The following is a 1,153,433-nucleotide window of genomic DNA, read 5'->3' as shown; positions in this document are numbered from 1 at the left end:
ATGACCTGAGCTGAAGGCAGAGGCTTTAACCCACTGAGCCACCCAGGTGCCCCTGCTACTATCTTCTTAATAATGATACTTACTCACACATACTGATTATTTCTATGACAAATATTATGACCCCTATTATCACTAATTATTATTTAATATATTTCCATTCTCCTCCTTCACAGTAATATAGAACTATCTAACCTGATGACTTTTTAGTTAGCTTTAAGCCTATCTATGCCAATGGTCTCTATCTATCTCGATTTCTCCAAACTAAAAGCTTTTCTTCTTCTATAGGAGTTAGAAGTTTTTTGATATGATGGTCTTTCTTGGTCTACTAGATGGTATGCAATCTTTTCTTATCTAATTACTTATATTCACTATTTGTCTGCATAAGAGATCTATTAGCTCACAATTTTCTTTTCAGTCTTGCTCTTGATGCATATCTCACATATCAAAACACAGTATCACAATGAGTTCTTTCCCCAGAGAATCCATTTTTAAGGTCCTTTTCTATGTAGAATGGAGTAACAGTCTTATACAAGCACTTCCTCTCAACCCCTTAAACTACCACTTCAATCCTCTACCCTTTGAACATAAGAGATTATGTAAAAGTTAAATTGAAAATAGAATACAGCACTAGTTTACTAAGCCTGCTGTAACAAAGTACTACAAACTGAGTTAACAACAGCAATGAATTGTCTCACAGTTCTAGGGGCTTGAAATCCAAGATCAAGGTGTCAGCAAGGTCACGCTCCCTTTGAAGGTGCTAAGGAAGGATGTGTTCCAGGTCTTTTTTTCTAACTGTGCCCATTTCGTGGCTTATGCCAATGTAATTTCAATCTTCACATAGAGTTTTCCATTTTGTACCTAACATCTCTGTGTCCAAATTTCTCCTTTTTATAAGGATACCGGTCATATGGGATTAGCAACCATCCCAATGACCTCATTTTAACATAACGAATGACAACTGAAACAACTCTATTTCCAAATAAGGTCACATTCTGAGGTACTGATGGTAGTCTTCAACATACGAATTTGGCAGGGCTGAGAGCAGGGGGAAGTGGGGAGGGCAGGAACAGGGGCGGAGTGACGACACAGTAAGCCCAATAACAAATACTGCTTTGTTTTCCTTACTAAAGAGTTTTTTTTTTTTAACTTTTTTCTTTTTTAAAAAAAAATATTTTATTTATTTGCAAGAGAGAGACACAGTGAAAGAGGGAACACCAGCAGGGGGAGTGGGAGAGGGAGAAGCAGGTTGCCTGTTGAGCAGGGAGCTGGATCCCAGGACCATGGGATCATGACCAGAGAGCCGAGGCAGACGCTTAACCAACCACCCAGACACCCTTCTTTACTAAAGTTTTATAACTAATTTCTGATACATAAATTCTGACATAAATTTTCTACTGAAGGCCATCCCACTCTCTGGGTTCATGAGAGATCATTGATTTTATTACATACTTTTTAGTGTGCTGAAGATTTCTTCGATCACTAACCAAAGTAAATACTTTCGCCTTCATAACATTACCTTGCTAATTAAAGAATTAATACATTGCAAAGTGCAAACACTACTGGACAGGAATTAATCCTCTAAATGTTTTATCTGAATATGAAGTAAAATCTTGTTGTATGGATGGCATTGTTGCGAGCATGAGAATATTGATATTGACAGGAGATAGAGATTGCTCAGAGAAAAATGGGCCATCAAGGAGAAATGGTCCAGATATGGAGAACCTTGGAATCATGAAGATTTTTTCTTTTCTTTTCTTTTCTTTTCTTTTCTTTTCTTTTCTTTTCTTTTCTTTTCTTTTGAGGCCACAGGTTTTCTACTGATACTCGGCAGGGCTTTTCACTACCTGTGAGGTCTATCCTTAGAAGTCTCCATTCTTCCTGCCTTGCTTAAACCCAAAGTAAAACTCATATAATCCTATGCTTTCCTTCATTTTGTTGTTTCTATGCAGGACTTTTTTTTTTTTTTTTTAAAGATTCAGGATTCTTGGTCATTTCATAAGAAGTTGATACAACTACTTGTCAGGGTTCTGTCTTTTCCAAATCAAATCAGATCCTTGCTATCCTTTAAAACTCTTTTTAAACCATAGAAATCACATTATATAATGTTATAAATTCTTCATTTTGAATTGCTCATACCTAAAGCATAATGAAGTTTTCATAACTGATTCAGTAGTATGTTAGGAACAAGGAGAGTAGTGAGATATCTAGTATGTTAAAATATAAAGGAAAATTAAAATATGAACAGAGTGGCCATGGGGAACTCAGCAAAAGTAAGAATTCAGAAATCCTGGCTATATATAAGATGATATTCAAGCCAATTCTCATTAAATTAAAGGGCAGAAGGAATTGAACAAGCTGGAGTATTTGGGGAACATCCAGGGAGCTGACATCAAAGCTTTGTGATGGCTTCCAAGGATGTTTAATTAATTGTGTATGCCTAAACTGTCTATGTATCATGTATTTACAGGTTACGCAGATGACTTTAAGTTGGGAAGAAAATAAAATAAATTCTAAGGGGCAGACACTATATTTCTTGTTTTTAAGGCTTTGGATTAAGGGATTTATATATGATTTCTTATGTAGTCATCACATAAACTATTATTAAATTTCATATAGAAAATGAGATTTTATGGGACACCTGGGTGGTTCAGTGGATTAAAGCCACTGCCTTCGGCTCAGGTCATGATCCCAGGGTCCTGGGATCGAGCCCCACATCGGGCTCTCTGCTTGGTGGGGAGCTTGCTTCCTCCTCTCTCTCTCTCTCTGCCTGCCTCTCTGCCTGCTTGTGATCTCTGTCTGTCAAATAAATAAATAAAATCTTGGTTAAAAAAAAAAAAGTAGATTACATATTGGGGACTTAGAACCTATGTAGTCAGAATTGGGGTAAGCTATAGTATGAACTCAGTTTACCAAGAAAATCCTGAAATCAGATATTTTAAAAACTACTTTGTATTTTCCTCCTATGTGTTTGCATAGGCCAGGTGACCCATAGGCTGAATCTACTCTGAAGACATAGGCCAATTCTTTAGCCTTTAGTTGATTGTTGTGTAACAGAACAGAGAAGTTACCAACCCACTGCAAATTTATAAAATAAACATTGTGTCTCATATCTAGATGAGGAATCACAAGAATACAGAAGTCCCTTTTATGTTTCCTTTCTAGGTAGAAACCCCTCAAAGAGAGGTTTACCCTGATTTATAACACTGGATGACTTGATACAAAAATATGAATATAGCATAACTCTTTTCTGTCTGTCTGCTTACAGGTGATGTGACATTTGTGAGACTCAGCCCTGTACGTTATTCTAACTTGTGGATCGTGCTTTTTCCCATTTTATGCTATTCTGGTGTGAGAATATACTTTATATAATTTATCCATTCTATACTTAGATGGACATTTATCTATTTTAAATAGTTCGCATTTGGCATCATTTATAGATAGTGTTGTTTTGAAAATTCATGTCTTTGGGTGAACACATGTATGCCTTTCTGTAACATACAAGTGAGAAATAGAATTGCTATGTCACACGTATATTTGTACCTAACTTTAGTCCACACAAAGAATTCTCCAAGTGGTGTTGGCAATATTACACCCCTAATATATAATAGTCCCAATTGCTCTTCATCCTCACCAACACTTGGTATCTTTTTCTTTCATTTTAACAATTCTGGTGGGTAATACTGGTATTTCTTGTGTTTGTTGACCTATCCGATACCCCCTTTGTGAAATACCCTGTTGCAGTGGTTTTTTCATATATGCTCTTGAGTTTCTATTTATTTGTTTGTTTATAGAAGATCCCTTTATATGCATGCATTATATGTAAAACATATATTATGAATAATGATCACTTTCAGATTTATGTAATGTGATATATTATCTTTTTATATACTGCAAGATTTAATTTATGCCTTTTAAGAATTTTTGCATTTATATCTATAGGGGCTGTTGTTTTATAATTTTATGTTTTTAGAAGAAGATCCTTTGCTGGTATTGTAATTAAGTTATACTTTCTTCATTAAAAAAAAAAAATGGGGGGAAGGGGACCCTGGGTGGCAGAGTTAGTTAAGTGTCCGACTCTTGGTTTCTGGCCTTGTGTGGAGCCTGGTTAATATTTTCTCTCCCTCTCCCTCTGCTCTTCTCCCCTGCTCATGCTTTCCCTCTCTCTAAAATAAATAAATAAATCTTTTTCTTTTTTTTTTTTTTTTTAAAGGAAATATTTTCTTTCTTTCTAAAATCTCTAAGGGCTGGGCACTTGGGTGGCTCATTTGGTTAAGTATCTGCACTGGGTTCAGACTATGATCCCGGAGTCCTGGGAGCGAGACCCGCAGCGGGCTCCCTGCTCACCCGAGAGTCTGCTTCTCCCCCTGCCCTGCTCGTGCTCTCTTTCTCTCTCTCTCAAATAAAAAAATAAAATCTTAAAAACAAAACAAAACACAACATAACAAACCTGTAAGGGTGTAAAATCTGTAGTGGGACCTCCTTTACATTGCTGCTATTGACAACTTGCATATTTTCTTATTTTGTTTTTCCAAATCTTCCTACGGGTATTTGTGATTTATATGCAACTAATGAATCGTTGAACACTACGTCAAAAACTAATGATGTACTATGTGCTGTCTAATTGAACATAATAATAGAAAACACAAAATCAGGGTTACAAAACAAAATATTCTGTTTCCTATTTTACTTAATTTTACTATTTTATTATTAATTTTATGTCTACATTTATTAAGTTTAAATGTATATTCTGAAACATAAGCTTTAAATAATTAATTTTCCTTCCTCATTTTCTAATATATGTAACTAGGCTATGAATTTCTTTGTAAGCATATCTCTTGATGCCTCTCACAGTTCTCATATACTGTATTTTTATTTTATGTCACTTAAAATTCACCTAAATTTTTCTGATTGTCAGTTTTAGTCCTTTGATGCATGAATTTTGAAGCCCTTGGTTTAATTTCAAATTAAATGAGGATTCTCTAGTTTCTTGTTACTGTATTTTAGTTTAATTCAATTTTGCCATAAATTGTACTCTGAATAATTTAAATAAAATCTCCCAATCTAATTGTGGGTTTTTAAATATCTTCTTTTACTTTTGTCAGTTATTGTTTTATGTAGTTTGAAGTTATGTTTACTAGGGATACAGGCTAAGGATTATGATGTATCTCTTTTGGATTTTTGCCTTGGGTTATGATACATACCTTTTCTGTACTCATTTCTTTCTCAAAGTCTTAAATCTCTTCAATTCTATTCATTTTTAAAAATTCTGTTTTTTTCAAAATTTGCTTTTTAAGGCAGCAACTATTATGTTTACCAACTTTCTTAATAGTTATGCCTCCACTCTAAAATATATATATATATATTTATTATTTTATATCTTCTTTCATGAGTTTATCATAATATTTGTTAGTTTATCTAATTAAATAATGCAGTGGGTTTTTTCATATATTTTATCACTTTCTAATTACTTTTAGGTAAAAATATTACTTCATGCTTTTCATCTGTTTCATGGGTATATTTTCCAATAATTAAAAGATTTCCAACAGACACCTGAAAAAGTGCTCCATATCACTCGGCATCAGGGAAATACAAATCAAAACCACAATGAGATATCACCTCACACCAGTCAGAATGGCTAAAATCAACAAGTCAGGAAATGACAGATGCTGGCGAGGATGCGGAGAAAGGGGAACCCTCCTACACTGTTGGTGGGAATGCAAGCTGGTGCAGCCACTCTGGAAAACAGCATGGAGGTTCCTCAAAATGTTGAAAATAGAACTGCCCTATGACCCAGCAATTGTACTATTGGGTATTTACCCTAAAGATACAAATGTAGTGATCCAAAGGGACACATGCACCCGAATGTTTATAGCAGCAATGTCCACAATAGCCAAACTATGGAAAGAACCTAGATGTCCATCAACAGATGAATGGATCAAGAAGATGTGGTATATATACACAATGGAATACTATGCAGCCATGAAAAGAAATGGAATCTTGCCATTTGCGACAACATGGATGGAACTAGAGCGTATCATGCTTAGCGAAATAAGTCAAGCAGAGAAAGACAACTATCATATGATCTCCCTGATATGAGGAAGTGGTGATGCAACATGGGGGCTTAAGTGGGTAGGAGAAGAATCAATGAAACAAGATGGGATTGGGAGGGAGACAAACCATAAGTGACTCTTAATCTCACAAAACAAACTGAGTGTTGCTGGGGGGAGGGGGTTTGGGAGAACGGGGTGGGATTATGGACATTGGGGAGGGTATGTGCTTTGGTGAGTGCTGTGAAGTGTGTAAACCTGGTAATTCACAGACCTGTACCCCTGGGGATAAAAATATATGTTTATAAAAAATAAAAAATTAAATAAATAAATAAATAAATAAATATTTGATGGAAAAAAAAAAAAGATTTCCTCTATGTTTATTATTCAGCTTCTTAGGTCTTTGTCTTATGAGATATTGGAGTGAAATTTGACTGTGATACTTTCCTTGCTCCTTTTTATATGAAATTAATGTATCTGAATTGTTAGATGAGAGAAGTGGCTACAAACCTGCTTTTCTGTCTCATCATAATTAATAGGTCTGACTTTATATCCTCTGAAATCCCCTGACTCTTCTTCCTTTCCCTACCCTTCACAATTTTTTTCTTCTTTCATTGTTATTTACCTCAAATTTGAAATCCATATCTCTCAGGTCCCCCCACCCACCCACCCCCGCCAGTATGGGGCTTTGTTCTGGAAGACTACTTCAGTGGCTGTTGTTCTTTTGCCCTGACATGGACAGAGGTGGCATGTGGTCTGCCATAATCCCTATGTCATAGTATTCATAACTCTGTGTAGCCCTTTCTGTGTGAGTATGGGCAGCAACTCTGACTTTTTTCTAACCAATAGACTATAGTATAAAGAATGATATGCCATTCCTATGATTATGTTACATTTAGAACCACATTTTACTAGCAGACTTGCTTTAGAGACCTTTTCCTTTACCTGGCTTTAAGGAAGAGGTCATTCCTAGAGATCCACATTGTAAGCAAGTTAGGGTATCCTGCAGGAGACAGCCAGCAAGAAACCAGGGTACTCACGTCTAAAACTGCAAGGAACTTGATTTTGCCAACAACCTGAATACTCTTCCCCAGTAGGGGTTTCAGATGGGAATGCAGATCGACCAACATTTTGATAGCAATCCTCTGAGACCCTTAAGTGGAGGACCCATTAAGTCATGCTCCCAGACTCTGACACACAGGAGCTGTAGAATAATAAATGTGTGTTATTTTAAGCCACTAAGGTCATGGTAATTTGTTATGAAGTAGTAGATAACTAATAGAGACTCCTTCAGATCTTGCTTCATAACTCTTAGTTACTTAAAATGTAGATGCACTAAACTCTTCCAATTTCAGCTTCAGTTACAGTTCCCCCACTAGCTGAATTTCCACACTTTGGTGAGTACCTTTGACTATTTTCATGTTCTTTTGTTTTCAGCTCTGGTAGACACACTTCTCTTCCCCTGCTGATGCAGTGTTTGCCTTGAAGTTACAGGTGATTTTTTCTCCACCCATTGTATTTTGGGTTTATGGGGATACATTTTCAGTTAGTTTCATTTTTGATGTTGCCCATGGATATGTATATATATACATGTGGTTACGTTTTCCTTTCTGCTGTCCATTTTGCACAGGGAGTCATTTTGCTATATTCCTAGCATTTCTTTATGTACACTGTTAAAATTTACTAGCTCTTGCCAAATTGCTTTCCAGACTGGTACGTTCTCTAGATCTGTGGAAAACATTTTCTATTACCCAACATTCTTGGCAGCAGCAGGAATTGTCAGCTTTATATATATATATATATATATATATATATATATATATATATATATATTTTGGTCAATTTATATATATATATATATATATATATATATTGGTCAATTTGGTAGATGTAAAATAATATCTAGCTATGGCTTGAATTTATTTCTTTACTATATTTATGACTTCAAAAATTTTTATGAATTTTATGAATTTATGGTTTGCTCTTAATGTTTTTCTTTTGGGCCATTTGCCTTTTATTGATCTTAATCATTATTCTGTATATTTTGGAGACTAATGTTCTGTTATTGTATTCATTATAAATATCTTTGCTAAGTCTTCAGTTTCTATTTTGATGTTTATGCATTTCCTGCATTAAGGTTTTTACTGTAATGTAGTTAAATTTAATTATATTTTTCTTTTTAGATTTGTCTTGATTGTACCTTTTTAAAGATTTCTTCTCTTGTCTGTACTTCCAAAACTTTTAAAGTTTTGCTTTTCAAAATCAGATTATTGAATCGATAGGAATTGATCCATGCACATAGTATGAGATAAGAATTCGTTTTGTACTCCTCTGTAATATCACTTCAGTCATACATCAAGTCTTCATAGAGTTTAGTTCAGGTTATAGAACAATAGAATTTACCATCAACATGAATAATTTTGAGAAAATTCAATATCTTTATATATACATAAAGTAAGTTTTTTTATGTCTTTCCTACCCTTATATATTTGAATTATTTTACTTGTTTCTAGTTATTGACTTGGACATAAATTATTGAAGAGACACAGTGATAGTGACAACAATGTTATATTCATGAATTTAAGGGGGATTATAAAAATATATCAAAATTAAGTTTGAGTTAAGCTGAATATGATTATATTGATCACAATGTAATTAATGTTCTCATCTATTTCGAATTTGCCAAGGGATTTTTCCTTTAACCAAAAATTAATTTTAACAATTTTTATGTATTTTTCAGATAATCATTTTATTTTATTTATTTATTTGTAATTTAGTAAATTATTCGGATGGGTTTTTAAAATAGAATTAGTTACTTAGAGTTAAATTAAACTTAATCCAAAGTTTAATACATATATAGGAGGACACATTTTGTTCCCTTTTAAATGCTTTATTTTTTATAGCTTGTTTTAGGTTCTCAGCAGAATTGAGAGAAGTTACAGAGAGCTCCCATATTGCTCCTGCCCCAGCATAAGCACATCCTTGCACACTGCCAACATCTCCCACAAGAGTGGTACATTTTGTTACAACGGATGAACAGGCATCAACACATTATCATCATCTGAAGCTCAAACTTTACCGTTCACTCTTCCCGTTGGACATTCTGTGGGCTTGGAGAAATGTATAATGCCATGTGTCCACCATTCTAGTATCATACAGAATATCTTCACTGCCCCCCCAAATCTGTGCTCTTTCCTTTGTGTTTTCTTTCTCTCTCCTCCTCCACATTGGCAATCACTTTTTATTATGTCCAGAGTTTTGCCTTTTTTCCGAATATCAAAGTCAGAAGCATACAGTGGGTGATCCATTTTTTACTTGTTTACTTGTTTATTTTTAGGACATTTATGGTTTAGGAAGCATATCTGAGAACTAAAATGTTAGCAATATCTTTCGTTTACTTGTTCCTCCCCTATACTGTCCTCTACTTCTGTCTCTTCCTTACATCCTGGCCATGTAATAAGGAACATTATTTAATTATTTTTATTTTTGGGGCGCCTGGGTGGCTCAGTGGGTTAAGCCTCTGCCTTCGGCCCGAGTCATGATCCCAGGGTCCTGGGATCGAGCCCCGCATCGGGCTTTCTGCTCAGCAGGGAGCCTGCTTCCTCCTCTCTCTGCCTACTTGTGATCTCTGTCTGTCAAATAAATAAGTAAAATCTTTAAAAAAAAAAAAAAAGTCCTCTAATTATTTTTATTTTAAGTGTTTTAAAAATTGTTATTCATTTGAGAGTGAGAGAGTGGAAGTGTGAGTGCGCCAACAGGGAGCATCAGAGGGTGAGGGAGAAGCAGAATCACCCTTAGCAGAGTGCCCGACATGGGGCTAGATCCAAAGATCCCAAGATCATGACCTGAGCCGAGGACAGATGCTTAAGCGAGTGAGCCACCCAGGCTCCACTAATATGAAACTTTTAATATTGTTTGAAAAGTGGTGGACTTATAGGGGATCTGGGTGGCTCAGTTGATTAAGGGGCTGCCTTCAGCTCAGGTCATGATCCCTTGGATCAAGCCCCACATGGGGTTCCCTCTTCTTCATGGAGCTCCCTGCTCTGCATGGGACCCACTACACCGTCTCCATTTGCCTGCTGCTCCCCCTGCTTGTGCTCTGTCAGATAAATAAATAAAATCTTTTTTTAAAAAAAGTAAGCTTTTAATATTGCTTTAAAAATAGTTTTACCACATATATGTGTTTGCTTAAATATGGTATTGCTTAGGTGTTTTTAAAATCTTTATTAAAATGTATGCTTTATGTAATCTTCTGATAATTTGCTTTTTATTATTTATTTATTTATTTATTTATTTAAAGATTTTATTTATTTATTTGACAGACAGAGATCACAAGTAGACAGAGAGGCAGACAGAGAGAGAGGAGGAAGCAGGCTCCCTGCTGAGCAGAGAGCCTGATGCGGGACTCGATACCAAGACTCTGGGATCATGACCTGAGCCGAAGGCAGAGGCTTTAACCCGCTGAGCCACCCAGGCACCCCTGATAATTTGCTTTTTAGTTCAAAATATTGTTGTGAGGATTTTTCTTGCTATATTCTTAAAAACTGAATTGCTGGTTTATAGGCTTTTTGAATGTTTAGCTTTACAAGATAAGGCCAAATTGTTTCTTAAGGAAGATATTTTAATTTACACATGAACCCAGGTAATATATAAAAGATCACTTTATCTATAGCCTTTCTAACACCTGGCATTGTCAAACTTCATAATTTTTACCAGTAAATAATTTACACAATTAAAAAGTTTCTAAGACAGTGTTTGCAATAATAGTTTGCTATGACCTTCATTTGAAACAGCCAAAGTAATTACAAGATTTTCAAACTTAACAGGTTTCTTTTCTTCTCTCCTCATGAAGGATATATACATATATATATATATATATATATATATATATATATATATATACACACACACACACACACACATATATATGTATAATTTTATTTATTTACATGACATTTATTTATTTCATATATGTCATATATTTATTTCATATATATATATTTTACATACACACATATGTGTGGTACATGATCACTTTAGTATTTTGTATTAAAATGTATACCAAAAGTCACTCCCTTCAGCTGGATTTGAGATTTCACTTTGATTATTACATGACTCCAGTGAGCAGCACAGGGTAAATCATGTTACTAAGAATTTTATAAATCATGTCAGTTGCCATCTATACTACATTTCCAGTCCCTTGTTCAAGAACAACAATAAGGGGACAGATTGATCATAATATTTTAATAAACTGTCTAAGGTCACAGAAGTAGTGTGTGGCAGAAGGGTTGTCTCATATGGGTTAACATCATGTTTCTTTGGAATTCACAGTGAAATCCTGCTCTTAATCTTTTTAACCATTCCAAAGAGATGTAATTTTTTCAATAAGAATTTGCTTTTCACTGTTTGAAAAACTGTTCCCAGTGGCACCTTGGACTCTCAGTATTTTAGGGCTATTTGGTTTAAATGTAGCAAGTACTCAAATGTTCAGTAATGGCCAATGTCAGGAAGCCATTTAGTAAGTAGAAATTTATTTTATCTTATACAATATAAAATAGGGAAAAGTTCTTGAAAATGTTTTATTAAAACTTCAAAGCATATAAAAGCATTAAACATTTCAAACAATCGCAGGGAAAAAGTAATGGAGAAAAGATTTTATGAATATCCTTTTTATACATTTTTTTTTTCTTCATAGAGTGATTAAGTCTAGCCTGAAGGAGATCTGGTTTTTGTTCCACATAAATCTACATTAGTACCTAAGTTCCAGAGTTTGAGGGTTATTATTTTTTCTCTCTGCTTTGCCAGTAATGGATCAATAGTTTCTTTGAGGAATTGTGAAATGTATTGTCTTATAAAAAGCTTATCAATTTGCTGCTCAGTTTAATTTTTTTATAGTCTTAGGCTAACAGTGTGAAGCATAAACTTGACTATTTTAATAGTGAGGGTCCATTACAATAGGAATAATTATAGGACATGAAGTGTTGTTCATGTATCATTTATTTCAGAAATCACAAATCCTTTTCAAAATGTAGTAAAATTTTTCTGTAGAACATTAAAGTGGAAACAAAAGTATAAAATTAAGTTAATGAAGATACTTTTATAAATAACATGTTATTTTCATTCAAAATGGAACTGCTTAAAATTTAAACATTTGTCAACACTTATTTTGTGTCTTTGTTTTTCAGAACTCTTACTCTCCTACTTTCATAGATGTAATAGACCTTTTTTTTTTGGACTATGTATTTGTCAATTTCATATTTGTGTCTTTAACATTTTCTTACATGTTGGCACAACACGATATGCCCTCTTCTAAATATCTTACTCCTGGCATAGAATTGGCCATTTCTCCAAGGACCCTTGTTCCTTTTATTTGAGTATAGAATTAGAAAGCTGGATGCATGTGGTGGGAGCTCTTGTTGCTGCTGAGGCTTGTTTCTAGGCCTTTTTAGCTGACACAGCAAGGGAATTTGTGTGTATGCTAACCAGGGGATATATAGGTATCTGTAAATATTTCTATATGTAACCATCTGTATCTATATTAAGTTAAACGTAATACTGATGCCTCCAACTCTAATCCATCACTTCACAATTATTCTAGCCTCCTCCTCTTACTTATGGGACTACTGCCACTCTGTGATGCACCTTCCTTCCACCAGGTACCACCCATTTACTTAATTGTTCAATTTTAGCATACATGTATAGCAGTATTAGACTTTGCTAACTCCATATAGCACGGGAAACAATTAGAACGACAATGATTATGTGCAATTTTTGTCGGTGGTGGCTTTGTTTAGTTTAGTTTAGTTTTGTTTTGTTTTTGCCTTTAGCCTTCTTGGTTCCATTCACTTCTAAATGCCTAGAGCACCACAAATGTCCCCTAAACATTGCAGTGAAATTGTTTCATACATTTGTAATATAGGGAGGTCGATTTATCACATTCTTTATTCTATCTTGGAATCCTCCAACCTTCGAAATGATTTTCTAAAATTCGCAAACATTGAGGTTCCGTCTTTATGTTGTAAAGGTCTATGGGAAAGACAGATGTATATGGTTATACCACCATACAGTATATATAGTACCATAGAAGGTAGTATCGCTGTGCTAAAAATATCCTCTGAACTACCTACTCAAACCGTCCTTTCTTACTGCAAGCCCTTGGTAACCACTGATCTTTTCATCATCTATAAAGTTTGACTTTTTCCAGAATCTCATATTCTATTTGGAATCATACAATATGTAGCATATTGAGTTTTACTTCTTTCCCTTGGAAGTATACATTTAAGATCCATCCATGCCTTTTTGTGTCTTGCTAAAAAGTTCATCTTTTGTTCCTCAGGAATCATCTGTGAGTAGACGTAGCACAGTTTGTTCACTACAGTTCTTTCATGTTTTCTTCAGGAAACCAGAACCCCCTCAATATATTCTAGGTATTAAGTATTTTCATGTTAGGAACTTGGTGCTTTCACAGTCCTTGGTAGAGTAATGGAAGCAATCAGCCAATACCAGTCAGTTACGGTGACAAAATTAGGGTTCCACCAGATCCTGTGAAAACCCACCTCACGTCTGAAGACTCTTTTTTTTTTTTTTTTTGGAAGGTTTTATTTATTTGACACAGAGATAGAGAGTACAAGTAAGCAGAGCAGCAGCCAGAGGGAGAGGGAGAAGCAGGCTCTTTGCTAAGCAAGGAGCCTGATGTAGGACTTGATCCCAGGATGCTGGGATCATGACCTGAGTGAAAGACAGCTGCTTAACCAACTGTGTCACCCAGCCACCCTTCAGGTCTGAAAAATCTTTAAGGAGTTCATGGCAACTCTCAGACGGCAGGTGGTTCTCAAGTCCTCACCAGGAAGCTCTTTTGAATCATATCCCTAACCAAAAAGGTAAGCTACTTCTGACATTGGAGAATATTTGGATCCTCCTTTTTAAATGCCTTCCAAATCTCTGGGGATTTCCTCTCATTGAAAAACAAATCCAGGTCCATATTGGAAAGGAGATTCTAGGAAATTTAGTTGCTCACTGTCTTCATAATTTAGTAAGAACATAGAAGGGAGGGGTGATATTGAGTTGGTGATAGATAACCCAGCACAAGAAGCTTACAGTGTAGAGTTACTAAAAGAAAATTGTGATTAGGTGCTCAATCTCAGATCTGCCATCATGATTTCTCTTGCATTATTATTTCCTCTGCATTTTCCTTGATATTTCTGTCTTTTTGTTATTGGGTAGAGCTTTTCAAATAGGTTATCCATTTCCCATTGATATTTCACTTCATTTTGTTTTAGAGAGTGTTGAATTTTCCTTTGAATTTGGGATATATATTTGTAGGTCTTTTACATATCATCAATTACCTGCATATAATTGATGTGCTTTTCAGTTTCTTCTAATAACACACATAAGGTATGCATGAAGGACGTTGAAGAGAGCATTATGGTGTTTTTGAGATATCCTTGGATTCAATATGCCAAAACACCGATAACTATATGGAAAATTTTACATTGCTAATCAGTTTGTTCTCGATTAAAAATTACAAAGAATATACAAGGAGACAAAAATCACTAGATAACTTATGAAAGAAAACATTATTTTTGTTTTGAAATACTTTGAAAACAGCTCCAAATTGCTGGGTATGGAACATGGATTCTTTTCTTGAATGTAGAACCCTAATTGTGAAGGTACAGATAAATTGTCGCCACATGAAGAAAAGTCTAGGCCAGATAAATTTGACAAATACCTTAACTTCTGGGTGGTTTAGAAAATCATATTACCTACCCCTGCCCTTTTGTTTGGTACTATGCTTTCCAGTAAAGTTTCCTGTAGACTTCTCTGCCCTTACTATATTCTGGAAGTTGGAGGAGGAGGAAGCATGTCATGGCACCAGTAACATACACAGAATTTAAAATAATTACTCTTGAAGTTTATGATCTTGTTGAGAAAGTGAGAAATAACTTGGTTGAACAATCAGATAAGACAGACCATGCATATGTAGCATATTTCTAATATCATTTTAATCTTACACTGGACTGTAAGACTTAAAGGGCTGATAATTGGGGTGGTTGGGTATCTCAGTCAGTTAAGCATCTGACTTTGGCTCAGTTCATAATCTAAGCATCCTGGGATCCAGCCCCTGAGCTGAGCCCCGGACATCTCAGGCTCCCTGTTCATTGGGGAGTCTGCTTGTCCCTATGCACCCCCCTCCATGCTCTGTCTCTCAAATAAGTAAATAAAATACTTAAAAGAAGTAGAGGGGTGATAATTAGATTTTGTTCATTTTTGTATTCTCAAGTCAAATGTATTTCTCAGACACATTTAGGTATTTGTTAAATACTTGTAGTGAATAAGACTTGCTTGTTGGTAACATAAACGTAACACACTTTTCCAGCCTCTCTTTTAGAGGATGATTTTTTTCTATTGCAGGACTTGGGCTAAGGATTGGAATACACTGTCAGATCTCCTATGGACTAGAATGGATAAACTGAGCAGGCTGAATGCAGGACTAAATGATCAATAGGCTGCTATCTGCTCTCTAATATAACTTTATTTTGAAGTGTTTAAGTTAAATAGGGTTGGTGAATTTTAATTTGGTCTGTTATTTTAACAGGTATTCCTAGTTTTTCTATTCATTTTAAGATCTCTTTTTTTATGTACTCATTCCTTGTTCATGAATTTTGAGGCTGCTTTAAATATAGAAGAGAGGAAATGATATGGTGGTATAGCTCACTTACAGTGTAAGATATTCAGAAAGATAGTGAGCATAAACTGATGAGAACAAAGTTGTTGGAATGGTGTGAAATGGACTGGTACCAAATGAAATTGGTGTAGGGAGGAGTGAGAGACACCCTGAGTCCTGGAAAGGAAGTGAAGCATGATGGAAGTTGATGGAAGGTAATGAAGAAAAGAAGGGCATTAGCCAAACATTACAGAGGTGATTACCACACTCTGGTGCAAAATCATTCAGTGGAAATGCTTTTTCCCATCTATTTCAATTTTCTATTCAATTGGTCATCTGACAGCTACAGTATAGCTTCCTAAGCTCCTTACTAAAGAGGGCTTTTTGAGTGATTTCAAAAGCATATTAGTAAGGGTCAGGGAACAAGAAATTAAAATTGCTTTGCTATTCTGTAAGAATGATGGTCAAGCATACATAATCTCTACTTAGATTCAGAGCTGTCTCTTTGCTCATTTTAGGATCTATGTCCCGCCTTGAGATTATATCTGGAGTCATCTGCCTAACTAATCTGGAACAAAATCCCACAATTTTAGTGAAAACTAAAATATTTACAAAGCATTATTAATTTTGGGCCACCTGGGTGGCTGAGTCGGTTAAACCACTGCCTTTGGCTCGGGTCATGATCCCAGGGTCCTGGAATCGAGTCCCACATGGGGCTCCTTGCTCAGTGGGGAGCCTGCTTCCTACTTCTCTCTCTGCCTCTGCCTGCCACTCCTGCCTGCTTGTGCTCTCTCTCTCTCTGACAAATAAATAAATAAATAAAATCTTTTTTAAAAAGGCATTATTAATTTTGTGAAAATCATAGAGAGAAATTGTGAAAGCTCTACTAAGCAAAGGTAACTGGTAGATTGTTTTTACAGAAAAGGGACTCAATTTACCTTTCAAATAATGTCTTCAGTGAAGTGTGAAGTTATATAAGGAGTTTTGTACACTAAAGCCATAAACAATAACTGTGCCCCATTACCCCTAGAATGGGCCACATACAATGAATAATTACTTAGGCTATAAGTATTGCCATCTACTATTTGGTACATGGGTGGATCAAGTGATAATTTTTTTTTAAGATTTTATTTATTTTTGTGAGAGAGAAAGAGAGAGCCCACAAGTGGAGGGAGGGGCAGACAGAGAAGCAGGCTCCCTGCTGAGAAGAGAGCCTGTTGTGGGGCTCCATCCCAAGATCTCAGGATCATGACCGGAGCATAAGGCAGATGCTAAACTGAGTGAACTATGCAGATGTCCTGGATCAAATGATACTTTAAAAGGATGTTTTTAGACTAATATTGATAAACTCTAGTTCTTAAATTCTACAAGATTTTTGGCAAGAATGCATTATGTAAGGTTTGAATATTCTATGTTATTTAGAAGTATGTTTTTTTATATATTTTTAAAATGATTTTTAAATTTTTTTATAAACGTATAATGTATTTTTATCCCCAGGGGTCTGTGAATCACCAGGTTTACACATTTCACAGTGGAAGTATGTTTTTATGTACAAATATCTCCTTATGTGGAAGTAAACTACAAGAGGGAATATGGGAAGAACCTAAATGCCGACTAATTTTTTAAAAAGTCTTCAAAGTGAGTATTCAGTTTTAGCCACAGAGGCAATACAAAGTTTTGAATCACTAAAGTCTTTCCCCTTTCCTAGTCTCCTGAAAACTGTATGGACTATAGCATACAATTTCTTTTTCTTTTTTTTTTTTTTTTTTTAAGAGAGAGAGAGCACATGAACACATGAGCGGGGGAGATGGAGGGACAGAGGGAGAAGCAGACTTCTCACTGGGCAGGGATCCCCATGCAGGGCTTGATCCCAGGGCCCCACAATCATGACTTGGGCCAAAGGCAGACAATTACGTGACTGAGCCACCCAGGTGTCCCATAATGCCAATTTTTTTTTTTAAGATTTTTTATTTATTTATTTGACAGAGATCACAAGTAGGCAGAGAGGCAGGCAGGAGAGAGGGGGAAGCAGGCTCCCCGAGGAGCAGAGATCCCGATGCGGGGCTCGATCCCAGGACCCTGGCATCGTGACCTGAGCCAAAGGCAGAGGCTTTAACCCACTGAGTCACCCAGGTGCCCCCAATGCCAATTTTTAATACTGGAAGATCTTGATGTGGTTGGTAAGTAGTTTCTCTGCTACCTTGAAACTGAATAAAGGTTTATTTACCACCCAATGAGAACATATTTGGAATGGAGAGATGTGTATAAAAATAGTAACCTATGTATAACAACACCAATAGCCATTGAAGAACACACTAAAAGTTCCATTATTTGTATATAGAAAATGTGCAAATTATTGAGATCCATAGACGTTTAATAAACTATAATTTAGCCATTAAGTTTGCAACCATTTTTTTCTTAGGTTCCAGAAAGATCAATTGGACAAAAAAAAAAATATGCAAAACCCAGGAAATAATATATATATTTTTAGTTACTTAAAAATTAACAATATGTAATCACTAGAGAAAATTTAAAAGATACAAATTTAAAAAAAAGAAAAAAATTGCAAATGTTATCAGAGCTAATAATTTTATAATATTCATTCGTTACTGTAGGAGTTAAACTTACTGAGAATATGTAGGTTATTTCTTTATAAATTTATGAGAATATCCATAATGGATCAATAGACAGTGAGACTGTACAAGAAATATTTGTGTTTTTGCTCAGAGGAGGCTCCCCTCCACCCTGCCATCACCCAAGGAAAATTTACTAAAACTTGAGACTTGGGCTGAGAGGGAACCTTGGAAGTTACACTGTGACTGAATATCTATTGCATGAGAACTCCACAGAGAGCCACGGCTCCAGAGGTCTGTGTTCATATGTCAAGTATGGATGAGACCTGAAAGTATGTGGACATACTATAGGAGGTAATGTTTGAGACACTAGTTTATTATTGAGATTTATATTCACATTACTCCGATTTAGATGAACTCTTCTCCCTGATTCCTCTTTACCTCCATTTCCATCTTGGGCAGAAAATATGTGTTACAATATGTGTCAGATAATGTCATTCTTTGGCTCACAAATTTCTAGTGATTCTCATTCAGAATAACATTCAAGTTCCCTTAACGGGGCTTATAGTGTCCTAGAAGATCTGGCCTTTTATTATTCCCATATCCAGTTTCCTTTTTCTTCTTTCATTCAGTTTTCAGCCATACTGGCTTGCTTGCTCTTTTCTTGACCAACCCAAGTGTTTGTCTACCTGGCTGCAATTGCCCTTATCACTTCCTCTGCCTGGAACAAAGTGTTGGGTGACCCACTTACTCCCTTTGAAATTTTTCCATTCCATAGTATTAACAGAGATGCTTTCCACGTCCAACTTCTAAGAGATATCTTTTGAACTCTTGAATTTTTCTATACATTTACATTCTTTTATTTCTTTTCAAAAAATCTCATGACCTGTCATTATTATGTGACTTGGTTATTTATTTATTGTTTTTCATTTTCACCTAAATATAAGCTCCACAATATAAGGAACAGTATCTATTTTGTTCATTGCCTATAAAGTCCATATTGTTTGTATGAATGAATGGATTTATGTATATGAACAAAAACAATAAAGGTGCACAAAACAAAATACATCTAGCTTGACCAAACCACGCAGCATTTGTCTTAACTGAAAGAGCATAAGTGATTTCATTATATATGATATTGAAAGTAATTTAGATGAAACTTCCAAAAGCTAATTATATATTAATGGTACTCTCATGTTATTTTTATGAATATTTCTCACTGACCATAGAGAATACTGGAATTTATAATATTCAAAGTAGCAGACATTTGGAAAATAAACTTACATAAACTATGCTAATATAATAGCTAATACTTTCGTTAGGGAAGACAGGTCCTCACAAAATGATATGTGTTAGAGCATTTGGAAAAATGCCTACAATTTTCATATGAAGATAATTTAATACATTTCATAGATGATACGGCTTTTTGCCATGTATTAAGGCACACATATTAAAAGTGATGTACAGTCTAAATGAATGTTTTACTCCTGTTGCTCTGTTTGTTTTTTTTTAATGGCATTAATATTTATTAGTTAATCTAACCTCTATTTTTTATTTCTCAAGTGATATGAAAAGTCTTTAATTTCCCTTTGAAGTCTGGAAAGAGACAATTAAGAGCCGCAGGAATCAAGTACCTTTCTCTCCAAGAATAGTAAAGAAGGACTATAATTTGACAAGTGAGGAAGGCTGGTTAAGGACATCCCACAGATTTGATTTAAACTTTCAAGATTAAATCTCTTCTTGTCTTGTTATGAAATTGGCATTGAAGAAAGCTGCCTTTTCTCGGCTATGATTTTACAAAGATTTATATAATTTTATATGCCATTCAAATATTCTCATTCAATAATACATCTTTGATCAGGAAAAAAAACCTGCACTGTGGAGCATGTAGAAAAATATTATCTGTATAACATAATTAATAGCCTGTCCAGAGATCAGGGATCAGGATGCACTCTGATATTTCAATCCTAAATACTGTATATGAAAGATGGACTGCTCAATATATCTTTCATGCAAGAAGTTTATGAGGTTTCCTTAATAACTTATCAGGTAGTTTAAGACTTTACTGTGTGAAATATCTGACAATATTTCATTTCAGGTATACAACCATGGCCCTGCAACACAGTGTGGCTAGGGAATGAGCTGTAGCAGTTAGGTTCATACTCTCACTAGTTCTGCAAACGAAAGTAATTTCTTCTATTGTATCTTTGACCCTTTGTCCTCATTAGTATTTGACTCTCTAGTAAATTAACTAGTATATGTCTTGGAATAAACTGTAATAACTAGTATAATAATGCCTTTTTAATCTCAAGTTACACAACCATTGGTGTTCAGTAAGTGAAATTAATGAAATTTATGTAAAGGATTCAACTCAATTAGATACATCATAATCCATCTTCCAAAGCAATCAACTCAAGACATTATTATACTTTTGTAACTATAATATCAAATTACTGAAAACTAATAGTTTGTGTATCCAACTGAAACTCTATGTAGTAAGATATCCTTTATTTTATAAATTCACTATCCCTCTGTTAAAAGGACAATGATATTGACCTTCTAACAGGAGATCATACATACTTTTTTTTTTTAATTGGGCCAGTTGCATTCCTTATTTGTAAGTGCTGAGATAACAGAACTAGACATGTTCTCAAACAAAAGTCGCAGCTCTGATTTTCTTTTTTCACCTCTAACTACTGTGCCACCATCCTTAACCCAAGATACCCTATCGGTCAGACAGTATTCTTTCCAAAGATGCTATATTTCTTCCTGCCCTAGGACATACATGCATTTCCCTCTCTCCTAAATAAAGTTCTGACCTAAGTAATACTGAGTTGTGATTTTTTTTTCAATTAAAAAAAGAATTTAGGCAAATAAATTTGAAAAAAAAATGATGAAAAATGAAGAACCTGCAAAGAATAAGACTTAGCTGAGCAGAAATAAGTCAACTTAAAATACATGTTGTAAACAAAGCTGTTCAATGGGTAAAGCATCTTACAGAATTATATGTTCTCTTTTGCATTCAGGAATTTAAAAAACCTGTTAGCTTATAGTACACGTTATAACTGAGTGTTCTCCTTATATTCCCTTGTGATAACTTCCGTTTTTCTATAATTAGGTAAATGTTACATAGCACATAGGTAGTAAAAGTAAAATTACCAAGTGCTATTTAAACCCAACATAATCAGAAGAAAAGGAAGAAAAATTGGATCTTGATAATTCAGGAGAAACCTGTTAGGAAGTACCTCTGTGTAATCATCTGAGGAAAGAGAACTGCGTGAAACCTGAAAGTCACAAGGCAGTGCACAGGTATGAAAACTGCTGACTCAGTGGTAACTGTAGAAACGTCTGGAAGAAACTGTGGAGAATGAAACCAACAGATTCCAGAACATCATATATTGTATTAGATGAGAGGGATGACTCTTACTTACATTTATGTGCTCATTACATATCAATTGTTCACATTATAAGGTAATGGTCTTAGCACTATAAGAGAAATTTGCTCTCAAGTAATTTACTTACCATTCATTTCTGTATCTTCTTTCTTCTGGTCTATTTCCTTCTGCCTGAATAACATTCTTTATTTTATTATACGATTTTATTTGAGAGAGAGAGAGAGTGTGTGTGCAAGTGGGGTAAGGGGCAGCAGTAGAAGCAAGCTCTCCGCTGAACAGGAAGTCTGATGCAGGGCTTGATTCTGGGACCCTGGAATCATGACCTGAGCTGAAGGCAGATGCTTAACTGACTGAGCCACCCAGGGGTCCCTGAATAACATTCTTTAGAAGTAGCTTTTTGTTAAGGTGTTTTGGTAATAAACTCATTCATTTTTTTGAGATTAAGACACTCATATTTTACTTCCATTTTTGAATCTTTAGCTGCATATGTAATGCTATTTCCATTTTGTGCTTTTAAGTTATTATTACACTGTTTTTTTGGCTTCTGGCTATGAAAAGTCCATATAGATCTTGTTTTGTATGTAATCTGTGTAGGTAATTTGCATAGGTCTTTCCTTTTATGTGATCTGTCTCTTTTCTCTCATTATTTTAAATCCATTTTCATGATTAACTTTTGTAATTACACCATGGTGGTCAATATTCTCAACAAGTGCCCAGGAATGCAATATTTGTTTTCAGTTCACCATTTTGCTATGCAATGGCAGGCAGATCTAGTATATTTCCACTTCGGTCTTCCTACAACAGTGTCCTTATTCTATGTGGCTGAACTGAAGGAATATCAAAGTGTATGTTCACAGACCATCTGGACTTACTGTTAAATGGACTCAGCTCACAGTTCTGTCAATCATTTGAGCTTCATAATTTTTCTTTCTGTCAATAGATCATCATGGTGTTTGGGAAGCTTATCGTAAATGTATAGCCTATGAGCAGAATTCCTGTTTTGTCTTGGAATTTCTCCCCGTACAGTGATCATGTTAAACACCACAAATTCCTTTAGGAAAGTTGAGGAGAAATAATTGAAGTGCACACTTGCTACAGTGTTGCAATAGCTTTCTTAAAGGGAATTCATTCCCTACATCGTTCAGAGGAGTCTGCATGTATGAACTTGCTCAAGTCTAGAAACACTGATTTTCCATTATGGTATTTCATGTTAGATCTCTTCTAGAGATTTAGAATTTTTTAGTATACAGATTTAATATTCAGATTAAGTAATATTTTACTAGGCAGTTGATGGACAATGCAATAGATACTATCACTGAATACCACAATTTGCTCTGCTATCTAATTATTGTAATTTGCCTGCTTTGTCTCTGGTTTTTCAGTATCATCACTTGAGCTTTGTGACTCTTGAGTCTCCTCATCTCCCCCCAAATCCCAGAAAACTCATTCCAGTGCTCTATCACCATGATCTTTAGCTTTCATAGTATAGCTGCTATAAGTTTTCTATAAATGCTTAAGCTCTCATGTTTTATGAGTGCTCAAATTTACGTCATTACAGAATGGCTGAACCTTTCACATGTGACAAACACTTAAATTCTTAGCCTACTAAGATTTTCAATTAATTCTTTTATGTTATTGCCTTGTATTTTCCTTTATCCAAAGCCAATATCAGAAGTTCATCTCGATCCAGTGTTACAGTATTTCTTCCCTGTCATAACACTTTAGAATACATTCTCATGCATAATCCCCAGACTTTATCACTTTTCTCTAAGGTAACTACCCATCACAAGTTGAGTCTGTATTTGGTATTCAAGTACGGAGAGGCTAACCTCCACAAACAAAAAGAAAGGTTGCTTTTTTTTTCTTTTTTAGATTTTATTTTATTCATTTGAGAGAGAGACAGAGAGACAAAGAGAGCATAAGCAAGGGGAGAGGCAGAGGGAGGAGAAGCAGACTCCCTGCTGAACTGGGAGCCCCACATGGGGTTAGATCCCAGGACTTGGAGATCATGACCTGAGCCAAAGGGAGATGCTTAACCATTTGAGTCACCCAGGTGTCCCAAAAGTTTGCTTTTGTTGACAAGGGAACTCCGTGTCTTTTGAGGGTTCAAATTATTTAAAATCATTGTAGTCTTAAATGTGCTCATTCCAATGTTCAGTCTCTAATTTTCTCTAGAAAGTCCTGCTTTTAAAATAAAGAGGCCAAGGGGTACTTTGAATTCAACACGTGTTGTAATTCTACTAACTGAAAGGTCAACTTTGGTTCTGGTTTTCAGATCATTAGTCTTGTGGTTGCAATAGATAACATATGTTACCTCATTGGTAAAGAAATTCTCTGCCCTCTGACTGGTGTATTTCAAAGCTTGAATTTGTCCTTTTCTTTCCGTACACTCCCTAGTTCAGTTAAGACTGGGCCACCAAACTTGTGCTTGTTTTAATTATTTTCTCCATTGTATCCCAATGCAAAAACCAGTTTGTCTCTCAAAGTGCTGCTTTGAAAAGTGGTACATTAAATAATGTGCTTCATTACTGAAGCTCCATGCCATGAACTAACAGTATGCCATTATCTTTTGGCAACATAGTTATTACTCTTTGTAATCTAACTCAATTAAGTTAATAATCTCAGACTTTTGTTTCGAGGTTAAGTTTCTAAGGAACTATTTATTTTTTTAAAGATTTTTATTTATTTATTTGACAGAGAGATCACAAGTAGGCAGAGAGGTAGGTGGCGGGGCGGGGGGGCAGGAAGCAGTCCTGGATCCTAGGACACTGAGATCATGAGCTGAGCAGAAGGCAGAGAGAGGCTTAACCCACTGAGCCACCCAGGTGCCTAAAGATTTTATTTACTTGAGAGAGAGAGAGAGAGAGCGCGAGCTCAAGCCCATGAGCAGGGGAAAGGCAGAGGGAGGGGGAAAAGCAGACTCCCCACCAAGTACAGAGCCTGGGATTTGACTGGAGCTGAAGGCAGAAGCTTAAGCTGAGTCACCCAGTCACTCCAATTAAGGAATATTTCTTATGCTAAATACAATGTCGTTTACAAATTAGTTAGGAAAACAGACACCAGTGTAGAGGTTTTAAACAAAAAGAGTCTAAGTACAAGGAAAGTAGAGGCTTTCACACATGTTGCAAGGTCTAGAACCTGCTTCTTAAGATCTGAAATGGTTGATAAGAGGGTCCCAGAAAGTGTGGGAAGTCTTTTTTTTTTTTTTTTTTAGATTTTATTTATTTACTTGACAGAGAGAGAGCGGGAGAGGGGATACAAACAGGGGGCGCAGGAGAGGGAGAAGCAGGGTTCCTGCTGAGCAGGGAGCCCAATATGGGGCTCCATCCCAGGATCCCAGGACCATGACCTGAGCCAAAGGCAGATGCTTAACAACTGAGCCACCCAGGCACCCCAGTGTAATTCCTAAATGCCATATTTTCATGTTCCAAATTATTTCCTTTAATTATGGGGATCTATCTAGAACTCTGCTAGAAAGGGAATATGAGAAATGTGGCTCAGGTTTTTCTAGCTTTTATGCTGGTATGAAGTGCTGTGAATGAGTGGGAGAACACTGAGTACCCACAAATTGTATGACACTAACCCGTAGACTGCAAGGCCTGCTAAGAGCCCACAGGGTAGTTAAATTAGTTCATGTTTTTACCACCATCCTTTTCAAGTCCCTATGTGATTCTGACCCCAGACAATTTTTCTTTCTTAGAAGACTATATACATGCAAGCTCTCACTCTCTCTGTCTCTCTTTTTCTCCCCTTCCTCACCCTTTTTCTATCCCTTTGCCTTTCTCTCCCTCTGCACTATCTCTCACCTATATATTGTTAAAAGATAAATGAAGGTATTCAAAAGTTTTAATAATATCTTTCAACTATTGGGTCAGGTTTCAGCAGGGACAAACAGTAAATATTCCTGGCAATCTGGAACAACCCCATGGACATAAGAGGCATCCCCAAAGGGGATGCAAAAGATGCTACCCTCCCAAGATCCAGAGCCACTCCCAAAGACAACGAAAAGTAAGAAAAGAAAGATTTAGACAGTTCTCCTGAGAGCTGGCGACAGTTGGTAGGACCTTTAGCTGAAAGTGTGTGCAATCCACATTTCTGTCCAGACACATTTCGGGGGCTCCAACCTGACATCTGAGCTGGCTGCATACACCTGCACCCTCCAGGCAGGCAGAAAACCAAGTCAACCTCTTTGGGGGTGGGGGGATGGGGTGGAGACAAAACAGACTACAGAAGTCTGTAGTTGATCTTGGAGAGAAAGGATCAACAACTAATGGTACTTGAAAGCAAATTCACGAGTCACAATTTGAAGATCTAGTTCTTACAATTTTTTTCCCCCTTGGGTTTACATATGAATACTAGGAACAGTGTGAAATTGTACCTTTCTCTCTTCACTTGGGAGAGCCGAATTTGATAAGAATTCTCACCCTTTGCCAGCTTCTGCCATTTTCCCCAGTTTTCTGTCTGTGGGCTCTAGACTGAGCAAGGTGTCCTGGCGATTTCATCCTGGTCACCAGAAACTGTAGAAGAGAAAAACCAATTTTTCTTTCTTTCTTTCCTTTATAGTGAGACCTCCTTTCCTCTAGGGCGTCTCTTTACTGTGTCCACTGTAACTCAAAATTATCTTTGGCAAGTTTGTCCTGCTTGTTCAGCCTTAAAACTAAATTTTATTTCCCTGAGGCTTCACAACAGACCCAGTGCAGCTTAAGTCACACACAGGTCAATCCGGACCTAGTCCAGTGTCTATGCCACCCCGAGCCCGACCCTGAGCCCGGTCCAGTTTTCATGTTGTACCGGGTCTGACCCGGTGCCCGGTCCAGTTTCCAAGTCGGACCCTGGACCTGGTCGGATATTCAAGCCGGACCCAAATGGACCGGTCAATTTCCAGATTCAGTCTGGAGGAAATCAGGCCCAAGTAGCCTGAAAGCTCATCACGGATAAGCTTGAGGATTGTGCAAGGACTTCCCACCACCTTTCGAGCAGCGAGCAGGCAGCGAGCGCCGCGGTTCTGCAGGTACCTGTGCGGGTCCGGTGGCTTGTGGCCCCTGGGGGCCAGCGCGGTGAGGGCCACCCCCGGGGTCCCCTCCTCTCGGCGTGACTCACGGAGCTGTGAAATGATGAACTGAGGCGTATTAACATTTTAGAGTTTCTATGAGTAAAATCAGTTTGGATCGGACGGTCCCCAAGTTAGCAGATAGAAAGGCGCTCTATGGAGTCACGCAAAGAAGACTTTTATGGGCCAGAGACAGGGAAAGGAAGTTAAACTAAGCAAAAAAGTAGGTTGTTTACTGAAGTTACTTCCCCTTGGGGAATGGCGGCGTCTCTCAGGCAGATGGACCCTTAGCAAATACTGATCGCGTAACTCCTGATTGACTGGCTTAGATTCCATTTCTGGGAAAGCGGAAACTGTGTAAATCTGTTTGGTGACATGGGGCTTAGCCTCTGGCCCATTTAGGGACTGTTGTCTTGTTTTTAACACTGTCAGTGGGTCTTCAAGCCTTTTTCACTAGTTGTAGCTGCAAGTTTTCTGTATTATCTTGGTCTGGGATCTATAATCAAAAGTATCTCATTTATTTTCATACCAGTGAATTAAAATGTGGATTAAGATTCCTGCTCGTAGAAATTATTATGAATAAGTTCCAATCAATTACATTTTGTCAATAAATATCTTGTCTAGATCTATTATCTGGATCACCCCCTCCCCCCACCAGTCCATCATCTGGTTCTAAGCCCAGGGCTCTTTTCATACCTCGGCAGTGACAGTCATGGCAGCAGGGGGATCAGCTATCTCCAGATCTAAGCATATTCTAAGAGCTTGCATGCTTACATAAGGGAAGTAAAATCTACTGCTGGCTTTCTTCCTACCACTGTTTTTGTATCTTTCATTCCTTCCTTTTATAATATACTTTGTGCCAATTTGCCTGATTCTGTGGAATATAAGATAAAGAGGAAATAACCCCTGACCTCAGAAGTGCTTATACAGTTGTGTGACATGAATAAGTCAATGACTATTTTAAAACAAAATAAAATGCGAGGACAGGATCATGTACAGAGTGAAGGGAGGAAAGATTCCTGACTCAGACGATGTTGTCTGTGGAAGATGTTAGAGATGACCTTTCAGGAACTTGTATAGGAGGTGAATCTTCAAATAAAAATGGATTAGGCCAAGTGAAGAGAGAGGGTTGTGGTGAGTGCAGTGCTCAGTGCACTATTTGAAGAGAAACTACAAAATGTGGAATATAGCTGACAGCTGCAGCTGGCAACTTCAGGTCCTTTTGGATCTACTATCAAATTCCTACCAAAGTCACGGTTCCCTGTGGGCTGTTTTAGCTGGTGATTGAGCACAGCAGGTTCTTAGTATTGTCCCTTTTCTGCCAGATGTGGAATTTCTGAAATGAGCAAGATATGCACAAGGACTCCACATTGATTTGGCTGAGACGTTCTTACAACTTTGCCTTAGTCTAAATTACTTCCTCCCCAATCCTTCCTTTTTCTCCCTCCTTTCACAAGTACCCTATTTATGTGGTGGTCTGGAGGCTCTTCCCTCTCCTCATTTTCTTCTAGTTTATTCTTTATAGGCTTTCCCACCAAAACTATCCAGCTTTTTTATTCCTGTCTTGGTGTTGGCTTGCACACAACCCAAAATGACATAGCTGATTCTGAGAACATTCGAGAAAGGGGTGTTAAGAATGGCAGAGTTATGTATGATGCAGTTGGCCATAACCCAGATGAATGTGGGATATGGATAAACTCTGCCACAGGTGGCAGCCCAATTGCTAAAGGTTTCACCTGGTAACCTGTGAAAACATCTTTGTTGGAGGGTACCTCTGGGATTAGAATCATGTGGGGGATCATGCCTACCACAAAAATGCCTAAAAGAGGGAAATTGAAAAAAAAATGAGATAGTAGCAAATAGTTAAAGACTATGTATGAAATTCAGATGATCTTTTTTTTTTTTTTTTTGTAGCTATTATATTAATGTCTATCTGTCTCTCAGGTACCAGCTATTGTTATTCAGATGTGAGTACAGAGTACACAGAATTTATTTGTTCAGTCAATAAAAAAATATCCTTGAGCAGAGATAATTTGTATTGGAAGAATAAGAGTCAGAATACTTAATTGCCTCATGAAAACCCTTTATGGAATTTTGTTACACTCTTTATTTTCCTTCTTAGTTGTGGACTAATCTGTTTGGATGGTATGTATGTCCTGTGTATGTACATGTATGTATGTATATGAACATACATTCTCACATGCATACACATATATGTAATTTTTTTCTTGAAACAACTTAGAATAAGCTCCCCAAATCTTATGTAAATATTTGGTTACAAATCCAAAATTCTGTATTATGCACTATAAGAAAAGTCTATCCATAAACAAAATCAGCTTAAACTACCCATGCCCAATATAGTTCTTTTTTAGAACTTTCATCAGAGCATCCAGAGCACCTGAGTCTTTCCACCTCAAGCTTGTTTCTCCACTTCTCTCTTCGATTGAGAGAGCAATCAAATTCTGTTCTTATTCTCTGTGAAGTCTTTTGGCTCTGCCTTCAACTTTGTGGTTCCTCAAGTGTCAAGATTACCTAGAATGTATTAAAAGCTCAGTGTAGTATGACCTTAACTTTCCGGTAAGAATTTGGACAAATGTCTCAACTTCTATAATAATGATCTATATTTAATGTTAGCTGTATTATCAGTTGTCTTCTGTGTAACAAACTAATATTTAATGAATTACTATTTGCAGGTGGACAATTTGGGCTCAGCTTAAGTGAGGGCTGTTTTGTTCTTGATGTACTAAGTTGGAAGGTTGGATGGGGTCTCCAGCTCACAACTGGCATGAGTAGGGCATCTCTATGCACCTCTAGCTGACTAACCTAGACTTGTTCACATAATGTCATAGGGCTCCAACTCAATGTGTGTAAGTTTTCTTACTATGTAGGCTCAGAACTAACCCATAGTCTCCTATATCACATTCTGTTTGCAAGACTCAAGGAATGCAAAAGGCAGGATTCCCTTCTTTCTTGTAGCTGAGTAACATTCCACTCACTGTATGTATATACTACATCTTTCCATATAGCCATTTGTCTATTGATGGACACTTAGGTGTTTCTCTATCTTGACTCTTATGAATATTGGCAATGAACGTGGGAGTACAGAGATCTCTTTGAGATTCCATTTTCATTTCCTTTTGGTAAATACGTAAAAGTGGGATTGCTGGATCATATGGTGGTTCTATTTTTAATTTTTTTTAAATTTACTTGACAGAGAGATCACAAGTAGGCAGAGAGGCAGGCAGAGAGAGAGGAGGAAGCAGGCTCCCAACTGAGCAGAGAGAGCCCGACTCGGGGCTCGATCCCAGGACCCTGAGATCATGACCTGAGCTGAAGGCAGAGGCTTAACCCACTGAGCCACCCAGGCACCTCTATTTTTAATTTTTTGAGGAAACTCCTTGCTGTTTCTCATAGTGGCTGCACCGATTTACATTTCCAACAGTGCATGAAGTTCCCTTTTCTCCACATATTTGCCAGCACTTGTTATCTATTATCTTTTTGATAATAACCATTTCAATGGGTGTAAAGTAATATTATGTGTTTTACTTCCTTTTTGTGGTTCTGATATTGATTTGTCTAATAGTCATGTTGAACCCCTTTTCACGTCTCAATTGGCTGTTTAAGTCTTCTTTGGAAAAATGTCTATTCATCTCTTCCACCCATTTTTAATTTTTTTTGTTTGTTTGGTTTGTTTTTGTTTTTGTTATTGAGTTGTATGAGTTCTTTGTATATTTTGGAAATTAACCCCTTATGTGATATATGATTTGTAAATGTTTTCCTCTATTCAGTAATTACCTTTTCATTTTGTTGATTGTTTTGATGGTTCAAATCATATGAGGATTAGCAGAAGTGAAGTATGTCCAAATCAGTCAGAGATAGCACCATTGAGGAATTGACACCTCAGCTGGGACTTAAAGGAGTAGAAGAGGCCACTGGAAATGGGAGAGGGTGTTAGCATAATAACGAACATTAATAAATAATGAGAAGACTTTTTTTTTTTTCAAATGAGGCACTACATCATCTTTATATTTGTATTCTGTCTAATGTTTAACCAATATTTATTTATGATACTTTTCATATAATTTAACATTTAAGTTAAATCTGGTAAAGTAATACAAAGAAGTTTGTTTTGAAAAAGCAACCCTGAGGTAGACAGGGATAAAGAACAAATTTACACAGGGGTGCTTGGTGGCACCAAGTTGATAGAGTGTCTGTTGGTCTCTGCTCAGGTCTTGATCTCAGGATTGTGAGTTCAGGCCTCATATTAGGCTCCACACTGGGCATGGAGCCTACTTAAAAAAATAAAAAGAGAAAAAAGAAAAAGAGAACAAAATCATACAGAGAATCATTTATGTAACAAATGCAAGGGTATGGCAATGATTTCAGTTGCTTTGAGATAAAAAGAGAGAAATACAGGAAAGTTATACAAATTTTTTGACTTTACCTGTAAAATATTGAAGATGTATTATCTACTGGAGATGAGGGAAGAGTGTTAAGAGTGAGGTTTTGTGTGAAATTAACAGCCTGTGTCTATACCATATTTGATGATCAAATTGGCCCTCAACAAGATAAGAAAAATAGTTGATAGAGCAGACTACAGAAATCACTGCCTTGGGAGTCGGGGGACCTTATTTTAATTTATACATTAACACTTTACCTGTCAAAGTTAGATATAAAATTTACTTTATTTATAAAATGTGTGAATTAGATTAGAGTAAAATATCACCAATGCAATAAAAACATAGTTGGATATTTGAGGTATCTAATGTGTTTTTTCTTAAAGTGTGATGTACCAAAATCCTTTATCATGTTAGTGGGACCACAACAGCCCTAATGAATTTTTGCACATGCTTGATAATACCTGGTGGAGTTAATTTTGGGTTTGATTTCTGTGAATTTCTCAAAAATACTTCCAACAATGGGAATGTGTATAGTTACTAATAGACTATTCTCTTTGGAATTTATTTAGAGGAATCAATTTGTAGTCAGGATGATTATGTGGGGCATCTGTGTGGCTCAGTGGGTTAAAGCCTCTGCCTTCGGCTAAGGTCGTGATCCTGGGGTCCAGGGATCGAGCCCCGAGTCAGGCTCTCTGCACGACGGGGAGCCTGCTTCCCCTTCTCTCTCTCTGCCTGCCTCTCTGCCCACTGTGATCTCTCTCTCTCTCTGTCAAATAAATAAATAAAATCTTTTTAAAAAAATGTGATGAGTGCAAAGTTCTTCAAATTATTTTTGATGTAGTTAAAATATAATTTAATAGCTAATGTAGCTACTCTGGGCTCAGTGAGGTGGAGCATACCTATTACTCAAGTGTGGGCTGCACACCAGGACTTCATTTTAAAAGGTAGAGTATGCAAAGGGCAGAAAAGAGTAACTTTGCAGTGGAGAGAGCTGAAAACACTATTTGTAAAAACAGTTATATGAAAATACAATGTGAAGAAAATGATTCCTTAGCTCTGTGTTGTTTCCCTTCTCCCCTCAAAAAAAAAAAAAAAAAAGAAAAAGAAAAAATAGAGGCAAACTCCAGTTCTAATCATGCAAAAACATCAAAGAAATCCCAACACAAGGATATTCTACTGACCAGGAGTCTCCAAAACTGTTGAGGTCATTCACCACAAATTCTGAGATACTGTTGCAGCCTAAAGAGCCTGAAGACATGATGAGTAAACATGGTATCTTAAATAGGATTCAGGTACAGAGAGAAACATAAAAACTAAAGAAATATGAATATAGTCTTGGCTATAGTTAATTGTAATGTATCAATGCCAAGTCATTAATTGTAACAAGTGGACCATACTATTATGAGAGGTTAACAGTAGGTAATACAGTCTTTCTCTGTGCTATCTTCACAACTTTTCTGTGAATCTGAAACTATTCTAAATAATATTTATTTAAAAAACAATATTTATTAAGCCAATTAAATATATGTTTCTATAGCTGTAGCAGAAATAGAGGCATGATCTGGCTAGGATATAAAATAGAGTAAATGCATTGTGATTAATTTGTTAATTTTAAACGAAGGCTAGTTATAAAGCTATAGAATGCAAAGACCTTTATATTCATCAGATTTTCCCAAAGAATTGAAAAACATCACATTCCATAGATAAGAATTAGAAAAGGCTGTCTTTATTGACTTCATACATATTTATAACCTAATTCAGACACATCCTAGGCACCAGCATTTATAACATTATGTAAAATATATTCATATAAAAAGTTCTATTTTATTTATTACATTTCAAAATAAGATCTGAATTGGTGACAAAAACATATTTAGCCTCCGGCACATGGGTGGCTCAGTCACTAAGCATCTGCCTTTGCCCAGGTCATGATCCCATGGTCCTGGGATGGAGTTCCACATTGGGCTCCCTGCTCAGCCAAGAGTCTGCTTCCCCCTCTGCCTCCCGCCCTGCCTGTGCTCTCTTGCACTTGCTCTCTCTTTTTCGCAAAAACAAATAAATAAAATCTTTAAAAACACATATTTAGCTTTTGGCAAAACAAGGAAACTTAAAACGTATATTTCAATTCATTATGTCTTTTTAAAATTTATAATAGCGGTAACATCAAAACTCTAGCAATATTTAGGCTTCACCTTTTCTAAGATTTCACTGGAAGATTAATTCTTGAGTTTTTAAGTGAAAAAAAAAGTGAGAAAATCAGATTAGAAAAAATAGGAACCATTGAAATATCCAGCTCTTACTTTTGGTCTATGAACTATTTGTAAAGACAGAGATATCCAAATTGCAGTTGGAAACCTCCATGAAAAGAGGTAAAGTCAGTTTGTGCCTATATATTTTCCCTGAAAGAAAGCATATTCTGGAGATATTTAAACATTTCTTTAAGGGCACAATTTCTTGGACATTTTATTACTGTGAATAAATGATATTGGGTTGGGTTATCCAGCTGCATCCAATTCAGTTTTGTGCTGACACTTCTATAGTAAGCTCAGCTAATGACCCATGCCCTGTAGTATGTAATCAACACATAGTTCAATGTTGATAAAAAATGGTTAGGGAAAAAAACATCCTTTCATGCCATTAAAACAGTCATCATTTTATTAAGGGACAGTTAATGTCTGCCTGCCCCTAATTTTGAAAGCTTTCTCAAATGATGAATATTGCAAATATTATCAACTCTTAGAAAACTTTATGGCTGTCCTCTTACAAGTTACATTTAAATCTATGTAGATTCTTTGTAATAACTATTCCAAGCTTTTAATACTATTTATAACAAAATGACAAATATCATCCAGTAGAGGATAATTTGTTCTAATAAAATAAACTATGGCCATTAAAATTTTAAGTATGAGTGACAGGCAGTGCAGTTTTCCATTCATGACAAGTGATTATTGATATTAATCTGTGATATAAATACCCTTCATACTATGTAACCTTATTTTCAACATAACAAATAACTACTTAGTATTAGTATCAGTCAAAATTGTCTTGTTTATCTATAATAACATAAAACTTTAAAATTTCAGTGGCTAAAAAAAAAAATCAAAGATCCATTTCTTACAATGCAAATTCTATCTTGGGTCAGCTGAGTGCTTTGGTCCATGTCATCTTCATTCTCAGCCTCAGCTTTTTAGAATCTTCACTCTCTGGAATATTGTTGTTTGGCACCTCAGAGAGAAAGAAACAGTGGAATGCCCCAGCCAACAATGTAACGCTTCAGCCCAGAATGACTCATATCCCTTCCACTAACAACATAGGAGTCAGGCTAGTTATATAGCCCCACCTAAATGCAGGAGAGAATGTATTGCATTCCTCAAGATCACTCCTAGCTTTGGTGATTCCGTAGAAGGATGCACAGAACTCAATGTATAATTGTACTTCATGACTAACATTTATTATAGAGAAAGGAAACAAAAGAAAACAAAAAAAACAAAGAAGAAAAGTGCATGGGTTGAAGCCCAGAGGAAACAAGGGACAAGTTCTAAGGGTCCTTGCCTAATGGATTCACATGAGGCATGCTTAATTCTTTTTTTTTTTTTTTTTTTTTGCTTAATTCTTTAATAATGAGTTGTGACAACACAGGGGAAGTGTTGTTTACCTGGGAAGTTAGACACTCAGGCTCAGAGTTTTCACTGGGGTTGATCCCCATGAGTGCTCTCTGCCTAGAAGGTATCAAATTTCCAGATTCATAAAAGAAAAGTAGATGTTCAGCATAAATGGTATTGTTTACTTAAAAGTCCAGGCACAGAAAATTATCCTTATCAGTTAACTCTTGATTAGGAACACCCTGAAAGCCACATTCCCAGATGCCAGCCAAGGTTCAACCTTGCAAGCAAGCCGTTCTATGGATAGTGGTCTGAGGCTTGCTATGTAAATTCTTTTCTGTACAGGTGGTGAGAGAGTTTAACCTCCACTGTACTTAGAATAATGAGAGAACTGAATTCAGATAAACATTAAAAAATCTCTTCTTCACTGTTACTAATTATAACACAAGGCAGAGTTCAAGTATGACTCTGTGAATTTTTAGTATTAAGATATCTCTGAATACTGTTTTAGCAAAATATAGTAGTATTTCCAAGAAAAAGTTAAAATATTTGACAGAAAATCCTTTTAAAGAAAAAGATTTAGCTCTATTACCCAAAGTATAAGTTCACAAAAGAAACTTAATTTAATGTTTTGTGCAGTACAACTAAACAAGGGGAAGAAGAAGATGGAAAAAAAAATCTGTATTGATACTTGTGTTTACATTTGTATATACATCTGAATACACATATAACATTACCTGTATATATAATATTTTATGAAGGACACATACGAGAGTAGAAACATTTAATCTTATCAAGGAGAGAAAGAATTGGGGTTATGTAATGATAAATTACTTGTCAATATATGGTTTAGTGATTTTTTTTTTTATCCTCTTGATGTATTACCTTTTTTTTTAAGACCTGATTTATTTATTTGACAGCAAGACATCGAGAGAGGGAACACAAGCAGGGGGAATGGGAGAGGGAGAAATAGGCTTCCCACTGAGCTGGGAGCCTGATGAGGGGCTCCATTCCGAGACCCTGGGTTCATGACCTGAGCCAAAGGCAGATGCTTAATCACTGAGCTACACAGGCACCCCATTGATATATTAGTTTCAAAAATAAAATTAGTTTGCTTTTTTAAAGCTTATTTGGAAGGATAAATGTGTGAAAGTGTCTTCTCTATTTAAAAAAAAAAAACTTTTTAAATAATAGGTGATATTTCTTTAATAATAGATGAATAAAAAGAACTGATCAGCAAGCCAAAAAACAATCAATATCAAATATATCACTCAGAGGGAAAGATACAAGATATACATATATGTGATATATGCATTTATTTACTTATTTATTTATTTTTCATTTTGAACAACAAAAATTTATTTCCTCATAGTTCTAGAAGCTAGAAGTATAAGATCCAGGTGTTGGGAGAGTTAGTTTCTTTTGAAGCCCGTGAGGAAGAATAGGTCCCATGTCTCTCCTCCAGCTTCTGGTGACGTGTTGGCCATCTTGGATGGTTCCTGACTTGCAGAAGCATTATACATTCATCTTCACATGGTGTTCCCCCCATCACCATGTGCCTATGTCCAAACAGTCATATTGAATATATGCATTTAAATTGTGGGGGTATGACATGGAATAAATGGAACTTTCCATATGCTTAGAATGGTTAGAAGAATGTCTTTCTGTATCAGCTTGTTATTTTTCAAAAATTTCATGGACCTCAAAGAGTGCTTCCTTGCACTCTGACAAAGATTTATGGCCCTAGATCAATATTAGAGAAGACTTGTACTTTTCTTTTCATCTCCATTTTCAAGCATTCTTCTTGCCCAAGCAGAAGCATCTCAGCATGTATGTTGCTCTGCAGATAGACTCTTAAGGATTGGTGTGCCCAAACATTTCACCGACTTTGTACATCTGTGTAAATCTTGGAGGTGAAAATAATGCTGAGTAACACGAACTGATAATCAATATTAAAATATAATACTCCCGGGGCGCCTGGGTGGCTCAGTGGGTTAAGCCGCTGCCTTCGGCTCAGGTCATGATCTCAGGGTCCTGAGATCGAGTCCCGCATCCGGCTCTCTGCTTGGCGGGGAGCCTGCTTCCCTCTCTCTCTCTCTCTATCTGCCTCTCCATCTACTTGTGATTCCTCTCTGTCAAATAAATAAATAAAACCTTTAAAAAAATATATCATACTCCCATCCTGTAAAATAAGCAGAGTTTTTTTTTTAAATAACACTTTTTAATGCTAATAGGTTGCATTGAAACGGAAACACCAAACACATAATTAGTGAGGATAAATCAGTTAATATTTCTAGAGATTAATTTGGTATTCTGAATTTGAAAACATTCATCTCAGTATTAATAGTAAAAATAAGAAACATATAAATTAGGGAAAATATTGATCTTCAAGTACTTATGGGTTTTGTTTTTTGTTTTTTTTTTTTGTAAACAATCTAACAAAAAAATAAGAGAATGGAGGGGTGTCTGGGTGGCTCAGTCATAAAGCGTCTCCCTTTCGCTCAAGTCACAATCCCAGGGTCCTGCGATTGAGCGCCATATCAGGCTCCCTGCTCGGTGGAGAGCCTGCTTCTCCTTCTCACTCTATCTGCCACTCTTCCTACTTGTGCTCTCTTTCTGTCAAATAAATACATAAAATCTTTTTAAAATATAAGAAAATAGGAGAATGGATAAGCAAATGAATGAAGGTATCACCATACATATGATGTATATTATGTAGCAATGAAAATTGTGTTCTCTAGGCTCCTTACTGAAATAGCATATTGACCAATATAATGCTAATTTTAAAAAGCAAATACTAATTTTATATACAATGTGTTCTCATTTAATTGCAAAAGATAAGTATTTGCAAAAGATAAGTATACTGATATTTGTATAATAAATATTGGAAATACAGTTATCACGTGGAAAGTGGTTTCTTTTAGGCTTTGAGATTATGAATATTTTCTTTTTTTCCTAGGTATCTTCCTATATTTTTAAGACTGTTAGCAGTGATGGCATATTGCTTTCTAAATAGCAAAGGAGAAAAGGATAATATTTTAAGAAGTATGGAAAATTCAATAAAGTAATTAAAGATGAAAGGAAAATTATGACAGCACAAAATGATACCTTTTACAATAAAGTATAGCAATAAAGTTGAGGATAATGATGTTTAGAGAAAATATTTAGGAAAATGTGTGCTTCATTGGCAGTATAATTTTTATATACCACAGTGTAAATGCAACTTTTATGTAGTCTTTCTTCTAGTTTTTCTCATGTTCATTCATTTAGACCTAACCGGTGACTTTGAAATATAAATGAGGAACGCTCGAGTGCTCAGTTGGCTACGTGTCTGACCCCTGATTTTTGCCCAGGTCATAAGGATCCTGGGATAAAGTCCCCCACTGGGCTCCATCCCAGTTGGGAGTCTGAGGATTCTCTCCCTCTGCACCCCTCTCCTCCTCAGAGTGCACATGCACTCTCTCTCTCTCTAAAATACATAAATAAATCTTAAAAATATATATATAAATGAACGTTGACATTATTTTCAATTTACACTTTGACACTAAAATGGCCTCAAATAGTTAAGGAACTAAAATTTAAAAAAATATAATCTTGCAGAAAGTATGCAGGTTGGATTATTCTACACACCAAAATCTAATCCCATGCAAATTAGGGCTGCTGAATTACACTAGCACAACTTCCTTTTGACAAAGGCTGGAAATATTTTAGAACTTCGTACGATATTTACTGGATTCTACTTTAGAATTATTATAGGAGGATAGGACGCAAACATGAAACTTTTCCCTCATATATTTATCATTGGAACCTTTTACCTTGTCTTGAGGGTAAAAAATCTTTCCTTATAAAACCTGAGGTCACTCCAAAATCTCAACACTCATTAGTCAGGTGATGGATAAAAAATGACCACGTTAAGGTAAATTATATTTAACATAAAACATTTGCCTTACTCTAAGATGTCTTAACATATTCAGAAATGCCAAACTTCTTGTCGCCCTACCCTACCCACTTGACTGTGTTCTGTGTTTTAAAATGTGTGTTACTGTGGAGTGGGACAGACAGAGACAGAATCCGTGTCATTTCTTAAGGTGTAAGATAGGGCAAGCGTCAGTTATAGCAATTTAGAGAGGAGTAAAAACATGTTACTTTGTGTTTGATAGCAGGGATATTCAGTTTGCCGGAAAGCTTTGTAAATACCGTGTTTAGGCTCCTCCATTAAGAAAAGAAAATGATGACACTGAACTCTGAACCTGGACCTGACATCTTCATCACTGATTTACAGTAACATCTTTGGAGGGGAAGGTCACCGTGCTGAATAAGCAGCTAATGTGGCTCAGGGAGAAGGTCATTTGTGTATGCTGTAAATTCTCATCATTTTAGAAGCATTGAGAATTTGGAAACCAGAACTTGACATTTTCAGAGAATTATTACAGGGCTGAAGAGTTCAAAGTGTTTATTCTTGATACTTGAAAAATAAAGTGCCTCTTGCTCTGAAGTTTTTAAACAAGATCGAAGTACTAAAGTTTAATCAGCATTCAGTGAACCTACTCATGTGGAGGCTGAGGCTAGATACCTGAGTATTAAGATTTCCCACCTTATGCCTTTTGGAATGAAGGGAAATGAAAGTAGAATATTAGAACCAGAAAGAACTTAAGTGTTTTCTTCTAAAGGTTTTCTCTTCAGCCTGGCAAACAGAAAGGGTGTTCCTTGTTCCATTCCGGTGTCTTCATTTTAATGGTGATAGACTTCTAACTTCTCAGGAGACTCTCATTCAAAAGTTCTGTGTACACATACACACACACACACACACACACACACACACACACACACGCATACATCAAATTAAAGTTAAAACTAGATTTTCTTTCCAAATGAAAAGGCAAAGATAATAAAGGAAAAAGGAATATAGAAGTTATGGGAAGCACTATTCCTTTCCACTTTTCTGTGTTTGTCCTGATAGGTCTTTCAAGATGGAATTTTTTTAAAAAATATTTTATTTATATATTTGATAGAGATCACAAGTAGGCAGAGAGGCAGGCAGAGAGAGAGAGGGGGAAGCAGGCTCCCTGCTTAGCAGGGAGCCTGACGCGGGGCTCGATCCCAGGACCCGGAGATCACAACCCAAGCTAAAGGCAGTGGCTTAACCCACTGAGCCACCCAGGTGCCCCCCAAGATGGAATTATTAATAACACTTTATAATGGTCTTTCTAGTATTCCTCTTTTTTTTTAATTTTTTATTTTTTATAAACATATATTTTTATCCCCAGGGGTACAGGTCTGTGAATCACCAGGTTTACACACTTCACAGCACTCACCAAAGCACATACCCTCCCCAATGTCCATAATCCCACCCCCTTCTCCCAAACCCCCTCCCCCCAGCAACCCTCAGTTTGTTTTGTGAGATTAAGAGTCACTTATGGTTTGTCTCCCTCCCAATCCCATCTTGTTTCATTTATTCTTCTCGTACCCACTTAAGCCCCCATGTTGCATCACCACTTCCTCATATCAGGGAGATCATATGATAGTTGTCTTTCTCTGCTTGACTTATTTCGCTAAGCATGATACGCTCTAGTTCCATCCATGTTGTCGCAAATGGCAAGATTCCATTTCTTTTCATGGCTGCATAGTATTCCATTGTGTATATATACCACATCTTCTTGATCCATTCATCTGTTGATGGACATCTAGGTTCTTTCCATAGTTTGGCTATTGTGGACATTGCTGCTATAAACATTCGGGTACACGTGCCCCTTTGGATCACTACGTTTGTATCTTTAGGGTAAATACCCAATAGTGCAATTGCTGGGTCATAGGGCAGTTCTATTTTCAACATTTTGAGGAACCTCCATGCTGTTTTCCAGGGAGGTGCACCAGCTTGCATTCTCACCAACAGTGTAGGAGGGTTCCCCTTTCTCCGCATCCTTGCCAGCATCTGTCATTTCCTGACTTGTTGATTTTAGCCATCATGACTGGTGTGAGGTGATATCGCATTGTGGTTTTGATTTGTATTTCCCTGATGCCGAGTGATATGGAGCACTTTTTCATGTGTCTGTTGGCCATCTGGATGTCTTCTTGGCAGAAATGTCTGTTCATGTCCTCTGCCCATGTCTTGGTTGGATTATTTGTTCTTTGGGTGTTGAGTTTGCTAAGTTCTTTATAGATTCTGGACACTAGTCCTTTATCTGATATGTCATTTGCAAATATCTTCTCACATTCTGTCAGTTGTCTTTTGATTGTGATAACTGTTTCCTTTGCTGTGAAAAAGCTTTTGATCTTGATGAAATCCCAATAGTTCATTTTTGCCCTTGCTTCCCTTGCCTTTGGCGTTGTTCCTAGGAAGATGTTGCTGCGGCTGAGGTCGAAGAGGAAGAGGTTGCTGCCTGTGTTCTCCTCAAGGATTTTGATGGATTCCTTTCGCACATTGAGGTCCTTCATCCATTTTGAGTCTATTTTTGTGTGTGGTGTAAGGAAATGGTCCAATTTCATTTTTCTGCATGTGGCTGTCCAATTTTCCCAGCACCATTTATTGAAGAGGCTGTCTTTTTTCCATTGGACATTCTTTCCTGCTTTGTCGAAGATTAGTTGACCATAGAGTTGAGGGTCTATTTCTGGGCTCTCTATTCTGTTCCATTGATCTATGTTTCTGTTTTTGTGCCAGTACCATGCTGTCTTGATGATGACCGCTTTGTAATAGAGCTTGAAGTCCGGAATTGTGATGCCACCAACGTTGGCTTTCTTTTTCAATATCCCTTTGGCTATTCGAGGTCTTTTCTGGTTCCATATAAATTTTAGAATTATTTGTTCCATTTCTTTTAAAAAGATGGATAGTAATTTGATAGGAATTGCATTAAATGTGTAGATTGCTTTAGGTAGCATAGACATTTTCACAATATTTATTCTTCCAATCCAGGAGCATGGAACATTTTTCCATTTCTTTGTGTCTTCCTCAATTTCTTTCATGAGTACTTTATAGTTTTCTGAGTATAGTTTCTGTGTCTCTTGGTTAGGTTTATTCCTAGGTATCTTATGGTTTTGAGTGCAATTGTAAATGGCATTGACTCCTTAATTTCCCTTTCTTCTGTCTTGTTGTTGGTGTAGAGAAATGCAACTGATTTCTGTGCATTGATTTTATATCCTGACACTTTACTGAATTCCTGTATAAGTTCTAGCAGTTTTGGAGTGGAGTCTTTTGGGTTTTCCACATATAGTATCATATCATCTGCGAAGAGTGATAATTTGACTTCTTCTTTGCCGATTTGGATGCCTTTAATTTCCTTTTGTTGTCTGATTGCTGAGGCTAGGACCTCTAGTACCATGTTGAATAGCAGTGGTGATAATGGACATCCCTGCCGTGTTCCTGACCTTAGCGGAAAACCTTTCAGTTTTTCTCCTTTGAGAATGATATTTGCGGTGGGTTTTTCATAGATGGCTTTGATGATATTGAGGTATGTGCCCTCTATCCCTACACTTTGAAGAGTTTTGATCAGGAAGGGATGTTGTACTTTGTCAAATGCTTTTTCAGCATCTATTGAGAGTTTCATATGGTTCTTGTTCTTACTTTTATTGATGTGTTGTGTCACATTGACTGATTTGCGGATGTTGAACCACCCTTGCAGCCCTGGAATAAATCCCACTTGGTCGTGGTGAATAATCTTTTTAATGTACTGTTGAATCCTATTGGCTAGTATTTTGTTGAGTATTTTCGCATCTGTGTTCATCAAGGATATTGGTCTATAGCTCTCTTTTTTGGTGGGATCCTTGTCTGGTTTTGGGATCAAGGTGATGCTGGCCTCATAAAATGAGTTTGGAAGTGTTCCTTCCATTTCTACTTTTTGGAACAATTTCAGGAGAATAGGAATTAGTTCTTCTTTAAATGTTTGGTAGAATTCCCCTGGGAAGCCGTCTGGCCCTGGGCTTTTGTTTGTTTGGAGATTTTTAATGACTGTTTCAATCTCCTTACTGGTTATGGGTCTGTTCAGGCTTTCTATTTCTTTCTGGTTCAGTTGTGGTAGTTTATATGTTTCTAGGAATGCATCCATTTCTTCCAGATTGTCAAATTTATTGCCGTAGAGTTGCTCATAGTATGTTCTTATAATAGTTTGTATTTCTTTGGTGTTAGTTGTGATCCCTCCTCTTTCATTCATGATTTTATTTATTTGGGTCCTTTCTCTTTTCTTTTTGATAAGTCTGGCCAGGGGTTTATCAATTTTATTAATTCTTTCAAAGAACCAGCTCCTACTTTTGTTGATTTTTTCTATTGTTTTTTTGGTTTCTATTTCATTGATTTCTGCGCTGATCTTTATGATTTCTCTTCTCCTGCTGGGCTTAGGGTTTCTTTCTTGTTCTTTCTCCAGCTCCTTTAGGTGTAGGTTTAGGTTGTGTACCTGAGACCTTTCTTGTTTCTTGAGAAAGGCTTGTACCGCTATATATTTTCCTCTCAGGACTGCCTTTGTTGTGTCCCACAGATTTTGAACCGTTGTATTTTCATTATCATTTGTTTCCATGATTTTTTTCAATTCTTCTTTAATTTCCCGGTTGACCCATTCATTCTTTAGAAGGATGCTGTTTAGTCTCCATGTATTTGGGTTCTTTCCAAACTTCCTTTTGTGGTTGAGTTCTAGCTTTAGAGCATTGTGGTCTGAAAATATGCAGGGAATGATCCCAATCTTTTGATACCGGTTGAGTCCTGATTTAGGACCGAGGATGTGATCTATTCTGGAGAATGTTCCATGTGCACTAGAGAAGAATGTGTATTCTGTTGCTTTGGGATGAAATGTTCTGAATATATCTGTGATGTCCATCTGGTCCAGTGTGTCATTTAAGGCCTTTATTTCCTTGCTGATCTTTTGTTTGGATGACCTGTCCATTTCAGTGAGGGGAGTGTTAAAGTCCCCTACTATTATTGTATTATTGTTGATGTGTTTCTTTGATTTTGTTATTAATTGGTTTATATAGTTGGCTGCTCCCACGTTGGGGGCATAGATATTTAAAATTGTTAAATCTTCTTGTTGGACAGACCCTTTGAGTATGATATAGTGTCCTTCCTCATCTCTTATTATAGTGTTTGGCTTAAAATCTAATTGATCTGATATAAGGATTGCCACTCCTGCTTTCTTCTGATGTCCATTAGCATGGTAAATTCTTTTCCACCCCCTCATTTTAAATCTGGAGGTGTCTTCGGGCTTAAAATGAGTTTCTTGGAGGCAACATATAGATGGGTTTTGTTTTTTTATCCATTCTGATACCCTGTGTCTTTTGACAGGGGCATTTAGCCCATTAGCATTCAGGGTAACTATTGAGAGATATGAATTTAGTGCCATTGTATTGCCTGTAAGGTGACTGTTACTGTATATGGTCTCTGTTCCTTTCTGATCGACCACTTGTAGGCTCTCTCTTTGCTTAGAGGACCCCTTTCAAGATTTCCTGTAGAGCTGGTTTGGTGTTTGCAAATTCTTTCAGTTTTTGTTTGTCTTGGAAGCTTTTAATCTCTCCTTCTATTTTCAATGATAGCCTAGCTGGATATAGTATTCTTGGCTGCATGTTTTTCTCGTTTAGTGCTCTGAAAATATCATGCCAGCTCTTTCTGGCCTGCCAGGTCTCTGTGGATAAGTCAGCTGCCAATCTAATATTTTTACCATTGTATGTTACAGACTTCTTTTCCCGGGCTGCTTTCAGGATTTTCTCTTTGTCACTGAGACTTGTAAATTTTACTATTAGGTGATGGGGTGTGGGCCTATTCTTATTGATTTTGAGGGGCGTTCTCTGAACCTCCTGAATTTTGATGCTCGTTCCCTTTGCCATATTGGGGAAATTCTTCCCAATAATTCTCTCCAGTATACCTTCTGCTCCCCTCTCTCTTTCTTCTTCTTCTGGAATCCCAATTATTCTAATGTTGTTTCGTCTTATGGTGTCACTTATCTCTCGAATTCTCCCCTCGTGGTCCAGTAGCTGTTTGTCCCTCTTTTGCTCAGCTTCTTTATTCTCTGTCATTTGGTCTTCTATATCACTAATTCTTTCTTCTGCCTCATTTATCCTAGCAGTGAGAGCCTCCATTTTTTATTGCACCTCATTAATAGCTTTTTTGATTTCAACTTGGTTAGATTTTAGTTCTTTTATTTCTCCAGAAAGGGCTTTTATATTTCTCGAGAGGGTTTCTCTAATATCTTCCATGCCTTTTTTGAGCCCGGCTAGAACCTTGAGTATTTTCATTCTGAACTCTAGATCTGACATATTACCAATGTCTGTATTGATTAGGTCCCTAGCCTTTGGTACTGCCTCTTGTTCTTTTTTTTGTGTTGAATTTTTCCGTCTTGTCATTTTGTCCAGATAAGAGTATATGAAGGGGCAAGTAAAATACTAAAAGGGTGGCAACAACCCCAGGAAAATATGCTTTAACCAAATTAGAAGAGATCCAAAATCGTGAGTGGGGAGAAAGGGGATAAAAAGAGGTTCAAAAAGGAAGAAAGAAAAAAAAGAAAAAAGAAAAAAAAAGAAAAGAATTTAAAAAAAAGAAAACATCTAAGAAAAATATAAAAAAGAAAATATATATATATATTCGATAAACTAGTAAAAAATCGTTAAAAAAGAAAAAGGTTACAGTTAAAAAAAAATTTTTACCCGAAGGCGAGAAAAAAAAAACAAAAAATGAAAAAGAAAAAAATTAAATTAACTGCAAGACTAAAAAAAAATCACAGGGAAAAAGCCATGAGTTCCGTGCTTGGCTTTCTCCTCCTCTGGAATTCTGCTGCTCTCCTTGGTATTGAAACCACACTCCTTGGTAGGTGAACTTGGTCTTGGCTGGATTTCTTGTTGATCTTCTGGGGGAGGGGCCTGTTGTAGTGATTCTCAAGTGTCTGCCCCAGGCGGAATTACACCGCCCTTACCCGGGTCCGGGGTGAGTAATCTGCTTGAGTTTGCTTTCAGGAGCTTTTGTTCCCTGAGCACTTTCCGTAGAGTTCTGGAGGACCGGAATACAAATGGCGGCCTCCTGGTCTCCAGCCTGGAGGAGCCGAGAGCCCAGGGCCACATTCCTCAGTGCGCCCTCAGAGAACAGCGCCCAGTTACTCCCGTCTGCCTGACCTCCGGCCGTGCTCCGAGCTCACCGAGCCTGCGACTGGTTCAAGGTCACCCCGAGTTGCCAGCTTACTGTCGGCTCTGTCTCTGTAGCCGGCTTTCCCGTTCCAATACCCGCAAGCTCTGCGACACTCAGACACCCCCAATCCTTCTGTGACCCTGCGGGACCTTAGGCCACGCTGACCCCGTGTGGGCTTTGCCCCGGGTAGCCTCTGGAGCGATGTCCCTCAGCGGAACAGACTTTTAAAAGTCCTGATTTCCTGCGTGGTTGCTCCGCCGCTTGCCGGGAGCCGGCCCCTCCCCCCCGGGGTCTATCTTCCCGTCACTTTGGATTCACTTCTCCGCCGGTCCTACCTTTCAGAAAGTGGTTGTTTTTCTGTTTCCAGAATTGCTGTTCTTCTTCTCTTCGATCTGCCGATGGATTTTCAGGTGTTTGCAATCTTTAGATAAGCTATCTAGCTGATCTCTGGCTAGCTGAAGTAGTCTCAGCCTGCTACCTCTCCGCCATCTTGACCTACTCTCCTAGTATTCCTCTTAATAATGTGTTTTTCCTAGGGTGAATTTTATAGTTTCTGGTTGACTATATAGTCCATGATATCCCCCTATTGTTAGATATTTCAATATCCTGTTTCTTTCATATAACAATGAATCCTCTGGATTATATTCTTGGTTGTACCATATCAGCTCATACAGATGAATAAACATCATTGTTTATTGTTTGTCATTGGGCACACTTTTCATGTATTTTTAAGAAAAATTGCTGGAAGTAGGAAGACTCAAAGGGTGTAAATGTTTAAAATTTTTATAGATGTTGCCAAGTTGCATTCCAAATTGTACCAATCATATTCATTCTAACACTGCATGGTAGATACCCACCCCCATTTAACTACAAAATATTTTTAGAAAATATTCTATTTGCTATTTTGACCTTTTAGCTCTTTTAATCATTTAATATTTTGCCAGTTTTATTCAAAATAAAATAAAAACTCATCTTTTTTCTTATATGTTTACTTTTATATATTCACTTGTTTATCTTACTTTTAATCATTGACTGTGTAGAATTCATTTTCATGTGAAGTGTGAGTCAGGAGTCCAGTTCTGTTGTTGTATGTTATGTTGTCTCAGTTATCATTGACTAAATAGTATGTATTTTCTCCAAAATTTGGTATGCCACCTTATAATATGCTAAATTGCCCTATGTATTTGGATTCATTTCTGGTCTATCCTGGCTCTAAGATTTGCATACTTAAATTTGCACACTTAAAATTCTGTTAGCTTCATTATGTAGTTTTTCTCTATCCTAAATGATTTTCCAGTGCCACCTAATTAAATTTACTTTTGAGAATTTCCCAACTATTGGTTGCATGGTTATGCCTATTTGAGTGTTGGAATCATTTGTAGTTAAAAATCTGTGCATATTATTTGGGGGACAAAATTTAGGTATAAAGTGATATATCAGGGGCAACTGGGTGGGTCATTTGGTTAAACATCACACACTTGATTTTGGCTCAGGTCATGATCTTAGGGATGTGGGATTGAGCCCCACAGTGGGTTCCACACTCAGCATGGAGTCTGCTTGAGATTCTTCCCATCTCCCTCTGCCCCTCCCCAAGCTTACATACTCACTGCCCCCCCAAATTAAAAAAATAATCTTTAAACTCATATATCAAAATTTTTTCCATTAGCAGGAATTGATTGAATGTCTAATATAAAACATTATAAATGAAATAAGGAGTTTAGTAACTCATATGACAAGACATCCAAAGACACAGTGATGTGGGTTAGCTAAGCCAGTACTTCAAGGATGGATTCTCTGTTTCACTGTTTTGACCTTTGCCATCAGGCTTGAACCTAATGGTCACATGGCAGCTATGTCATCTTTAAGCACACCCCAAAGTCCAAGGTCAAAAGAAAAATATGTTTCTTCTTTGTGTTCAGGGTCAAGAACATTTTTCTAAGAGGTCTTTGCAGAACTCATCTTATTTGTGAGAACTCCATTGATTATAGAACTAATCACTGGCAAGTCAATTAATAAAAATTCACTTCTCAGGATGGGGAAGATTTCAGCTTTCACTAAAGCACAGGGCATCTCAATATCTGATGAAAGAAGGGTTTTTGCTTCTGATTTTGAGACATTATTTTTTTGAGTAGTTTTAGATTCACCCAAGATCAGAAGAAGGTACTAAGATTTCCCATACACCTTCTGCCTCCTTACATATATAGCTTCCTCATTATCAACACCCTCACAAGAGTGGTATATTTTTTGTAATTGATAAATCCACATTTACACAGGTTTTTGTGTGAACCCAAGTCTTCAGCTCCTTCAGGTAAATGACAAGAATGGGATTGCTGGATTATACATTATGAGTGTATTTAGCTTTATAAGAAACTGCCAAACTATCTTCCAAAGTGGCTGTACCATTTTGCATTCCCTCCTGCAATTAATGAGAATTCCTGTTGTTCCTCATTCTTGTCAGGATTTGGGGTTGTCAGTATTCAGGATTTGGCCATTCTATAGTTGTGTATTGATAGCTTATTGTCATTGAAATTCATATTTTCTTGATGACACATGATGTGGGACATATTTTCATATGCTTATTTGGGTTTCTGTTTTCAAAGAAGTAGACAGGTTGCTGGGAAGGTAAACAAGAGAGAGCCATACTTAACCTGGAGAGACTCGATCTATTTAAATTAACAAGTTTTTCTATCCAAAACCAACAGACAGCATTCCACTTATTCAAGTACTTATATAGACTGCTAGAAATTATTTTGTTTGTTTTCTTCATATAGAAGTTGTACACTTCTTGGTGCATTTTTTCCCCAGAGGTTTATCTTCTTAAGTTGTTATTTTCAATGAGCTCTTCCCTTCCTTTCAATTTTCATAGCTATTAAAACAAACACTTTTTTTTAAAAAAAGATTTTATTTATTTATTTGACAGAGAGAGATCACAAGTAGGCAGAGAGACAGGCAGGGGGTGTGGGGGGGTGGAAAGTAGGCTCCCTGCTGAGCAGAGAGCCTGATGCGGGGCTCTATCCCAGGATCCTAGGATCATGACTTGAGCTGCCGGCAGAGGCCTTAACCCACTGAGCCACTCAGGCGACCCACAAACACATTTTTTAAAAAATAATCTTTCTCTTTCCCCTTCTCTTTCTGTGCCTATGTGTGTGTGTGTGTGTGTTTGTGTGTGTGTGTGTATGTGTGCATACGTATTTTATACATATATCAACCAAAAAGTTATGAAAACTTTGTCTATAATGTTTTTCCACTGACTGAACATGCTTCTAGTATCAACTCTAGCACCTTCTATTAAGACATTTGATATATAGAACCTGGTTTTAGAGGTAAGCTTGCCTGTCTTTGAATTCTAGCTTCACAATTTACTAAGTGCTTTGTCTTGGGCAGGTTGATAAACATCTCTGTAATTCAGTTTCTTGAAAGTAAGATGGGTGATAGTAGTATCTACCTTATGAGAAAGTTGGGTGGAAAGGTGATATTTGTGAAGATTAATGCTTACAATACTAGTATATAATAAGTGTCATCTAATTTTTCTCTTATTAGTAATAAAACTAACCCTTTTCCTACTTTCCTAATAGATCTGTCTTTCTCAGTTTTTTAGGACCCATGGAAAAGATGAAATGCATAACACAGTATTTGAGATAATTTTGAGATAATATATTCCAGATGATTATAATTGAATGTAGTAATTGCTAAAATGGAATATTAGCCAACTGCTGTGGGAAGCCAAAGGAAGGGCTAGTTCACTTTATGGAGGGGTCAGGAAACACGAGACAAAACCTGTGATATTTGTGCTACCACTTTAAAGATATAGATTTAAACAAAATAGATCAAGTTGGAAGTTTTCTATTTTTTCCCCCTTTGGCTTAAAGCAGAAGTGCAATTTTCTTAAAAATATGAACATGATTGAGAAAAAAAAACAATCCATATTCTCCACTTGATAATGGATATGAAACCCTTAAAGATGTCTATTAAAAGATAGTATTAAAAGATAATAATGGATATGCTTGAGATTTGAAATCAAACATTTGAACTTTGGAATACTTTATATACAGTGTCAGGATTTTTTATTCTGTTTACAAAGAACTTATAATGGGAGCTTTCACTAAGTGAAATGAGAGAAAAAACAGCTTAATCAAGGACTGTAGGTCAAGAACAGGTGCTAGCTGAGAGGTACACACGTTCAAATTGTGTTGTAAAGATGATATCTTATGCTACTAATGACTGACTGAAAAATAAAAGCAAAATGAACTGACTACACTTCAGAATTACCTTCTGCATAGAGAAACTCTCATACCTTTCAGTGAGTCAGCCTTCCCGTAGATACCACAACTGTGGCTGGTCTTGAGACAAAAACTTATGGGTTATCTTAAAATGCTTTGTTAGTTTAATCATCTCTGCTATATTCCAGGAACAATAACCCCCTAGAGAAGTGTCAGTCAGGTTATGAGAAGCCATTTCCACTCTGTGGAAAATATTATTTCAAAAGGACCTTAAAAAAAGGAAATAGAAACAAAGTAAAAAGGCAACAGGAGAGGGAAAAAGAAGAAGGATATTGGAAAACCTCTTGCTCTTTTTTCTTTTAAAATACCAGTTTTTAAGATGGAATTGGGAGGGAGACAAACCATAAGTGACTCTTAATCTCACAAAACAAACTGAGGGTTGCTGGGCGGAGGGGGGTTGGGAGACGGGGGTGGGATTATGGACATGGGGGAGGGTATGTGATTTGGTGAGTGCTGTGCAGTGTGTAAACCTGGTGATTCACAGACCTGTACCCCTGGGGATAAAAATATATGTTTATAAAAAATAAAAAATTAAAGAAAAAATTTAAAAAATACCAGTTTTTTTCTTTTTCTTTTAAGATATCAGTTCTTTTTCTTTTAAGATATCAGAAATAGAATTAAAAGGTAGTATCACTGCTATGCTTTTCCTATCTATGAAAATTTGGTATTTTTCCTGTTTGTGATACATGTCAGTCAAGCAAAATGAAAAATAAAAAGCAATGGGCCTTTTAGAATCATGAAAAGTAAAAAACAAAACAAAACAATAAAACAAAACCAAAAAAACCAAAAACATGTCTAACCTCTGAGGGGAAATTCTTATTAAAATGCTATTAAGTGGGTATCACAAAACTTTCACAATATCTTGCACTTTTTAAAAAAATATATCAAATTTTGCCAGAAAATATTTAATGTCAGCAAAAGTATTCACTAGAAGGATCCATCATTGGATGGGGTACTACAAGTACAAAAATTCCAAGTATGGACACTAGGAATTAATAGCAACTTCTTTTATTAATAGAAGATTTTTAAGCAAACAGAATGAACAGTTTTCTAATTCTGCTTCTAGTCATCAAAAGGTTTTAGAATCTGTCAACATAAATCCAAGGGTTCTATTAATATCACTGTACAGGGCAAATCAAGATCACAACTTTTTTGAGATTAGTTTTTTTATTAAATTTAAATGGCATATATACTGTGAATGTTTCTTCAATAAAAACAATAATAATTTTAGAATAACAGCAAGAAAATAATTAAATGGAAGCAAATATGCCCAGACCTTAATGATGGTAAACTTTGAGTCATGGAAACTCGTATTTATCATGGGTCTTGGGAGTTATCATGTTCATCTTTGTATTTTATACATTTATTAAATATAAAACATTTTAATGTGTATATAAAATGCATTGAATACATGTATATAAAATACATTGACATATAATATATATACATAAAATACATTGATACATTATATACATATAATGTGTATATAAAATACATTGAATACATGTATATAAAATACATTGATTCATTGATAACATAATACATAAAATACATTGATACAAATAATGTGTATATTAAAACATTCTTAGTAATAAAATAATCTTCATAATTATTGATTATTTCAGTAAAGTATTTTTTGAATTTTGAGGCTAGCTCAAATTTCCTCATGCCTTCCGCCACATACATACAAATGTCTGTGCATTTCTTTAGTGTTCTTTCATGCAGAGTGTCGTAGTGTAAACCTACTGCCTTAACCTCCTACTCACTTGAAAACACTAAGAAACATAGTAATATTTATTTTCTGAGCATTCCATAATATACTCTTTCATAGTTATTGCTTAACATACTAGCATATGGAAAGGAAGATAATACCTTTATTTTCTTCCTCATCATTTCTCACCTTTATTTTCAGTTCTTATCCATGGACCAGCAATGTGAAAGTTTTAGTCCAACGCAGAAAGCTTAGTCCATTAAAATAATACAGCAGTACATTTAAGTTTAATGATTTAAGCAATGGTTTGTTCATTTTTTATTCCCCCAATTCCTTTAGTAAAGGCATAGAAGAAGCAGAGGACTTTTATACCCTTGTCATGTTAGAGATGGGGGCTGCAACCCTTTGGTAGAACCAGTAGATTCTCTTCTCCATATAACCTTTTTCTTCTTTTGAATGTCAGAAGCTGTTATTAATTCTTCTTCATTTTGCTTTCATGCTCCAATGAATTTTATCCCTTCAAAGTAAATAGGTTTTGGCTAACTGTGGAGTGTGTCAGTATATGGAAATGCACATTTTTTTCAAATTTTACATATATATTGCTTTATGCATCTTTTATTGAATTCTAATTAACACACAGTGTTATATTCGTTTCAGGTGTAAGCTTTATACTTTCTAATGGAGCTTTCATCTCATTGTTTAACTGCAGTCTATTATCAGTATGGAAAAATAGAGCAATAACACAAAAGAACAGAGAAAGAGATAGATGGATGTTACCTAGGCACTTGTTATGTGATAGCTGTACATGTAGAGCTAAAGGAAAAAATACACCAAAGAGGCAAAATAAAAATGTGGACAAAACTTACACAAAGCCTTATAGCTACAATGATAAGGTATACTGATAATTTAAGAGGGACCTCAGTAAATTGCATACTGATCATGTTGAAAAAATAAAGACATTATGGAAGAAGCATATTCCATTCATTATGGATTTATAATGTCTAATATGCATTATCTCCAAATTTATCTTTATTCCTTTACGGACATTAATCTGGAATTATGCAAATTTCAAAAATATGTGGTGGATGTTCTACCATTTATTCTTTTTATAAAATTTAATGTTGAATACTAGAATGTTATGCATAAGAATCCAGGTTTTTAAAAAATGCTCTATCTGTAGATATGAATCCTAAACAATAACTTTAAACATTAATCTGGAATTATGCAAATTTCAAAAATATGTGGTGGATGTTCTACCATTTATTCTTTTTATAAAATTTAATATTGAATACTAGAATGTTATGCATAAGAATCCAGGTTTTTAAAAAATGCTCTATCTGTAGATATGAATCCTAAACAATAACTTTAAGTCAGTTAGCCAAAACCTATTTACTTAAAACCTATTGTCAGAATAGAAATTCTGACAATCAAAAAAATTAAAATGAAAACTGATTTTCTGTTTCTTCAAGTAATGAAAATTTCAGTCTGAAAATTAAGAACTGGAAACGAGATTATATCAAACTAAGTAAAGATAACATTGCTAGAAGTTACACTTCTAGCCGTGGAGGAAAAAAGAATGCTGATATCCCACCTCTAATTTGTGGATATCACAAATTATAAGAGTAATTGTTATATGTATTTTTTTTTTACAATTTTTGAGACATTGAGAACTATTTAGAACTAAAATACAGGTAGAACTATTCTCCCTATAGAAGCAGTAATTGGAGGCATTAGAAATAATATTAAAGAATGTTAAATTTATAGGTTAGAATTCTGTCTTCCCACATTTTCAACTCTATTGTATTATTATATGGCATGCCTAAATTTGCTAAATAGTATATATGTATGCAGCTGACCTTTCAGCAACACAGGTTTGAACTGGGTGTGTCCTCTTATATGCAGATTTTTATAGTATAATACTGTACATGTATTTTTTCTTGTGATTTTCTTAACATCTTTTTTCTCTAACATATTTTACTGTAAGATATACATATAACATACAAAATATGTGTTAATTGGCTATTTATGTCATTGTTAAAGCTTCTGGTAAATAGTAGGCTGTTAAAGCTTTTGGGGAGTCAAAAGCATTTTTCTAGGGCACCTGGGTGGCTCAGTTGGTTAAGCACCTGCCTTCAGCTCAGGTCATGATCCTGGAGTCCCTGGATTGAGTCCCACATCGGGCTCCCAGCTCCATGGGGAATCTGCTTCTCCCTCTGACCTTCTCCCCCTCATGCTCTCTCTTACCCTCTCTCAAATAAATAAATAAAATATTAAAAAAAATAAAAGCATTTGTCTAGATATAACACATGTCACTTTCCTTGATCAGAAAAAGTTGCTTGTTTAGAATTACCCTTAACTGAGACAGGGGTTAGGTGGATGTGTGAAATATATGAAAGGGGATTAAGAGGTACAAACTTTCAGGTATAAAATAAATAAATTCATGTATAAAAAGCAGTGATGAAAATTATAGCATAGGAAATATACTCAATAATATTATAAAAACACTGTGTGGTGACAGATGGTAACTGTGCTTACCATGGTGAGCATTAAGTAATGTATAGAATTGTGGAATCACTGTATTTTTCACCTGAAGCTAATACGACATTTTATGTCAACTATACTTGAATTAAAAAAAAAAAAAAAGAGGCAAGAAAGTGCAATCCTACCATGTATTCAGAAATGAGATTTGAATGTTTATGAACTTCCTGACAGCTACCACAGAATAGAGCCCATGAGGGCACTTTGAAGAGGGATCAAATAAACTTGAATGAGCCTTCAAATAACCCACTAGTGACATTAGCATGGACTCTGTTAAGAATCATAGTTGAATTTTGTGTAGAGAAGGATAGTAAATCCCTATTTCTTTGAGTATCTAAGTTCCATTATTTAAAATGCCCTTTTATCATCTTGAAGAATAGTTTATTCACTCTTGAGTCCCAAATCACATATCACTTCCTATGCAAAGTCTCCCATAACTCCCCCAAGTAGCAATAATCACTCACTCTCCGTGCAGTCTCTCTGGTTTTCCTGCTTTACATTTTTCATACTGAACCGTCAATTGTTTATTTATCTATGTGAACATGACTTAATGACATGTTCTTTGAGTGCAGAGACTGTGCCCTATTCCTCTCTGAGTCCTCAGCATATGTCACAATGAATAGAATATAGAAAATTTCCAGTTCAGGTTGAATTATTTATTACATCCTGCAAGCCATGTGTTTAAAAATACATGGTTGGTTGATGAGAAAAGATCATTAAAGACTGGACGAAGGTTGTGTCATAATAGGATCATAGCTCACTCAGGAACTTATTACAGATGAGTTCCAAAGGATACTGCTGTATCAGATGTATTAATTATATAAACAGAACCACAGTGCATTTCATTGAGGATGGTGTATTGTTTTGGAGAAAGAGCAACTATGTAAAAATTTGGAAAACTAACTTGTGTTTTGGTGTGTAAGATTTGTTAGCAGAAGTGTTCACTATTGGGGGGCCTGGGTGGCTCAATGGGTTAAAGCCTCTGCCTTTGACTCAGGTCATGATCCCGGAGTCCTGGGATGGAGCCCGCATCGGGCTTTCTGCTCAGCAGGGAGCCTGCTTCCCCATCTCTCTGTCTCTGCCTGCCTCTCTGCCCACTTGTGACACCTGTCTGTCAAATACATAAATAAAATCTAAAAAAAAAAAAAAAAAAAAAAAAGTATTCGCTATTGAAGTAATTCTTCAAAATATGCTGTGTTTAACATCATAAAAATAGAAAAAGAAAACCCTCTTCTTCATACTTAAACAACTCAACTACTCCTAAGAAGAAAGTAACTATCTGTGTATGTGTGTGTGTGTGTGTGTGTGTGTGTTTATGTGTGTGTGTATCCTTTATCTCCATAAAAATATACTGAAATGTATGATTTCTCAAGGCTTATCCCTTAGATGAATTTTCTGTGTCTCTTAATTATAAACGTTACTTCAAATCAAAAATATGACAGTTTAGTTAACCACTGATTGTAATATGTAAATAGGAGTTTTAACTCAATCAGTGTTATATATGCAGAGCTGAGAAGAATAATGATGAAGCAACTTACCATAATTACTCAGTTGCATCAACAATCTTATTGAAAAGCAAGTTAATTCAATTTGAATTATTGGCTTCTAGGTTAAAGTGAAAATGTAGGGAAGAAGTAGGTTTGCCTGCTCTAAGATGGTACATGGGCAAATGTTATATCACAAAGGACTATACAGGTTATTTAGTTTTTATGAAAAGTCACCTCCTCTCTTTCACCATAAAGAATATATAGCATGTCTTTAGCTCTATTTTAAAAGATTTCCATGTGAAAAATAGAACTCATGGATGAAAATTTTAATTTTAAAACACTGAAAAAACTGTTGGGTCCATTTAGAGCAACTGGTGTGGGAAAACTTTATTTTTAAAACACTGAAAAAAACCCCATTGGGTCCATTTAGAGCACAGTTAAGGTATGTAATTAGGAAGTAGATTGGTCTGAAAGAAAACTATCCACTCTGGACTTAGTTACATTACATCGTCACTGAAATGTTGAGCACTTTAGAATATTGTTCAGGAAATAGTGATTAGTAAAATGCAGTCAAGTAAAACTTGAGTATGAATCCTTTATTTTAGTGTCTTGATAGAAAAAGCTAATGTTCATTTAGCTTATTTAAACATCAGCTAAATGTTTTTATAAAGACTCTCAGTTTATGAAAAACTGTTGAATCTTAACTACACTAAAATAGCTAGGTCAGTCCTGTAGCAGTCGTGAGTGAAATTGTTAGTATGGGGGGGAGAAAAACAAAATTACAAATTTAATTTTGTGAAAACAAATTGTTTGCTAGCAATTGAACTACAGCTTAATGCAGATAAACAACTACTGGTGCAAAGGAGAACAATGGGTATGATGTGAAGTAAGCTCTGCTTTTTGTAGGCACTCTTTTAGGTCCCTGGGGGAGAAAGATGCCCCAGCATGAGACTAAACCAATGTATTAATTTATCAAAAGCTGAGCTTTGGCCTCAAACCCCATTGTGGTAGCTTGAAATGGCAATTATATATGAATCACAGATTAATTGGGATTGTTAATTTGTATATGAAACTAGGATCAGGTTGAGTAACTGTCTTGACCCATTTCTTGTAGGTTTCCACTCCAGTTTGGCCCTCAAGATCTTACAATTTTGTCGATAAAAAGATAGGAAGAATGAAGATTTCTCAAGGGAAAAAAGAAAAAAAAAATCCCCAGGGCTTAGGACAAAAAACTTAACGTATATAAAAAAAGTGCCCAGAGATACCTACTTATTAAGGATTACTAGATGGATATACACTATGTCCATTCCTTGCTGTGATATAATATACCACTTGGATTAAGGTAGGCTATTCTAGAATGAGGTATTAAGTCACTATTCCCAATTTAATTATTACTAAATTGTTTTTTGGTGTGAACACCATACTCTCTGGTGTTATTTTAAGCATAAAGCATACGGTTAAATATATCATTCAGGACATATTCTCTATGAGAGCAAAGACAAATAATGCTTGTTACTTCTTTGCATAGATTATATGTAGTTTTATAAACACACATTGTGTTACACTTAAGTTTATAATCCATCTGAATTAATTTTTACATATGGTATCTGCTTTTATTTATGTTTTTCTGGTAAGAGGACCAGAGAAACTTTTATTCTAGCGTTAGTTTGTCTCATTGTTGGGTACCTTCTGAGTACAATACCCCTGGTCCTATGAGTTAAGAGACTTTTTTTAATATGGCTTTTTCACAGTGGAAAGAAACTATTTATGGCCCTATGGAAAATCCACTGACTGTTATTTATGTTCCCATTCACCAAGCCTTGTGTAGTTTCTTCATACGTGTTGCTATGCTTTACTCCTCTGTGGATACAAGGTTGATCTTACGAAGACTTCCAGAACTATCTATCCTTGAACGGTCTCCTCTCTGGTAAGCTGTCCTGCATTCTCTGGCTACTCTGGCCTCCTGGGAACACTAACTCTGTCTCCTCCCCTCAGGGAAACCACTTAACTCTACCTTGGTTACACCTTCTTATTCTGTGCCATGAGGATACTCTACAGGCAGGATACCGAGAACATTCTCTTCAGTGCTAGTATTGTGATAAAACTTTCAAAGGAATATTCTGTTATACTTGTAGCATTTTCTTCATACTCTTTCCTTTTAGGTTTAAATGGCTCCTTAATGTACTATTTTTCAAGGCATGGTCTTTACCTGTTTCACTAGATCTTTTAAGATGTTTATAGTTATTTTAATCTCCAATTGTTAATTCCAATATGTTTCTCATTCAAGGATTTGTTTTTGTTAGTTGTTTATTTCCTGAGTTGCTGCTGCCTCTCCTACTGCTTATTCTTTTTCTAATTTTAATCAGAATTCTGATTCTAATTGTTCTGATTTTTCTTCTTCTCTGGTGTTTATTATAATGTTTCATGCTGACTATGGAAAAAAACTAACTGTAGAGCTTGGGATAAATAGAATTTAGGCCAAGACGTTAGTGTGATCTCTTGCTTTTGTTGTTGGTTTTTTCTTTAAGCAAGTAATGATGGATATTGCATCAGTAGATACATTGCAACCATAAATGAACAGGTATAGCATTTTATGATTGGCATAGTTAACCTATATTGGAATATATACATTTAAATTTAAATTACTAGGTATTAATCTTCTTGTAGATGTAGGAAGGTTTCTTGGTTTCATAAGTTAATAAAGGTTGAATACAAATGAAATTTATGCAAGGTCTAAGGTACTGTTTTTTTTTCAACTAATTTGAAGGTCTAAACTTTTAAAAATGTTTGGAAAAGTATAATGCCTAACTACCCTCTAGATAATAATAACTTCATGAACTATAAAAATTTTTAATTCAAGCATACACAATAGTCATGTTACATATAGTCATGAAAAACTGTGGAAATACCAGTTTGTAAAGACACTGAATAATACATTAATTTATGGAATCAATTATCTCTACTAAACTTTCGGTTTTTTGAATTTTCAATGCCCTCTTTTTATTTTTCTAGATAGCCCATAACAGTTGATTATAAGTGATCCAAAAGTGTTTTTTAAGTCTAATTGACCAGAAGAATAAAATTATATTTATTAATTTATAGTACATAATTTAATTTATATTACATTAAGCACAATAAGCAGACTTGATTCACCTGTTACATAAACATAAAAAAGAAGGAACATTATGAGAAATAGCAACATCAAAACCCAGAAGCAGATGATATGTTTTTTTTTTCCTAAAAAAACAAAGAAACTATTGTCATCTGAACAAACATTTAAAAATTACCTACTGTGTGCAAGACACACTGTTTAGTAGGCATTTATAGGTTATAAAGATAAATAAGGGGCACCTGGGTGGCTCAGTGGTTAAGCCGCTGCCTTCGGCTCGGGTCGTGATCTCAGGGTCCTGGGATCGAGTCCCGCATCGGGTTCTCTGCTCAGCAGGGAGCCTGCTTCCTCCTCTCTCTCTCTCTGCCTGCCTCTCTGCCTACTTGTGATTTCTCTCTGTCAAATAAATAAATAAAATCTTAAAAAAAAAAAAAAAGATAAATAAGTCACACTTTGCTCACAAGGGGATGAGTAACTTATTTCAATATCTTGGTGAATTATTGAACTTATCTGCAATGTTTGGTTGGAAATTTAAAACTAATTATTTTCTTTTTCTTTCTCTCTCTCTCTTTTTTTTTTTTTTTGGTACAACCGGCAAATTACATGCTTAGAAATATGCTGCTCTGCTTCTTTGTAACTAAATATACTTTTGTTTTGTTATCAACTGAAGGGAAGAAAATTATTTGATACATTATTAAGTTGACATAATGTGCTTCAAGGGGAAAACAACTCTTATATTTAGTGAGTCATTCTATATCCCAATTGTTATTTCTATGAAGTACTTTTATCTGCTGTTTTTCTATTTTAAAAAATCTACATAATCACAGAAAAAGCATGTTATGATCTGACTAACTAACATATATTTTAAATGGTCTTTTAAACATTTGATTTCATTAAAATTACATAAGTATGTAAGATCAAAATATTTTAAGAACACTTTGTGTGCTTTCAAATGTTGATTAATGATATTTATAATGGATTGTTTATCTTTGATCATATAGCAACAATGTAGAGATTCTAATACTATCACTCAGAAATTTGATGTTTATGATGTTATCAAGTAACTGCTGTATAATATCCTAAGCACAAAATTTGGGATAATCAGAGTTTTCTCAAGAAGTAACTGGATGTATTTTATGCTTCACTGAAACTACTTTGAAATTGCTTTAAGATGGATAGTCGATGATTGAAATGTAAGCCCACCTCTTCCACCAAAGATTTTAAAACTTTAGTAATAAAGTTATTACATAAGTGCTATGATACATTTAGATTCCTTCTAGCTAAAACATCTATCCAGAATAATTTTAATTGAAAAAAAAATTATTAATTGTATTGTGGCCAGTTTTGGAACATCACGGAATATGATGCAGTATGAAGACAAAAAATTCATCTTCAGTGGAATAAAAAAAAATAGTGACAAATGATTTTTCAATAAAAACAATGGAAGTCAGTGAATATTATTTGCTGATATATATTTTAAGATATTTTGCTCCTTTCTTCATCCATTCTCATGTTCTTATCTGCCATCTAAATCTTGATGAAAAATAATGTATCAGCTAAGATCTCATTCCTGTATTATGTTGTATGTCCCCACAAGTAATTCAAACTTATTATCTCTGGCCTAAACTCAGTTACTCATTCTCCCAATGCCTTATCTAGAATTTCAGTACAGCAGCAGACAGGTAGGGTTGCTGTTGAATTCTGGATGAATTCCAGGTCTCCTTGAAGCCTGAATTTAACTGCTAGTTGAGTTTCGTATGCTTTCCTGTCCCTCATTATATGAGCTAATCATATCTTACCCTTTTCTGTCACAGCACTGTTAGCTGTGCGTGGGACTCTAAGATTTATAACTCTCTCACTAGAATGGAAACCCATAAACTCAAGCATGATTGCTATTGTGGCTAACATTATATCCCTAGGTCTTAGCATAGTGCCCATTGCATTATTGGTTGTCAATAACCATTGAAGAATGAATGTATTACTATTTCTTTGTTTCTGTGTGTATTCTTGCAATAAGCTCCTGTTACCTAAATGAGTCTGGTTCTGTGTCTTGTGATGAGAAAAACCTAACTACTTATTACTAGTTACCTAAAATTTCCCCCAAGTATCATTATCTTTTTCACCTCCAAGGCTCTGTACCTATCATTTCCTTTCTGTGAAAGGTTTTCCATACCTTTGTGTATTTTGCCCTGACTTGCCCATTTTCTAACCATTTTTCAGGTTGCAGATTTTCCTTGTGGCATGCTTTAGCTGTGCAAATCTAATGTAAGTGTTTCTCTTTTCAATTTTATACCAGGTTCATGATGACTAATATTAGCCCATCTGTCCTTTTTCATAAGCCATTGCCTATGGGATTATAAATATGGTAGAAACTTTTTCAATTATGTGTAGGGTATATAATTTATAGCCAATAAATATTTATGTAAAAAAAGTAAATGACAAACCATAGCTTTAATTTAAGACATCTTCGACTGTTCTTTTCACTGAAAAACAAATACCAGGTGTTTCAGAAATCAAATTTCTCCCTAGGAGTAATTTTTTTAAATTTTGTTTCTAATTTACCATTAATTTAATAGATGAATTGATTCATTTTTCAGCAGTGCATTATTAGACAACTGAATATTTACATCTCAAGCTCTAGAGCCTTAAAGATTTTGGTATAGGTGGGCTCTGAGAGGGGGAAAAAAAAAAAAAGTTGAAGAAAAAGAATGCTTGCTAATCATATAAATGCTTTGACCTGGAAACAATAATAATAATATGGTATAGTATCAGAAGTATATCAGCTAGAGTGTTAACATTAGTGAGGGAATATTTAGCTCCCCTGGGAAGAAAAGTTAAACAGAGGCTTTGGAGAAGATCAGTGGTAAATTTGAGAGTCAGGAATTGGTTGTTTTCCAAATAAGGAGGAGGAGGGAATTCTATGCATTGCAAAGAGACTCTAGAGACTCTATGCCTAAAGTAATGGACAGGAAGGAAGGATAGAAAAAAAGAAGGAAGCAGGAGGAAAGAAGGGATGGAGGGAGGAAAGGAGGGAAAAAGGAAGGAAGACACTGCAGTAGAAAATTGTAACTCTCTCATTGTTAGAGTATAACATATAATGTAGAAGAAATTACCGAGTGAATATGCAGCTAAGGTAAGCTACTCGGGGGGTCATGTGTTATGTCATGTGAAAGCTTCTTACTTTTCTGTGCAGGGAATAGGAAGTTTTTACTAGGTTTTAGGTAAGATAATGATACAATGACTGATGCAGAAAGAGCACTCAGCAATATCTACATTTTGTAAAGCAAAGATTAGAACCAATTCTAAGGATGATGGGCAAATGAACTGAAACAGGTGTAGTGTGAATAGAAAGAATGATTTGGATTCGAGAAAAAAAATAGATAATAGAATTAAGCAAGATGTAGATGCCTACAACATACGGTCAGCAGGAGCACATAAGTGAGGATAACAATGAACTGATTTCTATTTCAGACAGCCAGCATAGTAATGTTACTAACAGCAATAAGGCTAACAAGAGGAAATGGAATATGCTAATCTTATTTTTCTTTTTTTTTTCTTTAAATTTTATTTATTTATCTGACAGAGAGAGATGACAAGCAGGCAGAGAGGCAGGCAGAGAGAGAGGAGGAAGCAGGCTCCTTGCTGAGCAGAGAGCCCGATGTGGGGCTGGATCCCAGGACCCTGAGATCATGACCTGAGCCGAAGGCAGCGGCTTAACCCATTAAGCCACCCAGGCGCCCCACTAATCTTATTTTTATGTAAAGAAATCATCTGCTAATATTAGTGAGTAAAGAACTATCATAATTTCATAATATTGCTTAATATTGTTTGTTATACTTGGTTAGGCTTCTGTGATTTTTTTAAACCTCAGAGGCTAAATAAACACGAAAATGACTTGTTAGACTCTAACAATGCTACCACTGCTCTTCATGGGATGCAAGTAGTAGTGTGTATCTTGTCAAAGTAGTCTTTGTGAAATGAGTAAGTGAGGTAAGGAGCCATATGCACACATTGTTGGTTTTAGCTATCTTTCTGTTCTTAACTTGGCCATTTTGAATTAACCTATATGAAATTCACTAAAGAGACGATTTCACAAAAATAAGGTAGTGTTTACCATAAAATAGCCTCAGAAAAAAGAGGGGAAGATAGTACCTTCACAGTAATTTTGATTTGAGTTTTTTCCCCTAAGTGGTAGAGAAATGACTGGGATTTCCCTCCCTCTCTTCCTCACCCTTTCCTTCTTTCTCCAGGGTTTTATATGTATTTTTCTTATTGTGTTTTCATGTAAAAGTTAATAAGTAAACTGACAACTACACATGAAATTGGAAAGTGACCCAAGTTAATATTGTTGGTGAACTTTGAAGGGTAATAATACCAAAAAGTTAAAGAATTTTTATCATAAGCCCTTATTCTTCAAGCACTGATGCAAATTTTTCCTTGCATGTAGGTTGCTAAGCAACAGCCTGGAAATATTTTTTGTTATCCATAAATACAGTTCTCTGTGGTCCCCCAAAGCATAGACATTTCCCCAATCTTTTTGTTTGTTTGAGCTCTCATATCATATTATTGAACAAGCTTCCTTAAATGGCAATGTTCTACATATATGAAAATGCTATATATGATATGCAAACACTTTCAGAATATCTTGTAATTTCTTTCCAGTGAATAACTATTGTGGTCACATAATTATAGTTAAAAGTAAAAACACAGAATATATAATTAATTTGGGTGGAGCTTGTAAAAAATTCATTTTTAATATATGTGAAAATAATCAGAAATATGTATTAAAACAATACAATCACATGATAAATATAATCTAAGAATTACTGCATATTAGTCTTTAATTTATTCATGAATTAGAAAATACTACATGGCACTTACCTTGGCATATTTTATATGTTTCTTGATTTACTGTGGCTAATACATTCCTATATATATATATATATATATATATATATCTCCAATATATAATTATCATAATATTAATATGTGATTACCTTAGGGGAGGCAGAATCATAAAAAGAAAGATGCACAAATTCTAGGGGAGAAGGAAAAAGGTAATAAAGGTTTTTATTACATGAGAAGATACAAGATCACCAGATCAAAAGTTCAAGTTTACATATTATAGCAATAGGATCTGGGGAGATTATATAAAAGATAAATTTGCTGTTCTGTAGATGAACTGTACTTGATACTCTACTTTTTCAAGAATGATGAAAGTGACTCACATGTTTTCTTTCCTATAATTTGATATTTTGATAAATAAGACTATAGTCTATGGGGGAAATAAGAAATAACTAAATTTATTCTTATTTTACCCACCTTTTGTGAAGCTCAAGTTATGAAATACGACTTGGGGTTTTAGGTTTATATGTTCCTTAACTAATATTTGACATTTCTTCTAATTATAAATTTTGAATATAATATGTCATATGTTTCTTGAAAGAATGGGCCCCAGAGTTATGTTAAATCATAAATTGAAGTTTATTTAAGTATTGCATTAATGTCTATTAATATGATTCATGAGTGTAATGAAGAAATAGTTGTTCTCTCACTCATTCAGGGAAGTAATATTGGATTAAATCTAAAATTACATAAATAGTTTATTCTTTCCTGGCTGCTTGAAGTTTGGCTGCCATCATGAATTACACAGTAACTATCTGGACCAGGAAGTTCATGACCAACTGACTGCAGCAGAAACAGATGGTCATTTTCCTTTGGAGACATATCAAGATCAAAAGCTTCTGCACAGCAAAGGAAACAGTCAACAAAACAAAGACGCAACCCATGGAAGGGGAGAAGATATCTGCAAATGATACTATAGACAAAGGGCTGATATCCAAGATCTATAGAGAACTCAGTACACACAAAACAGATAATTACATCAATATGGGCAGAAGCCATGAATAGACACTTGTCTAGAGAAGACATACAAATGGATAACAGACACATGAAAAAAAGTTCATCATCATTAGCCATCAGGGAGATTCAGATCAAAACCACATTGAGATACCACCTTATACCAGTTCCAAAATCAACAAGACAGTAAACAAGTTTTGGAGAGGATGTGGAGAAAGGGGAACGCTCTTACTGTTAGTGGGAACGCAAGTTGGTGCAGCCACTTTGGAAAATAGTGTGGAGATTCCTTAAGAAATTAAAACTAGAGCTACCCTATGACCCAGCAATTGCACTACTGGATATTTACCCTAAAGATACAGATGTACTGATAAGGGCCTCCTGTACCCCAATGTTCATAGCAGCAATGTCCACAATTGCCAAACTGTGGAAAGAACCAAGATGCCCTTCAATGGATGAATGGATAAAGAAGATATAGTCCATACATACAATGGAGTATTACGCCTCCATCAGAAAGGATGAATACCCAACTTTTGTATCAACATGGTTGGGACTAGAAGAGATTATGCTGAGTGAAATAAGCCAAGCAGACAGAGTCAATTATCATATGGCTTCACTTATTTATGGAGCATAAGGAATAACACAGAGGACATGGGGAGATGTAGAGGAGAAGTGAGTTGGGGGAAATCAGAGGGGGAGACAAACCATGAGGGACTGTGGACTTTGAGAGACAAACTGAGGGTTTTGGGTTAGGGTGGGGGTGGGGTGAGCCTGATAGTGGGTATTGTGGAGGGCATATATTGCAAGGAGCACTGGGTGTGGTGCATAAACAATGAATTTTGGAGCACTGAAAAAAGTTAAATTAAATAAAAAGCCACGAAACAGATGTTCATTGATGTCCTTCACTTTGGAAAGGCAACAGAACCTAAGACAGAAATTTGGGAAATACTAGCTAAGATGTACAGGACCACACCAAATGTCCCCTTCATACTTGGATTCAGAATCCATTTGGTGGTGGTAAAACACCTAGCTTTGACAGGATTTATGCTCCTTGGATTATGCAAAGGAAAAACCCCAAACATAAATTTATAAAACATAGCCTGTCTGAGAAGAATTTTAAAAGTCTATGCTTATATAGGAGAGAATATCCAATGGAAAATATAGTCTCTTCCATAAATAGTGTTGGGAAAATTGGATAGCCACATGGAGAACAATGAAACTTGCCCACTTTCTTACACCAGTCACAAAAATAAATTCAAAATAGTTGAAAGACCTAAATATAAGACAGGAATCCATCAAAATCCTCGAGCAGAACACAGGCAGCAACCTCTTTGACCTCTGCCACAGCACCTTCTTTCTAGACACCTTTCCAGAGGGAGGGAAACAAAAGCAAAAATGAACTATTGTGACTTCATCAAGGTAAAAGCTTCTGCACTACAAAGAAAACAATAAAAAAAAAACCTAAAAGGCAACCTACAGAGTGGGAGAAAATATTTACAAATGACATATCAGACAAAGGGCTAGTATCCAAAATCTATAAAGAACTTGTCAAACTTAACACCCAAACAAGAAAAAATCCAGTTACAAAATGGGCAGAAGACATGAACAGACATTTCTCCAAAGAAGACATACAAATGGCTAACAGACACATGAAAAAATTCCCAACATCACTCAGCATCGGGGAAATACAAATCAAAACCACAATTAGGTACCACTCTATACAGTCAGAATGGCTAAAATTAACAACTTAGGAAACAATAGATGTTGGCGAGGATGCAGAGAAAGGGGAAACCCTTTTACACAGCTGGTAGAAATGCAAGCTGGTGTAGCCACTCTGGAAAACAGTATGGAGGTTCCTCAAAAAGTTCAAAATAGAACTACCCTATGACCTTGCAATTGCTCTAGGTATATACTCTAAAGATATGTATGTAGTGATCTAAAGGGGCACGTTCACCCCGATGTTTATAGGAACAATGTCCACAATAGCAAATTATGGAAAAAACCCAGATGTCCATCGATAAATGAATGGATAAAGGTGTGGTATATATGGAAAATGAAATATTACTCAGCTATCAGAAAAAATTAAGTCTTAACTATTTGCATGCCTTGGTTGGAACTAGAGGGTATTATGCTAAGCAATATAAGGCAATGAGAGAAAGGCAATTGCCATATGATTTCACTCATGTAGAATTTAAGAAACAAACCAGAGGAGCATAAAGGAAGGGAAGGAAAATAAGATGTAATCAGAGAGGAAGACAAAACCTAAGAGACTCTTAACCACAGGAAACAAACGGGAGGGTTGATGGAGGGGAAGGGGACAGTTGCAGGGGGGGTAACATTATCCACAGTAGACAAAATATGGAAAAAGCCCAAATATCCATTGATGAATGGATGAAGAAGATATATTATTTATACACACACACACACACACACACACACACACACACACATAAACGATGGAATATCACTCAGCCATCAAAAAAATCTTGCCATTTGCAATTATGTGGATGGAACTATTATGCTAAGCAAATAAGAGTCAGAGAAAGACAAATACTATAGGATTTCACTCACATGTGGAATTTAAGAAACAAAAATAATGAACATAGGGGAAGGGAAAGAAAAATAAAAAATAAGATAAAAACAGAGAGGGCAGCAAACCCTAAGAGACTCTTAACTATAGGGAACAAACTGAGGTGCTGGAGGGGGGAGGAGGGTAAGGCAGTGGACCAAAGGGGTAATGGGCATTAAAGCGGGCATTTGTGATGAGCACCAGGTATTATATGTAAGTGATGAATCACTAAATCTACCCCTGAAACTAATATTACACTGTAGGTAACTAAGTAAAATTTAAATAAAACCTTGAAAGAAAAATATAAAAAGTCTATGATTATACTACTTTAACTGAAGTGGCCATATCCAGTATATACACTGTAAGGGGCAATAGTAATAGAAAATTTGTAACAAAGCACAACTTTTCAGGTTTATTTTGAATTGTTTTAATTTAAAAATGTTTATTTTCTTGACACTTTTTTCTTTTGTTTTAATGAAAATTGTGTCTTATGTGTTATAATCCCAAGCCTCTCTGTCCCTACCTAAGCATTCATTGATGTCACCCCATTAATAATACCAACGAGCTGGAGTACTAGGGTGATTGTGTTGATGGGAATTCACAATTTCCAGTCTTTGTGAAACTTTCACTATTTCTCTGTGTCTCCTTTTTATTATCCATAAAGTAGTTATTATAAAGTTACATGTATTATCACAACAATAAGTTTATTGTGATAATTACAGTACATGATAACTTATGCAAAAGGACATAGAACCATAACAATCATATAATAAATCTGTTATTATTTTTATTATTACCCATAATAATAGTCATTGTGAATTATGTTTACTTATTTGGGATCTCAACTTTGAAACAATAAAAGAAACTATGTGAATTAGGATAAATATACAGTATTAGAAAAAGCTTTAGACAGTAGAGATTTCATTATTTCACCGAACAGGGAATCTATGTATTGGTTTTCTCAGTTTTGATGCAGTAATTCAGTGGTTAATAATAAGGCCCTTACTAAATCTTTCTAATAAATTATGTTGGCTTTTTGTCTTTAGGTTTGTAACCTCATGGCCTAAGGATTTCTTATAAATCATTGATCAGAGTCAGGTTATACTTTCCTAACCAATAACTAGTAGAGGATACAGAATTATCATTCTTGATTTAGACAAATAATAACCCATCCCTGGGGTATGTGAAGAGGCTTGTGATAATTTAGCATATTGTGGTGCAACAAAATTTGGTTTTAATGCACCAAGAAAAAAACTTTGCTAGCAAACAAACAGTATCTGACACCAGCAATTAATAATTGGCTGCTCTGATTTAATTGGCACTTGTTGGCCAGGGAATGGGGAGAGAACAGTTAGCATCATTTTAGCAATGGGAAGATTCTATAATGTTGAATGCTCATTATTTGATACATAGAGTATTGACAGTATGTCTATGTTCCTTTCATTTTTAAATTAATATTATATACTTTTAGGTGATGGGCATTAATGGGAAGGCACTTTTTGTGATGAGCATCAGATGTTAAATGGAAATACTGAATCACTAAGTTATACACCTGAAATTAGTATTACACTGTATCTTAACAAACTGGAATTTAAATTAAAAAATAAATAAATACTTTCATGTCTAATTAGTTGAATACCATAGTAATTGTAATCAATGTGGAAATATTTCTAACAGCTAATCGCCATTTTAAGTGGAGAAAGAGCTAGAGTTTATAATAAAATGGTGACTTAAACATCCAGAAAAAATTAAAAGTGTTTAGATTACTGTATATGTTTAATATGGAGAAAAGGATCAATCATCTAGAGTTAAAGATGCAAATTTCCAAGAAAATGATATTTATGATGCTAACTTCTGTGTATGTTACTAGATAAAAGCTTGTAGAGCTTCTGCTTATAGGTCAAATTCATTACAGGTAGTAAAAGTACACCCAAACCCTCGAATAAAAGCCTGTGATTATGTTTAAAACATCCAAGGATGTTGAATAGATTAAATATATTAACATATAATACTGTAGAGAAGCACAGAGGGGCATGCCTAAATGCAAGCTATTCCACTTGCTTAGATAAATAGAATTCTTAATGCAGTAGAACCACAGATGATTGCAAGAGTAAATTTTACATTTCTGCCTAGATATTAAAAAGTTTGCATGAAATGAAGTTTCTTTCCTGATTCATATCAGTTTGTAAAGGTAGGCAATTCAGTTTGCTACACAAAATATATCTTTATGAAGCATAGCAAAATCCAATTTGCTAGTAAAATCCATTTAAATTAAAATCAAAGACTAATCTTCATATAATCCTTTGCTTGTACCATAATGATGAAAAATGAACAGATGCCTATCGTGAACACTTACTTATCCTGATTATTTTTATTTTTATTTCATAGAAATTACCTTCTGCAGGGAAGAAAAATTATATGGAAAGGTCACATGCAACAAGTAAACTTATTAAAGCTATACTAGAGAAATAAAAGATTATTCACTTTTTTTTCAGTCATAGAGAATGGAACTGCATAATGCTGTTCTTTAAAGCCAAGTCTTAAATATATAAAATCTTATGAATTCCAACAAAATTCTTCTAAACAACTATTGAAAATTGCTAAAGTACCACCGTTATCATGGTCATATAAAATTTTATATATAATGAAAATTTAAAAGAATATTCTAAAATATATATTGAAATTCAAATGACCAAAAATAGTTAAGGAACTGTTGAAGAACACAAAGATGAAATTTTACCACTGGATATTAAATTTCATTATAAAGCTATGGCATTTGATGGTTTTGAGTAGGAAATGAACTTCTGTATAAGTATAAAATGATCATTCTTCTCCTTGTTAAGAATAAATGTGAGAGGGCTTGGTCATATTCTAGGAGACCACTTAGGAAATTTTAGGATAATCCAAGATGATGCTGATTTTTAGCATGGTAATATCAGTGGCATTGATTTTAAAAATGGTAATATTCTGACTATAAAAAAGTGACAAGCAATACAATTTGCAGATATGTTGAATGTACAAATAATAAAAGTGAAAAATTAAGGATATCTTCAAGTATTTAGCCTGAGCAACAGAGAGCAGGTGAGAAAGAGCATTTTGGGTTGGGCAAGTAGATTAAAGTTGTCTAGTAGTGGAGATAGTGATGTTCCAAATGAGAGGTCTAGTAGGATATATAAATTGTATAGTCATCACTGTATACATAACTGTCCTCAAATTACTTCATTTTTGAAATATCTGATTAATTCTGATTTTTTTCCCTACATAGATATCTGAGATCAGTATGTAGTCATAGATAATATGTTTCATACTTTGGGTTATAATCCAATGCTGCTTCATTTATTTTATTATTTAAATGACTCCAGCTTTGGCTATTAGCATTTCTTCCAATTGACTACTGTGCCCCTTTGATATAACCCCATCTTGGTGTTTTTTTCGTTTCTTTTATCCTTTCTCTTTCATTATTTTCCTCCCCCCCCCCCCTTTGGGCGCTTCCTTACTTTCTAACACTACAGAATGCTCTAGATTTATTCTGAGCATTTCCTTCCTTAGTACTAGAATGAGCCATTTTCACAAAAATCCCTGGCTTATTTTATTGGAAAATGTTATTAAGAAGATTTGGGTGTTAGGTGTATTCCTTATTACTAAGGTGTCATTACTGCTAGATAATTTCAGCTGAAAGTGGAAGAAAATAGATGGATGTATATATGAACCTGTGTAAGCATGTACATGCACCCAAATCCACACACACTAACATTTGTATCTATCTAGTGCTAGACATGAGTTCATACTAATGTTACCAGTTCTAATGTTATCTCATGGATAATTCTAGCCTTCCATTCTTGCTTATCTATAAACTCCTCCTCCAAAAATAAGAAACTTGGCTCAGATCATCACCATTTATGTACTTGTTTAATTCTAATATGTATATTAGTTCAGAATTGTTAGCCCAGATCCTTCCGTGGAACAGATATGTCAACCAGAGTATGGTGTTTATAATAGGTTTTGTTTGTTTATTAAAAAAAATCCCAGTTCTTTCTTCTATTTGTCTATAAACTTACAAAGGTTTTAAAAAATGCATAATGTTATGTATCTATAATACTATTCAGAATAGTTTTAACACCCTAAAAATCCTCGCTATGTCACCTACTCACCGTTCACTTCTACCCACAACCCTGGTAACCACTGATCTTTTTACCATGTCTAAAGTTTTGTCTTTTCCTGGATGTCATGTAATTGGAATCATACAGTATTTAGTATTTTCACATTTTTTTCACTTTAGAATATGCATTTAATATTCATGCATGTCATTGTGTGACTTGATAGGTCATTTCTTTTTATCGCTGAATAATATTCCATTGTGTAGATGTACCACAGTTTATCTGTTCACCTATTGAAGGGCATGTTGGTTTGTTTCCACTTTGGGCAATTCTGAATAAAGTTGGTATAAATATTTCTGTGCACATTTTTGTGCAGACATTAAGGTTACCAAAATAATTAGGTAAATACCTAGGAGTATGATTGCTAGATCATATGGCAATACTATGTTGACCTTTGTAAGAAGCTACCACAAGGGCTTCCAAAGTGTCTGTTATCTTTTTTGCACTTCCATCAGCTTGTTCTGTGTTCTTGCTAGTGACTGGTATTTTAAGGTTTTTGTTGTTGTTGTTGTTTAAATCTGAGCCTTTTCAGTACACATGTAATGGTATTTTAATGTTTTAATTTTAAATTCCCCAAGGAAAAATGATGTTGACTACTATTTGATACTTATTTGACATCTGTATATTTTCTTTGTTGAGGTGTCTGTTCTGACATTTTTTTTTTTTCATCACAATGGGTTGTTTGCTTTATTTTTTACTTTTAAGATTGTTTTGTACATTTTGGAGATAAGTGCTTTATCAAATATGTGTTTTAAAAATATCTTCTCTCAGTCTGTGGCATGTGATTTTCATTCTCTTAACTGTCTTTCACAGAGAAGTCAAAATTTAGGAATTCAAAAAATTTGTTTCATTTTGTCTAGGCTCTTTCCCTTTCTGGCAGTGTTTCTGATGATACAACATTTCTAGAACACCTTATCCACCTCCCAAGTCATAAAAGCCCACAATATTGTGTAAAAGTTTTTTTAAATATCCTTCCTGGATAAACTTACCTCTAATCCTGGCTTTTGCTGGGATGGTTGGGTAGATCTATGCATCACACACCTAATCTTTTCAGTTAAAGATTTTTGAGCCACACCTTTGGCCCCCTCTTCAGAACATGGTTTCCTAAGGTTGAATTTCCGAATTACACTTCCTTTGCAATCTAGTTAGACTATGAGTTTCTCAAATCATCAAATGTTTGTTTCTTTTTGCTTAGCAATTTATCTTTCCTCTCACATTTTACTATAAGCAACAAGGAGAAACTAGGCTGTCACTTTAACATTTTGCTTGGCAATATCCTCAGCTAATTGCATTTATTTATTACAAATTCTGCTTTCCATTCAACAGTAGAATAAATTCAGCCAAGCTTAATGTTACTTTCTAGCAAAGGCTGCCGTTCCTCTGGTCTTGAATAACATGTTCCTCACTTTTTTCTGAACTCTTACCAATCATCTTTAATGGCTCTATTTCTACCAATCACCTCTTCAGGACAGTTGAGGCTTTTTCCATCCTGTCCATCTAAATTCTTCCAGCTTGTATGCCTTGTCCAATTCCAAAGCCATATCCAAATTTGAAGGTGTTTGCTATAGCGGCACTCTACTTTTTAGTACCAGAATGTATATTAATTTCCTAGGACAACCATGACAAATTACCACAAACTTGGTGGCTTAAAACAACAAAAATTTATTCTCTCATAGTTTTGGAAGCCAAAAATCCAACATCAAAGTGTCAGCAGGCCTGATTCCATCTGGATACTTGGAGGAACAATCTGCCCAATACCTCTATCCTGAAATGTAGTGGCACCCAGCAATCTTGGTTTTCTTTGACTTGTGGGTCCCACACTTAATTCAGGGAGATCTCGTCTCAACATTCTTAATTTAATAACATATGCAAAGACTGTTTTCAAATAAAGTCCCCTTCATGTGTGCTGGGGGTTAAGATTTGGACACACCCTTTGCGGGGAGACTATTCAGTTTGCTGCACTAACCAATATAATTTTCTTTCTTGACTGAAGAACTTTATTTATTTTTTATTTTTAAAGAATTTTTTTATTTATTTGTCAGAGAGAGAGAGAGAGAGAGAGAGGGAGAGAGAGCGAGCACAGGCAGACAGAATGGCAGGCAGAGGCAGAGGGAGAAGCGGACTCCCTGTCGAGCAAGGAACCCGATGTGGGACTCGATCCCAGGACGCTGGCATCATGACCTGAGCCGAAGGCAGCTGCTTAACCAACTGAACCACCCAGGCGTCCCGACTGAAGAACTTTTTAAAACATTTCTTACAGAGCATGATTAATCGAAAGTATTTCTCCTGTTTATGTTTGTTTGTTTGTTTTTAAGTATATTTTGCCTGCTTAAGAAATTCTAGGTTAGTGAGGGTTTTGTTTTGTTTTTAATTTTAACACTTTAAATATTTCACTTCAGACTGTTGGTGTTTACATGATTTCTGCCAACAAGTTTTCTCAGATTCTTATTCTTGTTCCACTATAAGTAGGTGGAGTTTTTTCCCTCTTAATTATTATTTCAAGATTATCTAATTGTCTTTGGCTTCTGTAGTTTTTATATGGTATGGTTTAGTGGCGACATTTTTTGTAATTTATCCTACCTGGTGTTCTCTGTGATTCTGAAATCTGTCATTTGATTTCTGTTGTTAATTTTGGAAAGTTCTCAGCCATTGTTACTTCCAGTATTTCTTCCTCTCTGCTTCTTTGTCTTGCATTCCTGTTATGCATGTTACATCTTTTGACATTGCCTTTCAAGTTTTAAATGATTTATTATTATTACCATCATCATTATCATTATTTTATTTCAATTTCAGTTTGGGAAGTTGATCCTTCTTCAAACACACTTACCCATGTCCAGCAATCTTATAACCCCATCAAAATCATTCTTCATTTCTGTTACAGTGTTTTTAATTTCTAGCATTCCTTTTTGATTCTCTTAGAGTTTTCATATCCCTGCTTACATTACCTATCTGTTCTTGGATGTTATCTTCTTTTTCTAATAGAGACCTTAACATACTAATCATAGTTATTTTTAAATTCCTGAGCTGGTAATTCTCATATCCCTATATATTTGAGTCTGATTCTGATGCTTTCTTTGCATCTTTAGACTTTTTTTTTCTCCTTCTACCATAATTTTTTTTCATTTTATTTTATTTTATTTCTTTTCAATGCTCCAAAATTCATTGTTTATGCACCACACCCAGTGCTCCATGCAATACGTGCCCTTCATAGTGCCCACCACCAGACTCGCCCAATCTCCCACCCACCTCCCCTCCAAAACCCTCAGTTTGTTTCTCAGAGTCCATAGTCTCTCATGGTTTGTCTCCCCCTCCAGTTTCCCCTCATCTCACTTCTCCTACTATGATTTAAAATTATATTGAAGACTTAAAATGATGTATCAGGTATTACCCTCTGACTTAAACAGGCTTTAGTGTGAGGTTTTATATTAATTTCTATGGGAGTTGGGCTGGGTTTCATATTATAGTTGTAGAAGCCAGAAGATTGAAATTCCTCTGTTGATCTTGTTTTGTCTTCTCTGCTATCTTTGAGGTTCCTTAACTCCTCATCCAATAGATTGTGCATTTGACTGCTCTTTGAGCTACAATCCTCTGCTGCTACACTGAAGTCTTGTTGGTACAGTTGTTAGGTGAAGGAGAGGGAAGCATTTCACAATCGTGTGATTAAATCTCTGTCTTTTAGTGGGCCTATGTCCATGGACTTTGACTTTCACAAGTGTGTCTTAAAATTTTTTTCTCCCTTGGGTGAGACAGGAAGTGATCTGGAGTGGGAGAAATGCCATTTTGTTTGGTGAGGTGAAGTTCTAATGGTCTTTTCTCTTAATAGTAGGCCTTTGATATGGATTACACTCTAAGTATATTTCACAATGTGAAATTCCTTCCCTTCCCTTTGCCAAAATCATGAGAGGATCTTTCTTGGCTCTCCACAGTGACAACTTGGGTGGATTCCTAGAGGTAAAACCCATTAAAGTTGTCTCTCCCATAAAAATGCAGCTTTCAGGAATTTCTCACTCTCCGGCAAGTTTATATTCACCTTCCAGTATTTCATCAAAATTACCATTAAATGTGCTTATCAGTTTATCGCTCCAGTGGACTGTGCTTCAGGTAAGATCTCAGCTGAGACTTTCTGTATTTGTCTGTCTATCCAGACTTCAATGTGCTGTTTTTCTCCACAATTTGTCCTGAATGATCCATGCTAAGTCATTGGTTTTCCATTTTTCATCTTTTTCTTAGAAGAATGAGGTGACAACTTGTAATTATGTGTCAGAGTTTAAACCAGAATTTTCTCTATACATTTAAAAGCCAAATTTCTTCAGATAATTATTTCCAAATATTATATCCAGGTTTTACTTCTTGTTCACTTTTTTCTAAACATTTGGTTGTGGAAAAATTAAACACATACAAATAGAATAGTACCGTGATTCCATGGAGTCATCATTTAGTTTCAACAATTATGAAACATACAAGAGGATATTGTGATATCTTTTCAAATGAGATGGAAAGTAAATGAAATACTACAAATTCTATTAGGATTGTGTCAAATTGAGAATCCAACTTAAAGAGGCTACCAACGGCCAAAAATAGGACAGTGTGAGTCACACCATGAAGGGAACTATTGCAATTGATTGAAGCAGTTCAAACTTGTTTAAATCTATGACTTCATAACAAAAAGATACAAACCTAATGATAGTGAATAAACTGTATCATTTTATAATTTTTTTTAAAGATTTTATTTATTTATTTGACAGACAGAGATCACAAGTAGGAAGAGAGACAGGCAGAGAGAAAGGGGGAAGCAGGCTCCCTGCTGAGCAGATAGCCTGATGCGAGGCTCGATCCTAGGACCCTGAGATCATGACCTGAGCTGAAGGCAGGGCTTTAGCCCACTGAGCCACCCAGGCACCCCCATTTTATCATTTTTTAAACTGGAAAATAAATAAAAGTTTGAAACATTTATCCTGTGTTTCCTAGTTATTATTACCAAATATGAAGTTTTTTTTAAATTTTTTTTTTGAAAAATTTCTCTTTAAAATGTAAAGAATACGAGACACCTGGGCTTGGTTGGTTAAGCATCTGCCTTCAGCTCAGATTGTGATCCCAGGGTCCTGGGAACAAGTCCCATATCGGGCCTCCCTGCTCAGCTGTGAGCCTGCCTCTCCCTCTGCCTGCTGCTCCCCTGTTTGCTCAATCTCGACCTCTCTCTCTCTTTCTCTCTGACAAATAAATACAAGCTTTAAGAAAATACAAAGAATAGAGCAAGATTAAAATATCACTATTTTGCAACTATTAATATTTTAATGAATCTTGGCATGAGCAATTAGTGGCTACTAACACTAGAAAAAAAATGGCATCCATTGAAATGCCTTCCTGATGAAAGGTAATTAAGTTCTTTGTGATGTACTCTTACCAAAAATATATAATCTGGATCTAATGCTCTGTAGATGTTATTATAAGTTATAGTAAATAGCACAGAGGAACATATTACTGTACATTGTGAGGATAGAATCAGCAACTTTCAGGCTGGAAAACATGATAGGCCAAATAACCCATTAGTTCCTCAGCAATATTGACAGAAAAAAATGTAATGAATGGAATCCTATCAGTTCTGCTTTTTAAGATCAAAAAGTGACAATATATTTTATGTTTGTTCTTTTATCTTTGTTAATGTTATTGGTTATTTCTTTTTCTAAACAATTCTGAAGCTGTATGAATATACTTATTTAAGGCTATATTGTATAGTTGTAATTCTCTAAAATTAGAACTATCATAAAATAACACTAACATCATACCAAAATTAGGAGAGAAATAGGTCAAATACTACATTTTGAAGAATCATCCTGAGAGTATTTAGAGAATTAAAATCTAATGTAGCTTATACAGTATTGATAGTATTTGCTTTAAAAGAGCAAACCCTTGGAACATTAAAGTACAATTGGATGGTAGGTTTTACCATTTTCAATTCCATACCTGCATTACATTTAGATAATCCCCAAACTGTAGAAGTAAACACTCTTACCTGTTTGCATGGATATCAGTTATAGAAGATTGTAAGAGAAATACAATGATGATGATGGTGTTGATGGTGACGATGGTGCTCTCTGGGTTAATGTCAAGGATGTGAAAACTAAAAGCCAGTTTAAAAAATTGAGACTTCCAGGGCACCTGAGTGGCTCGGTTGGGTATCGACTCTTGGTTCAACCCAGGTCACAATCTCATGGGTTGTTAGATCAAGCCCTGCATCAGACTTTCCACTCAGTGAGGAGTCTGTTTGAAGTTGCTCTCCCTCTGCCCCTTCTTCCAGTTGTGGGAGTGTTCATGCAATCGCTCTCACTCTAGTAATAAATAAATAAATCTAAAAAAATTCAAACTTCCAACAATCACCTATTATACCAAAAAAGATTTCATTTCAAATTGCAGTATCAGGTAAGAAGATCAAAGAACTAAGATGTATTAATTTCCTTAATTTATGTAATAAATTTTATATACTTCCATTATTAAACTTTTACCTTAAAACGTTTGAATATAGAACATACCAAAAGGCAAATTATATTTGTGAAAAGATGGATTCTTTGGGCTCCCCTTCCCATCTAAGGCCTAAAACTAATTTTCTGAAATAACCCGAAAAGAAAGAAAGTTTTCAAAGTGTTGACTACTGGGGAAAAACATTTTGATTATTATGTTTGGTTCTATTAACATGAATAAAAGTGTTCTCTTTTTTTTACATTAGTTTAAGTCAAGAAAATTTATTTTTCCTCTAAAATTTATACCTCCATTACAAAGTTTATAGCTTATAATAGTATCGGCCAGCTATTTTGAAATAATGCTGCATAAAATACACTCCAAAACAAAGAGGCAAAAATCAGTCAGCATATGTTCTTATGTTCACAGTTCTGAGTGCATCTGCAGGTCAGTATGTTTAAACTGGGTTCAACTGTGAAGTTCTTTTTCAGACCACTGGTCTGTAGGACTTTGCTTTTTCCTACAAATTTAGCTAAGGTTGAAACGGCGTATGTTAATATTAGCTAAAGGAGAAGTAAATGTACATGAAAGAAAGCCCATTTATGTAAGCATATTTGAACCCCTTACTCTATAATTAATATGCAGTAGGCCAAAGTTGGTCACAGGGCATGAGACAAGTTATTCTCCATTCACTTACCCAGTGTGATTGTGGAACAGGAACAGGGTCAGTGCAAAAAATATCCTCATTTGATAAGAGAAGAAATAAGAGACTTAGGTGAGCCATTCATTCCCCAGGAATTCTGAAATCCTGCTAGGCAAACACTATCATGTACTTTGAGTCTTGATACATACAGTTTTCTTGATTAGACCCTGGTTCTACTTTCTGGCAGAAGCTGTGGTCTGTGGATCTTTCCGTTTGACACTTACTTAAGCATTTTCTATTTATTCTCTTCCTATAGTAAGTGGAGGACTAGAGTTTTTTGTTTGTTTAACATGTTGAGCAGACTGGCAACATGCTTGCAAATGTAGGCATCTCAAAATGTGTCTAAATGGGGGATGTGTGTTAAGGAAGGCACTTGGGATGAGTGCTGGGTGTATATGTAAGTGATGAATCACTAAATTCTACACCTGAATCCAATTTTACCATGTATGTTAACTGACTGGAATTAATTAATTAATTTTATTTATTTATTTGACAGAGAGAGATCACAAGTAGGCATAGAGGCAGGCAGAGAGAGAGAGAGGAGGAAGCAGGCTCCCTGCTGAGCAGAGAGCCCTATGCGGGACTCAATCCCAGGACCCTGAGATCATGACCTGAGCCGAAGGCAGCGGCTTAACCCACTGAGCCACCCAGGCGCCCAACTGACTGGAATTTAAATAGATACTTGAAATTTTTAAAACTGTGTGTTTTTTTTTTTTAATACATATTAAATGTCAGTTGTAGGTGCCCACAAATCTTTTATTTTATTGTTTTTTAAAATATTTTTATTTACCTTCTTAAGAGAGAGGGAAAAAAAGAGCAGAAGCAGGAGGAGGGGCAGAGAGACAAACAGACTCCCCACTAAGTGGAGACTCCAACAAAGGGCTTGATCCCAGGATCCTGAGATCATGACCTGAGTCAAAGTCAGATGCCTAACCAACTAAGCCACCTAGGTGCTTCTACTCACAAATCTTTTGAAGGCATTATTCTTAACACACTTTTGTGAGACCATGTGTTTTCCTTTATTAAGAATCTGTTAATTCGGGTATAATTATCTAAGAGATGTTGCCTTACTTATTTTGGAAGTCTTAAAAAAAAGTGTTAGTAGGCTCCCAAGCCCTTGGTTTTGTGTACTTAACACCTGCCAGAAGCATTTAAAGGCTGCAGAGTTTTTCAAGCTTTGTTCTGAGTCTGTAGTTTATTTTATTTTATTTATTTTTATTTTTTTATTTTTTAAAGATTTTATTTATTTGTTTGACAGAGAGATCACAAGTAGGCAGAGAGGCAGGCAGAGAGAGAAGAGGAAGCAGGCTCCCTGCTGAGCAGAGAGCCCGATGCAGGGCCCGATCCCAGGACCCTGGGATCATGACCCAAGCGGAAAGCAGAGGCTAATTAACCCACTGAGCCACCCAGGCGCCCCTCGAGGCTGTTTTTTAACTTTTGAATTATTGCTTGGTGTCTGGAGAGATCAATGATGAGAAAGTTTTATTTTCAAAGCAAGCAAGCCCCAGCATTTCTAGTTTCTCCACAGTCGTCCTTAATTCTACTTGTGCATATGCCTGCTCTCCTTGTTTCAAGCCCCTGTAATAGGTTTTTGAATTAATTAATTAATTATTTTTTGTTTCACTTTTTAATTTAAATTTTAGTTGATTAACATATAGTGTGATATTGGTTTCAAGAGTAGAATTTAGTGATTCATCACTGATATACAACACCCAGTGCTCATCTTAACAAGTGCCCTCCTTAGTACCCATCACTCATTTAACACCCCCCACCTCCCCTTCCCTCAGTTTGTTCCCTGTAGTTCAGAGTCTTTCATAGTTTGCCACTCTTCCCCCCCCCCATGTTCATCTGTTTTGTTTCTTAAATTCCACGTGTGAGTGAAATCCTTGGGTATTCGTCCTTCTCTGACTGACTTATTTCACTTAGCATAACACACTCTAGCTCCATCCATGTCACTGCAAATGGCAAGATTTCATTCTTTTAGATTCAAGCCCCTTTAATGGTTTTCTCAGCTTGTGCCATCCAATCCCAAAGCCCATACCATGTTTTTAGGTTTTGGTTTTGGAAGCACTCAATTTCTAGATGCCTGTATCTAGATTTGCTAGCTTATTGAGTAAATAATGCTCAATAACAATCCATTCCAAACCTCAGTGATCTATAATAACAATAAGGATTTCTTCCCATATTTACAGGTCCTCAGTTCTTTATGAATCAGCTAATTGAGGCCAGGCTTGGCAAACTGAACCTCTCAACTGTGGTCTGGATGAACTTAGCTAATCACTATGGGAGGCCCAACAGGCATTCATTCTGAGGCTGAAGCTAAAAGGGTTCTTAGCTACTTGAGAGAATCCCTTTACATGTCAATGGCAGCAATGCTCTGGTCTAAGACCACCTACTCAGGCACACCAGAGTCAAGCTCCCTTTGTATCATATCTAATAACTTCCCTTTGGTGAAAACAGTTCATATGGTAAAGCGTGTGGGTGGATGAAAGCATGCATATTTGGGAAACATAATGTAACGTGCAATAATAATACTACCACTTCTGGTAATTGTTTAATTCTTTTAAGCCTATGTTAATGTATTTCACTAAGAAATTACAGACTGCTTTTAAAATAATAAAATAATAATAAAACTTAGTTTACAATAATAAAACTTTAGTTTAAAAAACTATACAAGACCTATGCAAAACTATACAAGGACTATACAAGGCCTCAAACACAAAAACCTGTTATAATCTGAAGCATCATAAGTCATTTAACAATTTTTGGTGGAAATATTATGTTCTCACATAAACTCTTTAACCTTTGAAGACTAATGTTAACTCAATTTATTCCTAATATGTATGCACAAATAGAAGAATCTCAAGGTCAGTGCTGCCTGGCTTCAAGGAATAAACATAGCGCAGATTTTAAAACAGATTTACTCAGAGTTATAAACCTTAGCTCGGAACCAGTTTCCCCCTTGGGCACTCTTTTGAGGAAGGTCAGTGAAGATATGGATTGTCTTATTTTTGTTAGTAGTCTCTTTCCCATTCACATTTTTGGTAATTATTCTCTTACCCTTGTTTAATTGTCTCTTTATCTTCGACCATTTACCTACAAAGAATCTTTCCACTTTACCTTGAAGGCAGAGTCATGGCAAATCTGTAACATCTTTATCTGCCTCCTTTCTCTAACTTTCCAATGGAGGACTGCAGTCTCCGTGACTGGACAACAGAGTACAGACAATCTGAAAGAGACGTGACCTCAGGCTTCTGTGTTTCTCTTCATTTATACCCTCTTGTATCCCAAGGACAGGTGACAGAACTAATACGAGAGTAATCATGGAAGTTGGCTATCTGTTTGGATCTTCCTGTTAGCACAGAAAGAGAATGTTCAGTCATTTTCTCAAACCCAAGTTTGAGAAAAAAATAGAAATTCTGCTCATCTATAAACTTATGTGCGCCATGTTCTTCCCTCCCCCTCAACATCTACAGCTTGACATAGCACTCACTCTATTTAATGATGATTGCACTTGCCTTTTGTCTTCCATGGCAAAAACAAGCTGATAGTTCGTTTGCAGTATCATTCTATTAAGCCTGGCAATCAGAATGGTTTGACCAGTATACATCTTAGTTGTAAGTATAGTTAGTTGATTGTGAGGTCTCCTACAACAAAAAGGTGGGCCATAATCTAAGGCCTTACTTGGACTATACAAGTGAAACATCATAATCATCAACAATAACAAAACAATAATGATAACAAACATGTATCTAATGTGACCAACAGAGGGTGAACTGACCCAGTAGCTATGGTCTCTGACTAATTTTCAGACTTGAGTCCAGTTCAAAGAATTGGAGTCTCTTCATTGAGGGTAAGGCTGATGCATTGAGGGAGACCTATCATAACATATGAAGTCCATAGTGTATATTTTCCTCTTTATCTTCCCTTAAAGAGCTCATAGACATTATCAGGGAAATTAAAATGCCTAGTCATTTCTCAGATTAAAGGACACTGGTCCTGAGCTATCAGAAATCCCTGTTGAATAAAAATGCCAAAAGGGAGAATAATGCTTTATGGGGATCAGATGATAAATGGAGGAGTTTTGTTTCAAGTCCATTTCATTGTAGCAGAGTGTGTCACCATAAGTGTAACCTGGTCCTTTGCCCAGTTCTTAACAGATTAATTGGAATAGAACTAAGTGACAACTGTAGAATATCAACGTTGGCTACCAGATTATGTTGTGAGAGCCATTATTACAGGATGATCAAGTGTAAAACTACGGAATCTCACCCTCCCACACCAAAAGCACAAATTAATACAGTACTGAAGACTTTGGTTTCTTGGTTGTTCAGTTTCAAGTAGCAGCAGGCCGTTATTCCTGCTGAAAGAAACTAGGAACATTTGTATAAATTACCAAAGGTACATTTTCAAAGGCAGGCGATAGCTATGAAAGAAATAAAATCAAGGTAAGCAAAAATTCCACTGAAGAGATAAATTTTCCTTGGCAAGCTGATAAACTACAGTCTCCTTTAGACCCCTGTGAATATTTGCTGATTCTGGGCACAGGCTTCAGATCAGACCTAGCTCAAGCAGGCTCTGCTGGGGTAAGGAGAAAACCAGGAACTTTTCAGTTGACATTACAGGGCTAGAATAACAAAGCAGAAAATGGAGGCACCTCAAACGCTTGACCAATTCTCTCCACAGGACATTTTCTGAGTTCTGGTACTATGTAGGAGTCTGGGGAGTTTAGATAAAATTTTTGAAAGCTAGACTGAAATATCCTGCAATCTGCAGTGCTTAAGAAACTAAGTCCTGCTGGGGGAACCAGCAGGACCCGAGTGCAAAATCCCTTCAAGGTATTTGCCAGATTTTGAACCTTCGTGAGAGGGAGAATATGAAGCTCCGCTAGCGAAATCTGAAGGCAGAGCTTGGTTTTATTTTTAAAAACCTCAGTGTCATCCCCTATCTTCCATTGCAGATTTATCATTTTAATATTTCTAATGACAATGGAAGTGGTCTTTGAATGTTTTTCAGATATTTCAGAATTATGAAATTCTAAAGCTCTGCTATGCAGGGAGTACATGTATTGCTGAACTAGTCACCTTGTGCCTCGCTTGGAGATCATTAAAAAGTCACATGAGCCATAAATTGACACACAACCCCGCTTTATGCGAAGATAGGGCTATTTACTCCACTGGGTTCTCGATGATGCTGTTCATGTTGCCCAGAGTACTTGTACCCCTACTTTGTTGTGCCTCAGTTCTTTTCATTCTTGAGATACTGCCTGCTTATCACCTCAAAGAAGCTGAGACCAGATTTTTAAAGGTAGACAAACCCTCATTTTCTGCTCATACATAATGTTTATTTCTGTCTGATCACCCATAACATTTTACAGGTGATATATATATTTTTTCTGTACTTTGGATTGTTTTTCTCCTGCCGTTTCTCTCTCTAGAAAATTTGCTCCGTGAAGGTAGGGACCATTTTTGTGTCTTTCTTCTTTGCATGTGTCCACGGTCCCTAACACATGTCATGTACATAGCAGTCACTGAATAAAACTGATTGGATTAAATGGAATCAATCAATTAATATTATTGTAAAATATTTATTATAGCAGCTCCTGTGCTGTGCTAATTTCCACTTAATTTTTGCTATGTACATCTTGGTTGACTCTTGAGTTTGTCCAGGTTTCAACTTTTATTACTCTGTCCCTGACAGAAAACATATATTCACAAGTACACTATATTACATGACTTTTAATGTGATACTATGTTAAATAATGAGTCTAGAAATAAATAGACCTTTCTTTGAATTTAAGTGGTTATTGAACATAACACTATTTTTGTAGTCTTATCAAAAAATACATTCCTTATATGTCATTTAAAATAATTTTTAAGATTAAAAACTTTGTAAGTATATTCTTAAGGTCCGATTTTGCATCCTAAGTGGGAGATGACAGTGCATGGAATTCCAGTAGTGTTATTCATGACTAGACGTCTGTTTACAGCTACCCTTTTGATAAAACAGGTCAATGTTAAGCTTCAGTAGGCTGAGAAATTTAACATGATTAGTTCTCATTAATGTCAGAGTTAAGCTTTTTTCTTATAATAAAGGCAGAACCATTCAAACAAGATTCTTGCAGAACCCAAAGATCTGTCACACAGTGATTGTCTTTTCTTGCACCATTAATTTCAGGTCAACTAACAGAATATTAAAGGAAAAGCAGTACAAAAAAATCAAAGTCATAAGGCTTAAAATTATGTAAACTTAACATTTATGAAATAGATACATATATAAGAACAATAATTTATTAACTGTATGTATTTAATAACAATTTTTAAGGAGCATCATTTTGTTTCTCTTAATATTAGAAAACTATATTCTATTTTAAAAGACTGAAAAATATGAAGAAGAATATGTGCTAAATAATGATCACCAACAAACCTAAAATCCAGTGAAAACAATCACAAACATATTGGTATAGCTCTTTCTTGACCTCACTGGTGGTGTGCCTGAGGATAACAGAGACTAAATCATACCCTTGGGATATGTTGAAGGAAAGGCTCCAGGGAAGTAGGAGTGTTGTGAAAAGGCCCAACATTGTGATTTTGACATAAAAATAATTTTGTGACTCACAATTTGATGAAGCTTTTAATAGACCAGGTAGAAACCATTTTAAAATGTATTTAGAATTTAATAAAAATAAAATTTTCCATAATTAATTGTGATAGAATTTGATTATTTATGTTTACATGTTCAGGATTATAAGTGGAACTGAAATAAGGGTATTTGAATCAAGTCTTTCTGTAAATGCCTGTTTGTTCCTAAAAGGAAAAGCTGCCAATGAGAGAAGTATATGTCAAAGCATAGAAAATGAAAATGTGATATTGATAGATTAGCCCCATGGAAGTTTTAATTTCATATTTAGTAGTCATAATGGGAAAGTTTTCAAAGACTTTTTATCAGTGTCAGGTGCCATTTTTTTAAAAAAAATTTCTTGCTAACTAAAATATGAAAATTTGGTTTATATTAAATTTGGTAATATTGATTTCAATTTATGTTAAATATGTTAGTTATTTTATCATCTTTGGTCACTTGTTTTTATGTTGCCCCTTTCCATTGGAATAAGAAGACTCTAGTTCCAGAGACTGGCCCTTTTGCACTATATTGGACTACATTGCCTCCTTTTTTATAACAGATCACAAAATAACATGCAATTCTGTTCTGTAAGGAACACAATGGGCGTCAGTCTTTCAGACATAGATACAATAAAGTGAGGAGTAGGAATGCTAAATATGAGAAAATGTAATCCCATTTCAATTAGCATTAAATGGAGTAAAAGAAGATAACTTCATATTTATCACAAACATAATTCATTATGAGTATCTAACAACCTATATGCAGTACGTAATTTGTTACTAATGTATCAGATGCCTTTTAAGCCAGGAACATGTGAAAGAACATAATTGTTGTTTGTGTTTGTGTGTGTGTCTGTGTAATATATGTAATATAAAGAAGATCACATCATAGTATATTTGACCTCTCATGACATGAAAAAAGAGATTTTCATATTTAACAGCTTCATGGCATCCACAGGAGATTTATTCACTGGTAGAAATTAGAAACCAATTGATTTTTATGGAGTTGAACATTGTTTCTGTTTGGGGCATGTTGAGTGTTGATTATTTCAATTGTGTGCATTTGATTTGTGGGATGTAATGTGCTTTAGGATAATCCCCATCAAAATATCTGTGGTGAAAGACCAGGCCTCATTGTGTGTGTGTGTGTGTATAAATATATATAGTAGTCTATCAGATCCATATTGAAATGAGAAAATGAATAAAAGATAATTATTTAAATTATGAAGTTATATGAGTAGATACAATGAGTATTTTCATTATAGAAATGGTACAAATACTGTTTTATAGTGAGGGCTCAAAAATATTTAAAAATAGTTGCAATATCATTAATAGAAGCACTAGGACTGTAAAAGAATCCTGTACTTCTGTGGGGGGAAAAAAACAAAAGACAACCTTTGTAGTGCTAGATAAATTATTAAAAGAATACAAGTGAAGGTGGTTTTTATAATATGTCCAACTGTGCTTTATACTGTCCCTTTGGCATTTTTGTTTGCAGTTTTGAAAATTACTGTTGAGTTATGTGATGGCATGATAAAAAGTAATGCAACTGTATATTGTTTATAAATATTTTAAGAAATAAATTCTTATTTTTTTTTTAAAGAAAGTAAGATGCAACATATTATAGACTCTGCTAAGAGCGTGAAATCTGAGGCCAAATTGCCTGGGTTCAAATCCTATCTTTCAAAGACTTGCTTGTGATCTTGAGCAAATTAATTAGTGTCTCTTTACCTCAGTTTTCTCAATTTAAGAATAAAAGGTTCATTATGAGAGTTAATGAGTTAATACTTATAAATGAGTTATGTTTGTATTGGTTACGTGCACACTACCTAAAAGTATTTCCTGAAGATTATGATTTTATAAAGTCCACTATTTTATAAATTCTAATAATTTATAAACTTATAAATTTAATAACAAATAAATTTTCATAAGTTTTTAATAACATTTAATTTAATAAATATACATTTTATTAAAGCCCACTAATTTTAAAGGTTACCCACTATTGATTTTGAAAACTAGATTTTAATATTCACATTGTATGGGATTTTGGTTAAATCATATTCTTTGAACTATTGATTACAAAGAATGTATACGAAAAAATAAATTATATCTGAATTCATCAGTTATCTCCAGCTCCAAACAAGGTGTCAGATAGATAATAGACAAGTATTTTTGTAAGTTAATTTGCAAGATTTTCCTGAAGATATATTAGCACAGCACAGTGGAAACGTGGTCTGAGACAGATAAATGATAAGATATCCAGTTTTCTGGATTCTCACTATTCTTTCTTTCTCTTCTACCCATGCTTAAAACAGTCATGACAGTAGCATCTTCTTCACTACGTGATGCAGGCATCTCTCATGAATCTAAAGATATCTGACCATCTTCCAACATGGATGTTTTAAAATATAGTGTATCAATAGAAAATTTGAGGTATAGGAAGGTGAACCTATCGGGAGATTATTGCCATTGCAAAGATAGTTTATTATTCACAGTTCTCAAGCTGAAAAGGCATGCCATGTCTTAGGGATGGGGTCACATGGGGAAGCCCCTGGGTTGATCTCAAGGTAGATGGAATGGGGAAAATGGGTCAAGAGCCATTACTATGATTTCTGTGAGAAGAAATGGGCAAGGCAGGGTAAGCAAGTTTAGAATTGGCTAATTTGGGGCTCTGAGGCATAAAGACTGTCCTGATTGTTGGGTACCTGGTCCTGGGGCGATTAAAGCAAGTTCAGTTACAGAGAGTATAAAAGCCCAATAAGGAAAGTAGTTGGGAGTGTGGGCTCTGGGTTGGGCTGGTGTGTGTTTGATAAGTACGCCCCCAGGAGAATGACTCGTCTTGAGAAAGTGAGGCGACAACTCCCAATGGAGTTGGGAGGCCAAGACACCATGATAGAGGCATATTATCAGTTGTCCAAAATAAGGCCTGTATGGCACATGCATGTAGAGCAGGTGTTTAAATATCCAGTTCACAGAAGCTAGAAACGTGATTGATACATCTGGTTACACCAAAATCTTGTCTCCTCATCTATTGTATTCACATCCACATAAGGATATTCTGTAACCTTAAACTAAGTTGTAAGTAGCTGTCACTACTCATATGAAATATTAGGACAAAGGTGGATGGTAAAAAGAAATAATGTGACCAATACCATTGGTCAAAGGGATTAGTTCAAATTATTGCTGCAGTCTTCTTTACTCATTTTAATCACTTTTCCTCTACTGAGTCTTTTATTGTCAGAGGTCTTTAGTTGTTTGGGTTACTCAAACCACATTCCTGAAGGTGTGATTTTCAATAGTTTTGCTATTATTGAGTTGGAGATACTACATTAACTTTTGTGTCTGGACATGGATGTAGTAAGAGGCATCCCAGAGGATTTTCTGAATTCTAAACATAGTTCTACCTTCCCTTATGGTTATTTATTGATATGTCACAATGATAAATAATTTAAAGGATACCCATGAAATATGACATTGTGCTTCTTAAATATAAGAAGTTGCCACAAGAAAACTAGTTCCTCATAAAGGAGATGTTTATAAATATATAAAACCATTTCTGACTAATAGAGTGACTAGAATGTTCTAATGACAATCAATAGGAAAAGAACAACAAAGCCAAAAGGGAAAGAACTGTCACTTTAAACATCATTCAATATACACCAAAAGAAATCTCACATTTAGAGAACAGCAAATGAATGAGGTCCTTTGGCTCTGAGGTGTAGTTGTGATATTCTAGCTTTACTAATATTTGATCATGCTGACTCCAGAAAGCCAAGTAGGTCAGAAGACAAATAGCCTGAAAACACAGACACATACTCAATAACTAGAGATCTTCTCATCCAGATTCACATATTCCACAGTGGATTTTTCAATAGCTATTTTATCAAGTCACAGAGGTATATAGCTACTCAGAGAAATGAAAGAATTAGGTAATCAGGCATGATGTCATAGTCTATAAGTTCTCATGTCTAGTGTTTGTGTCTTTGAAGTTTTTGAAGGGAAGAAAAGAAATAGAGCCTTCTTATTTTCCCCAACAGTAAGCAGTGAAAATATACACATTTTCTTTCAAACTGCTCATAATATCAAATAACTTGGCAGCAAAGTTATTTTCTAGCATATGAATATTATGTACAGATTTTATAAGCTATATGTACAGATTTTGTGAATTATTTTTTCTGAACTTTTTTTTCAGTTTTATCATCTAGAGATCTGCCTCAGCAATTAGGATAAAGATTGATAAGCATGCTCAGAAATGACAGTAATAAAAGAGAATGCCTTAGAGAACCCCACTACAATTATTATTACATAGCAGTAATTATGTAATTTTTGAATAGCTATCGAGCATTGAAAGGACATGCTAGGGACTAGGTATGATTTTTATATTGTTTAATTTTCATGTTAAGTTAATATTTTCGGGACTTTTTCAATAAAGAACTATGAGAAGGTGCCAAGATTATAGTTCTAAAGAAAAACATTAACTATTTTAATATGTTTTTAGATCCTGATGTTAGTTTCAGTACCTCTGAATAGTGAAAAACATATTTCTGCCTCTGTGCATGGTAGTGCTTTGTGAATCCTAACCTTCTCAGGTAACACAGAAAATAGGATGACTCAAACCTTCTACCCTCCCTGGGGTACGTTAACCAAGGAGGCCAAAGTCAGTGTAGCATTGTAACTAGTTATACAATGGTAAAAATTTCGTACTGACTTCAAAGTCTTGCATTTGTTCCATTGTAAACCTCTAAGAATGGGACAAAATTTTCTCCCCAATATTCGTTAAATGTTCAGTGGTCCCTTGGGGCTTACACAGATCCTGAGAGGTATAGGAAGGCAAGAACTATAGTAGTTAGGTGGGTGGGTACTAGGCAAGGTTCTGGTGAACTCGTATTCATCCCTCTTGCTGGACAGTAAAAGGTTTGACTTTTGAAAAGAACTGGACTTGTCCCTTTGAAGCAGGTGAAATGATAAACTGGCTGATAGCCAGTGTATGAGGCTGAGAGATAATAGTTACCAGTTGGGTGTTCACTGAAGAGGACCTCTACCCAATTTAAACCCTGAGAACTCAAATAGTCAGTCAAAGTAATGCTTCTCTTGGTTTATGAAGCCAGCACTTTGTTAGGAATTCCCATAACTACTCTGCCCTTTGGCAACTCTGCTAGCTTCAAATCTCCAGATTCTCAAACCCAACCCATAAGTCATCACACATTATTTCCCCCTCATTTGCCATTTCTTCTTTATATGTTTACAAAGGCCTCTATTCCCCCACCCCCATGGGCTTTCAGACAGTAAGTGAAACTGGTAACAGTAATCAACAAGTCAACCAAACAACCGAACAAACTTCTTTTTTTTTTTTTTCCCTCAAACACAAGGTGTAGTCAGTTTCAAACACATGCTAAAGGTAAGGAAGATGCACGGAAGTGCTGCCATGAAAATCTGAATCATTTTATAGCAGCAAGAAAAAAATTTTAGGGTACCTGGGTGACTCAGTTGGTTAAGTGACTGCCTTCAGCCCAGGTTGTGATCCTGGGGTTCTGGAATCGAGTCCTACATTGAGCCCTCCTACTCTGTGGGGAGCCTGCTTCTCTCTCTGCTTCTGCCTGCTACTTCCCCTGCCTGTGTTCTCTCTCTTTCTGTCAAATAAATAAATAAAATCTTAAAAAAAAAAAAAACCATATACTATTTTGTTATAGTTGCCAATGCTGCACTGATTCAGTCATTCTAAACCTAATATCTCCACGGGTGGCTCCCAAATTCTTCTTGGGGAAGGAAAAGAAAGGAAGTAAGGACAAAACAGAGGGGAAGAGAAAAGATGTGGCAGGCATCTTTTGTGACTCAGATATCACTGAGCAAAAGAGAGAACATTACATTACTCAAGGGTAACTGTTGAGCCAATTCCAATGGCTCTTGATGTCTTCTCATTCCCACAAACAATAGTATCCCATAGTTCATACTTAACAGGGGCATAAATGCAAAAATTAGCCATTTATCAAAGAGTAAGTCATGGGGGCGCCTAGGTGGCTCAGTGGGTTAAGCCGCTGCCTTCGGCTCAGGCCGTGATCTCAGGGTCCTGGGATCGAGTCCCGCATCGGGCTCTCTGCTCAGCAGGGAGCCTGCTTCCTCCTCTCTCTCTGCCTGCCTCTCTGCCTACTTGTGATCTCTCTCTGTCAAATAAATAAATAAAATCTTTAAAACAAAACAAAACAAAACAAAGAGTAAGTCATGCTATACTACTCCCTAATTTGTGTTTAACTTCACACATTTCTCAATACAAAATCCCATAACTTTTTCAAACTTAGTGCCTTGAACATGGTTAATAAATGAAATGTTACATGTGGCAGAACATTTGAAAGAAAGGGCTTATACTATTTTAATTTTTCATACATTACATTAAAATATATCAATGATAGAATCATTTCTGTGTTACATTTGGTAGGCTTAAAATGTCCCCATAAAAGATAACCATGATCTGATTTTTGGAACCTATGTATGTTACCTTACATGACTAATAATAGTAATAATAAAATAAAAAAGCTATTTGTAGTTATACTTAAGTTAAAGATCTTGATATGGAGAGATTATCCTGGATTATCCCAGTAGACCCTAAATGCAATCTTATGTATCCCGATAAAAGGGTGTCGGGGAGATTTGACATGTATAGAGGAAAAAGCAATGTTAAGATGGAGCAGAGAGGGTTTTAGTGATAATTGGCCATGAAGGTTAGAGTCATGTGGCCACAACTCAAGGTAGGACAAAAGCCACTAGAAGCTCAAAGGAGCAGGGAAGTAATTCTTCTCTGGAGCCTCCAAAGAGAAGGTGGCCTCACTGACTTTTGCCTTGATTTCAGCCCAGTGATGCTGACTTTGGATTTTTGGCCTCCAAAACTGTGAGAAAATATATTTTTGTTGTTTTAAACCACCAGTTTGTGGTCACATGTCACAACAGCCACAGGATAGGAATACATCGTGCAACTGCGTATTTGGTAGATAAAAACACATTGAATTCAGTTCATTCATTTAACCAGCTCTTACAATGAGGCTGATACCAGTCATTGAAATCGATTATGTCGGTAAGTATTAGTGAAAGCATGATTCAAGTTGTTAGGTGACTCACATTAGATTAGACAAATTTCCAGAAGAGGGCCATGGGATCAAGACTATAGGTGAAGGAATCTACTTAACAAAGAAGGAAAGATTATTTCTTCAGACAAGAATAATAGGAAAGAAGGAAAGGCAAATCATTAAGAATGGAAAGAGGGGCTTTGGGAGTTACCCTGCCTAGATACAAATCCTGCTACCAACACTAATCTACTAACTTTTCTGAAAATATAAAAATGAGTGTACTCAGTATGCCTATGTTATAGAATTAATTGATGTAATCACTTTATAATAATATAAAATAATGTGGCTGGCTTATAGTGTTTATTAAAAGTATTTATTAAAAGTTATCAAGATTTTGAATAAAAGAACATCAATGTGATTGTTAAAATTGTTAGTCTCAACAGGTATTCTTTTCTTTAAAATTTTATTTTTTACATTATTTATTTTTTAAATTTAGTTTTATTTTTTCAGTGTTCCAAGATTCATTGTTTATTATATTCAGGTAGCCAGCATATAATACCTAGTTTTATGTGATATCTGGATTTTTAAATTAAAAAAATAAATTTATAGTTTAGACAGTTAACATACAGTGTACAATATTGGTTTCTGGAGTAGAAGTCAGTAATTCCTCACTTACATAGAATGCCTAGTGTTCATCATAACAAGTGCCCTTCTTAATACCCATCACCCAGGTAGCCCATGCCCCATTCATCTTCCTCCATCACCCCTTACCTTGTTCTATATAATAAAAGTCTCTAATGGCTTGTTTCCTTCTCGCCCATGTTTCTTTTCCCCATCCCATATGTTCATCTGTTTTCTTTCTTAAATTCCACATATAAGTGAGATAATATGGACTTTGTCTTTCTCTGACTGACTTAATTTTGCTTAGCATAATATATTCTAGCTCCCATCCATGTTGCATATGGCAAGATTTCATTCTTTTTGATGGTTATATAATATTCAATTTCATATATTCTATATATATACCAAATCTTTTTTATCCATTCATCAGTCAGTGGACATTTAGGCTCTCTCCATAGCTTCCCTATTGTTGATAATGCTTCTATAAACATTGGGTTCATGTATCCCTTGAAATCTGTATTTTTGTATCCATTGGGTAAATATCCAGTGGTGTAATTGCTGGTATGGGGTTGTTCTGTTGTTCTTCAGAGTGACTGCACCAGTTTGCATTCCCACCAACAGTGCAAGAGGGTCCTCTTTGGCCACACCCTCACCAACATCTGTTATTTCTTATTCAACAGGTATTCTTTGGAATATTTTTAAAATTTTATTTATTTATTTGACAGAGATCACAAGTAGGCAGAGAGGCAGGCAGAGGGGGGAGGGAGCAGGTTCCCCGCTGAGCAGAGAGCCCGATGTGGGGCTTGATCCCAGGACCCTGAGATCATGACTTGAGCCGAAGGCAGAGGCTTAACCCTCTGAGCCATCCAGGCACCTCTTCAACAGGTATTCTTAATAAAATAAGAAACTAAAGCCAATTCTTTTGAGGATTAGAAGCATAAGGAAATTAAAGTTTAGTAAACAAGTAAAAGTATTTCTTTGTGATGTGATAGTGGATAAAAATAGGTGGCATGGATATTTCTACAAATATCAGTATTAATGCAGTTATTGAAAATTAGAAAATCAGTCACATATAAAGTATTGTGAATTAGACAAATAAATAAACAAAATATATTAAGGAAATTAAGTTAAGAAGAAAGTAGAAATATACCCTTTGCTTCCAATATTTGATTCAGGAATTACGACCAATATATAGATACATAAAGGTCAATAGTAAGTATTCTAGGCTTTGTGGTTAATATGATCTCTATTGCAGCTACTTAGTTCTGCCACTATAGTATAAAAGCAGCAATAGACAATACATGGGTAAATGAGGATATCTATCTTCCAAAATGACTTAAAAAATAAAATAAAACAAAACAAAACAAAAAAACAGGTGGTGGTAGGGGCAGGGTTGGGTACCTGGGTGGTTCAGTTGGTTAAGTGTCCAAGTCTGGGTTTTGGGTCAGGTTATGATCTCAAGGTTGTGAAATTAAGCTCTGCTTCAGGCTCCATGCTGGGTATGGAGCCTGCTTGGAATTCTCTCCCTCTCCCTCTGCCCCTCTTGTGACCCCGCCATGTAATATAAAATAAAACAAAATAAAATAAATAAAAATGGGTGGGGAACTGGATTTAATAACTCCTGACCTAGATAATTATGTGGTTTTGAGAAGACTTATAACCTTAATTATCCTCAATTTGAAGATTTACAAAATATGGAAAATGACATTTTCCTTGTGCCGGTTACCTTTCTTGGTGACCAGGTCATCAAGTGTGTCAGAAACACTGGAACAAATTCCAAAACCATTTTGGACTAGTGAATCAGAAATCCCTGGGTGGTACTTGTAGTTCTGCTTTTCTAAAAGTCTTCATAGAGATCTGATGCAGCTAGTGCAACATTAGACCAACAGCTCACTGAAATGGTAACTAAAATATTTATTATGGAGCCTAACATAATATGAGCACTCAAAACTTAACAAAGCAAGCATGTTTATACTGTGGAAAATAGACTAAAGAGCTATCAAGAAAGGATCTGAAGAAAAAAATTCACAGAATGGCCATTTTAGGGGTCCATACCTGATAGAAGGCAAGAATGATAGTCCCTTTTATTTTGGTCAGGCCTGGAGATTAAAGGGCCAATTTAATGAATGTACCCTGTGCATGTTTTAGTGCAAGTTTAATAAGATTATTTTCTTTTTCTTCCTGTCTTGAGTATAGAGTTCCTCTCCTAGGAGCTTGAGTCATAATTCAGATACAGAGACTTCAAATTCTCAGCAACCACTTATCTACTTTCAGTCTTTATACAATGTTTGGCCTTCTGGGACGGTCATCTTTAAATTAGCATAATTTGTTATGGGTTAATTCATGTTGTAGCAGGCATGAATACTTCACCCCAACCCTTATTGATTTAGGAATCATAATCTTAGTGTAGACACTTAAAGCAGGACACAGTCACACATGTGAGCAAGTTTATCTTCAGTATCCAAGGCACAGTGCAGCTAAAATTAATCACAAGGGTCAATGATTACTTAAGTGTTGGTGGTTGGTGGTGTTTTGTTTTGTTTTTGAGGGAAAAAAAGCCTTTATTGATATATAGGTTACAATGAAATAAATAGAGTGACATTTTTGCGGGGAATAAAAACTCGGGCAGGATCTCCGTGTCTCCACCCCAGCTCTAGCTTCCAGCCTCTGCCTTCATACTGGCCAGTTTGGACGATGAGACCTTGGTGGACATGCCTGGCCTCCTTGGGGCCTTGGGGGCCTCTGGCTTCCTGGCCAGGGTTTCAGGTAACATCTTAGACCTAGCACCCCTGGGAGGAGTAGCGGCCTTGGCTTTGGGCCCCTCTTTGGCCACATGGGCAACTACCTTTTTAGGGACGTGGTTTTCCCTTTTTGGCTGGAGAAGCAGCACCATTCTTGCCCTTAGGGAGTGTGGATTTTACACTTGGACTCCCAGCTTTTGTCTTCCTGTGGGCCTTGCCACCTTGGCTCTTCCTTCTGCCTTTGACCTTTGACTTCCCACTGAGCCTGGTGGCACTGGGAGGGGCCCAGGGGGCCTTGTCTGGCTGTTGGGAGGCCTTCCTGGCCTCACTCACTCTTGCCTCTTGGTCTCCTGGCCACCTTTCTTGGGTGTAATTCATACTAGAGACTGATATCCATCTATTTCTTTAGCTTCAGAGTGGTGGTGGAGGACCATTGTGATTCCATGTATTTTCCTCATTTATATTCCTTTTAATAGTTTCCCATCTCTTCCCTCCCTCCCTTCCCTGAATATCAATGGAATACACACTTAAATGTATACAGATCCATACCTTTTACTCAATCAGTCTTAAAATTGTATTTATCACTTTCTCATCTTACTTTCATACCTTTCTATCTTTAGAATCACCTATATAATGAATCTACTGGTATCAGAATGTGTTCCTATTCTACCATGAAATGAGGTTTTAACTCACTCTCCAAACTTATATTTTATGTCAACTATATGCCAAGTACTGAGTGAAATTTTGGGGATATCATGATGAATAAAATGTAATGCATAGTATTTGACCTCCTTAGAACCAGAGTTTTCCAAAGGAGATAATCTATGTCTATATTTATATCTATATCTATATCTATGAGATATATGTATCTCCATATAATTTTAACAGTATGATAGTCACCGTAATAAACTACTGACCATAACATGGTTGCTGGAAGAAGAGAGTGACAGAAGATGTTCTAAAATTAGATAGGGATGCCTGGGTGGCTCAGTTGGTTGGACGACTGCCTTCGGCTCAGGTCATGATCCCGGAGTCCCAGGATCGAATCCCACATCGGGCTCCCAGCTCCATGGGGAGTCTGCTTCTCCCTCTGACCTTCTCCTCACTCATTCTCTCTCTCACTGTCTCTCTCTCTCAAATAAATAAATAAAATCTTTAAAAAAAAAAATAAAAAAAAAATAAAATTAGATAAAGGTGGTAATGAATGGCTATGAACATATTAGAAAACCACTGAATTGTGTAATTTAAAAGGATGAATTATTCAATTTATGAATTATATCTCAATAAAGCAGATACAAAAAATTGGAGGAAAAGAGTTTGGTGAATGACCAGACAATAGAATAGCTAATTAAAATCAGGAATCCTTGAGAAATAGATAGCATGTAGCATCCAAATTTATATATATCTTCTCATTATTTATGGTGCCCTTTACATTTTAAAGAAACTCTTAAAAAAATACATCATGTTTCACGGAACAACATGTCAGAAGCCCTATGTTCCCATTGGGTTCCCATAGGAACCATAAAAAAACAAAAATCAAAAAACAAAAAACTACTAGCAATTTGTCCTATTTGATTCAAGACTTTTAATATGTAAAAGAAAGAAAATATTTTGCATAAATGTAAATACCTTTTCAACTAATAGCCTGGATCTATATTTCTATTTTGTCAGAAGAGCCATCAATGATTAACATTAATATTTTCAAACTGCCAGTTAAGGTGCATGCATTGCAAAGTATAAAAATAAAATGCTCATTTAAAAGATGTGAAAATTATATTAATAAAAGTGTTGCTATCAATCTATATTAGAAGAGGCAATGACGGCTCTAAAAACAAAACAAAACAAAACAAAACAAAAACTATTTCTCTCAGTACAAGTAGTTTAGGAAGATGTTTAAATTCTTCAGTTTTTCCTTTAGAATGAGGAGAAACTTGATAATACCATTGGGAAGTTAACAAATATTCAGTTTTTCTTTCATTCTCTTCCAGATCTCTCTCTCTTTTTTATTAAAGATTTTATTTATTTATTTGACAGACAGAGATCACAAGTAGGCAGAGAGTCAGGCAGAGAGAGAGGGGGAGGCAGCTCCCTGCTGAGCAGAGAGCCCGATGTGGGACTCGATCCCAGGACCCTGAGACCATGACCTGAGCCGAAGGCAGAGGCTTAACCCACTGAGCCAGATCTCTTAATGTATTAGTTTGAAGTAAAGAAGGAAAGCCTGTAGGAAAAAAAGGAGATAGAAGAATGAGTTAACTGAATGATATAAATAAAAATAAATAATAGTGTTTTGTTTTAATAGAACAATAGTTTTGAAACGTAAGAGAAGGAACTATAACTTAAGTTTCTAAAGCTCAAATTCATTTTGAGTTCCCATCTTTCCAGGTAGGTGACCAACATAACCCAATCATTTGTAAATATCTCCTATATTTTCTTTATAAGGTATATTTCCTATATTTTCTTTTCTTTCTTTATAAGCAAGAATCAGTCAAAATATTGGGATTTTAGTGGTCCAGAATAAGGACCTCATACAGATCATGTGACTCTCCATGCAAAAACTGTATTTTATAAAATGGAAATTAATATGCATTTTAAACACTTCACTGCATAACCTCAAGTGTTCAGGGTTATTGGACAGGTTAGTGTCAAAGTTCAGAGAGTAATGTCAAAGAGTTGAACATGGGCAAAGACCATCTATGCAAGAATAATGTTTGAAATGGGATCATTGTCAACATAAATGCTCAGATTCATCACCTGTTTGAGGCCTATATGTCAAGTGGCCACAAAGGAAATATCACAAGACTATCTGCAGTTCTGTCTGGTTTTATAACGTATCATTTCTTTTTGAACTCTTTGACTTACTGGCATTGTGAAACTCCATATCACCCAGGTGACCGCAGGAAAGCATGGCTCAGTTTCTCATACTCTCTTTCACTTGCCCTCTGCTCCCATTCCACATCCCTACTTGTTGCATAGCTTCCTTGTCTTCCCCAACCCAGACTAGGGGAACATTTTCCTAATCCAAGGCTGAACCTACACTTGCTATGCCTGCTCACAGCAATAGATGGATCAATCGATCTAGTATAGCTATCCATCCCTTAAGCAAATGCCTCTTCTTAGATACAGGTTTTGGCTTTCACGAATAAAAAGCAGGAAGAGCCACAAGTTCTTTTTGATTCTTTTTTTAAAGATTTTATTTATTTATTGACAGAGAGATAGGGATCACAAGTAGTCAGGGCGGCAGGCAAAGGGAGAGGGAGAAGCAGACTCTGCTAAGCGGGGAGCCTGATGTGGGACTCAGTCCCAGCATCGTGGAATCATGACCCAAGCCAAAGGCAGCTGCTTAACCGACTGAGCCACCCAGGTGCCCCAAATTCTTTTTGACTCATATCAACTAAATTTTTGAATTGGGAAAAGAAAAATGCCAATATTACATACCATTATGTAATATGATATGGATAGAAATAAATAATAGATTATTGTCTCAAAATACTGTCTGCAATAGGCTAAGGTATGTGAATGAAAACACTTTAGACATGTAATAGGCTATTCTCAGTTTTTATAAATAATGAGCCTTTAAGAATTCATTTAAGAAAATGAATGCATAAGGAAGAGACTTACATGTTTAATGGAAGATTTCAGTTTCTAAAGAACTTAAACTCTTCTAATATTCATAATTGGGTTTTAATATCCAGGGTCTTTGAATTTGTATTTTATGCAGTACCTCTGTACTGTCTTAGAAAATATTAAAATATAAACGTTAAATATAATTTAAAAATATTTTTAAAAACAACTTAAACTTTTGTTCTTTCAGTTAACTTGAAATTTAATAGATTAAACAAACTACTTCAATGTTTAAGGGAAGTATATTTTGGTGATTTTGTAAAGGATTAATCAGAGAAGCAAAAGATTTTTGCGTGGAGATCATGTTGATGATTTTGATGAGTTCTTAACATATTTCCTTAAATAAATCATCAAGACAGATTTAAATGCCAGATTTCTTTTTTTAAAAAGATTCTGTTTGTTTTTAGCTCAGAGATATAGAGAACTAAAAAGAGGATCATTCTCATCCATGCAACATTGACAAACCTGGGACAAACTGCACATTAATACTGTTCTCGAGGGGCACCTGGGTGGCTCAGTGGGTTAAGCTGCTACGTTCAGCTCAGGTCATGATCTCGGGGTCCTGGGATCAAGTCCCGCATCGGGCTCTCTGCTCAGTGGGGAGCCTGCTTCCCTCTCTCTGCCTGCCTCTCTGCCTACTTGTGATCTTTCTCTGTCAAATAAATAAATAAAATATTTTAAAAAAAATTTAAAAAATACTGTTCTTGAACCCATCACAGTTAGGTTGTCCTACAATTAAGTACCCTGAAACCTTAGGAAAGAGAGCCACCTGCAGCAACAAAACAAAACAAAACAACCCAAACCGGGTCCCTCTCATTTGCTTACTTGGAATGGAAAAGAAACACAGATTGGATTATTTTAACAAATTGCTCAAGACCAATATGGATTAAACTAGTGTGGGAAGCCCATTGGAGCAGGAAGATATGAGGAGTTCACAAACTTTTTCAGACCTTCTCTCCTTGAACCTGACCATATTACAGAAAAACAAAATAAAACAAAACAAAAACCCAAAACAACAACAGCAAAAACAAAACCCACAAACAAAACAAAACAAAACAAAAACCCAGGGAGAACCCAAGAAAGCCCTTCTCCTAGTATGGTTGAGGAAGTAGATAATCATCAGCTTCTGAAATTTTGTTCAGATCCCATCTTCTCTATCTCCCATTCAAAATGAAATATTTAGTCTTCAGAGAGAAAACAATAAATCCATTGCTTTAAGCCACTGGTGGAGACTCATTGCAGCTGATGGAAGGGAAGGAATTTTACCCGTTCTAAACAGTATCTTCCAAAAATAGAAGGGAAGCTAACAATCCTCAACTTACTCAAAAATTAGCATTTCCTTAATACCAGTGCCAGACAGAACCATTTAAAGAAAACATCAGACTCCTATGGCTTATAAAAATAAATACAAAAAAAAAATCACCAAAATGTTAACATATTAAATTCAGCAATATATACATGGGATGATACATCACCACCAAGTAGGATTCACCCAGGAATGCAAAACTGGTGCAACATTCAGAAATCAATGTAATTCTTTATATGAGTAGACTAAAAAAGAAATGCCATATGATCAGCTCAATTTAGACGGAAAGGGCCATTTGGGAAAAAAAAAAAAAAAAGTCATTCATAACAAACAAAGTCTTAGCAAACAATGAATTGGAAAGAATGGCCCGAACATAAATAATATACTTTTCCCTAAGTTCAGGAAGAAGGCAAGAATGTCTACTCTCACCATTGTTATCCAGTACCATGCTGGAAGTTAAAGCCAATGCAATGAGGCAAAAACTAAAAGGCATAAATATACAGTTTGTAAAGGAAAAAATTAAAAGTGAATCTGTTCACAGAATACCTCTTTTGCTATATAGAAAAAACCAAAGAATCAACAGGAGCTATTTCATTTAATGTGTTTACTTAGGATGTAAGGTCCAGCTACAAATAAATAATATAGTCATAGTCCTAAACAGACCCTAATAACAGGTTTTGAAGTCTAGGCCATCCAGTACCCGCTATGGCTCTTTTTTTTTATAGAGATTTATTAAGTTCTTTGTGTGTGTTCCTTTTTCCATAGGAACTTTATTATTAATATTTTTTTGTTCCAGAAAATATAAATAATAGCTTGATGACTATTGTATTGTGGTTGCATTATGTATAAAATACATTAATCAATGAAGCATTGGATTTTTGCATATATATATTTATTCAAAGAAGCACATGAACTAGACATATCTTTACATCTTTATGATGTTGAGTAAACTTGTCTATGAATGAGGGATGGTTTTCTATCTGTTTGAATATATCCATAGGCCTTTCAGTAGTGTTTTTTCCTTGTTTCCCCAACAAGCAGAGACAGGAGAGTCTGAAAAATGGAGTGCGAAGATTAGAAATCGAGGCAAGTTGGGTGCCTGAGTGGCTCAGTCAGTTAAATGTCTGTCTTTGGCTCAAGGTATGACCTCAGGTTCTGGGATGAAGCCCCAGACTGGGCTCTCTGCTTAGCTGGGAGGCTGCTTCTCCCTCTGCCTCTGCTCCTTCCCCTGTTTGTGCTGTCTTGCGTGCATTCTCTCTCTCTCTCAAATAAATGAAATAAAATAAAATAATTGAGGTAAGTTTTGGAGCTTTGTCAAAAATCAAAGGATTCAGGCTAAAGATTGAAAAATGTGGATTTATTTGGCACATGATTCATCTTGAAAGTTTTAGCTGTGCATTTTTTAATGAAAAAGAAAGTTGGAATGGATTGTGGGTTGGAGTAAGAAAAGTTGTTTTCAAGAAAATTGAGTATATTAAAATACTAGGAAAAGGGTCTAGAAAAAAGAATAAGTTAAATATGTAAAGGGAAAGGGAGCTAAATGATAATAAGAAGTCTTCAAAGAGCCCCAGGCCATGTATGGAATAATTATTTTTTGAGAAGATTAGGGATATTTTATCCAGTGTAACAGGATAGAAAAGAAATGATTAGTGTTTGTGAAGTTTGTGGTATTTGTGGCAAGAGCTTAGTGAAGTGTTTGTGTGCTAAGAAGTCCAAGTCATTTACTGAATGTGAATAAGAAATCGGAGGTTAAGTTCAAAGAACTTGGGGAAGCCCGACTCTGGGAATTTTGATTAGGGAAAAAATCCAACAAGGCAAATACCAAGATTTCTGGGTGCATTGAAAACCCACTTAGGTTGGAACCACAAAGGTATAATAACATCAGTCAAGAGCCGTGCTGTTCCATATACTAACCAGTAGCTATATGTCTATTAAATTAAAAATTAAAACAATTAAAAGTGTAATTCAGTTCCTTAGATGTACTAGTCATGGTTCTACTACTCAGCATGGATTTATCAGATTTCCATCAATGGGGAAACATTCTATTGAATAGTCTACACTAGAAAGTTGGCTAATTTGTGTGCAAACAGTGTTCAGTTCCAGGAGCAACAGCTGAGAGTACATACATTCACTTACATGGTCCCTGTTCTGTGGAGAACAGGAGATCCATGCCCAAACAAAACAAAACAGAAAGGTGCTTTGTAAAGACCAGTCTGCATATAAAAAGATAAGAAGAATAGGAAAGAGCTGATACATAAATACTCTTGGGGATGTCAAAGAGGCTGAGTCACAGAGTGAAAGAGCAGGAAACATTGTGCTCAGAGGGAGGTAATGTTAATATTTCACAGATAAGACTTTCTTGGTGAGGACAAAGCTCAGGGTGTTTGGGAATGGGTTTGGAGATTCATTCATTGGAAGAGCCAGGGAACTATGGTGCTGAACAGATAATATAGCTTAGATGATGAAGTCACATATATAGATTATACTTTTATAATAGGTAGGAAAACAATTTGTTAAATGACAGAAATGGAGAATAATAAGAGTGAGAGTCAAGCAATAAATGACCCATAAAGAAATAGGGATGGAGAGACATACAGGTTTGGAAACTAATTTGAGATTAGGTTTATGAACCAACCTACTGGTTATATTTTAGTCCATCATTGTCATATTATTATTATTTTTCTTACATATGAATGAGAAAGTAGCAAACCAAAATTGAAAAATTGTGAGTGTGGACTTAGATAAATCTGGGCTTCTAACCTCAGCTCCATACCATTTACCTGACATTTAATTTGTGGTAACATTATATAACTTAAGTTTCCTTTCTTCCTTTTTGAAACTGAAATTGTAGAACTTACCTCTAAGATGCACTGACCCACTTCCTACTTAGCCTTTCTTTTCCCACTGTGTTCCAGCCACACAGTCATTTGCCCCTTGAACATTTTTAACTTCAAAGCCTTTGCGTTCATGTATCAGCTGGGTTCCATCTGAGAAGCAGAGATATTGACTGAGGATATTCTCCTTTACATAAAGTCAGCTGATTATAGATATTATTCATATCTACCATATGACTTCATGGCAAGAACTAGGTAACCGATTGATCAAATACCTGGTGTTTGATTGAATAATAGCCTAACCAAACTGATACATAAAACACACCATCACAGCTACTAGTCCAATGTCAACAGTTTACCTTGCTCTTCATGTTTCTGCAGTTTACAGACCTACGACAATTTTTTTTTTTGACTGTCCTGTATAACATACCTTGTTCACTTATATGTCCCAGAAATCATTTTATTTATTTTATACTTGTGTCTCTTCTGTTTATTCATTTCATTTATTTCTTATCTCTTACCCTTACCTTAAGAACTTAGGGATCTTAAGGGATCATGCCTGTTCACTTCACTGCTATATCCCATGTGTCTCATAGTGAGCTTGCCACATAACACATAGAAGCTTAGTGAATATTTATTGAATAAAATGTCTGGAAAAAATTAACATTCAAATAATTATAGTTTCTAAAGTTGTGTCCATGAGCCAGACTTCATTTTATAATTAATAAATGAGTTAATGAATTCTTTTCCTGTTTTGCTCTTGCAAATTTTATTTGTAGATTTTCTTACATATTTACAGGCTATATACACACACATTTACCAACCTCCTTTGCATACACACCAAGATATATGTCTATGAAGGCAAGTTTACTAGAAAATTTAGACTTGTTTATTCCACATTATGTTATAAAATGTGATCCGTAATGTTTTAAAATTTGGGGTCATAAGTTGACTGTCTATTGCATATGTTTATTTAAAATTCTTAATAGGTTTTGCCATTCTATAAGTGTTACTAGCTTATGCCATTTTAAAAAATTATTTTCTTGTCATAGCACATATCTTCCCCAATGTCCATCACCCAGGCCACCCTAAGTGTGTTTCCTGAGATTAAGAGTCTCTTATGGTTTGTCTCCCAAACCATAGACAAACAAATTTTGTTTGCCTCCAATCTGAATGAACCTCCCTTTTCCTATGATCCTTTGTCTTGTTTCTCAAATTCCTCATATCATTGAGATGATATGATAATTGTCTTTCTCTGATTGACTTATTTCATTCAGCATAGTAACCCTAATCCTCTATTTCCATTTATGTCAATTGCAAATGGCAAGATTCCTTTTTTGATGGCTGCATAGTTTCCATTGCATCTATATACCACTGCTTCTTTATCCATTTGTCTGTTAATGGATGTCTTGGCTCTTTCCACAGTTTGGCTATCATGGACATTGCTGCTATAAACATTGGAGTGAACATGCCCTTTGGATCACTACATTTATATCTTTAGGGTAAATACCGAGCAGTGCAATTGCTGGGTCATACAGTAGCTCTATTTTCAACTTTTTGAGGAGCTTTTATACTGTTTTCCAGAGTGGCTGCACCAACTTGCATTCCCACCAGCAGTGCAAGAAGCTTCCCCTTTCTCTGCATCCTCACCAATATCTGTTGTTTCCTGACTTCTTAATTTTAGCCATTCTGACCAGTGTGAGGTGGTGTCTCACTGTGGTTTTGATTTGTATTTCCCTGACACTGAGTGATGTTAAGCACTTTTTCATATGTCTTTGGCCATTTGGATGTCTTCTTTGGAGAAATGTCTGTTCATGTCTTCTGCCCATTTCTTGATAGGATTATTTGTTTTTTGGGTGCTGAGTTTGATAAGTTCTTTATTGATTTTGGATACTAGCCCTTTATCTGATATTATGCCATTTTTTATGTACCATCTACTTTGTTCATTTTTCTTTTTTCCTCGGCTTTACACATTAGCCTCTGTGCTTTTTCTTTACTGATATTTACCACTCTGCCCACTCCTGTTCACTCCGAAAATGTGTTCTTAGTATACTTACCCATGTTTATGTAATTATAATCAAACATATATAGAATCATATTCTATGCTGACACTTGTTTTTTCAGTAAGACTTTGTAGAATTAATCGACTGATATTGTTCTAATTCAATCTTCCTGATATTTCACATGAGAATATATGGTACAGATGTACCTTCATTTTTGAACACTTTATTTATGGGCATAAACTATATTTCCACACCTTAGCCCTACAATCATTTTTTTAATACACATCCTGGAAATTTTCATTACTTCTATTTCAATGCGAAATAACCAGGAGAATGAGTATCACAAGTAGCTTTCCAAACAAGCTTTATGAGTTCACATTCCTACTGACAATGATCTCTAAATTTTGCCATAAGTAGATTATGTAGCTCTTTTAATTTTTGTGAGACTGATTAAATTGATTTTTTTGAACATTTGGATTTGTTTAGCAATTATATTCATATCATTTAATATTTAATCATCCAGTTGTAAATACAAGTAAGTCTAAATTTTTTCATTAAAAAGATGCCTTTAAAATGATATTTATTTCTGTTTAAGAATTATGCATTTTTTTTTGGCTATTGGATATGTCTCAGGAAAGACTATGGTATTTAATTTGTCATGTCCCTTAAAGAGTGTCCTAGTCCACGTTGGCATGTGTTGAAGTAAAGCAGGATAATTCATGATTTTCATAAACTTAGTTTTTTCCTGGTTTTTTGAAGCCCTAAAATTTTAATTTATTTGAAAATAAGACTGCTTTATGTTATATTGTAAAACATCCTGTGTTATTTTTTTAAAATGCGGGTCATTTTAAAATCTATAATATATTTAGACAAAACAAATATCACATTTCGTGTGTGTGAAATAGAAACATTTCTAAGATTGAGAGAAGCCAAAATGAAAAAAAAAATGGTCACAAATGACAGTTTTCTGATTTTCTTTCTACTTTTCTTGGCAGAAATGTATGTGCACTAATATCGAACTTTTAGTATTAGTGAATGTATATAGTGCAGGAATAATAAATTATGTGAACACTTATTTGTTTTAAAATGCATATGTGTTTAAAAATTCTTTAAACAAAGGATGACCATGTTTCTCAGTTCTGAATATAACATGCATCAATTTCATTAGGATATATTAGCCTCATAGCTGTGTTTGAATATTCATTTATTTCCTACACTAAGTACGTTTCTCTTTTGAGTAACTTTTCAGAAAATGTAATTAGAACATAGCAATGTTGAAAGGTTACATCTGAGAATGCATTTTGTTCTTAAATGAGACTGCTGTGTATTTTCTTCACTTAAAATATAAGATACATGGGGGCGCCTGGGTGGCTCAGTGGGTTAAAGCCTCTGCCTTTGGCCCAGGTCATGATCCCAGGATCCTGGGATCCAGCCCCACATTGGGCTCTCTGCTCAGCAGGGAGCCTGCTTCCTCCTCTCTCTGACTGCCTCTCTGCCTACGTATAATCTCTGTCTGTCAAATAAATGAATAAAATCTTTAAATATATATATATGTATATATGATACATGCAAAATGTCAGTGATCATACAATGCTGCTTCATTGTATCATATACCTTAAAACCAATTTTTTGAAATTTACTTATTGTATAGGAAATAGATTAGAAAACTTTGACTCAATTTACAGTGTCTCGTTTCCCTTAGAAATTTCACATACACTTCAGCCACTTTTGTTGACAATAGCTGCAGTGGAGTTTCTAATTGTGTCTTGAAAATGGTTGAAGGTAACCTGTCTGAGTGTCTGTATTTTGCCTACCTCCCGTTGCAGGGCTTATGAGTTGATATGCAAATCCACTGTCGATTTGGATCTACTGGACTGAGACAGTAGGACACTATAGATAATACAGTGGTAGAAGTTGATGTGAGCTTTGGAGGTAAAAATAAAGATGATAGAAAGAGGAAGTTTAGTTTTTTGTGTTTGGCCCTTTCTGAGCTGGAGTTCCCAGAAACTAAAAGATGATGTGATGACTAAAGCTATCATGAGGGCCACATGAGAATACAAGGAAGGCTCTGGTTGGTGATAATTGTGTGTTGTGAGTTATCTTTTGTGGCAGAAATAATTTGCTCATCACTATTCTGGAGTAAAAAATGTGGAACAATTATGTCTGCTTGAAAGGTTTATTGTAACTAGAAGAATTATAACAAACTTACCCATGTTGGGTTTTTTTTTCCCCTTAAAAACCATATACAGGTTGGGATGCCTGGGTGGCTCAGTGGGTTAAGCCACTGCCTTCCGCTAAGGTCATGATCCCGGGATCCTGGGATTGAGTCCCGCATAGGGCTCCTTGCTCAGCAAGGGGCCTGCCTCTCTCTCCGCCTCTGCCTGCCTCTCTGCCTGCTTGTGTGCTTTCTCTCTCTCTCTTTCTGACAAATAAATAAATAAATAAAATCTTTAAAAATGATCTGCAGGTTAATTTTTTTAATAATATTGTCAAGTAGACCAAATGTAGCCTAAGGATTATTTTGCTCGTTTCAGGGATACAAAATCATTAAAGTATGACCGCTATCCTCAGTAAAAATACAGGGTTTGTGGGGCGCTTGGGTGGCTCAGTGGTTTAAAGCCTCTGCCTTCGGCTCAGGTCATGATCCCAGGGTCCTGGGATCGAGCCCCGTATTGGGCTCTCTGCTCAGCAGGGAGCCTGCTTCCCCCTCTCTCTCTCTGCCTGCCTCTCTGTCTGTCAAATAAATAAATAAAATCTTAAAAAAAAAATACAGGGTTTGTTAAAGGCTATTCAAAAGATAAATAAGGCCATCCAAAGGGAAAATTGAGGAATGAGGTTAAAAAAAATAAGAAAAAAAAGGGGGAGGGAGTGCAACATTTATATTTTATATCAAAAGACAAAATGTAAAAACAGTTTCTCATAATACACATTGAGTTATATTAAATTTAAAATAATATTCATTTTTTAATAAATTTCACTACCTCAATTTTTATACTCTGAAACTTGTTAATGTGAGCGAGCTGTCAATATCTCTGAGTGTGTGCTCATGAGTAAATGTATTACATAGGTAGTCTTTCATTGAGAGAGCACGTCAAAATGAAATCTTACCCAGTTGTGAAAGTTCAGGGTCTAAGATAGAAGGAGATCTTTTAGATAGGTGTGTCTTTTAACCCTTTTCATATCATTTTACTTTTCTGGCAAGTTTTAAACATAGACAACTTGAAATATAACCCTATAGGCACACATTATGTGCCATGTATATTGGTAGGTTGTTGAAAAATTTCTGTGCTTATCTGGTTCACAGTCGCTGTGGTGGATAGCTAATGCATAAATTCGTATTGACTGCATACACTGAGTTTTCTATGAGGGTGAGTAAAGAAAGACATATAATAAAACATTTTTAGTGCTAAAATGCTACATCAGGCACCTTAATTTGCTGCAAATAAGACTAAATTAGAGTTTAAAATGAGAACATTGCTACCCTGTTCTTCTGGTAGCAATGCAGCATCCTAACAGCATGTAAGCCATCACAAGATTTAGAGCTCAACTCAATCAGTGGCAACAAAATTAGAAATAAATAGAGGAGGATCAATACAAAGTGTTGTCTGGAATAATGAAACAGCCCTTGGCTGGAAAAATCTATTTTATTTTTCTTCTTAGCTAGGTGTTCTGGAAATATCTGACCTAGCTCAATAGAAAGCGAGTCTAGTTTGTTTATAAAGACAAAGAAGAATCAATGATAAATACTATAGATTATATATAAATATAAATACATATATATGCATATATTATATATTTTTTAAGATGAACCAGAAGAATCATAGGGCATGTAGGGAAGTTTTAATTATTAAAATTAATTTAAATTTATAAAATAGCTCTAAAAATGTCTATGATTTGAAATGTTATTAACCAGTCTTATTATTTTTCCTTGAATGAATTCCTTCAAGTTTCAGAGTTTATGATATTATTTTGGCAAAGTTACTCACACAAGTAGCTTCTAATACACTTTAGTATTTGGTTATGTTAGTTATATACTGTGGAAAAACAAAAAATAATAACCAAAAAATGATAACCAATCATTGTGTTCTAAGATTCTTAAAGTGCTTGTCCAGCCTGTGAGGTGAAGAGCTACCTTCTTAAGGAAGTATTGCTTTCTCCTCGCATGTTTTCGGGGGCAAGGATACAACAGTAAGGTGGTTTGCTCAAATATCAGCACCAGCTTCATCCTCATAGGTCAGCATTGGTGTTAGTGGAAGAACCAGCCCTTTTTATGGCATAATTAGGGAGATGAAGTCTGATCCCTATTGTTGTGACCATATGATGGAGCCTTCGAGTGGTGAATTTTTACTCGATCAGCCTTCCTCTTTGGGGCAGAATTACTTTCCTTTGACAACAAAAGTGGGAGTGTAGTCTTACTGTCTAAACCTTAGAATTGACCAGATTCAATTTTCTTACACCAGGAGCATACGCCAGTTTCCATAACATTTCAAGGACGGAAAATGCATTTTCTAGTAAGCCCGTCAGAGGATGATCTCTCCTAAGAAGTTATTTCTTTCCTTTCAGTAGCTTTGTTTGAAAATGACTTATAATACATTTGGCTCTTGAATATTAATAACATATCTGATTCCTGAATATTAATTAAAATGGGAGCATACTCATATAAATCAGAGCTATGAATAGATGAGACTGTTCCCTTAAAAATGCCCTTTAGAAGCTTGAGTTACAGAATAACCATAACCTCCAATAACTTAAATTCTATTGAGAATAAAAATCTTTTAAGTGGAGATTTTTAAAAAACACATGTGAAAGATCTTTTCAAATAAAGAGTGTATTACCAGTTGATATAAATGTCCTTCAGCTTATTTTAAGGAACATAAATGCCAAATTTGTATTTTAAGAGTTTATTTGTTTTCTCATGGGAATTGATTCTTTATAAAAATGTTTTCAGGGGTGCCTGGGTGGCTCAGTTGGTTAGGCAACTGCCTTCGGCTCTGGTCATGATCCCAGAGTCCTAAGATCGAACCCAGTGTCGGGCTCTCTGCTCAGTGGGGAGCCTGTTTCCCCCTCTCTCTCTCTGCCTGCCTCTCTCCCTACTTGTGATCTCTGTCTGTCAAAGAAATAAATAAAATCTTTAAAACTAAATGTTTTCATCCTACAGCTTTATTTCAATTCACACACTTGTAATTATAATCTTTATTGATCATCTAACAAATAGGTTGCCTATTAAAGTATAATACCCACACATAGAGTACAACCAAAACATTCCAAAAAGGTAACCCCTATTATTCAAGATGTTCAAGTGTAAAATTTTAACATATTTAGAGAGGATTTTAAAACTCTTTCCAATGGTTTTTTTTCTTAGTTCATTTCTTTTTCTTCTTTATATATAAAAGTGAGATGTAAGAAATATAATTCCTGGGTGGCTCAGTTGGTTAAGCATCTGACTTAACCAACTTAGGTTATGATCTCAGGGTCCTGGGATAGGGACCCATATCACGGTCCTTGCTCAGCTGGGGGTGTGGAAGTGGGGGGAACTGTGTGAGGTAGTCTGCTTCTCCCTCTGCCCCTCCCCCTGCTTGTGCTCTCTTCCTCTGTCTCTCAAATAAATAAAATCTTAAAAAAAAAAGAAAAGAAATAAATATAATTTTTCCTTAATTTTTAATATGATATACAGATTATACTGTAATACTTCACTTGTCTTTTCATTACTTTCTTACTAGAAATCCAGTAAGATTACATTTTAAAAAATATAAAACCTCAGATAGCTTTATTTAAATATTATATTCAGAGTGATTATACTGAAATGGTGACTACTTTAATGCCACTTTAAATTGGCTTTCATTTATAGTATGTGAATTTTTAAAGTGTTCATAGAAAAATTAACAGTAAAATGTTTTTTAGACTACAACAATCTCTTCTATCATTAGTTCTTATTTATGCATACAAATTCAAATGAGCTTATAATTTAGCTAATCTACCAAAAACAGATGTGTAATAAGTGATTTCAGAAAATAAACACTTTCCCACTTTAATAGCTTGAAATAATATAATCAACAAGATTGAATCAATCCTCTCTATAGGCTGTAGTGTCTATGATAGAGGAAGAATGCACCGTCTAATTACCACCTTAGACCTTTGAATGTTGAAGGAATGTCACTGGTATACCTCAAATATGGATGATAATGGGAAAACTGCTCAGATTTTTGTTCCTTTGAGTTGACACCTGGGACATCACTTCTATCTTAGCTATTCAGAATTAGGTCACTGCTTGTTATCAGAATTCTTACATACCATTTGCAGGAAATTCATTTTAACAAATAAAACAGCATTACCCAAAATCTTTATGAATACCCTGAAAACAGGTAAAATGAAATTGAAAAGTAGATTTTGTGTCCTAGCCAGGATGCTATAATCCAGATGTACATTTAAATGCTCACCTAATTGGGTCCTAAGAGTCAGGAGAGGTTAAGCACTAAACAAAATTAAAGTGAAGGGAAAGGGTATTTTATTGCCGGTATCTTTATTTTAAATTTTTGTTTTCTTTTCCATTCATTCCTTGTAAAAGAAGGAATAGATATTTTTCTACCCTGTTGCACATTTTAGGGTGAATATAGCTGCAGTTATGTGACTCCATTTTCCCCTTTCTAAATACACATCACTTTTCATCAAACATTAATTCTGTTTTTTTTTTTTTTAAGATTTTATTTATTTATCAGAGAGAGAGAGAGGGAGAGAACAAGCACAGGCAGACAGAATGGCAGGCAGAGGCAGAGGGAGAAGCAGGCTCCCCGCCGAGCAAGGAGCCCGATGTGGGACTCGATCCCAGGACCCTGGGATTATGACCTGAGCCGAAGGCAGCTGCTTAACCAACTGAGTCACCCAGGCGTCCCTAATTCTGTTTTTATTAAGTGAAAAAAAAATCAGATATAAGATGAGACCATTGAGGTTCCTTGAAATATACTAACAATCATAGTAATAAAACTATGCTCTCAATAACAGAATGAATACATTGGAAATATTGAACCAGAAGACCAAAATGAGGATTTTTAACCCAATGAGCCACCCAGGTGCCCCCCCAAAATGAGGATTTTAAAAATAAAAATTTGGTAAAATTTAAGACAGAGATGAAAGAGAAATAAAATAGATGATACAAATGTAAGCTAAATGAGAATAAAAAGAAAAAACAAGTAAGTTATCAAAGAAACAATAAAAAAAATGTTTTCCACGAATGAAGAAAAATGTTTTAGTTAGAAATTACCATCCAAGTGCTGAACAGAATGAATATAAAAACATAAGTACACAATGCTAAAATTTCTACAAAAAAAACTCCTACAAACAAGCATACACATACATAATTTTGTGTATACATACTTAAGTGATAGATGGTGAAATTATAAAGGTATGAGAATAAAAATATCCATAGCCAACTCATGCACAATGCTTGTAGAAAGAATCATAGAAGCAATGATGAAAGCATCATTCATTCATCAACAAAATTAATGGAACAACTACTAATTTTTTAAATCATGGTTCCAGTTGCTTGACACATATCCATGAAGAAAGCATAAAAATATTCCTACCTGCCATTGATATTTGAATCTAAGTGCCAATGGCCAAATGAATATTCGAGTGGAAGGGAAAAGAAATACTTTTTAATATTCAGAGATTCCAGAGATATATCAACTACAGGCAAAGTTGAAAGAATTATTAGAAAATGTTATTCAAACATAAAAAGGTAACCACAAAAAAGGTAAAGAGTGAGAAATGAATAAACATTTAGAATATCTTCTTAAATTGACATGTCTTCATGTTTTTTAAGAATAAAAGAGAATTATCTAGCTGTTACTATGGGCAAGTTACAGCAAATTCTGTGTTCTTTTGCTGCAAAGGAAATACAAATATGGCAGTAGGTAATTCAAACATAAGGCTTATCAAACTTATCAAGAACTGTATTCATCTAAAATACTTACATGCTGGGGCAGAGTAAAGCCTCTGCCTTTGGCTCAGGTTATGATCCCAGAGTCCTGGGATTGAGCCCCACATTGGGCTTTCTGCTCAGCAGGAAGCTTGCTTCAGCTTCTCTTTTTCTCTCTCTCTGCCTGCCTCTCTTCTACTTGCAATCTCTGTCAAATAAATAAATAAAATCTTTAAAATAAAATAAAATACTTGCATGCTGTATTCATTAAAAAGTGCTACAGACCAAACCCACTTATGAATATTTATGTGGAAATCTTATATAAAGTATTATCGAACCAAAGACAACATCTTACAAACTATTTTAAAATGGGATTTACTGCAGAATTCATGGATATCCATTTTATATATAGATATATATACACATACATACATATAAAATCCATTAATATATCTATTACATAATATATTAATTTATATTGTTGCCCAACAAATTATCAATAAACTTAGTATCCTAAAACAGTAAGCATTTATTATCTCACAGTTTTCATGACTCAGAAGTTCAAGCACAGGTTAACTGGTTCATCCACTCACCATCTCTCCAGGCTACAATCAAAATGTTTCCTCTGAGGTCTCGGTTCTCTCTCAAGATCAGTTGGCATTATGCACTTCCTTACATTGGTAGAACTGAGATTCTCAGTACCAGGAGGACACCTTGCAGTTGGGAAGAAGTTTCTTCATGGCCAGAAGGTGAACATCTTTGTGATTTCTGACTTCTATTTCTTACTCATAGATCTGGTTTTAAGGGGCTAACCTAATTAGATCAGACCCACCTAATATAATCTCCCTTATATATTAACTTAAAGAAAATTAAGGGTTTGTATAATATCTTCAAAATTTATTTTTTAATTCCATGCAATGTGATCACAAGTCTAATATCCTGTTACCTTTGCCATTTTCTGTTGTTTAGAATGAAGTTACAGATCCTGTATACACTCTATGTCGAAGGGCATGGGTCATTATGGATCATCAACTAAGAGTGTATATATATATATGTATATATATATATATATATATACATATATAATAGAAATAAGAATCCATTAATATCTCTATTGAGCCATTCTTTTGCCCGTTATGATATTCTAATAGAAGGAAAGAAAAATAATATATCACCTCTGTAGATTCTTAATAGTTGTTTAACAAAATACTACTCTCTTTTTTAAAATGACAATCAGCAATTTCAGAATCAGTGCATTTAACATGTTAGAATTAATATACCTGAGCACTAGAGCCAGACAATGGAGAAATTCTAAGTGGTTTTCTACTTAGAAATTTTAAAAAGGATATCTTTTATCTTCACTACTACTTAACTAACATTGTGTTAGGAGAAAATTCTCTCTGGTCTTTCTTCAGGTCTCAATTTTTGTTCTAGAATGTGTCTCATTTATGTTTGTATAAGTAAACAGTCTTAGAGTAGGGACATAATGGCTCTCTGCAGGACCAGGACAGACTTGTTTACTAACCAGAGTAGTAAGGATAATATGTGTCTTTTTCTTTGGCACAAAGGTTGAACAGATTTACTTGTTTCTTCTTTATATGATTTGGGATATCCTAAATTGGGAGTTTATCACTTTGTTACAAATCCACTATGTGAACAGTATCTATGTAGGCTATTTCACATCACCCTGTGTAGAACTTGTAGGGCAAGGAGAACAAATAAAACTGTGAAATTTTGCTGTAATAAAATCCTTTGCCTCAGGTCTCTGTCAACATCCCTGGAACTATGGCAGTCTAGTTTGTTAGCTTGCAAATAGGGTAACATATCAGACCCTTCAGAGTTCATGACATATAGTTTTGGAGATGTTCGTTATTGCCATAAGTTGAGACAAAGCAATGAACAGGATCAGAATTGGAAAAAAAAATTATTGCTATTTGCTTACAACTGGAATACACATCTTGGAATCCCCACAAAGTCAATTACAAAATGAAAAAAAAAAAAAAAAACTTAAGCTAATAAGTCATACAGAGAAAGATAAATACCTTATGATCTCACTTATGTATGGAATCTAAACAAAACAAAGAATAAAGATCATGGATATAGAGAACAAACTGCTGGTTGCTAGAGGCAGGTGGTGGAGGGTGGGGGAAATGAGAGAAGGACGTCAAGAGATACAGACTTGTACTTAGAAAAGTCATGGGGATGAAATGTAAAGCATGTGACTACAGTTAGTAACACTGTAATGCATATTTGAAAGTAGATAGAAGAGTAGATCTTAAAAGTTTTCATCACACAAAAAATATAACTGCATACAGTGACAGGTATAAATTAGACTTATTTTGATCATTTTACAATATATACAAATATTAGCTCAGGTTGTATACGTAAAACTAGTGTTATATCAATTATACTTCTATTAAAAAATATTAGGGGCGCCTGGATGGCTCAGTTGGTTAAGTGTCTGCCTTAGGCTCAGGTCATGATCTCAGGGTTCTTGGATGGAGCCCTGCATCAGGCTCTCAGTTCAGCAGGAAGCCTGCTTCCTCCTCTCCCTGTGGCTCCCTCCCCCCTTCCTGCCACTCCCCCTGCTTGTGCTCTCTCTGCCAAATAAATAAATAAAATATTAACAACAACAACAATAATAATAAATACCTGGTTTTTCAACCAACATACTGAAAACAAATAATCTTCATTGATTAATATGAGTGAAAAAGAGGAAATACTGAAAAAGAAGGTATTTTGATAGCAAAAATGGAATATTCTTAAGCACAAACTTTAATACTAGAAAAGCGATACAAATAACTGAAACACATTTTTTTAAAGACACAATATAGACTTAAAGATAGAAAAAAAAATCATTTACTTGGATAGGAAAACTCAAAACCAAAACACCCAAGTTCAGTTATTCCTCAATTACTTTATGAATGTTTTAAAATTTCAATTAAAATAGGATCAAGTCCGTGCTTGCAGCCCTGGGCTAGGTACATTGGTTAGAAAATTCACTCTGAATAACAAATAACTGAGATTACCCAGAAACCCCCAAATAAGACCACAATGGAGAATAGCACATCAACAGATTAATGGAAACAGTCCACGTAAATGTCATGCCACACTTACTCCTTCTACAGTGGCCTGGTGTACTGTGTAGTACAGCACACAGTGACAAGTGGAAGCTGTTTTCTGGTATACTTGCATTTGTATACATATATCCTCTTTCCCTCTCTCTCTCTGGAGGAGAATCAAATATTTGATGACATGTATTTGTTTCTATTTATTTTGTTCCTTTTATAGCTACTTTTAAAGGTCCTGGCCAGACCTCTGAGGTTTTTCTTGAATTCTATTTTTCTTTGACTTTAGTGAAACATATCTTATGGGTTTGTCTTCCTGAGATTTTTATTGTTGCTTTCCCATGTTTATGGTCCCCAAGTTGTTCTGTGGGAGTCTTTCCTTTTTTACGAGTTTACTTATTTTAAAATGGCAGTACCCATAGACCCTTATTATTATTTTCACCTCAAATATCACAAAAACATTGTCAGAACAATCATTTTTATGGTAAGGTAGTGTTTCAGTCTTTCATTTTCAAGTTGAACACATATTGATCTGCAATTTCTGAATTATAGAAGGAGATTAAAGAGCATAAAATGTGCTACTTAAACAGTATTAAACTTTTCTGACAGTTTATTCAAAAAACAATATTTGTCATGAATTCATTTTTCTAAAGTGATCTTTAATCTTTCATATATTTTCATACTGTCGAATCCTCCCTTCTGTTTTTTTAAATAGTTCCTAAATGTCTTCTCAGGAAAGAAAGTAAAACTTCTTTACCATCAAAAATGAAGTTGGGGGGCGCCTGGGTGGCTCAGTGGGTTAAGCCGCTGCCTTCGGCTCAGGTCATGATCTCAGGGTCCTGGGATCGAGTCCCGCATCGGGCTCTCTGCTCATCAGGGAGCCTGCTCCGCCCCCCCCCCTCTCTCTCTGCCTGCCTCTATGCCTACTTGTGATCTCTCTCTGTCAAATAAATAAATAAAATCTTTAAAAAAAAAAATGAAGTTGGGCTTATCCACTATTAACATTTTTTGAGTATCTCCAACATGCCAGACACCATGTCAACAAGTGGGTATAAGAAAGGGTTAAAAGTGCCTTTGATCAGTTTGACTTTGGATGGAAAAAAATAGTGTGAAAAGCAGAACAATTGGTATTCAGTATCAGAATACCAGATGTACTGAATTACTAAGAGATAGGGACTTCTTTATTCAGCAGCTGCCAAAGGTAAATAAATCTTACCTGGCAGCAATGGCTTTCCTTCTCTTGTCTTTTGCCCTTCCCTTTTGCTTTCCCTGCCCTTGCACTTTGGCGGTTGCTTGAGGAAGTTCCTTTGGTTTCTTCAGAAGGCTTTTGGGTGCCCCCCTTGCCTTTTCTACTCTTGTTCAGCCATGCATTATGTATCATGCGGCTTTAAATTCTTATGTTAATTTACGATGTCTTCAAATTCTTTCTGATAGTTTGTTGACTGATAACATTAACTTACCCTCTGAATTTCTTTATATAAACTTACCAGTTTATTTTGACGTAGACTTGCACTGCATTGCTTATTTTGACTTTTTTGGTGCCTGTTTACAACTTTATTTACTTAAGTGATGTCCCAATTCTCTCCTCCTTTGAACATTCAGAGTAACTTGGTAGTTAGAGATAAGATATACTTTAGTTACCCCTTATCTGCTAATAAATATAGTTTGTTCATTTGTTCACTATATATATTGGGCAACTTTGTGCACATTACAGGCTCTGGTGCGGCTTGTTTTGATAGAGTTACCTATTAAACATGATAGAATTATGATCCTCATAAGATTAAGTTCTCCTTGGTGGGGAGAACAATGACAATAAAACTAAAGAAAAAATAATTTACAATAGTGTTAAGTTCGATATTATAGTGTAAGGCAGGATGAAGGGACAGAGAATGATGGAAATGAGAACAAGCTTATCATTTATAAAGAATAGTCAGGTGATGCCTCTCTAAAGAGCAGCTTGCCCCAGATGGACAAAGAGCAACCATTCATGCAAAGGGATGTATCCAATTAAATTGAAGAGCATCGCAGCAGAAGGGAGAATAAGAAAGAAAGCTCTGAGGTAGGAAAGAGGGCGGGTGTTTGTAGTAATGAAAGGAAGGGTTAAATATAGAATGGCAAACAGAAAGGGTCTGAAAATGAGTCAGACATAGTATTCGAAGGAATAATAGAATTAACCTTATTTAAACCTCATGTTTTATAAAAGTGGAGAGAAGCAGAGTTAAAAGTTTACATAGATCATACAGTAAAGAAGCATTAGCGTCATCTCTAGAATTCCAGCCTCTCATATCTAGGTCAGTGTTTTCTTAGCAAAGATAGTTGTTTTTATTCCTAGTATTATTTTTTTTAATCTCAGTTAAATATTTTATTATTTTTGACAAAAAACAAAAAACACCTGACTAGTTGTAAAGAGCAGTAGATGAAATAGAGGAAATGAATATTTCATTTTAACATCATAAACTCAAGTTTTTTTTTTTTAGTGTGCTTCTATTTTTCAAAAGAAAAGTTTTTTGAGATTTAAAAAACATATGGCAGTATTATTTTCTATGTGAAAAAAAAAAAACATTGTAGTGAAGACTGTTGGAAACTCTTGCCATTTAAGGCAGTATTTGTTATACATATCATAAGGGAAATGTAGAGATTACTATAATTTTCACTTGCACGAAATTCCTTCATGAGAACCAAGAGCTGAAATACTTATTATTTACATTTACTATTATTTATAGAGGGTTTTGGAACACACATGAGTGATTCTATGATAAGAGGCATACATCAATGTGGGTATTTAAATGTTGGGTTAAAACTGGTTCTCATTACTGGCTTCTTGTTCTAAACCAGAGGAGCTCTAAATGATCCTAATGTCTTGGCATCATACCTGACCAAATAAATGAGAACCTCTGGAATTGCAATCAAGGTATCAATATTTTTAAAGTTTTTTAGGTGAATCTAATGCACACCTGGGATTGAGAAGCCCTGAGTTATAATAAAGAAGAAGATACTAATGTGACATCCACATTTGCGTGCATACATTGACACTGCATAATACAAATACTGTTCAAAAAAAGGGTGACATCTTCAGATATTCAACTGATATTTACAGTTACTTTCTTTTATGAGGTTCTTTTCAGCTAATATATTTGATGGCTTGTAAGGAGTTGCAACATCAAGTTATCAAATTAATGATGTGTCATCACCTGCTAATGTGAAATAGGTGTTATGTTTCTAACAGCAAATGTTAGATTAATGTCATTTTAGTCACAAGAAGTTCAAAATCAATTTCAATGCTAATCAACAGTTGAAAGAATAGATTAGTAATGCAGTGAATGCTATTACCCTTTCAAGCATTTCTTTTATGCAATACTCCCTGCTGAAGTGAATAAGGTTGTGAGCCTATGATACCATAAAGCAAAGGTATCAGGTTAAAGGAAAGAAAGAAAAAAGATCCTGGAGAAGAAAAAGTTAAGTAAAAAAAAAATCCTTATTAAACTTGGTTTTGCCTACAGTAGATGATCAGTAATAGAGTGAATATCTTAATATTTAAAATGATCTCTCCCAAATTAAAAAATGATTTGTATGATTTTGGAGATTTTTATGTTAAGTTATTTTAATTTTAATATAATTCCTAACTCAAAGTTGTTATTTTTATCTCTACTAGATGATACTATTTTAGGCTGGTATTATTGTATTTGCTCCACTGTATTATTAAAGTAACCTAATGAGTAGAAGGCAGCATCACAGTAATATTCCTCAGAGAAAATATTATCTTGTTATTCTAATCCAGTGATAATTTATAAAGGATCCCCAAAGCACATTTTCTTTTATTATAGATCTCTTATTCATTTCTAGTGTAAGTTTGAATAATATTCTGTAACTACAGTTACGTTGTACATACAACCATATTACCTATGGAGAGAGATTCAGATCAACATGAGATTCTCAGTTAAAGAAAGTTACTTAAAAATTTTAGGATAAAATCTTTTTGCATGTCATTTCTCTACTGTAGAAAGGTTTAGCAGAAATAAAAGGTAAAACTATTTTTTAACTTTCTCATTTTGCTTAGAATTCTAGTATAAAGCCATTGGTTGTATATGATAAATTTAAATATAGATTAGAAATTGTACTGGGAAGCAAAATGATTTGTATTTTTAAGTCAGAATACATTGAGGGTATTAGCTATATAGATATGCATAGTAGAGGAAGAGAAATTAAGGAGTTGATCCCATTTACAACTGCACCAAAAATCACAAGATAACTAGGAATAATCCTAACCAAAAAGGCAAAGGATCTGTTCTCAGGAAACTGTAGAACACTCATGAAAGAAATGGAGGAAGACACAAAGAAATGGAAAAACATTCCATGTTCATGGGTTGGAAGAACAAATATTGTTAAAATGTCCATACTACCAAAGCAATCTACACATTAATGCAGTCCCTATCAAAATACCATCAACTTTTGCACAGAGCTGGAATCAATAATCCTAAAATTTGCATGGAACAAGGAAATACCCCAAATAGCCAAAGGAATGTTGGGGGGAAAAAAACCCAGAGCTTGTGGTATCACAATCCTGAACTTCAAGCTCTATTACAAAGCTGTAATCATCAAGACAGTATGGTACTGGCATAAAAACAGACACATAGATCAATGGAACAGAATAGAGAGAACAGAAATAGACCCTCAACTCTATGGTCAACTAATCTTCGACAAAGCAGGAAAGAATGTCCAATGGAAAAAAGACAGTCTCTTCAATAAATGGTATTGGGAAAATTGGACAGCCACATGCAGAAAAATGAAATTGGACCATTTCCTTACACCATACACAAAAATAGACTCAGAATGGATGAAGGACATCAGTGTGAGAAAGGAATCCATCAAAATCCTTGAGGAGAACACAGGTAGCAACGTCTTTGACCTCAGCTGCAGCAACATCTTCCTAGGAACATCGCCAAAGGCAAGGGAAGCAAGGGCAAAAATGAACTATTGGGATTTCATCAAGATCAAAAGCTTTTGCACAGCAAAGGAAACAGTTAACAAAATCAAAAGACAACTGACAGAATGGGAGAAGATATTTGCAAACGACGTATCAGATAAAGAACTAGTGTCCAAAATCTATAAAGAATTTAGCAAACTCAACACCCAAAGAACAAATAATCCAATCAAGAAATGGGCAGAGTACATGAACAGACATTTCTGCAAAGAAGACATCCAGATAGCCAAAAGACACATGAAAAAGTGCTCCATATCACTCGGCATCAGGGAAATACAAATCAAAACCACAATGAGATATCACCTCACACCAGTCAGAATGGCTAAAATCAACAAGTCAGGAAATCACAGATGCTGGCGATGCGGAGAAAGGGGAACCCTCCTACACTGTTGGTGGGAATGCAAGCTGGTGCAGCCACTCTGGAAAACAGCATGGAGGTTCCTCAAAATGTTGAAAATAGAACTGCCCTATGACCCAGCAATTGCACTATTGGGTATTTACCCTAAAGATACAAACTTAGTGATCCGAAGGGGCACGTGCACCTGAATGTTTATAACAGCAATGTCCACAATAGCCAAACTATGGAAAGAACCTAGATGTCCATCCACAGATGAATGGATCAAGAAGATGTGGTATATATACACAATGGAGTACTATGCAGCCATCAAAAGAAATGAAATCTTGCCATTTGCGACAACATGGATGGAACTAGAGCGTATCATGCTTAGCGAAATAAGTCAAGCAGAGAAAGACAACTATCATATGATCTCCCTGATATGAGGAAGTGGTGATGCAACATGGAGGCTTAAGTGGGTAGGAGAAGAATAAATGAATCAAGATGGGATTGGGAGGGAGACAAACCATAAGTGACTCTTAATCTCACAAAACAAACTGAGGGTTGCTGGGGGGAGGGGGTTTGGGAGAAGGGGGTGGGATTATGGACATTGGGGAGGGTATGTGCTTTGGTGAGTGCTGTGAAGTGTGTAAACCTGGCGATTCACCGACTTGTACTCCTGGGGATAAAAATATATGTTTATAAAAAATAAAAAAACAAAAAAGTAAAAACTTGAGCATGTAAAAAAAAATATATGCTTTAAACAATTCAGGGCAGACTTTTATTTGGACACAAGTTTTTAACTCATTTGGGCAAATAACAGAGTGTGATTGCTGAATGATACAAGACTGTTCAGCTTTGTAAGAAACTATCTTCCAAACTGTTTGTGCATTTTTGCATTCCCACCAGCAATGCATGAAATTTCCTGTTGCTCCACATCCTGGCAGTACTTGATATTGTTAATGTTTTGGATTTTAGCCATCCTAACAAATGTGCAGTGATATCATTACTATTTTAATTTGCAAATCCCTGATGGCATATGATGTTAAACTTCTTTTAATATCTTTATTTGACCTCTGTATATCTTCTTTGGTGAGGTAGGTATTCTTTTATCTTTTGCCCATTATTATTTGCTTTCTTACTGTTGAGCTTTAAAAGTTCTTTGCATGTTTAGATGCAAGTCCTTTATCAGGTATGTTTTGCAAATATTTTCTCCCAGTTTGTGGCTTTTCTATGAATTCTCTTAACAGAGTATCTGCAGAGAAGAAGGTTTTACTTTTAATAAAGACCCACTTGTTAGTTGTTTCTTCCATTTATGGTGCTTCTAATGTTGTATATAAAAAGTTATCTCCAAACTCAAGATCACCTAGATTTTCTGTGTTCTTGGAAATTTAGATTTTTACATTTTAATTTTAAGTCTGTGATCTATTTTGAGATAACTTTTATAAAAGGTGTAAGTCTGTTTCTATATATTTTTTCTTTTTGTGTATATCCAGTTGTTCTATTATCATTTTTCTTTTTGGACTCCTTTTTCCATTGGATTGTTTTTCCTCTTCATCAAAAATAATTTGACTATATTTGTTAGATCTATTCCTGGGCTCTCTATTATGTTCCATTGATCTATTTGTCTATTCCTTCACCAATACCACAGTATCTTCACTACTGTAACCTTCCAGAAAGTCTGAAAGTTGGGTACTGTCGTTCCTCTGATTTGGTTCTTCAGCATTGTGTTGGCTACTCTAGATTTTTGGCCTTTTTCTGTAACTTTAGAGTCAGTTTGTTGATAACCTCAAAATATTGTTTGCTGAAATTTTGATTTTAATTGCAATGAATCTGTAGACCATATTGGGAAGAACTGATATCTTAACAATATTGAGAATTTCTATCCATGAACATCAAACATCTCTATTTGTTTAGACTTTCTTTGATTTCTTTCATCAGAATTTTGTATTTGCGGGTGCCTGGGTGGCTCAGTGGGTTAAGCCGCTGCCTTCAGCTCAGGTCATGATCTCAGGGTCCTGGGATTGAGTCCCGCATCGGGTTCTCTGCTCAGCAGGGAGCCTGCTTCCCTCTATCTCTCTCTCTGCCTGCCTCTCCATCTACTTGTGATCTCTCTCTGTCAAATAGATAAATAATATCTTTAAAAAAATTTGTATTTGCTATGTTCTGAATGTATGATAATCCCATAATTCAGATGCTGAAATTCTAACTTCCAAAGGTGATGGTTTTAGTAGGTTGGGTCTTTGGAAACTGGTCAAGCCATCAGGGTGGAGCTTTTATAAATGAAAATAGGGCTTTTACAAAAGAAATTCCAAGCTTTTGCACAGTAGAGAAAACAGTGGACAAAACCAAAAGATAAGCAACAGAATGGGAGAATATATTTGCAAATGTATTATCAGATTAAGGGTAGTATCCAAAATCTATAAAGAACTTGTCAAACTCAACATCCAAAGAACAAATAATCCAATCAAGAAATGGGCAAAAGACATGAACAGACATTTCTCCAAAGAAGACATCCAAATGGCCAACAGACACATGAAAAGATGCTCAACGTCACTTGGCATCAGGGGATTACAAATCAAAACCACAATGCGATACCACCTCACACCAGTCAGAATGGCTAAAATTAACAGGTCAGGACATGACAGATGTTGGCAAGGATATGAAGAAAGGGAAACCTTCTTACACTGTTGGTGGAAATGCAAGCTGGTACAACCACTCTGGAAAACAGTATGGAGGTTCCTCAAAACGTTGAAAATAGAGCTACCCTACAACTCAGCAATTGCACTACTAGGGATTTACCCCACAGATAAAATGTAGTGATCCGAAGGTGCACATGCACCTGAATGTTTATAGCTGCAATTTCCACAATAGTCAATCTATTGAAAGAGTGCAAATGTCCATCACCTATGAATGGATAAAGAAGATGTGGTGTGTATGTATACACACACACAAACACACACACACACACACAATAGGATACTACTCAGCCATTAAAAAAAACCAAAAAAAAAACAAAAAAAAAACTTGCCACTTGCGACAACATGGATCGAACTAGAGGGTGTTATGCTAACGAAATAAGTAATTCAGTAAAAGATAATTATCATATGATCTCACTGATATGTGGAATTTAAGAAACAAAACAGAGGATCATAGGGCAAGAGAGGAAAAACAAGATGAAACCATAAAGGGAGACAAACCATAAGAGACTCTTAAACATAGGAAACAAACAGGGTTGCTGTAGGGGAGGGAAGTAGGGGGTTGGGGTAATTGGGTGATGGACATTAAGGATGGTATGTGATGTAATGAGTGGTGGGTATTAAATGCAAGATCAGAGAATCACTGATCTCTACCTCTGAAACCAATAATATACTATATGTTAATTAATTGAATTTAAATTTAAAAATGGAATGAATAAATAAATAAATAAATAGGAATTTCCAAAGAGCTCTCTTACTGCTCCTTATACCCTGTGAGGACATAGTGAGAAGTCTATCATTAAGAAGGAAGCCGTCACTTGACCAATGCTGGTACCTTAATCTCAGATTCCCAGCTTCTAAACCTATAATAAATTTCTGTGATGTATTTTGTTATAGCAACCTGAATATACTAAAATAGAATTTTCTTGATATCATTCTGGTATGTATTTTGTGAGATGGGTACCTGAACATTTGAATTTTTTTGTTTTGTTTTAAGATTTTATCTATTTACTTGACAGAGATCACAAGCAGGCAGAGGCAGGCAGAGAGAGAGGGGGAAGCAAGCTCCCCGCCAAACAGAGAGCCCCATGTGAGGCTCGATCCCAGGACCCTGGGATCATGACCTGAGCCGAAGGCAGAGGCTCAACCCACTGAGCCACCCAGGCACCCCAGCATTTGAATTTTTTGATGTGAATATAAATAGCAGTATGTTTTTAGTTTCGAGCTGGTATATGGAAAGGCAATTAGCCTTGTATCTTGCAAACTTGCTATCATTGCTTATTAGTCCCATTTCTTTGGGACTTTGGGATTTCCTATATAAACACTCCTATTATCTGTGAACAAAGACAATTTTACCTCTTCTTTCCCAATCTATAAGCCTGTATGCCTCTGCCCCCTTTTTTTTTAAAACTTTGTTACATTAGCTAGGACTTCCAGTTCAATGTTGATAGAAGTGTCGTGAGGGTACATTCATACCTTATCTGAATCTCAGTGTGAAAGCATTCCGTTTCTCACCATTGAATATGATGCTAGTTGTAAGGCTTTTGGAGATGTTCTTTATTAAGTTGAGAAAGTGTTCCTCCATTTCTTGTTTGCTGATAGTTTTTATCATGTATCAGTGTTGATTTTTGTCACATGCTTTTTAAAAATCTATTGGTATGGGCATGTCATTTTTCTTCTTGAGACTAACATTTTTAATAGAAAAGTATACAAAGTTTATTAAATTTTTGTAACACACAGGCACATTGTCTTCATAAGACAACGAAGGCCTAAAGAAATGACTAAAATAGGAAGTTTTTATACCTTTTAGATAAAGAAACAATAAACTAATGAAAAATTGATAAGACAAAGTAGTTTGGGCTAGAAGTGTTAAATGGTGAAAAAGTAACTAGGAAGATAAGTGTTCATTTAACAAGTTTTGTTTGTCCAGATTTATCTTCTTCAGCCAATTGATATGATGGGTTCCAATAATTAATTTTTAGATACCGAACCAAACTTGCATACCTGGAATAAATCCCACTTGTTTATAGTGTATAATATTTATTATATACTTCTGGGATTTTTTCTAATATTTTGTTGAGGATTTTTGACTTATTTTTATGAAAAATAGCGGTATGTAATATTCCTTTCTTGTAATGTCTTTGTCTAGTATTCCTATTAGATTAACATTAGCTTCATAGTATGAGTTAGAAAGTATCCCTTCTCTTCTATTTTCTCAAAGTGGTTGTAGAAAATTGTTGTCATTTCTTCATTAGAATTCACTTGTAATAGGGCACCTGGGTGGCTCAGCGGATTAGGCCTCTGCCTTCGGCTCAGGTCATGATCTCACGGTCCTGGGATTGAGCCCCACATCGGGCTTTCTGTTCAGTGGAGAGCCTGGTAACCAGGTGATGGTAACCAGGAAGGCACATGTGGTGATGAGCACTGGGTGTTATTCTGGAGTCCAGAATCTCTCATGGTTTGTCTCCCTTTCTGATTTCTTCCCATTCAGTTTTCCCTCCCTTCCCTTGTGGTCCTCAGTGCTATTCCTTATATTTCACATATGAGTGAAACCATATGTTAATTGTCTTTCTCTGCTTGACTTATTTCACTTAGCTTAATCCCCTCTAGCTCCATCCATGTTGATGCAAATGGTGGGTATTGATCATTTCTGATGGCTGAGTAATATTCCATTGTATATATGAACCACATCTTTATCTATTCATTTGTTGAGTGGCATCTTGGCTTCTTCCACAGTTTGGCTATTGTGGACATTGCTGCAATGAACATTGTGGTGCCTGTGCCCCTTCTTTTTGCTGTGTTTGTATCTTTGGGGTAAATACCTAGTAGTGCAATTGTTGGTCTTGGGGTAGCTCTATTTTTAATATCATGAGGAACCTCTATACCTTTTTCCAGAATGGCTGTACCAGTTTGCATTCCCACTAGGTGTAAGAAGTTTCCCCTTTTTCCACATCCTTGCTAACACTTGTTGTTTCCTGTCTTGTTAATTTTTGCTATTCTAACTGGTATAAGGTGTACCTCATTGTGGTTTTGATTTGCATTTCCCTGGTGGCTAGTGATGTTGAACATTTTTTCATGTGTCTCTTAGGGATACTTTTTATAAACAACATGTAGTTAGGTCTGTTATCTTTCTTTCTTTGTTTTTTTAATCCACAGTGATGTCTCTTTTAATTAATGATATTATATCACTGATAAAATGATTATTGATATAATTGATTTGTAATCTACTTTCAAACTATATTCTAATCCTTGTCTCCTTCCTCCCACTATTTGTCTACCTTCTTTGGTTTTAATTTCTTATTTTACATGACTCCCTTTTTTTTCTTTCCCTTCTCTTCCTAGCATTTCTTAATTTCTTAGCATACATCTTAAAAAAAATGTTTTTGGTTGCCTTAGTGTGTGAAAGACACATTTACAATTAATAATTCTACTTTTGGATAACACTATACTGTTTCATTGGTAGTGTAATTATTTTATAACCCTACCTGAGTTTCTCTTCCCAGTCCCTTTAAAATCACTCTCATTCATTTCACTTAACCCATAAAGTCTAATTACCTAATATATCATTGCTATGATTATTTTGAGGAATCATGGTTATGAAGAAGCAAGAAAAGTACTGAGTATATAAAGCTCATTTGAAGGCTTAAATTGAGTAGCTTAACATCTAGTCTTGTAAGCCAATTTATTACTACAAATTAAACTTTTATAAACACTTCTGTATTATCATAGTCCTCTCACCTTTCTATCCAGAAACATCAAACATCAAATCCTCTCTGTATTCAATGGACCATGTATCAATATGATCTAAATTTATTTTTATAAGTGTTCTCTTGGTATATCTATAAGAACATTAAAAAGCATCTAGAGTTTCTTGTGTTATCTCAAATTGTGATTTTGATTATTTCTTTTCAAAATGAAACATGACTTCATAAAATACAACAACATTTCTGATGGGAGTATTAATAGTACTGATTTTTAGTCATATAATGGAGTGGTGATTTTGAAATTAGTTAATTTTAAAATTCAGTAACAGGTGCTTGAAATTCATTTGAAAATAGTCAGATGTGATTTTCAGGCATCTTAGTGATAACCTTTTTTTAAAATTTTAAACCACTGTATGACCATATCACTAAAGATAATTGAGAATAAGAAACCCAGAATATGGTCACAAGTTAGGGACTCTTTGTAGAATCTCTTATTCTATGAAATAATCATTTCAGTATCCATTTATATTTTATTAGTACCTGACAGGTTTTTTCTGAGATATGTTTTTCTGACCAGTCATAGAAAGCCTTTTTTGGTTTGTAGATACACCTTAGAAATCCAGATACAGACAGAGAATTTTCAAATAAAATTTTGCCTTTTTTAAAAAATAAATATATATGCTTTTCATATTCTGATTCAAGTGAAATGCAGTGCAATCTACCATTAGGTATGCAAAAGTTTAAGTTCTTGGTAACTGAATGATGACCTCAGAAAACTGTAACAACCAAGTGTTTATTTTTAATTTTTACCCTGCTTCAGTAGCTGGGAAATTCACTTCAAAAATCGTTAAGTCCTCCAGTTTTAAGTTCTAGCTTTCATCTGATTTATAGAGATGGTATCTCCACTTTAGTGCTAGGTTACTGTATAAATATTTATTATTCAGCTAAATATTTCATAAATAATTTTGTATAAATAATCCTAATGGTAGCTATTTATGTAGTATAAGAGTACACCTAGAAAGTTTTAGCATGTCTTTTGGTTTCAAGATTTTATAAAACAGTAAATAAAATAATTGCAAAAAAATAATGCTGTGGGGATTATTAAGCAAATAACCATGACGCAAGGCAACTACTGTGAGCCAAGAACATAATATGTCGCCAGGGACAATTATAGCAAATTAATCACATTGTGGAATATAATTTTACAATGAAGAAAAATTATTGTTTTATTCCTGTAGTTCATGATTCAATATTAACTCATGAAGTGGGGCTCTTAATATTAACTGTAAAATATTTTCATTTCTTTAATAATAAAAATTCATTTTAGAGTAATACCTCATGTAAATTAAATAAGATGTAAGAACACGCTTAACACAGTAATGTCCATATTCATATTCTGTAACTATAATTGTTTAGTGATACTTTATTAGAACACTTCAACTTTTCATTGAAAAACTTCTTTTATTCCCAGATTTTTATCCATAGTAAAAGAAAATTATATTTTCCATTTAAAAAGATTTTTTTCATTGAAGAAATACCAAACTAATTTAGTAAAGAAGAAAAAGAAATATTCTACTAGGAATTACTTGTAGTGCTAATGAATATTTAACACATTTTGAAATGTAGAAGAGGAAGCTCCTACAATCCACTCTTTGAGAAGCTAATTTTGATTTCCTGAAATAAAGTTTAAGTGAATAGAGCACTTGTGGTTTATCAGTTATATTATTCTTATTGTTCTTGCCAAACATATCCAGTATTTGCAACAACAACTGCTGCCAAAATCCCCCAAAAATGTAAGTCATACTTTATGTATATGGTTTTGAACTTCCTGATTCTTTGTTTAGTGTTCCTGACAAAAGAAAAATCGTGTTTTCTCCAAACATATTTTCTCCTGGGCTCACAGAAAGAAGCACTATTACAGTTTATACCCTTTCTTCTCATAGAGTTAGCTGGCAATTTCACTTAACAGAATGCGAGAAGAAAGGTTGTATACAACCAGATTTGGATTGAAATCTTTTCATTTTTCTTCCCTCCATCTCACCCCTCTGTTAATACATTGTGGGAATATATTAAAGAGGTCAGTTTTGCAAGATAAAGGGGCAGGGTTTATGGTTTCCTAATGGCAACCATATTGGATTTTGAGCCATAATGGAAGTTGAGTAACCAAGTCTCAGTGTTAATTCACTGAGAATTTTTTTTTTCCTGACACAAGAGCTTGCATTATATACCCAAAGCCTATAAATTTTAAATTTACGTAAGATTTTAGATACAGTGTAATAGGATGTAATTCATTCAGTGTGTTTAAGAATTGTAACTTAAATTAAACTTTAATATTATGCATTGTAAGGGAAGTTTAGTTAAGTGTAAAAACATTTAGTTTTTTGTTAATACATTTTACTGAATACTATAACACAAACTACATGTTATCCTATAATTATAGTATTACATGTATTACACGTATTATATAAATAAGCAATGCAGATACTATACTCTGATTAATAATTCTCCATATTTATAACTCAAAGATAAACATAGATTGAATTTGCTGGTCTGCTTATATTTTAACTAAAGGAGAGGTCATTTTAAGGATTATAGAATAGTAAGTACAGAGCTACATCTTACTCCTGTAATTTTATGAATGGATTAAATTCTAATATACAGCCTTGGAAACACTCATTTTCAAAACTCAATGTCCTCAATAATGAAGAATTAAAGTTATTTTGTATACTTGAATGTTTAGCCTTCAAATTTATTTACATAGGTAAGTCTTACTAGCAAATCAAATGTAATTTATGTGTAAGATACCACTGATAGGTTCTCAATTTAATTATTTAACATATGACTTAGGAAATTGGCAGTAAAGCACTAATCATTTCAGTAGGGATTTTCTTACCATGGTAAGAATTTTTTAATGTGGGGGTGCCTGGGTGGCTCAGTGGGTTAAAGCCTCTGCCTTTGGCTCGGGTTGTGATCCCAGGGTCCTGGTATCGAGCCCCGCGTCGGGCTCTCTGCTCTGCAGGGAGCCTGCTTCCTCCTCTCTGTCTGCCTCTCTGCCTAGTTTCTGTCTGTCAAATAAATAAAATAAAAAATTATTTTAAAAAAGAATTTTTTAATGTGAATTTTATTTTATTTTATTTTTATTATTTATTTATTTTTTTAGAGTGAGAGAAAGAGCATGAGGATGGAGGAGGAAGAAGGAGAGCAGAGATTCTTTTTTTTTTTTTTTAATATAATTTTTTATTTTTTATAAACATGTATTTTTATCCCCAGTGGTACAGGTCTGTGAATCACCAGGTTTACACACTTCACAGCACTCACCAAAGCACATACCCTCCCCAATGTCCATAATCCCACCCCCTTCTCCCAAACCCCCTCCCCCCAGCAACCCTCAGTTTGTTTTGTGAGATTAAGAGCAGAGATTCTTAAGCAGGCTCCATGCTCAGCCTGGAGCCCAAAGTGGGGCTTGATTTCACAACCCTGAGATTATGACCTTAACTGAAATCAAAAGTCAGACACTTAACCGACTAAACCATCCAGGTGCCACTAAATATGAATTTTAGACTCAATGATTCTGCCTGGGGAACTGTGATCAGTGGAATAAAACATATTTTCAGCTTCTTAATATTTTGTTAATAGAAAAAATATCAGTATAGTTACTTGTATATCTGTTTAGATCATAATGCTATGAATGTTCATTAAGTGCAGTGTAATCTGCTCAGCCATGTATAGTATGTCATATATATGTCAACATTTATTATCAATTTTATATATCATACACAAAATCATTTGTAAAGACTTATCAAAAGTAACTAAGGGGTATATTTCTACAGCCAATTTTGTGGTGAGCAGGCCAAATAATATTTGTGTCTTCATTAGATGGGAAAAGGGATGGGGATGTGCTCTCATTTAAAAAACAACACTCTCTATGGAATAAAAAAGGATCTTACACTTGGCAGTTAGGCATATTTCCATCACTGGAATGGCTCTAAAAATTGATCTTGGGCACTGGTAGAATGAAAATTCTTCAATATAAACATCAGGCAAAAAAATTCTTTTGTTATAAATAATACAGAGAATGAAAACTATATAATGTCCATATTTATTTTCCAAAAAAGTTACATAGCTTTTTCACAATTCGGAAACACTGTGTAAAAAAGCTTGTTCTTTCACACTTTACCATGAGTATGAAGTCTAATTATAATATTGTCTCTTTTTTTATTTGAATGTGTCAGTTTTCATATTATGACTTTCACACCTGTACTAGCTCCGATTAAACAGCCATGTCATCTGAGACCACCCAGCAACTAAACTGTGAAAATTAATTTCAATTTCACCTAAGCTCAACCCCATGCTGTTTTCCCATTATTCCCATACCAGGGTATCTGTGACTTTCGCCTACCAAATGGCTTACTTATTATTGTAGACAATACTCTAAAGAGTTGTAGTGATGAACTCTATCTCATATTTCTGTATAACTTTAATAAACACATTTATGTTTGATGGAAAGATATTATAAAAGTATTCTTGTTTCTCATTGACAAATATTTAACTGAAAACCTCCTAATGGTAAATATTAAAATCTAAAAAGTATTTAGGTTAGCTGGGAATATGTATGATAATGTTATATAATAAACATATAAATGCCTTATTTAAGTAGTATTTTAAGAAAGATTTTTTTAAAAAATGACATAAAAATTGACAACACCTAAAGAGGAAGTAGAAAAATCTACAATCACAGTTGGAGATGTAATGATTCTTTATTATGTGATAGAACAAAACAAGACAATGACATTACAAGGAAACTGCGGCCTGATATGAGAGAGAGAGAGTGTGTGTGTGAGAGGGGACGTGTGCAAGCACATTAAAAATAAGAATGTAGGGGCACCTGGGTGGCTCAGTGAGTTAAGCCTCTGCCTTCAGCTCAGGTCATGATCCCAGGGTCCTGGGAGCCTGCTTCCTCCTCTCTCTGCCCGCTTCTCTGCCTACTTGTGATCTCTGTCTGTCCAATGAATTAAAAAAAAAAAAAAGAATGTATCTCTAAAATTTTCATAAAATGTTAGCATTTAGAATCCACCAATATATAAAAATGTATTACATCATGATTAAATAGAGTTTATCTCTGGAATTCAAAACTGTTTTAACTTTGAAAACAATCAATGCAGTCTACCATATTTATAAATCAGGAAAAAAGTCATCATTTCATTAAATGCCAATAAATTATCTGACACAATTGAACATTCATAAGAATTCTCAGAAAACTGAGGTGAGAAATGAACTCCCGTGACCTGATAAATTATAGCTTAAAAAATAGAGCTAAGATTATAGTTAATGATAAATATCAATTTATGTTGATTTTGGTGGTGCTTACTTGGGTATGCAAATTTGTTGTGATTAAATGTATATGTAAAAGAATATGTCCATTTGACTCACAATATAATGCAATATGTATGAAATACCAAAGTGAGACCAGACTCAAAGAAGATTGTTAAAGGAACAAGTTTCACAACCTTTAAAAAGTAAAAGTAATGCACACCAGAAGGGAATAGCAAGGCTTAAAAGAATGATTAGTAAGAGAGGATTTTTTTTTTTTAAGATTTTATTTATTTATTTGACAGACAGAGATCACAAGTAGGCAGAGAGAGGGAGGGGGAAGCAGGCTCCCTGCTGAACAAAGAGCCCATGCTGGGCTCAATCCCAGGACCCAATCATGATCCAAGCCTAAGGCAGAGGCTTAACCCACTGAGCCAACCAGGCACCCCAGTAAGAGAGGATTTTATTTGGAAGTGTAGGAGAAGAAAACTTTCTCCTTCTTCTCTTCTAGGTTCTTTCATCTAATAACTAAATTGATGTAAACGATCAACAGGAGAAAAACAAATTTTGTACATACAGGAGCTCCATAAATATATGAAACTTTTTAGCTGTTAAGTAATTGAGGCTTAAATGCTAAGGAGAAGAGGGTAGCGATCTAGGGCTTCAAACAGGAGGGAGACAATTCACAGGAAGATGAGAAGAGCAAATGTTCAGCAAATAAATGTTTGCCTTGCATGCAGATTAGTTTTTCTGATGATAAAGAGTTATCTCTGGTAATAGTTCTCTTCCTGATACAATCCCTTTATCTAACTTATTTTAGGAGGTTAAAAGGAGGTTAAAAACACTTCTTGCATCTGCGGGGCCTGGATTATCTTCAGCTTGAAATAATCCACATACCAATGTAGCACATTCTGGGGTGGCATAGTCTACCCTGCCTTCAAATTATTTAAAAAAGATTGTTCCCATACTGTAAGCCCCCTCCTACCTCTACATCTACATGCTAAGGAGAAAATGGGAGAAGTGAATGTCTAAATTTAAAGGGAGAAAGGACCTTTGGAGAGCTTAGCTAGAGCTGTCAAGGATTCATTTGGATCTCCAAAAACATATGTTGAAATCCTAACCCCAGGCATTTCTAAGTGTGACATTATTTGGAATAAGGTCTTTGCAGATGGGGTCAAATTAAGATGGGGTCATTAAGGTGGGCTCTCATTCACTGAGTAGTGTCCTTATATGAAGATAAGGGGCATGTAGAGATGTAGGAGGGAAGACTGTCATGTGGTGACAGAGGTGGAGATCGAAATGCTGAAGCTCTGAGGCTGGGGATGCTAAGGCTTGCTGGCAAACTATCAGAAGGTAAGAAGAGGCATGGGTGGGTTCCCGTAGAGTTTACAGAGGGAACATGACTTTTCCAACACCTCAGTTTCAGAACACTAGGCTCCAGAATAGTGAGACAATAAATTTGTTGTTCTAAGCCTCCCAGCTTGTGGTACTTTGTTCATGAACACTAGGAAACCAATAAAGATGTTTTCATTAACCAAGAGTGTGACTTTCAAAGAGGAAAATAGAGAATGAGATATTTTGACTAGCTTTTTCAATGACGGGAGTAAAGGACAAGTTGCTTCGGTGTTGGATTTAGCCCACACTCTCATATTTTATCAAGGCCAAAGATTGTATAAATGTTTCCTGTGGACCACATGTAGTCCATTTGGGAGATAGCCAGGATGGAATTAAGTTCTACCCAAGGCAAGAGTATTGTCTTCAGGGAAGACATAGAAAATGTGTGGAGTAGATTGCTGCAAAGCCAGACTCTGGAAAAGAATTGCCAGCTGACGCAACATCAGGGTCAGCATCGGGTCAATAGAGTTTGAGTTGATGGGTCCAGAGTGGGTATGTGAGAGAAGTAGTAAGCTTTAAATATTTGCCAAGCACAGAGTGTGCTACGTTCTTTTATAAGAGCAGCTACCAAGTAGAAATTTTTATATACCCTTTTTTCTCATTTTTGCTCTGATCCTGGAGGGTCAGAAAAAGCAGCTAGTGAGCACTAGCTAGTGAGCAGCTAGTGGCAAATAAAAAGAGCAAGAAAGAATGAAGGCTCCAAGTATTTGCTTTTATTTGCTTTTTTTTAAAAGGCAGAGAACCTGCTTCTAACCTGCACTAGTTAGGGGATGGAAAAAATGAAATAGAAAGGCTACTGTTCAATTAGGATTGAGGAACTGAGTAATAATATAAAACTATATGTAAGATTATTTCTAAATCAAGGCTGTGTTTACTGACATAAGTAATAGAAAATTTTTAGTTACTTAGGAGGATTCTGAAAAATCATGAGATTTGCCCAAGTTTTTATCCAGGAGCAGAGGAGATACCTACAAGAATATCTTTTAAAAATGTGGTAGAATGAAAATAAAGGTTCTTTTGTGATTACATCCCATGGGTCCTAGTTGTTTGTAAACAAATCTTACAGAGATCAAAACTTGAATGAAGTCAGGCATTCCTGGTCTGATGATCATATCCTGATGATCATATCATGGTGAGGCATCTTATGAAAACAGTGTATTGGAGGGTGATTTTGCCTGCATCAGACACTTTCTCTGGAAAAACTCTTAAAAAAAGAGGCAAGGAAGGAAAGTCATTGTGGTGCTAAGTGAGACCTAGGTTTTTAAAACAATGCAGACGTCAAAAATTTCTGTTATTAGTAAGCAGAATGTGTGTGGTAGGGAGATAGGAGAATTGGTAATAGGATTTAACATATCTGAAAACTGTGAAACGATTCTGTCTAGATAGAATAAGTAGCAACAGATTTCTCTACAGTCTTGAATGCCTGATTTCCTTTTGGGACACAGGAGTTGTCATTGTATTCTGAATAACAAAGAACAATAGTCACTGTCTGGAGACCCAGGGTTTGTTACTGAGGAGCTGTGTGTGTGTGTGTGTGTGTGTGTGTATTTGTGTTCATGTTTTTCCCACAGTGTTTTCTTAATATCAGCTCTTATCTCTAGAGATAATCTCTAGAAATGGCCCAGTTTTCATACATTTTACATACATAATTTAACCACTTACTGATAACCCATATAAATCAACATATTTATATGGGTTATCAAAATATTGTTTTCTAATCTCCTCTTTCTCTACATACACATACACTCATATTTGTAAACACATCTTTAGCAATGATGATGAATGCATAATATGCCATCATTTAACAGTTTGTTTTAATGAACTTGTGTGTGTGTGTGTGTGTGTGTGTGTGAGAGAGAGGTAGGGGGAGAGGCAGAGGGAGAAAGAGAAAGAACCCCAAACAGGCTTCACACCCAGTGCAGAGCCCCTGATGTGGGGCTGGATCCCACAACCCTGAGATCATGCCTGGAATAGAAATCAAGACTCAGACACCCAGCAAACTGAGCCACCCAGGCACCCATCTTTTAATGAACACTTAAAGCATTTTAATTCCTTTGTTATTATCAACTGTCTATCTATCTATCTATATGTATAGTTGCATATATAATTGTGTATATACATATATACTATATATAGTGTGTAGATATATTATATATATATATGGTTATATATATATACATATATATATTTGGTTACAATTTCTGTGAGAATATTTGTTGGGTAATACTATATATATATATATTTGTTGGGTAATACTATATATTTGTTGGTAATACTATATAATTTGTTGGTAATACTATATATATATATATATATATATATATATATATATTTGTTAGGTAATTATATATATATATTTGTTGGGATATATATATCCCAACAAATATTCTCACAGAAATTGTAACCAAATTCAAGAGGTTTACCACTTGGGATGCATCAGATTGAACTCAACACATGGAAGTTTTGGAAATAAAAAACTTTTTATTACTTGTTACAAGAAAGGAGACAGGGAGATAGCTCTCAAAGCACTGTCTCCCCATAGGGTTAGTACTGGAAGCTTTTATTTGTCTACTAGGGAGTGGGAGCAGGGAGCTTGCCCAGGCAACTCTGTTCAGTTGCACATGCCTAGCGCATCAAGATGCTGCCACATACATCATCTGTTTAAGAAGTGGCAGAAAGACATAACATTTTGGGCCTGAGAATTCCAATTCAAACTGTATTTGAGAAAATAGAATGTATTTGAGAAAGTAGACTATAATTATGTAAAATTCTAAGTAACTTTTATATTACATAGTCACATTTTAAAAAATATGTAAATAATAACTCACCTTTAACATGTGTTTGACAAATATAATTTAAAAGTTGTTATATGGAGGCAGGAATTTATACTCCTGAGTAATTTGAATGCTACTTCCTTTTTAGATAGAAGAACTAAAATTAGACATTTTGGTATTGTGTTATTTGAAAGAATATCTTTAAAAAGTGTGGTTTTAAAAAGAGTTGGACTGTAACATATATACACCCACAAATTGTGCTAAAAACAGTTACAAAAACAAGGTGTAATATGTACAAAGAAAAATCTTTCCCTTAATTGCACTTTCCAGTGACTAAGAAATGTATAATATTTGCACATGGGCATTTTAAATTTACCTTTCTATATTTCTCTTATGAATATTAGCTTTTTTCTTAAGAAAAAATTTAGATGAAAAAAATGTCAGAAGACTGATATGGTATCTCTTAAAGTTGTCTATTCATAGAAAAACATATTCCAATATGATACATATATACAGAAGCACACATATACATATGTACATGATCATCCTAAGGTAATCATTTCCATATTTTAAAACTTTAGAGGGAAAGATGTAGGGGATATAACTTAGGAGTCTAAGGTAGGTTAAATTATTTAGAGTTGAGTTATTTATTTTCTAAGTGCCTCATTTCTATGTATTATAATAGGAACTAAATACAGAGAGGACTTGGTTGTAAACCAAAATGGATGAAGTTTAATGCTTCCTGATAAGTGTAAATTGAATTTATGATTTGTTTCTAATTGATTTATCTCTTTCAATATAGAATCTTTGCCTAAAATATCTGGACACTAGAAAAATATGAAAGACTTAAGAAGAGCTCATTCCTACTATTCAAACCAGCATTTCCTTTTGTAATGTTAAAATAAGTTTAATATTTGCTAAAATTCAGTGAGCTTTTTCCTTCATTCCTTCCATCCTCCCTTCCCTCCTTTTCCATTTTTCTTGCCCCAAAGAGAGGGAAATGTGATATTTTTAAAGAGAACATGTAGGGGTCTCTGGGTGGCTAAGTTGATTGAGTGTCTGCCTCCGGTTTAGTCATAATCCTGAAATCCTGGGATGGAGCCTCACATGGGGCTTGCTGCTCAGTGGTGAGTCTGCCTCTCCCTCTGCCCCCCACGCTGCTCCTGTTCTCTCTCTCAAATAAATAAATAAATAAAATCTTAAAAAAAAAAAAGAATAGAAGAGAACATGTATATAAGCATTGGTCTTAGAACAAAATATAACATTTGTTTACATATGATTATATACTTTTAAGAAAACAAATAAAAAATAAATAACCTCCCCACCAAAAAGAAAAAAACAAAAAGATACCTACTAATTGAAGTTTCAAATCATTTTATTTAGTTTTTAATTCTTTTGGCCAAATGAGCTGTGATTCAGAATCCTCTCCCCTGATTTCTTTGAGTTTCATGCTATTTTCTTCTTAATGAAATATAAGCTATTTCATTTTAATGAAATTAAATTAATATTAATTATAATGTTCTATATTATAAAATTTTTTTCAATGTCAGAACATTTGTGGGGCAAATGAAAGAAATATCTGTGCTTCCTAAACTTACTCAAGACTCTTCCAAGCCAATGAACTGACATGTTTAATGTCACGTAGTTGCATGTTGGGAGTGCCAGCTTGACAAAGAAGGTCATATTAACTGTCACTGAAAGCAGCTAAATTTTCATAGAATAAGCCAATAAAATTAGAATGGTAGATAAAAGTGAACTTTGAAGACAGAAGAGGGAAAAAGCATATATACAATAACCATGGGGTATTAGCGTAAATACCATAATTTTGTTTTTATTTTTTAAATGATGACTACTATTTATTGAGTTTCTATTAAGTTCCAGGAATTGCTCTCATTTAATCCTTAACCTAGCCCTATCAGATAGATGCTATTATTATTATCCCTCTTTCATAGTCAGGGAAACTGGGAATTGAGAGATTAAGTAATCTGCCTAAGATTATATGTGGAGAAGCGCTGTCACGCCAAAGTAGTATACTATATATATATATATAATATAATATATATATATAATATAATATATATATATAAACATATATATATAAATATTTATTTATATTTATTCATTCATTCATTTTTAAGAACAGAGAGGAAGAGAGAGAAGAGAAAGAGAAAGGGTGAGGGAGAGAAAATCTCAGCCAGGCTCTAGGCCCAGTGTGTAACTAGATGTGAGGATTGATCTCATGACCTGAGCCAATATCAAGAATCAGATGCTTAACCAATTGAACCACCCAAGTGCCCCTACCATAATTTTTAAAATTTAATATATATAACATACGTTATAGCAAAAATCCAAAATGGATCATAATATGAAATGCAAGAACTAAAATTTTTAAACTTCTGGAAGAGAACAGAAGTTGCGCAAATATTGTGAAACAAAGTATGAGAAAAGCCAACTTGCAACAAAGAATGATAATAATAATTAAAAATTTTAACCAAGATTAAAATCCTTCAGTCTTTGAGGAATTTATATAATCTTTGTACTAGTTGTAATAGATTTGCATTGTTTTTATTTTTTTAATTTAAAATTTTTATGTTAAAAATATATTTATTTTTTATTGAGGTAAAATTGATATCTAACATTATATTAGGTTCGGGTACACAATGCAATAATTTGGTTTTTGATTCTTGTATATATTACAAAGTGATCACCATAATAAATCTATTACTGTCTGTCACCATACAATTTACCCCTTCACTCATTTCTCCAATCTTCAGCCCCTCCCCTCTGATAATCACCAATCTATTTTGTGTATCTGTGTATTTTACTTTGTCTGTTCATTTGTGTTTTTTAATTTGCATATATGTGAAATGACGTGATATTTATCTTTCTCTCTCTGACTTATTTTATTTGGCATAATACCGTCAACTGAGGTCCACCCATGTGGTTGCAAATGGCAAGATTTCCTTTCCTGTGGCTAAGTAGTACTGTGTGTGTGTGTGTGTGTGTGTGTGTGTGTGTGTACACATACACCCCATATATTTATCTACTGATATACCAATGAATACTTAGGTTATTTTCATTTTATGACTATTGTAAATAATGCTGCAATGAACATGGGAGTGCATGTATCTTTGAATTAGTGTTTTATTTTCTTTGGATAAAGAACCGGAAATGGGATATCTAGATCCTATGGTAGTTCTATTTTTTAATTTTTTGAGGAAATTCCATACTGTTTTCCATACAAGCTACATACAATTTACATTTTTGCCGACAGTGTACAAGGGTTCCCTTTTCTCCACACCCTCTCCAACACTTACTATTTCTTTGTGATAATAGCCCTTCTAAACTAGTGTGAAATGATACCTCATTGTGGGTTTATTTTGTATTTCCCTGAAAATTAGTGACTTTGAGTGTCTTTTCATGTGTCTGTTTGTCATCTGTATGTCTTTAGAAAAAAAAATTAAGGATTTCTCCCCATTTTTATCATATATTTTTAAAAATTTTTCTGTTGTTTGAGTTCTTTATGTATTTTAGCTATTAACCCCTTATCAGAAACATGGTTTTCAAATATTTTCTCCCATTCAGTAGGTTGCCTTTTAATTTCATTGATGAATTCCTTTGTTGTGTAGAAGCTTTTCAGTTTAATGTAGTTCCACTTGTTTTAACTTTTGTTGCCTTTGCTTTGGGAATAAGGTAAAAAAAAAATTCAACACAAAGATCTCATAGTATCACCTATGTTTTCTACTGGGAGTTTTATGTATTCAGGTCTTAAATTCAAATCTCTAATCCATTTTGCATTAGTTTTTGTGTATGGTGTAAGATAGTGGTCTAGTTAAAGCTTTTGCATGTGTCTGTCCAGATTTCCCAACACCACTTATTGAAGAGATTGTCCTTTCCCTATTGTATAATTTTGGCTCCCTTGTTGTAAATTAATTGGCCATAAATGTGTGTGGTTCTCTATTTCTGGGCTTTCTATTATATTTTATTGATGTATGTGTCTGTTTTTATGCCAGTACTATAGTGTTTTATTTTTTTTTAAAGATTTTATTTATTTATTTGACAGAGAGAAATCACAAGTAGATGGAGAGGCAGGCAGAGAGAGAGAGAGGGAAGTAGGCTCTCTGCTGAGCAGAGAGCCCGATGCGGGACTCGATCCCAGGACTCTGAGATGACCTGAGCCGAAGGCAGCGGCTTAACCCACTGAGCCACCCAGGTGCCCACTATAGTGTTTTAATTACTATTGTTATATAGATAGTTGGAAATCAGAGAGTGTGATACCTCCAGATTTTTTCTTCTGTCTCAAGATTGCTTTGTTTAGTCAAGGTCTTTGTGGTTCCATCCAAATTTTAGAAGTATTGTTCTAGTTCTGTGAAAGATGTCTTTGGGATTTTGATAAGTATTGCATTGAGTCTGTAGCTTGCTTTGAGTAATAGAGACATTTTAATAATATCAATTCTTCTAATGCATGAACACAAGATACTGTTCCATTTATTTGTATTTTCTTCAATTTCTTTCACCAACATCTAGTTTTTATTGTATAGGTCTTTCACTTCCTTGGTTAAATTTATCCCAAGTATTTTATTCTTTTTGATGGAATTATTAATGGGATTGTTTTCTTAATTCTCTTTCTGCTAGTTCATTATTACTGTATTGAAAAGCTACAGATTATCAGTTTTGTATCCTGCCATTTTACTGAACTCATTTATTCTAACAATGTTTTAATAGAGTCTTTAGGGCTTTCTATATATAGTATGTCATCTGCAAGTAGAGACAATTTTACTTCTTCCTTTTCAATTCTGATTCTTTTATTTATCTTTCCTATTTGCTGTGAATAAGACTAATATTATGTTAAATCCAATAATGGCACTTGCTGGTGCCTTTGTACCCCTAAAAAGTCCCACTGCTCCTTGCCCCTCCAGTAGAAGCTTTAACATTTAGCAAATGAATCCTCTTTACATATAACCCCATCACTTCTCAAATTGCTAGTTGAGTGGGTCTGCACATGAGCCTTATAAAAGGAATATTTCAGATCTACATAGTCACCCAGGTTTTTTGTATGTAAACTCTATTGTTTCCAAAGTCAGACTGTTTTGGGGACTTGTCTTTTTGGTGCAGGTTCCAAGGGTTGGGGTGGCTAATGTGAAACACAAACCTCTCACTCTTTAGGAAGAGGTTCCAGAGCCAAGACTGGGGGTGGGAAATATTTTGATGAGACCATATTTCTGCCTCTCCTACCTATCTGGATTTGGCCATTTTATTCCTTGTTGTAGAGGGAGATGTTCAGCTACATTTTAGTTCTTTTTCAATGGGAATTATTCCATATGTAGTTGTAGATTTGGTATATCTGTGGAAAGAGGTAGGGCTCTCGTGCTACCATACCTTCTAGTCCTGAACATTTTATTAAATTTATTTTACCTTCTAGTAAAATAAATTTAATTTACCTTCTAGTCCTGAACATTTTATTAAAATTATTTCTAAGCATTTCATTTCTTAATCTAAGTGGGTTCATTGTTTTATTATTTTCTTTTCTAATAGCTCATTGCTGTTATTTCAAAATAAAATAAATTTTTGCATATTAACCTTGTAACCTTGTCAACTTTTAAATTTGCTTATAAGTTCCTACAGCTATCTTCAGATAAGATTCTCTTTTGAACTTAAATATTTTCTACCCGCACATGATTTCCCCTGCATACCTCAAATTTGGTTTAAACTCTAAAAGTGACTTTTAGAAAGATACTTGACCTCATCTCAAACCAAGTTAATCACTCCCTTCTCTATGCACTCGCTGAACTTTCGTCATGTTCTTTTTATTACATTTGAAAAGGTCTATGGTAGGCTTTATAAATGTCTGTGGTAAGCTTTGTAAATATGGTATGAATCGGATTGAATTAAATCTCTTTTAATTTCTCTATTTGCAACTAATGCTAATACAGAGAGCTAACTGATGTCATTAAATTGTGAGAGGCAGCACAATATACATATAGGCTACTGGTGCAGACACAGTCATGTTGAATGAAGATTTATTCCTTAAGTGTTCTAAAAACATAGGCCTTTGTTTTCTAGTCTGTTAAATGTACATAGGTATTTTCCTATTCAAGCTGCAAATATAGAGTTAGTCAAAAGGGTGTTGTTCTTATTACTATTTTTAAGTCTAAACTCTCCTTTTATCCAAAAGACATGGGCATTTTAACTATGATTTCAATGGCTTACCTCAAATGAATTATCAAATTAAGCACCATGATTGTTCATTTGGTGCCCACTTTTAGATGGCACACTTTCCTCCCATCTCCAATATTAAAATTGAAATAGTCTTGATTTTCCTAGATACGAGGCAATCCTTACTTTCACATAGATAGTAACCAAGTGGCAGCTAAGCTTATTGTCAAATTCAGAGGGAATGGATAGAAGTACAATAAAACTTTAAAAATGAAATATTGCTTGGTCTAAAAATATAAGATTAATTTAATTCAGGGAGTTTAAAATTTTTTAAAAACTGTTCAGTCTCTGCTGACCTATGATACACACATACCTACTCCTTAGGGAGGAGTTGTGGTGAGAAGCTATAAAAAGTCCAATATCTGAAAGGCTAAATTAAATTTGGGAAAGCTACAGGATTCTCAAGTGTTTAAATGATGCAATTATTGTAGAAACAAACTTGATCATACCCGATAATATAGAGATTTCTTTATATGATGTTTCTGCCACTGGAGATATTATATCACTATAAAAAATTCTTTTTCAAACCCATCCAAATAAATTATGTTAGGAAAGATTTAGTAGTTGTTTAATTTAACTCTCAAAAACCCCATAAATAAGTATCAGCTTACTTATTGAGGATAAAATACCCACAACCAATAATAGTTTTTAATTCCTTATGAAGTGTAACCTAATGAAAAATGCAGTGTAATTACATTTAGTGACATGCTGCAGTTTAATTAGGGTTAATTAAATTGAACTATTGGTAATTTTTTCTTATTTTTGTTATTTTTTAAAAAATACTGTGATTTGAAGGTTAATTGCAGTATCTATAAGATAATAAAATTGCTTCTCCATCAGCTTTTTTTCATATAAATACAGATGGATAATTTTGGCACTCTGTAAATAAATTTATGGATGTATTATTTACTATTATGAATTGAACATAGCTAAAAAGAATGGACAACTTTAACTATCAATGTAACATTTTATTTTAAACTAATAATTGCTGTGTTGGTGCTTTTTTTTTTTTTAATTCAGAAGGATGATTCTTAAAGCTCAGGAGGATTATCTGTTTTTGAGGAGTTTTCTTTTAAGATTATCTTATTGATGTCACTTATGAGAATATTCTGCTTATGCCTGTTTTTATTCATACTTGTGATCCTCATATGTTTAATTTGTTCTATAATTCTCTATCCCACTTCCAAAGATCTCAAATCCTCAACCTTCATCAAGCTTAGGTAGGTACTTAATTGCTTTATGGTTTTGCTGCTACTCTAGTAGGAACCCTATTCTTCACAAACTGTCTGCTCTACTGATATATCTGTCACCAACATAACCTATCCTCTATTAAATCATGTTTTTCTTTCATTCTTTTTTTTTCCCCAAAACTTTGGTAGATAGTGATCCATTCCATCTAGAGTATAGCATAAGGGGGGAAATTGAAGACTAGCTCAGGATATCTGAGTTTGAATTGTAGCCCTACCACTTACTACCTGTATTACACTGGGAAATATACTTAACAGCTCTAGTCCTCAATTCCTTTAACTGTGAAATGGGAGTAATAGTAATGATATTTAAAGACTCAATGAGGAGTGCCTGGATAGTGCATTTGGTTAAGCTTAGGACTCTTGATTTCAGCTCAGTCATGATCTCAGGGTCATTAGATCAACCCTGGCATTGGGCTTCATGCACAGTGTGGAGTCTGCTTAGGATTCTCTTGCCTTCTCCCTCTGCCCCTCCAGCTCATGCCCTCTTGCTCTCTCTCTAAAATAAAAATAAATGTTAAAAAAAAGAGACTCAATGAGATAATGTAACTAGCCTGTGCTCTAATTCATATTAGTCAACTCATGTCCATCATCATCCTCATCAGCCTGTCAAAAACATGTCAACAATTGAAAATTACCATAGTGATGTGACACCTCAAAGTTTACTCTAGATAAATGTATTCATTGGAGTGGGAGAAAATGTTTCTTTGCCCTGAAACACAAATTACATGTTAATGAAATTAACTCAGTTATAAAGATGTATTTGCTTCTTTGCTTTCTTTATATCCTACCTCCTGAGTTGTGGCACTTGTTCCTGTGCAGCTCCAGTTCAGGCAAATTGTCAGCTATGGATATAAGTACACATGATCAGAGGAATCAAAGGAATGGCAATCTGGGTACATCTGGCACTCAGACTACTAAATGTTGAAACAGTGCTCTTTAGCAAAGTCACAATGAAACCAAGTGATTTTATTTGAGCAGACTATAAGCAAATCGTTGTATTATGAGTGGTTTCTGGCCAGACAGAAGACTATATAATTCTAGAGAATGTAGTTTAAGGAAATGGCTGAGGACTTTGGGAAGAGAAAACCTATCTTAATTATGATTGCTCGTCTACATCTTTAATATAAATCAGATTCTAGATGTCATTATTTTCTACAAGGACAGTCAAAATATTACATAAGTCAGGCTCCTATTTTCATGTTTAGCCTATAATCATGTGCCTCTGAGAAGAAAATTTAATACTGAAAAACACAGAGCTAGATGTTACAATTCATTTTTTAATAATGATAAGACAAAATCTCACATTCTTTGTCTTGGGATTATTTTACAATTCTTATAAATTAGAGTGTTTTGAAAATTCATTGGGAAGACTTTCACTGTGGAAAGATAATCATTTCATTTTGTATCATTTTTTAATGATGTACTTAAACTTTCTAGCATCATGAAATGATCTGTTCACATATCAGTTGCTACTCTTTTACTCTATCTTTACAGATATGAAGATACTATTGAAACGATCATAAATGTGTGAAAGAGACTAAAATGATTCTTTTTAAAACCACTTTCATTAAAATGTTCTAATGAAATACATCCTTCTCACTTAATAACTTTAATATAAAACTAAAATAAGTTATATTTGTTTAATATTGTCACCAATACTAATTACATTTTTTGCCTATGTTATTTCATTAGAAGAGGTGACCAAATTAACAGTGGAAAACAAACAGTTGGCAGTATTTGAAATATGATGTCTCTCTTCTTTCTCATTTGGGAGAATACTTATGATTTAGAATTTTCTTAATGTCTTATGCACATAAATAATTATCCTAATAATATTGTATTTTAAATTAATAGACTTTAAAGTAGATAGTAATCTTTACCATTAAAGCAGATACAAAATATTTATTTCATGGGTATGTATGTATGTATGTAGTTAGACTAATTGATTTAGAATGACACAAGTATATAAAAACATGGAAATATTTTGCAGCTCATGTTTTAAATAATGCAAATGTAAAAAATTATGACCTTCTTGCTAATGTACCATAGTTATTCTAGTTCAGCTTCCAATTTTAAAATAGCATGAAGTGATTAATATTCATCAAAAGGAAGTGGGAAGAGAAGCATCATTTTATTTTCAATTAATAGAAAACATGACATTGTCTATTTTTAGTTTCCTAGCTATTTATCCATTCCCTATGGAAGTGAATGGGTTTCTACACTCCTTGTCTGCATTTTTGCTAACAGTGCTTGCCTGTGCTGCCAAGCTCACCACGCAGTTTCTATCTGGCATTGAAGCACTATCTTTTTTAGCCATGCAAGTCTGTGTTTTGTGATAAAGTACAGTTATGGGCAGCCTTGTTGACTCGACTCTGTTTCAGAAAGAACTCTTCCTCACTACAGTATTCCATTTGAAAACTCTCTTCTGATGCTTGACTTTTTTCTGAAATTGTACTTGCAATCCTAATGGTTCTCTCTTTAATATTTGAACTCATTTTACTTGTTTAATGTGAACTAGATATTTAATTCTAAATTGAACAGCAAGGAAATTTCTGACTGCTATAGAAAGTAAATTTTATAAGAGATCAGCTACAATTTATATCCTTGATTTAACCTGGCATATATCACTGAAAAGTGGGATTAAGAGTCTAGGCCTCTATGGAGGTAATCTAATTTGTGATATGTTGGTCTATTCATTTCAAATTCTACAAGATCTACAGTGATTATTTCAGTTTCTGTGATGGCATAGTCACTGTATCAATTGCCACTTATTTCAGCATGAAAAATGAATGCATTAGGTGTACTATCAACCATTTACTTAATGTGCATCTAGGCATCACCGTAGAACATCAATTTCTGGTGTTTTACAGGCACATGACACTGTCTGCTTCAAAAACATAGAAATGAAGGATATATAGTAACTTGGTATATCTACTTATGATCTTACCTAATAAAAATTTTAAACTTTTCTTTTTAACCTGCATTGATAAATTGCATATTTTAGCTTTCTTTTTTAGGTATCACACATGCATGACAGAGAAAACTCACAACACTAACAGGAAAATCTCTCCTAAAACTGTTCAAAGAATTTTCATAAAAACAAACTTGTAAATTGGTAAATTAAATTCTCTTAATTCTCTAATACTATTAACAGAAAATCATTTTAGACATTTTAGCTAAAAATATCAAATATACCATGTTCCCCTAAATATCATAAGCCCTTTAATTAAAAAGAAAGGCAAGGGTAGTATAAACTTAGTAATGAAATATGAGTGATTTAAACTTAGCTTCCTTCATTATATCTTAACTTAATTATCTTTTAACTTACTAAGGGGCATGCTGAGGTTACTTGGTAGAAAATTAAAAACGATTGTACTTTGCTATCCTAGGTTTGCTGTAATTATTGGTGTGTTTGTTGATTATTCATAAATTTGAAATAACTTTATGAGAACCATATATATATATGCCCTGAATTCCTCCCAGGACACTGATTAGACAAGTGGAAACATTTTTAAAGGTGTCTGACTTGGTAGGTAGAATTTTCTACCCTTTATTATCTAATTGAAATCTGTTTCTTCCCATGATCTTCTCTGACTACAATTCTAAAGATCTCTAGCACTGCCACAATTCTGAATTTGTTTTAATGTCATCCATTGGGTTTTAGAACTCTTCACCTATCTTTGTTTTCTGTAGCTGGAACTCTGATGTCAGGCTAATGACATGTTAGAAACAGAAGGAATTTTCTGAGTAGCAGAAAATAAAAGCAGTTATTTATTTCTTTTCCCCTTTATTACAGATTATTTCTTTTCAGCTCTTTGTATTTATTAAGTTGGCTTTTTATTCCTCATCTTATTGGGTAATAGCAAATTTAACATTCCTATTTATGTAGGAAAGGGCAAATGTCAGCTAATCTGATACTTTAGGCACTATGTGTCTCATTTTATCTGGGACCCTAAAGTTATAAAGTAGACTAGTGGAGAGAACTTGGGTTTTAGTGTTAGACATGGTACTAATCTGACTTCATCAATCTTCACCTGTATGATGTTGAAGATGTTACTTAACTTTTAATGGCAGTTTCCATATTTTCGTATCTGGGGTAACTAAACAAACTACATTGATTTATTGTGAAGGTAAAATCACATCTCTAAAGTGTATTTTAACATGCCTGACCCATAGATAATACTTATTAAATTATAGCTGCAATTGGTTAATCTATGAAAATAATCTTATATATGCTAGGGTGAAGTGGTTCATTATCACTATTAAATGTAGCTTCTAAAATAGATTTTACTTTTAAGCTCACTAGGGCAAATAATTTAAAATCTGCCATATTTTATACAGATGTCAAGATCTATGAAGGGACTGAGGTCTGAGATTTTGCCCTATGTGTAAGTTAATAAGATACCTTTCCAAGTTCATGTACATCACCAAAGACACAAGACTCCTGCATGAGATAAAAGAACAATACCAACAGCAGTGGTCAGCATTATATTGCTTACACTAGTTCTCCAAGCCCTAATTCCCACATATCACATGGTGACATGACAAGGCCTGGGTGATGCCTATACACACAGTGGGTTGTGTTAGGGGAAAAAACTGTATTTAAAAGCCTTATTTTTTAATAAGGAGATGATGAACAAACCCATCCAAACTTTGCCCTGGGAAGAGACATTGTTATTATTAATGTGAACAGCAAAATAATATGCCTTCTGTTCTGGAAGACACTTTCTAACTTGCAAGGGCATTTGCTCTATAAGCAATCTTGAAAGATGATATGAAAGTAAAAAACCGTCAATGCCTCTTCTCAGAAGACAGAGAGAAGTGAGGAACTCATGGAGAATTGTATCCCTACAGTACGATAATGGAAACTGGGCCTTCTAGGATAAAATTCAAGAGAAAATTTCATAAACACAATTCTTTAAAAAAAAATATTTATTTGAGAGAGAGCACACATGACTGGAGGGAGGGGCAGAGGGAGAGGGACAAGCAGACTGCACTGCACAATGAGCGCAGAGCCCCATATGGGGCTTGATCCCGTAATGCTGAGATGCTGACCTGAGCCAAAATCAAGAGTCAGACACTAAACCAACTGAGCCCCCATGAACACAATTCTTATTTACAGTCATTCAAAGTGCTGAATTTTACCACAACAATTTGTTGATAGGCATGGTTAAAGAAATCAATTACTTCTAAATGACTTCAGTGTTTCAGAGAGAGGACAGTAGAAATTGGGATATTTATCATGTTTTTGAATATAATTTAAAGCATGTATTTCATTGCGAGGTCTCAATTAGTATTGGTTTGAGATATGGTAGTAGTTGAGGACTGGTGGACCAGGCAAGACTAAGGTTTTGAGAAAAAGGTTCCAAAGTGAGTGTTTATGTATTGAAGGTTAGCAGATTGATGTTCATATTAATGAGTTTTTCAAAAATCCTTGGAAAGAAAAATAATGTTACTTGCATCTTTTTTCTTTCTAGGTAGGGTTTTCTGGAACAGCAAAAATAAGTATAAGATTAGTGAAATCATGATAATATAGAGATTAAGCTCTGTGGGTTCTTAAACCTGTCATTATATGAACATATATGAATCTGAACTTGTGACAGAGAGAGGTCTACTCATTTGTAGTAGATTAGTTTGACATCTTGAAGACAAAGTTGGGAAAAAGGGTAAAACACAGAGAAGAGAGTTGAGGAAAATTGGAGGGGGAGATGAACCATGAGAAACTATGGACTCTGAAAAACAATCTGAGGGTTTTGAAGGGGTGGGAGGTGGGAAGTTGGGTGAGCGTGGTGGTGGGTATTATGGAGGGCATGTATTGCATGGAACATTGGGTGTGGTGCATAAACAATGAATTCTGGTACACTGAAAATAAATTTAAAAAATAAAAAATTAAAAAAAAAACACAGAATATTCCAAATGGAGAAATTAGAAAAAAATTGACATGGTGTGGGAGAATGACCAGTTTAAGATTTAAAAACATGTAGAGAAAAACAAATGTAAGAAATGTTAAACACAGAAGAATTCTGGCAGAACATTAGGATCTGCTTGAGTTACTTTAATATAAAAAAGGAATCTTCCTCGCATTTACAACAATAGGGAAAAACTATTCCAATCATAATAACTTGATCTAAATACATACTCATGTTTCATATTATTATGGAAAATACTTAATTGAGCAGTATTTTTAAGAAGATGATTACAATGAGTCATAACTTGTAGCCAACTGAGAGTTTTTCCAGATATTATTTGTTCTTTCCTTATTTTCCCTTTTTGTATAGATCTGATTTTTTTCAAAGCCATAAGTTACATAAATCCCTGTAGGCAAGGGGTAATTTATAAGCAAAGATGGTCATCAAGATTAGGATGGAGTTCAAAAGAAGCAATAAGAGAGAAACCCCTTGAGAAAACAAGTCATTTTATGATCAATAAGAATTCCCCAAGCCTATCATTCTCAAAGTCGACTGTCCAGAAAATAAAGCCTTTTCTTAAAAGTAAACTTGTGGATTTGAAAAAATACTTTTTGTTGCATATGACAAAATTAGAGCTTTATGACTGATGATGGGCTTCTGTTTTCCAGGATAATTATTAAAATAAGAGAAAACAAGGAACTAATACTAGCTTTAAATTTAAAACATTTAGTTTTTCCTAAACAGAATTGACATGTGTTCATATAGTTTGGTGGGCTGTTTTGTTGTTGTTGTTGTTGTTGTTTTGTTTTGTTTTTTACATTCTGGTTCTTATCTCAGTTTCCCTATTGAAGGATTTGCTCTGGTGCATTAATAAGAAACCCGTTATTAAAACTCATCAAAGCTGTATCTTCTAAATTCACCTGTATCCATTATAAAGAAGACATTTAATCTTTATCATTCTGACATTTTTGTCTGTTAGGTGTATTTCTGAATTTGATATGGTAAAACATAATACAATAACATCTAGCAAAGGAGCACACAAGAGAAGAGAACAAACCTGAATGACTTGTTCAGAGGAAGCTGAGATTTGTTGGAAAACTGGCATATGATCTCCTAAAGCAGCAGATAGAGAGCTGGTGATAACAGCAATTAAGGAACAACCATTTAAATATCATGACAGCTGAATTTAGTTGTCACAGAAAATTTTAGCAGACTTTATAGTGGATGACTGCACAGATCAATGTAAAAACTTTAAACATCATAATGGGAGTAACAAGGTGAACACTTCCTGGGTAGGGACATAGTCCCTCCTGTTTGTTTGTTTGTTTTCCATGAAAAATGTCTGATAAATTAATACCATTTGCCTCTAAGGGAAGACACAGACAGGATGACACATTAAATGTTCTCTTAGCTCAAGGTCTACCCTGAAAATAGAACCTGAGTCAAGGCTTGTGTGAGGCTAGTTTGTTTTAGAATGTGGTCCCAGGTAGGAGGTGGAATGCAAGACAATGGGAGTGAATGAAATGAGAAAGGAGGAACAGCTACTGCAATTATGTCTCTGGGCAATTGTTACCCATTCCCACTGGGGACCTTCTGAAGACTTTATAAAATGGACCACAGAATTATCCACCCAAAGACAAAACAGGGAAATATATGTCCAATACTTTTTCTCTGTATTGGTCTAGGATGGCCCCGTGGATTTTAATTTCTTATACTTCCAGATCACAAGGTGGTCTGACTCAATGATATTCCACATATGGGTATCACAGAAACTCCAGGGCAAGACTTACAGTGCAAGATTTTCACCTTGAGGCAATGCTCTGTGAGGTTGAACCTGCAAAGGCTCTCTAAAGCTTGTGTGAATCTGGCTTCTGTGACCAGAGGATTTTCAAATAGTACATGTAGTGTCCAATGTAAAGGATAGACATAATAATAATAATAGATTGAGTCTAGGCTGGGGTTGGTCTGATGAAGCATCATTTGGGAGGAGATTTAATGATTTTAATGATCCAAAAGGCAGTCCATACTAGTGTATTTGATTCCCAGAACTATTCTCTTTTTATTACTCTTTTTCTTTATGTGATGAAATTATTTTCAGAAATAATTATGAAATTAAATAAAGTAATAATAATGGTCAAATAACACATACAGTGAATTTTTTCCTCTGTTAAATTCTGTACCTATAATAATAGCAGTAAAATAGTATAAATATTAATAATAGGGAATTCTAGGGTGACTCAGTCAGTTAAGCACCTGCCTTTGGATCAGGTCATGATCCCAGGGTCTTGGGGATCAAGTCCAGCATTAGGCTTCTTGCTCAGGAGGGAGTCTGCTTCTCCCTCTGCCTGCTGCTCCCCTGCTTATGCTCGCTCTCTCTCTGACAAATAAATAAAATATTTAAAAATATATATGTTGAATGTCATTATATAAAAAAGGAAATAATGATTTAATCACTTGAATTAAAAAAATCTGTTTTGATAAAATATTAAAAGTCCACAATTTTATATCTACAAATTGGTCTATCACAGAAGTGAATGATAACATTACATTTTAGTTTTGAGCCATAAATTCTGCAAACTTGTCAAAAGCTTTGTCAAAATCTTCATAGATTAATGTTTAATAAATAGCATAGGTAAATTATTCCATTTTTCATTAATGATTGATAAAATATTTTTATTTTTTTATTTTCAAAAGGTTTCCACTCAATGTGACAATTATGCAAAAGAAATTCTTAAATATAATAATTAGTTTGTTATAAGTTGAGAGTAATTCCTTCAATGCCAATGCAATGTCCTTTATTTACTGATGATATATAGATTTTGTGATCAGGGAAAGAGTATTTTCTTTGGATGAAAACATAAATAAGTCTAAATAGGATGTAAAAATTATTTTTTATCTATCTCCATCTATACATATACTTACCTGTGTGCATATGTATGTGTATATATGTATATATGTGTTTTCATATCTATTATAAAACTCTTCCATTTTGTAAGAAGATAGATATTGTTCAAATGTCTTAACATCAAGGATTTTAGGATATTCTTTCCAACAAGTTTTAAAGTGATTTATTAAGCTGGACATGCCAACTTTTGTCTCATTATCGATCAGCTAATAAAATAAATAATTTTTCTGGGTGTCCCAGTTGGTTAAGCATCTGACTCTTGATTTTGGCTCAGGTCATGATCCTCAGGGTGGTGAGATCAAGCCCCACATTGGGCTCCCTGTTCAGCAGGGAGTCTGCTTGAGATTCTTTCTCTGTCCATATGCCCCACTCATGTTCTCTCTCTCTCAAATAAATGAATACATCTAAAAAAAAATAAATGATTTTTTAGTTTCTAGACAACTTACATAAACTCTCAACAATTTTCCACCATATAGGAAGTATATAAAGACTATAAAACTATCAAATTAAAAAAAATCAAATTGACATGAGTTGACTTCCTTCCTTTGTACTTTTCTCATTCTCAACTGCATAACAATATTTACTATAATATCATCCATTTATTTTAACTAGTTTAACTCTCAGTCACCTGGAACAAATCTTGACCAAGAAGTGACATTATAAATCATAATATATTAAAATTTCATTTATCATATCTTCTTCATCAAAGTTTTAGTCTTGATCTTTGCAAGCATCTCTTTATCATCGTTATCATTAGTGTTGACTCTTGATATAATACCTTCTCTTCAAGATTATCAATATTTAATGTCTTCCTTTACCTGGATAATTAAAATACTATTTTGTTTTTTTTATGGGTTCTTTAGATGTACAAGCCTGAATTTCCTACAAATTTTCAGAACTATGTGCAATATTTCACATATTATTCTTTTTACACTAGATTCAGACAATGATTCAATTACTCCCACTGCTGACTTTTTTTCCTTGTGCTCCACTACAATGGTATCATTTCATGTTGGTAAGGTACTTCACTTCAAAATTCTTTACAGAACTTAGAATAGTTATAGACCAATTACAGGTTTCACAGTAATGTAGCAGATGACTTGAGGCTTTTCCAAATTTCTGGAGGGAGAAAGCCAAAATCCAAAAACCATGTAGTTGAAAGTTTTATACTAAGTTAACATCATAAACTTTGTTACAGTTTGACTTAATAATTTGTTCAAATTACTTTTTATAACTTAATAAGTGCATTTTCTTAAAATAAAAGCATAAAATGTTTAAATTGAGTAACAATGGAATTGCTCCACTGGTGTGACATTTTATTTATGACTTATTTTTGTAGTAAAATCAATTTTTATAATATTAATAAAAATCAATAAATTATATGTGACCTAATTTGAACTTATGGAACAAAAATTATGCACTTTGGAATCCATTTGTTATTTCATTCTATTGAGGTTTAAGATAAACACAAAACTTATAGCAGTCACATAGAATGACAAAATAGGCAAAATTGAGTTCTATTTCTTCATCTATACATTCATTGTGCTGTCACTGTTTATGCTATATCTACCTTTGAAAAACAGTAATATGTAGTACTACATTGATTCTCAGAGACACACACTAAATCTGATGATATTTAGAGATCAATATATTTAGAAAAGAATGACTATATCTGAGTCTACTTTTGTGAGGGGCTTACTGTATAACTGAGAGTTCTCTGAACTAACTTCCATATAGTATATAATTTATTTAATAAAGGACACATAATAAAATAGGACCATATATATATATATATATATATATATATATATATATATATAACTTGATGTAACCATAAAATATTTTGAACTTTAACAAATGATTCTCTAATGGAAGAGTGTTTTACTACTGATATTGTCTAAAGTTACTGGATCATGGTGGTAATATAAATTTAGAACAATATTTTATTTTATTATTTTGTAAAATATGTAAAGTCATGTACCCCCCTTATTGTCTGCTCTCAGGCAGAATGCTGCATCTTCGTTGTCCATCATGGAAAAGTGACACTGGTTAGGGTTTTCTTTAATAATCAGTGCTTTGACAAACCTAGTATACATTGACTTCTTATTTCTCATTATAGAAAGCATATAAGACTGACTTTAGAGAGTTAGAAAAACCAAGTGTGTGAGTCAGAAAGTATGAAAGAAAAAAAAATAGTATCCAGATTTGCTTACCAATTTAAGGAGCAACTTAGGTAGACTAATTTAGGAAGCATGTTTGGGTATCCTGAAATTAGCCCATCTTTTCTTGTAGGATCCGGAAGAAGCAAAGGAAGAAATAAAATACTGAGAGGATGTTACTTGATTGCTATAAGAAGATATAGAACAAATATATTTATCCTATCCCTAGAAATTTCAAAATTTATGGAATGACAATGCTTTGAGATCATATGGCAGAGATAGTGGTCACAAGTATAGCTTGAGGTAGAAATTTTTTGGCCTGAGAAACAGAAGAAAGTTGACTTCCTTCCTTCCTTTCTTCCTTCCTTTCTCTCTCTCTCTTTGTCTGTCTCTCTCTTTTTTTCAAGAAAGTTGGTTTCTTAAGCCTAAGCAATTCCATGATAAGACATAATGGTGGCAATCCTCATTTTGCCTACATTTGATTAGGAAATTTGGTTCTTTTTTTTTTTTTAATTTTTTATTTTTTATAAACATATATTTTTTATAAACATATATTTTTATCCCCAGGTCTGTGAATCACCAGGTTTACACACTTCACAGCACTCACAAAATCACATACCCTCCCCAATGTCCATAATCCCACCCCCTTCTCCCCAACCCCCTCCCCCCGGCAACCCTCAGTTTGTTTTGTGAGATTAAGAGTCACTTATGGTTTGTCTCCCTCCCAATCCCATCTTGTTTCATTTATTCTTCTACCCATTTAAGCCTCCATGTTGCATCACCACTTCCTCATATCAGGGAGATCATATGATAGTTGTCTTTCTCTGCTTGACTTATTTCGCTAAGCATGATACGCTCTAGTTCCATCCACGTTGTTGCAAATGGCAAGATTTCATTTCTTTTGATGGCTGCATAGTATTCCATTGTGTATATATACCACATCTTCTTGATCCATTCATCTGTTGATGGACATCTAGGTTCTTTCCATAGTTTGGCTATTGTGGACATTGCTGCTATAAACATTCGGGTGCATGTGTCCCTTTGGATCACTACATTTGTATCTTTAGGGTAAATACCCAATAGTGCAATTGCTGGGTCATAGGGCAGTTCTATTTTCAACATTTTGAGGAACCTCCATGCTGTTTTCCAGAGTGGCTGCACCAGCTTGCATTCCCACCAACAGTGTAGGAGGGTTCCCCTTTCTCCGCATCCTCGCCAGCATCTGTCATTTCCTGACTTGTTGATTTTAGCCATTCTGACTGGTGTGAGGTGATATCTCATTGTGGTTTTGATTTGTATTTCCCTGATGCCGAGTGATATGGAGCACTTTTTCATGTGTCTGTTCGCCATCTGGATGTCTTCTTTGCAGAAATGTCTGTTCATGTCTTCTGCCCATTTCTTGATTGGATTATTTGTTCTTTGGGTGTTGAGTTTGCTAAGTTCTTTATAGATTCTGGACACTAGTCCTTTATCTGATATGTCGTTTGCAAATATCTTCTCCCATTCTGTCAGTTGTCTTTTGATTTTGTTAACTGTTTCCTTTGCTGTGCAAAAGCTTTTGATCTTGATGAAATCCCAGTAGTTCATTTTTTCCCTTGCTTCCCTTGCCTTTTGCGTTGTTCCTAGGAAGATGTTGCTGCGGCAGAGGTCGAAGAGGTTGCTGCCCGTGTTCTCCTCAAGGATTTTGATGGATTCCTTTCGTACATTGAGGTCCTTCATCCATTTTGAGTCTATTTTTGTGTGTGGTGTAAGGAAATGGTCCAATTTCATTTTTCTGCATGTGGCTGTCCAATTTTCCCAATACCATTTATTGAAGAGACTGTCTTTTTTCCATTGGACATTCTTTCCTGCTTTGTCGAAGATTAGTTGACCATAGAGTTGAGGGTCTATTTCTGGGCTCTCTATTCTGTTCCATTGATCTATGTGTCTGTTTTTGTGCCAGTACCATGCTGTCTTGATGATGACAGCTTTGTAATAGAGCTTGAAGTCCGGAATTGTGATGCCACCAACGTTGGCTTTCTTTTTCAATATCCCTTTGGCTATTCGAGGTCTTTTCTGGTTCCATATAAATTTTAGCATTATTTGTTCCATTTCTTTGAAAAAGATGGATGGTACTTTGATAGGAATTGCATTAAATGTGTAGATTGCTTTAGGTAGCATAGACATTTTCACAATATTTATTCTTCCAATCCAGGAGCATGGAACATTTTTCCATTTCTTTGTGTCTTCCTCAATTTCTTTCATGAGTACTTTATAGTTTTCTGAGTATAGATTCTGTGTCTCTTTGGTTAGGTTTATTCCTAGGTATCTTATGGTTTTGGATGCAATTGTAAATGGGATTGACTCCTTAATATCTCTTTCTTCTGTCTTGCTGTTGGTGTAGAGAAATGCAACTGATTTCTGTGCATTGATTTTATATCCTGACACTTTACTGAATTCCTGTATAAGTTCTAGCAGTTTTGGAGTGGAGTCTTTTGGGTTTTCCACATATAGTATCATATCATCTGCGAAGAGTGATAATTTGACTTCTTCTTTGCCGATTTGGATGCCTTTAATTTCCTTTTGTTGTCTGATTGCTGAGGCTAGGACCTCTAGTACGATGTTGAATAGCAGTGGTGATAATGGACATCCCTGCCGTGTTCCTGACCTTAGCGGAAAAGCTTTCAGTTTTTCTCCATTGAGAATGATATTTGCGGTGGGTTTTTCATAGATGGCTTTGATGATATTGAGGTATGTGCCCTCTATCCCTACACTTTGAAGAGTTTTGATCAGGAAGGGATGTTGTACTTTGTCAAATGCTTTTTCAGCATCTATTGAGAGTATCATATGGTTCTTGTTCTTACTTTTATTGATGTGTTGTATCACATTGACTGATTTGCGGATGTTGAACCAACCTTGCAGCCCTGGAATAAATCCCACTTGGTCGTGGTGAATAATCTTTTTAATGTACTGTTGAATCCTATTGGCTAGTATTTTGTTGAGTATTTTCGCATCTGTGTTCATCAAGGATATTGGTCTATAGCTCTCTTTTTTGGTGGGATCCTTGTCTGGTTTTGGGATCAAGGTGATGCTGGCCTCATAAAATGAGTTTGGAAGTTTTCCTTCCATTTCTATTTTTTGGAACAGTTTCAGGAGAATAGGAATTAGTTCTTCTTTAAATGTTTGGTAGAATTCCCCCGGGAAGCCGTCTGGCCCTGGGCTTTTGTTTGTTTGGAGATTTTTAATGACTGTTTCAATCTCCTTACTGGTTATGGGTCTGTTCAGGCTTTCTATTTCTTCATGGTTCAGTTGTGGTAGTTTATATGTTTCTAGGAATGCATCCATTTCTTCCAGATTGTCAAATTTATTGCCGTAGAGTTGCTCATAGTATGTTCGGTTCTTTCTCTTGTGACTAAAGTAATTCAAATGATGATTACCATGTAGAATGCCTGGGACCTCATAACCATTCAGAAGTGGTAACCATTCATGCTATAATAATAATTATGATTATTAACTTTCAACATATTCTATGTCATATTAAGACATTCATTTGATTTAATCAGCTTAAACTCTGATGCCATTTACATCATAATTATTTTTACAAACAACTTATTCTTAGCAGTATTTCTCATTTTCAGGTCTGTTGATTAATTGAACAGAAATATCTGATCAGATCTTTTTCTATATCACCTTCTTCATTTGCTCATTCTTCATTTGAATGCAGAAAGAAGTATATGATATATGCCTAAGTAGAGCTACCATATTTTTTACTCTGTTCATGCTTTTTTGTTGTTGTTGCTGTTGTTGTTGTTGTTGATTCTTTTCTTAAGTCTTGTACCGCTTCAAAGTCTTCCAGCACTCTATCTGTCCCTGCCATAGAAAATGAAAGTTAAGCTATGAATTTGGGAGTTTGCCATCCTTACCTATGAAAACGATTTCTTAGAGCCATTGCTGGGAAGTAATGCTATGAAAATGGTATGTATAAAAACATATGTTTTTAAATGGTATGTATGAAAAATATGTTTTTATACGTGTTACAAGATTGTAGCTTCAAAATAGATGCTATTTAGAGGTTAAAATATTCAGAGGGTTGTGCTCTCTTCGGCAGCGCATATACAAAATATTCAGAGGGTCAATGAATACCTATTATTTCATAATTATTGATAATATGTATAAGTGAGCCAAATAATTTCTTCACTTACATATTTGACTTATTCTTACTCTTCCATTCCTTTTAGGATTTACTTTTGAATCCTAAGTTAAGGAAAATGTATGGAATTATCCATGATAAACTTCTTCAGTTGTAGCATATGCCTTAATTGTATACACCTAGAAGAGTAGGCTAGCATACAAGAGGAAAGTTAAATTTTTAGATAACTCACAGTTCAGGTTTTCTACACCGTAGACTTCATGAAGTTTGTTTTAGTTCCATACATGGATCATGCTCTTTCTCACTTCCAGACTTCAACCTTTGTGGTCTCTTCAATTCTGTAGACCCTTCTTCTCTACTTTTGATTTTGAAGTACATTAGAAATTTACTTTCTCTTGAATGTCTTCTAGAGCTCTTTGGTTATTATTACCCCTTATTTTATGCTTTTGTTTTACCCTGAACTTTTCTGTTTGTTCAATTGTTTTTTAATTGTCCGGTTCACATCTGAGAACCTAAAGCACTACGAAGTCTGAAGTTGTGCATCTGTTAGTATTTGTTGAACATATATTTAAATGAATGAGTAACTATAGTGCACACATATTGAGTGTGATGACAGTTGTAGGATCATGGGGTTCAGGCAGGTTGCAAAAGAAAACAAAGCTCAAATAACTAATAGTGGCAATGAGTAAAGCCATGATAAGAAACCAGGTTTTCTCGTTTTTAGTCCAATTCCTATTCTACCACAGTATATTGCCCTAATTAATCATGCTCCTCTGATTATATAAGTTATGGTAAAGAAAAAGAAAAAAAAAGTGAGTTTTAATAAGCCATTTGCCTAAAATCTACATTTATTTTTACTGATTTTAGTAATTCAGGTGAATTAAACTTGCTCCAGAATTTGTAATTTATTTTTTCTTCTTTGCATCTCTAAAGAGCAAGGATTCTATCAGTGAATAATGAATCACAACAGCTGGACTTTTATTGCTGAGCAGATATATATAGTGCTATAAATAAATCAATATTTTTATTTGTGTGCTATGGCCACAGTATTTTTTTCTCTGTTAAATTAAGCCTTAATGAAATTTGTAAGCTATCTTGGACTTCAATAAAAAGTTCATCAGCAGACTACAAAGGTATTCCTTTGTGAGGTATCAAAATGGAAAAATAGTGATGGTAGATAGCCTACTTTGTAGAAGGAAAAACACCTAGATTTTAAAGACTCAATTTGATCTCACTCTGATTATGCTTCCAGAAAATTTCTGAGGAGAAGAGTAGAATAATCCATTGTTAAGAGAGACAGTAAGGTTGTAAGAGCAGTAGAGAAATAATGCAACAACCCATCAAAGAGAAAGAAAGGGAAGCATCTTCTCTTAGATTGGGTACACTTATGCTAGCTAATGAGTGCTTCTTTTAAATCTCCAACATCTCTCATAAAAAAGAAATAAAAATACTATAAATCAAAAGAAAAAGGTCAGAAAGGGTATTTCTTATTTATTTTTCTCTTCATCTTCTAAATTCTTCCTTGGAAAGGAAATATGTAAAAGAATTTCATAAATATTCTCCTTACAGGTTATTTAGCACATTTTAAAGATATTCATTTCAGAAAGGATCACTAATAGACAATTATTTTTCCCTTATTACCCTCCAGTTGAAATTTATTTTGTATGTAGTACATGTTATTTTATATTATTAGAATATCAGAAAAATCCAAGTATGGTGTGCTTCTTTACTACTTAAATTTCTCCATCAGTCACTTGATTACGTACCTAAGTCATGTTCATTTGATTACTATAAGTCTTATATGTTTCATTTTACAGACAAAAATGAAAACAGTATTAAAATCTTTGTACAATTTCTTTTTTTCTTTCATTTAAAAATATAGAAAATTTTGTTAACAGTTTCTAGGCAGAAAACAGATGTTATTTACAAAGGAGCCGATATTAGGCTCATTTCATGCTTTTTTTCTTCTACAACTATTTTAATAAAAGGCAGTGGCATAATTTCTAGAGTCTGTGGGAAATTGTTTTTTAATTAACATATAATGTATTATTTGTTTCAGGGGTACAGGTATGTGATTCATCAGCTTTACACAATTCACAACACTCATCATAGCACACCCCAGTGATCATAGCTCTATTTTCAACTTTTTGAGGAACTCCATACTGTTTTCTAGAGTGGCTACAACAGCCTGCATTCCCATCAACAGTGTAGGACATTTCTATGGGAAAATATTTGTTCCCTGACATTTATATAACTAGTTCTACTTTGTTTGAAAGAATGGGATGGACTTATACTGGTAACAACCACAAAATTGACAGAATTCTAATTGAACACTATATATTTCTGATTTAAATTAATTTTAATGGTGATTAGATTGTAATTAAATCATTCAGTTTTTAAAAGAGAAACAATAAAAATTGATCATAATAAAAGCAAACTAACGATATAAAAATGACAAATTAACTTCTGGAAATGTTATTTTTCAGAAAATTTAGTGTTCTGTTTTTTAAATTTACCTTAACCATTGGAGCAAATTAACAGCATGAATCGAGTTTGTTTCTAAGACTTGAATTGCTTTTTACTAGATCCCTAAGGAACTCAAGCTTTCAGTCTGAAAAACTGTGTGCCATGTGTGTCGTAGCCACATTCCCACTAAGGTAGAAAAAAATAGTTTTTAAGGTAGCGTGGAGAAAACACTTGGTTATCCACAATGTCTTTCCTGTCTATGGTGAAGGCAAGGTGAGTGTTCTGCTGGTGGTTTGGTTCTTTTTGTCATCTGAAACATTATGAACTTCTGTCAGAGTCTGATTATCTTAGTCCACTTTCCTGCCCTCTTCCATCATCTTTTACAGGTGAATGGCAATATTAAACTGAATTTATTTCTTCAAAATACTTGTAACTATATACTCTCTTCCAGGCATATTGAATATTAATGAGAACTACTTTGCTCTTTCCTAGATAAAGAAACATTATCAAATAAATAATTACATGTAACAACTGAATATTTTAATAAGAGCTACCCTATAAAGGATATAGGAGGGAAATAGAATTTAAAATAGCATGGTGAAAAGGGGAGATAGAATCTATAGCTCTTGTTAATTACATAGATCTATCAAAGTTTAAAGTGAAGTAGAGCAGAAAAGAAAAATAGGTCTAGCCAGTGGGAGAACATTTTCCTAACAGGAAAACTGGGAAAAGCTATATTTAATTCTACATTTGTATTGGATTTTTTTTTTTTAATATTTGAAAGAAAGTGGTGCCCAAATAAACATGGCATTGGATTTAACATTGTTTGAACCCTGACCTCCTCTTATTATAGACGACTTTTATTACCCTCTGACAAAATCCCCTTTTTACGCTAAAGATAAATATGTCAGTTTTACTAAAATCGCTATGAGTTTGTGTCAGAGTTTAATGTACCAAAAAAGATTATTCATCATATAACATGTACTGGATCTTGACCAAAATCATTTCAGAAGGCCTTTCTAATTTGACAAATTAAAACTGTTATAAGTGAAATTCCTAGAGGTAACAACACTCTCCAGGAGTGTGTAATTTTTATGTGTGTTATAAAGAGAAGCTCTGCAATGGAGCGCCTGGGTGGCTCAGTCTGTTAAGCATTTGACTCTTAATTTTTGCTCAGATTGCGATCTCAGGGTTGTGGGGTCGGGCTCCATGTTGAGCTCTATGGTGGGCACACTATTATGGTGAAGAAAATATGATAATCAAGGTTATGGTGATGCATAAAAGGGTTTTACAGTTCAAAGGTTGTAAAAATGGAAAGGTGATTTCTTTATTAAATACATCAAAGTTTCCCAGAAAATACTTTTTTCTCACTTTGGAATAGGTGAAAGTCACTGTTATTGCTATAATGATGGCCCTCATTAGTTATAAGGTATCCTGACCTCCATTAAAGTATTTATTTTGAACAGTGAGAATATAGTATTTACTAGGTCCTATTTAAAACCCTGGAAATTTGTTCAGAGCCCATAGAATATAATCGCTAGTGGCTATGACCCCCGAATCAGGTTGAGTATGAATGCTGCTTTGCCACTAGTGAACTTTGTAATCTTAGCCAAATTATTGGGTATCTTGGAGCATAATCTGTAAGGGGGGATGTGATATGTTTGATAATATATGTAGAGTTTAGCAGTATCTGTCAGAGAGGTAGAGTCAGTAAATTAACCATAACTGTTAGTGTTATTTTTTGTCATTGATGTCATTATTATTAAAGTTTTTCAAGGACAAAACATCTAGACTTGAAAATGACCTTCTTTGAAACTTTAGGAAGTCATATATCTTCTAGGCTTATCAACTAATAAATCACATTAAAATTAATTAAATTCTTTCAAGTAACAACTGCTTATCTCACTGAATTCCAAAGAGTAACTTATAACTTGGTACTATACAACTTAAATGTGAAATATTTTCCGAGTTTCAAGTGGATAATGGAGAAAGAGAAGATTTTAGAACGTTTTATAGATCCCTAGGGATTTTAGTTGAAGAAATAATTAATTCAATATTCACTTAACTATGTCCAGAACTTAAAGTACTTTGATCATTCTTGGACTTAATGAGGGCTCATTTTGCTGTACTACATTCAACCATATTATAAAGTAGAATATCTTTAAATTTCCAATTAGACAATAGTACAGATAATTACCCCTTAAAAGCTTATATGGATACAGAATATGAATATTTGATTCTAACTCCTAAGTATTCAAATCAAATTTTATTATATGTAGAATAGTCATTTATAAATAAATTAGACACAGCACTTTTTTTCATCTAAATGTTATGTCTTCCCCAGTTGATGTTTATTGTGCTTGAGACTGCTTTCTTGAAATGAGAATATATAACTTTATTTTCAAAAGGAATGTGTTCTGAATGTCATTTTTTTTCTTTGTGGAAAGTTCTATGCATTTATTTCTTATGCTAGCAAAGATGGTATTAGATAAGAGAGTTGAAATGTAAACTCGTATCTAAAATGAAGTTTGGATTTTTTAATTAAAATTTGAGATTTCTTTGTTTACAAATAAGGACAAGGAGATAAGGGGATCTGTTAAATAAAAATTATTCTAGGAAAGGTTTTTGTCCCTCAAATATTTTACTTTATACTAACTTCATAAAAACTGGTGTTAATAGTTTCATATTTGTTAGCAAATATTAGTGATTTTCTACTATGAACAACCTAATAAAGATTAAGAGAAGGAGACTCTATTTCATCACATCCATATTAAATCATCCATCTCTAGGTGTACATGGTCTACATAAGACTGAAGTGAGAACTGGAGAATTTTTTTCTCATTTATTATTTTTTTTTATTGTGCTATGTTAATCACCTTACTGTACATCATTAGTTTTTGATGTGGTGTTCCATGATTCATTGTTTGCATATAACACCCAGTGCTCCATGCAATCCGTGCCCTCCTTAATACCCATTACCAGGCTCACCCCCCCACACCCCTCCCATCTAAAACCCTCATTTTTTTTTTTTCTGGAGTCCATAGTCTCTCATGGTTCATTTCCCACTCCAATTCCTCCCACAGACGCCTTCATTTTTCCCTTCCTTCTCCTAGTGTCCTCCATGCTATTCCTTGTACCACAAATAAGTGAAAACATATGTTGATTGACTTTCTTATTTCACTTAGCATAATTGCTTCCAGTTTCATCCATGTTGATGCAAACGTTGGTTGTTCATCCTTTCTGATGCCTGAGAAATATTCTGCTCTGTATATGGATGACATCTTCTTTATTCACTCATCCCTTGAAGAGCATCTTGACTCTTCCCAGAGTTTGGCTGTTGTGGACATTGCTACTATGAACACTGGGGTGGATGTGGCCCTTCTTTTCACTACATCTGTATCTTTGGAGTAAATACCCAGTAGTGCAATTGCTAGGTCATAGGGTAACTCTATTTTTAATTTTTTGAGGAGCCTCCACACTGTTTTGCAAAGTGGCTGCACCAACTTACCTTCCCACCAACAGTGTAAGAGGGTTCCCCTTTCTCCACATCCTTTCCAACACTTGTTGTTTACTGTCCTGTTGATTTTGGCCATTCTAACTGGTAGAAGGTGGTAGGTACCTCAATGTGGTTTTGATTTGAATATCCCTGATGCATAATGATGATGAACATTTTTTCATGTGTCTGTTAAATATTTTCATGTCTTCTTTGGAGAAGTGTCTGTTCATGTCTTCTGCCCATTTTTTGATGTGATTATCTGTTTTGTGTGTGTGTGTGAGTTTAAGAAGTTCGTTATAGATCTTGGATATCAGCCCTTTGACTGTAGTGTCATTTGTGGATATCTTTCCCCATTCCGTGGGTTGCCTCTTTGTTTCGTTGACTGTTTCCTTTGCTGTATGAGCATATTTTAGAAAACAGATGCTGGTAGTGGTTGGATGTGGATTAGCAAGTACACAGTCACTGCAGGTGGACTGTTAGTTGGTACAACTACTTTGGAAAACTGAGCACACTTATCTTGAACCCAGCTGGAGATTCCAGTCATAAATATCTGACCCTGTGTGTGTGTGTGTGTGTGTGTGTGTGTGAGATATATATATATATATATATATATATATATACATATATATATATGTGCAAATGTTAGCATTTGTGTGTTCTAGCTCTAAATTTGAATAGCTCTTTTTTGACTTAGAGACCACCACGTAGCTACTTTTATAAGGCTTTATTTTATCACATTTATTTTAACAGTACATATATATTTTCATATATTCTTTATATGTTTGCTACTTAAATTTTTTAAAAATTTTAAACACATCTGATAATTCTTTTGTACAGTAATATGTACTTGCTTACATATATATTGCATAAATACATAAATTTATATAAAATATGCTTATTTATATACAGATCTAACATTTTAGTGATAAATTAATATATCTATATTTTCAAGTAAATTTTCAAGTGTATACTTCAACATAAATATACTTTGTATTAAATAGTACTTAAATATATACTTGTATATCAAATAAAATTAATGTATGAATTTATATAAAGACTCCATGACAGTTAATTTATACTTATTGAGTTGTATACTAAGTGCAAGGATTAGGTCTATATTGGTATATAGGCACATAGAGTTCAGTGTAAAATGCAATTCAAATAGAAAATGATTGCTTCAAAATTTATGAATTAAAAGAATTTATAAATTAAAAGAATAGCATATTTTAAAAGCACTTTTAACATGAATATTCATATTCATGGTAAAATTAACACAAATATTCATATTCATGTTAAAATTAACATGAATATGAATATTAATAAACAGACCCATATAACTGTTATTTTCTTTAAGACATAGAAAGATGTCATTTTAATTTAAGAGATCTTAGAGTTTTAATTATATACATTTATTCCTTGTAGCTTTCACAATGAATATTATTATTCATACGTCATTTGTTACATCTAGTATTGAATCCTCTAGCACATTCATGTCTTTTTTTCTTTAGTGAAACAGTCTGAAACATGTAGGTTTAGCTAAAAATGCTCTATAAAATGAATGGACTTGGGGCTAGAAATCAGACACGGGCTGTAAAGGTATTACTAGAAATGGAAGAAGGATAAATCAGATGGACTAACGCATTGTTTGAGGAAGCTGCTATGTGAACTCCCACAAAAAACATGTCACGCTGACTTTCATGAAAGAAGTAATCTGGGCTTTGTGGGTGACAGCTGTGGGGGTGGATAGAGGAAACAATTTTCAAAATATTACATGTTCTACCAATAAAATTATTCTACAAGTGCTAAGGAATCCTTCTGGATATGGTAATGTGACTTGACTATGAAAAAATATTGAGCATGAGAATGAATGCATACAAATACCCACACAGTCCTGTGTTATTTTCTTAGACTGATATGTGGATAATAATTGCTAGAAAACATATATGCTATATGTCTGCAGTGCCATTTGAGAATACTTTAAAAATGTAGAGCTAAATGTCATTTCATTAGTGGAGGAAATAAGGCTTTCACTTTATCCTAGCTTCCTTCTATGTGGCTGCCCCTCTCACAGTGGTGGCAGAATTGTGCCTCCAGTCAGCATGCATACTATAGTAATAGGATTGAGGGGACTGAATTTAGCATTTTGGTATCATTGCCAATACTTTTTGGTTGTGAACATTTACCAAATTGCTATAAAATGTGTTTAATAGGGCATATTTTCATGGGTGCAGTTTGTTTAAAGAAGATTTGAAACACAGCATATTTCTGCCATGCCGTGGATTCTGTTCAGTAGTGCTACACACTGTACCTCATATTCCTCAGTGTTTCTCTAAGCTGTTAGAAGCCCTGCTAGATAAAGCTAATCATTGCATCCTGCATGTACCCGCCAAGTGGGGAAGAACAATCTAGCCTTTTCTCATAAGAGGTAGAAAAATGTTTCTGAAAGGCAGAATCAAGCACAGAAACAGTATTCATTAGTCTTTCCTTGCAACATACACTTTTAAAATGGTCATAATTAAAGTGTAGTTCAAGGAACAAAGTTTTATAATTTACAAACTGTGGTGGTGTGGGATATAAGTATTTGATGCACCTAAGTATATTCTAAGAACAATAAGTGAACCAGACTGCAAAAGAAGCAATATTTTTTTTTAGCACTGGAGGTATTGTTGACAAAATGCACAAATCACACACACACACACACACACACACACAATAGTAACAACTAATTTGAAATGAGACTGATGATTTAAAATATAACCTAAATTTACTATGAAAAACTAGATGAAAATTTCTTTTCAGAAACTTGAACTGTAACTGATGAAAACAAAATATGATATTAATTTTGATATCTGTGAGAGGCTTTTTTTTAACCCTTAAATAAATATTATCTGTTTAGAATTCCTTTTTTTACATATAAACTGGAGAATATCATTGAAGTCATAAGCCAAATTCAATGTATCACAGTTATATATGTATTTGTGTATGTATATACGAATGCACCCCTTTATGGGCACACAGGATATACAGGATATATTGTACTTATACAAGTAACATATAATTCTATATAATGCAAGCTCTTTTTAGTAAAACCTAGTACTTACCAGAAACAAAATAATTTCCAGTGTATTCTTAAAATCGTTCAAGTAGTTTCATACTCTTGCAACTTGGGAAAAAAATCCCTTTATATATGTGAGATTATAATCATATTAAAGCAAACTTAATATACTTACATATATTTTACCAAAACATCACATGCAGTATATTGATTTTTTTAATGGAAAAAAAAAATCTTTTTTGAAACAACACAATATCAAAATTTGAATGAGAACTCTGGTGAAATTGTGAAAGAATAAACTTCTAAAATATTTTTATGTAAATGATGAAGGTAGTGCTTAATGGATTGTTACTAAAAATTAGGGCATTCAGAAATCTGATTTAAAAAGTGGTATGAGATGTGTGATTAAAAAACTCTGATATTCAGCCATGAGTAGTATGCTAATTAAGCTGCATAATCAAGTAATGTCAAGGATTTAAAGATTATTATACAGCTGCTTCAGAATAAGTGTGGAAGATGAGTGAGGATAAGTTACTTTTTAACTCCTTTAAACCTTATATATATTCAAGCTGGAGGTGATAAGGAGGGGCATAAGAAGAAATTCCTGCAGGCTAGCCCGTCTTCCCACTTGGAAACTTCTCTTTCCACTTTAATCCAGCCTTATCATTTCAATCTATTTTTATTTGTTTTCTCTAGTGCATATCTATTATTTCACTAAATTTTGTCATTGGCAATTACTCCTTGTTTCAAAGTCCAAAAAATATGATTACTTCAGGGCACTAGCTCTCCATCCACTTGAATCCAAACAGGCCACCAGCAGACCCTCAGCACAAAATTTCTTTACAATCATAGTTTGCAACAGAATAAGAACAAGATGCATGAGATTCTATTTGAGTGAAGTCATCTTTTTCCACTTTCTTTAAATGTTATAGCAAATTTTCTTTTTTATTTAGGGTGTGGTGATCCTAATTTTTTAGTGAGAATATTACCTTTTAAAATACAAAGCAAGATTTCTGTATTATTTGAAACTGTGAAAACGTCAGTTACATTTTGCCTTAGCCACTCAAGGATTAAACATTTTTGTTCCAAAAATGTTATGTACGTTCATGGAAAGATAGATTGCTTACAAGGTCCATACCACCTCCATATTTCTTCCCCAGAATGACTGAATGCTAAACATTAATTGTAAACAAAGAAGTCCTGCAATTTAAGAAGACCAGTATTTGATGATGATGAGACAAACATTTGCATACACTGAACTGTAAGCTCTGGGTGAGCAAGGGGCCATTTCTGTCATATTTCAGTCATATTTAATGCTGCAACCTCTGTACATAACCTAATACATAGAGTGTACCTGTCACTCAATAGATATTTGTCATATGGAGTGATAAATAGTAGTATAAGGAATGTTATTTTGGTGACAGTAACATTTCTTGAGAACTTTGGGTGTGCCACTATTTCTATTATTCATCATTATTATCAATCATGATGATAGCAAATAATATTAATATCTCAAAGTATTTTAACAAATAGTATACACTGACCATATACTGTGTGAGGGCTTCTTGTTGCAGACTGATTTTGGATATTTCTTCGCATAGACTTATTTGAAGTGTGCAAAACAGGCATGTCTGATAGTTCCATCGGTATTTCCTTAAAATTGCCTTTTTTTTTTTTTGCATCTTATTTAATTTGTTTAGCAGGTATTTAAAGTATGTATTTGTAATTGCATATGAATGAAGAGTTTTAAACAGGACAATATTTTTTAAATGAGTGAACTTATTTTGACAACTTTTTTTTCAACAGATTAATGCCCATTTTACTTTATAGGCTATTACGTTAACATGAGAAAATAAAACAGAAAAAAAATGGTTTACCATTAAACTATGTTCCAATGCATAGAAAATATCAAATATAAGTTCATTGTAAATTTAAATCACATTCATAGAATTGAAACCATCTCTTCTCCTTTATTGTTATTTTACACCTTTTATCCATTTGTTTTGTATTTCATACTTCAAAAAATCTCATAAAAGACGATGTTACTCCAGTGTTGCATTCTAGCAACTATTTTAAAATCTGAAATGTGAAACCTGTATTTAATGATCAGAGATTTTAAAAAGAAACAGGAAGGATTTCTGGTTTCAGCTTCAACTTAGAACTTGAAAGTTGTCACTCCTGTCCTTACAACAACAACAGAATGAAAATGAAGTTGTTTTGAATTCATCAGATAAATGAGGTTGCAGGGCAAATCACCACCCTAAAATCTGAGGAGAGAGTGAATGCTGAGAATCGGAGTCAAGGCCTTTTACCTGTAACAAATACCACGCTGGAACTGCAAGTATCAGGAATATTTAATTGGTAATTTTAATGTAGACTAATTAGTTTGAGAGTCGAAAACTCCTGGAACCATAGTCTTAAGAGACAGCTTTTGTGGGGTTTACCTTCAGGAATCTTATGGTACAGAATCAAGAAAGATCCTCTTGTGGCTATGGCAAGGATAGAGAAACATAAAACTTTATATTAAAAGCCTAATTGCTGGATTTCAGGAGACATAAACATCAGTGCTCACAAAGCAGATGACATGAAAATAATACATATTAAATATAGTAAAAACTGAGCAACCGATGTGTGAAGACTATATATAGTGGTCCATTTGAATCATGGCTCCCCAGTTCCTGCCTCCAGTCTCCTCCCTCTGATTTAAATATTCTGAGCTGGCTTCTAAGATGGCAGAGAAGTAGGGTGACCTGGGGCTTTCCTCATCCCTGAACAAAGCTGAATTGAGGTCAAATCACTTGGAACACCCAGGAAATCGATCTGAGGATTCAAAGAAGGATTTTTACTATTAGAGAGAGCAATGTGGCAGGTGCAAGGTGTGTGGAAGTGAAATGGGGAGAGAAAAGCTGCTAGGGGAGGGGAGGGAACCCTTTGGCAGGGAGAGAAAAGGGAGAGAGGGGTTGAGACAGTGTGGTGTAGGTTAGCACAAGAAACCTCTCGGATCACAGAATAGGGAGCAGGGGGAACCAAGTGCACAGGTTTTTGTTTTGTTTTGTTTTGTTTTTTGTTTTGTTTTGCAAACAATGAGGGTAACTCAAGGTCTGAGCTTTTGGAAGTCCACGACAACATTTCTGGGAGAATTGCTCTTGTGAGCTCCAAGAGAGAAGGACAGTTCTGGCCCAGGAGCGCACACAAAATGATGTAGTGATCTTAGAGGTTGCACTGGGAAAGATTGGTCCTCTTCCTGCAGTGCCTTTGGAAGAGGGCATATATTCTCTCCAAGGACAAAAGGCACTGTAGGAGCTAGCAAATAGCCTTTTGCTGGTAGTGAACAAGTGTGTATAAAAAGGCTGGATAACCTAGTTTCTGCTTTTCCTGTTGCCAAAGTGCAGAATCCATGCACAGCACAGGCAGGGGACTGTTTTCCTGGGACAAAAAGTACTAATCAGTGCAGTGAGCCAGTAACCCAGGGGAGGGAGCATATCCTAGAGGTGGTGAATACATTAAGATTTTGAGTTTTGAATCCCAGCCATGCCAGAGAAGAACTCAAGATAGCTGGGCACCAGCTTCCTGAACAATGGGGAGTACAAGATCCCATGCCCAGGAGAGAGTGGGGAGTCGCCATTTTATCCCGCTACCAACATGGTTGGATGTCAGAGAGCAACACAGAGGCCCCCAGTGGAGGTGGAAGCCGCTTACATCAAACCCAGCTCCCCTGTATTTGGCAAGTGCTTTCCCCCCCCCCCCCCCACTAGGGAAGGACTGACCCTGCGCCTGTGAAGCAGGTCTCTCCCCCAGAGGAGCAACACAGGCAGCATTCTCCATGTACCAAGTCTACTGATCAGGCTGTATTTTTGTTTTTCTTCCACTTTTTCTTTTCCCCTTTAGGATAACCATTGTTTGTGTTTGTTTGTTTGTGAGTTTATTTTCTCATTCCCTTTATCTTTTTTTTCCCCTTGTTTTTGTTTTTGAACAGGCTTCATCTTTTTCCCCCCTCTCTTTCTCTTTGGAATCAGGCTTATAGATTTTTTTATTGTTTGCATTTTTTATTCCTTTTCCTTTTCTCTTATTTTTGGATCAGGCTCCCTGCCCCCTGTCATTTTCTCTTTCTTTCTTCTTCCTTTCCTTTTCCTTTCCTTCTCCTCTACCCTTTCTTTTCTTTTCTCCCCTTCCTTCCTTATTTCTTTCCCTCCTTCTTTTTTCAACAAACAAATCTAAGCACTCCTAGCTAAATGTCCGAACACTCGCCTCTGCAAGCAAGGAGGAACTCTGCAGAGTATGGGACTCTGGGAAGGAGCAGCCAAAATGCAACAGCATACAGCATACACCAGAAATATATCCTGTAGTGCCAGGCCCCAGACAGTGTATGACCTCTTTTTAATATAGCATTACTCTGAGGTGCAGGAAAATAACAAGTTTTCATAACACACAAAACATAGAAACTTAGTCAGGATGACAAGATGGAGGAATTCTCTGCAAAAGAAGGGTCAGGAAGATATCACAACTAGGAACTTGCTCAAAACAGATATAAGCAATATATCTGAACAAGAATTTACATCAGTAATCACAAGACTACTAACTGGATTTGAAAAAAGCATAGAAGACACCAGAGAAACCCTTGCTGCAGAAATAAAAGACCTATAAACTAGTCAGGCTAATAAAATAAAATAAAATAAAATAAATAAAATAAAATAAAATAAAATAAAAAAGATGTTGTAGCTGAGATGCAACACAGACTGGATATAATCACTACAAGGATTGAGGAAGTAGAGGAGAGGATAGGTGATATAGAAGATAGAATTATGGAAAATAATGAAGCTGAAAAGAAAGGGAAAGGAAACTATTAGATAAGGAAGCTGGACTTAGGGAACTCAGTGATTACATAAAGCAAAATAATACTTGTATCATAGGTGTCCCGGAGCCAGAAGAGCAGGGAAAGGGGCAGAAAGTTTATTTGAACAAATTAGTGCTGAGAACTTCCCTAATCTGGAGAAGGAAACAAACATTCAAGTCCAAGAGGCACAGAGAACTCCCCTCAAAATTAACAAAAAAAGGTCAACACTACAATGTATTATGCTGGAGCTTGCAAATTACAAAGATTAAGATAAAATCCTGAAAGTTTATTGGGACAGAGGTCCTGAACCTCCAAAGGTAGACATACAAGGTTGGCAGCAGATGTGTCCACAGATACCTGGCAGGCCAGAAAGGACTGGCATGATATACGCAACATGCTGAATGGAAAAATATGCAGTCAAGAATACTTTATCCAGCAAGGCTGTCATTCAGAATAGAAGGAGAGATAAAAAGTTTCCAAGACAAACAAAAGCTAAAGGAATTTGTGAACATTAAACCAGCCTTGCAAGAAATACTAAAGGGGACCCTTTGAGCAGAAAGAGAGTCCAAAAGTAACAGACTAGAAAGGAACAGAGACAATCTACAGGAACAGTGAATTTACAGGTAATAAAATAGCACTAAATTCATATCTTTCAATAATTGCTCTGAATGTAAATAGACTGAATTCTCTAGCCAAAAGACATAGGGTATCAAAATAGGTTAAAACAAACAAACAAACAAACAAAAAAACTTCCCCTGAAACAAGACCCATCAATATACTCCTTATAAGTGACTCATTTTAGACACAATAGTACATTAAAAGGATTATTGATCATGACCAAGTGGGATATATTCCTGGACTATAGGGGTGGTTCAACATCTGCAAATCAATGTGATACATCACATTTATAAAAGAAAGGATAAGAGCTATATGATTCTCTCAATAGAGGAAACATATCTCAAAATCATGAAGGGCATATAGGAGAGACCCATAGTTAATATCACCCTCAATGAGGGAAAACTGAGAGCTTTTCCCCTAAGGTCAGGAATATGACTGGGAAGTCCACTCTCATCATTGTTGTTCAACGTGAGTCTAGAAATCCTAGCCTCCGCAATCAGACAGCAAAAGGAAATGAAAAGCATCAAATTTGGCAAAGAAGAAGTCAAACTTTCACTTTTCACAGGTGACATGATATCTTATATGTAGGAAACCTGAAAGACTGCGCCGATAAATTCCTACAACTGATGCAGGAATTCAGCAAAGTTGCAAGATATAAAATCAATGCATCAGTGCACAGAAATCTGTTGCATTTCTGTACACCAGCAATGAGGCAGCAGAAAGAAAATCAAGGAATCAATACCATTTACAGTTGCACCAAAAACCTAGGGATCCATAAGATCCCTAGGAATAAACCTAACCAAAGGGTTAAAAGATCTGTAGATTGAAAACTGTAGAACACTTATGAAAGAAATTGAGGAAGACACAAAGAAATGGAAAAACATTCCATGCTCATGGATTGGAAGAACAAATATTGTTAAAATGTCTGTGCCACCCAATGCAATATACACATTCAATGCAGTCCCTATCAAAATATCAGCAGCATTTTTCACAGAGTTGGAACAAATAATTCTGAAATTTGTATAGAGCCAGAAAAGATCCTGAATAGCCAAAGTAATGTTAAAAAAGAAAACCAAAGCTCAAGGCATCACAATTCTGGACCTTAAGCTGTATTACAAAGGTATAATCATCAAGACAATATGGTACTGGCACAAAAATGGACACATGGATCAATGGAACAAAATAGAGAACCCAGAAATGGACACTCAACTTCATGGACAAATAATCTTCCTCAAAGCAGAAAAGAATATCCAATGAAAAAAAGACAGTCTCTTCAACAAATGGTTTCAGGAAAATTAGACAGCCACATGGAGAATGAAACTGGACCACTTCCTTATACCATACAAAAAGATAAATCCAAAATAGATGAAAGACCTAAACATGAGACAGGAATCCATCAAAATCTTAGAGGATAACACAGGCTGCAACCTCTTTGACCTCAGTTACAGCAGCTTCTTGATAATATATCTCCAGAGGCAAGGGAAACAAAAGCAAATATGAACTATCGGGACTTCATCAAAATAAGAAAACTTCTGCATAGCAAACAACCAATAAAACTAAAATGCAACCTACAAATTGGAGAGGATATTTGCAAATGACATATCAGATAAAGGTCTAGTATCCCAAATCTATAAAGAACTCTTCAAACTCAATACTCAAACAATAAAATTCCAGTAAAGAAATGGGCAGAAGACATAAATAGACATTTCTCCAAAGAAGACCTACAAATGACTAATAGACACATGAAAAAATTCTCAACATCACTCGGCATTGGAGAAATACAGACCAAACCACAATGAGACATCACTTAACACTGGTCAGAATGACTAAAATTAATGACTCAGGAAATAATAGATGTTGGTGAGGATGTGGAGAATGGGGAACACTCCTACAGTGTTGGTGGAAATGCAAACTGGTACAGCCACTCTGGAAAACAGTATGGAGGTTCCTCAAAAAGTGAAAATAGAACTATCCCATGACCTAGCAATTGCACTATTAGGTATTTGCCCAAAAGATACAGAAATACTAATTTGAAGGGACAACTGCACCCCAATGTTTATTTCACCAGAAACGTCCACAATTGCCCAAATATGGGAAGAACTCAGATATACATCAGTGGATGAATGGATAAAGAAAATGTGACACACACACAAACAAAAACTGAATATGGAATATTACTCAGCCATCAAAAATAATGAAATCTTGCTGTTTGCAATGATGTGGATAGAACTATGCTAAGCGAAATAAGTCACTCAGAGAATGACAAATACTATATGATTTCACTCATATGTGGAATTTAAGAAACAAAACAGATGAATGTAGGGGAAGGGAAAGAAAAAATATGATAAAAACAGAGAGAACAAACCATAAGAGACTCTTAACTCTCGGGAACAAACTGAGGATTGTTGGAGGGAAGGTGGGTGCCTGAATGGGACAATTGGATGAAGGGCATTAAGGGGGGGCACTTGATGTAATGAACACTCGGTGTTATATACAAACTCTGCCCTGAAACTAATGTTAACTAACTTGAATTTAAATAATAAAATAAAAACAAAAGCCTAATTGTCATAGTTCCTATTACTGCATATATCTGGGTTTCAGCAAAATATTACAACACATCCTTTAAAAGTTAAGAAAAAACATAGCCTGAAGAGACAAAGTATATATAGAAGAAAATGTACATGAACTTGGATTCTTTAATGAGTTTTTATCTATAGCACCAAAGTGTAATCCATGGAAGAAAATTTGACAAGTTCTTCTTTATTAATATTAAATAAGTAAGACTGTTAAGAGAACAAAACTATAAGCCCTGCACTTGGAAATTACTTGCAAAACAAGTATCTGATAAAGAATTTGTATCCAGGGGCACCTGGGTGGCTCAGTGGGTTAAAGTCTCTGCCTTTGGTTCAGGCCATGATCCCAGGGTCTTGGGATAGAGCCCCGCATCAGGCTCTCTGCTCAGCGGGGAGCCTGCTTCCCCCCACTCTCTCTGCCTGCCTCTCTGCCTACTTGCGATCTCTGTCTGTCAAATAAATAAATAAAATCTTAAAAGAAATTATTAAAAAAAAGAATTTGTATCCAAAAATCGTAAAAAAATACAACCCAAAAAACAAAGAAACAAAACCCCAATTCTTTAAAATCAACAATAAGAAAACATACAGCTCAGTTTGAAGATGGGCATAAGATTTGAACAGACTCTTCAACTAAGAAGATAGACAGATGGTGATCAAGCACATGGGAAGATGCTTAATATCATTTGTTATTAAGAAATTACAAATTAAAACAGGAATGAGGTACTACTACACACATATTATCACTAAAATTCTAAAAGTTTAACGGTACAAATTACTGGTGAAGATATAATCAACAGAACTTTTATTCATTGCTGGCAGGAATACAAATGATACAGACAGTTTGGAAGACCATTTTATAGTTTCTTACAAAGCTAAACATAATTTGACAAGATGATCCAGCAATTGTACTTCTAGGTATTTACCCAACTGATTTAAAAAATTGTGTACCCATGGAAACTAGCATGTGGATCTTTATAGAAATTTTATTTTATAAATTTATAGAAGCTTTATATAAGCTTTATTTTATAATTTTATAATTATTTTGTAATTAATACAAAATGAAGCAACCATTGTGTGATTCAAAGCTATTGAATGGAAAGGCAAACTATGGGCGCATCAATACAGTGGACTAATATTAAGTGGTAGAAAGAAGTGAGCTGTCAAAATATGAAAAGACATTGGTCAATCATAAATGCATTTTGCTAAATGAAAGATGACAATATGAGAAGGATACATGTATGATTCTAACAAAGTCAAAATTATAAGTTGTCGAAATATCCAAGGTTTCTTGGGTGTCAGAGGGAAGGAGAGATGAAGTGAGGGTTTTTTTTTTTTTTTTTTTTTTTTTTTTTTTGACCAGGAAGCTATTTATAATCTTTAATGGTAAATATGTGTCACTATATATTTGCTAAAACACATAGAAATATACAGACAGTTTGGAACCCTAATATATATGCAAATATATATATATTGGAGGTCAGACATCCCAGGCTTGAATGTGAAAGGGATAGAAAATTTAACTCTATTGAAAATGCATGAAACAATCTCACTGAAAGAAGGGAGGAGGAAAAAGATGCTGACCTAATTAACTTTGGAGATGATTAGAGTCTGTACATGAGCACTGTACTTTAGATGATAAATTTGTTTCCATCGGGTATACACATTAACAACTCTGATACTACTGTACATATATAATGGATTTAAACAATTAAATCAATGGAATGCTGATGGTAGGTGTCAGGTTTATCAGGATCAGAGCTGGAGTTGACAGATAAGTGGAGGTCTGCTTACTTGGACAGGACAGGAAGGAATAAACCATGTGATTATGGGGTATAGGAGAAAGAATCCATATAAACTCATATGTAGCCTAGCATGGACACAGATTGTTACATAGAGAAATATTTAAAGGTATACACATACACCTGGGTATTACACATGTATATTTCCTTGCTCTATTAGCTGAGAGAGCTGAGAAGCAAAAATTTCTCAGTAACAATGGGCATCTTTAGCACCCAGATACTATTTTTTAAACACAACCCTGAGATCATGACCTGAGGTAAAATCAAGAGTTGGGTGTTTAAGCAACTGATGGACACAGGTGTCCTGGTAAGATTTTAATAATCAAGAAATTAGATGAGGTGGTATATGGCAATTCTGTAAAATTGTTAGTAAATGATGACTTGGTAGTGTGTTCATAGTTAAAATGTGTATTACTGAAGGACTGGTGGTTCCTATAGCCTAATTAGAGAACTTAAACTTCTTGTTTGATAGTCACTCTTTTTCTTTTTATTGTATCATTTAAGATTGACTTGCTGATTCCAGATTTGGTATATTTCATTAAACCAACTACATGCTTCATAGTAGACAATGGGCAAACTGCAAAATATTCTCTAGGGTTACAGGCATATCTACCTGTACAGCTTCTTAGAGATTAGCTTTTCACATTTGGGAACATCTGGATGATTTTCTAAAGTTCTTTTTATGTTGTTCATAGCCTGTTGAATTTGGGAAATATGCTAGAGAACTAGATGCATTTTACTAGTTTCTAAGTCTTTTGTGTGTTTTGCATGGCTATTTTTTAGAAATTGAATGAGACTTTTCCTGATATACAATACTTTCTTCACTCCACTGTTGAAGAATAGGTTTGACCTAGCTCTTTCACAGTAGAATATAGCCTGCTATCATTATGAGGTAATTTTATTTTCTTATCAAGTTTGCTGCTCCACAATATATTTAATGACTACCAATCCCTGTTTTGAATTCTCAATTGCACTTTGTTTATAACTCTTTTATGTTATAGTATGTTTTTCCTTGTGTGCAGTTTTTTTGCCTGTTTGATTGAAGTTTTCCTATTGAATTGTTTCTAAGATCTTATAGGAATGGTTAGTATTTTTCTTCATTATTTTATTACCTGGAGTGCCTTGCACAGTGATTTAGCATAATTATTAAAATCTTTGTGTGGGTGCATAATACTATGTAAAGTAATTGATATTTCTAGGCTTTTTCAATAGATGAAGGTATAGTATAATTTGATGAAATGAATACACACTAAAAATATTGGTTGTAGGGGCGCCTGGGTGGCTCAGTGGGTTAAGCCGCTGCCTTCGGCTCAGGTCGTGATCTCAGGGTCCTGGGATCGAGTCCCGCATCGGGCTCTCTGCTCGGCAGGGAGCCTGCTTCCCCCTCTCTCTCTCTCTCTGCCTGCCTCTCCATCTACTTGTGATTTCTCTCTGTCAAATAAATAAATAAAATCTTTAAAAAAAAAAATATTGGTTGTAGATTTTTGTCACTGACTTTGGGGAACACACCAAACAAGAGAATAAAGAAAAAAGGGTTGAAGTACATGATTTATAAAAATTTTTCCCCACAAATTTAAATGTATATGATTTTAAAACATCCCCCCCAAAAAATGTCATTGGAGCCAAAAGACATTAAAAAAAATTTAGAAAATACTGTGAAATGGTTGTCCAGAAACTCTGCACTCAATATTTGGTTACAGGGGAGAATATATTGTTTTCATGATAATCACACTCAGCTTTCTTACCAATCTAAGGGAGGATCCAATAAAATTGCCTCTTGATATATAATTTTAACATTTTCTTTCCCACTCTCTATAATGATCCAAAACCTCTGCCTATTCCTAAGAATTCCTGCCCTGCATAATAAAATGAAATTATTACCTTACACTGGAAAAATATTTAGAATTTTTCACCTCTGATTTTTTTTCATCAGAGGTCAGTAATGATTTAATATTTACTTTTGGGCTTTTTTTTTTTTTACTGTGGTAAAATATATAGCATAAAATTTATCATTTTAACACTTTTTAAGTGTAACAGTTCAGCCATACTGTGCAATCATCACCACTATTCATATCTACAACTTTTTTCATCTTCCCAAGCTGAAACTCCTTACCCGTTAGAAAATAGCTCCTCATTCTTTCTCCTTCCAGTCCCTGACAATCACCACTCTATTTTCTGTCTCTATGAATTTGACTAATTTAAGTATAAGTACAATCATACAGAATTTGTCTTTTTGTGCCTGGCTTATTTTACTCAACATAATGTCTTCAAGATTCATCCATATTGTAGTATGCGTCAGAATTTCCTTCCCTGTAAGACTGTATAATATCCCATTGCATATATATTCCATATTTTGTTTATATAGTCATCTTTAAATGGGAACTTGGGTTGCTTCCACCTTTGAGCTATTGTGAATAATGCTGCTATGAACATGGTCCATACATATCTGTTTGAGCCCCTTTCAGTTCATTTGGGTATATACCCAGAAGTGAAATTCCTAGATCTTATAGTAATTTTATTTTTTATTTTTTGAGGATCTGCCATATTGTTTTTCATAGCACCTTCAGCATTTTATGTTCCTGCCAATAGTGCACTGGAGTTTGAATTTCTCCATATCCTCACCAACAATTTTTTTTTTAAAGATTTTTTTTTTATTTGTCAGAGAGAGAGAGAGAGAGAGAGCATGAGCAGCAGAGAGAGGGAGAAGCAGGCTCCCCACTAAGCAGGGAGCCTGATGCAGGGCTCTAATCCCAGGGCTCTGGGGTCATGATCTAAGCCAAAGGCAAATGCTTAACTGACTGAGCCTCCCAGGTGCTCCCCCAACACTTGTTATTTTCAGTTTTTCTAATGATAGCCATCCTAATGAAGGGTTTCTTATTTGGTTTAGATTTGCATTTCTCTAATGATTAGTGATATTGAACATCTTTTCTATGCTTATGGACCATTTGCCTATCTTCCTTTGAGAAATGTTTAACCTTTGCCTATTTTAAAAAAAATTTTAAAGATTTTATTTATTTATTTGAGAGACAGTGAGAGAGAGCATGAGTGAGGAGAAGGTCAGAGGGAGAAGCAGACTCCCCATAGAGCTGGGAACCCAATGCGGGACTCGTTCCTGGGACTCCGGGATCATGACCTGAGCCGAAGGCAGTCGTCCAACCAACTGAGCCACCCAGGCATCCCAACCTTTGCCTATATTTTTTAATTGCACTGTTTGTTCTTTTTTTTTGCGGGGGGGTGTTGAGTTCTAGGAGTTCTGTAAATGTTTTAATTATTACACCTTTATCTGATATAGGATTTTCATATGTTTTCTACCATTCTGTGAATTGCCTTTTGATTCTGTAGATTGTATGTTTGCTCAGAATTTTTAAATTTTTAAATATTAAATTTGATGTCTGGTAGTTTCAGATGTCATATCCAATAAATCAATGCCTAAAGTCATGAAACTTCCCTCTGTGTTCTTAGAGCTTTACAGTTGTAATTTTTACATTTAACTCTTTGATCGATTTTGAGTGAATTCCTGGGTATAGTGTAAGTGTTCAACTTCATTCTTTTGCATGTGGACATGTAGTTCTCCCAGCACCATCTGTCAAGAAGGCTATCCTTTCTCTTGAATGACCTTGGTACCATTGTCAAAAATCATTTCACCATAAGGGACACCTGAGTGGCACAGTCCTTTAAGTGCCCAACTCTTAGTTTTGGGCTCAGGTCATGATCTCAGGGTCATTAGGTCCTGCTCAGCACTCAGGGCAGAGTCTGCTTGGGATTCTTTCTCTCCCTGTACCCCTCTCGCTCATCCTTGCTCTCCCTCTAAAATAAAATAAATCTTGAAAAAAATCATTTGACCATATATGCAATTTTTATACATATGTGTAATTTTTTTACTCTCTGTGCTTTTCTGTTATGCCTGTCTGTCTTTAGGCCAATACCACAGTGTTTTGATGACTGTGGCTTTGTGGTCAGTTTTGAAATTAGGATGATCAGCTCTACCATTTTGATTTCTTTCTTAAGATTGTTTTGGCTAAGGTCCTTTGAGTTTCAATAAGAATTTTAGAATGGATTTTTCTATATCTGCCAAAAAGTGTCTTTGGGATTTTGATAGGGATTGCACTGAATCTTCAGATAACATTGGGTGGTATTGACATCTTAACAATATTAAGTATTCCAATCCATGTACACAGAATGTCTTTCTATTGATTTGTGCCCTCTTTATTTTTTTGATAATATTTTATAATTTTTAGTGTTCAAGTCCTTCACTTCATTGGCTAAGTTTATTCCTAAGTTAAATATTTATTATATGTTTTTAATGTAAGTCAGAGGTTTTAACCCACTGACCACCCATGTGCCACATCACCCTAATAATTTCTTAAGGATAAATAAGTTATTAAAATTGAAAAATGTATAAATGTTGACCTGAGTTTTAATAAAATAAGCCACATTTTTGGACTGCTATATCTAATATCAAACTAAGAGAAAATAAATTATTTTATAAATCATATACAGTGACAAAGGAAGTAAATCTTCATTGTGATTATTGCTATTAAAAATAAATTTGAGGGGCACCTGGGTGGCTCAGTGGGTTAAGCCGTTGCCTTCGGCTCGGGTCATGATCCCAGGGTCCTGGGATCGAGCCCCGTGTCGGGCTATCTGCTTAGCAGGGAGCCTGCTTCCTCTTCTCTCTCTCTGTCTGCCTCTCTGCCTACTTGTGATCTCTCTCTGCCAAATAAATAAATAAAATCTTAAAAAAAAAAAAAAAGAGCCAAAGCTGTTTAAAAATAAATAAATAAATAAATAAATAAAAATAAATAAATTTGAATGATAAAAATTTTGCTATACATTCAGATTTTTAATATTTTAATTGAAATTATAACTGGGGAATAACAGTATTTTACAATAAAGCTTGCAGAGAACCATGAGTTTAACAAAAAAATAATTAAAAAGCCAAATTCTGTGTAGGTCTATATCACAACTATGTAATGGAAATCAAATGCGGTCATTTCCCACAACTTAGTTTTTACATTGTTAATTGAAAAGAATAAGAAAATCAGTGTCCATCAGTTGAAGAATTTTTTAGTGTATTTCTCCAGAAGTTAATAAGATGGTTTCAAGGGCACCTGGGTCGCTCAGTGGGTTCAGCCTCTGCCTTCAGCTCAGATTATGATCCCAGGGTCCTGGGATCGAGTTCCGAATCAGGCTCTCTGCTCAGCAGGAAGCCTGTTTCTCCTCATCTCTCTCTTTCTGTCTCTCTGCCTACTTGTGATCTCTCTCTCTGTCAAATAAATAAATAAAATCTTAAAAAAAAAAAAAAGATGGTTTCAAGGTCTTTTTTTTTTTTTCTTTTTTCTTAAGACAGTAAGTGACATTTAACTATACAGAACAAACTGATAGTTACCAGAAGCGAGGTGAGTGGGAGCATGGGTGAAATAGATGAAGGGAACTAGGAGGGCACTTGTGATGAGCACTGGGTTATGTATGGAAGTGTTGAACCACTATATTATACAGGTGAAACTCATATCACACTGTACGCTAACTGAAATTTAAATAAAATCTTTTAAAAAAAGTAGTAAGTGGGGCACCTGGGTGGCTCAGTGGGTTAAGCCTCTGCCTTCGGCTCAGGTCATGATCCCAGGGTTCTGGGATCGAGCCCCACATCGGGCTCTCTGCACAGCGGGGAGCCTGCTTCTTCCTCTCTCTCTCTCTCTCTCTCTCTCTCTCTCGCTCTGTGTCAAATGAATAAATAAAATCTTTAAAAAAAAAGTAGTAAGGAATTAGAAAAGGTGGAGGAAAGGGGAGGAATGAAGCAAACAACAGGTCAGAAAGAAGCAAGAGGAATAGATAAATATAGAAGAATGAATGAAGAGGGGAATGAAAAATAGGAAGAAAAACAGTAAAAGTGAGGAGTGGAAAAATAGAAATGGAAATATCAGGGGAAAAAATAGAAGACAAGAGCATTGAGATGTACAGTATTTGCCGCAAACTTAAAATATATAAATCTACATAGATGTATAGAAAGTGAAAAGCAAGCATAAATTATTAAGGACAAAAGGAAGGGAGGGAGAGAGAAAGAAAAGGAGAGAGTCCACGAGAGGAGAGGGGAGGGGGGATAAGGAAGAAGGAGGAGTTTCCAAAAGGGAATATATATTTTACATGAGATTGACTTTATTGAGATGGTCACCAAACCATCACATAAGAGACAAACATAATCTCAAAGAACAAAATTGACTATGTGAAGGAATTAAGATGGCTTCAAAGAGAAAATAATATTTAATGAAAATATTCCAAATTTAGGAAATCCATAAAAAGGAGATCTAGATAGTTGTAGTAAAAATCTCCAGGTAAAAGGGGCAGCAGGTGTAGGGGTTTTAGAAGGAAAATCCAACCATGTGGTCAGTTTTTTTTTATGTCCTTAAGGTTGCAGTCTTGTCAGGGTAGATGTCAACTGAGAAAGCTCTGCAGTCAGATCTTATTAGAGGTGGTCATCAAGAGGTTGTGACTTCTGACCCATGAGTGGACTTGGGTATGAAGTCACAGCCCTTCTGTGCTTGGAATAAACATTCTACACACCATTTCCACAGTGGGAGCTGCTTTCAAAGATGCAGCCTTGAGAGACTACTCAACTCAGTTAAAGCCTCTAGATTTATTTTTAAGCTTAGGGCAGGTGTGGAGATCTACTTATCTTACAGCCACCCAAGACAAACCACCCAGATAAGTTCCCTTGCTTATTAAACTTGCTACCTACCCATCTGTAGTGGCCTGCTTCTTCTGTCTCTCCAGCTCCTCTGCTTATGGAGGCCAGTTTCAGACTTCATCCCAGATGTTCTTAAGATTTCAAACCAACACATGCAGATCATTTCAAAGATTTATGCATTATTTTTCAGGTGATGATGAGTCCATAAATTGTTATAAGCAGGAAAATAGTATAACTATGCATAGTTTACATAGAATTGGCAGCTATATAATAGGTTTTGATGTAGTAAATCACTTGAAACAGGGAAATGCAGTAAAAGGTTCTTGCCATTGTATAGGTAAGAGATGGTGAAAGCTAGAAATAATACCATGAAAGCTAGAAATAACAAAAGATTTTAAAGAAGGTAGAATCAATAGATAATGATCTTGATATTAGAAGTAAAGCAAGAATGCATGAATAGTGTGACTACTGAGTGTCTGTCTTGGCAAACTAGGTGTGTGGTGATGGTTTTTACTGACCAGTGTCACATGAGGAGTGATCTTTCTGAAATGCAAATATGATTATTTCACACTCCAATTTAAGAGCCCTCAGAGACTCTCCATTCAAAGATAAAGTCCAAACTCCTTTATATATCATAAATGACTCATGATTTCTCCTGATACATCTTTTTTTTTTTTCTTTTATGCCCTTCATACCTCACTCTACACTTCAGCCATACTGAATTACTCTCACTTGTCCAAATTTAATGTGCATATTTCCCCTGGGGCTTTGTTCCCAGTGCCTGGAAATATTCTTTATCCTTTTAACCAGGCTTTACTTAGCCTCTTCTTAACTGTTACTTCCTATAAACAAACAAGTACTAATACCCCAAGAATAGCTTAGGTATCACTCATATATATTTGCATATGGTCCTGAATATATCTTTTTGATATAGTGTTAGTAAAATTGGCTGTTTCTAAGTGAAGATATACATCTGAAATTCTTAAAGTATGTGCTTTGTTCACTACTGTAAGTATTAATTATATTCACTGCGATGCTCAATACACATTTGTGCAATGCAGTTGGGTATTGGTTCAATTGTCAGCTATTAGAGATATTAACTTTTAACATTTTTCATTTGCTTTATGTATCTTCAGCCACCGTGGTCATTATAAAAACAGCAACTGAGAGTGATAAGTAGCTCTCCTCCTTCCCTTTTTTCCTTCCTTTCTTTTTCTTTCATGGTCTTTGGAGAATCGGCTAGATAACTAGAATTCCCCCCTGGAATAGTGAAGCTACTTCTTTTGGACTCCCTTGTGTTTTTTTCCCCAGTGATAGCTGCAGTGTTGTCACTTCTGAAGAGAGAGAGAAGCTGGAGCATTTGCTCCAGTGTTTCCTTATGCCTCTCCCATTTCTTTTCCCCTCCACCTCCTGAATAAAGTGATCAGCTATAGGATGGATGGAAGAAAAGAATGGAAAATTCGATTTACTTTTTTCTTTTGGCTCTTGGGTCATCACATCAGATCATTTTTGCTTCCCTCACAATGTATGCACCTAAGTTTTGTCTCAGAAGCAACAGTTTGTTTACACAAGAAATAACCAGACATAGAGCATTACAGAATGTCATGAGGAAAGTTATGGAAGGACGATATTGTAATTTTTTTAAGCAGCATTTTAAAAGTACATGAGCTCATGCATTATGATGGTCTTAATTGTCCTTTCTGATAATCTATAAATTGTTTTATATAGAAAATCCAAGTAAAAAAAATGGAGCTGAAAATTTTGATAACCCTTCTGTGTTTTATATATTGCCAACACACCAGTAAAGTCTCATATTTAGAATATTGCTAAAATTCTAAAAGAACTACCTAACTGAGCAGAAAAATATATTTTATCACAATGTATCATTCAACTGAAACAGAATTCAAAAATGGCTTGTTTTTGTTTAGAAAGAATAATTTATGAAGTGTGGTTTAATTTGGAACATCTTATTTTCTTTAGGAGGGTATTTGAAGAGTCAATATTTACTTCTGTGGTCACATATTAGGATTATGTATCCCCTTTTCTATTTGTATATACCTTCTGAATTTTCATTTATGTTGAAAATGACATATTTCTTTGTGAAACTGCATTAAAAGAAGTGAATATTGATAAAAAATATAATTCTTCATATTAAGGTACAACTTAAAACAAAACCTACATATAACACAGTGAAGTAAAATGGCTTTAGGACCTAAAGGAGACATGTTCTATACATAAATGATCTTTAAAACAGCAAAAGGGATATGATTTAATTTGTTAGCTGAAAACTTTAAGTGTTTCTCTTAGATAGAAATGTATATAGCATGATAGTATGGATTCTAGACAGTAGTTTGAAAGAAGGCAATAGTGAAAATGAATTTCATGCTAGTAGACACTTTAAAAACTAGATTTAGCAGCAGTCACATTAGCTTAGATAATGGGAGAATTTTTCTTCATTGAAAATGCTCTGTGTCGCTTAAGAAGAACTTACTGAGGCAGCCTGCCATCTAGCTTTTTCACAGAAAAACAGGCTTACAGACTGCAGATGAGAGAGTCTGGAGCAGAGACAATTTTAACTTAGCCATTCCTAATTTATCTCAAGCATTTTCAATTCATCTTCACTGCTCTATGCACACAGGAACACCAGATTGCCATCCCTGGGGAACAGAATGCAACCAGGGATCTGGAGAGCTGTCACATTCCAAGAAATATTTAAATTGTGCTGATTTTCTTCTGGAGAACTGAGCCCAGGGAATGAAACTCTCCATCAAGTCATAGCTTTGCGGGCAATAGATCAGAGGATATTGCCAGTTTTCTAATGGATTATTGTTATCGGGCAGGTTTTCTCTGAAGGTACGTATTTTCTCAATTCATTACCCTCTCCTATTTATCAGGTGATGATCTAATGAGCTGGAGATCCAAACCGGTAAAAAAGAGAAAGATGTTAAGTAGTCAGTATTGACTAAAGAATGACACTTTATTGCTGCATGTTTATAGGTGAATAATCCGACTCCTTTAGTAAAGATTAGCAGGGTGTAGTTGGAATTGCATTGTCAGCAAAAACAGGCAAAACCAAAACAAAACCGTGCTGCAAGCTGCATTATCATAAGTTCATATTAATTCTCTTGAGGATTTTTTGTAGCTGCAGCATATAATGAAGGGAAATACATACTTTGGAAACTCAGTTAACCTTATACATCTTAAAAATATTTTTACATAATCATGATGTTTCCTCCGTATATTCTCTGATACAAACTTTGTCTCAAATGCTGCTGTTAATTTTGGTGCCATTGATATTTATGGTATATAAATATATGAATGATAAAAGTATTTGATTTAAAGAAACTCCAGTGGGAGTCTTTATGAGAATATTATATTGGTGTACTTTTCTGGCTTTATAGGTCTTTACTTTTAAGTTTGAAAGAATCTTTCTAAAATTAATTGCTACATTTTTAGTAAAATATGCTTATCATAAAAATTTGTTATTCAACTTTGTTCTGTCAAGTGAAAAGCCCCAGTACATCTGTGAAGTACACAAAACTGTTTAGCAAAGTAAAACGTGGAAAGCTGGCAAACTTCTGAATATTAACTGAATTAATAAAAATGGAAAAAGACTCATCCTACCCCGAAATTTAGCTTATTGTACCTATGATATATTAGACCAGGCAGAGGGGTGACTACTGTGCCTGTTTCCTTAAAGTTAAAGGTATGTGTGTAGGAGGGTGTTTTGTGTTAGCAAGTGAGTGGGTGTGTAGGATAGAAAGCAAGCACACAGTAATCACAGTGAGCTTATGAAAACTGAAGAAATATTTTAAAATATGGTATTAGGGCTCTTGATGTTTTTAAGTGTTTTATTGTGTGCATAGGCTCAGCGAACCCTATCATGGTATCGATATTCTTCCATGTTAAAAATGACTATTAGAATAGGTAGAATAGCAGGTGTATTTCACCTGGAGCGTGGTATACCTGCTGCTGTCTTTGGACTGGAACACAGAGTCTGTGGACCCATCAGTGGGTTAATCACAGGCTCAGGAGAGGAAATGGTGGCTCCGCTTCACGAAAGCACTTGTTAAATGTGTTCTCATTTCTTTTGAGCCTTTGAGAGACTCTTAGAAGAATGAAGGAGAGGGAGGAGGATTGAGTCACCCAAATAGTTACTCGGAGTTTATTTTCTCTTATCCTCAGAGGGATTGTAAAAGGGGAAAAATGGAAAAGATGAAGAAGAATAGGGTCCTCAAAGAGTACTGTTAAGTGCTTCTTCTTCTTCTTCTTCTTCTTCTTCTTCTTCTTCTTTTTTTCATGAATCTTACAAGGATTGAGGAACAGGGGGCTTAAATTAAGGTTTCCCTGTGGATTCCTCCATTTGGCAAGCTTTCTCTCCTTTATGGATTATTTTCCCTCCACTCGCTTAAAAAAAAAAAAAAAAAAAAAAGGTGAGCTTGCTCCCAGTCTGGTTTCTTCCCCAGTAACTTGCAGCTCTAATTTAAATCTACAGAAGTATACTCTCTGAAATTGCATACATGCCTGAGTGTCTCACAGTTTTATAATTCACTGACTTATGAATGTCAAAGCTAAAGTGATTTAACACTGTTTATTTATTTATTCAAGCATAGGGGAGATATGACAGTAGCTTAGTAATATATCCTTTAATTTATATTTTGGGTGTTAGATGAATAGAACAAATATGAAAATCAGGAGGGGCAGTTTTAGTTGTCAAATTGCAATAAAAATTTTTATTGCTCTGACTTATTAACCTTTTCTACCATATCATGCTAGTGTCTCTTGCCTCCCTATAGGGTTCATTCACTTACCCAGCTATCTAAATCTGCTCAGCTTCCAGGTCTAGTGCTAAAACTTGTTTTACTTCATCTAATGGTGAGTTCATTGCAAAATATATTACTATAATTTCATTTTATTAGTTGCTCTTAAATATTTAATATTTATCGAGTGCCCATGAATTGTTTGGTGTTTCAAAGCAAGATATAGGAAGAAAGTACATAATGGTATTTTCTCTTAAATCAGGCAGTTTATTAATATTTCAGGACTTCTAATTGGTGCCCACAGAGGAAGGCAATTAAGGCTGGCTTTTTAGTGGCTGCTTACGCACATGTAAGACATGAAATATCCTGTATTCAATGGTCAGTGATTTGCATTCAACTTCACTGTGGATCCCAGGCTTATCATCCAGTTGTATTCAAATACCTTCTCCACTCTACTCCATAGACCAGTATGTCACCATAGGCAGAACTTTGGATTGAGGATAAGGAAAACTAGATTTAAATGTGTTAAGCAAGTTTGTGTAAGTTAATTGGTCTTCCATATACCTCTCTCCTATTAGGTATATAATAGAGACAGTGGTATCTACTTTTTAGATTCTTGTGAGTAGTAGAGATCACACATTAACAAACCCATAGTGTGTGCCCACCATATATTTGATAAACAGCATTTATTTCTGAATGCATTGTATCATAGTCTCACATACAAAATGTACCAAATGAAGCTACTGTGAATCGTCTTTCTTCAGTGATGCATATGTGTGTATGAATGTGTATGTGTACATGTGCATTAGCATAGATCCATTGTTTAAAAGTCTTAGTGATAAAAATAATGTATTGATCATGTCATTATTGCTCAGCACTAAAGTACTCTATAGAAGTACTCTATATAGAGATACAATTAGAAATTAAGATTAGCTTGAGAAATAGGTTGGCATATTCTCTATGGCTATCAAACATCTAAATTTTCAACCATACCTTACCAGAGAAAGCAGATAGAACTGTATCTCATATTCCCATTTTTCCCTTCTCCCAAAAGATGTGGAAATAGAAGACAAGCCAGTAAATACTCTTGCTCATTATCTTGTGCCCTTTGCCCCTTTTGTTTGCATTTTATTTTGCTACAGTGGCTTGTTTAGCGAGATGGCCTCAAATTCTAACTGCACAGAGTAGTTTACGCATACAAACCACCCCTTCAAGGAACAAAGCAACTCTATGAATACTTTTATTAAAACAAAAGACAGCTTTTGCTTTGAAAAAATGCTAAACATTTTTTTAACGAGAGTGAAACTATTAAATGTGAATGTTCAATCCAGCCAGATGTTGACCTTAACTGTGAGTTTGAATCTTTATAAAAAGAGTATGCAAATCCAAGCTAGAAACTGCTTTCTTTAGGTCTCAAGACTGCTGAAAAATTCTTAGTCTGAATTTCTCTGTTACATTTCATATTGAGTTAAGCATATACAGGAAACCTACTTTAATATGCTGAGTTATATGGAGAGGTAAATTAAGCATCATATATGTCTTTCATATATCTTTTATTGGAATTTGGAAACAGATGTATAAATGTCCTCTTTATAAAAGGGAACCACTAAGTAATTATTTTGAAAGTGTATTATAGGAAATTATCTTGCACATTATGACTAGATCAAAATGTGGATACAAACGCAAGTTCCTGATGAAAAGCTGTTCTGTTCTCCTCTTTCTCTCCCCGCCCTTCTTTTTTAGTCTGTTATCTGTTGTCAGCGCCAATCCTGTCTTAAAATCAGTGAATCGACCTACTCACCAATTACGTGAAGGTTTAGGTATCTGACCTCATTCTCTACAAGACCCTCGAATTTCTTGTTCTATTGCTGTTTGATTGCAAACTTTGGGTATTTTGACTGAGTATCTAAGGAGGTTAGAACCTGTGTCCGAATTCCAGCTCCGTTTCTAAACTGTAAATATGTGTGGGAGGGACAGTAATGACATTCATATGGTTGTGTGGAATGAGTGACAAAATATCATAAGATCATACTAGAGGGGCTTGTTGATGTAAATACTAAAAAATGGTACTGAGTGTGGTATAGCTATCACCACATCACCATCTTCAACCTATCCCTGATATTGGGCTTCCCGTTATTCAGTATGGTTATCTGATCCCCTTTGGAGGACCCAGATATGTGTTCACTTATGTTCTTCCTTTGCCTATGGCTTCCTCTAAGTAAATATTTTTATTAAGTCACCCCTGCCCCTTTGACCTCACTTTAAACAGCTTAGCTACCAATTCTTTGAGGTGTTTTTCCCTCAGCTTTTCTTTATGGGAAAACAGGTGTCTCTGAGCTTAGTGATTCTCTCCTTGTGTCTAGGAGTTCTAACTCCCAGTATCTTGCAAGGTGAGTGTATTTGAAGACAACATTTTTTAAAAGAAGTAATTAAATTAAAATGAGGTCATTAGGTAAATTCTAACCCAGTATGCCTGATATCCTTGAAGAAGAGGAAACAGACACAGACACGTGAAGAGAAGCCCATGTAAAGACACCAGGAAAAGTCAGCTATCTAAAAGCCAGGAAATAGACCTCAAAAGAAACCAACTCTCCTGACACTTTGATCTCAGCTTCTAGCCTCCAGAATTGTGAGAAAAAAAAAAAAATTTTGTTGTTTATACCACACAGTCTGTGGTACTGTGTTCCAGCAGCCCTATATAACGAATAGAGTAAACACTTTAGATTTGGGGGCCCCATAAGCTCTCTGTCACATATTCCTCCTCCTTCTTCCCTCTTTGTCCTTATTCAGCCCTTTAAAAATGTGAAACAAAGGGGCACCTGGGTGGCTCAGTGGATTAAAGCCTCTGCCTTCAGCTCAGGTCATGATCTCAGTGTCCTGGGATCGAGCCCCCGCATCAGGCTCTCTGCTCCATGGGGAGCCTGTTTCCTCCTCTCTCTCTGCCTGCCTCTATGTCTACTGGTGATCTCTGTTTGTCAAATAAATAAATAAAATCTTTAAAAAAAAAAAAAAGTGAAACAAGACAAACAAAAAAACAAGTGCTCATAGGAGCCATATTTGGCCCTGAGCATAGTTTTCCAACCCTTGCTCTAGAACAGAAAGATCCTCCAAAGTTTGGGCAAAATATAATTCTAAACTTCCGTGTTCAAGATTGTCTACTTTGCAGATAGCCATTGATTTTTAGCCTAAAAATATAGCTTTATCTTTTTTTCTACCAAAATCTTTCAAATTCCGCAATTTGAAGTGGATATCTGTAGAGCTTATTATTTTCACTCTTAATGGACCTTTATAGCCCTAAAGTTAGAATGGCATTTAAAAAACATTAATACTAGCATTCTGCATTTGTTGAATAGATTCTGTGGGCCAAAGACTATTCTAAACACAACACATATTTTCTCATGTTAATCCTACCAATAGCCTTGCAAGGAAACTGCTATTATAATCATTTCTCTAAAGTGGAAATTGAGACAGAGAGAGATGAAGCAATTACCTGTGGTTATTTAGCACAAGTAACTTAGTGGTTAACCAAGGTTTGGTTAGAGAATCCTAGTGCAGTCTTGCATTTAACCACTATACTATAAGGCTCTCAGATCATGACAGTTTTACATTTACTATAAGATCAGCTATGAAAATGTTGAAAATTACTATCAAACAGCAGTTCAGGTGAAAGAGAATGGAAATGATGCAGTGCTTATTTCAATCCCATATTTTTATGTGAATGTAGTAGGCATGATGGTTTTCTAGTTAATTATGCAATTTCTGTTTGTCTTTTCTTATGGAGTTCATGAATTATCTTTTTAAGAATTTTTTTTTTGTCTTCAGAATATCATTTGGTGAATGAGTATGGTTAAAGAGCTTAGGTTTATTAAAGAAAACCTAAAGAACAAAATGGTATAATTTTGAAGCTCATAGGAATTTCACATTTAATTTTGCATGTAAGTAATTTAATGCTTAATTTAATAATTCATATTATATGGGGAAACAATGAATAACAAAACTGACTACTGGGTATAAATACTGTATTATTTCTAGTTATTTTTATGGAATCAACAGGTACTCAGTTTAAATGTGTTCAAAGAATGACCTGTTCAAAGGAAAACTTCACCAGGTAGCAACTCTGTCTACTTTAATTCTATGAAGCATATGTTGTGTGTTGTGTGAATTCCTGGATTGTCCTTTTTAATTTCATCAGTACATCTGATATGCCTGCAGTATTTCTGTAAAATACTGAATTATCTAGCCATATCTGAATTTGGTAGAACATCTTTGAAAAGAAAAATAGGCCACTACTACCATGCAGTGGAAGTACAGTTGACCTACTTCATGATTATTATTCTGTCACTTTACTAGCACAAAAATATTCTTGGGATATTGTCCTATGTCCGCATCTGATATGAGAAATATAACCATCATAAAGAAGAAGGTTGTCTATCACCTGCCAAAATCTATCAAAGTAAATAAGTAGTTCTAATAGTTTCAGCTTTGAATTATAATGTCTAGTAATTAAAATATGTGCATGTATGTATGTAGAACCTTAACAAAGCACTATGATTGTTTAGAAAATTATTGCAATGGGTCTTGTTAATTTTAGGTTCTATTAGGTCCCTGGACATTGTAGAGCAAAACCAAAGTAAACTTCCTTTTGTTATATTTTTGGAGATAACTATAGTGGATAACTATGGACATTCTATTGTTCTGGAATTGTTTATCTTTAATATGGATTTATTTTTACTCTCAGTTTTTTAAAGAAATATGTGAGTAGCCATGTGAGTGTGTGTGTGTGTGTGAAGGTATTTATGTACATGTCTGTGTGTGTCACGTCTGTCTGTGTTTTTTTTCCAAGAATTACCCATGGGAGATTTCAAAAGCAGATCTTTAGTTCACAGGCAAGATACTGAGATTCATCTTCTCACCTCACCAGCAAGTGGACTTTGAAATATGTAGGAATTAGAACATTAAGTACCACCGTGGGTTATCTTGCAGTTCTCTCTCACCTTCCTTTTACTTAGTGTTATTCGTCACAAACTAACCTAAGTTTTAAAAATGTTCTACCAGGAATATTTTTTCCCTCTTTTGGATTATTCTTGTGGGGTAAAACTTGGGAATATTTTAGGAAAGGGAAAATTTTTACAAGAATTGGTGGAATTTACATGAGGGAACGAAGGTTTATATTGCCAAAGAATAATATTATTTTTAGGTTGTCAATAGGGGTGGGAGTAGGCTGGATCTTGAGAATAACACTGAGAACTGGGATATTCCCATAAAAACAATTCTCTGAAGTGTTTAAGTTCTTATATATTCTCTGTTGACTCTGAGAATTGTTGTATTTGGCTTTAATTACAACTCTCGTTTTCATTTTGCTTTTCTAGTTATATCCAAACTTTGGTCAACTACCACATGGTTCGTAGAGTAGAGTACAGACCAAATCTGGACTAAAGGAAAATTTTTAATCTGCACCTGCACCTAGGTACACATAGAATCATAAACAGGCATGTACATACCTGCATACTGATAAAGATATATCAGTATGTATATAGATATAGTGTATATATATATACACTATATTTGTTGGTATATAGACCAACAGATAGGCACACAGGGACAGACTGACAAGTAAATGTGGAGAAAGATTGACAGATCAGAATTGACACTGGGGCAGGGATGGACAGACCAATACACAGGGACAGGCAACATAATGCATAGAGATGTGGATGAACAGGCAGGCAGATAACATAGGCAAGCAGATTCAGACAACAGGGGAATTGATGAAGAGACAAGAAAAAGACAGTGAGCCTCGGACCCATGCTCGAACACTGACAGGCAGATCTGGCCATTCATTGGCAGCCAAGCAGTGATATAAAAGTAGACAGGTATGTGTACCTACACTATATACTAGAATCTTACCTTATATATTCATGAGGCAAAATCCCCCAATACATACTTTTTATTACTTATTAAAGGATCATTTCTAAGGTATATTCATCTATGCATTTTTGTTTTTCACTACATAGATGCAAGAAAAAGAATCATGGATAAGTATGAAAAACATGCTTTGTCATTCTTTTTAATTTTATCTAGTACTTCTGTCTTTGGATAAGAGATACAAAAATTGTGAAGTTATTGTGAGGATGCTGTTGAAATGTCACCTTAAAGTTTTATCAAGCTTTGTAATGTAAGAGTCAAGTCAGAATTCAGCAAGAGAATGATCAATTTTCTTTCTCCAGGAGAAGCAAAAACAATTATAAAACAAACAAAAGAACAAAACACTTGTGCCTCGAAAACATTATTAATGTCAAAACACTTATTTTAGCCCTTAGTGTTTTGCTGTAGGTCACTGAAACCACTAAGTTACTTTGATATTTTTTGTTGCAATGAAATGAGAAAAGCAGGGGGAAAGTATAATGCACCTTTGATTGAATGGAACTTTAATGGCTCGAATGAACATATATCAAACTTTTAAAGTCTTATAGAAAGTTTTGAGTATTGCATTGCATTTAACTGGTGATTTGAAATAGTCCTTCAGAATGTTTTATAATTTTAAGAATTATAGGGTTAAAGGATGGCAAAATTTAGAAGTTATTTAGGAGATGCTTCTAGAGGCTTAGAAGGGTATGTATACTGTATAACTAAATGCATGTTAAATTATCATTAGATAAATATTTTCATGTGGTAGCTTTACCACCACCATTTGCATGTGGTGCTTTAACCACACTTTATTTTTCACTGGTGGGTGGGCATCTTCAACCTGCTCTGAACTTTAAATAATCTTTCACATATTTTATTATTTTATTTTTTTAAGGAAACATTTTTTTGTTGTTGTGTTATGTTAGTCACCATACAGTACATCATTAGTTTTTGTTGTAGTGTTCCATGATTGATTGATTGCATATAACACCCAGTGCTCCTTGCAATCCGTGCCCTCCTTAATACCCACCACCAGGCTATTTTTTTCAACTATTTTCCCCATATATATATATATATTTTTTTTTTTTTTTGAAGATCTTATTTACTTGAGAGAGAGAAAGCACATAAGCATGAGGAGGGGTAGTGCGAGAGGCACAAGCAAACTCCCCACTGAGCAGGGAGCCCAAGGACTTGGGGTACCATCCCAGGATCCCAAGATCATGACTTGCCAAAGGCAGAAGCTTAACCGACTGAACCACCCAGGTGCCCCATCTTTCATGTTATTTTACAACTACTATTGTACATCAGATTTGGTACTTTTTACAAATTAACACCAACTGAAAAGTGAGATTTGTGTTTTCCTATGAGGTTACTTTTTTTGGCAGAGGATATTTTCCTTTTTATTTTAATCTCTGGAAAACATACATGCTTATATATTGAACTCACCTTTAAATAGCTTTTTGAGGTATAATTTACATACCATAAAATTCATCAGCTTTCAGTGTATATAGTTCAGTGACTTCTAGCACATTTACTGTGTGAGCAACTCTCCCCACAATTGAATTTCAGAACATTTCCATCAGCACAAAGAGAAATCTTGTGTCTATTTTGAGTCATTCTCATTTCTCATCCTGACTCAAGCCAACCACTAATCTACTTTCTGTCTCTCTATATTTGCCTTTTCTGGACATTTCATATAAATGGAATCATACAATATGTAGTCTTCTATGTCTGGCTTCTTTCACGTAGCCTACTGTGAGGTTTATCCATGTTGTAGTACCTTTCCATTGCCAGACAGTGTCTCATTCTTTGGACTTACCAAATTTTATTTCTCCATTAACTAGTAAGTGTACTTATAGATGTTTCTGAGTTTACCTTTTATAGTTATTCACCCTTAAAGGGTGAAGATTGTATTTATTTTTTTTAGACTGTCCATTCACAGAGTGAATATATGCTTGGAAACTAATGTTTAAATTAATTTACCCTATATTGAGGTTTGCAAACTGCTTTTTTAAAACTAAGAATGAGGCAAAGATAAATAATAAAAATAAGTTTGTTTATGGAAGTATGTTAAGGTGATCCATAATGATATATTCTATCCTGATAAGCTTAAGATTACTTATAAATAATATAAATAGATTAAATATAAATAATCTTAAATATACATAATCTTACTTTACACATAAAACATATCTCTAAATAGAAATAAAAATCATAAAGTAGTTAATTTTTTGATTCCTGTTTTAAAATAGAAAAAAAAAGTTATTGAAATGTGTTGCTGTTTTCTGATTGAATCAACTATTATGGAAATATAAAATTTGCAGATAATGAGCTTTATTTTGCCTTTTTTGTATGTAATAAATTTTCTACTTAAAATGCATTTTTTTCTATTTCTAGAAATTTTCAATGCTTAATCTTACCTGCTTCCATGAGTTACCATGTGAAAACTGTTTCAAGTTTTGAGATTTAGGATTTGCTAACCTACTGAAAACAGTGTAGGTGTTAATTTTCAAATCATATGGATGACTGGGACTACCTATGAGTGAGCTTATTCATATCAATGATTCCTGTCTTTTTCCAAATTGACTGATATCCCAGACAGCTTGTAAACCTTTTACGAGGTTTGTACTTGATGATGATTTTTCTCCTTCATTTATTTGTGATTAACTGACATGGAGCCATGACTTTATTCATATTTTTATTTTAAAATAGGTAACTTGGTTATGAAGCAAAATTTGACTTTTAAATGGATTTTTCTCCGTGTCACAGAGAGTATATCAGAGCAAACAGAATTTACTGCAACATTTTTTTTTTAAATGTGAGAAATACACATCTTTCCAGTATACTTTCCTTTTGTGCATCTTTTCACTATACATTCTTCTAAGTTTTATTTATTTATTTAATTGTTTAGGTTTTACTCAGCCTGGGTTGTTTCATCCACTGCTGCATCTTTAGCTCCATCTAGGTCAACAACTCTAGTCATGACTTCATTCCTTTGATCTTGACCTGGAAATTTCAAGTTCGATATCCAATAGAAACTTTGCTTGTTATGATAAAACAAAAACAAAAAATCACTTATTCAAACATCTGTTCAAGAAAATATAAAGGAGAAAAGAGTGCCTACATTTTTTAAGAGAATTTGATGGTTTCCCATTTTCTAAGTACACTGTTGCACCAAGAATACAGAGAATTTGGATCTAATTAAGTGTTCTGTTTTCTGTCATTATTCTTAAAGGTGCTGTAAAACCAATCTAGTTCATTTTTGCTGCAAATGTGGTACAGAACGGTACCACATTTATTATTTATTATTATGGGAAAGAGTGCCATACTCAATCAGTTTTCCTATAAAAAAAGTAAAGGTCTTGTATCTTCTAATTTATTACAGTGAAATATTTTAATTCTATAAATTATATCATTAAAATTTGCTGTCTATTATAATGTGAACCTCTTTTCTAAAAATTAAGTAGCACACTCTGTTATTTAAGTTATATAGAAGATTAATAACATAATTAAAGATTTTCCTTATTTGAGTTCAGAATCTTTCTTTTTGAAATAAAATAGTAACTTTATTATGCTTTATATTTTAGGAAAAAAATAGACATTGGCTGAAATTATAAAACCACAATGTTAACATTTTACTTGAGGTTTGGCAGAACATCCACTATTCCCACTCTATTTCAATTTAACTCAGTTGCTGATTCCCAGAAGCAATCTAGAAATGTTGTAATACTTCAGCCTAAGGAAAACCACACATACTCTTATGAAGTATCCCATTCTGACACATGCCCACCACCCACAAAACACTTTATCTAAGTTGGATTCTCTTCATTATGATACTTACATTTCCATGGATTAAAAACGTGATGAACTGTTTTGGGTAAAAATATATATATATTTTCTTTTAGTTTTTGCTACACAGACAACACTTAAACAGACTGTGATGGCATCATTGAGGGCATGGACATACGAAGAGAACTTTGGGTATAATTTTTTAATTGACCTTGAGTAAATATCTTAAATTACCACATGCATAATAGGACAGATACTTAACAGTAGATTCCTGGAGTTCTTCAATTTCAGCCTTTTTTTTTTTTTTTTTTTTAAATTACCTGATTCTGCCTTGCATCCCACCAGATTAGTGTGGGATAACCATGACCTCATGACCTAAACTGTAGTAATTGGATTCTCTTTCCTTGGAATCTAGAGTAGAGTTATAGGAACTCTCATCAGTCTTAATTTGGTGTCTAAACTGGGTAGTAAAGTAGAGCAGGAATTTGGCAGCCATTACTAGGCTATGTGCACCTGGGACAGAACAAGGCAGTCTGTGGAGAACAAAAAGGTGAAATAAAGCTCAAGGTTGGGGGAGTGGTGGGTTACTCTGTGAGATACTCCACAGTTAACAGAGTTGGGAGGCAGACATAGTAATAGCCCGAGTAGCTTTTCTGGGTCCTGGCTGCCCTCACTTACTGCTCTTGGATTCTGGAAATCATCCAGATTCACTGTATCATTGATGCAGTAAATGATACACTGTATCATTCCAACTGACCTGAAAGAGGCTCTTAGCACTACTGCTAATCACACTAACCTGCTCATTACTGCAGTCTGTTGCTCTTCCAAAAAAATTATTTCAGCAGTTGGTTGTTTTTTTTTTTTTTTTTTTTTTTTTCTGCTTTAAACCTCTAACAGCTCCCATTTTCACTTGTTTCTTGTTTTAATCAGAAGAAAAATTACCATCTCCTCTTAAAATATATCAATATATATTTATCTGCTTTAGCTAAGAGGCACTCTAGAATCACAATACAGGCGGCTGGTTGAGAGATTAGTCTCTGGAGCTAGTAATGATGAGTTTAAGACTCAGACACCATTCATTATAACTTCTTGTATTTTATTTTATATCTTTAAGTATTCTGTGTCTCCTTGATTTGTTAAGGGTCCAGAAAGGTGAAATTAAATATCCACTACTAATGTGTTTTCCTCCTTGTATTTCCTATAGATTTGTTAATGCATGTTGAAACTCTTATTTGATATGTTGATATTCATAACTATTTTATCTGCTGTATTATTTGTATCATTTAATATTGTAGAGAGCCCTGATTTGTCACTGTGAATGCTTTTGGCCTGAATTCACCCTCATTTGTTGTTGATAATAAATTCTATTTTTGTTTGTTTGTTTGCATTGCCTATGTCTCTGTACATTTTTAAAAACTTTATGAATCACTTTACTTCAGATTTATCTCTTATATACAGCAAGGAATTAGGATCCTTTTGAAAACCATTGTGGAAATCTTTCTCTTTCACAAATTTAGTTAATTTAAATGTACTAATTTGAGAAATGTTTATAAGTCCTATCTTTTTGATGTTAGCTATTATCAGAAAGGTGAGGAATCAGCATATGTCCTGATTTCATTTCTCTTTCTTCTATCTTTGGTGCTTATGGCATTTCTGCATTAAGGCATACAACGCGTATCTTCTGTTCCTTCTCGCAAACCTCACATTTACATGTACAGATAAACGTATAACTATTTCCACTGACACCACCTCCAGTCCTTTCCCAGAGATCTTTATGGTAATCTTTTGGTCAGCTGGGGCTCATTGCTGAGCACTTTTATTAGAAACAGTTCATAAAAATATTTTTTGTATATTAAAAATATTTTATTATTTTTATTTTTGAAAGAGTATTTGACTCAATATAAACTCCTTCGATCATAGTTCCTTCTGCTGAGCATTTTTGTTTTTCCATTTTATTTTCACAATTAAAACTCTTCAGAAGAATTCCAAGATTAGCCCTTTTCCCTCTTAATCTCAATGTAAAGGATTATTTTTTTTGGCCCAACTCTGTGTATAGCATCTTTTATAGGATGTTGTGTTTAATGTCAATTTGCCAGAGTATACTTCAATGTTGATAGTTTGGGGTGAGTTTTCCCTGGGATATGATGCTCCTTTTTAAATATGAAGATTCAAGCCCTTTGTGTTATGAAATACTAGCTTCATTCCAATTCTTTTTGTTCAGTGGGAATGCACTTATACAAACACTGGTTCCTTTTATTGTTCCTAGAAAACATCTACTGTTATCTCCATAATCCTTTTTCAGCTTTCAAAAATTTTACATTTCATTTGCCCACTGCCTATTCTCTATATTCCTTTTGATTGTTTTCTCCTTATTTTTTATGTCTATTACTTCCCTCACAATTCTTTTTAGCTCCTTTAAAAAAAAAACCTTGTATTTATTTTTCCCCATTTTTTTATCCTACATATCTTTTTCATAAGTTTTATAATTTTATTCCACTACTTTTCTAAGCCTTAAAGGAATCACATTACATCTCCTTCCATTGCCTTACCATTTCTTCCTTAAGAGAGTAAAATTCTGGTTTGTGCTTATACTTCATTGATATATTTGTATTAATTTTTACAGATCATAGAAAATGTTAGATTACTTACTCTGATGCAGTAATTTCATAGGGTGGTTTATCTGTCATTTTTTTCTTGTTCTCTTCCTTTAATTTCCCTATTTTTAAAAGACTATTTTTAAATATTTATTTATTTTAGAGAGAGAGAGCACAAGCAGGAAGGGCAGAAGGGGAGGGAGAAAGAATCTGAAACAGACTCTATTGAGCGCGGAGCCACATGCAGGGCTCAGTCTCAGGATTCTGAGATCATAACCTGGGCCAGAAACCAATAGGTGGAAACCTAATCCACTGTGCCACACTGTAGCTCCTAAATACTGTTTTTTGCAGGTTATGTGTTTGTTGATTTTTGTTTATTTATTTTCATAAAAGTTCAATTGCCCTGAACCATTAATTGGCAAGAAGTCCAGGTAGGTGAGTGGCCAGGGTTGTATTTCAGGCTAGGTGGTGGTTTATTTTTTGGAGGCCAGGGCACGGTTGGAGTTGAGGACCAAACCAGGCCCTGACTTGTGTCTCCTTTAGAGTCCGGACACCTTGACAAGGGGTTAAGGACGGGAAAGTTGAGTAACACTGAGAAAGGGTCTGTGCTATGTGTCGTGCGCTCACCTACGTGACTTCCCACTTCTCCTATAGAAGGGAACAGTGTGGTCAGGGTCATGAATTCTTAGTTGGTCCTTGTTGTTCCTGTACTTCCCATAACCCACTCCCTGGTTGATTGTCTTGCTAAGGGCTTTAGCCAAACTACCTGGCATCATGAGGTTTGATTGTAGTTAATGTAAACTTGTAGAAACTTATGGTCATCTGACTAGGTACTGATGTATTACTCCTCCTATTGTGGTCTGCCTTATAAATGCTTGTAAGATGTGGAATAAAATCGGTACTGTTGGACATCCTCCCCAGTGTCCCTCCTGCCCCCATCTCTTTGTCTCTTAATTTCTTTTCACCATCCTCTTACCCTCACGTTTCCTGGTTGATTTGTCATGCTGGCCGCGACATTTATTTATACCCAAGATTTTGAACATGAGTTTATTTAGTCTTTACTCCTCCTGGATCAGTAAGGATAGAAGAAAAGTTTCACCTCCTTTCACACAGTTGTGAAGACTGCTCTTTGCAAATATGACTTTTCAATATGATTTCTTATCTAGAAGAATCTTTTGCGTCTTAGAATGGAGCTGATTCCAGAGTATCACCCCTCTGACATACGCAACCTCCCATCAAGAATGGGGGTGAATGTGAGATAGGTTTTTGACACCTGAATGTTTGCATTCATGTTTGAAAAGTGACTTTACTGGCTCTTGCTGAAGTTTCTGGCCTTGCAGTTTTCTTTTTGCCTTCTGCTTCATATGCTGGTTTTTATATTCACTCTATTTCAGAAACATTTCTACTATTCTGTGTTTGAGGAGTTAGCTATTGCCTAGTTTCACCAAAAGTGGAGATTTTCTTCTTAGTTTCGTGTTTCCCTTGTTGTTTGGGACTGTTCTTATGGGAAAAAAATAAATGGAAAATATGCCAATTCTATTTCTCTGTACCCAAACTAAAATTTTCTTTTTTTTTTTAATATTTTTTTATTTATTTGACAGAGAGAGAGGGAGAAAGAGATCACAAGTAGGCAGAGAGGCAGGCAGAGAGAGGGGGAAGCAGGCTTCCCGCTGAGCAAAGAGCCTGATGCGGGGCTCGATCCCAGGACCCTGAGATCATGACCTGAGCCAAAGGCAGAGGCTTAACCCACTGAGCCACCCAGGTGCCCCCAAACTAAAATTTTCTTAAATCGTATTTTAGAAATACGTATCAGATCATGATCCACTCCTCAGAATTTTCTGGTGATTTCCTGTAACCCTTATCAATAATGTCAAGTCCTTAAAAGGGTACACAAAATCATGTAATGATGTGGACTCAGGCCCGATCTCTACTTTCGCCTTCTGTCTTCCTTCCTTCTCCACCACTCTGTTGTAGTCATGCGGGCCTTCTTGCCATCACCGAATTATGCCAATCTCAGTTTTTTGCTTTTCTAGTTACAGACATTTGCACATTCTCTTCCTTGTGTCGGCAATAATTTACATCAAAATATATATCTTTTTAAAGATTTCATTTGTTTATTTGACAGACAGAGATCACAAGTAGGCAGAGAGGCAGGCAGAGAGAGAGGAGGAAGCAGGCTCCCCGCTGAGCAGAGAGCCCGATGCGGGGCTCGATCCCAGCACCCTGAGATCATGACCTGAGTCGAAGGCAGAGGTTTTAACCCACTGAGCCACCCAGGCACCCCTACATCAAAATATTTGCATAGACAGTGCTCTCATTTCATTTAGGTCCCCGCTTAAAAATTTCTTCCTCAGAGATTCATTCACAGACTTTAGTATTCATATCATCTCATTAGTCTTTTGCATTTTTTTTTCATATTACTTAGAACTGTCTGGTACTACGCTTGTTTTCATGTTGCATTTTACTGCCCCCCTTACTCCAATATAAGCTCTATGAGAACAGTGATTTTTAAATTCTTGTTACTGTTTGATCTTGACATCTAGAACAGTGTCTTACATGTATAGATATAATATGTTGGAATTAAAAAATGTTGCTGAACTTTTCCTTCATGTTTTCTGTTGATTAAAATGGAATTCCTTCTGACATAATAAATAATGAGCAATTTATAGTACTTGCTAAGTACTCTTCCGGGTGTTAAGGGTATTTATTTAATTTGCAGACAACCCTTGGGTTAAATACCATAATTATGTTTATTTTACAGATGAAGAAATTAGGGACAGAGAGGTTAAGTATTGTTTAAAAGTGATGGAGAATGATAGAATTCAGTGCTGTGGGTCTTAACCAGTTTGTATCTCTCTCTGTATATATGGCTTACTTATTTAAACATAACCTGACATTTTAAACTTTTACCTTCTTGCTCACAGTGTTGGATCCAATTTACGGGTTGTTGTTTTAATCACATTTTTACAAAGATCCTACTATTTTAAACTGTAAGTCATTGATAACTTTTCAGTAAACAATGTCGGGTTCTTCTCTATCACAAAATTCTCTTTTCCTCTGATGCCAATATTGTTTCTTTTCTTCATTTATTTTAGCTGATGTTCTAAACTGTAAGACAAAAGCTGTATCATGATGTCCTACGTGTTTAGCAATCTGCTCTAGATATGTCCGAGATGCCATCATTTCTCTACATAAGTGAGATTTCAACTGCTTGCTGTTTTTTAAATTTATACCACACTTTTCCAGTTAAGTTGGTTTATCTATGCAGACTCATTCTTTATATGCTCTTCTACCCGTCTTACTGAAATTATATGCATACTTCAAGACTCTTGTCAAAAATGACAGTTTTCATCAGAATTAGAGAAATGTTTCCTTACTGTATAAAACCTAAGTCTGATCTGTCCCTCTTTTAAAATATTATCACATTTTTTGTACTCCTCCTCTATTATGTAGGTGCTATTTCATTTTGTATAGTAGTAATGCTATTAATCTTATTCTTGTCTTCATTAGATAGATCTCCCTTGATTTATCTAATTTATATTAAATCCAATCTATCTGTTAGACTTTTTCTTCATCACACTCTTTGCAGTTTATAATTATGCATTTTGTTTTTATAATTAGGTCTGTCTTCTCATTAAATTATAAGGTCTAATTGGCTAGGCATATATTTAGTATAGGACCTACACATAACTAAAAGTTTAAAAGATATTTTTATTGGTTGAATGGAAGAAACATATTTAACTTACCATATTTAAATCTCTCTATTTTAGGAAGGTTATTTTTTTAATAGATACTTCTTTAACTCCTATAGTATCTGGCATGCATTGGTTATCTATAAATATTTGTGAAATTTAAAATTGTATGAATATACCAAGAAAGTCAAATATTACCAAACTCCCTCTGGAATGATTTCATATCCTGGGTACTGATTTTTTTTTAAAGATTTTATTTATTTATCAGAGAGAGAGTGGGGGAGAGAGCGAGCACAGGAAGACAGAATGGCAGGCAGAGGCAGAGGGAGAAGCAGGCTCCCTGCTGAGCAAGGAGCTGTGGGACTCGATCCCAGGACGCTGGGATCATGACCCAAGCCGAAGGCAGCTGCTTAACCAACTGAGCCACCCAGGTATCCCCCTGATTATTTTTTTAATTGAGATGTATTTACATATAACATTGTGTTGGTTTAAGGTGTACAACATGTAGCTTTGATACACTTACATATTGCAGTATGATTACTGCCATCGTGTTAACTGACATCTCCATCACATCACATAATTATTATTTCTTTTGTGGTGAAAACATTTAAGACCTAGTCTCTTAGCAACTTGCAAGTCTAGAATATAGTATGGTTAATGATAATCACAGTGATGGGCATTAGCTTGCCAGAACTTAATCATCTTTTAATTGCAACTTTGTACTCTTTTACCAAGACCTTCTCAATTCCCCACACCCTTGTCCCCAGTAACCACCATTTTACTGTGTTTCTGTAAGTTCAGCTCTTTCAGATTCCACTTAGAAGCTATACACTATTTATCTTTCTCTGTCTGACTTATTTCTTATAGCATAATGCCCTCAAGGTCCATCCACGTTGTCACAAATGTCAGGGTTTCCTTCTTTCTCATGGCTGAGTAATATTATGTATAAGTATTATATAAATATTATATATAATTTATATATTTGTAATTCAATATCCATACATGTGTATATATAATATTCAAAATTCATATGTATGAATATATATTTCTTAGTTTATACGTGTGTGTGTGTGTGTGTGTGTGTGTGTGTGTATCTCATCTCCTTTACCCATTCATCTATTGAGAGACACTTAGACTGTTTCCATATCTTGGCTTTTGTGACTATGCTGCAATAAACATGGGAGTGTGCATATCTTTTTTGAAATCCTATTTACATTTCCTTTGGGTATATACCCAAAAATGAGATTGTTGGACCATATGATACTTCTATTTTCAACTCTTTAAGGATCCTCCATTCTATTTTTCAGAGTGGCTGCACCAATTTTTATTCCTACAAACAGTGCACCTGAGTTCCCTTTTCTCCACATCCTCACCAGAAATAAGTAATACAATTGAAAAATACACAGAGAAGGTGAATAGATATTTTTCTAAAGAAGACAAGCAAATGGTCAACAGGGACATTAATGGTGTTCAGCATTAGTAACCATCAGAAAATGCAAATCAAAACCACAATGAGATATCACCTTACATCTGTTAGAATGGCTATTGTTAGAAAGACAAGAGATAAGAAATGTTGGTGAGGTTGTGGAGAAAAGGGAACCCTGGACACCTAGCTCATTAAATAAATTTCCAAATATACATTCCACTAGCCTAGGTACCGGGATCAGTGCAAAGGTTTGTTTCAGTACTCTATTTTCCCTAGCTTCTTAGTTAGTGTGGGCTGCCACAACAAAGTATGATCAGCAAGATGGCTTAAATAACAGAAATTATTTCTCTCCATTTGGAGGCTGGAAATCCAAGGTGAGGATAACAGCATGGTTGGGTTCTGGTGAGAGCTTTCTTTGAAGCTTGCAGATGGTTGCTTTCTCACTCTGTCCTCAAATGGGAGATGAAGTGGGAGAGGAAGAGAGGGAGACAAAGGGAAAGAGTGAGGACATGTTCCTTCATTGTCTGTCTTCTCTCTTATAAAGAAACTAGTCCCACAAGGACCCCATTCCTATGACCTCATCTAGACTTAAAGACCTCCCATGCCACTCTTCAAATACCATTACCTTGTGTGGGTTAGAGCTTCAACATATGAATTCTGTGGAGAATTCAGTCCATAGCACCTAGCTTTGGCCCATATGCAAAAGGATCAAAGGATCAAAAGCTCTTAGGACTGTATTACCAGAGATTCAGTTGTATCTGTGTTCTTTAAGTAGGGTGGAATTCCATACCAGAAATTATATGGAGAGAACTTCTGACCATAGTGATCTATGAACATTTATATTATGGATACTACTTATACTACTGATTTACTTAATTATATCTTCATGGCTTTTAGAACAGTTAAAATCTCTCCAGTGTGAGGTAGCTTCATCTCAGGTAAATCCCAGAGAATCTTTGGAGGCTTACAGTATCTTAGACCCATTCTGTTACCTTAGTGTATTTGTAATGATTTGAATACTTATGGATCTAAGTTATTTCTTTCTGTTCCGTCAACAACAATCATTCAAATTAAAAAAAATATTTATTAAATATTAAATATTGAGGATGTAAAATTGTTATGGCCCCTGCCCTCTGCAAGTCTACATGTATAGGCATGGGCACAGTTGGTGCATGTAATAGAGACAAATAACTCAGCCTGTGAGAGTGAATTTGGGGAAGTTTCTTTATGCAAGTGATGGCTGAGCTTAAGCTACCCTCCTTTGAAATAGCAACTCCATTTCTAAGATTTATCCTAAGAATGTATCATTAAATATGGGAAGACATATTTAAGTAGCTTCATTGCTATGCTTTAACCAAAACTTTGGAATCAACCTAAAAGTTTATTAGCATAATGGATGTTAAACAAATTATGTACTTTTCATGTTTTGAATAACATTCAGTCATTGAATGTGGTATTAAGGAGGGCAGTTGCTGTGATGAGCACTGGGTGCTGCATGTAAGTGATGAAACACTAAATTCTACTCCTCAAAACTAGTATTACACTGTATGTTAACAAAATAGAATTTAAGTAAAAAGTTAAAAATTAAAAAAAATAAAAGGTGGGTGAGTAAGGAGGAAATAGATAAAGGGGACTAAGAGTACACTTACCTTGATAAGCACTGACAAATGTGTAGAATTGTTAAACCATTATTTTGGACACCTGAAACTAATATAACACTGTATATTAATTATACTTGAATAAAAAAATTAAAAAGTGAAATCACACAATAAATAAAGGGAAACAAATAATACAAATCTTTATTAATGAAAGGTAATAATTTGGTAGAAAAAGCAGATCACAGAATTCATGTGAGCTGCTGTTTATGTGAAATGGAATAACCATAAAATGCCCATCTTATATCTTTTCTTATACCTACATTGTTCAGATTTTAGTCATTTTTCCAAATGTAAAACAGTTATTTGAAATGTATAAGAGTAATAGATTCATTTAATAAAACATTTATACTATTACCTAGCTCCCATATAGTAACTAAAAGTAGTACCTTATAAACTTTTGAAAACCTTGCTGATTCTTACATGTAAACTCAAGAAGAAAAATCTTTACTTTGGAATTTAATCAATATTTGTTAATGGTTTATATATGAAAAATAATTATAATCATGATTCTGTAAATACAGAATTTCACTGCCGACTACTAGAATAGGAATTAACTTTGTCAAAATGATCTAAAGCAACATTTAAAGAATTAAATAGTCAAATTCTATCATTTTTATGACGAGTAATTGTCTTGTATTTTTGTTTCTTCTCTTAATTCTTAAAATGAGAGTATATTTTATTTTTTCAATATCATTTTGCAGTTGTGACACTGCTTACAAATGAGCATGTCCTTAAAAGATAACAGTTAATCATCATAGTATATTATAGTTTAATAATATTTTAGAAATTACTCCATTAGTGTTAAAATACCTCAGATTAAATAGCTTAAAATTCACTTTGTGGTAAATGTTACCAAGCAACTTGAATTAATTTTTTATCAGAAAACATTTAAGGCAGATATAAATTTAAAATGTGGCTATGTTCAAAGCATTGAATGATTCTGCAAGTTAAGATACATAGTTAAAAGCTTATATACAGTAAATTAAATTTGAAATAGAATATTCCTTTTATACCAAGAAATATATAATTTTATGATTCTCAAAATCTTCACGTTTGGTTCACATTAACTATATTCTCATTTTGCAGGTAGACAACAAGATGTAATAGGTGGTCCTCTAGTTCTTTGAGTCATTAATTAAAGCAAGATTATTTGTTCCTATTATGCTAGATTTGGAGCTCTGGAATGAAAAATCAAAAACCAGGACTTAGTTCCTCTTCTCAAGAAACTCACAAAATGTTCTCTTTCTCTCTTTTTTTATTTTATTATTTTTTTAGTTACTTTTTCCTTCTGCTGTACCTTAGGGTGGCCTGGCTAAACTAATTTCTTCTTTTTTTTTCTGTTTTCTTTTCTTCCTTCTTTTTTTTGGGGGGGTAGGGTGTGTGGGGCCGATGTGAGGGAGAGGGGAGGGAGAGAGAGACTGTTAGGCAGGCTCCAAGCCCCATGAAGTGGGGCTCCATCTCACAACCCTGATATCATGTCATGAACTGAAATCACTAGTAGCTGGCTTCACCAACTGAGCCACCCAGGCAGCCCTGGCCTGGCTGATTTCTAATTCAGTCTCCTAGTCTTAGCTCCAGCATCACCTTTTGTTTAAAGTGTCTGTTTTTTCCTGCTTCCCTCCACGTGTCAGAGTGAGCTAGAGAACTGCTCCCTGTGTAGCAAACAGCATGAGCTCCCATCTTCGGTAATAACAGTTATTCTTCAATCTAGGTATAATGCATTGACTTATTTTACTCTCCCTAACTGCTTGACATCTGTGGTATCAAGAGTGTTTGGTATAATATTAATTTGATATTCTCTAACTATATTCTTATTACTTATTCAAAAAGGTTTGCATGTTCTTACAGATTCTTTGGGCATGCACTTCTATTTCTGCAGCCTTTAATTCTTTTAACTTTCCAGTATTCCCTTTTTCCCATCGCTTTTACTTAAGATAGAAGCCAATCTTTCACAAATCAAATCTTCCTTGAATCCTTGGCTGGATGAGAGAGGTTATCAAGTAATGACAGTAACTATTCATTTTTTCTTTCTTCTCTTTTACTTTGGGAATTTTGAAAAATATAAAAACAGTAGAAATAAATGTCAAGAACTCAATATTCCGATTTCCCAGAATTATCCACTGTTTTTAAGTTGGCATATTTGTTTCCTGTCTTTTTACGGTGTTTGCATTTATATTGCATTGGTGGAATATGAATGTTGTTTTCCTTTAAACTGTACACTATTAAACAAGATGAATTATCTCATGTACATAAAGCAAAGATTTTCTCCCCCAAATCCAGGTATAATGACTTTTATAGGTATGATGTATGGACTTCTACTCCATTTTTTGTCATTTACATGGCAGTGACAATAGATCTTTTTTACTATTACATTGTGAGTTTTGTTTTTATTTTTTTCAATTTTACTGAAATGGCATTATGTAACATGAACTATATTACATTTTTTTCATTTAGTAATTTCCCAGAGATTCTTCAGTATTACTGTACATATATATTTGGTTCCTTCAATTGCTCTATAGTGTTTCATTCAGTACATGTTGCATGTGTTGTCCCTGGCTCTATTTCTGCATAGTTAGTGTTCTGTTTCTTACTGTTAAAAACAAGGCTTCGTAAAGTTCCTTTTAACATTTTGACGTGTCTCAGCTTGTGGAAATGTTATTCTGCAGGATACTTGGTATTACAACAGTGAGGATAAGAAACACTTTTTCAATTTACTATTTACTCCAATGTTGTATCAGTTTATAATCCCACTTAGTGCCTGAATCTATTCAGATCTTTTTAAAACATTTTCTTTTTCTCTTTATCTCCTGAAATAATTCATAAACTAGAGTTGAAAGTTTGTTTTTTCTTCCCTATAAAATGGCTTCTATCAAATTTTAGTGCTCTGTAGTTTAAGAAAGTTTAAATAAGACCTTATGAGAAAGGCTTTATTGGGAAGAAAATACCACAGGGTTTAGAACTAATCTTAAAGAATTTATTTGGGAAATTGCAGGAAGTATAGGCTTTGTTTGGCAAATTGTGAGTTTACAGACAGAGGACTCCACACATCATTTTAATAAACACTTACTCAGCAAATATCTTTTTATGTCTTCTATAAACAGAGTGTTGGGCTGTGTAAGAAGGAAGGAACAGACAAGGTATGAGAATAGAGGAGGGAAAAGATTTTGATCGTCTGGAGTTTATACTATTCTACAACTCATTTGGTTACCAGAACTACTACCTACATACCTAAAACCTAGAGGGAGAGGACTGCCTCTTCTTACAGCACCACATATATGGGCTATTACCTGCTCTTTCTTTGCAGATGAATCTGAGCCACAAATGTCTTGTTTTTTTTTTTTTTAGGCCTTTTAGCACCTTCGCTAAAATTTGTTGGGTCCTAAATGTAGCATTGACTGGACCATAGGCTTCATGATGAAAAATAACATAGATAATTCAATCAGGTTTGTGAATTTCAAAGCCATTTTCATTTTATATTGCTTTCCTCTGCATGCACTATCAAAAATAATGAGGACTTTTTTTGTAGCATTTACGGTAATTCTGTTTGCCTCTCTTATCTAGGTATGATCTATACTTTTTCTGTTCTTTAGGTTTATATATGCCAGCTGAAATGAGTGAGCGATGGGTAGATAATATAATTTCAAGCGTGGAACAGTTGTCTTCATTATATTTTAAAACCAAAGGCAGGAATTTAGACCTTTTTTCATGGTTTGAAACATTCCTTAAGATAGTGATTATGCACCACCAAACTAAATGTCCAGTAACACTAAGCAATCGCTAATATTGTAGTTTTTCACAACTGCTACAAGCAGGGAGATTAGCACTAATGTACAATAAACTCTTCCTGCAGCATTTAAAAATTTTAATTCATTTTGTTCTCAGTGATTTACCCATTATTTCATTCATTCATCTGTGCAGCCTGTATACATTTTCAAAATGCCTCGCCTGGTAATTTCATACTTACTGCAGGTACATCACTGTATAAAAACAAATTTCAAATTCTCTGAGAGCTGATATTCTGTTATGATTTTTCCTACCACTTAAAATTTCTCTTCATGTGTTATATTCATACTCATTTTTTAATGACTCAGTTAAATAATGATATTTTTCTTGAATGTCTTATTTTGTTATTTTAACTTTATTTGAGATTTGCCAAAGATAATCTATGGCTTAAATAAAAATTTCACATATGGGTTGGGAATAGTTTTTTGTTTCTTGTCTCCAATAAAGTTCTAATGTGATAGAGTATATTCCACCATTCTATTGTATCAATATTTTTACTCATTGAGCCAAGTTTGGTGGAGCTCTACTTAATGTTCCATGCATAGGAAATGGCATATTCTTTATAATAATTACTTAAAAGTGGTCACCAAAAGAATTTCACCATGGCCTGATCTTAAAATTTTCCACACTGTAAAACTATTTTCCTAGATATATCTTCCACTTTCAAATCAGACACCAAGCTTATTAAATTTAAGATATTATATCTCTGTTGTCTTCCTTCATAAACCAGTTTCTGGTGGAATTTTTGAAAAATCTTTACATCATTTTATTATTAAGTTCTTTAAAAAATTAAATTGGGGGAGGGCACTGAGGTGGCTCAATTGGTTTAACAGCTGCCTTTGGCTCAGGTCATGATCCCAGAGTCCTGGGATTTAGCCCCACATTGGGTTCCCCCTGTTCTGTGGGAGCCTGCTTCTCCCTCTGCTTGTCACTGCCACTGCTTGTGCTCACTCTCTCTCTGTCAAATAAGTAAATAATATCTTTTTAAAAAATTGAAAAAAATTAAAAATTAAATTGGGAATAACATTTTAAAATTCTTGCATAGTTTAAAAAGCTATTAGTCATGGTCATTAGGGCTATTCAAATATATTGTGTTTTTCCTTCTTCCAGACAAATGATTAAATTGTAGTTTCCTACCACTTCAAAAGTCATGGTCCCTAGATTCACTTCTGTCAATGAAATCAGACATAATCTCACATGTCAATTGAAGGTGGAAGGGGTTGATTGATGGCGTCAGAGTTCAGTCTTTCTTTTTTTTTCCCAGCCTAAGAAATTATGTATGTGTGGAGATTAAACAAACCATTGTTATCCTGAATCCCTGAAAGTTCATTATAAATGAGGCCTTCCTGCCAACCCTATTAGACAGATCATGAGCAAGAAATGACCCTTGAATTATTGAGCCAAATATTATGCCCTTTGTTATGGAACTATATCCTTTGCCATTTTTTTGCTTGTTTCAAGTTTATATTTAAATTCCAGTCAGTTAACCTATAGTGTATTAGTAGTTTCAGGAGTAGAATTTTGTGATTCATCCGTTATTCATAATACCTAGTACTCATCATAAGTGCTTGCCTTAATGCCCATCACCCATTTAGCCCATCCCTGATGCCTGCCTCCCCTCCAGCAACCCTCAGTCTGTTCTCCATAGTTAAGAGTCTGTTTTATGGTTTGCCTCTCTCTCTGTTTTCCCGCCTATATTCATCTGTTTCATTTCATAAATTCTACATATGAGTGAAACCATATGGTATTTCTCTTTCTATGACTGATTTATATCCTTAGGCACTTATAATATAATAGAATAAATGATAATTTTTTATATTGAATTAGAGACAAATGAAAATCCAATGTAAAATTTCTTTCTTTTGGTTTATATTTATTCTTAAAATCTTGCTAGATGAAGCTCTGATTAAACTTCTCTTCAGATTTTCTAGTAGTTGCTTTTATAAATCATAAACAAAGATGAAAAGGAAGGAATGAAAAAAAATCTTTCCTCCGGGTACATCCTTTGGAAATAGCATGTGCCCTAATTGCCCAGTACAACCTAAACTTCACAGCACAGAGGTGATGCACAAATAATGCTTTTTGTTTTTTCCTGTGTGCTTTTAAAACAAAACTTTGTAGAAAACTGTAATATTGTATTTGCTCTATAATCACTGTTATTAAGCACTATTTTCCATACCAGGGGTTTGGAAACATTTTTGTTTTATTAAATAACTTTTTAAAATCCAAAGCTGTCACAGTGCAAAATGATTTTCATTATGATTATATTTTATAGCAAAACATGAGAGATATTCTAAATTAACTCTAAGTCCTGTGGGATGGTTCTTGAAAAATATATTCTTTGTTTTTTGTTTGTTTGTTTGTTTTACTTTTTTAAAAAAAAATTTAGTCATTTGAGAGAGAGAGAGAAAGACAGAGAGACAGAAGTAAAGAACCAGAAGGAAGGGTCAGAGGGAGTGGGAGAAGCAGAATTCCTGCTGAGCAGGAAGTCCTATGCCAGGATTGATCCCAGGACCCTGGGACCATGACCTGAGCAAAAGGCAGATGTTTAACTGACAGAGCCACCCCGGAGCCCCTGGTCTTTGTTTTAAAGTACAAATCAAAGTTGCTCTGCCAACTATATGTTGATTTAGTAAGGTACGTTAACTGGCACAAGAAAGTTAGAAATCTTGAAATGAAGAAATGCACTTTATGTTGTTCACCTTGGCTTTTCCCCAAATATATTTTATATTGTCCTTCACTTCTTCACACAACAGATTTTTTTGTTTGTTTCAGGTTTGTTTTGTTTCCTTTTGTTTGTTTTGCTATCATATGTCTAGATACAGATTTATCCTTCTGAGGAGCATTTGTGTTTCTTGAACTTGAATAGGCAAGATTTTTAATCAATTCTGACATATCCCCAATCATTATCCACACTAAAATTACTTTGCTCTGTTTTTTTCTAATTCTTAAGGTGTTAGACTTGTTCATTCTTAAGTTTGCAAACCTCTTAACCACTCAGATTTTTCACTTTTTATTCTTCTGGTTTTTCATAATTAATTATTTATCTTTTCAAGCTGTGCTAAATTGTGACTTTACTTATTCATTAATATTTTAAATTTGCTTTTGCAACTTTTCCTTTTTAATTTCTCTATATTTCTTAAGTATTTGTTATGTTTGTTTTGATTCTCTATTTTACAACTTTATTTGTAAAACATTTTCTGTGGTCTTGATTATAGTTCTGTTATTAGTCTTGGGAATTCTAATTCTCTTCTTTCTTGCTTTTGAATGTTATTTATTGTAGAAGTTTTTTCTTGTGTTGTGCAATTTTAGATGAAGTATGTCTCTTCAGTGGTACAGTTTTCTCCTGTTCTGGTGTTAAACCTCAAAGCATCCAGCAGACAAATGGCTAAACAAACTGTGGTACATACATATCATGGAATACCACTTAGAATAAGAGGGAACAAGTTGTCCACACATGGAACAACTTGGACGAATCCCTAAGGAATCATGCCAAATGAAAAAACCAAGTCCAAAAGATGACCAACTGTAGAATTTCATTTAAATATTTAGAAATGACAAAGTTTTAGAAATGGAGAAGAGATGAGTGCTTGCTACATGTGAGAGTTGGAAGTGGAGTAGATGGGGGAGGTGGGGGAAGAATGGCAAAAGGGAGATGGGTGTTATTATATCAAGGCAGCAGGAAGGATCGTTTCGATGATATGGGTCAGGATTTTGACTGTGGTAATGAACAGAAGAAACTACATGTATGATAAAACTTTATAAAATGAGATGTATACACATGCACAAGTATAAGCAAGTAAAACTGGAACATATTGAATAAAAGCTGTGAATTGTATTACTGTCAGATTTTTTGGGTGGCGATATTACGCCTGGTTTTACAAAATAATACCATTGCGACAAACTGGGTGACGTGTACACAAGAAATCTGTAATACTTCTTATAACTTCATGTAAGGCCAAAATTACCTCAATAAAAAGTCCAGTTAAGGATAGAATATATAAAGAAATATGCCATCCACAATCTAGAAAAAGATATTTGCTATCCGTATAACTAACCAGGATAAGTGAGAGAGTACATAGAAAACTCCTAAAAGAAACTTCCATTCTAGCGAGGGCGATTCACTGCTTCCTCAGTGATGAAAGGGTCTAACGTGATCAGCCTGCCAGAAGGTGAAAGAAAGGCTCCTGGCCATGGGGAGTGCTGCCACACTGGGTGCTCACCCCTGGCCTTTGCTGTTTGGAAATTAGACACTACACAGTCTAGTCAGATGAGCTTGAGGACAAATCCATGCTGTTTAGTTTCTGAGAAGAGAATATACTCAGAATCTGTGCCCTCTTTTGGAGGTCCTTCCACATATCAGACTTCCTCAAAACCAATTTCTGGTTTTGATCTTTATAAATTCTTGAAATCCTGGTTAAACTGTTGAACTTGAATCCCCATAGCTCCATGTGGCAGGCCATCTCTCCTTCGCAAGAGAACAGTAAGATACAGTGCCTGGTGTATGCCAACTAGAGTTATTTCTTTTTAACATTATCCTTTTTAAAAGGCACCACTTAATGAGGATACAAAACAGTGGCCCCATGCTGCTATTGCTACATGGATTCTTTCTTCCTTAAGAAATGGGATTGCCCCATGAAGCCATGAGTACAAGCTAGGAAAGGATGGGACTAGAGCAGAAAAAAAGATTATGGCATCCATTTATTAGGTTGTACCTTGCAGCTCTATGTTAGCAAGATTCTATAACATACTGTTTGGAAAGGCAGTGTTGTACATACGAGAAGGCTTTCAGTCCCTCCTTACCCACATAAGAATAAAGGCTCTGGGCTTCCAGCACTTCCTTATCCCCTTATCCCCCTTATCTTCTCATTGCTTGCCCTGAGTCTATCAAGGCTTGTATCTTGCCCTGTTCTAGACTCAGTGTATCCTCCTTCAGGCAATATCTTTCCAGGGGAACAGGAAATATCTTTCTCTGTTCTAGACTCAGTGTATTCTCCTTCATTTTACTGAAGTGTCTCTCCTATGACCCCTGGATAACCCCACTATCATATCCGTACACTACAGAAGAGGATGGGATTCTTTATTCTGTGGCACAGAATGTGCATGTAAAGCCCTGTGTCAGCTGCCAAGAGGGACCCACTGTCTAGAGGGGATCTACACCTGCTACTGAAGTTGATTTTTGCTTTGTCTCTTCGCAGTGTGCATAAGGTGTTGTTTCATCCAGCACTCAGCTGTGCTCTGATTTCCTTGGTGACTCAGATACCAAGAGGCAGTGGGCGGAAGTGCTGGATTTCTGCTCTTGGTGATAGGCAACTGTTGTCATTTTCCCAACATACACCACTTAAACTTGATAATAGACTACTGATGCTTATGCCTAACCTGATGCTTCAGTGGCTCATGTTATACCTGGTGTGTGACAAACTTCCCAGATTGTACAGTCATTGCTCTATGGCTAAGTGTTTTGTCTCTTCTATAGCCCATAGCAAGCTATGGTCTTTTTAAATACACAGTATTTCTCTTATTTCCTTCTTTTCTACTTTCTTGTCCTTCTCTTTTCTCCAGTTATAAAGATCTATTTTATGTTCCTCAAATATATCAAATATGATCTTATCTCCTTCTTTGTAATTGTTATCTTTAACATTTTTCTCTCAGAAGCTGCATGACTTATTACCTGCCATTCCTGGTGTCTCTGCCTCCACAACGCCTTCTCAGGGATGCCTTTCCTGACCACCCAGTTAAGATAGCAGTACCCACCCACCCCCATAATTCATTCATCTTATTTTTCCCCACAGCATTTATTACGCCCAGTATTCTATATTTTACCTCTTGTTTTCATTATTTGTGTCCCTCACTACCTTTACTAAGGAGCTTACATTTGTTTGTTTTTTCATTGTTTTTGCATCTTTTTTCCCTGCTGGCTTTGCCACTAATATAACTTGCCCTAGTTTTTCAGTAAATATTCTCTTAGTAAATGTTTCACATTCCTTTTGTGATCTTGTTTCTAATATTGACTATCTGACTTTCCCCTCTTTTTATGCCATAGAAAGAATAGTAATTAACTGTATATAATCATTGTATCATGTAAGTTATCTGAATTAAAATTTGGATATAACATTAGCCACAATTTGGGAATTGTCTGTTATATTTGATGTAATCTCTTAAAAAGATTGCTTTCTCGACTTTTTACTATATGAGGTACTAAAAACAGAAGAGATAATGGTGATCATTTAAATATAGTAATATAAGAGAAAAATGAAACTTTGTGGAATTGAACCTTGTGGGATATATTTACTTTCAATCTAATATGAAAGCATGGACCAAATATAAATGAAATATAATAAAATTCAATAAGTAAATAAGACTTACAAAGTTGGGAGCACTTTCATTCCTCCAGGTTCTCATACTGAAAACTGCTTTGAACAATAATAACAAAAATTCTTGAGGTTTACATAACGTTTAAAACTTCAGTCTTAGAATATTCTCTAAAACGCATTTTCTATGTGCATACTGCAGAGGTGATAGCTGAAAATGCTTGCTATCTCAAAGCTGCTCTTTAATCTACCATTCTGTCAGTTTTAAACCATTATTTATGATGCAGACATAGCTTTAGTAATTACGAAGAATATCTCAGAAGAGAGAACAATCCTAGAAGCTACTTAAGAGTGAAGCATGTATCATATTTTATACTAGGTAATCTTTCCTAGCTTTTCATGTTTGCCCATAATATGGACACAAGTGTTAAAGATGTTACAAAAATTACTCTATTTAAATTACCACCATCTCTTCTGCTTTAGGCTATCTCATATTGTAGAAACTCCACGAAACAATCTGTTTAAAAGTTTGTATCAAGCACATAACATACCATTTCCCACATTGTTGTTAATGTTACATTCAAATTTAAATTCAGTTAAATTACAAGAGGGAATCATTGTATGCAAATTATAACAAGCAGAAATCACTAGAAAAACATGTAAACGAGCAAGAGTCATGGTAATGGTGCTGGTGAGGGCAAAAGAAAGTAAGGAGGTGTCAGGAGTGATAAATAGATAATTACCTCAAAATCTAGGCTACATTTACAAAAACTGAATCCTTCTGTCCCTATTGATTTTCACATTTTGAACTTCACCTTACCATAATTCAGATTTTGTTAATTAATTCTGTCACTTGTTATTTTAATTAGGTAAAGTCTGCTAGGCAAATTGAATTATTTAAGCAAAGGTCCCTCCTATAAGGTGACTCTGGTTTAGCTTGTGCTATTCCTGAATGAAACTTGTTTTTCTAGCTGTAGCAAAACTTAAATCACTTGGTTCATATACATTAAAAACAAGCAAAGCCAAACATTCCCATATTTAAGTTAATAAGATAACTTGAGTCTTAAAAAATATTTCATTTAATTCACCTTTGTATTTCTTCCAAGACTTTGCATATGTGTTAACCAATTGATAACATGATGACTAGTTGAAGTAGAAATAATAAATACATTTTTTAAATTATTATTTTATTATTTTAAAAATATTTTTAAAGATTTTATTTATTTAGTTGACCGTGAGAGATCACAAGTAGGCAGAGAGGCAGACAGAGAGAGCCTGATACAGGGCTCAATCCCAGGAACCTGAGATCATGACCTGAGCAGAAGGTAGAGGCTTAACCCACTGAGTCACCCAGGACCCCCTTGAATACATTTTTTAAATGCCAAAGAATAGCCAGTGTTCTAAGCTCCACCATTCAGCCTTATTGCAATTGTATATTTATTATTTTTTTTAACTTTCTCTAAAGAAAAGCAAAGCAAAGTTTGCCTGCTTTTTACACATATTGCTTAGATTTAAGAGCCCTTTATGTATTGAGCAGCTATAAAATGCTATGCAGGAAGACAAAAAAAATATTAAATCATTACCCCCCAAAGGAGTTCCTAATATATTGGAAAAGACTCTCATATAAAACTGAGTTAAAGGGTGCCTGGGTAGCTCAGTCAGCTAAACCTCTGACTCTTGATTCCTGTTCAGGTCATGATCTCAGGGTTGTGAGATTGAGCCCCTTGCTGAGCATGGAGCCTGCCTAAGATTCTCTATCTTCTTCTGCTCCTGTCCTCTCTCTCCCTCTCTGAGATAAATAAATAAATAGAATTTAGAATTGAATTTTTTAAATGCCCATATTTAAACCTGGGAAATATCTAGGTTTATTTATGTGTTGTGTGTGCGAGAGGTAGGAGAGTGTAATGGTTCCTCAGACAGTCCCCTACCCAGATACTAATAGAGAATATTAAAAGGAGGAAGCACGTTCAGCAGGGGAGGTGGGAAGAATATTTCTCGTAGAGGAAACAACACAAACTAAAGAAAGGATGAAATAAAAAGAGAATTATGAATAAAAGTTATTTTAAAAAGAATGTAATATGTGAATTACAGTTCATAAAAGCAATTTTGTATTTGATCATAACATGTTAGGGCCAGCTTCATGGGTATGCAGTTGTTGATGGTTTTATATTTCTTGGAAAGGATCTAGTCAGTTATTCTGACAGAGGCCACTAAATTGCTGTTATCTAAGAAACGGATATTACAATGGTCTTATTGTTTGTATCTCCTCAAAATTCCTATGTCAAAATAATAATGCTCAGTGTGGTGGTATTAGTAAGTGAGGTCTTTGGGAGGTGCTTATGTCATAAGAGTGGAGACTTCTTGAATGGGATTAGCATTTTTATAAAAGAGACCCACACAGATCTCTCACCCCCTTCTGTCACGTGAAGATAGAAGTCTGAGAAGAGGTTCTTGCCTGGCCATACTGGCATCCCAGTCTCAAACTTAGAGCTTAGAATGGTGAGAAGTAAATTTCTGTTGTTTGTAAGTCATCCAGTCTGTGGTATTTTGTTATAGCATCCCAAATGGATCAAGACAGATACGATGTGATTAACCTTGGTAGCAATTGGAGAGATAGTTACAGATAGTTATGGGAAAGATATGGAAATTAGTATACACAGATTATAAAGAGAAAACTAATAAATGGCACGGTAATAAAGATGAAGAGATAGGTTCAGGAGTATTTAGGACGTAAGTGTGTATGAACTTAACAATCAATATGTTACAGATTGAAGAAAAAAAGACTTCAACAGATTGCCCAAGTTGCTAGCTAGGATGACTTGGTGTTAGTAGCTACAATAAAGAATATCAAAGAAGGAGAGGTTATACAGGGAACAAGGATTTCAGACTCAAAATGTTGTTAATAAAGTGCTCTATATCATTTGAAGATGTGTTATGGGCTTTTTTTTTTTCTCTTTCCATTAACTGAAATCGAGAGAACAGTTGAAATTATCTAAAGAGTTAGAAGAGGATTAGAGGACATACTTATATATATACTCTGCAAATAAAAGGCAAGAAATATTCAAAGACAAGCAGATATTGTGGAATCAATATTAGATCATGTATATTGTTGAGGCAAGGTTCACAGCCACATTTAGAGCAATATTTCTAATTTTTTAAATATTTCTAATTTTCACAATGGTGTTGACTTTTGTATCACCAAAATATAGCTATAATCACAAAGAAACTTTATGAATCTGATGATACATTTTATCATATCAAACCAAAGAGAATCTTTTATTTTTGTATTCAGTTTTGCCTTAATTAATCAGCTCGACTTAACTTATTCAATTTAACTTATTGGAAGTCAGGATAATTCAAGATTTCAGCAGTCCCTTAGAGGTTTCTTTTAAGCACACATTTAAGAAACATCTTTCATTTAAGAATATGAATGGCCTTTGTGCTACTTTCTATTATGAATAAATTTCTGTCATGATTTTAAAAAGTTGTATTTTAAAGGAGAATCAAAATGATCAGTATTGTTAGAATGTATTCTAGATTTTAACTGCTAAGTAAACATTAACATTGGGTCAAGTTCCAATTTTTGGAAAAATGGATTATAACTGAATAATGAAATAAGTTGTAGGAAGAAATTAAGTACATTCACTTTTTCAGAAAATAAACATAGCTAAAATAGTTCTAAATCCTAATTTTATTAAAATTTCTGATAATTTAATATATAAAATAATTCCTGGTTTATTTGTGGTCTATTTTTAGAACAGTGTCAAGTTAAAATGTTAAAAAGAACATTCAGTCACATTCAAAGTCAACACTAGAAAGGATGTTGATGTCTTAATATCAAAATTCTATTATAACTCTAAGTAATAAAATAAAAATTTCCTCTTTTGCAAGCATATTTACTTTATTATTTTTCTATGGTACCATATTGGCATATCTTCTATATTTACTTATCTGTGTAAATATGTTTGCATTCTTTGATATGTGTTTGAATTTGGGTGTTGCATGTATATGGAACATAAACCTAAACATTCATATATCTCTTACTTGCTTCCCAAATTCTTGACCTATTGATTTAATTTTCACACTTGTTTTTATTAGTGATAAATGGAAGGATTTTCCAACTTTTTTGTAAGATTTGCCCATATCCATGTTTTAGTTTGCAATTCAACTTAATCTATAAAAAAATAATTGGCACCAAGTAAGTTGTAGATGGAAGGAGATTCAATGATTATTTACATTTTTGACTATTTAGTAAGTAGATGAATTAATAAAATAGTGAAAATTTTTATGTGCCATTTCAAAACAAATTTTCTATTACACAGTTATAGAAAACATTGCCAGGTTCATAAATATGTACTCAGAAATGTTTGTTAACTGAAAGTAAATGAGCATGTGTATAATTTTAAATCATTATTTTATTCACAGTTTTGAAATCATCCAGGCTTTTTTCTGGCAGTATTCCTAATTTCAGTAAAAATTCCCATATTTGTTTTTGGTATTTTATGATTTTTCTTAGAAAACAAGCATAAAATTAAAATGAAATGGAAAAATCTATTAAAACCCAACAATATTGAAAGTACTAATAGCAACAATATAAATAGTGCTTTATATTAGAAAGAGTGCCTAGCTTAGCCCAAGTTAGCATTTACTTATAATTTGCACTGAGTTGGTGTAGATTTAGCTTGCCTTAATTACTCAATAAATCACTTTCCTTCTGAGTAATGATACAGTTCTCTAAACAGCGGTAGCATCTTTAGATGACGCAGAGCAAAATTAAACTAAAAAATGGACCTTGCATAATTATCTTTAAAATGAGTTTTAATCAAAAAAGCCCCAAAAACAAAAACAAGTGTTAATCAAATCCAAAATTCAGTGGCCAGTTAAATAGGTCAGATTCCATAGTTTGAAGACAAATATGGGGTAAGTTGTTATTTTTTTTATCACTAGACTGATACAATAGACTGTTGTGAGCCTGAAGTCACTTCAAAGTTGGAGAAATGGGAGGTCCTTCCTCATTAGACTTTCCGAGCAATTAAATTTTACCCTGAAAGATGTTTTATTGTCTTCATTTTTCTAAAATGCACAAACTTACATTTGTTAATTTGCTCAAGTTTTCTTCTTTCTTTCTTTTTCTTTTTTTTTTTTAATTAGGGGCTTTGTATTCTGTCAATGACATAGAATATAGAGATAGATATATCAGGGACAATATATGTTTATGTGGATATACTATTTTAATTAGGGGCTTTGTATTCTGTCAATGACATAGAATATAGAGATAGATATATCAGGGACAATATATGTTTATGTGGATATACTAGGAGTTTACTCATCAAATGAAAACTCTGATAGCACCCTATCCCCTAGCGAAGTCTGAGGTACATTGGCTTGTCCTTCTGTGCAAATGTCTCATTCTTCTCTCTCAAAATTTTGCTCAAATATACATTTTATTATGAGTTTACTTTTTAAAAACAATTAATGGTTATTGAAGAACTTAGGAGTGTTTATATACTTGGTCCATCAATTTAAAGTTATGTTTTATGTAGCAGGTATGAGTAGTACCTTGATATTCAATAAGTAAGACCTAATTTTCTTTAAATTGATCTCATTTCAAATGGACTCTTGATCCCAGGAGTCTGGAAGAAAATACTGCCTTGGTTGCTTGTGAGACCTTCATTAGGTCTGGAGGCTTTACGCAATTTTCCCTGTCAACTGTGGACATAAGAATCTTTGTTAACACTGTGGTAAGCCCAAATGGCTATGGCCCAGTTTCTTTGTAAACATGCATTGATTCCATTTGGGCGTGTTGGCCCTCGTCCAACTCTCTGTGCTCATGACCTTCAAAACTTGTGTGTCCCTTGCTTCCGGACTCTTAGTCCATGCTCTTTTTCCCAGCCAGGAGATTGGGTTCCTCTCTGGGAATCAGGTAAAGTCTCACCCTCTTGATGTTTCCTTCAAAGGTGTTTCTCTGTCTTTATAAGTTTCTTAGAAGCACTTTGTAAATTTCCCCTGTGAGTTGAGACTTCTGTAGTAGTAGTTATGACAGGGCTGTTTAGTTGAAACTTTGCTTTCCTCCCAGCCACAAACCTGTCTATAGACAAGGAAGCATAAATTACTAACTGCTGGAATGTAAGAAGAAAAAGTGAAACATGTACGGAGAATAAAAAAGAATCTTTAGGGGCGCCTGGGTGGCTCGATGGGTTAAAGCCTCTGCCTTCTACTCAGGTCATGATCCCAGGGTCCTGGGATCAAGCTCAGCATTGGGCTCTCTGCTCAGTAGGGAGCCTGCTTCCTTCTCTCTGCCTACTTCTCTGCCTACTTGTGATCTCTGTCTGTCAAATAAATAAATAAAATCTTAAAAAAAAAAAAATCTTTAATGATCAAAAGTATGAGCATACTACCATTTAAATGTGTACAGGAAATAAAGCTTTTTATTATCTGTAATATATGTTTCTTCCCTCTCAGACCCATACCCTGATCTTAACCTTCATATTTACCTGATGTATAAGAGAAAACCAACCAAACAAAAGTTAACTATGAATTTCAGTGCCACTGTTTTTTAAAGTTAAAAAAAAGTATCTTTCTTGAAAATGCACAAATACTCAACTTTTATGACTCTCTGTTCCCTTCAAGATGTTGTTAGATCTCAGATGCATACGCTGTTCTGGATATTTGTTGTGGAGAGGCTCCTCGGCTTTTGACCTTGGGAAGAGATTTGTCTTTCCTGGCTTTTCAGAAAGAGAGATTTTTGGGGGACCTATTGTTGTGTCTAAGATCCTGGTCGTTTTCTGCATTTATAAAACCCGTAGGTAAAATCTCTTAGCCCTTGACTTATCCTCTGGCCTTCTCAGCACCTATTTGTATCCTAACAAAAACACACAGGAACTTCTGGATCCATTATAGGCCATGTTTAAATTGGATAAAGTTAGAAAATCTTCCTCAGGCTTCATCTCCATGATAAATTCCCAGTAGCTCAAGGATGCTAGTGCCTGTATGATGTGGAGATTGGTTATGCAATGTCTTTTTTATCTTTTCCTGAAGCAATGTTTTCAACACTAACAGATCATTCAAAACCACTGGGTAACTGTTTAAAAAAATATGACTAACCAGCTCCATTTTCAGAGATCGAATTTATAACTTTGTAGTAGGGCCTTGGCATTGATAAAATCTTGGGCTTACCATTACCTCTTTCACTGTGGAAAAGGTTTCTCCATATCACGTGTGATGTCTTTTTCTACTATAACTCATTATTAGTGAGGTCAGGGATATCCCTTCAAAATTATGGGACAAAATCTATGACTTAGTCTATAAGAATTGGCTTTTAATATATTAATGAAATCTAATGAAACATAAAACTACGTATCTTTTTTGGGCAGGGTCTGCATTTCAAGATCATTGCTTTGGTGTACATGTAAAAAAGAAGCAGGATCAAAAGCAAAAGTAACCTTTGAAACCTAAATCTAGCCATGACTGTTTTGTTCCAGGCAGCACTGGTCCTCCTTCTCCTTAGGTTAAGAAATCTATAATAGGTCCTGGACTATCAGGAACATAATTAATGGCAGAAATGAAAATTCATTAAGGTAATATACTTTAAATGTTAATTCTGGCTACATTATCTGTCCACAGTCGTATTCAGTAACAGTCATCACATGTATTAACATATTCTAGTAATTAGGACTTTGAGCTCTGCCCTCAGACAGACCCAGTTTGAATTTTAGCTCAACCATTCACTGGCTAATTGCTTCAGAGTAGCTATTTAATTTCTTTGTGCCTCCATTTCCTTATCTTCTGGGAAACAACACCTCACATTTTCTGTTGCACCGTTCTCCTCTTTTCAACACATCTAGTTTATAAAGGAATGTCCTTATTATCTGCTCAAAAGATGAATGACACTACAGTAGAATGGTTGCTTTTTAGACTTAAGATCCAACAAATTCTAATCAAATTCTGTCTCTTCCACTCAACATTTGTGTGAATGTTGTCAGTCAGTTAACCACTGCATGCCTCAATTTTCTCATCAATATAATGTGAATGGTAATAACACATTATGTATTATGAAAACCTTTAAATTAATTTAGTCCAAGGCATTCAAATTTGAAAGTAAATGCTATAAATGATCACTGCTATTATTGTGACTATGATGTTTATTATTACTATTCATGCAGTTTTTTGTTACAACGTGTGCACGTCAATCAGCCCATATCATCCTGATTGTGTCAGAAATGAGTAGCATCCAATTTAGACAGTGAGAATGAAGCCAAAATGTTGTTTGGATGGATGACTTCACCTTCCATGTTGTCAATGGAGAAGAAATGTCTCTTTCCTCTAGACTTTGAGTTAATAGTGTGTCCAGTTGGACTTATGTAGCCATTCTTTGATCAGGAAGGGGTTAGATAATGGTAGCTCATGAAAAATGGGAGATTCAGAGTGAGAAGCTGAAAGCATAAATCTTTCTTTTTTTAATATTTTATTTATTTGTTAGAGAGAGAGAGAGAGAGAGAGCACAAGTAGTCAGAGAGGAAGGCGGGGGGGGGGGGGAGTGGGCTCCCTGCCAAGCAGAGAGTCCGATGCAGGGCTCAATCCCAGGACCCTGAGACCATGACCTGAGTTGAAGGCAGAGGCTTAACCCACTGAGCCACCCGGTGCCCAGAAAGCATAAATCTTGTTTATAGATTTTAAGCCCCTTAGGACAAGTTTCTTCCAGAAATTTTATTTGTGTGAGCCAATAAATGTCCCATTTGCTTAAACAAATTTGGATCAGGTTTTGTGTTTCATTGTGACCAAAGGGTCTTAAGATTTATAAAGCCTGTCCTATAACCATCTTGTAAAACTGAAATGAAACTGTCTGCATAGTTGCCAAGATAGACTCTGCTATTTAATTCTAAATACTTTTTAGCTGCTAGTAATAGCAAAAGTTATCTAATGTTAGCAAGAGGTTTGATGAATACCTGACATATAAATCAGAGGGCATTTTTAATTATGAAAATAAATTTCTTGCTTTTTATTGTTTTTATCCTGGATCTGTCCTTCTTTGTTTACTCTTAACCTTTTATTTGTTTTTTACACAGAAATTATTTAAACATAAATACATTTCTTACCAGCTACACATTTTTGAGTAATTGAAAATAAGAGCAATCTAATCCTTGTTTTCTCAATATAAATTATTGCTTCTATGGGCTTGCTACAAAAGCACGAGAAACTTATTTTTTTCAAAAACCCTTTCTAAGTCACAGGTATTTTGTGTACATTGATCCATGATTTCCCTCAAAAGGTAGAACAGCATTCTCTACATAATATTATCTTGGAATAAAGTCTGTACTATGGGAACTCTTTCACTGGACAGATCTTTTGAATTTTCATTCTTTCTTTGAAAGCTACATGTATGAAACAAAATACTGTTTTGTTCTCATGTGACGGTCTATACGAAACTGTTATATAATGTAATTCTGTTAGTTTCTGAGGAAGAGTATTTTGGTCTTAAGCAACCCAAATCCGCTCTAGCCTACTTAAGGGAAACAAAAGGGCTTTATTGGAAGGATTCATGGCAATTCATAAACCAAAATGAGAGCAAAACAACCAGCTCTTGCAAAGGACAGGACTCGGGAAAGTTGGCAGGAGAGGGAAATAAGTCCTTGCCGGGGCAATTGGTGTGCTTTATCTCCTCCCTTTTTCTCTCCTGTGTCAATGGCGGGGATTCCAAGTCCTGAGAAAGACAGTCAGAATGGCCTTTAGTGAAGAAGGATATTTCCAAAAGATAATTCAGAATGTTTTTACAGAAAATAAATAAACAAGACTAAAATAAAAGCATGTAAGAGGTGCAGGGTGACCAAAATCAAGATACCCATTCTAATACCTAACCTGAACTCTTTAGCTGGATATTCAAATCTCCCTCCTTCCTAACTCTAACTTTTTCTTTCAAGCTTTATCTCATTTTATTTACCTACCCATGATATGTTTTCAAGCCAAATCCAGACCTTTCTTTGTTCTAAACACAGTCCCCACCTTCTTTTTTTTTTTTTTTTTTTTTTTTAAATTTTTTATTTTTTATAAACATATATTTTTATCCCCAGGTCTAGAGCGTATCATGCTTAGCGAAATAAGTCAAGCAGTCCCCACCTTCTTAACTTCAGTGGCTTTTATAGAATTTTCCTCTCCCTTGAATGAGCCTTTTGATCTTTGAATTTCTTCCTAGCAAGTTCCATCTCTAGTTCTGTCTTCTTCAAAAGTCTTTCTCTGTCCTTACTGAAACATAAACTCCTCGAGGGCAGAATCCATGTTCACATGACATATTTCATAACAAGTAATGGTGTGGCCTAGAACAAATACAGTATTGAATGAACAGTAAATTTTTGCCGAATCCTGGTAGTTCCTCCTTTATGACCCTTCCTATATCTGTCTCCTCTGATTTCTCAGTCCTGTCTTATTAGTTCCGGTTCTGTTATTATTTCCCTATTAATTAATAATTTGCTTTTTGTTTCCATGCTCATAAATTCTCCCCATTCCAGCCTTTACTAAACACATCAATACTCTACTTGTATTTATTTATTTGAGAGAGAGAGAGAGAGGGAGATGGGGGGGGATGCTTAGAAGGAGAAAGATTCTCAAGCAGACTCCCTGCTGTGTGTGCATGGAGCCCAACTCCAGGCCCAGTCTTAGGACCATGGGATCATCACCTGAGCCAAAGAGTTGGATGCTTAACTGACTGAGTCACCCAGGAACCCCACTACTTGTAATTTTGTTGTCTTCCTCTTGCTTAGTAATTGAGAAATTTATTTTAATCGCCCAAATTTCTAGAGTCTCCTATTCTAATTATAGCCTGAATATCTGGTCCTTTTATCCATTGAATAGTTTAAGAAAGTATTCATTTATAAATTCTTTCACTCATTACTTACCTACTTTTTCTTTTTTTTTTTTTTTTTTTTTTTTTTTTTTTTTTATTAAGCTTACATTTCACATAGCAGAACTTTCTCTCTCCCATTATAAGTCATATTTTCCTACATTTCCAACCATTTTGTTTCCTGTGTCTGGAATAGCTTTCAAATCAGCATGTTCAAATCATACTCGTGTATTTCAAGGTCTTTCTTGAAATTATAATTTATTCATTTTTAAAGTCAAAATTTAATCATCACTACAAACATTTAGAGATGCAAAAGTGAATAACCTTTAGTCTCATTCCCCAGTTTAGGTCTGAAGTTTAAGGTGAACTTACTGCTTACAAAAAAAAAAAAAAGAAATGACTTATTTCAGTTAAATGCAACAAATATTTATAAATTCTCTATGAATGGCATTATAAACAATATTTTTAAATATTTTGAGAAAACTTTTGTTAAAATTTGTACTATTTGGAGAGATAAGACAGAGAAGAGGCTAAGCAGTATGTGAACAGTGCTAATATAAGTAATCCAGAGGAAATCTTTTTAGAAATTCAAAGATGGAGAGGGCAATGGAGCTCAAACCAAAGAAAATATCCTTAAAGGGACACTATACCAGTTCATATTTCCAGCCAATGTGGTATGGCTTTGAGACATTTTTTTTTTTTTTTTTTAAGAATAAGTAGTATTTCAGAAAAGAATAAACATTTGTGCAGAGAGTTGGAAGTAAAAGAAAACCTAGTGTATTCTTTGAAAAATGAAACCCCTGACTAATTGGAACATTTATTACAATCACATCAGCATAGTTCCCTGGCACCTTTGCCTTGTTCTTGCTTTTGTTTTTCTGAAACAAAAATAATGAAAGATAGATGCATGGATGGATGGAAGGAAGGAAGGAAGGAATGAAGGAAGGAATATTTAATATTGAAGCCCAATTCTAAGTATTTCTTTTGTTAGAAGCCATCCTTAACTATACAGAGTATTCCCTGCAAATTTGGTCACTCTCTTATCTGCGGTCTTATAGCACTTTATACATAAATTTTCACAGTATTTACCACATTGAATTTAGTCAGCTGTTTGACTGCCAGCCTTCACCTGCTGCTTTTACTAATTTATAAAATGCAATATAATGTTCCATTCATTTTTGTTCTGATATCAGGTAGCATTTGACTACCACATAGTAGGTATGAAAGCTGAGTGGTTATAAACCTTAAATGGCTCTAGGGGGTGAATTACAGTGCTGCAGATAAAGGAAACAGAACAGAGTTGTGTCACATGTTGGAAATCTTAGGTTGAATGATTTCAGAAGGCTGAAAAAAAAAAGAATTAAAATGTGTACTTGTTCCTTATTTAAGCATTAATTCTCCTCAGTCACTTTGGAATATACTTCTTTTTTTTTTTTTTTTAAGACTTTTATTGGGACGCCTGGGTGGCTCAGTTGGTTAAGCAGCTGCCTTCGGCTCAGGTCATGATCCCAGCGTCCTGGGATCGAGTCCCACATCGGGCTCCTTGCTCAGCGGGGAGCCTGCTTCTCCCTCTGCCTCTGCCTGCCATTCTGTCTGCCTGTGTTCGCTCTCTCCCCCTCTCTCTCTCTGATAAATAAATAAAAAATCTTAAAAAAAAAAAAAAAAAAAAAAAAAAAAAGACTTTTATTTATTTATTTGGCAGACAGAGATCACAAGTAGGCAAAGAGGCAGGCAGAGGTGGGGGGGAAGCAGGATCCCTGCTCAGCAGAGAACCTGAAGCAGGTCTCGATCCCAAAACCCTGGGATCATGACCTGAGCTGACAGCAGAGGCTTTAACCACTGAACCAGCCAGGTACCCCTGGAATATACTTCTAATGACTACTGAAAAGGGGCAAATTTTGAGTACTTCAAAGATTGTAAGCTTTTTCTGGTGCTATATTATCAGGGTAATGTAAAATTACATTATAATTTTCTTGCATTAGTATATGACTTTAGTATTGAAAAGCTAGAATAATAATACTTTCAGTTAATATTGTGATAGTGAAATTATGTTTTAGTTTATGCTACCTCTGGCAATTTTTATGAATATCAGATTTTATTTCCACTAAAAGCATAAAAATATTTCATCTTAATGGATTTTACATTTGATACTTCATATTCCAGAAGGCTATGTTTGTGTGACTTATCTAGCCTATGTATATTTCATAACATCTATATTTATCTTCATGGAATTTTATTTTTTCCTCAATATTGGTAATTAATTCTTAAAAGTATTTATCTAATTTTCATGTAAGAGATTTCCAAATATCGTTATGTGTAATGTAAATGCTATCTCAATCAGCTCAGGCTTTTTTTAACAAATATACCACAGACTGGGTGGCTTAAACAATAAATGTTTCTCACAGTAGAATCTGGGAAGTCCAAGATCAAGATGCTAGTAGACCCAGTGTTTCATGAGGACCCTCCCTCTTCCCAGTTTACTGAAGAACATCTCATATCCCCACCTGGCAGAAAGAGAGAGGGAGCAAGTTATTTTCTTCCTCTTGTTCCAGGGGCACTAATGCTATCATGAAGACTCTAAGCTTATGACCTAGTTATTTCCCAAGCTCTCCATCACCAAATACCATCACATTAAGGATGAGGGTTTCAGCTCATGAATTATAGAGAGATGCAGTTTATAGCAATTGTATTAATATTTTCCATAGATTTGGCTTTTTGAAATACTGCAATGTTTTTCATTCAATTTAGTAGTTATTTAGTAATAGAGAAAATACACAAAAATAAGGAATAGTTATTTTCAGTATCAAGGCAAGGGAATATTGTTGTTCATTATCTTGTAATCAATATACTGCATTCATTGTTCGAGAAAATAGAGACAGACATTTATGATAGCTTAGTTTTCTCATATTTGAATGATAAATAGTGCATGAAATAGCTGCATAATTTAGCCACTGTATTTATAAAGTTATTCCTGGCAGCTAATAAAGAAGAAAGGTATAAAGAATTATTTTAATGGTTAACAAATATTCATTCTTCCAAACTTATATCCTGCATTGAGTAGAAGACCCAGATCTGTCTAATTCCAAGAGCTTAATAACTATTTTCTCATATCCACCTATGCTCCCTATAATCATTAATTTTTCTCTCTACAAAGGTCTATGAGTTATCTTTTAAAAACACAAATTGTGTATTTTCCCTTCTTTAACCCTTACACTTTAAGTATATGGTCACAGACACTGCCTTCCAATGTCTTTTCTTTTTTCTAAGGTTAAAATTAGCAAAACCCTACATGATAGAATCAGTCTCTACTTCCTCATGCAGGATCCTAGAGGTCCACTGTCTGCTCTAGCTAGACTAGCTTCCTGTAAGCTTCTTTTACTACAGTGACATTCGTTCATTTATTCACTCACTCACTCACTTTACCCATTCATTTATTTAATGAAGATTTTTGCCCATGCTCTTGCCCCTGTCATAAACATTGCCATGATTGCAGTTTCACTTATCTTTAAAAGTATGTGATCAGTTTTCAACTTCCTGGTTAGACTGAACTTTATGAAATTGTACATGGCATCTCTTCCATTTGCCAATTTTGTATTCTTTATGGTAAACCCAAGTATCAATCTAAAGAAAACACTTAATATATGTTTCCAAGAATAATAGAAGATGGTGGTGGAGAAGGAAGACTCCAGACTCATTTCATCCTATGAACACAGCTGAATAACTATAAAATCATCTTAAATACCCCAGAAGTGAACCTGCAGACTAGCAGAACAAACTCCTCAACTAAAGAGAGTGAAAAGGCCACATCAAAGAAGGTAGAAATTATGGAGATGTGGTTTAGGGGAGAAACATATTGGATGTGCTGTGGAGGGGAGGGAGATGTAGTCATGGAGAAGGGCAAGAGAGAGAGGAGCACGCAGGGAATACACAAGGAGAAAATTTCCCAAAAGTCATTGCCTTGGAAAGGGAGAGGGGGTTAATCACCTGCATTGTTGTAACCACTGGGACTTAAATTACCTGCATTGTTGTAAGCACTGGGACTTAAAGCCTGGAGTTTTAAAGGTCAGCAGGCTTGACTGGCATAGAGCCAGGAGGGCACTGCACTATTCCAGGAGAGAAAGCAAGCAAACAACCCATGGGCAGAGAGCACTGAAAGATCTAAAGAACATCTGGGGCACAAAGGGGTGGAGGGAGGATACTATTCACTCTTCTTGGAGCCCCTTCCTCTCAAGGAAGCATTCACAGAGACACCTCTCCAGGAACAAATGGCTGGCACATTTTCTCCCCCTGTTCTTACCATTAACAGGGAAGCAGCGCTTTGCTGACATACAGAAATCTGATGCAGATTTATACACCAATAATAAAGCAGCAGAAAGAGAAATTAAGAAATCGATTCCATTTATAGTTCCAAAAACAATAAGGTATGTAGGAATAAACCTAACCAAAGAGTTTGTAAAAGGCCTACACTCTGAAAAGTATAAAACACTGATGAAAGAAATTGAAGATAACACAAAGAAATGGAAAGGTAGTCCATGCTCATGGATTGGAAGAACAGATATTGTTAAACTGTCTATATAATCAAAAGCAATTTACAGATTTAATGAAATCCCTATCAAAATACCAACAGCATTTTTCACAGAGCTGGAACAAACAGTCCTAAAATTTGTATGGAACCTAAAAGATCCTGAAAGTTGAAGCAGTCTTGGAAAACAAACAAAAAAGTTAGAGGCATCACAATACTGGACTTCAGTGTATATTGCAAAACTGTACTGTCAAAAAAGTATGGTAGTGGCACAAAAAATAGCCACATAGATCAATAGAACAGAATAGAAAACCCAGAAATGAACCCACAACTATATGGTCAATTAAGTTTTGAGAAAGCAGGAAAGACTATCCAATGGGAGAAAGAAAATCTCTTCAACAAATAGTGCTGAGGAAACTGGACAGCAACATGCAAAAGAATGAAACTGGACTGCCTTCTTGCACCACACATAAAAATAAATTCCCAACAGATAAAAGACCTAAATGTGGAACCTGATAACATCAAAATCCTAGAGGAAAACACAGAGAGTAAGTCTGACATCGACTATAGCGACTTTTTTTAGATATGTCTCCTGATGCAAGGAGACACTGAATGAGGGAATATATTTTCATATGATATATCTGATAAAAGGATACTATCCCAAATATATAAAGTACTTATAAAATTTAACTCAAAAGGGGCTCAGTGGGTTAAGCCTCTGCCTTCGGCTCAGGTCATGATCTCAGGGTCCTGGGATCAAGCCCCGCATCGGGGCTCTTTGCTCAACAGGGAGCCTGCTTCCCTTCCTCTCTCTGCCTGCCTCTCTGCCTACTTGTGATCTCTGTCTATCAAATAAATAAATAAAAATTTAAAAAAATTTTAATTCAAAAATAATTAACCCAAATAAGAAATGGGCAGGAGACATGAATAGACATTTTTTCAAAGAAGACATCTGGTTGACCTCACACCTGCCAGAATGGCTAAGATAAACACAAGAAAAAGCAGGTGTTGACAAGGATATGAAAAAAGGGGAAACCCTCTTGTGCTGTTGGCGAGAAGGCAAATTGGTACAGTCACTGTGGAAAACAGTATGGAATTTCCTCAGAAATTTAAATATAGAACTATCCTTTGACTCAGCAATTCCACTACTAGGTATCTACACAAAAAATACAAAAATGGTAATTCAAAGGGATATGTCCACTCTGATATTTATAGCATTATCTACAAGAGCCAAATTATAGAAGCAGCCCAAGTGTTCATCAGCTGATGAATGGATAAGAAAGACACACACACACACACACACACACACACACACACACAATGGAATACTACTCAGCCATATGATGAATGAAATCTTGACATTTATAATGACATGGATGGAGCTAAATAGTATGCCAAGCAAAGTAAGTCAGTTGGAAAAAGACAAACACCACATACTTTCACTCATATGTGGAATTAAAGAAATAAGCAAAGGGGAACAACAACAACAACAAAAAAATACTGAGACAAACCAAGAAATAGAATCTTAATTATAGAGAAGGAACTGATGGTTACTGGGGGAGTGGGAGGATGGGTGAAATTGGTGATGGGGATCAAGGAGTGTACTTGTGATAAGTGCAGTTGTTCTGTGGAAGTGTTGAGTCACTATATTATACAATCGAAACTAATCTTACACTGTATGTTAAATGACTGGAATTTAAATAGAAACTTAAAAAAAACCCTAAAGGTTAAAAAAAGTAGAATAAAGAAGAGTGAATGAATAAATACTTTGAGGTCTGTATATCCTTTTCACTGCTCATGAGAGTATGTTTTCTAATTTAGTCCAAGAAATTCTCTCTTGTGACCATCTATTCAAACTTCTCTAGAGAATGGTGTTGTGGTCTTTAGTTGGTAGGAAGAATTGATATAACATAATTCCCTTCCTAATGCCCTACTAGGTGTACCATTGCATCATTTAACTATAATGAAGCACTATCAGGGATCCTTGTACATGAATATGGGAAGGAGGTAGAGCTAGCAACAAAGATGAAGACCTTAAGTATATTTTCACCTGTCACATTAGAAGGTTGTCCTAATTTGATAAACTATAGAATCATCTCAGATTATTTCAGGGTATTGAAATATCCCCTCCTATATTATGAAGAAGGTTGGTAAAGTTTTTTACTCCTAGTTTATCAAAAAGAACCCAGTACTCAACATGATTTGTCAGTCCTACTAACTTATTAGTAGCCAATTTGAAGACTGAATTGGTTGTCTTTATATTGACGTAGTATTTAAATTTCATAAGTGTATCAGTGCTTTTCATGAAATGATAAGGGTGAATAAAATTTGATCCTATTTTCATTAAAACAAGAAATGAAGAAGTTTCTCAAAGAATCTCCATAATGCCAAACTTATTAGGACCAAGGGAAAAAGAAAAGTGAGGCGTTTAGAAGACTTTTCATTTAATTTAAGTTATAAAGAGTTAAAAACAGTTTTGTATAATAAAAAAGAAAAGAAAAAAGAAATCTGGATCTTACAGTCTAATGGGCAAGACAGACAATAATCAAAGAATAACAGGAATAATGATAAAATTGTAATTCTGGTAATTTTCTTGAGGAGAAGATAAGAAACTAGGAGTACATAATAGGCTATTTTTGTTAATATTTTTGTGACTTCCTCTGGGGTTGAGGGGATAATTGAGATGATGCATATGAACTTTTTTCAGTTACAGTCAGCTGTATATGTACGTGGCACTCATAATAATAACTATTTTCTTTAGCCAGTCAAACTTTGTATTCCTCTTCTGGATTTATATGAACTATTTAAGTATTGAAACTTAACTAGTCATTTAACTATTTAACTATTGTAGCCTTTGATTGCACATTTAATCTGTATAAATTGTGATGGTGCTTCACAAAAGACTGATGTCCTCAGTTTTGTGGGGAAAAACAAAAGTAATTATGAAATCACAGACTTCTCTGGTTAATACGGTACATTCTAAATTATTGATATGTTATCGTTCTTTAAATTACAATTGATGTCTTAACAAGACACATTGAATTTCTTCCTATTTCACATCTAAATATATAATATTAAGATATGAAATCACTTAGGATATAACACAAAAGGACAGTCCTTAGCCAGTCTGTTCTAAATTGTATTAGTCTTCTTAGGCCAGAAACTGGGGGACTTAAAGCACAAAAATTTATCTTTCCACAGTTGGAAATCCAAGATCAAGGGACTGTTTTCGTGTGAGACCCCTCTCTTCTTGGCTTTTAAACAGCCACCTTTCCTCTGTGTTCTCACACAACCTTTCCTTTGTGTGTATAGGAAGAAAATATCTCTCGTACCTCTTTTCTCTTCTAATAATGGCACCAGTCCCAGCAGATCAAGGTCCCACCTTTATGATGTTGTTTGACCTTAATTATGTCCCTTAATGCCCTATACAATCATTTTGTAGGTTAAGGCTTCAACATATGAATTTAGGGATATACAGTTCAGGCTATAACATAAACCTTGCATTATTTAGAAAAATAAGCACATGTATGCCACCAGTAACATATAGTATTTTTTATTAATCCTGTTCCAAACAAATCTCAATTTGAAAATTATCTGTCACTGAACTTCAATAAAAAATGAATTTCTTTAATTTTAAGTAACATAAATAGAGAAATCTGTTTTAATTTCTGCTTAACAAATTTTAACAAGCTCTAGGATACAATCAAATGATTCTACATAAATACAAACATTTTAATTTAAAGCATTACTGTATATATACAGCTATATGGTGAAATTACCAAGCTTTAAAAATAATTTTAAAAATATTTTGTGTCCAACTCTACATTTGCTATCTCATAGGAAGAAAGAAAGCTACAATGGGAAATAATGTTGAGAGGATTACTGTCCAAAATGATATCATGAGAATGGGATTTTTGTGAGGAGAGGGATGCTTTCCCTCTGCTTTCTTTTTTGCCACTATATCCTCAGAGCCTAGAACAGTGTCTCGCTCAAAATAAGGGCTCTAAAAATGTTGGTTAGTTGATAAATAGCACAGCATTTGGTCAACCTTACTTAATTTCCTGTAGCATTTTACTATTCTCCTGAATCCTTACCATAATGTTATAAAATGGTTAAAGAAAAATAGGTTTTGAAAATCTGCACAGCTTATTGAGCACAAGCTTTCATACTGTCTTCTTGTTGTTCTCTCTAACTTAGAAGTGCTGTGTTATCATCTCAATACTCTAAATCTACTTTTTAAAATTTTTAATGTTGTCTGAAGATCCAAAATCTATACCTTCTTACTTACAGAAGTTTGTTTAGAGTTAATGTAACTTCAACTTTAAAGTTAACGTTGATTCGTAGGAAACAAAAATGAATAAGCTATTCATTTTTTATATAAAATAAAAACATTTTTATAAACATTCATTTAAATTTTGAGGTCATATATAACTTTGTAATCACAAAACAAATGGGAATTAGTGTATGTATGATTTATTTGCTTTGTGAGAAATCTCTATTGTTCTACTTTGGGGAAATAATAAAAAGGGGACATTACCATTTATCAAAGGTATATTTTCTTATTTTGATGATTTGTATTGACAGATACTAATTATTATTAGTTTTCACAAGATTCCCAAGGGAAGAGAGGAGTACTTCATTTCTTATTTTTTTACTTTGCCTTTTGTCCTTTTATAATTTGTCTTTTAGGTAATTAGAATGCATAAAAATGTAGGGAGAAGTGTTCTGGTTTTAGAATTAAGCATAACATCATAATCCCTGATGGCTAAACTTCATACTAGCTATTGTGTTCTTTGGAAATTTATGTATCTTTTGTTTTCTCCCCCAGAATATGACACATCTTTAAATGAAACATCAGGCACACTAAAGATGATTCTGATTCTATTCTTGTATAAATAAAATATTTGGTTATGTTAAATCAATTCAGATCTTCTTCATAGGAATACTAGAAGGCTTAATGTGGGTCTGTAGTATAATTAATTGCATACCAGGCAGGATAATTTTAAAGATTTTGAAAACAAAAAAACGAAACAAAATAGGGCTGGGGAGGGAGAAAACCCTTAAGAGACTCTTCATCTCAAGAAAAAAACTGAGTGTCGCTGGAAGTTGGGGAGGGATGGGGTGAGTTGGGGAGGGACCTTGGGGAGGGTATGTGCTACGGCAAGTGCTGTGAACTGTGTAAGCCTGATGATTCACAGACCTTACCCTGAAGCAAATAATACATTATATGTTAATAAATTTTTAAAAAGTAATGTTTGGTAGGAAAGTCAACTCCTAGAAATTCTGTCCTCAACATGAATAAAATGTTTCAAAACAGGGCTGATCGAATCACATAAGGCTGTGACCTTTCCCTTGTTATTTGTCACTAACAAGCCTGGTAGCAGTGAGGATGTTAGTGACAAATGTAAGAAAATAGGTCATCTTTGCTCATTTTTGAATATAGTAGATATTTCATTTCTTATGTGGTTGTCACATTAACCCTGGGGATATTTTTCAGGTTGCCAGATCTACTATGTGAAATTATCTTTATGCAGATGTTTGGCTTTATTTTGATGACACCAAATTTAGGTATTAGAACAGAACAAGTTTTTTCTTAAACTCTTTCATTTTCTCTTCCAGCAGTTTTCATTCTTCCGTTAAATTTCAGAAAGGTGGGTCCATGGGTGGCTCAGTGGGTTAAGCCTCTGCCTTCGGCTCAGGTCATGATCTCAGGGTAATGGATCGAGCCCCGCATCGAGCTCTCTGCTCAGTGAGGAGCCTGCTTCCTCCTGTCTCTCTGCCTGCCTCTCTGCCTACTTGTGATCTCTCTCTCTCTGACAGATAAATAAAATATTTTTTTAAAGATAAAATATATAGGGATGTCTGGGTGGCTCAGTGGGTTAAGCCACTGCCTTTGGCTCAGGTCATGATCTCAGGGTCTTGGGATCGAGTCCCGCATCGGGCTCTCTGCTCGGCAGGGAGCCTGCTTCCCTCTCTCTCTCTCTGCCTGCCTCTCCATCTACTTGTGATCTCCCTCTATCAAGTAAATAAATAAAATCTTTAAAAAAAATAATAAAATATATAAAAGAATAACATTCCGTGTATACTTATTTTGCTCCATTTTATCAGTTTTTTTTTCATGACTTAAGGTAGTCTTCCTATTACAAATATATAGAAAGCACTTGAAAATACATTTCAAAGAATCTCTAGAGGGGTCCGCTAGTAAGGAGTCAATTCATATTCTTACATTTCATCCTATACTGAAAGGCACAAGTTTCCTTTGCTTCCTTTGCTATATTTCACTTCTCATGTTCCTCAATCCAGGTCTCCAGCTTTCCAAAACTAACACTCTTGAATAAGAAATCTGTGCCAAAGACTATTCAGAAATTTTCCAACCACAGGATTCACAGGGCTCTGGCTTTTGCTAATTCATTATCTCCTACATATTCATCAGTGATTCAAGCAAAACACCAGCCAAGCCAGAATGCCTTCTGATCCGCCAAAGGAACTTGAGAAAGCAGTGAACCAGTCCAATTCTGATAAATTACCTATGAACAAATTAGATAGTCATCTAGCAAGTGTCAATACTGTAACCAGAAATGACAGAATTCATAAGCTGTCTCATCATTGGAGTTTTTGTAATCATGGTAAGTGTACTAACCCGTCTTTCCAACATTACATTAAACTTACATTTGGATTTAATAAGAATGACTGGGCCACATGACTAAATACAATGCTACATTGTGATTTGACAATTTACCATTGAATTTCATACATTAATCTTTCCAAGCTAGATAAATAAGTCCTTTAAAAATGTTTATGAATACTAGATAGATTTTTTTTTAGTACTAGATAGATTTTTTTTTGTTAGTACTAGATAGATTTTGACACAGTTTTAGTTGGCTGTATTTATTAGTCAAGTAGGCAATTTTAAATTTATTTTATTTTTTATTGGGTTTTTTAATTTTATTTTATTTTATTTTTATTTTTTTTAAGATTTTATTTATTTATTTGACAAACAGAGATCACAAGTAGGCAGAGAGGCAGACAGAGAAAGAGGAGAAAGCAGGTTCCCTGCTGAGCAGAGAGCCCGATGTGGGTCTCGATCCCAGGACCCCGAGACCATGACCTGAGCCGAAGGCAGAGGCTTTAAGCCACTGAGTCACCTAAGTGCCCCAGCACTTTTCATTCCAGGATCAGTAACATACAGTGTTCTGTTAGTTGCAGGTGTACAATATCATGATTCAACAATTCTTTATGTTACTCAGTGCTCATCCTAAGTTTACTCTTCAGTCCTCATCATCTATTTCACCCATCCCTCCACCTCCCTCTCCTTTGGTAACGTCAGTTTGTTCTTTGTAGTTATGAGTCTGTTTTTTGGTCTGTCACTTTTTTAACTTTGCTTGTTTGTTTTATTTCACATATATGTGGAATAATATGGTATTTGCCTTTCTTTGAGTTACTTCACTTAGCATTATGCTCTCTAGTTCCATCCCTGCCATTTCAAATGGCAAGGTTTCATTTTTTTATATGGATATTATGTGAGTATATTCATAGAAATATTTATATGAATATTATATTCAGCCATATGAAATATATATATATATTTAGATATACTGATATATATACATACATGCATACATACCACATCTTTGTCCATTCATTTATTGATGGATACCTCAGGTGCTTCCATAATTTGACCATTAAATAATGATGCAATAAACATAGGGATGCATGTATCCCTTTGAATTTTTTTGTATTTTGGGACTAAACACCCAGTAGTATGATTCCTGGATCTAAAGAAGTTCTATTTTTAACTTTTTGAGTAATCTCCATACTCTTTTCCATTGTGGCTGCACCAGTTTGCATGAGGGTTCCTTTTTCTCCACATCCTCACCATTGGTTGCTTATTGTGTTTTTGATTTTAGCCATTATGACAGGTGTGACGTAATGTCTTATTTTTAGTTTTGATATACATTTCCCTGATGCTTAATGATGTTGGGCATTTTTTCATGCGTCTACTGGCCAACTGGATGTCTTCTTTTGAGAAAAATCTGTCTATATATTCTGTCCTTTTATGAATTGGATTATTTTGGTGGGATGTTGAGTTATATTAGTTCTTTTCATATTTTGGATATTAACCCTTTATTAGATATGTCATTTACAAATATCTCCTCCCACTCAGAGGCTACCTTTTAGTTTTGTGGATTGTTTCATTCACTGTGCAGAAGCTTTTTATTTTGATGTAGTTTTGATATAATTTTGATATAATTTTATTTTGATATTTTATTTTTATTTATTTTTGCTTTTCCCCTCACCTCAAGAGACATATTTAGAAAAATGTTGCTGTGGCCAGTGTCAGAAATTACTAACTGTGCTCCCTTCTAGGATTTTTATGGTTTTAGATACCACATTTAGGTCTTTAGTCAATTTTGAATTCATTTTTGTGTGTGGTATAAGAAAGAGGTCCAGTTTGATTCTTTTGCTTGCTGCTGTCATTTTTTCCCAATACCATTTGTTGAAGACTTTTTCCCATTATATATTCCTTCCCCCTTTGTCTAAGATTAATTGATCATATAATTGTAGATTTATTTCTGGATTTTCTATTCTGTTCCATTAATTGTTTGTCTATTTTTAGATTTTACTGTTTAGATTACACTGTTTAGATTACTGCAGTTTTGTAATATAATTTGAAGTCTAGAATTGTGATACCTCCAGTTGTTGTGTTGTTGTTGTTGTTTTTCCAAGATTTCTTTGGCTATTCAGGGTCTTTTGTGGTTCCATGAAAATTTTAGGATTACATGTTCTAGTTCTGTGAAAATGCTATTGGTATTTTGATGGGATTGCATTAAGTTTGTAGATTGCTTTGGGTAGTATAGACATTTTAACAGTATTTTTTCTTTCAATCCATGAGCATGGAGTGTCTCCATTTCTTCATGTTATCTTCAGTTTTGGTCATCAGAGTTTTATAATTTTCAGAGTACATGTCTTTTACCTCTTTGGTTAGGTTTATTCCTAGATAGTTTGTTATTTTTAGTGCAATTATAAATAGGATTTTTTTTAATAATTTCACTTTCTACTGCTTCATTATTAGTGTATAGTAATGAAACATATAGAGATGTTGATTTTGTATCCTGCATCTTTACCGAATTTCTTTATCAGTTTTAGCAGTATTTTGGTGGAGTCTCTGGGGTTTTCTATATGGAGTATCATGTCATCTGCAAATAGTGAAAGCTTCACTTTCTTTTTTTTATTTTATTTTATTTTTTTTCTTTTCAGTGTTCCAAAATTCATTGTTTATGCACCACATCCAGTGTTCCATACAATACGTGCCCTCCATAATACCCACCACCAAACTTACCCAACCCCCCACCCTCCTCCTCTCCAAAACCCTCGGTTTGTTTCTCAGAGTCCACAGTCTCTCATGGTTTGTCTCCCCCTCCATTTTCCCCCAACTCTATTTTCTCTTACCAATTGAATGCCTTTTATTTCTTTTTGTTGTCTAATTGCTATGGCTAGGACTTCCAGTACTCTGTTGAATAAAAGTGGTGAGAATGGACATCAAGTAGGCACTTTTTAAATATAATTTTCTCTTATGTGGGATAATGGCAAGTCAGAAAGAAATTAAATCTTTCCATAATATATGTTCTTGGGTGTGTCTTAATAGTCCTAGTTTAAAAATATGTTACTCATGTGTCTTATCTGATTTAGACACATAAAAGTGGGAAGAAGGAAATGCAAAATGTTGTATGAGGTAGCTCCATGATTATTCCTTAAAACAACTCTGGAACGTAATTACTATCCATATTTTATAGATGACAAAACTGACACTTATAAATGTACAAGATCAAAGATTAGCAAATGAATATTATTCTCCTCAGTAGTTTGAATTTTATACCAGCCCATATAAGGCTCTATTAATGCTATCAGTTTAATGACTTTTGAGAAAAAGTATTTGGTTATTTTTTAGTAGTTTTGCTTCCCAAGTTAAGCTATAAACCACTTCAGGTGTAAGACGGTAAATATATCCTTTTTATCAACTAGTGAAGGATCTTTTACCTGGAAATAGTTATCTGAATTTAAGCTAAAAATAAAAATAAATTATTATAAGTGTTCTTATACATTCATAACTTTTAGTGACATGTAATTAGCACGATGTTTTAAAAATGGCCGCTTAAATGCAATAACTTTAAAGTTGACATATATTTTTTCTATCTCTACCCTCTTAAACTGATTCTTTCCCAGTATTTCCTATTATGGTAACTATTTCCATTAAATAGTTGCTCCCTGTGCTAATATATTTTATATTTATATATATATATATATATATATATATATATATCATATACATAAAATGGCTACTCCTTTTGCTCAACTCATACATCAAATCAGTCATCAAGATGTAAAATTTCTATCCATTAATTCTTTCCAAATCTGTCTCATTCTCACTCTCATCATCTTGGGTCAAGTTTTATAATGCACACTTGTTTTTTAAAAGCAAAATTCTAAATTTTAAGCATCATAGTTAACACTATATTCAGTCAAATTCTTATGGATTGTTCTCTTGTTTTGTATACAGAAATCTATTGTACAATGTAAGAGGGCAAAAAAACATTATGATTGATAAGACAGTAAGATAGTGACTCGGGTAATTGCTATTTTTTATTAATTTCAGGGTGAAAAAGAAAACACTTAAAACTCCAGAAAGTTGAAAAGTAAGAATAACTGATAATTTAGAAATAGTAAATCATATGGTCTAGCGAAAAGATAGTACGTTTCGGTAACTCAGATGTCATTCTTCCCTTTTTCTTTCAAAGGTTATTGTCCACAGATTAAGTTTATCATTGACTCTGAAATCTTTTTACACCCCTTCCAAAATGTTTGCTTCCCCTTCTTCCTTCCTATAGCACTTTCATATACCTTGTGATAGAGCTGGCCCAGGTTTAGTTTATTTGATTACATGTGTGCCATCTCTATGAGACTTTCACCTCCTTAGGAGCGAGAATGATGCCTTTTCTCATCAGTATTTGGAATAAACACTCAACAAATGTTTTAAATTGTTAAATATACATATACTAATTTGTGAATATATATTAAATTAATATTATTTATATTATTATATATTGCTATATACCATATATGTGTTACTTATATAATAGAATTTTTGTGTGTCAATTATAAACAGAAATGAGAAAAAAGTGAATGGATGTATTTACCTTTATCCATATGGTTTTGTGTTAAGCTACAGTGCTGTATGCTATGTTTGGTAAGATGGTAAGTTTACATTACCCAGTTGAAAAAACAGAGGTGACTGGCCAGTTTTTTAATTTGCAGAAGGAGGGTTTATATCTGTGCCTATGTGAAAAGCACTTCAGAAAGTCATTTGCAACACCTATTTCATGTTTCTTTTTACTAAATAGAAACATCCATTTACTAAAGGACTGTTACGTTTTATAATAAAATGTATGGATTTTTAAGTTTTTATAATTTGTAAAAATTAACCACTAAACAATTATTTTTGCCTAAGTACACTTGGCATACAAATAGTCCATTATATTGATTCTCATCAATAGTTCTCTTTTTTCCCAGTATTGGTTGTCTGGGGGATGGTACTTTATTACATAATAAAGTACTTTATTTTCAATCATTAAATTAGTGTTCTTATTAGATGAAGTATGAAGCTCTTTGGATAGCTGCTTTCTTGAAAATGCTGTTTGTAATATTTAAAATCCTTTAGAATGGAGACGAAACATTTTTTGTAGTAATAAAGAATGGTATTTTTATGGTAAGAAAAACTAATTGGAATTAAACTAATATATGTAGTGAATTTTTCTATATACACACTGATATACATCAGAAAACATGATTTCTTTTCAAAAGATAAAAAATAAGAATAGCATAATTACAATCATTTGACAGTATAGCCACTCCCAATGGTGAGACAAATAACAAAAAAAAAAAAATGTTTATTGAAAACATTCTTACGCATTTAGCCTATTTCCTTTCACCTAATATTTAGTTGCAAGGATACAAGTAAAAAACAGCACTTTAAAAGTTACTTTAATTTAGCCCTGTTAAACTGATATATTTTGGCTAAGTAGAGTTAACCTTATAATGATAAATAATCCATATTTAATTATTTAATATTTAATATTTAATTTTTTTCAAACTTATTAAATACCATAGGCACACTAAATGTTATACATAAATATAAATAAAAGTTTATAATATCTTTTACCTGAAGGAGCTTAAAATGGTTAATATAAGTAACTATATGGATATACACACATGTGGACCATTTGCTTTATAAATAAGTAGTTAAGAGATATGAATAAAACCATTTTATTTTTTTTTAAATTTTAAGCCTTTCCCTTTTTTAAAAAAGATTTTATTTATTTACTTGACAGACAGAGATCACAAGTAGGCAGAGAGGCAGGCAGAGAGAGAGAGGGGGAAGCAGGCTCCCCGCTGAGCACAGAGCCTGATGCAGTGCTTGATCCCAGGACCCTGAGATCATGACCTGAGCCGAAGGCAGAGGCTTAACCAACTAAGCCATCCAGGCGCCCCATAACTATTATATTTATTATACACTAGCACCATAAGACTTTTAATGACTTAAATGATCAAATTTTACTCCTATTTTTCTACTCAACAATAGGGAAAATTAAAGAAGTGTTTTAGTCAGTTGTCTTCCCTGTCAATTTGCTTGTGCTGCCACAACAGAGAACCACAGAGTGGACTGAACAACAGAAATTTACTTGCTCACAGTTCTGGAGGTTATAAGTCCAAGATCAAACTGTGATCTGGGTTGGTTGCTTCTGAGGGGGATAATGGAAGGCACAATCCCAGGGCTCTCTCCTTTCTCCTTGCCTTGTAGATAGTTGTCTTCTCCCTGTGCCTCCACACCACCTTGCCTCTTGCACGTGTTTGTGTCCAGATTTCCACTTTACACAAGGACACCAGTCATACTGGAAAAGGGCCTACCAAAATGACCCCATTTTATCTTAATTACCTCTGTAAAGTTATCCCAAAGTGTGATGATATCTTAGATCCTAGGGGTTAAAACTTCCAACATATGGATTTTGAAAGGAGACAATTAGGTCTGCAGTACTCCATCCTTGGCCCCCTAAAAATCCATGTCCTTCTCATATGCAAAACCTATTCCCCAATTATTCCAGCAACAAATTTAAGTTCAAGTCACCTCTAAATAACACCTACATCAGGTATGGGTGAGACTTGAGGTATGATTGATTGATTGATTGGTTGATTTATGAGAGAGAACATGAGTGTGCGTGTGAGTGGGAGGAGGGGCAGAGGAAGAAGGATAGAGAGGCTGTTAAGACTGTGCCCAGCTGAGGGGCGCCTGGGTGGCTCAGCCGGTTAAGCCGCTGCCTTCGGCTCAGGTCATGATCTCAGGGTCCTGGGACCGAGCCCCGCATCGGGCTCTCTGCTCAGCAGGGGGCCTGCTTCCTCCTCTCTCTCTGCCTGCCTCTCTGCCTACTTGTGATCTCTCTCTGTCAAATAAATAAATAAAATCTTAAAAAAAAAAAAAAAAAAAAGATTGTGTCCAGCTGAGAGACCTATGCAAGGCTCAGTCTCACCACCCTGAGATCATGACCTGAGCTGAAATCAAGAGTCCAATGCTTATCTGACTAAGCCACCCAGGTGCCCTGAGTATGATTCATTCTAAAGAAAAATTTCTTTCTAGCCCTTTTCTAGGACTGTTATAACAATGTATCACAGACTAGTGGCTTAAATAATTTATTTCCTTTTAGTTTTGGATGGTAGAAGTCCAAGGAACAAGCGGTTGGCAGGCTTGGTTCTTTCTGAGTGCCAGAAAGAATAGGTCTGTTCCAGATCTTTCTTCTTGGCTTGTAGATGGCTGTCTTCTCCATGTATCTTCTTATCATTTTCCCTCTGTACACATCTATGTCCAAACTTTATCTTCTTATAAGGACACCATTCGTATTGGACTAGGGCCTTCCTAATGACCTAATTTTAATTCTGACTTACTAGGGTTAGGATTTCAAAATATACATTTGGGAGGGGATGCAACTCAATCCATAATACTTTCTTCAAACTAATGTCATATTTATACTGTATCTTCGAACTAAATTTCTAGAGAAACCACTAAAAATTTTTATTCTTAATTCCAAAATACTTCTTTTTTTTTCTTATTTAGGACATTTATTTTTAATTGTGCAGATTAAAGTCATTTACTATTTACAAGACGAATCTTTGGTCCTAATATTGAAGGCATTCATATATAAGTTGGTGCCTCAGATGTTAAGCATATATTACTGAATTACCTGGAATTTATTCCCACATTCTATGACAAGTACATTATCTCTGTAAAAAATCTGACAATTAATTTTAAGATGGTTTTTAACAGTCTGCTTCAATCCCATTTCTGTGCATCATATGCAAATTTTAACGTAGTTTTGAGAGGCCTCAAAATATATGCACAGTAAAAATCATAAGTAACCATCATGGATTATTTCTTCAAGAACTTTGAATAGTCAACAAAATAACAAAACAATGTTAATTAGATATAAATATATATAATTTTTCAGAATTGCATTAATATTGGGAAATAAAAGGACTATTATAAACTATATATATTTCTTCAGTTTAAATTCTGTAATGATAAAAGTTTGGTTTAGGGATGCCTGGGTGGCTCAATTGATTAAGCGGCTGCCTTTGGCTCAGGTCATGGTCCCAGTGTCCTGGGATCGAGTCCCACATCAGGCTCCTTGCATAGCGGGTGTCTGCTTCTCCCTCTGCCTCTGCCTGCCACCCTGTCTGCCTGTGCTCGCTCGCTCGCTCTCTCTGACAAATAAATAAATAAAATAATTTTTTTAAAAAGTGTGGTTTAGTACATAAAGGCAGTTGACTTAGTTTCTACACAATTATTATCACCATAATTGATACTTATAATAAAACTTTTCTTTTTTTAAATATTTGCTTATGAAAGACCAATGCTCTATGAAGAATTTGCTCTATTCCTGAATATAGGTTAAACCATTCTCATAAGATCATAAACACTAACACCAAATGTTATATTTTAAGTCATAGAATTCCTAATAGGATGGAACCCTCAGTGCCATTATTCTTAACTGTGTCCTAGATGTAGAAAGCTTAACTAAATCCTAGAGTTGATTTACAAATCTAATTAGAATTACCAGTTATAGAACAACTACAATGTATCAGACATTTTGCAGATACACCATAAATAACAGGCACACACATTTATGTGTATTATTGAGTGCAAATTGGTATTCCTGTCCCTCTACCAATGAATATGTATGCTTAGATTATAAAATGCTTAAAATTTTATGAAATACTGAAATCAGATTTATTGAAATTATCTATAGAATCAATATTAATTCTTTGGGGAACATTGAAAGCATGGACACTAGTGGAAAAAGAAACATGAACTAATTCCTGGCTGTTAGTTCATATTATATACTTTGCATGTAATGTATATGTGAAATATTAATAAAAACCCAGTAGGGCATATTAATGGAATATCAAATAACCACTATATTCAGTCAGTATAAATTTAGGTATGGTTGTGATAAAAAGAAAAAATGTAGTACATATGAACACAACTCCAAAAGGAGTAGACTATAGAGTTATACCCTACCTAGCTTCCAGTAAACCTTTGTAAAGGCAAAAGTTAATTAGGAATGGTAGAATAGTTTCATAATTTTATTTAGAAGCGTAATAGGCCTCACATTTTTCCTCCTTTGTCATTACATACAAATTTATGTTTTGAATTACATTTAATGTTTTTCTCTTGATAATTTCTCTTTGTGGTTTCTGTAAAATAAAACATGAATACAAAGATATACTTCATTATTCTCTTTTTAAACCAATGACAAAACCCCAAAATATGATTATTTTATTTCATTCTTTTTAAAGTATCAGAACAGTCAATAAGGTGCATTTTGTAACAAAATGTCCTGAAGAAGCATAAATTCCATAGGGAAGGAAAACATATGTCGCGACTCAGTATCTGATTTATATTGAACACCTGTAGACTGGAATTTTTTCTGTTTGCTTTCCATTTGAAAAATGGCAAAAAAGAGCACTGAGCATCATCAATGTGACTCTTTTATTTTTCTGCTTTGAACCTGCTACTACTTTATGATGGCATGTTTTTCCACTTTGGAAATATGTTCATTGTTTGTTAGTACAGGGTAGGCAGTGCCTTCCAAAAAGGATAAAATATATTGAAATGTCAAAAGTACTTACTAAAGGCTTCTGCTTTTTCCTAAAATATATAGCAAAAATATTCAGCTGGTTTTTCCTAACTTGCTTAACTGGGAGAAAATGCCGACTAACATAGAACTAAGCTTATGTAAGACAACAATCATCATAATAACAAGATAAATTTTTGTTAGTTTGAAAAAGTGCTGCATGATCTGAGAGTCATGTGACTAGATCCAGAGGTAGGCTTCTAGCTGCTGATAGTGATTCTCTCAACTGACAGCCAGTAAACAATTCTACAATCTAAAGTCTGTCAACAACCTGAATGAAGTTAGAAGAGGACCTCTAGCCTCATAAGACTATACAGCCCGAGCCATCACCATGATTTCAGCCTGTTGAAACCTAAACACAGGACCCAGCTAATCCATTATAGCAGGCTGAATAGCCATTTCCCAATGATGTCCACATCCTAATCCCCAGAACCTATGAATGTGACATTAAAAGGCAAAAAGGTTTTGCAGATATGATTAAGTTAAGGACCATAAGAGGGGACTTAGCCTACATTATCTGCATGGACACTAGACGCAATCACATAGATCTTTATAAGAGAGAGCAAGAGCATCAAGAGAGAAGGTAATGTCAAAATGGAAGCAGAGATTGGAGTGATGCACTTTGAAGATGGAGGAAGAGTACCCAGGTCAAGGGATTTAGGTGGCAACTGGAAACTGAAAAGGGGCAAAGAATTGAATCACCCCTGAGAGCATCCAGAACAAAACAGCCTTGCCAAAACCTCACAACTCAGCTTTACTCTAGTGAAATTGATTTCAGATTTCTAACCTCCAGAAATATAACAGAATAAATCTGTATTATGTTAAGCAACTGTTTGTGGTAATTTATTACAGCAGTAATAGGAAACTAATACACTCATGCTGACCCTTGATCCATGAAACTGTGAAATAATAAATTTGCATTATTTTAAGCTACTAAATTGTAGTAAGTGTTATGCAGCAATAGAAAATAAATACAGTTTCTTTGTAGATAATTGCAACTATCCCACAACAGTATTTAATCCCAAACTACCTCTGTACTTTCTCTTATGACCCAAATTAACTAATATTCAAGCCAAACTAATCAAGTTACAGACCTCCAAAAACAACATGGTTCTGCTCTGCTTATACCATTCATCCAACAGAGCACAGTCTTTCCTTTTATTTTCTTTTATTTAATGTTATCATTCCATTAAGACTCTCTTAATAGGTTCAGACTGTTAAAACAAATTCCCACAAACTGGGTAGATTAAATAACAAACATTTATTTCTTATAATTCTGGAAGCTGAAGGTTCAAGATCACAATAACAGCATGGTCAGATCCCAGTGAAGACCCTCTTCCTAGTTTTTAAATGTCCATCTCCCTAGTTGTATCATCACACGGAGGAGAGAAAGGGCTATCTCTCTCTTTCTCTTGCTATAAGGACATGAATCCTATCATGAAAATTTACCCTTATGACCTAATTATTTCCTAAATGTCCTACCTCTTAATATCAACCTATTAGAAGTTAGTGACCTTTGCATTTTGAAGGGACACAAATATGACATTCATAACAAAGCCCATTTCTAAAGCCCAACTTTCCTAAAATGTTGATCCGAAACCAGACATTTTTATAACTTTGAGATATTAATGAATATAATAAATTATGTATATTTCAAGTGTACAGTATGATAAGTTGTGGCATATTTATACACCTTTGAGAATACCACACAAATTAAGATACTGAATATAACCATCATCCCCAAAAGTTACCTCATGCTCTTATGTAATCCTTCCCTACACATCTGTGCCTTGAACCCCCCTCCAAGGTAATCGCTGATCTGGGTCAATTAACTTTCGTTTTCTAGGGTTTTGTGTAAGTGAAGTTATATACATTTTTTTGTCTGCCTTTTTTGCTCCAAATAATTATTTTAAGATTCATTCATGTTATATTACAGTTCTCTCCCTAACCCTACTTTCAACAAAATGTCCCCAAACTCAGGGACTGTACCTAAATTTCCCTTTGGTATGGCCTGAACATACTCTCCGTAAGCAGAGGCACTGTGAGACTCAGCATTTTGTTTCTTACTACTTTTGGGGGGATGGGGGGATGGTTGATACAATATTATATTGGTTTCATGTGTAGTTTCTTATTTCTCGGGGATCACGGTCCTTCCTTGCCTGAACTAGTGTCGTTGAAACGATGTGCAAATACTTTTTTTCCTTTTTATACATTTTTTCGTTTGGTTGTTTCAGGCAAGAGAATCCTTATTACTCCATTTTGGATACCATTGGGAGTCTCAAACAGCTCTGAATTCTCATCGAATTTATTATTCGAATCACTCATTTTACATTTGCCATTTGCTATTTTGAAAAGATGCTTGCCTTTTCATCTATAAGCTAAGAAATATAAATAGGTTCTTATATTTCATTCTAAATCTGTCAACCGCATAGTGCTCTGCTCATTTTTTGTGTTCAGGGAATGTTGGGCCATGGTATCAGAACCATAAAATCAGTGCAGAGAAAGTGAGCTCTTGCAGAAGTTTATGATGTGGCCCTCAGAGTTACTGATTTTGCCTAATAAAGTATCTACCATTCATGGATTTGAGTATGATTCAACTTATTTGTACTTGCCTCATTGCATTTATTTGAATTTGAAAATTTTAGTAATATGTAAATATGATTACATGAAGAAATCTCCAGAACCAGAGAACCTCTGAGTTTTGGTTTTGTCACTTACTATCTGAATGAGTTGAGGAAATTTACTAAGTTTCTCTGTGCCTCAGTTTTCTTATATATAAGGGAGAGGGCATGTTAGTAAATGTAGTGATCTCAAAAAGCTGTCAATGATATAATGAGTTGATTTAAAAAAGAGTAATAGAAAATGTATAAAGAATTGTGCTAAATAAAAGTTATGTTTTTGAAGCACTTAGAAATAAAAAAGTGTACTACTTTTGTTTTCTAAGGTATGGCTTATCAAACTTCCTTTGATTCGTCTTTATCCAAATATATGTTTCTGTGATAACCTCCCAACTTGGTCTAGCAAAACCTTTAGTGGTATATGATTGCAAAACTTTATAGCAATTTATTTTTGTGACACCCATGTAAGAACCAAAGGAACCTTGGGTAATTGAAATGCGATTTGTTGAATTTCAGGAGAAGCTCATGATGTAAGATCTCAATCAACAGCTCAGCCACCTATCATAAGAAAAATGTAAAGTGTCCCATAAATTGTGCTCAATATAAAATGTTCTTTGGACACTTTTGAAAAGAAGCTGTTAGAGAAAGGCATTTTCTCACTTACTTTTCAGTTCACCCTGGGGATACTATATGTGATATCCATTAGTTCCATAGTAACTGAATTTAAGAGGTTTTAAAAGTGACCAGGTATGACCCATAGAGGACATAAGAATTTCAGCTGTTAAAATTGAGGTGAGGCTACGGTTTTAGCTGAATTGGAAACTGAATTACTACTTACTGTTAGACAGAATGGTTATTTTTAGTGCCTTGAGGTTAAAGTCAGTGGGAAGGCAAGAACAGGGTTATATTATATTGTAGGGAGCTGTCTCTACTGTGGCAGGTATACAGTTCCATTTGTGACCATCCTTCACATTTCTAAGCAAAAATATATATTCTAAGAAGAACGATAATCCAGATATAAAAATATTAAGCTATATGCGGGTATCACCTAAAACTAGCATTTTCAAATCATTCTAGTAGCATGAAGGAACAAAGGGTTCCAGTGGTATGCTGTAGAGAAAAGGGGATGAAGTAGACACAGATTTACATGCATATGCACCACTTAAAGACACCCTGTCAATACATTTAGTCTACTGTATTTCATTGCAAGTATTTATTTAAAAAATACTTTTCTTGTTTAAAATAGGATTAAAAGCCTCTGTTTCTCAGCACCTGTTCCCCTCAGTTGGGGAAAATATATGTTAGTACAATACACAAAATACATTTTTAGGCAATTTTTGCATTTTTCATACAGAGTTTTTGAGAACTATTCTGATCATAACATTTAGATAAATCAGTCAGCAATAGCACTTTTAAAATAATTTAGTTCAACTTGGTAAAGGCCTGTTAGGATTACTATAAAATTGAAGTGAGGCTAACACTTGGGTTTCTGGAAACCTAATGACTACTTTGTTTTTAGAATAGTTACCTTTCAGGCTGGTGAAGGTAAATCTGTAGAACTGCCAGAACCAAAGAGGTTTTTTTTTTTAAACTGTCCCTATACTCTGTATTCCATACCAGTATATTGCTCTTTCTTTTATGAACCTCCACTCCAAGAAAACACTGCAATCTCTTTATCCATTGATCTATTGATAGTCATTTTGAAATTCAAAACTATTCTGGCTCAAAACTACTCCAGCTGGGGCTGGAATAGACTTGGTGAAGTCTATTGGTGAAGGAAGAGCTAATTGTTCAGTAGTTTCCAGCTTTTCCTAGTCCTCTTTGACTGTGATCTGATTTTACATCTCCTTATGATATTGGCTCTTTCACAATGACCTCTACACACTTAACTCATTAATACTTCTTAAAAGTATGAGAGTATTGTCACAACAAATAAAGAAAAATAGGAAAAATCCCATCACCGTATGGTTTATAGGCTTTGTGGTGTTTGGTTTCATTTGATATGTTGGACCTGGAATATTACAAGGATCAAATTTCCATAATGATCTGCTAGTTATCAAGCATCTCTCACCCAAATACCTTTGGGGGCCAGTCAAAATGTAAAACATTAAATTAGATCTAATTTAAAATGATCAAGAATAGTGGGGAGAGAGCATAGATCCTGCCTAATGATACTCAGATTAAGATAAGCAATGTACAGTACAAACAAAAACATATATTTGGGCCAAATCAGTCTCCTTGAGAATGGGACCTCTATGATAAAAATGATTCATAGTGATAGCTTTTTCAACTGAGATATTACCTTCTTGGGAAATATGTTCCTAGCCTATGAGCTTCTAATTCAGTTCTTGTGTAAAGACTGCATTTGTTTAGAGTTATGGAAACTTGTGTAAACCAAATTATTCTTTCTCTCTCTCCATAGACCTTTCTCAAGGCATCTACTCATTTGTCAAATTTTGACAACATACACTCCATCTCCTTTTACTCATCTGGGAACCAAGGAGATAAAATCAATAGTCCCAACAAATATGTTGATTCCTATCATGCTCTGATTGTATGCTAGGTATTCTGTGGGGTTGAAGATGACCGAAGTTGTTCCTGTAACTGAACTGAATAAGCTTTGATCATTACCATTCAATCTGGGTAAATTTATATTCTCAGTGATTCTTAACATATATGTGATACAGTGGTACTAACTTTAATTTAAATCTCTGCTCTAGCTAAGTGAAACTCTACTTACCATAGGACAATATTTCCTCAAATAAATATCTTTAGATTTTATTCAAGGAGAGTCATAGGTTTTGAATTTCATACTATTTAATATCCAAAAGTGACTTGAATTTTTGCCATGCAACAGTGTTTTCCCAGGCAACTTACCCAAGAAATTTGATATAGAATCCATGCTTGTTTTGCATTATTTAGCTGATTTAAAAAATGGCTTTAAAAAGCCATTTTTTTTAAGTCAAGAAACATTTTTAAAAGCTGATACTTTGCACTGTTTTTTCTTTATTCCCTTTTGTTACCCATTTTATAATCCTTTAAAGATAATGGTTTGTCTCTGAAAAGGAAAAATCACATCAGAGAAAAAGCTACTACTTTGCATTCAGTGACAGCTACTATTTCTGTATAAAATAAGTGACTCTTAATCTCACAAAACAAACTGAGGGTTGCCGGGGGGAGGGGGTTGGGGAGAAGGGGGTGGGATTATGGACATTGGGGAGGGTATGTGATTTGGTGAGTGCTGTGAAGTGTGTAAACCTGGTGATTCACAGACCTGGGGATAAAAATATATGTATATAAAAAATATATGTTTATAAAAAATAAAAAATTAAAAAAAAAAAAAAATAATTGAATGAAGACGTAGGTTTCACATCAGAAATCTTACCAAAGTGAAAGTTCCTATATAGTTTATGCAAACTAATACAATTTAAAAATTAACATGACAAAATACTGATCATTTGGTAAAGTACTCCAGAGGTTGTACATTGTCAGGGATATTTCTATATAACATTAAAAGTAGAATAAAATATAAAAAGAATAATCTATTACATAGAAGGATGGAATATAAGAAGTATCTGAGTATTGAGAAAATCTGCCATTCAAAGATATCTGATTGCTCTTAATATTTTTCTAATTATGTTTTCAGCTACTGTTGCTGACTAGATGATCTAAATTGAGAGAAGAGGCTTGGGGCAGGTTTAGGATGTGTAAACCAAATAGGATGAGTACCAGAATGAGTGGGTGAAAGAAAAAGAAAGCACTAAGTATCTGCTACTTTCTAAAGAAATTTAGAAGAAAAAAAAAAGTTGAAGAAAGGTATATTTCCTTTTCAACTTAAAATTTATAATTAGATGCTCAACATTTTGGGGGCTCCTGGGAGGCTGTCAGTTAAGTGTCTGCCTTTGGGTCAGGTCATGATCCCAGGGTCCTGGGATGGAGCCCCCACATTGGGCTCCCTGCCCTGCGGAGAGCCTGCTTTTCTCTCTCCCTGTGCTGAACCCCCTGCTGTGTGCGCTCTCTCTCTCTCTCTCTCTCTCTGTCTGTCAAATAAATAAAATCTTGAAAAAAAAAAAAAACCCACTCAACACATTAAATCACATTTAATGTTTATGTGAACAACTGAACAAATGCTTTGGCTGAACTTCCTACTGATGATATCTTTAAAAAATTTAATTTTCTCTGTTTCCTGATCATTTTCTAAGATATGGCTGTGTAAATGCTGAGAAAAATATTCTGACTAGAATAACATTAAAATTCACATCTAATACCCCTTCAAGTCTCTAATACTCAGTAGTTGAATACCACTCCCTTTGGTATTCTCCTTTGGTTTTACATGAAATTATACAATATATTTCTGACCGTGACTATTCCTTCTCCTACTGTGTGTTCAGTTCTGTTCTCAGGACGCCTTCTCTTCTTTCTACATTACTCCTTCGTACTCTCATTCAGTCGTTGCCTCATCTAGTGTCTTCATTCATATGATTCCCCAATGAAAAAGCCAATTATCCTTGAAGAGATTGGCATGTTAGGAATGTGAACCAAAATCCCCACCAATTCAGTTTTCACTGAGGAACATAGACCTGGAAATAAAATGTTAAATTTCTGGCTCTTTGTCATCCTCCCAATTCCTATAATGATAAATTTCTGATCTTATCCAGAGGCTATGGCCCATGTCTAATGTTTGTAACATTTCTGATTCCCTATATTATCTGAAAGTGAGCTGATCACAGTGTCTAGATTGAGTGTGCCTGATAGTCTTTAGTATTAGTGTTTAGTATATTAATAGATCAAAGTTAAACACTCTCTTATGAACTACAGAATGCTTGGTCGAAAGAAATTCGAGTATATTGAGGTCTCCTTAACCAAAATACCCACTGACATATTGATAAATGAAATAGCAATGAGTAAGTAGTATATGGTTTGGATCCTGTTTGTTCTTATATCTCATAAGAATTGATGCTAATCAAAAGTTTCGGCCTTAATTGTGCTTGATAACTTAGGTATTACAGAGCCTGTTATTAAAGACTTGACAATGCCCAATTCATTGTGTGGATAGGAGCTTTCCTTCTGCATTTGTCATTGTATTTTCTGCTATCCATTTCCTATGTGTGTGACCCAAGTCTGTGATCTCTCAAATTGAACATATCAACCACTTATTACCAGCTCTATTTTAATTTCCTTTCCAGCTACCACTTGAAGTACAAGACTGCTAGCAGGTTTTAATTTAATTTTAGGCATAAAAAGACATATCTGCATGATTAAAATGCCAGATAGCTATATAACTGTTATCAATTATATTAATTAAGGGAAAATTGTAGCAAAATTTGTTCTGAGTGAGGAAAAAAAGTATCACTCTGAAACCTTTATTAACACATAGATGGCCACAAACTATTATGTTTTTCATAGTTTACTTGCGATTTGTCCAGTTTTAACATAAAAATTTTAGAGAACTTGGAAAAAGGTATTTTTTTAGGAGAAATAATTGTGAAATTGGTAGCTGTGAACCTCATGTGTAGCTACTTTGATGCAAATTAAAACAACCTCCACACAAGTACAGGTGATGAAATAGCTGAATTGACTAATTGTTTTTAAATATAGGCCTATTTGGACAGGCATTTACATTCTCTAACAAGCTACACAGTTCAGAAAGTTTTTAAGGCACTTAGGAAAATGAACCTTATGGCTCAACAGCATTTCTACTAATATCTAGAAAATTACAGTTTGAATTTAAAATGATTATAGCTGTAAATCAGTATTTAAAGAGATTTTACATACATTACCTCATTTAATCCTGGCTGAAACCCTGCAAGATAGGGAGCATCAGAGGATGCTGTGAATTTATTAGCAACTTGACTATGATCCCACAAATGGTATTGGAGTGCAGATTCAAAGTCAGGTTATCTACTTTCAAGTTTAGTGCCACCCTTATCCACCCATTTACGTGTAAGTAGCTCATCTGAGTCAGTACCTGGTATGAAATATAATAGGTTGGAAACAGAGAGCAAATTCTGAATAGGTTGATGTTTTTGCCTATAGCTAGCTTTGAATGTAGCAGGTGAGACAAACGTGTAATTAGTTCTTGTGATATTTTTAATGTGTCCTATCCAGAGTAAGTGTAAGATGTCTTGATAAGACTTAGGAAGGAGATGTAGTTTATTTTTTGGAGGAGGCACAGACAAAATATCCGAAATGATATTTGCTGGCCTTTCTGTAATTAGTTACATCTCTGGAGATGAAGGACTATTTCAGAAGAGGAGCATATAGACATATCTAAGGTAAGAGAAAGCATTGCTTACTAAGCGAACTGTGAGTAATTCACTGCTGATTGAAGTAGTTTAGTATTTAAGTGAGAAATAGTCCACACTGAGGAGGCTCTCTAGCTTTCCTATGAACATTTGGAAATCTCTAAAGATTTTATTTTATTTATTTTATTTTTTTATTTTTTTAATGTCATGATGACTGAGGAAAAGCATTACCAAGATCTGGTAGATATGGGACAAGATTTCACTGCAGAGGCTTCTAGCACGGTGGGTGACTTTCTCACCCTAAAATGATTATTGTGCTCTCCTGAGAAACACAGACGGCAGACCGTGAACAGCCTTATGGGATATACTGAGACATTTGGACTCTCTTTGGAGGTACTTTTCTGGGCCACTAAGGGGTTTTAAGCAAAGGGTGGACCTGGTAAGATTTCTTCTTTAAAAAGATCCCTCTAGTTGCCTTGTGGAAAGTGAGTTAGAGACTATGCAAGTAGACACTAACACTGTAAGTTCATGCTCTGCCTTGCAACAGGCAAGTCTAAGAGAGCAGTAAAAATTTGGCCAGGCTTCAGAGAACTTCCATGCACTGACTCTTCCTACTGGAAAATGTGGGTGTTAGTTCCCCTGAACAGACTGAATGAGAGAGGGAAAAAAGTGTGCTGGAAGAACAAACCCCCTATTAGCCCCTGTAGCAGGCTCAAGCAAAGGCCATTCATTCCAAAGAACAGTGACAGTGACGTGCTCTTTGCCAAGGAATAGATATCTTTACGATTCACATTAAAATATTTTTTTCTAAAGATACATGAATCAAATCCTTATTTAGTTTAACTTTCTGAAGTTGGATTTCTGTTTCTGCAACTGAAAGAAATCCTCATTGATTCATATGGGGGTATTCAGTCATGACATATCTGATTCTGACGCATTACCAGACAGTGTTCTATTTATATTTTAGTACTTTTATGAAAAAGAAGATTCTTTCATAGAGCCAGATTTTTTCATTCATTAATTCATCTGTGTATGCATTCAATAATCCATTTAGTCATCATTATTCAAGAGACATGTCCGGCAGGCATTGATTAAACACTGGAGAGGAAAAGAAATTGCTGTTCAGAGTTTGGTCTTAGAGACAGATCTCTGGAATTCACCTATTTTTTCTTCATATTTCCCGGAGTAATTGTATCATTTTGTTCATACTTTTTTTGAAACTCATCGGTATTGTAAGAACCTATGCCTATTGTATTGTGAAGCTTGGACTTCAAAATCAGAAGTAGAAATGCAAGGCATAAATTACATTCATAATAGTATGTGAATATCTTCTGAAACAGGTACTTTATACCAAATATCTCTTTAGTTCTTCAAGATACTTTGATTACACTGAAAAAGGAAATTTCTTTATTCGCCAGATACAAACTGCTTCATTTATGTGCTCATTTAGAATCTGAATATATATGCCTTTCTTTGTACAATTTAGGTATTCTAGAAATTTTAAAACCTGGGATGTCTTCAGTAGGTGGTGAAGAGCCTTTTAAAAACATTTTTATTTTACACAGGTGTAACACAGGTGGTACGCCCTTTCCTCTCTGCCCCATAGGGTGTAGCTCTAACTACCCTCTAGGGAAGAGAAGGTTGGGTGAACAGCCTTAATATTTCTCCAGCTCAGTAATTACCTGCAGGAACATTCTCTTCACTGCTCAGGAGTTCTTAAGGGAAGTACGGCCTGATGCATACAGAATGACCTTGCATCATGGTTCTTCTACGTGTCACTTCAGCCTCTTCCCCAAACCTTATACACATGTGTAGCCGATTATGTTTTACCTTCCTCCCCACGCCCTTAATTGAAGGATTCAAGTTTCTGTCATGAAATTGTATGTACTCTGGTGGAAGGGCCTCAAATATGGTGCCCTGACATAGCTACTTTGTTCTTAGTGACACATGTAGAGGATAGTTTTCACTAATAGAATCTCAGGGGATTCCTACAAAGACACACTATCATCCATACTTAGATTAATAACACTGGTTTTATTATACTCAGAATATCCTGGGTTTCATAATAAAGTTTACATCAAAAATGAATGATGAGAGAGGCAGAATTCTTCCATTTGGGATTTAGATGAACTAAAATCTATTTTGGATCTGGATGGGCTGAAGATGAGGGACAGATTTAGATTCTCTTGCTTCTGCTTTGAAACACTGGATAGGTATGTTAGATACAGTGTTCACTCATCCAGGTTTACTTTTCACCTTTCTCCACCCTGCTCTGGCACCACAAGACCAGTGTTTACTAACTTCATCAGTGGCTTTTTCTTTCCTCCCAGCTTCCTGTTGAGTCTGGCTAATGGAAGTTGTAATGGAAAGAGATTTGTGAGGGGGAGATTGAAGTTGCAGTATTCACTTCTGCAACTGTCTCTCTGCTAAGGGATAGACTGCCCTTTTCCTGAGTTACCCTACTGAAGTCCATAGTTACTATTGAACCGTACTGTCTTGGAGCTACAGCACCAGCTTTGGTGCCCTCCCTACATTCTATACATTTTCCCACCCTCATCTTTTTAGGACAAATGATATTGATGACTTCCTGTGGTTGCTAAACTCAGAGCGATTCAACATGCTTTGATAGCTTACTTTAAACTTGCTCTCATATTTATTAACTGTCCCTGCATTAAGGTCTCCTAAATTACTGCATTTAAGTGTGCCTTTTTCTTCCTGTTGTGATCTTTGTTGATGCTAATGTTTATACTACTTAGCTATTAGTAGAGGGGGAAAAAATAAAAAGGAAGAAGAAATGGACCACCCTTAGCTGGGAAAAGTAGAAGTGAATCTAATTTCAGACCTGTCAAATTTCAGATGTCTGACTAATACTCCTATAGAAACGGAAGTGAAAAGAGGTATCTGGGATGGATATTTGATTTGGAAATCTAATGACGTTTATAAATTTGGTAAAATCTGGGTTTCATTTAACACTAAAAATAAAAAAATCCATTGATTATTTTCTCTGTGCTTCCATGCTTGTGAGCCTTTATTTTATGTAGAGAGCTGATTAGAAAAGCAGGAGCTTCAGGGACCCAGAAATGTAACATAGTCACAAAACTTATGTGAAAATTGCAATATATCATTTTGTGGCAGTAATTCCCAGCCATTTCATCAAATATAAAATATTTTTTTCCAGGGGAAGCTCATCTTCCTCTGAAGCATATTTACTCTTCAAACATAGAATACATTCACAACATAAATTATTAAGTCACTGACTTAAACACTGACTGAGTGTTACAATTTTAGGCAATATATAATTGAATAATATGCTTTCTTTGTATATAACATGACTCTAATATTAAAATTTTAAAAGTTTTATGGCTATTTCTCAATTTCTTTATGAAGAAATACTTCTTGTATCAACTCTACATGGTACTTATGTCATCTAAATGGAAGCCAAAAAGTATCTGAGAATGACACCTATTTACATAAAATATGATATTAATGCATTATATCAATTATGTAATGATTTTATGTATTATTTATTATAATACAATATTTGTTATCATTGAACTCTTCCCTTAAGTGGTAATTTATGTATTTATAAGTAAAATGTTACACCTTTCAGTCTTTGAGACATTCTTAAAATATCTTTAATGTTTCATAACCTTGATTTTGAGAATAATTCATCACCTGTGAACACTACTCAGGAGGGAAGATTTAAGATACGACGCTGCTTTTACTATTAATAATCTTTCAAAGTGTTAACTGTCTTTCTGTATTTCTTATAGTCTTATTAAAGGCTTTGAATATATGCTTATATTATGTGCTAGGGAATATTAGTTTTCTGCTATGTTACTGTTGCATAACAGCCTCCCCAGAAACTTAATGGCTTAAAATAATTATTTATTTAAACCTCAGTGGTCTACAGGTCATCTAATCTCAGCTAGGATATTTTAATCTAAACTTAAGACCATAGGTTTCTGATCATGTATTTTCATTCCAGTAGGCTGAAACACAAATGGCTAATGGTGGTATGGCATTTTTAAGGAATAGGGGGGAAACAGAAATGCATGATGCCACTCTGTTAAGGCTTCAACTCAGAAATGGCACCCTGTCACTTTTCCATTGGTTAAATCAAGTCACATGACAATGTCTAAAATTAATTACTTATGGAAATCTACTCCATAAATACCAAGCCTTAGAGAGGCAGGAGGAAAGGAAGAATTTATTGATAAATCCTATAATCTTCCAATATCACTTGCAAAGAGACATGTGTTCTCAGTTGGTTTTGATCAACTAGTATTTATTATGCTTTTGTTGGATTCAGAAAATTCATACAGGAGAGTGTACCTTAAATGTAGGAGACCCAAGTACACAAACATGGATACAAATAAACTCAGAATAAGACCTAAGAACCATAGATTAACTATTTCTGTTAACTATCAATGCCAAATAAATGGATAGACCTGACAAAATTAAAAAAAAAATTCTAATATGTGAAGATCATTTTTTAAAAATGTGATATAGAAAAGATTTTAATGGATGCTATTATACTGGTTTACTTTTAAATATGCAGCTGAAAAATGATGAAAGAATTAAGCCAACCCTTTTGCTCTTGGTTAGTTCCCTATTATATTTTGTAATCTGAAGGGACATTTTATTGAAAAGGCTCTCTGAATTGGAAGAGCCCTTAAATGATGCAAGAGCCTCAGGAAATTGTATAGGAATAAAATTAAGATGAATCATTGTACACAGGCAAAACCATTCTTGTGTTTATTAAATTTCTGAAAATTTCCTGGATACTTTCTATACATGAATTCAAGGACTGTTCCTCGATGATCATTTTGTATTCTGAGTTAAAAAAAAGTTATATTTTGCCTCTTGGCCTATAATATAGCACAATGTTCAAGTGTTCTTTACATTTTAGGTATTTTAAATGGTACCGATAAAGCACATTGGTTTGCTAGTTTTTAACTCAATATTTCTAAAACCTAACCTAAGAACAAGACAGAGAAATTTGACAGTTATATTTTTGGGACACTCATTGCAGTGGATTTATTCAATATTTGTTTTTCTTTTTTTTTTTAAAGATTTTATTTATTTATTTGACAGAGAGAGATCACAAGTAGATGGAGAGGCAGGCAGAGAGAGAGAGAGAGGGAAGCAGGCTCTCTGCTGAGCAGGGAGCCCGATGTGGGACTCGATCCCAGGACTCTGAGATCATGACCTGAGCCGAAGGCAGCGGCTTAACCCACTGACCCACCCAGGCGCCCAATATTTGTTTTTCTTAATTACTGTTGTGCACAAAGTAAGAATGTGTGTTTTTTAATGAAGAGAAATATGTTCTATAACTTCAAAAGATAAAAGACTATACATTTTTAATGAAATGTCTATGTATGATAACTTAGAACAACCTGAAATAAAATCATATGTTAAAATATATTATGAAACTCTTTTAAATATCATTTATATTAAATGGTTTCTGGAAGCAATAATCTTCACTCAAGAACTATGTGGATCCAAATAACAAGTCCCAAGTTTATGTGTCAAAATTCCTTGTTTTGACATAAGGCATTTAGAAATAAAATCAGACTGATACATCTTTCTGAAGGAAAATTGTTCTATGGAAGACCATCAAGACTGAAGTTTTTGGGAAAACTTCTAAAAGCTAAGAAGCCTAATATAGGAATGTTAACAAAACACACATTAACTTTCCATGGTATAGACAAAATACTCCAGGAGATCCACTGTGCAAGTATACTCATACACATAAACTGGAAAATCAGGGAAGAAAGTATTAAAATTTCAAAATACACATTTTAAAAAATTCAATGCTATTTTAATAAATACATCATCTATTTTGTTTCTATTAATAAAAGCTATGTTTAGTCTTTCAAATTTTTTCAGTTAAAAGGTAATTTTAAAGAATCATTTCCTTCCATTTTTCTTTGAAATTTTCTACTAGAAGTCTATACTCTATTACCAGTCCCATTTTCCCACTCCTCAGTCCCTGGCAACCAGCATTCTGTTGCCATTCTATGTTTCTCTGAGTTGGACTTCTCTATGAGTTAGAAGAATTTTCAATATTGTCTGTAATAATTTGGAAAGGAAATAATGAAGGGCTCTTACTAAAAATGGAAGTGAACATTTTGCTTCAAATACCTTTAATTACAAAGGTATTTTGAAATTACTCAAAAATAATTGTTGTGAATCAATTAATAGTTTTGTAACTGGAGGTAAAAATTGGTGCTTCTTATTGTCCTTAGAGAATCCTTTTAGCTATGGATAGTTCATAAGGAATAATATATTAGGAATGGACTCTTTCAATTTAGAGAAATATCTGTATTTCACCTTATATAAATATATATCAAGAAGAATGTAGATTTTATAAATTTGAATGTTATTAAAAGAATGTTTTAAATTTCCATATCTAAAAATATGTATTTTTAGTTATTGTATTTTTAGCTTGCTTGCTCGCTTCCTTCCTTCCTTTCTAAGTATGGTTGACACACAGTATTGCATTAATTTCAGGGGTATGACATAGTGATTTAATAAGTCTGCTTGTTATGCTATGCTCATTGAAAATGTAGCTACTACCATGATCACCATACAATGTTATTATAATACTACTTATTAAATTTAAAGTTGGGTTTGAAAAATATGTATTTAAATTTGAAAGTTACTCTTTAACCATAGATAAAACATATATATGTGATTATACTATGATATTCTGAAAAAGAACACAAAAATTTGCAAATGTTTTCTTTGTACTTAGGTTTATATCATTTATAGGTTATTTGTTTTCTGAAAGATTTTTGTCTCAATCATAAGATTTATTTTGTTTTACACAGGGAGCATAGCTCAATTAAAAATCTTTTTTTTCTCATATCAGGGAGATCATATGATAGTTGTCTTTCTCTGCTTGACTTATTTCGCTAAGCATGATACGCTCTAGTTCCATCCATGTTGTTGCAAATGGCAAGATTTCATTTCTTTTGATGGCTGCATAGTATTCCATTGTGTATATATACCACATCTTCTTGATCCATTCGTCTGTTGATGGACATCGAGGGAGGGTTGCCGGGGGGAGGGGGTTTGGGAGAAGGGGTTGGGATTATGGACATTGGGGAGGGCATGTGATTTGGTGAGTGCTGTGAAGTGTGTAAACCTGGTGATTCACAGACCTGTACCCCTGGGGATAAAAATATATGTTTATAAAAAATAAAAAAATTTAAAAAAAAAAAAAAAATCTTTTTTTTTTCCTTAACCCATCTTAAGGATTTTAATAGAGCTACCATGATAACAATAATAACTGAAATTTGTTGAATGCTTACTATATACCAAGCATCTCCCTTGAAACATAATAAATAGAAACCTTTGTTTAATACACAACTGAACATAATTTCTTAATTTTATCTTTTCTCCCTTGGCCTTAGATGTGGATAGACATTTAATAAAATTTTATAATGAAAGGGCTTCCACAATCTTTTATCTTAAACTCTTCATTTTTAGAGGTAAGAGTTCTAAGAATCTAATGTTATGGCATGCTAGAAATTCACCTTGAAAGATCTAATGAATAAATTCAGTCTTTTTTTAAAAATTTGTCTAAGAATTGAGATCCACAAAAATGGGTATCATATTCTTAACACTAGTTCTATTAGTAATCAAATCTGAAATTTTATTGGTATAGAACTTGACTTCCAAGAGCAGTAACATAATTGAAAAATAATAACACAGTTCTTGTAGAAGTTTGATTAACGTATAGTGAGTTTCAAACTTGACACTGATTATAAAATGGAACAAGTGACATTATTCATCTATTCTGCTTGTTAAGCTATGCTCATTGAAAATGTAGCTACTACCATGATCACCATACAATGTTATTATAATACTACTTATTAAGTAGTTGTGTGTACAGACTCTGTGACCCATTAGTAAACAAAATAGACAAAATCCCTGCCTTCATGAGGACGTTTATTCTAGTGGGGAAACAAAAATAAACAAGAAACAGTGTAAACTATTCCTTATGTGAAGCAGTGGTAAGTTCTAAGGGGGAAAAAAAAAAAAAAAGCAAGGTAAGGGGATATTAAGTGTAGGAGATGGTATAATAGTTCTACTTAAAGTAGGCTGGAATGTCTCACTGACAATGTGATTTTTAAAAATAAAGATCTGAAGGAAATGCAGAGGTGTGTAGGAAGAGCATCCTCAGCAAGGGGAACAGAAAGGGTAGAGACCTTGACGTGGGTGTGTCGCTGGCAGTTTCGAAAATTATGAAGGAGGAATAGGGGATGACTAAAGGATGTGTTGAGGGAGATGAAGTCCATGAAGGAGCAGGGAGTCAGATTATAAATGGTTTTACAGATCAAGTTGAAGATTTTAACACTCATTTTGAAAGAGAAAACAATGATCAGTTGAAGATTTTTCAGTAAAGTCCTTTAGGGGAATCAAGTAGCGTGATATGGTTCAAAGACTAAATTTTTTTTTTAATTTTTTATTTTTTATAAACTAAATCTTATAGTTCTCATTATTTATGTGTTAGATATTTTAAAAGCAAAAAAGACAGAACAAAGAAGTAGACTGAGGAAAGATAGCCAGAAAAGTAGAAGGCAAACCAGGCTTGTGTATATTAGAAAAGAGGCCAAATAAAATATTTTGAGTTAAAAAGAATGATCTATGATTCCACCTGCTTCTGATACATCCAAAAAAGTAAAAGGATTGGCTCTTGGACTTAGCAGTGTGGAGATCAATAGTGACAACAAAATGAGCAGTTTTGTTGGAGTTGTGGCAATACATATATGATGTAGTGGGTTTGAGAAAAAATAGGAAGAAGGACATTCAGAGAATCAAGAATAGGGAGCTATTTCAAGTAGTTTTACTTTATACTTAGAAGAATAAGGTGATAGCTGCAAGGAGAAATGATATCAATATAGTCTCTTTTAATAAGATGAACAACATAACTGCATGTTATTTTGATACTAACAGTCATATACCAGTTGATGGGGGAATATTTGATAATTACAGAAAGGCAAAGCGAAAATTGCTATGGCCATGTCTTTGAGAAAGAAAAGGGAGATGAACCTGTGCACATAATGGAAAATTTACACTTAGTTGGAGTGCAGTCCATTCTCATGATAGAAAGTTAGAATATTCAAGTACAAATACAGGAAAATAGATGAGTCGGGGGAGGTGGTGGTTGGAATTTCTCTCCTGACTGCTTTATTTCTTCAATGAAATAGGAAGAATGGTCACAAACTGAGAGAGGGAGAAGTAATGTTTGAAGCAGAAGGACCTAGAACAATAAAATCCTGTAGTAGAGTAAAAGAGTGAATGGACTATAAAAATACAGTATGAGTTAGTGCTCATGAGTTTAAAACTAGTCCAGATGGTTTGGGGTTTCTTCCAGGCTGGTATGATGGTACAGGTTTAGATGTGCAGCTGGTGGAGATTTGGATTTAATTGTAATTGTGGTTTAGCTAAAAGAATAAACAAATATTACAGAAAACAAAAGAGCTGATGTTCCATATAAGTGAGAGATTTTATCATAACAATTAAACTTAAGCTTACTAGTAAGAGAAGTGTGGTGTTGTACCAGAGGTGAGAGATAAGGAAATATACTAAGGTCTCACTGGCTTCAAAGCACTGTTGGAGTTGGGCCTTTAGAGGGATTGAGCTGGAAAAAAAAGAACATCGTAGTATAAGATATGCTTGAAATTGAGGTTTGGGGAGAGTGGCAGTGATTAGTAACAACAAAGGCATGGGTATGATCACAGAAGTGCATTTTGAAGTTAGGGTGGGGACCACGATGGTCAAGAGGAATGGAAAGGTCTAGGTCTTAGACTCTGGACTTTGAGTTCTCTGCTGAAGAAGCAGTTTTGGAGATATTTGCAGTGAACCAGGAGCTAATATTTCAAAGAACAGAGGGAGGAGACCTGGGAGACAACAGCAGCCAAGGAGATGTTTTATAGAGGAAAGAAATTCATTTGTAGGGAATAGGATAATGAATAAAGAAAGGGTACCTACTGCACATTGAGTCCCAGGCTTATTAAGTTTACAGAAGAAGCAGTATCATCAGGAAGGAACCAGATTTAAGTTAGGACAAGACGGTGAGAGAGACATTCAAGGAAGAGATTGAAGACATAGTCAGCTTTGCTAATGATTAAACTTGAGAGAAAAAGTTTTCATCCAGAGAAAATTATGGATGGTGGATGGATAAAGCAAATTCAGAAGAGATCTTAGAGTCAGAAGAGACTTCAAAGATGATATAATCTATTATTTTATACCTTGAAGGCTCTTCATAATATAACTAATACTTCTCCCATCTATTTGAGTTTTTTTCTGTGACTGGCTTCTTACAAGGAAGCCCATTCCAAAAAGGAGATACTTTCTATCTCCAAAGATACTTCCATTTGCCTGAAAACTCAATAAAATATGTACAACTCAAATTCCTTATAATAAGGACTCTCTCTTGCTTCTCTCTCTGCTTCCTCTATCACATTCAAACTCTCTGGTTTGCCTGCTGTTTTCCCTCGTCTTTTGCTGAGACTGGCATTTATAGATCTCCTATTAACTTGTTTCAAATCACTGATAATTTCATCAGCTGACCACCCTAACAGCTACCACCATTTCAATGAGTACCTTCAACAGTACCTTCTCATTTCACTGAGAAGGTACCCAGTTCTTTGATCCTTAGATGCCTCACTATTGATTAGCTGCCTCTACTCTCACATTATTCCTCCATACCCATCTTCTCTTTCTGGTCATATCATATTTATTAGTAGACCTTTAAAACATATTCTTGATCTCACACATACCTGTCAAGAGTGTAACTATGGACAATTCCCTCTCTATGCCTATATCCCAAAAGCTAAGCATCAAATAATAGGTTGGAAGTACTATTGTTTCACATTCACCACGCTCAAGTTGGCTTTCCACAATGCAGTCAAGAAACTGTTTCTCCAGAAAGTTTACTCTACTTATCTCCACAATAAAATCACATTTTAGCCATCTGCTTAAATCTTTCATTACTTCTTTCTTCTATCTACTAATCTCAGTGTATGGCTTCATTTCCGACCAGGGAGAATGCATTAGACAGTAACTACTTAATCTTTTTGCTACTATATCTAAAAATTAACCTGCTGCCTCCCCTTCTCATAACCATGAAGAAAATGTTATTCTAATCCAAATCCAGTCCCTTCATTTGTGCTTCTTTGCTCCTCCTGCACTTTTCTAGCTTTTCTGTCTCCTGCCTCTCAGCATCTTGATTTCTAGCACATACCCTCTTTGATTAGTCAAACATGATAGTATCTATAATCTTAAATAAAGCAAGACAAGCCTTGACTTGACCTCATACATCTTTTTAGCTATGACTTTTAGCTCTTTTGTTTCCTATATCCTTTCATTACCAGCTTTCCATGAGAATTTGTGTGTGTGTGTGTGTGTGTGTGTGTGTGTGTGTCTGTGTCTGTGTGTGTTTGTTTTATTTATACTATTTCAACTTTCCCATGATTTTCCATTCTTACCATTCTAGGGATCTGCTTACAGGGTTATCAATTAGTAACATGTTTTCTATCCTAATTTAGTTGTCAAATATTTTACATAATTGAGTAGTATTTTCTTCCTGTGGAGATCAAGAGGATGTTTTGTGGTTATATATTCTCAGGCTCTAAAATTCAAGTGATGACAATATGATAATTATTCTAATTTTATTTTTTCTTATAACTATAATTAGTTTTTGAGTTCCCATTCTGCTTGGTAGTAAAACAAAGGTAACCAAATCAATTCTAAGAAAATTTATTTGCTTGAAAGTATTCTCAGGCTTGGGTTTTCAGTCAAATCAAAATTGGCTTGCCCCCCCCCTTCTTTTCTTTCTGGATTGTTTTAATTTCTGAAGTCTATATAATGCAGTAATATCAGATGGCGAGGCATCTGGTCTTCATCCTTCCTTTGTCCTAGACTGACATCTGTTGCCAAGTACAAGCATGTCCCGTGTCCCCACCACATTGGCATCTGTTGAGGTTTCTGTATTCCCACCTGGTTTCTTGACACACATCCTTATACTGCTCTTTGTTGTAATTTTCTCTCATCATGACCATGGATCCCTTCAACATCTGCCTGCTTTCTCTCTCTCAGCCAGGTGTCTTGTTGTCAGAGGCAAAAGGAAATCCTGTTGCTTGCTCTTGTTGCCCAGGGACCACATGAGACTTGCTATGGCTGTCTTGTGTCTTTTCCCTTTTCAACAGCAAAGAGACATCTCAGCCCTCTGGATCCACTTTTACCTAGGTTACTAGGGAATCCTTAAAAGCTGTCTTTTCACATTGTCCCAGAAAGGATTAGGGTAAATGTATCCTTTATTCGTGGGTCCCCAAACTGTGAATAATTTTTTTTAAATATCCATTTTAATTTTTACTGATTTAAGAACAGAAAAGACAGTGCATTAAGTTTTTCCTTAGGTCCCACTGGGATCTTAAGGATTCTCTCCAACACATTGTTTAACTTTTCTCTTTACCCAAAGGAGTAATTATTATTCAAATAAGGGGGAAGAACAATTTAATGTTTCCATTTTTCCAACTCTTTGTTTTATCAGTAATATAGCTTTCGCTAAAAAAATAACCATAGATTTAGCATATCTGCTTTTAGGTCTCTGTTTTCACTCATCCCAGCTGGCTGGGCTGGGGGGAAAAAGGACCACATGTTACAGGTGAAGATACTTGAAGAAGATTAGAGAGAGATTTGCATTTCTGTAGTAGGGCATAATTAGTGGCCTGCCCATCTCTTTGGGGGAAATATTATAAATGCTGACTAGATTGACATACTTAAATGTATTGATGAATTGAATAGAAAGTTAGGAATACGCTAAATGAAAGGGGAAAATGAAAAGTAAGAAGCAATATGTTGATCCTACGTTCCATCTTGAGAGCAATTGCAAATTCTAGTGAACTTGAGTTTTAGTTTTCATAGATTTGCAGAGCATAGAGAATAGGTAAGTCAAATACTTTCTTAAATTAAGAAGGCTAAAAGACTATAATCCCGTCATAAAGCTGGGTCCAGCAAATTGGCTAGTCCCTTGATATAAGTGTAAAAACTATGTAAAGGTACATTCACTGAGGGTTTTATAAGTGAGATATTCTTATCTTAAATCCTAGTGCTGAATAAGAGGGAAAATACTCCTAGCTAAAAACTAAATAACCCTTATATTGGATTATAGCCTGATTTGCCTTGCTTAGGTGATGTGAAACACTTTAATGCAACACTACAGTTTAAAGTGACCTTAGGTTGGTATAACCCCTCAGTCACCCAGCAGAAATAACTGTGAACTTGCTCTGAAAGAAATTATCTTTAGTCCAAGCCACAAATAAGTCCCCCAAGTAAAATGTTAAGAAATACAAATTTATAATAAAAAAGCACAGAACACCCAAGGAAATAAAACACCACAGTCAGAATCTCCAAAAATGAGTCAGAATCTCAAAACTGAATATACAGAATAAAATTGTTACATGGGTTGGGTAAATAAAATACTGAGAAGAAGATGGGGTGCCTGGGTGGCTCAGTCAGTTAAGCGTCTGCCTTCAGCTCAGGTTATGATCTCAAGGTCCTGAGATGGAGCCTTGAGTCAGTCTTCCTGCTCAGCAGAGTCTGCTTCTCCCTCTTCCTCGGTCCCTCCTCCTCCCTCTGCTTGTGTTCTCTCTCTGAAATAAATAAATAAAATCTTTAAAAAAATATAAAGTACTGAAAGGAGAAAATGGAAGGAGAATATTAAAGAGACCAGAAAGACTTAGCTAAAGAATCAAAAGTTTGGTTTGATATTGAAACTATTTTTTAGGTCAGGGTCTCTGGAAACAGACTCTGAGATACATATTTACATGCAGGACGTTTACTTGAGTGTGTTCTTAGGGAAACAACAATAACAACAAAACCCCCCACCCCAAAACCCTACAAGGGTGGTAAGAGAAGCCTGATTAGGTGATGCAGTTGCAACAGTAGCCTCAGATTATCTTATCATAAACTCTAGACCTACTCATTCCTAAAGTTACTACTCAAAGCCAGACACATTTTTAGTGTTTCTATTATACGGAACAGCAGCCACCCTACAGATAGAATATGAGGTTAGAAGGTGAAAATGAGATCACAGGGATGAAAATTTCTTAGAAACTGAAAGTTCTGCACACATGGTTATCATGACCATCTATCCAGGAATCAAAAGTACAGACACTGGAGTCAGAGAATTTCAATTCACTTCTGACTCTGACACTCACTAGCTACTAGACTGAAAGCAAATTGCTCTGTCTCTCTTTTCCTCAGTTTTCCCATATGTAAGTGAAATGTATAAAAACTATTTTGTAGGATTGTTGTGGAGGAGAGGAGCATAACTGAAGAATAAGCGTAACACTTACTATACAATAATAGTTTAGTAAATATCCTCTGACACAATAAAAATACCATTAAAAAAGGAGAGGAGGATTATAACCATGATCCCTAACTTAGCATCTGCCTCAACTTTTCTATATTTACTCTGATGTATTATTTTAATTCCCTTTCCCTAAGACACTTTCTTTCTTTTTTTTTTTTTTTAAAGATTTTATTTATTTACTTGACAGATCACAAGTAGGCAGAGAGGCAGTCAGAGAGAGAGGAGGAAGCAGGCTCCCTGCTCAGCAGAGAGCCCGATGCGGGGCTGGATCCCAGGACCCTGAGATCATGACCTGAGCTGAAGGCAGAGGCTCTCACCCACTGAGCCACCCAGGCGCCCCCCTAAGACACTTTCTGACCATAGCATATGCAGAATCTAATTCCCACTCCAAAAACAAAACAGTATCTTATGAAGGTTTGCTTTCCTGAAATATATGCATTCTAAAATCCCAGGAGGACTCTTTCTCTGAGTTTTTCTATACTTTTACTGAGTAAAATTGGCCATCTTACTTTTTTTATGACAGCATATCACGTATTTGCAGAGTGGTACTATTTTATTGGGCTAAGTGTTTTAGAATAGTGTAATTCCTTTTATCTTACTTCTATATTGAAAAAACAAGTATAGGTTATGGCATTGAGATTTTTATTGGCAGAAGCATTCACTATTAAATAACATTGAAAAATGTGTTTTTATCTGTGCCCTGAAAAGACCATATATATTTTTTTTCCTTGCATTTATTTGTTTTCCTACCCTTAGAATGAGTGAGGTACAATTGTTTCACTAAAGTAAAGTCCTTTCATTCTGGCCCTTTGAAAAAAGTGAAATTACTGCTAATTTTTATGGTTGAAATTTCCAGCCTACCCAGTAGAATTGGGATATATCTCATATGGAAGTTTCCATCTCATATGGGAGAAATCCATAGGATCTCTTTACAGCAATAAACAAGTACTTTGTTTTATTCTTTATGTTTGACCAGATTTATCCTCTTCTTCTTTAAAGAAAATCTGGGGCAAGTTGGCTCCTACGATAAGCTGTCAAGATGAAAAATCCACACTGTAATGTCAATTTGCAATGCTTGTGGTTCAAAGGAAATTTATGGCACATGTGATTTATTTTTCAATCACCTAAGATTTAACAAAGAAACTATATCATGATTAATCTAAAAAAATTGAGAGGTAATTTATTTTTACAAATTCTGGTTGAACAGCAACAGCATGTCATTTCTAAAGGTGCTATTAGAAACAACAATAGCACACCAGCTATTGAAGTATGTATAGACTGAATATTTTAAATTGCAAAGAAAACAAAAGGCAACACCTGAGGGAAATCTAATATAGACAGTCTACTGTTATTTGGGGGGATTGCTTTCATGGATATTAGATAGGTGAAAGTGACGTATAATATCTTTTCAGGACTTTTACTATGAGATTAACTTTTTTTTCAAATGCATGTCATCTTTGTACATCTTTCTAACATAATAATTTTAACACAGATTTTATTTCATTAATAAAATTGACAAAAATTAGTTCATTGGGGTGAACATTCAACAGTGTTGGAACAGCTTCTATGTTTCAAATGCTCTTATTCTTGATTCTGGCAGATGACTTCTTGTCCTTCTTAGCATCAACTTCGGAAAAATCTACTTTAGAATTAGTCTCCTAATATTCACTTTTCAGCTGTATTCTATTCAGGATTAAACCTTACAGACCTGCCTTCTGCTGAGTAAGTCCTTGGCTTTCTTACTTACACAATTTTATTTTCTTAATGATAACATCTATCATTGCAAATTGCACCTGACATAAATTCTTCTTAAGGTCTTTCTCCTTGTTCCCCTGCAAAACTGATTTAGTCTTTGTTTTACAAATAATTGACAGTTCTTGTTAAAGTACATTATTCTATTACTAAAAAAATTACATAAACTAATCATTTTTGTTCTTTTGTTACAACTATAGAAACAGTAAATAATTAGATATATTTGAATGGATATTGAAATATCTAAGTACAGTATTAAAAAAAGTTATTTTGAAAATAGTGTACTTTATTATTATAGTTGTCTATACAAATATGTTTGTTCCTTAGATAACAATGTTAAAACACAGAATGTGCATAGAAAAAAATCTGGTATGACATGCATCAAATTCAGCATTCATTTATTGAGTGGGGTTATAGTAAACCTTCATTCCTTATCTTCTTATGTATAATACTTGGCAAGAAAGGTTTTGTTTTGGTTTGGCTTGGTTTAAAAATGAAAATGTTGCATTTATTTTAACACAGCTGAATTTAGTGTGGAAAGTGTTTTTGTTTGTTTTGATTTGGTTTCGGCTTTGGTTTTGGTAATAAAACATGAGGAAAAGATCGGAAGCATGTATATCTGCATATTAACAATGACTAATTCCAGGAGGTAGGATTATAGGCAACCTTAATTTCCTCGCTTCTTGACTATATTTAAGATACGTGTTCCTAAGAAAGAGCTGTCAGTTTAGACAGTGCAAAGTAGAATCGTGTGAATGGACTAAAACTCAAAAACTCTCTCATTTATGACACTTGTAAAAACATCTCATTCTTCATACACTTGTTTTGGAAATATGATTTTATTATTATGGTTAATTCTTGATGAAATTTGCTTATCAATAAACTACCTTAATTGTCTGAGCGTTATTAAATCAACAAACCAAATGTAGCACATCATAGCGAAGTTATTGCTTGACTTTCTCAAAAGCGTTAGTTAATTGCAAGAGGAATGTCAATTAAGTGAGGTTTTCTTTAACTTTTTTTTCTTGGTGGTTATGTCAATTTTTCTTGTGTTTGCTTTTAATAAGGTCACAGGTAATGACAGTAGAATAGTAGCATACATTTTTTCATGTATAACAGAGAAAATATATTGGGAAGATCAGTTTCTAGTTGTAAAAAACATTAAAACAATAAAAAATTAAAAATACCTCTTAGCAAGCCATTGTTTAAGATATTTCTTTCCTTTCTGTTTTAATTTGCTAAACCACTTTTTGTTATGAATTATGTAGACGTTTGGGTTTTATTAATTTGTTTCAAAATTCTTGTATCAAGTGTGCATGTTTTATTCCTAACTATACACCCTATTTTTTCTTGTTATTATTGTCTTTCTTGGACTTCTGGCTTTCCTTTGCCTCTTCAAACATCTCCAGCAATATTTAAAATCTTTGATAGCTAATGGTAATGTCAGAGGACATTTTCTGGAGCCAAGCCAATCATAATGTCTTTAACTAATGTTTATATATACCAAGCTTGCCAGCTACTTACCAGTGCATAACAGAAGATAAATGTACACCAGTCTACTACCAAGGCTGAAAGAAGCCAAGCCATCTGACTGCTAGCAACCTAATTTTTACATAGCTGTTTATAATTCTCATCGTCATGTTACAGCAATATGATTTATTAATCCTTCTGGCATTTTTCTCCTTGACAGCCTCTCAGCTGCTGTTACATCCTTCTTGGATGGGTAAGTTCTATACACTATTTTGAAACTGTGAGTCAAATTTTATGTGTTGATACTTCATTTGTTTTAGGCACTTATTCTACTAAAGCGGAAGAACTTTAATTTAACACTATCACTATATATATATATATATATATATATATAAATTCAAGAGAAGTAAAAATGAAGAAAAATAAATTTGGAGATGTAATTATGATGGAAATTTTCCACAATTTTAACTCAGAGTGGGTTAAAATATAACTTACATTGCAGTTTTTACAGACAGGCCATAGCACTTTTCTCCAAATGGAAAATACAGTTTTAAGACCTTGGCAGTCTCTTGTGAATATTCAAGTACTTTGATTCAGGACTGTTTTTGCCAGAATATTTAGAATTTAACACCTTTTAACTGTATTTTTACATTTAATTTAAAATCATCAATAGTTAGTTAAAACCACCAATTCAAAATGGTAGTTATCCACTGTGTTTCATGTAATTATTTTATTATAAACTTAGATTTGATGTCACTTAAATATTATACACATTAAATACAAACAATTAAAAAAGCTATTGGAAGTGAGAGTATACACACACACACACATACACACACACACTGTATTTTGGTTTGTTTGTTTTAAGATTTTATTTATTTATTTGACAGACAGAGATCACAAGTGGGTAGAGAGGCAGGCACAGAGAGAGGGAAGCAAGCTCCCTGTTGAGCAGAGATCCCGATGTGGGGCTCTATCCCAGCACCATGGGATCATAACCCAAGCCTAAGGCAGAGGCTTTAACCTACTGAGCCGCCCAGGAGCCCCTGGTTTGTTTTTTATAATAAAACTTGGTGAAAGACCAGAAACATGTAGATTCATATATATTAAAAATGCCTAAAGTGCACAGATAGAATTTTAGGCAATCTTAATTTTCTTTATGTGTGTATAAATATATTTACTTCTTATTTATATATTGCACACACACACACACACACACACACACACACACACATCAGAGATTTACTAAGCTAAGCTCCAATCAAGGTTGTGTTGCTAGAATCTATAGCAAAAAAGAGAAAAATATTTGAATTCTATAGTTCCTTTCATCTAATAAAAGAAATGAAGTATTTTTATTTAATGTGAACAGACACATTTCTTAATGTGAGTGAATCCAGAAACATTTCAGCCATGTAAAATATATTATGTGCTATCATATTGTCAACTATAAATTTGCACAGACTATTTTTTTCTTTCAGATGGGTAACATTCTTCTGTGAATGCTTTGGTGATTGTGATTGTGATTGTGTGTTTCCTCAACTATTGAGGTGTTTTCTGTCACATTTCTTCAGAGAAGTAAAACAAATGGTTTATTCCTGTAGGAAAAATGCAAACATAATGCAACTTAGAATTTGTTTTAACCTCAGTCAGGAGCTTGTTTTGAGATGCAGAATTCGTCACCATTGTATTAAAAAGTCATAATATTTGTCTAAAGGATTTTATGTTTTTTAAAGATTTTTATGTATTTATTTGAGAGAGAGAGAGCCCACAAGTGGGGAGGAGGGGCAGAGGGAGAAGCAGGCTTTCTGCTGAGCAGGGAGCCCAACAGGCAGCTGGATCCCAGGACACTGGGATCCTGACCTGAACCTAAAGTATTTGCTTAACAGACTGAGCCACCCAGGCGCCCCTGTCTAAAGCATTTTAAACACAGCTGTGCCGATTACAAGTGAGTACACAAAATAAGAAAGAGTTTTTTGGTCTTTGTGTCTCTCTAATTTCTATGGAGTCTTTGGTCTGGCCTAGTCTAACTCAAAATCACTACTACTTATACCCAACTTGTTTAAGTTCCATGAGAACTGGTAAAACAATCAATGGAGAACCAATTAAGTAATTACTAATTTTCACATAGCTTCTCATTCATTAAAAGCTGAGGGAAAAAGAGGAAAATCTGGCATACCCTAGATTTTTAGAAGTAGTTTCTTCTGTTTCAATCTCTTCTTTTATAGTGTATAATAATATACCATAGGAAATAATGTCTCAACATCCAGAAAATTTAAATTTTAAGTCAATCCTATTTATTAAAATCATAATACTATTGGAGATCCTTTTAAAGTTAGTGTTGATTTTTAAATTTTCAATAACTTGACAAATAATTTACGTATGCTCACATTAATAAAGTGACATTTCATCACAAGTAAGCTGTATTTCCCAAAATTTTTACATAGCTGTTTATAATTCTCATTGTCATGTTACAGCAACATGATTTTCTTTCTGAAGTCACATAAATTAATTTGTAACTGTTGATACTGCATATATTGTGGGGAAATTTGGGCCATAATGAAATTTTCAAATATAAAATACATTGTATTATATAGATATGTGCATATTTATTGTGGTATTGTGATATATATTATATATATCATAATTAATGTATATATGCAATTAATGCTTAAACAGTCTTTATACGGTTTTAGAACAGAGAAAGTGGATGCCCCAAAAGATAGCTCTGGCAGTGATAGTAATAAATTTAAAGCATTGGATTACCCAGTTTTCAAAACATTTATTAATGAATGAAGATTTATTTTAGAAAATTATTAGGAATGCCTGTAATTCTGACAAAATTCAACTACAGAATGCTTCACAATTTGGGGAGGGGTAGCATCAAAGAAGCCATTAAAAACTGTTGCATCTTGCACTTTATATGTCACGAAGTAAAGATTTATGAAGAACGATTAATTGTTTAGGTGCTAATTTACCATTAACCATTCTGAAGCATAATTAATGACAGTGTTTTATTTTGAATCACAATGTAAGTATTTCCCATTTTAAAAAATCATGTGTAGTAAAAATCTATGAAAATGTATTTTAATTCAGATTTGGAGTTTTTCATTATCTTATAAAAAAGTGAAATTTACAGTGCATGGGTATTGTGTAGAACCTGTCCAGATAAAGGAAAAACTTGCACGTGCTTACACAGTAGCCTTGTTTCTCGAGAGCCTCAAAGTGTCTTGATTCTCTTTTCTTCCTTCTTGTTACCTAAGTAATATAAAACATACTGTACTCAATTTGCAAACATGCAATTTCAGAAGTTTTTGCAGCAGCGAGAAATTTAATTACATATTTCTTACATGTTTACCAATAAACTTTATTGTAGTTGTTATATTTTATTTTTTATCGAATTCAGAGAATTAAGAAAAAGATTAAAATAGTATTTTGAGAAATGTGTAATTATGAATTTCTTAGGAGCAGTTAGTTTCTAACTAAACAACATTAGTTTTCAATATTCTCAAAACTCAAAGAGTAAGAAGAACCAACTTTGTTAGTGAATTGTTATATGAATTAATGAATAAACACTGTGTGATGGGACTTTCAGTGTATAAAATTGTTATATAGACTTGAAGAATGACTTCAACATCAATACAGCACGTATATCACCATATCCTTCTCTAGAAGCAGGAATGAGGGGTGCTAGGGTGGCTCAGTTGGTTTAGTGTCAGACTGTTGGATTTCAGCTCAGGTCATGATCTCCAGGTTGAGAGACAGAACCCCACATCAACCTCTTTTCGCCCAGTGTGTAGCCTGCTTGAGATTTCTCACCCTCTCCTTCCACCCCACACCCTGCTTGCACACACTATAAATAAACACATAAATAAATAAATAAATAAATAAATAAATAAAATCTTTTTTAAAAAGAAGCAGGAATAATATGCATGAGAACCCCTGAGTTCAGCATATTTAGGAACATGGCAGACCTGTGTTTTTCATCTGTATACCATATCTCTCCCACTAAAATAACACAATCTGTTCCATGTATATCAATTAGTTGGGTCCCAGCTCCCATCACTTCATAACCCCCAAAACCATAATGAGGGATGGATATATGACTCAGGTCCACTATGCCATTGGTCAGACAGATTAGTGTCAGGCTATACGAACAATACAAGTTAGGTTACCACTTCTGTCCTTATTTGCGACAAAAAGGAGCAGAGTAAAGCAAACCTGAAACATGAATAGAAACAGAATCCCTATGTCTGGTTTGAGACCTAGAATCTTTTCAAGAACATCTATAATCACTTTTTTAAAAAAGTATTGTTATTTTGAGATTCTATTGTGTTATTTTGATTCTTGATAAATACACTACAAATATTGATTTGGTGTGATAGGATATTTTGGGACTTCCAGGTCATTCTCTGATGTGGTCTTGATAATAGTATGGTAACTGAATCCAAATGTTGTATGACAAAGATCTAGACACCGCACAAAATTTGTCAAAATCGGGGAAAGTGAGGCAATAAGATACATATTTTTACAATGTGAGTATGTATATGCATGTGTGTTTAATTTTTCAGGAAGTAAGTTAGTTACAAGAAAATATCCAATAGCAGAATTACAAGTGTTCAGTTTTTTGTTTTTTGGGTTTTTTTTTAGCATCTAAAGAATTGACCTCTCTGTTAGACATTTAACTGTTCTAAGGACATTGGCTGTTCTTCAGTGTTTTGGGGGGTCTTTGGAGAAGCTGCCGGCACAGAATTTGCAGCAATGCTAGCATTCCTTCTCTTTCAGTTTAACCCTGCTTGTTCCTGATTTGGGTAGTTTACATTGCTCTTCCTCCTGCGCTTCTCCTCATTTCTCTAGTTCTTTAGATAAACTGATAGGAGAGAAGAACCCATTGACTACAATGTGCTAAAGTGCTCACCCACACATAAGATTGTTCTATTTACTAGCCTTGTTATTTATGTTGACATTTGCTTAATCTAAGATGTATGTATTTAACATATATTGAGTGATTTAGAAAGACCATGCAAATAAATTTTATCCACAATTCTTTCTTTCACTGAATTACATGATTTTACCCACACTGAATGTCATAGCAGCTTCATATTTACTTTTTTTTTTTAATTAACATATAATGTATTATTTGACCCAAGGTTACAGGTCTGTAAATTATCAGTCTTACACAATTCGCAGCACTTATATCTGCTCTTTTAAAATATGGAAACATGTCATGCCGTATATTATCAGTAGGGCGGACTTACACAATTGAGGATATATTTAGAATCCGCTGGCAAGCCCCATGGTTTCTGTTTTGTTTTGTTTTTATTTTTATTATTATAATTTTGATCTTACGTTATCAGATGCCTTGTGGTCACTTTAAGACAAAAACACAATTCCAGTTTGGTAAAATTGAATTGACTAACCCTGCATAGTAATCAAATGTGAAACTTAAATATTTTCTCTTTCTCCTTATGGACCAAGTAATGTAAGGCATAGGAATGAATCTCTTTTATTTAAATATCTGTTTTATTTAAATACAATTAATATATAGTGTATTATTGGTTTCAGAGGTAGAGTTCAGGGATTCATCAGATGCATATAATACCCAGTGCTTCTTATGCCCTCCTTAATGCCCATCGCCCAATTACCCCATGCCCCCAGCCACCTCCACTTCAGCAACCCTCAGTTTGTTTCCTAGAGTTAAGAGTATCTGATAGCTTGTTGTCCCCTCTGATTTTGTCTTATTTTATTTTCCCTCCCCTTCCCTATGATCTTCTGTTTTGTTTCTTTAATCCCACACACGAGTGAAATCAGAAAGATAATTGTCTTTCTCTGATTGACTTATTTCACTTAGCATAATACCCTGTGCTTCCAGCCACATGATTCTTCATTCTTCCTAGCTTGCATTCCCTCAGCCAACTCAGCTCTTGAACTAAGAACTTTTTAGTTTCCACGATCAAAGGAGAAGAGGAAGGAGAAGAAAGCAGATAAGGGCACGTTAAGGACGAATTCATGCCTTCTAGACCAGATGTGTTTTTTCAGTCAAACTTTCTTTGTTCTTATGGATCACTTCTGTGGCTCTTTTGTTGCCAGGTTGTTTTGGACAAGATACCATTTTAAATGACTGCAGGCCAGTGCTCCCTTTGCTAGATTCGCACCTGGTACATCAGACTCTTGCTCTTCTTAACCTATTATTAGGGCAAGTGGCGTGATCTTGCTCCTGCAACCTTGTGCTGTTTCCCTTTTAGATTTCTCAAGCATAAGTCAAGAACCATGTCCGCGTCATACCCCCTTTAGTGACATATACCCAATACTTTGATTGGTCTGTTAGACTTCTTTCACTGACTTAGTTTTACCCTCCAGTTTTTGAAGTGTTGAATGTAGGAGGGATTGTGGGGGAGGACGAAGTGTACAACTTAGTGTTCAACTTTCTCCAAAGAAGTCTTTAAATATTCTGTCTTTATTTTACAGCTCTCAACCATCCGTGTCCTTGATGGAACTGAGGGATTCATTTAATTATTTATTCATTTATTATTCATTTAATTATTGTTTTAGGTCACTATTTCAGCAGTAGATAACCAGAGCAAGAACTATGAAATACTGAGGGCATTTTTCCTTTCAAAAATGCATGAAAAAATGAACCAGTTAGAGAGTTTATTTTACCATTATGTTTCAAATCAGGATTCCTCAAAGCAGTCCTACTGACATTTGGGGCCAGATAATTTTTGTTGTGGGGAACTTCCCTGTGTATTGTTAAAAGTTTACCAGCATCCCTGCCCTGTTCTACTAGATGCCAGTGGCACATAATCCCCTTAATTGTGACTACCAAAAATGGCTCTAGACATTTCCAAATGTCCTCTAGGTGAAAAACCACTCCTGTTTGAGAATCACTGGTTTAGATAATCTCAGGGAAAGAATGGTAGGAGAAAAAAAAAAAAATCTTGGGAAAGAAAAAAAAATGTTATATTCTAAATAGCCAAGAATTTGTATCAAGCCCACTAATAGTAAACCATGAAGTAGAGACATTACTGAAACAAGCATATTCCAGGATTAGATGCACTGTTTGCAAAATCATCAAAATGTTCATGCTATTCATACTTTATATATACATAGGACTAGAGCACCATTAAGCTATGAAGTTATTGAAGTTCACCTTCCTGAATTATTTTATTTCTGGAGCTTTGTTTCTCTTATTTCATGCTTCAACTGATTTTTCATGTTATTTTGCATTATTTCAATAAAAACATTTTTATAAAATGAATGGCTTTCTGAGAGATGAATTTTATCCCTGAGATAACCCCATAATTTAGCGTTTGGAGCTTTAAAAAATACTTATCAGGACACAATCACTAATTGAGACTAATGGGATATGCTGTACATTTCTGACAGTATAATCTGCATCTTCAAATTTTGATGATAATAATTGCATGGCAACTTACAATTCAAAAAGGAAACACTATCAGAATTTTGAGCCATGGAAAAGGAACAAAAGGGTTAGGGGACATTTGATTTTAAAAAGAATCCTTGTTTTCTTCTCCAGTACGACTATTTTAAACTACTGACATTATAATCCTGATTTTTCACTTTTCGTATTCTTATATACGCCATTTAAGAAGAGGTTCTGGGTACTCCATTGTAATTTATTACGATTGTTTCAAACTTTTCTTTTTGAGCAAGAATTATTGTGATAAGTACAACATTAGTTGGTTTGTTTACTTTTGTAAATTGTTTAATAGTCCAGAGGAGCTTGTCCTAAAAGAAAACAAATGAATTGATTTTGTTTTCATCTTGGAGTCAGTGACAGTGCTATTATTTCCTAACAATTCTGCTTCAAATGCTGGTTGTCACTAATGGTGAAAAAAACATGAAAGGATTAGTACAAATCTATCTTCAGTATTGGACAATGCAAATCTATCATCAGAACAATGAAAACGGCTCAAACTATAATATATACTGTTAGGAGATGAGAAGCATTAACTACATGTTTAATCGTCAAGAGAGTGGCCCACATTCCCAATGCTAACATAATGGTGTTTCATTGGAAGTCTAGGTAAGCTAGTGCCTCATATTCTGGTCTTAACTTTCAAATATGCCAGACATTATCTTTTTCTTGGTAATTGGGATGCCACTATGACAAGGCATATATCTGTCACCACTTGACAGCTACCACTTATCGGAGGAATAGGACATCCATTGCACAGAGCATTCAAATAGATTAAATCCATTTTTTAAACAAACTTTACATAGTGCAATGGCATATAAATTTATTTATAAACTATTGATAACTTCTAGATGGTTTTACCTCTTTCGTTTTTCAGGAAGTAAAGGCATTGTGAAAGCTGAATAGATAACGGCATGCCACTGTATTTGCCCTTCTGTAACTGATTTTTATTTTAACGTGACTCTTTTTTGTGAGGGCAAGTTGCTAAACAAGGTGAGTTAATTTATATTTTTGTCACATTTGCTTTGAAGGATTATTGTACACCAAAAGAAGAATCAAAAAGATAATACTAGGTAGAGCCAACTTATGAAGCAAAGAGAGTAAGTTACTATTTAAAAACAAAATTAGATTGCATGCTGTTTGTCAATATGTTTTCATAATTTTCATATTTACTTAATTTAATTTGGCACGTGTCATCCTGTTTAATGACTATGAGTACCTCCTTTACCAGATTGATGATGGTTTATAAATGTTATCGGTAATTATGAGGCAATTTATGTCATGCTTTTTAGAAAACTACTAGAACCGTTTTTTATAACAGCAACAAGCAAAATTCAGCATGCTAACACATTATGTTGTCATCAGCCCAAATCAAAGTTTTTAGGTTATAAATAAATCCATTAACTTCAGGTGAGTAAATTGAAACATAGAAATAAAAACCCCAAACCTAGTTTTGTTCAGTTTCTCTATCAGAAACACATTACAACCATGTGATCTGAAAGTATTTTTTTTTTGAAGATTTTGTTTTTTTATTTATTTGACAGATCACATGTAGGCAGAGAGGCAGGCAGAGAGAGAGGGGGAAGAGGCTCCCTGCTAAGCAGAGAGCCTAATGTGGGGCTCGATCCCGGTACCCTGGGATCATGACCTGAGCCGAAGGCACCCACCCAGGTGCCCCAAAAGTTTTTTTTTTTTTTTTTTTTTTTAATAAAGGTCAGTCTTTTCTCTCTTGAAAGTTAGTTATAATCACTAGTAAACTTTAAGTATTCATAAACCTGAATAATAACCTAACTATTATATAATTATACGAATTTTGACACTAATGTAATGAGATAAATTTTCCTGTGACTTATAGTTGAATTCTTACAACTTCACAGTCATCCTTCAAATATGTCAAAAGATATGAGATTATTTTTTGTTCACTACGTATACTCACTATGTATACCTTCCAGAGTGTGCTTCTACCACAACTGTCTAAAATTACTTTGTATGCCAAAAAGATCTTTATTTGTATTTGTTTTTGTTTGGCTTATGTATTATTCTCTCCTTCTATGATATAAAACAGTAGATCACAATATTTTGTGCAAAGTATAGCTCAGTAACTTCATGGTACATTTGTAAATGATAAAATGAAGGCACCAACAGATGACTGATGAACTGAAAGACTGGTGAGTGAATGAGTATCATATAGTACTTTTTTCCCCCATGTTCTCTCTGATAGCCCCCTTGTCCATCATCATTGTCTGTTTCCTAGGTTCAGCTTTCTGCTATTTTGTCTTTTTTTAATCCATTCATTTGGTGTCATTATCCTGATAAATTATTGTTTATGATAAGCATTCTTCAATGGAATATTTTTTGGCATACTTTTTAACAATGTTTTCTTATATCATTTCTATGCCCTCTCAGGTTACTAAAATGTGCAGAAAAGTTATGAAAATAATATATAATTTCCAAGTAGGATGTACATCAGGAATCAGGAATATTTATTTATTTATGTATTTATTTATACATTGACTAATTAAAGGATCAAAAACAGTCACTTCTGTAGATGCCAAAAGACATTTAACAAATTTACCATGTATTTTCAAATAAAAACAACTTAATAAATTAGTAGGAGAAATATACTTTCTTTTTTAAATTTAATTTATTTTTTTCATTGTTCTAAGATTCATTGTTTATGCACCACACCCAGTGCTCCATGCAATATGTGCCCTCCTTAATACCCACCACCAGGCTCACCCACAACTGCCTGCCCCTCCAAAACCCTCATTTTGTTTCTCAGAGTCCATAGTCTCTCATGCTTTCTCTTCCCCTCTGATTTACCCCAATTTACTTTTCTTTTCCTTCTCTAATGTCCTCCATATTATTCCTCATGCTCCACAAGTAAGTGAAACCATATGATAATTGACTTTCTCTGCTTGACTTATTTCACTCAGCGTAATCTCCTCCAGTCCCATCTGTGTTGATACAAAAATTGGGTATTCATCCTTTCTGATGGCTGCGTAATATTCCATTGTATACATGGACCACATCTTCTTTAGCCATTCATCTATTGAAGGGCATCTTGGCTTTTTCCACAGTTTGGTGATTGGGGCCATTGCTTCTATGAACACTGAAGTACATATGGCCCTTCTTTTCACTACATCTGTATCTTTGTGGTAAATACCGAGTAGTGCAATTGCAGGATCATAAGGTAACTCTATTTTTAATTTCTTGAGGAATCTCCACACTGTTTTCCAAAGTGGCTCACCAACTTGCATTCCCACCAGCAGTGTAAGAGGGTTCCCCTTTCTACACATCCTCTCCAACACTTGTTTCTTGTCCTGTTGATTTTTGCCATTCTAACTGGTAAAAGGTGGTCTCTCAATGTGGCTTTGATTTGAATTTCCCTGATGGCTAATGATGATGAACATTTTTTTCATATGTTTGTTAGCCATTTGTATGTCTTCTTTGGAGAAGTGTCTGTTCATGTCTTCTGACAATTTTTTGACATGATTATCTGTTTTTTGGGTATTAAGTTTGAGGAGTTCTTTATAGATCTTGGATATCAGCTCTTTGTCTGTAATGTCATTTGCAAGTATCTTCCCCCATTCAGTGGTTTGCCTCTTTGTTTTGTTGACTGTTTCCTTTGGTGTACAGAAGCTTTTTATCTTGATGATGTCCCGAAAGTTCACTTTTGCTTTTGTTTTCTTTACCTTTGGAGACATGTCTTAAAATAAGGTGCTGTGGCCAATGTCAAAGAAGTTCCTGCCTATGTTCTCCTTTAGGATTTTGATATATCGCTGCCTCACATTGAGGTCTTTCATCCACTTCAAGTTTATCTTTGTGTATTGTGTAAGGTAATGGTCAAATTTCATTTTTCTATTATAGCTCTCCAATTTTCCCAGCACCATAGATTGACGAGACTGTCTTTTTTTCCACTGGATATTTTTTCCTGCTCTGTTGAAGATTATTTGACCATAGAGTTGAGGGTCCAAATCTGGACTCTCTACTCTGTTCCAATGGTCTATGTGTCTGTTTTTGTGCCAGTACTGTGCTGTCTTGGTGATAACAGCTTTGTAGTAAAGTTTGAAATCAGGTAGTATGATATCCCCAGCTTTGTTTTTCTTTTTCAGCATTTCCTTAGCAATTCAAGGTCTTCACTGGTTCTATACAAATTTTAGGATTGTTTGTTCCAGCACTTAGAAAAAATGTTGGCAAAGAAGTCAAACTCTCTCTCTTCGCAGAAATCATGATACTTTATATGGAAAACCCCAAAGACTCCACCCCCAAGCTACTAGAACTCATACAGCAATCCAGTAATGTGGCACAATACAAAATCAATGCACAGAAATCAGTTGCTTTCTTACACACTGACAATGAAAATATAGAAAGGGAAATTAGAGAATTGTTTCCATTCACTATAGCACCAAGAGCCATTAAGTACCTTGGAATAAACCTAACCAAAGAGGTAAAGGATCTGTACTTCAGGAACTACAGAACACTCATGACAGAAATTGAAGAAGACACAAAAAGATGGAAAAGCATTCCATGCTCATGGATCAGAAGAATAAACATTGTTAAAATGTCTATACTGAAGTAATCTATACTTCAGTTCCATCCCGATCAAAATTCCACCAGCATTTTTCAGAAATATAATTTCTTAAAGTGATAAGGAGAACCTATCAAGAACAAACATCATAGTTAATGCTGAAACACTAGCAGTTTCACCATGTAAATGAGAACTTGAACAAAGATACCACCATTTTCATCTTAAAAAAAATCATGCACAATTTGATAAAATCATTTTAACAACAATAGTCAATTAAAAATTGTGACATAATTTGATAAATCTACTTCGGTGATCATTAGGTATATTTTGTAACACAAAATTAGAAAGAAATCTAAATGTACATGAATAAGACAATAGAAGACTAATTCAGTTATGTTGATGTAATGAAATACATAGTCATTTGAAGATGAGCCATGTGTATAGAACAACATTGTAGTTATAAAAACCAAGCAGAGAATATAGATTATATTACCAAATTTTGGAGGGAGGAAATACATATATATATATATATATATATTAACCTGTGTATATATGAATACATATTTATTTAATACCATGTATCTGTAAGTGAATGAACTAGATTCATATTCACAGACTAGAAAGAGTTCATAATATGTGAGGAAAGAAAAAGAAAAATATCATAATATATGTTACATATATTACACATCATAATATATGTAATATAACTTTTGCTTTTCAGAATTATCCATTATATACCTATAGTCAATATTTTGATTAAACTATCCTTTCCTGTAGTGTGTGTGTATGTGTGCGTGTGTGTGTATGTGTGTGTATACACATGCACCTATATGATGAAGATACAAGCCCTTAAATCCCATACATATTAATAGATTAAATAGTTGTTACCCACTATAAGCTTATGGACATAGTAAGTGCATTTATGTTTTATGATGTGATAACCCAAGAAAATGAATTAAAATTTTCAGAATAAAATGATACTTCCTCAGAGGTTAGGGTCAACCTAATGCTTGTTAGTTGAAATGTTCAACAGCTGTTTGAACATGCTGTCATCTGGAAGTTAAAAAAGAACCAATTCATCAAAATCAACAGTACTCACAGAAGGAATTGTATAGTCTCATAGTTACCTTTATATTAAATCTAGAAAAAAAAGATCATCTAAACCATCTGTTATATATAAGACACTAGTTAATGGCAACATTGTTATCTTCAACAAAAGCATGAGTGCTGAACATAACACCATGAATGCCATGGTCTGTCTGGATGTTTCGTAGTCATATGCATTTGAGCAGAACAATTTCACAGTAATTAAATCAAATGAAAAGTTGGTTTACAGAGATTTTAAGAATAAATGGTGGTTAATTACAGAATGACTAAACTGTTGCACTCCTAGCCTTTAGACAAAATCTCTTTCCATGAAACCATTTTATCAATGCTCATTATTACTTTCATGATGAGAAAATACCTTTTCATTTTATGATAATGGCCATAGGTCAACAGGTATTGAATTGTAGAAAACTTCAGACTCTATTAGGGAAGAGAATCAAAGGAGAAAATACTGTCTACTGTTGGGAGATAATTTTTCTGTGTAAACTTAATGGAGCTTTTCCTTCTTGATACCTGGAAAAAGGAACATGGATACTCCATTCTCTCTCTCGGTCTTTTTTTTTTTTTTTTTCCAGTATTACTTTTATGTTGTGACTAGAAGGTGAAAATCTGATTTAAAAAAAAAACAGCAACAGCACTATATTCTATGCCCAGTTTTAATGATTAGTGCTTAAAGAAAAATCCAATTTTCAAAAATAATAATTTTGTCATGACTCACAGTGACATCAGACGACACAAAAAATTTGTGAAGTGGACACTTGACTCATGAAATGTTGAACATAACTCAGGTGATTCCTGCATCCCCCAAATGACTCGTTTATCGTTTGCTGATACTGTACAGCCTAGATCATTAAAATCATTCAGGTTTACTGAGTTTTGGCTTTTGACTTAGGCATTCTGAAGTTTTCCCTTCCTCCATCACTCCCTCTGTCCTGTCCTCCCTCCTTCCTTCCTTGCTTAAGGGGCAAGTATTGATTCTGTTCTTCATGGATTAAGAACTGGTAAACATCTTAATTTTGAGAAACACTTTTTACATTTTGTATTACAGCATTATATATTTTTTTAGTTAATATATTTTATTGATTCAAGATAAAGAAGAGTAGATTTCATATTTATACATCCTAAAATATTTAAATACTAAAAACGTTGAATATATTTTCAACATATCAAGTATTTTTAGGTTTCCTTTAATTCTCTAAGTGTCTCTTCAACTACAATCTTAAATCTGATTTTTTTTTTTGTCATTTTATAAATGGTTGAAATAAAGAACTATACCACAAATTTGGAATCTAGAGAGCTTTATTTTATAGTTTCTCATATTATATAAATACCTGTCTCTAGCATGTGACAACATATCAAACTAGAAAATTTCTCCAATTAAAACTATAATGTTTATTCTCAGGGCAGGATAACCTTCATGAAAATGTGACCTATGGCATCAAACAGGATCTGTTCTTGGTTTACGGCCTTGATTTGCTGTCCTGAAATCATTAATAATTTTTAATAGCCCAAAGTTTTTATTTTGCACCGGGCCCTTCCAGTTATGTATCTGGCATAAAGATACAAAGTATAAAAATGTGAAACTATCTGTGTTTGTATGATTTACTTTAACTGATTTGTGAGGTGAAAGCCTACCTAGTTTCAATATTTTCTTCCTTCCTTCTGTCTTTTTTTTTTCCAAATTACTAGAGATCTACTACTGAACAAAAAAGTCCGTATGACTAAAATGAAAACTGGTAAGATTCAAAACCTATTTTTTCATGAGTATAACAGTTTAGTGACCATCTGCACACAAAATTTTGAATTCACATTTGTGAACTGTTTCCAAACGATGTGGCAGACCTGCTTCATTACTATTCCCACAGCCTTTATACTGGGCCAGTATCCTCGTTTCCCACTGTCTAAGTGTTGAGTGTTAACATTCAAGCTTAGTCCACCCATAGCACTTTTACCAACTGGTAAGGGGGCAACTCTGTGGGAAGATCCAGGGATAGACTTAAACGTATCTTTACCCTTTCTTGGATTTTTCTCCTTCCCTTGCTTGTTTCACTGCCTGTCTTAAGGATCAATAAATTATTTGTGCCTAAATCAATTCTTAGGCTGACTTAAGTCAGAAGTGAAGTTAAAACAGTTTAAGTTTTAAGGAAGCTGATTTGGGAGAGAACAGATTCCTGGATATGGGACCAAAGAGATGATGATTATGAATAAGTTTTGAGAATTTGCTATCTAGAAAGATAACACAGTATTATATTGTCCACATTAGATGTTCAGGAGTATTTAGCATCACTACATCAGCACAAAAGTGACCGGTGTTACTTTGAAAAAGGGGCTATTATCAGTGATGTCTGATTTGTATAAAACAACAATTTTTAACTTACTATACTTTATTCATGAACTTGAAAGATTTTTAATATATTTTTGGTTATCCTTTTACCTTTTCTGCTGTTTCTATTGTGATGTAAGTAGGAATTAGTATTTATTCTATAAAGAATAATGGTCTCCTGGGTGGCTCAGTGGCTTGAGCCGCTGCCTTCGGCTCAGGTCATGATCTCAGGGTCCTGGGATCGAGTCCCGCATCGGGCTCTCTGCTCAGCAGGGAGCCTGCTTCCTCCTCTCTCTCTCTGCCTGCTTCTCTGCCTACTTGTGATCTCTCTCTGTCAAATAAATAAATAAATCTTAAAAAAAAAAAGAATAATGGTCTCACAAGCACTTTTATTTGAAGAAAAGTTTTACCAAGATCATATTATTAATTCTCAGTTGTCACTAAGATCAGAAAAAAATAATTGGACTCAATTTGCAGAGCTAGTACTTTTGTATATTTGTGCATTCATATACAAGAAGATCTTTATACCAAACATGAGTATTAAGACAGAAATAGAAAAGGTAAATTCTTAAAATTTCCTTCTCTTCCGATATATATATATATATATATATATATATATATATATACACACACACATATATACGTATACCTGTTGAAATTGAAAGTGATTGTAAGTACATCTATGAAACTCTCCAGGTCCTTGATAGATTCAGCACCTATAATTATGAGCATTTCTTAAAAGTGTTCATAACAGGATACCTGGGTGGCTCTGTAGGTTAAGTGTCTGCCTTCAGTTCAGGTCATGATCCCAGGGTCCTGGAACTGATCCTGCGTTAAGCAAGAAGCCTGCTTCTCCCTCTGCCTCTGCTTCTCTCTCTCTGTCTCTCATGAGTAAATATTTAAAATATTTTTAAAAGAAGTGTTCACAACATAATCATAAATCTTGTATGGCTGCTTATGATAAAATAACCATTTCTTAGGGTTATAAGCATTGAGGATTTTTTTTTCTTCATACCTCTTCCTGTAGGTACTAAAGTGACCAGATTATCATCAAAGAGTTGGGCATTTTCCCAAGAAAATAATTTCTTTCCAAAAAAATAATAAATTAGCTTTCCAAGAAAGGTAATTTTAAGGTTAGATTGCATTGGTATACATGGAGGGAAACTGGAATTTTTTGATTCAGCATGAATTATAAAATTGATGAGATCATGTATTTTATTCAATGTGGAGTTATTGGCATCATGGAATAGTTATTATTCCCCTATTCAGCTCTTAGATACTTCATCATATCAGCACCTCCTCTCTCTCTTCTTCCCACTCCTCCAAGGATAAAGAAATGTAAGTTTTCTGTTCTACATCCAACTCTTATATTAAGTTATACTAAGTGTAGGCATGGTACCAGAAAGGCTAGGTTTCTATCTTTCAACTTAAAGTGTTAGTGTTTAAAAGCATATTCAATGGGTGAGATCCTCTGGATTTTGCTTACTTAAAGAATCAATGTGGGAGCAATGAAGAAAATTTCTTGGAATACATTGTTGAAAATTGCACATTTCTGAAGTTATAAGTAAGTTGATTTCAGATTCTAGTCCTTTGTTGTATACAAGCAGATAGAAATTCATCTGTTATAGGGGTATCTGGGTGCCTCAGTCAGTTAAGTATTAGACTCCTGATTTTGGCTCAAGTCATGATCTCCAGGTTGTGAGATGAGCCCTGCGTGGCCTCCAGTGCTCTGCCAGAAGTTTGCTTGAAATCCTTTCTCCCTCTCCCTCAGCCTCTCCATCCAACCCCCAACATGTGCTCTCTCTCTAAAAATAAATCTTAAAAAAAAAAACTAATCTCTTATATAAGTGAGAAAGAATTGTGTGCTGGTTGAGCATTCCTTTTAAACACTTTAAAAACACTCAGCATATAAACTTGTATTTGAGCTTGTGGGTGTTCTTTGTTATTGTGTGTTTTCAAAATTTCCAATGTGTGGTGGGAATAACAAAACAAAAAACAAAAAAAACAGTTCCTTCCAGATTCCTTATTTGATTTACTTAATTAGACAATACCTAAGTACATTCTATATTAATGTACCAATATTAATGTACCAATTTGCCTTCCTGCCAACAGTGCACCAGGGTTCTTTTTTCTCCACTTCCTGACTACACTCGTTATTTCTTGTCTTTTTGATTCTAGCCATTCTGGCAGGTATAAGGTGATATCTCATTATGGATTTGATTTGGATTTCTCTGAGAATTAGAGACATTGACCATTTTTATGTGTGTGTTGACCATCTATATTGCTTTACTTCTGTTTTGGTTTTTTTTTTTTTTTGAGAAATGTCTGTTAATGTCTTCTGCCCATTTTTAGTTGGATTATTTGTGTGTGTTGGTATTGAGTTATATAAGTTCTTTTTATAATTTGGATACTAACCCCTTATCAGATATAGCATTTAAAATAACTTCTCCCATTCAGTAGGTAGCCTTTCTGTTTTGTTGACCGTCTCCTATGCTTTGCAAAAAAATATTTTGACATAGTCTCAGTAGTTTACTTTTGCTTTTGTATTGGTTGTGTGAGGAAATGTGTGTAGAAAATTGTTGCTATGGCCTGTGTCAGAGAAATTACTGCCTGTATACTCTTTTAGGATTTTTATGGTTTCAAGTCTCACATATAAGCCTTTTTTCCATTTTGTGTTTACTTTTTTATATGGTGTAAGAAAGTGGTCTGGTTGTGTTCTTTTGAATGTAGCTGTATAGTTTTCCCTATATCACTTGTTTAAGAGACTGTCTTTTCCCCATTAAATACTCTTGTCTTCTTTGTCATAGATTAATTGGCCATATATGCATGGGTTTACGTCTAGAGTCTATATTCTGTCTATTGACCTATGGCTCTAATTTTGTGCCAGTACCTAAGTTTTGATTACCACATTTTTGTAGTAGATCTTGAAATCTGGGATTGTGAAAGCTTTATTTAGCTTTGTTCTTTTTTTCAAAATTACTTTGACTAGTCGGGGTTTTCTGTGTTTCCATATATAGTTTCATATTATTTGTTCTAGTTCTGTGAAAAATGTTGTTGGTATTTTGATAGAGATTGCATTAAATGTGTAGATTACTTTGGGTGTATGGACATTTTATTAATATTTGGTCTGCCGACCTATAAGCATGCAATCTCTTTCCATTTATTTGCAAATTTTTCTTAAATTTTTATAGTTTTCTTCAATTTTTATAGTTTCAATTTTTACAGTTTTCAGATTATAGGTCTTTCACTTCCTTGGTTAAATTTATTCCTAGGTATTTTATTCTTCTTGGTACAGTTGTAAGTGTGACTATTTTCTTAATTTCTCTTTCTGTTACTTCATTATTAGTGTTTAAAAATGCAATAGATTTTTGCATATTAATTTTATATCTTGAAAATTTACTGAATTCATTTATTAGTTCTACTTTTTTTTGTAAAGTCTTTAGGGTTTTCTGTATATAGTATCATATCTTCTGCAAATAGTGATGGTTTTACTTCATTACTGGTTTGGATACCTTTCATTTCTTGTCTGGCTACTATAGCTAGGACTTCTAGTACTATGTTGAATATAAGTAGTGGAAGTGGACATCTTTATCTTGTTTTTGATATTAGAGGAAAAGTTCTGTTTTTCCCCATTGAGGATGAAGTTAGCTATGGGTTTTTCATAAAAGACCTTTATTATGTTGAGATATGTGTCCTCTAAATCTACTTTGTTAAAAGTTTCTATCATGAATGGATGTTGTACTTTGTTAAAAATATTCTGCATCTATTGAGATGATTTTATGATTTTTCTTTTCCTCTAGTCAATGTGAGGTATCACATTGATTTATGAATATTGAACTACACTTGAATCCCTGGAATAAATCATGGTGACTGATTTTTTAAATGTACTATTGCATTCAGTTTTCTAATATTTTTTCGAGGATTTTTGCATCTATGTTCATCAGTGATATTGGTCTATAAGTTTACTTTTTTGTGGTGTCTTTGTCTGATTTGGTATCAGGGTAATGCAGGCCTCATAGAATGAACTTGGAAGTGTTCCTTCCCATTCTGTTTTTTGGAATAGCTTGAGAAGCATGGGCATTAACTCTTCTTTAAATGTTTGGTAAAATTCATTTGTGAATCCATCTGGTCCTGGACTCTTCATTTGTTGGGATTTTGGGGATTAGTTATTCAATTCATTGCTAATGATCAGTCTGGTCAAATTTTCTATTTCCTCCTGATTCAGTTTTAGAAGGTTATATATTTCTAGGAGTTTACCTATTTCTTCAAGGCTGTCCAATTTTTTGGCATACAATTTTTTATAGTATTTTCTTATAATTCTTTGTATTTTGTGTCACTGGTTGTTATTTTTTTTTTCATTTCTGATTTTATAGGGTTCCTCTTTTAGCCGTGATGAGTGTGGTTAACAGTTTACCAATTTCATTGATTTCTTCAAAGAATCAGCTCCTAGTTTCATTGTTCTTTTTTGTTGCTGTTGTTCATTTTCCCCCTAACTTTTATTATTTTATTTTTTTCTTACTGGCTTTGGACTTTATTTGTTTTTCTTTTTTTCCTAGATCCTTTAGATATGCATTTAGATTTCTTTTTTTTTTTTAAGATTTTATTTATTTATTTGACACAGAGAGAGATCACAAATAGGCAGAGAGACAGACAGAGAGAGAGATGAGGAGAAGCAGGCTCCCTGCCGAGCAGAGAGCCCTATGCGGGATTCTATCCCAGGCCCCTGGGATCATGACCTGAGCCGAAGGTAGAGGCTTAACCCACTGAGCCACCCAGGCGCCCCTGCATTTAGATTTCTTATTTGAGATTTTTTCTTGTTCCTTAAGGTTGGCGCATATTCCTATCAGTTTCCTTGTTAGGACTGCTTTCTCTGCATCCCACAGACTGGACTCCTATATTTTCATATTCATTTGTCACCATGCATTTTTTAATTTGACCCATTAATTGTTTAGTAGCATCTTATTTAGCCTATATGTATTTGAGTTCTTTCCAGATTTTTTTTCTAATAATTGATTTCTTTTTTTTAAATTTTATTTATTTGAGAGAGAGAGACCACAAGCAGGGGGGAAGGGTAGAGAGAGAAGCAGACTCCCAGCTGAGCAGGGAGCCCAAAGCAGGTCTCTATCCTTTGGGAACATGACCTGAGCCAAAGGCAGACACTTAACTCACTGAGCCACCCAGGTGCCCCTCTTATAATTGATTTCTAGTTTCATACCATTGTGTTTAGAAAAAAAGTATAATATGATTTAAATCTTGAACTTCTTGAACCTTATTTTGTAGCATAATGGGATTTCTACTTGAAAAGAGTGTGTATTCTTCTGTTTTTGGATAGAATAGTCCATATATATACATATAATCTACAAGGTCCATCTAGTCTAATGTGTTGTTCTAAGCCACTGTTTCCTTATTAATTTTCTGTCTTGATGATCTATACATTCAGGTAACTGGGGTGTTAAAGTTTCTTGCTATTATTATGTTACTGTCAATTTCTCCCTTTAATTCTGTTAATATTGTTTATATATCTATGTGCTCCCATGTTCGGTGCATAGATATTTATAATTGTTATATTCTCTTGTTGGATTGTACCTTTTATTTTTATGTACTTCCTTCTTCTCTAGATACAGTCTTTGCTTTAAAGTCTATTTGTCTGATATAGGTATTGCTACCCCAATTTTGTGTGTTTCCACATACAGGGTAAATGTTTTCTCATCCTTTCGTTTTCAGTCTGCTTATGTCTTTCAGTCAAAGTGAGTCTCTGCTGACAGCATATGAATAGGTTTACTTTTTTATTCATTCAGTCACCCTATATCGTTTAATTGGAAGATTTAGTTTATTTACATTTAAAGTAATTATTGATAGGTATGCACTTTTTGCCATTGGGTTTTTTTATTGTTTTCTTTTTTAAGATTTTATTTATTTATTTGATAGACAGAGATCATAAGCAGGCAGAGAGGCAGGCAGAGAGAGGGGGAGCAGGCTCCCTGCTGAGCAGAGAGCCTGATGCGGGGCTCAATCCCAGGACTTTGAGATCATGACCTGAGCTGAAGGCAGAAGAATTAACCCACTGAGCCACCCAGGCGCCCCTTTTTATTGTTTTCTTGTTGTTCATCTCTGTTCCTCTCTTCTCTTGTTCTCACTTTTGGTGGTTTACTGGCTTTCTTTATTGCCATGCTTTGATTCCTTTCTCTTTTTTGTGTATAATACACATATATGTGTAAATACACATTTATTATAGGTTTTTGTTTTATGGTTACCGTTAGCTTCCTATATAACCTCTTATGACTATAGCAGTCTATATTAAGTTGATGGTTGCCTAAGTCTGAACACATTCTAAAAGCACTAAAAATTTACCCCACCCCCACATTTTAGGTATATTATGTCATGTTTTATATCCGTTTATTTTGTGAATCCCTTCTCTGATTTTTATAGACATAACTGATTTTGTTGCTTTTGTGTTTTAACCCCCATCCTGGCTTTATAAGTGATTAATCTACTACCTTTATTGTATGTTACCTCTGATTGTATGTTGCATTTACCTATTTTTTTCTTTCATAATTTTCTTATTTCTAGTTATCGCCTATTCTTTCCACTCGAAGAACCCCCTTTAGCATTTTGTGTAGCACTGGTTTAGTGGTGATGAACTCCTTTAACTTCTGTTTGTCTAGGAAACTCTTCTCTCCTATTCTGAATGATCAGCTTGTGCGGTAGAATATTCTTGGTTGCAGGGTTTTTTGTTTGTTGATTTTGTTTTGTTTTGTTTTGTTTTCTTCCAGTACTTTGAATATATCACACCACTCTCTGCTGGCCTGCAAACTTTCTGCTAAAATAGCTGATAGCCTTATGGGATTTCCCTAGTCTCTGCTTTCTTTTCTATTGTTCCTTTTAAAATTCTTTCTTTATCACTACTTTTTCATCATTTTAGTTATTATGTGTCTTGGTATGAACTTCATTGGATTAATTTTGTTAGGGACTGTCTTCCTTCCTTGATTTGGATGTCCGTTTCCTTCCTCCAAATGGGGAACTTTTTAGCTATTATTTCAGTAAGTTTTTTTCACCCTTTTGTATCTTCTTCTGTGATCCCTATAATGTGAATGTTGTTGTGCTTGATAATGTTGCTGAGTTCCTTTAACCTATTCTCATTTTTTTTTATTATTCTTTTGTTTTTTTGCTGTTCAGCTTGGTTGCTTTCCACTGCCCTGTCTTTCATATCACTGATCAATTTTCTGTGGTCTCTAATCTACTATTGACTCCCTCTAGTGTATTTTTTTTTATTTCTGTTATCGAGTTCTTTATCTCTGACTTTATATTTATATATTTCTTTGTTGAAGGTCTTACTGAGATCCTTTACTCTTTTGCCAAGTCCATAAAGTATCTTCATAGCCATTACTTTGAATTCTTTATCAGGCATATTGTTTATTTTCATTTCATTTAGTTCTTTTGCTATCTGGGACAGATTCCGTGCCTCCTCATTTTGCCTACTCTGTTTTTTTCTATGAATTGGGAAGGTAGCTATGTCTCCCGAACTTGAACGTAGTGGCCTTATGAAGAAGCACAATGCCCCCTGGTCACCAAAACTAGGTGCTCCAAGGGTGTTTTCTGGGTGGGGTGCATGTACCCTCCTGTTGTGGCTGAGGCATGATTGCCTTCAGTCCAGTCAGCTGCAATGGCTCACTTTGTCTGTTGTGGGTTGTGCAGGGTTTGGTTTGGTGTTGTTGAGATGACTGTCTGCATTAACCATGAGCTTGTAGTTGAGTGGCAGTAGCAGGCTAGCTGTCTGTACACAGTCTGTGTGTTGCGGTTCTGTGCCCACCAAACTGCAAGACACTGTGTTGCCCCTTGTGAGGCATTCTTTGATGAGAGGGGCTGGCAGCCAGATCAGACATCTGCCCTGAGTCCCTCTGTCAGGCTGCAGTTGCACTGAACTTCAGGGTGCTTTCCCTGGACTGCCAGCAAAAAGGCTCAAGCACTTTGGGATATATGGTCATCTCCCCTTCTCCTTTGGAGTGATACCAGTCCCTGCCTGGGGTGCATACAGGGTGTGCCTGGGCAGGAGCCTGTCTTGAGCTAAGCCTGCTGAGTAGGGAAAGTCAGATGGAGCAGGTCCGCAGAGAACATGGGTGCAGGGCACTTAGTGCTAACAAGTTAGGTGGAGAGTTTTCCTGCTGGTTTCTGCACTTGTCTCTATCTAAGACAGAGAGAGGAAGAAAAATGGCACCTGCCATCACTTTTATTCTTATAGGAGTCTCCTAAAGATTTCTGCCCCTCCAGAGCACTTTCTGAGATTAATAAATAAATCTCCTTCACATATACCTCAGGCACTTTTCACACTTTTTCTTCTATGCTGTGTCTCAGCTGGGTTATTTGTTATGCTGGTTCTTTAGGGAGAGGAACTATTTCCTATTGCCCTCCAGCTCTCCCAGAGCTAAGCCTGCTGATTTTTAAAGTACCGGGAGTTGAGCCCTGCTGCTTTTAAAATTTTGTGAACTTAAGCCCTATTGGTTCTCAAAGCCAAATGTTATGGGGACTCACCTTCCCAGTTTAGGTTTCACATGCCTGGGTTACCTTATATGGGATGTGATCTTGCTTCTCCATACTTGAGGAATCCTTCCCGTTTGTACTTAGTCTCACTTGGGATTTGGTTTTCAACATGTCTCTGACCCTCTTAGTCTTTTTGAGGGGTCTCCTCTCTGTTATTAATTGTGGAAAGTTTGTTCTGCCAATCTTTGTATCACTTTCAGAATTAGTTGCATACATATAGCTAGTATCTTGGTGTGTCCTTGGAATGAGATAAGCTCAGGATCCTCCTACTCTGCCATCTTCCTGAAGTATTTATTAACAATTTCTTATTTTATTTAATTGTATGAAATTCCTTGAAAGACTTTTTATTATATTTTAATAAATTTAGTTGTCTCATTTGCTAATTGTACATTTTGAGGAAGTTTCTTAATATCAATACAACTTGATTTTCTCACTCTTGAAAAAAGGAAAATAATGCTATCTTCTTAATATGATGTTTTTTGGTAAGTATTACATTAGATATTGTTTACAAGACACTAAGTGAGGGGCACCTGGGTGGCTCAGTGGGTTAAAGCCTCTGCCTTCTGCTCTGGTTATGATCCCATGGTCCTGGGATCAAGCCCCGTATCGGGCTCTCTGCTTAGCTGGGAGCCTGCTTCCTCCTCTCTCTGCCTGCCTCTCTGCCTACTTGTGATCTCTGTCAAATAAATAAAATCTTAAAAAAAAAAAAAAAAGACACTAAGTGATACTAGTTTTGGAGTTTCTTTTGTCTTTTATTTTACCAAAATAAGTTGCAGGATCAGTATTTATAATAACAAGAAAGTCTTGGGTTTATTTTATTTATTGAATCAGGCTTAACTAAAGTTATAGTCATATAGTTTCTAGTTTAATCAAAGCATCCCATCTTTCACTTCTGTCTCTGGTTATAGAGATAACTCACCATTATAACATATTATTATACTACACTTTTGTCACATTTTCTTGACCTTACCTAGAAACAATACAGTTAGAGTGCCATTTCATTTAAATAATGTCCATTATTTCCTTTGAGAGATATTAGGTTATGGCACAGTGGCACATCTGTGAAAAGCTTCATTTTACTTTTCCTAGAGTGACAACATATGTATTTACTTTATATTATAGTGGCCCAACAGGCAGGTAATAATATTTGTCAATAATTTAACTTCTATATGTTTAGGTTTGTTTGTTGATGGTGTTACAGTTATTGTTTTTGTTATTTTAAATAGTTGTTTTGGTTTTTATTTTAATCTGAGGGAATTATAAGAGTGGTTTGGCTCTTCATCATTAAAATTTTGATTCTTCTGTGAACAATTTCTTTTTCCTTGAAGGAATTTTTTAATATACTTTAATTATTTGTATATATATATATATATATTTATATGGTGCAGTCTTCTAAGTGTGGAATTGACTTTATTTAACTACATGCTGGTCAACTAGTACTTATCTGGTACCAGTATGGACAAATTTATGCAGATGCACTTTAATTTTACATTTTGTTTTATCATATTTTATTTGCTCTCCTCAGTGTTTTTTTGCAGTTACTAGTAGACATAAATGTTTTGATCATAAATAACAAAGCATATACATATTGTTTATATTTTATATACTAAAATGAACTCTCTGTTGGTTAGTATATTAAGAGACTTTAAATCTACGCACACGCACTAATGACCTAAGTTGATATATAAATTATATATCAATTCATGGTGAAAATATAATCAGAAATAAAGTGAATAGATGGAAAAACACACATTTTTTCTCTCTTGAAAGCATGGAAGTAATACTCTCTGGTACACTAGAAACAATCTAAGTGCTTATATTATAACAGGATATTGATTTTCTGACTGTAGGATCCATCATAATTGAACAGTTAACTATCCTATTTAATTTGTGGAAGTGTTGTCAGAAGTATATAATGTAGAATTATATATTAAATAAATTTAAATAAGGCCCTTGGACTTATTTATCTACCTCATTTGAATTAAACTGCCCTTCTGTATGGTAATGAGAAGATACAGAATCCCTACTTAATGATGAAGAATGATTAGAATTTTAACATATCTTTTGGGATATAAATTAATTCTCTAGTTTGTAAAAATGGAGAAGAATGTGCCTTATTGCTCTTAACAGAGAATGCTATCTTGCCCATTAACTACGAGCTTACTGCCTCTTTTTCCTTGCATGTTTTTCTAATCAAGGACATACTTTCTCCCCTGAGGCACGTGGGAGTTTAGCAATTACTTGCAGCTCTAACACTAGGCAATTTCTTCTGGGACTGCAATCTGTTAGAGTTCAATTTTCTCAACCACAGACAAAATGATCAGAATGAATTCATTCCTTCAGAATGAAACCAAGTGAATAAACTAAATGTGATTGAAATGAACTTAGGTGGCACTCATACATAAATCAACAGACTACCCCGGCACATATCCCGGCTATACATACTTACGGCATATGTTTCTTATTCCAACAACTTTTAGAAGTTTTTGTTTTTTCTTTTAGTATTCAAAAAACCATTTTTTTAAATCCCAGTGAAGTTCAATATGAATGCAATAATTGTAATTATGTATAGGTATTACCATGCCATCTTGCAAAGAGGTTGCATTTTATTACCCGCCATCCAACAGTATAAGAGAGCTATGGTGGCCACACATCTTCACCAATGCTTGGAGGTAACAAATATTTTTGTTTCTGTCAATCTGTTAGGTAAAACAACCACCACAATGATAAGCCCATTTTGAAAAAAAATGCATGTATTTCAGGATGAGTAAGATTAAATAATTTTCACGTTTATTGGCCATTTATTTATTAATTTTTTCTTAATCTATTTATACCTGATTTACATATTCAAGGGGATTGCTTTTCCTTTTTTCTTTACAAAACTCACTCGCATTTAAAGGATTGAGTCTCTTGCCAAATGTGTTGCAGATTTTGTAGTTGCCATTGTCATCATAATTATTTAGGTATATAATCATTTTTTGTTTCTTTTTGCTTTTAGTCACAAGTTTATATTTAAATGAAAATTATCATGTGAATTTTTTAGGCTTTCATTTATTTATTTATTTATTTTGGGGTTTTAGTTAGTATGTTTTGCAAGGGAGAAAAACAGTAATGGTCATAAGTCCTAAAAGGTGTGGATAAATCAGAGACACTTTGGATAATGACTACTCATTTGTGTAGCTCCATGGAGGATAAATCCTCATTCTCATTTTTCTAGGTGTGATTTTGCCTCATGCCATGAGAATCAGGATACCTGATTTATTTTCCCAAGGGTCATCTCCCAATCATACTGTAACTGTAAAATGAGAAGTTTGGACTAAATAAACTTTAGGTTTCATTTTCTCCCACTATCTATGATTTCCTGGCTGTTACATTTTAATATCATTTTATGGATAAAATTGTAAAAACAATATATAAGAATGGTAAAGTGCCAAGATTACAAAAGCAAACTGTGTGAGAAGTTCATGAGGTTTCAAGTAGGGAGAAAGTTGCAGATAATTTCTAGTTAATACATGTGGGAAATTCTAACACCTATTGCATGTCATGTCATGATCTTTATATTACCAAGCACCTATGTAGAGCACATGGAATTTCCCAGATGACTGGATAAGTGTCAACTAAAGGAGATCGTCTCTCCTGTACATAGGAATTACTACATTAATCCCTGTACTATTTTAATTCAGTACAATAAGAATTTATCAACCAACTCCTACAAAATCTGAGGAAATTAAATGAGTCCTAGTAGAGAGAAAAGGTAGTCACAGCATTGTCTCCTAACATTTATCTGGTTATAGTCTTCTTCCCTATACTCTCAAAATCCACTTTGTTCAAAAGTAGATTTCTGTCTGTATAGTGAACTCATAATAACCAAACCAATGAGAATGGTGTTAATTAATCAGAACATCACATGGCCAATGTTATTTTGATTTCAGCAGACCCATAGGGGAAGAAAATTAAAATTGGAAAGTTGTATGGAGACCACAGCTTTGGACTGTAGGTTTAATGAATTAACTAATATATCCTATGGGCATCTGGGTGACTCAATCAGTTAAGTGTCTGACCTCAGTTCAGTTCATGGTCTTAGGGTCCTGGGATTGAGCCCCACATGGGGCTGCCAGCTCAGCGGGGCATTTGCTTGACCCTCCACTCCCCCCTCTTGTGTTCTTTCTCTCTTCCTCTCACACTTTCTAACAAATAAATAAAATCTTTAAAAAATAAAATAAAATATCCTATGGAAGTCCTTTCTTGCAAATAGGATTTTCATATGAATGGCACTGGCATTTGCAAAGTACATTTACTGAATCTTTAGTACTCACTTCTAGTAGGGGATAGACTTGCCACCAGGAACACATGTCTCAAAAGCCCTTGCTTAAGGTTACTTATGAAGGAGTTGACTTGAGAGGATTCTTCTGGATTTTACCTGTTCATTCTAATTATCTTATAGAATTCTGGTTAACTCATATTGTGCTTAACAACTTCTTTTTGATGGGTAAGTACTCTTAAGAATTTAAATCGTACTGGAATGGGAACATTGCAATCACTTCTGAAAATAACTCTGACTATGCATGCTTTCATTAGTGGTATACAGTTTTGAAAGAGATATCTCATTTTACTTATCAATCAAGGGAAAAATAATCAAACCATTCAAATACTGGTAATGTGCTCTTTGTGCAGGTGTTACAAAAGATACAGTTCCCATTTTCTAATAACTCATTCTAAATATTTTTGCAGCTCTGATGGCCTCATATCAGAAAAGAATAATTATTTGAAAATCCTAAAAAGTGATATTAAGGAATCCATGGTTTTAATGATGGCCTTTCGTGTTCTGTCATACGCAAAATCTATTTCAAACATATAGGAAACATCATTTATAAAAAGAACAATAGGAACAGAATAAAAGACTAGCTTGGTAAGAATAACTAAAGTAGAGGTGGTAGCTAAGATAAAAAAAAAAAAGGAGGTTGAAAATTTCTGATTTGATATCCACTAGGGAAGATGTGAAAGGGTGGAATGATGCACCAGGTAGATCTTTGGTCAATTTGCTTGGAAATTTAGAAATACTAAATATGGCAGAAGAATCTGGAAGCGTGATATTAAAATTGTTCTCTCTCATGGTTTTGCACCCCCAGACTCAGACCGTCAAGATCCTGGAGCCAGCTTTCTTAAACATCACACTGTTCTTCCAACCCAGCAAAATGGGGAAAATTGGAGCAATCTTTCTAAGTTGCCAGACCTATATAAGAGAGGACATTGGTTAAATGCCAGTGTTGAAATGTGGGAGGAGGTGATAGTGTTCAGACAAGCTCATTTTTCCTGATACCTCCTAAAATTATATCTAGGGAGAAAAGTGGATCCAAGTCCAACGTTTCAACTGAAGTTACTGTTATAAAATATATTTGCTAAATGTTTCTCCTTGTAGTTCACGGACTATAGACTCATTCTCTGTGATGTATGTAAGTGCATTTTACACTAATTTGTTTCATAGCTCAGATTTTGCATTTGTTGAAATGGAAGTGTAGCACTTCACATTGTGATGTAAACAGCAACTTTTTTTTTTCTCAAATTTGGCCTCCCACATCTAGTTGTCATAGTAGTTCTTGGTGAAGAGAGCTTAGATTACAAATGTTTAATTATGAAAAGTATAACTGAGCCAAATATAACACCTACCATTGAGAAGGTTAAATATTGCTTTTAAATATAGATCTTACTTAATGGTTCAGAGAAGGAAAAAAATAGTTTTATAGTGTAGTTATTGTTATGGACTGAATGTGTTCTCCCCAAATCCACATGTTAAATTACTGATCCCCAATAGGATAGTATTAGGAAGTGCGACCTTTGGATGATGATCATTTTGTGAGAATGAAACCCTCATGAGTGGGATTAGTGACCACATGAGAGAGACCCCAGAGCGCCCTCTTGACTCTTCTGTCATCTGAAAACACAGGTAGAAAATGACCACCTATGAACCAGGAAGCAGGTTCTCACCAGACACCAAATCTGCCAGAACCTTGATCTTGGACTTCTGAGCCTCCAGGGCTGTGAGATATAAACTTTGTGGTTTATAAACCATCCAGTCTTTGATAATTTGTCATAGAAGCATGAAAAAACACCCATTAATTATCTGAGGTTGATGTTAGGATTAAAATAAATACACTTTCTTGAACTGCCCTAAAAACTTTCCAAAATCTTCATGAAATAAAAGGTTTTGAGTCATAGAAAGCATTCGGCAAAAAGTTTTGCCTTGTTATGATGATTTTCATAAGCATGATTTAAGGCTTCCTCTCCCTTCTTCTACCTAAGATTGATGAATGTCTATGCAAGAATTTAACATTAGAAAGATTTCATTGTTTTAAGTTAATTATAACCTTGGAAACTTATCATTCAAATATTTATATTCAAGGTAGTCTATTAGCTTGGAAAGTACAAAAAAAAATAAGAAAGAAAGAAGAAAAAGAACCAAATCTTTCTCTCATTGAATTTATTCTATCAGTAAAATATTAAATGAAATAGTGCATTTAAAATAAAAATCAGATTTCATACAGTTTAATAAATGGTAGTTCCTATCAATTGCCATTTTTTACTCTCACTAAAATTCAAAATTAATAATTGAACATGCCTATTTTACTTGCACATATGGTAAAGGTTTGTTGTAAGTCATTAGAAGTGTACCTGTAGCAACTAATATGTGTGATGCTGTTTTACGTACACAAGCATATACCTGCAATCTGACTTAAATTTTAAAAATCTGAGATCTTTGTTTTCAAATAATTGAGGAACATTTTTGGGTGCTTCAATTGCCATTTGTGCCTTCTTATCTAATAAACAAGATCATATATGCATGTTGATTGTGTTTAAACAAAGTAAGGTGGGGGCACCTAGATGGCTCAGTCAGTTAAGTGTCATTCAAAGGTTGGACTCTTGATTTCAACTCCAATCATTATCTCGGGGTCCTGAGATCAAGCTCTCCCAGTCAGGCTCTGTCTGTTCAGTGCGACATCTTCTTCTCTCCCTCTCCTTCTGCTCCTCCCCCTCTGCTTTGCTTGCACTCTCTCTCTAAAATAAATAAATCTTTAAAAACAACAACAGAAGATAAGTTGGAATAACAGTATTACTAGGTAAAATTGCCTGAATTTTGTCAAAGTTCTTCAGCAAATTTCTACTTTCCAAGTTCTAGAACTCAGCTGTAAAAACTCAAAAACTTGATTTTTGCCACCAAACTAAAAGGGAATCAATCTTTCATGCTTGAGTACATGTTAACCTTATAAAAAATTTATATATGAGAATTCTAAAGTGTTAATTCATAATAAAATGTGTAATTGTTAAATAGGCCAGAATATACCAGTATTCTCAGCAGTCATTAGGTGGATGGAAAGCCCCATGATAATTGTTATTTTCTTTGTTTGTCCTACTAGGCTACAGATTTTATTAAAGCATTGATTCTTTACAATTTAACTTTTTATTCCCAGCAACTATAATTGTACTCAATAAACATAAAGGTAGGGGTGCCTGGGTGGCTCAGTGGGTTAAGCCTCTGCCTTTGGCTCAGGTCAAGATCTCAGGGTCCTGAGATCTAGCCCCGCATCAGGCTCTCTGCCCAGCAGGAAGCCTGCTTCCTCCTCTCTCTCTGTCTACCCCTCTGCCTACTTGTAATCCCTCTCTCTCTGTCAAATTAAAAAAAATAAATAAATAAACATAATTAAATAAATAAACATAAAGGTGTTTGATGAATGAGTGAGTGAATTTGGATGATATCTTATACCACCATTTATAATTAAAAGAAAATAGAATGATCAGGACACAGTTTATGTAAGTTCTTAATGTAAACATACTATACAGAAAAGAAAGCAGCACATTACATCAGATTGTAAATATCATAGCCTAGAAAGTAGTTGTCATAAGAGAACGTCCTCTTTTAAATCAAGCTCTATAATGTGTGTCTTTGTTGTTTATAGCATATATTTTTATCACACCAATGGCAATCTAGATCGTCCAGATATAGTTGTTATAAAGGCTATTGCTGCCAAATTCACAATGAAATCTAAGTTCTAAAAGATAGGATGCTATCTAAAAGATATGATGCTAAAATATGAGCATCATAAGATATGATACTAAAAGATATGATGCTAGAATATTGCATGGATAATTCAGTATCTGTACATAGAATCACATATATCACAGGACTTCCTAGGTAGTATCCACTTTCTACTGATAAAAAAATAGGGTTTTTTTCTCATAATTTATTTTTTAAACCAGTGTGCTAAAGATGTTTTGAAATAAATTAACACCACCTTGGAAATGGAATGCATAAATATTCTCATGAGCATAATGGTATCACACACCAGAAAAACAGTGCTTACAGATGTATAACAAACAAGGTTTCTTTCTTTTCCTGTCTCTTCCTGAAGTCTTGGCTTCAAACAGCTCTAAATTCATAGCAGTGGAAAGAAGAATGAAAAGAAACATAATATAGAATCTTAAAATTCATAAATTACACATAATGATTTTCCTATCACATTCAGTAATAATCAGTATCATTCTAGCTCAAGTGCAGTTATTAATTTGCCTCCAGTGTATCCTAGCTATGAATGTAACTTCTATGCCAAGAAAATTAGGTAAGCTAATTGTTACTTTGTCTCTAAGTCATTGTTTACTTAGTGGATAAGTTATGTGAAGAGCTTGCTTTTTAAAAAATGCAGTCTTGTCTAAGAAACTATGTAACCATATGGCTGAGAATTACACTCCATGTGTCTTTCATCTTGCACTAAACACAAAACAATTGCACATTAGTCCTGAAGCTCAGCCAGAGATAAGGTGGTATAAAGTCAAGAAGTACAGCAGAGCTGGTATCCTTTCTGATCCCAATAATTGAATAGATGTGGGTCCTAGGAAAAGTTCTTAACCTCTCTTAGCCGAGTTCTTCTCATTTGTAAAGTGAAGGTATTTAAATCTCTTTAAGCTGTGATTATCTCATGAGATACCTATGAAAGGACTTTGTAAAATGCAACACATTATAAAATTTCCAATTGTTAATGTAAATACTATAACCCAGCCACCTAGGCGTTATTAAAAATAGATTAACAATCATCAAATGCAGTGTGTCTGCCTGTATTCAGTCATCTAATGGTGTTTATTCATCACCTACGGTGTGTCAAATAATCTTCAGCATACTAAGCAATGGTCAAATTATCTGCCTTTTTTGGGTGGAGACTATGTTTAGAAGGGAAAATAGATAAAAAAAAAAAAAAAAACAGAGAAGAAATAACTTAAATAACTTTAGAGTCAGGGTACAAGAAGAGATAGCAAGTAGGAAGATCTGTCTGAATCAGTGACATTTAATCAAAGCCCTGAATGAGGTGAGGATAGTCTATGCAAAGTGAACGTTAATCTCAAAGTCTTCAAGAAAGAATAATTTGGAATATTTTATGAATCATGAAAAGGCCCTAAAGTTGTGCTTTGTAGGTCAGAGTGTTTGGATTTTATGTTAAATACTGTAGGAAGTAATTGGAGAATTTTGAATACAAAGACAACATGCATTTTTTTTTTTATATAAAAATTAGGGTGGCTACTGTGCTTAGAGAAGCTTTAAGGGAAGCAAAAGAGGAAATGGAATGGCTTAGAGGTTGTTGAATTAGGTAGATGATGGATGATGAAACCAGAGCCAGGCAGTGGTGATAGAAGTGATGAGCCAGCAGGCCCACTGAGCCACCAGGTGTCTGGGGCAGGGGGTGTGAGGTAAGGTGAAATGGGGAATGAAGCATGAGTCTTGTGCTTTTGGCCAAGCATTTGCAGAAATGGATAAACTAAATGGAGGAATGGGTTGCTTGTTTGTTTTGCTTTATTCTTTTGTGTGGAGTGGAAATCAAGGGATATTTGAGGTTGTCATTAGAGATATCTAAATGGGAGCATCAAGTTGGCTGAATTATAAGCAAATCTAGTACTCAGGATGAGTTCAGGACTGGTGATATAATTTTAAGAGTCATCTGTATATCTTCAGGATGTAAATCCTGGGACAGAATGCTGTATTAGGAGAAGGGAGTGTAAAGACCGAAGAAAAAGCTCCAAGAGATAACAGGGGAGAACTTCCATATCTAGACATTAGGAAATGCAGGACAAAGAGTCTTCTGCTTAACAGTTCTAACCACTTATTTTCTAAAACATGAAGAAAGCATTTATGTTCTAAAGCATCAAGACAAGTTCTAACCACTTATTTTCCTAAAGCATTATAAATTAATGTGGGTAAATTAATAACTGTGTTGGTATTGTACCTACCCATTTAGCATTTTCTGCTATTTACCAACTTGTACATCAGCTACTTAATGCCATGAAAATTAAATTATGTGAAATCCATTAGTTTCTTGTACCTTAATATTTATAGAAGATTAAGATTACATCAAGAATTATTATTCTTTTATCTCTTTTATCCTGACAAAACTGTATTAAACTTTCTACAGTCTTTAATATCTTCTCTATAAACAAAATGTATTCATTCTTTTTTTTTTTTTTAAAGATTTTATTTTTATTTATTTGACAGACAAAGATCACAAATAGGCAGAGAGGCAGGCAGAGAGAGAGGAGGAAGCAGGCTCCCTGGCTGAGCAGAGAGCCTGATGCGGGGCTTGATCCCAGGACCCTGGGATCATGACCTGAGCCGAAAGCAGAGGCTTTAACCCACTGAGCCACCCAGGCGCCCCAAAATGTATTCATTCTTTCCATGAAATGGCACAACGGTTCCAAAGGCTTATATTATCAATTATTTTTTTAAAACTTATTCCAGATGGCATGGAATTAGGAGGGCTTGACCTTATTCTTTATTCCTTAACTAAACAGAAGACTAAATCTAATGAGTGTATTTTTGAGTACCCATTGTGTACAAAGCTCTATAGCTATCGTCTGGGATTTTACACAGAATATGAAAGATGCAGTCAGTACTAACTCCGAATTTAGGAATTTGCAATTCAATACACAAAAGGAGATTCATGATAGAACAAGAGGCATGATTGGAATTTCTGTAGCTAGAGATAGGTGGGGTTAATTAACATGAAAAATAGTTGGAAACAGAAGCTGTTTTTATTTATTTAATTCAAGAAGACCATAATGTGTGATAACATAGTTTCTCAAGTAAGAAATTGTGTAATTAAATATTCGTTGAAAAACTGTAGCTAAGTATATGTAAGGTTTATTTGTGTGTGTGTGTGTGGTGTGTGGTTTGTGGTGTTTTGTTTTTGTTTTTTAAGAAAAATACTACCTCACATGTTCTTTATTCTTCAACCTTCTGCAACCTGACTGGTAACCTCTGTCACATCACTGGAAACATTATCCTACTGGAGGTTAATTAACTAACATCAATCTCTCTTGGTTTTTCTGCTACCTTTCTAGTTAATTCTTCTTCATCTCCATACAGGGCCCTATTCCTCCACCTGCATTTTAAATATTTATGTTTCTGAGAGTTCTTTTTTTCAATCTCAATCTCTATATTCACTTTATGGAACTATAGTTTCAAATATCCTATAGACTTATTTCTCCATATTTATAAGCTCTATCTTGTTCTCTCTTGGCTTCAAGCCCTTTATACGCATATGGAATGTGGTCAGTTGACTATTTCATGGTCAACATTGACAAGCTGGAATGGAATTGACCTTTTCCATCCTCTTAACTTCTACATTCTGTGCCTCAGTGTTATAAATGGCCAGCTCATCCTCAAAGATTCTCTAAAAAGACAAAAGATCATTATTTATTCTTGGTTACTACAACAACTTCTTATCTAAGTATCAATCTCCAATTGGGATACATCATCACTGTTTCTTTAAAATTTGTAAATGGCAGTATTGCTATAGAATAATCATTTTCTAATGTTTCAATCATGAATATGAAATGTGAATTATTTATTTGTTTAGTTCGCACATTAAGATTCTTCAATGCCTTCCAATTGTCTCTCTGGTAAAGTGTAACATCTTTGGTAGGACATTTAAGTTCCTCTTTAACTAAGGTGAAAGCTGATTATTTCAGACTCATGTCTCTATCCTTTACTCCATTTTTTTCCTATCCAACTCTCATATTGAACTGCATACTATAAATTCCCCAAATATTCTACATGGTTACATCTTTTTTTTTTTTTTTTTAAGTTTTCATTTATTTATTTATTTGCAGAGAGACAAAGAGATCACAAATAGGCAGAGAGGCAGGCCAAGAGAGGGGGAAGCAGGCTGCCTGCTGAGCAGAGAGCCTGATGCAGGGCTTGGTCTCAGGACCCTGAGATCATGACTGGAGCTAAAGGCAGAGGCTTTAACCCACTGAGCCACCCAGGTGCAAGTAGGAACCATTTGCCTAACTAAGCAGAACTGTGCACTAGCTTCAGATGATGAAGTGAGGAGTCGTGTACATAAGATGATGAAGAAACATTGCCAAGTTGTAAACTGAATTAGAGTGCAGTGTATGCACTTCATTTAGAGATTTACTGATTCTTCTACTGTGACAACAATATGTTTCAGATTTAAAGATACTTTAGAGATTATTGAATACTATGTTTCACAATTCTGGCTGAAAAACATCATAAAATGATATTTTAAATCATACGATTTAAAATATCATTTTAAATAACATTTAAAGTTATTCCAAAAAAAAGTCATCTAAAAAATATCAGTGATGGGGGCACTAGGGTGGCTCAGTAGGGTAAGCAACCAGTTCAGGTAATGATCTCAGGGCTGTGATCTCATGTGGAGATCCACACTCATCAGGGAGCCATCTTGTCCTTCTTCCTCCCTCTCTGTGCCCACCCCCCAACTCATGTGCATGTGCATTCTCTCTCTCTCTCAACTAAATACATAAAACTTATTTAAAAATTACCAACAATGAACCTCCATTTTAGAACAATTAAACCAGAATCTCCCAGAATGGAAACAGCACTGATATTTGTTTGTTTGTTTGTTTTTTAAAAAAAAAAAAGAAACGTCCTGAAGTGATTAAAATATGCAGTCTGGGTGAGAATGACTGGTCTGGTATAACACTCTCATTTTACAGTTGAAAAAACTGAGAATTTTTACATATAAACTTTAGAAGCCTTGGTCATCTGGTTCCCTGACTCAGAGTCACTGAGAGGAATCAGAGCAGAAGGCTGTTAGACGAACGCAGAAAGATGGCAGACCATGACAGCTGAGAGCTTGGCAAGCAAAGCATAACCACGGGGTATGGTAATGGGTTTTCAAGATGGAGGTTTTGACTCATCAAGATAAAAGTAAGTTCCCTTTAGTGAACTATTTTTTAAAAAGAGAGGGAAGTGTTAATAGTCTTCAAGAAGATGTCTATCAAAAAAAAAAAGTTTAAAATAAATGTTTCCTCAGGACGTAAAAGATAATTTCCACTTTGGGAAAATTCAGTAGGTGTGTTCCCCAGTGGTGCCAGACAAAAATAGCATCATCAGATTATGCCACGGTAATTGAGTGCAGGTCGGCTTTTGTGTAGTGGAAAGCGACTTGGACTCATATTTAAAACCCCTTGGACTCGTATTTAAAACTCAGATTCTCACCACAGCCTGTATTTGCTGCACAATCTTGAAGACATGGCATAGGCTTTCTTTTAAATTGTCTTAAATGGTCTCACTTAAGAACAGGAAAAGTAACAAATACCCAATAGGTTATAATGAAGACAAAATAGGATTAAATGTATCTTGTATAAATATTTATATATGTTCCATTCTAGAGAGGATATAAAAAAGTCTAGGGAAAAGAATTTGTATTTTATATTCATATTTTTGCATCTTTCAGATAGTCTATCTGGATTTTTTTTATTGCTCTTTGTTTTTGTGGTTGTTTTATTGTTTGTACCTCAAAAACTGGGTTTTATATGATGTTAAACTTATAAACATTTATTTAGAATTTATTTTTACAAAGGTCAGAAAGACAAGGTAATAATGTTTTACACTTTAGTGGCAATGCTGCCAATTATTATTTATAAATATTTTAATTTGAAACTACGATCAGATTTTCAAAATAACTTATCGTAAGACTAATTCTTAAGTATGGAACTTGGAAGCAATTTTTATTCTTAACCTCTCATTGAATTTCCATGTCAAGTGAATACAAATATTATACTAAAATTGGAAGAGCACATGTAATGTTCAATTAGAATACAGAGGCATATAGCTAATAGGAAGAGTAACCTGTCAATGGAATAAAATTACCCTAATCCTTTCAGGCAAAATTTTCAGTATAATCAAGGTAACTAACTGATAATGTTCTTTTTGCCCAAATTCATATATTGAAATAACTATTTAAGTATGTATTTAGTATAAGATATACTTGTATTTCTTATGCCCTCTAAAGATTAAATATTGTTTTATATTATAAAATAAGCTCTGTTTTTCTGATTGAAATGATGAATATGTGTAGGAAATTACTATCATATTGAAAGTTGACCAAAACGTGTGTTGAAGTTCACATAAAGAAATTTGTCTGGATCACCTCATTATCTTGCTAACGAAAATTGTACATTTGCATATATATGTGTGTATGTATGTATTATTCTGCATACTTTAAAGGAGTTTCCTTTTTTTTTAAGATTTTATTTATTTGTTTGAGAGAGAAAGAGAGTATACATTGAGCAGGGGGAGGGGCAGAGAGTGAGAGAGAAGCAGGCTCCCCACTGAGCAGGGAGCAAGATGAATGTGGGACTCCATCCTGGGCTCTGGGCTTGTGATCTGAGCCAAAGGCAGATGCTTAATCAACTGAGCCACCCAGGCTCCTCAAAGGGAGTTTCTGCCAATGAGGAAATGATACATGAGGGGGGTGCTTTCTGATAATGCTAACAAATCAAACAACTGCATTAACCTTTCTTTGTGTCAGTCCTTAGTCTAAGTATTTCACATAGGTTATCTCAAAAGAACTCTATGGAATATCTCCATTTTGTAGATGAATAAACTGAGGAACAGAGTTTAGGTAACTTGATCAAATTCTTACAGTAAGAAAGAAGTGACCCAGCTCTGATTTGTGTCCAGGCAGTTTGTTTCTATAGACCATCCCCTTAATCACTGTACATACAACCTTGAAAATGTAAATGTCCTCTTTGAAATTAGATATGCTATTTTCATTTTAGCACCAAAACCTGAAATTCTTCTAACTATCCTTTGATAAGGTACAAAATTTGGCCATATATTTAGACATATATTAGATCTACATGTATTTCATAGGAAAATATGGCTAATTATTTTTAAAATATCTGTCAAGTCTCTAAGATGACTTTATAAGAGCTGGAGCAAAATACAAATAGAAATAGTCCTAGGCACAATCTGCCAAATCTATTTAAGTTCAAAATTTTATTTGTCACTAAATTAAGCCGTAGGCTTTCATGTCAGAAAAACTGAATTAGAATACTGCAAGTTGCTGATGCTATTGATTCTTGAAACAAACTTAACACTAGAAAACTCCTACTAAAACAGCTCAGATTTTGCACATTCCTAGCATCAATCATGCTCACTTATTACAAAGGTCTTATTTCTCTAGATTGTGTTCCAGTAAACTACAACACACAGGTCAAAACCAGACAACACCTATTTCTGTGTGTCCTGACAACTAAGAAGTATTTTGATATGGCTTAAAATGGTTGAAAAGTAATAAAAAGAATATTTTGTATCATGTGAAAATTCAAATTTTAGAGTCTATAAATACAGTTTTGCTGGAACATTAGCCCCATTCATTTATTTATATATTGCCTATGATTGCATCCTCACGGCATAGATTTGAGTAGTAATAACAAACACTACATGGCCTGCAAAGCCTAAACTATTTATACTGAGATCTTTATGGAAAACATCTACCACTTAAGACATTGAAATCTTCTTTCCCTGGGTTAAGCCATGAGTCAATTTACTGCTTATTCAGAAAATAAGTGTATGGATTCCAGTGATTTGTAGATTTTTTGATCTCTTTCATTGTATCCCGGACCATTTGTCCTCCTGGATCAAAATGAAAACTCAAGGTTCACACATTGACCTGGATATTTCCTTGGTTACTGTGTTGATTCTACCAAATCTAGCATTCCTCTGCTACAGGACAGGGGCATTCCAGTATCCCCTTCTCCGGGTATAAACCTCTCCTGTGGCTTCACAGTGACTCTGCTCTTAGCTCTTCCTCCTGATTTTACTCTTAGTTCATACATTCCTTTCCCTCTTAAAATTTTACTTTATATTTGCAACACAATTTCCACTGGTGTGTGTTTTATAGACTATACTTCAGTGACTTGATTTCTTTTGTACTGTGGAAGTATATTTGATACAATATGAGAAATAGACATGAAGCGGGAGCAGAGAGCAACTTCAGTATATTTCATGATCACAAATGTTTCTTAAGTTTATGTATCACATATCCCTCTACCCTTAGGTAGCTGATCATTCATTACAGGCTGCTGTTGGTTCTGCTGACACTTAGGTCTGGCAGAAGTTTTGTTGGGCTTTGGCTCTGTAAGAGTGAGTTTAAATGGAGATAACATATTTTAAGAGCTGTTTTTGTTTTGTTTTCTAACTCACATGATCTGGCTAATGTTTATTAGATTGATAAATGCTCACCAAATGTCAGTTTGGGGGGAAAGCTGCTGTTTCATTGTGGAGGGACATCTAATTCGAAGTGTGTAGGGAGGAGTGGTCGGTGTGGTAAACTCCTGCCAACTCTTGAAAGTTTTTGCTCAGAGGTCTTCTCAGAGCACAGTGCTGTCTCCATGTTTCTAATTAACAATTCTCTTGTGGAGAAACAAGGAGTTCCTTGTTTGATCCTTGTTGTTTTTGTTAAAATAATAATTTTGTTTCTGAATCCTGTCAGAGAAGATGAGTCTGTGGAAAAATGAAGGTTAACAAAGTACTAATTCTCAGTAAACTTAGACCCTACATTTCTGCAGCTTTGGATTAGAAAAAGAGCAAGGAATGGGACACCAGAAGACGGCAAGGAAAAGGTTGTGTGGAAAAATAAGATGCTTCTGTAAGTATGACATGACACATCAAGAATATTTCAGGCTGAATGAATTACCTGCTTGCTTTCAAACAGGATTTAACAAAGGTCCATTCTTAGTTATGAGGTTTTTTGAGAATGAATACTATTATATCATATTTAAGTGTGTTATTTTAGTTTAAATGGCAGTGCTGATCTCAGAGCTGTAAAAAAGAATTAGACTAATGGTGTCAGAGTACAGGTCTTCAGAAGAACAGTTTAAAATTGGTGGTGTGATCTAAGAATCCACTTCAGAGACCTTCTCTGATGTGCACCATCTTTGTGGCATTGTCAGCAAAAACAGAAGCATAAGTGTGAGGAAGAACGTCTGTTTTTTTTCTACTTTTTTTTCTTAATGATTAAATCTAAAGTTGTCTTCTGCATGTCTGAGGAGCTGCAGTTTTGACTGTCACTTTTCCATTTTCATTGGTCAGATAAAAAAAGAAGGCAACTTTGTACAACATATCTTTAAAAATGCACTTGTTTCCTTGAACTGGAAGACTTCAGAAGACTAAAGAAAATAACCAGAGATAGAATTATTGCTTTGTTATTTTATTCACTTTTTGGAACTAATTCTAATATTCTGTCTTTAAATAAAGATGCAAACACAAATAAATTCAACCTTAGGCAATATAATCAATCATCTTCAGTTTTGCCAGGAGAAAATGATCACTCCCTTTCTCCCTCTTTCTTCCTTCCTTTTTTCCCTTCCTCCCTTCCTTCCTTTTAGATTTTATTTATTTATTTGAGAGAGAAACAGAGCAAGAGTGAGCACAAGCACGTGAAGGGGCAGAGGGAGAGGAAGAAACAGATTCCCCATTGAGTGGTGAACCCAACACTGATCTCTACCCCAGGACCCCAAGATCAGGACCAAGTCACATGTTCAACCAACTGAGTCACCAAAGTGCCCTGAAAATGATCTGTTTCTTGAACATCACTTCTCCTTTTTCTCTTTTTCTTTCCTTTTTTTTTTTTTTTTTTTTTTTTGACATTCTTATCCTCTCCCCACCATGGTTCTAAATAGAAAAATCACACTGCTATAAAATTTCCAACACAATTTTAAGTTGTCTCACCATTTCCCCAGAGTTAGTCAGAGAAAACTGTAAGGCAGCTGAGAACTGCTTTTTAAATCCATTATAGTTTTGTCATCTCATGTAAGGCTGGGCTCCCACTGACTACTGTGTTCCATAGACACTGCTGCTAGTAGTGGGGGCCGATTCCATTGTCCAGTGTAGCTACTTGACTCTTAATTAAAATAAACGGACTCCATATGACATCTTCTTGAAAGCAGTTTATCTAATTAAAAAAAAATTGAAGTGCATCATGGAGTGGACAGAACAAGGGAGCTAGACTGTAGATAATTCTAGTCTGTGTGACCGTCGGCAACTTATATTGTGTCAATGATCATCAAGCATAAAATGAGGGATGCTAATATACAAAAAGGATATAAGAAACCTGATAAGATGTTAGAACACAACTAATTAAATGGCCAACAGAATGTGAATAGTGTCTGATTTTATCCAAAACTTTATTATGAATGCTTTAGTTAATTAAAATGTCCTAGCAGAAACTTTGAATTTTTTCTATAGGAATTTATTCTATGGGATCCTTCATATAGTTAAAGCTTTTTAATATTTTGAATGATAATTTAATGATCTATAGCTTAATAACTTGTCCAGTTATTAGGTGGCTTTTTGTTGTTGTTGTTGTTGTTCTTTTAATCTTCTTTTGGGCAGCAATTAATGTCTGGAAATCAAATTGCTCTATGGAGCCAGAGAAAAACATCAATGTAGCATTCTTAACTACAAAATTCTAAATAAGTCTTCAAGTTCCCAGCAGACTTAAGTGGACATGCCTGAGGAGTGATTGTTCATGGCACAGGAACTAAAACCATAAACTGCTGACCTCTATTAGCATAACAACAGAATTGTCTTCTTTGCAATTTCATTCTATTCTGCTCAAAATCTGGCACAAATAAAATAATAAAGTCTGTTTCCTGATGAAATTGCACAATGTTTTGGCACAAATATTTGAACTTTAAGTTAGATTACTTCTTTTGCACTTTCAAATTTAAATGAAACAAGACAGACAAGATGCAGAAAAGAGGAAGGAAGAAAGACAAATGGGAGAAGAAAATAAAGGGGGAGAGAGAGAGAAAGGAGAGAAGTAGAAAGGACGTGGGGAGGTGGAAATCAAGAGCAAAATAAAAGCATTATCCAGGGCGGCTACTCCTGGATAACTGTGTAGAAGGAGGAGGGTCTTCGAAGAACAAAGAATATTGACTGTGAGGTTCCAAATGATAAACAGTGTTCTCCAGAATTCCAGCAGTTTTGTTGGTGTTTCTTTCTTTCCCTCAATAAATACATTTCCAAATGCTTGAATGCCAAGTCCCAAAAGGTAATCAAATAGAACCGACTAATGACAGCTGTGAAAAACAAAGCCAGGTTAAAAGAAATGCGGAGACTCAAATAATCAACCCCTCCATATAATTTGAACTTCGTTTTTGGCAGAAGCACAGAAATTCTTTGCCCAAAAGCACCGAAGCTTTGAAACAGTAAATTCAGTTGTTTATTTTTTAAACTTGCCACATGGTTTCACTCAAAAAGCTAAGAACTTTGTTTTCTGTTTCAGAAGTGAGTAGCACATTATGAAGTGGCAGGGGTGGTAAGAGAGTGGGGGGCATATATCCTTTTCTTAAAGCCTGATTTTACCCAACTGTAGCCATCCCATTTCTGTTCTTATTTTCTGTTAGTTGTCATTATAGACAAGAATAGTGTATTAAAAGCCATAGTTAAAGGTCTAGATGGGAAAATCAATAGGACACATTTTCCAAATAAAAATCAATAATACTTAAAACAACTTTTCTTACCTTAGAGGCAAATCCTATTGTGGTAAATAACTAAAATTCTACATGTGCTATGACCATGTCATATTTGACTTATCATGTTCTTTTATATTTATATGAATGGTCATCAGACCAATTAATCCTGACAACACTAGTGTCTGAATAAGAATACACTAATGTGAAAGACACTTGGATATGTGAATTAACACAGAAGTTATTTTAACTGCAATTATCAGATGTATTTTATTGTGCAATGACTGCAACATATCTGAAGGGAAAGTCACTAAAATTTTAAAAAGAGTAGCAGTGCTCATTTTTTGACACCAATTAATGGAGTTAATTGGCTTGTTTGTGGCCTTTCAAAACCTTGCTGGTAATCAAGTTAGCTTATGATTGATTAGTGCTAGTTCCAGAACAGGGCAAACTCAGTAGCTTTAAGTAAGTAAAACAACAAAAATGAGAGGTACTGGGGCACCTGGGTGGCTCAGTGGGTCAAGCCTCTGCCTTCGGCTCAGGTCATGATCCCAGGGTCCTGGAATCAAGCCCTACATCAGGCTCTCTGCTCGGCAGAGAACCTGCTCCCCCCACCCCCGCCTGCCTCTCTGCCTACTTGTGATCTCTGTCTCTCAAATAAATAAATAAAATCTTTAAAAAAAAATAAGAGGTACTATTCACTCTGTGAGATACATTGTGCCAGATGTTTTGTACACATCACTTTTAGTCTTGAAAATAGCCCTATAAGTTGCGCACATTAAAAGTCTGAGGAATCTGAGATACTAGGGAAAAAACTCACAGAGAGTAAGGAACAGACTTAAGATTCAAACCTACAACTTTATGTTTCATTATATATTACAAATGCTTTTGTAATTTATTAAATCATGGCAGAAGGATGAACCAAAGTTTGAAATCATGTGTAACTCATTGCTTAAACTTCTCTGCCTATAATTTTCATAGAGCAATTATTCTTCAAGTCTTCTGAGGTACGTATATAATATACAAATATACAAAAGGATTTTCCACCATCAGCTGTATCAGGACTATTTGCCAAGTTTTTAAAAATTTTTTGCTCATTATGTTTTTTTCTTTCCCACAATGTAATTTTATAATTGTTTTTAGTATACACCAATGGTTTATGGTATGCATAAGTAAATCTGTTTCTCCGATTTTCTGAGACTGTTGGGGTTTCTGAGAACATTGAACTCATTAACATATGGGTCTCAGTAGGTCACTGGGAGGTCCTTACTTTTCTCTGACTTGAACTGAAAGCTAGAGTGAAAAAGATCATAAACTGTTCTTCAGGGCAGTCAGGCCAGGTCAGTCCAAGGCTGTGGACTGTACAACAGACATCAGATACATAGAAAATATTAACAAGAATCTAAATCCCTGCCCTGCTTGTGCTTGATTTCTTCACTTCTACCCATCACCTCTTATTCAAATATACTTCATATATACTTCATAAACTCACTTTGGACTGTCCACTTGTATTTTGTGAATTTTAAAGAAATATAGTTTTGTGCTTTATAGTTCCTTGGTTATTTCATGGGTTTATATTAATATTTTGTCTGAAGGTTTTAAGATTATTAATTTATTTCACATGTTTAGATATACATCTCTATTATAATCATTTTTATTTTAAATCTTGTTGCTTTAACTTTTAACTTAGATTTTATATTGTATTTTCTAGTTATGTATACCTGTTTTGAAATTATTTGTCTCAGCATTTTTTTTTTAACTCTAAAGTTTTAATTTTATCTGATTTTTTTCTTTTCTTTTCTTTCCTTTCCTTTTCTTTTCTTTTTTTTTTTTTTTTAGTTTGACAGACAGAGATCACAAGTAGGCAGAGAAGCAGGTGGGGGGGGAGACAGGGAAGCAGGCTCCCTGCTGAGCAGAGAGCCTGATGTGGGGCTGGATCCCAGGAACCTGGGACCATGACCAGAGCCGAAGGCTGAGGTTTTAACCCACTGAGCCACCCAGGCACCCCTTATCTGATTTTTTTTCTTATTCTAATTTTCATTTGGCTTTTCTCCTTTTCCTCTTCTTGTTTTTCTTTACTGGATAATTTTTGCTTTTATAATTGCTGACAGGATTGTGACTCTAATGCTGGTAATATGGAAAAAGCCCAAACCATCAAAGGGAGGCCGAGGGCTTTCTTACCCACAGACTTTCCAATGGCAACCCTCTGACCCCTGAAGGGGATCTTCTAACTCATCCAAGAATGGTTCCCCAAGAAAATTCATCCTGGGAAATCTTGTTAATTCCACCCATGCAGATGTCACTCTTGATTTATTAGGATGATGTTACCCTCTGAAAGATAGCTCATATCATTCAGTCATAGTATGAGAAATTGTTTTAAAAATTTGTTGTCAACAATGTGAATAATTACTGGATTTTACGTGCAGGAGACACACATGTTATAGTTTGCCATCATTCAGGAAAAACATGTTACATGGATTATTCCAGCAGAGATAAACCCTCCATGTGCTGCATAAAACCTGAACCTGTGAAAGGAATACTTGGTATTGAATGTCCAGATGGAAGCCAAGGGAACAAAAGCATACCATTAAATACTAGTTTTTTTCTGGGATACCTGTCTTTGGCAGCCTTCTCTTTTCACTCTTTTCATTCTTGATTGATATAATCCAATTTCTATTATATTACTTAGCAATTCTCTGCTGGTATTTATATCAAATATTTAATAATTATTTTATATGGAAAGTATAAAACCCATATCCCAGTTTGTATCTCTCTCCTGAGCTCCAGACATTTGTATTCAATTATCTAAGGATACATCCATCTAGATATTTAATATGAATCTTTATTCAGTGTGTCTACAACTTTGCTTGCTAATTCACTAATCTTCCCAAGGATCATTTCTTCTTGAATTTCCTATTTCAGGTGATCAGTCATCCATGGTAGACTCTGAGGGTTCTTGACTCCTCCTTTTTCTTCCATCCCATGTCTAATCTGTATTCAAATTCTGTCAAATCTACTTTGCTAATGGCTTTACAAACCACAAACATAGTCCACCTCCCTTTTCGTGCTCTTGGAGTGATGACCAATGTGTCTTACCTGGCATGTCAGTTATCAATTTATTGCCTCTCAATTCCAAAGTCATCATGCATTACCTTCTCTTTAAAAATGTATCTGGGATCTTTAAATTATTTTCTTTTGCCAGTTGGCATGACGGTAAGCTTTTCCAGCAGAAGATGTTGGGTAGACATTGTAAGAGAAACAGGTTTTCATTTCCTTATTTAGGTGTGTTAGCATCTGTGACTTCTTTATCACCCAGTCCTGTAGTTTATAATGACCAGCATTTCTGTGGCACACTTCCTTAAGTGGTTTTGCAGTGGAGTGCCTCAGTAGGACACTGCCAAGTTAACAGCTTTCCCAGCACCATAGAGGACATATTTCCAGCAAGTTCCCCAGGAGTAACACCATAGTAATTTCTTTGACATGCAGTGTTTCAGAACCATGCCCTCCAGTAAAGTCTGTGTCTCAGCTCTGGATGGAAAGGGAGAGGCGGGGGAAGGAATGGAGTCTTATCCCAGCCCTAGTGCTACATATGTGTATATATATATGTTTTTTCTTTCATTGGTATTTGTGTCTGCTCCTTCCATTTGCTATTCCTACATTTTATAAGTTCTCTTTATTTCTTACTAGCCTATTCTCTATTACTCCACTCCTCTGTTGTAGTTAATACTTACATATATTGAACTTCCCCTATTTTTGAATAGGCTGTGTTGTTTCTCTTTCTTGATTTATCCGGACTTCATAGATAACTATAATACCAGTCCTTCAATTTCCTACCATTCCCAGTTTGATTCATTTTCTCTTTTCATCTGAAGAAAAAAGTGAAAATGACACAGTTCAGGAGCTTGTATCTCTCCTTTGGCATTTTGGAGAGATTGCCACCTTAGATTGAAATGCCCTTTTTCTTCCCATGCACCTTTCATCTGGCTAATAATTAAGCACAGTCACTAACCGAGGCACTGGGGACTCAGCAATAAATATACTGAAGTCTTTGCCCTCATAGAGCTTATATATTTATGTATGGAAACAGACAATAAATAAGTATAGATATTTATATTAAAGGGCAAAAAAAAAAATACTATGAGGAAAAAAGTGATGCAAGTTAGAGGAAGTAGATCTGCTGCTTATATGAGGTACTGTATCCCTGGGAATAGGCTGGTTTTACTGTGATAACAAGCAGACCCACATCTCAGAGGTTTACTACAATAAATATTTAATTATGGCTGAAACTCCCTGTCAGTCACAGGGCATGTTTTTTTTTTTTTTTTTTTACCTCTACGGCTCTGGTTAAGAGCAGCTTCTGTGCACACCATCACAGGCATCTGGGCTGTGGGAAATGAGGTGCGAACAACAATGTAAAGATTCTCAAAGCTTCTGCTTGGAAGAACACATACCACTTACCTTCACATGTTGTTGGACAAAATAAGTCGTATGGCCAAACCTAAAGTCACGTCTCCTCCTGGGAGAGTGAACAAACTGTGAACAAAAATACAACCTCACATAGACGATAAAATCTTTTATAAGGAAGTGTTATCTGATCAGTGAGACAAGAAAGAAGTAAATGAAGGAATTGTGAGGATATCCAGGGTGAGATCACTCCATAACAGGCACAAAAAAGACTACTTGTATTCTTTTTGTTTTAAGCGAAAACACTTTAAGTACAGAGAAAATGATTCTTTTAATAGTAATTCTCTTGACAGTAATTGCTGTGATATGTCATGTCATGTATAGTTAGCATGTGAAAAAAATGAATCAGGCACATTTCCTAATAATAATTATTCTAGTGAATGATGATTCAAATAGACAAGAGGATAGGAGCTTCCTTAAGTGCTTATCTGTCTTGAAACTTAATGAAAGTTTTGTGTTTTAAACATAATATCCTAAAAGTCTGTTTTTGTGAAACACTTTCTCAGATATACCTGATTTTGCCACTGAGAGAGTCTTATTAAAACCCTTGTTAGATTAAGAGTCACTTATGGTTTGTCTCCCTCCCAATCCCATCTTGTTTCATTTATTCTTCTTCTACCCACTTAAGCCTCCATGTTGCATCACCACTTCCTCATATCAGGGAGATCATATGATAGTTGTCTTTCTCTGATCTCACAAAACAAACTGAGGGTTGCCGGGGGGAGGGGGTTTGGGAGAAGGGGTTGGGATTATGGACATTGGGGAGGGCATGTGATTTGGTGAGTGCTGTGAAGTGTGTAAACCTGGTGATTCACAGACCTGTACCCCTGGGGATAAAAATATATGTTTATAAAAAATAAAAAAATTAAAAAAAAAAAAACCTTGTTATTCAGTTGATCCTTTTCTAAAATGAATTTTTCTTGCTATGTAGAGACAGAATTTATGAATCAATACAAACTGAATTTGGTTTAATATCTTGTACAAATATTTAACTTTGTATAAATAATTTAAACTATTCATCTACATATATATCTACATTTATAATATAACCACGTTATGTTATATTATAAATATTTGCCATATTTACATCTTGCTTTTGTTATATGAATAAATGTGATTTTTGATTAATCTATATGCTAACTTCTGAGCTTTTCCATGGCAAAACTTATTTTTAATGTTTTATTGCTGATTTTTAAAGTAATGAATAATTTATAAACAATTGCAGTTACAACAATCCACAAATCTGGGTAACCACTGTTTAGAGGTTATCGAGTGCTCTTATGTTCATGAAAATCTCGAGCATGGTGTTCTTTTAGTGAAAGTATTTCACTGGATTTTAATTTCCTTTATTGGCTTATATATAAATTTTCTTTGTCTTAACTATTAGAATTCTTCTACATTTAATGATTTTCAGCAACATTTTTCTATAAAAGTATGCATTGTTCGTAACATTCTCATATTTTTTAATTGCTCTCATTCTAGTTGTACTTGCTTTCATTTCTGAACCCCGTAACTTCATTTCCTCTCTTGATTAGAGTTGTCAGCACCTTATCAATATAATGTATTTTGAGGAATTAAATGTAGTTTTGTCAGTCTTACAGTGATCCAGTTTTCTTAGCCCTTTATTTCTGCTTTTAACTTTCATTTTCTGTTTTTTCCATTTATTTATTTTTTTCTGTATCCTCAAGTTCAAAGCTTGGAAATGCTACTGGAAACTCCCAAGCTCTTTTCATCACACCTTCAATTCCTTGACTATTTTCTCCTTTTATATAGAAACTGTTGAAGACAAGACCACTTTTTCCTCTGGTCATGGAGACATTCCTTTTCATCATCATGGATTTCAGCATAGGATTGTGATGCGAGAGTGGCAGGAAGACGAGTCCCATGTACTGTATTTTAATTCAAACTTTTATCTCTTTGCTTCACACAGATCCCTTCTAATCTTTTCCGGTTTATTGACTTTTATGCCCAGATTCCATCTTTATATAATCCTGGTCCCTACTTTTGTTCATGAATTCTCAAAGTGAGAATATAGAAGATAAAGAAAGTGTTCTAGCTTTTTGCTCCTCACTTTCCATGACTCAGAATCGATGAGTGGGATTTTACTTTGAAGTCAGTTTACATTTTATATTATTTACATATGTTTATATTGTTTATAAATTTGTAAATATATATTTATATTGTTATATAATTATAATAGACATGATTTCAGGATACTAAGATTAATAGGGATTTCCAGTGTTATATTATTCCAAATTGGTTAAAATACAAACGCTTGAAAATATGTTCAGATACTGAAATTGAAGAGAAAAAACACATAATTTCAAACGTGGTCCTAAGGCTTTACTAAAGCTCTATTTATATTGAAGTCAATTAATGAGGAAGGTGTTAATTAAACTCTCAGGTATTGAATTTGAAAAGCAAAGGTACCCTTGGCTAATAGCGTATTTACCTCAGCATCAGAAGATTGCCTGCTCCCTTACCCCACAAAAGACACAAGATTTCCATATATTCTCAACTTGTGAAGCACTTTTCATACTCAAGTGTACTTGTAAAATGTTTTCTTGAAACTGCTATTTCAATTTTTAATGTTGAATTTTTAAAAAATGGTAAAATATTTGAAAGGTTTTAGTACATGTATCTGAAATATTCCTGTTTAGGAACACAATCCTCATGTGGTTTGTGTTAATATTCTTTTCTGAAATTTAGCTAATATGGATTCAGAAATACAACATAGGAGTTTAGGAAGAACATAGTCACAGATTTGTTAGCATCTCATGTCTCCTTTGTTGACAGCTGATTTTCCCTTTTTAGCATTGGTCCTACCACCTCAAATATGCATTTTGGGCATTAGCTTCTTGCCTTGTTGAAATACTCTTCTGACATTTTCAAAAGTACATATGCCAATAAACTCATCAGTAATATACTATGATTGACCACAGAAGTACCACTTATTATTTTTTAATTAAGCTACCATAGAGTTCTAATGATTTGTCTAATAAGTTTACCTAGAACCCGTATTAATGGACTTCACTATCTTCCTTTATCTCTTTTGCAGATGGTTTCCACATTCTGTCCCCTGCTCAGTGGGAGTCTGTTTGGTCCCCTCCCTCAGCGCCCCCATGCCTCCAACCCTGTCTTGTGCCCTCTCTTTCCCTCTCACTTTCTCTCTCTCTCAAGTAAATAAATGAAATCTTAAAAAAGAAAATAGAATAAAAGGCAGTGTTTGATGTTGTTCACTGTCTAATACTGAGCTCTATGGCTGGCCCATAATAGGAAAACAAAAGACATTTGTTGAATGCTGACTGTGAACCTCCTTGCATTTTGGAGGGGGGGTGCTAAATGTTACTTAAAACTGTTTTTACATCTTCTTTCCTTATTTTCATTCTCAGTACATACCGAAACAGTAATAGATAACATTTATTTAGTGTTTTTGTTTTTTGTTTGTTTGGTGTGTGTGTGTGTGTGTGTTATCACCTATCCTTGTAAGTTTGTCAGGTTTGTATTTCCCCAAAATTTTTAAAAAGAAACTATCAGTGTTAGCAAGTAGTTTTTTTTTTTTTTTCCTCAAGTCATGCAACTAATGAGAATCAGAGTCAGAATTAAAACTGAGTTCTACTTGAGTTCACTGTCCTGGGCTTCTAAAACTTTTCAACTCAAGTACCAATAATAACAGAGGATATTTATGTTACTACACTGTGTAATAATAAAGGGCAGAGATAGGATTTGAAACCATATAGTACAGCTTTAGAATTTGTCCTCTTAATCATTCTCCTTAAATTCAGAGGGAGAATATGAACATGCATCCCTCAGTGAAAGTATTGATATTTTACCTATAGTGCGATGAACTAAGGTACACGTTCTTTCACTTGTCTATAGGAGCATGTTTGAGGGCTATTAGACAAAATAAGTTTGGTTGAATAAAGTCTCATGTCATAGAATGTGGCATTTGTATTGTGGGCTTGAACCTAAATTGTGGTACATAATAGTTGTGTGAAGGAGGACTGGGAAGAAAGCCTGGGTACTGAGTCCCGGGCAAGTATATAGAAGTGGGAAAGATATAGAAGGTGAAAAGAGATAGTATGTATATTGTATACACAGTATGTATTATAGTAAGTATTACAGTATGTAATGTCTTTGGTCTACACATGAAATGTATAGTATTCACCAAAGCTTTTTTGAGTGGGGCTAGAAGGGGATGAGGGAGAAGAGTGATTAAGAACTGAGTAGTGTTTAAGATGTGTTCAAGTCAAGAGCAAAACCTGCCAGAATAGGCACAGCCACATATTTATTATCTTTCCTAATACTTAATGCAAAAATCTTACCTTCCATAATTTGTATGCTTTCATATATCAGGAATAGTCCTTGCTCCCACAAAAGCTTCAAATAAATGATGATCCTAAAAGATATTCCCTGTTTATCATGAAGGTTTTCCAATCTTCTTTGCGCAACTTATCCACTGTATAATGCAGCTTCTTCAGTAAACATCCATCCCAGAGAGAAAGTGAGAGAACTCATTAATATATCATTTTGAGGGTAAAAAATAAATATGGGGAAATAAGGCCTTGCCCCATATCACGTAATTATATTGATATTTCTGGTTGAGGATCCAGGATTCTAAATCCATGTTCCTATAGCTAAAATAAAGATTCCACAAACAGGTCTGGCTAGAAGCATATATAACTACACTGATTTGAAAAGCTAATTTGCTTGATAGTGAGCCAAAAATCCAAATGAAAAATTTTATTTTTTTAAACCTCTGAAGTTTCAAACTAAAACCTTCCCTTGGACTAAAATAAGATATATGATTGCTGGTACAGAGATCAGGCTTATTTTCCTATTTCAATCCTTTTTATCTCACTTTGTTTCTCTACCACATTGAAAAAAAAGCTGATTTCTATGGCTTTAAAGAAGACCTTAAACTTATTTTTCATTAGTTTCTAACTTCTACATTAAGGTTTTTCTATCTTTCTCACATCAGCCACAATTTGTAGACTTTACTCTCCTTGTCTGATGCAATCAGTGTAAATGAAATGGAGAATCGAAAGGTCAATACCTTTCTAATCCAGGAAACACCATCTCATTTTTACTTTCTACAATTTCTCCTACACCATAAGCCTTTGTTCATCAGTGATTAAAAATTTGGAACCGTAGTGATTTTAGATATATAGAAATTTTTCTGCTTAATGCTCTGTAACATCAAAGTTTTTCTTAGAACATTATGGCAAAATAACTCACTCTAGTTTGTAAGATACTAGTTATTTTTTTTTTAACTTGCATTTCTTATTTAAATAGAAAATTGCAACAGTGTTATAATTTTTAAAAAGAACTATGTAATGAAATAGATTGGCCTTTAAAATTAATGAAATTCATTTCATATTTTACTATATTAAAATATGTTTCTAGATAAGTTTTATTCTTATTAATACATGTATCCTGAACAGAATCTTTAAATGGGTGAAATAATATTCAATTGGCCATTGATAAAAATCCCTGGTATTATTGTTCCTGCCAACTTCTAAGTATTTTTGCTATACAGGAGAGATATATACAAAAAGATTATAACAGAAGATTATTTCTTGGCAGAGATTTTAATTTCTCACCAATTATTATCTCTTTCTCCCTGTTAGTAATAGAGCCCTCCACAGTCAACTTCTAGCAAGTCCCATGGCTAAAGCTAAAAGACCTCCCATAGAGTTAGGTATGACCATGTGGAGAAACCCTTGCTACAGAAATGTAAGCAGAGGTGTTCTGTGCAAATTTCATGTTATTTCCATAAAAGGAAACTGCTTGTACTCATTTCATCCTTCATTCCTTGCCACTGGCTGTGAGCTTGAGATTCCTATAGCTGCTACATTAGACCCAGAGTGGGAAACCACTTTTTGTGGACAGTAGAAGTTCCTACCAACTTGAGTCCCTGAAAAAAGATATGAAGTAGCGCTGCCCTTGATAACTTGCCTACCTGGAAAATTGTGTGAAAGAGAAATCATCTTCGGTATTACTTAAACTGCATACACTGCAAACTCAGTATTACAAGTGAATATGAGTATATTGTAAAATACAGAGTTAAGCATTAGAATATTCTTTGTCTCTCAAATAATTCTCCTATACCTGTACACTCCACAAGCAAAAAGCAATGAGCTACTAATTTAAAATGTCAAATGTTCATAGACCCTTCTCTCTCTAGAAAAGAGTAATTAGTTGGGAGTGTTCAAAAATGAAATAACCTTAGGTATGATTATCTTTGTTAATATAGGATTATAATCATGGAGAGTTTTATTACAAAATCATAGATACCCATTCCAATGAGTTTAAGTAAAATAGGAATGTATTGTAATATGGAAAATATGAAGGGATTAATTGCAAGAAGTTGTGACCACAATGTAAGTGTAATTTACCGTTTCTCCATTTCTTCGTGTGGCTGTGAATCTTTTCACATCTTCTCTCCATATACATTTGTTCAGTTTTCCTTTCTGAAGACTGGCTTCTGAGGCAGGGTGTTTCATTTTTGTTTATCATAATTTTTACTTGACCATTCATTGTTTTAGCCGTCATTGGCACCAACAATAGTGCCAGTAATATGAATACCCTTGATACTAAGCTTGACATCTAACTAATTCACTCTTCTATCATCATTTCAAATTCCAAGAAGAAAAACTAATGATTTGTCCATTCGGGATCAGCTGTTCATTCTTAGGTTCCCAATCCTCTCCCTTATCTGAAGGGAGGTTAGGTGTGGGTAAGTTATCTGGAGGACAACAACTGGGATATCTAGCAACAAATTTAAAAAATAAATCATATAGGAAAGAAGGAATTGTGTTTTAGGTAACTCTTGGGTATTCTAAAGCATAAACTGTGTCTATGAGGAAAGGAGTACATATGTGGGTTTAATTATTTCTATCAAGAATCATATTTGAAATAAGAATTAGGTTAGTGTTTCTCCTATATTAATTGACATTGTACTAATTATGAACAACTGAAGTTTGAAAAAGAGTGTCTAGAGGAAGAGGTAGTTATCACTATAAAGATGAGTGCCGCAAATAATTTCCAAGAAAAAGTATTTACTCAGAAGCTTCAATTATTTAAAAATTTTACTTCCATAGTAGGCATGTGTGTCTTTAAACAGGCCACTTTGACTTGAGCTCTTTGATAAATTTCTTTAGCCATTTTCACCCAGTCGTTAAGTCACAGACTCAGGTAATATATTTTAGTCTTACTAAATGATTTGCTATATCTACTTCTTCCAAAAACACAAAAACCCTAACATATTTTCTACAATTCATATAGTTCTTTTACAAATCTAAATTATTCAGCTCTTATGATAACCTGTTCTATAATGAAATATTCCTCCACTCATTGATTGCAATGTTATTCCAAATGAAATCCAGTGATTTCATTTATTTATACATTATTTACCATCTTAGAAAAAGTGAGATCATTAAAAAGTGAAGTTGTTGGTTGCTGGGCTGGAGAGATATATTTGTGGTACTGATTTTTATACTGTTTTTCATTCTGTATGGAAGGAAAGAAATCATTAAGGGATATCAGGATTCTTTTTTTCTTTTCATAGTTATTGTATCTACTTATAAGTAATAGCCAAGCCCATTCTTGAGATGAATTTTAGATTGTCAATTTAAAAAAACATAATCTAAATTGTAATAGAGTAAGGTATTATATGGATTTCTAAAATGAAACAATTCCACGAGGACATTACTGACAAAACTATTATATTATACAAATGAAACTTAAATGGTTGGATCTTTTCATTCGACTTGCCAAATATATAGCTACCTGCTCTTTGTTGAAAGTGGATCTACTAATGATTTTTTTTTTAAAGATAACTAGATCTACAATTACATGGATTCTGGTCTCCATTACTCTAGCATTCTGTTTGGTTAATATACCATGAAGAATCTTGTACTTCCCTGCTAAATCATAGTAATACAGATAGGTTGGAGCTTTTTACTAAGGTAGAGAGCACACACAATATATTACCTCTTAACACATTTTAATATTACATATAATTAGAATGTTAAATGCCACCAACTACACTTTATAAATTACAGCTAATGTACCTCTCACCAAAGAGTTGCTCACCTGCAGAGCAGCCATCATATTTAAAACCCATTTCCAAGTCTTCCTATACCCTCAAGGATAAGATAGGCTGAAGTAATGATACTATTGGAACTGCACGTAATCAGTTCCTATAAAAACATCTAGTCCTGATTCCAATTGTGTTAATTCATTGCAGGGGACTGTACATTTCAATCACCAAAAGGTTCAGTGCCTTTCGAAAGCCCCTTGGCAGCAAGGGAAGTCCCCATGAAAGTATTTAGCAAATCCTTTTGTGATGCATGAGGGTTTTAAAGTAGTAATAAACCAATCCCTTTACATTGATAAATTTCTCTTAAGTCAATGAGGGCTTTGCTGGGACTGAAGACTGAAGATTTTTCTTCTTCAGTTCAGTCTCCAGAAGACTCTTGGAAAATATATAATAATATAGACATCATTTTCAATGTCTGGATCCACTAGAGGGCAAGGGAATCATAATTCACAGTGAAACAACAGTTTAAATCTGAGTCACCTAATTTCAGTCCCTTAGAAATGCTAGTAGTCCTTTTTCTGCAGCAGTTTGTATTTAAATGTGTCACTGCTGCATTTCTGTACACTTAATAGAGCACTGACGACACATTTATTGTGTTGTGGAAAGAGATATATTGCAATATTTTTGCTTTATCAGTAAGCTCCTTTTATAATAAAGAGGTTGGTTTTTAAGTCCATAGCACAGTCTATAGAATAGAATACTACTGAAGCAGAAGCACAATTATATTTGGACACCCAGAAAGGATATACCTGGTAGAACTATAAGCTTAGTATGAGTATTAACCCACTGTCTGATGTAATTCCTTGCTGTGGAATAAATGGAAAATTTACTTGAAATTTTCTTTTCTTTTTCTAAACACAAAGCCATTTATTAGTGACTAAATATACCCAATTCTGTCAGAGAAATATATTCTGACGTGAGCAGTGATTATAAAATATAGAATGCCATGAAAAAGTATTAAAGTTTATAATTCTAAAAGCATGGCTTAATTAAGAATTGTAGTCGGCAGCAGTTATTTAGCAAACCTTGACTTTTTTCAATTTTCCAGACTGATGGTGCATTGCAGTAGGGAAAGTCTGGCAAGAGTTGTCCTACTGACTTTGAAATTCTAAGAGCATTGTTAACATTGTTAAAATATTTTAAATATTCCAATTTTTTTAAAAGTAGGGATTTAAAATATACGATCCAAAATATACTAAGCAAAAGTTTTTATGTGTGTAAATTATCAGCACTCTACAGGTATAATATTACCTTGCTGGAGTATAGAAACTTTACTCAATGTTTTAAAAGAATATAAAATAATGGCCTGAAAAAAAAAATAATGGCCTGAAGATTTAAATGAGATCAGGTCTTAACTTAAATATTAATACTTCCTTTGATCTGATTCTTTCTAAAGGATAAGCTTAAAGATATGCAATCTAATTTTATATAGAAAGTACATTTGTTAGGTAGGCTTACACTAATGTCTCTATGCTTTGCTGTCTTCTAATGAAAAAAATTATATGCACACACCCACCCTCACATGTTCATTGAGATTTTAAATCCTTTAAATCCTACAGTATATGAATCAGAAAACATTGTCTAATATCTAAGTAAACTGATTGAGTTCAAAATATCTTATAAACACCCCATACATTAAAGATCTGGTAATAACAAGAAATGAAATGTTCAATGATATTTTACTTCTCCCATCAAGGAGCTTAGAGCCAGTTGAGTGATCATTTCAATAGAGTATAAAATTGTTACATAAAGGTATTTAAAAAAAAATTATAGACTGGGGTGCCTGGGTCACTCAGTTGGCTAAGCATCTGCCTTTGGCTCGGGTCACCATTTCAGGGTCCTGGGACTGATGGAGCCCAGTGTGAGTCTCCCTGCTCAGTGGGGAGTTGGCCTTTCCCTCTCCCTTTGCTCTGCCCCTTGCTCTTTATCTCTTGCTCAGTCTCTCTCAAATAACTAAATAAATAAATAAATAAAAATACTTTAAAAATTATAGACTCAGAAGTAATATCTTTAAACAGTCTTAAAAACTGAAGTTTTCTGGAAGAAGTAACTCTATTGTTGGCTCTCAGAAGATGCTGAGTTATAAATATTAGGTATGTGAAGGGCACACAGTTATCTTGAAAAGACCACCTCATAGATACTGATTGTTGTTATTATTACAGCCATTGAAAAATTTTGCATGTGTTCATTTCCTAGTTAAGTGTAGCAGGACCTACCATAGGATGCCCAAATAAAATTACAATAGGTTTTTAAGAAATCACACAATGAAATCGAGGACTACACATTTTAGAAGTACGCATAGAAAAAACAAAAAGTTATAGTGGAGAGCAATTTTAAAACATAAGAAATTGGTGGCATTTACAAGATAAATTTTTGAGTAGGGAAATTAAAATTGCCAAAATTAATGAATGCCACAATATGACTTATGATTGAATTAAAACACTAAAGACTAGCAGGTATATGTGTGTTTGGTTCAGTATCCCCAGCTCACATAAAAGTGCCTAGTAGTGGGGCACCTGGGCAGCTCAGTGGGTTAAAGCCTCTGCCTTTGGCTCAGGTCATGATCTCAGGGTCTTGGAATCGAGCCCCACATCGGGCTCTCTGCTCAGCAGGGAGCCTGCTTCCCTCCTCTCGCTCTTTGGCTGCCTCTCTGCCTACTTGTGATCTCTATCTGCCAAATAAATAAATAAAATCTTAAAAAAAAAAAGTGCCCAGTAGTGAGTACTGAATATATCTCAAATAAACAATGTCTTTTAATGGCAGTGCTCTCTCACAGGTCCTGGTGATATAGCTAAACATGCAATTTCCCCTCCCTCTAGCTGCCCATGCATTCTTCGCTTATTGAAAATTATATATTCTCTTTCTATTGAGAAAAAGATAACTTTGAAAAAAGTAGATTTTAGAACAAAAATCACATATATAGACAGAAATTTCACCTGAAAGATTTAGACATTTTTAACTCTAATGAACAGCTAACATTATTTTAAAGAAGTAAAAACTGATAGAAAAAAGGGGAAATTGGCAAACCCATCCTTGCAGTAAAAAATTTAAATAAATTTCTCCAGATAACAGGGAGTTAAAGAAGGTAAAAATTGAAGGATACAGAGTATTCACACAGCACAACTCAATCATAATGTATACAATATTGCAGAAGACAATTGGTGATTACCTTACATTCTCCAGATCTCATTCATCTTAAATAACTATTAATATCAGACAGAATAGATTTTGTTGATAAAATTTCATTAGAGGGTCAGCTAATTTTTTGTCTAGTGAATATCTGGTATTCTTCTAACCTAGAATTTAGTTCCCATTCAGTAAAATATCATTATCATTCTGGGTAACTATACATATGAGGCCAAGGTTGTAACTCAGCTAAAGATTGTAACATGTGACCTAGACTGAAGATAATCAGTGTATCCCATATTGTAATTAAACCCAAGTGGAATTTTCTAGAAATTCTATTTTGTTTTGTTTTGTTGTGTTTTATTTTGTTTTGTTTTTAGAGATAGAAAAAGACAAAGTGCAAGCAAGTAGGGGGAAAGGGTGGAGGGAGAGGGAGAGAGAATCTTAAGCAGACTCCATGCCCAGCCTAGAGCCCAGTCTCACCAACCTGAGATCATGACCTGAGCCAAAATAAAAAATTGGACACTTAACCCACTGAGCTATCCAGGTGCCAATATTTCCTAGGCTTTCTAGAAAATACACTCTCTTAAAGGTAGGTGTAGACTTAATTGAAAATTGAATTTATAGGAAATGGTATAAAATTAAGAGGAAATCAGATTTTATTAACCAATATCACTAGAAATCTTGATTAATTTACATAAAAACCTAGTTGTGTCTGAATTTATTAATTTTGTGAAGCAAAAAATTCCCTGGTTCCTTTAAAGAGTTTGATTTAGGTTTGACTTAATTTTGATTTTTTAAATAAATCCTAATTGATGACACATGAAATTATCAAAGTAGTTGTATCAGTTTTTGCTGTACAAAATTATCCCAAAATGTAGTGACTTAAAATAGGAATAATTTGTTATTTCTGATGACTCTTTGGGTGGCCAGAGAGTTCTCTGTTCTCACTTGGGCTTATTCGTAGGGCTCCAGTCAGCTGGTGGGTCAGCGGGGAAATGGCAGCAGCTGGAATGGTTGGGATGCTTGGTTCAGCAGTTTCTCCTCAAGTCTCTCATCTTTCATCACAGCATAGTCCCAAGATTGCCAACAGAAAGAGGGGGCAAGCCTCAGTGAACAATTGCTTTGAAAGTCTTTGCCTGTGTCACCTTAGCTACATGCCACCGGTCAAATGAATTGACATGGTGAAGTCCAAATTTTTGGCATATAAATACAGAATTCACCTTTTGATTGCATGAGTTACAAAGTAATACTCTGAAGAGCGTACATACAGGGATGGGAGAAATGTGTAAACATTTTTGCCATCTACCACAGTAGATTTCAGGCAAACTACAGAAGTGAAAAAAAAAAAAAAATAGGGGCACGTGGGTGGCTCAGTGGGTTAAGCCTCTGCCTTCAGCTTGGGTCATGATCTCAGGATCCTGGGATCAAGTCCCGCATGGGGCTCCCTGCTTGGTGGGGAGACTGCTTCCCCCTCTCCCTCTGCGGCTCCCCCCACTTGTGCTCTCTCTCCTTCTCTCACTCTCTGTCAAATAAATAAATTCTTTAAAAAAAAATAGCAGAGAGCAAAATAGAATGTAAAGTGGCCAGAGCTGCATAAATTGTGTCATGTGCTAGACTCATGAAATTATATAGAAATGAGATGGCTTTATTGGCATCTTATGTTTCATTTTCGCAAGAATAGAGTCCATTGAATGATTGGCTCAGTAGATTGAATTATAATAGTCATTTCTGGATTTTTGAGATCTAGAAAGTAGTTTTCATAGCCATGTTCTTATAGTATTACACAAACATCAAATGTTTACCCACCTTCTTCCTATAATACAGTGCATGCCAATGAGTATTTATTGAATAAATTAGGTGAATTTTTATGCCAGCCAATATACAAGAACACCAAAATAGTGATTTGTTCAAATGAAAACCAAGTTATCCTGGTGTCTAGCCATAGCTATTTACCATTTTTTCTTGCTATGGCTACTTGGAAAATACATTTTGTTTGATTATTGCCCACTCTGACTTTTTTTTTTTAAGTTAGCACAGTCTTTTTTTTTTATTTTTTTTTAATTTTTTATTTTTTATAAACATATATTTTTATCCCCAGGGGTACAGGTCTGTGAATCACCAGGTTTACACACTTCACAGCACTCACCAAATCACATACCCTCCCCAATGTCCATAATCCCACCCCCTTCTCCCAAACCCCCTCCCCCCGGCAACCCTCAGTTTGTTTCGTGAGATTAAGATGGGATTGGGAGGGAGACAAACCATAAGTGACTCTTAATCTTTTTTTTTTTTAAATTTCAATTCTAGTTAATTAACACCGTGTAATATTAGTTTTAGGTGTACAGTATAGTGATTCAACACTGTCATACACCACCTGGTGCTCCTCACAGCAAGAGCCCTCCTTAATCCCCATCAACTATTTAACCACCTCCCATCCAACTCCCTTCTGGTAACAGTTTTTTCTCTGTGTGAAGAAACTGTTCTTGGTTTGCTTCTCTCTCTCTCTTTCTTTCTGCACATTTGTTCTGTTTCTTAAATTCCACATATGAGTGAAATCGTATAGTATGTGTCTTTCTCTGACTGACTTATTTTGCTTAGCAGTATACTCTCTAGCTCCATCCATCTATATCATTGCAAATGGCAAGATTTCATTCTTTTTTATGGCACAGTAATATTTCATGGTATATATATATATGTGTGTGTGTGTGTGTGTGTGTGTGCGCGCACATATAAGTATACACACACACACACATACACACACCACATCTTTATCCATTCCTCAACCCATGGACACTTGGGCTGTTTACATAATTTGGCTGTTGTGCATAATGCTGCTGGGGTGCATGAATCCCTTTGAATTACTATTTTTGTATTCTTTAGGTAAATACCTACTAGTGAAATTGCTAGATCTAGGGTAGTTCTATTTTTAACTTTTTGAAGCATCTCCATATTTTCTACAGTGACTGTACCAGTTTGAATTCCTATAAACAGTGAAAGAACATTTCTTTTTCTACACATCCTTGCTAACATCTATTTCCTGTTTTTAATTTCAGCCATTCTGACAGCTGTGAGGTGATTTCTCATTGTGGTTTTGACTTTTTATTTCCTTGATGAAGAGCGATGACCATTTTTTCATGTGTCTGTTGGCCATTTGTATGTTTTCTTTGCAGAAATGTTAGTTCATGTCTTCTGCCAATTTCTTAACTTAACTATATTATTTATTTTGGGGGTGTTGATTTTGATGAGTTCCTTATAGTTTCTGGATACTAGTCCCTTATCAGATATATCATTTACAAATACCTTCTCCCATTTTGTAGGTTGCATTTTAGTTTTGTTGATTGTTCCTGGTTTTGATTACTACAGATTTGTAATAGAGCTTGAGTTCTGAAATTGTGATGCCTCCAGCTTTGCTTTCCTTTTTGAAGGTTGCTTTGGCTATTTGAGGTCTTTTTTGGTTCCATACAAATTTTAAGATTTTTTTTTCCCAGCTCAGTGAAGAATGCTGTTAGTATTTTGACAGAGAGTGAATTAAATCTGTAGATTACTATGGTGGTTATAGACATTTTAACAGTATTTGTTCATCCAGTCTATGAGCATGACATGTCTCCATTTTTGTGTCATCTTCAATTTCTTTCAATAATATTTTATAGTTTTAAGAGTATAGGTCTTTTACCTCTTTGGTCTTGTTTATTCCTAGGTATCTTTCATGGTGTGAATTCTAAATGGGATTGATTCCTTAATTTCTTTCTGCTGCTTCATTACTGATATATAGATATGCAACAGATTTCTGTACATTGATTTTGTATCCAACTTTACTGAAATCCTTTATCAGTTCTAGCGCCTTTTTGATGGAGTCTTTTGGATTTTCTATATATAGTTTCATGTCATCTGCAAATAGTGAAAGTCTGGCTTCTTCCTTGCCAGTCTGGATGCATTTTATTTCTTTTTGTTAACTGGTGGTTAGGACTTCATTATTATTTTGAATAAAAACAGTGAGAGTGGACATCCCTATCTTGTTCCTGACCATAAAGGAAAAGCTCAGTTTTTCCCATTGAGGATGATATCAGCTGTAGCTTTCTTGTATATGGACTTTATAATGTTGAGGTGTGATTCCTCTAAACCTATTTTATTGAGAGTTTTTGTCATAAGTGGAGGTTGTACTTTGTCAGATGCTTTTTCTGCTTCTAGTAAAATGATCATATAGTTTTTATCCTTTCATTTATTAATATGATGTATCACATTGATTGATCTTAATGGCCTTGATAGAGTTTTTCTATCATCCCAATTATTTTGCATGGAAAACTTAGAAATAGTGCTGTACTTGATCAACTCAATAGTGCTGTAATCTATGTATCTATCATCTACTTTTTCTCTTCAACTTGCTTCTAAACTAGACTCATGAGACTCCAGAAAAAGTTGTTATGTAGTTTTTAATAAAACTAATTGGCACATCACTAAATATATAGTTTGAAAAACAGAAATCTGTATACAGTCACTGTATAATGTTGTTTTGAACTTCCTGATATGGTTAGATTTCTCTTTTGAAAATAAGTGTAAAAGGCCACTGCTGTCAAGAAGAATGAAATGTAGAAGTGTCTGTGATATAGATTTGGTGCAGGATCATAAAATATTGAATTATAAAATTTTAGAACAGATTTACGAGAGAAATGCTTCCATGTAATTCCACAGCCCTGAATACCTGAAAAACTTGCTGAGATTTTAAAGTTTGCAGATTTAAGAAGGTATAGAGGATAGGAATAGAAATTATTACCAAGATTTCACTTTATTGCTTGCTGAATATTGTTCGCTCTCTGAAAATGCCTTGACACAGGTGACTGATTTTTACCACAGAGCATTTCCTCAATAATGTCCCATGCTACATTGCAGTGATTTAAAACTGGTAACTCTGAAGACATTAGTGAGGAAAAAAATGTATTTAATATTGCTTATAATTTTGCATTTAAACATTATATAAGTGACACATGATTGACCTCAGTGAAATAAAATTTTAATATTTCAGGATTAAATAGTGAGTCCCTGTTTATATCCACCATCCTAGGCAAATACTTAGAAGTAAGCACTGCTAAATATTGTTTCATCCAATTAGAGTTTTCCCTTATATTTATAAACATGAAACATCTGTATTTTCTATATCCTATATATGTAATGCATTTATAAACTATAAATATGTGATATATTAATGTCATGTATTATATAAGTTTAGGGATGTGGTTTTGTTCAGAAGTATATATAAGTCATATGTTTAATATTATTTGGTAACTTGAATTTAAAAAAAATTATCAAGAGGTACTACACCCAGAAGAATGCAGAAATTATAATTGATTACTTAGTGATTGAATAACCATCACCCAATGCAGGATATAGAACATTAGTAGCATGTGAGAAAATCCTATCTATTCCCTCTTCCAGTAAATTCACGCTCCCTTCTTCTTAAATCATGATCATGACTTCTAATACCATAGATTAGATTTTGCATGTATTTTTAATTAAATTGATAATTTCATATGTGGCTGCATTTACAGACACAATATAGGGGAGGTTAAATCTTTTTTTTGTTGCCATTCATTAATTTTCAATGATAATAAAAATGTAACATAATCCATTTTACTATCAATGAAATTTGGGTTGAAAGATCACTATTATGAATATTCTTGTATATGTTTTTTGGTACACACAGGCTTGCATTTTGTTGACTGATACTTAGGAGTAGAGCTGTTGGGTCACAGCATATGCATATGTGTATCTCTAGTAGCTAAGGCCCAAGAGTTTTCCAAAACAGTAGTATCAATTTGAATTTCCACCAGCAACACAGAAGATAGGCTAATTTATATTGTTGCCAACCTTTGATATTATCATTTCTGAAAATTTTATTCATTCTGATCATTATGCAACAGTATATAATTTTAGTTTTCATTTTAACTTCCTGATGAATACTGAGCATTTTAAAATATATTTATTGACCATTTGTATATCCTTTTTTTGATTCCTGTTTATGTCTATTTTCCAATTTTAACAAGATTATTTTCTATTATGGATTTGTGGAAACTCTGTTGTATTCTTTTTTTTTTTTTTTTTTAAGATTTTATTTATTTATTTGTCAGAGAGAGAGCGAGCGAGAGCGAGGACAGGCAGACAGAGTGGAAGGCAGAGTCAGAAGGAGAAGCAGGCTCCCTGCAGAGCAAGGAGCCCAATATGGGACTCGATCCCAGGACGCTGGGATCACGACCTGAGCTGAAGGCAGCGGCTCAACCAACTGAGCCACCCAGGCGTCCCCTCTGTTGTATTCTTAACCTGAAACCTTTGTCAGTTGTGAATATCTTTTTCTATTTGAGGGTTTATTTCACACATGGTTTCTTTTAATAAGCAGACATCTTACCTCTAATGTAGTCAAAGGGCTTGTTGTTTTCCTGATTTTTTTCTAATCCAAGTACATAAACATGACTCTTTAAAAAATCTATAATCTTAATTATCATTTATATTTAACTTTAAAAATCCACATGTAATTTATTTAATTTTATTATTTTTATTGAGATAAACTTCACATAACAAAAATTTACCTATAAAAGTATACAATTCAGTGGCTTTTAGTATTTTCACAAAATTTTAATTCCAGAATATTTTCTTCAACCAAAACAAAAACATAAACAAGACAGGTACCCATTATCAGTCATTCCTCATTTTCTCCTCCCTGGCAACTCCTTATGTCACTAAGTTACTTCCTGTCTCTCTGGATTTGTCTAATCTGGACATTTCCTATAAATAGAATCATATAATAATTCACCTTTTGTATTTGGCTTCTTCCATTTAGCATAATAAATTCAAAGTTCATCCATGTTGTGGTATGTCTTATTATGCCAATCTTATTTTGGTTCAATATGATTCATTTTTATGGGTATATTACATTTTATTTACCCATTCGTCAGTTAGTAGAAATTGTTCTTTCTACTTTTGGCAATTATGAATAATATGGTTATGAACATTCTGTACAAGTTTTGTGTTTATATATATTTTCAATTTTCCTGGGTATATACCTAAAATTTCTGGGTCATAGAGTAAGCCTATGTTTAACTTTTTGAAGATTGCCAAAATGTTGCCAATAGAATAATATGTGATGAGCAATGTAATCTAAGATGGAAAGGGAAAGAAAGAACCATAAAGCTGAATGTCTAATAAGGTTAAATGAAGTCGCTAATGTCAAATTTGTGGTAACTGGTGTAATTAGGTCTCCTGACCCTTTTATAAGCGTCCTAAAATGACACTATTAAGTTGATAATTTCAAGTTAATAGTGTCACTTTAGGATGCTTGTAAAAGGGTCAGGAGACCAATCTGAAAATCCTGTTTGTCTTTGGGCAAATGCTAGAGCTTGCAACTCTTAATTCGTCAATATACAGAATAGTATTTTATCATGTTCTACTCTAGCCCAAGGCATTTCACTATTGATGAATTTGGTAGTCTAACTTGTTCACAACTCTCTGACCCTATCCTTTTAGAGTTTCTTTCCATGCGGTATTGTTAGCAGGCAAAATTGAAAAGGCAGTATATGTCCATGTACACTGGGTCAATTGTAATGGTTGTGAGCATACCAACAAGGGAAATAGTATGAGAGACAAATGCCCAAGATGAGATCTTCAGCTTCCAGTTTGAACAAATTTCTTTTTCATGCATGTCTCAAATTCTTATTTATATTATCTTGTAATAATGACAGAATGATACACTGCCTTTGTTTGTTGTTCCCACTTTATTCTTGTATTCTTAAGTAGCTTATCAAATATGTTTTTCATGACCCAAACAACTTCTTGTTGACAGACTCTTTTACTGACCAAATACATACTATTTTATCAAAATTGTTTTTAGTTAAAATATGCAAAATATTTCAAACAAATATGACCATATATAGAGCCATGGATAAGTTTCTTTACTCATATATTACCTAGCCTAATCATTTCTCCTTATTTACATATTACCAACCCTCAGCAATCAGGGTATCTTTGATACAAATATGATACAAATAATTTTCTCTTTTTTGTAGGGATTATGTTTCCCTTTGCTTTCACCAAACATTCTGTGCTGATTTGTTGATTACCTGCCTATTTTTCTGACTTTATCATAGCGATCATATTCCCAGCTAAGCATGGTTGCTTAGAGAGTTTTTGCAATACTTTATTCTTTATCTTCTGTTAGCTACAGGAAAGCAATCAAATCAGTGCTGCCCCCCTCTCTCCACATACATTCCTATCAGAGATCAGTTCTTCACATTAGAATCCTTGAAACTTAGTGTTTTGGCAGTCTGAAATAATTCTCCATTTATTTTAGAACTTCTACTTTAAAAAGTTTGACATATTTTCTATTTAATATTTATTCAATCAAAATAACTCCAGTGTTTATTTACATAATTATACTCTTCATGGGTTTAACTTGAAAATTAATGAAGCATATTCAAATCAGTCCTATGGGAATATAAAGTACTTGGCTATGGTAAGTGAAGAGATCTTTTGAATAATTAAAAATGAGGCAAAATTGATTAGGGAAAAACAAAAATGGGTGAGCCATAAATGACATATATTTGAAAAAAAGAATTGTAACTGCATATTAAATTGACCAAAGTGAATGTTAGAAGTCAAATACTTAACAAAGCCTATCATTAATTGATCTACTTCCTAGCACAGGAGGCCAGTTAGAGGAGAAAAGGGTTCTAAGAATCTTTATAATCTTGATGTTATTAAGTTTTCTATTCTGGTGTTGGGAAATTTTGAGCTATTGATTCCAGTCAAAACTAAAATTAGGCATTGGTACATATTAACAGCTATTCAATTCCTGTTATGCAATGTTATCTAGAAATTTCCCCTGACACATTGGGAACTTTTATATGAGCATATAATGTACAAACATGCATTATGAGCAAGCCTTATGCCAAATGGTAATAAAATAATACTGGGTATCTTAATCATTTTGACTTCAGTTTAAAAAAAAAAATCATAGACTCTGTAGCTTAAGTGACAGCTATTCATTTCTCACAGTTCTGGAGGCTGGAATTCCAAGATCAAGGCACTGATAGATGTAGTGTCTTTTGAGAGCCCACTTCTGGTTTATAGATGTCCTTCTTTCCTTGTTTCCTTACACAGTAGGAGGAGAGTAAAAGAGCTCTGTGGAGTCCTTTTATTTTATTTTATTTTATTTTATTTTATTTTATTTTTTTAAGATTTATTTATTTGAGAGGGAATGAAAGAGCATGTGCACAGGAGGGGAGAGAAGCAGAAGGAGAGAATCCCAAGCAGACTCCATGGTGAAAATGGGGCTCGATCTCATGACCCTGAGATCAGGACCCTAAGATCACAGCCCTGAGGTCACGAACTGAGCAGAAACCAAGAGTCAGGTGCCAAACCCACTGTGCAACCCAGGTGCTCCTGTGAAGTACTTAAGATCACTAATCTCATTTGTGAGTGCTCCATGGGGGTTCCTCAGGACCTAATCACTTTCCAAAAGCCCCACTCCAATTACCATCACTTTGGGGGTTAAGATTCAACATAAAAATTTGGGAGTACATAGATATTTGGTTCATTGTACTACGTGATTAGGAATGGATCAGTTCTGAGGTTCAAAAACTTAGATCCTTTTTAAACCATTTATCTCATCAGATCAAATAAATATACTATTGGTATGATTCTGGCTGCCACTGTTTGTATATTCCTAAATCATTGATAGGTTTGCTTTGTGTTTTCTCTTTTTGTTTCACCTTAATTGTCTTGGTAATCCATAGAAAACCTTTGTTTTTCTGTCCATCAATGACCTAAAAACATAAGTAGAAAATACTTCTACAAAGTTCTTGGGCTGATAGATTTTTTTCTTTTTAATTAATTAATTTATTTATTTTTTTACTTAAGTGTAGTTGACACACAATGTTGCATTGGTTCCAGGTATACAACATAGTGATTCAACGTTTGTTTAGATTACACTGTGTTCTCCACAAGTGTAGCAACCATCCTGTCCCATACAAGGCTATTGCAATATCATTGACTGTATTCCCTATACTGTGCCTCCTATTACCCTGATTTATTCATTCCTCATAACTGGAAAACTTTATCTCCCACTGTCCTTTACATATTTTGCCTATCCCCAATGCCTCCCCTCTGACAACCATTAGTTTATTCTTCACAATTAGAGGTCTTATTGTGCTTTCTTTTGTTAATAGGTATTTTAAAGTTTATCTCCTTTAGATAATTCTGAGAGATTTGTGATGAAATAGTATTAAAGAATACATTGCTTGATGTCATATGTAAATTAATACATAAAAACAATAATGTAAGTCTACTTTAATTATTTTGAAATATAACCTTTATTATCAGATGATTTTTTTCACCCAAAGTCCTTAGTTTATTTTACAGTTCACTCTTGCTGTACATTCTATGGGTTTGAACAATTATATAATCACACAAATCCATTATTATACCATCACATAGCGTATTGTCACTGTCCTATAAGTCCCCTGTACTCTGCTTATTCACTCATCCTTCCCACCATCCCTGGTAGCTACTCATCTTCTTCTTCTTTTTTTTATTAACATATAATGTATTATTAACCCCAGGGGTATAGATCTGTGAATCGCCAGGTATACACACTTCACAGCACTCACAATAGCACATACCCTCCCCAATGTCCTCAGATGAATTTTTATAAGTAACCAAATTATTATTGTATACTGAGTAAAGCAAAAAATTTTTGGTTGATGAGATTGCGCAATAGAGAGCAGAGTAGACCAAAGGATGAAGGAACTGGAGCTCAATTTGAGACAAAAATGGCCAAAGGGATTATTAAGATTCTCAAATTGTTCTTTATAATATTTCTATCTGCCAAATAAAGAATCTTTTCCATTCTCTTATATTGTATTGCACTATAATGAGGAGGTTTTTTTATGGCTCTCAAAGAATTTAGTATGAAGAGTTGGAAAAGGAAAATCAATAACTGAATGTCACTGATGAGTGTTAGAAGTATGGCTATCGCAAGGGAATAAATTGGAATATGGGCTTTGGGACCTAGAGAAAAACACATTTTCATAATATTCAATATGCTTAAGGAAAAGGTTTTTTCATATGGTCTTTGTATTCATTATAAAACATTTGCCATGTTCATAATTAATTTCTATAGTCATATTTCTTGGGCATTAATCCTTGTTCCTTCTCTTATAGAGCTGTTATTTGATTTAAATAACTAGGCTTTTTATTAATTTTCTAATGTGCAAAATGGGGAAAAACTTACCAAGGTCATAGATTTTACTGACATATCATAAACCTTTAGATAGCCTGGTACCTAAAGCACTTGATAAATGTTGGATGTGTGTCCTATTTAGCATGCCTCCCCAGTTCTTAAAGCAGTACCTTGCACAAAGTAGGTGTTTAATTAATACGTTGACAGAGTAAATAAAATGAATGAATGCCCCCAAATAAAATTTTAAACTAGAGAAAGCCTGATATCTTTTTGCTTCTAATTAAAACAAGTCACCCATTTCAGTATCGTTTTGAAAATTTTGATACTTCCCAGCCACTGGCCACATTACTTAGGGACTTCTGTCACCACCAAATTCAAACACTTCATCCATGTGCTATATCTATCCTAATTGACTCTGATACAATAATATACCAAAATTTTACCTTGATGAGTAAAAACGACCTAATCATTTTAACCTTCATAGGAGTTTCACATTTAAAAAGAGTCATGTAACTTTTTCAACTCTTATGGTGGAGACAGATAACATAGAAGAGAATTGAAAATTGTTGGATATGTTGATCAAAAGTGTCTTACACGATGGTTAAACTCTAAAAAAGTCACCTGTGAGGAAGGTGATGAGATACTATAATTGGTGACTTCCTACTAAATTTATGACTGTAGTAGGTAAAGGAATTATTTTCTGACAGCAAGGGAATGAAAGTCACCTTATTATAAGTTTGTAAGGAAGAATGGCTTCCAGACAGATTTAAAAAAAAAAAATGAATGTCTACTGAATGTAATTCAGTTATAAAAGGCATGACATTTCAATAGGCTCATTTAATATTTCATTTCTTATTTGTAGACATTGCCTTTGCCAATTAATGTTCTAGGACCTCACAAACAAATATAAGTAAAACCTGAGCAAAGGCACACAGAAATAAAAACAGAAATCCCAGTAGCCCTACTCAAGTAACCTTTCAAGATATTATCATGAATTACAAGAATTAAAGAAAACTCTAAGTGATATCCAGAGGAAGAAAATGAGAGTACAAAAGCCCTTTAGAGAAGAGAGTTAAAATAACCTCTTCCTTTTTTAAACTGGTAGGTTCAAAATGAATGCATTCTGTTAGCATAAGAGGGAAGATTAAGACTCTGGGGTTTCCCTCTGTCCTATGGGAAAGATGGGATATTCTTGCAACACCCCTAATTGGGGATCTAAAACATTACATGACATGGTTCTTTGGGGTTCTTTGGGGGAACCATATTTTTAATATTCAAATTATAGTACTGTAGTAGACAGTATTCTACAGATATTTCCCAAGATGCCCATTTCTGATTTTGCAATCAAACCCTCATTTAGGTTCTGATGTGAAGGGAATTTTGCAGTTGTATTAAGGTCACTAATCACCTAATCTTAAAACAGGGAGACTGTCTTAGAGTACTTAAGTAGCCCTCATGTAATCATGTGAGAGTCCTTAGAAATAGAAGAGGAAAGGAGAGGAGAGGTGAGGCAGAAAGTGAAGTTAGAGAGATTCAAAGTATAAGAGATGAACCCTACCTGTGCATGCTTTCTGTGAAGGTGATGGAAAAGGTTGGATGAGTGCCCAAGGAATATGGGCACCCTGCTAATAGGCAGCAAGGAAATGGAAACCTCAGTCCTAAAATTGTATGAAACTGAATTCTACCAATAACCCAGATTGTCTGTTTTTTTTTTTTTTAATTTGATGAAGATTTTCCCCCAGAACTTTCAGAAAGAAAAGAAGACTTGACAATATCTTGATTTTTGCCCAGTGAGATCCATGCTGGGCTTCTAATTCCACACACTGTGAGATAACATGTGTGTTGCTTCAAGCTGCTAAATTTGTGGTATTTTGTTATAGTAGCAATAAAAAAAAGATACAATTATACAGAAAATATAAAAAGCCATGATTATATCACATTAAAGGAAGTGTGGCTGATCTGAGAGATTATAGAAATGGATTCTTCCCTTGGAAGAATCCATTTCTGTTTCTTATGGAGTAAGTCACACCATACATGTGAATATTGCCATTTTCTCTCCTCCAAGAGGTGATGTTTTGTTTAATATATTATTTAAATAAAAATTAGAATTTCAAAGGAAGAATGAGTCTAGAGAAGGTAACTTTTTTTTTTTAAAGTAGAGTCATAAAGCATACTAAGTGGGAAATATTCTTTTGTACTGAAACTACTACAGAAAATATAAATAATGATAAGGAATCATGGCAATGGCAAAAATGAATGCTTTAGTTGAAGATATTATGGAAACCAATGTTTTAGTTAGCAGTGTTTCTTTTAAGTCTATTTTATTACATGAGTTTTGGGGGGGCAACAGTCACCTCTGACTTGTCCAAAAAGGATATGAATTTGGATTCTAAAACTTGGAAGGTTTGACATTTCGAACTGGGTCATTATTCGTTTGGGAAGCTATTCTGGGCTTCTGTAGGGCATTTAGCAACATCCTGAGCCTCTAATCACTATGTTCCACTCTCATATACACTCATCCCAATTGTGACAACCAAAGATATCTCCATACATTACCAAATATCCCCTGAGAGCACCATTGGCTGAGAACTACTTTTCTATGTGATGAGGATTATATAATTTAGTAGAAAGCAAAATTATGGGTCCAGGAAATGAAGAAGGCTGCTGTACAATACTGAGCTGTCGTTGATCTGAAAGAAAGAAAGAAAGAAAGAAAGAAAGAAAGAAAGAAAGAAGCGAAAGAAAGAAAGGAAGGAAGAAAGAAGCAAACTGTATTTTCTTTTTCATTTGAATTGCAGAAGAAAATCAAATCTCATTTTTCCTTTACATGGTTAGGCATGCAGTTATTTTTCATAATCTTGTTTCAAGAGTATCTATTGTAATCAACCAGTGCCAGATGACTTGGATTCAGTGATAGTTCCAGAGAATATACTCAACTACATTGATGATATAATAATTTTTAAATTTGAAAAAATATTTAAAACTGATGGTAGCTCGGGGAGCCTGGTTGGCTCAGTGAATTAAGCCACTGCCTTTGGCTCAGGTCATGATCTCAGGGTCCTGGGATCGAGTCCCACATTGGGCTCTCTGCTCAGTCGGGAGCCTGCTTCCCTCTCTCTCTCTCTCTCTCTCTCTGCCTGTCTCTCCATCTACTTGTGATCTCTCTCTGTCAGGTAAATAAATAAAATCCTTAAAAAACAAAAAACAAAACAAACAAACAAACAAACCTGATGGTAGCTCAAAAGACAGTAGGATTGGCTTATAGTCACCTAAAGATTCAAGACCTTAAATAACAAAAGAAAAAATGACTTAGGTTGGAGTTGTTAGAAGCATTATCTAGTAATTTATTTTTGTTTTTGAACCATTTCAAAATGAGAAGAACTGAACTGAATCTGCATTTTTAAGTATCCTTACATATATTTATGGCTATTTGGAGAAACTCTCTCAGTCAACTCAGGTTGCCATAACAAAAATATCATAGACTGGGTAAGTGAAACAACAGAAAGTTATTTCTAACAGTTCTGGAGGTTGGGAAGTCCAAGATCAATGTGCTGGTGAATGCAGTTCCTGCTGAGTGCTCTCTTTCTTGCTTGCGGGTGGCTGCCTTCTCTCTGTGTGCTCACACGGCCTTTCCTTACTGTGAGAGAAAAAGGGCATTAATCCCCACTTCATGATCTCACCAAACCTAATTACCTCTTAGTGACCCCATTTCTAAATATCATCACATTGAGGGTTAGTGCCTTAACATATGAATTATGGGAAAACATATGATTCAGTCCGTAACAGGGACTTGGGATATGCTGATTTACCAGTTTGAGGAATATGAACAAATGTCCTGGATTATAGTAGAAGGACTCTCTCATTTGAAAGTCAGTGATTAACAAAGCTCTCTAATTAAATTGAGCTGATTTATTTTTAGGAAGGTGTTGGGTTTTGATATAAGAAGTTCCTATGTGCTCCAAAACAGTTCGATAACCTTTTGAGATTTAATTCCTGCCATAGTAATTCCCAGCATTTGACTTATTGTCAGATTTAAATCAAAAGGTAATTAGTTTATAGATGGAAGTAATAAAATGATTAAAGAAATAAATGGATAGAAAAAAAATGTTACACAAGGAAAAGTAAGTCTGTTTAAAAGGTCAAACTACCTGCTCTCTAGCTTCATATGCTGTGTTCATTGAAACTAATAATCCACAAATGGTATATAACACCTTACTCATTTGGTCAGAAAAAAAAGAAAAATGAATGTGGAAAGAAGGAATTCTCCAAACTCTTATGATATGGAAGCAGGAATCATGAAAATTTTTGTAGTCCTCTCAGACTGTGGGTTAAGAATACAATGTGGATGAAATCTGTGTACTCCTAAAGAAAGAAATATTAGAGATTGAGTAGTTTGGAGAATTTTAGGGCTAATACGACTTATGGGAAAAACAGTAAGATTATTAAGATTTAAAGATCATTGTCCAGATAATCACAAGGCATAAATCTGAGTGTTATTTTAACTGGCCTGTGGTACCTCCACGAGTTTTAAGTAACATATTTAAAAATAAAGTGGTGGTAAGGAAAAATTGCCAGAAGGTAGAGAGAAGCTCCAGAAGATTTTCTGATTCAGAAATCAAGTTGGAAATGATAGTTCCACAATGAGGAGAGGAAGTTTTATAAATTTGGCCTATTATAACCTCAATATTTGGAGCTGCTTGGCTAGAACTCAATTTTTAAAATGATTCTCGTTATTCATCTAGATGAAATTTTTAGTATGTTAATAGAAATGGAATCAGAATTGTGTAGTCTGAAATCCTAGAATACCAACTTAAAAAAAAATAATGATGGTATGGAACTCAGAGTACTTGAAAATATAAAATGAAAGTAAGCCTGCAGTATGGCTTCCTAACAGTTTAAGTAGCCTGAATAAATATTTATGTTCATTATACAGTTACTAGGAATGATCCAGATTGTAGAAGATGAGAGGTTAATGCCCAGGGGCAATCAATGGTCTGTAATTAATGCATGCTACTTCGCAACTCATTTCTTTACAGAACTGTCCTTTTTATAATCAGCCAGTGGTTATGACCCCAGAAATATTTTGGAATGTAATTACTGAAATTTGCCCTCTTGGTTATAATCCTATTTCTATCTGGTAAGGTGTCAAAAAAGAGGGTATTTCTAGAAAGGAAATATCCTTAATAATGACCAACACTTGGTATCAGTAAATTACTTATATATTGAATTATGCTGATAGTGTTATAGTCATGAATTTATTATGAGACACAATGAATGAATATGGAATAAACATTTTGATAGCATTGTATAACTGATGTACATTGATAACTTGAAATGATAATCTCCTAGTTCTCCAAAATATAGAAAACAGCTATTCAAGTTATGTATGATTGAAGATAAAGTCACAAATCAGTAAATCAATCTATTTGCTAAAAGCAATACCTGTTGATACAAAAAGGTGAAGCACAAGTATTTCAGTTGATTAAATAATATAGAAAATGAAAGAAAGTGGAAAACTATATTTATCAAAGAAAATGGAAAACTATATTTATCTGATATATTTTTTTCATAATCTAATCATCTCTTTGGATATTTTATGCAGGTATTGACATAGTAATAAAAAATGTTTGGGATATTATCAAGGATATTATCATGATTGTAGAAATTTTGTAAAGAGCAGCACTGATGGGATGTTAAGGTGACTATAGGAAATTGCAGACCAAGAGATACATTACCTATTTATAAAGGAACCTCAGGGAAAACTATTGGGACACTCACCTACAATCCAACCTAGTCTAAAATACCTATTGACAATGGCAAGTACCTGTACAGACAAGTTACCATGCTGATAAGGAGAGTAGATGTGATATTCCTAGAAGAAGATATATTATTGTTAATTAATCCATGGTTGCACTAACTAACACTAACTAAAGATATATTATTGTTAATTGATCCATGGGTTCTCTATGTCCTCATTTGTTGGGGAGTGGCCATAGCAGTTTAACCCTCTCTTTCCATTCCACCTGTCAGAGGAACTGTCTTGGTTTTCACCCTCATGAGCTATGAAATCTACATTTGACTTTCAAGGGATGCAAAAACCAAAGAGTGACATGACTAGCTGGTAGCATGCTATTGTATCCATTGTGCAATATGGTCTCCCTGTTCATAAGGATAAATAAGAGTAAGTTGTTTTAACCTCCACCCTTATTAAAGACATATGTTTAATTTATCTCTCAGTTGGTATCTTTTCATCAGTCATCTTCACTTTTGTGATAACAGTTTCGATGCATAGAGAGCTAGGGGCCAGAGGCCCAGTAAAAGGGACTTGTTTTTTTTCCCCCAAAAATAAATTTTTTTAAATTTATTTTTTTAAGGAAACTCTCCACCCAACATAGGGCTTGAACTTATGACACCATGATCAAGAGTCACAGGGTCTATTGACTGAACCAGGCAGGCACCCCAGAAAGAGAAAGACTCTTTAGAGAGAAGACCATAAGGAAACTTTTATGGCAGCCTAACAGTTGAAGCCATTGAATTCATAAAGCAAACAGAAGCATATGATAAAAAGTAGAAAGCTTTACTATGTAACAACAGCAGTAGTAGCTAAGAGCTAAAATCACTGAGAATGTGCTTTTACTGAACAATATTATAAATCTTTTGCCTGTATCAGTTAATTTAATCCTTATGTGTTAGACAAACCAAGGTGACATCTCAGTGAGTCATGTGCTTATGTAATCTTCCCTTTATGATGGGCAGAATGGGTTCCTTGCTGTTAACCAATAGATTATGGCACAAGTCATGAGATAATTATCTCTGTGATTACTTTAGCTTAAATAAGATCTCATCTTAGCAGACAGAAATAGGAAATTCTCCAGCTGGCCTTGAAGAAGTAAGTTGTCTTATTATCAGAGGACCTGTGAGAGGTCTTCTTGGCGTGATTATAGGAGGCCTTCCAGAGCTGAGAGCCAAGCTAGGCTGACAGTCAGCAAGAGAACAAGGACTTCAGTCTCATAAACACAAGACACTGCATTTAACTGATGTAATTTTGAAGAGACATCAAACTCCTGAAAGGAATTCAGCCTAGCCAAAATCTTGATTGCATCCTTATGTGATCCTAAAGAGAAGACCTATGTCCAGGTTCCTGATTCACAGAAACCGTAAGATATGAAATGGATGTTGTTTTAGTCTGCTAAATCAGTGGTAATTTGTTACAAAAAATAAATAATTAATACATTTTAAACCACCCCACTGATGGTTGCCAGAAGGGATGTGGGAGGGGGTTGGACAAAATGGATAAAAGGGAATGGGAGGTATAGTTTTCCAGTTATGGCATGAATAAGTCATGGGAATAAAAGGCATAAGGAATTTCAGTGATACCATAATAGAGATATATCAGGACCGATGGTAGCTACACTTGTAGTGAACATAGTGTTATGTGTAAAGTTATCAAATCACTATGTTTTACACCTGAAACCAATGTGATGCTGTATGTCAAATATACTAAAAAAAAAAAAAAATCCACAGATTCAGTACTATTTTTAATTTCATCTTATTTCTGATATGATAATTGAACAATGGACCAATTAAATAACTTCAAGTTTGCACAGCTAATAAATGGTAGAGCTAGAATCCTGACACCAAGTGGCACAAAGATGAGAATGGATGCCTATAATCCTAACTTGATCTATAGAAAACTAGAAAATTCACTGTTAAATAGCCAGAACTGCTGATAAGCTACACATCTATTATATTGCCTAAATGACTCTGAATTATTTTCTAATTCTTAACATGCTTGTTGAGAATGTTTCCTTATTTTTATATTCCCATTTTTATTTACAATACACTCCTTTTAATTATGTTACTCAGAAAATATTTTTTTCCTTCTGTTCCCAAAATACCTTAGTGAGTTAGGAACATCTATGGGAAATTAAAAATATATATGCTATTGTTTGTTACTACAGTAAGAAACACCTTGGGTAAAATGAAGGAATTCATACATTGTATATGGAATTATGGAGGGGGAGATCTTAACGATCTAAGAATTTCATTTCATCCCAGAGCTTCTAAGATGTTATAGCTAAATAACACAATATTATTTAATTTTAAAGTCCAATTTACCCATTGGGTTTTAGGTAAACATTTTAATATAAGCACAATAATAATGAAACTAAATTGTCGCAGCTTTAGATACTTTAATTTTTTTTTTAATTTTTTATTTTTTATACTTTAATTTTTTAACGCAACTGAACTAGCGCGTTATAATTACAGAACGACAATATTGAGAGGGAATTTGTACAAATTTATTACATCTAATTATAATTGAAATTATGTTTTTTTTTTAAGATTTTATTTATTTATTTGACAGAGAGAGATCACAAGTAGGCAGAGAGGCAGAGAGCCGATGCGGGACTCGATCCCAGGACCCCGAGACCATGACCTGAGCCGAAGGCAGCGACTTAACCCACTGAGCCACCCAGGCACCCCTGAAATTATGGGTTTTTTTGTTTGTTTGTTTGTTTTCATCCTAAAGGAGAAAAGTCAGATTAAGTTGCATTATTCTCTTAATAATGAGAATTTGAGGGGATTCCTGTCATAGTACCTTGCTAGGCACTTCAAAAGTTCCACCAGCTTTGGAATTTAGGAGATGCTGAAAGAATAATATTAAGTATTCCTACAAGTCTAAAAAGGAAAGGCAGTTCCCATAGTTAATTTTTACATCATCTGTATTACTAAAATAATTGGAAACAAAGAGATAGTGAATAGAGCCTAATTGTATTTTAGGATTAGATAATGTTAGAATATTTTTATAGTCACATAATTTAAAATATTTTTAAAATATTAACATGGGTGAGAAGGGAAATAATCTATGGTTCATTGCCAACATTCCATTATGTCTCAAGCCTTCTTAGCTGAAAACCTGGAATAACAGATTATTTTTAAAAGATATTTATTACTTTCTATTATAATCACACATGATAGAATATAAAATAATTAGCTCCGTAAAATGGGATGTTTAATGCACTATCCCTTTGAATTTACTAATAAATATTATATATATATAAGTAAATTTACAGAATTTACACAGTAATAACTCTTTTTGTGTGTAAGCATTTTATCTTAGAAATTAAGTTCCAGTAGAATTTCCCCCACACAATTTTTCAGTGCTTTATGACCTAATGATAATAATTACTATTCATTTAGTACGATTTTCAGAATGTTTTGTGAATAAATTAGTATCTATCATCCTCTAAGTAACACTAGGAAATATCAGAAAGTCAAGAAACCTGCCTAAACATGTAATTTCTTTGTTTTTTTTTTTTTTTAAGATTTTATTTGTTTATTTAAAAGAGAGAGAGAGAGCTTGAATTAGGGGCAGAGGCAGAGGGAGAGGAAGAAGCAGACTCCCACTTAGCAGGGATCCCAATGTGGGGCTCAATCCCAGGACCCTGAGACCCAGATGAAGGCAGATGTTTAACCAACTGAGCCACCCAGACGCCCCAAGTATGTAATTTCTAAAACCAGAATTCAAACTGTATCTGGATTACTTCACATACATGCCTTTGCTCTGAGCTACACTGCCTTATAGTTTTCTCTTCATTAGACTTTAAACCACCACAATCACCACAATACAAGTTGTGTGATAAAATTAGAACATAAGTAAGTTCTTTTTTTTTTTTTTTTTTTTTTTTTTTTTTAAAGATTTTATTTATTTATTTGACAGAGAGAGATCACAAGTAGACGGAGACGCAGGCAGAGAGAGAGAGAGAGGGAAGCAGGCCCCCTGCTGAGCAGAGAGCCCGATGCGGGACTCGATCCCAGGACCCTGAGATCATGACCTGAGCTGAAGGCAGCGGCTTAACCCACTGAGCCACCCAGGCGCCCCATAAGTAAGTTCTTGATTCAAGTTTATTTCACCTATTGGGGCATAATCCTTATCAAGGAAAATAAAATAGGATTTTACAATTTCTTTTAACTTAAGAAATAATTCAGGAAAAAATGGGCTATTAAAAAAAAGAAGAATTGAACTATTTACATGCACATATCAAATATATTATTTTCATTTCATTTTATGACTCATAGGATCCAATTCTTATATCCTCTGGTTGTGTTACATAACAATTTTGTTACTTTATCTGGTGTAGTCTCAGCCTTGCCTTAAAACAGTCATGTTTGCTTTCTTTTAATTCATTTGTGTATCTTTCCTTTTTTGGGTTTTTGAAAATCTGTATCTTTATATTTAAGAAAGATTTCTTGAAAGGAGTATATAGTTATATGTTGCTTTTTTATTCAATATGACATTCTCCCTTTTAAATGGGACATTTATTCCATTTAAATTTAATGCAATTATTTTAATGGATATGTTTATATTTTTTAACTTTCTATTAGTTTCATATTTTTCTCCATCTGTTCATTTATTCATTTACTTTTCCTATTTTTAATCCATTTTTTATGAGAAGAGGATTTTTTTATAATTTTATTTTACTTTAAAAATTGGCTTAAGAGACCTAATTTTATGTTGTATTATTTTTAGTGGTTGGTTTAGGATTTATAAAATATTTATCTTAGCCTAGTCAACTTAGAGTAAAAGTCAGTACTTCAGGTAAAATGTATGAACATTTAAGTGTTTTCCTATATCTATCAAACTTTAAACTATTGTCACATAATTTATTTCTTTATATTTTGTGAACACATACAATACTTTTCATTTGTTTGCTTTAAGTCTTTAAAGATACTTGTAGAACTTTTAAAAATTATATATTTACTCACATATTTACTACTGGTAATGTTCTTTATTTTTTGTGTAAATCTGGATCTCCATATGATGTCATTTTCTTTCTACCTGAGTGATGTAATTTAGTATTCACTTATAAATGCATGTCTACCAAGTGATAGATTCTTTCAGGTTTTGAGTATCTGGGAAATCCTCTATTTCACTCTTATTTTTGTTAACAGAGGGATTTTCATAAAAGTTTTATTGAAATATAATGTATATATGTATATATGATAAAATTTACCCTTTTAAAGTATAAGAGTAACTAATATTTAGGATATTCAGAGTTGTATAAGCATCACAACTAATTTTAGAATATTTTCATTACAGAAAAAGAAGTTCCATGCTCAAGTATTCAGACCTGATACCCTTCTCATTCCAACCCATGACAAACACTAATCTACTTTTGTCTCTATAGATTTATTAAGGATACACTGTATAAATGATATCATATGTGGTCTTTAGTGATTAGCTTCTTTCAATTGGCATGTTTCCAAGCTTCATTCATGTTATAGTATATATCAGTATTTCACCCCCCCTTTTAAAAAGATTTTATTTATTTATCTATTTATTATTTATTTATTTACATGGGAGAGAGAGAGAAAATAAGAGAGAGAGAGCATGAGAGGAGAGATTTCAGTGGGAGAAGCTCCCTGCCGAGCAGGGAGCCTGATATGGGACTCCATCCCAAGACTCCATCCCAGGACTCCAGAATCACAACCCAAGCTTAAGGCAGTCACTCAACCAACTAAGCGACCTAGGTGCCCAATGCTAAATTTTGTTTATCCATTCATCTACTGATGGACATTTTGGCTATTTCCTTATTTTCTCTACTATGAATAATGCTGCTATGAATATTTATATATAAGTTTTTCTGTGGACATATGGATTCTCCCTGTTTTTGTTTATCTGAGAATATCTAATTTCTCCTTCATATTTGCATTTTTTATTTTAATTCCTGTTAGTTAACATAGACTAGTATATTAGCTTTGGGTATGTAATATAGTGATTCAACACTTCCATATATCACCCAGTGCTCATCACAAGTGCACCCCTTTATCCCCATCTCCTGTTTCACCCATTCTCCCACCCAACTTCCCTCTGGTAACCACCAATTTGTTTCTATAGTTGAGTCTCTTTCTTAATTTTTTTTTCTCTCTCTTTTTTCCCTTTGCTCATTTTTTTTTTCATTCTACATGAGTCAAATCATATGATATTTTTCTTTCTCTGACTGACTTATAATGCTTAGAGTTATACTCTCTTGTTCCTTCTATGTTATTGCAAATGACAAGATTTCATTCTTTTGTGGCTGAATAATATTTCAGTGTGTGTGTGTGTATGTGTGTGTGTGTGTGTGTATGGTTGCTTTCATAATCTGACTATTGTAAACAGTGCTGATATAAAGGTAGGGGTGAATGTATACTATTAAATTAGTGTTTTTGTATTCTTTGGAGAAAAACTCAGTAGTGCAATTGCTGGATCAAAGGATATATCTGTTTTTAGCTTTTTTGAGGAACCCCCATACTTTTTTACACAGTAGCTGCACCAGCTTGCATTCCCACCAGCAGTGCAAGAAAATTCCTTTTTCTATACATCCTTATCAACACTTGTATTTTCTTGTGTTTCTGATATTAGCCCTCAGGTGTGACGCGATATTTCATTGTAGTTTTGATTTGCATTATTTCCATGATGAAGAGGGATGTTGAACATTTTTTCATGTGTCTATTGGCCAACTGGATGTCTTCCTTGCTAGCCTATTCAATTTTTTGGCATACAGTTTTATTAATAATGTTCTGTTATAACTTGATATGTCTGTGGGTTGGTTGATATTTCTCTTCTTTCATTTGTAATTTTACTTTTTGAGTTCATTCTCTCTTTTTTTTTCTTGATAATTCTGGCTAGAGGTTTATCAGTTTTGTTGTTTTTTTTTTTTTTTCTTCAAAGAACAAGCTCCTGTTTTCATTGATGTATTCTACTGGTTTTTGTTTTTTTTTTAGTTTGTATATCATTTATTTCTGCTCTAGTCTTTATTTCCTTCCTTCTCTTGGTTTCAGTTTCTTTTGTTGTTGTTATTTTTCTTGCTCCTTTAAAGGTAAGGTTAGGTTGTTTATTTGAGATTTTTCTTGCTTTTTGAGTTAGGCTTGTATTGCTTATAAATATCTCTCTCAGAACTGCTTTGCTGCATCTCAAAGGTTTTGGACCATTGTATTTTCATTTTCATTTTTGTTTAATTTTTTATTTCATCTCTTATTTCCTTGCTGACTCATTTATTGTTTGACTAGCATGTTGTTTAACCTCCATATATTTGTGGTCTTTCCAAATTTTTCTTTATGGTTAAGTTCTAGTTTCCTAGCATTGTGGCCAGAAAAAATGCATGATATGGAGTTTGATCTTTGTGAATTTGTTGAGGCTTGTTTTATGGCCTAAATGTGTGATCTCTTCTGGAGAATGTTCCATGTATACTTGAAAAGAATATGTATCCTGCTGTTTTGGGATAGACTATTCTGAATATGTCTGTTAAGTCCATCTGGTCAGTGTGTCATTCTAATCCATTGTTCCCTTGTTGATTTTCTGTTTAGATGATTTATCCATTGATGTAAGTGGGGTATTAAGTCCCCTACTATTATTGTATTATTATTGATTAGTTCCTTTATGTTTGTTATTAACTGTTTTATGTATTTGGGTGCTCCCATGTTGGGTGTATAAATATTTACAATTGTTATATCTTCTTGTTGGATTATCCCCTTTAATATTTTATAGTTTTCTTTGTCTCTTGTTACAGTGTGTTTTAAAGTCTATTTTGTCCAATGTAAATACTGCTACTGTGACTTTCTTTTGATATCCCTTTGCATGATAGCTCTTTCTCCATCCCTTCACATTCAGTCTACAGGTGTCTTTAGTTCTAAAATGAATCTCTTTTTGGCAAAATATAGTTGGGTCTTATTATTATTATTATTTTTTTAATCCAGTATGTCACACTGTCTTTTTTTTTTTTTTTACCCTATGTCTTTTGATTGGAGTGTTCAGCCCATTTATATTCAAAGTAATTATTGATAGATATGTATTTATTGTCATTTTATTGTTTTATTGTTATTTCTGAAGATTTTTTTCTGATATTTTCTTGTCTTTCTTTCATGGTTTGCTGATTTTCTTAAGTAATATATTTTATTTCTTTCTCTTTGGTCTGTGCATATTTTACTGGTTTTTGATATATGGTTACCATTAGGTTAGTATTAAACCTCTTCCACGTATAGCAGTCTATATTGAGTTGTTGGTTATTTAAGGTTGAATGCATTCCTTTCTCCTCTCTACCCTATCTTTAGGTATATGTTGTTGTATTTTGCATCCTTTTATTTTGTGAGCTCCTTGACTGATTTCTTTTTTTTACAGAAATATACTTTTTTTTCTTTGTCTTTGTATTTCCTACTTTTATACCCAAAGATTCCTCTTAACTTTTCATGCAAAGCTAGCTTAGTGGTCATGCCTGACCACCTGCCAAAAAAAACTCCAGTAGTATTATTTATCTGGGAAACTCTTTATCTCTCTTCCTCTTCTGAGTGATCGCCTTGCTTAATAGAGTATTCTTTGCTGCAGATTTTTCCCATTCAGCCCTTCAGATAAATCATGCCACTCTCTTCTTGCTTGCCAAGTTTCTGTTGGGAAATCTTTTTTCTAGCCTTATGGATTTTCCCTTGGAAGTTACTGTCTTCTTTTGTCTTACTGCTTTTAAATTTTTTTCATTATCATTATAAAATGCCAATTTAAATACAACTTGTCTTGCTGTGGATGTGTTTTTGTTGATTTTAATGGGAGTTCTCTCTGCCTCTGGGGTTGGATATCTGTCCCTCCCCCCAATTAGGAATGTTCTCAGCTATAATTTCTTCAAATAAATTTTCTGCCTCCTTGTCTCTCCTCTTCTGAGGCTCTTAGAATACGAATGCTATTATGTTTGATGGAGTCTCTGAGTTCCCTAAGTCTGTTCTCATTTTGTATAATTCTTTTTTCTCTCTTTTCCTCAACTTTATTAATTTCTATTACTCTATCCTCTAGGTTACTACTTTGTTCCTTGGCTTCTTCCATCCTGCTGTTTATTCCATCAAATGTGTTTCTCATTTCATTTACTGAGCCTTTTTTTCTGCTATGTTATTCCTTATTTCTGTGTTAAGGGTCTCACTCACATCTTCCACTCTTTTCTCAAATCCAGTTAGTATCCTCAAATCGTTATTTTAAATTCTCTATTAGGCATGATACTTACATCTGTTTCACTTGGGTTTCTGGCTGTGGCCTTGTCCTGTTCTTTCATTTGGGATAAGTTTCTCTGCCTTTTTATTTTGTCTAAGTCTCTGTGTGTATTCTCTGTATTAGGAAAGTTGGCTATGTCTCCTGGTTTTGAAGGCCTTGTGAAGAAGAGATCCTGTAGTGCCAAGTGTCCCTTGTTCCCCAGGGCCTAGTGCCTCTGAGAAGATCTCCAGTATGTGCTTTGTGTACTCTGCTGTTTTGTTCTGATTGCTTTAGTCTTCAGGCCAGTTATTTGCAGAAGCTCTCTTTGCCTGTTGCAGGTAATGTTTGGTCCCTGGAAAGAATGTGGCACATTTTAACTAGTTGTGCTCTGGTCTGTTTGTGAAATGAGACTTGTTGCCACTCTCCCCAGAACCAAGACCTCACAAAACTATCAGGTCAAGACATGTGGTGTTGGCAGATGTTTGGGGCAGTTTTCTGGGCAATGGGTCTGCTATGCTGGGACTGAGGCAAGCATGACTGGGAGAAGCAATTCTACCAGATTAGCAGTGTGTCAGAACTTGGTGTAGCAAGTTTATTAGTGAGTGTGGGACTGGGATGGTTCCTGCAGGTGGCTCTGTGTTTATGCTGAGGAGTGAGGGGGGTAAATGATGCCTGTCAGCTCCTTTTTTCCTGGTGAGGTGTTGCCTTGAATGCTTCCTCTCAGGCTCAAGCTCCCAGAAGAAGGAATAATCTCCCTCTTGCTGTTTGCCCCAGGTGTTCTTCAGATCCTCTCCTTACACTGTCTGCCCCTAAGTTGTTTACCTGTTTTTTCACTAGGAGCAAGCACAGAGCCCTCTGGTCTCTATCCTAGCCAAACTCACTGACTTTTAATACTCTAGGCTTTAAGCTCCACTGGTTGTAGGAATTCACAAGATTCAGCCACTCACCTTTTCCAAGTCAACTGCTATGAGTATTTATTTTCCCCTTGTGCTCCCTGTGTACTAGTCTGTTTCTGAGACAACAGCTCCCTCTTGATCACAGTGGATACAATCTCTTTCTCCCCCAAACAATGTCTCAGCATTTCCTAACTTCTTCGATGTGACCTCTTCTCTGTCTTGAGTTGTAGAGTTTGTTCTTCCAGTCTTCAGGTCAAATTCTAGGGTATTTAGGATGACTTGATAGTTATCTAGTTGCATACGTGGAATAAAGGGAGCCGAGGATTCTCCTATTCTACCGCTGTCTTCCATCTTCCCTCTCTCCTTCATACTTGCATGATAATTTTGCAGAAGTAAAATGTCAGTTAAAATTCTCTGATGATGAAGTTGTTGGGGGGGGTAGATTTAAACCCATTTTGTTGCCTTTATTAGCTGCTGAGTTACAAGTATTCACAGTTACCATGATTGCAAAGCTGATGGTTTTCAAGGTTTCGTATAGCTGAAGAGAGAGGGATGAGGGTAGGCTAAATTAAAACACCACTGCTCTTACCAAGATTGATTTAATTTTGTTGAACATGTGCTTCTCAGATTGTTGCAAGCCTGAAGTTAGCTTTCAGGTTTCTGTAAAAGCTGATTTTTATAATTTTTACCAGTGTTTTCATTGTTTTTATGGAGGCTAAGAATTATTTCCATCATTGTATGAGTTCTAAGGTTTGTTCTAATTTGTGGTGCTAGTTCTTTCCAAGACCTGGGCTAGCTTTTTTGAATGGATCAGTTGGGCAGAAAATAGGAGAGACTCAAGGGAACCCTCTGCGGAACTCCAGAGCACTCTCTGTATAGACTTCTTATCTCCAATACTCTTCCTAGAAAACTCTTGCTGCTTTCACTTCCTAGATCCCTACTTTAATCTTCTCATTTTAGGGACAGTCCCCAACTTGTCTTTCTTTTCTTTTCACTGCTGTAGGGTGTGGATACACTCTTAATGTAGTAGGTTATAGGCACTTATAGGGTTTATCTCTTTTAGTTCTCCTTGTTCAGAGATCACTGTCCTATGGAGCATACTGTCCCAATATCTGAAAATCATTATCTCAAATATTTATCCAGACTTTTATTTATCTTAGGTCTGAGGATAAATCCGGTATGTTACACCATCTTGGACAGAAACAAACATCTCTTTCTACAGTTCCATATTTAACTAGTTTCTTTTCTTTTAAAACTATTTTTGAATATCCACTATGTATCTAATAATTTATTTCATATAGAAAATTACTGGGTACTTTAGAAAATTATATTTTTAATTAATTTATTACTTCAACAAATATATATCATTTATCCAAATTTAGGTTTATTCTTAAATATCTACCAGAAGATTCATACAATTTTTCCCCTGTAATTAATTTGCAGACTAGTGGTAAAAAACAGAAAAGTATAAAAGCAGGGTTTTTTTTAGGTTTCTTCAGGCTGCTTCTGCCAGCAGGGACAAACTAGGTCTATGATATAAAGATGCTATTTTATTTTCTCTTTCACTGACTGGTAGGATTTTACAGATGAAAAATATGAAGAGTTTTGACAGAAGCAAAGGAAGCTGTGTTTAAAAAAAAAAAAAAGAAAAGTTAAGAAAAAAGATTGTAAGCTGGAAGAGAAGGTGGAGTGGGGCAGTGTGAAAAATGACCTGTTGTCATGGTTTCACAGAATACATAAAGGAAAATATTAAAAAAGAAGAAGTCTTAGAAAGAAATAAAATAATATGGGAAGATATGAATACCACTTGGATGTTGAGACTACCTTTGTCAACAGTGAGGGCCATGGAAAGAGGGAGATAATTAGAATCAAACTTGGTTGCAAATACTTTGTCCTATTTATGTAATGTGGTGTATGGCCATTATAGAAAGAACAACAAAAATAATGAAATTGAAGTTTCTTGAGGCTATTGCTCTGGAGTTACTGTGGTAGCAATGGCATTATTAATAAATAAAAGAATTAAGAGATGGAAGAAAGTTTAAAAGGGAAAAATCAAGTTTTGTTACAATGAAAATAATACATATAGACATAAAGATAATATGTGGCTTTTAGGAAGATTAAGTTAGATTGTTAAAATAATTGTGTGAATTCTAATATATCTGGACAATGATAAAAAATATTAAACAACTTTAGGGTAAATACCTGGCCTACAGTGAGGCAGATTGCAGGGAGATAATTACTAATACTAACTCATTTTCAGAGTTTGCTTGCACCTCTGATTTATTACCAAATGCTAACCAACTAAGCCAACCTGTTTCGGTCCACGAGGGGAAACAGGTTTTCTAAATAAAAGAGATTATTGAATATTTTAAAATTTGGTCTATTAGTGTAGTTATTTAATTAATGAATTGTGTTTTGTTAATTGTTAAAATTATTATTTCTTGCTGGGCTCTCTTTTCTCCAGTGACATGTTAACAATAATTGAGCACAAGTCACATGTTTTTAAGAAAATTTATGCAGGTGACCTACCAGGAAAAACTTATGTCCCTTTGCTAGTCTTCTAAACATCTAGTTCCTTGCTTGAATGGTTTGTTATATCAAAATATTGATAGATATGTGTATGCCTATGTTTACTTTTCTCTCCCTGAGCTTTCGTATGTCCAAAGGTTGTGACAAACATGTTGAGAGAAGGGTGTTTTCACTGAACTTCAGGGAGAAAAAGTAAGCCCAGTCAATTCTAATAAAAGTCAGTTCACATGAATAGCATACAGCATAGAGAAATAAATGAGTTGCATGTTCTGGGTAAAATCTCATTTTTTAAGAAGATTTTTATTGTTTATCCCAGTAAGATCAAAACTGAAATGATACATTTTCTTGTCATCAAACTATAACTCATATGAAATAAACTTCTGAAATGTCCACACAAATGGTAAAATTCACTCTTCCTCATTCTTGTTCTCGTTGCTACAAGGTTTATAATTCAATGATTGCTTATGTCTGTAGATATTTAGTTATATTTATATTGCTTTTACTTTTAACAAAAATTTCATTCAAGTGAATATTCTAATAAATTTTTCTAATTCAGAATCATTTATTTTTCAAAGGATAGATGTCAACAATTCCAAGTATAAAGGAAAGGAAGCAATTTGTTTCAAGTACAGGAGAGGTTCCTAAGACTAGACCTAAAAATTATAAATCAGGCTGGTTGTAACAAACACTGACACTATACCCTAATGATTCAAATCATTACTCTAATTCTCTGTGAATGCCAGTTTCAGATCTAAATCATTACTATCTAAGGTGTTTTGTTCATATCTTTATTTGTGAAGTAAATAAGAACTATGAGCTCAACAAAACTAACCAGAATTTTGTAGACATTTTATAACTTCCTTACTAGACACTGGCTTAAAGGATCCAGCTCAATAAAATATTTTAGGAGTATTTTCTATTTCTAGAATTGAGCAGCAAAAATATGTCTCAGTTGTGGGTTTCACCATTCACTAAATTTTTTATGTTTATTAACTCTCTAGCTGTGTTTCTGTTTAACCAGGCTAAGCCTGATCTGTTCTACTTTTGACTACAGTGTTTTGCATAAATTTAAAAAAGAAATGCTGAGGTTATATGAATTCCGGAAAATGCCAAAATAATTCCTCCAGTATTTCACAGAGCCGTGGATTTGATAATGTGACGTGTGGCTATCTAGTTTTTCATTTCTTGAAATTGCACAATATCTCACAGGATTAATGTTGCTTGAAGCATGTTTTGATGAACGATGCTCCATCTCTGGTTAAAATAAGTCAACTTTATTTCTTCAAATCATAATGTGAGTGTACTGAACGCTGTTCCAACACTCAAAATTTTCTAGCTAATTTCCTCTTAATAAAATGCTAAAACATGGCAGAAGATAAATAATTGATCTTCGTATTACCAGCTCTTTTTGTCATCTCAAGCAAAGGTGCAAAGTGGGACTAGAGTTTTCAGTGATGTCATTAAAGAGTAGACTTAGCAAAAAGGAGTGAGTTGTGAGGTACACTCCATTACCCTCTTAAAAACACCTTGTCTATTGATAAAAATTGAATAATTTTAAGTTAGTAAAACAGGGATAATTTTAAGCTCTTTTCATATTTTTTTTTAAGATTTTATTTATTTATTTGACAGGGAGAGATCACAAGTAGGCAGAGAGGCAGGCGGAGACAGAGGAGGAAGCAGGCTCCCTACTGAGCAGAGAGTCCGATGCAGGGCTCGATCCCAGGACCCTGAGATTATGACCTGAGCCGAAGGCAGCGGCTTAACCCACTGAGCCACCCAGGCGCCCCTCTTTTCATATTTTTGAAATATTTTTTATTATTTTATGCTTCTGTGCTGCATTTTTATGCTTCTATGATGCAACCACAGTGCAAACATGAAATACATTTATAATATATGATAATTTAGGGGTGAGCTACTGGAGAGGTGTGAGATGCGGAGGCAAAAAAACACTCTTTATGAGGCTACCTTGTGGAGATTATTCTTGATAACATGGTTAGATTAAAAAATTTTTAGTATGTCTATGTACACAACTTCCACTTTTATCTTTTTTATTTCTTTGTTTTAATATTGTAATTTTATTTTATTCTTTTTAGGATTCTTTTTAAAAACATTTTTTTAATTATTCTTTCTTTTTTTTTTTTTTTTTTTTTTTACTTTAATTCCATTTTAGAGGCGGCTGCTTACTACACCAACATTATTTTAGGTGTGCTGTGGAAGATTTGATATTACAGAGTGACCTGTCAACCAATCAGAATTATTTCTGTCAGAATGCAGAACGAAGATATTAATGCCTGGCTTCTGACATTCTGGTCTATATTTTACATCATGGATGCTGTAAATATTTTATATAATAATGCTTCTTTGTGTTGTCTATTAGGAAGTTTAAAGCTTAATTTGAATTGACTTTTAGCAATTGCAGAGTATATTAGAGTACATATTTTAGAGTACTAAAATCAGCTTGATTTCTATTCATTATTGTACTCCTAACCATTTGTCCCAATCTCCTTAACTATATTTTTATGTTATATTTCTTGGTTTTTCTTCTTTTTCAAAGTTTTTTTTGTTTGTTTTTGTTTTTGTTTTTGTTTTTTTATAATTTAAGAGAGAGAAGGAGCAGGAGGAGGGGCAGATGGAGAGGGAGAAGCAGACTCCTCATTGAGTAGGGAGCTGGATGTGGGACTTAACCCCAGGACACTGGAATCATGACCTGAGCTGAAGGCAGATGCTTAACTCACTGAGCCACCCAGGTGCCCCTTATATTGTATTGTATTTCTATACACCTTTCACTTTGTGTCTGAACTGTGGGTGAGGGTTATAAAGGAAATTAAAAAAAAAAAAAAAAAAAAAAAAAAACCATTCCTTACCAAGTTTCAAATTTGTTTCTTGTTTTGAATGATACTTAAATTTGTCTTTGTCAGACTAAATATCTATAATCTTGTTAGCTCACTTTACATGTTCTGTTTGATATATATACACTTAAGGCTACGTGATACCCATCGAATCTATAATATAGAGGGTTTTTTGTTCTGTTGAAAATTATATAAATAATTTTATTAGCTAATTTTCTTTCTTTAAGGTGCTTCCAGTTACAATATTCATAGGGTCTCTGAAATATTATAGGTTAAAAACACTGAAAAGTTTTTAAGTACATACTTTAAAAAGTCATATTTCAAGACTATGCTTTTTGACAGCTGTGAAATAACAATGTAATTGCATCATAACTGTGAAATATGACTTTTTCTTGCTTGTAGAAAGTGGATATTTTGCCAATCCTGACATGTATACAACAGCTTCAGAGCATCCCTTATTTCCTGATTAATTAAGTCTGATACCTATCTTGTCAGATTCAGATTGCCGCCTTACCCAAAAGTTGAGATAAGCAGATAAAAATATATAAAATATAAGTAGGTAGTTTGAAAAATACAAGGTTGCTTTCTTTTATAATTTTATGTTGGGATACACTATATATAGAAAAATTTATGTTAAGTAATTTTAAAATCAGACATTTTAATAATTATTTTTCCTTTTTACATCAACAATTATAGACAACAGAGATTTCGAATGACTTGGTATGATCATCATCAAATATTAATTAAAAAGCTGCTTTAGCTATCCCTAAGTAACTCTTTTAATTTAGATATATTACTGTGGAAGTTGAAATTATTAACTTATTTATCATTTACAGGGAAAAAGATTATGTAATTGATCCTTTTAGAGAAAAATGAACTTCAAGTACAAATCATGAAGTCTGGTCATGTTATGAAAGACATTCAAGTGAATTGATTTATATTTTTTTAATTCATCTGATAAGCACTTTAGGTTGGGAAAGAGAACACTAGCTATGGAAGGTTTTGTAGTTACAGAAGAGCTTTTCAGAATTATAGAAAGCACAATAAAAAATAGTGATTTTTGTGAGCAGAATTTTTTTTTATAATTATTCTTTGTTCTTTACAAAATGCCTTGGTAAGAGGGACCTGGGTGGCTCAGTCATTAAGCATCAGCCTTCAGCTCAGGTCGTGATCCCAGGGTCTGGGATTGAGCCCCCCATCAGGCTCCCTGCTCAGCAGGAAGCCTGCTTCTCCCTCTTCCTCTTCCATGGCTTGTGTTCCCCCTCTCACTGCCTCTTCCTCTGTGTCAAATAAATGAATAAAATTTTTTTAAAAAATTTTAAATATGTCTTGATATGATGGTCCCCAGAGATAAGGCAACTGGGGGAATGGTTGAAGTGGGTGAAAGGAATTAAGAGTGCACTTATCACAAGCAGCACTGAGTAATGCATAGAATTGTTTGTTCATTGTACTGTACACCTGAAACTGATATAACACTGTATGTTAAATACACTGGAATTCATTTTTTTTTTTAAGCAGAAAAAAAGCCTTGAGAAGAAAGAAAGAGTGAGATCTTTAGAACCTAAGAATAAGTGCTCATTCTTGACCTTGAAAACTAAGGGATAAGATAAATATATAGCAGGCATCTATGGAACTGAAGGACAGAAGAGAGTATGCAACTAACTAGGAGAGATGATAGTTAAGCCAAGATTTTAAGAATGTGTGTGATTTAACCAGGCTGTGGAAGATGGAAGTAAATGGGAGCTCTCTATAATGGAAAATAACATAACTAAAGGAATGCAAATCTTGCATTCAAGAATAATGAGTTCAGAATAATGCCTTCAAGTAACTATAAGCTTTTCATTAGTACTATAGAATAAAATGTGTGATGTGATGTCATGAATGAGGAAGTTGGTCTGAGAACTGGATAGAGGTCCCTAGAATAAGATGTTGAGTTTGAGTATACCCTGTGGCCAAAAGTCACTATAACTTATATATCCTCCAAGTTGCCAAATACTTTACAGCAAATAATGGCATTTTTTCCTGACAAGTTCCTACATAAATCCAAAATTTCAAATTTGTTTTTATAATATAATTAAAACATTAAAAATACCTACCATCTCTCTATCTATCATCTATCATCTATCTACATTATATCATAATATGATGTCAAGCATTTAAAGTATTGCCTGTTGGGGTGCCTGGTTGACTCAGTCAGTTAAGCATCTTCCTTGGGCTCAGGTCATGATACCAGGATCCTAGGATCGAGTCCTGTGTCAGGCTCCTTGCTCAGTGGAGAGCCTGCTTCTCTTTCTCCCTCTGCCGCTTTCTCTACTTGTGCTCTCTCTCTCAAATAAACAAATAATCTCCTAAAAACATTGTCTCTTGTTCCTGAGCAATTAATATTGCTGTTAACAAAAAAATTGAATGCAAAATAGTATAATTTACACATTGATATTGTAAGGTAAAATCTATACTTAAAGTAAGAACTATAACTAAAATATAATAATAAACTTATTATAAGAAGATTCAAAAGTATATTAAAAAGCAACTTCCTATATTAAGTCATTATTAAATGAGCTTGATAGTAAAGAAAGTTGAGATGGGAGGAGGCAGGGGTTTTTGAAGCAGTCAGTGGATGAATTGTTGAGGGTGACATGCCGAGGAGTTAGGTGAGGGAAGGGAAACTTCAGATAAACTGTCAGATCCAGCAGAACCGACATACTTTTCTTATCATTCTGTTACTGCTATAGAGAGTCCAGAACCGCAAGCTTCAGACTGCTCCTCCCCCTTGAGTGAGCACAGCAAGGATACTTATCAGAGTCAGCCATTTCTGACCCATGTATGTTGCCTTCAGTGGGGAATCTGTGCTCCATATCTCCCCAACAACTTTCCAAGACTTTCTCAAAGTCTGAGGCTCGTTCTAGACAGTCTTCATTCCTTCATCACTCATTTCAGAACTCCATTGTGGTCTGAAGTCAATACCCACCTACTTCTGATTCCTCACTCCTTTTTCTTCCTAAGCATTTCTCTCAATAAATCTGTTGCCCTTTTACGCTTCTGCCTTGGTGTCTGCTTCTGGAGAATCTGAACCATCACAGTAAGAGACATAAAACCGTATTCAAACAGGACTTTTCATTTAGCCTGTACATTTAAAAAGGATAATGTTTAGGATTACATTTGCATGGTCCGTGCATTCCTTCAAAGTGTATGGCACCTGTGGTTCTCCAGTGTGCCTCTTAAAGTTGTGTTGTCTCCATTTCTTCAAACAAGGATTGTATCCTTCTCAACAAGTATAGCTATTAATTTCTCTGCAGGTGTTTTCAAGAGCTCTCTGGTATCTTTTCATCAGTTTCATCAAAATTTAATATTATTCTTTGGGGACATCAACTTTCATTCTTCCACAGCCATCTTTACAAAACCTTTCAAATAAACCACAGTTGTGGAGTTGGTTTCTTGTATCCCTTGTTGTCGGTGTAGAAATTTTTTTTTGCCATACCTGGCTGATAAATTATAAAGCCCTCTTTTTTGTGTCAAAAGTTTCAAAAATATTTTTAAAGGTAAAGCTTCTGTTTGACACCTGTATCCTGGACCAGATTTTGCATAATGAATTGATAATCAGTCTGGATGAATGTCATAATCATATGGACTATAAACTCAAGATTCATGGGTTACACATGTAATGTAATATTTGAAGGGAAAAAATCACGTGGATGTTAGCACTATATTCTACATTCTTAGCTAAATGTTGGGGGTCAAAAATGTTTAGGATTTTTTTTTTTACAAATTTTTTTTTGTTTATTAAGGCTCAGAGATAAGATTGTATATGATTCTCAAAAATTCTCCTGTGCAAGTATGCTTTGAGGATTTCCAGACAATTTATGTTTTCCTTGACATATTTTGGAGTAAATGTATTTTTCAGAATTCATGGTAGTTAATTTTGGCTTCACATAATATTATTAGCACAAATGCCTGGATAAATAGAAGCCTTCATACCCATGTATTTTGCTCTCCTGAAGGATAAACCTACAGGACAATATTGCTTTCAAAACAATCCTGTTTTATCTACAACAAAATTTGTTTAGCAGCACAACTTCTTCTTTTGTGTATAATTAGGAAAACAGTAATTTCTTCATAGAGAGTTAAGGCAGCTTTCAATATTATTTTGATGATATGAGCTGTCTTAGCCTGCTCAGGCTGCTGTAACACAATACCATAGATTGGGAGGCTTAAGTAAGACATTTATTTCTCATGATTCTAGAGGCTGAGACCAACTCAAAGATCAAGATGCCAGCAAATTTGTGGTTTGGTGATGGCCCTCTTCCTGACTTGAAGAAAACCAGCATCTTGCTATGAATTCATATTACCTCTTCTGTGTGTTCATGGAGAGGGAAAGAGAGCTCTGGTCTTTCATCCTCTTCTGATCCCATCATAAAGGCCTCATCCTCACAGTTTCATTTAAACCTAGTGACGTCCCAAAGGCCCCAGCTCTAAAAGGCCCCTATCACATTAGGAGTTAAGTCCTCAACATACCAATTTTTTTTAAAAGATTTTATTTATTTATTTGACAGAGAGAAATCACAAGTAGATGGAGAGGCAGGCAGAGAGAGAGAGAGAGGGAAGCAGGCTCCCTGCCGAGCAGAGAGCCCGATGCGGGACTCGATCCCAGGACCCTGAGATCATGACCTGAGCCGAAGGCAGTGGCTTAACCCACTGAGCCACCCAGGCGCCCCACAACATACCAATTTTGAGAGGACACAAATAGTGTTTCCATAACAGGAGCATAGCTTGGCTCTTGATACTGTTGAACTTCTCAGGTTTGCTTTAAAAGACAACTCCTTTGCCAACTAATTTTTCTCTGCCATTGCCTTCACGTTTAACTTTTCAGACATTATTGTCTTCTTCTGAATTAACGTTGGTAAAGAATCCGAGACCTTAAGTACCTTGTCTCTCTCTCCATTTTTTCAATTATTTTGCATGCTTTTCCAACAAAGAATGCAATATTCTTATCACATCATGCCTATAGACGCTGATTCACAATTCTTTTAATTCTTATTTCATTATTATCATAATGGTGCACACCCTAATAATTTATTCTTCAACATACATGCAATTTCTTTACTGTGCTCAGAAGAGTGAAGAATTGTTTCATTGAAACAATTTTAACTTTATTTCATTGAAATAAAGCTTTCTCACTTGCTTTTTTGACTTCCACATTTTTCTTTATAACATTTTCAACTGTTTTATGATTCATTGTAGAACAGTAGACAAAAACAAAAGCTAAATATAACAGATACTGTGGAAAAGTATTTGAGACAAGTACAAAAATGCCAAGAAAGTTTCACACCAACTGTGACATTCTGACGTCTTTCTTATTCCCACCACCATCACAACACTGAAAGCGCATTTCAAACAGTCTTCATGCAATTCCAAAATTCTTCCAGTTGTGCTTGGGGATATAGTTCAAGTTGGTTTTCTGGTCCCACATATTCACATATTTAAAATAATGCATTGTGTTTTAGAAAAGTGAATACAGTTGTTTCCTATATAAAGTTTGGTCAAGAACTTGAGAGCTATGTATGTTCTGTAAAATACAAGCATATTTTAATGTGTTAAAAGATCAAATCTTGTTCTTATTTTTAACTTTTCCTGCAGAATTAGATCTTTTTATAGAATTTTCTTATATGCTGCCTGATAAATCTCTTTTGGGCCTCTTTTCATTTCAGACTTTATCTTGTAGGGTAATCATTAGGGCCCCCTATTTATCTTCTTCATCAGATTACTAACTCACTAAAGGTAGATATTATGTTTTATTTTTCATCATATTCTCTTTTTTTTTTTTTTTTTTTTTTTTTTTAATTTTTTATTTTTTATAAACTTTTTGTTAACAAATCATGAAAGACACAACTTCATATTAAAGTTTCTTCAACTGAATATAAGATGCATTGCAAAATATTGATAGCTTAAGGATATGAAACAGGTGTTATGACTTAATCTGCCTTAGTAAACTTTGCTATCAGGCAGAATTCATAGATTGAGAAAAAGTACTCAAAGGGAAGTATGGATGGTGGGTCAAAATAAACTTTCACTTAAATAAATTTTCAAAATCTACCTTCCCTCTAGTTTTACCCTTTTATTTATTTTTTTCTCTAAGGTACTGTTTACATAATAAAAAGTGCAGATGTTAGTAACTTTCATCTAGCATAACTCAAGATGCCATCATTCACATTATTTTCTGTGAACATGAAATAAAGTTGTGCAGAGAAGATTTGTGAAGAAAATAATGTCTTGTGCTAGTGTCAGTGTTGTTATGGACATGACATAAAGAGATGCGGACACAAAAGAGACATAAGATATAATTGCTCGGGTGCCTGGGAGGCTCAATGGGCTAAGCCACTGCTTTCGGCTCAGGTCATGATATCAGGGTCCTGGGATCAGGTCCCACATCAGGCTCTCTGCTCGGTGGGGAGCCTGCTTTCCTTCCCCTCTCTCTCTCTCTCTCTCTCTCTGCCTGCCTCTCTGCCTACTTGTGATCTCTGTCAAATAAATAAATAAAATCTTTTAAAAAAAAGATATAATTGCTCTAAGTTTTGGGTTTTTCTTTTCTTTTTTTTAACATGTAGGATCTAATTCAGTATGTCATATATACTTTACAAAGAATTTTTAGTGATGAGAGAGATTATAAGCTTTAACATTTAGCAGTATTTTTAACATTTATATTCGTAATCATTACCTAATATCTCCAAAGATTAGTTTTAAAAAATTAGTGATATATGTGGTTAAAAATGATACTAGCTGCTAGGTAGGGGGCTGGGGAGGAGAATGAAAAGATGGAGCACAGAATACTGAAAATATACTCCATATGACATCATAATGATGGGAACATGTCATTTTATGTTTACCCAAATTGATAAAATACACAACATCAAGAGTGAACTCTAATGTAAACTATGGACTTTGGATGATTATGATGTATTGATACAGGTTCATCCTTGATAAAATGCCCCATTCAGAAAAGTGATGTTAATAATGAAGGAGGCTATACATGTAGGAGAGGGAAGCAATATATGAGAAATCTCTGTAACTTTTTCCCAATTTTACTGTGAAATTTTTCATTGCTCTAAAATCAGTTCTTCGAAACAACAACAACAAAACAATGTATAACTTATAGAAGAAAATATAGGAGAATATTTTTATAAACTTGTGATGTAGATCTTCCCAACCAAGCATACCAAGAACCACAAATAGATTTGACTAGGCAAAATTTGCTAACTTTGGTCATGGCAAAAACCTATGAAAATAAAAATGAAATAAAATTGGAAAAATATTATTACACTTATAAGCTGTTTACTTAAATTTAAAGTTCATTCTAAAAAATAATCACAAATAGTAAAAAAGTTAGACTCCTATATATCTGCAATTTACTTTATGGAATAGAAGTCTTAAGATTTTTATATTTCCTATATATGCCACCCAGCATATCCACTGAATTTCTTTATTTTTGTTACAGTGTTTCCAAAATCAATTTTCCCTTGAAGACACTTTATTATTTAAAATTATTAAATAGATAAAATCATGTATTATATAAAAATACTGGTGTACATAACTCTATATACATCAAGAGTGGTAGGATTTTAATTTCAGAACATAATACCTTTTAAAGGAGGTAAATGGCATCTGTTTCTAATGACAAGAAAAAAATGCATGATAATTTTCCTTGTCCTCAATTCTAACTCACTCTTTATAAATTAGCCATTTAAAAATATTCAATATCAGGCACCTGGATGGCTCAGTTGGTTAAGCAACTGCCTTCAGCCCAGGTCATGATCCCAGAGTCTCTGGACTGAGTCCCGCATCGGGCTCCCAGCTCCATGGGGAATCTGCTTCTCCCTCTGACCTTCTCTGCTCTCATGCTCTCTCTCACTCTCTCTCTCTCTCTCTCAAATAAATAATAAAAGAATATCTATGAAGAAAAAATTCAATGTCTTTTTAGCTGTAGTGTATCATATGCTTACTGAAATAGAAAGGACAAATATCATTACCCAGGAAAGGTGTTCTAAAAATTCAATGTGTTCAACTATTGAAAAATGTTACAAATTATTTAAATATTGTAATGCTAATAGGTAGATTTTCAAACTAAGCAATATCCAAAATCTCTGTGTGTGTGCAACCTGCCATTTTATATAGAAGAAATTCATGTAGAAGTCATGTGTCAGAATAATCTCCAAGTGGATAGAGATTCAATGCCAATAGAATTGCTTTATCTAAGGTAATGTGATCTTCTTTCCAGCAATCCTGGTAGTTGTTTGCTCTTATCATGTAATACTGAATGCCAATGAGGACAGTAGATGTTAAAAATGCATCTTCTGGAATTGGGCATTCAGAGGTAAAATGCACAGCTGTGTTTTCTGAGTTAACAGGGACTGAAGCTAGGAACTTCTCAATCAGCAGGCAAGCTGCTTATGCTCTGCTCTACCTCAAGAATGGGAGCTACACAAGCCAAATCAGGTCCCAAATGTCTGTTATTTTTTTTTTAATCATTGTTAATTATGGAAGAATGATGGAAAAGTATAAGAATCTATATTTTTACATATTTACATACAGATGATATGAAAGAAATATAACTTAAAGTTTAAAAATGGAATATATTCTATGCCCCCATCACACTAATTCCAGTGGTGCAGAAATGTAGAACATTAGAGGTGCTGTAATAGAGTTCTTATTTCACTGCTGTGTACATTTAGCATATAATTGCCCATGCTTGCCCAATATGAACCCTCTCTTAGTCCACAACTGCAATCTCAGGGGATTCGATCTAGCCAACCAAAGTGAAAAAAGAACTTGATCAAGATTGGCAATGATTCTTCATTATGCACGCACTTCCTGGGATGGAATGTTCCTGAATTTCTCTCAAAACAGAATTTCTCCAAGTAGTCAGAACTTCCAGAAATACTTATTGCTTGGTTTCCCTGAATGGATAGTCCTAATACAAGGTCTATGTCATGTTGAGGGTAACAATTGTTAAATATAAGTGACTTGAATAGTGAGAGCGCTAAAATGAAAAATTGAGAGTTGGTTCTGGAAATTGATTTCTCAAAAAATCTAGAGACTAGAAATATTGATAATTCATTAACAGGAGATTATCATTGCTACCAACAATCTTGTGGACATGATACACTATTTAGTAAAAGCCAATGATCATGTATACCCATCAAAAAAATAAATATTTATTAAATGGGTGAAAAAATGGTCATAAATGCAGAGCTGAAATTTGTAGGGTTAACAGCATGAAACACCTTTCCCTAAAACCAACAAAAATCTGGATCTATGAGAAAATTAAGGAACCAGCTCTATCATTCTTACCAAGCACATTTAATCTAGAAACGTCTAACCATATGTAACAATTGAATTCCATATTCAAAATTCAGCTGTAAGGTCAGTTAAAAGCAGACCACACTTCATGAAGACTGGCAGGTATTTTTCAGAATTCAAAATATTCTGTGAAATAGTGTCCCTTAATCAAAATAAATGGACCAGAATCCATATAGTAACATTTCTTAACTTCACACTTAATAGTCCATAAACTTTAACTTTCTGTACTATGACTATGCACTTAGCTAGTGGTCTTAGAAGGAAATTCCCGAAGGAGAAATACTTCTACCCCAGACAGCTAGAATAAAAACTGAAGGCAAAACAAAATTGAGAGGAAAAGTGATATATGCTCCCTAGGGTTTTGTCACACTTGCAAGTAAGAGGACTAAACTTTTTATTATTTTCTGAGTGGAATCATTTTTCCATTTTATTCTATTTTGTATTGAAGATTATGTATTTTCTTGTATTTCTTCTTTTTTTACTGTATAAAATAGGATAGATGTTAATTTTAATTTGTTTCTAAAGTTTTTGAATATTGACCTATACAATATCCTTATATGTAATATCTATTCTATCATCTCTGATGAGATTAGTTGGATGTGACTTCCAGTTTCCTCCTTTGGTGAAGAAGAGTCCTGGGTAATAGAGTTGGGTTGCGTTACTCAGGTACCTTCTAAATAGGGGGAGGTAACATAGTGTGTTATCTTGTGTATATGTCTATGCATGTGTGTGGATGTGGTAACAATATACATATAGTAGAATGCTAGAAGGTTGAACTTAGGTTGAACTTGTTGAATTTCCCTTTCCTTAAAAGAACTTCAAAGACCTAAGTCCCTTTTGGTGCCTTACATCTCCAGCACTTAATGAATGATCAAAAGGTAGACCAAAGCCCAGCTGTACTATCAAGTCTTCTGGGAATTTTAAACCTTGAATGGAGAGATCAAGAAACTGGAAACCATTAGAGTTGAGCTTTGGTAAAGGTGTCACTGAAGCGAGAAGTTCTGGAAGACCCAGCTTCCTTAAGTCTGTCAGGTGTCATCAGCACCCCTACTAGGAGTGCATTTGCATAGCTGTTCCTGGGATTCCATGAACAGCCAAGCTGTCTCTCCAATCAAGTCCCTTTCTCATTAAGTTAGGCAAAGTCAGTTTCTGTTGTTTACAACTACAACAATCTTAATTAAATCAACTCATTGCAAGTAGTAAAATAATAACAAAGAACCATTTCTGTTGATTAAGAATTTGAAGAGGTTTTTTTTTTTTGTTTTTTTTTGTTTTGTTTTGTTTTTTGTTTTTTTTCTGGCACTGCAGACTTAATTTGCTGCCTACAAAAATGAGGAGGAGAATTTTAAGGGAGACTTGTAATTAGAAGTACAGAAGACATAAAAAAATAATAATTCCAATAGAATTGGATTCATTTGGGGGGACTGGAAGTTACCCTTGGTAACTTTTCAAAATAAAAATATTTACTCTCATGTTTGTGATTTTCTTGTGTCAGACTGTTGGTTTCTCTAAGCCAGATTTTTAAACCAAGATCTAAAACATGGACATTTTGTAAGAATGACATTGTGCCCTGTGATATACTATGCAGTGCTCAATATCACACCTCAGAATGTTCAGATCATATCCTTTATGCATGTGTTCTATCCCTTTAGGAAGATGATTTCCATTCTCAAACAAGAGACACCACTTTGTGATGAAAATGCTTCCTGTGAGGGCCATGCAATTTACTGTTTATGAGTACAGGCTTGAGAGTTGGGTTGCTGGAGGTGACTAGCTTTGTGACTCTCTCTCAGTGTTCTCATCTGCAAAATGTCTATAGTAACAATGAAATTTGGGGAGAAACATATTAATAAATATTTTTAAAAAGTATGAGCCTGGCACATAGTCCTTTGAAAATACTAGATATTATTCCTTATTTCAACCTATTGATATTACTTATCTCTAGGGTGACAACCCTAGCTCATGCAAATTGTCCTGTAATACTTACTGAAAAACTCTTCTATCAGTCTCAAAATTGTGCCTGTTTGCTGATAAATTGTACACTGTCTTCGCCACCTTAATTTAAGTTCTCTTCATGACATGAATCTGTTCCTTCACATCTGCCCTGATCAATAAATCATATTATCCTCAAATTAAAGAAGAGAAAATGGTAGTCATCATTAATTCCTCCTTTTTTTCTCATTCCATACCTCCAATCCATCAATTCTTCCTCCTAAATACATATCTATTGTGTCTACTTTACTCCATCGGTAGCTTCACCCACCCCCAACCCCAGTCCAGGCCAGATAAGAATTTAACACTCAACAACAAAAGCCTCCTAATTGATTTCCCTGCTAACATTCTCCACAACTCAAATAGGTCTTCTTAAAAATGACATTTTATGAGATAAAGGAAATCATGCCATTGTCCTGTTTAAAACCATTGACTGCCCTCCATCAGATGGGAAATCAAATCTAAACTTCTTACTATGATCTACCTGCTGCTATACCTCCTACCTACTTGCTAAGAATCAACCTGGGCCCCTCCTGTCTTGTGTTCCAGTTGCAATAACAGGCTTTGGGTATATATCCCACCACAAAGCACTTATAATGGTCTTTCTTTGTTTGAAATGTTCCGCCTGCTTGTCCTCCTCTGTATGTCTGCTTCAGTGTCACTTCCAACAGATAACCTTATCTGATTATCCTTTCTAGAACAAGTTCCACTCAGTTCCGTTGTGCTTCTTTTCTCTTGGCAACCTGTTTGCTGCTTTCCTTGAACTTAATCATATGCAAGATCAGGTTTTTTTTTTTGTTGTTTTTGTTTTTTAAATCTGATTTTTGATCTCCAGCACTACTATAGCTCAGAGAGGAAAGACACCCTGTCTGTCTTGTTCACAGAGGGAGCTGAGCCAATAGAACCATGTCTGATCTTTGATAAATATTTTAGAATGAATAAATATATTTAGCAAACATTATATAAAACCACGAGTTTTTCTTCATTTCTCCTCAAAGTTAACTCCTGATATTTTTAACTCTTTTTTTCTAAGACAGTTCAGCAATGCTCTGAAATGCCAAGAGCCACTTTGTATCCCTGCAAACTTAAAAAGCAATTTAACTTCTTTATATTCCAATTTAAGCCCAATTTCCTCAGTTTAAAAATGAAAAAATATTCACCCCATCCACTGTCTTGAGCTCAGCTATGTGTCACTAATGCCAAACTGTACAGCACCGTAACAATGTATGGTCCCACTCTTTGGCATATAGTGACAATTAGCAATCATCCTTATTTCTCACTTAGCATTATTAACTTGTTTTTCAGGCTAAATCAAATTATGTACAACATTCATAGTGGTTTAAAATGTTCAAAACTTTAATCGCATTTGGATTGGTTTATATTTGTTGACCAGTATTGATTTCTGCAACTGTGTTAGATTTCCAATGAAGAGCTAGAATTTAAATTATAATGTTCACAGATAGCATAATGAAAATCATAATAATAGTTGGCATTCTTGAGTGTCCATAATGTGGCAGACACTATGTGAATAAATTTACATATCTTACTTCCTCTAATCAACCATCCTGTGAAATGTTTATTTTTTTTAATATATTTTATGGATGAGGAAATAGGCTTACAGGATCTATGCATTTTTCCTGAACTTCCAAAGCTGCTAAATGTAAAAAATGTATAACAAGACTAGGTATATATGGACAGATAACATACTCCCCTTGCTCCTTTCAGCAGTTTATATGCCATGAAGAAGGAAAAGTGTATTTATATTATTTTTATATATTTTATATTCCTCAAAGGACACATATCAGCTCTCTCCTCCATTCATAGATTCTCTAATCCTGTCAATGAGTGTTTATTTACTTATTTTAGAGTGTCAAGTATTTCCTGTCTAAACAAAATGCTGTATATAAAATGCATACAATTTATTGGATATATGAATAAGTATGAACATTACTACAAAAAGCAAAAGAGGTAATCAAGAGGTCTTTGCCTACAGGGAGTTTAAGCTTTATCCACGACACACTGTGGAGGCACTGAACTAAACAAGGTGCTAAACAAGAGTTTAGTAACATGATTAATTTTATATTTTGGAAGAACTACCCACAGTAAAACTATAAAGATAAAGGAATCGAGTTTTCTTGATGAACTTACTTGATATGACAATCCCAGCAACAAAATATAAATATAATGCAACCTATTTAGGTTTTATGATGAAAAGGAATTTTTTTGGCAATTTCTACTGCACAATTAGAAACTAGAGTAGCTTTTTTTGTTTGTTCATTTGTTTTTTAAGCTTTAAAGGCTCCTTTTTCTATTCTTATAAGGAACAACAATTCATGGCTAATTTAGAACAAATACACTTTGTATTTGTACTGTTTTTTTGGGGAAGAAGTGTAATTACTATATATTTAATGTTATATCTACATATATAAGCTTATGGATATACATATCCATATGTATGAAGTCTATTAAATATTTTTTCAATGAAATGAATAAATGTACTTTGAATTCATTTAGGAATATATAAAATACTTTTTAAATAACTTGCATAGAAATAAGTAAAGAATTTTGAGAAAAATATTTGCCAACAATCATGTACAAATAAGTAATTATCATAATGACTTACAGAATGATTATAGTTACTTGAATTTTATATCAAATAATTGCAGGTAGAAATTTATTTAAAATATTAAGCGCCTTTGGAACTCCATAACCATTTAGATTACATATGCTTTTAAAATACATATTAAAGAATGTTTGGATAGCAAAAGAAATACTTAGCTCTTGGGACGCGTGGGTGGCTCTGTCGGTTAAGTCTGGCTTCCACTCAGGTCATGATCTCAGGTTCTTGGGACTGAGTCCCACATTGAGCTCCTTGCTCAGCAGGAAGCCTGTTTCTCCCTCTGCCTACTGCTCCCCCCTGTTTGTCTCTCTCTCTCTCTCTGACAAATAAGTAACATCTTTTTAAAAAAAATACTCAGTTCTTTTGTAGCCCGTGAATCTGAGTTTTATTTTTGATGGTGTTATAAATAGTATTGCTTTCTTAAATTCCCTTTCAATCAGCTCATTGTTAGTATATAGAAATACATTGATTTTGGACACTAGTCCTTTATCTGATATGTCCTTTGCAAATATCAGTTGTCTTTTGATTTTGTTAACTGTTTCCTTTGCTGTGCAAAAGCTTTTGATCTTGATGAAATCCCAATAGTTAATTTTTTCCCTTGCACACACAAAGAACAAATAATCCAATCAAGAAATGGGCAGAGGACATGAACAGACATTTCTGCAAAGAAGACATCCAGATGGCCAACAGACACATGAAAAAGTGCTCCATATCACTCGGCATCAGGGAAATACAAATCAAAACCGCAATGAGATATCACCTCACACCAGTCAGAATGGCTAAAATCAACAAGTCAGGAAATGACAGATGCTGGCAAGGATGCGGAGAAAGGGGAACCCTCCTACACTGTTGGTGGGAATGCAAGCTGGTGCAGCCACTCTGGAAAACAGCATGGAGGTTCCTCAAAATGTTGAAAATAGAACTGCCCTATGACTATTGGGTATTTACCCTAAAGATACAAACGTAGTGATCCAAAGGGGCACGTGTACCCGAATGTTTATAGCAGCAATGTCCACAATAGCCAAACTATGGAAAGAACCTAGATGTCCATCAACAGATGAATGGATCAAGAAGATGTGGTATATATACACAATGGAATACTATGCAGCCATCACCATTTGCGACAACATGGATGGAACTAGAGCGTATCATGCTTAGCGAAATAAGTCAAGCAGAGAAAGACAACTATCATATGATCTCCCTGATATGAGGAAGTGGTGATGCAACATGGGGGCTTAAGTGGGTAGGAGAAGAATCAATGAAACAAGATGAGATTGGGAGGGAGACAAACCATAAGTGACTCTTAATCTCACAAAACAAACTGAGGGTTGCTGGGGGGAGGGGGTTTGGGAGAAGGGGGTGGGATTATGGACATTGGGGAGGGTATGTGCTTTGGTGAGTGCTGTGAAGTGTGTAAACCTGGTGATTCACAGACCTGTACCCCTGGGGATAAAAATATATGTTTATAAAAAATTTAAAAATTAAAAAAAAACCTCTTAATAAAGGACAAATCCAAAGGAAAAAAAAAAAAAGAAATACATTGATTTTTGTGTGTTGATTTTAAATCCTGTAATTTTACTGAGTTCCTTGATTATTTATACCAGTTTGTTGGTGAGTCTTTGGGATTTTCTATATGACATCAAGTCATCTGTCATCGGAGACAATTAAACTTCTTATTTTCCAATTTGAAGGCCTTTTATTATTTTTTTCTTACCTAATTGCTATGATAAAGGCTTCCATTAGTATGTTGAATAGAAGTGGCTAGACTGTGAATCTTGCTCTGTTTCCTGATCTTGGAGGAAAAACTTTACAGCTTTTCACCATTTAGTATAATGTTAGCTGTGAGCTTGCCATATATGACATTTATTACATTGAGATATATTCTTTCTATACCTAATTTGTTGAGAATTTTTTCATGAAAAGATGTTGAATTTTGTCAAATGCTTTGTAGCTTTTTGAGTTAACCACATGATTTTTATCGTTCACTCTGTTAATGTTGTGCATACCATTAATTGACTTGGATGTGTTAAACCATTTCTGTAACACATGGATAAATCCCACTCGGTCATGTTGTATAAGCCTTTCAGTGCATTGTTGAATTTAGTTTGCTAGTATTGTGTTGAGGATTTTCATATCTATAATCCTCAAGAATATTGGCCTATAACTTTCTTATAAGTGTCTTGTGGCTTCTTGCAATGTCATGTAATTTCTTGTCTGGTTTTGTTATTGGCGTAATGCTGATTTCCTAAAATAAGTTTAGGAGTGTTCACTTCTTGCAAAGTTTTTGTAGACTTTAGTAAAGACTGATATTAACTCTTCTCTGAATGTTTGGTTGAATTCACCAGTGAAGCCATCTAGTCCTGGGCTTTTCTTTGTTGGGGACATTTTAAATTATTGATTCAATCATCTTACCAGTTATAGCTATTTAAGTTTTTACAGTTATTTAGATTTTTTATTTCTTTATGATTCAATCTTGGTGGGTTGTATATTTCTAGAAATTTATTCATTTCTTCTGAGATGTCCAGTTTTTGGCATACAATTGTTTATAGTAGTCTCATGGAAATTTTAACTTCTGTGACATCAGTTATATTGACATTTTTACTTTTGATTTTATTTGGATTTTCTATTTCTTTTCTTAGCTGAGCTAATGGTTTTTCAATTTTTTTGTCTTTTCAAAAAATCATCTCAATTTTTTTCCCCTATTTCTTCTAATCTGTTTCAGTTGTCTCTGCTCTGATTTTTTTGGAAGTGGATTGTTTTGTTCTGTTTTTATTAAGTTTTTTATTTTAACTCCAGTATGGTTAACATACAGTATTACATTAGTTCCAGGTGTACAATGTAGTGATTCAACACTTCTAAACATCATTCAGTGCTCATCGTGACAAGTACCCTCCTTAATCCCCGTCACCTATTTCACCCATCCCCCTACCTACTCTTCTGGTAACCATCAGTTTGTTCTCCATTAAGAATCTGTTTCTTGGTTTCTCTCTCTCTCTTTCTCTCTTTTTCCTTCACTATTCATGTCTTAAATTCCAAATATGAGTGAAATCATACCGTATTTGTCTTTCTCTGACTGACTTATTTTGCTTATCTGCTGATTTTTGTTATTTCTTTCCTTCCACTAAATTTGGGCTTAATTTGTTCTTCTCCATACCTTGAGGTGCAAAATTAGTCTGTCTTTTTGAGATGTTTCTTTTATCTTATGTAGGGATTAATAGCTGTAAATATCCCTTTCAGAACTGTTTTTGCTACATCCCATAAGTTTTGGAATGTTATGTTTCCACTTTCATGGAAGTGTCTACTTCCGTTTTCATTTACTTATTTCCCTTTTGCTACTTCTTTGATCCATTCGTTGTTCTGAGTATGTTTTTAATTTCCATGCATTTGTAATTTTCCACTTTTCTTCCTGTTACTGAGTTCTAATTTTCTATTATTGTAGTCAGAAAAGATGCTTGGTAGCAACAGTCTTCTTAAATATGTTAGACTTAATTTGTGACCTAACATATGATCCGTCCTAGAGAATGCTCTGTTTGTGCTTGAGAAGAATGTGTTTTCTTCTACTGTGGGATGGAATGTTCTCTATATGTCTGTTAGTCTCATTTAAGCTAAAGTGTAGTTCATGTCCATTATTTCCTTATAGAATTTTTGTCTGGATGATCTATCCATTGTTGAAAGTAGGGTACTGAAATCTGCTACTACTATTGCAGTACTATTTTTGCCTTCAGATCTGTTATTATCTTGTTTAATATATTTGGTTGCTCCAATTTTGACTGCATGTATATTTATAAATTGTTACTTCCTCTTGATGAATCGACCCCTTTATCATTATGTGATGACTTTTTTTTTTAGGTTTTTTACTTCCTTTGTCTGATAAAAGTTTAACTATTTCTATTCTTTTGGGTTTCCATTTGCATGAAATATCTTTTTGCATTTCTTCACTTTAGCCTATATGTATTCTTAGAGCTTAAATTAGTATCTTATAGGCAGCATATACTTTTATATCCATTCAGTCACTATTTTTATATATACATTCTGTCACTATCTTGTGATTGGAGAATCTAGTCTATTACAATTAAAATAATTATTGGCAGTTAAGGATATATTATTGCTATCTTCCTGTTTTCTGGCTGTTTTTTACTTCTTTTATTCCTTCCTTCCCCTTGCTGTGATCTGATCATTTTGTATACTCATATACTTTGAATCCTTTCTCTTTATCTTTTGTATATCTACTGTAGGTTTTGGTTTGTGGTTACCATGAGTCTTGCACAGAGTATTTTGTAGTCATTATAGTCTATTTTATGCTGATAGTAATTTCACTTTAATCATCTATAGAAACTCTACCCTGTTACCTTGTTTTTGTGTTTTAACGTAATAATTTATATATTTGCATATTAATATATTGTGTATTCATTAATAAATTTCTGTATCTATAGAATTTTATTACTTTTGTTTTTAATATTTATTCTACTATTAAGTGATTTGTATATTATCATACCATTACACTATTAGAATATTCTGAATTTGACCATCTATATACCTTTGCCAGTGTGGTTGTACTTTTATGATTTCATTTTACTAATTAGCATCATTTTTTTTTATAAACATATATTTTTATATTTCAGGTTGAAGAACTCCCTTTAGCATTTCTTGTAAGACAGGCCTAGTGGTGATAAACTCTCTCAGCTTTATCTGGGAAAGTCTTTCTCTCTTTTATCTTTGTAAGGCAGTTTTGCTAGATATCTTGATTGGCAATTGTTTTTGCTGTTTTTCTTTTAGAATTTTGAATTTATCATGGCATTCTTTTCTGGTCTACCAAGATTTGCTTGGGAAATCTACTGATATCCATATGGTGATTCCATTGTATGGAGAGTTTTTACTTGTTTTTCTTTTTCTTTTTTTTCTTTTTTTTTTTTTTTTTTTTTTTGTCAAATTTGCATGGGATGCTATCCTTTCATGTACCTGAATATCCATACCTCTCCCAGCTTTGGGAAGTATATTCATCCATCTTTTGTTTACATAAGCTTTCTATCATTTTCTGTATTTTCTCTTTCTGGGCTCCCATAATGAGAACACCATTTCTTGTGAAGGTGTCCCATAATTCACCAAAGCTTGTATCAGTCATTTTTATTCTTTTTTACTCTTTTCTTCTCTGAATGAATTCTTTCAAATGTCCTGTCTTCAAGTTCATAGACTATCTCTACTGCGTGTTCAAGTTTGATGAACTTTCTACTGCGTTATTTTTATTTCATAAATTATATTCTTTAAATCCAGGATTTCTGTTCCTTTTGTTTGTTTGTTTGTTTGTTTTGTTTGTTTTTTAATCTCTGTCTCTTTTGAATCTTTATTGTTCAGGGATTGTTATCTTGATTTTGAGTTGTCTATGTCTATGGTAGCTTGTTGAATTTTCTTAAAATAACCATTTTAAACCTTTGCCAGCCAGTTTATAAATTTCTATTTCTTTGGAGTCAGATACTAGAAATTTATTGTTCTCCTTTGGAGGTGTCATATTTCCTGGACTCTTTGAATTCCTTGAAGTCTTGCACTACTGTTTTCACATTTGAATAAAGAGCTATCTTTTCCAGTCTTTACTGACTAGCTTCAGAAGAGAGTTACCTTCACCTATTATTCCAAGGTGAAAGTATTTTGAGGCTTTCTCAGACCCTTTCTAGAGATACGCCTGCTTTACACTTCTGTTCTCTGTTGATGATGGTAGTGGAGGGTGGTATTCTTAGGATTGTATGCCTTCTCCCAATCTTGCAAATCCAGGCTTGGTGTTGCAAGCCTTCTGTTTGTTTCTCTGAGGCAATGCCCTGAAATGCACATGCTCAAGTTTGTGAGTCTCTTGACTCCCATAAAGTTGGACTAGCTCTCTGTACTTGCATGCTAGCAGTCTGCAAAAACTTACACTCATTGTTGATAGGAGCATGTGCTGGGAGTGAGCCATGAAGAGATGAGTGAAGCATTTGGAGTGTTAAGGATGTCCATGGACCAGTTAGGAGGTTCACAGATGAAGCTCCCCAGTGGCTATGGACAGACTTCCTGATGGAGTCTGTGAACTGGTAGTAGGAAGAACCATGAAGCAGTCAGTAGCATCCCAGAATACTTTTTTTTTTTTTTTTAATTGACTTGTTTGAATCTGAGAAGTATTTAAAAACAGGGTATTTGGGGATGTCTGGGTGGTTCAATTCGTTAAACATCTGCCTTTGGCTCAGGTCATGATCCCAGGATGTTAGGACTCAGTCCCTCATCAGGCTCCTTACTCAGTAGAAAGCCTGCTTCTCCCACTGCCTGCCACTCCCCCTGCTTGTTTTCATTCTCTCTCTCAATCTCTCTGACAAATAAATAAATCAAATCTTTAAAAAATAAAAGGTATTTTTATCCCCTGATAATATTATCATTATTATTGATGATGATTTTGATTATAGCTCACAATATAAAAATCTAAAATAGAATAAAAAGGTAATATTCTTTCTGATAATAGTGCTAGCACTATTGGAAAGGGACAAATGAATGTACAAAATCCAAATTTAAAAAAGTATTATCTTCTTTGGCAGTGGGTTTATAGGCATATAGCAGATTAAAAAAATTAATGAACTCTAAAGTTATGGTAAGGTGTATGATTCCATGTTATTTAAACCAAGATCTTTGTCATTTCTACTCCTCCTTGTTTAGTGTGATGTAAGCTCTACTTCAGAATGAAACAGTAAAATCATAATCTCCCTCTCTCCCCAGCTTACAATCAGTGGGCTATTTAGTACTGCTAAATAACTGGGACCCTGACCACCCTAGCCCAGATTTTTTAGTGGAGGTTCCATGCTGAGAGAGGCAAACCAAGGAGACCTGTGGCTGCTGCCTCTATGTACCAAGTTCTCAGCTTCTAAAGTCAAAGTGTTACTTAGAGAGAAGCAGGCCACTATCTCCATCTTCACCTCCCTCAACATTGGGGGTATTGTCTGGAGACTCTGTCTCAGGGAAAGAAGCAGGTATAGAACAGAGACTAAATCCTTGTCAATAAGACCTAATGAAAATTTATAGAATACTCCATCTACCAAAAGAAAAATGTATATTCTTCTTAAGAGCAAATGAAACATTCATCAGAAAAGAACAAGTACCCAGTCAAAAAACTCACCTCAGTATATTTAGAAATAATAAGAAGGTATGTTGTCTGACAACAATAAAATGGAATGAAACATCAATTATTAGAAAGATATTTGGGAAACTCACAAATAAGTGGAAACTAAACAACATAATACCAAATAACAGATAAGTCAAAGAAAAACATCACATGGGAAGTTAAAAAATATTTTGAGATGGATAAAAATGAAGAGACATGACATCAAAATTTATAGGATGCAATAAAGTAGGGGTTAGAGAGAAATTTATAGCTGTAAAATGCCTAGATTGAAAAAGAAGAAGATATCAAATCAAAAACCTAAACCAACTGATGACTCTAGATAAAGAAGATAAAATTAAATCTAAAGCTAACAGAAAGAAGGAGAGAATAAAGATTAGAGCAAAACTTAATGAAATAGAAAATAGAAAAACAATAGAGTAAAATCAATGAAACCAAAAGCTGGTTCTTTGAAAAGATTTTTTTTTTTTTTTTAACTCAACAAACCTATAGCCAGATTGACCAAGAAACAAAGGGACAAGATTAAAATCCCTAGAATCAGAGATGAAAGAAAGGCCATTTCCCTGTCTTTGCTGAAATGAAAAAAGGTTATAAAGAGATACTATGAGTAATTGTATGTCAAAAAAATAGACAACTTAGATGAAATGGAAAACATCCTAGAAAATCAAGGAAAACACTCCCCCCACCCATACACATACCCACACACACACACAGATGTTGGCAAGACAGTAAGAAGTTAACTTCACAGTGGAAAGTTTATAAATAGTGCCAATGCTTACTTAATTATGGCCTTATATACTTGCATCTTCTTGATATTAAGCTGATTACTTTGTGTTCACAAATGACTGCTACATTTTCCCTAAGTTACCAATATTTGTTACAGATAGAAAAGAAAGTGTTGATATATTATTCATGGTCTCAGCAGATAAAGAAGTAATTCAATATATTTTAGGTGAAAAGTGTTTAATATTAGGGAAGAATACACAATCTTTAGAACTGGGGGAGTAAAAATTGTGATGGAGTCAGTGAAGTTTGGGGGAATCAGTAGGAAAGATCTCAGCTTGAAGAGCCAAGACCGGTTTCTAAGAACCTGCTGGGACTTCCTCTGCTTGCACGTCTGACTATAGATCCTCTGGCTATGCATTTAATGGCATATCTCCTCCCCCTTCCAAATCCTGGACATGCATGTACCTCTCATTGATAAATCTGACTAGGAAACTTTAGCAAATGGATTCTGAGAAATGTACAGGAGACTAGAATTTGGTGGCTGTGAACTCACCACCCCCCAAATAAAAGTAGACAAAGTTTACAATACTTAACATTTCTATCTCACTGAACAGTTTTTAAAGGCATATATATATATATATATATATATATATATATATATATATAAAATTAAACTTTCACAACTATTTTGGGAGGTGAACATAGTGTTCATTTTACAGCCTTGAATACTGAGTCTCAATGGGCCAATGTCACGTTCAAATTATACAGTGATTACTATTTAAGCCAAAAAGGATTTAAGTCTTCTATTGAAATGCTGTGGGTTATGTTCTATCATAGCTCCTTCTAAGAAAATCCTCTATTTTTACAAAAACTGAGGCCTATATTTGATTTGAGACTTGCTTTAATCAACTTCTCATAAAATAAATGTTATACCTATAGTTGCAAATCTCTGCATTAATTTGCTTTCACTAACATATGCTTTCCACAGCTACTATGTCTTCCATACTGCTATCAAAAGATGAATATAACTTTATTTTAAAAAAGTGAGTAAATTTATATATTGGAAGACTATTTGATTTAGTGGAGAATAAGGTATTACTAACTTGTGGACAATGTTCTTTTTTTTTTTTTCAATAATAAAGTGGTAAATATCTTAAGTAAAAAGGTAAAAATTTCTCAGTTAAGAAAGTGCAGATAAGTAAATAACTTGGATTACAAAGAAAATTGAGAAGGTTTTTGAAATTTATACTGGTAATTGATTTCTTTGTGGGATCCAGTTTGTCAAAGGGTTATAGAATATTGTGTATCGGATTATTTAAATTCTAGAATATTTGCATATCTACTTAAAATGTGTTTAAAGGCAAAATATATGTTAATGTGTATTGTATTGAACCACATCATTTTCATAAAAACATGTTAATATAATAAGGCATTCGTATTCTCCTTTTTCAACATTTGTTTTAGAACCTTAGTAATTTTGTTGCATTTATATACCTTTCTTTTATCTTCCAGTAAGATGTAAAAACCTAGTGATACGAAATATCAGTGCATGAAGTAATTTTTAATAGTTAGAATGCTAGGTAAGGAGCTCAGATATGTTTTATTCAATAGGCAGAAGATTTTGTTTTTATCTTATTAATAATAGCCATAAATTATGAGTGAATAGTATCTTTGGAAAATGAATAGCTCTTTCACAGGAATGACACAGAATGCTATTCCACAAAAACACTACCATGAACCTACTATTCTGGTGCCTCATTTAATTTCCAGGGGCTGGATGCAAGCTGACCAGTTCCAATGTGATCTAAAGAAGGTTGTCATAGATATAAGCTCCATTTTGCTGAATATGCTGTTTGTTATTAATGTAAAACATACTTTAAATGATATTATTAAATAGGATGACAAATTGAACTCATTTTAAAACAGGAGTCAAATCCTAATAAAAATGATTTTTGAGTATGAAATTGCCTCTCCATACCTAATTTTGAAAGGATTATAGACAGTTTTTAATAAAACTGCTGACACCTCTGTCCATGTAATATTATCTACTCAAGAGAAAGAGACACAAAGTAAAAGTGTGCAACATATTTTACTAGATTGGCTATAAACTCTCTGATGCATCTCCAGGTGCTGAAAATAGGCTTTCTTGATACATTTCAGAAATAAATCCTTTATATCTGATTAAAATGCAGATGAGCATCATAAACTATTGTAATTTGAAAGGACTGAACTCATGATGCAATCTGCCTCCATCTGCTTTTAGGTGTAAAGCAGGAGGGAGTTTGCTGAAAGTACCCCTGAATCCAATTTAGGTTAAAATTCAGGGAATTAAACATGCCATTCTGATTCCCCACATTTTTTTGTTTGTTTGTTTCTTCATTTATGTCATTTTGTTGTGTGCCTGTGTAGGTTTAGGCCATCTGCATAATCATATTGCTGTTAATTATGACAAGAGTATTTTATTTTTAATATTTTTCACAAATATGATGCCATACATGTATGGAAAAAGAAAAAAAAAAACAGCTAAAATATTGGCAGGGTTTTGAAAGAGCTTTGGAAATAAATTGACTGCCATGGGCTCATTTCTTCAATAAGGTGTTTGCCTCTTCTAACATTTTTCAGCAGATATGTGAGCAGTGGAATGAAGCCGTATGTAGTGAGCAGGAACCAGTTAAATAGCAAACACGCAGCTGAGTCATTGCTCCAGGGGTAGAAGCAGACAGACAGAGGCTTTGAAAAAGATGCACTTCAGTCAGAAACCTAAGTCTCCTGCCTAACAATTGTGTTGTTTGGGGAAATTCTTAAAGTTTCTCTGAACTACATTTTCATCTTTGATAAATGGTCATGATGAATGTGTGCATCTGTAGGGTTTGCAAGATTGCAGGGTAGGCAAGATTGTGGCTAGAGACCACCTAGTGAAGTGTCCGCACACTCCTGGTGTAAAATGTACATGGTCTGCTTTTACTCTGGCTTTTATCTGCACAGCTGCGCTGTGGACTTTTGTTAGTAGGAATGAGAGAGGGGCTCACAAGTCAGTATTCTAGAAAGTGTATCCTAGGCTTCTACCCATGCTTCTAATAGTTCTCTACAATTTTTGCGCTTTGTTTCTTTTGTTTAAATATGAATAATAAAACATAGAAGGTATTCTGAGTCAATGAGTGACTGAGTTTAAGGCCTGAACTTTTTTTTTTTTTTTTTTTTTTTTGGTGCTTGGAAACATGTTACTTCCGAGTATTATTATTTTAAATTTTAAACTTGCAAGCTCCTTGGAAAATAACAAAGATGGTCTTCATGATGCCTTAGGGACAAGTGACAGTAATATCACAATACGCTGTAGATTGAGTAAATGTTTTATAAATTAAGAAGGCTCAGAATATTGAGGCAACACATGATCCGCTGAAGTATGAAGTCAGTGACATAAGAAAAGGAACCATAGCCATCAGTAACATTTTCCCACTGCAAATGACAGGCAAGCTCTAGGCCAAACCATCATTTTTCACTTTTAATTAATGTGATTTGTGTTACTATTATTGTTGTGTAAAACTTCAGTTTAATCAGGGTGATCATTTTGCATTTCACATTATATGGTAACCATAATCATAAGAAAAGTAGAACACCTAGTTAATGAAATATACATATTTAACAATTTTTTAAATGTTCAATTCATTCTAGAATCATAAAAGCAGTTTGGTTTAGAATCATTTTTCCAGTTCTGCATATAAATTAAAATTTAATGAATTAATTTGAAGAAATAAGAAAAGCTCTTTGAATGAAAAGAATTATACTATTATATATGAGGCTTATAATAAAAAAACTATAATGTTAAAACGAAACATAAGAAAATATATGTAGCGATTACAAAAAATTAAAATTTTTATTTGATAAAGAAACTATTAAAAAAGTCAAAAGACAAATGATAGACTGAAATAAAATGTTTGAGAGAGCTATCTGAAATGCCATTTGGTAAATCAAAATTTGTCCCAAACTGGGGCCCCGGGTGGCTCAGTCAGTTGAACCGTAGACTCTTGGTTTCAGCTCAGGTCATGGTCTCAGGGTCCTGAAGTTGAGCCCCTTGTTGGGATCCTTATTCAGTGGGTAGTCTGTTTTTCCTATCTCTATTCCTCTGGCCCTCCCCCTGCTTATGTGCTCCCTCGCTAAAATTTAAAAAAAAAAAAAGTCATAAATTGGTAAATGCATATTGTTTGACCTATTTATGCATTTACCACCTAAGGAATTAATATTTCTACTTTACATTAAAAATTATACATGTAATGAAATGAAAGGAAAAAAAACAGCCACAGGAAAAATGAGCTAGGAATATAATAATGAAATTCACAGAACAGAAAATGAAAATGGCCTTCTAATGAAAGTAAATTCCACTTCAGTAGTCATCAAGGGCAAGATGATTGAAACAATGAGATTTTTTTTTTTTTAATCAGGTTGACAGAAATCTGAAAGATTGATCAAATTCATTACTGCCAGGGATGTAACACAACCATAACCTTTGGCAAATAAAATTGGACATCACTCTAAAGTTTGTGGAATTTGGCAGCATTTTTAAACATAAAAGTGTACATACCCATTGAACCAATAATTTTATCTGGGCCTGGTGCAACAGAAACTAAAGTATTACCACATGGATGATATTTTTTTTTCCCATTTTTTTAAAGATCTCATTTATTTATTTGACAGAGAGAGAAAAAGAAAGAGAGCACAAGCAGGGGGAGCTGCAGGCAGAGGGTGAGGGAAAAGCAGGATCCCCACTGAGCAAGGAGCCCAGATGCAGGACTCCATCCTAGGACCCTGAGATCATGACCTAAGCCAAAAGCAGATGCTTAACTGACTGCCACCCAGGTGCCCCAATGATATTATTTTTATGATTTTTAAAATTTATGATAATCTTTTATGTTTATACTTTATTTGAAATGGAAAAAAAAAGCAAAAGTGATTTGAATATCCATCACATGGGAAATACTGAATAAATTTTGGTGAATCAATGTCTGGAGTCAATTTTTATATATTTATATTGAGAAAACATATTGTTAAGTTAAAAATGCAAAGTACAGACTCTTTTCCTTTAATAATGTTTCCTTGAAAAAACATAAGTAAGCTTGTATAAAAACTGTGAAAAACTTAGTTTCCAAATTGTTACTCTGCCTGTAGTAAGAAGTGGGATTTCAATAGAAGATAAAGATTTTATTATACTTAGTACTTCTGTATTGCTGACATCGGTAAAATATGAAAATATTGCTGAAAATAAATGCACAGATATATCAGTTTTAGAACATAAAAGAAAAATTGCAAAGAACTCCCTTGTTTTACTTGGCTTTGTAAAATTGTGTTATTTATCTTCATCAAATATTCCCAAAATTGTGAATGCTGAGTCAAAGAGGACACAAAATGTTTAATCTGGCCCAGTTACATTAAACATATTTCACCATTTTATAATATAATTGATATTATTTAAGATTTCCAAATTCATAAGCTCACCATTGCAATGTTGTTTTCTTTAAAAAGATGTTTCCTTGGATACTTGGGTGGCTGAGTTCATTAAACATCTGACTCTCAATTTCCACTCAAGTCATAATCTCCGGGTCCTGAGATCAAGACACCAGTTGGGCTCTGCACTTAGGGTGGAGCCTGCTTAAAATTTTCTCTCTCCCTCTCCTCCTCCTGCCCTGCCCCCCAACTTGGTCGCGTGTGTGCTCCTCTGTCTCTTAAAAAAAAAAAAAAAAAAGATGCTTTCCAATCTCATAGGCAACATTTACTCCTCTTTGTCTTTTTTGTGTTTCATGTGCCTGCATATACAAAGTACTCAATCCAAGAATATACACTGGATTATTAATGAGTCTTAAAGTATTTTATAAAATATTTGAGCTATTTCTTCCTTATAATAATATGCATTCAAACTGTACTGATTTATTGGTAGGATAAGGTAAAGTGAGAGACTGAAATCTATATGCTAAATAATTTTAAATGATTATTTAAAATAATCTGATTATTGAAGATTGGATAGCATTAAGAAACTTTGAGACTTTTTCTAGGAAGATAGTAAAAAATATTTTAAAATGTATTTTCTGCATTGGAGAGCAGTAAATAATTTTAAGCAAATTAATTTTATTTGAATTTTCATTCTTGAGATTTTGAACTATTCCTGAAGGTTTATTGAATTCATATTATGTACAGAATATATTTTCACAGAAAGACTGCTTAAATAAGCTATAACTGGTCTCAGAATGAAATAAAGGAAGAGTTAAACATTTTAGTACTATTTAAGTTCAGTATAAAACTTGAAAATGCAAAACTGAAAGCTGATGTTGTTATTTATTAGCAGATGTGTTGATCCTGATAAATAGAGTTCAGTTATTCAATGGCATATAATACCACTGAAATGAAGAGAGAAGAAAAATAAAGAGCTCAGCCTGAAAGGAGTTTTTCCTCCAAAATGGGTTACTGTTGCCAATCGTTTTCTTTATTACTTTTGTTATTGAGAGAAAAGTCATTGAATATTTCATTTGCTTTCTTTTCAGTAGATGTTTTAATAGCCCGAATGTCCCTTTATGGGAAACTCATTTCCTCAAAAAAACATTTTAAAGTAAATCTGAGGGTTTGAAGTCCCTGGGGGTCTTTTACTTTGTTCTCTAGTTTCTTGGTATTTTATGTGAAATATGTAGTCCTAAAGGCATAATGCTATTTAAAACATGAACTTTCTGGAAACTTCTTAGGAAATATTTTGATTTTGATTTTCTAAAATTTTATATGAAAGAAGTCCTTGCATCTTTGAAATAGTTTGTGAAAGCCAGAGGCAATATAATGCAATTTTAATGTCCTTATTTTCCCTTCTATATTCTTGCCCAGTTTGTGCCATTTTCTCATCTATTTGTATGCCAAGAGTAGTATATGATTATTTAGGTAGTTTTTAACTGTAAAAAAAAAATAAGTTACAGACTTGAAATACTTTTTTTAATAGACTTGCTTGGTTACCCTGGAACAGTTTGACCGCTGCTGGGGTTAGATTCCTTAATTCTGGCATTTCCAGGTACAGTCGGGGAGCTGTTTTGTCTGTGTAAGCCCCAATGTCCTAGGGACTTCCTTCCTCCATTCCTAAGTGAAGCATAATTGAATCACTGTAGATACTACACAGCCACCTGACCAGACTGTATACTTCAGATGGCTACTCTAATATATAGTACATTTTCAAATATCAGCAATTACTAAACGCTAGAAAGTTTAATTCAATATACTTTTTATTGGTGTTAATTATACCAATAACAGAGTTGAAAACAAAATATTCCAAATCCTACCATTCTGTCCACTCGACTACAGTGACAGATTTGTTCCCTTCCAACTGCTGTCCATTCGCATTCATGAATTTTACATATTTGTCATCACAGTGTAGGCACAATTGGATTTCATTTAATACTGAAGCAAACAAATTGGCCCTAAACATCTTTATTCCCCTGACTCTGGGGTCTTAATATAGGCTGTGGGGAGTTCTCGTCGACACAGCTTCACCTAAGGCTAAAATATTTTATTGAAATATTGAATTGTTAAAAAGCACTGCTTATCATTTCACATTCAGAGTTAGAAAATTCTCCAAAAATATAAACCATTTCATGAAAACTCTGTTGTTTCTGTGGGCAGATGCAACATTTGTCTCAATCATGAAAATGTGAAAATACTGTATGTGTTCTTTGTATGTACATTTTAATCTTGTAATATGTTAACAATAAGGCTCTCCGGACACCTGTCAGATAAACGAAATCTAATACATATATTGGCTTCTGAAAATACCTTAATTTACGTGCATTATGGTGACCTAAGAATTTGAGGATGTAAGCAAAAATTCCTATTTATCATAGAGACCTGTCCCAGAAAATCTATTAAAACACTGACCATATCTTTTCCTATTAATGAAAGGGGAGGCTAGAAGATATCAGCTTGAGTTAAGTACTAATTAAAGATTGTTCCTGTGGATAGATAATACTGACCTTCTAGAAGGTGAACATAGTTTTATCTAGACTACATAACATCTCCACATTAATTGTTAGCAACTTAACTTAATTTGTAGTTTATGTATTTTCAACATTAGAAAAACTGTTTAAAATTAAGTAAGAATGTTAATGACCCTGTGTCACTTTTCCATGTAATTCAACAGGTAATACATTTTTTCCAGAAATGTTTATTTATAATAGAGGTATTTGCAGTAAAACCTTCTGAGGAGCAACCAATTAGAGAGAGTGATATTTCTTCTTGAGACATGACTGAAGCGAAGACATATTTCAGCTTTCATTAGTACACTACTTAAGCAGATCAGCCACAACCACTTATGAAAAGATTATATTAGCATTAAGTGGAGAAGCAGCGCGGTGAATCAGGAGGCTCTGTGGTTTGTCCTGGTGCCTTAGCTTTCAGTTGCCGGAAGCAGAAAGCTGCCTAGGCAATTAGTAGCAGAAAGAAATTTTATATATGAGAACTTAGATGCTTACCCATCACCTGAAGGACCTCTAGGCTTAACACTCAGAACGACTCTGTGCAGAAATAGTTTGCTAGAGAGCTTCTATGTCTGTCTGACTTCAAGAAAATACCATGTGGCTGAGATCCAGGGACAGAAAGCTGCCAGCGCAACAGCTTCCTCTCAAAAGCACACAGTGAGGAGACATAGGGCTCTGTTGGAAAAAAAAAAAAAAAAATCTTGATAATACTGTGGTGCTTTGCAGCAATGGCCAAAATGAAAGAACACTCTCCTGTAGTTCTACCTTCTAGATCTCACACTATGCATTCAACTGGCAAAATTTTATGCATACTCAAAAACTTAAATGAAGAAGAATCTTGAGAAAATGTTTTAACTTTCCAGCCTCTGGAAACAATGTAAATGATGCTCAGTGCTAATCCACTCTGCTCAGCATACTTGGTGTACCTTTAATTCCTTTTGATATCTGAATTTATGTGTACCTATTAAGTAGGCTAATTATATGTTCCAGTTTACTTGGGGCAATCCTGACATGTGTCTGTCATCCCCCTTTGACTGTTAGTAAGTTCTGTTTTGGAAGATAAATTTCGTATTCACTTTATGTATGTGTATCATACCCTACAGGGTACAAAGAAGAAAGATGAAAATGCCACTACCTGGTCCATGTCTTCTTATTCAGCACTTAAAATAAGGCTGTAAGGAATTATTAGCATTTTTACCTTAGTGGATATAAGGCCTGAAGAATGTACTAACTAGCCTGCCATGGTCACACAGTGATAAAGCAGGGGTGAATTTAAATTTAAGCCTGTTTGACTTCCAAGGATGTGATTTTTGATTAATCATGTAGCTCTTTTTTTTTTTTTTTTCCAAGAGAATGATGAGGTAAGAGAAAGGGGAAGGGGCAGAAGGAGAGGGAGAGAGAGAATCTTAAACAGGCTCCATGCCCAGGGCACAGTCCAACCTGGGGCTCAATCCCATGACCTGAGATCATTGATCTGAACCAAAATTAAGAGTTGCACGCCTAATTGACTGAGCCACCCAGATATCCCTACTCAATGTAGCTCTCAGCTTTAATCAGTTCTGTGCTAACTGTTGTTTCTGTCAAAATTATTATGGACTTTTAAGCATTTTATTTTTCTTTATTTTGAATTAACCAAATCCAGTGACTTGATTAATTCATTCCACAAGTATTTTTCTGAGCATCTAATATGAAACAAACATTAACCTGTGCCCTAGGAATATAGTATTAGACCAAACAGACAAGAATTCTTATGCCTGTAAAGTTTATAACAGAGAGAAGACATGTATTTTTAAGAAAAAGACTACATGTGTCAAGTGATAAAAAGGGTCGTAGAGGAAAATACATCAGATAGACATTATTGGGAAAGCTGGGGGAGGGGATTGCTATTTAAATGTGCATAGTCACTGGGATGCCTGGGTGGCTCAGTTGGTTAAGGGGCTGCCTTCGGTTCAGGTCATGATCCCAGCATCCTGGGATCGAGCCCCACATCAGGCTCCTTGCTTAGCAGGGAGCCTGCTTCTCCCTCTGCCTCTGCTATCACTCTGCCTGCCTGTGCTCTCTCTTTCTCTCTCTGACAAATAAATAAGATCTTTTAAAAAAAATGTGGATAGTCACTGATAAAGTTTTATTAGATACACAAAATAGGTCAAATTATCATGAAGGTATCTATATAAGAATATTTAAGGCTAAAAAAGGGAAAATGTAAACAACTGTCAAAAGTGAGCTTGGAGGGATACCTGGGTGGCTCAATTGGTTAAGTTTCTGCCGTGGGCTCAGGTCATGATCACAGAGTCTTGAGATTGAGCCCCACATAGGGCTTCCTGCTCAGGAGGGAGTCTGCTTCCAACTCTCTCTGCCCCTGCTCTTGCTCTCTCTCTCTTTATCTCTCTAACTCAGTTGTGCAAGCATGTGCTTTCTCTCTAATAAACAAATAAAATCTTAAAAAAAAAAAAGTGAACTCGGAGAGTTTAAAAACAAGGAGAACAATTTAGGTGCCATGGATGAAAGAGGGGATGAGTAAGAGAGAAAGACAGAAGGGCTGTGTGTGTGTGTGTGTGTGTGTGTGTGCGCGTGTGTGTGTGTGTGTGTGTGTTGCCAAAAGGAAGATGACAGCCCTGGGTAACCTAAGGCTTTAGCTTTGAAGTGAGATAGGAAGCTGTTTAGCATACTCATGTATTTCAACCAACTAAGATATAGCCAATCTATCACCTCATTAAAAGAGTATTATTCAAAGATAAGCTTTAGAAAAGAAATGGGTAATTGTATGCATATTATCTAACTTGTTTAATCCTCAAGCCCCTCACCAGTGAAGACAGAATAATAAAAACATGACAAAAGTTCAATGCAATTAAAATTTACTTGCTTAGGGACGCCTGGGTGGCTCAGTTGGTTAAGCAGCTGCCTTTGGCTCAGGTCATGATCCCAGCATCCTGGGATCGAGTCCCACATTGGGCTCCTTGCTTGGCAGGGAGTCTGCTTCTCCCTCTGCCTCTGCCTGTGTTCGCTCTCTCTCCCTCTCTCTCTCTCTGACAAATAAATAAAAAATCTTTTAAAAAAGAAAATTTACTTGCTTAGCACACACTAAGTGCTCAATCAATGAAGTCAGTTGTTATTAGCTTAAATAAGGAACAGTTTTAATCAAGTAAGCAGCATATATTTCTAATTGCATTCACTTTGCTGTTTATGAACCACATAATAGAATTGTTAAATCTTATGCAAGATTTACTCATGCATCCATATATGGACATTTCTAGTCTTAAACATTTTAACATGCACAATGGAATAACCCACTTGGTACCAAATACGATGGCTAGAGATGTTATTATAAGATTGAGAAGATGATTTATTTGCAAAATAAATTAGGAAATTATTGTTTGGGATTAGAAAATGTATTCTAGACTTCAGATCACACAGTAACTATGTTGACTACGTGTGATGTCTGAAGCTCTGTGTCAGGTGCTGACACAGCAAAAATAACTGAGTATATATCAATAAATAATATAATTAATAATAATAATTTGTTAGTACTGCAGGGGATAAACTTGAAGTTCTCTTTGGGTACTTTGGGAGTGGAAGAAAACATATTTCCTAGCTTTATCTGGAACTAAAGGCTTCTGAGTAGAGGTTTTCTGAGGAGGTGGATCCCAACGAACTTCTTCCTTCCTCCTTCCTCCCTCCCTCCCTTCCCTTTTTCTCTTCTTTTCCTTACTTTTCTTTTCTTTTCATTTCATCCAAATACATAGATACCTGTTTCCAAATTACAGCTGGGAAATAAGAGAAAGAAAAAAAAAAAAAACTTAAGGATGGGAGGAAGGGGAGAAAGGCTAATTGCTTTTTTAGAAAATGAAAAAAAGAAATATTTCTAAAGTAGAGTTAGAAATACACAGTTCCGGGTGATTTCTGAGAGTCTGTGGTAGGGTCTAGCCTTAGTGTGGTTTTTCAAGGATATCACATGAGAGGAATGTCTTGGTTCCTTGTAAATGTGGTAATATTTACAGGAATTTAAGGTATCTTTCTGAGCAATTTATGGAGGAAAGAATGGTGCAAAAAAAATGTATCTTTAATAGAACATGGAATACATGAGTTCTGGATATTGAGGATAATAGCCAACATTCTGGGAGACAAGTTATGTTAAAGTCAAGCTTTGAGAAAATTAAATAATAAATCCTAAGAAGCTGATTTAGGAAATGAATAAATTAAAAAAAAAAAAGAGGAAGCTGATTTAGGTGTGCCTATAAGGAAGTTTTTCCAGAATATTAAAACAAATATAGATATTTCTTCTATCATATTTAGTGAATATATAGCAATTGCCTAGGAGCACTTCACAGAGTCATCAAGAAAGCTCATATCATTTTTATCTTTATGAAGCTCAGATTCTAGGGTGCTGGTAAGGATGTCCTACTAGTAGATATTAAAAGTAGCCTTATAATGCCAGCATCAAATTATTTGAATAAGTGGGTTTCGAATGACGTGCATAAAATCAAAAGATACAAAGTAAAATGGACTCTAGTTTTTATTCTTCCATAACCTTGAACTGTAGGATTAAAGGAAAGCTATTTCTGTGTGCTTCAGCTATTATATAGATAAAATGAAGGAAATACACAACTTTCAGATAATCTTTAGTTCATTTTGCCTTTTATATTTCTAATTGTCTGTGTATACAAAAATACACATGGTATTATGACTCCATGTAAAAACTTTTATAATTATGTGAAAATAATGAAGTTGCTAGGATTTCTTTCACACATACCATTAGTACCATTAGGTACTAAAAAAGAAAAAGAGGTATGTAAGTTAAGTAATAAGTAAATGCCTCTGCTCTTGGGTCATAGACAAGACGAGGGTGAAAAAGAAGCATTCTGTTTATACTAAAACTATCATGCTAGTTTGGATATCTTTACAAGTATCTATGTATCTATATTTCTCATGTATATTATGGTTAGATTGGAAGTGCAGATGACCCTTGCCTCTAAGGTATCCATTATGCTAAGGAAGGAGGGAGGGAGGCAACGAGATATGATATATGATTTGTTAATTTACATCTTCATTCAAGCTCCATGAAGAAGCATGCGTAACACTATCAGACTAAGTGTGGGGGAGCTAGTGTCAACAGAAGGGTTGAATTTTGAGCTGGTTTGTACAATAATTGGAAGTTTACTTAAAGCAAATGAAACAACCTAAGGAAAAATATTATAAATCAAGAGGACAGCTTGTAAAATGACAAGGACTACAGGAATGAGCCAGACACATTTGGAGAAGAACAAGTAGTTAACTATGTTTACATAACAAAGGATCCTTATGGGAGCATTCTAGGAGATTTGATGATAAAGGTCAGCAGACATGATTATATAAAGCATGGCCTTCAATAGCCTTCTAAAGGATTTTGAGCAATGAAGTGACAAAATCAAGATTACATATTAATAAGAAAAATTATAAAGAAATAAAAAATAATTTCAGGGATATATTGATTATAGAAACCACAGGATTGCATGACTGATTCAATACAAAAGGGATAGGAGGTGAGGGCGAGAAAGGAGATAAAGGTTATTCCTAGAATTTTTAAATGTATTTTTTAGATAAAAATTGACTAAGTTAATTTATTTTTAAATAAATCTTTCTGTCTTTATTTTAATCCCACATTTTGTTCAATTTGTAAAAGCTAATTTTTTAAGTAAAAATATCCTTCAAGTTCAGAAAATCTCTTTTTAATTTTATATAAGAAAGTTGGAAAATTATCCATTCTTACTCTGTGCATATCTAGGTTCAAACAAGAAAAGGTAAGTTATGGTTGAAATGACATCAAAAAATACACAAATTATCACTAAGTTTTTGAAAGGGGTGTGAGCTTATTGATAAAAGTAAAAAAAAAAATCTACAGATAAAATAAAATTTAAAGTGAGGTCTTTTAAATAGAATTTATAACCATGCATTTAATGTGAACTGTCTTTTAAAAGGGCTTCTGAGAATCTAGGTGGAAATAGAAGTGCTTAATCTATATTTCTTTTCTCTGACCTTAAATTTACAGAAGAACCCTTAACATTCTAGCAACAGTGTGGTGATTGCCTTTGAGTTTCTTATTCAGATAAATTTAAAGTCTTATCTGGTTAACTCTCCATTACCCATGCTAATGTAGGATTAAAGTTGATAATGCAAATGGTGCATACACACACACACACACACACACACACTCATATTCTATTCAGGAAGAATTTAACATCCATTCTTAATCTATTAGAGATTTCTTCGGAGAGTATATAAACTATACCACTGCACTGCTTCCTTTACTTTGAATTCCAGTTTTGGCACATATTCAAGTTTTCTTTAATGCATGCTTTAGTATATATGATTGAGTACAGTATACTGGTAACAAAGGGACTATGTGTCATATTAACCTTTGATTTTATCTCTATAGCTAATAGACTAAATTAATTGCTTTTCACCAAAACTGGTTTCCTAACTATACCACTGTAGAAAATATTGCAAGCATAAAGTGTATCTTTTTTTTTTTAATTTTTTATTTTTTATAAACATATATTTTTATCCCCAGGGGTACAGGTCTGTGAATCACCAGGTTTACACACTTCACAGCACTCACCAAAGCACATACCCTCCCCAATGTCCATAATCCCACCCCCTTCTCCCTAACCCCCTCATAAAGTGTATCTTAAAGTATTTTAAAATACATTGAAAAATATAACTAGCATATGAAACTGACAAATTAATGAATACTAGTTTTATTATTATTATTAAAATGAAGCTAGGAAAGAATGATTCAAGATAAAGGAAAATATTAAGAAAATAACACTGTATATAATTTAGCAATTATATACAGACTAAAGTTAACCAAACTGATGTTTCATCTTTAAAGTTAATATATTATTTATAAATTGAAAGCAATATTTTTTTATAAACAGTACCCAGATAAAAGAGGAAAAAAAACCAATAGTTTTTCTGCAAAAATGGAATTAATGGTGGCAACTTTTTCCGTTTGACAGTAACTTACATTAAAGAGAAGGTCAGTATCCAAATTGATCAACATGGATGTCATGAACCAATTAGATATTAAACCCGATAATGTGGTTGGATTTAGAAATTTCCCTTTGGTCTCAAAATCTCTACTTTTTCTAAGTACATAGAAAAATGTGCATGACAAAACCTTTAAAGCACTTTAAACCTAATGGAGACAGAACTTGTTAAATATAGTCCAGGTATACAACAACAAAAGGATCGTTAATATTTTATCATAACATCTACTCATATGAACCAATGAGCCAGAAGTAGCCCAAAGAAGTTTTTGGACTTGAATTGGTGCCAAAGAAAGCTTAGGGAAAGCAGTAGCTGAGTAATATCTTGAGGACAGTTCAGAAATGGGAAAAAAACGAGAGTGTAGTGAAGTCAGCAACAATGCTTGGAAGACTATTGCAATGATCTAGGATAAGGGGGAAAAGGAGCCAAAAATATCAGTGGCAAGGACAATAGAGTAAAGAGGTAGGATTGATAGTACCTCATGCCCATTGACTGTAAAAGGTAAGAGGGAGGAAAAGATTAACTCCCAGATTCCTGATTTAGAACTGGATCAATGGTGGTTCATCTTCACTGACTTAATGAAAAAGAAGATAAGAAAAAGGTTTAGGTTAGTGATTGTTAACTGGGATGATTTGTCTCAGGGGATGTTTGGCAATATCTGGAGACATTTTTGGTTGTCATAGCTAAGGCAGAGTGGTACTGACATCTTTAAAAGGAGCCAAGGATGCTGCTAAATATCTTACAGTGCACTCCTGTCTCCCAACCTCACAACAAGGAATTGCCAGCTCAAAAATCCCCAAGAGGTTCAGAAATACTGGCATATAGTAAGAAAAAAAAAATCATTTAGGTTTTGGACATTGTGGCAGGCAGAATAATCATCCCATAAATATCCTAGATCTTAGTCCCTATACCTGTAAATAAGTTATTTTCCATGGCAAAAGGGACATTGCAGATGTAAGTAAATTAAGGATCCTGAAATGAGGGCATTTATATTGGACTACCTAGGTGAATCCAATGTAATTGCAAGGACCTTTCTTTTCAAAGAAAAAAACATGACAACAGAAGCAGAGGTCAGGGAATGAGAGAGAGATTTAAAATGTTATACCGCTGGCTTTGAGGATCAAAGGAGAGGCCATAAGCAAAGAAATGTGGGGAGCTTCCAGAAACAGGAAAGAATGTGGAAATAAGATTCTCCCCTAGAACCTCGAGAAACATGCTGGCACCTTGATTTTATGCTCGGTAAGACCCATTTTAGCCTTCTTATATCTAGAATTGTAAGATTTAATAGAATATATGTATATTCACATATACACGTGTGTGTATTCATATTTAATAGAACATATGTATATATACACATATGTGTATATATTCATACACATATATATGTGTATATATACATACGTATATATGTGTATATATACACATATATATGTATGTTAGTAATACATACTAATATATGTATTATATATACACATATATAATAAACATGTGTTTATTATATAAACACACCACTGTGTGTGACATTTTGTTAAACAGTAGTGAGAAACTAATATAGAAATGCTGAGTTTATATTGCACACTAAGTAGAGATTTCTAGTGATGAAAAAGGGAAAACTTGACCAGCAGTTTTGTTTAGAGGTCCCCAATATATAGTGATGAAGCTAAACACATCAATAAGGTCTTCCTCATGAATAATGTGCAAGTTGAAAAGAAAATAGGATCAAGTGGAAGTCCTGGAAATATCCACAATGAATGTGAGGTAATAGAGGAGGATCTTGTGAAAAGGTCTAGAGAGAGGGAGATATGCTGATGAGAGGTTGAAGAGGGAGGTACTTTGGCAGCAAAGGAGGAGAGAAGTCCAAATAGTAAGCAGTAACAAATAATAGCAAGCGTGCCCAAAAGTAAAATCAGGATTGAAAAGGGTTTGTTGAATTTAGCAGGTAATCACTTGTGTTCTTCAAAGCAATTTCAGTGGCATTATCAAGGAGAGAGAACATGCAACAGTGGTTCAAAGGTGCACTAGTAGAGACAAAGACTGTTTCACCTTTAAGGAATATGAGAAAAGAAATACTCGATAGAAACATGGGGTTGCCTGCATATTTATGTGCCTGTGTTTATGTGCCAAAAGTCTCTTTTTTTATGTTGAATTAGCCAGCATATAGTACATTATTAGTTATTGATGTAGTGTTCCAACGGTTCATTAGTTGCATATAACACCCAGTGCTCATCACCACAGGTGCCCTCCTTAATACCCATCACCTGGTTAGCCCATCCCCCACACCTCTCCTCCTCTCCCTCTGTAACCCTGTTTGGTTCCCAGAGTCCAGAGTCTCTCTGATTTCTTCCCATTCAGTTTTCCCTCCCTTCCCCTGTGGTCCTCCATGATATTCCTTATGTTCCACATACGAGTGAAACCATATGATAATTGTCTTTCTCTGCTTGATTTATCTTACTTAGCAAAATCCCCTCCAGTTCCATCCATGTTGATGCAAATGGTGGGTATTCATCCTTTCTGGTGGCTTCCTTGAGTTTTTGAGATAAGAGAACTTTGGATATGTTGAGGGTAAAGAAAGAGAAGTCAAAAAATGTGAAAAAGGAGAAGGAACAAATAGAAAGTCCCATAAATGTGAGTAAAATTAAGTGGAAAGGGCACCTCTATGCTGAAATGTAAAGGAAGAGTGGAAACATTAGTATAAATTGAAAGTGTTTTATAAATGGGTAGGGGACCAAGAAGTTCTGGAAATTTCTGACTGGATGTGGACATTTTCTTGTATACCTGGAGTCAGGTATTCCAAGATAAATTTATTCTAAGATGGGGGAAGTGGTGATGGGTGACACCCCTGGAAGAGAAGCTTCAGATTGGCTTGTCCAAAAATGAGCTCGTTAAGTAGTAATGCTTCAGAGTTTTAGAGAGCTGGCTTCATGCAAAGTCGTTTGGGTGAAAATATATGGTTATCTGTCATTTGGAGCTACATACAAACTGGTATGAAGCAGGTTTTCAGGTAAAACAAACTAGAAGAGACAGTTTTAAAAATATAGAGGATAATAGAATGAGTTTCTATGGGAGTGTGAAGCTGGTTCAGTGGAAATAAACAAAATAAGTGAGGAAGATCAGATTTAGTTATTATATGCTTTTGCAGTCTTACATTGAAGTTTGTATAAAACTTTATTCATACAGAATTAGTTTATATATATATATATATATATATATATATTTTTTTTTTGCTTAGAGTTTAGGGTATGTATGAGTTTAATAAAGTCAAAATGACTTATATACCTTTATTGGTCACATGGTCACCCCTTAAAGAAAATGGCCCAAGGTCAGTTAGAGAATATTGAATCACACTTTCATTAAGCCTGCAACAATTAGAATTAATAGAATTTTCTGAACGAAATAAAGGTTATGCCAAGGATTTGCTGACTGAGCTGCAACTTTATTGCCATGGATTAGACATAAAAATGACCTTAAGTAATTTTCCTGATAATTATGTGCTGGTACACAAGCTTTTAAATTACTTTACAGAAATACTTACCTAGATAACATGCTGATATCTTTAAAAACTGTTTATTATTTCAGTATTCTTTATCACTAAGAAAAATAAAAAGATTATGGCTAACATCAAACTAGAATATGCATATGTATACATATTTTTGATGCAACTCATTAAAATCAAGAGAAATATTTATGCAATTTACTTCACAATAGTTGCCTAGCAACCTTCAGGAAATCAATAGCTTATTTAACAAAGTCTTTGTAACTCCCTTTTTTTTTTTTTTTTTTCTTAGCCCACCCTACTTTAGTTTGAGGTTGTCATTCATCATTTCAGGCTCCAACTAGATGCAATACTAAAATTTGGATGGAATGAGAAACAAATGAGTTTTTCTAATACACAAATAAAGCATTATTAAACCTAAAACCATAACAAATGCACTGCGAATTAGCATATTTGAATTAAAATGAAATGCATTTCTAGACATCAGCCAATGGGTATAACTGGTTGTTAAACTTGTCAGATGACTTAACAATTATATGCATTTGACAGGACTCTCATAACATGTGTTGATGAATAACTTTGTATGATCTTTATGATGAAACGCTGGCAACTAGATGGACTTCATGTTCAAAAAAACACACTATTTCCTCATTTACTCAGAAAAATATTACATAAACAATGCGCATTACATGCATCTAAAGTAGAAAGTAAGTCACTAGGAATCTCACCATTTTCCCATATATCTTGGATACCTTTATAGGATCATCACCATCGATATTATTATCAAAATAGCTCACTTTTTAAAGAAAGTTACTATGTATCAGGCTCTTTTATAAACACTTTTTATATTGTAATTCACGAAATCTCTAGGAGTAACTCTAATGCCAATTTCACAAATGGGTGTAGTAAGATACAGAGAAGTTAAATAATGACAATGTTACACATGGTAAAGCCAGGCTATAAGGTGGGTCAGAATCCTCCTTTGGATTTAGCTCCTGCAGTTTTTTCTAGAAGTTTACTTCTTACAGTATATATTTTTAAAAAGCAATAGGTAATACATTTGTTGTTTATAGCATGCTATACACAGTTATAAATGATTGCATGTAGTGAGATTTTCCATCTTCATGAAAAATGTATGAGTAGCTTCTATAATATTTTACAGATAAGGAGACTATAACACAGCTAGTGATTAAATCATACACCCAATAATGTGAAGAGTCAGAATTTGAATTAAACTCAATGGGGCTTCAGTATCTGAGAATACAGTTGAAATAGAGGATGATCCTGTAAGTCATCCCTCCATAAATTTAATTCCTAACCTGGGAAACAGACAACTATAAACTAAATATACACATCCGTGCATGTATGAGTATGTTCATATGTATATGTAATAGAGATTGAGAGATACTCAATTAAGAGACTGAGAATAGCAGGGAGGTGGGGAAACTTCTTTAGAGGGCTCATGGGAATAGAATTTTCTCAAAATTGATGTTTCACATGAGATCTGAAATTCAAGAAGCTAACCGGTGTTGAGTAGAGAGCATTCCCAGTAGAGAAACCAGCTCGTACTGTGAAATACGTTAGTGTATTCTGAAAATTTTGAAAAGTACATGCTTCCCACTGACAAACAGGGAACATCATTCAGCCATCTCTTTTTTGGTTGAATTGGTCTAATCAGACCAGGCTTTACAAAATTCAAGATGTTTCAACCACAGTAATTTGATTCCACCATTTTAATTGTAGTGTTTTGAGTATATCATCTGTTCAGACCCTTTAACTCTATTCTAACACAGAAATAAACAAAAGTGATCAAATATTTAATTTATGAAGAAAGAGCATGCAATTGACAATTCAATGTACATTGCCATATGTGTCATTTAACTAAAATGTGTCTTACTGAGTGCTTTCCATGACTCCAGACATTGTTAGAGGCATGGGCAGTATATCAGTGAGTTAAATAGTAAGAAATTCCTGCCATCAGGAAGTTTATAATTTCTCAGAACATTTATATTTGTTAGAAATTACTCAGGCATGGGGTACCTGGGTGGCTCAGTTGATTAAGTGTCCAGCTCTTGATTTCTGGGTGGCTACATTGGTTGAGCACCCAACTCTGAGTTTTGGCTCAGGTCCTGGTCTTGTGATTCTAGATCAAGCCCCACATTGGGCTCTGTGCTCAGGATTCAGTCTGTTTTGGATACTCTTTCCCTTTCCCTCCTGCTCACTATCTCTCTTTCTCTCAAATAAGTAAGTAAGTAAGTAAATAAATTTTATATATATATATATATATATATATAAATATATATATGAAAAGAGAAAAAACAAGGAGAGGAAGAAGAGAAAGTAGAAGAAAAAGCCAACTTCATTTTGTGGGAAAGGCTACAATTATTAAAATTTGATATAAGGAAAAAAAAGGAATGATCTTTCAAACTTTTTTCTAATATTGACAGAGAAAAAGGTCAGAGAAAAAAGTGATTTATGGAAAATAAGTGAAGAAATTTTTATTCTCTTATTTGATATTCTCTGGGAGAATTAATTTTCACAAAATAAATCAATTTTTGACCTAATGGTGATATGATTAAATGCCTTTCATTTATTAACAAATACATTATCCTTGAAGTTAAAATTACAGATATATGTTGTGGGCTCGATCTACTGTTTCTCGTACCTTTTCTCCAGCATTTTGCTCTGAACATATCACTTTGATGTCGTATCTAGATAACAGCTTTGGGGATGTCTTATTTGTAATTGTCTCCACACATTATTTTAAAAGGTTTCCATGACACTTCAGTTTCCACATCCAGTGTATTTTTTCAGGTTTGTATATGCATCCATGGTCCTATAGCTTAGGAAAAAAGAAAAAGAAAAGCAATTTTAAGGTTTCCAAGTAAATAAAATTTTCACAGCAGGTAAAATTTAATCATATAGTTTGTTAGAAAATATTTTTTTTTAGTTTGCCTCTGCTTAATTTTCTGAACTTTAAGTCAAAAGTTAGTTTAACTTGAAGACATTTTTTTAAAAAGCCTTTAAAATTTTTAACAGTCTTATACCTTATAACCTTTTTTCTTTTCTCTTTTTTTAATTAAAGTATAGTTGACATACAATTTTACATTAGTTTCATAAAGGAAGTCTTTTTGTAAATTCACAAATGTTTGGAGAAATGTGGTTTCATTTTTTTTTCTTCAGCAACCAGTAGGAAGTTATTCTCTTACCAAGTTTCAGAAATGCCCATGTCGAAATCAGTAGGAACACAGTTTTCCCCCCTAGATACTATACCTATTATTATTAGGTATATGAAATAATGTATAAATATTTTACCACTTGTTCTTTTTTTTCCATTTTATTTTATTTTATTTTTCAGTGTTCCAAAATTCATTGTTTATGCACCACACCCAGTGCTCCATGCAATACGTGCCCTCCTTAATACCCACCACCAAGCTCACCCAACCTCCACCCCCCTCCCCTCCAAAATCCTCAGTTGGTTTCTCAGAGATCACTTGTTCTTTTCCACTTTAGGATACATGATAATCAGTGATAGAACTATTGTACAATCTTAAGAGAAGAGAAATGTAGAGTTCTTTAAAATCAATGGTGGAAATTTTTTGTTGAATGTTAGAAACAATATGGAAGAAGAGAGCAAAGTACATAGACAAGCTCCAAACTGAAATTCAGTCATACAGATTTATACTATTCCAGAACTGTGTACTTCAGGTATGATCAGAATAGGAATATATATAACTCTGATTCAAAGGGGTCAATCCCATGAACATTGCAATCTATTTCTTTAATTTCATTGTAGATAATATGGCATGTAACTTAAAGAAGGTGTTTCTGACAGTTTTATATTATGCTTTCAGAACAAAAAATACAGCTCTCTGAAAACTTCCTTTTTTTATAAAAGCAGTGTAAAGCTTCAGGTATTGCTGCTATCCACTGACACTTTCATAAAAGAAAGAGAAATTTGTTTCTGTGACAATGTCCCTACTACGTTTATTTTTTTGGTGTTAATTGTGAGCCTGAGTGGAATTTTCAGTTAACTTCATTTTTTTTCTAGGCCAAAATACTATAATTCTATTCTATCAAGCTGAGATTTTAAGATAATCTTTCTTCTACTTTCTAGCCTTTATGTTTTCAAATATTTTCAAAATAAAGGTTTGTTTTATTTGATTGCTTGCAGGAAAAAGCCACACTGTTTCTGAAATCCTGAATAAACATTTAGAAACATATGGTAATTGAAAAAGTCATAATCTGGTACTATAGTAACAGCCTGTTTATACAAGAGGATTTTTGTGATTTGAATATTGCTTGTCATCTAATCTGGCAAGAAGATGTAATATCAAATATGTGCTTTATTTAGAGAGACACAGCCTGTGGTTATGTAAAATTACTGAACCTATATTGAACTATAGTGTAAGTTTGAGTTGAAATAAATATTTTGTGATATGACTTCTACTTGAGGTTATTGAAGTTATCTTTTCCTATTAATAATTTAAAAATTATAATGTATTATCCAACTGCTACTGCATCTATTTTAAGAAAATGGATTTATATTTAATAAGTTTTATAATGCAGTCTTCCTGTCAATAAGTTGTGTTACTCTCTGGGCAAGTGTATAAATCATCATTTATAAATCAATTTATATTTTAATATGCCAGAGGGTAGTTATTGAAAGGAAAACTGTGATGAATAGATTTGTAAATTAAATGATCATTACCTAATTTATTCCTTTGGATCCAGATAGAGAAATTTTTTTGTGGTTTTTTTTTTGTTGTTTGTTTTTTTAAAAAGATTTTATTTATTTATTTGACAGGACAGAGAGATCACAAGTAGTGAGAGAGGCAGGCAGAGAGAGAGGAGGAAGCAGGCTCCCCACTGAGCAGAGAGCCCGATGCAGGGCTCAATCCCAGGACCCTGGGATCATGTCCTGAGCTGAAGGCAGAGGTTTTAACCCACTGAGCCACCCAAGCACCCCAAGAAATGTTTGTTAATCCTTCTGAGTTCAAAGCCCACTTTACATCTAGAATTTTTTGGAGGCTCACTTGAAAGAATTAAAAGACTAAAAGTGAGATTAAATAAGTTAACAATGATCATAAAACAACCACTATTAAAAATTTTAAAAGGTTGTATGGTGAATATAAAAGTAGAAACTGATAATATTGCAGTGTGAATATAATAGTTGGTTACCTACCACAGCTATCACTCATTAATAAGGTAAAACATTTACAAGTTTCAGGAAGTAAACATTTGTCTTTGTCTCCTTTTGATGCTATGCTAAGCCTTTTATTTCTTATTCATAGAAAGCTGTGCCCTGCTCAAAGTACATTGATTTGACTGACCAAGTAAAGCTCTATTTAATGGACAATGTTCTAAATATATGTATACTGTACTTAGTTATAGCAAAAATGTGTTGCACGTATCAGAGACAAAGCAATTTTTAGTTAGACCCTGTGCTCAAGCACACTAATTGACCACTAACCAAAATGTTTGCATAGGGGATGTACTATAATTAACAAACTCCTTTGGCTATAGAATAGTTTCTACTTCTCAATCACTACCTAACTAAAACAAACTTTCAGAAACATAAAATAATTTTTATGGAAATGAACTATACAGTTTATAGGAAAATAAATTAAAGGTCCAAGTAACTCCACCAAGAACATATATAAACATAATAAATTTTATAAATTTATATTAAAATATGACTGAATAGATGAAACATTTTTGAGTAATTGTACATGTCTTCAAACCAGTGATCAGACTTTGGTCACCTGCCATGGAGATAATTGGAGGTCTTCTCAAGACCTCCAATCCAGGCATATGATTATATCTGGCATATGTGAAATTAGGATTATTTGGATAAAAACACAATTCAGACCATGTTCTAAAACTACATACTAGAAAATTTCTCCTCTGAGTTTAAGCTTGCCCATTTGATTGGTTTAGCCAATGAGGCAATCACCAATAATGATGCTGGTAGAGGTTGAAAGTGATTATATAATGGGTCTTGCTTTCTTGCTGCACTTGGAAATCTGATACCATATGAACAGACCTGAGCCAGCTTGATGGAAAGTCCAAGGAAAGAAGGATCAAGGCACTGTGTTTAACAGTTGGGCAACTGCCAATCAGTGAGAGAGGCTCTTTTAGACTATATAGATCCAGTCAAGCCACCAGTGAATGATAGACATCAACTAAGTCAACTGCAACCCACAGAACTGTCGAAAATAATAAAGGTTGCTTTTTTAAGTAAGACACTGGATTTGGTATTGAGATAACTGATAGATAATAACTAATAACTAATATTAGTTACTATACTGATAGTATAATTCTTAGATGTAATACATCCTGGCAATGTTACCTTAGACAAATTACTGACATCTTCTGACACTTAGTTTCCTAATCTATAAAATAGAAAGGTTAAAAATTATCTTCAAACTTTTATATCTAAATTAATTGCTCTAAGATGGATAAAGTTCTTAGTACCATGTCAGCAAATAGTATGTGCATTATATAATTCCATTACCTTTATTTTGAAAATCCTATAAATTGAATAACATGTCTTAAGAAAGAAAAGCAAAACAAGCTAAGGAAAATGTTTAAATGTTTTGGTATCCCTGAGGATTAATCAGAGATGCTTCAAGCTTATAAAAGGGCATAAACTTGAAACATGTTGATGTAACCCCCACCTTGGAAAAAAAAACTTATAAAACTAAAGCTCTATATATTTATTATGCTATTAACATGAATATTGGAGAATTGCTATGCCATTAATATAGCAGGTGTTTAAAATCAATGTCATGAAATTTTTCTTTGTTATTGCAGCTTTTGAGCTGTCCTGGATATAAGTGTATAGAAAATTTACTCAATAGCTTTCTTGTTAAGATAAACAAAATCCATTCAGTTTAGTTATCTCATTGTCTAATCCAAAATGAACAAAGTAAAATTTCTTCAACTAGAAGTAGGGATTGACCAAAAGAAAACATAAACATAATTTCCCAGTTAGACTTAGAAAAAATCATATGAGGTCATTTTTTGGTCAAAATTATGGAGAAAAAATCACAAAAGGATAAAAAACTGTATTTGACTCTATAAAATCATAAAGTATGTTTTGTTTTAATTTAAAAGTGAAGCTCAGGCTGGGAAACATAGTTTCAATAAATAAACAAATTTATTAACTGGCCAAATATTTATGACATGCTGGCCCTCTGTCCCTTATAATAATAGTAAAAAAGAACCCAGTGAAAGTAAGACAAACAGGAGTTTATAGAGAAGCACTCACTCACTTCATTCATTCATTGTACACATTTATTTTGTCTATAAAATGTCAGGCACTATCTAGTTTCTAGACATTTAATGGTAAAGAAAAAAAAAAAAACATGGTTACTGCTCTCAAAGAACTATGGGAGGAAAAGATCTATGTTAAATAATAAAACACACAAAAATAAATGTCACAGTCTTTTAAATAGTATGAAAGAAAATAGAGATTATTAAATGGCCAATATCGAAAATAAAATGTGGTAATGCAAGGACAACTTTATGGGAATGGAAAAAAGGAACACTGAACATATTTTGGGGGATGGAGAATATGAGTGATGTTCAAAAAAAGGTTAATTTTTTAGCAGAAAATGAGGCATCCAGTAGAGTATGCCTGCAGGAAAACTCAGGTTAATGGTGAAAAACTAAAATTTGGTTAATACTGTTAGGTTGTCTCATTGTATACAGAGAGTTTATCATTATTCTAAGAAAATTTCCATCAGCTTGTGTGAACCTCTTGAATGGAAATTAGATCTGCCTATACTCTTAACTACTGTATTCTTGGACTGGAAGAAAGTCACGGTATTAATTCAGTAGAGTTATTCTTGCTCTTAAGTCAACACAAACAAAAACTACTGTCATCAGGATCTATTACTCACAGAGTTATTGGCATCACTTCCCAGCCCAGAGAGCATTGCAGTAGTGCCATGTGCCAATAATTTACTCGCTCATGCTTGTAGTAAGAAAGGTAATTTTAAGAAAGATGTAGTAAGGACAGCATTTTGGCTGTCTCAAAAGGCAGTATCTACAGTTCTGACTGTGTTTTTCAGTCTAGTTTTTCTACATTCTAATTGATCCTCAATCTTTAGTGTGCATTTGAATTGTATGGTGTGCTTATTAAAAACATATTTATGAGCCCCAGTTTCATATTTTGTATGTCTAAGGTGTGTTCCACCAGTTTATATCCGTAACAGATACCCTGGTGATGCTTGTCCAAAGGTAACAATTTGAGAATATTGTCCTAGTTAGTGAAAATTCCTCTCAGGCATTCCCAAAGGTTTAAATGTTGTGTTTTGATTAAAGACTGTTGATTCTTTTTATCTGCATTATAGGGAATATTTCAATAAAAATTAGGATGGTATACAAAGTGACACTACCTGACACAAACTTAAACCAGAAGTGAGTATAAACATAATATTTGCCTGAAAGGCCATAGTGATTTGACTATATAGAGCTAAAGATGGCATAAAGCTTATGGAGGGAGAGAAGACCTGGATAGGGAATGAATTAATGTTGGCATCCACTGTTGAAACACATTTTTAAATCATTTCAAATAAGTGCCTTTCAAAGGCGATCATTAAGTTACCATCACTTATAATAGCTATAGACAAAGTGACATAGAGCTTAAATATATGATTTGACTACTGAGTTTATATAAGTGTATAGTTTCTTTGGGTTTAAGTTATAACAAATTTGCAAAACAGACGAGAAATTTATTGATGTACTTTAGTACTTTAATTTTAATTTGTCACTTCCAGCTGTTCTAATTTTTCACTTTCAGCTGCTTATTTTATAAGTTGCAGATACAGTAATGTTTACATATGGACTGTTTCAGTTTAAATCAATAGTACTAAAGTCAATGCCTTTTTTTTTTGGAAACCATTTTGAACTTTTTAATCAGTTTTTGAACTCTTGCTTAATCCACCTCTAGTATTTACCAGTCATCAATATCTTCAATTGATTGTAGTACACAAATTATGTGATACTCTAAATTCTGGCTGACTTCCATAGATGTATTCTAGTTTTATATGAACTTATTTTGATGTTCAAAGCATATTTATTCTAACTAAATTGCATTTTATAATGTTCCAGTTGGAGACTTTTTGGACATATTTTTTTCCCATACTATATTGCTTTGTCTCCCTATTGAAAACAATATGAAGGATTGGAGAAGCTTAGTATATTTTATCTTCAAATATCATATATCAATTTTTTCTTATATTTGTGCTCTTTTAATTTATACCTTTAATGGAATTATGGATAACTTCAATGAAAAATGCCTTAGAAATCAAGTTCATGGGAGCCTTTGTGTATCAATCTGGAAATTTTAGCTTGAGTCTTTATGGTGAAGATAGATGAAGTAAAAATATGACTACTTAAATATTTTAGATGCCTCTTCCTACCCTAGTCTACTTCTAAATAGATTTATTATCTAGCTATTGCTGCCTCAGAAATTACCTTAAAGTTTAGTGGCCTAAAAAAAAAATAAAAATAAACATTTATCATTTCACTGTTTCTCAGGGTCATGCATTCAAGAATAGTTTAGCTAGGTAGTTCTAGACAAGAATTTCTCATAAGAGTTCAGTCAAGATATTGACTATGGCTGGAGTCCTATGAAAGCTTAACCTGGACTGGTATGTCTGCTTCCAACATGGTTCACTTGCTTGTCTGTGAAGTTAATGCTAGCTGTTGGCAGGAAACCTCAATTTCTCACTGTATTGACATTTCCTTAGGGCAGCCGGCTTTCCTCAGAGCGAGTAGTCTGACCGAAGCCACAGAGGAAGCCACAGGGACTTTAAAGCACCACAATCTGTTTTTCCTAGAATATCCAGTTAGTTGCACAGGTCACTTCTATTCAGTGTGAGAGAAGACTGCATAGGAAATGAGTAATGGGGGGCAAAAAAGGTGGAAGACCATTTGGGGAGAGTAGTTACCATAGATTATAAGCAAAACTCTAGAAAGTTATCTTGCTTATCCTAATTTTGTGGGCAACAGCTAGGATATTACAAACTCATGTAATCCCGTGATTTTAATTGTTTCTGTTTAGAATGGAGATAGCTTTTTATGCTTACCTTCTTCTTTCCCCACAACAGTATATCCAAGAACTCTTGGATTATGGTTTTAGATATGTATATTATTATACACAACTAAAATTTACTTATTTCATGTCCTTTTCCTCTTCAGCCTTTTTTTATTGGTCAGGCAATATTTTGTTAGGCCAATATATTTGGTCACATGTTAGTAAATCCTAACACACACAAACACACAAGCCTTTTGGAAGAAATTATTTTTATTGCCGCTATTTCAGATTTATGAAAGAAGGAGAAGGGAGATATCTGAGGATCTATAGGGATTCAGTGAGCCATAAATATCACCACAGGGATGTGGATTCAGCTCAATTGGTTGGGTATATAAGAGCCATAAAATTCATGGGGAACTCCACGTTTCCATATTTCCCATCAGAAAGTATTCCTTCCTCTTGGGGCTAATAATTATATTGCTTTTTCTAAGTAAATTCTATCCACAACTATGGATTCAACTATCTTCTGTATGCTATATTGATTTGCAGTCTATATTTCTTGGCCAGGTCTGTCTCTTAAGCTTCCAATCGAATTTTTACCTGCTAATTGGATAGCATGATGTACTGAAAATAGAAGGCAATTTGAAGCTAGACAGACACGGATTTAAGTACTGGCTTTGTAGCTGTATTAGCTTTGTGGCATTAGGCATATTATCTAATAATTTTGAGTCTCACCTTTGTATTCGTATAATGATAATCATATTCTCTTCCCAGCAAGTCTTTTATGAAGATTACAGACAATAATGTATGGCAATAGTTATCAAGGAGGGATGCTTTTTCACATAGAAGACATCTGCAGTGCCTAGAAATGTTTTTGTTGTTGTTTTGTTGTCCCAATGGAGGGATGGTACTAGTTTCTGGTGCTTAGGGGTTAGGGATATTACTAAATATCCTCTAATGCACAAGATCACGTTCCACAATGTGACAGTTAATATTATGTGTCATCTTGACTGACCCATGGGGTGCCTAGATATTTGATAAAACTTTATGCTAGGTATTTCTGCAAGGGTGTTTGGAGTGAGATTAACATTTAAATTGGTAGACTTAGTAAAGCAGATCACTCTTCTTAATGTGGGTAGGCTTCATCCAATCAGGAGAAGACCTAAATAGAACAGAAAAACTCCTTGAATAGAATTCTTTCTGCTGGACTGCCTTCGAATTGGAGCGCCATCTTTTTCCTGCCTTTGGACTCAAGCTAAAACATTGGCTCTTCCTGGGTATCATCATGTATTTTTATTCTAATAAAATTTTATGTTACAGAATGGGGGAAAATAATGGTTTTAGAATATACAAAAATATAAATAAAAATGAAATAATGAGGTAATTTATAAACTTTTCTCCACTTTGAGTGTCCATTCTCTAAAATGGGTATGAAATTTTTTATCAATAAAGGAAAATATTTAAGACCCTAGTATATGGGGCGCCTGGGTGGCTCAGTGGGTTAAGCCGCTGCCTTCGGCTCGGGTCATGATCTCAGGGTCCTGGGATCGAGTCCCGCATCAGCCTCTCTGCTCGGCAGGGAGCCTGCTTCCCTCTCTCTTTCTCTCTCTCTGCCTGCCTATCCATCTACTTGTGATTTCTCTCTGTCAAATAAATAAATAAATAAAATCTTAAAAAAAAAAAAAAGACCCTAGTATAGCTTCTGGTGATCTCAGATTTCATAACTCTTTACCCAGCCCACAGAAGATTATATATATATATATATATATATATATATATATATATATATATAATTTTATTTATTTATTTGACAGAGAGTGAGAGAGAGCACAAGCAGGCAGAGCAGCAGGCAGAGGGAGAAGCAGGCACCTTGCCAAGCAAAGAGCTGGACATGGGGTTCGATCCCAGGACCCTGGGACCATGACCCGAGCCGAAGGCGGTTGCCTAACCAACTGAGCCACCCAGGCACCCCCACAGAAGATATATTTAAGGTCATTTGGCACAATTGGGAGTTCCAGTACCTCCATGTCAATGCCATGAGAGGTCCCCTGGACTATGGTGACTGGTGTCCAGCCCTCACAATTCTCAAAACAATTCATGCAGCCATTCTTTTCCTAGACTTCTGGCATCTCAAGCATAGTGTATTTCAGAAATTTCAGATTTCCTCCTGGAATTTCCAATTCCTCTTTTCTCCTTAATTCTGGAAAACCAAAAACCTCCTGGCTATCTAAACAGTACTTTTGCCAATCCCCTAATCATACCATCTCATATGCTTCCTCATCTCAGACTTAAAATTAAGACTGTCATAAAATGAGGTTTTCAAAAATAAAGGTTTTGATCTTCCAATGCTTACCTTTAACTATTTTATGTATTTATATAAATACTTCCAAGAATATCAGTCTCAAGAATAAAGAAGTTATTTACCTTTATTCCCCATATTAAGGTCAGTAGAAATGCAAGAATCCAGTTAGAAATGATCCATGTCCTCACTGGGCATGCAAAATGGAAATCAAGCACCATTATTACATTTATTTTTTCACTCTATTTCCTATTTTTTAATTGACAAAATATTTTATTGCTAATATCCTGATAATTATTTTCAATATACTGTGTATTATTTTCTATTAAAGAAACATTTATTTTCATAACTATGTTAACAAATGTTAAGAAAGCCTTAACTGTTGGGCACCTGGGTGGCTCAGTGGGTTAAGCCGCTGCCTTCGGCTCAGGTCATGATCCCAGGGTCCTGGGATAGAGTCCCGCATCGGGCTCTCTGCTTGGCGGGGAGCCTGCTTCCTCCTCTCTCTCTCTGCCTGCCTCTATGCCTCTATGCCTACTTGTGATCTCTGTCAAATAAATAAATAAAATCTTTAAATAAAAAAAAAAAAGAAAGCCTTAACTGTTGATTCGCTTCTATCCTGTATTTACTGTCTTTTATTTTATTATTTTTTTTATAATTTTTTTATTTTTTATAAACATATATTTTTATCCCCAGGGGTACAGGTCTGTGAATCACCAGGTTTACACACTTCACAGCACTCACCAAATCACATGCCCTCCCCAATGTCCATAATCCCAACCCCTTCTCCCAAACCCCCTCCCCTCGGCAACCCTCAGTTTGTTTTGTGAGATTAAGAGTCACTTATGGTTTGTCTCCCTCCCAATCCCATCTTGTTTCATTTATTCTTCTTCTACCCACTTAAGCCTCCATGTTGCATCACCACTTCCTCATATCAGGGAGATCATATGATAGTTGTCTTTCTCTGCTTGACTTATTTCGCTAAGCATGATACGCTCTAGTTCCATCCATGTTGTTGCAAATGGCAAGATTTCATTTCTTTTGATGGCTGCATAGTATTCCATTGTGTATATATACCACATCTTCTTGATCCATTCATCTGTTGATGGACATCTAGGTTCTTTCCATAGTTTGGCTATTGTGGACATTGCTGCTATAAACATTCGGGTGCATGTGCCCCTTTGGATCACTACATTTGTATCTTTAGGGTAAATACCCAATAGTGCAATTGCTGGGTCATAGGGCAGTTCTATTTTCAACATTTTGAGGAACCTCCATGCTGTTTTCCAGAGTGGCTGCACCAGCTTGCATTCCCACCAACAGTGTAGGAGGGTTCCCCTTTCTCCGCATCCTCGCCAGCATCTGTCATTTCCTGACTTGTTGATTTTAGCCATTCTAACTGGTGTGAGGTGATATCTCATTGTGGTTTTGATTTGTATTTCCCTGATGCCGAGTGATATGGAGCACTTTTTCATGTGTCTGTTCGCCATCTGGATGTCTTCTTTGCAGAAATGTCTGTTCATGTCCTCTGCCCATTTCTTGATTGGATTATTTGTTCTTTGGGTGTTGAGTTTGCTAAGTTCTTTATAGATTCTGGACACTAGTCCTTTATCTGATATGTCGTTTGCAAATATCTTCTCCCATTCTGTCAGTTGTCTTTTGATTTTGTTAACTGTTTCCTTTGCTGTGCAAAAGCTTTTTATCCTGTATTTACTGTCTTTTAGTTTTTCATTTCAATTTTACTTGCACAAAAGAGCTCATGGATGGTCTGTTTTCTATAAATTTGTCTGTAAATGGCAGCTCTACTGAGTAGAAAATTATTAAATTGCAATCTTTTTTTCTGGTAACTTTCTAGAAATCGTCCTATTGGCCTCAGCTAGATTTTTGCTTTCCTCTGGGTAACCTGTTTTTCACTGGCTGTTTAAAGGAGGGTTTTTTCGTTTATTGACAATCTTTAGTATACATGTTGCATCACTTCTTTTATTCATATTTCATCATTTCTTAATTTTAATATACAATGAATCCTCTTAACTGAGACTCATTTTTTGAGTACTTATTTTGTTATCATATCTTATAAAATATTATTTTTTTTTCTTCCAAATTATGTGTTAAGAGCCCATCTGTGAAGAGGTCACTGTGCTTCCACTAAGGATCCTTGTTTTAAGAGGAACACATGACACTTCCAAAGTTTTGACCTAAGCTCCATGTCCTTTAGGAATTTGAGAATTCATTTTAGGTATATATTGCATATTGTAACATTGGTGTCTGTTGTAGTATCCAGCAACATGTTCTCTTCTTTCTTTGTGCAACAGTGTCTTCACTGAAAGGCAGCATAGGGAGTCTAAAAGTGTACATTCTTAATATGAAGAATAAATTAAACATCAGCAGTGAGTATATGTTGCCATTGTAATGAGATGATGTATACTTAATACAGATGGTCCTTTTAATGTAGTCATAGAATATTTGCATTTTGCGAATTTGCATGCATTGTACTCATTTTTTTAGGGTTCAAATATTTACTTACAGTTAATATATTAAATAAATAATATTTTTATTAAAAGTATGACTTCATAGGTGTTTCTCCAAAGAAAAATCCTAGAAAAAGATAAAGAAAACACTAAAAAACACTCACTCAATACAAATATCTAAAATAATTTTATATGCATTTTGTTAACATGTGTATATGATTATATTTTACACCTTTCTTTTGAATCCAAACTTTGATTTAAATGAATGTTTAAAGGAATGCAATTGCTAATGAACCTCATCTTTCTCAAGGATAGAGGAAAAAAAGTAATAATCCCAAATGTAAATTCACAAAGGAATAACTATATGTATGTATTTGCATTTTGGGTCCCTTATTAGTGATTTTAGTGGAACACTTCAAAAGGATTAATTGCTTTGGTTTGCACAAGCTTTTTATTTATCATCATTAAAAGGCCTGTTGAAGGAGGATTTTTATGATATAATGTATCACTTATTAAAATTTTCTTTTTGGCAAGACAACAAAAAAAGTATCTTAGATGTTATGCTGTCTAATTACACATGTCTTAAATCTAACAATTATTTCCAATTTGTTGGTCCTAAGTCATGAGGATGAAGAAGTTGAGTAAATCCCATACCCACAGAAGTGTGAACTATACCCACAGAAAATGAACAAAGGATTTCAAAAATTTCAGTATATAATATGTTGGTGCATATGATGAAAATCACACATGAGACTGCATTACCCTTTTCTGAAGGAAGATTTTGATAAATTATGAACAAATATAGTCCCTTTCTCTAAATTACTTCATAATTAAAAATTATAAAATAATAATTATATTGCATGGAGGTTAATATTGGTTAAACTTTCATAATGTTGAATGTTGGTTTTATTGAGTTAAAATAGGTCATCCCATTTTATGCATAAAGTACATGGGTCATTGACAAATGATATTAGTTTAAATAAACATCTTAAAGATGTTTCCAAGACAACATAATTACTATAATATAAATAATTAGACTGAAAATATATTTTCTCGAAATTATGCATTCAAAAAGTTCCTCATTTGGTGTTTACTTTATCTTCACAAATGTCTTTTTAATTCAGTGTGAACATATAATATTAAGAATTTGTTCTGCATATATCTTTTATTTATTTATTTTTAAGATTTATTTATTTATTTTGAGAGAGAGAAAAGGTATGCAGTGGGGAAGGGGCAGAGGAAGAGAATCTCCTGCAGACTCCTTCCTGAGCACAGAGCCTGAGGGGGCTCCATCTCAGGTCCCTGAGATCATTACCCGAGCCTAAACCAAGAGTCCAACACTCAGTCAACTGAACCACCCAGATGCCCCTATTCCTCATAAATCTTTTTTGAGTTACTTTTTCAGTATGAGAAGTTATTTGAATGGTCATATTCAGGCTAGGAATCAGGGAGGCCTAGCTTATGTTATTTCTAAACATAAAGCAGAATAGAAAGCTGTATGGGAAGAGCAAGAAAAACATTTGAGATTTTAAAATTAATACTAAAACGTGGGCAGGATAAGTAGAAGTGGAAAATAAGTGGGAATTATAATTACATCTATTGTAAATCAGAATCCATTGAACTTTAAATTTGTAAGACTGATTTGTGAGGGCAAAATAGACAGCATCAGAAGACATGGGTACTCGCTGAGCTCTGCCATTTATTTGTTCTAGAATCATTAGCAGATCATTCTCAGCCATTTTAAAGGAAATAATAAAATCTACTTCACACAAATATGATAAGGGTTAAATGAGGTAACATATATTTAATAAGATGTTCATCTAGTTTATTATAGATACTCAGTGACTGCTAAGAGAATCTGAGAATTGAAAAACACCACTTGAAGTTGGAGAAACTAGAATTCTTCGGAGAGTGGTACAAGAAATCCAAAAGATATATTCCGAGAAATAACTTCAGAACAGTGCAGGTGACTGTTTCTTCATGGCATGGGCTGCATTTTGAATAGTGAGGCCATTATTGGAAAGTTGGTTGCAAAAATGTTGGGTGACATTAGACTGTAAGATCCTCAAGGTCCCCCGCAGTCCTGAAAGTCGATGGTTTATAGAAATGTTGGTCTAACTATTTTCAGATAAACATTTCATTCTACCAGAGAGGAGCAATAGAGCACAATGTCTAAACACTGGGGCTCTGGAATACAAACTATGTTCACATTCTGATACAGTCCCTTCATGATTGTATGACTTTATATTAATAATTATACATTATATTAACAATAAATGAGTTTGTATTCAATTGTATGAAAAATCTATGACCCATCCAAGGTTTAGCTTTCTTATTCAATAGATGGTGATAATAATCACTATTTCAAATGGCCAATGTGAAGATAAAATGAAATAGTGTATGTTAAAGCTTAACAGAGTGCCTTAAATGTAGTAAATGATCTCCTTAATTATCAGTGTTTTATCAGCTTGATGGAACTTTTTTCTAAAGGAAAAGCTAACTCTATCTAAATCCCTATGTTAGAAACAAGAAATCTATGCATAGAAATATATGACTATTGGAACGATAACACAAGATCAATAAGTTGTTTGTAAAAAAGTAATACGTAAAATGTTGTTCAGATTAAACACCAAATAGTTGTCCAGGGACAAACAGCCTTTGTGATGCAGCCTTATCAGAGTCATGCTCAATGTCTAGGTATCAAATCCATACCATTGCCTAAATTTACACATATATAAATAGCTGTGCTACTAATGTTACAAACGTTTTGTGGATGGGTCATCTATAACTTATTAAGGAGTCATATGACTGAATCTACAGGTTGTCCAATAAATCTGCAATCATTACTGCTAGTTATTGCAGCTCCATTTTCCTAAATATAGTTGGTAGCTTCTTTTTTCTCTTAGGCTCATCTAAAATATGGGAATTTTGGTCACTTATTCTAATTGATTTAAAAATACCTTATTTCTAAGATAAAGAACCCATAAAAATAACTCTGGTATCTTGACTGACATTATTTTTAAAAAGAAGATCAAGTATTAAGAATGTTTATTTAAATCTGCTATTCACCAATGAGATAATCCCATAGGATCAGATAATCCATTAATCAATCTGTAAATCCAATTGTTCAAGTTCCTTTAACTAGAATGCCCATGTACTATAAATTTCAAGTGTATCAGAAAATGTGTTCTTTCTCTTAATTTTAAAGTTTCAAGCTATACCAAAGGCAGTTAAGAATAAAACTCATAATAAAATATTGAAATAAATACTCGATTTTAGAAATAATGAAAATAAAAAAATGAAATTAGGTGAATAAAAAAGTATTTCCCCTGTTGTGCTACCTAAAGGGAGAAAGCTTAAACAAACAAGCAAACAAAAAAATCCCTTCTGTCCCAAGTTCTACAAATCCACAACAAACAAAAAACCCCTTCTGTCCTAAGTTCAACAAATCTACAACTGAATGAGTAAAAATCTGAAAGAAAAGAGACTTAACTGCAAAATCTTAACACTCGAGAATTTTGAAAGTTGAATTTTAAACCTGTAGTTGGTTGTCTTCATTGTCTTGACTGTGAATGAAGGAAAGGGCGATCAGTAAATAGTGTATCCTTTTACCAAGTATGGCATTAATGACCACAGGCAATACCTAGCATCACACTGGGAAGCAAATTGGTAGTCATTGGAGACTGCTGTGCTTTGGTGTGATATTCCCTAAGGCTAAAACCAATCAGCAGCCAGGCTATTCTGTACCCCATGAAGCCTCCGAGTGGTTTCCAGGGGTAACCTCTTTGAGAACACATTTGAATAATCTAATTTGGAGTTTTAAAAGTGGGGAAAATGATGGGAAGATCACATGCTAACTGGCACAATTCCTTAAGCTGCAGTAGAAGGGCTCTTATATCTGTCATAGTTTATGATGCACTTTTAAAAAATAAAACCAATGTTGCATAAGTATTTGATGGAACACAAATACAAAATTCATTTCCAGTGCTCTGCTCTTTTCTCTAAAGATGAGTTTACTTTTTTCCTGAATATTTTTAAAGGTCACCTTTTCTTTTGAAATATGGAGGGGGCTCTTTTTGTTGATCACTATTAAACAGATTTCAGAAATTAAAAGACTGACAACTTTATAAATCTTCATGTATTAATTATGTGTAGGAGTTGACTGTTTCTATTTCTGTAAGAAATATTTATGGAATACATATTAGGTGCTACTTATTATGCCTAAAGGTCTTATCCCTCATAGAGTGCATATTTTTTTCCAAAGAATTGAAAAGGAAGTTATGTTGAAACCTTTAACAAAGCAGTATTTCTTCTTTCAGAGAATACCTAGAGACAGTGTCCTTGAAAGGGGAAAAATAAGCCAAATGTTTATGTTGTGTGAACCTGTTTGGACTATTAAATTGCCTATTGAAAGATGAATACTTTTTTAAATTAATATAAGTCTAAATAAATGCTTTGGAAGGAAGACTACCACATAAATTTAAACATTTAACCTTCTAGAAAAGTAAAATTTGGGGAACTAAAGGGTACAACAAATGAGGTATCCTTTAGTTCACTGAGCACCTGAGTCAGTGTTCCTTTGAACAGCATACTATTCATCCCTAGAAAATATAATTATTTATTCCTAAGAAATATATATCTTTGGTTCATCATTAATGAATAGGAACTTGGCCAATGGAACATTTACTAGAGCAGAGGTGGGACTACAACAGTAGTCTGTTCAGATCCTGAGATTTATGAGGGGCTATCAAAACTAGACAATACAGAAAAATCTAGATTATTAGGTAAAAGTGAGTGTTGGCTAGTAATACTAGGGATTGAAAGAGTAAAGATTTTAGGACAGGTCTCTAGTCATAAAAATAATAGATCAAGCACAGTAATGACCAATTCTAAAGGAAAGGATTATTTCAATTAGGCAGCTATGAAACTCAGTAAGTATTACAACAACAGGGCTAGCTCTACTTTGTGTATTGTGTACAAAGAGAAAAACTAAAACAAATATATATGGCCTTTAATTTAGAAAAATCTGCCCTAGAAGCATACAAAAAGAACCAAATTACAGGCACGGTGGAGGAATGATTGTAGACAGTTAAGCAAATGTGAATTAGGACTGAGGTGTCATTTAAGAGAAAATTGTCAGTGCAGCTGATTTGATCTCAAAGTAGTAAATCATGTCCTGAAATCTTTGCTTAAGGAAAAAATGATTTTCACTAGATATTGGAGCACATCTGAGTGTATGGAATTGTGGATTAAACAGGCAAGGGACTCGTTCCCACCTAGCATATTTACATTACCTGCAGTGTCCTGGAGGCAAAGAGAAAGTTGACTGTTCACACTGGTGCTCCTTCCTACTCTAGTAAGGGTGTGGTCTTCAAGTATGGCAAATTGCTTTCTATCCAAAAATTTTAAAATGGCACTTATCGCCAAGGTCGACTGTACATAAACTTCATGAGGGGAGACATTGTTCATCAAGAGCGTAATCCAAATTTGAGAAAGGTATTCTACGGAGACAAGTGCAAGCTGGTGTATTTAATGCAGATGCCCCTTTGAATCATGACCAAGGTTAGATAACCAGAGGAGGAAGAGAAGGAAAACAATTTGTTTGCTACCCTAACACCTCTCTCTTTGTCTCTATCAAACTGGAGGAGAGTTTTGTCTTTTACTTTGAACTTCCTTTTAGTATTAATTAAGGTTGCTCACATTGCTTTGATGTGATAGCTTCCATTATCAACTGTCAAAAGCTGATTACCAGAATCATAAGTTAATAATGAGTTAAATGAGTAGTGAAAATGAAACTAAATACATGAATAAATAGTCTGAAGCATGTGCCAAAGTCTTAAATCATTGGGAGTATTTCAGAGACCAGGGGTGGGTGATGTATGATTATATTTCTCTAATAATGACAGACTTAAAATTCCAACATAATACTTGTGTTTTGTTTCATTTTTATGTGAGTTTAAATTATTGGTGAAATTCATTTTCTAACAGTCATTAACAAAATGAAAAATATTTAATACCAACAGAATGCACCATAAAATCATTTTATTTCCAGCACACTTTCTAAGCCAGTGAGAAATTATATTTTAATACTTTGCATTCTTATACTGAGAAACAAACAGAAGATATCTTTAAATCTATCTACTGAACATTTATATTTCCTAGAAAGGCAAAATTACATATAATATTATGTTAGAAATACTTAAAAGATATAAAATTTCTTATTTTTGAGAAACAGCTTGAGATTGCAAGTACAATAAAGCCACCTCTGTTTTAAATTAATGGTCATTCTGTTGGCCATGGATTCTTTACTGTAACATAATTGCCTGATATACAACGATAATCTTGCTTTACTTTTGATCTTATAAAAAGATATAAATTAATTATTCTATTTGCAAATGTTTCAAATGAATTCTTCAGTATTATTTCCCTAGAAATAAGTTAATATTTTATAGAAAATAAAACTATATCATACAGGGCCATGTTATTTTTATTAACTTTAACAACGTTTAATTTATATATGCTCAGATATCACATTTTAAGTAAACGTTGTGATGAGGTTTAACCAGTTTATGAACCAGGGCAACTACCATGATCTAGTTATAAAACTTTTTATCCCACCAAAAAATTTCCTTATATCCCTTACAGACAATCACTACTTCCTCTCCTGCCTTTGGACCAAGGAAGCATCTATTTACATTCATCCTAGATTACATTTGTCTTTTCTAAAATGTTCTATAAGCTGGAATCCTTCAGTAGGTTCAGCTGTATTTTTTTTACAAGTGGATATCTAATGGCTCCAGTGCTATTTATTAAAAAGATTATTCTATTCCCCATTGAATTATTGTGGCACCCTAATTAAAAAAATTGATTGTAACTTTAAAGGTTTATACTTGGAATTTCAATTATATTTCATTGATCCATATGTCTATCCCAATGCAAACACCACATCATCTTGATAATTGCATTTCTCCGGTTAGTTTTGAAATCACATAACATTGAGTCTTCCAACATTGTTATTCTTTCTCAAGACTGTTTTGCCTGATCTGGATCTCTAGTGTTTCTAGGTGAATTTTAGGATCTGCCTGTCAGTTTGTGAGGGAAAAAAAAAAAGCTAGCTAGGGAATTTGATAGGAATTTCTTTAAATCTTCAGATCAACTTGGAGAATCTTGTCTTTACAATATTAAGTCTTCTGATTCATGAATGTGAGTTGTCTTTCCATTTATTTGGAGCTTCTTTAACATCTTTCCATGGTATTTTGTAGCTTTTAGTGTATTAAATGCAATAATTTTTTAAATTTTATTTCTAAGTATTTTAACCTTTTTGGTGCTATTTAATGAATGTTTTCTTATTTTCTTATTTTGGATCCTTCTTTGCTCATGTATAACACATAATTGATTCCTATAAATTAATCTTGTATCTTAACTAATTTTCTGAACTTATTTTTAAGATTCTTATAATTTTTGTGCATTTTGAGTAATTTTATATATACACGATCATGTCTTCTGAAAATAGAGAATAGTTTTACTTCTTTTTCACTCTTGATACCTTTTATTTATAATTTTTTATTGTGTAATGTTAGTTACCACACAGTATATCATTCATTTTTGATGTAGTGTTCTATGATTCATTGCGTATTAACACCTAGTACCCTTCTTAATACTCATCACTGGGCTCACCCATCCCTCCACCTCCATCCCCTCTAAAACCCTGTTTGATTCCCAGAGTCCATAGTCTCTCATGGTTTGTCTCCCCCTCTGATTCCCGCCCCCCCTTTCATTTCTCCCTTCTTTCTCCTAATGTGTTTTTTTTTTAGCTTAAAGGACCTAGCTAGAATTTCCAGTATAATGTTTAATAAATGGGGTGTGAGATGATATCCTTAACTTATCCTGATAGTAGAGGGAAAGTGTTCAGTCTTTTAACATGAAGTATGATGTTGTAGTTGGCTATAGACAATATTTATGAGGTTGAAGAAGTTTCCCTTTGTGGAAGGCAGAGTAATATCCCCCAAAGATGTCTACATTCTAATCTCTAAAATTTTTGAATACGTGAATATTTTTTATTTCCTTTCATACCTGCCAGAAGGATTTCCTTTATGTATCTTGTAATGCAGGTCTGCTAGCAATGTATTCTCTCTGTTTCTGCCTACCTGTGATTCTCTTAATTATTCTGTCATGTTTGAAAGATAAGTTTTTGGAGAAGTAGAATTCTTGGTTGATAGCTGAATCTTTCAATGCTTTGACTATATCATCTCACTGCTTTCTAGCTGCTTATGGTTATGATGAACTATCAGCTTTTAATCATATAAAATGTGATAGAATAATGGACCTTCAAAGATGTTCATATCCTAGTATCTTTCCTCCATGAATATGTTAGATTGTATAGGAAGGGGGAATGAAAAATGCAGATTATTTTAAGATTGCTTATCAGCTGACATTGAATTAAATAGATTATCCAGAATTATCAGGGTGGGCCTAATATGTTCATAAAGTTCCTTACCATTAGAAGAGGGAAGCAGAGTGATGCAGAAGCATGAGAATGATTTGAACTAATTAATGGCTTTGAAGATGTCAGAAAGGAGCCATGACCAGAGGAGGAATGCAGGTAGCCTTTAAAAATTAAAAAAGACAAGGAAACACTTTCTCTTCTTGAGTTTTTAGAAGACATTCAGGCCTTTTGACACCTTGATTTTAGCAAGTGAGATTAATTGAAGATGTCTGACTTCTAAAAACACAAGATAATAGGTTTGTGTCAATTTAAACCATTAAGTTTTACCAATTTTTTCTATAACAACAATAGGGAAATAATGTTATGGATCCCTTTATACAGAGACATTTCTATCTGTCTTTGCCTTGAGACCATTTAAATGTAATGAGTCTAGCTCTGAGTCTGTTTGACTTTACTATGAGTTGTTTGAGCTTCTTTATAATGTAGGTAAATGATTTTAAATAAAATTTAATTTTAATTTTATTTTTAATAATTATTTTTATTTATTTTATTATTAAAATAAATTAATAATAATCATAAATCATTTAATTAATAAATTAAATAAATTAATTTTAAATAAAATAAAATTTGGGAAGATTTCAGCTATTATATCTTCAGTTACTCTTTCTGCTTCTTTTCTCCCTACCCTCTTTTTTTCTTTTGAGCTTTCAATTCCTCAGCTGGATGATCTCAATTAACTTCAAGATCACAGATTCTTTTTTCTGTCACTTCAGATATGATCTTGAGCCCGTCTAGTGATTTTTTTTCTATCTCTATTATTGTCCTTTTAAATTATAATTTCTATTTGGTTCTTCTTTATTTATAATTTATATCTTTATTGATATTCTTTAATATGGTGAGATAATAATACCATTCTTTATTAGTATTTAAGCTTAGTTTCCTTTAGTTATTTGAACATATTTTAAATAGTTTATGCAAAATATTTTCTAGTAAGTATAAAGTCTGATTTCCTCAGGGATAATTTCTATTGACTGCTTTTTTTAATGTGAATATGCCGTATTTTCTTGTTTCTATGCATATCCCATTTTTTTTTTTTTAATTTAAAGCTGAACTTTTAAAATAATATAATGTGGCAGCTCTCAGGTATTTCCTCCTTCCCAGGTTTCATTGTTGTTACTATCTGTGGTTGTTGTTACTACTGTTTTTGTGGTGGTGGTGGTGGTGGTGGTGGTTGCTGTTTATGTACTTACTGACTTTATTGAACTAATTCTGTCAAGTCTGTATTCTTTGTCCTGTGTGCCCACAGAAGTCTCTGCTCAGTTAGCATAGTGGCCAGCTAATAATTGGACAGAGATTCCCTTAAATGCGCTGAATCGGTAATTCTCCCAAACTTTACTACGGTGCTCTGTGTGTATGTGTTGGCACACACCTTAGTACTTAGGCAGTTGACAGCTCTGCTTAAGTCTTCGATTTTATTTGCACTGCCTGCTTGTCATGTAATAACAGTTTTCATAGGATTTGATTTTTGGAGACTTCAAACCCTTTAAGATCTCTCCAGTGACTGCCAGGCTATTGCTTTTGTGGTTGGTTTTCAAATCTACTGTGAAGCTGGAGAGAGGGAAATGGAAATAGCTTAAATTAAAATGCCACAGTGCTCACCTGTTCTACCAATATTCTGCTATTTTTCTTGAGTAAAAAACTCCAAGAATCTGGTTCATTTTCAGGATTCTGAAAAAGTTGGTTTTTACCTTTTTTTCAGTATTAACATTGCTGCCATAAAGGAGCAAATATTTGGAGGTCCTTATTCTACCATTCCCACTAACACCACTCGAGGTTCATTTTCTTTCTTTTTTTTTTTTTTTCTTCATAAAGATAGTCAGTTGTTCTAGCATTATTTGTTCAAAAAACTATTCTTTTTTTCTACTACTGAGCACTTTGGTTTAAAATCACCTGATTGGGGCACCTGGGTGGCTCAGTGGGTTAAGCATCTACCTTTGGCTCAGGTCATGGTTTCAGGGTCCTGGGATCGAGCCCTTCATCGGGCTCTCTGCTCAGTGGAGAGTCTGCTTCCCCCTCTCTCTCCACCTGCCTCTCTGCCTACTTGTGATCTCTTTCTCTGTGTCAAATAAATAAATAAAATCTTAAAAAAAAAACACAAAATCACTTGGTTATGTATATGGGACTTTATGTGTGGGGTCTTTACTTTGTCCCATAAATCTGTATCCTAATCCCAATACCACAATGACCCAGGATTCTTGTGCTTTCTGCCAACATCTCATAACTGTGGCAGGCTAGCTAGTTAGCTTACAACTAGGGACAATTTTCAGACCGTTTATAGTTCATGACATAAAGAAGTCAATCTGAGCACATTACCTGGGTGTCTTCTTTGCATAAGACCTACCTTTACTCTTATATTTAACATGATTTTAAATCATATGGTATGAATCAGTAGTAACTACTTGTTGTTACTTGCCATATTTGAAATCCAAATACTTCTAAATGGCTATCTTGTGATTTTTTTAAATAAAATAGTTACTATTTATTTCTCATTTTTATAGTCAAACTTATTCCATAAGTATTACAATTTTAATGAGTTATTAAGGATATGGAAATACAGTTTTGTATACTATCACTTTAGTTGACTTCTGTAAGTTAATTTTGTGTTGAGAGAAATAAGAATAAACATCAACAATTAGCATACAGAGCATTATATGACATATGTTTTAAGTTTTAGCATCTCCAGTCAGCTAAGTCAATTTTTAAGGAGGAATGTTTTAGTTGTTTTGCCCAAAGAATTATTGGCATAATCATGCTGCATAAGAGACAACCTGAAACTTCCTATGACTTTCAAAAACAAAGATTTATTTATCACACACTTATTTGTAGGTGGGAACTCCCTCACCTAAGGGTTTAGATGGGCTTAACATAAAACCGTGGGTAGAGGTTTGCTTCCTGTATCTCTCATCTTCTCTGGACAAGTGACAAGCCATATAATGTCTTACTCATGGTAAATTACAGAAAATTATAGAACAAGCCCAAGCAACCACTCATCTCATCTTAAACCTTGGGTTGCCTCTCACCCACTAAAATCCCATTAGGTAAAGCAAGTCAAATGTCTAAGCCTCAAATCAAAGCATTTAAAAGTACTCTTTACCTAGGATGAAGTCAAAGAAACATCATGTATCAAAGCTCAGTGTTTATGATCTGGGAAATATATCCTTACCATGGAGATGTGTGGCATGGGGCTAAGGGGTGGATATTAACTGAACAATAATAGGTCAGAATCTGTACTGTATTTTGTCAGGTAAAGGTTTACTGAATCAGATAGTATTCCCGCCAAAACTCAGGGGGATTATTTAATCTCAGTATTTTATAAAAAAGCAGAAAGGGTTTTGTTGAAAGTAAATGTAAATATGTAATTTGCTGTAATAGTAACTTTAAAAAGAGAACTTTCTTTTAAAGATTTTATTTATGTATTATGTATGCATTTATTTATTTGACAGAGAGCACAAGCAGGGGGAACAGCAGAGGAAGAAGCAGACTCCCCGCTGAGCAGGAAGCCTGACACAGGGCTTAGTCCCAGGACCCTGGGATCATGACCTGAGCCAAAGGCAGCTGCTTAACTGATTGAGCCACCCAGGAGCCCCATAAAAAGAGAACTTGTAATGTAGCAGACATTGTGCATTGGCCACCCCAAAACCGAGACTGTTCCATTTCTTTGTATTCTTCTAATCCATCTCTCAAGCTTCCTTTTTTTTTTTTTTTTAAACAGGAAGTCTATATTATATAGTACTGACCCATTTTGGAATAATAGCTATTAAAAAACACAAGAAAGCTTTACCCTTTTTTTTTTTTTTTTTTTCAACCAGGACATTGTAAACTGAATGCGTGGGGTGCGTGAATGGCTCAGATGGTTAGGCATCTGCCTTCCGCTCAGGTCATGTTCTCTGGGTCCTGGGATCAAGCCCCAAATCTGGCTCCTGGCTCAGCAGGGAGCCTGCTTTTCCCTCTGCCTCTCCCTCTGCTTACTTGCTCTCCCTCCTTCTCTCTCAAATGAATAAATAAAATCTTAAAATGCAAAAAGAAAGAAAGAAAGCTGGATGTTAATGATATTTTGGAGCTACTGGACTATAATTCTATACATAAGAACTGTATATATCTGTATATATCTGTGTGGTTAAACTATTGGAAATTAGGCTTTGTATCATTTGTAGGCTAATATAGTTGTATGTAGTAAACTACAAGTTAAAATCAGAGTACTTTTATTATAAATATCAAATTATCTTCAATAAATAATTGGTGTTAGGATGGTTGTACTAGTATCTACTTCTTTTTCCTAAGTGATCATTATAAAATTCTCTAATGTTTGAATTCTTCAGTTTTAGCTGATTCTGGTCTGAGAGTCACAATATATGTATTTCAATCAGATCCCCTTTCAGAAATTCTCAATCTCTGCCAATAATTGCTCGTCTTCTTTCATCTTCAGGTCTTTAAAAATAATATTTATATGCACACTTAGTTTTTTCCTAATGCCAAATGGTACCATAATATGATGTCTAATGAGTTCTCTAGAAGTACACTGAACATAGACATTTTATAGCACTTAATGAGTTTGAGCTGAAGAGGCTCTTTAGCAGTGTCAGCTTACAGTAAATGTTTTTAATCTTTTTAAATTTGAGTATAGTTGATGTATAATGTTACATTAACTTCAGTTGTACAACAGAGTGATTCAACTTTATACATTATGGTATGATCACCAGAATGAAACAGAGAAAAACTGTAATTTACCTATATTTTCCTTTAGGGTATCATTTTATTTGCTTCTAGCATGTAACAGTACATTCCTTTTGACAGGGAGAGTGACTCCATTTAAGGTGTGACTTGTAAATGAATTCCCATTGAATTACCACATGACAACTGTGATGGACACTGCTAGTTATCACACACAACCCTCTTTCTAGAACAGTAAACATCCTGATCCTTTGCTGGGTACATGATCATTAACAATGAAGATTATATCTATTAAAATTCCTTAAAGTTAGGTGTCCCTGGGTGATTTATATCTGTCAGTATTTAGGGCCAATTGATTTGTCAAACATCCTGGATAATGTCAGGACACCTGGTTGGTTCAGTTGGTAGAGCATGTGACCTTGATCTCAGAGTGGTGAGTTAGATCCCCATGTTGGATGTGGAGCCTACTTAAAACAAAATGAAACAAAACCAAATAATAATGTCTTGGTTATGTCATTGACAAGAAGTGACCATGGCATTTTCATTTTTCTTTTTCTTACTTCTTTTTGGTTACAGTCTGGATTTTTATGAGCAAAGCCCTCCTCACCCGGCATCATTTGTATGAGAGTTTCTCCCTAGGAATAAGAAAAGAAAAAGCTGGAAAGGGTCTGAGTCTGGAAAGACATTAGGCTGTCTTACTACATCTGAATTATATACATGTGAAACTTAACATGGTAGAGAAATTCATTTCTTCCCTGCATAATTCAAGGTTATCTTTAGGACATACAGATGAACCTATGTTATAGTTAGGGCAAAGACCTTTACTGATCTTCCTTAAAATTATTAAAAATGTAATAGCTACAAAACTTACGAGGTATGTTTCTTCACTTAACATCCCTTATTTTGAGTTCTGTGACTGCTGTTACAGATATCCTGTGGAAAATAAAATAAAATAAAAGGTGTCTTCAGTTAAAGAAAAGTAGTGTTTCTGGAAAGATGGCACTGTACTAACTCTGGTTTATATAAGAACAGAATTTCGGGTAGACCTGAGATCTGGTGTTACTTAACATTTCCTAATCACCTTTAGACATTGGATGTTAAATTTAACCTGGTGTATGTAGTTTTCTTGGTAATGTGTTGGGGCTTTATTTACCATTGTCTGCATTGACAAAAGGTAATGTTGTGAAAGCTCTAGTATGTACAAACCATCTTACATAATTTATTATGACTTGTATTTGCATGCATTGAGCCAGAAGGCAAACATTTAGCCAGAATTTTGTTTCTCTAAACAAATGAGAGTAGCCATGGGCAATTAGTATTCTTTAAGGACCCAGAATTCATTTCTCTAAGAATTTGACATAAACCCTGTTCCCATTCAAGCATTATCAGTGGTAGATGCTTAACCCATAGTGAGGACTAGAAAGCTAATTGGGGCATATATTGAATTGCTTTATGTCCACTCTTCTGTGTATTTATACACAGATAAGACATGATGTCCTTTTATTAATAAAATTAGATTATTCCTCTGTGTATGTATTATCCTTCTATTAACACCCCATACTGTAGAGAAAAGTGATGTATCCTAATAATTAAAGGATTGTACTCTGAACTTAGATTGTATTTTTATACAGGCTTCACCACATATAAGCCTTGTGAAAAAGTCCACTGTCCTTAAACTGCAGTTTAACTTTTATTGCTAAAACAAGAAAGTGTTTGTATCTCTTTCAGGATTATTTTGAGGATTAAATTAGTATGTGACATATATATGTTACAGTAAGCACTACATGTGTCAGCTATTATCACTATTATTGTCATCATTATTTTATTTTTATTATTATATTACTCCTTTTAAAGGTTGATTGATTGATTGATGAGAGAGAGACAGTGGGAGTGGGGAGAGGAGGTGAGGGAGAAAGGGAGGGAGAGAGAGACTCTTTTAAGCATTCTCTGCACTCACACAGGACTTTATCTCAATACCCTGAGGCCATGACCTGAGCCAAAAACTAAGTTTGATGCTCAACTGAGCCACCTAGGCGCCACTTATCACTCATTTTACCAACACATAGTTTGAAAGTGTCAGAAAATTCAAGCTACCTTCATTCATCAGTTGATTGACTAATTCATTCATTCATTCATTCATTCATTCAACTTTTATTTATTAAAAGCCAAACCACACACTATTTGTTGTTCAGGAAGCTGGGAGTAGAACAGTGAACAAAGTCATATAAGATATGACAAGAAGTAGTAAGAACTATGAAATAAATGAGGAGATATAAATTGAGAATGGGGGACTTTTTAAATAGGATTGTTAAGAAAGTCCACTATGAGTTGATAGTATGTAAGTAGAAGATTGAAAGGAACAAGGGAACAGTGCATGGGTGTGTTCATGGAAAGAATATTCCCACTCTTTTGGGAAGAGTGACAATTATTCTATATCCTCACTAGGCACTAGGTGTTATTTTTAATTTTAGCAATTCTGAAAATGTTAGTGGTATTTCTTTGTGACTTAAATTTGATTGACCATATAGCTAATGAATATGAGCAACTTTTTCATTCTTATTGGCCATTTGGGTAGTCTAGATTTGAAGTACATTTTCACATTTCTTCCCTCTTTTGAATTATTTATACTTTTTTTACTAATTAGGAGTTTTTTAGATATGAGTAATTTGTTGAATATATATATTGGAAATATCTCTTCCCCCTCTGTGGATTTTTTATAATAAACCTCATTTTTTTAGAACAGTTTTATGTCTACTGGAAAATTGAGCAGAATCTATAAAATTCCCATTATACCTGTCCCTGCACTAAATGCAGTTTTTCCTATTGACTAATATGTATATTTGTGTTCTATATTTGTCATAACTGATTAATTAATATTGATACACTATTAATTAGTGTTCATAGTTTACATTAGGGTTCACTCTGTGTTGTAAAGTTCTGTGGATTTTGTCAAATGCAGCATGTCATGAATCCATCGTTATAATTTCATACTGAATAGTTTCACTGCCCTAAAAATCCCCTGTGTTCCACCTATTGGTTATTTCATTTCCCAAGCTCTTGGCAACCCCTGGTATTTTATTGTCTCCATAGTCTGGCCTTTCCTAGGAGGTCATATAGTTGAAATCAGACACTGTGTTGCCTTCCCATACTGGCTTCTTTCACTTAGCAATCTGCATTTAAGATTCCTCTTGGTCTGTGGCTTAGTAGGTCATTTCCTTTTATTGAATAATATTCCATCTCAATAATATTCCATATTCATCAAATGATAAACCGTTTGTGTATCCATTTCTAAACTAAAAGATACCTTCTATGGATTTTCAATCTTTTTTTTTTTTTTTTTTTTTTTTTATTTTTTATTTTTTATAAACATATATTTTTTATATACATATATTTTTATCCCCAGGTCTGTGAATCACCAGGTTTACACACTTCACAGCACTCACCAAATCACATACCCTCCCCAATGTCCATAATCCCACCCCCTTCTCCCCAACCCCCTCCCCCCGGCAACCCTCAGTTTGTTTTGTGAGATTAAGAGTCACTTATGGTTTGTCTCCCTCCCAATCCCATCTTGTTTCATTTATTCTTCTACCCACTTAAGCCTCCATGTTGCATCACCACTTCCTCATATCAGGGAGATCATATGATAGTTGTCTTTCTCTGCTTGACTTATTTCGCTAAGCATGATACGCTCTAGTTCCATCCATGTTGTTGCAAATGGCAAGATTTCATTTCTTTTGATGGCTGCATAGTATTCCATTGTGTATATATACCACATCTTCTTGATCCATTCATCTGTTGATGGACATCTAGGTTCTTTCCATAGTTTGGCTATTGTGGACATTGCTGCTATAAACATTCGGGTGCATGTGTCCCTTTGGATCACTACATTTGTATCTTTAGGGTAAATACCCAATAGTGCAATTGCTGGGTCATAGGGCAGTTCTATTTTCAACATTTTGAGGAACCTCCATGCTGTTTTCCAGAGTGGCTGCACCAGCTTGCATTCCCACCAACAGTGTAGGAGGGTTCCCCTTTCTCCGCATCCTCGCCAGCATCTGTCATTTCCTGACTTGTTGATTTTAGCCATTCTGACTGGTGTGAGGTGATATCTCATTGTGGTTTTGATTTGTATTTCCCTGATGCCAAGTGATATGGAGCACTTTTTCATGTGTCTGTTGGCCATCTGGATGTCTTCTTTGCAGAAATGTCTGTTCATGTCTTCTGCCCATTTCTTGATTGGATTATTTGTTCTTTGGGTGTTGAGTTTGCTAAGTTCTTTATAGATTCTGGACACTAGTCCTTTATCTGATATGTCGTTTGCAAATATCTTCTCCCATTCTGTCAGTTGTCTTTTGATTTTGTTAACTGTTTCCTTTGCTGTGCAAAAGCTTTTGATCTTGATGAAATCCCAGTAGTTCATTTTTTCCCTTGCTTCCCTTGCCTTTTGCGTTGTTCCTAGGAAGATGTTGCTGCGGCAGAGGTCGAAGAGGTTGCTGCCCGTGTTCTCCTCAAGGATTTTGATGGATTCCTTTCGTACATTGAGGTCCTTCATCCATTTTGAGTCTATTTTTGTGTGTGGTGTAAGGAAATGGTCCAATTTCATTTTTCTGCATGTGGCTGTCCAATTTTCCCAGCACCATTTATTGAAAAGGCTGTCTTTTTTCCATTGGACATTCTTTCCTGCTTTGTCGAAGATTAGTTGACCATAGAGTTGAGGGTCTATTTCTGGGCTCTCTATTCTGTTCCATTGATCTATGTGTCTGTTTTTGTGCCAGTACCATGCTGTCTTGATGATGACAGCTTTGTAATAGAGCTTGAAGTCCGGAATTGTGATGCCACCAACGTTGGCTTTCTTTTTCAATATCCCTTTGGCTATTCGAGGTCTTTTCTGGTTCCATATAAATTTTAGAATTATTTGTTCCATTTCTTTGAAAAAGATGGATGGTACTTTGATAGGAATTGCATTAAATGTGTAGATTGCTTTAGGTAGCATAGACATTTTCACAATATTTATTCTTCCAATCCAGGAGCATGGAACATTTTTCCATTTCTTTGTGTCTTCCTCAATTTCTTTCATGAGTACTTTATAGTTTTCTGAGTATAGATTCTGTGTCTCTTTGGTTAGGTTTATTCCTAGGTATCTTATGGTTTTGGATGCAATTGTAAATGGGATTGACTCCTTAATATCTCTTTCTTCTGTCTTGCTTTTGGTGTAGAGAAATGCAACTGATTTCTGTGCATTGATTTTATATCCTGACACTTTACTGAATTCCTGTATAAGTTCTAGCAGTTTTGGAGTGGAGTCTTTTGGGTTTTCCACATATAGTATCATATCATCTGCGAAGAGTGATAATTTGACTTCTTCTTTGCCGATTTGGATGCCTTTAATTTCCTTTTGTTGTCTGATTGCTGAGGCTAGGACCTCTAGTACGATGTTGAATAGCAGTGGTGATAATGGACATCCCTGCCGTGTTCCTGACCTTAGCGGAAAAGCTTTCAGTTTTTCTCCATTGAGAATGATATTTGCGGTGGGTTTTTCATAGATGGCTTTGATGATATTGAGGTATGTGCCCTCTATCCCTACACTTTGAAGAGTTTTGATCAGGAAGGGATGTTGTACTTTGTCAAATGCTTTTTCAGCATCTATTGAGAGTATCATATGGTTCTTGTTCTTACTTTTATTGATGTGTTGTATCACATTGACTGATTTGCGGATGTTGAACCAACCTTGCAGCCCTGGAATAAATCCCACTTGGTCGTGGTGAATAATCTTTTTAATGTACTGTTGAATCCGATTGGCTAGTATTTTGTTGAGTATTTTCGCATCTGTGTTCATCAAGGATATCGGTCTATAGCTCTCTTTTTTGGTGGGATCCTTGTCTGGTTTTGGGATCAAGGTGATGCTGGCCTCATAAAATGAGTTTGGAAGTTTTCCTTCCATTTCTATTTTTTGGAACAGTTTCAGGAGAATAGGAATTAGTTCTTCTTTAAATGTTTGGTAGAATTCCCCCGGGAAGCCGTCTACCACAACTGAACCATGAAGAAATAGAAAGCCTGAACAGACCCATAACCAGTAAGGAGATTTTCAATCTTTTAATGGTGTCTTTGAGCAATCTTAATTTTAATTATCTCCAGTTTGTCAATCTTTTCCTATATAATTACTGTGTTTTGATTTCTTTTTTTATCTATTTTTAAATTTATTTTAAAAAATTTAAATTAACATGTGATGTATTATTAGCCCCAAGGGTACAGGTCTGTGAATCGTCAGGCTTACTGTATTTGAGTTTCTAATTATGGCTTTCCACTAATCCCAATGTCATGAAGATATTTTCCTGTTATATTCTAGAATTTTTCTCTTTTTAAAAAGCTTTCACACACCATATACCTGGGATTTATGTTTGTATGTAGGATGATGTAGAGATCAAGATTTGTTTTCCATGTAAATACACAGTTAAAGAAGCTCTATTATTGAAGACATGATTCTTTCCACTGTACTTTCCCACTGTACTGATGCTTTTTCATAAATCTGGTGAAAGCTATACCTGTTACAGAACTCTCTTCAACATAATTTACAATACAAATATCCATCACAAAATAGTCTTGAAAAGCTCTATGGAGAATTGCTTTCAACTTAAAAATCATTTTCTCTTTCCTGATGTTATAGGGAAAGTATTGAGTAGTTCACATGAAGTATGATGCTTGCTAAAAGTTTTGTTTCTAAATAGACTTTTCTATGTTAAGAAAGTACCTTCTATTTCTAATCTGTTCAGGTTTTTTAAAAAGCATTTTGTTGCAACAGAGATTTGAAATTTATCAACAGAATTTTCTTCATATATTATAATTATTCTATTGAGTTTCTCTTTTATTCTTTTAATGTGATTATTACTATGACTGATTTTCAAAGGATAAACTAGATTTGAATTCCAGGAATAAAACCCAATTTGAGTATGACCTATTATTGGTTTTATATTTTGTTCTGTGCAATTTGTTAATATTTGTTTGAGGTTTTTATGTTTATATACATGCAAGATATTGGCCTAAGATGTTCAACTTGTAATGACTATTTGTTTTTAATAAATAGTTTATATTAGTATCATTATAAGAAATAAACTGCTTATCCTATCTTCTTCATATCTTGAAGTGTTTACATGAAATTGATAGGTTATTCCTTCCTCAAATGTTTGAGAAGATAAACTGTAAAGTAACTTAGACTTGGAGTTTACATTGTGGAATGATTTTAATTTAAATATATATATTTAAATATATAAAGGTCTAATGATATATTCTTCATATTCTTGTGCCAGTTTTATTATGTTTTTTTAAATGACTTTTCCATTTCATGTAAAATTTAAATTATTGCCTTTTTAAATAATCTCATCAATTTATGCTGTAGAGTATTTATTTACATGCTCTCTTCATTACTGATTTTGATGATCTATTCTCTTTGCTCCATCTTGCTAGGAATTTATTAATTATATAAATAAGTCCAATAGGATCTTCATTATTACCTTGCTTCTACGTTTTTGTTTTTAATTTATTTTGTCATTCTTGGAAGGCATGTATACACACACACACACACACACACACACACACACACACAGACACTTAAGGATGTAAATTTGCCTCCAAACTTTAGATACACTCTGTAAGTTTTGACATGTTGGTAAAAAAACAGAATGATTTCTATTTGGTCTCTAGACCACCCTCAGAGAAATTGGCAAGTCCTTGAAGGAGAAAGAGGAAAGTGCCCCACTCACTTCTGTGTATTTCTCTTCTTCCTGTGACCCTGGAGTCTTCATTCCTGGATGAAGATTTGCTTTGGTGCATTCAAATCAATTTATTTATTTATTTATCTATCTATCTATTTATTTATTTATTTAAAGATTTTAGTTATTTATTTGACAGAGAGAGATGACAAGCAGGCAGAAAGGCAGGCAGAGAGAGAGGAGGAAGCAGGCTCCCTGCTGAGCAGAGAGCCTGATTTGGGGCTCGATCCCAGGACCCTGGGATCATGACCTGAGACAGTGGCTTAACCCACTGAGCCACCCAGGCGCCCCACATTCAAACCAATTTAAAAGTATTTTTATTTCACTTCCCTATTTGTTCATGGGAGAGGCCTTTTCTTAAAGTTTTTACTTAAATTTCAGTTAGTTCACATACAGTATAATACTAGTTTCAGGTGTACAATTTAGTGATTCGGCATTTCCATACATCACCTTGTGCTCATCACAAGTGCCCTCCTTAATCCCATCACCTATTTCACCCACCTCTCACCTACCTCCCTTCTGGTAACCATCAGTTTGCTCTCTATAGTTGAGTGTGTTCCCTGGTTCATCTCTCTTTCTTATTTTTTCTCCTGCACTCATTTTTTAAGATCTTTTATTCTATTTTATTTAGTTATTTGACAGAGAGAGAGAGAGTGAAAGAGCATAAGCAGGGGGAATGAGAGAAGGAGAAGCTGATTCCCCATTGAGCAGGGAGCCCAATGCAGAACTTGAACCTAGGACCTGGGGATCATGACCTGAGCCAAAGGCAGACACTCAATCACCTGAGCCACCCTTTTGTTTTGCCTCTTAAATTCCACATATGAGTGAAATCATACGTTATCTGTCTTTCTCTGACATATTTCACTTAGCATAATGTTCTTTAGCTCCACCCATGTCATTGCAAATGGCAAGATTTCATTTTTTTAGCTAAATAATATTCCATTCTCTCTTTATATATATAAGTATATATAATATATAAATATGTAATATTTAATATATAAATATATGCATGTATTCATATTCACGTCTTCTTTATCCATTCACCAATTAATGGACATTTGGGCTAGTTCCATGATTTGTCTATTGTAGATAATGGTGCTATAAATCTTGAGGTGCATGTATCCCTTTGAATTGTTATTTTTGTATTCTTTAAATAAATACCTAGTAGTAGTGCAGATGCTAGATTGTTGTGTAGTTCTATTATTAATTGTCTGAGGAAACTCCATACTGTTTTCCAGAGTGGCTGCACCAGTTTGCATTCCCACAACAGTATAAGAGGGTCCTCCATTCTCCATAGCATCGCCAACACCTGTTTGTTCTTGTGTTGTTGACTTTAGCCATTCTGACAGGTATGAGGTGATATCTCATTGTAGTTTGGATTTGTGATATTGAGCATCTTTGATGTATCTGTTGGCCATCTGGATGTCTTCTTTGGAAAAATCTTTATCCATATCTCCTGCCTCTTTTTAATTGAATTATTCATTTTTGGAGTGTTGAGTTTTATAATTGTTTTTTATATATTTTAGATTTAACCCTTTATTGCATATGCCATTTGCAAAGATCTTGGAGAAGGTAATTTAAGCTAAGCTACTGCATCATAGTCGAAACAGAAATTCTGATTTCTGGCTACTTTGTGAAAATATATTATGCTAGGAGTAGAAAAATGAGAAGTATTAGGAGACTGTTATACTAATCTAGACAAAAATATGAAAGTAGTATTGATTGGTTACTTGGGTAGCATGGTAACAAATGGTTAGTTTGTTGTATTTTTCCAAATAAGTCTGACAGTATAATCCAAAGGATTAAAGGTGGAGGTTGGGTAGGAGAGAATTGAGAATTGAGAATGATGGCTCCCTGTATTTTTGCCTTAAGAACAAGATAGATTATTTTGTTCTCACCTAGGCTCAGTCTGAGATAGATTCTCCCACCAGAGGGGTATGTCTATTGCAGTTTAAATTTCTTTATTTCCTATGTTGAAATACATACAAACACACACACACACACACACACACGATTAGACTGACTACCTATCCTGAGACAATCACCATCGTCAAGGATGGTTATTAGTCTCAACCAGTATGTATATAATAGGAACAGGTGGAAAGACATATCCCAAAGAAGGTCATGGTGGTATACTAAGAAAAAGGAATGGATTCTTATAAATAAAATGTGTGGGGGGGGAGTCTATTATACTGATGAATAAAATGTTCATAAGAAGGGTTGGATTAAAGATTTTTCAAAAATAGAAAAGGATTTGATACTTACTTTGTAGGGAATTTAATGAGAAAAAAAAATTTTAAAAAACCTGGTGTTGATGAGAGGGCCCATTTTCTGAGGTAGAGAATTTTTATGGAACTGAAGAAGAATGAAGGTGAAAAATGAACATCACCATGCTGATTAGAAATAATGGGCCACAATTAGGTTAAACTATGAAAAGATACTTTGTGAAGAGAGCATGCACTTTTACAGAAAAAATATAATGACTTGAACCATGTGCATTCTAGAAGCTTTATGAAGTTGTCTGGTGTTAAGAGGATGGGCCCAGCTTACTCTAGGAGTATCCTAAAACTTTCATATGTCTTATGGATTCTAATGTTACTATCTAGAAATGAAAGTATTCCTTATGTTTGATAGCATGAGATCAGAGTTTATTTTTTACAAGGACAGATTTGATTAAATTTTTTTGTGCACTAGTATTAAATATGATAAACCACTCTATCAATGAAAATAATAAAAGTAACCACTTTCTTCTTTTAAACATGATTCAGTTACTTTGGTGTAAAACATTGATAAAGGCAATTTTTGTATTCATTTTCTCCTTTCCTACTCAAAGCATCAAAAACGTAGCATTAATTTTGAAATGACATGGTCTGTAGGTATATACTCCTAAAAGGCTAATTTATTAATGCTTAATTCTTTGGGTTTTCTTAGTAGCAACTTGGTTTTGCTAATGACATCAATAATGCAGGAAGAAATTAAGTAATTTAAATCAATTATAAGGAAGTGCACATTTTGAATTCAAAATAATTGTAATCAACTAAATCCTCAGCAATTATCACCATCTCTATTTATTAGAAATATTTGAATTTTGATAATGCCTGATATTGAGGAAGCTGTGTAATATGTGTTTAAATTTTTAATACCTCTTCACCTTTGATTTGAGACTGCAAATGGAAGAGATAAGGTTTGATTATTTTTTTCCTTTTGAGAATAAACCTACTGATATCTACTCTCAAATTAGATCTGGCTGCTAAGGGTATTTTAAAAGTTTCATCAATGTGATTTCATAAGAGACTCATATGGTAGCAGGTACATTTCCTACCATGAACTAGGTGCTTACACAAATACTCTAATTACATGATTCATAAAATATTTAAAAGCCTTGAATGATGAAAGTTTTTAAGTGACTAAATGGTGACCTCAATTACACTGAACCATTTAGCTAAAGACATGTTTTTCCATAATCAATGTTAATCTTTAAATAGAACTTCATGTATTTCCAAATATTTATTTTCTGATTTTCTACACAATCAGGTTTTATTAACAATTTTTCAAACCTGAAAACAGAACATGAAAAACAAAAACAAATGTATCACACTTTCAGAGGTATTTTTTTTAAATCCTAAAACAATCTTATTAATTTTATTGTCACTTAATTTTAGGCATTGACACTCATACTTCTCTATCATGTACCTTTCTCTAAAAAAAAAAAAAAATTGAGAAAATGAATCTCAATATTTTCCCCCACCAGAGCTCGTTTCTTTCAGATAGAATGCCAGTGATTAGTCTAATTATTTTTTATTATATACATTGGTTTATTGAATGGCATATAAGATACTTACTAGGCTAGATTTATGCATTAGGTAGGAAACTTTGCATAACAATTGGGCTTGACTATCTGAAGGATCAAGCAAATCAAAATTTTCTTCTTGTTCATGTTCTGTAGTTAGCAGAAGAGCCACTCGGGACACAGGGTTCTTCCCACTTTTGCCTTCACCATTCCATAAGTCTCCTTGTCAGATGCATCCAGCCAAAAGAGGGAACGATTGGGAAGTTGTCAAGAATTTATGAAAGTGGGTCATGTAATCTTTGGGATGCAGCAAAAGCTATTATATTTCCTTGTTGGATAATTCCCTTTGTTATGATACAGTGCCCTTCATCTCTTTGGTTTAAAATCTGTTTGTCTGGGGGTGCCTGAGTGGCTCAGTTGGTTAAGCAACTGCCTTCCACTTAGGTCATGACCCTAGAGTCCTGGGATTGAGTCCCACATTGGGCTGCCTGCTCAGCGAGGAGTCTGCTTCTCCCTCTGACCCTCTCCCCTCTCATGCGCTCTCTCTCACTTTCATTCTCTCTCAAGTAAATAAATACAATCTTTAAAAAAATCTGTTTGATATAAGTATGGCTACTCCAGCTTTCTTTTGACATCCATTAGCATGAAAAATGTTTCTCCAGCCCCTCACTTTAAATCTGCAGGTATCTTTAGGTCTGAAATGAGTCTGTTGTGGTCAGCATATAAAAGGGTCTTTGTTTATGTATTTGTTTATCCATTCTGACATTCTGAATCTTTTGATTGGGGCATTTAGATCATTTACATTCAGAGTGATTATTGATAGATATGAATTTAATGCCATTGTATTACTTGTTAAGTCATTATTCCTGGAGATTTCTTCTGTTCCTTTCCAGTTTTTGTCACTTTTTGTCACTTTGGATTTTCTTTCCCACTCAAAGAGTTGTCTTTAACATTTTTTGCAGGGCTGGTTCAGTGGTCACAAGCTCCTTTAGTTTTTGTTTGTCTGGGAAACTGTCTCTTCTTTTATTCTGAATGTAGCCTTGCTGAATACAGTATTCTTCGCTGGAGATTTTTCCCATTAAGCATGTTGAATATATCATGCCACTTTCTTCTGGCCTGTTAAGCTTCTGGGAGGTCTGCTGCTAACCTTATTTTTCTTCCCTTGCAAATTAGGGACTCCTTTCATCTTGCTACTTTTAGGATTTTTTCTTTATCATAGTATTTTGCAAATTTACTACAATCTACCTTGGTGTTAGCCTGTATTTGTTGATTTTGATGGGAGATCTCTATGCCTCATGGATCTGGATGTCTGTTTCCTTCCCCAGATTAGGGAAGTTTTCATCTGTAATTTCCTCTTTTTTGTTTTTCTGGGACTCCTATGATACAAATGCTATTATGTTTGGTGAAGACGCTGAGTTCCCTAAGTCTACTGTTGTGATCCAAGGTTTTTCTTTCCCTCTTTTTTTAAGCTTCATTATTTCCCATAATTGTATCTTCCACATCACATATTGATTCCTCTGATTCTATCACCCTGGTGGTCATTATATCCAATCAGTTTTGGATCTTGGTTATTACATTTTTCATTTCAGCCTGATTGATTTTAAAACTGTTTTATTTCTGTGATAATAGTATCCCTGATGTCTTTTATGCTTTTCTCAAGCCCAGGTAGTATCCTTATGATTGTTGCTGTTAAATCAAGAACAAGCATATTACTTATATCTGTTTCAACTAGATCTTTGTCTGTGGCCTTTTCTTGTTCTTTCTTTTGGGATGAATTCTTGAATCTTGGCATTTTGGCTAGGTCTTTGTCTTCTTCTCTGGGAAAGCCTTTTATGTTTCCTATTCCTGAGAGTAATGACTTTATGAATAAAAGGTCATATAATGTCCAGGGCCTGGTGCTTCATGAAATTTCTCTGGTGTATACTGGTTGCACTCTGCTGCTGTGCTATGGCCACTCTATCCCTTAGGTCAGTCCTCTGCAGGGATTTACCTTGCCTGCAATGGGGAGTGTTTGGACCTTGGCCAGAGTGTGTTGAGTTTAACAAGGCATATTCTGCTCTGCTTGTTGAAAGACTGATGCTATTTCCACTAAAACTAAAGCTTTGCATAACTCTATGGTCGGTAGGCATGGTACATGTGGGGAGGGGTAGAGGTTGTGCTGTGCTTCTGGAGGAGGGGCCTGCTGAGCTGGTTCTTATGCATACTTGTCTGAGGAAAGTGGTACACAGGTACATCAGAACACAGGTTGTTGGGACTTGGTGTAAACAGATTAGGCAGACAGTGTTTGCACTGTGCTATTTACTGAAGTTGGTTGGTTTATATTGAGGGACAGGGGAGGGCAATTGTGTCAGCCAGATTCTTTGTCCTTAGAGAAGGAAACTCATAGTTGCTGCTGTCAGAGAATGCCTCCCAGAAGCACTAACAAATTCCCCTCCTACATCCCAGACATTTTTCAGATTGCTGCTTTCACACTCTTTGGGTTGTTTGCCTGCCTATAGCAGTGCAGTGCATTTTGGGTTCTATTCCAACCAGTTCAGCTGAGTTTTAAAATTCCAAACTTTAGGGACCCGGAGTGGTGTATACCTGTGCTGGTCTTCTGGGGGAAGGTCTGGCTGTACTGGAATTGATTCAGGTTGACCCAGAAGGGCAGTTACGCGCGCACACACACACACACACGCACACACACACACATACACACACACACACACAAAGGAGGTGGAATTTGGAGCAAAGCACACTAAACAGCCAGTATCTGGGTTAGCTTCCCTCAGTGGGTGTCTCTGTCCCTATGCCGGGGAACAGGGGAGAGAAATGCCACCTGGCTGCTCTTTTGTCCACAGAGGCAATGCCACCTCTTTCAGATACACTCCAAGAAGAGCAGTCTCTCCTAGTGCATCTTATGGGATCCTCAGATCATGCCATCTGCTCCTGGGTTAACTACCTGCCTTCTCCACAAAAGCACTGCAGAGCCCTCATGGCTCAATACCAGTCATGCCACAAACTTCTAAAACTCAAGTCTTTAAGCCCCACTGGTCTCAAAAAATCATGAAAATTAGCCTTCCTCATTTTCCTAGTCAATGGCATTGAGGAATTGCTCTCCTTGTGTGATCACCTGTGCATTCCTCTCCTCTCTCATCTTTCTCTGTGACCAGGGATCCCCCACCTCCACAGCACCTGTGATCTATTTCTCCCCCATACCACATCTCTGCAACTCCTACCTTCTGCAATGTGGTCCCTTCTTTTGCTCTAGTTGTACAGTTTGTTCTGTCACTCCTCAGGTAGATTTCTTGGATATTCAGAATGATTTGATATTTTTCTAGCTGTGTTCAAGTAAAGAGGCAAGCCTATGGTCCTCCTTATAGTTTGCCATCTTAGCTTCTCCCCCATTTAGTAGTACTTTAGATCTATGTTCTTTTAATTTTGATCTCTTTAAAAAGTTAAATAAATAAAGTTCAAATAATACAATGACTATTAGAACTAATGATCTGCATTAGCATATCAATACAGTATCTTAAATCTATAATAATTATTTCACTTAAAATAAAAAGCAACAGTTGACTGTATTTTTCTGTTAGTTTTCCGTTAGTTAAAAACTTACCAAAATTCTGTTACAGTTGTGTGATAACAGAGCTTTCATTGTTAGTACATGGACCTATTTAAGATAATTTTAATTACCAAATGAGAATAGGAAGAAATATTCTTAGTTCCACATACTATCCTGGGACTTTAAAAACCTATCTTGTATTTAATGTTTGAAGAACTTATGTTTTAATAAAATTCTAAGCAATGGGTCTTCAGTGATTATGTTAGTCATTTACGCATTTTCTTCAATGATACTGAAAACTACTTGCCATATACATTTATAGACATGTAGTGTATCTTATTTACTTTTCTGGTAGATAGCATAGTGGCTGCCACATCCAAGGCCTTTACTATATGCATTTGCTGAATGAATGGATGGATGGATGGAACATTTTGTGCATATAGCCTATACATTGATTTCAGAGTGCTGTGACACATATTTAATTTAGGTCATCTGTTCTTTAATATATGTTACTCAATCTTGGTCCTATCCTTGCTTTTTCAAGGGAAAACATAAGGGGAAATTTGCTTTGGTGCAATGAGTAGGCAGAAAAGACTTTTGAGAGAGCATAAGATTCTCAAGAATGCCAGGACTTTATGGTGGGACAACATTGAATATAATTTAAAGTGTTTACATGTTATGCTTGAAGACATATTAAAGATAGGATTAGATGCTTTTAATAATGCTTTTAAAAAGAAATATCTGAAGTTAGTTGAACAACAAGAATGAGGGCAATGTTCTGGGCAAGAGAACAGTGTGAGCAAAGGTCCCTTGAAAGAAAATCAGGGATGGAAAATGAAAGTTACGTCATTGTGGCTACCATTTTGTTACGGAACCCCTCTGTCTCATCAATTCCATATCAACTGCTACCATGAAAAGCTTCCAACAATTATATTTTATCCTCTCATTTTTCTTTTCATTCAGTCATTCATTCATTCAACATATAGTGAACATCTTCTATCTAGATACTATATAAATTACTGGGGAGTACAATGACATTAAAAAACAATCCTCAATCTTATAAGGAAAGCAAAAGTAAATAACCAATTAAAATGAAAACCTTTACCTTAAAAGTGCTGTGGGAATATGTGTAAATGAGTTGCTAATTGTTCTTAAACGAGAAGAAAATTTGAGAGAGGCTTTTCAGAAGAAATCGAGTTTAAGCCAAATCTTAAAAGAAGAATGGGTATAACAGGCAAATGAGGAAGTGGAGTGGAAAGGCTTTTCAAGTGTTGTAAACAGCCTGTTTAAGGAATACTGATGTGGTGTGTTTATGAAGCTATGGTAGCTGGTGTGTTTTATAATCATAGAATGCATGGCAGTGAGAAGTGAGTTGAGGAGATCAGACAGGACCACATGCAGACAGTGAATTTTATTCTGTATTCAGGAAAGGGCTATTTAGAATTTTAAGCAGAAAAATAAATTGATTTAATTTACATTTCATAAAGATCACTCTTACGATTCTGTGGAGAATGGCAGGAGAGGCATGGGTGAACAAGAATGAAACCAAGTAGAAGATTTTCAGTCTCTGCCAAGGGACTGAGGTCCCTAAATTAAGGAAGTTCCATATAAAAACAGAGGAGTGGATTGATTCAGAAAATAATAGAATCACTGTCTAAACTGCAAATGAGTCCCTGTTGTCTAACGAATAAAATATATTTCCCTTACCTTTACACTCGAAACCCTTCATTGTTTTCTCTCAATGTATAATTCTAGCTAAACTATACTTCTAATGATACTTGGGCTCCATGAAATCATTTGCTCTTTCCTTTAGGAATCTTGAATTTTTTTTTTTCTGTTTAGGAAATGGACACCACACATTAATCAAATTGCACTTTTAACAGTAAATACTTTTTAGAATAAAATATTCTTTTTTTTAATTTTTTATTTTTTATAAACATATATTTTTATCCCCAGGGGTACAGGTCTGTGAATCACCAGGTTTACACACTTCACAGCACTCACCAAAGCACATACCCTCCCCAATGTCCATAATCCCACCCCCTTCTCCCAAACCCCCTCCCCCCACCAACCCTCAGTTTGTTTTGTGAGATTAAGAGTCACTTATGGTTTGTCTCCCTCTCAATCCCATCTTGTTTCATTTATTCTTCTCCTACCCACTTAAGCCCCCATGTTGCATCACCACTTCCTCATATCAGGGAGATCATATGATAGTTGTCTTTCTGTGCTTGACTTATTTCGCTAAGTATGATACGCTCTAGTTCCATCCATGTTGTCGCAAATGGCTAGATTTCATTTCTTTTGATGGTTGCATAGTATTCCATCGTGTATATATACCAAATCTTCTTGATCCATTCATCTGTTGATGGACATCTAGGTTCTTTCCATAGTTTGGCTATTGTGGACATTGCTGCTATAAACATTCGGGTGCACGTGACCCTTTGGATCACTACGTTTGTATCTTTAGGGTAAATACCCAATAGTGCAATTGCTGGGTCATAGGGCAGTTCTATTTTCAACATTTTGAGGAACCTCCATGCTGTTTTCCAGAGTGGCTGCACCAGCTTGCATTCCCACCAACAGTGTAGGAGGGTTCCCCTTTCTCCGCATCCTCGCCAGCATCTGTCATTTCCTGACTTGTTGATTTTAGCCATTCTGACTGGTGTGAGGTGATATCTCATTGTGGTTTTGATTTGTATTTCCCTGATGCCGAGTGATATGGAACACTTTTTCATGTGTCTGTTGGCCATCTGTAGAATAAAATATTCTTTATTAAATGATAGCCTCTATTAAGGAGAAATCAAATCCAATATTTTTGATCCTGTTCACTCACAGTAAACAGAATGTCCTGAATTTTTTTTTGTCAATATATGTGCGAATAGATGCATAAATGAAATATTAGTATTATGCCTAGTATTAGTTTTCTTTTGAAATTCCAAAGCAAGAGTAATTAGCAAAATTGAATGAAGCACCAAAAATATACGTCCTTTGGTAAATAAACTGGAAAATTTATAAATTCTATGGGAAAACCAAAATAATGAACTTTATCATATGTGATTATGACTTCATTAGACCTCTTTATGAAACTCTGCCATCTTTGCAACTTCATCAGTAAAAAGCAATTGACTTTAAGGATTGAAAAAACTTACTTCTGAAAATCTAATCTCTTGTAAATAAGGAAATTTTGAAAATTCTGTATTTGCAAATAATATATTTCTACCTCAATGCTTTCTTAAAAATAATAAAGTTTAGAATTTTTTTGAACAAATATATAAATCATGAAGGTAGAAAATATAATTGCTTTCATAATCATGTAAATTCCAATCTTTTGACGATTTTATCACCTTTTATGAGCTTATGCTCATTCCAAGAATTTATTTGTGGCTAAAAACAAAGATTCATCCACTTTGTCAAATTGATTATTATAGAAAAATGTTATGATTGCCTGCTGAGAATTTAAGACTAATATGATAGCAGCATTCAGAATTTCTCTTTAAAGGTAACTTCACTGGAATGTGATAACATCTATAAATTTTACCAAACATATTTACAGAAATGTAGCTAATTATATTTTTATATAAAATCAGAATAGTGTTGTTCTAATGCTTATATGAAATAGAAATATCCTTGTTAAATCTAGTAATGCCCTAGGAAAACTTTTGTAGTGAAAGTACAACTTATTTTGATTTATTCTTCTCTCTAAAAGGAAAGATATGTGGGTGTGTAAGTGCATATGCATGTGTGTGTGTGTGTGTGTGTGTGTATGTTTAGTGGAAAAAGTTAAAAAATATAAGTAATAAAAATAAGGAATTTGGTCCATAATCTAGAAACTATTGCTATTAAGTATATTTTAATATATGCTCTGTTAGTATTCTTTATTTATTATGTATTTTTAAAAATGTATTATATCTACATATCATGTTTTAAATATTTGTACTTAAAATTACACTGTCTTTTCAAATGATTAAATATTCTTCTTCAAATTCATTTTAAGAATGATATTTTTATACTACTATACTATTTCATATATGTGTCATAATATACTTGATTTTATCCATGCTGCTGGACATGTAGTATGCTTCCAATTCTTTGTGCATAACTATGTTTATGCAGTGCTACTGATCTACAGATTTTTGCCTCTCCAGATTGTGCGTCTTTTTGGCATTTTCTTTTAATATGAACTGTAGAAATGGAAATGCTATTCCAAAGCAAAATGTACACACATATATTACTATCAATCTATTTTGATTAATTGAACTGAAGAAGGGTTGTACCAATGTACAATCTTGCCAACAGGGCTTGAGAGCAATAACTTCCCTCACTTCACCACTAAGTTTGTAACTTTAAAGCAATCTTTGCCAATTCAGTTGGTACTGGTTATTAATAAGTTCAGAACACAATTATTCCTGACTCCCATAGGACCCTGTTATCCAAGTTAAAAAAAAAAAAAAAAAGATCTGTACACTTTCACCAAGATAGTTGTAAAAAGGAAATTAACTAAATGTAAATATTTCTCATATAAAGCATTAAAATTTATAACATCTTTAACATAAAATTTATTTATTTATTTATTTATTTATTTATTTATTTATATTTTATTAAGTTCAGTTAGTCACCATGTAGCACATCATTAGTTTTTTATGTAGTTCAATGATTCGTTAGTTGTGTATAACACCCAGTGCTCATCACAACACATGCCATCTTTAATACCCATCCCCTGGATACCCCTTCCCCCCACCCCCTTCCCTTTGAAACCCTCAGTTGATTCCTGGAGTCAGTAGTCCCTCATGTTTTGTCTTCTTCTCTGATTTCCCCCTTCTTCAGTTTTCCCTCCTCTCCCCTGTGGTCTTCTGTGCTATTCCTTATGTTCCACATATGAATGAAACCATATGGCAATTGTCTTTCTCTGCTTGACTTATTTCACTTAGCATAATCCTCTCCAGTTCTATCCACGTCAATGCAAATGGTGGGTATTCATCCTTTCTGGTGGCTGAGTAATATTCCATTTTATATATGTACCACACCTTCTTTATCCATTCATCTGTTGAAGGACATCTTGGCTCCTTCCACAGTTTGGCTATTGTGGACATTGTTGCTATGAACATTGGGGTGCATGAGCCACTTCCTTTCATTACATCTGTATCTTTGGGGTAAATACCTAGTAATACAATTGCTGAGTCATAGGGCAGCTATAGTTTTAACTTCTTGAGGAACCTCCATACTGTTTTCCAAAGTGGCTGTATCAGCTTGTATTCCCACCAATAGGGTAAAAGTGTTCCCCTTTCCCCACATCTTTGCCAACATTTGTTGTTCCTGCCTTGTTAATTTTTGCCATCCTAACTGGTGTAAGGTGGTATCTCATTGTGGTTTTGATTTGAATTTCCCTGATGGCTGGTGATGTTGAACATTTTTTCATGTGTCCTTCAGCCATTTGTCTTCTTTGGAGAAGTGTCTGTTCATGTCTTCTGCTATTTATTGGCTGGATTATTTGTTTTTTGGGTGTTGAGTTTGAGAAGTTCTTTATAGATCTTGGATACCAGCTCTTTATCTGATATGTCATTTGCAACTATCTTCTCCCATTTTGTGGGTGGGCTCTTAGTTTTATTGATTATTTCCTTTACTGTGCAGAAGCTTTTTATCTTGATGAAGTCCCAAAAGTTCATTTTTGCTTTTGTTTCCCTTGTCTTTGGAGATGTATTTTGAAAGATGTTGTTATGGCCGATGTCAAAAAGATTATTGCTTACGTTCTTCTCAAGAATTTTGATAGATTCCTGTCTCACATTGAGATCTTTCATCCATTTAGAGTTTATCTTTGTGTATGGTGAAAGAGAATGATCAAGTTTCATTTTTCTATACATAGCTGTCCAATTTTCCCAGCACCATTTATTAAAGAGACTGTCTTCTTTCCACTGGATATTTTTTCCTGTGTTGTTGAAGATTATTTGACCATAGAGTGCAAGGTTCATATTTGGACTCTCTACTCTGTTCCATTGGTCTGTGTGTGTTTTTGTGCCAGTACCATGCTGTCTTCGTAATCACACCTTTGTAGTAAAGCTTGAAATCAGGTAATGTGCTGCCCCCAGCTTTTTCTTTTTTAGCATTTACTTAACAATTCAGGGTCTTTTCTGGTTCCATACAAATTTTAGGATTGTTTGTTTCAGCTCTTTGAAAAATGCCAGTTGTATTTTAATAAGGATTTCATTGAAAGTGTAGATTATTCTAGGCATCATAGACATTTTAACAATGTTTATTCTTCCAGTCCATGAACATGGAAGGTTTTTCCATATTTTTGTTTCTTCCTCAATTTCTTTCATAAGTATTTTGTAGTTTCTGGAGTATAGATACTTTACCTCTTTGGTTAAGCTTATTTCTAGGTATCTTACAGTTTTTGGTGCTATCGTAAATGGAATTGATTGCTTAATTTCTCTTTCTATAGTTACATTGTTAGTGTATAAAAAAAGCAACTGATTACTGTGCATTGATTTTGTATCCTGCCACATTGCTGAATTGCTATATAAGTTCTAGGAATTTGGGGGCGGAGTCTTTTGGGTTTTCCACAGAAAGTATCATGTTATCTGTGGAGAGAGTTTGATTTCTTCTTTGCCAATATGAATGCCTTTTATTTCTTTTTGTTGTCTAATTGCTGATGCTAGAACTTCTAGTACTATGTTGAACAATAATGGTGAGAGTGTGCTTCTGACCTTATGGGAAAAGCTCTTAGCTGTTTCCCATTGAGAATATTTGCCATGGGCCTTTCATAGTTGGTTTTTGATACTAAGGAATATTCCTTCTATGCCTACACTGTGGAGAGTTTTATCAGGAAAGGATGCTGTATTTTGTCAAATGCTTTTTCTGCATCAGTTGAGAGGATTATATGTTTCTTGTCTTTTATTAATGTGCTCTATCACGTTGTTGATTTGTGAGAGTATATTTGAGGTCCATCTGGTCCAATATGTCATTCAAAGTTTTTGTTTCTTTTTTAGTCTTCTGTTTAGATGATCTGTCCATTTCTGAGAGTGGTGTGTTGAGGTCTCCTACTATTAATGTATAATTATCAATTTACTTAACAGTTGGCTAATAAAGTTGGCTGCTCCCATGTTGGGGACACAGATATTTACAATTGTTAGATTTTCTTGTTGGATAGACCCTATAAGTATGATATAGTGTCCCTCTACATCTCTTACTACTGTCTTTTGTTTAAAATCTATTTTTTCTGGTATGAGAATTGCTACCTCTGCTTTCTTATGAGGTCTGTTGGCATGAAAAATTGTTCTCCATTCCCTCACTATCAATCTGAAGGTGTCTTTGGGTTCAAAATGAATCTCTTGTAGACATCATATGGATGGATATTGTCTTTTTATCCAGTCTGAAATCCTGTGCAGTTTCATGTGCTCATTGAGGCCATTCATGTTGAGGATAACTATTAAAAGATGAATTTAGTGCCATTATATTGCTTGTAAAGCCTGTGTTTCTATAGATTGTTTCTATAAATATCTGGTCTATGTTATTCGTGGGGTGTTTCTTCTTTTATAGAATCTCCCTTAGTATTTCTTGCAGGGCTGGCTTGGTGGTCACATATTCTTTCAGTTTCTGCCAGTCTTGGAAGCTTTTTGTCTCTCCATTCATTCTGAATGACAGTCTTGCTGGAGAAAGTATTCTTGGCTATATACCCTGGATATGTCTTGCTAGCCCTTTCTGTCTTTCCATGTCTCTGTGGACCGTTCTGACATTATTCTGATGTTCCTCCCTCCATATGTAAGAAATATCTTCTGCCTAGTTACTCTCAAGATAGCTTCCTTTGTTCTAAGATTTGCAAGTTTTACTATTATATGCCAGGGTGTTTGTCTGTTTTTGTTGCTCTTGGGTGGAATCCTCTCTACTCTTGGACATGAATGCATGTTTCTTTTCCTAGACTAGGGAACTTCTCAGCTACAATGTGCTGAAATATACCTTCTAGCCCTCTCTGTTTCTCCACCCACTCAGGGATCCCAGTAATTCGGACATTGGAACATTTCATGGCATCATTGGACTCTCTAAGTCTGATCTCATGGGCTTCTAGCTGCTTATCCTTAGCCTCCTTGGCTTCCTTCCTTTATATCACTAATTTGTTCTTCTGCCTCATTTACCCTGCCTGTTAGAGTATTCAGTTTAGACTGCATCTCATTCATAGCATTTTAAAGTTCAGCCTGGTTAGATCTCACTTCTGCCCTGAGATTCTATATTGTCATAGTGGTTTTCTCAAACCTCACTATCGACATCATAATTGCTGCTCTGAAATCTATCTCTAACATCTTGCTTATATCCATATCCATTAGGTGTGTGGCAGAGGCCATTGTTTCTGGTTCTTTTCTTAGTTGGTAGTTCCTCCTCCTAGTCATTCTTTTTAAGGATGGTTGAGGGAATGTACAGAGTCCAATTATCAGCCATGACTCAAGCAAAATGCACCCTAGGAAAATCTGGAGCACCAGAAACCACCAACAAAAAAACAAAGTCAAAATGAAACAGAAGGGTAAAATTTATAAAATTAAAAAAAAAAATTTAAAAAGGGGTGAGGAGAAGGGGGAGCTATAATCTCTTAATGTGGAGAAATAGGGTGTTTCAATTGTTTCTGGGTATATTTTGTTCTGTTTGTAGAGGACACTACTTCCCAAAATTACAAGGAAAATAAAACTTATATATATATATATATATATATATATATATATATATATATATAATTGAATAGGGAAAAAAAGAGTACAATGAGGCATATATCTATAAAAAATATAGGTGTGAAAAAGTACCAAAAAAGCTACTATGAAATATATAATTTGATATATTTAACATCTAGTTGAAATAAGAAAAAGGTAAAAAGAAAAAACATAGAAACAGCATAGAGAAAGAATAAAGAGAAAAAGAGTTGTATCTAAAAATTAAACAAACTGTGAGGCAATGCCTTGAGTTCAATATACTGTTTTCTCCTGGTGTTGGGCTTTTACAGTTATATGGGGACCATAGGGTTGTCATCCTCTTGTTCTTCCAGCTTGTCTTCTGGAGGAGTGGTCTTGCCATACTGTTTAGGCAGAGTTGCCCTACCCCCGTCAGGGGACTGAGCTCAGTGGAAGCTGGTATTTTGATCTTTTGTTCTGTAGTGGCTTTCCATACCTCTTCTGTGGTATGGAAAGTTGTGGCAAAATGGCCGCACCCAAACCTCTGGCCCAGAGCGAGAAATCTCAGTCTGTTATCTTCACTTAACCCTCCAAGACACACAGTTTCCTTTTCTGTTGCTGAAAACCACAGCCTCCCACAGTTCATGCCCACAGTGACTCAGTGGTTGTCCCAGGGCCCAAGGTGTGTCCCTGCCCTTCGTGCTTCTAAAACCATGAGTGGCTTCAGACTTGTAGGGGCTTGTGTGCACGGGTACACCTACAGCTCCTGGATCCTGCCTGGGTGCTGCTCTAAAGCCCTTTTCAGGCCACTAACCCCCTGCAAAGTTTTTGCCTATCCCCAAAGCAGGACACTTTTGTGCTCTGGTGTTATATCATTTTTCAGGGGCCCCTTTATGGAGGCTCCCTCCCCTTTCTGTTTATCTTTCAGTATCTCACCACAGATTCACAACTCTGCCCTTCCTACCTAGTGACAAGCAGTGTTTTTCTGCTTGTAGAGATCCAGATATATATTCTTACATCTCAGCCTGATTTCATGGGTGTTCAGAATGGTTTGATAGATATCCAGCTAAATTCAGGGGACCAGTTGAAATGGGGTCCCCTACTCCTCTGCCATCTTGCTTCTCTCCTTATAACATTTGAAACAGTAGATAATTATTAGGTTAACATTTACTTTGAAACCCAGATATCTTATATATAGTCTCTTTGGGGTCTGTTATATTATCTATGTTTATGTTTTATTTTGTAATGTTGTATTCCATTGAAAGATTTCATTTCTCACATTCTAACCTTCTCACAATATGAGGTGGCTTCAAGGTGGCTGGATATTTTGGGATGTGTGAAAGAGTCCATATGGGATTAAGGAAAAACAAAGTGTATGTTTTCAAATTTAGAAGGATTTTTAAAAGCAAAACAAGAACAAGTTCTTGTTTTCTAGGAAGAGAGCATCAGTAACAGCAAAAAACAAACAAACAAACAAACACCTATTGTATATGAATTATTGCATTGAGGTGAAGGGACATAATGAATTATAATAATGTTTATTTTGTATGTTGTGGATCTCTAAAATGAACATGTGGATTTTATAATTTAATTCTTACAACTACTATAGGTGGGATATAATTATGAGTTTTGTTCCCAGGTCAGAAACCTCTGGCTGAAAAATTACATTTTATTTGATGCAATTCATGAAGTAAATTACTCTCTGACCAAGGATTTAACCCCTAAGTCTTAACTGAAGTCTAATTCATAGGGCTAGAAGGAGGCCTTTGTTTCAGCGGTTGTCCTAAAATTTTATATATATATAAAATTTATATATATATAAATTTTATATATATATATATAATTTATATATATATAAAATTTTCTGAAATATGTTGCATCTGATTGATTGTGCCAACCCTGTCCAATAAAAATATGTTGCATGCTACATTTGTAATTTGATATTTTCTGGTTAGATCACCTTTAAAAAAGTAATGGCAAGTATGTGGAGAAATTGGAACACTTGCACCCTGTTGGTGGGAATGCAGACTGGCACAGCTGCTATGGAAAGGAATATGGACATTCTAAAAAGTTAAAATTAGAATCCAAATTTTGGATATTTGTGCAATAGATTGAAATCAGGGACTTGAAGAGATATTAGCAGTATTGTCATCTGTTGCATTACCATACACTAATTATTAAGCAGCAGAAAGAGAGATTAAGGAAAAAATTCCAAACAAATTCCATTTACAAATCCTCTAAAAATAATAAAATACCTTGGAACAAACTTCACCAAAGAAGTGAAAGACCTGTAATCTGAAAACTATAAAGCACTGATGAAAGAAATTGAAGATGACACATTAACCAAAACATGGAAACAACCTTAATATTCATTAGCAGAGAAATATATAAAGAAACTGTGGTATACTGATACAAAGAAATACTGTTGAATTTTTGAAAACAAAGGAAATTCTATAATATGTGAGAACATGAATATGTTCTTCATAATATTAAACTGAATGAAATAAACCAGTCCTTCTTGTCCCAAAGAGGACAAATACAACATGATTCTACTTATATGAATGAGGTATCTAAACAGATTCATAGAATCAGAGTGAAAGATTGTTACCATGGGAGGTAGAAATAGGGAGCTATAATTAACAGGCTTAAAGTTTCAGTCAAGCAAGATGAATTTACTTTAGAGATTTACTATACAGCTTTGTTCCTAAAGTGAACAATAATATATTATTAAAATTTTGTTGAGAGTAGGTTTCATATTAAGTGTTCTTGCCATAATTTAAAAAAAAGTTTGAAAACAATTATTTTACTGGAAACCACAGACTTCTTCAGTAATTAATGTCAAAATACAATTTATATTATCTTGAACCAGATACACTGTGAAGCAGCAGTTCTATTTATTCACTTCCACAAAATAGATTTGAAAAAGAGCATCGTTATTATGTTAGTGAATGAGGTGATCCAAGAGCACATTGCCTCACCTGAAATGCACATTATTCTTTTATCTTCAAGAAACTTAAGGCCCTTGAAAATTGTGTATACATACTCATAGTATACTGAAACATCTGGACTATGTTTATAATGATCAAGGACCTTAAATTTCTCAAAGCTAGGAAAATAGTGTGTATTTTAGTTGAGGACACAAACACACACACAAAATAAATGGCTATCCTTTTAAATTGCCAGGCTATGTTTCTCACACTTTAGAATGTTTCAGAATCTTATTTTACATAAAATAAAAATACAATTGTGAGTTTCTCCTAAAAATCTTACGTGTGGGAATGATTCAGATTAGCATTGGTTTTAAATTTCATTATAAAACTAACTGCTAAGTTATATGTAAAAGACAGTCATCCAATATATTATGTACTGATGTAAAACTGACCAACTGATAAATTAATTTAGGTTCTTTTCTTTTCCTAAGGTTATTGGTAATAATAAGTAAGTATTAAAAATATTGTGATGTTTAGTTTTCATTCAGAGTAATCTCCAACGCATGATTTTTCTATTCCCTTTTTTGCAAGTTGGGTTTTAGGGATGCTTCCATACTGTAAATTTCATTTTGAGATTTAATCATACCAACTATTGCAGTTTGACACAGATAACTTTTTTTCCTGTTTTATTAAGAAATAATTGACTGGCAGGCATACCGTGGAGATATTGGGTTTTGTGTTAGGTAACTTCAATAAAGCAAATATCACAATAAAATAAGTCAAGTTAGTTTTTTGGTTTTCCAGTTCATAAAAAGCTATATTTATACTATACTGTAGCTTTAAAAATATGCCATAGTGTTATATCTTTAAAAAAATAAACAATATACATGTCTTAATTTAAAAAAATACCTTATTGCTAAAAATGCTAACCATCATCTGAGCTTTCTATCATGCATTATCTTTTTGCCAGAAAAGTGTCTTACCTCAGTTTTAATGGCTCCTGACTGATCAGGGTGGTGTTTCCTGAAAGCTGGGGTGTCTTTGGCAGTTTATTAAAATAAAACAATAATGTTTTACACAAAGATTGACTTTTATTTTCATAAGTAATTTTTCTGTAGCATATGGTACAGGTTGATAACATTCTACCAATAGGAAAGCTTGTTTCAAAATCAAAGACAATCCTCTCAACCCCTTCTCCTGCTTTGTCAACTAAGTTTATGTAATATTCTAATTATTTTGCTGTCATTTCAACAATCTACACAGCATCTTCACCAGAGTCAATTCTGTCTCCAGAAACCACTTTCTTTGCTCATCCATAAGAAGCAATTCTTCATCCATTAAAGTTTTTACATGAGATTTCAGCAATTCAGTCACATCTTCAGGCCTTCTTCTAAATTTAGGTATATATATATATGTTTGTTTGTGTTTCCCTTCCTTACTCTAGGTAAGGGGTTGTTAATTTTGCTTTCAAAGAACCAACTCCTAGTTTTGTTGGTATTTTCTATTGCTTTTCTGTTCTCTATTTCATTTATTTCTGTTCTAACCTTTATTATTTCCTTTCTTCTGCTAACTTTGGCTCAGTTTTTGTTTTTCTAGTTCCTTAAAGTGTGTCAGGCTGTTTGTTTATGATCTTTCTTGCTTCTTAATGTAGATGTTTATTGTTGTGAACTTCCCTCTTAGAGTTGCTTTTGCTGCATTCCACAAGTTCTGATATTGTGATTCTATTTTTGTTTGTTTTAAGAATTTTTTTATTTCCCCATTTGTTTCTTCTATGATCCTTTGGTTGTTCAGGAGATTCTTATTTAATTTCCATGTTTTGTGAATTTTCCTGTTTTCCTCTTGTTAATTGATTTCTAGTTTCATGCCATTGTTGTCAGAGAAGATACTTGGTATGATTTCCATCCTCCTGAATTTGCTAAAACATGTCTTGTGGCTCAACACATGGTCTATCCTAGAAAATATTCCATGTATGTTTGAGAAGAATGTGTATTCTGCTGTTGTTGAGTAGAATGTTCTCTATATGTCTGTTAAGTCCAGTTGTTCTTTAGTGTTATGCAAATCCACCATTTTCTTATTCTCTGCTTGAATGATCTGTCCATTGCTGAGAGTATTAGTTAAGAGTATTAGTTAAGAATATTAGTGTCTCCAACTATTATTATAGAAATGTTTATTCCTCCTTGTAGATCTATTAGTTTTTGCTTTATATATTTAGGTGCTCCAGTGTTGGTCTGAAAATATTTATAGTTGTGATATATTCCAGGTGTATTGACCACTCTATCATTATGTAATGATTTTGTTTCTTTATACCATTTTTGGTTTAAAGTCTGCTTTGTCTTCTATGACTATAGCTACCCCTGTCTTTTTTTGTGGTTGTTGCTACCATTTGGTTAAAATGTCTTTTTTTTATAATTTTTTATTTTTTATAAACATATATTTTTATCCCCAGGGGTACAAGTCTGTGAATCACCAGGTTTACACACTTCACAGCACTCACCAAAGCACATACCCTCCCCAATGTCCATAATCCCACCCCCTTCTCCCAACCTCCCTCCCCCCAGCAACCCTCAGTTTGTTTTGTGAGATTAAGAGTCACTTATGGTTTGTCTCCCTCCCAATTCCATCTTGTTTCATTGATTCTTCTTCTACCCACTTAAGCCCCCATGTTGCATCACCACTTCCTCATATCAGGGAGATCATATGATAGTTGTCTTTCTCTGCTTGACTTATTTCGCTAAGCATGATACGCGAAATAGAAAAGGGGAACCCTTGTTTTGTTTCTTAAATCTGTTTTGTTTCTTGGGGCACCTGAGTGGCTCAGTGGGTTAAAGCCTCTGCCTTCGGCTCAGGTCATGATCCCAGGGTCCTGGGATTGAGCCCGGCATCGGGCTCTCTGTTCATTGGGGAGCCTGCTTCCTCCTCTCTCTCTCTGCCTGCCTCTCTGCCTACTGGTAATCTCTGTTAAATAAATAAATAAAATCTTTTAAAAAATTGTTTTGTTTCTCAAATTTGTTTTGTTTTGTTTCTTAAATTCTACATATGGGTGAAATCATATGGTATTTGTCTTTCTCTGGCTGACTTATTTTGCTTAGCATTATATAGGGTAGCTCTATCCATGTTGTTGCAAATGGCATGATTTCATCTTTTTTAATGGCTGAATAATATTCCCTTATATATATCATGTATGTGTATATGTTTTCATACACACAATGTATATATATTCAAAAATATATATTACATATATAATATAAGTATGTGTTTATTATATCTTCTTTATCCAATCATCAGTTGATGGATACTTGGGCTGCTTCCATAATTTGGCTCTTGTAAATTATACTGCAATAAACATGGGGTACATATATTGTTTTGAATTAGTATTTTGTATTTTGGGAGTAAATACCCAGCAGTGTGATTCTTAGATTGCGTAGTTCTATTCCTAACTGAGGAAACTTCATATGTTTTCCAGAGTCACTACACCAGTTTGCTTTCCTACCAACAGTACACAGGGTTCTTTTTTTTTTTTCCCATATCCTTGATAATACTTGTTTTTTTCCGTGTTCTTTCTTTCTTTCTTTTTTTTTTTTAACCTTTCTGACAGATGTGAGGTGATATCTCATTGTAGTTTTGATTTGTATTTTCCTGATGATGACTGATAATAAATGAATTCAGTAATGTTTCAGGATACAAAATCAATGTACAGAATCTGTTGGATTTCCATAGACTAATAATGAAGAAGTAGAAAGAGAGATTAATGAAACAGTTCCAAACAAATTCCATTTACAATTACAGTAAAAATAATAAAAGACCTCGGAATAAACCTAACCAAAGAGGTAAAAGACCTGTACTCTGAAAACCATAAAACACTGATGTAAGAAATTGAAGATGGCAAAAAGAAATGGAACCCATTCTTATGGGTTAGAAAAACAAATACTATTAAATGTCTATACTACTCAGAATTGGGGGTTTCAGAATTCCAGTCTTCAGATTATATTATAATGCTGTAATAATCAAAATAGTATGGTTCTGGCACAAAATAGATCAGTGGAATAGAATAAAAAGTCCAGAAATAAACCCACAATTATATGGTCAATTAATGTTCAACAAAGGAGAAAATAATATGCAATGGAAAAATGATAGTCTCTTCAACAAATGATGTTAGAATTGGACAACTTCTTATAAAATAATCAAACTGTACCTTTTTCTTAAACCAAAAATAATTCGATATGGATTAAAGACCTAAATGTGAGGCCAGAAACTATAAAAATCCTAGAAGAGAGCACAGGCAGCAATTCCTCTGATATTGGCTACAGCAACATTTTTCTACATAGGTCTTCTGAGGCAAGAGAAATAAAACAAAAATTAGCCATTTTTTTATAAGTACATCAAAATAAGTACCTCAAAATAAAAAGCTTCTGCACAGAAAAGGAAATAATCAACAAAACTAAAAAGCAACCTACAGAATGGGTGAAGATATTTGCAACTGACATGTCCAATATAGGGTTAATAGTGAAAATATATAAAGAACAGCTATGAATCAACACTATAAAACAATCCAACTAAAAAATGGGCAAAAAAAAAAAAAACAAAAAAAAAATAAAAAAAAAATAAAAAATGGGCAAAAGACATGAACAGATGTTTCTCCACAGATATACAGATGGTCAACATACACATGAATAGATGCACAACATTGCTTATCTTATTCTTTTGTATAAGTACTACAGGATTCTCCCTTGTGGTTACCATGAGGCTTATGTAAAATATTGTAAACTTACAACACCCAAATTTAAACTGATAACAACTGAACTATAATAGAATTCATAATTTTACCCTATTTCTCCTTCCCCTTACACTTTATTTCTCACATTATAGATTGTTAATGTTACATTTTATATGTGTTTTATATTGTGTATCTAATAACAGTTTATTATACTTATTGTTATTTTTAATACATTGGCAATTTTTAAATTTTTAAACTAATTATAAGTGAATTATGGATGACTATTACCATATTGCAGACTCTAACTATGATTGTATATTTGCTATTTCCAGTGAAATTTATACTGTTATTTTGTTTTTATGATGCTTATTAGTGTATAATTTCTTATAAGGCAAGTCTGTTGGTAAATAAAATCTTTCAGCTTTTGTTCATTCAGTTAAGTCTATATCCATCTTTCATTTCTGCAAAGCAGTTTCACCAGATATAGAATTCTTGGCTGACACTTGTTTTCTTTCAGTAGTATGACTATGTCATCCCATTCTCTCCTAAAGTTTATGTTGAGAAATATGCTAGTAGTCTTATGGGGGGGGCTCCCCTGTATATAACTTCTCTCTTTTCTCTTGATACTCTTAAAGCTTTTTCTTTGTCTTTGACTTTTAACAGCTTAATTATAATGTTAGTCATACATTCTAATTTTGGTATAGCCCTAAATTATATTATAATTTTGGTATAGCTCTTTTGGTGTGGCCCTATATGAATCCAATCTTTTCAGGTCTTTCGTATCTCATCAATCTGGATTTTCATTTCTTTCTTCAGATTTGGAAAGTTTAATCCTCTTTATTTAAATATACTTTCTGTTCTTTTTGTCTTGTTCAAAAATTCCCATAATGTGACTATTGTTTCATTTCATTGTGTCTAATAATTCCCATAGACATTCTTTTTCCTTTTTTAAAATTATTTCCTAGATTGATTATTTCTAATGTTCTGTTCTGCTGGTAACTAATTCTTTCTTATGCATAGTCTACTACTTTTGAAACTATTGAATTCTTCAGGTCAGTTATAGTATTTTTCAACTCTGGTATTTTTTGTTTATTTTGTTTTGTTTTTTAATTGTTCCTATTTATTTGTCAAATTTCTCATTTTATCCATGCATTGTTTTTCTAGTTTTGTTTTCTGTGTTTTCTTATAGTCCACTTCCTTAAGAGGATGATTCTAAATTATTTCTCTGACAGTTTATATATCTCCATTTCTTTAGTATCAGTTATTGGAGCTTTATTAATTTCATTTGATGGTGTTATATTTACCTGATTTTTAAAATCTAAACATTAGTGTTTCTGCATTTACATAACTGATCCTCTTTTAGATTTCATAGGCTTGCTTGGGAGAGACCATTCTTCCCCAGTCAGTTCAGTTTAGCTGTTTAGATATGTTTCTGGTAATGCTCTTCATTAAGCAGGGCCTGCTATTATGGTCTATTTTTTGGTGAAGCAGCCCTTTGAGGTCTAAAGATGGAGATGGGAGTCCCATTGTCTGAGAACAATTGGATAGGACTGCTAGCTTATTTTCTACCCAAGTCAGGATGTAGGATAGATTGTGCATTTGCCTGAATTCTCTAGTCAGGCTTACTAGATGGTTGGGGATGAGGCCTATATTCAGTAGTAGATGGGGCTATGAATTAGGTCTTCTAGCAGGACTGGACCTAAGGTTTGTATAGCTCACTGTTAGGAGTTTGAAGGTCAGAGTCAGAGTCAGTATTTTAGGTCAGAGTGTGTACTGAATTCTCTGGTCAGGTGAGACCACCAGTTTTTCTCTGCAGAAGAATGATATCAGGGGCCATGCACTCTGATCAAATGTCACTGTATATAGTGCTGTTAAATGGAATATCCAGCTTCCCACATGCTCTGGTTAGGTTACTTGTCTGGACAAGCTAAAGGACATATTCAGCACAGAGGGGGGTATGAATTCAATTTCCTGATTAGGCCAAATAGGAGAAGTAGCTCTAAAGCCTGTAAAACTCTTTGTTGTCTTAACTCAAGCTGTCCTATACCCCAAGTTCCTTGACTGAACAGGGCCACTGACTTTTTTTCCTGCAAGTATTGGTTCTTCCAGCCCACCTCTTTGTTCAAATGCTGTTGGGCTGCCTAGCTTTCAAGAGTTTTCTCCAGATCTTCTGATCAAATGAGGTGAGAAGACAATGCACAGTTGGTAAGAAAGTGATTCAGCTCCTTCCCTGGGTGTGATTAAAGTGGACTCTAAAGCCAAAGGTCAACAGCATGACTCTTGTGAAGCCCAGTGGACACTGCAGTGTACTCCTGTGGAGAAGAAGGGTAGATAGTCAGGTTGGGGGTGCAGGAGGAGAGATCTAAGGATCCCCTGGGATGCACTGAGACAGACAGTTCCCCCTTCTTGGAATAAGTCTGGTAAAGATGGCACTGCATTTCTGGGGACAAAAGAGCCAGTGAGCACCATTTCCCTCCCCTGTCCCTCAGCATAAACTAACTTCAGTAAGCAGTGTAGTGCCAACAGTAGTGCTCTAAACTACTCACATTAAACCCTGCCGCCTGCACTCTGCTGGTGCTGCTTTTCCCTGGCAAGTGTTCCTGAGAACTGGAGCAGTGGGCCTGGAAGACCATCACAAATCCCCCCACATGCACTGTGTCTGCTGAACATAGAGTTCTGTAAAGCATCTGCTCTCTCAGAAATAGCATCATGACACTTGTAGCAAGCAGATAAGAGCACACCTAGTCAAAATTCACCACATTCTGGCCAAGGTCCAAACACTTCTCATTACAGGCAAGAAGAAAGTCAGCAAAGGAGTTCCTGAGGGAAACAGCAACCAAATCACAGCAGCAGAGTGCACAAACACACCACAGACACATCCTGCAGCACCAGGATCTTGGTATATTCACTCTTCTTCATAAAGCCATTTCTGTCAGGAACTGGAAATGTAACAAGCTTTCCTAACATAGAGGAGAAGACAAAGTCCTATGCAAAATGCCAAGATGGAAGAATACATCCCAAAATAAAGAATAAGAAAAGATCATGACCAGGATTTAATAAAAAACAGGTATAAGTAATATGCTTGATCTGAAATTTAAAGCAATAATTCCAAGGATACCATCTGGATTTTGAAAATCCTAGAAGACACAAGGAGATCCCTCACCGCGGAGATAAAATACCTATAAAAAGTAGGCCAAAATAAAAATTTCTATAACTAAGTTGCAAAACCAACTGAATCTAATGACCACAAGGATGGAAGAAGCAGAGAAATAAAAAGTTATATAAAAGTTAAATTATAGAACATCCTGAAGCTGATAAGAAGAGGGAATGAAAAATATTGGATCACACGAATGTAGACTTATGAACTCATCAACTTCATAAAATGTAATAACATTTGTATCATAGGAGTTCCAGAAGAACAGAGGGGAGAGTTGGCAGAAGGATTATTGAGGAAATTATAGCTAACATCCTTAATCTGGGGGAGGAAACAGACATCTAGACCCAGGAATCACAGAGATCTCCCATCAATTGAATAAAAGCAGGCTAACACCAAGATATGTTATATTGGAATTTGCAAAATATAGAGATGAAGAAAAAAGATACTAGAAGCTGCAAAAGAGTTCCCTAACTTCCAAGGGAAGACAAATAGGATAGCAGCAGACCTCTCTACAGAAACTTGGCAAGCCAGAAGAAAGTAGCATGATATATTCAATGTACTAAATGGGATGAATATGGAACCAAGAATATTCTATCCAGCAAGGCTGTCATTTAGAATAGGAGGAGAAATAATGAGTTTTCCAGACAAATAAAAACTAAAGGAGCTTGTGACCACTAAACCAGCCCAGCAAAAAATATCAAAGGGGACTTTTGAATGGGAGAGAAAGACCAAAAGTTACAAAAACTAGAAATGGAACAATGAGTTAACAAATAATACAATAACATTAAATTCATATATATCAATAATCACTCTGAATGTAAACGACATAAATGCCCCCTATCAAAAGACGCAAAGTGTCAGAATGGATTAAAAAAACCAAGACCCATCTATATGCTGACTACAACAGACTCATTTTAGACCTAAAGACACATGAAGATTTAAAGTGAAGGGGTAGAGAAATATTTTTCATGCTAATAGACATCAAAAGAAAGCTGGAATAGCCACTCTTATATCAGACAAACTAGATTTTAAACCAAAGACTGTAACAAGAGATGATTAAGAGCACTATATCATAACAAAGGGGTATATCCAACAAGAAAATCCAACAATTGTAAATATTTATGCCCTCGGTGTAGGATTACCCAAATATATAAACCAACTAATAACAAACAAAAAGGAACTCATTGATAATAATACAAGAATAATAGGAGATTTTAACACCACACCTACATCAATGGACAGATCATCTAGGCGGAAAACCAACAAAGAAACAATGGCTTTGAATGACATACTGGACCAGATGGACTTATTCAGGACATTTTATCCTAAAGCAGCAGAATACACATTCTTTTTGAGAGCACCTGGAACATTCTCCAGAATAGATCACATACTGGGTTACAAATCAGGTTTCAACAAGTACAAAAAGATTGAGACAATGCTATGTGTATTTTCCAAATACAATGCTATGAACCTTGAAGTCAACCACAAGAAAATTTTTGGAAATACGACAAATACATGGATTTTAAACAATATCCTACTAAAGAATGAATGGGTCATCCAGGAAATTAAAGGATAAATTTAAAAAGTACATGGAAATAAATGAAAATGAAAGCACAGCATTTTGAATCCTTTGGAATAAAGCAAAGGTATTTGTAAAGACAGAAGTAGATAGCAGTGCAGGCCTACTTCAAGAAGAAGAAAAATCTCAAATAAGCAACCTCACTTTACATCTAATGGAGCTAGAAAAAAAAAAAAAAAAAAACAACAAATGAAGCCTAAAGCCAGCAGAAGAAGAAAAGTAATAAAGCTTAGAGCAGAGATGAATGATATAGAAACAAACAAACAAAAAAGCCAGTAGAACAGATCAATGAAACTAGGAGTTGTTTCTTCAGAAGAATAATATTGATAAATCCCTAGATAGACTTATCAAAGAAAAAAGATAAAAGATTCAAATAAATAAAATCAAGAATGAGAGAGAAAAGATCCCACCAACACCATAGTAATATAAACAATTGAAAGCTAATATTATGAAAAATTATATGCTAACAAATTGAGAAATCTGGAAAAAATGGTAAATTCCTAGAAACATATAAGCCACCAAAAGTGAAACAGGAAGAAATAGATTTGAACAGACAGATAATCAGTTAAGAAATTGAATCAGTAATCAAAAATCTTCCAACAAAAGTCCGGGGCCAGATGGCTTCCCAGGGGAGTTCTACCAAACATTTAAAGAAGAATTAATAAATATTCTTTTCGGGCACCTGGGTGGCTCAGTTGGTTAAGCGACTGCCTTCAGCTCAGGTCATGATCCCAGAGTCCTGGGATCGAGTCCCACATCAGGCTCCCTGCTTCTTGGAGAGTCTGCTTCTCCCTCTGACTTTTTCCCCTCTCATGCTCTCTTTCACTGTCTCTCTTTCAAATAAATAAATAAAATCTTAAAAAAATAATAAATAAAAAATAAAAAAATAAAAATAAAATAAATATTCTTTTCAAACTGCTTCAAAAAAAGAAATGAAAAAAAGATTGCCAAACTCTTTCTAGGAGACCAACTTTATCTTGATTCTAAGACCAAAGACCCCACTAAGAAAAAGAACTACAGTCCGACATTCCTGATGAAGATGGATGCAAAAATTTTCTACAAAATACTCAGCAAATTGAATCCTACAGTACATTTAAAGAATTACTCACCATGATCAAGTGGGATTTATTCCTGGGCTACAAGGGTGGTTCAATATTCACAAATCAACTAATGTGACATACCATATTAATAAAAGAAAGAATAAAAACTTCATGATTCTCTCAAAAGATGCAGAAAAAGCATTTGACAAAATACACCATCCATTCTTGATCAAAATCCCTCAACAAGGTAGTGATAGAGGAATATATCTCTACATAATAAGGCCATATATGAAAGAACCACAGCTAATAACCTCAATGGGGGGAACCTAGTGATTTTCTTCTATGGTCAGGAATAGAATAGAGATGTCTAATCTCACCACTTATTCAACATAATACTGGGAGTTCTGCCTCAGCAATCAGATAACAAAAAGAAATAAAAGGCATTCTAATCATTAAGGAAGAAGTCAAGCTTTCTCTATTTGCAGAAGACATGATACTCTATGTAGAAAACTGGAAAGACATCACCAAAAAGTTACTAGAACTGAGACATGAATCCACTAAAGTCTCAGGAGACAAAATCAATGTACATAATTTCATTGCATTTCTATACACCAGTAATGCAGCACCAGCAACAAACAAACAAACAAACAAGGAATTGATCTCTTTAACAATTGTACCAAAAATTGTAAGATACCTAGGAATAAACTTAATCAAAGAGATTAAAGATCCGTACTCTGAAAAGTATAAAACACTGACAAAAGAAATTGAAGAGGACGCAAAGAAATAGAAAAACATTCCATGCTCATGGATTGTAAGAACAAGCATTGTTAAAAAGTCTATACTACCCAAAACCAATCTGCACATTTAAGGCAATCCCTATTAAAATTCCACGAGCATATTTCACAGAACTAGAACAAATAATCCTAAAATTTGTATGGAATCAAAAAAGACCCAGGATAGCCAAAGCAATCTTGAAAAAGTAAAGCAAAGCTGGAAGCATCACAACTCTGGACTTCAAGTTATATTACAAAGCTGCAGTGATCAAGACAGTATAGTAATGGGACATAAGACACATAGATTAATGGAACAGTATAGGAAACCCAGAAATGGGCCCACAACTATATGATCAACTAATATTCAACAAAACAGGAAGAATATCCAAAGCAAAAAAGAGAGTCTCTTCAACAAATAGTATTGGGAAAACTGGACAGCAATAAGCAAAAGAAAGAAACTGACCATTTTCTTAGACCACAACAAAAAATAAATCAAAATGGGTGAAAGACCTAAATGTGAGACCTGAAACTATAAAAATGCTAGGAGAGGGGTGCCTGGATGGCTCAGTGGATTAAAGCCTCTGCCTTCAGTTCGGGTCATGATCTCAGGGTCCTGGGATTGAGCCCCACTGCTTTAGGCTCTCTGCTTAGCTGGGGGCCTGCTTCCTCCTTTCTCCCTGACTGCCTTTCTGCCTACTTGTGATCTTTGTCTGTAAAAAAATAAATAAAAATCTTAAAAAAAAAAAAAAAAAAGAATGCTTTAAAAATGCTGGGAGAGAATTCAGGCAATAATCTCTTTGACATCAGCTACACATCCTTTTTTCTAGATATATGTCCTTAGGCAAGGGAAACAGAAGCAAAAATAGACTATTGGGACTACATCAAAATAAAAAGCTTCTGCATAGTGAAGGAAACAATCAACAAAACTAAAAGTCAGCCTACTGAATGGGAGAAGATATTTGCAAATGACATGTCCAATATAGGATTAATATCCAAAATATATAAAGAACTTACACAGCTCACCCCCCAAAATAAATCATCCAAATTTTAAAAATGGGCAGAACATAGGACCTGACATTTATCCAAAGAAGACATCCAGTTGCGAACACACACTTTAAAAAAAGTCTCAACATCACTCTATCAGGAAATGTAAATTAAAACTACAATGAAATATCACCTCACACCTGTCAGTATAACTAAAACCAAACACTAGAAACCAGTGTAGAAAAAAGAACCCTCTTGCAATAATAAAAAGAACCCTTTGTAATACCACTAATAAGAATCCCTCTTATTAGTGGGATTGCAAACTGGTGCAGCCACTGTGGAAAACAGTTTGGAGGCGCCTTAAGAACATACTGTCTATAAAAAACGTTTTATAATGCTAAGTATCTTAGCAATTGTGTGACCAGAGATAAATTGAAGTAAATGCATACTTTTTATGGAATATATAGATTCTCACAACCATTCCCCCTTTTCCTGAAAATTTTTCCAAATTAATGTCTAGCAATTTATTCTATATTTTATGTTATCATATGATATATATGTTATACAATATATATTATTATATTATATATTAAATGCACTGTATACTTTTTATACATATATACTATATATTTGAAATTACACAGTTATTCCAAAAATTACAGCAGTAATGTTAGACATCAGTTTTCTAATATTAAATTATTCTTTGTATATTTTATACTTGAATCTTTCAAGGAATAAATAAATTTCTTGCAGTTATAATGTTTCCAGTCCTTTGTACAATTGTGTTTAACTTACCATCACCTATATCCAAATTACATTTAATAATGATTTATGGAATTCATACTATATCCTAGTATTATGCTAAGCACTTTTCAGTTAGTGAATATTTTATTCTCATTTTTTAGTTCAGGAAAATAAATTTTATTAAGATTAAAAAGTTTTCAAATTTTGCACCCCAAGTAAGTGGGAGTATTAGGGGGTTGAAAACAAGCATACTGACTGAGTTAGGCCTTAATTCCCACGTTATACCATTCCTGTTATATAGTTTATTATTTTCAAAATGCACAGTAACATTTATGCCATTTACAGTTAAATTTATGACTTGGAATTTTTATTTTTAACATTCTCTTAGGACATTTGATTAGTTTACATGCATGCACATGAAATTTTCATGCATATATTTTGATTGATGAGTTAGAAATTGAAGAATCTACTTTTTATTTACTTTGTGTTGTGTAGGAATAAACATTTATGAAGTTCATGTCTTAGAAAAGTGCAAAGATACAGGTTAAAAAATTTATGTAATTTTGAATTCAATATTAATGTGACCTATATGCGTCTATAGGTCATATAATTACTATTAAATAATGGGCCTCCATATAAGAAAAAAACCTCTGAATAGCTAGAGTATGAACCTTCTCCAGTAAAATGGAGAGCTTTTGTCATTTATGCAGTTCATAAAATCAGTTTAACCCCCCAGACATGAGTGTATATTTATAATTTAGATACTTAATTACTTCTAGTCAAGAGGGAGACTGAAACATTTCTGTCCCTGACTTTCTGTTTGCAAAAGAAAGAGATCTCATTATTATAGTCTATCCTAGAGAGACCTGGAGAGAGAATCAGAAGGGAGTATGGAACTGTATAGCAGCAAAAGGAGAAAAAAAAAAAACTTATTTTTCAAATGTTCCATTGATAGAAATTTCCGGTTTCCATTTCACAGATTTTGTGAACTGTTATGCTTCGAGTATATTTGGTATGAAAAGGCCTATTGTCACATCTGAAATATCTAGCATTCCCTTCCACTTGTAATTACATGTTAAAGGTATACTTAATCCATTAAACCAGAAAAGAATAAGCATTGCTCTATCTCAGGGAAGCAAATTATCAAGTCTTAATATAGAGTTTAATAATAAGTGATATAGTGAACAGAATTTCTTATCTTTTAAAATAATATCAATAAGCGCTATTCTGTTATTTTAATTAATCTTCCTATCACTGTTTACATACTTTTTCAGCACTCTTGAAGCCAGTAAATGGAAGGTTTTTGTGCTTCTTATGCCAGATTGTGTCCCCTTTCTTATTACAGACTCAAGATTTTTTCTTAGATGTAATATGAGCAAAGGCTCTGTATCTGAAATCTTGAAGTTTTTTTTTTCTTTTTCCAGAATTTTTAGATGTGTGTAAACATTCCTTTGCAATAAATAAGTAAATAAATAAAGATACAAAGTATAAGTAATGTTCAAAAATCTACATCAGTCATTTTATACTACCAGGGATCTTTCTGTAAAGATACATCAAAAGCAATACTTGTTTTGTAAGAAATAAGTAGCATTTTATTATATGGATATTTCTTAGTGTATGTGACATATTCCCTAATGAGGGAAGATTTTTTGCAGGTGGAACTTTAAGTCTTAAAAGTTTAATTTTCTGTCCTAAGTTCATCACAGCTGCAGCTTTTTTAGCTTAATCTTGGAAAGAAACATTTTCTAAGACACTGGTGTTAAATGAAGTGTCCAGCATTCTACTAGTCCTAAACCTTTGCCTCATTCCTGATAGTAAGTTAAGGAGCAGTGAGTATTCAGATCACAATATTAGTTTATTCATAGTTTGTCTCTGCCTCTTATCTAGGTATCATCTCAGATTTCTTTGAGACTGGCTTCCATTCCTATTTATTTTAATTTTATTTATTTGTGAGAGAGTGCAAACACGAGCAAGGGAAGTGGTAGAAGGAGAGGGAGAAGCAGACTCCTTGCTGAGCAGGCAGCCCAATGGGAGGCTCGATCCCAGGACTCTAGGGCCATGACCTGAGCCAATGGCAGACACTTAATGACTGACCCGCCCTCAAAATTACTTCTAATAAAGAATTTGAAATTGTAAAAATCTTAACATTTGTACTAAAATTATTTGTTACAAGGTCCATGTCCTCTAGAATAGAGCATATTAAAATTACTATAATGGAACACTTAAAACTTTTAACCTAGAAAAAAAAATATGGTCACCATCAGATTTTATATATATATACATATATACATGAAATAGTATATATAATGATAGATGAAGAGAAATTAGAGCTTCATTTTTTAATGCAAGATTTCATTAATGACTATAAGCTTTTAATTAAGTTTAATGCCATACTTAGCTAAAGATGAGGCTTGTACAATGCCTGGTCTTAGAAACAACCTTGAACCCAGAAGTAAAAGGTGGAAAGGCATCTGGCCACACATGAAGGTAGTTGCGAAAGATCGTATGCTTCCTTAGGCAGTTGCCTTTAGCTAATGTACTAAAAGTTCTGTATAAACAAAGTTAAGCTCTTCATAGGCCTGATAATCTAGTTTCTAGGAAACCAAAATATCAGTAGTAATAGTTCAAGAGGCCTATAATTGCTGAAGGAAGACTCATAGAAGGGAGCGAAAGTATAAAAGCAGAAGCTCCTGAGGCCATCACTTTATTCCATCCCAGTCCTATAATTAGTTACCCTACTGGGAATACAAGAAAGAAAAAAAAAAAAATCAGAACATTAAACTAACTTTACCAGGAAGTAAAATGTGTCTTGAAAGAATCTCTGCTAGATACAGGTAAAATACCAACAAAACCTGTCAGCACTTAAAAGAATTTAGTATATACCAATATGCAAAATAATGCAAAAAGCTTTATTTTACATTATTTAGATGTTATGTATCAGAAAAATCACTGAGAATTAATCCATGTGCTCCAGAATTTCACAACCTACAGAAATGTTCTAGTTTCTAGTTTCTAGTTCTAGTTCTAGTTCTAGTTTCATGTTGTCATAAATCATGGGATTGGTATTAGAAAGGACTCCAGAGATTATGAAAACCAAACTTGTTGATTAGATAAGGAAATAGAGATCCACAAAGACTTTGGCTTTGCCAACCTCTCAGAGTCAGAGATGAAAGAAGAACACCACCTCCTCTTCCAAATCTAGTGGTATTTCCAGAAACCATGCTTTAATTGAAAAATCAGTGCATTTTCTATCTTAGAACACAAATATGCTTTTGGGGTAGGGGATAATTTAAATAGTGTTATTCTTATTACACAGCCCAGGAGTTTTTCCCAAAGTCTTTTTTCTTTTAAAAACAATTATTATATGATAAAGGAACATTAAAAGTTGGTTAACTGGGACACCTGGGTGGCTCAGTGGGTTAAGTGTCTGCCTTCAGCTCAGGTCATGGTCTCAGGGTCTTGGGATCAAGTCCTGCATTAGACTCTCTGCTCAGCAAGGAGCCTGCTTCCCCTCCCTCTCTCTGCCTGCTTCTCTGCCTACTTGTGATCTCTGTCAAATAAATAAATAAAATCATTTTTTAAAAGTTCATTAACTGATCTGATTTAATTTCAGAGGAGGAAGTGGTGTGGCATGCTTCATGTCAAACGGTTATATATCTTAAGCATTTTGTCAGTAATGCAAAGCATCCTTAGAATTTTTAAAGGGCTATGAAAAGGGGAGTAATATAACTTAGTACTTACATTTTAGGGGCACCTAGGTGGCTAAGTGGGTTAAGCCTCTGCCTTTGGCTCAGGTCATGATCTCAGGGTCCTGGAATCGGGTCCCTCGTCAGGCTCTCTGCTCAGCAGGGAGCCTGCTTCCCCTCTCTCTCTGCCTAGCTCTCTGCCTAGTTGTGATCTCTCTCTCTGTTAAATAAATAAATACTTACATTTTAAATTGTATTTTATGTTTTGTATATTTTATACATGTGGGCAAGTATAACAAAATTAATGTAACTAAAAACTAAAATCATATGTTTAACTTAAGATTTCTATTAAGGACTGATTAGCAGAAAAACATAACACAAGATGGTAAATGTGAGCTGCTGTTCTACTGTGTGGGTTAAAAGCCCAGTTATGTCTTTAGGAGATATAAACTTTATACTGGAGAAAAACTAACCACTCTTGTTTTCACACTTCCCATAGAAGAAGTTTATTATTTGTACACACTGTTTCGTGTTGAGAATTATTTTAGTAATCAACTCCTGCATAACAAAAGATTAGTGGTTCAAATCAGCAACGTTTATTATTCAGGTTCTGTGGGTCGTGGATGTTGCTTAGCTAGGTTCTCAAGTTCTGATAAGTTTGTAGTCACCCCAAGTCTAGGAAGAAATAGGTAGGAAAAATAGCTTCTAAGCTCATTCACATGGCTATTGGCAGGATTCAGTTCCTTTCTGGTTGTTCTAAGGACACAGTAGCTGATTGTTGGCCAGTTGCTTGCCATGCATGCCTCTCTACAGGGCATTACATAATATGGCAACTTAATTTATCATAGGAAGAAATAGCAGGAGAAAAGAGTGCAGGGCAACAAGATAGAGAATGCTAGCAGGGATAAAGACACAATCTTAATCACAGAAGTGACAGCCTACCACTTTGACCTTATTCTTTTCATTAGAAGCAAATCTTTAGGTCCAGCCTATTCAAGGAGAGGGATTACACAAGGGTGTGAATATCAGGAAACAGCTATCATGGGACCCCATCTCAGAAACTGCTTACTACATGATTAACTGATATCATATATACTTAAAATGTATAGAACTATGACTGAAATGCATCAGGTATATAGTATTTCAGTAGATATATTTTTGGAAGATACCATGTGCTCTCGGCACTGGATGCATCAAGGAAAAAACTAAACAAATCCCCTGCCCACAGAGGAGAAAAAAGAGAGAGACAATGAATGATAAAATAAATAATTAAATTAGAAAGTATGTAAGATGTATATGTTATGGAGACAAGGATATCAGAAGAAACCAAAAAAGATTGGGAGGGTCTGAAGGGAAGATGGAGAATTGGGGATAAGTCATGGTATTAAAAATGTTATTTATTGACAGAGTAAGATTCAAGCAAAGACTTGAGGCATGTGAAGTGGTTAATAAAATGAATGTCTGGAGGAAAAGTATACCAGACAGAGAAAAACTGGGGTAAAGCCACTAAGATGGGAATGTGTCTCATCTGTCTGTGAAACATCAAGGAAACCTGTGTTGCAGCATTGAGGAAGGAGAAAAGACTTAGGAGAAACAACAAGCAATGTTTGTGTAACGCATTGCAGGTGATTCAAACGATTTGGACTATTGTTTGAAGTGAAGTGGTAGCAACCACAGGGTTTTGAACAGGGGATTGATATAATACAACTTACATTTTTAATTTTTTTTTTTTACTTTTTTTAAATTTTTTTTTTTTTTTTACTTTTTATTAACATATAATGTATTATTAACCCCGGGGGTACAGGTCTGGGAATCACCGGGTTTACACTACACAGCACTCACCATAGCACATACCTTCCCCAATGTCCATAACACAACCACCCTCTCCCTCCCCCCCTCCCCTGGAAACCCTCAGTTTGTTTTTTGAGATTAGGAGTCTCTTATGGTTTGTCTCCCACCCAATCCCATCTTGTTTCATTTATTCCTTTGCTACCTCCCAAACACCCCATGCTGCCTCTCAGCTTCCTCATATCAGGGAGATCATATGATAATATTCTTTCTCTGATTGACTTATTTTGCTAAGCATAATACCCTCTAGTTCTATCTACGTTGACACAAATGGCAAGATTTCATTTCTTAGGATGGCTGCATAGTACTCCATGTTACATATATCACTTCTTCTTTATCCATTCATCTGTTGTTGGACATCTAGGTTCTTTCCATTGTTTGGTTATTGTGGACATTGCTGCTATAAACATTCAGGTGCACATGCCCCTTTGGATCACTACATTTGTATCTTTAGGGTAAATACCTAGTAGTGTGATTGCTGGGCCATAGGGTAGTTTTATTTTCAACTTTTTGAGGATCCTCCATGCTGTTTTCCAGAGTGCATTCCCATTTCCAGAGTGAATTCCTATTTCCAGAGTGCATTCCAGAGTGCATTACCAGCTTACATTCCCACCAACAGTGTAGGCGGGCTCCCCCTTCTCCACATCCTCGCCAGCATCTGTCATTCCCTGACTTACTAATTTTAGCCATTCTGATTGATGTGAGGTGGAATCTCATTGTAGTTTTGATTTGTATTTCCCTAATGTCAAATGATATAGAGCACTTTTTCATGTGTCTGTTGGCCATCTGGATGTCTTCTTTGTAAAAATGTCTGTTCATGTCTTCTGCCAATTTCTTGACTGGATTATTTGTTCTTTGGGCATTGAGTTTCATATGTTCTTTATAGATTTTGGATGCTAGATTTTGTCTGATATGTCATTTGCAAATACCTTCTCCCATTCTGTCAGTTGTCTTTTGGTTTTGTTGACTGTTTCCTTTTCTGTGCAAAAGCTTTTGATCTGATGAGGTCCCAATAGTTCATTTTGCCCTTGCTTCCCTTGCCTTTGTTGATGTTTCTATGGAAAAGTGGTTGTGGCTAAGTTCAAACACCACCTGTGTTCCTCAAGGATTTTGTTGGATTCCTGTCCCACACTGAAGTCTTTCATCCACTTTGAGTCTATTTTTGTGTGTGGTGTAAGGAAATGGTTCAGTTTCATTCTTCTTAATGTGGCTGTCCAATTTTCCCAACACCATTTCTTGAGGAGACTGTTTTTTCCATTGGACATTCTTTCCTGATTTGTCAAAGATTAGTTGACCACAGAGTTAAGGGTCATTTTCTGGGCTCTCTATTCTGTTCCATTGATCTATGTGTCTGTTTTTGTGCCAGTAGCAGACTGTCTTGATGATTACAGCTTTGTAATAGAGCTTGAGGTCTAGAATTGTGATGGCACCAACCTTGGCTTTCTTTTTCAACATTCCTCTGGCTATCTGGGGTCTTTTCTGGTTACATATAAATTTTAGGATTATTTGTTCCATTTCTTTGACAAAAATGGATGGTATTTTGATAGGGATTGTATTTTTCATGACTGCTTCAATATCCTTTCTGGTTATGGGTCTGTTCAGGTTTTCTATTTCTTCCTGGTTCAGTTTTGGTAGTTCATATGTCTCCAGGAATGCATCCATTTCTTTCAGATTGTCAGATTTGCTGGCATATGGTTGCTCATAATATGTTCTTATAATTGTTTGTATTTCTTGGGTATTAATTGTCATCTCTTCTCTTTCATTCATGATTTTATTAATTTGGGTCCTTTCTCTTTTCTTTTTGGTAGGTCTAGTCAGGGGTTTATTAATCTTATTAATTCTTTCAAAGAACCAGCTCCTAGTTTCATTAATTTGTTCTGCTTTTCTTTTGTTTTCTAGTTCATTGACTTCTGCTATGATCTTTATGATTTCTCTTCTCCTGCTGGGTTTAGGCTTTCTTTGCTGTTCTTTCTCCAGCTTCTTTAGGTGTAGGGTTAAGTTGTGTATTGGGACCTTTCTTGTCTCTTGAGAAAGGCTTGTATTGATACATACTATCATCTCAGGACTGCCTTTGCTGTGTCACAAAGATTTTGAACAGTTGTGTTTTCATTTTTGTTTGTTTCCATATTTTTTTCAATTCTTCTTTAATTTCCTGGTTGACCCATTTATTCTTTATTTAGTAGGATGCTCTTTAGCCTCCATGTATTTGGATTCTTTCTAACTTTCCTCTTGTGATTGAGTTCCACCTTCAAAGCATTGTGGTCTGAAAATATGCAGGGAATGATCGCAATCTTTTGGTACCAGTTGAGACCTGATTTGTGACCTAGGATGTGATCTATTCTGGAGAATGTTCCATGTGCACTAGAGAAGAATGTGTATTCTGTTGCTTTGTGATGGAATGTTCTGAATATATCTGTGAAGTCCATCTGGTCCAGTGTATCATTTAAAACCTTTATTTCCTTGTTGATTTTTTGCTTGGATGATGTCCATTTCAGTGAGGGTGCTGTTAAAGTCTCCACTATTATTTTATTATTGTGGATGTGTTTCTTTGATTTTGTTCTTGGTTCGTTTATATAATTGGCTGCTCCCATGTTAGGGGCATAGATATTTAAAATTGTTAGATCTTCTTGTTGGACAGACCCCTTGAGTAGGATATAGTGTCCTTCTTCATCTCTTATTATGGTCTTTGGCTTAAAATCGAATTGATCTGATATAAGGATTGCCACCCCAGCTTTCTTTTGATCTCCGTTAACAAGGTAAATTGTATTCCACCTCCTCACTTTAAATCTGGAGTGTTTTGGGGTCTAAAATGAGTTTCTTGTAGACAGCATATTGATGGATCTTGTTTTTTTAATCCATTCTGATACTCTGGGTCTTTTGATTGGGGCATTTAGCCCATTTACATTCAGGGTAACTACTGAAAGATATGAATTTAGTGCCACTTTATTGCCTGTAAGGTGACTATTACTGTATATTGGTTCTGTTCCTTTCTGGTCTATTACTTTTAGGGTTTCTCTTTGCTTAGAGGACCCCTTTCAATATTTCCTGTAGGGCTGGTATGGTGTATGCAAATTCTTTAATTATTGTTTGTCCTGGAAGCTTTTTATCTTTCCTTCTATTTTCAGTGACAGCTTAGCTGGATATAGTATTCTTGGCTGCATATTTTTTTCATTTAGTGCTCTGAATATAGCATGCCAGTCCTTTCTGGCCTTCCTGGTCATTGTGGTTAGGTCTGTTACCAATCTAATATTTCTTCCATTATATGCTACAGACCTTTCATCCCAAGCTGCTTTCAGGATTTTCTCTTTGTCACTGAGACCTGCAAATTTTGACAGGACGTGGACTTATTTTTATTGATTTTGAGGGGATATTCTCTGTGTCTTTAGATTATGATGTTTTTTCCCTTTGCCAAATTAGGGAAATTCTCTGCTATAATTTGCCCCTATATACCTTCTTTCCCTCTTTCCCTTTCTTCTTCTGGGATCCCAACTATTCTAATACTATTTTGTCTTATGGTATTACTTATCTGTTGAATTCTCCCCTCATGGTCCAGTAGTTATTTGTCTCTCTTTGGCTCAGCTTCTTTATTCTTTATCATTTGGTCTTCTATATCACTAATTCTCTTTTCTGCCTCATTTATCCTAGCAGTAAGAGCCTCCATTTTTTTATTGCGCCTTATTAATAGCTTTTTTTTTCTTTCAACTTGGTTAATTTTGTTCTTTTATTTCTCCAGAAAGGACTTTTATTTCTCCAGAAGAGGATTCTCTAATATCTTCCATGTCTTTTTCAAGCCCAGCTGGCACCTTGATAATTGTCATTCTGAACTCTAGTTCTGACATATTACCAGTGTCCATATTGATTAGGTCCCTAGCTGTCAGTACTGCCTCTTATTCTTTTTTTTGAGGTGAGGTTGTCCACCTTATCATTTTATCCAGATAAGAATAGATGAATGAGAGGAAAATGTCCCCAAAATGAGCAATGCCCCCAGAAAAATATACAACTAAATCAGAAGAGGCCTGAAACTGGGGGGAGGATGATGGGATAAAATAAAGGAGGAAAAAAAATTTTAATATATATATATATATAAAAATTTATATATATGTGTATATATACACACATATATATTATTTAATTAATCAATTGAATTATTTAATAATTAATGAATATTTAATAAAAATACAATAAAATATGTATTGTATATTACATATAAAGTACTTACTATTTTAAAGTTTTAATAAATATTTAATTATTTAATTATTCAATTAGTCATAAATAATAATATAAATATAAAATTATTTAATGATTTAATTAAAAAGATCATTATTTAATAAATAATTTCAGTACATTAATTTAAAATGTTATATATAATAAATAATAATTTTAGTGATATATATATCACTTCAAAATAATATGTCTTATTCTATATATATATATAGAATATGACATTATTCTATATATATATATAGAATAAGACAGAGCCACACACTTGATTTTGAGTGTTTTGGTTTGTTAGAAGAAACTGCCTCCCAAAATTTTAAAGAGAGAAAATCTTATATATACATACACACACACACACACACACACACACACAAATAAGGGTAAGGACGATGAAGGGATGGAATATGGTTGTAAAGATGAACACTTAAAAAGATTCTAAAAAAGGATTTGATAAGATAGGAAATTTGTTGAAAAAAAGAGAAAAAAAGGAGCAAATGTGATAAGGTTGGAAACTAGAACAAAGCCATGTGCTAGATTTAGAGTATATTTTGATCTATTAGAAGAAACTGTGTCCCAAAATTTTAAAGTAAGAAAGACCTATATGTATACAGAAAATAAGGTTAAATACAATGAAGGGATAGAATATGAGTATAACAATGAAAATTTAAAAATATTTTTTAAAAAGGTAGTGATAAGATAATATAGTTTTAAAAGGCTAAAATAGCAAAGAGGAAATATTTTAAAAAATAGAGGAAGAAAAAAATTTAAAAACTTTAACTTTGGAAAACTGAAGAATCATGGGGGAAAGATATGAATTCTATGTGCTGTATTCCCCTAGTTCTGGAGTTCTGTAATTCTCATTGATTGGTGAAGGTGGTCTTGGCTGGATGTTCTTGCTGATCTTCTGGGAAAGGTGCAGTGATTCTCAAATATCTTTGCCCGAGGTGGAATTGCACTGCCCTTGCCAGGGGCCAGGCTAAGTAATCTGCTCAGGTTTGTTCTCCAGAGCTTTTGTTCCCTGAACACTTTCTGTAGAGCTTTGAAGGACAGGAATGAAAATGGCAGCCTCCTAATCTCCAGCTCAGGGCCTCACTCCTCAGTGTGCCCTCAGAGAAAAGCTGTCAATCCTTCCCATTTCCCTGGTCTCTGGCTGCACTCCATGTTCATCTGGTCTGTGACCAAGCATTTCTATCTCTGGCACAGGGCCCCATTTGGAGTTTTGAAACCCAATAAATTCCTCCTGTGCACTTCTGCACCACCCTCCTGGAGGAGGAAGTAGGGGGTCTCCCCAGATCTGCCACTTGTGGGGCCTTTCTAGAAGAGCAGTGGCCCAACTGTGCCTCGGATCATGGTGTAAGGTAACCACAAGCTAAGAACCCCATTCTTGGCTCTGTCCTTGTAGCCGGCTTCCCCACTCTAATACCTGGGAGCTCTGCCACACTCAGACACCCTTACTCTTTTTGTGATCCTGTGAGTCCTGAGTCCACCCTGTCGCAGCAAGGGCTCCACCCTCCAGCTTAACCTCTGAAATGATGTTCTTCAGTTGAGCAGACTTCTACGAGTTCTGATTTTGTGCTCTGCTGCTCTGCTGCTTGCTGGGAGCTGGACCCTCCTCCCATGCTCTCTCTTCCTGTATATGGCCTCAGATTCACTTATGTGAGCATCCTACCCTCCAGAAAGTGGTCACTTTTCTGTTCCTAGAATTGCTGCTCTTCTTCTCTTCTATCTCTTGTCGAGTTTGTGGGTGTTTGGAATTGTTTGATAACTCTCTCTCTGAACTCCTGCGACCCAATGATATTTAAGTCTCCTACTCCTCTGCCATCTTGCTCCTCCCCGAGTATATGAATTTTGAGTTAAGGAAATAATTTTTAACTCTGCATATACATTTAAAACATGCCATGATATAACTAGAAAATAGGAATTAGCACAGCTAGGTCACATGGGGCTTCAAAAAATGATGGGAAATATCATCATCATCAAATAGCTGTATGAATGAATTTGGGAAGAATTACTATGCTTCTAAATCAACTTGAAAAGCCCTAGGCATAGCAAGCCTTGTGGTTTTTTTAAATGTAAATAAAATATATAAAATATATTGATATATTATATGCTTTATAGCTAATTCATATGCCTATATGAAGATCAGTGAAAATTATACAACTTGGAAACTTATAGAAATCAACAGAAATTATATGAATTTCTAAAGATTTAGTATCATTTAGAAATGAAAGTATTTTTCAGTAGAAAGAGCATCAGACATTAATATAGAAAACCAAGAATTAAAATTCCTCATGCCCATTATTTACTACCTACTTGACTTATGGTAAATTACCTAACTGCTTTTAGCCTGAATTTCTCACCTATAATGTAGACTTAATGGTAATTCTACTGCCTATCAGAGTTGCTAGATGATCCAATGAAATACTGTGAATATGAAGGCATTTTATATAGTATAATGTATTATGTAAATGAAATATATTATTGATATCTGAGTAGTAAGCTGAATCTTACATCAAAGTCATAAATTTGTTTGCCAAATGTAAGTGAAATGATATTAATATTTAATAAATGATTAATTTATTTTCTTTAGATAACTTAGGAATAATATTTATGTGAATTTTAGTTTAGGTTTAATATTTTTATAGATATACTTTTTTAAGAGAATTGAACTGAATAAACAAGTAAGTACTTATTTGGAAAAAAGCTGAATATATTTAGATGGTTAGGGTTATTTTGCTCTTGTAAATTTTGAAGGATCACATCTAAAGGAGCTTATTTTCATAAACATTTTCTCCAAGAACATCTGCAGAAATTTGAATATACAATCATGAAATAAAATTTTAGTGCAGATGAATTAGGTATATATTGAGAGTATAGATGGTTATTTGAAACACTAATGTTACAATCAAATATAAGCAGGTGCACATGTTTGAATGATCATGACTTCCATATTCAGTAATTTCAATATAAAATCATTTTAAGAAGTACAGATGCAATTTTCTCTATTCCCAGTGCTTATTCTTTCTTACTTAAATACTGCAAAATGATTCTTTAATGTTTTAAGTAAACAATTTTCCTATAACTTTAGAGAGTTTCATTAGATTAGCAGAAGACTGAGCAGCAGCCCTGAATGATATTCTATGTGGTTAAACTGCCCCATATTCTCCAAATCACCTAGTAAACTTTGCTTGAAATTGTCAATGATGGATCAAGGAAAAAATTATGTAAAGCTGCTTCCCAAGTCATACTGTCTTACAGTATGGTAACACCTGTGAAGAAACAAGATGATGAACAAACTTAAAAAGTGCCCAGAGAGAAGGCTGGCTAAATTAAAGACTCATTAACTCTGTGGTGCTGCTTTCTTAAGTAACAGCAACATTTTTGAAATAGCATAAAGGACTGGATATAGCTAGTGAATCACAAGAAAGATTATAATGTATTGACTTAAATAAAATATTTTTAGTATGCTTTTTAAAACTTAAAATTTGCAATCTTTTCTACCTAACTGTGTCTGAAGATCTTATTCCCAGTAGACACTGGTACAGAAAAAAATTAGCCAAAGAAGGGAGTATTTTACTTAACACAGAGGGGAAGTGTTAAGTTTTACTTAACACAGAGGGGAAGTTTTTTTTTTTTTTTTTAAACTATCATTAAGCATTTAATCATTGTATTCTTGCTGTACATGATGAATACTAAGCAAGAAATTAAAACAAAGCAAGATTAATGTTCTTAAGGGAATACTAAAAGTTATAAATGAAGATATTTCAGGTGAATCTAACTTAGTTAATAGGTCAGAGAAGATACGCCTAAAAATTGATCTTTAAGTCAGGTCCCAATGGATGAATAGGAGCTTACAAAGAGAAAGACCAAAAACAAAATTAAAGATGATGTGTACTTGGTGAAAGCAATAGCATTTGGAAAAACCTGGAGGCAAGGGAAATTCCAGATGAATGCCAGGAATTATAGCAAATTGAATAGAACATGGAACTTGTACAAAATATTTCAAAAATATGACAGAAATCATCTACTCCTGGCAAGACAATATACAAGATAAAATCTCAAGCAAAATAATAAGGCTAAGGTAGAATTTCATTATATGAAAAGGTGTTCTTATTTTTTCAAATGATTGCTCACTTTTGTATTTTTTAAAATTCTTTGACTTTTTAAAGCTATTTTGATGGAAAATATATAGTGAATGTATGAATAATAAGTTAGTGTCTTCTCAGTTGACTATACCTGCAAAAAAGGGCAGAGTTTTTCAGTTGGACTCCAGACCTAAACTATATTGCCAACTTGTTGCAAATACCAGAACTGCAGACTTAGATCCTAGAGTCTATGAAAATACTGCAAACCCAGTCACTGCAAATAGAGGTGTTCCAAATGTTCCATATGTTACTATTTTTTATGGTCTCATTCTCTCTACCAAATTGTGATCTTATCTTCAAGGCAGGACCATGTCTCATTCATCTTTATAAGCAACTCAATACTAAGCACATTGTCTGAGATACTGAAATATTTCAGTAAATATTTGTTGAATGAATGACTTCATTTTTTAAAAAATTCTTACGAGTAAATTCTAATAATGAATTTCCTCATGTAGAAAAACTATTGCTGAAGACACATTATGTTTAATATATTCCAGAAAGTTACAAGCCCATTTTATAGTGAACCAAACTTCTGTTATATCAAGGAATGCATGCAATATCAGTTATTTTAATGCCCATATTAGTTTAAAGTGAGTCTTTCACCATCTGTTCCGACTCTTAACTGTGAATGCAAAAGAACACATTTCCTTATCACATTTGTAAAATGTAATATATAAATGATTTAAATACAGTTAGATACTCAGGAAGTAATACTGCATGCAGCTGGTATGGGGCTCCCTTATGTTACAAACAGAAATACTATAGGAGAATGCTGGCTTCTTCCTGACACAGAGTTTCATGCTGTATGACTTTGTGTAATGGCACTGGAAGGTCAAGTTTTTATCATAGCACAAAATTGATTTTCTCTAGTAATACATTTCATTTATATATTATAATTCCTCCCATCCCTATTTAGTTAAACCATCTGTGTAGGAGTGCATTTTAATTTCCCTAAGAAATTTATGAAATTCTGTGAAGTCCTGAAATAATGAATATTGTGTCCCTATTGGAATTCTGAGGGCACTTCATGAGCCTTATTGATTTTGCTGTGCATTCTTTGCATTGAGACATAAAGGGCCACCAAAAGAATTGTTTATTGAGACCAGTTCAAGTATAGTCATTCATATAATCATTGGCAAGAAGACATTTTAAAATTTAGCAAACATGCTTAATTTGGGCTACCAACATTGTCGAACTTACTGTAAAAGCAATCACAAAGAAAAATAAAATGTGTACTTAAGTACTGTTTGTCATATCTACATCCATTTGTCATAATAAACAGAGAGTGGCTTTGAGATGTACTATTATCCAGAGAGCTATATTCATGGAAAAGACATGAAGCATAATAAATACTTAATTTTATATTTTAAAATATATTTTATATTTTAAGAAATGAGAATTGCCAGGAAAAATGTGCCAAGATTTTAAAACTCAATGAGAAGTAATTGTCACTGGAGTATAATTAAGAATTATGCTATTTCTGCCCTGGCCTTGTTAAATATTAACATTTAGTCATTTTTTTTTTAATGCAAGGAGAAAAGATTTAACACTTTAACTGCTGTGAATTAAACAAGTGACTCTGAAATGCTCTATATACAAAATACATTTCTCAGAGAAGTAAAAAACCTAACAGGCTAGATTTTTACTTCTGAATTAGTTACATATTTATATACTAGCCTTAATGTGCTATTTTCTATTATTAAAGATAAGGCCTGTTCATACAAGCATGTGTGCATACAAACACACACATACACACACAATCTTGTAATGTGTAAAAATATCGTAAGACCATAGAGGTAGTTTAGGAAAAAAGTCATAAGAATTCTATAAGAAGAACCACTAAATATTGATTCAAGGTGATTATCACAAGATACTCTTTTCTATTTAACTTTTTAAAATTAACATATAATATATTATTTGCCCTGGGTATAGGTCTGTGAATCATCAGGGTTATACATTTCATAGCACTCAGTGTAGCACATACCCTCCCCAATGTCCATAACCCAACCACACTATCCCTACCCCCCACTCCCCAGCAAACCTCAGTCTATCTCCTGAAATTAAGAGTTTCTGGATTGTTTCCCTTCTGAGCCCATCTTGTTTCATTTTTTCCTTCCCTATCACCCACAACTTCCCCCCACCGCCTCTCAAATTCCTCTTGTATCAGAGAGATGATATGATAGTTGTCTTTCTCTGATTGACTTATTTTGCTTAGCATAATATACCCTCTAGTGCCATCCACATTGTTGCAAATGGCAAGATTTCATTTCTTTTGATGGCTGCATAGTATTCCAATGTGTGTGTGTGTGTGTGTGTGTGTGTGTGTGTGTGTGTGTGATATCTTATTTATCCACTCATCTATTGATGGACATCTAGGTTCTTTCCATAGTTTGGCTATTGTGGACATTGCTGCTATAAACATTCAGGTGCATGCCCCCCCTTGCATCACTACATTTTTATCTTTAGGATAAACATCTAGTAGTGCGATTGCTGGGTCATAGGGTAGCTCTATTTTCAACTTTTTGAGGAACCTCCATGCTGTTTTCCAGAGTAGCTGTACCAGCTTGTGTTTTCATCAACAGTGTAGGAGGGTTCCCCTTTCCTGCATCCTCACCAACATCTGTCATTTCCTGACTTGTTAATTTTAGCTATTCTGAGTCTCCCTAGTTCTGCTACTTGTGGGGTCCCTGCTTAAAGAGCAGTGGCCCAACTGTGCCTCAGATCTCAGTTTAAAGTAACCCCAAGCTGAGAGCACAATGTTCAGCTCCAATTCTGTAGCCAGATTCCCAGCTCAGATACCTGGTAGGTCTGTTGCACTCAAACACCCCTGCTCTTTTTGTGACTCCGCAGATCCTGAGACCACACTGTCTCCACTAGGGCCCCACCCCTGTTTAGCCTCTGGAGTGACATCCCTCAGTGAGGCAGACTTCTAAAAGTTCTAATGTGCTCTGCTGCCCCACTGTTAATAAGGAGCTGGCCCTTCCCCTGACATTCTATGTTCCCCTCGCTTCAGATTCACTTCTTCACACATCCTACCTTCCAGAAAGTGGTCGATTTTCTGTTCCTGGAATTATTGCTCTTCTCTTCTATCTCCTATTGAGTTTACAGGTGTTTGGAATGGCTTGATAACTATCTAGCTGAACTCCTGGGATCTAATGATATTTCAGTTTCCTACTCCTATGCCATCTTACCTTCTCTTCTATTTAATTTTTAAACATAACAGTTTATCTACCTCCTACAATGTCAGCATATTTTTGCTCTTCTAGCTTCCATAAATCTAAAAATGTTGATCTACTGAATTAGGCAGCATGGGCTCAATATAGGGTAGAGTTTACCTGGTCTCCTACTCGGAGTCCTGCCTAGGAGGTGAAAGTATTTAGAGACCAGTTGTATTTCATACAAACTCAGTTGCTTTACTGCTGAAGATGTTTGATGTTTTGATAACTTGAGTTACCAGTCTTCAAAATCAGTACAAGGTCAATATCTCACTAAATAATGAATTGTGAATACCATGAAATATAGGGACTAAACATTTAAAAATAAGAAGCTACTGAAGATAGGTTTTTCATGTAATACAATAGTGGGTTTAATATATTCTTTATTCAGATAAATTGCTAATCTCTCTGAGCATCAGTTTCTTTTTTTTTTTTTTTTTTTTTGCCTTTGGGGTGCAAGTAGAGGAGAGAAGGAAAGGAGATTTATTTCTGTGGGTGAGACTGTAGATATTTCTTAACTCAAGTTAGATTTACTCAGGCCCACATGTGGAAACACACACACACACACACACACACACAGACTCATCTGCTCTGGCAAACATTGAGGAATACAGGTGGTTCTCATGTGGGGGTTGGTGTCTTCTTCAAACATAATTGGTTCTTGGCCGATTTCACTTTCTGTGACTATATGAGTGAGGACCTTATTTTCTTGTCAGATGTTATCCAGAAACTCTTTCACCTTCTAGAGGTTGCTGCATTTCCTTTCCATGGACGTTTACAACATGGCTTTTTGCTTTCTCCAGAAAACCAGCAGAGAGTCTCTCTGACACTTTAAAAGAGCGTCTGATTAAGTCAGACCCACCTAGTATAGTCTCCCTTTTGATTAACTCAAAATCAGCTAATTTGTAACCTAATCACAACAGTGATATTCCTAGCATTGTAGTAGATTCTGCCCATACTCAAGGGAAGGCAATTATATAGTCTGTCACAAGTACAGGAGTCTTAGGAGCTATTTTAAAAACTTGTCTATTGCATTAATGATAATAGGAATGCATCCATCAATATTTTTTCTTTAATCTTTTTATCTTATTCTTTTAGAAGTTCTATTTTGGATATGAATTATAATACACATATTTTTTTTTTATTATTATTAACATAGTAACACTTACTTTTTTAAGTAACCAGCATTGGATTTTATTTTTTCCAGTTTTATTGAGATATCATAGACATATAACATTGTATTAGTCCAAAGTGGGCGCATAATGATTTGATATATATGTGTGTGTGTGTGTAGTGTTGTTTTGCAAGATGATCACCATAGTAAATTTAGTTAACATCCATCACCTCATATAGTTACAACATCTTTTAGTAATATTATTATGATCATAAATATATGCATATTTTGGGATGGGTTTTCAAAATGTCTTTACATTATGCCTCTTCTCTAAGAATTGAACATAGTGCTGAGGTTGTCGTGGTGTGAGAAAATATTATTTTTAGAAAACTAAAAATCAAGTCATTGGAAATAGCATCTAACAACTTACCTCACTCCATTACTATCTCTAAAACTGGAGCCAAAGTCAAATAACCTGGTTTGGGTGTGCATACATTTCCAAAGCATTCTATACATTATAATAAATGTTTTTTTATAAATAGTTCTTACAGAAAGAGAAAAAAAAATTGCCTGATAGAATTAACAATATTTTGATATAATCACAATTTTTCTACTCTTTACATTTTACCCTATCAGAAAGGACCTTGTAATATTCATTCCATGTGTGTAGATCGTATCTATTTATTGTTTTTCCACACTCTTTTTATGGCTTTCTGGAACTGTGAGGAATAGATTAAATATGCATGTCATCATCTCCTGTAGTGACAAACATACATTGTGTACCCAGTGGATAATTGTTTTCTTTCTGTTGCTTACCTCCAAATGGAGATTTATGGTTATGTATGTAAGTATTAAGTACAAATACAGTCCAGTAGGATGGTTAAGAGAGATTCAGGATGATGCTGTGTTGTGAACTGGGAAACTGTGGGAATCAGAAATTACCCAGAAAAAGGCCAGGTGTACTTCTGACAGCTTTCAGAGTAGGGATGTCAAGGATTATAATGTCTACTTGGCAATCGAGATACTGATGACCATAAAAATCTGACTGAGGATGTGGAGTATAATAAACACCTAAAATGATGGATGTATTAGTTTTACAATCTGTAATGATTTTAAGTATTTTTAAAGGTAGTCATACGTGTTCTTCTAAAATGAAACTAAGGTAGCTGCTAAGACACTTCAGGTAGCTAATCACACATTGTTTAGCTTTAAAGATAATATTCAACTCAGTGATTTTGTACTTATATTTTGTTTGCTATTGATAGTATTTTTAAATTTTTTTGGTTTTGTATTAACAATTTAAGAAAACTAGCCTATGATTTTCTCACTTTAAATCTTGAACTATACAAAATTTTTCCATTTAAAAGCAGTCTTTAAAAAAGTAGTTTATGACAATAGATATTCACATGGGTTATTGCAGACTAACATACGTGAAATGAGGAGGAAAGAAAAATCTGTTATTTTTTTATTATTATTGCATTTTTTTGTTTTTAACAAGGTTCTGCTAAAGCAATATGTTTTGATTTTCCTGGAGATACCATTATTCTTTTAGTGGATAAAATAGCAATTGCTGGCAGCTACTGCCAGCATCAACTGTAGACTCTAGACTCTAGACTCTAAAATCTGTGACCAGAAGTCTCTCTTGCTGAATAAATTAACATGCTATTTTCTTTTCCTTTAAAAACTAAGATGACATTTCAGCTTAACTATATTGAAAATAGCTTCCCATATTCAAAAAAAAAAAAAAAAACTCCAGCATATATATTCTTCTTATCTTGAACTGAAAGCAAATGGACAGCAACAAACCAGAAATAACATTATCTTTCCACCAGGCTATGGCATGGCTTAGCTGAAATAAATCTATTCATAGTAAAATTAAGCACTTTCATTGAGACAGTGAGAAAAATCTATTATTTTAAATTATCATTTTAATCCTGGCTTTTATGCATTTTTCTGACAGGTCAATAGGATTAAGTATTAATTTGCATGTTGCCTTCCATTAATTCTCTGTGTTATGTGCTTTGCAAAAGAAAGTAATGAAAGTTAAGTAACAAAAATTGATATGCCTTAATTGGGAAAAAAAAATACTACAGCATTGTAACTAGTATGCCAGTGATGAAGTCTAATTCTATTCAAAGAAATGATGATATATTAAACTCAATAATTCAAAAGAAAAAATGAAAGATTGAATCTCTTCTAAAATTATAATGCTGTCATGGTTTATTTATTATATGTTTCCTAAAGCAGTGGATTCTAAAACTGATGACTATAGTAATCACTTAAGTTGACTGAAATAGGAACATCCTGGATCACTTTCTCTGAGTATCCAGCTGTCGTTCTGCAATAGGATCCAGGAATGTAGATTTTGAAAATATTCCCCAGGTGTTTTTCATGAATGTGAATATATTCTACATATATACACAGATATAGTCCAGATGTACCTCTAATATATACATAGCTGATTCAGAAACCAGTATTCTACCTGATATTTGTGAATTTTCTAACAGAGATCCCTGATAGGACATAAGAGCTAAAACAATACAGGAATCCTATAAGATTTTATATTATGAATTCTTTTTAAGATTTTATTTATTTATTTGACAGAGAGAGATCACAAGTAGTCAGAGAGGCAGGCAGAGAGAGAAAGGAGGAAGCAGACTCCCTGCTAAGCAGAGAACCCAATGCAGGGCTTGATCCCAGGATCCTGGGATCATGACCTGAGCCAAAGGCAGAGGCTTTAACCCACTGAGCCACCCAGGCGCCCCTATATTGTGAATTTTATGGGCATGTTTAGTTTGGTCCACCTAACTTTCTTCAAATGTCACACCACTATCCTTTGTCTATGTATATAAATGTGCCTCCTCCTCCTCAGACTTTCCTTATTAAAAATATTAAAGAGAAGTTGGCTAAAATAGACATATCCTGAATCAAAATTTTAAAACAGTTTAGACTCTACCCTTGTTTTGCGAATCCCTTAATTTATCAAAATATATTGATTCATCAAAACCCTCTTAAAATCTAGAACTCAAATTATTATAAATTTAGTCATGTCTAAAAAGTATCCTTTCTGGCAGAGTGCTGAATAAAAGAACAATGCCAGACCTAGCCCATAAGGATAAGAACATGCCTGGATATTTGAAAATTATATATTTTTAATTTAGGAATTAAATACACCACTTAAAAACTAATTTAAATTTGTGAAGTTTTTTTTTTTTTTTTTTTTTTTTTTTTTTTTTTTTTTTGAGAGAGAGAGCATGCATAAGCAAGTGCGAGGTGAGGAGGGGCAGAGGAAAAGGGAGAGAATCTTAACCAAGCTTCATGCCCAGCATAGAGTCCAGTACAGGGCTTGATCTTACAACCATGAGATCACGACTTGAGCTGAAATCAAGAGATGGATGCTTAACTGACTGAACCACCCAGGTGCCCCAGTTGTCTTCTATTTTTGCCTGCAAGCATGGATATATGACTTCAGTGGCATATTTTCCACTTTTAAAACTATTTGGTTCTGGAATTTTATTTAGATGCATATTCAGTGTCCTTTCAGAGGCAGGAGTGAGAACCTCTATTGATGCTTATAATGAGGTTCTTTTCCTAAAATATGATTTTCAGAGAATTATGTTTAGAAATACTTCATTGTCCCTATGAGGAAAGAGACTTCTTTCGTGTATTATTTTTCGTTTTTGTATTTTCAAAAGGAGCAAAAGGCTTAAAAAATCCTATTTTCCCAGTAAAATAATGTGAAAGAAATAAAACTTTCAGTTATTTAATAAGGAGACATATTCGGTAATAGGAATTGAACTAGGGTCAACCTATTCCAGAGAAACAAAAACTTTCCTGAAATAGACATTCCTCACACAAAGAGTGAATCAATTACTGTATTATTATATACACCACTGGGCTGTTGGAAAGACAAGGAATTGTGTTGGGGCATGACTTTGAAGGAAGTCCTCTTCATATGGGGGATAATTTGGTACTGGAATATGGCAGAAATTAATCACTTTTCATTCAAGCACATTTACCACCCTCTCTCATTTTTATTCCCATGTAAAGAATAAGAAGGCAAAATTTAAAGAGTTTAAATAACTTACCCAAACTCTCATCTAAGGCTAGAAAAATGTACAGGTCTCAGTCTTAATAGCTCATATACTGCAATAAGAACTTGAGCTGAATTAAAAGAAAAGAGCTGTCTAGCGCTTAAAAACAAAACCAAGAACTTAGCAGTCACGCAGCGCTAAGAAGCCCACAACTGGGATTCAGGAAGTAGTAAGGAAGAGTGACTGGACAGTGCCCCACACTTTGAGTGCAGACCCACTGAGAGATCCACCTAGCATAAAAGCAACAAGAAACAGATCAACCTCAACTGAACTAGGTGATTTGCCCTAATAAATTTCTGTCTTCCATCAATTAAACAAAAATAATTGATCCCACTAGAAAAATAGGACCCAAATTATTGAAAACCAAGAGAAAATTAAGCAACAGAATAGACCCACAGGTTATGTAGATATTAGACTTATCAGACACAGACTTTAAAATGATCATAATTAATATATCCAAAAATGAGTAGAATATAATTAATCAATCCAAAAATAGAATAGAATAGAACATTTCAACACAGAACTGTAGTTAAAAGTGTGTGTGTGTGTGTGTAATGTGAAAAAAATCCTAAAACTGGGAATTTTGATAACTGAATAAAGAATTCAATAGGTGGGTATAAAGGAAGATTGACATTGCAGAAGAGAGGATTACTGTCTAATCTTTTAAAGCAGATCTATTGAATTAAGCAAAGAATATCTTGAAGAACAAAGACAAAAAAAGATGCTGTCATCTTTACATTTAATTAAAGTCCTAGAAAGAGAGAAGAGCCAGAAGCAAGATTCAAAGAGATACTGACCAATAATTTTTCTAATCTGACAAAAGATATGATACCAATGATTGAAGAAGATGTAAGAATATCAAATGCAAAGAAAGCCTAGGTACTTCATAATAAAACTGCTGAAAACCGAACACAAGAGAAAATCTTTAAAAGTCGCCCAAGGGAAAAGACAATTGTCTCCAAAGGAACTAAATGAGACAGACAAATGACCCACCTTCTTTATATTATCATCAGATATATGAAGAATATGGCACTAAATGTAGTAAAAAAAAAAAAGGATAGTTCTTTCGATTTTTGCCAAATATATATGTGTGTGAATACACATGCAAATATCTTCTCTTGCATTATATGTAATTGCAATTGCAATCTCTTGCAGTATATTGCAATATGATTATATTTAGACAGAAATTAATGTGTGTATATACATACACACCAGAAATGGAAAGGAAACTAAAAAGAAAAAGAAAGATACTTGATCACTACTTCACCTAGTATAGAATAATTAACTGAAGGGGGTCTTAGACTCAAAGGCAAAAGATAATACAACAAAACTTCTTGAAGGTAAACATAAACAATATTCATGACTTCGTGGTAGACAAATTTATGTTAGCAAATCTCAAAAACATTAACTATAAAGAAAAAAAAAGATAAATAGAACTATACTGGAAGAACTTCTGTTCACTATTAGGAGAGAAAAAAAAATCAAGTGACAGAATGAGAGAATATTTTGACAATTTGAATAAATGCCAGAGAACATTTTCATATGGTGAGGAATTTTTGTCCAAAATACATAAAAAATTCCTACAAATCAGCAAGAAGAGACAACCTAATAAAATATAGCTGCCTAATGAAAAATTAGGTGCTTCATTTAAATAGCCACCTATTATAGGTGCTTCACTTAAGTAGCCACCTAAATAGCCTATACGCTCATGTACAGGGGCCCAGCATCATTCATGTTCAGGGAAATGCAGATTAAAACCACAATGAGTACTGGCGGGAAAACAATGTTGGCAAAGAGGTAGAGAAACTAGCAGTCTCACTTACAGTGAATACAGTAAGTTATAATTGCCACCTTGAAAACTTGGGAATGTCTATTAAAGCAGAACATATGAATATCCTATAATACCTGTAGGCTAAAAAATGTGATTGAAGGTCAAAGTGACACAATGCTTTTTGTTGAGGTGAAATTCAAATAACATAAATTAGCTATTTTAAAGTGTACAACTCAGTGATACTTAGCACATAAAGTATTGTACCAATATCACTTTTATATAATTCTAAATCATTTTCATTCTCGCCATATTTATTAAGTAATAAAAGCAAAATAATTATTAATAGCCAAAAGTGTCTCAAGTTTTCTTAATTTGGAATGGATAAATTCAATAGGTTTAATCATTCTATATAATAGTATACAAAATCAAGTGATCAAGCACAGCTACAGCTGCTATGTGAACAAGAGTACTAAATTTGTATTCAAACTGCTCTGCAAAAGAAGTCAGATATAAAATAATATATAATGTTGTTCCATTATTAAAAATTTAAATAGCAACCCAATTAGTCTCATGGTGACAGAAGTGAGAAGATTGGTTAATGTAGGATGGTGGGGGGAGGAAAGATGCCTGTAGGGACCATAAGGCAGCCTTTCATGCTCCTGGAAATATTCTATAATTCAATTTGTTAAAAGACTGGCTCAATAGGGGTGCCTGGGTGGCTCAGTGGGTTAAGCCGCTGCCTTTGGCTCAGGTCATGATCTCAGGGTCCTGGGATCGAGCCCCGCATCCGGCTCTCTGCTCATCAGGGAGCCTGCTTCCTCCTCTCTCTTTCTGCCTGCTTGTGATCCCTCTCTGTCAAATAAATAAATAAAATCTTAAAAAAAAAAAAAAGACTGGCTCAATAAATGTGTTAATTTTGTAAAAATTGATCAAGCTCTATCATTTAAAGTTGTGCACATTAACTTAAATGGGTTTATTCTGCTGTTTTCTGTTATGCTTTTAAATTAAGATGTGTTTGTTCATTTTTTCTACAGCAGTTTTAGGTTCACAGCAAAATTGAGGTGAAGATATAGAAATTTCCCATATAATCCATATCCCCACATATGCATAGACTCTTCCATTATCAATAAGAGTACAACCAATAGAGTTATATGTTTGTTACAATTGCTAAACCTTCACTAGAAGTCCTTAGTTTATATTATGGTGCACTCTTGATGTTGTACATTTTTTGGTTTGGACAAATGTATAATGACAAGTAGCCATTATTATGATACCGTACAGAGTATTTTTATTTCTCTCCAAATCATCCGTGCTTTGCCTAGTCATCCTTCCTCCCTTCCCCCAACCATTTATCATTTACTATCTCTATAATTTGGCTATCTCCATGAATTTTCCAGAACAGTCCTGTATCAGATATATATTTTGCAAATATTTTCTCTTAATCCATGGCTTATCTTCTAATTGTCTTGCCATTTCCTTTTACAGAGTAGAAATTCTAATTTTAGTGAAATTCATTTTATCAATTATTTCTTTCATGGGATCGTACCTTGGTGGTATATGAAAAAAATCATCACTATACTCAATGTCATCCAAGTTTTCTCCTCATTATTTTCTAGGACTTTTATAATCTTGTGTTTTACATTTAAGTCTGTCATCTGTTTTGAGTTAAAGTTTGTGAAGAATGTAAAATCTGCATCTAAATTCATTGTTTTGCTTGTGGATGTCCAGTTGTTCCAGGACCATTTGCTTAAGCTTCACTGGATTGTTTTTTTACCTTTGTTGAAGAATCACTTGACCACATTTATGTTCATCTCTTTGAGATCACTCTTCTGTTCATTGATCTGTTTGTCTACTCTTTCACCAATACCACCCTGCCTTGATTACTGTAGCTTCAAGGTAGTCTGAAGTCAGGTAGTGTCTTCCCCCAACTTTTCTTCTTAATATTTGATGGGCTTTTCTGGGTTACCTTTCTTTTCATTACACAATATCTCCAAAATATTAGTTAAGAGGACCACAGTATTGAGCAGAATAGTTTAAGATGGTGAATGATTACTTTGAAAATTGTTGGGGGTGTCTGGGTGGCTCATTCAGTTGAGTGTCTGACTTTGGCTCAGGTCATGATCTCAGGGTCCTGGGATCAAGCGTTGGGTCTGCTTGTTCCTTTCCCTCTCCTTCTGCACCTCCCCCTGCCTGTGGTCTCTCTGTATCTATCTCAAATAAAAAATAAATCTTAAAAAAAAAATGAAAAAAACTATTAACACAGAAAGGGAATATTCTGAATCAAAGTCTGAGTTACAGAGTGGTTATATCAGCAATTTGAGGTTTGAGTGAGGAAACTCAGGTTCAATAAGGAAGAAATAGTTCATGAATGCTTAATTTGGAGAACTGTCATAAATTAAAATGGACATTATAAAAAATATGTCAAATGCCTCAGAGTTCAAGAGTACATAATACTGCCACACAGCCTAAAAGAAGATTTATTTTTATAGAAATGCTGAGGGAAGAATGCAAGAGCTAAGATACATTGATTAATTGATAGGAAAGAAGAAAACAACAATGCATGATAATCTTCTAAAGATTTTATTTATAAATGATAAATGCAAATATTATGAATATTGGTTGGCACCTCAAGCTGGAACTTAAAATAAAGGAGACAAATTACTTTGAAAGTGGAAGCTGATGGACTTAAGAAGATATGTCAGATAAAAGAAAGTAACTTGTGCAGTATGTGGAGCACTCAAACCTGCACCTGGCATATAGAGAGAATTCAATAAATCTGAGCTGCTATAATAATGGGGAAAATAAACATAAGAAGAAAATGGGAGAAAAATAAGATAAAAAGGGTCAAAAGAAAGAAAAAATAGCATTAACTATGAGTATTGCCATTTAAATTCAATTTTCATCTAACCATTATTCATCATGTTGCATGCCACTTTTAATGTTTTATGTTTAATGTTTTATAGTGATAGTCACTGTCGTTATATCTTATTTTTATGTGTTTGTTTAAAATGTTTAAAAACTAACATGAAGACCAGTTTATTTATTATGAAGTTTATTATATCCCATTAAAAGATCATTATCATAAGCTTTTTATGTAAGTACAGTTTTGTGCATATTTAATTTTTACTAAGTTGTAAAATCTGTGCAGGTGAAAACAAGGGGAGAGAGTGTGCATTTGATAAACGTTTCACAGAGAAGGTGATGTTAGAGATGATATATGGAAGAATAAGACATGGCATGAGAGTCTTTGCTGAGTAACTCCAGGAGTACCATTACGTACTCCTGAATAACTCCAGGAGTACCATTATTTACCAAAAAATAGTGATCTTTTGGAGTTGTGCACTGCTGTGACCTATCTGAAATTCAACTTCTCTTACTGTTGGGTGGTGTGGTGGGGGAGGCTTGCTCCTTTTAATTTTTCTTACTATTAATACATTTTATTGAGATATGCTTTACAAATAATAAAATGTATCCATTTCAAGTACAGATTTCAATATATGCAATGCACTTTGTTAAATTCATGCAACCATGTAACTACCACCAGGGCACCACATGGAAGTTTCTTCTCTTAAACAGTGTTCTTTTTGGTCAGTGTCTCTGCACCCACTCCTATGCCTCCATCTCCAGCAATTCATTGATCATCTTTCTGATAGAATCCAGCCATTTAAAAAATCAGATTGAAAAATTGCAGAAACTATTTTGCTCTTAGGAAAGGTAAAATTGTTAATTGTTTCTTACATTTGAGAAAATCAGTCATGCACATGGAATCAAATTCTGAAATACTAGGTTAGTTGACATAATATGCATGTCATGGCAAAAAAATATGGGTAAAGATATGATGTCCAATGGGATTTTTTAAAATTTTCTCTTCTTTCTTTTCATTGCTTTTGTTTCTCTAAGGTCTTTCTCCTCTCTCTCTTTCTTTCTCTCTGTCTTTTAATGATTTATTTATTTGAGTATGTGTGTGTGTGCGCATGCGTGCCTGTGGGGTGGGGCAGAGGGAGAGAGAGAGAGAGAATTTCCAACTCCCTGCTGAGCCTGGAGCCCTATATGGGTTCCACCTCAGAACCCTGAGATCATGACCTAAGCTGAAACCGAGTCCAATGCTTATCCAACTAACCCACCTAGGCACCCCTTTCTTCTCCCTCTTTTGTGTTTACTTTTGACTATTTAAAAAGCTTTATTTTTTCCCTAGATAACTATCGAGGGAGACTGTAAGTCTACCCAAACAATAGAAATTACAATAAGATCAGATTCTTGTCAATCCACAGGCTTCTTATTGAAAGCAATTCTGTTAAAATTTGTTTCTTTTTAAAAATATAACTGATGTTTGTGCATGTAATAATTTTAATTAGTAGTAAATAATAATGTTTAAGCTTTTATAAGTTTGTTGAGACACCTTTTGTTACTTTAAGTTATTGCCAAGGTATTTCTGGTTATCATATTTTACTCAGACCAAAGTGCTCATCATAATAATCAGTTATATAAACAGAATTCTGTTCATTCAGAAAAAGGGCACTGTTTTTACCGTAGGGCCAGTATCCTACAATAGTTCTTCTCCTTGGCATTATTCATCTTTTATTTGTTTCATATCATTATATTCTAAAATTTTCTTTTATGGAAAACACTACCGATGCATGGCCAAAACTCACCTTGTTATCAGTGTTTGATGTGGTAATAAGTATTTAGATTATAAATATATTTTATATGTTCACATATAATGCTTCCATTGACAATGTATAAAGGTCTGTTCTAGGCACCTCACCTTCATTATCTTATAGTCTCTTCACAGTCAGGAATTTGAGTGTTACCATCTCCTTTCATAGATGAGGAAAAGGAGGCATGGCACCAATATATAACTTTCAAAAAATGAGATATATTCAAGCCTATTTCTATATCACTGTGATACCCACATTTTCCCCTAACATGACTAATCACATCCATAAATATCAGAAGAATGGATTACATGATTAACTTAAGCCCTGATGGCAATTTTCATCCTATTATATAACAGTAGATAGTATAGAAAACAATACATAGAATTCATATTACCAATATGAGGAAAAAAAACAGTAAGATAATATATATGGTAAAAAAAGATAATATATATGGTAAGATACTGTTGTTTCACTTATTTTCTATTAAGACACTGATCTTGTAAATTTATAAAAAAAAGCAGGTTTATTTCTTTAAGTCAGAACCTCAAGAAGTTTCATAAACCAGAAAATAGAAAATGAATACAGAATAATATCTGTGCTATAATGGTATATTATTTTAAGAAAATAAATGTATTATTTCTCTTGATAATGTCATCTGAAGCAACCTTCCTGGGATAGGTAATTATTCAAATGGTTACTTTCCTACTGGAATATTTTAACCTTAGCTTCCATATGATTTATTTTCATTAGCAGCATAAAATGTAATATTGCCTAAGTACTACATTTCTACAAACATTTCAAATTTGTTCTTTAGAACCTATATCATAATTAATTTATTACATCTTTATATATATATACATATATATACACACACATACACACAAATACATGTAAAAAGTTATACTGAAGCATATCCAGAAAAGTACAAACTCTTATGTGAATAACAGTGAATTTTCACAGGGAACATATCCCATATGTAAATATAACCTTAACAGAAAGTAAATATTACTGATATTTCAAGAAACTATTTTGTGCCTCTTCCTAGTCATTATCCTCAATTAACCCCAATAATAATAAGTAGTCAGTAAACTGACATCTATTATCATAAGTTAGTTTTGACCATTTTTGAAGACCATATAAATAGGATTGTACAAAATACATTATTTGTGTATAATATCTTTTCTTAACATTATGCTTAAGAGGCTCACCTGTATTGTGTATAACAACAGTTTTTACTTCTCATTGATGTATTTTATCATGTTCTGTTAAGATTTCAAAATGTATTTTACTGCTGGACATTTTGATAGTTTTTAGTTTTTGGCTATTGCTGATGGACTTTGGAAGTTTCCAGATTTTCAGCTCTGGGTCTGAGTAGGTGCAGATTTACCTCAATTTGCTCATACTTTTCCAGAAACATCTCTGCTGTGTTAGGTTTTGATCACTTGGACTAGAATTTCTGAACATCTGCTCTGTTTACAACACTGCCAGGGTGGTATGGGAGTAGAAGTGTTGACTGAAGAAGGGACAGTTGCTTATGCAGAAACTGTAATAATTTAAGGAACACCTTTTGATGCCATATGTATATGCCATGATGCAATAAAACCAGGAGTGTAGTTGTTGAATCACAGGGTAAGAATATTTTCAGCTTCAGTATATACTACCAGTTTTTCAAAGTCCTGCTGCCAATTTGCTGAACTTTAAGCATATAAGAGTCCCACCGCTCTGTATCCTCCCCAAAATATTGAAATAATATTTTAGATATTTTACTCAATATGGTGAGCATGCATTTCTCTGATAAGAAATAATGTTGAACACTCTTTCATATGGTATTGGCCATTTGGATATCCTCTTTTGTGAAATGCCTACAAATATTTTTGACTTTAAGCATTAGATTGACAATCATATTCTAATTAATTTTAAGAGTTTTATTTGTAAGTTTATTATAAACATTATCATCTCAATAAAACTGACATAAATTTAACTGTACATATTTAAAGTATACAATCTTATTACTTTTGACGTATACATACATTCATGAAATAATTGAGCTAATCAGGATAATGAACTCATCTTTTATCCACAAGAGTTTCCTTATAATCCTTGGTTGTCCCTCATAACAGTTCAGCCACCCCCTTTTCTAGTCTCTAGGCAACAACTGATCTGCTTTCTGTCACCATAAATTAGTTTGCATTTTTGGAATTTTATATATGAGTGAAATCAAACAGTATGTACTCATGTTGTATAGCTTCTTTCACTAAGTATTATTACTTCGAGATTCATCTGTATCATTGTATAATCAGTAGATCATTGCTATTGGGGAGTTGTTTAAGGGGTATAGAGTTTCAGTTTTGCAAGATGAAATTCTGAAGATGGAGGCAGAATAGTGTGAATATAATTAACACTGCAGAACTGTACACTCAGAAATAGCTGAGATGGTAAGCTTTATGTTATACACTTTTAACCAATAAAAAATAAAATTAAAAAACCCCTTTGCATTTTAGCTTAAATGGCGAATTTTAATAAAATAAGAAAGACTGGGAAAGGTGAAAGACATGGCAGAATCAATTGCTCTGTTTCTGTCATGTTTGAATTTTAGAATGCCTGTTAGAGAGCCAAAAATTGAGATCAGTAAGCAGATGGAGTATCCCACTTGGAGAACAGTGGAGAGGTCAGGCTGTAGTTGTATAGTCAAAAGGTAGTCGAAAGGATAGATATTACCTAAAACCATAGATCTAGATAAGAATGTCTACAGGGAATGTAAATTTGAGAAGAGAAAGGAGTCCAGGACAAATCCAATCATTATACAGATAGAAACCAGTGAGTGAACCTGGCAATGGAAGGGTCTGCAGGTTAGGGAAACATCATGAGAAGGTGGCATCATGAAAGCCAAGAGAAGGATATGTTTCAAGAAGGAGTTAGTTGACTGAGTTGATACCACTGATGGATTGGGTAAGATGGGATTTATTTTAATGGCTTGATAGACCCTCTAAGAGATGTAGTTGGGAAGGAATTGGAAAGTGAGAAAGTAGAACTTTTTAAATCTTTTTCAATAAAGAAATATGGTAGTAAGAGGAAAGAAGTGGCGGTAGTGGGAAGGTTTTATCTTTAAATACAGGGAAATATTAAAGCAGAATTTTAAACTGCAGAGAATGATTCAGTAAGAGGGAGTAATCTGATGTGAATGAGAGGAATTAGCACAAAAAAAGTTCCCTGAACATCTGAAAAAGTTCCTGGGTAAAGTTCAAAGGAGTTTGGTAGATAGATGGGGCAGACTGGATGAGTTGGAAACTTCTATACGGTGATTATTATTTTCTCAGGGAAGAAAATTTAAAGCAATCCCATCCATTGTAATTAGAAAGACTGAAAATAACAAAAGAAGATATTTATCTTGTGCACCACTAATCCTAATAACTTAACAAAGTATGTATGACCTATATACTTGATACGTCATTCTTAAATTTTAAAAAATGTTTAAAAGAAAATCATAAAAAAATTCTTTTTGAAGTTCATTTGCAAATCATTTTCAAAATCATTGTGCACAGAATCATCTTGGTTAGGTTTCTTAATGTATCATAGCTGCAATTACATGATAATAATTCTTTAAATATTTGTTCCCATTTCCAATAAGCAAGTTCACTCACATAAACTTTTTTTTTTAAGATTTTATTTATTTATTTGGCAAAGAGAGAGATAACAAGTAGGCAGAAAGGCAGGCAGAGAGAGAGGGGGAAGCAAGATCCCCACCCAGCAGAGAGCCCAATGCGGGGCTAGATCCCAGGACCCTGAGATCAAGACCTGAGCCGAAGGCAGAGGCTAAGCCCACTGAGCCATCCAGGCTCCACTCACACAAACTTTTTTTTTTTTTTTTTTAATCTTAGATATATTGCTTTTGAAGCAATAGTTTTAAGAAATAGTTGAACAGCATCAGAAGGCACTACCTTAAGAATTTACTGTTGTAATTTATCAAATTACTCCTTCCTGAGCCTTATTTTTCTCATGTGTAAAATGGAGAATAGTCATGCCCTCTTCACAATTATGAATGAAAGAATTAAATGAAATGTTGGTGGAAAGTTTTATAAAGGCAAATGTTATATTAAGCTAGTGGTTCACTGATACAAACCTTAAAGAGAACAGTATATAGGGCGTCCTCCTCCACACCCTGCATCTGTAAGTAGCATAATGAGAACATTAGTCATCTGTGCTCAAAGAGTAGTATATATCTGTCTGTGGTAATCTGAAATAATCAAAATCTTTAAATGGTACTGATATCTACAAATACGAGTAAGTGATGTTCAGCCTTCACACTTTTAGCTTCCTTTGATTTAAAGATGCTACTTAATGAGACGCAGAAATACACAGAGTTTTACCCTTGTAGGGTATCTAAAATTTTATTGGTTCTAGGAGACGTATCTTACAAATTATTATGATTTGTCATTTTTAGGGATTGATATAATCATGATTTATATATTCCTAGACTTCTTTGTTGTGTTTGTTTAATTTGTATTATGAAAAATAAACTATCAATTATAAAAATGCAAACCCATTCCACAACCCTTCTACACAGTTAATTCATTTTTTTTTTTTTTAATGGTGGCATTGCTGATAACCAGGCTTTACACACATGGGAAGAAAGGCAAAGATTATGCTCTTGTGTAGCTGTAAGATCAACATATTGCTGAAATGATTATGAGAAGTAGTATAATTTAAAAGTGCATTTTTCATTGAGGCTTACTTTTTTGATCTAGTGTTCACATTTTTCTTGGGAGTAGTAATATGCCATTCATAATCATTTAATGCTCTCATAAAAATTGAATGTTTAAAAATAAGGAAAAAGCCCAGATAGTGTGAAGCCTTCATTGGTCCCATAAAAATTAAAAAGAATATAATTGAGTCTGGACGCCTTTGAAGGTTTGGGCAAAGGAACAGTGGAATATTCAACATGACTTAGAAATGCAGCACAGTTGGTCTCAGACTCTAGGGTATACTGTAAGCATTATTGATGTAGCTTCTGTGCAAAGTAGAGATGTGGAATGTTCACTTGACTTTTATCGAATAGTGAATGAAAGAGACTTAAAAATACTGGTATCTCATTCACATGTAAATAATGGGCCACATATTGACAACTTTAAAAATAAAGACATACGGATGCCAAGTAAATCTATCAGACAGCGTCATCTTGGTTTATTTATTTTGTCAATTCTGAGCCGTACTTTCAAAAACCCAAAGGTCTTGACATGGCAGTAGAGTGGACACTGATATACATGGTTTCTTTAATGATATTAATCTCAGCATTGAATAGAGAAAACCAAACAGCAAGATTTGAAAGTAGAAATGTAATTGGCCTGTTCGGAAAAAGTCCACTAGGGTAATAGTGACTAGATTCAACATGCAAGTGCCATCATGATGAATGTTTACAACACTTTTTTGAGAGCCAATTATACTGGCTTGTGTGTGTGTGTGTGTGTGTGTGTGTGTGTGTGTGCAGGGACTGGAGACCAGCCAGATCAGTTGTATGCACAAAGCGGCTTTGGATCTGTCTTTTCAAACAAGAGCTGCAGAAAACGTTATAGCAAGGTTGACGCTTTATTCCACTCTGGTAAGAGATGCTTTCTTTTTCTTTGTTATGGTGAAAGTTTGATAAGAAATCCTTTTACACCATAATGTGGTCAGGGAGAAGAAAAGCTGTTCTATATTGCAAGTCACAAATGTTTTCCTTTCTTTTGAACTACTCTTTTTTTCAGAATGCTTTTTGCCTGTATGTTATAGCAAAATAAAACAAACACTGAGTCATATTGTACGTGTTAAATTTGTATTTGAGGTAGGAGAGTCTTAAACTACTTCTACTGTTCAATGAAATGTGGTTATTTCATGTTTTATGCTGTTGATTGCCTGGTCAGGACAAAGAGGGAAAAGCCAGTATTTTTCTGATACCATGGTTGAGAGTGAATCTGTGTTTTTAAGTTTTCCCCTGACATATGATATTATTAATGTCCAGCAGCTCACCACCATAAAGCTTCAAGAACCCAACCAAATTTGGCCTTTGGGTTTATTTGCAGATATTTCTGATCACCCTAACCTTTCAATTTAAAAATTGGAAAATCTGGAGAGAGTACTCTGGATGAGTTTGTATATTGCTTTGTCACTTTAGTTCTAAATAATACAACTGTACACATATATACACAATACATGATTTTGTTTGTCATATACATTTCTTTGACCTGTAATGTGCCTCAGTATTTCCACAAAAATTTCTACACGTTATAAACTCTATCTGAATTCTTATCTAAAATGACAAGAAATATATACATGTACACAGAACTATGTACAAATATTTAGCATGTACACAATTCATTTTAGATAATGGCAGATATACATATTATAGCAATGTAATTCCTAGAGAAGCTTATAATTTGAGGTTTGTATTTTCTTGGTAAAACATTTTTTCAGAAAACAATGATATAAATATTGAAAAGACTTTAGAGCCAATCAGCTTCATTTAAAGCTAAGTCTGTTTTTAAGTGGACTAGACCACAGTTTCTTTTTTTAGTAGTTCAATTACATGTGTGATTTTATAAATATATACACATATATATATGAACAAGTCCATTCATTTATATATATTTCATATATATATATATATATGAAATCTTAATCTAAATATTTTTATGGCTTTACCTCAGAGTAGTATTTCTGGCTTCAAAGGTGTAAGCAGCTAGCAATGTCAGTCTGAAATGTCACTAATAAATATTCATACTCATTTGATCATTTTAATAAGTATTTATTGACTATCTTGCTAAATGTTCAACAAAAGTAAATCTGTGATTTATAAAGGAAATGGAACATATGATACCTGTACAGATTTAATGATGATTCAACAAACATACTTGAAAATAACTAATTTATATTACAGTTTGGGCTAAAGACAAACAGGTAAAAGTATTTCACACACAGGAACAATCAGGGACAACAACAAATGAAATGAGAGTTAATTTCAGATTTAAAAATAATTCTACCCTTTAATGTATGGGAACTATAAAGAACTGTAGCCATACCATTTTCCCCCTTTTATCTTCTTTAAATTATGTTGTTATTTAAATTATGTTGTTAAATTATGTTATACTTTTACTATTCATATTCATTTTAAGTACTTCAGCTGTGCTTATTATACTGAAAGAAATATAACGACAGCCCTGTCCCCCAAAAAAGAGATTTTAGTTTTTTTTTTTTCATCAAGTTGTTTATTTGACAGTCAGAGATGGCTAGAGAGGGAACACAAGCAGGGCGAGCAAGAGAAGGTAAAGCAGGCTTCACGCTGAGCAGGGAGCCAGATGTGGGGCTGGATTCCAGGATCCTGGGACATGACCTGAGCTGAAGGCAGACACTTAACAACTGAGTCACCCAGGTGCCAAGAGATTTTAGTTTAAAGGAAACTGGGGCAAGAAAATAATAATAGTAATAAATAAAGACCAATTATATCACAAAAAGTCCAGAGAATAAAAGAAAAAGAAAGAAAGAAAAAAGTCAGTCAACATTCTATGGTTTCTGCCCTCTTAAAGAGTGTGCCTGGCCATTAGGCACATGTAGCCGGCAACAATAGCAAAATACCCCAATTCTCTGACTTTTGTATCTTTCCCAGATTTTTGAAGTAAATCTCAGATGTACAAAAATATCCTTGTAGGACATGGGGTGCCTGGGTGGCTCAGTCAGTTAAGCATCTGCCTTCAGCTTAGGTAATGATCCCAGGGTCCTGGATCGAGACCATCAGGTTTCAGAAAAGGAGTCTGCTTCTCCCTCTGCCTCTATCCCTCAGCACCACTCATGCTGTCTTTCTCTCAATTAAACAATTAAAATCTTTTTTAAAAAAATCCTTGTAAGACAACAACCACATTTAATGGCGTATGTATCACCATTTCTGTTATTATCTTTGCTGTTAGAAACTACAATTGTTATTTCATACAAACACACACACATACACACACACACACCCTATTTAGAAGACAGGAAAGAAAAGTAGGTATAGCCTCTCCACCCCCTGATGAGTATGGCACAGCAGGATCTCCCAGAATATTTTACTTTGAAGCCTTTACTTTTACTATTCATACCTAAGAACACTGCTTTTTCTATTGTCTCCTATGCCAGTTCCATCTGTCTTTTATGGCTCAGAGTAGAGGCCATTTTAGATCATCCTATCTTCGCTACAAGCCTCATGCCCACTCTGGATGAAACTAATCCATCTTGGAACATACTTATTTTTATCATTCTGGAGGAAACTGAAGTTTATGAACAGCAGGCAAATTCAGTGCTTTGTAATCTTGAAGATAATGGGACACCTTTGTTACATATTCTTTTTCCAGACATTGTTTGAAAAGTCAGCTTTTTAGAAAATTTTAGAAATGTATTTTTTGTTTTTTGTTTTTTACATTTTCCCTTGCTTTCTTTGCGCTCCTGTTTTTTGTTTTTGTTTTTACAGCTGATAATCTTGTATTTCATTTCATTGAGGAAAAAAAAATTATCTAGCAGGTTCCCCCACATTCTTGTGCCTCTAAAGCTAAAAAGCTTTCTTTCATCTGCATCCATTTCTCTTTTTTTTCCACCTTTTATAATGAGGAAGAACCCAAACTTTCATCAGTGTTCACCCTTTCCTTTACTTCTGACTTCTCAGCTATCCACTTCACTCAGTAAAACTTTCATTCCTGATCTTCAATTCTGTTTTCTTTGTAAAACCCTCCTCTTTGGAAGTCTTCACGTTCACCACGCATATTTACTCTTCCGTGACTGAGATAGCACATTCCCCTTTAGATGCCACCCTTGTTTCTACTCAAAGACTTTTTTTTTTTCTTTACCCAGGCACCATTTTCATGACTGTATCTTCAGTTCTCTCCAATCTTTCTTTACCTTTCTGTGTCTTCCACACTTTCTCAGGTAGCCACTTGGCTCTTGTTAATAAATTTCACTGCACACTGTTCAGTTCTCATCTTGACTTCCCACCAGTATTGAAAGGTTGACTATTAAATCCTTTTTGAAACATTTTTCACTTTACTTCTCCAGTATCACCTTCTCATAAATTTGTTTTGTTTGTATGATTTTCCTATTTTTTTCTTTGTAGTTTATTTTCTTTCTCTATCTCTTCTATTGGACCACATATTTAAGAATTCCTTATAACTCGGTCATGGGCTTAATATTCCTCTGTCCCTTATGTATATCTCTAGCTAGCTAGCTATCCTCTCTCATCTATTTATCTATCTTCTATCTATCTGTTTCACTCCCTTCCTCTCTTCTTCCATGGTCTTCATCACTACAGATGGTAACCACACTTGTGATGAGCATAGATTACATATAGAGTTATTGAATCACTATGTTGTGCACCTGGAATTAATTGAAACATTGTGTGACAACTTCACATCAATATAAATAAATGAACATAAAAATAAATATCAGGAATCTTACACTGAAATGTACCAATAGCTAGGTGCATCTTTTGATAAAATGAGGAAACACTTGACAGGCATGTTAGATTTTGGATCAATCAATAAAAATACCTTCTGCCATAACCATTGTTTGATTAAGTTTTACCATGTTTCTGTTTTACTACTGAATGGCACTGTATATTATTGAATTTCAAATTCACTATTTCTTTAAATAAGCAAGTTAATGGGAACAGAGAAAGGGAAAAGTATATGCAAGTGTAGAATAAACAGATCTTGCTACTCAGGTATTCATACCTTTTAACAAATTTAGTAATAAACAGTGAAAGTCAACATATTGCATGAGAGATAACATGCTGACAGAAATATTACAAATGCTAATATAGTTGTCTTTATTTTGAGATCTGTGGTATTTGAACAAAGATTCATAATGGACAGATTTTTTTTTCATAATGGACAGCTTTTAATCAAATTGAGAAGAAATGTCTGAGAAAGAGGTATAGATGTGAAAGTTACAGCAGTCAGTTTCTTTGGAGTTATAATAAATGAAGTAAAAAAAATTGCCTCCACTATTCTTGTGGAGAATATATTTGACATTAGAGTTCCTTTAAAAGAAAGTATCACTTTTATTGAGGAATATTAATGATTATATAGTGGACCATTCCAGGCAGTGCTTGAACCTTTGTATAGGATAAAAAAGATTACAGAGAAAGAAGATGAGATAATGCAGAAATAATGAGAAGTTACTGAGAGAGAGGAGAATGACTTGCAACTAATACCTAATACAACTTATTTTGAAATAGTGAGAATTTCAGCAATGGAATTAAAATGTCAAAGAATGAATGGTCAGTTGCAGATTAGAAGAGAGGAAGAGGAATACATAAAACACAAGGCTAAATCTGTCTTTAGAAGAAAATTTTAAAAAAAAATTTTTATTTTTTATAAACATATATTTTTATCCCCAGGGGTACAGGTCTGTGAATCACCAGGTTTACACACTTCACAGCACTCACCAAAGCACATACCCTCCCCAATGTACATAATCCCACTGCCTTCTCCCAACTCGCCTCCCTCCAGCAACCCTGTTTGTTTTGTGAGATTAAGAGTCACTTATGGTTTGTCTCCCTCCCAATTCCATCTTGTTTCATTGATTCTTCTTCTACCCACTTAAGCCCCCATGTTGCTCCCTGATATGAGGAAGTGGTGATGCAACATAGAAGAAAATTTTTAAAAATTATACCATTTTAATCATAAATCCACAAAAGGTTAATAGCTTTAAAATGTTTATCTCTCTATAAAATATACTTTGATTAATAAATTTAAAAAATATAAATTAAAAATCTCCGTAATAGACATGTTTCATTTTACTTCTTTTTTTTTTGTTATATAATTTTTTATTTTTTATAAACATATATTTTTATCCCCAGGGGTACAGGTCTGTGAATCACCAGGTTTACACACTTCACAGCACTCACCAAAGCACATACCCTCCCCAATGTCCATAATCACACTCCCTTCTCCCAAACCCCCTCCCCCCAGCAACCCTCAGTTTGTCTGATTGATTTTTCTAAGCATACCATTTCTATTAATTCAAATATATGGTAAGTCCAGCAGAATTACTTGCTTTATATCTATACATATAAAGTTTTTTCTTTATATATTTATTTTATATATATGTTGTATATATATATATATATATATACACACACATATATGTGTATATATAGAGTTTTTTTCTTACATTTCTTTCAAAGGTGGTTAACCTTATATAATAAATTCTTAACAAACAAATTTATTTATGTGTGACCCATTGGTAGATAAATTAAGAAGTTTGTTAGTTGTAATAATAGCACTTTTTATAGATTCAGGTAAACACTGCTAAAGAAAATATAGCATAACTGATCTCTGTTCAAATGAGCTAAGCTGGATCCTGGAGGTGAAGGGAGATACTATAGTTTCTCTAGAAATACCTCAGATACCAGGAAACATGAGATGATTTCACTCGAACAGCTATAAGCTAACAAATGATTTCCAAACATGTATAAGTAAATATAGTTTTAATTTTTTTAAAAGCACTAGCACCACCCCAAATATGTATATGTATATATGTATATATTATGTTTTGTTACATAAGATATATACTATATGTATGTATATATTTAATAGAGAGAGAGAAAGAGAAGGGAGGGAGGAACTTGACATAATCATATAGCGAATAACAATTTAGGCCTAAGAAATAAAAATAGTATAAGAAGCACTTTCTTTGACAGATCTCATTGCAAAATATCATCATGTTATTTAAATATATTTAGATTAGATAACCTGTTAACAAGTTGCAACTCATTGTATTGTGTTTTTTTCGAGTTTACATACACTTTTTTAATATTTTGGCTTTTTTTCACATAAACTATCACATAAGACTTCATTTCTTTATCTGAAAATAATAGATATATCAGCCTTTTATACATAATGAAATACTGTGGAAATATCCGCAGACGAGGTATAGAAAATAAGTTCCTCAACTGGATAAACAACATCTACCAAAAAAAACCCCAAAAAAACAAAAAAACAAAACTACAGGTAACTTTCTACTTAATGGTGAGGAACTACAAACTTTCTGGTTAAGATCTAGAAAAGCAAGAGTATCCCCTCTCACAACTTCTCAACATCAATCATATGGGAATTTCTGACCACTACAATAAAACAAGAAAAAAAAAAGGTGTATGTATTGGGAAGTAAGATGCAAAATTGTCTTTGTAGAAGACATGATTATCTTTATAGTAAATCCAAAGTAATTAGATATAAAACCCTCAGAACTAAGAAGCAATTGTAGCCAGGTTGCAGGATATAAGATTAGTATAAAAAAGCCAATCAATTTCCTATACCAGCAATGAACAAATGGACTTTGAAATTAACAACCAATCAACCAGACCCTTGATCTTGGACTCCCAGCCTCTAGTTCTGTGAGAAATAAATTTTTGGTTTTTACAGGCCACTCAGTCTATGGGTTTTTGTTATAGCTGTTTGAATAAGACTGTTATTCAAACATACGAATAATTCTTAAAACTCAATAGTTAGAAATGTAAGAGCCCAGTAGAAAATGGGCAAAAGGACTAAACACCTTATCATGGAAGATTCACAGGTGGCAAAGAAACATATGAAAAGTAGTTGGAATAGAAAAGAAAGAGAAGTTAGTGACATTAGAAATTATAAGGTTCTGGGATAGAGTCCCACACTGGGCTCCTTGCTTAGTGGGGAGTCTGCTTCTCCCTCTACCACTCCCCCTTTGCTCCTGCTCTCTCTCCCCCCAAAAATAAATAAATAAAATCATTCAAAAAAATCATCAAAAAAAAAAATGGTGAATGCTGTGAAGTGTGTAAACCTGGCAATTCACAGACCTGTACCCCTGGGGATAAAAATACATTATATGTTCATAAAAAATAGATAAAAATTTAAAAATCCCACAATCAGAAAACTTCATGTGAAAAAAAGAATGAATATTAATCTATTAGCTAGAATATAATTTTCAATTTTTATGTTATAATAATAATCACATAATCAGTGGAAAAACTTTGTTGACATACGTTACAAATATTTTTTTCAGTTTTCTTTACTTTTAATTCACATAAAGTATGTTTTGAAGTATAGAAAATTAAATACCTTCTCCAAAACTAGTAATGTAATTTTATCTATTTAATTCAATTTTTGTTTTGCTTTGAGGTACGTTTTTTGTTGTGTTTTAGACCTCATTGGAAAAGACTTTCCTAACGACAGCCACAGGGTGTCCATATCATTTGTGATTTTCCTGTAACATGTTAAGTTACTTTGAATTTATTTTGCTCCATTTTTTCAAGTGAAGACTAATTCATTTCCAAAGATTTGATATTTCCTCATATTTTAAGCACATATCTTCTTCTATGAAATATATTTCACTTTTCCAGATGTTAAGCATAGAATATAATTAGTTAAGAAACAATTCTTTAGGAAAGAGAATACTATTAAAAGCCAGAACAATTGTAAGATTATCCATGCATGCAGGGAGTTACATATTTGCCTATATGCAATTTTTAACTTTATTACAAAGTTAACCTATGGCTTTTCCTACTAACAAAACAATATTTATTCTATAAACAATTTATCTATGTTTTCCTAAGCCCATATGTTTTAATATTGGTATACTTTATTTTGAATTTTTAAAAAGTAATATAAAATAATAAATTACTTAAAAAATTACTTAAAAATTAAATGTTAAAGTAAAACCCCATATATATATATATTTTTTTCACTCCAATTCATGGGATATATAATTTAATTCATGACCAAGCTGGATTTAGGATTTCAAAAACATATTCATAAAAAATAATAAGATATGGAATTTTAAAACCTACATGCAACTGTCTATCTATATCTCTTTCTCTTTTAAGTGTAAAGCATTTTGGAGCAACTTATCTTGGTTTGCTCAAACTCTCATTCATATATTTATAAGTGTTTTTTCAGGTTATTCTTGATAGGAAAATAAATAATCTGATGTACTTAGTATTCAACAGAATTTATGCTATCAACTTGAAATATTATTTACTACACACATACATATATATAAATTATCAGATTGATAGGCAGATAGATGATAGGTAGATGATGGATGGATGGATGGATAAATACATAGATAGATAGATAGATAGATAATAGGTAGATCAAAATATTTTATAATAGATATATTTTTGACAAAATATCACTGAGTTCATGCCCTGAAAAGTAGATGACTATATGAAGAGCATTACCTCCTTCCTTGCTCCTCAGATTAGATTTACTGATAAATAAAAAGAATCAGAATTCTTCAATGTCAGGATCTTGATGCCTAGTTCTTTCCTGTGCCATGCTAATGGGACTTTCCAGCACTTTTTGTGAACGACCTGGCAATGGAACTGAGCCTTAACCGGCAGAGATTCTTCTCTTTTATTTTTCTTTTCTGTTATGTGACCCAGGCTTGTTCTTTACAGGTGCATATTGAAGAACAAGGACATTAGAATCAGACAGCCTTAGTTCAAAACCAAGTTCCATCACCTACCGGTTGTAAAACTTAAACAATTAATCTAACCTCTATCCACCTGCATTTCTTCATCTCTAACTTGGAAGTAATAACATCTATTTTATAGGATTAAATGAGATAATCTAGGTAAAGAATTCAGTCTTGAATTATATATAACACATACATTTCCTATTTCTATAACCCGCTATAAAGTGATTTGTCACAGAGATATTATATGGTATTAGCTTTTAAATATTCTATGTAAATGAAAAGTTTCACCTTTTGTGACATTTTCGAAAACATATGATGATCAGATATTTTATTTCCACCAATATAAATGGAAGAAAATTGAATATTGTTGGACAATTAAAAATATGACTTGGGATATGAAAACTTCTCTTCCTGAATGTATAGACGGGTCTGAATATGTGCAAGTGCGTGTGTGTGTGTGTACAAAGGGCTGGGAGAACAACAGAAATATTTCCATAATCAAAAAGAATACTTCAGCCAGTCAAGTACAGGTTCTGTGATATTAAACACTGTATTTTTGAAGGGGCAAAAAATTAAAAGCAGAATATTTTAAAATGTTAAAACATTTATGACGGTATTAATGTAGCATTATAATGATACTGTTTATAGTACTACCTACCTCTCCTGTAACTGGATAGTCAAAGTCAGGACTATAATTATGAAGTATATATCCATTTACAGTCCATATCCTACCACAAAGAAATGTAGATGAGAACATGAGAGTTGTACACTAAAGGAAGAAGGTGGCCTCTCTTTACAAAGCACAACCCTCTTCTTTCCTAAAAGTTAATAGAATAAATGTATAAGAATAGTATCTTAAAGGGCACCTGGGTGGCTCAGTGGGTTAAGCCGCTGCCTTCGGCTCAGGTCATGATCTCAGGGTCCTGGGATCGAGTCCCGCATCGGGCTCTCTGCTCAGCGGGGAGCCTGCTTCCCTCTCTCTCTCTGCCTGCCTCTCTGTCTACTTGTGATTTCTCTCTGTCAAATAAATAAAATCTTTAGGAAAAAAAAAAAAAAAGAATAGTATCTTAAACCCGTGATTCCTGTCTTTCTTCAATACCTCCTGCCCCTGTTAGCTGACAGTAACAAGGCATAGACTCATTAAATATGGACAGTTCCCTGCATATCATTTATACCTCAATAAGGCTATTTTAAAAATAAGGTTGGACACTTGGATAGAACAATGGTGTAAGAAAGTCTACAGATGATTTTTATCCTTTATTTATGAAATTTAACTGAGATGATATAGTTATTTAGCATAGCATCTGGTACCTTATAAATTATTAATAAATTAGAATTTTATTATGATAATGTTTCCTCTTCTATTCTTCTTAATATCTACCAATAAGGACAGCAGGTTTTGGAGACATTGGGTAAAGGAATGGCAACATAAGATTTTCCTTTTGTAAAAAGTGAAACCAATACCAATGATCTAAGAACAGTGGTGAAATAAAAAATAACCAGAAAGTCATTGAGTGTGAATGACTACATATTTTGAGTTTTTAGGGATAGGTGCCATAATATATTGCTTACTTAGATGAGTGTCTAATAGGTGGTGTCTATCTAATATTGAGAAAATAGTTTTAAAATAAAAGGTCCTCATAAGATATTTAAATGTTTATATGCATTTACATAGCTTGCTTCTATTATGGAAAGAGGGAAAAGTTTTGCATTTTTATTTATCTGATTGAGATAAAATATATGAGAAGCATACCATTGAACAAACTATATAGTCATTGATATAGGTGTTTATTATTATTGTATCATTAATTTAATTAACGGTCTTTAAATTATGCAGAGACAGAAGGTCTCCCTATAATCAGAAGGAAGCTTTGTTATACAATTGCAAGTTTAATACCCATCTATTTACCTTGTAAAAACCCCAAGGTATTGGTGAAGTTATACGTGTGTGATACTTCAGTATTTTTATTAGAGAAGGTATCATTATATAATTTTGTTCGTTGTTTGATGCAAGACACTCTATACCTCGGAGCAGAAAGGTGAGAGAATGGACCAGGTGCCATCTAACCCTTGCCACTGTCAGTATTTACCTTGTCAAATGCACATGTAATATGTAAAACAACTTTAAAAATACCAAGCCTGTACATATATTTCTCATTCTTCTTAAATTATGAAAAAAGTCTGCATACCATAATGTTCAGACCAAAAGATTTGGAGACACTACTTTGCTGCCTTGGCTTAAATTCAGCTTCTATTACTAATGACTATGTATCTTTGAAAAAGTCCCTTTATTTCTCTGTGCTTCACTTATTCTCTATAAAATAGATAAAATAATAGTACCTACTTTGCTGAGGTTTTATAATTAAAAGATTTACTAAACATGTTCTTGGTGCCTGGCACAAGACATTAAACTCTAGATATGTGTTTAATGATGGTGATGATGATGCCTGGCTACACTCAAAGATGCTTCAGGGACTGAGAAGTTACAGCCTAGAACATTCCTCCATCTCAGTTCTGTGAAATTAGTTTGGTAAATCAATCAGAGAGGAGGTAAGCTGGAAAAAACTAGTCATTGAATATAGTAATAATAATAACACCACTATAGTCCCAAACTCTCTTTAAAAATAAAGGAAAAGTATGTGCTGAATTTTGCTCCAAGCTAAAATGAGAACACTGTGCACAACATAAGAGAAGTTTTAACCAGTTGGACAGAGAATAGTACATTTCCACTGATTGCTACAGGAAAATGCGGGCAGAACCTAAAGAGAAGGTTCTTAACCATGAGAAGCACAATTGTTATTCTCCTTTTACAAATGTAGAAATAGAGGTTTTAAGGATAATCTGTGGTAGAAATGGCTCTGGAGCCCACTTTTTTAAAAACTTAATCCAGTATTCCTAACACTTATTTCTTTCTATCATATGTTTTATTACTATGTATGGCAATTAACCAAAAAGTCTAAACTGTGATGAGAGATATTTAATTGTTATATCTTACAGGCTAACACAAATATTCAGGTCAATTTTTCATGATTTTCTAATTTACACTATTAATTTTGATTTTTATATAACATGAGAGAAGGTAGATAGTTTTATATCCAGAAAGCATAGGTCTACTTATTTTCCCTTTGCTCTATATCTTTGATGCTCCTTTTCTAAACATCTAGCTTGCATGGCGAATGGTTCTAAGTGGACACATACTTACCATGAAGGTCCACACATTGATTTTCTCAATATTGAGGAGGGAGAGAGTGCTAATCTCAATGTGAAGACTCATGCTAGTAATTTTCAATACATTTAGGGATGGATATTTTAATACATAAAGATTTGCACTTCCCTGGTTTCTACTGTTAATCCTTTCTCCTATGAGGCTTTTTCAGAATCATTAAACTTCTATTTATATTACAATATAATTCAGTTAGAGCATGTCCCCCACTCTACATACATGTACACACATGTGCACACATGTACTCAGTAGGGGAATATATCATATAATTGATTGCCAAATTCTTAGTTATTCCACTACAGAAAATTCCATTCATCTTGATAGAACTGAAAACAAAAATATGGTTTCTATACATCTTCTGTAATTTCCCAAAGACTTTTTTTTATTTAAGTAAAATATTTACAGGGTGATATAATATTAAAACTCTGTCTTAAATATTTTTATTTCAAGTTAAATTCCAGTAAGCAGTAAATAATAATGCTTTAAAGCTTTTAAAGCATTTCATATTTAATATTTTATTTACTTTACCCTAACCATAATACAGTAAAACATAACATTTTCACACTAATAGAAAATCTTTTTAATGTCTTGAAACATTTATTAAGTAATGTAGTAAAGTTAGGAATAATTTATATCCAAACAAACTTAGTATAGGCAATGAGTTACAAAGGAAATCTCATAAAACAGAGCTGATCTTCTAATTCTTCCTGCATCTTTCTTGTAGCTATGCTCAGAGACCATTTTATTCTGATGTTTTTGCAGATTACTTTCTACCCATTGTCCATTTTTCTCCCTGCATTGTACAACAAAATAAATAGGTGATAGCTCTCAGCACTTGACACTGGTGGGAAAGATTAGCAGGAATGTTGACTTTGACAAATCAGATATGTTAAGTCTTTGCTGGAGGGAACCACTGCAGAAAAGCTGGTTTGTCATTATAACCAAGATACTGTTTGCTTTTTTCCAAAAACAAACACTTTTCATTGTAGTGTATTAAAATCGAACCTAATTGCCCACACACCTGAATTTTAAATTATTTTGCAGTATCCTTTTTGGTTTTGTAACATTAGGCAAAACATTAGATCGTATCATTTTATAAAGAGAAAATACAGATTTTTGTGTTTTGGTTTGTTGTTGTTGTTGTTATTGTTGTGTGTGTGTATTTTGTTTTAAATGAGAATTACTATGGGCATAAAAATTGATTTTAAAATACTAAACCTGGCGATTCACAGACCTGTACCCCTGGGGATAAAAATACATGTTTATAAAATACTACCTCTTTGACACGTAAGTTCCTTGATGGCCAGAAGATTTAAACTTCACTGTGGCCTTATGACCAGAGCTATTGGTATGTTTTTGTTTTCATATGCTATACCAATTTTTTAAGATTGTTGAGAGTTGAAAAATACTTTTCCAAATGTATACTGATGTTCTTTTAACTGATCTATAAGTTTTGAAGAGAAATTGATTTCTCTTCAATTCTATTTTTAATGGTTAAGGCAGCTACCTAGGGCTTCTCAGAATTCCAAAGGTGTGAGCATTAATATTTATCTGCTGATAGTATTTTGTACTTCAACTTACCATTTTTAAGAGTGGGAGAAAAGAGAGATAGAGTTGATGGAAAGGCATGTTTGAGTAGAAGAGTGTTTGAGTGGTAAAATGTTTGATTATAAAATCTGTCTTCACTTATCATGGTGTTGTTTGTGGGTCTTTGACTTCTGTCATTCTGTCATTTTGTGCCATACTAGCTCTTTTTTGAAAGAACCCTCATTCTAAGCCTTGATTCAAGAAAAATCATATTTTATACTAAATCATTAGTAAATGACATGGTTTCTAATTATGCACTAAATTATTAATAGTGACTCTTGTGACTGACTTACAGATGAAGATTTGTGACTTCTACTCATGATTCATATTTATATGTTTTATAGTTTCTTGACTCCATGCCAGATATACTTACAAGTATTACATGGGATTTATATTTTTCTCTTTACATTTCGGATTTGGTCTTAAACCCAAAGGATTTGAATAAGTATAAGTTTTCTTGGTGAATTGTGAAATTTGAATTTGGGGAATATCTTTTTGGATGGCTATTCAGGATGAATTACTACATACAGTAGATAGGTTTTGAGAACCAAATAAATGAGCCTCAACTGAAGTCCACACTTAAAGATTAAATGATAGGTATGGTAAATGTAGTAGGGCCCAATTTCTGGAAATCTAAATATTGAAGTCACTGTACCAGTGAGGATTAGAGTAGTTGTCTTAGACATAGACATATCTTAATTTTTTTTTTTTTAGTATAATTGATCATCTGGTCATTAATACTAATACATAAAAGTGCTTTTCTTTTATTTCTGCCATGTAATAAAGACTCTCAAAGATGGGTAAAGAAGATCTAAATTTAAGATATGTTCTATCCAACAGAGCTCTTCATATTCTAACCCAAATTACATTTTGTTTTGTTCTCTCACCATAAAAGTAATCTTGAAATGTGTTCCAATTTGATGGGACATTCAGAACTTCAACCTAACTCAGAGTTGACAGTCATTCAAATTCTACCAGAAATAAAGTATCAAGGAAATATCTATACATGGACTTTTTTAGAGCCAAATTTTTTATGTGGTAGGCCATATGGGATTACATCATATTCCTAAACTAGAGTGATTTAAAATGCAAGTTGTTGTACACCACCTAGAGCACAATGTGTTTTGAGAATATTGTCCATTTTTACATGATTTATTTCTGTGGAGAGAGACTGGTAATTTTTAGAATTTACCTATAAAGTGCCTTTATATTGTAAGCTGCTAAAACGTAGCTCAGCCCATTTTGTAGCACTATAAATTTTGTTCAGATTTAGAGAATTTGTGAATAAGGTTGCTACCTATTAATTAAACAGTAAACCCTTGTAAAAATACATTTTCATCAGAATTTACATGAATGAATACAGAGGCTCAGAGCCAGACATAAAATAGTTAACTTTAAAAAAGTCCAAGAGAAGGAACTTTATTGGCAATTCCTTCACTATAGGAAACATGGAACATTGTCTTATTTATCCCTTTTCTCCTCATATTTGCATCTCTACCCAACCCATGCATAGAAATGGTCTCCATTCTGGTTTTCCATGTCCTACTATAACTCAATAAAGTAAACATTCCCTTCCTTCTCCCAGTATCACCACAAACACCCTGAACACTATTACAACCACACTGATTCCTTGAGCTTTAAGGGGTTGTGCTCCTTTTATTACCCAAGTGTACTGCAAGGTAACTGTGAGGTGAAATGGCTTTGCCAGTTTGTCTCCCTTTAAGTACCAAAACATTACTATATTTTTTCGTGTGTATTTTGGCTTTACTCCTTTTTCTAAGACTGAAATGTCACCCTTTTCTTTTTTGAGACTCCTTTCAGAATTCTAAATGAGCATCTTTATTCCTTGATCTAGGAAGCTGAAGCTTCCTAGGAGCTGAAGCAGTGGTAATATGAATTTGTATTTATATATTTTATAGTTATTTATATAATGTATTGATATATTTTGCATATCTAGAAGAAAATCAGGTATCTTTTGTTTCCTTTTAATGTTATAGCATTCAAGATCTTGGGGTTTAGGATTTGGAAGTTTAGGACTTTAGCAGGAATTTTTAACAGACCTGTGAAGTTTAAGAAATCCTCTTAACTTAGGTATAATAAACCTTACATTTATTCCCCTATATTTAGGAAAGAATCATGTAATAGCTCATGAGACTATGGGATATGGAAAGAAAAATCATGTTATTTTGTTGCCCAAGTAACTTTTATGAAAACATTTGATTGAAACATACTATAGTAGGTGAAATATTTTGAAAATGTTTTGTTTCATTATGCTCTAATATAAATCTTTTTTGCAATAACCATAATTACTCCCAAAACTAGAGAAAGTTCTGAAAATTGTTCTGGGTAGAAAAAAAAAAGATTAGGATTTTTCTGGGAAGTTATTTCAGAGAATATTTTACCTTAACCTTCTACTAGCATTATTTTACAGAGTCATAAATGGTTTCTTGGCAAACTCCAATGAACTTCTTCAATTTTATTCCTTTCTCCAGTTGTATTTACAATCCTTCTAATATTATTTTCTACTTTATCTTACCTGAAGCTTTACTTTAAAAAAAAAAAAAAAACTTTGTTTCTTCTTACTAGCTCTTTTGATTATCAGTTGCTGATGAGCTCAATTTTATTCAGTATTCTTTAAAAACTAATTCATAATTAACTTTCTTTTTTTTTTCAACAAGAATAGATTGCCTGTTTTGTGTGAAATATTCAGACAATCCATCAGCCAATCTAGCACAACCCCGACATAATTGTATATGTGTTACTCACAAATCACATGCTCCAACTATTCACTCTACCTCCAATTATTTTATAGAAGGGTTTGAAATGAGAAGATTAATATCGGAATGTTTTATCAATAGTCTTTTGAAATGGCTTGCACTATTAAAAAAAGAAGAAGGGGCACCTGGGTGGCTCAGTGGGTTAAAGCCTCTGCCTTCGGCTCAGGTCATGATCCCAGGGTCCTGGGATGGAGCCCCGCATCAGACTCCCTGCTCAGCGGGAGGCCTACTTCTCCCTCTCCCACTCCCCCTGCTTGTATTCCTTCTCTCATTGTCTCTCTCTCTCTCTGTCAAATTAATAAATAAAACCTTTAAAAAAAGAAGAAGAAAATAAAATTCAATGAATGGAATGTTCTTTAGTTAAATAATTATGAAATTTACTCAAGTATAGTAATTAGCCATAAAGGTTCTGGGATGTGACTGGGCTCCAGCCCTGTCTCCAATCATTTCTCAGTTGTGTGATCTTGGACAAGGCACTCATGCTCATTAAGCATCAGTTGTCTCATCTGTACAATCAGCATAATTGCAGCTACTTCATTGTTCTCTTTCTTTTTGTTCTTGAGAAACAAATGGGGTAGTCTCTGAGTCTGTGATACAGAAAGCATTCCTGAAAGCCTAGCTATCATTTTTATCATAACTTCCACCATTGTATTGTTACAGAAAAAAAATCTTTCCTCCCTACACTATACATCATCTAAAGTGTCAATAGAATTCTCTATCATAAATGCTGCCTATAAATATTTCCCATTCAAATAATTTAAATATGCAAATAAATATGTTTCACAGTCAAGTATTTGTTAGTTAAAAAATGTGAACAGACACCCACATTCACAGTTAGGGCAAATGCTTAATTACAGTATATTTTTGTTTATTTTCATTTATATAAATTACAACCTAATTAAATTAGTGTTATTACAAGCAGGTAAACAGAATAACTAGTTGTATATGCTTTGTGTGGGATAGAAAATGCAAATAAATTATTCCCATCAATAGATCTTACAACATTTAAATATATAATATATTTACATCTACGTTTTACTTTATTTTAACAAAGTGTATTTTAGACTAGGGGTGCCTGGGTGGCTCAGTGGGTTAAAGCCTCTGCCTTCAGCTCAGGTCATGATCCCAGGGTCCTGGGATCAAGCCCCGCATAGGCTCTCTGCTCAGCAGGGAGCCTGCTTCCTCCTCTCTCTCTGCCTGCCTCTCTGCCTACTTGTGATCTCTGTCAAATAAATAAATAAATAAATCTTAAAAAAATAATAATAATTTTAGCCTGAAAGAGCATGAAAAAATCAGGTTCTTTCAACATTGAGAAACACTATGGTCATTGAATAGTTTAATAGAAAATGCTAAAAGACATGTGTGTGTGGGGGGGGTGTTTCTAAGATTGAGCTGTTTAAAGGATTTTCCAATTTACTTATTCATATTGTTGTCATATACATCATAACTTAATCACTTATTAAAAACAAAATGAAAAGCATTTTATGGATGTGTACCTAATTAGTTTTCTCCACATTCTAAAAACTGATTAATCTGTACAGATCATTGATGATCACTCCCATCGAATATATTAGTTTCCTAAGAAAACAAACTATATAGTTTGCTGTATATATATATATATATATATATATATGCTACAACAAAATACTACAAATTAGGTAGCTTAAAATAATGGGAAATTATTGTCTTACAGTTCTGAGGGTTAGAAAGTCTGAAATAAAGATGTTGGCAAGGACCATGCTTTCTCTGAGATGTATAAGGGAATATTTTTCCTTACCTCCTCTGGTTTCTGGTATTTACTAGCAATTCTTGGCAGTCCTTTGGCTTATAGATCTATTGGTCCAATTTTTGCCTCTGTTGTCACATAGCCGTCTTTTCCACTGTGTCTCCATCTTCACATGGTCTTTCCAATGTGAGTGTCTGCATCTTTGTCCAAATTTCTCCTTCCTGTAATGACACTAGTCATATTGAATTAGAGTCCAACCTAACAGTCATAGCTTAATGTGATTCTGTCTGCAAAAACCCTACTTCCATATAAGGTCATGTTCACATGTACTGGAGGTTAGGATTTCAGTGTATCTTTCTGGGTGACACAATTCAACCCATAATACTGAATATGTTTTTTTTTGTTGTTGTTGTTTTTCCTGTCCTTATTCAGTCTTTCATAGTCTCCTCCTGGTTGCACTTTCTTGTCTCTTCAATGAGCACCATATTTATAATACTCATACACTTTTTCTTGTTATTCTACAAGCTCCAATCTAAAAACCTTCCTACCCACAGACTTGGAAAAAAAAATGCTTCCTATTCTTCTGCACATATGTGACTGTATAGTTCTGAAGGCAATTTTGAAATTGATAAGACTGTGGCCAAATAGAGTGTCAGTCCTCCACGGGATAATCAGTGCCACTTGTCGGTATTTCATAATGTCTTAGCTAGTCTCTCTCCTGCTCTCTATGTCAATTAAAAAAAACCTTCAGCCTTTTAAGTTCACTACCATCTCAACATACACCTCATTCATAATTAAATTAATTGCTGATTCACAAAGAAAAATTGACTCTTGGAAGGAGAATTGTTTACCTCACAAGTAATTTATCTTGAAAAGATGTACCACATTTCCTTCCAGCTCAGCAGAAGAGATGTTCCTTCTCCTGAATAAGATACACCTACACTGGTATTGCACCCTGTCTACCGTTGGTTAGAAATCTTGATTTAGTTCATATTTTTCCTCAGTCCATTTTCAGTATCTGCCTCTATTGGATTTTTGCCCTTAGCAAACAAATTTGTAAATATATGCTCAATATAAAACAAACAAACAAACAAAAAACCAAACAAACCAAAAAAGTAAAATGCTCTTCCTAGAAGCCCGTTTCCCCTCCCTAAAAATGGCACTGCGTCTCATCCCCTTTGTAGGACTCCTCTTCTTTTTGAAGAGTGATCCTTACCTGCCTGTGTTTCCTCAAATCCTACTTATACAGTTGTGGCTTCACCTTCATACTCCACTGAAACAACTATGACAAAGCGCACTAATGATTATTACTTGCTACATTTCAGTACACGTTCAAATGGGATTTTGGTCATTTGTCCTACCTCCATTCTTCTCCTTGATTCTCTTTTGTTTTTTCTTTCCAAGAATCCTATGAAGTTCTTCTGAATTCTGTTTAAATATTAGAGTATGTTGAACTTACAATCCTTCTCCCTCTTCTTTTTTTGTTTTTGTTTTTGTTTTTTTTTTAAGATTTGTTTATTTGACAGAGATCACAAGTAGGCAGAACAGCAGGCAGAGATAGAGGGGGAGGCAGGCTCCCCGCTGAGCAGAGAGCCCAATGTGGGGCTCAATCCCAGGACCCTGAGACCATGACCTGAGCTGAAGGCAGAGGCTTAACCCACTGAGCCACCCAGACGGCCCCCTCTCCCTCTTCTTCCATCATTCAATATATTTTGCTTAAGTAATCATATCCACTCAGAATTTTCTTGAGCCCCAAACTGCCCTTTTAACATCCTATTCTTTGTTTTAGTCCTTATACCACATTATTTATACTTCCAGCTATCTCTTAAATCCATCTTCTTTTCTCTATCCTCAAAATGCAATCCAGTTTTTCTTTTCCTTTTATTACTTCTTAACTATTGTGAAAGGTCCCATGTCCCAAACTTTTGATCTCAATAAATCCTATCCACACCCTTGCCAGAATGATTTTCCTAACACTCACATGTTAAGGTACTATTCCCTGGTCTTAAAAATCTTCAAGGGTTCATGGTCTCCATTGTTTATTGGGGAAAAATATCTAAACTTTGATTGCCATCAAAGTCTCTGCCTCCAAACTCCTGTTTCATTACTTCTTCAGTAATAATAGCACATTGCTTTGTGTTCACATGCTCTCTACCTGGTCCTCATCTCTCTCCATTCTTACCTCCTACCTTCACAGGCACAGTGCTGCAGTCACCTCTGTATGTGTAGTTATTAGTACAATGTCTAGTATACCATGGATGTTAATTAATGTGGAATGAATGATATTGAGGAAAAAGAGTCTGACATCCATGTCATTCAGAAAGCTATTCCGGGGCGCCTGGGGGGCTTGGTCAGTTAAACATCTGCCCTCGGCTCGGGTCATGATCCCAATGTCCTGGGATCAAGCCCCAAATTGGGCTCCCTGCTCAGCGGGGAGCCTGCTTCTCCCTCTCCAGCTCTCCCCTTGCTTGTGTTCCTTCTCTTGCTCTCTCTCTCTCTCTCTCTGTCATAAATAAATAAAATCTTTAAAAAAAAAAAGGAAAGCTATTCCAATTTTGCCCCAATTAAAGCGCCTAAAATTGACTGAGCTCTCTTCTGTATCTCAGGTTTGCTGATGCAGTGATCTAATTCTCTTTTGCTAATTACGAAGAATAAGTTGCTGTGGCCCAGATGTCACTTTGCCTCTCTTCTTGCCTTTCTCTTCCTGCAATTTCCCCGTAGATTACCAGTCCATTGTACTGCTGGGACTGGGGTGGAAAGTAAAGAGAGATTTGTCTAGCGCCGCCAACTGAAACTCAAGATGCGCCTTGCATCGATCATTGTTATAAATTCTAATGTGATGCAGTCCAAATAGGGCTCAGTCCCATTATGGGTTAAATTTACTTTTCAGGGAGAAGGGACATTTGGCCTATAAAATGAACAATCATTTATAACATGTATAGCCGCTTCAAGTAGCTACTACTTCTACTGATGAAATTAGGGAAATGTCAGTTTGGGAAAAGTGGCTTGAATTAATAAGTAGTCTCCCCATCTGGTTCAAAGCAAAGCTGCCCTGTAACCACTATGCTTGCAGCAAAACATCCAGTCCCCTACATAGTGAAAAAAAAAAAAAAAAACCTTCAAAAATAAACAAAACCAGAAAAGACACAATGATTAGTATTATAGATCTTCAACATGAACTAAATTTATTTTTGCTCAAAAAAAGTAACTAATGATTGTTTTAAAACATCTGTAGTCAAGAAAATCTTGTTATAGCTCTAAAAAAAATGAGGATTTTTCTGACAACTCATATATTGTCTAAATCAATAAAAGTAGCTAAAATGTGCTCAGCATTTTCTAAAAGAGGCTCTTGGGTTTGAAATTATTCTTATGAGAATAGGATTAACTTGCTACATTTTGCTGAACAAGTATAATATTGTAAACACTATTTTCGTGAGGGGAATAATGAAAAAGCAAGAATCTATTTTTCTGTACAGTATATTGATTGATGCATATGATTTCCTGGTCTGAGAATTTGTTTAACACTAATTAAAATCCATTTTTAGAATCTTCAGGTTTATTTTTTACAATGGTCAATCTAGTTCAAAGACTTGATCCTTAATTAATTTAGACGCATAGAAACTATCACATTAATCATTTTATCTTTTGCTATCTCTCTTCTCAACGGTTTATTCACAGCACTCCTTAATTACCTGTAAGGAACGTAAAGAAATCAACAAAAAAAGTCTGTGGGTTTACTTGAGAATTTTTTTTTTTTCTGAAATGCTTTCTTATTCTAGATAGTTAAAACCTGCTATTAATGATATATTGCGCACAGACAATTCTCGTTGGTCACAAAGCAGTTACTCAACAAAGCGATTTGTTTCCCTCCCTCCTCTCACGCCTCTCCCCCTCTCTCCATCCTACTTTCCCTCTCTTTCCTCCTCCTTTTTCTTCTTCTCCATCCTCCCCTCCCTCTCTGTACCCTTCCCATTATATTAACTTGGCTAAACTTCAACCAGGTTGCGTCTGACCCTCCTGTCTGTAGTTGGGAAATTGAAGATGATGGCAGAAAATGATACATGCATGCTTGACCCAGTTTTATGGTCAAGTCTTGAGCACTAATTTAGATAGTGGACCCCTTGTGGTGACATTGCAATCCTATTGCATTTCCCTTGAAATATTACTGTCATGCATCTTGTTTTATAACATCTCTGCTCTGCTCCAATGTCTTCCACTTTCCACATCTCCTGACTTTGACCTGCCTCTTCTCTTTTTGTTTTGCTGATGGAAGTTCTCAGAAGAGTATTTCCACTCCATTGTAGTTTACCATCCATACCTCTAAGGCAATAGATCTTATTCCTTCCCACCTACTTTAGATCATAATCCCATGAATTTGTCATATGCAAACTTGTGTTTCTGGCTATATATATTCTTCTGAATTCCAAAGTCTTATGTTCAGTTTATCAGTCATCTTACCTTCAGGCTCAACATCTCATTTCATTCGTTTCTTCTGAAGAATCTTTGCTTGTTACTGCCTTCCCACTTAGCGTTTTAGCCAAAACTTAGAAAAACGAAGTCACTCTTCACTCTTCCTTCGTCCTCCACAGCATACCCCACATTAATTTCAGTTTTTATCTATGAAATGTGTATTTACAGTTAGTCCACAATCCCTTCATTCTTATTTCAAGAATTTTTAAAATATACCAAAACTTGTATCTGGGCTATTAGAATGCCTCCACAATTTATCTTTTTGTCTCTAATCTCGATCTTCCATCCATCTTGTACAACAGTAATCAATCAGTAATCAACCTAAGCACAAATGTAAATAAACACATTTCATGGCTAAAATGCTTTATACCAATGCACTGTAATAGTTCATTGGTTAAAAGGATGTTCTCTGAAATAAAATAACTTAAATTTAAGTGATAGCTTTATCACTCTTGGGTTTTACTTAATTCTTTAACTTCTTATGCCCTAATTTCCTTGTCTATAAAATAGGAATAATAATGGTATATTTTAAAGGCTTACCTTAATGATAAAATGATATGATATAGATAAAGATCTTAAGTGCTTAGAACACATCAGTTTTATAAACACCAATTTGCGATATCATTATTACTATTTCTTTTTTTTAATAATTTTTTATTTTTTATAAACATATATTTTTATCCCCAGGGGTACAGGTCTGTGAATCACCAGGTTTACACACTTCACAGCACTCACCAAAGCACATACCCTCCCCAATGTCCATAATCCCACCCCCTTCTCCCAAACCCCCTCCCCCCACCAACCCTCAGTTTGTTTTGTGAGATTAAGAGTCACTTATGGTTTGTCTCCCTCCCAATCCCATCTTCTTTCATTTATTCTTCTCGTACGCACTTAAGGCCCCATGTTGCATCGCCACTTCCTCATATCAGGGAGATCATATGATAGTTGTCTTTCTCTGCTTGACTTATTTCGCTAAGCATGATACACTCTAGTTCCATCCATGTTGTCGCAAATGGCAAGATTTCATTTCTTTTGATGGCTGCATAGTATTCCATTGTGTAATATACCACATCTTCTTGATCCATTCATCTGTTGATGGACATCTAGGTTCTTTCCATAGTTTGGCTATTGTGGACATTGCTGCTATAAAAATTCGGGTGCACATGCCCCTTTGGATCACTACATTTGTATCTTTAGGGTAAATACCCAATAGTGCAATTGCTGGGTCATAGAGCAGTTCTATTTTCAACATTTTGAGGAACCTCCATGCTGTTTTCCAGAGTGGCTGCACCAGCTTGCATTCTCACCAATAGTGTAGGAGGGTTCCCCTTTCTCCGCATCCTTGCCAGCATCTGTCATTTCCTGACTTGTTGATTTTAGCCATTCTGATTGGTGTGAGGTGATATCTCATTGTGGTTTTGATTTGTATTTCCCTGATGCCGAGTGATATGGATCATTTTTTCATGTGTCTGTTGGCCATCTGGATGTCTTCTTTGCAGAAATGTCTGTTCATGTCCTCTGCCCATTTCTTGATTGGATTATTTGTTCTTTGGGTGTTGAGTTTGCTAAGTTATTTATAGACTCTGGACACTAGTCCTTTATCTGATATGTCATTTGCAAATATCTTTTTCCATTTTGTCAGTTGTGTTTTGATTTTGTTAACTGTTTCCTTTGCTGTGCAAAAGCTTTTGATCTTGATGAAATCCCAATAGTTCATTTTTGCCCCTGCTTCCCTAACCTTTGGCGTTGTTCCTAGGAAGATGTTGCTGCGGCTGAGGTCGAAGAGGTTGCTGCCTGTGTTCTCCTCAAGGATTTTGATGGATTCCTTTCGCACATTGAGGTCCTTCATCCATTTTGAGTCTATTTTCGTGTGTGGTGTAAGGGAATGGTCCAATTTCATTTTTCTGCATGTGGCTGTCCAATTTTCCCAGCACCATTTATTGAAGAGGCTGTCTTTTTTCCATTGAACATTCTTTCCTGCTTTGTCGAAGATTAGTTGACTGTAGAGTTGAGGGTCTATTTCTGGGCTCTCTATTCTGTTCCATTGATCTATGTGTCTGTTTTTGTGCCAGTACCATGCTGTCTTGATGATGACAGCTTTGTAATAGAGCTTGAAGTCCGGAATTGTGATGCCACCAACGTTGGCTTTCTTTTTCAATATCCCTTTGGCTATTCGAGGTCTTTTCTGGTTCCTTATGAGTTTAGAATTATTTGTTCCATTTCTTTGAAAAAGATGGATGGTACTTTGATAGGAATTGCATTAAATGTGTAGATTGCTTTAGGTAGCATAGACATTTTCACATTATTTATTCTTCCAATCCAGGAGCATGGAACATTTTTCCATTTCTTTGTGTCTTCCTCAATTTCTTTCATGAGTACTTTATAGTTTTCTGAGTATAGATTCTGTGCCTCTTTGGTTAGGTTTATTCCTAGGTATCTTATGGTTTTGGGTGCAATTGTAAATGGGATTGACTCCTTAATTTCTCTTTCTTCTGTCTTGCTGTTGGTGTAGAGAAATGCAACTGATTTCTGTGCATTGATTTTATATCCTGACACTTTACTGAATTCCTGTATAGATTCTAGTAGTTTTGGAGTGGAGTCTTTTGGGTTTTCCACATATAGTATCATATCATCTGTGAAGAGTGATAATTTGACTTCTTCTTTGCCGATTTGGATGCCTTTAATTTCCTTTTGTTGTCTGATTGCTGAGGCTAGGACCTCTAGTACTATGTTGAATAGCAGTGGTGATAATGGACATCCCTGCCGTGTTCCTGACCTTAGCGGAAAAGCTTTCAGTTTTTCTCCATTGAGAATGATATTTGCGGTGGGTTTTTCATAGATGGCTTTGATGATATTGAGGTATGTGCCCTCTGTCCCTACACTTTGAAGAGTTTTGATCAGGAAGGGATGTTGTACTTTTTCAAATGCTTTTTCAGCATCTATTGAGAGTATCATATGGTTCTTGTTCTTTCTTTTATTGATGTGTTGTATCACTTTGACTGATTTGCGGATGTTGAACCAACCTTGCAGCCCTGGAATAAATCCCACTTGGTCGTGGTGAATAATCCTTTTAATGTACTGTTGAATCCTATTGGCTAGTATTTTGGTGAGAAATTTCGTATCTGTGTTCATCAAGGATATTTGTCTATAGCTCTCTTTTTTGATGGGATCCTTGTCTGGTTTGGGGATCAAGGTGATGCTGGCCTCATAAAATGAGTTTGGAAGTTTTCCTTCCATTTCTATTTTTTGGAACAGTTTCAGGAGAATAGGAATTGGTTCTTCTTTAAATGTTTGGTAGAATTCCCCCGGGAAGCCGTCTGGCCCTGGGCTTTTGTTTGTTTGGAGATTTTTAATGACTGTTTCAATCTCCTTACTGGTTATGGGTCTGTTCAGGCTTTCTATTTCTTCCTGGTTCAGTTGTGGTAGTTTATATGTTTCTAGGAATGCATCCATTTCTTCCAGATTGTCAAATTTATTGCCGTAGAGTTGCTCATAGTATGTTCCTATAATAGTTTGTATTTCTTTGGTGTTAGTTGTGATCTCTCCTCTTTCATTCATGATTTTATTTATTTGGGTCCTTTCTCTTTTCTTTTTGATAAGTTGGGCTAGGGGTTTATCAATTTTATTAATTCTTTCAAAGAACCAGCTCCTAGTTTCGTTGATTTGTTCTATTGTTTTTTTGGTTTCTATTTCATTGATTTCTGCTCTGATCTTTATGATTTCTCTTCTCCTGCTGGGCTTAGGGTTTCTTTCTTGTTCTTTCTCCAGCTCCTTTAGGTGTAGGGTTAGGTTGTATACCTGAGACCTTTCTTGTTTCTTGAGAAAGGCTTGTACCGCTTTATATTTTCCTCTCAGGACTGCCTTTGTTGTGTCCCACAGATTTTGAACCATTGTATTTTCATTATCATTTGTTTCCATGATTTTTTTCCATTCTTCTTTAATTTCCCGGTTGACCCATTCATTCTTTAGAAGGATGCTGTTTAGTCTCCATGTATTTGGGTTCTTTCCAAACTTCCTTTTGTGGTTGAGTTCTAGCTTTAGAGCATTGTGGTCTGAAAATATGCTGGGAATGATCCCAATCTCTTGATACCGGTTGAGTCCTGATTTAGGACCGAGGATGTGATCTATCCTGGAGAATGTTCCATGTGCACTAGAGAAGAATGTGTATTCTGTTGCTTTGGGATGAAATGTTCTGAATATATCTGTGATGTCCATCTGGTCCAGTGTGTCGTTTAAGGCCTTTATTTCCTTGCTGATCTTTTGCTTGGATGATCTGTCCATTTCAGTGAGGGGAGTATTAAAGTCCCCTACTATTATTGTATTATTGTTGATGTGTTTCTTTGATTTTGTTATTAATTGGTTTATATAGTTGGCTGCTCCCACATTGGGGGCATAGATATTTAAAATTGTTAAATCTTCTTGTTGGACAGACCCTTTGAGTATGATATAGTGTCCTTCCTCATCTCTTATTATAGTCTTTGGCTTAAAATCTAATTGATCTGATATAAGGATTGCCACTCCTGCTTTCTTCTGATGTCCATTAGCATGGTAGATTCTTTTCCACCCCCTCACTTTAAATCTGGAGGTGTCTTCGGGCTTAAAATGAGTTTCTTGGAAGGAACATATAGATGGGTTTTGCTTTTTTATCCATTCTGATACGCTGTGTCTTTTGACAGGGGAATTTAGCCCATTAACATTCAGGGTAACTATTGAGAGGTATGAATTTAGTGCCATTGTATTGCCTGTAAGGTGACTGTTACTGTATATGGTCTCTGTTCCTTTCTGATCGACCACTTGTAGGCTCTCTCTTTGCTTAGAGGACCCCTTTCAATATTTCCTGTAGAGCTGGTTTAGTGTTTTCAAATTCTTTCTGTTTTTGTTTGTCCTGGAAGCTTTTAATCTCTCCTTCTATTTTCAATGATAGCCTAGCTGGATATAATATTCTTGGCTGCATGTTTTTCTCGTTTAGTGCTCTGAAAATATCATGCCAGCTCTTTCTGGCCTGCCAGGTCTCTGTGGATAAGTCAGCTGCCAATCTAATATTTTTACCATTTTATGTTACAGACTTCTTTTCCCGGGCTGCTTTCAGGATTTTCTCTTTGTCACTGAGACTTGTAAATTTTACTATTAGGTGACGGGGTGTGGGCCTATTCTTATTGATTTTGAGGGGTGTTCTCTGAACCTCCTGAATTTTGATGCTCGTTCCCTTTGCCATATTGGGGAAATTCTCCCCAATAATTCTCTCCATTATACCTTCTGTTCCCCTCTCTCTTTCTTCTTTTTCTGGAATCCCAATTATTCTGATGTTGTTTCGTCTTATGGTGTCACTTATCTCTCGAATTCTCCCCTCGTGGTCCAGTAGCTGTTTGTCCCTCTTTTGCTCAGCTTCTTTACTCTCTGTCATTTGGTCTTCTATATCACTAATTCTTTCTTCTGCCTCATTTATCCTAGCAGTGAGAGCCTCCATTTTTGATTGCACCTCATTAATAGCTTTTTGATTTCAACTTGGTTAGATTTTAGTTCTTTTATTTCTCCAGAAAGGGCTTTTATATCTCCCGAGAGGGTTTCTCTAATATCTTCCATGCCTTTTTCGAGCCCGGCTAGAACCTTGAGAATTGTCATTCTGAACTCTAGATCTGACATATTACCCATGTCTGTATTGATTAGGTCCCTAGCCTTCGGTACTGCCTCTAGTTCTTTTTTTTTGTGTTGAATTTTTCTGTCTTGTCATTTTGTCCAGATAAGAGTACATGAAGGAGCAAGTAAAATACTAAAAGGGTGGCAACAACCCCAGGAAAATATGCTTTAACCAAATTAGAAGAGCTCCCAAATCGTGTGGGGGGAGAAAGGGGATAAAAAGAGGTTCAAAAAGGAAGAAAGAAAAACAACAACAACAACAACAAAAAAAAAGAAAACAAATAAGAAAAATATAAAAAAGAAAAAATATGTATATTAGATAAACTAGTTAAAAAAAATTAAAAAAGAAAAAGGTAAAAGTTAAAAAAAAATTTAACCAGAAGGCGAAAAAAAAAAAAAAACAAAAAACGAAAAAGAAAAAAATTAAGTTAACTGCAAGACTAAAAAAAATCACAGGGAAAAAGCCATGAGTTCCGTGCTTTGCTTTCTCCTCCTCTGGAATTCTGCTGCTCTCCTTGGTATTGAAACCGCACTCCTTGGTAGGTGAACTTGGTCTCAGCTGGATTTCTTGTTGATCTTCTGGGGGAGGGGCCTTTTGTAGTGATTCTCAAGTGTCTTTGCCCCAGGCGGAATTGTACCGCCCTTATCAGGGGCCGGGTTGAGTAATCGGCTCCGGTTTGCTTTCAGGAGCTTTTGTTACCTGAGCGCTTTCCGTAGAGTTCCGGAGGACGGGAATACAAATGGCGGCCTCCTGGTCTCCGGCCCGGAGGAGCCGAGAGCCCAGGGCCCCTCTCCTCAGTGCGCTCTCAGAGAACAGCGCCCAGTTACTCCCGTCTGCCTGACCTCCGGCCACGCTCCGAGCTCACAGAGCCTGCGACCAGTTCAAGGTAACACCGAGCTGTGAGCTTACTGTCGGCTCTGTCTCTGTAGCCGGCTTTCCCGTTCCAATACCCGCAAGCTCTGCGACACTCAGATACCCCCGATCCTTCTGTGACCCTGCGGGACCTGAGGCCACGCTGACCCCGCGTAGGCTTCGCCCCGGTTTAGACTCTGGAGCGATGTCCCTCAGCGGAACAGACTTTTAAAAGTCCTGATTTTGTGTTCCATTGCTCCGCCGCTTGCCAGGAGCCGGCCCCTCTCCCCGGGGTCTATCTTCCCGTTGCTTTGGATTCACTTCTCCGCCGGTCCTACCTTTCAGAAAGTGGTTGTTTTTCTGTTTCCAGAATTGCTGTTCTTCTCTTCGATCTGCCGATGGATTTGCAGGTGTTTGCAATATTTAGATAAGCTATGTATCTGATCTCCAGCTAGCTGAAGTAGTCTCAGCCTGCTACTTCTCCGCCATCTTGACTCCTCCCCCCTCATTATTACTATTTTTACTTTGAATATTTTAGGTGCTTCAATTATGACATATTATTACTGTTGTTGTTGTTGTTACTGTTGCCAGTACTTTGCACAATTCTGACAACATAGTGTTTCTTGGATACAACTTGGTTGGCTCATAAGTGCCTGGGTAGCTCAGGGGTTAAGCGCCAGACTCTGATATCGGCTCAGGTCAATCTCAGGGTCCTGGGATCAAAGCCTGTGTGGGACTCCCTGATAAGCAGGGGGTCTGAGATTCTCTCTCTCCCTTCCCATGCTCTCCCTGTGCACTCTCTCTCTCTCTCTCTCAAATAAATAAATAAATCTTAAAAAAAAAAAAAACTTGGTTGACCAATGAATAAACTTATAGTTACCTTTTATTAATATTTATATTCACTAATTTCTAGAAATAAGGTAATTTAATGGAATGAGTACTGAAAAATTTAGAATTTATTGGAATGGTATAATGAATAGGAATCCTTTGCTCTCCCTAATCACTTACTTTCTTAGATGTTTAGTGTATCCATTCATAAGCTTAGTCCTTCTTTCCCTGTTATACTGCTATAACCCAACCAGTGTACACCCCTGGGGGCATCACAGGAAAATATGTCAGAATGGAAGTATTGGAAATCTTTTTTTTTTTTTTTTCCAGAAGTAATTGAATAACTGAACCTAGATAGCCACTAACCATTCTGGAAGAAGTTTCTGGAACTTTGGGGGAAAAAATTAGCTAGATACTATTTAGAGGACAGCAAACAGGATCAAGGAAATATATGGGTATTTTGTTCTAGAGAGATGGGAACTGGAATTCTTTCATTTTGAATATTAGTTAAATAGTAAGTTCTATCTAGTTTCTTCTTCAAAGAGGAGAGAAGAAAATAATAGTTTAGCATGACTGATTTGCTGAGTGAATGAACATTACAGAATTTATTTTTAATATATCACTGATTAAGAAATCTTATTATAATTCTTCCTTTAATAATAGACTGTATATGCGAATTTCAGAGAGAATCTGTGATAGACAAATTAAGAAAGCAAACAATAAATAAGAATATATAAAATAAAATAAAAAGTTGCAACTCTCCAATATATGTGAAGATATGTGAATACCATTTACTGAGTAATACTATCTTTATTCCAGTTATATAAATGACAATGAAAAAGCTATTTTACTTTCTCCCAGATAATTTGTTTCACAAAAATTGCCTCACACAATGATAAAAATCCCCTAAGAATACTCAGTTTATCCCAGAAAATAAATGGTTTCACTCCTTAAATATATTGTGAATGATTGGAAGTCTATAATAGGTCATATTTTTATTGAAGGTTCATACCACAAGGCATACATTTTTACAAAACCAAATGTCATTTTGATGTTACCCATGTGTGCATTCAAATACATTTTATAGTCACACTGTTTTTTTAAAACACAAGAGCTTTGGTCATTCCTACAAATGTGTGTATGTATGTCCTGAAAGTTTCAAAATACAGGAAGTATTTTTAATCTGTCCTGGGAAGTTGCCTGGCAACAACACTAAAGTCCATTGTATAGCAGGGCACAATATCTGCCCATGGTTAGATTGCTATTTATCTTCATTATATCTAAGTAATTTAAGTTGTCAACTCTCTTGTGACTATTGGATATCTGTTAACTATACATTTAATGCTTGACTAGACTGAGCTTACAAAAAGAAAAAAAAAAGAGCTATAAATTTCTGTGTTGGGTTTAAACCTTATGGCAGACATAAGGCTACAATATGTCTTCATCTTCCTGGAAAAACATTGTCTTCCTACCAAATGTGTACTAAATGGACCTTACAGAGTAGTGAGGGGTATGATTTATTCACAGATTTATGCAGGATAAACAGTTTTATGACACTAAATCAAATTGCACCTGAGGGGATTGTTGAACCAAACAGCAAACTGATTAAACTTAAAAAAAAAAAAAAAAGCAATATCCAACTCTAGTAACCTCCACTTTAAAATGACATTAATCCTACTGAACCCAATGGAGTATGCATTTTTAAGCAAATAAAAACTTCAACCAAACTTTCTTTTCTTTTTCACAAATACTGAACTCTGTATGCCCTGTATTCTCACAAAAGTGTTTTTAGAACAGATAAGAATGGTCAAACATGACGTAATTGTTTCCTCTTTGTACCTGTTAGTTATATCGTACAGCAGGTATAATCTTAAATGGCATCTTCCATATAATTTGATATAATACCAAATACTATAATACCGAGAAAAGCTCTTTTAGTATATACCCTACAAGAATACTTTTAATGAAGATATTAAATTTTACCTTATATTTTAAAAAAGAGTATTAACTAAATGAGTACTAAATTTGTTCTTTATATATAACATGTTCTTAAAGATAATATAATTGTTAAGAAATATATGAATCAAATGGTGAATAAAATGCAAATCATGTTTTTAACCATGTGTGCAAGTTGACTTTATCATAAACAAAGACAAAGGCAATTCCTTTTACTTAAATAAATAGAGCAGTTTCCTAATTTTGCATAATAGTGGATGATTATGTTTTTTACATCCAATAAAAATACATTGCATTTATTTGCAAATTTAAACGCTGATGTCATTGGCCAGCATTAAAATGTAAAATATCAAAAGTATGTTATGGTAAATGACTTTTAGGAATTAATGATAATAGTTTGGAAAACTTTGATTTGCTTTGGAATAAACCCCATTAAATTTTACAAAATAATGTTTCTAGGAAAATTTTCCTAACCAAAGATATGATGTAGATTGTTTTTATGTCTGAGTTTTTAAATAAGGACAAATAAAATCATAATAAAACTGGCATATACTTATATACTTGTTTTGCCTCTTCTCAGATAATAATGATAAATAAGATGTCTTGCTATCCATTAAATATCAGTTATTTCTTTTTCATAATGAGCATGTTGTTTTATGTAAGGGAAGACAATATTTTTTCTAAAAAATAAAAGTATAATTTTTAGTCATTTTCTGCTATTTAAACATGTAACCTAAAATTAAGCATTTATTTTCAGAAAACGTATTTCCCTTGTATTATAATTAAAAGTAAATGATTTGTGGAGCCTAGGAAAACTTAAGATCTCATTCAACTGAGCGGTAGTGCGTAAATTCCTGAACTATCAGAGCAGATGGAGTCTTAGGCTAATGGTTTAATTGGCATAATCCGTAATTCAACTCCACCTAAACTATAACCACAAGAAATGTTTCTCTATTTTGGTTTGTTCCCTGACATTCTTGATATCTCAATTTACTGTTTGGTGTTTGGTGAAGTGGTGATGGTTGAGAACTAAAGTTTACTATATGACTATTGTGAATCTAATGCCATTGAGGGCCCTTGATATCACGAAAACATTTAATATTTTACTGATGCTAAGGGGCTGACAATATTAGCTCATTTTAGAGATAAAGGAATAGACTTTGATTAGTGAATCACAGAGATATTTAAATGGAGCATGGTGCATTGTTTAAAAGCCTGTGAACTTGGCCCTTGGTGCACCGCTCTCTTTGCCAGAAAAAAAAACTTGGGCTGAAAGCTCTTATTTGATATTTCACTTTCAACTCTTTTAGATAGGATTTTGGTTTCTCTTTTTAAAAGTCGCCTCATATTTTAAAAATTCTGACCAGTCTCTGCTGGAAGTTTTGTCAAAGTCTGAGTTCAGCTGGGCTCCCTTCAACTGTGTCAGCTTTTATAGTGAACTACTTTCTTGAAGACTAAAGTTCCTTTTTTTTTTTTTTTCTTTCCCAGCTCTCAGCTTCTGATGCACCTTTTTTAACATTAAAAATTTATTTTGAGAAAATTGTAGATTCACATGGAGTTACACAGTAATACAGAGAGATCCCATGTACTATTTACTGAATGGTAACATCTAGCAAAACTATAGATCAGTATCACAACCAGAATATTGACATTGATATAGTGAAGATAACTGAACATTTTCCATCACCTCAAGGATTCTTCCTATTGCCTTTTAGAGCCAAATCCACTTCCCTCCTATTCCCACTCTGCTTTTAATGTCTGATAACCATTAATTACTTCTTAATTCTATAATTTTGTCGTTTCAAGAATGTTATATAAATTGAATATACAGAATATATCTGTATATTCAATTTGTGGATTTTTTTTTTCACTTAGTATTTAACTCCCTGGAGATTCAACAAGGTTGTTCATATATCAATATTAATTCCTTTTTATTGCTTAGTAGTATTCCATTTTATAGATGGACCATAATTTTTTCACTCATTTATAGAAATCTGGTTAAACTGTTATGGATAAAGCTGATATAAATATTCTTGTAAAGTTTGTTGTTTTTTCTTATAAACATGTGTCTTTATTTCTCTGAGCAAATGCCTAAGAATTCAGTTGCTGGGTTGTATGGTAGTTATATGTCTAGTTTCTAAAGAAACTGCCACACTGATATCTAGAGTGACCTTATCTTTTTATATTCCCACCAACAACATATGAATGACCAGTTTTATTGTATTCTTGCTAGCATTTGATTCTGTCACTGATTTTTATTTTAGCCATTTTGATGGGTATGTAGTAATTTAATTTACATTTTTTTGCCTATATATGCACAATTGTTCCAGCACCATTTGTTGAAAAGCAATCGTTCCTTCACTGAATTGTTCATGCAACTTTGTCAAAAACGAGTTGGATAGGGGTGCCTGGGTGACTCAGTTGGTTAAAGCCTCTGTCTTCAGCTCAGGTCATGATCCCAAGATCCTGCTCAGCAGGGAGACTGCCTCCTTTCTTCTCTCTCTGCCTGCCTCTCTGCCTACTTGTGATCTCTGTCAAGTAAATAAATAAAATCTTAAAAAAAAAAAAACAGTTGGATATGTCTGTATGGATTATTTCTGGACTCTCTGTTCTGTTCTATCAATTTATGTATCTATCCCTTTGCCAGTACCACAGATTTGATTACTGTAGCTATATATTAAACCTTGAAATCAGTGAACTGATTTTGCCAACTTAATTATTCTTTTTCAGAATTGTCTTAGGCATTCTTACCCTTGCTTTACCATATCAGTTTTAGAGTAATATTGTCACATATATATGTAAATGTTTCTGAGAGCTTGATAAAAATTGCATTAAACCTGTTTATCAAAGTGGGAGAATCGAAATCTTTACTATGTTGAGCCAGTCAGGCCATAAACACAGTAGGTTCCTCCATTTTTTAGATATGCTTTTATTTCTTTCAATAGTGTTATATAGTTATCATTGTATAAGTTCTGTGCATACCCATTTACACTAATGCCTAAATATTTCTTTTTGAATAATTATAAGTGACATTGTTCTTTTTATTAAAGACAAAAATTTGTGGTTTTTTTAGAGAAGTGTGAAGGTATAGAGTAGAAGGTACTTGAGTAGAAGGTACAGAGATTTTCTATAAATCTACTGCCTTCACATATGCATGGCCTTCTCACTTGTAAATGCTATTGTATCTTTAATTTCATATTCATATGTTCATTGCTAGTACATAAAAATACAATTGATTTCTCTGTGTTTATCATGTATCATGTGACTATTTCAAACTTATCTTTTAGTTCTAAGAATATTTATAGATTTCTTAGGATTTTTCTGCATAAGACAATAACGCCATCTTCAAACAGGAATAGTTTTATTTCATCCTTTACTTTCTTGTTAATAAGCATAAAATAGAAGGGTTTGACTTGTTCCATGGGCTGCTTTTTGAGCTTCTAATCAGTGACCCATCATTCAGGGACATATCCATGTCCATATGAGGCAATAGCAACTGGAGAAAGCAGAAAAGATCAAGATGATTTAAAACAGAACTTTGGAGGCAAAGTCACTGAGTTATCCTTTGGTTTTATTGAGCCATTCCCTTATTAATATATGCAATATGCAAAGAACTGTGCTCATAGCTAAGGACATAGAGAAAAGGACCCATTTCCCATTCTCCATGAAATTCTTCTGTATTTTTAAACATTTCAATAGAATATGGCAAATACTATAATGAGTAAGACAAAAGTAATAGTGGGAGTTTTGATACTATTAAAGCAAATAGTGTATTAAAAGATTAATGAATACAATAACCAATGTAAAAATACAAAACGCAGCCTTCAGTACTTGAGGATTCTTATTCACTATTTCTGAATGAGGCTTTGAAATGCATAGATTTTGACAGTTTTTATATAAGTGGTCTTCAAAATGTACTTTGAAAAATGCTTCTGTAGTGTAGGTTGATGAGTACTTGCTAAGGAACATCTGTGTTTAAAAAAAATAATAAATTGGAGAGGGAAGACTAGCCGGAAATGACACAAAATAAGTAGGCAAAGATATTACTGGAAAATCACAGAATGCAGTGTCTCAAAGTTATTTTTATTATAACAGTTTAGGCTGGTATAAATCACTACAGATGTACTTTAATCTTTTTCATGAATGAAGCCAGTTAATTCTAGTTTCGTTTGCTCTAAAGGGATAATGAATTATATAAAAGTAAAATATGTAGGATGCCATTGTAGACACTGGATTTTTGCCTCTCTGCTCCATCTGCCCATGTCCTGTTTTTTTGCATTCTACCTCAGTGTTCTAAAATATTTACCTTTGCTTTTTGTTGCTGTTGTTGTTAAAGAAAAGATACAGATAAAACATAGATAATATTCTTCCAGTTGAAATGTGAGTGGCCAAAGGATCCAGTCAACATCTAGATAATTGCTTACAGAGTTAAATCCCTGCTGGTGGTCAAATGCACCTTCCCTCTAGCCTAAAGATACTATATGTTGGCTTATTAAATTTAAATTTAAAACAACACTTACAAAAAGATATAGTGGGATAGCAGTCTTTTAAGATGTGTGGAACTTGTTAATCCTCATATCTTTTACGCTATGAAATTATTTGTTCTAAGCATTTATTTACATAAATGAATAATTATAAATGAACAGGTTTTTAATTGAAGGTTCTCAATTTGCCAGTATGTAAGAATCTTCTGTAATGCTTTTAAACAGTATGATATAGAGATGCTTCACTCCAGAACAATAATTAGAATTTTTGAAATGGGACCTAGAAATCAGTATATTAAAATATGTCTCAAACGACTATAACATGCATTCAGTTTTTTGGTCCATTAGCTGAATATAAAGGTTTAAGTTTCACCCTTGCTTTTTTACTCATTTTGCATTTTACTTTCCATTTTATTTCATAAAATGTTCATAGAATCCACAATATTATTGTGTAATACTAGTTATTATCTGGAGGAAATACTCAATAGAAAAAATAGCAAAAGAAACAAATAAACACAACCCAATAATATACATTTAGGCTAAGAAAATTGGTAGAGAGGAAATTACATTAACGATATAAAAGTTTCCAGCTTAGAAAATGTAAAATTATGATTGGGCTATAATTCAACATAATATTTTCTATAGCATTTTTATTAACTATATACTTATAACACTAATTTAATTATTTTTTGCAACTCTGAGACATATTAACATACTCTGTAAGAATGTACTAAATATATCATTACCAACAAGTACACACAAAACAGCTGGGTCTTTGTCGTGAAGCCACTCACTTTAAAACTCTGTTGTACATTTCAAGGGAAAGAAAATCAAGGACTTATTATGGTATTATAGTTACTGTGCACTGAATTGCAAATCCAAAAGGCCACTGCACTTCTAAGATATAAGAGTGCTACACGTCAAAAATCCTCTTTGGTTGACTATGCATAACAAAGTGCAAATTTTATTGGAGGCATTTCCCTTGAATGTAGTTTTGGATCTAAGCTTAATAATTCAGCTCAATTCTCTTTTACTTATTGGGCAAAATGCAATTCTTAGTTGCACAGAGTAGTTTCCATTTTGCTATGCTTCTTTAAAAGCATGATTTTGAGAATGTGATGAATGTGCATTATCTATTAAAATATTTTCCTTATTGTCGATTTATAAACTGGCCCCTGTACGTGTATGGCAGGGAGAGACCAAAGGAAGAGGCAGGCCACTACAGATTGGTAGATGGAAGTTTTAAGAAACAAATGAACTTACGTATGAAGTTCCTATGGTGACTAAGAGATGAGTAGATCTCTGTACGTACCCGCCTACCAAATCTTAAAAGTGTACTGAGGTCTTAACTGGGTTCAGTCATGTATACAGTCCTGATAGTCTCAAGACTACATCATTTCTCAAGACTATGTCCTTGAGACAGCTTCTTGCAGTGAGGAAGACAAACAGAATGCACATCCCAAGAAAGAGAAGGGGGTAAAGCGCCTCTGGTTGCCTGGGTGCAGCTCATAGTTCTCAGAGGCTTCCCCAAGTATTTTACCACTTGTGACTGGCTCTCATAATCTCCTATGCTCCCCCACTTCCACAGTGTGCCCTGAGTGGGCAGCAGAGGGTTTCACTAGATAGATTTGGCTCCTTTGGAGGCTATCTGGCTCTGGAGGTAGATGCCACAGCAACAATACAGGTACATGTAAGAGAAAACACAGATTAAGGCAATGATTCTCAAAACTGGTGACAAATTTTCCACCAAGATTCCCATGATCCAAATAATTGATTTATTAATTCCCCTAGACAAGGTGTTGAATTACCCAGGGAATCCACTTATGTCTTTATTGTGATTTAATTAAAATAACATATTAACAGACTCATTAGGTATGAATGCACAACACTTTGCTTGGATAATGGCATATGTGCTTCTTTGCAAAACAATAATAATGTCCTTGGCCATCCTATTTGGGAGGACTGTTTTGCTCACTAGAGATATTTCAGTGTTCATTAAGTATAGGTTTTGTTGGCTATCATTTAAGACTTGCTGGGTGAATTTAATAAGGGCTTCTATGTGTGCTATTGTCCTCTAGGCCAATGGAAGAAACAAATATGGTGGCCAAATAATCATACCATGAAAAATAGAATATTCTCACCCAGGGCTTTAGGAGAGGGAGATTGGCAGCAGGAGATTTCGGAGAGCAGGATATTGGTTGTACAAAACATACATGTTGGCTAGGGGCATCAGCACTGTCAAGTGTGTGATGGACTGGGAACAGGATACACTAAGACCAGAAACACCCCCTTCCCCTTCTTTCAGTGGTGCATGTTCAAGCCCAGTCATAGTGCATTTCAGCAAGCTCATTTTGTAGCAGGACAATGGGATCTCAGTGGAGACTGAGCTCCCCCTCATCCAGAGGTGCGTAGTAACTTCTCCATCTTGGCAGGACGTACCATTGCAAATTACAGCAGATAATTTCCTAGGTGCTGATGAAGCTTGGTATTCTCAGCTGCATAGCACATTAGTCCATGGTGAGAGTCAGGACAATGGCTGCTTTCTATGATTTCCATACTTTTTCAGTACTGGATGTCTTGGCAGGAGTCTTTAGTCAGACACATAGGGCAATATGCCCTATTGATTATCACTCGAATGTGTTAAAGCTTGGAAGAGTACTTTAGGATATCAAGACAGGGTAATTTTAGCTGCTAGCAATATAATATGTTGCCTTTACATTCTATTTTTTTTCCTTTCTATTAACCCAGCCGTTTGAAGATTATAAGAAGATGGAAACTCCCTCAATGTCATGTTCTTTTGCCCAGTCTTGCATATCATGACTTGCGAATGTGACTTCTGATTACTACCTAGTCAGCGAGGCTACCTATACATGGTACTCAGTTTCTCTAGCCCTCTATTGGTGGTAGCTTGCTTTGTATGGTTACAGGGGACACTTTGCTTTAGGCCAGCTATAATGTCCACATAAACTGGGGCATATTTAGAACTCTCACTTGGAGGGAGAAGGCTAATATTTGCTACTCCCTCACCAGTTTGGAATTCTGGTGGACTACCTCAGACTCCTTTGTCGGTTGCCTTGAGCATTGTTTAGAACACACAGGACACACTGCTACTGCATTAACCATGCCAGTATTTTTTTTTTTTAACATTTATCCTGGCTATATAACTCAGGGAATCTCACACACATTTGCAAAAATAAACACATAAAACAATTTCTAACATTTTTGGGGAAAATTAAAAAAAAACTTACAAACCAATGCCACATGTTGTTTGTGCGCTTTATTTACCTATCTACATTAAAAAAAAAAAAATGCCAGTATTTTTAAGGGCAATCTAGCATCTTTGGCAATATGCTATCCTATCTGGGCAGAATGGATCCACTCTGCACCCAATCTGCTCTAACTACTGAAATGTCATTTGCCAGGGCTTTGTAACAAGTGAAGACATTAGCTCTGGGATTGCCAGGGCTTGTCAGTGCTTGAGCTGGGACATTGAAGACAGTGGGAACAGCCTCAGGCTCTTGCAGATGAGTACAAATGTCCCCGCCACATATCCTGACAGCACAAGGGCCCATTTGTGATCATGCACCCTTTGGTTTCCCAACAGCCCAATGGTCAGTAGAAAGGGTTAATGATCAGGACTGATGACTGATCATCAGCCAAACTGCTCTAAGTTTATCCCATTGTCTGCTGCACTAGCTGCTGTATGAGATGCTCTCCCTGGAGGAACACTCTGTGCACTGCTAGAAGCTGCTACTCTAAGGTAGTAGATCAGGTTTCTCTCTTCCTTGCTCAGCTGGGACCATACTCCCTGTTTTTGTTGTCTCTGCCATAGTGCATGACCCATATCTTCCAGATACATATAACTCAGATGCTTAGAAGATCCCTGATGCTTTAATTTGCTTCCATAGTATTTTTGTTTTCCCAAAGATAGCTTACTATTTTGATCCCCAGTTTCGTTGTGCTTTTTCTTTACCAAATGCTATAAAACATGAAGAGATTGTACTAGATGGGGAATAAAAATCCTCAAAAACACCAAAATCCCTATAAAAGCTTAGACTTCTTTCACATTTTTAGGGGTTGAAAGGCTTGCAAATTAATAATCATGTCTTCCGAGACAATGCATGTTTTACCTGACCAAGTGATTCCCCACAACTCTACAGTAACTCCCGGGCCTTGAATTTTCTATGGGTGTTGTCCCTCTCCTCTTCGTTGTAGATGTTCTGCAAAGTCTACAGAGTGTCCTGCATCAGAGGCAAGCTTTTACATGTTAACATTATATCTTCAACATTATGGGCCCATTTTACTGATGGAAAAAACAGGAACAGGTTTCAGATTACCATACCACAAGGTATGGTGGGACTGTGCAGGTGACTCTGGGGAAGCACTTGAAAGGTTCACTGTTGTCCCTCCCACATGGGGCAAATTGATCTTAGTTATCAGAAACCTATACTTGCCAGTCTTTTTTATGAGTCTTCACAAAGATGAAGCACTTTCATAAGAAAACTTTTGAAAAACTATTGGAATAAAACAATGACTATCTATATATGACTAAATATTTTAGAAGAACTATGGTTCATTATAACAGAATTGGCAAGGGAACTTGATTATTTCATGACATATATTTTAAGACTATGACTGATAATAATATTCAGGGAATATTAGACTTTTAGGAATTTCATATTAATATACACTAAAGAAAATTTATCATCTTTCCTTAATTGACAATGCTTCCCATGCAGCTTAACATTCCAAATAAGCCTAATTAGTTCAACATCTTTTTTTTTCCTTTCTTTTTTTAAGATTTATTTATTTATTTGAGAAAGAGAGAACATGCAGTGGGTAAAGGGGCAGAGGGAGAGGAGAGAGAAAATCTCAAGCAGACTTCCCACTGAGCATGGAGCCCAATGTGGGACTGGATCTCATGACCCTGAGATCATGACCTGAGCCAAAATCAAGAGTCAGATACTTAACTGACTGAGACACATATGCGCCCCAACATCTTTTTTTTTTTTCGTGAGAGAGAATATGTCCCAGGACCCCTCTGGGAAATCTCAAAGTTAGTTCAAAGACAACAAGAACTTCATTAGAATTTGATATTTTGAAAGTTTGTCAAAAATATCAAAAAAGGTTAAAACACTTGATTAAATAAGATCATAAGTTAATATAAGACAGTGTTTAGTTATCCATTTAACCAAAGTGAAAACACTTCAGAGGCAAATACAGAAAGTTACATAGTTGCAAAAAACTTAACTCTTTTAATAGAGAAGACTAAGTATCCTTAGGTACTAAAAGACTTGATAAAAACAATATGAAGAACAGAGATTATTTTGATAAAATACAAAATCTTTGTTTTCCAAGTAGATTACATAAAAGATAAAGAACGGCCTTTCATAATCCCATCAAGAGCAGACCAACAGGGAAAAAAATTGTCCTTTCAGCCGATGAAAGAAAAATAAGTTTCAGTTTTATATAAACACACTTTGGTATTAAAGCTTATTTGCTTAGGCCAGTTAAACAGAGCTGTCTGTAAAATAATTCCAACAATACCTCCCAGAGCTAGGAAAATATTACACATACATAACACATATCCAATAACATACATAAACATACAGACAGACATAAACAGAAACCCCGCAGCTTTTATTCAAAAATTTTAGCCATGAATTTGATATCACTTGCAGCTTTCTGGTGCAAGGGAACTTCCCTAGTAGTCTGTATTTTAAAAAGCCTGTCTTCCCCTCTTTTAATCTCCATAGACATTGTCTTTAATATCTCCTGGGGTGTTTACACTCCAAAGACATGATAAGATTTACAACTTCAGGGGAAGAATGCAAGCCTTCTCATAGGAGTTTTGGCATATGTTTTCCTATTATCAGAAGTCTAAGGTAATTGCTATTTAAAATGTTTTCTTTGTGTTGGGTATTAGACAGCGTGCGGCATTTCATCCATTGTGGATCAGAGCATCGACCTTTCATCCTTTCCACCTTTTCAGGGATTTCACCTCCTAGCATCCTAATTAAGCTCTGTTATAAGTGATATAAGTATAAATAAATAGAAATAAAAAGTGGTATGGAAGAATAATAAAAATAAACCATAAACTTAATCTGAGGTGGCTGTGTCCTCCTAGCTTTGCAAAATGGCACACTAAAGTCTCCAATTTATTGTCTAGCTCTCCCACCTGGTTGGTTAGCCCTCAATCTAGCAAAGTAGTGGGAAAATGCATGCCCTTTTCCAATCTCAGCTCTTATTCCAACTTTTATCTTGAGCCCCAGCCTTTAACTGGGCATCAGTGACCAGCTGAACTGTCCACAGTAGAGGCCCGCCCACTGTAGCACCTGTTCATTTTCTTTCTTTGCTGCAGTGAGTTATGCTTGGTTCCTAAAACAAGCATATTAAAGCAACCAGTGTTTCAAGGCATCCCCATACTCACATGGTGGTCCCCAAACATCAGACATATAGGCCACCCCTTCCCACACAGAGGCTGGCTGACCAACTGTTGGTTGGTAAACTAGTCCCTGTATACACAGGGCAGGGAGAGATGGAGAAAGAGACAACCACTCCAGATTGCTACATAGCAGGTTTAACAAGCAAGAAGACTTACATAAGAGGCTTATTTTGGGTGACTCTAAGATGAATAGATCTCTGTACCCACCTGCCAAATCTTGAAAATTTATATAGAGGTCTTAACTGGGTTCAGTCATGCATGCCATTCAGGTGTTCTCAACACCACATCGTTATCTCAAGGCTGTATCTTTGGGGCAGTTTCTGAAGTGGGTAAGACAAGTGGAACACATATTCTAAGGACAGGGAATGTAGGGTAAGGAGCCTCTGATTGTCCGGTGTAGAGCTCCTAGGTTAAGTGAGAGGTTACGTCTTCTTAATGACAACCCTCAACATTTATGAATGCTTAAATAAATTAGAAAGATAAATAAACAATAAACATTACCATAGGAAGAAAAAAATATTTTAAAAAAGGCAAAAAGTCTGTATAATACAAAGAAGGATCACTTTTCATAGCTCTAATATTTAGCAAAATTTTTCAATATGTGGGAAAGAAACTGGTTAGAACTCAAATTACAAATCTTTGTTATCTCAATTAGTTGGATTGTCTGCTTTCTAGAAGCTATTCATATGTTCCATTTTTTGTCTAATATCACATTATTTTGCTAGATTATTTAATGTTTATCATTCAAAGATTGTATTTTTCCTTTTTTTAAAGCTGTTAGGCATATTTTTTCTTGGCAAGTGAACATTGATAAAAGTGAGGAGGAGGGGGACTCATGAATTCACTCCCCCAATATACTTTAGTGATTTCCTAATTTCTTCTCTTTACATATAATATCCCTCAAAACACAAATAATATAATCAGATTCCTAGTAATATTTAAGAGTTATGAAAATATTCAGTGGCCTAATACCAATAGTGAATATAGCTTCCTTGCAATTAACACTAACTTTAGAATGACTTAACAATAGCTATACAATATTCACATATTTTATTTTCAACTACCATATTTACCCAGGTTATTGCATCATCATGTCTTGAAGAGCAAATGCCAGAGATCCTGATGGATAGTATGTAATCTTTGTAGCTATGTATTTTTTGTCAATTGAAAAATATGAAGGTATACATTTCCAGAGTTGATTCAATGACTTTCCTATCTTCTCTATCATTTTGTTGCTTTTTTTAAAACCATGTTGGTGACCTGATCATCATATGGTGGATGCTCAGCTCTAACAATTATAATCTCTAAGGAATGTGTACAAAACAATGTGGAGGAGTACTGGAGGAAAGATGAGCTCTCCTTACAGGACTACCTCTTTCAATCAGGGATTGAAATCACAACAACAGACTTCATTTTATATTCTATGTGGCCTGCACTGGATAACATGCCCATTGGTACACTCACTCCTGGCACCCGAGACAAGATCACCATGATTAGTTAAGCCAGTGTTTCCAGTTGGCAACACTGGCATTTTGGATGAGGCAAATCTTTATAGTGTGGGACTGTCCCATGATCCCTAAACACTAAAAGCCCGTGGCTAATCATCATGACAGACAACATCACTCTTCATACTTCCTGGAGGAATAGCATGGCCATCTGTTGAGAACCAGTAATTAGAACATCCACGATTTATCCTCACAGGCTGCATATGTTGCCAAGAGAATACATTTAGGTTTTGTTTAGCATAGAAAAAAGGATGATTGGGCTTGGGTAGAAGACCAACAGTGTCTGCCCCACTTCTGGAAGGAAATAAGTTAATGATCTGATTATATCATGTTGACTTATGTATTTCCACTTTTACAGATAACTTAGTAAAGGAAAGTGCTGTCAGCCTAACTTATGCTTGCTAATTGTGTTTTATTGGGAAAATTGTTTCATTTCTCTAAACTTCAATTTTCTCATCTCTGAAATGATGGTTTTGGACTGCATGATCACTTACATTGCTTTCTGTCCTAAAGAACCACAGGTGTATAAGGCTTGTTGTTTTGGTTTGGTTTGGTTTGGTTTGGTTTTTACTTCTGGCACTGTGGATTGGATATATTGTAATTGAGAGGTGATGCATACAATAATTTAGAGTTTTTCTATAAGATCTGTAGTTTTCCACAAAAGGATCCTTGGCAAACCAATCTAAAGAGTAAATATTTATTTATGCATTTGTACCAAACAAATTTAGGATATACCCACTACATAATTGTAATTCTAAGAAAAACAAAGTTAAGTAAGAGTTTTGTTTTGTTTTTAAACTAACTTTCCAAAAAGCTGGAAAGATAGCAATGCTTTGTCTAGAAAAGCTGAACTTCTAAGCTTTGTTAAATTTATGTGTTTGTGTATATATATTAAAATACTACACAATAGCAGTAGAACTGTTTAAAAATTTAAATGAACTATGTATCAAATTCTGGTAATATTTGGATTGTTGATAATATGGCTATTTATGTTATACAAAATGTTTTCCCAACAATGATAATTTTCTTCCAACAGTTATCATAGGAAAAAGAAATTTTGTCAACATGTAAGACTTCATTCAATCCTTTACTCACATATTTATCAATCAAACATTTACTGAATATTAATGCCTATGCCAAAGACTGTGAACAATTGGTATCCCAACATCCACTGTTTTGCAAGTTGAACTCCTATACACCCTTCAAAACTCAGGCAAAGTATCACTTGCTCTAAAAGCCTTTCCTCACTACCTTGTATTGATTAAATACTCTTCTTTGTGATTTTTTATTGCACTTTGTGCTTTTAAGACTTTTAGGGTACTTACCACTTACTGAAATCACCTAATTACTGGCTCTTCTTCCACAAGATTAATCTGTATCCGGTATCTTAGTACCAACCCCTGTGCCTGTCACATGGTAGAAATTTTGCAATCATCATACAAATAAACTTATCATTTAGGTACATATTATTTAATCATTATCACAATCCTATAAGGTAGATATTATTTCCTGAAATTTATTGGTAAGAATATCAGAATATAAAGAGGACAAATAATTTACTCATTACATACTGCCATTATGTAGCAGAAGAGTCTAAGTCAGCTTTGATCCACAGCTATATATAGATGCTAACTTTTAATTCAAGTATATTTAACATACAATGTTATATCAGTTTCAGGTGTACAATATATTGGTTCAACAATTCTGTACAATACTCAGAACTTACTATGATAAGTGCATTCTTAATCCCCACCACCTATTTCACCTCCCTTGACCACCCCTTTGGTAACTACCTGCCCTCTATAGTTAAGAGTCTGTTTCTTGGTTTGTCTCTTTTTGTCCCGTGTTCACTTGTTTTCTTTCTTAAATTCCACATATGAGTGAAATAATATGGTATTTGTTTATCTCTGACTGACCTATTTCACTTAGCATTATACTCTCTAGATCCCTCCATGTTGTTGCAAATGGCAAGGTTTCATTCTTTTTGATGGCTGAAAAATATTCATTGTATAAATACCACATCTTCTTAATCCACTCATCAATTGATGGACACTGGCTGCTTCCATAATTTGGTTATTGTAAATAATGCTGTAATAGACAAAGAAGTACATATGTCTTTTGAAATTAGTGTTTTTGCAATGGAACAGAATACAGCACCCAGAATACAGAATACAGACCCTCAACTCAATGGCCAACTAATCTTCGACAAAGCAGGAACGAATGTCCAATGGAAAAAAAGACAGTCTTTTCAACAAATGATGTTGGGAAAATTGACAGCCACATGCAGAAGAATGAAACTGTATCATATCCTTACACCACACACAAAATTGACTCAAAATGGGTGAAAGACCTCAGTGCAGGACAGGAATCCATCAAAATCCTTGAGAACACAGGCAGCAAACTCTTTGACCTCAACCACAACAACTTCTTCCTAAAAACATTAACAAAGGCAAGGGAAGCAAGGGCAAAAGTGAAGGGACTCCATCAAGATCAAAAGCTTTTGCACAGGCAAGGAAACAGTCAACAAAACCAAAAGACAACCGACAGAATGGGAGAAGATATTTGCAGATGACATATCAGATAAAGGGCTGGTATCCAAAATCTATAAAGAACTTATCAAACTCAACAGCCAAAGATAAATAATTCCAATCAAGAAATGGGCAGAAGGCATGAACAGACATTTCTGCAAAGAAGACATCCAGATGGCCAATAGACACATGAAAAAGTGCTCCACATCACTCAGCATCAGGGAAATACAAATCAAAACCACAACAAGATACTGCCTCACACCAGCTGGAATGGCTAAAATTAACAAGTCAGGAAATGACAGATGTTGGCGAGGATGCGAAGAAAGGGGAACCCTCCTACACTGTTAGTGGAAATGCAAGCTGGTGCAGCCAGTCTGGAAAACAGCATGGAGGTTCCTCAAAAAGTTGAAAATAGAGCTACCCTATACCCAGCAATCGCATTACTGGGTATTTACTCTAAAGATACCAATGTAGTGATCCGAAGGGGCATGTGCACCTGAATGTTTATAGTAGCAATGTCCACAATAGCCAAACTATGGAAAGAACCCAGATATCCATCAACAGATGAATAGATAAAGAAGAAGTGCTATATGTATACACACTGGAATACTATGCAGCCATCAAAAGAAATGAAATCTTGCCATTTGCAACAACATGGATGGGACTAGAGGGTATTGTGATGAGTGAAATAAGTCAATCAGAGAAAGACAACTATCATATGATCTCTCTGATATGAGGAATTTGAGAGTCCTCATGGGGAGTCATGAGGGGTAAGGAAGGAAAAATTAAACAAGATGGGATCAGGAGGGAGACAAATCATAAGAGACTCTTAATCTCACAAAACAAACTGAGGGTTGCTGGGGGTTGGGGAATAGGGATAGGATGGCTGATTTAAGGACATTGGGGAGGGTATGTGCTATGGTGGGTGCTGACCTGTACCCCTGAGGAAAATAATACATTATATGTTAAGTTTAAAAATTAGTGTTTTTGTATTTTATGGGTAAGTACCCAATAGTGGAATTGGTAATTCTATTTTTTAATTTTTTGAGAATGCTCCCTACTGTTCTCCACAATGGCTATACCATTTTGCATTCCCACCAGTAGTGCACGAGGGTTCCTTTTTCCACATCCTCACCAACACTCATTTCTTGTGTTTTGATTTTAGCCATTTTGACAGGTGTGAGGTGATAGCTCATTGTGGTTTTGACTTGCATCTTTTTGATGTTAAGTGATGTCAAGCATCTTTTCATGTATCAATTGGCCATTTGTATGTCTTCTTTGGAGAAATGTCTGTCTAGGACTTCTGCACACTTTTAATTATATTATTTGCTTTTTTGGTGTTGAGTTGTATAAGTTCTTTATATATTTATATATACTAACCCTTCATTGGATATGTCATTTGCAAATAATCTTCTCCCATTCGGTAGGTCATCTTTTATTTTTATTGATTAATTCTTTTGCTGTACAGAGCTTTTTATTTTTATATAGACCCAATTATTTATTTTTGCTTTGTTTCCATTGCCTCAGAGATGTATTTAGAAAAACTTGCTACAGCCATTGCCAGAGAAGTTAATGCCTGTACTCTCTTCTAGGATTTTTATGGTTTCAAGTTTCACATGCAGGTCCTTAACCCATTTTTGAATTTATTTTTTTGTTCAATGTAAGGAAGTGGTCCAGTTTCATTCTTTTTCATACAACTATCCAGTTTTCCCAACACCATTTGTTGAAGAAACAGTCTTTTCCCCATTGCATAGTCTTGTCTTCTTTGTTAAAAATTAATTGACCATATAATTGTGAGTTTATTTCTGGGCTCTCTATTTTGCTTTGTTGGTCTATGTGTCTATTTTTGTGACAGCACCGTTACTATTTTGATTACTACAGCTGTATAGTATATCTTGAAATCTGGGATTGTGATACCTCCAGTCTTGTTTTTCTTTTTCAAAATTGCTTTGGCTATTTGGGGTCCTTTGTTGTTCTACACAGATTTTAGGATTATTTGTTCTAGTTCTGTGAAAACTGCTGTTGGTATTTTAGTAGGGATTACATTAAATCTGTAGATTGTTTCCAGTAGTATGGACATTTTAATAGTATTTACTTTTCCAATCCATGAGCATGGAATATCTTTTTATTTGTTTGTGTCATCTTCAATTTCTGTCATCAGTGTTTTATAGTTTTCAGAGTACAGGTCTTTCATCTCCTTGGATAGATGCCAATTTTTTATTGAATAAAATAAGCTATGAACTTGCTTAATACATATTACCACTGGACCTTATCAACCAAACACACAACTTCTTCTCATCTAAATATCAATGATATTTCTTTCTCTTGAAAAAGACTAGCATATTTATACATGTATTTGCCAATTATTGCTCTGTGCCTTCATTACTCTTTTCACATTCTGATTATCATGTTAACACAGCAAGAAGCCCTTGGAAAACTGTTGTCCTGAGTTCCATACTCAGTACTAATAAGACAAGTAGCAGTGTTTTTCTCTAAAACTCAAAGTTTATTGGTGGTTTCACACATGTTGGAATTTTTCTCCAGACTGAGATATTTTCAGAATGTAGCTATTTCACCCTCTTCAGCTGTTCTTCATAGTATCCACAAAAGCTCTTAAATAAAGCTTCCATAAACTCAGGACTGCCCTTGCTCACATCACTCAACTGAAAGAGATTTTGTAGCAAAACTCAAATTTTGAATACCCTATCCCATAAAATGAGAAAGAAGAAAAAAATTAAGCTATTAATTATCCCCCACATTCTGTAACTTTTTAAGTCCTTTCTGGATGGGGTGCCTGCGTGGCTCAGTTGTTTAAGTGTCTGCCTTCAGCTCAGGTCATGATCCCAGGGTCCTGGGATTGAATCCTGCATTGGGCTCCCTGCTCAGTAGGGAGTTTGCCTTTCCCTCTGCCTGCTGCTCCCCCTGCTTGTGCTCTCTCTCCCTCTAGCAAATAGATTTTTAAAATCTTTAAAAACAAACAAATAAATAAATCCTTTCTGGAAAATTGGATGTTTATTTATAAAAGGAAAAAAAAAAAAAAAAAGGAGTTTCATGTGATTAAGTCATAGAGACTATGGGGGTCATAGTCAGAACCGGGATCAACTCTTGGTTCTATCATATGAGAGCTTTGCGTCTCTGGGTCTGATGTTAGTCTTCTTGAGCCTCAGCTTCTCATATGATGTTCTAATCCCTTGTTCTAAAACTATATTTTTTTGTTACTTATAAGATTTTAAAGGTGCAAAACTGGGTTCATTTATCTGTTTATCAATTTCAAAAATACCTATAAAGAAAAGTTTGTGAATATTGGTCCCAAATTCATTTTGCACGTCTTTATTAGGCAGTGATTCAAATTTTGTGTTAGAAACTGGCATCCTGATATGTTTGCTATTTCTGTTTACATGTAATTTTAAGCATGCCCTCAAATGCATAATCCTTTGCAGACTTGATTAACATGTATTATTATCTTAATTAGAAATGTTAAATGAATTTTCTATATCATAATATGAAATATTTCTGCTGTTGTTTTTTATTTCCCTTAAATATTTGCCCAGATTAGAGTATAATCACTAACTCACTACCCAATAATAAAATATAAAATAGCAGACCTCAGACATATGAATTTAATCTAAGTTAAAAATAAATTTGTTTAGGGACTCCTGGGTGGCTCAATGGGTTAAAGCCTCTGCCTTTGGCTCAGGTCATGATCCCAGGGTCCTGGGATCCAGCCCCACTTGGGGCTCTCTGCTCGGCGGGGAGCTTGCTTCCCCTCTCTCTCTGCCTGCCTCTCTGCCTACTTGTGATCCCTGTCTGTCAAATGAATAAATAAAATCTTTAAAAAATAAATTTGTTTAACTTGAAAAAATACAATAGTTTTTCATAATATTCCATAAATTCATATGTGCTTGTGAGGTTTACAGTAATGCTGCATTAAAAAAAAAAAAAAAAAAACCCTTCAAATTCTAAAACTCACAAATCTTTGAGTGGTACTGTTGAGTTCTGCTGTAATCATTGTAGTGATTCCACTTCAGACTGTGATTCAACAAAGGACGGTTTTGAGATCTCAGTTGTGTCCAAGTCAGTTTCAGGAGTCATAACCCGGAGCCAGGCTGAATAGAGCTATTAATGGAGTGCATGTTCTCTCACAGAAGATCATAGGAAAATATAAGTCAAATAAAATTGCACAACTACCTTAAGACTTTTATGCTCTCACATTTTTTTCTTGTGGCCAAAGCAATTCATGTGGCCACACCCAAAGTCATCATTCTGGGGAAATACAATATACATCAGGAGATAGAAGAGAAAAAGTGAACATTTGTTAAACAATAACTCAATTTATCACATACAACATTCATTTAGAAATGTTATAAAATTTTGACAGTTGTGTTGTAGGAGAAAATAACTCCTCAGTATTAGACATAAGTTGTAAAATGTAATAATTTGATATTTAGACTCAGTAGTTTCAGTGAAGTTCACATATAACTAGTAAGGCCTCTATATGTACTGCAAGGAGAAAATAAATCTATATTTAGGAATGAAGCCAAGGAGTTTATCAATCTTCAAGTTGCACTGATAGGCAACATAGTTCAATGGAAAGATTTCTTAATTGGGAGGGAGTTCTTATTGAATTTCTGTTACCTCCTTCTCTGATAAATCTAGGTAGCCCATGTGTAAAGTAACTTTTAAGATTTGTTATCTAAGAGCTGCTTTAAAAATTATATTCTTGCTTTAAAATATTGTTTCATTGCCAACAATATTACTTTTCATATGAAAAGAAAGAGTCCTAATGAGGTAGCTTCTCATTCCAAATCTTTACAAAAATATACACAAAATGAAGTAATTGTTCTCATCTTAGGTATCATAGTACATTTCTTTTCCTGGGAGGATGATAAAATTAAAAATTAGACAGTAGGTATTGGTTTCTTTATCACATTTATATTTTCTCTCCAAAATATATATTCAAATCTAATTAAAAACAAACTCATAAAGCTTTGTGAAAACCCTCTGATTTTTTTCTTCCTGATTGAATGAGAACTCTAGTATTTTAATAATATATTATCATTACAGTCTTCCTGGTGCATTTATAAAAATGCTTTGCAGGAATCATTCAAGATAGATGGCTTGAATATTTATATTACTGAAGGTGAAAGAAATTTCAGCAGCCGTGTCTGAATTATAAGCATCTATTCTGTCTTGCACATAAGTGTCTGAGCATTAATATCTTGAAACTACACTCTTACTGAATTTCATAATACTAGTTCATGTTCCTGCTTCGTAAAACAATAGGGCATTTTGTCATAGTGCCTTTACGATATACACATTCATCAAATTATGATTAGCTAAGGTCAAGCTTGCAGCTACAAATAACATCCACAGTATTTGATAAATAATGCAATAAAATATCATTAACTGCCCAATGTAATGGATGATCTACTTTTTCCCCCCTTCCATTGCTCAGCTATAATCTTTAGGGCTGCAGAAGTCATGCTACAGCTCCAGTAATAATGGGCTTGTTATTGAATCCATTAAGTTAATATTTTCCCATTTTATTGCACATTCTAGATAAAATAACCAATTGACATTTATAAGTAATGTCACTGAACATTCATTAAATAGATTTTTGCTGTGCTTCCTCCCTCAGTAGTTATGTGTTGTTCATGGTCTTATTTATAAACAAATAATTGTAAATGCATTAAATAAATAAATAAATAAATAATAAACATAGATATTTCCACAATTCCTTGAACTAAAAAGGAATAAACACATATATAATGTGTTTATCAACATTATATATTTAATTCTAAATGGATAATAATAGTGTAGATACTACACATATGTGAATGTGTGTGTATCCAAATGGAAACACATATGGATTGCAATAATAGTAAGGAAAAGGAGGATGCCCTGAACATTAACTTGTGTGAATCTTGAAGTCAGAAGGTGCCTAATCATTATCTCTGGGGTGACTAGCACTAGAAAGTAAGTAGGCAGTAAAATTTTTATTGCTATGGGCACAAGATCATTTGGAAATTCACCAAGACTTAAAAGGATTACTTCAGATAACTATTTACATTTTGTATTTGCAGTCTGTTAAAAGAGAGAAAAACTCATTACAGTGCCTGAAATATTGACATTAGATATATAATATTCATAAAACTGTACCAATATTTAAGCCAATTTATATAAAATGAGGAATAAAAACGACAAATTATATCCATGCCACTTGCTTAAAATTTTTCTCATTTGGGAGCTTAGACTTCTCAGAGGAAAGTTATTTAAAGTGATACGTTATATTAGCTATGCAAGCACAAGAGCTGAATTGAGCATTGTATGACTACATCTGTGCTGTGTAGTTAAAAGGTCAAATAGAAAAGAGATTTCTTGGATTGTATGTATATACAAGGATGTCATTCAATTTTTAGTAAATTTTACTTAGATTCACTGAGATCTCTTAAACATTATCAACTATTCTCTTGTGATAATTTTTCCACTGAGAATAATAGTCCAAAATACTAAATTATTTGGTTTAAGCAATTTCTCATCATTTTTTGCCTTTGTTCACCATATGGAACAAACTTAGAAATAAGAAAAAAAAAAACATTGTAATTGCAAAGGAGACAAAACAAACAAACAAAAACCTATGCACACAATTCTGTTTTATAATGTGTAGCTCAGGTAATCTTTCAAAATCAACTATGTTTCGCTAGGATGGTGAAGTCCTGAGTATGAACAGAGACTTACACACACAGGGTTAGGGAAGCTCATTCATCGGTGACTGCAGTCTATTGTGTGCTAGTGATTAGAAGCATGGGGATGAAAGGCAGGTCCCATTTCTTCAGGAATCCTGCATAGTTGAAAGAAATAGTTAAATGCAGTACTCCTTCTAGGTAGACACTGTTTTGTTTGCCACAGCATCTCCTTCACTCCTTAGAACTAGCTCAGCACCTTGTGCATAGTCAATTCTCCAAAATGAGTATTGATGGATAAGAGTGATGGTGTTGTTAGTACAAGATTGAGAGGGAACACTTAGATGCACATCTAGGCCACAACAACTGGAAGACAGAAAATGATACTGTGAGGAGGTGCCATCTGGCTTTAGTTTTCAACGGTGTGGAAGAATTAACCAAACGGATGAAAGGACCTGAGTGAGACTAATGTCAGTAGAAAGTACATGGCTTACAGGCAGGAAGAGTAACCGGTAGGTGACCAGACCCAGTCCCATAAAGTTGATGGTGCACATTCAGTAATGTCCTATGGCTGCAGTGGACTAGACTAGTGCTGAGTAGTGAGATGAGACTGGCAAGATGTGAGAGCTCCAGTCAGGAAAGGCCACACATGCTGTACATGAGCCATTACATATTACCTTAAAGACAATGAGGAGTTATTGAAAGACTTTAAGCAAGAGTTTTAGGCTAATATTTTCTTTTTATAAAATTAATCTTCTATCCCATCAGAGAGGAGGAGTTGAAATAGGAAGCTAGTTAGAAGTCTATTGCATTAATTGTGGTATGACATGGCAAGTGTTTATTGAGCTCCTATTCTATATTTTAAGTAGTAACATGGAATTTTCAAAATATCTTTTTCTTTTTTTTCTTAAGATTTTATTTATTCATTTGACAGACAGAGATCACAAGGAGGCAGAGAGGCAGGCAGGGTGAGAGAGGAGGAAGCAGGCTCTCCACGGAGCAGAGAGCCTGATGTGGGGCTCAATCCCAGGACCCTTGAATCATGACCTGAGCCAAAAGCAGAGGCTTTAACCCACTGAACCACCCATGCGCCCTTCAAAATAACTTTTTCTTATTAGATATGGAGAAACACTAGAGTGGGAATTAGGCAAAAGACAGGGGGTAAGGAGAAATTAAGCAGATCAGAAATTGGTAGAAATTGACCCTATAAATCAGCCATTTAAAAGATAACAGAGTGGAGCCTGAGTGGAGCCATTGACAGGTATATTTACTGACAGGAGAGCAGGTTATGAGCAGCTTCAAGGATAGGCCATATGACGAGGAAGTGGCAGCTCTGAATTTACAGAGGCTAAGATTGTATCCCACTCAGAGCACTGGCTTTTAAACAGGAAGCCTAGGTGTACATTAATCTGGTTAACGTGGCTTACATCTTGTTTATGCTGATACAGAAAGGAAATGAGTATATGTAGGTATTTTGTTATACTTTAGTATAAACTGGATAAAGGAGAACAAGTAATTCTTATTCTGTCAAAGGCAGACTATTTTCACAATTTATATTTAATTTCTTGCTCTATCACATATATGTTTGTAAATTTGGACAAGAAATTTGATCTCCTTTAAGTCCCTTTCTAAAATAATAATGATAGGCTCTACCTTATTTTGTGATCATGAGGATTAAATAATATACTGCATATAATTGGCTTATCACAGTATCTAATATCACCTTTAGATTTAGTCTCACCGTGATTTCTTATCCATTTACTTTTTCAAGTGCAGAAGAAACATCTGTGATTAAAACACAAAGTCCATACCCTTAGGAACTTACCTTCTTTGAACAAAACCATCATAGTTATTACCTGATTTTAGTATATGTGTGTGTGTGTGTGTGTGTGTGTGTGTATATATATATATATATATATATATATATATATATATAGCATTTATACATATTATATATATATTAGACTAAATAGTCCAAAAGTCTTCTTCCCCTTCCTTCTTCCTCTTTGTCTCTGCCATGCTATCAGTATTTCAATGTATAAAGAATGATTACTAGGCAATAATGCCTCAAAACAAGAGGTCTGTTCTTTCTGTTAAACATTATTAAGAGAATTTTTTTAACCAGGAGAAAGGGAAGCTAGATATAAAAGCATTCCAAGAATTGGTAATCTCTTCTATTTCTTTTTAATTGTAGTTTCCAATATCAGTGAAACCTCTGTAGAAGCTCTGTTTCTTAGTATTTTTTTACTGTACAGGAAGAATGTGCATTGTGATATAGATCAAAAATTATTAAGCAGAACAGACTTAATATATTCCAGTGTTACAGCACATTAAGCAGTGTTATCACAAAAAAGGAAGAAAATGAATCATGTAAGAAATAATTTTACTAGGCCTACCCACTTCTAATCTTTAGCCCATTCAATAATATCTAAGAAACCAGCAATATTAAAAGTTATTGAGTAAAAGCTTAGAATAATATTTGACTATAGTATCCCCCTCCTACACAATACTCACTATGAGTGCCCACAAATTTTTTCCATGCAATGACTTGCTCAATTGTTTATAAATTTACCTTGGGATGTTAAAGGAGTATGTTTAATCAGAACCCCTTATGCTAAATCCAGCAAAAAAAAAAAAAAAAAAAATGTAATTCTGGATTAGAGAATGGCAGAATAGGAAAAGATATAGTTATCAGAGATTAAGTTATTGAGAACTGCAGTAGGATTGAACAAGTCTTAAATCATGATGAAAATACATTTTTAATTCGATTTCACCTATTTTGAAAGAAAATGTGGTTTATATATATAATGGAATATTACTCAGCCATCAGGAAGACTGAATACCTACCATTTACATGGGACTGGTAAGGTAAGGCTGAAATCTGTAGGGCAGGCTAATAGGAAGGGCAGGCTGGACCTTCCAGGTACCAGCTGAAGCTGCTGTTCACAGGTAGAGTCCCCACCATTTTCATTGACATGGATGGAACTAGAGGATATTATGTTAAGTGAAATAAGTCAATCAGAAAAAGACAATCGTCATATGATCTTTCTTATATGAGGAATTTCAGAGGCAGGGCATGCGGAAGTCCTTGGGGGAAGGGAGGGAAAAATGAAACAAGATGGGACAGGGGAGGGAGATAAACCATAAGAGACTCTTAATCTCAGGAAACAAACTGAGGGTTCCTGGAGGGGAGGGGATGGGAGGGATGGGATGGCTGCGTGATGGACACTGGGGAGGGTATGTGCTATGGTGAGTGCTGTGAAGTGTGTAAGACTGATGATTCACAGACCTACACTGCTGAAACAAATAACATTATATATTAATAAAAATTATCATATGGTTTCACTCATATGTGATACATAAGAAATAGCACAGAGGATCATAAGGGAAGGTAGGGAAAACTGAATGGGAAGAAATCAGAGAGGGAGACAAACCATGGGAAATACACTCAGGGTTGATGAAGAGGAGGTGGGAGGGATGGGGCAAATGGGTGATGGGCATTAAAGAGACCATGTGATGTTATGAGCACTGGTTGTTATACACAGCTGATGAATTATTGAACACTCTGTCTGAAATTAATGTACTACATGTTGGCTAATTGAGTTTATATTAAAATAAATCAATACTTATGGCCAACAGACACATGATAAAATGCTCCACATCACTCGGCATGAGGGAAATACAAATCAAAACCACAATGAGATACCACCTCACACCAGTTAGAATGGTTAAAATTAACAAGTCAGGAAATGACAGATGCTGGCGAGGATGTGGAGAAAGAGGAACCCTCTTACACTGTTGGTGGGAACGCAAGCTGGTGCAGCCACTCTGTAAAACAGCATGGAGGTTCCTCAAAAAGTTGAAAATAGAGCTACCCTATGACCCAGCAATTGCACTACTGGGTATTTATCCTAAAGATACAAATGTAGTGATCTGAAGGGGCACGTGCACCTGAATGTTTATAGCAGCAATGTCTACAATAGCCAAACTATGAAAGAACCTAGATGTCCATCAACAGATGAATGGATAAAGAAGATGTGACACACACACACACACACACACACACACACAGGAATACTATGTAGCCATCAAAAGAAATGAAATCTTGCCATTTGTGATGATGTGGATGGAACTAGAGGGTATTATGCTTAGAGAAATAAGTCAGTAGGTGAAAGACAACTATCATATGATCTCCCTGATATGAGGAAGTAGAGATGCAACATGGGGGGTTTAGGGAGTAGGAAAAGAATAAATGAAACAAGATGGGATCGGGAGGGAGACAAACCATACGTAACTCTTAATCTCACAAAACAACTGAGGGTTGCTAAGGGGAGGGGGGTCGGGGAGAGGGGGGTGGGGTTATGGATATCGGGGAGAGTATGTACTGTGAAGTGTGTAAACCTGACGATTCACAGACCTGTACCCCTGGGGATAAAAATACATTATATGTTTATAAAAATTTTTTAAAAAATTTTTTAAAATCAATAATTAAATACATACATACTTAAGTATATAAAACCATATGAAGCCCATTGTTTTATATAAGGACCCCCTAGAATGCTTAAATCCTTCATTCCTTCATTCACTCAGCAAATATTTATTGAATGTTTAGTAGGTACCATGTATCATTCTATGCAATCTTATATTTGAGTCATGGGATAACTGCTGGCATTATTTATTACCATTGCAACTTAAAATGCTAGGGGCAGAAATTTGGGGGGTTGAAAATGTACATATCTAAAAACAGAAAATTATTTTTATTGTTTCTTTTAACAAAAAGGATTATACATCCATTGTAGAAAAATCTGAAAATATGGGTCAAAGAACAGATGAAATAAATTTCTTTTTTATGATTATTATGTTCAATTAGCCAGCATGCAGTTACATCATTAGTTTTTGATATAGTGTTCAACAATTCATTAGTTCCATAGAGTACCAGATGCTCATCACCTCCTTAATACCCATCACCTAGTTATGCCATCCCCCCCACTCCATCCCTTCTGTAACCCTCAGTTTGATTCCCAGAGTCCAGAGTCTCTCATGGATTGTCTCCCTGATTTCTTCCCATTCCATTTCCCCCTACCTTCCCCTGGTATCAGTGTCAATACTTTAGGGTTATAGTCTTCTCTCCAATTTTTCCATCTCTGTTTCTTCATGTCTATCTATTTATGTGTGCGTGTGTATGCAATTATTATAATTGCCTTCTCTTAACTTTCATGATAATTTTATTATGACTATTAGCTATCCATATTATGTATGAGTGTTTATATGAGTATATTTAATTTCATTTGTAATTCAGTAAATTTTAAAATGGAATTTGAGGTTGTTTAACAACATAACTATTTCATCAGTTAAACTGCCGATTTTTTGAGCATCTACAATATGCAAATTGGTATGTTGGGTATTATAAATCCAGTGACAAAAGAAAAACTCTGTACTAAACATAGGGCAGAGGGAAAAGCAATCTTGTGGTAGATAAAACCAGCAAATTGTGGTTGATAAAAGCTAGTGTAATTGAATGCAAAATTATCAGAAATTCATGGCAAGTCAATGTTTATCAGATATATATAATTAAATGCAGTACTTCATTGTCTAATTATTTTTATTTAGATTGATACTATATAAAGAGTTATCAAACCTAAATATACAATACTTCACATAGATTTGGGCTGTCTACCCATAGAAGCTTTTAGACAGAAATATTTCTTATTCTTTGAGTAGATGGACTGCATAATTTATCATTTCTCTAGTAATGTCCTAACAAGAAACTGCCATTGTTTTTCACCTGTACCCTGTATGAAATATGTAACAGTAGGATGATATGATTTTAAAGTATTAGTTTTGTTCAAGATTAATTGCTTTTTTTCCTTTTAATAAGAAGTAGGAGACACATTATAGGATTAAGATACTCCAGGGTATGTTTTATTGATCCACTAATACATGATTTGGGTGGTTAAAACACTTAGCCTTTAGGTTTGCAGCTCATAATGTACCCTAGGCATGAATAAATGGAATAATAAAATGTACCCTGGAGTGTCTTGATGTCATATTAAAAATAATAAAACACACGAACTGATATATTCTGAATTCAAATAAAAGGTTAGCTATGCAAACATTCAAAACTCTGAATTGAATTAAATTGATATTTCAGAAAAGCCTAATAATATGGTTGCTATACATAAAATTTTCTTCTACTCAGTGTATATTGTTAAATTTGTTTTCTAAAAAGCATTTAATGAACTAAAAAAAAAAATCCTTATTAACTTTGAAGGACTCAAAGGCAAATGTCAAATGTTAGATATTTATGCTCAGGGGTATCCTACAGAAACATTCTTAACATCTCTGCTTTCAAAAATAACATTTCTTATTTCTTTCATGATTTATTATATTATTAAACTTCTAGGTCTTGTTCTCAACTCTGCGTTAATTTATTTTTATTTAATTCACTTTAAAATGTATTGTATACTTTCAACATGACAAGAACTGGGCCAGGATCTATGCCAAGTACTGAGAATTCAAAGATGAATAAAGTGCATTCCCCACCTTTAAATATTCAGTCTAGAAGTGAAAACAGCATATAAATAATTTCATACAAAGAGAAAAGTGCCATAATTCAGAGTCTTGTCTACTGCCTTTGGCATAGAGAGGGAAGCTTTACAAATGAAGACACATTAAAAAGATAAATAAACGAAGGATTTGAGAGTAAGGTGAAAGGCTGTGGAAGAGCTAATGAGTTGAATCACCATCACATAGTGAGGGGTGTTCTATGATCTGTGCAGTTTTAGATTTCTCCCTGAAGGCAATAGAAGGCTACCAAATGCTTTTGTTGTTCTGTTTGTTTGTTTTACTTTATTTATTTATTTTTGCAAGGGAATCATAAGAGCAAATTTATCTTTCGGAAAGATCCCTCTAGCAGCAGTATGGAAGATTGATTATTCTGGAGTGAGGTAATTACCAAAGTTTAAGTGAGAGATGGTGAGGGACTAGAAAGAGTGGGAAGGAAATGAAGAGCACGATTTGAAGAAATGTCTGAGTTAATTTTTTTTCCTTCCCAATGCATACCTGCAGACAGCATGTTTTAGTCACTAATAAGATCTAGGAGTGTTGGGAGTCAAGGGCGTGAAGAAAAGAAGACTTTTGGAATATTTAGTCCTCTTTACCTGGAGCTACAACTAATACTAGCCAGAGGGGAGTAAGCGCCTTTTGTAATTTCATTAATCTTACAAGTCTCAGTGTAAATTTTATTTCCTGCAGGACATATTTCCTAAATCAGCTGGTCTAAGATCCCAATCTCCATTTCTCTGTCTCTCCCTTTAGTTATATATAGAGTTGAACTTTTGTTCTGAACAAGAGAATCACGACGGCTTTATTTTGGTTTCGAAGAGGAAAGAAAATTGTATCATTATTAGAGAAACCTAAGAGAAACAGAAGAGGAAAGGGACCTACACATCAATGAAGGTAATAATAGGCAAGAAATGAGAATAAGGCAAAGTTACATCAAATTGGGTGCTTAAAACATCCAACCCCATTAATTGGGGAAGCCCTAGGGAACTCCGAGGGAGAGGCCTGACAGAATGTCCTCCCCTCAGGTGAGACTTCCAGTTGACCATCTCCAGAAAGACCATAGTTATAAGGCAAATAACAGGGCTTAAAATTAAATATTTGTTTACCCACGTGCAGTTTGGAGCCAGCTGAGTTTCTATGTTATCAAGTTTTTGTATTTTCAAGGAGACTAGTCTATGTGTGTCTGTCTCCCTTCCTGGATTACATTCTGGGGAGACAACCCAGCCTGGAGGGGGAGTGGATATTAGGCAAGATTTGTAGCTCTTAGTATGCAGAACAAAAGGCCAATTCTGACCTGGAGGCCAGATACTATATTTTAAATAACCAGGATCCCGGGGTTATTTACATTGCATGGGTCTCACAAACAACATTTCTTACCTTGCTTGAGTATGTGCAAATCCATGTGGTTGGTCGGTTATGCAGGACAAATTACAAAACATCCATCCATATAGAATACCCTTGAATAACACAAGTTTGAAATGCATAGATATCCACTTATATGCATTTTTTCAAAAAACATATTTGAAAATTTTTGTTTTGTAAATAAATAAGAATTTTTTTTTATCTTATCCTTTCATCTTGATGTCTAGTGCTTGTAATACATATAACGTCTACAGTGTTTTATATCACAGAAGACAAAATTGATGTAGATACCAAGACGATTCACTTTGTAAAAATGCAAATTTACACTAGTGATAAATACAGGTTAGTACTGTAAGTGTATAGTTGTTTTTCTCACTTACCTTACTAATAATAGATTGCATATTGTTTAAGATGACAATAGCCTTATCTAAAAACCCACATTTCAGTTTTGGTTCTGAAGGGGCTTTCAATAAGACATTATAGGTTAGTGTCTAGGATAGCTCTTCTTAGGGGGACCCACCAAATTTTGCTTTTGTTCTTGTCTTGTTGTGCCCTCTTCCCTTCCTATTTTTTGCTTGCTGAAACCTGTAGAGAGTGGAACAAAAGAAGCAATACTTCAGACAACTTGAAGGTAGAAGCCACTGGCTAAGGGTGGAAAATCAGGAAGACTGAGTCTTTAATGATGACAGAGCTATGAGACTTCTTATCTCAATCTCATTTGAGCTATTTTATTTATTCATTGTTTATTTGCTTGTTTACTTTTATTACTATTATTATTATTTACTACTACTACTATTATTATTATTATGTGTGTGTGTGTGTGTGTGTGTGATTTACATTTGTACCTTGTCTAACTTCTAGAAATAATCATGAGGACAATACACAGCATAGCACTCCTGCAACAACATTTATATGGTAATTTCAGCTGCTAGTTTTCATTGGGTGTCCCCTATGAACCAGTCACTCCAAGTACATGTTTCCTGCCAAGTCATACACCATGTATTGTCAAATATTTATTGAGTCTGGCATTGGTTTAGGTGCTGGAGATAGAAGCAGAAGAAAAAATTTTTCCCTATCATCATGAATTAAACTAACAAAAGACAGATTGACAGGGAAAAAGGCATATGTTCCTTTATTTTAATTTTATGTTTATGGAGGCTCCACAGAAAAGAAGTGAACATCCCACAGTTTGGTAGATTTGGAAGTTTATATAATATTAATGACAAAGGACAATAAATCATGGACTGGACAAAGAAAGGGGGACTTGGTCTCCTAGGAGGGATAAACTGTGGGAGGGTAAATGATATGGGGAAACTAATGAAAGACAAGGGCCATTTTAGTAAATGGTTTTGTTGCTATTGCTGTTTGTTTTTGGTGAAGACTCATCTTGGTGCTGACTCTCCATCTCCTTCATGTAAAACTTCCCAGAGAAGGGATTTTTGGCAGTCTTCATTTGTCTGAAGTTTCTGCTTTTAATCATGTAAGGAAAACTGTGAGAAGGCTTCTTTCTGCATCTGTTGGTTCTCAATTACCTTCAGCTCAACTAACCCACACTGAAAAGTGCCGTATGTTAGGGTGGCATATTCTGATCTCTTTGAGGATATATCACAGTATCAAAACTAACATGGCATATGCCCTTGTGGAACTTATGATTAGTAATAATTTCATCAGTAGTCAGAGAAATACATGAAAAAAAGTAACTGTGACACTTGCGAGGAAAGGGAGAGACACTTTACCATCTCATATTGTCAAAGGAGTGGGGAGTATGGTGTAATGAGCCAAAAATGAACCAGCAAGTAGAGTCCTCTCAGCACAATGGGAAATCTCTTTAGCAAAGAATAAATGTTTTCCATTAAAAAAAGCTCCATATATATGTCTTAAATAAGGAAGTTTAGGAAGTAGAAAAAGAAATATATGAGATAGATCTGGTAATGTAAGATTTGAGTGAAGATTATACTTCCAAAAGAAATAGCAGAAGCCTGATGTTTCTGAGAAAGAAAAAAGTTATTGTTGCAGGAGTTTGAATTTTAGATTTTCATTTATGTGTAATAGAAATCTATCAGAATGTTGTTGATTATAGATTTATTTGGGATGAACAAACATATCTTTAAGTATGCTTAATAGATACAAGAGCATTTAGAAGATGGAGTGATCAGATCTAGTTGGGTAGGGAAAAAGTATGTACCGTTATAGATTCTTCTTTAAAGTAGACTGTGTTTAGTTTTCAAGGAGACAAATGTTCTATTCATTCTTTAAAAATCTACCTGAAAAATCCTTTCCTTTTCAAAGCTGCTTTTATTTTATCTTCTTTGTGCTTCTTTCTACCTTATTGAAAAAGTTTCTTCTTCTAGTGCCCCAGTGTTCTTTGTGTGATTCTTTAGTGTCCTCTTAGCTTGCAGTAGTCCTCTCTGAGCTTCCGATACTATAAAAACTTCTCTATTACAGCACTTTTCACGTAGGGGTTGGGAGGACAGACTCTGGATCCAGGCTGTCTGGTTTGAATCTATGCTCTTCCACATGGTATGCAAATTGGGCAAATTATTCCTATATGCTCATGTGTGGAAGGGCTATAACAATAACACCCATAGGGTTGTTAGAATGAAATGAGGTAACACATGTATGTAGCATAAAGCCGCGTCTGAAAAATAAATATGAAAAAGAAGGGTAGTTCTTTCTCTTATGATTACTAATGTATTATATATTAGGAACAGCATCCATTCAACTGTTTTGTTTGGTTAAACAAAACTCCCCTTATAAATGTACTAATCAAAGTTCACAAAGACAAATACTATATAGTTTATCACCTAAACACAGGACAGTTTTATCAGTAAAAGGCTGTGCTCCTTTTTTTTTTTTTAAAGGGCAGAATTTTTTTTTAAAGATTTTATTTAATTATTTGACAGACAGAAATCACAAGTAGGCAGAGAGGCAAGGCAGAGAGAGAAGAAGAGAAGCAGGCTCCCTGTGGGGCAGAGAACCTGATGCGGGGCTCCATTCCAGGACCCTAGGATCATGACCTGAGCTGAAGGCAGACACTTAAACCCACTGAGCCACCTAGATTCCCCAAGGCTATGCTATTAATTATAACCAGACAATGGTTAATACATAAAGGTATATTTACTCTATTATTAGGCCTTTCTATTAAAAACCTACCACTCTAGGGATGCCTGGGTGGCTCAGTCACTTAAGCATCAGCCTTTGGCTCAGGTCATGATCCCAGGGTCCTGGGGTCAAGTCCCTCATCGGGCTCCTTTGTCAGTGGGGAGTCTGCCTCTGCTTCTGAGTGCTGTTCCCTCTGCTTGTGCTCTCTCTCTCTCTCTGACAAATAAATAAAATCTTTTAAAAAATCACTCTGCACACATGGACTTTTAATTAATATCCCTACAAATATTTACTCAAAATTTTAACTACTTGGATTACAGCATTCATTTTGCAACTTTCAAAACTTTCTTCTAATTGTAATCAGAATGCTGTTTCAAAAATGCATACTGGATAATATTTCTCCATGTTTAAATTCTTTAGTGGTTTCTCTTTTATTCAAACTCTTCACCATGATCCTTATGGCCTGGTATACAGTATGTAGTTCATGATCAATATCGCCGTAGATTACTTTCAATCGTGGTCATTGCCGTCGTCATCGTCATCATCATCATCATCACCCCACCGCTCACTTTCCATGTACCAAGCCTTGCATTGACTATTTCACGTGAGATTTCCTTTTTAATCCTGACAAAACATCACGAGGTATTTTTATTATCCCTATTTATGAAATGGAGAAACTCAGATGAAGAGAGGATGGACTGTTTGTCTAGTATACCACTTGTGAGAGAGAGAGTCAGATTTCAAAGTCTTAGAGTCTGATACCAGAGACCTTGACGTTGAACCTTAGCTTATATAGCCTCCCCTAATGTGTTAATTAAAAGAAAAATAAGCAACTGTATGACTTCATAAATGCCTCTTCTTGTCTTCCTCCGGCGGTGTCTCAGACTCATTTCCTGGTATTCCCCTGCATCACACTAGACAATCTAGCCATGCTGATCTGACATTTCTGTGCAGAGAGTGCTTATTTTGCCTGTGGGCTTTCACACATGCCAGGTCCTCTTCCTGGGGCGTGGTTCCTCTTCCAGTTTACCTCCACACCTCATTGTCTGTGAAATGATGGATTCAGAGACATTCATTCTATTGTTCTTTTCATCATTTGTCCACTTTTGTTGGGTGGCCCATTCTCTTCTTGAAGTTATGGTATGGATCACATTGTATTTTATATGTCAATTTACATGGCTGTCTCCACTAGACTGTAGGTACTCTGAAGGCAAGTACAATGTCTGTCTTTTCCACCACTGAATTACTAGTATTCTGGCACATAAAAGACACTTCAGATTGTGAAAGAAAAATTGTACCAGATGGTGTTAAATAGTCAAGGAAGACTTTATTCAAGACTGTTACTTGAATGGGGAAGAGGTATTGAACTTAACTGCTGGAATAAAAAATGGGAGGTTTTTAAGAGCTGAGATGAAGTAGTGGAAAAAACACTGCAAGATATTGGAAGAATGATGAATGTGATTAGGCATCTGTGTTTGTTAATAGTGCTTATCGAAGTTAAGCTCCTACTTTCACATAGAGACTCAGAGATAGAAGCACTATCTTATTTACATATAAAGTATTATTTGTTTCAGGGGTACAGGTCTATGATTCATCAGTTTTACACAATTCACACAATGCACTCATCATAGCACATACCCTCCCCAGTGTCCGTCCCCCAGCCACTCCATCTCTCTCACCCTCCTCCCCTCCAGGAACCCTCAGTTTGTTTCCTGAGATTAAGAGTCTCTTATGGTTTGTCTCTGTCTCTGGTTTCATCTTGTTTCATTTTCTCCCTCCCTTCCCCTATGATCTTCTGTCTTATTTCTCAAATTCCTCGGATCAGTGAGATCATATGATAATTGTCTTTCTCTGATTGTCCTATTTCACTTAGCATAATACTAAGGCACTATCTTAATGATTATCTCTCAAAGGTATGGCTTCCAAAGGCCTGGAGATAATATGGATTGTAAAACTGACAAGAGGTTGGGAGAAAATTTATTTCTCAAAGGGGCAGAAAAAATAATTCACAATTGCAAGTTTAAAGCAAATGTTCTAAGAAAAGAGAGGTCAAGGGCCAAGAGTGAAGGAAAGAAACCCTTCTAAAGTTTAGTCAAGCTGAGAGGAATTATAAGGTGATCTTAGTCAAGAACTATTTGTTGACTTAATGAAAAATTAACCAGAAAATTTGAACACTCCATTATACAGTAAAACACTCCTGACATGTAGTGATTAGGACTATTACATGACTTTTTATGTATATAATTTAAATAAGGTGTTCAACAATACACACATTACATTTGGTTTTGTAACTATTTAAACTAATTGTTCTAATTACTTTTCATAGTTTTTTCTAATTCATAAAAAATTAACTAACATTATTATCATATGGTACTTCTCAAGTAAAGTTTAATATTTTAATTGAACATTTTAGTTCTCCATTTACTCATGCTTCTAAAAAAATTACTGATAACATTAAAGTACATTGTAAATAAATAACTCAACATAAACACAGTAGCTAGATATAGCAGAAATAATAATTTTATTGCCTGTTAACTAAAGTTCTTCCATATTTTAAGTGTTGTTTAATGTTGCTTAAATTATTGTGGCTATAAAGGACATACATCCAGTTTAATTAAACCTGTGTAATTTCAAAGAAGGTAAATTTAGTAGCTATATTTATATTCTCCCAAGTGTCATTGGATATGGCATTGATGTTTTCAAAGTGGATTTGCTTTCATTTTTATACATTTAGAATACTATGAATCACCTCATATACAGGACAATAGTTAAGTTAGCTGCATCTATCATATTGTACATTCTTTAACTATGTTTTTGTTTTTGTTTTTGTTTTTGTTTTTTTCTTTCTAGCATCATCCTTGTCTCTCTCAAATTCAGGTGCCCAACCATTGTGCTTTTTTTTTTTTTTTAAGATTTTACTTATTTGACACAGAGAGAGAGAGTGAGAGAGCACAAGCAGGGGAGGCAGAGGGTGAGGGAGAAGTAGGCTCCCTGTGGAACAAGGAGCCCGCTGTGGGGCTCAACCCCAGGACCCTGGATCATGACTTGAGCTGAAGGCACCTGCTTAACTGACTGGGCCACCCAGGTGCCCCCATTGTGCATGTTTATGAAGTTTAATCCTAAACCTGAATTTCATTAACTGACCTTAGGCATAGTTGAGTTTCTACAGTAATGAGTTCATTGGGCAGAAATTTTGCAAAGATATGAGGGGAAGAGTAGGGGTAAACATTATCTGCATTTGAAAAGACCAAATTTACAAATCAGTACTCTTTAATGCAATTTTTTTTCTCCTTGACTAACTGGGGATTTATTTGTATGCATTCTAAGTGGCAGTGCCATGGGAAACTGACATTTTTGTCATTTTGGTTTAACACAGATTCACCCAGAAAGCACAACCCTGATTTTGCCTGAGAAGGACTACTAACAGAACCTGAAACGTGAGTACTGTTTTTTTGTTTTGTTTTTTTCTTTTTTTGTGCTGTTGAATTCTATGCTATATAACTAACTCTGATATGACATGGCCTTTATTAAGATATGTAATGAAAGTCTTATTAAGATATGTAATGAAAGTCTTGAGTAAGTGTAATTATAGACTATGAGAAGTATAAGAAGGGCGGAAAGTGAAAAGTGATATTTCTGTTTTATTGTTCCCTTTCAGAGAATTTTTGTAGTTAATGTTTAACTTTGAAGACAGTACATTTGTGCTATTCTTTGACATTCAGTTTAAAGCATACAGTTTGTAGTTTTTTTTTATTCCATTGTATCTGTGGTTGATAAGGTATGTAAATAAGTTCTCTCACCAATACATATCTTTTGTGTTATTTTGAACATAATTTATTTTTCATCTTTTCTATGATCAACCTCCCTAAGTGCTTAGAGCATGTATTTAGCATCTCAGTTTTACTCTGGGTTTTTTTTTTTTTTTTTTTTTTTCAAATGGAATCCATAGTCTGCTAAAGGTAAAAGTTTGTTGTGTCTTTCTGCGCCATTCTGTCATAGATCCGTCTTTCAGCTACTTACTAATTCTTGGCATCTCTTCTCCCTGTCTGGCCTCTGATAAGTTGTCTTTAACAACCTGTTGTTTTGTTCTTGAACTTTGCCATGGCTGCAACTCTGGGGTATCAGAACTGTCAAAAATAAAAGTGAAAGAGCAAGAGGCACCGCGCTTATGAAAGTTAGAGAAGACATAAGGCCTGGTATTGATTGATGACTTTCCCACTGCAGATAGTTTTCACTTTATCCCATTTGCTGTCACAGTACACAGTACCTGAAATAAGGAGGTTTGTTGTTGGTTTTTTTCCCCCTCAGTAATGGACGATGGGAGCTGTTTGCTTTGTGAGAATCTGCCACAGCCACATGCCAAGTGGCTTTATCTTTGAAAGTGAGGGGGAAACAAGCTTGCCTGGCTGCAGATAAGCGACTTAGAAAGAATCCTATTCAGATGTACCTGTCACTAATTTATCTGGAGGTTTTGTGATTCATACATACTGTTCTCTGTGCCATGGAGCATTAAATTGCTTTCCTCTGGGAGCAGGTCACATTCAGGGGTCATCAGACCTATGCTGCGGGATGGTGCGTGCTTGATTCATAGAGCTTCTTGCTACTGAATTTTTATCTATTAGAAAGCTGGTAATTTGAACATATGTTAGATGATCTCTTGGCACGTTTCAACAGGAAAAGAATTGACAAAAATTTAACTATCTATTAATATGCAAGTGTTTGTAACAAAAAAATTAATCATCCCTTCTGTTGTTAGCACAGTCATTTATTCTGATGATTAAGTAGTTTAAATATGTTTCCCAATAATGACCTAACACTTGATTAATGCATTTCCATGGCTTCTTTATTTATTAAACAAAGGCATATGTACTTAAGGGCATTACTTGTACTTAGAAAAAAAAAAAAGAAGAAGAGCTCAGAAAGCTTTAGAAAATAAAGATTTTTTTTTTCCTATTTACAGTATAGCTTTCTGCTGTGGAAATTCCACTTTATTACCCCATATATATTTTGAGAGAAAATGGCATACCTTGGAAAATGAGACAAACACTAGTCCAAATTTGAAAAGGACATGAAAGAGATGTTTATTTTTTATGTGTTAAAATTGTGCTGAGAGACTTTATTACTATCTTTAGATCTATCTTTTTGGATGTGGAATGTTTAACATATGCAAAAAAAACCCTTTTTTCTTATTATTTCCATCATGAGATATATAAAACTGAAACCCAATATCTTCCTTTGAGTTTTAAGAGTGCTCCATTTTGTGTAAAATTAAGTCAATAAATGGAAAAGAGGTAGTTAAATGAAAACAATCAGAGAAATCTTTTTAAAGTGTTTTTAGTGTGCGTGATAGCAGTCTTAATGGTGGATAAAGTAACTATATAAACTTATATGTTTTTGCTATTTTTAAAAAGTTAACATTGTTTCTTATACTCTCTGTTATAATCCAAAACAAATGATCTTTTCATGAAGTTGTAAAAAGAAAACTCTTCCAACTGGATAAAAATGATGACTTTATGCTGCATTTATATGGTAGAAGTCTTTTGATATTTGTCCTAGTTGTGAAAATGTGGAACATTTAACATGAACCAGAATTTTCTTATTAATGAATTAAAGCATAAGTAGGGCATTGCTGTGAGAACTTATTCTATCATTTATGCATAATTTACAGTGTTTAAATAAGATATTCATCACGTTTCCCAGTCTTTAAATTAATTGTGACCTTAAAACCTTATAAAGCCTCTTAATAAATAGGAGTGTGAAATAAATATATTTAATAATACTATTTTAGGATTTCAACATATTCTGTTAAGCATTTGTCTGGTAAAAAGAAAGAAAGAAAGAAAAAGAAAGAAAGAAAGAAAAGAAAGAAAGTTCATAAAACAACAACAAAAAAAAATACCAATATACTTTATGCAAAGTACATATAACTGGGCATATTTTTGCCCTTGTCCTTCTAATTTTTTTTTCTATTGAGGATGGGGAAAAAAATCTAAATTTTGAATTTTCAATGTTTTCCACAAACTTATTATATAACTTCACTAGGAGGCATTTCTTTTTTAAGGAAAACTATTTAAAAACACAGGTTAAATTCATATTATTTTTAGAGTGATTCAGAGAAAACTGTTTTATTAGAGATAGAGGATTTAAGTATTTTGTTGAAACAGTATTTTTAAACAGTTCTCTGTATCACAAAGTTTCTTCTGTTCTTTACATGAATAGCTCAGACTCTGCTAAACTAGCTTTTATGTCATTTTTTTAAATGACATTCAACCTAGCAATCACCTCTTACAAAGTTTTTTTTTTTCTTCATGGCATTTGCCATAATTTTTAAGCATTTTATTTATATTTTATTAAAAAGTAAAAGTAAACATAGAGAGAAGAGGGAAATATATTTACTTGTTTATTGTTGTGCTTCTTACAAAACTTAAACACAATATTTAATGCCCAGCATCATGCCTGGAATATAATAAATAGTCAATAAAATTTGTTGAACTAGTAAGGTTGGATAATGAAAACCAAATCATTCTATAAATAGGAATATAAGAAATGTAATGTATTTGTTAAATACATAGTACCAAGTGTTATATACTCACTGGTTTATTTAACAAGATAATTACAAATACACATTGTATACAAACAGAGAAATCAGCAAGCTTCAGACTTCATTAGCTTCCTCACTACACAAAGCCTACCAAATTTATTAAATATTAAGTGCCATGGCACACATAACAAGTATTGTCCAAGAGTAGTTATGAAATATTCTGTAGGTATCTTTTTAAATAGTTTAAAGAAAAACAATAAAAATCCATGGTTATTAAAAATATCCATTTATTTGATAAGAATTTATTGAGATGACTATGTACATATGTATGTATGAAACTGTGCAAAAGTCTATAGATTTACTATTAAAATTGTTAACTCTCATTTTGTAAAATCAATATATAATAAGGAAATTCAATATACACTTTCAAAAATACAGTAGAGCTTTAACTACAAAGAGAACCCAAAATGGAGCTTACATAAGCTTTGAAGAAAGCTAAAGGAATTCTTGGCACAGGGAATGGCCATTGAAAGTCATGAAGAAGGTATTAGTAAGAATTAGTTGCTTATTACTTACCATCCTAAATGTAGGTGGATGTATTATGCTATATTTGGCTATGAAGGGACATTTTACTTAAAAGTAGATTAGAGCAAGATTGTGGAAGATTTAACGCTAGTTTAAAGAATTTGGAATTCTTTTGGCATGTAGCTGTGTCCCCTGAATATTTCCAATCTCTTCTTCTTCTAAAAGCATAGAAAATAAGAGTGTGATTATTTTGAATGACAGTCCATCCAGAAAAATCTGGTTGTAGGTACTAGAGGATTTTTCCCTTGGTGTCTCCTATATACCTACATGCACATATGTGCACCCCCACACATGTGTCTGTGGTTTGTGTAGGTGTATGTACTCCACTTAGTCTGGCTTCACTTTACAAAATAAATTAGAGGAGAAATCATTATCAATATGCATAGAAACTGCTAATGACTTTGACAAATACTCAATAAATTCATCAAGCAGGAAGTCTGAAATAAAAAATCAGTAACACAGGGCTTATCTCTGAGAGACACATTTGAGGAAATACTCATGAGGATAGCAACTTATAAAATGCAAAAAAGAAGAGGTCAGATAATTATACTTGAAGAGCAGAAGAGCAAGATACCTATAATCTAACTTCCTAAACATATTCTTTATACTATACGCAGTGAAACATGTAAATAGAAATTTTGTGATCATTTATTTTTTGATAACTGATAATAAATCTTTTTGAAATTATCAAAGAAATTTGAAAAATATTATACCAAATACCTTTTTTAAAGAATGAAAAAAATGCATTAGCCTATTAAAAGTTCAAAGAATTAAAAAAAAAAAAAGTTCAAAGAATTCTTATACTGACATTGGTATTTAACCCAGTATTTGCCAAACTAGTTTAAGTAGGTTACCTTTATTTCAGGAGCATGATCTTTCCAGATTCCATGTTGCCTAGATCTAGATTTAGAATGTCATTCTCTGAAAGCATTTATAGTAGGAAGAGTAAATGCATACTATTATTGTTTGGTGTTTTATGTGCTAAGAATCTTGGCATATTTCAAGTTTCCAAAGTCATTCTCCTATATTTTCATCTAGAATCTTTTTGCTTCTAGCTTTTCATTCAATTCTATGAAGCAGCTAAGTTAATTTTTGTGTATTGAAAAACATAGGGATCAAGAATCATTTTTAGCTCAGAACTTATTCCAAAATTTATTGAAAGTATTTGTGTGAGTTTTTTACTGTTCTATTCATCCATTTGTGCATTATTAAATACTTGAAGTTTGCTGTTGTTACATTTGTATGTTATTATTACAGATTAAGAACAAGTTTTGAAATACGTTAGTGTAACTACCAATGTATCAATTTTCAAGATTATTTTGACTATTCTAGATTTTTTTCCATTTCGTCCTAGAATCAGCTAATATTCTTAGGATATTTTGATTGAACTTGTACTAAAGCTAAGAAATGAGGAAGAATTAACATCCTAAAAAGATTGAGCCTTCTTCTTTATGAAAATGGCATAGCTCCTTTTATTTAGGCCTTACTAGTCTCTGAAACAATTCATAGTTTCCATAATAGAGATCACCCACATATTTTGTTGGATTCAATTCTACTTGATGTTTATTGATGCTTCTATTAATGTTAACCTTTTTAAATTTTTCATTTTCCATTTTTGTGTATAGAAATGCAATCAATTTTTATACTGACCTTTTATCCTATGGTCTTGCTAAGTTCATTTATTACTCCATGTATTTTTTTTTAAAGATTTTGTTTATTTATTTGACAAAGTTCACAAGTAGGCAGAGACAGAGATGGGAAAGCAAGCTCCCTGCTGAGCAGAGAGCCGGATGTAGGGCTTGATCCTAGGACCCTGGGATCATGACCTGAGCTGAAGGCAGAGGCTTTGACCCACTGAACCACCTGGGTACCCCTCCATGTATTTTTTTTTTTTTTTTTACACTTCATAGGCTTTCTTGTATTTACATATTATTTGATGTTAAAATGTTCATACCAACCTTTGCATTTTCATTCCTCTTGTCCAATTTCAGTTGCTAGAGCTTCCATTACAATATTGAATAGAAATGGTGAGAATTGGGGCTCCTGGGTAGCTCAGTCTGTTAAACACTTGACTCTTGATTTTGGTTCGGGTCATTGTCTCAGGGTGAATTCCAAACCAAACTTGCATTGCTGGAATATATTGCAATCATGGTCATCATATAGCATCTATCATATTTGTAACTTGATTTGCTTTGGCAAAATATGTTAAAGATTTTTGTGTTTATGTTTGTGAGAAATATTGGGCTGTATTTTTCTTTCCTTTCAGGCCTTTATCTCATTTGATATAAAGACATAAAATGAGATTGGAAATGCTTTTTTCTCTAAATTTTCTAAGTTTGTATATTATTTCTTCTTCAAATAATTGATAGGATTCACTGGAGTAGCTACTGGAATTTTCTTTGTGGAAAACTTTTGAATTGTAAATATAATTTTATTAATGGATAAGGGGATGATCCTCTGTCTGTTATGACAGTTTCTGTCTTTTAGAAAATTTCTCTATTGTTTCTAAATTATTGCATAAACATCAAACGTAAACATTATGTTTATGTTTTAAACATTAACATAAAACTATTAGCGTAAAACTATTCATAAAGTACTATTATGAAACTTTACTGTGGATTGTATCTGTAGTATTGTTCACATCGTTTCTGATAATGTTATTTTGAATTTACCCTTTTTGTCTTGAAACCGGCTAAGGATATATCAGTTTCGTCAGTCTTCTCAAGGAAAGCAATTTTGACTTTGCTGATTTTTAAAATATTTTTCTTCATTTTCAAGTTTATTGATACCTGCTTCTATCACTAATTTTCTTTTCTCCTACTCTTTTTGAATTTTAAATTGATTTGTTTTCTAACTTCTAAACATGGAAAATTAGGACATTATTTTTATACTTCAGTTCTCTACTAGTTCAAGTAATTTAACCAGTTTTTTTTTTTCTATGCACCACTTAAACTGTGTTCTGCACGTTTTGACATGATCTGCTTTCATTTTCATTATCACACAGTCTGAAGTAGTCTCTAAATGGCTTTTTGATTCCTTCTTTGAATCATAGACTATTTACACATTTAATGTTTAATTTTTTATTATTTAGAATTTTCTATCTTTTTAAAAAAATTTTTATTTATTTATTTGACAGAGAGAGAGAGATCACAAGTAGGCAGAGAGGCAGGCAGAGAGAGGGAGGGATGCAGGCTCCCCACTGAGCAGGGAGCCTGATGCGGGGCTTGATCCCAGGACCCTGGGATCATGACCCGAACTGAAGGCAGAGGCTTAACCCACTGAACCACCCAGGTGCCTTGAGATTTTCTCTTTTTAAATCAATTTTTAATAAATAGCTTTGTGGCAAAATAGTATACGGTACATTATGTGTTTCAACTTGATTGAGAGTTATCCTTAGTTTATGGTATAATAAATCCTCTTTCTACCTCTAAAAATAATGTTTCTTACAATTTTGGGAACAATACTTTATAGGTGTCAGTTAGTTTAAATGAACTGATAATTTAGTTCATTGATTTTTTAAAATTTTTTGGGTCTTCGCACTTTCAATTACCAAAACAGTGCTAAACTCTCCATACCAAAATGTGATATTAAGATTTAGTTTTCCAATTCTGTCCATTTTTATCCCATGTATTTGTAAACCCTGCTCTTAAGTACATATAGAACTGGGTTTATTATGTGTTCTTGATGGATTGACCCCTTTTGTCACTGTGAAATAGTATTCTTGATATCTGGCAATACTCTTTGTCTTAATAACTACTTTGCTTGCCTATAATTTTTTATCTTACTAAGTAAATATTAAATAATCATGGCATTAACTGAAATATTTAGTATTATAATAAATATTAAATATAAATTAGTACATTTGTGAAAATGTTTTCCAATATGTGAGTCAATAATTTTTAATACTCATCCATAGTAATTGAGTAAAAAATGCTGTTCACATATTTATTTTATGTAAAAAGGCATTTGAAAACTTACAAGATGAAAATTAAATCTTGATACGCACTTAATATTTAAATGAGAGACTTTAAGACCTGGGTAAATAATTAAAACCCCTTTATGGTAATTTGAAGCTAATAGGGACATTAGTGGTCAATGTTCCACTTTACACATGAAAAGATTAATACTGTGAGAAGCTGAAAACTAGTCCCAAATCACAAATGTTGCTAAGATCTAGAATACCAATGTTCTTTGTTCTACAAGTTACTGATACTCACGAATAAGGTTTTTGCAGATATACCCAAAACTTAAAGAAATAAAGGTATCAAAATTTTAATGATGTTAAGAACATGAAGAAATCAATGTCATAATATTCTTAACCAAGTGTCTTAATCATTATCCATTATTTTTCTCAGCTACAAAAGTGATCATAACTCATAATGGTAAAAGTATATCTTTGTGTTTCCTTCTAGCTTGGGGAAAAAAACAAAAGACTGTGGTTCCAATTTCAGTATCGCTGCCCCATAAATAAAATATTCTCAAGAGTAAATGAGTGTGTTTACCCATATAATGGAAAGGTGAGAAGAGAATAGCCTGAGTAAATACCATTCGTGCTAAAATAAATGCCAAAATATTCTTTGGGGAGAATAGTCTTACTTCTATGATTATATACAGAGAAGGAAAAACAGCTGTTTAGTCCAATTTCTATTCTTGCTTGTGTACTCCCAATAGGATTATACTTATCTTGAGTAAAAGTACCTTAGAGAATGACTCCCATGCCCTTTAATAATTTTAAAAGTACATGTTAAAATGCCCATTATATTACTTGTTTTAATGGGACTAGTGAAGGGTTAATTAATCATGAATGCATAGACAAAGAAATGCCAGGGACAGTTTCTTGGCAGAAAACAATTAGGTTGAAATGCCCTTTTTAGAAAGGCTTTGGGAATGTGGCAATTAAGTACAGTTAAGCCCTTTGGAAATATGTGCCCTTAGTCATTTCTTCTTCCTAACAATAAGTAACAGAGACAAAGCACATAGTACCTGAGTGTAAATATGATTTTCAACTTCTTGAACACCAAGACATTTTTAAAAATTCTATTTGCCGCTAATTCCTTTTGTTGACTGTATTTTTCATGATGATAAATTTAAAATACTGAGAGATGCTGGAATAAAAGGTCATAGCAGTTTGTTAAAGAAGCTTTGCCAAGACTCTACCCTTAGTACCTTAATAGAATGTCAAGAATCACCTCATGTTCTCAGTGTTTTTTTCTAACTCCATAACGTATCTTAGTATCACTTCCACAGAAAGTAAAATAGAGTTTCCTTTGACATTTGTTTGTCGTTTCCTTCATGATCTGTATAGGTTTCTTCCATGTAGTCTACATATATTATCAATATTATTCTCTCCTAAATAAAACTTAGAATCAAATAGTGCTTAGCAAGTCAAGAAGTAAGTTTGTTCATTTAAATCTTGTATATATACCTATTGTCAATAGTAGTGTTCTAATTCAGTAAATAGACTGCTGATTCAAATGATGTTAAGAATAGGTGACTTATCCTTTTGAGGAAATACCTTGACAATTTTAGTTCCTACTTGCCTTTATATCCTGCTCTAAACATGTTGAATGAATTTTTTGAGGCTTCCCCCATTGCTGTGCTTTCTTATCCATCTAGAATTTTACATGTATTATTATTATATTTGGCTAGAGATGCTCCTATTTCCTATTGTTCTTTTAGTACTCAGTTCTAATTTTTTAATGACTGGGCTTAGAAGTTATCTTTTCTGATAGACGTCCCTGAACTACTGAGCTACGGTCAGACTTCCTCCTGGTTGTACCTATAGCACCTTGAGGGTTTTTTTTTTCCCAATATAACACATTTCAGACAATAGAAAATGCCCATTGCTATGTCCATTTTCTCTTGAGGATTGAATAAATAAAGAGTACAGTATTGGTTCATAGAAGATGCTCAAAACTCTTTGCTAAAATGTAAATATATTTTGAACATCTTAATCTTATTATAGAAATTTTGACCCACATCATTTTATTTCTGTGCTTATAAAAGATATAGTGTCTTATAAACACGATAAACATTTTAAAAACCAAATTTCAGATAAAGGTGGTAAACTGACCACTTCTTTTCTTTCTCTCCATGCACTCCACTAAAATGACACAAACTTTCAAGTTAGGGAAGTTTGGGGCTGAGAAAAATACAACAACATTTTGCAAGCTAAGTCTCTGGACTCGCAATAAATAACAAACACGTAAGAAAAACAACTTAAGTTTTCAGTGGGAAAAGACAGAAATGATATAATTGATATCACACTGCATAATTCCCCAAAGATTTAGTTATTGCAGCACCAGAGATCTCTGGTTTGGGGAATAAATGACGTGGTAGGGAGGAGGCAAAAAAAAAAAAAAAAATCGAGATTGAAAATAAAGAACTGTTCTCTGAATATTTCACATTTTGAAAATAGCATCTAATTCTTGGTGGCAATATCTTCATATATCTCTAAGCTAATTAAGTCAGAATTTTTATTTGTTTATTTTGGTATCTTATTTCTTTATTATCTCCGTTTCCTCCAATTATTGTTTTCCTATTTTTAAAAGTTTGACTTTAGTAATTCCAAGTCTACTATACTAGCTGTAGTGTTCTTGGTTTGGATTAACAACCTAATTTAGGAAACACAAGAGACTTCAACCAGCACTAGGTTTACTTAGCTTTAAGAAAGGATACATATCAGGGAACTTTTTTTTTTTTTTTCTTTTTAAGTAGACTGCACACACAGCATGGATCCCAATGTGGGGTTTGAACATATGACCCTGAGATCAAGACCTGAACTGAGATCAAGAGTCAGACGGTTAACCAGCTGAGCCACCCAAGGTATCCCACATCAGGGAACATTAAACAGGGCTGAGACAAAGGTGAAAGCAAATGAGGTACTCTCTTCAAGCAAAATTTAAGGGTACACCAATCAATTTAGCAATTTAAAAAATCTCTGTATTTTAATAAAATATTTTTAAATAAAAATTAACACATAAATATAAAATGAACAAAAAAAATTTTTTAAATAAAGGCAAGATCAGTATTACTGATCTTTTCCTTTGCTTCAGCTCCAATATTGCTCAGCGTGGGGCCACAGCATAGTGTTGGAAGGTAAATAAGAAAAATTCAGAGGAAGTAAAACAACAACAAAAAGAAATAGATGAAACATAAGAAAAAAAAAATAAGCAAATCAGTGTATTCAGCTAGGTGCTCCAACATCTGAAGTACAGAATTTCAAAAACAAGAGCAATAAAGTGGATAGGAAGTGATCAATGAAATAATTTAATAGTTTTCAAAAACTGAAAAGCATAACTTCTCAGTTTTCAAGTGCCACTAAATACTCAATACAGTGGATGAATAAGAATAAAAAAAGGCTTACTAAAATATTAAAATTTCAGGAATGTGGAAGTTTCTGCAGACTTTCAGAGATGGGGCTGGACCAAACAGATTAGATGCAAAACACCAGCAACTAGACTGGATTGGGATTTTTGACCGGCACTTAGTTTCTATCAAATTCAGATGCTTTCACAAACCACAATCTTTAAAGGCAAAGTTGCCTACAGAAATTTAGTTGGCAAATGTTTTTGGAGGAAAGAACAGAGCCAGCTGATGAAGATCGAAAGAGCCCAGCTCTACAAATATGAGGCTATTGCATGACACCAAATATTAATTTGTTTCATGTTAAAAATTATAAGTATGTATTATTGGCCAAAACTTCCTGAGGAGAAATAATTTCCAGTCTAGAATTCTATGTCCAAAGTATCCACTAAATATCTCATTAGGCATTCAAGGTCTCAAAGCATTAGTTTTCATGCAACATTTCTCAGGAAGCTGCTAAAGAATGTCCTTCACCAAAACAGGGGAGAAAGAAGAAGAAGAAAAAGAAGAAGGAGGAGGAGGGGGAGGGGGAGGAGGAGGAAGAAATACACACACACACACTCACCCCCACACACACATACCCCAATAAGAAATGAGAGATTTAAGTAATAAGAAAGGCAACAGGCATCTCCCAGATAATGGTACAGGGGAAATAGGATAATGGGTGTGCCAGACATACAGCAGGCCAAATCTAAACATATCAGGAGGCTTTCTGAGAAATTTCTTCAAAAGAGGAAATCAAGGGGTGCCTGGATGGCTCAGTGGGTTAAAGCCTCTGCCTTCAGCTCAGGTCATGGTCCCAGGGTCCTGGGATCAAGCCTCATATGGGGCTTTCTGCTCAGCAGGGAGCCTGCTTCCTCCTCTCTCTCTGCCTGCCTCTCTGCCTACTTGTGATCTCTGTCAGATAAATAAATAAAATTTTAAAAACAAAAAAGAAAATCAATTGAATACCTATTGTGTCTGATCATATTAAGAGGAGAGGTGAATGCTTAAGGTGAATAACTATTAACAACAAAAATAACAATAATAACAATGAAAATAATAAAAACAGTGGGTAGGAGAAGAATCAATGAAACAAGATGGGATTGGGAGGGAGACAAACCATAAGTGACTCTTAATCTCACAAAACAAACTGAGGGTTGCTGGGGGGAGGGGGTTTGGGAGAAGGGGGTGGGATTATGGACATTGGGGAGGGTATGTGCTTTGGTGAGTGCTGTGAAGTGTGTAAACCTGGTGATTCACAGACCTGTACCCCTGGGGATAAAAATATATGTTTATAAAAAATAAAAAATTTAAAAAACAACAACAACAAAAATAACAATAATAACAATAAAAATATTAAAAACAATAAAATAAATATTAGGAGTTCAAGCAAAGTTACTGTGAAGAAAAACCAAGCTATGTGAATATGAAAATAAATCATCATTGAGTATATAACTGTGGTATCAAAAGCATCTATATTGTCAAAATTCAGGTTTTCATTTAGCTTACATTACAATGCAATTAAATTAGATGTAAAGAGTTGTAGGAAGTTTGTGCATGTATAGTTAGAGTACAAGGAAAGAGTGCTCAGTTCCTTACTGTTCTAGTGAATAATCAATATATGGCGCCTAAAACTGATAATAAATAAGCAAGAAATAGCATTAAGAAAGCTGCTACAAAAGGTACAATAGGTTGCGGGGCTAAGGAGAAGAAAATGAGGAAAGGGACGAGGGTAACTGGTGTTTTTAGGAGTAAAACAAAAGTGCAAATTATTTCAAAGTCAGTACTCATGAAATGATCCTGATTAACTGTTGTAACAGTCACTAACTGGACTAATTATTAATATCTTAGTTAAATACAAAAACACACTCAAATGCACATACTCTTACACATACAGTTGTCCCTAATTAAAAAAATATTTTTCCAAAAAGTTTTTTAACCATTGATACTCATTATGTGTATGTGTATAGATAAACCTAGAATATAGAATTAGTCATACAGATAAGCATGGGAAATGCCATGTAAATATATACAATGATATGGCCTTTATTAAAAGCAACAATAAAACAGTTTATTGTTAAATAGCAACATGTTTTAGGCACTACTGGATGAAACTTAATAATGATAATAATGGCTAGGTTATTTTTGTTTTAAGATTTTATTCATTCATTTGACAGACAGAAATCACAAGTAGGCAGAGAGGTAGGCAGAGAGTGGGGAGAAGCAGGCTCTCCACTGAGCAGAGAGCCTGATGCGGGGCTCGATTCCAGGACCCTGAGATCATGACCTGAGCCAAAGGCAGAGGCTTTAACCCACTGAGCTACCAAGGTGCCGTAAAGCTTTTTTTTTTTTTTTTTTTTTTTAAGATTTTATTTAATGGCTAGTTTTTACTGAGCATTTTTGTGACAGTTATTCTTCCAGGTCCTTTATGTACAATATTTCATTTATTCTTCAGAGCAATTCTGAGTATGGATGATTAGTTTTCCTTATTTTGAAAGTAAACTTAAGTACTTTCATATGTGGTACTCTACCTGCACATATGTAAGCATTTTTGATAAATACTATCTGCTCTCTTCTATTTCATCTTACACAGTTTCTAACAACAGCATGGAAAATGTGAAATCTGTCTTAGAAAAAAAGCTAAGCAAATACAGCTAAGCAAATGGCCTGAATGACAATATTTTGGAGTGGTTAAATAGAAACTGACTCAGAAAAGCTTTCAAATGAATAGATCTTTCTAAATGTATAATTCATTGTGTACAGTATGTTATTTGTAACTGTGTTTTAGGCTTTCTTAAGGCATGATTAGCTTTTTTATCTGGTGATGTATTTAAAAGTACATCATTTAGAATGTTAGAATATGCAGGTAGAACTGCTCATTTAAAATAAATGTAAATATATGCACACACAAGCATACATATAGATTTTCTACTAAGTTCCAGAGAAATATCAGCAAAGCTTATACCTTAAAATTGTACCGTGAATTTTCTCAGTAAAAAAAAAAATTCCAGAAATACTTCCAGAGAAAGCCAAAACTTTTTAGGACTTCCCTGATGATAAAGCCTCTAAATTCAATCTCGCATTTCTGAATTGTGGCATTTAGTGTTCATGACAAGTTCATTCTTTGAAGTGGTGAACTTGAGTGTCTTATAAAATTTTAGTGGATGTCATTGGTTGTTAAATTTCAGAAGAGCTGCATGAGTTGCTAAGATGATCAAGAATTTGGGGAAAAGTCCATGCACCTACAAGAATAGTCCCGAGCACAGATATAAGCAGACTTCCAGAAAGGTCTTCCTATTGCAGGTTATCCTCGTTATTAAAGGGATGGTGATGTGGGCAATAAAACTGAGCAACAAACAGTTTCAAACATCACTCACAATTTCCACCTGCAGGATCTTTCCAAAAACAACAAAATCTTGGCGAAGATTTCCTCTTAGTCCTTCCTGCTTCTCCCTATCATAGCACTGTGCCCTAAATTAATAGATGGTCAAAGGCAAAAGTATCTTTAATTTTAACAAGCTAGTTGAGGCAGATAGTAAATGGAGAACCTGCAGAAAAAGAGCCTTGTCCTTTACTTGATATAAATCTTCCAGTCCTGCACATCTGTGGAGATAACACTTTGTGGGCAATGGGCCCCTAGTATGGGGCATAGTAGGACCTTAAGGTGATGGTCAAAGTGTATTATGATTTATTGTAAATAGATTAAAAAATGATAAGAGCATTTTTTACAGCCTCTTTGCATTAGTACCTAAATGTTTGTATCTTACTGTTTACATAACTGTACATACATAACATTACATTTACATTCTAATGATATGACTCTAGCTATTTTAAGAAAAATACTAAAAAAGGGAGTCTGAACTCACTAAAAAGTGTTCTGATATTTGAGGAAGTTGTATAAAAGTACTTCCTGATGTTAAAATACAGCTTGTCTAAATTATCCTTCTTAACTATTTTACTACCTTATTTTTGTTGCTCTTGCTTAAATGAAATAAGGTAGAACTCTTAGAGTGGCTTTGGAGTTAGTTAAAATATTTGACCTTTAATCATTGACTGCTTTTACCACTCATTGTTCATATTCTGTTAGATTTTTTGCTGTAGTTTGGAGAAGCACAACTGGTACAATATTTGCCCACTTTCAGAGATGTAAAAGTTCAAGTGGTTTTCTTTTTTAATTAATGATTGGATTAATTTGGTCTACAAACAGAACAGTTTTCCTCTGTAACATAAAATATGACCTATGTTTGCTTAAAAATTAAAAAAGAGTTATGTACTCTTTAGTAATTTCACCTGCCTCTTCTGTAATATAAATTTTACTATTTTATTACAAAGTCTAGTGGATTTACTTATTTTTTTAATGTTTTATTTATTTATTTGACAGACAGAGATCACAAGTAGGCAGAGAGGCAGGCAGAGAGAGGGGGGGAAGCAGGCTCCCTGCTGAGCAGAGAGCCCGATGTGGGGCTCCATCCCAGGACACTGGGATCATGACCCAAGTAGAAGGCAGAGCCTTTAACCCACTGAGCCACCCAGCATCCAGACTAGTGGATTTAAAATCTTTATGATTCTTTTCTAAAGCTAAGTGGCTGAGTTAGTAGCCAGTAAGTTCATACTTACTGGCTAGTTACAATGAAAAGATATGATTTATCTCATGTAATCCTTCAACAATATTATATAAAAGTATCTTCATCTTTATAAATAATAATATAAATATTATATTATAAATATAAATATTATATATGGTATATTAATATATAAATATAAACATTTAATATATAATATAAATTATAAGTATGAATATAATATAAATATATTATGAATTATAAATAAATTTTAAATAACTTCATCTTTATAAATAATAAGCAGAGTCATGTTGGAAATACAATTTGCTCAAAGTCACATGTCAATTAGCAGAGGTAAAATGTTCTTCCTAATTTCAAAACCCATGCAATACTTATCACAACATTTGACCCCAAGAATGTAGTTCCCTTGAAGGTAATAGAATCAAAAGAACTGCAAGAAAAAGCCCCGTGAGTTTTGCTTTTAATACCCATACCTCCCCTAGGCCTTTCCACCTTACCCATTTTGCAGATAAATAAACTGCAATTATAATAAACTACAGAGAGGTTTGGATTTGCCCAGCCCCAGAGACAAAAAGATAAAGCCAGGTTAAATCACAGTCCTATTTAACTGCACAGTTAGAACTGGAAACTTCTGCCAGTATTCATTCCACTGTACATTTATGTGTGCACTTGATTAAGGATTTCTTGTGTCCTTTATCACAAAGTTATAGTAATTCTTAAATAAATACTTGTTTTTATGTCACTGAAGTGTGTAATGATTAATGAGAACTTCATATGAAAAGAAATGGAAGGGACCAATACATGGCTACAGGGAAGGAAAAACAACCTTTTATAATGCTCAGTATTAACAGCTACTATGAACTAAATTATCTTAGAGATAATTGAATTTAAAGTATCAATAAAATAAATGTCTATGTTTGAATGTCTGCTACTACAAATAAACATGCATGGTATTGATCTGGTAGCTTCAAATTGTTATTCATGCTTGTGTGAAGCATCAGTGAATTAGGCAACACTTATATTAAAACAATTGATCTGCTTCTAAATATCTACTATAGGTCAGAAAATTTGACATTTATTCTATAACAGGTATCAACATAGCTGAAATAATTTTTAAAAACTCTCATCTAGAACTGAATGTATCATTTTAATACTGCAGAGTTGAATAATAATCATTAGGAAGTAGCTCTTTGGGAAAAAAACAAACAATTGCCATTAGATTTCTATGACTTCCATTGAGTGGCTCTAATAAGCTGTATCTCTTGAGAATGATACAAACCAAGTAAACGGCCAGACATAAATCTGGGGCAGAGAACAAATGTTTCTAGAAAAAAATTAATGACTATATTCCTATTTTGCTTTGCAGAGGTAGAAAAACAAAACAAAATGTTTGTTTCTTTATGGATTAGTTACCAAAGTATTTATATTCTTACCACTTTACCTTCTATTATAAAATTAGATTATTCTAAATGGTACATTACTATGTTGCTCGTATAATCCTCCCTTTAGAATATACACTTAATGAAGTGGCGTATTTGAAATATGGTCTAATTATTCCTGTTTTTTGTTGTTGTTGTTTGTTTGTTTTCTTAAAGATTTTATTTATTCATTTAAGAGAGAGAGAGCACGACCAGTGGGGAGAGGCAAAGGGAGAAGCAGGTTCCCTGCTGGGCAGGGAGCCAAATGTGGGGCTCCACACCAGGACCTAGAGATCATGACTTGAGCTGCAAGCAGATGCTTAACCACCTTAGCCACCTAGGTGCCCCTATTCTTGGGTTTAAATAATATGTTTAGCAATAAAATGTACAACTAAAAGTGATTGAAAACAAAAGGGAATGTGCCTAGGTGGCTCAGTTGTTTAAGTGACTGCCATCGGCTCAGGTCACAATCCCAGGGAGCCCACATCAGGCTCCCTGCTCAGCAGGTAGCCTGCTTCTCCCTGTTCCTGTCTTCTCTCACCATCTCTGTCTCGCACTCTCCAATGAATAAATTAAATATTTAAAAATAAATAAATGAACAAAAAGGAAATAAAGAAATATATCAACATCAAACATGATATGATAAAATGAATGCAAAATATATCATAACCAGCTAGTAACTAAGATGCACAAAAAGAATGGGGGAATGTTAAGAACATGAAAATATACATCAGAAACCATATCATGATGAAGGCAAACATGCTTCTGGCTCTTAATAGAGTATATGTGTTTACTTTCTATCTAGATAGATCACACAGAGGCATCAACCACTCTTTTGCCACCCGTAGAAACTGCAGGATTTGTGAGATGCTTAGCTGAAATAAAAGAGCAATATGTAACCAACTTTATAAGAAAAAACTGTATTTTGTTTTTAACTATAGAAATTTATCTTGCTAGTTAAGAAAAGATCAATGAGTTTGTGACAACACACTTGATTTAAATTACTGTATTCAATTACAAGGAAAGAAATTGTTTCCAGTGATAAATCAACTAAAGAATAAAACTAACTGAAGTCAATATTTTTCCCAGTTTTTTTCTTGATTAGTAGAGGTTTATACAAGAAATTTATCATTGTCTGAATTCAAATACAGTATTTTGTCTTCTACTGATTCCTATATTATTTATAGAAATATATGCACTGGGCATAACACTGTGTTGATTCATTTAGACTAATAAATAAGGTTGGGTGTCAGTAGTCTTTGATTTCAGATATCAAATTGGTATGAAAGGGATTGTAAAAGTATTAACAATTTTAATAGGACACGTTTCTGTCAGAAAACCTAAAGCATGGGACGAAAAATTTATTTTTAGGTAATTTTAATAAGTAAGGATAGAAAAAGGATATATTATAAATTCAATTGCATTTTTTACAACTATTATTTTTTTCATTGCTATGAAATTCCTTTGAGCAATAACCTGAAATATATCACCTGTAAGAATGTTATAAGTTTCTTGAACTATATTAAGTATATTATCATTGCTTCACATACTTATTTTTTACTTTGCCTATTGCATATTGAAAATTGCCTTCATAATTTTATAATCCTAAGGAGCTGTTGGTTTTTTCATATTACCACTCCCTTAATCTTATTTTAAAAAAATAAAGATGGAATATATTAAACCTGTGCCATATTAATCTGTAACAAAATTAGATTAAAAAGATAAGAAAAATCAAATGGGCCATTAAAATATAGGAGATTATGATCATTTACCCTAAATTCAAGGGACTTTAGAGAGAGAGAGAGAGACGTTATATTATCTTATCAGTCATGATTTTTACCACAGATACAAGAAGTAAAAGCAATAAGGCAGTAATTTCTTTATTATTTCTTTATTTCTTCATTATTATTTTACATAATTCTTCAGCCTCTGTAGTTAGAAATAACATTGTTAGAATTAAACAGTTGGAATTTTAAAATATGTATCAGAGAACTTGAAATAAAAGTATACTTTTTTTTAAAGATTTTATTATTTATTTGACAGACAGAGATCAAAAGTAGGCAGAGGCAGAGAGGAGGAAGCAGGCTCCCTGATGAGCAGAGAGCCTGATGCGGGGCTCGATCCCAGGACCCTGGGATCATGACCCGAGCCGAAGGCAGAGGCTTTAACCCACTGAGCCACCCAGGCACCCCAAAAGTATACTTTTTTCAAATGTATTCACAACTCTAATATTCATAAATAGTATCAAATCTCTCATATCCTTTAATTATAATTACCTTAGAATTGACTCAGTTTTACTTGAATGGAAGAAACTAAAACAAAATATGTTTATAAAAAGCAGCATTTCTTTACCAATAAAAAGTGAACTCATCTGCAATCTAGAAAATCATGATTACATGTACATATAGATGTATCATATATCTATATACACTGTATAACATGTATCATGACTATGTATACATATAATTATATTAACATAATTACTATTTATCTGTTCATGTATATGGATTAACATAGAATATACATAATAAATAGAGTTTGATAACTAGATATGTTATTACAGATTTTGTATATTTGTTTTAACGACACAAAATTTGTATAATATAATCTTTGGGGTAGCTACTATTATCCTCATTTTACAGATGAGGACTTGATGCATATGTACAGTAACTTGCACAAGGTTACAGAACTGCTAAAGACAGAGTCAAAGCTTGGTCCGAAGCGGCCTGACTCTAAAATCTGAATTCATATTCACTTCTCTGTACTGATGTGTGTTTACTATCTGGGTCAATAATCTTGCCTGAAGACTTTAAGACTATTGGTTTAAACAAATGTGTGATTTTTTTTCTTCAGGGATTTTTAATCAAAGTGAGTACTTGGCCTTAGTTTTATAGTTGGAGGAAAAGGCACATTTTGCCCTCACTTGACAGGGATAATAAAACATGTAGCCCCCTGCAGTAGTTTGCTACTCTGAAGAAGGCTAGCATAAGGATAAATCCAACCCATGAAGAAAGAGGGAACCAGGGGCATGTGGGTGGCTCAGTCGATAAAGCGTCTACCTTTGGCTCAGGTCATGATCCCAGGGTCATGGGATAGAGCCCCGCACCAGGCTCCCTGCTTGAAGGGAAGACTGCTTCTCCCTCTCCTGCTCCTCCTGCTTGTGTTCTCTCTCTCTCTGTCAAATAAATAAACAAATAAAATCTTTTAAAAAAAATAAAAAAGGAAGAGGGAACCAAAGGATTTACAGAGAAAAGAATCTTCATGAAGCTGGACTTGCATCATTTTGAAGGCTACATCACATTATTGAAGCAAACTGAAATTATAGTCCTATAACAACACGATTCTTCCCACGTAAAAGTGTTTACAGCTGAAAACCTCCATAGAAATGTAAAGATGGAGAGTTATAAGTTTCACCTTTGTTAATTCAATACTTCAGCCTCTAATAATATTGATATTGGGCCATGCTGCTTCTTTCCATTAATCTTTTATCATGACCAACCATACTGTTTCTAAATTCATTATGCAAAAATTGATATGGGATCCTAATATTTTGTTCTACTACTCCACTTCTATACTTTCTCATTTACCATGATTTTTCTCCTCTTTTATTAGTCCCTCAATAAATGCTACCAGAAAAAGGAATATTTATAATTGTCATTTATATAAGATTATATGTTCATCTATCTGTTCTATTTTCACGTCAGATACAAATTTTTAGAAGTTGTAAAAGGCATACAACAAATAATGAAAGAATACTCATATTATGAGATATAAACTTTCCAACCTCAGGATTTTTTATAATTGGAAGCAACAAGACGCCATGATTTAGGGAAAGACTCCTCTCAACCTAAAGGCAATCTGGAATGGGAAGAGAGATGGCAGTGCTCTTAAGGGCTTGTCCTCTCTGCATAGAAATTCTTGGTCGAAGGCAACTCAGAAACAGCAAGAGATAATACCAAGATGGCTCAAAGACCATGCCAAGAGTGAATTTAATGTGATTGCTTTAATATAAAGAATTAGCTCCCTGCAGTACCAGGTGGCTCAGTCAGTTAAGCATCTGCCTTTGTCTCAGGTCATGATCCTAGGGTCTTGGGATCGAGTCCCCGTGTCGGGCTCCCTGCTCAGCCAGGAGTCTGCTTCTCCCTCTACCTGCCACTCTTCCTGCTTGATTTCTCTGTCTTTCTTTCTCTGTCAAATAAATAAACAAATCTTAAAAAAAAATTAAAAAGAAGTGATATTTTTTTGCAGTATTACTATGCAGGCAAAATGAAATAATGCTTGAAAAGCACAGTGTTTGATACATGTTAAGTTCTCAATAAATTTTAGTTATGTTTCATTGCCATGAAAACATTGACTATTAATAGATAGGATTAAAAGCAAATGTGTTTTAGTACATTTTTTTCTTTAAATTTGCTAATCTCGATCATCATTATGCAAAGAACCCTTTTATGTGACATAATTTGAAAAGCTGAAAGAAAAGTAGTATCTCTCCTTACTAAGGATTACAACCTATTTCTTGCATATTATTTACTCATTTGGGGGGGTTTATTTTTATTGTTTGAAACAAATACAAACCTCCAAACAAGAGGAATCAAGCCATTATTAGACATCAAACATTTCTGCTCAAATAAAGTTATCAGACTAGTTTCTTTCACCAAGCTGGGAAGGGCAACGAGAAGCATGAGTGGATTTTGTGGAAGGTGTGATAAAGGAGGTCTTGTAGTGGTGGGAACATGGACTGGGTCAGACCAGTGTAGAGCTTCATGGCGTAAAGAGAAATGATAAGGACCATGCGGCAGGTTTTCCATAAAGCAAAATTCAATGTATTGTGAAGTTATAACATTACTACTTTATGGGATTGACATTTTGTTTCTTTTTGAAACTAGGGTGGATAGTTTCGTTTTAAAGTTTATTACTGATTGAATCTTAAAATATTCAACATTTTGAGAGAGATAATCACTCGGTTCTTTATAGTTTTCAGATACTCAGTGGAAAGAAGGGGAAATGCAAGATGCTGAGTAATGAGTTTCCTAGGTAACAAACAGACATATTCATTCACTCACTAAATAAACCTTCATTTATGAATGTTTAAATTTAAATATTTAAATATTTCACTCACTTAAGAAAAAAGAAAAGACATTATTTTAGGTATTAGGAATAGAGAGAAAACGAGAAAAAATAACCATACCATCATTAAACTTATTTTATAATGGAAGAAGCCAGGAAAATAACTAAACATCACCATTCTTTACAACAATAAATGCTAAGTGAATTCAGAGCCGGGAAATGAATGATGGGAAAAGCCATTTTATATAGGAGTTGATAAATGCCTCTCTGAAGACATGATATTTGAGCTTAGCTCTAAATGATATGAAAGAATCACCCACTGCCTCTCTGAGAGACTAAGTGGAAAGTTTTTGTGGCTTGTTGCAACAATATGGGAAAGTGTATAATGGTAATGCTAATGCTGAAAAAATATTCTGGGATCAGATCATGAAGAACCTTATATTCCAGGCTAAACGTACTAAAGCCTTTGAATTTTATCGTAAAAGGAATTATGAAGGGAAATGATACAATCAGAATTGCACTGTGGCAAGATGGGCCTGGCATTGTGCAGAATGATTTGGTATATGAAGAGATAGAAAATAATATGGAGTCGATAATAAGTTTTTTTTTGCTAGATACCTTTGTGGGCTGCAGTGGGAGCACAAAGGAGTTCTGAGTATTATCTGCTGTGGATCAAAACAGCTTCCTCGCAGAAAATATTTAACCTGAGTTTTGTACGAGGAGTAGGTATCTGTTTCATCTTGAAAAGTAGGGGTCAGATGATAGAGGTTGAAATCCCAGGCAAAATGGGGAGAGTAGGAAAAAGCACAGATGGAAAACACGTTAGTTGTTAGTTGATCACTAACCAACACTATGGCCAAAATGTAAGACCATAGAGGTAAAAGTCAGAGATAAAACTAGCAGTCTCATCTCCTGAGAGTCGTAATGAACAGAAACCTAAAAACCACTAGTAACGGGAACCAAGGATATTTCTGAATAATAAATGTACCTAAGGAAGTCTGTGCCACTTAAGAGGAAGATGTACCCTTATGATGGTGTGAGTAGATGCTGAAAGAGAATGTATTCCATTTTATATTTATATATATAAGGTATGTATTTATATTTATTTATTCATATAAGATAAGATAACCTACCATACTATATTACATTATAATACAGAAACATGTAGTCAGTTGTGGGTGTCTTAGATCTAGAAGCTCTCCCTTAATCTAAGTATGTAATAAGTTCATTGTACCAAAAAAAAACATAATGTTTGAAAGGAAAGTCATATTCTTGGGGTGCCTGGGTGGCTCAGTCATTAAGTGCCTTAGACTCAGGTCATGATCCTAGGGTCCTGGGATTGAGCCCCATATTGGGCTCCCTGCTCCATGGGAAGCCTGCTTCTCGCTCCCCCAGTCCCCCTGCTTGTGTTCCCTCTCTTGCTGTCTCTCTCTCTGTCAATTAAATAACTAAATTAAAAAAAAAAATCTTAAAAAAAAGAAAAGTCATATTGTTGATTTATAGAGTCTAGAAATTAAGCTCTGTATGGAGAAGCATGTTTTTCAATAATTACAGTGGTCCAAGAAGGAAGTAGGCTAGCTGGTGCCATCCCTATCCCTTCTAGAGAGCCAGGTCAACTTCTAGGTATTGTCAGACATCAGGGACAGTGAAGGGTCACTCAGATGTGTTGTGGCTACTCCCTCAGGCATAGACTGGGATGTTTAGTACTAATGTTTCAATTATGTGAAAAGTGTTGAAAAACAAAGTTTAGGATAACCTGTAAGAATCGACATTATCTTTTTCTCTGAGATATGAATTCAAACTGAGTATGGACAATAAGAAAATCCTCATAAAATATATTGTGTATTTGATATTACCCAGAGAAAACTAAACCAAATAAATCTATCCTCACAGAACCAATTTCTCCCACATAACTTGTTTATGTACTTCGAGCTTCTTTTTCCTTTGATTTCTCTAAGAGGTTTCCTGAAAAATTATCTTCCGTGGAAATTTAATATAAAGCTTTATTTTGCCTTGAGTTCAGTTAAATTTGTTGTTTTATTTCTAAAAGTTGAAGTCATTTTAATGTAAAATATACATGGAGAAGAAAAAGTAGAATTGTAGGATTTCTTATTACAAAAATGCAGTTAAATATTGTATTAAAAATAATCTATTTTGGTACCCACTAGCAGCTCTTTAAAAATCTTTCTGCTGGGGCACCTGGGTGGCTCAGTGGGTTAAGCCGCTGCCTTTGGTTCAGGTCATGATCTCAGGGTCCTGGGATCAAGCCCCACATCTGGCTTTCTGCTCAGCAGGTAGCCTGCTTCCCTTCCTCTCTCTCTGCCCGCCTCTCTGCCTACTTGTGATTTCTCACTGTCAAATAAATAAATAAAATATTTAAAAAAATAAAAATCTTTCTGCTAAAAGCACATCAAACCATAGGATTTGAAATTGGAATGTCTCTTACATAAAGTTCACTGTTCTAGAAGGTAGTTTATTCTAATGTTGCTCATTAGAAAATATTTCTGTATTTTCAACTAAGGTTGTCACACATCTAACTACATATCCTAATTCTTCAAAAAAAGAAAAAAAAGGTTGTATGGCAAACCTCCTTCCCACTCCCAATTCAATTTACCAAAAGAAAATACTGTCTTACACTTGTGTGTGATTTTTTTTCTTCTGACATGCGTTCCTTAATAAAATACTTACATATCTTTATTTATCAATTTGTAGCTGCCTTTCTTCTACAAAGAATTTATATCCATCCCAGAAACTAATATCCCTATTTTTTCAGCCCCAACACCAAACTTGCATTTGCTTCTTCAACTAATGATGTTACTTTTTTATTTTCCTCATTAAAATGATATTCCCTTCCTTCCTTTAGCTCACCCTCCTCTCTGACTTACAACTTCTGCCATCTGTAGATGCAGTTTTGGTTTCTTAAGTTTAATAGCATCCAAGTACTCTTCTGAAAACATCTCTATCTTCTGTCCTTTGCAAAGAGATGGATTGTAACAGTTGAAAATTAGTATACAAATTAGCTTTATGTAAATTTATTCACTGTAGTCAGTGATCATTTCATTTATCTTCATGTGCAGCTGTGTTTCCTGTTTTTCTGTATGTTTTGCTTTTTGTTTGTTTTTTTGTCTTAAGCAATTTGTTAGTTATTTAGTTCAAACTTTTCATTTAATTGCAACTGCTTTTACTTTAGGGCTTCTCTCTTCTTGTTGCAATCCAGAATAGACTATTTCTATGCCTGAAGTAAAAGTAATAGTGTAAAAATTCCCTTTCTGGTTTTTTTTTTAATTTTTAAAGATTTTATTTATTTATTTGAGAGAAAGTGAGTACAAGAAAAAAAACATGAGCAAGGAGAGGGGCCGAAGGAGAGGGAGAAGCAGACTCCCTGCTGAGCAGGAAACCCAAGGTGGGGCTCAATCCCAGGACCCTGGGATTATGACCTCAGCTAAAGACAGACACGTAACCCACTGAGCCACTCAGGTGCCCCTCATCTTTTAAACTTTTAAAATTATTTTTAACTATTACTTTATTTGTAAAAGCCAGTCTTTTACAAATATCATTCTTTTTTGGTGTATCCTCTAGCCAAACTAAGTCCCCTGGAAAGCAGACTCTGAAGTAAGAATTAGAATTTAAAAGGTTTTCAAGGCATGCTCTTATGATTGACACTTGTGAAAGAGAGGAGAAGGAAGTAGTAGGACAGAGGGAGAAGCTGAACGGTGGGATGTAGTCTTTTTTTTTTTTTTAAGATTTCATTTATTTATTTGACAGAGACCACAAGTAGGCAGAGAGGCAGGCAGAGAGAGGGAGGGGGAAGCAGGCTCCCCAATGAGCAGAAAGCCCGATGCGGGGCTTGATCCCAGGACCCCGGGATCATGACCCGAGCCGAAGGCAGAGCCGTTAACCCACTCAGCCATCCGGGCGCCCCTGGGATGTAGTCTTTTTTTTTTTTTTTTTTTTTTTTTTTTTTTTTTTTTTTATTTTTTTTTTTTTAATTTTTTATTTTTTATAAACATATATTTTTTATATACATATATTTTTATCCCCAGGTCTGTGAATCACCAGGTTTACACACTTCACAGCACTCACCAAATCACATACCCTCCCCAATGTCCATAATCCCACCCCCTTCTCCCCAACCCCCTCCCCCCGGCAACCCTCAGTTTGTTTTGTGAGATTAAGAGTCACTTATGGTTTGTCTCCCTCCCAATCCCATCTTGTAGTCTTAATGAAGGTTTCAGCTGGGATGATCCTTCAGCATCTTCCTGAGATGGGGCAGAGAGTTTATGCCTTTATCCCATCACACTACTCAGTCAGTGGATGTGTACCACCTTAAAAGGGAGATATCACCTTCGATGAGGTGATTTTCTTCAGCTGACTTGGTAACAGATAAGACCTTTCTGCCAGCAGCATACCCAGCAGCTGAAGCATTGAAATCCTTTGTTCCAAAAAGGGTCCTGGGCAGCAAGCACGATATAGCATCTCCTGTTACCCCTGCTACCCATGCTGCGATCCTCTAGGATTTTGAATGACCTCTTTTCCTGAGGGGAACTTGGGAGAGGAAGCCCTCACCACTGAAGCTGGTCTCAGGTTCCAACTGTTATTTATTATAATCTTCCTCTCTTACCCACTCTAAATTTCCTCACACCAGCTGATACCTCTGCTGGCCTCAGTGAACTAAGTCACTTGACTCAGACCCATTCCTTTAAGGTCCGAGTCCTTGGACATCCTGCTTTTCTTATCCAGAGCTGTTGCACTTGTCTGTTTATTGCCAATATGAAGGAAAAGACTAGTTAGAAGTGCCCATGCCCCAAATATATTCTTCTTGCTTGTACTAAAAGCAACCCTGCTTTCTGAAGGTCAGGTCAATTGTCCCTGCCGAGATAGGATCAGACAGCAGCTGTAGCTTATACTTTAATGACATTGTGACTGGGTCCCCTGGCAGAAACATTTCTCCTTCAGGATTTTATACTTCTACACTCTACTCCTAATGGGGACTCTCTTATTTTTTTCATGAGTTTCTTCATCTATTTACCTACATTGTTCCCTTTTTCCACTAGAACCTCTAACATATTAATCATTGGGACTTGTCTAACTAGGTTGTTTGTGTTTATTCTAAATAACCATCTAAGTATGTTTTTTTTGCTTTGTGTTATGTGCTTTGTGTATTACGTGAGGGGTGCTCGGAGCTTTTCAATCTGTGGATTTGTTTTCTATTAAACTCTGGAAAGGAGTATTTCTTCCATCTTTCCCTCCCCTTCTAAGACTCCAAGTATGTCGATGTTAGATGGCTGAATATTATCTCGTAAGTCAATGCGTATTGGTTTATTTTAACACTGTTTTTCCTTTGGGATAGATTCCATTCCTAGGTATTTGTGTGAAATAATTTTCTTCTATCTAGTACCTAATCTGATGTTAAATTTATCCAGGATATACGTGATAGAATGTTAAATCTCTTATTCCTATCGTCTGTTTGTAATAACTGATTTTTTTTGTTACAAGTCATATTTTCCTGATTCTCCTGGTTATCTCATGCCTGCATGATGTACATTGTGAGTTCCTGCATTTTGTTGTCTTCCTTTTAGAGGCTGTTGAATTTTTTCTAGCAGGCAGTTAATTTATTTTCAACTTGCTTGATTCTTTCCAGGTTTGTTTTTAGAATTTGTTAGTGTGATCATATAGTATCCTTTATTTTGAAGCTGGCATAATTCTTTTCTTAAGGTTTTGTCTTCCTTTCATTGAATGTTCTTTCAATTCTTCCCTTCTTCTTTCAGTTCTTTCAATCTTCCCTTCATTGAATGTTCATTCAACCTTCATTGAATGTTCTTATAGGAAATATTCCCACTGTGGTTGGCTGGACCACAAACATCTCCGAGTCCTGTGTCACCTAGGAGAGTTGTTCAGTTTATTGTCCCCCGTTGTTTCTTTCCGCAGTAGTTCTTCTTTGGCTCTCCTTGTGGAGTCTCACCCTGAGCATCTGCTACTCAGTATTTAGCCAGACTCAAGTGCAAATTTCTTAGATGTCCTTGACTGTGGAGATCTTTTTTATATAATAATCTATCTAGCCTTCCTGAATTTTGATTTCAGTTTTCTTGGTTTTCACATGGCTGCTGTATTCTGCTTTTGACCCCCTTTCCTTGTGCAGCATCTTTGGTTGAACTTCTGGACAGAAAGCCTCAACAAGCATAAGAGTCAGTTCATTTCTTTCTCATTCCTCAGCTATCACAGCCCCGGACTCCCTTTGGCTAATCTCTGATGTGTATTATATTAAATAGTATGTACTGTTTTATAGCTTTTTATAGAGAAGGGCTAGTTCAGTAGCTGGAATCGGGTCTAGAAGTGAGAATCACTATACATTTTAAAAACAGCTTTGTTGAGGGAAGATGGACTTATAATAAACAAAGTATATTTGAATTGTACAATTTGATAATTACTGATACATATATCCACCTATGAAATCATCACCATCAAGATAATGAATATATCCACTACCCAATGTTCCCTTGCAAACCCTTTCTCCCTCTTACCCCTCTCCACACCCTCCTCCTATCAATAGGCAATGACTGGTCTGCTTTCTGTTTCAAAAGATTAATTTGCTCTTTCTGTGATTTTATATAAATTGACTCACACAGTATGAACTCTTTTTGTCTGACTTTTTTCACACAACATAATTATGATATTCATCTATGTTTTTTCCCTATTAATAGGTAACTCTTTTAATTGCTGAGTAGTATTTAATTGCATTAACATAATGTAGTTTATTTATTTACCTGTTGGTGGACATTTGGGTTACTCTTAGTTATTGTCTATTTCAAATAAATATTAATGAACATTCACATGCAAGTCTTTATATGGACATATACTTTCATTTTTCTTAAGTAAATTCCTAGGAATCGAATGGCTAGATTAAAAGATAGCAATATGCTTAAAATTTTAAGAAACCACCGAAGTAGTTGTACAAACTGTATGAGTGTTCCAATTTCTCCACATTCTCACCAGCATTCTGGTATGTTCTTTCTTTTCTCCTCTCTTTCTTTCTTTCTTCTTTCCTTTTGTGGTATCTATACAGTACAGTATTTTTAAGTATAAAGGGAATGCTGTATAGCAGATCTCCAGAACTTTCTCTTTTCCCATGGCAGAAAAAATAGTCATAAAATTTCAATCCTGCAAGATGGTCTTTCTTTTTAAATTAAAAAATTGTAATAGCTGTGTAGTTGGTCTGGATCAGAGTGTGTTTCCTCAAAATTCACATGTTGACTCCTAAATCCCAATGTGATGGCATATGGAAATGGGATTTTGGGGAGATAATTAGGTGTAGATGAGTCCATCAAGAGCCAAGGGACCTTCATATTGGCATTAGTACCATCATAAGAACAGAGATTAGAGTGCTTGTGCACTCTCTCGCTCTCTCTCTTTTACATGTGAGGACACAAAGAAAAGGCAGCTATCTACAAGCCAGAAAGAGCTCTCACCAAAAGCTAAACCATGCTGGAATCTTGACCTTGAACTTTCAGCCTCCAAAAAATGTGAGAATATAAGTTTCTGTTGACTAAACACTTAGTCTATGATACTTTGTTTTGGCAGTTTGCACTGACTAATATAGTAGTGATATTTTATTGTGGTTTCAATTTGCACTTTTCAAATCAGATTTCCATGTTTATGAAAGAATGTACTTAATTGGAATTTTACTGAGCCTATAGGTCAACTTCAGGTGAACAGGCATCTTTATATTGTTTTCCTAATCTCATGAAAATAGGATTTTTAAAAATTTTCTTTAGATCTTCCATAATTTTTCAGTCATATTTTATAACTGCACACAAATGTTATATGTTCTTTGTTATTTCATGGATACTTCGTAGATGTTTTTTTTTTGCTGTTATTGTAAATGGAGTCTGCTAAATTGTATCATAATTTCTAAAATTATCTTTTGATGCCAACTGAGAATTTTTTTTGGAAAATCTTGAGAGTTTTCCAATCATTTTTGTTTTTCATTGTTTTAAATTGTCATTCAATGATATCATGCCTGTATTTATATTGAAACATTTCAAAGTTGTCTTCATAAAGAAGTCTGATGTCATTTAAGCTGCCTCTTCTTGACTATAACAGATTCTAGAAGAAAGTGTCTTTCCCAAATTTTTCCAAAGTATTAGATTTCACCATATCTCTGTTGAATATTTGCTCTATAATTCCCAAGGATATCACATCATTATTGGATAGCATATGTTGCTGGTGGAGGGAGACAGTGAAGAGAGAAACTTTTTGTTAACATATTCATTTATAAACCAAACCCCTGAAAAAGAAGTAAAATAAATATAATTTTCCTTATTTTTTTAATCAAACAAATTTTAGAAGATTTTGTGAATTCAACCATAATGGTTGTCACATAATAGATTGAGATCAAATGGCTTTAAATTCAATATTTTTCATTGACTTTACCAGTAATTTTCAATGGCATTTCTTACTTTATTTCTTATCTCTTTCTCTTCTCTATCTTCCTATTTTTATCCATTCCATTCTGTGCTCTTAAAACATTCTACAAACTTTATTCTATTGTGCTAAGCTTTTAATGACCTCTACAAGAAAGTGAAGAGTGAATGGGCCAATAATAATAATAATTAAAAAAAATAAAATAAAATAGAAAAATGATATGTGAGAAAGTAGGGGGTGGGGAGGTGATGGTTATTACTCTCTTGAAACAATAAATAAAGGGAACATTTGTCTGTTTCTATTGGATACAGAACAAGAGAACGTACATCCAAATTAGAGTAAATGCAGTTTGATTTAATTCACTGAAGCAGAAGTTATTTGTTCCTTTACTTCAATAGAAATTAATTCCAACTGTAGTCCTTATAATTTCAATAAAGATTTAAACTTGTTTCACATTTGTGCAATCCATTTCATGGTACTAGCTCTCCTTCCATAGACACTGTAGATCATTTGGAAAATGTTTTTGAAACTTATAAACTTGCAACATGTACTTCTACTATTTATCACCAATCAAATGATTATTTCTGATAATCCTGGCTATATAAACTTTCAACATGTACTTCTACTATTTATCACCAATCAAATGATTATTTCTGATAATCCTGGTTCTGATAAACCTAATTATCTTTATTTTTTATCTTTTATTTTTTTTGCTGAGATGTGATTTAGTTAACAAAGTCAAAGGGCAAATATTACATAAATATCAATGAAACAATTCTGCCCATCTTTACAAATAGACTCTATTCTCTATTAATTGCATAGCTTTTCACAAGTTCATGATAAGAGTAATTAAACATTTTCTCTTGGCTTTTCTTGTTTGTAAGAATGGGACTTGTTCTACTTTTAATTAACTGCCTTAGAGGTCTTCTGCTGTCTTCTCTTGTTACTTGCTTATACTTTTAGTAGATGTATATACTATACTTAGTTTTTAAAGATTTATTTATCTGTTGAGAGAGAGAGTGTGCAGGGGAGGGGCAAAGGAAGAGGATCTTAGGCAGACTCTGTGCTCAGCATGAAGCCCAAAACAGAGCTTGATTCTGAGATCATAACCTGAGCCTAAATCAAGAGTTGTATGCTCAACAGACTGAACCAACGAGGGGCCCCAGGAGATGTATATACTATGTGTATATATGTACTTGCTATCAACTGAGTTACATAGTATCCTTCAGTAAGCAGGATACATGTTACTTAAGGCTAAAGACACTGATTTCATGATCTTCAAAGAAGGATCAGGATATTTTAATACAAGTAAAATTTGTTCCTGAACAAATTTTTTTTTTTTCCACAGCTCTCACTTAAGTTGTGAGTTTCCACTGTAAGACCAAATTTATTAGGTGCTGCATCTGTTAATACTCTCCATGATTTCTCAGAGACTATTTAAAGGAACCCCAATAAGAAAATATGGCTCATGGGGGAGAAGTTAAGGTGGCAGATTAATAGGGAGACCCTATGCTTATCTCATCCCCCAAACACAGCAAGATGAGTATCAAATCATCTGGACACTGAAGAAATCAATCTGAGGATGAAAAGAACAAATTGCACAATAGAGGGAGAAGAGAGGTCATAAGGTGGAAGGTAGGAGGTGTGGAGACATAATTTGGGGGAGAAAAGAATTGCAGGTGCTGTGGAGGGGAGGAAGTCCTGATGGTGGAGAGAGGAGAAAGAGAGAGTGATGGAGAAGGAGAGCAGTGCACAGGGGATTGCACAAGAGAAACGCTTCGCCAAAACCATTGACTGGGAAAACAAGAGGGGCAGATTATCATGAATTTTTACAAGAAGCAGAACTCAAAGACCGAAGTTTAAGAAGTCTGCACAGTGGCTGAGGTAGAACCTGGTGGGCCATAGCAGTGCTCTTGCAATAAGGAAGGCAGAGACCAGGGAGTGATAGTGTGGTCTGAGGATCCCCTGGGGTGCATGAAGAGAGAGAGTTCCCCTTCTTGGAGTGCATTTGGGAGAGGTGGCATTGCCTCTCTGGGACAAAAGAGATTATAGGTGCCATTCATTAGCATAGGGGGAGAGACACTGGCTAACCTAGATGCTGGCTTTTTGCTGTGCTTTAGTCTAACCTCCAAACTGCACTGCACATTTGTGTGACTACCCTCCTGGGACAAAATGGCACTGGAGCCTCCCCCAGAGGATTAACATGAGTCCATACCACACTGGGTCCCTAAAATTTGGAGTTTTGAAACCCAGCCAGCACACCTGAGACAAAATACAGGTGCACTGCAGACAGCCTAGACATAAACAGGATGAAGGCAGTGATCCAAGGGATGCCTCAGATGCACAAAGGGAGATTGTTCGCTCTTCTATGAAAGCATCCTGAACAATGGCTGGGATTAACTCCCCTCCTGGGAGACAAGGAATAGGGCAGGCACCATTTTTCTCCCCTGTCTAGCAGGAACTGAAGTGAGCAGCACAGCACCCACAGTGGAGGCTGAGCCACTTACACCAAGCCCATATCCCTGCACTCTGCAGGTGTTTCTGTACTAGGGCAAGGGTGCCTGAGTGTGTGGCAGCAGGCCCCTCCCACAGAAGACCAGCTCACCCCCACCACCCCCACCATACACACATATACAAGCCTATTGATTATAGAGTGCTGCAAAGCTTCATTTTAGTAGAAATAGGATCTGATCTCTTTTAACAAGCAGACCAGAGCAGACCTATTTAAAACCCACCACACACTGGATAAGTCTAAACACTCCCCTGTGTAGAAAAGGAGAAACTCTGCAGAGGACTGACGTGAGGGAAGGAGCAGCCAAAACACAATAGCAGAGTATATACAGCATACACCAGCAGCACTCCTGAAGTGCGAGGCCATAGATGGTATACAGACCAGGGAACTAAAGAAGAAAACACACACACACACACACACACACACACACACACACACACAGAAGCTAACAAATGAAAATGACAACACAACAGTGCAAAATCTTTGAGATGAACCAAAAGTGGTCATAAGCAGGAAATATATAGCAATACAGGCCTACTTGAAGGAGCAAGAAAAATCTCAAATACGCAACCTAACCTTACACCTCAAGGAGCTAGAAAATGAACATAGCTAATGAAGCCTAAAGCCAGCAAAACAAGGGAAATAATAAATATTAGAGCAGAAATAAATGAGAGGGGTGTCTGTGTGGCCCAGTGGATAAAGCATGGAAAATCATGCCATGCTCATGGGTTGGAAGAACAAATATTGTTCAAATGTCTATGCTACCCCAAAGCAATCTACACATTCAATGCAATCCCTAGCAAAATACCACCAATTTTCACAGCTGGAACAAGCAATCCTAATATATTTATGGAACCAGAAAAGACCCCAAATAGCCCAAGTAATGTTGAAAAAGAAAACCAAAGCTGGAGGGATCACAATTCTGGACTTCAAATTATATTACAAAGCTGTAATGATCAAGACAGTATAGCACTGGCACAAAAACAGACACATAGATCAGTGGAGCAGAATAAAAAACCCAGAAATGAACCCACAACTATATGGCTAACTAATCGTTAACAAAGCAGGAAAGAATGTCCACTGGAAAAACGACAGTGTCTTCAACAAATGGTGTTGGGAAAACTGGACAGCAACATGCAGAAGAATAAATCTGGATCAGTTTCTTACACCATACACAAAAATAAATTCAAAATTGATGAAATACCTAAATGTGAGACAGGAACCATCAAAATCCTAGAGGACAGCACAGGCAGCAACCTCTTTGATATCAGCTATAGGCAACTTTAAGTAGACACTTCGCTGGAGGCAAGGGAAACAAAAACAAAATGAACTATTGGGACTTCATCAAGATAGAAAGGTTCTGCACAGTGAAGGAAATAATCAACAAAATTAAAAAGCAGCCTATGGAATGGGAGAAAACATTTGTAAATGACTTACCTGATAAAGAGTTAGTATCCAAAATATATACAGAACTTATCATACTTAACACCCAAAAAACAAATGATCCAGTTAAGACTAGTTGGTCAACAGACACATGAAAAGATGCTCAACATCACTCAGCATCAGGGAAATACAGATCAAAACCATGATGAGATACCACCTCACACCTGTCAGAATGGCTAAAATTAACAACACAGAAAACATCAAGTGTTGACAAGAATGTAGAAAAAGGGGAACCCTCTTAGACTGTTGTGGGAATGCAGAATGGTGCAGGCACTCTGGAAGACGGTACAGAGGTTCCTCAAAAAGTTGAAAATAGAACTACCCAATGACCCAGCCATTGTGCTACTGAGTGTTTACTCAAAGGATACAAAAGTACTGATTCTAAGGGACACGTACACCCCAATGCTTATAGCAGCATTATCAAAAATAGCCGATTTATGGAAAGAACCCAAATGTCCATGGACTGATGAATGTATAAATATGTTGTATATATCCACATATATACATCCATTAATATATATGTTAGCTATTGTTTTTTTAAAGATTTTATTTATTGATTTGTCAGAGAGAGAGAGAACACAGGCAGGCAGAGTGGCAGCAAAGGCAGAGAGAGAAGCAGGCTCCCTGCTGAGCAAGGAATCTGATGTGAGACTGGATCCCAGGAGGCTGGGATCATGACCTGAGCTGAAGGCAGCCGCTTAACCAACTGAGCCACCCAGGCATCGCATATGTTAGCCATTATTACACTATATGTTATATTATAATATACTATATGTTAACTAATTAGAATTTAAATTAAAACTTAAAACCAAAAAAAGGGGAAAAAAAAAGAAATTGTGACTTATTTGGAATTTAATTTAATTTTATTTTCAAACTGTTGTATTTTCACAAGTATTGTTTACTACATAATAGAAGTGACATAGATGTATAGATTATACTTTTGCTAATTGTGGATTATCACAAACATTATCCACTATTCTAATTCTATTACAGCATGCAGAATGGGTTAGTGGACAACCACCCTCTCATATATCAAAACAATCAAGGAAATTCTCTAGATCTAGGGGGGGAAAAAAAGGAATATGAAAGACTCTAACACTTTGCTTGGGCTTCAGGCATTTCGAAGTCCTTAAATTATCTCCAGACTTGCCACTGAAAAATACTCTTGCCATCAACTCCTCCACCTAAACAGTTGAGGGGCTCACCCAGATTCAGTGGACACATCTTACGAACACTAGATAGTGACATCTGATCATTTCAACTAAAATTTTTAGGTTCTTTATAATCGACAGAAAGCAAGTTTACCCAGCATTGAAATATTAAAAATATAAAACTTCTTAAAAATCATATATTCATATTTTTCATGAGTGTATCTGTCCTATATGCTAGGCATTACACTATGTACTTGTTCTATGTTACACCATTCAATCTGAACAACACTGCTGGGCCGTTATTGTAACCATTTTACAGAAGAGTGAAACTGACTAAGAAAGGTTAAGTAATTGCCCAAGTTTGCCACTTAGCAAGTGGCAGAATTGGAATTTGGTTTGTCTAAATACATCAAGCTCTGCCTTGTACATACCATCTGTGAGGAAACGAAGTGAGAAAGAAGTTGTATTAAAAAACAAAAAAAAACAAAGACTCTTACACAACTCGTTTTCACACTGTCCATATTTGGAGTATAGAGGGTAATGCCTGTTCCTAGCCTGGTGGTAGGTATTAAGGAGGGCATGTATTGCATGAGCACTAGATGTGGTACATAAACAATGAATTTTGGAACACTGAAATAAAATAAAATTAAATTAAATTTAAAAAATAAATTTTAATTAAATTTCTTTTAATTAAATTTTTAAAAACTCTCATGTTTTGCTTTATTTTTAAGCTTGAAATTACTTTTCAGCAGAAGAGAAGTTTGTGGGGTATGAAAAAAAAAAAAACATTTTGGTAATAATAAAGTACCCTGGTAAGCAGGTCCAGCTACATAGTTTTCAGAGCTCCGTATAAAATGAAATATATGGGACACATTCAAAAAGGCAGAAGAAAGTCTCATCTTTTCTCTGTGGTCCTTCTTGAATTGTCACGGTGGTTTTTTTTGTTTTGTTTTGTTTTGTTTTTTAATTTTCTATTCATGTCCTGCCTTTCAAGCACCAGGATACTTTGGGGGTGAGTAAAGCATCTCAGAGTTGGTTACCTGAGGCTAGCCAGTGTTCATGCGCTTAACCTCAATTCTCACCATGCCTATGACCAGGCCCCTGCTGGAGTGGAGTACCTGGCCAGCAGCAAGAGAGCTGCTCACCAAGAACCCATCCTGAGAGAGATGGAGAGATGGTCAGAGACAGAAGGAGACAGGGCGATGTGTGAGCAGGAGATCTAAGCCCCTGACTCATGATTCATTGTCCAATTAAACTTCACTTACAAAACATAAAGTCATTAGTTATGTCAAGACAACAGTCATAGAGTATTCAATAAACATCAAGCCCCTTCCTAAATGTGGAATCCTTTGCAACTGGTGATCCCAGAGTCATGAAGCTTGCCCTGCTTATTGTTCCATTGAGTTCCCCATCAGAGACCATACATAGAGAATTATGTACTCATCTCACAGACAGGAAGGGAATCTAGGTAAAAACACAGTAAACAGCGAGGTCCATCAGGTCTTGCAGGTAGATAGAGGTAAAGTTAGAAACACTATTTTCTCCCCTGCCTGTTATCTTTTTAATAGTAGGCATATAATCAGGTAGTCCCTGGACCCAGTTTCCCCCACAACTTGTAGGAGTTGACTCTGTATGAAGTGATGAGAGTATTCATGTAGGCTTAAATATTTTTTGAATGAGTTGTCAATTGCAGATTTGTCATAAAATTTGGATTTCCGCTTCCCATAAAATCAGTTTTGTTAATCTTGGCTAGATTAACAAATTGTGCTTAGTTCTTGTCCTCTTCTAGTGCCCACAGGAATGCTCGTTTAGCTGACCATTCTCTTGGTCTCCAGGGTGAGGGTGATACTCTTAAATCGACTTTTAACCTTTTTTTTTTTTTTAAGATAAATATTTATTTTTGTTTATTTCTCGGATGTGGGGTGGGGAAAGTCATAAAAAGAGTTACTGTTCTTCTTACATCGCCCCAATGTGTGAGTTTGAGACCCTGCCTTTGCACTTGACTTGCCTCATTTTACCCTTAGCTCAAACATTTTTCTACTTTATCTACATTGACCTTTCTTTTCTGTTTTGTTTTCTACTGTATTTACTTTTTAATTGAGCCTTTACCTTCCTCTGTTTCATTATTCTATCTTCCTTTTCTCCTCTTCTTCCCATTATCCCAACAATTCCTCTTCCTTGAGGATCTTAAACTACCTCATCTTTATATTATTATCATTATTTTTAATGCAAGCTTTGTAAAATCAAGCATAAGAAACATAAAATTGGTCTTGAAATTTTGGACTCTTTTGGATCTTACTGGAAACTGGGCAATTTACTGAAGAACAATAAAATCACCAAGAAAAAAAAAGATATACAACAGTCGTTTCTTAATATTTTGTTCCTACGTTTTATTGTTTCAGAGGAAATTTCAAATACTTATAGCCACTGATTTAGAAAATGGTCTCATTTCGTTTGCTATCTTGTATCTAGAGATTAGATTGAGTTACTGATTGTAAGTGAGCTAGCTTAGTAAACTTGATTAGATTCAGGTTGTTGTTCATTTCTGCACACATTAGCAGATCCACACCGTTTAGGGCTCTATACATGAAGGTCAAAATAGTTATTTGATTTTATTTTGAATCAATGGGCAATTTAAAGATTAGAGAATTGGGATAATGTGGTAGTTGTCTGAATATTATACGAGCAGCAACTAAGTCAGAACCTTTTAATAGAATGAGATCCAGTATGGTATTATGGAACCACAAAGAGTATTTATAAAGAATAGATTTCTTTTTTTTAATACTAAATCAAATCCCAACACTGAACAGTTTTTTTCAAAAGAATACAGTGTTCTAGTTACAGAAAATCAGTTCAGAATTCCACTGTCTTTAGGTATATCCTTCTTCCTCGAAGGCCTCTTTAAAAAAACTATAAAACAGATAACAATCTAACACAATGAAGGTATTATAAACATCAAATAAGTGCTGAAAAAAATTCAACTAAGTAAATTGAATCTGAAGATCTAATCGGCTTTACTAAGCTATTCATGGACTGTGTAACATTCCATCTAACATGTAGAGGGGAGTTCTGAGGAGCTGCACTAAATGGAAGGTTTTTCTAGGAAGGAGTGTGGTGTACCGAAGTTACTAGCAAAAGAAAAGAAAGGACCGTTTCAGGAAAGATCACCTTCTCTTACGGAGAAAGGCAGGGGGTCTTACCTTGCTGGTCTCATCTTCCTTTGGGGGATAGTGAAGGCCCGTGTGACAGATTACCTCAGTGTTCCTGATCAGAAAATTCCTGACTGACCCAGTTAAAAGACTATATTTGGGGGGTGTCAGGGCCGGCGGGGACGGAGGGGGGGTGTGACTTGAGACTTGCCTAGGTATCAAGTCTCAGTTTGGTGACTTGGTTTATGTGACACCATTTGGGCCTGTGGTTTACTTTTGAACATAAGATAGTGGCTATAAAAATACTTAGCAGAGTCTATTTTTTTTTTTTTTTTTTTTTTTTCTCACTGTCAAAATTTATTAAAAAATTAAAAATAAAAAAATAAAGCTCAAGAATAAATTAAAAGCAACTTCCTACCCCCAAGAACAAAACAATTGGCTTTTTTTTTTTTTTTTTAAATTCTTGTGCCTCCCAGACTGAGGGCTCTCCTCACAACACAATATTCCCACTTCTTCTATTTCTTCCCTTTAGGATCCTTCCCACTTTACAGTCAAATGCTCTTCCACTGAGCTATACCCCGGATCCTTCCCACTTTGTTTCCGGCCTTTCTTTTTTTTTTTTTTTTTTTTTTTTTTTTTTTTTTTTTTTAAAAAAAAAAAAAAAAAAAATAAAATAAAAAAATAAAAAAAAAAAAAAAAAAGCAGAGTCTATTAATAGTAAAGTTCATACTAAATTTTGGTACCAAAAAAAAGTCAGGTTCTGAAGACTTCTGTGCTTGATGGAGGCAGGAAAAAAAAAATCCTTTCTTTGTGTTTACTTCTCAGAGTTTTTGTATTTTGCCATTTTTCTTCTGCTCCACCTTCCCTCCTTCCCCCACCTTTTCCACTTGCTCCTCCTCCTTTTCCTCCTCCTCCTCCCCAGCACCTTCCCTGTCTCGTCTTCCTCCTATTTCCTCCTATTTCCTTTTACTGAAATCACTACCGATGTTAGTTTGTTACAAGACCAAGCAGGCAATCAAGCTTTTCTTAAGACAATAAATTAATACTTCCTAAGTCCTTATGTGATTTTTTTTTGTGAAAAAAAACCTTTTCCCCTCTTCCCAGATGTCTTTTAACTGAAAAAGAGCTTGCTGATTTATATAAATTCAAAGTTTTCAGCAATTATATCTGAAGAGAAATTAGATATAAAACCCACACTAACATGGGGGCTTAAGTGGGTACGAGAAGAATAAATGAAACAAGATGGGATTGGGAGGGAGACAAACCATAAGTGACTCTTAATCTCACAAAACAAACTGAGGGTTGCTGGGGGGAGGGGGGTTGGGAGAAGGGGGTGGGATTATGGACACTGGAGAGGGTATGTGCTATGGTGAGTGCTGTGAAGTGTGTAAACCTGGTGATTCACAGACCTGTACCCCTGGGGATAAAAATATATGTTTATAAAAAATAAAAATTTAAAATAAAACAAAAAATAAAATAAAATAAAACCCACACTAAGGGTAGGGTTGGTATTTTATTTGTATTTTTCTCTCTAATATATGTGAGGCACAAAATAGGTGTTCAAAAACCTATTTAAATAAAAAAATTAATAAATTATTTTTTTAAAGATTTTATTTATTTATTTGACAGATAGAGATCACAAGAAGGCAGAGAGGCAGGCAGAGAGAGAGAGGAGGAAGCAGGCTCCCTGCTGAGCAGAGAGTCCGATGTGGGGCTCAATCCCAGGACCCTGGGACCACGACCTGAGCCGAAGGCAGAGGCTTTAACCCACTGAGCCACCCAGGCGCCCCGCATCATATTTTTTATAAAGATATTATTCCAGTAGAAAAAGTGTTCAAAGGTTCTGTATATGCATTATCAATGTGTGTGTTTGTGTGTGTGTGTGTGTGTGTGTGTACACACACATAATTTATTTTTTAAAACCTTTTTAAGATGTCACACATTTTTAAAAAATAGATAATACCAAAGCATTTAGCTGAGAATATTGTTTTCAAAATATCCCAAAACAAAAAAAGTGTGGCCAAGATTTTCCTGTAGAAAACAGAAAATTGTGTGTATCCTTTACTTAATGTAAAATTTTTGCTGAGTTACGGTTCTTATTATCATTTAGAATGGGCTGCATTTATCCATTCTGTCCTTCCACACATAGCTCTTTAAAGTCCACAATGCAGTAAGTAGTATGTTAAATAAAATAACAGTAAAATTATAAGCAAGGTAGAAATATATAATGTATCTTACACAATATACCCCAAATCCTCTAGTTAATACCTATAAATTTACTACAATGTAGTATTAATTTATTATGGTGAGTATGAGTCAACTATAAATGTAAAATGCTGTATGTAATATACAGTTCTTGTGATAAATACAGACATTCTAGTAGAATCTATAAGTGACAATATTTTAAGTGATGGTTTTCTGTTTTGACTTCAATGAATATTTTATATGTTAAACAATTATGATGAGTGGCACAGGAAGCGATGTGATTGAAAAAGTCTAAACATAGACGTAATATTTTTCATTATGACTATTAGGAAAACATACTCTGGAGACTATGCGTTTATGTGTATGAGGTTTTTTCACATACATAATTTTATTATGAAAATTTTTGAACATGGTAAAAATAGAAAATATGTTTGTAGTACCCCTATATCCACATTAACATATTCCACTCTTAACATTTTACTTCATCTGCCTTATTATTTATCTTTTCACCTATTTATAATTCAAACCTTATTATTTTATATATTTTTAAAAATTGTGTAGTTATCAGTGCACTTTTCCCTAATACCTTCACATGTATGCCATCACCTGAAGTTCAGTATTCATTTATCATTTTTGTTGTTTTTTAAGTTTTCTTTTATTAAGTTTTAATTTTAATTCTAGTGTAGTTAACATACAGTGTTATATTAGTTTCAAGTTTACAATATAGTAATTCAACACTTCCATACATCACCTGGTGCTCATCACAAGTATGCTCCTTAATCCCCATCATCTATTTACCAACCTCCGTTCTGGTAACCATCAGTTTGTTCTCTATAAATGATTCTATTCTTGGTTTCTCTCTCCTTCTCTCCTTTTCCTTTGCTCATTTGTTTTGTTTCTTAAGTTCCACATATGAGTGAAATCATGTGGTATTTCTCTTTCTCTTACTTGTTTCTCTTAACATTATATTCTTTAGCTCCATCTAAATTGTTGCAAAGGGTAAGACTCCATTTTTTGATGGGTGAGTAATATTCCATTGTATATATATATTTATACTACCTCTTCCTTGTCCATTTATCTATTGATGGACACTTGGGCAGCTTCCAAGTTAAATATGTAAATTTAACTCTCACTAGAACATTTCACCCTAAAACAACAGAATACTCATTCTTCTCAAGTGCACATGGAACCTTCTCCAGAATAGACCACATACAGCATCCCAAATCAGGACTCAACTGATACCAAAAGACTGAGATTAATCCCTGCATATTCTCAGATCACAATGCTTTGAAACTGGAGCTCAATCACAAGGAAAAGTTTGGAAGGAACTCAAACACCCGAAGCTAAAGACCACCTTGCTTAAGAATGCTTGGATCAACCAGGAGATCAAAGAAGAACTGAAACAATTCATGGAAACCAATGAGAACGAAGACACTTCGGTCCAAAACCTATGGGATACAGCAAAGGCGGTGCTAAGGGGGAAATACATAACCATCCAAGCCTCCCTCAAAAAAATGGAAAAATCCAGAATACACCAGCTGTCTCTACACCTTAAAAAACTGGGGAATCAACAACAAATCAAACCAACTCCACACATAAGAAGGGAAATTATCAAGATTAGAGCAGAGATCAATGAGGTAGAAACTAGAGATACAGTAGAACGTATCAATGAAACTAGAATCTGGTTTTTTGAAAGAATAAGATCGATAAATCATTGGCCACACTAATCCAAAAGAAAAGAGAGAAAGCTCAAATTAATAAAATTATGAATGCAAAGGGAGAGACACAGCTAACACCAAAAAAGTAGAAACAATCATCAGCAGTTATATGCCAATAAGTTAAGCAACCTAGATGAAATGGATGCATTCCTGGAAAACTATAAACTCCCAAAATTGAACCAGGAAGAAATTGACAACCTGAATAGGCTGATATCTAGTAATGAGATTGAAGCAGTGATCAAAAACCTCCCAAAAAACAAGAGCCCAGGACCTGACAGATTCTCTGGGGAATTCTACCAAACTTTCAAAGAAGAAATAACACCTGTTCTCCTGAAGCTGTTTCAAAAAATTGAAGCAGAAGGAAAACTTCCAGACTCTTTTTATGAAGCCAGCATTACCCTGATCCCCCAACCAGGTAAAGACCACACCAAAAAGGAGAATTTCAGACCAATATCACTGATGAATATGGATGCTAAGATTCTCAACAAGATCCTAGCAAACAGAATCCAACAGCACATTAAAAACATTATCCACCATGACCAGGTGGGATTCTTCTCTGGGTTACAAGGATGGTTCAACATTTGCAAATCAATCAATGTGATAGAACAAATCAATAAGAGAAGAGAGAAGAACCACCTGGCCCTCTCAATTGATGCAGAAAAAGCATTTGACAAGATCCAGTATCCGTTCCTGATTAAAACGCTTCAAAGTATAGGGATAGAGGGAACATTCCTGAACTTCATAAAATCTATCTATGAAAGACCCACAGCAAATATCATCCTCAATGGGAAAAAGCTCACAGTCTTCCCATTGAGATCAGAAACACGACAGGGATGCCAACTCTCAGCACTCTTGTTCAACATAGTATTAGAAGTCCTAGAAACAGCAATCAGACAACAAAGAGAAATAAAAGGTATCAAAATTGGCAATGAAGAAGTCAAACTCTCTCTTCGCAGACGACATGATTCTTTATATGGAAAACCCAAAAGACTCCACCCCCAAACTACTAGAACTCATACAGCAATTCAGTAACGTGGCAGGATGCAAAGTCAATGTACAGAAATCAGTGGATTTCTTATACACTACCAATGAAAATACAGAAAGTAAAATTAGAGAATCAATTCCATTTACTATAGCACCAAGAACCATAAGATAACAGGGAATAAACCTAACCAAAGAGGTAAAGGATCTGTACTTGAGGAACTACAGAACGCTCATGAAAGAAATTGAAGAAGACACAAAAAGATGGAAGACCATTCCATGCTCTTGGATCACAAGAATAAACATTGTTAAAATGTCTATACTGCCTAGAGCAATCTATACTTTTAATGCCATTCCGATCAAAATTCCACAAGTATTTTTCATAGAGCTGGAGCAAATAATCCTAAAATTTGTATGGAATCAGAAGAGAACCCGAATTGCTAAGGAAATGTTGAAAAACAAAAATAAAACAGGCGGCATCACGTTACCTGATTTCAAACTTTACTACAAAGCTATCATCACCAAGACAGCATGGTACTGGCATAAAAACAGACACATGGGGCGCCTGGGTGGCTCAGTGGGTTAAGCCGCTGCCTTCGGCTCAGGTCATGATCTCAGAGTCCTGGGATCGAGTCCCGCATCGGGCTCTCTGCTCGGCGGGGAGCCTGATTCCTCCTCTCTCTCTCTGCCTGCCTCTCTGCCTGCCTCTCTGCCTACTTGTGATCTCTGTCAAATAAATGAATAAAGTATAAAAAAAAAAAAAAAAAAAAAACAGACACATAGACCAGTGGAACAGAGTAGAGAGCCCAGATATAGACCCTGAACTCTACGGTCAAATAATCTTCGACAAAGCAGGAAAAAAATATACAGTGGAAAAAAGACAGTCTCTTCAATAAATGGTGCTGGGAAAATTGGACAGCTGTATGTAGAAGAATGAAACTCGACCATTCTCTTAAACTGTACACAAAGATAAGCTCGAAATGGATGAAAGACCTCAATGTGAGACAAAGATAAACTCGAAATGGATGAAAGACCTCAATGTGAGACAGGAATCCATCAGAATCCTAGAGGAGAACATAGGCAGTAATCTCTTCGATATCAGCCACAGCAACTTCTTTCAAGATATGTCTCCAAAGGCAAAGGAAACAAAAGCAAAAATGAACTTTTGGGACTTCATCAAAATAAAAACTTCTGCACAGCAAAGGAAACAGTCAACAAAACAAAGAGGCAACCCACGGTTGATATCCAGGATCTATAAAGAGCTTCTAACACTCAACACACACAAAACAGATAATCATATCAAAAAATGGGCTGAAGATATGAACAGACACTTCTCCAATGAAGACATACAAATAGCTATCAGACACGTGAAAAAATGTTTATCATCACTTGCCATTAGGGGGAGTTAAGTTAAAACCACATTGAGATACCACCTTACACCAGTTAGAATGGCCAAAATTAGCAAGACAGGAAACAATGTGTGTTGGAGAGGATGTGGAGAAAGGGGAACCCTCTTACACTGTTGGTGGGAATGCAAGTTGGTGCAGCCACTTTGGAGAACAGTGTGGAGATTCCTCAAGAAATTAAAAATAGAGCTTCCCTGTGATCCTGCAATTGCACTACTGAGTATTTACCCCCAAAGATACAGATGTAGTGAAAAGAAGGGCCATCTGTACCCCAGTGTTTATAGCAGCAATGGCCATGGTTGCCAAACTGTGGAAAGAACAAAGATGTCCTTCAACGGACAAATGTGGTCCATATACACTATGGAGTATTATGCCTCCATCAGAAAGGATGAATACCCAACTTTTGTAGCAACATGCACGGCACTGGAAGACATTATGCTGAGTGAAATAAGTCAAGCAGAGAGAGTCAATTATCATATGGTTTCACTTATTTATGGAGCATAACAAATAACATGGAGGACATGGGGAGATGGAGAGGAGAAAGGAGTTGAGGGAAATTGGAAGGGGAGGTGAACCATGAGAGGCTATGGACTCTGAAAAACAACCTGAGGGTTTTGAAGGCGCAGGGGGTGGGAGGTTGGGGGAGCCAGGTGGTGGGTATTAAGGAGGGCACGGATTGCATGGAGCACTGGGGGTGGTGCAAAAACAATGAACACTGTTAGGCTGAAAAGAAATAAACAAAAACACAAACAAAAACAAAAACAAAATTTAACTCTCACTGCCCCCCTCTCTTTTTTTTTAGTCCATTCTGTTGATGGCAACTTGGGAAGTTTTCAGTTTTTATTTATTTTGCTTGAATCTGCTATAAACATTTTTGTTTGTTGGTTTTGTTTTGTTTTGTCTTACAATGAGCTTTTTCTTGACAAGTTTCTATAGACCTATTGTTATGTCTTTGGGTAAATACCAAGAGTGCAATTGTGAGGTCATATGACAAGGGTCTATTCAGATTTATAAGACACTGCCTGATCTTTTTCTCAAATGATTGTAACTTCTAGTTTTATTCTCTTGTTAAGTTCTAATTTAGAAATTAGACTTTCCTACCTCATTCCCTGTAATGGAGAGGTTCATATTAAAAGTGTAATAGATTACATGGCAGGATAACTCCAGGAGTAAAGCAAACTCTTTTAAAGATACATAAAGACAGGTGGTGCCTGGGTGGCTCAGTTGGTTAAGCATCTGCCTTTATGCCTTCAGCTCAGGTCATAGTCCCAGGGTCCTGGGATTGAGCCCTCTTCAGGCCCCCTGCTCAGTCTCCCTGCTCAGTGAGGAGTCTGCTTCTCACTCTTTCTTTGCCCCTCCCCATCCACTCGTGCTCTCTCACACATGAGTACACTCTCTCAAATAAATAAATAAAATCTTTAAAAATAAATAAAGATACATAAAGACTGAAAGTGAAAAAATTTATAAAAAGTAAGTAGATATTATTTTTAAGAGGTATTTAATTTAAAATCACTGAATAGAATATTGAAGAATTATGTTAAAACATATAGTCTTTATTTCTATAAATATAAACAATCAGCACATTACAGCATTTCTTTAGCTAACATTGACTTAAGTGTTGGATATCATCATATACTACTTTGAACCAAACCTAATTTAAACTCCAGTTACAACACAATTTATTTTAAATGTATACCCAAAGGTGTATGTCAGTTTGCTAGGGCTGCCCAGCCAAACTACTAGAAACTATACTACTTAAAATGACAGAAATTTATTATCTTGCATTTCTGAAGGCTAGAAATATGAAATCAAGGTGAGGGCAGGGTGATTTTCCTTCTGAAATGTAGGGGGGAAATTTGTTTCAGCCTCTTTTTTATTTCCCTGTGGTTTGCTGGAAATCCTCAGCATCCCTTCTTGGCTTGTAGCCTTAGGATTTCAGTCTCCACCTCTGTTGTCACAGTGTGTTCTCCCTTTATGTGTCTGTCTGTTCTCACAAGACAAGTCATATTGTATTATAGCTCACCTTAATGATGCCATCTTTACCTGATTACATCTGCAAAGACACTATTTCTAAATAAGGTCACTTTTACAGATATTAATGGTTAGGATTTCAACATATTTATCCAGGGGTCACAGTTCAATCTATGTGATACTTGATTTACCTCCCATTATGAGTAGATGTAAGATGATGACAAGATTAAAATTTTAGTCATACCCTCCTTAAATTTATTATGATGTTTGATGATGTAGAAATGATTTGACTATTGACATAAGTATATATTCTGAATTTTGCTGGAAATTTTTCATCTCTCAGTCTAATAGCTTTAGAAACAATTATATAGAAAGTATGTATATAAATAGTTGTCTGTTTCCTTCAAGTTCTTACACAAAAACACCAAAACCAGTAACTTGTTTCACAAAATCGACAAAACATTCCTGAATAGGGGGGAAAAAAAATGAGCTTAAAAAAGGAGTTTGCATGATTCTGCATCATGAAACCTATATGCTACCAAAAAACATGTGCGATAGCTAAAGGACAACTTCTGTTTTTTTTTAAATAATATAATACACTCAATATAATATAATATATAATATATAAAGTATATAATATAATATATATAATATATAATAATATAATATAATATACTCAAATATTATATTTATTAATTTTATTTATTATTATTTATTTATTATTAATTTTAGGTCTAGGAAAGCCACTCACTTTTTCTCTTGCTTCAGACTAAGAAGGTTTTACATCAAGAAAATCTAAAAGCTGTTAGAAGTACTTAAATTCTATAAGAAAATAGAACTTCCTCACCTTATATCATTTTGAAACATTTACCTATTATTAATTTAAGCTTTATTGGCAGTGCCCACCATCTATTCAAGTAGACAGAGGAAACATGAGAGATACAGAAATCGAGAGAAAGAGGGGGGGATTGATTTCACACAATAAAGCAGGAAAACTACAAAATTCTTATGTTTTTAATCCTTTAAAAACGAATGTATTCTAGCAAAAGTAAATGTACAAGGTTAGCTATGAATATTGGGGCAACATTACAAATTCAAGGCAATACTCTTTTTTATAAATGTTCCATGTAGAGGAGGTAAAAATTTAATAGCCTCCATCACAATATGCAGAAACTAGAGGTCAGAGTTATCTGAGGTTACATAGCTAGATGAAGTCGGAGACTAGAGTTGATTCATTTCTTTTAAAACCCTGGGATTTAATCATTTCACTTGTCTTTTAAAAATATCTTACTTGAACCACTCACCAGGGTTTGTCTACAAAAGCTTGCTTTAAATCCCAACTGTATAAGAGCCTGAGTCAAGAGAGAGAGATATTAATACTATCTTCGAATGCTATTCTATCATAAGATTATGATTTCATCTATTCCTATGGGCACAATGCAGCTAATGGTCCCTTTTAAAGGTTTAAAGGTTTGTAAGTGTGTATAAGTAATTCTATTAGATTCTAAGTCTTGTATTTCAATTAGAAAATTTAGAGAAGCCAGCATGGTTTGGAGGCTGAAAGGGAGAAATATAGACACAATCAATAAATAATAACAACTTGGAACATTAGCCTTAAAAGAACAAATATGTAAGTCTAAATCAAATTATAAGTTTCCCTGCTTTTATTTATTTTTTAGTAGAGCAATATAACTGAAATTAGTTCCACAAAAGAAGGGGATTAAAGTGTTGAGTTACAATGAGAGTTGTGGAAGAAGATGTAAGTTAAAAATGGGAGTAAAGTAATTATCAGAAAACTAAGAAAAGAAATGTTCAAAGCCCTGCTCTGCTAGCTAGTGACAAAAGCATGTATCTTCACAGTGTGAGGCAAGAGTTATCCTTTCCTCAGAGGAAAATTTGTCATTGGTTCTTAGAATCATGGTCTTTACCCTTGTTTTCCACACCACCATCCATCCATTCAAACAGAGGCAGTAAAAGTGTATCAACTTTCAAAGTCACTGATTGGCTTAGAGTCTCAGATTTCCTTGCGGTCCAGGCAGAAAATGGATCAAGTTAGAAAAGTAAATAAAGAGCTAAATAAATAACCAAACAGAAGAGACTGCATCTGTTGCCTCTGCGCCATTTGCAATTTCATGTAAAATATAGATCTTTGTACAGCAAAGGCAATCAAATTCTCCTAAGTTTCATTTACAGGTTGAGTATTTTTTTTTTCATTTTCAACTCTTTATTTAATCAAATGTATCAAATCTTGTATTTGTTTGAAGACTTATTAGAAAAATCTGCATATGCAAACTGAATTTCATACCAGAAAGTCTATTTGAATCTATGACATTGATTCAGGAAAGAATAATCTCAATGACTGAATACTAATAGTACCTTGGGATTGAGACATGAAACAGATTTTATTTAGATATGAATTTATTCTAAAGTTTCATAAGTGAATAAAATAGAGTAATGAAATATTATAGTTGATGACGACTTTTCACCTATTTACACAGGTATATATTCTTATGAATACTGTACTTCATCAGGTTTAAGATTCCATCAATCTTAAGTTTCACCATAAACCCTGATTGTACTTTTTTTGTGGAAAATTGCATGAATGTGCACAACAATTTAGCATGAATCTTGATTTGAGGCATATTAAAATGAGAAAAATTATTTTGAGAAGAAAAGAATTACATCTGATTTTTAGAATATGTTTCTTTTTATTTATTACAATGAAAACAGTTTACAACAGATGGTGCAGTCGTCCTGAGGACTGGGCACGGCATCCGTGACAATAGTAAGAGTGGATGAAATTAGAGGATCACATGTCTTTCAAAGGAAAGAAGGAAGGAAGGGAGGAAGGAAGGAAAGATTAAAAAAAAAAAGAAAAAAGAAGGGAGGAAAGGAAGGAAGGAACAAATGAAGGAAGGACAGAAAGAAGGAAGGGATGATAGACTAGAGGAAGGGATGGAGGAAAGAAAAAAAGAACAAATATACTTGAAAAAGCTGTGGTAGACATTTGGCAAGAATGCACATAAATGCCAAAGCAAAAAAAAAAAAAAAATCTGTGCAGAGAAATATCACTCCCTAAGTAATATGTATTCTAAAGTGGTACTAATTTGTGATTCATAATAATCACAGGATGGTGGACTGGAATTTACTTTCCGCATTCTAAAAAATAAAAAATAGTTTTCCGAGCAAGCTGATAATGTAAACAAGGAAATCATTTATCCTACTTAAGTGTGAAGGTCAGCAAACTTGCCAAGGCTTGGAAACAGAACTGTTAAAAAATGAATGAGTTCATGATAAATGATCCTTATCTTTTAAAGTACTAACAAGACTCCCTGAGGTACAAAGGCCAGCTTAACATGATCTGTTTCCCTCAGCAATGCTTTGAGACAGTCTGTGCATCAGACTTGGTACTACTGGTGAGTCCCCGAGTATGGAAGAATTAATGAGGACCTAGCATTGCACTACCACTTGATAAAATGTAAAGGGCTGAGGAGTAGAATTGGAGTTAATGTCTCTGAATGCTCCCTCTTGTCCTCACAAAATTGGATTTGGTATCTCTCCTCTGAGTCCCCATAGCACACAACAAATATTTCATTTAGAGCAACTGGCCCACTTTTTTTTTTTTTTAACTGATTTGATTGTCCTTAGACCTCCCATCTTACACTGTAAACATCTGTACTTTGGGGTCCTACCTAGCATAACTTTTATACTTCAGGAGCTAGTGACTACCTAGATTATAGGTGCTTAAAAGTGTTAAAATAACTTCAGCAAGTATTATTTTGAATTACTTATGAAAGATGCATGCTTAAAATAAGTTTTGGGTGGATTTTAGCAAGAAAAAGGGGTAACTTTCTCATGCTGATTAATATTGGTATTAAAATAAATTGAGAATTGTCATTCTGAACTCTAGATCTGACATATTACCAATGTCTGTATCGATTAAGTCCCTGGCCTTCGGTACTGCCTCTTGTTCTTTTTTTTGTTGAATTTTTCCGTCTTGTCATTTTGTAAAAAATTAAAAAAAAATAAAATAAAAAATAAATTGAAATTATGAAATACATTTACAAGAATAGTAATATTTTTAAATGTTGTTTCTTTCTTGATTATGAAGAATGCATTCAACATTATATCACTAAAACCATATATATGTGATACAAAATATTTATCTACTAAATTAATGTCTTTCTCACATGGAAGTAGATAATAGCTCAGTTCCCCGCTGACCACGGAAGGGAAGTTCTTCTGTATCTTGCATATACATTACTCTGGCTGAGATTTCCAACTTTGGCTTAGTGGGAGCTCAAATACTTGTTTCAGAATTTTATTGAGATATCAGTGTTATAGACGGGGTAGTAGAATCTTCCAGCTGGTCTGACAGTGTTATGTAGTGCAACTTTATTTTAGACTCAGTCCATAAAATGCAAGTAAAACTGAGTTTTCACAGAAATCCAGAGAGAGAGAGAGAGGCAGAGAGAAGAAAATATAGGGCCACTGCCATATGGCAGGTTATACTAAAACTGTAAAATTTAAGTTAATGCTTTTCAGTGACAGAATGCTGACAAGCTGAATGTATATGGAACTTGAAGTTGCTCAGTAGTGCTATTATTTCTTGGATAAAACAATCACTTCATATTGGTCTTCCTCATAGAAGAACCACTCATCTCTGTCTTTTCTGCCCCATTTCTAAATATAAACTCTATATACATAGAAGGGTTTTGATCAATTTCTGCTTAACTAGTTCAAACAACCATGTTCAAATTTATTATTTTAATTTAAGAGGTGGTGGAGTTTTTGAAATATATATTTTTAAAATTTCAGGACCATGTCTTGATGGTCAAGAGCAAACAACTACTTTTAATAGAAGGAAGTATGGTTTTTCTTCCATGATAGTTATTCTTGATGACTTGCATCTAGGTGTGAAGCTCCTGTCAATTCCTAACTAACACAAGGAAAAGAATAGAAAAAAAAATGAATGCACAAGGAGCAAAATGCCATTTCACACTGGGTGCTTTGTAAATGTGAGCCAACTCACACAAATCCTTTAGGCATCAATAGAAATGGAGCTGAGCCAGAAGAGGAGAAAACATGACCAAATAGAGAAAGTTTGCTCAGCAAATTGAAATTCAAGCCTGAAATTGAAAAGTTTGAGTTAAATCTACTGCAAAGGACACATCTCATCCTTTCCTTATTTTTCCCTAAAATGCGAAGTTTATCAAATATTGATTTTTGTTACAGATTCTTTGCATATTTTCATTCTCTTTCCACTTAATCTTCTGACATAGTAATCATCACTCAGATAAATGGTAATAAAAACATAATGCTAAATGTTTGAAGAATTTCATCTGAGTGTTCACACAGAAGTAAAATATACTCTTCTGGGTAATTACAGCTCAATATGGAAAATATAACTTGACATTATTGGCTCAAAGCAAATACTTTTCTATCATTGCATAATATGTTTAATAAAAAAACAGTTTAGGTATAAATTGGAAAACTTTCACAGTAAGTACTGCACGATTTCATTATTTGAGACTTGAATTTCAAGCTTATGATTATAGAAGTATTTTATAATCTAAAATTGAAATTTAATATAAAAATAGGATAAAATTTATTGATGAAACCAAAAGAAAAAGTAGAGTTAATCATATATTAAAAGTTATTTGTCCCTTGTGATCCAATTTGAAGCATAAATAGAGTTCTTTCCACTTCTAAATTCTGATTGACTCTATTATTTACCAACAATTAAGAGATTTTTTCAGGTAGAATTTTATCAGCAAAACAACATACTCTATAAATTTTCTGATTCGTCATTCACACACAAACAGAGGAAAGAAGAGAACATTTATCCCTAAACCTTATGGAAGGTTGTGGTAGATATATTTTTAAATAACATTTAAATATTTTGATTATAACAATAATATACACTAATTGCTGAGAATTTCTAAATTGTACAAGTATAAGAAAAATAAATTAATTCTAATTCAAATTTATTCTCTTAACTGGTTTTTGAGTGGCTAATATGTACCAAGTACTGAACTAAATGTTGAGCATTTAGAGGTAAGTAAACTACAATATCCTATCCTCATTTCTTGTTTACAGTATAATGGTTAATTATCAGAGAATATAGATAACTTCTATTCATATTTTATATTATTTCAACACAATAGAGTTTCTCATTATGCTTCCCCCCACTTAATACAAAAATTTTTTCAATAATTCATTAAAATTTTGCCCAAACATAATTTTTCATGGCTGTATCTGATAGAAGACCATAAATCGTACTTTCTAAAACCTTTGCCGTGGGGACGGCAGGGTGGCTCAGTTGGTTAATCATCTGCCTTCGGGCTTAGATCATGATCCCAGGGTCTGAGGCTCCTTGCTCAGCAGGGAGCCTGCTTCTCCCTCTGCCTGCCACTCCCCCTGCATGTGCTCTCTCCCTGTCACCAATAAATAAATAAAATTTTGAAAACAAAACAAACAAACAAACAAACAAACACCTTTGCCATGAAGTTGATGTTTCAGATTTGTTCCAGTTCAGTTAATACTATAAAAAAAAGCATGTATTTATGCATGTTTTGATTGTTCCTTTACCATAAAATTCTAGAAGTAGAATTCCTGAGGCAAAGTTAGTGTATCAGCCAGAGTTCTGCAGACAAACAGAATCAGTGGGATATCTATTTCTGTTTCTCTGGAAAATATATATGTTTTAGACATTTATATATGTTTGAGACAATGGGGAATTGTCTCATATGATTAGGGAGGTTGAGAAGTCCCACAATCTTCCATCTGTAGACTGGAGACCCAGAAAAGTGGTAGTCTAATTCAGCCCAGATCCAAAGGCCTGAAAATCAGGGGAGCAGATGGTATAACTCCTATTCTGAGAGCAGGAGAGATTGAATGAGATGTCTCAGCTCACCCCTGAGGCAGAGAAAATGGGGCAAATTCTATCTTTCTCAGCCTTTTGTTTTATTCGGACTATCAAAGGATTAAATGAAACTCAGTCACAATGGGGAGGGCAATCTGCTTTACAGATTTCATTAATTCAAATACCAATCTACTTGGTAAACACCCTGACAGACACATCCCAAAATAATCTTTAATCTGGATAACCTCTCACCAGCCACACTGACACATAAAATTAATCATTACACTAATAAACATTTAAAAATTCCTGATGCACAATGTCAAACTGACTTTCAGTAAGACTTAAGCAAAATTACATAACTTCTTATTCTATATACAAGTTCCCATTTCATTAAATATTTGCAAATATTGAACAATATTATTTTATAATATTTAATGATTTGATACATGTAAAAATATCTATATTATACTTTTGCTGTTATGACAAACTAAGTGGAATACCACTTGGAATTGTACTTTCATGACTTGTCTCACTGAACTTCAGATGCAACATAGTGATTTTAAGATTACACTTTGAAACCAACTCTCACCAGCTGCATACCTACTACATAAAAATTCCCATTTCTTTACATCCTCTTACTGTTTGATTCTATTAAACTTTTCTATTTTTTTCTAACTGCCACTGAGTTTGCCTTCTTAGTTACTTCTGTGAATGTCACCCATTTTTATTAATTTCCTTTTTTTTTTCTGTTCTAGTTACTGGAGATAGTCTAAGTTGCTAAATATTTAGGTCTTGCCAAGTCTTATGTTGCAAATGTGTCTTCCTATAATTTTGTCTCTTATTGAATAAAAGTAATTTTTTAAATAAGTTAAGCCTATCTTGTTTTCTCTTTAATAATTACTTTTTACTCCTTTGGGCTTTATAACCTTTTTTTTTATTATTATTCAAACCATTACCATAAATATACTGCCCTATATTCTCTTCTATTAGTTGTATTAATGTATTTATGGATCTATGTATCTATCATTCCATTACATCATTTATTTATCTTTACTTTTATACTTTTTCTCTACATAGTAAACCATTGTTTTCCAAGATCATTTGCTTTAAAATTTATGATTCTCTATTGGTACTACATGTACTACACTGATACTGCATGTATCTAGTTCTTATATTTACATAACCTCCCTTTCTATTCTGTTCCATTTGCCTGTCTGTGTTAGTAACATGTTTGTAGTAACATGATAGTATAGTAGGTCTAAATAGATAAGATGAGTGATCCCGTCTCTTTATTCTTTTTTTTTCCTCAAAGTTGAGTTCAATTTTCATAAATCTTCTACATTGTTGAATATAGTCAAAGGTGTTACAAACTCACAAATCTCATCAAGATCAATTCTGTCTTTTAAGAATAGACCCTTCTGGGGCACCTGTGTGGCTCAGTGGGTTAAAGCCTTTGCCTTTGCCTCAGGTCATGATCCCAGGGTCCTGGTATAGAGAGCCCCACCATCAGAGAGCCTGCTTCCTCCTCTCTCTCTGCCTGCTTCTCCTCCTACTTGTGATCTCCGTCTGTCAAATAAATAAACAAAATCTTAAAAAAAAAAAAAAAGAATAGACCCTTCTCCTGGTTTATGAGTGATTTTCTATGAAAATATATTCAGTCTTGCACCCATACATAACATTACCAGTCAGGTAGGGATTTGGGAAGAGTCTACACTCAGATTATGGTTCTTAATCTTTCTGCAATTAATTTGATTCCAGAATTGTCCCCGTAAGTAAAATTCTAAATAAAATTTATTTTTGAAAGATTTTTTTCAAAAATAAAAGTTTATATATATGTGAAACATATGTGTGTGTGTATGTGTGTGTGTGTGTGTGTACAAAATGGAAAATTATAATATTACTATGCTTAAGAGATTGAGGCACATATATCCCTGCCTCCCATCTTTTACAAGAATAAACTCTCAAGGACATAATCATCACAATTGTTAAATATTCATAAGCTAATGTCATCATTCTTACACATTGTTAATGCAGAGTTTTCACGAGCTATTAAAGAACCAGGTCATCTTGTCAATGGTGCAAAATAGAGTATTACTTTCCCTCTCTGTGGATATCTTTTCTGTTAATTTTCTTGGGATTATATCTTCTGTCAAGGTTTTCACTCTAGATTTAACCTTTCTTTTCTTCACTTGGGAAATATTTTCTTTTCCAAAGAAAATGGAAATCAACGTTTTCAATTTGTCTTCATCTAACTTCATACCAAAAAGTATTTAATCCTTGACTTTTACATTGATGAAATGGTGCAAAATAAAAGTTATCAAAAATATCTTTATAATTTTAGAAATTGAGTTATAAAAGAATACCAAGATTAGAAAAGATCCATGTATAGTAGTGAAATATATATGCATTGTTTTAGTAAATTATTGAAAATCATTTCCCAAGGAACTATATGTTGAGGATGACTAGATATTTGAAGTCAAGGAATAGAGAGATAAACAGCATAAAAGTATGGGTAGTGAGTACCTCAAGGAATTTAAACAAACTTGTTATTATAGGAACATACTGTGTTTTAAAATGTGGGGTGCTTCCTGTGCCACTATTGCATTTACAGATACTTCTATCTATGTTTTGCGGATGGAGAAGTTCTTCAGGTGTCTTGCATTCAGTCTCGTACTGGTCCTGTTTGTCAGCTATCCCTAACAAAAGAAACATTTTAAGTAAACAGTTAAGAATTTTTCATTTTACCCAATATGCTAAAGATAGGGATGAACTAAAACACTTTTGAGACCGAGAAATGATTAACCAGGTATGAAGGAAAAGTTATGTAATCTATGGAAAGGATAATTCAATTAGATATTGGGAACATGTTGGGGCACCTGTGTGGCTCAGTCGGTTAAGTGTCCAACTCTTGATTTCGGCTCAGGTCGTGATCTCAGGGTCATGAGCTCAAGCCCTGGGTCAGGCTCCTACTCATCATGGCACGTGCTTGAGTTTCTCTCCCTCTGCCCTTATTCCCCCCACCTTGCCCTGCTCATGGGCTCTCTCTTTTTCCCTCAAATAAATAAATAGATTATTTTTTTAAAAAAGACATTGGGAACATGTCTGTAGAGTTCTGATAAGAGAACAGGAGTAATGATATGTGTTTTGGAGTATACTTACTTAAAACCAAAATAATCCATGAACTCTTGGGAGCAGGAATGTAAAATGACGAGTATAATAGCAAAAGACCAAAACACAGTGTTTTCTGAGATCAAAGTGAAAAGGAGGAAAGAGCAGCCAGCTAGTAAAGGGGACATTGGTGGGGTGGGGGGGGGGGGAGTTAAGAGGAACGTAATAAAAATGTAGTGCAGAAGTATGGAATGAAGGAATAGTTACCATAAGTAGGTAAAGAGTTAAAAAAAAATCAAATGTAGCAGGAGGCCTTAAAAAATGAGAATACAGGGCGCCTGGGTGGCTCAGTGGATTAAGCTGCTGCCTTCTGCTCAGGTCATGATCTCAGGGTCCAGGGATCGAGTCCCGCATTGGGCTCTCTGCTCAGCATGGAGCCTGCTTCCCTCTATCTCTCTCTGCCTGCCTCTCTGTCTACTTGTGATCTCTCTCTGTCAAATAAATAAATAAAATCTTAAAAAAAATGAGAATACAGAAATAACCATGAGATTTTATAATAAGGAAACCACTGGAAACTTTGAACAGGCAATTTCATTACAGTGATTGGCTGAGAAGTCAGTATATGGTTAAGCAAGAACGTGGTAGAAATAATATGGTGACCGTTATTGCTAGTTATCCATTGCAAAGGTTTTGCACCATTGCAGAAAGCAGAAAAACAGATTGTGTGGAAAGACATATGCTAGGATAAAATGAAGTACTTTTTGTTCCTTTTGGCTTTTTAGAATAGTCAAGCCCTGTGTGTATTTGCAGTCAGAGGAGAATGCATTGAAAAAGCATTTGGTTCTAGACAGAAAGAGAATAAATTTGGAAGCAAAGTTCTAGAATGGGAAAATGACAATAACTAAGATTTAGGAAGAAAAGTCGGCTTTAATGATTGAATATTTTCCCCCCCTTAAAATAAAGGGGACAAAAGGTAAAAAAGTACAGATAAAGCCACATGAGATGGGAATTAGACATAAGCTGGGGAGGGAGAAGACTAGAGTTTTGAACAAGAGTATCAGTTATTTAGTGATTTGACTCGCTAATGATTACTTAAGTAAAAGAGCTTCTAGGAAAGTCTTAGATATAGTTGGGCGGCATAGCTTTTTTTTTTTTTCATTTCTGAATTGCTGAATGGCCAGCACACTCCTAGATCCCCCAACGTTTGTCATGGTCTCTGTCTACTCTGGTTGAGTTAACACTACCTGGTGGGATATGTCATTACTAGGGGTTAGAGTAGAAGAATTAAAGAAGAAACATGAGACAATATTGGCACATGGACTGCTGACCTTCTTATGCACTGAACTGCAATATATCATAATGGAAAGTGGCCAATTGTTAAAAACTTGGTTTGGACCGTAAAACTGTTTCCCAAATTAAAACAAAACAAAAACCAATGAATAGAAAATGCTGCAGAATCCAGTTCCTTAATGGGAAGATAGAATAAAAATTGTTCAATTACTGGAGAAGGTAAAAACCTTGAGTTCCTAGAGTTTTTATAGTTGAAATGACTTTTGCCTTCCTATTATTTAAGAAAAGAGGAAAAAGAAACATTCCAAAGAATGGTGATAAAGATGAAAGACACAATAATTTTCTTGGACTAATCAGCTCATTATCTCAAAATAATTAATATTAATATTAAATTAGCAATATCTGTTTTCTGTTCAACATCCAACCCCTCCCTCATGTACATTTACTAAGCAATCCATTTAAATCAGTGAGAACTGAAGCACAGATGCTTCCTGACTTACAATACTTCAACTTAATGATTTTTTGACTTTACAATGGTGTGAAAGTGACACATATTTAGCAGAAACCATACTTGGAATTTTGAATCTTGATCTTTTCCCAGTAAGCACTGTGTGGTGTGACAGTCTCCAAGGATGCTGGGCAGTGGTGGTGAGAACTTGAGGGCAAACAACCAATACATTTACAACCATTCTGTATCCATACATTCATTCTTTCTTTCACTTTCAGTATGTATTTAATAAATGACATAAGGTATTCAACACTTTATTATAAAATAAGCTTTGTGTTAGCTAACTTTGCCCAGCTGGAGGCTAGTGTAAATGTTCTGAGCACATTTAAGGTAGGCTAGGCTAACCTATGGTATTCAGTGGGCTAGGTGGATAAAATGCATTTTTTATTCACAAGATTTTCAAATTATAGTATGTTTACCAGGATATAACCTACTGTAAATCAAGGAAGATCTGTAATCACATTTATAACAAGATCATTTTCAGTTTTTACTTCCAACTAAATATCACGTCTTCAAATAATAAGAGTTCAGCAGCTTGTCTGTCATAAAAATCTTGTTTATTAGGGGTTGCACCAATGTTTCGGGCATTTTCAAACAAGCTGTTCTTCTTGGATCACTTGTGTATGTCTCTAACCTATATCCAAATAATTTTCTCTTATCCTTTATGTTAAATTGCAACACAAGTAGCTTTCTTTAATTGTTTAGAGATTAGCATAAATTCTTTGAAACCATTAGTAAATTGCCAGTGATGATCTACAAGTATCCGGTTCACAGGTTAAATAACAAACATTTATTTATTCTACATTTCCGTCTCTACTCTAATGCTAGGTAACACATAGCAGCTATCTTGTTGCCTTCTGTCAGGAAAGCTGTACCTGCATGATTAAAATGGCACACCAAGCTCTAACTGTTATCAATTACACCAATTAAGGTCAAATAGAATGGAACAGCCACCTTTGTGGAAAACAATGTAAGCAATAGAAGCTGTTATTAACTTCAAGACATCATATGTACCTATGACAGCTTCTTCAGAAGTTATCATTAATTATTTCTAGACAGTCACCTATAATCACATCTCCAAAATCCATAAATTTTGTGTTCCTTGAATCGTCGGTAAAAATAGGCCCCAGAGAAAATCAGTGTTTGCCAAATGGAATAGCTCTCCTGACATCTTCACTGAAAAGGTGGTAGGAGTTGTTGTCTTTCTTTTTAAATGACAGACTTTGAAAAGTTATAAATGCTATATCTTTGGGGGGGGGGGAGACCAATTTTAACCTCTTTGTATATCTAAAATATGCTGTGTACTTTTTCTTTTAAAACAATATTTTAATTTTTGGTGATAAAATGGAATTATTTTTGCTAAAAAGTTAGTTCCTCTATAGTCAGGGTCATTCATGCTAAAACATGTATCAATACACCACCAAAAATCCTGTGTCAACACCACCACCTATATTAACACCACCACCAAAAAATCCAGAAGTCTTAGCAACTGAATGCAAGTGAAGTGTATCTGTTGTTCATCCCTTCCCGAGTGGTTTTCCTCCAAGCAATGACAACAGGCTCCTACTATTTTCTAATGCTTCCATATTCATTTTAGAGAAGTAAGTAAGAGTGGAAAATCAGGCAGGAGGTTTCAGCAACAAAAGTTAGTCATATAATCTCAAGCTAGTTAAAATGGGGACTGAAAAATGTAGTGTTAGCTATGCATCCAGGAGAAAGTGGAAATGGTTTAATAAGTATGTATCAATATCTTCTTTACAGACTAATCTTCTGGTCACCAAATATTCCTTTTAGACTATCTCCCATATTTACTCAACTTCCTCAAACGAATAACCTCCAGTCTTATCCAGTCATCTGGCTTATGTTCTGGGATCTTCAGATGATCACAGTTGTCTTTATCAGATCTATATACACAGATTCTATCTATCTATCCATCTATCTATCTGGTTTGAGAACCGTGGTTCTGAAATCTGAAAATTCTTTAAAAAAATCATTTTTTATGCCCTCTAATAGTCCAAATACACATACTTACAGACAGACAAGGTAATCTCAATAACTTCCATTTGGAAAATGGGCAAATAGAAGACATGTAGAAATTTTTAACTCATGATATTTATGGAATCCAGCTAGGCAGGTATTGTAAAATCCTACTTCCCAGAGTAAAAAAGAAAGATTCTCAATTCAGGCTGATTATCTTCACTGGGAAGAATTTCTTTGTTAAGAAAAACAAATTCAGTGAGGACTACGTCTTATTATCCTTGGCCATCTGTAAAGTGGGTATTGAAGAATAGGTCTTTTTTGGTTATTCAATTTACAGAACCCATGTCATGTTCATGGGAATATGGGTGTCCAAAAGTTTTGTGGGTTTTTTTTGTTGTTGTTGTTGTTTGTTTGTTTTTATCAAGAATTACAGAGTCAAATGGGCTCCTGGTTGGCTCAGTCAGTTAAGCATCTGCCTTCAACTCAGGTCATGATCCCAGGGTCCTGGGATTGAGTCCCACATTGTGCTCAGTGGGAGCCTGCTTCTCCCTCTCCTTCTGCTGCTCCTCCTGCTTGTACTCTCACTCTCTCTCAAATAAATAAATAAAATCTAAAAAAAAAAAAAAATTTACAGAGCCAAAGTCTTCTTAATATGGACTTGTGGCTATTTGGCAGTACAATTCTTTTAAAAACTTGGCAAAATATTTGCTGCCCAGCAACCTAACTAATATCACATATTGTCGTTTTTGTTACTGCAGCACCAAATTTTGAGGTGCTAAGGTTTTTATTTATTAGACTGTGTAATTAAAGCTAGCTGCTACAGTAAGTAATTACAAAATTTTTTGTGCTATTCTCACTCATGCAAACTGAATGAGGATGTTCATAATTGCATAACTTTCCTTAAAAGTTCTCATACCAAATGGATTTAGGGGGACACCTGGGTGGCTCATTTGGTCAAGTGACCAACTCTTGATTTTGGCTTAGGTCATGATCCATGCGATTGATCCCCGCTTTGGGCACTGTGCTCAGTGAGTAGTCTGCTTGTCCCTCTCCCTCTGCTCCTCCTGGAGAGAGAGAGAAAATAAATAAAATCGTTTAAAAAAAAGTGATTTAGGGATTTAACATCCTTGCATCTAGTAACCATATAATATTTATTTATTTATTTATTTATTTTATTTATCAGAGAGGGGGGGGGGGAGAGAGCGAGCACAGGCAGACAGAATGGCAGGCAGAGGCAGAGGGAGAAGCAGGCTCCCTGCTGAGCAAGGAGCCCGATGTGGGACTCGATCCCAGGACGCTGGGATCATGACCTGAGCCGAAGGCAGCTGCTTAACCAACTGAGCCACCCAGGCATCCCACCATATAATCTTTAAATATGACCAACAATATGATAAAATGCTACAGAGTATTTATAGGTGGGCCTGGAAGCCGATATTTCATTTTCAATCATATGTTCTCAACCTAAATACAAAGGCTATAAATATAAGTTAGCTATGAACCTAGGAAAAAAGAACTTAGTAAAAAGCTAAAAAAGGAAAACATAATGAAGCAAAATAAAACTTTAATAACCAAGTGGGAAAATGCTATTTATTTTATTTTTCTATAATTTAAATTTTTATTTTTAAAAAACCCTCACTTTCCACTCAGAAACTCTTGTCAAACTGTCATGAATAGTCAGTACATAAGGTTTTCATGTCTAATAAATATTCAGCTTCCTGACATATTTTAAAATGTAAATGCTTATTAGAGTAGAGAATCTTGGCCCATTAGTTGTATTATTTTCTGCATCCCAGTTCTTGTTTTCCAAACAACTACAAGTACATGCCAAATTTGAAACACATTTTCATGGAAAGCTTAATGTGGAAATAGTGCATAGCCACTTACTGCTAAAGATGGAGGTTTAATTAGGGCATCTCTAATGTTCTTTTTACTGCTAACATTTTATCAAATGTGACACCCTTAAATTTAGGCAAGTCATGTCAGGCTAGTATTTTAATGTGCACAAAACTTCACACCCTCTCTCCACTCACTAAATGTAACACTCAAAATTAGTTTTCTGATGATATTTTCAAAGAACAAAACTGATAGAGAAATTAAAATGAAAAAGCTTTTAAGGAAATTTGTCCTGATTCGTAAAAAGCATGTTCATGATAGAAAAAAAAAAAGACAAGAATCAAAAGGAAGAATGAAGAAGAAATAAAAGTTTCAAAGACCTTATCATCCCTAAAATAGATAAATTCTTTGCATTTTATTTTTTTCTTCTTTTGTGTGTGTTTTCTAATAAATGTGATTTTCTAAATATACAGCTTAGTTTTTAATTTTCATTGAGTATTTCGACATCATTAAATAGCATATGAATACATTATTTAAATGCCTGTGTAATATTCCTACATATAGATGTCACATTATTTAATCAATCTTCTAGTACATATTTAACCAATTTACTTTTTTTTTACTGACATGAATATATCTGTAAAAATATACATAAGTCTTTACATACATCTCTGAAGAATTTAGAGTATATTAAGGTTTTTGAGGTTTGAATACATCTTACAAAATTGTGTCCTTCTGAAAAATGTGTGAATTTGTATTTCTTCTGATAATGTACAAGTGTGCCTATTCCATTATTGCTACTTCAATAATTATTATTATTATTAGTATGATATTTGGATAGTTCTTAAGAGAGTCATTTGATTTTCTGTGATGTTGAATATTTTTGTATATTGTGTGTTCTAATAATGGCTTGATCATGGTTTTTCTGCATTAAAAATATATTGATTTTTTACTAGTTACAAGACACAGTGCCATAGATTGGAGTTAATAGTTGTGAACAAGATAGTCAAGATCCTTGTCTTTATAAAGCTTAGAATTAACAAAATAAATGACATAAATATGCATGAGTGAAACTCTCTTCTAAGAATGCTACATAAGTGCCTCTCCAATTTAATCAAACCCTACATTCCCATAGCAAAACAGGGCAACTTACATCTGTAGGCATCTCAGCACCTGTGACTCAGAGGCTAGTACCTGGCAAAAACGTGTATTTCTGCTCCTTTTGCTTGGGTTATATGTCTACCAAGACTGAAATGAGTGTGATTACATATTTGTCTATCTAAGATATTCTTGTTATGGTAATTTTGTACTTTTATGAATATTATATAGACAAAGTAAATATGTCTACAATAGAAATATGGCTTTGTTTTTATTAAACTTTTAATACTTAGAAAGACTTAAAATTTAGTTGCTTAAAGTATTATTACATTACATAAAAATGATTGAAAAATAGTGAATGCTTAGAAAACATATGCACTCAGGATTTTTTATTTAAATTTTTCTTTCACCTAAAATTAAAAATATATATATATATGTATATATATATATATATATATATATATATATATATGTATATATGTATATATGTATCCTGGAACACAGAATATTCACAATGGAAGTTTTGAAGACTGCATACAACTCTGATCAGTAGACTGTAGCCAAAATAAAAAGACTTCACTTTTTATGTAAACAGAAGAAAAAAATACATATATAAAAATATATATATATAAAGTACTTTTATAGTTCATGTCAAAATGAGTATCTAATACATGCATTGTCTTTGTTCATGGCTTCCTGTTTTATTCCACTGTTCATTTTCAGTTAATCAAAATGTTTGATATTAAGAGGGTTTTTATTTGTAATTATTGATGTAAGCATGAAAAATAAGGAAAATTGCAAAATACTTTTCCCTAGGAAATATGACTTATTTTTTGTATGATTTTTGATAGATTTTCTGAAAGTAGTTTAAACTTAAGTCACTCATAAATAGTGAGTTATTGAGTTATTGAGCTAGATCTTAGGATCAAGTGAAGTCAGCACTACTAAAAGAAGTGCTTCCAGGGAAGTTTTGCTAGGACCACATTACTTATTTTTTATCTTCTTACGCTAAGGAATCTAATGGACATCTTTATTTTTAACTATTATTATTTACATACTTTTACATATTTTTAAAAAAAGATTTTATTTATTTATTTGACAGAGAGAGATCACAAGTAGGCAGAGAGTCAGACAGAGAGAGAGGGGGCGGGAAGCAGTCTCCCTGCTGAGCAGAGAGCCCGATGCAGGGCTCGATCCCAGAACCCCAAAACTTTTTTGGGGGACATTTAAAAAAATATTTTATTTATTTATTTGAGAGAGAGAATGAGAGAAAGAAAAAGAGCATGAGAGGGGAGAGGTCAGAGGGAGAAGCAGACCACCCATGGAGGAGGGATCCCAATGTGGAACTCGATCCAAGAACCATTACCTGAGGCAAAAGCAATTCCTTGACCAACTGAGCCACCCAGGTGCCCCTTTTGGGAACTTTTAATCACTGCATTTTGTTTAGATGATACGAATACATTTATGTTTGAACCCTTTTAGGTGTTTTGAAAATTTCATGTTTACCCTTAATTCAGCCATGGAGTTTTGTGCAGGTGTAGTTTTGGTTATAGTAAATTCAATGGGTATGGACAGGATCAAACTGTAAGCATTTTGAAGCAGAAATGCCTTAACACAAACTGTTGAACATGCTTTGAATTCTCTATAGTAATATGCTGTATCTCTACAGAACTGTCAGGGTGAAGAAAAGAAGTGTTGCAACAGTTATAAACATATCACACATAGATATTTATTCAGACAAATAGAGAGGTAGCTGGGTGTCATTTTAAAGCTCAACTATTTATGCTCTTGGCAGATAGTTGAAAACAGAATACATTTGTAGCTTAGAGTTTCAAAAATGTAGAAACAACCAACAAACAGTGCATTGCCAATGGTCAGTGTATCAGGATTAATACAAGCATGTGAAATACTGGTAGTTCTTGTTATTCTTTGATTTCACATTTAATCTTTATTAACAAAAGTTATAGCACTGAAGAAACCACGCTTGTTCCATTGTAAATGACATTTAAAACTTTTTCATTTTCTCATTCTCCATCTCATTCTTATAGAAATTCTAATGAGTTTTTAAAAACCAAATTATATACAATAAAAAAAGCAAATTCATATAGCATTTCCAAAAAGAAAAAAAACAATTTCTAAAGAGGATAAGGAAATTTATTATATATGCAGTTTCCTCTTCTGTCCAGGACAGACAGCTTATTGGATATCTCTCCCACTCTCAACCACTTAAGACCAGGTGAAACAAATGAAGCAACAATGTTCCGAATTTGTAAAACAGATAGCAAAGGACTTTGAGAAGCAAAAAGATATGAACATCACAAAACTGTGTCTCTTTTCTGTTGGTCGAAACTTTCCTGATCGTGGGACAGAGAGACAATCCAAGTAAAGCATGCCACCATGCCTCATAGCCTCACAGAGTTGAAGCAAAGATAAGAGTTTGACAATGATGAGGTGGTTGAAATTGGTCCTGCAGAGTACATAAGGAAAAAGCTCCAGGGCTTTGCAGAGGGGTGTTTTTATGTCTTTTGCTGAAGACTGAGCTGCACATGCCTCAGGTAATATTCTACAAGGTTTTGCTTAAAAAAAAATACTGAACATCTAGAGAGCACACCAGTTATAACAAACCAAATTTCGTGTGAGCAGTCTAGTCATTTCATTGAGATTTCAGAAAAGACACAGTCTAGAAATACAAATACATACAAATTGCTTGACCAACTGAGCCACCCAGGTGCCCCTTTTGGGAACTTTTAATCACTGCATTTTGTTTAGATGATACAAATACATTTATGTTTGAACCCTTTAAAGTGTTTTGAAAATTTCATGTTTACTTTATAGAAGAAGGACTTCTATTGTCCTAAAATTAAGGTTACTCTAGAACTACAATAAAAAAGGAAAAAACAGAAAAGAAGACAGGAGATAATCAAGGTGATGTATCAGTAGATCAATGGCTTGTCAGAGAAACAAAACAGAACAAAAACTCAGTACTTTAAGGAACGACAAAAACCAGTTTGTCAACAATAAACACTATTCAAAAAATACAGCAAATATTTAATAGATATCTGAAGAAACAGGAAAATGTGATTCAAAACCAAACGAGAGTGCTGTGAAGTGTGTAAACCTGGTGATTCACAGACCTGGGGATAAAAATATATGTATATAAAAAATATATGTTTATAAAAAATAAAAAATTAAAAAAAAAAAAAAAAAAAAAAAACCAAACGAGAAAAACCACCAGTAGAGACAGAGATGACATGTTAGAATTAACATCTTCAATAGTTTATTTTACTATTATAAATGAAGGTATAAAGAAAAATCTAAATGTAATGAATGAATAGAAGGGAAATCTCAAGACAAAAATGATAACTATAAAGAAGAACAGAATGAAAATTCTAGCACTGAAAACTACAATAGAGCCAAAGTTTTTAAAAAATAAGAAAAAGGGCACCTGGGTGGCTCAGTGGGTTAAGCCTCTGCCTTTGGCTCAGGTCATGATCTCAGGGTCCTGGCATCGAGGCTCACATTGGGCTCTCTGCTTAGTGCGGAGCCTGCCTCCCCCTCTCTGCTGCCTCTCTGCCTTTGTGATCTCTCTCTGTCAAATAAATAAAATCTTCAAAATAATGTTTAAAAAGGAGCTTAACAGGAGATAGAATATTATAAAATATATTATCAATCATCTTGAATATAGAAAAATAGAAATCATTGAAACTGAGGCACACAGAAAACAAATTAAAGCAAAGATTAAAACACACTCAGAGACCTGTGGGACAATATCAAGCAGTCTGATATATGTATCATTAGAATCCCAGAAGAGAAAGAAGAGTATATGGGATAAGTAAATAAATAGTGACTTAACATTTTTTTTAATTTGAAAAAAAAAAAATCAACCTATAGATTAGAGAACCACAACAAACCCCAAGAAAGATAAAGAAAAAGAAAAAGAAAAAAAAAAGACACACATAAACACAACATAGTCAAACTGCTGAAAGTAAAATTATAAAGAACATTTGAAAAGCAGACAGAAGGAGATACCACAAACTATAACTACGGCCTCATACTTTTCACTAAAAAAATTAAATAAATCATTAAAGGCAAAGAAAAAAATTGTTGAAATAGAATTCAAAGTCCAGAAATAAGTGTCCTTCAAACACCATTCAAAAACAGAGATGACGTAAAGATTTTTTTCTCATGAGCAAAAGCTCAGAATCTACCACCAGCAGTCCTGCACTTTGTGAATGTCAAAGCTGATTAGTTAGGCTAAATGATATTGATACCAGATGGAAATTAGCATCTATACCAACAAATGCAGAGGGCTGAGGATGGCAAATATGTGGCAAGTATAAATGTCTTTTTTAAAAATCAGTTTTATAATTTCCTCAAAAGATACTTGATTGTATAAAATAACATATTCTGAAAGGGATAGAGGGGAAATGAAATGTATAACAATTGCATACGTGACTAGAAGGAAATGGAAGTATACCAATGTAAGCTCCTTATCTTATGCCTAAAATACTAAGACTACTGTGATACATGTTGTAATTTGTATAGAAACCATAAAAAGCAGGGAGGGACAGAGTGAAAAAGTAACAGACAAAATAAGATGGAATACTAAAATGTACTCAACCCAAAAGAAGGCAAGAAAGAGCGGGGAGAAATGGTGGACAAACAAAAAATAAATTGTAAGATAGTAGCCATAAAACCATGTCAATAATTATGTTATATTTGAAAGGACTAAACAGCCTAATTAAAAACAAAGACTTCCATCATGGTTACACACAGAATGACCAAGCCATATGTTGTACATACTAAATATAAAGGCATAGAAAGGTTAGAAGTAATATGCAAAAAGATATGTTTTGTAAACACAAATCATAACTAAGTTAGTGGCTTAATAATGTCAGACAAGGAAAAATAAATAAACAAAAAACAATGTCAGGCAAGATTAACCCCAGCATAAAGAATATTAACAGAGATTTTTTAAAAGTCTTTTCACAATGATAAAGCATTAATTTATCAAAAAGCCTAAGAAATCCCTCTTACTAACAGAGGTTCAAAATATAAGTAGCAGTAATGGACAAAATAAACAGACAAATCTATACAACAAAATTTAAAAGCCATAAATAAAGAAAAAAAAAACAAGTTCCAGATATTTTTATATAAGAACATTTTTTAAGGGGTACACAAGAATCTGTTAACGAGGAGCACCTGGGTAGCTCGGTTGGTTAGTGTCTGACTCTTGATTTCGGTTCAGGTTATGATCTCGGAGTTGTGAGATCAAGTCCAGCAAAGGGCTCCACACTGGCTTGGAGCCTGCTTGGGATTCTCTTTCTCCCTCTCTCTCTCTGCCCCCTCCCTCCTTGCTCTCTTTCTCTCTCTAGCTCTAAAAAAAAAAGCAAGCAACAATAACAAGATCAACAGCAGCACAAAAAATCTGTTAACAAAGCTTTATTTCTGAAATGTCAGGCCATGGATCCTGAGTGGAAAAAATAGTTTGAATTTTGCTTACATATATTTTCCTTGTTTTGTATTTTCCCAAAATTTTACAATGTGCAGCCTCATTTTATAATATACATAAAATTAAAAATAAAAGTAATCCCTCCTCCTAAAAAATATATATATATATATATTCCTTATCTTTTGTAGGCCTGACCATTTTTTTTCTTTTTTCAATAATAACATCAGCTAACATTTATTATGGAATTATTATGTGTTAGTGTATTAGTTTACTACTGCTGCTGTAACAAATTACCACAAACTTGGTGGCTTAAAATTGCATCCACCAAGATAATGTAATTATCATCCAGAATAATCCAGATAATTCCAGAATACCTGTCCCTTCAAAAGCCTTGACTTAATCACATTTATGAAGTTCTCTTACACATTAAGGGAATCTTCATTGGTTCCAGAGATTGGGACAAGGATATCTTTGAGAGCTATTATTTGACTTCCACAGCTAGGCATTGTGCTGATTTCTTTTCATTAATTATTTCATTTAATTCTCATAAAATCTTTATCAGCTGTGCTCTATTCAATAGAGGAAACAAATTGAGAGAGATGTAGGAGTTTTAATGGAGTCACAGATTAAGTTGAGAAACTGGGAAATGCAAACTTCATCCGAATGACTCCAGAACCCTTATTCTTAACCATTATACTATATGCTCTCATTAATATCATCATATTGCTTTTAGGCATAGATAATTTGTGATGTTACATATTGATTTTCATTTTAATTTTCAAGTAACACATTACTTATTTTAAATAGTGCATATGGTATCATATTAAATTAAATCAAGATGGATGAACTATTGACAGTAAGTTAGCTTTGTTTTCCTTGAAAAACCTTACCTACTCCCTGAAACAACTTCAGTCTCCCAAGATCCAAGGGGCCATATAAAAATGTCTGTGAACCCCCTTACCATGTTATCCTATGCTTCAGTCAGTCTTTGCTATCTGATGATGCAAGGCTTTTCTGCTAAGAGGCTTTGTAATTCTGTAACTGCTCACTTTTCTCATATTCTTTTTTTCACGGAATGGTGTTAACTGTTTGGCAGAAATTAATTTTCAAGTCCACTCATATATTCTGCCCTGGCAAGTTGGGAGGCAGACAACTGACCCCAATGCTATTTTTCACTTTAATGTAACAGGATGACTCCAGCAGGTCTGAATATATAGAATAGACAAAGGATGGTAGTTGACGATTTGCCAGAAGAAAATAATTTGTTTTTTGTTCAGTCCCTGAAAACTCACTTTTGGAATATTCCATTTGTAAATTTGCTAAGGAATTCTTCCATATGGTTGGCTATCTGTTTCATATCATTATTTGGTGAAAAACCTCAGTTGCCACATCAGTTTCAAGGGTTTATCTATGACATCGATGTGGTTTGGAAACTGCCCACATTGTCCTACATTGTGTTGAACTCATATTCATATTTAATGCTAGCTTCTAGTAGAATGCCAGTTCTGTCAATAGGAGCCTTAAAAATATTGTCATTTAGATGAAAACTACTTTTAGGAAGAGGACATCTTTGGTGCCAAAAACCATTGAAGTTTTAGAGGTGTGTAAACTTTTTGTCAAACTAAATCTATTTGCAGCTTTCATATTTTGGAATTACTGGGATTTCAGTACTAGGCCCTCTTCTCATTGTGCATTCACTTTTGGTTATAATATGCAATTTATATGCTGATGAATCTCCAAATTTGGACTCCAACTCTAATCTCCTTTTTCAGAGCTTCATACTTGCATATTCCATTTTTTTATTCAAAATTTCTATTTACCTCACATCCACATATAAAATTCAATATGCTTCCTCTCTATATATCTTTCTGCCAAACAGTTAACACCATTCTTTCATTGTATTTTTTTATCATAATAAATGGTATCATTCAGTCATCTTGCCAAATGAGAAGTAATACCAATGTCTTCCTTTTCTAAATATAATTAACTAACAAATAATTATTTAGTTCTCCCTGGGTTCTAGTCCTTGTTCTAAGAACTTTACCTTTTAATTTATTTATTTTAATTTAATTTAATTTATTCATATAAAGTATTAATGAGATAGATATTGTTGTTATTCTCGTAAATGAAAAGGCTGAGACACAGAAAATTTTAGTAATTTGCTTAAGGTCACGCAGTTAGTGAAAAATGAAATGAGGATTCCAACCAAGCAGTCGAGTTCAAGAATCTGTGCCTTTAACCAGTGTTTTATGCCATATCCAGGAAACTAATCTCACCAAGTCTGTTTTTTAAATAACTCTCCATTCTAATTGCCAACATGTTATCTATTCCATTAATATCTCTAATAGTTTGGACAACTACAAAATCCTCTTAACTCACCCTTTCTTCCCTTTGTAGAGAAGTAGTGACTAACTGACAATATGCATTTAAGGAGAGTTTTGCTGTTGTATGTGCAGAAGAGAGTCATTATCAGGCTAATGTGAAGTCAGGTTCTCTGACTTTCATGCATGCAGTGAATGTATAGGTTTGTTTCTGATATCATCATTGCATTAATTACTTACTCGGGGATTGTTTAGTTTCAATGAGATAAATAAACTCATAGGTATCATAGATGAAGGAACACTTCAATAAAATAATATAGTCTTAATGGTATGATGGTTTCTCAAAAATATTAAACATATATTTGCCATCTGATCTAGCAATGTCACTTTTGGTATATATCCCAAAGGATTAAAAACAGGGACTCAAATAGAAATCTGTACACCAGTGTTGATAATGGCATTAATCACAATAGCCAAAAGATGGAAACAAACCAAATGTCCATTGATGGAAAAAAGGACAAACAAAATGTGGTCTAAATATACAATGGAATATTCAATCTTAAAAATGAAGGAAATTCTCATTCATGCTACAGCATTGATCAAAACTGAAGATACTATACTAAATGAAATAAGCCAGACACAAAAAGAAAAAGTATTGCATGATTCCCCTTATAAGAAGTATATAGAGTAGTCAAATTCATAGAGACAGAAAATAGAATGGTTGTTGTCTGAGGCTGTGGGGAGAAGGGTATGTACAGTTATTTTTCAGTAAATAGAATTTCAGTTTGGGAAGATAAATTCTGAAGAGGGATGGTGGTGATGCTTTTACAACAATGTAACTATAATTAATGCCACTGAACCACAAAACTAAAAATGGTTAAAGTTGTAACTTGTAGGTTATGTATATTTTCCCACAATTTAAAAAATACAGTTCTTATGGAAATACAAGAATAGCTGAAGAACCCTGTAAGGGTTAGAAACTAGGCAGCCTCCAGCCATAATGAGCCAGATATTATTGACCTTCCATGCAGTCCTTTGCTCTTTCCTATAATCTAGATCTAACCATCTCTTACTTCAATATTATTATTCAAATATATTCAAATATCCACTCTGTGGCAATGAATCTTCAAGAAGGGGGGGTCATTTAGCATGAAGGAGGTAGAGTCCTTTGCAAAGAAGTTCTTTTAAGAGAGAAATGAGGAGGTAAGAAAAACAAATAATACAGATCTCTAATACAGCTGGCAACCAGTATAAAAACTGAGCTGGAAAATTTGTAATGGTATTATCACTGAGAAACTCGTCTTTATCCTAAATGATCCTGAGTAGAATGTGCTAACAACTGCATTTTATTTTAGTAGTTAAGTGGGATTTTTTTTTTTTTTTGACTACCAGGAAAGAAACAAACAAGAAAAATCTCATTTAAATGTTTCTCGGGAATGAATAGAAATAAATCCTGTATCTCAAAATTAAAGATAAATATAGATATTTAAGTCATTTAATGATGAAAATATTTTAAGCATGTTCTCCCGAAACATATGCAAACATAAGAACTTTGTGCTCTAGTTTCCTTTCTTTTTTAACTCTTCTTTTGAGGAGCTTATGATCATCTGCTAAGGTTCAGAACAATTCAACAAATGGCATAGAGTGATTAAAAATAGTGTGAGAAGGAAAATATATGTATATATTATATATAAATTATATATTAAATATTAATACTACCTACTATATATATGACAGAATATATATAAAAGCAAGTGTGTGTGTTGTGTATGTGTACTGGAGAGGAATGGTTGGGTGGGGAAAACATATTTTCTCCACTCACAGGCAAAACACACACACACAAAACTTTTTGTTTTAAATATATATATGCATATATGTAATTTTTAAAAATTTTTTTATTTTTTATAAACATATATTTTTATCCCCAGGGGTACACCTGTGAATCACCAGGTTTACACACTTCACAGCACTCACCAAAGCACATACCCTCCCCAATGTCCATAATCCCACCCCCTTCTCCCAAACCCCATATATGTAATTTTATATATATAACTTTTAAGAAGAAAGTTTATCACTTTTTCTTCAAATATTTTTTCAGAAAAATAACACATATAAATAATGACTGAGCTAAACAACAAAAAGAAATCTATTGATGGTAGAACACAAGGGCATATATGTATGGTTAAAATTATTTTATTTGAGCAACACCAAGTAAATAGGTAAAACAGAATATTTTAGTAAGATTGTAACTTGTTTTTTACTGATGTTTTTAGCAGACACTTCAAAAATCTTTGAGTTCTTAACTAAAAAATATGGTAGATGACAGGTGTGTGTGTGTATTTGTATTTGTATTGTATTTTAATTGTATGTGTATGTTACAATTAAAATACAATACAAATACAAAAATATGTGTTATAGATATATATATATATGCACGTATATATGTGTATGTATATATATTATAAATATATGATATATATATCTTTGTATACCAAGTACTTTCCATATATAATTTTGCCTATCTGCATGAACAATGTTATGACACAGTAAACAGTTTTTATTGATGGGCCCATTGAATCTAAGATAGGAAAAAGTGTGCTAAAAAGAAACAGGGTTTAAACAAAAAAAAGGAAACAAGGATTGGAGAGCCAATCAAAGAAGTCTAGCTTCATAATAAGGATGTCTTAAGCTGAGTTAAGAAAGAAATCCTGGATTTTATTTTTTTCATATGTAATATATGTAGTCTGAATGAAATGGTGAAATTAATCATTGCGAAGGCCACTAGCAGTTGTATAATCTCCTAGGTCAATAATCTCCTACTTATGGTAAAGACTACTTATAATTCAAGTCTGACATATGCAGTCATCTTTCTAAGCATCTTCTCTAAAGACCTCTTAATACTTTAAATCCATCCTTACCAGAATAATCTTGGAGTCTCATTGAGTTTCAACATCGTCTAATCCCACCAAAAATTGTATCTGTCCAACTGTGACTATTACATGTATTTTGGTGAGAAAAATTACTCCAGAGGTATTTGGAAAATTCATTGCCTATTTTCAAAAGATATGTTCGTGTAAAAACAGTTTTTAAGATGTGAACAACCTCTCCTCTAAGACTAAGAAAACTCCCCTCTCCCCCACTTGCCTAATATGTCCCCACCTCTGCTCTTCAGCCATCCAGCTGTTCTCCAGACAAGGATGAATATTGGCTTGTGATGTCTTTGGATGTCTTAATGTCTTTTGATTCATTTTTATAATTTATTTATTCCCCTTTCATTGAATTATTACATCATATTGCATATAATGTTTGAGAAGAGAACTCATAAATTTAAAAATAATTAAATACAAAATTTTACTTAAATCCAGATTAACATTTAGTTGGCTCTCTTAAAAAATGTATCTAGACCCATATTTCTGGTCTTTGGTTTTACCTGTCAATTTATGGGTTACTTCACAACATCAAGTCACTTACAGAAAAAAAAAAAAAAACTCACCCGTACTATAAAAAATCTATTTTTAAATTGTATTAAAATAATCATTTAAAAATATTGTATAAAAATCTTCTAAGCCATTTTGTAAGCAACATAATTATTTGGGAATAAAGTTGAGAACTATCCCATATGGAAATACAATGGGTCAAAATTTCAAAAGTATCAATAATAAGTAAAACATTGGGATGCCTGGAGGGTTCAGTCTGCTTCCCACATCAGGCTCCGCACTCAGCAGGGAGTTTACTTCTCCATTTGCCCCTCTCCCAGCTCAGTCTCTCTCTCTCAAATAAATAAAATCTTTAAAACTAGTAATAATAATAAGTAAAACATTTTAGCAATTGTTATAGATATATTAAAATACCTTATCTTTCCTCTAATTCTTACATCGGGTAAACATTACTTTCCAAAATGGTTATAAAATGCAAATGATGTAGAAAATGAGAAAATTAAAAATAAATAGCCTACCATGCCAAAAACTTTAAGCTTATGTACATATTTTGTGTAGTGTACTAAAGTAGCAAGACATTCATTTAGTCTACTGAACATACTGAATGCCTAACCTGGTAAGCAAAAACAGACAGAAGGTCTGCTTTCAAAGACATTATATTCTAGTGGAAGATACAAACATTTTAAAAATCACAGAAATAAATCTATTTATTGCAGTGATAAACACAACAAAAGAAAGGTACTTAGACCATGAGAGCCTATTAAGATTTGACTTAATTAAGGAGGCCAGGGAATATTTCTTTGTAAAAGGAATGGCTGATGTGGGATGAGCAGAGATACCTAGAGGAAGAGGGAGATGGAATGGGTAGACAGAATAGAACGCATGTGCAAAAGTTCTGAGGCCGACAGACACAGCATGATTATGAGTTAATAATAGAAGGCTCACAGTGGCTTTAGGTGTGATAACAAGGAGTAATATGAGAAGGACATTTCAGACAGAAGTAACAGTCTGAGTATACACACAGGCCTGTAGCAAAAGGTGTTATGGCAAGAATGGGGACTAAAATCTGTCATTTGAGATAGAGAAGAGAGGAAGAAAGAGGGAGGTTAAGAAGGCTGGTGGGAGGTGAGGCTAGAGTAACTGGGGCCAGATCAGACAGGATATTATAAATTGTACTAGGAAGAATCCTTCTTTTATTTAAAGAACAACAAGAATCCCTGAAGGATTTTAAGCAAGACCTGGAGGTGATGGGGTGATATGTTAGGGTGCAATACATTTGCATTACAGATCCCATTCACTGTGATTCTTAGCTCCTCTCCAGGCAGATCCAATGCTTAAGTACAACGCACTTCTGGTATTGCTCTCAATTAATCATGAACTCTATTACATGTAATCAATCCAAGATGATTCAGAAGGTACTTGAGTGTCTTGATATGCTTCCTGATCTTGGTTGTGTGTATTGAAAATCAATACAGTATTATAGATACACAGGTTGCAAAACATTGGTCTAAATCAGTCACAACATTATTATATATCTTAAAAGTTGCTTTTCTCAGGAAATTGTTTCTAATAGCTTGCTGGTTTGCTTTCCCTCCCCCCCCCCCGCTATAAACATAGGCATGAAACAAGCATTTGATGCTTCAGCCTTCTAGGTGAATTTATGTTTATCTTAACTGACAAATAAAAAAAAATGGTCTGCAATATTTTATTTACTGTTTCCCATTCTCTCTTTTTTATTAATTATTTTTATTAATACATGGTGTATTATTTGCCCCAGGTCTGTGAATTGTCAGGCTTACACACATTTCACAGCACTCACCATAGAAAATACCCTCCCCAATGTCCATAATCCAGTTCTCTCTTGACTGAGTATTCCTTGGGACCAAAGTGAAAGCCACATTCGTGTTTGTGTCATAGCAATTGATGCCATGTCAAGCCATCAATATTAGTTGATTGCATGATTGGAAAAAGAATGGACATAATTTGTTTCATGCATGTTCTACTATAATATTTCAGTCTGAAAATGTCAAATCAATTTAATAAATATTTAATGAGTGCATATTCTGCACAAGACAGTGTGAGGCAAGTATTTAAAAGTGCCTCATAACTGTTTTCAGGTCTTACTTCTAAAGATAGAGTTTTACAGAGAACTACCATAGTTTTACCATATGCACCATTAACCCTGTGGCTTCTGTTGAATACTTAGGAGTAGTTACAAATGCTGCTTGATAAACAGCTTTCTTATTTAACTAAAACAAACTACACACACACACACACACACACACACACACACAGAGTCTATAGTAATTTTTTTCACAGATTATTATATAAAAATATGTGATTTGGAGTAAACAGGTATCTTTTTATGAGCAATTATCAAGTGCCAAATAATGATTTAACTAATTTATGTACATTATTTCTCCTTTTAGTAAGTTTAAGAACCATTTGATATAAATTACAATTTTGACTTTATATCAGAGTAAGTGAGGAAATACTATGCAAACTTGGTAAATAACATGCTGATTTTCAAGATGACATAATTTTTAAGTATAAAATCAGTAATTGAACCCAAGAATCTCTGATTTACACTCTACGTACAAATTTCATTCTATTATTGGATGGGCCAGGGAAAGTAAGTGTAGATTATTCCTAAGTCTGCTTTATCATTTCCTATGGAAACACTCTGCTATAAAAATCAGTTTTTAGTCAGAGATTGCTGTCAGGAAATTGGCATTTAGTGGGTTACTAAATGTTAAGTTCGATAAAGTTTGTTTGTTTGTTTGTTTAAGGATAGTAGGTATCCTTCTGTCAGGGTGTGTCCATGTCTGGGTTTTTTTGTTGTTTTTTTTTTGTTTGTTTTGTTTTGTTTATTAAAGAAGGAGAGGGACTGGGTCAGAGGCATAGGGAGTGAGAGCATCTTAGGCAGGCTCCACACACAGCACAGAGCCTGTCTTAGGGCTCCATCTCACAATTTTGAATCATGAGCTGAACCTAGGTCGAGAGTCAGAGGCTTAACTGACTGAGCCTGTCCAGGTACCCCTGTCCATGCCTGTTTTGAATTCCAATTGATAAAGGCCCTAATGAACCACATGGCAAATGTGGAGGGATAAGTTGAGACACTAGCTAGAATTAAGGCAGTATTTTAAGTGACCAGCACCTCTTAATTTCAGTGGGAGGTATAGCACTTGGGACGATGGGAACAAGAGGGTGAACCAATAAACCATGAGATGAGAGCCAGCTATGGATAGTGGTCATCTTCTCACAAACATTTTTTTTTCTGTTTCTTTCTGTGCATTTTTAATTCTCTTACCATCCCCTTCCCCAAACACAAATTTATGAGATTTTAAAAATAAATTTCAATTTTATATTCAGCGTATCCTTCCATTATTTTAATAAAATCTTTTTTTTTTCAGGCAAGTTTCAGGTTTATAACAAAATTAAGAAGATACAGATTTTCCATACGCCCTCTCCCTCACACATATATAGCCTTCCATGTTACCACACCAACATGACTCACCAGGGTGTTCTTCTTTTGTTTGTTTGTTTGTTGCTGGGGATGAAGTCCTTATCGTTTACCTTACAGTTCACTCTTGGTGTTCCATATTCTATGGATTTGGACAAATGTACAATGACATGTATCCATCGTTATAGTAACATACAGAGTGTTTTCACTGTCCTAAAAATCCTCTGTGCTCTGTTCATTTGGACTATTCCAACCTAATACCAAATATCAAAACCAGGAAAAAGACTATACGTTTTCCTCTCAGCACTGCTTTCATTGAATCCCACAAATTTTGATAACTTGTGTTTTCATTTTCATTTGGTTCAAAATGCTAATTTTTTTTTCTTGAGAATTTTTTCTTCGACCCATGTGTTATTTAGCAGTGTGTTTTTAATCTCCACATATTTGAGGATTTTGCACCTTTCTGTTATTGATTTCTAATTTAATTGTGGCCTAAGAGTAGACATTGTATGATTTGTATTATTTTAAATCTGTTAAGGTGTACTTTATGGCCCTGAATGTGGCCTGTCTTTGGGAATTTTTCATGTGAATTTGAGAAGAATGTGTATTCTGCTGTTCTTGGTTGAAGTAGTCCACAGACACCAGTTATAGCCAGTGGATTAATGATGTTTTGAGTTCAACTATGTCCTTACGGACTCTGAACTTTGGACCCATTTCTGAGAGAGGGGTGTTAATGTCTCCAACTATAATAGTGGATTCATCTATTTCTTCTCACAGTTCTTTCAGTTTCTGCCTCATGCACTTTTCTGCTCTAATGTTAGGCATATACCGCTAAGGATTATTATGTCTTCTTGGAGAATTCATCCCTTTATCATTTTGTAATGCCCTTCCTCATTCCTGATAACTTTTCTTGCTCTGAGGTCTGGTGTGTCTAAAATTAATATGGCTGCTCCTACTTTCTTTTGATTTGTGTTAGCATTTTATGTCTTTCTCTATTTTTTATCTGGATGTTTCTTTATTTTTAAAGTGTGTTTCCTGTAAGCTACTTATAGTTGGGTCATGTTTTTCAATCCACTCTGACAATCTGTCTTTTAATTGGTACATTTAGACCACTGACAGTCAAAGTGATTATTGACACAATTGGGTTAATATGGACCATATCCGTTGATGATTTGCATATGTTCCTTTTGTTCTTTGTTCCTAAATTTGTCTCCTATTTGTTTTATGCCTTTTGTGGTTAACTGAGCATTATTTACTTACTTTTCTCTCTTTCTTTAGCATATTAGTCATACTTTATTTTTATTCTTTTTAATTATTGCTCTTGAGTTTACAATATAAATTTTTAATTTAAGTCCACTTTCAAATAACATTATATCACTTCATAGACTATGTAAGTGCTTTTTTTTTTTTTTTTAAAGATTGTATTTATTTATTTGACAGACAGAGATCACAAGTAGGCAGAGAGGCAGGCAGAGAGAGGGGGGAAGCAGGGTCCCTGCTGAGCAGAGAGTCCTATGCGGGGCTCCATCCCAGGATCCTGAGATCATGACCTGAGCTGAAGGCGAGGCTTAACCCACTGAGCCACCAAGGCACCCCTATGTAAGTGCTTTAAAACAAAATAATCCTAAAACCTTCCTATTTCTTTTGTCCTTGTCATCACTCATTTAACTTACACGTAAGTGTACAGATTCTGTGTATCTATCTGTTGGGTCCCCCCAAATTGGGTACCCCAATAATGGGTCCGTGATTAAAGGAGCAAGACTGATACAAAGCGAAGGTCAAGCAAAGCTTTATTTTGCGCCAAGTATCAGGAATCATATTGACCATCAAACAGACAGGCCGGGGGCGCCCCTCCAGAGAGGATGACCCCTCCCTGCTTTCCAGACTAACTTTTATATAGCAAAGGCCATGGGGTTGGGCCTGGCCACACACAGGTGGCTAATGAGATTGTAACACTCACAGGAAACTCCACAGTGATGCTAGGTGACCAACTGAATTACAATTTACCCTAGTAGACATTTGAACCAGCCTATCACACCTCGGTTAGGATTGGCGCCAAAAGGCTCCCACAGTGCAGGGGCCCATACGCCTTGGTAGCTAGGAGACAGTATGCACCCCCACTGATTGAATACCTCCACCTGGCCTGACCCACCCTTGTAATTGGACTTTGTTACCTGGGACTGGTTTCCTGGACTTGCCTTTAAATAAGTTTCCCTGGGGAGCGGGGGTGGGCAAGGTCAATTTAAGCTTTATAGCAAAATGGCAGTTCAACTGGGGTGGGGCTGCTCTGGCTGAATAGGCCCTTACATATCTCTTTTATATATCAAGATACAGTTTTGCTTTTGTTATTTTTGAACAAATAATTATCTCCTAGATCAATTAAAAATAAGACAAAAAATTATTTTACCTTTACTTTTTTTCTTTTTTTCTTTTTTCTTTTGAGAAAGGGAGAGAGAGAGGGAACACACTTGAGCAGGGAGAAAGGCAGAGGGAGATGGAGAGAGAGAATCTCAAGCATAACTCCATGCTCAGCATGAAGCCCAAGGCAGGGTGTGGTCTCATGACTGACCTCATGAGCTGGGCAGAAATCCAGTCAGATGCTTAACTGACTGAACTACCCAAGCGCCCCAACTTATTGCTTCTCTGATACTGTCATTTCTTATGTAGATCTGAGTTTCTGAACTTTATATCACTTTGCTTCTCTCTAAAGAATTTATTTAAATGTTTCTGGCAAGGCAGGTTTATTAGTAACAGATTTCCTCAATTTTTCTTTATGAATATCTTATTTTTCACTCTCTCTCCCTTTTGAAGGTAAAGAATTTTAGGTTGCTGGGTTTATTTCTCTAAGCATTTTAAATATTTCACTCTGCTATTGCTGGCATGGTTTCTGAGGAGAAGTCAGATATAATTCTGACCTTTATTCTTCTGTGGGGAAGATTCTCCACCCTGAGCTTCTTATAGGAATTTTTCTTTATCTTTGATTTTCTGTAGTTTAAATTGATGCTTATGTATGGTTTGGTTTTGTTTTACATTTATCTTGTTTGGTTTTCTCTGAGCTTCCTGGATCTGTGATGGGATGTATGACATTTTGAGGTAAATTCTCAGTTATTATTGTTTCAAATTGTTCCTCTCTTTCCTTCTCTCCTTCTTCTGGTGTTCCTATTTTTTTATGTAATATTTTTATATATTACATTATGCATATGATTATGTAGTTGTCCCACAGCTCTTAGATCAATTTTGTTCTTTCTTTCTTTCTTTTTATTGTTGTTGTTGTTGTTGTTGTTTTTCTGTTTATTTTTCAGTCTGGGAGATTTCTGTGGCGATAGCCTCAAGTTCAGAAATTTTTCCTCAGTCACGCCACTTGACTTATAAGCCCAGCAAAGATATTCTCCATTTCTATTATAGAGTGTTTGATTTACTTCTGGTATTTTCTTAGCATCTCCAGCTCTCTGCTTACATTGGCAACTATTTTTCCATGCTGTCTACTTACCCAGGAGAGTTCTTCATGTATTAACCACAGTTATTTTAAATTCTGAGTCTGATAATTCCAACAGTCCTGCTGTATCTGAGTCTGATTTTCATGCTTGCTTCGTCTCTTCAAACCGTGTTTTTTGCCTTTTTATGCCTTATGATTTTTTTTTTGATAGCCAGACATGACATACTGGGTGAAAAAACCTGCTGTAAATAATCCTTTAGTAATGTGATTGTAAGGTGTGGGGGCAAGGGAAGCATTCTATAGTCTAATAATGGATTAGGTCTCGGACTTTTAGTGAGCCCGTGCCTCTTGACTGTGAACTTCACATGTGTTTTTCACTTTCGGGAGTTGGTTAGTTCCCTCCCCTCAGATAATTGGGCTGTGATAAAACCATCACAGGTTAGGCTCTGGTTAACTGTTTTCTCCAGAGGGCAGACCTTGTTTAGAAGAACAGAATCCTTTGATGTGTTTCAAAATGGTTTCTTTTTCTTTCTCCCTCCCAGAAGCACAACAGACTTTTTTTTTTTCCTCCTGATATTCACTATGAGAACTTGATAGAATTTTAGGAGGTGAAAGTCACAAAATGTGATCTCCACTCCTATCCCTGGTGGCTGGTCCCACTGATATTTTTATCACGCAAACTTGTCCATGCGGAGCCTCCAGCAATCCCTCCGTTACAGTTCAGGTTTTCCTACCCTGACTGGTTCCTGAGGATGTTTCAGTTTGTGGATTTCTGTTCTGTAAGCTGGGATTCATTGTATCTGCTTACTGGTCTCTCCAGGTTTGGAGGCAGCAGTTTTCCCTGAGACCTCAGGTCTCTGATGGATGTAAGAAGAGTTGCTGATTTTTTTTTTTTTTTTCCATTTGTTCAGCTTTTCAACTGTTAGGACGGAGTGCCTACATCAAGGTTCTTATAAGCTGGACTAGAAAATAGAAGTTTGATTATTTTTTAAAAAGCTTAGGGGGGCCTAGATGGCTCAGTCAGTTAAACATCCCACTCTTGATATCAGCTCAGGTCATTATCTTGGAATCGTAAGATCAAATCCTGAATGAAGCTTCACACTCAACATAGAGCCTGCCTGGGATTCTCTTCCTCTTCCCCCCTCCTCCTCCTGCCCCCCATACGTTCATGCTCCCTCTCTCTAAAATAAATAAATAAATAAATAAATAAATAAATAAATAACTTCCATATAGTATTTTTGCCTTTACTGTCTGCCTTTAGTGTCTCCTACCATTATAAAACAATTATATCCATTTTAAAGCTTAAGGAAGTATTTATTAGTATAGAAATCGTAGTATAGGGGTAAATTCTCTTCCTTTAAATAAATTTTAGTTTCCCTCGCCTTAATAAGTACCTCATTGTTGACTTCCTCGGTTTTCTACTACCTTTCTTTAATTTGGACCTAAATGCTCTCAGAAAAATACACGTTTCCTCAATATGTTCAAACACATCAAAGGATCTTTTAGGTTTTTTTGTTTTGTTTTGTTTTGTTTTGTTTTGTAATTACAGGTTATTAAATGATCCTTCCTAGAGAATGCCATCTTTTTGTTTGAATTTGCACATGATTACTGTCTAGGCCCGAGATTTAACTATCATCCGAAAATTCCCTTTCATCATCATACCTGGAAAATTCCCATGGCGTCTCCCAAGTGTTCTGTCACTTATTTTCCAAACTCACAAACTCACATTTTCCTCTTTCTTGCCTTATCCATTGCTCTGATGGAGCACATGAGGCAGCAGCTTCCAAAAAAACGGTGTGGAAGGTAACATTTTAATGAGTTTGCATGTCTGAAGATGTCCTGACTTATTGCTTCAAACTTAATTGGTAATGTTGATGGGTATAAATTTCTGTTTTGAAAAGTAACTTTTTAAAGTATCCACTGTTCCATTATTTCCTTTCTCAGTTTTGCTAGTGAAAAGTCTGGTGCTACTCTGATTCCTGAATTATTATTATTTTTTTAAGGTAACTAGTTTTTTCTCATTTTAGACTTGTAGGACCTTTATCCCTGGTGATTTTACATTCATGACTATGTGCTTTAATGTGGTTCCTTTTGATTAATTTTGTTAGGGTAATCCTGGTTATTTTCAACATAGGAACATATGTCTCGCCAGGACTTTCACTCCATAAATTACATAAGGCAGAAAAATGACTCTGTCTCTATTTTGTGAGGTATCAATGTTGAGAGGCCCGGGGTCCCAAGGGACTTGTTGCCAATACCATGATTTTACTTAAGGTCCCTAGGCATAACTTGTCTGAAGTGAAATATGAGGAACATTTTTTAAAACATTATAAGTAACACTTAACAGAGAATAAGATGAGGTTTTAATTAGAGTAATTTAGCAATCAATGGAAGACTTAGCTCTGTATTAGAAACAACAGTGGGAGTGGGAGTAAGTGATTTATTTGAGCATAAAATAATCTAAGTAAGACTAGTGCATCCTGGCCACAAAAAGGATGGAGTTTAAGCCAGTTCTGCCCTCTGCACCATTAGCTGCAACCTGATTCACAGGAAACATTCATTGGTTGCCTCATTCTGAGATCTAGAATTTGGGGAACATTTAGGAGCCTGGCAGCAGTCAGAATGTATGCTCTAATGAAGCCTCCAGTAAAAAACGATGCAGCATACTTGTGGTCATATGTCTATTTCCAGCTTCCTCTTTACTGATTCTGAATTCAGGATGGTAGAGTGGGGGAAAGATCTCCCTTCTAACAGGCTGTTTTGATCCTCTGTTAGTCAGACAAAAACATATGTGCCAGGAACAGGTAGCTTCTGGAAGAAGACAAAACAAAACAAAACCATTTCTTGTTATCTCCTACATTTTCACACTATCCACTTAGTGGTTCCTTTCGGCTTACCCTGGAAAGAGCTAGTATATTTTCTACATCTACAATTTCAAAGACAGACTGACAGAGATGATAGATAAAGATGCCAGTTATATCTCAGAAGTATAAACCACACCCATTTGTCATTCATCTTGACAAAGCATAAGGTTCCTGTAGACTTTGTAGTGATCATTTACCTTTGGTGAGTTCATGGGTTAAATTGAATAATGAGCTTCCGCACAATGCTCTACCAAGATCCGGTCAAAAGTCATTAATTCATGTTATGTCTCTACAGTGTCATGAAGCAATGTCTGCAATTTAACCATTTTGTAAAAGATGGCTAGAAAGACACCCATTTTCTATTGCAGTAACTGTGATTTTAGGAGTATACTGTTACTGAATCAGTTCAAGTAAGGTAAAAATCCCTCTTATCAGCTAATAGCAAAATAGGAAAAATGTACATGAATACACAGGAGATTATTTAACAAAACTTGACAAAATAACAGAGTTAAGGAAAGTTATTCTAATCCTATACTGCCAAAGAGGGGAAAACCCTGAAAAAAAAATGCTGAATTAATGTCAGATTTTAATGAATAGGTAAAAAAAAAAAAAAAAAAAAAAAACGCTGCTGACAGATCCTCATGAAACAAAGACAAGACGATTGATTTTAAAGTACATTGTAATGATTTCAAATGTACAGAGAAAGAAACATTATGTATGTCCTAGGTATTGTACTATATTAGACATCTAAAACAATTCTTAGAGTTCTTTAAGGTGTCTCTAAATAACTTACCACTAATTGTCAAACAATTATTTAAAAGTTTTTATTACATTTATTTAATTATATACACAGAGATAAAATATGTTTGAGACATTATTATTAGTATTATGACATTATTATTGTCTTTATTGAGACATTATTGAGACAATAATTCATTATTATTTTTATTGAGACAATATTTTGTCACATTATTGAGATAATAACAAAAGATAGAATTCTCACCTATTTCTTAAAATGCATTATAATCCAGCTTTATTACAGATGATGCTTAACAATGAATTATAAAGACAGGAGTTCTGCTATACATTTGAACAATTAAGATAATGCTATCTCAGAGTTATGAAAGGCTTGGTTTATGAAAATAATTCTATGGAATCATGGAGGCCTATAGAAAAGTTAATCAATTGTTACAGGGCTGGTTTTCACAGGTTCTAGTTTCAAACAAATATAGGTACTGGGACCTTCCATTCCAAACAACCATTACCCATTCAGTGATCTTGTATGTGTCTTTTGAAAAGGAGAGTGTCAAAACAGCAGTTTTATTTTATTTTTTCAGTGTTCCAAGATCCATTGTTTATGCACCACACCCACTGCTCCATGCAATACATGACCTCCACAATACCCACCACCAGGTTCACCTAACCCCTCCCCTCCTTCCCCTCCAAAACTCTCAATTTGTTTCTCAGAGTCCACAGTCTCTCATGGTTTGTATCCCCCTCCATTTCCACCCCCGCCCCCACTCACTTTTCCTCTCCATCTCCCCATGTCCTCCATGTTATTCCTTATGTTCCGCAAGTAAGTGAAACCATTTCCTAATTGACTCTCTCTGCTTGACTTATTTTACTCAGCATAATCTCCTCTAGTCCCATCGATGTTGAAATAAAAGTTGGGTATTCATCTTTTCTGATGGAGGCATAATATTCCATAGTGTATATGGACCACATCTTTTTTATCCATTTGTCCGTTGAAGGGCATCTTGGCTCTTTCCACAGTTTGGCGATTGTGGCCATTGCTGCTATGAACTTGGGGATACAAACAGCACATTTTGAGTAAAGCTCAGTGCTATCATGTGTCAAGAGAGGACATCCCTTGTGCAGGAGGAATCTTACATTAGACATGGACAGATCCGACAATGCTGTCTTGGTAGAGCAGGGCCCTACAGCACCAGCACTCGGTGCTTAGTTTCCGAATGTTGGACAGGCTCCTCTTCACATCAGTCCTCTGCTTGTAGTTCTTTCATCTTCCCCAGCCACCTTTCATCCTGCTCCATCACACTTTTCTCCTCAGACCCAACCCCCGAGCAGATGATGTCCATCTCTTCACCTTGGGGATGCAGAACTGTGTGGATTTTCCTTTATGCATTCTTGGAAGTATTGTCTGACATACAAACTGTGCCCTAATTTTCTTCACAGACCCATCTTCAGATTTTTAAGATCTCTGTTTAATTCTTTCAATGAAATGTGACATCACACATGAAAACCTTTGGCTCGCATATTCATTCTGGCAACGATCTTTGGAAAAAATCATTTCAGCAAGGATTTTTAAGCCCAGTTACAGAAAGAATCATTTAAGGAGGAACATACACCAGTGTTAACCACCTCCCATACTCAGATGTTGTCATGCAAGCGGTTGGATTGAAGCTTGTCTTAACCCATTTGGGCTTCTCTAACAATAATACCACAAAGTAAGTAGTATATAAACAATAAAAATTATTTTCTCACAGTTCTGGGGGCTAGGAAACCCAAGATTGAACTTCCTGGTGAGAGCAAACTTCCTAGTTCCTATATGAACAGCTTTTTGCTGTAAACTTAAATGGCATCAGGAGCGAGGTACCTTTCTGGAGTCTCCCTTATTATAAGGGCACTACTCCCAGTTATAGGGCGCCATCCTTATGATCTAAGCACTTTCAAAAGGCTTTGCCTTCTAATATCATCACATTGGTATAAGGTTTCAACATATAAACTGCTGTTGAGGAGAGGCACCTGGGTGGCTCAGTTCTGGTCATGGGCCTTCAGCTCTGGTCATGATCCCAGAATCCTGGGATGGAGCCGTTAGTTGGGTTTCCTGCTTAATGGGATCCTGCTTCTCCCTCTTCCTTTGTCTGCTGCTCCCCCTGCTTGTGCTCTCTCTCTCACTCTCTCTCTCTGTTAAATAAATAAATCTTTAAAAAAAAATTGGTGTCGGTAGAGAACAAATATTTAATCCATAGGAGGGCTCTATATACTATATCATGGCATTTCCCAGTTGAAATTTAAATGAGCAGCTATGATTGCAAAATACTGTCTACTAGAGCAAATCTAGGAGCCCTTTAGAAAGTCCTGACATTGGAGTGCCTGGGTGGCTCAGTGGGTTAAACCTCTGCCTTTGGCTTAGGTCATGATCCCAGGGTCCTGAGATTGAGCCCCGCATGGGTTCTTTGCTCAGTCGGGAGTCTACTTCCCCCTCTCCTTCTGCCTGCTTCTCTGCCTACTTGTGGTATCTCTCTCTCTGCCAAATAAATAAATAAAATCTTTTAAAAATTAAAAAAAATGAAAGAAAATATTGACATTGACCAGTTTTGGAATCTGCTGGAAAAAAACCCAAAAAACAAAATAAATTAGATAATATAAAATATTTAGCATAGTACTTAGGATAAAGTAAACACTCAAGTTAGTGTTGATGATTATATTTTTCTTTCTCTTACTGTTGTCATAATCCTAATCCTCCTTGTGGTAATGTGGATTTCTGTTTGATTTGAAGTCTCCTACTACAAAGCTGTAACATGGCAAAGTGCTGTACAATGATTATCAATCTCTTTCTCAGCATCTTCATATGTCATCCCAATGTGTGAAGAAATGTTTTGAGCACAGGGGTTTTACATGAATAAGCCCTTTCTCTTGTCAAATGTAAGGTAGTTGTGTTCAAAAGTTCCTCATTAAATCTAAACTTTGTTTGGAACAATGTGTTGTTCCACACTTGTCATGATGGAGGTAGTAGGCCTTGATTTGATCTAATTTGAGGGAAAAAAAGCAAGGAAGTTAAAGTGAAAGAAAAAAAGCTCATGAGTTGAAGTCATGAAATTTAGAGCAGGGAAAAAGCAACATATATTTATAAGAAAGCAAGTGAGTTATCCTTGGTTAAGAAGTAATATGAAAACACAGAAAATACAGTTGCTCAGAGAACACAGTGAGAAACACACCCACTGGTCTTTAGGTCTATTACAGACCTTAACAATGATGTTCAAAGGGAATCTAATAAAGTAAATTAGAGTATATCTTAAATTGGGATACTTCCATGATAAGCTAATGTTTTCAGTTTGCATCTCAAAACAGAGTGCTGCATCACTAACACAGCAGGAGCTTTTCACCTTAGGGTCTGAGAATTCCTATTTCTTTAACATAGAAGAGAGGAGACCCTTTTTCATTCTTATTCAGTCATTTCCCTATTCTCTAGGGTAAAATTTACTGACACATAAACATAGTTAAACATCCTGAGGATATTTATTCTCAGAAAAGAAAGGTGATATGGCCTAATAATTCTAAGCATTTTCAAAATTTTATCTGCACAGGAAACAGAAATAAAGATAATACACTGAAGCTGCCACACAGTAGATTGAAGGTAAACATAAAGAAAAAATAGTGACAGTGGAGAAGATGAAGTAGAAAAAAGGAATACAAGCAAGGTCAATAAATAAATATTCTTATCAGATTTGGTTGTGCCTAGAATTTAGTAGATGGGAAATATAATTCTCAGGTATCAGTTATCACGGATTCGCCATCTCGGTTATTTTGAACAGTCTGTACTTCTTTACAAACAATACAAAAGTCTTTACAAAACAGAATGAAACCATTTCTTACAAATAGATTGACCTCTTACGTAAGTTTGGGTTGAAGCATTTGGCAGTGTGTTAGCAAAAAGTAATGTTTTGAAGTCACACATTTTAGGATGATTTAAATAATTCCTATTTTAATAGGTTTTGATAATTTCACTTAATCACTTACTCATCTTAAACTGAAAAGTTGCCTGAGGTGAGCATTTGCACATGTAAGTTCCTTATAGACCTTACATATTGTGTTTCTTTAAATAATAATCATAATAAGGATAAAGTAGTGTATTAAGAGTGTTAATGATATAAACAGAGCTGCCATCTTGTGGATAACACGACAATCGGTCAGTTACTGGGAATTCAAGGCTTGTAAAATTCTATATTCTAATATTTCTGACTGTTCTGAGTTAGTAATAATGTTCACAAGAGTTTAAAAGCTGTTTAAATTCCTAAGCCTTGCCTATGAAATTATCACCTGAAGGACATATTTATTTCTTCTGAAGTTAGTATTAACCTAAACCTTATTAATATGTAGGTTGGGAAACATTGGAGGATGGTTTCTCCAGTTTAATTAGCCTCTAGTGCTGATTTGTTTTGATAATATAAATAATTAGTTTAACCACAAAATTGATGTAACAGAAATAATTGTCAGGCAATTAAATACTGCAAAGATTTCAGCTCCTGGGAAATATATAGTATGTAAGTATAGTAATAAAACTGAGATGTACTTGGCTTGATCTATAAAACATCTTCTACTTGATTTGTCAAAAGTATTTTTATGGACTCCATCTTCTTCATATCAGAAAACATTCGCAAATAAAAATTTACTCAGAATCAAGCCCATATTAATTCCTGTAGTTATTTTCCCCTTATATGAAGCTTTTACATGGTTTTAAAGTTGAAATATTTTTCTGTTCTCTGGAACTCATAATTGCTAGTTGGCCATTTTGGTTGGAAGAATGTAATAAATAATGAGAGAATGTAGGTAAATTCATAAAGATAAAATATTGTTTTTTTTTAAATTTTCCCTTTTCATGAAGTTTATTTTTTTAAATCCTGAAACAAATGTACTTTATTTCTCCACGTGTATATAAGAAATAGTATATTAAAAAAAATGACACCATCTTTTTATTTTTCTTGCAGTTCCTTTATGTTTCAACATTTTTACACTTAGAATATTTTCTTTTTTTACCTCATGTATTCAAGTTAGATTTCTTACTAATACTATTTATGATTCTAGTAAGGATTTTCTGTCTTATTATCAATGTTCATATCACATATTCACTATCTTATTTTTGGCTTTAAACCAGATGCATATGCAAACTGATGTTCAAATACTAAGACTTTACAAAAGACATACTACAAATAAATCACTGAAAGGCCTGACCTTTAATATCTCTGCTCTTCCTAAACAAACACTACCAAATTCTTACTAAAACTTCATAACTTCTACTCATCATTAATTTCAGATGATTAATGCCCATCATAAAGAAATATGATTTTCCTGTTCTTAGTTATAATATACTATACTAGAGTGAATACACGGATTTCCAAATATATGTGCTATGTTTATCTGAAACTTTCTTGAGTACATAGATATAATTATGTAAAATGAAAATATAAATTCTGTCTTAATGGTTGCAATGAAATTTGAAATTGACTTACTACATAGAGTAAGATTATAATGAACCAGTATTAATATAAAATATTTCTACTAGATTTTCCTTCTTTCCTATTCATTCTCTTAAGAATTAAATTATATTCCATTAATTTTCCTATTTTATAAACAATTCAAGTATTTCTGCTTTTATATTTAATAAGTAAACTCCCTAAAAATTTTACTGATGCTTTGATTAATCTTGATCATGTGTAATATGAAATTTATATTCTTTAAAAAATCTTATTTACATATTTTAGTAATACAAAACTAGATCCCTTTACAAAGGTATTAGGTTATTAATGAGTCATGTGAAGGATGTGGGTATTTGATACAAATACCTACAGAGCGATAGGACTGTTTTTATTTCCCAGTCTTCATTGTATCCTTTATCTATGTGGAATAGTAGCACCCAAACAAATGCAAAACAAAGTAAGAAAATGTATGGGGGCACCTGGGTGACTCAGTCTACTAAGGGTCTGCCTTTGGCTCAGGTCACGTTCCCAGAGTCCTGGGATCAAGTCCCACATCAGGATCCTTGCTCGGTGGGGAGGCTGTTTCTCCCTCTTCTTCTGCTTGCTGTTTCCCCTGCCTATGCTCTCTCTTTCAAATATATAAATAAAATCTAAGGGGGAAAAAAAGGAGAAGTTATAATCTGTTTATTAAAAGAGCCAGAATATACATTTATCTTAAAATTGGTATGTGTATGTGGGGGGGGCTGTGTGTATACACACATGCACACACACACCCCACACACACATGCTTTCTATGTGCAACAGAATATACTCTAACTTTGCTATTTATCTATCTCTGTTATTAAATATTTATATTATTAAATTTTTATATGATGTATGAAATGGAGGAGCATATTTTATTTCATAAATAATTATTTTCTCCATGACATATCTTCTTAGCAATTACAATGTCTTAGCTTTATCATTTGTCTACCAGAAATACAGTTGACATTCCCATTGTCCAAATTCATCTTTCTGATCTGTAATTCAATTTTATGTCACTTTGCATGGCAATGAATCTTTTTTTATACACATTTCCATCTAAACTCCCATGTTTTTAGGCAGAAATAAATGAACAGTGTCTTTCATGTTGGCCCCAAGTACATCTTAACAAATTGTCTTCTTGAATCAAGATTCTTGACTTGACTAAGATGATTAAATTCTGAATAATATTGGGAGGGGAAATACCTTTAAAAAAAGACAACTGAGGGGCACCTGGCTAGCTCAGTTAGTAGAGCATGCAACTCTTCATCTTGGGGTCATGAGTTCAAGCCCATGCTGGATGTAGTACTTACTTAAAAAAATAATAATAAGCTACAGAGGGCACCTGGGTGGCTCGGTGGGTTAAAGCCTCTGCCTTCAGCTTGGGTCATGATCCCAGGGTCCTGGGATCAAAGCCCAGCATTGGGCTCTCTGCTCAGCAGGGAGCCTGCTTCTCTGCCACCCCCACCCCGCCTGCCTCTCTGCCTACTGTGATCTCTATCAAATAAATAAATAAAATCTTAAAAAAAAAAAAAGCTACAAACAATTTAAAAAAAAGAAGAAGAAAGACCACTGAGTCAGTGTTATAAACCAAGTCAATTTACAACATTACTCTCTACTTGAAATTTTAAAGGTCTAGGGTAATATTTCTTACTTTGTTATTTTGAAGGCATTAAATTGGTTCCTCACTTTAATTACCCAAATGCTTTTAAAATGAATATATCTGATCTTTTGCATAACAATATTTTTACATAATGTTTCATACATTGCCTTAGTTAATCCCTACGTCAGCTTTTTTTTTTTTTTAATTAATTAATTTATTTGACAGCGATCACAAGCAAGCAGAGAAGCAGGCAGAAGAGAGAGGGAAGCAGGCTCCCCGCCAAGCAGAGAGCCCCATGCGGGGCTGGATCCCAGAATCCTGGGATCATGACCCGAGCCAAAGGCAGAGGCTCAACCCACTGAGCCATCCAGGTGCCCCCCTACATCAACTTTTTAAAAAGATTTTATTTATTTGTCAGAGAAAGAGAGAGGTCAGAAAGAGAGCACATGCAGAGGCAGCAGCAGGCAGAGGGAGAAGCAGGCTCCCCGCTGAGCAAGGAGCCTGGGGTGGGACTAGATTCCAGGACCCTGAGATCATCCTGAGCCAGAGGCAGACGCTTAACCAACTGACCCACCCCGGTCTCCCCCACATCAACTTTTTAAAAATCTTTTTTGCGATAGGTAGCATTATCACTCTCATTCTATACATGAAAGTGTTGTTTTTTTTTTTTAAGATTTTATTTATTTGACAGAGATCACAAGCAGGCAGAGAAGCAAGTAGAGAGAGAGAGATGGAAGCAGGCTCCCCATTGAACAGGGAGCCCAATGCAGGGCTCGATCCCAGGACCCTGAGATCATGACCTGAGCCAAAGGCTACATGAAAGTTTTTAATGTTCTGAGGTTCACAGATAGTAGGTGATGGAGCAAAAATCCAACCATTTGGAGCCCAAATCTAAAACTCTTGCCCCGACGTCCCACATACTAACTTGCTACATAGATCATTTGAACAATTAAACCAACAGTCATGAAATCCAGAACTTCAGAGGAAATCTTGAATGGATGGTCCCTAAAAGCTTATTTTCAACTTTTAGGACTCTCACTGAGCCATACAATAAAAGTAATTTTTTGTTATCAGAAATATGAAATAGTTGTCACAACACTTTGCGCTGAATCCGTTATTCCACAAGGACATGAGTCAACATAAAGGCGTATCGGGGTACTGTTGGTGACCTTCCTTTCCCTAAAGGTGGGAATGGATGAAACGAATTTCTCTCACTGTCTCTCCAGGTGTTTGTACTGTTTGCATGCTGAGCTGCACAGCTTTCAAAGGGCTTGCCCTGGGATATGACCGGGCTGGATTTAGAAGGAGCGGGTCATTGAATAGCTCTGGTAATTCTTGCATCTCACAGTTATGCAGCTGACAGCTCCTTTGGTGGAGAAAGCGTGGATATATTTCAAGGTGATGGTAGTTTTGTCCCTCTGGCAGCAAGCTGCTGCAACCAGCTTAGCCCATTATCCTCCTCTCCCACTGGATTTAAGCCTGGGGAGAAGTCTGGGGCTTTTGTCAGGATAGAGAGGAAGGGATGGATAATTATTCCCTGTTTGTGCTCCCGGAGAAGAGCATTATATTACAAAGTAGGCTTCAGTTACTGAAATGGGCTTGTCTATAATTCTAGTGACTTATAAATTAGTCTTTGTAAAAACCAATATTTACTATTATTATTTTAGTGGTGTTTCACTTTTAATATCACTTAGTTTAAGCTTTATTACACAAAACTTTTGAGATACTACTTAACATTCAGAGGGTAAAATGCACCTCTATCCTTTTACTTTTTATTTTTTATTAGAACACTTAAAAATACAGACGACTGCTCTGTCCAAGTTGAAAGCTCCACTGTACAGTTGTCTACACTATAATTTTTCTCAACTTGACTCTTTTAATCTCACAGGGTAGTTCTGCAAAATAAATGCAAAATAATTACAAAATTTAGATTCCAGATGTTATAATTGCATAAATCTTTTCCTTTAATGTCTATTCTGGGAAATACCTTTTATAAATAACTGCTATTTAATAAACATATTTAAAAAATAAAATTCCCCCCAGATCCTAACTAATTAATTATGTAAATTGGTCCTAGCATATTTGAGGGGCAGTATTTCCAGTTTGCTATCCTCCAGTAGCTCAACATCACTCTCATTCCCCTTCCAGCCAAAATTATAGTCAGAGATGAGCATTTTAATTTGCAGCTGACAGTTTAGGGTTAAGATATGATTCCAGGTAACAGAAGCCAATGAGAGTACACCCAGTTGATGTTTGTGACATCATCTTCCAGTCGGAGTACATAGAACAGCTGAGGTAGCGTTCAGTTTCAGCCCCAGTGCCATTATGATGGATGTTTACATCTCTTCATTGAGAGCCAATTATCCCGCTTTTGTGTGAGGCCCAAGGATCACTCCTGCTGCCAGGCTGCACAGAGCCCTGTTGGATGTGGCTGAACGAATTGTTTTCCCTGTCTCTGGTAAGAGCCTTTTCTGTTTTACCTTCTCTTTCAAAATAAAGGTAGCTGAGTCTGACAGAGGCAACAGTGTAAGAAACTGGTGTCAGGGTCGAACAGGATTACCAGCCGGTAAGCTTTTAATCAGAGCAGTGTTTAGCATTATTAACAGGCAATGTGGGTTTAGCAAAATGAATTGGAAAAGAGCATGCTAACGTTTACCTGGCAAACTCATTTGCAGTAGAAAATGAATGGCAGGTAAATTCAGCTTTTCTTTAGAAAAGGAAAGTAACTGCTGTTATAGGACCATTATTTTGAATGTGTGTGTTTTTTTAAAGACATGTGAATATGTATACCACTCTGCTCCATTTCTTTATATTTTGCTACTAGTAGCAAAGAGTAGAAATGGTCAACCCCAAGTAGTGTTGCTATAAATTTAAAATGAGTCAAAGTTTCTAATTGTTAAATGGTAGTTCTTTGGGACAGTTTTCCAAAGTTGTATCTATACAGGAAAAAAAAAGAAGAAAAAAAATTCACCAAGTGAGCAAAGGCTTTAGTTTCTGAAATGAAGTTGTAGTACTTTGTACTGACATTTACCATTTTTAATCTAAGGAAATGATAACAGCAAATTGTTTTAAGGAACGGTGTGGGGATTTTTTTTTTTTCTGGAATTAAGAGATGTTAAAATCATTTATTGAACTAAGTGATTTTGAATGCATAGAAAAATACTGTTTATGTATTATGTTTGTAGAATATTAAACTCTAAAAATAAAGCTTTCAATTAACTAATCATTTATTAGTAGTGATACCCCTGAGGATCCTTACACTTATAGCAAAACAATATATTTACAGCTGTTGAATTGCTGTGGATCTAGGAGATTGATTCTGACAGGGATCCTGAAAAATCAGATACAATAAAAGCTTTGAATTGATGGAAGATAAGATGTGCACATGCTACCAAATGAAGAATTCAAAAACACTTTAAACTCCTCAACTATTGTTTATCATCACAGTACAAAGTAGCAGACTGTCGTTATTTTGAAGTTGAAGGCAGTTATTTATGAAACAAAGACCCAGGAAATTGTAAATAGCTGGTATTTAATTCAACCTCTTATCATAATAGCATCACTATCTCTTCTAAGGTAATAAAACTTTTGACTAATGACTTATCCATCAGGCTTCGATATGCTCATGTTTTTCAGATGGACTTTTACTCTACTTTAACACAGAATATTTTCTGCCTGTGCAAACCAGTAATTTGGATAATTAGAAATCAAGGCTTAGAGGGGCTTGAGTTATACCTACAGACAGCAGGGATTTCTCAGCTCTGTCACACTTCTGCATCTTTTGCTAGCCCAGTCCTGTTTGGCAGAGCTTGACATTACTGTCGTTCGACTTGTCTCTTTCCGTCAATTCAGGTCTGAACAAAACTGAGTTGATAGGAAGTGTCAGATGTGTGTATTAATGGAATCTAAAGAATTGAGCTCGTTGTTTCAGACAGAACTCTACCTCATCCACCAAACCCCAAAAGCTTACAAATATGCCCCTGGAGTTAATTTTTCACAGGGAGACTTCGGTTGATTATTCTGTGAATTTCAAAATCTAAGTGTGGGAATCCCAAAGTTTTGATAATGTGAAATGTGAAAGCATAATGATTCATCACTTTGAAATAAATTTTTCCCCCTTGAGTACTTTAAATTGGAGTTGAATAACCCAAAGGTTTTTCACAGGTAATCAATCTTGACTAAGGGAAAACATTTGTTTCCCAATAATTAATTCTCTAAAAATCTATTTATATCATTCTATCAACAAGGAAGAAAATCTTACTCAGCCAGTGAACAGTCTAAACATTTAAAATTGTGTATTCTGCTGAATCCTTCCCTCAGTGTTAGTATCTCTGATGACACATGTACTGCTTTGGTAGTTAGAATTGCTCATTTCCTTGTTTTTCTCTGAATGACTTTGTACGACATGGATGTACATGATATGATCTACCTGGCTAGTTCACTTTCTTGACAGAAAGGATTGTTTTTCATTTTATATTTTTAAAAGGAGGAGATCAGTGGGATCATAACCATTCCCCATGCCACAAACTCCCTGGAAAGAATGAAAAATGCATGAATGTATATGAACTGCTCTGTTCCTTGCAGCCTTTTTAACACATATGGCTTTTGTCTGAGTTAAATAATCATCTTTTTTTTTTTCTTTTCCGTTTTTCTTCTCTATATTATCTTATCCAGTTCTTTGTGTGTGGTGGACCAAGTTAAATGTTACTAAGTGCCAGGTTTTACAGGTCTGGAAATGGAAACACTGCACAGGGATAGAAAGACGCTTATTACCTCTTCTGAAGTTCTCTGTGTTTCCCAGAGGCTGAAGCAGTTATATATAATGTTTCTTTTTGAAAATAATTCTTCAAATCCTATTACCTGTTCCAAAATAATACTGTTTCTTTTTCCCTCTTGTGTACCTTAATGCTCTCCTAGAAATTAATTTATTTAAGCAACTTCATTAGCTGCTTTTAATTATGGAATACATGGATACCATTTCGGTTTCTACTTCCTTACCTGAAGTACTTGGACATGTCATGCATTCTTTACTTGCCTTAGAAGTTCTGAACTTTCATGGCCAACTTTTTAGTGAAGACAAAAATATAGTAACCATGTGTCATCTTAGCTTGGATTTATACTAATATGAAAATGCTTGGATATTTAGGTGTATATTTTGTGTACCTAAACAGGTTCATATATACTTTAAAATTTAAAAAGTGTTTTCATGGACAGAATATCATTCACTCTCAACAAATAGTCTGTGATAAAGAAATTCATATTATGCTGCAAAGCAAATAGAGACTAATAGTTTTTAACTTGTTGCCAAAGATCACCTAGCTTACACCATCAGTAAATGGAACATTCATGAGTCAGAAAATGTTTTTCAAATTTTAAGGAATTCATTAATTCAATGAATTCATTAATTCAATCAATTAATCAATCAACCTTCCTCTCTTTCTTCCTTCTTCCCTCCAAATACCTGAATACTTATGATTTTTTTTTTTTTTTTGACTAGTCTTTGCCAAGCTCTCATCTGGGTTCTTGGGATTTATTTATAATTGGGCCATATAAAAGATCCTTATTTTGTGAATATTACATTATTTTCTTTATTGGAAGACTCTCATCTTTAAATTACTAAAAATATAGAATGTATTTCAAGGTGTGGCAAATAAAACAGAGAACTTACTAATAAATAAGAAATATGAGTTAAGAGATGTATTTATTTGTATATCTTGTGTTTCCATGAGTCTTTAAGTTCTCAGGTATATTCTAACCTAAAATACATTTATAAATATTTTACATTTGGGTATTATGAAAATTTCTAATGATTATTTTATAACTTTCATTTGATTCTGAATGTGATCCCTGCTGCTTTACAGAAAATAAAATGCTGAACTTGAAATGGATTGCAAAAAATCATTTTGGGACAAAATTTACCTTGTATCTGTAGTGTACATTTGAGGAATCTAGCTTTATATTTATCCTCTATCTTCTATAAAGTCCTTGATAGTCATAATGCATTGAGTTTACAGTTGCTTGGTTTTAGGGTGGGTTTTGGTAGGATATAAATAGGATGAGTGAAAAACAGTTGATTTTTATTTTCTTTTAATTAAAATACTTAACAATATTTTCCAAATGACAACAGTTTGAGTTTGAATAAAGCAAATGAGATAATCTGGCATCTAACGCCATTTTTTTTTTTTTTCAGTAGTTGGGCACAGCCTAGAATAGTTGAATTAAAAGTGATATTTACTACCCATTGAATTTATTTACAGAGGTCCAATTATTTAAAAGAAGAAGAAGAATAGCCTGAAATCTAACCTCCTCAGGGAAAATCAATCTGTACATAGAACCTATCAGTTGAAGATAAACCATTTTAGATGGTATCATTTAATTAGCCGCGGAGGAATCTATCTAGTGACATACATATAAATTGTGAAACAATTCAAAGTTGCTTGCACACACTTGATCTGGCACAAAATATTTTACTTTTCTAATATTGCATAATAATCACATTATATCCCTGGACTTAGTCCCTTTACTAATGACCATTTGAGATGTGCGGAATGAGGGTGTAAATTTAGAATGCAATAATTAAGCATATGAATTAGTGACATTCAAGGGAAATTAAGCTGTGGATACTGTGCCAAAAAGTTTTACACGATACTAGGCCTTGAATTTAACTAATTCTACCTTATACTATTCCAGAATTAATTTGGTAAGTTTGTGATAAAGTATGAACTAACATCAAGACTGCATTTTTTAAACGCACACTTCTACCAAAAGCAGATTGGTTATTCTATGATACTGATTTCATGACAAGGAACAGAGAGCATTGTATAAAGACAGCTTGGTCACAGTCTTCATTCAGAAGTGACTCTCTACCTCTGTGCCTTGACATACTGTAAAACTCTCAGAGGTGTACTGTAGCATTTGAATCAATATGAAAAAAATGTAATTTTGCTAAAACAGAACGTGTGTGTTGCTACTGCCAAATCAGATGAAATACTGAGCTGGGTGAAATTTATAATGGGTAGAGCACGATAAAATCTGCTGTGATTGGTAGGCCTGGTGTAAAGTTAAGTTCTAACAACTTTTCCCACTTTAAGTGTGTAAGACTTAAGTGTGCTCGGAAGAGCAACACTTCTATTCTGTAGAGCAATGAATACCAGATGCTTTCAAAGACACTTTCCTTCGATTTTTTGCTTGTTTGTTTATCTGCACTGTGGGAAGAATATGGTTTCTGAGACCAGATTACCTGAGTCCAGTTTTTTGCCCCACCCTTTTCAGGCCTTAATTTCTTCATTTAAAAACTGGGACGGGCGCCTGGGTGGCTCAGTCGTTAAGCGTCTGCCTTCAGGTCAGGTTATGATCCTGGGGTCCTGGGATTGAGCCCCACATGGGGCTCCCTGCTCAGCGGGAAGCCTGCTTCTCCCTCTCCCATGTCCCCTGTTGTGTTCCCCCTCTCGCTGTGTCTCTCTCTGTCAAATAAATAAAATCTTAAAAAAAAAAAAAAAAACTGGGAGGAAAAAAAGCAACTCCCTCATAGGTTTTTTGTGAAAATTTCATGAGCCAATCTTGGAAATACTGAGAACAGTGTCTGGCATATAGTAATTACACAGATACTGGCTCAGTATTGTGTGTGTGTGTGTGCATGTGTGCATGTGTGTGTGTGTGTGTGTGCGTGTGTGTGTTTTAATTGACTCAGGAGTTTAACTGAAAACCAGCATTTACAAACAGAGGAACTTTGGTATGGCACAAGCACAATATCTTTGGTAACCACTCATATTAATTACTCTTTAAAATTTGACACTGACCAGGAGATTTTAGTACTAGATATAACCTTATCACTTACTGCATATAAGATGTCTGATGTCTGATATGTCCTAGACATCACATTTTTTTTAAAAGATTTTATTTATATACTTGACAGAGAGAAATCACAAGTAGATGGAGAGGCAGGCAGAGAGAGAGAGAGGGAAGCAGGCTCCCCGCTGAGCAGAGAGCCGGATGCAGGCCTCGATCCCAGGATCCTGAGATCATGACCCGAGCCGAAGGCAGCAGCTCAACCCACTGAGCCACCCAGGCGCCCCTAGACATCACATTTTTTGATGTGAAAAATGAATTAAATTAAAAATGGATTAAGCCACTTTTAGGAGTACTTTCAAATTTTGAAATTATAGGGCATGGGCTTTCTTTACATAAAAAATGTACACATGTATCTATAATACATATATATACATAAATATGTGTGATTCAAATGAAAAGTCCAATAGCTTTATTTTTACGTTTTACTCTATTTCAATGTCATTACTTTTCATTCCATTATTTTGTATGAGTTGACGAGAATTTGAAACTTATAGTTTTAAAATAGTTATAAATGTCCTCATGCATGTAGAGATCAACATTTTCAGGCTTTCCAACAACTAGCTCATTGCTTGACATGGGTGAGGAAGTGGTTATAAAACTGGACTAAAGTCCTTCTCTAGCTAATGCTGTTCTGTGTCCCTAACATATACTGAAAGGCAAAATAAGAGTGTTTTGATTTTTAAAACGTGTGTGTGTGTGTGTGTGTGTGGTTTGTTTTGTTTTGTTTTAATCAAGCATCTACCACATACCCAACCTTACATCAAGAGATACAAATAGAGCAATTGCTGGGTCATAGGGCAGTTCTATCACAGACCTGGGGATAAAAATATATGTATATAAAAAATATATGTTTATAAAAAATAAAAAATAAAAAAAAAAATCATCAAAAAAAAAAAAAAAAAAAAAAAAAGAGATACAAATAGAAAAGGATAAATTAGTCTCTTCTTCAGTTTACAGTCTCATAGAATCAAGGTGTTAACATATGTGTAAAACATAAAAGAACAGCCCAATTGTTTTACTAAAGTGCTTTTCTCTCTACTTCTAAATTCCACAAATTATTTAAAACATAGGCACATAGTTACTAGTACTTAGGACATGCCAGCAATGAATAAACCCCAGTGCTGGTCTCAAAGGGTTCACGGTCTAGAGACCAACACAAACTTGAACATAAATAATTAGAATACATTGTGATAAGTCTTGTATTAGAGGAAAGCACAGAATGTGGAGGGAACATAGACAAGGATTGACTTGTTCTACCTGTAAAAATGAGAAAGTTATCCTAATGAAGCTGTCATAGCTGAGTTTTTTAAAATGGGTAGGGAATTTCCCAGGTGTAGAACAGTAAAAGATATTTTAGGCAGAGGTGCCTCCGTTAAGTATAAATTCAAAATGGGAGAAGAAAGCACAGTGTATTCAGGTAAGCCCAATGTTTAATATGACTGGAGGCAGGAATGAGGGGGAACTGAAATGAACACCAAATATCAGAACAGATGCTGGTTGTAAAGAACCAGTAGGGACAACCTGGTCCTAACTGCATAACTATAAGCCTTGGATGGAAGGTTAAATTGAGGCTTTTTTTCTAAATTTAAATACTGTGGAAGACATGTGATTAGATACATCACTGTGATTTTGAGTAAATGTGAAATGCTTTTTAAAAGGAATAGGAAACAAGATTACCTAAGACTATTTAAAGCAGTTTGACCTATCAAAGGAGAAAGAAGGCCAAGAAAATTCACTTCATTAAATTTCAAATAGTGTTAAATTCCCCATTCTATTCATTTATTTTAAATGATGGATAATATTCAATGAGGTGACTAATTAATTACTCAAGGATACAGAAGAGAATCATACATGACAGAATTGAGCAGAATATCAGAGTTGGGGAAAGAATCTTCGAGGAGGTGGTGATTCACTTTTGATGATCTTGACCAGACCTCAGCTAAAGAATAGGAAATATTTATTCCCGAATGACCTAATGTTTCAGTGTTGGGGTAGGATCTGCTGGACGATTCAGGTGATTGAACGCCTTCCTTAAAAGATGATTCCATTCATTGTAGTTTTTTGTTTTGTTTTGTTTTTTTAGATTTTATTTATTTGTTTGACAGAGAGAGAGAGAGATCACAAGTAGGCAGAGAGGCAGGCAGAGAGAGAGGGAGAAGTAGGCTCCCTGATGAGCAGAGAGCCCAATGTGGGGCTCAATCACAGGATCCTGAGATCATGACCTGAGCTGAAGGCCGAGGCTTAACCCGCTGAGCCACCCAGGTACCCCATTGTAGTTATTTTTTAAATTGTTTGAACAACATTATATAGAAGCTATTTACTTAAAAACTATTTCAAAAGAAAAATGAAGCACCATTCCATTCCCTTTTTGCTATTTTTTAGGTAGAATGTGATATATGTAAAACACAAATTAATAATGGGGGAATGAAGGAGAGAAAGAAGTACTGAGCATTAAAAAAGACTACACTAATTAGTTTCACAGTGGTCCCATAAGACTGCCCCAAAACCTGTTATTGTAAGTTTATTCATTTATATAGTAATGGTGAGTATCCAGTATGGAGAAAGAGATTGCATCCAATGGGAGCATAATTAGATTTTCTCTATAGCCTCCCACACTTACAATGCTAGAGGAACTCTGTAGGTGATGGAGATACAGAGATAAGTTTGGTGTCCACGTTCAATCTGGAATATGGATGCCATGGTGGGACACCAGAGATAATAGCATAAGTCACCCCAGGAAAGGCAAGATAGTTGTCTGCCTGCTTCTAGGAGAACTCCTTCCAGCTTGGCTGGATATTTAATGTTAACTCTCAGAGCAATGTCACATAAAGGGATGCAAGTGATCACTTTAGATTAAGAAGAAGGAATGCTTTTGGAGGTAGGAAATAGATAAGAACTGTAAGGCATTAGAAAAGTGGAAATCCAGGAAAGTAAACATTTTAGGGAAAGTAGGGGTGTGGGAGTATAACAAAAATATCCAGTAGCATACAGGATTGTGAGAGTTAATCATGGAGAGTATGAAAACTAATTATAGAGAAGATTTTATTCCCTTGAAGTCAAGGATTCTGCCCAATTCTTTGGATACCCATTCAAAGAAAAGCATTTGGCAGATGCTTGTAAAATGAATGCCTGAGGAAAGGAAAGAAGCAAAGAAACTGTTTTTCTTTCTCTTTATATATACTTTGGATATATTATGTTTGAGATGCTATTGGACGTATAAGACTGGAATTGAGATATTTAGTGACCATCTTCAAATTGTTGCCATTCAAAAACAATGTGAAGGACATCAATCAAAGAAGTGTTAGGGAATTCTATAATTTAGAGGTTGTGAAGAGGAAGCTGAACTAAACAAAGGACATTCAGAATGAGAGGCTTTTGGTTTGGAGAATGAAATCAAAACTCTTAGAACTGCCTCATCTTTAGATCAGGAAGGAAAAGATGGTGCTAAGGGTGGGAAATTCATGTAAACCTGTATGTAGGAAGAATACATTCCTTTTTTCACTTTCTCCATAGCCTCTTTTCATTCCCTTTTCACCTAAAAGTCTTCAGGAGATTTCTATTACTTGTAAGATGACAAAATTAATATCAATACAATTTACAAGAACCAGCATGTTTGGTCTGTACATTCCAACATCATTTGACTTCTTTTCATCTCTCTTATAATCTTTTCTCTGTCTCACTCCCAAAACTTAACTCACACCATTCCTTCTAGTTAGTAGGTTCTTCTGATCCTTCTTCACATATTTAACTCCTATTCATCACGTAAATCTCAGTTAAAGAGGTGCATCTTTGCAGAAGTCCTCCTTGACCTCCTTGACCAGGTAAAATCTTCCTCTGACAGGCTCCTAAAACAATACTTAACACCTGCAAAAGTTACAGTTGGTGGACTTCTTGGTTGACGAATTTGTTAATTTCAGTCTTCCTCACTAGACTTTAGTCTTCATGAAACTAACTGCAGAGTCTGTTCTCTGTTACCAGTGAATCTCCAACATCAAGACTAATGTCTAGGGGCACCTGGGTGGTGGTTGCTTAACTGTCTGCCTTCAGTTCAGGTCATAAATACCAGTGTTCTGGGATAGAGCCCCGCATCGGGCTCCTTGCTCAGCAGGGAGACTGCTTCTCCCTCTCCCTCTGCCTGGCTGCTTGTGTTCTCTCTGTCAAATAAATAAATAAAATCTTTTAAAAAAGAAAGAAGAAAAAAAAAGAAAAGAAAGAAAATGCTTATTTAAAAAAAGAATAATGTCTAAAGTATGGATAGCAGCTAAATAAAAGGTGCAGGCGAATAGAAGCTGGTTAAAATATATTAGCACCAGGGAAAATCAAAAGAACTGAGACACTAGTGCATCTTAATTATAGAGAGAAAAATTGAATGGGCTTTCCTAGAGTATTAAAATACTTGCCCTTTGCTGTAGCCTCCTTATCAGTAATATGTGAATGACTCCATAGCTAAGTATAATATTTGAAGCATATCCAGTAAGATTATAGGTTGTGCACTTTTGAATTATGTACCAAGCAACAAAAATACTATTGATGTCTACTTATACATTTTGATATAAATATAGCAAGGGTCCTATTAGCATACAGATAGTTGGGTATGAAGAGGTATAGACTTGATAAAGGGTATAGAAACCAAGTGAACATACATAAAACTTGTGCCAGGTACAACTGATGTTACTGAAACTAGAAAGAATGTAATTGAGAATGTGGTGGTCAGCCATATGAGAGGCAGGAAAAAGCCTCAAAATATAGGAAGAAAGAAAACTGAACTTTAAATTGAAGGGAAGGTCACTGGTGGCCTTACAGAAAGTAGTTTGAGATGCTGGACAGCGAGGAATCTAGCAGGAAATTGATTTTTAGGAATTGAAACCATGTTCAAGCAATTTAGAACCAAAAAGAAATAAAGACCTATTGGGTGGAACTGTCAGACAATGACTCCTTCATAAACAGAAAGACTATTCTTAGTGGATGGATGGATGAAATATTAAGTAACATTTACCCTATTAAATTGATCTTCATAACAAGTAGGAAATGTATTTATCATAAATAACGAGATGCTTGGTATCTTGTCATTACACTTAAGATAGCATCATGATTTTTTTTTTTTTTTTTTTAGAAAGGAGAGCAATATAGCCAGAAATGTACAAAATTGTGGTGTTATTTACTCAGCAGTTAATTTATTCTCATACAAGGGATTCTGTTTCAGTTGAAGTCATTTATAAGCATCTTTAAAGTTAATAAGCAGCTCTTGCTTTGTAAGCAAATAAACAAATGGACCTCCTAACATTAAGAGTGGGACCCTCCAAAAGGCCACAAAATAATTTAAAGAAACAGTGCTGTGCCAAGAAGTATTCATGGCCTGCTAAATAGAAGTGCTCCCATACCTTAAAATGTTGGAGACATTAACTGAAACCCCAAAAGAGAACGATATACAATGGATATTGCTTAAAAAATCTGCATGTTTGAAGAGAATACTACACTATGATATACAATGATGAACTCAAAGTATGCATATAAACATCATGTATCTTTACATATGTAAAAATATACATGTAGCAATACAATCATTTGTTTTCAAAGCTGGGTCCACATCCAAGTATATATTCTGGTAGCTCTATGATAACTATAGAATTCTTCTTTAGAAGACACTTCTGATTTGCCTGGGGGCGGAAAAAAACCTCTTTAAATTAATTTATTTGTTCTTGTTGTTGGGAAGGGCAAGAAATCTTTAAATACTCTAGTCATGAGAGAAACAATATTCCTGTTTCCAAAATAGTCTGAGAAGAAGAAAAAAAGATGCAGCAGAATTTGTCTGCTAACTCTAGCAGCTGACTTGGAAGGAGGAGTGTGATGCTCCATGGATTCAGAGAAAAGTGAGGTCAAAGAGGGTTTGAAATTGGAAAAGCTGCACGTAGCACTATGCCTAGGGGAATCCATGGCAACCTCCATGTGACAGAGATGTTCACACAGCAAGGTTTTGCAGTCAGGCTCTACTGATGAGGGCTGGACCCTGAGGCCAAGCTCAGGCACAGGGACCCAAAGCAATCTGGGGATGCTCATGTAACCAAAATATGACGAAGTCCCCAAAAGATGGCAAAGCGTGGTATCTGAGGTCTGAGAAGAGGGATGTAGGCAGAGGGACTGGCTTCAGAGACAAGATTCTAGTTCTCAAAAAGTCTAGGGAGGCAGAGCCTCAAGCATGGAAACCTGGCTTGCTAATTGGGGACCAGGTATCTGGACTCCACTTATCAGCAAGAAATCAAGCACTAGACGGATTCTGAGGTCAGAGAAGTTCCATAATCTGAAGTGGATTTGGACCTATTAGTTGGGTTCATAGCACTATTGATGAAGAATAGAGGCTGGCCCTGAAGCTCACTATTTGGTTTATTCATGTGAGTTATAGAGGAGGGTAAGAAAGTGGGGGCAAGGAGTGTGGGTTCTGAAGCCAGTCAGTGGCACGGAAGCTTCTGGCTTCCTCACCAACCAGTGGTATGACCATGGGCAAAGCACTTAACCTATCCATGTCTCAGTGGCCTCACCTGAGGGATGCCGTGAGGATCAAACAGGTTGATTGTTTAGCACAATGCCAATGCCCAGGATGTGCTGGGCACCCGCTGTACCTTCTGATTGTGACTAACCTGTAAACTCCTCGCTTCAGTCCCGCTGCTCCTCAGACAGACCTCTGAGCGTTAGTCCATGCTCCCTCTGCTTGGAGCATCTGCAGTGTCGATTCCTTCGCATTCTTCATGTCTTAGTTCCGTTGTCATGCCTGGCGGGGTATGGGGACTTGTTCCTGGACCCTCTCCGAATGGGTGGGACGTCCCTCTTTTGCGCTCAGATGGCACCTGCTCTTTCCTTATCATGTATTTTAATTGCCATTTCCTTCTCAGTGTTTCCCATTAGACCAGAAGCTCCATATGTTTTGGGAGTTCATATATTTTTTCCACTGCTCTATCAGCAGTGCTAGCATAAAGTAGAAACTCATTAAATATTGATTAAATGAATATATGGTGAGAGGGCCCAGGCTTAGATTCCCTTGGAGAGCCATAATCTGAAAGGATTTCTCTGTTACAGCTTCATTTGAAAACTGGCCATTGGAGAGCTAGAACTCGAGGATCTGAGGTCCCTATCAGAAAGTGGCAATGAAAGCCACTCCGCTGTTAATCCCCATCTGCCTCCTGCTGCAGGGGTGTCGGCAGGAACAGCTTTCATCTGGAGGGTATCTTGGGCAGCTCCTGAGCTGCTGTGGCTGTCACGGAGTCTCGCAGCGTAGTTGGTGTACGCCTACCTGGAGATTGGTCTGTTGAATGACAGCCCAGTACCATCCAACAAGTCGTATGGTATGTGTGCTTCTGCTTGCGGGCGATGCAAGACATTGCCTTTCTGAATATTCAGAAACTCTTCCCTTACTTGGCTTTTAGTTTAGTGGACTTATTTGTCTTTAGAATGAAAATGATAAATAAACTCCATCAGCAATGTTACCTGCTGGAACCAGGTTGGGGGCTTAAATACTACAGGAGTCTGAAATCTCAACGTAGAAGTCCCAGGGGTATTCTAGACTCCGGCCCCTCTTTCCTTATCCCACTGCATGGGCGACATAGGAGTTGTCTGTTGCTGTGTGGTGAATTACCGCAAATGTAAATGCTTATAACAACAGATACGATCTCCCAGTTTCAACAGGTCAGTGACCTGTATCTAAGACACCACTTAGATAGATCTTTTGATCAGAGTTTCAAGAGGCTGCAATAAAGGTTTTTATCAAGCTGTGTTCCTTTCTGGAGTTCTGTCAGGCCCAGGTGGTGGCTGGTGGAATTCTGTTCCTTCTGGCTGTGAAGCTGAGGTCCCTATTTTCTTGCCGGCTGTCAACTGGAGTTTGCTCTCAGTCCCTACGGGTTGTCACAGTTCCTTGCCAGGAGGCTCTCCCCAGACCCTCTCTCAACACAGCAGCTTGCTTCTTCAAAATCATCAGGGGAGTCTCTTGAGTGTGCTAAGACAAAGTCTTATATAACAGTATATTCACAGGACTAACACCCCATATTCATGTTGCTGGGAAAGGCAAGAAATCTTTAAATACTCTAGTCATGAGAGAAACAATATTCCCATATTCTACAGGCTCTGCATAAGTCACAGGTTCCACCCATACTTGAGGGAAGGAAATTATGCAAGGATGTGACTCATTAGGGGTCAACCTAGGTTGTGTGTACCACAGGGAGCGATCACAGGGTATTCTGAGACCTCTAAGTGATTGTTAGCCACTGTCTAACCATTTGTAGAGACTTTCTACAAAGCTCTCTAAACTTGCATGTGGCAGAGCTCGCTGGGAAGAGCTAATTCTGACTGAGGAAAGTGGATCCATCCCCAAAAGAAAGTGATAGTTGGAGCCAGAAAGGTACCACCTGCTTCCTCCTAATCTCTCAACATGGAAAAACTGTAGCCACCCGAACTTCCTAGAGGTTAGGAGAGCTGAGGCAAGAGCTGTAGGGTTGACTGTCATTAGACATCTTGGATCAGGGACTCTTATTTTCAGCTCCTTCTTGATAAAAAGGAGAACATTGAGAGGGGTGGGCAGGGGAGTGGGGATAACTTCTGGGGTGCTGAGAGGCTACAGTCGGGAACACGGATTATCCCTTCCTCATTTCTTCCCCTCCCTCAGTCTCAGATGATGTGAGGGCAGGGTGGGCCAAGCAGATTCAGGTGAGGCTCAGGAACAGTGGTTTTGGTGGGACCAAACAAATAATTGCTCAGACAGAAGCAAAGCGCTTGTTGGCGCAGTCAGACCAGGCTAAGGTCAAGGCTGGCCAAGGTAATCTACTGGGCATTGGGGTGACACTTTATACAGTGCTTTCCCTCAGATAATAGTCAGGCAGGTCTAAGGTCTGGGGGCAGCCCTGGATCAACTGCCACGAAGCACTCACTGTTGATTTTGACTGTCTTTTCCTCGCGAGCCACTCTGGGAAAACGTGAGGACCAAGATAACTAAGCACAGTAATGGGTAATAAGACTTCACAAGTCCGTATCAACGATACGGATATCATTTAGTTATGGATATCTAAATGTAGATATATAAATGGTAGAGAAGCTATAGTCCCTTTTTACATGAGAATGCAGAGAACCAACTAGGAAGTTTAGAGAGAGACTGGGAGTTGGTAAATAGTCATTTGGCTTCCGTAATACTGAAGATCAGATCAAACAAGAATCATTAATAGATGCTAAATCTAGGGGGAAATTTTAAATGTGGAGCAGGATATTTGCGTGGTTGTAAAGTGACTCCCCAGAGATTGCCCCTTCGTTGCAAGGGGGGAGCAAAAATAATTATTACAGTGGAAAATCAGCCACACCTTGACTGTTACTTTAATTTTTAAATTAACATTACCAGTGAGAAACAGATGGATATTATGTGCCCTCAGATTTGATTCAGAGAGAACAGACTCTCCTATGTATTATTTCTGCTTAATGCATAATCTAAAACTAATCAGAAAACCTCAGACAAATCCAAAATGAGGAATATTCTATTTAAAAAGGGGGAAAGGAGAATTGTATTCTTCAGAATTATCAGTGGCATAGAAAAACAAAGAAGTCTCCAGTATGATTTAGGTTAACAGCGACAAGAGAGAGAGATAATAACTAAATATGCTACTTCATCCTAGACTTGTTCCTAAACGGGAGAGGTAAAAAAGCCCTAAAGAACATTTTTTTGGTCAATAGACAGCTGGAATGTGAACATGTATTATTATATATAAAGTATTATATCAATATTAGATTTGCTGAAGTTGAGAATGTTACTGTGGACATAGAAAAGAACATCATTCTTAGAAATTCAAAATAGGGGTCCCATCAGTTTGGCATCCAACTCTGGATTTCAGCTCAGGTCATGATCTCGAGGTCATGGAATTGGAGCACTGTGTCAGGCTCCCCACTCAGGCTGTTCCAGTCCTTCCCCCTCCTCTCAATAAATCAATAAATAGGATCTTTGAAAAAAAGAAATTTATGATAAAACTATCTAGGAATAAAAGGTCATGATGTGTGCAACTTCCTTCAAATGATAATAGAGAAATGTAGGGGGGGAAGACGAATGATAAATAGGGTAACATGTTCGGAATAGCTGCATCTGGGTTAAAAAGGTATGAATGTTCTTTATACTATTTTTATTCCTGGCTACTTTTATGTAAATTTAAAGTTACTTTCAAATGAAAAGTCTACAGAAAGAACTATCCGTATATATTCTTAGGTTTAAAAAATGTAATACAGTGTATTTATATTGTTCTCTCACTTGTTCAAAAATGAATATAAACACTAAGATATATACCCATTAATACGCATGAAAGGTACATACAACAAGAAAATGTTATTGGCATTTGCTTCTGGGTCAGGAACTATATATCTAGATGGGAGAGAGACCTACTTTTCAACATAAAATCCTTTTGCAATTTTTGAATTTAAAAAAAAAAACAAAAAAACGCATGGGGTACCTGGCTGGTTCAGTCGGTAGAGCAAGTGACTTTTGATCTCAGGGTTATGAGTTCAAGCTCTATGTTGGGCATGGAGCTTACTTTAAAAAAGGAAAAAAAAAAAAAAAAAAAAAAGAACCCATGCATTTTTTTAAGTGAAAAACAAAGATAGTTTAATTGTCTAATATATTATCACTGTCTTTACATTGGTCTAGGTCCTAGAAATATAATAAAAAGTTGAATTTTGAATTACATTCCTTCAAATAGCTCATGTTCTACTTGGAGAGAGAGGGATAAGATCTTTTAATCAATTAAGAAAGTAAGAGAACTAAGATGTTGTTATTAAAATGAAATAAAGGGGGAAAAGTATGAAATCTTTGTTGTACATCTGAATCTCCCACAGATTTAATTACACCTCAACTAAAGCCTTTATACTTTATTTTTCTCACTTTTTAAGAGGCTGAGTAGTATTTTCCCACTACTTTCCACATAAGGACATTCTAAGGATTAACAAGATCCTTTATGGAAACTCGTGAACTTTATTTGGAGAGAATAGAAAATTAGTACAAACAGAATATTATGGTCAGCTTTGAAACATGCTCAAGTGAAGGAAGGAAGGAAGGAAATAAAAGAAAAAAACAAACTAGGCCTTCTTAAAGTCTTAAAGATTTTTGCCAGCTCTCTGAAATCTCTGTGTAATTTGGCATTTTATAGGAAATATAGCCATGTTCTTTCCTCCACAGGCTTCCATTAAGGCAAATTTTCATGTGATCAAAGCCAGATTTATTGAGACATCCAGAAGGGGATGACTTTGGGACGATTACCTTGCGGTTATTCCACTGAGATTGAATCAAAGTTTGCTGTGGTCTCTGACAACTCTTTTGGAACATGTCCAGTTTAATAATGCAATTGCTGTGGAACATTTCCTAAAGGAAAAAGACAAGAACATCAGCAGAATACCACTATATAAAAACAAAGTTAAAAGATTGTGTGCAGAAAGGAAGTTAAGGGTCAACCTATAAGATCTCAAAAGCAATAAATTCCAAGTCTGAAGTTGAAACGTGGGTCTTAGAGTTTCCCATGGCACTGCGTATTACTGTTTGTACTGAACAACTTTTAAATGTTATTCTATACCCCAGAATACATGAGGCCTGCCAGAAATGAACAATTTTAAATTTTTAAAATTAACAGTAAGTGTGCATAGTACTGTATCTTTTTTTTTTTTTTCCAAAGGCTTTCACATTTATTATCTCATTTGAAAGCCTTTGCTGCTGGTTCAATGGCCTTTTCCCTAAATCACATCACCTCTCCAGTAACTTTTTCATTCATCTTGTAACTGAAAAGTACACTGTAATTGTAACCATAAATAATTCTATGTTTTATTATAGTGCTGGATGGAATATTGATTATTGAGTATAAAGGCTTAACACTTTGAAGGTGGCATACAATACAAATTTGGATCTGCTGCAAAGCTGTTTCTATGCTGTCTAGGTTTTCTAGCACATCAGAGCTGTCCCTTCAGCAACAGCTTTGTAACTACTGACCCCAAAACATGGAAGCTGAATTCAAATAAACTCCTTTTAACAGTGTAACTCTACACTGCATGTGCCCACATTTGCATGGTAATACCCTTTTTTTCATGTTTTGGTAAACTTGAGGAATATAATAGAAAACATTGAATACTGTAGCAAAATAAAGCAGAAGAACATGAAAATGTATAAAACAGAACAAGATATGGGGCATTTGGGTGGCTCAGTGGGTTAAGCCGCTATCTTCAGCTCAGGTCATCATTCCAGGGTCCTGGGATTGAGCCCCACATTGGGCTTTCTGCTCAGCAGGGAGCCAGCTTCCCCCTCTCTCTCTGCCTGCCTCTCTGCCTACTTGTGATCTCTCTCTCTCTTTCAAATTAAAAAACAAAACAAAACAAAACAAAACAGAACAGAACAAGATAAACTCAAGACAATTAAATGCTTTCAATGATGGATCATGCTTTGCAAAGAGCTCATAGAATCTTGTATGTGTTTAGACTTTTGTATGACTTGATTCCACAGTGTACCAACCAAAGACAAGCTGTGCCAACTCTGATGTTTAGGACTTGCAAATCCTTTAATTGGAGCTCTATACTGGAGAAGGAAAACCATTAATCCATTTGATAATGACTTCCTGATGCTATCATACATTCACATAGCTTTCAAAAAGTAAAGAGAAATGACTAACCTGCAACTCCATCATATTATTAATGCCTAAGCATTGATTTTGTAAGAAATGATAACCAAAAGTGACCACAGATTTTGCAAAATAATTCTCTGTGCTTCAAATAACTCTACAACACAGCCTGAATATTTTAAGCTTGGCTTATACAAGATGCCAAGCCACAGAATAAAGAGGAAGGAAACAGTAAGCTAGGAAGCAAACTTTGATTCATAGGAAATGAAATTATAAAACTCATGGTCATCAGATAAAACATTAAGAACTGCCTAGGTATTATAACCATTTGATGCTGTAAAGTAGGCCGGTCTTATAAAATATGGAGGAAACAAATTCCTTGTCCTTCAGGATTGCAATATCAAATATATTTAGATTAATTGTTACAGTTCATTTTTTTTGGAGAGAAAGCTCGTGGGGGGTTGGTGTGAGGGGACAGGGTGACAGAGAGACTCTTAAACAGGTTCCATGCCACTAGAAAGGAGCCCATCTCGTGGCTCCATGGCAAGACCCTGACTGAGATCATGACCTGAACTGAAACCAAGATTCTGGCACTAAACGGACTGAGTCACCCAGGCACCCCTATTATAGTAATTTTATGACATCCTTTTTAATAGATAGATATATAATTTCTATCTTCCTTAAGGCCATATCTCTTGATTCATGTTTTCATGGAAGCTTATTTTATTTTCAAGGGACTATGAGCCTCAAAAAACTTAAAGAAAATTAGCATTTTCTCCTAACATATAAATTTTGCACAATGTTACCTCTCCAACTTCATTTTCATGGCAATATGAATAAAGAAAAGTTAAACCTGTGGTGACAATGGTTTTCTTCTGCTCATAATGTTTGATTAAAAGAAAAGGTTTTAATTGATTTTTTAAAGTTGTACAGATAAATGATTTTATTTTACTATAGCTTAATATATCATAGATAATGATTTTCATGTTATAATTAAGATTCGTATGATGTTTACACTGTACCAGACACTGTGTTAAGCATTTCACAGGCACCTTTTTCTTAACCCCATTACAGTCTTTGGAGTTGTAAATGATTTATTATCACAATTTTATTGATAATAAAACCTAAGATTAGTTAGGAGGGTCACACTGCTGGTGAGGAATGGAATTGGGAAACAAGTTAAAAGTTGTTTACCTATCTCCAGAACTTATGTCCATACTGTTATATTAAACAAATAGTCATTTTCCTCTTTTGCACGTGTTAATGTGTGTGTATCGTGTGTGTGTGAGTATGTGAATTTTCTACATTCTTATCATGTTTATATTAAGCTATATATCCATAATCTTTCTATTTCCTCTTTATAGTATATGTATGTATATAATTTTTTTTGAAAGACTAAGTTAAGGGACATGTAACATACTTCTCTCCTTCAAAATAAAGCCTTTTCCAGTTAGACAAATCTAGCTGAGATCTTTTTGGGAATTATCCCTGAAATTATTTGCCAGGATAATCACAGTGAATAACTCTGCTTCTCAGACTCCTGGCGGCAGACTATTTTTGCTTATATTAAACTCTAACCACTTCCGTTGCCTCCAGCCACCAGCTTCTGTGTTCTTTCAAGTTGAACTTGAGATGGTCCCTGAATTATTTAGTCAGTCAACCTGCTTGCAATTACACCCTTTTAACTGACCATATAAGAGCTCTTAGCCCCCCATTCCCATACACAAAGCTCATACATTTGTGCAATAAAGAAACATCTTATATCTGCCATTGATTTCAGAACCTGAACAGTGGCAACTTTCTTGATCACGGTTTTGTATTGGTCCTGGTGGTTGACTCCTTGATAGGCATTTCTACTTCCGCCATGATCAGTTTCCTCTGTCTTTGTAATCACATCTCCCCTGCCAAAGATTTACAAATGAAACTGGGACCTATAGAGTATGAGTGGAAACCTGCTGTGATGAGAGTGGGGCTGTTGAGATTTCTTTTTCTTCAAATAGAGACACAGAGATGATGAAATCCCTTTTGTGGAAATGGTAAGGATGTCTTGCCAACTCTAAGTAGTCAGAGGGCCAAGCCAATTAGCATAGGAGGCCTGAGCACTGGAAAGAATTCAAAGCTTTGAGTCCAGGTCTTTTCATTCAACCAACCCTGAAAACTGCCTCCCTCCAGACTGTTAGGTGAGACTTCACCTCCCATTATTTTCTTGTCTTGGCATGGGAAGTATATTTACTTTCAGTGACAAGGATGCATATGGTTCCGTGATGTCAGTACCACATGTACGAACTCACATTTTGAGTGACTATAAATTAGATCTTTCAGTCTCCTGCAAAGTCAGGTTAAATTTTTTTTTTTTTTTCTAGAACCATGACACAATGTTCTATTAACCTAGGAGTGTATCTAACAGTATGCTGGCTTTCTATTACATAACATTGACTCAAGTTTTTGTTTCAGTGTCTGGTCTTTAATTCACATCATAAATGTTTACTAAATAGCAACTTTATTCCAGGCACTACACTAAACTCTAAGAAAAAATAACAATGACTAAGAGCCAGCACTGATCTTCTGGAGTCACTTTAGTGAAAGAGGCAAGTACTTACTTAGGAGTAGGTACAAGGTACCAGGAAATTCACAGAAAGAGTGCTTAACCTAGTCTATAGCATCAGGGGACGGTTTCTTAAAAAAGTGATTTCTAGGCTTAGATTTTAAAAAACAAGTAAAAGCTAGCCAAGTAAAATATATGACATTTATATAGTAAATGCAAATGCTCAGAAATAAGAGAGAAAAATCCATAGTGATCAATCTGCCAAAAAGTCAGTATGACAAAGGCATCATTAGGTGACAGAGGCCGGGAGCAAAGGGGCAGAGGGAAAGATGAAGCTGGGGAAGTTGGCAGGAAGGATACGAAATATTACAAAATGGGCTTTGTAAAGCCTAGTATGAAGTTTGTGTTGTCACCATTATAGAAGAGAAGGCCACTGGAGAGTTTTAATTTCATTAAAGAAGTGACATGAAGATATTTATATTTGAGGGGAATAAATCCCTTTTGATTTTCTGGTGATGGGATGGAAGTAGACGGCTTTAAAACAGACATGTCAGTCAGGTGTGTGGTGAGTTACTGAGGAAAGAGATGATGAGGCCTGAACAGAGATTGTGGTGTGGGGAGGAAGAGAAACACACACACACACAGATGGGAACAAGTAGAGTGAAAGGAAGATGCCTGATTCAATTGCATATGTAGGCCTGAGTTCATGAGAAAGAGCTGCTCTGGAATTCTCTGAAATATCTCAGCAATGTAAGGGAGAAAAAAAAATATTCAGAAAGTGGAAAAGAACTAAGGATGGATCGTTGAAAAATATCAATGTTTAGCAAAGGCAGAAGGAAATAAAAAAGGATAGCCCAAATAAGGAGACAAAAAAAAAAAAAAACCTAAGGGAAAAATAATATAACAGGAGTTAAGAGAAAAATCACAAAAGTTGGAGGAGGCCATCGCATTAAATACAGGGTCAGTTCATATGAGGGAAAAACAGCAACAGTGGGAATGGTCTATCGGTGTTAGCAAAATGAGGTCATTGGTGACCTTGGGAGTAGCACTTTCAGTGGCATAGTGCGGAAAGAATACCAATTAGCTGGGCTTAGGAATGAATTAGAGGTAAATTAGGGGAGACAAAACTTAAGCAACTAATGTGAAGGGAGAAAGGGAGAGCATTAAGTAAAGAAGACAACCAGTGTCGGCCAAAGCCTTGTGCTGATATATGAGTTGTCAAGAACTCTGACTGTGTACCCAAGGACTGTCAGTGCAAACTGGGACTTATGCTTGCATACACTGTTTACCAGAAACAGATTGGTACCTATTTTGCATTTAGAAAGATACTTAAACCACAAACAGCATGCTGACTCAGCAAAGTGCTTCATACTTGATGGAGAGTTTCTCTCAAGTGTGCATGCAAAATACAGTGTTAGGCATGCAGTCATTCCTCAGTAAACATCCACATGATGTGGTTAAAGGACTGGGTCCATCGATCTTGGGTTGCCTATCACTTTGTGAAAATCAATTCAAATCCTTAGTTTTCTTTGCTTAGAGGTTTTTTTTTTTTTTTTTTTTCCCCTGAGTCCATGGTCCTATGTCTGTGTAAGACAAGATTGTATCACTTTCTATTTGAAATAAATCAATTTAAATATGTTATTTTCAGACATTCTTTAGAATATATCTTTCAAGAAAATATGCTCACATGGTTTTTAATGGAAAACTAAATCAGACGGGTTTTCAAAGCGCACTGTATGGATTAAATAAGAAACTTCCATCTTAGCCCACCTTTATACCTTTTTTAGTGTTATTACTATTGCTATGATAATCACACAAATTATTTTGGGTACAAGAAAAAAAAAGTAATCGTTATCAAGTGAGAGTAGCCTGTCCAGTCAGATTCAGGTAAGAGCACTTAATTAATCATTTATAAAATTCATATGATAAACCCATATGAATTAGAAAATAATCACCAACTGGTGAAGCCATAATGAAATAGAAAGAACATAGCTGTGTAGTGTTTCACTGATTTTGATAGTTAAAAATGCTACAGTTAAGGGGTGCCTGGGTGGCTCAGTGGGTTAAAGCCTCTACCTTCGGCTCAGGTCATGAGCTCAGGGTCCTGGGATCGAGCCCCGCATTAGGCTCTCTGCTCAGTAAGGAGCCTGCTTCCCTTCCTCTCTCTGCCTGCCTCTCTGCCTACTTGTGATCTCTGTCTGTCAAATAAATAAATAAAATCTTGCTGTGAAGTGTGTAAACCTGGTGATTCACAGACCTGTACCCCTGGGGATAAAAATATATGTTTATAAAAAATAAAAAATTATATTAAAAAAAAATAAATAAAGCATAGTAGTTTCCATGGGGAAAAAAAAAAGAAATGCTACAATTATGATTTATACATATACTTCCTAGAATTTTATTTCATAGGGAAAATTTATGAAATATTACATAACTGAATCATGGAATACTATATCAAAAACTAATGATGTAACGTATGATGACTAACATAACACAATTGGAAAAAAGAAAGATTATGTAACTTAAAAGCAAAAAAAATGAGTTCTTTTCATAAGTTATTTAAACAAAATTTGTGAATATTATTGGATGTTCATACCAGATATATTTAAAAGGTCATTCCCAATCATAATAAAAAGAATAAACTATGAAATAAGTGAAATTGTATTTTTCTGCTTTGCCATTATCAAGAACACTTAATTCACCCTTCTTTCTAGTCATAGCAGGAAGAAATTGTCCTGGAATTTACCAACAAACCACCAAGGCCTTGCTGATACAACTGCAAAACCTAACAATTCAAAAGGAGATTAAAAGTTCCACTTTTTGAAATATAAGCGAGACTGTCATATATCAAAGGCTGTACTTTTGGAGTCCTTGTAATAAAGGTCTGGGCAGTCACCTAATACGCCATTAACATCCAAACGTCTGCCAGGCCACAATATTGGTTTTGCTTTAAATGTGTTAAGTATGAAGCACCTGGATTGCTTCCAGGTTCTTTTTGCTTATGGGGTAAGCCCTGAAACTTTATCATAGAAACTTAGCTTTTGAAAATAGACTTGCATATAAGCGGCTTAAAGAGGAAATTGTTCCCTGCAAAATATGACTTTCTTTGCTAAAACAGGTTTAAGTCACATTGAGCAGAAAGGGCATTAGTTGTGCAAAAATCCCAAGATTACACCACATATGTTATAACAGAGTAAATCCAGATCTAAAATTCTGTAACAGAAAAAACTACCTAGATTCCTTATTTAACAACCTTTATTGCTGAGTCCCTGCTCCACTGCTAACACATTACAACTCTCCTTTCTACAGTTTATTAGATCCATATCTGTCACTTAACATTATAGGTAATGCCACATTTTGATTGCTGTACCGGATTGGGGTGTGTTTTCTCCACAGAACATCAACACCCTACAGGGGTCAGTCATAGGTGTCCAATGTCAGTGAATGGTGACATCCTCTCCTCAAAATTCTCACTTCTCACTTGCCAAACTCATTGCCTCCTCTTATCCAGCTGCCAGCGACTTCTTTTGCTTTCCTCCTTGATACACATAAATATGTACATACATATTCACTAACTCAATACTATATGGGCAGGGGATTACTCTTTCTTTACTTTGCATTTCTTTTCACTAGACTAAAATATCAAATAAGTAGGCACGCTTCTAAACTTTGTACATGTTTTACTTCATTCATCCATGCCAGAACCTCCAGAGGTTGGTGTAAATAGCAGAGTAGCACACCTGGGTGGCTCAGTGGTTAAGCCACTGCCTCAGGTCATAATCTCGGGGTCCTGGGATCAGATCAAGTCCAGCATCAGGCTCTCTGCTCAGCGGGGAGCCTGCTTCCCGCTCTCTCTCTCTCTGCCTGCCTCTCTGCCTACTTGTGATCTCTCTCTCTCTCTCACTCTGTCAAATAAATAAGTAAATAAATATTAAAAATAGGAGGAGAATAAATAATCCAAGAACTTTTGGTCAGTACCTCATCAGAGTTCAAACACAGATGCACTGGACTCAGATCCTGGGTGCTAAACACTCTGCTTTACTGCTTGTCCTTCCAAATCTCATCCCTCTTGAAGTAGTTGGTGGTAGGTCTTAGGTCAATTTATCCAAGAAGAAATTTCTTGAACCCTTTTGTGAATTTTGTCTGAGTCAAGCACACACAAACAAAGAGAATATTGAGCTAAAATTGGTTTGTTAAATAAGCATGTAAAATTTTTTTTTGAAGATTTTATTTATTTATTTATTTATTTGACTGAGAGAGAGAGAGATCACAAGTAGGCAGAGGCAGGCAGAGAGAGAGGAGGAAGCAGGCTCCCTGCTGAGCAGAGAGCCCAATGTGGGGGCTCAATCCCAGGACCTGAGATCATGACCTGAGCCGAAGGCAGAGGCTTAACCCACTGAGCCAACCAGGCACCCCAAGCATGTAGAATTTTTAACTCTAAAATTTTTCCACAAAGAGAAATAGAGAAGTGGGACTGTCTTGCTAAAAATGGCAAGCTTCAGGAAGTCAATCAACCTCTTTAAGATTTGATTGCCTAACTTCTAATATTTGTTTTTGGTTTAAAGGTTGTTGTTTGGGATTAAATAATGCAACTGAATTATACGTTCATTGTCAAGTATAAATTCCTAATAAATGTAAAATGTAAATGAAAAATAGCACTATTATAATGTTACTAAAATAAAAATGAGAATTCTACAATATATGAGTTAGGCAAATCTAATAGAATTTCAAGTAAGAAATGTATAAATATCCTTTAAAACACTTCCCAATTCAGGAGTCAAATACATGGGTTCTGAAGGTTTTTTTTTTTATTTATTTTCTCAGTTCTATTTAGTAACATAAAGGCATTATTTATTAGCATTTAGATTATGATGATTCTTATACATATTTGATTTCCAGAACTAGGCTCTTTTTGGTTAATTAAACACGCTGCTTCACAATGACCCAGTTCCCTTCTAAATGTTACACAGGTAATTAGATAGGCAGAAGATTAGAAAGGCAGGACATAACCCAGCAGTACAGTACTCATATATAATAAAGCAAGAGTTTCACATATTTTCCCAAATATATGAAAATACACACACACACACACACACACACACACACACACCCCAAAATATTTTTAATGAGTCTTGCCTAAGGGTAAGTTATCTTTTAGCTTAAAAATTGCTTGGTGCCTGAAACCTTCTCTTTTCAACTATGTGGAAAATATCATCCCTGCCACTTCTTAAGCAAATAATTTGCTAAAGGGGGTGTTTTAGAAAGTTTCTATTAGTGGGAAAAAAAATCTGATTTATAATCTCTATAGATTTCTAACACATTATATCTGATAACCAGAACCATCGATGATACTAAAACTTCAGGCATAAATTTGTGGACAGGATTTTATTTCAATTTGAGCAGGCTCTTCTACCACCTCAACTGTAGTAGACATCCATTAGTGTTCATGATTGTGTTGACCCTGAGAAAATGCAGTAAGGGAGGGGATGACCCGTTCATAATGTAATGGAAATTACTTTTCCCGTTCGGCACATAAATTAGGAAGAAAGTAAAAAAGGGGAAGTGTTTGAAGTAGACAGTCATCTGTTAAAGGTCAAATTTCCAGAGACATCTTCGCTACAACTCTGGGGAAAGATATTACTCAAAGTCCTTCCCTTCCTCCTGCAGACGGCAGGGGTAAAATTCCTTTTGTGCTGCTCAGATTTTTTTTTTTTTTTCTTTTGGAGTGCTCCCACATAAACACCTGAAAATGCAGTTTGTTGTTGTATTTTCAGTTCTTTTTCCTGATCAGAATAACAATATCTGGGCATCATTAGCTGCTTCTTTGTGACAAATTCGGATTTTCTACTATATAATTAGATAACTTACAGTGGACACATTTTGTTTTTTTTCCCCACAGATAACTTGTTGAACTGAAATTCATGGACATAAGCATTGTAATTTAAGTGCTAATAATATCTTTGAGGTAAAGGATGAATGAAACTGAAAAGGTCAAAACCTATTTGGCTCCCTTTAAATGTTTGATAGCTTGTTTACTTAAATTTATTCTACTTGAAATGCCAATCCATTTGCCCTTTTCATGTAGATTGTCGGGCTCTTCATTAATATATTTTTTTTCTGACATCATTCACTCTAATACATTATACATTGCCCAGTATATCCATGTCTTCATAAAAGTCAAGAGGTGGTTCCTACCTCAAATAGCAAAGAGTCTTGTGAATGGACACAATCATGTAAAAACATGTATTGGCCACAGTTTTCAGTGACTTTTTATTAATTTAACACACAGTTATAGGGAACGCATTATACACTAGCATAATGGACACACTAGGATAATTATACACTAGGATCTGGACACACATCAGTGAATGAAACATAAAAAATCCCTGCCCTTTTGGGGCAGAACTAATGCAGAACAATTACAGTGTTCTAGATTCTGATCAATAAGAGTGACATCTCTTCCCATGGGAGTTTGCCAGGGTGTAGGTGGGCAGAGATGGAGGTAGAAGACAAATATTCTCTTCTCTCTGCAATCAGGACAGCATTTTGTGTGGCTTATATCAAAGACTTCTACACAATCACATTATGCTTTTTATAATACTGTGCTTGGCTACAATTCTATGTAATATTATATTGTGTTTATGTAAGTAAATTATAACATTTCCTACTGTATTAACCAATTCTCCTCCATCACTTTTACCATAAAGCTTCTCCTGACTGTTCCTAATAGAAGTCAATCCATTTTAATTTAACCCTTTAAAAAATCTTTTTTATCATGCCCATTTTGTGTTTAATTATATATTCCCTTACACCATTATTAAATTTCAAGCTACCTGCAGGCAAAAACTATGCAATCTCATCACTCTACTATCTCTGAAACCTAACACAGGTCATGGCTCATACTGAATAAATATTTGTTATATCAAGTTGAAATACAACCAATCTAAATTCAGCATTAGAACAGAGAACATGCATAATTCATGCACAATAGTCTCCATTCCTTTTCTCTAATTTCCAGTTTGAATTTCAGTGTCATTTTGAATCACATGTGTTTGTGTCCACATAAATACCCCCCATAGTTTCCCAATATATTAGGTATAAAACTATAATTTCTACTCTCTAAAACGGAACTACTTACCCAAGAGAAAAGAGGAAAAAAAGAGGTAAAAACATATTATGTATTGTATTGACATAAATATGATTTAAAACATTAATGTGGTTCATATTTTAAGAAATGTTCATTTCTAAAGTTATCTATATTGTATTTTCTGAAGATGTACTTACATCATTGTATAAGAGAGTACAACTATAATTAATTATTCATTATTCAAATTTTATTATGCATTTGCTTTCCAATATATTTGATCTTCTGTGGTCATTAATATTTAGATTGCTCACTAACTTATAGATAATACCACTTACAGTACATGAAGCAAAATTAGGAAAAGCATCAAGCTAATTATTTTCTCTTTCCAATCTGCATACATTTCGCGATCCCTCTAGACATAAGAAGCCAGAGTTCACATTTTCTCCACAATGGCTTTGATAATCCCTGATAACATTCACTAGCTCTAGTGGAGATTGGTTCCCCAAGGATTTAGTCAGTTGACAGGCTCTGTTTGTTTAGTTTGGCTTTGCTGATCTTAACAAGAATTAATTTTCCTCGCTGTGGTGAATATATAAGTATTATGATAGCATACATCTAACTGTTCCTTGCTGACTAAATGTTTTTTGTTCGTTTGTTTTAAATAGGAGTCTTAAATACATAAAGGATAAAAAGCAGGGCTTACTGGCATAAGAAGTCTGTGTAAAAAATGATAAATCCTTATTCCTTCCTTTCGCAGAGAAAATTTGGGGAATAAATAATACAGCATTCACTCTTAGTGCAGATGAATCATGTGAATTTGAGATTACTCTTATGTCAACCTTTCCCCCCCACAACTGAGCTTAAACGCTGTTTTGTGATTGATTAATTGAAAGCCCTAGAAACTCTTTGGGCATTCAGAGGGCTCTTCCTAGTTCAAGCCAGAGATTTTTATTCCACTGGTTTAAAGGAATAGTTTTACAAAAAGCATTTTATACCATTTTATACCATTTTAGATGTGGTATAAAATGAATATTAAAAAGCATCTTTAAAATCATCCATACATAGAATGGCAGTAGACTCAGGTAAAATTTTGGCCTGCTGATATTTTTTGATCTTCCTGTTGTTCCTATTCACATGATCTTTCCTTAGGAACATTTAATTGATTCCCTTTGTTGTATTTTCCCTTTCTATTAGATTCTTTTTCCTTGCTTACAAGAAACTCAGTAGATAGAAGTGATGGACGTGAATGTAGTGTTTCCAGAGAAAACTAGGGCCATGTGGCTCAGATCAGGGACCATGTCTTAGACATCCTTAATACCCCTGACATCTAACACAGTGCTGGATGCATTGTGTAGTTCAAGTAATATTTGCTGATGTATATACATATACATATATATATATATATATATATATATATATATATATAAAGCTATACTTCATATATGAAGATGTATGTATATAGCTGAAGCTATATAAGATGTATGTGTGTATATGTATACACATATACATGTATATATACAGATGTGGCCAAGATCTACTGGAACAAGTTATCGTACTTAAAGAGAAAGAAAGGCACATGGGAAACATTAGAGTCATGAGTTGGAAACTTGGAACATGAAGTTTTCATCAATATTAAAATGGGGAGAGGCGCCTGGGTGGCTCGGTGGGTTAAAGCCTCTGCCTTCGGCTCAGGTCATGATCTCAGGGTCCTGGGATCGAGGCCCACATCGGGGTCTCTGCTCAGCAGGGAGCCTGCTTCCCCCCTCTCTCTCTGCCTGCCTCTCTGCCTACTTGTGATCTCTGTCTGTCAAACAAATAATAAATAAAATCTTTTAAAAAATAAAATAAAATAAAATAAAATAAAATAAAATGGGGAAAGATTCTGGCTTGTGTTTCTACCTATACTACTAAATTTTGTTCACTTGTGGAATAGTAGCTCCAAAATATTTAGTATATTATTCCTTTCCCCAACCTTACAAAATACTGTTTCTATATCAGGACAGAGAATCCTTTGGAACAGATATCCCTATTTTTTCATTGAATCCCCTTAAATATATACACTGAACTATGAAAATTATGAACATTACATTCAAATGCAGACATATGAAAGATGCTAATTATGTAATGTTAAGTAAAAACAATCAGGATAATATACTATGATTATAACTATATTTAACAAGGATCTAAATTCGAAAATCTATTCTATTCACATGTTAAAATAATAAAATCTGATACATGATAATAGAACAGCTGATATAACCTACCAAGAATTTGTTTACATGAGGGGCTAAGCCACTTGAAATATCAACTAATCTATCCTGAAGAAACTTGTGCCTGAGACCAAATGGAAAGATACTATTATAAAACAGGAATATTTATGAAATCCTCTACTGAGGTATTGGCAGGACACGTTGATAAATAGAAGACTGTAGAACTGTGGTGGTGACCAGGGCAGTACATCTCTACCTACAGTTACTACTGGTGCTCATTGGAATATAAAATAGACATTCTCTGAGCTGTGAGAGGGAATTGTTCCTGGGAGAGGTGTATTTACATGACATCACATCAGCATCTCAGCTTTATTAATGCCTGAGGCAGGCTTCAGAAGCCATGGGAATAGAAAGAAAAATGGCATAGGTATTCTCAGAAGGTATCACAATTACAAGCCAATACTGGTCAGGAAGAAAATGATAGAAGCCAACTGGAACAGGAATACTATTTTATAAATATGCTCGAGATATTTCCTGGGGAAAACTAAACTAGATGGGAAGGAATTCAAGGAGACTAGAGGTCCTAAAATGAATAGGGAAGGGTGATCTAGAGAAAGGCACTTTGATATGTTATTCTGACACTAGCATGATAAGACAAACAGCAATTATGTATATTTTTTAAATGCATGGGGAAAAAAAGAAAATTTGCAGTTAATTACCTTAAAACAATAACAATGATTATGTTGTAGAGCTTAATTTACATGTGTTTTTTTTCTATTTCACAATTTTTTGTGCTATACTTACGTTGGTTTTCTCATTTACCAAAGAAAAAGATGCATACATCTGCTTATATTATATTTTTTAAAGAAACCACTGAAGGTAGTCAAGACGACTACCCTGGCCCAGAAAATATATGATCTGATCACTTCTGCATCTCATTTCCATTTATTTGTCTCTACATCCCATTATCCCCAATCTTAAAGAATGATTTCTTAGTGCATGATGACTTTGAAATTTTAAGTGTGAGTATTTGGAACAGACTCAAGATACACAGTATAAATTCATTTTTTGATTGATGGTGGGGAAATGACTACTTTTAGGCAATCAAGGTTCTATCCATAAAGTAAGTATTCAATGGGCTCCAGTAAGAACATAGACTCTCTTAGGTCCCTTCTTTGAACTCCTACACCCTTGACCTATTATTGGAAATTCTGCTTGATCCTACAAAAATGGATTTTGTTTTCAATATTTTTACTGAATTTGATCACACTCCTTTCAATTTTTAAATGTAAGGTCTGAAATAATTTGACTTGTTCTAAAATCCATGAAGTTAAGCAAATGATCCTTTCTAATAATACAAAGAAAACAATGTCTGGGCAAGGTAATGTTGCAGGAGTTTTAGTACGAGTGCTTGAATCTTGTCATCAAGAAATCCAGAACATTTTCAGACATTAATGTTGTGTGCATGTCAGAGGGTTGGGATTGAGGGAGGGAGGGGAGTGTGGAGGGAGGAGTAGAAAGATGGGGATTTAGAGAAATAGGTATTAAAGCAGTTATATTTTATGCCCCAAACAGCTTACCCTCAGGGATGTGTTTATTTTCAGAAATAGAAATGTCCCATCTGCCATCCCTGCCACAGTTGAAGGAAAACTCAGTTTAGCAAAAAAAAAAAAAAAAAAAAAAAAAAAAGAGGTAAATCCAACATAGTTTTTAAGAAAGGATCATGAATTTTTGAATACTTGAATAGAATACAACACACTAAACTGTATGCAAAAGGGTGCTTTATTCTTAGTTTTACTTTGTTCCCCCACCTCTTTTGGAGAACCAAATCATCTTCCTCATTCCTTGATCCCATTTTGTAAGACTTAAATGATAATTTAATAAGAATTTTTTAGTGACAACTTTGCTCTAGTCAGGATTCTAAACTGTGGGACCAGAGCAGCAAACATAATAAAGACTGCTCTTGTGGTGTTTTGAATTCTAGTCTATTTTGAATTGTAGAATATAGATGGAAAATAACAGATGAATACTTACATCAGGTCATGACAAGTACTAGAAAGAAAATAAAGCTGGATAAGGGGAAATAATTGCTATTTTAGGGAGTATGTACATCAAGATCTTTCTTGACTTGGTGACCTTTCATCAGATCTGAAAGAAGTGATCCAAATATTAAGGTAAGAATATTCTAGGCACAAATAGCAAATACCTTGAAGTTGGGAATGTAATGGGAAGAACAAGGCCAAATTAGTAGATCAGGTAAGAAGTGATAGTAATATGGACTGATTGAAGAAAAGATAGTGACCTGAAGTGCTTGAATTTGAGATGTAATATGTGGATACAGGTTCTAGTTATAGACTCAATACAGGGCAGCTCCACTATTTGGTGATTTAAAAATGAGGAGGAACCAGAAAAGGAGACTAAACACAGAACTCATTGAGAGAAAAAGAGAAAGAAGAGGGTTATATCTTTGATGCTCAGTAAAGAAAACAAGGAGGTAGTATCAAATGTATTATAAGCTGAGGAGTTATCAAGGACTGGGGGGAAAAGTCATTGGATTGGGCAACTTGGAGGCAATTAATGACTTTGACGGGAGAATTTTCACTGATTAATGGGAACAAAGTTTATTTGGAGGGAGGTTAAAAAGAGTGGGGGAAGACACAGTGAAATAAAGAATACAGACCAGTCTTTAGAGAATGTGTGTGCATCCCTGTGTGTTTATGGAAACAGGAGTAGAAAAATGAACCACTAGTCAGAGTGGATGGTGGAGTCAGAAGAGGTTCTTTTAAAGGTGGGAGACCTTACCTAATATCTATATTCTGATGCGAGCATTATAGGAGAAAGGGGGGTGGGAATCATCAGTAACTGGAAAGGATGAAGCCAATTACACAATAGATGCCCATGACTATGCATAAGGGGATGAAACCCAGACCATTATAAAGAGGAATTGGTCTTTGGCACATGATCCCTTCAGTTTAACAGGAGAAAAGACAGATATTGAGGTTAATTATGTAGGTAGACTGCAGATTTGATGAGTTAGGTTGAGATGAGGGATATTAATCTAAAAGTGCTCATCTGATTTCTCTAATTTTCTTGCTGAAATAATGGAAAAAAGATATCCAGTGAGACGGAGAAGAGAAAGGAAATGTTGGTGGCATAAGGAGATACAGATATAGTTTTACCAGGTTTGAATTATTTCCAGGTGTTAGGAAGGAAGGGAAATAAGCAAAGGAGATGACACAGAGTTCCTCACAAGCCAAAACAGATCCCTAGGAAGCCGGCTTTATGCCCTGCATTCCAACCATAGAGAATGTTTTCTTACTCTTTAAATATTTCTCATGGCCAAGGTCTCTGAAAATTCTGTTGTTCTTTATAAGAACTATGCAACTTTTAATCTTTAAAACTCAATTTAAATTCCAGGAAGCCTTTCTTGTTCAGATCTTAAACTTGTTCCTATCATAGCATTCATTATATTATATTGTACCTATTTATTCTCTTTTTGTCAGAAGACTGTATATTTCTCACACGATGGCATCATATATCCAGTAGCTATGGGTAAAATATTGCATATGTTAAAATTACATACAACCATTATTACATGCAGGTGATTTTGTTTTGTCTTGGGTTCTCCCTCCCACAAAAGTTTAATTCAATGAGTACCTACAAATTTGCATAGTAAATTTGTTTTTAGAATTAGGTGTTGAATTTACAATTAGGAATTATTAAACAATTTATTTTTTAATTTAAGCTTCATGTTAACATCTGCACACAGGAGAATACTAGTTCAAAAATGCAAGTCTCCTTTGCAGTACATATAGATTTAAAAAAAAAAAAGAAAGAAAGAAAGAAAAGAAAGGAAAGGAAAAACAAACAAATCAAAACAGATTTTTGAGAGGTATGAAAGGAATAATAATGATAAGAAAATTTCAAAATCTTAAAAGTTCATTATAAGTTCAATTATTTCTGAAAAGATTAAAATTAAGTATAATTCATCTCCTAGCTAGCAGAGATTTTTTTATAATGTTCCATAATTAACTCAAACATGCTATTCAGACTTTGACTTTCATACAAATATAAAGGTATAATTTAGATGAGTAGAAACAGGTTTGCAATAAAACAATGTAACAATAAGAGACTTTTTTACTTCATTCAATGTCAGGAACATATAATAGAAAAATCCGTCACTTTTGATGGAGAACAGAGTATAATTAAATTTAGTCTTACTTGAGACCTTTGTTTCAATTTGATTTTCATTTAACCAGATTGCTGCTTAGTTTAAAAGCTTGTAAATTTTGTTTTCTCATATACGCAAAGGGATACTTTTAAAGTACCATACCTGATTTTTAAATATGCTTTCAGTTTTATAGCTTTCCTTAAATTAGAGCTGATTCTCTTTTAAAAAGGAGACTTGTATTTCAATTTCTTACTTTGATTTCTCAGAGATCATATATTTCTGGCTTTTATACTGGGGATTATGCCTGTACGATATGTATTTGAGCAGAATTTCGTTAGGAATTCCTATTTCCGACTTACACATTGTTTATCACAAAGTTATATATAACAATCTCTAATAAAAGGAATTTATTGCAAATACTAGTCTCAGGATTGTGTGTGTGTGTGTGTGTCACGCACACATACATGTATACTGTTAAACAAGATGGAGGATGCAAAGATTACCCATTGTAATAGAAGAATCTTTCTTTTTTCCTTATGATACAACCATAGTGACTTCCAGGAAATAATACAAAATTACCTAGGGGCGCCTGGGTACTCAGTCGCTTAAGCATCCAATTCTTGACTTCGGCTCAGGTCATGATCTCAGGGTACTGAGATGGAGCTCTGTCTGGGCTCCCCACTGAGTGGGGACTCTGCTTGTCTCCCTCTTCCTCTACTCCCCCCCCTCCGCTCTCCCTCCCTCTCTCTTATAAATAAATAAGTTTTGGTAAACAGTAACCTAGAAATTAAGTCATACAAACACATACAAAATGCACAGCTTGTGGGAAAAAGGATGAGAGTGATAGTATTCATATATCTATGGATTATTTTTAATTTGAAATATATTTATATCCTAACTTACTTCATAGTGCATTGTAGGAAGATCTTATAGATTACAGCATTTTTATAAAAAATAATCCCCACTCCGTAACTCAAAATCTACTGCAGAGTTCTTCAAGGTTTAGGAAATAGAGGTAAATCATGAAGATATTTCTATGTCATAGAATCTAAGTAGACTCTATAAGAAACTGATATGATACAATTTGACCTAACTTTAGAAGCAGATCATTGGGTTCAAATAAAAAAAACTTACATTTATAATTCAGCAAATACTCATTGTGCATATACTGTTTCAAGTATTGCTCTAGACATCAGGAATAAAACAATGACCAAGACAGACAAGGCCCCTCCTCTCATAAAACTCAAAATGCAAGTGGAGATAGACTATAAATAAAAGCAGATGGTGACAAATATGCTGAAGACAATACAATAGGATAATGTGATAAGAGCTGAATAGCATAGGTGACCTAAAGAGGGTTGCTAGAAGAAGGCATCCCTTGGTCATTGATTTGAACAGAGAATGATAAAAATGATACAGAAGGAAAAGGGTCTTTGCAGAGGACACAAGAGATGCAAAGGCACAGAAATGAAGAGCTTGAAGAGTTATAGAAACAGAAGAATTTAGGATAACTGAATTATAGTGGGTAATTGGAAAAGTAGTCAGAGATAGAGTCACAGAGGTGGGGCCAAAAAGGAAAAAACAAAAACAAAAACATAAAAGTATGGGATACCCTATGGATTGCAAGGGCAACGTAAGGTTCAACATAACCTGATCCGTGTTTACAAAGATCACGTCAAACCCCAGGTAGGGAATGAATTACACAGGCACCTGATGGAAGCAAAAGGACCACTTACAGTAGTCTAGTAAGGGGGAACGGGGATTCGCTCTTAGTTACATAGATGAAGAAAATTGAAACTTGCTCTAAACATTTTCTTTCTATATCTCCACATAATCTAATTGTCATTTTCACATTGCTCCAAATGGGGCTATCTTCTTCCCTTTGGACTTAGATTGGATGGGCAAAATCCTGTTAAGCACATACCAGCCAGTCCAACATGGTATGGAACACATAATATTGGTCATACAATTTTTCATAAAAAATGGCTAGTGTCTCAATGCACCCTCAGATGGGTATCATAATTTCTTTTAATTAATCCATGCTAGAGATTCAGTAAGTATAAAGTCTTATAGTGGTTCTTTTAAGTTTGGAGATTAATTGTATAAGTATTACGTATATTAATGAAAAAACATAGTGTGGTGTTATCCATTATTTCTATTCACTGTGAAGTTTAAACCTATTATATTAAATGCCAAAAGAGATATTTACTTTCTTGACTTACCATATGGTACCACCCTGACTTCACCACTGTGCAGTCATTTTGCCCCATATCTGTGAATCAATCCATCTATTGCAGTGATGCCCAGTAAGAGCATCCTTGAACAGGAAGAGCAGCAGCAGTTCTTGGGAAGCAGCACTAGGTCTCAGACTCACTTTTGGAAAGAACTTGACAAGTGCATGTTTCTGTCCCCAATTGATCTGTCAATTTAGATCACTGATGCCAAAAACCAGAAAGGCAAAGTTATCAGGAAATCTCGAGTAAATTAGAAAGATGTCCTCCAGCCACAAACTCTCTTATCCTTCAGCACACAAAGCTAATGTTCCAGGAGTTTAGCTATTGAGCTGGTAAAGGCGATGTCACACCCTGAAGTCCATGGGGAGCCATGTCAAGCTGAATCCACAGAACACACTCTTTAATGCTTGCTTTTAAAGACACAGTCCATGAAAGCAACTTATGCTGCAACTTCTAAAAACAATAATCCCACTAACAAGCAGTGAGTCCCTTTCTTTATGGGTAACTATTTAAATCTTTCATATAACCATCTTCAGTGTAAATTGATATTGAAATGTCAGTCAGATAGTAAAAGTAAAATCAAATAAACAAATACAAATTAAAATTTCTGCTGTACCCATCTTTTTTTTGCTTTGTTTTGTTTTGTTTTGTTTTTTCCCCAGTTCTGGCATGATAATATCACAGCGATTTTTTTTTTTCTTCTGTAGGAGAATGACTATACCTACTGTGATGTGTTTTGTTCAAAGATACATATCCTCTGTATTTAAAAATGTGATAACAAAGAAATATTTTATAAGAAGTTTAATATAAGACTAACTACCCTTGGGTGAAGTAGATTAGACTGTTTTTTTTTTTTTTTAAAGATTTTTATTTATTTGACAGACAGAGATCACAAGTAGGCAGAGAGAGGGAGAGGGAAGCAGGCTCCCTGCAGAGCAGAGAGCCCGATGCGGGGATCGATCCCAGGACCCTGGGATCATGACCTGAGCCGAAGGCAGAGGCTTTAACCCACTGAGCCACCCAGGCGCCTCTAGATTAGACTGTTTATAGGGTTGTTTCATATGTGCTTTGATGAAACATTATTGAGATGGAGGAAAACCTATGCTTATTTGAAAAGGATGGCTTAGTGGATATGTAAATGAATGGCTCCTCTCTTCCCTTCTCCTTCTCTTCCTCCTCCTCCTCCTCCTCCTTCTTCTTCTTTAACATCTATACAGCCATAAAGAAATGATAGTTCTAAGACTCCAATATTAAAATTTAGGAAAATAATTAGTGTTTTTCTCTGATGAAAATGTTAGGAGGTAGATTATGATTGTTTTTCTTTCTGGAGAAAACCAAAGCTCTGAAAAGATACCTGGACTATTAACTACTAAGCCACACAGGTGCTTGAAAGCTCAGAGAATAAACATGGATCTGGAGATAGTCCCTGAAAGGATTCTACCTTGTAGACAAAGAAAATGGATGAGATCACATCGACAGGACGCACTTTTCAACAGGTGCCAAAATAGGATAAATTCATGTAAGGAGAGAGGAAACTCCTCTCAACCCAGACAAGGGTTGAGTTAGCTCCTGTGGGAGAAGGACATGGACAGTAAATGAATAGTTAAAAAAAAAAAATAGTTGAAAGAGTTGGAAAGGCATTAAAGAGGCAAGCAATTAAAGGTAAGACCACATTGAGGTCAGAAATAGCTACAAGATGTTTTCTTTCAAAGACAAATGGAAGCAAAGAGGCATATTGCCATATGCTACTGCCAGTCTCTTTGATCATTCTGAGTTAGGTATCTGTTCTCTATGTTCTCAGAAAACTATGCTGATATACTTATCACTTTGTATCATATCACTGCCTTACCTCCCTCTACAATCAGATTAGAAGCAACATGAAGTCTGTTATTTCTTTATCCCCAGTGCCTAGCTCAAGATATGGAATACAGTAATTATTTTTCAACTATCTGTCAAATCAATGAGCCAGGTTTAAAATTATTATCCCGAGAGAGAGAAAGTAATCAAGTAAATATCCAATACCTAAATAAATATTACCCCAGAGTAAAATCCAGGTAACATGGAAATACACACAACTGATATAATTCCAATTAAATACAGATATTTGATATTATTTAGCCTCTAGGTAAATGATGGTTTTTTTTTTTTTTTTTTTTTTTTTATTTTTTATAAACATATATTTTTTATATACATATATTTTTATCCCCAGGTCTGTGAATCACCAGGTTTACACACTTCATAGCACTCACCAAATCACATACCCTCCCCAATGTCCATAATCCCACCCCCTTCTCCCCAACCCCCTCCCCCCGGCAACCCTCAGTTTGTTTTGTGAGATTAAGAGTCACTTATGGTTTGTCTCCCTCCCAATCCCATCTTGTTTCATTTATTCTTCTACCCACTTAAGCCTCCATGTTGCATCACCACTTCCTCATATCAGGGAGATCATATGATAGTTGTCTTTCTCTGCTTGACTTATTTCGCTAAGCATGATACGCTCTAGTTCCATCCATGTTGTTGCAAATGGCAAGATTTCATTTCTTTTGATGGCTGCATAGTATTCCATTGTGTATATATACCACATCTTCTTGATCCATTCATCTGTTGATGGACATCTAGGTTCTTTCCATAGTTTGGCTATTGTGGACATTGCTGCTATAAACATTCGGGTGCATGTGTCCCTTTGGATCACTACATTTGTATCTTTAGGGTAAATACCCAATAGTGCAATTGCTGGGTCATAGGGCAGTTCTATTTTCAACATTTTGAGGAACCTCCATGCTGTTTTCCAGAGTGGCTGCACCAGCTTGCATTCCCACCAACAGTGTAGGAGGGTTCCCCTTTCTCCGCATCCTCGCCAGCATCTGTGATTTCCTGACTTGTTGATTTTAGCCATTCTGACTGGTGTGAGGTGATATCTCATTGTGGTTTTGATTTGTATTTCCCTGATGCCAAGTGATATGGAGCACTTTTTCATGTGTCTGTTGGCCATCTGGATGTCTTCTTTGCAGAAATGTCTGTTCATGTCTTCTGCCCATTTCTTGATTGGATTATTTGTTCTTTGGGTGTTGAGTTTGCTAAGTTCTTTATAGATTCTGGACACTAGTCCTTTATCTGATATGTCGTTTGCAAATATCTTCTCCCATTCTGTCAGTTGTCTTTTGATTTTGTTAACTGTTTCCTTTGCTGTGCAAAAGCTTTTGATCTTGATGAAATCCCAGTAGTTCATTTTTTCCCTTGCTTCCCTTGCCTTTTGCGTTGTTCCTAGGAAGATGTTGCTGCGGCAGAGGTCGAAGAGGTTGCTGCCCGTGTTCTCCTCAAGGATTTTGATGGATTCCTTTCGTACATTGAGGTCCTTCATCCATTTTGAGTCTATTTTTGTGTGTGGTGTAAGGAAATGGTCCAATTTCATTTTTCTGCATGTGGCTGTCCAATTTTCCCAGCACCATTTATTGAAAAGGCTGTCTTTTTTCCATTGGACATTCTTTCCTGCTTTGTCGAAGATTAGTTGACCATAGAGTTGAGGGTCTATTTCTGGGCTCTCTATTCTGTTCCATTGATCTATGTGTCTGTTTTTGTGCCAGTACCATGCTGTCTTGATGATGACAGCTTTGTAATAGAGCTTGAAGTCCGGAATTGTGATGCCACCAACGTTGGCTTTCTTTTTCAATATCCCTTTGGCTATTCGAGGTCTTTTCTGGTTCCATATAAATTTTAGAATTATTTGTTCCATTTCTTTGAAAAAGATGGATGGTACTTTGATAGGAATTGCATTAAATGTGTAGATTGCTTTAGGTAGCATAGACATTTTCACAATATTTATTCTTCCAATCCAGGAGCATGGAACATTTTTCCATTTCTTTGTGTCTTCCTCAATTTCTTTCATGAGTACTTTATAGTTTTCTGAGTATAGATTCTGTGTCTCTTTGGTTAGGTTTATTCCTAGGTATCTTATGGTTTTGGATGCAATTGTAAATGGGATTGACTCCTTAATATCTCTTTCTTCTGTCTTGCTGTTGGTGTAGAGAAATGCAACTGATTTCTGTGCATTGATTTTATATCCTGACACTTTACTGAATTCCTGTATAAGTTCTAGCAGTTTTGGAGTGGAGTCTTTTGGGTTTTCCACATATAGTATCATATCATCTGCGAAGAGTGATAATTTGACTTCTTCTTTGCCGATTTGGATGCCTTTAATTTCCTTTTGTTGTCTGATTGCTGAGGCTAGGACCTCTAGTACGATGTTGAATAGCAGTGGTGATAATGGACATCCCTGCCGTGTTCCTGACCTTAGCGGAAAAGCTTTCAGTTTTTCTCCATTGAGAATGATATTTGCGGTGGGTTTTTCATAGATGGCTTTGATGATATTGAGGTATGTGCCCTCTATCCCTACACTTTGAAGAGTTTTGATCAGGAAGGGATGTTGTACTTTGTCAAATGCTTTTTCAGCATCTATTGAGAGTATCATATGGTTCTTGTTCTTACTTTTATTGATGTGTTGTATCACATTGACTGATTTGCGGATGTTGAACCAACCTTGCAGCCCTGGAATAAATCCCACTTGGTCGTGGTGAATAATCTTTTTAATGTACTGTTGAATCCGATTGGCTAGTATTTTGTTGAGTATTTTCGCATCTGTGTTCATCAAGGATATCGGTCTATAGCTCTCTTTTTTGGTGGGATCCTTGTCTGGTTTTGGGATCAAGGTGATGCTGGCCTCATAAAATGAGTTTGGAAGTTTTCCTTCCATTTCTATTTTTTGGAACAGTTTCAGGAGAATAGGAATTAGTTCTTCTTTAAATGTTTGGTAGAATTCCCCCGGGAAGCCGTCTGGCCCTGGGCTTTTGTTTGTTTGGAGATTTTTTTTTTTTTTTTTTTTTTTTTTTTTTTTAAAGATTTTATTTATTTATTTGACAGAGAGAAATCACAAGTAGGCAGAGAGGCAGGCAGAGAGAGAGAGGAGGAAGCAGGCTCCCCGCTGAGCAGAGAGCCTGATGCGGGACTCGATCCCAGGACCCTGAGATCATGACCTGAGCCGAAGGCAGCGGCCTAACCCACTGAGCCACCCAGGCGCCCTGTTTGGAGATTTTTAATGACTGTTTCAATCTCCTTACTGGTTATGGGTCTGTTCAGGCTTTCTATTTCTTCATGGTTCAGTTGTGGTAGTTTATATGTTTCTAGGAATGCATCCATTTCTTCCAGATTGTCAAATTTATTGCCGTAGAGTTGCTCATAGTATGTTCTTATAATAGTTTGTATTTCCTTGGTGTTAGTTGTGATCTCTCCTCTTTCATTCATGATTTTATTTATTTGGGTCCTTTCTCTTTTCTTTTTGATAAGTCGGGCCAGGGGTTTATCAATTTTATTAATTCTTTCAAAGAACCAGCTCCTAGTTTCGTTGATTTGTTCTATTGTTTTTTTGGTTTCTATTTCATTGATTTCTGCTCTGATCTTTATGATTTCTCTTCTCCTGCTGGGCTTAGGGTTTCTTTCTTGTTCCTTCTCCAGCTCCTTTAGGTGTAGGGTTAGGTTGTGTACCTGAGACCTTTCTTGTTTCTTGAGAAAGGCTTGTACCGCTATATATTTTCCTCTCAGGACTGCCTTTGTTGTGTCCCACAGATTTTGAACCGTTGTATTTTCATTATCATTTGTTTCCATGATTTTTTTCAATTCTTCTTTAATTTCCCGGTTGACCCATTCATTCTTTAGAAGGATACTGTTTAGTCTCCATGTATTTGGGTTCTTTCCAAACTTCCTTTTGTGGTTGAGTTCTAGCTTTAGAGCATTGTGGTCTGAAAATATGGAGGGAATGATCCCAATCTTTTGATACCGGTTGAGTCCTGATTTAGGACCGAGGATGTGATCTATTCTGGAGAATGTACCATGTGCACTAGAGAAGAATGTGTATTCTGTTGCTTTGGGATGAAATATTCTGAATATATCTGTGATGTCCATCTGGTCCAGTGTGTCATTTAAGGCCTTTATTTCCTTGCTGATCTTTTGCTTGGATGACCTGTCCATTTCAGTGAGGGGAATATTAAAGGTAAATGATGGTTTATAGATAAATGGTAATTGTGCATAAGGCATTTTGAAATATTTAAAATAGTTCACTAATGCTTCTAGGTAATTTTAGTGATTCCTAGTTGGAGGCTGGTAGGCTAGAACTCAGGGAACCTGTAAAAATAAAGGTCTGAAGTATCCCCAAACTTGGACTCCAAGCTGAGCTTATGAGTGAATGAATGTTAGATGACACCAGTCTCAGGATAGGAAAGCTGCCAACATTGGGAAATAAGACAGGCTGACAACACAAAACACTCTACTTTCTAGTTAACTGATTTATTACTAACGGTTCTATTTTTGCAGTTTTGCACATTGCTGTCACAGAAAGTGCTAAGTAGAATTGATGAACATGCATCTCCAAGTCAATGTTTCCCCCAAGGTGGATCCAAACATTTAAGGTGGATCCTTTTTTTTTTTTTTTTTTTTTAAGATTTGAAGAGAGTAAGAGAAAGGGAGACACAAGTCGGGGGAGGGATAGAAGGAGAGGAAGAGAGAGAAACACAAGCAGGCTACCTGCTGAGCACAGAACCCACTTTGGGGCTCAATCTCACCCATGATATCATGACCTGAGCCAAAATCATGAGTCAGATGCTTCACCGACGAAGTCACCCAGGTGCTCCAATGTTTAAAAAAGACTTATGTTGAAAGTAAAGATTAACATTACACCTCAATTAGGAAATACCATTGAAGAAAAGTAGAGACACCTAAGTTAAATGAATTGCCTACTATATTTATTTTCAGTGTAAGTACCTGTGTATAAAATCCTTGACTTAAATAGAATATTCTGAAATTGATAGGACATGGTAATGAAGGTAGGTAGAGAAAGTGGGGGAACAAAATCAGTTTTAAAAGAAAGGAATGTAGTTCATTTTTTCCCTTGCTTCCCTTGCCTTTTGCGTTGTTCCTAGGAAGATATTGCTGCGGCTGAGGTCGAAGAGGTTGCTGCCCGTGTTCTCCTCAAGGATTTTGATGGATTCCTTTCGTACATTGAGGTCCTTCATCCATTTTGAGTCTATTTTTGTGTGTGGTGTAAGGAAATGGTCCAATTTCATTTTTCTGCATGTGGCTGTCCAATTTTCCCAGCACCATTTATTGAAAAGGCTGTCTTTTTTCCATTGGACATTCTTTCCTGCTTTGTCGAAGATTAGTTGACCATAGATTTGAGGGTCTATTTCTGGGCTCTCTATTCTGTTCCATTGATCTATGTGTCTGTTTTTGTGCCAGTACCATGTTGTCTTGATGATGACAGCTTTGTAATAGAGCTTGAAGTCCGGAATTGTGATGCCACCAACGTTGGCTTTCTTTTTCAATATCCCTTTGGCTATTCGAGGTCTTTTCTGGTTCCATATAAATTTTAGAATTATTTGTTCCATTTCTTTGAAAAAGATGGATGGTACTTTGATAGGAATTGCATTAAATGTGTAGATTGCTTTAGGTAGCATAGACATTTTCACAATATTTATTCTTCCAATCCAGGAGCATGGAACATTTTTCCATTTCTTTGTGTCTTCCTCAATTTCTTTCATGAGTACTTTATAGTTTTCTGAGTATAGATTCTGTGTCTCTTTGGTTAGGTTTATTCCTAGGTATCTTATGGTTTTGGATGCAATTGTAAATGGGATTGACTCCTTAATATCTCTTTCTTCTGTCTTGCTGTTGGTGTAGAGAAATGCAACTGATTTCTGTGCATTGATTTTATATCCTGACACTTTACTGAATTCCTGTATAAGTTCTAGCAGTTTTGGAGTGGAGTCTTTTGGGTTTTCCACATATAGTATCATATCATCTGCGAAGAGTGATAATTTGACTTCTTCTTTGCCGATTTGGATGCCTTTAATTTCCTTTTGTTGTCTGATTGCTGAGGCTAGGACCTCTAGTACGATGTTGAATAGCAGTGGTGATAATGGACATCCCTGCCGTGTTCCTGACCTTAGCGGAAAAGCTTTCAGTTTTTCTCCATTGAGAATGATATTTGCGGTGGGTTTTTCATAGATGGCTTTGATGATATTGAGGTATGTGCCCTCTATCCCTACACTTTGAAGAGTTTTGATCAGGAAGGGATGTTGTACTTTGTCAAATGCTTTTTCAGCATCTATTGAGAGTATCATATGGTTCTTGTTCTTTCTTTTATTGATGTGTTGTATCACATTGACTGATTTGCGGATGGGATTTCATCAAGATCAAAAGCTTTTGCACAGCAAAGGAAACAGTTAACAAAATCAAAAGACAACTGACAGAATGGGAGAAGATATTTGCAAACGACATATCAGATAAAGGACTAGTGTCCAGAATCTATAAAGAACTTAGCAAACTCAACACCCAAAGAACAAATAATCCAATCAAGAAATGGGCAGAAGACATGAACAGACATTTCTGCAAAGAAGACATCCAGATAGCCAAAAGACACATGAAAAAGTGCTCCATATCACTCGGCATCAGGGAAATACAAATCAAAACCACAATGAGATATCACCTCACACCAGTCAGAATGGCTAAAATCAACAAGTCAGGAAATCACAGATGCTGGCGAGGATGCGGAGAAAGGGGAACCCTCCTACACTGTTGGTGGGAATGCAAGCTGGTGCAGCCACTCTGGAAAACAGCATGGAGGTTCCTCAAAATGTTGAAAATAGAACTGCCCTATGACCCAGCAATTGCACTATTGGGTATTTACCCTAAAGATACAAATGTAGTGATCCAAAGGGACACATGCACCCGAATGTTTATAGCAGCAATGTCCACAATAGCCAAACTATGGAAAGAACCTAGATGTCCATCAACAGATGAATGGATCAAGAAGATGTGGTATATATACACAATGGAATACTATGCAGCCATCAAAAGAAATGAAATCTTGCCATTTGCAACAACGTGGATGGAACTAGAGCGTATCATGCTTAGCGAAATAAGTCAAGCAGAGAAAGACAACTATCATATGATCTCCCTGATATGAGGAAGTGGTGATGCAACATGGAGGCTTAAGTGGGTAGAAGAAGAATAAATGAAACAAGATGGGATTGGGAGGGAGACAAACCATAAGTGACTCTTAATCTCACAAAACAAACTGAGGGTTGCCGGGGGGAGGGGGTTTGGGAGAAGGGGGTGGGATTATGGACATTGGGGAGGGTATGTGCTTTGGTGAGTGCTGTGAAGTGTGTAAACCTGGTGATTCACAGACCTGTACCCCTGGGGATAAAAATATATGTTTATAGAATTCTAGATTGTTATTACTATAAAAATTAGCAAATTTAATAGAAAAAAAAAAAAAAAAAAAAAAAAGAAAGGAATGTGAGAAAGTTGAATCTAAGTTTTCAGGCTTCATCTTTGAGAGAATAACAGAGTTATAACCTATACAGTTATTAAGAGGCAAGATAGAAGGTAGGTGGGTGAGAGTATTAGAATTTCTATCTAAAGCAGAGAAATAATATTCAAAAACTTTTACCAAGGAGGATTTTGTTTGTTTATAGAATAATAGAGCTCTTTATCACCTTCATCTTTGGTGACTGAAATAGAGAACTGAGAATTTGTGGGAGTTAAGGAACAATGAAGAAAATCATTTTGCTCTCATTTGTGTCACATTAGATCCCTTATCCCCATGCCGCCCTCCCTTGCTAATGTCTAGTCTTGATTTTGAGTTTTCTGTCTACAGGAAGATGGAAAATACTGACCATTTTTATGACAATCAAGTTGAGAAATAAGGTTGATTTGCTTAAAATTGGTTCAATTAATTAAACATAAGCTTCAGGAAGAATTTCCTATGTCCTACAGCCTGATCCTGATGCTAAGCATATTATAACTGTTGAAAGTTTCTAAAATTATTGCAATTGGAACTAACGGTAAGAATCATATGAAAAATAACTATGTCAAAAGTTGTGATATCCTTCTATTCATATTTTTCCTTGAAGAGAATTATTCCAAAGGCTGAAGAATACTGATAAGATAATGGCTCTGAAGTTATTACTAATGATAAATCACAGTGTAGAACAATCTTTATTATACATTTTTACAATATTTTCTGAAATGTACTGACTTTAACACAATGTAATTTTAACCATATAGTTCTTTCAACTTTCATTAAATGTCATCTACACTCATAGAAAAAAATAATGTAAATGCTGTTAGTATTGTAGAATATTGGTGAATATGAAATATGAGATCGCCTAAGAATATATGCACAGAATGTCATCAGCTTTCACTAGCTATATTTTCTTTAACTATAAGTAGAATCTAATGAAAATCTATTAATGCAGAGTTCTTAAGCATACTAATAGTAATACTACACTTGAAGAAATATAGTATTATATTCTAATGCAAGATTCAGATTTAAAAGGCCCATACAAATGAAAAATTGAAAGTCATTTTTGAAGGTAATACATGAATTTGGTAAAGAAGCAAATAGTGAATGTGGAGATCCTATCAAGTTTATTTCGTACTTACATAGCCTCTTATTGACTATTTGGATAGATCTAGTTTGGGGATAATCAATCTACTACTTAACAAGAGTATAGCTAGTACACAGGGGTGCAAGTGCATCTGGCTTTGGGGTCCCAAACAGACCACATTCAACAATTCACTGCCCACAAAATCCAAAGGCAGAGGGATGAGTGGTGGTGAATCAAGAGGGAATTTATTTCATTGAGGACAACATGGGGGAGACAATGAACTAGCATCTCAAAGACTGTCTCCAAAATGACAAAAATATTTCCAGGTTTATATAAGGAAAATGTGGGGCAAAGGTGGGTAGGTATGTACAGGCTGGCAGTGAAGGTTAAATTGATTACTGTCTTGGAGTCAATCATGTTAGGCTTTTCCTGGCTCAGGACAGTCCTTATTGCCTGAATAACTAGTTTCTGTTCCCATGAAGAGATGCTTTGCCCTCAGATCTTACAAGTGAGCGAAGAGGCAAGCTATAAAGAAGAACCCAAGTAGAAAGTTTGAGTTCAAAATTGAGGCGGCTGAAGTCCTCTTTCCAGAGCATTAAGTACATCATTGAATTTGGAATGTTTGGATTAAATTGAATCCAGAGGTTTTGTCTCCAAATTGTTACTATTTCAGTGTTTGGGGGATTATCATAAATGGCAAAATTAAATAGGGAAAGAAGACTGTATTCTAGGTTATTACAATGGAGACTAGGGTTCAGAACACAGTCAGAACCCAACTATGCTGAAACAAAGGCTAGAGGGTTTTTCTAAGAGCTCTGGTGCAGGGGATAAAGACCATTTGTATTTGCTAATTGGCCCTGCGCACCCCCGCCCCCCCCCCCCCCCCCGCCCGGCCCCCCAGAAAAGGTAAACTTCCTTATACCTTCCAAACAGAAGATAATTTACCTTGGGCTCCTACCTTTCTGGTGACTGGGAGATGAATGACTAGCTCCTTGATGTTTACATTTCAAAGGGATGCCTCTCAGTCCTTGAGCAAGACAATCCTGAGTTGTAAATTTGGCCAGAACCTTTTAAAAAAGATTTATATCTCCAAGGAACAGAGGATTTACCATTACAATTTTTCTGATTAAATTCTCTAAGGAAAAAAAAAATGATCTCTGCATTTGAGTGATTTGAAATCTGTAAGTGTAGGTCAAGTTCCTAGAGGCAGAAAGAAATTTACCAAAACTTTAGTCAAGCTGATGAAAACGTTATGGTCATCTTGGTCAATTATAAGATTTGTAGGAAAAGCCCAGAATGGATTTCATCATTGATTTGTTTTGGGGTGGTTCTTTCTTTTCTTTTTTTTTTTTCTGTCTCTCTTTCTTTTCTTTTTTCTTTCTTTCTTTTTTTTTTTTTTTGAGTATCAATTGAGAATATAATTTATTAATCTGGAAAACGTGATTCTTACCATACATGTTTTCTTATTTTCCACATAAATATTATTTTTAAGCATTTGCTGGTGAATTTGATGAGTTATAAATGTTCATTAGTTTTTCATTCCTGGGAGTACAGAAACTGAAATTTTTACCATTACTTTTTTTTTCTAAAACTGGACATATACTAATTTTATCACCTTTTTTGTTGTCTTTTTTTTTTTTTTAAAGATTTTATTTATTTATTAGAGAGAAAGAGAGCAAGAGCAGGGGGAGGGGGAAGAGGAAGAGGGAGAAGCAGACTCTGCTGAGCAGGGAGCCCCTGGTGTACTGATATAGGAGGGATGATAGGCTTTAAAGCCGATGGCCAAGAAAGAATTCTTGAAATGCCTTTGGTGCAAAAGGGTGGTTTTATTAAAGCACTGACACAGGGACAGGACCTTTTGGCAGAAAATGCTGCGCTTAGGTCAAGAGGAGTGGCCCATTATATACTTTAAATTTGGGAGGGAGTTAGGGATATTGAAGGCCTCCCAGGTATTTTGGAAACAAGGTTTCCAGGATCCTGAGGGGTCTAGCTATTGTTAGGAAAGGTCATTTAGTACTGTTGAGTAAAAATCAGTCATGAGACTCTTCAGATGTATATTGGTCAGTCATGCTTGGGAGATAATTACAAACATGTATCTTCGGTGGGTATATATAAAGGAAGTTTCCAAAGGAATTTTTTGTATGTTAAAGTAGACTTAGAGAATCCTTGGGGCTAGGCTAAACAAACCCTTATAAAATAATATAAATAAAATGTATTTATAAAATAAATCTGTTTATAAAATCGTATTTTGCCCTTAGCAATGTATTAACATGGAGACAGCTGAGTTCCTAGAGGAAAGTCACTCTGCCTGTTTTAAGGACTTGTCAGTGAACTTTAGGTATTAAGGAAATTTAATAATTTTTCTTCTGCCTTTGTTTTCCACATCAGTGCTACATAATATTATTGTAGGGTTGAGAGAATTAAGTGATTTGCTGCAGCTAGAGTACTGAGAACTGGCAGCTGGTGTGTGCTGTAGAAGTAGCCACTCTCCTTGCCCGTCCTATACATGGTCTTCTCGTTCTCCTCTTTCCTCCTCATTATTGCTATTATCATCATTGATATCAATTCCATCATCATCATCTTCTAAAGTCTGCACTGAAACTTCTAGACACAGAGTAGTATAAGGAAATAGTTTTGGGCCTTTGGTGAATTTGAATTGTCATTGAAAAGGGTCGGGGCGCCTGGGTGGCTCAGTGGGTTAAGCCGCTGCCTTCGGCTCAGGTCATGATCTCAGAGTCCTGGGATCGAGTCCCGCATCGGGCTCTCTGCTCAGCGGAGAGCCTGCTTCCCTCTCTCTCTACCTGCCTCTCCATCTACTTGTGATTTCTCTCTGTCAAATAAATAAATAAAATCTTTAAAAAAAAAAAACAAAAAAGAAAAGGGTTACACTGATCTCTGAGTCTCTTCTCTTTCCATGTCTAAAAGTGAAGGCACCAAGCACCTGGCTGACTCAACTGGTAGAGTGTGCAACTGTTGGTGTTAGGGTTCTAAGTTCAAGCCCATGTTAGGCCTAAAGCTTACTTAAAAAAATAAAAATAAATAAATCCTGAATAAACAAATAAACAAACAAATAAATAAACAAACAAACTAACTGAAGGTAATGGTAATACTTATAATAGTATTACTTCATGGACTAATAAGGTTTAAATGAGTTTAAAAAAAAGGAAATAGTTCAATAGAGTTTCTTTAGAAATCCTTATTCACTTCTTAGTAAAGATTTTTTCCACATTCTATATTATAATATAATTCTCCTAGTAAATATTCAAAGTTCAGTTTTTAATTTTCTTTACACTTTTGCCTTTCCCATTTGATTTGATGTCAGTGCCACAGAAAAGTGCTTGACATGTGGGAGACATTTGGTAAATATTTGTTCAAAAGAAAGAAAGAGGGAGAGAAGGAGAGAAGGAAAGGAAAGGAAAGAAACTGAGATGAAGGGAACATTGATTTTTTAATTTATGATTTGACTATATATTTTTGGAGCATTTTGTCAGATTTTTGATATGAATATTGGGAGTGCAGATATAAAACTTGATATAATATTTGTGAACTCTTTATGCATTTTGGATAATATATGGTTAGTAAAGATGTCTGAAGGGGGTTGGGTAAGGGAGAGAAGGAGGGAGGGAGTGTAGAATGGAGAGTAGAAAAGGGAAGAGGGTAGAAAGAGAGGGGGAGAGGTAAGAAGGGAGGGAAGAGAAGTGGAAAAGAGAGAAGCTAAGGAAAAAAGGAAAAGAGAAGAAAGGCCAAAGAGAGGATGACGGGAATGAAGAAAGGGGAAGAGAAAGGAAGGGAAGAAAAGGAAAGAGAGAGAAACAGAGAGAGAGAAAGTAAGGAAAGAAAGAAGGAAAGAAAACAAACATCAGGAGATTGGAACTTAAATATCACCTTCCCTTAGGATAAAAACCCAGTGCATCTTGCCAACATTTCTGCCCCAGAAATCTGATGCCCACTATTACCTTCTTAACCCAGTCAGCCTTCAACTTGCTTGTAACTGTGATCCAGTGTCGCCTTACACATACAGATAGAACTCCCATTTTAAAACTATTCTTTTCCTAGAAAAGAATATAGTTTTCCTAGAAAAGAAAATAGTTTTCCTAGAAAACTATTCTTTTCTTTTCTCACTTGTCCTATTTCTTTCTTCTTAGAGTGATCCAATTTTATATTTATTTTTTAACCCATTCTTTCTGACAAATCTTTATTGAAAAATGTCTCAGAGTATTGTAAAGTCCTTTTTATGGTCCAAATACAGTTTTATGAATCTCCTAAGCATATTGTGCCTTTCCTCTGTCTCATACTCTGTCATTATTTCAAAAATTATAATAAATATTGAAAATATAAGTTGAGCATATACATAGCTAAATAGTCATAATGCTGATAGTTGGTACTAATATGTATGTTCCCATCCTGGAAATTTAATTAACACACCATAAATTACATACAAACAATTGTGATTTGACAGTGTGTGTTTTATATATAGTTAAGAGAGACAAGTGCATACAAACCAAAGAACTTCTCAGTGAAAAATTCTGCTTCCAATATTAAAATTATGTAAAAATGGGTTTCCAAGTTTGCTAAACTTTTATTTTGAGATTGCCATTAATACAGCTTGAATTAAACACTATTAAACAGTGATCACTGTGAGAATAGTACAGATTTAGTAATCTCTTTCTGATTGAGAGAAACCCAAGTCAAAGTCTGTGTCTCTTTCAAATAGACTATCTTGTAGATAATTTAAAAACTGAATATTTTATGCATAAGGAGTTTTATGGATGGAATTTTTTTTATTTTTTAATTTTTTATTTTTTATAAACATATAATATATTTTTATCCCCAAGGGGTATGGATGGAATTTTTGTGTGCCCTCCCCCACCTCCATTTACATGTTAAGTCCCAACCACCTGTGTGATAATATTTCATGGTGGAGCCTCTGGGAAGTAAATAGGTATAGATGAGGGAATTAGTGTCTTGAAGAAGAGAGACCAGAGCTAACCCAGTAGAAATTATCTAAAGTGAAGATTCAGAATTTTTTTTTAAGTAAAATGGAGATTCAGTGACCTAGGAAGATAACAGGTAACATAATTACGTGTGGTTCTGAAAGGAGAGAAGAAGAAAAACAGGGCAGAAAAAATTTCAAAGAAATAATGGCTCAAAATATGTTCAGTTTTGTGAAATACAGCAATCTATATATCTAGAAATTCAGTGAAACAAAAGCAAAGATGAAAAGATCCTTAAGAAAATGTTAGCAAATTGAATCTTATAATAAAAAAAATTCATTCGCCATGACCAGTTGGATCTTATCCATGGAATGTAAGATTGGTTTAACATTTAAAGAGTAATTAATCTAAATCACAATATTAATAAAAGAGAAATATCATATGAATGCATCATTCAACAATCTTGAGCACCCAGTCATGTTAATAACTCACAATAACATGAGACTAGGTGAAAAATTCCTCAGCTTGATAAAATATATTTCTGAAAACTTACAGGTAATATCATATTTAATGACAAAACATTATTAATTCCTCTCCAAGATTTGGAAGAAGATACAGATGTGAGCTCTCATTACTTAATTTAATATTGTACTGGAAATTTGCTAGTATAATCAGGCAAGAAAATAAGGAGAAAATGACTGCTGAAAAACAAGGCGTAAAATATTTTTTTATTCACACATGGCATGACTAGATATGTGAAAAATCCTGAATTCCTGAAAAGTACAAAAAATATGGTGAATATTAGGTTCTAAAAATTTGTAAAATACATGGTCAATATATTTAAAAAGCAGTTGTGTATAATAGCAACAATTGGAAAATTAAATTAAAACACAATACCATTTTCAGTGCATTAAAATCATAGAAACAGTAAATTTAGTGGAAAAGTGTAGTATCTTTGCATTTAAAACTAAAACATTTCTGAGGAAAATTAAAGAAAGTCTGTATCAGGATAAATCATGTCCATGGTTTGGAAATTTCAGTATGTGAAGATTTTTGTTCTCCTCAACGTATTCTACAGATTCCAAAAAATCCCTGTAAAAATCCCAACAACGAATTTGTTACTAATTAACCAACTTATTGTCTAATTACTCCATAATTAAAAAGACCTAGAAACCTAGAACAGCCAGAAAAAAAGCAAGTATAAGTTTGGATGACATACATTGCTTGATTTTAAAACCTATTATATAGCTTCATTAAGACAATGTGTTAATGACATAAGTATGGGCAAAGAGAAAAATGGAACAGAGAAGAGTCTACACATACTTGACCATAGAAGATGCACACATATATAGCCAACTGGTTTTTTAAAAAGATGCTAAGACAGTTCAATGGAAAATATAAAAATCTTAACATCATATACAAAAATTATTTTGAGATGAATTTTATGTAACTATAGAGCTGTTAAGATAATAAAGTTTCTAGAAGAAAACATTGGAAATATAACTTCAGATCCTTTCAAATACAATCTACAGCCTGGGAGAAAATATTTGATATGCATCTGACAAAGGAATTATATCTAAAATGCATAAACAAACATCAGACATGGTGGAAAATGGCAAAATCTGAACACTTGTCCAATAAAAACATGAAAATGTGCACAACTTTAATCATTTGCTAGGGAAGTACAAATTGAAACTAAAGAAATAGGACTTTAGCTCTACCAGAATGTCTAAAATTAAAATGAGTGATGACAATGGACAAAATTAGAGATCTAAACTCCCCATAATATACTGGTAGGATATGAAATTCTTTACCATTTTGGAAAAATAGTTTTTTACAAAGGAAACCATACACTTACACCATGATGTAGCTAGATATTTACCAGAGAGATGAAAACAAGTCCACAAAATTACTTGCACAAGTATGATTAGGGAGCTTTATCAATAATAATCAAATATCCTGTTAATGACAGGATAATGGATACATTATAATATATTCATAATTTTAATACAATATTAATACAGCAATGAACTATAGATATATCGATGACGTGGGTGGATCTTAATAATATATTGAACATAAGAAACCAGACACAAAAGGGTACATACTATATCATGACATTTTTATGAAGTTAAGACATTGGCCAGATTAATGTAGAGAGCAGAATTAAAAACATAGACCACCTATGCAGAGAAGAGTTTAATAGGGAGGGGTTAGAAGAAAACTCACTGGTAATGGAAAATTTCTAAATCCTGATTTGGTTATAAGTTACATGGTATATACACGTGCCAAAATTCCTTTTAACAAACAAGCTATATATTTTACTGTACATAAATTTTAACTTCATTTTGAAATTTCAAATTTCAATTTTTTAAAATATTAATCAGTAACCTCTAGCAGATGTCTTTTGAGTTTGTAGCTTTCTAATAGAGCACTAATGGCACTTATTCTCCAAAAATACAAGCTCCATTTGTTTTGCACTTTACTAAGTATTTTGCCTGCCTCATATCGATCATGAGGAATATGATACTTGTTCCATCACATACCAGTTTTTCAGGAAAAATGTGAACTCCATGAAGGAAGGTATTTTAAGAACTACTCTATCACCAATGTATCTTTCATGTCTACAACAGACCCAGGTGACATAATAAATTCACATTAAATATATGCTGAATAAGTGACAAAATGAACTGAACAATGAAATGAAATATGAATTGAAAAAATTTTTAAAAAATAACCTTTTTACAAAATTATGGTGAACTCAGCACTAAATTCAGATCATGCAGCTTTATTCAGAGCAAAATCCCACCTTCTTCTCCTAAAGTGTTCCTAACCACTGTCATCCCTATGGCTGCTCTGTCACTCTCTTGGCTCCTTCTGTTTTCTCTCTGCTTCCACCCCTGACTGCCTCTATCTTAAGTCATGATGCTCCAACTGGTACTCACTGCTCTTATAACCCTGAAGTTCTCACATTCTCACTCTTCTGGTGATGACATGGTTCCTCTTGGCATATCAAAAGTAATACCCACATGAAGAACAATCTGGAGAGACAGCAGCAGCTTCAGTTATTCAGTATGCTTTAATTCTGAATAAATGTTGGAACACATCAGTTTGGCATGGCCATGAAGATATAAGCATGATGAATAATGCTCTTAAATCCTTCAACAGTGTTTTATTTCACACAGATGGCATTTGTTCTTTGAAAGTCCCAGGGAAGTAAGACAAGCAGATTCTGCCAGAGAACGGAGCATTTGCTCTGCATGACTGTCTCTGTCTAGTGTTGAGCCATATGTGTTGCCCACACTTACAAAATTCCAGTATTCTTTGTGGAGTACACCCTTGATACCTTGGAAACAGGAAATTTCAACCTGGGATATGAAGACGAGCTGGTTAGTGAACTACCACTCAAACTGACTTGAAAATACCCAGTACACTAAGAACTGATGGGATAGGAAGAAATTTCTGGGCACATGAACAATGGAAATGTGAGAAAGGTATATCACATGAAGTCATCAAAATGATTTTCACAATAATCCATCAAAAAGATATAATGTTTTATAATGGTGGGGAACCTCATCAACAAAACAAGAAAAGACAAATCAGAAATTCAAACACCATGGCGTTGGTAGACAGAAAATTAGATCATGGAAAGCATTCATATTGGATTTTGTAATAGAGCTGCTATTACCAAGAAAAAAAAAAAAAGAGAGAGAGAGAGAGAGAGAGCAAAATAAAAGAAAAAAGGAAAAGATAAAAAAGTATCTCAATGACTTTAGATGCTACTGACAGAAGGAAACAATTTGGTTGCAGGATTTTGTGATTGTTTATGTATTTATATATACAACTAAACTGTACAATCCAGTTAAATGCTTGTTGCTTGGTTTTGAATATATCACAGTGACAACATACCAGGGATTTCATGTTTAAAAACACTTTAAACTTAATTGCATTAGCCAGTCTTGAATATGCATCATTTAAAATAAAGTTTCCCATAAAATTCCAATCCTATGTAAATGAAACATATGGAGACATGCTCTGAGCTTCACAGTTCCCATTTACTGAGCTGTTTATTCTAATATATTAATTCATCTATTTTGGCCTTTATTTCCATCCAGTTTTCAATCCATAAAAAAGATGTTTTTTTCAAACAATAAATTATGCTTAATGGTTACCAGGTTTTACTCTTAAACTTATACATTTCACATTTCAGTTGACACAGCAGGCTGTCCCGGGTTTGCTTCACAGTAGTTCTATTAAGAATTCATCTTCTACTCTTTTCAGTCAATTAAATTGTCATCTGTTAGGTCGGTATCACTATTTGTCTATTATTTATCTATTTATTTATCATCTATCCATCATCTCTGCTTTAAAAGCAGATAAGAACCAAAACTATCATCCAAATATATTTCTTATTTACAAAAATATTGTGAATATATACAACTTACTTATACTTGGTAAAGAAAACCACTTTTGCCCTTTGCAAAGTTAGGAGTTATAAATTAATAACACATACAGTCTATTATATATATATATGTATATATTATAACCTTCCTTGTGTAGTGTACACATATTTGTGCAATTAATGAAAAATATGGGTTTTTTAATGAATGTGTGTGCATTTTTGTGTAATGTGTGTAGTTGTATTTTAGAATACTTTGGCTGACTACATATAAAACCTTCAGGTAATTATAAAAGATTATTGTCAATTTTGGTGCAAGGTATAAATCACAACTTTAAAAGTTAGAGAAAAAAAAAACCCACAAAGCATAAGTCTCACTCTCTTTGGTCCTAGATCATATTAATAACTAAATTAAACACACTGGGATTTCAAAAATCTACATAATTTATTTTTGTTTCAGGTCACTATATATCAGTTCACAACTGCTTGAATGATGGCAACCTGCATAATTAATAAGTTCTTATTCAAACATTTATTGCATTGAATAAGTTCCTTAATTCAACAACATTTATTAAAGCTATTTTATTGAATGTTTTGCTTGGACAGTTTAATCATTATGTTATGATTTTTAACTAAATATAGATGTGTCAAAGTGCTAAAGTTTGGACATCTTAAATCATTACGTTAAACAACCAAAATACTCAATAATTGAAATAATTAGAAACAATTACATAGTTAGAACAATTAAGTTATCAGAAATTGTCCATAATCTGTCAGACAGCTTCCCTCATAAAATAATTGATAGATTTTATCACTGCAGTTCTCCCTGAATTGTATGACTTAGTCATTAAGTCATTACATCATCTTCAGATTTCTTCCAGTTCCTGTAAGCATTAAAGATATGTGATCACATTTGCATGCCAAAAATTACTTATTTAAACTCCTGAAGCTATTTTGATATCCTTCTTCCCTAGAACTTACATATTTGAAAATGCTACTGATTTTCAATTTTCTTCTCAAAATTCTGTTTTTTTTATCTTCTGGCTTCCCAAGGCTTATGGAATCTTTAGGTCATAGAAATAGAATTAATAATGGCACCATTTAAGCAATATAAAATTAAGGTGCATGATGATACAAGTAAAAACAATATATAATATTAAAACACAAAATGTAAGAACCTGGCATCAGATACTAAAAGAAAAATTCCTCAAATTAAGCAGGTAGCCTAGAAAAAAGAGACTTAAAAAGAACAGACAGTATTAGTTTGAGGGGCCATTAGAAAAATGTTCTGAATTATTCGGACAAAAAATCTGGTTGCAAGCAACTGCCTGTTTGTCCCTTCTATGCTTCTTGTTGGTATGGATAGATGCGTATTTGTGTGCCTGTGTTTGTGAGCATGTGTATGGTTGGTATACACACATACATATTCCATTTTTTAAGATGTATTTATTTCCTTGAGAGAGAGAGAGCATGTGTGCAAGCAGGAGAGGGGGCAGAGGGAGAGGGAAGAAAAGCAGACTCCCTGCTGAGCAGAGAGCCCCATGTGGGGCTTGATTCCAGGAGCCCAAGATCATGACCTGACCAAAACCAAGAGGCAGGTGCTTAACCAACTGAGCTACCCAGGCACTCTTGTTCTTGTTATATATGGTGTTTGTACGTGTGTGTGTGTGTATATACATATATACATATATGTATATGTATATATGTTTATATGTGTGTATATATACATGTATATACATGTGTATATATATAACTTATATATACATATATATGTATATATGTGTACATGTGTGTATATATACATATATATGAATATACATTGGTACGTGTGTATGTATGTATATACATATATACATATATATGTACATATATATATGTGTACACACATATATACGTACACACTTACATACACACACAGAGAGAGAGAAGATGGAAGACAGGTGGAAGAGTGAAAAGATTTGTATCTGGCTGTAGTAAATGCATGGTTCAAAAGTGAGAGCAGTTTCAAACATTTGTTTGCTGGTATAACTGTCAACTTTCTTATATAATGATGAAGATAGTTACTTGTATCTGTGCATGGTAGAATAGATGGTGTTCTTTCAGAAGCTAGAACCAATGAACGCTAAATATTTTAGTTTGCTTATTTTTTCAGATACCGATTATCCTGTTCTAAAATGATTATTGTGCTAAGAACTGAGGGATTTTCACTCATGAAATTAATCAAAAATAGTTTCTTTAATATTTACATGGTATACACTATCCCCTTTATAAAATACTATTTTATTAATTTCCTAATATAGTCATTATAAATCTAATAAGGAAAAGTTATAGGAGAGCAAACATCATGAAAACATCTATGAAAGCTAATTTTTTTAGAAAAATTAAATCCATTTAAAAATATTAACGAACACTACTTCAGTAGCCAGCATTTGAACCAAAATCCTACAGAGAAGAGAGTTGTACTGAGCAAAAACCAAATTTCTGTGCCACTTTTCCCTTAATGATTGCTACAAAGAATTGAGGTGCTGAGAAATTGATCAGAGCTTTGAGCAGTCTTTTGGGACTAGAAAAGTGGAAATCAGTATTGATGTTAACTAAGGGAGCCAGAACTAAGGATGCCAAGATCACAGAAGAAAGAGGAATGCAGAGAGGGGAGACTAATACTTGGCACCTTCTTAGTCATTTGCTGATTTTTAAACTTTAGCCAAAATGCTAAGAAGCTGAAGGGAGCTTTTCCCAGTTTTATGGGTACGGGAGACAAACATTTAGTTCAGGTCCTGCCAAAGAAGTTAGGCTCTGTTAAATACTTCAGGCCTCAACTGGGATGAGAGCAAGCCCAAATAAATCCTCTCATAAAGGATGAAAACCAGCTTTGAATCAGCCCTATCCCAGACTGATTAAATTGATCTGTCCTTACTCTTCTGCCTGCCAAAATTAAAAAAAAAAAAAAAAAAGTTGTCTCTGGCTGAAAATAACCACATGCAGAGCCACAAATTATCTTCACAATTTTGGATACAGAGTGTTCAACATTCAATCAAAGATAAGAAGATTTATAAGAAGTAGGATTAAATTAGGACTATATGGTTGAAAACCAAGGGATCGAAAGTTAATTCTTATTGGAATTATCAGAAGAATTAATATGCATAATAATATGTATTAAGATAGGTAATGTCAGCAGGATATTGGAAACTATAGAATGAATCATGTAATAATTCTGGAATTAGCAGTAGGAACATTGTTTAAGATACAGATAAAGTAGGGCTGTCTAGGTGGCTCAGTCAGTTAAGCACCTGCCTTCTGCTCAGGTCATGATCCCAGGGTCCTGAGATTGAGCCCTGCATCAGGCTCCCTGCTCAGCGGGGAGCCTGCTTCTCCCACTACCCCCTGCTTGTGTTCCCTCTCTAGGCTGTCTCTCTCTCTCTCACTGTCAAATAAATAAATAAAATCTTACCCCCCCAAAAAAAAATACAGATAGAATAAGGGTTAGTGAATAGAGAGATAGGTCATTAGGAAATAGCTTCAGCCACAGAAAGAAAGATATATTGAAAATGCAGGAAGGCACAGTAAGATATAAGACGAATCCATGATGAAGAATCCTAGCATATCTTCCAGATCCCCCAAATGAAAGGAGAAACAGAGAGGAGGTTAAAAAAAAAAAGGGGGGGTGGGAGTGAATTGGGCTGAGATGAAATAATATGAAGGGTGGGAGAAGAGAGAGGGGGAAGGGAAGGGAAGGGGAAGGAAGGAAAAGAGAACAGAAGAGAAGAGGAGAGAAGGGAGGAGAGAAGCAGTAAGTTCAACAGTGGCCAAGAGTTTCCAGAAATGAAGGAAAAGGCAAACTCCGGAGTTAATGAAAGCTACATACTTTAGAATATATAAAAATAAAACCTCAAACTGTTTTTTTTAAAAAAAATTCAAAGACAGAAAGAGTATCCCAAATTTTAAAAGATACTTTTCTCCAAAGGATCATCAATATCGCTTACAGTAGACTTTATAATAAACAATGAAGCTAGAAAAGAATGTTATTTAAAGGCTGAAAAAAGATGACTGCCAACCTCGAATTCTAAGCTCAGTAAAAATATACTCAGAAATGAAGGCATAAGAAGGGATTTTTATAAAAACAAAAAATTTATTATCAGCTGGTCCAACTAAAGTGAGTTTTTCAATGAAGGGAAACAATTACAGCTAGATGCACAGAAATGCAGGGAGGAACAAATGTCAATGAGAAGAGTGCATCAATACATAGAGAATTAAGATGCATGACACTGTATCACTGCCACTGGGAAGCTAGAAGGAAACGGAAGGGTAAGGTAGGTAGGTAGAGACAGGGGTTCTAAGGTCCTTACGTTATTTCAGATGCCAGAAGCATTAATTTATACTACACATATTAAATCAAAGAAGAATGTCATTGTTCTAAGCTAAGAGTAAACTTCTTTTTTTTTTTTTTTAAGATTTTATTTATTTATTTGACAGACAGAGATTACAAGTAGGCAGAGAGGTAGGCAGAGAGCGAGGAAGGGAAGCAGGCTCCCTGCCAAGCAGAGAGCTGGAGGCGGGGCTAGATCTGAGGACCCTGGGATCAGGACCTGAGCCAAAGGCAGAGGCTTTAACCAACTGAGCCACCCAGGCACCTCAAGAGTGAACTTTCTTAAACTTCACTCCTTAAGAGTGAACAGCAGCAAGCAAACTTAGAAAATGGGGAGGAGTGCCTTTCCCTTCAGTAATCCCTGGTGTAACAATCAAGTGGATGTCAATCTTAAAAGATTTTGGAACTTTTGATTTCCTTTAATTTTGTTACTATTTCTGCATTTTCCCCCCAATATAATGCAAGTTAAAAAGAATTCACCAACTGATAAGCTGTAATTTGGAGATGAAAAGGAAAGATATCATCAAATGTCCTTTAAGATCAGAATTACCAGCAAATGAAATCCTATGAGAATTAAGTATTTAGCCTTCCTTTTGAGCTGTGTTAAGCATTCAAATAACTAAGTAATTGCGCAAGTGCTGACTGGGAGTAAGGGGGAGCTGAAGGTTTTGTTGTTGTTGTTGTTGTTGTTGTTTTGTTTTGTTTTGAGGATCCCTATTTTGCACCATCAGAGGAAATGCATGATTGATTGCCTGAATGTACTATCTTTCCATGAATACAGAGAATGACTTTGGAGAGAATTCAAAAGGATTTAGAAAGTGAACTACAAGTATTTTTCCACAACCTGACTACTCTGATTTGTTTATTTGTTTGTTTCCTTGCTTTGGAAAAAAAAAAAAAGAGCTGGATTTATTATTTGAAGGGTGACATTTTTATGTTTGTATATGGTGTTTTCAAGAATGGGAAGTTTTCAAGAAAAAAAAAATTTTTCGGTTGGCAGCAGCTCTTAAAAATCATGGGGCACCTGGGTGGCTCAGTGGGTTAAAGCCTCTGCCTTCGGCTCAGGTTGTGATCCTAGGCTCCTCGGATCAAGCCCCGCGTTGGGCTCTCTGCTTGGCAGGGAGCCTGCTTCCTCCTTCTCTCTCTCTGCCTGCCTCTCTGCCTACTTGTAATCCCTGTCTGTCAAATAAATAAATAAAATCTTAAAAAAACAAACAAAAATTATCATCCCCCTCCCCCCACTTTTAAAGAGTTTATTTATTTACTTGAAAGGGAGAGAGAGAGCATACAAGGGAGAAGCAGCAGGTAGAAGGAGAGGGAGAAGCAGGCTTCCCACCAGCAGGGGGCTCTTTGGAGGGCTCCCTGCAGGGCTGATTTGAGGGCTTGATGCAAGGGCTCCATGAGGGCCTCTATCCCAGGATCCTGGGATCAGGACCTGAGAGGAAGGCAGACACTTATCCAACTGAGCCACCCAGGTGCCCCACATCATCTCCCTTCTTAATACAAATTCAGTGACTTTAATTTCTACGTGTGTGAAGAGGGCCTAGAAGAGGAAAATATTTAAATTTTAAAAATTGTAATATTTTTCAGTATCTTTTGATTTCTTGTTTTTCTACTATTACTCATTCTCACTGTCATATTACTACCTTCCTTTTGTTCATTTTGTACAGGTTATTGTGATTTTTTTTTTTCAGGTAGGGAGCTACCGTAATATGTTATTACTGCATAGGAAAGCCTGCAAGTTGGCAATGAATGCACTACACCCTTTAAAATTTCAGTTACCTTCATAAATAATTTATATTTAACGTTTATAGGTTTATAGATTCCAACTATAACAAAATATGAAAAATAATTTAATGAAAAACTTAAATAATTTTGCCATACCAGTTCTCTCTGAAGTTGGTTGGGAAGTTGAATAATGATGTGAGAAGTCCAGTGTTTTCTTTGCAGTGTTATTTTTCAAATAGAAAAGATAATTAAAATTACTGCAGTTTTAGAAATAGGAGACTGAGTCTTCATCAAAACAAAAGGAAAGAATTAAAATCATTAAGAGATTCAAGTTTAAGGAATAAGTCACCAGTTTCTAAAATATGTTCATCTATCTCCATATAAAACCTATTAATTTCTGTCCAGTCACCATAACCTAACTTCTTTTCAGTGATATCCTTTAAAGTTTATTTAAAAATTGTTATTTAGTTATAAATTTACTTGTATTGTTTAAAATTTAAAGCATGATTTAATAATGATTATGATATTCAATGTCCAATAAATAATTGCATTATAATGAAGTTTTATTGCTTTTTTCCCCCCCTGCCAGTAAGTTCAAATGAATGGCAAGTCTTTGTGTCCCTTCTCTTCTACAGTGCCAGTGGGATTTTAAAATTACATTAATTAATTCCCCATAGGGCCATAATTATAAACTACAATGCACAAACCAATCATTTCAAACTTCTCCAATGTCATACCTAAAACAAATTGTAGGGAGTATTATTATTATTTTTCCTCAAGAGAATTATGTAGGTTATGTAATTTTTTATTTCTTTCAAACCTTTAGATTCTTCTGGTGGAAATTTTCAAATACGTATGCTTATACATCCTAAATCTATCTCCAGCATGTCTAGAGCAGGAATAATGCCTAAGAATCTATAGACCAAATTGGGATCACAGAGAAGAAATGATCATGTCCCTCCTGTTTGGCAGTTTTCCCTCATATTGTATGTATGTTCCATATGCTGTACCCCGCTGCTCACAGGCAAGAAAGATAAACTGTTTATGCTCCTGAGGAAATTTTAAATGCTATTTCAATGCATTTCTTTTGCATTCTGCTACCAAACTATCACAAAGTATGCAATTTTCAGTTCTATTTTTCCCACTAGAAAATCATCACTGTTCTTGAATGGGCGACATGAACTCCATTCCCCTAAAATCACTGGAATTTTCAATCATTTCTCATTGTCTTCTGTGTAGCTGTTTTATGCTCCTCTCTGAGAAATACACCAGCATAACTTGAGCAGAGAGAGAAATTAATCCCTGCTCACTCAAAACATGTACTTGAAGACAGGCAAAGACGCAACAGGTTATCTCAGCAGGACGTAATGCCTCATCTTCCACTCCATCCACTTTGAATGTAAATGCTTTGGTTGTCTCATCTGGGAAACAACAGATAAAACTGCTGTTTTACTTGTCAAGGTAGCTTTTTCCTAATTCAAGAATGTCTTTGGATTTCTCAAGATCCCCCATTCTCAAATTGTATGCAATATTCTTAACGAGCTGCAACTTAGATAAATAACCCTCATAATATTTCCAAGCCTCAAGCCCTGAAAAACACCATTTTCTTTGCAGTTGGAAGATAGGAAGACACAATGTCTAGGATCAAAACAATAATACTGTCTCATTACAACAAGTTTATTGTTTATTTTTTGTGGGTTTTTTTGTTTGTTTTTGGTTTTTTTGCCCTTATAGATTCACTTTAAATAACAATGAAATAGTTCATCTAAAAAAGGAAAGTTTATTATATGACATTCTAAGAAAGGTGGATCTATAGGAATTGTAATCATATCTCTGGTTGGCAGGACCTGGGGGTAGGACAAAAGTAAATACTACAAAGGGTAATGAAAACATGTCTTTGGACAATAGAAATAGTTTTATTTTGATTGTGCTGGTGGTCATACCACTGCATAGGTTTGCCAAAATTCACTGAGTGATACCCCTAAAAAGATGAATTTTATTTTAATATCCAAAAAAGAAAGAATTTTTAAAGTATTAATTTATATCAAGGGATGGGTTCTAACTACATGGAATTAAATGAGAGCCATCTCAGGGAGAATCTTTAGAATTCAAGTTTATGAATTAGGTTGGCCTATGGATCAAAAATGTTCGACATGAGAGTCTGCTATACAATGCAGTAGGAAGAATGTCATTCCCATTTTTAAAGATGTTCGGACAGTGGTTGGTTCAGCTTTAGAAGTGGATGATCTAGACTAATGACAAATAATATCATTGATAGAAAAGACTATAGGAGGGGGCGCCTGGGTGGCTCAGTGGGTTAAGCCGCTGCCTTTGGCTCAGGTCATGATCTCAGGGTCCTGGGATCGAGTCCCACATCGGGCTCTCTGCTCAGCAGGGAGCCTGCTTCCCTCTCTCTCTCTCTCTCTACCTGCCTCTCCATCTACTTGTGATCTCTCTCTGTCAAATAAATAAATAAAATCTTAAAAAAAAAAAAGAGTATAGGACTATAATTGGAATGTTGACAATGGTTTAGGAAATGTATTTTTATTAGAAAAATAATTTATAATATATCAAATTCAGTTAAAAATATTGAACACTGAATATTAAATTGAAGATACGATGTTCCTACAAAGAAAATAAGAACAAATTCTAAAAATAAAATTGCTTTTGTTATGAAGATTTCTTCCCACATTCTATTCCTCATTTAGTCATAGTTTAGCTCACTTTAGTGGTGGTTATAGAAGAGATATTAGTCATGATAGAAGTTCTTGGGGCCCCTGGGGGCTCAGTTAGTTCAGTTTCTGGCTCTTGGTTTTGGTTCAGGTCATGATCTTGGGGTTGTGGGATTGAACCCCCCTCCTCCAGCATAGAACCCGCTTGGGATTCTCTTTCTCCCTCTCCTTCTGGCCCCCCCAATCTTTAAAAAAGAGAAAACAAAGATGAAATTCTTGATAGAGGTAGAATTAAAACAATTGTTAAAAATTTCAGTTGCTAAATGTTAAAAATATAAGTTAATATACTTACAGTTCATGCAGCATTCATTATCTGAAAGATGCCATGAAAAATCATTATTATATTAATTAATATAACTAATAACTGTACCTATGATACATAGTTTGTGATAATTGCCTGCTTATCTGTTGTATTTTGTGCAAGTGTTGCCAAGTCTTATCTCTAAATATTACCATAGCTCTGTGTTACCTCAGACCTTTATATTAATAATCAGTATCAATGCCAGGATTGGGTAGCTACTTCTGATGAGACAGAGTAAGTTTTGAATTACTATCAAAATAGGCTTTAATCTAGAAACAAGTGTAACCCTTAGAATGTGAAGAGTACAGAATTGGAAAAAGGAGTAGCAAAGAAACAGGTCAGATGTAAAGATCTGGAAGCAAATCAGAGAGCAAGTTCGCAACAGAGGTGGGATATTAAGGCCAAAACAGAATTCAGAGACATTGGTAAGAAGATGGGAATACAAGGCATATCTTGGCTGGGAATACAAGGCATATCTTAGAGATAAGACTTGGCAACACTTGCACAAAATACAACAGATAAAAAAAAATCTCATAACAAAATTAGCAATGGAATGACAAATCTAGTCCTACTACTAATGTATTTTAGCACTAATTTACTGGATTTATTTATTTTATTTATTTTTTAATAATTTTTTATTTTTTATAAACATATATTTTTATCCCCAGGGGTACAGGTCTGTGAATCACCAGGTTTACACACTTCACAGCTATTTTATTTTATTTTTAAGTAATCTCTATATTCAACCTGGAGCTTGAACCCACAACCCCAAGATTAAGAGTTGTATGCCCACTGACTGAGCCAGCCAGGCACCCCTAATTTACTGGATTTAAAATAAATTTTACATGTGTTTCTCTCTGGACCTAAATCTAGTGACAGGCAACCATTGGCTTACCTAATCAGTAGGGATGAGCAGGCATTTCTGTTTGAGGGAGGGCAGTATTAGAGGGAAATTTCTGCTAAAGCTGCTTAACTATAAACAAAAACAGTAATGATAAAAATGTGATGAATAAACAAAATGTAGAAGGGCAAGAAATGGCAATTTAATCTTCTGAGAATAGTTAAAGCAAGGAGAAAAAGTCAACATTCCGCTCTTAATTAAATTCACAGCATAAGTGAACATCTATGCCTTCCACTAAGGAATACAGAGATTACAAAGTCTCTACCCAGTCAATATGGTATGTGCAAATTGTCAAGTTAATTTTCTTTCCATTAGTCTATTTACTGTACTTATACTTTATTTTCATAATTTCTAATCATTTTAAATATGAAATTCTTATTCAGTGATAAGTATAAGCAAACTGCCTTCTGCATTATTAGTAGCAACTAAATATATTTTTAAATGACTATTCCTAATAGGCTAGAATTCTTCTTTAATAATAAATTATAAATCTCAGCCCAGCGGAATAGTCACAATATAATAAGAATCTGTCCTTATAAGCATGAAAATGCAAAGCTAAGATTTAGATGTAAACAATTTGTAGAAAGAGACATATCCCACATGTATTATATCCAATGTAATCATAAGATAGTTTTTGTAAATCCCTTTGCATTGTTTTAATTATTTTATGAATAGTACTTTTTTCTCAAAGAATTTTTTTCCATATGTATTATATTAAATATTAGGGCCTTGGTAATATAGTACAGATATCTTTTATTTTTATGAATTCTAAAGGCATAAGGAGTTTATACCCCACCATATTTATTTTGTATATTAAGGAAAATATAATATTAATTAAAATAGTTCTGTTCTATTTTGCAGGTGTACTTGAGAGAATTTTCTGCATATTTAAAACAGCTCCTCTCTCAACATATTTTTAAATGTACACATCAAAAATTGTTGCCTTGTTATTTTATTAAATACTTTGTGCATTAATTTAGGTTAAACGAAGTTAAAAGAAAAGCCTATTCATCTTTAGAAATAGCGTGGATTACTTGTACACTGTTTTGGGAAATGTAAATTAGTACATAGTGACTACAGTTAGTAATACTATATCTTATACTTGAAATTTGCTAACGGAGTAGATCTTAGTGTTTCCCCTATACACAAACAAGGCAGCTATGTGAAGTGATGTATGTGTTAATTAGCCTAATTGTTGACCATATATTTTATATATGTTTGATGTATTTATCTGGTACATATATCAAATCATCATATTGTGCACATTAAATATATATAATTGTTAATGGACAGTTATACTTCAATAAGACTGGGAAAAAAAGGAATATTGTGGGTTAGTCCCAGAAAAATATTCTAGAGAAGGTAATCCTATTGTATCATCACAATGAGTATCATGGTTGCATTTTCTAATTAGGCTGTACAATTATATCTTCTGTTCTACCTCCAACTTCTGTTGTGTTGATGAGAATTCCCCAGTAGCTGCATCCCCTTTCTGGAGCTTACACTTGACACAGATATATCTTGCAAGAGCTGTAGGTCACTTGTATTGTAATAAACTGGTATTCACACACAACTTTAATAACCAAGCACACTCTACAGGATGAAGATGAGATAATGGAATAGTAAAAGGTCAGATATGCTCAATCTGCTGCTTCACTGTTTACTGTTATCCCTGCATTTTGGGAAATTACATAATTTAAGAGAGTGTCACAATATATATTCTTTAACATAATGTAATAATGAACACTCACTTAATATATTACAAATATTTTCTCTCTTTTTACCATTTTAGTACATATTAAATAAAGAAAATGAAAACAGAAAAAATGTATTGCTTCACCTTAAAAATATTATATAGGTTATAATATATAATTTTATCAATATTTTATGTAATTATTAAAATTCACAACACATAAATTATCCTTATGTATATAAATTAGATTACCCTTAAAAGAACTTTAAAAGAGAAAATACCAAAAATATTATTACTCTAATAGACATTTTTTGTTATTTTTATGTCCTTTTTCAAAGATTGTCATGTGCATTTTTTACTTTATGGTAAATATTAGCAGAACTGAAATGTCAGACACATTTCTGATTATATATGGATAAATAAGATGAGAAACTCATAAGGATAGTATGCAAAATGACAGAACAATTGCTAATTACAAGTATCATGCACAGGTACTGTCTGAGTTACAAGAAGATTATACAAGAAGAGAGTCTGGGATGGTTTCCAAGACAAAACTATGTTTGAGCTGAATCTTGAATGTGACCATCAGCAAGCCAAGTAGACAGGTTGAAGACAATGCAGTAGTGAAATAAAGGATGTTTCAGAAAGAATGGACATATCCCATATGGAAAAAGGGAACAGCCCATAGTATTTAGGCCTATATGGAATATGAATAAATTTGAAAATATGGTGAGAGATTAAGTTTGAGAATGAAGTAAACAAGATCACGGAGAACATTTTAGGTCACATTAAAGCAATAGTTCTCAAAGTATGGTCCCAAGACCACTTGAAAAGATGTGAATTGTCAAGGTCTCCTCTAAAACTACTGAATCAGAAACTCTGAGATATATCGCTTCTCGGCCTTTTGGCTAAGATCAACTTGTTTTTTAACAATGAAAAGAGGGACACAAGTCAATGCAGTGCATACATCAAGTATTATAAGAATCTCATTTGCATTACTTAACCTTCCAGTGAACTATAAATTAGGAGACAATTTATTTATTTATTTATTTATTTATTTTTATTGTCAGCATTTATTACCTAAATTTTTCAAATGACAAAATTAACCCTTAATTAGCTTAATTTACAGAACTGGTAACATAAAAACAAGAGAATTTATATCCAGATATGTCTGCTTCTTGTTTCTTAAGTATTCTTTGCCACCTTGTAAAAAATAAAATGAAAACAAAGTGTCTAGACAAATACATAGACACAAAAGTAGATCTAGTGTAATAAAGCAAAGAAAATAGAACGAGCCAAAATGAAGATGAACTTATTGTTAGTTGCTTGTATGTCTGTGTGTGTGTGGGGGGTGGGTGGGTGTTGTTTGGTGAGAATAACCAACTTTGAATTTTACAGTAAAAAACATGATCTAGGATTTGGGGGTAACTATTAAATATTATGTACTGTATTTTCCTTTCTGTATATGATTGTGACAATACTGTACTAGCTATGCAATGAAAACATTGTTTATTAGAGACAAATTATACCACGGTATAAGCAAGAATAAATACAAAGATAGAAGGAGAAAGATGAGTATAATAGTATAGATCATAAAAAAGGTCAAGCTTTAAAAATCAAATGTAGAGAAGTCTTAAATAGGAAAAAGGCACAAAAAAAGAAATATCAATGAAATTCCCTTTTTTATTATTTTTGCTTTACTTCAGGTTGACTATATTTGAGAAAAGCTTATCTTAGTGTACATATCCCCCCAAATTTATATAAAATATATGTTATATTTTAACATTTTCCTATCAAATGACTAACAAAATATTCTGCTATTTAGAAATAATACCATGGAAGGTCAAACAAAATACTGATTACTACTGTTAGCAAAAATGTTTTTTTTGAAATGCAAATAAATATGATATATTCATAATTGTATAAAATATTATAGCTCATTGTGACCAATTTCTGCTGATCTACTGCATATTATTTTTAAAAAGAAATAACATTTTGAATAAAAATAAAGTAGCTAATTGGAATATCCTTAAATAATTGTTCTATTGTGGGCACTACAGCTTGAGGTATGATAATAATTACAAAACTCACATCAGCATTTCTAAAAATATATGCTCCTGGTGTAGTAAATTGATGAGTGAGTCATATTGTTTTAGCAATTTTCAGAATATATAAATGTTCACATATAATAAATTTAGTTGCCCATATGAAAGTTGCTTATAGAGAGTTTAAGTGTTTATAGTAATAAAAATCACTATTAGGTTAGGGGTAACAGGGAACTCTTCTAGGATATATAGGGAATCCTGTTTAGGTTATTCTCTCCCTTATACTAAGCAATTTACCACCATGATCACAATTTATCCCAGCCTAAACTGAAAGTCTCCCACAGAACATTAATGCTTGCATTAATGTAGATTTTGCTAGCTAACATTTTTCTCTGTGACAGTTTCATGTTCAAAACTGTATATGCATGGCCCTCTATGCATATAATTTTATGATTATATTTTAAAATGTAATGACTCCATAACTTTATACCCAGAAAATTCATCAATGATTCTAATAACATTAATAAATTGGACCATTAATATTAATTATTTTAAAGATATGTAGAATACATTGAGTCAGAAAACCTGGGTTTGGGACTTTGTTATCATCATTAGAGGTGATCTTACTTTCATTTACTTTCTCACCACTAACCTAAGAAAAAAATCAATGAAGTTCTAATCATTAAAAAATATGTATGCCCTACAGTGTACACAGGTGGTCTTTTTGCTCTCAGTTGAAAATCTAAGGTGTGCCCTTAACAAATGTAAAGAATGTACCCCCCCCCAAAAAAGACTACAAACAACTGAATAAATTGCATAAATCAAGACAAGTAGGTGATAAACTATATATTGCACATAGCTCTAAGGAATATTCTAGTGGAGCATGGATTCTTTTTATGTAATTACATATTTATGAAAATAGTTTATTATTATTTTTGTATCCCACATTAAAATATCAAAAAGCAAGACTCTTAACTGTTTTAAAAACATTTTCGTCCTCAAAGACTATTAACGGGCCTGATACTCTGTAGTTACTCACTGTTTATTAAATAAAATGAAAAATATTTAAATTTTATTGGACAATTACATTGCATTAAACACTATTTTCAGTATGTTAATTTGAAAATATTATTAAATATTACACATGAAGAAATTGAGCTCAGTGATATAAAATAATATTCCCAAGATCAAACAAGGGGCTGAGCCTATATTCAATTGAAAATTTCTGAGTAAAATAATAATGCTTAATACCATGATAATAATAGTAGTAGCTAAAACATATAATACTTACTAAGTGCCAAAACATTTTCTAAGCCCTTATTCATATCAACTTGTTTAATGCATATAACCATCAGTGAAGTGAGTAGGATATTACTCTTATTTTACCAAAGGAGAAAATGTGGCACAAAGAGAGAGGTTATGATGAGTAACCTCTACATAATTACACAGATAAAGGGTTGAAGAGCTTGGATTATAAAGCCAGGATGGTTCAAGTTTTTTGTTTTTGTTTTTGTTTTTTTTTTTTAGACACTAAACATTGTAGCTTTTCAGAATAGCCATTTCTGTTTATGAAGCAACTTGGCCCCTCTATAAATCTACTCTGTAAATAATTACTGGATGTTGAGTACATAAATACATTTGAGGGGAGGGGTGGTGAGAAATGCTCGAGAAATGCAGATTCACTCATTCAGCAAACATGCAATTTCACCATAAGTTTGGGTTATGCAAATCATGAAGAGCACCAAAATTCATAATCCTAAAATTAACTTCTATGATATAATTATTACTTGGCAATGTGTGCTTCAAGCAGCATAGTTAAGTAAAATAAGAAACAGCATATAAGAAAAAAAAAAAAAATTCTTAGATTCTAATCCCCAGCTACAAAATCAATAGCCATTGAACATTTAGTTTACCTGAATCTCAGATTCATGATTTGTTAGATGAGAATTATAAACTCCTGATATGATTGCTTTAATGAGCTACTAGAATTATTATTGACTTAATGTTTGTGGAAAGGCTGTGTACTGCAAGTGCTATGTAAACTTTCAATAGTATCTTAATGATTTATTTACATTTAACTCCCACATAAGGTGGTAAACTTCTTCAGAACAATGCATAATATCTCTTGGAAGTTCCCAGAATATCCAGCAAAATGTCTCATACTTAGATTTTCCCCTAGAGAACAGAAAGACCAAGTGTTTAAGAGGAATGTAAACATTCCTCTGAAATCAGAATTCATTAGCTCTGCCAGCTTAAGCAAATGACTTAAATTCTTTGACTTAACATTGCTCATGGTGGTGGGTAGTAAGAAGGGCACATATTGCATGGAGCAGTGGGTGTGGTTCATAAATCTTGGAACACTGAGAAAAATAAATTAAATTCAAAAAAAAAAAAAATATATATATATATATATATATAATCAGTGACTACTTCATCTGATTTTTAAATAAGACATTGAAACAAAGTTTGCAAACCAGTGACACAATAAATGCATAATAAATGTTACACATAATGAAATATGTATTCATGAAAAGTTAACAATGTATTAATGGTCTTAAACAAGGAAATCTGCATTGTAACATTGAGGAGAATCTCAAAAGATTTTTTGAAATGATCTAGGTTTAAATGGAATGACTTGGGGGTTAAGAGGCCATTTTTAATGACCCCTTAAACACATTGAGCTTGTAATCTACCTTCTCTTATGAAGATTCTTGTTGTATGACCAATCATCCTGGTTTTCTCAGGTCTGTTCTGGTTTCAGAAATTGAAGTTCCTCATTGTAGAACCTATTGTAGAACTCTTGCCTGCACCATAGGCAAAATATAACAATTAGCCACCAATGTTCAAAAAAGTCTAGTCACACAGGAATCCTCTAGTCAAGCAGCTGATGCCATCTCTTCTGCTTTCTGTAACACATCAGATAGTAAAAAGCCCTCCACCTCTCTTCACTTCTAAACCATGAGTTAGTTACTGAAACAACTAAATTCTCATGGAGTATTTCTGGACTGGTTCAATGGCATTTCATGCATTGCTTTCAGTTGTCATATTTTAATCCTTAAATCTGGTATACTTTCTGAGCCTGTCTTTTTTTTTTTTTCCTTTTCTCTAATTTTCCTTCTTTTGGGTATTTCTTGATGCTGACATCTTTGAAGTTTTTGGAGTTATTTGAAAATACTCATGATAAAGCACACGCTTTTGCTGTCTCTATCTCCTGTGAAAATCTTGCAAAATGGGGAAATCGTTAGATATACAACTCTTTTTTCTCCTTTTAATATGTTTTCATTCTGTAAATATTTCCATCTTTCTTTCTCTATACTTTTTGTTTCTTAGCTTTGGTGTTTTTTGAGTATGAAATACACTCTAATCTCCTCCAACCCAAAGGTAAAAGTAGATCAGAAAAGATTGGTTTGTATTGCCTGTGTGTATTTTATCTCAACTTCTCTAAAGTTCCATGCCTCTCTGCTTCATTTAATGATTCATTGAACATCTGCTATCTGCTTGGCTTGTTATTAGGTGTAGGTCTAGAGATGAGCTCATCAAGAAAACATACCAATGAGGATAACATTGATAAACACAAAACGTACAGTAAATTTTTAGAGTTGAGTCTGGCTGAGAAGGAGTGAAATTTCATGGAGTGAAGCTTGAGCTTGAGTTGAAAAACTAATAACTTTTCTTCAGTTAGAAGAGGTTCGGGGAGTACAAATTATCATCTCTAGTCAGAGAGAACCATATGGAGGCTATAACACATTTTGGTGTGTTCAGAAAAGTGCAGGTGGTTCATAACTGATAGAAAACAGGATAAAGGGAAAGGGAAGACTTTCCAGAAATTGGGCTGGAAATTAGGCAGGGCAAGACTATAAATACCTAATACGTGGTGAATGTTACTTTTTTTTCTCTGTCTTTATCTTTACCGGGCTTATCTGCTTATCCATTTGTGGTCTTTGGATTTAAAAACCTGAGTGGAAATAACAGAAGAAAGTGATGCTTTCCCTTTCCTTTTTCCATCATTAAAAAATCCGTGAGTAAAAGTAAAAAAATAATAAAAACAGCTTGCAGTTATATTTATCTTTTGACTAATGTATTTCTTAATATTTTCCCAATCTCATCTCCATCATAAAATTAATTTAAAAAGAAAGTAAAACAAAATAAAGTGCTGCCAAAGAGCCTTGATGCTGTTTAGATTATCTAAGATTGTATTCAACATAGAATGACAACACAGAGAATGAAGCCATAGTGACATAGGGGCCGGGCAGTAGCAAAAAGCAAAGGCCTACATAAAGAAGACATTGCACAGACATGGCATTTCAGGTTGTCTCTGCCTACGACCTCCATACATAATTTCATTCCCTCATGATCCAAGCAGCAGGAACAGTGGAAAGTGTACAATCACAGCACAGCTATGAAATTCAGGAAATTAACACTTTGACAACACTGTTATCTAATCTACAGGTTTTGTTAATGTCTTCAGTTGTCTCGGTAATGTCCTTTATTAGAAAAGAAAGTCCAGAATCATGCATTGCTTTCAGTTGTCATATTTTAATCCTTAAATCTGGTATACTTTCTGAGCCTGTCTTTTTTTTTTTTTCTTTTTTCCTTTTCTCTTATTTTCCTTCTTTTGGGTATATCTTGATGCAGACATCTTTGAAGTTTTTGGAGTTATTTGAAAATACTCATCAATTTTGGGGTTGTGTGATATTATCTCATGAGCTTAATAGCCTTTTGACAGAAATACTTCATACTTCATAAGGACATTGTATGTTATATGGGAAGGTACATACTGTGAATTTGTTTAATTACTGATTATAATGCTCAGGGAAGAGTTTAATAAATCACCAAAATAATTTAACATGATAAAGCTGTGGCTGGGGAGTTTAAGTTTCCAGTTAATCAGACTAAATTTGGACTAATTTGTGCTGTGCTGTGTACACATGTTGAAAAAGATACTACTTTTTTTTCTTGCAAAAGAGATTACTTAGAGGATTTATACTCAGGCAAAAAACGTTTGTTTTTTATTTGTTTCTTAGGAGAGAAAAAGCAGGGAGAGAGGCAGAGAGAGAGAGGGGGAAAGAGAAAATCTGTGCTCAGTATGGAGCCCCACTCAGGGCTCAGCGTCACGACCATGAGATCATGACCCTGAGACCATAACCTGAGCTGAAACCTAGAGTCTGACACTTAACTGACTGAGCCCCCCATGTTTTAAAATACATTTAAAACCATGAAACAGCAGTAGAATAATGTTGCCTATTTCTTGAATAACTTCCACATTCATTAAAACAGATGATATTTGATAAAATAACCAATATGTTTTGAACATTTAAATCCAATTACAGTTTCATCACAAATGGCCATGCTAGTTTTGACAGCTGCTTGTGCAATTTTCTTAAAGTCTTTATTTTAATTCCAGTAAGTTAACATACAGTGTACTATTAGTTTAAGATATACAATATAATGATTCAACACTTCCACACAGCACCCAGTGCTCGCCACAGCAAGTGCCCTTCGGAATCCCCAGTGCCTCTTTTACCCATCACCTCACCCACCTCCCTTCCACAACCATCAGTTTGTTCTCTATAGTTAAGTCTGTTCCTTGGTTTACCTCCCTTTCTCTTATTTTTCTCCTCATTTGCTCATTTGTTTCATTTCTCAAATTCCATATATGATTGAAATCACGTTATTTATCTTTCTCTGACAGACTAATTGTAATTAGCATAATACTCTCTCACTGCATCCATGTTGTTGCAAATGGAGAGATTTGGGGGTTTGTTTGTTTGTTTGGCTGAGTAATATTCTATTATATAAATATACCACCTCTTTATCCAGTCATCAGTTGATGGACATTTAGGCTGTTTCCATAATTTCACTGTCATAGATAATGCTGCTATAAAAATCAGGGTACATGTATTCCTTAGAATCAGTATTTTTTTTTTTTTTTTGTATTCTTTGAGCAAATAGCTAGTCTCTACAATTGCTGGATTGTAGGGTAGTGCTATTTTTAACTTTCTGAGGAAGCTCCATACTGTTTTTCAGAGTAGTTACAGCAGTTTGCATTCCTACCAATAGTGCAAGAGGTTTCCCCTTTCTCTGTATGCTTGCCAATGCTTGTTATTTGTCTTTGTGGTACTAGCTGTTCTAACAGGTGTATTTGTATTTCCCTGATGATGAGTGATGTTGAGCATCTTTTCATGTGTCTGTTGGCCATTTGCATGTCTTTTTTGGGAAAATGTCTATTCATGTCTTCTGCCCACTTTCGAATTGGATTATTTGTTTTTTAGGTATTGAATTTTATAAGTTCTTTATGTATTTTGGTTATTAACCCCTTATCAGATATGTCATTTGTACTTACTGTAGCACACTACAGGTAGACGATATACCTTATTCACTGTTTGATCAAGGGCTAACTCAGAGACATTTTTAAATAAATATTTTAGCAGACTTTTGTTATACCTTAAAAAAGATATCCTTGAATTCTAAATGTTCACTAATTCAGATTAAGCTATTTCCAGTTAGCTTTGATTAATGAGGTTTTATTGTGTTGACTAATCAGCAAATAATTATTAACTGCTTCTGCTTCTTGAAATCCTTGTAATAAACATGGTGAATTGAAAAATAAGATATAAGCTTTGCGCAGTGGCAGTATCGTAGCCAATGAGGTTTATCCGAGGCGCGATTATTGCTAATTGAAAAATAAGATATAATACCTTACCTTAAAAATGTATAATTTAATATGACTACAGCATCATTATTGTATTATTGTACTGTTATCATATTTTTCAATTTCAATTTTACTATTATCTAGTAGAAATGCATTTTTCAATACCAAAGCTATCATAGAGTAATTGCTAAGTGTATGGGCTTTGGTATTAAAATAAAAAGTTTAGGGGCGCGTGGGTGGCTCAGTGGGTTAAGCCGCTGCCTTCGGCTCAGATCATGATCTCAGGGTCCTGGGATCGAGCCCCAAATCAGACTCTCTGCTCAGCAGGGAGCCTGCTTCCCCCTCTCTCTCTGCCTGCCCCTCTGCCTGCTTGTGATCTCTCTCTGTCAAATAAATAAATAAAATCTTTAAAAAAAAATAAAAAGTATTGTGAGATTGAGTCACTTATGGTTTGTCTCCCTCCCAATCCCATCTTGTTTCATTGATTCTTCTCCTACCCACTTAAACCCCCATGTTGCATCACCACTTCCTCATATCAGGGAGATCATATGATAGTTGTCTTTCTCTGCTTGACTTATTTCGCTAAGCATGATACGCTCTAGTTCCATCCATGTTGTTCACAGACCTGTACCCCTGGGGATAAAAATATATGTTTATAAAAAATAAAAAATTAAAAAAAATAAAATAAAAATAAAATAAAAAAGAAGAAAAAAAATTAAAAAATAAAAAGTATAGTTTCAATTTATAGAATTACATATTTCTAGAAATGTCACTTTAAACACTTAAGTTGATAAGCTTTTATTTTTTCATAAGCAAGGTTGTTGTGAGAACTAACGTAAATGAGATGATGTACCAAATTCTCAGGTGTGCAATTTTAATTCAAAGTAGGCAAATGAAGTTAAATCATTTATTCAATAATTATATCCCTTTGCCAAAGATAAGTTTAATATTTAAGATATCTGATTTTTATTTAATACTCTGAATTAATTTGAGAATGAATTACATTTTGTTGAATTATTCTTTTGTTAAATGTTTGCATTACTTTGGTCATTATTTTAAGTAACTTTTTTTTACATTATATAAAATATTGCTGCTATACTATAGAAGAATGGGAAGGTAAGGGTTACTTAGATTTTCTAATATTGTTATACCATATTTATTAAGGTGATACTGGTTATGGCTATTTAATAATATAATTTTATTTAAATACAGAGTTGGGTTTTTTTCCTTCAAAAGTAAAATTAATCCTTGAAAATGCTATATCATGTTTAGAATCAGTAATAGTTTAGGTTTTAAGTTGCATTTTATTACTTTAATAATTTTGTACATGGTTTGCAGCCTGTCAAAGATATACTTATCCTCAGCTCACAGCCTAATCCATTAGAGTTGACTGTAATTCTATGTCTATGTGCCCTTGCTTCTCAACCTCCAATACATTTAGATAATTTTGGCTGAGATACAAAAGTTATAAAAATAACGAAGTTGCAGACAGCAAAGCAGCACACAGTTTCTTTAAGCATGCTATTTTTTCCAGCATGCACAGTGTGCCTATAAATTTAAGTGAATAATTTAGGTACTACTGAATTCTTAAGCTTCAGATTTTGACATGCACAATAATCTATAAGCACTTAGTTTAGTTATTTTAAACCTTGATACTAATGAGGCCAGAATCAACTCCACTATGGCCCATATCAGACACTGAAAAGTAGATGAAACAGCTGTCTATTATATATATATATTAAATAATAGATACGATTTATCGTTACACTTTATAATGTATTTTTGGTATCAAAATGAGTTTGGAAAATGGAATATTTTTTAAAAGGTATTAATTTTCCCTCATTTGTATCATAGTTTTAATCTGATTTGAATCAAAATCCCACAGGGAATGTCATAGCATTTCACAAGATAATTCTGAAATGCTAACAATGATTCAAGTAATGGACCAACTTAAGAAAATAAAATATTTTAAGAAGGAGAAATTTCTCACATACTTAAAAACACTATAAAGCTTTAATTAATTAAAGTTTACTTTATGAACTCATATATATTAAAATAAATATATATATCTTAATGAATAAGTCCATCATCCATATATAATTGTTGTGCCTAAAAACCTACTTGTAGGGGCGCCTGGGTGGCTCAGTGGGTTAAAGCCTCTGCTTTCGGCTCAGTTCATGATCTCAGGGTCCTGGGATGGAGCCCCACATTGGGCTCTCTGCTCAGCGGGGAGCCTGCTTCCTCCTCTCTCTCTTCCTGCCTCTCTGCCTACTTGTGAGCTCTGTCTGTCAAATAAATAAATAAAAATCTTAAAAAAAAAAAGCAACTAATTGTAATTAAAATCTCCTTTTGTCTGACTTCCAATAGCCAGTGTGGCTAAGTTTTAATCTAAATATCCTTGAAATCTGCCCTTTTACTCCTATCTCCCAAATTATCATAATTCCAAATTCAGCATCATTTTTTACTTGGATAAATTACTCATTTGAGTAGCCACATATTCCAGACATCCAATTGCCCTTCCCATATACTCGCCTAAGTGGATTGTTTTAAGTTCAGTATTAATCTTTGATTAACATTCTTCAGTGACACACCACCATGGCTCTTCTCAAGCCAATGCAATGCCACTAAAACATTCTGAACAGCCCTGTTTAATCCAGCTCCTACCTCCTCCTCCAGCTAGGAGAAGGAAGTCTTAACTTCCTCCCTCTTTGTCAAACTGGCATTCTTTCAAATTCCTGAATGTACCCTGTGCCCTGATCTCCAAAAACTCAGCTCAAAGTCACTTATTCAGCAAAACCATTCCTGTAATCCTGATCTAAACTTATGAAACATCATACGTTTTTCTATTGAAACAGTCATAGTTTTTGGTTGTAAATGTGTTGTGTGATTACCCAATTAGTGTCTGTCTCTCCCATTAAACCTTAAATGATTTTATACGTGTGATTTGCCCAACATTTACTCTCATTATCTAACAGGGTGCCTGGCATAGAGTAAGTGCTCACTGATTATTTAATATATGATTAAACAGCAAGACATAGGCACTTTGGTTTTCCAATGTATTTTATTTTCAATTTTAAGAGCATTGAATGTCATCTAATTTATACCACTCTGCTGCCCACTTACCTTCACCAGAATCATCAAGTTAACACAGAGCTGATAGGATAAAGTTACAAATCCTTTGACCTGGCAGACATAAATCTCTTAAATCATGGCTACCCTTTAAAACTCATTTCATACTCTAACTCTCTATAAACCCTCTGCCTTTCCCAAGTTGATTTACCCTTTATCTCCCAAAGGTATCCCATATTCTTCTATTTCAACATGTCTCTGCTTCAGGTCCCTTCAGCTCTACAAAGTCTTACCTAAGGGGAATGTTATTGTCTAATACTGTGTGTGTTTATATGTATAACTGTATAACTATATATATATATAAAATATACATATCTGTATACCAAACTGTATATATAGTTATATACAATTATACATATATAATTGAGAATTTGCTGTTTACTGTCATGCTACTTTCATATCTTCACATATCTATGTCTTTTACAACTAGATTTATAATTATCACACATATGAAAAAGTTTTTTTTTTTTTTTAAGATTTTATTTATTTATCAGAGAGAGAGAGGGGGAGAGAGCGAGCACAGGCAGACAGAATGGCAGGCAGAGGCAGAGGGAGAAGCAGGCTCCCTGCTGAGCAAGGAGCCTGATGTGGGACTGGATCCCAGGACGCCAGCATCATGACCTGAGCTGAAGGCAGCTGCTTAACCAACTGAGCCACCCAGGCGTCCCATGAAAAAGTTTTTATACATGAAATCATGTTCTTAATAAGGATTTTCCAAAACCTTATTGATTAATTGACAGATGGATTAAAATTGGAAATTAAGGATTGAACTAAGGAATTATAAAAAATAGTCTTGGGCAAATGTAAATTCAATGATTTCATGCGATGTCTTAGTCGATGTAATTCAAAAACAATTCGTAATATCAAGCTAAGATTTCAGGAAGTTTTAATTTTTCCGATCAGTAACCACAATGCATTCATATTACAGAGGGTGATCTGATTAAAACAGGATTTTCCAGGACTGATCTAGCAATAACGTGGATTTATTCAGTAATTCAACAAATAAATCTGTTATGTTCCAGACAAAGGATTAACACTATGATTGTGAAAGTTTGTGAAGATGATCAGAGTCTGGGTCTTTAAGAATTTTCAGAATTAAGGATGATTAATATTAATTTTCAGTCCACAATGTCATGGGGGAAAGTCTGCAGAAATTCTGGTAAGAGTTGATAATTATTGCACTGAGATAGAATTATACTGTGAAGATGTTGACTATGAGCTAGAGACTGCAAAGAGAGATTGGCAAGACTTAGACACCAATTATAGAGATTTTATTCACAAAGAACTCCACACAGTATATGAATCAAACTGCCTGAGATACTTATTGAAATGCAGATTTCCAGGGCCTAACTCAGCTTTATTGAATCAAAATCTCTATGGGCTAATGGCAGACATCAAGCCATTTAAGATAGATGTAAAATATTTAACCTGAGGATTAAAAACATAGTATTTAAAGATAAGCTAGGAATTTTGGTTTCTCAGTTTGTGGGGAATCTGACTAGAATATTCTCAAATTACCGGAGATATAAGGCAGACAATTTGGAGGGGTGTGGAAAAAAACAGTTAAGCAAATAATTTATTTAGCTTCTATGTAATTCGAATTTATTTATTTATTTATTTTTACAAATAATCACTTTCTGAGTTTATAACATTTATCTCAAACATGACTGGCTGTCCATAAATACTCATTGACCTAGCATCTTACATTACAGGCCTTATACTCTTCAGTTATTTCTTTGTGAATGATTGTAGTAATTTTAAATATTTAATATTCTTTAATGACCCAGTTTACCTATTGTATTATTTTCATGAAATTCTCTAATTTTTATTTTTCATATTTTATGTAAGTGTTTTACAGTTCTCTTAAATGGGCATAGAAGATTGCAAACCTTCAGCATCTGGTTTTATGTTGTTGATTCTTCTAAAATAAAACATTGGTACTAAGAGCTAAAGTTATATTTTTTCCATTTTATTTATTATTGTGAACATTTATTTTCTGAATACTTTTCACAGTTACATTTCAGTATTTTAGTCCTACTTTAAAGCAGCCAAATTCCAACATCAACTTGTTTATTTTTCTAATAAAGAATTATTTCAAAAATCAATTAGAAGACTACTCTAGCAGACAAAAGTGATCAAAATTCTAATTTACCCTGTTACGAATTTTATATTTTAATATGTAAAAAATATATATTTTTAATGATATTTCTTATGAAAGAGTAGGCTTTATGAGGTATAAGACATGGGCACTAAATGAATACATATGCATGATGGAGTCACCTTCATATGCTCTAGAAATACACAGTTGAATATTATTATGATCCTTGCCCTCAAGCAGTTTTTGTTTACCAGAAAGAGACGTATATGTAAGGTCGAAGATCTAGTGTCTACCATAAATGTATCATTGTCAGCAAAATTGGTATTATATTTTAAAATTTTATTTGGTCAATATGATGTGTTCATTATCATTTCAATCACCTTTAACTATTGCTGCCCCATCATTTTTTTCTAATTGATTAATATTCTTTATCACCAAACTATTGAAGTTACATAAGTGGATTCATCATTTTTCCTAAGTTCCTTAAAACTATTTTTATTTACCTGCATAACAAAAATATGCATATTAAAAAAGTGTGGTGAATAAGAAAGCAATAATGGCATTTACTTTATTTGCATTACTTAATATATTCTTTATGCATTGCCTTTAATCTCATTGTGAATTAATTTTTTTCATTTGAGGAAGTAATACTTGAAAAATTATCATTTTAAATTTTATATGGATATAATTGATTATAATTTTAGATTCTGGATTAACCAGTGGTCATTATGCATACTCTTATAATTATACCATGACAAATCATAAGTTAAAAAATAAGGAAATTTAATCATCTAATTAGTTCATGAATACAATTTCAGTTAAAAAATTTACATTTATACTTGTTAAAAATCTTGCCCTTTTACATATGCTTCTCTTTTATATTTGTCCGTACTAAAATGACTCATACTATGATAGTATTTACATGTCCTGTATGATCTATATATAACAATTTTGAAGTAACTCCTTTGAGTAAGATAATATGGGTTAAGAGGTTGTATGCTGAGCCTAAATTACAGCAATAGCATACACCAGGAGGGTGATGGGAATAAAGAGAAGGGAGATTGACTAAATTGTCCATTAGGTTTAAAAAAAAAAAATTAAGCTATTTTCATCTGGAGAATTATCTTGCTCTTGTGGAAAAAAAAACAAAACACAGATTTTGAGGCAGACTGACCAGAGCTATATTTGCTTTCTAACATTTGTTAGTTGTGAAACTCTGGGAGAGCTACTCAAGCTTTCTGATCCATAATTTACTTAATAGAAAAATGAAGATATCAAAACCTCAGAGAGATTTTCTGAGCACATAATAAAATTGATACATATTTTCCCCTGCACTCTAGAATTAGAATCATTCACACATATTTTTTCTGTATTATCTCTTTATACAAGCTCACCCATTTCATAGCTATCTCCTGCATGCCAGTGGCTCCCAGATATACATCTTTAAATGTTGCATTTATTACATTATAATTTTCTAAAAAATGAATTCAATAATCTCATCTATGTATAAAGTAAACACATACCAAAGAACCTGTTTAACTCACTAATTGATGACAGGATGTTAAAATTTGTCCAAAGAACATGTGCCAAAATATCTATAGGTATTTGTTTAAATATGTGTACATGTATGTGTATATAATATGCAGTTTAATACAGGAATGTTGGGACAAAATTTCTGAGTTAGAGACAAAACTGGTTAGTGTCTTATAGGGCAAGAAACTGTAGGCTTTTTTTCTATTCCACCAGACAGAAATTACATTCGTATATACTCAACAATAACAATAACAGATCTACAAGTTAGCCTCTATCCCTACAATACAGTTGAAAAATGGCCTAGTTCATAGAAAGTCTTATGAAAGAACCCAAAGTCATCTCTTTTTTCTGTTTCCAATTATATATATGTGTGTGTATATATATATACACACATACGTATATATGTATATATGTATAGTTTGTATATACACACGTATATGTAATTTTGTATTATGTAACAATAATATATAATTATATTATAAATATATGTAATACTTTTTTTTTAACCAACTTGACATTTCCAGTTTGCTGTCTACTAGTGTCATTATAGCAAACCTATCTGAAACATTCACATACCTTCATAGAAAGTCTTATGAAAGAACCCAAAGTCATCTCTTTTTTCTGTTTCCAATTATATATATGTGTGTGTGTATATATATATATATATATATATCTACGTATATATGTATATATGTATAGTTTGTATACATACACACACGTATATGTAATTTTGTATTATGTAACAATAATATATAATTATAAATATATGTAATACTTTTTTTTTTTAACCAACTTGACATTTCCAGTTTGCTGTCTACTAGTGTCATCATAGCAAACCTATCTGAAACATTCACATACATTCAACCAGTTCATTCCTTTTTCATATCGGAAAATAATACTACCATCTCTCCATATATTAAAGCCTCAACTCTAAACATTGTCACATCATGTCTTGCTTTCAGTACTTATAATCTGTATTATAAATTATATATTTTGCACGAATTTCCATTAGTACTTCTATTCCACGATACCACTGTCTCTCACCTATATCCCTGTTGTGGTTGCCAGGTCACCAGTGCTTCCAATCTTAACTCTTTACAATCCATTTTCCTAGCACATGCCACTCAGGCATGCAATGGCTGCCCATTACACTTAGATACAAAATTATTACTCTGGTCTACAAGGTTCTGTGATCTGGCTCTGGACTAACTTGCCACTTTACTTCATACTATTCCATGCTATACACTCACTGTTCTTCAGCTATATGGATCTTCCTGCTTCCTGAGTTCTCCAAGCTCTTGTCCACTTGGACAATAGTTTATCCCTCTTCCCATAATGCTCATCCCAGAATCATCTTCTTTTATCTGGATCTGTGCTTAAATATAACCCCTTACAAGAGGCTTCCTTGATCACTGAATTTATTTTATTTTTTATTTTTTCATTATTTTTAAAGTTTGTATTTATTTGAGAGAGAGAGAGAGCATGTGCAGGGTGTGGGGAGAGAAGAGGGAGAAACAGACTCCCCCATGAGAACAGAGCCCAGACTTGGGGCATCCCAGGACCCTGAGATCACAACCAGGGCCGAAGTCAGATGTATGAGCCACCCAAGGGATCCAATCAGTGAATTTGCATTAAGACTTCTCCATTACTCTGTATCATGCCATCTCACTTTATTTTCTTCAAGGCGTAACCCAAAATCTTACTAGTTGGCCCTGCTTCTGCTGGACTATAAGCCCCTTAAGAACATTTATTTATTTGTCTGATTCAGCACAATGTCCTCAATATCCAGAAAAGGCCCAGATACATGATAAGCGCTCAAAACATTATTTGTAAATAATAATAATAATAATAATAATAATAATATATTATATATGTATAATATATATAATGATAATTTTAAAAATGAAAGACACACATGAAGTGCTAGATAAGCTAAGCTCTCAACAAAAGTGAGCTTCTTACAGAAAATGGTTTGATCCACCAATCACTAAATTCACTTATTAATTTTTCCTAGTTCTAGCTCTGGCTAAAATTGTAACTAGATTCAAATATATTGTCAGAACCTATCGATCACTTTTTCAGTGACTATTTGTGACAAGGCAGTTTGGAATTTCTTCAAGAAATAGTCTGTGTCATATAAGTACTGCTTTATGGTAGTAAATGTAACATTTTGTATAAATACGAATTCCAAGAACTTACCTTTTTCTTTTCAACATGCCTTGATAATGGCATTTCTACATCTCTAAAATGTTTTTGTTTACAGCATCAGAATCCATTCTTTACTATAAAGTTCACGCTCAGAGAAAGAAAGGACACTCACCATAAGAACAGAGCATGGGCAGTGTTTTGACTTCCAAATGACAATTTTAGGGATACCTACCCATCTGATTTGTAACCAAATATGTGAAGTGGGATCTAAATTGAAGCTGCCTCAAGGGATTCAAAGATGTCTGTTTCCTGCTTTTATAGGGTTATATTTCCATGATTTATCTCATGCAATTTATGAAATATTCTATTTTGTTATACTTGCCTAGTGTGTACGAATGTACTAATTTGGTGACAGATCCCTTTCCCTCTCCCGGCTCCTCCCCGAGGTGGTCTGAACATTAGCAAATTCAAGAGCTTCCCTTCAGGAGTAGGAGAACTAAAGGTCATGTACTTGTTGGATTTACAGCTGCTTGTACTAAGAGAGGGCAATACATTTTTTTATTCTTTGCTTTTAATGCCAGAGAGCCTATGACCCTATGGCATTCTCCAGCACCTTGAGGGGCATGCAATGGCAAAGAGTATTAGTTTTACAATTAGTAGTGCAGATTAGAATCTGTGGAGTAGAAAATATAATGTTTGTACTGTCAGGGTCAGGGTATAGTATCTTTAGCAGGACTGCAAAGTGATCTGATCTAGATTAGACACATTAGCAAATCACTAAAAGATCCCTGGGAGACTGCGAAAAGAACAAGGAATGAAAAAAAGGGGCTAACTAGAGAGTTCTACATACTGATCATTTTTTGTTTGTTTATTAAAGAAAATACTGGGAACATGTATGTATGTAGGTGTGTGGGGAGTGTTAATGTAAATGCATTTTTCAACATAGACATTCAATCATTTGAACATACATTGTGGCACTAGAACTATGCCTGATATTTAATGGCCACTAGCTAAATCCCTAAATACTTTCTGAATGCATGTTATGGGGATAAGAAATGTATTTCTAAGTCGAGTAGTCCTGTGAGATCTACCATTCCACAAGAGGAACCCACGTAAAAACCTGGAAACGGGCACCTGAGTGGCTCAGTTGGTTAAGCATCTGCCTTCGACTCAGGTCATGATCACAGGTTCTTGGGTTCAAGCCCTTCCTCATGCTTCCTGCTGTGCAGGCAGTCTGCTTTTCCCTCTAACTCTGCTCAGCCCAGCTATTACTCTGTCTCAAATAAATAAAACCTTATAAAAAAGCTGGAAACAGGATAAGCTTACACACTGTTGTAGGGCTGATGCTTCAGAGAAAGCCACAGGGAATTGAAAGACAGCTCCGTCTGACATGCAGGAAATCCAGAAGCTGAAGTGAGAGCATCAGGTCAGGCAGGCTGTCTTAGAGAGTTTAAGCAGGAGGTCTGTGTGTTGGCAGGATTGCAGAGCTTGATTGTGAACCTGGCAGCAGGTGTGAGATCAGGACGAGAGGCTGGATCATGATAGTCAGGAGACAGAGCTGAGATGTCCAGCCCTAGGGCCCAGAATTTTATGCAAGAATCTGGGGAAAATAAAGCTATAGAATAGCCTTAGTGACAGGGACAAGGTAAGGCCTCATTTAAGAAACAAGGGCATAAAAGCATAAACCCGAGCTTTAACTACAACTATCAGTTAGACCTGCTATTGACTGAGGCACTTGAATTATGGAAATTGGTCAGTAAATCAGAAAAGTAATTTAAAATAGGTTATTATTACAAATTTCACAAAGTTATAATTAGGTAACTTAAGATTTTATTTTAATAAAATATATAGATGTATACATTCTCCAATCTTCATTTAGTGCCAAGATTTTTTTTTTCCTCTGTGTGTGGGTCTATTGATTTGAATTCCACTTTATATGAAAGGGCGCAAAAGGGTTAATTCAACAGACCCGAAGGACTCAAAGGCTGTACATTCCAAAGAAAGGCTTATCTTCAGTACCAGCCTTTGGCTGTTTTTTTAGGAGATAATTCTGAACCCTTGAAATACACTACTGCGTAAGAATATTTTTATATGCCTGAGGTCTTGGGCCACTCTGTACTTAAGGTGAACACCTGTTGCTGTCGTCATCGTCATTGTCGTTGTTGTTTTTATGCCTGAAGTTGGGGCCATACTGTACCAGTTTGACCCACGTAAGTTTAAGTTAATAATATGATGTATGATGAGCGCCTATTTTTGTTCTGAGGGAAGCTGAGATCTGAGTAGTTGAGGTCAGTCTTGTTGGCACTATCGGCCTAGTTTACTGACCTCCAGTAAAAATTCTGGATATCTAGAAGTGAACTTCCCTGATGGGAAGCACTTTCCATGGGCTGTCACATATCATTGATAGGAGATTTAAGTGTGTCCCCAAGCAGTTTCATTGGGAGGGGACTCCTGACTTTGCCCCATGCAGCTTTTCCCTTTGTTGATTTTAAAATGCATCCTTTCTCTGTAATAAACCATAACTATGAGTATAATAGTTTTTTAGAGTCCCGTGAGTTCTTCGAGAGAATTACTGAGCCTGAGGTTTGTCTTGGGAAGCCCTGACATAATTTCCTATATACACCACACCCAAAATACATGGTCTACGATCTCTGGGTTTTGTTTCTTTGAAGAGAAAAACTTAATAGTATTTGGAATCTGAGCGCAGGTTCTTCCCAGATTTTATGATTTTTGAGTTAATGGAAAAGTTCAGCTTCCAAAAACATGTATGAGAAGTAATGCGATTGACTCTTGTTGGGTATATAGAAGAATAAGAGGGAGTTGAAGTTCAGGGGTAATTGTCCTTGAATAATAATGCAATTATTGAGCATGTAGTATTTGCGAGGTATTATGGTATGCAGTTTATGTTTAAACTCACTTAATACTCAGTGGTGTCGTTTAGGAGAAGTCTATATGGATATAATGAAATGAATAGATATTAACAAGCTAGGATGATTCAAGAAACAGAGTTTGAGTTTCAGCTTATCTTATTATGAAATATTTTCCTCAATACTCTCTATTTTACGGAGGGCTTTATATCCATTTTATTGAGAACCATGTTTATCCTTCATAATTTTATTTTTGGAGATAAAATTTGATACAGTATTCTAAATAATTCCAAGTCATGGATTGAGGGAATGCAGTTGAGACCTCCATTCAAGAATTAGTCTAAACGGAAATAGCCCACAAGGAGTTTCAACTTTAAATAGTTTTCTTTGTAGTTTTCTTTCCCAGTATACGTTGGAAATGGGAAATTGAGATTATGTGAAATATACCCAAATAATACCAAGAGATTATGTGAAAGTATCCAAAATATGAATATTTTTATGTTAATGTAAAATCTTTTCAAGATCTATTACATTTTGTTTAGTATAAAGCACCCACTCTTTCACAGCTATGGGATGCTAAATGTTACTGGTCATCAAATGAGATGTTCAGGGAAGAGAGCAATATCTTAGATGCTTGGAATCTTTTTAAAGTAAAATATGTAACAATTAATTCACTTCAAAAAGCATTTAAGGATATGATATGCATTGGAATTTAAAATGTTGAACGTAAACTTTAGTCTCATATAATTTCCTAGTTTTACTAGTTTTACTGATGTTAAAAGGACATATCTGTAACACATTTATCTCCTTTAATATTAGAACCTTAAAATAAGAATTTAAGGAAAGATAAAAAATTCAATTAAATCTGAAAGTCCGTCCTTTCAACATTAAATACTACCATCTTATTATTATTTTGAATGTGAAAGTACCCAAAATATAAATATGTTTATGTTAATGTAAAAATCTTTTAAAGACTTATTACATTTTGTTTAGTATAAAGCACCCATTCTTAATTTTTACAATAAATAATAAATCTTACGTTCAGCACTAGAAATGAGAACTTAAAATGTCATGTGTCAGAGACCCTCCCACAGATATATCATATCACAGCTAAACTTTTATTTTTCCTTTCTATAATTGTTCACAAAATAAAAAGGGGGCTCAGCAGTGCTTGAGGAGAGATATAAAAATCAAACATTAATTTTATTCAGATGAGATGATTTGTATGCAAGCTGATCAGGCTACAAGCTTATCTCATTACCAGCTCAAGGCTGTGAACATTTCATCATTTCTTAGATGCCATTAAGTTTACTAATATGACTGCCTGCATTGTGTATTAAAAATGTGTGGCTGTTCTGCGATTCTGTATAATGATGAAGTGTTTGTGAATATTTATTACTTCAGTCTTTAGTGCTCTCAACTTTATACTAAATAGCAGAGTTAATTGCCTATACTGTTCTGATTGCATTGTTTAGAGAATACTTTCTCTTCTTCCTCTTCAGTGGCAGAGTTATTAGTAACATGCAGATTTTTTGAAGTGCAATAATTGGCATGTGAACACTTGCACAGACATGTAATTGCACCCCAAATTGAAACACAGTAGGTACAATTAGTCTCTGGTAGGGTCAATTAGCTCCATGCCCTTCTATCTGGGAATGCAAGTGGTCAGTCCTGCTGATTTTAAGCAGTTACAGAGACACTGATTTGCATATACAATTTCTTTCAAACAATTATGGTAAGAATATAATTTTTAAATACCAAAAAATGGAATGTTTGCAAGAAGTTCTTTAAAACTGGACACATTCATTAGTCATTCACTTTATTATTCTCTTCAAAATTGGTAGTTCCATATAAAATAGTTCAAAATGGATTTTGTTGTGATTGTTTATATTTTTTTGTTTTGGTTCTTCCAATATATCTCTGCCTTTTGTTTTGCTCTTATTGGAACCCAGTAAATGTATATTTTTTAAACAAAGCTCTGAAATCCAGACACTTGAGATTTCACTTTAGTTTTGTCTCTCAAATGTTGTCTTAAGAAAACATTTTATTTTTCTGTATATGTTTCTACACTGTCCAAATAACAGGCACCCTACCTATGTATTACAATTTGTAGTGCTTTCTCCCTCAATCACTAATTTCAGTGTTATCATAAATAACTGTAGTAGTGATTTAAGACCCTACATATGAAAACTTTTTCTCAATATGATTTTCAGGTTTCTGATTCTCTAATAATTCGCCATGCTTTAGCAATTTCTCCAACTTGGAAGGAAGCAAGCCAAGTTTTCTTTCTTTCTTTCTTTCTTTTTTTCTTTCTTTCTTTCTTTCTTTTTTTTTTTAATACTTTATTTATTTATTTGACAGACAGAGATCACAAGTAGGCAGAGAGGCAGGCAGAGAGACAGTGGGGAAGCAGGCTCCCTGCTGAGCAAAGAGCCCATGCAGGGCTCAGATCCCAGGACCCTGTGATCATGACCTGAGCCGAAGGGCAGAGGCTTTACCCACTGAGCCACCCAGGCGCCCCCCAAGTTTTCTTCTGTAAATATCTCTGATGCCCTCTCAAGTCAGGCTTATACTTGGTTCAGACATATACTAGTCAGAAGAAATAAAATTATCATAAATAATAGGAAAGACTGTAGTATTGAATTTTTGTTTTTTATGTATTTCTGCTACCTGGCTTTTTTCTGCCCTTACCTCACTCAGTCTCAGACACTTTGATATTAGACCCACCTTTTTCTAGGTCCAAGATACATATGAACTTCAAGCTGAAAACACATCATACAAACACACATTTAATAATTTCCAATATGCCAGATCTTTTGGGCTAGGCATTATCAAGACAAGAAAAAAATCCATGCATTGTAGTTCAGATGGGCCAGCGGTTTAGTTTTCTGCTGAGTGGTGTGCGATATAGGCAAGAGTTTACAATATTACAGGGCAGGTCAAATTAAAGATAACTAAGATATTGCCAGGTATGGAAACAAAAAGAATAAAGGAAAAATGGATATAAAAGTACATGTTATCATCTGGAATAAAGATTAGAGGCTACAAAGGAAGTATGAAGCAAGGTAGACTATTGTCAATCTGAATCTCAATGATAATGACCTTTAAATTATGTTGATAGCTACTGAGAAGCCACCAATTTTTTTAAACCAATTAATAAAATAACATCATAGAATTTATGGTAGGGGAAGGTTTCAAGAAATTTAAAATGCTCAGAACTATCTGGTACTACATTGTCTTGAATGGAGACTTAGAAAGGCCATTGGGTTGAGTAAACTTGCAGGTTCTATGAGAGATTTAAATAGCATAAGAGAATACGAAGCAGGAGTCAGAAAATAACATTCTACTTAAAATACTTTTTAAAAGAAAGTTCCAAGTAGATAGATAAAAAGATAGATAAACTTTTAATTATCAATCCAGAGAGTAGAATGTGAAATGTAGAAATCAGGAGGACTAATGTAAAACAATAAAAAGGATCATTTCCCTTGGAGAACAAAGTGCACAGTCCCTGGCCAGTTGAAAATCTTAGTACGCATTGAAGGGAAAAATAAAACAGAATAGGTGGGTTTTTCCAAGCAAGTATGGATGTTCATTTTACCTGCAGTTTTCTGAACAGAATAATCTGTCAGTCACAAGTAGTTAGAATATACAGCTAGTAAAAGGGGTGGATTATTCCATGCCTGGCTGGTAGGAGAACTCACAGATCACAGTCTCAGCTCTGGAGATCATAGGATATGGAATAAGGAAATATTTATCCAGAAATTGATAAACTGTTAAAATTTGATAATATTCTTCATCTACATTCTAATCAGAAACATCTCTTATTCCAAAGGGGTGCTGTGGGGGGGGGGAGTTAATTAATAATTTTAATGAGACATTTAATGTGCTAAAATGTTCATATGAATATTTTTTATGCCCCATCTGATAGTACAAACTTATTATCAAGGCTGTGGCTGGAACTGTGTTTTGGCACTGCTCCTGTGGATTCTAATATTGAACAGGGTTTCTGGTGGAAAGTAATTAGTGTTTTGGGTTTTGGTTTTTTTTTTGCCTTGAGCATCTCTTCCTATTCCTCCTACTTATCATAATCACCAAAATACTTCGTTTCATATATTTCTAAAACATTCATTTCTTTGTATATCAGGGTTCTAATAATGATCAAGTAAAATAGGTAAAGTGGATAAATGATTACCAGATTAGTGTAAATCTCACCTCATTCATTTTTCTGTGATTAATAAATCATCCACAAATATAAACATATTTAATTTCCTAAAATAATTCCTTACAAAACACAAAATCTGCAGGAAGCACCTCTGAACACCTGATTATTTCAGGAACATAGATGTTTTCACAACATTAAAATATAATTAGGTCTAGCTTTGACCAAATTCAGAAGGGTTTGAGAATCTGCTATTTCGTAATTAATGTCTAATTGTTGGTAATTATGTTGTTTAGTTTTGTGCACAGCCCAATTTATTTTTTTGCACCAGGGTCCATGTCAATTATACTCTGGCCACAACTGTCAAGGCTATCAACAAATTAAACACTGATTGCCAGGGCTGCATGATAATGGTCTCCTACCAATTTGCATAAAGTAACTAGGTTCTTAAGTCTGAAAAAACAAGTCTGCGTTGAATGTTCTATCTCTCATGTCACTTCTAATTATCTACTAATGGCCAGCCAGGCCAGAATTTAACTCAGAAGCTAGAGGTAGATGGCCATGTAAGTTATAGAGATCTATTTTTTATATTTAAAATATTTTAGACCCCATTTAAATGTTTTATGACCTGACAGATAATGTAGCAAGATTTTTGCACTTAAACAGTTTTCTGTCTACAATTGCTTATGAATTACTTTAATGCAGCAAAATTGAGTCTTTAATATTTTTTCTCTATTTTGCTTTCCTGCAGAACGGCCCCTTGGCACAAGCTGTAAAATGAAGAGCATGCATTGAAAATTTTTACTATCTTATCGATGAAATATTTTTTTCTCATAAGAGACCTCTTAAAAATTGATAATAATTTAAAATCCCTAAGGACTGATTTTACAATATAACCAATGAATATTTTTAACATTCTTGTTACTGAGACAACTTAAATAACTTTGAGCATAGGAATTACAGCATAAAATCTCTTGTAAAATTTTCCTATAATGATAATTACTCTACTTTAGCCTATAGCGTTCTATAAAGATATGTCACTGAAAATATGTTACACATTACAGTGGTGATGTATAATATACTGAGATCCCTGATAAAATGAATCCTTAGAGTGAAGGTATTTGGAGTTATAATTCACGGGAACAATAGCTTTTAGTGCTTTACAGTATATCACAAGAGTGACAACTCTGTGATGAAATGTAATACATAATTCCCTTGGTCACAGACACCAATTTTTTCCTGACCTGAAGAATATTTTGTCTCTATTTTAATAATAGTGTCATGATTCTTAGCATCACAGAATAGTAGATATAAGATCTATACTTGAGGGTATAACCAGTAGTGTAGTTTCAATTAGAGAAAGCTATCAGAATTTTCACTGCTTATAGCTATTCTTTGCTAAATGAAATATTTCACTTGCTGAAATAGAAGAGCATTCATTAACGTGACCTACAGTGACTATATATGAAAGATGAAAGGAAAATATGAATTCTAAGGCATTATATGGGGAAGGATGTCTAGGATTATGTAAAAAGTCTAAAGTACATGCAAGATCTTTTTTAGTCACATTTTTCTTTCATGATCTCACCTGGATACCCAATGTACCTTAGTAGCTCCCTCTTCAACAAACCCCATAATTGAACTTTATTATACTAGTTAATCTGTCACTGGGATTTATCGAACACATGTTAATGTGCCAGGTATTATCGTCAGGGCTAGAGGTCACAAGGGAGGAATCAACGTGGTTCCCATCTTGAAAAAGGCCACCATGGGAGCAAGCTACAAAAATTATTTACTATCACATTGATATTCCTGGTCTATGATCTTTTTGATTTCTTCACCCTCTTCACAGTAGTTCCTGCTGCCTTCATGTTCTGGGCTCAGCAATACCTATAATTTCCTAAAGCAGTATGATTAGTAATTAAAATTTTAGATAATGATACTTCATACTACTTTTTTTCTTCTTAACTCTATTTGCTTCTATCCAATTTTCAAACATCTGTTCTACATTTGTCTTTGGCTCTTCTCTCTAGCAAATTAATGCTGTACAATAATATAAAGATCTCATAACAGCAAAGGACTTTAAGACCATTTTATTTCATGCGAGAGAAGTTTCAAAGTTTAAAAACCTATATGTAAATTTTTCTTTATTTTTAATTAATTGCTCTTCTGTTCTCTCACAGCAAGTTGTACATAACCTCTTTTAGAGTACTTATTACGTTGTATTGGCCTGCTGTTTACAACTTTCCCTCTCTTTCCGCATGGCAATATCCCCCAGGTCAGAAAAGCAGACATAATTCTAGGTAGTAATACATTAAATGGAAATTGATTTTGTTCAAGAAAAATGTCATTCTTAAGCATGCTATAGAAGTACTCTGTGTGTGTTTTTAATGAAAGATATATGTTCCAATGGAAATGTTTCATAAGCTATAGCACCTTACAAGTTGTTGTGTTATTTGGTATCACTATAAATTTTGGACTCTCGGGTTAAAAAAAAAAAAAAAAGACCCCCTTCACACATGGAATTTATTGATGATTTGTATAGTCAGATTGAGTTGCCATAGCGAAATACCATAGTGGAGTGGCTTAAACAAGAGACATTTGCTTTTTCACAATTCTGGGGGTTAGAAAGTCCATCATCAAGGTGATGGCAAATTTAGTTTCCAGTGAGAGAACTCTCTTCCTGGCTTGTAGAGGGTTGCCTTCATTGTGTCATTACATGACTTTTCTTCTGTCTGCACATGGATAGAGATCTCTCTGGAATCTCTTTTGATAAGGACACGAATCCCACTGGATCAATGCTCTGAACTTGATCTTCTTATAGGCTCTGTCTGCTTAGTTACCTTCAAAGACAGTCACTTTGGGGGTTAGAACCTTAACATATGAACCGGGACAAAATTTAGCTTAATTGATATTCTTTGGTTTTAAAAAAGAAAAAAACAACTTAAGTCTCAATAACCCCCACCCTTCTCCAAAAAAATAGAAGGTACTACAATGCCTTTCTACATCTCTACCAACATAGTTATAACCATCCATATATATGCAATCTCCTGTGCACATTTAGCTGAGAAAGGTTTGATTTTATACAGAGAAGTTCAGCTAAGAAAAAAAAGAGAAACCAGAATTGAAATATACAGAGACATGCCCTAGCAGCCTGCTGTTGACATTTCCAGTCCTAGGTTTTGATGAGAAATATCTCATTTGGTCACGGGAGAGTTTGATAGAAAAATGGGCAGCCTAGAATCTGAGTCTTCACTGTCTTACATGAAAAGATATATCTGTATATAGGCCTCTTGTCAAAGGAGTAAAAAGAACCAGAATCCAGACAGGAACTCCATCTTTAATCTCTGCATGCCTGCTATGTTGGCTTGATTTGCTTTGCTAAGCATGGTCTCACTTTCTGTCTCTCACATCCATATAACCACAAAAAATGCTTATGTTTATATCACTTGACCTCCAGGTATATCACAGTAGATCTAATTATGTTCTATCTCTCATGTCACTTCTAATTATCTATAATGCCTAGCCAGGCTAGAATTTATCTCAGAAGCTAGAGGTAGATGATCAGGTAAGTTATAGAGATCTATTCTTATACTTAAAATATTTTAGAACCCAATTCTCATTTTTCAGAGAATTGTAATTCTAATTCTCATTTTTCAGGGAAAGAACCAGCCTGGCTTGAGTCAGAAGATTGTTCCTAGTAAAACTGACTATAGCCGGGGGATAGGTCATAAATTTATGATGATTCCATAGAATGACTGCTTCTGCATGTGAGTATGGTTGAAACCTAGCATAAGACTACTGCCAAGTAAGAAGAGGATGCTGACTCACCTTGTAAGGGAGGCAAATTCAGGCATCAAGCTTGTATTGTGGCAAAGTAGACTTCTTCTAGTCTCACTCTCTTAAGCCTAGGAATTTAGAGAAACTTCCATATCATAGAAGCTGCTTTAACCAAGAATAGTCTTAGCAGGTATAACTTGCATTTAAATTGTAATATCTGCATGACTTAAATTATATGCTTTTAGTTATGATATGCTCACTACCTCTGAAACTTAAATGGCTTTTTTTCTTTATGACTAAAAAGCTAGACTTGAACATTAGGTATAGCAGGTAATTGGTTAAGAGTATTTTATATTTCAGCTTTGAAAAGTAGGGGTCATCACAAAAAGGATTATAAAACCTTTTCTGTACAGCTAATGGAAAACGTTCAGTTTAAAGCCAGCCCTTAAAATGTTCAGAGAAATTGTCAGTTATAGCTCATAATGACTATGGTCCTTATTGTTTTATGCCCAGAAACATGAAAGGATTTATGTGGTAAAATGCTTATAATCCGAGTTTAAAATAAAGATGTCTTCCACTCAGATTTTCCAATGTTTAAATTTATATTTTATTCTCATGCCAGTTACTTCACAGAAAAAAAAATGGATTTGAGCAGCTATTTGTATTTCAACTTAAATTGGATTCCTTTTATTTTATTGCTAATTACTTGAGAAAACTTAAATCTGTTAACTTTGTTTCCTTTCAAGAATTTCATCTCTTTTTTAAAATTTATCTAGTGTGTCTGTTAACTTTTGGTCTCTATAATTAGCCAACAAACCTCAGTGGCTTACAGAAAAAAGCGCTTGTATCTCAACCTGCAGATTAGATGGTATTTTATCCATAGTGGCCCCAGTTGGATCTCATATGACTCTCTTCTTGAGGGACTAGCAAGCTAACTAGAACATATTCTTACTGTGATGGTGGAAGGCAAGACGCCATGCCTAAAAGGACAAGCACATTTCAAATTTCTGCTCTCATCATACCTTCCATGCTCCATTGGTCAAAGCAGGTCATGGCTAATATCGATATCAATGGCACAGAAAAATATACTCCTCACTTGGAAGTTGAGGAAACTGGGTGTATAGGAAGGACATGAATATTAGCTGAATAATAATCTACTACTTCTGAAATAAAAATAAAAATATAATGTGTGTGTGTGTGTGTGTGTGTGTGGATTAGTCATTTTCATTCAACACATATAGTGAGCATTGCCCAAAATAAATTTTTGAACTACACAGAACCAAAGACTGGCCTGATTTAAACATATAGGTTATTAGCAGACACATTAAAAAGATACACACTTCATTTCTGAATTATTTTTGTGATAAATAATGTATTTAGAAAAAACGATGTATAGTTCTGGTAGTCAATGAAGAGAGTGCATAATAAATTCTAAAAAGTCAAGAAAAGTTTCCTAACATAGTGATATTTCACATGAGATTAAAGAAGCAAAGTCAATCAGGGAAATAAGTAGAAAAGAAAGAGTTCCAGGAAAAAGTTTATCAGGCATAAAGGCCTTCAGGCAGAAAAGAGAAACTGAATGTCAGTGTGAAGATAGAAGACAAGGAGGGTGTTATAAAATATAAATGATGGAGAGGTCAGATGAAAAAGAGTCCTTTGACAATGTTAAACCTTTGGAATTTATTCTAGGATCAATGAGAAACCATTAAAGGATTTTAGTCAGGGTTTGGGTGACTTAATCAGATTTGAATTTATAAAAGGTCACAGTAACTGCTAGATGGGGAATGGATTAGACCTCACTATCAAGTCTTGAAAAAAATGTAGAGCAGCTGAATTTCTCCTACACTAGTGGTAAAATTATGAATATGAAATTGGTACAAATGTTTTGCAAAATTATTTGACATTCTCTAGTAAAGCCAAAGATTTACATCCCCAAAGATCTCATATTTCTATCTACTCTTAAATGTTTGAAGAAACCCTTGCATATATATATCAAAAGACATATATAGAAATAGTCATTAAAATGGCTTTTTAGATGTTAACTAATTAATTTTATAAAAAGATAACACTCCCCAAATCTGCCAACATTAGACTGGATAAATAAGTTGGAGTATATTTATATACAATAGAATATTACACAGCAGTGAAAATTTTAAAAAGAACATAGCATGCCTGAACATTAGGATTAAATTTTGAGTGAAAACGACAATTCACAGAATACTACTAATGGTATTATTTTATAAGTAAACACTTAAAACACAGGAAACATCAACAATATATTTCAGAAATAATTAAATAATGAAATTTTAAGGACAGTAAGGCACTAAATGTTAAGACTGAAAGTCACAATGATGGCCATGTCTGAGTGATGACAATTTGAATAGGATCAGGGAAAGGCACATAGAGGGCTTCTTGAGCTGGCTGATGAATAGAAAAGTATTTTGGTATTTTAGCCTTACACATTCCATAGCCTTTTATAATCTCTTATATTACTAAATATTTAAAAAAACATTATAAGCAAAAAAAACATTATAAGCTAGATCTGAAGGGTCAGAGTATATAGAGATTATTTTGAAGGTTGTTAGAGTAATTCAGGAGAAAGATAACATTTCCATGGTGAGGGAAATGAGATAGAGGGAAGTCATGTGTCCTTAGAATGATGATGTGAGAGACTATGAAGGACAGAGAATTTCCCACTGTGGCCTTGGAATATTCTGGATCTTTCAGCTCTTCCACCTACATCTTCTAACATATAACATTAACTTGTCTTTGTTTTTCTCCATCCCTATTGATGCAAACCAGATTGTCCAGTAGCTGCTAAACCAGATGAAAAGTTTATTTATTCCTGAAAATAGCCCCCCAAAACTTTCTACCCTATTCCCTCAAGTTTGAATATTCCTTTGGAGCCTTCTTCTACCTATTTTTAATAGATTCTTATAACAATTCTTTGGTGGATTTTCTTTAACAATGTGATCAGTCACCTAAAGTACGGAATGGGAGTGGAGATAGATTATGATTTCATTCTGAGATATATTGAGTTTGAGTTTCTTGGGAGCAACCAAATGGGAATGTTGAGGAGACTTTTAATATATTGTCTAAAGTTCAGAGGAAAGTCTAGGTGAATGGGGGAAAATTGATTGTAACATTAGCCATCAGGATAGATGAAATTGCCCCCAGATAAGTATGGAGTGCAGTAAGAAAGCATCTGAGACTGAGCGCTGAGGAAACCAAGCATTTACACATTGGACGAAGAAGGAAAAGCTGGTAATAGAGAGAGATGAAGAGAAACCAGAGGGTATGGGGGAAATTAGGAGAGGGCGTATCTCAAGGCATGTCTTCGGAAGCAGACCGAGACATAATAATTCACATTCTAGTGATTTATTAGGAAAGCGCTTCTGAAGAAACTAGTGAGGGAGGAAGTAAGAAGCCAAGCACATGTGTAATTTCAGGCCAAGTCTCAGCTATAGCCTGGTTCGTTCGGAACAAGCTGAAGGATGAACTGCTACTCAGAATTCTTTCCTACTCAGTGCAAAAGAGATGAACTTTAATACTCCTGTAGGGAGTTTTTCAAAGTCTGCTCCATGAAGTTACTGACCCCAGGTACTCCTACTCTTTGGTATTGGGCTGCAGAGGCCTGTGGACAGGCCTTAACATAGAAGCAGATGCAGGAAATTAGAAGCAAGGATAATAAGAAGGAAGGGTGGGGGCACAAAAATGATAAAAGCCCTCAGAGAGAATCTTGGCATCATGCCTACAAATGTCTGCTAAATATGGCACCGCAGAATCCAAAGAGAAAGTTTTAAGTCATGATAGCTTTCACTAAAAGTTCTTCTTGACAGTTTAAAGTGAATTCTAAAAAATGAGGTATCAGACCAAGTCACAAGAGCATGCTAAAATTTAAGCTTAATTATATGAGAAGTCGCGTCCTATAAGGAGCTTTCACTTTGTCCCTTAGGTAATAAGAAGCCATTGAAATAGTTTTAAGAAAGGGAATGACAAAAGCATATAAATAAATATCTTCAGTGAGGGCAGCACTTGGGATGTTTGATTGAAGCCTAGAAAACCATCCTGAAAATGGCCACAAAAAGTTCAAATAAGAGATTATAAAGAATTAGAGAGGTAAGAATGGATTGAAGTTGTCTTTTATATTTAAGAGACAAAATAAACAAAGATTGTGGCTCCATTAAAAAAAGCAGTCAAGGATGACTACAGGTTTCTATATTTGTTTACTGAGTTAATAGAGCAATATGAGAAGGATCTTGGAAATAATCTATTTCAGGGTCAACAGGATGTATAATGTGTACGTCTGGATCACTCCTGTTGAGCCAGCTATCAGTTAGTTAAATACAAAAGTCTGCAGTTTGGTAAGGTGACCAGAATACCAGGCAGAAATGTGCACATCATCTTCTGATCATATTTATCATAGTTAAATACATGAGTCGATAAGAAGCCCCAGGATAAGAAAAGAAATAAGCCATAGAAATCCTGGTGTAGGGGCGCCTGGGTGGCTCAGTGGGTTAAACCTCTGCCTTTGGCTCAGGTCATGATCCCAGGGTCCTGGGATCGAGCCCTGCAGCGGGCTCTCTGCTCAGCAGGGAGCCTGCTCCCACCCCCCACCCCCCCGCCTGCTGCTGTGCCTCCTTGTGATCTCTCTCTGTCTCTGTCAAATAAATAAAATTAAAAAAAAAAAAAAAAAGAAAGAAATCCTGGTGTAGAATATTTTAATAACAAAAAAGCCATATCAGATATTAATTGACCAACTCTTTCAAGTTAGATAATAATCTTTGTGATTTAACTGCTTTTCTGGTCTCTCTATTGTAATCTCTATTCAGATGACAATTAGAGATGCTCTGCCTAATCACTCCATCTAAAATATCTGTCCCACCTCCAATCCCACTTTTCTCTATCTCCTTACTTTCCTTTCCTCTTTATAGTACATACTACTATCTAGCGTTATGTCAGATAATCAGGAATATATTTACATTGTGTCTTCTGCAGTAGAATAAAAGCTTATAAAGATTGAGTCTCCCCTCCCACTCATATGCCACCAAATATATCCCTTGTTTTTAAGGCTTCTTGAAACATGAGACTGACTGGATATTTTGTTGTTGTTGTTGCTAACATTGTAAGAGTTCATTGGACCCAAAATTGACTAGAACCCGGCAGGGCCAAAAGAGAAGTAGTTAGGAACACACTAGGAACATGAGCCAGAGGAAATACTTAGGGAAAGAACAGAAGGAAAGAAGGAAAGGGAGAAAGAGAGAGAGAGAGAGAAAGAAAGAAAATAAAGAGAGAGAGGGAGGGTGGAAAGGGGAGGGGGAGGAAGGGAAAAGATTTGCATCTAGCTGAATGCCGAGATGGTTATGTGTGGTGGGTTGTCTTCAGCATTTTAATTTTGGAACCTTAGATTTTGGTTTGCTCATAGAGGCAACCAGGACATCAGAGTCATGTCAATTGAATGCTCTCCTTATTTAGTTAATTTAAGAAGAACTTATGGAAATGCCACTTTGGCAGCAGTGGGAAGGGGATGCCTACTTTCTCATTTTGCTCAAGACATCCTACATTCACTGGGTGACTGCCCACCTGTTGGTCTGAGTGCCCTGATTTGGTGCTGCCTGGTTTCCTGATGCTGGTGTTTTCCCAGGGCAACGAGTCCATGTCATATCCCTCCCTTGTAGTGATTTTTTGTCTGGCCTAAAGGATGATCTTCTCTCTGCTTACTTCTGAGCACCACCTGGGTGGTGGGAGCTTTTGGATACTCTTGAATGACAGTCTAGGAACCGTGAAGATCCAGGGTGCCAACTAGGCTCCTTTAATACCTAGACAGCTTAGTCTCCACTTATACATCTCTATGCTTGGCTCCTCAAATCAATTATTTATAACTGGTAAATCCAACAGTCTTACCAGGTGATTATCTTATGGACTCTGTTTATTGCCATTTTAGATAATCCTGTCTGCAGAATCAAATTCCCCATGCAAATCATAAGTCTTTGAAAAAATTAAGCCAAAGTTGATTCTCTGATTATGAAACAAATTCTTAAATTATGTTAAGGAATCTAGGACTACAATTTTAGTCCCAGTGAACAAAATTGCTTTCTTGTATAATCTTACTATAATTTAACTGTAACCCTAAACCAAGCCAGTCATGGCAAAAATTCTTCCAGCATTTACGTGGTAAGTAATTCGTGTCCCTGTTCCACTTTCATCTTAGTTTAGCAATGATGTGCCTGGGCCTCGTATATTGATAGATCCCCTGAATCTGAGAAGTACACACTGTGTCCTAGTAAATTAGTGTATTTCTACATGATATAAAGGTGCTGTGAGATCAAAGACAGGACAGGTGTTCTCTAAGGACCAGATTCTAATCACTCTCACCATGAGGCAAGAAGCTTAGAGCACTATATAAATAGTGTAATTTAATAATTATCATGCACACGCGTGTGCGCACACACACAGATTTGAAGCATGTTCAGAGTCCAGGTATAGTTCATATCTTTCTTTTTATCTTCCTAGCATTTATCTCCCCCTCCCTTTTGTAATTTCCTTGAGAAATTACATCTGTTAGCCTTTGGATGAAAACTTACAAATAAGGTTTCATGTACATACTCTCCTCTGACGGTCACATGGCTGTCTCTCTCCAGATTCAAATCTTGAACTGAAAAACATCTAAAATAAAAAATACTGCATGGGAGCCCTGGGTGTGGTGCCTAGACAAAGAATTCTGGAACACTGAAAAAATTAAATTAAATTAAATTAAATTAAAATATATATTGGGAGCTGATTCTTACTAATGTTGTTATTCCAATAAGACTGTCCCTTAGTTCCTCTCACCACAATTCCAGAAACTTCTTTGGATTCTGTCCTTGATCTCCAGTCTTTCCTAGGATTCGGAAAGCTACCTCGCATCCTTCTAATAAACTCATATTATGTTTTATTAACCTAGAGCTTGTTTTCATTGCTTATCGTCAGAGAACAACAAATGGAGAGGCCTTATTTATGATTCTTTTTACTGCGCACAGCTTGAGTAATATATATGTGATCTGGTAGGAGAAAGGAAATCTTAAAAGTGTAGTTTCATGGCATTACTTAATTCAGTCCACGCCGATGGCCCTGGGCCTACCTCGGCAGTACTTTCACAGCCTGGTCCTGCACCTGGATACCTGCTATTTCATGAACACTGTGTCTGCTTCAAGAGCCTGAAGAATATTTTCTGTGACTTCTGAAGGATCAAGATCAAAGGGTGCATGGCCACTTGCCACACCCCTGTAGTCCCCCAGCTTGAGGCTGGGCACAGGTTTGATATACCTAAGCCAAATCTCTGCCTTGGCTCCTGATGCTGTCGTCTTTGCCCTCCAACACCTGCAGTTTGCCCGTCAGCCCTGTTTTGATTACTAAACTCTGACCGTGCTACCACCCTGCCTGAGACTGCCCATCTCTGGAGGTTGTAACAGAGCACTCATGAGGAATGCCTCCAGATGTTATTACCCAGGAGTCCTGCTGTACACATGCACATACACAACTCGGAAATGGAAGTCCTGGGTCTCCTGGGTTCAATGCTGTAGGCATGGGGTGGAACACTGGCTAAGTGTGGGGGAAGATGTATGTTTTTAGCCCCAGAAACAGACTTGTTTACCCAATAAAACAAAACAAAAAATGCAGTTTCATGGGCATTACTATTTATTACTTTCTGAAGTTTGGGATTGTTAATGTCCTTTAATGGACACAGTTGTCCAAAGATGTCCAGTAGATTTGCCCTTGGTGATCTGAGATACCATGAATGATATCCTCACATGTAATAAAAGTTTCTTTTTCTGAGTTTAGCTGAAATATCTCAATGTAGACAGCCTGTTATTATATCTTCACATATGACAAATAGCTTTCTGTCAGCCACTCTTTTCCTCTCCACTGTCCATCATCCTGGCCTTGGAGATCAGCACTCTTCTCCTTTGAATGCATTAGTCATTCATGAATACTGACATAAAAGCTTAGCAATGCTTCAGAAAGAGAGCCTTTTATTATACTTTTCTAACAACCATTAATATCTATAACAACTCAGCAGTTTTTAATTTTCTTTTATAAAAGGACAAGTTGTAACTACATGACAAAATGGCATGGGGTCTAAAACTATTACCAGTTTCATTAGTGAGGATAGGAAAGGAAAAAATAGAAAAACGAGCTATACTGCTATCAGACACATGAAACATTAGAGAGATATATATATATATATATATATATATATATATGAATGAATGAACTTTTTGGGGGAGTGAAGGGCCATTGAATGTATAAACTTTAATTAAAACAAACCACACAATATAAAAAAGGCTTTATTTTTTATTTAAACTTTTGGTATTGCTAGAAATTAAGAACTTTAAATTTAGGTTAGCTAAAATTTTGAAGTTAATGTGGGTTTTAACAAAGTTATGTACTTCCATAATATTTTTGAAAAGATATCATCCAAACAAAAATCTGGTAAACCAAAGAAAATATTGTTTTTTGGAACTATATTTGTGAATCATTTCAGCAAGAATGTTAAAGAGCAAAATAGTATTTGAATATTTGAATCTAAGTGAGAGGCTCTCGTAACTGAAAAAAAAATGGTCACAATTATTTTAGTTGCATAGTTATATGTAGCATAATCAAGATTATTTTGTCTTTTACATATTACTTTCTCCTTGAATTTAAGAAAAATGGAAAATTCAAGCACCGCGTTTAAACTTTTGGGGTTTCTCACAAATATTTTATAGCAAAGTAAAATTGGGGATAAAATTTTTTCAGTTTGGAATAAAATCTAGAGGGGAGCCTGGGTGGCTCAGTGGGTTAAGCCTCTGCCTTCAGCTCAGGTCATGATCTCAGGGTCCTGGGATTGAGCCCTTTATGGGCTTTCTGCTCAGCAGGGAGCCTGCTTCTCCCTCTCTCTCTGCCTGCCCATCTGCCTACTTGTGATCTGTGTCATATATATAAATAAAATCTTTAAAAAGATCTAGATTCAGGAACAAAATTGCATATCATTAACTTCTCCACAAATGAGATGTTTTACTTTGTTTTGTTTTGTTTTAATTGAATATATATCTTTCAAAATAGCCAGGTCAATACCATCAATAAACTTTCAGATTTTTTTTCATCTTTCTTACTTAAACTGAATGTTTATTAACAAAGATTTATTAGGACCCAAACTTTGTTCTTCATTGTGAATTCCAGCTTCCATTTGGGTTTTTACTGAAAAAGATTTTGGATCCATGTACAACATAAGTAGTTGCAGAATAACCGGCATTATAATAAGCATAATAAATCAACATAATAAGCACTGACTTAATTCTATTTATGACTCTATTATAGAGTAACCCTGATTACCCTTAGATATTATGCAAAAGCATATAAGGGAAATGATTTGTCCATCTAGACTATTGTACTTTTTCAATTAGGAAGAACTTCAAATGCTTTTTTAACATGAACTCATTTGTTTCTAAACTTTTCGAAAGTTTAGAAGGCAGCACGAGTAGTAATGTCCTCATTTACCATTAAGGAGGCTAGAAGTTTTGAAGAGTGATGGATTACTGTCATGCATAACTATTTATTCCCAATCTCTCTGCTGAAAATCCTCTCAGGTATAATTAAAGGACAATCAGATCTAATAAAAAAATCAATTAATCTGTACTTTGAAAGTATATATTGTCTGCCAATGTTTTTCTAATAGATGATAATTATAGAAGAAAGAAACTTGCATATGTTGTATGAGAATCTATTGGAGATATATTTTATTATTAGCAGAAGGGAATTGCTAAGCCAAAGTCAGGTGCTTTATGTATGGAAAAAGAAAAAAAAATACAAAACAAAAAAGGAAGAGGACATATGCAGTATATAGACTAGGAGTTAACAATTGAAACATGTGTAACTTCTTTATAGAATGTAGAATAATTACCATACCATCTACAAATCTATTTACAGATAATGTAAAAAAACAATGTTTATATTAAGCATATCTTACAGACTAAGGTTTAATATCAATTTCCTATCATAAAATTTTTAAAAGTGATGAGTTCTTATGAGTTTCATGGTTAAAGACCATTTTCTGAAATTAAAAAAAAAAATTTTGGGGGGGCGGTGCTTGGGTGGCTCAGCTGGTTAAGCCACTGCCTTCAGCTCAGGTCATAATCCCAGGGTCCTGGGATCAAGGCCCACATCGGGCTCTCTGTTCAGCAGGGAGCCTGCTCCACCCCCCCCACCCTGCCTTCTGCTCTGCCTACTTGTGATCTCTCTCTCTCTTTAACAAAGAAATGAAGAAATAAATAATATTTCTTTAAAAAAAAAAAAGAAGATATGTCATTTATTTATTTATTTATTTATTTATAAGATTTTATTTGTTTGACAGAGAGAGATCACAAGTAGAGAGAGAGAGAGGAGGAAGCAGGCTCCCCGCCTAGCAAAGAGCCCGATGCGGGACTCGATCCCAGGACCCCCCGAGATCATGACCTGAGCCGAAGACAGAGGCTTAACCCCCTGAGCCACCCGGCATCCCAAGATTTGTCATTTAAATAGAGGACTACTTCTGACGCCTTCTGTCTTTTTGATAAATAGAAAAGAGAACATAATTACTATAACAACAATAATGTATTTTTTCACATAAAGTGATTTGTCCCCCACCCCTAGCCCAGTTCATTTTGCTATTCTGATCTACACTGAATACCTCCAAATCTTCGTGGGAATTGTAATAATCGACACAGCACTTTGGATTCTAAAAACTTTATGTTAATAAAATGTTATCCTCTCCTGGGCTTTCATCAAATACCATTTTTGATAGTTGCTTTATTTTTTTTTTTTTCCTAGAGACAATGAGTTAATCCTTGTCAAGTTAAGGCACTCATTTGTATATACAAGTCTTATTTCCAGTTACACATGTAATCACCTATAGGGCCACACCCCAATTCTGTATTTGCATTCTCTTTAGAAAAATCTACTTAAAGTAGTTGGTTTATTTGGTTCTTGAATATATTTGCTTTTGCATGTATTTGCAAAAATAAATAGTATTGTTATAACTTGTCTTTTTTATTTCATAGATTACCATCCTTATTGAGATATAATTTACATGCCATAAAATTTGCCTATTTTCATATACATTTCAATGAATTCTAGTACATTTATAGAGTTGTGAAAACATTATCATAATTTAATTTTAGAACGTTTCTAAACTTGTGCCCATTTATAATCACTCCCCATTTCCATCCCCAGCCCTAAGAATCACTAATCTAATTTCTGTTTCTATAAATTCGCATTTGGGGGGAATTCTATATAAATAAATCCTGTAATACTATTTTAAGGAACAATTTTGCTATATAGAATGCATGCATTCACAACATTTATCTTTTCTCTCATATATAGATATCTGTGCTTCCTCTAATCCAGTTCCTTGTTAGCAAAACCAAAGCTGCGAGACACTTGTTTTTCCCTCAAGCATTTCTGAAGAACACACAAGAGGGTTTCTTAGTCATTGGGTACACAAATACATATTTGAACTAAAGATTACCAAATTTTCTACAAAAAAAAAATCGACACACATATCTGCCAGCAGTTTGTGAGCCTAATTGGTTCTAAACATTACCAAATTCGGTAGTATTAGACTTTAAAAAAAATGTGGATTTTGTCAGTATAATGTTATTTTGTTTTAACTTTTAATTGTTACATTAATAGTAACTGGAATATTCTTTTGTACACTTTTTAACCATTCAGTTTTCTCATTCAGTTGGTTTCATATTAACAATAATCTATCTTACTATTGTATTTCCCATTCCCCCTTTTTCTTTAGAGAAGGAGAGAGGGGGTTGAGGGAGAGGGAGGGGAAAAAGAGGGAATCTCCACACCCAACACAGAGCCCTACATGGGGCTCTATCTCACAACCTTGAGATCATGACCCATGCTGAAATCAAGAATCAGATGCTTAACCGACTGAGCCACATAGGCACCCCTGCATTTCCTATTCCTAAATCCTATTGCATTTCTATTATTTTGCAAGAGTACCTACTATATATTCCAGTATAAATAAATGTTGTGTCAAATAGCTTCTCCTACTTTATCACTACTAATATTCTTAACATTAATACCACAACTTTGGACATAAGTCAATTGGTATTTATGTCTTTTTATACTTTTATACAAAATTGGGCACACATGACTAGGGAACAATTAATAAAGGCACTTCTTTTACACACTTAGAAGAACAACAGATGATTCTCCCAAGCAGAGAATTGTGGAGATCAGGTCATTATGTCTCAGAACTAAAGAAATATGTAGACTCAGCAAAAGAAAGAAAGAAAGAAAGAAAGAAAGAAAGAAAGCAAAGAAGAAGAAAGGGAAGGAAAGAGAGAGAGAAAGGAAGGAAAGAAAAAAAATAAAGGAAAGAAAGGAAGAAAATAAAGGAAATAAATGACAAAAAATGAAAGAAAGAAAGACTATAAAAGACAATAAAAATGTGGAAAGTGCCATACTTGAGGTAAATGTGTAATTTGACTTAATTTGTCAAATTGATTTGGAATCTTTCTGAGGTTGGGAATAATAGCATTTCACATTGTCGATTTTTCATTTGTGTTTTACTTAAAAGAACTTTTATAAATATTGTGTTTTAAACATTTCATTAGAATTGTGGAAAAACTGATCAGAAGAAGAGTTATTCTAGGACAAAAGTTCAATAGGAAACTTCAGGCAAAAACAAAAGTCCAAAGATTATTGAATTTCAGAATCTATTTATATTGACAAAAAGAAAGTTCATATTCTGCTTAGCATGAAGCTGATCTTTCTGTTCTATTAAAAGACACTTATTATATTTCTCTTCAAATAAAGCAACTATTTCAGATGTTCCAGCCAGTCAATCAGAAAGTATTTATTGAGTATTCATTTTGTACATTGATACTAGATTCAGGATAAAGAGATTAAAAAAAACAAACACTTCAGCATTATAACGAAAATTTATGAACCTATACAGACTGGCAATTCCTGAAATAAAGTGGTGTGGAAAGCTGTCCAGAGAGAGATCAACTTATTGTAACCAAAAAAATTCTGGAATGATTAATTTTAATTATTTGTGCCACATACTAGTTATTGGCTTATTAGTATTATTATTAGTATTAATAATGCTAATAATTTAGTATTAGTATTTTTACTAGATGGTCTTAGTCTTATAATTGAATTAAATAGGGTACATGATAGTTTTTATTTGAAGAATAATATTAATTATAGCTGTGATATTAATTTATCCAAAATTTTAGCTATATCTAATATACAGCCCACACTGCTTATTTTTTCAAACTACATTTTTTTATTAGTTGTTTTGTGCAGACAGAAAAAGAAAATTGTTACATATATGACCTCTTTACAATGGTACCACTAATTTGCTTAGTAAATTATCCTTAAAGAATTAAGAGTCTGGGAAGATAAATATCAAAATCTGGCTAGTGTCGTGAAACCAACAACAATTCACTAAAATATTTCAGCATATTTTTCTAGAGAATACTAACAATGATTTCAATGGAAAGAAAGACTATATATAACAAGAGAACAAATGATAAATTCATTATAACTTTGAATTGTTGCAAAATGTCCTATCATTAATGAATATATGTTACATTAGCTATTATTCAGATTCTTTTATGCAAGAAAAATATAATGAACCTAGAGAATACCCAAGTATGAGTATACAAAATTATAAAAGAATTTAAAAACTCACTGTATCAAAAATTCCTTTAAAAAGGCACAGTAAGATGAGGGTCACTGCTTGGATAAGAAAAAAAAAAGTGAGTTAGTACTTATTGGTCCTCAAGCACATATACATTATCATTTTTATAATTTCTTAGATACAGATATTCCGTACATATTATCTCACTATTTTTTCACCAAATTAAAAGATGCATAGTTACCACATTTTATGTGGGAGTAAACTGAGTCTCCAAGAGAATTTATTACTAAAACAAAGCTATCAAACAGACCCATGAAAAAATATTTCACGTCACTTGCCATCAGGAAAATATAAATCAAAACCATAATGAGATACCACCCTACACCAGTTAGAATGGCTAAAATTAACAAGACGGGGAACAACAAACGTTGGTGAGGATGTGGAGAAATGAGAACCCTCTTATGCTGCTGCTGGGAATGCAAGTTGTTACAGCCACTCTGGAAAGCAGTGTGGAGGTTCTTTAAGAAGTTCAAAAATAAAGCTACCTTATGACCCAGCAATTGCACTACTGGGTGTTTACCACCAAGATACAGATGTAGTGAAAAGAAGGGGCACATGCATATACCCCAGTGCTCATGCCTGCAGTGTCCACAATAGCCAAACTGTGGAAGGAGCCAAGATGTCCTTTGACAGATGGATAAAAAAGATGTGGTTCATATATACAATGGAATATTACTCAGCCATCAGAAAGGATAAAACCTACCATTTGCATCGACATGGATGGACTGAAGGGGATTATGTTAACTGAAGTAAGTCAAGCAGAAAAGACAATTACCATATGGTTTCACTCATATGGGGAATATAAGGAATAGTGCAGAGGATCATGGAGGAGCGGAGGAAAAACTGAATGGGAAGAAATCAGGGAGGGAGATAAACCATCGGAGACTCTTTACTCTGAGAGGGGTGGGGGGAAAGGTTGCTGGAAGGGAAGTGGGAGGGGAATGGGGTAACTGGTTGATGGACATTAAGGAGGGCACATGGTGAACTCTGGGTGTTATACACAACTAATGAATTGTTGAACATTACATCAAAAACTAATGATGTATTATATGTTGGCTAATCAAATTTAAATTTAAAAAATTGAAAAAGTAAAAAAAAAATTAAAAAATAATAAAGTTATCGAGCTAGTATTTGGCCAAGATTTGTGTGTTCCTAACTGCTTTTTTCTCTGCATCCTCTACCATATAAAAGGATGAATGATGAGATCTGAGAAGCTTGAGAAAAATCACTACAAAACTAAGAAAAAGTTTGAATTGTTTAGTGAATAACCACAGTTTTATAGTGGCATCAAAAACAGACAATATTATAGTAGTAGTAGTACTGGTAATAGTAAAAATAATAAAGATGAAATGGTTGTGGTGGTGGTAATAAGAATAATAATAGTGCTGATTACATCAACATATATTCAAATTAAGAAAAATACAGTTTTAGTTCAGTATTAAGTTTAATTCAGATGGGAGATATATTGACTATTTCACTGTAGTTTTATAAATTTAAGATGAACATTATACCCAGATAGTAATATAAATTTGAATATTAAATAATGAATATTATTATAGACTATTTCAAAGAAAAAACAATTAGGAACATTACTTCTGCTATAGTCTAAATTAATATAATAGTCTATATTTACTTTTTTTAATACATGAATTTCTATTAGCTTTCTTAATAAAGAAGAAAGAAACCTGGGAGAATTTCATTATCTGGATACCATGTTCAAGTCAGCCACTGGTATTGAATGAGGAATGCATTGCCTTGTGTTTTCCATTTTTATAATACAGAGAGATTATTTTTCTTTGATTAAACCTGAAGAAATGCAGAGTTCTAAAACAAATCTTTGGATAGTAAATATTGTTTTGTCCTTATAGAATTTGATTATAAGCCATTTTATTATATTTGGCCAGGAAATTGATCATTTTCACATTTCTTATACTTCATATTCAGTATGGATTTACATAGGGTTTTTTCTTTATTTTTGTTATAACAATCTCTAATATTTATTCACCAGAGCTAATATTGTCAAGGATGTTAATCTTATTCAAGACAAATTTTAAGTGTTTCACATTTTTTATGAAAACTGTTTATTAAGGAAATATACAAGCTTAGAAACCAGCTATCCCCTGGACTGTAGGAATAAAATAGAATAATCTCTCTGCTCTGGTGTGTTTGTAGAGGGGAGACTATAATTTTATCCTTAAAGGCTATTATTAAATATATAGCATACTTCATCAATTTTTATAGCCTCATAGATTAATATCCCTCTTGCAAAAAAAAAAAAAAAAGTACTTTGAATTCGGAGTGCCCAACCTTTTATCAACACAGCACACGTGGTTTTAGTTCTACTCGTGGATTCAACAAATTGTTTAAACCAATGAGCACATCCCATTCACTCTGATATTAGGATTTGTCCAGAAACTCTCTCCTGACCTGCTGAATGCTGATGAAGCAACATTTGCAGGATGCTTCTGAAATCTACTTGAATAGATAGTTTCTGCCTTTAGTTGTGAGGTCTGAAATTGTTGCAGCCATTTAACTGGAATTGTGAATGACATCGGTGACTGATAAGCAGTTTAAATAGAGTTATGGTGACAAAATCCGTGTCAAAGAAAAAAGGAAGAAAGTAAAGATCTTTTTAGTTGTTTTCCCAAAATATCTAATATATTTTCAGTTAATACTTTTGGATTTTCCTTGTTTAACATATGTAAAAATAGTGAGTTGTGTCTTATTTATGTTCTTTACCCATATTGCATTGGTTATATAACTTTCAGACAAATATTAATTTTCGTGTTAAGTGGGACATTTTTAGCTCGTTTCTGAAATTGAAAGTAAATTTTTTTTGTTTCAGTACTCCTTAGTACATTAGTTTTAAAGATTGATGTTATCATATTAAAGAAGAATTCTGATGTCTTAGCTTAGAGTCTTTGTTAATACTGATATTAATTCTGTCTAATATCTTTCCAGCTTTCTAACTTCCCATAAGATTTTTTTCCTTTGATCTTTTATCTATTGTTGTGAAAAAATGTTAATAGATTAACTAATGTTAAACTATCTTTCTCCTCATTCATTTACTCAACTAAAGAAACTAAGTCCCTTGCTTCCTGTAGCTTACCCTGTAATGGTGAAGACATCTAAGTAAGCAGGAAATATGTCAAGTACTGATAATTCCTATGGAGAAAAACAAGCCAGAATAAGAGGAATATAAAGAAAAATGTAGCAATTTTATTCAGGGTGACTAGAGCTATGAATAAAGGGAAGGAGTAAGAAATGTGACTACAGGCTACAAGAATAATCAAGAAAGTGAAGTGAATTCAAATGTCCTATACAAGGAGCACAGTTGGCCTTTTAGTGAAACAGCATTGAGAGCAGTTACTACAGCCCACATATCAAGGGAAAGAGGCAGGGGAACAAGTCTAAGAGACAGAATGGACTAGTGGTCCAGATCCCATAGGTCCTTGCAGGCATTGGAGGATGTTTATTTTTATTCGACATAAGACAAGGAACTGTTGAACTGATGAATAACAACCTTACCAGAATAATCAGAAGATTATTCTGACTACTGAACATGCTTCAGGAGGCAAGGAGTGAATCATGAGGGCTAGTTAATAAAAAAGTAATACAGGTGAGATATGGGAGTATGTTGGAACAGAGTGGTGACTGAGAAGTTGTAAGAAATGGTCAGAATCCAGATGAATTTTGCAGGTAGAACTGACATCATCTATTGACAGATGCTAGATGTGAGAAAACTACAGTCAAGGATAAAACCATCATTTTTTTTTAGTAGAACATAGTTTAATCTTACTTTGAAGACTTAGAAGTCATTTAAGACTATATGTCTAGTCATCATTTATGAACATTGGTTGTTTTATTAACATATAATGTATTATTTGTTCAGGGGTACAGGTCTGTGGTTCATCAGTCCTACACAATTCACAGCACTCACCATAGCACATACCCTCCCAGTGTCCATCACCTAGTCACCCCATCCCTCCCACTTCCCTCCCCTCCCCTCCAGCAACCCTCAGTTTCCTGAGATTAAGAGTGTCTTACAGTGAAACCGTTCTTGCTTGAGTAATTTATAGAATGGAAACAAACCTACAAGGAGAAAAATTTGAAGGAGAAGCAGATATTGAGAGGAAAAAGGGCTTAGTTATAAACCTGATTAATTAAAGATGCCTATTACAAAAAAAGAGTTGTCAATTAAACATTTACAGATATCTTAAAAATAAACTTCTAGAATAAACAAACTCCTTTTGCTCATTGCATATGATTCTTTTACTTGGCGCCTTATCTAATGTAATAGTATTTAATTTGAAATGTCAAATTCTATATTCCTAAATAGGAATTATTTTATCTGTATTGTGTTGTTTAGTATATTATTTTGTTTCTTGTTTGTTATTTAAGGGTATACCAAGGACCTGTGATAAATTCAGTTCTAAATATGTACTAGCCCAACATTAAAAGGTATTTGGAGTTTGATTGGGTATGGAACTCTGCAGAGTGGTTGTCTTAGAAGGTTTACACAGGGGCCCAAGTTCCTTTAATGCTGTGGCTGCACAAGTCATTATTTTAGTCCTTATCAAACTTTATATCCAGATGAGGAAGGGAAAAGCGAATTGAGGAAGCCCATAGATAGTTTCATGGACCAAGCCTGGAATTAGCACATATCACTTCTGCTCCCATTGCAATAGACAGAACTCAAATGGCCACTCCTAACAGCAAGACAGTATGAGAAAATAGTTGATCATTTTAATGTTCCAAAGTAAAAGAAATGTTAGGCCACTCCCCCTGGTTTCCATAGTAATGAAAAAACTTTAAAAAATGAATAGACTTATGATCATTTGCTTTTGATTGGTTTCATATGCAGCCAACCACATTCAAAGTTCTTTGCATTCCTTTCTTACACTCCAAAGTTGGGTTACATTCCTCCCTTTGTAAAATGCAGCAGAGGCATGAAACTCCGGTTCATATTTTAAATAAAATAGTGTGTTGGTTTGGACTTCTTAAGTTTATTAAGTTGAGTTTTCATTCTTACTCTTTCAATACAGCTCTGTATGTTTTCGTATGCTTGTCTTTGTCATTATTTCTAAGCACAGATCTTTTTCAGTTTACATTGGGGTTGAGTCTCAATAAGTCATCATAAATTGAAAATATCCTAAGTCAAAAATGCATTTAAGACACCTAATCTACCAAATATCATAAATTAGCCTAACCTACCTTGAACATAATCTCTTCACATTGGCCTACAGTTGGGCAGAATTATCAAACACAAAACCTATTTTATAATAAAGTGTTGAATATCTCATGCAATTTATGTAATACTGTATTGAAAGTAGAAAACTGAATGGTTGTATGGGTACAGAGTGGTTGTAAATACATAGGTTGTTGACTCTCATGATTACGTAGCTGACTGGAACCCAAGGTTTGCTGCCACTGCCCACCATCATGAGAGAGCATTGTACTGCATATTGCTAGCCTGGAAAAAGACCAAAATTCGAAATCCAAATTATAGTTTCTATTGAATGCAAATAGCTATTGCACCATCATAAAATCGAAGATCATAAGTTGAACCATTTTAAGTTGGAGACTCTCTGTAATCTGCTATTATACCTTTGAGATTCTCTTTGATCTGAGCTATTTCAGATACTGATGTTATATATATACATATATACATGAATTGATACACACTTATACATATATACAGTATATTACCAATATTTTCTGTTTTGTTTTGATCATTTAAAATTGTGTTATTATCCAGCTTTATCACAGTTTTAGAAACTGTGATATATTATTTTAGCAATTGAATTAGTATGACCAATTTTTGAAAATGTTTTGTGGCTTCTGAAAAAAATGTTTCTTCTAGGTGTGTACCTCACCAAATTTAATAGATATATTAAATGGCCTTTAGTAATTATATAATTTAAATTCTCTGTACTCTTTTTTAATCTGTCAAGAATTGATAAATTGTGGACTAGAGTTCTCCATTACACCTCTTTTGATTAAACTTTCTTTCTATTATGTGTTTTGTCCTAATGTTTTATAATTTGTTACATCTCTCATACATGTTTTTCTTTATTAAACTTGTAAGGCACCTTGTTTTATTTATTTTTTCTTAAATTATTCTTTATTCAATATTAAGCATTAATACTGAGTTACATAAGGGAATTTTTTTTTTAAAGATTTGTTGGGGCACCTGGGTTGCTCAGTGGGTTAACTGTCCAACTCTAGTATGCAGCGTAGGTCATGATATTAGGGTCCTGGGATGGAGTCCCACATCAGGCTCTCTGCTCAGCTTGGATTCTGCTTGTCCTCTTTCTGCTTCTCCCCTGCTTCCTTTCTCTGTCTCTCCTGAATAAATAAATTTAAAAAATATTTTTCAAGAGATTTGTTTAGGGGCACCTGTGTGGCTCATTCAGTTAAGTGTCTGCCTTCTGCTGGGGGTCATGATCCCAGGGTCTTGGGATCCAAGCCCCACATCAGGCTCCTTGCTCAGTGGGGAGCCTGCTTCTCCCTCTCCCTCTGTCTACCGCTCCCTCTGCCTGTGCTTTCTCTCTCTCTGTCAAATAAATAAATAAAAATCTTTATAAGAATATAAAAATTTTTTTAAAAGATTTGTTTAAGGTTCTTTTTTTTTTTTTTTTTAAGATTTTATTTATTTATTTATTTGACAGACAGAGCTGAGCAGAGAGCCTGATGCGGGGCTCGATCCCAGGACTCTGGGATCATGACCAAACCCAAAGGCAGAGGCTTAACCCACTGAGCCACCCAGGCACCCATAAGGTTCATTTTTAAGCATATTATTCCACTTTGTCTCTAAGTGCCATATACTTGTTTTACTTTGCAGTCTGATCTGGAAATCTTTGTCTTTTCATAGGTAATTTTACCTGATTCCTGTGTAGTCATAACTATTAGATTTACTCTTCTGTCTTATTTAAAACTTCCTATTTTTAGCTTTATTTTCTAATGTTCTTATTCCCAACTATTATTTTACAGAATTTATTCTCTTTGAATGAATGACTAAATAATTTTTCCAATTTCCAATAGAAGTTTTGAGACACACATTCCACTTCTTTTCAAATCTGTGCAACTGTCATGCATCACCTTTATTTTGAACTATTACTATTATTATTATTTTAATTTATTTTAATTTTTTCTGTCCCTATGAAGTCTTTCCTATGTCAAGATTCTAGTTCATCGCTTGAAATGAGTGTAAATCTCTTGGTGTAATGTCCTTTCCGATCATATTTTCAAAAACAGCTGTTGTGTAAAATGCCTTCTTATCCCTTGGAATAATTCTATTCCATAGGAAAAAATCTGTTCTTCCACTGGGTAGTCCCGTTATTGTTCCATGTCTTGTAATTTTACCTTGTTTGCTTCTTCTTTTCTGTCCTTTATCTTTATCCTTGTTTATTATTAAGTAATCTCATCTATTGAGCTGTTCCATAACACATTATATGGGTTTAGAAGTGAGAAGGCTTTCTTCATTGGTTGAACCCCATCAGTTCATAGACGCAGCAATGTAAAAATGAATGAGACCCCAAAGCACTATAAACTATAAACAGGGAGCCTTTGCTTTTTGCCCTAAAATTCTTCCCTGGGTAAGATGTGACAACCTAGAACTACCACAGACAAAGTGTTGTTTATCCTTCGATAGGAGCCATTGTCTATTATATCTAGTCTACGTAAGAGTCATCCTGTTTGGTATGGTCTCCAATATCTGATGTGTGTTCTAGAGATGCCAATGAGATTCAGATTTGTCCTCCAATATCTTGTTCCCACAATGCTTCTCATACATACATACCCAGCCAGCCTTCATTCTTCCAAGTAAGGCAGTTTATGAGTTTTAGTTAGAATTCAGTCCACATTCCCAGTAAGAACAATTGTCATATACAAACAGGGAGTTGGGGGTGGGGGGGGGACGGTATTAAGTCCATTTGTCATTCTATTTACATCTGTATTCCCTTTTGTAGAAATCTCTTCAAGTATATAAAATATGGACATAATCTTTTTCCCAGTTTTTAGAGAGAATACAAATTTTCCCAAAAACTAAAAAAAAAAAAAAAAAAAAAAAAATGGTCCCAAGGGATAATGTTGTCATGTTTAAAGGGAATTTTCGTTTGGTATTATGTCTTCTCCATGTTTGGTAAAAACGTAGCACTAAAGGGAATATTCCAAATTTGCTATATGACCGTGTCTCTATGCCAGATAGAAACCATAAGTCTTCCAAAAATTCTATCCTGCTGCCTAAAGTAACCTCTTCCAGCTTTCTGAGTAGTGTATCTGCTTATAAGACCACAAAGGTCTTATTTTCAAAAAGTAGTGAATAAAGTAATACACAGCCCAGATTTTATGCCACATCTGTTCCACTGGCCCTTAGAACTCCTCCTACATATTAGGATTGTTTTGTGTGCTTATAAAGAATAATAATTTCTGTATTTCTTAATGATTATGTTGCTTCCTGAGATAAGAAATTACTTTTAAAAACTCATTATACTTCACATTTATTACTTTTACTTCTATCAAAATTTCTAGAATGTGAAATATATTTTTCATTAAATTATAGTGTTCCTGGGCGCCTGGGTGGCTTAGTGGGTTAAACGGCTGCCTTCGGCTCAGGTCATGATCTCAGGGTCCTGGGATTGAGTCCCGCATCGGGCTCTCTGCTCAGCAGGAAGTCTGTTTCCCTCTCTCTCTCTCTGCCTGCCTTTCCGTCTACTTGTGATCTCTCTCTGTCAAATAAATAAAATCTTGTAAAAAAAAATTATAGTGTTCCTGTAGCTTTTCCATTATTCTGTATCTTCTTGATCTTTTCTGCCCTTAGCACAGCACTTGAAATTTTAGCAGTGAAAATACTAGTGAATAATCACTATTGATATTTTATATTTCATGGTTGAATTTAGGTTTACATCATAGACTAATGAGATGTAGAAAATACAAATCTGTTTTTGAGAACAGGAGATACACAATAATGCAGTGAGATTACATGTAATTCAGAGGTTATATTTTTAAATCAGCTCATAATGCAACAAATGTATAGTCAAAATGATTCTTGAATAATTCTTTAATGACTATCAGATCTCTGAGACCTGGAAAAAGGCTTATACTCAGTTTCTTTTGGGTCATTTTACTGTGGTTCTGGCCTTCTATCTGTGGGGTTACAGAAAATAAGTTTGGGAGGGATTCAAAGTTGGAATTTAAGGATAATAGACTTTTCTTTCATTTTATCTCCCTTCATTATTGTATCAAATAAGTAAAATGCACCTATGCAGGGACTTTAACTCAACTATCCTTCCTCTGCATTTTTTTTATTTCAAGTTTTTATTCAAATTCTAGTTAGTTAATATGTAGGGTAATCTTGGTTTCAGGAGAAGAATTTAGTGATTCATCACAACACCCAGTGCCTCCTTTAATACACATCACCCATTCAACCCATCCCACACCTACCTCCCTCCATCAATCCTCAGTTTGTTTTCTATGGGTAAGAGTCTGTTATGGTTTGCTTCCCTTTCTTTTTTCTCTGCATCCCCTGTCTTGTTTCTTAAATTCCTCATATGAGTGAAATCATATGGTATTAGTCTTCCTCTGACTGAACTATTTCACTTAGCATCCACCCATGTTCTTGTAAATGCCAAGATTTCTTTCTTTTTATGGCTGAGTAATATTCCATTGTGTATAGATACCATGACTTCTTTATCTGACTTTATCTGAACATTGGGGTTCATGTGCCACTTCAAACCAGTATTTTTGCACCTTTTGCATAAAACCTAATAGTGCAATTTGGGGATCATAGGATCTTTCTACTTTTAACTTTTTGAGGAACCCTCTTACTGTTAACTTTTTGACGAACCTTCATACTGTTTTCCAGAGTGACTGCACCAGTTTGCATTCCCACCAGCAGTGCAAGGTCCCCTTTCTCTGCATCCTTGCCAACATCTGTTTTCTCCTGTTGTTAATTTTAGCCATTCTGACAGGTGTGAGGTGATATCTCATTGTAGTTTTTATTTGTATTTCCCTGATGATGAGTGATGTTGAGCATCTTTTCATGGGTCTATTAACCATCCGTATGTCTTCTTTGGGAAAGTATCCATTCGTGTCTTCTGCTCATTTCTTGATTATTTGTTTTTTGGGTGTTTGATAAGTTTTTTATAGGCTTGGGGTACTAACCCTTCCACTGCATTTTTAAATAAACTGATCAATATATTTCAAAAATTTCTTACATGGCTCAAATATTTAATAAGATAACAAAGAGAATATAATTTAACAAATAGGGCCCATATTTTGCCTTTAGTATGTATAAAGTATGAGGGCCCATACTTTGCCTTTATTTGGCACATATAATGTAGTTAGCATAGAGAGATGTTGTCATTGAGTATATGTAGAATGAATGACATAAGCATATCACAATACTGACTTATTTAGATATAACTAACAGCAGTGAGATCTTACTGAGTGTGTTTTTCCAAAATATATTTTCATAAAGCTATCAAATCATTATGAATCTCACTTTTGTCATGCAGTGAGCTTAAAATAGGTAAGAAATAAAATGTATTTGTGTTGACACAAGATATACAACTTTTAATGCTATATTATGTCTGGTTTTATCTGAAAATTACACAGATAGTTAGCATGCTTTCCTCCTGACAAAGGGATAACATAGAATATAGTCTAGTTGAAATCATTGTTTCATTCCTTTTTGAACATTACAAGATCATGTCAAGGTATTTTGCCATTGATTCAGGTACTTTAAGACATCAGTGCTGGAAAATCAGGGTTTTGTCATTATTAAATATTATCAAAATTCAGTTACATACAGCAGTATTTAGAGAGTGCTAAGGACAATAGATACCATATGTTATTGTATCTTTTCAGAATGGGATTACATATGTCCTGCTCAGGATTGAAGCATTGCGTGACCAATTACTTTTTAAATAATTGGACATATATTAAATGTTCTAATGTTACAACTATAATGAAGAAAACTATTTGCCAATAAGAGTACTATCATTTTGTGCAAATTTGTGCACACACACACAGAAACACTCTAAAGGAACTTTCAAGTATTTTCCCCTTTATTGTTTTGTTTATTCCCCTTTTACACACTTTATAGCATCTCCTAGCAGATTAATTGCCAGCTTAATGGAACCACTTTCATCTGACTAGATAATCTTGCAGTGTTTGTGTTTCTGTAGTATATTGTTTACTTTCTTAATTTATGTAATTAACTCAGATGAAATGCTTACATGTTGCTTTAGAGATGTTATGGATTAATTACTTATTTAATTAGTTATAACTCAAATAAGACAAAAAAGTGCTGCATAAATTTTAAACACTTCAATTATAATAATTTCTTGCACAGCTGTAATTGGAAAAAACAGCATAAGAAAAACGTAAAGGTACCACATAAAAATTATAGAAGATAGAAATAATAACAATGACAAAAGTTTATTAAACTTACCATTTTAGTTAGGATGTGAAAAGAAAATAAATGGCAAAAACAAAAAGAAAGTGATGATGTTCCTATAAGTCCCTGATTAAATCCCTGAATATTTCATTATTTTTGCATGAAAAAAACAGTAAAATGTGTATTTTTGCTAATAAAAAAACATTCATTTAAAAAATAAATGCATTTAATTAAGTCTTCACTATTTATAACTTACAAACTTGAGTTTTCAAATTATTACAACAATTATATTTCCTTTTGGGAAACATGTATTGATTTTCTAATAACTGTGAACAATGACATGGAATCAGCATTTTATAATTGCAACTATAGCTTTAAAACTGTAGCTATTTTGCCAATTTTTAAATTGTTTCTGAGCAATTTCAATAAAACTAAGCAACAAAGAATTTAAAAAGGACATATTTATATTAGTGTCTTGCATGCCCCAATGCATTATTCATTTGTTTTTAAACACGATGTTAAAAATCACAATTGTTAAGATATTATGAAAATTAATTATTTGTATAACCCTTGAGGGGAATTCTGTTCCAAAGCTATAGATGGCTCCATTAATTAAATAGGATCAATTGTTCATATATACAAAGTTTAAAATGTGACCTACTTTTAATAAATAATTTCATTTTGTTATAAATATGTAGTTGATTATCCCTTACCTGCTTCTTTTTCTATTAAGATAACATATATGTATTTTTTTATTTTTTTAAGATTTATGTATTTATTTTAGAGAGCAAGGTGGGGAAGGGGAGAGGGAGAGGGAGAGAAAATCTTAAGCGACTCCCTGAGCATGGAGGCTGAGATGGGGTTCAATCTCACCACCCTGAGGTCATGACCTGAGCCAAAACCAAGATATTATTAACCAACTACACCACCCAGGTACTGTAAAGATAACATGTATTTAGTTGAAAGTCTGAATTGGTGAAGTAGGGCTTGTACTGATTATTTGCATGATAAAATGTAAAACACACTCAAAATCCTTTTGAGCAATCAGAATCAGTAGATACAGACAGATAGAAACAATATTACTATAGTGATATTATTCAAATGACATTGCTTTTTTTGTATTTCCATAGAACATAATTTTCCCATCCTAACACATTCACATTATTACAGGAATGCTTAATGAAAATGATCGATGGACTCTGTGCCTACTCTGGTGTCACCTTCCCAGACTTTCTCATCTATTATATTCTAGTCTCCTTCCTTGCAGGATCTCTAACAAGACGACAGGCCATTGGCAACTTCTCAGAAATCATGTCTATGCAAACATGACTTTTCTAAGATTTTTTTTTATTTGTTTGAGAGAGAGACAGTGAGAGACAACATGAGTGAGAAGAAGGTCAGAGGGAGACGCAGACTCCCCACGGAGCTGGGAGCCTGATGTGGCACTTGATCCCGGAACTCCAAGATCATGACCTGAGCTGAAGGCAGTCGCTTAACCAACTGAGCCACCCAGGTGCCCCAAACATGACTTTTAAAGCCTTTAAAGATCTATGCATTTTCCTCAGCATAGCTACATTAGGAAATGGCACTAGAACTATTTGGGAAGTAACTGGGAAAATATTGACCGTACATACTGGTGATAGCTTTGCAGCCTTTCCTTTATTCAATAGGTCCTACTTACATGAACTTGTTAGATCTAGACACTAAGTGAAGAATTACAGACTTCCATTTTGATAACTGTCCCCTATTTCCAGTTTATATAATTCAAAAATCACTCTAGACAGCTGTTTGTCTCTCTCACCTCTAGGATCATTATGACTGATCTACAATCACCATAGATTCCTATAGTTCAAGGCACTTCGATTGCCATTCTGACAATGATGTCCATTAAAGTGATGAAGTCCACCTTATCTTTGATAAGTAGTACCATATGATCATTGCCATTCTGATACCCTATTAATCCCATTGGTACTAGGGAAAAATATTCTTAACCCTGGCTTTTAGAAACCAGACATCTTGAGCTACTCAATGATGCTTGATTCTCATCATCTACACTTTCCTTATTATTACGATGAAAGAGTTTTCTTTAGGCCTTTTGGGGAGCATAGCCAAGAGTAGTTTTCCAATTTCGTATAATAAATCCTGTCTAACTTGTCTACATATGTGTCATGCGGCCACTATACTCTATCCCTGTCTATCCTTTGATTTTTTAATAAATGGGATGCTATTGTTGAAAGGCTTACTACCACTTCACTTACTGTCAGCAGTGGGATCCACATTGCTGCCTGGCTGGTGAGTAATTCTGTTCCAGAATCCCATTCTGAGGGTTGTTTTCTACAGTCAGTTCCAGTACAATAACCCTTAGCCTGAATTCTCATCTCTCCACACACTACCACTGAAAAGCAAGTGTTTGTGGGCCATTAACTTAAGAATTGATCCAAAGGAACAGGACAGAAGAACTAGAAAGAACAAGACAGAGGAGGAAAATCCAATACAAAGGTGCATTATTAAGTTTGTTGTCACACTAGGTAACCAGGGTTGTTTCACAGGGACCTTCCGTTGAGCCAAATAGAATGCAAGCTGAAAAGACAGTCAAAAATTGCGTTTTTGTTTCTGTTTTTATGCCCCAGAGACAGACAAACTGTTTAAATACTCTCTGATATTGTTTGTAGAATATCCTGTATTTCTATTCTGCTTGATAAAGAGACTCCACTGTGGTCATAATACACAATTTTATGATGGTTGCCCCAAGCAGTGCCATCAGTCTTGAGTTGCAGGTGCTGACAGAACTTGAACATTCCACTCTGGAGTCACAGTGAAACCCGATTATCTCAGCCAACTTCATTAGTTAATGGTGCCAGATGTACAGCATAGCACAAATTTTTAGTAATGATTAAAGTAAGATTATGATATATAGAGCCTCTGAGTTCTCAATAATATACCTTTTATATTACTTTGATAAATAAGCTTACTTTTCTTACAGTAATAGAAAATATAAATTGATTTCATAATGGTTTAATTAAAACTGTTTCCATGATATATTTTAGAAATTAAAATTTCAAACTTCTGACACTCAGTTGCCTCGATGATATTTATCCATTGGCATTTTTTCCCCAAAACACTGGTAGTTTATGATAATTAAATCACAATAACTATTTATATCCACAAGTCTGTAAGTCATTGCTAATATTATTCCTTGAAAGACTTCTCTGCTTTAGAATCAGAAAGAATTAGCTTTTTTCTAATTTACCACCTCGCTCAAGTTGTTCAATTCAAGTGACAGATACAATGTTTTCTCATAAGACAACCCACTGTATTGTTAGACAATTCCAGTTGAAAATTTTTCCTAAATGTATTAAATCAGTGTTTATACAGTTTTCTTAATGAGGATTAATGTGAAAACTGTAACCTACAGTAATCCAAAATGTCTCTTCTGTCTCCAATTTAAAAGCTGAGGCAAAATTGAATGACAACTTTTAATTCCTCTATTTCCTTCCCGGCCGACATTTAATCTATCCTCCGATTCATTGGCTATACCTTCAACGATTTTTTTTTTAAATCCTAAGATGACCACTTTTCACGAAGTTTGCTGCTTCTTAGTCTATGACAGCATCTTCTTTTGTCTGGGCTAGTTAGGGTAGCAGGTTTCTAAAAAATCTCCTTGCTCATTGTATTGCCCATACTCCACCATCCACAGAGAAGCCAGAGGGCCCTTTAATGCATAATTCAAATTATGTTTGTCTTCTAACCCCTATGCTTGCTTCCCACTCTAAATAAAGTGAAACGCTATCTCCTCTTCACCCCTGTGTGACTGGATCTCTGGCTACCAATTCAATCTCATGACCTGCCATTCTTCCTGCTATGCTCTGGTCTCAACATCCTTCTTGCTCTTCCTTTGACATGTTAAACATATTCCTTTCTCAGAGATGTTCTCATTGCTTGGAATATCATTTCCCAGCTCTTCATATGGCTACTGTTATGGACTGAAGTGTGCCCTTCTGAAATTCCTATGTTGAAGCTCTCATCTTGGTACCACAGAAGGTGACTGTATTTGGAAATCAGGCCCTTAAAGGGATAATTACAGTTATATTAGACCATTGGGATAGGCTTTCTCCATTATAACTGGTGTCCTTATAAGAATAGAAACCAACCCTGCCCACACCTTAATCTTGGACTTCAAGCTTCTAGAATAGTGAGGAAATACAATTCTGTTGTTTAAGCCATCCAGTCTTGGGTCCTTTATTATGGCAGCCCCTAGGAAACTAATATAGTAGCTCCTCATTATTTTAGTGTTATCCAAAAGATTACCTCCTCTGAAAGGTCTGCTTTAAGTACAGTATCAATGTAACCATATGCTCTAGGCTCCCGTTTTCGCATTACCCTGTTGTCTTTGATAATATATATTGCTACATTACTTTTTTTTTTTTTTGCCATTGTTAAAGTGTTTATTTAATAAATCACTCTGAGATCCTTGAGGATAAATTTTGGCTGTCATGTCCACACAGTAGGTACTTGGTAAATAATTACTGAATAAATGTCATGTTAGAAAACCTTAGCCTCTCCTTTCATCATATCACTTAGTATGTCTTCATTCCCTCAGTAAACGTCCTTCATTTCTTTAATTTCCCTTCTAATGTCATTCTATCCTGAAATTTTGACATCTCGTTTACGCTCCTTTTTGAAATAATAGACTTCATATAAATTATTCTAAAGTGACTTTGATCATCATTGAGAATATCAGGACTATTATCTATAGTGACCTGAATTAATTAATACTAGCTAGAGTTTTATTTACATTTTTTTTAAAACAAGGGTTTATGCTTTTTTTTTTTGTTTGTTTCCTTTTGCATTTTTTTATTTTTATTTATTTTTTTTTTATTTTTTATAAACATATATTTTTATCCCCAGGGGTACAGGTCTGTGAATCACCAGGTTTACACACTTCACAGCACTCACCAAATCACATGCCCTCCCCAATGTCCATAATCCCAACCCCTTCTCCCAAACCCCCTCCCCCCGGCAACCCTCAGTTTGTTTTGTGAGATTAAGAGTCACTTATGGTTTGTCTCCCTCCCAATCCCATCTTCTTTCATTTATTCTTCTCGTACCCACTTAAGCCCCCATGTTGCATCACCACTTCCTCATATCAGGGAGATCATATGATAGTTGTCTTTCTCTGCTTGACTTATTTCGCTAAGCATGATATGCTCTAGTTCCATCCATGTTGTTGCAAATGGCAAGATTTCATTTCTTTTGATGGCTGCATAGTATTCCATTGTGTATATATACCACATCTTCTTGATCCATTCATCTGTTGATGGACATCTAGGTTCTTTCCATAGTTTGGCTATTGTGGACATTGCTGCTATAAACATTCGGGTGCATGTGCCCCTTTGGATCACTACATTTGTATCTTTAGGGTAAATACCCAATAGTGCAATTGCTGGGTCATAGGGCAGTTCTATTTTCAACATTTTGAGGAACCTCCATGCTGTTTTCCAGAGTGGCTGCACCAGCTTGCATTCCCACCAACAGTGTAGGAGGGTTCCCCTTTCTCCGCATCCTCGCCAGCATCTGTCATTTCCTGACTTGTTGATTTTAGCCATTCTGACTGGTGTGAGGTGATATCTCATTGTGGTTTTGATTTGTATTTCCCTGATGCCGAGTGATATGGAGCACTTTTTCATGTGTCTGTTCGCCATCTGGATGTCTTCTTTGCAGAAATGTCTGTTCATGTCCTCTGCCCATTTCTTGATTGGATTATTTGTTCTTTGGGTGTTGAGTTTGCTAAGTTCTTTATAGATTCTGGACACTAGTCCTTTATCTGATATGTCGTTTGCAAATATCTTCTCCCATTCTGTCAGTTGTCTTTTGATTTTGTTAACTGTTTCCTTTGCTGTGCAAAAGCTTTTGATCTTGATGAAATCCCAGTAGTTCATTTTTTCCCTTGCTTCCCTTGCCTTTTGCGTTGTTCCTAGGAAGATGTTGCTGCGGCAGAGGTCGAAGAGGTTGCTGCCCGTGTTCTCCTCAAGGATTTTGATGGATTCCTTTCGTACATTGAGGTCCTTCATCCATTTTGAGTCTATTTTTGTGTGTGGTGTAAGGAAATGGTCCAATTTCATTTTTCTGCATGTGGCTGTCCAATTTTCCCAGCACCATTTATTGAAAAGGCTGTCTTTTTTCCATTGGACATTCTTTCCTGCTTTGTCGAAGATTAGTTGACCATAGAGTTGAGGGTCTATTTCTGGGCTCTCTATTCTGTTCCATTGATCTATGTGTCTGTTTTTGTGCCAGTACCATGCTGTCTTGATGATGACAGCTTTGTAATAGAGCTTGAAGTCCGGAATTGTGATGCCACCAACGTTGGCTTTCTTTTTCAATATCCCTTTGGCTATTCGAGGTCTTTTCTGGTTCCATATAAATTTTAGAATTATTTGTTCCATTTCTTTGAAAAAGATGGATGGTACTTTGATAGGAATTGCATTAAATGTGTAGATTGCTTTAGGTAGCATAGACATTTTCACAATATTTATTCTTCCAATCCAGGAGCATGGAACATTTTTCCATTTCTTTGTGTCTTCCTCAATTTCTTTCATGAGTACTTTATAGTTTTCTGAGTATAGATTCTGTGTCTCTTTGGTTAGGTTTATTCCTAGGTATCTTATGGTTTTGGATGCAATTGTAAATGGGATTGACTCCTTAATATCTCTTTCTTCTGTCTTGCTGTTGGTGTAGAGAAATGCAACTGATTTCTGTGCATTGATTTTATATCCTGACACTTTACTGAATTCCTGTATAAGTTCTAGCAGTTTTGGAGTGGAGTCTTTTGGGTTTTCCACATATAGTATCATATCATCTGCGAAGAGTGATAATTTGACTTCTTCTTTGCCGATTTGGATGCCTTTAATTTCCTTTTGTTGTCTGATTGCTGAGGCTAGAACCTCTAGTACGATGTTGAATAGCAGTGGTGATAATGGACATCCCTGCCGTGTTCCTGACCTTAGCGGAAAAGCTTTCAGTTTTTCTCCATTGAGAATGATATTTGCGGTGGGTTTTTCATAGATGGCTTTGATGATATTGAGGTATGTGCCCTCTATCCCTACACTTTGAAGAGTTTTGATCAGGAAGGGATGTTGTACTTTGTCAAATGCTTTTTCAGCATCTATTGAGAGTATCATATGGTTCTTGTTCTTTCTTTTATTGATGTGTTGTATCACATTGACTGATTTGCGGATGTTGAACCAACCTTGCAGCCCTGGAATAAATCCCACTTGGTCGTGGTGAATAATCTTTTTAATGTACTGTTGAATCCTATTGGCTAGTATTTTGTTGAGTATTTTCGCATCTGTGTTCATCAAGGATATCGGTCTATAGCTCTCTTTTTTGGTGAGATCCTTGTCTGGTTTTGGGATCAAGGTGATGCTGGCCTCATAAAATGAGTTTGGAAGTTTTCCTTCCATTTCTATTTTTTGGAACAGTTTCAGGAGAATAGGAATTAGTTCTTCTTTAAATGTTTGGTAGAATTCCCCCGGGAAGCCGTCTGGCCCTGGGCTTTTGTTTGTTTGGAGATTTTTAATGACTGTTTCAATCTCCTTACTGGTTATGGGTCTGTTCAGGCTTTCTATTTCTTCCTGGTTCAGTTGTGGTAGTTTATATGTTTCAGTTTATATGTTTCTAGGAATGCATCCATTTCTTCCAGATTGTCAAATTTATTGCCGTAGAGTTGCTCATAGTATGTTCTTATAATAGTTTGTATTTCTTTGGTGTTAGTTGTGATCTCTCCTCTTTCATTCATGATTTTATTTATTTGGGTCCTTTCTCTTTTCTTTTTGATAAGTCGGGCCAGGGGTTTATCAATTTTATTAATTCTTTCAAAGAACCAGCTCCTAGTTTCGTTGATTTGTTCTATTGTTTTTTTGGTTTCTATTTCATTGATTTCTGCTCTGATCTTTATGATTTCTCTTCTCCTGCTGGGCTTAGGGTTTCTTTCTTGTTCTTTCTCCAGCTCCTTTAGGTGTAGGGTTAGGTTGTGTACCTGAGACCTTTCTTGTTTCTTGAGAAAGGCTTGTACCGCTATATATTTTCCTCTCAGGACTGCCTTTGTTGTGTCCCACAGATTTTGAACCGTTGTATTTTCATTATCATTTGTTTCCATGATTTTTTTCAATTCTTCTTTAATTTCCCGGTTGACCCATTCATTCTTTAGAAGGATACTGTTTAGTCTCCATGTATTTGGGTTCTTTCCAAACTTCCTTTTGTGGTTGAGTTCTAGCTTTAGAGCATTGTGGTCTGAAAATATGCAGGGAATGATCCCAATCTTTTGATACCGGTTGAGTCCTGATTTAGGACCGAGGATGTGATCTATTCTGGAGAATGTTCCATGTGCACTAGAGAAGAATGTGTATTCTGTTGCTTTGGGATGAAATATTCTGAATATATCTGTGATGTCCATCTGGTCCAATGTGTCGTTTAAGGCCTTTATTTCCTTGCTGATCTTTTGCTTGGATGACCTGTCCATTTCAGTGAGGGGAGTGTTAAAGTCCCCTACTATTATTGTATTATTGTTGATGTGTTTCTTTGATTTTGTTATTAATTGGTTTATATAGTTGGCTGCTCCCACATTGGGGGCATAGATATTTAAAATTGTTAAATCTTCTTGTTGGACAGACCCTTTGAGTATGATATAGTGTCCTTCCTCATCTCTTATTATAGTCTTTGGCTTAAAATCTAATTGATCTGATATAAGGATTGCCACTCCTGCTTTCTTCTGATGTCCATTAGCATGGTAAATTCTTTTCCACCCCCTCACTTTAAATCTGGAGGTGTCTTCGGGCTTAAAATGTGTTTCTTGGAGGCAACATATAGATGGGTTTTGTTTTTTTATCCATTCTGATACCCTGTGTCTTTTGACAGGGGCATTTAGCCCATTCACATTCAGGGTAACTATTGAGAGATATGAATTTAGTGCCATTGTATTGCCTGTAAGGTGACTGTTACTGTATATGGTCTCTGTTCCTTTCTGATCTACCACTTGTAGGCTCTCTCTTTGCTTAGAGGACCCCTTTCAAGATTTCCTGTAGAGCTGGTTTGGTATTTGCAAATTCTTTCAGTTGTTGTTTGTCCTGGAAGCTTTTAATCTCTCCTTCTATTTTCAATGATAGCCTAGCTGGATATAGTATTCTTGGCTGCATGTTTTTCTCGTTTAGTGCTCTGAAAATATCATGCCAGCTCTTTCTGGCCTGCCAGGTCTCTGTGGATAAGTCAGCTGCCAATCTAATATTTTTACCATTGTATGTTACAGACTTCTTTTCCCGGGCTGCTTTCAGGATTTTCTCTTTGTCATTGAGACTTGTAAATTTTACTATTAGGTGACGGGGTGTGGGCCTATTCTTATTGATTTTGAGGGGCATTCTCTGAACCTCCTGAATTTTGATGCTCGTTCCCTTTGCCATATTGGGGAAATTCTCCCCAATAATTCTCTCCAGTATACCTTCTGCTCCCCTCTCACTTTCTTCTTCTTCTGGAATCCCAATTATTCTAATGTTGTTTCGTCTTATGGTGTCACTTATCTCTCGAATTCTCCCCTCGTGGTCCAGTAGCTGTTTGTCCCTCTTTTGCTCAGCTTCTTTATTCTCTGTCATTTGGTCTTCTATATCACTAATTCTTTCTTCTGCCTCATTTATCCTAGCAGTTAGAGCCTCCATTTTTGATTGCACCTCATTAATAGCTTTTTTGATTTCACCTTGGTTAGATTTTAGTTCTTTTATTTCTCCAGAAAGGGCTTTTATATCTCTCGAGAGGGTTTCTCTAATATCTTCCATGCCTTTTTCGAGCCCGGCTAGAACCTTGAGAATTGTCATTCTGAACTCTAGATCTGACATATTACCGATGTCTGTATTGATTAGGTCCCTAGCCTTCGGTACTGCCTCTTGTTCTTTTTTTTGTGTTGAATTTTTACGTCTTGTCATTTTGTCCAGATAAGAGTAAATGAAGGGGCAAGTAAAATACTAAAAGGGTGGCAACAACCCCAGGAAAATATGCTTTAACCAAATTAGAAGAGATCCAAAATCGTGAGTGGGGAGAAAGGGGATAAAAAGAGGTTCAAAAAGGAAGAAAGAAAAAAAAAAAAACAAAAAGAAAAGAAAAAGAAAAAAAAAAAAGAAAAGAAAAGAAAAGAATTTTTAAAAAAAGAAAACACCTAAGAAAAATGTAAAAAAATATATATATATATTAGATAAACTAGTAAAAAGTCGTTAAAAAAGAAAAAGGTAACAGTTAAAAAAAAAAATTTTACCCGAAGGCGAGAAAAAAAAAAAAAATGAAAAAGAAAAAATTAAATTAACTGCAAGACTAAAAAAAAAATCACAGGAAAAAAGCCATGAGTTCCGTGCTTGGCTTTCTCCTCCTCTGGAATTCTGCTGCTCTCCTTGGTATTGAAACCGCACTCCTTGGTAGGTGAACTTGGTCTCGGCTGGATTTCTTGTTGATCTTCTGGAGGGAGGGGCCTGTTGTAGTGATTCTCAAGTGTCTTTGCCCCAGGCGGAATTACACCGCCCTTACCCGGGGCCGGGGTGAGTAATCCGCTCGGGTTTGCTTTCAGGAGCTTTTGTTCCCTGAGCGCTTTCCGTAGAGTTCCAGAGGACGGGAATACAAATGGCGGCCTCCTGGTCTCCGGCCCGGAGGAGCCGAGAGCCCAGGGCCCCACTCCTCAGTGCGCCCTCAGAGAACCGCGCCCAGTTACTCCCGTCTGCCTGACCTCCGGCCGCGCTCCGAGCTCACCGAGCCTGCGACCGGTTCAAGGTAACACGGAGCTGCGAGCTTACTGTCAGCTCTGTCTCTGTAGCCGGCTTTCCCGTTCCAATACCCGCAAGCTCTGCGACACTCAGACACCCCCGATCCTTCTGTGACCCTGCGGGACCTGAGGCCACGCTGACCCCGCGTGGGCTTCGCCCCGGTTTAGCCTCTGGAGCGATGTCCCTCAGCGGAACAGACTTTTAAAAGTCCTGATTTTGTGCGCGGTTGCTCCGCCGCTTGCCGGGAGCCGGCCCCTCCCCCCGGGGTCTATCTTCCCGTCGCTTTGGATTCACTTCTCCGCCGGTCCTACCTTTCAGAAAGTGGTTGTTTTTCTGTTTCCAGAATTGCTGTTCTTCTTCTCTTCGATCTGCCGATGGATTTTCAGGTGTTTGCAATCTTTAGATAAGCTATCTAGCTGATCTCCGGCTAGCTGAAGCAGTCTCAGCTTGCTACTTCTCCGCCATCTTGACTCCTCCCTCTATGCTTTTTATAATCAATTGAAATTTTAGCATTTTATTTCCACACAAACTAAAAAAGTAAATTTCTTCTACTCTACTTTACTTTTGTTTTTTAAAAAAAATATTTAAATGCAAGTTATATTTGTCTCATTAAAACAAACTTAGTTTTACCCCAGATTTGAAGTATTTGACCTAACTGATTAATGGTTGTTTCTGAAAATATGCTTCTACTTTTCCCACTCCTGAATCACTTTATTGTTTTTTTTTAAGATTTTATTTATTTATTTGAAACACAGAGAGAGAAATCACAAGTAGGCAGAGAGGCAGGCAGAGAGAGAGGGGGAAGCAGGCTCTCCATTGAGCAGACCTGATGTAGGACTTGATCCCAGGACCCTGAGATCATGACCTGAGCCAAAGGCAGAAGCTTAACCCATTGAACCACCCAGGTGTCCTGAATCACCTTATTCTTAATCTATGGCAGCTCTTCCTTATTCATTAAATATGGTTCTCTCTATGTTGGCATTCTCAGCCTTTTCTCCTTTGCTTATATTTTTTGGGTAAATTTATTAACTAGCTTGTTTACAAATGTCTTTGAAATTTGGCGGATCCATGCTAAATTTATATCTTATTTTCCTTTGTCTACTGGTATCTACAAAATATTACTGAATGTCACCTATTCCCCAAATCTTTAAGATTGCTTCCATGGACATTTCTGATTTTTTCTGGTTGTATCATTTTCTCCATAAAACAGGAGTGTTAGCGAGCAGTAAAATGGATGAATTCTGGGAGGTTTTCTGCTATCTCCTGGAGTGGGCTCACAGATGATTTATAAACTCTGCTTATTCCCAACTACCTTCATCAATTTTACTAGCTTTCTTGTCACCAAATATCACAATATTTCCTTAGGATAGATAATAAACATCATAACTTCTACTAGTGTCTTTAAAACCATGATAAAGGAAGGGGAAGACAGAAGCGGTGGGAAGGAGAGAGAAGTGGAAAAGTAGGTCATGAGGGTCAGAGAGATAGGTGCTCTAATCTTCGCTTTGTCTAACAACGGTTCTTTTGCCTTCGGCACCTAAAAGAGCCAATCTGAAACCATTTCTATATTTCTAATATGGCATAAATAAAATAACCATGAAAATGACAAATAATATACTTGAAGTATTTAATGTAATGTCTAAAACTAATGAATGTCTAAAACACAATCATTTCATTTTGAATAAAATCAAAGGGACTCATATTAGACAGGTCATATGATGCTCTTGTTATAACTGCACTTTTTTATAAACCTCATGTTGCATGAAATTATCAAATGTCTCTGTTGAAAAGTTTACACATTTTGTTAATCATGCTCTATAGCACATGGCCTCTCCACACTGTCCATAGTAAGAATTGATACCTATAAGCTGACCCACTGATCTGTGAATTATATCAGAATCCAACAGGTGTACTTTATAGTAAGTCCCCATGACCCATCCAGCTCTTCTTTTGATTTTGAAAACAAGGAAGACCAAAACAAAAGGAAACTATCTAAGGGGCCAGAAAAAGGGGAAGGCACAGTAGGAAGTATTACTGAAAACAAAAATAAATAAAAATGAGGAGACTAAACCTATAAAGAGAGTAGAAGACATAATTAGGAGAGTTCCCCAGCTATTTAAAAAAAAAGTATCAGACAATAATAATGAATACTGTTATGCTGAAAATAAATAAATTTAATTAAAAAAAAAAAGTATCAGACTCAGAGGAAGAACAGGCAGGCACAGAGCAGATAGTGAGAATCTAATTTGCACACTTAGCATCCCACTAGTATGTTCGAAAGTCGATAGCATGCTTGGACTACCACAGTTCCTGTTGTATCTTGAATGGTGAAGGAGTGATATTTCATTTTCTCATGAGATTCAGTGATGAGTCTGCTGAAGCTTTTCATACCTCTATTACTTCCTTGGGTTTTGTTTTGTTTTGCTTTTTGGGGTTTTTTGTTTGTTTGTTTTGTTTTTAATAATTTTTTATTTTTTATAAACATATATTTTTATCCCCAGGGGTACAGGTCTGTGAATCACCAGGTTTACACACTTCACAGCACTCACCAAAGCACATACCCTCCCCAATGTCCATAATCCCACCCCCTTCTCCCAAACCCCCTCCCCCCAGCAACCTTCAGTTTGTTTTGTGAGATTAAGAGTCACTTATGGTTTGTCTCCCTCCCAATCCCATCTTGTTTCATTTATTCTTCTCCTACCCACTTAAGCCCCCATGTTGCATCACCACTTCCTCCTATCAGGGAGATCATATGATAGTTGTCTTTCTCTGCTTGACTTAAACATCTGAACTAATATATACACATTTCTGTTTCTTGTGGTGATCATGGATAGATCTTAATGAAAAGAGGACAGTTAGAAAACAACTAGTTTATGTTTCTTAAGTTTATGGCTGAAGAGTTGCTTCATCTCTGTTCACCCAATTATTTGGATACCAGACCAAGTTAAACTCAATTTCTTCTCTAGTTCAGTACTTTTCCTGCTGTATCCTTTTGCTTTCTTTACCTCTTCACAGTACTCAGAGCCTCCAAATTGAAGTAAAACTTCCATTGCTCTCCTGGCTTTCATGCTGTGCCCTTAGTTTTAGTTCTGATTTCCCTTTTCCAGTTTTATATTTTTTATTAGAGATTTATTCATTTATTTGAGAGAAAGAGAGAAAGAGCATGCCAGGTGGAGAGGGCCAGAGGGAGAATCTCAAGCAGAGTCCCCTCTATGTGCAGAGCCCAACACAGGGTTTGATCTCACGGCCCTGAGATCATGACCTGAGCTGATGTCAAGAGCCAGACATTTAGCAAACTGAGCCATCTAGACACCCCTCCACTTTATATTTTTGTTCTGCAATATTTCTTCCATTTTATCTAAAGAGTTTCCATTCTCTAGTATAAATTTTTACATGAAAAAAATAGCCAAAAGAACAACTTGTTCTTGAGTACTTGTGACTAAGAATCAACTCAGGCAGCAAAGCAAATATTACAAAATAGCCAGATTTGTGGCAATATTACTTCTATGCCAATATTGCTTAAATCACTTTAGAATAATTATCTTTAAGAATTCTTTCCTGAAATTTCTTCTGAAAACTCTTATAGCTTTATTTCATCATGTTTGTGAATCTAAATTAAAATTTAAATAATAGTTTATTTTCCTTCATGATACCTAATTAGAAAGTAAAGACTAGGTAAAAAGAAGGTAAAGGTTAGCAGCCAATCAAGGCTATACATTTTCCATACCTTTGGAAACTACCATTAGTTCCATTAGGGTCAAAATCTTACTTTAGTTTCAACCTCACCCTATTCAATAATATTTTTTCTTATACTCCTACATGACTATAAAACACAATATAATGCATTTCTATTGCTCCCTATTTCCTCCCAAATACCTCTGCATTTGAAAAGCCTTCATAACCATTTCTGTTCTTACTTTTCTCATTATGTCCCACCATGTGATGCTCCCCAACATATGCTGTTTCAAAAGGACTGATTGCTTTATTGTCACTCACAAATGCCATGTTCATTCCTTTCTTACACCATGATCCATTCTGTTTCCTCTTATTTGGGGACACCCATCTAGTCGTGAATTCTTTTATGGCTAACTACAGCCTACAAACATTTTCCTAATCTCAAACTTTTGTTGCTTTTATCATCTTTATGACCCAGCTTAACCCTTGTTTTTTATTTCATGTATATTATTTGTTGCAAATAAATAGTATATAGCAGAAACCATGTAATAAAAGCAAAATTTTTGTATTGCCTTCAGTAGTTAGCACAGTAGGAATTTAATTAATAGATGTTAAATGGTAAGAGTTTAATTAATAGATGTTAAATAAATTGGTTGGCTAACCAACCAATTATAGTCTTCCCTTCAAACGTGCATGAGGAGGAAGATAGTGCTCTCTCTGTCACTGCTGATCTTTCCCAAGATGTTCATGGCATTTTCAACTATTTCTTTAGAAAGATAGCCTCTGCAAGGACATTCAGTACATCTATAGAATTAAATGTAACAACAGCAACAATAAATGCTGGAAGTTAGGAACGAAGAGGAAAGAGAAAGGATTACATACCACCACTTAGGGCATCTTGAAATGTCATTTATCCTTTCCAGGTGATCGAGATTTTAGCTAGAGAACTAAATGTTGCCATAATCCCAAAGCTCACTTGAATATTACCCCTGATTATGAGATTTTCCATGCATGAATAATCTGTAGGTGATATATGCACAGCAGTCCTCATTTCTTCCATTGTATTTAGAGAATATTTACCTATTGTATGCTTAAAAGTGTGAATTCCATAGTATAGAATTCACAGTATATACATGTGCATGTATATTTGATATTTTTTGTCAGTGGCGTTTTCCAATGGTTATATTTTTCAAATAATTGCATTATTAAAATGACTGGTAATATACTTTCAGCCCCAGGTGGCTCTCTTTCCCATTCAGAAGTGATTACAGAAAGATTGAAAAGATATTTTGCCTTCCGTTTGTGATTGTCTTTTATTAAACTTGGTTAATATAACATGCTTCTGTGATTTTAGGTTTTTAAAATAAGTGTAGTCCCCTTGGAAGTGTTTGCGCATAAATGTGGGCGAAGAACATGTAGCCACTCTAGTTAAGCTTTCAAGAAGTGCTTTTAGAAAATGTTTAAAATTGAGGCTTAGGTTATAGACTTTCCTTAATGTGTATGTGTAACTCCCACTAATCTTAAAGGGAGTTAAATACATACATATAAGGAAGAGTAATCTTTAGTTCTTTTGTTTTAAAGAATTTCTAAAATCCCTTTTCTAAAATAATTAAACAGAAAATTGTTAGAAGTATTTTTTACCTTTGTGAAAAATCTAGCAATGAAATCCAACTTTATAAACTTTAAATGTAAAGAGTCAAATTCTTGTTCTATAGTCTTGTGTTACATATACAAACTAACACTGAATCATTTTGCAAATCCCTGAGGAGAGTGAGGTTTGAATTTATTTGAAGAGCTACAATAGCAACCTTTCTTATATGATTATAGAATCCAGACAAATGTTTCATAGACTATAAAAATTTCTTTTTCATTTTTCTTCAGTCCTAATGCCATTAACTTCTGGTTAGTTTACTGATACATTTATACTTTTATTACCTGTGTAATAAAGTTTCTTATACAAAGTGGCAATATTACTGCTTTTCAAATATAAATATAGAAAATTAGTCTCCCTAAAATTTCAGAAACTTTTTATGGTTTAAAAACTATAACAGTTTCAAGAAGCCTGGATGGCTCAGTCAGTTAAGCATCCGACTCTTGATTTCAAATCAGCTCATGATCTCAGGGTCATATGATTGAGCCCCAGGTCAGACTATATGCTCAACAAGGAGTTTGCTTGAGATTCTCTCTCTCTCTGCTCCCCTCTCCCACTGATGCACACACACTCTCTCTTTCTAAAATAAATAAATCTTTGAAAAGAAAGTGTAAGAGTTACTTTGACGTTTTATCACATTTATAGAATAAATTAGTATTTCTTAAAGCAAAGTGTTCTGTTTATATTTTAAAATGAAGTAAAAATGCATTTGAAAGCCATCAGAAATAAATTTATCATCTTTAAACTTTAAAGAGGATGTGGGCTTAGAAAAGAACAACAGTCTCAATATAGAAAGGCTGCATTTCTCAAATTCATAGTAGGCCAGTATAACCCTTACCCTCCTCAACTGGGTCCTATAAGTACTATAGACAAGGGTTTGATTTTAAGGTTCCTTTAGACTTTTCGAATTTTTCATGAGCATACTTTTTCCTATAAAATAACATAGTTATAAAATATATAATTTTTGGATAAAAGCTTTATTAAAACTGAAGAAATAGACTATAAGGTTTAGGGCTTATGTTGTAAAACGTGTTATTTGTTGGAATTTCTCTTAATGTTTAATGTCCTAAATGATGGAATTAATTAACTTTAACTTTAAAAATACTTCATATGTGTTCAGAAGACTGGGTTTTCTCAATCAAATGTAGTTATAATTGAAGAGTTGAAGCGGCATCAATATTACACTTTAATTTTCTCTTTTAAAAGAGATTTCCCAGAATTGCACCTTAAGAGTCATTGCTAATATTAATTTCAACTCCTTGACCATATATATATTGCACTTATTTTCATATTAGTGCAATTATAATGCATATACTTACTTCGAGTACTTTAATTGCTTCCTGATATTTAGATACCCAACTCCTTACATTTTGTCTAAAAGACCTTACTTGATCTACCTTCACTGTCAGGCTGTACACCCTTCCCTTGCTCTCTATCATACCGTTACGCTGACCTTCTTCCAGTCCCCAGAGTTCCTGAAATTATCACTGCCACTGGGCCTTAGCCCATGACTCTTCTTCTGTCTGGCGTAGTCTCTCCAGTCCATCATCTAGCTACTTCCTATTCATTCTCAGTTTAACATTCATCCTACAAAAACCTTGTCTACTCCAAGGCTGACTTAGATCCTCATGCAACACTGCTCTGAACACCCCATCACTTTTCCTAGTACTGCTCAGTACTACCGTAATTACCTCATAAAGTCACTACTTGTTTCTCATACATATCCTACTAAGAAATGAAGACTGAAAGGTCCATAAATTCAAGGATTTTATAACTTTGCCCACTGTTTTTTCCTTTTTTGCAATAACTAGCCACAAATTACACATGTAGTAAATATTTGCTGAAATAAAAGAATAAATGAATACAATTCGCCTTATGCTTTGTTCTAATTAAATTATGCCACAAACATTTTTCATTATTTATAAATAGTTTTTATCATCACTTTAAAGTGGATGGAAAACAATGAGGATAATGATGATGATGATGATATTGATGTGTTATTATTTACAAAGTCTATCTGCTTTATAAAAGATAATTCAGGTTAATTAAATTTTTCAAACTAATTAATACCATTGATATAAATATCTTCATGTATGTTGCTGTCTTGTTCCATCTGATTGTTTAAGGAAATTTCTCAGAAATAATAGCTAGTAGAAGAGTATGATTATTTTTATATTGCCACCTTGCCACATACTGCTTTGTGAAAAGAGTGTGCTAATTTGCCATACCTGTCTCTCTAAATACCACAAATGGTGGTGGGGGTCAGGAGGTGCCTGGGTGGCTAAGTTGATTAAGTGGCCACCTTGCTGCCTTTGGCTCAGGTCATGATCCCACAGTCCTGGGATCAAGCCCTGAGTTGGGCGGGGGGGGGGGGGGGCCGGGGGGAGTCCCTTCTCTGCAGAGAGTCTGCTTCTTCCACTCTCTCTGCCTTCCCCTTCCCTCCCAACCCCCATCCTCCCTCATGTGCTCACTCTCTCAAATAAATATATAATTTTTTTAAATAAGTTTTTAAAAATACCACAATGGGGTAAAAATTTTTGTTGTTAAGAATTATCTTGGAAGACAAGATAGAAAAAGACAAAGATTGGATAAATTCGTTGTTAGTGTCTAATGGTTAGTGTTTTTGAAGAATATTTGATTGGAAGAATATTTGACTAGTTTAAGCTGCAGATGATCTACAATTAATCAAGAGTGTCGCTCTGAGCCCCCTGCTGTGGATTTGCAGCCCTACAAGCTCTCTGCTCCTCCTTAGGAGTCAGACAACCCAGTACAGTCATCTGTGTGCTTGCAGAGTTGGCTCCTGAGATGTGCAAGAAACTGCAGAGGGTTAAGCTTTTTAAAATTTGCACACAGAGAAAAACTATCAGCAGTTAATTTCTTTCCTACTTTTACCCAATTTTATATTTGGCTTGCCCTAGAATAAATTTATTGAATATAAGCCAATCATAACAGCGTTTCCTCAGTTACATCTGAGGCAATTCCAAAATCCAAAGGTACATAAGGCAATTTTAATGATGTATAAAATTTTTAGCCATTTAAAATAAGTAGTTTCTCTATTAATGAATTTATTGGAAATCCCCTAGTATGCAATTTGCATTAATGACTTCATTAAGAAAATCTGTTATCAACTTCAGTTGGTTTTGCCAAGAACCAGAAATGATGATCCATTTACTAAAGAGCAATTTTAGGTAAAATTTAGGTAATTTAACAATATCAGTAAAAATAATAGATACCAAACCAGAAATATAGGAGATGTCATTCAGTATTTGTTCTCCAAGAATAGGAGAGACAGGTTACAAAGTTTAAGGAAGGAAAATCATTGTCATTTTGCTAAAAACATACATAATAAAAAACTAAATATAAATTATATATTAAATTATATATTTTGTTCTGTCATATTTGGGTTATTCAAAATAACATATTTATACTGCTTCTGTACTGCTAATTATATGCCAGCATTAACACCTAGATTATTTTTTCTTAAAAATAAAAAATGAATAAAAAGTTCACAGACTGATGTTCAAAGATTCTACTTCAGAAAAGAATCTGGGCTGAATTCTTAAACTCGAGTTAGTTAATATTTCCCTCATTCATCAGTGTATATGGTTTGTAAATATGCTTGAGACTAGAACTTTAAATTTTCAATTAACATGAATATATCAGCTAGATTACTGAGTCCTGTAAAATTCTCAATCCCAAGCTACACTTATTTACTAAGTAAAATCCTAATATGAGCATTTTAAAAAACTTATTTCATTTATCAAAGTAAAATGCTTGTGTTTCAGGTTAAACATTCACACAAACAAATCTGGAGGGCTTATACCTGACAGGAAGAGTGTTCATTTTTATGGCGACTCAGTCCTCTACCTGGAGAAGTCAAGGGCTGCCTCTACTTCCACAATGCTCTAAAGAGTATTGATTCTCATTGCATTCTCATGCATGGAAATGCTACATTTACTTCCAGTGCATTACTTCCATTTACTTCTCATTGCATTCTCATGCATGGAAATGCTACATTTACTCCAGTGCAAAAATCAGACATGATCCTATACAGAAGGCTTGTTATTTTTCACGACCAACAGAAGAAATTGAACTCAACAGCAGATGTTGAAATGTCAGTAAATTTTCCTGAGACACCCCCTCATACAATGAAAGAAAAAGGTACATAAATAAACACACTGTAGAAATAATTACACAAAAATTTAAATCACTCAGAGGAAAAAAAAATTATCACTAACACATTCAAAGTAAGAGAATGCTACTTTAAAATAAGAGATAGGGGTGCCTCAGTGGCTCAGTCGGTTAATTATCTGATTCTTGAGTTTTGCTTAGGTCATGATTTCAGGATCCTGGGATAAGCTCCACGTATGGTTCTGAGCTCAACAGGGAGTCTGCTTGAGAATTCTCTCTTTCCTTCTCCTTCTGCCCCTTCCCCTGATCACTTTCTCTCTTTCTCTCAAATAAATAAATAAATCTCCAATAAATAAATAAATAAATAAGTCCTAAATAAATAAATAGATAGATATGTAAATTTTTAAAATGCACTTTAAAGAAAGAGCAAAGAGAAATGTAGTAATATCGGGCACCACCTTAGAGGACAAATCAAATAAAAGATGAAAACTAACTTACAACTAATACCACACAGATTTTGCAAACCAGAGAAAAATAAATATTATCTATAAAATTTAAAACAATTTGAAAGGTATGATGTACATGGTAAGTACATAATGTATAGAGGACTTTGTGGAGGTTTGGATTAAAAATAGAAAGACTATAATACTAAAAAGCTTTCCTGACAATGATGATAGACACTACAGCTGTCACTTACCACTTAAGTTCAATTTTTTTCATTTTTTGGTATAACAGTCCGCAGGCTTACTGTAATATAAACACTCAATAAATATTAGTAAAATTAGTGACAAAAATATTTGTGAACTAAGTGCAAAAATTAATTATTTTCATGAACTCTTTGGGGCAGGATTCTTATGTTGAAAGAATATTCTACCAAATTTTATTCTATCTGCCAACCATTCCCTGGTATAGCAGTTGTATATTCCTATATACAGTAAATAGTAAGTTTTATTTATTGAATTAAGTAGTAAATAATCACTAATATGGGAGAGAAAAAACATGAGTTAGTATGTGGCTAACAATTATTCTCCTCTTTTTATTTGCGGTAATACGAAATACAGTGAGGAATTGTTTGATTTTTAATGGGTTTCTTGCTGGTGTTTCTCATGATTCTCTTCTCCTTCCACTGTCTGCAGAAAATGCCAGGTAGATGCTTCATAATATATGACTCAACCATCGTATGCCATTTGAAATGAAAAATGCTACTCTTATTGATTTATTATTTCTAATAGTATCTCTGCAAATTAGGTCTATGTGAGAATTTGGGAAATCATATATATAATGATTTTCTTATACCATAATATGCTGAATGTGATTTTGGAAGCTTGTTGTTGTTCTTGGTTTTATTGTTGACATCATTCTGTTTTATAAGACATTCTCTGCAATTCAGTAAGATTCTTCCAGAGTTTATAAAGTTAAACCTTACCAGAAGAAGGAAAAAATTTCCCTAAGCCCAGAATACTATTCACCAAATACATAAAATAATCTACTCTAAGCCAAACAGGGACTACTTGGGAAAAACACAGATCTTAGAAGTACGATACATAGTTGGTGTAAACCCACCATCCTTCAGGACTGATGTGACTTAACCATTTGCCTTAATGTGATTTATTCAGTACAGCACATTTCATCTACATTTGCACAGGATTTTTCTCATGAGAAGGGAATGTAAATTAAAATAACATAGCAAGACCTTGGTAATCAAGTCTATTTGTACTTTTACTTCTCTCAGGGTATATTAGTAACAAGGATAAATGAGATGATGGGATATATCACTAATCTTGAGTCCTGTTAGAATGAATGATTATTAAGTCTGGTTCCACCCAGAGACCTTTAAGATCTGTAAGAAATATCAGGTTGTCCATGTAATTTTGAACTTAACCCATTAGCGAGTATTTTGATATCCAATGTCCATATTTATAAAACAAAAAAATTTACATTAATGGCAAGAGTATTTTCAGTTCAGGACACATAGTTAATTTTCATATGAACTCTCATTCAACACTTATGGCTTATTTCAATTTTCCATTGCAATTTAATATTGCAAAATGGTAAACATGAATATCTAAGTCTGCATATTCACAAACTAAACATCAGAGGTGCTAAGATGAAAACAAAAGTTACTTTGTCTTGTAGCTAGTTATAGTTTCTCCTTTTAATCTATCTCCTGCTCCCCAGAAATGAACTTATTTGAGAATTCTAAGAAAATGATACTAAAAATTAAAAGAAAAAATTTTTCAAAGTGTATTCTATCCCAGCTTTTAAATTTGGATTAGTGGCTTCTGCTTTGTCCAAACCAGTTAATAATAATACTGATAATAATAATAATAGTAAAGAAGAGAGTTTCCAGGAAAAAAAAATCAGACCTCTACACTCGAGATCTCCTTAAATATCTGTGTTTATTGGTCCAAACCAGTTAATAATAATACTTATAATAATAATAATAGTAAAGAGGAGAGTTTCCAGGAAAAAAAAATCAGACCTCTGCACTCGAGATCTCCTTAAATATCTGTGTTTATTATTGGAATTTTGAGGTCTTTTCTTTTTATTTCATTTTATTTTATTTTCAGTGTTCCAGCATTCATTGTTTATGCACCACACCCAGTGCTCCATGCCATACATGCCCTCCATAATACTCACCACGAGGCTCACCCAAACCTCCCATCCCCCTCCCCTCCAAAACCTTCAATTTGTTTCTCAGAGTTCACAGTCTCTCATGGTTTGTCTCCCCCTCCGATTTCCCCCAAATCACTTCTCCTCTCCATCTCACAATGGCCTCCATGTAATTCCTTAAGTAAATGAAACCATATGATAGTTGACTCTCTCTGCTTGACTTATTTCACTCAGCATAATCTCTTCCAGTCCCATCCATCTTGATACAAAAGTTGGGTATTCATCCTTTCTGATGGAGGCATAATACTCCATTGTATATATGGAGTATTTAGCCATTCGTCCATTGAAGGGCATCTTGGTTCTTTCCATAGTTTAGCAGGTTTTCCAATAATCAGGAAGAGCTAGAAATCACATTGGAAAAAAATAAAAAACAAACTAATTCAGATAATTTGTTCATCAAATATTTATTAAATACATACTGTATTATTCCATAATTAAGTTCTAGAGATGCAAAGATGACTGAAAGATGTAAAATATAAGAGTCATACTGGAGGATCTTTGATCCAGGAATTGTAGCTATCCACTATTATATTCTATCTACCTGGCTCCATCCATAAAGTCTGAAACTATGGTCACCAGAAGCTCCCAGACTAACATGAGTCACATTTGTTACTAGATTAGGATAGGATGATGCCAAAATTGGGGGAGGGGTGGACAAAGAAGCCCAGAGAAATACTCTCTTCATCTCAGAGTTTGGCAGGTTTTCAACCTGATGGATCTACTGTAGCTACATGGGTTAGGGAGGAAAGAATATTATTGGCACAGCCTGGATCAAATATTCCCTCCTTGCCCTATTCTTTGGTCTATTAAAAAATGGCAAGGATGCTCAAAACATAGGACACAAAGAGATACCAGTTTAGATAGAAAAATAAAAAGAACATAGATGACTTTCTTGTGGCTGCTGTAACAAACTACTACAAAGTGGGTTAGTTAAAACCACAGAAATTCTCTCATAGTTCTGAAGGCCAGCATGTTCACATTCCTTTATAGAAGCTCTAGGAGCGAACCGTGACTCTAGCTTTATTACTCCAGTCTCTGCCTCTGTGGTAACACTGCCTTTTCCTCTTCTGTGTGTGCTGTGTTTTCTTCTGTGTGTTTGCCTCAAAACTCACTCAGACTCTCATAAGGATGCATGTAATTGCATTTAGGCCTCACCTGATAATCTGGGACAAACTCCTCCCTCAATAATCCTCGTTTAATCACATCTTTTACCATATAAAGTAATATTCCTAGGTTCTAGAAATTAGAACATGCACCTCTTTGGGGCCACCATTCAACCCACTACACAATCCACTCTTCCAGCTGATGTATGTTATCAAGGTTAGTCAAGATACCTACTGTGACTTAAACACCCTAATCAGAATAAGGAGCCAAAACAGGTATTATCTACTGCTTCAGAGCACTAAATAGGTTTGAAATGAAATTCTTCTAAAAATAAAAAAAGATTATATTAGGAACTTAAGATGGATTTTTTTTTTTCCTTTTAAACAGCATTATATTTGTTTCAACTTGGAAATTTACCCTTCTTAGGGGCACTTGGGTGGCTCAGAAGGTTAAAGCATCAGCCTTCAGCTCAGGTCATGATCTCAGGGTCCTGTGATCAAGTCCCACATCAGCCTCCTGGCTCAACAGGGAGTCTGCTTTTCCCTCTGCCTCTCCCCCTGCTTGTGCTCTCTCTCTCAAATGAATAGATAAAATCTAAAAAAAAAAAAAAAAAAGTAAGAAAGAAAAAGAAATTTACCCTTCTTAAACAGCATAAGAAGCAAAATTGCAAAAATCTCATACATTTGTACTAGCTCTATTTGTTTAGTATTTGTTGGTTGGATATTGTAGAAAAATATTATTACTGAATTTGAAGAGCTAATCCAAAGAAAAAAATTGATAAATAATAAATCTATGAGAATTACAATGAAGTCCTCAAACTGAAATAAAAGAATTGCCATTTTGCTTTAAAACAAGTCAGTGTTGGATAGGACTGTTAAGAATAACTAAATTAACATGATGTCTCAAAATATTTTTTTAAGTTTTTATTTAAATTCCAGTTAGCATACAATGTAATATTAGTTAAAGTCCCCTACTATTATTGTATTATTGTTTCTTTGATTTTGTTATTAATTGGTTTATATAGTTGGCTGCTCCCACGTTGGGGGCATAGATATTTAAAATTGTTAAATCTTCTTGTTGGACAGACCCTTTGAGTATGATATAGTGTCCTTCCTCATCTCTTATTATAGTCTTTGGCTTAAAATCTAATTGATTTGATATAAGGATTGCCACTCCTGCTTTCTTCTGATGTCCATTAGCATGGTAAATTCTTTTCCACCCCCTCACTTTAAATCTGGAGGTGTCTTAGTTTCAGATGTACAGTACAATACAGTGGTTTAACCCATCCACACAATACCCAGTGCTCTTCACAAGTGCAGTCCTCAGTCCCCATCACCTATTTCCCCAATCCCTCACTCCCCTTCTCTCTGATAACCATCAGTGTGTTCTCTATAGTTAAGAGTCTGGGTGTTCCTTACTTTATTCTCTGCTGTCAACTTACATTTATTTTTTATTACAGATGATGCTGTCTTAGAGATTTCTTTTCAGCTACTAAATTATTTGTCGAATACATGGATTCAGAGAAATGAGGGTACATTTCCAAACCACTTTGATGGCCTAATATGAACTCATTAACCTACTGCAAAGTGTCATATATTAATTTCAATTTAATAGGTCGTACTTTTAAACTGCTTTTAAAATTATTCCCAAAAGTAAACCTACTTTCTGGGTCTTTTCTTTTAACCAGGTTAATAACTTGGCTTTACATCTGTTTACAGTTTAATACATTGTTTTTTAGGTAAATAGAAGTACTCAAAATAACAAGTGACATAGCTTATGCCACCTTTGCTGCATATCTTTGGCTCATTCCTCTCCTTTAAATTTTAAGGAAGTTTTAATTTAATCTGTTGTTACAATAAGAAGGTATACTCCATTCCATTCCTACATCAATAGGCATGGTCCTTTATTTCCTGTATTTTATCATGCAAGTTTATATCCAAATTGGTCTCCTCTCCCATTGATTGTTTTCACTCCAATGAAGTGTGACAGTTAAATCTTTTAAGTGAGATATAAAAGACACAAGTTATAATTCTTGTGTTTCTCTTCCATGTTATTTTAAGATTGATTTAACCTCTTGACAATACACATTTTCAGTAAGAAACATTATTCTTTCCAAAGATAAGAATGGTTTTTTTTTGAAAAATACTGTCTGATATATGAAATTCAGCAGGAGGTCTTCTACATGGGGACTGAAGGCATTGATTTCATTAATTTTAGTGCAAAAAGATGAAAACTGATAATGGGCATGCAGTCTTTGAAGCTGTAGGTGCTCACATTCTCATTAAATTCGTAGTCAGTCAGTAGAGTAGCAGGGGTCCGTTTATTTCCCTAGGATTTAGACGAAATCACCTCTCTCTTACACCTCTCTTACACCAGTACCACCATAAACTAAGTGCAGCTTTTTCTGCGTTGCAATTTTGGCTACCTAAATAGATGGTTTTGAAGTACCCACTGTGATTTAGCCTGACTAAAGCAGTCAAGTTGACACTGTGTGTCTCAAAGGAGAGCTATGCATAATTAGCTATCTCTAAATTTAGAAAGGTATCACTTTAAAAGATCATCTTACAACAGAATTATAAAGATTTACCTTCTATCTCTGAACTATTTTCTATCTCTACTTCTGCTCAGTCAGGTCATCCACATGGAAAGACCTCCTGCCTTCCACTGCTGTGTTTGAAGGTATGACTTAGGTTTTGCTACCAACACGTTTATGGAGGGAAATGGTCTTGCCCTCTTTTCCCCTCCACTAATATTCATCCTCTGTGTTACTAACGGTGTGACAGTAAGTCATCTATGTTTGCCTGGCGTTTTTCAGTGACGTTCTAAACTAGGACTAAAGTCTTCCTTTATTAACTTTATAAAGTCTTATCACTTATCTTATTAACTGATAATGTCCAGATATCCTGAAGGTAACAACCATGTCTGACAGAGTAGTAATGAATATTTTTGTTTATGCATTTATTATTTTATTATACATTTTACTTACATATTTATTATTTATAATGAATATAATGACTGTTGTTATTCACTGCAGATACCCAGTTAATATTTAATTTAATGAACTGGAGCAGGAAGAAAAGAAATAGGTGTCTTGGCAAAGAATAAAAATGAATATAAAATATCTTTCTATTTCACAATTGACAAGTGTATGGAAAAAATAGCAATAACAATAATACACTTCCATGTTAGAGTATCATTAGTTTGATAACAATCATAACTTAATTTTTATCAGGTAGTTGTCAGTGTGATGCAGAAATCTTGGGGACAATCCTACATTTCTGTATGCCAAAAACATATAAAAGTATGTAGTCTATATTCCCACCACCTGTTCTCCACTAATATTCAATTATGCCGCTAGCCCCACCTACTCATATTTAAACCAGGGAAGAGAGAAGTGGAAAAAATTCCAAAATTTTATTTGACCAAGTGTGCCTGAAAGTGACTCAGTTGTTTCTTACCTTGCTGAGAACTGGTGCCTTGAGATAAAAATAAATCTAGTGGCAAGAAAACTTTAAATTTATGCACAATTGAGTTTACCAACTATAAATATTATACACTCCATGTAAGTGGGGTAGAATGAAAGTAGCAAATCATCAGTGTATGTCAAAGTAATTGTTGTGACATTAGATTTTTAAAGTTAACAAAAAGTATAGATGATCTCAGCATGGAATGAGTGGCAAGCATTAAACAGCAGGAACCATGGTTAAGTTCTTGTCTTTTTTGGAAATAGTGTATAGATACTAACCTTGAATGTCCATGAAAAAAATCTGTTTTTAAGGTTATATATTTAATAACTTAGTGGTGACAGAAAAAATAGAAATTATTTGTATAAATTCTAAACTATTCAAGTAAAAAGAAATATTACCTCAAAATTCTCAATCAATCCAACAGTAATGAAAAGAAAAAAAAAACAACAAAGAGAAAAAAAATGGTAGAAAACAAGATGCCATTGCTAAGTCTAACATAGTGAAATAATAATAATAGTGATTTGGATACATTTCCTTTATAAGAAATCTTGTATTACAATTTTCAAAAGTTCTGGCATGCTGTATTATTTTCTGGATAAATGAATGAGATAAAATAACACAAGGATTGAAAACAAAGGGAAAGGAAAAGACATAATAATAAAAACTGATAGAATAAAAGGTACAAGAAGCTGAATTAGTAAACAGCATTTATTCACTTAAAAATGTAGCTTTAAAATGTAGAGAGCAAACACTAACAGAAATGATAGGAGAAATTGGCAAATGATAACCCATGTTTAGTAGAAAAATTCAACAGATTTCTCATAAATCAGCAGAACAAGAAGGCACAAGAGAGAAAAATTTAACAGAAAATGTACATGTTTAAAAAGGTATCATGGAATATTTGTGAAAATTAATCATGTATCAAGCCACAACCCATCCTGAAGTGCATAAACCATACCTTTCATATTTTCTGACAAAATCTCAATTAAAAAAATTAGAAGTTGATGGTATGAAAAAAAATCTATACACCAAGATATTCAAAGGCCAATTCTCTTCAAAATAAAATCTTAGTTTGAAGAAAATGGAAAAGTTAAAACAACAAACTCTTAGAAATGAATGACAAAATCACCAAATAAAAAGTCTTATGGGTTTCAGCCAAACTATGATCATTAAGAATCAGCTTTAAAAGAAAGATGCAAGTCCTATAAGAAAAAATAAAAATTTAAATGCCATATTTTACTGACAGATATAAAAAGGTCTTAAAATGGTGAGGCATCACTTTCTTGTGGAAGTTGGAAAGTTGGATACATTTTCTCTAAATTCAGACCATAAATATATGTTTACACCATATAATAATTTTATTGGCACAAATGGAGAAATATTCTTAAAGTGATTTAAGAATTCATACATAAACCCTCATATAAAGTACAATATGATTTATTGGAAGGGATAAAATTTCACTAAGTTATTATCATTATTCTATAAATGGTTTTAAGTGAGAATGAAAGTTTTATGTTATTAAATATAATATTTTAGTATTTGAGTTTTCATAGCATAGATATGCATGATTTTTGTTAATAAAAAGATAATAATTTATAGAAAATTGCTATTTACTAGGAAAAATAAAATTAGTATCCTGGTATATATATGCAATTTATGTAAATGTGAAATAATTTTAGCTATTCCAAATAAATATGTAAGTTAGTTAAATGAAATACATAAGATTAAAAACAGCAAAAATCTATAGAAATATGTACATGGACATATGTGTGTGTGATATATATATATATATATATTTATATCTTATATCTATATAGATATCCCATTTTTGTTTTATAAAATCTATGTTTCCATATGTTTACATATGTATATAATTATCAGAAGGATTGTCTCTGAAGAGATTATTTATCAAGGAGAAAAGGTGAAGGAAGACTGGGCGTTTTATATGTCACCTAAAACTACAGTGAAAAGATTGAGATTACAGAAAGCATCTAATATATAGTCTCTGCCTTCGGGCCATTCACACACTGTGATGGCTAGGCAAACCTAAATGAAACAATGCAGGGAATGAAGACAATATATGACTGTGCCAGAATGTGTCCCATTGGCACTCAATCACACATGCCTCAATGGTTCCAACTTAATGTAAACTTCCAGGTAGTTGCATCAAAACTTTTCTCATAGCATGTGGTCAAATCATTTTGGACAGTTTCATAACTAAGAGCAAGGAAGGAACAAAATAACAAATTACTTTGAAATAATGTACTCATGTCCTAGTCTTAAAATTTAGAAGAGGAAAAATGATGAAGACCATGTAAAAGGGGAATTCAGAGGGCAATACAGAGAAATCAAGTTAACTTTTTCATAAGAATATTTTCTTCTCTTAGTAAACATTATAAATTACAGTTTACACATTGAAAACAGTGTGACCTAAGTTCAGGAACTGCTTCTTCTAGGAAATGGTTTCCTAAACTCAGAGTCATTTAAGAAGTGTGGAAAAAGAGTTTATTAACTGATATTAAGTGGAATTCAGGCAGGTGTTTCTCCCGTTAGTATGTAAGTGTCAAATGACATGTTACTGCCCTCTATTTGACTAAAATTCTAATTAGAATTAGCTTGAAAATGAAACATTAGCTGGTTGAAAAGCAAAAAAATGTCTTTTCAGTCTAGTTGTGGTAATGGCACGTAGTACAAGCAGTTCAAGGTAGAGAATATTTCTCACTTAATAGATACCTGAAGTTTTCCATTGTTGTGGAAATTAGTTTGACTACAACTTCTCATTAAATTACTCTTAATAATGAAAAGAATATGCTAATTTTATATGAATTAAAGGTACTTAAATATACCTATCAAGTTTCTTTCCTTATTAAATACTAAATATCTTTGATAAATTCAGGAATAAAATGAAATGTCTGGGTCTATGGCAAGTAAAACGTCAAGGACATATACTCTTTATACCTATTGTAAATTTCAGTATGCATTTTTATGGAGATCTTCTGAAAAGTTTACAAATGCAGTATCTTCATGTCACAACCATTTCTATTAAACAAACTAAAAAAATTAATAAAATTTTGTGTACTGTGGTGCTGAAAAGAGTAACAGCTAGAAAGTATGTGGAAAACAGTAACTAATACATATATTATGTTAATATTTGGTATTGTAATAATGATGTCAATTTCTTTGTTATTCTAAAGTTAATGTCAAAGGACTATTTGAATTAGGTCTTATTGATGGCAAAACAATTAGACTATGAAATTCTAAGCCCTAGATATCTACTGGGGTTAAAATAATAGACTCATACTTAGAAGAAAGTTCAAGGTTTGGTTTAAAAGGGCTGGTACATGGATATGATACTGAAGATTACCATAAAATGGGAAAGTAGAAAAAGATTAACTAAAAACAGTCCAAGATACTACAAAGACAAAGAACCTAGAAAGGCGAAGAAACCAATATTCCAGAGGGCTAACTATGAGCACTGAGAAAACCATAAAGATATTATTTAGACGTTAGGTAGAAAAGTCTACACTAGACAGGAACTAGTGTACCAAATTCTTGGTCAAATTTCTTATGATGTTTTATGAAGATAAAGTCAAGAATAAAGTATCATCCTACAGCAGCAGAAGATCATAGTTTTCAAATGTCTCAATGTTAAAGAAAATATACAGGATATAAAAGAATGACATAAATTGGAACTAGAAAAACTCTGATAAGCTGATAAGAGAAAAAGTAGATTTGAGAAGAAAAGGTTATAAATGAAAGAAAAAAAAGTGTCACATATGAAGATAAAACTGGGTGAAACATGAGTGAATTCAAGGAGTAAACAATTGAAGTAGAAAATGGAAGGTGATTATTTTGTATTAACTAAAGAAAGAAAGAGAGAAAGAAACAGATATAAAATAAAGCAAAGACCTGAGGTGGGGGAGGGTAATGGAGTAGAACAAATACACAAGATATAAATTTTAAAATGTTTTATAAACTATATATTGTTTATAAAATATATATATATTTTTAAAAAACTATATATTGACAGATCATGCCATGGGCTTGGGAAAGTCAACCCATCATGGCCAGAAATGAGAACTGTTCTAGTAAAACTATTGAACATTAAAGAAAAAAAAAAATTATTTTTAAAGGATATCCAGGCAAAACAATCATGCTAATTATCAGGGAAGTAGTTTGTGATCAGATATCTGACAGCAACATTATTATTTTTTTTGTCAGAGACAATGGAATCACATATTTAAGATTACCAACTATCAAAAATCAAAAGAGATAGGATAAGAAAAGTAGAATAAGCTAATGCTTGACTTACAGGAATTAACTAGGAGTAAATATTACTTTAAATTAGATGGCTTAGAGAGGGAGAGAGGGGAGAAATAAATTACAAGCTAATTTCAATATTGCTCATAGGTTAGAAAAGTTAAGAAAAGAAACTTTCCTGCTCCTCTCCTCTCTATAAAACAAAGAAGAAACTAAAAGTATTTATAAAACTTTAGTATATAAGTAATATCTAGAACAAAATACAACTGTTGCTAAATAACTCAGTTGCTTATATATGAAATTCTAAAAATAGTTGCAAATTGGAGAAAACAGGTTTTAAGGATTAGATTAGCAGTGAAGACTTTGAAAACAGATAAATTATTACAAAAAAAAAACAATTAAAAAGTATTCTTGTCAATAAATGGTGTTGGAAAAACTGGACAGCTATATGCAAAAGAACGAAGGGTGAGCCATTTTCTTACACCATACACAAAATAAACCCAAAATGAACTAAAGACCCAAATACGAGACCTGAAACCATAAAACTACTAAAAGAAAACACAGACAGTAATTCCTTTGACATCAGCCTTGACACATTTTTCTAGATGTTTCTCCTCAGGCAAGAGAAACAAAAACAAAAGGAAACTATTGGGACTATACCACATTAAAAAAACTTTTGCAAAGGAAGTCATCAACAAAACAAAAAAGCAACCTACTGAATGGGAGAAGATATTTACAAATAATATATCTAATAAGTCATATCCAAATATATATACAGAACTTATACAGCTCCATTCAAAAAATAAACAATTTAATTAAAAAATGAGCAGAGGACCTGAATAGATATTTTTCCAGAGAGTACAGATGGCCAACAAACACATGGAAAGATTCTCAACATCATTAATCATCAGGCAAATGCAAATCTAAACCACAATGAGGTATCACCTCACACCAGTCAGAATGACCAGTATCAAAAAGACAAAAAATGACAAGTGTTAGTGAGGTTGTAGGAAAAGGGAACAACCATGTTGGAAAACAGTACAGAGATTCCTTTAAAATTTTAAAGTAGAAATGCTATATGATCCAGTAATTCCGCTACTGGGTATTTACCCCCCCCACCAAAAAAAAATACTATAGAAAAGACTGGGGCACCTGGGTGGCTCAATGGGTTAAAGCATCTGCCTTAAGCTCAGGTCATGATCCCAGGGTCCGGGGATTGAGCCCCGCATCGGGCTCTCTGCCGGGCAGGGAGCCTGCTTCCTCCTCTCTCTCTGCCTTCTTGTGATCTCTGTCTGTTAGATAAGTAAATAAAATCTTAAAAAAAAATACTATAGAAAAGATATATGTACCCATATATTGATTGCAATGTTATTTAGAATAGCCAAGATATGAAAGTGACCCAAGTGTCCTCAATAGATGTATGGGTAAAGAAAATGCAGTATAAACAATGGAATGTTATTCAGCCATTAAAAAAAAAAAAAAAAAAGTGATATCTTGCCATTTGCAACAACACGGATAGACCTGGAGGGTATTATGCTAAGTGAAATAAGTCAGTCAGGGAAAGACAAATACCATACGATTTCACTTGTATGTGGACTCTAAAAAAACAAAAAACAAACAGGAGAAACAGAAATTCATAAAAACAGAGAACAAACTGGTGGTGGTCAAGGGGGAGGTCAAACGGTGTGGATGGATGGGCAAAATAGTGAATGTGATTGAGAGGTACAAACTGTCAGTTACAAAATAAATTAGTCTTTGGGGCTTCTGGATGGCTCAGTTGGTTAAGTGTCTGATCTTTAATTTCCACTCAGGTCACGATCTTAAGGCCATGGAGTTGAGCCCTGTGGTAGTTTCCATGCTCAGTGTGGAGTCTGCTTGTGATTCTCTCTCCCTCTTCTTGTGCCCCTCCCCACTCCAGCTTGCACTAATAAATAAATAAATAAATAAATAAAATCTTAAAAAAAAAAACAAAAATAAATAACTCGTGGAAATGAAAGGTACAACATAACGAATATAGTCAATAATATTATAACAACATTGTATAGTGACAGATGGTGACTACACTTATTGTGTGAATATTGCATAATGTACACAATTTTGGATCACTATGTTGTACACCTGAGACAAATATAACACTGTAAGCCAAATATGCTTCAATAATAAATATTAAAAAAGAAAAATTCTTTCAAAATCAAAAGCAAAATGACAAAAATAAACTTAAATGTATATTCTGAACCACATCAGAGGAAACGATTTCAGGTCATGTTAAATATCCCTGGGAGCACATCCACAAAGGGCTAGCATTTCCCTCCAACGTGTTTAGAGCAGACATTTGTCCTCATGCTCTCAAGACTTCTGGAAATCCCGCCATCTCTCCATTATCAAAGAGCATGTGCTAGCTGTTAAGTCTCTTTAAAGAACTTTTCTCAAAACTTCACCTAGCAACTTCCACTCAGACCTCATTGGTCAGAACTTCAACTTAGGTTACTTTGATCAGTATATAAATCTAGGAAATCCACCATTCTTAAATCTCGACATACTTCCACACCACCACTCCTACAAATTGGAATTCTGAAACTATGGACACAGTGGGGAATGGATACTGGGATGTAGCCAGCATTCTTTCCCACCACCATTTCTGCTGAGTAAGTGCTGTGGCCGTGAGCAGGTGACTTGGGTTTCTCTTCTCCTGTCTAGGGAAAGGATCAGTTCTCTAATCCTTTAATCTAGAGTTTAACGTACAAGGAAACCTAAAGGGATTGGAAAGCCTGGACTAATTGAGCCTTGATAAGATGAACAAATCCCTGTTATTCTCCATAGGTAGGGGCAAAACGTGTAGTATTTTACCAAACAATAAATTTCAAGGGTCTCATACTCAAAAGGGAGAAAAGAAAGGAGGAAGACAGATAGTTACAAAAATCAGATTCAAGAAAATGCTCTCTGTAAAATTCAGCAGAGTGGCCAGCTTTGTAAAAATCCTATTGCTTTTTATACAGTAAAAGGAATGAAACAGATTGGAATACCTGCCAATGCATATAGTTCGGTTTCAAAAATATTATGTATTTTATATTTTTATTTATTTATTATTATGATTTTTAGATTTTATTTGTTTATTCATGAGAGACAGCGAAGCAGAGGGAGAGGGAGACGCAAACTCCCCGCTGAGCAGGGAGCCCGATGCGGGACTCAATCCCAGGACTCTGGGATCATGACCCGAGCCCAAGGCAGACACTTAACGACTGAGCCACCCAGGCACCCTCTTTTTTATTTCTAAAAGTGGTATTTAAAATTTCTAGCTCTGTATAACACACACATAGTCACATTTACCAATATTAATATAACATAGACGTGCTATGGTTTGCAGTGCTACATACAACACCATCATTGCCAAGCTTGCTTACTTTCAGCTGAGGAAAATTATGCTGCATAGCACCTTCCCCTACACCTATTTGAAAGCATTTAAAAATAAGGGATGTACTGAGTTTCTCTATCAATCGCTTGGGGCAAAAAGCATGGTTTGCTGATGTTACCATTCTTTTTGTTGGTTGATACTCAGGTTCCTCAGTGTATTTTTTACAACTTCATTTCTCCCCTCTTGGTTCTGCTCTTATCACACAGCACAATTCATTTGTTCCTTCACTCTCACCGGCACCAAAGAATTACCTGTTTTCTTCTTTCTCTTCACCTTCACTGAACATTTTTTTCACTTCTTTAAAGTAGGCACTACCCTATTTACCCTGCAATTTGAAATTAATAATATGTTGAAATCATATGAAACGTCAAGGTTTATGAAGTAAGCATAAGATTAACTGATAATTCCAAGAGTATACAAGAAACAAAATTCACAGCTTGTTAAAATAGTATGGAAATATCTGTGACTAACTTTGCCTAAGGAATTAGAGAAGACTATATTTGAGGAGGTCACCTAGTAGACCCAGACAGCATAAATAGATATTTCCCAGGTAAATAAGAGAAATTAACAAGGGCATTTCATAAAGAAACAAAAACACAAATTGAGGTATTTATGAAAAGGGGTGGTAACTTGAGAAGTGTGGTGCTGGAGGACTTGTGGTGGGTGATTACAAGTCGTGAAACTAGAAAGGAAAACGGGTGGCTTTTATATGCCAGTTTGGACTTTGGCAGCAGAGTAGAATCAGAGCTGTTTAAGAAAGGCAGCAATGTCCACAATAGCCAAACTATGGAAAGAACCTAGATGCCCATCAACAGATGAGTGGATAAAGAAGCTGTGGTATATATACACAATGGAATACTATGCAGCCATCAAAAGAAATGAAATCTTGCCATTTGCGACAACATGGATGGAACTAGAGCCTATCATGCTTAGCGAAATAAGCGGAGAAAGACAACTATCAAATGATCTCCCTGATATGAGGAAGTGGTGATGCAACATGGGGGCTTAAGTGGGTAGGAGAAGAATCAATGAAACAAGATGGGATTGGGAGGGAGACAAACCATAAGCGACTCTTAAGAGAGAAGGTGGGTGGGGTTATGGACACTGGGGAGGGTATGTGCTTTGGTGAGTGCTGTGAAGTGTCTAAACCTGGCGATTCACAGACCTGTACCCCTGGGGATAAAAATATATGTTTATAAAAAATAAAAAATTAAAAAAAAAAGGAGTGCAAGAGAGAATGATAAGAGATCAATTAGAAGGTTACTGTAAATGAAATTAAAAACCACTCTGCAGTAACATTTTGTAATTCAAATTGTCAGAGATTGAAAGACTCACCGTCTTGCTCTATCAGTGAAGATGCTGGGGAAACAGGTATTCTCAATCACTGCTGATATGATTTTAGCTTGGAAGGTCTCTAGGAGGACAACTTGACATCTTCTACCCAAATCGCCCCTGCATACATTCTTTGATTGAGCAATTCTAACCCTAAAAATTTACCTGTTAAATGTATTTATCACAGTCACATATGAAAGATTATTTGTTGCAACATGATGAGAGTAAAATTTTACCTCACTTAAGGTCCACCGGTAGGCTCCTGATTAAATAAATTGTGTTTGTTCATACAAAGGAAATATATGCTTTAAAAAATGTGGTGACATAAAACAATTTCCAGGATGCACTGAGTGAAAGAAAAATGGCACAAAAATGTGCATAGCATGCTACTATTTTGTTAAAAGAAAAGCAAATAAGAATGCGTATACACTTATTTGTTGCTATAAGCATGGAATAATTTTAGAAATGAGTGCTATTGTCTTGGAGAGAAATTGGGTAGCTAGGAGACAGGTAATGAAGGGAAATTTTTCCCAATATATAATTTTGCACTTTTTGAATTTTGAATCATGTGAATATACTACCTATCAAAATATTTAAAGTTAAATTTAAAAATGAATATCATATTATTTCAGATAATGAATTATGGGAGCCTGTATGAAGCTAGTAGCAGTGAGCATGGAAAAAATATACCTCAGTTGTGATTTTCAGATAGAAACGAATCCAGTTTGAGATACATTCTAGGATGCCTTAACAGAGTAGAGAAAAATATCCTGAGTGAGATGATGTCAGAGATAGAGGTAGATGATAGTAGAGATACAGAAGTTATCAACATCTTGATGCTAGTGGAAGTGATAGTGACACAGACTGTAGAAGTAGAGCAGGGGAAAAGCCAAGATCTAGAACCTTTTACCAGCCAAAACAAAGTGGCAGAAGATGGAGAAAAGCTGATGAAATAGATTAGAAAGGGGTAGTAAAATAATAGGAGTGTTAAGAAGAAAATAGCGCTCTGGAAATTGTGGGAGGAATAAATATAAGTAGATAGTATTCAACAGCATCCCGTGCTACCCGAGATTTATGCTAATTTCAGTCCCTTAATAAACCAAGAATTATTTACACTGTACTACATACAATGCGCTTTCTTGGGTATCACCCACACACTGCAATTTTCTTGCGATTAAAGGCTGTGTATAATGTATAGGACATAGAAAAGTGATTTCATATAATAAACTCCAAATAAATAATTAATGAGAAGCAATGAGAACTTTAAATAGACCTTTGTGTTTTCTATATGGCCAGTTCTACCAAATGCAGTACAGAGATACAGAAGAAGGCACATTGATAAAGCGTTGTCTATTGGAAATTGCAGGAATCAGTCCCAAGGAAAGGAGATTGTGGAAACATACTGTCAAAGGTTAAACAGAATGCTGAACGAAAGAAAGTGTTAGTTGTGTAGTATCAAGAAAGCCAAAGGAAGATTTGAAAAGTATGAGTACTCTAGTTATACTATGACTGAGTGTAAAGAGTCTGTAGAAAGGGGCATACTGATAGGACTTAAAAGAAGAGATTTAATCATGGGAAAAGTGAGGTTTTGATGGAGAGTACAAAAGAGCTCAGGGTTAGCTTTGAAAGAAGGACATTTACATTTTTCTCTGACATTATATGGTAGATGAGAGTATGGATACAGACAAAGGTTCCAGGAGGTTTAGAGGGAAATAGGAGACATAGCTTCATACATTAACTTCAAGGACCAAACACATGTCTCTTAGATAATGTGTTCTTATCATCGTTTTCAGATTAAAGATTCAGCACTAAAGATTCAGGTAAGATAAATATAATGGTAAAAAATAGATGGATCTAGAATCTTGAGAAGAATCATTAAGATGGAGAATCTGCTTGGAACTCAAAATAAATGAAAAAACAAAAGTTAACTGAGAACTTAGTTAAAATGAAACTATGTGAATTAGAGCTAAAAGTTCCCTAAGGGCATACACAGATTCTCAATGTTAGCAATATAATATTTTCACATCCTTTATAGTATTTTTGATCACCAGTTATAATGATCTTGGGAAATTAAGCCACATAAACTCTCTGGGTCTCAGAGTAATGATAACTTATCTCCATCCTTCTTCCAGCAACTTCCAACATCTAAGAGTATTGTTACTGACCAAACATGGATAGTGGAGTGTGCAATACTGTAATTTTTGCTTTTGCACATCAAAAGGCAGTTTTAAAAAAGAGGTAGTTTTTAAATTCTTTCTTGTAGCCTATAATCATGACTTTTTTATAGGAGCATGAGGTGGTTATGTGGTTATCTAGGAGAATTATCGTCTGCAATGAAAAAAACCAAAGGTCCCTTTCCATTTCTGCAGGGATTTTTATCCTATCATATATCAGAGGAGACTAGAGGGCCGAGGGTTTTTGCGGAGCCACAAGACAACTTCTTGCTATAGAGCGTGGAATTAAAAAGGAATAGGAAAAACAATTTCTAGTTCTTCCTGTGATACTAACGAGCATGCCTTTAGTGTCTTTGGGATCCTCTCTGGGGCGCTGTTATTAGATAAAGGGAAGTCTAGCTTCCCTCCCATAATGTCTTTGTGTGTCTGGTGAATGCCAGAGGCAGGCACTTGCAGGTTACATGAAACTTCTGTGGTAGCTTAGAAATATTATGGTACACTTCAAGGGCTCTCTATGCAGTTAAGAGATACATAGAAACATGCCTTTGTGTCAAGGAACGTCACTTTATTTTTTTTCTGCAATTCTCTATTTAAATCACTTTGCAGTGTAATCACATAAAAAGAGGAATTGTGAAGCTATGAGTATCAAGCTCTCATTATTTCTTTGAGTTTGCTGTTTATTTTTTGCCCAAGATTTTCAGCCTTTTCAGGACAAGGTCTGCTAGTCTCTAGATACTGTCATTTATACTTAAATTCCTCCTGCCTGATTAGCCATTTTATGTTCTGCTTTCTTTCGCACTTGGTTAGTGATATCGAAATGCATTAATGCTTCGTGTAAAACAAATATCCTGAGGATTCTCATACTAATGTTAATCTCTGGAGCTAGTTGGGGGAGAAATGGTTAACAACCCATCACTACAATCATGTTAAGAAATTTCTACAATTACACTTGCATTTTGGGTTTCTGCCTCATTTACTCAATTCTTAGGAAGTAGCTGTTTTTCAAGGCTACTGCTTTTTTCTTTTCTTCCTACTAAATCTGTTTTTAAAAAACATTTGAGGCAACATTTTTTTTCATATAAAATATTGCTATTTAGGCACTGAGAATTAGAATAGTCCCTGATCTGAGCACTTCATCTTATTTTAAATTCTTTCGGTATTTGATACTTTTATTGTTTGCTTGTTTGGTTTGGCACTTCATGTGACATTTCACAGGAAAGGGTGAGATATATGTTTCATTTTTTTAGATAAATTATCGCAACAAGTAAACCGTTGAATTGTGCTTTCCCCTGAATTTGTGTTCTCCAGTGGTAAACTAAAAAATTATTTGTTGTTACTAGGATTAGAAAAATATACTTTAGAAAAATTCTAGGAAGGGAGCCCAAATCTATACCAATTATTTCTTCTTTCAACCCTTTCTCTGGAGAAAAAATAAAAAAATAAAAAAATAAAAAAGATAAACTGGTGTTAGAATTCTCATCACAATATTGGAATCTAGAAAAGAGTGAAGAATATTTACAGATATTTGAGAAGAAAGTACTACAAACTAGAATCTATCTTCAGCCAATATATCATTTACATGTGTGTGCTACAAGTAAATACAGTAAGATATTCAAGAATTTAGAAAGTACATCATTCACAAGCTTTCTATGTGGTAATTAGTTAGAGATCTTCTCCAGTCAAGTGAAAATTAACTAAAAAGAAAGAATTCTAAGATAGAAGATACCGTGTGTGACAAATAGTGATGGTCAGTTAATATATTCAAATTTTTGGTTAATCCTGAACAGATGATAATATTGTGATTGTGCCCAGAAATATTTGTAAAAATAAATTCATCTTTAGAAAACTTGATCAATAGGCAGTATTTTCCAAAGGAAATTTTAAAAAAAAGTACACAATCAGTTCATAGTACATTTTAAATGTGAGATAAAATATATGTTATTAGGGACACCGGGGTGACTCAGTGGGTTAAAGCCTCTGCCTCCAGCTCCGGTCATGATCCCAAGGTCCTGGGATCGAGCCCCACATTGGGCTCTCTGCTCAGCAGGGAGCCTGCTTCCTCTTCTCTCTCTCTGCCTGCCTCTCACCCTACTTGTGATCTCTGTCTGTCAAATAAATAAATAAAATCTTTAAAATATATATATATGTTATCAAAGGAATGGGACCAAATATATCACTTAGGAAAAGGAATAGGTCGAATAATAAGATATTCAATGACAAAGACTCAGTTTTGAATACGTAAATATAAACTCAGTAAAATTTGCTGGGGAGAAACCTATCTAAACTGAAATGAGGAAAAGTGATTTAACATTAAGTGATAAATATGTGGTCCCAGCAAGATGATGAGCAGGTTGAGAAATGCATAAAACAAAACTCTTTGGAAATACAGAGAAAAATTGTTAAATCAGCAAATACTTTCCTTAGAAATGGGGTTTTAAAAACATTTTTCTGGGGCGCCTGGGTGGCTCAGTGTATTAAGCCTCTGCCTTCGGCTCAGGTCACGATCTCAGGGTCTTGGGATCTGATCCTGCATGGGACTCTCTGCTCAGCAGGGAGCCTGCTTCCCCCTCTCTCTCTGCCTGCCTCTCTGCCTACTTGTGATATTTCTCTCTATATGTCAAATAAATTTTAAAAATCTTTAAAAAATTTAAAAAGCCATTTTTTCTGAGAATCAACAATTCAGTGGTAGGTTGAGGAGAGGATGAACAACAAAAATTGTACTTAAAGAACCGAAGAAGCCAAAGTAACACAGACATGTATGGATGTCATGTTTGAGTGATCCCACACACAGTTCAAATCTATAAGCTGTGGAGATGCCAAAGGTTACTTCTTTGGATTAAAAAGCATTTCAGGAATTTTTGACAATTTCTCTCAATATAAATAAAAGAGGAAAAGTGAATATATGTCATGTCATTTTAAAGAATTTGGTACTTATGTTAGGCTCCCTATTTAAAAATTATGTACTGAAACTTACAAGTTACCATTAACAAACTTTTTTTCTCTTTTCCCTGAAGATGCTTAAACTGTGGTTCACACGTGTTAGTACTAAATTTCCTTTAACACAATCAAGAGTATTCATTAAGAATCATCAGCAAACATTATATGAAATGGCTGCAATGTGAAGGTGCCCCTCAATAAAATTAAGAATAAGACAACCACAGTAGCTACTAATATTCTGTATTAATTTGAAGGCTTTGAGTCATAGATGTCAAAAATTGATATAAATACAGATGGTGAAGAAAGTAATTTATTATTAGTTATACACGATGTGCTAGGAATCCATACAGTCTGGGAAAAGTGGCCGCAAAGGCTGTGGGGTCCTCACTGATACCACCAGGTTCAGTGGCAAGGAAGCAGGGCAGGTGGCATTGGCAGCTGGAGCCAATAGTGTGTATAGGCTTGATGCCAGGGACTGGCTGTAGGCACATGCATGGTGGCAGAGCTCTCTGTGGTGGTACAGGCTGGGGTCAAATGGGAACAATTGCAGGGACCTGTGTTGTCTGCCAGGTGTGCTCTTGCCCAGGCTCAAGCACAGTAGTGCAAGCCAGGTACAGGAGTCCCAGATGTCTGTGTCCAGAGGCAATGGCCCAGTGACATGTGGACACGGCTATAGATTTCAGCGTCTGCAGGATCACTGAGACATGACACGCACACATGTCTGTGATACATTGGGCTTGCTGGGGTTTTTCAGTTACAATGTTTGTTCTTCCTCTCCCCAGACTGACATTGGAGTGTTGATTCTCAGGAAAATATTTTTAAAGCCCCACTTCTAAGGAAATTGTTTGTTAATTTAATAATTTCTAAGCAAACTATTAGTGTTGTAGCCTGGCCTGGCCCTATATACCCTCCAATAGCTCCCACTGCCAAGGATCATGTATTTGTGATATCATAGACCCCAATTTGGCTGATCCAAGGAGACACCATACCCCTCAGATGGGGAGTGGCCACACACCGCTGTACCTGGCAGCCCACACCACTGAACCCAGGTTCCCAGCACTCTCCAGTGTACCCCAGCCACAGGTGAAGTCTTTCCTTACTGAAGTCAGTCCATGAAGTCCTGAAGGAGTGACTGCTTCTTCAAATGCACAAACCCCTATGGCTATGGGGATCACAGTCAGGGGAGCATGATACTAACAAAGGATCACAATAAGCATTTGATAACTGACACCAATGGATTTTCCAAATATTTTCCAAATATTTAAATTCTGCATCTTTGTGATTACTAATTTCACCTTTAAGTCCTTTCTTTCTCCTCAAATTTTACCCTAAAAGTCATGACAGCCCAGGCCACTTCTTCAATATTTTGCTTAGAAATTTCCTTAAATATGCAACACCATTGCTCACAAGTCCTACCTCACACAAAACACTACATCACAAATACAATTTAGCCAAGTCCTTTGCCACTTTATAAGAAGGATTGCTTTTCTCCAGGGTCCGATAACATGCTCTTCCTCATTTCCATCTGAGACTTCACTGTTCTGTTCCCAAGTTCTTTGCTCTTCTCTCAAAGATAGAGGCTTCCTCTTCCGTTCTCCTTAGCTCTCTCGCCAATGTCACGTTTAAAGGTTCATTACAGCAACATGGGCTTTTTCTAACATGTACCTCAAAACTCTTCCAGACTCTACTTATTACACGTTTCAAAACCTCTTCCACACTTTTAGGTTTTTGGTATTCTACTTCTTAACATCAATTTATGTGTCAGCCATCTCAGGTGGCTATAACAAAATACCATGGATGAAGTGGTTTAAACAACAAACATTTATTTCTCTGGGGGGTGGGGATCCAAGATCAAGGTGCCAGAAGATTTACCGACTAGTGAAACCTGCTTCCTGGTTCATAGAAGGCCATCTTCTCATTGTTCTCACGTGGCGAAAGGGGCAATGAAGCTCTCTGGAGGTATCTTTTTTAGGGGCACTAATCTCATCCATGAGGGCTCCATTGTCAGGACCCAATCATCTCCAAGGCCCCCACTTCTGAATGTCTTCACATTAGGGTTAGGTTTCAAGATGTAAATTTTAAGGGGGCACAAACATTTAGTCTCTGGCACATTTAAATGCAAGCACCAGGAAAGTAAAACCAACAGAACGTGTTAGAATTATTTTGCTATTGGAAGATTCAAGTTCATTTTGAGTTTGTAAATGTCCTTTCACTTTTTTCCCCACACCATTAGTTTTTTATAATAAACAAACCTCCAAAAAGGGATTTTATGGAGAGAGGAGAGTTTTAAATATATTTCATATCAGGGTGCCTGGGTGGCTCAGTTGGTTAAGCTTCTGATCCAACCATTGATTTCGTCCCAGGTCATGATCTCAGGATCATGAGATCGAGCCCCACGTCAGGCTCTGCACTGGTTGTGAAACCCAGTTAAGCTTCTCTGTCTCCCTCTCCCTTTGTCCCTCCATGTTCACACACTTTCTCTCTCTTTCTAAAAAATAATATAATATAATATAATATAATATATATTCCATATATATAGTAGTTTGGTGCTTATAATAAACTTTTCTTTTGATAATTTTGTACTGACACTTACAATTTACCATTTACCATTTATGACTGTGCTGGGTTTTTTCCTTAGAAGATTTCCTAAAGTACAGTTGATATATGTTAGTACTAAATGTCTTAAGAAAATCTCATATCTGACAAAAAGATATGCTCCAGAATGTCTCTGAAGAAATATTATAAGACAAAAGAGTTGCTGCCTACCAATTCCTTTTTCAGTAAAAGCTTTTGTTTTATTTCCAGTTAGTCCCAGGAATCATCCCTCTGGGAAAATAAAGACGTATAGTAATGCTGAAAAGAATCATAAGATTTCAGAGGTGAAAAGACCTTGGAGATGGTTTAGTCCGAAGTCCTCATATGGCAGAGAGAGAAATTGAGGCCAACTTGCAGTTACATGAATGGTTTAATGACAAGGCCAGAATTAGAAACACTGTCTTGTTCAGTCCAGTGCCTTTTTGATTATACTGTGCTGTGGTCCTCTTCGTGACACCTCTGAAAAAGGTTCTCATAAAGTGTCTGCGTATGACTCAAAGCGATTCTAATGGAAATCCTTTCCCTGCAGAAAAATTCCTGCCAAGGATTCTGCTACTAAGAGCTCCCACTAGGCTAGGGGTCCCTAGACAGTACAATTTGCAACTGTAATGAGCTACATTATGTGTCTATTCTCCAGTGACAGGGAGGCGTCACAATGTAGAATTTTTGTTTTTTTAATAAAGACTCCAAGCAAGCATCTTAAATGTCTTACCCTCTGTACCATGTCCCATGAGATAGTGCCTAGAGCCAGTCACATTCAGCCATGCCATATGTTAGAACAATAGGAGGATGTTTCAAGATAGTTGGCCTTGTTTGTCCCAACCCCCATGTTTTTATCTCTCCTTTTATAAATCGGCATGATCTCTTTGCCCTTTCTGTAACTGAGCAACTGAGCAAGGTGTCAATGCAGAAAAGTTGCATCCACCACAATAGTGCAAATATCACTGAGATGTGCAAATATTCTCCATACCGTGTTCAGGAGCTATCTCGGCCATTGCTCCCTGGTGCTATCAGTTGTACTAGGGAAACACTATCTCTTAAATATTGCACATAGCTGGATTTATGGTGAATTTCTAAATTTGGTGGACAAAAAAAACAGCTATCAAAATAGAAGTAAAAGTATAATAAATTGCATGTATAAGAGATGAAAATAAGGTCTGTAATTTCTATCCAGTGGTCTATAATTTCTATCCAAAGACCACTCATCCTTGATTTGGATCACAGGCTCTAAAATTTAAATCACTTTGACTATGCTGCCTTCCTATCATTGTAAAAAGTCACTGTGGCAACAAATCAATAACAATGAAAAACAATTCATTATTGTTCTTTAATGTCTGTAGGTCACTAGAATGTGGTTTTGGAACATAACCCATCATCTAGAAAGTTTTCCAATATTTTTTATTCATATTTCAGTATCCCTGCTGTCTTATCCACAATAACTACATGTATTTTCTCTAACATAGGATACTAAAATTATAGGGTTTGGGGGAAGATTTTATTTATTTATTTGACAGAGAGAGCAGGGGGAGGAGTAGAAGGAGAGAGAGAAGCAGGATCCTCACCAGAAGGGAGCCCTATGTGAGCCTCGATTCCAGGATGCTGGGATCATGACCTGACCTGAAGGCAGATGCTCAACTATCTGAGCTACCCAGGTGCCCCTAAAATTATGTTATATTATAGAACCCACACCCTCTGTTCACATTCCTTTGAATAGCAGAAAAATAATGGTGATTTCTACTCACATCATCTAAATACCATTCACCTTTAATTTTTTTTCTTTATCTCAAGTTGAATGCCTAGAAAATATCTACACTATTTATAACACTGACTTCACATGTAATTTTTTTCAAAAAAAAAAAATCCAGGTATTTCCATGCTGAGAGTATTTTGCCTATTTTAAAAATTAAATACCTTAATTTTGTCACCCAAGGTTTTTTACAGTAATGGAAAGCCATAATTACATTTTTAATCATCCTCTCACTGGGAAGCTAGGTTTATGGGGCAGCATATTTATTTAAATATGTTCTCCTTCTGGTTAATAAACCTCTTTCTTTTTCTTTAGACCTACTAATTTTGAGTAAAACATGTAACTCCAACTACCCACCACTATTACAGAAGTGGATATGGAATTCCAGTTGCAATGTCTTGATTCCAGTTGAATGCGTGGTAAATTTGAAGTGTGTGTGTGTGTGTGTGTGGGTGGGTGGGTGGGTGTATGTGTGTTCACTGACAAGTTTCTATGACAGATAAGCCCTAGACAAGTGGGATAGTCCTTTAAACTTTCTGCTCTTGCTTTAGTAGCACTGCATATATTTCTAAATATTTTTAAATATTCTATTTAATCATTTACAACATGAAAATATGTTGCTTATTTTTCATGGTAATCAAAATAAAATAGAAAAGTCAAAAACAATAAGGGAAAATAAACAAGAACATAAGTATGTGATAAAAGCCTGAGTCAGTTGCTAGGGGGTACACTAACCCAAAGAAGTCACCTATAACAGCAAGCATAAGTGCTTTCCCAGTGAAAGGAAAGGAGTTGGATAGGGTAAGGCAAAGCAGTAATCGCTTCTAGCTAAAGAATGTTTAGATATAGCAGATGGCAAACAAACAAACAAACAAACAAAAATCCAGATAGGAGGATCAAAGAATGGAGGGTGAAGAGTTGTAACCCATACTGTGGTAAGTAAGCGATGCCTGGGCAGGACAGCACCTGCCAAAACAAGGCTCAAACAGTGGCAAGGCAGTGTGACATGGTAAAGAAGCATCTGGAAGGTTAAAGAAATAGTCTTATCCAGCGTTCAAGTCATGAGAGCTCTTCTCTGTGGCCACCCAGTGTAACAGAGCATGGCAGGGAGAGCTTTGGAGACTTCTGAATGGAAATAGGGTAGGAAGTCAACTAGAAAATTAAAAAAAAGGAAAATGAAGAGAAGGAGCAGTGGTGGGGAGAGAGAGAGAAAGCAAGCTGATGACTTGGCCATTCCATTCAATGAGTTTAGAGCTGTGAACCTGCTTTCAACAATCTCCACTTTACCTCGTTCCCATTGTCCTAGTGTTTACAAATACAGCAATGTGATTGTAGTTTTAACACACACACACACACACACACACACACATATATATATATAGATAGATATAAATATATAATCTTTATGTATTTTGCCTATATACACTATCCATTTTTCCATATATGTTTTTATGTATACATGTCAATATAAACTGTATATAAACAATATAATATATATATACACACACGTATACATACAATAACAGAAATGGATATGGAGAAATGGATAATGTGTTTGTGTGTGTGTATAGCTCACTCATGCTATAATTTCAGTAAATTTTCAGAGGAATACCCATTTTTTTTGCTGCCTTTATATTCCAGCTGTCCTTCTAATCCACAGCTTCCCATCAGACAAGACTGCACTATCGAGGAATACTTAATGATGACCACTGGATGTCCTTAGTTTAAAGAGGAGACTGCTGAATGTGCCTTTCTTTAGTCACAGTCTGACCTTTTTCTTTGAATTTCATTGTTCAACATTTCAAACTGCTACCTGAACTCTTAGCGAGTCTGCTATGATTTCTTCAACTTTACCTTTTTAGTGATGATACTAGGCAAAATTCTTAAATGGAGCAGTAGGAGAGATAATCTCTCAGGTTTTTATATTTATAAGAGATATTAAGGTTGTTTTTTGTGTCCTTTTATTCCCCTGAGTGAATCTATCCTAGTCCCATTCATCTGAAACAAAATATTTATCAAGTGCCATCTCTATGCAATGATTTGACCGGATGCCTAATACAGGGCATTCTACTTATTCATACACTCTATTGACATGAATCTCCTCTTCTCAGCAAAAATAAGTGTTTTTCCCCTCTTATTTTCCTTATTGAACTCCTTCTATCTAATGGGGTCTTGCTTCTGGATCCTGGTCTCCTTTATTCCTTTAGAATAAATTATTCTAATATTATTAATAATTATTAATTATTATTAAAAATCTGAATGAAGGGGCGCCTGGGTGGCTCAGTGAGTTAAAGTCTCTGTCTTCAGCTTAGGTCATGACACCAAGGTGTCTCTTCCCTTCATGACTTTAGACAGAAACAGTATCAAACTAAGGATAGAGCCCCGCATCGGGCTCTCTGCTCAGCGTGCAGCCTGCTTCTCGCCCTCTCTCTCTGCCTGCCTCTCTGCCTACTTGTGATCTCTGTCTGTCAAATAAATAAAATCTTTTTTAAAAAATCTGAATGAGTTAAAGTGTTTGCTTAAGTTAAAAAAAACAGCTCCTATATTTAAAAGTGATAATAAAGAGAGACTATGGACTCTGAAAAACAATCTGAGAGTTTTGAAGGGGCGAGGGGTGGGAAGTTGGGGTACCAGGTGGTGGGTATTATAGAGGGTACGGATTGCATGGAACACTGGGTGTGGTGCAAAAATAATGAATACTGTTATACTGAAAATAAAAAATAAATTAGAAAAAAAAGAGTTCATGGCATTTAGAATAAAAGGTCTTTTATGTAAAAAAAAAATTTAAAAAGTGGTAATAAAGTGGTATGTTGGATTTTTCTCAGGGTTTTATAAATCTCACCCTGCAGGGATGTGTTGCTTACCTTTTATAAAATCTTTGTTTTGCCACTATTATCAAGAGAATTACATACTATCTTTCAAATATGTTAAGGTGAAAAAAAGTGTGAGAACTAGTCCCCTTAGCAGTTCAATGTGAAATCTTCATGTCAGATGGGAAATCATTTTCAGGAAGGCAACCTTTGGGAGAAATGTTAAAAACCATACCTTACTATCTTGCCCAAAGCAAAGTTGGTAGAATCAGGGTAAAAAAGTAAGGAAACTAAGGCAATCAGATTAAGACCCAGTGAACTGATAATACCCATTCAGCTTCCTTTGGGTGTTCTTCATTCTGCAGAGGAAAAATAACAAAGCATGGATATTTCATCTAAAGTGCTTTGTCATTAACTTAAGACGTAAGAGAATTTATATTTAAAAAAAAATAAATGATAAATTAAACATTAAAATTAAAAGAACTAATGTTTATTACCGAGAACATTACCTATTGTCTTTTGTTGAATTAAATAAGAGTTTCTATAAAGAAGATGGAAATTTACACGACCTCCACTATGAAATATGAATTTGAAGTTTAAACTGAATTGACATATACATTCTTCAGAAACTGAAAAAACCAAGGTGTCTCTTCCCTTCATGACATTAGACAGAAACAGTATCAGAAATAGGAGTATCTGTTAAATTTTCATTTAACCAAATATTTTATTCTGGCGACTTCGGAATACATACTTCTCAATGCATGAAAAAACTGCTTCTGTAAATATATTTTCTAATCAACGAGACTCACCTAAATCCTAAGAACGGAAGTACCTATTGAAAATACTTGTTTTCCCATGTCCATTACAGAATGGCATGTAATCATCCCCAAACACTTAAAGTCTGTACTTTGTGGAATAATCCATATTTTTTTAAAGAAGTCAGCTTTGTAGTTTGAGTATCTGAGTACTCGTGGATCTCTTAAGATTCTTCAGAGCCCTCAAAAACTGAATAATTGACTGATTTTTTTTTATCCTTTTATATGCACTTGTTTTGAAGTACGCATTGCATAAAGGAATATTTTCAGATATTCCAATACCATAATATTATTAATGGTATGAAACTTCAGTTAAAGGTCAAGGAATCTTAGCTATTTCTTTTCTCCAAAGAAGAAAACTAACTACCTGGGTAAGGACCTAAGGAAGGAGATCATTCTCATGGGAGAATTATCCTGAGAGAAAAGGAAGTAAATATATTGGCACAGTGTTCTCTTTTTCCAGTACAATTTCAGCTCTCTCAGTTAATGTTTCTTTTATCTGATTAATTAGTATATGTAATTCTCACCCTTTCAGTCTCCCTCATCTCATCTCCCTTCGTCCCTCAGTCTCCCTTATTCATCTACACCTACCTATGTATCCATCTACTCAATTCATCTATCTACTATTCACCTACCCAAACATCTTTCCATCTACCCTTTGCTTTGTTGCTCAAAATATATGAAGTAAGAAAGAGGAGAGAATGCATATGTATAAATATGTATGCCTGTCTGTGTGTCTCTACCTATCCATCAGTCATAGAAGATTCATGGATATAAATATATGTAGAGACACATTTTGGATACTCACAAATATATTTGACCCTTTACTTTGTATTACTTGTTTATAATTATATCATTTTCTCTTCCTGTTCCCTGCGAATAGCAACAAGAACAGGTGTGTTGTTTTAACCTAGTATATTTAAAAGTGTAGTCGGGAGGAAAAACAGATAATAAAAGAAGTGCAGGAATTTCTAGAAAAGTTTTGAGTGTCTTTGCTGTAGAAAGTCTTTTCTTAAAAATTAATTTAGTAACATGAGCACTAGGATTGTTGCAATAGAACTAAGAGAGTGTAGTAAAGTTTTTAAGACTAGGGCAAACACCATTTACTAGCTCTGTACTTCAGGTAAGTCATTTAATCCTTTCGTCCTTAGTTCTATTGTCTATGAAAGACGCATAATAACGGCAAATCTTTCACAGGGCTGTTGTGAGGACTGAATGTGCTAATATTTATAAAGAGCTTTGAACAGCAGTTGCCACGAAATAAACACCCTATGCATAAGCTGTTACTTATTATCTGAATACCCTTATAGAAGTGAAAGTTCATGAGAGCAAGAGATTTGCTTTTATGTTAATTGCTATTTCCAAGCACTAAGAACAATGCCAAAAAGACTGAAGGTATTCGGTAAGTCTTATTTTGAAGACACAGTATAGTGTTCTAGTTAAAAACAGTGATCATGAAGACAGACGACCTGCACTAAAATCTGGGCTGCAATATTTACTAGCTATTTGACTTGTGCAATGTAGTTAACTCTCTTCTTTAGTCATTAGATCTGTAAAATGGAAATGTGATAGTTAGCTTTGTGGGTCAGCTTGATAGAATCACAGGTTGCCCAGATGTCTGGCCAAATATTATTTAGGGATATGTCTATGAGAATGTTTCCAGATGAGATTAGCATTTGAATAGGTAGAACAAATAAAGCAGATTGCTCTTTCCAATGTGGGTGGGCCTCATCCAATCAGCTGAGGGGCTGGATAGAGCAAAATCAGATGAAGAGAGAATTTGTTCACTCTGCCTGACAGAGCAGAAACATTAGTCTTCTCTTGCACTCAGACCAGGATTTATACTATTGGTTCTCCTGGCTCCTGGGTCTTTGGACTCAGAGTAAAACTACAACTACCAGCTTTCTTGGTCTTCTAGCTTACAGATGACTGATCATGGAAATTCTAATATTCCATAATAGCATGAGCCAGGGAGATATATGGAGAGAGAGCAAGAAAGAAAGAGAGAGAGATCCATATATATAAATATAGTATTTCTTTGGTCGATTCTGTTTCTCTGGAGAGAAATTAATATAAGGTTAATGATAAGAATCCCTAATTCATACAGTTATTGGGAGGATTCAGTGAATTATAACATATGTAAAGCCCTGGCACATAATGTCATTGCTAAGACATCACCTGATACTAATAGAAATCACTAACATGTAAATAGACTGTGCTCCCTAGAGCTATACAACACAGCAGCACTCATGAGGGCTATATAAATGTTAACTACTAATGCTACTGTTGATAACCAGAAGTAAAGTTAATAAATATTTTATGGCCTAAATGATGCTTTAATAAGCCAACCGTAAAGCATGTTTTATAAATTATTTACATAACTGTATTATTCCTCAAAACACAGCTGGGCTATCTCTATGAATTTTTCCTGCCTTGTTTGAGCCTCTGAATTTTAGTTCATAGTGCCTATTGATTTCTCCCCCTAAAATAGATTGTCTTTTTTTTTTTTTTTTAGCTTTGACTTTCTTTTGGATCTATATTTTCCCCTTGTTTCCATATTCCTATGATGCCTTGATACTTTCCTAACCTACACTAGTTGAATAGCTTCTTGCTATGGTATCTTCACAATGCATTCAATATGAGTGAGTATACTTTCCTACTGTCTTAGTGATTTTTCATGTCATATTCTCCATAGCCTGCCACTGAATAGAAAAGTAATATTAACTTTATAATTTTACTTTGGGTCTATCTGTATTATTACATAAGCTGTGAGCTTTGTTTTTAGATGCAGTTTAGAGTAGATGGTAATGTAAATACTAATCTCCATTTCATCCCTGTTTAGAAACATCAGCATTCTCTTGAATAAGCAAATTAGGTACATGTTTTCCCATGGATTTTGGCAAAATAATGAGTTTATTTCTTGGTTGGTCAATTTAAAAAATAATAATAATAATTAACTTGATTATTAGAACTCAGCACAGGGGCACCTGTGTGGCTCAGTCTATAAAGCATCTGCCTTTGGCTCAGGTCATGATCCCAGGGTCTTAGGATTGAGCCCCGAGTCAGATTCCCTGCTCACTGGGAAGTCTACTTCCCCCTTTGCCTCTCTACCTGCTTGTGCTCTCTTTCTCTCTCTCTCAAATAAATAAATAAAATCTTAGAGAAAAAAAAAAAGAACTCAACACAAAACATGATCTTGCATCTGATTTGATTTTTTCTGGACCTGGTAGGGGGTAAATACTCTGGGTGTGCCCTGACAAAAATAACTGCCATCTAGGGGCACCTGGGTGGCTCAGTGGGTTAACGGTCTGCCTTCAGCTCAGGTCATGATCCCAGGGTCCTGGGATCGAGCCGCTCATTAGGATCTCGGATCAGCGGGGAGCCTGCTTCCCTTCCTTTCTCTCTTCCTGCCTCTCTACCAGCTTGTGATTTCTGTCTGTGAAATAAGTAAATAAAATCATTTTTTAAAAAATTGCCATCTATACAAATAATGATTATTATAGGAAATTTCATTACAGACCATCAATTTATACCAAAGTTGAAATTTAGGGAAAAAATATCTGGTAAATATCTTGATTGACTCTATTCAAAAGGAAAAGATTGGTTGACTAGCTTTTTCCTGTCATGCTGATTCATTCTTTCAACAGTGTCTATTATATTTATTATTTACCAGGTACTTGCAAACCATCAGAGAAAGAAAAAAAAAATCCCATTCTTATAAAGTTTGCAATTTAGTCTAAGAAAACAAGTAAAAAATAGTTATACATGTTAAAAGGTGATAAATGGTAAAAAAAAAGAATAAAATGGGACAAGTTGGAGGGCATGGGAATGCCCATTTAAAGAGAGGAACTTGCCTTTTAATGGTGAGGATAGACTGAGATGGTTATATTTGAACAGTGACCTGAAAGAGGGTAAGTGTTAGAGCCATGTAGATAGTTAGAAGAGAATATTTCAAAGAGAAAACTGGAACATCCAGTGTAAAGTTTTTACCTCAGAAGGCTCACAGACAAATATGCGCAGAACAACAAAAGAGGCAGTGTGGCTGCACCTTGAAGAAGCAAGGAGGGGAGGATGAGGTCAAGGAAGGTGGAGATCAGGGAGGGCGTCTTAGACCTTTGTAACATCTATTTCAAAAGAGTGAGAAAGTACTATAATGAGTCTTGTAGGGTGATAGATTAGCTGACTCTCATTTTAATAGGGTTGATCTAGTCTAACTAGAATAGTTTGAGGGTAGGCAATGAAGTGAGATAACGAGTGGAAATGAGTTTAAAGCATATTATTAGTTAAACCTTTGTAAGAAATCATGGTATCTTTGCACCATAGTGAACACAGTAGTTTTAGGGAACAATCGTCTTATTATGGATATATATTAAGGGTGGGGCTTATAAGATTTCCTGGTGAATTGATAGAGTTAAGAATGACTCTCATTGGCCTGGGGGAGTGGAAAAATAGAATAGACATTACCTGAGAATGAGAATATTATATAGATTTGTTTATTCAATCTCCCATGGCCTACACTATTCATATCCCCCTCAGTGCCATGTTATATGTGGAATGTTAGTATTGGAGACTTTGCTACTGTAGGTAATAAGTTTCAGAAAAATAAGCAAAATCTAAAATTCATGCATATACTTTGATGATTTTCTAGTTTGGAATACTATTATTGACCCAGTCACTTGTGGAAGGAACAGCATTGCTGGTGGAATCAGTTTTTTGAGAAGTAAATCTGTATTATATTAATTTTGACTTGAATCAATATCTTTGTAGATAGTTGTCCTAATCAGGAGACAGAGATCTGTGGGGAGATGTTCATTAAAAGAGTACTTGAGAGGGGCGCCTGGGTGGCTCAGTGGTTTAAGCCTCTGCCTTCGGCTCAGGTCATGATCTCAGGGTTCTGGGATCGAGTCCCACATTGGGCTCTCTGCTCAGCAGGGAGCCTGCTTCCTCCTCTCTCTCTCTGCCTGCCTCTATGCCTACTTGTGATCTCTGTCAAATAAATGAATAAAATCTTAAAAAAAAAAAAAAGAGTACTTGAGAATAAGCCAGATAAGTTATAAAATCTTATTTTCAACTCCTCAACGAACTAAAGACACAAAATTACATAGCCAAATTCCAGAAAAAGATGAACCCTTCCCAGAATAAAAAAAAATCCCATGATTGTTTTTATCCCTAAAGGCCCTGCAGTAGAAGGAGGCAGTCTGCTTTAGACAGGAACAAGGAAAAATCAACACAATTTTTAACAAGTTATTAATGGTCTTGGGGGTTGGAGTGACAGAATTCCAAGAACTCTCCATCACAAAGCAATTCTGTTACATTCACAGAAGGCCTCCACCCAAGGGCCTGACAGAGCTAAGAGCTAAGGGAGCCTACTCCCTGGCCTACAGGCCTTTCATCTGTTGCATTGTTACAGTCGCCTGGGGGCATAGCAGCCCAGTGGAGAAAGATATTCAGAGGCACAAAAAGCTGGGATGGTGAAAAGAATGCTTCAACAACCCATAAAACCCAGACACCCACCTGAACTACAGATTACATTGGCTCAGGCCCTCACACAGCTAGACAGACAAATGGAAGGAGAAGCAGGCCTTTTCTGGGTGTGTGTGTGTGTGCGCGTGTGTGTTTGAGTGTGTATATTTATAAAACAAGTTATGACTTATTTCAAAACTGCAAAAATGAGAATGAATCCTTAGAGTCAGAAAATGCAGAGATTGAAAGTGAGGTTCAAAAGCTTCATCAGAATCTTAATGACTGAACTGTATTAAGAACTGAGAAAACAAACTAATTAACAACAATAAAAAAAATCTGCTCTCCTAGAAAACTCATTGTAGAGGAAAGAAATAGTTTTGAGGGAGGAATAATAATGTTGCAAAGCAGAGATATGAACCAGAACCCTTAAGAATTGAATACCTACAAAAAAAAAAAAAAAAAAAAAAAAACAGAGCTTAAAAAAATAAAACAAGAATTAATTTGTTCCTTAAAAATCTGCATCATTGCCCCTGATAAGAAAATGTATGTATGATATGTGGTTGATGATAGCACAGGCTGGTCTGAAAATTTACGAGGACTTAAGAAAAAGATCATGCATAGCAGACCAAAATTAACTAAAGTGGATGTTATGTTTGAAACTTTAGAAAGGTAATGCAATTTTGGCATTTGGCAAAAGCCCAAGAGAACCAGGAAATCCTTTGAGTTCATAAGGGACGTATCCAGTGGAAAGGAGTTATAGATCCAGATCTATGTTCCTTGTTGACACTTCCACTTCTGCTGTTGTTGCTCTGAATGGCAGGAAAGTTCACTCTTTTTTTTTTTTGGCCTCTGATTATCAACCTAGACCAGCAGGACTCATAATCTGTTACATGCCTTCTATCCATAGAACAGACGGCCCAGTATTCTTTAAAATGAAATCCAGTGGAAAAAAATTTTCAGAAATGTATTGTGTTCTCCACTACTGTTCTCCAGGAAGCTTATGAAGTACTCCTCTCCCTGACCCATTATTTTCTACAGAAGGATTTTCCTGGACAACCCCATTCCTTAGTAGCATTGAGAAATGTGTCCACCAAGAGGTTTCCCTGTCATCCTTCCAAACCCAGGATTCTTCTTGTAAAGCCACTTTCTGAAAGAAGAAATGAGTCTTTGTTGGGCTGAAATCTTCAAATAAATATTCTGAAGATCCAGAATCTGAGCAAGAAATGTTTCTCTCTTAACTTAAAAGAGATCAGTCCGTCTAAAGACTTCTGATGGAGAAGGCTTGAGCCACAAATAGGCCTGTCACATCACTTTTCTTAAATCATTTTGCATCCTCTTTCTTTCAACAGCTATGAATTAGGCAATTATACATTCCATAGAATTTTAATTCTTAGGATAGAACTTTATCATTAGTGGTGAATTATTACAATTATATCAATGAACTACTTCTACTTTATTGGACTCTCTAAGTTGTGTGAGTATGGTATTGTGATGCCATTAAATAAACAACAATGGCATAAGTTATAATGGGTATTTTGCACAAGTAGTTGAGCAATTGGATGGATTTTAAACTTTATTAAAAGGCCATTTATGTTTCTTTACAATTCATAATTGTGAAAGTTGTTTGAACTTTACCTAAGTACCTTCTTATTTGTTTAAAGAAATAAAACCTTTCTTTTAAAATGGACATGGGACCTTTTAAAAATGCTATATGGAAAAGCAATTATTTATTGTTTTAGTGAAATGACTTAAAAGAGGTCAATCTGTCAAGAAGTTTGCCTGTGTGTATCAAAAACCTGATGGGGAGGCCTTGAGCCAGAAATAGGTCTGTCATATCCAGAGGTCTCTGCTTCTTTGGAAAAACTGAACTTGTAGACCTTAATTCATTTTAGACCTAATTAAATTATTCAGAGTAGGTAGTCATAGTTGCATGTTTCCTTCTCCACCTTCTTTGAGAACAAAGAAGGCATGTATCCATTCTCTTGCTTCTTGTTTTATTTCTGTTTTCATTCTGTGTAAGACCTTCAGCTCCAACTTCTCTGCTCAGTTTCAGTGTACTGATTTGCATCATAAGGTAGCCAGTGTGATGGCTATCAGGGACCGCTTATAACACACACAGATGGACAAGAGAGAGAAGCAAGAACCAAGGACACAGACCCTTCTCATTTTAGTTCATTGTAATCAGTTCAAATTGAAGTTTCACACTGTGGTTTTGTGTCATAAATAAATAAATAAATAAATAAATAAATAAACTTTCATGGTTACCACGGACTACATAAAGAAGTTTTTATCAATTATACAGATCACATCAGACTGAGGCTTTAAATTTCTTATGTTTGCTCCTTACAGCATAGATATATCTTTTAGGAGGGAGGGAGGAGGTGGAATGGACTATCTGTCTCTCACAAGAGAACAGAGACGGGTGTTTCCGACACGCAGAATGGAAACTGGAAACCCTGTCTCAACCCAGCTCCTCAAGAAGATTATGGTTCCTTCTGAAGGGAAAAGAAATCAACAAAGGGATGAACAAACGTGTGAACAAAGAGAAGAACAGATTACAAAGAAAGGGTTTGTGTGAACATAAGGAGATGTTCACTCTTCCAAGGAAACAGAATATGGTGGCTTCTGAATTGAATAAAATGTTTGTGTGCAGTGTTATATTTCTTCTAAATCAAATAGTATTCCTAGAAAGTGTGAATATATTTGTAAATGCCTTGTGTAAACTTGACTGTTCATTAATAAAATTGAAATTGGGAAGAATTTAAGGAAAAAACTTGAAAACAATGTTCTTACGTCTAAAAGATAAAGAAAATAATAAGTTTGATACAAAACATGTTTTGTTAGAGTTGGATGAACTCTTGCATTTTGATTAAAATCATGGTGAGACTATGCAAAAAAAAATGTCAGGGACATTTTTCTACATTATATATCATGAGGTAATTTTAATTCAAATCTAAAAAGACATATTTTATATGTTACTTTGGGGAAGTTACCCAATTTCTTGTGGTCTCCTTTTTGATATAGAAAGTAAAGAAGGGTGCCTGGGTGGCTCAGTGGGTTAAGCCTCCACCTTCAGCTCAGGTCGTGATCTCAGGGTCCTGGGATCAAGCCCCACATCGGGCTCTCTGCTCAGTGGGGAGCCTGCTTCCCCCTCTGTCTGGCTGCCTCTCTGCCTACTTATGATCTCTCTCTCTGTGTCAAATAAATAAATAAAAACCTTTAAAAAAAAAAAAGTTTAAGAAAAGAGAAAAGTAAAGATAATATCAAAAGTTGTTGAAAAAAAAGTTGTCAATGCACAGCTAATATCGTACTCTATGGTAAAAAGTTGGAAGCCTTTCCTCTAAGATTAGGAAGAAGACAGGGATGCCCATTTTCACCACTTCTATTCAACATAGTGTTGGAAGTTCTAACTAGGGGAATTAGGGAATAAACATAAATAAAAGGCATCCAAATTGGAAAATTAGAGGTAAACTGTTACTAATATGCAGATAACATAATGCTGAATGTAGAAAACCCTAAAGACTCCCATCAAAAAACTCCAAATAAATTCAGTAAAGTTGCAGGGTACAAAATCAATACACAAAAACTCTTGTGTTTGTAAACACTAATAATATACTATCAGAGGGAGAAATAGAGAAAACAATATCATTTATACTTGCATCAAAAAGAATAAAATATCCAGATGCTTCGGTGGCCCAGTCAGTTAAGTATAGGACTCTTGATTTCAGCTCAGGTAATGATCTCAGGATTGTAAAGTCACGTCCTGCATGGAACTCCACACTCAAGAGTCTGCCTGAGGTTCAATCTCTCCCTCTCCCTCTGACCAGCTCCAGCTTGGGTGCTCCCTCTCTTTAAGTGAATAAAATGTTTTTTATTCACTTACTATTTTTATTTAATATTTATCTAATATTTATTATTTAATATTTATTAATTATATTTACTATTTAATTAATAATAATAAATTGTTTATTTAATATTTAGTATTTTTATTCACTTATCATTTTATTCACTTATTCATTTATCCAACTGAGCAGGGAGACTGATGTGGGGATTGGTCCCAGGACCCTGGGATCATGGCCTGAGCCAAAGGCAGACGGTTAACGACTAAGCCACACAGGTGCCTCTGAATATAAACTTTAAAAAAAAAAAAAAAAAAAAAGAATAAGGAAGCCAGGGTGTCTCAGGCAGTTAGGCGTCTGCTTTCGGCTCAGGTCATGATCCCTGGGTTCTGGGATCGAGTTCTGCATCAGGCTCTTTGTTCATCAGGAGCCTTCTTCTCCCTATGCCTGCTGTTCCCCCTGCTTGTGCTCTCTCTATATAAATCTGACAAAAAAATAAATAAAATCTTTTAAAAAAAATACAATATCTAGGCATGAATTTAACCATTAGGAAAAGGGTTTTGTACCTTTGTACCCAAAGACCTGTATATTGAAAACTATAAGACACTAATGAAATAAATTAAAGAAGACACAAATAAATGGAAAGTATTCCATGCTCATGAATTAGAAGAATCAATATTGTCAAAATATCCATACTACCCAAAGCAATCTACAGATTCAGTGCAATCCTTATCAAAATTCCAATGGCATTTTCCAAAGAAATAAAATAATTCTAAAATTTGCATGAAACTAAAAAAAAAAACCTTTAATAGCCAAATCAATCCTGAGAAAGAAGAACAAATCTAGAGGCATCATGCTCCCCGATTTCAAACTTGAATACAAAGGTATAGTAATTAAAACACTATGGCATTTGAATAAATATAGACAGAGAGATTAATGGAACAGAATAGAGAATCCAGAAATAAACCCATGCAGATATGATCAATTAATTCATGACGAAGGAGCTGAGAATATATCAGGGCTAAAGGACAGTTTCTTCAATAAACTGTCTGGAAAAACTGGACAGCCACGTACAAAAGAAACCGATCACTACCTTACACCAAGATAATAATATATTTAAAACATTTTACCGAATTAAGTCAGTATAAAATTTAAGGTATAAATGAGTTGTAAGCCTTATTAAATATTAGGTAAACTACTGGGGAAAATATTCCTCATTATGAGTAGACCATTAAGGTTATTTTTCTTACTGAAAGAGGTTATTGGAAGAATTTGAATATTTATTTTATTTGACATGAAACAAAATATTTTATAGATTTTGTAGGGATTTGTACTATTTACACAAACCACTATAAGAAATGGTCAGAAAGAGAGCTGTCAGCAGGGTCGGGCCTGGTTAGTACTTGGATGGGAGAAAGAGAGCTGTCATCATTTGGTGAGGCTTTTTAGCATGATTGTACTATTTTTCTAGCAGATTTATTATAGCATTTATGTGTCAATTATTATGAAGGAATATTACAATTTGGGGATAATTTAGATCCCCAAATCCTATTAATTGCTAAAATATATAGATATAAAAGTACTCAGTGTTCATTAAATGTAGATTTTTATTTATTTCTCTTTTCTCTTATTAAACAATCTAAACAAATGTTTAGTTAATGACTAAGCAAAGTGAGGCAACATAAGTTAAAAATCTAGAGTTCAGAAGTCCTTACATATAAGTAAATCTATAGCAATCTGTTATTTAACAGGTCCAGAAAGAACTGCCAGACCAAAAATAATTCCTCAAATAGCAATGCATAGAATTTGAAATTCTGTCTTCTGGAGAAATCTTATTGCATTAAATTTTTTAAAAGATTTTATTTATTTATCTGACAGAGAGAGATCACAAGTAGACAGAGAGGCAGGCAGAGAGAAAGGGAAGCAGGCTCCCCACTGAGCAGAGAGCCTGATGCGGGACTCGATCCGAGGACCCTGAGATCATGACCTGAGCCGAAGTCAGAGGCTTTAACCCACTGAGCCACCGAGGCGCCCCAACATTAATTTTTTTTTTAAATAGCTCCAATTAGTGAGAAAATGCCATATTAATTCATTACATTTGTCATTTAGCAATTATTGAATATCTGTTATGTTCTAAACATAAAAATGACATGATATGATTTCTGCCCTTGAGTTTACAGCATTAGGAAAATAGACATTCACAGAAAGTCTGCAGTAAGATGCAAACTCCTTTCATTGTAGTCTCAAGAAGAGAGTGACCAACATCACTATAGGATTTACAGAGCTTCTAACAGAGTAGCACACGATCAGAGTTTTGTCTAGGATAATGGAATACATGTTCAAAAGCACTGAAGCATGAAAATTTACATGAAATGTGTTTGCAAACGTCAGATATTTCAGTGTGGCTGAGGCATAGAATTCTTGGCGGGAGAAAAACATGTGGCTAAAAAATTTATTTAACCAGGGACGCCTGGGTTGCTCAGTTGGTTAAGCGTCTGCCTTCGGCTCAGGTCATGATCCCAGAATCCTGGGATCAATTCCCACATCAGGCTCCTTGCTTGGTGGGGAGCCTGCTTCTCCCTCTGCCTCTGCCTGCCACTCTGTCTGCCTGTGCTCACTTGCTCTCTCTCTCCCTCTCTCTCTCTGACAAATAAATAAATAAAATATTTAAAAATAAATAAATAAATAAAGACTTTATTTAACCAAATAGACATTGAGAAACTAATAAAGGGATCTGAGTTGAGAGTGATCTGATCAGATTTGCATTTTCAGACTTTATTGTGGCAATATGTTACCACATTCACTTATCTAATTGGCCAGAAGGAACGATAGACATTATTTATATAGGGCTATACTGAAAAGACAAACATTAGCTGTGAGAAGAAGAATATTACTCAGAGACTGGATGCTTGGAGTAGAAAAGAGAGCTCCCAAAGTTTTAACAAGAAAATGCCAGAAATATCTGCCCTTAATTCATGACCTTTCCTGAAGGTCGTTGTTATATTCTATTGTGTCACAAAAGAGTAGTTTCCAATGTTACTCCCCCTCTCTCCACCCCAGATTCCCAATGAACTTTCCAACCTTCTTCTGGGCTTCACTATATGGTTCCTCTTTGGAATTTGTGAATTAACATTCCCGGTTTTTCAGTAGTAATGGAAAGACTATGAAAGTCCATATTGTCTAGTAATTTTTTTTTTACACAAATTTTAAATGCTTTAAGGCTGATAGAAAAAAATGAGTCACTAGGGGAATATACCTAGCCAAATCCCCAATTTTCTAACTTGAATTTAACTTTTAAAAATTTCCATTGGTCTTTGAATAAAGTGTAACTATTGTGAAATAATTAAAAAAACAAACAAACAAGAAAAGGGAATCAACAAGCAAACAAATGAACAGAGAAAAACATTATTTTACTTAGCAAAATATGACACGAATAAAAAGCCATGCATTACTGCAGGTAATAGAAATCACGAAGAAAAAAAGGAATAGGTTTAAAAACTAAATCCAAATGATGATGTTTTGAATAGGAAAGAAGAACATGGGAATTACTGGTGACTTATATCAACACAAAAGCTACCAAACAATCTTCATGGATACGAGCAAAAACAATTAGTGAAAGAGTTTGCATAGTTTCAGATATATTAATATGGTATCATCAAGTTCAGAGAATTTTCAAGGTCTAGGGAGTATAAAGAATGATCTTTTTTATATACAAAATGATATAATATAATTAGTTTGATACTAGCTTTAAAGAAATCTATTTTGATTTTAAAGTCAAGGAAGTCCAGAATATTTTCCCAATCAGCATCTGGTATTTGCTTATTTAACACTTAGTTCTCAAATTACTGTTTTAAATAGATTATTCATTTCACATACTTCATACTGCATATTTTTTGTTAAAATAATATTGTTTTTACAAACTGACATCAAATTTAACTAAGATAGATATAGCTAAATATGGCTAATGAATTATTGGCAAAACAAAAGCTTAAACAAGTACTGAATTAGTTAAAATTATTCAAAAGTGTGCTTGAAGTAATTTTAAAAGGAAAAAATTATTTGTTGAAATTACTGGTAGAGCAAATCCATTCATGGGTAACAGCTAGCAATGTACAATGTAGTATCTACAAATGACTACTTTTCTCTAAAAATTACTATCTACTCCACTCCCATTTGTAAGATCTGGGTGATGATGCCAAGGAGCTGGGCAAACAAATTGAGGAAAAGGGGAATGAGAAAAGAACTGGTATTTAGAGAAGAGAATATAAAGATATCAAAAATGCTTAAATCACAAGGAGAGGTCGAATAAAAGCAAGATACTGGTTGAACTTTGGGAAAAGAAACATTCTTATATAGCTCTGACAATATTATATTAGCATGAGTGTTGAATATAGATCCTTCCAGTTCATGGTAATCATGTGTATTCCTGCTATAAAAACTAAACAAACCAATCAGAGAAGTAGGATTAGAGGGCTCTTACAGACAAGGGTGATATTCTCTTATTGGTCATTCTAAACTGTATCATCCCTAACAACACTTTCTATGATTTGTGGTTTATATCCTTTAGATTCTAATGTATTTACTCATATAGTTCTAATTATCAAGGATGTCCCTTCATTTCTGTGTGTGTGATACCTATTTATAATTACAGCTAACATGTTCTTTTGTCACTTATAATTCACATTTTATATAATTTTTACACATATTCTTTATCCCTCAACTAGATGGTCAACTCTTTGAGCCCTAGAAATTAATCTTAAACTAATTAGTATGAAATTTTTTTCTAATGTAGGACTTTATGTAAATTTATAATCTGTTGATGCAGTTTGAATAAATCATTACTCCCACCGAAAATATTATTGAGGATTATTATGTAAAACATGCTAGTAGGCACTGATGAAAATGAAAAATATGCAAATCTTTTAACAAAAACTTACACAACACCTCTTGCCTGCCAACAGGGTACAAGACACTGGGGATACCAGTGTGCACCAAAATGAACACAGTCTCATTTTTATTCTAACGATCAGAAAGATGTTAAATAAGCATACTAGTTAATATGTAATTAGAAATTGAGGTAAGAGCTCTGAAGAAAAGAAGCACAGTTATTTCGCATAGTTTTGAATTTTGTATTTTCCAGCCAAAGAAAATACTCATTCAAAACCAGGAGAATTTTTTTGTTTGTTTGTATGTTTTTTCTCCTGATTGTACACTACATACATTTCTCTGGAGATTATCTTTTCGACCACATGAGAGAACCATATCCACTTCCTGTGAACCCAGATGGGCCTGCAGCCTAAGTGGACCTAACAGTATGGTTTTGACTGTGACAGGGTGTCCTGGACCACCCTCCTCTGCTTTAATTTTCTGAGGTTGAATACTACCCAAGAAATACTCAGCTGCAGAGTCGTACATGAGCATCCTGAACATTCTTAGGTTCAGCTGAGGCGAGCCACAGCCTACCAAGAAGCAATACATGCTGCCTTTCAGTTGGAAGGGTTTGAAGATTTTCAGTTTACTGTTTGGTCATCTCATCTCTAAGGAGGGCCATTTTCATGATTGAGCACATGAGTTCCTGATGTTGCAGGCACGAAACTTGCTCGTAAACATTTAAGTTATACTAACAACAGAAAAGTCACTGTAGCTAACCATCTGCTTTAGAAGTCAGCTTAAGCATGTGGGCATTCACCTGCGCAGGCAAGAGTATGCTGGCCCAGAACTGACACTCTTCATAGTTCCCCAAAGATCTTTCCCTTTGCTTGGCTGACTCTGCAAGTCCTGGAAAGTGCAGCCAAACTCAAATACAAGAAATCAAGGGAACACTTTGCTTCCTCCTGCCTTTGCTGCCGTTCGCATTTTGCCACCCGGCTTTGAGGGTTAGAGGGACGAAATCTATTACTTGGCAGGCAGTGCTTGCACAAATGAAAGATAAATTTTTCTTCTAGATAGGACAGATCAGTGAGACTCATAAAATATTAATGATGAAAGCTTTGGGAATTCGATATATCCCTGACCATAGGTTTCTCTTGACAGCGAAGCTCAGTCACTTTAACCTATTACTTTTTTCTGTAAGAACCCCATCAAGAATGATATGAAGGGAAAAGAATACATGATTTAAGATTCAGATGAGCATAGATTTTTTTGAGAAAGGTAATTTTTCTGTCTTTCATTTTCTCTCATGTTTTGTGTTCCTTATCCGCTGTAAGTTTCACTGAATGATGTCACCTGGTTGATTTGATTCTTGAAGCAGCTCCCGTGCTCATGAAGAAAATTGCTTGACAATGATACTAAAAGTACATATTTATTATTATTAGTTAACCTACAATATAGTAATACCTGACATTTATGTGACTGAAGCAATTTATTTATCCAAAAATTAGGGATGTGTTGAATGTGTATTCAAATAGATATCATTAACAAAGGACTTTGTATTTTTCAGAATACACTCAACATACAGATATTTTTCATCTGCTGAGATTTTGTTATCCTGAAAAATCCTTCCATTGGTATTACAAATTTCTAATTTTTTTTAAGGTTACTATCTCTTTGCAGAATGCTTAGCCGATTAGCATTACTTTGAGGTATTTCCAACATACGTTTTCACTTTACACAGAAACAAACTTTGCATTTATAAAATTTAAGGATAATAGAAATTTATTATTATTTTTATTATGACAACCTAAATAATTATATTATATATTGATAAATGTATATTTACATATTATAGATTTAAATATCTATAATATTAAATATCTGAATATTTGAAGCTTGAATATTGGAAATTGTTGAAAATAATAAAATAATTCCATCAACTATTTTTTTAATTCTTTGGAATTTCTGTGCTAATATAATGATTTGTAACATGATTCATAATATTTATCACATTAAAAAACAGTAATATGTAAAATTAGCTATTATTTATAATAATGCCTTAGAAAGAAGATAATCACCCCCAAATGAAAGTAAATACAACTAAATCATATATATTATAATTTAAGTTACACTGAAAATGCCATCTAGTATGTTAAATATCAAATAGGATAAATTTTTATATTAATCTTATTTTTTGTCAAAATAGTATTTATAAAAAGAAAATGTATTACTTAATACAATCAGAAAATTTTCTTTGCTTAGTTACCTTTCACCTAATTGAATATTTTGTTTCATGTACAGGTACACCCTTATAATATTTTTCCTCAGGATGGATAAGCAATTATCAACCAAATATAATCTTTAAAAGCCACTAATGAGCCCAGATCTTGTGCTTTCTGTGTATGTTTAAGTTTCCAGTTGGTGATATGCATACAAGGATAAATCAGCAATTTCCAGTGTTAATCAGCCTTTCAGAAAATTCATTAACTTACTGTAAAAAAAAAAAATCAGATCTGTTAAAGCCTATCTTGAACTAGAAAGTCATATCACTAGGGGAGTCAGAAGGCATAGTTCATTACAAAACATTATCAGCCATCCTGGTCTTGAAGGATATTATAAAATTCTAAAATCAATATAGCTCATTCATGATCACCTTATCATCTGATTACCACTTTTAGCATCCGGACTCCCTTCATCAATGTGTTCCATCCATAAGTTTAAAAAACATGAAGTCCATAGTCTAAATGCCCTGCTGTAACCAAAGACCAAATGCTTGCTAGAATTTACTTACTGTTTTTATAGCCTTCTGCAGACCAAATTTCTTGGAATTGATAGTGAGGCCTCTTTAAATACTACCACCTTTCTGCCCAACCCTAACAATTAAGTGATAATACTTCCATATTGAGAAATGAGTTTATTTGAAATAAAAACCTCAAGAAGACTACTACCATTTTAAAAGATCAATCTCCAATCACAGCTATTCTTGCTGTAATCAGAAGCTACAGAATTAAAAATAGAGGAAAAATACAGAAATCTCAGCGAGGGTGAGGTTGTTGTTGACCAAGTACCTAATCAAAGCATGTCTAAGTAGAGGTGAAAAAAGCTGATGGAGATATCAGAGGAGACAACAAAGGAATTTGTGCTTTGAGAGTATATGAATTTTAAAACTCCAGAAAATAATAATAATGTTTCCTTGGAAATACCTAAATAACCCAGAGAAGTGCTGATTTTTTTTAATATAAATACATATTTAAATATAGTCAAGAAAGGTAAAGCAACATAACAGCATATTTTTTCCTCAAACTATCTTTGCTCAAAGAATACCCACATGACTTCAAATACATTATCTTTAGGGTCTTTTCTCCATGTTACTCATTTTTTAAATTATTTTTTAATTTAAATTCAATTGGTCGACACATAGTGCATCATTAGTTTTTGATATAATGTTCAGTGATTCATTAGTGTATAACACCATGATGCTCATCATATCATGTGCCCTTCTTAATGCCCATCATCCAGTTACCCTATCATTTTCTTTTTAAATAAACATATAATGTATTATTAGCCCCAGGGGTACAGGTCTGTGAATCGCCAGGTTTACACACTTCACAACACTCACCATAGCACATACCCTCCCTAATGTCTACCCCACCACCCTCTCCGTACACCCCTCCACCCGGCCACCCTCAATTTGTTTTGTGACATTAAGAGTCTCTTTTGGTTTGTCTCCCTCCCAATCCCACCTTCTTTCATTTTTTCTTTTCCTACCCCTCTACCCCCCCATTGCATCTCCACTTCCTCATATCAGGGAGATCATATGATAGTTGTCTTTCTCTGATTGACTTATTTCGCTAAGCATAATACCCTCTAGTTCCATCCACTTCGTTGCAAATGGCAAGACTTCATTTCTTTTGATGGCTGCAATATATATATATATATACCACTTCTTCTTTATCCATTCATCTATTGGTGGACATCTAGGTTCTTTCCATAGTTTGGCTATTGTGGACATTGCTGCTATAAACATTCCGGTGAACGTGCCCCTTCAGATCACTACATTTGTATCTTTGCAATTGCTGGGGCATAGGGTAGCTCTATTTCCAACTTTTTGAGGAAACTCCGTGCTGTTTTCCAGAGTGGTTGCACCAGCTTGCATTCTCACCAACAGTGTGGGAGGGTTCCCCTTTCTCCACATCCTTGCCAGCATCTGTCATTTCCTGACTTGTTAATTTTAGCCATTCTGACTGGCATGAGGTGGTATCTCATTGTGGTTTTGATTTGTATTTCCCTGATGCCCAGTGATGTGGAGCACTTTTTCATGTGTCTGTTAGTCACCTAGATGTCTTCTTTGCAGAAATGTCTGTTCATATCCTCTGCCCATTTCTTTTTTTTTTTTTTTAAGATTTTATTTATTTATTTGACAGACAGAGATCACAAGTAGGCAGAGAGGCAGGCAGAGAGAGAGGAGGGAGGAGGGAGCAGGCTCCCTGCTGAGCAGAGAGCTTAATGTGGGGCTCTATCCCAGGACCCTGAGATCATGACCTGAGCTGAAAGCAGAAGCTTTAACCCACTGAGCCACCCAGGCGCCCCCTCTGCCCATTTCTTGATTGGATTATTTGTTCTTTGGGTGTTGTGTTTGCTAAGCTCTTTATAGATTTTGGATACTAGCCCTTTATCTGATGTGTTGTTTGCGAATATCTTCTCCCATTCTGTCAGTTGTCTTTTGGTTTTGTTAACGTTTCCTTTGCTGTTCAAAAGCTTTTGATCTTGATGAAGTCCCAATAGTATATTTTTGTCCTTGCTTCCCTTCCCTTTGGCATTGTTCCTAGGAAAAAGTTGCTTCGGCAGAGGTCGAGGAGGTTGCTGCCTGTGTTCTCCTCAAGGATTTTGATGGATTCCTTTCTCACATTGAGGTCCTTCATCCATTTTGAGTCTATTTTCATGTGTGGTGTAAGGAAATGGTCCAATTTCATTTTTCTGCATGTGGCTGTCCAATTTTCCCATCACCATTTGTTGAAGAGGCTGTCTTTTTTCCATTGGGCATTCTTTCCTGCTTTGTCGAAGATTAGTTGACCATAAAGTTGAGGGTCTATTTCTGGGCTCCCTCTTCTGTTCCACTGATCTATGTGTCTGTTTTTGTGCCAGTACCATACTGTCTTGATGATGATAGCTTTGTAATAGAGCTTGAAGTCTGGAATTGTGATGCCATCAACTTTGGCTTTCTTTTTCAACATTCCTTGGGCTATTCGAGATCTTTTCTGGTTCCATATAAATTTTAAGATTATTTGTTCCATTTCTTTGAAAAAAAAAATGGGAGTCAATCCCATTTACAACTGCACCCAAAACCATAAGATACCTAGGAATAAACCTAACCAAAGAGGCAAAGAATCTATACTCAGAAAACTATAAAATACTCATGAAAGAAATTGAGGAAGACACAAAGAAATGGAAAAATGTTCCATGCTCATGGATTGGAAGAACAAATATTGTGAAAATGTCTATGCTATCCATGTTACTCATTTTCTTATAGCTAGTTTTCTTCTGAATATCCTTGCTACATGGCATGGCAGATATGCTATAGGAAACTGTGTTCCAGGCAATGAATTTATAATTTTGTAGCAGAAACAATCTCTTGAATGTTGTTTAAGTCTTTATATATGATGGAAAAATCAGTAATAGACATTTGTAACAAAGTAGTCTATGTACTTTTTAGATGAAGGAAAACTAAGTAATATGGACTGAAGTTACTTCCAAAGGGCAAAAATCCTGTGCTTAAATGGAATATTATAAAATATAACCAATTTAGTTACTGCCATGAAAAATATCAAGGATAATGTTAAAAGATAAATAAATGTATATATCTTTATATTATATAATATATACTTCAAACATTTGACTACTTTTAAATAATTTTACCTCATATAAAGGGATAGTCTGTGATATACATATACGAAATGTTAAAATTTGTATATTTCCTGTTAGTTTGGACAACTTAATAAATACATGCATAATGAAACTGCATGGGAAATAACAAATTGTCTATAATGCTTTTTATTTTACTTTTACTAATAATAAAATAGAGGCTTGTATTAGTAATACTGGACTTTCTTTTTTCCAGTGTATCAACATTTTCTGTACAGGACAGATTCTGACAGCTTCTTTCTTAAGGTGAGATTGGGTATCTGTCATTCACAGTAGAATTCAGAGAAGCTACAAATAGTTCATATATTGTCAAAGGTATTTCATAAAGTCAAATCATTTTGGGGTAGCTACTCATGCCTAAATTGAAGATATTTCCTCATTAATTAAAAGCAATTTCTGTTTTTTCAATAATACTACTTTCACAGTAAACCCTAGAGGATGTTTATTGGAAATTTTTGAGTTTATCAAAGCATGTAGCTTGATGTTTTGATTAAACTTGGAAATATATTGATTCTTGAAGAAAATCCAGGTCATAGAACAAAGTTAAAATATCCTAATGCAACTAATAAAACTAAGGTATCTTTCAGAGTGTGTATATACACACATGCAGACACAGGCAGGTTACTATCTTTATTTTTTTTAATTTCATTCAGAATTTTTATATTACAATAAACATTACCATATTATGGGATATAATATAAAATCCACGTCATTTTTTTTTTTTAAGATAAAACACAGGACTCCATAAAATACTAAAGTTTCAGGTTTTTGAGAGTATCAAGGTCACTCTCCCCCACTTACATAGAAGAATTTAGAGGATCTGACTTCTTCTTCTTTTTTTTTTTTTAATTTATTTTTTATTTTCAGCATAACAGGTTAGTATCTTTAACTCTTACTCAAAATACAAGTATATTAGAATACTTTAATTCTCATGAGTCATCCAGATTTTTGTGTTAACATTTTATATATTTTGGCTCTATTTTTTCAAAAGTTGAAATTATTGTACTATAAATTAATATTATGTCCTAATTACTCACATATTTATCACTTATTTGTCAACATCCCTTCATATCAGAACTTCCACTTTATATCTCTGATTGAAGTATGTTCTTCAGTTTTCCTCTAGAGAACAAAAGTCTGGTTATTTTCCTTTTTTGTCTAAAAATATTTGCATTTTGCTCTTATTCTTGAAAATTAATATTCCTGGGCTGTGAGTCTAAATTGTCAGTAATTTTTCTGACATCATTTAAGATTTTATTCCATGGTTTTCTGGATTCTATTTATTAATGGAAAGTTAACTGCCTAGTTGTTGTACTGGTGCATATAATTTGCTATTTTTCCTTAGCTGCTTTTAAAACCTTCTCTGGATCTTTGGTGGTCTGAAGCTAGTTATGATGTGTCTAGGTACAGTTTTTTTTTTTAAAGGTTTTATTTATTTATTTGAGAGAAAGAAAGAGAGAAAACAAAAGCAGAGCAAGGGGTAAAAGGACAGCTCCCCACTGAATGGGGAGCCCAACACAGGGCATGATACCAGGACCCGGAGGGCATGATACCACCACCCCAAGGCCATGACCTGAGCTGAAGTGAGTCACTTAACCAACCGAGACAACCAGGTGCCCCGGTTCAATTTTTTAATATCACACTTTAGATTTATTGGCCTTCCTGCATTCGAGAATAGATGTTTTTCAGCAATTCTTAAACTACTCCAGCATTATCCTCCTTTAAAGGGGCCTTTTCCATTTTTCTCTATCCTTTATGTCCCTTAATTGTTTTTCGAATCATCTCATAGTTTCTTAATGCAACATTCTTTGAATCTATATCCAGTTCACTGCGATAATCTGCATTTGTGATTCCTTTTAAATTAATCTCTTTTTATTCTTTTAATTTTTATAACTTTGGTGTCAATAAATTCCATTAGCATGTTTTACAGATTTAAGCCTCTTCTTTCCTTTTCTAATGTTCAAGCCAAACCTCTAATTTTGTGATTCTGATTGTATTCTCTTTTGTTTCTGCTTGTATTCAGTTATAAAATCCTATTTTACTATGTGTTTTTATTTTTGAGTATAATCGCACACATGTGGAATATTATCAAAGGGAATTCTTTAAGGCTAGATCTGGAGTTCCATTCTTAAAGTACTTGTTTTTACCAATCCCCAGCATGAGGCAAGGAGGCTATCAAGTCAAGACCACGTTTAAGCTAAAGGCTCTGCTTTCAGTTTTTAATTGAACAAATAGAATGGTTTTGCATTTCAGACCTGTGATGAGGACTAACTCGTTATGAATTCTCTTTTTTTTCCTCTCCAGCCAGCACCAACGACAAAATTTCCTTTCAGAATCACTCTCTCCATAGGGTCCACTTCTCATTTTATGGAAAAGAGGGGTTTCAGTTATGCTTTCCACTCTCTTCCTCATGAAGCAGTCAAAAGGGAAAATCAAGCTTTCTAATCATTGCTACAAGTTCTTATATTAAAAGTTGGCTTTGGAGATTACTTACCTCTTAGGGTTTCTGCTTTTACCTTTATATTAGTCTCTAGATATATATATTTCACGTCAGATCAAAGATTCTTAAAATATATACATATGTGTTATACATAATTTTGTTTTTTTTAATATAATTTTTTATTTTTTATAAACATGTATTTTTATCCCCAGGGGTACAGGTCTGTGAATCACCAGGTTTACACACTTCACAGCACTCACCAAAGCACATACCCTCCCCAATGTCCATAATACCACCCCCTTCTCCCAAACCCCCTCCCCCCAGCAACCCTCAGTTTGTTTTGTGAGATTAAGAGTCACTTATGGTTTGTCTCCCTCCCAATCCCATCTTCTTTCATTTATTCTTCTCGTACCCACTTAAGCCCCCATGTTGCATCACCACTTCCTCATATCAGGGAGATCATATGATAGTTGTCTTTCTCCGCCTGACTTATTTCGCTAAGCATGATACGCTTTAGTTCCATCCATGTTGTCGCAAATGGCAAGATTTCATTTCTTTTGATGGCTGCATAGTATTCCATTGTGTATATATACCACATCTTCTTGATCCATTCATCTGTTGATGGACATCTAGGTTCTTTCCATAGTTTGGCTATTGTGGACATTGCTGCTCTAAACATTCGAGTACACGTGCCCCTTTGGATCACTACGTTTGTATCTTTAGGGTAAATACCCAGTAGTGCAATTGCTGGGTCATAGGGCAGTTCTATTTTCAACATTTTGAGGAACCTCCATGCTGTTTTCCAGAGAGGTTGCACCAGCTTGCATTCCCACCAACAGTGTAGGAGGGTGCCCCTTTCTCCGCATCCTCGCCAGCATCTGTCATTTCCTGACTTGTTGATTTTAGCCATTCTGACTGGTGTGAGGTGATATCGCATTGTGGTTTTGATTTGTATTTCCCTGATGCCGAGTGATATGGAGCACTTTTTCATGTGTCTGTTGGCCATCTGGATTTCTTCTTTGCAGAAATGTCGGTTCATGTCCTCTGCCCATTTCTTGATTGGATTATTTGTTCTTTGGGTGTTGAGTTTGCTAAGCTCTTTATAGATTCTGGACACTAGTCCTTTATCTGATATGTCGTTTGCAAATATCTTCTCCCATTCTGTCAGTTGTCTTTTGATTTTGTTAACTGTTTCCTTTGCTGTGCAAAAGCTTTTGATCTTGATGAAATCCCAATAGTTCATTTTTGCCCTTGCTTCCCTTGCCTTTTGCGTTGTTCCTAGGAAGATGTTGCTGCGGCTGAGGTCGAAGAGGTTGCTGCCTGTGTTCTCCTCAAGGATTTTGATGGATTCCTTTTGCACATTGAGGTCCTTCATCCATTTTGAGTCTATTTTCGTGTGTGGTGTAAGGAAATGGTCCAATTTCATTTTTCTGCATGTGGCTGTCCAATTTTCCCAGCACCATTTATTGAAGAGGCTGTCTTTTTTCCATTGGACATTCTTTCCTGCTTTGTCGAAGATTAGTTGACTGTAGAGTTGAGGGTCTATTTCTGGGCTCTCTATTCTGTTCCATTGATCTATGTGTCTGTTTTTGTGCCAGTACCATGCTGTCTTGATGATGACAGCTTTGTAATAGAGCTTGAAGTCCGGAATTGTGATGCCACCAACGTTGGCTTTCTTTTTCAATATCCCTTTGGCTATTCGAGGTCTTTTCTGGTTCCATATAAATTTTAGAATTATTTGTTCCATTTCTTTGAAAAAGATGGATGGTACTTTGATAGGAATTGCATTAAATGTGTAGATTGCTTTAGGTAGCATAGACATTTTCACATTATTTATTCTTCCAATCCAGGAACATGGAACATTTTTCCATATCTTTGTGTCTTCCTCAATTTCTTTCATGAGTACTTTATAGTTTTCTGAGTATAGATTCTGTGCCTCTTTGGTTAGGTTTATTCCTAGGTATCTTATGGTTTTGGGTACAATTGTAAATGGGATTGACTCCTTAATTTCTCTTTCTTCTGTCTTGCTGTTGGTGTAGAGAAATGCAACTGATTTCTGTGCATTGATTTTATATCCTGACACTTTACTGAATTCCTGTATAAGTTCTAGCAGTTTTGGAGTGGAGTCTTTTGGGTTTTCCACATATAGTATCATATCATCTATGAAGAGTGATAATTTGACTTCTTCTTTGCCGATTTGGATGCCTTTAATTTCCTTTTGTTGTCTGATTGCTGAGGCTAGGACCTCTAGTACTATGTTGAATAGCAGTGGTGATAATGGACATCCCTGCCGTGTTCCTGACCTTAGCAGAAAAGCTTTCAGTTTTTCTCCATTGAGAATGATATTTGTGGTGGGTTTTTCATAGATGGCTTTGATGATATTGAGGTATGTGCCCTCTGTCCCTACACTTTGAAGAGTTTTGATCAGGAAGGGATGCTGTACTTTTTCAAATGCTTTTTCAGCATCTATTGAGAGTATCATATGGTTCTTGTTCTTTCTTTTATTGATGTGTTGTATCACTTTGACTGATTTGCGGATGTTGAACCAACCTTGCAGCCCTGGAATAAATCCCACTTGGTCGTGGTGAATAATCCTTTTAATGTACTGTTGAATCCTATTGGCTAGTATTTTGGTGAGAAATTTCGTATCTGTGTTCATCAAGGATATTGGTCTATAGCTCTCTTTTTTGATGGGATCCTTGTCTGGTTTGGGGATCAAGGTGATGCTGGCCTCATAAAATGAGTTTGGAAGTTTTCCTTCCATTTCTATTTTTTGGAACAGTTTCAGGAGAATAGGAATTGGTTCTTCTTTAAATGTTTGGTAGAATTCCCCCGGGAAGCCGTCTGGCCCTGGGCTTTTGTTTGTTTGGAGATTTTTAATGACTGTTTCAATCTCCTTACTGGTTATGGGTCTGTTCAGGCTTTCTATTTCTTCCTGGTTCAGTTGTGGTAGTTTATATGTTTCTAGGAATGCATCCATTTCTTCCAGATTGTCAAATTTATTGCCGTAGAGTTGCTCATAGTATGTTCCTATAATAGTTTGTATTTCTTTGGTGTTAGTTGTGATCTCTCATCTTTCATTCATGATTTTATTTATTTGGGTCCTTTCTCTTTTCTTTTTGATAAGTTGGGCTAGGGGTTTATCAATTTTATTAATTCTTTCAAAGAACCAGCTCCTAATTTCGTTGATTTGTTTTATTGTTTTTTTGGTTTCTATTTCATTGATTTCTGCTCTGATCTTTATGATTTCTCTTCTCCTGCTAGGCTTAGGGTTTCTTTCTTGTTCTTTCTCCAGCTCCTTTAGGTGTAGGGTTAGATTGTGTACCTGAGACCTTTCTTGTTTCTTGAGAAAGGCTTGTACCGCTATATATTTTCCTCTCAGGACTGCCTTTGTTGTGTCCCACAGATTTTGAACCGTTGTATTTTCATTATCATTTGTTTCCATGATTTTTTTCAATTCTTCTTTAATTTCCCGGTTGACCCATTCATTCTTTAGGAGGATGCTGTTTAGTCTCCATGTATTTTGGTTCTTTTCTAACTTCTTTTTGTGGTTGAGTTCTAGCTTTAGAGCATTGTGGTCTGAAAATATGCAGGGAATGATCCCAATCTTTTGATACCGGTTGAGTCCTGATTTAGGACCGAGGATGTGATCTATTCTGGAGAATGTTCCATGTGCACTAGAGAAGAATGTGTATTCTGTTGCTCATAATTTTGTTTTAATTGTATTTATCTTTTCATCAAAGTTTACTCTGGCTGTAGAGATCCAATATACTGGCTTGAAGAAGAAAATCAAGTGTTAATTGATTTTCTATAGAGATGGTTCTATAGAGATGCTAATATTTCTTTACACTTTGCAGTGTATAAAAGGTAATACTTAGCAGAAAAAAAAAGTCTGCTAAAACTTTAATTCAAAGTAATTTCCTAAGTAGTCTTCAACCTTTTTCTTCCATCTTCTGATATGCTTCTGTTAGTTCTTTCTCTTTTCTGATGCAAGGACTTTATCACATTAATCTCGCTAAATTATTAAGCCCTGTCACCAGAGAAAATGAGTATGGTTTTTGTTTGATTCTGCCTTTGCAGAAAATAAAAAGCATAATTTGTGTTTCTCTTCTAAACTTTTAGACTCTCCAAATGCACAATATTAATCTTATAGCCTTTGAGATTCTTGTAATTATCATTAATGCTTACTGTTTAACCAAGTGGGCAGTTCATAAAATGCCCATTCAGGCTCTCTAATGAAGTTACCCATATGGTTGTTGGAAAAGGGAGCTAAAAATGGCAGCACATGTACACAAGGCTTTTCTTCTCTTTATTTAGATTGAAGATGTATGTATATAAAGCAGCTGTTGATGACACTTACTGGTGTAAACATTTTAAAAATTTCTGTTTGCTACCTTTGGAGCCTGGCACTTTCATACTGGTTTAAATCAGCCAAATTTATTTGTAGAAAATAGCATTATAATGTTTATGTGTTATTTTTTTTAAGTAAGATCTTTTTTTTTTTAACTTTAAACTATACCACATATTCTTTTTCTGTTTTTTGTTTTGTTTTGTTGTTTTTTTTTTTAAGATGTGAAAATGCCATTACAAAAACATTCAGTTTATAACTTTTGAGGGAGGGAGGAAGAGATTTTCAAACCAAATTTCAGTCCATCGGTACCAAGTTCAATTTCATAAGCTGTTTTTTTTTTAATTTTTATTTTTTACAATGGTGTCCAGTAACAATTAGAATTCAAAATAATCTCTGTTTTCCCAAATACATGTAGCATATGTGGTTCATTTTTCCTTTTAATAAATTGAGGGTTAGGGTTCCTTAATTACATTTTCTACTTCCTGCATTTCCACTACAGGTTCCTGTGGCTGACCCAAAGTGCTAATAACAAAATACAAAGCAGAACAAGCTATGCTATTCAAATACAGTGGGATTAGCCAGCTTCATGGGAGATATTTTAGGGAGCTGTATTGTAGTATGAAATACCAGCCTATAGAAAAATTTCACCCTTCCTAATTCTATCATCACAGCAGATATGTGATGCCATATTTCTGAACAACATGGACTCCTCAGGAGCTGAGTAGTCATCTTCTTGCTTTTGATTTTATTTCTTTATATAACATTCACAGCAGTGAGATATTTTCAGTTCAAAATGTCTTAATTTTAATCTTAGTATAATAAAATTTATGAGCAACTTCACCTTCCCAAGTGCATCATTATCACAACTCCAGTCAGATTCTTCAACCTTCAACCTCAAGCTAAATTGTGAAAAACCTTATGGATACTCTGTTAGTTAAAATTCTTAGTTTCTATGTTTCCATGTTCCATAGAAGCTATTGCTTTGAATAAAATCAGGAAGTAAATATTTGCTTACAGATTAGATAAATCAAAATTAATCAGTATTCTTGACTGTGTATTGGAAAAGGAGTAAGCCTATTTTGCAAGTTTAAAATAAGGCAAAAGAATGGCTCAGCAGTATTACTAAAAATAGTGAAAGCATACCCATGCTGTATGGAATTAAAGGCTTTATATACACAACATGCTAGAGGAATCATGTCATGAGGGACAAAGAACAGTGATTTTTACTTAAAGAACAACTTCTGTTCTTACAATGGAGAAATGCCACAGAACTAAAAATGTGACCTTTTCTATATGGTTTCTGCACCTCTAGCAAGCTAGGGTGGGCCTGTCCTATCGCAATGAGGATCCCAGGAGGGAGAGTTGAAGCATGAAGGACCTATTGATTTTTAAGCTTAGAATTGCACACTATCAATTCTAGAGCATTCTTTTTGCCAAAATATATAAAAAGTCAACAGCATTCAGGTGTAGGAAACAGATTCCATCTCCTAATGGAAGACACTACAAAGTCATATTGAAGAAGGGGTACATACAAGGAAGGGTGAAGATTTATGACATTTTATTAGCCCAACAACCATAGCATCCTAGATTCTGAACAAAAGTATAAGGTAAAAGTAATTCATTGCCTAACTTTCAGTTGATTTAACTCTGTTGTATATATTACAGAAATCTGTAAGGACATATATATAGAAGTAACAGTGCTGTCTTCTAAAATTCATTAGTGTTGTTGGCTTTACCCTGAAAATGCTTGGGTGCAACCAGTGTCTCAAATGTAACAGGCCTAAGAGATGGGTTCATACTTAATGAAATACATATGATATTGAAATTAAGGACAACTTTGCATATTTCTTAATTTATAATAATTTCTTAACAATTAATGTGCATATATGCATATATATGCATAATCAGCAAAATCTCTCACTATAGCCAAGTAATACTAACCATACCATGGGTATGCCATCAAAAATTCACTTTTGCAAAGACCAGAAATAACCAAAATACACAATCTGAGCACATTTCTTCCTTATAGGCAGACAAATATAGAAATCAGAATGCCTTTGTCTGATTATCAAAAATACAATAGATTAGATGAGTAAAGGTCTAATGACATTAAACCAAGAGAGGCGCATATGATAACTGATTTCTCTTTTCTAACAGAATGGAAAATGCTTAAAGTGAACTGTATCTCTCTCCACCTCAAAGATAACCATACCATTAAGGATAAAAACAGCCCCAATCTTTTTCAGCTTGAGGTCCCTTTCTGGATCAGATGCTGCATACTCAGCTGGTCTAGAATCATATAGGTAAATGAGTGATGCTGTTCTGTATTAAAATATAACAAATTGGGGGGGGGAGGGAAAATTTCATGAAACTGGAGAACATTCTCCATCTTAATGGAATTGGCTACTACTTAGGTCTAGCCAGTTGTTACCATGTAGAAATGAAAGTCCTTTATTACTGTATACTCTAATTTAAAAATAAGTCTAGATATTCATTTAAAATTTTCTTTTCTCTATTGTATGGACCAAGTCAATTCTGTTGGAATCCAGATTCTCCCTTAGGTGGCTATTATTGTGAAACCTCCATCAAATGAACAGTGCAGATGATGCCATGAAGTTCTTGGTTTTTGGCCTTGTTTCAATTGATATAGTACTTTGTATTTATGTTCATACATATTGATATTAATTTATGAATATTGATATTCACACATATTCATAATCTTGTCTTGCTCTCTCTTTAAAAATTTATGCAGTCTTTTGCTCTCATGCATTAAAGTGTAGGAACACCTTAAGCAGATTTAACTCAAATAAATAAAACTGTAAAAGGTCAGCAAAAAGCAGAGAGAGAGAAAAAAGGGAGAGAAACAGAAATAACTATATACATTTCATGTAGGCAGTCTTGCTCATCATTTTACTTGGTCTACCCCACTATGAACCTGAGAATTCCCTCAGTTATCGTTAGTTCCTATGTAAGAACATCTTACCAAATAGGGTGTGATTCTAGAGTTTAAAATGCATGTATTTCATGCATGATGTCTAAACTTTAAAAAATTACTTTTGGTACTTAAGAGGGAAAGAACAATGTTTATAACATGGGGAGAACCATTGACTATGGTAAATCAAGTGTTAGAATATTGATCTTAAGTGTGGCATGAAAGGTCTGCTTCTCCCACATTGGATTATCCATGCTTTATGCCTTGGTCAGTGACTTTGAATTTAATGGCTAACATGAAACACTATGATCTTAGACTCTAAGGACATTTGAATCCTTTCAAATGTATTACATTGACAGGAAACCTCAGTCTAGTCTTTGTCCTGTCAGTAACAAGTTAAATCAGTCTAGCACTGATTTTTTTTTCTTCTGCATAAAATTATGGTTTGATTAATAATCTTCACATTTCTTTGTAGCTTGGATATTCTGATTATTAGTTTGACTTTTAGGGTCATTTTTCTCATGATTTAATAAAAAAATAAAGTATGACTTGAACCCAAGTTAAGATAAATGTTTTCTTCCAGATTATAATGTAACTAGTATTCTATTAGAAAACAGCATATAAATATGTATCACATCCAATCAATTTTTAGTCTTTCCTTTTCAATCTTCTATTAAAAATAAACAACCTGGGCACCTGGGTGGTGCAGTGGGTTAAGCCTCTGCCTTCGGCTCAGGTCATGATCTCAGAGTCCTGGGATTGAGCCCCACATAGGGCTCTCTGCTCAGCCGGGACCCTGCTTCCCCCTCTCTCTCTGCCTCCCTCTTTGCCTACTTGTGATCTCTGTCTGTCAAATAAATAAACAAAATCTTTAAAAAAATTAAATGGTTGTAATCACCCTTAAGAAAAACAAACAAACAAAAAAACCACAATGCTTTGTGCGTAGTAGATTTCTCAACCAGTGTTCTTTTCATCATTGATACTAACAAATTTTTCCATTTAAGGCACTTTATCTATGTGGCACTGTCTGTAGAGGTAGTCACACTTCCAAATATTAAGACACATTACAAGTCTCAGCTCATATACACATAGCCAAAGGAAGATCTCTGCCATAGACTGTCATCTTTTTTATTGCACAATCATACCGATTTCAACCTCTGTGTCAATCTACAGACTCAATGTCTTGGTCCATTCTGCGATAATAAAATACCACAGATTGGAAAGCGCATAAATAACAGCCATTTATTTCTCACAGTTCCAGAAGCTAGAAGTCCAATATCACAGTGCCAGCATGGGCAAGTGAGGATCCCTTTCAGGGTTGCAAACTTCAGGTCATATCCTTACAGGATGAAAGGAACAAGTCAGCTCTCCAGGGCTTTTATAAGGGCTCTAGTCCATTCACGAGGACTTTACTTTCATTACCTAATCACCTCCGCATAACCCCAGGTCCTTATACCATCAATTTGGGCATTAGATTTTCAGCATATAAGTTTGGGGTAGACACAAATATTCAAACCACAACACACTTATATCATACAAATGGTTCCCACACACTTTTTCTCATTCTTTTTCTCATTAATTAGCACTGGATTTCCACATGCACAAACCTAAATATGAATTTTTATTCTACAATTTAATAATTGTGGGAATGTGGCAAATTATTTAGATCCCTGAGCCTTCTTTGCCTTTTCTGTAAAGTGGCACATGACTTATAGCTACTGTCATCTCTCTTCTTCCCTCCTTTGCAAGTCGTTGTCATGAAAGATGATATTTCCAACATAGGAAAATATTAACTCAGATTTCTAGAGTGCTCTTTTTATAGGATCATAGGCACAACAAATGCTTGCCCAAGTCAATTGCTACTTATAATTAAGAAATGTGGTTATTTTTGTTAAATGATTGTTTCTAAACTACTCATCCAAATACAGTTATATGCAATTAAAATTAACCCTTAGACATGTTCTATGCTGTAATCATGAAGCATTCACATTTCTTTTTAATGTTAATGAGACTTACATTCATTCATCAATGAACAAAATGAATCATATTTCAATACAGCTGTTTTATAAAGTTCCATATTTGGTGTAAATAAAGTATTACTGCTAATATCGTGGGCAATGGTTTTAAATTAGATAAGTAGATCCCTCCTTTCTGAAAAAAATATGAATCCAAAGAAACAATAAATTAACCAATAATCTTCAAGAAACATTTCAGCAAGTTTTCCCTTCCCCTTTTCTCTTAGCTTCAGCTCCTGACACTTCATAAAGCCAGAAACTGTGATGGCCACAGGAAGCAGAAAGGAAATTTTGTGTTTTCACAGTGAAAGACCCTGCTGGTTTTACCAGTCCAGATGTCTGCCCAAGTATTTGAATAGCAGTTTGTACGTATTTAACTAGACTACTGACAAAGCATACTAAACTCGTATTGTATCAGCAACATTCTCATTATAATTCTCCCATGTGATAGCAGATCCAGCCCCACACTCTGAGTTGGCTATGCACTGCCTTGGAGTACTCTTCTTTCCCATGACTCACCCTACTTTTTAATTGTTTTTTTTTGTTTGTTTGTTTGTTTGTTTTTACCTGACATTGACATTTATATTTGTCTTCAACTATGATAAGGCATGATAGGGCTGGAGACCTTTCTAATCTATTAAGTCATTCTATTTAATTCATTGTTTGAGTCCAATGCTGAACAAATAAAAATGTATAGTGTTATTGATAAAAAAGGTGTACAAAGCTTTCATAAGCACTAAATCAGTTAACTCTTTATTACTAGCAGTAAAGAACAATAAAAATAAGCTACACAAATTATATTTAGCTAAAGAAAGTGTAGAGTACTATTATTATGTATGATTCTTAGAGTCATCAATAAATTCAACATTTAGTTATTTGCAATTTACTTGACGGGCACATGGTTAGATTTATATTAAATATGTACAATTTCTACAAGTTTTGACATAGAAATGTGAATTAAGAGGAGTAGTTTATTCAATTGATGATGTCAGCATAAGGAATTGATCTGATAAACTTTTTTTGAATGTATACCCAGTTTTAATTCCTTTGTTATTTCATGTCATCAGGGAAATAACCCTTGAAATGAAGTATTAATGTGCCAAACTTAGAGTGAAGACCTAAGGATTAAAATATTGCCTAAAATCACACAGCCATCAGTAGGAAATCCAGAATGCAAGTTAAGATGTATCTGGTTTCCAAATTATCTCTTTCAAGTAGATGCTGGAGGAGATTCGGAGTTGAGTTTGAAGGATTAATAGAGGGTAATCAAGGAGGCAAGCAGAAAGTAATTACAGGCAATGAAAACAATAGTAACAAAGGCACAGGTAATAAAGTGAATGACATAATTTGGAAAGTAAGTAGGGCCTTTAACTATAATATTGGTTCTTGGAATGGAACTCTGAAAAATAGAGTGGAAATATAGGCTGTAGCCAAGTTGTAATATACCTAACATGGAATGACAAGAAGCTATGTCATTGAAAGATTTCAAATAGGTAAACAGAATTATAATAAATCTTTAGAAAAGTAATGTTAATAATAATATGGGAGATGAACTGTAAGAATGAGTGGTGTGAGCAGGACAGTTAGATAAAACCCTCTGGCTACAAACAAGGGGTTCTGAGTCCAATCAATCCTGTTGTACCAATCTACTCTAGAGTAATTTAAAAAAAATTAAATGTAAAATTTTACAAAGGACATAGGTCTGTGACTGGCAAATAATGATCCTCCAAAAATATTTATTGTTATTATGTTATTTTGGAAATAGGTAGTCATTAGTTCAGTTAACAAACATTTACTGAAGGCTTACTATGTGCCAGGAACTCTTCTAGGAACAAGGGATACTGCAGTGAACAAAAGAGATCAAGTCCTTGCTCTACACAGCTTACATTCGCTTGAGGGAGGAAGCCAGTCAGGAAAAAAAGAAAAAAAAAAATACCAGAAAAATGTCAGGGACATTTCTGAGATAAAATTGACAGAACCTGATTACATGTGGGATCGTGTGCGTCATAAGTCATAAGCGAGGACAGCAGAGGAAGAATTAGGAATGATGCTGAGATTTTTACCTCAGGCAACAGTGCAGAGGCATTGTCTTGTCATTAGCCGAAATAAGAAAGATAGATCCAAGAACACATGTGGGCAGAGGAGAGGTGAGGAGCAGGAAATGAATTTGATTTAGAACATGCTCAGCTACAGATGTCCGTACATCCAGGTAGAGATGATGGGCTCTGGAAATTGGTTCCTATAGATGGTATGCTGTCTTAGAGCAGAAACGATTTTGTCTTGGTTATTCCTCTGTCTCCAACCCCCAGCAGAATGCTGGTGTATATTGAACATGGACTGAACAATTTTGTTATGGAAAGTACCTAATGCATATTTTGAGGAAAATACTGTTTGGAACTCCATGAGTAACTTGCAGTACGAGTATGATGAGGAAATTCCCTTCTTCTTCCTGTCTTTGCTCTTATTTGACTCTATCACCTCTCAGATAGATACAAGGAACAAACCTTGAGTGGTTTGTCTAATTACTGAGGTTACAGGTTCCCTTGGGTAAGAGCAATATTGCCCTTCTTTTCTAATTATAGTTCTGCTAAGCAGAGATATTATTAAGCAGAGCATGCATTGGTATTTAACCAGAATTTAAAAGACTGTCCATTAAAAGACTTTAAGCTTATTGGTGGGAAAATTATATTTATATTTGCTTTATCCAGATACACAATAAGCACAAAAAATGTGACAAGTTAATAAATGAAGAATGAATGAACACACAAAGAAATGGATACCACCAAACAAATTGTAATTCTTCACATAATCCTATCCAAATAAAAAAACTCAACCGATTACAAAGATTTCTTCTGGAAATGTAATTCTGATACTCAAATTTGACTGTATTGAAAATAAGTGATATATGATGTAAAGAGATCTTACTTTTAGACATCTTTTTAGATATAACAATGAATATTTTCAATTTAAATCCCAAAAAATGATTTTAAAGTAATTATACCATTTAGTAGGTACCATTTCACAAAAATATGGAACAAAATAATATACTGAAGCTTTGGATTATTCAAACTGGTTTTACACAATGTTTTTAAAATTCTTGGGAAATGAAAAAAATCTAATTTTTACTGGAACTTTGACTTGTATCCAATTAATTTATCCCCCTGTGTATTGACAAAATTTTCATTCAAATGTCTAGCCATTTCAATAAAAATAGAGATAATGTTCAATAACAAATAGACTTTATTTTCGTTATTTTCCCATTCCAGCTCTTTGGTTTCCAAAGACAGAGCCTCAAGTAAAATGGTTGCTCTGTTACTAACCCATTTTCAAGATTTCACTCAGAGATTTTCCCATGTCTCCAGATTTAAGGGCTAACTTATTAAGCGTATTTTTCTCATGTTAACTCATTTTTCCTTTTCCAGATTAATCTCCAACCTCAAAAATGTACGTAATAAAACTTTTGTGATATGCCATTCTATGCTAAAATAAACAGGAAACTCCTTTCATCCCAAATTCAGGGAAAGAAGAATATGTTGTGGTTAAGATCCTGGGATTTGAATTCAGCTGCCTCTGAGTTCCCCACTGCATCTCTTCCAGACTGTGTATCTTGAAGAAATGAACTTGTTTCCACATGTGTAAAATGACAAAGATATTAATGGTGTCTATCTCACAAGTTTTCTCTGATGATCAGATGAATTATATAGCACATAAAATTCTTAACACTGAGCCAGCAGTTACTAAAACCTCAATATGCTGGTTATATATAAGCTTGGAGATCAGCTTTTAACGTTTGTACCATTGTTCATTAAAAAGATCAGGTATTTCACTACTTCTTGTCTTTAATTACTTCAGTCTTTTAAAGTGCTAAGCGTATGACTATGACTATGTTAAATACTGCAGACAATAATTACAAAATTGAAAACACAGTACTTGGTACTCCAGTTTGAATGATCAAAACTACAATAGTAAAAATTTTCAATAATTACATGCAGAGTGAAAATATAGATAAATGACAGTGTGTGATGAGAAATCATAGGTCATATCTACCTGTTTATGGCCATAATATGGCTTTTCCCTCTTATTTCCTTCACCAGGGTCTTTTGTTTTAATGCAATCATCCTGTTCCCAACTCCCAGAACCTCCCCTCGAGATCATACTCCCATCCACACTTTTGTATACAACATAGCAAACAAATTAATAAAATAGTGTCTTGTAATTAGAAACATTTTCTTTGAAGCTCCACTAACAGTTTCTTAAATTTTAATTAAAGAGATGTTTTTGTCTGTGTTCTCAAATGGCAAATTCATCTATTAAAAATCCACTCAAAAATGTTCCAGATCATCTCTGAGGTATACATTTTCCTCAGTAAATACTTTGCCTTCAGTGAGCCCATAGTGTATTAAGGGAAAAATTGCATAAAGGAATAATCACACCCATAAAGGGGTTAAAGCTGATATAATGAACAAGTTACACAAAGGGACTCAAAAAATACTGATCACTTCTACATAGAAGAATGAAAATCAGGCAATGTTGCAAAGAAGGAGCAGCATTTGAGCTACTGCAGTGGAGGAGTGGAGAGTCTTTGAGCAGGCATAGAACACGTTGTTGGGGTAGCGTATTGTCATCTATTAAGGCAAAAGAAAGTGACAGATGTTAATGACATGCACAAGAATTTGAACTTTGTACCATCAGTAAATGGAATTATGGAATGTTTCATGCTTGAGAATGACATGGTCAGATTTGTTTTAAGGAAAGACTGCAGAGTGTGACAGAGGGATATGAAGGATATAAGATATTCTTTAGAGATGGCACTTGATGGAAGAGTTTTAACAGCATGTGTTTGATGGTTCTGGACTAGATACACTTGCTTTTAAGGACTGGAAAATTTATATATCTTAGGTCACTCGAGAATGTATAAAATCAAATATTATACTGATTATATGCCATTACTAACTACATATATTTTTATGTTGATGAAGTATTATTGCACTTATCCAACATTTTTCAAGAAAAAAATGAATAAGCACATTAAAGTCTGAGACTGTTATTTCAAAGATGTGCTTAGCAAAGTGAAGTGAATTTTAGCATTAGTCAAATCTCTGGAAAATTATACTAAAATCTTTATGGATGGCCATGGAGCACAGGAAGATTCGAAACTCTTACAAATTATAAAACATTGCTACGTTTAACATAGTTTCAGTATAAGAGGTATTCACATAAATTCCAAGTTTTGGCTAATTGTTGAAATGCATAATTTCCCATTTACCAGAATATTTTACTACTGGGCCAGCATTCTTAACTGACTAGGAAATAGTTAAAATGTGTAGTCTCTAAAGACTTATATTCTCGATTAATGTTTTTCACCATATGAATTTTATGGAAAAACATCCAAAAATTCTCAACAAGAAATAAAGTATATATACTATATGATTTGGTTTAAATAATTAATTAAATATTAGAGTAGCCAATGGAGTACAAATGAGAAATAGGTGATTTCTAAATTATGATTTTCACAAAATAAAAATCTAATAAAGGTATTGAAAAATACAAAAATGTCTAATTATCTCTAAATAATGCTTGTTGCTAGGATATTTCGATTTAGTCACTAGACATGGTTTCTGAGGATACATGGAAGATAGGAGAAGACTTTTAATGCTTAATTATCAGCAAAGCCAATAGTCAGAAAAATACCTATGAAAATGCTTGCCAAGGGTCTTTTTGCAGCCCCTTCATCTCCTGTTAGGATGCTATATGTTCAGTTTGCTTATGAGGTGGGGTGTGTAGTTTCAAAGATAAAATCCGCCATTTCCTGAGAGTTTCCTAATAATGGTTCATGATAGCTCTGCTTTGTTACTATTTTTAAGAAGATGGACATATTTATTTATAATATACTGAGAACTCATTAATAATGATTTTAAGAAACCAAATTCAATGCAGATGGAAACATGAATATGTTCTATGGAGATCACCTTCTACTCAGTAAATGGCACCATACTTAAATGCATTGTTGTTACTTCAATTGGAAAGGGTCCTTTTTAGTAATGTCTCTGGCTCTGGAAGAATTATAAACACACAGATTGGAAGAGCTAAGAAAGCTTATTTAACTAAGCTGTCAACAGCAATCTCTCAGATCTGCTTAAATTTATTGGGAGGCGGGAAGATCTATTTGAAATGCTGACAAGAAACACAGAACCAGTTCTAATACTGTTACGTTCAGTATACAAGGAAATATTACAAGGTTAAAGAGGGTTAGCAGTGTGTATCATAAATGTAGCTACTCTTTAACCCAGCTTTTCATTCATAGATTATATCCAAAAATCACACACAATGCTATAAGAATTTTCACTATATCACTGTAGTATATTTTGTAACAGAGAATATTTAGAAAAAAACTTACAGATGTATGTGTGAGGGTCAAATAAATGTTGCAATTAGATGATTCAGCAATTTTAAATAATATAGAACCCTATTTGTACTGACACGTAAAGATCTCCAACATATGTTAAGAAACAAAAAGACACAAACAATACACATAATGTGGTTCAGTGAATTTGTGTTATTTTAAGTAGATGTGTGTGTGCTGTCTGTGTGTGTGTAGAAAAGTCCTGAAAAATTAAATTATGGAGGGAACTGGTTATTTCTGATAGCAACTTTGGGGTGGAGGAAAATTTCACTGCTTCTATTTCTCTTACACTCCTGCATTACTATGTAATTAAACAATGAAAGCGATACAGTTTCTCTTTATATCTCCCTCTTTATGAATGGAATTTGAATACTTACCTTGCTTATTTTAGCATTAGTTTTTCTTCTTTAATTTTTATGTTAGCAAAAACATAAGATTTAGGAACACATACATGCCATCACAACCACAGAATGTATCTTTAGTATTATAAGCAGTATTTCTAATTTATCACCATGTATATAATGTATATTATAAAAATACTATATAATATATATATAAAATATTTGGTTTGAATCTAAACCATTATGTGAACCTGGACAAGTTTGTTAAACATTCCCTAAGGCCTTTTTTCTTGATTAAAAAATAGATATCGTAGTATCTAGTTATCGAAGTCCTAGGAGGACTTAACATATATAGTGCATGTAAAAAGTCCTGTAGCACAGTGTCTAGCATATAATATATTTCCCTAACATGTAGATTTCTTTTAGTGGTTTCTTAGTTAATAGACTATTTTCTTCAATAAATTATAGAATTCCTGAAACAACATATGAAAATATTATTCTATAAATTTCTCAACAATGAATATATTTGCAAAACTGTTAAATTCAAGCTATTGAATATAGAAATATAATTATTTTAATATAAAAGAGCTGGAGGTTAGCCTTGAAGAAACATATTTTATGCAATTCTTTCATTTTAATCGATTATCTGCACAATGCCATGAGTCGGTGATATTCAGGATACACATGGGAAATAATGCAAAGTAGATTACAAGAATGAACATAGGAAAATTGGATTTCACTGTTGAAATTATTAATTTCTTTCTCAAATGAGTTTTTCATTACAGATTTTCATTATGCACTCAGGCCATAGTTTCCTAATCAATAAAGTAATTCCTACCACGGAGAATGAAAAGGAAGAGAGACTGAAAGGTTAGTATAAAAATTATGTTTAAGGAACTAGTAATGAATCTAGATTTAAATTTATTTATTTATTTTAAATCACTTAACAATCTATTTTAAGAAATCAGTAGCCACAGGGAAAAGACAAAGTTTTGCTTCTATTTTCATTTGAGGGTAAACCAGATGAACTAATGTTGTTATACAACTGTTAATATTACTAGGTTTAATCCTAACCTTAGGAATCTGGCAATTAAAAAAAATTAAACTGATATATTAGAATTTTTTAAGATTTCTGATAACAAAATAAATGAGTAAAATTTAGATTTACAATATATTTTTTCAAATGTCAGTTATACTATTGCTATAAGAATCCTTAGGCCACAGATACCTACAGGCTTTCCATTTGAGCATTTAATTATAGAAATGATTATTTCAATTTCATCAAGAGCAGGCTGCAGAATGGTTAATGATATTTGTCTTCTTATATCTGAATTAGCACTTCTGGTCAACCTGAAATTATGATCTGTCTAGAACTATGATGTAGAATTTTATGGCCTAAGTTGTCCATTTAGATACTGAAGTACAGTTATGAGTCTTTTTAGAAATGAAAACTGTATCTTCCATAAATTAATATGTGAACAGTAATTTTACAAAATACAAAAAGAGAAAGAATTGAAATATTCCTCAGCTCAGAACACATTTTTTGCCTTCAGAACTAATACGTTCTAGCATTTTTACTTCATGCTTTTTGCATATTTTTAAAAATATATGTAGAATTTTAGTTGCTTTTTGAAACAAATATGTTGCTTTAAATGTGTTATATGTCTATTACAGAACATTAGGAAGTATAGATGAGTATAAGGAAGTAATAGCCACTCATATTTGTATGAAACACATATAACCAATATTAATGTCATTGTAGTTCTTTGTTTTTCTCTATGCATTTTTACATAGTTAAAATTTCACATATATAAGACTAATAAATAAATACACATCAAGAACATTTTTAGGTCTTAGATAAAAGAGAATATGTGGAGCTGATTTATTGACAAATTATATTGAACATTTTCATTTAGGAAGAGTTTTAAAGATACAGAAAAAAATTCATTTCTCAAATTTCTTGATATAGCAGTAATCTGTAAGTTACCCACCTCAACTCTACCTTTCTGATGGGAATAAACCAAAACCAAAATTCATTGGCACTTATGCTTGTAAACTCCAAACTATGTAAATGTTATAGTCATCATAAGCATAAACAGTTTGTGAATGGATGATATTCAGTTCCCACTTCTTGTGGCTATAAACAAAGACTAATGTATTCTAACTGAACATTAGATACGGTTCTATTAATATATTTCTTGAATCTATAAACTTCAAAGGTGTGAAAGAGAACTGAACTTTGTAGTATGTATGTATTATATATTATTTATTTTGAGTCTATTTGGAAATAGTGGAAGAACTGCAATTCGACACAAACTATGGTAAACCACAGGCAAGTCTGAAGACAAAAGGAAGGTCAGACTTTATTAAATTTTAGGAGGAAATTGAGGAGGGTTTTTTTTGTTGTTGTTATTTTTGTTCTATAATTTACTTTCTTATTTGAGAGAGAGGGCACTGAGGCACGAGAGTTTGGGGAGGGGTAGATAGAGAGAATCTCGAAACAGACTCCCTCCTGAGCCCAGAGCCTGACACAAGACTCAATCCAATCCCAAGACCCTTAAGACCGTGACCTGAACTGAAATCTAGAGTCTGAAGCTCAACTGACTGAGCTACCCAGGCACCTAAGCTTTGCAGTATTGAATATAAAGTCCAGCTTTACTGTTCAGATTCAATTTCAATATGAGAACCTCTAATTCCTATTGGTTTCTTAAGTTCAGAATCACAACTAGGCAAAAGAAGATCTGCAGCCTTCCACCATGTCTCTCCATTCTTGGCTCTTAATTCATCTCTAAATGACTTAGTGGGTATCTGAAAGTATTTTTAAGAAGAAAAAATACTTGACTTTACAAATCATTTTGCCCCTGGAAAATAAAGAGAGCTTTTGCAAGTGGCAGTTATGAGACAAGAGCATTTCCCTTAGGGCATAAAGTCCCAAGATATTTTCTCATTATCTTCCTTTTAAATAAAATTATTATGGACTACAAGTTTGAAACCAGTCTGTTCATTTCATTTGTCAATATCTTAGTAGTTTATTAATGTGTACTGTTTCTGCTTAGATGGCTGTAAGATTTTAAGAAAGGAGAAAAAAAATAACTTCAAAAACAAATGTTATAAGACATGCTGCTCTCTGCTGGACCCCTATTTGGAATCTCCCCCACCCTTACCCTACTCCATCTGCCATCCTCTCACCTATGGAACATTTCCTGAAGGTATCAACTTCCAAGCAGACAAGGCAACTTCCTTCTTTCTGTGTTTCTACATAAGCACACATGTCTAATGTCATATTCTAACACTTTATGGATATAATTTACTTTCCATTTACCTTGCACTAAACAGCGGTGCAAGAAAATGAATTTATTAATCCGTTCTCTCTAGCACAATTTCATGTGATAGTGAAACTTCAGGAAACATTGAAAGTCAAAAGCAATATGTAACATCTAGGGCAACACAGATTAAATCATCACTTAATGATAATTCTAAAACTTCTTGATAATAGCCACCAAGAAAGTATTTCCAAACATGATATGTGCTTTTATTTTACTTCCTTGATAAGGTTTTTTGTTTTTTGTTTTTTTTCCCCTGTTCTAGTTAGGCTAGATATGAAATTGCAGTTAACTTGCATTGTCTAACATGATACGTGGTATCTTGTATTGAAAAGGTTGAACTTTATATGTGCTTGAATGAAAGGAAACATAACTGGTAATGGATTATCTATCACAGACTCATTCATTCTGATTTTAGAATCTAATAACAAACTTAGGAAAAACAATTCATAAAGAGGAAAACAATTACTTTTAAGCATATTATTTAACTGATATATTTATGCATATCATATTTATCCACTTAAATTGATATTTGGCATTACTGAATTCAAATTACAGTTCACCTGATCTATTCCCATATAAGAATGTGTGGAAATTTTATTAAGACAATGTATTATAGACTTTAATACTATTCTAATAATTATGCATAAATGCTTGCATGATCCCTTTGGGGGAAAATCATCTGTGTATTATCTTCTCATATTAATGATAGAAATATGATTATTAATATGCTTTAATATCATTTCTTTACACCAAATTTAGCTTGATTTGGAAGCACCTAATTTTTAGGTCTTTCTGATAAACTATTTGCATATACTCAAATGCATAAAAAGTCAGGGATTTGAAAACCTGTCATTTATCATACCTATATAGCAAGTATATACTGTTCCTGGGCACATCACTTAATCTATCTGATCTTTACTGTCCTTATTTGTAATGTGAGAATAATCACAAAATGTATTCTTATCTACCTCATGAGTTTCTTTTTTAAAGATTTATTTATTTTAGAGGGAGAGAGAACAAGAGCAGGGAGAGGAGCAGAGAAAGGGGGAGAGAGAGAGAACCTCCAGCAGACTCCCTGTGGAGTGGAGCTTGACACAGGGCTCAATCCAATGACCCTAAGTTCATGACTCCAACAGAAATCCAGAGCCAGATGCTCAGCCACCTAAGCCACCCACGTGCCCCTCTACCTTCTTGTGGAAAACTGAACTTAGTTTACAGCCCTCTGAATGAGTCAGTTATCATCATCATCATCATCACTTTCTTCTGCACCACAACTCAAAACAACTCGCATGACCACAATTTGCCAAAGTACTAGCCCCTATATTCTTGCTAAAGTGCTTAGTTCCATGTTGGCCATTATTGTTTCCACTCCAGCCAGCCTTTCTCAGCTCAAGGGAAAGAAGCTCAAAACCTATAAGAGAATGATAGTCTAAAAAAGGAGTCAGTAAATACTGAATGTTTCTGGTCTTAGCTCAAGTGTTGAAAAGATTTTTCTTTCTTCCCAATCCTCATCTCAAGTTTTACTATTTTAATAATCAGTGACAGGAAACCTCCCATTTGTCAATGTCACAAATTTTCTGTGTTTCTATCTCCTTAAAGTAAACCAGAAAATAAATCTTGCTGGTCATCCCTGTGAACCCTAAGGAATAATCTAGACTATAATTATCTACTTTGCTACCACCTATAGCTACAAGTAGACCATACAACATGAGACTGTAAGAAAAAAATCTTACATTAAAAAACAGTTACATTTTCCATCAACTTCTGAGCTCATTGTACAAAATGTAAAGATTTTAATCAGTTTTGTAAAACCCTTCTCATTTTTGTGACTTTCTGAAGCTTTTGCTATGTCAGCAACATTCTTTCTTTTCATCAGAAAGTACTGAATACTGCCTTAAGGGTGTGTGCAGCCTTCCACAAAGTAGAAAAACAAATTGGGCGAGCATTAAAAAAGGCAAGCCAAGCAAGTCAGATACACATAAAGGCACATGTCAGACAGATGAACAGTTGATGGCAAGACTTCTTTCATGATTTTCCTTAATGTGGGGTTAAGTGTTGTCTACAAGCCCATAGGATTTCGAGAACGTGAGAATGTAATTTTACTTTTGCATTTGTTGATTTAAAAATAGACTATTAAATAAAATGTGAACGAAGGCTTAGTGCCTTGGGATAGACAATGTAGCCACATTCATTCAGATGAGATATGGGTTCCCTTTTTCCCAATCTTTTGTATAGCCATGGAATAGTTTGCACTGGGGACATGTGATTTTACCCTAAAGAGCTAGAGAGAGAACTGATCTCATTAACATTTGGTGGTTTGTTGCATACAGTCCAAGTAACATTCTAGAAACATGATGAATTTGTGGTAACATGCACAAGCATATGCACTCTAAGCAAACAGCTCTGTGGTATAATAATTCACTTGTCACTTCATATCAGCATCAGTTTTTTAATAAATGACCATTTTTCCTGAGCTGATCAAAACTAGCACAAAAATTTCCAGTGTCTTCCCAAGAAGAAAAATAATGAAGTGTTTGTGCAACGAATACTTTGTCTGTGTCCATGAGTAATGATTCGAAATACATATTTATAATGTTACAATGTCAGAGTCTTTATTTCTATACATATATGTGCATATGTGTGAGGTAGTATAGATAAGCAGGTGGTCCAACAGATCCAAATATCTGTCCCAAAATTATGGGCTTCTAAAACTTTCCACCATATCTGATTTCTGATATTAAATCAGATTACATCTGTCTCGGGCTCTCCTGGCACAAACTAATTAACTCTATTTTGCTAGTGTTCTTCAAAGCATCCACAGTGTCAACATTACTATTGTTATTATTATTTTTGCTGCTGCATTTCTTAAATATTCTAAAAGATCTTGATTTATCTTGGTTGTGAAACATTTCAATCCACCAAATACTAAAACTAACAAGTAGCGTTATCCTTATGTTTCACTTAAATTATAAAATAAACACAGAAAAGTCTATGATGCTTTGATAACGGACAACGTTAAGTTTTGCATTTTGCAACCAAATGCCTAGAGATTACATTGTAGGTCTAGGTCATGGCAGGGAAGCTCTTAGATGAGATGTGAAAGTGGTGTGGGAAAGAAATAACCAATTTCATTGACTTGTAGTTTTCTCATAGCCTCAAGTTCAAGATTTCTGTAATGCAATGCACACACACCAGTAGTTGTTTGTCCTTCAAAAAAAAAAGACACTTCTCCAAGTATGAAAGTGATATGGTTTTTTGTTTCTTCTGGTTTTTATGTAGGTTCCACACCCAGAATGGAGTCCAGTGTGAGGCTTGAACTCATGACCCTGAGATCCAGACCTAAGAGGAGATCAAGAGTCAGATACTTAACCAACTGAACCACACAGGCACCACATAAGAAGTTTTTAAAAAATATTCCACATACAAGAAGCTCAGAATCCAAAGAGAAATAAAACATATAAAAATACTATCAAGAAGTAGAAAGTAGGGTCACCTGGATAGCTTGTTGGGTTAAGCCTCTGCCTTCAGCTCAGGTCATGATCTCTGGGTCCAGGGATCGAGCCCCACATCAGGCTCTCTGCTCAGGAGGGAACCCCTCTCTCTCTGGCTGCCTCTCTGCCTACTTATAATCTCTTTCTCTTTCTGTGTCAAATAAACTGTCAAATAGATAAAATATTTTTTAAAAAAATTAGAAAGTATTAAGTAAATTAAGAGAAGTAGAGATAAAATGGTAAGAGTTCAAGAAAGTGAAAAACAAACTTGACTGAAAATGGGGTTCAGAGAAATCTTCAGCAAGAAGGCAACATTTTGGTGATCTAAAATTAAATTTCAATAAGTGGAAGTTAGAAATAAAAGAGAGCAAATCCATGGAGATTAAAATGTGAGGCAAATGTAAAGAACAGTACTTTTCTTAAACTGATGCACAGAATGAGCCTAAGGAGGAAAGGAATTCTGTAGGAAAGCATGTCCACATATAAGACAATTTATTGTTGATCCTTTGAGAAATGAAATAGTGTCTCACATTTCTTGGCCTTACATACTTCTAAATAGTTCAATCCCTACATGTCTCTAACCAGGGGTAGGGATTCCAGAACTAACATGCTGAATGGTTTTCACTTCTCAGCTTTACCTCTAATGCAGGCCTGATTCTGCTCAATCATGTTTTCCAAAAAAGGGTCCATCAAAGTTCTCTTAGAGCTCTGTTGTTATTTCCCCAGGAACTATATTCAGACACAGGGATGCTGACATCGGTGTTGGCAATTGCAAAGTTCTGCTGGATCCATCCCATTTGCATGGAAATTTAGTTTCCATACCTAGGGTCTAGCTTCAGCCAGAGGTTTTGCCAAACGTATTCAAGTTTTAGTACTATGAAGCTATCTTCCTGTGTTTCAAATGGGGTATTCAAAAATCCTCCTAATTTAAAATTGCTCAGAGATAGGTGACTTCAACCCTGTGACAAAACTTTGATAGCACCAGACTTGTAGAATGAAAAGTTCTAATAAATTGTATGAACATTTGTTTCTTAAAAAAAGTATTGTCCTGCCTAACTGGCTGTTTTGCATTTAGTTGACCCGTAGATGCAACTTCTGAACTCTATTCCGAAAAGGGTTATTATTAAATTTTGCTTAATCCTTACCACGCCCCCACCCCCATCTACCTGACCTCCAAGCAAATCTAATTTTTTAGCTACTTTTTTCTGAACTGTCTGGAAGTTTTCAGCCCTTCCACTTGTATTCATTGTGGTTGCAGTAGTTTCAGGGTTGCATCTATGAGGAAGGATGTAGCCCATTTCTGTGGAGTTATGTCCCTACAACCACATACGCTGCCATGTATCCAAAATTCAGAGAAAGTCAGTCTTGTCGAACGTCAAAGTTAGTTGATCTGTAGTCTTTAATTGTGATCACTTGCTTTTTGCATTGTAAAAAGATGCAGAACTGTATACAAGCAAAACATTAGGAGTAAGTGTTTTAACTTTGTTAAAGGTCAGAGGGAAGCCATTGGGAGGTAGCAGCTCAGATCCCTGAGGCGCCATCTTGATACTATCTGAATGAAGCCGCTAAGTTTCGTACTTCTTCTTCTAGTTATTAGAGGAAATCCTGAAACTCCTGGCTCAACCAATCTAAGCTTATTTGCATTGGCAACTTTGCAGTGTTTCTAACAGTTTAGGTGATCTGGGGCAAAGTCACAACCTGTATAAACTTCAGTGTCCTCAAACAGGGGATACATTTCATATAGTCATAAAGGGTGGTGCTAGCCTGCAATGGATTCTCTGCTGCTCCTGGTGCCCTTCTTCCAAGTCCCACTGATTAGTGTGGGTCCAGCACACATAGGTGGTAGAGAGGCAACTAAGGGAGATAGTACCTGAAACAAGGACTCCCACCATAGTGGACACAAGGACATTTGTATTTCCTGTAAGAAGTCTTGTTTTTGTTTTTCTTTTAATATAAAACTACTTTTATTATTACAAAACAGCAAGTTTTGGTTATTTTATCTCAGGAATGGAAGGGAGAAGTAGTACACAGGATGAAGAAATTGTAGTTTTGTCCAAAAGAATTGTTTAAATTCTCTGCCTTCTCTACCTGTCCAGTGCTCCTTGGCTGTGTTCCAAGTGTCCTTTCTCAGGAAATGCAAAGTACCACTTAAAGTACAGCTAATTCCAGAACTTGAAAAGTAAAATAGTGCTTAACAGTTGTTAGGTTCCCCTTCCCCCATTTTGCAAAAAGCAGGACTGAAATAGACCAACTGGATTCGGCCTCTATACAGTTTTCACCGCGTAATACTTAGGGTCTGGGTGGCAAGGGAAGTCCGAGTCCGAATGGACTCCTCAGTACAGGGCTGGCTGTGCTTTTGCCAACGCATGGTTTACCACCAGGCATTGTGTTATCACTGTGATGACTGAGACCATTGGCAGGCAACCTTCTTGATTGCTGTCCTGTGACACAGCAAAGCCCTGTTGTTACCTTTTTCCCACTAACTTGACCTGACTGACAGCCCCCTGCCCGGAAATGCATCCTGACATCTAATGTGGATCTTCTCACTTCCAGCCCAGCAGCGGAACTCACCAACTAGCTTCCCTCTTCCGGTTCAGGGGCTGATACTTCAGCAACAAATGATGAATGGCAGGTGGGTAGGAAAAACCGTCAGCGTCCGGAAGTATTTAACCTGAACATTTATAATGGCAGTGAGAATGGGGGAGTGGGGGGCAGCAGAGAGAAATTGTGGCAGGTGAGACAGAACCTGGAATATTTCTGACTTTGGGAAAGCAGGAGACAAATAACTTTTGGATGATTTAACTTGGCAATTAGAGATCTAGTCCCACCAAAAATGAGACTGTAAGGACCAGCGAGCTGGAATGGAAAACCAACCTGTAGTTTTAGAATCATTGTGTTTGTGTGAATAGCAGGAAATCTGCCTAGAAATAATAGTCACTATTCAAGAATTGGAAATAGGTTCAGGAAGGAGTCCTAGCTGAAGATCTAAATTTTGAATTTTGCTCAAAAAATGGTTGTAAGAGAGGTCATGTAATGCCAAAAGTTGTTAAAAAAAAAAAAAGAAGAAGAAGAAGAAGAAGAAGAATGGACAGAATTGTGAGAAAGAATGATGTCATAGGATGGAAAGATTGCTAAGAATGTCTTGTATCCTCTTTGGAGATGGTTTGTAAAGTTAAGGATACAAAATTCAGGTAGGATTAGTATTAAATAGTGTAAAAAATAATACCTTCTCACTGATTGACTTGTTTCATGGTGAATATAGCTATATTTAATATAATTATGTGTTTATAAGTATATAGAATTATATGCCACACTATTTATAATTTCAAAATTGTATGTAAATACCTGAATATGTAATATACATTTTATATATGAGTGTACTCATATGTAATAGTCTTTCAAAAAGAAATTATAGAGTGAAAATAATTTATTTCCATTTAAAAAATGAATTATTTGGTATAGCATTACCTCCAAATGATTTTTAAATAGTTATGTCTTTGAAGTTGTTTCATATATGTGAACATTCAACACCTGGGTCTTCCAAAGAGAATGTGATTCTTTATTTTTATTTATTGATTTGTTTGTTTGTATTTTATTTTAAAAATTAAATTAAATTTTCCCCAGTGTTCCAAAATTCATTGTTTTTTAATTAATTTTTTTTAATTTTTTATAAGCATATAATGTATTTTTATCCCCAGGGGTACAGGTCTGTGAATTGCCAGCTTTACACACTTCACAGCAGTCAACATAACACATACTCTCCCCAGTGTCCATAACCCCACCACCCTCTCCCGACCTCCTCCCCCCAGCAACCCTCAGTTTGTTTTGTGAGATTAAGAATCTCTTATGGTTTGTCTCCCTCCCAATCCCATATTCTTTGATTTATTCTTTTCCTCCCCCCTAAACCCCCCATGTTGCATCTCTACTTCCTCATATCAGGGAGATCATATGATAGTTGTCTTTCTCCAACTGACTTATTTCGCTAAGCATAATACCCTCTAGTTCCATCTACATCGTCACAAATGGCAAGATTTCATTTCTTTTGATGGCTGCATAGTATTCCATTGTGTGTGTATACACACACACACACACACACACATACATTGTATATATATATATGTATGTATGTACATATCTATATACATACATACATATACATATACATATACATAAATACATACATATACATCTAGGTTCTTTCCATAGTTTGGCTATTGTGGACATTGCTGCTCTAAACATTCAGGTACATGTGCCCCTTTAGATCACTACATTTGTATCTTTAGGGTAAATACCCAGTAGTGCAATTGCTGGGTCATAGGGTAGCTCTATTTTCAGCTTTTTGAGGAAATTCCATGCTGTTTTCCTGAGTTGTTGCTCCAGCTTGCATTCCCACCAACAGTGTAGGAGGGTTCCCCTTTCTCCGCATCCTCTCCAGCATCTGTCATTTTTTGACTTGTTAATTTTAGCCAGAGAATATGATTCTTAAAAAAAAAAAAAAAAAAAAGAAGTCTTATTGAACCAGATGTGCCAACTTAGCGTACATTTGGAGTAGAGGAGTAGAGTTTTTATATATCCTTATTTCCCTAACTAAATTCACAATCAACAGTGTTTTATTATAAATTTCTGACAAAGAAGCTATTTTTTAAAACATTTGCAGTAAAACTACTAAACAAAACATGTCTCATTATACGTGCAAAGTGTATCATAGCATATATTGTTAGCAAATAAATTTCTCATGACATTAGGGTATATAAAGATGATATATGTCATCTGAAGAAAATAATTCACTCAAACCATGATAATATGAGTTATCATTTTTCTAAATGAACCTAATTCACTCAAACCATGATAATATGAGTTATCATTTTTCTAAATGAACCTAGGTTGATTTTCCTAAATGAACCTAATCTGTAATAATCAATCCATGACCTCTGAAAAACACTTTTTACCTTTCTAAAATTATTCAGAGACTAAGTGGAAATTTTCTAACAAATAAGACACTGTTTGAATACGGAACCAAATGACTGCTCAGATAATCTGTCCTCACTTGTATGACTGAAATTTTCAAGCAGGAGCATGCTAGTGCAGTTTTTGTTATCAGGCTGTGCTTACCTATTTAATAATTTCAAACCAAGTTTTTACTTTCTTTTACTACTTCCAGTTTGTAAAGGATGGTGAACTTGAGTTTCTCAAGCTCAATTTATTGGTTTTCAATAGATACCTTTATCAGTTACTTGTATCAACATGCTTTCTTTTCACACTAGGACCCTGAGAGACAAATTCTGTTGCAGAGTGTCTGTTAATTAAAAATGACTACTTGGAGTGTGTGGGTGGTACAGTCATTTGGGTGTCTGACTCTTTTCAGTTCTGGTCATGATCGCATAATAGTGGGACTGAGACCCATGTTGGGCTCCACACTCGGGGTGGAGTCCGCTTAAGATTCTCTCTTCCTCTTCTTCTGACTCCCTCCCTCCAAAATCAATAAATAAAAATCGTTACTCACTAATGCTACCATGGTATCTAGGAGTTGCCTTGTTTTAAATCTCTCTACTATCACATTTCTACATAAACCATCAATTTCTTTCATCAGATGTGGTTGTCCCCTCCTTGGTTAGCGTATTTTGTATTATATTGGTTTATGGCCAGACAGGAAACAGTCTTTAAAATTCCTACCAACAATATTTACTTTTAACCAAATATATTTTTTTACCAATACACACACACACACACACACACACACACACACACACACACACAAATTAAATATTAAGAGATAATGTTGGATTATCCAGATGCTCTTTCCTATTTTTTTGACTATTTAAACTGTCAGATTCTGAGAGAAGACTACTATTAGTCCTCACTATGTTTGCAGATCCATAAACATGTGCTTATGTTTCTAAGAGTTCTTGATTTACACACATTTCTGCTCTGATGTTTCACAATTTTTGGTCTCTTGATCTGTCTTGGGCTGTGAGCATTTATAGATTCCTAGCATTAAACATTTTGACTTATTGAATCTTCTGTTGTTTCTGATTTAAGAAGTTGCTGGTTGTGTTATTTGGTAGTATTTTGTCAGGAATTGCAGTGTTTAGCTTTACAAAGTAAATTTAATTAAGTAGTTTTATGCTTTTATGGCCTTTATTCACTCACATTGTATATTGGGATATGAAACTATGCTATCTCATTGTTTGAACTTGCTCAAAATATTTTGCTCATCCCTTTACCTTTAGCCTTTTTGAATAATGGTTTTATAACATATTTCTTTTATACAGTCTAAAGTTTGGGTTTGTGTGTATCTGTGCATGTGTGTTTACTCACACATGCAGCATAGTTAGAAAATATTTTCTTTTAAAAAATAACTTAAGCCCAGGGGCAACTGGGTGGCTCAGTCGTTAGTCATTCGACTCTTGTTCTCAGTGCAGGTCCGAGTTCATGCCCCACACTGGGCTCCACATTGGGTATGGAGCCTACTTTAAAAAAATTTAACAAGTCTCTAGACAGCACAACCAATCAATTTTACATTTGCCAAATCATTTATAATGGAAAGAAAAACAGGTGCCATTAGAAATTCCAAGTAACATTAAAAGCAGACAATAATGTAATACTATTTTTCAAGAAAAAGAGAAGAAAGCATAAGCGAAGAATTATAACACCAGCAAGATATTTCTGACCATGATGAAGAAACAGGGAGCAGCAGATTTACCCTCTTTCCTTAACTGAAAAACTAGACTAAATATGTGAAACAAATGTTCACACTTTGTACAACAAGCAGAAAAGGGCAGGATTCCTGGTAGAAGGGAAACAAATGAGATAACTGTTCAGAGTTTCTAGGCTGCAGTATGAGGAGAGAGAATCCAATTAGACAGTGGGCTCTCTAGGATGAAGAGACATAGTTGAGAAGTTTGAGATTCTGACCTGGCTAGAATTCACAGCCGGTGTACCAGAGAGGAGAAAGCTATATGGAGATTACAAATGAAGGCAGAGAGAGTCAGAAAGAGAGAGATCTGCAAAGGGTTTCCCTAATGTCTTTAACTGAGCACTTAGTGCATGTGTGTGAGAACACTATCCAACACTGGTAAGGAATCACTGGAAAGAACAATTAGAACAGTTTCTGGGATGTGATTTTTCCCTCCCTTCCCATATGATCCTCTCTGCTGTTTCTTATATTCCTCATATGAGTGAAACCATATAATAATTGTCTTCCTGTGATTGACTTAGTTCACTCAACATAATACTCTCCAGTTAGAATTTCCCTTTCTGATAGTAATTCCCTTTATCCATTTTTGCCATTAAAGTGCTGGTTTCAGAGAAGCCTCCAGTCTCGGGCTGATGTTACCTACTAAGGGAATAGTCTCCTGAGTACTCCATCTGATGCCCAATCTATTACAATTTTTTTCTATTCCGGATGAAGGGAACATGAATTATTTCTGTCTTTACATTCCAGAAACTGTTCTAATTCTTGAGAGGGGCCCAGTTTATTCTTTTGCATATAGCTGTCCAGTTTTCCCAGCATTGTTTGTTAAAAAGACTATCCTTTCCTTATCAAGTATTCTTGGCTCTCCTGTCAAATATTTAGTTGACAGTAAATGGGTGGGCTTATTTTTGAGCTCTTGATTCTATCCATTGAACTGTGTCTGTTTCTGTGACAGTATCGTATCATTTTGATTACTATTGTTTTGTAATATACAGTAGTTTGAAATCAGGAAGTGTGATACCTCTAGCTTTGTTATTCTTTCTTATGTTTGCTTTGGGTTTTCAGGGTCTTCTGTGATACCAGAGAAATTCTGGAATTTTTTTTCTATTTCTATAAAAAAAAGTCGCCATTGGAATTTTGATAGGTATTGCATTGAATCTCTTGAATCTATTTGAGTAATATAGGCTTTTTAATGATACTAGCTCTTTCAATACATGAACAGAGGTTATCTTTTTATGTGTGACTTCTTCAAATTCTTTCATCAATTTCCTGCCCTGGCTTTTGAAAACTGCCTTCTGGCAACAAACTAGAAAAATCCTGGCATTTACTTCTTTCATTTCCTTTCCCTCAGAGATCATTGCCCTGTGCTGCCTGTTGTCCAGTATCTGAAAATACCAGTCATTAAATGTGGGTGAAATACAGTTCCTCCTAGAAATGCAGGAAACCTTAATACTTTCCTATCAAAGACCAGTTTCTAAATCAGATGATGCAGCGATCACCTCTAATTTTGGTAGATAGGTTTCTTACTTTCTCTTTCTCTACTTTTTATCATTGCTCTATATACACGAAATTATATTAATTCAATATTTTACTATCAATCACAGTCATTTTTGATGGATAGATTTTCCCAAATTTTCTCAATAGACTCCTCTTCAAGCTGTTTTCTATGTCCTTTGGAAATGCTCCTACTAATCTCTAAGAGTTTTCTTGCCTCATGACACAACAGAAAGTTGTGACCATAGAGTCCCTTCCCCCACCTGAAATCAGTTATTTTGTTTTCCTTTCAGTATATTTGATTTATTGTATTTTGTCTTTTTTTTCTTTTTAAAAAATATTTATTTGGATTTTCCTGGACCCAGATGATCCTGTTTCAGATGGAGAAGAAGTTTGTATGAATAATTATCTTCTTTAATTTTCTTTTATTGTAGTTTGTCTGGTATTTTTTAAAAAATAAATGACACATATTTTGATCTGTTTTCCAATCATTTGTTTACTCTGGTTTGGGGTCCTCAGCCAGTTCTGCTTGTTCTGGGTGTTATTGTTTTCATTTATATATACAGTGAAATTTGTGCTATCATCTTTCTCATGGGTATACTCAGGATGTACACTATGGAAGGTTATTCGTGCTCTGATTGTTCTGAGTGGATTTTGGAGGATTCTGATGTGAAGGATTGGATCTTAGAATTTAGGTGGTCACCATTATTCTCTCTGGATTCTGTCTTTCTTTCTTTGTTAACTCTGGAATTACAACTTGTGATTTTGTCATTGTCTTGTACTATTTTGCATTGTTGCAGAGTGCTCTCAAGTATTGCCTCCAAAGTATTATACTTCCTACTTCTCATATCACTTGAAATACCATATATCACCCACCTCCTCACATTATATATTTGTATTTTTTTTTAGGCTAAATAGATTTAGTTAAATTTTTTTCTGCCAAAAAATTGAATTTATGTCTTTTATATTATTTCTATTTTATTCAAGAGATTGGTATCACAAGTTATTATCATCATATATGTGGAATAGTTTGTTGGCAACATGATGTCTAAAATGTCATATGAAACCTAATTAGTAAACTGTATACCAATAGTGGTTAATCAAGCAGACTGATCAATTTTAATATTTAAAAACTGGAATTATTCCTTTTAGAGACACCTCAAGAAAACTCTGGGATTTTTCTTTCTTTTTTATTTGTAAAGCTAATGGGAGTATTAAAATCTCAGTATTGTTATGAAAGGCCAATGAGCTACTCATGCAAACTATATTGCCTAGTATTTAGTAAGTATTTAATAACTTTTAATAGATAGACTTATTTTCTTTATATGTAATTTCTACATTTGAACTTTGCAGATTCAATTTGCAGTCACTTTTTTTTTTACATTTTGTCTTTATCTCAAGAGAATAGAATTAGAATATACTTCTTGACTTAGCATTTTTATTGAGCTTATAGCATTCAAATTCAGAGCATCCAAAACATACCATACAGTGCTACATATTTTTAAATTTTATTTTCTTAAAAAAAAAGTCTGTGTTTATGTTTGTGTCCAAGAAATAAAATGCAGTTTTTTTTTCCAACAGATGATAGAGAATTTTGAAAATTAAAAGTAACTTTTTAAGTTATACTGAATATATGTACTTTTGAAAGTACAAAAATTGAAAAAAGTAAAAACAGGATTGAAAACTCTTGATAATTCTATATTAAGATAACAGCTGTTAGCATCTTAATAGTTTCCAATTTATTTTACAGACATCACTGTCTTTTAACACCATAGCTAAACGTTTACTCACAAATACAATTTTTGGTTTTGAATAGATTTTAGAAGTATCAAAGTGAATACATGCATTTTATGCTATTGATAGGTCTTCCCAAATTGATATTTAAAAATATTTTAAAATATTGTGTCCATTGGTGTATGATTAGATTCTAATACTTTGTATTTTTGTCAATTTTCAAAATTCAGATGAAAATCTTACAAACATAATGTGGTTTTATCTACAAAACCATTATCAGATAACGGAATTTCACTTATAATGCTCTGGTTTAAAATTGTTATGTATTTTTTTGTTGAAAAATGTTATAAATGATGGATCTATAAATACATTTTTAACCTCTAAATGCAAATTAGAAAATGACCCTATTATAGAAGTGGCATCATTTATCAAAAAATGATTGATTTGGTATAACATGTGATATACAATAGTAACGTTCTTTTTTATTTCTGATTATGCGGGCGATTATACTTCCCCACAGCCTTGAAGTCAGGAGTGGTAAGGTGACTAGTAGTTATGACCAGTACACTCTAAGTTGAAGACCATCAGCTCTCCAGATGAAAAATAAAAAACATATAAAATTATTCTAGTACATGATAAAAGACAAAAAAGATAAATCCTAGATATATTAAAAATCTATCCATAAAAAAAATTAAGGAGGTTGTCCATATGACATCAAAATTGGGAACAATTTTCAAAACACTATACCAAAAAAAGTCTTATGTATGAAATAAATTTGAAATAAAAAACTCTGTACTGCAAAAGTCAGACCAAGAAGAGGAAAATTGTGAGAATTCACAATGCCTGGCTAGATCAGATTTAATAAACACATGCCTCCCTGGGTGAAACTAGTTGAAAAGCAAAGGAGTGTCTGGAAAACTGGGCCTCCTTTGCAGTTTCTGGGCTGAAAACAGCCAGATCCTTTTTGCGGCTCAATTCGCTCATCCAGGGAGTAAATGCTTAAACTTCAGAAACATTTATCTTTTGTGGTCAGTACTCCATGCTCTTCTTGCCTGCTCACACATTGGGAACACAGCTTGTTCTGAGGTTACTCCCTATGCCACTGTCCTGATTATTATAGCTTCCCGTTCCTTCTTGTTTTTCTTATTCCCTAATGTAGTGACAACATTCACAATAAAAGTAAAGGGAGTTTAGCTTGGGACATTTTGCCCTTAGTGTGTCTTGTCCCCACGCCCTTGCCTTTCTCCTACCGAGGTGAGTGGAGTAATCGTTTCATTCTCCACCTCAGGGTTGGCCGAACCCAATAGAAGATATAATACTTGGGGAAGATAGCTAAATATTTTCATCATAAGCAACGGTAAATGTATATGTATGCATCTCTACACATACATTTAAAACTTCTACAAGTCAACAAGAAAAATAAAAATAACCCTAGAGAAAAATATGGCTAAAGGAAATGAACAGTAATTCTTATATTTTCTTTGAGAATATTTCCATTCTTCCCCTTTGTTAACCCTTTTTCGCAATTCCTAATAGTCTTTCTTATAATTTATAAGGATTCATGAATTCTTTTTTGCAAAGAGACATTGTTTGATTGCTATGTCCTAGACATCATTTAAGAAGCCATTTCCACTTCCTGAAGTTCTTTATTCATATCCATACCTCATCCTAACACTGAGCTCAGGGAGACCCAGTACCCAGCTAGACGTGGTACAGTTTCCAGATTATCCTTGATTTTAGACAAAATATGATTCAACTAGTCTTTTGATTTTTTATATGTTTTTATATGTTTATAGTTTTTAAACAAATGATCAGTCATCTAAATAAATCAATGATTAGAAGATAACACACAATGAAGAGTAGAATGGGAAAAAAACAGATCTCCACTAATCTTGCTGATGCTCATTTTGCTATTTTGCAATTCATGAATTATTTTAACCAGCCAAACTTCTTAGTTAGTAGATCAAGCAAGGCCATGTAGATATGTCACTCTAGGATTTACTCTGATTTAACAAGAATTACTGAAAAGTAACCAAACCAACTGTAACTCAAGTTCTCAAAGATATGTTTGGACTTAGCCCAAAAGTTTAACTTCCTTTATGACTTCTCTTTCCTTGACCCAGGTTCCCTCCCAGGTGCTCTTTCCGGTGCACTTACTCCAGGATCAATATTAGGCCCAAGCTTCTAGTTTCTTCCATTTTCATTACATTATAGTACGAGGAGGTAGAAGTTACCTTAATGTTTATCTTTCTCTCTTATTTTTGTGCTGTTTCTCATCAAAGGACTTTTTTTTTTTTTTTTTGGCATTATTGTCAATGTTTATTTGTTCAGAAAAAACTAAGATTTGCTTTTTATTTTTATTTACTCCATATCAATATAAAGCAATACATTGATCGGATGTTAAGATATTAATAATCTGTGAAAATCATATGTGTGAAATTGGAAACAACTTTAGAGGTGAAGGGTGTCTTGTTATAAAGGACAGCTTTTGATACCTATAAAGAAATATTTACATCCAAAGTTAATTGTCAGTAATTCTGTGCCCCTTTTCCCCAGGATAGAATGTTTAAGTTTTATCAAATGAAGCACATTTTTGAAATACTCGATAAAATGAGATGCCTGCGAAAGCGTTCCACAGTGTCATTCTTGGGAGTTCTTGTCATTTTCCTTCTCTTTATGAACTTGTACATTGAAGACAGCTATGTTCTGGTAAGTTTGGGGGATTATTTTTGTTGTTGTTGTTACAAATAAGGTCTAAATCAAATTAAGCTTAGTCCAATTTTAACCAAATTTCAATCCCAGGCTGCTGAAATAGTCTTAGTTTGAGCAAAACTCTAACATGTATACTTTCCACCTAGCTACTTTTTGTATTCATTCTAGAATACCAGCATTACAATTATTTTGATTTATGTTGCAATATTTTCTTTAATGCTGCATATAGTAGCTCAGGGATGTGTATTTGGCTATAAGTAAATTAGCTATCATCACTATGCTGAATTAATTTTATGTATAGCCATAATAATTTTGGAGCTTTAATTTGAAATATGTAGAATTTTTAAAAATTGCTTAAAGATATCAGTCCTTACTTTCTCAATTTTTTATATATCATCAAAGTTTTTAAAATCTTATTTTTTAATTAATGGTACTAATTATGCTATTTTGTTAAGAAATAATATTTTATTATAATGTATGACACTTCACTTGATTTTGAATAGTCATAATTGGCCACCATGTTATATATTTATATTCAGTGAAAAGTAGTATAGAACCTCAAGAACTAGAGATGCTGTGAAAACTATTCAGTAGTTTTAAAAAGGATACATTAGTATATAATATGTAAATGAATTTTTAAGTAAATTCTAGAAACATAGAAAAGGACTTACTCAGGCTAATTTTGAGATCTCAATTTGTTCTTTAGTTGCTATGACTGTATCACACCAGTTCATGTCTGATGAGAATAACATGGACATTTTTTAAATTCAATTTCTGAATTGAGTTTAAGATATTTGGAAAAATCCCAATCTTTATGTTATTACTCTTGTTCACATATTTCAGAAAATCAAAATCTTTGGACACAGAGAGGACTGAAAAGTACTTTCCACCATGCAAGCATGCTGAAAGTTTCAATGACTATCTTAGCAAGAGAAAAATCTGCCAAAAACCACAAAAAGCATTTCCCAGTAAAATGTTTTATTTCACTTATTGAACATGATCTTACCTACGCATTATTTGCCATGTACTATTCTATAGCGATAAGCCAACCGTTTGATCTTGGGACAGAACCTCTCAGGAGGTCTTCTGTAAAGCATCTTGCTTCCGTTAGCATCATTCTTTGATGACAAAATTCTGCCAGATTCTAGATTTTGACTATGCCTATGCCTTTTACATTCATATATGTTTCTTGATCTTGTGGTTCCTTTATTCTGTTTTCCATAGACAATTCATGATGGCTAAAATCACCACAGATGAATAGAATTTGACTAGGCATGATGTAGGTAAACATAGCAAACTGGAGAAACTTACTAATGGCATGCATTTTGACCTTTCTTTAAACCTGATTATTAGGTTTATGAGACTTAAAGACAATATAACAAGGCCCATGTGATCCCCCTATTTTTTTCTGGATAAAATTAAAGGTCATAAATTAACAAGGAGAGCCTTTGATAAATGATTTAATTTTGTAATAAAAATTTATCTCTTGCATCTGTGTTTACTGGCAGCAGTAAATCACATCTTGTAAATCAAACACATGGCATTGGCAGGATGTTTATTGTATTCAATGACTTGCTGCATTTGTGAGACACTTTTAAACATAATTTCAGTGTTTTATTTTAAGCAGACAAAAGATCATTGTATGCAGCAAACAACCTTATATCTTGATATAGAACCTCTTCAAATCATTATAAAATGTATAAAAAGTAATAGAGTGTATATCTGTAAGAGGATCAGATACTTTTGCCCTGTCTTGTGGATTTTTACACATTTCTATCCAAGCTTCAGTCCTATGTATCTAATGTAAAACGTGTGATTTAATGAAGCAATGCTTAATAAAGAGTACTTTCTTAGTGAAATTTTCTCTGGCTAGATTACATATATATTTAGCCAAATTTACAAATCAGCCCAAGAGTAGAGAAGATTTCGCTCCTTCATTTTAAAAGTTTATAATTATTTTTAAATACTTATATTAAGTTGGAAAAAAAATGAGTTAAAATGATGGTTAAACACAATCACTCTCCTTACTGAAAATTTATTTTTTAAAATATTTTATTTATTCATTTGACAGAGAAAGATCTAAAATATTTTATTTATTTATTTGACAGAAAGAGATCACAAGTAGATAGAGAGGCAGGCAGAGAGAGAAGGGGAGGGAAGCAGGCTCCCTGCTGAGCAGAGAGCCGGATGCGGGACTCCATCCCAGGACCCTGAGATCATGACCTGAGCCAAAAGCAGAGGCTTAACTCACTGAGCCACCCAGGCACCCCCTGCTTACTGAAAATTTAATGACAGTATTTTTATTAGTTTAGTTTCTCACTATTTCCTAGGTGATTATTTTTAACCTAAATGTATTCAGAGCTAAATTTTATCCCAAGGCTTAATATGTATAAAGACTTAAAACATTTAAGTAATTAATGTAAAACTACATTAAAATTGTTTTTCTAAAAATGTTTAATAGCCACAGAAAGCCAGCCACATACTAGTATATAATGTAGCTTCTTTGTAACCTTTGTCTCTTTTGACCCTTTTATCTGTGTTTATTTCAGTTTTCACAAAATTATGTCATTTAGTTTTTTTTTTTTCCTTGACTCCAGAATGCCACAATGTGTACTATTGCTAAAACATAAACATTGGTTGATCTTTCTTTTCTTACCTTCCTTATTTCAGGGGGAAATAACAGTTATAATTCAGAGAAATCAGATAAACAATTACAAGTAAAAGATCTCTGGAGTTACTTAGCACATTCTTTTCTGCTGTTTTTGCTAGAAAATCCATTTGTGGTCTGAAATCCTTGGCATATAGCAGTTTAATGTATGCTTACATATCCGAGACATATGCGCCTTTCATTGGGAAAGGAAGCCAAGCTCAGTGTAAGAGACAAATGCTATTACAAGGCAAACTAAGTAGGAGAGACGCTACATGCCCAATCAACTTAGCCTCTGGGCTGTGAGCATCTTCAAAGTAGCCACAAGGGTATACACTTAGTCTGCAGCTAGTCCATTGAATTGCATTCCTATCCAGAAAATGATTGTCATAAAGCTTTGTCTTATTACTGAGAAATACACCCTAGCAGAGCAGCTACAGAAAGAAGGTATCCAGGGAGAGCCTAACTGTTCAGGTAGATGCCTCTGGAAAGCAGCCAACAAGGCTGACTCAGGCGAAAGCTGCATTATTTATTTATGCTGAAAAGTGTAAAGAAGCTTGTTCTTGAGAATTTAATAAAGTGCTTTCATATAAGTTCCATTTCATTTTATTTTCTGTTATGTCCTTCAATCAGGATGAATGTACTCTATCTTAACACAGAAAAGGTCAGGATTTTTACACATTCAAAATAGAATTCTTAAAGAAATAGCCAAGATCCTGCACTTCCTTTAGAATGTAACATCACGTAAGAGCAGAATGGCAAAATGAATTCAGAATTGTGACTACTGTGATTCTTAAAGATTTTTCTTCTAGATACTATTGATAATGGACCCTATTACATCACTATTAAAGAAGTTGGTACTGAGCTGAGGCCTTAGTTACTTTTTAGTAGTCCTAAATTTATTTTAAAACTCTAATAATGTTTTATAAGTTTTCAGAAAGACAAAAATGAAAAATATTTATGTGTAAAGAAATTACAATAATCAGAATTCAATAGTTATGCAATTAGTATATTTATAAGAAGTAGAGAATTCAAGACATAATTCCAAATATTTTGAAAGTCTACAACTGATAGGTGGCAAATATGCTATAAATATCGTAAAACACTAACCTCTTTTTCTCAATTAAGACAATATAAAATATAGAAATATAGTAAAGACCAAGTATAGGTTTATAAACATAATTGAATATACAAAAGAGATATTCCGAAAGGATTTTGAATTAGCAAAGACCAGATTGAAACTCTTTCCAGTCATGATTTACTATTACCTAATTTTTATTCTAAGACAATTCCAGTCTGGCCATTGATTTAAAGTTTTGAGTCAGTCTTTTTCTCCATTGACATTTGAATGCAATACAAAGTATTGAATATTCCAAATGAGGTAAGGTCTGTATTTGAATCCTTTCTAATTTTTTATAACAGGGGTTTAATTAAAGTTTTATTGACTACAGTCAGATAATATGAGGACCAAATTGGTTCAAATGCATTTACTTTCTTTATAGTCTTAACTGCTTGCACATGCCTGACCTGCTATTGTATATGGAATAGTAGAATAGATCCATATAACATCACGCAGTACAGTAGACACTTGCCAAAAACAACAAAATTCTTTCTAAATAGGTTATCTTTGAATATATTCTACCTGTGGTAGTGAACCTTATACAAAGAGCAAGCAAGTCGATATTTTGATAATAATGTATAACCAATAAAGACTTGACCAAATCATGATTAGATAATCAAAATCTACCATTGAATTTATACTAAAGAGGAGAGAAAAAGGGACCAATTAATAATTAACAGGATATATTTAAGCTAAATATGAATCTTTTTTAATATAAACTTTCTCTTTTTTTTTTAATTTAATTTTATTTTTTTCAATGTTCCAAAATTCATTGTTCATGCACCACACCCAATGTTCCATGCAATACATGTCCTTCATAATACCCACCCAAACCCCCCAAAACCCTTGGTATGTTTCTCAGAATCCACAGTCTCTCGTGGTTTTTCTGCCCCTCCGATTTCCCCCATCTCACTTCTCCTCTTCATCTTCCAATGTCCTCCTTGTTATTCCTATGCTCCACAAGTAAATGAAACCATAGGATACCTGACTCTATCTGCTTGACTTATTTCACTCAGCATAGACCTTCTCAAAGATCGAATACGTCCATTACCAATTAATATAAGAAGGATCATAAACATAAAAGGACCAGACTTCAACAGAATACCACACACAAACACACATGTTTGCATGCATGCATGCACATGTACACACACACACACACAAACAACAAGCAAACAATCATGGGAAAAATTAGTGCAAGTTCTGAAGACATTTCCTTAACTTGGTACAAATGTGTATGAAGATATCTTGAGGACAGTTGAAAGAACACTCACATCACAAGGACCACGGCTATCTATTCTCAACAGCCCTTGATTATAGTGGCCATTGATAAGTGACTGACTAAAACTTCTTGATTAATAAATTTCCCAGAAATAATTATATAGAAATAATGTCTGGTATTATTAAACAGTGCTTAAAGAAGATGAAATAGCTTAATATGACTCAAATATGGGAAACTTGTGAGAATTAGCTTTACATGATACAAGTAGATTATTGTGAAATTTTAAGGTCATTGAATTATTGTAAAGATTTTGAATTTTAACATAAAGGAAGTAGGAGTTTTCATGCGGGAATTTTTTGTCTAGAAAATGCCATTATTAGTGTATATTGTGGAAAAGCAAGTGGAAGAGAAGTATGAAGAGCACAATAGAGTAGGAGAGCCTGGAGTAGCGACTATAGGTGGGAATTCAGGTGAGAGATGGGGTCCTGTAGCTTGTGGCGCCAGTAGTTGAGATTTAGATAATACCCATGTTACATATCAACAACATATTTGTTGCATAAGGAGAAATTTTATTTAATCATGACATCTATTATTTATTTATTTTCTCTGCCTCCTTCTTGGCATTCAGGAAGGAGACAAACAACTTATAAGGGAAACATCCACACACCAGCTGAATTCAGAACGTTATGTGCACACTTTCAAAGATTTATCTAATTTCTCAGGAGCCATCAATGTCACCTATCGCTACTTAGCTGCCACGCCTTTACAAAGAAAGCGTAAGTATCCCTACACTTTCAAATCAAGAGCACATAAAGTATTTTTGTTTTAAAATAATGACAACCAGCTTCATCTGTATCGCAATAAAACTTTCTGGGCATTACTAATATATATTCTTTGAGAAGTAATTCAGTGTTTCTTCACAAATTACAGTTACTGATCCAGCTCCATTTATAGCCCCAAAAAAGAAATTTTTAAAATTCTTAATTGTAATATAAACTTTCAAACAGTTTGCTTGTAGGACCATGTAGCGAGACTGAGAAAAATCAATTTATTTGAGCTTTTAAAACTTCCCTTTTAAAAACAACCATTTTCATACCGATACAATTTCCAGCTCTAATGCTTTGGTTTTTAATGACTTGCCACTGCTTTTGAAGTAGTGAGAGTCATTGTTTTAGTTTACCAAGGTGCTATAACCAATTACCACAAACTAGGTAGTTTAAAACAATGGATATTTATTCTCTCATATTTCTGGAGACCAGACGTTCAAAATCAAGTTGCGGGCAGAGCCACTCACCTGAAAGTTATAGGGGAGAATCTTTCCTTGACTCTTTCAGCTTTTGGTCACCCTTGCATTCCTTAGTTTGTGGGGGCATAACTACCAGCCTCCGTTACCACAGGGTCTTCTTCTCTTGGTCTCTGTGTCTCTCTGTGTTCTTTCCTCTTCTTCAGGTATGACCAGTTATTGCATTTGGAGCCCACTCTAAATTCAATATGATTTATCTCAAGATCCTTAAATAATTATATCTGCAAAGACTTTATTTTCAAATAAGGTCACATTCTGAGGTTCTAGGTAGACCTCAATTTTTGGAGAAAACTAGCCAACTCACTATTAGTAGATTGGATCTGAGAAGTAAATACACACACTTAATGGATTTCAAGACATCATAGACCGTAGAAGGTATCATGATCTAATTAATGTGCCACTAAAAGACCATAAGCATTATCAGTTTTAATTGTAAGATGCCATTAATTGTAATATTCAACCTGATTTTAAAATGTTTTTGTGTGAAAAATAGAATTCATGAAATCAATGAAACACAGTGATATCATGAATTTCTTAATAGGTCTGTGGGGACTACAGAAATTGAGTTCCCCATTAAGAAGTGTTTATACAAGTGAGTCTGTGATCACCAGGTGGAGGAAATTGTAACTTAACTTAATTCGGGCTTCTTTAAGTCTATCTCCCATTCATTCCTTCATCTCAAATGTCTATTGCTCTTAAGCTTTCTTCTAACTGCTTAAGATTGCCAATGTTTATTTTTATCTCCCATCTGTTACACTACCTTTGTGCAAACATTACTGATTCTCCCTTTCCGTCCTAAGTTTACTGAAATGTATTGGCACATATGCCACTGCTTTATACAAAGAGGTGATATAAAACACAGGGAAAATGCAGGGCACTCTGGGATGTTGGCTCCACACTACTCACTGGGTGTTACACTTTGCACAAGTGAATGTATCTTCCTGTGATTGAGTTTCCTTTCCTCATCTACCAAGCAGAAACAATGACAAGTGCAAAACTATCCCAAAAGACCGTTAGAAATATTCAAGATACATATTACAGGCAAAATGCATAGATTCCCGTCTTTCATGTAGAAAGTGTTCTAGGGCATTAGTAAAGGCTGGAATCTTGAGTTGAATGGTACCAGAGAACATATTCATTTTTCAAAAGAAGTTAGGGTCATAAATCCAGGTATTTGAACAAAATGTGTAAATCTCTACCTCTCTAACAGCCTAGTGAGAAAGATTATTCTTGGATTATTCTTGGAATAATTATTATTATTTCTGCTTTTTCAGTATTGCATAAGTCACAAGTAGGTGTCTGTATTAAGACAGTAATCTTGGTGAATGTAAACATTTTCCTATTTTCAAGTAGTAGTTAGGAAATTTTATTCATGTAGGTGAATCATGGTGAGAATCAGAGCTTTATAAAGTGAAAATATTTCAAGGAAGAGACATCTACACTTCTTAGATGTAAACTGCCATTTCATAAGGCTTTATTTTATTCCCTACAAATATCCAGTTTCTAATTTTAGATTTTAGGTATCTAAATAAAAATTTCCTCACAGAAAATTGCTCTAAAATGTGTTTCAAAATAAGGAAAACAGTGATATTTATGTACTGGAAAATGTACTAAACATTCAAATAATAATGCAGTCTTTAAAAATAGTTTATAATTTTGTTTGCATTCTAATTAACATTCTAGTAAATTTCAAAATAAAATTGCAAAGTCCAATTATTAATTTTTTTAGTGCAAGATAATGACAGTGATACAAAAAGAAATGAAAATGTAATGTGTTTTCTATGAAAAATTTAAAGATGATTAAAAGACTGAGTTATGCTTAATTTTCTTTTTTATCCTTTGAGACTGATTTGTTCATCCTTAACATCCTTCTCCTTTTGCATTTTTTAATAGTGTGGATATTATCCAAACATCTATTTTTCTAATGGGCATTTATGAGCACATTAAGCTGCAAAACACCTTAAATAATATTTTTTATTTCACAAACAAATGTTTACATCAATAGGCTTATATGTCATTGGACTTAAGATGCATTTTTTTCCAAAGAAAAACCAATTATGTATTAAGTACTATAGCTTTTATATATTTAGCATAAGACTTCATTCACAAAATATGCAAATATATATCATTTACTAGATATACCTAATATCATAGCAGACCCAAGGGGAAAAGATTTTTTATATGTTATTCAAAACCTATTTCCCATTTAATTTGTCTTCTTTTTTAATTCTTTTGTTCAGGGTTTCTTACAATTGGACTTTCATCAGTGAAACGAAAAAAAGGAAACTATTTACTTGAGACGATCAAGTCAATTTTTGAGCAATCCAGCTATGAAGAGCTGAAGGAAATTTCAGTGGTGGTTCACCTGGCAGACTTTAATTCATCCTGGCGTGATGTCATGGTCCAGGATATTACACAGAAATTTGCCCACCATATTATTGCAGGAAGATTAATAGTTATACATGCTCCAGAGGAATATTACCCAATCCTGGATGGCCTTAAAAGAAATTACAATGATCCAGAAGACAGAGTCAGATTTCGTTCTAAGCAAAATGTAGATTATGCTTTTCTGCTTAATTTTTGTGCCAATACTTCAGACTATTATGTAATGCTTGAAGATGACGTTCGATGTTCAAAAAATTTCTTAACTGCCATCAAGAAAGTCATTACATCCCTAGAAGGAACCTACTGGGTAACTCTTGAGTTCTCTAAGCTGGGCTACATTGGAAAACTTTATCATTCTCATGATCTCCCACGTTTGGCACACTTTTTATTAATGTTTTATCAAGAAATGCCTTGTGATTGGCTATTGACTCATTTTCGAGGTCTTTTAGCTCAGAAAAATGTGATCCGTTTTAAACCATCTCTCTTTCAGCACATGGGTTATTATTCATCGTATAAAGGGACTGAGAATAAGCTGAAAGATGATGATTTTGAAGAAGAGTCATTTGACATCCCTGATAACCCTCCTGCAAATCTCTACACCAATATGAATGTTTTCGAAAATTATGAAGCAAGCAAGGCTTATAGTAGTGTTGATGAGTACTTTTGGGGGAAACCACCTTCAGTAGGAGATGTCTTTGTGATTATATTTGAGAACCCAATTTTAATTAAAAAAATTAAAGTGAGTACTGGAACAGAAGATCGGCAAAATGACATTTTACATCATGGAGCCCTAGATGTTGGGGAAAATGTTGTAGATTTCAAACAAAGTAGACATTGTGTTACTTACTTAAGACTAGGGGAATTCAAAAACGGAAACTTTGAAATGTCAGAGGTGAATCAAAAAATTCCATTTGACATAAATTGTATAAGGATATATGTTACCAAAACACAAAAAGAATGGCTGATTATTAGGAGCATTAGCATTTGGACTTTTTAACCAATTAAATCGATATGTCCAGCTATCAAAGCAGGCTTTCCTGTTTCCTTTTTTGCTACCTTCCCTTTTGCTATTGTTTGTTGGAGAGAAAGCAATGGATGGGATATTTTCAAGGAAAAGTCTAATCATTTTGGCAGTTTTGATTTTCGTATTGTCAACATAATTTTATTCTAATCCACACTTGTATTTATTTTAACTTCTAAAGTTTATAGTTAATGCTACTTTCATTTATATTTTTAATGTGTTGATGTTAGTTCCAAAATTTTAATTAAATGTCAAAAATATGACATGAAAGATTTAAAGTGAGAAAATTTAGTTTGCTGGATGGTGAGTCTTGAAAAACAGTTGCCAATTGTGTGCACTTCCTCAAGAGTTAAAGCATTCATTATATCATCAGATAGCTTTTATTAAGCATCTATGTGAATATGCAGTTGGTTAGAATGATAATCTTTTTTTTATTGTAAACATAGATTTTCATAGACTTCTGTACATCTACAATGAATACCTCCTCATAGAAGTGATGTCTTTACAACAGAATTTTGTGCATAGGTGGAGTGATGGAAAGAAAAAAAAAATGACTTAAAATATTTCTCCCCTGATCATTTATACAAAAAGGGGCATTGTTCATTGTATAGAAACAATTAACTGAGCACCTATTGTTAATAAATTTTCTGTGGGAAGCAGTCTTTTTCTAGATTCCCTTTTGCAAAAAGAATAGTTATGCTCAATATTTTCAAGTTATATTGGGTATCTACATTTAATAGAAGAAATTAGAGAAGGCCTATAGTTAGTTCATTCTTACAAACATTTTCAGTAAATGCAGAAAACTTTTGAAATTGATTTTATATGTTTTGTATTAAAATTCATATAATTGAAATTGTAATCTATCATATATTTTTTTGAAGTTTAATGGACATCTTGTAAAATAGAAAAGAAGGAAAAATAGAAATCAGTTGACTTTTCTATACTCAGAGCTAGTTCATAGCAAAGCCAAAGTGAGAGATCAGATGTTCTGATAACCAGACAGCACCCTTTCCCTTACGTAGAGATTACTCCTCACATAAATTATGCTTTCTGTTCACCTCCACCTAAGTCTCATATAGTAAGTTATGCTATCTTGAAATGGGTAATATGATTTTTCCATAAGTCATATTATCATTCTGTGGAGTAAGTATAAAGTGTCTGAAATGATACTCTTGTATATGCACCCACATGGTGAGTAAACTTGACTAACTTTTACTAAAAGGAACTGGACAATTGTGCCTAAACCATATGTCCTATTAAAGCATTTCAGGACACCTTAGTGCATCCTAAAGACATTGGTTGTCCAGAATGCTCTGAGCTTATCTGATCCTTTCTATCTTTTGACAAACAGCAGAAATGAAAGGGTTTACTATAAAGATATGAAAAGTACTTCATGCATGTTTATGGAAAGTTTCAAATGCATATGTTTCTACAGATTGGAAAGTATTTATTCACGCTATCCAAATTGATTAAATTATAAACTCATAAAAATTTGGGATTTTTTTTATTGATACAATAGCTACTGTGTATTTTCTTTGCATCCAGATGCTATTGTATAATAAAGAGAAAATAGGAATCTATAAATATTAATATTTTGTTGCACAACTAAGTCTTAAAGTCATAAGAAAAAATGAGCACTGCCACTAAACTACAATTTTTGCCTTGGTTTGGAGGGTATTTGCCAGATGTTTAAAGACATTCTATTTTCTTGGCTTTTCTCATCCTCTTTCATTAACTGGCTAGTTGCATAATATTCTACATATATCTCAGAAATTATAAATAATCTTTTTTCTGTACTTTTAATGACAAAAGGTAACCAACAAAGACATATAATTTCAAGACTTAAGCAGACTCCATGAAGTGATTGTAAACTTCATAGAGTCAGCATATGTTCTGAGAGTGTTTCCAAAGACCAGCCATTGACATCAACTTGTGGAAAATGCTTTCAGAAATATTGTTGAGGGTAACAATGATACTGAACGTTTGCTAGAGAATTATAAACACAAAGTGATTTTAAGGAGTTGCATTTTACCTTAAATTTGATCTTTTCTTTAGGAAAGCAGGTTTGAATAAGCTAGTCAGTCACCTAAGGATGTATTTATGTTTTCTTTATAGATTGAGTGGAGGTCAACTTTTTAAGGAAAGACTTTGACAAACAAAGTTTCTCCATTGGAGAACAAGGGGGCAGATAACCTTTCTCTTTATAAAAGATAATCTGACCAATCATTCTTTATATGAGTCAGTGTTGCATTTCCTGTATTTAAAAATTCTGAATATGGCTACTATAATCTTGTCTCAGAGGCATAGAGCAAAAAGACAGTTATTAGGTTTAATTACATTCAATCTGTTATTAAGCATTATGTCTCATCAATGTCCCTTTGCAGTAAGTTTTTAAAAAAATACATATATATATATTATTTTCTTTGTTACAAATATCCATTGAAAAACACTAGAGTGTAATACAAAAGTTGAGTTATTTAATTGCTACCTGACTAAGATGCTGATAGAGTTCAAGCACAAAATATGACATGTACCTTAATAATGTCTAAATTTGTTACTTTAAACTGACTAAAATGCTTATTTACATTTAAATTTCTTCTCCTTGAAGGGAGCCTTTTCAGCATTTATAAACATCAAAGAAAAGCATTCATGAAAGCACAATAAAAACATGGAAATTATACATTTTTGGAAAATACACGTTATAGTAGCAATAACGTGTCTGGATATAAAAATACATAAAAAGTGGTAATATAAGCACTGTTGCATTATCATTAAAAATATAACTTTTATAAGATAGATATTTTCCACATATAAAAATATAATTTAAAAACCAAACATCATTTAGAACTACTTTTCTCATACAGCTACACTTATGAAACTAGAAGATCCCATTTCTTACTAAACCATTATTCTCTGGGAATTTTTATAAAGCTATCATAGAAAAACTATGCTGTACAATAATGACACCCAAGTGAAACAAATATTTACAAATTACAAACACTTGCTATTCTAAATGTCTATATGGCAAACATCACTCAATATTTGCCAGTTTGTCAACATGTCCATTGGAACATGACACCCAGGATTATCCTGGAAAACTCTACTCTTGGTGTCCTCCAGCATCTGAAGATAACAGTGTGATTGATCCTCTTTCTTTACCTCATCAGTATTTCCGTTAATACTGTTTAAGATTACATTTATTTTTATCACCATACTACTAATAAAGCTCACACTCAAATTTCATGACATTTATTTCTTGATCTCATGACAAAACCTGATTTGCCATTTGGTGAATGTTCAATGGATTTTTTGAAGGTTTCTTGTAAAATTTAGTATTAATTTCCAGAGAATTTCATTTTTTCTTTTGACTGATGACTCCCTACTTCCAGCTTTTGATTCCATCATTCAGTGTTTTAACATAACTCCCCAGCTTTCTAGTACCACAGATTTGGTATGTGTGCCTTTTGTCCTCTCAGAAAATACAGTTGAAGGGTCATGAACCCCTGAGTTTGAAACCCAGTTCTGCAATTACTGACCTCCAGATACGAGGAAAGTTATTTAACCTTTTTGAATCTTAGTTCCTTCATCTGTGAAATTGAAATTATTTTACCTTGTAGGCTGTTAGAATTGAAAAGGAGATAACAAAGTAATCAATCAAGAAATAAATGTTTCTTCTTTTTTTAGCCATGTTATATATGTTAAAAAAGGACATGGCCCTTCAAAACACTACTAGAGGCCTGCATCCTGAGCAATATCATCAACTTCATTATCCACTAAAAATGTCATCCAGAGCACCTTTTTATATTTATGTTGCTAAAGAATGTCATGTAGTCTTAAGTAAATGCCTTCCTCAATATCAAGATCTATTGTATTCCTGTCATTCTATTACTTTAGAAACCTCATTCAAAATTTGTAACAGTTATTCCTAATATTCCCATTGTAAATATTAATGATTTCTATTTAAGAAATCTAAACCCATTTATTTTGAAAAATTAAGAAAGAAAGTCTTTTTGTAATTTCTAAAATTTTGCCCAGAATCTCCAGTAAGCTCACAGAGCTGGGGTTTGCTGAGTCTTTCTTTTTTCATTACCACGTTTCTATTTTTTTGTTTATTTCCTTTCATTACTGGCAAAAGTTATCAGTGTACTAGCCTATAAATTACCTGGGCTGTGATGTTCAAACTTGAAAACAGGCTTCCTTTCTCCTTGTCTACCTTGAGTTTCATTGTTTAGATTTCTACTTTGAATTTTTTCTCTGTTCATTTCAGTATTATTCTTGTTGGAAGGAAGAAGGTTGTAATGAAATGTAATTTGGTTAGTTCTTGCTCTTTGTCTTTTGTTTGCTTTTAACTTTTTGTTTTTGAATGTTCCAAAATTATTGTATCATTGCATACATGGGCGTGTGTATCTATGTCTAGATAGATCTGTGTGTGTGTGTATATGAGTATACCTATATGTATACATAGACGTATGTGTGTATACATGTAGATATTACTGTATGTGTATATATTTGAATATATTTGTATTTGTGTATGTGTGTGTGTGTGTTTGTGAGAGCAAGAGAAAAGAGGAAAAAAGGAGAAGAAGAGGTATCTGTATCTTTAGCATTATTTTTGACAAACATACCTCTACTTATTCTTGGCATTAGTGTTCCTAAAACACTGTTTCCTGCTTGTGTCTCCCTTCTGAACTGGCTTTTGATTGTGTCCTTACATATTTTATACATCACATTCTCTGAAAAATCACAACTCATTAGAAATTTCTGGACATTTTAGATTCTTCAAATTCCTTAAGGCTTATTTGCTTGTTAGAAGATCCCAAATCTCTCAAAACAGGACCTTAGAATTTTAGCTTTAAATTTATTTGTATTTCTTAACTATTGAAGATTTAAACATGCATTGCAAAGCATTCTCTTTCTAAACTGTAAGTATTATGAAAACAAGGTCATACCATTCCAAAATTCTTGTCCCTTTCACCTTATTAATCTGCTCAGCCCAGTTACACTGACTGAAGTCCAGAGTAGTACTCACTTCCTTAATTCCCAAATCTTCTAAGATGGGTTAATGTTCTATTTTGAGAATTGAAATTGAAATGTAGATTTGAGGCCATTTCCTAGATAATTGGATCTAAACATCTATTCTGAAAAACATACATATTTACATATTCAAGATCAAAGTAGTTTCTTATTTGAACTATTGCTTCAGTTTCCCATTTTGTTCTGTCTAGATATTCTCTTCAAAAATTTACCCAAAGTTCAATTTATTATGTGATAAAATGAGTAAGATTTTTATGCTCATAGAAAAATATAATCACACTAAGAATAGAGTCTGTTCAGATTTCATGTGTTATTGAAAGAAAAACAATACCCTACATAGCCATCTCTTCCAATAGCTGAATTAAAGATACATTGATACGATTCTCAATATTTTTCTTATTAAATGAAAAATTTTATAAACCATATACTCATTAATAAGCTGGAAATTATTTTATTTAATTATTTAAGGATGAACAATGAGAGTGAATAAACAGTATTCAGAAATTTAGCCTATAATTTCAGTATACTATGTGTCACTACAACTTAAACTACAATAACCAACGTAATTTACAATGATTATGCCTAGCTGCAGATAAATATGATTTTAATGCATAAATAAATCAGTTCATAAATAAAGTTAGCAGTCAAAATTGAAAGCCAACTATTGCAGAACTTTTTAAAATATTTAATGTATGGTGTACTCAAAGGTCTGGAAGAAAGATAAGGAATTTTTCTCTTCTATCTCCTCATTCACTTGATCTTCTGTGGACTGTGCAGAGATAAATGGCAGTCCCATTTTCAAACCCCAAGGTTTTAAATTCTATTACAAACCAGACATTTAATAAATGTCTTTATTGTAATTTCCTCTAAGTCAATTTTCTTATGCCACAATAAACTATTATTTTCTCATCAGTATGTCCCCAACTATGTATGAAAAAAGTCTTAAAATATTAAATGTATCTTTTCCCCCATGAAATGTTTCATATTAACTTTTTGGTATGTTCTATTTTTTCATCTTTAAATAATCTATACAGTTCCCACCTACTTTTAAATATATCGATACTCTGCCACCCTCAAGCACTGGTATTCCACACTGTTTACTTTATCAGTGAGAGGAGTACATTTCCAAAAAGTTAAAATAGAGATCTTGATTCCTTTGCCATTGCCTATCTTTTACAGTAATCTGGTTTTGACTACAGGTTACATTGGTTATCCTACATTTAGGTGTTATTGGTCATAATGGGACCACATGAGATGATATCAGTAGTTGGCAGGAGTTATTGGCAGGAGTTATTCCCCACTATTACAAAATAAACTCAATGACTTAAACTACATTTTGCACTTTAACAACTAATACCATTGAAAGATATTGAAGGTAAAAAAAAAAAGAAGATATTGAAGGTTTATACCTTTCTATCTTTTTATATCATTGGATCTATTTTTTAATTATAATTCTTTACATACAAATAATTTGACTGTGAATAAAGGAATAAATGTAAAAAAATTCATTTCCTTGATTTATAAATCAGCCTAAGATAGTTATTTTCAAAAGGGTAAGCTAGTAAAGTGAATGGTACTTTTTCCTTACATGAAAATATAACGTTAGCTTTGTATAGAATTACAGTAAAGAGGCTTTCTCCTATGAAGTCAATACCCAAATTAAAAATAGAAAAATCCCATTAATGCAATTTTAACTTCAATATTCAACTTTTCTTAAGCTCTAAATCATATGTGACTGGACACAAGAATTTTGTTTATTGTTTGTAAGACCTTTATCTACCATAATTTGGTAATAAATCATGACCTCATTAATGTTCTTAAAAATCTAAGAGAAGCAATTATAGGACCATTACTTGAGAAATTTGTCACTAATAGTAAAGAAAATTTCTAAGACTTAATTGTGTATTTGAAGTATCCATAATTTAATGGTTGGAGATACATTCACTTAAACCCACAAGCCAAAGTGTGTATGTCTACCCTCTAATTTTCTGCTGACCTACTGTAACCAGTCATGTGTTTTTTATAAAACTGATTTTAAAAAATGTAAGTGCCCTTCTAGATAAAGCAAACTAAGTTGACCATCTTTTCAAAGTAAATATATTTTGTAGTATTTCTTTTTTGTAGATTTTTCAATTGGCCAAACCAGTAAACCTGGTGATTCACAGACCTGTACCCCTGGGGATAAAAATATATGTTTATAATATTCACAAAAAAAAAACTACACATCATTAATCAGCATACCACCAGGTAAAAAGGTGCTTAATAAATAATGATCTGATACACTACTGAAAATAACTATCATGAATACCCTTCATATAGTGTGACCCTAACATTTAATATTTTGTTTTAGAAGAAGAAAGTGACATTTGTTAAATTGGTTTGATAATGCCTATTGTATTCTTATGAATATAGTTGCACTGTTACTATTAATGTAAATTTATTATTATAAAAATGCAATTTATTATAAATATATAAAATTTTTACTGTTTTTCTGATTTTCATTAGTAAATTTAATAACAATGATTGTAATTGATCTCACAATATAAGATTTTGCAAGGCATGATTTTACTTAACACACCAGGCTACTGTTTAATTTTATTTTAATCTCATAATATATGCAGTTGGTTTTGCTTTTTTAGTCACAGGTTTTAGGAGTCATAGAAATGGACATTGTTTAGTACAAAAACACATTTTTAGTAAGTTAAGAAACCAGCTTTACATACCATGTCAACATTCTAGATTAGTAAGTTTATTGATCTAGCCATGTAGACTATAATGTAGAACATTGTTTTTGTTTAAATTCCTTAAAATTCCCCCATTTGATTTCAAAGCATATTAATATCTAAATTGTAAAAGCATTGCAAATTTGGAATATTCAAAGTACTATAAGTTCAATTAGTTAAATCACTAATTTTCACAGATAATTTATTGAAATGAAGGCACACAGGAAGACAATTATATCCATGCAGACTTAAAAATAAAAAGAAATATATGGTAGTGTTACAGTGAGATTATACTAAGTAAGCATTCATGGGTTTTAAAGTGGTCTAGGAGGGGCTTCTGGGTGTCCCAGTGGGTTAAAGCCTCTGCCTTCGGCTCAGGTCATGATCCCAGGGACCCTTGCATCAGGCTCTCTGCTCCCTGAGAAGCCTTCTTCTCCCTCTCCCACTCCCCTTGATTCCCCCCCCCTCTCTCTCTGCCTGCCTCTCCACCTACTTGTGATCGCTGTCTGTCAAGTAAATTAAAAAAAAAAAAATCTTTAAAGTGGTCTAGGAGGATTTTTAAGGAATGTGTCTAATTCATAATCACTTTAATGGCTTGACCCAATAATTTAGGTTATATTTCCAGATCATAAGAAAAAATTTCTGTCAATTTCATGATAAATTCAAGTTTATGATTTAATAGAGTTTATTATGCTAATCAATCTCCCAGATGATTCAAAATTCATCAGTTGCTTCATTTCTAAATGACATGGCCTGTCAACCTATTGGAGAGAAATAAAAATATAAAAAAAACAAATGTTGGTCATTATGCAAACTAAACCACTAGAAGAATTATTGAATTTTGTCCCATTTAATTAAAGAGTGACCTAGGAAAGACATTCATTTCCACCTATTAACACTTAATTAATTTTAGTGAATTAATAATATTTCTTTAGAAATTGAGTAATGAAATCATGATGTTAATAATTCATATTTAGTGGAGGGTAGAAGTGGAGGCCACAGAGTGAGACTAGGTTATTTAGTTCCAAAGAAAAGTCATCTATGTTGATAAGAAAAGGAAACAAAAATAAATCTTCTCTAATTTACAGATCACTTAATGTAGGCTCAACATCTAGAACAGCATTTACACATAAGCCACATGTTCTAAGCAACTAGGAGACACAGTGAGAAGACTACATGTTCATTTTATTCTCTTATATAACAGGTAAAGGAACAATCCTTTGAGATAGTAATCTGGTTTATATTACTATTATTAATATAATATATGATATAATGATATAGTATATATTATTATATAATTATATATTATATATAATATAATAATGTATAAAAATAAATATGATATAATAACTATTACTAACCCTAAGAACATATGGGGAAATTAGGTTTTAGTAACTTGTCCAAAGTCATATAACTAGTAAGTGACAGACAGGATTCTATTTCAGGTCCATGTAATTCAAAAGTCTATACTCCTAACCACCTTCTAGTTATGGTAAGAGAATATTGACAATGCATATGGCTATAATGTGTTATCTAGAGAACATGACTGCATTAAGTAATATAAAGTCTTAAAATGAATTTAGATAATTAGAAGTCCCTTCAAGAGAAATATTTGTTCTCAATTTTAAAGAATTTGAACATCTAAGACACTTGCTTCCATAATGTATTTCACTGAAGGCAACTACAGCTTGGAAGTCTAATTTTTTTCCCCCTAACTTAAGTTATTTAAGAAAGAAAGCAAACTCATGGACTCTGAGTGCAATAAAGGACTCTGAAAGTTGCAAATTTGAATTAATGCATTAAATGATGGTCTTTTGTAGTACCAGGCTCAAATCTGCAAATTGGTAGTTTGGCAACATTTGTGTAACATTTTTGGTTGATTAACTGATTTTGTTTTTCTTTTTTTAGACAGAGAGTGAGTGAATTTTTTAAGGAGAGCAGGGAAGGGCAGAGGGAGAGAATCTTAAGTTAAGCGTGGAGCCTGATAAAAGGCTCCATCTTACGAGGCTGAGATGATGTCCTCAGTTAAAATCAAATCATCCAAGAGCCCTGACCAACTGAATTTTTAACATTCTAGCAGATATATTAGGTTAGAAAACACAAAGTCTAAAGTTTCATTTATCAGCTGAGAGCTTACATGTTATTGAGTGCTTTGGGTATTCTCCTAATGGGTACCTCCATTACCCATTAAAATCATGATTGTTGTAGCTTATCACGTAAAGGAATCACCTAGATAGTTTACTGAAAATGTGTATGCCAAGCTACTCGATTCTTAACAGTAGGTCAGAGGTGGGTCTTGACATTTTTAATGTATTCCAGTCAACACTGATCCTGGTGGTGCCTGAACTTTTTTGCATTAAATCCTTACTGCGCTGTCAAGTAGAAATGACTATTATTCCTACTTCACAGATGAGGTCTCTCAGGGTTAGAGTTAAGCAATTTGGTCAAGTTCACACAGTAGAGATGAACCAAACTTCTGACCTTGTTATAGAAATCTTAAACCCAGGGAAACCTGGGTGGCCCAGTGGGTTAAAGCCTCTGCCTTTGGCTCAGGTCATGATCCCCAGGTCGTGGGATTGAGCCCCGCTTCGGGCTCTTTGCTCAGCAGGGAACCTGCTTCCCTTGCTCTCTCTGCCTGCCTCTCTGCCTACTTGTGATCTATCTCTCTGTGTCAAATAAATAAATAAAATCTTTAAAAAAAAAAAAAAAAGAAAAGAAATCCTAAACCCAGTTCTTCTGAACCCTGTGACCCCCTATTCATATTTATCTAAATTAGTAGTTTTTAAATCTGGCTGCTTGTTATCACCACGGAAACATTTTACCCATTCTTCAACTCTACTACCAGAGTCTATCATAATTTTTCTAGAGTTTGAAGAATTGGTATTTTAAAAAGAAAATTCTTCCTAAGTGATACTAATGTACAATCAGAATTAGGAACAACTGTGAGATTGAGAATCACTGTACCATAGGAAATTCCAAAGTTTATCATTATCCATGCTGGAAAGGCCATAGATTAGGAGACACGGTGAATGGCGTAGATTTTCCTCATTGTTCCCTGTACTTTTAGGTTATGTCAATATAATTATAGTTGGATTGAAAAAATAGAAGCATCAGCCAACTTTCTATTGCTTTTGTCAAGTTTATTGAAGTGACTGTACATGCCTTCTTGTGAAATCAGAAATTCTAGTTACAGGAAAACCATATAAGGAGTATTTTTTTTTTTAATATGGGTCTTGACACATCTTACCAATTAGAAAGTAGAGATCTTCATTCTACTGCATAAAATCTCATGGTGCCATCTCTTTCACTTGTTAAAATACAAGAACATGTAGAGCAATGCTTCTCAATCCAATGCTCTTTGTAAGCTGAAGGACCTTCCTCTCTTAAAGTTAGGTGAACTTATTCAGGAAAGAGGGAGAAAAACTCTCACTTAGTTAAGCTTGCTTTCAACTTTTCCAGTGGACTTTTTTTCATAAATTTTTAAAAATGTCAACATATGTGTTTTCCTTCATGCAGTCACAGCCCACATTATTCAAATCCCTAATGTATTTGTGTTTCTTTTTTGCAGAAACTGGCTGTTTTAAAAATGTATTTGTCAAATTTCCAATTTTAGATAACAGAGAACACATTGGCTTGCCCTGCATGTTTAGAGACTTTAAGGTGACTTGATAGAAGCCTTGACATATACCCTAACAGAAGGATTAAGGTGTTCACTTAAACACCTATGAAGTGTATTAGTAGTGGCTGCTTGAGTCAAGAAGAGGAAAGGTAACAAATTATGTTCACACATGCATACATTCACGTATCCATCCACACATAGGTCCAAGGATCTCCTACATCAGTTCCAGCTCACAAATTCTCAATACTATCTGGTAAAGAGAAACATGTCTATCTAATTAAATTTACTTGTTAAAAAAAAGTCTGATCACTTGTTGTTTTGGAGACTACATTTTGATGTTTTGTCTTATTCTCAAATATAATTTTTTTGCACAAAATCTCTAGTTAAAATGAAATATATTTCATGAATGGAAAGATCTCTTAAATAATAATAATAATAATAATAATAATAAGGTCATTTTTTATCTTGGAGTCATGTGATTTTTCTGATTTGATCTACATAAAATGAGCGTTTCAGGAACATTCATTTGTATCGCTTAGCTGGTCTTTGCAAGTATTAGTGGGAATATCAGACATGAAGCTCAAATCTATGGATTTTACATACCTAAAACATAATGTATAGAGATTTCTTGTAGTTATCTGACAGTCTCAAGATAACCAACATAATTTTTAAACTTCCCATTCACTTAAAAAAAATAGCATTTTCCTCTAAGATGAAATGAAACATTTTTGTCAAACATCACTTAAAACCAAAGACTTTTTAGTTGATTACCTTTGATTGATGGGTAATGAATCTGAAATGGCAGAAATTTTAACAAATGTCTGAAGATTTATTGTTTATTATTATAAAAGACACAAATCAATATTGTTTCTTCAGCATCTAATCTAAATGCTCCATTTATCAAATCTGTGAATTTTTAAAAAATGATTCAAAGAACTAAGATTTAAAAAGAACTATCTTTTATTATGTAGTTAAGAGTGCACAATAGAATAGAACAGTTGGGTTTAATAGTTTCACTAATAAGTGATTACAAAGACTACCTTGATTAAGTACCTTTATCTTCTTATGTAACCCCAGAAATTCCATACTAGTAAATGATGGGTGATGGGTGTTAGAGAAAGTTATATGTCAGTTTTCAAAAAAGAAACCTACAGCTTCATAAATAAGCCTAGCAAAAATAAAAGAAAATGAGAGAGTATGACCAAATTAGGTAGGAGTAAATGTGAGTGAATAGATAGGGAATGGCCTTCAAATTCACAATTAATGATAGAATATCACTTTTTTAAAAGATTTTATTTAGTTATTTATTTGACAGACAGAGATGACAAGTAGGCAGACAGAGAGAGGGGGAAGCAGGCTCCCTGCTGAGCAGAGAGCCCAATGCGGGGCTCCATTCCAGGATCCTGAGATCATGACCTGAGCCGAAGGCAGAGGCTTTAAACCACTGAGCCACCCAGGCGCCCCAGAATATCATTTTTTTAATCTTAGTATTATTGTTATTTTTCTGATAATATGAAGTGAATGTTTTATGAAATTATTTTGGATACAATCTCAGATAATATAACCATAATGCAAAACTTGTGGATAATGGGAAAAACAAAAACTGCATTGACCTTTCATTTGTTTGATACAATTAAATGTAATTTATTTATCAGCTCTTTTTAGGTGTCCTTCTGCATTCCATACATGCTCCTCTTTTACTATAGACTTATAAGACAGTCTTGGGTGCCTTCATTAAACAGAGATTTTCTATGAAAATGTGGAAACCATCCAAATGAATGAAGATATGATAATTTTAGAACTATAGATTTGGCATGAACTGTGACTCAAAAAAAAAATGGGCAAAATTTGTCACAATTTTAAGTGTTTCATTTAATACTTAACTGAAAGTTTTAATCATTCAACATACAAAAGTTCAGTTTCAGATTCAAGTTTTCACTTCATGAAATTCACATTTATTCATAATTATTCCTTCTCTGGCTCTTAAAATGGTTCCTTGTCCACTTGTTCAATGACCTTTTTTGTCAAGTTTATGATTTTTATAATAGTAAGAAAGCAATAAGAAATGTTAAAAGCAATAGATTTTATGAAGAATTCTCTTGTAACATTGGACAACTCTTTCTAATTAAGAGAAAAATGTGTCTAAAGAGGTTAATACACATTTCATGAGCTTTCACCTGGGGTACCAGGAGGAATTCGTGCCTCCAGGACTGACAGAGAATAAAAGGCTCCAAGCACTCTATAACAATCTGAGGAAGTTCAGTGATAGTTTATTTACATTTCTCAAGGGCTTTCTACAGCCTTACTATCTTACCTGAAAAGTGAGCCTAATAATAGGAATTTGGAACATCAACCCACAGATGGGATACCTATTTTAGAATGGAAGATTTTTAACAAATGACATTACCTAAGTGGCAACTAATTCTGCTTACCCATATGGCTGACTCTGAAGGAACAAATTACAAATTATAGATATAGATATAGATATAGATATAGAGAGATATATATAGCTATTGATAACTGTTTCTCCTTTACCTTAGAAATGTCAGAAGAAAAAGTAAGTGAAAGTTTAAAACCAAGCTACAATATTGTAAAAAAGTAATTACAGTTTTCAGAAAAGCAGTAGTTTTTCTGGGCTGTGTATCAGATAAGGGTATATTACCTCCCATAAATGGTTAATATTCTCTTTATCAGTAAATATATTTGCCCTAATCTAGTCAGTTTCCTTCACCTGAGTGTCCTTATGGTTAAAACATAGTTTATTCAAGATAACAATCTACTCTTAGGGAAGTTCCTAAGGTCTTGAAATAGAATGATGTTATTAGTTCCTCACAGTATAAAAATCTCTAAATTATCTCCTATTATTCTATAATTCTATGGCCAATGTACCATTAAAACTTTATGTAACCACACAGAAAATACATTATACATGTCTTACATTTTTACAAAATAGAATATTTGGGGGTTAGATTAGAAAGTTTCTGTGACAAATTTTTTCAGTGGCACAACAGATGAGAAGAGTATATTCTATCAATGTGTAGCATTTGTCTAATTATAAAATCTAATCACTGGAGTTTTATTATCTTTTCATAATTTTTCATTAGGTGATTAATACTGGCATTGCTTTTCTATTATAATACCAGTCATTTTTTTATATTACTCCAACTTATTTTATTTTCTGATTAATTGATTTTTCTAAGCCATAATCTTAGTTATAACCTAAGAACTGTACAAAACAGTGGTATCTTAGGAGTATAACATTGGGGCAATTGTTATGAATATTATATATCTAACATGACTCTTTTTCAATTTTTTCTTGGTATATCCAATGACTTTCAATCTTTTTTTTAATTTGTATACATTATTTTAAGCAATTTCCCTCCTAACTTTCTACTTTCTCTGTTTTACTCTGTTTTTTTTTTTTTTTCCTTTGTTAGAATAGGCACACAATTTATACGCTTCATTTATTGGGAATACTGATTTTTAAAATTAATTTTTAAATTTTTTTATAAACATGTAACGTATTTTTATCCCCAGGGGTACAAGTCTGTGAATCGCCAGGTTTACACATTTCACAGCACTTACCATAGCACATACACTCCCCAATGTCCATATTCCCACCACCTTCTCCCGACCCCACCCCTCAGCGAGCCTCGGTCTTGTTTTTTTGAGAATGGGTCTTCTATGAAATTTTTTGAGATTGGGTCTTTTATGGTTTGTCTCCCTTCCAATCCCATTTTCTTTCATTTTTTCTTTTCCTACTCACTTCCTCATATCAGGGAGATCATATGATAGTTGTCTTTCTCCGATCGACTTATTTCACTAAGCATGATACCCTCTAGTTCCATCCACGTCGTCGCAAATGGCAAGATTTCATTTCTTTTGATGGCTGCATAGTAGGGAATATTGATTTTTGTATATTCATTAACATTCCTATATTTATAGTGAATTCAAGCCTATTTTTTTAAAGAGTTTATTTATTTATTTGACAGACAGATATCACAAGTAGGCAGAGAGGCAGGCAGAGAGAGAGGGAGAAGCAGACTCCCTGCTGAGCAGAGAGCCTGACATGGGGCTGGATTACAGGACCCTGAGATCATGACCTGAGCCAAAGGCAAAGGCTTAACCCACTGAGCCACTCAGGCATCCCAAGCCTATTTTTACTCTAAATTCCATTAGCCGACATATAATACATCATTAGTTTTTGATATGATGTTCAATGATTCATTAGTTGAGTATGACACCCAGTGCTCATCACATCCCTTGGCCTCCTAAATGCCCATCACCCAGTTACCCCAACCCCCCACCCACCTCACATCAAAATCACAATGAGGTAACACTATGCTGTTCATTTTAACCCCTTATATGGTTTAACACACATTTTTATTTCTTATTTTCTCTCTAAGATCCTACTTACACAGTAAACCAAGGTCTTCTCTGCCATTTTAATGACCATGATCTAAACTACATCAGCAATACCATTAAAAAAAACTTTGAACTTTGGTAATATCTATTCAAATCTTATTGATGGACATTACTCCATTGACAGCTACATTCTGGAAGCATATCAGGACTAATAGCAAATAATCTCTTGGTCTGTCAAAAAGTATCTTTTGAGACTCATATAGAAAGATCTGTGACTTGGTGTTTATGACTCAAGGTAAACCCAAGCATAGTTAACACTGGGTCTTTAAATTTTTCAAAGCTTAAACTGTGTGTGTGTGTGTGTGTGTGTGTGTGTTTTCAGGAAAGAATGTCTGTGCTTTCAGCATATTTTCAAGTTTCAGGACCCCCAAATGGTTAAGAATCACTAAGTATGCATGAGTCGTGTACAAGAAGATTTTTCTACGCAAAAGTGTTGTAATTATTCCACAAGCAAAAAAACATGGAAAAATCCACACTTTTGAAATAATCAGGATAAATCAAAATCCAGCTCCTTCACTTTAAAAATTTAAGATTTTATTTTGTAACAACCTTGAGAAACCATTTGGAATTACACAAATAATTATATCAACACAAGGTATTTATAGCCCAGAAGGCAAAACTATTTTTCCAATGGCAATACAAATTCAGTATGTGGATATTTGTTGTGGACTGTTGTTATAAAGAATTTACTAAGTATATATTGTGTTCTTACAAGACACCTTGCTGTTGGGAAGGACCAATGTTTTAACTCTAGCAAATATTAGATGTTTAAGCAATGTTTCTGAGAGGTAAGAAAAAGAACTTAAGTAACAAATACCTCACAATATCAATAGAAATAGCTAAATATCTTGATTCAACTTTTCAGTCAATTACACGATAGTTTGTTTTCAGTTGAATTGAGTAAAAATAAGGTCTTTTTAATAGGTAAGTTATTTATATCTATTAAAAATATCAGTATTAATCAAATTGATTATGCTTTATTTTCATCCTATATAAAATGTAGTTGATGACAAAGACCTATGAATAACATACAAGTGCAATTTGCAGTTCATTCTTAAGTGAATCTACTCACACAATCTGTCATCTTTCATTTTTTCCTCCACTCAATCATTTAATACAGTTATTACTTACTTAACAAACATGATTTGGAAATAGGCTTAATAATAATACATACAGTGTTGAATTTTGTGAGGATCAAAAAGTAAATGGTCAATATTCAGTTAGGTTAATATTTTATTACCTAAAGAACTACATAATGCAATTTTATTTTATTAGACTTTACAAATTATTCTTATGACATAAACCATTGCTTTAGCTATTACACAGTTGAATTAAGAGTCAAAACTTGGCACCTGGATGGCTCAGATGGTTGGACATCTGCCTTCAGCTTGGGTCATGATCCCTGGTGTTCTGGGATGGATTCCTGCATCAGGCTCCCTGCTCAGTGGGGAGTCTGCTACTCCCTCTGCTTCTCTCTCTCTCTCTCTCTCTCTTTCTGTCTCTCATGAATAAATAAGTAAAATCTTTAAAAAAAAAATTTAAAACGAAGAGTCAAAGCTGCCACGTCTGAGTTCAGATGTTGACTTTGTTCTGCAAATAGCAGAAACAAAAGATACAGTGGGATATTTGGACCAGAAAATGTGTTACAGAACTCTAGGTAAGAAAGCATTTGACACGACAGGCTACACAGTACTGTACTGACTCTAGAAAGTCTTCCACATTTTCTTTGATACATACCATCTGGGGCTTATCAAACTCATTGACATGGGAACTTATTCTTTCCTAAACAAATCTGTTAATGCTTTTGTATGTTTTTTATAAATTCCAATTTTAAAAGTTTCTACATGGACTGTAACTATATCCTACCATTGTGTTTTCCACATGTGTCAGTCAGGTATACAAAAAGACTGAATAAAACTGGACATACCTCATAGTTTTACTACTCTGTTTGATGATGGGGAATAATTTCTGACAATGAGTAATCAATTCTTACTTCACAAGCTCCATTATTACAGAATAACCTTAGGATCTTAATGAACTACTGGGGCTGAAAATTGTATTTAATGCTGCCAAATCCGAACCTCCTGACTGTGTTAATCCATTATTTTAGGGTCATTGGAAAGTGTATATCAATTTGTCTATATATAGTATGAAGTAGAAATGTTCACATAAGCAAGGTCAGGCTAAAAAAAAAAAAAAGAAAGAGAGAGAGAAAGAAAGAAATTCAAGATAACAGGAAACTGCATTTTGCTGTTTTCTTTAACTGTTTTTATTGTTTCTGGCATAAAACTTTCTGCAGAGTGAAATTTGTAGACAGACAAGCACAGGCAGTGTTCCTGAAGTATTAAGACCGAGTCAGAAAAAGAAGATATTGGAGGAATTATTTGGTGGACAATGGCTTTAAATTAGAAATTAAACTATGTGCCTATAAATTTCTCCCAACTATACTCTAAATCGTAATTCCACTGTTCTCTAGGACCATTCCCCAGACAAGTCCCCTCTGTTTCTTACTCTTCTTCCTCTCAGGGATAGGAATAACAACAACAAAAAGATGTCTAAAGGTTGATGTCCCATTTCTTCTGAGCTCATAAAAGTTGATTTTGTCATTTAATTGTCTCTTCTCTGTAATACGACAGTAAAGAGCGCAGTGTTTTGAGGCTACTAAACAATACCCATCCAGTTGACAATCTCAGGAATGATGGCGAAATGATGGACTCCAGCTGCAAGAGGTCACACTTTGTAAATCTGACTGCTGCAGAGCTAGAATGCTAATGAAAGCCCACCCCCATTTCCTTCCTTGCTCCCAATCTGTAATTCTAGCCCTGGTGGCACATATATTACAGAAAGCATATTGTTTTCTAATTTATAGTCAAAAAGTCATCGGAGTGACTCTGATCCCGTTCTTTAAAGAGATGGTAAGTGTATTGTCTTATTAAAAAATGCATACCTCCCCGGAAACGTGGGAATAAAATGATTTTTTTTAAGCTAAACGTAGTTTTATAAAATAAAGTGTCATCTTATATAAATAAATACTTAGAGGCTGGATGTAGATCAAACCAGTGATAGGAGAGAAATCTTTCAATGTATGATCTTAACATCCAATTATGACTTTTTGGCAGTTCAATTTCATAAGAATTTACAGTATGAGCCCCTTCATGTCATAGGTAAAGAAAAACCAACCATCAAAAATTGTCCATCTAGTTTGTTCAGGTTGAGTTGCAAAGTACTTTCCCTATGACTTGCTTTGCAAAGTATTTCCAAATATAAAACAACGGGGCTCATTCTACAGGTGAATTCTAGGTTGCACACAGAGCAATCATTATCATCCTAATTAATTTGAAGTTTAAAGATATGAGACGGGGAGTGAAGGATGAATTTGTTGAGAGCTTGTCTTATTCTAACCCTTGTTCTAGACTTTTCATCTATTTCTCTCACCTGATTCAAACCACAGATTTGTGTAGTGAGTATTGTTATCCTTATTCTACCATTGAAGACACAGTACTTAGTAGTGTGAAGTTGGATTTAGTCTTGGATTCAGCCTCCTCCGTCAACTTCTCCCTACAAGTGAGATGTCCTGGATGCTCGGTCTACTTTGGTTAATGAGAAAGCCCTTTCTTCTTTGGTCCTCACTCTCTTTGTCTGTGTAATGAGAGGATAGGACAAAGATGTCTGATGAAAATATCTTACAGTTATATTATGCTTTAGTTCTGAATTGGTTGTCCTTTGTTAAGCCCGTCCAGGGTTCGCTGGTGATACGCCGTGGCCACCAGGGGGCAGTAAAATAAAATAACTCAAACAACAAGCTAAATGAGACCATCACCAATGCTGTCAATGCATTGACTACTTTGACACTGAACTGCAGGTTATAAAGCAATGTTTCCTTGCTCATCATAATAAAACTACAGAATAAGGAGACCAGAATATTTTTTACAGCTTTGCAAAAGAGTGAAATCTTGGCCTGTCCTTAAAGAGGTTTAAAGGTGAATTTTAATCCTTTAATAAGCACAAGATTTATAGAAAAAAAAAAAAAAAACAACAACATCAACACGCTACATTAAAGTCATTTTATAAAATAACACAGACCAAACGGTTTCAGTTAATTTTAAGTAGAGTTAACCCAAAATAAAATAAATATTGATCCAAACTCAGCAAGCAAAACATAGAAAAATGCAGTAACCAGACAAAATGGTTAAGGGGAGCAGCAGAGGTTGCTCTGGGAAACTATAGCACAACTTCAAGCAGTCATTCCAAGGTCAATGTCAGGTTTAAAATCATGGTTTCAATGCAATTTTTGAATAAAGTTTCCTCCATTGGTCTGCAATAGTAAAATAAATTAAAACTAAAGCATATGGATGTCCTCCCTCAAATCCAATCTAATGTTCAAGGTTTAAAATTAGAGGAGTTCCTGAGAAGAAATGTAAAAAAATAAAGAGGAAGAAAAGGAGGTGGGGAGGGTAGGGAGAGAGAGAAAAGGGAGGAAGGGGAGAAAAATCTGACCTGAAGCTCGAAAAGCAAATATTTTAATAACTTGCCAATTTTTCATTTCATACCCCATCTTTTATTAAACTTAAATGTTAGACATTCTGTCTAAAGAAAACAGAATTTTTTAGAAGTTTAAATCTTCTAGTCCTCACTTGATTTTCCATATTTTCTGCCCACTATGTTATTTCAAATTGCTTAAGAGTTCTCATTACTTGGTATGCATTATGTGATTATAATTAAACAAATTATGTGATTATAATTAAACAAATTAGTAGTTTGTTTTCATTCTACCATACTATAGGTGGAACTTGAAGAGTACAAATGTAGTTTGGATATGAAACCTGCATATATTGTATTCAATGGTTAGCAGAGATTTAATGACATAGCAAATATAACTGAACCGTTTCCTCCCAATTCATTTGTTTATTTTTTCTTATTTCAAAATGTGATAAGGTTAGACATATACCAAAGTATAGATTTGGTAAGATTATGTACAATTTAGCCACCTAACAATTAGTTTGAGCATTAGTTAATTAAGTTTAGCAAATTAAATATTAAGGTCACCACCACCTGTTTTTAACCCTAAAGCATACACATCTGTTTTCAAAGGAGTTTCAATTTAGTAATATATGTCTTTAAAAGTGCTAGTTCTAAAAAAATTTTGTTTCAAAAATTAACTTGTATGTGCCCATGCTCACTGGACAAGTAAATAGAATTACCCTTGCTTATTTAACAGCCAACTATAACTTTGTGCTTTCCAGTTAGTTTTAAAATATCCATGAACTGTGTCGCATATATATTTCTATTCTTTACATCATGTAGTCCATTGTAGGTACACAATACGAATTAACGTGATATATGATGATTTCTATCCTTGAACAAATAAGATTGATCCATAGCAAAGTTAAATGAATTTGAAACATGAATATATTTGACTGCTTAAACTTACATGATATGAAATATCCAAAAAAGTTGAAAACTTAATTAAGTCTCATAATTGGCAGAATGATGAACTGTGAATTTTGCTGTAGGTTAATGATAAATCTCTTACTTGGATAAACATAATCCAAGTGAAATAATTTGAGCCAAATGAAGCATTTCCAAATTTACATGGAAACAAACCAAGAGAAGGAATAAACAATGGAGGCTCCTTTCATACTTGAATTCCTTAAATTGTCTTGAAAATCCTTGTTCCATCCGCTCTCCTCCCAATGGACGAAATCTTTAGCTGAAGGATTTCAGTTTTTTTTTTTTTTTAAGATTTTTATTTATTTATTTGACAGATCAGAAGTAGTCAGAGAGGCAGGCAGAGAGAGAGAGGAGGAAGCAGGCTCCCCGCCGAGCAGAGAGCCCGATGTGGGGCTCGATCCCAGGACCCTGAGACCATGACCTGAGGCGAAGGCAGAGGCTTTAACCCACTGAGCCACCCAGGCGCCCCAGGATTTCAGTTTATATCCTTACATTTGAACTGAGTAGACTCACATTCTTTTCATGACTGATGGTATTGTTTTTTTTTTTTTTTTTCTTTCTCGTTCAACTCTGCAATAAAAGGAAAATACATGGTTTTCTTTGACACAACAGACCTATCCCCAGCTATAGTTAGAGGAAGGGTCCCGGGATAAAGTCCATTTTCTTCTTCTTTGTACCAAACTTGTGTTTTCAGGATACTTAAAAGGATCTTTTAAGGGCTGTTGTTCAACTTCTAAAACCGTTCACTCCTTTCTAGCTGCTACTTGGAATTCATGTGTGTGGTCAGAGGAAGCCTGGAAGTTCAATTTCTCTACAGATACCTCAGGTCTGTGCCCTTCAAAAAAATGGAGATATGATAAATTTCTAGAATCTTTGCAATGAATAAAGTGACATGGCCTCATCATAGAATAACCCCAAGATTCTTGACCTTGGTGCTTCACAAATAATACCCCTCACTTATAGATAAAAACACAAAAAAACAATTAAAATAAAGACTAAGCATAAGAGTAGGTCAGAAAACAAGAAACAATAGTAAGAATTAAGCATGAAGATAGCTCGGTTCTCTGTCTCCAGCCAGGTAGGATGTTATCACGATTTCTTTGATAAATAACTGAATTCTGAATAATGGTCTTTAAGAGAAGCACTATGCAGAAATACAGGCGACAGAAAAACAACAATTTCTATTTTGTCAGGTTTGACACTGGCAAAGTACTTTCACCTCTATTCTATCATCATTTTGTCTGACCTGCCCAGGATTCCACGCCTGCTTGAAAGGCCTGTAAGCCCGAAATCAGTTTTTGCAATAGAAGATCTCCACAAGCACTTTTGTAACTTATTTTTAAATTGACTTTGGTATTTTTGTTATGGGTGTATTTCTGTGCTTTTTTGTGTCAGCTCAACAAGGCTTCTCAAGTGAGGTTATTCCAAGTATAATGTGGGCAATAGTTAAAGATAAAAAAATTATATGGAATTTTTCTAGCTCATGTCATAAATAATGTGTATGCCTGGTCTTCCACTCGGTTTCATATTTGCATGATTAGCTTTAGCTGAGGATACAACTGGGTCTCATGATTCATTGTCTAATTATGTAGTTTGCCTCCTGTGGTTTGGGCTAAATCCTACACACAAAAAATCTGAAAAATGAACATTTTAATGACCCTTTGTTTCCTCTACATTATAACAAGTATTGTGCTTGATTGAATTAGATGTTTTTTAAAAGACTAAACATAATCCAAACAGGGTTCTGTGAATTTTGGTAAGTTTATCAAATTGCTTCAGTAATTTTTAAAAAAGTTTACCTTGAGGTATTTAAATGCAAACCTACATTTCTTATTTCTATTGTCTCAGCACAAACTAAATACCAGAGCTCTTGAGAAGGGATTCCCATGTTAGTGTAAATGACTCATCTAGTTTCTTCTATGAAACTGAATAATAGAGCAACCTATATTTTCAGTTCTCGGCCGGTTGGTTTGATTGAAAATTCGATGCTTGTTTGTTTGCATAGCCAAGAGAGTTTTGAGAGAAAATTATTGCAATCCCCACTGTTCTTCACACAAAGTGAAAGGTTAGGTCCAAGTTAAAAAAAAAAAAATTCCAATGCATCAGAACTACCTATCAGTTAAATCAATTGTTTGTCCTCTAAGAAGAGAGATTTAGTTTTTTGTTTGTTTTTTATCAATCTGGTTTGCAAAAATCAGAGTTCTGTTAAGCTATTTGAAAACTCTCCTTTTTACTCTATGTATTCATGACTTAATTTCATCAAAAATAATTGTGCCCTAAATTGTGCCCGTCATTATACTGATGTTGTGATCAACATTTACTGATTGATGTGTACATGTATAAAATATGTAAAAACTAATGATTTACATGTTTCTTCATTAGCACAAATAGTTCTTGTATATCTTGGTCCTGTATTTTTGAAGTCTGTAACATGGTGGTAGTTTGCTACTTGCTTGCTGTTTTTATACCTGTGCTTGCAATTTATTATTCTTTTGAAGCAACAAATTGACAGTCGTTGGAAATTGTGAAGACAAAGAAACATAAAAACATTGTGTATACTTTTTATGAATATTTGTTTTCATCATCTGAATCTTGTACTTGTCCCAAAAGGAAAAAAAAAAAAAAAAAGAGTTGTCTTTTGTCTCAAGTACACCTGTAAAGGTGATAAGTGAGAGAATCTTATGAATTGAAATGGGAAGAAAATACTTATTTCTTTCATTTAAATCATGTGGACATATAAATCAAAACATTCCTATATGAGAGTAAAACTGATGGAAAATATAGCCAGAAATAGCTAATATGCTGAATTAATTGTTTTATGCAATGAACAAGTAAAAGATGATTCAAAATAATAAAATGACTGAACTTCCAAAAGATACCAGAAGATCTCGTGAGGGTGGTTCAATTACAGACCCTTGGATTAGGTGCGCCATCTAGTGGTCAAATTTCACACCTCCCAATATGAATGGCCCAAGAACCTGTTTTCCTAGTATTTTCCCTTGAATTTGTCATTTAAGAAGTTCTGAATTTTTTATAAAAGTATCTGAAAATTTTCTAATCCTATGACTACATATTTACCTCAGAAAATAAAAGCATAAGTAAGTCAACAATCGCATCATGTAAAACAAAGATGTTTCATTTCCAGTTTATAATTTTGTATTAATAAAGAAAAGAACAGGGGCACCTAAGTGGCTCAGAGGGTTAAGCCTCTGCCTTCGGCTCAGGTCATGATCTCAGGGTTCTGGGATCGAGCCCCACATCAGGCTCTCTGCTTGGCGGGGAGCCTGCTTCCCTCTCTCTCTCTCTTCCTGCCTCTCTGCCTACTTGTGATCTCTCTCACAAGTCAAATAAATAAATAAAATCTTTAAAAAAAAAAACTTAAAAAAAAGAAAGGATAAATCAAGTATGATCTAAAAAAAAGAATAAAAAAAGAAAAAGAAAAAACAGTACACCTAAAAGTAAAAGCATACAACACTTTGGTCAATGCTACTCAATATTTCAATGAAAACACCAACGCAGTTTGACATCAATAGTACTAAATCCCTAGCTTTATAAAGGTAATTGTGCTTACTGAAGAGTAAGCTGGCTCAAAAAACATTTTTCGAGGGGCCTGAGGTGGCACAATCAGCTGAGTAACCAGCTCTTGGTTTCGGCTCAGGTCCTGACCTGAATCCTAAGATTGAGCTCCATATGGAGTCTGCTTGGGATTTTCTCTCCCTCTCCCTTGGCCCCTCCCTGCTCTCTCTAAAATAAATAAATAAATCTTAAACACACACACACTTTTCTCTAGATAATAATGTTAAACAACCCTATCTAAAATAGTAGTGACTCTTGGAGTCATGGACTAACCATTTGTGAAGCTGTGGTTGTTTTTGTTGGACTTGAAATTGATCTGAAGAGATACAGGGGCAGACGAACTCTAATCTGAATTTTCAGCAACATTTTAAATTTTACCTGAAGGTTAAATTGCATCCCTAGTATTCAGAAGAAAAAATAAATACCCACATGGATTTTAACTAAGAAATTCCAATTACTTATTCTTTTTTTTTTAATTGTATTTATTTATTTGACAGAGATCACAAGTAGGCAGAGAGGCAGGCAGAGACTGAGGGGGAAGCAGGCTCCCTGCTGAGCAGAAAGCTGGATGTGGGGCTAGATCCCAAGACCGTGAGATCATGACCTGAGCCAAAGGCAGAGGCACTGAGCCACCTAGGTGCCCTTCCAATTCCTTATATGAAGTAATGGAATGATGAGCTTAACTCTCTCTTTTTTAAAAAAGATTTTATATATTCATTTGATAGAGACACAGCGAGAAAGGGAATAAAAGCTGAGGGAGTGGGAGAGGGAGAAGCAGGCTCCCCACTGAGTAGGGAGCCCAATGCGGGGCTCTATCCCAGGACCCTGGGATCATGACCTGAGCCGAAGGCAGACGCTTAACGACTGAGCCACCTGGGCGCCCCTTAACTCTCTCTTAATAGACTTTTTTTTTTTTTTTTAAACTTTCTTTCTTAACATGTATCAAAAAGAAATGGCCTGATGATTCAGATCCTACTTGACTAGAATGTTGGGCTTGTCTTCTCCTGTTTCTTCCACATTGTCTTCAACGTTCCATTCCTTAAATAGAGCACAGAGTCTTCCTGCTTCAAGTGAGGCCAATTGGCGCATTTAGGAAAGGATTTAGGTCTCCTGCACTTCTGAGATCACCAAGAGGCTGCAAACGCTTCAGCGGAATTAGCAAATGGAATCAAAGCCCTGAGGTTTTCAGAAAGACAGAAGGAAATGCCGGTGCACACACACACTCTTGAAAGCTGACTCCCTGGCATCTTCCCGCAGTTATTCTCAGACTGAATGTTTCCTTCTTGCTATTCCAGGCCACAAGAATGTTGAACTACACTAGTTTAAACAAAGCAAAACAAGTACACAACAACTACAAAACGTGAAATGTAAAATATTCACCATCCAAGGGCCCTACTTGATATCCAAGGGGAGGCGTCTCATTAAGGACAGCCTAAGTGTGATGATAGTTGCTGGGGCAGGCGGCGGGGGGGGGGGGGGGGGATACCAGCTTTAATATTCCCGAGTACAATTGTCTACTCTCAATGATTTCACAGGGCTGACAATGATTACTGACTAATGGTTGATGAAGTCAATTACTGCAGAAAACTATCAACCATACTGTTTAGTTCAATATACAGTGGGTAAGAGTTAACACAGTTTCAAAGAACTAACTCGTATATAAGGCCTATAAGATATTCAGAAAGAGGGTCACTGTGAGCCATTGTTAGGGTTACCAAGCACACTGGTTTTCCCAGAATAGTCCTGAATTCCTCAATTTATTATATGTGCCAGCCTCCCTTCCTCTGTCTCTGAGTCCTTATATTTATTTCATTACTAAGGAGATGTGATGGAGTGATGCTTCCGCCAGGAAGGAAAGAAAATATGAATCAGATTTAAACTGTCCTATTTTAATTCAAATTTCAGAAAGAAAATACAAATGTGTTAATAATAAGAATTTTCTTTATCAACTTTAAGTTTTATTACATGCTTTTTTTGGTTGGTCCACAGCCAACCCAAATTTGACAAATGATGATGCTCAGCAATGTTTGAGCTTTCACACACTTGATATAAAAATTTATCCTTTAAAACAAGATTTCACTTTATAAATGAATTTAAGATAAGCAAAATAAAATGTGACAACTAGAATGCCTTTTTTCCTCATAATTTCCCCTAGAAAGGAGATCATTCAAAGTTTAAATCCAGTAAGAATGTCTTGGTGTGACACCAGGGTGACTCAGTCCCTTAAGCCACTGCCTTTGGCTCTGGTCATGATCCCAGGGTCCTGGGACTGAGTCCCATGGTGGGCTCCCTGCTCGGCAGGCAGTTGGCTTCTCCCTCTCCCTCTGCCCCTCCCCTCAGTCTTGCTCTTTTTCTCTCTCAAATAAATAAATAAATAAATTTTAAAAAGAAATCTCTTGTTAACACATTTAACATATTCAATAAGGTCTGCGTTATTATGCCAGTGCACAATAACTTGGGCAAATCCAGTGTCAACAACTGTGTTCTGTTTTGCCGGAAGTGAGGCTTTCATGGAGTTGGCTAAGCTATTAGGCCCTAAAGTAAAATCACTGTGAAAGCCCTATTTGGTCTCTGTAGGCCTGGCCAGGATCGAGCTATGTTTCCCGGACAAGGGAAACCAGCTTGTGAATAAACACTCAGCAGTGAACACCACCAGAGAATCATTAAACCTGAAATACTCAATAGACTGATTGGAGTCCTTGCTTGTACCCCCATTGTGTTTGTACCCAAGGATTTCTTCTTCTAATCTTGAAATATGATTTTTGGTCCTGGGTTCAACATACATCGCACATTATATTCCTATTTCTTGTAGTAAATGTAGGTGTCTAATTATATCCTTGGCTCTGATACCAAGAGGTTAGAATATTTTTATTTTTAATACCTGTTTTAACCACTAGATGGCAAGGTAATGCAAATTGTAAACTTGACAAAACTGAAAGGACTCTTGTTAATGCATGGTTTCTCTAGGATTCCTCATAAATAATTTTGTTTAGTTCTTTGTGTTTGACTCATAGCTGGAACACTTATTTCCTATTCATAATCCTCCCACCAAGGTTGCTATGTTATTATGTTAAGTTAAAAAATATTGTATACATAAAAGTATTTATTTTTTAGCTACTTGAGAACAACAGGAATTATTTGTAATTTTTATTTTTTTTAAGATTTTATTTGCTTATTTATTTGACAGACAGAGATCGCAGGTAGGCAGAGAAGCAGGCATAGAGAGAGAGGGAGGGAAGCAAGCTTCCTGCTGAGCAGAGAGCCTGAGGCGGGGCTGGATCCCAGGACCCTGAGATCATGACCTGAGCTGAAGGCAGAGGCTTAACCCACTGAGCTACCCAGGTGCCCCTTTATTTTTATTTTAAAAAATATTTTATTTATTTAACGGACAGAGAGAGAGCACAAGCAGGAGTAGAGGCAAGCAGAGGGAGGGAAAGCAGGATGCCCCTGAGCCGAGAACGTAGTGTGGAACTCAATTCCAGGAGCCTGGGATCATGACCTGAGCCAAAGGCAGACACGTAACCAACTGAGCTACCAGGCACCCCTGTAATTTTTTATTTCAATGTCAATTGTTCTAATCCAAAGAACAGTAGACATTCTTGCATGTTAGAGTCACAGAAAAAATTATATATTACTCTTTCCTAAAATAAGGAAATAACACTTTTTTAAATGAGTTACCATGTATAGTCTCTCAAAATAATTAAAAGGCAGTAAGACTATCCTTTCTTTAAAACCTGCTAAATATAATCTCATCTTTGTTTTTTCGAAAGGAGCTTAGAATTACACAACTGTTCTGAGAATTGTCGATTTGGACCTCAGGACAGACAATGATAGGCTGCAGCCAACTGAGAAGAAAGTTTCCGGAGCTGGTGGAGCTCCCATTCCTCCCCCGCCACCGCCCCATCCACCAAAGTTTGGTCGATCTTCTTAGTTTTCCCCACACATTCTTAAAAGGATTAAAATTCTTAAAATCATGACATCAATTAAATTTAAATTACTAAATTAAATTAAAATTATTTCCTAAATGTTTATTTTAACCTTATCTCAATGCTTTCGAGTTTTCAAAAAAATGGAAAGGACCCATTCCAAAGTAAAGTAACAGTGGCCTCCCATTCCTCAAAGGTCTTTCTCAAAATCATCCTGGTAAACATAACTAATTTTAGACAATGATGGTGGATAAATCACAAACAGTGATAGAGATTCACATCTGATAGGATAAATGATACAATACATTCGCATTTATTATGGGTCCAATGTAACTTGATAACTCTGTTTCATTTATTGACCAACTTAATAGCTTTCCACTGCTTGGAAAGAATATTTTGTCAATAAAACTACAATGCACACATAATGTTTTCCAACGCTTAAACAAATTGATATCATTTTTGCAAATGACCTTACATTATTTATCCATAGGGCAAAAATAGCAATGCACTATAAAGTTAATCGCATTGCGTAGTATCTGGATGATTTAGCAGAATTGTTGGTTTCTTTTTTTAGTTTTATTTCACCAAATTAAAACATACTAAACATGAAATCTGGGTTATGTTTTTTATTCTTTTTAAAACTAAGGAACTCTGTTTTTCCCAATCTGTAAGAATTGATGTAATAATTAGTAAACTAGGTAATTATAAGGACTCAATCAATTAGTATAAAGCTTAGTAAATGAAAATTTGAATTTTCTTTTCACCTGTCTTCCTTCCTTTATACCCTTCTGTTCCTGTACTTAGTTTTATTAAAGATTTTTAAGCAATTTTTTGTTGTCTCTTTCCTCAGCATATACTTTTTTTAGGACAGAGGCTCTAGCTAATCTATATTTTTTTCCACAGCACACAGTAGACATTAAATATGTTGATGGAAAAAAAAGTGTATAATCAATAAACATTACTTCCACTTTATGCCAAAAACAAAATGTTAATATATGCTATAGTTCACATCTCAGTATAACATTACCTGATTTACAATGTTATTCAGGCATTTCATTTAATACACGAAAGACAAACTATCATCGTCTATGCTTAAATTTCCATTATCTTTTTAGACTCGATGGACACACGTTTTTACTGAAGTATAGTTGATGTACAAAGTTATGTTTGATTCAGGCATACAACATAGTGAATCAGCAGTTCTCCACATAACATAGTGCTTCCCCCAGTGAGAGTAGCTACTGTCCGTCACTATACGATGTTATTACAATATCATTGACTATATTCCTTCACTGTACTTTTTCATCAGTGAAACTGGAAGTTTTTATTTCTTCTTTTCTTAATTTTTTTAATTCCATTTATTTACTTGAGAGAGAGAGGAAAAATAAAGAGAGAGAGAGAGCACAAGCAGGTGTAGCGAGAGAGGGACAAGCAGACTCCTCACTGAGCAGGGACCTGGGTGTGGGGCTCCATCCCAGGACCCTGAGATCATGAGCAGAGCCCAAGTCAGATGCTTAATCAACTGAGCCTCCCAGACGCCCCTAGAAGTTTGTATCTCTTAATCCTCCTCATTCTCCATGTCCCTCTCCTCTGGCCACCATCAGTTGGTTCTGTTTTTATGAGATTGTTTCTGTTCTTTGTTTTTGCTTACTCATTTGTTTTTTTGTTTGTTTGTTTGTTTGTTTGTTTGTTTTAGAGCCTACATTTAAGTGAAATTATACGGTATTTGTCTTTCTCTGACTTATTTCACTACATAGTGAATGATAATGAATGAAAGAATGATACCCTCTAGGTCCATCCATGTTGTCACAAATGGCAATGTTTCCTTCTTTTCATAGCTGAGTAATATTCCATGGTATCTACATACTACACTTTATGCATTCATCTGTCGATGGATACTTAGGTTGGTTTCATAGCTTAGCTATTATAAATAATGCTACAATAAACATAGGGATTAACATGTCTTTTCAAATTAGTTTTTGTTTTCTTTGGGTAAATACCCAACAGTGAAGTTATTAGATCATATGATATTTGTATTTTTAATATTTTGAGGAAACTCCGCACTATTTTCCATAGTGGCTGCACTGACTTACATTCCCACCAACAGTGCACAAGGGTACCTTTTCTGCACATTCTTGGCAACACTTGTTATTTCTTGGATAGACGCTTATCCTGAAGGAGGACTTGACTTCACTAGGCACTTAAAGTATTTTTACAATTAAGTTCTACATTAAAATGTTTGGAAATAGCTTTAATTTTTTTGGAACTGATCTGTATACACCTTGGGAAAGAGATATATAAATTGGAATCTTCAAGCCACTATTTCTAGTCACTCATGAAACTTTCCATATATAGATACCTGCTTTATAAGTATTATAAAATGCTTCCACTTAGACTTAAAACACTATATTTTGTATAGAGCACTACAAAACAGCGCTGCTCTCATTTTTTTTTTAATTTCAGAGTTTTATTATATTGCAATAAAGAAACAGCTGGATGCTTAAAAATCTAAAATACTTGCAAATTCTTGAAAATATCTTTACCACCAGATTAAAACAGTAAGTATAATAATCAGTTTCTTAATAAGTAATGCCTTGCATATAAAAACACATTTAAAATGGCTTTAAATGCATTCTTAAGTTCAGCATATATATTTTAAGTCATGTTCACTTATGCTTAGAATTAAAGTAAGTGTATTACTCTGATATAAATATGTGAAATCTCTCATTCCTGTAATATATAAGAATAATATTCAAGTTGAAGAGAAAAAAAAATCCACTTTTCTTACATTTGTAAATGGATCCATGTATAATCATCAATATGATAGATGAGGAAACCCACAAAGTTTCTCACAGGTCAGATTTCCAGTATTTGAATCACCCAGTATCTATAGCTAACTTACAACTGGACGGCATTTCAATAAAATCGAAATAATCCTGATAAATTCTTATAAAGAAAAATTTCCAATAGACCAAGGACAGTCAATAATTAATGCAATCATTCAAAGAAACTATGATGGTTGTTCCCTAAGGAGTGCAAGTTCAAACCCATCAACACTGGAGGTCATCAATTTGCATTAATTTATATGTAATTCCTTTAAATTCGTTATCCCAGGCTAACCTAGGAAAACAGTATTTCCATAAGCAAAATATGTGGAAACATTTAAAAATGGAATCATTTTTTAAAGTAACTGATCAAATTCCAAAGGGTATTCTTGGAAACAGTATCTTGTTGAACAGAATCCCTTCTTTTGGAAGTTTCTGTGAGCCATTAGTTGGGCCAGTTCTCTGTGTTGTTCTAAGAGCTCACCAAAACATGGATCATACTGTTTAGGTAGCTTAAAAAAAAAAAAAAAAAAAAGCTAGACGATAAAAAGATAATTTGCCCCATCCTTCTTTCTGATAACATGCTAGAATATCTGCAGTCATGATGGCCGTGGCGTCGTGATGTCCTGGTCTACTCATGACTGACCAGCTCATATACCTCCAAATATGCTGTGCCAAAGGGGGAATATTGAGACCCAGTATAAGCCACTCTGCTGCACAAAGAAACACGACACAGAAGAAAACATGGATGAGGGGTGCCCAGGTGGCTCAGTCGGTGAAGTGTCTGTCTTTAGCTCAGGTCGTGAACCCAGGGTCCTGGGATCAAGTCCTGTATTGGGCTCCCTGCTCAGCAGAGAGCCTACTTCTTGCTCTCCCTCTGCCACTCCCCCTGCTTGTGCTCGCTCTCTCTCAAATAAATAAATAAAATCTTAAGGAAAGAAAAGAAAAAGAAAACACAGATGAGGTATTCTGAAAGTACAAGAGGATTCAGGGGATGACACTGGTCTCAGGGGTTCCTGTAATCAGTCTTCAACTCCTTAAATCTTATAACGTGTCTGGCAAAGAAGAAGAGGGCAGTGGGGAACAGCATCACCAGCATGTTACAAAAGATCCCGGATGGAAAAGGCAACGGCCAGGAAGAGGAAAAGGAGAGCAGTGCTGGTGCCAATAGAGAAAGGCGGCACCCAGCCTTCTGTATAAACTCATTCCCTTTTCCCAGACCACAGCCATGGCGCCAATGCTGCTCGGCTCCTGCCCTGCCACCAGCCCAGGTGTGCAACGAGCCCAGGTGTGAAAAATGAGATGACTCCAGAAAATGAATAAAAATCATACTCTTTGTATGAGTACTTCAGAGACAAGAGATTGCAAGGCAACCAAGAGAATGGAGTTCCCAAATGACAAATGGACTCTCAAACCTTTAGCAGAACATGGGAGGAAGAGATGGGCATCATACATATGGAAGAAGAAATCAGCGAAAAAGTGAGCAAATGTGGGTCTAAACTGAAAATTGTCACTAGCTAAGATACCAAGATATAAGGGAAGTTTACACTCACTTGCATTTTCTTTTCCCTGAGCATTTACTAGTGCCTATTAGAAAGATTAGTGTGTCTTTGATCAACCAGTGGTGATTGCCACTGGGATTCAAGAAAAGGAAACCTGCCTACTTTCCAAGAACCTTCTTTCTAATGCAAAAATCTTAAACCTTCAACAAACTCTTTTGCCCCCAGGCCATAGCCAAAGAGCCACTTTCTCTTTTTTAAAAGACTTAAAATTTATTTGAGAGGGAGGGCAGAGTATGCAAGAAAGAACACAAGGGGCAGGGGCAGAGGGAGACAGAGAAGCAGGCTCCCACTGAGTGGGTCTGATCCCAGGACCCTGGGATCACGACATGAGCCAAAGGCAGATGCTTAATGGATTGAGCCACCCAGGCGCCCCAGGCCATTTTTTCTACAGAAGAGCAGAAGCAAAACTGTTTCTACAGTAGGATAGACATATCTCACTCAATGGACTGAAAGACCAAGAAACTCTCTGGGCCAAAGATAAAACAACATAATAAGCAGTGATCTACCACCACTGAAGGAGTGGGAGAGGAAACTCGCCTGCCTAAAACCAACCAGAAATACAATATAGAGTTTGTATGCAGTGGGGGTTCCCTCGGCTAAATTTTGGCAAAAGAAACCCCTCTCTACTATTGGAATAAGTTTAGCAGCTACTAAGAAACAACAGTCATCCACATCTGGGAGAAGTGTGAGAGTGTCTAAAGAATAGTACAGAATCTGAGACTGACTTTACTAGCAAGGAAGCCTGTTAACTTGTTAGTTTCCTGGCTACTGGCAGAAAATGTGAAACCCCTAGGTCAGATGAAAGACTTCATTATTCCTGTCACAGCAAGTAGTTTATGTTTCATATGTTTGTAACATTACTAGTGTTATTCATTATTAAGCTCCTTATTCTGTCTCCCATCTTCTAGAATGTGGTTTCCATGAGAGTAGTTACTTTATAGCCTTGCTCATTTCTGTATCCCTAAGAACTTAAAAAGCTCCTGATACATAGCTGGGTATAATTCATCTTCCTTGAACTAATAGCTACATAGACTCTTGACTTTCAACATGTGTTCAACACACACTAGTGTTGGAAGAAGCCCACTGAAGAAGAGGTATGTGGTCAAATGAATTTTGGTAATACTACAGGCTATATACTCTGCTTGGAAGTTCATAATGCCCATCAGGATATTGAAGGCTCTGAAAAGTCCTGCAGTCCTGCTAGACTTGCTTAGCCCAGGATTTTTCAGTTTATCACATAAAGAACACAAAGTAGACAAAGGGCTGAGTTGGAGTCTTGATAAAGGAAGTCTCTGACTTCCAAATTTTATAACTATTTTTAGTTTAAATTAGTTTAAATGTTAACTATTTTAAAAAAATTTGTTTTAAACAAAGCTCAAATGTGGAAATGTCCAGCAAAGCAGAAGAGTTGCCAGCCCTGAAGATACTCTCTGAAGATGATTTTTCAAACCAGGTAAGTAGCTGTGGTGTTCTGCCTATATAGGGCAAGTTCTCAAAAGGTATATTAACTCAGTGGGTCTTACAGAATTTATTATACCCTTACCGTATTACCCATAAACTCCAGCTTAACTACCCTCTATGGTTTCTAAAACTGTCTTTAGCAACTGACATTACTTGGATCTGAAAGGAGTATTCAAGTTGCAAGTAATGTCTTCAGTGACACAATACATATTGATGAGTGGACACAACACCTGTGTAATCCCCAATAGCTGTATTAGGCTGACTACAACTGCCTCCAGTCTCTGTCTATGTACGATCAGTAATATGCACTGTTTCAAAAGGAGAAAGTATAGCACTCCAGGCTTGGGTCTACTCCATGAGGAAAACAGGGTGAATGTACATGGGTGTGTATCAAAATGTAAGCGTGTGTTTGTAAATTGTGTGTGAGAGTGTGTGTAAAACAGTATGTGTGTACAAGAGAGAGGGAGAGAATATTTCAAAGAATTAAAGTTTCATGAAAAATATGGGAACTCTAAAGTAGGTTAGATGTATGTATACGTGGGAGTTCTTGGTTTTTGGCTGAATTTACTTGATTCAAAAAGTTACTAGCAAAATTGAAAAGTAAAACTGAATTCCATCAAATGCTTTACTTTTTTTTTTTCCTCGCTTTACTCTTCACACAATTATTGGTCATTCAGTGATCATAGTCAATGCCAGCAAATCATTTATCAGGCCACACTGACCTAGAGGCAAAATTTCAGTTACTCTTTTTAACATTCAAATATTTGCAGATTTGGATGTTTAATTTTAATATTTAATATTCAAAAATTTCAAAATATTTCCAACTGTGTTTTATTCAATTCGCCTTTTGATAATAAATTTTTAAGACTTACATAAAGTTCCTCTCATTGAAACCTAGAAGTGGAGTTGGAGGGCTGCATTCCTTCACCATTTCCAAATTGGAATAAATTCTTACATCCCCCCGGGGGGAAAAAAAAAAAAAAAAAAGTCCATTTCTCTCTAGAATGAGATCTATGCCTTTCTGATCTTAAGGACATAGCATTGAGCTAAATGTTCATTCTGGTTCATCTGATGTAGAGGCAGAGCTAGAAAGAGTTCAGGAGTTATTCACACAACTCTTTAAGCTATTTTGTTTAAAAGAGGTGTTGAGATGACCTAGTTCACTGCACAGTATATCAAGAAAACTTGAAGGGATTCATTTCAAATCGACCAGACAATGGTGTTCCAGGCATAGTTCATCTTTGTGTCTTGCTGACAGATCCAAACAAAGCTGCAAAGACCGAACTTTGAAGAAGGCAAAAAAAAAAAAACTTAGACTACCCCAACTTGCATCAAGTCTCATAGATTTTTCTGAAGTTGTCATGCTTCTTTGTGGATCATTACAAATATATAGAAAACTCGCCAATTTTTTCTACAGAAAAAAAAAAGATTCTGCCTCCAATCTCAGCATGTTTACTCGTTTAAATGATTCAATAAAAAAAGGTTGAGGAGACTTTAGTTAAACTAGGAATGAGTCAGTCAACTGATGAAAAATAAAAGCAGGAAAATAGTATTCAGTTTGTACCAACCTAGCAATGTCCACTTAAAATGTATTTTGTGTTTTATGTACTGAAAAACCTATAGGTTTGCATCCTGAATAATTATTTCATAAATTTATGGGAATTTTCAACAAAATTAACGTATGACACATGTACAGAAAAGTACTATGATTGGATACATTTTTTCCAAGTGAACATAGTCATGTAAATATTCCTCCAACCAAGAAGAGCACATTACCAACACCACAGAAATCATTCCCATTACCCTGCTGTCGAGAGCATAAGTCAGCTACTTCCTGTATTGCTGCATTGTTTGCAACCATTTTGGGTGGCTAAGCAGCCTGCAGTCAAGTTCAACTGACACCAGCCCTTCGAGCAAGTGCATGCCTTAGATAGCAGCCTGCATTGACTGCTACATGTAAGTTCCTGGTTTGACCTCCAACAGCCCTGTGATGAACAGTCTTCTCTACCTCCCAGTGCCTTCCCCTCATGTGTCCACTAGATAAGACCTCTATAGGGCTTACCAAAACCCACTCTTTTGAGTTGAACTGACCAATATGGCTTTAGCTTGGGAATCCCAAAGCAGTTCACTCATAGACCCTAAAATATCATGTGTCCCGAATCTCAATTCTCTGTTTACACTTTGCCTTAACCTGTCTCCATGGCTTCTTAAATTCCTACAGAATCCGTGAAAAATAAGCTTCTCTATTTCAATTTCTCTTGTAGTCATGGTCACCATCTGGGAAAATTAACAAGAGTTCATTTGCTGATTTTATAACACCTTTTCATCATACCCGCACCCTCTTTCCAAATGATCACGGTTATCCTCAGGTTTAACAACCCATAGATTAACTTTATCAGGTTTTAAATTTTATATAAATGAAATAATTTAGTACATAGTCTTTTTTTTTTCAGTACATAATCTTATGTGTTTGACTTCTTTCACTTAATATTACATTGGGAGATTCTTTCCTGTTGATGTGTGCTTTATTAGCTTATCTGTTTCATCGTTATATGGTATTCCATTGTAGAAATACACCAAAATTTACTTATCCACCCTACACTTAATTTACATTTGGACTGTTTTCAGTTTGGGACTGATGCCAACATGCTGTAGATGTCTTTCAGTGCACATTTGTAGGTATTTCTATTAATTATGCACTTGTGATTGAAATCACTAGATTATAGGTTATGCTTACATTAAATTTAGTTGGTAGCATCATAGTTTTTCAAAATTTTTAGTACCACCAGCACCATGAAAATGTTTAAGCTACTCTTCATCTTTGCTATCATTTGGTAATTGTTAGTCTTGGTAACTCTTGCCGTTTTGGTGAGTATGATTAGAATACCACTGATTACTAATGAGCTTACAGGTAAGGATGGATAGATAATAGATAGGTAGATAGATAGATAGATGAGCGATAGTCAACATTTAGGTGTTTTCTTTGTTGAAATGGCCATGTAGGTCTCCAGTCCATTTTTATATGGTGTATCCTAGTTTTTCTTTCTTTTTTTTTTAACTTTTTAAAAAAAGATTTTGTTTATTTATTTGACAGACAGAGATCACAAGTAGGAAAACAGGCAGGCAGAGAGAGAGAGGTAGGGAAGCAGGCTCCCCACCGAGCAGAGAGCCCAATGTGGGGCTCCATCCCAGAACCCTGGGATCATGACCCAAGCCAAAGGCAGAGGCTTTAACTCACTGAGCCTAGTTTTTCTTATAAATTTATTATTCAAGATATTTTCTGCATGCCAGAATTTTACACTTTTATTTTATAAATATTTATCCCTTTTCCCTAAGCTTACCCTTTTTACTCTCTTACTGGTGAATTTGTGAGAGTTTGATAATTCTTGTTGGAAATCTATGTAAAACTATAAAGTAAAAACCCACAATTACTTCCCCATTGCCAAATAATTCCTCGGGTAAAAAAGTTTCACTCGTCGCCTCCTGAGGACAACACATTAGAAAAGACATTCTTTAGATTATAATTTATGAACCCTTACTTTAAAATGTTACTCCTTTCCTGTTTTCCTTGGTCTCTTGTAAGAGTAAGATTTCTCCAATGCCCTGATTTCTCCAGAGTTGTTGGAGAAATAAGTTTGATATATGTTGGGAATGGTGAGGCAATGGTATGTAGGCAAAAATGTGGTTTTCCTAATATAATGTTTTACTTACTGATTAAACTTATTTATTAAGTACCTATTTTATGCCAGTCACAATTTTATATTTCTTTGAAAAGATTGAGTTTAAACATGAGTAAACAATATGAATCCAAATTGGTCTTCTTGTTCCTTCTGGTTTAAAATTCCTGCTAGTGCTGTTGCTGGCTCTAAGTTTGCTTGAAGCTATATACTTCATCATCGTAAATTCTAACATTCCCGTATCTTGAAACCTAAGCCTTTTTATTGAATATTGTTCATATAGTACCCATAATTCCCATGTATTGGTACTGATCTTAAAACTTCTATATTCTAATACCAAAAGTCAGTTAATTTATGTCCTCTGAAATTAACACAGGTTGAAAGAATTTTACTTTGTAAAATTAAAGTAAAGAATTTTACTTTGATTTGTGGGCACTGATAGCACATTGGAGCAACTGATCCAAGATGGTTCATTTCTATTTTTCTATTTTTTTTCCCATAGTTTTCTAATCCAGGTGAATATTATGGAAAAGCCCACTGGGTAGATGAACAAGATGAATGTTGTCAATCAATATGCCTGTATCTTTGACTATAGATATGAAGTAAGTTAAATGATCTGAAGGCAATCTTGATTTTTAAAAATCTTTTTTTTTTGTAAAAAAAAGTATTGCAAGATATGCATATAGGTAAAAATTACATTCACATTTGGCATATAAACTATCCCATATAAACTCACAAGACAGGTAGTATCCTTATAGATTTTTGTGGGACAATTTCAAGTCACCAAGAACTGTTACTTACAGAAAAATCTCTACAATTGAGTCAATTGATTTCTTATTGGAATATTTATGATTTCAGAGTTACTATGATCTAAGTATATAGAACATAGGGAAGAAACTATCATGAGAAAAGTAAATACTAATATCCTTCATTTTGAAGTTTCAAATGATCATGTATAAGCATCAGCCCATATCTTAATATAAAGTGATCTTTAGTGGTATAGCTTATTCTGATGGAGTTCTTTCTAAATGAAAATCTCTGGCTATCGCGGGCATACATGGCATCATATTTGTAAATTAGCAGATAAAGCGGCCTACTCTTTAAAAAGTGAACTCAATTTGATAAACTTCTATTAAGTCAAAAAATAAGATTTTTCTAAAAGAAGTTAACCTTTTTAGAATTAACTGAAAAATTACTCTTTATTTTAGTCTATATTTAAAATAATATTTCCCAACCAAAGTAATTTTGTTTAGACTTAAATTCTGCCCTTGATAATTTCCATATATTTAAAAAATATGTGTTAAAATATTTAAGTAACATGTTTAAGAATTATCTTAATCAAAATATTAAAATATTTAATTTTCACAAAAAAATGATTGCCTTATATAATCCAATAAAATGCTTTTTATATAATCCTCTCCATCAACTCTCTTTGCTGTAATAATTTTATGGTTGATATTTATAACTAAATTCTAGTGCATGCAGTAGGCTGCTAGCTGTGCCATATTTTAAGCAGCAAAGGAAGAAACAGCTTTTTCTATCTTTTTAGTTTTCTGTCAAATCAAGCTTAAAATTCATAGAAATCCTTTAAGCATCACTTACAATTTCCACTTGTAACCATACTTTGTGTTGCAGGATTTTGATTAGCTAAACTTGCTATCACCAAATAACCTGGAATTACCGAGCATATCTAAAACTCACATGAGGTTGTAATTATAGGCATGTTAATAAACTCAGTGGATTTGCTGATGCATTAGCCACATACGTGCCTCTTTTGGAAAAAGAAAAGGAAGTTACTAAAAGAGATAAGCAACATTCTATGACAAAGCAAGTAAGCAGCAGAGATACTGAATGCCTTATCGACTTAGTTTCAATGTCAAAGCACCATCGAGGGTATATATTTAGGTTACAGGTGGTCCGTTGAACTGCTTTCTTTTTTTTTTTTTAATATAATTTTTTATTTTTTATAAACATATATTTTTATCCCCAGGGGTACAGGTCTGTGAATCACCAGGTTTACACACTTCACAGCACTCACCAAAACACGTACCCTCCCCAATGTCCATAATACCACCCCCTTCTCCCAAACCCCCTCCCCCCGGCAACCCTCAGTTTGTTTTGTGAGATTAAGAGTCACTTATGGTTTCTTATCCAGAAAATGGTTACCATGAAGTTCTCCTATATTGCTGGCACACGTACAGCAAATAGTAACCATAGAAGGAAAGTATCCAGGGAGATTCTGATTGTTCACATATCTTTAGAAAAGGTAATAACTACGTTATTCATTTATTCTTAATTTTTTTTTAAGTTTGGATTTTCAAATTTTATAATATGATTTTCTGTTGTCCAGGGCTCAATGTGATTTTACCCTCATTAAAAACTAAATAAGTTAGCTAATTTTAGCTCATTGCTGTTTCACAAATGCTGACAGAAAGCCCAAGATTCCTGGTCGGGAGATAAAGGGCCATAGGACTCAAAGAATCAGAGAGAGAACAAACATCAGAATGTACACATCAGTGTCTCCTGTCTCCCAAGTCCCAGGACCCAGGTAGAAGCTATGCATACTGCAGGTTTGTAGAGCAGCTGAAACCCTCTAAGCTCAGGGAAGCCCCTGCTTGTATAGAAAGCAGTAAGCACACCTGCTTTCCTTCCCAGAAGAGAAATTATCTCATCCTTTGACTTCTCACTGCAAATGTAATAAAAAATACATCTACCATATGATAGGGAATAAGTCTATTCCTGGGGACATAACCAGTAAAACTGAAAACAATCGTCCTCAAAAATACTTGTGCAAGAATATCCTTGGCGTACTTTTCAAGATAGCTATACGCATGCCTTCGCCTCGGGGCAGCAGGGTCCCAAACTGAGAGTCCCCCCGGCCCCCCCCCAGCTTATTCCAGCCCTTGTACTCCAATTTGTGTACAAAAGTGGACTTAATGATAACAGCAGAATGAAGCACCCCAAATGGTAACAATTCTGTAGAATATGGATTGGAAAAATAGGAGTGCGCTGGGCTGGGAACATTTCCAACAAGCACATCGGAGAACAATACTTACAGCATGATTTCAGTTACTAAAAGAAAACAAACAAACAAACAAACAAGCAAAAAACAAACCAGGCCTTTTATTGATGTAGGAGTTTGAAAATGGATGGAGGAGAGGCTGGTCAGGACCCTTGCCTCTGGGGAGAGTGGGATTGGGGAAGCATGAGGAGTGTTTTCCTTTTACACACCCTTTCTGTGTGTCTTTTTAAGTCTCTAAGACAAAAGCAAAATGAAGCAAGCCAACAACCAGATCAGAAGAATGACAGAGAGAAAGGGAGACACAAACAAGTTACTAATAACAACAATAAAAGACTGCAGCCCCCACAGGTGTTAAAAGATAACAAGAGAATATTATAAACAACTTCTTGCAAAGGAATTCAACAATTTAGAGATTTATGGGCCAATTTTTGAAAGCTACAGGCTACCAATATTTACCCTAGATGAAATAGATCAGTTGAATATCCTATAACTATTAAGGAAGTTTGAATGTATAGTCTAAAATCTTCCGGCATAAAAAAAATCTCTAGGCCCCAATGGTTTCACTGGCAAATTATTTTAAACCACTGAAGAAGAAACAACATCAATTCTATACAATCTCTTCAAGAAAATGGAAGAGGAGAGAACATTTTCCAACTCATTTAACAAGGCTACTGTGATCCTGATAACATAATGAGACATTTACAAAGCATGTAAAAGGGAAACTACAGAACAATATCCTTCACAGAGATGCAAAAGTCTATAACAAAATATTAGCGAATCAAATCAAGCATATTAAAAAGAATAATTCACTATGACCAAGCAATGTTTATTCCAGAAATGCAAAACTGGTCCAATATCCAAAAATAAGTCAATGTAATCACCTTATTAGTAGTCAAGAGAGAGGAAAAAAAGAGTCTATCAGTTTTTGCAGAAAACATATTTGAAAGAATGAATATTCGTTCATGCTAAAAAAAAAATTGTCAAGCCAGGAATAGAAGAGAAAGAACTTCCTCAACCCAATTAAGGAAATCTATAGAAAACATATAGGTAACATCATAATTACAGTGAAAAACTGAAAACTTTCTTCCTATGATGAAGAACAAGAGAAGGGTTTCCTGTAACTTTCATTTAACTGTTACTAGAGGTTCTAACCAGTTCAATAAATCAAGAAAAAGGAATAAAAAATATATATATAAAATAAATATGTAATATATATATTATATATATATATAATAATATATATATAAAGGCAGAAATAAAACTGCCCCAGTTCACAGATGGCATAGCTGTCTATGTAAAATTTTCAAGAATTCTGGAAAGCAAACCAAAACCTCCTAAAACTAGCATGTCAGTTTATCATAAGACTAACACACAAAATCAAGGGTCTGTGTATTTTTGAAACATACAGTTGGAAGCAAAAAAAATTGAATTCATCATGTAAAATAGCTCGAAAAATGAAATACTTAGATATAATCTAAAAAATATTACTATCGAGTTTTCATTATTAATATGGACAAGCCGAGTCCAAAATTTATACAGAATAACAAGGAAACTACAATAGCTAAAACAATTTTGTAAAAGAATAATAAACACAGTTAGATAAATCACATTACCTCTCTTTTCAATTAACTGTATGAAGAGAACAGTAAATGTGTAATGATTTCAGAATACAACTCTGCTCTCATTATACATATAAAATGGAGATTGTGTGGAGTTTTGTTGTTTTTTTTTAAAGATTTATTTATTTATTTATTTATTTGACAGAGAGATCACAAGTAGACAGAGAGGCAGGCAGAGAGAGAGAGAAGCAGGCTCCCTGCTGAGCAGAGAGCCCGACATGGGACTCGATCCCAGGACCCTGAGATCATGACTTGAGCCGAAGGCAGCGGCTTAACCCACTGAGCCACCCAGGCGCCCCAGTTTTATTGTTTTTTAAAGTACTTTTATTTTTGAGATTTTATTTATTAGAGAGAGACAGACAGAACATGGGCTGGGGGACAAAGCAGAATCCTCACCGAGTAGGCAGTCTGCTCCAGGACTCCATCCCAGGACACAGACATCATGACCTGAGACACCAGGCACCCCTTTGTGTAGTTTTAGTAACATTTAAATGATCTGTGCTTTACTAGCTTAGCTTTTGTTAAGTATGCAAATTGGCTACCTGCATTAGAATGTGGAAGTTGAAGAAGACTATATAGACCTAATTCTCATAGAAAATTCTAATAATTTTTATTATGACCATAATCAATTTTGGGAATTGATTTAATAAATTTTGTATTCATATTAATATGATTATGTGACTACAGTTATCCTGAGATAATACAAATTTTGTTGGAGGTAAATGGGCTTTAATTCAATGCCCATGCTCCTTGCCCTCTCAAAAAAGTAAAAAAAAAAGTGAGGATGAGGATTCAAGTTTGCATTTGTATAGATTGAAAAAGATTTTTTAGGGCCAAACCTGAGAGAGATTTCTGATTCCCAGGCCAGTAGTCTTTTCCTTGCATTTTGATGGTTTCCCATAAATGTGAATGATTTCTGTTCTTTATTCACTGCATTAGTCTTAGGCAATAAGTTAAGAGTTTCAGGATAAAAATATATGTATATAAAAAATATATGTTTATAAAAAATAAAAAAAAAAAAATAAAAAAAAAAATAAAAAATAAAAAAAAAAAAAAAAGAAAAAAAAAAAAAAAAAAAGAAAAAAAAAGAGTTTCAGGAAGTGGGAGTATAAATCTTCAGCAAATCGTGGCATTGAGTATTAACCCTAAAATGCTCTAAATGAGGCACTGTGATATACATAAGTCAGATAAAAAGCAAGCCTCACTAAATTAATTTTCAGGATCTAGATTTATCAACCATATCATTTCCCAGAATATATTTCAAGAGACTTAGTACATCATGATGACTGTGGCTTCGCAATGTGTTAACTGTGTCACATCTATCCTGATTGGTGATTGAGAAGATAAAAGTTGAAAATTAAGTGTGATGAATAGAATTTCTGCTCACAAATGCAAACATACATTTTGGTGTGTGAGTAAAAGTGTGTGCTATCATTTATTGACAGAGACAAGTCTCATAATATCGTGTGATAGGGTTCTAGTCTGCTTTTCTCCTTACTCTCAATGATTTCGTATCCACAGATTTTTTTTTTTTTTTACAAAAAAGATCAGATTTTTTTTAAATAGTAATACTCAAAATACCACAAAACAAAGCTATGAGATGTTTACTGGGCATCTCTAATAAGAAATCACTCAAATATCTTGGTGTTTTGGGGCCCCTGGGTGGCTCAGTCTGTTAATTGTCTGATTGTTGATTTCACCTCAGATCAGGATCTCAGGGTGGTGAGATGCCACACTGTGTCAGGCTCGGTGCTGGACGTGGAGCCTGCTTAAGATTCTCCCTCTCCCATCTCACACACTCCCTCTCTTAAGGAAAACAAAAACAAAAACTTGGTGTTTTAATTTCATAACAAAGATATGGTTACCACATTGGAACCAGCTGCTTTGTTATTAAGGAAACACAGTGGGAGCTTTGTTTCAAGAGACTAAATCTTAATATTGGGCATATACATGTTGCTATGAAAGTTACTATTGACTAGCTACTTCCGTTTTTATTTGGAGACTATTTCCCATGGTACCTGGACTTTAAGATCTTTACGCCTTTTTTTTTTTTAAGCTTTTACTTATTTACTTGACAGACAGAGATCACAAGTAGGCAGAGAGGCAGGCAGAGAGAGGGGGAAGCAGGCTTCCTGCCGAGCAGAGAGCCAGATGCAGGGCTTGATCCCAGGACTCTGGGATCATGACCTGAGCTGAAGGCAGAGGCTTAAACCACTGAGCCACCCAGGTGCCCTAGATCTTTACCTTTAAAAACATTGTCTTTTGTTTAATCCCCTACCTCTTAATTATTTTTGTTTCATAGTGATTTACACATGTAGCTGACATCGTACATGGAAGTTTTACTGGGCTAGCAGGAATTTTCATACCCTACTTCCCATCTAAAGACATGAATCCCTGCCATAACAGAGACTTCATGATTTTATAGATGCCTTTCTGTATACTTTGAGACAACTGCTATTGCATCTAGTAAATCCTAGATAATTGCCTCAAAATGCTGCCACAAGAAAATTTGTATTCTGAACGTATCAACAAAAAGCTCAATATTTGCACTGTAACACTCTTATTTCCATCTATAACATATTTCTTCATAAATTTGATTCCTTCATTATAATGAGATTTACTTTTGACAGATAAATTAAAAACAAAAGTGCCTAAAGATATTTCTCTGGGTTGTTTTTTTTTTTTTTTAAGTTGATTCTCTTAACTCAATAAATTGAAATACCTAATCATTAAGGATTTTCCTTTCTGAGAAGAACAAAATCAGATTAAATGTTGTGCATTGGACATAAACTAATATTTTCTCTGCTTGAAATAGCTGACTTCCAACCCAGACATCTGACTTCCGATCTATGGAGCAAAAGATAGTTGCCTGGGGGACCTTCAACATGTTATTAAAGAATACTGTAATCTCTACTGTTTTCTTACTTTCTTGCATAATATTTTAATTTTTAATATTCATTGAAAAATATTTTAGAATAACACACTACACATAAAGAGTTGTCATCTATTTTAAAGGTGTACCCCTGGGGATAAAAATATATGTTTATAAAAAATAAAAAATTAAAAAAAAAAGGTGTATGTGTTAACAGACTTCAATTTAAAATAATCTCTGCTTTTTATAATTTGAAACTGACAAAAATAACTCATGTTTAAAAAACTGAGTCTTTAGCAATCATGTGGATATCAAAGAAAAATATAATAATATAGTGAAGTACGCATTTTTAGTTGAAATGACTGAGTAGATGTAAATTTTAAAAAATGGAAATGCAAATATTTTGGAATGTATAATCTAATTTCCCAAGTATATGTTTTTTAGAAAGTAAAAATGCATCTAGATATATAATACTGTCACTCTGTTTTTCAGCCAAGGTTGTTTGTCAGAACCTCAAAAGAGCTATACAGTTACATTATTCACAAATATAAAAGACAATAAAAAATCATAGAAGGGGGACAGACACTTAAGTGTCATGATATACGTGTAGAAGAGAAAGTACACTGTTTCATAGAACTTTGCATACCATCCCCCTAACCTGCATATTTTCTAACTTGTCAATATGTTTCAAGAAATACAGACAAAAACTACAAACATAATCCCCAATATCAGTTGGTGGGGTTACAACCCCTTACACTGATGGCTAGAAAGTTCTTTCTTGTCTCTTTTGACCCATGATCATATTACCCAGACTGCCCATTAGCAAAGGTAGAACCAACATTCCTTTCAAATGCCTATGGAAAATGGACCATTTATGTTAACTGACAGATGAGATCTGACAACAAATCAAGTCTTAACAAATTCGAAGGGCTGAAGTAATCCAAAATCTACTCTCTGACCACAGGATTATTCTAGGAACCAAACATTTATTTTAAAATATTATTGTTATTTTTAGCTTTCCCCTAAATCTGAGAGGAAGCAGATCATTGAAGGAAGTCTGGGGGGATCCAGTTCTGGGTTATGGATAGGGAAGAAGGGGCACTCTTGAAAATAAATCACATCATAGCATTCTACCTCATTACTCCCTATTCTTCTGAGAGAATTTACCATTGTATTTCACATAAAATTAGAGAACTGAGTCCCTTTAGATGTAGGGACTCAAATGTAGATAATTGAAGCCAACATACTTTTTGATTGGAATCATGGTCACTATTTTAGTTATATTCTCTCTAGAAACTAACTTTGAAATTTTAAACAAAAGACAAATTCATTATATGAAGAAATGGCATGCAAACTATATGTCCACATTAAATTATATTCATATCAAGAAAAGGAAATGTTCAAATGTTCATGTCTTGTTTCAGGAAAGAAAAATAATAAATATGTTCTAGTTACCACTGTTTTAGATAACTAGGTCCTTATTTGAAGTAATGAGGTTCTCAGTGTTTTTTCTATGAAATTATAATTTCTACAAAATATATTCTCTTACATTTAAAACTGCAACTTACTAAACTATAATTACTAGAATTTAGTAGTGCAATATGATAGTGAAGAAATAAAATTCAGACACTTACTTTTTATCAAGAGATGCAACTCCAGTGTTTACCTTAGTCACTAAACAAACAAATGGCCATTATGATTAATTACCTGAACAGACACAGTTTAAAATCATGACAGTTAAATCAAAGTGGAAGCACATAGTCTGGATAAGGACCACATAATGTATCTATATAAACTCAAACGAGAAATGACAAAGAGATATTTGAAACATATCTATTTCTGCTTCATGTGAACATAACTATATTCTTGATTTATTTTCAACTTCCAATAAATGAGATTTGGTATCCAAATGTTAAATGCATGGGTTAATTTTCCATTCCATGGTCATCTACAGCTCCCCAAACTGGCTACTGATTTTCATCTGCTTCTTCCACCCTCTATTATAAATACCCTTTCCCCTTGTGGTCACCACATCTACCAGACTAGGGGGTCACTATACTCTTGTCAGTTCGCGGTTGCTGAAAATATGGTGGACAAGTGAACAACAAGAGACACCCCCAGGATATCAATGGAACGCATTCATTAGGTAGGTGCATCCCTATTGTTTAATAAAATGGAGTCAGTTATCTCTGGCAGGATCATAACTTTGCCTGCTGACATCCTGGTATAAAGAACCCAGAGTTACCAGTGTTACACAAAACTTTAAATTTATCTTTTTCCAGCTTTAATCTTTTTTTAAATTATTTTTTATTTAATTGAATTAATATATAATGTATGACTCATTTCAGAGGTAGAGTTCAGTGAGCCATCAGCCTTATATAATACTCAGTATTCATTTATCATGTGCCCTCCTTAATGTCCATCACCCAGTTACCCCAACCCCCCACCCCACGCCCCTCCAGTGACCCTCAGTTTGTTTCCTATGATTAAGAGTCTCTTAAGGTGGAGCACCTTGGGGCTCAGTTGGTTAAGCACCTGCCTCTGGCTCAAGTTATGATCCCAGGACTCAGAGATCGAGTCCCTTATCAGACTCCCTGCTCAGTAGGGAGCCTTTTTCTCCCTCTCCTTCTGCCTCTCCCCTCTGCTCATGCTCTCTCTCTCAAATAAATAAAATCTTGAAAAAAAAAAAAAAAAAGAGTCTCTTGCACTTTATCTTGAACTTTAAATTTAGTTGTGATCTTAACCATGTTGCATGTTAGAAGCATTCTTTCCTCTGGGAACAGAACTTCTTGGCCCAAAGATACCTAAGCAGGAATGGAAAGCATAAATTACCCCAAATTAGAAGTGGGTAACTGGACATAATCAAGAACCAGAACACCAATCCTTGATTCTTGGAACAGCATATGCCTGTTGAGGACACACCACCATGTAATAGCCATGAGTGGTAGGCAATAGGAGAGTCTTGTTGCTTGTGAAGTTCTATTCCCTCAAAACCTTTTAGAATTTGAGCCCAGATATACCACATCTATTTTACAATGTTTAGGACAATTCATTCATGCTTATGTCCTTTGACTTGATGGGTCTTAAAATGTCCAACCTGTAATGAGCAGTAATGGCCATATAGTCAATTGCTAACCCATGATTAGATGGTTTGTCTCTCTCAAGACCTAGTAGCATGCAAGGAGCTGCTGTTTGGATGATGCATATTTCCCTTCTGTATTTGGCCTGAACTTTGTTGGGTTGTAATCCTCTCGGGAGCTTCTCAGGCGTAATCTAAAACTGGCTCCTGCATGCAGGGAACAGAAGGAAACCAAGGCAGCCCACTTCAGGTTGGTAGGTGGCAGTCTCAATAAGCAAAGAGAACGTACATATGAGGCCTGTCTTGGACAGCAGCAAGACAAGTGGATCCCTGCCTGTACCCACCAAATCTTAAATATTTATATAGAGGTCTCCTCTAGGATCAACCACACATACTGTGCAGGTAGACGTTCTCAATACCACATCGCTATCTCTAGCCTATGTCCTCGGAGGAGCTTCTGGGAGTGAGAAAGTCAGGAGGAATCCACATTGCAAGGACAGGGGAGGGAGTGACAAACCTCTGATTGCCCAGGCCTAGCTCATAGGTCAAGTAGACATGTCTTCCCTCCACGTTCTACCACGTGTGACTGGCTCTTACAATCTCACACTCTCCTCTCTTCTGAAGTGGGCCCTGACAGTCAGCAAGGGGTTTCACTAGCATGGAGGTAACTTCTTTTGTGGCTATCTAGCTCCATTAGAGGCAGAGGCCACAACAACAATACAGACACATGCACGAAAGAACACAGATTAAGACAATGATTCCAAAATCAGTGACAGCTTTTTCTTCAAGATCCCATGATCTGAATCATTGATTACCCCCAATCACTGTCTATTCAATGAGGGTAGCTATACATGGTCCTCATTCCTCTAATCCTCTAAGGGTTGCAGCTTGGTTTGCACAGCGGCAATAGAACACTTGTGTTAGACCAGATGTCACATCCAACAAACCAAGGCATAGTTAGAACCCTCATTCAGAGGGAAAGGACCAATATAATCAATGTGCCACTCTCTTATTGGTTGAGAACTCTGGTGGATGGCCCCAGACTCCTTTGACAGTTGCCTTGGTCATTGTTCAAAATACACAGGACATGCTGTTATTGCATTAACCAAGCCATTGTACTTGAAGGGCAGTCTGAAACTATGCCAGCTTCCTCAGGCACTCTGATAGACACTCTTTTTATGTACTCTATCTGCCGTATCTCCTGAAGGACGGGTTGCTAAAGCTTGTACCCAAACTAGGACATCAGGTTGTTGATTGCCAGGGGCTGTAGTGGATTAGGAGCTGGGGTGTGAAAAACAATAAAGACTGCCTCAGGCTCTTGAAGACGGATCCAAATATATTTTCCCATATCCTGTTCCAAAGAAGGCTTATTTATGATCATTCACCTCGTAGCTTCCCATTGTGCAAGCCATAGGGTTAATCTATTTAGAACAGCCTAACTGTCTGTGCAAAGGTCAGTGGCCAAAGCTCATGATTGCTCTGAGTTTATGTCGCCGGCTGCTGCACTGGCTGCTATGGGAGAGGTTTTACCAGAAGGAGAACTGTGTACACAGCTAAGGCTCTTGCTCTGTGGGAGTGTATCAGGTTTCTGCCACCTTCCAGAGCTGGGCTCAAAATCCTGGGGGCATTCTTCCCTTTGGTTGCCTTGCCACAGTGCCTGACCCAGACATTACCAAGTCACAGACACATCCACCTCCAACAGTAGCCCTGCTAGGAGATGCCCAGAGTTTCACTAGTATTTTTGCTCCTCAAATTCAACTTGGGGCTCTGATTCCCAGTGCTCCACGTGCTCTTTCTTTACCAGAAGGGGCATAAGGGACAGAAGCAGTATGCCAGGTCAGGAATAAAGGATTCTTAGGGGTTGGATAGGAAAGCTGAAAGACTCCATTTAGGAAGCCTCCATCTCAGCTGTGTCTCCACTAGGCCCCATTTCTGAATAAGCTAAGGAAGCTATGTTCCCCCATCAAGGGGAAAGCAAGAAATCTAATCATTCCCTGAGTTTTGACCCAGGCCCCAAACACGTGATAACAGGATCCCAAACACATTCTAGGACAGTTTCAAATAAACCTTTGGGGGATACTGGCATCGACACTGCCTACCTTCTGTGATTTATGGAATAACATCCATTATTCAGCTGACACTTGCGTCTGATTGGACCCTACCCTGGATCCCTAAAGGAACACTCTACGGATCCAGGGTAGATCCTTTTTTTTTTTTTTTTTTTTGGATCTAGATCCTTTTCTAATACAAACTCCGAACTCCAAGCAACAATGCGATTCATGCTCCTTTCTTTTCTGAGTATACCAGAGACTATCTGCTATGCTCTGTCATTCACGCTCTTCAATGAACTCTGCTTTCCCTTTCATTGGCTGACATTTGATTTCTACCCTGTAGGAAGTCAAGGACCCTCTTGGCCAGGCTTGCAGGAATACCCCCTGTATCCTGAGACCCAGGGTCCCTGAATCAGTAGCCTTGCTTAGAAGATACCACCAAGAGCGTTAGGCTGCTTCACTCATATATTTTTGCTCCTGAAAGACAGCTTCAGTGCTATGATCCCCTTCCCACATGGCTCTTTCTTTACTAGGGAGCATTAGGGACAGAAGCGCTGTGCCAGGTGGATAGAAGTCCTTCAAAACTGCAAATGCCAGGACACCTGCGTGGCTCAGTGGGTTAAGCCTCTGCCTTCAGCTCAGGTCATGGTCTCAGAGTCCTGGGATGGAGCCCTGCATCGGGCTCTCTGCTCAGCAGGGAGCCTGTTTCCCCCCACCCCCTTTCCGCCTACTTCTGATCTCTTTCTCTGTCAAATAAGTAAATTAAAAAAAAAAAAAAAATCAAACAAACAAAAAACCCAAATCCCTAGAAAGATGTGCACCTCTTTCACATCCTTAGGGGCTGAACAGTCCTGTACCTTATCATCAATCATAGCTTTGGGGACAACATGAATCTTGCTCGACCAGATGGCACCCAAAACCTTACAGCAGTGCTCGACTCTTAAATTTTCTCTGGGTTCATTGCCCTTCCTTTCCCTTGCAGATGCTCCAGAAAGTTTGCGGGGTGTCCCAGTGCAGAGGCAAACTTTCACATGTTAATTTTACATCATCAGTGTAAGGGGCCCCTGTGACTGGCATGCAGAATGGGGACAAAGACAGGAGCCCAGCTACCAGCCCTGACATGCAGCGGGGGATGGGCAGGTAGAAAAGTTCCCTGTTGTCCCTCCCACAGGAAGGCAGATTGATCTTAGTTCTCAGAAACCTGTACTTGTCAAATTCTTTGCGTGACTCTCCTTCAAGAAGAAGCACTTTTGCAAGAATGCTTTTTTTGCCAAAGCAACAGAGTAAAACAGTAACCTTCTGCAAATGACAAAAGACTGCAAAATGGCCACAGTTAAAGGTCTGATGAAAGTTCATGGTAATGCAGTGGACAAGGGAACTTCTACAGCAGTCTGTATTTTAAAAAGCCTTTCCAAGTGCACCCTCCGTTTTTTTTTCTACAGTCTCTGGCACCAGTGTGGGGTGTTTTCATTTTAAAGACAAGAGATCTATCACTTTAAGGGACAAAGCAAGAATGCAAGTTTCCTACTGGAAGTTTAAAATGATTCCTATTTAAAGCTTTTCTTTGTATTAGGGGGTCCAGAGGCATGGGGCATTTTGTCTATTTTTTCATCAATTACTGTAACATCTTCATTTGCCCGGGGATTCCACCCTCTATCACCCTGATCAGGCTTTGTTGCAAGCCTTCGTTGGAGGCAGCCTGTGCCCTCCTAGTAAACAGCCTGCTAAGGACTCTAACAAATTATCCTGTTTTCCCACCTTGTCTGCCAGCCCTGAAACTAGCAGAGTAGTGGACACTCTCATGCGCTTCTCCAACCTCAGATATTCTAACTTTCTAACTGGAGCCTCTGTTCCTTCTTGGGCACTGGTGGCCAAAGGAGAGCCAGCCCATGGCTCTGATTTTGGTGTGGGAGACTTCCTGCCAAGAATGAGAATGAAGTTCTGCCACTATTCCAAGTCTTCACCCTTCCGCCCTTTGACTTTGGGAGATTGCCTTCAAGGAGCTGAAAGAGGTTCTTTGATCCTCAAAATCTGCTTTAAATTGTTAACTGATAAATCTGAATCTGTCATTTCATTTCTGTTTAGCCAAACCCCCCAAGAACACAATCCTTTTAGTGATTATTTCTAACATACCCATTACATATCAAAGACATTGCATGAGTTAGTGCATCCTTTTTTACTTTGTGTCTCCTCCAATTTCATCACCAATGAAAGTCTTAGTATTCTTATAGCTGGCTTGGCATTACTGATACTCCACCCACCATCAGTGAGAGAGTTCTCATCACCATCTGGCCAGCCTCTGAGTCATTTCCAGAATCCCATCTTTAGAATCTGCTTCTTGGAATGATTCCTGGTACTCACTGTTTTGGGTCAGGTTTCCTAGAAACAAAGACAGGGATTCCTCATAAAGTGATTTATTATGAAAGTGGTCTCATGGAAAAAATGAGGAAAGCAGGCTAGAATGTGGGAAGAATGCAAAGTGAGGATATGATTTCAAGTGAAGACTAGCTACAGCTTGATCCCACTGGGAGATCTGGCGTAAAATTTATACCTGCTAGTTGGACCCACCTTGAGACAAGTGATGCCACTGACCTCTGTTTTTCTGTCTCCCTTTATATCCCCCATGCCAGCTAGTCATTGCTCGCAGGTGCGTGGGTATGATGGTGCACCCAAGCAAAGAAGCTCTCATTTGGCCAAGGGCAAGTCGTGATGGCGGGGTGTAGGCATGAGTCAGTATCAGCCAATACTCCCAGCAGCAGCAAGATGAGCTATCTGGTCAGGCCCCTGTGATGACCACTGTACCCAACATCTGCTAGCACCATCTACAGTCTTGAACTCTCAGATAATCTAATTCTCCAGTGATGCTGATAAATGGAGTTAACAAAAGAGGCCCATGCCTGAATATTTATTTTAGGTCTCTGTGCAAATTCTTAAATAAGAATTTTCTCATATGTTATTGTTTCTTTCTAAAATAAGACTGTTTAATATATATATATATATATATATATATATATATATATATATATATATACCAGGCTGCAATATAGTGTTCATACAGTTTGTGGCCTCAAAAATGACTATAAAATAAGGGAGCTGGATATTGCACATCACGTTTTTAAGATCTGGTTTTAACAGGACTGGAATACTAATGAAAGTCAACAATGAGACCCCTATCTATTCCCATTTTTTTTTTTATTCTAAGCTTCATAGTATGTATGAAACCATAAAAATACTGTTGCACTTTATAATAAACCCATTGGAGCTACACTGGAATAAGTCTGAATGGACGTCTGTATAAATAGATACTATGTTTATGTATTTAAGAAATGCAGCCTCTCTGGAAATATATTCACATTTTGCTGTTAAATAAAATACAGGCCTTACAAAAACGACTACCACAACTTTGTGCAATATAAAATCGACAGGTTCACTACCAATCAAGTCAGTGAGATAAGTACTTCACTACACGAGTCTGCTTCAAATTATTATTGTTATTAGTATTTTCCTACATTGGCGCCAAAGAACTTGAGATTTGTCACATTCAGATCACAATGAAAGGAAACCCACCCAAGTCGAAAATGTTTGGTCCATTTTTTTTTTTAATTTTTTGTCCAAGTATTTTTTATGACAGCCTTCACAATACATTCCTTACCACTTTGGAGAGTGTTTCAGCAGAGAAAGCCGACAAATTCTACCTTCATAGTGATGCATTAAACAGGATGTTAATAGTATGCAAGGTAAGTTACCTGGTAAAGGAGAAGAAGAAGAGGGGAGAGGAAAGAGAGATAATGATGGGGAGGAGAAGAAAGAAGAAAATTTGCTGAAGGCCCTCTGTATGGTGATATTTTAGGTTTCTGTATGCTTATTTTTCTGTTTTTGCACCTACATCTATTATTTAATCCTCAACCAAAGAGTGTGAAACATTGGTGTCTTCATTTTACAAGTGAGAAAAATAGCTCAGTGTCATACTAGTAAAGAGCAGAGCTGGGATTCTCAGAATTCTAAACACTTTTGTCCCTCAGGGCCCCTCCCTGGGGCAGTGCTTAATGACCTGAGTTTAATTCTGTCTTTACCACTTATGGGCAAGTCATATTATCTCCTTGAGTTCACTTTCCATCTGTAACGTAACTTGTTCCAGCTATATTAGTGTGTGATCTTACCTGAGACTAGCTAGAGAGAGAGTCAAGTTTTAAAAGAAGATAAAATATACTTACCGAATCAATAAGCTCTTTTTCATGAACTCCATTCTCAAATCAACAGTTATAGTAATAGTACTTTTATTGTTACTATCATTGTAAAAATTCTATAGTTTTATAAAACTGCAGTTGACAAAGCCCTTGTAACACCATGTTGCAGTTAACCTGTAAATTAAGAAAGCTGGACACTGTTATCTTCATTTTACATAAGACTGAGACCCTTTTATCGCCCTAGCCATATTTAGAAATTAATTTCAGTTCTTAAGCAGTCATAAATCCACAAATTAGATCATCCAGTGAAGGCAGTGACAATACCTTCTGTGAAGAGTATTATAAAATTACACATAAGGTATTTTGTTTATATTTTCAGCAGAATAAATCTAGAAGAAAATATTAAACCTTTACCTCCAAATGTATTATATTAAAAATAGAAAAATTCAGAAAACCATGAAAAATTAAAAATAAACTGAAAGTCTAGAAGTGACTCTAGGAAACTGGATAGTGACAGTTACAAATAGAGATCTGGGGAGGGGAAGGAAGAGGGTCGAGCACAGAATCTTATGTGGAGAAGCAGGGCCAGCAATGTCTCTGGCTGAAGGGAGCATCAGGGAGGGAGAACCACTGGGGTCATGAGTGCCCTTGCCAGTTGTGATAAGTGAGCAGAGTGGAGCTGGATGTTAAACAGTGTGAGCATATCAGAGTGACATCTGGAGGTAGATCCACTGGCCCAAGATGTTGGTGAGCCTATGTCAAAGAGTTCTGTTGTTGAAGGACAATCCAGTTTTGACCACTTCTATCTTTTTGGTAATACTTGATTCCCATAAATCTGCAAGACACAATGCAGAGCAGAACCCATACCTGTAATTTTATATTATTCAAGATGGAGTGATTGACTTGGAGTTCAGTAGCTGATACCATTGAAGAACTGGATTTTGTGATTCATGGAGGCTCCTGATTATCAGGAAGCCCCAACTCAGATCAAACCATACATCTGTGCAGTTAAAGTGTCTGAAGGTGCCTACTCTTCTGCTGAAATAAAAATTGAACTATCTTTTAGCATCCATTATAAATTATTGTAATTAAGATGAAATTGTTACATATGCAATTACTAATCTAAGAAAATTTAAATTTTATTTCATTTCAAGTTTATAGGATATTCAAAGGGACTTCTTGATGTTATAACCCATTTCCTTATGTTCAAAGAATTTAAAAAATCTCCCTGGTCCACTGAGAAATGCTTCCTGCACAATTGCGGCCAAAGGGAGGGAAAGCTTACTATCTGTGGGAAAGATCTAGGCCCTGCTATTGTGAAAGGAGTAATCTAACAGAGCAGTTCTCAGTTTTGTTTGTTTTGTTTTTAAGTAGAGATTCAGAATACCATACATCCTCTCAATTTGGTGACTATGTAACCAGTACACAAAGAAGAAACAGAAGTCTCATGAAACAATATTAAGAAATGCCATGTGTATTTCACTCTGCTCTTTTCTTAAGATTCCCTTCCTAAGACCCCTACAGCACATACCTTGTTTGCTCTTTTCTGTAACTTTCAGGCTCTTCTTTCTCTGTATTTCATTTTATATATATATTTTTTTCTGACTTATTTTTAATATTGCTGATATTGTCTAAAGCTGTTTTTAATCTACTGAAACCATCCATTGTCATCTTTATTTCACCTACTGTACTCTGAGTTCTAGTCTTTTTCTTGATTGTTGCTTTGGGCTATTTTTATATTCCTCTGCTGAATTTCTCAGTCTCATTTATTATTCCTTGAATATACACAGTACATTTATTTTCAACTATCTATGATGGCTCCACTATAAGGCTCTACCCATGTTAGGCATTGGATATAAAAATTTTCAGGTATGTTTTGAATGATATTTATGATATCAGGTAGGTTTGAATGATATTAGGTATAGAATGATATTTTCTCCCTCCAGAAAGGAGTTATATCTGTTTTTAACATACAAATAAAGGCACTATCAGTATAATCCTTCAGAACTACAAGTCAGTTGGATTCAACCCTTTTCCACTAAGGGATAGTCCATCTGATTCTCTCATTCATGAGTCTGAGTTTGGAAAAAAGTTTTGAATTAATTAGGAAAAAATACCTTTAATTGTACTTGCATAACATTTACTTCTGACAAGGATGGGAACCCTCACTATGGCCTAAGGAATGCAGCTGTGCTGACATTTTAATGGAATTTTGTGGAAATTTACATATATAAAAATATGAGAATTAGTGTGTTATTTTAAAGCTGGGAAAATACTAGGGAAATGTGCTATAGGTTTTACTATCTGATTTTTAAAATATCCGTTTGGAACAAAATAGGTGTTGTTCAATATTATGAAGATTTAATGGCATTTAACACTCACTATATAAATTTTATTCTTTAAAAACGCAATATTTCTGTATTCAAATAATGTCTGTATCTTCAAAAGAAGGATTCTGGATAACTAGACTTTACTTGTAGTAAGTTTATAATACTTCAAAACAGAGAGTTAAATTAAAAAAAAAAAAAAAAACTGCAGAAATAATTACCTCTAAACTGCTCTTCTCCCGCATTTTAAAAACAAGGCTGTGTAAAGTAAAATATGTGTATGCGATACTGAAATTCACTGACAAAGTATTTATGTGAGAAACCACTGACTGACTAATTTAGACCTTACATTAAAAATTAGTCTAGGGGCTCCTGGGTGGCTCAGTGGGTTAAGCCTCTGCCTTTGGCTCAGGTCATGATCTCAGAGTCCTAGGATTGAGCCCCCATTGGGCTCTCTGCTCAACAGGGAGCCTGCTTCCCCCCCTCTCTGCCTGCCTCTCTGCCTACTTGTGATCTCTTTCTCTGTCAAATAAATAAATAAAATCTTTTAAAAAATAGTCTAAAAATAGGGGAGCCTGGGTGGCTTAGTGGGTTAAAGCCTCTGCCTTCAGCTCAGGTCATGATCCAGGATCTTGGAATCGAGCCCAGCATCAGGCTCTCTGCTCAGTGCGGAGCCTGCTTCCTCTTCTCCCTCTCTGTCCGCCTCTCTGCCTACTTGTGATCTCTCTGTCAAATAAGAAAATAAAATCTTTACCAAAAAATTAGTCTGAAAATAACAAAGGGAATAAACTTCCTAAAGAAAACTTCAGAGCCGTTTTATTACACTTCTGTGGATTAGCAGTACCACCTAGTGGTCAAAAATATTTATGCTTCCCTAACCGCCTTTAATGTAGATGCTATCTACTTAAACTCCATGTTAATTTTATTTCCCTCCAGCATGTTCTTATTTTCATTACAATTCAGAGTGTTGAACTTTCAATCAAATTAAAGGAAAAGTAGTGTAAATCCATGCAAATATATTTCCTTGAAAATAAAGTGACAGAAATGTGTGAGACTATATAAAAACAATATATATTTTTAATTTTTACTTCTGGTTTAAATTAATTTTGATGCAATAAAATATGAAAGGTAAAAGTATGAGTCGAACAAAAATGTACTAAAATGTAAGTGTTTATAATGTATTAGTCAATATTTGGAATATTTGAATAGGAGACTGTTAATTGATAATTACCAATCTTTATAAATGCCTCTATGAGAATTTGACTGGCTACCTAAACCCCAAATCATTGCACTCCAAGTATTCATAGATAACGACTTCAGCTATATAGCGACTATGGTAAGTTAAATAATGGCTCTCAAATATGTCCACATCCTACGCGCAGAACCTGTGTATGTTATTTTATATGGCAAAAGGAACTTTGCAGATGGGAATAAATTAAGATTACGTGATACAGAGACTACTCTAGATTAACTTGTTGAACCCGATGTAATCCCAACGGTCCTCATAAAACAGTGGCAGGATGACTAAAACGCAGGAAAGGCAATGTGATGATGAGTGCAGAATTCGCCGGGATGAGCTTTAAAAGTAGAGGGCGGGGCTACAGGACTACAGCAAGGAGCACAGGCTGCCCTGAGAAGCTGAGCAATGCCAGGAATTGCTGAGCAATGCCAGATCCTCCCCTCAGAGCTTCCAGAAGGAACCAGCCTGCCCATACGTTGACTTAGCAACTAGTAAAACTGATTTCAGACTTCTGCCTTTCAGAACAGCAGGAAAATGTACTTATGTTGTTTTAAGCCACTAAATTTGTGGCATTTGCTGTAGCAGCAGTAGAAAAAAACCAATACTCTCCTCCCTGGCACAACACAGGTTGGAACTGCGCAGGCCCACTTAAATGCAGGTTTTCTTCAATAAATACAGTACGTACTGTAAATGGATCTTCCCTTCCTTGTGATTTTCTTAACTTTTTCTCTTCTCTAGCTTACTTTAAGAATACGGTATATAAGGGGCACCTGGGTGGCTCAGTGGGTTAAAGCTCATGATCCCAGGGTCCTGAGATCAAGCCCCTCATGGCGGGGGGGGGGGGGGGGGTGTCTCTGCTCAGCGGGAGCCTGCTTCCCTCTCTCTCTCTGCCTGCTTCTCTGCCTGCTTCTCTGCCTTCTTGTGATCTCTGTCTGTCAAATAAATAAATAAAATCTTTTTAAAAATACGATATATAATACATATAGCATATAAGATCTATGTTAATTGATTTATAGGAATGGCTTCTGATCCACAGCAGGCTATTAAGTTTTGCAGGAGTCAAAGTTCACGTGTGAGTTTTTGAGTGTGTGGGGTGTTGATGCCTCTAACCCCTGCATTGTTCAACAGTCAACTATATTATCCTGTAAGTCATGAGTTTGCTATTTTAGAACAATGACTGTTTTCTTTAGAGCTAGAATAACCCTGCGACTTCACTGAAAATTTTTGTTCTGAACTGATTTCGATGTTTTTTTAATTAGTGTTCCCTAAGCAGAAAAACAAATGTTTATTAAGCACTTTACTTAAAAGTTTTTTTTTTAATTTTGAAATTCCAGTTTTCTATTAGAATAGCTTATTAGAAGAAATATTGACAGAATTTTCCATCTGATTTTATCTTGGTGCTGGTAATCCCTACATCTTCTATTTAAGAGGCTTTCACTAATATGTGCCTGAAAATGCTGTGATGTGTTTTCGTTGGCCATAACTCACTGGTCCTGGGCCCACCTTGCAGGCCAAACATACCAATTTTTATCTTCCCTTGTTGTATACTATAGTCCATTTTATTAAACTGTGTCCAGAATATGGTAACCGGGAAGGTCCTGCAAGATGATTTTAAGAAAAACATGTTGAGAGGTTTGGGTGGCTCAGTTTGTTGACCGTCTGACTCTTGGTTTCAGCTGCAGTCATGATCTCAGGTTCTGTGAGATCAAGCCCAGTGTCAGGCTCTGTGCTCAGCGGGGAGTCTGCTTGAGATTCTCTCCCTCTCTTAGCCCCTACCCCCAATCTCTCCTTCTCTCTCAAATAAAGAATAAATAAATCTTTTTAAGAAACCACGAGAAGCTTATAAGTACCCCCCCACACACATACCATCACTCTCACTCCCACTATTACACCTTTGGAATCTAAAGGCCTAATAACAACCTTCTCTTTGTATGCCTCTCAGCAGACCAGTTTTTTGTTAATTTGGATAGCTGGTTGTTAAATGCAGAGAATTAATCAAGGTAGACTCTTGGGGATGATGCCACTTTAAGTGACAACCGTCCCCCAAGAATCCTGGGAGGGGCTACACTAAGTATGCATAGAAGAAGCAGAACACTACAAAAAGTTTCACTAATGGACAAGTTAAGACAATGTTTAGTGTTTAGTATTTGTCCTCATGGAGGGAAAGAACGTCTTTATAGACATCTGCCACTCTATCCACCTGTACATCTGTTCATTTGTTCATTATGCCATTCTTTTGCTTTTTTGATAAATATTTAATAATGGCTTATTATGCATCACCAAATTATTCTTCTCTGGACATCCACCAACTTTTCTAAGTGCCTTGCAATTCCTGTGATCTCTACCCGTTCTCCTCATCAGAGAATCATGCAAGTCTTATATGCTACTAAGAAAGGAGTTAGCGGCTCCAAGATGGTGGTTTTACAGTGCAATTTGTACAATTAAGCCTCTATTGAATGGCAAGCTTCATTTTTATTTCAAATGTGAGATAGAAATGAACACAGCAATACTTGCATTTTAAAATGCAAGCTATACCATATGATTAATGGTCAGTACACATTCAACTCAAATTATATTACCTGTAATATTATACAAGAAATGCTGGTTCAGGGGCGCCTGGGTGGCTCAGTGGGTTAAAGCCTCTGCCTTCGGCTCAGGTCATGACCTCAGGGTTCTGGAATCGAGGCCCATATCAGGCTCTCTGCTCAGTGGGGAGCCTGCTTCCTCCTCTCTCTCTCTCTCTGCCTACTTGTAATCTCCGTCTGTCAAATAAATAAATCTAAAAAAAAAAAAAAAATAAAGGAATCTAAAAAAAAAAAAAGAAAAAAGTAAAAGAAATGCTGGTTCACAATGTGACAGGATTAACTGATGCCCCTCTTTCCATGTGAGTTTAGAAGCATCAGGACAGGGGACACTATTTGGTATTAGCACTCTACTTCTGGTGGCTTGGCAGGGGAATTCTCAACTAGTGAGGGCTCTTTGTAGTCAACAAGAAAAATAGGCCTTTAATCTAAAAGGTAGGGCTATCGAATAGGAGACATACTCTTATTAAATACTAGACAGTATAGTTTGATAAAGAAATCAACATCGGTGTTGACAATGGTGTATGCTTGTCTTTCGGTAAGTAGTTCAGTAGAAACTGAGCCACATTCACCCTGGCTCTGAGAAATTTCCTCTCCTACTCTCCAGGGAGCTGGTGCTCACCTCTGTAAGCAGGTGTACAGAGGAAAAAGAAAAAAAGAAAAGAATATTAAAATGTATGCAAGATACAAGAAGGGACAGGAAATTGGGTTCCCGTTACAGTCTGAAGGATGATGGTACCCTCAAAAGCATATGGTTGGATTCAAGAAGGCGATGTTTGCAAGCTCCTCTAATGCAAGCTCCTCTAACCTAGCTCCTTCCTGGATGTGGTCAAGACCCTAAGGATCCAATTTTATGGTAAACAGTTAAAAGTTGAGCACAAAGTGCTGTGAAATGTGTAAACCTGGTGATTCACAGACCTGTGCCCCTGGGGCTAATAATACATTATATGTTAATTAAAAAAATTTTTAAAATTAAAATAAAAAGTTGAACACATAGCAACATATATACATAAATATGTGTGGGTCCTAAACTTGACTCATTCTCAAACCAATATGCAAATATGTAACCATGATTTGATTAATTTTAGGATAATCTACCAAAACGAAAGTGTATATTATACTTGATTGATTATGATGAAGCTTCCTGACCAGGGTGTAAAAAAAAAAAAAAAAAAAAGCTTTCCTTTTCATACCATTTATAACCATTAGGTGGCGATATAATGCAAAAAATAAAAATAGTTAACACCATCTCCGAATTTTCTTTTACTCACAAAAAGTCTTATGGATATTTTCTGTGCTTCTCTGAAGTTTACTTTTAATTCACGAATATGATTCTATAATTGATGTGTTTATACCTTATATACCTTACTATGAAATTATTTTTAGATATATAATCACAACTGAAAATTATGCCAATGATGACTTTAAAATGGATGGAACTTGTAACAAAGAATACTAGAACATGTAAAGATAACTTACAGGTTCTCTTTCCGGTAAGATCAGGAAAGACTATATTCCAAAATAATTAAAAAGCTGTAAATAGGGGCATCGGCATAGCTCAGTTGGTTAAGCGTCTGCCTTTGTCTCAGGCCCTGATCCCAGGGTCCTGGGAATTGAAGGCCCGCAACGGGGGTGTGGGGGTGTCCCTGCTCAGCGGGGTGCCTGCTTCTCCCTCTGCCTTTGCCCCGTCCCCTTCCCCCTGTTCATGCTCTCTCTCTCTTCAAAATAAAAAAGCTTTAAAAAAAAAATCCAGAAGGATATCCTCTCATTTAACTCATCTTTGATTACTACAAAGGAGTATCTCAGAGACCCTCCAGGATACATGTGAATTAGGCCTCAGGATTCACAGATACTCAGAGCAGCAATCAGCTGAGCAGCACAGATGAACTCCATAGTCAGGGAGCTCAAAGATCTAAAAGTGACCAATAATAAGTCTCTTGAACTGCTAGGTGAATGAATTTAGATCATTGGTCACACCTCTACTAACACTCCTCAGACTACTTTTCATTATTTATTATCTCCTGAAAATTATCAATGAATATTTATATAAACTACCAAAAGTATTAATAATTATTATATAATTATTAATTATATAATTATCATATTATTATTAATAATTATTATATTATTAGAATATTTATATAAACTACCAAAAGTATTAAATTATCCATGACTATTTATATAACTACCAAACGTATTAAGAGAAAAAGGAGACGCAATGACAGTACTGCTGTTACAAGTAATTAGATCTTTTATGTAGAAAACCCTAAAGATTCCACAAGACAAACAGACGCACAACCTGTTGGAACTAATAAACAAACTTAGCAAAATATCAGGGTACAAAATCAACACACGAAAGTCATTTGCATTTTTATAATCTAACAATAAACCATCCGAAAAGGAAATTAAGAAAAATAATTCCACTTATAATAGCATTAAAAATTATAAGAGACTTAGGAATTAACATAATCAGGAGGTGAAATCTCATACAATAAAAACTACAAAACATTGCAGAAAGAAATTAAAGAGATAAATCAATGAAAGTATTTTCATGTTCACAGGCTGGAAGACTTAATGTTAAGATATCGGTGCTACCCAAAATGATCTCCAGCTGACCCTTGAAAACAGGTTTAAACTGCACAGGTCCACTTAAACACAGATTTTTTTAAATGAACATAATACAGTACTGTAAGTATATTTTCTCTTCCTTACAGTTTTCTTAATAATATTTTTAAAATATTTTATTTTGTTTATTTGAGAAAAAGACCACTAGAGAGAGAAAGCACAAGCAGGGGAAGCAGCAGGCAGAGGGAGAAACAGGTTCCCACCGAGCAAGGAGTCTGACCTGGGGCTCAATCCCAGGACCCTGAGATCAGGGCTTGAGCCAAGGGCAGATGCTTAACCCATTGAGCCACCCAGGTGCCCCTTAACAATATTTTCTTCTCTCTAGTTTACTTTATTGTAAGAATGTAGAATATAATACAGTATGTAACATACAAAATATGATTTTCCACTGCGTAGTAAGTCAGTACCCCAATCCCTATGGTGTTCAAGGGTCAATTATACATATGCACTGCCGCCCCTTCTAAAATCTTAACACAGCTTTAGGTGGAAATAGAAAAACCCATCCCAAGTCATATAAAATTTCTGCTAAAGAAGAACAAAGTTGTAAGAAGCACACTTCTTGATTTCAAAACTTACTTCAAGACTATGGTTATCAAAACAGTATGGTACTGGTGTAAAGATGGACATAGGGACCATTGTAACAGGATAGAGAGCCTAAAAATAAATGCTGATACAGATGATCACATGATTTGTAGGAGTGGTAACAATATCATTAAATGGGAAAAGGACAGTCTTTTTAATAAATATATACAGGAAAACCTGGATATCTACATGAAAAAAAAAAAAAAAGAAGTTGGATTCTTGCCTAATACCAAATACAAAAATTAACTTAAAATGGATCAAAGATGTAAAGATAAAAGCTGAAGCTATAACATTCTTGAAAAAAAGAAAAGGAAAATCTTTATGATATTTGATTTGGCAAAAATTTCTTGCATATGACATCAAAGGCATAGGTAACCAAAAAAAGTAGACAAATTTGACTTTATCAAATTTTTTAAAAATATGCATTGAAGAGCACCATTAACAGTAAAAAGGCAGCACAGGGTGAGAGAAAATATTAGCAAATCAAATATCTGATAAGGGATTAATATCCAGAATATATACTGAGCTACTCAATCTTAGAGAAAGCAAACTATCTAATAAAGAAAAAAATGGGTAAAGGACTTAAATAGATCATAGAGACTATAAAAGAAATTATATTGCTATGAGGCAATGAAACAATGTTGTTATTTATAAGGGCAATTATAATATCAAATATTTAGGAATAAATTTAATAAAACTTTGTGAGACCCCTATGTAAAAGGTTTTTGTTTGTTTGTTTGTTTGTTTTAAAATTCTGTTTATTTTCTTGAGAGAGAGAGAGAGCATGAGAGGGGAGAAGGTCAGAGGGAAAAGCAGACTCCTTGTGGAGCTGGGAGCCTGATGCAGGACTCAACCCTGGGATTCTGGGATCATGACCTGAACCGAAGGCAATTGTTTGACCAACTGAGCCACCCAGGTACCCTATGTAAAAGTTTTTAAGAAATGTATTATTGAGAATTAAAGGGAGAATCAGATAAAAGAATTGAAGACTCTGCTATGTATATGGATTAGAAGACTCAATAATATGAAGTTGCCAATTATTACCAAATTGGTTGATAGATTTAATGTGACCTTTATAAAAATCCTTACGGGTTTGTGTGTGTGTGTGTGTGTGTGTGTGTGTGTGTGTCTGTATGTGGTACTTAACAAGTGAATTCTAAATATTTAATTGAGGCAAGTTCCAAGAATAACTAACAGTCTTTAAAAAGAAATTAAAATTAGGAAAACTTGATTAATGAGCTATTACAAGGTTATAATAATAATGAAAGTGTATGTATGCTTCAAGGACAGAAAATTAACCAATGGAAATGAGTAGAGATTCCAGACTATCACCCAAACATAAAGGAACACAATTCTTGATAAATTGGACACTTTGGAATCATGGTGAAAGTAAAGACTTCCCAGTAAGTGATGCTGGGAAAATGAACACCCATATGGAAAAAAAGAAAATTTATCCTTTGTCTGCATTTATACAAAAATTATTTCAAAGTGGATTTGGGATCTAAACAGGAAAGGTAAAATACTAAATCTTTCAGAAAATTACAGAAAAAATTCACAAGACAGTGAATGATGTCTTAAACACACAAAGGATTAACCATGAATAAAAGAAAACATTTAGGGATGCCTGGGTGGCTCAGTGGGTTAAGTGGCTGCCTTTGGCTCAGGTCATGATCCCAGTGTCCTGGGATCGAGTCCCATATCGGGCTCCTTGCTGGGCAGGGAACCTGCTTCTCCCTCTACTTCTGCCTGCCTCTCTGCCTACTTGTGATCTCTCTCTCTCTGACAAATAAATAAATAAAATCTTCAAAAAAAAAGAAAAAAGAAAACATTTACATATGTGACTACAGTAGAATTAAAGATAATCATTTCTTTATAAACACCATCAGGACAATGAAAGACACCACAATTTTATTTAAAAGATACTTCCAGTACCATGCAATAGAGAGCATTAAAAAAAAAAAAAAAAAAGATGTTTTTTCTTATTGTTGATTTCTAGGTGATAAATGTCAAAATGAGGATATTTAAATAGCCAGTAAATATCTGGGAAAGTGTTCAATTTCATTAGTCATTAGGGAAATGTGAATTAAAAACAAAATTCAATACAACTGTACATGCATAAGAATGACTAAGATTACAGACTGACAGTAGTGAATGTTGGTAAAAGTGTAGAATTTCCACACATCACTGGTGGGATTATAAATTGGTATGACACCTTTAGAAAGCAGTTTGGTTTTCTTCAGAAAACTTAAGAAATGCATCACCTAAGAGCCAGTAATTCCACTCCTCCATGTATGTTTCAAACTAGATGAGTACGTAACTATGTGCACCAAGAAACACACTTAAAAAATGTTCATAGAGGGGCGCCTGGGTGGCTCAGTGGATTAAGCCTCTGCTTTCAGCTCCGGTCATGATCTCAGGGTCCTGGGATGGAGCCCCAGTTGGGCTCTCTGCTCAGTGGGGAGCCTCAGTGGGGAGCCCTCTCTCTGCCAACTTGTGATTTCTCTCTCTGTCAAATAAATAATATCTTTAAAAAAATGTCCATAGCAGCATTACTTGTGGTAGCAAAAAATTAAAAGCATTCCAGTGGAAAATGCATAATGCATGTGGTAAATTCCATTGAGCAAGAGAAGGCAATGAACTATAGTTACATAGAGCAACATGGATGGATCTTACAAAGTAATCTTGAACAAAAACGCAAGACAGAAATAGTACATTGTGTATGGTTCCATAAGTGAGAAAGGCACAGCTAAGATATAGATAGGGGTTAGCAGAACATATTTTGGTGATAAAATATATAACAACAAGTGAGGATGATCCGGAAGAGTCAGGACAGCGATTGTCCTTATGGAAAGATCATTCCTCAGGATTCTGGGGAGCCCAGCACTGTTCTCTTCCTTCAGCTAGGGGATGATTACACAAGCTTTTGCTTTATGACAATTTATGAAGCTGTACTTTTAGATTTTATGCATGTTTCTGTGTTATATTTCCCAGTAAAAAATCTTAAACATTAAAAAAAAAAAAGAAATTTAGTCTCATTTTGCTCTTGTATTGCCTTCACTGAGGAAAGCAGAAATTTATTAAACTCTCTACCAAGATTTAAAAAGATTTGTAACTTTAACCTGAGCACATGAAGTTTTTGAAATGTGAAGTTTTAATTCGGGTAGTAATCATTTCATATCCTTTATGAGGATCTGATCACCCAACCTAAAGTTGCCCCCATAATTTTTCATGTCATTGTGTCTTATTTTTCTTCAGAAACCAACTTAGTAAATGAAATTTTATTTTTTATTTATTTATTTTTAATTTATAATTATCTTTGTTCCCAGGTCTAGAAAAGAAGTTTAATGAAGCAGTGACCCTCGACAGCTCATTCTTCTTGTATTCCTACTACCTACAACCATGCCTGCTTTATAAAAGGGGTTCAGGAAATAATTGTTAAACTAGTGTTGGTGCAGGTGATATTTCTCAAAATGTGTACATGGACATTGTCAAGAAATGTTCCAACAGACTTCCCTGATTCAATCAGTTTAGGAAATTCTATATCTTACATTTTCCTCATGATGATATGCAATGAATATCAGCATATTAAGGGTGGTGCCAAATCCTAAAATATAGAAAACAAAAGTCTCAGAGCATTTTCCAAACTTTGTGTAAAATATTTTCTCAGAGTAGCAGGCCAGAGGCTTGCCAAAAATGAGGAGTCTGACAAATAAATCCTAAAGAAGTTATGGCCAACTCTGCAAAGTGTATAGGAGTTATTAGACTATGGGAATTCCCAATTCTTTAGAGAAGACAAAATGTAGTAGCTGATAATTATATCCTTCCTGCCCCAGGGGAGGGCCTTCATGTTGCTGGAAATTGAGAGTAAGTTTTTCCATCTCCCTTACATCCTAAACATGTCGCCATGAATTCCAGCATAATTACCTTATATGGTTATAAAAATACCTTTTGCAAACTCTATCTCTTGTATATCACATCTGGGTTTGAAGTATAATTGGTTCCTATGGCTTAGCCATAAGAAGTTACTTATAATTATGACTAGGCATCAAAATAATGGAGTTCCATTTAACCTAGAATGTGATGAATAGTCCCAGTTATTAAACAATGTCTTGAAGGAAGTGACCAACTAAACCTGATGATTTAATAATAAATTAATTAATTAATTAAATTGATATCCCAGGGAACTAGTGTCATATGTAAATATTTTGGAACAACTCAGCTAGGTAATACAATCAGTGTCTATATATTAATCGAATATATGTATTTTTTTAACCAAAGATTTATTCTGTTTAAACTTTGAAGGAAAATACATTGGCAATGTTTCAACTTTTACATAAATACTTTGCCATCATATAAATAGAGTCAATGTCAACTAACAATATTTTTCAGGCCATCCCAACCTTAAGGTAAAAGTTGGATTGTTCTTCATTATTTTAGAGAAAAACTTCAACACATATTGGCCCTTGTATTTCATTCAGTTTTCCTTTTGATATTGATTTGATGTTTCCTTTGGTTATTTTAATATTGGACTCTTTCATCCTTTCCTGTCATTGAGCTCTTGAAAGGGGAAAAGCTTTTTCTCTCCATTCTCATGTTGGCATAAATTTCCCCACTCCCTTCCAAAATCACAGAGGCTACTTTCCTTTACATATTTGTGGCAAACTTTCTGACTTATGGACCAGAGCATTCAGCTAAATGTAAAACTCTACCCCTTTCCCAGTTAATGAGGGTGACCTTGCTGCAGAGGCAGAGTGCTTCTCGGAGCTGTTTTCTCTTGGCTTTGAGTCACCAATAATGGAGCAACACGGGCTCGGCACCATTACCCATAACTCCCCTGGATCGATGCAGCATGCTGATTGCTTCAATAAGAGCGGCTGTAAGAATGATTCTCAGAAATCACCTATTTCCAAAAAACATCGAGCTGACCTCGTTGATGTACAGCCCATCACAAAGAGATGAAGAGTTTCTTTTCAAAGACGCAGCCAAGCGTCCGCGGGGTACTTTTCATCTTTGCATCTGGCTGAAGGATCCAAACAGAACTGTATACATACTTATTTCAAAGACAGGGCAAAATATGATTCATAATAGTCTCCTTGCATCAAATCATAGATTTGTTTGAAGATGCTGCGCTCCTTTGTAGTTCATACAAATGTCCAAAACGCATATCGGTTCTTTGACCATAAATACATAGAAATTCTGACTCTAGTCTCAGCATGTTTACATATTACGTTATTTCCCGAACCACGATTGAAAAAACAAAACAAAACTGGACTAAAGATGAAAATGAAAAGGTCATCAGTAGCTGGTGGAAAACAAAATTAGTTTAGAATAACTGTAACAGTTCTCCAAGCTAAGTTTTGTTTTGTTGAAGTTTTCATTCAAAATACCTCATTCCAAATCTTCACCTCTAAAACTCAAGCCATCTGATGCAGACATATACACACAGTGCCATGAAAGAATTAAGTTTTTAAATTGCTACTGGAAGGAGAAAGAATGTTTATGACAATTTAATAGGGTGAAGTCCAGCCTATATTACCTTCCTATTCGGTTCTGAAAGATGATGATGTTTTAGTGTTTCCTTTAATTAATGAGTTTCATGTTCTGTCTTCAATACAGTACTTTCCATATGCCCTATGGATAGCTGAATAATGATATTACTAATACATGTGGTTCTAGTCATTTTTCTTCAATAAAGCTCAATGTACCTTCTCTTTATTATCTTTCCCTAATTAACATCAGATGCACAAGGCAATAATACCTATATAGTTATGGTTCTTGATTTTATAATTTGTATCTGCAGCTTGATCTTGCCTTGAAGCTCTATCTCTTATGGGATTATCAAGGGATGTCTCAAATTTTTTTGAGACCCAGTATGAGCCAATGTCAACCCCTGAACTTTGACGTCTTTACTGTTATGGATTGAATTGTGTCCCCCTCAAATTCTATGTTAGAGTTCCAACCCCAGTACCTCAGAATGTGAAGTTATTTGGAAATAGGGTCCTTGCAGATGTAATTAGTTAAGATGAGGTCGTATTGGAATCTGGTAGGGCCCCATCCAATATGACCGGTGTCCTTATAAAAAGGGACAATTTGGAAATAGACATTCTTACAGGGAGAATGTCAAGGAAGACAAAGCTAGGGAGCAGGTTGATGTTTATACAAGCCAAGGAATGTCAATGATCGCTGGTAATCTGCAGTATATGGGGAGGGGGAACAGAAGAGATTCTTCCTCACAGCCCTCCACAGATGCCAATCTTGCTGATACCTTGAGCTAGGACTTTAAATATCCAGAACTGTGAGACTCTACATTTCCATGGCTTAAGTCATTTAGTGTGTGATACTTTGTTCCCGTAGCCCTAGGAAACTAATCCACCTTCCCAACCACCCTGAAGAATCAATAACCACCTCCAAACAGAAGACACTTAAACAAACCAAACCAAACAACACTGGTATTACCTAGTGTTCTCTAGTTCTCGGGGAACTATCCAGTTGTGCAAGTCAGAGCCTTCAGAGTCATCCTGAACATACCTCTAGAGTTGACATGCCTGGTCCAGTCACCACCAACGCAGCTTTATCTCCAGAACAGTCCTCAAGTCTGTCCTTTATGACCCATCTTCATAACAAGCAGTGTGCCCAAGCACATCTCTGCCCAGAAGAGCACACGAATCCCCAAAGTCCTTTTTCTCCCATTGGTGACCTTTTCTAAACTGTTCTCCTCCATGAGGACAGAGCAATTCTTCTAAAATGCAGCTTTGCTAAAATCACCCCAACCTTCACTTCACAACATCCGAGTACTCTTGAAATCGAAAAAAACAAAACTATTCTTCGTCCAACAGGTCTTTGCAACCTGCCTTCCGTAGCACACCCTGTGCCGCTCCTTCCTTCTATACTTTCATTATGGTAAACATGCTCTAGGACTTTCAGAATGCTGTTCCCCCTTCTTGAAATCTTTTTCCTGAGTCGTTCCCATTCCACACCTCTTCATCTGCATATCATATTTAACTCACAGAACTCATATGTATTCCTTTGTCGATCTCGGCTCAAATGTCTATTTCTCAAGGAAACTATTCATAATCCTGTTATAAGTCGTGGGACAGCATTGCACAGAAGTCCCTTCCTGAAGGAGACCTTCCAGCCACCACCTCAAAGGAGTAGTGAACAAGGGAAATCGGCAGTGATTTGGGGGCTAATAGACAGGAACCCTGTTTGACCCATTTATATAATAGGCTCCAGATTCATAGTTTTAACTCTTTACTGGACCTTACCATCTCAAATAACACATAGATATTAGCAATACAAATTTCCCCAATCTGACCATGCAATCTATTCCCCCCAAAACCTGTTATTCTTGTTTATTTATTTCTAATGAAATGGCATCATTATCGTCCCAGTCAGACAAGTTAAAAATCCAAGCATCACGTCAGATTCTTCCTTTATACTCCATCTCTTGTTCAGTTATGCAACTAGAAAATCCTGTATCTCTTCCTTCCTAATTTTTCTTGATTTCTTTTTTTTTTTTTTCCTCTCTTTTCTCCATCTGCCTATCTTGGCATGGGAGCCATTCCTCTTTATTTGTCCTTGTCTTCCTTGTTTCTGGTCACACTTCCGTTCAATTCATTCTTTGTATTTTTAAATTAAGATTTTCCCCAAAGCCAGGTCATGTCACTTCTCTGCAGATTAGCCCTTTAATATTCTGTTACTCAGACTAATCTTTCTGTATGACCTCATGGTGTTCCATGAATGGACCATATCGCTTGCTGAGCCCTTCTCACAGGCCAGGCACTGCTCCTAGAGCTTTCTGAGAATTAACTAACTGATCCTCACAACCACCTCAGGAAGTAAGTATTATGATTATCAGCTCCATTTCTACTTTTTTTAAAGATTTTATTTATTTATTTATTTATCAGAGAGAGAGAGAGAGCCCAAGCAGGGGGAGTGGCAGGCAGAGGGAGAAGCAGGCTCCCTGCTGACCAAGGAGCCTGATGCAGGGCTCCATCCCAGGACACTGGGATCATAATCTGAGCTGAAGGCAGATGCTTAACCAACTCAGCTGCCCAGGTGCCCCAATTGGCTCCCTTTCAAAGATGAGGAAGCTGAGGTGCAGAGAGACTAGGTAACATAGTGTGAATCTTAACAGTCTTGACACTGCTGTCCATACTCTTACTCGGGTGCCAAATTCCTCAACTGTTTTAAAGGCTTCTAGGATAGTGGTATCATAAATGCCAAGATAAAAGTAAATTGGTCTTCCCAAAGTATGAGTCATATAGGAAAATGTAGATTTTATTCCATGTCTCAGTCTTTCTCTTAGTGTGTTCTTTAGGTTGTTTGAGGTGTTAGCATTAAAGTAGGGTTCTATTGCTAAGAAGTTCAGGAAACAGTAGATGAATTAAATTAAACATATTTCTCTGCTGCAGATCTTCTCAGAACCTTGAATATTCTGTTATGCTTTGTAACTTTCCAAGACAGGAATGAATGATGCAACATTTTAGAAGTTCTAGTTACACACAGTGGGAAACACTGCCCCATCTTGGTAAATGACCAGTAATTCAAATGATAGATCAAATTAGAAAGCTTTTGGCTTTGGGGGGCCATATTCTCTACGCCTCCAATTCCATTAAATATGTCCTACATCATTGCTCTTAACCTTTTTCTGACTCTCATGTGTTATATTTAGTGATTCAAATCAGGTGTTACCACCTCCAAAAGTTGTTTATTAACATCACTTTGCTAAATATGGCATACTTTCTCTGGACACTTAAAGCATTCTCATATCTCTGTAACTGTTTCCCAGAGATTTCATGAAAATATTTTGGCTGTCCTTTGTCAATTTCACTTTGGCATATTTTCCTCCCTACTCTCGTTGATTTTTTTTTTTAAGATTTTTTTTTAATTCGTTTCAGAGGTAGAATTTAGTATTTCATCAGTTGCATATAACACCCAGTGCTCATTATATCAAGTGACCTTAATGTCCATCACCCAACTGCCCACCCATTGCCTCCACCCAGCTCCCCTCCAGCAATCCTGTTTGTTTCCTAGAGTTCTGCCTCTCTTATGATTTGTCCCCCTTCTAATTATCATCTTATTTTATTTTTCCATGTCCCTTCCCCTATGTTCATCTGTTTTGTTTCTTAATTTCCACATATGGGTGAAATCATATGGTACTTGTCTTTCTCTGACTGACTTATTTCACTTAGTATAATGCCCTTTACTTCCAGCCACATTATTGCAAATGGTGAGATTTTATTCTTGTTGATGGCTGAGTAATATTCTATGACCACATCTTTATCTATTCATCTGTGGATGGACATTTGGGCTCTTTCCATAGTTTGGATATTGTGGACATTGCTGCTATAAATATTGGGGTGCAGGTGCCCCCTTTGGATCATTATTTTTTTATCCTTTGGATAAATACCTAGTAGTGCAATTGCTAGGTTGTGGGGTAGCTCTATTTTTAACTTTCTGAGAAACTTCCACACTGTTTTCCAGAGTGGCTGCACCAGTTTGCATTCTCACCAACAGTGTAAGAGGGGTCCCCTTCCTCTGCATACATGCCAGCATCTGTTGTTTTCCTGAGTTGTTAATTTTAGCCATTCTGACCAGTGTGAGGTGGTATCTCATTGTGGTTTTGATGTGTATTTAATTTTGGCAGATTTTATAGACAGCAGGAAGCCATTTCAGGAAGAAGTAAAATGAACATCTCTGAACTGTTTTGCCTGTAGGCAGCTTTCCCTTGAATAAAAATGGGTTAGGAACAGCAAGTGAGTCAGATGGCTTCTTTGAGGACAGTTAAACAGCAGGCTTCTATCTACTGGGGAAGTGGTAAATTCTTAAGTGAACAGAAATTGGCTTTACAAGCACAACACTGAGGGGATTTTTACATTCATTGAATTTAAGTCTTGGTAACATGAAGCCTTTTTTGTAAATGTCAGATGACTTGTCTTTCATTAGGTGGTACTGTGGTAAGTGAAGCTGTCCATTATGTTGGCACTTACCTCCTTTTACAAGGTACCAATAATAATAATGCAAGAAATGGCTTATATCCTCTCCCCATATTTTTACCCAGGACTTTGCTGAGAATGCTCCAAATCTCTTATTTAGGCTCACTGGGCTCATATTTCCCGCTGATAGTATTTCAGTATTTGTTTGACTTCTCCTAAAGTGAAAATCCATATATTGAATGCCCTATAAAAGTCTGAAATAATTTAAATGAAAACAAGATAAAAATCAGATGCCATCATTTGCAGAAAGCTTTGGAGCACTGAAAGATTTTGTGTCCCAGAAAGTCTGCCCGCACGTAAGCAGGGAGAAACTGGTTTACATTGGTCCCACTCAGAGTAGCGATGCCCGGTGGGGGAATCCATTTGTTGAACAGGGTAGCTAGACTCGGTAAGATGATATAAAACTTCAGATGTTTCCTGGATTGATCTCAGACAACTAGGATTGCTTTCTTTCAAGAAGGACTCTGCTATATATGCTACTTAGCACATACTGAGTTCCTAAATGAATCCTTAAAGCCACTAGTTCTTGACGGTGTAGATGGCACTCCAGATTCTGGGAAAGCATCATAGCTATTTTGAAATAGGAAGAGGAGAACTGCTGTAAGCAAAATCCTTATATAGAGAGTGTATCTTATAGTTGAGCCTAAAAAGGAGTAGATCTAGTTCTTTCTATAGGGCACCTTTCTTTCTTTTTTTTAAATTAACATATAATGTATTATTTGTTTCAGGGGTACAGGTCTGTGATTCATCAGTCTTACACAATTCACAGCATTCATCATAGCACATACCCTCCCCAATGTCCGTCACCCAGCCACTCCATCACTTCTACCCCCTTACCCTCCAGCAACCCTCAGTTTGTTTCCTGAGATTAAGGGTCCCTTGCAGTTTATCTCCTAGAGGGCATCTTTCTTGAGGATTATACACAAAAAGTAGGTTGAGTGTAAGAGATTGCCACCATGACAATTGCTTATTTTAGCTAAGCAATGATTTATTCATTCAATAAACATCTCCATGAGTGTGCCAAGAACCGTACCAAGAACTGTGAAGAGATAGAGAGATAAGCAAGGCATAATACCTAACTTAAAGATGTTTGGACAGTTTCCAGAGAAGCATATAACCTCTTGTTGTAACAGGTGGAAAATATATCAACAGGGATATCCATGGGGTGTTAGGGCAGTGCAGCGGGGAGCACAGAGGAGACCTACCTGACCTCTAGGTGCTGAGCTGGTAGGTTGGAAAATGGTTCCAAAAACAAGAAAAGAAAATGAAGTGGCATTTCATCTTAGTCTCAAAAAAAATGGGACATGATCAATTGGACAAGGGTAGAGCAAAGCGTAGGTATAATAAATGCAATGAGAAAAGACACGGAACAAAGAACGCAAGAAAAAGAATCACTATAAATGCACAGAACGTGAAAATGAGGGAAGATGAACCAGAGGGATAGACTATACACTTGTGTGTAACGTATGTCATGCTAGAGGTTGGGAGGCTTATTTAGATGTATTTTCACACTCAAACAAGTCTGGGGCAGAAGGCAAGTTCAGGCTCATTTTCATTACAGTTTTCAGTTGTATCAGTGTGCACAAATTTAGAGCCTTGTACTATTTCGATCCTGGGAGCTGAAATGTCTGAATGCTTTATTATATCAAATTCCACTGGTTTCAAGAGTCCATCGATGCCATCTACAATCATCCAGGTGAAACCTGAAAGATCAGTAACCGGAAGGAAAATGTTTCCCCCTCTGCGACACCCAGCAGATTTCCTGTCTTAGTGTGGCAGGCAAGTTTTGTGGAGGAACGGGAGGAAAATTGTCCAAACATCAAGAGTCTGCATAAGAAACAAATAGACCTTTTTCTAATCCCTGTTCTGTAATAAATTATCACCGTGCCCATCACTTCACTACTTCATACGTTCTTATGCCCGAGAAGCTAAACATGTTGTGCAGGAGTGACCACAGATCACCTTCCTCTCCAGCCCATCACAGAGTGTTGGGTTGTTAGGTCTCCCAATAACGGGTCCGTGATTAAAGGAGCGAGACTGATAGAAAGCGAAGGTCAAGCAAAGCTTTGTTTCACGCCAAGCATCAAGAATCAAACCGAACATTCGGGGCCATGCCTCTTACAGAGAGGGCGACCCCTTTCTGCTTCACAGACTAGCTTTTAAGGGCAAAGGCCATGTGGTTGGGCCTGGCCACGCACAGGTGGCCAATGAAATTGTAACACACAGAGAAAGCTGCACAGTCATGCTAGGTCATACATAAATGAACAATTGAATTACAATTTACCCTAGTAGATAATTGAACTAACCTATCACCTTGGTCAGAACTGGCACCCTAAAGGCAGGGCCCATACTTCTTAGTAACCAGGGAGACAATATGCATTTCCCCACTGATTGGATGTCTCCACTTGGCCTGACCCACCCTTGTATTTGGGCTTTGTTACCCGGGACTGGTTTCGGGGACTTATTTTTAAGTAAGTCCCCTGGGGGAAGGGGGGCAGGGACAGTTTAAGTTTTAAACACCAAAGTTATTGCTTAACCGGAGGGAGGCGCTCTGGCTAAATAGATCCTCAGAGGGTGGCTCCAGACAGAGCATGTCCTCTCTTCAACCGGAGGAGAAGCTGTTTCAGAGGGAATTGTTCATGTTGGGCTTTATGGGGCAAGCTCAGTGAAAGGAGAGAGAAGGCAGAAGGTGAAAGGTCAGGGACTTAGCAGAAGAGCTGGTAAGCTCCTGGAGGACAGAACCCAGTCTGTCTGTTTACTGATTTATCCACAGTGCCTACCCTGAGACCTGGAATAGGCTCAGGAAATATTTACTGACTAAATGAATGAATGAGGCTAATTTGCTTTCATATTTTTGTAGCTGTTATGAGTGATTTCAAAACATGATAATCTGCCCTGCAGGCCGAGGTTTGCTCCAAAGAGAGCATAATTAAAATCATGTTAATAAATTTCCTAAGAGGTAATTAAAAGGTCTGAGAGAATCATTTAAATTGCTACCCAGAGGAAGAAAAAAAAATGATAAAAGATGGTGGCAGAAGATAAATTGGAGAAACCTGTTTATTCGCAATTTTGTCCAGGATTAATTCTGACTTCCCCAAAGAATTGTACCATAGAAATAGACTTGGAATTAACTTCCTTTCTTAAAGTCTTAATTTGTCTCTTCAGTCAATTCATCAGTAAGTTAGTATGTATTGAGCACTGAATGCTAGTCTTGCAGTGAAGGACTTTTTTGTTTTCTCCTTTAAAGTAAAGTAGGAGTCAAGTTAGTAGCCGATTGACATTTGAATTAAAAAGCAATTTCAAGGGGCACCTGGGTGGCTCAGTGCATTAAAGCCTCTGCCTTCAGCTCAGGTCATGGTCTCAGGGTTCTGGGATGGAGCCCCGCATCGCATCATGGGCTCTCTGCTCAGCAGGGAGCCTGCTTCCTCCTGCCTCTCTGCCTACTTGTAATATCTGTCTATCAAATAAATAAAATCTTAAAAAAAAATAAAAAGCACTTTCAAGATAACGATCATATATGATCTCCCTGATATGAAGAAGTAGAGATGCAACGTGGAGGATAGGAAAAGAATAAATGAAACAAGATGGGATCAGGATAGAGACAAACCATAAGAGACTATTAATCTCACAAAACAAACTGAGGGTTGCCGATGGGGAGGTGGGTAGGGAGAGGATGGCTGGGTTATGGACACTGGGGAGGGTATGTGCTATGGTGAGTGCTGTGAAGTGTGTAAACCGGGCGATTCACAGACCTGTACCCCTGGGGCTAATAATACATTATATATAAATATATAATATATATAATATTATTAAACATATAATATATATTATTGATATATAAAATATTTATTATTATAAATATATATAATATATAAATATATCTATATATTTTATTTATTTATATATTTATATTATATATTACATATTATATATTATTTATATATTATATCATAACATATTATTTATTTATTATATATAAATATTTATATATTTATATTAATTTGTTATATAACATATAATCATATAAATATAATATATTATATAAAATAATATTTATATTATAACTTTATATTAAATATTTATATATTTATATATAATGTATTATTAGCCCCAGGGGTTCCACACAAGGATGGAGAAGAGATGGTGAGTGGGCACAGGGCTGACTATATTCTGTTCACCCAGTCGTGTCCATGAGCACAGGGCTGTGCTCACTGGAGGAAGGGGCACCTTTTTTCTGATTTGACCCAGAGGCAGCCGTTTTCTTTATGTATTCTCCAGCAATCTGGTTTCTAAGAGGGATCATTTGTTTATCTGCAGTGCACGTCTCAACAGGAGATAAAAGGCAAGTAAGAATAAAAAATTTTTGAAAACCTTAATGCATTTTTAAATTCCAAGATTCTGAAAGAGATGTGTTTTATAATACTAATTGCTGTGTTTTACAAATAACAAAAAGATTGGTAAAGGATCACATAGTTTAGTTTTTATGTTATTTTTGATAAAAGAAAAGCTCTTCCATTTTGGGGAAATAGATGACTTTTCTTTTCATGAGCTTTATTTTTTGACATTAAAAGCTGAATTATGTTTTCATATGCAAATAAATGGGAATGAATAATAGCTAACCTTTTCAGATGTTAAAAAAGGTAAAAAGAGTTCCATACTTGGATAGTACACTTATTAAGATACAGAATAGAATTTTGTGGACATTTCTGTATGGCCATTTAGTGATTATATTTTGCACAGAAAACACAAACATTTATTCAGGGGGGAAAAAGCAGCAAAAGAAATATTACTGCATAATATAACAACTGTATTTGAAGAAATAATGTTTTATTTATTTATTTTTTTAAGATTCTATTTATTTAATTGACAGAGAGAAGGAGACAGCAAGGGTGAGAACACAAATAAGGGGTAGCGGGAGAGGGAGAGGCAGGCCTCCCACCCAGCAGGGAGCCCGATGTAGGACTCCATCCCACGATCCGGGGACCACAACCAGAGCCAAAGGCAGACGCCCAACAACTGAACCACCCAGGTGCCCCTGAAAAACTAATGCTCTAAAAAGCTTTCAAACCATTCATCACTCAATTACTGATATTTATCTGAAAAATAATTAGAATGCATTGTTTTATTTGAGAATATACATAATTAGCACAAAATACAAAGTTGGATATTACATTTTCAGAAATACTGTGTTCATTTTCCTCACCCACCAACAGAATGTAGTTATATGTATTTCAGCCATTATTCGTATAAAATTTCAAATATGGAAACTCCCTCTCTAAAACCCAAGTATGCTGTCAATAGTGTGTTCTTTCTGGAATTGGCAACAGGACCGTGGGCCTTTGAGTTAAGCACAGTTGAGTGCAAGTCCCATTTCTGTCACTTATACTCAGTTGAAAACTGGACAGGTCATTTAATTTCCCCTCAGATTCAGTTTTGTCATCTGTAAAATAAGGTTAATAGTATCCACCTTTAAATAATACTGTGTGTTTTAATATAATAATGTACCTTTTATATACAATTGTAAATATATATTTACAAGAACAGAGCATGCAAATAAAATCCCAGAAACATAATAAGACTTCTAATTTTTTTAAAGATTTATTTACTTATTTGGGGAGGGTGCGAAGCAGCATGAGAGGTAGTGAGAATTTCAAAAAGACTTCACACTGAGTGAGAAGCAGACCTGGGACTCTATCCATGACCCCGAGATCACCAAGAGTCAGATACTAAAATAACTGGGCCACCCAGATGCCCCAACTTCCAATTTTGTAAATTACATTGTAAATATTATCATCACTTCTAAAGCAGATATTTGAATCAGATATTTCAAAAATACAACAATTCTCAATATAATTTGCATTAAAATCTATGCTTGATTCAAAGCATTCAGACTCCAAAGGTGGGAGGGACTAGGACTGGATTTACTTTTTTCAGCTTTGGTGAGATAAAACTGACAAAACTGAAAAAAAAATTAAACTGTACATGATGATTTGATACATGTATGCATTGTGAACAAGCAAATTAGCACTTAAATTACCTCACATATTTACTTTACTTTTCTTTTCTTTTTTTTTTTTTTTTTGCTAAGTCCCCTTGAGTTCGGCTCCCTTAGCAAATTTCCATGATACAATGCTGTGTCACCAACTATCATTTCTATGGCTGTTATACAACAGATGCTCATACTTTATTCATCTAATTGGAAATTTATACCCTGTTACTCACCTCTCCCTAATTCCACCATCCCCCAGCCCCAGCCTCTCGCAACCACTCTTCCACGCTCTGTTTTCTATGAATTCAGGTTTTGTTTTTAGATTCCAAATAGAAGTGATACCATGCAGTGTTTATTTTCCTCTAACTTAGCATAAGGTCCTACACGGAGTACATCCATTTTGTTGCAAATAGCAACATTTCCTTCTTTTTTAAAAAATGAATTTTCTATGTATATGTATGTGTGTACATACATATATACATATATACACATAATACATATACATATACACATATAATAATTGACATAAATAAATTATATGTATATATGTATAAATCACATTTCTTTATTCATTCATGTGTTGGTGGACACTCAGGTTGTTTCCATACCTTGGATATGAAAATAATGCCACAATGAACCTGGGAGTACAGATATATTTTCAAGATAGCAGTCTGGTTTTATTTGGATATATACTGTTTTCTGTAGTGCTGTACCAGTTTACATTCCCATCAATCGGGATTGATGCACCAGAAAAAAGTTTTCCTTTTCTCTACATACTTGCCAGCATTTATCTCTTGGATTTTTGATAACAGTCCTCTTAACAAGTGTGATATGATATCTCAAGATTATTTTGACTTGCAGCCCTTTAATGATTAATGATATTTAGCACCTATTCATACTTGTTGGCAATTTGTATACCTTCCTTAGCAAAAAAAAAAAAAAAAAAAAAAAAAAAATCAGGCCCTTTCCTCATTTTTAATTGGATTATTTGGTTGGTGGGGGGGTTGTTTGTTTTGCTTTATTTTGGTTTTTGACCATTGAGTTGAATGAATTTTTATTTTATTTTATTTTTTATTATTTTTAAAAATTTTTAAAGATTTTATTTATTTATTTGACAGAGATAGAGATCACAAGTAGGCAGAGAGGCAGGCAGAGAGAGAGGGGGAAGCAAGCTCCCCGCTGAGCAGAGAGCCCGATGCGGGGCTCGATCCCAGGACCCTGAGATCATGAACTGAGCTGAAGGCAGAGGCTTAACCCATTGAGCTCAGGCACCACCCTGAATGAGTTTTTTTATATATTTTGGGTATATGATTTGCAAATACTTTCATTCAGTAAGTTGATTTTCATTTTGTTGATTGTTTCATTTGTTGTGCAGAAGCTTTTTAGTTGGATATACTCTGCTATTGTGCTTTTGCTTTTGTTCCTTATGCTTTTGGTGTCACATCCAAAAAATCAGTGCCAAGCCAATGTCAAATTTTTCCGTGGAGAAAATTTCTTTTCTTCCTGGAGACGTGTAGTTTTAGGTCTCATGTTTATTTTATTTTATTTTTTTTAAGATTTTATTTATTTATTTGACAGAGATCACAAGTAGGCAGAGAGGCAGGCAGAGAGAGAGAGAGGAGGAAGCAGGCCCCCTCCTGAGCAGAGAGCCCAATGTGGGGCTCAATCCCAGGACCCTGGGATCATGACCTGGGCTGAAGGCAGAGGCCTTAAACCACTGAGCCACCCAGGCGCCCCTAGGTCTCATGTTTAAATCCTTAATCCGTTCTGTGTTAATTTTTGTAAGTGATATAAGAAAGGGATCCAGTTTCATTCTTTTGCATGTGAATATTGTTTTCCCAGTGCCATTTATTAGACAGACTATCCTGTCCCAATGAGTAGTTTTGGCTTTCTTGTTAAATATTTATTGTATATACATTGTATATACATTGTGGTTTTTTAATTAATTAATTAATTTTTAATTTTAGTATAGTTGACACACAGTGTTACATTAGTTTCAAGGGTATATATAGTTATTCAACATCTCTATATATTAAGCTATGCTCCAACAAGTGTAGTTACCATCTGTCACCACTCAACATTATTAAAATATCATTAACTATATTCCCTATGATATACCTTTGTTCTCATGACTTATTCAGTCCGTAACTGGAAAGCTGTACTTCCCACTCCCGTTCACCCATTTGCCTCTCCCTCCCATCCCTTTATCTCTGTGCAACCATCAGTTTGTTGTCTGTATTTATAGATCTGATTCTGTTTTACAGAATCTGTTTATTTCTGAGCTCTTGATGTTATTCAGTTGGTATATGTGCTTGTTTTCATGCCAGTACCATAATGTTTTGATTACCATAGCTTTATTACATAATTTGAAATCAGGAAGTGTGATGCCTTCAGCTTTGTGACTCTTGCACATGGACATGGAAGTCCTCAAGGACGGTGAATGAAGCAAGTAATTAGGAGATTCATAGTTGCTTAAAACAGAAGGTAACCATGAAATTGTGTTATGCTCTGTAGTTTTAGATAGAGAAAGCAGAAATTAATAATTCCATTCTAACCATTTTACATATATGAAACCATTTTATTCCCCTCTAAGCCCCATTATTAACACATTTTGTAGTTGAGGAAATGGACTTAAATGTTTTCCAGAGTTACTACTGAAAAGTAGAATTGAATCTAGGCATTCTGATTCCAGAGTACACTCTCTTAATCACTAGGAAATAGTTTTTGTTTTAGGATCAGGACCTTGGGCACCCCCTTTTTTAAAGAATTTTTTTATTTCAGAGGGGGGTGCACAGGTGGGAGAGGCAAAGGGGGGGACTCTCAAGCAGACTCTGGGCTCAGCATAGAGCCCATGGGGCTTGATCTCGTGAGACTGAGATCATGATGTGAGCTGAAATAAAGAGTTAGCTGCCTGACCAACTACGCCATCTAGGCACCCTCCTTGGGCACTTTTTAATGTTGAAGCTGATGAGATGGCGAAAGACCGTTGAGTTGTGGACATGAGTATTCATGGTTTTACCAGAAAACTCAGACACTACTACACTGCTGTTATATCCTACTGAGTGGGGTTTAGCCTAGGGATAGGGCAATCTTATCAAAAGTACCTGGAGTTCTGAAGGCTCCTTCATTCCACAACTTCAAACCTGATATTTTCTCTCATATGTGACTATGAACTAGGTTGCAGCCCTGTGAGGAGGGGTCTTCCTAAACCCTTGTTAAGAGTGAGAATCTAAAAAGTCACAGCTAATGGTGGAATGTATAGACTGTAAGGGCTTATGAGACCATACGTATGATCTTGAAGGAAATTTATGAGGCATTATTTCAAGTATCTCTTCTGCCTCAGAAATGTTCTTCTACTTGGAAAAAACATTAGTTGTACAAATTTCCCAGTCAAATTAAAAATAAAGCTACCGGGGCGCCTGGATGGCTCAGTTGGTTAAGCAACTGCCTTCGGCTCAGGTCATGGTCCCGGAGTCCCGGGATCGAGTCCCGCATCAGGCTCCCAGCTCCATGGGGAGTCTGCTTTTCCCTCTGACCTTCTCGCCTCTCATGCTCTCTCTCACTGTCTCTCTCTCAAATAAATAAATAAATAATATTTTAAAAAAAATAAAAATAAAGCTACCATTGCTGGATCAAAGTGTGAGAAAAAAAAGTCAGTAAATGGTGACTCTTCTAATGGAAGTAAATTTGTGCAGAAACATGTTGCTTTTTATTAGCCATGAAGTTTATTTAATAGAAAGACAAATTCAGCTGAAGATCATTCATTAAGATAGGCATAATTCACAACAGTTTATTAATCCTTCTTCTAAGATGAACCTATTTTACCAGTATTACGTTCCCCACATCTGAGAGATTTATGTGAGTCTTGGAAAAGAACACATAGTTCTCTCAATTAAAAAAAAAAAAAAAAAAAAAAAAAAAAAATCAAATGATAAAAGTACTATAACTTTGTTTTGAGTCAATGATATATATATGCTAGGCTTTGCCACAGGCCTCCATTGTAATCTCTTATAATTTGGTTTAAAATGTCAAACATTTTGGCTGTTTAAATAACCCATTAAGTGCTCTGCAAAATCACAAGACATTCTATATGTGACTTAATTAATATCTGCTCCAATTACACACAACACATTATCATGCTCAAGATCTAGATTTATTTTAAAACATTTAGTCCAATTTATATTAATGCAGAAAAATCACATCCAATAAACCACAACTATAGAAGAGACACAATAATTGTGTTCTGTCACATTACCACACAAATATAATTTGATAGTTAATTACAGGATGATAAATCACAATCACAAGTAAATGAAATATTTATCTTCTCAGTAGTAGTAGGAACCTCTTTTGAGTATGTAGGGTCTTCTGGGTTTATTCTCATACAGCTGGCGTTTCAGAATGTAAGGGATTTTTCTCTTTATAACTTCTTCCTTTTCATTTTTGTCATTTCCAGCATCAAGAACATCTTCCTGAATTAACTGCAAGACAGGCAGGATAAGAATCAAACTTACATGAACAACATCTTTCAGAGCAGTTTTCCACATTTTATCTCTTTTGCTATTCAAACAGTAAGACACATGTGGATGAGATATACAAATTTTAAAGCAATTAAATGTTTTGTCCAGGGACAGATGACTATCAACTGACCGAGATAGAATGAGAAAAAAACTGAGATAGTTTTTTTTCCAACTCTCTATTCAAGGCCACACACTGATACCTCCAACTGAAGCAACACACCGAGTAGATCTTTGAGTATTTTTCAGGCTTTCATTTATGAGAGACCAAAATGTTATGAAAATATATAATAAATCACAACAAATACAGAATTTTGAATTTGGTAAGCCAGGTTTGGCCTCAAAAGGCAACAGGATTTTGTGTTCACTTTAGTTAATTACTGACTTGACTTGAAAACCATTCCAAAGATCCATTTCTTAATCAAAGGGAGAGGAATACCTGCTCTGCCTAACTTAGGTGTAGAAATTAACACATGTGAAAGTTCTATTTCAATAGTTAAGATCTCTTTAGATTGTGGTGCTTAATACTTAGAAGCAAGTTCAGATTCAATAACTTAAGGGAGTTCATCTCCATGAGAATCTTACCTAATATCTCATTGAATATGCCACATTCTAAAATTAGTTCTGAACACTTTTTTTCTGGTATAGTTCTGAATAAAAAATTTCAGTTAGCAGAAAATGTTTTAAGACCTCATCCCAGAATTTTGCGCTTAATTTTATGTGAAACTTTTAAACAAATTGCTCAAGATAAGAATTGCATTTGTATTTGTGATTGTCTTCTAAACTTTAGGGTCATAAGAAATAGTAAGAGGAGACTAAGTTTTTAATTATAGTGCATGTGAACTGAATCGTATCACCAACTACTTTATTTCAACCCACAACTTCAATTTCAGAGAAGGTAAAACAGGTATTGTCAGATACTCTAGTTCCTTAATCTTGTGTTTCTCTGCGAACATAATCTATAATTATTCATATTCTGTTCTGAGCGATATTATCATTTTATTTCAAATCACTCAACAACATTTAAAATATAAAAGTCCTGGGGTGCCTGGGTGGCTCAGTCGCTAAGCATCTGCCTTGGGCTCCGGTCATGATCCCAGGGTCCTGGGATCAAGCCCACCATCAGGCTCCTTGCTCTGGAGGAAGCTTGCTTCTCCCTCTCTGCCACCCCCCTCCCCCGCTCTGCATGCCCCCTCCCCCTGCTTGTGTTCCCTCTCTGGCTGTCTCCCTCTCTGTCAAATAAATAAATAAATTCTTTTAAAATATAATTAAAGTCCTAATCTTATGTGCACCTGATTTGTATGTATCATAGTTAATTGAGTTGTTGTTATTGCTTTTAATTCCTGGATAAATAGCACACAATTGACATTTCCCTATGTTAAAATAAGCATTTTTCAAGTTTTATTGATTTAAAGAATATTTTAAAGACTAAACTATTTAACTGGAATTGAATTAAGTGATGAGTAGTCCACCAAGTAAAATTAAATGAACTTTTTTGGTGTTTCATCTAGAAAACATCATTTTATTTATAAGTTAGAATAAACACTAATAATTCTGTTTTACATTTCTTCTTTTCCACAGGTTATCTTTAGGATAGTCATTTACAGAGATCTCTATATTAGCAGGGAAGGTACCCTCAAATTTCCAAGGTTGGTGTAAACCCAAAATACAAAACATTAAGCAAATTTCTCTCAGAGGTTAATATGAAAGAAATGGTTCCCTTGTTGGGAAAATTTTCTTTTTCTTCAAAGCATTTCAATTTCTCTTTTCCTCCTTCAAACAAATTTTCCAAAACCAAAAGCAGTAAATCACTAGTATAGTATTCAATACAACTATTTTATCCTTCTTCAGTGTAGTTCTTTTAGTATAATGGATTTTGGATGTCTTGGTTGTCGTGGACCTAGTTTAGATGCTACGGATCTGAAATCTATTTATTCAATGAAATAGGAATATATATCATATATACATATGATATAAATTCCAGTTTTATTTGCCTAATATATTCAAATACAAATGGAACCTTTTGGTTCTTGAGCTTGTTTATAAACATATATGACTTGGTGCTTCTAAGAAAATATTTTCAGTCCTTAAATTTTGTAGGCATGCCACTACCAAAAATTGCCTGAGTATGCCACCAATTTAAACACAATAAAACCATGTGGATCAAATCTGCCTTAAGATAGACACCCCCCTTTTAAGATAGAAGAAAAAATATTTTGCTAACTCAAAATATTTGAAGGAGACTTTGAAGATCTGAAGGAATGTTAACCTCAACACATGGTTTATTCTTCTTTAATATTTGTAAGTCTTCCTGTTATGATAATGATCAGGGTAAAAAAAAATCAGTACAAATGAAAGGTAACTAGTGTAACGATAATTATATTCATATTTTGTTTTTGTGTTACCTCCCATTGTTGAAAAGCCCTGCTGTGGCAGATTTTTTGGAGCTGGTATATTGTCAGCATTGCTTCCAAGCTAAAACCATCTAAGGCAGCGGGAAATTTCCTTCTTGTAATAAGCTCCTCTTCACGAAACTCTCCTGTTTCCTCGGCTTGGCTGTTCAGGTTATTTACAAAACTGCAAACGTTTAGCAGGGTCATTTTCCAAGAAGAAACGCTCGCTTTACTGATCTGAAGTATAGAAAAAAATAGGTACTTAAAATTTATAAATATAGGTAGTTAAAACTTGTAATATATGAGTAAGAAATAAATTTCCATTGTGCTAAGCCATTAACATTTTAGGGTCTGTTACTCTAGCCGAAAAATTACACTGTTATTTATTTAGTAATTTTATATCACAAAATTGATTAGTACCAATTCCTCATATATTCTAATTTTTAAAATGTGATGCAGTTACACACATGCACATAAGCACAAATACATGAGCAAAACAAACGAAAAAGAATAGTATAAATATGTAAATATATGTATACATCACATTCTCTTTAGTTCACTTCATTATCTTTAGTTCACTTCAGTTTAGTGTCTAATGGAGCGTAGACTACAATGATACTAATAGATTTGGACAATTACAGTAGTGTGAAAGCACCAACCCATTCCACACATAGTTCTCATAGACAGCATCACAGCTGATCATTTATTTGCAAATTATAATATTTCCTAGAATTACCATTTTTTAATAAGATCTTGTCTGAAACCACTATTACCATCAACAACGTTCCTATGTGCCAATAATAATCAATGAGGAAACATAAGGACTTAAGAGCATCGAAATGCAAGATAATAAAAATTAACAAAAATTTCAAAAGTCATAGATGAAGGAAAGCATACATTTTTCCTAAAGACATTCACACACACACACATACACACACACGCACACAGACATGAAACACCACACAGCCATGATGGGAGGATTCAAAACAGTAATATCACAGGTCAATTCTCTCTACATTACTCCCTACCTATAATGCAATTGTAAATCAAAGTTCCAATTTGGAAAACATGGGGATACTGGAATTTGGAGGTGGGGATTTGGCAAAATAATTATAATGTTAATTTGGAAGTATGAATGTGTGAGAATAACCAAGAAGAGTTAGTAAAATAAAAAGGTAACAAGGAGAAATTTACTCTATCAGATATTGAAATATAATTTAAAAGCTCAATGATCATAGGAGTGAATTAATAGAGCAAGAGTAAATATTAAACCCAACAGTAAATAATATCCTAAAATTGGTGCAAGTATAAATGAATGTGTAGCAGATAAGCAAAGTTTGCATTTGAAATCCTTGGGACAGGTGGCTATCAGGAAACCTGGACTTGGGTCTAGCTCTAACTTTCTTGACATATTGTGGTTTAACAGTATCCAGATGGGTTAAATATTAGTAAAAGTAAAAAAGTATATAAATACATAGAATTTGTTTTATAAACCTAAAAAGGTATTATTAAACAAATATCCAAACTGAAATCCACAGTGAAAAGGATAACATTCAATACATAAATGCATAGAACATCTCTGGAAAATTAATAGCCTGAATTAACATCAGAAGCAAGCTATATTGTAAAAGCTGCCCCAGAATGTTAATATCCATAACACAGGTAGAGTTCTTCAAGAAGAAACTGTCGAGTACACCTACCAAAAAAGCAAAAAAACACTAAAAAAATTTAAACCTTAGGTAAGTAAAATGAGTAAACAAGTCATAGAATCACTCCTTAAAAGGGAAATATGTGGAAAGATGTTCAACCTGGCCTGAAGACTTTCAAAAGAGTAGGTACATTCATTTGGTGTAGTTATAGGAACATGGCGAGACAGATACTTCCTCTTCTAAATATTTGGTGGTCTGGGTGTAGATTTGTTACAAATTTTAAAGGGTGTTTTGCATTAAAATTCAAAGTGTGCACACCCTTTGATTAAGATTTTATCTGAAGAACATGCAGACATTTGAGTACAAAGGTATTCACTTGAAGACATTATTATGATATGTAATAATATAATATATGATGGTTTTACATGAATACAGTTATCAGCCATTGCTTAAACTTTGCTGTGAGAAACTTAGAGATGACGTACTCCATTGTCTGGCAGCAACAATTTATATCATGCTAATTGATGGAATACCATATTTTTACATTTAGAAAGCTCTTTACAGATTATCTAATTGAGTGTTTTCTCACCTGTACTCCTTAGAATGCTAGTTCTGCAATCACTGTTTTTCAAAGAGTTCCACTGCCAAGTTAATTGGAAAACTTGAATTTAAAGGAAATTTAAAGATTTCTTGAACTTAGGTATCCTCAGAGCTTTTAACTTGCAAATACTCATTGTAACTTTTATTTTTATTTATGTATTTTAAAATATTTTATTATTTTTAAGTAATCTCTACACCACATGTGGGGCTCAAACTCACAACCCCGAGATCAAGAGTCACATGCCCAACCAACTGAGCCAGCCAGGGCCCCCGTTGTAACTTTTTAATGATGCTAGTAAAAGTATCAAATGTTTCCCAAACTAATTTGACCACAGAACGCTTTATTCATAAAGTATTTGTCTGGACTAGTGTTATCTGTTTACTCTTTTGGATGAGGAAACTGAATTAATCATCTTGTTTCCTTCTACCAGTTAAAGTAGTCACGACGTCACTCAGTAATAGGATTATATAAGGTCCCATGAGTCTCTCTCATAGAAAACACAGCAAAGAAAGCACTACTGACTAGAGGATGTATAAGTAGATATCTTGTATTTGAAAACATTTTGTATAATGTTTTAACTATTTCATTCAGAAAAATGGCAAAGTCTCTCTTTCTTTGAATCAGGCTCCTCTGAACCCTCTTTCTTGACTAGGTCCCAGCCTCGGGCTCTGTCTTTGGTCTCCTAAATCCAGTTTTAGCAAGAATCATGCTGAGTCCATTCCCCACACGTATGTGGCTCTTGTCCTTATATCTGATATCCTAGATATTTGGTATCTGATCATCCTAGATATTTGATCAAATATCAGATACTTTATCAAATTTCTATCCTTAATATCAGAATCCTGTCATATCTTCTAGCAAGAATCCTTCCAGCCTTGGGCGCCTGGGTGGCTCAGTGGGTTGGGCCGCTGCCTTCGGCTCGGGTCATGATCTCAGGGTCCTGGGATCGAGTCCCGCATCGGGCTCTCTGCTCAGCGGGGAGCCTGCTTCCCTCTCTCTCTCTGCCTGCCTCTCCGACTACTTGTGATCTCTCTCTGTCAAATAAATAAATAAACTCTTTAAAAAATAATAATAATAAATAAATAAATAAAAATTTAAAAAAAAAAAAAAAAAAAAAAGAATCCTTCCAGCCTTAAGAGGAGTAAGTTTCCTCTTATTCCATCCACAGAAGCTCCCTACGCCTCGCTATAAATGCACACTTGCCCTAGCTGTGTTTGGAGTGGAACCGATCTCTGTAAAACCCCCATTTCAGTAGTCCTCTTGACTAAAGTCTTGCTTACTACCTTTAGCTAGATCATGAATAATTTTTCTTTAACAATAAACATTTTTTATTATCAAATTATTTTATACAAATGTTTATAATAGACCTGAGCCTATAGATAAGAAATTTAGAATATTATCTCCCCTTGTTTTTCAAGATAAGGAAAACAAGAGTATTTGTGGTTCTTACTTACCATTACTTGATTTAACTTTTTAATACTAAATAAGATTCTAGTCAAACTTTTGTTACCTTAATTAAATGGGAGCCAATCTGTATAACCAATACTCACTCCCCATAATCACTGAACACAGATGAGTCCGGCAAAGTGTGAATTCAAAGATTTCACTGAATTGAAAATAATTTAAGTCATCTGTGGTGGAGCTCTGAAGTTTCAATACAAAATGTGAGGGTTGGTAATGAATCCTAGATTCCCATTGTTAGTTCAAAAATACGTATTAAACTGTTACCAGGGGCGCCTGGGTGGCTCAGTGGGTTAAAGCCTCTGCCTTCAGCTCAGGTCCTGGGATCGAGCCCCGCACCGAGCTCTCCGCTCATCCGGGAGCCTGCTTCCCCCCCTCCCCTCTCTCTCTGCCTGCCTCTCTGTCTACTTGTGATCTCTGTCAAATAAATAAATAAAATCTTTAAAAAAAATTCTCTCTCCCTTTAAAAAAAAACAAAAACAAAAACAAAAAACTGTTACTGTATACTAGGCATTGAGTTTGACCATAGAAAATTACAATATTGTAGCACCTTTTTTAGATCCTGAAGAAAAGATACTATACCAGGTTCTCTTTCTTAATAGAAGAGTATGAAAGCACTAGCACTGGTAATAAAGGCAATTGTATTGTGAGAAAAAATTATTTTCCAGTTTTCCAGCTATAAACTCTCTCTTGATCTTCTGTTGCTTAAGTTTTCCCATTAGAATTTCAATGTCTAAATAGCTTTACTTTAAAACTGAAATTGCTCACATATTTTCCCTTTAAAATGGAAAGAAGAAACCCCAGCTTCCAGAAGTTTTTAATAATGGAATCATATCAGTATCAAATACTATTCTCTTAAATATTTAATTGTAGTAATTTAGTTAAAATTATCATGTTTGAAATTTTCATTTGCATAGAACTCTACTCAGACTAAAATTCAATAGAGTCAAAGAGAAACAAATAATAGTAGTTTTGTGTAAAAAATATATATATATAGGGAATGAGTTGAGCTTTTTGTTCTCATCCTAGCAGCAAACTGAAATAATTATGCTTCTGGGTGCTTTCTCATTACAGACTGTATTTTACTTTTCTCAAATCAAAGGAGTCAATAGGATTCAACATTTTTTTTTTATTTTTAAAGATTTTATTTTTTTTTATTTGACAGACAGAGATCACAAGTAGGTAGAGAGAGAGGAAGGGAAGCAGGCTCCCCGTTGAGCAGAGAGCTCGACTCGGGGCTCGATCCCAGGACCCTGGGATCATGACCTGAGCCGAAGGCAGAGGCTTAACCCACTGAGCCACCCAGGTGCCCCTCAACTTTTTTTTTCCATGGTATGTTTTACAGACATATTCCAAGATTAAATAAAGGGAAAAAAATTTATTGTGCCTATATTTTTATGTATTTCTTTTAAGAGAAAAACTAAGTCACTCCATAAACTGCAATTGTTTTCCCCTGTAATTCTAAGGAAGGAATCACAATTCTACTACCACACTTTCATACAGTAGCTAGCACTCCCTAAATTATACTACATTTTGGAGATTATGTAGGACTTTTATGTGTCTATGTAAACTTAGAATTATAGAGGTAAAATCTCTACTGAGAAACTAAGGCATTCCAATATGTCCATTTCTATACAGACTACTTGCTTTGTCTTCCTATTTTTAAGTTGAGGTAATTGTAATGGTTGCTATTCAGTCTGAGTATTAAACAAGGGATCCATTATCTTAAGGTTATTATTTGGTTATTGATATTTAATGGCTAAACTAAATTTGATCTTTCCTTATATGAAGCCTACCAAATAATGAAAGAGTTTGGTTTCAAACCATTCAACCTTCGTAGATCTGGGCGATGGTAAAAATACATGCACTCAAATTGTCCCCACGTGTCTTTTAAGGATGATAGTAGAAGACATATCTTTGCTAGCTTTCAGATAATAATGTCCTATACTGCCAAATACAGACAAGAAATGGGTGTTTCCCCTTCAAACCCACTATCAAACATAATTCTACAATAGGGATTATTGTACCTAGAACGTGCTCATCCAATTAAGGAAGAGAAATACAAGGTGGCAGGACCCTAGTTGGAGTATTGCTTCAAAAACTAGATAGGCGCTTTGAGCACTTACTTTCTTACTACAATATCTGTTGAATTCTCTGCATGGATATCCCAGTGTTTATAATAGTGATTGTACCTGGGGTCTGCCTCAAGTTAAAACTTATTTTTCTTTGAGAAACACCTTTTAGTAGGGAACTCTTTTTTCTATTCCTGTGATCGACTCACCCTGGGTAAATGAATACTGTGTGGTAGCATGGTAAACAGGTATATTCCGATTGTATTTTATTCCTAGGTACAGGTTGGGATCTAGGAATCTTGTTTTCAAGACACTAAGAGAGGAGTAACAGGTACGGTATGCAAAATTTTACTTGGTTCCATAAAAACCACAAGCAGGTGTAGATGATACTTCTGTTATAGGGAGAATGTAAACTAGCCCCAATTCCAGCATTTACAAATGAGGCAATGAAGACAAGCAATGTTAACTAAGCCCCTTGCTTAAGAAGTCACAGTTGGAGAATTAGATCTCCAAGCTTCTGTTTGCCGTCTACTGCTCTTTAGTTTCTACCACATTTATTTCATGAATTGTCACGAACTATCATTTTTAATTTAGAACTCCATTTTACTCTTCCCGATATAACCAAAATGTCTATTTTGTTTCTCTGGATGCATTTAACTTGAGGCATACCTTTTGCCATACACAATGTGATAGGAATGGAAACAGGATTCCTTTAAATACATTTTCATCTCCACATAAATAATATGTGACTACCTAATTAAAGTCACAATAAGCTGATTGATAGTCGCTACGAATTCTTTCCCTTTCACATCAACACCCTTAACTCCTTTGAACTCAAGGAAGAGTTTCCCGAGAAAGGAAATGCCTCTCGAAGAACTTTTCAGTCTTGATGGGAGTTATTAACTATAGGAAAAGACACCATGTTTATAATGAGAGCTTATATGTTCTTCAATCAATGCTTAAAGAAAAGAAAAAGTTACCTTTGATGTATGCATATTGGTCAATAAATCTGCTTCTAATGCTTTCATTTCCTCTTCTGAATCTGAGTAAAATCAAAACCACATGTTTACTATATAATCATATATCAAATAATTATACTATAACCTACAGATTTTAGATTAACCTCAAAAAAATTAGTCTTAGAGGCCTATTGTTTTTCTATGCATTTATTATCCATAAAATAATATTCAGAAAAAATACTTATCATTTAGTTTTGGGCTAACAGGCAGTTAGAATAATAAAAACACTCTTAAGAAAATAAACACATGATTATATGCCAAAAGAGCTATTGATGTATTGGAGTTACTTAATCTCTAAATCTCTAAATCTCAGTATTAAAAAAAAAACTGATTATATCAGATGATTGAGATTTCATTAAAAATGCTGGTTAATTTTTACCAGCAATAGTTTACATATATAAAATATATGTATATTGATATTTTAAAAAGAACATAATGAAAAGATGTGTACAAGATGCTTTTTCAGGACAAAAGCAAAGTGAATTGTTTACTGATGATTTTGGAATAAGAGACACCAAGATTTAGTCAATTTGAGATGCTATTTTACCAAACACGCTTTGAAAGATTTGTTTTTCCACTTTAAATAAGAATTTAGAATTACGTGTACTTAGCTATCTTATTACAGGCTATTAAGCAAATTGGTTAATTTGTCCATCAATACATGTATAACTGTGTTGAAAATAGACTTCTGACTTTTATTAGGGTAGCCTTTCCAGTTTCCCCTAGTCAATATATTGCAGAGAAGAAAACTTTATAAAATACTGTAATGGAAATAAAGTTACAGAATATCATAATTACATGACTTAATTTATACTCACTGATCTGTCATAAAACAAAGCAGATGTTAAAATGGCTATCTTCTTCAGCACAGACTCTTGTTGAAAAGAAGTGTCTCACTTAAAGAAATTGCTTGTTAAATTGTAACCAGCTCCTAAGTTACACCAGGGATCTTTTTTCCTATTTGTTCAAGGCCAGTCTGTTTCTCAAGGGAATAATAAATTCCTTTAGCCATTTATGAAATATGTATGTCAAAATCCCTACAAATTTTGGCTTATCACATCAAGAAGCTCAAAGAGTTAATAAACACAGTGTTTAATCAGCAATCCATTTTTTCTCATACATATTTCTCTAAATATGTATTTAGAGAAATATATAAATATGTAAAACAATCCATTTTTTCTCATACATATTTCTCTAAATATACCTTTAGCCTCATGTAATAGATAAAATCATAATTGTAGAAAATTTGGAATTTATAGCATTAAAAATTATTGCAAAGTTAGAAGCTCAAGATCTTTCTCTCATGATCAAAATAAATAAAAAATTTTGTTAAGTAACATTTATATCTTCTGCTAGATTTAATTTCATAATTTAAATAAAATAATAGCAGGAGTTTGAATTAAATATTTCAATAAATTATTAATAATTTATATTAATGAATTAATATAAATAATGAATTGATTATAGTAATAAAATATAAAAGTATGCAACAGGCTAAATGATTTTTTTTTAAGATTTTATTTATTTGACAGAGAGAGACCACAAATAGGCAGAGGCAGGCAGAGAGAGAGGAAGGGAAGCAGGCTCCCTGCCGAGCAGAGAGCCCCATGCGGGGCTCCACCCCAGGACCCTGGGATCATGACCTGAGCCGAAAGCAGAGGCTTTAACCCACTGAGCCACTCAGCCACTAAATGATTTTTGCTGCATTTATTCCCTATGTATTTTCCCTCTTTGATGTGATATTGCAATATTATAACATTACATGTTACTCTAATAAATTTAAGTCTTATTTTCAAGGTAAGTTATTGGTAGATATATAACAATACATGGCTTCTTAATTATCACATGCAAAACACTCCATAGGTAAATAACTTCCATTATTTTTATTCCACAATTTTATTCCATAAATTTACCAGTTTTCAAGTAATATTTTGTATGAATTTAAACAGCATGCAAAAAAATTTAAATTAATAGTATACTTATTTGTCACATGGAAAAACTATACAAAATGCATTGTCTGACAGTACTTGGAATATTTTTATATTTTTTAGAAATCATTTTCTATAAATAATGGTTCATTCATTTACTCATTAAACATCAGTTTTCACTTTATTTGTATCTTGACATACCTACACAGTTAAAGTAATTTGGAGGAAGAAGAAGCCCCTGTTTCCTAAGAGAATGACTGAAGATGAGAAAAAGCATTTTGAATGGAATGAGTTTTAACTACGGGTTCTCCCTTTGACAGGTGGTGCATCTGTACTCCTCATCAGATTTTGACCAGCCTAATTTAAGTTCTACACATTTTTTTTTTCTACTCTCATGGTTATATTCCAAGTGGAAGGCATGGAGTATTTCACTGAAATCTCTTTTATTACCTTTGCAGATTTAAAAAGAGAAATAAAATCTTTCAGTTCTTATAATCATAAAGACAGAGAAAGAATCTATTCAGTTTCTATCACTGAAAAGCAAATCCAGAATAAAAGAAAAACTCTTCTCCCTGGATGCATTAACATAAGTAGCAACACAGTGCCAAAAAAGAGAAAGAAATCACCTCAGGGAATTGTGAAATGGCAGCTGAGCTTACCTGAGCACAGACTCCAGGAGCTGAAAGCCAGAAGTAGCATGCATATCAGCTGGATTTTCATTCCTGCCATCATCTCCTTGAGCCTTCTAGCAAGCCAAGTCCATAAACATCACAGACACGCTGAAAGAGGCTTTCACTAGTGCTTCCTCTTGCCTTCAGCTGATTTGGAAAGAGAACTATGAGAGATGCTTTGGCCATTCCCTATATATACACGCAGAAGGATGATGTCATGATAGCACAGGGATTATCTCTTAGGATGTGCCCTCCTTCATCTCTCTCTCTCTACTTCCTCCTCCCCCTTTCCTTTGTACCCCATTCTCCTCCCCCACTTCCGAACTTCAAATGAAAGTGTGACATCTACCCTAATTGCCACAGTTGCTCTGGATTTCTGACACACAGAAATCATTCAAGGGCAATTCCATATAGAACATACTGGAAGCAAAAATTACAGTGCCTCTCTTTCTCCATTGCCTCTCATTTCTGACTCCAAGAAGTTGTCATTTTGATTTTGTGAAGCATGAAATCTATTATTTCTAATATAAGCAGTCTCCAAGATAAATGCATGAAATCAGTGATTCTTAAGCTTTGGAAGTCTTAAAGAGTTGGGGTTCTTTTCTGATAGCCCACACTTGTGAGCAAATGTTTTGTGGCTTAGGGACAAATACAGGTTTTAGAGAATGAATGCTAGAAGGAAGAAAGTGAAAAATAATCAGAGAATCAGTGAAGGTATAGGGATTAAGCAAAAAAAAAAAAAAAAGAAAAGGAAGAAAAAAAGAAAAAAAATTAAAAAGACTAGTAACTAACAAATTGAAAAGTTTTTATTTCAAGTGACTGGGAGAATGACTGAATTTATGATTGCTGACTTTTGGTTAATGTCTTACAAAAACAATGTCATGTTTACAAAATCCAACTATAAACTATTTATGTGGAAATACGATATAATATCATTGGTATTTTCTGACACTTTACTCTTTTCTCTCTGCATTGCTCTACTCTTTTTGGATTCATTGATGCTATATCCTATTCTTTTTATAATCCGCTTCTCACTGGTTTTCACAATTGCATCAATTTTTTCTCCTGTTAGAGTCATAAAAATGAAATTATGCTTTTGGAAAGGAAACAATCTTAAACAATCAGTATCCACCAAAGTCAGATTTCTAAGACCGTGTCTTCACATCATATTTTACAAATTACAATTACACTCATTTCATCTCTGGATTCTCAGGGGAAAAAAATGGCTCAAAATGTGTTTTGGAGTGAAGCTTTCTTCTTGTATTAAGTATTTCAGGATACACGGAGTGATCTGAAAAGGGGATGCTGCTAGGAATGTGAATATTTGAAGGTAAAAATGTCTGAGAATTGTTCACTTTTTAAATATACCAGTCATGTAATAACAATAGAGAAAAATATGGATTATTTTCTAACGAGAGTTGATTTATATTTTATGGTATATTGTATGAGATTGACTTCTCTATTCTACCTTAAACTAGGAAAACCTTTTAATTCCAAACATTTAGTAATTATTTAAAACAGCAAGGGATCATTTTTATAATTTGGTGTCCAGAAATATAACAACGGATGATACTTTTCTTAATTTTAGTTTTCTTACTTTTCGTTACTTTTACAAACTTAATGTACAGTGCAATATTGAACATGACTCATTTGAAGAAAGTTTTGTACAAAGGGTCATTAATTGGCAAAGAAGTGTTGAACATAGACTGCTAAACATTTGCTTTCCTACCACAAGAGGGCGCAACAGAGGTTTAAAAGGATTTTTATTTTCACTTAATTAGAATTCTAAGGATTTTATTTATTTTCTTCTTACTGTCTTTGTGATAGAATCCTTTTAAAGCCCCTTTAATGGAAAAAATAGAGGAGCTTTATATTCTTTGTGCGATATTTAAATTAGCTGCTTTATCTGCTTTTGGATTGCAAATACGAAGAATAATCTTTAAAAATGTGTGATAGCAGCCTACTGGTAAAAAGGAAGTGTGATTCCTATTCTCCTCAAGTGATTAATAAATAAAACTCAAGGAAATGTTGATAAAATATCACTTGAATATTAGCTGTAAATGTGAGAATTGTTTTAAATATATAATAAATCTGGAAGAGTTTGGGGAAAATGTGTTAACTAATGTCAAATGATCCAAAACTATTTTTCTTCTAGGGGAAAAAAAAAAGATGTGTAACTTTTTGTGGTAAAATTATGATCTAGATAAACTTTATCTAACCTTTACTGGTATTTTAAAAAATCTGTTACCCTTTTCCTTTTCTTAGCTCCAGTGACTTCAAGTGATAGAAAAGCCAATTAAATGATTTGTTTCAAGAGGGTAAACTGTGTGTGGTATTTGCCTTTAAAAAGGATTCTATGAAGTACCCAAATGATGCCTTTAGAGCAGGATTTCAGGTGTTTTCCTATGGAGATGGGTAAACTATTTTTACTTTAAAGGCTTTCCCTAAAATCCTGCTAGTATTTATTTAATCCATAAAATAAGTAATACAGAGTTTGACTATCACACTTGGATAATCTTCACGTGGATAATCTTCCAGTCTGAGGTCACTATGGAGTGGCTAGCTCCAAAAAAGTTTATTTATTTATCCATTGAAATAGGTTTATTATCCCTGCCTACATAGATTTCAGCACTTCTACTGTGAAATAAGTCAGATTGTTAGTAGGTAATTACTTGAAATAAGCAACAGAAATGCGTGTAAGCTTCGCATTTGGAAAGAGTGGTCTGTGGGCGTATTTAGTTTGGAGATGGCAAAGCTCAGGAGCAACTTTCTGAGTTCTTCGTTTCAGATGATTTCTTCCTGTCCCTTTGGAAGTTCTATCATCATTAACAGCTTCCTAGGCTCTCCATGCTTTTAGTACCTTAAAACCTGAAACTTCACCCGTGAGGTCTCTACCGTCTGGAATCTGCCCTCCATCTTCCCACGGGCCTCCATGTCTCTCATTTCTGATACCATCTTTCATTTTTTAAAAAAAATGTAAAATAAATCTTTCCAAGTTTGAAGTCATTTCATCTACTTCTACTCATCCCAGTCTCTGCTAAATGCTCATGTGTTTGTGGCACACTGTGAAGGAGAGCAGAATTTGCCACCCCAAAATACGCCTCTTTGGCATGTTGATTCTTTTGAAATGTTATTTTTAAGAAACAGTAGACATAGGAGCTCTGAAAACCATGTAGGAGTTACCTTTTCATAAAAAATATTTCCGTTAATAAGGAAGGCCCCCATTTGTAAGGGTGTTGCCTTCTCTGCACCAGGAAGAGGAGGAATGGCCAAATCTCTAGAAATTCTTATCAGCCGAGAAGGACTTAAATCTGCACAGCAACCTTACACTTGTCTATGCTACTTTTCTTGGTAGTCTCCCATCCCTCAATCCTCACCCACCTCAGTATCTTCTCTTGTCTGTAGCTGGTGATGGCGTTTAAGGTGGAGGGTTGGGCCATTTGGGGAAGTTGTCTCCCCATGGGTACCTGGATATCTCCATGTATACAGGTGGTATGCATGTTATTAAACTTCTGTTTGCTTTTCTCCTATTAATCTTTTATTACAGGGTTTCTCAGCCAAGAATCTAGAAGTGTAAAAGGAAAATTATTTTTTCCTCCTCTACACTGTGAACTTCTAGAAGGAAAGGACTCTTACTCATCATTGTGTTCCTGCAAGGTTTACAATCTATTGGGATTCGATATGTATCTACTAAATTGAGCTGAAATACAAATTATTTCAAATTTCTCACATATTTTTCATGCCTTTCAGCCACTTCTCTACTTTAGTTTCAATCATTTAGGACCCCTTTCTCGTAAAGACAACTGGTCTTGATACTTGATGTAAGCCTTTAACTAAGTCAGTTTTCTCAGCCTTTGCTCTAGTCATTCTTTTCCTCCCTGACTGGGAAAATTATTTATGAAGAGCATCCTGGGATCATGTGCATTCAGCAGCTGAGTGCTTAGGATAAGCTGTGGGTTTACTCCATTCCTCTAAATGAGTCTCTGGTTTGGAACTGTAACTCTGATTCATCTGGGCAAACAATGAGGTCAATCTCTTTGTTAACTCAATTGATTTTTCCATTCAATTAAAGTCCATTTTCTAGACATATGGATAGCTCTGTGCATGCACACCCACACCCACATATACCACCATACACATGAAACGCATATAACCCAGACCTTGAAGATTTAGGTAAATGCGAACCAAATGCCCAATTTCTTGATCTGTGTGTAACCATGCCTTGCCCATAATCTCTGTAAATTCCCAGCTCATTTCCCTCCGACTCTTCCTATCTCTGCCCTTGCATCTTTAGAGGTAATTAACCTGTAAAAATTGATGATGGACTTTTATAGTCAAAGCATATCTTGCAACTTTAACTCCAATCATAACACAAGCTTTGCCTGGAATCCACGCATTAATGAGCCTCCGTATTTAACTAAGGAGTCCGCACCTGGTGGTTATCATTGATCTACCTTATAATCTTGTTTCTTATATCATATAGTCTTGTTTCTCATACCTCATATCACATCTTGTTTCTCATATCAAAATGTTGATATGCTCGCAAAACCACTACCCACTATGAGTAATGCTCAAGGAGTTGTCCTTGTAAGTTTCCTTTCAGAGTAAGACCAACATGAAAGCATTACAGAAAAAAAAGTTCCTAACACCTTTCTTCTTTTATTTGTCTTACTTTTACAAATCAGATTTAATTACCTTGAGTAAAAAATAGGATGCATTTTTCTTGAAAGAAAAATTTTATCTCTCTTTTTTTTTTTAATGTTACAAAGTCTAAGAAAATTTCTATAGCACCTGTGACACTCAAAACAGAACTACCTGAGCTACTGTTTGCTAGGAGCAGATTTAGTGAAACACTTTCTCTTTTTTATCTTAAGAAGATATTCAATGTTGAATTTGGAACATAATGATTTATGTTATTACTATTCCTTGGTCTTATTGTTTGTTTGCTTGTTTGTTTTCAATTTAGATTCTTTCCTTGAGGTTCCTCATAAGTCTCATGACTTTGAACACCATTGATTTCCTAACACCTTCCCAAATTGCATTTCCGACTACTCAAATCATACACCTAGTCCCATCCTCAGCAACTCTACTTGGAGGATCATTAGGCAAACTTACTCTCCAAAACAAAACTTTCAACTCCTCCAAACACCATTCTAAAAATGACCTTCTCTTCTAGTGTTCTCCATTTCCGTTATCGGAAACATCATTCACTACATTGCTCACATCCAAAACCGGAAGAGATTTATAATCTGTTCTCACTCCCAATCATTTCCAAGCTATCAAAACCTCCTGAGGTGGGGGTCTGCCACCAAGATGGATTTTAAATCCAAGTGCTTTTCTTTACCCCATTTCACATCCAAGTCTAAGCCATTCCTGCTCCCCTGAACTAAGCAAGAGCCATTCAAGAGCATCCCTACTGATAGTCTTGACCCATTTGGATGCAGCCACCACAGAGTAGCCAGAAAAGTTGTTGCTGTTATTGTTTTTCGGGTAAATGTCTTCTTGTTACCCTCTACTTAAAACCCTCTGTATGTTTTCTATTGCATTTAGAATGAATTTCCATCTGTGGTCTGTATCTTCCTGAGTGGGCCACTGCTTCCGTCTCAACTGTCCTACCCGCCCATTCTTCCCTTCTGTTGATGTATTTCAAGTATCCTTCTGGCTCTTCCTCAAACAGGCCAACATTTTTCCTTCAAGATTTCAATGAACATTGAACTGAGTTACAGTTTAGCGAGTGCTCATTCCTGCTTCCCTCCAGAGTGGATGGAATATACTTTCCAACTCTCCAACCATGACTTCAGCCATGAGGTTTGCTTTAGTCAATGGGATGTTAGCAGATATAAGGAAAACAAAGACTTGATATGTGTTCACGGCATGAGGCTTGCCTCCTTGCTCTTCAGCCACTGCCCCAAGAACTTTTCCTGTGTGGACCCCAAATGAGGAGAACTATGCCCGCACTGTTAAGCAGAGTTTCCTGAGCTTAAATTGGAATCTCCTCAGCTAACTCACATATGAATAGGGCCAGATAATTTGTTTTAAGTAACTGAGTTTTAGTAGCTTGTAATGCAGCATTTTTGTGGTTTTACTTGACTTGTACAACTATCTAGTTTAAAACTTATCCCACTACTATCCCAAACAATCACTATAGTCTTTATTTGCCCATTACTATTTTGTGTCTTGTAAATAAAAGAAATAATCCTTTTTGGTGTGTGTTAATTTATTTTATTCTCAGATCACAAAATAATGCTTCTCTTTAGTAGTAACTCAGTAAATATTATTAATTGGATATATCAGTAAACTAATAAAGTTCTAAACACGCCTCTCCCTTACCTCTCACAAGGACATTTTCATTCTCCAATCTGTGAAGAGTGAAATCCAGGAAGTAAATTGTTTTTGGAGAGATTCCTAGCCAAATGGTATAAGAGAATGTTTTTCTTGAAGGGAGTCTTGAATATTATTTTTAATTGTAAATTACCATAAAAAAAAGTGGGAGTATGGTAGTCCTGAAGGCACACGTTGGTGTTTCCAATTTGGTGAGCCAGTTTGTTCAGAAAGGGTAAGTAGGGGCAGGCAGTTAGAGGCATAGGACTAACGTGAACAAGATAGCATTCTGAGTTGAGAAACAGTCACCACAAACATACCACAGGTCTCAGAGTAAACTAAAGATAACCCTGAAATTCATTCATTGAGAACCTGTTCTTTGACCTGTGGTGTACTGGGCCAGGTTAATCTGATTTCATGTAACACAGCATACTGTGAAGGAGGGTTTGATATTATTTCCATTGTGTAGCTTTAAAAGAAATTTAAAAGGGCAGTAGAGAGTTTAAATAAGGATAAGGGGACTTACTAAGTAGAGCTTGGATGAGACTAAACAATGATTTCTATTACAACAGCTCATCATTCTGATATTAACAATGGATCCAAGTACAAGTTAAAGAATATCTTGTATTAACATGTTGTAGAAAATAGTATGCCAAGTAAAAGACAGGCTAACGCTTTTAACTCAGAAGTACATCTAGTAAAAATTCAGATTGGACTGTATTTTCAAACTGAATGCAATTCATTAGTTCAACCTTGTCTTTCTTCCTTTCCAAGCTTAAGTCCATATTATACATATTAAATAAAGAATATTTTTATGTCATATCTTCTTTTTATCATAAGGACCATGTACAGTCTAGGTGGGCTCTGTATGGACAGAATTATTTTCACTAGGGTGGATGGTAAAGAAGTCTGAACAAAGAATGAGGAGGAACGTGAGGTTACTTACCGCCCAAGGGGAGTCCCAGAGAGCGCCTGGAAGAACATTTCCCACTTCGTACTCTAGGTGGAGGCACTAGTACGTATAGAATGAAAATACCAGAAAAGTCCTCTTGGGGTACTAGAGCATATTTTAATGCTATCCTGATCCCTTAAATCAAAGAACGTTGGAACTGAAAAGGGCTGTATGGAACAGCTGGTTTATTCTTTAATTTTACAGGGAAGGAAACACACACCTAGATACTCTAAGTGGGTTACGAATTTCCTCCACTTTCCAAGCCTTTATCACATCGGTCATGACTGCTCAGCCTAACCTGATGAAATTAATTGATCGTCTGTGAGTTTCTCTATTATTAGTACATCATTTCCACAATAAAGTTGGGAAACATCCAAAGGGTATTAGTCACCATCAAATGGGCTTTCCTTTTGGACAGACCTCTCATGTTGTCCTTTTCTGTTATATAATGTCTTACTTCTGGTGTTATTAGTTTCCATTGTTATTTTTCAGTAAACACAAATTTGTTAGTTTCTAAATCATGGATTGTCTCTTAATATAATCTTTTGTCTCCTCTTCATGTTATAACATCACCTTTTTTCTATGTCCTCCCCGGCCTTGAAGTCAGATAACCATGGTCATACTTCAGGGATCCATACTCAAGTGCCTACACAGAGTAGGAAGAGAGTATGCCTTCCTCAAGTCTTTTTTAAGAGGATCATCTGCTTGCAATTGTGCTTAGATTATTTTTCTTCATGTGGAAATACAGACCCAAGAAAGCAGATCTTCCAATTTTTCAGCACTTCCCAGAAATTCAGATTTTTATGGATATGTCACAATCTTAAAATGCAAATATTTGGTTTAATTTTTCTTTTTCACAACACTCAGTAAACTCTACAAGCCAAGGTGTACCCCATTTCGGCATGAATATTATTCTGAGCTGAAGGGAATTGAGACTTTAAGGGCTCAAGAGGAAATTTTGCTCTTCCCTTAAGTATATAGAAAAATCTAAATTGGAGGTCTGTCCCAGAACAAGAGTTATTAGCAGAAATAAATTTTATCTGAGTGTCCCATCTGCATGTCAGAGTAAACCCCTAATTACTAAACATCTGTTCATCTTCTTATTGTCCTCTGAATTGCATTCTTTTCCTCTGATGTCCCAGACCCACACCCCTTCTCTTTAGTTCAGAATAACATATATATATATATATACATACACCTCACTTTGCCTGACTACCTTTGGAATTTCTATACCTGTGTGGACTCCCTGCATGTACATTATTAAAGTTGATTTTCTTCTGTTAATCTGTCTCATGAGCTGCAGCTTTAAATTTTAACTCTCTGAGCCTATTACATCATCATGTGGATTACGTTTTTTCTTCTATGGTATGCACAGATTACAAAGTGTGCATGCCAACCACTCAATAGTCTTAGCTTGTGTTTTTGATTGTCCTCTATCTTTCTATTTGACATTTACATATTTTAATCTTTTTGGATCATTCTCGTATCTGTTCACAAGATACTAAATTAGATTCCATCTCAGAAAGTCTATGGAAACTTTTTTCTTCTCCTTTCCCTCTAAAGAAAGACTCGTTGCTTTCCAATTTGGAGATCTTAAATGGTAGCCCAATATATAACTTTTGTCCCCCTGTGGTTTGTTTTTTAATTGAGGTATAATGTACATACAGTGAAAGGCATAGATCTTAAGTGTAAAGATTGATGAATTTTGACAAATGTTTGAATTTGTGCACTTAAAACCCACTAAAGGTGAAAATAATCTTTTACACATGAAAATCTCATGCACATTCCCAGTGAATTACTCTGACATCACAGGCAAACACTTAGTTTTGCTTATTCTTGATCTTCATATAAGTGCAACCAAACATTGTGTACTTTTTGTGAGCATCTACTATTGCTCAGTATAATGTTTTTAAGACTAACTTAAGTTATTGCACATATGAGCAGTTTGTACCTCTGTTGTTATTATTCTGTTGTGGACGTAAACTATAAAGTCTAATTTGTTTATACATTCTTCTTTGAGATGGACATTGTGCTTCTCCAGTTTAAAGTTATTATGAATAAAGCTCTTATAAGCACTCACATTTAAGTATTTTCCTGGACATATATTTTCACTGCTCTTGTATAAAATATTTGGAATGGATGTTCTGGGTTATAGAGTAGGTATGTACTTAACTTAAAAACAAATTGCCAGGGGCCTGCGTGGCTCAGTGCGTTAAAGCCTCTGCCTTCAGCTCAGGTCTTGAGATAGAGCCCCTCCTCGGGCTCTCTGCTCAGCGGGGAGACTGCATCCTCCTCTCTCTCTGCCCGCCTCTCTGCCTACTTGTGATCTCTGTCTGTCAAATAAATAAACAAAATCTTAAAAAAAAAAATTGCCAGTTTCCTATGTAGTTGTACCATTTTAAAATCCCACCAATCCTGTTCTTGCAAACATTTGGTGTGGCCATTCCTTTGAATTTTAGTCATTATATTGCTTATAAAGTGGTATCTGATTTTAATTTGCTTTTTCTTTGTGACTAATGATGTTGAACCCTTTCATGTGCATAGTAAACATTTTTATATTTTTTTGCTGGGGGGACTGTATCAGGTCTTGTTATTTAATTGGATTTCTTGTCTTTTTATTGCTATGTTATACAGTTTTATGAGTAGTTGTATGTATTGCAAATATTTTCTCCTGGTTTGCAACTTGGTTATTTTTAAAAGAATGTCTAGCAATAAATAAGTGTGTAAGTTTAATGAAATCTAATTTATCCCTTTTGTTCTTTGACTAGGGAGAAGAAATCTTTGCCTATCCTACCATCATGAAACGGTTTCTCTATGTTTGCTTTTAGAAGCTTTACAATTTTAGCTTTTAAATGTAGGTATACAAAACATATCTCTTTTTGGTAAACATTCTAAAGGTCAAGATGAAAATTTCCCTTTTAATTTTCAACTGCTTCCGTATTATTTGCTGGATAGATGTTTGTTTCCCACTGAAATTTTTTGTCACCCCCTTTAAACAACCATTGACCAGCTGTGTATGGATCTATTATCTTTCATTGATCTATTCGACCTTATGTAAATGTCACACTCTATTGATTACTGTGGCTTTATAGCAGTTTTAAGTTCAGCAAGTATAAATTCCTCAACTTTGCCTTCTGCCAAATCATTTTTGCTACTTCATTTTGCTACTGTATTTCCCATCAATTTAAAAATTGCATTCTTTGTTTATATTTTAAAAACTTACTTGACTGGGTTTGACATGAATCTTAGAGACCAAATTGAGGAAAATAGATAGGTTTGAAATATTAAGTCTTCCACTTTGCATATTCTCCTTTTATTTGGGTCTTTTAAAACTTAACTTCCCTCAGTAATGTTTTTGTGGTTTTCAGACTAGTGGTCTATTTTATTATATTTTATTTTCTAATTGTTTATTGTTAGCATATAGACACCAGATAGAAATTTGTTTTATCATTTGTCCTCTGACACAGGACTAAATTCACTTATTAGATCTACTAGCTTTTTTGTATATTCCTTTTTTTTTTTTAAGATTTTATTTATTTATTTGACAAACAGAGATCACAGGGAAGCAGGCAGAGAGAGAGGAGGAAGCAGGCTCCCTGCTGAGCAGAGAGCCTGATGTGGGGCTCTATCCCAGGACCCTGGGATCATGACCCGAGCTGAAGGCAGAGGCTTTAACCCACTGAGCCACCCAGGGGCCCCTCCTTTGGTTTTTCTACTTAAACAATCATTTTGTATACCAATGAGGATATCTGTATGTGTTCCTTTTAAACTTTAAGTCATTTGTTTGCGTGGGTTCTTTTTTTCCCCCTAATTGAATTTGCTAGAATTTCTAGAACAATGTTGAGTCAAAGTGGCAAGAGCAAAAATCCTTATCCTCTTCCTGATAATAAGTGGGAGGAGTTCAATATTTCACAATTAGGTTTTATGCTAACAATAGATGTTTCCTTCTTTTCTAGTTGGCTGAGAGTTTTTATCATTACTGGGTCTTTAATCTTGTCAAATACTTTTTTCACATCTATTAAGGTATATGAATTTTGTTCATTCTATTGATGTAATGAATCATTTGTACTGATTTTTAAAATAATAAATCCATGTTTTGTTACTGAGAAAAACCTCATTAAGTCTCCTAATAATATTTTTATATATTGTTGGGTGTAATTTCCTTGTACTTTGTTAAGGATTTTTCCATGTCTTTTCATGAGAGATAGTGGTCTGTAGTTTTGTTTTGTTTTATTTTGTTTTTTTCTTGGAATATATTTGGCTAATTTTCATATCTGGGTTTTTCTGGTCTTATAAAATGAGGTGGGAAGTGATCTTTCTTCTTCCATATTCTGATAAGCTTGTCTAAGTTTGGTTTTATCCTTGGTTAGAATCTATAAGTAAAAACACTTTGACCTGGTGAGGAAAGTTCAAATCTTTAATTTTTATAAAACAAATCTAGTCTTATTCATATATTCTATTTATTTTACCTAATCTATCTTTTATCAAAAACTAATCATGGGAGATGACAGAAGGTTCATCTGGTGCTTACTTCAAGTCCTTTCATATGGGTCTACAAGATGTTGAAGGCAGATACCACAAATTATTTAAGACATTCATAACCAACAGTTTAAGCGAACATAAATATTAACACTAACGCATCTCAATAATTACCTTCCAGCATGGTCATACTAGGAAACAGTCTACTAATTCTGCCAATATGATCACAATACTAGTTTGAGATGCTACCTCGGTAAGAATCTTTCTATTTTTAAATGCATATCTAGAATCCAACTGGATTATCCTTGTTTTAGTGATGTTTTTCAATGGTTTTTCTATATCTAAATAATCAAACTTGTTCATAAACATCTGCTCATAATATTTATTCCATCTTATTGCCTGGAGGATCTCTAGTAGCATTCTTTTTTTCATTGCTGATACCATTTTTCATTCTCTTTTCTGGATCAATTTTGTCAGAGTTTTTTCAGTTTTTTTAACTTTTCAGAAGACCAACTTTTGACTGTGTTAATTTTTTTTCCATCATTTGTTCTTTATTTTACGAATTTTCAGTCTTACTATTATTTCCTTTTATTTACTCTGGGTTTGAATTATTCTTTTTTTAAGGTTAAGCTTAAAATATTGATTTCAAGCCTTTTCTCTTTGATAACATAAACATTTAAATCTAAAAATTTCCATCAAGTCATGAACTATTTTCCACTGATTTTGATAAATTGTATTTTCACTGCCACTGACTTAAAAATACGTTCTAATGTTCTTGTGAACTTTAAATGGATGTATAGAGTGCCGAATACCACCCGTAGAGTTTCTGATTCAGTAGCTAGGGCTGGAGTCAGAGATTTAGCATTTCCAGCAAGTTCTCACAAGGGGCTGATGCTGCTGTTCTGTGGAGCAGACCTGAGACATCACTGTTCTCCGGCATGGTTCTTACTCTTAAGGTGTGATCTTCCTGAGACTTCTTCACACTAGTGGTTTAGAAATCAAATTTCTCCCCAAACCTGGCTACTTCTAGAATCTCTGTTCTTCTGTCCTCTTCTCAGCAATTATGCTATGCTAGGCCTGTGGAGTCGAGGCTGGTACCACGACTTTGTGTTCAGCCAAAGTCTGAAATATACAGATGTTTGAGTCTCCTTTTCTGTGCAGGTCTCTCATTTCTCTTACCTTGTGCCCCAAAACCAGCAGCCTCAGGAGTTCCAAACTGCAACCACTGTTCTCTTTGTCCCGCCAGGCTTTTGGTCCTTCTTCCTGGTGCTGCAGTTTGAGAAGTGCTCAGACAGAAAACCAAGGTGAACGGGGATTCAGCTCAAGAGTTAGCCTTCTTTCAGGAATTAGAGTCATATGCTATGTTATTCCCAAATCCTACAAAGAGTTGTTTCATATATTTAATCTTATTTTGTTGATTTTTTTTTTTAAATGTCAGGACAGTAAACCTGATATCCATTACTTTGCTGGGCCCAGAATGTATCATTATTGCAACTCTTTATCCTCAACTAAGTGAGGGGTATTTCCAGAAACAGCTAGTTGCTTTTCATTTCTTCGGTTCTCATTTTCCACTTTCTAATGCCTGCTCCAATGAAAAAACACAACAACATATTTAATATTTGGAACTCAGTTAAATGGGATCATCAATTAATCAGAAATAACTCTCTAAAAAACATGTTGATTGAAACAAGGTAGATGTCAAACAACCTAATAAAAAGAATCTTTTTTCAAGTATCCATTCATTTTTTGTTTATTCATTCAATTTATAATTACTGACCCCTTACTTTCTGTCAAGCTTTGAGCTAAAGATTGGCGATTAAATCGTGAATAAGAGAGTTACAATTCTTTTATACTGTCTGGAAATAGAAAATCTGAAGGAAAAATCTCATAATGAAAAAAAGATCACTCAGGGTGCCTGGGTGGGTCAGTGGGTTAAAGCCTCTGCCTTCAGCTCGGATCATGATTCCAAGGTCCCAGGATAGAGCCCCACATTGGGCTCTCTGCTCAGCAGGGAACCTGCTTCCTCCTCTCTCTCTCTCTCTGCCTGCCTCTCTGCCTACTTGTGAGCTCTGTCAAATAAATAAATAAAATCTTAAAAAGAAAAGAACTCTGTAACTGCCATGAGTTCTCTTTTTTTGACATTCATCTTGGTGAATTCATCTTGGTTTAGGATCCAGAGAACTGGATGATGTCTTACTTAGTTCCAGATATAATCAAATTCTAGGCAACTAATTTGTGATAACCGAACTCACCAGAAAATAAAGTACTTTAATCAGAATACCAATTTATTAAATTATACTAAGATCTCTAACTACAGTGTCTGCTCTCACACTCTCAGGCCAAGACATTCTTTCATTGCACACAAGTCTATTATAACAAGGAATCGTTAAACAAGCTATTGTTTTACAACAATGAAATCAGCACAAAAACCATTAAATGATAAGAATGGTTTCTGGCACCAGGCTCTGGTAATCTAACATTTCATCCTCACAGGAATATTTATTGACCCACTACTTTCCCACAGCATTTTGATGTGATACCTATTACTAAAATCCCTGTTTCACAAATAAAGACACTGAGGCACAGAGAGTCTGAGTAACCAGTAGGAGGTAGGGAGATTAGAACATAATGAAGTCTGGCTCAAGAGCTCAAATTCTCAACCCCTCAGCTATAGGGCTATGCAATATGTCAAGGTCTGACATATTGATTCTTGAGAGGGGCAGTACTTGTACTGAGTTTGTTTGGGAAGTCACTTCTTCCTCTCTAGTTTTCTGTTTCAGGAGCTGCCTAGCATGTCTTTGACTAAAACATTATTTCCTTAGATATGATAATGAATTCAATCATGTTTTAGTGAAGTTTGTCAGGTGGCCTCGAATAACTCTCCTAAATCCATTATTGTTAATTAAGAGTGAGATCTCAACCTGGAACACTCTGGTTGGTGTCTGCATTCAGAAATACTGAATTTGGCTTTAGCATCTTTAAAATCATAATTTGTTGCCATGCATTTAATATGGTGAGATGTCACATTAAAAAAAAAAAAAAAATCATTGGATGTCCTTTCCTGCTTTGTTGTAGATTACTTGACCATATGGTTGTGGGTTCATTTCCAGGTTTTCTATTCTGTTCAGTTGATCTGTGTGTCTATTTTGTGCCAGTGCCATACTGTTGTGATCACTATAACTTTGTAATATCACTTGAAGTCCAGGACTGGGATGCCTCCAGCTTTGCTCTTCTTTTTTAAGGTTGCTTTGACTATTCAAGGTCTTGTATAGTTTCATATAAATCTTGGGATTCTTTGTTCTAGCTCTGTGAAAAATGCTGTTTTGTTTTTTTTTTTAAATAGGGATTGCATTAAATGTGTCAGTGACTTTGAATTGTATAGATATTTTAACAATATTTGTTCTTCCAATCCATGAGCATGGAATGTTTTTCAATTTCTTTGTGTTTTCTTCAATTTCTTTTATCAGTGTTCTATAGTTTTCAGAATACAGATCTTTTACCCCTTTGGTTATGTTTATTCCTAGGTATCTTATTGTTTTTGGCACAATTGTAAATGGGATTGATTCCTTAATTTCTCTTTCTTCTTCTTCAATTGTGTATAGAAATGCAATAGATGGTGTTGAGGAAACTGGACAGTGACAAGCAAAACAATGTAACTGGACCACACACAAAAATAAATTCCAAATGGAGTATGGACACAAATATGAGACTTGAAACTATAAAAATCCTAGAGGACAACATAGATAGTAATTTCTTTGACACCAGCCATAGCAACTACTTTCTACCTATGTCTCTGAATCAAGGAAAACAAAAACGAAAATAAACTACTGGGACTTCAGCATAAAGCTTCTGAAAACAGAAGCTAAGGAAACAGTCAACAAAACTAAAAGGCAACCTACAGAAGGGGAGAAGGCATTTGCAGATATATCTGATAAAGTGTCAGTATCCAAAATATATAAAGAACTTATAAAACTCAACAACCAAAAAATGAATAATTTAATTAAAAAATGGGAAGAAGACATGAATAGACACTTTTTCAAAGAAGACATACAGACAGCAACAGACACATGAAAAGATGTTCAACATCACTCATCATCAGGGAAATACAGATCATAACTACAATGAAATACCACTTCACACCTGTCAGAATGGCTAAAATTAACAACACAAGAAAGAACAGGTGTTGGCCAGGATGTAGAAGAGTTGAACACTCTTGCACTGTTGGTGGGAATGCACACTGGTTCAGCCACTGTGGAAAACAATATGGAGGTTCTTCAAAAAGTTAAAAATATAACTACCCTAGGATCCAGCAATTGCGTTACTAGGTATTTACCCAAAGATGATAACAATAAAAGGACTACATGTGCTCTGATGTTTATAGCAGTAGTATCTACAATTGCAAAATTATGGAAACAGTTGAAATGTTCATCCACTGAGGAATGAATAAAGAAAAAGTTGTGGTTGTGTGTGTGTGTGTACACATAATGAATATAATATACATATTGTATATTATATATTACATGTAATATATAATATATGTAATAATAACTCAGCCATAAAAAATAATGGAATCTTGCCATTTGCAATGACATTGACGGAGTTAGACAGTCTTACGCTAAACAAAATAAGTCAGTCGGAGAAAGACGAATACTATATACTTTCACTCATATGTGGGATTTAAGAAACAAAATAAATGAGCAAAGCGGCAAAAAAAAAAAAAAAAAAAAAGGAGAGAAGGAAGCAAGCCAAGAAACAGACTCATGACTATAGAGAACAGCCTGATGGCTATGGGTGGGGTGGGGGGATGGGTGAAACGGGTGATGGGGATGAAGGAGTGCGGTGACGAGCAGTGGGTGTTGTGTGATTGTGTGAACCACTATATTGTATACCTGAAACTAATATTACACTGTATGTCACCTAACTGGAATTTAAATAAAAATCTCTTAAAAGTTCGGATTTTCATCAGTTCTCTTGAAAACATCAGAAAATGTAGCAATAACAGACCCACATTCTACATAGTGGCAATCCCCTAGCGCCCTTCAAGCCACTGTATTCATTAGCATCACCTGCTTAACACTCTTAGGCATTTTCATTAGCAAACCTTGATATGTAGTTAAACTGGCAGGAAAGTAATTATTGCTATCATTTCATCAAATTATATATATATATATATATATATATATATATATAACACTTATTATTTTTAATATTCACAGAGCTGTCTGTAATTGGAGTGTTTTATTTATTTAAACATTCTCTTATTAAATTACATTCATATGATAATCTATAAGATCGAAGCCACTAGATTGGGATAGAAATAGAGTCACATTTTTATATTTCTCCCATCAATCACATGAGTAAACACCTCTATTCATCAGGAAACCTAGCATCAGCTCTCTCTCCTTCACTTGCCTCTTTATCTATAACAACAAAACAGTCTTGCTGACAGAATACTGGAAAGTGAATTTTGAAAATGCTAACCGCTTACTTGCAGTAATGGCTTTTTATCTGCCCCCGATTCTCTTGCTCTCACAAAGTTTCAGGCCCAAAGACTGGAGCCACAAAGTCTGATCTCTGCCTGGTACAAACAAGCTCGAATCCCTGAAAGTGCAGAAAAGGCAACTCTGAGAGAGTCACACCTTTCTTCCTAACCTACCTCACAAAGTTAGCTGGACTTGGAAAGCAATGGTGGCTGTTTTTAAACTTTTCCAGAGTGAGTATTCTCTTACAAGACTATAAACAGGGGTTTCTGTAGGACCCTACTAAGAGGGATACAACCTGCAAACTTCCTTACAGTTGGATTTGAATCACCCTTAGCAACTCTGGGATCCTTTTAGTCCAAATGGCACTTTTATTCTTTACAAAATCTCTAACTTTGAACCTCAGAGAAAAGGTGTGGACCAAGATCCCTGACCCCACCTAGGAGGTTCCCAGATCCAGTGCAAACTCACCCACCTCTTCTCCTAGAACACAAAGTGGTATTGCAGGAGGGAGATTTTCTTTTTCCCCACCCCGCCAAAGGGCAAACATTCTGTGGTGTTCTTCCTCAAGGAAAATTAGCCCAAGTTTACGTACTTCATGTTATTGTTATATTAAGCCGGTTGGATTGCCATCACAAAATATCACAGACTGTGTGGCTCAAGCAACAGAAATTCATCTTCTGTGAGCTCTGGAGGCCAGAAGTCCATAATCAATGTTATGGCGGATTCAATTCTGGTGAGAACTCTCATCCTGGCTTGTAAATTCCCCCTTTCTTTCTGCGTCCCTTTGACCCTTTGTTGTATGTGCTTGCAGTCAGAACTCTGTGTCCCTTTTTCTTCTAACAAGGATCCTAGCCTTGTTGGATTAAAGCCCCACCCTTATGACTCCATTTAACCTCATTTAGATAACTCCCTAAATGCCCTATGTTTGAATACAGTCAAAGTGGGGATTAGAGCTTCAACATATTAATTTTGGGGGACACAATGCAATCCACAACAATTGGTATTAGGCTTTGATACATGTGAAACTAACATGCTCTCCGCATCACGAGGAAAGATGACTGTTAGTATGGTAAATTAAGCTGACATTCACACCCATACACGCATAAAACTTACATTCACAAAGTATCAGCTAAGAACAAATTTCCAAAGGCCATGTAAGTAATTGTATTATAATTCTAAGCCATTACTGCCAACATCTATAAAATAGCAGTACTAATACCTACTTCTCAAGAGTTAAGATTTTTCCTCAACTCTCCTTAGTAGATATAATTGTTTCCCTTCCACATCACTGCGATACTTTTTGCATAGCTCAATTCAAGGAATGATATTTTATATTATAATTGTTTTTTCTATCCTACTCAAGATTTTTGAAGGCCAGAACTGTGCCTTCTTATCTTTGAAAAGCAGGCTTTATATCAGGACCTTTCAATACTCTAAGCATCCAATAAATATTTATTGTACCAAATAACTGATTAGCTTCAAGTCAATGTGTTTTTTAAACATGAAAAATACATGGTAAGAAATAATGATTAGCAAATTTAAGATTATGTTTGTATCATTTAACACTAATAATTTAATAATTTTTAGTCTGTTATTACATAATATTCTTTTCAAATTTACCAAAAATTTGTGTTAAACTCTCACATGATGCATTTCAAAGGGGAAACCAGATACAAGATTTTTTTTTTTTTTTTGGTATTAATACTATTCAAAGTGAACTATAGGGTTTTAAACCACCAATGATTGTTCTCTGTAACGCTTTTTTTTATTCATAACATTTAAAAAATGTTCTGAGTTGAAGAATATTTGAATTATTTCCCTCTGTACAAATGCTTGCTCATCTTTAATATTTACTGATAACATATATAATCTAGTCAGACCTGAAGACTGACCACCAACTTTAATTCTTTACAAGTAATAATTCTGGCAGTTTCATGTGTGAGTAGTTGAAGAGTTGGGAAAAGAAAAAGTGGTCCTAATTCTGTGTAAGAACAATCCATTCCAGCATAAAAATTTTAACCTGAATCATACACACTCAAAGTGGCAGGAACTGCAGAGAATCGAGCTAACATTTATCGGCCATATATTATGTGCTTAGGATGGCCTATGTTATCTATTGTAATTTTCACAACAATCATATTAGGAGTGGATTCTATCCATTTGAGGTTAGTTAAGAAAATAAAGTTTAGAGAGTTTAAATAACTCAGTGCCTCAATGTCACACAGCCAGTAAATAACCAAAGCCAAATTCAAATTCAGATATATCTGATTCCAGAACTCATGATTTACATCAGTAGGAATGATATTACAAGGCAGTAGTTCTCTCTCTTGGAACATTTGTGCCTTTTCTAACTGGAAGGGAGTATTAAGTGGGAATTTTCATTACCAAGTTCTGAGCACTCACTGTTCTAGTTTAAAATTTATATCAAATAGGACATATCCAATAGCTTTGCCTTTACTTAGCCTCTCTCCCTTGGAAGTATGCACCAGGGTCCTAAATTGTTTTACACCCACTTAGTTCACACACAGAAAATATCTTTTGGTGATCTTGGTAATCTACTAGGTAGCAATATTGCAAAACTATTTACCAAATGTCAAATTGTATATGATTTAATCATTCTCAACTCCACATCCTTCTGTATCTCCTCCTGTGGCAACAGGGTTAGAAGCTTGCAAACTATATTTTAGAGACACTTTGCCAAGCTAGAGGATTACCTTTCTTAAATTCTAACATTAAGCAGTATTAGCAGAGGTTTGAAAAGTGGGAGGTGCCGAGAGACTTGCAAATATTGGCCCAGCTCTGTTGGGGTCCCCACTTCAGGGCTTTTGAAAGGAACAACCTTGCAGTTCTCAGGGTATCTGGGTGGCTCTATTGGTTAAGTCAGGACTCTTGATTTTAGCTCAGGTCATGATTTCAGGGTCAGGAGATTGAGGACCCTGTTGGGTTCTACGCTGGAGTCTGCTTAAGATTTTATCCCTCTCCCTCCGCACCTAACCCTGCCCCACATGTGAACGCTCTGTCTCAAAAAAAAAAAAAAAAAGAAAAGAAAAAGAAAAAGAAAAAAGAAAGAAAAAAAAAGAAAAGAAAGGAGAAAGAAAGAAAGGAAGGAAGAAAGAGAGAAAGAAAGAAAGAAGTAGCCCTGCAGGTTTAACACAAGCAGAAGATCAAAAAAGTTTCTCCAGCAGCTGAGAAGTTACTGGTGGCTCATGGGTTCCAGCACAACACAGCAGCAGCTCCCCGGTATTCTGCTTCTGTTTCTCCAGTCTTTTCAACAGTTTTGTAACCAATGTTCTGCATTAAACTTTACTCCGCTTGACCTACCTAAAGCGTTGTTTAATATCCTAACTGGAAACATAATATATTATCTTTCCTTTTCCTATCTATCCCATATTTGTTAAAGGAGAGTTATGAATTTTAAACTCATTAATCTTTGACACATTAAAATTTAAAGAATAAATTTCTAGTAAGAAGCACATCATACATCTTTTTAAGACTTAACCTTTTTTTTTTTTTAATGTACTAGTGCTTCAGGAGTTCATAAAAATTCTTGTCACTGAAATAAAACTATTTTCTTTCTTTATAGAACTATGAAATGGAGGACATTTAGTCCTGTGAAATTTGAACCCAAGTTATTTAAGTACTTGCAGATTGAGCATTTACAGTTATATGATTTTAAATGAACACTGAATCTGGAGAATTCTCTTTTAAGCATACTATTGTGTGAAATGCAATGTTTCAGAATTCATTTATTTCCTTCTGCACTCAGAATCTCCTTAGCAGAAAAAAATGAGTCCTGGCATGGATGAATTCTAAGGTCTTTTCTAGTCCTCATATTTTTGTTCTGTTTTATATGTTAATTGAAAAGTTATATCTGAGTTATTAATGGGCTTCACAAGTTCTATTTTTGGTTCTTCTCTGTGCTAATACATGTCTATGAGCAAGTGCCTTTATCTCTGAGTCTCACCTCTTCATTGATATAATGTGAGATTTGAAATAGATGGTATCTATGTTTCCTGCTTACTCTAAAACCAACTTTTGTTCCAGTTTAACTGTTCTTTGTTTTGAGCAATAATTAAATTGATTTATCATATGGCTTGAAACTTGGTTTTCTTATTCATAAAACTGAAATAATTATAATAAAATGAAATGTTAGACATAAAAGTGATTTATGCAAAGCACTACAATATAATATTATGATTCTGTTATATATATAGTAGGTGAACGTACATCCGAGGTGTTTATACGTTGACGTGCACCCATCTAATTTTATTAAAGTAGCTAGGTTTCACAACACTTTCTTTGAAGTTGAGCAATTTCTAGTGGCAGCCACCCTTATATGGATTTGTCACTTTATCTCATTAGAGTTAATAAAAGCTGAGGCTACTAAGTGAAGAAATTGGACCTTTTATTTAGGACACAGGTATCTGGCCAACACCCAACTAGTCAGCCATTCAAATACTGTTTAATTAATTAAGAGCTTGGAGCCGCCTATTGAAGCTGGGTGACTAATTAGACACATTATTATGTAAGTCCTACAGAAGTTAAAAATGCCATTTTAAGCTTTTCTGGAGAAGCAAAAGAACATAGAACCCTTGAGCTGAAATGGAGTCTCTGCTTCCGGGCTTTTCCTAAACCATACAAGGTAGTTATTTCTTCTACACTCAAAACTTTAAGATAGGTTATTTCACAACCCACAACACCAACACACATGATTTAAAAGATTCTGTGAGAAGTTATATCCATTCCAATTTTTAGACATGATTTCTATTACCATGAACAAATAAGACAGAAAGGATTTCAGAAGAAAGATACTCATTAGAGTCATAATAATTATATTAGTAATAATGGCTTTGGAGTTCAGTTTAATCACTTACTTTCTACTGACCTTTGGGGGTTTTCTACCTTCTGCCATAAACAGCTCTGTACTGAGTAGCACCCTTTTGCCTTGCATTAATTGTCTGAAGATTCTCATCCCAGGTCCAATTTTACTTGTCTGGCCAGTTTTAATTATTTCTAAGTCCTCAGTTGTCCAGACAAAACCAGCTCTGTATCTTACTCTTTTTCCATTAATTGAGAGTGGGGTTTTGAGTCAATCTGATAAACTGACTGACTATAACAAGCCACATAGTGTGTTATTTCCTTACAGATGACCATATAAGTGATGACAAATCAGCTAAAAGTCGAGTATCTGTGTCTAATCCAACATCTAGAACCTGAGCTCTGCCGTGCTTTCTTTGAAGGCCCTGGGGAAAACGGGCTCTTACCAGCACAGATGTGTATGATAATTATACCAGTAAGCCAAAACAATCATTAAAATGTAAAGAATAAACTTCTGGGGCGCCTGGGTGGCTCAGTGGGTTAGGCCGCTGCCTTCGGCTCAGGTCATGATCTCAGGGTCCTGGGATCTAGTCCCACATCGGGCTCTCTGCTCAGCAGGGGGCCGGCTTCCCTTCCTCTCTCTGTGATCTCTTCCCTTCCTTTCTCCTACTGTAATCTCTCTCTGTCAAATAAATAAATAAAATCTTTAAAAAAAAAAAAAGAATAAACTTCTGGTAATAAGAATACAACACACTGGCACAAAACAATATTTTTGAAAAAAAAAAATCCCTTTAAACTTATATCTAACGGAAAATGAGAATGCATTATTATCTTTTTTTTTTTTTTTTTTTGTATTTTGGGCATCAAAAAACTGAATTAAGTAATTTATCCAAGATCTTTACCAGAAAATGGCAGAGCTGTGACCTGGATCCCTGTCTATGGAGCTTCAAAAGTCACAATCTTAATTCACGTATCTACTACCCTTTTAATGAAGTCAGAAAAAAAGACAGAAAAGTTCATATAATTAAAAAAAAAAAAAAACTTGAATGTAGTTTTGGGAGCAGTGGGGAAAAATGGGGTGGAGGAGGGCTGGAAAAATGTGGTCAAGAGGTACAAACTTCCAGTAACAAGATAAGTAAGTCCTGGAGATAGGAAGCACAGCATGATGACTATATTTAACACTGCTGTGTGAAATACATTAAAGTTGTTAAGGGAGCAACTCCTAAGAGTTGTCATCATAAGGAAAATTACTCATTTTTCTCTTTTTGTTTCTCTTTTCATTGTGTCTATATGAGATAATGGCCGGCAACTAAAGTTATGATAATTATTTCACAATATCTGTAAGTGAAACCATTATGCTATATACCTTAAACTTACAGTGAGGCATGCCAGTTATATATATCTCAATACCACTGGGGGAAATTTCCGTTAAAAGACTTCCTAATACAAGGAGAGGCTGGGTCTACGAATGAACTAGAAAAAAAATTGATACATTTATTTTGTTTCTTTTCTCTTTCAAAAAAGGGGTTTTCCTTAACATACATGTTCTAACACTATTTAGCTCTTGATACCAACCTAACCACAGATCATAATCCTCCTTTGATTGAAGAATATTCATTCAGTCTTTCATTAAGTGTAATGCACCACCTTCCATGTTGATTTTTCATATGTTAATCAAAATATGTAAGGAAATATATCTATTTATTTTGGGTAAGCTTCATATTCATAGATGAGTGAAAGGACATTCTAACTATTCTCTACCAACAAAACTCATTTTTACACATTATATCTTTTAAGGTAAGTAACCAGGCTCCTTCTATGAAGACTTCCTAGTGGTTCGGAAAAAAACTGATATAAGCTCAGAGTTATTAAAAGTATAATTTTCAGGGGCACCTGGGTGGCTCAGTGGGTGAAGCCTCTGTCTTCGGGTCGGGTCGTGATCTCAGGGTCCTGGGATCGAGTCCCACGTAGGGCTCTCTGCTCCGCGGGGAGCCTGCTTCCTCCTCTCTCTCTGTCTCTCTGCCTACTTGTGAGCTCTCTTTTTCAATCAAATAAATTAAAATATTTTTTAAAAAGCATTATTTTCAAAAAAATTGAAATACATGAATCTCATGGAAATACATAGTAGGCATATGTCAAAGGTTTAACTTTTTAATGAGGGATCTAGTAGAATTGCAAAGCTGGTCCAGAGGTGGATAGGAAAGACTGCTATATATAGTTAGTGAATTAAAGAGAGAATGCTGAAATAAAAGTAGGTTGAGTATAAAATTGGTTGATATCATATAGGGCAATAAAACCGTAACCTTTTGTATTATCTTTCTACCAGACAAAATCATTTGTATTGCTTTCTGAACAAAAATAATTTGTGACTTTACCTTTTTAAAAAAATAATTTAACATATATCTTCATAGAATTTGGGCCTAATCAATAATAAATAGCATGTTAAAAAATGCATTATTCCATAGGACTGGATAATCTTTGGGATGAAATATTAGACAATGCTTCGCTTTATCACTGAAAAGGCATGCACTCATCAGTTTGTCTTATTTTCAAGTTAAGATAATTTTTCATATTATACTCTACCCTGTACAAAAAATAATACTTTGTCTAATACTATGTGTCTACACTTTGTATGCAATATTTTACTTAGCTCTCATGAATGTCAATAAGCATAAGGCTTTTTAGGAAACTGATTATTTGCTTGGAAAACATTTTTTTTAAGATTTTATTTATTTATTTGACACACAGAGAGAAAGCACCTGCAGAGGAAGCAGCAGGTAGAGGGAGAGGGAGAATCAGGTTCTCTGCAAAGCAGGGAGCCAATGCGGGGCTGGATCCCAGGACTCTGGGACTATGACCTGAGCCAAAAAGCAGATGCTTAACCATCTGAGCCAGCCAGGTGTCCCTGGAAAACGTTCTTATAAGAATAAACTTAAAGGAGTTTGAGTATTTTGAAGATTATTGAGATACCAAATTCATTTCTATAAAAGATATGGCTATCTGCACTATTCATATAGAGAAGTCTACTCTTACTATCATACTGATAGACTTGGGCATCACATTTTAAAAATCTGGTACATGCAAAATTAAAAACCTCATTTCAATTTACCTATATATTCCTATATATATATATATATATATATATATATAATATACCTATATATTCAATTTACCTGGTTACTTATAGAGTTGATATTTTAAAACATGGTTTTATTATTTTCTTTTAAATTTATTATTTGCTTATTTTTCTATTTAGGTATCAGTGCCAATGTTTTCTATTACTTTCAGCTTTTAATATCTGAGGGACATTAACCCTTTGTGTTTTATTCTTATACATCAAAGAGCTTGTCATAAATAGTATTAATAGAATATTTTATGTGAGGAATAATAACATCCTAAATGAGATTCATCTGTACTAACTTGAAACTCAACGTAAGATTATGCTAATAAAGATGTAAAGTTGTTTCCTCTTGTTCCATTAAAACTCTCTTAATGAAAAATGTTTTATGTGAAAACTATATATACGAGTAATGTTAATAAGGGTGGGGAACCGAAACTAGAGGAAACACAGGGATATTTGTAAATCCAAAATTCTTCGTAAATTGACTACAAAGAGTATATTAATAAGTAAAGAGTATAGCTTTAGGGGATTATATTTTGAACAATTTAGAATAACTGGGCAATCTTCCATAATAGTTTATATCATTGTTTTTGTGATGTGTTTGTAACATAAAATAAAAACTGAAACCAAAGTGTACCCACATTATTTATATTAAATAATGTGTGTATATATGTATTAATATATGTGTATAAACCAAAATATATCATCACTGCTTTTGGTATTTCAAAGGCTTTCCCTGGTAACACTACTATAGACCCATTTAAAAGATGGGTATACTTTGTTAAAATTATCCATTCTTCCAATAACTGAAAAAAACGGTCATTGAATTGACCTACAATAACCATTGAAGGCATTGGTTATTGTAACATTTTCTAATTTACAGCAACTTGGAATTTATATGTAACATTTATGAACAATTATAAACAGTACATAACAGATTTAAAGTAAGATAATGTCACATAAAATACATGTATTTTTACATACATATAGAAATACACATGTATACCATACGGAGAACAAGAGAGCAATTATAGTAAATATTGGAAAACGTGATTTTTTGGAGCTCTGTAGAACCTTGCCTAAAGTGATGCATGTGAGAGTTCTAGAAACCCTTAAGGTCACTTTTTTGGTTTGCTGTTGTTGGGAGTGAGGTGGACTCAAAGAAATTGTGTGCCGTTCAGGTTCTCTGCCAAGATCCAGATATCCCCTAGCTTGAAGTGTGAGTCAGAATGAACCCATAGTCCTTGGATTTCCTTTTCCTCCTTCCCTCCTCTAGCTGCGGACGCCAAAGATTGGAAGCTTGGCTTTGCCCGGCGGAGTGGGAAAGGGGGGAAGGTGAAGAGGCGGGGGAAGGACAAGTGGGAAGGGAGTTGGTTTGGGGGCCGAACCCCCCCCCCCAAAAAAAAACAACCAACGCCCTGGGAAAATTCTCCGGGCCGTGGTCCTGGACTGCGCTTTCCCCTGGCGTGGCGGGCGCGGGAGAGCTGGGTGGCGACTGGGCCGGGCCGCTCGCACCGACATCCGCTCGCCCAGCTCGGCCCCGGTTGCGCGGGTCGTGAGTTCGAGCTCGCGTGGGACTCGGTGATGCCCGCCCTCATCTCTCGACCTGCGCCGCACACTTCGAGTTCCATGAAGGCTAGGGCGCGTCCTCTCTCACTTACTCGTTGAGAGGCAGGAGCCAACAGTTGGCTCTTCCTCAAACTCGGAGGGCCCCAAAGGCTCACTGAATGCCAAAGACCCGGCAGGGGTCTGTATAAACGCCTCCGGAGTCGGACCCCAAATCCCGGCTGGTTCTTTACTGTCAATGCTGTCATCGGTCCGCGCTGGAGCCCTTTGGTCCTTCAGCTCCTCCAACTTTTGCAGCAGTGGAGCTGGGGGATAATTTAGGCTCCAATTTCCAAGTGACCTCTGAGTCCACCTTGATTCAGTCTTCGGCTTGGCTCCTCCTCTAAGTACTTTACAGCCCTGACACCCACCCACGCCCGCCTCGGTACCCCCGCCCCCGGGGGGTGGGGGATTTTTGTGTCGAACCCGCAGACGAAGAGTTCTTGGCCCTCACTCTCGCTGGCCACGATCAGATTACTTTTCACAGACTGGAGCTGGTTGGGAGGTAGGGGTATATTTACTTTTAATCCTTTTGTGTGTTTAGTTCACCTTGTGTGATTGGGTGTGGAGAGCGGGGGAGGGGGGGTTCCAAACGGAGTGAAATTCCCATTCCATGGGTATTACCATGCCCCTGGGGTTGGGAGTTCTTAAAGTTTAGCAAGTCTGCAAATAACTACAGAACACAATAGAGTCCCCCTCCCTTCCTCTCTCTCTTGCTCTCTCGCGCTCTCTCTCTTTTTTTTCTTTTCCTGCTTCCAAACGCCTTCTTCGAGGCTGAAGCTGGGCAGGTCTCCAAAGGTGCAGCAGCCACAACAATCCCGCAGTTCAAAGTGAGGCAGCAGTTGCACAACTTCTAGCAACTCTCTTAGCCGGCTGCTAATGAGCTGAAAGCCAGGAACCTTTGGAGGAGGTGAAGAGGAAACGTTCAATCCTCCCTTTCACCGAGAAATCCGGACACCCACCCCCCACCCGCATCTCCAGATAACTTTGCCATAAGACCCTTTCTCTTCGCTGGCCTGGTGGACCATGGCTCCCTTTGGAAGAAACTTGCTAAAGACTCGGCATAAAAACAAGTAAAGTGCAGCGTGCGCGTGTGTGTGTGTGTGTGTGTGTGTGTGTGTGTGTGTCTGTCGGGGTGGAGGGGGGTTTAGGGGGCTTCTGTGTGAAAGTAGGTGTTTTGTTGCAATTAGATTCTGATGACAATTGCTACGACTGGGAAAAGCCCTAGGGAATGAAGTTCTGTATTTATATTCAGCTAGCCAGGCTATTATTCAACCTCAAGGATCATTTATATATATATATTTATATATATATATATGATGAGGGAGCAGGAGGCTGGCTGAGGACAAAGCAAGAGCTGGCGCCTTGCACCCCCTCTTCACCCTTTCCCCTCCATAAGTGTAGCATCCCTCAGGCAGCCCTGACTGCCATGAACAATAAGCAAATAGTTAACTTGCAGAGCTCACAATCCTGCTAGACAGGAGTCTCCCTTGGCTTACAAATGTCCTAAATCTCACTAACAAAGACGATTGATAGCAGGATTGTGAGACCCCACCAAAAAGTCTCCCAAAGATCTTAATGTTAATGGCTGGTCTAAAGACAACATTGATCCAGCAGCAAGGGCAAGGCCTCCGGCAGGCCTGGAACATCCTGGCACCTTGTAGGCCCTCTTTAGCATATGAAAACTACACTGACACCTCCCTTCCCCTCACCTTCCCCCAACTGCAGGGTACATAACCTGCCACCCCTCACAACCCGGGGCAGCAGCTCTTCCTGCCCACGGGTCCTGTCCCCGTGCTTTAATAAACCACCATTTTGCACCAAAGATGTCTCAAGAATTCTTTCTTGGTCATCGGCTCCGGACCTCAGCCCACCAAACCTCACCTAGGTTCTAGAACTTCATCATATACACATCTCATATATATGTATTATTTTGATTCTCTTTCCCCCTTTAGCCAGTCCTGGTTCCACAGCTACCATCACCAAAATTTCTTTGTGTTGCCTTGCGTATTTGAGTGTAGTGGGAAGGCGAGTTTCATTTTGGTCCGCATGAAATTTTAGCATATCATAGGAAGGGTTAAAATTTTGATGAAGATATAACTAGAATTTATTAGCCACTAATTAGAACGAAAAACACAGCTGCTGATACAATCCAGAAACAATGCTTTGGCTCCCCTTAGAGTAGGGGCATTCCTGAAACCTGGAAAGTTTCCCAAAGTGAAAATACTCTGTGGAGAAACTTTATGTGAACTGATGTTTCAAATATCTTTGAGAGCTTTAAGTGGTTTTAGGGTTTTAGGCACCAAAGGAGGATTCAAGCAGCAGTAAGGAGGAGTCCTTAATCCATATTGCTACAATTTTACTTTGTTTTGATTTGTTGTTTGTTTTTTGTTTGTTTGTTTGTTTGTTTGTTTTTGCTATTCCAAGCCTGCAGTGCCCTTAGTGTAAATGTATAAATAAATGTTTTTCTCTTTCTCTTTCCTCTATTACTGTCTCTCTCTCTCTCACACACACACACACACACACACACACACACACACACAGATTTTTCTTGAGCCAGTATGTGTGTTTCAGTCTTACTAAATAATTTATTAACACCCCGAATGTTACATTTATATTCTAAAACAATGTGAGGATAATTTTAGACCTGGGCTTTACTGTTAGTATATTTATTTTGAAATAAGGGCTTTTCCATAACTCTTCTCTCCATCATGCTTGTTAGTACTTGTCATAATTTACTCGGGGTAAATTTAAAAGCATACAATTACGTGGTAGGAAATGACACAATTATTTTAAAGTGTCTGCTTCATAATTTATGATGATATAATTTTAAAGTAAATCTTCACATTTTGTGCTTAAATGTCTACTTGAAAAATTCTGGTTTTAATTTGTTCTAAATGTATTCATGATTGAGTTCATTAAGTTAGCTTAAGAAAGGAAAACAACAATAATCAGTACTATGAAACTTTCTAAACCAGTTTTATTTGCTAATAATTTGGTAATATACCACATATATGACATTTCTGGCAGTTAGTGAAACTATATGTTAAAATAAAGAAATATGTCTGAATATTCTTTAAAAAAAAGTTAGTGATGGTTACTAAAAATAGGCTTGTAATTTAGTGGTATCAATGCATTAAAATCAGTTTGGTATCAGTGCATTAAAAAATAATTCCAAAAGCCTTCCCCTGCCAATAGAAAAGCCTTACTACTTTTTAAATGATTACACAGTAGCATTATTTCTGAAGTATGTTTGTAAGAATGCCATCAAAATATATAAAAATTAGTTGGGGAAAGTTCATGGTCTTGCTGATCCTTCTAAATACACCCTTATAGTTCAGGATTGTTTTGTGTTTCTGTGGTCTTATTTTTTATTTTATTATTAAGTCTAGAATTCTGTCATTTGTGTGCCAAATGAATAGTTCAGTATAAATAACTGTGTGTGCGTCCCTGTGAGTTTCCCTCACGGAAGTACATGTCCACTTATGTTATCTCATTTTTGCCACTGTTTCGTCTACCCATAAAACTGGCTTTCATTCAGGACGGTGAGTATCCAGTTTTTAATATAACATTTTCTATGCAAAATTATGAAAAAATGGAAAGAAATAACAAAAAATGAGGAGTTTAAAAGTATTTCAAGTTCTTCTGAGAAAACAGAATGGTGTTCCCAATGGCGATGCTTTATTAGGAATGTGTTTTGATGGAAGTGGTAATAGTGAGGATATATGTAAGTCGCTCTAATAATTGAGTGCTTCCCTTTATAAATTTGTCTTTTCCCATTCTTAAGAATTTGTAAGCCACAGCAGTAGTCAGAAAGATAAAAATATGAGTGTCTTAAACTAAGCAGTCCATAAGCCACGTGTTATATTGAAATAGAATTAACGTGTATTTATTTTTCAGTGTCCAGTAATTACCATAGATGAGGGATTTTTGTTTTGTTCTGCTTTGTTTTTGTACCTTCTCAAAGGTGAAACTACGCATGAAACTTAGTGACATGATTAAGTCTGTCCCTTTTATCTGGTTCCATAATGATTTAAATAATCTTACTTGGGCATACTGAAACTAAGTATCTTTCCTTAAATGACTAGTGATTCATCCTTTGATAGTAAATGTGATTGATGATAAAACATTTATCTGATAACAGCTAAGGCATTCCTCAAATATATAAAATTCCTTGTAGAATGCAAAGAAGAATTTGAGCAATGCTTTTGTATATCTTGTGATATATAATTTATACAAGTAAAAGAGCTGCTTGAACATAATTGCATCTTTGTAAGCAGGAAAAAATATAGATTACTAGAAGGAATCTTAGGAATTTGAGATCATAAAATTTTGACAAAGTTTGTTTATTGAACTTTTCTGCATCTATTCTCTTTCTGTCTTTTCGAAGTATGAGGCATAAAATCTTTTAGAAAATGCAAGTTGTAAAGCTTAGAGAGAGCAGTGCCATATCTGTCTAGTCACCATTGTGTTTTTATGCCTAGGACAGTGCCTGGCATATTCTGGACCCATGATACAGTTATTTTAATAATTTGTAAATTAAATTATAAAAACATAGTTACTATTTTATTCTCTATTCATTTTCTGAGCTCGATTGGTATTGTATAGAAGCGAATGCTTCATAAAGGATTGGTTGACATTTGATCTAATCTAAAACCCAAGGAAATAGACAAATAATTTTATGGAATTGGACACCAAGTTAATCCTACCCCACTACATGATCTTTTCTAAATTTTAAGAAGCATTTAAATTTAAAAAATGGGGCAATAACCTTTGGGGAATTTGAGAATAATGCATGGTCACAAATGATGGTATTCTGGCACACAAACTTTGTATGCTTTTCATTTCTAGCTTTCATAGAAGTAAAAGAAATGGAGCCAATCTTAGATCCTTTATATTTGTAATCAGAATTAATCTTTTAATTGAAGTAACAATGCCACAAATACTTCATCAGAAGGAAGAATTTAATTTTGCAGTTATGGTAAAAGTTGCTGGCAAGATGGATGTTTTCTCTGAAATTAGAAGTATGGTGATTTGTGAAATGGAAAATTATCATGTACTATTTTGTCTAACCTCAAATAAACACTTAAAATATTCCTGAAAACAAATTGAGAAATGCATAGTATTTGAGTACATACATCTTCTTAGTTCCCAGGAGTTTCTGAAAGAGATTTCCCCTGATGATACTTGGTAACTTAAGTAGTTATTAGTTGGCAGGAGATAGCCCATTAGGAACAATGACTGGAATGCTTTATCCCTGGCCAAAAAAATACCAAGAGCACTGAAGGCAGTGAAATTGAGCTCTAGGTTAAAACTTGAATTGTTATTCAAATGACTAAAGTCAACTTAAAAATCCACTATATAAGAGGTTGTATTATGTACTCTATCAATTCGTGAAACATGTCAAGGTGAAAGGTTCTTAAATGGACTTTTTGAAAAAAAAAAAAGTTTAAAAGTTTGCAGCTGGTTAACAATTTTATTTACAGAACATCTTTTTTACCTGGACTGCATAACTTAGAAAGCTTTGGTGTTATTTGATTGGTGTATGGTAACAGGAGATCTGATAATAGCTCTAAAAGTCTACAAAAATTCGGCTCTCTTCTTTTAATTTTAGTTCTGAAAATAGAATAAAGTCGAGGAACGGATGTATTTACCTCTCCCAGAAGTATGTTGGTACAGGTCTTTGATAGGGAATCTCTTTGACTCTAGCATATTGGCTTTCTAAAATGAGGCAATATGTTATCTGTACTATGTATATGTGAAAGAAACAAGTTCAACATGCGTCTGTGCTCTAATGTTCTTTAATGTCTGTTTGCTTAGGAGTTTTTAAAGACATCTTTTTGGCAAAACACAACACATAAAACATTTTTTTTTAAAGATTTTTAAAATTTATTTGACAGGAGTGGGGGAGAGAGAAAGAGTGCACATGAGCAGGGGCAGAGGGAGAGGGAGGAGCAGGCTCCCCGCTGAGCAAGGAGCCCTATTTGGAAATCCATCCCAGGACCCCGGGATCATGACTTGATCCCTGACACTTAATGACTGAGCCACCCAAGCATCCCTAACATTTCCTTTTAAACAAACAGATTCCATTCCTGTGTAACCTGTTATAAATCTACACTTTCTAGAGGAAGTTTGCATATTTGTTGATTATCATTTAAGAAAACTTACTAATGTAGATGGTCACCCAAGGGCAAAGTAATTATGTCATGTAAATGGAATAGAATCATGGATACATGGATACGTGCTCAGCATTGGCAGTGAGAAGCAAGATATTTCAAGAATAAGAATGATCAATGGGTATTAAATGTGCTGAGAAACAAGGAAAGTTATCCTCAAAGGCTTATATCTGCAGGCTAGAATGGCCTCTGTTTTTATAAATAAAGTGACTTAAGATATCTATAAAAGATTCTCATTTGTAGACTCAGTGAGAGCAGGGATCTTACCTATCTTGTTCCTTTCTAGGTATTCAGTGAGAGTTGGTTCTCAGATATTTGTTGATTGAATAAATGAATTAAGCATATACTCTTCAAATACATCTGGTCCCCATAGAGTACTTGGATCGGAGTACATCAGTATGTGTGTGTTGAGTGAATGCATAGCTAACCTAAAGAATGAATCCATAAGTTCAGGGGGTTGACCTCTCATTACTCCTGCTCTTAGGCTCAATGCTTGGTTTTCAAATGGTGAAGGGCCATATCTGACAAACAGACTTTACTGAGCTTCTGCTAGAAAATAAACAAAGAAACAGTGTAACTTATCTCACAGACATGCTCTTATTTCCCTTCAGTTCGATGAGTGCAACCATGTATATTAATGAGGTTTGCCTGAGGATGCTGAGTGGCTACTATAGATCCCACTGCTAAGTGTAGAGAATCTCCCCCTTCTTTTGGGATAAGAGGGAAATAGGGTTAGGAAATATTGTTTTCTTATATGATATGAGGATTTCTTCTCCTTCTACAGGATAATTATAGTTCATGAGACAAAGGTAAATTCTAGAAAGAGGCAGAAAAATATCTTGGTTAAGAATTCCAGCAGACATTGGGTTCTTTCTCAGATATGCCATTATTAATTGTGGAGCGTGGGGCAAATATTTAATCTTTTTTACTACAACAACAACACCAATAATAACAGCATGCAAGGGAAAATTCAAGTTTGACAATTAGAGGAGGGTTGCTCTTTAATACACAATTATGAATAAAAGTATTACTAAGGTTGTTCTGGGGAAGACAGCTGTGCAAATGAGGCAACCTGTATGCTTAAGCTTCCTGAGCTTCAGGGTAAATCCAACTCTACTAACACTTCTTTTAACACCATGTGGCACTGTTCTGAGTGATTTACATAATATTTAATGTAATGCTGTGAAGAAGGTACTATTATTTCCCCTATTTTACATTTGAAGCAGTGCAAGAATAAATAAATAAATAAATAAATAAACAAACAAACAAACAGAGACAGGATTTGAACCCATGCACTTAATCATTATTCTTCATGGCTTGATTAGGACTGACTTATCTCATCTCTAAAATAGAGTTAATCCTAAATCATCAAGTATGAGATTAACTCTGGTTATATTTAAAAGACTGCACAGTACTAGGAGGATAGTAATAAAAGCTCAATAAATATTCACCTTTTGTTCAGGCCTGTAGGACTAAAATGCTATGAAGTATATCTAAGTTTTAATATTTAAACATGGTATGAAATTTTGGTCTTGGAAATCTCAACTCAGAACTTCTATATTACCACTGATCTCTTTTCCTCTGTAGATAGAAAGAGATATATTATAAATTATTGAATATGATTGGAATGAGTCTATCAGTGTTGTACAAAACTATCTTTGGATCTTGATAAAGTATTTGAATTCTTACAGCTTTTAGGTTTAATCTTTATTCCTCTTTTGAGCCAAACTGTGAGACCATTAATGATTTGGCAATGTGTAGCATACCATAATTTATGGGATTTCCTTATGTGTCTTTCAGGAGCTTTGATAAAAAGAAAGAATGCATAATTTAAATATTTAGTTTTATCTTTGTCTAATAAAATGAGAGATTGAATTAGATTTTTAAAATTAAAAAAAATTAAACATCTTATTTATTTGAGAGAGAGAGTGCTCTAGAGAAAGAGGGAGTGGAATGGGGAGGGTGAGGGAGAGGTAGACTCCGCTCCTGAGCACGGAGCCCAAGGCAACCTGGGGGTTTGATCCCAGGACTCTGGGATCCTGACCTGAGCCAAAGGCAGATGCCTAGTCCACTGAACAACCTGGGTACCCCTGAATTAAATTTTTAAGCTCCCTTTAATTTCTAAAGTTCTATGATTCTAAAATACCCTCTGCAGAGTAGATTTAATTCTCTTATCTTGCTTGTTTACCTTTTGAAGATAACTTTTAAAAATAGAATTAAAAGATAGATTTTTTTTTTTTAGTGTATAATTTTATTTTACCTAAAACAAGATGCATTGACACATAACTTCTACCACAAAAGGTAGCATTATGGTAAAAATCAAATGTTTATTTTCTCTTATTAAGAGGTGTGTTTAGTTTATAAATTATAATATCTAGGAATTAATGAGTGTTTGCTATTTGCTAAGTACAATTTTAAGTTTAATAATATGAATATATGAATATTATGAGTAGCTATCTTTTTATTTTAGTTCTTTAAGACTGGTAGTCTATGTATTTGGTATGGTACCAGACATGCAAAGACACAACCTCATTCCTAAGAGATTAAACTAATTGAGAGAACAGCACTGTAGTTAAATATCTCAAGCATGAACTTTCTTTTAAATCACTCTTGCATGGGAAACTGTCTTTGACAGGGTAGGTAAAATCACAGTCTTTATGATGCAATTAAGAAGATGAGAGTGTACTCTCTTGCAGTGAAAAAGGCTGTTCCTTTGTACAGTAGGTGCTCAATAAATGGTTTTGATTACCTCTAAGTAGAAGTACGTAACAGAGGAGTACATGGAGGTAAAGAAAAATAAAAGGAACATCATCATAATTAGATAGCATTTATTATTAAACTCCCACAGTTAGGTGACAGGCTTGGACAAGAGTAGGGAACACAATAAGAAGTATAAAAAGATGTAGGAGGGGGTTGAATCACACAATGGTAAGACTGACTAAGATAGGATAATCAAAAGATAAGGATCAAGAAGCAGACAGAAATATGGTCAGTTTGGCAAGAATCCATAATGTTGATTGGGTTGTTTAAAAAAAAAAAAAGAATTTTACAGTTGAGGAAGTGTACAGAAAAGATTTTAAGAATGTGTTTATATAGCAGCATTAGACTTACAGTCAACTACCGTTGACTGTTTTTCCTTCTAATAATCATATTAAATTGGTCAGTTTATCAGTTCATAAAACTGAGTTATTCTATTTGTGGACATTTTAATTTTAGTTTTAGTTATGCAGATAATGGTCCAACTTCAGCAAGTTTTTATGCTCACTAATTAGGATATATAATTGATAGGAGTTCTGTGGCTGAGACTTCTGGATATACTTGCACAGTATATACTTGTTTTCAACCAATGACTAGCATGTTTTATAGCTACCTCTAGTTACTCCAAGGCTCCTCTTTTACTCTGATGTTTTTCAGTCCTCTTGGAATTCCCTGCAGTTATGGTTAACTGAGGGTACTGAAGATCCAGTAGGAGAGCATTAGTTTGGGGAGACCACAGTCTTTCATAGTAGAGCCTGAGGATACCTATTTTTAGATCTGCACATAAGGACCTTAACATTTGCCTAGAAGCCATGAGGGATGCTATTGAAAAACTATGAGTGTTTCTATGGGCAGACATAGAATAACTGCAATCTCATATGAAGACAGGAGTTGTACACCATTAGGAAAAGTACCTGTAAAGCTATATTGGACTTTTGAGATTACATCTTTTTAAATGATGTGGGAAGTTAGGCACTTTTAGCAGAAGACTACAAAGTATTAGCCTTGGTTTCTTGACTGCCTGTTCTACTCTAATAGTGAAATCCCAAGAATTACTCTCTAGAACTATTAATACTAGGCATGAAACTTAGACTAAATTACTTTTTTAAAAAGTGTTGATCATCATTAGTGGTTCTACCTTTAACTAGGAGAACTTGATGTGATCAGGTTCCAGGATTAAGTGAAATATCCGCTTGTGCTGTTAACACTGTCCACAGTCCAAGCATACTACAATACCGCTGACTTACCTGCCTAAGCTTCTAAAAATAAAACATTCATCGACTATCCCACTTTGTCAGATTTGGCATATACTTATTTATATTTGCCTTGTGCTGACTCAAGATGATGGTTATTTGATGATTTTTTTTTTTTTTTTAATTCAGAAGTATAAATGAACCACACATTTTGCAGGGGGCAGGATGATGAAAGTTTAGAGATGAACCAGATATGGATCATGCTTTTAAGGGATTTGCTGATTAGGAGACACACAGACATACATAAATAATTAAAATATAAGGCAGGCATTTATAAAGTATCAATAAAATGCATTCAACATAAGTATTCAACAATAAATATTATTTACCTTGTAATAAGGGCCACACGCTATTTTAGGTGCTGGGGATGAAATAGTGAGGAAGATAGTCAAGATCTCTGCTCTCACGGAGCTGGTAGTGCTGGGGAGGACAGGCAGGCAGATAATAAACAAACAGTAAACGAACAAGAGGTCACATAGTGATTATTGTTAAAAAGTCACTATGGAGGCAGAATTGATAGGAACTGAAAAATGAGTGGATGAGGCAGTAAAGGGTATCAGGATGAAAAACAAAGAATCAATAATAACTATAATTTGGGGTCTGAGTAACTGGGAACATAGTTGTGTCATCAGGAACAGCAGAAAGAATGGCAAAGGTCATTTGGGGAGGGAAAAACATGGGGTGAGGAGTGAAAAATGTAAGGTCTAATTTGTATGTTTCCAAATATTCCACCTCCAAACACCTGGTGTTTGGACACACTGCACCTGAGATGGGACTGTGAAAGCGGCCTTTCATCCAGCCTACTCTGATACCTTCTGACATCCATATGTGACTGATTAATATAGAGTGTACAGCACCTGGAACAGGGCTTTAAAGACAAAAGACTGGTTTCCTAGTCAGGGCCTTCAAGCTGACTAATGTTAAACCCACTCAATCTCCATAAAACACTGAGCATCCTTTTAGTGATCCCTTAATCATTACCTTTGGTCCAAATGACTTCCAAGCATGGCCATCACTTCCAGGGATTGTAAATTTCTCCTATTGGAAGATTACATGATTTTTACCTTTTTATCCTCTAGAGAGTCATACATAGAATTATGTAGATATGGGAGTTTTACATAATGTGGTTAGATAATAAAATCTAAATTTTTGGTGCAGGTAAATCATCTAGGTCAGGAGTCGGCAAACATTTTGTGAAAGGGCCACGTAATCAGTGTTTTAGGTTTTTTGGAGGATAACGTCACTATCTCAACTACTCAACTTTGTCGATGGAGTGTAAGAACAACCATGGACAATGCATAATTAAATGGGCATGACTGTATTCCAATAGAACTTTACTTACAAAAATAGATGGTGGGACAGTTGTAACTACTAGGTGCTAGTTGACTGAAAAATTCTCTTTGTATACTTCTCCAAAACCTACTTCCAATTCCATGCTGCAAAAAATAAAAGAAACATTTGCCATCTACTATGGTAGGCACTTAGGCTTCAAAAATGAAAGATTCAGTCCAGGACCTGACTGGGAAACTAGAAAAAGGAAGGTAGAAAATACTATTACTGAATGTGTCAAGAAAGGGCACCTGTTTCCATCTGGGGTGGAGAGAAGGGGGTTATTCGGAGAAGGTAAGGGAATTTGCCTAACCGAAGGGACATTTAAAGAAGAGTAAGAGAGAATAGGGGAAAAGGGTAATTCAGGCAAGGAAGCAAGTTACAGAATGGCCCAGAATGAAAACAAAACTGGCAGATGCAGTTCAATGCAGTCTAGAAACCCAAAGCATGTCAGAGATCAAAGTCAGGGATAACCTGTTGGGTTCATATTAACATCATACTTAGGAGTGTTTGGCTATGATTTGGGGAATCAGATGATGGAAGGAATCCTAGGAGTAGACAGGAAAGAGAAAACAAGAGAGAAAGAGAGAGAGGGAAAGGAAGAGACAGAGAGGAGAGAGGGGCAGAGAGAGAGAGAGAAATTTTAAAAAGACTTGGAAACCACTTAAAGACTTTAATCAAGGAAGGTGTACGGGCAGATGTGCAGTTTAAAAAGGACAGCTTGGCAATGTCATGGAACACAAATGTAATGTGGGCAAAAGTTTATAATAAAACCATAGTTAATAGCTTACTACAGTAATCTGTAGTGAAACTGAGAGTTGAGAGAATGAGTAAGGCAGACTTAAACTGACTAAAGGGGGATGACATAGAGAAAAGAATCTAGGAAGATCCTAGTTTTCAAGCTTGTGAGAAAGGATGGGGGACAGCGATCACATTCAATAACATGAGGAATCAGGGGATGGAATAGTTTGGAGTATGAGAGAAAAGGATGATGAATTAGTTTTGATCAGTCAAATTTGAGGTTCCTGTGAATTATACAATGTAAATATGAAGTAAACATGCAAGAAAGGAGCTTGTGAATACGGGTCTAGAGCTCAAGGGCAAATTTATGTAGATTTGGGAATATCAGCATACAATGGCTGATAAAGTTGTGGACAATATTAGAGTCACCCATAAAATGTGTTTAATGAGACAAGAAATGACTCACAGGAAACTGGGGGAGGCCATTTATAGCAGTATCAGTAATTATTTGTATCATTTGTATCAATCTTATTGCATAATAAAATATCCTAAAAATTAGTGGCTGAAAACAACTTGTCTTCTTTTTTATTTTTATTTTTGTTATTTTTAAATTTTTATTTATTTGTTTGCTTGTTTGTTTTGATTCTGCAGGTGAACTGGGGGTGGTTCTTCTGCCGGTGGTTCTTCTACTGGTGGTTCTTCTACTGGTTTCACCTAGGCTGTTTCAATGAGAGCAGGTCTAGGTCCAGATGGGATGACTGAGATGGCTGGGTTTCTCTCTCCATATGGTCTTTCATCTCAGGCTTTTTCATCAAGCAGCAGTACCAGGATGGCATTTCTGGAGGAAAGCAGAAGCTATAAGACTTCTTGAGTCCAGGACTTCAGAACTTTCATATGTGGTTTTCACCATATGCTAAGCAAATCCCAAGATTTATTCCAGGGGAGGAAATGGATTCCATTTCTTGATGGAAGGAGCTGCAAAAGATTCTAGCCACCCTGCAGGACACATATGCAAAGGAAGCAAGTCCCATCATGCAGGATCTGTGAAGGAGAAGCTAGAAGGGTAAAGCAAGAAGCTTAGAGGGTGAAATCCAGGAGTCAAGGCATGAGCTGCTGCAAGAATGGAAAGGAAAGATCACAATGCAAAATGTTACAAAGAGGTCAAGTCAAATCCATTCCAAAATGGTGGCTAAGTTTGGGAGTTCTGAAATCTCTAACAAGCCTGAGAAGAACTGTGTCTGTTAGGGGTGGGGGGTAGGTGGGTGAGGGCGGGAAGTCACTTTATGGTAGATTATTGTTACTGAAAAGAGAAGAAATAATGAAAGAAAGTGAGCATGGATTGCTATTTGAGTTTGTGGATGAAAGAGAGTTGATGCAATTTGTGGTCATAATAATTGTAGATAAAACATTACAGGAGAGTGGGAAGGACCAGAGGAAAAGGTAGAGGATAAAAAGAGTTTAAGAAGGGATACATTTTGAAGCAAAGTTCTAGAGGAGGTAGAGACAGTGAGATTCAGAGCATATGAAAAAGCTTAAAGTTTGGGGAAGAAAGATGGACATATGATACTTTTGGCATGGATGACCAGTTTTTCTCTTATCCAAGGTAGTTTCAAGTAAGTCCTTATTTTTTTTTTTAATTTATTTTTTTAACAAAATGGCATGACAGGCCCTCATATATTCTTGTTGCTAAAGTTATAAATTTTTTGTTGCTCTTTAGGTAATTTATTTGCAACTAAGGTGAACAGCTTATTATTTCACCTTCCATTTGGAAGTCACATTTTATTCTAGATTTTGTTCAGAAAGTGGAAATCAGGGATAAAAGAGCTCATCTTATGTTTTCAGCTATCCTACTGGGTAATGCAAATTCTTATATTTTTCTAGTGCCATTCGAATATGCCAGCATATTTCAGAATACATTTAGAGAGGGAAGAATAGGTAGCTGCAGGCAGATACAAGGTAAAAAAATGACCAATATTAGGGAATTAGGCAAAACCAGTTATGGACTGAGGTGCCCACAGGAGAACTCACGCTAATAGCTGGCGAAACTACAATTGTCATTAAACTAAATATTCAGACTAGGTAACTTTCCTTTAATAAATATATGTATGTTCAGTTGTTATAAAATACTTCTCTAAAATGTACAAATCAACAAGGAAACTTTAGGTATTTGCCAGGCACAGGTAACACTGGGAAATGAGCAGAAGAATTTCCAATGAGATTAGGTATTTGCTCAGCATTTCATCTGGTAAATACTACATGTTAAATATTTACATTTTGATTAAATCAATTTCCGGAATCTGAATTACAAGCTTAGTTTACTTAACCCCCAGTTGTCTCTAACACACATTCTTTACACATTCCTTTCCTTTTTCTCTGTTTATGGGACTTATGTACTGTAGCTACCCTGCAATTATGTTATGTACAGGGTTTTTCTTACCCTGCATTCCTGGCTTACTTCCTAGAAAATTGAACTGGCATTAGTAGAACATAAAACTAGTGATTTCTATGTGTGTGTGTGTAAATCCTTAATCTTCTGTGCCTCAGTTTTCTAATCTATAAAATGGGTTTAACAACAGGCTATATCTGGTCAGATTGTGATGGAAACTAAATAAGTTAATGTATATAAAGCATTTAGAACAATGGCAGGCACATACTAAGCATTTAACAAAGTGAGCTACTATCCAGTGTACCTCTTCACACACACACACTTCACTATGTTTTAAATATCTGTCATTCAATTACCAGGTCCACACATAATCATGTGAAGTCACAATTTGAAGGGGTCTTCTTTACAGACAAAATCTGAAGTATTTTTACTATTTATTAATTTTTAAGTAAACTCTGCCCCAAAGTAGGGCTCAAACTCATAATCCCAATATCAGGAGTCACATGCTGTACCCAGTAAGCCAGCCATGGGCCCCTACAGACCATATCTAAATCAATATGTTGCCCCAAATTAAATCTCTTGAGGTTCTTTTATTTAATCAGACTTTCTACAAAGAGTTTTATGACTGGAGAATGAATTGAAGACTTAGAGGTCAATTACAATGTTTTTATTATTATTTATTAAATATGACTTAAGTTTTATTTTTTTTATTGTGAGGTATTTTATAACATATTTGTTCAGAGTTTATCTCATGAATTTCAGTAATGTTTAAATGGTCTTGAATTTTTAGAATCTCCCTTTCTAAGTGTAGCTTTTCTCCTCTCGAGGTGTATGACGAATTCCTGAACATAATTATCTTCTATATCATTTTATCCTCAGCATCTATTCATATTTGCTAAAACTACAGTTTCATTAATTATTGTTGAAGCAAGTTATAAAGCTCATATACTGTAATTCTAAATGGACAATTTATTTGGAAGATAACTAACTTGGAATGGATTCAGTTAATTTGCATAGAACTTTCTGTTTTTTTAATACATTTAAGTTTTATCCTACCCAATTTTCTGTTTTATCCAACCCATTTTCTGTTTGTGTTTGGGTCATTCCTTTACTTTTGTTACAAAGCTTCCCATTCATATACAAAATATAATTTTTTCTCCTATATAATAATGACGAGGCTAATTTATTAGCTAACTTATTTATAGTTGTGATCATTTTGATTATTGGGAAAAGATGCTATTAAATTTGGAAGTATGGTATTTTTGTTTGAAAATAGCTGTAACATGTGATTTAAATGTTCAGCATCCAAAATGATTATTTATGGCATCCCCAGCATTTTAAATTTTATAAATTGACATAGAGTTGGATCTGTGAACTCAAATATTAGTTTATAACCTTGGGTATAAAACTTAAATTGGTAAACTTGTTTTTTTATCATCATCCATTTTTATTCTTTAATGACTTACTTGCTTTTATTCAAAGAAATGTGCATTTCTGGGGCACCTGAGTGACTCAGTTGTTAAGTGGCTGCCTTCAGCTCAGGTCATGATCCCAGGGTTCTGGGATTGAACCCACATCAGGGTCCCTGCTCTCCCTCTCCCACTTCTCCTACTTGTGTTCCCTTTCACTGTGTCTCCCTGTCAAATAAGTAAATAAAATCTTAAGAAAAAAAAAAAAAAGAAATGTGAATTTCTACAAGGTATTGTCAGATCTGAGCATGAGATAATATACTGAAATCAAATTTCTTTTCTTATTATTGTCTTGTAGCTCTCATTACCATTCATCATTTCTGAAACTTGCATTGTTGGGTTTTTCTATCTCCCAATATTATGTACTGATACGTTTTAATATGAGTGCCACATATAGTGAGCTATACATTGAAGGTTCTATTTGACTGGATGTCATATCCTATGAGGGTTATTACTTATTTGGGCAAGATGTTTTAAGAAAGAGCTGCCTGAGAATGGTTTTCACAACTTCAAACCTGTCTATCTTTTCTATAAAAATATATATATATTATGAGACATTAAATTCTGCTTTCTACTGGATCAGAATCTGTGCAAGAACTAAGTTTTTTTTTTCCTATGTATTGCTATTTTGTATATCATTTATCAGAATACAGGACACAAAAATGAATTATATATGTATTCATACTGTATCAATTCTAGTTGTGTTCCTTGCTATAACATTGAATTGCATAGTGACATCAGAATCAAATCAACTTTAATCTTTTGAGGCATATAAATGTGTTTTGAGGTTTAATAAATAACTCGAAGGGAGTAAATTGTATTATGAGTTAAAATACTAAGGAGACAGTTCTCATTTCCCTATAGAATGAGAAGTTTGACTAAAAAGCATTTATTTACTCAACTTCATGGAAAAAAACATACTATGACAATATCATAACTTGGCTAAAGGTCAGTAAAATGTAGAATACTCATAACCCTTGGTGTGTATTCAGCAATCAGCACAAATAACTGGATTTGTAAATACAGTGTCATCTGCCATTTCACTTGAATAATGGTGACTTCTGGACAGTTTTCAAACCCAAGGTGTCTTCTAAATAATCCAAACAAGGTAGTGTTATATTCACTGTAGTTTTATGACTAAGGTAATTTTACAGACTATTTTTGACTTCTCTAGGCTTATTTTACATGCCTACAATGCCCCCAGCCTTGCCTGGGTGCTACAGATGCTTTCCCTCATTCCGCACTGTTGTTTCTAGGAATTTCCCTTTCATCCTGTAAAGACTGTAGGTCTTGGCCTCTATTTCCCCCAAACTCTGGGTCCATTCCTAATTCTGGTCTTTGTCCCTTCTGTCAGGGCAGAATAGACGGTAAACTAGTGGGAGAAAAACACAATGAAAACCCCTTCTGCAGACTCCCATTCCCCCCTAAAACCGCTGACACTGCCCTGGTCTCCTGACTATGTCTGTCATGTCATAGATATTCAAATACCATTTTTTAATGAAGGAGAAAGATTTATTAGTCTATGAATGAAAGTTTTTTCCTAAACTATAATTAACCCTGTTCTGAGTGTTTGTGTTTCTAAATGCAAGTATCAGCATTCCTTAGGACCAGTTCTGGGATTAACAGAGGGAAATCCAGTTGGGCAGGATTAATAATAAACATAAAGCAGGCTGTAGAGTGAAAGGAGGAAAAAAAGTTGCATTTTGGCAGTAGAATGCCAACTTTCGAGATTGGAAATGTCTCCCTTGTTTATTATTTTTGTTTTCATAATTTTTGTATTAGATTCTCCAGAACATACAAGGAAAAAGAGTAAAGGTGAAGTTGTAACATTGATTTTGTTGTAAATCTAGAAGAGGATTCTTCTGTTGCACCACTGTTGACATTTGTAGCTATAAGCTTTTGCTACCAAGAAACTATTCTGTGCACTGCAGAACATTTATGTTCCCTCAACCCACTAGATGCTGATGGTACCCCAGAACTCTAATGTAAAAATAAAAAATGTCTCCGTGCATTGTCAGATGTCTCCTGGGGGAGGGGGGCAGAATCACCACTGGTAGAGAACCACTGGTTTAGAACGAGAGACTCTCCAGTTTAAAAAACAGGTAATAATAATAAGAAGGAAACAGAGAACAGTCTTTGAGCAATGGACCAGGACTCAGATATGCTCTCAGAGCTCCACAGTTCTTCATCTTTCAATCCATCACAATGTTGGCACAGGGGCCACCAAAAGTTTGGACCTGGAAAGGTTTAACTATTAATTTCTAAGCATGGAATATGGTTCCCAGGAGACTTAAGCAATAAAAGCATTTCACTTTGAGTCACTCCTATACATACTGGCTAGATTGTGTCTATATCCAATTTTCGGGGCTGACCTCTGAAATAGTTGTAGTAGAGTTCTGTGGAAAATGCATTCACATGTTCAAATTATTTTCTATAAATATCTATAGATTGCATTCTAGTGTTTGTATAGTAGGTTTTAGAAGCTATCTTTAATGTAAGCTATCTTTAATTAATGTAATTCTTAATTAATTATTTTATCATTTTAATTATTCTCATTATTTTGAAAGTATGCCTCCAGGGTGCCTGAGTGTCTTAGTCCATTAAATTTCTGCCTTCAGTTCAGGTCATGATCCCAGGGTCCTGGGATTGAGTCCTACATCAGGCTCCCTGCTCAAAGGGAAGTCTGTTTTTCCCTCTCTCTCTCCCCACTGCCTGTGCTTTGTCTTTATCTCCCACTTTCTCAAATAAATAAACATAAATTAAAAAATAATGAGTAAAATAATTAAAAAAACAAAAAAAGTAGGCTTCCATATAATATATTAGTCCTAATAAGTTTTATATGTCAAATTTCAATTAAACTTTAATGTCTAGTATATACTAGGAATAAATGTTACTCTTTAATTTAATCCCCTGTGCCCTAACTTCAATGCTCTTTTCCTCTGGGCAGCTGAATAAAGATGGCCAAAGTTTATCCATTTATCTTCATTTTTCTCTGCTTTCACAATAAGTCTTTTTTCACTAAGTATGTTTTCAGAGATCTTCGGTTTGGCATTGTAATATCCTAGTAAATACTTTTTTTTTTAATCTTAAAACTCCCAGATTTAGATAGTTAATTTATTCTCTGATGATTTGTCCATATTTGTTGAAGAAATATTTGAGTGTATGAACATTGCATTTGTAATTATAAGCCAACTCAACTTAATTCTGTGTAATTGTTTTTGTGTTATTAAAATTAATTATCAATGGAGAAATATTTTTAATTTCTTGATTGACTATAGAGTGAATGCAAGAAGCCCAATATTTAATTTTATTATTTCAGAGTGAATATGGAAAAGTACCCATAAGTAAGGTTAATAGATGTTGTTGAAGAGCTTTATTTAGCATATGAATCTTATGAATCATATGAATCTTATGATATTCCAACCAAGGTGAACACCAAATAATGAAATAGCTATAGAATTTTATATACACACACACACACACAAATATGTGTGTGTGTATATATGTATATATATAAAGTGTAATGAACCTCAGTAGCACAAATTTTAAACAAAATCAGAGGGTTATAAATCAGAGAAAGACTAAAAGTTTTCTTGGCTCCTCTGTGATCCCATGATTATATTAATGATGTTTTAAAATGTCTCTTATTGGAGTGCCTGGGTGGCTCATTTGGTTAAGCATCTGCCTCCGGCTCAGGTCTTGATCCCAGGATTCCGGGATCCAGCCCTGCATGGGGCTCCCTGCTCAGTGAGGAGCCTGCTTCTCCCTCTCCCTCTGCCAGTCCCCTGCTTGTGTGCTCCTGGTCTCTCTCTGTCAAATAAATAAATAAAATTTTTAAAAAATATATAATAAATAAAATAAAATGTCTCTTATTAGTCAAACAGTTATGTTATTATTGAAAGTGCCTATGCAAAAAATTGATGAGTTAAAACAGGTGAAAAAGTATTGTGAAACGTGTTAGAAAGTATTTGTAAAATAATGTTCACTACTATACAAGGTCAATAAGATTACTGAATGAGCACACTAAAAACACTACACCCCTCTCTGTATTAAATAATAATAACAGTAATTTTGTTAGTGTTAATAACCTATATTTACCCAGTACATTTTTCACAATTCTCAAAGCTCTTTTACTTATTCTGTTATTTGATATTTGTAGCAACCTTATGAAAATGTAAGTCAGATTTTGCAGTATTGCAGTGAAGGGTACAGAGGGTTGGAAAATGAATGAAGATAGAAACTCAGTTGGGGCCATACTACAAAATAAATACAGTTTCGAATTTGAAGCCTGCTTAAAAAGTAGAATTTAAACATGATGAATCTTTTACTAGGCATGGAAGATTTATTATGGAAATTCGTTAGTCATTTCTTTTAAATATATTCAATCAAGGGGTAGAACTTCTGAAGATTACCTGGTTTGGATGATGGTTGTAAAAATTCCTCAAAATATTTAGGGATAACTGACTCAGAAAATATAAAAATGCTTAAGGCAGACTTAAAAAAAATATTTGGAACCAGTCAGACTGTGATGTTATTATTAAGGAACTAATTTTCTCATATATAATGTAGAAATAACAGTATCTTTGGATGGTGCTTAATGACCACTAGGGTTACATTATCCACATGAGCTGTAGCAGGTATCTGGGGGAGGCCACAGTAGACAAGCACTTGATCCTTCCCAAACAAAACAGGTCCCAATTGGAGTAGGGGCATGGAAGTATTGGGGAATTGGCATGTACGTCATCATTATTATTCTATGTAGGTTACCAAAGGATTTCCGGATCTCTGCTTCTCAGTCTTCTTCACAACTACAGTGTAGTGCTGAAGAGGGTATAGGTCATATGTCATCCTTTCTTACAGACCCAGAACTAATATTTCTGAAAAATGGAACAGGATATAGGGACTACTCTAAGGAAACAACAGTAAGGTGTTGTTACATATACATAAATGAGAGTTTTGTCAGCCAACACAGGTGCCCAGACCTGTCAGAAATCCTTTGGTACTGCATCAGAGTAAGAACAAGATTAATAAGGAAAAGTTAGAGAAGGCAATGCATTCTTATGTACTTTTTCCCATAACTGGCCATTGGGAAAAGTCCTCCCTTGACCAATTGTTCTATGTTCTAATAGGACATTAGAGTTCCATTCCTATCAAAGGCAAATTTATATAACAATGTTCCTCTTAAAAGAGTAGTGTATTTTATGACTTTTTTTTTCCAATTGAATCCACATATCTAAATCATGAAAGGAGAGGTGCCCCGCTAGCTCAATCAGTAGGGCATGTGACTCTTGATCTTGGGGTTATAAGTTCTGAGACCCATGTTGGGTGTAGAGATTACTCTTAAAAAAATCTTAAAAAGAAAATCATTGAACTCACAAACTTGTTTTTACAATATAATGGTTAGCACTGCGCTATGGAGCCTGCTTTCCTCCTTGGGTTTAAATCCTCAATGCACCACCAACAGTGTGACCTTAGGTGAATCATTAAAAACCCCTGTGCTTTAGTTTCTTTATCTATAAAATGGTGATAATATTATTACCTGCATTACAGAATTGTGAGGATTAAATGACTGATATATGCAGGAGCTTGAAACAGTTTTATTTGTTAAATGTTTTATGACTGATGGTTATTATCTTTGGGACTACTTATTTTTGGTAGGAATTTTTTTAACATTTAATCACGAATACTAAAAAATAGTATAAAATAAAGATGTCCTGTGTTCTTAGTTTTAATGTAATAGCTATTGGCATGATCTTATAAAGTTGATAACTGCAACAATTGCTCAGTTTTGTTATTTTTACCATTATTTATAAAAAGTGCATATTGAAATGGCTATAATTTAACATACAGTAAGTGCATGCAGCATGGTTTACTTCTTTTCAAATTATGCAATTTGGTAGGTAAACTTCTAACTGCATAAAGCAAAAAAAGTTTGTTATCAAAACAGATGAAAGTAACGATTAATTTAGAGGTAATCTGTGCTGTACAGCCATAACACAAACAGTGTTAGTATCAGTTACTTTGAGTACTTACTGGTCTGCTTAGAATGTATTTGTTTGCTATTTCTCTACTAACTGAAATATAAAAATAATTCTGTTGCCCTAAATTCTACCTACATTTTTGCTGCTTAGAATTGTTAAACGATGAATTTAAATATTGTCAAATACCACATTATTCAGTGCTGGGTCATTAAAGGTTAAATATTTTATAAGTGAACTATCATAACCCCATAGGATTTTTTGAATAATCATTTATAAAATGTTGGTATAGTTAGATATATCAATTTTATTGGGTCCTCTTTGTTGTTAGGTGTCACTAATTTGTCCTTTCACTGTTAGTAGTCACTTTATGACCTCAGGGAAGTCAGTAATTAAGGTGTAATAATTAGTCATTTAAAATAAAGATAATCATGTAGGATTAGTCACTTTTGGTACTAAAAGATAAACACTATAATTCTAAGTGTTAAAAGATTCTAGAAGCTAGGGGAAATTTCTTCCATATATGCTTCTTGTATGAGTTCATGTACTTCGAAGGTGCTACATAAATAAATTTTCACAACAAGCCAATTACGACTTGAAAATCTTGTCTCCATAAATCACATTGGATTATAATTCACTTTATATCATTTCTTTCTTAACATTCTTTTAAAGAGGTATTATGAAAGACGGTCAGTTTGACTTACACTCATGATGGAAATATGATCGTAAAAACTCTCTACAGAGTATAGCCCAGAAACCACAGAACTTCCTTGTTTCTTTTACTACCTCTATGGCTTTTTTTCTTCAGAAAACTGATTTTTTCCCCATCCTTCTCTGCTACAAAGGAAATTACAATCACGTCTTTACTTGTATATATATCCTAACTCTGACCACTTCCTAATACCTCTGCCGCTAAAACCCTAGTCTGGGCAATTCCCCTCTCTTTCTTAGATCTTTGTACTAGGCTTTCACCTAAGCCTGTCTTCCTCTGCTTTTGCCCCCTCCCCTCTTTTTTTTAAAGTTTATTCCATGAAACAGGCCGGATATACTTAAAGCATAAATTTGATCATAAATCTCTTCTGCTTAAACCTTTCTCATGGCTTCTCACTAAAACTGGAACAAAATCCAAATGCCTTATCATGGGATGTGCATTTCTGCTAGATCTCATCGCCTACCCTTAGACCTTTCCCTCTCTCCGGCAACAACCCCCAACTCTACTATCCTCAAGCCTCCAACTACCCTCGCATTCTCTCTGTCTCTAGAACATGCCTCATGTCCCTTGCCCTTCCGTTCGCTCTTAGAATTCTTCTCTTAGGTCTCTGATGGCCTTCTCAAAATTTATGCCTCTATTCAAAGGTCATCTTCTTAGAGGAAGTCTTTCCTGAACGCTGTGAGTAAAACAGACTTCTCTTTCTTCTGTCCCTTTATCTTGTTTAATTTAGTATTTACCACTACCTGCCATTATAATAATTACACATTTATATCTGTGTTGTCTTCTCCTTTGTGTTCTGTGGTGCCTTTGGTAGCTTCAGAAATGTCTAACATATGGTAGGCATGTAATAAACATTTGTTGGATGAAAGTATGACTGTTTTCAATAATGGTTTATTTTTACTTCTATGACTCCAATATTACCCCACCATTCCTACCTATGCTTCCATGGTCTTTAATCCTAAGGCTCCAGGAAAAATTGTCATTTTTTTTCTCTCTTTATTCATCTCCACTTTAATTATTATCTTACTCTAGCAGTTCTGACTGTAGTTATATTGTGGCTGACTTCTATAGATAAAATAGCCTCAGTTGTCTTTGGTGACAATTTGTTCTTTCCAGAGCTCACTAGGGAATAAAAGGAAATTAAGATTGATTTTCTTATCCTGCATTAAAACTTCTGATTCATATGTACTCTGTGCCTCAAGATGCATCTCTCATTAAGGATAAAATCTGAAAAGGGTATTAAAGTTAAACCATGGTTCTAAGTTTACACAGGCGATGACAGAAATATAATGTATTTTGTTTTTCTTTCAGATCTCCCACTAAAGACATGGATTCAGAAGAGAAGGAAATTGTGGTTTGGGTTTGCCAAGAAGAGAAGATTGTCTGTGGGTTAACTAAACGCACCACCGCTGCTGATGTCATCCAGGCTTTGCTTGAGGAACACGAGGCTACATTTGGAGAGAAACGATTTCTGCTGGGGAAGCCCAGTGATTACTGCATCATAGAAAAGTGGAGGGGTTCAGAGCGGGCTCTTCCTCCACTAACTAGAATCCTGAAGCTTTGGAAAGCCTGGGGAGATGAGCAACCCAATATGCAATTTGTCTTGGTTAAAGCAGATGCTTTTCTGCCAGCTCCACTATGGAGGACAGCTGAAGCCAAATTAGTGCAAAACACGGAAAAAGTATGGGAACTCAGTCCAGCAAATTACATGAAGACATTACCACCAGATAAGCAAAAAAGAATAGTCAGAAAAACTTTCCGGAAACTGGCTAAAATTAAGCAGGACACAGTTTCCCATGACCGAGATAGCATGGAGACCTTAGTTCATCTGATTATTTCCCAGGACCACACCATTCATCAGCAGGTCAAGAGAATGAAAGAGCTGGATCTGGAAATTGAGAAGTGTGAAGCTAAGTTCCACCTGGATAGGATAGAAAATGATGGAGAAAATTATGTCCAAGATGCATATTTAATGCCTAGTTTCGGTGAAATTGAGCAGAAGCTGGACTTGCCTTCCGATGAAAACCAGAGTCTGGACGACCTGACTGAAAGTGATGGAATTGGACACCTGGAAGAGAGATTAGCATATTACAGAATGCTCATTGATAAGCTCTCTGCTGAAATAGAAAAAGAGGTAAAAAGTGTTTGCACAGAGATAAATGAAGATGCGGAAGCGGCCGCTGCAAGTGAGCTTGAAAGCTCTAATTTAGAAAATGTTAAGTGTGATTTGGAGAAAAGCATGAAAGCTGGTTTGAAAATTCACTCTCACTTGAGTGGCGTCCAAAAAGAGATTAAATACACTGACTCACTGCTTCAGATGAAAGCAAAAGAGTATGAATTCCTGGCCAAGGAGCTCAATTCGCTGCATATTAGCAACAAAGATGGATGCCAACTAAAGGAAAACAGAGGGAAGGAATCTGAGGGCCCCAGCAGCAGTGGGGAGGTTCCTTCCTTGACTCAAAGAGTATTTAACTTGTATACAAATGACACTGACTCGGACACTGGTATCAGCTCTAACCATAGTCAGGACTCGGAAATAACTGGAGGAGACGTGGTGCTATTGTCAACATAATTTGAATGGCTTGTTTCTGACCTACTTTAACGTTCATGTTTGTTTAACAGGAAAGTTTGTTTTAAATATCACATTCTGAAAAATGATGTAAATCATGTTGAGTATCCAGTAGTTAGTAAAAACAAGAGAAAGTTTATTTTTGATTTAAAAGTTCCAAAGTCACCTAATTATTACAAGTTCAGATGAGATGTTTATTAGGAATGCAACGCAAATAGCTTGCAGGTGTCTAACAGAAATGATTTGATGGGAATTATCATCTCTTAGAGTTTCTGTGAGAAATGATTTACACAAACAAAACTAATTCTTAATATTGCAGTCAATGTATTGAAACTAGACACATGAACAAGTAAAATTAAAAATGTGCTGTGATATATTTTTTTCAAAGCTATATCATTGGAATTTTTAAGTCTGTAATGTACATGACAATTATGCTGTTATAACTGTATTAATTCAGGTCTTGATTCTTCTCATTGATACTTAGAATATACATCATCTCTGAGACTTTCTGAACCCCTCTGCTTGTTTAGACCCAGACAACAGAAAGCGGGAAGGGCTCCCAGTGGGACATGTGCAAATACCAGCAGTGGATTGGGTGGGGGTATAGATAAGAAAGGGCCAAGGGCTACATACAACAGCAATTTTTTCTAAAAATAGCTAAAGTTATTAAGACTTATGCCTGGGCTTTCTCTGACAAAGCAAATCTTCTGATCAAACAAATGGTCTCTGCAGGTTTGTTTTTTGAGTGAGGTATGATGTGGGCTACAGAAAAAATCACAGGGTCACAGTCCTGTTTATTTACACCCTGTTCACAAAACAGCCTCCTATAAAGGCAACTTGGTGTCCTTTGTTTGGGTAAAATAGAGTTCTGCATACGCTAAGTATTAGCATTTTGCCTTTTAACCTACAGAGAGGAACTCACATGGACAAAAATCTTTTGTTCTTTTACACTGGAATTCAGATGGTCTCTGTAGAACTTCATCTAAGGTACAAACTAAAAAAAAAATAAAATAAAAGTACTAAGTGTACTAACTCTAACTCCTACTCTTTCCCCAAGGTTGCTAGTAACTAATCAACAAATTGAGAGACTATTTAGATCCTACCTTGACTGACACTTATTACAGTGCTGGACAAGGCTTGGTTTTGCCTGGTGCTTAGTTAGGACATATTCCAACCTCTCTCCTTTCTTTGTTTCTTGCCAGAGAACATGTGATGTAATCATATTGTAAACAATTCGTTTTATTGTTTTATTGTACTGTTAAATAAATACCACTGTGGTTTATTTTTTTCTTTAGCTGAACACTTTTCCTGTATGTCAGCACACATGTAAGAATATTATTTTACTTAGTTTTAATATGTGGATATTGGTGAAGATTTCAGTATTTATAATTCCCTTTTATTCCCATGCTTACCATAGTGCATGTTTTAACTGAGTTTCTTAAGCTAGTTTTTCATTTCTCTAATCCCCAGGCTTTTCACCAATATTTGGGAAGATATTTAGGACGATTTAGTATTTCACTTTGGAGAGCCTCTGTGTTATCACTTCTAGCACCAAGATAATGCTCAAGGCTTTAGTTGAAATTGGCTGGTAAAGAAAGTAGAAATTTCCATTTCAGGGAAAATAAAGTGAAAAAGAGTAAATAATAATGGTAACATGGATTGAATTTAAAAAAAAAAAAAGGAAAGGAATTGAATGGTCATCTGAGAAAGGAAAGTTTATTTGCCAAATATTCCATTAAATCATTCAGCAGTAAGGAAAGTGTTTGATATATTCATTGTTCAGTACTGGGGATTAAATTCAGAAGATTGTCATCAGTGATAAACCAATTGCAATTTTGTTTTCCAAAAGTGAAAGCTCTCTCTTTGTATTACTCCTTAGTGAGAAAATAATGAAAAGAACATTACCTATCTGTTATATAATTTGATTAATTATCTGAATTCGAAAGAGGTTCTGTTAAGAAATAGGACTGGAAAGATAATTTCATTTTAGAATCTTTGAATTAACTTCTGCTTTTATATAGTGCAGTACATACATTCTAAGGACCACTCCTTTATTTTTATAATAAATTATGTTGAAGACTCTTCTCAAAAAGTAGAACTGTTGATTTTTCAAATACACTTTAGAACTTCTAGTTGTTTTTTAGTTATACAAATGTATTTGTGCTTTTGACTCATTACAATATTAAATCATCAGTGACCATGCTGAATCTCTAATTTAGAGTAATATAATAATACAGATAAACAACTACAATTGCCTTCATCCTTAGATACTAAGCTATTCTTTATTAAAATGAGAATTTGAATTATAAATATAGAACTTGATAGAGTCTTTAATGTTTTAATTCTGTATAGAATCTTTAAAGTGTTTATTAATTTTTGAGTAACCTAACAGGTTAACCCTGAAATTGCTATATGCAGCTAGAAGTAGCAAACCAAAGTGGACTCTTCTTCCTTCTTGTAAAAATGTAGATTTTACCTTGTTCATCCTCCCCCTTGGAATGCCTTTTTTCCCTCTATCTGCCATACACAGAAACCTACCCACTTTGTCTTTTTAACATGTTGTGTTTTCTCTGAAACATTTATTCCATTCAATCAGTTGTAATATTTTATCTCAGATCCCACAACTACTTTAGGTGTATTTTTCATACAGGAGCACTTACGTTACGGCTTAGCTCATATTTATTACGTACTTACCTACCTTCCTTTTCCCAATGTATTTTTTTTATTGTTTTATTACTTTGTCTTCTATCTTGTTAACTATAATCGCTCCAATCGACCCCCTTACCTCTTTGCCCCACCCAGTTTTTGAATTGAAATGCTAAATTTTAGAAGACCGCAACCATTTTTTTTACTTTATTTTTTTCATTTTTGATTTTTTTTACTTCAATCATTTTAAAAATTATTTCTGGGATGCTCATGCATTTTATATATAAATATGCATTTTAGCAGACTTCAAACAGTAATTCTACTTACAAATTCTTTAGGGAAGGCACGAAATCATTGTGCTTTGAAAAATTTTTGAATTTTATTTTTAAATCACAGTTACTGATTTAAGGCAATACAAATAGTCTTTTTAAAAGCCTCACAATGGTTAAATTATGGTATTTTCCTATGCATTGTATGCATGTAGAAAAAAATGTGCATTCTGTAGAACTGAAATTTAAGTAGTAGACACAAAATAACTTTAGAATATTATCCTAAATGAAATATCTGTTTTATTTTCTTTCTAACTCAAAAAAATAAATGGCCTCAGTGTATAGAAGCTATTCTAATACATTAAAATTTTATTTTTATATTATTTAAACATCTGTACATGACAAAACATATTTCTGTGGCTGAATTTTATAGTTTTTCGAAGTAGGATTATTGTTTTATTTAGAATGTATTTTTCTAGTTGACAAATGAATACCTTTTAATCCAGAAACATATTTTTTTTTTTTTAAATATTAGGCTATTTCTTTTCATACTACCTGACTGGTTTAATAAACCTGATGTAACAAATATAAAGTATCTGTAATTTCTTCAAGTGTAACTAATCCAGAATAATAAAAGAAATAGTTATACCCTTTTGTGTGACATTGCTTGTCTTTTTGGGTGTGTCCCTTGGCTATATTAAAAATAAATGTTATATTAGTCAGAATTATATAATTGCTGAATTAACTTACACAAGGTAAGATCAGGTATTATTTCATGAGAATATATAGCAAATAAGACCTAATAAAACTTTTTATTAGGTTTTGTACATATCTGTTTCAGTTTGTCATGAAAGAATATCCTCACTTTACACTAGCAGGCTGGTTTTATGAGCTGGTATCTTGCTTTCTAGAATGAAATCCAGTTTAATGTAATAATATTCAAGTGTAAATGTTCCCTGCTATTATTTAATTGGGCACTACTTTATTTCTCAAAATAGGTCTTTAATTTTGACTGTCTTTAATAAATAAATCATTTGAAAATTAAGAAAATCATTTCATCCTTCTATAAATGAGCATGAAATGATTCTACAAAAAGATTGTATATAATGTCCAGGGGCATCACACAGGAATAAGTCAACACTATTTTCTTAGCCATATATACATTTATACCTATATGTGCATAGATTGTCTCTAGAACAACTCACAAATAACACTTAACATAGGACATTTCTCAAGAGGATATCTGGGAACTTAGGCCATGGGTAGAAGGAAGACTTACTTTTCATGCTGTACATTTTCTTAGAATTTGAATTATAGAATAATAATTTGAATATCATGTGTTTTATTTGTTGACAACTTTTACATTAAAATGTAAATGTAATGTATTACATTTTATATAGTATATAATATATATACTATATATATAATAATATATATAATATATATAATCATATATATAGTAATTATTGTATATAATATATATAATAATTATAATAATTTATATTATTCATATAGAGACTCCTTATTTTGCTTGATGGCAGCAGGGAATCCTATTGTATCAATTATACTAATTTATTTCACCAGTACTTTCCCAGTGGGCATGTAGGTGCTCTCCAATTGTGTATCGTTATAAACAGTGTTATCTAATCAATACATTTCTGTGAGGAAGGATTGAATCTCTAGATTAGAAATGTTATGTCAAAGGATGAGAAATGAATTTTTAAAATTTAATAAACTTTGCTAATTATTCTTTATGGAAATTGATCACTTAAGACTTGAGTTGAAACTATACTCTTCCCCCGACCCGTGCTGTTTGTCTCTATTATTTTAAGGTAAATTAAAAAAAATTTTTTTAATTTAATTTAAAGATTTTTCTCATTAACAATATGAGTTGTTTTTTCCTTTGTCATTCTTAAAAAGCCCTTCCCACTGCATGATAACTAATTTTATTTTATTTTTTAATTTATTTTAAAAAATATTTATTCATTTGACAGAGAGAGAGCTCAAGCAGGGGGAGCTGCAGGTGGAGGGAGAGGGGTAGGAAGAAGACAGCTCCCTGCTGAGCAATGTGGGGCTGGATCCTAGGATGCTGGGATCATGACCTGAGCAAAGGCAGACGCTCAGCGGACTGAGCCACCCAGGTGCCCCGCCATATTAACTAATTTTTTTTTAATTTTTTTAAAAGATTTTATTTATTTATGGGATAGACAGAGATCACAAGTGGGCAGAGAGGAGGGCAGAGAGAGAGAGGGAAGCAGGCTCCCTGTTGAGCAGAGAGCCCGATGTGGGGCGATCTCAGGACCCTGGGATCATGACCTAAGCCGAAGGCAGAGATTTTAACCCACTAAACCACACAGGCGTCCCTATGTTAACTAATTTTAAAAATAAATTTCTTTCGGGACACCTGGGTGGTTTAGTGGGTTAAAATCTCTGCCTTCGGCTCAGGTCATGATCTCAGGATCCTGGGATCAAGCCGCACATCAGGCTCTCTGCTCAGTGGGGAGGCTGCTTCCTCTCTCTCTCTCTCTCTCTCTCTCTCTCTGCCTGCCTCACTGTCTACTCGTGATATCTCTCTGTGTCAAAAAAAAAAAAAAAAAAAAAATTCTCCATGTGTTCTTTATACAATACTTTGTTTATGTTTTACTTTTAAACATTTGAAGTATATGGAATTTATTTTGTTACCATGTACAAAATTAAATAGAATACACATATTTTTTGATACTTAACCAATTAACCCACATCACTGAATAGTCCCAATTTTAAATGTTACTTTTTTTTTTTTTTTTTAAGCAAATTCTGGTATGTAGTTGAGATCTATTTCTGGAGTTTCTATAACATTCCATTAATTTGGCTGTGTATTTTACTCCTGAAAAACACTTTCTCTACCCAAAAATAGTACAATCAAAGGAAATTTGAATGTGAAAGAAGTCTAACATTTCTCCTTATTTGTGTAGGACAGGGTATATGAAGTATTCCTAGTAATATTTGCAATGACCATGACCGTAAGATAGATAAAAAGAACAAGTCTATTAAAGATGGGTTATTGGTCAAGTAGGAACATTATAAGGCTACAAAATGAATGTCACATAAGAAGAATGCTTAACCTGTTGATATTCAACAGTAGCTCTCTTGGCATTTCAGCAGCAGACTTTTTAGTGTGCCTCTCACTTATTAACTGCAGAATGTTTAGCAACTCCAGATCCTCCTGCCTAATCTCAAGAGCACCCCACCCCCCACTCTTCCCTGAGACAAGCAAATAAAAACTCCCTTTCCTAACCCTTCTCCTTACTTCTCATTATTTCTAACCATCTCCCAGAGGCCAATATTGTCCTTGGTTGCAAATAATTTAGTAATATTGGAGTTGGATTATTATTATTAAAAGAAAACAGCTCTTCTATTTTAAAAATAAAAGAAGAAACTTATTGGCTGCAAATGCATAGAACATTCCACTAAAAAAGAGGTAAACATGAGGGTGGGGTACAATTTAGGACTGTTTTTAAAATGATTGGCACCATCTGCATTTGCCAAGAATTCGGCCAGCCCAAGTTGATGTCAAAGATTATAACCTTTATTATGCTTCCATAGGTACTGGTGCTTGAGAAAGCACTAATCAGATTATCAGTTTTTGAAACCCTTGTCTCATGACAAGTATTCTGTAGTTTCTGTTACAATGAAATCAAAATTCAAAAAAATCTCAATGCAGGGAAGCATATTTCCTTTCAGTATTGTTTAATTCTTATCTATAAGGATGGTTAATAATAGGTTAAAACACTATTCTTCCGAGATAAGAAAATATTGCTTACAAAAGTAACTACTTTAGATTCCAGACAATGGGAAGAAAGAAAAGCAAAAAGAGTGATTAAAGAACTAACAGTTACTAAATTTATCCAAGACTCTGATTTCTATGGGGGTTCCTGGTATTTAGCTCTTATGCTTTTTCACATTATTGGGATTCATGCTGGTACCAGGCACCAACACCACCATTCAGATGACTGAAGAATTTCCCACTTTGTACAAAAAATAAATGAGGCAGCTTTACTTGATAGTCATCCAGATTTACTTATGGTGATTGTTATAACACACTGAAAAGTAATTTGGAGGTATTGGTATCTACCAACAGTCTTCAACTATTCACACTTTCAATCAGTATTCTTACCATTCATAATAAATGGAAAAAATATTTCAAAATTTGTTAAAACAAATGCATTTAAACATTCATCTAGTTTTATGTATAAAAGCCAATTAAAAGCATAATAATGACTTTTGTTAATTCTGAGGTATTATTTGGGTGAGAACTTTGTAAATATTGATGGTCATGAGACCATACCATAGTGAGATCCAGTTTAAGAGAAAGGATTATGGAGTGCCTGGATGGCTCAGTCTATTAAGTGTCTGTCTTTAGCTCAAATCATGATCTTGGGGTCCTGGAATTGAGGGTTCCCTGCTTGGTGAGGAGTCTGCTTCTCTCTCTCACACTGCCCCTCCTCCCCCTCACCAACTCTCCTGTGCACACTCTCTCAAATAAATAAAATCTTTTAAAAAAAGGAATTAAAAATGTATATAGACCAACTATGTTTTTTAAAAATGCATTCCAAAAAGAAAATACAGAGGAAAATGGAAATACAAAATTTTTGCTGAGAGTTTTGAATGAAAATGATAATTTGGGGCTTATGTATTTCTTTTTTAATATTTAAAATATATTTAATATATTTATATTTTTAATTTATTTCTATATGTAATATATTTATTTAAAATATATATTTTATATTTAAAAATATAGACTGTTTGGACTCTTAACTATAGAGAACAAACTGACGGTTACCAGAGGGAAGGGGTAGGAGTAGAGGATGGGTGGGAATTAAAAGTACCCATACCATGATGAGCCCTGAGTCGGGTATAGTATTGCTGAATCCCTAAACTGCACAACTGAAACTGATATAACCCTGTATATTAAGTATACTGGAGTTAAAGTTTTTAGAAATCTATAAAACTTTTTGTAATTTGAACACATTTTAAAATGCTTCCTGCATATGATATCACTCTGACTCTTCTATCTTTGCTAAGGCTCTTTAGAGCCTTTTACAAACATCCAACAGCTAGAAAGTGATGAGGTGATGAACAATGACAAGATCAGCTAACTGGAGACTAGAATTCTGAATCTTGTCAGCAAATCATCTGAAACTCGGAACGTCAGATGCTTAACTACTTAAAAAATAAAGGAAAGAAAAAGTCAAAAAATTTTAAAGAAAAGAAAAAGTCAGAAAATCAAATTAGATGACTTTTACAGTTCTTTTCAGCGTAGTCAAATTACATAAGTAACACATTCAATGGATTGGTACATGCATAACAAATATGAAATATTTGCTCACTGTTCTTGGCTCTATTCTCTTTATCGTATTTTGGTAAAACCTACACAAAGTTAAATTGGAATAGCCCACTGATAAAAGAGGGGGTTTAATCTCAAAACTCTGTCTCTCCCCACGTTTTCACTCTTATCTATTTCCAAATTAGTTAGGGTGGGACTGTAGGGATATTAATATGGGCCTGGTTAGATAAAAAAGTCACATTTCTGTTAACTAAACAATTATGGCCAGGAAAAAGAGAGCACCATATGTGTTTCCAGAACATAAAAACTAGGCTGGAAATAGAGGCGGAGAAGAAAGTAACTTGTTTTATTTTTATATTGTCCCAGTGTCTAACAGAGATTAGCACCTAGTATTTGCAAAAGAAAAAATAAAATAAATAAAATAAAACAAAACAAAACCCCAAAACAAACCGACAGACAAACAAAAAAACTAATAAAATTAGATGTGTAACTCAAGGGCTAGCACAGTTTTTGGAACATAAAAGTTGTTCTGTAAATGTTAATTATTATTACTGTAAGGAATGAAACTTCTATTCTTGAGAAAAATATGCTTCCATACTAGATTCAAAATGCACATACCTCTTTCCCTTCCTGCAAATTAGTTCTTTCTTTGTTATAACTTAAGCATCTTGGAAAGTACATATCATAAATGTCTATCCTTCAGCTCAAATACACTGGCACTCATACAGATACATATTCAAAGTAAGGTTTTTCCATACCTAGTCCTATTTTTTAAAGGTTATTTTTTCCCCCCACTGTAAGCATTTGTCATTTGTAGCATTTGTCAGACAAGAGAGTAGAACAAGTCTTAGAGCTGAAAAGAAGATTTGAAAATGCTTCTCAGCATTACCTTCTGTGTAAGTGAAATTTTCATGAATCACTCTCCTCTAGTACATGCAGGTATTTGATATGTGATTTTAATGACGTTTCTGCTTTTCAAGTATAGATCATTGACTGGAAAACTAAATTACCTTATGGGCAAAGAGCCCCAAAATGAAAAATGAACTGGTAGGCGATATCAGAATCCAACCACACTACCCACTCCCAAGTTCATCTTCCAATAAAATGCACAAATGGCAGCTTTTTAAAAGTAGGGCGGAGGAAAATGCCCTTGGGTTGGATATTTAAGTTTGAAGCCCTCCTGAGTCATGAGTCTTTCTGTGGTAATTTTCAAACCTGTTTCCACAACAGAATCACAAAGAGTGTTTATTTAAAATACAGATTCCTGAACTTCGCCTTGGAGAATTTGATTAAGGAAGTCTGGAATGTGGCCCCATCTTTTGTGTTTTTAAATAGCTACCAAAATGATTCTAAAGCAATGCCATTTGAGTGTGCTTTCTTGATTTTAATAGAGCTGGTGAGTAATGAAAGACTTTTCACCAAGCTAGGATGAAAGGATTGTGAAGAGCAAGCATTCTCAAGATGACGGAAAGAGGTCGTGGGCTTTGAAAAGAGGTAGAAGATTCTAGGGCCCCAAGCCAAAGGCCATCTAAGAATAGAATCTTATTAAAAGCTCCAGAGACTGTGGGTGCCCAAGGACAGAGGGTTACTGGTTCATTTCTCGATAATGTGCTTAATCTGAGGTGGAAATGATAGAAGAAATAAGGCTATGGTGGGAACTACTGCTGTCATAAGAGTATTACAGCTGTTTTTGCTCTGCCTCATCCTCTCCTTCAAACATGCCCATCAGAGGGCTTGAATATATTTTTTAACGAGTTTTATTTATTTATTTATTTGACAGAGAGACAGAGAGAGCACAAGCAGGAGGAGCAGCAGGCAGAGGGAGAGGGAGAAGCAGGCTCCCCACTGAGCAGGGAGCTTGACATGGGACTCTATCCCTGTGATGAGGGAACAGAAGGCAAGCTGAGGACAGCACGAACTGACAACTTCTTCCCACTGGCACTCTTGGGTAGGACAGGTGGGACATTTTCCCCTGACTCTCTCAACTATCTTAATGTTAATACCTTCCTAGAGGGATAAACCTTGGCAATGGCAAGGCCTCTCCTCTGGTATCTTGTAGGTCCTCTTTAGCATATGAAAGTTCTTTTGAAACCTCCCTTTTCCTTGCTTCTCCCAACCCCATCCTATATATCCTGCCACCCTTCATAACCCTGGGGCACCACTCTTTCTGCCCACTGGTCCTGTCCCTGAGCTTTAATAGACCACCATTTTGCACCAAGCCTCTCAAGAATTCTTTCTTGATCATCAGCTCCAATTCCACCCCACTGAACCTCACCAATATTCTGAAACTTCATCACCAGGAACCCAGGATCATGACCTGGGCTGAAGGTAGATGCTTAATGAACTGAACCACCTAGGCACCCCAGGAGGTGCCCCATTATTGCATATTAAGAATAATAAAGTCCAAAAGTGTTGTGTTTTCTTGGTTTAAGTTAAATGTGATTTCTCCTCCAAAATATCTAAGACAGTTCTCATCTAAGAAGCCATGCAGATTCAGTTCAAATTTGGGTTCCTGCATTTGTTAACTATAGGATTTTAGTCAAATTATTCAGCCATTATGTGCCTAAATTTCCTCAACTAGAAAACTGAGATAATATTTGACTTTTTGGAATGCTTTAAGATTAAGAGGTGTAGCATGAAAAACCTGGGCACAGTACAGAGCACAGAGTAGGCTTTTCTTATTATGACAACTGTATTACTACTGTATTTTCTTGATCTTACTACTTTTTAATACATTAGTGATAAGAAAAGGAGCATGCAGTTTTCCATTTATGTTAAATTTACTTCAATGTTCATCGGTTTGAAGAGTAGGTTATATTGTAGTTTTTACTATCAGTTTTGGGGGTTATTTACAGAGTATCTCTGTGTTTATCTCATTGTGACTTCAGTTGAGTATTTATGTCATTTGCACCACTTCGTAAAAAATAACTTAAAATATTTTGTTACAATCCAGGATTGAATTAAAAAAAAAAAGTTCTCTGTGGAAAGGAATAGAAAATACAATATAAACATGTTTACAAGCAATGCATGTAATTCTTCTTACAGGGTGACCACTTACCTTGAGGCAACAACCAAGTTTTATACAGTGCAAAAGTAAGATAAAGTTACACTATATTTGATTTTTGAGACATTATTGTTGAGTCTATGGTCAAAGGAGCGAGACTGATAGAAAGCGAAGGTCAAGCAAAGCATTATTTCACGCCAAGTATCGAGAATCAAACCGACCATTTGGGGCTGTCTCTTGCAAAGAGGTGACCCCTCCCGGCCTTACAGACTAACTTTTATAGAGCAAAGGCCATGTGGTTGAGGCTGGCCACACACAGGTGGCCAATTGAATTACAACTCACCCTATAGTAACTATTTGAACTAGCCTATCACTCTAGTCAGAAATGGCACCCAAAAGGTGCCAAAAAGGCAGGGCCCACATTTCTGGTAGTCAGGGAGATAGTATGTGTGCTTTACTGATTGGACGTCTCCACCTGGCCTGACTCGTCCTTGCATTCTGGGCTCTGTTATCTCCACCTGACCTGACACGTCCTGGTATATGGGCTCTTTTATCAGGGGCTGGTCGGCCATATTTTACCTGTTTCCCAGATCCGTTTCCGAGTGAATTCCTCTGGGGGGCAAGGTCAATCTAAGTTCACTGCATAAACAACAAAATGGCTGTTCTACTGAGGTGGGGCTGCTCCCGCTAAGAAGGACCTTACAATTATGAAGAGATTGCCCATTTAGGAAACAAACAATTGCAATTAAAGGTAACATAAAACTGTCAAGTATCTCAAAAGAAAGCACAGAATTTTCCAAGAGATGCTGGTGTGAGTAGGTTATGTGTCATGGAGACTATCTCTGAGACACCAAATGATAATTTGTCAAAAACATTGGACTGGTTTTCAGAAAAAATTAATTCCCATAAATATTCAACTTAATTATATTAGGGAATTAAGTTAAAGCAGAAGGTGTAGATTGCATCTATTCTGTGTTTTTTTTTTCCTCAATATTAAAAGATGAAGTTTAGGGGCCCTGGGTGGCTCAGTCATTAAGCATCTGCCTTTGTCTCAGTTCATGATCCCAGGGTCCTGGGATTGGCCAGCATTGGGCTCCCTGCTCTGCAGGAGGCCTGCTTCTCCCTTTCCCACTCCCTCTGCTTGTGTTCCCTTTCTTGCTGTGTCTCTCTGTCAGATAAATAAAATCTTAAAAAAAAAAAAAGAGAGAGAGAGAGAGACTAAGCTTGTAAATATTGGTTATGAAAACCAGCATTTTATATACATGTGAACTAGTCATAATCACCAAGGCTCAAAAGTGATCTAAAACAAGTTAGGAATGTTTAATGGGAAGATGTATACTTAAACTTCTGTTATAACAGAAAAGACAGTGATAGAACTGTTAGCTAAAAATGCTATACCACAGGACGCCTGGGTGGCTCAGTGGGTTAAGCCTCTGCCTTCAGCTCAGGTCATGATCTCAGGGTCCTGGGATCGAGCCTCACATCGGGCCCTCTGCTCAGCAGAGAGCCTGCTTCCCCTCTCTCTCTGTCTGCCTCTCTGCCTACTTGTGATCTCTGTCTGTCAATTAAATAAAAAATATTTAAAAAAAAATGCTATACCATGCAGAATTTCTTTTATTCCTCAAAAACTTGTTGGGCAAAGATGCATTATTTTAAGTATAGTATATTTTATTTTATAATGAACATCTTATAGCAGATAACATCAAGAATGACATAATCAAGATCCCAATTTCTAAAAGAACATCTTCCTGTAATTTCTCTTCTCTTTAATTGCTCTAGAAAGGCCATTTGTGGCTGAACAGAGGCCTGTAAGGAATTACACAATGATTGTGTTATAATTAGAGAGAGATCAGGTCTGACCTTTATCTTGATGTCACAATTTTAAAGATTGTTTTAGCAGCCAATATGTTGGAGCTACAAGGGCTAAAAATACCCTAGGGGGAAAAATTATATAACTATTATCTTATAAACCAAGTATCAATTGCAATGATTGAAAATGAAGAATTACAAAATTATGATAAAAAGAAAATTGTCAACTTATTTTGAACTTAAAAGATTTCAAACAGGGGCACCTGGGTGGCTCAGGGGGTTAAAGCCTCTGCCTTCGGCTCAGGTCATGATCTCAGGGTCTTGGGATCGAGCCCCGCATCGGGCTCTCTGCTCAGCGGGGAGCCTGCTTCCTTCTCTCTCTCTGCCTGCCTCTCTGCTTGCTTGTGATCTCTCTCTGTTAAATAAATAAATAAAATTTAAAAAAAAAAAAGATTTCAAACATGTCATATGGATACAAATAAATAGGTGACAATTTTGTAGATAATGGAACTGGAGTACGTGATAAAATTTAAACCCTTGATGCAGTCATGTGTCTTTCCAAGCAGACCTTTACTTCATTTTATGTGGGTCTTTGTCACCATGGAAGCTTGCTTAACACTGGCCTTGTCTCCATCTTATTGCACTTAATATCACCATTCTCTGAGATCATGGGTGGTCATGACTTTATGCTCTACCCCACTATCTCAAAATCGTAATTCAAGTCCATGCTTAGTATTCATCATTCCTTGTAAATACAGATTAAATGAGCCTTGAAGAGTGTGTGCTTTCTCCATGCTAAGTGAGTAATGAGTTTTTATGCATTATGCCAGGGGAATTTTCTAGAATGGGAGAACAAGAACACACAAGTTGGAGACAGAAAAAAAAAAATGGTTATAGCTTTCCCAGGCAATCAGTGCTTAATTGTCAGGCATGTGAATCACCCCTGGCTGCTGCTTTCTCCTCATCCTGCCGGCAGTTTAAGGGAGGGAAGAGTGAACTAACTTCCCTAAAACGGTTACCCAGGTATCTGTGATCCAAACTGAAATCCTCAGGATCTCCTTAGACTCCCCACTCTACCAAATCCTTACATGCAATATTTCCAAATCCTACTGACATCCATGTAGTTCTCCAAAGTCCCATCTTTCTCTAGGCATGGTTTTATGGTAGTTGGCATCTGAAACAAACTTCAGAGTTCACATACTCCAAATGTCCCATCCTATCAAAGAGTAAAAAGAGTCCTGGATAACTGAGGTTTTATCATTAATGGTGGAATTATGACTGAGATTCAGGCCTTTGAATTCACAAGAGTGTCCTTTCCTCTTCTCCCACATACTGCTTTTAGGAAAGTGGATTCCTCAGTCTTTGCCTTCATGTAGCACTTGGTGTCCCAATTCTAGTTTTTCGGTTTTTTTCTTTTTTTAATTTAATTTTTTTTTTTTTGAATTTTAGTTTTCTAAGAATATTTACTTACTGTCATTTTCTTTGGAACACACACACACACACACCCATACCCAGAATGGAGAGGAAAATATCAGGTAGCCCTAAAAAGCTAGAGCTTGAGATCACATCCTTCTGTAACTTTTACCCCATATCCATAAGAGCAGCAAGGGTCAGGGGGCACTGTCTTCTTTACCTTTTCGTCCTCAGTCACTAGCAAAATGCCTAGAGTTGACAAGTATTTAATGAATATTGGTTGAGTTCAAGCTACCTCAGTCACTGACAGCTAGTTGCACAATTAGAAGGTATGTGTCTTCCTGTCAGTCTCAAAAAGTGGTTTACATTTTTCTGTGTTATTTACTACAGGAAAATCAGCAGCAGTTTCCAAAGAAGCTGAAGAAGGATTGTTTCTGAATTGGGCAATCTTTACAGAGGTATGATTCTATATTTAGTATTAATTTTTAAATGTTTCATTGTTGTTTATTGCCTGATTGCAGTGACTGTATTTTATAGAATTGCCAAGAACATCAGGCATTTGATGATAGATCGCTCCCTTAGTTCCAAGTTGGTGTTACTCGTCTCTTCAGTGAAATGTATTTATTTACTTCAGGTTTGTGAAGCTCCACCAAAGTAAATCCTCTCATTTATGCATTTGCTAAACAAGCATTTGCTGCTAGAGGCTCTGAGGCCTTTTATGCATGAGGAGGGAATGACACAGGGCCACTGCTGGAAGTTACCCGTGAAGCTCCCTCCCCAGGTTCAGTGAGACTGACTGCTTCTCCCACTCTGCCCTTTCTGCCACTCCCCAGGGATGGGAGAGTTTATTCCAGGTGACAAATCTCCAAAGCAATTTGCTTATATACGCTCTCCCAGTAACCCATTATCATAGATAATTGAGAGTTTACTGTACTCTGATTATAATAAAGACATCTCCAGGCTTAGTTCTGAAACTGAATGCACACAATCCCTAAGAATGAGTAAAGCAGCTGAACTTGGATGGGCCTCAACTTTGGGTAGCACACTCAGCAAGAGAGGCAGGGGAGGAAGAGTAGATCATATCGTGTGTAATGAATGATGTATAAACATAAAACTATGACTAATCAAAAGAAATTATAAGAATAAATCAAATATCAGATATCTGGGAAGAAACACATCTATACAATGTTTATAGTATATACAATGATCTCATTTTATATATAGTAGTTCTTTGAAATTTTATAAAAGCCTTAAAATATGTCTATATATAGGATATGGTCCTACTATTATAATTCACATGAGACAGTTGAAAGCTAATTTACCTGCAATTTAGAGATTTTTTTTAAGATTTTATTTACTTTTTTGACAGAAAGAGAGAGCATAAGCAAGGGGACTAGCAGAGGGAGGGGGAGAAGTAGGCTCCCCACCAGAGCCGATACAGAGTTCTATCCCAGGACCCTGGGATTATGACCTGAGCCAAAAGCAAATGCTTAGTTGACTCAGCCACCAGGTGTCCCTATATTTTAAAGATATTAAAACTAGGACACATCAGAATATTTTCTTCCCAGCATTACCATGTAGCCAAAATTGTACACAGAGAATAAAACTAGTTTTCTGGCTTTCTCATATCAGGATCTTGTCTTAAACTGCATACATATTTTGCTTTTCAAATATAAGATTTTAATCCATCTTTCCTTCTGCCATTCCTTCCTCTCTTTTTCTCTTTCTTTCCTTTCTTTGTGCCTTAGTTTTTCTTTATCTTTCTTTCATTCTTCCTTCCTTATTTTTGCGTTTTCTTTTTTAACTAGTAAAAGTTAGGTGGCTTTTTTAATCTCTATATTGGGAGCTCCCATGAGATCCTTCATAATTGAAACACCCAAGATTTTGATTTGTACTTTAATAGAAGATTTCATAATTTCTTTAGCAAAATCCACTCAACAAATATTTGATGAGCCTGACAATGAATATAATACATGTTAAGTACTATGGTGGTTACAAAAGAAGTATGATTCAAGACAGGAGTGTAGTTTCCTAAGAGCTTACTGAAAAACAAGATGTACAGCCATGAAAGAGTTGAATAATGGTTATAATAGAAAGAAACATGACAGAAATTTAAAAAGGCCTACATGGGAGGGAAAATCAGTTAGGAAAAAGAGCTAACCTTTTGGGGATCTATATTTAGCTCGGGATTTTGCAATCATTATCTTATATTTCAATTTCACAACTCTGAGAGATAGCATCTCAACCACATAGATAAAAACAAACAAACACACAAAAAACTGAGGCCAAAAGAGAATAAACAAATTTCTCATGATAACATGTCAGATTTGAAATTAAATGCATGAGTCAAAAATCTCATTTTGGATCCTGAATGACGTGGAAAGGTATAAGTAGAGAGGAAAAATATAAGGAAAGGAATATAAAGATTAATGCATGAGCTAAAGATCTGAGGAGTCTAGTCTGGCTAAATTAAGCATAGTTAGGAAAATGACAAAAAATGTTGCATTTGCTTCTATTTGATTTTTTTAAAAAAGATTTTATTTATTTATTTGTGTGTGTGACAGAGAGAGAGCACATGAGGCAGGGAGGGACAGAGGGAGAGGGAGAAGCAGGTTTCCCCGCTCAGCGAGGATACGGGGTTCAATCTCAGCCTCCCGAGATCATGGATCTGAGCAGAAGGCAGATGCTTAACTGACTGAACCTCCCAGCGCCCCATATTTAATTTGAATAGGCAATAAGTTGGCAATAACATGATCAAGAAAATTTGAGACGATTATTGTGGAAGGACCTGCTGCAGAGATGCTACTGCAAGAATCTAGGTCACAGGCAATAAGGCACTTAAGGGTAGCTGCAGCTGGGAATATTGAAGAAAATATATGAGAGATGCTCAGCAATATCATCTGTAGGAAAGTGTTTGAAAATATGGGTTATGGTTGAGGAGGGACAAAAAATATATATAAGATTGTAAGTCAATTGGGACTTAGTACAATCAAGGACCGATAAAAAATGTAAGATTCTGATTTGCTGATTTTAAGGCATTGCTAGAATTGAAAAATTCATTGCTATAAGGAAGAGAAAATACACAAATACACAGAGCTGTGGCCTAAAGCCTAGGCTGTTCAGTATAATGACGTTAAGAAGAGTTTCACTTGGTTATATTGATAAACAAATGCAAGGTGGAGGAAAGAAGGAAGAAGTACATTGAAATATGGACTGTGATGTTTAGTGACTGAGAGTCCGTTCAGTCAAGGAAAGAAGTGACAGAAGAGGGGCAGAAGAGGTGATAAAAGACATATTTCAGAGTTTAGGATTAAGCAGTAGAAATTGATGTTGAAATACCCTGGGCACTAAAGAGTAAAGATTCCTGAATTTAAGAAGTTCAGCATCATATGAGGCTATCACGTTAAAAAATTTGTATTAAGCTAACAGTCTAATGTAGACAGACTACAAAATAGAGAAGGAAAACATTTCCTACAAAAGGAAACATTCCATGCATTCAAAAAGAATAGTTTCTGATATTTTCACACAAGTGTATTTGTCAGGAATTGTTCCCTGAAATACTAGTCGGATCTTTTAAATCTAAGGAGTGAAGGTGTTCCTTGGCTTTAAGTTTGAGGAACTATTGCATCCTACTTTTCATTACTGGATATTTGCAATGTACATTAGCATATTAAAAGATCTAGAATGTCTGTGTTAATAATAGAAATATACAATAAGAAACAACAATGACAGGGCCTCTGTTGGTTAAGGTTAAGCCTCTGTCTTTGGCTCAGGTCATGATCCTAGGGTCCTGGGATCAAGCCCCACATTGAGCTCCCATCAGTGGGAAGCCTACTTCTACCTGTCCCACTCCCCCTGCTTGTATTCCCTCTTTTGGTGTCTCTCTCTGTCAATAAATAAATAAATAAATAAATAAATCTTAAAAAAAAAAAAAGAAACAATAGTGACAACAAATAATCTTTACTTATGATACCTATGTCCAAACTTACTTTGTTACTAATTTTTTTTCCCTACACCTAGAAATATCCACTGAAATACATTTTATGAATCATTTTAAGAAATACTGGCTTACCTAATCCCGATTAAATTGTAGTTTAAGCAATTATTTTTTCATATTTTTTGAGAAGTAATTAAATTAATGTGGGATCTTTTTTTTTCCAATTTTACTTTATTAAGTATTCAGCTAATTTCTATTTTGCCTTGACCTCAGTAGACAAAGCTTTGTTTCCATTACATTTAATTTTACATGAGTTGAAGCACACATTCAAATACTAACATCAAAGGAATGTACAAATACTCATATTTCTAAGATAATGAGACAGTTATTAATAGGTTAGTGTTTGCCTCAAAATGTTCATAGATGTCGAGAAACAGATTAGTTACTACAGTAACAAGAATTCATAGACAAACATATAAACAGGTCCATCAACTACATGTATTTTTCTATACAACTGCACACACATGCACAGACACACAAAATATATAATGCATGTGTGTATATTGATTTATGTAGATATAAAGGGGAAAAAACCCAGAAGAACATAATCAGAAAGTAACAGAGGAGTTCTATATAGAACCTGGTTTTAATTTTTTCAAGTGACCCAATTATGTATTCCAGGTTTTCTACGGTGAGAATATGCTCTACCTGCAGTATATATATGCAGTAAAAAAATAAAATAAAATTGTCAACTTGATCAATTTGTTCCACTGATCACAAGAGAAGTTCAGCCCTGGCTTTAAAAGACTAATTCATGGGGCATCTGGGTGGCTCAGTCATTAGGCATCTGTCTTCGGCTCGGGTCATGATCCCAGAGTCCCAAGACCGAGTCCCACATCAGGCTCCCTGCTCCGCAGGAAGCCTGCTTCTCTCTTTCCCACTTCCTGTGCTTGTATTCCCTCTCTCACTGTCTCTCTCTCTCTGTCAAATAAACAAAATAAAATCTTTAAAAAAAATAAAAGGCTAATTCCTGTTCTCACAGAAAGTAAACAGACAACTGAAGACAAATGTGAACTTATGTCAGCTGCATGTCCACACCTGGGTCAAGAGGCAATCTAGTTGGTATAATACATAATATTATGTTGTCTCAAGTCTAGACATATGATGAAAAGTATGATTATAATTGGGTTTGGAAAAGATGAACTCTTATATGCAAACACATTTGATGTTTTTAAAAGCAATGTGGGAGGGGTGCCTGGGTGGCTCTGTTGGTTAAGTTTCTGACTCTTGATTTTGGCTCAGGTCATGAGTTCAGGGATGTGAGATCCCACTCTATACTGGGCACAGAGTGTGCTTAAGATTCTCCCTCTCCCCCTCCCCCTACCCCTTCCCCACCTCTCTCCATTTCAGAGCAACAACAATGTGGGAAGTGAGAAACAAATATTCCCTTCGAGTGAACAATAACCCAAATGTAGGTTAACATTTCTTAAAAGAATTATTTTATTTATTATTTTTAATAAGAATAAATCCAGTATTCCGCTAGTTTCGGCAATAAAAATGACTGCTATTAAGCCATTTTTCACTTCAGAGATTTTCAATGTCACTTGGCTCAAACTAACTCTTGAACATGCATGAGATCAGGAAGTTAATCCCTTACAATAGAATATATCTGCTGAATTGAAGGCTAGTTCCTGTGTAGAAAATAACTTGAAAAAAGAAGGTAAGTGCTGTGGTTGTTGAGGACTGAAAAGTCGTTCTGTTCCTATTTTCTTGTATCTTATGGTAAAGACCTCTATGGACAAATAATTAATAGTTTGCCTTACATTATATTGAAGACACATAATTAAGCTCCAGGGTATACATAGAGACATATCACTAAGTCATGGAGGAAAAAAATATAGTAGTTTTCTTTCAGGAATTCAGTGAGATGAAGGGTATTCCTCCAGGTTACAACAAACCTTTAATTACACAGGGATGCAACTCAACCGTATAGGAAAAACAGGCACAATAATTGCTTTCTTTCTAGTACAGATGATCTTAAAATCATGATTCTGTTTTCATTCCTCACCTGTTGAAAACTGAATATATTTTACTTGATCCCATAAGCTCTTTCTAGTCAAGATATTGACCACCCACTTCTTTCACGAAGGTTTAGAGACAGAAATTCTAGGTTAATGATGCTAAGTTTGTGACTTCCAAATTCCATTAGCTTTAGTTTCAGCCAATTCTTTTTTCTCTAAGGAAAGTCTCCTTTTGAGTTTCTTATTTTCACAAATGACCTACTACTATGTTGTAATACAAATGTGCTAAGGCAACTTTGTATGACAGTAAAGCCTTGGTGTTCTTCGGCATTATTGTTGTTGTTTTTGGGGACATAAGGTCTTAATTACATAAAGTAAAAGAAGAAAAGTTAATATATCACTCAGAAAGAAAGAATTGCTATAAATTAAAGGAAAACAATGGTAAGTCAAGAAGGAAAAAAAAAAAAAAGTAGTGGTCATAAAATTAGGTGAGTGATTATGTAGGCAAAGACTAATCTCAAACGGTGTACCAAAACCAAAAACAGAATAAACAATCAAAAAGGCCCTAGAAGAAGTGGGAAATGGAAAATTCCACAGATAAGCAATTTCTTTTAGCATCAGTAAAATAGGTTATATAAGAAACCAACTGAGCACGATAAATAATTCAAAGCAATATTTAACCTTTACATATGATATGTGATGGAATAATTTATCTAGCACCCTCCATATTAAAAAAAAGAAAAAACTTTTCAAGAAGTATTGATTATTCTTAGATCTGAGTGAGGATGCCTTTGAGAGTTAAGAAAAATTTATTTTGGAGGAAACTGTATTGCTAATGATAAATTGCTGCACTGCCTAAATAAATGCATAAATAAATAAATAAGTTTAGGAAACACCAGGAAAAAAATGTACTTCTGAAGTTCTACGCACAAATAAACTCATGCAAAATTACTTCCTCTGATTAGTTATTGATTACCGCATAACAAATTATCTCAAATTTAGCAGCCTAAAAACAACACAAATTTATTATTTCACAGCTTCTGTGGGTCAGCGACCTAGGAAGCCAAGTCTTCTCCTTCACAAGCTCTCACAAGACTATAATCAATGTGATCTCTGCTGAAGGCTCAAATTGGAAAGGATGCATTCTCAATCACTTGGTAACTTGGAAGAAATACAAATATATGTCACATTTATTTTAAAGTCCACATCTAACTCCAATGGTAGCATTTGTCACCACCATCTAGAATAAAAATAACAAACTTTAAAATGGAAATGATTGAAATAATGACAAAAGTTAGAAAAAAAGTTAGAAAACTATGTATATCCTTAACGTTTCAGTAAAAATTATAGATGCTGCTTTTCCATTCATTCTTTTATTTATCTATTCTTTCATCCAGTAAATATTTTTGAACCTCATTGCTTCTGAGGATATGTCCATGAACAAAACAAGCAATGTCCCTGCCCTCATGAAGCTTATATCATAGTGCATGGAGATGGAAAATAAACAAACATTCAGCATATTAGCTGGTGACCATGAGATAGTGAGGCATATTACAGGAAAATGGCTAATACATACAACAGTTCATCAAGGTCCCTCTGCACAGGTGACATTTGTTTTAGGACCTGAAGGAAGTAAATAAGCAAGATGTATAAATAACGGGGCACAGCTTTCCAGAGAGAAAAAGAAAATACATACCCTGAGTTGTGGGCATGTGAGATATGTTCACAGAAGAGTTGGGAAGAGTGGGTGGTTGGAAGCATGACAAGAATTCAGTAATTGGGAATCTGGGAAGTAATTGCTAGGTTGTGCAGGTAGAATAGGTCACCATACAGGCTATAGTTTCTCTAAGTAAGCTGAGAAGGCATAGGAGGGACAAAATCTATGTTTTAATAGGATCCCTATGACACTGTATGTAGATCAGAAAGCTGGAGGTGCGGTATACAGGACAGTATAAATCTAGTTTAGAGTCTACGGAAATAATTCACATGAGAAATGATGATTGACTGTAGGTGATAGCAATGGAGGTAATGAAAACTAGTCAAATGATATATGTGCTAATGTTGTGGTGAACTTTTTATTGAAAAATGAGATGTGGTGCATGAGTTAAACAAGAAGGGATTTTTTTGTTGTTGTTGCAATTGTTTTTGCAGATGCTAAATTCAGTAGATGAAACTAATCCCTAATTTTATGCTGAAATTTTCATAAAAACAGATTAAACTAGATGTTTTTTTACTCAAAAAACCCCCCAGAATGTTGCCTTTTTAAATTTTACACTCTTTCTATGATTTAGAATTCATTGTAACTTAAAAATATTTACACATCTTTTTGAAAGGTTTCATTTCTCACCAAGTACTCTGTGAAGTACTCAGAAAAAAGTACTTATAAGACGGATTCACATCAATTTTGACTTTATTTCTAATAAAGGAGGAAAATCTTCAAAAAGTCTCAGTGGTTGATGTTCATGGTATATGATTATGATAAATGTCAAAAGCTTAAGAATCAATTCTTTATCCTGGAGTGCCATATTGACAGACTCACTCTTTTTTATAGTTGACTTAGTGTCTCTTGGACAAACATAAATAGATAAAAGAGAAATATATCTATTTTTTACAGTGGTTAAAATTTTAATTCCTGGGATTCATTGGGTTTGTTTGTTTTAATTTATTTATTTGTCAGAGAGAGATCACAAGTAGGCAGAGAGAGATGGGGGAAGCAGGCTCCCTGCTGAGCAGAAAGCCTGATGCGGGGCTCTATCCCAGGACCCTGAGATCATGATCTGAGCTGAAGGCAGAGGCTTAACACTCTGAGCCACCCAGGTGCCCCCTGGGATTCATTGTTAAAAGCAGAAACAATAAATATAAATAATGGAATTTATAAATAAATGAAAACAATGATACTAACAAAGATGACAAAGTAATTTATGTAATTTAATTTATTAAATTACTTTTGGTTGGACATTCCTTTTTTACTACTTTTGTTGTTGTTTTTGAGAAAGTTGTCACATATCAACTGTGTGATCTTGATAAAATTTCATCATTTGAATACTATATCCTTCATCTGCAAAATGATAATATTGGGTTTTATGAACTGCAGTCAAACATTATAATTCATAATTTTATTATAAGAAAAAAGTTTAAAATTTACAAAAAATTATTATTTCAGTTTATAATTGTGTATTTGTTTAAAATTGCTCTATTTTAAAAGCTTACTAAGTCCTCTGTTAATATAGTTATTCCATCATTATGTATTAATTATTGTGTTGGTATTTTGCAGAATCATGCATGAGGCACCATTGTCTTCCCTCCCCACAAAGAAAACAATTTTCAGTCTTATTTGGGGAATAAAATGAATACAACAGAAAATGAAAGTGCCCTGATAGTCTGTAGTCCATGGTAGGCCCTGTTCCTCATTAGGACTCTGTGGTTGCAAGTGACAGAAATGCAGCTAACTTACTTATACACACACACACACACAAAAAAAAAAAAGAAAAAAAAAAAATTAGATATGCTGGAAAGACAAAAGAGAAGTTCTCACAGTAGAAGGAAGTTCTATAGTAACCCTGATATCTCTGGGAACCTCAGGGATTAGAGAGCAATTCAACTCTGCCAATATTATCTTTCTACTTGCTTTTCCTCACTACCTAGCATCATTCTCTACCCTACATCTGATGGAGAATATGGGTACGGTCTGACCTAGAGTCACATGTATCCTGTTCTTTGTGCCAGGAAAAATAAAGAGTTTCTTTATTAGCACAGTAAGAAAAATATTACAAAAGGAGTCTGATTGGACAGGCTAAATCCATAAATAGACCAATAACTTTTGTCAATGGAGCAGGGATATTGTGGCTGGCCAGCCCAGGAACATCTGTCCTTCTACTTCTTGTGAGAGGCAAAGAAAGGAATCTGAGAAGGAAACAGTAACAAAAAACCAAAAATTTCCACTGTGGCTAATCCAGAATATGCAATTTCAGAGGAAGAAGTACTTGAATCTTAAGGAATGAAGAGGAAGAAGAAAAGGAGATGGAAACTTGAAGGCATGTTAGCAATTGCTGAGTACAAGAAGCTGTTTCGAGCACCGTGAAGAAGGCAGAGTGCTGATGGAGGATAGTAAGAAATAAGGTTGGAAATGCGGATCGGGTCACATTGTATAAGGCCTTACTATTTCAACCTAAAATTTCAGAATTCACGGCCTCTGACAGAAGATGACTGAGAAAGGAAGCCGGGAGATAATCCACACAAAGCTGGTGAGAGCTTGAGGTGAGATAGAGATTGTGGAAGGAAAGGAGGAAGGATGAGATGAAGAGGAAATCTGAAGTATAATCACTGGGCTTCTTGCAAAGATATAGGGGTAAGAGAAAAGGGAAAGTCTAGAATAAACCCCCAGATAGTCATTCACACTGAGAGAATGGTACCATTGATGTGGAGAGATAGAATGTCAAAGTAGAAAATTTATTTAGAAAAATAAATTTTTTGATAACTTCAGAATATGAAATTTTCTTTGGCAGTTGCATTCTAAATCTTTTTCTGTGGTTTCACCTTGGACAGCGTGGTATAGATTTTTTGTACTAATTTCTTTTGTTTTTCTATAGTTCACATATTTTACTATTTTTTTTTTTACTAAATGTGACCTTGATTGGTTTGATATAGTAGGATTCCAAAGGAAGTATTTCAATCTTGTAGTTTTACCACTCAAAACCTTAGAACAGGGAAAAGGGTATGAAATGGTTTAGAAGATTTACAGGTTAATTCTAGCATGAGATTAACAATTATGATTACTTGTGTGACTTAAGACCAATTAATCATTTTTATTTTTTATTTTTTTTTTTTAAAGATTTTTATTTATTTATTTATTTGACAGAGAGAGATCACAAGTAGGCAGAGAGGCAGGCAGAGAGAGAGGAGGAAGCAGGCCCCCTGCAGAGCAGAGAGCCCGATGCGGGACTCGATCCCAGGACCCTGAGATCATGACCTGAGCCGAAGGCAGCAGCTTAACCCACTGAGCCACCCAGGCGCCCCAATTAATCACTTTTAAATTGGGTTATTTTATCTGTAGAATGATAACTAAAATTATTTTGAAAATTTAAATATTTTCTGAGAACAGCTAACTCTTAAAAAATGTGGGTTTAGATTGCACAAGTCCATTTATACATGTTGTTTTTATATATAAATATAGCACCATATTGCACATGTATTCTCTCATGATTTTCTTAATAATATTTTCTTTTCTGTAGCTTATTTTATTGTAAGGATATAGTCTATAATACACATAATCAATAAAATTTGTGTTTATTGACTATTTATGTTATCACTAAGGCTTCTGATCAACAGTAGGCTACTGGTAGTTCAGTTTTGGGGGGAGTCAAAAGTAGTATGTGGATTTTCCACTGCATGGGAGAATGGGAGGAGGTCAGAATTCCAAATCCCTGTATTGGTCAAGAGTCAACTGTATTTGCTTTTTCTTTTCTGTAGCTTATTTTATTGTAAGGATATAGTCTATAATACACATAATCAATAAAATTTGTGTTTATTGACTATTTATGTTATCACTAAGGCTTCTGATCAACAGTAGGCTACTGGTAGTTCAGTTTTGGGGGGAGTCAAAAGTAGTATGTGGATTTTCCACTGCATGGGAGAATGGGAGGAGGTCAGAATTCCAAATCCCTGTATTGGTCAAGAGTCAACTGTATTTGCTTGGAAACAGAATTGATACTATGAAACAAAACTACATTGAAAGTGGACCCATACAGTACCCTAAAAGTAGCTGGGAAAGAGGAAAAAGAACAAGAAAATAAAAGTCTAGCCGTCAATTCATGTCTCCTTACATGCTCCTAGAAGGTTGGATTTTGATGGGAATCACTACACTTACTGAATCTACTTCCTTGAGATTCTCAAATTAATCATTAATCACCTCTATTTTTTTTCTCTCTGTTTCAGGCTTATGCCTTAAATTTTATGTAAAAGCTTTCTTCCATAGAAAGAGACTCTGAACACCTAGAATAAGGATAAAAAAATAATATAAACACACACAGTTCATAATATGAACCAGGTACTGTTTTAGAGGTTTTTTTTTTTTTTTTTTTTAATATTTTATTTATTTGAGAGACAGAGAGCACAAGCAGGGGGAAAGGAAGAGGGAGAGGACAGAGGCAGATTCCCCACTGAGTGTGGAGCCAGGCATGGATCTTGATCTCAGAACTCTGGGAACATGACCTGAGCCCACGTCAGACGCCCAACCAACTGCACCCCCCAGGTGCTCCTGTTATAGTGTGTTTTGTACCTATGCAACTAATTAACCATTTCAGTAATGCTATGGGTAGGTTTTTATTTCTCGTTTCTGTCTTTTGGAAGGTAAGTACACTAAGGTTGATACTTTAAGTGATTTGTCTAAAGTCCTAAAGACAGGGAGTTGATAGGGTCAGTGTTTCCATCCAGATAGCTGTCTCTAGAATCTGTACAGTGGGCTAGCCACTGCGGAATTCTACCTCTCAACAGCCAAGAGTTTAATGCCACTGGGGTCCTACAGTACAGGAAAGGCTGGGTGCTAGGATATCTGGTGGCTTTGATACATATAAATTTTTTATTTTTGGATGAAGCAATTAATGTTACTCCCCTGCTACATTTATTTCTGGGAGGCTCTGAGTCAGAAGAGAAGAAACATTTAAATTTATTCTTAAAGGGAATTGACTATTAGCTTTCAAGCTCACTACTTTAGATAATCTTTACTGCATGTTTTTTAAATTTAATCCAATGGCAGACAGCTGTGTTTGAGTAAACCTTAATTATTAGAATTAGAGAAATGGCTTCCTATTCCTTATAGGCACAATGGCACCATGTATTACATGGAGGTTTGTCTAAAATAGATGCTTAAAATATGCATTGACAATGAAATATTGACAGGGTGAAACATGTATGCTTCTCAGATTAGTCCAATGTTGTGGGAAAAATGAAGTAACTGATATATTTTAATTTTTTGTTATTTTCATAACAGAGAGATTCTCTGTTGTGGTGATTGTACTTATTTATACAAACACTCTGTTTTCAAAACCAGTCTGACCCAAAAGATAGGTGGGTCTAATGTACACACTGTGCATAGATAGATATCTCCGGGTTTCTTTGTTTTTCCTTCTATGTTGTTTTGTGGTGATGGCAGAGAACCTTCCAATGTTGGTTAAACCTGTTTTGTCACCATGTTAATACACCAAAATACCTAACAATTTGGATATATTTTAATTAAATTATTAACTAAAACAATTAACAGTTTCAAATTAGGCTGATGTATTGGATTATTATCTCTGTATTACCCTGATACTATTACACAAGAAAGATCACTATAAATCTGTTGAGCATATGATATGATGGACAGTACAGCAGTGATACTTTATTGAAAATGAATTTCCAAAATGAATATTATCCAACTCCTATACATTTTTAGATTCCCTATCACATCATTTCCCCTGGACAGAATTATTGATATTATTTTCCAAATAATCTATTTTAAAACACAGATTTTAGATGAATTAACATTAAATTAGGATATTAGTTCATCCTTTTAATGATCATATATTATATATATACAAACATATAATATTATAATATATAATTAATTATATAATTATTTTATTATAAATTACAATTATATAATTTTATTATAATTTATAATTATATAATTTTATAATTATACAATTATAATATATTAAAACATATATCATATATTATATTACATTCATACATTAATCAAGCTCTATACCCTCATAATTATCCAATTACAGGTTATATCAGAATACAGATCAAGGTTAATCAGAGGTATATTTAATTTTTAATTTTTTTTTTTAAGTGAAAGAGTAAAAAGAGGGTTTTTAATGTTTTGGTTTGATTTGGTTAGGCTTTGGATTTTAATCAAATGAAATAAAAATGACTTATTTTAAAAAAGGAAACCTAAAAGCTAGATCTTCTTGCTAATGAATAAGGAGATGCATTAGTAGAATCTTATTCAAATGCAGTCTAGACAATGTTACCTAAAGACAAGTGAGGGTGAAGGAGTCCATATTCCCATAAACTAGGATAGAGCTGTAAGGGACCTTGAATGACTGGTAATTTTCAAATGTGGCATTTGTTTGTCCTTATCACCCAAGTTATTTCCTCTTACCCTACTTATGCATCACCTTAGCTCCTAATCGTCCTGCTGACCTCATTTGATCATTGACCAACACATAACTGCAAATTTTCAGAAAAGTTTCTCCTTCTTTCAGAACTGATTTTGATCAACTCTTCTCCAAGTTAGCTCAATTTTATATAACCCCCTCTTACTAAAACTCTGTAAAATTCCTCCTTGCTTCTTCAGGACAAAATGTTCTTACTGAGCATTCTTTTTCCTGGCAACATTGAACAGTGTCTTTGGCCAAGGGCACTTGATTTTCTTCCACAAAATGAACAGAAAATTGAGCAATATGTTCACCTAACAGTGTTGTTTTAAGAACCAAGGTGACTTTCTATTTCTTTTGATATAAATTGGGAAATTAATCAAGAATAAGAATTCTTATAGTGTAAATGGAGTTATTGTTTCTAATTGATCAAAAGGTAATTTATAAATATTCATTGAAATGAATGCAACCCTTGGGTTCTTCCCTTTCTAAGGGGGGGCATGGTTGCTCTTAAAAGGCAGGTTAATAATAATACAGAAATTAAAATAAATACAAATAAACAAATAGGGAAGTGAAATCAGAATTTGGACCTGTTTCAAAGATTTTAAAAGATTTAAACCAAGATTTAAAGACATTCAAGATTTAAAAACAAAGAAAAGAACAATATTAATTTTGGTCTCAAATTCTGCAAGAAAATGCTCATTCACCTTGGGTACTTGGCAAATATCTCTAAGTCTCAGTTTTTGCATTTGGAATCATTATAATTACAATTAATTGAACTAAATTTGGAAACCTATGTCCATTATACCTTTGTGAATTAGACCTCTCAGTTACAAGTGACAGAAATCTACTTGAACTGCCTGAAGCAAATAAGATGATGACTGTGAAGAAACACTTTGCAAGCTGGAAATGTTTCATATGAGCAACTATTCCTGTGTGAATAGGAGAAAACTTTTAGAATTCTGCTTACTTATGTGGGGAAGTTAATATGTACCAGAAATCAAATCTGCCTTTTTTGCTACATGGGATAGGGAATACTTCTTGATTTGGTCTGCCCCTAAATCTCTTTCTTTGGGGAATATTTGAATTTCTCTTTCTTGTGGTAATGGTGAGGCTGTCGATCATTTCACCTAAACCACTCCCAGATGTAGGAGGAATCTGATTTAAGCCCTCATTTAGGCCTACAGATGGACTCTTGACCGGTTCACAGTGATTGTTTTAGAAAATGGGCGCATAATTTAAATTGCCGAAGCATTCTTTCTTTGCTGGGAGGGCTAAAAAGATACTCTCTTGCTTCTGAATTCCCAGCGCATGAAATATGTTAATTATGTCCTGGCATTGTCCATTTCCCCCACTGAATGGGGGAAGAGAATATGGCCAAAACGCAGAGAGAAGCAGGGTAAGTAGAAAGAGTTCTAATACATGTGAGTCCTGGATCCACACCTGTACCTCTGTTTCCTCCACACCTGGTCTTCCCAGTTAACGTGAAATCCACCCTTTATTTAATTTCTTGACTTCCGTAGGTTTCTGTCAAGTGAGTATTTGATATGTATGAGGTTAGGTGAACTTTACTCTCTAGTATTAGTTAAGTAGTTCAGTAGTTAGAACATTTGATAATATTAACAGTGTTAATACTAATAGGAAAAATGTCTTTCATGGCATATATAGGTGAGAGTGAATGGAACCAGACATCCATTGAGACAGATTTATATAAAGAGTAGAATCAAATAAGATCACTTCATGCGTATGTATACATAGCTAATACATTCTTATGACTGCCTAGTCTACTTCAGTCTTCCTGTTATTTTAAAATTACTAATATTGTAATTAGTTCACTAGGACATTCTAAGGAAGATAATCTTAAATAATTGATACTATTGCATTATTTTGGAAGGGATGGTGACTGTATTTCTTACAGTGTCTCTTTGTCATATCTATCTTCCCAAAGTTCATATCCTTGTTGAAACCCTTTCTCCAAGTCTGCTACACAGTGTGTGACATGCTTGTTTGGATTGACTTTCAAAATACAGACTTCTAACCAGAGTGTATGTATTGTATATCCTATATCATATCGTGATAAATATCCTTTATCAATAGCCTATGGAACTGTTATCTTTGGAGTGCTGCTGATTTGGTAGTTCATCCCATTTTGCTATGCAATTTGCTTTGAGGACTCCCTGGAACTGACATAAACAAAAGCAATTACAAAATTATTTCTTCACTATTAATATACAATGTTGATTTGAGGAGAGCTGACTTGATGCATCAGTCAAGGGCAACTTGCAAAACCAGATTGCGTGGTGGCTGCCTAACAATGCAGCTTGTCTTTGTAGGATTTTATAGGGCATCACTCTGTAGTGTTCTTTGAGGGTTGACTCAGTTCTGACTTTCTACTTTCTTATAAGCAAATCAATATTTTCCATTGTGATGATCTCAGCAACCTATGATCTCTGTCTCACAGAACATAATAATCATTTATATGACTCACTTTGTTCTAGAACTATTCCACACCAGTCTTTCCTATAGCCCATCCCATCTTTCAAAAATGCCTGGATTTTATTTGAAGAAGGATGAGTAAAACTATTTTAATGTAACCAAGAAATTTTAGTAGAAGCTGGTTATGGCACTGGCAACAATTTTTAAAAATTTTTATTTTATTAAGAAAGATTCTATTTCACGTCATTACCTTCCAATTTATGTTTTCTTATTGTGGTTTGTTTTTAAATTTTGAATGAAATTAAAAACAAGGCAGGTCCAAATTTTGAGTGATTTCACTAAGTCTTCTCCTTCCCTTCCTCTCTACCCTCCCCCTCCTTTCCTCCCTCCTTCCTCTCTTCCTTCCTCTTTCTTTCCTCCCCACCTTCCTCTCCTCCTTTCCCTTCCTTTCCCTTCTTTCCTTTGGCCCTTCCTCCCCTTTTTCCTTCCCTTCCCTTCCCTTCCCCTCCCTTCCTTCCATTTCTCCCATCAACTTGCCCTCTTAGGTATGTGAGGTAAGACTCAAACTCTTACAGGGTTGAAGGTGATAAAATGGACAACTTTATAGGCAGTGATGTTCTAGTAAAAACAAAGAAAAGCAGCGTCCTAATTTGTACCCTTTGCTGGTTTCTGTGGGATAAAACATACCTATTAAGGCCAATTTCAAACTATCAACTTGTTGTCACTTAACATGGAACTGGAAATGAACTTAACTAGCTGACATTGGCCTTCTCTAGCTTATCACTAAATATGAGCAAGGCAGGAGAAACTGCTTAGTACTTTATAATTGCTAGCCTCCTTGCTTTCTTTAAGGTAGACCATGTTTTACTCAAGGAAAGGCCAAGAAACATTTTCTAAAATTAATACCAAAATCTAAGACAGGAGATGGACATAAAGAGTCTTGTTGCACCAACATATTCTGAGGAATTAAAGCTTATAAAGTGTAACTTGAAAAATTCTCAAAAATTGCCATCTTCATATATAAAAGTCTGAAAAATCACCTGAAGTAATAGATCCAGAGTATATTCCCAAAAGTATATAACAGTTTCTAGAATGATTGTGACTTAGAAAAATACTTCTTCAGTGCACTTAGTCATTATTATTATTTTCCTAGATGTGGCAAGTTTTGCAATGATGAGAGTCAGTCTCGTATGTAAAAACAGAGAAAGAGAGAAAAATAGGGATAAAATATTAGGAGGGAGTAAAAAGCTAAAATTATGGGAAGTAGAAGCATAAAGTTCAAATAAAGTAAAACATCAAGGTCTTTGAATGCTGCTCCTAATAATAGAGAAGATCTTCAATGAACTTTATGAGAGTTTACCAGTGTTTCCCAAAGAATAGTTCATGAACTATACAGAGACTAAAAATAAATAAATATTATAAAATAAGAAAATAAATAAAAAGACTAAAGAGACTATAAATAAAAACCTTTAAAAATTTAAATTTATCTTTGAAGAAAATAATGAAAATCGAAATAGGCTAACTTCTAAAGAATTAAGTGAACAAAATTAGATTATGTAGATATTTTTATTCCATATGCATATGTTGATTCTAAGTGATGCTTATACTATATACCAAATTCAATCTTTTGCTGTGATTGCCTCTATTGTTTTAGTATTACGTTAGTGCCTGTATCAGTTGTTTATCAGACTTATCCACAGTGGCTAAAACAAATAGGATTTATTTATCAAGTAATAAGAGTCAGGAAGTAGCAGTTGAGGTTAGTGCAACTACTTAAGGAAACCATCAAAAGACCAAGACTCACACTGGCTTCCTGATCTGCCTTCTTTAGCATGTAATTTTGGACATTGCTATTTTTCCCAGGAACTTGACCACAGAAGGAAGAACAAAAAGAAGGCAGTTCCTTGAGGAGGGAGGGAGCTTTGAGGGAGCTTTACTTACAACTTTGGCTAGATCACAACAGCCCCCAGTGAAATTTTTTTCTTAATATTTTATTTATTTATTTGACAGAGAGATCACAAGTAGGCAAAGAAGCAGGCAGAGAGAGAGGGGTAAGCAGGCTCCCCGCTGAGCAGAGAGCCTGACATGGAACTCCATTACAGGACCTATGCTGGAGGCAGAGGGTTAACCCATTGAGCCACCCAGGCGCCCTCACCCCCAGTGAAATTATTTTTAACCATGTGTTTTAACCAGATAAAAGCAGGGCTCTCTTAGTAAGAAAATAATATATCTACAATTATATTGCTTCTTTAAATCTTCTTTAAAGATTTAAAAATGTGTTACATTTTAATGATTGCAGGGGTTTAAAAATTCAGAATGCTCAAGATTTATCTAGAAAATTTATTAAAGGTATAGAGGTCAAGTTCTCAAAAGGAGAGACTCTTTTTCAGTAGGGTAGATCAGGGTCTAGATTTCTAAACTATCATCACAGTTCATACTGATACAGATGGTGTATCAAAGATTCAGAATCGGAAACTGTAATTATAGGGTAGGGAGTGGATTTAAATTTTTTTTTTTTTTTTCAGATGAGAGGATATTTTCCTGATATAAATACAAATCACCTAACTATACCTTGGAAGTTTGGAAAGAGAGAAAATCCCAGTACAGTCCTCTTTTGAGGTCTTCAGTACTTGGCTTATAACCCCTTTTTCCCTATTATCAAGTTGAGGAAAAATGGTCAGGGTCTTCAGATTTTATGCTCAGAAAATAGTGATGAAGGAAAGGGAAAAATCCTGTTCTACTATCAGAATGAAACAATTATAAAATGAACAATTCTCTTGCTAATATTAATCTTTTATTTGGCATACTCTAGTGACTTATAAGAGTAGCTAGATTTAGCCTCTTCTCATCAAATCTTAACTGCCTTTGGTTTCTTCTTAGCTTTAGTATGGAAAACCGGAAGTACTACACTCTAGAACACGGCTAAAAAGGGAGGAAACTTTGATCTATCACACAGAATTACTCTGTCAAAAAGGAAAAAGAAAAAAGAAAAAGGAAAGAATTATTTACAAAAGGAATATAGGAAAATAATAGAGCTTTTTCATTAGCTTTAGTAGCAGTAACTTTTTCTGGAAGAAGAGACTACAAAACTTAAGTGTTCTCTTAGGGGAGAATGCTTTATGTTCCATCGTCTTCTTTCCAGGTGGAGGGACTTCCCTGGACAGTCCTCTTGCCTTTCAATCCTACCCAGAGAAGAAGGGGGACTAAGCTAATTGGAGAGCCTGGAAGGAGCTGAGCCCGAGACTCCACACCTGATCTTTGGGTCTGCCTACATGGCCTGCTCTTTGCCTTTTTGGGAGGCCTGTGTTTGAGTGGATAAGCTGCTTTCCCACTTTCATAGAACCGTCAACTGAAACAACTTAACTGTATTCTTTGCTTTAAAGAGCTCCACTCTGGACACAAGTGAAAATACTGAGACTATGTGGTGGTTTTGTACGCACTCCTATTGTGTTCTTACTTTGCATTGGCACTAGAGTTCCTTATGAACTAAGCCCCTTATGTAAACTTCATTTTGTCTGATAAAATTTAATATTTCTTATTTTCTAAGATTTTCTTTTTTCCTTTTTCAGAGAGAGAGAGAGAGGGAGAGAGAGAGACCACAAGTGAGGTAGGGGAGAGGAAGAAGCAGGTTTCCCCACTGAGCAGGAAGCCCAATGCCGGGCTTAATCCCAGGACCCCTTATGACCCGAGCCAAAGGCAGATAGTTAACTGAGCCACCCAGGCACCCTCAGCTCATTTTTAACTGAGTTTTCTACCTGCTATCCAAGTCCATTCATGAGAAAAACTCCTTGAATTCAAAATTCCTTCTAGCTAGGCTATTAGTAGTTACTGAAGATAAGCTTGAGAGTTCCAACAGTCTATCAGAAACTTCTGTGAATTGTTTCTCCTATATTCTTGGGTAGAAAGCTTGAGTCTCAGACTCTGCTTCCAAATTATAAATCATGTTTAAATACCACTTTTTTAAAAAACCCATGGGTTAAACTTATTTTATACCCTCCTCTGGGCTTATTCCCAGTAATCTGGCCTGAAAATAACTGACCCTTAGTCTTATAGTCAGATTCCTAAGCCATTTTGTTTTTCCTCTCTCGCCTCCTCCCTCCCTGCCTTCCTCTTCCTGTCCTTCCTCCATTCCTCCCTTCCTTCCTTTGTCCTTTTCCTAGCATTTTCCCAATGGATTTCATTTAATATAATAGCTTCAAATACCAGATCTTAGCACATCTATTTCATCACCCAGTTGCTACACCCATATATATGGATCCTACTACTTATTAGTCATTACCCCTGAAAATAATGCAGGCACCTGGAGCTTAGCAAGCCAAATCTACTCATTATTTCCACCTGTAAACCTATTATTCCTCCTACCACTGTTCCCAACTCACCTACTTTTGCCCCTTCCAGTCTCTAAACATAAAGGGACTTAAGTGACCAAGGCTGAAAATCATAGTCATTCTTGACTCTTCATTTTGCTCTTATTCTTAATTCCATAGTCTTGGCCCAGGATCTTATCAAATATAAAATCAAACGAAAATACTTTTCTCCCAGTACCAGTTCATAAGTATATTGATATTGAAGTATGCCAAGGCAAATCTCAACCAAGTATTAATATTGGACCTAGCTTTATATGCAAATGAAATACAAGATGACTTTAAATTATTTAATCTAGTTGTTTGAGAAACAGTATGTGAAATCATAATAAATACTTAAGGATTGTTGAGCACTGTGCCTTAAAGTGCATGGAGAGCAAAATAGTTAAAGAGTAGAAAGTGGTCAGAGAGGACTTAATACTATGAAACTGGAAATAAAGTCAGGAAGCTCTATGAAGAACCCCTTTAGTGAAATTTTCTAGACAAAGGTTGCTTCCGCAAAAGAACCCGTACATTTGGGCACCTGGGTGGCTCAGTTGGTTAAGCGACTGCCTTCGGCTCAAGTCGTGATCCCACCCCTGGGTTCAAGTCCCACATCAAGTCCCTGCTCTGCAGGGAGTCTGCTCTTCCCTCTGCTCTCTCTCTCTCCCCCAAATAAATAAATAAAATCTTTAAAGCAAACAAAAGAAAGAACCAGGACATTTTTTCTTTGATAAAAATGGCTATCTGGGAACACCTGGGTGGCTCAGTAGGTTAAAGCCTCTGCCTTCGGCTCAGGTCATGATCCCAGGGTCCTGGGATTGAGCCCCACATTGGGCTCTCTGCTAAGCAGGGAGCCTGCTTCCCTTCCTCTCTCTCTCTGGCTGCCTCTCTGCCTACTTGTGATCTCTGTCTGTCAAATAAATAATAAATTTTTTTTAAAAAATGGCTATCTGTACTCTCATTTTTTGAGGTCTACAGAGGTGCTTAAAAATTAATTAATTTTTTTTTAGTTAACATACAGTGTAATGTTAGCTTGAATTTAGTAATTTTTAATGAATTTCTGATATGTATATATATATATATATATATATATACACAGTTTTTTTTTCTTATGAAACAGTCACACTTTATTAAGAGTACAATAATTATGGCACAAAGTACCAGATACAGTCCAGTGTAACTTTACAAAATATTGCACTTTGAAAAAATTTTCCTGTTCAAAGGGTACAAAAGAAGATAATTTCACAGTCATTCTCTAAAAAAGTAACACTTTGGGGATGGAACTTGAAAATTTATTAGAAATAACCATTTATCCTTTTTGAAAAATAAAATGGCTAAAGTGAGAAATGCATAATGTTTTAAGGATTAAACAAATGTGGCAGAGACACAAAGGCAGTTGTAAAGGGGCAGTTAGGGAACATGTTGAAACAAGGCAATGATAAAATGAGGAGTGGGTATTAATGACAAAAGAATACAGGGCAGGGGAAGGATTAAGGTAACCTTCAATTCTTTGAACACATGCAAGAGTCATAAAGGTCCTATTAGGATATCATTTATATTTGACTAATAGTATAAGTTAAACAGAGACCACAAAGTGTTGCTTCATTTTGTCTAAAATAGCTTATAAACTTAATCATGAATAAGGTAACAAATAAAACAAAACTGGAGAGTACAGGGGAATTTAAAAATTTAAACTTAAGGAAACAATATAAAGAAATAGAAGTGACAGTGGTTTAGAATAACCAACTTACATTGATTCTAATCAAGTCAAAATTAATATTTTATTGTAAACAACTGATATAATTATGTATTAAAAGTCAAAAATAATGCTGAAGATTCCTAAATATTGCTATTTAAAATTTTAACTATAGGATGAGTATCGTGTCCAAGTTTTTCTTCATTGTTAGAATATTAAATCGTCTGAGGTGTTTTTATTTTTTAGAGGTCACACAACAAATGAAAAGTAGACATAGAAATATTACAAAGCCATACGAAAAATAATTACCAACTTTTGACTGCATGACCATAAAAACTGTAATAAAAAAAGATTTTTTCCCTTCTTCCTTTAAATCATATAAGGAAATAAAAGGTATATAATTAATGACCTAGTCAGCTAAGTCCATTCTTTTATGCTAGGACATAAACAACAACAACAACAACAACAACAAACACACCAGACTTGTATCATGAGAAGTAGAGTAAAATTTGTCACTGCAAGTAGATGAATGATCTTAGCCAAATAATTTAATACTTCTTAATTATGCTGATTCCTTGAAATTCCTATTGTACTCTAAGTCTATAGTGAATCAAAATTCCAATGTGTAAGCAAAAAGGAAGGACAACATTCTAGTATCCCCCCCCTTAATTAGCCAAAACAGTGAAACCATATAGTCACAGTTAGTGCACCCAAGTTATACATTGTAACTTATATTTTACACATATCCAGTATGCATGTTGGGAAAGTTTTACAAAGTCAGAGTCCATATCTTATTTCACATTTGTATCATCAGCATCTAGCATAGCACCTAATATTAAATATACAATGGTAGAAGGAAGGAATATGTTGAAATAATTTCTAAGCTTCTCCCTCTGTTCTTGTCTGCCCTTATACTATGATTAACATTTTTTCACCAATTTCATGTCTGAATCCCATCCTTCTGTCTTTTTTTTTTTTTTTTAAGATTTTATTTATTTATTTATTTGATGGACAGAGATCACAAGTAGGCAGAGAGGCAGGCAGAGAGGGAGGGAGGTGGAGGGAAGCAGGCTCCCTGATGAGCAGAGAGCCCCATGCAGGGCTTAATAGATCCCAGGACCCTGAGATCATGACCTGAGCCAAAGGCAGAGGTTTTAACTCACTGAGCCACCCAGGCGCCCCCTCTTCTGTCTTAAATGAGAAATATTACCTGCTTTATATGTTAATGTGACTAAAGAAGAAAGAAAAAGTTGAAAATTGAAAGAAGATATTTTGGTGCCATCATGATAAGTGGAAATATATGGATATTGGCAAAAAATGTCTTACTGGTTATTTTTGTACAATAGAAGTTTTAGTGAAATAAATATATAAAATTTTCAATAATGATTTCTTTCCTTTTAAAAAATTTCCAAGAGCAAAAGACAGTTTTTAAAATTTAATTTTCTAAGCTGTAATTAAGATGCTTTTACTAAATCATTCTTAGTCTTAATCATCTGTTGAAAGAGTTATGATATACCCAACAGAATTATCAAAGGTAAAAAATGTTCTGACTTAATAAAGGTGGGTATTAAGTGCTACAACTTTCTGAGATGGTATAAAAATTTTTGGATTTTATATTAATTTTGTGAAGTATGAAAGCACCAATTTAAATGAAACATTTCAAACAGTCTCATTATCATAACACATGTAATAATGATGAATGATAGCTCTTTTATTATCTTGGTAATGAGAAAGTGATTCATTTTTATTAAGAAAATAATTTATGTAATTTAGCAATTTAGAACTTTAAGTGCTCTTCAAAAAACAATAAGACAAAATTAATTTTCATTCACCACAAGACAAATGTACTTTACTAATTTAATAAATCAAAACTTTTTTTTTTTTAAGATTTTTATTTGTCAGAGAGAGAGAGAAAAAGAGAGAAAAAAAGAGAGAGCACGAGCTGGGGGGAACAGCAGGCAAAGGGAGAAGCAGGCTCCCCACTGAGCAAGGAGTTCAATGCAAGACTGGATCCTAGGACTCTGGGATCATCATCTGAGCTGAAGACCAAGGCTTTAACTGACTGAGCCACCCAGGCATCCCTAAATTAAGACATTTCTAATAAATACTTCATAATGCAATTGTCTTTTTCAAGTTAGCATTTTGTGAATGCTTAAGAAAGATATAAAATTTACTTATATATTCATTTTGTGTTACTACCATTTTCTGAAATTATTTAAAAAAAAATGAGAAATGGAGCATATTCCATCCTTATGAATCTTTATCTGGAATGCAAAAAAAATCTATCTAACAACTAAGTAAGATATTACAAAACAATACCTTGTTTTTAATTCTTATGGAATTTATTATTGAATGAAAAACCAAAAGATTTTTTCCCCATTTTAGTTTTTATATACACAATGATTTTTTTTTAAGATTTTATTTTTTTATTTGACAGACAGAGATCACAAGTAGGCAGAGAGGCAGGCAGAGAGAGAGGAGGAAGCAGGCTCCCCGATGAGCAGAGAGCCCCATGCTGGGCTTGATCCCAGGACACAGGGACCATGACCGGAGCCAAAGACAGAGGCTTTAACCCACTGAGCCACCCCGGCACCCCGACAATGATTATTTTTATTGGTCCATGATTCATCTAAACAAATAAAAAAGAAGAAAAGTTGAGGTTTTGTTTTTATTTTCTTACAACTGCCATTATACTCATATGCATAAGTATTCGCTTTTTGGTATTAGGTAAAAAGAGAAATTTGTTACCAACTTACGCATCGCTCAACTGTCCTTCCTTTACCTCAAAATCCATCAGCTGAAGAGTGATAATAAAATACTTTGTGAAATATCTTTAATGAAATAATAAATGAAATAGCACTAATGAAACAATAAATTAAAAAATCCTAACAGAAAGTGAAGGCATTGTTGGGGTCTATTCTATCGTGTGCTGCTTGCTTGGTTCGCTCCAAATGAGTCCGGAAAAGATGACTGCAAATGCCAGGTGGCTTATCTAGAAAATGGAAAGATTCATGTTTAGTGACTCATTGATGTAAGCAGGTCCAGAATATACAAATACCAGGACTGTACAAGTCAGGTGATAAAAATAACATATATAAATGATGAATGTCCAGGGAAATTTGGGACTCAGAACATTCTGCTCATGCCCCATTACTAGTTCCACCATGACTATGTTCAGAGTCTTGAACCCTATTTTTAAATGAGTGATCTCTTCTGGGAAATCTTAATTCTCTTAAATGTATGATATATATTCTTATTTTCTTCCTAATGCTCATACTGTTCCTCTATATTCCTCACTATCTGAAGTTTCGTATTATTCAAAGTTCTGGTATGCCAATCTTATTCTTTTTTCTAAAATCTTAATTCTTGTGAACTCAGAATTTCAGTATGCTAAGGAGATGATTTCCAAATATATGATTTCAGTCCTGAGCTAAGGCTAAAATTGTTAGATAATTTCACAAGGTAACTTGATATGTATAGATAGGGGTATAGAGGTATATGTATTTATAAAATATATAGATATTTACTGACATGTATATATCTATGTATATAAATACATATATATTATATATTGTATTATAATGTATTGTATAATATAATATAATAATATCTATAATTATAATATATAATATGTATACATTATCATATATTGCATGCTATATTAATATATGATATGCAATATTTGTGTACATATGCATATAAATTTGTATACCAATGACATACACGTGCCTTTTCTGTTAGAATTATTTTAGAGCTAGCTAATTTTTTAAAAATTGATTTTCATTTCTGAGGGAGATAACAACATACATTTACAAAAATTAATTTCTTTATGAGGAATAATTTACATGTAGTAAATGGCATATACTTAAAATGTACATTTGATAAGTTTTGACACATGTAGACACCCCTGAAACCATCAGCACAGTCAAGATAAGGCTCATATCATACCTCTGCCAACCTTCCTGTGTTCCATTGTAATGCCTCCATCCTGTCCCTGCCCCAGCATCTCCACACCCTGTCATCAGGCAACGGACTGATCTACTTTCTGTCCCTATGGTTTGATTTACATTGTCTAGAATTTTATACAGATGAACTAGAAATGAAACCTTATGATATGTACTCTTTTGGGTCTGGTTTCTTTCAACTAGCATGAATATTTTAGGATTCCATAATATTTTGGGTCGTATCTACAGTTTATTTTTTTATTTTATTTTGCTAAGTAGCTCACAGTATGAAGATAGCACTGTATGAAGATAGTTCCAATCACTTCACTTGCTGAAGGACATTTGGTGCTTTTCAGGTTTTGACTTTTACGCATAGAGCTGCTATTAGTGTCTGTGTATGTTTTACACAGACATATGCTTTCATCTGGGTGTGGTTCGATGTGTATTTAACTTTTTAAGAACTTCCACTTTACACATAGTATAAGAATCTTAAAACAGCATGCTTATTTTCTCCACCTCCTGGGCTTTGTTTTTTCACAAAGTGTGGTATTAAAAAGCCACACTACACTAGTGAAAGTTAAGCAGTGGAGTATAAGTTATTTATTGATTTGACCATAGGCATCACTTAGAACTCCAGCTGAACTTGCTTCTATTGAATTTGGTATGGCTATACTTCCAAACTGAGTCACATAAGAGTTACAACTCCAAAGGAGAAGTTTGCAGGTGTGTGTATGTGTGTGTGTGTGTGTGTGTGTGAGTGTGCATGCACGTGAGTGTGTAGGTGGTCGTGGGCTTCCCTGAAAGCCCAATAGAAATAGGTGTGCCTGGGTGGCTCAGTGGGTTAAAGCCTCTGCCTTCGACTCAGGCCATGATTCCCGAGGTCTGGAATCGAACCCTGCATCGGGCTCTCTGCTCAGCGGGGAGCCTGCTTCCTCCTCTCTCTCTCTCTCTCCCTGCCTCTGCCTGCTTGTGATCTCTCCCTGTCGAATAAATAAATAAAATCTTAAAAAAAAAAAAAAAAAGCATGATTGTCTTTATAAAAAAAAATAGAAAGAACTATTGTACTTTGATCACATCATTTGGTCATATTTGGTCAATCAAGGTCATTGGTGAGATCCTCAGAATTATTTTTAATTTTATTGTTTTTTGTTTATCTTTCTAAACCGTTAAGTGTAATATGACAGGTGCACCCAGCTCTGTATTACAGCTCTGATTAAAGTGAACTGAAAAAGCACTCAAAGATTGTTTAGCAACTCATGAATCTCCTTTTTTCATAATTAAAACAATGGAACAAAAGGCCTTTGATAAATCAAATACTTTTTAGGCAATGATTTTCAAGATTGTGCAAGGAATGTCCTCAACATCAGACCCTGTGCCACAAGGTTTTAACACGTGTTAAGTAAAGATGCAGCCTTTATACATTAGACAATGAGAGTCCAAAGGTTTTATCACTCTGGTGAGGGTCAAAGGTGCGACAACTTTGTTGTTTTGTTAGTGGGTGCTTTGAAAGAAGGAAGCCAGGAATCATCGTCAAGAGAATGTTTATATAGTGTTCTGGGATGGCAGTGAAATGTGCTCATCTGCTGACTGGGCAGCCCTGACATACAGGGCTTTGCTAGGGGAAGTAAAGAAAACCTTCCTAGAATATAGTCAGAAGTCAGAAACTAAATGTAAAAAGCAGATTTGAAGTGATCACATAGCCCTAAGAACTGATGGTGGCACAGATACGGCTGAACAGAAGAGTCACAAGCTTTTTGCAGGGGGAAAAAAAAAAGCAACAGGAATGAGAATAGCAGGTCCTGGAGGGCTCAGTCAACACGAAATCATGCAAAAGAGGAAAAAAACAAAACAAAACAAAACAAAAAACAGAGTGTAGTAATCAATTTAAAGAGTAGGACTGAGGAAGCAGCAAATTCGAGTTCGAGGGTAAATGAATACTGATTAGGCTGCAAAGGGAATCTGTAAGACTTCTACGATGTACCTAAGAAAACTGTAGCTTAAAAAAACATACTGGACAAACACATAGGCTTGCCAGATTAAAGAACGATTATTGCTGAGATATAATCAAACAGCGTAAGCATCATTATGTGTATAATTGGTTCTGCTTGAACTTATTTATAAATTTAGTTCTTCTTCTTTTTTTTTTTTTTTCCAAACACTGGTCTCACAGTCTTAAAAAATTCTGTTTTAGAAACAAAGATCCTTTTGTTGAAGAGCAACTTCTGAATCCAAGTGAGACCGTCCTCATAAATTTGTATTGGGCTGAATTTCTTGGTAGCCCACCATTTACCCGTGAGAGCTCACATACACAGCACAACTTTCACAAAGACAAGTACTAGTATGGATATGCAAATATAAATGGGAACACGCTGTGTTTTTCAAAGTACTTTCCAAACTTATTCCCCTACATTTTTCATATTTTTAGTCATGACAGTGCTTTAGCTACTCTGTTTGATAGAGATGCATTATAAATCAAAATTAATCAAGCTTTAAATAGTTTTAATCCTTTCTTACTCAGTAACTCACTATACTGCACTGATGGCCCTTGATTAATTTAATTACACACTACATAACTTTCTTAAAACTATAATTTTAAGACATTCACAAAATTAAAAAAAAACTTTAAATGCAAAGAAATAAATTCTAAAAGAGAATTTGAGAATCTATAACATTATCCTACACAATATTCTACAAATAATTCTATAATCCAAAGAAAGCATTTGTGTGGATGAGTTAGAACCGAATCTGAAAGGTTCTAATAAATATTATCTCCTCCAACATATTTGAAAAAAAGGACATCAAAATATCTACCTGTGAACTTGAATAGGGAGAGGTATTACTTTAACAATAAGTAAACAGAGAGCTCTGTTATAAATAAATGATATAAATGTCCTGCATTTATATATTTCATAATGTAATGGAATTTAAAAAGACACACACTGAACTAGGTCTTTTTGTTTGTTTGTTTGTTTGTTTAAGAGAAAGAGTGTGAGAGAGGGGAACTTGAGGGAGAGGGAAAGGTACAGGGAGAGAGAGGCTCCATGATACCAGTACAGAGCCCAATACGGGGCTCTATCCCTGACCCTGAGATCATGACTTGAACCTAAATCAAAAGTTGGATGATTAACCAACTGAGCCACCCAAACTCTGCGAAGCTGGATCTTTTATTTTCAAGTATGTGCATTTTATAAAGCATACTCATAAAATATTAAGAATTAGATGTTTTCCTGGATTGTCTTTTATTACAGATATTGGTGTTTTCTTTTGTAGTTCATAGGCTATTTGAAATCAAGCATTTAAATTATAGAAGTGATACATGTAAAAATTATAATAGGACATAAGAATATTTAACAATAGATAATTCCATTATTCAGAAAATTCCAATGGTTAGAAAAAAAATAAGAAAAGAAAATTCCAACAGTTTAAGGAGCGCTGTGCCAAGAACCAAGGACCAAAATCAAATATATTTCTTATTGTGCCATAGTTATTAACAATTACATTTTATTTTGGTAACTTTCTTGAGTATTTGTGGCTTGATTTTATTAAAAAGCTCGAATGTAATAAATAGCATTTAAAATTTATTTATACAATTATGTGGTATAAAACCCATAGTTTCACTAGAGATCAAATAATGGAAATGTGATCATAATGAAATTTCCTGCATTATTGAGAATCTTCCAAGGGACAAAATCTACTGGGTTCTCTTAATTATTTCAGATTTTATTTGTTACATCTCTGTTGTACTCAAATGCTGCTTCTTAAACCCTGTGGTCTATTTCTTGGATTTTTTTATTTGCCCTTGGTATAACCTTGAACCATATTTTTATATAGTTTGCTTTATATATAGTTTACTTGCTTTGGTAGTAAATTGTGTATGCATATTTCAGAGGGTGTTTACTTTTCTTTCACCTTTTATTGATAATTCAAATGTGTATAAAATTCTAGGATTACTTGGGGTTTTGATCTTTGGTCCTGTGACCTTATCTTCCAAATATATGCGATTATTGAGTTGTTAGTATTTTTCCCCAAAGGCAGTCTGATTTTCATTCATTTATTCATTAACTCTGCAAACATTTACTGAATTCCTACTATGTATTAGGAACTGTTTTAGATGCTGGGGATTCACCAGGGACCAAGCCATAAAAAAAGTTTCAAGCTGGAAAGTTTTATTAAAAATACTGACTCTGAGTCCTGTGGAGACTGAATCAGATTGTCTGAGGAGTCCCATCTGAGAATCAGTACTTTGTGAAGGCTCCCTATCCAACCTTAATGCGCCACCATGGTTGAGAAGCACTGCCAGAAGGAGGTTGGGCCACATCGCTCTATCATCTCTATCTCATAAACCTCTTTTCTGTTTGCCTGGCAACAAGGAAAAGAGGGACAAGTGTTTAGAATGAGTCCCTCAGTGAACACTTAAATGATTTCTGTTGCCACAATTGGTATTTGTTGATCTGAACTTGGAGCTTGTCTTAAACTCCCCTGTGGGAAATCCCTTGCCTACTCCTGGGACTCTTCAGGGGCAGATTCCTCTGTTCTGATTTAAGAGTTTACCTAATTCCATTAGCTTTTTTTTTTTTTTTAATTTTTCAAAAATTTGTTTTGTTGGTGGCACACATTCTGTTCTCCAGTATTATAATGGCTTTGAACTTAGTTGAGTGGAACTTTCCCATTGATTCTTCTGGATCAACTAAGTTATTTTTTTTAACATATTCAATAAATATTTGGTGAATTGAGTTATCAGTAACCTTTTACCATAGAGTTAAAAATTTGTTTTAAATATGTAGAGAAAATTTTACTCAAAGCTCTTCAAAATAAATCTTTCATGCTATCTTCTTGCCCTGTAAGAGATTTGTATGAGACATCCCTCCTGAAAAAGTAACTTATACTCAGGAGGAGATAACCAGAGTTATCTAACTTTTCTAACCAAAGTTATCTAACTTTATTATTAAAAAAAAAAAAAAATCTCTGGGAGTGATTAAGAACTGTTAGGCACCCTAATCCCTGTGTAGTCTGAGATTTAGCATGAAATGTGAAAAGTATTCTGCTTGTTTCATTAAGTCATTGTAATATTTTATTGCATCTAAGGAGTTAAATGGTCCCCCTGTCGTATGAATGTGTGTTTCCACTGTCTGAAATTTTCCACATTCGTAGCAAAAATTATGTTCATCCTCTTCATTTGACTTTAATATAACAGAGATTCAAATGGTCTGTCAGCCTGACTGATCTGCTGATTATTCCTACTAGCTGCCTTTCAATTTGCTATGCTCATTCAAAACTTGAATCTGTTTTTCATCCATTTCAATGTTAATATGCACTCCTGTGGCTCCTACTTTGAAGTCAATGGGAAAATCTTTGTATGAAAGACATGCCTTTGGGGGATAAAGTAATTCAAGTTCTTTTCTCAACTGAATGTAGAAAAATTGGGTACAGCTCAGAAATTTGAAATATAGTCTCCCTTTCCCCTCTTTTGTAAAGATAAAAACACCCTTCAAGTACAATTTTTAACACTTTTAGTCAATGCTGTGAAGATGGTGAGGATGTCTTGGTGTTATTTTAAAAATGAAAATTGACATTATTTTGCTATACAAAATGCTAATTTGAAACAAATATTTGTCTCCTAGGTAGAGCTAGGAGTTTAACTTTTCCACCCATTTTCTCCCTCAATTACCATTTTTAGCATTTTGGTTAAGTAGTTAGACACACTTTCAACAGGAAATATTAATAGGAGAAAGTAGACACTATTTTATTCTGCCATTGGTCTAATTCCCTGCAATTATCAGAAATATTAAGCTATCACCACAGCTAGCTTAGGTTTAATTTACTCAATGACTAAGAGAAATGAATGTTATTCATATCACTAAAATAAAAATTGGAGATGAAAGATATAGAAGTTATAACTGCAGGTCATATGTAATACTAATGTTAATTATCATTTATACTTAAGCTATGTAGCATTGTTCCTTTGAAGTTGATTTGGAGTAAAGATCACTTTTGTATCTGTCATTAATGTTTCGTATATTTTTATTTTCATACTAGCTCAGACAATCCCTTTGCAAAGAGGTATAAGTGATAAGAAATCTGGAATATTTAATGCTAAAAGAATCCTAACTGAAAAGGAAATCTGCTCTTTCTGCTAAGTGCTAACACTCCTTTAAACATTTTTAGTATGCCAAGCACACCATCTGTGCTCAATTACTTGTTATTTTATAATGTCAACATCTGCTTATAAGATAATATATGCTTGCATATATTAAAGACTTGTTTTCCATACAAGAAACCGAAAGTTCTTTGCTCAGTCCACATGTAATTCATTCTTCATTTTTTTTGTTTTCTCCTGAACAATGCAAGCTAAAATATTAGAACACCAGAAAGGCAAAGACATGGACAAATCTAACACACATAAATCAAGGATAGAAGGCATTAAATGTATGTAGTTTTTGTGCGTTCGTTGTATATAGATTTACATTTTATGTAAGTAGTCTGGAAATGTCAGAGATAATTGAATAAAAATTATATTCACACTCACTTATATTTATCACTCAATAAAATTAATATTTGAATGGTAGATCAGATCACATAATATTTTCTCTACTAAAAAGCCTCTGCTTCTCTTTTCCATCAAGGAAATGCTGAATCTCACTGTAGGTACCAAACTGAGTAACCTCAACTAAGAATAATTTCCCAAATTCATCCACATATGGCAATCTTGCTTCTACTACGCACACACTATGTAGTTAAATTTGTATTCATTTCACTGGAGACTGTTTTTAAATTTTTTTGTCAATAGAAATGCATACAATTGAGAAGTCAAATAAAATTAACACTTTTTTTTTTTTTTTGAGAAATAGATATAGATTTTTATTTTTCTTTATTAAAGTAATTTTCTTGAGAGCCAGGAAAAAAAAAAATCTTGGTATGAAAAGCACACCGAAATTTATAGAAAGAACTGTTAAATATCCAAGTTACTTCATTGTCATCAGTTAAATACATTATTATTGCTATTACCTCTCTCTTTTTTTTTTTTTTTAAATTTTTTTATTTTTTTTTTAATTTTTTATAAACATATATTTTTATCCCCAGGGGTACAGGTCTGTGAATCACCAGGTTTACACACTTCACAGCACTCACCAAATCACATGCCCTCCCCAATGTCCATAATCCCAACCCCTTACCCAAACCCCCTCCCCCCGGCAACCCTCAGTTTGTTTTGTGAGATTAAGAGTCACTTATGGTTTGTCTCCCTCCCAATCCCATCTTGTTTCATTTATTCTTCTTCTACCCACTTAAGCCTCCATGTTGTATCACCACTTCCTCATATCAGGGAGATCATATGATAGTTGTTTTTCTCTGCTTGACTTATTTCGCTAAGCATGATACGCTCTAGTTCCATCCATGTTGTTGCAAATGGCAAGATTTCATTTCTTTTGATGGCTGCATAGTATTCCATTGTGTATATATACCACATCTTCTTGATCCATTCATCTGTTGATGGACATCTAGGTTCTTTCCATAGTTTGGCTATTGTGGACATTGCTGCTATAAACATTCGGGTGCACGTGCCCCTTTGGATCACTACATTTGTATCTTTAGGGTAAATACCCAATAGTGCAATTGCTGGGTCATAGGGCAGTTCTATTTTCAACATTTTGAGGAACCTCCATGCTGTTTTCCAGAGTGGCTGCACCAGCTTGCATTCCCACCAACAGTGTAGGAGGGTTCCCCTTTCTCCGCATCCTCGCCAGCATCTGTCATTTCCTGACTTGTTGATTTTAGCCATTCTGACTGGTGTGAGGTGATATCTCATTGTGGTTTTGATTTGTATTTCCCTGATGCCGAGTGATATGGAGCACTTTTTCATGTGTCTGTTCGCCATCTGGATGTCTTCTTTGCAGAAATGTCTGTTCATATCCTCTGCCCATTTCTTGATTGGATTATTTGTTCTTTGGGTGTTGAGTTTGCTAAGTTCTTTATAGATTCTGGACACTAGTCCTTTATCTGATATGTCGTTTGCAAATATCTTCTCCCATTCTGTCAGTTGTCTTTTGATTTTGTTAACTGTTTCCTTTGCTGTGCAAAAGCTTTTGATCTTGATGAAATCCCAGTAGTTCATTTTTTCCCTTGCTTCCCTTGCCTTTTGCGTTGTTCCTAGGAAGATGTTGCTGCGGCAGAGGTCGAAGAGGTTGCTGCCCGTGTTCTCCTCAAGGATTTTGATGGATTCCTTTCGTACATTGGGGTCCTTCATCCATTTTGAGTCTATTTTTGTGTGTGGTGTAAGGAAATGGTCCAATTTCATTTTTCTGCATGTGGCTGTCCAATTTTCCCAGCACCATTTATTGAAAAGGCTGTCTTTTTTCCATTGGACATTCTTTCCTGCTTTGTCGAAGATTAGTTGACCATAGATTTGAGGGTCTATTTCTGGGCTCTCTATTCTGTTCCATTGATCTATGTGTCTGTTTTTGTGCCAGTACCATGCTGTCTTGATGATGACAGCTTTGTAATAGAGCTTGAAGTCCGGAATTGTGATGCCACCAACGTTGGCTTTCTTTTTCAATATCCCTTTGGCTATTCGAGGTCTTTTCTGGTTCCATATAAATTTTAGCATTATTTGTTCCATTTCTTTGAAAAAGATGGATGGTACTTTGATAGGAATTGCATTAAATGTGTAGATTGCTTTAGGTAGCATAGACATTTTCACAATATTTATTCTTCCAATCCAGGAGCATGGAACATTTTTCCATTTCTTTGTGTCTTCCTCAATTTCTTTCATGAGTACTTTATAGTTTTCTGAGTATAGATTCTGTGTTTCTTTGGTTAGGTTTATTCCTAGGTATCTTATGGTTTTGGATGCAATTGTAAATGGGATTGACTCCTTAATATCTCTTTCTTCTGTCTTGCTGTTGGTGTAGAGAAATGCAACTGATTTCTGTGCATTGATTTTATATCCTGACACTTTACTGAATTCCTGTATAAGTTCTAGCAGTTTTGGAGTGGAGTCTTTTGGGTTTTCCACATATAGTATCATATCATCTGCGAAGAGTGATAATTTGACTTCTTCTTTGCCGATTTGGATGCCTTTAATTTCCTTTTGTTGTCTGATTGCTGAGGCTAGGACCTCTAGTACCATGTTGAATAGCAGTGGTGATAATGGACATCCCTGCCGTGTTCCTGACCTTAGCGGAAAAGCTTTCAGTTTTTCTCCATTGAGAATGATATTTGCGGTGGGTTTTTCATAGATGGCTTTGATGATATTGAGGTATGTGCCCTCTATCCCTACACTTTGAAGAGTTTTGATCAGGAAGGGATGTTGTACTTTGTCAAATGCTTTTTCAGCATCTATTGAGAGTATCATATGGTTCTTGTTCTTTCTTTTATTGATGTGTTGTATCACATTGACTGATTTGCGGATGTTGAACCAACCTTGCAGCCCTGGAATAAATCCCACTTGGTCATGGTGAATAATCTTTTTAATGTACTGTTGAATCCTATTGGCTAGTATTTTGTTGAGTATTTTCGCATCTGTGTTCATCAAGGATATCGGTCTATAGCTCTCTTTTTTGGTGGGATCCTTGTCTGGTTTTGGGATCAAGGTGATGCTGGCTTCATAAAATGAGTTTGGAAGTTTTCCTTCCATTTCTATTTTTTGGAACAGTTTCAGGAGAATAGGAATTAGTTCTTCTTTAAATGTTTGGTAGAATTCCCCCGGGAAGCCGTCTGGCCCTGGGCTTTTGTTTGTTTGGAGATTTTTAATGACTGTTTCAATCTCCTTACTGGTTATGGGTCTGTTCAGGCTTTCTATTTCTTCCTGGTTCAGTTGTGGTAGTTTATATGTTTCTAGGAATGCATCCATTTCTTCCAGATTGTCAAATTTATTGCCATAGAGTTGCTCATAGTATGTTCTTATAATAGTTTGTATTTCTTTGGTGTTAGTTGTGATCTTTCCTCTTTCATTCATGATTTTATTTATTTGGGTCCTTTCTCTTTTCTTTTTGATAAGTCGGGCCAGGGGTTTATCAATTTTATTAATTCTTTCAAAGAACCAGCTCCTAGTTTCGTTGATTTGTTCTATTGTTTTTTTGGTTTCTATTTCATTGATTTCTGCTCTGATCTTTATGATTTCTCTTCTCCTGCTGGGCTTAGGGTTTCTTTCTTGTTCTTTCTCCAGCTCCTTTAGGTGTAGGGATAGGTTGTGTACCTGAGACCTTTCTTGTTTCTTGAGAAAGGCTTGTACCGCTATATATTTTCCTCTCAGGACTGCCTTTGTTGTGTCCCACAGATTTTGAACCGTTGTATTTTCATTATCATTTGTTTCCATGATTTTTTTCAATTCTTCTTTAATTTCCCGGTTGACCCATTCATTCTTTAGAAGGATACTGTTTAGTCTCCATGTATTTGGGTTCTTTCCAAACTTCCTTTTGTGGTTGAGTTCTAGCTTTAGAGCATTGTGGTCTGAAAATATGCAGGGAATGATCCCAATCTTTTGATACCGGTTGAGTCCTGATTTAGGACCGAGGATGTGATCTATTCTGGAGAATGTTCCATGTGCACTAGAGAAGAATGTGTATTCTGTTGCTTTGGGATGAAATGCTCTGAATATATCTGTGATGTCCATCTGGTCCAGTGTGTCGTTTAAGGCCTTTATTTCCTTGCTGATCTTTTGCTTGGATGACCTGTCTATTTCAGTGAGGGGAGTGTTAAAGTCCCCTACTATTATTGTATTATTGTTGATGTGTTTCTTTGATTTTGTTATTAATTGGTTTATATAGTTGGCTGCTCCCACATTAGGGGCATAGATATTTAAAATTGTTAAATCTTCTTGTTGGACAGACCCTTTGAGTATGATATAGTGTCCTTCCTCATCTCTTATTATAGTCTTTGGCTTAAAATCTAATTGATCTGATATAAGGATTGCCACTCCTGCTTTCTTCTGATGTCCATTAGCATGGTAAATTCTTTTCCACCCCCTCACTTTAAATCTGGAGGTGTCTTCGGGCTTAAAAATGTGTTTCTTGGAGGCAACATATAGATGGGTTTTGTTTTTTTATCCATTCTGATACCCTGTGTCTTTTGACAGGGGCATTTAGCCCATTCACATTCAGGGTAAGTATTGAGAGATATGAATTTAGTGCCATTGTATTGCCTGTAAGGTGACTGTTACTGTATATGATCTCTGTTCCTTTCTGATCTACCACTTGTAGGCTCTCTCTTTGCTTAGAGGACCCCTTTCAATATTTCCTGTAGAGCTGGTTTGGTATTTGCAAATTCTTTCAGTTGTTGTTTGTCCTGGAAGCTTTTAATCTCTCCTTCTATTTTCAATGATAGCCTAGCTGGATATAGTATTCTTGGCTGCATGTTTTTCTCGTTTAGTGCTCTGAAAATATCATGCCAGCTCTTTCTGGCCTGCCAGGTCTCTGTGGATAAGTCAGCTGCCAATCTAATATTTTTACCATTGTATGTTACAGACTTCTTTTCCCGGGCTGCTTTCAGGATTTTCTCTTTGTCATTGAGACTTGTAAATTTTACTATTAGGTGACGGGGTGTGGGCCAAAATTAACACTTTTAATGAAAAATAAGAGCATACTCTTCAATTCTCACTCAAACTTGACCTTCTCCCAAAGATAATTATTTTTCAAATATTTCATTCATTTTTCAGGAAATATTCCTAAAGTTTTATTTCTTAATCTATCAAATTTAGACACCATCTATTCATTTCCTGTTATATAATGAGTGGTGATTTAGCCCACTGGTTTCAAGCCCCTTTCCCCACCATCCATTAACCCCATGTAGTTGTATCCTAAGTATGCATTAAATTAATAGACCGTGCTTATTTTATTATGATATGTAAATGTGACATTATCCATCCAGGCATTGTTTTGTATTTATTTTTGTCTTCATATAAAAAAGTCTTGACTAAGTAGTTTTTGACATTTTGACTAAATAGTTCCCCTAGCATTAATAATTGCATTCTTCATTTGCTTACTTTTCTAAGTTCCTAGTGCTATTTTTTTCTAAATACATCAAAAGATCTGTCAAAGCATGTGAATAACGATCTAAAATGATCTAAAATGATCTTATGTATACATAGTATGTAATTGCACTTTAAAATTTTTCATGTTGTTCTTTCTGAATGATTACCTACTGTGATTGATCCTTAGCTGTTATCCTGGAGCTCTCCTGCAAAAGTGGAACAACGGCTCTGGATGGATCTCCTATTTTCCAGAAACTTCATATTATTCTTTTATTCTTTTTGGGTTACTCCCTTCTTCTTCTTCTTCTTCTTTTTCTTCTTCTTCTTCTTCTTTTTAAAATATTCTATTTCAATAGCTTCCTAACTGCTAAAGAGTTTAAAAATGAGAGTACTTACTCTCTCACGTCAAGAAAAATATCACAGTCCTGGAAATGAACAAAAAAATTACTGAGTGTCTTTTTAGTGGAGTTCTGGACATTATCTAGAAAATCCTTCAGGGATTTCTGATGTGCAGGAGTATGTTCCTTTGATAATCTTCCCATTGACTAAGCTGTTCTGTAATTGTGTAGGGGTATAAGCCAAGGTGTACAAACCAGATCCTCATTCAAATGATGGTCTCCATAGTGATGCAAATAAGATGCATCCACCTAGCAGATAGAGATACAACTGATATTTGCCTTGAAGAAAAGATAATCCCAAACATCACTTTGTATTGCTAGAATTATTAACATTTTTAATAATTGCACATTAATTTTAGCATTTCTATTCAAAATATATTCAAATTCTCCTTTAAACTGGTTTTAACATCAATTAATGGATAAAATAAAGTCTTTGATTTATTTCATATGTTCATAACAGTAATATGTTATCTTGAAATAATTAACACATTCGGAAATGTCTTTGTTATAGTCTCCTGCTAAATTGATAGCTAGATTGGGTAGAGAATTTTAATTTGCAAATCATTTTCTTTCACAATTTTGAAAGCATCATTTCACTGATTTCTAGCAGATCAGAAACCTTATATTTTTTCCCATTCATGCAACCTGGTATATCACTTAAAAAAAAATCCTCTTTCTCTGTCTGAAGCTTTTAGAGTGTTCTCTTTTTCCCCAGGATAAGACTTCAGAAGGTACCTTGTATTCAGTAGTTCTTTTTAGCCTATAAATTCAGGTTTTTCTGGACAAAGTTCCTTTGTTTTCTTTGATAGCATGCAGTCATGGTTATATGTGTAAGCATTAATATTAGACTTATTTTTTTAAAAATTTCTGTAATCACAGTCTTAATTTGCAAGAATTCTTTCTCTTAATCTGATTTTCCCTTTTCATAGCATAGCCCTTTTATGATAGGAATACATTATGTATAGTTACAACCAGGATAGTAATTAGACAAAAAAGAACAGGCAGGTACAAAGACTCAGCATCAAAAGAGTGTGTAATTTGCATAACATGTAAAAATAATCAGTTTGGACCAGAGCATCTGGGAAGAGAATTGGTGAGAATGGGAATGGAAAGAAAAGATATGGCCAGAAATTGAATGAGCTCTGTTGCTGTCATCTATGGCTTCTTAGTAAATTTATCCTCTATTGTATTGTGTTTCTTTAACATCAACAAATAAGTTTCTCCTCAGAGCTGGATTTCCATTCTTAAATTCAATATGAAGTATTTCTTTTTTTCTGCTTCTCCAAACTCAGATTCATTCCTGGCCAACTTATTCTACTCTTCAAAACACCGCTTTATGTTTGAAAATAAGCTTTCACACTCCCTGCCCCCCAACCCAGCTTCTATTCTTTGACATTTCCTGAGAGCTTTAGGAATTTATACCAGTTTTGTATATCACTAATGGTGTGATCAGAAAAACTACTTTAATTCCCTGGATTTATTTTCAACATTTGTAAAATAAGGATAGTAATTCTCACCTTAAAAATGGTAGGCAGTATTATATGAGATGATGAGAATTGCATTAACACCTGATCAAAATCACCATGGATTCTGCACATTGTATATGGAAAGATGGGGATAATCAACTAGATTTCCAAAACATCACTTTAATGGAAAAAGAGCCTGGAAAGTTTCCATTTTGAAACAGATTTAGAAAATTATGGTTCTATTAGCATGAGGTATTCAAACTATTTAGGTTATTTCTGTCCCTTGAAATATCTGTACACCAGTGACAGGAGCCCAACATGTAAGGGCTGTCAAAGTCCTTAGAAATTATCCTGCCCGACCTCTTCTTTTATTACAGTAATATTCTATACCCATGCAATTTAGCACCTAATTATATATTGTTTGCATTCTTGTCTAGGTATAATTATATGTCAGTCTCATCCATTCGATTCTCTAAAGACAGGATTCTAACTTTTATTTTTCTATTCCTCAAAGCGCTTTTCAGACAATTAGCTGAACATATTCAGTTAAAATAGTATTTACTAATTAGTATGTGATAAATATTCATCTGTAATTAATAAAAATAATATATTATCCTCCTGTCTTTAATAGCAGGTAGAAGTTTATTCTGGTCTCTACAGTATGGAGATGCGGACTATTCCTGCTGGTAAGGGAAGATCGGCCTGACTTTATGATGAACAAATGTAAGTCATTCAGCTCAAAGGAACATTCTGTCCTTTCTTCTTGGAACAGAATGAGTAAAAGGTGAAGATTATCCCCTTTTATGCCAGAGTGGTGGTAGCTATGCTCAACACCAGTTTTTCAGCTGGGTCCAGTAGAAAGACGATTTTATAAGCACCATTTGCAACAGATTCAATATAAGGCCCACCAAGGAAGCTTGGGGGGGAAAAGTGAGGGACCTGTACTAAGCATTACACATCCTAAGAAACCCTCAGAAAAAATGCTGCCAGTCATTTGGGGAAAATGAAAAACTTCTGAAATTAAACAGTCTGATTAGATTATTACATGGACCGTAAAATTGTGCATGTATAGATATCTACCTCTCTATTAGCTACAAAGAATTTAATAGATGTGTAATTTTGCATCCTACAGTTTTCCTTTATTAATTATGGCATGTTTGTTAAAAACTGTCTTTAAGCATGATTTCTAAGACTGTATAATATTCCACTGAGTAGACATTTCATAATCTATTTAATCATTCACCTGTTCTTGGGTATTTATATTAATCCCAAATTACCACTAAGCTTTTTTAATTTTTTTGGTAAAAAATAAGGTGTAACTAAAACATTGATTATGTTATTAGGTAAAAGTGTATGTGAAGTTTTGGGGTTCATAATGCATATATCAAATGGTTTTTTCAAAAAACTCGATTATCCCAACTATCTTTCCTCAACTAAGTTGAGGACTTATCCTATTAAGTCGCAGGGATATGAGCAGAAATGATGTGTGTAGCTACCCTTATCTCTTTTCCCCCTTCTCCCTGGTTGAAAGGCAGATGTGCAGGAAGGGACTAGAATAACCATCCTGGTACTTTAGAGAGGAACTGCCTGTTGAGGATGGCAGGATGTTAGCCTAGAAAGAAGTTGTTAGAATGCTGAGGACTGTGGAGGTGCCATAATAGCCTTGGATTGTCCATCCAATTTTTTTTTTTTTTAACTTAAAACAAGAAACCAACTTGGATCTTATCTAAGCCTCCAAGAATTTGTACTTTCTATTACAGCAGTAACCAGGTATCTTAACCAGATAAAAGGGGAAGAACTAGAGACAAGAGGTCTGGTGAGTCTTGGAATATGGTAATGCTTGGTCTGTGTGTCTATTCCTAATCTAGTAATATCTTTAAAATAATATTTTATGATTCAATATCTGTTAGGACAAATAATTCTCATATTTTTCATTTTCAAATGCCCTTAGATATTTTGCCCTAACCTCTTCCAAATGAGCTTTAGAATCACTCTTAGACTATTCAGGCTGCTGTAACAGAATGCCATAGCCTGGGTAGGCAGTAAACATCAGTAGTTTGTTTCTGACCGTTCTGAGGCGGGAAGTCCAAGATTAAGCCAACTGGGTGTCTGTAAAGCCTTGTTTCCAGGTTCACAAATGACCATCTTCTCTCCAGGTCTTCACATAATGGAAGGGGTAAGGAAGCTTTCTGGGGTCTCCTACAAAAACAGTAATCGCATTCACGATGCCTCCACTTTTATGCCTTAATCATCTCCTCAAGGCCCCATCTCCTAATACTACCTCAAGGGGTTAGGATTTCAACATCCAATATTTTTTTTTTTTTTTTTTTTTTGGTGGGGAGCATAAACATTCAGTCCATTGCCAAACCATTCACCAAATTTGCTTTGTATTTAAATTAAAGTGTAATTTATGTAGATTTGATAGCAGCTTTTGAATACTATCTTCCCATCAGGAAACAGCATATATAATTTGTTCAAGTTTTTTTGCATATATATTAGCAATGTGTTAAATCACCTATTCTTTAGTCTAAGATCCACTCAACATTGTTATAAATTCAAAACTTTTCAGTTAATAATTCTAAAGTATCAACAGAATAATTTGATTACAAATTTTGGTATCCTTTTATTCTTGGTTTTTAATAGCTGCTTTTGGTCTTTTTTATTTGGTTGGTTTTGTTTTTACAGACAGAAATGGATCTTAAATTTGTTCAAATAATTTTCAGGTTTATTAAAAGACTCATTTTAAATGTGGCCTAGTGATATTTTACGACATTTCTGAATGTACAAAGAAACATCCCTGGTTATCATTGTTATGGGTTGAATCCTGTCTGCTGGAAATATATGTTGAAGTCCTAATCCCCAGTATCTCAAAATGTGACTTTATTTAGAAATAGGGTCTTTGCAGATTGAACTCATGAAGATGAGGTCATGCTGGAGTGGGGTGGGACCTTAATCAAATACAACAGTGTCATTATAAGATAATAAGATAGTAAAGGAGATGACTACCATTTAGCCACAGAGGGAGGGATTGGAGATACAAGGCAGCAAACCAAGGAAAGCCAAAGATTTCTGGTGATAACAGAAGCTAAGAGAAAGAATGGAACAGATTTCCTCCTATAGCCTTGAAAGAACATGGACATCTTGATCTTGGACTTCTTGCTTTCAGGACTGAAAGGCAATAAATTTCCCCAGCTTAAAGACATTAAGTTTATGGTATTCTATTAAGGGAAACCTAGGAAGCTAATGTATCGTTTAGATTAACTTTGAAGATTTGGCTTTATAAAATATGTGATGTTATAGAGTATCTCTTCCTGTGTTTCTAGAATGTCAAAATAGCTTTACATAAAAAAAAAATATTGCTGAAACACATTTCTAATATACATAATAGTTATTCATCCCCTCATATTCTAATATGAGCATGTACAATTGTGTAATTGTAAAGATTTCAGACATTATGGTTACTATACATTTAATTATTCACCAAATCTTTTTTCTCATGATCCCTCCGATTATTTTACCCCTGGATAGAAGAGCTAAACCCCAACTGAACCCCAGGATCTCTGTGTTGAGCAACATGGGGAAATAGAAACAATAAGAAATATGTGGATACAAAATAGTGGAAGATATTATATTGTTTTTTAGACACTCTGGTGACAAAGTTAGTGAAAATGTAGTAATAAAACTCGGGGAGGGGCGCCTGGGTGGCTCAGTGGGTTGAAGCCTCTGCTTTCGTCTCAGGTCATGATCCCAGGGTCCTGGGATGGAGCCTGCATCAGGCTCTCTGCTCAGTAGGGAGCCTGCTTTCCTTCCTCTCTCTGTCTGCCTGCCTCTCTGCCTACTTGTGATCTCTGTCTGTTAAATAAATTAAAAAAAAAAAAACTCATATAAGCACACAAGTAATACAAGTACAAGTCCACTTGTAAAAATTACATGAATAGTACAAACTACTAGAGGCTTTGAAATAAAGATACAGCAATTCCTACTGGTAATAATCAAGGGAACCTTTATGAAAGTGATGGCATTTGATCAGCATCTTAGTAAATGGGTAGAATCTTTCTAAATAGATATAGGAAAACAGTATATTCCAGGTGAGAAAACATTTGAGGGAAGGATGTTTTGGAGCATGTTGAAGAAAAGAGGAAAACAATTTTGGAGGAAACATGGGTGTGATGGTTAATTTAATGTGTCAGCTTGACTTGGCCAGTACCAGATATTTAGCCACAAATTATTCTGGATGTTTCTGTGAGGGTGCTTTTGAATGAAACTAACACTTAAATCTGTGGACTTTGAGCAAAGAAGATTCTCTCCATAATGTAGGTGGTAAATGATTATTAAACAACAACAAAAAAACACAAAAAAGAATGTAGGGGTGGGCCTTGTCCAATCTGGTGAAGAACCAAATAAAACAAAAGACTGGCTTCCACTGAGCAAGAAAGTATTCTGCCAGCAAAATGGTTTTGGGCTCAAACTGTAAGATCAGCTCTTCCCACATGTTATGCACTATATTGTGTCCCCTCAAAATTTATATTTTGAAACCTTTATTCCTAATGTGACTATATATGGAGGCAGGACTTTTAAGAGGTAATTAAAGTAGTTTTAGGAGGTAATTAAGGTAGTGAAAGTCTAAACCAAATGGTGGCAAAGGAAATGAAGAAGTGAGAGGAACGTTCTGAAGTCAGAGTGAAGGACACTATGACAATTGATTATAGGAAGAAGTGGGAGTAGTAATTAAATCAAGGATGTTTTCTGCTCAAGTGATTTCATACTTTTAAAATGCTTTTCCTTTTCATAGAGAAACTTTTTTCCCACACTTCTTTTTGCTGATAGACTAACAAAATTCAAAACCAAATTCTGTGATCCTTTCTTTTAAGATATCCAAGGCATCTTCTGACCCTGCAGATTAGTATCCTATTAGATGTATAATGTACTTCCTTAGCATGTTTTTTCATTCCATAACCAGGGAATTTATCATGTATTATTCCATGTCTGGTTAATTGTCAAATTCTTCCCTTACAGTGGGGCTCAAAGTTCATCTGGCTTTTGTTATCGTCCGTAGTAACTGGGTTCCACGCATAAAATAATAAAATAACATAAGAGACTGACACATATGAATTTTGAATACATGAAGGAATGATAGTATCACTAACATAAAATGAATAATTTAGTGATTTACTAATAATTTAGTATTAAGAGCTAATCTGATAGAAATTCTGACTTTGGTTTTAATTTGTAGACATTGACATGATGGTGAGATATGTGATACAAATATCTAGTCATGATGTAAAACTTAAAAAAAAAAATCCACATACACATAGCATTAAAAAAAGGTCTGGAATTCTAGATCGAAATAGTTACTGGAGACAATAATTTAAGAGTCATTTATATCGAAAGGATGATTGGAACAGAGGAGAGAATATGATTACTGTAGATAAATAGGAGAGAAGGGTAAATGATCAAAGACATAGCCTTAATCAGTACTTAACACTGACAGTGTCAGGGATAAGTGCTAGTGTGATAAGGAAATCTGGAGAATGACTGGACAATCATAATCAAACAGCACCAAAGAAGGTGAAAGGAAAAGTATTTAGAGTATGGGAGAGCGTTTTAAAATGTTAATACTGCAGATTTAACTGAAAACAAAAACAAAAACAAAAACAAACACCACTCTGCATTTAAAATTTAAGGGTCAGTGGTAACCTGTGAAATACCTTTTTTTTTTTTTTTTTTTTTGGTAGAGCGTATTTTCTATGCTCTGGTAGAGTGTATTGTACGTTCTCTTTTGGAGAAGTTTTTAAATAAAGTTACTTAAAAAAAAACATTTTCTTTATTTATTTGAGTGAGAGAGTGAGAGAGAGAGCACACACACGAGCTGGAGGAGGGGCACAGGAAGAGGGAGAAGCAGACTACCCACTGAGCACAAAGCTTAATGTGGGGCTCCATCCCAGGACTCTGAGATCATGATCATGATCATAAGCCACTCAGGAGCCCCTAAGGTTCCTTTTTATTACAAAAATAATGTAATTACGTAACAGAAAATACAGACTGCAGGAAATGAAAAAATATTCCTACTCCTGTAACTTGAAAACTGGCATGTGCATATAAATATGTTTATTTTTCTGGTTCCTTTTATTCTATTCCTTCAAGTCCCATAACCTTTTAATTATTCAAGCCATATTGTGGCAGCAGAACCTAATATGATCCTCCAGTTATTCCTCTCTCCTGGTGTTTACACCTTTGTATAATTCCTTCTCCTTGAATGTGGGCAGGACTAGTGACTTTCTTATAACAGTAGAATTTAGCAAAAATGAGGAAATGCCACTTCCATGATTCTGTTATGGTACATAAAAATGTGTAAAGATGTCACTCTTGTGATTACATCATACTAATAATATTCTAGATCCTAGCAGACTGGAGCTAGAGACTCTTCTTGCAGCCACGTTGGAGAAGCCTACAGACAAGGAAGTATGAGTGTTCTCTAACAACTGTGGTCAGCCTCTAGGACCTGAGAACATACTCCAACCAGTAAAAAAAGCTAGTGAAAAACCCAGGGCCCTTAGTCATGCAGAAACAAGGGAACAAATTCTGTCATCACCCTGAATGAACTTGAAGGTGGGTTCTTGCCCAGTTGAACTACAAGACGAGAATGCAGCACCCTTGACTCCTTGATTGCACTCTGTGACACTCAGGATATAGATATGAAATTTTCCTAATAATTATTTTCTAATGAATTTATTGTTTTTGCAAACAATAAAGTCATATTCATTATGGCAGAGATAATAATATGTGTCTACTAAACCTAATTTCATGTTCTTCCTGGAAACCAAGGAAGGCTATATTCAAGTGACTGAGCTGTGGCTAAGAGAATGTGGATAAAATTGATGTACACCATGTCTCCTCAGAGATTTAAGGAGATGTAACTCCTTAAATATTTCATGCCATCTTTACTCTCTCTCTTTCCCCCTCTGCCAGCTGGATACAAAGGATCCCAATCTACTTCAATGGAAGAGTTAACCCAGTGGATTGGTGGAGTCATTAGAAGAAAGAAGCTGGGGTTCCTGAATAGCTGTGTGAGGTAGAGGCCCAATAATCCACATGGATGAGCTATCAACTGTGCTTTGTTTTGTTTTGTTTTTTTAAGATTTTATTTATTTATTTGACACAGAGAGAGAGATCACAAGTAGGCAGCGAGGCAGGCAGAGAGAGTGGGGGAGGTAGGCACCCTGCTGAGCAGAGAGCCTAATATGGAGCTCTATCTCAGTACCCTGAGACCATGACCTGAGCTGAAGGCAGAGGCTTAACCGTCTGAGTCACCCAGGTGCCCCAGTCAGCAGTGCTTTGTTAAGACATTAGGACTTTGTAATTGTTATTATAGAAGTTTGGCTAAATTACCTAAAAATTCACTTTGGAGATTTGGGAAATATATATTACATATAGATAAAGAGATTAAAAATGTTATATTATATATATTATATAAATGTAACATCCTAGTAGATATATATCTAGTGGATATCCTAAAATAATTCTTATACTGTTATTTAATATAGAATATCCTAAATATCATGGAGTTGCTCATGTTAGAAATAATTTTATGAGAGAAAAAGTATTTTCTGAGAAAATTTTGTTTATAGTCTTATCTTTTATTGAGCCATGAGGAGAGATTAGCCTTAGTGAAATTTACTGTATCCATCATCTTTTTTTTTTCCTCTTTTTTATTTTTCTTTTGGCTTTGATACCTTCATAAGAATGTTCTCATGTTGCAGGTTGTCAATTCTGAGTTTTTAGAGAAATATCCTACCTTGTGATAGTGATTGAGACATTGCTCTCAACTTTGAATGTTTCAGGATTCTCTTGTCCTGATGCAGGTCGAGTGTTTTAACTATTTTAACCATTTAAGTCATTGTTCTTTCAATTAATGATGAATAATATACAAAGCAAACCTAAGGCAAAATCTTGTGGGTAACAAGTACTTTTTATATTATTACTGCAAATAATTTTATGTTCTCATTTTAACAGATATTTTTACTGCTGTAAACTAACAGGATGCCTAAGTTACTATGAGAGGAGTTCAGATATTCTCGGAAGTTCAGAGAGTGAGGTATTTGGAGGAAATTTTAGATTCTGCAGAGACAATTTCCTATATCATGAGGTAAAAATCTCACCTTGGTGTCAATTAACTCTCACCTCAGTAACATGTGAAGCAGAATGTTGAATAGAAATATTGAGGGACACAGCAAGTCACAAGAGATCTCATGTATCATATTTCAAGTCAGAATGTGAAGCACATTTCCAAAAGGAAGGCAAAGGGTTTGCTTCCCCACTCTTGATCTTTCATCTGCATCAAAGGGGACCAGTCACAGACCCATTTTCATTACAATGGAAATGGAGAGAGGATCTGTGAGGAGGAGTTCTTTGGAAATATCTATGTTTTGATGAGTCTCTTCCTCCACAAAAAAACTGGTAGTGGAAATGCTTACCTTTTTATATCTAGTCAAGGCAGCAGAGCTTCAGTGTTAGAAAGCTTGATGCATATCCACCGCAGGGACGAGAACACAGTGGACTGCTGTCTTACTCATATGTTCAAAAAAAATCCAGAAGGCAGAAATGGACTGACACATTTTGGTAGTGCTAACTTTCAGAGTAGCAGGTAGGTGGGGAGGAAATGAACGTTTTCCACTGACTAAATATGAGTTATGTGAGAGAACTGGCTCGTAATCATCTTAAATTCTGCCCAAAAAGACTATTTGAGGAATGATGGGATCTTGACAGTTAAGACTCTTTGTGAGATTGGCATGGGACATCCATTAGAAACAGAATTTATCACTTTACAGAAAATACACTAAAATGTTTCTAGTGATAGTGCTGGGTCCCCAATGTGGGGTCCCCCAATAATGGGTCTGTGATTAAAGGAGCGAGACTGATACAAAGCGAAGGTCCAGCAAAGCTTTATTTCACGCCAAGCATCGAGAATCACCAAACTGACCGGCTGGGGCCATGCCTCTTATAGAGAGTGCAACCCCTCCCTGCCTCACAGACTGACTTTTATAGAGCAAAGGCCATATGGTTGAGCCTGGCCACACACAGGTGGCCAATGAGATTGCAATACACAGAGAAAGCTGCACAGTCATGCTAGGTCACACACGGGTGGCCAATTGAACTACAATTCACCCCATAGTAGACATTTGAACCAGCTTATCAACTTGGTGAGAATTGGCACCCAAAAGGCAGGACCCACACTCCTTGGTAGCTGGGGAGACAGTATGCGTGCTTTACTGATTGGATGTCTCCACCTGACCGGACTCATCCCTGAGTTTGGGCTGTTAACTGGGACTAGTTTCCCGGACTTGCTTTTAAATAAGTTTCCCCTGGTGGTGGGGGGATGGGGGGGCGGTAGGGTCAGTTTAAGTTTTACCGCATAAACAACAAAATGGCTGTTCAACTAAGGTGGAGCCACTCTGGCTAAATAGGCCCTTACAATAGGAACAATGAAGTAGTCAAGAAAATGAATCATAACCTAGAACAATCATATCCTAGGACTTATACAGAGTATTTAGGGCTGACAAAGCAAATGGTTACAACTTTTCTGTTCTTTAATTTACAGACACATTTTTTTAAAGATTTTATTTATTTATTTGACAGATAGAGATCACAAGAGAAAGGGAGGAGGAAGCAGGCTCCCCGCTGAGCAGAAAGCCCAATGCAGGGCTCAATCCCAGGACCCTAGGATCATTACCTGAGCCAAAGGCAGAGGACCAACCCACTGAGCCACCCCGGCACCCCTACAGACACATTTTTAAGGCATAGGAAGACAGATGAAAGAATAGGAACGGATTTCAAGCACTTCTAATTTAGTGGAAGATGAACATGCTTATATAAAAAGTAAGAGGTAGAAGAGGTATTCTTGGTAAAGCAAAGATATATGGGATATCTATAAATAATACATATGGTTACATTAGCTTGTTATTTTAAATAAAATAAAGATTAAATGAGAGAGGAAAAAAATGATCCATGAAACCTATCAGTTTAGAACATTTACCAGACTGAGAGAGCATTAAGCCATCGTGCAAACACTGTAAGAACACTGAGAACTTGTACACTCGTGCTTTTTAGTTCTTCTTCTCTTGGTTTATCTCCAGAAAAGTCAGAAATTGAAGTGAATCAGAGAGAAGAAAAAGGATGGAGACTTAAATTAAGGAAAAATAAAAGTACCTTGTCTCCCTTCTTTTGTTTCCATTAGCAGAAATCCGTTCCTGGTGAGAGAAGTTTTAACTTTACAGCAATTTCAAAGTTTATATTATGACATAGGACCAGACACTTTGCATAATTGAACTGAGGCCATGTTAATGAGTTAAAGTAATAGCAAGACTTTTTGTTATTGCAGTTTAAACTACAAGTCATGGATATGTCCTACATTTTATCCAAGCCAAGGAAAAAAATCTCTCTGATAAGTAGACCCAAAGGGACTTTGAGGTTTAAAATTAAACTTTTTTATTATTCGTCCAATATAATGATAATGAGATTATCATTGTGTACATGCAGATCTGTCTACCTATTACAAATACATACAGTAATTCTATTCTGTATTAGTAGATTTTTTTCCAAAGTACTAATTCATAAACTGTACAATTACATGAGGTACAGGGATGCTATATGTATGGAATTAACAAATCTCTAACTTAAAATATTTCAAAGTATGTATTCTTTGTTCTTGACTGAAAACTAATTCATTATCCTACTGATAGTTGAATCTTCATTGTGTTAGATCATGAAATGTAAGTATAAGTTTAAAATATTTTTGTCAGTCTTTTTCATAAACTATTCTCAAACTGGTGAAAGAGACCAGTGGAAGGAAAAGTATGTGAAGGGTATTGGGATGAATTTAACTTTTATAGAAGGATCTGAAATTTGAATTAAATTGTTAGAGTAGATTTTGGGAGGTATGAAAGAAGGGGCAAGTTTTGGTTATATAATAAAATCTGAGTAGTTATGTTAGTATAAATGAAATTAGAAATTAATGTAAGAGAGCTCCACCTACTGCAAAAAAAAAAAAAATGAAAAAGGTGTTTGCCAGTAACAACTGTGTTACTATAGAAAGTCTTTCAGTTCAAAGACTGATTTTGAAACATTGTTTTCCAACATGACAATGCTTTGTTCTACTTCATAATTTCACTAAAATTATATAGCTGTTATAAAGTCATGGTCTGTGAATTGTATTAAGATGTACTGAGAGTACATGGTCATCTTCTTACAGTTGGCAATCATTTTGGTTGATTTTTTTCACAAGGAACATTCATTTACTTAAGACTTTAAAAACTCATAAGGCTATCTGAGAAGACTTACATGATACTAGTAACTCTGGTGCCTGAGGATTTGATCTTTTTATGATCCATTTTAAAGCATTAACTACTATACATACATAAACACATGTGTGTCTATGAGTACACACACACATATATATGCACGTAACAAATATGTGTATTTATATATTTACATATGTGCATATATACATGTATATACATATACATGTGCATACATATACATGTGTATGCATATGTAGATATGTACATATATTTTTGCCAAATGTTTAACTTTAGCTAAAAACTCTTTATGTTCTAGATATTATGTATGTGTATTATAACTACTTACTAGATATTTGGGCCTGGAGTTTCTACTTAATCATCAAACCCAGCTTGTTCAAAACTGAACACCTCATCATTTCTAGCTAATCTTTTCCCTCATAATTTCTTAATCTAACAAGTCACAAATTTCCTACAGGCACCACCATCTTGTTCCTCATCAGCCTTCAATCAGAGTTATATCTACATGATCTCTTCTTCATTGCAATATCATTATTCTTATAGATTCTGAAATAGTCACCAAATAGTTCTTCCTTCTGCCATACTTTCCAGGCCACCTGAGGCAGACCAGGCCACCAAAAGTTGGCTAATATTTAAGATTGGTGAGAATAGTCTTAAGTTACACTGACCAATAAAAGCCAAGATACAATCAAACGGTTACCACTCCCAGTGTCTATCTTGTTCCCTATTAAAGCAGAAACAAATTTCAGAGGCCAAGGCATGAAGAGAAGTAAACCAGGTTGAAAGATAAGATTAATAGCTGGGATGTATAATGAAAGCATAAAATAACACACATAATTGAGTATAATTTCAGTAAGTGTGAAGTGTGACTCAAGAGTTCTGTGAGGAACAATAACAAAGAAGGTAACCACATGTTCTGTACCCCTACAAAGTATTAGGTCTAAGGAAATGCTTGAAAAGAGCAAGAGTGCAAGAAAAAAAAGTGTGCTGATAATGATTTTATAAGATATAACAAATAATTTTCAAAACTGTTGAATGAAATAGTGATACCTACATACATTTTAATACGATCTCTTTTCCTTTTGTCTCTAAACACTACTTTCAAATCTTTATAGTAAAAGCTATAAATTGTGACTCTAAACATGTATTATTCCATTTAATTCTAAGCAATTCTACAAAAAATGTATTATTTGCATGTTAGACGTTAGACAACTGAGACTCAAGATCACATAAACTGTAACGGATACGTTCAGATTTTGAATCATAGTTCTGTATAGGAACTTCATTCAAGTCACTTAAGGACTAAAATAGATGAGTACTTCTCAGCTCCAGTGACTTTGCTCTTCAAAGAACATTTGGCAATATCTGGAGATATTCTTGGTTGTCACAACTGGGAAAGGGGAGTTTGCTACTGACATCTAGTGGGTAGAGGTCAGAGAGTTACTAAATATGCTTCAGTGCACAGGATAGCCCTCCACAACTATTCGACCCACATTCATTAGTGCTGAGGTTGATAAGCTGTGGAACAATATGTTTCCTGTCACTACAGTATGACATAGAAAGTAACAAAGAGTAATATAAGCTTAGCAACTTGGGTGGTGTCTTAGAAGAAACAGGAAAAGGAAATATCTTACCAGCTTGGTAATAAGATGAAAATGAAGTTCAATAAAAGTTTACTTATGCTTTATCTATGATAAAAGTTTTGTCCTATAAATGAATAGATCAAACAGAATCATATGAAAAATTTCTGCCTTCACAAAATAGCAAATGTGATTTCAGTCATTTTAGAAAGAGCATTTATGAAAACAAAGTGATTTGAGCTGGTATTTTGCTTTGGGAAGTGCAAGTACCATAGAGACCCTATTGACTGTAAGACACATCACCCATTTCCTGGAAGCTCAGTGAAAAAAATCAAAACACTTCATTAAATACAAACATTTTAAAAGACAACTATAGCAGAGTATTTGTTTCCATATAATCACAGACCGTTTTCATTTTTAATATCACGGAATTTAAATCTCTTCCTCATTCAGTCTAAATCATCTGTGTCATCGCTACAAGTATGCACAACATTAGGTGACCGCCGCTCATAGTCTTTGTTCATGGCCTTGAAATTATTTGCCTCATAAGAAACTGACTATCATCAGGGCGCCTGGGTGGCTCAGTGGGTTAAAGCCTCTGCCTTGGGCTCAGGTCATCAGGCTCTCTGCTCCGCAGGGAGCCTGCTTCCTCCTCTCTCTCTCTGCCTGCCTCTTTGCTTACTTGTGATCTCTGTCTATCAAATAAATAAATAAAATCTTAAAAAAAATTACCTTTAAGAAACTGACTATCATCTTACAGCATATCAAAAAAATTCTAGGGGCACCTCACTGACCCATGTGACTCTTGATCTCTGGGTTGTGAGTTCGACCCCCATGTTGGGTGTAGCGATGACTTACAGACATAAAAACTTAAAAAAAAAAAAAATTCCAGAATGTTATGTGTGTTTCCTTTTTCATGAGTTCCTTCCCCTTTTTATTTTTTTTTTTCAATGCTGGAAGTTAACCTGTTTCTTTTAAAAAATCATCTGGAAGCTTCTGACAGGTATTTCTTCAATGCCTGAGTGATAACTATTTGTGACTCCTGGATAAATCCTCTTTTCAACCTTTGTAAATTCTCTGGTGGTGTGAAGGGGCTTGGCTATTTCTACTCACTAGACCAATTTGCTGGGCTTGTGTCAGAGAATTAATGGTATGCACAATAATTTTTGTTTTAAGAATGCACCACTGTATAACCTTTGGAATAAATTTGCAGGGCCAATCAGAATTTAAAGATAATATAAATTAAGTTTTGCCACTTTGCAAATAATTAAACTAAGAACAATTGGATGAATATAGGTTTTTAGAGTCATACTTTTCTAAGTCATTTATAGATACACACAAACACACAGAATAACTATCGCTTTGCAAATAATTAAACTAAGAACAATTGGATGAATATAGGTTTTTAGAGTCATACTTTTCTAAGTCATTTATAGATACACACAAACACACAGAATAACTATCGCTATTGAGTTCTTAGCCCACAGATAAGCAGATGTCATACTCTGTACTTTAAAAAAATATTTAAAAATTAAAAATAGTGGATCTAGAAATTCTAAATAAATTTCCTTATCTTTTGATAAATTAAAATAATTTTAAAAGAATTTTGTTGATTGGAAAAATTACTTATATGTTCTTCAAAATGAACTGCAGCCTTAAATAAAAGATGTTATTCAGCATTAAAATTATTCCAAAATAACATGTATTTCTACTGTAAGAGAAGCACACATCTGTTAAAAAATAAAATAAACTACCAAAAGTTATACAACCTTGCTTCAAATTATTAAAATAATGTAAATAATGAATCAATAACTACATTTAGATAATAATTAAAACTTACTAAATTCTTCTGGCTCAAGTTTCTTTGGGAAAATTAAAATTAGTCTTAGAACTGTGTTAACAAATTGACACAAGATTTGCACATTCCCAAAATGTTCTCTCTGCTGTTTTTCATAATATTGTTAGAAGTAATCTGATAAGATTTTTTTTTCAAATGAGATTTTTTTTTAAATTGCTGAACTGCAAGATTGCTTCTTGGTTGCCATTAGTAACAGTGACAGTTACTATAGTATCAACCTGATAATTATGTATTTTTAAGAGACACTGGCAAATGCAAGAGTGACTAATTATTTAAAGATATTTAAATTATACCTTTTTTGGGTTACTAACGGTTATGCTTTTTATACATGTGCTTTTGACATATTTAGCATATGAAAGACCTATAAAATTATTAAGTAAATCATAAAATCTCTAGTTTTGAAGATGAATGTATACATACCTGGGGATATATGAATAATTGGATGATTTTATTGTTCTGTGACCCTAAGAATATACTGTCAATAACCGTTGACCTTGTAAAAACACATTCTCTCATTCTAGGACAAATTAATTTAGAAAAATAGATTAATATAAACATCTCAAAAGAAAAAGCTCCTGCCTTATCTGTCTTATAAACACAATTTAAACTTTATTTTTTTTTAAATTTAAACTTTAGCTTAAGTCAAATTGTCACCACAAAGCTTCTATAATTCCAGTTTAACATCTTGCCTTATTTTACTACATTTTTTGTAGTTCCTTATAGGCAGGACATACAGAAATGAGAATTATTTGAGGACAGAAAATGTGATAGAGTTAGGAAACACCTTCTGCATTGTTAAGAAACACTTCAGGACATGAGAAATTTGATGACTAACAATCTAAATTATCTTTAGCCCATTCATGTATTTCCAGTAAACTAAGCACTCTTCATTTCAGACTCACCCAAGAAGTGTGGCTGGAGGAAGATAGTCTATTTATTTGTGTGGTGTACAAGATGACTGTGCTAATAAGCTACCTCTACTTTCTCTCATCATTAATTATGGGGAAGATGATGAAATTACCTGAAAATTATTTCTCTCTTGTTAGATGAGGCTTAGGGTAAATCCTCTTCTTGGACTATAACAAGGGTGAACTGGCCCCAGAGTAAATTGGTATGTCCAGTGTCTTTCAGATATGAGAAATGGAATGCCTGCTATAGTCTACATTTTTGTCCAAGACTCAGACCATTTAGGGTATCTTTTAGAGATCTATAATACATTTCTGGGTTGTGGTACATTAAATCTTCTCCAACATTATCCTCTCTCCTCATTCCTACTCTCATGGACTCAGCAATGTGACTTACTTTATTCAATGGAATTTTAGCAGAAGCGATACAGGCAAAGGTTTGAAAATTGTTTGTATCATTGATGTCCCTCTCTTGCAAATATACTACCACAGCAACAATATACTTAGCAAGCCAAGTATTGCAGAAGAAGGAAGATTAGTGTAGCAAATTCTAGCCAAATCTGCTTACCTTCAGACTGTGGAAAAATAAAACACTGTTTACTCTTTCAGTTTGGGAGTGGTTTGTTTAGTAGTGTTTTCTGCGTGTACGTGTGTGTCTGTGTGTGTGTGACCATACTAACTGACACAGTGTTGGAAGTGAGTTGAGAACTTGTAACACCAAACAAAAAACATGAGAGGGGAATATAGAATAATTTATATGTCAATGGCCATAAAATCATTAAATATGTTTAATTTCTGATGCTGTGGGTAAAGGAACATGGTAGGAAGGGCAAGATATGCTTGAAGGGAGAAAGCAAGAATTCACCAATGAAAATGGAGTTCTGAGTAATGCAGAACAGTCTTACAGACAATACTTAATTTGAAAACTATCTATTTTTTATATTTAAGAGCAACTTATAATGTCACTTCAACATCACCAGAGATCTTTGTAACGGTTGTGATTTCAAGAGTAATCTTTTTGCACCTCTTTATATGGAGTGGCCTATGGTAATGTAGGAAGAACTTGTATTTGGAACTAAATAGAAAAATGAAAACTGAAGCTGTCCAATTATCTACCTATGTATTTTCTGAATATCAGTATTCTCATTCATAAAATAAGTAATAATTCTTTTTTGTCAAGATTAGTGATACATGCATAGGATCTTTCTCAATAAATATTGGATATTGCTTTTTATTATCCCCGAGGCTATACTTAGCCCATAGAGAATCTTCACTCAGTGGCAGTGATGTTATCATTGTTGTTGTCAGGAAAGAAATAACTTAGCAATAACAATGTTGCAGATGTAAATTGTGTATTTGAGGTTGCATGTAGAATGATACAGAAGGCTTCGAATGATGGCAAGGCTTTTCCACAGTAGTGCACTTGCTCTGATGACAAAGAAAAACAAGCATAGTATAAAAAGAAAGGGAAAAATTACATTTTATTAGAAAACATTTCAGACTTATAGGGACATGAGACAAGATCAATAAAGCAGCAAGATAATGAATAAAAATTTAAGCTTCTTATTTTAAACAGCTCTGGATTATTTACTCCAGCAACACAGGGAAGTAGGAATGATAGAAATATAGTTTCATAATGCTCACTTAGTAATTGTGTTATATATAACTATTGATCAAATTGTATATGGTTCACATTCACACGTGGGGACCAGACCTTATTTAAAATTATGTCATTGTTAAAACCGCTGAATTAGAAAACTCCTCATTTATATCCACAGCCATTTCGTATGGACAATACACTAATTATAGCTGCTGTTCATATAGTACTCATTATGAACTAGGAACTGAGCTAGAGCTCTACATAGATGATTTAATTTCTCATAAACTCTACATTTTATGAAGAGAAAAAGTGAGGCTGTGGAATAGTAAGTAATTTATTTAAGGTCATAGAACTATTAAGTAGAGTAGGCAAGATTTGAATTTAGATTTCTATCTTTTTAAACTCTGTGCTAAGAGGTGCCTGGGTGGCTCAGTTGTTAAGCATCTGCCTTTGGCTCAGGTCATGATCCCAGGGTCCTTGGATCGAGCCCCACATGGGGCTCCCCACTCAGCTGGAAGCCTGCTTCTTCCTCTCCCATTCCCCCTGCTCGTGTTCCCTCTCTTGCTATGTCTCTGTCAAATAAATAAATAAAATGTTTAAAAATAAATAAATAAATAAATGAAATCTGTGCTCATAAGTACCAGCATTTGTAAGTGTTTACCTGAGAGATGAGGTTTGAACATAATGCCTGTTACATTCTTTATCCTTGTGCCTCCTGGATTTTGTTAAACAAATTCACCTAAAAAGCTATAAATAAGGATAATGCATGTATATCCAGAGAAAGTTGAACAGGTAAAGAATCTCTTGTAACCGTGTGTATTTGGACAATTGTGAACTCCAAATGTGACTTTCAGCAGTATCCTGATGCCATTTATAATCTGTTCTTTCTTGGAACATGTTGCCCTCTTTTTTATTACACTTTTCATTTAAAAATATTCTTTCAATTAATGTATGTTCTCTCTTTACCTGGGGCCAATTTACTTCAATTACAGAGGCATATCCCTCTCTTTCAGACCTTTTCATAGACCTGGTAATTTTTCTCAAACATGAATAGTGGCTCAATGTCTCTGAGAGGGACCATATCAAAACTTTTAAAGATCCCTGTACAGTTCTTCAAGGAGATAAAAATTGAACTTACTGGAATTTCTTTGTGCTAAGATGGGACTCACAATCAGTCTATTCATGTTATGAAAGCACTGGCAAAAACTGTCAGTCAAATGTGTCCGAGCTCTGGAAGCTAACCAAAAGCTTGCAACAATCTAAGGACATTTATTTGGGATAAATGGCTAAATCTAGGTAAGTACAAATCATGTGGTGTTTGTAACTTGCCTTATTCCCATTCTCCTTTTCTTAGCTCTCTAACTAACCTTGGAAACCACAGCTGCACAATCACAGTGGACACAAGCAACCTAGCATCAATTAGAGAGCAAAGACTAGGATTGGAGTTTCTCCAAAGCCCCATTTCCAGAGAAGTGTCACCATTGATGTATCTGTAGTTCCCTGGCAAATTGCATTCATGGGACATGTCTCCATTTGACTTCATTCAGACCTCACCCAAGATGAACAACTTTCCCTTTGGGCATTTAGGAAAAACAATTAGTGACAATTCTTCAACATTGTAACTGCATTAGGCAGCAATAAAAGTTGGGGCAAGCAAGTTGATCAGTAAACTTAAAAAGGAAAGCTGTTAGATGGGATATTCATAGCGGATTTTGAAAAGTGAAAAATATATTTCTGGGAATCTAGTTTTTTTAAGACAAATTTTATTACTAACAATTGCTAACAAAAGATCCCCCAAATATATGAAACTGAAACTTATAGTTAAAGGGATAAATAGAAAATTTTAAAATAATTGCTTGAATTTTCAATACCCTGCTTGAATTTTCAATACCCTGTTTTCAGTAGTGAAAAGAATAATCAGAAAGAAGATTCAAAAAGAAAAAATAGAACTTGAACAACATCATAAACTAGACAACGTTCCATCCAATAAAATACACAATTTCTTTACAAATGCATAAGGACCATTCTTCAGATTATGAAAAACAAGTCTCAATCTATTTAGAAGGGTAGAACTTATATAAAGTATGTTATATAGCCATAATAGAATGATGGTAGAAATCAGTAACAGAAGGAAATTTGGTAAAGTCACAAATATGTGGAAATAAGACCAGCTGAAGCCTAAAAACCCAGTCGGTCAAAGAAGAAATCACAAGGGGAATGAGAAGATATTTTAAGATGACTGAAAATGAACATAAAACATACACAAATACATGGAGTACAGCTAAAGTGGTGCTTTGTGAAAAAAAATTGTAGCTAAAAATATATTGGAAAAGAAGAAAAATCAGCGTCCTTCTTAAGAGTAAGATCAGGGTGGCAGAATGGACAAACAGAAGAGTGAAAAATTAAGAAATGAGTGAGGTCATAGATTATGGGATGTTGTAAGGAATTTAAAACTTATTTTCATTGTGACAGAAGCCATTGAAATGTTTAAAGGAAGCTGGAGGTGGAGGAAGATATGGCAAATGCAGAAAGTCATGTTTTGTGGGATATGAGCATGTTACATGATTTAAAATTTATTCTAGTGACCGAGTAGACATAGGGTGAGAGTAGAAATGAAGAGACCAGTTGTGATGCTATTGTAGTGACCAAGGCAAAAAATGATAGTGTTTGGACTAGGTAAATGGCAGAAATAAGTGGTCAGAACGGGCTTACTTGTTGATGTGTTAGATGAGGGCTGTTAAGAAAGGGGTTAATGATTTCCAGCTTTGGGACTTGAGCACACTGCCTTTTGGGTGCCAATTCTGACCAAGGTGATAGAAAAACTGAAGGTATAGTTTTGGAGAGAACATTAAGATGTCTAGAATTATTCCAGTGGCGCTATCAATCAGGTTACTTTAGGAGTTTGGACTACACAAGATGATAGCTAAGTCCAGAACTTCGATGGGTGCTAAAATTCTGGAAGTCATATAATCAGAGAGAGAGAAAAAAAAAAAAAAAAAAAAAAAAAAAAAACTAATAATGCTGACTAAATTCCTGGCTAAGGAAAATCCATTTTTATAACATATTCAGAAAAGAGAAATGGACTGGGTAATTGTCTCCCTAGATAAATCCTTGGGAGAAAAGCACTGTGAATTGCTTATTTCTATGACTTTTGTGTTCAGTATAGAACATAGGAGGTACTCAGTTTCAAAAAGTCATTGTTGAATAATTTAAATGAACATGGGGGTATAAATTGATATTTATTATGATTGCCAAAAGAGGAGCTTTGTTTGCATATTTTAAATATAATTTCATGTGCAATTCAATGCAGTAAAAATGCTTTCTAATAACATTTTACTGTTTTACTGCCTTGAAATTTACTTTAATTTAGATTTATAAAGATAGGAAACTTGCAGTCTGCAAGTGTAAGGGCCTATTCAGCCAGAGTGGCCCTACCCCAGTTGAATAGCCATTTTGTTGTTTATGCAGTAAAACTTAAATTGACCCTGCCCCCCCAGGGGAACTTACTTAAAGCAAGTCTGGGAAACCAGTCCCAGGTAACAAAGCCCAAATACAAGGGTGGGTCAGGTCAGATGGAGATAACAGCTTGAATGCAAGAATGAGTCGGGCCAGGTGGAGACTTCCAATCACTAGAGCACGCATACTGTCTCCCTAGCTACCAAGGAGTGTGGGCCCCGCCTTTTGGGTGCCAATTCTGGCCAAAGTGATAGGCTAGTTCAAATAGCTACTCTGGGGTGAACTGTAATTCAATTGGCCACCCTGTGTGACCTAGCATGACTGTGCAGCTTTCTCTATGTGTTACAATCTCACTCGCCACCTCTGTGGGCCAGGCTCAACCACATGGCCTTTGCTCTATAGAAGTTAGTCTGTGAGGCAGGGAGGGGTCTCGCTCTCTGTAAGGGGTGGCCCCGACTGGTCTGTTGGAACATCAGATTGATTCTTGATGCTTGGCGCGAAATAAAGCTTTTCTTGACCTTCACTCTGTATCAGTCTTGCTCCTTTGACCATGGACCCATTATTGGGGGACCCAACACAAGAACACAAGAATATTTATGTTATAGAGCAGAAACATTGTAGCTGACCATCGTATATTTTGCTTCCTCCCTTTTAGCGTCTACTAAGAGTGGTTGACCCCCATAAACTCTAGAGTGTTAATAATCATGTGACTATTTGCCTTCGATGTTGTTTGGGAGATACAGTAAACAGAAAACTCATAGGATTCATAGTTAAAGTCATAGCAGTCAAATAGTATTTCCTGCTTTAATCCACATCTAATGAATTCTAATAATAAAAATATTGTTAAAGCATATAAAGGTAAATCTACTTGTAGGAGATAAAAACTTTTTAAAAAATAAAATATGTATTAAGAACAAGGAAGTTCACTTGAGGTTGTAGCTTCTTCCTCTGGAAACACAACAATGTGCTTGAAAAAATTCTTTTCAACTTGTTATTCAGTTACATTGCTTTGATTTGTAAATAAAAGCTGAAGAGGAAACCTCAAGTCAAACCTGATTTTCCCAGAATAATCAGATATCATTCATTGTCTGAAAAATAATACCCATGTAAAACATCTACAAAGCTGCAGCTGAAGTAACTATTATTCTTGTTACTTTTTTAAGTGAATGCCTAGACAAATGTAATAGGTTATCAAAATAGAACCTGTGAGTCTGTTAAAACCCCTGGGAAAGGAAAACTTGGAACAAATTGGTATTTTTTTAAATCTGTAATAGAGACGAACATTCTGATTTTTTTTTTTTTTAAGGTACATAACACACCAAGCTGAATATTGCCACACTGAGCTCATGCACTCAAATTTTAACTGGATTCTTCATGTCCCTCAGTGGGAATAACAGCTCTCATTTACTATTTACTATGTGCCAGGAAGATCTACATGTTGTTTCATTTCTTCCACGGATCCTTGATAGATGATATCATCCCCATTTCACAGATGTAGGAAATGTAGCCAGAGAGGTTAAATATCATGCACATTCTCCCATGGTGAGGTCAGGCCAGAATTCCTGTGCATGTTTGTCTGTCTGACTGAAAAAAATAAAACAAGACTTTTTTCTGTCACTTGATGCTATCTTAAAATATTTTTAACCTTGATCAAGGGCTTATGTTATCCTCAGCAGCAATAAGAACTGAATTTTATTCCAAAATTCATTACTCTTCCCAGATCCTCAACACCCACCCCTTTGCCACACGCTGGGCAGAGGAGCAAGGATCAGTCTCACTCTAGGCTCAGACAGAAATCAAATCCTTCTCTAAACTTCCCTCCTACATGACCTCAAATAATCTGGCATCTCCAAACATTCCCTCCTTCTTAGTTTTCTTATACCCAACTTATCTGCCACTCACCTGTGAAGGCTGTCCCTGACGTCAGCAATGACTTCTCTGTCCCTAAGACCAATGTCCTATATCATTCATCATGTTCTGCTTTCATTTTAATTCTTCCAGAAGAAGATCCTGAGGCAGATTTGAATTTAAGGACATGAGAGGTTTGTTTCGTAAATGATTCCAGGAAACACTATGAGGGCAGTGGTGAAAAAGAAGACAGGCAATAAAGCTTTGTTGTCAGGCAGGTTTCTCCTGAGAATAACTTCAAGTTAACCATGGCTGGAAAGTGCCATCGCCAGGGTTGGAGATGTGCCTCAATTATCTTGCTCAGGGCACAGGGGAGTGTCTCAAGCAAAGTTATCCAGGCATGGGGAACTGGAATTTGGGCAGCCACGCACTACTCTGGTTAACATGAGGGGATGTGGGTACACTCTCATGTTATCATACACCACTTACAAATATTACCGTGTTTGCAACTGGTGATTTTCTTTTTCTTTCTTTTTTTTTTTTTTTAAAGATTTTATTTATTTATTTGACAGACAGAGATCACAAGCAGGCAGAGAGGCAGGCAGAGAGAGAGGGGAGGAAGCAGGCTCTCTGCGGGGATCATGACCTGAGCCAAAGGCAGAGGCTTTAACCCACTGAGCCACCCAGGCGCCCCGGTGATTTTCTTTTCATAAAAACCTTCTGTGTTTCCTTCTAATTCTCTACACACTCCTTTAATTTTGTATCTACATTATTTTTTTTTTATTTCTACCACTTAAATATAAACATTTCCTAAGAATCAGTTCATGATCCATCTCATTTCAACTCATACCCTTTGCAGTCTCACAGTTCTTTTATTCAGTGCAGGTGATTCTCACATTTGTAACTCAAGCCCAACCCTTTTTCCCCATCCCAATGTTCAATATTACATTTTAAACCATCTTCTAGGGCCTTCCTTCTTCATTTAGCATCTCAGGATGCCCAAAACTGACTTTATAATTTCCTTAGGTATACTTCATATTTGAAAAACTACTCACATATTCTTTCAAGTCAAATTGTCAGAAAACTCTTAATCATCTTTCACACAACTATTTTCTTTCCCTAATATTCAGTTACCCTGTCCTGTGGTTTCTCTCTCCATAGTATCTCTTCTTCATTTCTTCCTCTTCAACTCCCAGCTACTACTTCCATTCAGATACAAGGATTTCATCATTCTTGGTTTGGTCTACTTCAATAGCCACCAGATTGCTCTTTAAAAAAATAAAATAAAACAAAACAAAACCTGAAAAACTTCCATGTTAGCTACTGCTAAATTGATTTTACTTTTTTTTTTTTTTTTTTTGTAAGATTTACTTATTTATTTTAGAGAGAGAGAGCATAAGTGAAGGAAAGAGCAGAGAGAATCTCAAACAGACTCTCCACTGGGCATGGAGCCCTACCCTGGGTTTGATCCCATGTTTCTGAGATCATGGCATGAGCTGAAATCAAGAGTCAGATGCTTTACTGACTGAACCAACCAGGTACTTCTGATTCACATAAGTTACAGTTCTGAGCATGTCATTTTCCTCTCAAAAGTCCAAGAGACTCTCTATTGTTTGTAGAATGTTGCTGTAATAGAAATAGCATGAGCTTTAAGTCAAACAAAAATAGTATAAATCTCTACCCCACTACTCACCAACTGTGTGTCTTTGATCAAACTATTACATATCGTGGGCTTCAGTTTCCTCATGTATATAAGCCAAGCATACAGACACTATAAATAACGATGGCATATTAAATAAGGTCATTTATGACACAACCTGTAAACCACCCAGCCCTATGTCAGCCATGCTAGAGGCACTCAGTAAACATTAATTAGTTTACTGACAATCTAATAATTCAGTTACATTGTTTTCTCTTTTCAAGATTCATTAGCCTGGCATTAAAAGGCTTTTAGAATTTATAGACAGAATATAAAATTTACTGAACAAATTAAAAGCAAATATATTAAAAATATATGGATGAGTGTTTATCTTTCTAATTATGGGAAAGGGCTTAGTAGACATAAAAGCAAATGAAAGAACAACAGCTGCAAATGAGTGGCTTGGGGTACATGCAATTTTGACAATAGCTCTGTATCAAAAATGCCAAAAATGAAGTGGAAGATTTAAAAAATACAGCAATAATGTATGTACTGCATGTAGAAGTTAATGACTTTCCTGGACAAAAGGCTAGTACAAATTAATAAGAAGATGCAAATACCACAATAGTAAAATTTACCAAAAAACATGAATTGGTGGTTCACAATATAAGATATGATTGCTAGACATTAAGAATGCGTAGCTTCAGTAATAACTGAAATAATGAAAATTAAAATGCCATGTTAGCAAGACACTAATTATTTAAATCATTCTATTCAGGCACAATCTTTCTCACTGTAACCTCCAAACATGTCCCTAATATAGCCTCTGAGTCTGAAAAGACAAATCCTTATCTCAAGTATCTTCCCTTTATTAACTGAAGACATTTATGGTTTTGTCCAGATAGACTCACTACCTAATAACGGCCACTTTCTTCAGTGACGACATGAATTACTTCATTTGAAGTTCATTTAATATTTCAGCATTCAGAAATGCTACAAGCTTCTAGAAACTGTTTGACTATGACACCCAGGTGTGAAATCATTACCCTTGGTATAATGTGAGCAAAGTAGAGCAGACATATATTTAAATCCATGGTTCTTTATTGGGGGCATTTTTGTCCTCCAGGGGACATTTGGCAACATCAGGAGATATTTTTGATTGTCACTACCAGGGGATGTGCTACCGGCACCTCGGGGTAGAGATCAAGGATGCTGGTTAATGTCTTGAAATGTATAGGCAAGCCTCTCACGTCCCCCAACAAAGAATTGTCTAATCTAAATGACAGTAGTGCTAATGATAATTTAAGTGATTTTATTTCCACAGGAAAGAAGCACATTTTATTTTTTTAATTCTTAGTAAATTTTTCTCAGGGAGAAGGCCTCTACAGTTATGAATATTATCAGGCTTTGAGAATGATTATTTTCTGAATAGCTAAATAGCCATTAAGAAATTTCCCACTGAAAGTTCTGACCTCTGCTACGATTTCCTGGTGCAAATATTACTTTCTTCACGAGTATATTTGCATTCAATTAGAGAAATATTTCATTTGCCTCATGATCTTGCCTATGGCATTATTTTATATTTATATTTCCAGAATGAGATGCAGACTTCAAAAGGAAATTGGTTTTACAGGTAAGAGATCAACAAAGCAACAATTTGTACTGAAAAAAGGGTTTGAATGGCAGAGTTCTTGCCAAACATTCTTATAAAAATTATTCTACCTGAAAATTACCATAATTATTTGACAGTGAAGAAAGATTTAATGTAAGATGAATAAAAATACAAATATACACACCTTTGAGTGCAATCTACACAAAGAATCAGGGTCACAGTATTAATTTAAAATATCATAAATACCATTTCCTGGGCTTTGGGCAAGAACTCATAATAATATAGAGAAATACATGTATGCATTGTTTAAAAAACAAACAAAAAAAACCTGAGACTCAAATAAACCTTACTTTAAACCAATGGTCATTTTGCCTAACTTGCAATAAGAAAAAAAAAAAAAAAAATCCCCTATTGTCTTGATTCTAAAGGAATGAACCCTGACTCAGAGGAATAGTGCCTGTGGGCAGCAGGAAAACAGTAGGTCAGGGAGGCAAAACCAGAAGTGGAGTATGGTGCCCTTGCTTCTTTTCCCTGGTAACAGTGAATGGTTTAATAGCACTAGTTAACCCTCTTCTTTAATAACACTAGCTAACCATATGGCAAAGTGATAATCAGATGGAAAGATATCAGCATCAATGAATTCTAAGAAATGTGAGATAAAATACGAACTACCTAGCAGTGTCTGGGTGGCTCAGTCAGTTAAGCATCTGACTCTTCGTCTCAGTTCAGGTCTTGATCTCAGGATGGTGAATTCAAGCCCTATGTTGGACTCCATGCTGTGTGTGGGGTGTACATAAAAAATAAAATAAAATAGAAGTGAACTACCTGAGCTCTCTCACGAAAAAAAAAGGAAGATTTGATGATGGATCAGTTGGAGACCCAATAGTGATGGTGTTAATTATTAACTATATTAAGGCTCCCCTTCAAGTCCAGCAGAGAAGCAAAGTAACCTGAAAGATACTTGGGAAAACAGATTGCTAGAGGAAAAAGAGAAGTTTAACTACTTTAATTCTCCCATTAAGTACTCTAGGCAGTGGTGAAACGTAAAACTCTTTCATCCAAAAAACATAGTTAGAAAAGGATAAATAGCAAAATCATATGCATAGTGACAGATTCTTATGAATGTATCCAATATTAAATATGTGGTGTGAGAAATCAAAAAATCTTTTTGGAAGCTAAGAAGAGTAAATGTTAGTAACCGGATAGAAAATAATTCAAATAATCACCAACTGTTTAAATAAAATTTCAAAAGCATCTTCTCTGAAATGTGAGCTATTAAACTGATGTTTATTTGACTGACAAGCATCCAGTATAGTTTTACGTAGACACCATAGTCATAGTCATAGTCATAGTCAAGAGAAATTTAATAAGTCTGCTTCTTTTTTTTTTTTTTTAAGATTTTATTTACTTATTTAAGAAAGAGTGAAAGAGAGCTAGAGAGCAAGCACGAGCAGGAGGCAAACCTAAACTATATTGGCAGCTATTGTACTCTTCAATGCCAAGTATCCATAAGGTGGCTAGTGTCTTTTACAAATATCCTTGATTGAAGCATAATGATTATGAATTTTATTAAATCTTTATCTTTGATGTCTTTTCAATACTCTGTGTGATGATTTGAAAAGAAGGAAAAAATATAACATGTTTACTGGTGATAATCCTTGAGGAGAAAATGAAAGCAGGAAAAAGGAACATTAGGGTCTGGAGGTAAGAGAGGATTGGAATGTTTGACTGGGTTACTACGGGAAGGTATCACTGAGAAGACCGCAGTTGAGTAAAGGCCTGAAGGAGGTGAGAGAGTGGATGGCGTGGGCAGACATAGTTGTTTTGGTTGAAGATACAGCAGGTACACAGGCCCTGCTGTGGGAAGGTATGGAGAAAGAACCAGGTACAGAGTCAGAGAAGTGGTTAAAGAAACCTGTATTATGGGAATGTAGACTTTTATTTTTTAAAAGATTTATTTATTTATTTATTTATTTATTTATTTATTTGATAGAGGGGGTGAGGAGGAGCAGAGGGAGAGAAAGTCTTAAGCAGACCCCATGCTGAGCATGGAGCCCAACGTGGGGCTGGATCTCATGACACCATGATGACAAGCTGAGTGAGAAACCAAGAGTTAGACATTTAAACGACTGCGCTCTCCAGGCAGCCCTAGAATTTTATTCTTAATGAGTGGCAATACCAATGGAAGAATTTCGACAGAGGATCTAACTATGGTTTAAAAGGATAACTCTGATTTCTATGTGGAAACAGACCAGAGTTGCAAAAATATAGGCACAATCAGGAAACTTGCAAAATCCAGGTGGATCAGGGTGGAAGTGGGAAAGGTATAAAAAGCAGTAAATTTGTTACTATAATTTGAGCTAAATGAGATATTCTATGGGATATATGATAAAGAGATCAGATAAAGAATGATGGAGTTTCTATTTACTGAAATGGACAACTACAGGTAGAATAGGTTGATATTGGGCATTTGGGGAGCTGGGGTGGAGGGGGATTGTTATCTGTGAGGGAGTGAAAGTGGGAACAGAATTCGGTGGGGAAAGGAACTCAGTTTTGAACCTGTTACATTTGAAATGCTTATTAGACATTCAAATGAAGATGTAGAATAAGCAGTTGGATGGATGCATATATTTGCAACTCAGGCAAGAGGTGGAGGCAATTGCACTACTAGGTATTTATCCAAAGGATACAAACATAATTATTTGAAGGGGCACATGCATTTCAATGTTTATTGTAGTATTGTTCACAATAGCCAAACTATGGAAAGAGCCCAGATGTCCATCCACTGATGAATGGATTAAAAAAATGCATATACACATGCACACACACAATGGACTACTACTCAGCCATCAATAAGAATGAAAATCTTATCATTTGAAAATGACATGGATGGTACTGAAGGTATTATGCTAAGTGAAATAAGCCAGTCAGAGAAAGACAACTATTACATGATTTCACTCCTATGTGGATTTTAAGAAACGAAACAGATGAACATAGGGGAAGGGAGGGAGGGAAAAAGAAAATAAGATGAAATCAGAGAGGGAGATAAACCATAAGAGGCTCTTAATCATAAGAAGTAAACTGAGGGTTGCTGGAGGGGAAGAAGGTATGGGGTAACGGGGTGATGGGCATTAAGGAGGGCACTTGATGGAATGAGCACTGGGTGTTATATGCAACTGATGAGTCACTAAACTCTACCTCTGAAGCAATAATTCAGTATGAATTAAATAATTTATTTTAAATTTAAAGAAAGAAAAAAAGAATGGGGATAATATGAATATTAATTTTTTGAAATAAAACGTATTTGTAAGTTGATAGAAGACATCAAGTAAAGAAGGAAAAACTGATATGCCAGGATCTGGTTTTAGGGATTCACCATGGTGCTTAAGCTTAGTAAAAAGGAGATGAGGATGTGAGAATATATGGGACTCCTACCACACCTGTCGGCACAGAGTATGCAAGACTACGGGAGCCAGATCCCCGGGTTTGGAATTCCAGTTCTGCCACTTCCTAGCAAGGTGACTTAGGCAACGTGTTCTCTTCTCCAATCTCATTTTCCTCACCTCTCCAATGATGACAATAATTAAATCATCTTCAGACAATTAGTATGAAAACCAAATGAGTTATATTTGCAAGAGGCTTCAAATAGCAAGTGTTTTTCCCATTTGTTAAATACATACATGCATATACATATATCACATGCATAAGAAAATACAAACATACATAAATTCTTACTGAGATTCCACTTAACTGAACTCCTTTTCTTCCTTTAGTCCAAGTCATACCACTGATCATTTGCTGTTTTCTGCACAGTAATTTTGTAATAAGAAAGTAAATTAGATTCATGAACTATCAAGCAACACTTAGAATGCAGGCCTGGTACTGACTTACTACTTCATATTCAATTTTATTATAACCTGAACTCTTCAGCTCTAAAAAGAGAGTAAAAAAAAGAGAGAGAGAGAGAGAGAGTGAAAGTAACCTGATATCCTAGTAGTTTTGTTTTGTTTTTTAAGATTCTATTTGTCAGAGAAGAGCACAAGAAGGGGTAGAGGCAAACAGAGGGAGAAGCAGGCTCCCCGCTGAGCAAGGAGCTTGGTGCAGAACTTGATTCCAGGACCCCGGGATCATGACTGGAGCTGAAGGCAGCCACTTAACCAACTGAGCCACCCAGGTGTCCCATAGTTTTGAATAATAAATGAATAAGGCCTAAAAAGCATTTTGCTCAGCACATGTACCCTGATAGACACTCTGTTAAGGATGGCTATTAATATTGTTATGTTACCCTTAGTTTCTGGCACCTTGGCCGATATGGATATGCTGTGAGGAAAGAGAGTGAAATCCGTTGAGATTAAGCCTCTTTCTTTTGCCGACCTCTCTCATTCTTCTTATCTATAGTTCATGCTGAAAGATAAAACTTGGAAAACATGATATGCACTGGAGAATGAAAAGGTTTGGGTCGTAATAACAGCAACAGATTTTTAAGTCCAAAAATGATCATTATCAGTGATGGATCCTGTAACATTTCTGGCAAGTAGATGGGTGTGCAGTCAAAAACATTTATTGATAATGAAACTGTATTAAACATTTGGCAATATTTTCATGTTTTGTGGGGCAGTTTATATTTGTTGGACTCAAAAATTTGAGAGAAAATTAAGATTCATTTAACAAATGTATGTAGGTGGAAAGGAGGAAATATAACGAAAAATAAATGCAAGAGAGCTCCCTTTTCCCTCCTGCCATGTTAGTTGCAAGGAGAAGGCTATTTATGACCTGGAACCAAGCTTTTCCCAGACATTGGCTCTGTTGCTCCTTGATCCTGGACCTCCTAGTCTCCAGAACTGCGAGAACTCAATGCTTGTTTAACACACCCTGTCTATGATATTTTGTTATATGGACCAAGACAATAAGATACATAAAAAGATTACCAAGTTGCAGAAAAGTAAGTGGTCAACAAAGGGCCACTCAGCAATGTTTATACGAATAAATACTGCTGGACTACGAGTCATCATAGCCAAAAATCCATGGACTGATTGGTAGTATCCTCAAGATACATTAATTATGCAGCCTGCATGCTTTCCTGTTGGAATTTCTTTAATTTGACTAATTCTAGGTTACGAGTTTGGAGGAGAAATCCTGAGTTGACAAGGTTATAGATAATTAAGAAACAAAAATCAACTCTCTTAGGTAAAAAGAAAACAGAATTGGAATTTTTACCTAGATGCCATCTGAAAAATATTTCAAAGAATTTCCAGACCTAATTTTTTTTTTTTAATGCTTGACACTAAACTTTAACATGAGAGACACTAGAAAGAGAATTTGGAATGAGAAATATAGGCAGTGTCTTTTGTTTACTGAATAGAGATAATAAGAAGTCAAAAACCATCCTGCAGTGATATACTACAGTAAACACCAAATGGAAGCATTTCCACAATGGAAATGTTATAGTTTAACATAATTAAAAACCATTTGTTCAAAGTAGTAAACAGAATTAAAAAAAAAATAGTAACTTGAGGTGGGATTGTTATAAATTGCAGCTGAATTTGATCTGATAGAAGATAATGAACATCTACATCAGACAAACTCGGTTTTTAGCTGAGCGATAGCAGGCATGATGTACAGTCTTAAAAACATCACTTTGTGCATCAGTAAAATAATTCAAATAATATTTACCCTAAAGTGTTGTTGTAAAGATTATAAATCACTATAAGTGGGTCTGGGATAATATTTAGCACGTAGGAGTCTCTATGGATATTTGTTGCTTTTGAGGAGCAATATTTTAACACAATTCTTAGATAAACAGGGGAACCTAAAATGGGAGTCAGCTATCTCCTGCAAGAAAAATTAAATTGGGGAGGTATTATTTTTATTCTCAGCTTCTGATGGGTACAGCCTGGCTGTAGGATCTAGGTATAATGAAGTGGATGCCCTGTCCCATATTTTAATTTTGAAAAAATGAAGTCACTTTTAGAGATATCTGCAAAGCACAGTGGTTTTCAGATGGGTCCTTTTATAAAGTTTGGAGAAATTTTTGATGTCAAGTGATATCAACAACTAATGGGCAGTGTCCAAAGATGCCACCAAGCATCATATCATTTAACAGAAAGCCCCACAAATCAAAGTATGTTAATTGTGTTGAGGTTGAACAGCCCCAGAGTAGTACTAGCAGCAGAGTGGGTAATGCAACATCACAGCAGAGGGTGTGGGGAGGAGGCAGAGAAGGTCTAGCTGCTGACCAGGCAGCCATGTCTTGAGCAGATGGCTTTTGTGATAGCCTTTTGGCATCTTGACTATGCCTTGGTTCCTGGAACCCCCATTTGATCTCAGCATCCAGTTCTTTTTAATTTAATTTTATAAGCTACACAACATATTCTTCCAATAAATTCCTTAATGCTTAAGTTAACTAATTTTCATGTTAGCCATCAATTAGCCATCTAATTAGTAGAGATAATCTCTCAATCACATTTGTTATTATACTATTATCATTATCCTCATCTTAGGTAATGTAATTAATAATACTTAATTAGGAGGGATGGTCTAAGTTACTTTTTAACAGTATCAATAGCTACCATTTATTAAGAATTTATAATTGGCTAAAGTGTGTATGCATGATATTCAATTTATTCCCTAAATCCACTTTGTGAAAAAAAAAATTAATGTCTTCTATTTAAGAAATAATAACACTGAGGCAACCCAAAGTCATCTAGCTAGTAAGTGTCAGGCCCAAGTTTCAAACTCAGATGTTTTCTATTCTAAAGACATTTTTCAATTTAACCATTATTACATACACATATATCTCTCATACATATGTATATATGTGTGTTTATGTATATATATATAGAGATAGATAAATAGATAGATGATAGATTATACATTATACATCTAGAGCCTGAATTACTGCCTCTTTTCTTCACCTCTATTTAACTTCTATCCTACATCTCCTTCTATTCTGGATTTCAATCCTTAACATTTCATCACACTCTCTTTGCAAATCACCAATGGCTTTGGCTTTCTGGGTGTCAAATCAGCCAACTTGACTACTTCCTCCTTCCCAAAATTCCATCACCCCTCTATTGTCAGCATTTTTCTTACAGTTTGGTCTTCTCAATCTACCCTTTCTCAGTTTAATTAGTGGCTGTTCTAACTCAGCCCAGCTCTTGAAATTGGGTGTTCATGTGGTCATCATCTTTGTCTCTTCTTTTTCATACACACACACTCTAGATAATCTCATCCATACTCAATGTCATTTCGTGATGGCTTTAATATAATTTATATTAATATTCATTATTTAATCAAGAATGATAAGGAAATAATTTAAATACCAGTTAAATACACCAACCTTCAGGTACCCATCTGGCTACTTAACAGGTGATTTAAAGAATTCCATCAACTTTAAAAGCCAAATAATCTGAAATAGTTTATAGGGTTCTACCTTTTCAACTGAAATCAGAATATTCATTGTCCAAGGTGGGGCTTAGAGTTTGCTTTAAATGTTCTATGCTCCTCCAGATTGGAATAGCACAATATGAGGTCATTCAGATTAAATCATCTCAGGCTCCAGTTCACAGGTTGAGAGAATGGCTGTATTTCTTTGCCTGTGTTCTTTTTCCTGCCTTGAGGCAAAAATTGATTATTACCGCTGAGGGATAGAAAGCCCACGTAAGTTGTTAGAGAATCCTGTTGTACTATGATTATAGCTACTCAGTGAGAACTATACACTGAGAACAAGTAAATCTGTAGAGAGCTAGATATTCTTTCTATTTGCTGGTCTGCAGCAGTTTCTCTGGGACTGGGACACAATAGATTAGAAAAGTTCTCTCCCCCCGCAACACATATCCCATACTTGGATTACCAACAGTTACACCATGATAAGGAAGACTTAGACTTCTAAAGAAAGAGATCAATTTCACATGACTTTACATGCTTAAGTATCCACATAGCCATTTTCCTGAAGAAAAGCTGTAGAGTATCCACATAGCCATTTTCCTGAAGAAAAGCTGTAGAGTATCAGCAGGGGTAGGCCAGAAAGAGGATCTGGTCTCAACCACACAGTGTTCTGAGAGTTGATTTTGAGCCTAGGTAACCATCCCTATTTTTTTCACCCTTTCAATGAATTGCCCTTCATGAATACCTGCTGTCCATATTTGCAAACTGACCTCTGTCAAGCCTTCTAATTTTATCAAACATATTTTAATAATATTGAACTTCAAAAGGAAAAGAGTCAAGCTCTATAATGTTTTGCTTTGAATAAAGGAGATCTGCTCAAATTAATTCCTATATACTCACCACCAGAAACAGAAATGGCTGGCAATTAAAAAAATTTTTTTTGGGGGGGCTGGCAATTTTTAACTCAGTTTACCTCACTTGGCAGTTGACCATAACATAAAACATCCTTTTATAGAAAATAGTTCTGCTCAGTGTTTACTAAATAATAGTGAATAGAATTATGATCCTTGATTGATATCTCCCTAAAAGCTCTGGTTTTATGAAAGAGGCTTGTGAACAATATACTTAAAAATAAATTCTATCTTCATAAATATTAAAATTCATTTCCACCAAATTACTAAAAATGTTTAAAATATGTTATTTTACATGGATTTCATCTGGATTCTGAGACTATTTAGGGATAAAAAGAGAATGACATTTGAGTTTAATATCTAGGATGCCACGTGTTGCGAAAAGATGTCATGTTGTAACATTTATAGTTTTATACTTTATCGAATACAAATTGGGCATTCAAGATTCACCTGACATCATGAGATATAGGGCCAAATATAATCACTATATAATATTTTCTATATGTTCACTACTAAAATTATAAGTGCACCATCTTTTCCCTCTATTTTTTGGAATCATACGAAATACAGTTTTTCAAAATTCTTATATTTTTGGACATAAGCAGATAGCACTGCTACAAGTGGTGAGTTCATCTGTGTGTGGACTCACATTTTTTATTTTTTATTTTTTTTTTTTTTTAAAGATTTTATTTATTTATTTGACAGAGAGAAATCACAAGTAGATGGAGAGGCAGGCAGAGAGAGAGGGAAGCAGGCTCTCCGCTGAGCAGAGAGCCCGATGCGGGACTCGATCCCAGGACTCTGAGATCATGACCTGAGCCGAAGGCAGCGGCTTAACCCACTGAGCCACCCAGGCGCCCACATTTTTTATATATTACAATTACATCTCATTATATCTGATGCCTTATATACTTACAGTTTCGTAGATCTTATTATTTGGATCTTGTCTTTGTCACACTTCCCTTTTGATGGTTGTCTTTGGAGTAGTCACAGGCATTTTTTTGGATCTGAATAAAGGGAAATTAAGTTGAATTGACAGTTAATTTGGTTCAGTAGTATAATGTTAAATAATTTTAGCTGCTTTTGTGTATAATTAAGTTATTGGTAGCTAGAGTTAGAATGACCTTCAGAAAAGACTTCCATCACTTACCACATTGATTCACAAATGTGCATATATGGCAATACATGTATGTCCTGTATCTCCTAGCACCAGCTTTATATGGGTAGTGGAGAAGAAACAAGTTTGAAATACAAAGAACCAGAATCAGAACTAGCTTGCAGAAAACTCTTCTAGTCATTTTTTTGGGCAAAATTTTAAGCAGTAGATTTTAGCTGTTTCCAAGCCTTGCCAAAACAGAAGTCCTCTCGTCAGGAATATACTCATTTCAGCAGCAAAAACAGTTATATGTGCATCCTATTTGTTAAAGGGTATTGTATAAACTGGGACTTCTCAGAATTCCTCTTTGTAGAGTAGATGCAAACTCTTAGCAGCACTACAAAACCTGAATCATTAGGAAGCCTCACATTTTATGTACAGGGAATGTCTACACACATTTTGTCTAGAAGTTTCAGATAAAATGATGTGTAAAACTGTTACCAGTGTAGCAAAGAGCCTGAAGAAACAAGTGTTCTAGTGATAAAACTCCTACACATTTGTCAATACTTCAAAATACGTAGTGTAAGAGTAATTTGTTTACATGATTGAATGGCTCAGTGCAACACAAGATAATCTAAGCGGCATTTTTAAGTGCTCTGGGGCAGGGCCTAATTTCAGATTTTTTACTTTTTTTCAGAATTATTCATTTGGCTGAAATTGAAGTGTAATAAGAGAAAGTAATAAGTATAATAAGAGAATACGTTCTCGTGGAAAGCGAGACACTGAAAAAAAAAACAGCAGAGTTTCAGATTGTAAAAACTGTTTTAGGGTCCCTGGGTGGCTCAGTGGGTTAAGCCTCTGCCTTCAC

General features: G+C 34.8%; 3 protein-coding genes and 1 pseudogene across 6 annotated transcripts; 3 read left to right on the top strand and 1 right to left on the bottom strand.

The window, feature by feature from the left end:
* The first annotated feature begins 188,328 nt into the window (after window positions 1-188,328).
* Window positions 188,329-914,216, top strand: MGAT4C (MGAT4 family member C). 4 transcript variants are annotated; one of them, XM_059186469.1, is made up of 10 exons: window positions 188,329-188,620; window positions 277,979-278,011; window positions 579,966-580,026; window positions 866,196-866,245; window positions 881,160-881,181; window positions 885,267-885,351; window positions 893,852-893,930; window positions 903,777-903,929; window positions 909,550-909,697; window positions 912,465-914,216. In XM_059186469.1, exons 8-10 carry the CDS (start codon window positions 903,783-903,785, stop codon window positions 913,604-913,606), a joined length of 1,437 nt encoding a protein of 478 aa, XP_059042452.1. In that variant the 5' UTR covers window positions 188,329-188,620; window positions 277,979-278,011; window positions 579,966-580,026; window positions 866,196-866,245; window positions 881,160-881,181; window positions 885,267-885,351; window positions 893,852-893,930; window positions 903,777-903,782; the 3' UTR covers window positions 913,607-914,216. The 4 variants fall into 4 exon arrangements, with proteins under 4 accessions (XP_059042452.1, XP_059042454.1, XP_059042453.1 ...); XM_059186470.1 differs by lacking the exons at window positions 188,329-188,620; window positions 277,979-278,011; window positions 579,966-580,026 and adding an exon at window positions 674,892-675,042; XM_059186471.1 differs by lacking the exons at window positions 881,160-881,181; window positions 885,267-885,351; window positions 893,852-893,930.
* LOC131839936 (U4 spliceosomal RNA) lies at window positions 751,451-751,599 on the top strand (annotated as a pseudogene).
* Window positions 914,217-998,219: 84,003 nt separating the features above from the next.
* NTS (neurotensin) lies at window positions 998,220-1,010,573 on the bottom strand. The gene is made up of 4 exons (XM_059183639.1): window positions 1,010,382-1,010,573; window positions 1,007,756-1,007,817; window positions 1,001,005-1,001,229; window positions 998,220-998,563 (listed from the first exon to the last, which is right to left on the bottom strand). The coding sequence occupies exons 1-4, from the start codon at window positions 1,010,452-1,010,454 to the stop codon at window positions 998,411-998,413; spliced, it is 513 nt and encodes a 170-aa protein (XP_059039622.1). The 5' UTR covers window positions 1,010,455-1,010,573; the 3' UTR covers window positions 998,220-998,410.
* Window positions 1,010,574-1,037,808: 27,235 nt separating this feature from the next.
* Window positions 1,037,809-1,066,118, top strand: RASSF9 (Ras association domain family member 9). Its single transcript, XM_059186468.1, has 2 exons — window positions 1,037,809-1,038,245; window positions 1,061,285-1,066,118. The coding sequence occupies exons 1-2, from the start codon at window positions 1,038,199-1,038,201 to the stop codon at window positions 1,062,543-1,062,545; spliced, it is 1,308 nt and encodes a 435-aa protein (XP_059042451.1). The 5' UTR covers window positions 1,037,809-1,038,198; the 3' UTR covers window positions 1,062,546-1,066,118.
* Window positions 1,066,119-1,153,433: the final 87,315 nt, after the last annotated feature.

Source organism: Mustela lutreola, chromosome 8, assembly GCF_030435805.1.
Source record: "Mustela lutreola isolate mMusLut2 chromosome 8, mMusLut2.pri, whole genome shotgun sequence".
NCBI classification, from domain to species: domain Eukaryota; kingdom Metazoa; phylum Chordata; class Mammalia; order Carnivora; family Mustelidae; genus Mustela; species Mustela lutreola.
This window is presented reverse-complemented; position numbering and strand designations above follow the sequence as displayed.

What these genes read in the sequence shown, in the direction of transcription:
- MGAT4C (XM_059186471.1), top strand. Translation starts at nt 903,783, where the DNA reads ATGTTTAAGTTTTATCAAATGAAGCACATTTTTGAAATACTCGATAAA. An exon ending in TTGAAGACAGCTATGTTCTG is followed by an intron (nt 903,930 to 909,549) that starts GTAAGTTTGGGG and finishes CTTGGCATTCAG; the next exon opens with GAAGGAGACAAACAACTTAT. An exon ending in CACGCCTTTACAAAGAAAGC is followed by an intron (nt 909,698 to 912,464) that starts GTAAGTATCCCT and finishes TCTTTTGTTCAG; the next exon opens with GGTTTCTTACAATTGGACTT.
- NTS (XM_059183639.1), bottom strand. Translation starts at nt 1,010,454, where the DNA reads ATGATGGCAGGAATGAAAATCCAGCTGATATGCATGCTACTTCTGGCT. An exon ending in CTCCTGGAGTCTGTGCTCAG is followed by an intron (nt 1,007,818 to 1,010,381) that starts GTAAGCTCAGCT and finishes GATTTTACTCAG; the next exon opens with ATTCAGAAGAGGAAATGAAA. An exon ending in CCAATATGCATACATCAAAG is followed by an intron (nt 1,001,230 to 1,007,755) that starts GTAACTTTTTCT and finishes TCTATACTTCAG; the next exon opens with ATCAGTAAAGCGAGCGTTTC.
- RASSF9 (XM_059186468.1), top strand. Translation starts at nt 1,038,199, where the DNA reads ATGGCTCCCTTTGGAAGAAACTTGCTAAAGACTCGGCATAAAAACAA. An exon ending in AAGACTCGGCATAAAAACAA is followed by an intron (nt 1,038,246 to 1,061,284) that starts GTAAAGTGCAGC and finishes TTTTTCTTTCAG; the next exon opens with ATCTCCCACTAAAGACATGG.